At 39.0% G+C, this 1153433-nt stretch overlaps 17 protein-coding genes and 1 long non-coding RNA gene across 54 annotated transcripts in view; 8 read left to right on the top strand and 10 right to left on the bottom strand.

Annotated features, from left to right (window-relative positions):
* Positions 1-2868: 2868 nt before the first annotated feature.
* Positions 2869-229884, top strand: LOC106090060 (GTP-binding protein Di-Ras2). The gene is made up of 6 exons (XM_059368615.1): positions 2869-3229; positions 53905-54072; positions 67577-67686; positions 149701-149864; positions 228763-228871; positions 229079-229884. The coding sequence occupies exons 1-6, from the start codon at positions 3065-3067 to the stop codon at positions 229152-229154; spliced, it is 792 nt and encodes a 263-aa protein (XP_059224598.1). The 5' UTR covers positions 2869-3064; the 3' UTR covers positions 229155-229884.
* LOC106090059 (uncharacterized) lies at positions 12564-30366 on the bottom strand. The gene is made up of 3 exons (XM_059368840.1): positions 30331-30366; positions 13141-13370; positions 12564-12993 (listed from the first exon to the last, which is right to left on the bottom strand). The coding sequence occupies exons 1-3, from the start codon at positions 30364-30366 to the stop codon at positions 12564-12566; spliced, it is 696 nt and encodes a 231-aa protein (XP_059224823.1).
* Positions 229885-290292: 60408 nt separating the features above from the next.
* On the bottom strand, positions 290293-291178 carry LOC106080783 (protein SGT1 homolog). The gene has a single exon (XM_013242318.2). The coding sequence runs from the start codon at positions 291020-291022 to the stop codon at positions 290468-290470; it is 555 nt and encodes a 184-aa protein (XP_013097772.2). The 5' UTR covers positions 291023-291178; the 3' UTR covers positions 290293-290467.
* A 1296-nt stretch (positions 291179-292474) lies between these two features.
* On the top strand, positions 292475-296268 carry LOC106080779 (deoxyribonuclease TATDN1). Its single transcript, XM_013242312.2, has 4 exons — positions 292475-292563; positions 292617-292796; positions 295433-296042; positions 296100-296268. The coding sequence occupies exons 1-4, from the start codon at positions 292518-292520 to the stop codon at positions 296203-296205; spliced, it is 942 nt and encodes a 313-aa protein (XP_013097766.2). The 5' UTR covers positions 292475-292517; the 3' UTR covers positions 296206-296268.
* A 53563-nt stretch (positions 296269-349831) lies between these two features.
* LOC106080800 (U3 small nucleolar RNA-associated protein 25 homolog) lies at positions 349832-356809 on the bottom strand. Its single transcript, XM_013242363.2, has 3 exons — positions 356490-356809; positions 355720-356427; positions 349832-351368 (listed from the first exon to the last, which is right to left on the bottom strand). Exons 1-3 carry the CDS (start codon positions 356743-356745, stop codon positions 350230-350232), a joined length of 2103 nt encoding a protein of 700 aa, XP_013097817.2. The 5' UTR covers positions 356746-356809; the 3' UTR covers positions 349832-350229.
* A 5404-nt stretch (positions 356810-362213) lies between these two features.
* LOC106080785 (mucin-2) lies at positions 362214-760477 on the bottom strand. 23 transcript variants are annotated; one of them, XM_059370009.1, is made up of 24 exons: positions 759142-760477; positions 723208-723243; positions 707759-707808; positions 653855-654514; positions 427535-427596; positions 419614-419687; positions 408237-408355; positions 407820-408155; positions 407478-407747; positions 400821-400901; positions 400374-400667; positions 400196-400210; positions 395987-396095; positions 394126-395379; positions 383354-384850; positions 382739-382996; positions 379324-379427; positions 378701-379030; positions 377732-378055; positions 375860-376211; positions 374288-375241; positions 371077-371225; positions 370633-370765; positions 363727-363814 (listed from the first exon to the last, which is right to left on the bottom strand). In XM_059370009.1, exons 4-23 carry the CDS (start codon positions 653924-653926, stop codon positions 370658-370660), a joined length of 6762 nt encoding a protein of 2253 aa, XP_059225992.1. In that variant the 5' UTR covers positions 653927-654514; positions 707759-707808; positions 723208-723243; positions 759142-760477; the 3' UTR covers positions 363727-363814; positions 370633-370657. The 23 variants fall into 23 exon arrangements, 22 of the variants coding, with proteins under 22 accessions (XP_059225996.1, XP_059225999.1, XP_059225995.1 ...); XM_059370013.1 differs by lacking the exon at positions 370633-370765 and having other exon boundaries at positions 362214-363814; positions 383354-384796; XM_059370016.1 differs by lacking the exon at positions 370633-370765 and having other exon boundaries at positions 362214-363814; positions 383873-384850.
* On the top strand, positions 491466-491910 carry LOC131998036 (uncharacterized). Its single transcript, XR_009398498.1, has 2 exons — positions 491466-491682; positions 491775-491910. It is a non-coding gene; the product is annotated as an uncharacterized LOC131998036 (long non-coding RNA).
* Positions 509730-510566, top strand: LOC106080788 (uncharacterized). Its single transcript, XM_013242346.2, has 3 exons — positions 509730-510034; positions 510104-510271; positions 510340-510566. Exons 1-3 carry the CDS (start codon positions 509786-509788, stop codon positions 510508-510510), a joined length of 588 nt encoding a protein of 195 aa, XP_013097800.2. The 5' UTR covers positions 509730-509785; the 3' UTR covers positions 510511-510566.
* A 1729-nt stretch (positions 760478-762206) lies between the features above and the next one.
* Positions 762207-762907, top strand: LOC106080784 (probable protein BRICK1-B). The gene has a single exon (XM_013242320.2). It carries the CDS (start codon positions 762322-762324, stop codon positions 762550-762552), a length of 231 nt encoding a protein of 76 aa, XP_013097774.1. The 5' UTR covers positions 762207-762321; the 3' UTR covers positions 762553-762907.
* Positions 762908-765868: 2961 nt separating this feature from the next.
* On the bottom strand, positions 765869-768482 carry LOC131998170 (uncharacterized). Its single transcript, XM_059370522.1, has 2 exons — positions 766164-768482; positions 765869-766078 (listed from the first exon to the last, which is right to left on the bottom strand). Exon 1 carries the CDS (start codon positions 767350-767352, stop codon positions 766363-766365), a length of 990 nt encoding a protein of 329 aa, XP_059226505.1. The 5' UTR covers positions 767353-768482; the 3' UTR covers positions 765869-766078; positions 766164-766362.
* Positions 768483-772520: 4038 nt separating this feature from the next.
* LOC106080793 (probable cytochrome P450 6u1) lies at positions 772521-798305 on the bottom strand. The gene is made up of 3 exons (XM_013242355.2): positions 798109-798305; positions 776507-778165; positions 772521-773595 (listed from the first exon to the last, which is right to left on the bottom strand). Exons 2-3 carry the CDS (start codon positions 777597-777599, stop codon positions 773180-773182), a joined length of 1509 nt encoding a protein of 502 aa, XP_013097809.2. The 5' UTR covers positions 777600-778165; positions 798109-798305; the 3' UTR covers positions 772521-773179.
* LOC106080794 (probable Ufm1-specific protease 1) lies at positions 778172-798102 on the bottom strand. Its single transcript, XM_013242356.2, has 2 exons — positions 797356-798102; positions 778172-778471 (listed from the first exon to the last, which is right to left on the bottom strand). Exons 1-2 carry the CDS (start codon positions 797950-797952, stop codon positions 778343-778345), a joined length of 726 nt encoding a protein of 241 aa, XP_013097810.2. The 5' UTR covers positions 797953-798102; the 3' UTR covers positions 778172-778342.
* Positions 798306-801226: 2921 nt separating the features above from the next.
* LOC106080790 (oxysterol-binding protein-related protein 9) lies at positions 801227-916671 on the bottom strand. The gene is made up of 15 exons (XM_013242352.2): positions 915356-916671; positions 888162-888290; positions 882649-882867; positions 882502-882579; positions 869926-870139; positions 857156-857282; positions 828460-828993; positions 828212-828363; positions 819112-819213; positions 818859-819033; positions 818668-818803; positions 818511-818597; positions 806423-806544; positions 802206-802311; positions 801227-802127 (listed from the first exon to the last, which is right to left on the bottom strand). Exons 1-15 carry the CDS (start codon positions 915509-915511, stop codon positions 802041-802043), a joined length of 2424 nt encoding a protein of 807 aa, XP_013097806.2. The 5' UTR covers positions 915512-916671; the 3' UTR covers positions 801227-802040.
* LOC106080791 (elongation of very long chain fatty acids protein F) lies at positions 888626-907712 on the top strand. Its single transcript, XM_013242353.2, has 5 exons — positions 888626-888792; positions 888852-888945; positions 897592-897685; positions 907048-907291; positions 907370-907712. The coding sequence occupies exons 1-5, from the start codon at positions 888765-888767 to the stop codon at positions 907669-907671; spliced, it is 762 nt and encodes a 253-aa protein (XP_013097807.2). The 5' UTR covers positions 888626-888764; the 3' UTR covers positions 907672-907712.
* Positions 916672-923908: 7237 nt separating the features above from the next.
* Positions 923909-968742, bottom strand: LOC106080792 (putative fatty acyl-CoA reductase CG5065). 2 transcript variants are annotated; one of them, XM_059370564.1, is made up of 7 exons: positions 968719-968742; positions 937326-937533; positions 937160-937253; positions 934111-934274; positions 933247-934035; positions 928201-928458; positions 923909-924234 (listed from the first exon to the last, which is right to left on the bottom strand). In XM_059370564.1, exons 2-7 carry the CDS (start codon positions 937493-937495, stop codon positions 924132-924134), a joined length of 1578 nt encoding a protein of 525 aa, XP_059226547.1. In that variant the 5' UTR covers positions 937496-937533; positions 968719-968742; the 3' UTR covers positions 923909-924131. The 2 variants fall into 2 exon arrangements, with proteins under 2 accessions (XP_059226547.1, XP_013097808.1); XM_013242354.2 differs by lacking the exon at positions 968719-968742 and adding an exon at positions 965167-965349.
* A 28283-nt stretch (positions 968743-997025) lies between these two features.
* On the top strand, positions 997026-1035736 carry LOC106080782 (FMRFamide neuropeptides). Its single transcript, XM_013242317.2, has 2 exons — positions 997026-997289; positions 1033844-1035736. The coding sequence occupies exon 2, from the start codon at positions 1033855-1033857 to the stop codon at positions 1035310-1035312; it is 1458 nt and encodes a 485-aa protein (XP_013097771.2). The 5' UTR covers positions 997026-997289; positions 1033844-1033854; the 3' UTR covers positions 1035313-1035736.
* A 2872-nt stretch (positions 1035737-1038608) lies between these two features.
* On the top strand, positions 1038609-1046348 carry LOC106080798 (electron transfer flavoprotein-ubiquinone oxidoreductase, mitochondrial). Its single transcript, XM_059369648.1, has 6 exons — positions 1038609-1038695; positions 1044015-1044128; positions 1044194-1044878; positions 1044946-1045307; positions 1045378-1045465; positions 1045526-1046348. The coding sequence occupies exons 1-6, from the start codon at positions 1038659-1038661 to the stop codon at positions 1046061-1046063; spliced, it is 1824 nt and encodes a 607-aa protein (XP_059225631.1). The 5' UTR covers positions 1038609-1038658; the 3' UTR covers positions 1046064-1046348.
* A 52621-nt stretch (positions 1046349-1098969) lies between these two features.
* Positions 1098970-1153433, bottom strand: part of LOC106080789 (myocyte-specific enhancer factor 2) — a 400014-nt gene continuing 345550 nt past the window's right edge. For 3 of the 14 annotated variants that reach the window (XM_059368465.1, XM_059368466.1, XM_059368467.1), the window contains 9 exons: positions 1126788-1127287; positions 1126185-1126388; positions 1118838-1119174; positions 1114129-1114227; positions 1106282-1106412; positions 1105999-1106162; positions 1105444-1105925; positions 1103115-1103183; positions 1098970-1099520 (listed from right to left, as the gene is read on the bottom strand). In XM_059368465.1, the coding sequence (XP_059224448.1) occupies positions 1099309-1099520; positions 1103115-1103183; positions 1105444-1105925; positions 1105999-1106162; positions 1106282-1106412; positions 1114129-1114227; positions 1118838-1119174; positions 1126185-1126388; positions 1126788-1126841 (1752 nt within the window). In that variant the 5' untranslated portion in view covers positions 1126842-1127287 and the 3' untranslated portion in view covers positions 1098970-1099308. Of the gene's footprint in view, positions 1099542-1103114; positions 1103184-1105443; positions 1105926-1105998; positions 1106163-1106281; positions 1106413-1114128; positions 1114228-1118837; positions 1119175-1126184; positions 1126389-1126787; positions 1127288-1153433 lie in introns of all 14 variants that reach the window. The other 11 variants (XM_059368468.1, XM_059368469.1, XM_059368470.1 and 8 more) reach the window with 11 other exon arrangements.

A 1153433-nucleotide genomic window follows, 5' to 3' on the forward strand; every position in this document is an offset into this window, starting at 1 on the left:
TCATGATTAGACCAATACTTACTTACGCCTCAGTAGTTTGGTGGACTGCTATGGAGAAAAATTGCAACATAGGCACCATACAAAAAGTTCAGAGAACATGTTGTCTTGGCATAGGCGGAGTGATAAGGACCTTGCCCACTAGGGCACTGGAGACTAGTCTAGATATCCGACCCATTGACATACAGATTAAGTGTGAAGCAGCCACTGCGGCTATGAAACTTAAGGCGATGGGAGAATGGATTGAGGATGGGAGCAACTCATACCATCGAGGCGACGATAGGAAACCAGGAAAGGAGGGAAGAGGTTTCCGATCGGATACCTTAGACGACACTTGAGGTCGAGTGCGAGGTACTGCTGCCGGCGGCACAGACTTGAACTGACGGAACCCTAATATTGGCGTCTGAAAGATCATGAATGAGTGGACCTGGATGTCTGCATTGCGATCCCAGGGGCTGAGATCTGTTTTAGACAACCTGACCATATTACGGTCCTGCAGGCAGAGATCCGGTACTAACAGTAAAATTACCATAAGGGCAATGACAACCAGGATGGTAAAGTCACGAACAATCTTGGAGTGTTCGAAGGAGATTAACGCCTTATCTGAGAATGACACAATCAGCATCGTTTGGTTGCCGGGCCATAACGGAGTAGGGGCGAATGAAAGAGCAGATGATTTGGTGGTGAAGGGCAGAGAACTGCCGTTAATTATTTAACTTGGTTACCCGGCGTAGGACACGAACGCCCATTTAACACTGTGGAGCAGCGAAACAGTCGGTAGGACGGCGAAAATCCTATGGGGAGATTCAGATCGTGAGAGGACGAGGCTATTACTGAAAGGAAGTAAGAAGGAGGTCTGTATAGCTTTTGGTATCATAACGGGATACATAGAGCTTCGAGCTCACTGTATAGCATGTGGGGAAGATGATGAGACGTTCGGGCATATCCTATGTCATTGCCCGACCATCGCACGTGGCTGGGGACACAATACCAGGCATGAACCAACTTAGGGGCGTGGCATGGAAAACAATTAGGGATTTTGTAAATACAATAGCACCGAATTCGTAACTAAGATTTTCTCTTTCGAGGTTACTTTTTTATACCCTCCACCATAGGATGGGGGTATACTAATTTCGTCATACTATTTGTAACTCCTCGAAATATTCGTCTAAGACCCAATAAAGTATATATATTCCTGAACGTCATATCATTTTAAGTCGATCTACCCATGACCGTCCGTCTATCTGTCGAAAGCACGCCAACTTTCGAAGGAATATAGCCAGCCGCTTGAAATTTTGCACAAATACTTCGCATTAGTGTAGATTTCCTTATAGCTGCCATATAACCGATCTTGGATCTTGATTCTTGAGCCACAAGAGGGCGCAATTCTTATCCGATTTGACTGAAATTAGGCAATAGGTCAAATTTTGCACAAATATTTCGCATTAGTGTAGGTCGGTTGGAATTGTAAATAGGCCATATCGCTTCATGTTTTGTTGTAGCTGCCATATAAACCGATCTTGGATCTTGACTTCTTGAGTCACAAGAGGGCGCAATTCTTATCCGATGTGACTGGAATTCGGCATGAGGTGTTTCATTATGAGTTCCAACCACTGTGCCAAGTACGGTTGAAATCGGTCCATAACCTGATATAGCTGTCATATAAACCGATCTGGGGTCTTGACTTCCGGAGCCTTTATAGGGCGCAATTATTATCCGATTTGACTGAAATTTTGTTAAGACTTCCAACATCTGTGCCAAATATGGTTCAAATCGGTCCATAACCTGATATAGCTATCATATAAACTGATCTGGGTTCTTGACTTCTTGAGCCACTAGAGGGCGCAATTCTTATCCGATTTGGCTGAAATTTTGCATGAGGTGTTTTGTTATGATATCCAACAACTGTGCCAAGTATGGTTTAAATCGGTCCATAACCTGATATAGCTGTCATATAAACCGATCTTGGGTCTTGACTTCTTGAGCCTCTAGAGGGCGCAATTCTTATCCGATTTGGCTGAAATTTTGCATGAGGTGTTTTGTTATGATATCCAACAACTGTGCCAAATATGGTTCAAATCGGTCCATAACCTGATATAGCTATCATATAAACTGATCTGGGTTCTTGACTTCTTGAGCCACTAGAGGGCGCAATTCTAATCCGATTTGGCTGAAATTTTGCATGAGGTGTTTTGTTATGACTTCCAACAACTGTGCCAAATATGGTTCAAATCGGTCCATAACCTGATATATTTAGCTGTCATATAAACCGATCTGCGATCTTGAGACACTAGAGGGCGCAATTCTTATCCTATTAGGCTGAAATTTGGCACAAGGTATTTTGTTATAACTTCCAACAACTGTGCCAAATATGGGTTTATCATATGTTTGCGTTAAAAGAGATATCGGGAAAAGAAATCGACAAATTCGATCCATGGTGGAGGGTATATAAGATTCGGCCCGGCCGAACTTAGCAGGCTTTTATTTGTTTGAACTTTGCTTCAACTTAGAAGGGGGCCCTCTGGGCTGGAATATGACATATTTGGCTTAGAACTAACTAAAACAACAAGATCTCTATGATACGAGAGATTTATGGTGATCAGGGGAGGAGCTTCAACAGCTTTATTATAATGCTAATATCTATAAAAAACTTTGTTTCTCAATTTTTATAACAAAATCTTTGATTTTCATGTATTTAATTTCTTTTTCAGAACTCTGCCATACATCTCCAACAAAAGGGCGAACAAAAAACCAAAGCTCCCAAAAAAAAACCATACAGTTTTAAAGAACAAACATTCAAAAAGTCGTTTGTGGATTGAAAGTTGCAACGTAGCAGAATTCTTGCCCCAATTTTCGGGTGTACATAAACGAGACTAGCTTTCCTCTTTCTATTTCTGAAAAAAATCCCATCGGCAATTTTGGCCATTGGAGCAGCACCAACAACATTCTCACTCTGCAACAGTAGCAAAAAAACGTTGATTTATGGATTGATTGCCTGGTATCCAGGTTCACTTAGAGCTTCACTAACAGCCACAGAGCAAACAAAAAACAAACAAAACAACAGACAATGTCCGACCTGGAACGTATAAGACTGGTAATATTGGGTGGTGCCGGTGTGGGCAAAAGCTCCATAGTGAAACGATTCCTGTTCAAAACGTACACCGACAAATATCGTGCCACCGTTGAGGATTTGTACAATCGAGAATATGAATTGGGTGGTGCAACACTAAAGGTAAGTCTCAACTTCCATTAATGGTATATAGTGAAAAGGGAAAGAGAGAGGGGGAGTTTGTGGCATTGTAGCTTTACTTTCAAAAAAAGATGTGTGCATTTTTGTATGTGGCCATATTGGGGCACTTCAAATGGCTTAAAGATTCACATAGCACCATGTAATCGGTCAAGGTTAGTCTAACCATTATGCGAATGTAATTCCAATTTTTTTCGTAATTAAGGCAATAATTGAAGTCAATAGCCAGGCAATAAATTGTCTAAAACTGTTTTAATTGTAATTCTATGGTGATGAAATGAAAGAGGACAATTTCAATGATGCATGAAAATGAAACGATTAAAATAAGGTTTTGTTTATCTAAAAGATAAACTTTTATGACATTTTTTGAGACAAAATTTTAATAAAATTATCTCGAAAGGCATAATTTCAATGAAATTTTCTGCAAAAGCGAAATGTCAATGAAATTTTCTTCAAAGGAAATGATTTTTGTACTCTACACTACAATTGTGGTACAGAGTATTGTAAATTTGTGAGTTTAAAGTTTCAGCGAAATCGGGTAATAAATAAAGCTTTAATGGGCTTTAGACCCCTTATCGGCAGATCGGTCTATATGGCGGCTATATCTAAATATAGTCCGATCTGAAACATATTAAGGTCGGATATTGGGAGGCTCACAACAACTCACCGTTTCAAATTTCAGCGAAATCGGTTAAAAAATAAAGCTTTTATGGGCTTTAGACCCCTTATCGGCAGATCGGTCTATATGGCAGCTATATCTAAATATAGTCCGATCTGAACCATATTAAGGTCGGATATTGGAAGTCTCATAACAACTCACCGTTTCAAATTTCAGCGAAATCGGGGAATAAATAAAGCTTTTATGGGCTACAGACCCCTTATCGGCTGATCGGTCTATATGACAGCTTTATCTAAATAAAGTCCGATCTGAACCATATTAAAGTCGGATATTGGGAGGCTCACAACAACTCACCGTTTCAAATTTCAGCGAAATCGGTTAAAAAATAAAGCTTTTATGGGCTTTAGACCCCTTATCGGCAGATCGGTCTATATGGCAGCTATATCTAAATATAGTCCGATCTGAAACATATTGATGTCGGATATTGGGAGGCTCAGAACAACTCATCGTTTCAAATTTCAGCGAAATCGGGATATAAATAAAGCTTTTATGGGCTACAGACCCCTTATCGGCTGATCGGTCTATATGGCAGCTATATCTAAATATAGTTCGATCTGAACCATACTTAGGTCAGATATAAGGAGGCTTAAAATAACTCACTGTTTCAAATTTCAGCGAAATCGGTTAAAAAATAAAGCTTTTATGGGCTTCAGACCCTTAATCGGGAAATCGGTCTATATGGCAGCTATATCATTAGACCCTTTATCGGAAAATCAGTCTATATAGCAGCTTTATCCACATATGGTCCGATTTTGCCCGTTCAAGAACTAAACCAGCGTGCATCAAAAAGACGTATCTGTGCCAAATTTCAGCTCAATATCTCAATTTTTTGAAGCTATAGAGTGATTAAAACAGACGGACGGACAGACACACGGACATCGTTAAATAGTCTTCGAATTTTACCAGGATCCGAAATATATAAACTTTGTAAGGTCGGAAATTAATATTTCGATGTAATGAAAACGGAGTGACTAAATGAATATACTCCCTATCCCACGGTGGTGGGTATAACAACGAATAGAAACGGATCACAAACGAAGATTTGTCAGCCCCAACAAATTTCCGAAATATCGAGGTGATCAATTTTAGGGGCCTGCCAAAAGACGCCCGTTCAACAAAGGGCCATAAAATTTTGCACTCGAGCTCGCTAACAACATTCCAAATTTCTAGGACATATCTTCACCCGTTCTCATACAGCACATTTTTTTACTTTTTTTTTTTTTGTTCCTATACCACTGTGCCGCTAGACGGAACTCTTGTAGTACCATCTGTAACATCATGCTCCATGGATGGATCAAAGCTAGAGGACAGATTGGGCCTGATGCACTTCATTGAGAACCCAGGGACTTAGTTTCCAAATGCGTAGTCATAATACGGTCCAGCATGGACTGCTTGAGTTGTAATGGTATTAACGAGAGGACTTCGGGTGTAAATATCTTTACAGACAGTAGACTGGCCATCAGGGCAATTGCAACCAGGAAGGTAAGGTCAAGAGCAGTCTTGGTGTGTAAGAAGTAGATTAAAGCCCTTCTGAGGATGGCTGGATGTCTGAGGATGGCTGGATGGATATGGGCCATATCAGAGTAAGGGCCAATGAAAGAGCAGGCGACTTGGCAGTGAAGACCGGACGACTACTGTCACAAAACTTGGTTCATCCGAAGCCTTCTGAGGCGACGCACTGTGGAACAGCGAACTGTTGGTAGAAGAGGATGAAAGTCCTATAGGGAGATCGGAATCGTGAAAAGACGAGACTATTGCTGAAAGGATGTAAAAAGAGGTCAGTATAGTGTTCAGTATCATAACAGGACACATAGGATTAAGAGCTCACTTATGTCAAATAAGTGCGACATGTGATAGCATCTGTAGGGCATGTCGGGAAGATGATGAGAAATTGGAGAATTTCCTCTGTCATTGTCCGGCTTTCGCGGCTAACAGACACCGGTACCAATGTGGGGACACAATACCAGACATGAATCGACTCAAGTGCGTGGTATGGTAAACAATTAGGAATTTTATTAGCAGCACCGAATTCCTGACTAAAATTCGGATTTTTCTTTTTATACCCTCCACCATAGGATGGGGGTATACTAATTTTGTCATTCTGTTTGCAACTCCTCCAAATATGCGTCTAAGACCCCATAAAGTATATATATTCTTGATCGTCATGATATTTTAAGTCGATCTAGCCATGTCCGTCCGTCTGTCTGTCTGTCCGTCCATCCGTCCGTCCGTCTGTCTGTCGAAAGCACGCAAACTTTCGAAGGAGTAAAGCTATCCGCTTCAAATTTTGCACAAATTCTTCCCATAAGTGTAGGTCGGTTGGGATTGTAAACGGGCCATATCGGTCCATGTTTTGATATAGCTGCCATATAAATCGATCTGGGGTCTTGACTTCTTGAGCCACTAGAGGGCGCAATTCATATCCGATTTGGTTGAAATTTTGCATGAGATGTTCTTTTATAGTTTCTAACAACTGTGCCAATTATGGTTCAAATCGGTCCATAACCTGACATAGCTGTCATATGAACCGATCTGGGGTCTTGACTTCTTGAGCCTCTAGAAGGCGCAATTCCTATCCGAATTGGCTGAAATTTTGCATGATGTGTTTTGTTATGACTTCCAACAACTCTGCCAATTATGGTTGAAATCGGTCCATAACCTGATATAGCTGTCATATAAACCGATCATGGATCTTGACTTCTTGAACCACTAGAGGGCGCAATTCCAATCCGATTTGGCTGAAATTTTGCACAATGTGTTTTCTTATGACTTCCATCAACTGTGCCATTTATGGTTCAAATCGGTCCATAACCTGACATAGCTGTCATATGAACCGATCTGGGGTCTTGACTTCTTGAGCCTCTATAGGGCGCAATTCCTATCCGATTTTGCTGAAATTTCGCACGTGGTGTTTCATTATGACGTCCAACAACTGTGCCAAGTACGGTGTAAATCGGTCCATAACCTGACATAGCTGTTATATGAACCGATCATGGATCTTGACTTCTTGACCCATTAGAGGGCGCAATTCCTATCGGATTTGGCTGAAATTTCGCATGCGGTGTTTCGTTATGACGTCCAACAACTGTGCTAAGTAAGGTGTGAATCGGTTCATAACCTGATATAGCTGCCATATAAACCGATATGGGATCTTGACTTCTTGAGCCTCAAGAAGGCGTAATTATTATCCGATTAGGCTGAAATTTTGTACAACGGCTTCTCTCACAACCTTGAACATACGTGTCAAATATGGTGTGAATCTGTCTTCAGCCCGATCTCCCTATTTTACTCTTTGAGCCCCTAAAAGGCCCAATTCTTATTCGATTTCGCTAAAATTTTACACATAGACTTCTACTATGGTCTCCAACACTCAATTCAATTAGCATAGCAATTCTTTTCTTTTATCCTTTGTTTGTCTAAAAAGATATATATATAATGCGATCAATGGTGTAGGGTATATAAGATTCGGCCCGGCCGAACTTAGCACGCTTTTACTTGTTAGTATTTGGAGCGTTCAACAAGCCGGTTACTGGCGTAGGTGTATGTCTATAGTGACATGCAAATTGCAAATTTTGCCCTTGATCAATCCACTAAGGAACAGGGGCAAACTTCTCACATATCAATGAGTGCTGTCCGATTCAAGTTTAAGCTCAATGATAAGGGGTCTCCTTTTTATATCCGAGTCCGAACAGAGTGCCGCAGAACGACACCTCTTTGGAGAGTAGTTTTACATGGCATAGTACCTCACAAATGTTGCCAGCATTAGGAGGGGAAAACCACCGCTGAAAATTTTCTCTGATGGTCTCGCCAGGATTCGAACCCGTGCGTTCAGCGTCATAGGCGGACTTGCTAACCTCTGCGCGTACGGTGGCCTCCTCTATAGTGACATGACATGAGGCGGATTAATACTCGTATTTTTAACATCACCTTACCTACTCCCTCCTACTCAATAACCCTTTAAAGCAGTGTTGGGCACATTAACACAGGAGCACACTAATTGCAAGCCCATGAATTTATGTTTTTGTGCACATACACCATAATGTGCAATGGTATGTGTGTATTTGCCCACCACTGCTTTAAAGCTACACTAGCTCTGTTCAACAGCCTACAATGCCATTATTTTTTATCGAAGCCATTTATCCTAAAACTGACGTAAATTGCATCGTTTGGCCTGTGCTGCCAATATGACCTTCTGCATGGAAAACAAATCCCTTGGAGAGCATAATTTACAAATTTAATACCATCAAAGGATAATAACACTACGACTTGTGTCCTCTGGCATTTTCACATATCAAGCATATAAATTAAATTTGTTGCAAGAACCAGAGTATGGGCCGTATTGTGTTATCAGATTTGCAAATTTTCGTGTCGTTGTTCGTTGATAATGCACTAAATTCTCGTTTTACAAAGTTGCAAAAATTCCACAACAGCCAAACTGCCACACATTCGTGCATCTATCTAAAGGCAATATTTCCTATCAACCACAAAATTTCATTTGAACCAGATAACGTGCGATGATGATGATGATGATGATGACGTTATTGGCATCTGCATTTTAGAGCAGATGGCAAATAGTTTATGTCAATGATGATGTTGGTCCTTGGATAAGCAATGGAAAAGTGTTCGCCAGTCCGGTATATCACTTTTAGTAGGAATCTTAGAATGTTAAGGCAGAATATTTAATTTTTTCTAATCGAGTTGTAGGCTAATATGTGTTCTAAGTGAAATGATGTTGGTAAAGGACAAACTTAAAAGGAATTATAGAGGAAAAGAAGTAAATATGTTTGGCCGGGGCGAATCTTATATACGCTCCACCATGTATCGCATTTGTCAAGATCTTTGCACGGTATCTCTCTCTCTGGACAAACAAAGGATAATGGAGAAAAATTGCTTTGCTACTGCAGCTGTATTAGGTTAAGCATCGATTCGATCCATACTTGGTTTGGATGTTGGAGGCATTGTGCAAAATTTCAATTAAATCGGATAAGAACTGCGACCCATAGGGACTCAAGAAATAAAATCAAGAGATTGGTCGATACGGGAGCTAAATCAGGCTTTGAACTGATTCGGCCCATACTTGGCGCATCAGTTGAATGGCATAGAAAAAAAAGACTCAGTACAAAATTTCAGCCAATTCTGATAAGAATTGCTCTCTCTTGAGGCTCAAGATGTCCATGTCCGAGATGCGTGTATATGGGAGCTATATCAAAACATAAACCGATATGGCCAATTTTCAATCCCAACCGACCTACACATATAGCCAGTACTAGCTGGACCGGGCCCTCTCCTCTGAGCCTTCTTTTACTTTATATGGAACAAAAATTTCCTTGGAATATTTATTTTCGACAATTAAAGAGCTTTTAATGAAATACCATGCTACGAATCGCTTGACAAATAGTTTAACAATGCAAATGCCTTTATCTGAATCCCATCTTTATTGATCTACGAATTTTAGTTTGAACGTAAGGTGTACTACATTCTTAAAATACTTTATTTCAGCCCGATGTTCTCATGATGTCTTATTTAGGGGTGTTTTCGGGGGTAAGGTGGTCCCCCAGACACTTGGCTCTGAAAAAATATCAGCATCGAGCTCTTCTCTCACATACCATTTATTTAAACTCCATATTGCCATTGGTTTTGAGGGGAGTTAACAGGATGAGGCGTCCCCCAAACACATGGCCCCAAAATAGGTTATCAAATTCGTTTTCTAATCTCAAATATCTTTCATTTGAGCCACATATTGGCATGGTCGAAAAATGTTTACCCTTTGGGAGATGTTTTGGGGAAGGGGTCATGCCTTAAATACATGGTCCCACATTTGGATATCAAATTCCTATTCTTCTCCCAAATACCTTTATTTGAGCCACATATTGCGATGGTCAGTAAAAAAATTGCTGTTTGTGGGGTATTTTGGAAAAGGGGTAGACCCCCAGAAAATTGGTCTCGAAAGTGGCTACCCTATTCTTGCTCAACCCCCCAATTCCTTTCATTTAAGCCCCACATTGACATTGTCTGTAAATATGCCCGATTTAGAGGTGTTTTGGGGAGAGGGATGATCCCCCAAGCACTAAGCCCTGAAAATATATCAGCATCGTGCTCTATTCTCATGTATCTGTATATCATTTATTTAAATCCTCCATTTGCATTGGCCTCGAAATTAGATATCAAATTCGTTTTCTTATCTCAAATACCTGTCATTTAAACCCCTTATTACAAAAGTCAGCAAATATGTCCGGTTTGAGGTATGGGTCCCAAAAACTATCAATAGCGAGCTCCACTGCCTTGAAGAGCCAAATTTTCTTGGTAAGCAAATACGTCCTAGACAGTTGGTCTCGAATGTTGAGGTCAGATTCATGGTCTACTCCCAAATACCCTTCATTTGAGCTCCATTTTTATATAGTCGACAAACATTACGGGCTTGGGGGGTGTTTTAGGGGATGGGGTGGCCACTCAGTGACTTGGCCTTGAAAATATATATCTGATTGGGGTTCTACTCTTAAATACCTCTTAGTTGAGCCTCATATTGCAATGGTCGGGAAATACTTCGTATTTTGGTTGGTGTTATGGGTCTAGAGTGGCCCCATAGACACTTTTCCCAAACATTGATATCAGATTCGTGCTTTACTTCCAAAGACCTTTCATTTGAGTCCCATATTGCTGTGGTCGTAAATTTGTCTTCTTTGGGGTATATTTTCGGGCGGCCCCCCAAACACTTGGTCCCACATCTTGGTATCAGATTCGTATTCTACACTCAAATACCTTTTTTTGTACCCTCCACCATAAGATGGGGGTATACTAATTTCGTCATTCTGTTTGTAACTCCTCGAAATATTCGTCCAAGACCCCATAAAGTATATATATTCTTGATCGTCATGACAATTTACGTCGAACTGGCCATTTCCGTTCGTCTGTCCGTCCGTCCGTCTGTCCGTCCGTCCGTCCGTTTGTCCGTCCGTCCGTCTGTCCGTCCTTCCGACTGTCTGTCGAAAGCACGCTAACTTTCGAAGGAGTAAAGCTAGCCGCTTAAAATTTTGCACGAATACTTCTTATTAGTGTAGGTCGGTTGGGATTGTAATTTCGCAATATCGGTCCACGTTTTGATATAGCTGCCATATAAACCGATTTGGGATCTTCACTTCTTGAGCCGCTAGAGGGCACAATTCTTATTCGATTGGGCTGAAATTTTGCATGAGGTGTTTTGTTATGACTTTCAACAATTGTGCTAAGAATGGTTCAAATCGGTCCATAACCTGATATAGCTGCCATATAAAGCGATCTGGGGTCTTGACTTCTTGAGCCGCTAGAGTGCGCAATTCCTATCCGATTTGGCTGAAATTTTGCACGACATGTTTTGTTATGACTTCCAACAACTGAGTATGATTGAAATCGGTTCATGTTTGGATATAGCTGCCATATAAACCGATCTGGGGTCTTGTCTTCTTGAGCCACTAGAGGACGCAATTATTATCCGATTTGGCTGCAATTTTGCATGAGGTGTTTTGTTATGACTTTCAACACTTGTGCTAAGAATGGTTCAAATCGGTCAATAACCTGATATAGCTGCCATATAAACCGATCTGGGGTCTGGACTTCTTGAGCCTCTAAAGGGCGCAAGTATTACAAGATATGGCTGAAATTTTGTACAACGGCTTCTCTCATGACCTTTAACATACGTTTTGAATATGGCATGAATCGGTTTAAAGCCTAATACAGCTCCCCTATAACCCGATCTCCCTATTTTAGTTCTTCAGCCCCTAAAGTGCCCAATTCTTATTATATTGCGTTGCCCAAAAAGTAATTGCGGATTTTTTAAAAGAAAGTAAATGCAATTTTTATAAAACTTAGAATGAACTTTAATCAAATATACTTTTTTTACACTTTTTTTCTAAAGCAAGCTAAATGTCGCAGCTGATAACTGACAGAAGAAAGAATGCAATTACAGAGTCACAAGCTGTCAAAAAATTTGTCAACGCCCACTATATGAAAAATCCGCAATTACTTTTTGGGCAACCCAATATTTGGTTGAAATTTTACACAATGACTTCTACTATGGTCTCCGATATTCAGTACAATTATGGTGCGAAATGAACCATAACTTGTTTTTTTTTATCCTTTCTTTGCCTAAAAAGAGATACCGTGGCAAGAGCTCGACAAATGCGATCCATGGTGGAGGGTATATAAGATTCGGCCCGACCGAACTTAGCACGCCTTAACTGGTTTAAGTCCTATATTGCCATGGTCAATAAATAAATCCTGTTTGGGGGGTGTTTTGGGTAAGGGGGGACCCCAGAAACTTTTTCCCCATTTTTTCCCCTTTGTATCGGATTCATATTTGACTCGCAATTCATCGGAAGGAGAGGGAAGGGAAGATGAGGAATCACAATGGGCCTTAATCGGAGCAACGTTGATATCTAAACGACTAAGACCTTGGCATAATCCACCGCTAGAGTTAGAGGCATACCCTCAGATTATAGTTTCTCGGGAATGTGGTTTCACTATCCTAAGGAAAAAGTTCACAAAGTTTTGTTTTCGAATATTTTTTCTATTCCTTGCTTTTATATTTCCTTTAAATTTTCTACCTTATATGATCACAACATTTTCAAGAATCATTTTTTCATATTTCCTTTTGGTATATACCTCCTATTGACGATAACGATATCTGATGCGACGCACAGTCTTATAACGATAACCATCCTGGGCCAATTCAGCACTCTTGGCCTCAGGCATATCAGCATTGGCTTCATCGGCAGGCATCTCTTCGGCCGGAGGCAAGTAGGCGGCAGCGGCGTCTTTATCGGCAGCAGCAGCCATATCAGCTTCACGTCTATGACGACGGAATTTCAAACGACGCACAGTTTTATAACGGTAGCCATCATCACCCAAAACAGTTTTTAGATCAGGGGCCAATTCCACATCGACTGGGGGCAAGTAGTCCTTGGAAGGTTGTTCAATTTCCGAAACATCACGTCTGTGGCGGGAACGGAATTTCAAGGTGCGCACAGTCTTGTAGCGATAACCATCTTCGGCCTTCTCCTCGCCAGGGGGTAGATACTCTTGAGTGGGTTCATTGACGGGAGCCAAGTACTCCTCAGAGACATCACGACGATGACGGGAGCGTAATTTCAGTTTATGAACGGTTCTATAGCGGTAGCCATTATCGTTCAACTTGGTTTCGGCTTGTTCCTCTGAGGGAGCCAAATATTCCTTAGAGGGTTCATTGACTGGAGGCAAATACTCTTGGTTGACCTCACGACGATGGCGGGCACGATATTTCAATTTTCTGATAGTCTTATAGCGATAACCGTCATCAGCCAATTTGGCAGCATTTGCCTCCTCGGTGGGGGGTAAATATTCCTGAGAGGGTTCGTCTCCGGCTGCATCAATACCATTTGATTGGGCGAAGACCACAGCGCCTAGGCTCAAGGCCAATAGGGTTACGAAAAGTTTCTGCCAAGGGAATTTGAATATTTTTTTTTTATTTAATAATCCTTTTAGGGACTTTATTAAAGTTTTGAGAACACTTACCATTTTTATTTTATTTATTTGTTTAGAAAAAATTTGAAACAAAATCAAATTGTAGCAATTTCTATTTTGTTTACTCTTGATCTTGGGTTGGCTGCTGTGCCAATGATGATTTAGTTGAACTGCCTCAAAGTATTTATAAGCCAAATCTTCTAAACAATCAATGGTTAAGTGGTCTAATGTCAGATCAAAGATGGGTAAACGCACAATCACACACACACACACACACACAAAAGAATCTATGTGGTTATCACTGATCTAGACTATCCATCAACGGTGCGGCTAGCCATATGTCTTAGAGGGTCATAAGTAAGTGTGTGTGTGTGTGTACTTTTGTCTCTACAAGTTTTTTTTTTTGAATCTCACTTCGGTACTTGGCTTTTAGTCTTGAAAAAAATTATACAAATTATGCCATAAGTGGCCAACCAAGCACTTAAAATGATATCTGAAGTACTTTAATGTCCAACAACTGCTCGATATTGCTTTCATCCATCAATTATGGTGTACAACAGTTTTAGTTCATTACGTTTGTGATATGCTTATGTCCGGATTCTCCATAGATAAGGTGAAGCTTATGCACGTCATACAGGAAAAGCTATGGAGGCAAAAAACGCTATAATATAGCTGTCATGAAACAAGAAATGAGATTTATTGTAGACTAGCTGGACCGGAGTGGTTCCCTACACCCTAGAAATGCTTTTTATACCCTCCACCATAGGATGGGGGTATACTAATTTCGTCATTCTGTTTGTAACTCCTCGAAAAATTCGCCTAAGAACCCATAAAGTACATATATTCATGATCGTCAAGACATTTGAAGTTGATCTAGCCATGTCCGTCCGTCCGTTTGTCTGTCGAAAGCACGCTGACTTTAGAAAGACTAAAGCTAAGCGCTTGAAATTTTGGATAAATACTTCTTATTAGTGTAGATCGGTTGGGATTGTAAATGGGCCATATCGGTCCATGTTTTGATATAGCTGCCATATAAACCCATCTTGGATCTTGACTTCTTGAGCCACTAGAGGGCGCAATTTTCATCCGATTTGGCTGAATTTTCAAATGAGGTGTTTTGTTGTGATTTCAATTCCAACTGAGCTAAGTATGATTGAAATCGGTCTATAACCTGATATACCTGTCATATAAACCGATCTGGGGTCTTGACTTTCCTTCCTATCCGATTAGACTACCTGGACCGTTGCGCTTCTCTGCACCCCAAAATTGTTATTTATACCCTCCACCATAGGATAGGGGTATACAAATTTCGTCATTCTGTTTGTAACTCCTCGAAAAAATCGCCTAAGACCCCATAAAGTATATATATTCGTCATCGTCATGACATGTTAAGTCGATCTAGCCATGTCCGTCCGTCTGTTTGTCAAAAGCACGCTGACTTTCGAAGGACTAAAGCTAAAGCTAAATTTTGGATTTCAAGCACTGGATTGTTAGTGTAGGTCGGTTGGGATTGTAAATGGGCCATATCGGTCCATGTTTTGATATAGCTGCCATATAAACTCATCTTTAATCTTGACTTCTTGAGCCACTAGAGGGCGGTATTTTCATCCGATTCGGCTCAAATTTTGAATGAGGTGTTATGATGTGATTTCCAACAACTGTGCTAAGCATGGTTGAAATCGGTTCATAACCTGGTATAGCTGTCATATAAACCGATTTGGGGTCTTGAATTCTTGAGCCTCTAGAGGGCGCAATGCCTATTCGATTTGGCTATAATTTTGCACAAGGTGTTTTGGTATCACTTCCAACAACTGTACAAAGTATGACTCCAATCGTTTAATAACCTGGTATAGCTGCCATATAAACCGATCTTGGATCTTGACTTCTTGAGCCGCCAGAGTCCGCAATGCTCGGCTGATTTGGCTAAAATTTGCCATTAGGTGTTTTGGTATTACTTTCAACGACTGTGCTAAGTATGGCGCAAATCGGTAAATAACCTGATATAGCTGCCATATAAACCGATCTGGGATCTTTAATTCTTGAGCCTCTAGAGGGCGCAATTCTCATCCGATTTGGCAGAAATTTTGTACAACGTCTTCTCCCATCACCTTCAACATGCGTGCCCAATATGGTCTGAATCAATCTACAGCTTGATGCAGCTCTTGATTATGCTTCTTGAGCCCCTACAAGGCGCAATTCTTATCCGAATGGACTGAAATATTACACAATGACTTCTACAATGTTCAGCATTCAATTCATTTATGATCCGAATCGGACTATAACTTGATACAGCTCCAATAGCATAACAGTTCTTTTTCATTGTTCTTTGTTTGCCTAAAAAGAAATACCACGCAAAGAACTCGACAAATGCGATCCATGGTGGAGGGTATATAATATTCGGCCCGACCAAACTTAGCACGGTCTTACTTGTTTAAAATAGGTTGTTGTTTAAAATGATCATGTGATTTAGGGCTATAGGTTTAATTCAGATCTATACTAATAGATTTGTTAACTCTATTTGTTTTATACTTTCAAAATGATATCTTAAAGCTTAAACATGGGATACAACACTTCAACCTAAGCATCTATAGGTGAATCGACCAAAAGGTCTACAAGTTTTTCCCATATCAACCAAAGACCTTTTTCTGCAGCCCTACTTTGTCAAGAACGGCACATATGTTCGGTAGATGTTTTTATACCCACCACCATAGGATGGGGGGTTTGTAACACCTCGAAATAATGATGTGAGACCCCATAAAGTATATATATTCTGGATCATCTCGGCATTCTGATTCGATCTCGAAACCACGATAACTGTAAAACGCGTAAAGCTAACTACAATAAAATGGTCTTAATGTTTACTAAGAGAAGACTGAAATCTGCCAGTAGACGATTTCGATATTTGAGAAGATCAAATACTAAGGAGTGATGTTGGACGGCAAACTGAAATGGATATTTCACATTTGACAGCGTAGCGAGAAGGCTAACAGATGTTGGGTAAATACGTAGAAATGGGGCCTGAATCCGAGGATAGTTCATTGGATCTACAAGAGCGTAATTAGATCAGTATTTACTTACACTTCAGTAGTTTGATGGACTGCGATGAAGGAAGAGTGGAACATAAGAATAGTACATCAGGTTCAGAGAATGTTTTATTTTTTTTTGGCATACGGGGCCATAACACCATGCCCACTAAAGCACTAAATATCCGACTCATAGACAAACAAATTTAGTGTGCGGAGCAACAGAGGCTATGAAATTAAGGCGATAGGAGAGTGGATAGAGGATAGAAGCAGCTAACACCATTGCGGTGTAGGAAAGCTGAATAGAATGAAGGAGAATTCGATCGGATACTTGAGGTCAAGTGCGAAGCACTGCTGCCAGCGTCACAGTTTTGGATTGACGAAACTCTGGTATTGCCATCTGGAAGTTCATGTAACACGAATGGATCAAAGCTAGAGGACAGGGTGGGCCTGGGGATCTACATTGAAAACAGAGGAACGGATATTTTTTCCGACAGTTTGACCATAAAACGATGCAGCAAGCGCCGATACGGGCGGAGTGGAGTGGATGAGGAGTGGATGAAGAGTGGATGAGGAGTGAATGAAGAGTGGATGAGGAGTGGATGACGAGTGGATGAGGAGTGGATGAGGAGTGGAGTGGATGAGGTGTGGATGAGGAGTGGATGAGGAGTGGATGAGGTGTGGATGAGGAGTGGATGAGGAGTGGATGAGCAGTGGATGAGGAGTGGATGGGGAGTGGGTGAGGAGTGGATGAGCAGTGGATGACAATTGGATGAGGAGTGGATGGGGAGTGGGTGAGGAGTGGATGAGTAGTGGATGAGGAGTGGATGAGGAGTGGATAAGAAGTGGATGAGGAGTGGATGAGGAGTGGATGCGGAGTGGATGAGGAGTGGATGAGGAGTGGATGAGGAGTGGATGAGGAGTGGATAAGAAGTGGATAAGGAGTGGATGAGGAGTGGAAGAGGAGTGGGTAAGGAGTGGATGAGGAGTGGATCAGAAGTGGATGAGGAGTCGATGAGGAGTCGATGAGGAGTCGATGAGGAGTGGATGAGGAGTGGATGAGGAGTGGATGAGGAGTGGATGAGGAGTGGATGAGGAGTGGATGAGGAGTGGATGAGGAGTGGATGAGGAGTGGATGAGGAGTGGATGAGGAGTGGATGTGGAGTGGATGTGGAGTGGATGAGGAGTGGATGAGGAGTGGATGAGGAGTGGATGAGTAGTGGATGAGGAGTGGATGAGGAGTGGATAAGGAGTGGATGAGGAGTGGATCAGAAGTGGATGAGGAGTCGATGAAGAGTCGATGAGGAGTCGATAAGGAGTGGATGAGGAGTGGGTGAGGAGTGGATGAGGAGTGGATGGAGAGTAGATGAGGAGTGGATGAGGAGTGGATGAGGAGTGGATGAGGAGTGGATGAGGAGTGGATGAGGAGTGGATGAGGAGTGGATGAGGAGTGGATAAGGAGTGGATGAGGAGTGGATAAGGAGTGGATGAGGATGAGGATGAGGAGTGGAAGAGGATGAGGATGAGGAGTGGATAAGGAGTGGGTGAGGAGTGGATGAGGAGTGGATGAGGAGTGAATAAAGAGTGGATGAGGAGTGGATGAAGAGTGGATGAGGAGTGGATGAGGAGTGGAGTGGATGAGGTGTGGATGAGGAGTGGGTGAGGAGTGGATTAGGAGTGGATGAGGGTGGACAAGAAGTGGATAAGGAGTAGATGAGGAGTGAATGAGGAGTGGATGAGGAGTGGGTAAGGAGTGGATGAGGAGTGGATCAGAAGTGGATGAGGAGTCGATGAGGAGTCGATAAGGAGTGGATGAGGAGTGGGTGAGGAGTGGATGAGGAGTCGATGAGGAGTCGATAAGGAGTGGATGAGGAGTGGATGAGGAGTGGATAAGGAGTGGATGAGAATGAGGAGTGGATAAGGAGTGGAAGAGGATGAGGAGTGGAAGAGGATGAGGAGTGTATGACGAGTGGATGAGGAGTGGATGAGGAGTGGATGAGGAGTGAATGAAGAGTGGATGAGGAGTGGATGAAGAGTAGATGAGGAGTGGATGAGGAGTGGATGAGGAGTGGATGAGGAGTGGATGAGGAGTGGATGACGAGTGGATGAGGAGTGGATGAGGAGTGGATGAGGAGTGGATGAGGAGTGGATGAGGAGTGGATAAGGAGTGGATGAGGAGTGGATGAGGAGTGGATGAGGAGTGGATGAGGAGTGGATGAGAAGTGGATGAGGAGTAGATGAGGAGTAGATGAGGAGTGGATGAGGAGTGTACTGTTGACTTCACCGGTGAGCGTGGGTCGCGAATGACTGCTATACTATTGTTGAAGTCTTGTGGCGAAGAAGATATGCTTAGATAAGGGATGCTCTGTTAACTATACAGGTGAAGGTGGGTCACTGATGACTGCTGTGCCATGGAGTCTTTGGATATGGTGGGAAGTTTACTCTTTGTATAAGCTTCTGTGGAGTTTTTCTCTTGAATGTTTATACGTTTGCTTATGAAGATTTCACACGACATTGTTCCGATATTCCTTGCAAATAATGGAACGTATGTCGTGTTTCCTAATGTTCGGTTGAACTCCTAATTATTCGAGTTGCACTGAGTTTTTGGGTTGTACTACCTTTTTTGCTGTATTTGGGTAGAAATGAGATGACGCTTACAACGTCATCCCATGGGCGATCAGTTCGGAGCTGTTTGAAGTTCAACTGGAAGCAGAGAAGGAAAGCTACGTGGTCTTTCCAGAGTCAGGACCCCCTGGAACTTCGTTTCCAGCCTGACTTATGGTGAGGCCCCAGTTGGGAGCCTCGGGATGGCAGTGGTTTATCACCTAAAAACGCAGAGAGAGCGTTTCGATGCTCGGTGTGTGGTTGCATGTACTCAACCGGGAGCTGTGGCTCATTAAAAGGTGAGAGTTTGGATAGTGCTCTGCTCCTAACCAAGGGGGAGGACACTTCTAAACAACGTGAACTCAAATTGGTACTCATGCTAGCTTCGGCTATGTATGGGGGCGTTGGTCGACACATCGAATTCACCCGGTATTAAGAGACTTGCAGGGTTAAGCCAACATGGCAGGTGCCTGCATAAAACACCATAAGGACTTGTTTTTCCTTATTTATAAGAGTATCAGGTTTCATCGCACCAAGCCTTCCCTTAACTTAAAAACAAATCGCTTATTGGTTTGATAGAGAAGGGCGATTGGGAAATGGCATGGGAAGGCTATATAGGCCCAATCTTCTCCTTTAGCAATTGGGAGCCACATGTTGGCAGTGGTTTATCACCTTAAAAAGAAGGAAGGGCGTTTCGATGCTCGGTGTGGAGTTGCATGCACTCAACCGGGTGCCTTGACTTATAAAACGGTGAGAGTGTTCTCCCAAGGGGGAGGACACGTCTAAACAACGTGATCTCAAATTGATACTCATGGTAGCTTCGGTTATGTATGGGAGCGTTGGTCGACACTTCGTATTCATGCGGGGTTAAGAAACTTGCAGGATTAAGCTAACATGGTAGGTACCTGCATAAACACACACATAAGGACTTGTCTCTCCTTATTGGTGAGAGTCTCAGGTTCCATCGCACCAAGCCTTCCCTTAATTTAAAAACAAATCGCTTATTGGTTTGATAGAGAAGGGCGATTGCTCAGACAAATGGCATGGGAATTCCATATAGGCCCAATCTTCTCCTTTAGCATTGAACCGGATGTCTTCCATCAGAAGCCTCCGCAGACTAGTCGCCTGTCGACTAGTGAAACCCGCTGCAGTCACTCCACTAGTCGAAGCTTTAGTAGCAAACAAAAGTGTATGGCATGTTGCCATCACTGCAGCTGTAGAGTCAATGGTAAGCCTATTCCGGCTCCACTAGAAAAAGACGCTAACAACAAACGCCTAGAAGAAACTACCACTGTAGCTATCGTCAATGGCTATAAAAAAAGACAAACACCTATTAGGAGATGGCATAGCCAAAAACGGGTTTCGAAGTTACAAAATTATTTCCTTGATTTTTTTGCTCTGTAACCACTGTTCATTGCAGCTTTTTATGCACTCGGTACACATATTGCTAAGTAAATAAATCACTCCAGAGTGTTAATATTGTCCTTGATAAATTTTCATGCAATTTTTATTGTCAATGTTGTCAACTAAGTGAACGATATATTTTCAAGGTTTCAGTGTGCCTTTAAGTGATTTACATGTCTTGTATTTTTTTTTTTCATTTTCCATGTAACACCTATTGGACACACACACACACACACACATTTTAGTGATTCATTTACAGGACTTTCTTTATACTTGCTCCATGTTTTATTAGACCTTCGTGGCAACTGTCACTACAACTATTAAACTTCGAGCTTTGATAAATGGATAAGATGTCCTACTCGCATGGGCCCATAACACCTCAAGCATTCGCATGGGCTCAATATTCACATTGTCGGTAGGATTTACACTAAATATAGAACTGAAGTAAGAAGGTTTGTTATATTTGTATATGTCCAAAATGTGTGCCTATACGGGCATCTCAACGCTGTCATAGTTGACGTAAGCAACTATGAAGCTACCACCATTGTTATCTTTGAAATCTCATACGCCCGCTGTACGCATTATGACATTAAGAAAATCCTAGACGAAATAAATTCGAAACAAGTAAGAAGGCGTTAAGTTCGGCCGGGCCGAACTTTGTATACCCACCACCTCGGGTATATATGTGAACCACATTTCGTCAAAATCCAGTGAAAAATGCATACCTTATGCCCCATAGCAGCTTTATAGATATCATCCGATTTAGACCAAATGCTTATAAGTACAAGTCATTGTTCAACCGAGAGATCGGTCTATATGGCAGCTATATCCAAATCTGAACCGATCTGAACCAAATTGAAGACAAATATCGAAGGGCCCAACACAAGTCATTGTCCCAAATTTCGGCGACATCGGACAATAAATGCGCTTTTTAATGGCCCAAAACCTTAAATCGAGAGATCGGTCTATATGGCAGCTATATGCAAATCTGAACCGATCAGGGCCAAATAGAAGAAAGATGTCGAAGGGCCTAAGGCAAATCACTGTCCCAAATTTCAGCAAAATCGGATAATAAATGTGGCTTTTATGGGCCTAAGACCATAAATCGGAGGATCGGTCTGTATGGCAGCTATATCCAAATTTGAACCGATCTAAGCCAAATTGACGAAGAATGTCGAAGGGCTCAACGTAACTCACTGTCCTAAACTTCAGCAAAATCGGATAATAAATGTAGTTGTTATGGGCCTAAGACCATAAATCGGAGGATCGGTCTATATGGCAGCTATATCCAAATCTGGATCGATCTGGGCCAAATTGACGAAGAATGTTGAAGGGCCTAACACAACTCACTGTGCCAAATTTCATCCAAATCGGATAATAAATGTGGCTTTTATGGGCCTAAGACCATAAATCAGAGGATCGGTCTATATGGCAGCTATATCCAAATTTGAACCGATCTAGGCCAAATTGACGAAGAATGTCGAAGGGCTCAACGCAACTCACTGTCCTAAATTTCAGCAAAATTGGATAATAAATGTAGCTTTTATGGGCCTAAGACCATAAATCGGAGGATCGGTCTATATGGCAGCTATATCCAAATCTGGATCGTTCTGGGCCAAATTGACGAAGAATGTTGAAGGGCCCAACGCAACTCACTGTCACAAATTTCAGCAAAATCGGATATAAAATGTGGCTTTTATGGGCCTAAGACCCTAAATCTGATGATCGGTCTATATGGCAGCTATATCCAAATTTGGACCGATCTGAGCCAAATTAACGAAGGATGTCGAAGGGCCCAACGCAACTCACTGTCACAAATTTCAGCAAAATCGGATAATAAATGTGGCTTTTATTCGCCTGAGACCCTAAATCGGCTGATCGGTCTATATGGGGGCTATATCAAGATATAGGCCAATATAGCCCATCTTCGAAATTAACCTGCTTATGGACGAAAAAAAGAATCTGTGCAAAATTTCAGCTCAATATCTCAATTTTTAAAGACTGTAGCGTGATTTCAACAGACAGACGGACAGACGGGCGGACATGTCTACGTCGTCTTAGATTTTTACGCTGATCAAGAATATATATACTTTATAGGGTCGGAAATGGATATTTCGATGTGTTGCAAACGGAATGACAAAATGAATATACCCCCATCCTTCGGTGGTGGGTATAAAAAAGCGAAAGATATAACTGATTTGGTTCAAAGGTCGAATGATTTGAGTTTGAAGACGAAAAATCACATTGAGTCTAACAGACTTCATTTTGAAGACCCTAAAAAGAGTTATTGACACTTATATGAGGGCCCATCTCTACCCTTTAATGGTGTGCAGCCATTAGAATGCTTACAATAAGGGTCGATTTGTTGACATTGCCTATCATGGTGTGGTTGGCTACATCGAAGCGAATTCGGGTGTGAGCATCTTCACTAAGGTGGCCGTCTTAGACATAGAAGTGGTAATAACGTGTAGTTGGAGTCCATACATGGTGTTCTTGTGATATGAATTGGGTTGATTAGATGCAAAAGGGCCGGATCATGCAAATAGGGATTTTATTCCTTCTTTTGTGGCTTCTGGTTATCAATAGCCCCTGTTGCTTTATGAAACGTTTATGGCTAAATTTTAATTTAGCTATCAATCGGATTCTAAAGTCTTTCGAGAAAAGAGGCTAAAGGTTGTTGCTAGAGCTGATAACGTCGCACAGTAGGCCAAAGGGGGAAAAATTGGAAATAAGTCCACATGTTTTTATACGTTGAGCTTATTGGTAAAAACTGTTGTGGACATTTGTAAAGTAGGACATGGACTTTCAGGAAAACATCATCGTTAGTCTATATCTTTAACGGCAAATCGAGAAGGTAACGCAATCCCGTTAGTGTGTAACAAGCTCAGATTTATGCCGTTCTCAGAGTTAATGTCGGAAGGTATTTCTGAATTCAAAAACCATTCTTGAATCATAGTTTGAAACTAACGATTTTTGCAGAATTTGTGAGGGCGGCAGTTGTTCAAGAGCTACAAACCTTAAATAATAACACACTTATAAAGCGCTTTCAGGGTACGCAAAAAAGGTTTTATTATTGTTGTTTGAATATCCACGTTGCCATTAATCCTTGCTTGTAGGAGTTGTGGAGGCTGCATCTGCCAGATAACTGAACTGAACTACTCGGGTTTGCCGTGGGAGGTCAATTTCTTCAGGTGCGATGGGTGGCGGTCGTTCTCGTTTTATTAATAAAGGGTGATTTTTTTGAGGTTAGGATTTTCATGCATTAGTATTTGACAGATCACGTGGGATTTCAGACATGGTGTCAAAGAGAAAGATGCTCAGTATGCTTTGACATTTCATCATGAATAGACTTACTAACGAGCAACGCTTGCAAATCATTGAATTTTATTACCAAAATCAGTGTTCGGTTCGAAATGTGTTCAAATTTTGACAAATTTTGTTCAGCGATGAGGCTCATTTCTGGTTGAATGGCTACGTAAATAAGCAAAATTGCCGCATTTGGAGTGAAGAGCAACCAGAAGCCGTTCAAGAACTGCCCATGCATCCCGAAAAATGCACTGTTTGGTGTGGTTTGTACGCTGGTGGAATCATTGGACCGTATTTTTTCAAAGATGCTGTTGGACGCAACGTTACGGTGAATGAACACATTTCGAACCGAACACTGATTTTGGTAATAAAATTCAATGATTTGCAAGCGTTGCTCGTTAGTAAGTCTATTCATGATGATATGTCAAAGCATACTGAGCATCTTTTAAGAGAGTTCATCACGCGCTTCTTCCATTTTAAAACGAAGCTCATTTTTGGCTCAATAGGTACCCAAATAAGAAGAATTGTCGATTTTGAAGTGAAGATCAGCCAGAAGCATTGCAAGAGCTGCCTATACATCCAGAGAAAGTCACAGTTTGGTGCGGTTTATGGGCTGGAGGCATCATTGGACCGTACTTCTTCAAAGACGATGCGAATCGTAATGTAACTGTGAATGTTGCGCGCTGTCCTAAGATGATATCCCACTTTTTTGTGCCCAAAATGCAAGAGCTTGACTTACATGACATGTGGTTTCAACAGGACGGTGCCACATGCAACACAGGACGCGTAACAATGGACTTATTGAGAGGCGAGTTCGGTTAACTTTTTATTTCACGTTCGGGACCGGTCAATTAGCCGCCTAGATCGTGCGACTTAACGCCTTTAGACTATATTTTGTGGAGCTATGTTAAAGCTCATGGCTAAACAGACAAGCCCGCCTCAATTGACGCATTGGAAGACAACATTGAAGCATTTATTCGTGAGATACTGGCCAAGATGTTGGAATGTGTTGAGGCGCAATCACGGTCAACCTTTGCATGAAATAATCTTGAAACATTAAATTAAATGCACCGCACCATGGATTCAAATAAAGATGTCATACATTTTTCTGAATTTTATGTTTTTATACCCTGCACCATAGGATGGGGGTATACTATTTCCTAATTCTGTTTGTAACTACTCAAAATATTCGTCTGAGACCGTATAAAGTATATATATTCTTGATCGAGCTAGCCATGTCCGTCCGTCTATCCGTCCGTCCGTCTGTCTGTCGAAAGCACGCTAACTTCCGAAGGAGTAAAGCTAGCCGCTTGAAATTTTTCACAAATACTTCTTATTAGTGTAGGTCGGTTGGTATTGTAAATGGGCCATTTCGGTCCATGTTTTGATATAGCTGCCATATAAACCGATCTTGGCTCTCGACTTCTTGAGCCTCTAGAGTTCGCAATTCTTATCCAATTGGAATGAAATTTTGCACGACGTGTTTTGTTACCATATCCAAAAACTGTGCCAAGTATGGTTTAAATCGGTCCATAACCTGATATAGCTGCCATATAAACCGATCTTGGGTCTCGACTTCTTGAGCCTCTAGAGTTCGCAATTCTTATCCAATTGGAATGAAATTTTGCACGACGTGTTCTGTTATGATATTCACCAACTGTGCCAAGTATGGTTCAAATCGGTCCATAACCTGATATAGCTGTCATATAAACCGATCTTGATACTTGACTTCTTGAGCCTCTAGAGGGCGCACGTCTTATCAGATTAGAATGAAATTTTGGACGAGGTGTTTTGTTATGATATTCAACAACTGTGCCAAGTATGGTTCAAATCGGTTTATAACCTGATATAGCAATGATATAAACAGATCTGGGGACTTGACTTCTTGAGCTTCTAGAGAGCGCAATTCCTATCCGATTTGGCTGAAATTTTGCATGACGTATTTTATTCTTACTTTCAACAACTGTGTCAAATAAGGTTCAAATCGGTTCATAACCTGATATAGCTGCCATATAAACCGATCTTGGGTCTTGACTTCTTGAGCCTCTAGAGGTCGCAATTATTATCCGATTTGCCTGAAATTTTGTACGACGGATCCTCTCATGACAACAACATGCGTGTTTATTATGGTCTGAATGTGGTCTACAGCCCGATACAGCTCCCATATAAATCGATCTCTCTATTTTACTTCTTGTTTTTTTTTTTAACTTTCCTGTAGCTCATAAAAAATCTCCCTTTACTTACAATTCAAGATGGAGTTCTTCGGTGCAGGGTGTTGCTTGGTGTCAGTCAGTGAAATGCTTTTAGCCGGTATGTACCTGTTCTGTGGAATTGAGCCACTCGGTTGGATAAACTCGGTATATGTCTTCTGTATTCGGACGGGCCGGGATTGTTAAGCTTTCTATTGGTTAAAGATTCGGCTAGTATTCGGATTGTTTGGCATTCGGCTGTCTTCTCGCAGCGGGTTTATTCAGAGTCTTGGATTTAGTTTATGCGCGCACCTTTGGTCTCACCGTTGCTTTTGGCTGGGGTCTGGATAAATAGGAGCTGAATTAAGGGAGAGGGGTGTGTATTGTAGTATGGATGCGGACTAGTCGCGTTGCGATGCGAACGAGTCGGGTTAAGATGCAAACTAGTCAGCGTTAGGATGCAGACGAGTCGCGTTAGGATGCGAGCAAGTCAGCGTTAGGATGCGAGTACGCTGATGAGGATGTGTCCCGTTAGATTGCAAACAAATCAGTGTTAAGATGCACACGAGTCGGATTAGGATGCGAACAAGTCGCGTTAGGATGCGAACGGATCGCGTTAATTGGTGACGAAACCCTTAGGACTTCGAATATTTCGGAATGTGGACTATGCCACAAGTATTACTATGCTGTCTGCTTAATGACTCATGACCAGAATTAGAAAGATGTGATATTAAGTAGCAATTGCTGCATCAACCAAGCGAGAACTATATTCCACTTGTCCTAATCCTAAATCTATCTTAGCGTGTCGGCTCGGTGTAACTTGGGCTAATTCCCAAAGGCCAAACAAATTACAACAAACCTGATTGTTGGAGTACAATTAGGGATGCGGAGTTGCGTTAGGATGCGAACATGTCCCCTGATGAAGATGTGTTAGATGCTATAGATTGCGAAGAAGTCAGTTTGAAGATGCACACGAATCGGATTAGGATGCGAACGAGTCACATTAGGATGCGAGCTAGTGTGCGTTAGGATGCGAACGAAACGTGTTAGTTGTTGACGAAAACCTTGGGTCTTCGAATATTTCTGACTGCGGACTATGCCACAAGTATTACTATGCTGTCTGCCTAACGACTCATGACCAGAAGCAGAATGATGTGATATTAAATAGCAATTGCTACATCTACCAAGTGAAAACTTTATTCCCCTTGTCTTGTTAGTATAGACGTCGAATAACGATATTCAGTGCGAGCACCTGTGCGGCAGGAGCTAAAAGGCATCTCCATTCCTGTATATACCATAAAAGTGAGTCTGATTTGAAGACGTCAAAAATGCAAATTTGCCCATTAACATTCTGCTAAGGAAAAGGAGCAAACTACTCACACATCAAAGAGTGCTGTCCTCAATGATAAGAGACCTCCTTTTTAAAGCCAACTCCGAACCGCGTTCCGTACTGCAACCTCTATGGGGAGACAGTTTTGGGGTCTCTTTTTTATAGCCAAGTCCGAACCTCGTTCCATACTGCGACCTCTTTGGGGAGAAATTTTGGCATGGCATAGCACCTCACAAATATCGCCTGCATTAGGAGGGGATAACCACCGCTGAAAAAAATGTTTTTGCTGATGTTCTCGCTAGGATTCGAACCCAGGCGTTCAGCGTCATAGGTGGACATACTAACCTCTGCGTTACTGTAGTTTCACCAAAGTTAAATCTGCCTTAACCTAGCGGCTCGGTTTTAACTTGGGCAAATTCCCAAAGGACAAACAAATTTCAAAAACCCCCACTGTTAGGTTAGGTTAGGCTCAAGTGGCAGTCTGTCATCAGACTCACTTAGATGTTTTCGTCCATTGTGATACCACAGGAACAGAAGAAGGAAGATATCTTCTAGTTCCTACCGTTGAATCATCCAGATCGCTTTAAAAAGCCCAATAACTTGCGAATGTTCACATCCGCTAAATCAGGCAGGTTCTCCAAGAAATGAGAACCTAAAATGGAGCCCATTCTAACTGCTTGTGCGGGACACATACATAGAAGTTGTTCTATAGTCTCTTCTTCTTAGATGTCCTTACAGCTTCTGCAAAATTCGTTACCTTCAGTCTGTCAGCCTGTTTTCCGATTAGACAGTAACCTGTCATGACGGACACAATGACTCAAACGTCTGTTCTAGCTAATGACAGCAAAGCAGTAGACCTCTTCAAGTCTCGACCAGACCACATAGTTTTCGAATGCTAACAGCCCCCTCTTTGTGACCATCTATCATTCGTTGTCCTTCGGTCCTGGTCCTGAAAACTTGGCTTACATGTCGCTAAAGGCATAACCACATATTCCAGTGTCCCTGGAATGTGTAGGGTAGGTCCTACTCTCGCAAGCTCGTGCGCTTTACAATTCTCTGGGATATCTCTGTGGCCCGGCACCCAGAACAGGTGAATTTTGAACTGTTCAGCCATCTTGTTGAGAGATCTGCGACAGTCGAGGGCGGTTTTTGTGTTCAGAAATATGTTCTCCAGGGATTTAATGGCTGTCTGAGAAGATATTTATGCCAATCGTCGTAATGGCATTATAACTTAGCCATACCACCACTTCCTTAATTGCAAGGATCTCCGCTTGATTCACACTGCAGTGGTTGGGTAACCTTTTTGATATGACCAGTTCTACATCTTTAGAGTACACCCCAAAGCCCACCTGGTCGTTTAATTTGGAACCATCCGTATAGAAGTCTATATAACATCTGTTACCTGCGTTATCGTAGTTCCAATCGGTTTTATCAGGAATAGTGGTACAGTAATTTTTATCAAAAAGTGGATAAGGTAGGTTGGAATCCACACTGCCTGGAACATTGGATATTGTATCAAGCATAACACAGTGTCCGTAACCGCCACATGACCAATGAGAAAGCTCCCTTAACCTTATGGCAGTTGTCGCTGCAATTTGGGTAGCCCCAATGTCCAGATGGTGTCGTCCTCAGTGCAGCTGTGATGCACAAACAAGCCATTCTTTGGATCTGGATAAATATTGAGCAGTAGGTGGACTTTTGAAGCGCCGTCCACCACACCACAACACCATATAGCATAATAGGTCTGACAACTGCAGTATATACCCAACGCATGACACGCGGTCTAAATCCCCAACTTTTGCCAATGGCTGGCTCTCTTGCAGGTGTATAGGGCAAGAGTGGCCTTTCATGCCCTCTCCAAAATGTTGGATTTTAAGTCCATTTTCTGTCCAGAAAAACACAAACATGAGCAATGAGAAAGCTTCCTTAACCTTATGGCAGTTGTCGCTGCAATTTGGGTAGTCCCAATGTCCAGAGGCATAAGATGAAGCATTAAATTCAGTGCATCAGATGGTGCCGTCCTCAGTGCAGCTGTGATGCACAAACAAGCCATCCCTTGGATCCGGTTTAGTATTGAGCAGTAGGTGTACTTTTGAATCGCTGTCCACCTGACCACAACACCATATAGCATAATAGGTCTGACAACTGCAGTATATACCCAATGCATGACACGCGGTCTAAATCCCCAACTTTTGCCAATAGCTGGCTCTCTTGCAGGTGTATAGGGCAAGAGTGGCCTTTCATGCCCTTTCCAAAATGTTGAATTTGAAGTTAAATTTTCTGTCCAGCAAAACACAAACATGAGCAATGAGAAAGCTTCCTTAACCTCATGACAGTGGTCGCTGCAATTTGTCTAGCCACAATGTCCAGAGACATAAGGTGTACCATTAAATTCAGTGCATCAGATGGTGCCGTCCTCAGTGCGGCTGTGATGAACAAACAAGCCATCCTTTGGATCCGATTAAATATTGAGCAGTAGGTGGACTTTTGAAGCTCCGTCCACCACATCACAACACCATATAGCATTATAGGTCTGACAACTGCTGTGTATACCCAAAGCATGACACGCTGTGTATACCCAAAGCATGGCTGACTCTCTTGCAGTTGTATAGGGCAAGAGTGGCCTTTTTTGCCTTATCCAAAATGTTGGATTTGAAGTTCAATTTCCTCTTCAGCAAAATACCAAGTTATTTTGCGCTTTCTGTAAATGGATCATACTCTTCACCTAAGGAGTCAGAGACTCGTATCTCCTGCTGAACAGAATTACTTCTGTCTTGCACGGATATATACCCAGACCACTTTTGGAAGCCCACTTCGCTGTTGCACATAGAGCTTCCTGAAGTATATCTCTTAGAGTGCTGGGAATCTTTCCCCTAACCGCAATTGGCACGTCCTCAGCATACGCGACCCCTTTTACGCCTTTTTCTTCCAGAGACAATAATATATGGTTAATGGCCATATTCCAAAGTAGAGGAGACAGTAAACCTTCTTGAGGTGTTCCTCTGCTGTCCCATCATTCTAGATCCAAAGATCCCAAGCCTGCTTTTAGTGAGTAAATTATTAATAAACTTTTTTACGGTAGAGTTGATGCCTGGAAACTCCAATTCCTCCATGATTGACGTCGGTTTAACATTATTGAAAGCACCTCCAATGTCAAGAGATGCCCTACTTGTTAGCGAAAGTACCCTATATGTAGCCGACTAGGTTGTGAAGGGCTGCTTCAGTGGATCTGCCTTTACTATATGCATTCTACTGCTGCTACAGGCGATCTCCAGGGATCTATGCCCTAAGATATGTTTCTATCAACCTCTCAAGAGTCTTCAGCATAAAGGATGACAAACTAATAGGACGAAAATCATGACATTTTGATACAAGCAGAGTATATCTCCCTAAGCCAGGGAACCAGTCTATCAGACACAGCTGGTAGTTCAACCGGTGATATATCATCAGGGCCTGGCGACTTAAAGGATTCGAAACATCTTATCGCCCGGAGGATTTTCAGTTCAGACACAATTTCCCTAATGGCCTCCGACGAATGGATATCATTCATGACATTCTGAAACAAGCAGAGTATATCTCCCTAAGCCAGGGAACCAGTCTATCAGACACAGCTGCTAGTTCTGGTGATATATCATCAGGGCCTGGCGACTTAAAGGAGTCGAAACTTCTTATCGCCCAAAAGGATTTTCGCCTCAGACACAATTTCCGTAAAGGCCTCCGACGAATGGATATCATTCATGACATTCTAATACAAGCAGAGAATATCTCCCTAAGCCAGGGAACCAGTCTATCAGACACAGCTTGTAGTTCAACCGGTGATATATCATCAGGGCCTGGCGACTTAAAAGAGTCGAAACATCTTATCGGCCAAAAGGATTTTTGGCTCAGAGACAATTTCCCTAAAGGCCTCCGACGAATGGATATCATTCATGACATTCTAATACAAGCAGAGAATATCTCCCTAAGCCTATCAGACACAGCTGGTAGTTCAACCGGTGATATATCATCAGGGCCTGGCGACTTAAAGGAGTCAAAACTTCTTATCGCCCAGAGGATTTTCGGCTCAGACACAATTTCCCTTAAGGCCTCCGACGAATGGATATCATTCATGACATTCTGATACAAGCAGCGTATATCTCCCTTAGCCAGGGAACCAGTCTATCAGACACAGCTGGAAGTTCAACCGGTGATGTATCATCAGGGCCTGGCTACTAAAAGGAGTCGAAACATCTTATCGCCCAAAAGATTTTCGGCTCAGACACAATTTCCCTAAAGGCCTCCGATGAATGGATATCATTCATGGTATTCTGATACAAGCAGCGTATATCTCCCTAAGCCTATCAGACACAGCTTGTAGTTCAACCGGTGATATATCATCAGGGCCTGGCGACTTAAAGGAGTCGAAACTTCTTATCGCCCAGAGGATTTTCGGCTCAGACACAATTTCCTTAATGGCCTTCGACGAATGGATATCGGTGAAAACTGATGATAAAAGTTCAGATTGCCCATGGCAGACGAATCATGCCCAAGTTTACTCAATATCTAATCGTCTTTTAAGCCATAGCTGTAATACCATTTTTCTACTCTATGTAGATTAACAAACTTGAAGCCATAAAGTATTTATGTGTAACTGAGTTTTATAATCTGTCCGAAAAATATACTCTGCGTCCTCATGTGGAAGAAATTTGAGGCAACCCAAATGGAAAGAATGTAACAACAACTTAAATTCAATCATTCAAATGAAAGGCTTGCATATGCAAACCGATACCAAGTTCTGTAGCAGATAGAAGCCAATTTGTTCTACTTCAACAGTTAAATCAGAATGAGATTGCTTTCAAACACAAGGATACATGCCGAAATGATTAGTTGTACAAAAATTCTTGCAAAGGAATCTATCTTTGGTAGTATTCGTCAAGAGTTCTACGAAATAAAAAAAAGGGATAACCATTTATTTTTGTAATTTTGCAATAAAAAAAAAATATTTCTAACATCTCTTTTGAAAAAGTTTAGAAAAAACTTATGAAGCATGCAAATTTTGAATTTTTATACCCTTTGCCAAAGGTCAGGGGTAAACTAATTTCGTTATTCCCCTATAAAAGCTCCCCAAATTGGTTTATTGAATTTAAATAGCCTTTAGCTCCCATCAGTGTTTCATGTCATCGATTGTTTTAGTAATTTCTATTGCATTTAATTTTTAACCAATACAAAAACACACAAAAACATTCCATGAAATCCCTGACAAAATCATACCACGCCACACCACTAAACATGTGATAGCAGTCACAGTGAATAAAGGATTGCAAATATCACCACTGTTTGGATAATTCCATTTGAATTAGCTTTGATGCCACTACAGATGCCACATCGATAGCGATTGTTGCATTGGAAATTAAAACTCATTTCATGTGTAAAATATTGCATTTGCCTTGAAATGCATTAGAATGCGCATAATCGCATTTGCAATGGGGGAAAAGCCCAAGCAAATAACGAAGTAGCAAATAATGTATCGGAAACCATAGTGCATAGATTTTAAATCGAATATTCAAACAAAATAGAATTCATTTTGGCTCGGCCATATTTTAACGCAAGACCAGTAAGGAAGGGCAAAAGTCGGGCGGTGCCGACTGTATAATGCCCTACACCTACCCTATAAGTACAATGTGGAACCTATATCCAATTCTGAACCAATTTTGATGGACCTCGGCGAGCAAATATGTTCAAACTGCAAGAATTACGGTAGACAAATGACAACTTTATGGAAAATTACCCAAAATCTAACGAACTTATATATGGAAGCTATATCTAATTCTGAACCGATTCCGAGCAAAATTCTTAGATATTGTCGAAGTCGTCGAGGAAAGCGTTGTGCAAAATTTTGGCAAGATTGGTCAAACAATGCGCTTGCAGTGGCTCCTAAAGTGAAAATCGGGTGATATTCATATATGACAGCTATATCTAAATCTGAGCCGATTTCTACGAAATTCACCAGTAATATTGAGAATCATAAGAAAATCCTTTCTGCAAAATTTCGACAGAACTAGATAACAAATGATCACTTTTTTGCAATATTTTTTAAAATCATACGAGCATATATATATGAGAGTTATATCTAAATCTGAACCGATTTCGAGCAAACTCCTCAGATACTGTGGCAGTCGTCGAGGAAAGAGTTTTGCAAAATTTTGGCAAGATGGATCAATAAATGCACTTGCTGTGACTCTAGAAGTGAAAATCGGGCGATATACATATATGACAGCTATATCTAAATCTGAACCGATTTCCACAAAACTCATCAGTAATATTGAGAGTCAAGAGAAACTCCCTCCTGCCGAATTTCGAGAAAATCGGTTAATAAAAGATCATTTAATTGCAATATTACTGCAAATCGGACGAACATATATATGGGAGCTATATCTTAATCTGAACCGATTTCGAACCAACTTCTCAAATATTGTCGAAGTCGTCGAGGAAAGCGTTGTGCAAAATTTTGGCAAGATTGGTCAATAAATGTGCTTGCAGTAGCTCTAGGAGTGAAAATCGGACTATATATACATATGAGACATATATCTAAATCTGAACCGATTTCCATGAAATTTACCAGTAATGTGGATAGTCCCAAAAAAATCTCTGCTGCCAAATTTCGAGAAAAACGGTTAATACAAGACCATTTTATTGCGATATTACTGGAAATCGGACGAACATTTATATGGGAGCTATATCTAAATCTGAACCGATTTTGACCAAACTCTATATGTATAGTGGTAGTCATCGAGCAAAGCGTTGTGCAATATTTTGGCACGACTGGTCAATAAATGTGCTTGCAGTGGCTCTAGGAGTGAAAATCGGACTATATATACATATGAGTGCTATATCTAGATCTGAACCGATTTCCATGAAATTTGCCAGTAATCTCCTTCCTTTCACATTTCGGGAAAATCGGTTAAGAAATTACCATTTTATTGCATTATTACTGAAAATCGGACGAACTTATTGGTTGCCCAAAAAGTAATTGCGGATTTTTTTAAAGAAAGTAAATGCATTTTTAATAAAACTTAGAATGAACTTTAATCAAATATATAATTGCCATTTTGTTCGATAACCTTTTGCCATGTTCGTGGCAAATTTAGTATTCCACGCTCATAGAACTTCTGGCCTTTATCTGCAAAAAACTGAACCAAGTGCGATTTTATAGCCTCATCATTGCCGAAAGTTTTACCATTTAAGGAGTTCTGCAAAGATCGAAATAAATGGTAGTCTGATGGTGCAATGTCAGGGCTATATGGTGGATGCATCAAAAGTTCCCAGCCAAGCTCACTCAGTTTTTGGCGAGTGACCAAAGATGTGTGCGGTCTAGGGTTGTCCTGGTGGAATATGACACCTTTACGATTGACCAATTCTGGTCGCTTCTCCTTGATGGCTGTATTCAATTTGTCCAATTGTTGACAGTAAACATCCGAATTAATCGTTTGGTTCCTTGGAAGCAGCTCAAAATATACCACACCATTCCAATCCCATCAAACAGACAGCATAACCTTCTTTTGGTGGATATCAGCTTTTGAAGTGGTTTGAGCTGGGTCACCATGCTTGGACCATGATCGTTTTAGACTAACGTTGTTGTAAATAATCCATTTTTCATCTCCAGTTATGATTCATTTTAAAAACGGGTCGAATTCATTGCGTTTAAGGTGCATATCACAAGCGTTGATTCGGTTTGTTAAATGAATTTCTTTCAATACATGTGGTACCCAAATATCAAGCTTTTTCACCAGTCCAAGACTTTTTATGTGATAATGAACGGTTGATTTTGGTATATTTAACTTCTCTCCTATCTCACGCTCAGTTACATGACGATCCAATTCGATTAATGCTTTGATTTGGTCATCATCAACTCCATTTGGCCGACCTGAACGTGGCTTATCTTTAAGTGAAAAATCTCCAGAATGGAATTTGCGAAACCAATTTTGACCTGTACTTTGTGCACAAATTAACATGGACAGACGGACGGACGGACAGACAGACGGACATAGCTAAATCGAATCTGAAAGTGATTCTGAGTCGATCCGTATGGTTATCAATGGGTCTATCTCTCTTCCTTTTGGGTGTTAAAAACTAATTCACTAAGTTATAATACCCTGTACCACAATAGTGGTGTAGGGTATAAACAGACGGTTGGTTTCTCTGAAGGTTATAACTGAAGATAGATCTGTAAGAACTGCATTCAATATGGAACTCGGAATTTCATGAAAGGAGGATGGATAGTATGCCTTCTGAACCCTTTGGATGGACAATTTTGTGATCGACCTTTTTTAAGCTTTCTCACTTAGGTTGGGTCAGTTTGGAAAAAAAGGGTGCCGAATGTGTCTATGAGCATTAGGGTGATGACTTTTTGACTTTTTTTCTTAAAAGTTATTTCCTGTTGCACGAACGAATGAACTTTTGCCTATTAATGACTAAAATAACGTATGTTCCATTTTAATATTAAACAAGTAAAAGCGTGCTTAGTTCGGCCGGGCCGAATCTTATATACCCTCCACCATGAATAGCATTTGTCGAGTTCTTTTCCCGGCATCTCTTCTTAGGCAAACAAAGGATAAAAGAAAAGATTTGCTCTGCAATAAGAGCGATATCAAGGTATGGTCCGGTTCGGACCACAATAAAATTATATGTTGGAGACCTGTATAAAATGTCAGCCAATTCAAATAACAATTGCGCCCTTTGGGGGGCTCAAAAAGTAAAATAGAGAAATCGATTTATATGGGAGCTGTATCAGGCTATAGACCGATTCAGACCATAATGAACACGTTTGTTGATGGTCATGAGAGGATCCGTCTATTAAGGAACAGGGGTAAACTTCCCACATATCAATAAGTGCAGTCCGATTAAAGTTTAAGCTCAATGTTAAGGGGCCTCCTTTTTTATGACTAGTCCGAACGGCGTGCCGCATAGCTATAACACTTGGTAGAGAAGTTTTAACAAGACAGGAAAACTTACAAATGTAGCCAGCATAAGTAAGGGGAAAACCACCGATGAAAATTTTGTTGATGTTCACTCCGGGATTTGAACCAAGGCGTTCGGCATCATAGGCGGACATGTTAATATCTGCGCCATGGTGGCCTCCATATGAGGGCTTTAAACAGATATAACCCCCATATAAACCGATCTCCAGTTTTGACTTCTTGAGCTCCTAGAAGCCTAAATTTTCATCTGATTTGGTTGAAATTTGATCCATCTTATGACTGGTACATGACAACATGTTATGGTAACCCAAAATGACTTTTTGAGACCATTGAAACCTCAACCGTTGTCTGGCGTTCGAGGTCATTAATACAACATCCAACAGATGCACAAAATCATGTGTAGTACGGAAGAAGTGTAATTTGCCACAGAAAGAAAGACTGTCATTACACAAAAATACATGCATTGGGAAAAGTACAGCTAATAGACAGAGTAGTCGAGCGTGGTTAATGTGGCAATTGTATCATAGATGCGTTTTCGCTATTAATACGATTCAAATACAACATACCAACGCACGTCCCTTGAAGCCATCACACCTAAAATGGTTGAAAAGTCTGCTAACCAAAGACGAAACGCGTCCCATAGTGATTGGTGTGTGTTGCTATCTTTGGCTTTCCTTTCCCATTTGCATCTCCGATCATTGAGTTCGTCTCAAAAGAGAAACAACCAAAAAAATATTTATAAAACTTTCTGATAAGAACAAAATATGAGATATTGATCGTAAAAATCGGTACCTCATCGTGAAAGTACCTCATGTGGAATAGTCATTAGAAAATCCTTTGACGACTTTTTTTATGATTCTCAGATTTAAAGAAAATTTGTGAGAACCAAATGGTTATGTAATGTTTACAATTGTGGTAGGAAACTTATAAACACCCATTCATTTATGCTAAACTGCCCTTTGGAGGTTTTAGATATAGCCACTCCGTTGATGTTTTAGTGATGTGTGTTTTTCCGTTGGCTATCTGTAAGGAAGGATTTTGTTACAGAAACTGCATTTATGAGGGGTCATTTATTTGGAAGTATGAAACAATTTGCAATGTACACGTGCAAGCACAGGTATATAACTAAACTACAATAAGATGTGACCATTCATAAATACCTATCAATAAAATATTGAAAAATACTTAGGTTGGGTTAGGTTGAAAAGAGGGTGCAGATATTAATCCGACCCATGCCACTATGGACATACACCTAAGCCAGTAATCATCTTGTCGTGCGCTCTAAAAGCTATAAAGTAACCTCTGAAAAGAAAATTTTAAGTTGGGAATTCCGTGCTACTTACAAAATCCTTAATTGTATTCAATACCACTCCCCTAAGTTGGTTCATATCTGATATTGTGTCTCCACCTAAGTGCCGGTATCTGTTACACGCCAAAGGAAATGCTCCAACGTCTCATCATCTACCCCACATGCCATCACTTGCCGCACCGATTTTACATAAGTGAGCTCGTAGTCCTATGTGTTCCGTTATGATTCCATAGCTATACTGACTTCCTTCTTGCTTTCTCTCAGTAATAGCCTCGTCTTTTCACGATCTGGATCCCCCCATAGGATTTTCGCCTTTGGATGCGCAATCGTCACTCCCTTAACTCGGACTGCGTCGACCCGAAAGGGTTCGGGTTAATCAAGATTATTGACGGCAGTCCTCTGGCCTTTACCGCCAAATCGTCTGCCCTTTCATTTCTCCTTACTCCGTTATGGCCCGCCACCCAAACGATGCGTACTTTCCAATATTCAGAGAAGGCGTTAATCTCCTTCTTACACTGCTAGACCGTTCGTGACACTACCGTCCTGTTTGTTATCGCCCTTATGTCAATTTTACTGTCGGAAAAGATGTTCACAATCGACGTCCTCGCGTTAGCACCACACCACTTCACGCATTCCGTGATCACCCGGATCTCAACCTGCAGGACCGTATTATGGTCAGGCAGTCTAAGACAAATCTCAGTCCCTGGGTACTCAATGTAACCCCCAGGCCCACTCTGTCCTCTAGCTTTGATCCGTCCGTGTAACATGATCTTCCAGATGGCAATACTAGGGTTCCGTCAAGCAAAGACTGTGCCGTTGGCGGCGGTCCCTCGCACTCGACCTATTTCGAGCGTCCCGGCCGTCTACATAGTGGCCAACATCTGTGAGCCTTCTCTTCTGCGACCCCATAATGAATATATATTCTGGATCGTCTAGACATTATGATTCGATCAAGCCATTCCATCTGTCGAAATCACGATAGCGGTCGAACGCATAAAGCTAGCTGCTTAAAATTGTGCACAGATACTTTATATTGATGTAGGTCGCAAATGGGCCATAACGGTTAAGATTTGGATATAGCCCCCAGATAAACCGATCTCCCGATTTGACTTCTTAAGCCCCCAAAAGCCACAATTTTTGCTTGATTTGCTTAAAATTTTGCACATAGTGTTCTGTTATGACTTCCAACAACTGTGCCAAGTAAGGTCTAAATTGGCCTATAACCTGATATAGCTCCCATATGAACCGATCTCTCGATTTGACTTATTGAGCTCTTACAAGACACAATTCTTGTCCGATATGGCTGAATTTTTGCATGTCGCGTTCCGTTATGATTTCCAACAACTGTACCAAGTACGGTCCGAATCGGTCTTTAACCAGATATAGTGCCCATAAAAGCCGATCACCCTATTTGACTTCTTGAGTCCTTACAAGCCGCAATATTTATCCGATTTGACCGAAAATTTGGATGCGGCGTTCTGTTACGACTTTCAGCAACTGTACCAAGTATGGTTCGAATTAGTCTGTAACCTGATAGAGCTCCCATGTAAACCGGGCTCTCGATCAACCTTGTTCGCTTCCTAGAAGCTTTAATTTTTGCTGATTTGACAGAAGTTTGGTATGTAGAACAAAATTATGCCCGTCAATGAAATTTGTTTCGTATAAATTTTTAGCAGAATCCATGTGGGTATGTTTCCAAGATTCAGCCCGACCGATAGATAGTCTAATTTCAACACATTTCAAACAACAAGCAAAACGGCGGATCTTGATTTAACCGAAACGGTGTTTTTTAGTATTTGAAATATTCAAACAAGGTGAAATTAAAGATAAAATAAAATATTAATATGTATGTATATAGCATTGGGCCAAATCCTCGTTTTTGCAGGCCTATAAACATTTCTTTTTCAAACCTTTCTTGTCTATCCGATTTTGTTTATTACCCCATTTTCTCAGTTAACAATAAATAATCTCCTTTGCTTTTGTTAAAATCCTTTGCCTGTATTTTATGTTTCAACATAATTATCTGGCAACCCCGATCATATGTGTTTTGCTCTCTTTATAGAATTTGTTGTTATTGTTTTTTGCGTGCAAAACAATGCTTTGGGCAACATCATTTAGTTCTTCTTAAGTGATCGGTGCGTAAACAACTTCTTAAAAAGTTGCGGGTGTGAATAAATAACGCGAAATCGTGGCAAGTGGCAAAAGAACTAATAGAACAATGCAATTAATAAATAAACTTTTTAACATTGCAAATCACAACAAACCATTCACTCCTGTTTTATATGAAAGCAACAAAATAGTGGCATACTCATTTTTGTTTATCGAAACCCAACAACAAAAGGCAATTGAAAAAGTGTGTGTACCTATTTTAAGCGACAGTAATGTGAAGAGTGAATTCTTATATTACAATATGTATTAATCTCAACAAGTGGGCCATAGCCTTTGCCAGAAAAATTAATGTTCTAATTTTTTTCTTATGATGGTTCTGCCGGCAGAACTTCGCGTAGTGTTTGAACGTTGCCGTTGTCGGGTTGTGTATGTGTGTATACCTTCAAACAATCACAAGCTATGATGCAAGCAGCAAAGCAAGAAAAAACAATGCAAAACACCGTTGTCAGATTTAAGTCTGAGACTTACAAACACAATTCCCCCACCCACTTTGTTTGAGTGCCTTGCAGTGAGTAAATAAGAGAGTTGATGTTGTTGTTATAGTTGCAATGAATTAATAGAGAGTCTTTAACTCAGAAAAAAATACACCGTTGGATTACCTGACTCCCCTTACCCCCTTAAAGAAAGTAATACAAATAAAAAAAGAACTAGGAGTAGTTCAAAATATTTATGTTTCAAGAGGTCTTTTAATTCAAAGTGAAATAAAAAGTTGCCAAAATTACAGCTTTCAGTATAATCATGAGTCTCAAAAGGGGAAATTATTTAAGAACTGTGAAGAAATTAGCCAATCAAAACAAAACAAAGAATAGTTCGCAAACGTAAAAGTGTTTTCGCTTACTTTGTTTGCTGTGCCGGCAGAGCTTTACGCGTCGTGTTTGACTTCAACGTTTTTGTATTACTCGCCTGTGTAATTTGGCTTTGGCCATTTGGCTTACCTGACTCCCCTTTCATAACTAAAACTAGTGATACAAATATAATTTGCCACTATTAAGTGCTTTGCTTTACGTCGAAGAACTAAAGGTTTAGAATGTTTATGTTTTAAGAGGTCTTGTAATTGAAAGTGAAATAAAAATTTGCCAAAATTATAGCTTTGAGTATAATCATGAGTCTCAAAAGGGGAAATTATTTAAGAACTGTGAAGAAATTAGCCTATCAAAACACAACAAAGTGTAGTTCGCAAACGTAAAAGTGTTCTCGCTTACTTTAATCGCTCTGCCGGCAGAGCTTTACGCGTCGTGTTTGACTTCAACCGTTTTTGTATAACTCGCCTGTGTGTTATCCAAACAAAATATGTGCATTGAAAGTGTTTTATGAAAATACAAGAATGTTAACACATGCATTGCTCGTAATAAAGGGATGTAGTGCGCTGCCGGAATATACTTGAGAATCTTGACCAAACATGCGACCGAAAACAAACTGTGAACTCATGTAACATTGATTATTGGGTGGATTGTGCATCCAAAATGCTGGAAGCAATCTGTGTGTAAAGGTGAGTTTTTCTTTCTTATTTAGTAGGATGGGGGTATACTAAAGTAGTCATTTCGTTTGTAACACTTCGATATATTGATCTAGGACCCCATAAACTATATATATATTCTTGATCGTCTCGAAATTCTGATTCGAACTAGCCATGACCGTCTGGCCCCTTGAACTTTTGCTCAGATACTTTATATTGATGTAGGTCGTTGGGGATTGCAAATAGGCCATATGGTTTCAGATTTAGATATAGCTCCCATATGAACCGATCTCCCGATTTGACATCTTGACAGACAATTTTTGTTCGATTTGGCTGAAATTTTGCAAATAGTATTCTGTTATGACTTGCAACAACTGTGCCAAGTGCGATCCAAATCGGGCAATAAACTCATATAGCTCCCATATAAACCGATCTCCCGATTTGACATCTTGAGCCCTTACAAGCCGTCCGATTTACCTGAAATTTTTCATGTGTTGTTCCGTCATGACTTCCAACAACTTTGCTAAGGACGGTCCGAATCGGTTTATAACCTGATATAGCTCCCAAAAAAACCGGTCTCTTGATCATTCCTGTTTGGTTTCTAGAAGCTTTAATTTTTCTGGTTTGACAGAAGTTTGATTAAAATTATGCCCTTCAACTTAATTTTTTTTTTTGTATAAATTTTTAACAGAATCAATGTTGGTGGCTTCCCAAGATTCATCTCGAACAAACTAATAGTTAGATAGTCTAATATTATCACATTTAAACCACCAGCAAAGCGGCGGATCTTGTTAAAGATAGAATAAAATAGGTATATGTATGCATATAGCATTGGGCCAAATCCTCGTTTTTGGAAACCCATAAACATGTATTTTTCAAACCTTTCTTGTCTATCCGATTTCGTTTATTACCCCCTTTTCTCAGTTAATAATAAATACATAAACTCTTTGCTTTTGTTAAAATCGTTTACCCTGTTACGTTTCAAAATAATTATCTGGCAACCCCGATCATATGTATTTTGCTCTCTTTATTGAATTTGTTGTTATTGTTTTTTGCGTGCAAAACAATGCTTTGGGCAACATCATTTAGTTCTTCTTAAGTGATCGGTGCGTAAACAATTTCTTAAAATGTTGCGGGTGTTAATAAATAACGCGAAATCGTGGCAATAGAACAATGCAATCAATAAATTAACATTGCAAATCCAATAACGAACCGTTCACTCTTGTTTTATTTTAAAGCAACAAAATAGTGGCATGCTCATCTTTGTTAAGTGGTGTTTATCTACTGCCCTTTATCGAAACCTAACAACAAAAGGTAATTGAAAAAGTGTGTGTACCTATGAATGAATTCTTAAATTGCAATAAAACCTATTTTATGCGACAGTTATATGAAGAGTGAATTCTTAAATTACAATATATTGTATATTAATCTCAATGGCCCATTTCATAGCCTTTGCCAGACAAATTAATGTTCTTATTTTTTTCTTATGATGGTTCTGCCGGCAGAACTTCGCGTAGTGTTTGAACGTTGCCGTTGTCGGGTTGTGTATGTGTGTATACCTTCAAACAATCACAAGCTATGATGCAAGCAGCAAAGCAAGAAAAAACAATGCAAAACACCGTTGTCAGATTTAAGTCTGAGACTTACAAACACAATTCCCCCACCCACTTTGTTTGAGTGCCTTGCAGTGAGTAAATAAGAGAGTTGATGTTGTTGTTATAGTTGCAATGAATTAATAGAGAGTCTTTAACTATGAAAAAATTACACCATTGGCTTACCTGACTCCCCTTACCCCCCTAAAGAAAGTAATACAAATAAAAAACGAACTGGGAGTAGTCCAAAATATTTATGTTACAAGAGGTCTTTTAATTCAAAGTGAAATAAAAAGTTGCCAAAATTACAGCTTTCAGTATAATCATGAGTCTCAAAAGGGGAAATTATTTAAGAACTGTGGAGAAATTAGCCAATCAAAACAAAACAAAGAATAGTTCGTAAACGTAAAAGTGTTTTCGCTTACTTTGTTCGCTCTGCCGGCAGAGCTCTACGCGTCGTGTTTGACTTCAAACGTTTTTGTATTACTCGCCTGTGTAATTTGACTTTGGCCATTTGGCTAACCTGACTCCCCTTTCATAACTAAAACAAGTGATACAAATATAATTTGCTACTATTAAGTGCTCTGCTTTACGTCGAAGAACTAAAAGTTTAGAATGTTTATGTTTTAAGAGGTCTTGTAATTGAAAGTGAAATAAAAATTTGCCAAAATTATAGCTTTGAGTATAATCATGAGTCTCAAAAGGGGGAATTATTTAAGAACTGTGAAGAAATTAGCCTATCAAAACACAACAAAGAGTAGTTCGCAAACGTAAAAGTGTTCTCGCTTACTTTAATCGCTCTGCCGGCAGAGCTTTACGCGTCGTGTTTGACTTCAACCGTTTTTGTATAACTCGCCTGTGTGTTATCCAAACAAAATACGTGCATTGAAAGTGTTTTATGAAAATACAAGAATGTTAACACATGAATTGCTCGTAATAAAGGGATGTAGTGCGCTGCCGGAATGTACTTAAGAATTTCTAATTATGTATGGGTGACCAAACATGCAACCGAAAAAAAACTGTGAACTCATGTAACATTGATAATTGGGTTTATTGTGCATCCAAAATGCTGCAAGCTAATCTGTGTGTAAGGGTGAGTTTTTTCTTTCTTATTATACCCGCCACCTTCGGATGGGGGTATACTAATCTAGTCATTTCGTTTGTAACACTTCGAAATATTGATCTAGTATCCCATAAAGTATATATATATTCTTGATCGTCTCGAAATTCTGATTCGAACTAGCCATGTCCGTCTGTCGAAATCACGTTAGCTGTTGAACGCGTAGAGCTAGCCGGTTGAACTTTTGCACAGATACTTTATATTAATGTAGGTCGTTGGGGATTGCAAATAGGCCATATGGTTTTAGATTTGGATATAGCTCCCATATGACCCGATCTCCCGATTTGACGTCTTGACGGAAAATGTTTGTCCGATTTGACTGAAATTTTGCAAATAGTGTTCTGTTATGACTTCCAACAACTGTGCCAAGTACGGTCCAAATCGGGCTATAACCTGATATAGCTCCCATATAAACCGATGTCCCGATTTGACATCTTCAGTTCTTACAAGCCGCAATTTTTGTCCGATTAAGCTGAAATTTTGCATGTGTTGTTCCGTTATGACTTCCAACAACTGGGCTAAGGACGGTCCGAATCGGTCTATAACCTGATATAGCTCCCAAATAAACTGGCCTCTTGATCACTCCTGTTAGGTTTCTAGAAGCTTTAATTTTTCTGGTTTGACAGAAGTTTGAATATAATTATGCCCTTCAACTTAATTTATTTTGTATACATTATTAACAGAATCAATTTTGGTGGCTTCCCAAGATTCAGCCCGGCCGAACTTAGCACGCTTGTTTTTTTATTAGGTAGATAGTCTAATATCAACATATTTCAAACAACCAGCAAAACGGCAGATCTTGTTTTAACCGAAAGGGTGTGTTTTAGTATTTGAAATAAACAAACAAGATGAAATTAACTATAGAATAAAATATTAATATGTATGATCATTTCGCAAAATCCTCGTTCTTGCAGACCCATAAACATTTCTTTTTTAAATCTTTCTTGTCTATCCGATTTCGTTTATTACCCCCTTTTCTCAGTTAACAACACATAATCTCTTTTGCTTTTGTTAAAATCTTTTACCCTGTTACGTTTCAAAATAATTATCTGGCAACCCCGATCATATATGTTTTGCTCTCATTACTGAATTTGTTGTTATTGTTTTTTGCATACAAAACATTGCTTTGACCAACATCATTTAGTTCTTAAGTGATCGGTGCGTTAACGACTTCTTAAGACGGTGCGGGTATTAATAAAAAACACGAGATCGTGGCAGGTGGCAATGGAATAATGCAATCAAAATTCATAATCTTTTTAACATTGCAAATCATATAACGAACCTTTCTCACCTGTTTTATATTAAAGCAACAAAAACAAAATAGTGGCTTACTCATCTTTGTTTAGTGGCCTTTATTTATTGCCCTTTATCGAAACCCAACAACAAAAGGCAATTGAAAAGTGTGTGTACCCATTTTAAGCAACAGTTATTTGAAGAGTAATTTCTTAAATTGTAATAAAACCTATTTTAAGCGACAGTTATGTGAAGAGTGAATTCTTATATCACAATATATAAAGGGTGATTTTTTTGAGGTTAGGATTTTCATGCATTAGTATTTGACAGATCACGTGGGATTTCAGACATGGTGTCAAAGAGAAAGATGCTCAGTATGCTTTGACATTTCATCATGAATAGACTTACTAACGAGCAACGCTTGCAAATCATTGAATTTTATTACCAAAATCAGTGTTCGGTTCGAAATGTGTTCATTCACCGTTCAGCGATGAGGCTCATTTCTGGTTGAATGGCTACGTAAATAAGCAAAATTGCCGCATTTGGAGTGAAGAGCAACCAGAAGCCGTTCAAGAACTGCCCATGCATCCCGAAAAATGCACTGTTTGGTGTGGTTTGTACGCTGGTGGAATCATTGGACCGTATTTTTTCAAAGATGCTGTTGGACGCAACGTTACGGTGAATGAACACATTTCGAACCGAACACTGATTTTGGTAATAAAATTCAATGATTTGCAAGCGTTGCTCGTTAGTAAGTCTATTCATGATGAAATGTCAAAGCATACTGAGCATCTTTCTCTTTGACACCATGTCTGAAATCCCACGTGATCTGTCAAATACTAATGCATGAAAATCCTAACCTCAAAAAAATCACCCTATATTAATCACAACAAGTGGGTCATAGCTTTTGCCAGAAAAATGAATGTTCTTATATTTTCTTATGATGGTTCTGACGGCAGAACTTCGCGTAGTGTTTGAACGTTGCCGTTGTCGGGTTGTGTGTGTGTATACCTTCAAAAAATCACAAACTATGATGCAAGCAGCAACGCAAGAAAAAACAATGCAAAACAACGTCGGCAGATTTAAGTCTGAGATTTACAAACATAATTCCCCCACCCCCATTGTTTGAGTGCCTTGCAGTGAGTAAATAAGAGAGTTGATGTTGTTGTTATAGTTGAAATGAATTAATAGAGAGTCTTTAACTCAGAAAAAATTAGACCATTTGGCTTAGCTGACTCCCTTTACCCACCTAAAGCAAGTGATACAAATAAAAAAAGAACTAGGAGTAGTTCAAAATATTTATGTTTCAAGTGGTCTTTTAATTCAAAGTGAAATAAAAAGTTGTCAAAATTACTGCTATGAGTATAATCATGAGTCTCAAAAGGGGAAATTATTTAAGAACTGTGAAGAAATTAGCCAATCAAAACACAACAAAGAATAGTTCGCAAACGTGAAAGTGTTTTCGCTTACTTTGTTCGCTCTGCCGGCAGAGCTTTACGCGTCGTGTTTGACTTCAAACGTTTTTGTATTACTCGCCTGTGTAATTTGACTTTGGCCTTTTGGCTTACCTGACTCCCCTTTCATAACTAAAACAAGTGATACAAATATAATTTGCTACTATAAAGTGCTCTGCTTTACGTCGAAGAACTAGAAGTTTAGAATTTTGATGTTTTAAGAGGTCTTGTAATTGAAAGTGAAATAAAAAGTTGCCAAAATTACAGCTTTGAGTATAATCATGAGTCTCAAAAGGGGAAATTATTTAAGAACTGTGAAGAAATTAGCCTAGCAAAACACAACAAAGAATAGTTCGCAAACGTAAAAGTGTTCTTGCTTACTTTGTTCGCTCTGCTGGCAGAGCTTTACGCGTCGTGTTTGACATCAACCGTTTTTTGTATTTCTCGCATGCGTGTTATCCAAACAAAATCTGTACATTGAAGAGTGTGTTATGGAAATACAAGAATGTTAACACATGCATTGCTCGTAATAATGGGATGTAGTGTGGTGCCGCAATACACTTAAGAATCTTTAATTATGTATGGGTGGCCAAACATGCAACCAAAAACAAACTGTGAACTCATTTAACATTAATAATTGGGTGGATTGTGCATCCAATATGCTGCAAGCTAATCTTTGTTTGAAGGTGAGTTTTTTTACAGTTATTCATAAACTCTTCTACAATAGTTTACTTCTCTTCCGAAATAAGAAAAAGTATTTTGTACACACCATCGCTCAGTGCTTTTGAAATCCTGAAATTGGAAAAATTGTCGAGTAAACTTTTTTTTTACCCACCACCGTAGAATAGGGGGCATATTCATTTAGTCATTCCGTTTGCAACACATCGAAATATCAATTTCCGACCCTTCAAAGTATATATATTTCGGATCGTCGTGAAATTCTAAGACGATTTAACGATGTCCGTGTGCCTGTCCGTCTATCCGTCTGTTGTAATCACTCTAGAGCCTTCAAAAATTGAGATATTGAGTTGAAATTTGGCACCGATACGTCTTTTTGATGCACGCTGGTTAAGCTCTTGAACGGGACAAATCGGTCCATATTTGGATATAGCTGCTATACAGACCGATTTTCGGATAAAGGGTCTAATGCCCATAAATGCTTTATTTTTCATCCGATTTCGGATGAAATTTGAAACAGTGAGTAGTTTTAGGCCTCCCGACATCTGAACCATATCAGACTATATTTATGTATAGCTGCCGTACATACCAATCTGCCGATAAAGGGTCTGAAGCCCATAAAAGCTTTATATATTACCTGATTGCGCTGAAATTTGAAACAGAGGTTTATCTTAAGCCTCCTGATATCGGACCAAAGTATGGATCAAGTCGGACTATATTTAGGTATAGCTGTCGTATAGATCGATCTCCAGATAAAGGGTCTGAAGCCCATAAAAGCTTTATTTTTTAACTAATTTCGCTGAAATTTTAAACAGTGGGTTTAGTTAAGCCTCCCGACATCTGACCCAAATATGGTTCAGATCGCCATATAGACCTACCTCCCGATTAAGGGTCTAAAGCCCATAAAAGAATTATTTTTTAATCGATTTCGCTGAAATTTGAAACCGTAAGTAGTTTTACGCCTCCTAACATATGACCCAAATATGCTTCAGATCGGACTATATTTAGATATAGCTGTCATATAGACCGATCTGCCGATAAAGGGTTTGAAGCCCATAAAAGCTTTTATTTATTACCCGATTTCGCTGATATTTGAAACAGAGGGCTATCTTAAGTCTCCTGAAATCTGACTCAAATATGTATCACATCGGACTATATTAAGGTATAGCTGCCATATAGACCGATCTCCCGATTAAGGGTCTGAAGCCCATAAAAGCTTTGTTTTTTAACCGATTTCGCTGAAATTTGAAATCGGCGTTAAAATTTGGCGTTAAACTACTGCCTCCCAAAAAAGGGGTCCTAATGTGGTTCAGATCGGACTATAATTACATATAGCTGCCATATAGACCGATCCAATTTTCACCGGATTGTGACGAAAGGGTGTTTTCATATATACTCGAGGTGGTGGGTATGCAAAGTTCGGCCAGGCCGAACTTAATGCATTTTAACTTGTTTTCTTTTGCGTATGAGTATTTTTTTTTTTTCATCATGTAAACTAACGAGAGAATATTACTTAGCTCCCACTGGGAGCTAACAAAGTCGGAGCCTCCCACAGAAGAGGGCCACCTACTTTCCAGATGACACCTACTTTCCTGTTGTTTTTTTACACTACGACTTTTGGTTGTAAACCTGACCTGTTTTGTGTGAAGGTGGCAGTTTTGCCATTTATTTGATTTGTTTGTTAATTTGTCAATCCGTACAGACTCAAAAGTGGCTAAAACGATTGTGCTGAAATTTTCAAAAAACTATCTACAGATGCATATCCAATCCAAGTATATTTTCAAATCTGAACCGATTTTGATGAAATTTGGCAGAGGCTTCCACATGAGTTATAAAAAAATTTTTAAGTGAAAAATTTTACGATCATTGGAGGTATGCATTTACATCGAGGGGGCTTTTAATAATGCTCGGACCGACATACTGATGCAATCTTAGGGCCAGTACCGGGTGGACCGGGTCCTTAGAGACTGGATAAACCATGTGCTTAGGAACAGTTGGATAGATTGTGGGTACCATGACATAAAGATCAGGAAGAAAGTGCCACACAGCGCGCCACAAGGGCATTTACCGCCGTTTCCTCTATAGAACGATTTCGATAGCTGACAATGTCAAATACTTAGAAGTGATCTTGGACAGAAATCTGAATCGGTAGTGTCGCATTCAGGTGCATGCCGAGAATGCTCTCATATGCTGGACTATGCAAAATCGATGCGGCAAGTGATAGCATGTGTAGGGCATGTGGGGAAGATGATGAGACATTGGAGCATTTCCTATGTTATTGCCCGGCTTTCGCAGCTAAAAGACACTGGCAATTAGGTATGGAAAACAATTAGGGATTTTGTAAGTAGCATGGAATTTCTGATTAAGATTTTCTTTTTCGAAGTTACTATTTAGTAACATGCACACAACAAGTCGATTACTGGCTTGCGTGTATGTCCAAAGTGAATTAATATCTGCACCCTCTTTTAAACCTAAACTAACCTAACCAGCAACAGCAAGAATACACTAAAACGGCCTTCAGAAAGCGTTCTCCCAAGAATTTTGAAAGAATTTCTTGTTTAAATTTAATAAATTAGAATTAACAGAATGACCCACTGTACAAAAACTATGAGGGATGCGGAGTACCTACTTATAGTGAAGGAAGCTCTTGATGCCTAGGATCTAAACCAAAAGCAGCATTAGCATAGCTCTGTAAGCTCGTAACAGAGTGCTGCTAATTGAATGGGTTTGTGTCTCTGCTAGTCATAACCTACACCACCACAGTGGTACAGGGTATTATGTAGGTAGGTGCAGGGTATTATATAGTCGGCTCCGGCCTACTTTTGCTCTTCCTTACTGGTTAAAATTAACTTCATCTTCACGGATATTAGATCAATTTGTCAATTAAAGGTCCAAGGCTTACTAAAGCAACATATAATGCCCGACTTCCTTGACATCTGTAACACTTTAATAGGTGTGGCTCGTTACGGTTCAGATCTTTCTATCTGACTTCTTGAGCATCTATAAAGCGCAGCACCCTGCTAGATTTGACTGTTGCTTTATATGTGGGGTTCTGCTGTAACTTGCCCTGAGATAGCCTCAATATAAAACGGTATTGCGATTGGAACACCTAAGGCCACAACTCTTATCCAATTTGATTGACATTTTATACAGCAAAATTGCCGTTTTACCGGTTATAAGATACTCGGTTAAACTTAAAGCCTAGAACCGGTTTTACATATAAACTTTTTACCACACACATTTGTTTACATGCGAGAGCATTTCCTATTTGTTTCCCATATTTCAATAGCAGGTAAAAGTTTATTTTGTTTCGATGCCAATATCAGGTTGCCTCTTATTGTACCATTTTCATAATTAATTTTGTGGTCTAAACAGACTTTTGTTGCTACGCTTTTAAATGCTTGCACCAGAAAGCAGATTAAAATTTTAATGAATTTGTGGTTAAAAATCCTGCCATTCCCCAGAGATTCTGTTTAGTGTGTAAGCAAATTAAAAAGTTTTAAAAGTGCCCACAAGTTTGTGAAAAAAAAACTTTGAAACAATAAATTTGGTATAACAAGTTATTTTTCAGCAATTGATGTCAGATATGTGAGTGAGAGAATTTTTGAAGTGATTTTTGCTTTAACATCTAAAGTTACATTTAACGAGAAGTACTTTTCAATTGATTGCCCATGACAGTAATTGAAACATATTATCCTGTTTATTAAGTTATTGAAACTCATACAATCAAAGGAACGAAGGAGGGAAGCCTTGTATCAAAGGACATAAGTGAGATGTCCTTACAAGTGTGTGTGCGGGCAATATTTATTAATGAATTTATAATTGTGATTGCACATTTTATTATTTTTGTATTGTTTCCTGCGGCGTTTCATATGTTGTCAGCTTTCAATAGATTTAACTAAAATCATAATTATCATAACAATACCTAAAATTAATAAAAACACGGATACACTTAAAGACTAAACGAATATTAAAACAAGTAAAAGCATGCTAAGTTCGGCCGGGCCGAATCGTATATGCCCTCCACAATGGATCGCATTTGTCGAGTTCTATGTGCAGTATCTCTTTTTAGGCAAACAAAGGATAAATGAAAAGAATTGATTTATTGGGTTGCCCAAAAAGTAATTGCGGATTTTTTAAAAGAAAGTAAATGCATTTTTAATAAAACTTAGAATGAACTTTAATCAAATATAATTTTTTTAAACTTTTTTTCTAAAGCAAGCTAAAAATAACAGTTGATAACTGACAGAAGAAAGAGTGCAATTACAGAGTCACAACATGTGAAAAAAATTTGTCATCGCCGACTATATGAAAAATCCGCAATTACTTTTTGGGCAACCCAATAATATTGGAGTTATATCCGATTTGGACCATAAAAGAATGCTGAACATTGTAGAAGTCATAGTGTAATATTTCAGTTCATTCGGATAAGAATTGCGCCTTGTAGTGGCTGCTCAAGAAGCAAAATCGGTATATCGGTTTATATGGGAGCTGTATCAAGCTATTAATCGATTCAGACCATATTAGACACGTTTGTTAAAGGTCACGAGAGAAGCCGTTGTGCAAAATTTCAGCCAAATCGGATAATGATTACGCCCTCTGGAGGCTCAAGAAGTCAAAATCCCAGATCGGTTTATATGGCAGGAAAATAAGGTTATAGATCGACTTGAACCATATTTGACACAGTTGTTAAAGTCATAACAAAACCCCTCATGAAAAATTTCAGCCAAATCGAATAAGAATTGCGCCCTCTAGAGTTTCAAGAAGTCAAGATTCAAGATCGGTTTATATGGTAGCTATATTAGGTTGTGAACCGATTTAAAACATACTTAGCACAGTTGTTGGAAGTCATATCGAAACACGTTGTGCAAAATTTCAGCCAAATCGGATAGGAATTGCGCCCTCTAGAGGCTCAAGGAGTCAAGACTCCAGATAGGTTTTTATGGCAGCTATATATGGTTATGGACCGATTTGAATTATATTTGACACAGTTGTTAAAAGTCATAACCAAACCCCTCATGCAAAATTTCAGCCAAATCCAATAAGAATTGCGCCCTCTAGTGTCTCAAGAAGTCAAGATTCAAGATCGGTTTATATGGTAGCTATATCAGGTTATGAACCGATTTTCAACATACTTAGCACAGTTGTTGGAAGTCATATCAAAACACGTCGTGCAAAATTTCACCCAAATCGGATAGGAATTGCGCCCTCTAGAGGCTCAAGAAGTCAAGACCCCAGATCGGTTTATATGGCAGCTATATCGAAGCATAAGCCGATTTGTTGGCGATCGAAGCATAAGCCAGTTGTTGGAAGTGGTAACAAACTACCACGTGCAAAATTTCAGTCAAATCGGACGAGAATTGTGCCTTCTAGAAATTCAATAAATCAAGACCCAAGATATGGAACGATTTGAACCATACTTGGCACATCAGCTGAAAATCATAACAAAACACCTCATGCAAGATTTAAGAAAAATCTGATAATAATTGTGCCCTCTAGTGGCTCAAGAAGTCAAGACCCCGGATCGGTTTATATGGCAGCTATATCAGATTATGGACCGATGTCAACTATTCTTAGTACAATTGTCATAACAAAACACCTCGTGCAAGCTTTCAGCCAAATCGAATAATAATTGCGCTCTCTAGTGGCTCAAGAAGTCAAGATCCCAGATCGGTTTATATGGCAGCTATATCAGGTTATAAACCGATTTGAACTATTCTTAACACAGTTGTTGAAAGTCATAACAAAACACCACGTTCAAAATTTCAGCCAAAGCGGATAGGAATTGCGCCCTCTTGCGGTTCAAGAAGTTAAGATCCAAGATCGGTTTATAGGACAGCTGTATCAAAACATGGACCGTTATAGCCTATTTACAATCCCAACCTACCTACACTAATTAGATGTATTTATGAAAACTTTCAAGCGGCTAGCTTTACTCCTTTGAAAATTAGCGTTTTTTCGACAGACGGACGGACGGACAGACGGATGGATATTTCAACCAAATCGGATAAGAATTCTGCCCTCTAGCGGCTCAAAAAGTCAAGATCCCAGATCGGTTTGTATGGTAGCTATATCAAATCGTGGACCGATATAGCCCTTTTACGATCCCAACCGACCTACACTAATAAGTATTTGCCCAAAATTTCAAGCTGCTAGCTTTACTCCTTCGAAAATTAGCGTGCTTTCGACAGACAAACGGACGGATGGACATGGCTAGATCGACTTAAATTGTCATAACATTCAAGAACATATACACTTTATGGGATCTTAGACGAATATTTCGAGGTGTTACAAACAGAATGACGAAATTAGTATACCACCATCCTATGGTGGAGGGTATAACAATTGAAATGTAGAATAAACGAATGTTTATGAAATTTTTGGGGATTTTTTATACTCAGCGTAAGCTAATAACGGCAAGCTTCTCACATATCATTGAGTGCTGTCCGATTAAAGTTTAATCTCACTGATAAGGGACCTCCTTTTTATAGCCGAGCTCGAACGGCATTCCGCATTGTTACTCGCGTATGATGACTTGTAATAAACCGTCAAATATTCGTATCTAGAGTTCCTGGTTTTACGATTTTATTTGGATTTCACGAAAATCAAAAAATTTCCCCTTGAACACTCCCTACACTGTTTCATTTGTTTTATCATCCCCTTTTTTTCCATTTCTTTTGCAGGTTGATATTTTGGATACTTCCGGTGATATGCAATTTCCTGCCATGCGACGTTTATCCATAGCCACAGCACATGCATTTATGCTTGTCTATGCCTCAACATCTGGACCAAGTTTTCAATGTGTAAAACAGTGTTTCGAAGAAATTCGAGAACAAAGAGCCGATTTTCAAGTAAGTTAATGAAACCACGTTTAGAAATGCAAAATTAAGGAACAGGAGCAAACTTCTCATATATCAACGAGTGCTGTCCCATTCACTTTTAGTTTCAAAGACTGTAGTGTGTTTTGAACATACGGACGGATATGGCGAGATCGTTTTGGATTTTTACGAAAACCTATCTAAGATATGTTCGAGCCAGAAGGTAGTCATTATAGACAGTGCTGATGTCAATTATAAGATCAGCCCATTCCACTGGAGACTACACAAAACAAAATATCAGCAATATTTTTTCAATTAAAAATTTGATTACAAATAAGAATGTTTTCAATTGAAAAATTAATTGAATCAATCATTTTTAAATTGATTGAGATTTAGGCAATTTTCAATTAAAAAATTAATTGATTCAATAATTTTTTTTAATTGAATATCATTTTTATTTCAATAACGTTGATGATTGAAATTATTGTCGGACAACCTAAGTCTTTAAAATTTGGCACAGGACCTTGCTAACATCTCAGATCTAACCATTCCAAAGAGATATCTCTTCCCCGTTCTTACACGGCATATTTTTTACTATCTTTTCGATTTTCTTCCACTGTGCGTCGCCGGCCTTAGGCCCCAACTCCTTTCTATCGATTTGCGAAAGGAGTAGAGCTCATTCAATACCCTTTTGACCTTTCCTATGACGTTTCTTCTCCAACTGCTCCAGAATCACATCCAAGTACTTATCCTCCGAAGAGAGCGGTAGCTCCAAGCCATCCCGGACAGTATGCTTGAAAACACCCAGCTTCTTCGTCCTGGTGAAAAGAACCAATCTGTCATCTATGGCAAGCCCTCGCCCATCCGGATAGCTTCCTCAAAGCTCGCTGAACGAGGTCAGTAATAGTAGAGAGGAAACGGCCATATACCAAGATGATGATATCGTCCTTCTCCCTCTCGAAAGATTTCAGAATCCCATTGATTACCCTAAGCCACAAAAGAGAAGATACGTCTCGTCCTTGCGGAGTTCCTCTGGTCACAATCTTCCTTGTCGAGCCCCCTGCCAGTGTTAAGTTAATAATCCGACCTTTCAACATCGTTTCAACCCAATTTAACAAAAGGGGGGCAACTTCATGTCCATCAGGGCGCCATGTATGGACTCCAACTTCATGTTATTAAAAGCCCCTTCTATGTCCAAGAAGGTTTCCAAAGTGAAGTAGCCCACAACCAAATTTATAAACCGACCGACCCCTAGTATAAGCATGCTGGAGGCCGCATACCAGTCGACAAGGGTCGAGACGGTCTCTAGTACACATGTCAATTAGTCTTTCCAAAGCCTTCAACATGAAGGATGAGAGACCTATTTTCCAGCTTTCGAGATAACAGCTACCCTAAAGTCCCGCTACCTAGATGGTACATAGCCCAGAAAAACGTAGCTCCTAAAATCATCTCAAAGATTTGTATGACAATCGGTTCGGCCCTTTGCAGGCAGTACGCCATATCTTGACTTGTAGGGTTCAATCCAATACACCGCCCAGATCATCTTCCCCTCCGTTATCATGTCCTCAAACACGGACAGTGACTCGGCACTATGTTGTGTCAGAGGGACATCGATATCATCCGGGTTAAATGACCCATTGGCGAAGCCCAAGCACCCTGGGAAGTGCGTAGCAGCCAGTAGCTCAAGCGTCTCAGAGCTAGATTCCGTCCAGGTCTTAGAATGCTTCCAAGAGTTTTCGGACTCTTGGGGAGCATTCCGCGGAATCAGGAGGGCTCATTCACTCCCTCTATCGACTCGCAAAACAGACCCATGAAGCCCGCTTGGACGATTTGATCTCGCTCGTGTCTCTCTGTACAGATCCCAATCCGCACGCAGCTTGGTTTTGTTTGTTTTATTATACAGGTGGAACGGGGACTTAGTTCCACCAAACTGGTTGTGATCTCGTATCCGAGAACGTCAGAGGGCAGTTTTCCTTATAACTACTCAACATGGTTTCCATGGTTTCAGTAGATTCGATGTCAATTTAGGTTCCTTTTTATCAGTAAGCGAGTGCTTATGGCCCATAGCTTAGTTTCAACGCTTTTCGCATAGCGGTTCCACTTGATTTTTGTGAGGTTCCGTTATGCTGGCACGTTGCCCGGAGACAACATCAGATCGTAGAAGATATATCTATGGTCCTCGGACACTCTCCAATCCCTTAAAATAGTGTCCTCGAGATTCTTCAAAGTTATGTCTATCACCTCTGACCTAATACGTATCTAGAAAGTCGAACATTACCAATATTACAAACACACAGGTCGGAATTTAGAATAAACTTATAAATCGACCCACTGGTGATGTCCGTACATCCCCATTGTGAGTGGTTCGCTTTGGCATAGCAACCCAAGAGCAGCCGCATCTTCCGTTTGTACTCGCATACTAGTCTTCGAACTGCCTCGTTAGCTGGTGTTTACGTCTCCTTGTAGAGCAGGTAAATCGATGTGATCAGTAAGGGACCAGACTTTTTGATCTCCAACCTCTCAGTCGTCCATGCCGCCGCTCTCTGCGCCAATATTCTGCTTCGCCAGCACCCTCATCAGACTCGACTCGATTCTTTCAGTCGGGATCCACGACTTTGCCACTTTACGAACTTGCGTTTCATTCAGCAACAAAACCCTGGGTTTCTAATTCGGACAAGGGGACTCAACGTTATCGATTGCCCAACATAAAAATTCCATAGACTTCTCGTTCGCACAATCGATTACGCAAGAGTCCTGACTGGTCATTGCAACGTCAGGTATCTGACTTCGCGCCGTATACAAGGAGAGACAGACTTCTCCAGGATGTGTGATGACGAGGGGGGCTTGGAGACGGTCGACCATCCGTTGTGTCTGAGTTCTTTAGAACCCGGAATTGGTTGACTGGACAGTGAGTTTTTATACCCTCCACTATAGGATGGGGGTATATTGATTTCGTCATTCCATTCGTAACTCCTTGAAATATTCTTCTAAGACCCCATAAAGTATATATATTTTTGAACGTCGTGACATTTTAAGTCGATCTAGCCATGTCCGTCCGTCCGTTCTTTGTCTGTCGAAAGCACGCTAACGCAAATACTTCTGATTGGTGTATGTCGGTTGGAATTGCAACTGGGTGAAATCGGTCTATATTTTGGCTTAGCTGCAATAAAAACCGATCTTCCTATTTTATTTCTTGAGCTTCCAAGCAGTACTTATGTTGAATTTCTAGCGCCTAGCTTTACTCCTTTGAAGGTTAGGTTAGGTAAGCTTTAAGTGGCAGTCTGCCATCAAACTCACTTAGACCTTTTCGTCCATTGTGATACCACAGGAACAGAGGAAGGAATGTGCCTTCTAGTTCCTACCACTGAACCATCCAGATCCCTTCAAAAAGCCCCGCTGAATCAGACAGGTTCTCAAAGAAATGAGAACCTAAAGTGGAACTCCTTCTGACTGAAAGTACGGGACATACCCACAGAAGGTGTTCTATAGTCTGTTCTTCTTCGATGTTCTCACAGCTTCTGCAAAAGTCGTTGCTGGCAGCCTTCATTCTGTCAGCATGTTTTCCGATTAGACAGTGACCTGTCATGACGGACACAATGACTGAGACGTCTGTTCTTGCCAATGACAGCAAAGCAGTAGACCTTTTCTAGTCATGATTAGCCAACATAGTTTTGGAGTGCTTTCAGCCCCCTCTTTGTGCCCATCTTTCATTCGTTGTCCTCCAAGCCTGATCCTGAAAACTTTGCTTACATGTCGCTAGAGGCATATCCAGTATCCCTTCAATTTGTAGGGTAGTTCCTAGTCTCGCAAGCTCGTCCACGTTACAATTCCCTGGGATATCTCTATGGCCCGGCACCCAGAACAGATAAATTTTGAACTGTTCAGCCATCTCTTTGAGAGATCTGCGACAGTCAAGGGCGGTTTTTGGTTTTCTCCAGGGATTTAAGGATTTAAGCCAGGCAGCCAGGCTGTCTGAGAAGATATTTATACCAATCGACGTTATGACATTCTATCTTAACCATTCCACCACTTCCCTATTGCAAGGATCTTCGCCTGATACACACTGCAGTGGTCGGGTAACCTCTTCGATATGACCAGCTCTAGATCTTTCAAGTACACCCCTAAGCCCACCTGGTCGTTTAGTTTGGAACCTTCCGTATAGATGTCTATGTAACTTCTATTACCAGGAATAACGTAGTTCCAATCGGTTCTATCAGGAATAGTGGTACAGTACTTTTTATCAAAAATAAGCTAAGGTAGGTTGTAATCCACACTGCCTGGAACATCGGACATTGTATGAAGAATAACACAGTGACCGTAGCTGCCACATGACTAAAGAGAAAGCTCCCTTAACCTCACGGCAGTAGTCGCAGCAATTTGTCTAGCCACAATGTCTAGAGGCTTTAGATGTTGCATTAAATTTAGTGCATCAAATGGTGTCCTGAGTGCGGCGGTGTTGCACAAGCCATCCTTTGGATCCGGTTGAGTATTGAGCAATAGGTGGACTTTTGAAGCGCCGTCCACCAGACCACAACACCATATTACATTATAGTTCCGACAACTGCAGTATGTACCCAATGCATGATACACGGTCTAAACCCCCCAACTTTTTCCAATGGCCCTCCTTTGAAAGTTAGCGGGCTTCCCACAGACAGTCAGACCGACGGGCGGACAGACATGTCCATTGGGTTGCCCAAAAAGTAATTGCGGATTTTTCATATAGTCGGCGTTGAAAAATTTTTTCACATCTTGTGACTCTGTAATTGCATTCTTTCTTCTGTCAGTTATCAGATGTTACTTTTAGCTTGCTTTAGAAAAAAAGTTTAAAAAAAGTATAGTTGATTAAAGTTCATTCTAAGTTTTATTAAAAATGCATTTACTTTCTTTTAAAAAATCCGCAATTACTTTTTGGGCAACCCATAAATCGACTTAAACTGTCATGGCGATCAAGAATACAAATACTTTATAGGATCTTAGTTCTTTGGGAATGACAAGCTAAGTGTACCCTCATCCTATGGTGACATTTTGGGGTCAAAATGCTAATCTGTAGAAAGGAAATTTAACTTAAGATCTTCAATATGACTTGTTGTATTGTAAAGAGTTTTTAAAACCCCTTCGAGATCTCTCATTTTTTGTGCCATCAACGGATTGATGTCTTTGCAGTTAGTTTCTTAAAAAATAATGCTGACTTTGCAAACATCTTTGCCCAGTACAGGGATTTTGGGTATTTTTGCTAAAAATTGTTGACAAAACTATTTTTTAATGCTATCTTCATTTAAAAAGTGATGTAAAAACTATAACAATATCCTTATTGGTATTCGTTGTATCATAATCTCAATTTGAATTTCTGTACAGATTTTAAATTTGTCCAAATAATCCGGCTAAAATTTAATATTTTTATTTTTATTTGTGCTGCGAAAGGTTTATTTGTGGTTCGATTTCATTAATTGGCTCTGTTTCTGTGAAATTATATTTCGTTCAATCAAAGTGAAAAATTGTGCTTTTCCGTTATCAATACTTCAAAGGTCTAAAAAAACCCAATTTTCCCGGTATTTCAATTTCAATTGAAACTAAAAATTTCCCAAAAAATTTCTATTAAAAAAAAAAATTAAGCACAATTTTATATTTCCCCATGTTGTCATCATTCATTTGAAGATTTCATCTACAGCGCCATGCTTATCACTTTGTAAATTTTATATATTTGCATATACCCTGCACATCACCTACAACATACAAAGACTTTTTGTATGGTTCTACCAAAGGATCAAATGTTGCAAATTGGCATATGTTTTCCCTGGCACTGCAACAAGACCACAAAACTTAGCGTCCTCTCTCCCCCCTCCATGGCCATTCATAAAATTTTTATCAGTTATCGAATAAAGCATTTGCCATGACAGGTGGGCCATGTTTCAGGTGTCAAATGACATCAATACATAACAATTTTGTGGTTGTGCTACCAATTTCCATGTCCATGAAATGGGTTACTTGCTTGTTGGTATGCACGGACATTTTCGAAAACAAGAACCAAAAAAAAATCCCAGCGAGAGACGTGTATCAAATAATTGCACACATGTTAAATCCCAGAATGGTTATTGGTCAGACATCAACATCACATTTACACCTTGTTTTCAAAAAAAAAAAAAAAAAAAACTTACCAACCATACGAACGGTCTCTGTAAGCGAAGAGTAGCCAATATTGCCGTATATTAGTGATTTTTAAAGCTTTTGGTACAGTGGTTATTGAGTAGAGCGGGCCGGGCTTTAGATCACCTAAGACCCAACTGTTGCGGTGGTGAAATGAGGCCGATCCTAAATCAGACCCTGACATGTCATGACGGACACGATGATTGAGACTTGTTCTCTAGCCTACGACAGCAAAACGTAAGATCTCTTCAAGATTAGATTATGCCATATAATCTTGGAACATTTCCAGGTCCCAATTTGATGCCATATATTATCCGTTGCCCTTTGGGCCATGTCATGAAGAATTCACTTTCATGGGTTAGAGCCATATGCATATTCCAGTTTCCCTGGAATTATTGTAGTAAGGTAACTCCTACTCTTGTAAACTCGTCTGCGTTGCAATTCCCCGGCACGTATTTTGATTGCAGACTTCTTCTAAAACTTTACCTTACCTAGTTGTTATACCCACCAACGAAGGACGGCGGTATACTCATTTTGCCATTCTGTTTACAACACATCGTAATATTCATTTTAAGTGCATCTAGCTATGTCTGCCCGTCGGTCTCGATAGAGTGTGAGTGAAAGTGAGATAAGTGATTTTGGAGTGATTATTTTTGGGAGCGATTGCTTTGACCAATTTGAGACATCTTAGACGGAGGAGTTGTTTGAGTTGAAGGGGAAGAAGGGGGTGTAGGAGGTGGGGGGACGTCAGATGGTGGCATTAGTACCGATTCGTCGGTGGCCCGTGCTGGACGGGATGGAATGATGAGGAAGGAGTCGGTGGATTTTTTGTTCAGTGGGAGGGGTGGTGAAGATGGGAAGCGCCTTAAACTAGGTTCGCCTGGTGTGGCGGTTGGCAAGGGGGGAAGGTGGTGAATTATCATCTGGCAGTCGGAAGACAGCTGAAGTGAAGTCAGCTGGTGGTAGTGCCAGTGCAGCGGTTATTGGCGGTGCTGGTGTTGGTGGTGTTGTCAGTGAAGGTCGGGGGGTCATCGGCTGCGAGGAAGGCAGAGCAGCCGAAAAGTAGGGCCCGTAGGCGGGTGTTTGCACCGTTGGGGAGGCAGGGGGTCACGGCAGGCGAGATGAAGGAGCTGACTGATGCCTTGGTGGGTACGGTGTATGAGGCTGGGGTGAGTGGGAGTATGGCGAAGAGGGTGATCCAGTACGCTGGGCAGTATGAGGAGCTCCTTATGCGGCTGATGCTGGAGAATGAGGCGATTAAGGGGAGGTTGTCGGCGTACGAGGCGATGGCTGGTCGCGGCGCGTTGGTGGATGTAGATGGCGTGGGTGGGCGTCCGGCGGTTTCACAGTCGGTGCCTGTTGCCCCCGCTGTCAACGCACGCACTGACACGTTTGTTGCCTCCGCTGCCCCCGTCGCTGTCACTGCCGTCCCGTCTGTGAATGAGGAGCTCCTAATGCGGCTGATGCTGGAGAATGAGGCGATTAAGGGGAGGTTGTCGGCGTACGAGGCGATGGCTGCTAGCGGCGCGTTGGTGGATGTAGGTAGCGTGGGTGGGCGTCCGTCTGTTTCACAGTCGGTGCCTGTTGCCCCCGCTGTCAACGCACGCACTGGCACGTTTTTTGCCCCCGTCGCTGTCACTGCCGTCCCGTCTGTGCCGGTAACGAAGCCGGTGGAGACGTGGTCAGTGGTGGTGAAGGGCAAGGGGATGGCGGTGACAACTTTCGCGGAGGTTGTTAAGAGGGTGGTAGAGGAGGTGGGCCCCATATTTGGTGTGAGGGTTCACGGGGTCCGACCGATTCGGGATGGCGGGGCCGTTATCCGCACTCAGTCGGTGGCTGAGAGGGACCGGATTATGGCGAACAGCAAGTTCGCGAAGGTGGGGTTAGAGGTGCAGGTCCGCGAGAAGCTGGGCCTGAAGTTGGTTGTAAGGGCGATGCATGCTGCCATAACTCCTAATGAGTTCATGGCAGAGTTGTACTCCCTCAACTTGAAGGAGACGATAAGTGACAAGGTTTATCGTCGGTTGGTGCGTCTGGCTTTCGCGCTTTGGAAGCCGGAGGGTGGCGCTGCCAATTTCACCCTGGAGTGCACTCGGGATGGTGGGGCGGTTATCCGCACCCCGTCGGGGGCTGAGAGGGACCGGATTAGGGTGAACGGCAAGTTCGCGGAGATGGAGGCCCGCTAGAAGCTGGGCCCGAAGGTGATTGTGAGGGGGGTGCATGCTGCCATAACTCCTGGTGAGTTCATGGCAGAGTTGTACTCCCTCAACATGGAGGAGACGATGAGTGAGGAGGTTTATCGTCGGTCGGTGCGTCTGGCTTGGCGTGGCGCTGCCAATGTCACCCTAAAGTGCATTCCGAGGGTGGCAGATAAGTTGTGCGAGGATGGGGTGTATGTGAAGTGGTTCCGCTTAATCGCCCGGATGCCGGATGCAGGATGCGGTCTTCGCATGCCATCGGTGCATGGGTTTCGACCACAGAGTGAGGAATTGCCGCGTGCAGGGTAGTGTTTGTCGCCGTTGTGGACTGGGCGGACATGTGACTTCGGCCTGTCCGAAACCCGTGCATTGTCGGAATTGTGCATTTAAGGGGTTGCCGGCGGATCACATGATGATCTGCGCGGCCTGTCCGATTTAAGCTGGTTTGACGGCTAGGGCGAACGCTAGGCATTTAAGATCATTATGGGGATTAAGTTTTTTCAATTTAATTGCCAGCGGTCTAGAGCGGTGACGCAGGAGTTGGGTCATGTCAACCGCAGCACTGGTTGCTCGGTCGCGCTGCTACAGGAACAGTATGTAGTGGATGGTAGTGTTGTAGGATTGCCGGGGGGGATGCAAATCTTTACTGACAGCGGGGGTGACTCAGATATAATTGTAGATGACAGCGACTGTACTTTGGTTACCTATAGCCAATGGAGAGTCTGCATTTGTGCAGAAGGGCGGTGAGGTAAGATGTTCTTGGCTAGCATCTATTGTAGGTTTAGCGCCGACTTGGAGCCCTATTTGGATATACGGATACAGTGCTACTACTCGCGAGTAGCAATTCGCTCATCCTAAGTTTAGACGCCAACGCAACCTCCTCGATATGGTTCTCGAAAATGACCCAGTATTCGCTTGGTCATGAGAATCGCCATCGTGGGCAGTTGCTCAGCGAATGGTTGACTTTGAATGACGTCGGTGTGTTAAACTTATCGAGCGAGAAGTATACCTTTGACGGGTCCTCAGGCGTTAGAGACATTGATGTTACGGCTGCAAATGGTACGGCATTTACTGCTTACCAGTTGAGGTGGAGGGTTTGTGACAAATGGGGCTCAAGTGACCATAATCCGATTGAGATTATGGTTACTTCCAGGGATCGACGGACTCGGGTTACCACTGAACGATCCAGGTGCTGGAAAGATCGAGACGTGAACTGGGACTTGTATGTGGAAAGTTTTAGGGAACCTGCATCAGCATTGTCTTTAGATGACTTTGTGGCACTGACCGTAGATGACCAAATTGCTAAGGTAGACGAGTGGATGAGCGCGATGAATGATGCGCCCCTTGGCAGACATCGAAAGGCGAAACCAAGTAAGGTCAAGTGGTGGACCCGTGAGCTGGAAACAATGCGTCGAAACGTCAGGCGTCTGAGGAAACGATTCTAAAGAGCCAGAAGTTCCAATGCTGAGGGTCTTGTCTCACGCCGAAATGACTACCTTAGCAATTTGAGGTCGTTGATTAGGAGCAAGGAAGATCACTTAAGGAGATTTGTACAGGACAACAGAGATGATCCATGGGGCAATGTATACCGCGTGTGCCGGCGCGGTGGGCAACTGGGTTTTAGTCAGGGTGACCTGGGCGGTTTTAGAGTGGGGGACAATGTACTTCTTGGAACGAGTGTGGTAGGGTGTTAATGGAAACGTTCTTTCCCGATGCGGATGAGCACGAACTGGCTCCCAGTGTGGAGATGATCGTGCCTCCTCCAAGTCTGGAAAGGGTCGAGATAGTGGACAGTGTTTGCCGGCTTAGAGGCGGGAGGTCACCTGACGGTATGACTGGACAGATGTGTAAAAGCATCTGGAAGGCTATACCTGACCATATCGATTTGATCCTCACACGATGTGTTGAAGTAGATTATTTCCCCCGTGCGTGGAAATGTGCCCGAGTCGTAGTCCTTCTGAAATCGCCCCATCGATTGAGGAGCAATCCAAGATCGTATCGGGGCATCAGTCTCCTCGCGCTTGCAAAAGTATTGGAGAGGATGGATAATGGTGACAAGATTTAGGGAGGGCTACGAGGAGGGTTCTTCTCCGTATCAGTTCGGCTTTCAGGAGGAAAGAGTACTGTGGATGCCTGGATCCAAGTGCAGAACAGTGTGAGATAATCAAGCGCCAAATATGTCCTTGGCATATATGTCGATTTCAAATGCGCATTTGATTACCTTTCATGGCGTAGTGTATTCACGAGGTTAGGCGAAATAGGTTGTCAGGAACTTTCTCTCTGGCGTAGTTACTTCTGAGATAGAAGAGCTTGCGTGGTCGGTGCTAGCGATGCGGTGTGGAAGGATATTCAGCGTGGCTGCCCTCAGGGGTCCATTTGTGCTCCATATATATGGAACCTCATGATGGATCCCCTGCTGGGACGTCTCGCTGAGTCCTTCAAGATCAGTGCATATGCGGATGACCTGCTCATCCTGGTTGAAGGAGATTCCAGACTTGCTCTGGAAACTCGCGGTGAGTCTATTTGTTGCTTGCGCAACTTATGGAGTGCCTGTATTGCACGGAATTGCTGCGACAATCTTAGGACGAAAGAAGATCCTCTCTTGTCGGAGGGTGGCAATGCTGGTTTGCTTGCCTTGGTATAGGACAGTTTCGACAGATTCACTACAGGTATTGCTGACGCGCCCCCGCTTGATTTACTCCTGAGTTACATGGCTGTTCTGTTTAGTGTGAAAAAGGGAATTTCATTAGTGCGTGAGGATTAGCTTTCTGCTTCTGAGCTGGCAGATGGGTATGTTAGGCGGATCAAGGCACTCCTTTTGGAGCGTTTTGATGCTAGGTGGAGAACTACATTGACGAACAGTGTCAATGGTCGGGTGACCATTAACTCGAATCTATTCGTTACGCGACCTTCGTACTAGACCACCCGGATCTCGCGATGGGGATTAACGAAGGAGTGTGTGATTTCATAGGGTCCTTGAAGGCGAGACGACTGCTGAATGGCTGGTCACCTTTTCCCGGGAAGTATTTATTAGGAGGGAATCAAGGTACGAATACACGCTAGTTATCCATAACGAGGTGTTGCTGTACTGGCGCGACTGAGTGATTTGGTGTTGCGTGTGACACGTTCTGGCAACTGCCTTGCCATGTTGATGCTGCGGTGTTTGCCCATCGTTGTTTCCCGTTGCTTTTGTGGTTGTGATCGGTCACCCTTGAGAGTGGCCTAGTAGATTGTTGAGTCCCATGTTGGAGCTGATATGGGTGGCGTAGCCCCTGTTATAGCGATTCCTTTTCCTAGATGACCAGTCCGAAACTGTTTTGGGTTCAACTGGTAATAGTCCCTTATGGCTTTAATCCGGTACCATGGGATTCAAGAGCCCCTGGAACTTCTGTTCCAGTCTGACAATGGTGAGACCCCAGTGGGGTGTAACGTCAAGGTATGAATACACGCTAGTTATCCATAACGAGGTGTTGCTGTACTGGCGCGACTGAGTGATTTGGTGTTGCGTGTGACAGGTTCTGGCAACTGCCTTGCCATGTTGATGCTGCGGTGTTTGCCCATCGTTGTTTCCCGTTGCTTTTGTGGTTGTGATCGGTCACCCTTGAGAGTGGCCTAGTTGATTGTTGAGTCCCATGTTGGAGCTGATATGGGTGGCGTAGCCCCTGTTATAGCGATTCCTTTTCCTAGGTGACCAGTCCGAAACTGTTTTGGGTTCAACTGGTAATAGTCCCTTATGGCTTTAATCCGGTACCATGAGATTCAAGAGCCCCTGGAACTTCTGTTCCAGTCTGACAATGGTGAGACCCCAGTGGGGTGTAACGTGTTGGCTGTGGTTTGGCCCCAAATCGTGGGTAGAGCATAAGCTCGGCATGGAGGTGCGATTTCAACCGGGTGCCGTCAACAATTGATCGGAAGGAGTTTTAAAAAGTCCTTCGTTCCTAACCAGGTAGATGAACACTTCCAAATACGTGTGATCAAATTGGTACTGACGCCCCCTTTGGGGGAGTTGGTAGAAACATTGTATTCACCCTTGGGCCTTGGAACTCGAAGGTTTGTGCCATGATGGAAGGCATCTGCGTAGAAAACGACATTCGTGTCCTTCCATCTGTTTGTCGAAAGCAAGCTTACTTTCGCAGGACCAAAGCTAGGCGCTTGAAACTTTGCACATATACTTCCTATTAATGTAAATCGGTTGGGATTGTAATGGGCCATATCGGTCCATGTTTTGATTTAGCTCCCACATAAACCTATCTCCCGATTATAATTATTGGGCCTCTAGAGGGCGCTATTTTTATCTGACTCGGCTAAAACTTCATTATATGACGTTTTCTTTGATGGTGAACAGATGTGCTAATCTTGGCTTGACTCGGTTTAAAACCTGATATGGCTTCCATATGAACCGATCTCTCGATTATACTTCTTGGGCCTCTTGAGGGCGCATTTCTTACCCGATTTGTCTGAAATTTTCCAAAATGACTTCTGGTATGATCTCCAACATGCGTGTCAAGTATGGCCTGAATCGGTCTAAAACGTGATCTGGCTTCCATTTCAACCGATCTCTCGATTATACTTCTTAAGCCTCTAGAGGGCGCAAGTCTAATCTGGTTTGGCTGAATTTTTGGACAATGGCGTTCTATCAAAAGCGAAATTGCAGCAGTATCGGCTGATTTGTGTTTGAAAACCGTCGAAAATTAGATTCAACGCCTGGGGTTCTGCAAGCGTTCCCGTGGAAAAGAAATCCCAAGCAAACAGAAATCGAGTTCCACACATAATGGCATTGAACGTACTTTCGCAGAAAAAAAAGAATTTCATTGACATCCATAACCGTTTTTGTTTAATTTAAAAAACTTTTTGGAGCGCTCTTATTGAAACCCCTAATACTTCACTTTATTGTCCGCGCCTATGTTGGTCCAAAATATATCTGCTAAGGATTCATAAATGGAGGTGGTGGGTATGCAAAGTTCGGCCCGACCAAACTTAAACTTGTTTTGCTTTCTCTTAAATTATCATCTAAAAAGGGCACAGCAACATGGCAACTCTTGCCACTTGTTACATGCCCCAAAACTAGCCACCCAACCGTTCCCGCAACACTTTATTTAAATGCTGCCAATAAAGTTCCCCATACTTTGTATGCTGATGTGTTTGTGTTGATGATGTTCTCTCTCTCACCCTCTCTCTTTCCTATATCCTTACAGGACATACCCATAGTAATCGCTGGCAATAAATCTGATTTGGCTAAAACACACCGAGAGGTCAAACTGGAGGAGGTAACAGACTGGGTCTATTGCGAATTGCCACGTTTAAGGTAAGTGATTGAGCCAAGTTTACTTCTACTATTACTACCGTTTGTTATATTCTTCTTCTGGTTGTTGTTGTTGGTCTTGTAACAAATTGTGTTTATTGCTGCGGTTGAATGTTGCGGCAGAGAATATTCCACACCAGACAGGTAGATACATAGGTAGGTGTCCCTCTGTGTAACACTCAATCGACAATAGTCATCTGGTCTTAGCATGAAGGGTAATAAATTTAAATTTATTGCAATTTCCACAAAGAAAGAGGAGGCCTCTTTGGTGGGTGTGACATGATATTGGATTTTTCTAAATTGTTGCATTGCCGTTGGATTTTGTGTGACATAAAGACATGCAATGAGGCTAAAAGTGATATAAATTTGCATAACCTTAGATTTTCCACAATGTTAATGTAACGGCGCAAGAGAAAGATTCATCGGGGGCTGAAGATAAACGCAAAATTCGAAGCGTATTTGCATAACAGGGAAATTTTCAACTTGGTTTAGGGGGAATTTTCATCGTTATGCCCCTGTTCCACAATTGAATGTTCATGGGAAAACTTGCATTTGCATTCTTGGTGCTATTTACATTCTTAGACAATCTGAAGATGTCCTTCCATCCGTGTATTGAAATCAAGGCTGGGGTCGAGCTAAGGCAGATATTTGTCTAAATCAATACGTTTGCAACATGCTTGGAAGATCTGAAAATGTATTGAGTTGCCCAAAAAGTAATTGCGGATTTTTTAATAGAAAGTAAATGCATTTTTAATAAAACTTAGAATGAACTTTAATCAAATATACTTTTTTTACACTTTTTTTCTAAAGCAAGCTAAAAGTAGCAGCTGATAACTGACAGAAGAAAGAATGCAATTACAGAGTCACAAGCTGTGAAAAATTAGTCACCGCCGACTATATGAAAAATCCGCAATTACTTTTTGGGCAACCCATTACATTCTGCCGTGCATGGAAATCACGATTGCGGTCCAGCGTAGTAAGTGTGTGATAGAATCGGAAAAATCACTTACATATCTACCATTTGAAAACGGATAAAAATAACTCAGCTAGGTTACAGCTGAGGTGTTATCGAGATCTTATACGTCCACCGCAAAAACCACACCCAAACTGACATGTAGATCGATCAGGACAATATTGAAAAATTTGGCTCAATTCCTGGGGGATCCCTCCAACCCAAAACTATGCCCCATGGAGACATGTATACCAAACGGGTTGAGTGCGATTTGGACTAAGTCAAAAGGGGGCCGCAATCACTTAAGGGTACTGCGCAGCACACCGGCCCAGCTAGTCTCACCACTTCGCGTATATATGAAATCCACCTTTCGACATAATCCGGTGAAAAATGCAAAATGTATACCCCCATAGCAGCTATATCAAAATATAGTCCGATTTGGACCAAATTCGGCACGGACATTGAGTGATCAAATAAGAACAAGTCATTGTTCAATTTTGCGGAACAAAAAATTGGCCTTTTTGGTAGGCATATCCAAATATAGACCGATCTGAACCATATACGACACGAATGTTGAAAAGCCTAACATAAGTCACTGTGTTGAATTTCAACGAAATCAGATTATAAATGCGCCTTTTATGGGGCCTTAACTGTAAATCGAGTGATCGGTCTATATGGCATCTATATCCAAATCTAGACCGATCTAAGCCAAATTGCAGAAAGATGTCGAAGAACCTAACACATCTCACAGTCCCAAATTTCGGCAAAATCGGAATATAAATGCGCGTTTTATGGGCTGAAAACCTTAAATCGGGAGATGGGTTAGTATGCCAGCTACATCCAAATCTGGGCTGATCTGGGTAGAATCATTCAGTCATGTTTTTGCGTTGGCTAAGTCATGTTGTCAGAATGAATACAGAAGCTCTAGTCTTTTGAAGACAAGAATAGTATTGGGTTGCCCAAAAAGTAATTGCGGATTTTTTAAAAGAAAGTAAATGCATTTTTAATAAAGCTTAGAATGAACTTTAATCAAATATACTTTTTTACACTTTTTTTCAAAAGCAAGCTAAAAGTAACAGCTGATAACTGACAGAAGAAAGAATGCAATTACAGAGTCAGAAGCTGTGAAAAAATTTGTCAACGCCGACTATATGAAACATCCGCAATTACGTTTTGGGCAACCCAATTGTATACACAAACCGGGACGACCAACACTCCAATGGAATGATCTTACTTTTTTTTACTTTAATTGACTATGACAGAATATTTGTTCCACTAGCCGAACGTAGAATAGCGTCCCAAGCGTCTCGATCTTCTGCGCTCATTCTAAAATCTCTGACACCATGTTTCGAGGTGTCTCACATAACTTGATCTTTCCATCGGGCTTTTGGTCTTCTTGGTTTGCGTGTACCACCGTGTTTGCCTTCAAATGACTTCTTTGCTGGAGCTTCTTCATCCATTCTGACAACATGACCTAGCAGCCGATGTATTTTTATGCGGCTATGCTATCGTCGTCATGCATCTAGCGGTTCATACATCGCCTGTATCCTCCATTAACGCAAACTAGTCCATATATTTTACGAAGAATCTTTCTCTCAAATACTCCAAGCACTGCCGCATCTGCATTCACAAGTACCCATGCTTCAGAACCATATAACGGCACGGGTAGTATCAGTGTCTTGTATAGTGTAACCTTCGTCTGTCGAGAGGTGGCCTTGTTTCTAAACTGCTTACTTAGTCCAAAGCAGCATCTGTTTGCCAGTATTTTTCTTCGCTTAATCTCAAAACAGGTGCCATTCGTTTCGGTGCCGAGGTACATAAAGTTACTGACTGTCTCAAAGTTGTGGTTCCCAACTTTCTCCATTTTCTTTATCTGCTCGGTTGTGCAATGCTGTTTGGGAGTTGAAACCATCCACATCGTCCTATTTCCATTTACTGCCAGACCCATTTTCACTGACTCCCTTTCGATGCTTTCAAAGGCTGCAGTTACTACCTCCGGTGACCGAACTATGATGTCGATGTCGTCGGCTTAGGCGAGTAGCATGTGTGCTCTTGTGATTAGTGTGCCATATCTATTCACATCTGCATCTCGTATAATCTTCTCCAGCAGGATATTAAAGAGATCACACGATAGGCTGTCTCCTTGTCTGAAACCTCGTTTGGTATTAAATGGTTCGGAGAGATTCTTTCTTAATCTTACTGAGGAACGTGTATCAGCAAGAGTCATCCTGCAGAGTCTTATCAATTTTGCAGGGATACCAAACTCAGACATGGCTTGAAATACCTTTGAACGTAAAGGAGTATCGAAGGCGGCTTTGTAGTCAACAAAGAGATGGTAGGTCTTGGCGCAGTGTGAATATCCGGTCCAGGGTGTATTTACCATGTCTAAAGCCGCATAAATAGGGCCCAATTATCTCATTGACTTTAGGATTTAATCCTTTACACAGTACGCTCGAGAGTATCTTGTATGCGATGGGGAGGAGACTTATTCCTCTGTAGTTGCCACATTCCGTCTTGTCTCCTTTCTTGTGTACGGGACATAGTATGCTGGGGTTCCAATCATCGGGTATGCGTTCTTCTAGCCAGATTGCGCAGATAAGCTGATACATACGCCTTATCAGCGTGTCGCCTCCGGTCTTAAATAGTTTAGCGGGTAACCCGCCGGCTCCTGCTGCCTTGTTGCTCTCTAGTCGGGTCACTGCTACTTGGACCTCATTCTGACGAGGAGGTAAACATTCTATACCATCATCAGGGATTGGTTCTGCGGTATCCTCTTCGCCGCCAACGTCGTACACTAGCAGTTGGGTAAAATGTTCTCAGCATGTTATCTGTGTCTGTTACCATATTTCCTTCTTTGTCTCTGCAGGAGGATGTGCCTGCACCAAAGCCATCGGTTTGATGTTTAATTCTTTGGTAGAATTTCCTGACTTCATTCTGACTCCTGTACATCTCAATGGGCTCACACTCACGTCTTTCCAGTTCCTTTTTCTTTCTGCGGAATAGACGTTTCTCCTCTCTCCTTTTCTCCCAATACTTCTCCTTCATCTGCCGCATTCTTGGCTTCTGTAGCATCTCGACACACTTGGTCGTACCATGGGTTTCTTGGAGGAGGCTTCCGGTAGTCAAGTACAGATTTCGCGGCATTTTCCATGGAGTGGGCTATGGATTGTCACTGTGTCATTTTATCATCGAAGCAAGGAGTGCTTTCATCAAGCAGTTGGGTCAGTCGAGTGGAGTATGCCGCTGCCATTTGTTGTGTTTGCAGCTTTTCAATTTTCAACTTCCGTGCAGTGTCAGATCGTCTTGGAGGAGGCTTCCGGTACCCAATTCGCGGATTTCGCGGCATTTTCCATATAGTGGGCAATAGTTTGCCACTGCGCCATTATATCATCGGAGCAAGGAGTGCTTTCATCAAGCAGTTGGGTCAGTCGAGTGGAGTATGCCGCTGCCATTTGTTGTGTTTGCAGCTTTTCAATGCCCAGCTTCCGTGCAGTGTCAGATCGTACTTTCCTCGCCATGGTCAAACGGATGCGAACCTTTGCTGCAACAAGGTAATAATCCGAATCTATATTCGCTCCATGGATCGATCGTACATCTAATACGCTGGATGAATGCCTTCCATCTATCACAACGTGATCAATTTGGTTCCTCGTGTTTTGATCGGGTGACAGCCATGCGGCTTTGTGAATATTTTTATGTTGAAATCTGATGGAATGGAATGATCAAGTGTTTAAAAACTTCTCGAAACTGGGTGTCAGAGATTGGAGACGCAGCGGAGAAAATCTAGGAGTTGGGAAATCTATTCTAAGTTCGGCTTATGGGACACATTTTCTCTCATAGCCGATTATAGTAAAGTAATTTCTTGTGTGGCAGATATGCCAGTGTGAATTTGGTTACACTTCGTGTCTGCTAGCCTGTGTACAACATTTTCCAAATCAAGTTTTCTTTGCAATTAGATTTGTTAATTTTTCTCTCCCATTCCTTAATGCCTATGTTTATGAGAAATATGAATGTTACTCTCTACATTTCTCACCTCTGCGTATGCCATGTTATGACCTCGTTAGTCCTTTACAAAATTCTGCTGGCCTTATGTGTTTATAATTGCGAAAGTTCTTTTTTACGAGTTTAAGTCCATGCTTGGTTTTTATTGTCTAATTGCAGCTGCAAAAAACAGCGAAATATTAACGCTTTTTCACATGGCATTGTGGTTTGTGCAACAGAAACTTTTCACAGTACAGAGGGGAGAAAAGGCCGCTTCTCAGAGACTAAAATGTCGCATTTATTGCATGCCGTCACGGCAATTATACTGCATTTTATGGCATGGCATTTCAAAAGTAAATTAAGGGATTTACAAAATTCTCTTTTATTTTGCACTCTTGGTTGCGTTTTGCGGTTTTGTTTTGAGCCTGGCAATGTGAAAGTAGCCATTCAGGGCAAGTGAAATGAAATGTTCAAATTTAAATTTCGGTATAGAGGCTTTTGCAAGCATACCAATTAAGCATTGCAATTAAATAGTTTTGTATTTTAAATTTCTTTATATTCTCTCAACGACTATAGGATGTAGGATATACCAACTTTGTCATTCTGTTTGTAACATTTCGAAATTACAATGCAATGCAATGCAAATTTGTCCATGAATTTTCCACTATGGAACAGGGGCAAACTTCTTGCATATGAATGAGTGCTGTCCGATTCAAGTTTAAACTCAATGACAAGGGCCACCTTTTCATAGTCGAACGGCTTGCCGCAGAGCTTCACCTCTTAGTGAGAAATTTTTACATGGCATGGGACCTCACAAAAGTTACCAGCATTTCGCCGCTGAAATTTTTCTTTTTCTGTTGTTCTTACCAGGATACGAACCCAGGCGTTGAACGTCATAGGCCGACCTGCTTATCTCGTCGCTGTGGAGGCCTCCAACATTTCGAAATTATAAAGGGTGATTGTTTAAGGGCTATAGGAAATTTTTTTTAAAAAAATAAAAATCAGAAAAATGCATCATATATTTATTTGAACCGATAATACGGACCGTACAAATTAATGTTTGAAGATTATTTCATGCAAAAGTTGACCGTGCCTCAAATGGTCCTTCCGCTTAGTCCAATTTTGGCATATCCTTTTCAACATTTCGAACGTTGTCTTTGAATGCGTTAATTGAAGCGGGCTTGTCTGTGTAGACATGAGCTTTAACATAGCCCCACAAAAAATAGTCTAAATCACACAATCTAGGCGGTCAATTGACCGATCCCGAACGTGAAATAAAATGTTCACCGAACTCGTCTCTCAGTGTGTCCATTGTTAAGCGTGCTGTGCGGCATGTGGTACCGTCTTGTTGAAACCAAATGTCACACAAGTCAATCTCTTGTATTTTGGGCAAAAAAAGTGGGATATCATCTCACGGCAGAACTCACCTTTCACAGTTACGTTACGATTCACATCATCTTTGAAGAAGTACGGTCCAATGATGCCACCAGCCCATAAACCGCACCAAACTGTAAGTTTTGCTGGATGCATTGGTAGCTCTCACAATGCTTCTGGCTGATCTTCACTCCAAAATCGAAAAATTTGCTAATTTACGTGCCCATTGAGTCGAAAATGAGCTTCGCCGTTCAATGGAAAAAGCGCGGTGAAGTTTCTTAACAGAACACGCATTTTGAAAATAAAATTCAATAATTTGCAAGCGTTGTTCGTTTATAAGACGATTCGTGGTTAAATTATGGACAAAACTGAAAATGCGTGACAGTGAAACAAAACACAAAACGTGTGTGAGCAGTTTAAACCAGTGTTGCCAAAAAAGTAACAGCTAAAAATCACCCTTTATATCAGCCGATTGACCGATTTGGATGATACTAAGCATATTTGTTGGATGGAACAGATAAAACAAGTTTGGAAAATTTTTAGCAAAATCGGATAATAATTGCGCCGTTAAAGGCTCAATAAGTCACATCAGGCACATCGGTTAATATGGCAGCTATATCAGGTTATGTACCTATCGGGACCCTACTTGACCCGATTCTCGGATGTTTAAGCAGATTTAAATCCGCCCCGTGCCGCTATGGACATACACCTTAGCTAGTAATCGGCTAGTTGTGCGCTCTAAATACTAAAGGAATTCGGTGCCACTTAGAAAAACCTTAACTCTTCTCCATGCCACACCCCTAAGTTGGTTTTTATCTGGCATTGTGTCCTCTCCTAAGTACCGTTGCCTGTTGGCACTGACATAGGAAATGCTACAACGTCTCGCCATCTTCCCCACATGCCCTACACATGCTATCACTTGCCTTATCGATTTTGCATAAATGAGCTAGCAGCCCTGTGTCCTGTTGTGATACCGAAAGCTATACTGATCTCCTTCTTACTCCATTCAGCAATAGCCTTGTCTTTTCTCGATCCGAATCACTCCATAAAATTTTTGCCGTCCTACCGGCTGTTTCGTATTCCTACCGACTGTTTCGCGTTCGTAGCCCACGCCCCTAAGTCGGACTGCGTAGACACGAATGGCTTCGCTTTAACCAATTTTAATGACGGCTGTCCTCTGGCCTTTATTTCCAAATCGTCTGTACTTTCATTCCCTCTTACTCCGCTATATCCCGGCACCCAAACAAAGCGAATCGTGGCATCCTCAGAGAATGCGTTTCTCTCCTTCTTACACTCCAAGACTGTAACCTTTTGCCCCTGGTTTTTATTGCCTTGATGCGCAGTTTACTGTTCGTAAAGATGTTCACACTCGACGTCCTCGAGTTAACACCAAACCACCTCATGCATTCCGTAACAGCCCCGATCTCTGGCTGCAGGATGGTACACACCTTGTTCTCTAGCTTTGATCCATTGGTGTAACATGATCTTCCATGATGATCATGATTGGTGTAACATGATCTTCCATGATCTTCTTCTAACATGGTTCCGTCAATCCACGACTGTGCCTTTTTCATCAGTGCCTCGCACTCGACCTCAAGTGTCCTCTCAGGTATCTGATCAGAGACCTCTTCCATTCCTTCCAGGTTTCCTATTGTCGTCTCGATTATACCGCGATGGTATGGCCTGCACCTATCTTCTCTCCATTCTCCCGTCGCCTTAAGTCTCATAGCCGCAATGGCTGGCGCACACATAATCTGTATGCCTATGGCTCGGATATTTCGAATAGTCTCCAGTGCTCTAGCGGGTGTGGTCCTCATCGATCCACCTATGCTAAGACAACATTTTCTCTGCACATGTATTACCCTAACGTTGCACTTTTCCACTATCGCAGTGCACCACACGACTGAGGCTTATGTAAGTATTGGTCTTATCATATATATATATATATATATATATATATATATATATATATATATATATATATATTTATATATATAACTAATTGGGATATAATTTTGTTATATATATATATATATATATATATTTATATATATATATATATATATATATATTTATATATATATATATATATATATATATATATATATATATATATATATATATTTATATTTATATATATATATCTATATATATATATATATATATATATGTCTCCGCCCGTCCGTCTGTCAAAATCACGATTGATAGATACTGCATAGATACTTCTTATCGATATGAGTCGTTAGAGATTTCAAATTCATATACTTCATACTTAATATTTATGTCTTACTTACTTACTTAAGTTGGCTGTGATAGAACATATGTCCTATAAGCCGAACATAAAAAAACGATCCGAGCGAATCGATCTTCTGCGTTGCTTCTAAAATCTCTGACACCAAATTTCGAGGTGTCTCCCGCCACTTTTTCTTTCCATCGATCGCCTTTAAAGGACTTCTTTCATTTTGCTTCTTCATCCGTTGAATTTTGATGCGTTTAACTCTGCTATCGTCGTTTTACAGTTCGTGCTGTGGAGCTATACAACAGCACGGGTAGTATCAGTTTATTTTTTAATGTAATTTTCGTCTTTCAAGGGGTAGCTTTGCTTCTCAACTGCTTACTTAATCCAAAATATCATCTGTTAGCCAATACTATCCTTCCTATATTTCAAAAATGGTGTCATTTTTTCGGTTAAGGCGGTGCCGAGGTAGATAAAGTTGCTGACTATGTCAAAGTTGTAGTTCCCAAAATTCTTCATTTTCTTTATCTGATCTTTTGTACAAGGCGTTTTAATAGTTGATACCATCCATTTCGTCTTTTCTCCATTTACTGCCAAACCCATTTGACTGACTTTATTTCGATTCTTTCAAAGGCTGCAGCTACTGCTTGCGGTGACCGATCTATGATATGGATGTCGTCGGCACAAGCGAGTAGCATGTGTTCTCTTGTGAGAGTATGCCGTACCTGTTCACATCTTCATCTCGTATAGTCTTCTCCAGCACGATATTAAAGAGTTCATACGATTGGTTGTCTCTCTGTCTGAAACCTTTGAAACCTGAAATTGAACGGTTCGTAGAGATTCTTTCCTATTTTAACTGAGAAGCGTCTATCTGAAAGCGTCATCCTGCAAAGACGTAACAGTTTTGCATGGATAGCAAGCTCAGACATGGTCTGAAATATCCCAAAAAGTAATTGCATGGTGGCTTTGTAGTCAACGAAAAGATGGTAGGTATTGATTTGTCCTTCTCGAGTCTTTTCCATGATTTTGCGCAGTGCCAATATCTGATCTATGATGGATTTACCAGGTCTTAAGCCACACTGATAAGGCCCAATTATTTCGTTGACTTTAAACTTTAATCTCTTACAAAGTATGCTCAATAGAATCTTGTATGCGATGGGGAGGAGATTTATTCCTTTGTAGTTGGCAAATACCATCTTGTCCCCTTTCTTGTGTACGGGACATAGTAAGCTGAGGTTCCAATAATCGGGTATGTGTTCTAGCCAAATTGCGCAGACGTGCTGATATATATGCCTTATCAGCGTGTCGCCTCCGGTCTTAAATAGTTCAGCGGGTAACCTGTCGGCTCCTGCTGCCTTGTTGTTCACCATTCGGGTTACTGCTACTTCCTCATTCTTGCTAGGAGGTAAACATTCTATACCATCATCAGGGATTAGTTCTGCGAAATCCTCTTCGTCACCATCGTCGGACACTAGCAGTTGGGTAAAATGTTCTTTTCATATCTTTTGCACACTATCTGTAGAAGTTATCAGATTGCCTCCTTTTTCACTGCTTGAGGATGTGCCTGTACCAAAGCCATTGGTTCGATGTTACGTTATTTATTTGGTAGATTTTTCTGACTTCATTCTGGCTCCTGAACATCTCGATTCGCTCACACTCACGTCTTTCCATTTCCTCCTTCTTTTTGCGTAAGAGACGTTCTCCTCTCTACTTTTCTCCCGATACCTCTTCTTAATCTGGTCCGTTGCCAATGACTTTAACTGACTTTGATTATATGCCGCATTCTTGGCTACAGTAATTTTTTGACACTCCTGCGCGTACCATAGGTTTCTTGGGAAAGGATTTTGGCACCCAAGTACGGATTTGGCGGCTCTTTCCATAGTTTGGGCAATGGTTTTCCATTGCGCTGCTTATACTTTCGGGAGAGGGAGTGCTTTCATCAAGCATTTGGCTCAGCCGAGTGCAGTACGCCGTTACTACCTGATGTGTTTGCAGCTTTCCGATGATTAGCTTCCGTACGTTTCTGGCCACACTAAGATGTGTGCGAACCTTTGCTGCAACAAGGTAATGTTTCGAATCGATGTTCGCCCCTCTGATCGATCGTACATCTAACATATTGATTGAATATCTTACATCTATCACAACAAGATCTTTTTGGTTTCTCGTGTTTTGATCAGGTGATAGCCATGTGGCTGTGTGAATCCTTCGATGTTGGAATCTAGTGCTGCTAACTCCCACGTTCCTTGCCGCGTCGAAGTCTATTAGCCCTAATCCATTATCGGAAGTTTCTTTATGTAGGCTAAATTTTCCGACTTTTGGGCCAAAAATATTTTTCTTTCCTATTTTCGCATTACAATCTCCCAAAACGATTTTAATGTAATGGGCGGGTCAGCGGTCATAGGCCCTTGTGGAAAAATACCCTTGATCTATGCGTCCTTGTCTTCCGTCATGACATGGGCCCAAATAAGGCTGACGTTGAAGAATTTCGCCGTTATGGGGATTGTAGGTAGCCTCTCATCCACCGAAATACAGTTGGAAACAAGGTGTTTCAGTCTTCCGCTAACCAAATTTATGCTTCGTTTCATAGCAGCTAAAATATAGAACGTCACCTCACAGTGTTGTTCTGAAGCCCTTCCCGAACCATAGCACTTCCTGTATGGCGGTAATATCTGCCCTGTATTTCTCCAAACCGCCAGTGCGTTTACTTCACCCACTCTATAAAGAGTGCGGAAAATCAAGGTGCAGATAACCAAATCAAAGTCCTTAAAACGTTTGCGGGAGTGGTCAACATAGGGGGGGATCCATTTTTATTCTTCTTCCTTGTTTCAATGTTATTTTTTTAATTTTTCCGGGTTATCCGACAACCTATCTTTTTTCCGTTCCACAGGTGAACTCGTGGCACATTTTAGCTCACTACCTTTAACCAAAAGGCTGAATTTTGCCAAGTCTAAACCAATCAGATCTGTGGCTTTCCTACATCCCCTATATTCGGCTTTAAAGTCCTGAAGAATGTATTTTTGACTTCAAAGACCACCCTCGACTGTCTCAGATCTCTCAACGAGATGGTTGAACAGTTCAAAATTCACCTGTTCTCGGTGCAGGGCCACATATATATCCCAGGGAATTGTGGAGCGAACGAGCATTGCGAGACTTGGAACTACCTCACACATTCCAGGGGTAGAAGAATCTGTGGGTATACCTCTAACGACATGTAAGCTAAGTCACCAGGATCAGGCCCGATGGGCAACGAATAATAGATGGCCACAAAGGCGGAGTGTGAGAATTCCAAAAATAATGTGACACCTTATCTAGTCTTGAAGAGGTCTACCGCTTTATTGTCGCTGGCTGCAGCGGATATCTCAGTCATTGTATTCGCCATGACAGGTCACTGTTTGATCAGAAAACATGCTAACGGGCTAAAGGTCGCCATTAACGACTTTTGCGGAAGCTGTGAGGACGCCAAGGAAAAAGAGACTAGAACATCTGCTATGTGTGTTGCGCACTGGCAGTCATAGGAAGTTCCACTTTAGTTTCTCGTTTCATTGAGAACTTGTCAGATTGAGCGGATGTTAACATTCGCAGGTGTTTGTGCTTTTTAAAGCAATCTGGATTGATCAAGAGTAGGAACTAGAAGGTATCTTCCTTCTTCTGTTTCTGTGGTATCACAATGGACGAAAACGTCAAACTGAGTTTGATGGCAAACTGCCACAAAAAAACTATCCCAACCATCGTTAGCATCACTGGCAGAAGCAAATCAAATAAAACATAATTTGAACTACAGCAAACCATATGCATACATACGCATATATGCTAAAAGAAGCTTATTGATAGCTTATTCGAAGAAAATTGCGTAGGGGAAAAAATTGGTTCATGTGTGAATATTTGAACAAAATCATTGTACGCTTATTTTCGATACACTATTTGCTGTTGCGTTATTTGCTTTTTTCCTCTACTCCAAATGCGATTATGTGCATTCTAATGCATATTAGGGTAAATAAGATACTCATGCATGCAATCAATTTTAATTTTCAATGCAACAATCCCCATATGAGAAGGTATGGCGTCTGTAATCACAACAAAGTTAATTCAAATGGCATTATGCACACATTGGTGCAATTTGAAATACTATCTTTTTTGAGAGGGGCGAAACGTAAAATGATTTTTGGGGGAATTTAAAGGATTTTTATACCCACCACCGAAGGACGGGATTATACTCGTATTCAGTTTGTCATTCTGTTTCAACACATCGAAATATCCAATTCGGACCTTATAACGTAGAGATTTTGATTGTGCTAAAAATCAGAACCAATTCCTGATGATGGTATAGAATGTTTATCTCCTAGTCAGAATGAGGTCCAAGTAGCAGTGACCCGACTAAAGAACAACAAGGCATCAGGAGCCGACGGGTTACCCGCTGAACTATTTAAGACCGGAGGCGACATGCTGATAAGGCGTATGCATTAGCTTATCTGGCTAGAAGAACGCATACCTGATGATTGGAACCCCAGCATATTATGTCCCGTACACAAGAAAGGAGACAAGACGGAATGTGCCAACTACAGAGGAATCAGTCTCCTCCCCATCGCATACAAGATACTCTCGAGCGCACTGTGTGAAAGATTAAAACCTAAAGTCAATGAGATAATTGGGCCCTGCGGCTTTAGACCTGGTGAATCCACCCTAGACCAGATATTCACACTGCGCCAAATCCTGGAAAAGGCCCGAGAAGGACAAATCTACACCTATCATCTCTTTGTTGACTACAAAGCCGCCTTAGATACTCCTTTACGTTCAAAGGTATTTCAAGCCATGTCTGAGTTTGGTATCCCTGCAAAATTGATAAGACTCTGCAGGATGACACTTGCAGATACACGTTCCTCAGTAAGAATAGGATAGAATTTCTCCGAACCATTTAATACCAGACGGGGTTTCAGACAAGGAGACAGCCTATCGTGTGATCTATTTAATATTCTGCTGGAGAAGATTTTACGAGATGCAGTTGTGAATAGATATGGCACACTAATCACAAGAGAACACATGCTACTCGCCGATACCGACGATATCGATATTATAGGGCGGTCACCGGAAGTATTTAGTAACTGCAGCCATTGAACGAATCGAAAGAGGGTCAGTGAAAATGGGTCTGGCAGTAAATGGAGATAAGACGAAATGGATGGTTTCAACTCCCAAAAAGCCTTGCACAACCGACCAGATAAAGAAAATGGAGAATGTTGGGAACCACAACTTTGAGACAGTCATTAACTTTATCTACCTTGGCACCGCCGTAACCGAAACGAATGACACCAGTTTTGAGATAAAGCGAAGAATAATACTGGCAAGCAGATGCTACTTTGGACTAAGTAAGCAATTTAGAAACAAGGCCACCTCTCGGCAGACTAAGATTACACTATACAAGACACTGATACTACGTATGCTGTTATATGGTTCTGAAACATGGGTACTTGTGAAAGCAGATGAGGCAGTGCTTGGAGTATTTGCGAGAAAGATTCTTCGTAAAACATATGGACCAGTTTGCGTTAACGGAGAATATAGACGACGTATGAACCATGAGCTGTATAGTTACACGCATCACGATAGCATAGTTACACGCATCAAAATACAACGGCTGCGTTGGCCAGGTCATGTTGTCAGAATGGATGAAGAAGCTCCAGCAAAGATGTCTTTTGAAGGCAAACTCTGTGGTACACGCAAACCGGGAAGACCAAAAGCCCAATGGAAATATGAAGTTGTAGGAGACACCTCGAAACTTTGGTGTGAGACATTTTAAAATGAGCGCAGAAGATCAAGGCGCTTGGAACGCTATTCTACGTTCGGCTAGTGGAAGAAATATACTGTCATAGCCAACTAAAGTAAGTAAGAAAGTAAAAATCCGTCCGTCCGTCTGTCTGTTGAAACCAAACTACATTCTTGAAAAATAAAGATGTTGTGCTCAAATTCTGTACTTACCATTTTTTTACACGCAAAAATTAATTCATTAGCCATTAACGAACTTACTTTTCCACAAGTAAATTCGATTTATGGAAAGCATTGGGATTTTGTTTACGACGATTGGCATAAATACCTTCTCAGATAGCCAGGCAGCCTTTAAATCCCTGGGAAACGCATTTCTTAACACAAAAGCCGCCCTCGACTGTTACAGATCTCTCAACGAGATGGCTGAACAGTTCAAAATTCACCTGTTCTGGGTGCTGGACCACAGAGATATCCCAGAGAATTGTTAGGCTGACGATCTTGCGAGACTAGGAACTACCCTACACATTCCAAGGATACAGGAATCTGTGGCATACTCTAGCGACATGTAAGCTAAGTTTTCAGGATCAGGCCCGAAATACAACGAATCATCAAAGAGGGGGCTGTAAGCATTCCATACCTATGTGGCCTTATCTAGACTTGAAGAGGTCTACCGCTTTGCTGTCACTGGCTAGAACGGACATTCAGTCATTGTGTTCGTCGTGACAGGTCATTATCTAATCTGAAAACATGCTGAAAGACTGGAGGTTACCAGTAACAACTTTTGCAGAATCTGTGCGGACATCGAGGAAGAAAAGACTATAGAGCGCCTTGTGTGTGTATCCCGCTCTGGCTGTCAGAAGGAGTTCCACTTTAGATTCTCATTTCTTCGAGAGCCTGTCTGATTTAGCTGATCTGAACATTCTAAAGTTTTTGGGCTGTTTTAAGTGATCTGGTTGGTTCAATGGTAGGAACTAGAAGGCATATTCAGTTCCTGTGGTATCACAATGCACGAACACGTCTAAACGTGACAGACTGTCACTTAAACCTAACCTAACTTAACCTTGTTTACGATAAAATTTTTATACCCACCACCGATGGATTGGGGTATATTAATTTTGTAATTCCGTTTGCAACACATCGAAATATCCATTTCCGACCGTATAAAGTATATATATTCTTGATCAGCGTAAAAATCTAAGACGATCTAGACATGTCCGTCCGTCTGTCCGTCTATCTGTTGAAATCATGCTACAGCCTTTAAAAATAGAAATATTGAGGTGAAACTTTGTACAGATTCCTTTTTTGGTTAAGCTCAAAGAGGGGATATATCGGACTATATCTTGATACAGCCCCCATATAGACCGATCCTCCGATTTGGGTCTTAGGCCCATAAAAGCCACATTTATTATCCGATTTAGCTGAAATTTGGGACAGTGAGTTGTGTTAGGCCCTTCGACGTCCTTCGTTAATTTGGCCCAGATCGGTTCAGATTTGGATATAGCTGCCATATAGAGCGATCCTCCGATTTTGGGTCTTGGGCCCATAAAAGCCACATTTATTATCCGATTTTGCTGAAATTTGGGGGAGTGAGTTGTATTAGGCCCTTCGACATCCTTCGTTAATTTTGCTTAGATCGGACCAGATTTGGATGTAGCTGCCATATAGACCGATCTCTCGGTTTTAGGTTTTGTGGCCATAAAAGGCGCATTTATTGTCCGATTTTGCCGAAATTTGAGGCAGTGAGCTGTGTTGGGCTCTTCAATCTAAGACGATCTAGACATTTCCGTCCGTCTGTCCGTCTATCTGTTGAAATCACGCTACAGTCTTTAAAAATAGAGATATTGAGGTATTCTTTTTTTGTCCATAAGCAGGTTAAGTTCGAAAATGGGATATATTGGACAAATCTTGATTTAGCCCCCACATAGACCGATCGGCCGATTTAGGGTCTTAGGCCCATAGAAGCCACATTTATTATCCGATTTTGCTGAAATTTGGGACAGTGAATTGTGTTAGGCCCTTCGACGTCTTTCGTTAATTTGGCCCAGATCGGTTCAGATTTGGATATAGCTGCCATATAGAGCGATCCTCCGATTTTGGGTCTTGGGCCCATAAAAGCCACATTTATTATCCGATTTTGCTGAAATTTGGGGAGTGAGTTGTATTAGGCCCTTCGACATCCTTCGTTAATTTTGCTTAGATCGGACCAGATTTGGATGTAGCTGCCATATAGACCGATCTCTCGGTTTTAGGTTTTGTGGCCATAAAAGGCGCATTTATTGTCCGATTTTGCCGAAATTTGAGGCAGTGAGCTGTGTTGGGCTCTTCAATCTAAGACGATCTAGACATTTCCGTCCGTATGTCCGTCTATCTGTTGAAATCACGCTACAGTCTTTAAAAATAGAGATATTGAGGTATTCTTTTTTTGTCCATAAGCAGGTTAAGTTCGAAAATGGGATATATTGGACAAATCTTGATTTAGCCCCCACATAGACCGATCGGCCGATTTAGGGTCTTAGGCCCATAAAAGCCACATTTATTATCCGATTTTGCTGAAATTTGGGACAGTGAATTGTGTTAGGCCCTTCGACATCATTCGTCAATTTGGCTCAGATCGGTTCAGATTTGGATACAGGTGCCATATAGACCGATCCTCCGATTTTGGGTCTTTGGCCCATAAAATCCACATTTATTATCCGATTTTGCTGAAATTTGGGACAGTGAATTGTCTTAGGCCCTTCGACGTCTTTCGTTAATTTGGCCCAGATCGGTTCAGATTTGGATATAGCTGCCATATAGAGCGATCCTCCGATTTTGGGTCTTGGGCCCATAAAAGCCACATTTATTATCCGATTTTGCTGAAATTTGGGGGAGTGAGTTGTGTTAGGCCCTTCGACATCCTTCGTTAATTTTGCTTAGATCGGACCAGATTGGATGTAGCTGCCATATAGACCGATCTCTCGGTTTTAGGTTTTGTGGCCATAAAAAACGCATTTATTGTCCAATTTTGCCGAAATTTGGGACAGTGAGTTGTGTTAGGCTCTTCAACATCCGAAGTTGTTATACCCACCAGCATAGGATAGAGAGTATATTCAATTAGTCATTCCGTTTGCAACATATGGAAATATCCATTTTCGACCCTAAAAAGTTGATATATTTCGATCCGTCAAAAAAAAGGCGATTTAACGATGTTCGTGTGTCTGTCCGTCTGTCTGCTGTAATCTCTCTACAGTTTTCAAAAATTTAAATATTTGGCTGAAATTTGGCCCAGATACGTCTTTTTTCTGCATGCAGGTTAAGTTATTGAACGGGCCAAGCAGGACTATATTTGGATATAGCTGTCATATTGATCGATCTGCCGATTAAGAGTCTGAAACCCATAAAATCTGCATATATTAACCGATTTCGCTGAAATTTTTATTATCGAGTTGTTTCAAGCCTCCCGACATCCGAACCAAATACGGTAGCGGACGATATTTAGACATAGCTGCAGTAAAGACCAATCTTTATTACTCGATTTCGCTGAAAATTTAAACATTGAGTTGTTTTAAGTCTCCCGACATCCGACTCAAATATGGTTCAGATCGGACTATATTCAGATATAGCTCTCATATATACCGATTTAGTGTCTGAAACCCATTAAAGCTTTATTTATTGCCCGATTTCGTTAAAATTTCACAACATTGAGTTGTTCTAAACCTCCCAACATTCGAAACTCTAAACAGTGAGTTGTTTTGAGCGTCCCGACAGCAGATCTGAATATGGTTGAGATCGGACTATACTTAGATATAGCTCCCATATAGACCGATCTCTCGATTTAGGGTCTTAAGCCAATAAAAGCCGCAATTATTATCCCATTTCGCAGAAATTTGGGACTGTGAGTTACGTTACACCCCTCGACATTCATGTTTAATTTGTCTCAGATCGGTTCAGATTTGGATATAGCTGCCATATAGACCGACCTCTCGATTTAAGATTTTAGGCCAATAAAAGGGACATTTATTGTCCGATTTCTTTGAATTTTGGGTCAGTGAATTGTGTCAGGGCCCTCGAAATCCTTGTTTTATTTGGCTCAGATCGGGTCAGATTTGGCTATAGTGGCAATGTAAACCAATCTCTTGATTTAATGTCTTGTTCCCATAAAACTCGCATTATTGTCTGATTTCGCTAAAATTTTGTGCATAAAGTTGTGTTAGGCTCCTCGAAATCCCTGTTCACTGCCATTTTGACCGACCCAAGACCTTAAATTTAAGGTCTTGGGCCAATAACAGGCGTATTTATTGTCCCATTTCCCTGAAATTTGGTATAGCGAGTTGTGTTATGCTTCTCTATATCCCTGTTCATTACGGCCAGATCAGTCCAGATTTAGATATGCCTGACCACCTCCATATCGGCATATACGTAGGGGTACTGGGGGGTGGGCAGCCCCCAGAAAATGTAAGACCCACCCCAGAATTTTAAAAATTTCATTGTTTTCGACAAGATTTTATATTTTTTTTTGCTATTCAAAGGGTCCTTCAAAAGATCCTTTGAACATCTTAGAATTTTACAACAATCAAAACTATTTATTTCGATTTTAAAGTATTCAAACAGAATGATGAAATAATATACCTTCTATCCAATGGTGGTGGGTATAATAAATGGATTCCTACCTTTTTTTAACTTCTTCAATTGTTTTTTCCCGAAACTAGTATATACGAGTATAGTATATAATTGGCTTTTTGCCACAAAGTTTCTCAGTTTGTTTACTATTCGCATTAAATGTTAACCATGAACCTCCTTTTGGCCTCTTGCTCCTGCTTCTTGCGAAATGACTAAACGACATGATATACTCGCTGCCATGCCTCGGTTGAAATCTGTCCATTAACCATTGTTATAAGTGAACTATTATCAACAATCTGGCACAGAATTACAGCCAACACATTCGTTTTTTTTGCAATAAAGTTCTAACTACTTTCGTAATAAATCAAAACAAAAGTTTTTTATGTGCACTTTCGTAAGTGTTTGCACCTAATGTTGAGATAGCAAAAAAAAAAAACAACTACTGCAAATGAAAGCCTACCCCATTGCCCTACTTAAAATTAAACGTAATTTCAGCAGTAAATTTGTGCAAAAATACTTTCACCTAAATGCTGGCTTTAACTTTTTTTCGCAGAGGTTGCATGAGTGTTACAAATGACCTTTGCTTAAATTTTACGTAATTTGTGTTTTTCACCATAAAATTGAGGTATACTAACTTCGTCACTTCGTTTGAAAGTCTTCGAAATATGGCTGATTCAAACGATCTGCCGCATTCACCTGTGTGTCGCACACTCTCTTAAATGTTTAAACTGGCAATCCTTCGGCTCCTGCTGTCTTGTTGTTACTTAGGCGATTTACTGCTAAGTAGACCTTATACTGACAAGAGAAAACTCATTCTATCCTCCTTGCCACAACTATCGGTTAACAGAAGCTTAAAACTATTTTCTTTCCACAGGTAAAGTAAGGTTTAGTGCCAGTCTGCCATCAGACTCACTTAAAAGTTTTCGTCCATTGTGATACCACAGGAACAGGAGAAGGATGATGCCTTTAAACCATCCAGATCTCTTTAAGAAGCCCAACTATTTGCGAATGTTCACATCAGCCGAATTTTGGCAAGTTCCCAAATAAATGCGAATCTAAAGTGGAACTCCTCCTGACTGCCAGTGCGGGATACACACACAGCAGATGTTTTATAGTCTCTTCTTCCTCGACATCCTCACAACTTCTGCAAAAGTCGTTGCTGGCAACTTCAATCTGTCAGCATATTTTCCAATTTAACAGTGACCTGTCATGACGGACACAATGACTGAGATGTCTGTTCTACCAAGTGACAGCAAAGCGGTATACCTCTTTAAATCTAGAATGCTGACAGCCCCCTCTTTGATGATTCGTTGCCCTTCGGGCCTGATCCTGAAAACTTAGTGCTATGCCACAGATTCCTGTATCCTTGGAATGTGTAGAGTAGTTCCTAGTCTCGCAAGATCGTCTGCCTTACAATTCTCTGGGATATCTCTGCGGCCTGACACCCAGTACAGGTGAATTTTAAACAGTTCAGCCATCTTGTTTTGCAATCTTCAGTCTGTCAGGATGTTTTGTGATCAGACAGAAATTTGCCTCGTATCATTAGCACGACTCTGCCCAAATCTGCGATTACTATCACTCCATCCCTATTGCGATCTTACAGGATTTCGTTAATTATTAGGTTTAAGAAATTTGCCAGAAACCCCCTCGCTACATGCCTTCTCACCAGGCTATCTCCAAAGTCCGTTTGGATAATCCTGTTGCGTAGCATAACAATCGCCCAGGTATGGAGGTATTCGGGTGAGCCCTGTGCGGTACAGGGCTGCGACTATGAAAATTATCTCCACGTTGTTAAATGCCCCCTCAATATAAAAGAAGACCTCCATTGCGTTATCCTTTGGTTGACAGACCAATGGATCTATAATCCTTCGTCGTGCTGTGGGGATGGAGACCACTCTTAACTCTCCTCTGCCTCACCTCTCAAAGGCGGAATCTAAGAACCGGTATCTTTTATCTCCGAGTGTGGGGGACCTGCTCCGTTTTCTCGGGGTTCAACTCATTTCTCGCATCCCATCTCGCCAGTCTCCCCAGCGAACTTCCCATGATTTAGCTAATCGTCAACAGAAGGATCCTCATATCAGAAGCACGACTCCGCCCGTATATGATATCATTTTCATGCCATCGGTTTTGAAAACCAACAGGAATTCGTTAATTATTAGGTTCAAGAAACTCGGCGAGAAACCTCCTCCTTTGCCACATGCCTTCCGACCGGACTATCTTCAAAGTCGGTGTGGATAATCCTGCCACGTAGCATAAAATTCTCCCAGGTAGGGAAGTATTCGGGTGAGCCTTAGTGTGGTCCGGGACGGCGACAATCGAAATTACCTCCTGGTTGTTAAATGATCCCTCAATATACAGAAAGAACGCCATGGCGTATTCCTTTAGTTAACAGAATAATGGACCCATAATCCTTCGTTGATCTGTGGGGATAAATACCATCCTTACTGCTCCGTATTCCCCCGGTTTGTGGGACTATGCAAGGCTCACCCTAAAAAATCGCTCCTGCCATGGCAGCGTATCACCGATAGGCTTATGAAGCATTGCGATTCCGTCCGTTCCGGCCAATTAAAATGACTGAGACGTGGAAATAGCCCATACTTTGTCCTCCTTATCAAAAATGTCACCGATAGGGTCTTTCGTAAAAGCAACTCCTATTGGCATTGCGATATTTTGGGAATCAAGATTGCACTGAACATCTGCATGCCATCGGTATGTGGGACAATATAAGCACGCCCTGAAAATCCGTTTCAACAATGGTAGAGTAACTCCAAGACACTCCTGCAGCATTATCAGGATGATTCAGTCCGATTCAGTCGACAAAAATGGCTGGAATGAACGAATTGCCCATACTAACTGCCTTCGCACAGTGGGCCATATGACAAAAAATGGAAATAAGTCTACAACTTTTTATCTGCTGGTCTTAGCTATACAACAAATTTCAAACATTTGTGGAGGAGGGCATAGGGTTTCAGGCAAATGATGGTGTAAGTCCATATCTTAAATACAGGGTGTAAAAATTGACCACTTTAGAATTCACGAACCTTCTGGGGGCCATAACTTTTGATCTACTGAACAAAAGTTGACGAAGTTGTTAAAAAACCAAGTCAAAATTTTGATATTTTAAAATTAAACATTTCATACCTCGTCAACGATACACGATGGCATGATACATTGGGCATATTTCGTCAAACTTTCTCTAGAGTCCTAAGTCATGCAAATCGGTTCAGTATATCAAAAGTATGGTCCCAGAAGGTTGGACATTTCAAAAGTGGTCAACTTCGACACCCTGTATTGAAGGCTTAGACTTACAGCAGCATTTTCCTGAAAGGCTATACCCTCCTCTATAAATGTCTAGAATATTTCGTACCGCTAAGATCAACAAATAAAAAGTGGTAGACATATTTCCATTTTTTGCCGTTATGCCCACTGTGCATCGGTATATAGAACAATGGGCGGCATGCCCTGAAAATCCATTCCAGAAATGGCGGAGCAGCTCCATTACCCCGGCACGGAATAGCTTTGAGCACCACACAGGCTGGAACATTAAGGTACGATCTGTTTGCTGTTCATTGCTGTCACGAGAAGCTTAGCCGCGAGCTACCGGGCGAGTCCACAGGTTGCGGATAGTGGAATGCTGCATTTGGAGTGGCTGCAACTGCAGTCGCGGACAATCAGCGGTATCGAGTGGAGAGTCGAAGTGAGAGGTCGGGCGGCACTGGCTCTTGCCTAAATACTTAGTGCCTATGACTGGTTAATGGCGCCTTCAACTAAACAATGGCCACCTTGTTCCCGCAGCCATCGGTCCTGTGGAACGGAACGAGCTTACTCATCTACAGGTGCTTAACAAGGATCGTCACCTCCACATGGAAATGTGGCTACAACGACAACAACAGCCCTTTGACACTACTGCAGCATTGTCAGGACGATTCCGCTCAGTTCTTTAAAACTGGCTGGAATGCGCGCATTGCCCACACTATCTTGTCGACAATGTCACCGATAGAGTATTCGATAGATGTAGTTTCTGTGGGTATTGCAATATTTTGATCGCTTGACTCCTTCTGGTTATCTGGAAAGTGCATCTCCGTCTATAGTTCCACGGTCTCCTGGTTGCTCTCAATATAAGTTTCGTCATCACTTCTCAGAGAGCTTGGCTTGCTAAGATCATTCGGGATCCACCAAAAGTTCCTCTTCGCTTTCCTTGTCACCTTATTGAACCTTCCCTTACGGATTTTCGTCATTCCACCTGCTGTGGTCTTGCTTTTTCCTTATTTAGAGGCCTCCTTCCTTCTTTCCTAAGTACAGAGTTATAGGTTCTTAGGAAAGAAGTCATGCGGCGTCCATCAAGATTGTTTTGTCCTGTGCTGGTATATGTTCTGTACAAGCCTTTCGAAAGGCCTCGTCCAGGTACTCCGTACTAGGACCCACTGCGGAATACAGTTCCCTTGCGTCTGATTTAGGTCCCTCAGGGAACCCAATTGTCTGCATATATACCCTGAACGTATCCGAGTTAATCTTTCTCAGATTTCTGTACGGCCTTTTATTTCCTGTCTAGAGTCCAACCTGAAAAACTAACATGTAATGAAAATTTACCCATGAAAATTTAATAAGGAACAGGAGCGAACTTCTCACATTTAACAAGTGCTGTCCGATGCTAATTTAAGCTGTATGATATGGGGCCTTCTTTTTGTAGCCCAGTCCTAATGGCGTGCCGCAGAGCGACACTTCTCTGGGGAGAAGTTTTTACATAGCAAAGTACCTCACAAATGTCGCCAGCATTAGGGGGGGATAATCACCGCTGAAAATTTGTATACCCTTCATCATAGCATGATTTCGTCATTCTGTTTGTAACTAATCGATATATTCGTCTGAGACCCCCCAAAGTATACATATTCTTGATCGTCGCGACATTTTATGTCGATCTAGCCATGTCCGTCCGTCCGTCCGTCTGTCTGTCGAAAGCACGCTAACTTCCGAAGGAGTAAAGCTAGCCACTTGAAATTTTGCACTAATACTTCTTATTAGTGTAGGTCGGTTGGTATTGTAAATGGGCCATTTCGGTCCATGTTTTGATATAGCTGCCATATAAACCGATCTCGGGTCTTGACTTCTTGAGCCTCTAGAGTGCGCAATTCTTATCCGATTGAAATGAAATTTTGCACGACGTGTTTTGTTATGATATTCAACAACTGTGCCAAGTATGGTTCAAATCGGTCAATAACCCGATATAGATGTCATATAAACCGATCTTGGGTCTTGACTTCTAGTGTCTCTAGAGGTCGCAATTCTTATCCGATTGGAATGAAATTTTGCACGACGTGTTTCGCTATGACTTCCAACAACTGTGCCAAGTATTGTTCAAATCGGTCCATAACCCGATATAGCTGTCACATAAACCGATCTTGAGTATTGACTTCTTGAGCCTCTAGAGTGCGCAATTCTTATCCGATTGGAATGAAACTTTGCACGACGTGTTTTGTTATGATATTCAACAACTGTGCCAAGTATGGTTCAAATCGGTCAATAACCCGATATAGATGTCATATAAACCGATCTTGGGTCTTGACTTCTAGTGTCTCTAGAGGTCGCAATTCTTATCCGATTGGAATGAAATTTTGACCGACGTGTTTCGCTATGACTTCCAACAACTGTGCCAAGTATTGTTCAAATCGGTCCATAACCCGATATAGCTGTCACATAAACCGATCTTGAGTATTGACTTCTTGAGCCTCTAGAGTGCGCAATTCTTATCCGATTGGAATGAAACTTTGCACGACGTGTTTCGCTATGACTTCCAACAGCTGTGCCAAGTATTGTTCAAATCGGTCCATAACCCGATATAGATGCCATGTAAACCGATCTTGGGTCTTGACTTTTGAGCCTCTAGAGGTCCCAATTATTATCCGATTTGCCTGAAATTTTGCACGACGTGGTTTGCTATGACTTCCAAAAATTGTGCTAAATTAGGCTCAAATCGGCCAATAAACTAATATAGCTGCCATATAAACCGATCTTGGGTCTTTACTTCTTGAGCCTCTAGAGTGCGCAATTCTTTCCGATTGGAATGGAATTTTGCACGACGTGTTTTGTTATGATATCCAACAACTGTGCCAAGTATTGTTCAAATCGGTTCATAACCTGATATAGCTGTCATATAAACCGATCTGGGATCTTGACTTCTTGAGCCTCTAGAGGGCGCAATTCTTATCCGATTTGACTGAAATTTTGTACGACGGATCCTCTGATGACCATTAACATACGTGTTTATTATGGTCTGAATCGGTCTACAGCCCGATACAGCTCCCACATAAATCGATCTCTCTATTTTAGTTTTTGAGCACTCAAAAAGTGCAATTCTTATTCGAATTGGCTGACATTTTACACAAGTCTCCAACATATAATTTAATTGTGGTCCAAACCGGAGCATATCTTGATATCGCTCTAATAGCAGAGCAAATCTTTTCTTATATCCTTTTTTGCCTAAGAAGAGATGCCGGGAAAAGAACTTGACAAATGCGATCCATGGTGGAGGGTATATAAGATTCGGCCCGGCCGAACTTGGCATGCTTTTACTTGTTTTTTGATGCGCTCGTCAGGACTCGAACCCAGGCGTTCGGCGTCTAACCTCTGCACTACGGTGGCCTTTAAACATAACCTGTAGTGGTGCGAAAAGGAACACTGACATTGGGACCTTCCAAATTAAGACTTTGACCGAGTCCTTGCTCATTCATCTATTGGTAATTGCGGATTTTTCATATAGTCGGCGTTGACAAATTTTTTCACAGCTTGTGACTCTGTAATTGCATTCTTTCTTCTGTCAGTTATCAGCTGTTACTTTTAGCTTGCTTTAGAAAAAAAGTGTAATAAAAGTAAATTTCATTAAAGTTCATTCTAAGTTTTATTAAAAATGCATTTACTTTCTTTTAAAAAATCCGCAATTACTTTTTGGGCAACCCAATATAACCTGTTCCCTAATCCAGTGGTAGAACATTGGAACATTGCCCCTATTGTTTGTACCCGTGCTGCCCCAAAGACCATGTTGAACATTGGGCTCGTCTCCAAGTATACGGTCATGTTCCTTGGTCTACATAGTGTTCTTGGTTGAGGATTTTTATACCTAAATACGATTTTACGGCATAGGGTCCGAAAAATTTTGATTCCGAGTCCATGCTCATTAATCTATAACTTGTTCTCTAATCCGGTGGTAGAACATTGGAGCATTGCCCCTATTGTTTGTACCCGTGCTACCCCAAAGACCATGTTGAACATTGGGCTCGTCTCCATGTCCCTTGGCCTACATAGTTTTCTTGGTTGAGGCTTTTTATACCCAAATTCGGATTTCACGGTATAGGGTCCGGAAAATTTTGACTTCGCCAGCATATAGTGAGTGGGTGGGATGGCAAACCCTGAAACATGTTCACGATGATATTCGTCCCAGGAGTTATACTCAAATATTCAACCTTAAAAAGCGGACATGTTAACTTATGGATCAAGATGGCCCCCTAACGTGAATATATCCTGCTATGGCCCTAATTGGACTTTTGTAGGACCTTTGCTTTAAATTAATTTTAGCCATACATGCAAACAGTTTCCACCCATTTAGTCGTTTTTTGCGTTCATTCGCATTGCAATTTGCAGTCAACGAAACTTTAGTTTTTTACGGCTCACTTCATTTTTGGCATGCCATGCCACAAACATTTTTTTTTAAACGCATAGCCTTACCGCTGTAATGTACGCTGATGTCCTAAATTGTCCTATAAATAGAGCAGAGCTCACAAACTCAATCTACCAAGTATTTATAGCACAAGCAGTCAAGTGGAGAAAAATGTTGTAGGGAAATTTATTATGTACAAATATAAACTTGTTTAATGGATAATAAACGATCATGGCGCGTTTGTGTGTATTACAGTGTGTGTGTGTGTGTGTATATGTGTGCAGGAGTGCGTTTGTGTGGAGCCTTTTACATACCCTAGCATATTGGCAAAGGTCCTTTGTTAGTCAAGTACGTTCAATGCCCCACAACAGAATGGCGTCGACAATATGCAGCGGAAGTACTCGACCGTATGCAGTTGTATTCGTATTGTAATGTCTGCGCATATCCACATATGTAAGCCATTTGAAAATTTCAAATATGACCATGCCATGGGTCATAAAAGTTCGAATGGGTAAGGCTCACAACTGCATTTGTGCGATATACATTTATTGTTATTTGAGCAGGATTATGGCACAATCAGCAATGAAATGGTTAGTTACAAATTTGGTTTTAAAACAAAGAAAAATTACTTGAATTTAAAAGTTTGGTACAAAGTTTTGCCAAAATGTTGTGGCAATTAAAGACGGCATTTGAATTTTAATAAAATATGTGATGCAAAATATTTTCCCTTTCCTGGCATTCGTTTAATGAAATAGTTCCTATAGTTCTACCATTATTCCAGATATGCCATAATATTGGGTTGCCCAAAAAGTAATTGCGGATTTTTCATATAGTCGGCGTTGACAAATTTTTTCACAGCTTGTGACTCTGTAATTGCATTCTTTCTTCTGTCAGTTATCAGATGTTACTTTTAGCTTGCTTTAGAAAAAAAGTGTAAAAAAAGTATATTTGATTAAAGTTCATTCTAAGTTTTATTAAAAATGCATTTACTTTCTTTTAAAAAATCCGCAATTACTTTTTGGGCAACCCAATAAAAAGCAGGCAAATTATAGATATTGCATTTGCAATGCAAATTGTTCACATTGTAGTGATTGAAACGTATATTTTATGACAATCAGTTGATGATATGTGTCACTTTTCGCTTTTTTTTGCCATATTTGCATGTTGGATATATTTCAAGTAAGTCCAGTTTATTATTCAATTACATTCATTTGATATGCATGCAAAAGCTGTGAAAAACTGATAATTGGTTTATTGTTCATTGTGACAAAAATTGTGAAAATTTTTCCTATCGCCAAACAGCATTATGTTTTTTATCATTTGATGTGATGAATAATTAAAATCCAACATTGCGGAAAGATGATACATGGAATTGTGGTCCTCGGCTTTTCCACAAATATTGGGGCTTTAAATTGGGTCTCATATTTTGGCTGCATACTGCAGTAGTCAGAGTTTTTCTGATGTATGGTGTGATGGTTTGATGGACGAATCTTCAAAAATCCACTTACTGCTCAATGCACAGTAGGATCCCAAGGATATCTGGCCTAGATGCATCAAAGCCTTGCTGAGGACTATGACGTTAGATTTCAACTTGCACTGGAGTAAACTTGTCGGCGGGGTCCAAGGGCTCTTTGTAGAATTTTTTTATTATGAGACATAAAGGGAACGACTAGTACATTTTGGTATTGTGTATGGTTTACTGATATATCGTATGGAACCTGGAAAAGCTAAATTTGTCCATGAACATTCCAATAAGGAACAGGGAGCAAACTTCTTTTCTTGCTCTTTCAAGAGCGCAATTCGATTCAAGTTTAATAACAGATTCAATGATATGGAATCTCCGTTTTATTTCCAATTCCGAGGGGGTGTGCCTCTGGGCGACACCACATAGTAGGGAAGTTTTGCATGGCTGAAGAACTCACAAATGTCGTCGGCATTAGTTGGGGGATAGTTTAGGTTAGAGTGGTAGTCAATTTTCAAAATAGACCCACTTAAAAAATTTTAGAACATTATGACACCACTGTAGTGACAAACAGTGCGACCGGACCGAGCTTTGGATACCCATCACCTCGAGTATATATGTTAATCATTTATCAACCAATTGCAGCTATATTTAAATATGGTCCGATTTGGACCAAACTCGGCACGGACGTCGAGAAGTCTAAGAAATACAGTTCAAGTTGTTAAAACAGAATATTGGTCAATGTGGCAGCTATATGAACATATGGACCAATCTGAACCCTATAGGACATGTATTTCGAAAAGCCTTACATAGGTCACTATTCCAAATTTCAGTAAAATCGAATGATAAATGCGCCTTTTATGGGACCAATACCTTCAAAATGGAGATCGCTCTATATGGCAGCTATATCCAAATATATCATTTGCTTGTAGCGAAAACAGTAACGATCCGATTATCGAACCTAGTGGAACTCCTTTAGGTACAAGCAAGGGCATATATCTCGTGTTGCCTACGCTTGACTTGGCACATTCTATCATTTAAGACCAAATAATCCAAATTTCTATAATCACAATAGAGAAAGTCTCTATATGTTCATGTACGATGAAATCATAAGCAATGAAAATGAGGTCGTGTTTTGAAGAACATGGTGCCGAAATTTGATCATAAAGTAAGATATTCGAGGTTTAGTAATGATAAACGCTGCTTTTATAGGTCAAAGGACTGAAAACGGGAGATCGGTATATACGGCAGATATATCCAAATAAAGACCAATCTGAACCATAAAGGGAACAGATATCAGCAAGCCTAACATAATTTCTTGTGCCAAATTTCAGCTAAACTGGGTAATAAATGCGGCTTTTATGGGCCAAAGGCCCTAAATCGGGAGATCAGTCTATATGACAGCTATTTCAAAATATAGCCCGATCTTTACCTCATTCAGTATGAATGTCGAGGAGCCTAACGCAAAACTTTGTTTTTCTTGTTGTAGCCACATTGTAATGTCCAGGTGGCGATCCTCGTCAAGCTCCTGTAGGTGAGCAAGCTCGTTCCGGTCCAAAGGACCGATCGCCGCGGGAACAGCGTGGCCATTGGTTATTTTAAGGCACCAATAACTCGACTTGTCATATCGGGCATCATAGACACTTAGTATTTGTGCAAGAGCCGATGGCGCTCGGCCTCTCACAAAGACTCTTCGCTCGATACCGCTGATTGTCAGCGACTGACGTTGCAGCTATTCCGTATGAAGCATTTCACTATCACCAACCTGTGGACGGGCTCGGTAGCTCGCATCTGAGCTTCTCGTATCAGCAATGAACACCACACAAATCGGACCTAAATGTTCCAGCCTGTGTGGTGATCACAGCTATCCCGTGCCGGGGCACCAAAACATTGTGCCAAATTTCAGCGATATCTCATACAAGATCCGGCTTTAATGGGACTAAAACCTTATATTGGAAGATCAGTAGATCTATATCAGGGCTATATCAAGATATAGTGCGATATGACCCATCTGCGAACTTAACCTTCCTTTGGACAAAAAAATAATCGGTGCAAAGTTTCAGCTAATTATCTTCATTTTTAAAGCCTGTAGCGTGATTTCAACAGATTGCCAGACGAACAGACCGACGGACAGATATGGCTAGATCATCTAAGTTTTTTACGATTTTTCTGCAAACAGGTCGATAGCGTTAATGACGCCGCCAAGATGAAAAAGTTTCTCACAAAAAACCATGTCCAAACTGAAACTTTAGTAGACGACAAGGGAGTGAGAGCAGAGACAACGGAGGACATGTTGAGGCTTTCGATGCAAACACATTTTCCACAGAATACGATGGGACTCACGGAGACATCGGAATCTTGGAAAAGTCACCCGGACCTGATGGTATATTTCCAGCGTTACTACAGAAGCAGGCGAACTATCTGGCGCCCCACCTGGCCAATATTTTCACAGCATGCCTGGGACTTGCATATTCTCCGAAAGTCTAGCAGGAAGCAAGGGTGGTATTTATACCCAAGATCGGCAAGGCAAGTTATGCGACACCAAAGGCCTACAGGCCTTTAGGCCTCAAGTCCTTTCTACTCAAAACCATGGAACGTATTGTGGACACCATGACAAAAAGTAGGTAGAGGGTGCATTTATTATTCCGCCACATGCCACTATGTACATACACCGAAGCCAGTAATCGGCTTGTTGTGCGCTCTAAAAACTATAATGTAACCTCTAAAAAGAAAATTTTAAGTTAGGAATTCCGTGCTACTTACAAAATCCTTAATTGTTTTCAACACCATTCCCCTAAGTTGGTTCATGTCTGGTATTATGTCCCCACCTTAGTTTGGGTATGTGTTAGACGTGAAAGCCGGGCAATGACTTAGGAAATGCTCCAACGTCTCATCATCTTCCCTGCATGCACTACACATACTATCACTTGCCGCATCGATTTTACATAAGTGAGCTCGTAGTCCTATGTGTCCCATTATGATACCAGTAGCTAAACTGACCTACTTCTTACTTCCATTCAGCCATAGCCTCTTCTCTCACCATCTGGATCACCCCATAAGATTTTCGCCAACCTGCCGACCGTTTCGCTGTTCCATTGGGTTGCATGCGCATTCGTCGCCCATGCCTTTAACTCGAACTGCGTCGACCCGAAAGGCTTTGGGGTAACCAAGTTTGTTGACGGCAGTCCTCCGGTCGTCACCGCCAAATGGTCTGCCCTTTCATTCCCCCTTATTCCGTTATGATCGACACCCAAGCGATGTGGATTGACCCATCCTCAGAGAAGGCGCTAATCACTTTCTTACACTGCAAGACTGTTCGTGACCTTACCGTCCTGGTTGTTATTGCCCTTATGGCTATTTTACTGTCTGTAAAGATGTTCAAACTCGACTCGTTCACACTAGCACCCCCCCGCCTGCAGGACGGTATTATGGTGAGACAGTCTAAAACAGATCTTAGTCCCTGGGTTCTCAATGTAGACCCCCAGGCGCACTCTGTCCTAAGTATTTGACCTTGTTAGATATCGAAATGGTCTTATTGAGAAAACGTGGTGCGTTAAATTCGCCCACCTTCGTCTTCCTCGTGAACAGGCATATTTCAGTCTTCTCTGGGTTAACTTTGTGAACTCTGGGTCTAGCCCAGAAGGGCCCTTTCGGCCCTTCTGCATACCTCGTTCGGATCCTTACATCTTAGAAGTATTATAACATCGTCTGCGTAGCAGACGGGTTCAATTCCCTCCTCAGTCCGCATCCGTAATAGGTCACTCATAGGATTGGCGATAAAATGCCCCGGTGCCCTGTGCCACTTTCTCCCTTATATATTTATATCATGGGATCCACAATTTATCCACCTGTTTCTTCTCTAAGGACCGGGTTCACCCAGTACTGGTCTTAGGATTGGATCAGTGTATCGGTCCGCACATTGTAAAAGCCCCCTCAATGTCAATGCATACCACCGCCTATGTGTACATCTTGGCATCGAAGGATTCTTCTATTTTATGCACAACCTAGTATAGGGCAGTCTCCAGAGACCTTCCTTGACAAAGGCATGTTGTTTGTATTTAAGCAGTTCGCTGGATGCCCTACTCTTTACCATCATATCCACAATGCGTTCCATGGTTTTGAGTAGAAAGGACGTAAGGCTTATAGGCCTGTAGGCCATTAGTGTGGCATAATTTGACTTGCCGACCTTGGGTATAAACACCACCCGTGCCTCCTGCCAGGCTTCCGAATTATATGCAAGTCGTAGACACGCTGTAAAGTCGGCCTCCTTTTGTAATAACGCCGGAAATATTCCATCAGATCCGGATAACTTAAATGCTTTGACGCTTTTCAAGGCTTCCTTTACCATAAATTCTATAATGAAAAGACTTCAATCAATCTCATTATTCCAAGATTTCGATGTGACCGCGAATCCCGTCTTATTATATTGAAAATGCGTTTTTATCTCATCTTGTCCGCTGTTGTATCTGCTCACACTCCCATGTCATCTACAAATGTTTCAGTTTGGACATGGGTTTTTGAGAGAAAATTTTTCATCTTGGTGGAGTCATTAACGCTGTCAACCTGTTCGCAGAAAAATTTCAAGGAGTCACGCTCTGATAGGCTTATTGTATTCCTCGAACCGCGTGTAATACACCTCCCAGTAAACTTCCGTTTTTTTACGTCATACTCTGTAATAACGTCTGCGGACCTTTTTTCCAAAATATTGCGAATCTCCCCGGTCATCTAGGAGGGCAACTATCTTCGAAAGACTCCACTATCGCAGTTGTAATCCTATTGACATTGTCGTCAATGTTTTCTATGCTTGGACATTCTAAATTACCTTCATCAGGTTTTCTGATGAGTAGTCTTCCGAATTTTGGCCAGTTGGTTTTCATCTTATCAGATTCGGTGCTGGCCGTGCTATTCTAAACCTAATGTAGCGGTTTTCGGTTTTAGGTCTAACGTCCTCCTTCCACCATGTTAATATCGCCCCCACAAAAACCAATCCCCTCATTTTACTTTTTGAGACACAAAAAGTGTCGCCTCAATATGTTGGTGGACTTCTGTGGAGAAAAAGTGCAACATAACGACCATCTAGCAGGTTCAGAGAACATGTTGCCTTTGATAGGCGGAGCTATGAGGACCACGCCCACTAGGGCACTAGAGACTATTCTAGATATACGACCAATTGACATGCAGATTAAGTGTGAGGCAGCCACTGCGGCTATGAGACTTAAGGCGATGGGAGAATGGATAGAGGATGGGAGCAGCTCATACCATCGCGGTATAATCGAGGCGACGATAGGTAAACTGGAAGGTAGAGAAGAAGTTTTCGATCGCATACCTTAGATAAACTTTGAGGTCAAGTGCGAGGCACTGTTGCCAGCGGCACGCTCTTGGTTTGACCGAAAACTATTAGTGCCATCTGGAAGATCATGTTACACGGATGGATCATAGCTAGAGCACAGAGTGGCCTTGGGGTCTATATTGAAAACTCAGGGACTGAGATCTGTTTTAGACTGCCTGACCATAATACAGTCCTACAGGCGGAGATCCTGGCGATCACGGAATGCTTAAGGTGCTGTGGTGTTAACGCGAGGTCGTCGAGTGTGAACTTCTTTGCGGACAGTAAAATTGCCATAAGGGTAATAACAAGCAGGACGGTCAGGTCACGAACAGTCTTGCAGTGTAAGAAGGAGATTAGGGTGCCGGGCCATAACGGAATAAGGGGGAATGAGAGGGCAGACGATTTGGCGGTGAAGGCCAGAGGACTGCCGTCATTTAATTTAGTTAACCCGAATCCTTTCGGGTCGACGCGGTCCGAGTTAAGGGCGTGGGCGATGAATGCGCATGTAAACCTCTGGAACAGCGAAACGGTTGGTAGGACGGCGAAAATCCTATGGGGGGATCCAGATCGTGAGAAGGCGAGGCTATTACTGAATGGAAGTAAGAAACAGGTCAGTACAGCTATTGGGACACATAGAACTACGAGCTCACTTATATAAAATCGGTGCGGCAAGTGATAGCATGTGTATGGCATGCAGGGAAGATGATGAGACGTTGGAGCATTTCCTTTGTCATTGCCCGGCTTTCGCGTACAACAGATACCGGTACTAAGGTGGAGACACAATATCAGACATGAACCAACTCAGGGGAGTGGTAGTGAAAACAATTAAGGATTTTGTAGGAAGCACAGAATTTCTAACTTAACATTTTCTTTTTAGAGGTTACTTTTTAGTTTTTAGAGCGCACAGCAAGCCGATTACTGGCTTAGGTGTATGCCCATAGTGGCATGGGGCGGATTTTCAACCTAACCTAACTCGAAGCCTTACGGGTCGACGCAGTCCGAGTTTTGGGCGTGGGCGATGAATGCACAATTAACCCTCTGGAACAGCGAAACGGTCGGTAGGATGGCGAAAATCCTATGGGGAAGTCCGGATCATGAGAAGACGAGGCTATTACTGAAAGGAAGTAAGAAGGAGGTCAGTATAGCTATTGGTATCAAAACGAGCTCACTTATGTAAAATCAGTGCGGCAAGTAATTGCATATATAGGGCCTGAGACGTTGGACTATTTCCGGCTTTCGGCTTGTCATTGTCCGGCTTTCGCGTCCAACAGATACCAGCACTTAGGTGAGGACACAATACCAGACATGAACCAACTTAGGGGCGTGGCATGGAAAATATTTAAGGATTTTGTAAGTAGCACGAAATTCCTAACTTAAGATTTTTTTATCGAGGTTACTGTTTAGTTTTTAGAGCGCCCAACAAGCCGATTACTGGCTTAGTTGTATGTCCTTAGTGACATAGGGCAGATCTGCACCCTCTTTTCAACCTAACCTAACCTTACCTAAACTTGTCCAAATACGATCTAAGTAAAGTTGTGTCATTTGCATTGCAGACCCCATGGTTTTGGGTACCAAAGCTTAGGCCCAGCCGAACTTTGCACGTTTTTTCTTATTTAAATAAAACTTTATATGCCTCAATACCTGAGTTTTTTTAAATATTGGGTTGCCCAAAAAGTAATTGCGGATACTTTTTTTACATTTTTTTTCTAAAGCAAGCTAAAAGTAACAACTGATAACTGACAGAAGAAAGAATGCAATTACAGAGTCACAAGCTGTGAACAAATTTGTCAACGCCGTCTATATGAAAAATCCGCAATTGCTTTTTGGGCAACCCAATATTTCCTCTACAAGTGATGACAGGATTTAATTTATGTTAAAAATTTCTCTTCGACACATTGACTTGCAGAGAAATTTTTATAAAATTCTTTTTGAAATTTTTTCTCCCATTTATTTTGCATGTCAATTCATTTACAAATATGAAATAATGTGTCAATTTATTTTAAAGCAATGTAATTTGTTCGCAATACATTTTATTTAAGTTTTCTGTCAATTGCAGCAACATATGAATTTCATAAAGGAATTCATTTGCTCATTCATTTGCTGTTGATGTGTTGTGCAGTCGTTCGTGCAATGGAATTGAGCAAATAGTAAAAATGAATTGAATGGCAAAAATCCGAGAATTGCCAAAGTTCAACATGCGAAACATGTAAAGTTCCCTTTCAACTATTTTTTCGATAGTTTTTATTCCCACCATCGAACGATGGGAGTATGTTCATTTTGTCATTTCGTTTGCAACACATCGAAATATGCATTTATGACTCAGAAGGAGTACCACTTTAGGTTATCATTTCTTTGAGAACATGTCTGATTTAGCGGATGTGAACATTCGCAAGTTGTTGGGCTTTTTAAAGCGATCTGGATGGTTCAACGGTGGGAACTAGAAGGCATCTTCCTTCTTCTGTTCCTGTGGTATCACAATCGACGAAAACGTCTAACTAAGTCTGTTGGTAGACTGCCACTTAAACCTAACCTAACCTATATTCTGGATCGTCGTAGAAATCCAAGACGATTTAGCCATGTTCGTCTGTCCGTCCGTCCGTCTGTCTATTGAAATCGTCCTACAGTCTTTAAAAATACAGATTTTGAGCTGAAATACAGATCTTTTTTTTTTTGGTCGATAGGCAGGTTCAGCACGATTTGGGCTATATTGGACTATATCTTAATATAGGCCCTAGTGGCGAAGTGAGCTGTATTGGGCTATTCCATATCCCCGTTCAATATGTCCTATATCGATCCATATTGCATATAGCTGCCATATATACCTATCTCCTGATTTTCGTTTTTGGCCCCATAAAAAGGGGCATTTATTAACCGATTTCCCTGAAACTTGGCACCGTGAGCTGTTTAAGGTTCCTCGCATAAGTGCCCTTTATGGGCCAGATCAAAATCCATCTGGATATAACTGCCACATATACCCATCTCCCGATTAAAGGTCTAGGGGCCATAGCAAGCGCCTCTATTAACCGATTTCACTGAATTTTCGTCCTATGAGTTGTGTAAGACCCCGACACATCCTGAATAAGGTGTAGATCGGACAATGTTTGGATTAGCTACCATATAGACCAATATCCCCTTTGGCATATGGTCTAGGACAGTGAACTGTATGAGACCCTTCGTCGGCCCTGCGAGTTTGATCCAGATCGGACCATTTACTACGGTTTCATAAATGGTGTACTTTGCTTCGGACTTGACTGAATCAGGTTAATATGTATATGCAAGGTAGTGGGTATCCAAAGTTCGGCCCGGCCGAACTTAATGCGTTTTACTTGCTTTTTGTTTCATTGCAATTCATGTCTTTTTGTTCTTGTTGTTCCTATTATAGTTTCTGCCAATGTTGCCAATGATAAAAAAAAATTAGAAAAACTTTAAAATGAAAAAATTTTACAGAGCCCGGCCGAGACTCGAACCTGGGCACACGCAGCAACAGCGAGAGCCGTTGCCGTTGTCTATCGTTCGAAGCCATCAATACAACTTCCAACAGATGTACAGAATCATGTGCATACCAAGGAAGTGGTGTAATCGTTGCAGACAAAAAAACTGTCATTACACGAAAACAGTTCCTAATATTGAAACATTAGGCAGCGCAGCGACAGCGGTCTCAATGCAACCCAACGAACAGGGAGCCGATGATGGTACCATCACCAACTCCCAAAAAGCCCATTTACTTAAGATTTGGAAGGCTAAGAGAGGCAAATATCCTAGTATTGAAACATCTTGCAGTACAGGGAATAGAAACCCAATACAGCTTAACGAACAGGGACCCGACGATGGAACCATTATCGACTTTAAAAAAAGCCGGAAGACTAGACTAGGCAAAGAACCTAAAACGATGACATCAGGCAGTGCAGTGACATGAAAGTCAATGCAGCCTGAAGAACAGGGAGCAGACGATGAGATCAGCACCCACTCCCGAGATGTCCATTTACTGGTGGACCAATGATTGAGGTAATCCAGATAAACCTCCACAGGAGCGAGACTGCTACACACGCTCTGATGGAGAAAATCAGCAAGGGCAAAATTCATAATGCCTTAATTCAGGAGTCATGGACGACCCGGAACAAAGTTTTTGGACTGAACCATATTAACTGCCAATTATTGTATGCTAACACTGGTACTCGGCCGAGGACCTATGTAATTTGTCACAAATATTTGAATTATATATTTTCCCCAGAGTTGCCAACGTCGGATGCAACAGTGGTGAGACAGGGAGACGGTGGACCATACCTCTCATGACTTTATCTGCCTTTCGACTATCCGACACCTCCACCCACGTCGGAGCTGCAACGGCTGGTGAGGAAAACAAAACAGACAGGAAGCGAGGTACTTATAGGGTGCGATGCGAACTCTTACCACATTTCGTGGGGTAGCACAAACACTAATTAGCGGTGCCAAGCCCTGACAGAGTTCTTGAATACTAACGACCTAATAACACTTAATATTGGTAACACCGCTACCTTTGTTAATAGGATTAGGGAGGAGGTATTACATGTGACAATATGTTCCGAAAATCTTATCGATAAGGTTCAGGATTGGAGGGTCTGCATGGAACACTCTTCCTCTGACCATCGCTACATTAGTTTTAGAATAGCAAGGCCATCGCCGAATCCGATAAGCTATCGGAATAAGTTGAAAACCAACTGAACAAAATTCGGAATGCTACTCAGAAGAAGACTTGGGCAAGATAATTTAGATTGTCCAAGCATAGAAGACATTGACGACAATGTCAACAGGATTACGACTGCACTGGTGGGGTCCTTCGAAGATAGTTGTTCTCTATTTGGGAAAGGAAATCAGCCCAAAGAAAACCCTGGATGGCCGGGGAGATACGCAATATTGGGAAAGAGGTCCGCAGACTTTTTAGTAGAGCACGTCGTAAAAAAGCGGAAGATTCTTGGGATGTGTAGTACATACGGCTCAAGGAATACAATAAGATACCAGAGCGGCAAAACGTGGCTCCTGGAAGCTATTCTGCGAACAGGGCGATAGCGTTAATGACGCCGCCAAGATAAAAAAGTTTCTCTCAAAAACCCACATCCAAACTGAAACGTTGGTAGACGACATGGGAGTGAGAGCAGAGACAATATGTTGAGGCTTTTGATGACAACCCATTTTCCACAGGACACGAAGGGACTCACGGAGTCGCCGGAATATTGGAATAATAAGGTTCATCGAAGGTTTATCTTAACAGATTTTATGGTGAAGGAAGCCTTGAGGAGCTTCAAACCATTTAAGTCACCCGGATCTGATGGAATATTTCCGGCGTTATTACAAAAGGAGGCCGACTTTACAGCGTGTCTACGACTTGCATATAATTCGGAAGCCTAGCTGGAGGCAAGGGTGGTGTTTATACCCCAGCTCGGCAAGGCAAGTTATGCGACACCAAAGGCTTACAAGCCTTTAAGCCTCACGTCCTTTCTACTCAAAACCACGGAACGCATTGTGGATACCATGATAAAAAGTAGGACTTCCAGCGAACTACTTGGATACAAACAGCATGCCTATGTCAAGGAAAGGTCGGTGGAGACTACCCTGCGCTAAGTTGTGCATAGAATGGAAGAATACCTCGATGACAAGACGTACACACTGGCGGTTTCCATTGACATCGGGGGGCGTTTAATAGTGTGCGGACCGACACATTCACCCAATCTTTAGACCACTACCGGGTGGACCGGGTCCTTAGAGACTGGATAAACCATATGTTAAGGAAGAGGTATATAAATTGCAAGACAAAAATTCGAGGGAGAAAGTGACAGGGGGTCATTTGATGGCCACTCTTTTGAGTGACCACTCTTTGAGTGACTGACCTATTACGGATGCTGACTAAGGAGGGATTTGAACCCGTCTCCTACGTAGACGATGTTATAATACTTCTAAGGGGTAAGGATCCGAACCAACTATGCAGAAGGGCCGAAAGGGTCTTCCATTTGGCATATGACTGGGCCAGACCCAGAGGTCTCAATGTTAACCCAAAAAAGACTGAAATATGCCTTTTCACGAGGAAGACGTAGGGGGGCCAATTTGACTCACCACGTTTCCCCAACAAAGCGATTTCGATATCTGACAAGGTCAAATACTGAGGAATGATCTTGGGTAAAAACTTAATTGGAAGTGTCACATCCAGATGCAAACTAAGAAGGCTCACAGATGTTTTGCACAATGTATACGGGCCGTAGGCTCGAAATGGGGCCTGAATCCGGGGATAGTCCACAGACTACAGGAGCGTGATTAGTTCCATGCTTACCAAAGCCTCAGTTGTTTGGAGGACTGCGATGGAGAAAAAGTGCAACATAAGGACCATTCAATAGGTTCAGAGAACATGTTGTCTTGGCATAGGCGGAGCGATGACAAGACAATTGGGCACTGGAGACTATTCTAGATATCCGACCTATAGACATACATTTAAAGTGTGAGGCAGTTACTGCTGCTACGAGACTTAAAGCGTTGGGAGAATGGATTGAGGATGGAAGCAGCTCATACCATCGCGGTATAATCGAGGCGACGATAGGAAACCAGGAAGGAAGGGAAGAGGTTTTCAATCGTATACCTGAGACGAAACTTGAGGTCGATTGCGAGGCACAGCTGCCAGCGGCACAGTTTTAGACTAACGGAATCCTAGCATTGCCGTCTGAAAGATCATGTTATGCGGATGAATCAAAGCTAGGGGACAGAGTGGACCTGGGGGTCTACATTAAGAACCCTTCAATGAGATGAGCTAAAATTCGCATAGATCCGTATTTTGTTAATACGCAAATTAAGTTCTTGAATGTGACAAATCGGATCAAATTTGGTCCCATAAACTGAGCATGTATTATCCGATTTTGCTTAAATTAGGAACAGTGAGCTTGGGTCCACCTTGATCCGACAATAATATAGTCAAGATCAGACCATATTTCGATGCAGCTAGTATATAGACTGATCTTCTGATTTAGGGTTGTAAGGCCATACAACCCGCACTTATTGCCTGATTTCGCTGATATTTGAAACAGTGAGTTGTTTTAAACCTCTCGTTATCTAGGAATATGGTCCAGATCAGTGCAGTCCGATTCAAGTTTTAATCTCAATGATAAGGGGCCTGCTTTTTATAGCCGAGTCCGTGCCGCAGTGCGACACCTTTTTTGAGAGAAGTTTTACAAGGCATAGTACCTCACAAATGTTGCCAGCATTAGGAGTGCAAAACCTCCGCTGAAAATTTTTTCTAATGGTCCCGCCAGGATTCGAACACATTCGGTCAACGTCATATGCGGACATGCTAACCTCTAAGCTACGGTGGCCTCCGAGTGGAGTGAAAGAAGATTACGGCTTCTTTGAGAATGGCTTTGGGTGCTGTTCCATAACGGAGTAAGAGGGAGAGAAAATACAGACGAATTGGCAGTGAAAGCCAGAGAACTGCCGTCGATAAACTTGGTGAACCCGATAAACTTGGATAATTTGGTGAAGCCGGGTCGACGCAGTCCGATTTAAGAGCGTTGGCGACAAAAGCGAATGTAACACTGTGGAGATGCGAAAAGTCGGTAGGACGGCGAAAATCCTATGGCATGATCAAGATCGGGAAAGGATGAGGCTATTACTGAAAGGAAGTAAGAAGGAGGTCAGTATAGCTTCCGGTATCATAACGGGATACATCGGACTACGAGCTCACTTATATAAAATCGGTGCGGCTAATGATAGCATGTGTATGGCATGCGGGGAAGATGATGAGACTTGGGAGCATTTCCCATGTCATTGCCCGGCTTTTACGTCCAACAGATACCAGCCAACTTAGGGGAGTGGCATGAAAAACAATTAAGGTGTTTGTAAGTAGCACGGATTTCTTAACTTAGATTTTCTTTTCGAGGTTACTTTTTAGTTTTTAGAGCGCACAAGAAGCCGATTACTGGCTTAGGTGTATGTCCTCAGTGGCATTGAGCAGATTAATAAATGCACCCCCTTTTCTACCTAACCTAACGTAACCTAACATAGCAATCCATCACTACTAACATGGTTGAAAAATCTTCTCACCAAAGAGGAAACGCTTTCCATAGTGGTTGGTATGTGTTGCGATCTCTGGCTTTCCTTTTCCATTTCCCAAGAAAAATTTCCGATCATCCAGCTCGTCTCGAAAGAGAAACAAACAAATAAAAAACAAGTAAGAGCGTGCTAAGTTCGGCCGGGCCGAATCTTATATACCCTCCACCATGGTCGCATCTGTCGAGTTCTTTGCGCAGTGTCTGTTTTTAGGCAAACAAAGAATAATGAATTAACACCGAGGAGAAGCTATATCAAGTTATAGTCCGATTCGGGGCTCAAGAAGCAAAATCGGGATATCGGTTTATATGGGAGCTGTATCAAGCTATAGATCGATTCTGACCATATTGCACACGTATGTTGAAGGCCATGGGAGGAGCCGTTGTACAAAATTTGTGCCAAATCGGATGAGAATTGCGCTCTCTAGAGGCTCAAGAACTCAAGATCCCATATCGGTTTATATGACAGCTATATCAGGTTATTGATCGATTTGGACCATACTTCGCACAGTTGTTGGAAGTGATATCAAAACACTATGTGCAAAATTTCCTCTCGCCCTCTGGAGGCTCAAGAAGTCAGGACCCAAGATCGGTTTATATGGCAGCTATATCAAAACATGGACCGATTTGGCCCATTTCCAATCCCAACTGACCTGCACTAATAAGAAGTATTTGTGCAAAATTTCAAGCGGCTAGCTGTACTCCTTCGTAAGTTAGCGTGCTTTCGACAGACAGACAGACGGATGGACGGACGGACGGACATGGCTAGTTCGACTTAAAATGTCACGACGATCAAGAATATATATACTTTATGGGTCTTAGACGAATATTTCGAGGAGTTACAAACAGAATGACGAAATTAGTATACCCCCATCCTATGGTGTAGGGTATAATTAACTTTGAACAGATTTTAGAGAGGCCCTTCAACTTGTTAACGCTTGAATTCCGATTCCCTGATCGGAATTTTATAAATACCACAATCCCATTTGAAAGGTATTATTAAACCCTTTTGAAGATGAGACCAAAAGGGTTCTTCAATGAGTCGCTTAAAGGTTAAGAGGTTCCCAACAAATAGCTGTTTTCATATGGCAGTACTATAGCCAGAAACACTACGTATCTTAAATTATTAAGGAACCAAAAAATTAGAAAGTTGAACTTTTTTAGGTTACTTCGCGGCGTACACCAAACTTTTACTTTTTTTAGGTTACTTCGCGGCATACACCAAATAGTCATTACTAAGTTTTTCTCTTCTTTCCAAATACCTACAGTTTTTACTGTGTCTTTTTATGCTCTACTTTAAAAATTTGCAGTTGGCAACCCAAAGACTTTCTTTTACTACACATTTCGACCCGAATATGCTGCCTGGCCCACACAGCAGCGGATGCGAATGAAACATAAACTGAAAATTCCTAGCATGACTACGCTTGTAAATAGTATCGAAATTATTTGGTTTTTCATTTTTAGATGCCAATACGCGATATGCTGCCATGGATGGGCTTGTGGCAAAGTTAGATTTTTATTTTTTGTTCTAAAATTTAATAACCCAAACAAAACGATTCGAGCAAACTAAAATATCACAAAGGATATTTGTTTTTTCATTTTTGTTTTTTTTTTTTGTTTTTTGAACTACATCAGAGTTCTTGCTAATTTTATATCCGGACAAAAGATATGAATTTTATTACTTAATTGGATGACAGTATTTGAGTTAAATCTCAACTAAAACGCACAAATTGTGCAATAGAAATCACATAAACAGAATATTTCACGAAAATTTGAAGTCAGTCGAATTAATTTCACTAACATTTTGTAAATAAAGAAAAATTCTTTTAAATAACACCGAAAAAGTTTGGGAAAATTTTACCGAAATTTGGTCATTTCATTGAAATTGTGCCTCTATGGATTATTTCGCTAAAAATGTGTCTTTAAAAAAATATTTCTCTCAACTTTAGTCTTAAGAAAAATTTCGCTAAAAATTTGTCTTTAGAAAAAGTGCCATTGGAATTTTGTCTTTGCGAAAAATGTCACTAGAATTTTGTCTTTAGAGAAAATTTCATTGACATATTGTCTTTTCAAAACATTTGCACTGTGTATGTACTACCGTTGTCAGACCTATAATGTATATGGTGTTGTGGTCTGGTGGACGGCGCTTCAAAAGTCCACCAACTGCTCAATACTTAACCGGATCCAAAGTTTTGCTTGTACGGACACTGTGTTATCCTTTATAAAATATCCCATGTTTCAGGCAGTGTGGATTACACCCTACCTGAGCCGCTTTTTGATAAAAGTACTGTACCACTATTCCTGATAGAACCGTTTGGAACTGCGATATCCCTGGTAACAGAAGTTACTTAGACTTCTATACGGATAATTCCAAACTAGACAATCAGGTAGGCTTTGCGGTGTACTCTAAAGATCTAGAAGTGGTCATATGGAAAGGTTATCCGACCACTGGAGTGTGTATCAAGCGGAATATCTTTACGGATAGTAACATGGCCAAAAGGGCAATAACAACCTGGACGGTAAGGTCACGAACAGTCTTGGAGTGTACAAAATACAAATTTTGGCCATGATCATTCCACTAAGCAACAGGAGCAAACTTCTCACATATCAATGAGTGCAGTCCGATTCAAGTTTAAGCTCAATGATAAAGGGCCTCCTTTTTATAGTCGAGTCCGTACGGCGTGCCCCAGTGCGACACAGTTTTCCAGGGCATAGTGTCTTACAAATGTTGCCAGCATTAGAAGGGGAAAACCACAGCTAAAATTTTTTTCTGCGTCATAGGCGGACATGCTAATCTTTGAGCTACGGTGGCCTCCGAGTGGAGTGTAGGAAGGAGATTACGGTATCTCTGAGGATGGCACAATCTTCATTGTTTGGGTGCCGGTCCATAACGGAGTAAGAGGAAGTGAAAAGGCAGACGAATTGGGAATTGGGGAAAATCACCGCTGAAAATTTTTTTCTGATGGTCCCGCCAGGGTTCGAGCCCAGACGTTCAGCTTCATAGGCGGACATGCTAACCTCTGAGCTACGGTGGCCTCCGAGTGGAGTGTAGGAAGGAGATTACGGCATCTCTGAGGATGGCATAATCTACATTGTTTGGGTGCCGGTCTATAACGGAGTAAGAGAAAGTGAAAAGGCAGACGAATTGGCTGTGAAGGCCAGAGAACTGTCGTCGATAAACTTGGTGAACCGGAAGCCTTTCGGGTCGACACAGTCCGATTTAAGGACGTTGGCGATAAACGCGCATTAAACACTGTAGACCAGCGAAACAGTCGGTAGGACAGTAGTGTGTATCAAGCGGATATCCTTGCAATCAGGGAAATGGTGGAATGGCAAAGATGTCAATGTCAGTAACGACGATTGACATAAATATCTTCGCAGACAGCCAGGCAGCCATTAAATACCTGGAGAAAGTATTTCTGAACACAAAAACCTCCCTCGACTGTCGCAGATCTCTCAGCGAGATGGCTGAACAGTTCAAAATTCACCTGTTCTGGGTGCCGGGCCACGGAGATATCCCAGGGAATTGTAAAGCGGATGAGCGAGATTATGAACTACCCTACACATTCGAGTGCTACTTGAATCCGTGGGTATGCCTCTGGCGGCATCTAAGCTAAGTTTTCAGGACCAGGCCCGAAGGACAACGAATGATCGACAGTCACAAAGAGAGGGCTGTGAGCATTCCAAATCTATGTGACCTAATCTAGACTTTAAGAGGTCTACCGCTTTGCTGTCACAGACGTCTCAGTCATTGTGTCCGTCATGACAGGTCACTGTCTAATCGGAAAACATGCTGACAGACTGCAGGTTGCCAGCAACGAATTTTGCAGAAGCTGTGGAACATCGAAGAAGAAGAGACTATAGAACAACTTCTATGGGTGTGTCCCGCACTAGCAGTCAGAAGAAGTTCCACTTTAGGTTCTCATTTCTTTGAGAACCTGTCTGATTTAGCGAATGTGAACCTTCACAGTTGTTGGGTTTTTTAAAGCGATCTGGATGGTTCAATAACTGGTAGGCATTTTCCTTCTCCGGTTCCTGTGGTATCGCAATGGACGAAAACATCTAAGTAAGTCTCTAAAATCGGTTTGCATGGCAGCTTTATCAAAACATGGACCGATTTGGCCCATTTACAATCCCTACCGACCTACACCAATAAGAAGTATTTGAAGCGGCTAGCTTTACTCCTTCAAAAGTTAGCGTGCTTTCGATAGACAGACGGACGGACGGACATGGCTAGTTCGACTTAAAATGTCACGACGATCAAGAATATATGTACTTTATGGGGTCTTAGACGCATTTTTCGGGGTGTTACGAACAGAATGATGAAATTAGTATACCCCCATCCATTAGTGCAGCATTCAATTGTATGTCTGTATCTACAAACAATTGCATGCATTTTTATTCAGTGCTAATAATGGCAGAAACCTCAAAAACATTTTTTTTTTGTTTTCTTTTTTGGGGTTTGCGGTGCAGAAAAGCCACCAGAATAAATGAGTTCAAAGAGGAAGGCGACTTTTTGGCTCTAAACAAAAAAGTGAAATATGGAATGGCTCAACTTTAATGTAGGCACAGTGGGGTATTTATTTTCAGATTGCCAGATCGCTGATTCTGGGGTTAGTGGGGTCCGTGCATCAAGCTCCTCTGTGACTACTACTGCCTGCGCCTGGAAATTGGGAGGCACTTGGGGTATTCGAACAGCTGATATAAGGCGAGCGGCTGCTGTGTTAATGATGTCGCGGAATTTCCGCGACAACCAGCACACATGAGGGGGGCGTCAGCACACAGATGCGGCGACTGATGTACTCTTTGAAGTTGACCCAATCGGCCTTTTTTTGATTGATTAACCTCCGGCGCTCAGAGTTTATGAAGTCGGTGGTCGATCGTATTATGGGAAGATGGTCTGATCCCAAGAAAATGACCACTTGCCAGGATACGTCACTCAGGAGATCCTGGGATGGAATGATGTCTGGCGAGCTTCTGCACTTCCTCGTAATCATAGTGAGGGTTTCCACATGCACAGTGCAAAACGTGGAGCCCTCAATCTATTCTACCTTAAAATCGGTCCAAAATTGTGGTTGCTAAGGCAATTAAATTCCATATCGGAAAAAGTTATATATGGGAGCTTTATCTTAATTTGGAACTATTTTGACGAAATTTGCCAAATTTTGTTAAACCACATTTCATACAAGTCAAGCTCTTGCTTTTTGGACAAAAAAGTTGGATATCATCTCACTATAGCGCTCACCATTCACAGTTACATTACGATTTGCATCATCTTTGAAGAAGGACGTTCCAATGATGCCACCAGCCCATAAACCGCACCAAACCGTGACTTTTTTTGGGATGCATTGGTAGCTCTTGCAATGCTTCTGGCTGATCTTTACTCCAAAATCGACAATTCTGCTTATTTACGTGCCCATTGATACAGAAATGAGCTTCGTCATAAAAATGGAAGAAGCGCGCGATGAACTTTCTTAACAGATCACGCATTTTGATAATTAAATTCAATAATTTGCAAGCGTAGTTCGTTTTTAAGACGAAGATGTTTGACGGTGAAACAAAAAACGAAATGTGCGTGAGCTCTTTAAACGAGTGTTGCCAAAAAGATAATATTTAGATATAGCCCCCATATTTGGGTTCCTCAGATTTTGGGTAATTTGCAATAATGTTGTCGTTTGTCAACCGTAGATAGTACAGTTTGAACATATTTGCTCGAAATTTGATACGGATTGTATAATAACCCGCCGAGGTCCATTAAAATTGTTTCAGAATTAGATATAGCTTCCACTTTGTACTTCTAGGGAAGGTGTAGGGTATGTTACAGTCGACACCGCCAGAATTTTGCCTTTTCTTACTGGTTGGCTTGGAGGCCACCGTAGCGCAGAGGTTAGCATGTCCGCCTATGACGCTGAACGCCTGGGTTCGAATCCTGGCGAGACCATCAGAAAAAAAATTACAGCGGTGGTTTTCCCCTCCTAGTGCTGGCAACATTTGTGAGGAACTATGCCATGTAAAACATCTGTCCACAAAGATGTCGCACTGCGGCACGCCGTTCGGACTCGGATATAAAAGGGAGGCCACTTATCATTGAGCTTAAACTTGAATCGGACTGCACTCATTGATATGTGAGAAGTTCGCCCCTGTTCCTTAATAGAATGTTCATGGGCAAAATTTGCAATTTTTACTGGTTGGTTTGGAACTACATTAGGCGTTCATTTCCATGTTTTTGCCTGTTAGGGCGAACATCATTTAGATTTTAAAAATGTTTGTTTCCCTTTCCATATCTCTTTCGATGCGAGATCAATGATCTGAGATTTTCTTTGCAAATGAAAAAGGAAAGCCAGAGATCGCAACACACACCAACCACTATGGGACGCGTTACGTAATTTGTTTAGAACCACTCATCGGTCACATTAGTTGTGAAGGATTCAAGGGCCGTACGTTATTATGTTGTACTTATACCGAATTTAAAGCGTAAGCGGCTCTATGATATAAATACCACATTAACCACGCCCGACAAGCCTGTCTGTTAGCTGTACTTTTCCTAATGCATGTGTTTTTGTGTAATGACAGATTTTTCGGCTACACAATTACACAACTCCCAAGGTATACACATGACTGCATATCCAGTATCGCCTCCAGGCCTGCCTGCGTGGCGGATCTCAGTGCCCCTGTGACCCCGACGCAGGACAGTCTCTGGACCTTCTCGAAATCCCTCGCATGCACATTTTTCTCTACGGCATTCCACTATACCAGTTCTCCATAGGTCAATACTGGTTTCACGATGGCCTTATACATCCTATAAATCATCTTAGGAGTTACCCCCCTCTTCCTACCGAACATCCTCCTGCAGGAGTAAAATGCGCACAGTGCCCTACGGCTTCTTTCCTCGGTGTTCCTCTTCCAGAACAGTTTCGAATCGAGGACTATGCCAAGGTACTTCGCCCAAGGACAAGGAGTCTGAACTACAGTATCTTATATCCACGAGTGAAGAGGACCAGCTCCATCTTCCCTGGGTAGGTTCTCAAACTATTTATAACGACAACATTCTCCGAGACCCTTCCATGATATCGTTGATCGTCGACAGAAACCTGCCTGGGACCAGCAGCACGACGTTGTCCGCATAAGCGATGATCCTCGCGCCGTCCCCACCGTAATCCATCAGGATTTCATTAATCCCGAGGTTCCATAGAATCGGCGAGGACACCCCTCCCGGGGGCGTTCCTCTGGTCACGCGCCTTCTGAACACACTATCACCCAGGTTGGCATTAATAATCCTGTCATAAAGCACACTAGGAGTTGGTCCACACTAGGAGTTTAGGGGGTGAATCCCCGTGCGGTCCAGTTCGGCGACTATCTATCCTATCTCCACATTAATGAAGGCCCCTCATTCCAGGCTCGCTCGGAAGATCCGCTCAAGCCAGGGCAGGGTGGCTCCAAGAGACTCCTACTGCAGTGCCTGGATAATAACCGTCAGGTTCGGCAGACTTAAATGACCAGAAAGTGTGGACCACTCATGCATTAATACAAAGAAGAGGCGTGTCGAACTCGATCGAAAGACTACATAGATGCTCTTTGTCATAGGGATCCTGAATATACATATATACTATACAAGATCTTTGTCCTTTAAAATATGTGTCCTATATTCCAAAGCTAAAATATAAAGCTTTTTGTGCAAAAATTTTTGCCTTTGAAATCGCTATGCTCTTAAGAAAGTACACAGTAAGGCAAAGTGCACATAACGAGGCATAATTAATGTCACACACATACACACATCATGTGCGGTTTTAACAAAAGTGAACACCACAATGTATGCAAGGCTTACAGTTACTTACCACAAACGAAAATGAGAAGAAAAAGAAAAAAAAGTATACAGAACAGAAACAAGAACTGACAAAAGTTTATGGGGTCATGGCTGCACGCGTTAAATTGCATGAATATACCAATGATGGGTACGAATGAAATTTTGCATTCTCAAATCAGGTTTTTACTCGACTTCCAAACTAACTACTTCCTTTCATTTAAATTTCATATTGTACCGATCGGTTTTGCTCATTTCGGAGGTTTTGGAGTGGATCCTTGACACTTGGCCCCTAATTAATCAATCAGATTAATACTCTACACCTGAGTGTCTGGCATATCTGCACCCACTTTTCAACCCAACCTAACCTAACGAACGGCAAAGAAAGGATACGCGTATAGACGGGCATGGCTAAACCGAATCAGTAGAGCTTTTGAGCGTGGAGTTTTGACACTTGGCCCTTATTATTATATCAGAAAAAAACTCTACATCCAAGTTCCCGACATTCAAGCATGACGTTGACAAAGCAACCACATCTTATATATAAAAATCAATTTGTGTTTGTTTGTTTGTGTGTGCCTTATAGACTCAGAAACGGCTGAACCGATTTTCTTGACATTTTCACAGATGGTGCATAATGATCCCGTGGTGAAAATAGGGTACTAAATTTTTTGATATGCGAAGGGGGGCGGACCCTCCCCCTTACCCTAATTTTCATAAACGCCAAATCTCGGAAATGGGTTGTGCGATTTAAGCGAAATTTTGTGTGCTCTCATATAGTACCCTAAAAATAAAAATTTGGTATCCAAATTTCGGATGGGGTACCCAAGGGGGCCGCCCCACCCTAAAACCCATCAAACATTTATTTAGATCAATCACGTCAATATGGGACTCAAATGAAAGGTATTTAGGATAAGAAAACGTATCTGATATCCAATTGTCGGACTTAGCGCTTGGGGGACCACTCCAACCCCCAAAACACCCCTAAATCGGACATATTTACCGACCATGGCAATATGGGACTCAAATAAAAGGTATTTGCGAGTAAAATACGAATCTGATATCAAAATGTGGGACCACGTTTCTGGTGGTCCACCCCTTCCCCAAAACACCCCCCAAACAGGACCTTTTTTACTTGCAATGGAAATACGGGGCTTAAATAAAAGGTATTTAACTATAGAATTCGAATCTGATATCCAAATATGGGACCAAGTGTTTGGGGGGCTGCCTCTCCCCAAAAACTTCCCTCAAAGGGGACAAATTTACGACCATAGCAATATGCGGCTCAAATGAAAGGTCTTTGGGAGTAAAGCACGAATTTGATATCAATGTTCGGGGAAAGTGTCTATGGGTCCACCCCACCCAAATAGGAAGTTTTTGCTGACTTTTGCAATATGAGGCTCAAATAAGAGGGTTTTTTAGAGTAGAACACGAATCTGATATATATTTTCAAAGCCAAGTCATTGAGTGGCCGCCCCATCCCCCAAAACACCCCTCAAACCGGTCATGTTTGCCGACAAAGGAAAAATGGAGCTCAAATGAAGGGTATTTGGGAGTAGACCATGAATCTGACATCAACATTCGGGACCAACTGTCTAGGGGACCCACCACCACCATAACAACCCTCAAATAGGACTTATTTGCTCACCAAGACAATTCGGGTCTTAAAGAGAGTGGAACTCGATATTCATAGTTTTTAGGGCTCATACCCCAAACCGGACATAATTAGGGATTTAAATGAATGGAATTTGAGAATAGAAAGCGAGTTTGATATCCAATTTTGAGGCCTATGGCAATATGGGTTTCAAATTTATTAGAATAGCGCATATTGCTGATATATTTTCAGGGCTTAGTGTTTGGGGGACCACGTCATTCCCCAAAACAACCCTAAATCGGGCATATTTATTGACCATGTCCATGTGGGGCTTAAATGAAAGGAATTCGGGGGTAGAGCAAGAATTGATAACCATTTTCGGGACCAATTTTCTGGGGGTCTACCCCTTTTCCAAAATACCCCACAAACCACAATTTTTTACTGACCATCGCAATATGAGCTTCAAATAAAGGTATTTGGGAGTAGACTAGGAATTTGATATCCAAATGTAGGTTCATGTATTTAGGGCATCTCCCCTTCCCCAAAGTGTAAACATTTTTCGACCTTGCCAATATGTAGCTCAAATGAGATGTATAAGTACACCGATCGACTCAGAATCGCTTTCTGATTCGATTTAGCTATGCCCGTCTGTCTGTCTGCCCGTCTGTCTGTATGTCGACATTACTGGTGAATTTCATGGAAATCGGTTTAGATTTGGATATAGCTCTCATATGTATATATCGCCCGATTTGCACTCCTAGAGCCACTGCAAGCACAATTATTGACCAATCTTGCAAAAGTATTGCAAAACGCTTTCCTCGATGACTATCACAATATACATAGAGTTTGGTCAACATCGGTTCAGATTTAGATATATATATTGCCCGATTTTAACTTCTAGAGTCACAGCAAGCGCATTTATTGACCCATCTTGTCAAAATTTTGCAAAACGCTTTCCTCGACGACTGCCCAAGTATCTGAGAAGTTTGCTCGAAATCGGTTCAGATTTATTGGGTTGCCCAATAAGTAATTGCGGATTTTTTAAAAGAAAGTAAATACATTTTTAATAAAACTTAGAATGAACTTTAATCAAATATACTTTTTTTACACTTTTTTTCTAAAGCAAGCTAAATGTAACAGCTGATAACTGACAGAAGAAAGAATGCAATTACAGAGTCACAAGCTGTGAAAAAATTTGTCAACGCCGACTATATAAAAAATCCGCAATTACTTTTTGGGCAACCCAATAGATATGGCTCTCATATGTATATGTTCGTCTGATTTTAAGAAAGTGAAGTGAAAAAGTGATCATTTGTTATCCGATTCTGTCGAAATTTTGCAGAAAAGATGTTGTTATGACTCTCAATATAACTGGTGAATTCCATAGAAATCGGCCCAGATTTAGATATAGCTGCCATATATGCATATCGCCCGATTTTCACTTTAAGAGCCACTGCAAGCGCATTTATAGACCAATATTGCAAAAGTATTGCAAAACGCTTTCCTCGATGACTATCACAATATACATAGAGTTTGATCAAAATCGGTTCAGATTTAGATATAGCTACCATATATATGTTCGTCCGATTTCCAGTAATATCGCAATAAAATGGTCTTTTATTAACCGATTTTCTCGAAATTTGGCATCAGGGATTTTTTTACGACTGCCCACATTACTGGTGAATTTCATGGAAATCGGTTCAGATTTATATATATCTCTCATATGTATATATCGCCCGATTTTCACTTTAAGAGCCACTGCAAGCGCATTTATTGACCAATCTTGCCAACATTTTGCAGAACGCTTTCCTCCACAATATCTGAGAAGTTGGCTCGGAATCGGTTCAGAATTAGATCTAGCTCCTGTATATACGTTCGTCAGATTTAGGGTAATTTGCCATAATGTTGTCATTTGTCAACCGTAGTTTTTAAAGTTTAAACATATTTGCTGGCCGAGGTCCATCAAAATTGGTTCAGAATTGGATATAGGTCCCACATTGTACTTATAGGGTAGGTGTAGGGTATTATACAGTCGGCACCGCCCGACTTTTGCCCTTCCTTACTGGTTTTACTATAAAAAGTAATTCCACAATTTACTACAAAACACTTGCCACTTCTATTTAGCGGTTTTATTTCTTTAAAATAATCCCCCATATGAGCTAGTTTGACCAAATTCGTTGGTTTTTGTTTATGTTTCACTTAATTTTCATTACATTACAAATGTAGCTGCCCCGGCGACTTCCCTTCACTGCTGGCAGGGACTTAAATAGCACATGTTTTAATTAACACTTCACATAAGTTATGGACAATTTCCAAGAATCGCTCATAACAAAATTAAAATGTTTGCCCTGAAAACTTTTGCAACATGCCCCTGGAAATGATGCCCACTGAGACTTAAAGTCATGTGTCTGAGGCAGACCATAAACCACACTGAATATAAAAGCGTCACTCCATGTTTACATTGAAATGAAATGCAATTTGCTATTCATTAAAAAAAAAAGCAAAGCAAAACAAAAACCATAGAAAGGGAAACCCTTGCTACATGTTCACAAAAAAAAAAAAAACCAAAAAACCGAGTTTTTATACAAATTAATAGGGACTTCAATGCTGTTGCCTAGGGCAACAGTAGACAACTATCTACATATAGTGCAGTGTGAGTAGTATGCGCCTCACACAAAGGACTCACAAAAGCTGGTTGCACATTTTAAAATGTCAATCTGAGGTTGAAGAGTGGTTGGTTTGTAGCAACAAACCAAAAAGTTTGTGGTCGGAAGAGGGGAAACAATATATGTTTCCCCACAATTACAGTTTAGAGAGTTCATAATTAAACAAAGGAAACCTGAAACCTCAATAGATTACCTTAGAAACTAGTTAAAGTGTCGTTAGTATGGCCAAGGTAAATCTTGCCTAACCATCACTTTTGTTTAAAAAGAAGTTGAAGATTACTTTAACAGTGTTTCGCAAAGCTGGACCATCTAGCGGTTTATAGGGAAACGCTTAGTATTAGTGATACATCAACCCTAGACGATTCTTGACTGTGAACAGTTGGCTACAGAGCCCTTTGAGTATTATATGCAATCTGTCGATTTGTAGTAAAGGGGATAAACCGACCTTTATTACCAGGAACAGGCAGGAGGTACCAGATATTACCTTTGAATCGGAAGATATATGTGGAAGAATATGCCACTGGGAAGTGCTGGATGACCACAGCCTCTCTGCTCATCGTTATATTAGGTTCAGCCTTGGACAAAAGACTGCAGAAGTGGTCCCTCGGCTAAACAGAAGAAATTCGGATTGGGATAAATTTCGGCACAAATTCTGCACATCTATCCCTTCTTGACCAGAGAAGGAAGTGGACAATGCGGAGGATATAGACCTAATGGTCAAGCGGGTCACGAAGACCCTGATTGTCCTAGTGCTAAGCCAAGGGGCAAAAAGCGACCGCCATGGTGGACGCCAGAGCTGGTTGGTCTAAGGAAGGACTGCAGAAAAGTCTTCAACAGTCCAAAAGCCACAAAAGCACCACACGATTGGGACATTTATAAGTCAGAGGTAAGAAAATATAAGGGCGAGCTAAGAAAGGCTCAGAAAAAATCCTAGGTAGGCTTCGGATATATCCGTAGAGGATATATCTGAGGCCTCTACGCAAAGGAAGATTCTGTCCCCGAGACCTACTACGGTGGGGTATATTCAGAAGTCAGAGAAAGTATGGACAATGTCTAATAAAGAAACACTAAAAAAACTCGTTGATATACATTTCCTGGGAAATTCTCCATCAGACAACGTGGCGCCAGAAGAGATTGTCACTGGTATGAATTCGTCGTAGGTTATTGTGTCTGAGCCGAAAATCCTTTGGGTGATAAGAAATTTCGACTCCTTTAAGTCGCCAGGCCCTGATAATGTATCACCGGTTGAATTACAAGCTGTGTCTGATAGACTGGTTCCCTGGCTTAGGGAGATATGCTCTGCTTGTATCAGAATGTCATAACTTTGGGATGGAGGGACACGAAGGTCATTTTCATTCCGAAAGCAGGAAAATCCTTACCTCGAAGGCAAACTATTTTTGTCCTATTAGTCTGTCATACTTTATGCTGAAGACTCATGCGAGGTTGATAGAAACATATCTTAGGGCAAAGATCCCTGGGGATCACATTTCGCGGTAACAGCATTCATATGGTAAAGGCAACTCCACTGAAACAGGCCTTCACGACCTAGTCGGCTACATAGAGGGTTCTCTCGGTGTCAAAAGAATACACAAAAGCTGGTTATTTATAATTTTGCAGATATCTTGGGTATAAAAACATTTTCCAAACAATGTTTGATGATTTCTTATTTTTTATACCCTCCACCATAAGATGGGGGGTATACTAATTTCGTCATTCTGTTTGTAACTACTCGAAATATTCGACTGAGACCCCATAAAGTATATATATTCTTGATCGTCATGAAATTTTATGTCGATCTAGCCATGTCCGTCCGTCTGTCCGTCCGTCCGTCCGTCCGTCCGTCCGTCCGTCCGTCTGTCTGTCGAAAGCACGCTAACTTCCGAAGGAGTAAAGCTAGCCGCTTGAAATTTTGCACAAATACTTCTTATCAGTGTAGGTCGGTTGGTATTGTAAATGGGCCATATCGGTCCATGTTTTGATATAGCTGCCATATAAACCGATCTTGGGTCTTGACTTCTTGAGCCTCTAGAGTGCGCAATTCTTATCCGATTGGGATGAAATTTTGCACGACGTGTTTTGTTATGACATCCAACAACTGTGATAAGTATGGTTCAAATCGGTCCATAACCTGATATAGCTGCCATATAAACCGATCTTGGGTCTTGACTTCTTGAGCCTCTAGAGTGCGCAAGAAATCGCATTCTTATCCGATTAAAATGAAATTTTGCACGACGTGTTTTGTTATGACATCCAACAACTGTGCCAAGTATGGTTCAAATCGGTTCATAACCTGATAGAGCTGCCATATAAACCGATCTTGGGTCTTGACTTCTTGAGCCTCTAGAGTGCGCAATTCTTATCCGATTGGAATGAAATTTTGCACGACGTGTTTTGTTACGATATCCAACAACTGTGCCAAGTATGGTTCAAATCGGTCCATAACCTGATATAGCTGCCATATAAACCGATCTTGGGTCTTGACTTCTTGAGCCTCTAGAGGGCGCAATTCTTATCCAATTTGAATGAATTTTGGCACGTAGTATTTTGTTATGATATCCAACAACTGTGCTAAATATGGTTCAAATCGGTTCATAACCTTATATAGCTGCCATATAAACCGATCAGGGATCTTGACTTCTTGAGCCTCTAGAGGTCGCAATTATTATCCGATTTTCCTGAAATTTTGTACGACGGATTCTCTCATGACCATTAACATACGTGTTTATCGGTTTGAATCGGTTTATAGCCTGATATAGCTCCCATATAAATCGATCTCTCTATTTAAATTCTTGAGCCCACAAAGGGCGCAATTCTTATTCGAATTGGCTGACATTTTACACAGGTCTCCAACATATAATTTAATTGTGGTCCAAACCGGACCATATCTTGATATCGCTCTAATAGCAGAGCAAATCTTTTCTTATATCCTTTTTTTGCCTAAGAAGAGATGCCGGGAAAAGAACTCGACATATGCGATCCATGGTGGAGGGTATATAAGATTCGGCCCGGCCGAACTTAGCACGCTTTTACTTGTTTGTATATAAATTTGATCTTTCGATCTCATAAAATCGGATAGCCGATAAATAAACCGATCTGCCGACTTTAAGTCTTGTGGCAATAAATTGGTAATTTTTTCACCCGATTTCGATGAAATTTGGCACAGTGAGTTCTGGTAGACCTCTACCCATTGCTGCGAAGTATGTTTCAGATCGGACAATATTTGGATATAGCTGCCTTTAGACCGACCGCCCGATCTTCCGATATAGGTTATTGAGAATATAAAAATTTCTATCATTCGATGAAATGTGGCATAGTGTGTTGTTGTAGACCCATTCCTATTCCTGTCAAATGTGGTCCAGATCGGACCATATTTGGATATCGCTGCCATATAGACCGATCTTCCGGTATAGTGTAATGAGCCTATAAAAGGAGAATTTTCCGTCCGTTTTTGATGAAATTTGGCACAGCAAGTTCTGGTATGTCGAAAGCTCTTGAGAGGTCGCTAGAAACAAATCATAGGGCAAAGATCCCTGAAGATCACATGTCGCGGTAACAGCATGCATATATTGGGTTGCCCAAAAAGTAATTGCGGATTTTTCATATAGTCGACGTTGACAAATTTTTTCACAGCTTGTGACTCTGTAATTGCATTCTTTCTTCTGTCAGTTATCAGCTGTTACTTTTAGCTTGCTTTCGAAAAAAAGTGTAAAAAAAGTTTATTTGATTAAAGTTCATTCTAAGTATTATTAAAAATGCATTTACTTTTTTTTAAAAAATCCGCAATTACTTTTTGGGCAACCCATAGATTCTACCGTTGAACCATCCAGATCGCTTTAACAAGACCAATAACTTGCGAATGTTCACATCCGCTAAATCAGACAGGCTCTCAAAGAAATGAGAACCTAATGTGGAACTCCTTCTGACTATTGGTGCGGAACACACACACACAGAAGGTCTTCTATAGTCTTCTAGGCTTCTGCGAAAGTCGTTGCTGGCAACTTTCACTCTGTCTGCATGTTTCCGATTAGACAGTGACCTGTTATAGCAGACACAATGACTTAGATGTCTGTTCTAGCCAATGGCAGCAAAGCGATAGACCTCTTCGAATCTAGATTAGGCTACATAGTCTTGAAATGCTCACAGCCCCCTCTTAGTGACCATCTGTCATTCGTTGACCTTCGGGATTGGTCCTGAATACTTAGCTTACATGCCGCTAGAGGCATACCCACAAATTCCAGTATCCCTGGGAGGGTAGTTCCTAGTCTCGCAAGCTCATCCGCTTTACAATTCCCTGGGATATCTCTGTAGCCCAGCACCTAGCACAGGTGAATTTTGAACTGTTCAGCCATCTCGTTGAGAGACCTGCGACAGTCGAGGGCGGTTTTTATCTTCAGAAATACGTTCTCCAGGGATGTAATGGCTGCCTGACTGCCTGAGAAGATATTTATACCAATCGTCGTTATGACATTATATCTTAGCCATTCTACCACTTCCTTAATTGCAAGGATCTTCGCTTGATACACACTGCAGTAGTCGGGTAACCTTTTCCATATGAGCAATTCTAGATCTTTAGAGCACACCCCAAAGCCTATCTAGTCGTTTAGTTTGAAACCATCCTTAAAGAAGTCTATGTAACTTCTGTTACCAGGGATATCGTAGTTGCAATCGGTTCTATCAGGAATAGTGGTACCTTACCTTTTATCAAAAGTTCTTGAGTTGTTACAAGCCTTAATTTTTGCCCGATTTGGCTGAAAATTTGCATGCGATGTTCTGTTACGACTTCTTCTAATATAACTCCCTTCTTGTAATACAACTCCCATATAAACCGGTCTCTCGATCATCCTTTTTCGGTTCCTAGAAGCTTTAATTGATTTGCTAATTTGACAGAAGTTTGGTAGGTAAAATAGAATTATCAACAAAATTTTTTGCGGTATAAATTTTTAGCAGAATCCAAGGCGGTGGGTTCCCAAGATTCGGCCCTGCCGAACTTGGCATGCCTTTACTTGTTCTTTTTTACTTCATTGTCATCATTTTGAAATCTGCCCTCATTTTTGGCTCTCCATTAAAATTCAACGCAGCATTTAAAGGATATTTCCACATGGTCAAGCACATTCATTGGGTAAACTTAATTGATTTATTTTAATATGCATGCATTACATTTTCAGAGAATATTTATTAATGCTATTACTGACGGATGGGTATTAAACTGGAATAAATCTCCTTAGTTATGGCGTTATGTAATTTACATTCATATACATGCAAAAAAAAACTGCACTGAACATACAATGAAGAAGAGCGTTTGTATGCTGTTTCGTATGCAAATGTTGTGATTCACAATTGCAAATGCTCTTTTGTTGGTGGTCAAAAACAATAGTAGGTTAAGTGCATTTGAAAAGGATCATGGGGACCATTGATTTTAAAACCAAATGGCATGGCGCTGAGAGGCGAATCTTTATAGAGAAGTTTTATACAACTGGCGCCATCTATAGGGAAGTTCCATTAGGTGATAGTGGCAGTCTGTTATAGACTGACTTGCTGACTGACTTAATTAGCCCCAATATCTACAGACCAAAGCCTCTGGTCGGAGTGGAATCCTCTATACCCTCTTGAGAAAGCTTTCAACTAGTATTCGAATTAAGGCGCTCCGCATCAACTTCGACATGTAAACCTTAATATTAGGTGGTCGCTGAGAAAATAGATCAAGTAATTTGGATCTGTAATTTAGATCAAGTAATTTGTATGTAAAACAAGTAAAAAGGCGTTAAGTTCGGCCGGGCCGAACATTGGATATCCACCACCTCGGGTATATATGTAAACCACCTTTCGTCATAATTCGGTGAAAAATTCATAATTTACGTCCCCATAGCAGCTTTATCGAGACATGGTCCGGATTGCACCAAATTCGACACGGATATTGAGATGTCTAATACATACCAGTCATTGTTCACTTTTGTAGAACAAAATATTGGTCTTTTTGGAAACCATATCCATATATAAATCAATCTGAACCATATAAGAAACGGATGTCGAAAAGCCTAACATAAGTCACTGTGTCAAATTTTAGCGAAATCAGATAGTAAACGTGCTTTTTATGGGGCTAAGACTTAAAATCGAGAGATCGGTCTATATGGCAGTTTTATACAAATCTGAACCGATTTGGGCCAAATCGAAGAGGGCTGTCCCAAATTTCGGCGAAATTTCGGCGTTTTATGGGTCCAAAATCAGAAATCAAGAGATCGGTTTATATAGCAGCTATATCCAAATCTAGACCGATCTGGGCCAAATTGCAGAATGTTGTTGAGGAGCCTAATGAAAATCACTGTCCCAAATTTCGGCGACATCGGACAATAAATACGCCTTTTATGGGCCCTAAATATTTTATAGAGAGATCGGTCTATATGGCAGCTATATCCAAATCTGGACCGATCTGAGCCAAATTGAAGAGGGATGTCGAAGGTCCTAACACAACTCACTGTCCCAAATTTTGGCAAAATCGGACAATAAATACGCCTTTTATGGGCCCAAGACCTTAAATCATGAGATCGGTCTATATGGCAGCTATATCCAAATCTTGACCGATCTGGAAGTAGGATGTCGACTGGCCTAACACAACTCACTGTCCGAAATTTCAGCAAAATCGAATAATAAATGTGACTTTTATGGGCCTAAGACCCTAAATCGGCGGATCGGTCTATATGGGGGCTATATCAAGATATAGTCCGATTTAGCCCACCTTCAATCTTAACCTGCTTATGGACAAAAAAAGAATCTGTGCAAAGTTTCAGCTGAATATCTCTATTTTTAAAGACTGTAGCGTGATTTCAAGAGACAGCCGGACGGACATGGCTAGATCGTCTTAGATTTTTAGGCTGGTCAAGTATATATTTACTTAATAGGGTCGGAAATTGATATTTCGATGTGTTGCAAACGGAATGACAAAATGAATATACCCCCATCCTTCGGTGGTGGGTATAAAAAAGTCGCATTACAAAACATTCAAAGCAATGAAAATTGATTCCATAAATATGAATTTCAGCAGAGGTTGTCCCCTCACCAATGCCAACGACTGTCATTCAGACAACAGTAACCCGTTTGTCGATATCGAAAAATAGACTCAGGCGAACGAAAGTCAATCTTGTTGATCTATATTCCTCCATATAGACATACTAGCTGACCCGGGCCCGCTCCGCTGCGCCTTCTTTTACTTTATATGGAATAAAAGTTTTCCTTGGAATATTTATTTTCGACAATTTAATGAAATACCAAGCTTACTTGACTAACAGTTTAACAATATAAGTGCCTTTGTCTGAATCCCATATGATCTCCATTCTCCATTCTTAAAATACTTCATTTCAGCCCGATATTCTCATGATGTCTGATTTAGTGGAGAGCTGGTCCCCCAGATACTTGGCGCTGAAAAAATATCAGCATCGTGCTTTTCTCTAAAATACTATTTATTTAAACACCATATTGCCATTGGCTTAAAAGGAGTTTACAGGATGAGGTGGCCCCCAAACACATGGCCTCAAAATATGGCCATGTGTGACACATATTGGCATGGTCGAAAAATTTTTACCCTTTGGGGGTGTTTTGGGGATGAGGTGATGCCTTAAATACACGGTCCTACATTTGGATATCAAATTCCTATTCTACTCCCAAATACCCTTATTTGAGCCCCATATTGCGATGGTCAGTACAGAATTGCTATTTGTGGGATATTTTGGGAAAAGGGTAGACCCCCAGAAAATTGGCCCCGAAAATGGGTATCGATTCTTGCTCTACCCCCCAATAAGCTCCATATTAACATGGTCGGTAAATATGCCAAATTTAGGGGTGTTTTGGGGATTGAGGTGATCCTCCAAACACTAAGCCCGGATAATATATCAGCAACGTGCTCTACTCTCATATCTATATATCATTTATTTGGACCTTATATTGCCATTGGCCTCAAAGTTGGATATCAAATTCGTTTTCTAATCTCAAATACCATTCACTTAAACCCCTTATAGAAAAAGCCAGCAAATATGTCCGGTTTGGGGTATGGGCCCTAAAAACTATGAATATCGAGCTCCACAGTCTTGAAGACCCAAATTGTCTTGGTGAGCAAATACGTCCTAATTGGGGGTTGTTATGGTGGTGGGTCGTCCCTTAGACATTGGTCCCAAATGTTGATGTCAGATTCATGGTCTACTGCCAAATACCCTTAATTTGAGCCCTATTTTTCCATAGTAGGCAAACATAACCGGTTTGAGGGATGGGCGGCCACTGAGTGACTTGGCTTTGTAAATATATATCAGATTCGTGTTATACTCTAAAATACCTCTTATTTGAGCCTCATATTGCATTGGCCAGCAAATACTTCCTATTTGGGAGGTGTTATGGATGTGGGTTGGTCCATAGATACTTTTACCGAATATTGATATCAGATACGTGCTTTACTCCCAAAGACCTTTCATTTGAGCTCCATATTGCTATGGTCGTAAATTTGTCCCCTTTGTGGGATGTTTTTAGTGAGACGCGGCCCCCCAAACACTTGGTCCCATATTTGGATATCAGATTCGTATTCTACATTCAAATACCTTTTATTTAAGCCCCATATTCCCATGGTCAGTAAATAAGTCCTGTTTGGGTGTGTTTTGGGGTAGGGGTGGACCCCTAGAAACGTGGTCCCACATTTGGTTATCAGATTCGTATTCTACTCGCAAATACCTTTCATTTGAGTCCCATATTGCCATGGTCGGTAAATATGACCAATTTAGGGGTGTTTTGGGGCTTGGGGTGGTTGGTCCGACAATTGGATATCAGATACGTTTTCTTATCCTAAATACCTTTCATTTGAGTCCCATATTGTCGTGGTTGGTCTACATATATGTTTGGTAGGTTTTAGGGTGGGGCAGCCCCCCTAGTTACCCCATCCGAAATTTGGATACCAAATTTTTATTTTTAGGGTACTATATGAGAGCACACAAAATTTCGCTTAAATCGCACTACCCATCTCCGAGATCTGGCGTTTCTGAAAATTAGGGTAAGGGGGAGGGTCCGCCCCCCCTTCAGATATCAAAAAATTTAGTACCCTATTTTCACCACGGGGACATTATGCACCATCTGTGAAAATTTCAAGAAAATCGGTTCAGCTGTTTCTGAGTCTATAAGGAAAACACAAACATACAAACAAATAAACACAAATTGATTTTATACCCTCCACCATAGGATGGGGGGTAAATGGGCCATATCGGTCCATGTTTTGATACAGCTGTCATATAAACCGATCTTGGGTCTTGACTTCTTGAGCCTCTAGAGTGTGCAATTCTTATCCGATTAGAATGAAATTTCACACGACGTGTTTTGTTATGATATCCAACAACTGTGCCACGTATGGTTGAAATCGGTTCATAACCTGATATAGCTGCCATATAAACCGATCTTGGGTCTTGACTTCTTGAGCCTCTAGAGTGCGCAATTCTTATCCGATTGGAATGAAATTTTGCACGACGTGTTTTGTTATGATATCCAACAACTGTGCCAAGTATGGTTGAAATCGGTTCATAACCTGATATAGCTGTCCTATAAACCGATCTTGGGTCTAAATTTCTTGAACCTCTAGAGGGCACAATTCTTATCCGATTGGAATGAATTTTGGCACGACGTGTTTTGTTATAATATCCAAAAACTGTGCCAAGTATGGTTCAAATCGGTTCATAACTTGATATAGCTGTCATATAAACAGATCTGAGATCTTGACTTTTTGAGCCTGTAGAGGTCGCAATTATTATCCGATTTGCCTGACATTTTGTACGACGGATTCTCTCATGACCATCAACATACGTGTTTATTATGGTCTGAATCGGTCTATAGCCCGATACAGCTCCCATATAAATCGATCTCTCTATTTTACTTCATTATACACAGGTCTCCCACATGTAATTTAATTGTGGTCCAAACCGGACCATATCTTGATATCGCTCGAATAGCAGAGCAAATCTTTTCTTATATCCTTTTTTGCCTAAGAAGAGATGCCGGGAAAAGAACTCGACAAATGCGATCCATGGTGGAGGGTATATAAGATTCGGCCCGGCCTAACTTAGCACGCTTTTACTTGTTATATATAAGATTTCGGTATTTACTTCCAATTTGTTTTTAGCCCTTTTTGACACTGACGAATCTATCTACACAACAAAATACTTCCTTTTTTGCTTGAATTGTAGTTTAGACAAACTCTTGAATTACTCGAAAAATTCGTTTCGATATAGAGAAACAGGCTATAAGTTATCACTCAACGGCACGCCACTCAGACTCGCCTGTAAAATCTAGTCATGCCCTTTATCATTAAGCTAAAACTTGACATACAGACCACTTTTAGATAAAAGTCTCCCCGCTGTTCCATTATACAGTTAACCATAACCTCTAATAACCGCCCCATCAATTGTCCACACTGTAAATCAATGCAGCATCATCTGTTTCCATGTGTTAATGTGACACAATTAGGGAATTTTCGAAAAGTTTTCTCTTTCCTCTTAAATTTTTCTTCTTGGTAAGGCATTCATTATTACGAAGTGATTTCAGGATAAACAAAGTTTACCAATAAATTAACTCTAATACACTCTCATTAGCTCTCATTTAGTGATTATGTTGTTAAATTATTATTTCACACCTCTGAATCGTGTAAATGTGGTTTGGTTGCTATAGTGTTTTCCTTGTTGATATGGGTGTTGTCGTTAATTACCACAGTAAACAAACAGCCAACACCAACCAAGCACATTTGCCATCATAAGTTTTTGAAAAGTTTATGGCTCATATACATGCACACACACCGACACTTATAGCCAATCAAGTGTTACAAAAGTTGTGACCTACTCAGACGAGGGCGCACTCAAACCTTGTAGTTCAACATTATCCCTTGTAAGCATTGTTGCCATAAGCAAAAGTTTTCTCAATGCAAGTCGGAAAATTTGATCGAAAACGCCATGGTGGTCATTGAATCAAGCCTCAATGTTTAAGTAAAGGTGAAGGTTGATTCGCCTGCCTGCAGAAAACAGAGTCAGCTCATTTTTGTTTAGACCTAGGGGGTCCCATATTGTCATTATTACTTTACCCAAAAAAAAAGTAAAAAGAAACTAAGTTCGTCCGGGCCGAACTTTCGATACCTACTACCTTAAGCACTTTTCGGCTAAATATGGTAACCAAATTTCTCTTCCTTGAGTTATGTTCTGGGGATACTAGGGCCCTGTTTGGAGTAGTTAATTTACCTTCAGTTGCAGCACTTGCATCTTTTGAGGAACTGAACCACCATTTGCTTTTGAATTATTTCAAAGTTATTGTTGTTGACAATTTTTATTGTGATTTGTCCAATGTATCAAGATCTACCTTGGTGCGATCTTTGTGTACTAGACTTGATTTGTCTATTGTGCACAATTTCAGGCCAACTCACACTACAGTGTTGCTCATGGGACGACATCTCTGATCGAGTTTATGCTCGATGGTGATAGCTTAGTGACTTCCCGTCCTAACCAGGTACACTGTCCATCAATTTCTCACCATGCACTGATTCTTTGTTCGTTTGTTTTTGATCTTACTTCATGTGAGGATTTAATAGAGTTTCGTTGCTGGAGCGGTTTATTAAAATGCTTGTCTACCTTCGATAGTTCTTCCTTCTTCTGTAGGTCTGACACCAACGACTTTGATACTCTATTCTCGTTTGTGCCTGTTGTTAGGCTAAGGTTTTGTAGCTTTGGTGACAATGCAGGAAGATTGTAGATGCTCAATCCCTCAGAAACTTATCATTTACGGCTTTCCATCAGGACAATACTCCAGAGAATTGGAGAATATTTTGTAAATACAGAAATAAGGCTATACCCGGTATACGTAAGGAAAGGTGTAAGCATTATTCCAAACGTTTTGGCAATTTGAATTCTAAGGGGATTTGGCTCGCTTTCAGAGGTTCGGATTGCTTTAGTGATAACATACTGGATTATGATGGTGATGGTAACCCAATTAATAATTTTTTTCCTGCGAGTGTTCAATCTAACGGACACTCAGGTGCTGACAATCATTTATTCCTTGACTTAAAAAAAGCATTTTCTTTTAGCTGTATTAATGTTAACCAAGTTGCGATGGCTATGGGGAAAATTAAGGCTAAGTCGGTTGGTGTTGATGGTATCCCTATCCAATTTTTAAATCTATTGTTTCCACATACTTATGTTTTAATTCTCCATTTATTTAATTCGATTTTTATGACTTCAAAGATTGCTTCCACTAGGAAAACTGCGCGTGTGGTACCAATACCTAAATCTACTGTTTTTCAACTGTTTCGCAGTCCGGAGGACTTAAAGCCGATCTCAATTCTACCAGTTCTTTCTAAGGTTTTTGAAAACATTCTTAAGGAGCAGATAAGATCTTAGATTCCCAATATGCCTTTTGCTCAGGTCACAGTATTACTTCTATATTGCTACGTCTTACTGAATCCATTACTTGACGTAAGCTTTTAACTCCATTTACTTCAGGACTATGATTGAGAAGCTTAGAAACAACTTTGGTTTTTACAGATCTGCCTGGAAATTTGTAATGTCATACAAGAGGGTAGGACTCAATTTGTTGAGTTAAATGGAATAAAATCTGGAATAATTGTCTTATTTTCTGGTGTGCCACAGGGTTCAGTTTTAGGGCCCCTACTTTTTATACCCACCACCGTAGGATATGGGATATATTCATTTAGTCATTTCGTTTGCAACATATCAAAATATCAATTTCCGACCCTACAAAGTATATATATTTTGGATCGTCGTAAAATTCTAAGACGATTTAACGATGTCCATGTGTCTGTCCGTCCGTCTGTTGCATTCTCTCTAGAGCCTTCAAAAATTGGGATATTGATTTGAAATTTGGCACAGATATGTCTTTTTGATGCACGCTGGTTTTGTTCTTAAATGGGCCAAGTCGGACCATATTTGGATATAGCTGCTATATAGACCGATCTCCCGATAAAGGTTCTGAAGCCAATAAAAGCTCTATTTATTACCCGATTTCGTTGAAATTTGAAACAGTGAGTAGTTTTAGGTCTCCCGACGTCTGTTCCAAATATGGTTCGTATCGGACAATATTTAGATATACAATAGCTTCCATACAGAGCCATCTGCCGATAAAGGGTCTAAAGCCCATAAAAGCTTTATTTGTTATCCGATTTCGCTGAAATTTGAAATAGAAAATTCAACAGTTACTTATAAAGGGTGATTTTTTTGAGGTTAGGATTTTCATGCATTAGTATTTGACAGATCACGTGGGATTTCAGACATGGTGTCAAAGAGAAAGATGCTCAGTATGCTTTGACATTTCATCATGAATAGACTTACTAACGAGCAACGCTTGCAAATCATTGAATTTTATTACCAAAATCAGTGTTCGGTTCGAAATGTGTTCAAATTTTGACAAATTTTGTTCAGCGATGAGGCTCATTTCTGGTTGAATGGCTACGTAAATAAGCAAAATTGCCGCATTTGGAGTGAAGAGCAACCAGAAGCCGTTCAAGAACTGCCCATGCATCCCGAAAAATGCACTGTTTGGTGTGGTTTGTACGCTGGTGGAATCATTGGACCGTATTTTTTCAAAGATGCTGTTGGACGCAACGTTACGGTGAATGAACACATTTCGAACCGAACACTGATTTTGGTAATAAAATTCAATGATTTGCAAGCGTTGCTCGTTAGTAAGTCTATTCATGATGAAATGTCAAAGCATACTGAGCATCTTTCTCTTTGACACCATGTCTGAAATCCCACGTGATCTGTCAAATACTAATGCATGAAAATCCTAACCTCAAAAAAATCTCCCTTTATTTATTAGACCACTCAATGTCCGTGCCGAATTTGGGTGCATATGTTATCAAATTTTCACCAGATTTTGGCGAAAGGGGGTTTACATATACACCCGCGGTGGTGTGAATCCAAAGTTCGACCCTTTTTACTTTTTTTACTTTCATTATTTATTTTTCAGAATTCCTAGGACTAAGCCAGTGCACCTTTTTTTGCCAGTGATATATTTCTGCTTTTTAGTGCTGATCGTGGTAGACCGATCGTGGTGGACCGAGGTAAACACTGGTCTTAGCAGGGTCTTATTCTGGTCTAGACTTAACTCCCTTTCTATAAATACCTTAAAGACTGATTTGACATATTGGTACACAACTCGCCCGTTAAGTTTGTAGAAAAGCTTAAATGCTTAGGAGTCACTATTGACTAGATTTTGAATTTTGGTAGCCATATTGACATTGTTCATTCTCAGGTTTATGGTATTCTGCGAAGATTGTTTTCTGCTGGCATTCACCTACCATTATGGGTATAAAAGGGACTTGCTCACGCTTTTGTAATGCTCCAGATTCTGTAAGGATTGGAAGTAGTTCAGGAACTTTTGACTACAATATTCAGAAATTGAAGCGAATTATGTTAATGGTGGTTGTAATTTGTATAATGTTCGTGTTCGCGATCATATTTCGAGGTTCGCAAAAGACTTTCTGGTCACTTCCTTTTACCGTTATATTGATCTACTCAATACTACATTTTTCTACATGGTCGTTAAAAGTGGAGTGCCAGTGCCATTATGTAGATATTTCAAGTTTTCTCGCTCAAGTAGAAGTACCTATATCTTGTTATCCAATATATGCAGGTCTACATTTGAGAGATCTTTTGCAATTCGTGTGGTGAGATGTTGGAATTTATTGACAACTGAGCTGCGAATCTTTTCACATGCTAATAATGTTTTTCGCCTAAACTTCTATACGTATTTTTTTTTGATTCCACTTAATTGTCTTTTTGGATCTCTTTTTTTTTGCAATACTAACCGGTAAATGACTTTTTTCATTTGTAATTGAGTATATAGTTGAGGCTGCAGATCCAATTGAATTTTCGTATATGAATTTGATTATGTATAAAATTTGTATATAAAGGGTGATTTTTTTGAGGTTAGGATTTTCATGCATTAGTATTTGACAGATCACGTGGGATTTCAGACATGGTGTCAAAGAGAAAGATGCTCAGTATGCTTTGACATTTCATCATGAATAGACTTACTAACGAGCAACGCTTGCAAATCATTGAATTTTATTACCAAAATCAGTGTTCGGTTCGAAATGTGTTCAAATTTTGACAAATTTTGTTCAGCGATGAGGCTCATTTCTAATTGAATGGCTACGTAAATAAGCAAAATTGCCGCATTTGGAGTGAAGAGCAACCAGAAGCCGTTCAAGAACTGCCCATGCATCCCGAAAAATGCACTGTTTGGTTTGTACGCTGGTGGAATCATTGGACCGTATTTTTTCAAAGATGCTGTTGGACGCAACGTTACGGTGAATGAACACATTTCGAACCGAACACTGATTTTGGTAATAAAATTCAATGATTTGCAAGCTTTGCTCGTTAGTAAGTCTATTCATGATGAAATGTCAAAGCATACTGAGCATCTTTCTCTTTGACACCATGTCTGAAATCCCACGTAATCTGTCAAATACTAATGCATGAAAATCCTAACCTCAAAAAAATCACCCTTTACATGTAGGTATAGGTTTTTCCAAATGGGAATGTATTCTTAATAATGCATTTTTGACAACGAAGGCTTTTGTATTACTATCACAAGTAAATAAATAAAGACGTGCTAAGTTCGGCGGTGAAGAACTTTGGATACCCACCAGACAACTGCATAAGACCCAATATGAACACTTATGAAAAACCCTCAAACACGGGGCTTATAAATCCCACTGTTCTAAGTTTCAGCGAAATCGGACCTAAACGACATTAAGACCCTTAATCGGCAGATTGGTCTATATGACAGCTATATCTATATCTAAATCCATATTGATGATCCGCTAGGATTAGTGAGGACCTCAAGCGAGGTAGGAGTAGCGCCTCAAGTGAGTTTGTGACCCTACACTATAGATAGATTTGCCAATATGACCCTCCTTGATCAGCAGGTTTACCCGGCTTTAGAATAGGAACCACTCTACCTACCTTCCATATGTCTGCAATCACCAGGATTGAGATGTACATATTTAGGACATGCTTCAGGTATTTCATTCCCACTTCACCCAATTGCTTGAGCATCAGCATCGATATATCTTGGTTGGGTGCTCAATAAATTGTTGTTGTTATTTGAATGGTGTGACCGCCAGTGCAAATGCTTTTGACAAGTCGAGATTCACGAAGACATAACATTCGTGAGGCCGTCAGGCTGCTGATATATGGGGTGATGGATGTGACTTTCGTTGTAGTGCTGTGCATTTTGTGCAATCCATGTTGGTAATCCGCTGGGATAAGAGACGAGCTCAGGCCAGAAAGGAACAGCACCTCAAATGTCTTTGCGAAATGGTTCAAGAGAGAGATTGGCCTGTATGACCCCCCTTGGTCTGCAGGTTTTCTAGGCTTTAGAATAGAGACCACTCGATGTACCTTTCATATGTCTGGAACCACCAGGGTGGAGATAGACAGATTTAGGAAATGTGCCAGCTATTTCATTCCCACTTCACACAATTGCTTGAGCATCAGCATCAATATTCAATCGGGGCCCATAGTTTTCTATGGCTTAGAACTTGTTATGACCTCTGCAAGGTCTTCTATATTGAATAGTTGTACTTCAGTTCTGAACGCAGTTTCCTTCTCGCCTTGTCTATTGTTTGGTGCTCGGTAAATTCTTGTTGTTGTTTGTTGTTATAACCACAGCTGAGCTTCTCGTAATGACGATGAACACGAAAAAAAAAACGGAACTGAGAGTTCCAGCCTGTGTGTGCGGGGCTCGGTAAATTATTTACCAAAATGGTTTGCTCATAGTTTTGGGTCTGCTATCTGTTGTCCATTAAAGGCAATTGCGACTTAGCATATGCTCCCTGATGGGTTGTTGAGTGATCTCACTTTTGATCACAATCTTTTGTTACAAATTATATAGCCCATGTTTGCTTCCAAACAAACCTTCACAATCAGTGAAAATTTCAAGGTAATCGGTTCAGCCATTTTTGAGTCTATACGGAACAAACAAACACAGATTGATTTTTATAACCACCACCATAGAATATTAACTAACCTAGAGATTCCGTTTGTAACACCTCGAAATGATAATCTACGACCCCATAAAGTATATATATTGTGGATTGTCTCTACATTCTGATTCGATCATGCCATAACGGTCGAACGCGTAAAGCCAGCGGCTTGAAATTTTGCACAGATATTTAATATTGATGTAGGTCGTTGGGGATTGCAAATGGGCCATATCGGTTCAGATTTGGGTATAGCTCCCATATAAGCCGATCTCCCTAATAGACTTCTTGAGCCCCTGGAAGCCGCATTGTGTGTCCGATTTGGCTGAAATTTTGCACATTGTGCTCCGTTATGACTTCCAACAACTGTGCCAAGTACGGGCCAAATCGTTCTTTAACTGATAAAGCTCCCATATAAACCGATCACCCGATTTGACTTCTTTAGCCCTTACAATTTGTAAACCCATCACCTTGGTGCGTATAAAAACATTTTTTACCAAAATCACTGAAGGTTAGGTATGGTTAGATGGAAGAAGAAGGTTAGAAATATTAACCATCCCACGCCCTAGCTGTCATACAGTACAACTAAGCCAGTAATCTGCTTGTTATGCATTCTAACTGTCTATTCGATATGTTTTTGTATTAACATTGGTTTGCTCCCACATTCCTCCTTTCATTCAATACGGCAACACTGTCTCCATGTTCACTGTACTACCCCGAAACCCGAGTAGAAATTGTTCTATGGAAAGCGTTAAAGTGATTCACTTTAACATTATTTACCTTATTGTTTTACGTGACCTACAACACTACGGAAGAATTGAAACTGAGCTGAAGTGTGTGCTGCTTCCCAACACATACACACACTCAAAACAAACAATCACTCACACACCAAAACACATTCTCAAACATACAACGACACCATGCCTAATGCAGTTAGTGTTACAAAACTTAGTTATAATTTCCTTCCTTCCGTTGCCGCATTGAGGGAAATTTTGATTCCCGTTATGAGAAGAGTACGTACTCTTGGAAAACTTTTTCAAGGCAGGAATGTGAACATAAGAGGCAGTGCTTGCGCCCTCTTTATATCAGATTTTTCTCCAACAGGCAAGTTGTTGAAATAAGGCAAAGTTTACTTGGAAATTCTCAAAAAGGAATTTTTTTAAACTGTAGATACTTTCTTGCATTTCTTTCTTTTTGGTATAAGCGAATGTTGCTTTCTAAACTTTAGATAACATACACACCCATGCACAATAACAAATATGTTGGCCACACATCGAATCTTTTGGGAACGCTTATAATGAAAATGAATCTTAAGCAATAATAGCTAACAACAAATAGCTACGAATTTGTTTTTGATCGTTTAGACATGTTGTGCAGAACTTAAAGCAAGTAAAGTGAGGGCAAAAGTCGCGACTACTCAATGTACTTATAAAGCACTTAAAATGTGATTTTCGTGGAAATATTGGCTTTATAGATATGTTTTCTATAGCTTTCCGTAGACATTAAAGTTTGAAATCAAGTGATCGCGTGTTAGGATCGACTGGACCATACCTAATGTACCCACCAGCATTGATCGCATTTGTCAAGTTCTTCAATCGGGTTGTCAGCATAGACAGAAGCTAAATAGAGCACTAGGTGCAAAATTTCAGTCAGATTAGAAAACAATTGCGGTTGGCGGGGGAGTTGGGTCTCTCGATTTAACATCTTAAGTCACTAGACGCACAGAGGTTCAGTATCATTTTTTCCTGGCCAAATATCTGTAATTATACCCACCACCATAGAATGGGGGTACACTAATCTAGTCCTTCCGTTTGTAACACCTAGAAATATTGATCTAGGACCCCATAAAGTATTGGGTTGCCGAAAAAGTAATTGCGGGTTTTTTAAAAGAAAGTAAATGCATTTTAATAAAACTTAGAATGAACTTTAATCAAATATACTTTTTTACACTTTTTTTCTAAAGCAAGCTGACAGAAGAAAGAATGCAATTACGGAGTCACAAGCTGTGAAAAAATTTGTCAACGCCGACTATATGAAAAATCCGCAATTACTTTTTGGGCAACCCAATATATATATATATATATATATATATATTCTTGATCGTCTCGACATTCTGAGTTGAACTAACCATGCCCATCCGTCCGTCCCTCTGTCGAAATTTTGCAGAGATACTTAATAATGATGTAGGTCGTTGGGGATTGCAAATGGTCCATATCACCTCAGATTTGGATATAGCTTCCATATAAACCGATCTCCCAATTTGAATTCTTGAGCACCTAGAAGCCTCAATGTTTGTCCGATTTGGCTGAAATTTTGCATGTAATTTCTGTTGTGACTTCCAACAAGTGTGCCAAGTCCAGTCCAAATCGCTCTATATAGCTCCCATATAAACCGATCTCCCGATTTGTCTTCTAAGCCTCAATTTTTGTCCAATTTGTCTATAAACCGATCTCCCGATTTGAATTCTTGAGTACCTGGAAGCCGCTATTTGGCTGAAACTTTTCATATAGTGTTCTATTATGACTCCCAACAACTGTTGTGACTTCCAACAAGTGCGCCAAGTACAGTCCAAATCGGTCTATACAGCTCCCATATAAGCCAATCTCCCAATTTGTCTTCTTAAGCCACTGGAAGGCTCAATTTTTGTCCGATTTGTCTATAAACCGATCGCCCGATTTGACTTTTTGAGCCCTTACAAGCAGCGATTTTTATCCGATTTGGCTGAATTTTATGTGGTGTGGTGGGTTCCATCGATTCGGCCCGACCGAACTTAGCACGTTTTTACTTGTTTTTAAACTGAAATGGGTTGAGGCTAATAGATTTCGCCGCGGAAAAACCATGGTAGTTACCTGCACCACATTTCAACGTAAAAAATTCAGAAAGACACATGGCTGCCACCCGATCAAAACACGACAAACAAATTGTTCACATTGTGGTAGATGGAAGACACTCATCCAGCGTGTTAGATGTACGATAGATCCGTTGAGCAAATATAGATTCGCACCCGTTTGAGTATGGCGAGAAAAGTACGATCTGACACTGCACGGAAGCTGGACATTGAAAAGCTGCAAACACAACAGATAGCAACCGCATACACCTTGTCCCGATGATATAACGGTGCAGTGGCAAACCATTGCCCATTCCATGGAAAATACCGCTATATCCTCACTTGGGTAGGTTTCCTCCCCCAAGAAACCCGCGGTACGACCAAGAGTGTCGAGATGCTACTGAACCCAAAAATGCGGCATACAAAACAGCCCTGCAATCAATAGCAACGCACCAGATGAAGGAGAGGTATCGGTAGATAAGGAGAGAGGAGAAACGCCTATTCCGCAGAAAGAAGAAGGAAATGGAAAGACGTAAGTGTGAGCGATTTGAAATGTACAGGAGACAGAATGAAGTCCGGAAATTCTACCAAAGAATCAAACATCGAACCGATGGCTTTGGTACAGGCACATCCTCCTGCAGAGACAAAGAAGGTAATCTGGTTACTGATATAGATAGTGTGCTAAGGATATGGAAAAACACTTTACGCAGGTGCAAGTGTCCGACGATGGCGGCGAAGAGAATACCGCAGAACCAATCCCTGATGATGGTATAGAATGTTTACCTCCAAGTAGCTGTGTCCCGACTAAAGCACAACATGGCAGCAGTAGCCGACGGGTTCCCGCTGAACTATTTAAGACCAGAAACGACAAGCTGATAAGTCGTATGCATCAGCTTATCTGTGCAATCTGGCTAGAAGAACGCATACCCGATGATTGGAACCCCACCATACAATATCCCTTACACAAGAAAGGAGACAAGACGGAATGTGCCAACTACAGAGGAAAAAGTCTCCACCCCATTGCATTAAAGTTACTCTGGAGCATACTGTGTGAAAGATTAAAACCTAGAGTCAATGAGATAATTGGGCCCTATCAATGAGGTTTTAGACCTGGTAAATCCACCATAGATCAGATATTTACACTGCGCCAAATCCTGGAAAAGACCCGAGAAGGACAAATCAACACCTGTCATTTCTTTATTGACTACAGAGCCGCTTTCTTCAGCTCTATACGTTCAAAGGTTTTTCAAGCCATGTCTGAATTTGGTATCCCCTCAAAATTAATAAGACTGCAGTATATCACTTGCTGATACACGTTCCTCTGTAAGAATAGGAAAGGATCTCTCCGAACCATTCAACACCAAACGAGGTTTCAGACAAGTAGACAGCTTATGGTGTGATCTCTTCAATATCCTGCTGAAGAAGATTTTACAAAATACTGATGTGAATAGTTTTACTGAAATGGAGAAAGTTGGGAACCACAACTTTGAAATAGTCGGTAACTTTATCTACCTCTTCACCGCCGTAACCGAAACGAACAACTCCAGTTTTGCAATAAAGCGAAGACTAATACTGTCAACATATGCTACTTTGGATTAAGTAGGAGTTTAAAAACAAGGCCAACTCTCGACAAATGAAGATTACACTATACAAGACACTGATACTACCCGTTTTAGTGATACTACCGTACTAGTGAAAGCAGACGAGGCAGTGCTTGGAGTGTTTGAGAGAAGGATCTGCGAGAAAATTTGCGTTAATTGAGAATATAGACGTCGTATGAATCTCGAGCTGTATGACGACGATAGCATTGTTACACGTATCAAAAAACAACGGTTGTTGTTGAATGAGAAGCTCCACCAAAGAAATCTTTTGAAGGCACGGTGGGAAGACCAAAAGCCCTATGGAAAGACCTTTGCAGCAACAAGTTAATGATCCGAATCCATATTCGCTCCACGGATCAATCTAGATGTACATTCCACGGATCGATCGAGATGTACACGCTGGATGAATGCCTTCCATCTATAACAACGTGATAAATTTGGTTCGTCATGTTTTGATCGGGTGACAGCCATGTGGCTTTATGAATATTTTTATGTTGAAATCTGGTGCTACTAACTACCACGTTTTCTGCCGCGGCGAAATCTATCAACCTCAACCCATTACCGGACGTTATCTCGTGGAGGCTAAACTTTCCGAGTGTTGTACCAAAGGTGTCTTCCTTCCCTATTTCCGCATTAAAATCTCCCTGAACGATTTTAATATCGTGGGCGGGGCAGCGGTCATATTCTCTCTCTAGGCGCTCGTAGAAATTATCCTTGGTCTGCTCGTCCTTGTTTTCCGTTGGGGCATGGACATAAATAAGGCTGATGTTGGAGAATTTGGCTTTTATGCGGATTGCGGCTAGCCTCTAATCCACCGGAGTAAAGCTGGAGACAAGGTGTTTCAGTCTCCGACTAACCACAAATCCACAGCCAAATTCATGCCTAGTGTTATGGCAGCTTTAGTATAGTTCGTTACCGTGTGGTGTTGTAGTGACGCCCTTCCCAGTCCATCGCACTTCCTGCAAGGCGGTTATATCTGCCTTGTACTTCTCTAATACATCCGGCAGCGCTTATACTGCACTTTCTCTATAGAGAGTGCGGACATTCCAGGTGCAGATCCGCAAATCATGGTCCTTTTTTCATTTGCGTGGGTCGTCAACGTTGGGGGGGGGGGGGCTCGTTTTTACTATACATTTGTTTCTCTTAGTGATTCTCATGGTTTTTCGGGTGCGGGTTTCTGGCCCAGCGCCTCAACCGCATGGGTTTTGTGGGCTTGCACATGTATCCCACGTTGTGGCGAGCCGCTTGCTCCAAGATCTGACGCTAGCCTTTAGCCGCCCCTAACCTGGGAGCAGACGCTGATGTTGGCCATTGTTTATTGGAAGGCATCAAAAACTCGCCTTATCATCTCGAGTATCATTGACACTCAGTATTTAATTAAGAGCCAGTGCCACCTGACGCCTCACTGAGACTCTCCTCTCGAAAATCGCTGACTACCCGGGGCCGCATTTGCAGCTACTCCGCATAAAAACAGAGCTTTACACCATCCGCAACTTTTGGACGCACCCGGTAGCTTTCAGCTAAGCTTCCCATGGTAACGATGGACATCACACAAGTAGGAGCTCAAAGCTCCAACCTGTGTGGTGCTCATAGTTATCCCGTGTCGGCCGGGCTAAACCTACCTAATGGACATTTGCCCATGAACATTCCATTAGGGGATACTTCTCTCGTATCATACACTCATTGATACGAGAGAAGTATCCTTTAAAGGTATGTTCATGGGCAAATTATTAAAGCTTATTAAAGCTTAACCTAAGATAAGGGACTTCCTTTTTACAGCCGAGTCCGAACGGCGTGCCACAGTTGACACCTCTTTGGAAAAAAATACCTCACAAATCTCGCCAGCCTTTGGAGGGGATAACCACAGCTGAAAAATTTCTGCTATTCTCGCCAGCATTCGAACCCAGGCTTTTAGTGTCATAGGTTGAAATGCTTACCTCTGCGATACGGTTTGGTTGTACTATTCCATACCTTATATAAATCCTCCAATCATGAAACTCATCGATCCGATTTTCCAAGCCTATTATTTTATCTATTACTGCCTCCCAAATTCTATTAACAAAGACAGCGATATTACTTAATGGAAGACTCTTTAGGTTGTTAGTATTCAAGAAATTTACCAAGGATTGGCCCCGCATAATTCTCTTCAATCCTTGCAGCTCACACGTGGTTGGTTGTGTCGGAGAGTAGAAAGGCGGATAAAGTGATGTCAGGTAAGCTGTATTGTTTCCCTGTTTCATCACTGTGGCATCCGACATTGACCACAATAAATGGTAGTTGACTTGGTTTAGTCCACTAAGTTTGTTTATGGTTGTCCTTGGTTGTTACTTTTGCTGATTATATACATCAAAGCTTGCGTCATGGTCTCGCCCCGCTGGAAGTTTATGGGGACCTTCATTATTGGTACTTCAGTAAACGAGTTTCTTGAGAGCCGATAATGGTCTTGTCTTAGGGACCCTGTACCCCATTTTCAGTAATAAATTTCGCAAAGAAATTTTAAACGATTTTTCCTGAAAATCTATGTTAATTATCTTTTAAAGCCCAACTGTATCACCTACAAAAATTTCTTTCATAATGCAGCCTTCTCTTTGTTTTGCATTTGTGGTCTTAATTAAGGCTTCGACAAGGAGTGTAATGAATATCAAGGATAATAGCCTAGACTTAGCAGACAACCTGCATTGCCTGTGCTTTGATGCCCTGCATTGACATTTTACAAGATTGTTCTGAGCCTCCTGTTTCTGAGAAAAAAATGTCATTTTCAACCGACAAAAAAAATTTAATTAGGAAATGATAAGGCGATGTTTAAGTCAAATTGAAGCTATTAATTAAAGAAAGTTAAAGAGACAGAAAGTTAGAAAGACAAATTCTACGAAATATGAAGGGGAATATTCGTTCTTATTAACAGTAAACAAATTGCCATCAAAATCATTAGTGACGCCAGGCTAAAAATCAAAACTTAATTCAAGGCAAATATAAAATGCAAATTTGCTCATGAACGTTCCTAAGGAACTGGGGCAAATTTCTCAAATATCATTGATTCAAGTTTAAATGCAGTGATAATGGGCCTCCTTTTTATAGCCGAGTCCTAACGTCGTGCCGCAGTGCGACACCTCTATGTGGAGAAGTTTTTACTTGGCTGCCATACCAAATGCAAAAGTACCCCACAAATGTCGCCTATATAAGGAGGGGATAACCCCCGCTGAATAATTTTCCTAATGTTCTTACCAGGATTTCGAACCCAGCCTTTCAGCGTCATAGACCGACATGCTAATCTAAGAATGTAGTGCTTACGACATTTGTCTTAAATCTTTGGATGTCAAAGTAGGTGGGAAAAACATTAGCCGCAAGTCGATTCCAAATACGAACGGTTCGGGCGAAATAAGAATTCTCTCTATAATGCATTGTGCAATCCGCTGGCCAATCAATTACAAACGGGTGTGAGTTCCTGGAATGTCTAGTATCCCTGACATACATCGTTACATCAGGAATAAGAAGACAAATATCAGACGAACACACACCATGAAAGTACCGATAGAACGGCGCCAAACAACCCACATTGCGACGATGATGAAGGCAGGCAATAGAGTTGGATACCCCACTGTCCCCAATCAACGCCATCGCTCTCCTCTGTACACATTCCAGTATCTCCAGGGATAATTTTGAAGCTTCAGCCCATACATGTGAGTTGTACTACATTTTCGGCCTTATGCAAATGGTGAAGATGTTAAGGAGATCAGACGGAGGGAAGTAATTACACTGTTTAAGGAAGCCTAAACACTTGAATGCTTCCTTCCACACATGTTTAGCCGAACGGTGATGTCCGTTTGTATTTTCATGCCCAGAACATCAAGAACTTCTGATTGCTCAACATCTACACCGTTGATAGACAAAGATGATCCTAATGGGTCAGCGAATCGTTTGTGTGACAACAAGCAGCACTGAGTCTTCCGTGCATTAAAATCTACTCGATTCATTGGAACCCACTCAGAAATGGCCAGCAAATCCTGGCAGAGTGTATCGTCCATAACCCGCCTCTTGGCCTCAATCTCTCGAAGACTTGGTCGATTGAGTACGAATGACAGAGATTACTGTCATCCTCAAATGAGTAGATCGGATTCGATGTCTGACCCAACAGATTGTTGATGAAAATTAGAAAAAGAGAAGGAGAAAGAACAGAACCCTGGGGTACACCTGCGTTCAATTTGTGCTCACTGGATGAGAACCCATCTGTAACGACTCAAATAGTGCGATCTCTGAGAAAGCTCGAATTTAATCGAACGAAGCCATTACCGAGTATGTCCCTCTGAAGACTCGAGAGAGGTTGATAGAAATGTATCTTAGGGCAAAAATACCTGGATATCGCCTATATCGGCAACAGCGTGCATATATTAAGATCCCTTATCCCCAAGGCGAAGGTCGCAGCAATTTGTCTAGCCACAATGTCCGGAGCCATTAGATGTAGCATTAAATTTAGTGCATCAGATGGTGTCGTCCTCAGTACGGCTGTGATGCACAAACAATGCATCCTTTGGATCCGATTAAGTATTGAGCAATAGGTGGACTTTTGAAGCGCCGTCCACCATACCACAACACCATATAGGTCCGACAACAGCAGTATATACCCAATATATGAGACGCGGTCTAAACTCCCAACTTTTTCAAATGACTCTCTTGCAGGTAATATATAGGGCAAGAGTTGCATTTCCTGCCCTTTCCAAAATGTTGGATTTGAAGTTAAATTTTCTATCCAGCAAAACACCCGGGTATTTTGCGCTTTCTGTAAATGAAATATTCTTTCCTCCCTGAAAAGAACTACTTCTGTCTTGCACGGATTTACGTCTAGACCACTTTCGGTAGCCCATTCGCTGTTGCACGTAGAGCTTTATATATATCTATTAGAGTGCTGGGAATCTTTCTCCTGACCTCTTTAGCCACGTCACCAGCATACGCGACCACTTTTACACCTAAAGTAGAAGAGACAGTACACCTCCTTGAGGAGTTGCTCCACTGACCCATCTTTTTTGATCTAGAGGTCCCGAGCCTGCCGTAATGCAGCTTTCAGTAAGTAAGTTATTAATACACTTTCTTACGGTAGAGTTGATGCTTAGAAACTCCAACTTGACGTCATTCTTACATAATTGAAAGAACTTTCAATGTCAAGAAATACTACCATTGTATATTCCTTAACAGCGAGAGAATCCTCTATTTGGCCGACAAGTTCGTGAAGGGCTGTTTCAGTGGACTTGCTCATACTATTGGGTTGCCTAAAAAATAATTGCGGATTTTTTAAAAGAAAGTAAATGCATTTTTAATAAAACTCAGAATTAACTTTAATCAAATATATAATTGCCATTTTGTTCGATAACTTTTGCCATCTTCCAGGCAAATTTAGTATTCCACGCTCATAGAACTTCTGGCCTTTATCTGCAAAAAACTGAACCAAGTGCGATTTTATATCCTCATCATTGCCGAAAGTTTTACCATTTAAGGAGTTCTGCAAAGATCGAAATAAATGGTAGTCTGCACCATCAGACAGGTCAGGGCTATATGGTGGATGCATCAAAAGTTCCCAGCCAAGCTCACTCAGTTTTTGGCGAGTGACCAAAGATGTGTGCGGTCTAGCGTTGTCCTGGTGGAATATGACACCTTTACGATTGACCAATTCTGGTCGCTTCTCCTTGATGGCTGTATTCAATTTGTCCAATTGTTGACAGTAAACATCCGAATTAATCGTTTGGTTCCTTGGAAGCAGCTCAAAATATACCACACTCTTCCAATCCCACCAAACAGACAGCATAACCTTCTTTTGATGGATATCAGCCTTTGAAGTGGTTTGAGCTGGTTCACCATGCTTGGACCATGATAGTTTTCGACTAACGTTGTTGTAAACAATACATTTTTCATCTCCAGTTATGATTCGTTTTAAAAACGGATCGAATTCATTGCGTTTTAGGTGCATATCACAAGCGTTGATTCGGTTTGTTAAATGAATTTCTTTCAATACATGTGGTACCCATATTAAAATTGACGCCAAACAAACAAATGTAAACAAAATTTCGAGCACTTTTTTTCTAAAGCAAGCTAAAAGTAACAGCTGATAACTGACAGAAGAAAGAATGCAATTACAGAGTCACAAGCCGTTGAAAAAATTTGTCAACGCCGACTATATTACTTCTATATTACCGACAATTACTTTTTGGGCAACCCAATATATTCATGCTGTTTCCGAGACAGGCGATCTTCAGGGATCTTTGCGCTAAGATATGTATCTATCAACCTCTCAAGAGTCTTCAGCATAAAGGATGACAGACTAATAGGACGAAAACCTGGCGCCACGTTGTACATTGGAGAATTTCCCCCGAAATATGTATCAACGAGTAGTTCTAGTGTTTCCTCACTAGACATTGTCCATACATTCTCTGACTTGTAAATATATCCCACCGTAATAGGTTTCGAGGTCGGAATCTTTAGAACTCCATCCAGGATTTGTTCTGAGTCTTTCTCAGCTCGCCCTTATATATTCTTACTCTTGTGACTTTCGCCCTGTTGAAGAGTTTTCTTCAATCCTTCCTTAGACCAACCATCGGCCACCATAGCGGTCTCTGATCGCCACTTGGCTTGGCACTAGGACATGCTGACACAAGCAAGTCATTCAGGGTCTTCGTGATCCGCTTGGATTCTGCTAAAAATTGACCCTCATGTATTTTATTTATTTTGATTGAGGCTTCTATTGTCTCAAGAAGTCATATCGCGGTATCATTTTTGCATTGGCCTGTTTCTATTTATGATTCGTTGAGAGTATTGGAGGACACAAATGTGGTTCACGTACCAAATTTCAACCAAATCGAACATGAAGTAAAGTTTCTAGGAGCTCAAGAAGTCAAATCCGGGAATCGGTTTATATAGGTCTATAAATATTTAGGAACCTATATGAGTGGGACTTACGGTGAGTATTGGAGTGGTTAAGTGTACTCCACGTATCAAATTTCGGTCAAATCGGAATATTCCATCGGTGGTATTCCTACGTACTTGACATACAATTTTACTCCCAAATTTATTTTAATTTTCTACATGAGTACATTTTTAATTTTTCCTTTCTCTTTTTGTTTCTTATTATAGAGCCAAAGTTTTAGAATGCTCTGCCAAAGAGGACAACAATGTAACGGAACTTTTCAAGACAATGCTATCCTTGTCGCGTTTTCTGCCCGTGGGAAGCAGTAATGAAGGTACCAGTGGTCTCAAAAGGCGTTCATCCGCCTACGTTAGTGCATCATCGAGTCGAAGTAAGTACAACTACTTAAGTTTATCACTCACTCTTTCTTTTGCCATTTCGTTACCTGCCATTTCTTTCAACAAAGTGTTGGGTGACAAGGCAAATGTTATGATTGGAAAGAGGAAAAACATATTTGTTGTTGCAACAAAGTTGCTGGTGCGGGCGAAGGTTATATGTATCTAGGAACACGCAAAGATTGCAATTATTTTTAATGCACTTTCTTTTGTTCTCGTTCTCCTGGCAACCACCTCATGTACTTTGCTTTGACAACATAAAAGCAGAAATCTAGACTACTGTAACTTTTGTTTAAATCATAACATTTCCATTTTTCAAACAAGTCACGCATTATTAAAGTTTAAAGCTGATATGCAGGCGTAGAGGAAAAATTAATTTAATAAAGGGCCCACTCTCTAAAGACAAAGTGCATTAGAAAATGTTTAATATTAATTTTGTGAAATGTAATTAGAGCAATCTAAACATAAATGGTTGTTGAAATGAAAATATTTTTTTAAGGAACACAAAAATGTCAAACATTCTTCTAGACATGCTTTGCCAAATGGTGCATACGAGGGTTGCCTTTTATATTTCGGGATTAGAGAAAACAAAAACAAATATTAATCATTGAAAATCGCTTTATTGTTTTTCAAAATATACCCCATTTAGATCTATTCACTTTTGCACGCGTTTGAACCAATTGTCGAAGCACTTTTGCCACTCTGATTGAGTTAACTCCAAAACATACATCAACCACTTCTTCAGGTGTCGAAAAACGTTGACCTCTCTTTTTTTTACGTACGGGAAAAGAAAAGAAGTCGTGTCTAGAGGTTCCTTCTTTTATGGTTGTAGTTGTTGTTGTAGTCTCTCTTCCATGTGCCGGTAGCTATCCTGGTCAAACTCTGATAGGTGAGCAAGCTCGTTCCGGTCCACAGGACCGATCGGCGCAGAAACATTATGGACATTGGTTATTTAAAGACTCTAATTCTCGCCTTGTTATAGCGAGCATCGTAGGCACTCAGTATTCATGCAAACGCCGGTACTGCTCGGCCTCTCACTGAGGCTCTACATTCTATACCGCTGAATGTCCGAGACTCAGTTGCTTTTACTCCGTACAACCTGTGGACGCGCCCGGTAGCTCTCAGTTGAGTTTCTCGTGATGACGATGAACGGATCGGAGCTCAAAGTTCCAGACTATGCGTTGCTCATAGTCAACCAGTGCCGGGATCACGCATAGTCAGTTGCCGTAAAATCCGCCTTGTGGCATGCTCTGTACCACTTTATACCTTATCTCTACGTCATGGGATCCACAGTTTAATCCATCTGTTGCTTATCATATGGTTTATCCAGTCTCTAAGGACACCGTTTATCCGGTACTGGTCTAAGCATTGGATCAGTGTGTCTCTCCTCACATTGTTAAAAGCCACTTCGATGTCAATCCTTAACAACAACGTTCACAACTTGAGATCAACAAATTATTCTTTGTGTGCACCACCTCATGTATATCGGTCTCCATCGACCTCCGCTTCACATAGACTTGCTGCTTGTATCTAAACAATTCCCTGGGTGTCCTACTCTTTATAATGGTGTGAACTAGATGTCCCATGGTTTTGAGTAGAAAGAACGTAAGGCTTATAGTCATGCTGCACCAAATACCTGTAGATGTCTACAGGTATTTGGTGCCGCATGACTTTCTTTGCCAGACTTGGATATAAGCACCAGGCGATTGAGGTATAGGCAAGTTCATGGCACTCTGTAAATATAAAAGCCAGATGGGGCGCCATGAAGTCTGCTTCTCTCTGCAGTAACGCCGGAAATACTCCCTCAGGTCCTGATGAAAGGCTTCGACCAATCTCATTGGTTTCGTAAACAAGTGTCCCTGTGTGTCCCGTCGCACAGTGGGATAGAATCGAAAAAAAAGAACTTGATAAAAAATATGCCATTTGAAGGCGCGGCCAAGGTGGCCCGGCGCCTCTTGGCAGGGTTCTAAAGTTGGTCACCTCAGCATTTCGAAAACTTGTTCAGGCTGCCAAATCTTGTTTTGTGGTTCGATTTCCAAAATTCTTTTTTTGCTGGATACTCAATATCACCACAATACAATATCTCCACTGTTTTCGGAGATATTCCATATATAATTTTTCATTTTTCAATTTTTTTTGCCTGTTAGGGCGAAGATTATTAAATTTTACAATTTTTGTTTGTTTCTCTTTCGAGACGAGCTCAATGATCGGAGATGCAAATGGAAAAGGAAAGCCAAAGATAGCAACACACACCAACCACTATGGGACGTTTCGTCTTTGTTTAGAAGACTTTTCAACCATATTGGGTGTGATGGGCTTCAAGGGCCTTGCGTTGGTATATTGTATTTGAATCGTATTAAAATCGAAAACGCATCTATGATACAATTACCACATTAACCACGCTCGGCAACCCTATCTATTAGCTGTACTTTTCTCAATGCATGTATTTTTGTGTAATGACAGAGATTCTTTCTGTGACAAATTACACATCTTCCGCACTACACATGATTTTGTGCATCTGTTGGCAGTTGTATTGATGGCTTCGAACGCTAAGCCAACGGCAGTTGCTTTCGATGTTGCTCCTTGTGTCCAGGTTCGAATCCTAGCCGGGCTCTGCATAATTTTTCATTTTCAAGTGTTTTGCCTGGAAATGGAAAAAGAAAAGGAAAGCCAAAGATGGATTTTTATTTTTGGAAACCTTGGCCGAGATTGGCTTCGTATTTTGCGATTTACAAAAGCGTGCTGAGTTCGGCCGGGCTGAATGTTGGGAACCCACCACCATGGATTCTACTAAGAATGTATGCAAAATAAATTTAGCTGAAGGGTATAATTTTATTCTACATACCAAACTTCTGTCAAACCATCAAAAATTAAAGCTTGTAGTAGCCGAACAAGGATGATCGTCAGACCGACATCGGAGCTATATCAGGTTATTGATCGATTTGGACCGTATTTGGCACAGTTGTTGGAAGTCGTAACAGAACACCGAATGCAAATTTCAGCCAAGGACTCAAGATGTCAAATCGGGATATTGGTTTATATGGGAGCTATATCAGTATATAGACCGATTCGGACCGTACTTGGTTGGTTGTTGGAAATCATAAAAGAACACCACGCCACATCAGACAAAAATTGGGCTTCCAGGGACTCCAGTCAAAGCGGGAGATTGGTTTATATGGGAGCTATATCTAAATCTGAACCGTTATGGCCCATTTGCAATCCCCAACGACCTACACCAGGATTAAATATCTGCCCAAAATTTCAAGCGGCTAGCTTACGCGCTCGATCGCTATTGTGATTTCGACAGACGAACGGACATGGCTAGATCGACTCAGAACGCCGAGACGATCAAGAATATATATTCTTTAGGGGGTCCTAGACGAATATTTTGAGGTGTTACAAACGGAATGACTAGATTAGTATACCCCCATAGTGGTGGGTATAAAAATGTGACAAAGTTAATTTTTTGCATTTTTTGTTCAAAGAAAGTAGCTTCATTGATTAGTCTTTATTGAAAAAAGCTGCTTAAATACTTTAACCTTTTATACCCACCACTATAGGGTATATTCATTTAGTCAATCCGTTTACAACACATCGAAATATTCAATTTCCGATTTAACCATATCCGTTTGTCTGTCCATCCGTGTGTCCATCAGTTGTAATCACGCTACAGTCTTTTAAAAATGAGATATTGAGCTGAAATTTTGTACAGACTCGTATTTCTTATATATCTATAGGTTAAGTTCTTGAATGGGCCAAATCAGACTATATTTGGATAAAGCTGCCATACATACCGATCTGGCGTTTTTGGGGTCTTGAGCCCGTAAAATCCTTATTTTCTTCCGATTTCGCTGAAATTTGAAATAGGAAGTTGTACTAGGGACCGAATATGGCCCATATCGGACCATATATAGATATAGCTGCCATATAGACCGATCTGCCGATTAAGGGTCCGAAGCCCATATAAGCCTTATTTATTGTCTGATTTCCCTGAAATTTGAAACATTGAGTTTTCAAAGCCTCATGACATCCAACTCAAATATGGATCTTAAGCCCATAAAAGCCGCAATTTTTATCCGATTGCGCTGAAAGTTGAAATAATGAGTTGATTAAAGCCTCCTAATAAGCAACTCAAATATGGTTCAGATCGGTCTATATTCAGATATAGCTGTCATATAGACCGATCTGCCTATTTGGGGTATTAAGCCCCTAAAAGTAGAGGTTAGACTAAAGCCTCCTGATACCGGACTCAAATATGGTTCAGATCGATCTTTATTCAGATATAGCTGACATATCTGCCCCTTAAGGGCCTTAAGCCCATAAAATCCGCATTTATTATCCTATTTCGCTGGAATTTGACACAGTGTCTTGCATTAAGCCTCCCGACCATCCTATGGTCAAGATCAGACCATATTTAGATATAGCTGCGATATAGATCTTCCAATTTTGAGTCTTAATCCCGTAAAAAGCGGATTTGTTTCCCGATTTACCTGAAACTGTGATATGTATAAGAGTTTCCGGGCCCGAATCAAATATGATCCAGACCAGCTCCCATTTGTATTTTACTATGGATGTGGTAGTGGAGTTGTTATAAAAGAGGATGGTTTATTTATCCATGGTGGTGGGTATCCACCCTGCAAAGAGGCGTCCGTACCGTACCTAGGGCCTTAAAATTTTTTTGATCTCGATAACACCTCAGTTGAAATTTCAAAAAGTTATCTCTTTGTTCTTATATTGCATTTTCTTTACTAGCTTTTTTGCGATTCTATCCCACTGTGTGTCGTTAGCATTATTAATGGGATAACTACCACTGAAATATTTTCCAAAGTTCTCGCTATGATTAGAACCCAGACGGTCAACGTCATAGGCGTAAACTCTAAGTTATGCACCATGGTAACCTCCATCAATAAGAAGACCTGCACAAAATTTCGAGCGGCTTGCTTTACTTGTAAGAATATCATTTTCTTCCTCCCTCTTCAAATTCAGCTTCTTGTTTGACCCTCGTGTTACATTTTCTTTCTTGTGAACTTTTTCTTCTTTTTTAATTATTTAATTTAAATATTCGCTGTTTAATTTTCTTATTTTATTGAAAAGCATTGCATGGTTGACGAAATTGGAAAGAGTTGAGTGTGCAGTGTCTTTTGTTGCATCTGAAATGGGGGGAAAAATTAATGACATTAGAAATGAGGTTTCATACACTTTTATAAAAAGCTTTGACAAACATTTTTAATTAAAATTCAATGAAAGTCCAAAGCACATGCTTACAAGGAATTTTTCAATTACGCAGAGCTAATAAAAATGAACATAGTTTGCAGCCAAAATTTAAAGAATACATAAAGCATGGGAGATTTTTGTTTTTTGACTGCGGTCATTCGGAAACTAAACATTAGGAATAATTTGTAGTTTAATATTTATACTAACTGTTCGGATGCACTTCGCTACAACCTAAAATGGCTTTTTTGAAAATGGATTCTTCTTGTGTCCGGATGATCGGAACTCTTTTAATTGAGTTATTAAGTCTATTTGTTATGTACTTTCAAAAAAAAAAATGTTCCAGAACTTGGTATAAAACGTTTTAAAGATCCACAGGTCGTTCCAATGTCATCCCAAATTTGAGGGCGAACATTTCACTCTTCTATCAAAGACCGTCCATTGAAGACTTATTTTGTCCAGAACGGTTTGAAGGTTTGGGATTTCCTTTTTAGTTGGGTGGCCTCATGTCCGTTTGGGTGTTTTATTGGGATGGATGGCAACGGATTTATAATATACTCCGATAGACCATTCACAGTATCTCATAGTCCCGATCGGTTTAAATGTACATCTTGAAAGGGGTCATTTGTGGGGTCCCTTACAACAATATTATTAAATAATATTAAATTTGTACTATCAAAGACCTTTTTTGGTACCCTACAGCACTACTGTGGTGCAGGGTATTACAACTAAGGGCATTTGTTTGTAACACCCAGAAGGTGTGTTACAAGCAAATAGCCATCGACTCAGAATCATTTTCTGATTCGATATAGTTATGCCCGTCTGTCCATGTTAATTTGTTTACATAGTGAGTAAAATTTTGCCCATTAATATTCCATTAAGAAACAGGAAAAAATTCTTACATATTACATGTGCAGTTTGACTCAAGTTTATGCTCAATGATAAGGTGCCTCCGTTTTGTATAGCCAAGTCTGAACGGCATTAGGAGGGGATAACCATCGCTGAAAATTTTTTCTGATGTTCATGCCAGGACTCGAACCCAGGCGTTCAGCGTCATGGGTGGACATGCTAACCTTTGCGCTACGGTGGGCTGCAAAACAAGTAAAGGTCGCGATTTTCATTAGATCTTCTTTCAATTTGGCAAAGACATCTTTTTTAGAATCGAAGCCTATTGAAATTTAAAACATGTAAAAGCGTGCTAAGCTTCAATTTGGCAAAGACATCTTTTTTAGAATCGAAGCCAATTGAAATTTAAAACATATAAAAGCGTGCTAAGTTCAGCTGGGCCGAATCTTATATACCCTCCACCATGGACAGCATTTGTCAAGTTCTTTGAATGTCTTTTTCAAAAATGAGCTATATCAAGCTATTGACCGATATGGACCGTACTTGTCATGGCTGTTAGAAGTCATAGGAAAAAACACCAACTCCAAAATTTCAGGCAAATCGAGTAATAATTGCGCCCTGCAGATGCTCAGAAAGTCAAATTGGGAGATCGATTTATATGGCAGCGTACACTGCCCTCAAAGAGCTTTCGTTTAAGTGTTTATCGCTCTCGTTGATCTACATGCCGGTTTTGCAGGCTTTTTCTGAGTCGGACATCTCCCCAGATATTTGATGTATAAAATTAATATCCGATTTGTACTCTACTTCCAATGAACTTTTATTTGAACCCCATATTGTCTCGATCGGCCCGCCTTTTCTTTTGGGATTTATTTGACGGCCTGCATCGTTTGCTCCCGAAATTCCATGCTTGCTGGAAATTCACAACCATCTATTTTTGCCGAACTCAAACACATCAAATTAAACAATTAAACCATATATCCACCACAATAGGATGGGGGTATACTAATCTAGTCATTCCGTATGTAACACCTCAAAAAATTGATCTAGGACCCCATAAAGTATATATATTCTTGATCGTTTCGACATTCTGAGTCGAAATATCCATGTCCGTCCGTCCGTCTGTCGAAATCACGATAGGGGTCGAACGCGTAGAGCTTGCTGCTTGAAATTTTGCACTGATACTTTATATTGATGTAGGTCGATGGGGATTGCAAATGGGCCATATCGGTTCAGATTTGGATATATCTCCCATATAAACCGATCTCCTGATTTGACCTTTTGAGCCCCCCTGGAAGCCGCAATTTTAGTTCGATTTGGCTGAAATTTTGCACATCGTATTCCGTTATGACTCCCAAAAACTGCGCAAAGTACGGGTAAATTCGGTTTTTAACCAGATATAGCTCCCATATTTTAGCAGAATTCATGGTGGTGGGTTCCCAAGATTCGGCCCGGCCGAACTTATTATGTTTTTACTTAAGACCATATAGGATACGTATGTTGAAGGTCATGGGAGAAGCCGTTGTACAAAAATCGAATAAGAATTGCGCCTTCTAGAGACTTAAAAAGTTAAGATCCCAGATCGGTTTAAACGGCACCTATATCAGATTGTGTACTGATTTGAATCATACTTGGAGCAGTTGTTGGAAGCAATACCAAAACACCTCGTGCAAAATTTTAGCCAAATCGGATGGTAATTGCGCCATCTAGTGTGTCAAGAAGTCAAGATCCATGATCAGTTTATATGGCAACTACATCAGGTTATGAACTGATTTGAACCATACTAAGCACAATTATTAGAAGTCATAACAATACACTTCATGCAAAAATTTCAGCCAAATTGGGTGAGAATTGCGCCCTCTGGAGGCTTAAGAAGTCAAGATCCCAGATCGGTTTGTATAGCAGCTATATCAAGCAGCTATATCTATGTACTGATTTGATTCATACTTAGCGCAGATATTGGAAGTGATACCAAAACACCACGTGCAAAATTTCAACCAAATCGCATAAGAATTGCGCCTTCTAGATACTCAAAAAGTCAAGACCCAAGACCGGTTTATATGGCAGCTATATCAAAACATGGACCGAAATGGTCCATTTATAATCCCAACTGACCTACACTAATAGATATGCAAATACAAATTTTGTCCATGCACATTCCACTGAAGAACTCGTGCAAACTTCTTACATATCAATGAGTGCAGTCCGATTCAAGTTTAAGCTCAATGATAAGGGGCCACCTTTTTAAAGCCGAGTCCGAACGGCGTGCCGCAGTGCCACACCTTTTTGGAGAGAAAATTTACATAGCATAGTACCTCACAAATGTTGCCAGTATTAGGAGGGGAAAACCACCGCTGAAAATTTTTTCTAATGGTCTCGCCAGGATTCGAACCCAGGCGTTCATCGTCATAGGCGGACATGCTAACCTCTGTTCCAAGGTGGCCTCCACTAATAAGATAAATTTGTGTTAAATTGCTAGCATCTTGCTTTATTCCTTCGAAAGTTAGCGTGTTGGGCGAGTGTACAGCCTTTCAGGCAGAGGAGAGAGACAAGAGAAATTCTGGCAAGGGGCCTACCGCCCTCGAAACTCAGAATTTATGTGGACAGTATGGCGGCGCTCAAGGCCTTGGGGTCGACGATGGTGAGGTCGCGATGCGTGGCGGACTGTTTGGAATCCCTAGATAGGCTCCGGGCCCACGATGTGACGATGACATGCGTTCCTGGGCATGAGGGGATTCCAGGCAATGAGAGGACGGGCGAGTGCGCCAGGAGGGGTTCGTCTGCGCCGGGCGGACCAGTCATCGGTCTTGCCTACGTGCCATTTGTCGAGCTACTGAACACAGCAGAGGGGATGGCCAGGGCGGCGTCGGTGGCGAAGTGGGACACGGCCGATCATCGACCGGAGTAGGACGATTGAATTGCTGGCGTTCGATAAGAGGTCGATGAGTGCTTTGACAGGGGTCATAACCGGACACCGTGCCATACGGCGCATGGCGGCGCGCATGGGTATACCGCACAATGACTTCTCTAGGACTTGCCCCGACGAGGATGAGGAGGAGACTATTGAGCACTTGCTTTGTTCCTGTGCGGGTCTGCAGAGACGTAGGCTTTCCTTTCTGGGGAGCCATTCTGGGTGAAATTGCGAACGTACCTCTGGTATCTCTCCAGAGATTTGTTGAGGGAACAGGATGGTTCCGAAGGGGGATGACACAGGCTCCTGTCCTGTCTTTTTATACCCACCACCGAAGGATGGGGGTATACTCATTTTGTCATTCCGTTTGCAACACATCGAAATATCCATTTCCGACCCTATATAGTATATATATTCTTGATCAGCGTAAAAATCTACGACGATCTAGACATGTCCGTCCGTCTGTCTGTTGAAATCACGCTACAGACTCTAAAAATGGAGATATTGAGCTGAAACTTTGCACAGATTCTTTTTTTTGTCCATAAGCAGGTTAAGTACGAGGATGGGCTATATCGGACTATATCATGATATAGCCCCCATATGGACCGATCCGCCGATTTAGGGTCTTAGGCCAATAAAAGCCACATTTGCTATCCGATTTTGCTGAAATTTGGGACAGTAAGTTGTGTTAGGCCCTCCGACATCCTTCGTCAATTTGGCTCAGATCGGATCAGATTTGGATATAACTGCCATATAGACCGATCTTTCGATTTAGGGTATTAGGCCCATAAAGGCCACATTTATTATCCGGTTTTGCTGAAATTAGGAACTGTGAGTTATGTTAGGCCCTCCGATATCCTTCGTCGATTGGCCCAGATCGGTCCAGATTTGGATATAACTGACATATCGACCAATCCTCCGATTTAGGGTCTTAGGCCTATAAAAGCCACATTTATTATCCGATTTTGAAATTTGGGACAATTATTTGTGTTAGGCCCTTCAAAATCTTTCTTTAATTTGGCACAGATCGGATCAGATTTGGATGCAGCTGCCATATAAACCGATCCTTCGATTTAGCGTCTTAGGCCCATTAAGGCCACATTTAATATCTGATTTTGCCGAAATTTGGGACAATTAGTTGTGTTAACCCCTTCAAATTCTTTCTTTATTTTGGCACAGATCGGATCAGATTAAGATATAGCTGCCATATAGACCGATCCTCCGATTTAGGGTCTTAGGCCCTTAAAAGCCACATTTATTATCCTATTTTGCCAAAATTTGGGACAGTGAGTTGTATTAGGCCCTTCGACATCTTTCGTCAATTTGGCCCAGATCGGTCCACATTTGGATATAGCTGCCATATAGACCGATCCCTCGATTTAACATTTTGGGGCCATAAAAGGCGCATTTATTGTCCGATGTCGCCGAAATTTGGGACAGTGAGTTAAGTTGAGCCCCTTGACTTACTTCTGCAATATGGCACAGATCGGTTCAGACTTGGATATAGCTGCTATATAGACCGATCCCTCGATTGAAGGTTTTGGGCTCATAAAAGGCGCATTTATTGTCCGATGTCTCCGAAATTTGGGACAGTGATATACTTCAGTAATATGGCTCAGATCGGTCCAGATTTGGATATAGCTGCCATATAGACCGATATCTTGGTTTAAGGTTTTGGGGCCATAAAGGGCGTATTTATTGTCCGATTTCGATGAAATTTGGGACAATTTAGTCTAGATTTATAATCCGATTTAACGGAAATTTGACACAGTGCCTTGCGTTAGGCTTTTCGACATCCATGTTTTACTTGAGTCAGATCGGTTTATTTTTAGATACAGCTATTGAACAATGACTTGTACTTATTAGTATTTGGTCCAAATCGGAACATATTTCGATATACTGCTATGGGACATAAGGTATGCAATTTTCACCGGATTTTGATGAAAGGTGGTTTATATATATACCCGAGGTGGTGGGTATCCAAAGTTCGGCCCGACCGAACTTAACGCCTTTTAACTTTTTTTTTTTTTTTTTTTTTTTTTTTTTGTATAACCTCCAGTACGAGTTCTCACATTTTCCTTTTTCTTCCCTTTCTCTCTCAAGGGTACCACAATGGGCCAAACTGGCCTCCGAGTGAACTCACCTTTGGTGGGCGAGCCATTCAACCTAACCTAACCTAGCGTGCTTTTGACAAACAGACAGACGAGCGGATGGACAGACGGACGGACAAGGCTGGATCGACTTAAAATGTCATGACCATCAAGAATTTATATACTTTATGGGGTCTTAGACCCATATTTCGAGGAGTTACAAACGGTCTGCGGAAACTAGTATACCCCCATCCTATAGTGGAAGGTAATAATAATTGTACATGAGAAATTATGACAATATTGAAAACAAAATAGTTGCCTTCTCACTACTACAAATAGTAATTAGTAAATAATCCCTACAGCCCACTTCTTAATATGATTTACTTTCCCATTTTCATTATCATAGTTTTTGTTAGATAACGTTACCCTTGTCATGTTTGCCTTGACACGTTTAATCCCATAACACGGATCAATGGAATTATGTCATTAAATATTTCCTATGCATTAAGTTACATAATTATGTATTTAATTAAAATACCCTTGGCCTTGTGTTTTGTTTGCCTTCCTTTCCTTGTCTTGCTTTCTATTCTAATTTCGTATTGTGTTTCCTTTAAAAGGTAGTGAGAATTATTCTCTAAACGCGTTGAAGCAACAGTAACAAATCAAGCGACACAAAAGGTCGACTTTTTTTAGTAATTAAATGAAAATTAAATCACAGCTTGTAATTATCTGCTGCTCTATGCAATGCACAGTGGGGCAATATTGGGTGAAACACGATACAAAAATCTTTTAAATTTATTTTTTGGAAGAACATGTCAATTAAAGGACACGACAAAAGAAGACAAAATTTCTATTAAAGACAATATTGCTAGGAATTTTCTCCGAATTTCTATGAAAGTTTTTCTTCAAGTTGAAACTCGAAGACAAAACAAAAATTCCATGAAATATTCTTCAAAATTTAAATAACTTGGGATATACCAGATTTTTTCCATCCTTAAAAGAGCATCTTAAAGAATTTATTACAAAGCCGATAATAACCATGGTAATCGCAAGTGACGGCAGCAACAGGAAAGTAGCCGATTTTCTCCCCTTTTTCCACTCCAATGAATAGCCAATGTATGGCTTGGATAGTAAAGTCTATCAATCCTTTGGCAGGCAAACTTTGGCTTCCCTTGGTATCATTTCCCTTCTTCTGTTTTCCTAGTCATCACCTTCTTCCGACCCAGCTTATCTTTGCGATTGTACAGCCATATTGTGCGTAGTGCGTAGTGCGAAGTGCTTATTGCGAAACGCGATGAGTAGAGTAAGCCAGGAAAAAGCACCATCGCATGTTGCACCATTTAAAAATCACTCAATTAAGGCAACATCATGACCAAACTTCAGAAGGATTTTCACCAAGAATCAACGAAGCATGAAATTAACGATGCCTTATGAAATGCCCGAAACAGAAATGGCAAAGAACAAAAGGTAACAGCATTAATACAACAACGAAAACCTCCCCATCAGTTTCGCCCATTTCCACGTCCATTTCCATTCAGCCAAAAATTTGATATTATTGTTTGCAGCCTTAGCTTTTTCCGTTCGCTTCAATGGTTTCACATCATATTTGAACTTTCAATTTGGCAATGTCACCATTGGCAACCCCTGAATGTGGCGACATTGGTCATGTTTTCTGTCTGTCTGACTGTTGGAAGCAGACTAACGGTTAACTACCGAACGAATACAACTTTTCACTTAAAGATTTGTCACAAACATTTTTTTATTGGCTTGAATCGAGGGGCTGGTGTGGTGCCATTGGTAAGCATGTGCGCTTGTCAATGACGGTGGAATTGATAAAACTTTTTGTTTAACTGATCTGTGTACTGTTTTGATTTTCATCGAAGGAGCTTTTAACCATATGAGGACTGACACATACAGTCGTCATATTGTAAGACCAGTACCTGGATCTGGGTCTTATGGGCTGCATAAACCATATACCAAAAACAGATGGCTAAATTCTGGATACCATGTTGAAGCCACTCCATAAATATCCTGCTAAGAATCCTAAGCGAGGGGAGCTTTCAACCTGTCTCCTATGGAGGCGATTTGATACTAACTGCGACCCCAAAGGCCTTCAGACCTTTAAGCCTTACGTCCTTTCTAATCAAAAGCATGGAACGTATTGTGGACACCATGATAAAGAGTAGGACATACAGCGAACAGCATGCCTATGTCAAGGGAAGGTCGGTGGAGGCTGCCCTGCACGAAGTTGTGCATAAAATAGAAGAATCCTTTGATGCCAAAACAGGTGGACCCGGTCCTGGATAAAACCATATGCTAAGGACTGGATAAACCATATGCTAAGGAACAGGTGGATAAATTGTGGGTCCCATGACATAAATATTGGGTTGCCCAAAAAGTAATTGCGGATTTTTCATATAGTCGGTGTTGACAAATTTTTTCACAGCTTGTGACTCTGTAATTGCGAGGAAGACGAAGGTGGGCCAATTTGACGCACCACGTTTTCTCAATAGAACGATGTCGATATCTGACTCTCCTCATCTTCCCCGCATGCCCTACACATATTATCACTTGCCGCGCCGATTTTATATAAGTGAGCTCGTAGTCCTATTGGTCCCGTCATGAAACCAATAGCTATACTGACCTCCTTCTTAGTTTCTTCCAGTAATAGCCTCGTCTTCTAACGATCTGGATCCCCCCATAGGACTTTCGCCGTCCTACCGACCGTTTCGCTGTTCCACAATGTTGCATGCGCAATCGTCGCCCACTCCCTTAACTCGGTCTGCGTCGACCCGAAAGGCTTCGGGTTAACCAAGTTTATTGATGGCAGTCCTCTGGCCTTCACCCTTACTCCGTTATGGCCCGGCACCTAAACGATGCGGATTTTGCCATCCTCAAAGAAAGCTTTAATCTAATTCTTACACGGCAAGTTTGTTCGTGACCTGGTTGTTATTGCCCTTATGGCAATTTTACTGTCGGTAAAGATGTTCAGACCCGACGTCCTCGAGTCAGCACTACACCACTTGAAGCATTGCGTGATCGCCCGGATCTCCGTCTGCAGGACCGTATTATGATCAGGCAGTCTAAAACAGATCTCAGTCCCTGGGTTCTCAATGTAGACCCCACTCTGTCCTCTAGCTTTGATCCATCCGCGTAACATGTTCCAAATGGCTATATTAGGGTTCCGTCAATCCAAGACTGTGCTAATGGCAGCAGTGCCTCGCACTCGACTTCAATGTTCATCTCAGGTATCCGATTGGAAACCTCTTCCCTTCCTTCCTGGTTTCCTATCGTCGCCTCGATTCTACTGCTATGGTATGAGCTGCTCCCATTCTCAATCCATTCTCCCATCGCCTTAAGTCTCATAGCCGCAGTATTTTAATGGTCTGCGATGGGAAAATTGTGATACGTAAGTATAATACACGGGTTCGGAGAACATGTTGTCTTGGCATAGGCGGAGCGGTGATGACCACACTCACTAGGGCACTGGAGACTAATCTAGATATCCGACCCATAGACATACAGACTAAGTACGAGGTAGCCACTGTGGAATGGATTGAGTATAAGATCACTTCATACCACCGCGGTATAATCGAGGCGACGTTGGGAAACCTGGAAGGAATGAAAAAGGTTTCCGATGGAATACCTGCTCGGGTGTACAAAACGTTATGTGGGTTGATTTTGTCTCATATCCTTTTACTGTCAGACCCACATTTACTGATTCTCTTGCGGTTCCTTTGATTCTTTCAAAGGTCGCATTTACTACTTCCGATGACCGACCCATGATATCGATGTCGTCGTCATAGGCGAGGAGCATGAGTTCTCTTGTGAGTAGTGTACCACAACTATTCACATCTTCATCTCGTATACTCTTCTCCAGCAGTATATTAAAGAGAACATTCCACGATAAGCTGTCTCCTTGCCTGAAACTTCGTTTGGTATCGAATGGACAGACTCTTGTATCAGCAAGAGTCACCCTGCGGAATCTTTTTAATTTTACATGGATACCAAACACAGACATAACATTCCACAAAGGAATGGGATACTTCTCTCATATCATTGAGTGCTGTCCGAATAATGTTTAAGCTCAACGATAAGGGGCCTCCTTTTTTTATGCCGAATCCGAAAGGCGTGCCGCATAGCGACACAACTTGTTAACAATTTTTTACTTGGCATGATAGCACACACTGAAAATTTTTATAATGTAACGCCGAAGTTTAAACCCAGGCGTTTGGCTTTATAGGCGGACGTGCTAACCTCCGCGCCACGGTGACCTTCAATACCTTTAAACTTATATGGCTGTCGAAAACGGATTTGTAGTCAACCAAGAGATGGTAAGAATTGACCTGGCCTTCTCGGGATTTTTCCAAGATTTGGCACGGTGTGAATATCTGGTCTATGTTTGAATAACATGGACTAAAGACGCATTGATAGGGTCCCAATTTTTAATCTTGCACACAGTTCATTCGGGAATATCTTGTATGCGATGCGGAGGAGGCTTTTTCCTCTGAAGTTAGCACATTCTGCTTTGTTTCCTTTCTTGTGTACAGGACGTAGTATACTGAGGCTGCTCGTCTTCTAGCCAGATGGCGAAGACGAGCTGATGTATGCGCCTTATTAGCGTATCGGCTCCGGTCTTAAGTGAGTTTAGCTGACAACCCATCGGGTTCTGCTGCCTTGTTGTTCTTCAGTCAGATCACTTCTACTTGGACCTAATTGTTGCAAGGAAGTTAGGTTAAGTTAGATCGGAAAAGGATGACGCCAAAATTTTTGTTTTAGCATCCGCATAGGCCATCATGTGCACCATTGTGATTTCTCATGAACTATTCCTCTTCTTTCAACAGCAAGACCTGCCTGGAAGACAGTTTTCAATGTACTTTCTCGTACCACTTTGCCACTTCGTATTTGATTGGGTTAACGCCTCAGAGTTCATCTAGTGCCTGAAAGAAAAAAGAACCAAGTATCCTATTTCTACTTTGGGATTGTGCAGGCCATTGTCATAGGAAATAAATCTGTCCTCTGTGGCTTCTATTGGCTTGCCCAAAAAGTAATTGCGGATTTAAAAAAAAAAAAAAATTAAACGCATTTTTAATAAAACTTAGAATGAACTTTAATCAAATATATAATTGCCATTTTGTTCGATAACCTTTTGCCACCTTCCTGGCAAATTTAGTATTCCACGCTCATAGAACTTCTGGCCTTTATCTGCAAAAAACTGAACCAAGTACGATTTTATAGCCTCATCATTGCCGAAAGTTTTACCATTTAAGGAGTTCTGCAAAGATCGAAATAAATGGTAGTCTGATGGTGCAAGGTCAGGGCTATATGGTGGATGCATCAAAAGTTCCCAGCCAAGCTCACTCAGTTTTTGGCGAGTGACCAAAGATGTGTGCGGTCTAGCGTTGTCCTGGTGGAATATGACACCTTTACGATTGACCAATTCTGGTCGCTTCTCCATGATGGCTGTATTCAATTTGTCCAATTGTTGACAGTAAATATCCGAATTAATCGTTTGGTTCCTTGGAAGCAGTTCAAAATATACCACACCCTTCCAATCCCACCAAACAGACAGCATAACCTTCTTTTGGTGGATATCAGTCTTTGAAGTGGTTTGAGCTGGTTCACCATGCTTGGACCATGATCGTTTTCGACTAACGTTGTTGTAAACAATCCATTTTTTATCTCCAGTTATGATTCGTTTTAAAAACGGATCGAATTCATTGCGTTTAAGGTGCATATCACAAGCGTTGATTCGGTTTGTTAAATGAATTTCTTTCAATACACGTGGTATCCATACTAAAATTGACGCCAAACAAAAGCAAGCTAAAAATAACAGCTGATAACTGACAGAAGAAAGAATGCAATTACAGAGTCACAAGCCGTTGAAAAAATTTGTCAACGCCGACTATATTACTACTATATTACCGACAATTACTTTTTGGGCAACCCAATATTTCGTAACTCCAGTTAAAGTTATCATCATTTCTAATGCGTTTACTTAGCTTATTGTGTTATGATCCCAATGACCGCACTTAAATGCATCATCTCCATTGACAATAGAGCATTTATGTTCTTCCTCGAATATTCGTCCCACATCTGCTTTGTATGCTCACAGCCTTCGCTTGCATTCCAGCGACTTAACCAGGATTCTTTGTAACGCTCTTTGGGACCACAACAAATTTACGAGAGGGGAGGACAAAATAGGAATTTCCGATCGGCTGATATCCATAGACAATACAAGCTTCGCTGCTACAGCCATCGCATACACCTGTGCTTGAAATATACTCCAATCATCCCTCATCCATAAGGAGACATTGACATCGAGTTCGCTGCAATAGCAGCGAGCACACCCTGTTTCATTCTCCATCTTCAATCCATCTGCAAAAACGTTAATGCCTGAAAATCTAACCCGACCTTTCTGCCACTCTGCCAGAGTAGATAACTTTATCCGCAGTCCTCTATCCACCACGTCCATCTGAGCGACCGCCAAGGTACTATCCAATATACGTATATGTCTCCCAAGTGACCCACGAATCAACTCAAACTGCGGCAATTTAAGAAGAATCCTGTCCGCTCTTTCCCTTATAAAAAAGCCCATAGGCTAAATTCCCAACAAAACCTCTAATGACTCAGTCGCAGTGGTTCCCATAGCCCCAGACACAAATCTTTGATCGACCCTTTTCACCCTGTTAGGGTTACGAGCATGTGACATAAAATTCATCACTGGCCACCAGACGTGACAGCCATGTGCCAGGACTGGCCTCACCACCGCCGATAATAACCAGTGTATAAGCCTGGGACTCAAATCCCACTTGCTCCCAACTAGCTTCTGACACAAATAAAATGCCGCAAAGGTCTTTCTAAACCTTGACCCCATGTTCAGTCTCCAATTCAATTTGCTGTCTAGAATCACCCCCAAAAATTGTGCCGACTGCGATAACTTTAAAGTCACCCCCTGCATAGTGGGTAGCCTAAAGACTGGTATCTTCCGCCTACTCGTAAACAAGACCAATTCCGTCTTCCCCGCATTTACACACAGACCACAACCCGTTGCTCAGGTTGCAGTGCAGATAAGCGCACCATTCCAAACCTTCGAAATCGTGTCCAAAAACTTCCCTGTGGCCAGAAGAACTGCTGGATCTTCCGCGTACGCACATACTCTTCTCTCCGGTCACTGCTACTTGGACCTCATTCTGAATAGGCGATAAACATTCTACACCATAATCTGGGATTGGTTCTGCGGTATCATCTTCGTCACCATTGTTGGACACTAGCAGCTGGAAAAAATTTTCTTTCCGCATACCAAGCACACTATCTGTGTGTCACTATCACTTACCAGATTTCCCATTTTTGCTCTGCAGGAGGATATGGCGCATCGCTACTGGCTTCAGTAGCATTTCGACACTCTAGGATGTACAAAGTGTTTCTTGAGGGAGGCTTCTAGAACAGATGGAAAAAAATTTCTTTCCGTATTCCAAGCACACTTTCTGCATTACTTACCATATTTCCTTCCTTGGTTCTGCAGGAGGATATGCCTGCAACCCATCGGTTTGATGTTTGATTTTTTGGTAAAATTTCTGGACTTCATTCTGACTTTTGTACACCTTAACTCGCTCACTCATGTCTTTCTATTTACTTTTTCTTTCTGCGGAATAGACGTTTCTCCTGTCTTCTTTTCTTCCGTTTCCACTGCTTAATCTGGCGCATTGCTACTGATCGCATGGTTGCTCTGTATGCCGCATTCTTGGCTTCAGTAGCATTTCGACACTCTAGATCATTGTTGTTGTAGCAGTGTATTGTATACTGAGGCGGAAGCCCTTGCCAATGGAGAACTCCATCGGGTCAATCCGGTACGTACAACCGGCTGCCATGGGATTGACTCTAGATCGTACCATGGGTTTCTTGAGAAAGGCTTCTAGTACCCAAGTACAGTTTTCGCGGCATTTTCAATGGAGTTGGCCAATGGTTTGGCACTGCGTTATATCATAGGGACAAGGAGTGCTTTTCACTGCTTCATTTGGCGCATTGCCACTGATTGCATGGTTGCCCTGTATGCCGCATTCTTGGCTTCGACACTCTAGGTCGTACAATGGGTTTCTTGAGAGAGGCTTCTAGTAACCAAGTACGATTTTCGCGGATTATCTAGGGAGTGGCCAATGGTTTGCCACTGCGCTATATCATAGGGACAGGGAGTTCTTTCATCCAGCAGTTGGGCCAGTCGAGTGGAATATGCCATTGCCAACTGTTGTGTTTGCTGCTTTTCAATGTCCAGCTTCCGTGCAATGTCAGATTGTATATTTCTCGACACGCTTAAACGGTTGCGATTTGTTGCACAAGGTAATGATCCGAATCTATGTTCGCTGCTTGGAACGATGGTACATCTTACACGCTGGATGAATGCCTTCCATCCATTACAACGTAATCAATTTGGTACCTTACTTCTTGATCTGACTTTCTATTTGACTTTCTCATTATTTCATGTAGAAATCTGGTGCTGCTAACTACCAGGTTTTTTTTTCGCGGCGAAGTCCATTAGCCGCATATAAGTCCGATGTTGAAGAATTTCTCCTTTATGCGAATTGTGGCTCGCCTCTCGTCCACCAGTGTAAAGCTGAAGCGAAAGTATTTCAGTCTCCAACTAACCACAGCCAAATTCGTGCCTCGTGTCATGGCATCTTTAGTACAGTACGTCATTCTTTGGTGTTGTCGTGACACCTTTCCCACTCCAACGCACTTCCCGTAAGGCAGTTATATACGCCTTGTACTTTTCCAATTCATCTATCAGTGAGTATACAGCACCTTCTCTATAAAGAATCCGGACATTCGAAGGGCAGATCCGCAGACTGTTTTTTTATTCATTTGCGTGACTCGTCAAAGTTATGGGAGTTCGTTTTTATACCCTCCACCATAGGATGGGGGTAAACTAATTTCGTCATTCTGTTTATAACTCCTCGAAATATTCGTCTAAGACCCCATAAAATGCATATATTCTTGATCGTCATGACATTTTAAGTCGAACTAGCCATGTCCGTCCGTCTGTCCTTCCGTCCGTCCGTCTGTCTGTCGAAAGCAGTCTAACTTTCGAAGGAGTAAAGCTAGCCGCTTGAAATTTTGTACGAATACTTGTTATTAGTGTAGGTCGGTTGGGATTGTAAATGGGCTATATCGGTCCATGGTTTGATATAGCTGCCATATAAACCGATGTGGGATCTTGACACCTTGAGCCGCTAGAGGGCACAATTCCTATCCGATTTGGCTGAAATTTTGCATAAGGTGTTTTATTATGATTTCCAACAACTGTGCTGAGTATGGTTGAAATCGGTCCATAACCTGATATAGCTGTCATATAAACCTATCTGGGGTCTTGACTTCTTGAGCCACTAGAGGACGCAATTATTATCCGATTTAGCTGAAATTTTGGATAAGGTGTTTCGTTATGGCATTCAACAACTGTGCTGAGTGTGGTTTAAATCGGTCCATAATCTGATATAGTTGTCATATAAACTTATCTGGGGTCTTGACTTCTTGAGCCACAAGAGGGCACAATTATTATCTGATTTGGCTGAAATTTTGCATGAGGTGTTTTGTTATGACATTCAGCAACTGTGCTATGAAATTTTCAAATCGGTTCATAACCTTATATAGCTGCCATATAAACCAATCTGGGGTCTTGACTTCTTGAGCCTCTACAGGGAGCAATTATTATCCGATTTAGCTGAAATTTTGGATGAGGTGTTTCGTTATGACATTCAACAACTGTGCTAAGAATAGTTCAAATCGGCCCATAACCTGATATAGCTGCCATATAAACCGATATGGGATCTTGACTTCTTGAGCCTCTAAAAAGCGGAAGAATTATGCGATTTGGCTGAAATTTTATACAACGGCATCTCCCATGACCTTTAACATACGTGTCGAATATGGTATGAATCGGTTTATAGCCTAATACAGCTCCTCTAAAAACCAATCTCCCCTTTTTACTTCTTCAGCCCCTTTGGCTGATGACTTCTACTGTGGTCTCCTATATTCAATATTCTTTTATCCTTTGTTTGCCTAAAAAGAGATACCGTGGAGCTCGAAAAATGCGATCCATGGTGGAGAGTATATAAAATTCGGCCCGGCCGAACTTAGCACGCTTTTACTTGTTTACTATTCCATTGGTTTTCGGAGTATATTTTTTATTTTTGGTTGCGGTTTACTGTCCCAGAGCTCCAACCGCATGGGTTATGTAGGATCGCACATGTATCACTAGATGTCCCGAGCTGATTTCCTTAAGATCCAATACCTAACATGGGAACATACGTTGATGTTGACCATTGTTTATTTAAAGGCACCAATAACTCGCCTTATGGCCCTAGGCCATAAATCGTGAGATCCCTCTGTAAAGCACCAGTATACATATATAGGCCGATCTTAACCATATTAAATACGGATATCAAGGGGTCTAACACAACTCACTATTCCAATTTTCCATGAAATAGAATAAAAGATTCAGCTTTCATGGACTAAAGTCACCTAAAGTCTTAAAGTCACTTAAAGACTTAAATTCGCTTAGCCAAATATGGTCAAATCTGCACTTTATTGGCACGGATGTTGAGGGGTGCCTCATAACCCACTGTTCCAAGTTAAAGCAATATCAGGTAATAATGGATCCTTGTATGAGCTACTAAATACCAAATTTCCCATGAACATTCCATTAAGGAACAGGGGGTACTTCTCGCATATCAATGAGTGCAGTCTGATTAAAGTTTAATGCCAAGTCCGAACGGCGTGCCGCATAGGGGAGTTTTAGGAACTGGTGTGGTCCTCCAAACACTTAGACCTGAAAAAATATTAGCATCGTGTTCTATTCTCAAATATGATTTGTTTGAACACCATATTGTCATTGGTTTAAGGGGTGTATGTGGAATGAGGCGTCCCCCAAACACTTGACCCCAAAATTTTATATCAAATTCGGTTTCTAATCTCAAATACCTTTTCATTTGAGCCCCTTATTGCCAAAGTCTGCAAATATGTCCGATTTAGGGTGGACCCTAAAAACTATTAACATCGAACCACACTTTCTTTGAGCTCTAAATTGCCATGGTGAGCAAATACGTCCTATTTGAGGATTGTTATGGGGGTGTGACGTCCCGTAGACAGTTAGTACCCAATGGTGATATCGGATTCTTACTCTAATCCAAAATGCCTTTTAGCCCCATGTTTCCTTAATCGGCAAAAATGTCCGGTTTGGGGGTTGGGGAGGCTACTTGGTGACTTGGCCCTGATAATATATGTCAGATTCGTATTCTACTCTAAAATACTTTTATTGGCGTGCCACATAGCGACACCACAAAGCAGAAAAGTTTTAATATGACAGGATAGCCAGCAATAGTAAGAGGATAATCACCACTGAAAATTTTGTTGTTGTTCACGCCGAGATTTGAACCCAGGCGTTTGATGTCATAGGCGGGGTTCAAATCCCGCTAACCTCATGCTCACTGTGGCCTTGTATGAGCCCAAGACCTTAAAGCGCAAGATCGGTCTGTATGACAGCTTTATCCAAAAATATTCCGACATGGGTCATACTCGGCATCGTTATCCAAGAATCATGATCCCTAGACCTTAAACCGGAAAATCGGTGTATTTGGGGGCTATATCAGATTATACACCGATTTGGGTCATGTTAACCCCAAAATGGAAGTCACAACAAAACACTCCATGCAAAATTTTTGGCGAAATTGCATAGCATTTACGTCACCTAAGGACTCAAGAAGTCCAATCAATAGACCATTTCCTTGGGAGGTGATTCTTGTTTGCCTAGTAAAACATGACTATTATAAAAAAATGTTTTGTTTCCACTTCTGTTATTATGACCTCCGGGTAATGCTTTTGTAAAGTTTCGTGTACACAATTTTTTTTTTATATTTTTTCTGTTAGTAAATATTTACCAATTACTGTTCAATTTGTAGCGCATCAAAGATTGTTTTTATGTAAACAGATTTTAACACTCTCTCTCTGCTAGGAAAATTAACAAATTGAATAACATTTGAAATTTACCAACAACAGAGAACAGAAATGGAAACAATACAGGACAGGTGGGAGGTTTTGTTTACCTTGTTGAGTACTTTATTGGCCAAATTTGTAAGGACTCTTAATCGAAGAATATTATAACAGTTTAGGTAAACAAGATAGAACGGTTCAAGATGCCATTGAGGCATCCAAGGACTTTGGAGGACAAAAGGGGGACATGGGGCATAGGGGTACTTTACATAATGAATATCAAGTTAAAGGCTCAAGAAGTTAAATGACGCTCCTTGAAAGTCATTACAAACGCTCCGTTAGAAATTTTAGATACATTGGATAACTATTGCGGCTTCTAGGGGCCGGCCCAAGAAGTCAAATGTGGAGTTATATGGGAACTATATCAGGCTATGCCTCAATTTGAACTGTACTCGGTACGATTGTAAATCAAAGCAAAACACTCTATGCAAAATTTCAGCCATATTGGAAAATAATTGCGGTGGAGCTCAAGAAGTAAATCGGGGACTATTTTATATAGGTGCTTTGACAAAATCTGAAGCGATATATCCCAAGCCCTGTGTGGGTGGGTCATCCGGTTGGACTGGGCTCAAGTTGTGCTCCAGCGGCGAAAGACGGAACTCATAAAGTACTTCGACAGCAGCAGCTAGTGAAGCAACTAAGGAGAAATCGTCCACACTGCAAGTATCCAAAGTCCCGAGGAAGAGTGGTTTCACAGCCCCTTCCCACCTGGCTCTGAATATGTACGGAAGCTCATCATACGAATCTTGTGAGAATGAACTCCTGGTAAAATCAGAAGACGGGGGTGACACAACAGTGGTGAATGTTCTGAATCCTAACTATAGTCCGGTTTCTGCAGATAAATCTCCACCATTGTAAAGCTACTTCGGCGACATTAGAGGTCCTCCTGATGGCAGGGGGATTTGACATGGTTCTTATCCAGGAACCATGGGTGTGTGGAGGAATTGTTTGTGGACTAAGAATTCCGGGATTTAAACTACTCAAGGGTACGGGGAATGGGAGACACAGAGCCTGTATTCTTGCAAAAAGTAGCATAAATGTTTTTTTTTTTCTTCCGTCGCTAAGCACTGAAGATTCAGTAGTAGCCAGCCTTGAAGTAAATAAGTCTCAATACTGGCTGGCTTCCCTATATATGGCACACGATCCAGAGATGCCGCCTTCAAACCTTAAGTTGCTGGTTGAAGCCGCTTCTACAGGGAAGAAGAGCCTCATTGTAGGAAGTGATGCTGAGCTACATAATCAGATATCGGTAAATTCGTATATTAAAGAAATGGGTGAGCTACTTATCGTATATATTATAAGCTTCAATCTGGCGATTTGTAATAAAGGTAATAAACCAACCGCTATTACCAGGAACAGGCAGAAGGTCTTACATATTACCTTTGTATCGAAAGATCTAAGCGCAAGAATATGCTACTGGGAAGTGTTGGATGACCACAGCTTCTCTGATCATCGTTATATTAGGTTCAGCTTAGGAGAAAATACTGCAGAAGTGGTCCCTCGGCTAAACAGAAAGACGGTGGATTGGAATACATTTCGACACAAATTCTGCACATCAATCCTTTTAGACCAGAAATGACAGAGGAAAATGAGGAGGATATGGACATAATGACCAACCAGATCACGAAGGCCCTGAATGGCTCGCTTGTGTCAGTATGTCCTCGTGCTAAGCCAAGGGGCAAACAGCGACCGCCATGGTGGACCCCAGAGCTGGTTGGCCTGCAGAAAACTCTTCAACAGGGCTAAAGCCAAAAGAGCAACACACAATTGGGACATCTATATGGCTGAGCTAAGAAAATACAAGGGCGAGCTGAGAATGGCTTAGAACAAATCCTGGGTGGAATTCTGCAGCTCCGTGGAGGATACATCTGTGGTCTCTGAGCTAAGGAAGATTCTGTCCTCTAGACCTACTACGGTGAGGTATATTCAGAAGTCAGAAAAAGTATGGGCAATGTCTAGTGAGGAAACACTAGAAAAACTCGTTGATACACATTTACCGGGAAATTCTCCAACGGACAACTTGGCGCCAGAACTGGTTGTCACTGGTATGAATTCGTCGGAGACGAATTGTATCTGTGCCGAAAATCCTTTCTACGATAAGAAGTTTCGACTGCTTTAAGTCGCCAGCCCCTCGTGATGTATTACCGCTTGAATTATAAGCTGTGTCTGATAGATTGGTTCCTTCGCTTTGACGAAGGATACTGGAAGTGGTTTAGGCGTAAATCCGTGACAGAAGTAGTTCTTTTTAGCTGGAGATACGAGTTGCCTACAGTGGAACCTGTCTCCTTGGAAGGAGAGAATGTTCCATTTACAGAAATTACAAAATACCTGGGTGTTTTGCTGGACAAGAAATTGAACTTCAAATCCAACATTTTGGAAAGATGTATCTTATACACCTGCAAGAGAGCCACTGGCAAAAGTTGAGAGTTTAGACAGCTTGTCATGCATTGAGTATATACTGCAGTTGCCAGACCTACCATGCTATATGGTGTGGTGGTCTGGTGGACGGCGCTTCAAAAATCAACCTACTGGTCAGTACTTAACCGGATCCAAAGGATGGCTTGTGCATCACAGCCGCACTGAGTACGACACCATTTGATGCACTGATGCATTGTGGCTAGACAAATTGCAGCGACCACTGCATAGCTTTCTCATTGGTCATGCGGCGGCTACGGACACTGTATTATCCTTGATATCATATGCGATGCTCCGATGTTTCAGTGTGGATTACACCCTACCTGAGCCGCTTTTTGATAAAACGTACTATACCACTATTCCTGATAGAACCGATTGGAATTACGATATCCCTAGTAACAGAAATTACACATCCTCTAATCGGATAGTTCCACACTAAACGACCAGATGGGCTTTGGGGTGTACTTTAAAGATCTAGAACTGGTCGTATCGAAAATGTTACCCGACCACTGCAGTGTGTATCAAGCGGAGATCTTTGCAATTAAGAAAGTGGTGGAATGGCTAAGATATAAAGTCATTACGACCATTGCCATAAATATCTTCTCAGACAGCCAGGCAGCCATTAAATCCATGGAGAACGTATTTTTGAACACAAAAACCGCCCTCGACTGTCGTAGATCTCTCAACGAGATGGTTGAACAGTTCAAAATTCACATGTTCTTGGTGCCGGGCCACAGAGATATCCCAGGGAATTGTAAAGCGGACGAGCTTGTGAGACTAGGAACTACCCTACACATTTCAGGGATACTGGAAACTGTGGGTATGCCTCAGGGCCAGTCCCGAAGGACAACGAATGATAGATGTACACAAAGAGAGGGCTGTGAGCATTGCAAAACTATGTGGCATAATCTAGACTTGAAGAGGTCTACTGTTATGCTGTCATTGGCTAGAACGGACGTCTCAGTCATCGTGTCCGTCATGACAGGTCACTGTCTAATCGGAAAAAAATGCTGACTGAAGGTTGCCAGCAACGACTTTTGCAGAAGCTGTGAGAACATCGAACAAGAAGAGACCATAGAACACCTTCTGTGTGTGGGTGTCCCGCACTGGCAGTCAGAATTAGTTCCACTTTAGGTTATCATTTCTTTGAGAACCTGTCTGATTTAGCGGATGTAAACATTCGCAAGTTATTGGAATTTTTAAAGCGATCTGGATAGTTCAACCGTAGGAACTAGAAGGCATTTTCCTTCTTCTGTTGCTGTGGTGTCACAATGGACGAAAACATCTAAGTGAGTTTGATGGCAGACTGCCACTTTAGCACATCAAAATGGTTCGCGTAATTCACACAACTAAAGACAAATAAGTGATTAAAAAAAATTAAAAAAAAAAAAAAACCATAAAAAAACCAGAGGTTTTCAATAAGGTTCATGACCCATGATTGCGATAGGCCTTCCAAACTCGGCACAGAAAACTCTTCGAACTTGATTTTCGTAAGTACGAACGAGTGCTTTGAGTCGATAACTTACATAAACTTTAACTTAAGTAGCATTTTTTCCTCGGAAAATAGGACCATGTTATTCCCTTAGATATCCACAACACACATTTTGTCCTTAATCAAGAAAATGGGATGCGGACACGTTACAGAAAAACTCCCTCCAATCGTCCATGAGACGCCATCATGTTGCACGGCCTTTTACGGGTGTTTAGGTTTATATTCCTCGCACAACGACTTCTAGTAAAACCTTTAACATACGTGTTAAATATGGCTTGATTCGGTCCATATCCTGATATAGCTCCCATATATACAGATTTCCCAATTTTATTTCTTTAGCCACTATAGGGCGCAATTCTTATCAGATGTGGCTGAAATTATGCACAATAAATTCCACTTTGGTCTCCAAGAGCCGAGCCAAGTTTGGCCCCGATCGCTTCATACCTTGGTATAGATAAAATAGCATAGCAATTCTTATCCATTATTCTTCTATTACGAGATTTCGGTCAAAGAACTTGACCAATGCGATCCATGGTGGAGGGTATATTCGGCCCGCCCGACTTAGGACGTTTGTACTTGTTTAGTGTTCAAAAATCCCTACAAAAGAGGACCCTTTAGTGCTATTTTGTATATAAACAGTGACCTACACCACATGCGACGTGCCTTTCGTTTGGTTTGTCTGTTTGCGCTTTCTTTTTTCGGTCTTAAAATCTGCTTGAGATTCCATTGCAGGATATTGTCCGGCTTTAGACCATTGTTGAATGCTTTCTATTGTTTCTTCTTCTTGTATAGAGAAGACATACGCGAAATTTTTCGAAATGCCAAAAACACCAACTTTAGGAGCTTGCCAAAGGGCGCCCGGACCACATAGGCCCTTTAAATCTCGATAACACTTCACTAATTATTTCAAATTTAAAAGAGTTATCTCTATCCCTTCTCCAATGGCATTAATTTTTTCTAGTTTTTTTTTTTCGATTCAATCCAAAAAAGCATTTCGATAAACGTGTTGGAAGACCCATAATTCCATGCCTTCCTCAGAATTCGTTCAAAATACCTAACAAGGCACATTTCTGCCTTTCAACTCATTGCATTTATGTCCCGTTGGTCTTTTGTATTTATATTTTCATTCGGAAAATCTCTTTAGCTGATAAAAAATTAAATGTTCAATATTTTCTTTTTTCTCATCTACTCATTCATTCATTTCGCCTTTTAACCAAAAAAATTCTTTGAAACTCATGTCACGCCGATTTTATTTACATTGCTTTTGCTTACGTTCAATGTTTTTTTTGGGGTAAAATTAAAAGTCAACTGAAATCACGTTCAACGTGGCCATAAACGAATCGAACAATAATAAGAAAATGTATTTCTTGATTGTATGTCACATTTAACACTCTCCATTGTATTGAAGTTTAATTTTTTTCTTAATTACGCCTCTGATGAATAAAGAAAATCAATGCAGGCAGCCGACTCACGAAACATTAACATGTTGAAGTTGTCTCAAAGAAAAATATTAAATAAAATGTTCTCTCAAATGTGGGCACAAAACTCCACGCGGTGTCACCTGGAAAAAGGTATTGAGCTAAAATGTGTCTCGAGTTCACCCGTAGAACGATGAAAAGATGAGTTGGGGCGTCAGGTTAAAAGCCCATCACCCGGAGAACTAAAAAAATTATTAGAAAAATGTGTTGCCGACCCGCGCAAAAGTCTTAAGGACCATAACTTGCGTATCTGCACCCGGAATTTTGTACGCTTTATAAGGAACTATCATTTTGAGCTTTAGCTCATTTCGTAAATAAAGTACCATTTTTAAGTTTTAGTACCAAAATTTACGATTTTGAAAGAAATATATTCTGGTCGCCCAACATGTGTAGCCAAGGTGTAGCTGTATCTCATTTTGAGCGCTTTAGCCCAATACGTACAGAATGTTCCATTTTGTACGTTTTAGTACCTATATGTACGATTTTGAATAATCTTCTGGTCACCCAAAATGTATAGTCCAGGGGCACTTGTATCCCAATTTTAAGAACTAAAGCTCATTCCGTTAAAAAAGTACCATTTTTACGTTTGAATTCCTAAACATAGGATTACAAAATATCTTCTAGTTGCCCAATATATTCTTTCAAGGTACCAAATACACTATAATTAGTACGTTTTCTTCCACATGTCGCATTTTTGTCAAGACTACGAAAATGTTTGTCAAATTGCTTTATTTTATCAGCCATCTTTCGCTGTAGGCGAAGATAAGTTAATTTTTATTATTTTGCACTTTATGGTACCAAAATGGTACAAATTTTGTATGGATCATTCAGTCACCCATCATAATTTTCCTAGTTGTACGTGTATGCCGAATTTCAGACCTCTAGGACCATCTGTAAAGAAAGTACCAAGTGGTACCAAAAAGTACGGGTTGTGAATAGATTATTTAGTCACCCATCATATTTTTCGTAGTTGTTCCTGCATGTCAAATTTCAGACCTCTAGCTCTATCTGTAAAGAAAGTACCAAATAGTACCAATTTTGGTACCAAAATGTATAAATTTTCAACAGATCATTTTGTCACCAATCATAAATTTCTTAGTTGTACCGGCATGCCAAATTTCAGACCCCTAGCTCCAACTATGAAGAAAGTACCAAATGGTACCAATTTTGATACCAAAATGTGGGAATGGTGAATAGATCATTTAGTCACCAAATGGTACCAAAGTTTGCGATTTTTTAATGGAAAATTTAGTTACCCATCATATATCTCTAAGCTGTACCTGCATACCAAATGTCAGACCTCAAACTCCATCTGAACAGAAATTACAAAATGGTACCAGTTTTGGTACCATGATGTACGAATTTTTAATAGATCATTTAATCATCATTTATTTTTTAGTTGTATCTAAATGCCAAATTTCGGATCTCTGGCTCCATCTACAAAGAAAGTACCTTAGAGTAAAAATTTTGGTACCAATATGTTCGAATTGTGAAAAAATCATTTAGTTGCCATATATTTCTAAGTTTTACCTACATGCCAAATTTCGGACCTCTAGCTTCATCTGCACAGAAAGTACCAAATGGTACCATTATGTACGAATTGTAAAAATGCCATAATCACCCATCCCATTTTTCCTAGTTGTACCTACATGCCAAATTTCAGACCTCTAGCTCCATCTGTGAAGAAAGTACTAAATGGTACTAATTGCGGTACTAAACTTACGTTATCTCCGTTACCAGTACTATTTTTCCACTTATTCTTTTCACCCTCATCTTTTTGCACCACATGTCTTGTAAGTCAAATTTCAAAATTCTACTTATATCCATACGCCCTGTACAATGTTCACCCATTTCGTACCTTTTTGGTACTATTTTTTAGTGCCTCAATGTACAAATTTTCCAAAAACTCTTATAGTAATCCAATTAAGGTTGCTATAGTGTGCCTAAGTTCCAAAATTCGGAGTTCACTTTACAAAGAAAGTACCAAATAGTACCGATTGCGATACTAAACGTACTATTTCTCAGACTTCCGGTACGATTTTCCAAAATTTTTTCACCAAACCTTTTTTTTCGAAATTCTTTTCAACTTAAACCCTAGAACATAATAATTCTAGTCATTTCCGTTCGTCCTGGGCAAATAATTACCATTTTGTACTTTTTAGTACATAAAGGTACGATTTTCACCAAATCAAAGACGAACATTCGTGCAAAATTTTATGATTCTAGCTTTAGCCGTTTGGGCTGGGCGATGATCTGTCAGTCTGCAATCAATCAGTCAATCAACTCTATATACAGCATACACCTTGATGGATGTATTGGAGAAGTAGAGGGCAGACAAAACCACCATACAGGAAGTGTGGTGGATCAGGAGAGGCGTCACAACAACAACGAGAGGTGACGCCTTATATTATAGCTACCGTGAAATGAGGCATGAATTTGGTTTGGATTTGTGGTTAGTCGGAGACTGAAACACCTTGTCTCCAGGTTTACTCCGGTGGATGAGAAGCTAGCTATAGCAAGAAAATATGACCATTGGTCCCGCACATGATATTAAAATCGTTTTGGGAGCCTTCAATGCGATAATGGGGAAGGAAAATATATTTGGCCAAAACAGTCAATAATGGCTAATAGACATCGCCGCGGCGAAGTACATGGTTGTTAGCATCGAAGGTTTCACACGACCACAAGGCCGTCATCCGACCAAAACACGAGAAAACAAATTGCTCATGTTGTGATATATGGAAGACATCCAAGCAGCGTATTAGAATTAAATACAATAGATCGGAGTGGCGAACATCGATTCGAACTTTTACCTCGTTGCAGCAAAGGCTCGCACCAGTCTTAAACTGGCGAGAAATGTACGATCAGACATTGTGTGGAAGCTGCACATCGAAAAACTGCAAAAGCAACAGGTGGCAATGGCACACTCCACCCGACTAACCCTGACCCGATAAATAAAAAAGCTACTTACGCCAGGAATGCGGTGTACAGGGCAACTTTACAGCCAGAAGCCAAGCAAAGCGGAAGTGTCTGGAGAAAGGAGAGAGGATATACGTCTGTTCCCCAAAAAGTAGATGATGCGAGTAGGAGTGAATGGAACATCTCGAAAGCTAGAATGAAGTCCAAAAATTCTACCGAAACATTAATGATGGCTTTGGTAAAGGCACATCCTCCTGGAGAAACAAAGAAGGAAAACTGGCATAAAATAGAGATAGTGTGCTGAGAATATGGAAATAACACTTCCCGACAAGTTCCCCCTCGTGTACTGGTGTAAGGTCGCGGGGCAGAATCCGTCACAGAAATGTTTATTTGCGTGACCGGAGTAGAGAAAGACACCGTCCTAATATGTGCACGACCCTTATTACCCATATTATTAATCCCAATCTTATGGACTAGTGGCTAAATTACGGTTGCCTACGGGTTGTGCCCACAAGTGGCAAAGGGGACGTGGGTACTCCGCTACGTCTTAGTGTTCTCAGGACGTCAGGAGACAGGGGAGGACGAGACCTGATACGACACTGCGCTGTCAGCCCCTGCGGGTGGGAATTTAAGAAGACGAGACTTTGTACGGCCCAGCGTTCCAGGGTACTGGGGTTCACGCGTCGGACGAGACCGGTTGCGATGCTGCGACAGGTTCTCCGGGATTTCGGACGAGTTCCGCTGCCATGGTCGAGCAATGTCGAACCTAGACTGAGCGTTTTCATCCGTCACACGAAGAGTCGGCGGTCCTCAAAGTAGAGTGGTATAAGAAAGGAATGAAAGATACTTGCACTACCGAAGCGGCTATCGAGTTCGGTATCACGGCTGATTGATGAAAATGCGCAGGACTGGGAATGTCACCACGTTGGGTCGCAGACATAGCTTAGGGCGCGGCTACCAGGATGGACACCACTACTACTATTCACCGGAGATGGTGGCAAGCGGGATTCGTCTCCACACCCTTATCGAAGACACGGCTTAGGGCGCGGTTATTGTGATGTATGCTGTGGGTTAGACATGTCTCCAGCTAATTGTCCAGCTACTCGGATGGTACTAAGTTCCGTTGGTCTCGCCGTTGTTCTATTCACAGTTCCTGCTCGGGCGCCACTGTAACGTTACTATGTAATTGCTGACTGTGGTATTTTTTGGGCTTAGTAACGGCAACTTATTTGAACAAATCAAAGGAATTCAAGGTTGTAACAAGATAAAAAAAAACAAGTAAGAGCCTGCTAAGTTTGGCCGGGCCGAATCTTACATACTCTCCACCTTGGATCACATTTGTCGAGTTCTATTTTTCAGCAAACAAAGAATAATGGATATGAATTGCTATTAGAGCTATATCAAGTTATAGTCCGAATCGGATCATAAATGAATTGAATGTTGGAGACCATAGTAGAAGTCATTGGTAATATTTCAGTCAATCCGGATAAGAATTGAGCCTTGTAGGGGCTGAAGAAGCATATCGGTAGATAGGAGAAAAGGAGTTTATATGGGAGCTATTTCAGGCTATAGATCGATTCAGATCATATTAGACACGTTCGTTGAGAAGCCTTGGGAGAAGCCGTTGTACAAAATTTCAGCCTAATCGGATAAGAATTGCGCACTCTAGAGGCTTAAGAAGTAAAGACCAAAGTTTGGTTTATAAAGGGTGATTTTTTTGAGGTTAGGATTTTCATGCATTAGTATTTGACAGATCACGTGGGATTTCAGACATGGTGTCAAAGAGAAAGATGCTCAGTATGCTTTGACATTTCATCATGAATAGACTTACTAACGAGCAACGCTTGCAAATCATTGAATTTTATTACCAAAATCAGTGTTCGGTTCGAAATGTGTTCATTCACCGTAACGTTGCGTCCAACAGCATCTTTGAAAAAATACGGTCCAATAATTCCACCAGCGTACAAACCACAAACAGTGCATTTTTCGGGATGCATGGGCAGTTCTTCAACGGCTTCTGGTTGCTCTTCACTCCAAATGCGGCAATTTTGCTTATTTACGTAGCCATTCAACCAGAAATGAGCCTCATCGCTGAACAAAATTTGTCAAAATTTGAACACATTTCGAACCGAACACTGATTTTGGTAATAAAATTCAATGATTTGCAAGCGTTGCTCGTTAGTAAGTCTATTCATGATGAAATGTCAAAGCATACTGAGCATCTTTCTCTTTGACACCATGTCTGAAATCCCACGTGATCTGTCAAATACTAATGCATGAAAATCCTAACCTCAAAAAAATCACCCTTTATAACAGCTATATCAGATTATGTACCAATTTGAACTATACTTAGCACAGTTTTAGGAAGTCTTGACAAAACACTTCATGCAAAATTTCAGACAAATCCGATAAGAATTGCGCCCTCTTGTGGCTCAAGAAGTCAATATCCAGGATCGGTAAATATATCAGGTTATTGACCGATTTGAACCACACCTAGCACAGTTCTTCAAAGTCGTAACAAAAGACTTTATACAAAGTTTCAGACAAATCGGATGAAAATTGCGCCCTCTAGTGGCTGAATAATTCAATATCCATGATCGGTTTATATGGCAGCTGCATCAGGTTATGGGTCGATTTAAACAATTCTTAACACAGTTGCTGATGGTCAAACCAAAACACTTTATGCGAAATTTCAGCCAAATTGGATGAGAATTGCGCTCTTTAGTGGCTGAAAAAGTAAAGATCAATGATCGGTTTATATGGCAGCTACATCAGGTTATGGACCGATTTGAACCATATTTGGCACAGTTTTTAGAAGTCATAACAAAACGCGTTACGCAAAAGGTCAGCCAACTCGGCTGTTAGCGTGCTTTCGACAGGCGGAAGGGCATGGCGAGATCGACTGTATACATTATGGGGTCTTAGACGAATATTTCGAGCGGAAAGACGAAATTAGTATACCCCCATCCTATGGTGGAGCGAAAGCGGAGTGGAACAAAATAAAGTAGATAAGGTAGTAACGAAGTAAACCAGGGACGCTCAGCATCACTAGGAAGCGGGTGAAAACGAGACCCTAACAAGCTGCTAATATCGTATGATGGTGGCGATGAGTATACCACAGTACCAATCCGGGAGGATGGTATAGAATGTTCTATTGGGTTGCCCAAAAAGTAATTGCGGATTTTTCATATAGTCGGCGTTAACAAATTTTTTCACAGCTTGTGACTCTGTAATTGCATTCCTTCTTCTGTCAGTTATCAGCTGTTACTTTTAGCTTGCTTTAGAAAAAAAGCGTAAAAAAAGTATATTTGATTAAAGTTCATTCTAAGTTTTATTAAAAATGCATTTACTTTCTTTTAAACAATCCGCAATTACTTTTTGGGCAACACAATAGGTGGTTCTAGTCTGAACGAGATCCTCTTAGCAGTAACCCGGCTGAGAATCATAAGGCAGCAGGAGTCGATGGTTTGCCCACTAAAGTGTTTAAGACCGGATTCGACATGTTGAAAGGGCATATGCATCATCTTAGCTGTGCGATATGGCTGGAAGAACGCATGTCCGATTATTGATACCTCAGCATACTATGTCCCGTACATACGAAAGAGAACAGTTTGGTGCGGTTTATGGGCTGGTGGCATCATTGGACCGTACTTCTTCATAGATGTTGCGAATCGTAACATAACTGTGAATGGTGAACGCTACCGTATGATGATATCCAACCTGTTTTTGTCCAAAATGCAAGAGCTTGGCTTGCATGACATGTGGTTTCAACAAGACGGTGCCACATGCCACACAGCACGCTTATATAAGAAATATATAAGAATTTATAGGAACTTATTTTTAAAAATTTTTAATTTAAATTTTCTTAATAGTTAAAATTTCGATGAGCAGTTTAATTTTGAGCTTCTCCGGTAACCTACTAGCCATATCAGGTCCTAGTTCCTTTGATTTCATTTCGAAATCCATATATTCATCTAGTATTGAACCTTCAAAAGCGCTGCTTAAATTGAATAAATTCCCCATTTCTGATTAAAGGTATTAACACGTCAACAATGACCATATTCCAGATGTACGAGTGTGACGTGAAAACCATGCACTGGACTCACTTACAAGTTTAACCATGGTTACGCTGCTGACCAAACATTTGTAAATATGTCCTCGATAATGTGCACATGTCATGCGGATGCTTTTGTTTCATCCAAAACCTGGTCATGGGCATGGTACCACTGCAAATGACAAAACGACAAATGCAGGATGCATGTAAGTTAAATCCACCGAAACACACATTACAAGGTTTCCAAGTCATTGCCAGTGGCAAGGCACACAATATTTATTAACATATTTGGCCTGAGTCTATGACGATAAGCCCTTAGGGAAATGAATGTTGAAAAAATTTTTTAACAACCCATTACAATGGAGAAAACTAAATGGAGCCAAATGCTTTCTTTTTTATTTTACCCGAAGATCATTTGCCTGAAATGTGATTTCAGAATGTTTTTTTTCCCCTTGGGCTGAGGAACTACACACAAAGCATAGATGTCCATTTAAAGTCATAGTGGTCTCCGGCATCATAGCAGCCACTCGACATTTTATGCACGTCAACCCACTTGGGATATTCAATGAACTGTTTTGTGGATATGTGAGAATGAAAACAAATAAAAATAAACAAGGTTCGGTCGATCCGAATCTCGGGGCCCACCACCATGGATTCTGAAAAAAAAAAATCCACAAACGAACTCAGTTGAAGACAAATGTGTATTTTATGTAGCAAATTTCTGAAAATAAGGCACAAATCGGGAGATCAGTTTATGTAAGGCTATATCAGATTATAAACAGGTTTGGAACGTACTTGACACAGTTGTTGGAAGTCATAACAAAACTCCGTGCAAAATTTGCGGCTTCCAATAGCTGAAGAAGTCAGGAGATTGCTTTATATGAGAGCTTAAACAAATTTTAAGCGGATATCTTTTTATGACCTCCACCATAGGATGGGGGTATACTAATTTCGTCATTCTGTTTGTAACTACTCGAAATATTCGTCTGAGACCCCATAAAGTATAAATATTCTTGATCGTCGTGACATTTTATGTCGATCTAGCCATGTCCGTCCTCCAAATTTTGCATTTTGCAGCCATGTCCGTCTGTCGAAAGCTCGCTAACTTTCGAAGGAGTAAAGCTAGCCGATAGAAATTTTGCACAAATACTTCTTATTAGTGTAGGTCCGTTGGCATTGTAAATGGACCATATCGGTCCATGTTTGGATATAGCTGCCATTTAAACCGATCTTGGGTCTTGACTTCTTGAGCCTTTAGAGTGCGCAATTCTTATCCGATTCGAATGAAATTTTTGCACGACGTTTTTTGTTATGATATCCAACAACTGTGCCAAATATGATTCAAATCGGTTCATAACCTGATATAGCTGTCATATAAACCGATCTTGGGTCTTGACTTCTTGAGCCTCTAGAGGGCGCCATTTTTATCCGATTTGAATGAAATTTTGCACGACGTGTTTTGTTATGATATCCAACAACTGTGCCCAGTATGGCAAATCGGTCCCATTGGGATTGTAAATGGGCCATATCGGTTCATGTTTTGATATAGCTGCTATATAAACCGATCTTGGATCTAGGCTTCTTGAGCCACTAGAGGGCGCAATTCTTATCCGATTGGTATGAAATTTTGCACGACGTGTTTTGTTACGGTATCCAATAACTGTGCCAAGTATGGTTTAAATCGGTTCATAACCTGATATAGCTGTCTTATAAACCAATCTGAGGACTTGACTTCTTGAGCTTCTAGAGGGCGCATTTCCTGAACGATTTGGCTGAAATTTTGCATGACGTATTTAATTCTTACTTTCAACAACTATGTTAAATAAGGTTCAAATCGGTTCATAACCTGATATAGCTGTCATATAAACCGATCTGGGATCTTGACTTCTTGAGCCTCTAGAGGTCACAATTATTATCCGATTTGCCTGAAATTTTATACGACGGATCCTCTTATGACCATCAACATACGTATTTATTATGGTCTGAATCGGTCTATAGCCTGATACAGCTCCCACATAAATCGATCTCTCTATTTTGCTACTTGAACCCCCAAAGGGCGCAATTCTTATTCGAATTGGCTGACATTTTACACACGTCTACAACATATAATTTAATTGTGGTCCAAACTGGACCATATCTTGAAATCGCTCTAATAGCAGAGCAAATCTTTCCTTGTATCCTGTTTTGCCTAAGAAGGCATGCCGGGAAAAGAACTCGACAAATGCGATCCATGGTGAAGGGTATATAAGGTTCGGCCCGGCCGATCGCTTTTACTTGTTTATTCCTTCGATAGCTATCGTAACTTCGACAGACGGAGGGAGAGACGGACAGACATGTCTAGTTCAACTTAAGATGTCAAGACTATCCCGAATATATATACTTTATGGGATCGCAGATATTCCGAAGGGTAACAAACGACTGCCCTACCCCGCTAATATCCCAAATAAGGTGTATTTACGAATATGGCAATATGGGGCTCAAATAAAAAAATTTTTAAAGCAGAGCACGAATCTGGGTCAATTATATGAGTGGCCGCCCTACCCACTAAATATCTCCCCCAATCGGACATATTTGCCAAATATTCCAATATTATGGAACAAAAAGTTAAATATCCCCGAAACCAGTGGAGATATTACATACCTCAAGTGGACTTTTTTTGTAGGGATTTTTAAGAACTTTGAAAATCGGACCACAAATGAAGATTTGGCAGCTCGAAAATTTTTTCGAAATGTCACCTAGGGCCTTGAAATTTTGCTCCTGATCCCGATAATATCTCAACTCCAACCAAATTTCAAAGAGTTTTCTCCATCCTTTCTCAAATGGCATAGTTTTTAATAGTGTCTTTCGATTCTATCCCACTGTGAGACGGAGGATTTGATGGATAGACGGATAGAATATCCATACCATCAAGAATTTCCATATTTACTTTTTGTGATCGCATATCAATATTTCGAGGTGTTGCAAACGGAATGACTAGATTAGTATACCCCCATCCTATAGTGGTAGGTGTAATAGCAAAATGCATTTCCTGTAAAAGAAAGGAGAATAATCGTAATGTTAATATAAACTGCCATGGTATTTGTGATACTTAAGTTTAATGAATGCAACTTACAATTGAACCATCACTATGAAATAAAAATGGAAGCTGCTCATCTCATATTATGCCTGCAGGATAGACATTTAAATACAATGCACCAGGGGCAAGGCTTCAGGCACTCTCACAATTGCATGCAGGCGGATAATTCATGTTCATGAAAAGGCAAAATGTCCTCGGCTGAATAACTTGATATGCATATGAGTGTGTTTGTATGTGGAGGCAGAACATGTACAAGATATTTATATAAATTGCTGCTTAAACAGCATAATTTGCTACCTTGTTGAAAATGTTAAATTTTCATTGAACATTAGGGTGGATCGAGAGAAGAAAGTAAATTTTGATACACATTGGGACTAATTGTTATTAACTGGCTTTTTGTTGTGGTAGACTTGGATGTACATTTTGATACCCTACACCACTACTGTGGTACAGTGAATTTGTTTGTAACATCCAGAACGAAGAGAGATAAACTCATTGATATGTATGCCGATCGACTCAGAATCACTTTCTGATTCGATTTAGCTATGTCCGTCTCTCTGTCTGTCCATGCCATGATCGTCTTTAAATTTTGCACAATTATTTTCTTGGAGCTAGAGGCAGAGCCTACTAAAATTGAAAAAAATCGGTTCTGATTTGGATATAGCTCCCATATATACATATGTTTGTTCGATTTGAACTAAAATTTGCAATTATATCGTCATTTGATCGACATTATTGACGAATTTCATAGAAATCGTTTCAGATTTAGATATAGCTCTCATGTATATATATTTCGCCCGATTTTAACTGATTTAGAGCCACTTCAAGCGTATTTATTGACCATTCTTCTTTTGTACAACGCTTTCCACGACGACTATCACAATATCTAAAATGTTTGATTGAAATCAGTTCAGATTTATATTTAAGCTCCCATATTCGACTGATTTTGAGAAATATTGCAACAAGGTGCTGATTTGTTAACCGATTTTCTGGAAATTTGGGAGGAAGAATTTTCTTATGACTCTCAACTTGTGAATTTCATAGAAATCGGTTCAGGTTGAAATTCTACACTTAAATTGTATGTAAATTTTAGTTGCGGGGATTTAGCCTACATACCCAATGTGGTGTAGGGTATCAAAAAGTCGGCTTCGTCCGACTTTAGCCCGTCCTTAATTCTTATAAGTTAGTTTAACAATCGAAGGCAGTGTTAGTATAGGGTTATACTCTTAAGAACTAGAAGTGGGCACATCGAAAAATATACCTAATCACTGTAGTATGTATGAATGCAAAATTCTGTTTAGAAAACGTAAAAGTTAGGTTAGGTTAGTATGAAAAGAGGGTACGGATATTAATCCGCCCATGCCACTATGGACATACACCTAACCTAGTAATCGGCTCGTTGTGCGCTCTTATATAAAAAAAGTAACCTCGAATAAGAAAATCTAAGTTAGGAATTCCGTGCTACTTACAAAATCCCCGCTATAGCCGGGCTATGACATAGGAAATGCTTCACCGATTTTGCATAAGCTTGTAGTCCTATGTGTGCCGTTATGATACCAAAAGCTATATTCACCTTCTTTTTCCTTCTGTTCAGTAAAAGCCTCGTTCTCCCACGATCCATATCACCCCATAGGATTTTCGCCCTCCTACGATTGTTTCGCTGTTCCACAGCGTTTGTCGCCCACGCCCTCAACTCGGACTGCGACAACCGGAAACGTTTCGGATTAACCAAATTTACTGACGGCAGTCTTCTGGCCTCACCACCTCACGCATTCTGTGATTGTCCGGATCTCCGCCTGCGAAACTGTATTATGATGAAGCAGTCTAAAACAGATCTCAGTCCTTGGGTTCTCAATGTAAACCCCCAGGCCCACTCTGTCCTCTAGCTTTGATCCATTCGTGTAACATGATCTTCAAGATGACAATACTAGGATTCCGTCAGTCCATGACTGTGCCGCTAGCAGCAGCGCGTCGCACCCGACCTTAAGTTCCTCGAACTCCACTAAGTTGGTTAATTTCTGGTATTGTGTCCCCAACTAAGTACCGCAGTCTAAAACAGATCTCAGTCCCTGGGTTCTAAATGTAGACCCCCAGGTCCACTCTGTTCTCTAGCTTTGATCCATTGGTGTCCTATGTGTCCCATTAAGATACCAAAAGCTATACTGACCTCCTTCTTTCTTCCTTCCAGTAATAGCCTTGTCCTCTCACGATCTGGATCACCCCATAGGATTTTCCGAACAGTCGGCAGGACGGCGGGTTAGACTTCGTCGACCCGAAAGGCTTCAGCTTAACCAAGTTTATTGACGGCAGTTCTGTGGCCATCACCACCAACTTGTCTGCCTTTTCACTCCCCCTTACTCCGTCGTGTCCCGGCACCCAAACGATGCCGATTGTGGCACTCTCAGGGAAGAGTGTTGTTCCTGATCTTACCGTCCTGGTTCTTGATCTTACCGTCCTGGTTGTTATTGCCCTTTTTGCCATTTTACTGACTGTTATAATGTTCACACTCAACGTCCTCGCGTTAGCACCTCCTCATGCATTCCGTAATCGCCCGGATCTCTGCCTGCAGGCCCATATTATGGTCAGGCAGTATAAAACAGATCTCAGTCTCTGGGTGAAGACCCCAGGCCTGCTCTGTCCTCTAGCTTAGATCCATCCGTATAACATGATCTTCTAGATGGCAACACTAGGGTTCCGTCAGTCCAAGATTGTGACGATGGTAACAGTGCCTTGCACTCGACCTCAAGAGCCGTCTCAGGTAAACGATCGGAAACCTCTTCCATTTCTTCCAGGTTTCCTATCGTAGCCTCGATTTTACGGCGATGGTATAAGCTGCTCCCATCCTCAATCCATTCTCCCATCGCCTTAAGTATCATAGCCGCAGAGGCTGCCTCACACTTATTCTGTATGTCAATGGGTCGAATAGTCTTCAGTACCCAAGTGGGCCTGGTCCTCATCGCTCTGCCTATGCCAAGACAACATGTTCTCTAAACCCGTTGTATGGTCCTAACGTTGCACTATAGCAGTCCACCAAACTACTGAGGCCTAAGTAAGTAGTATCACGCTCCTGTAGAGCCAGTGGACTATCTTCGGATTCAGGCCCCATTTCGATCGTACGACCCATCTACATAATGCCTAACATCTGTAAGCCTTCTCAATACTCTCCTGAATGCGACACTTCCAATTAAGTTTCCTATTCAAGATCACTCTTATATATTTGAGCTTGTCAGATATAGAAATCCTTTTGTTAAGGAAACGTGGTGCACGTGGATAACACCTCAGCTATAACCATGCAAAATTTCATAACGATGTCTCTATCCGTTCCAAAATGGCAGACTTATTTCCACTTATTTTTTCCTATCCCAATGTGCGACCCTGCATAGCCTGATGTTCCTGATGTTCCGTCTGCTCCCTGTTCTTTAGGCTGCATTGAGTTTCCCGTCGCTGCACTGTCTGATGTTTTAATATTAGGATCTTTGCCTATCCTAGTCTTCCGAATCTCGAGAATGTCGGTAACGATTCCATCATCGGGTCCCTGTTCGTTAGGATGTATTGAGTCTACTGTCCCTGCATTGCCTGATGTTTCAATATAAATATCATTGGGAGTAGGTAATGGTCTCATCGTCTGCTCCCTGTGACTTAGTCGGCATAGAGTTGTCTGTCACTGCACTGCTTGATGTTTCAGCATTAGCATCTTTTTCCATCCTAGTCTTCCTAATCTCGAGACAGTCGTTGATGGTTCCATCGTCGGGTCCCTGTTCGTTAGGCTATGTTAGGTCTCTCGCCCCTGCACTGCCTGTTGATTTAGTATTAGGATCTTTGCCTATCCTAGTCTTTCCAATATTGAGAGAGTCGGTGATTGTCTCATCGTCGGCCCCCCGTCCGTTAGGCGTTATCAAGTATCAAGCCACTGCACCGGCTGATGGCTCAATATGAGGATATTTGCCTATCATTATCTTCCCAATCTTGAAAAAGACAGCCATTGCCCCGTGGTACGCCATGCCTTTAGTCTTAGCGAAACTTGTCACGAAGGAGAGTTCATTACTCCTTCTCCTCCTTGTGGAAAACCTGCCATTTCTCCACTGCCAACTCTTGTTTTGCTTGTTTAAGACTTCTACATGCGTTCCGTCGCGTTTTCGTCGTCCACATCCTTGATGAAGACCGTCGCTTTTGTGAGCTGTGGGATGTCCATCTTTCGAGTTTTGCTCCCCAGGAAGTGTAGATACTTCCAACGAGCTGATTGACGGTATCAATACATTCCGCTGACGCAAAGCGCAGCGTTAAGATATTCCCTCTATACTCGTATGGGTGGACCCCCTTCAGATTTCAATACATGTTCGATAATCCGATCGTTTACCAAATGCCTCACCTGGGACCGACGATCTGGTGGAATCCTACCGGATGTACAACCGATATCGATGACTGCAGTCATCTCATTTCTGTTGTGCTTCCTTGCCACCCCGGTGTAAATGGGCGGCTCCTTAGCTTTCTCACCGACTTTCTTCCCCTTCCATGATGGCTGTGGCATCCTTGTAGAAGTCACAGTCCTCCATGAAGACTGGAGCCGTGCGCGCTTCCTTCAATTGCTGTTCCGACTTTGTGTCACTCCACAGGACACTGTCTGGTGTCTCCTTTGGTGGGGGGCTAGCTTGGTCTTCCCAGAGTACTTGATGAAGACTGTCGCCTTTGTGTGTTGTGTGGACTTTCCCACAAGGTCGTGCTTTGCGCCCCAGGGAGAGTGGATGCTTCCAACAAGGTTTTTGACGGTATCAATACATTCAGCTGACGCAAAGTGCAGCGTTAAGATGTCCCCTTTATACTCACAGCTCATAATTCGTATGGGTGGACCCACTTCAGAGTTCAATACATGTTCGATAACCCGATCGTATACCAAATGACTCACCTGGGCCGACGATCTGGTGGAATCCTACCGGATACACAGCCGATATCGATGACTGCGGTCATTTCATTTCTGTTGTGATTCCTTGCCACTCCGGCGTAAAAGGGCAGCTCCTTAGCTTTCTCACCGACTTTCTTCCCCTTCCGTGATGGCTGTGGCATCCTTGTAGAAGTCACAGTCCTCCATGAAGACTCTGGGGCCGTGCGCGCTTCCTTCATTTGCTGTTCCGACTTTGTCTACCTGCAGAGGTAGAGTACTTGAAAACGGGGAGCCCTTTTTCTTCTTTAGCATCATAACAGTGTTATGCTCTTCGGGAAGTCTGATTCTCTTTCCAGGTTCCGTAGCCGTGCTTGGAATGTCAGTTCTACCTCTGCAGGTAGACAAAGTACTTGAAAGCGGGGAGCTCTTTTTCTTCTTCAGCATCTTAGCAGTGCATGCTCTTCGGGAGATCTGATTCTTTTTCCACCTTCCGAAGAAGTGCTTGAAATGTCAGTTCCACTCCTTCCAGCATCCTACACTTTTGCCCGTTTGCGCTGCCGGTACAAACTCCTCTGTCTCCTTCGTCGTGCCCCGGATCGCTTTCTCGGTCTGCTTGTGAGCTTAGCAAAGCCATCGCTCACCTCTGCCGTCATCCCGCTGACCGCCTCTCTCGATTCGATTTCGATGACTGTTTCATTGACACTCGCTATCTGAATCCGAGTCGGAAACACCACCTCTACTTATAGCCTGGGGAGGAACTGTGCATCCCTATGGTTTATTCGTCTCTTCTTCATTTATCGGGCTGACGACTTGTCGGGTGCTTGAAGCATTACTCTCGACTAGAGGTGCCAAGGCTCCTACACCTATAGGAGAGTCTTTGAAGTCCATTTTGAGACTACTCCAAAAGGGCGTTAATATTTTACATAATAGGTAGTAACTATTCCGAGATACGGATATTTTTCTTTGAGGAGCGAAATGAAAACACGTCGGCTCCACTCAATGGCAAATACAAAATTTGCCCATGAACATTACACTAAGGAACAGGAGCAAACTTCTCACATGTCAAAGAGTGCAGTCCAATTCAAGTTTAAGCTCAATGACGGCGTGCCCCAGTGCGACACCTCTTTGGAGAGAAGTTTTACATGGCATAGTACCTCACAAATGTTGCCAGCATTAGGAGGGGAAAACCACCACTGAAAATTTTTTCTGTTGGTCTCGCCAGGATTCGAATCCAGGTGTTCAGCGTCATAGGCGGACATGTTAACCTCTGCGCTACGGGGGCCTTCCCACTCAATGGCGACTTTATGAAAAACGCCTTACTGAAATCAAATCGAAATTAGCAGTGTGTTGAACACTGAGGCGGCAGCCCTTGCTGATGAAGGGCCCTATCGGATAAATCCGTTACTTACAACTAACTGGCTGCCATCTGATTGCAGATCTTTCATTGAAATGTCTGATCTATTTAAAGTTCAACTTTTTTGTGTGCTTTAGATATATCCTAAGAAATTTAAGAGCTTATGAGTCTAGGTAATGTATCCATTGATCCGTTTTGAATCATTAAAAAACTAAACCGGCTTGTGAAATGAGCAGCTTCCATAAGGATAGAGAAGTATGTTAAATTGCAATTCTGTATAGCTTAAGCATGATAATTTGTAGGCCTTAAAATGTATATTTCAAAATATTACAAACTGAATGACAAAATTAAATTGCTTGCCTTCCTGAAGAGTTTGGAATAGAAACAGATATCCAACACATTACTATTCATTCGTTATAGGATCTTGGCAAATCAATATTTCCTTACATAAGCAATGAAAGAAAAAAAATATTTCTTCCCCATTCCACTAGAGAACCGAAATCACCTGCACCCACCACAACCAATGAAAATAAATCCATCAACCCCTTTCTATGCTGAGCTGACACGCGTCACTTCAATTTTATACCTCTCCTTCTGGTGCCTCTGGAAAATTCGAGGAAATTTAATTGAAACCAACATTCGTGTCCTACATTTTTAGCAGAAATGTTGCAAATCCTTTTACCCCCATTCGAACACTTTAAAATCACCCCAAGCCAATCGTGCAATGTTGTACATTGTAAACAAAAGTCTCCCCACCCTAGCTCACCCCCACGAAACAAGAACAGAGGAAAAAAGGCAGCAACATCAAGAGCAATAACCACGGGATACAATTTAAATATCCCTTTTAAATATCGTTGACTTGACTTCTAGCGAATGAATTCTTTAGTATTCGTTTGCTTTCGAGTTTCTTTTTTTTTTGCTATTTGGTGCAACCTTCCAGGGAATATTTGAAATTCCTAGTCCTTTTTGTTTTTGATACCCCATGAACAAATTAAAAGCCCACTTAAAGAGCGATGAGTTGTTTTTTGTTCTTCTTCAAGTGACAAGAACTGTGAACATTAGCCCAAGGATATGTTCGTACAAGGGCAAAGTCTCAAAAAAAGAAAGGAGAATTTGAGATTTTCCAAAGAAATAACTTGGTTTGTTATTGTTTATTAGGATGGGTTGAAGAATATTTTTAAGTGTCCTAAAAGGCAAATGATAGCTTAAGAAATGTTTTTGTGTTGCCATTTTTAATAGGCAACAGAGCTATCGAGAAGGTATGAAATGGTGTGTATGACAAGGATTTTTTCTTTTGGAGAGTAAAATGACTCTTTTTTATGAAAATGAGAATTATCAAAAAAACCTTTATGACTTCAATGGCCAAAGTTCCCTGAAGTTGAAGGAATTTTCATTGCTTCTTGGTATTTTAATTTCAAATGAGACAATTCTGCGAGGAGAGTCTTAGTGAGGGATCAGTTAACACTGAATCCCACTTAAATACTGAGTGCCAATGATACTCGAAATGACAAAGCGAGTTATTGGTGCCAACATCAGCGTCTGTTACCTGGAGTTGAGTATCTTACTACTGTCCTCAACCTGTCTTTGAACACTCCCATGTCCAGAAAATGGGCAGAGTGTTCCCGCTACTGTAGTCTGTAAAGGACCCTAGTTTGGGGGAGTTGTACAAACCGATCTCCCTGCTCTCACCAGTAGCAAAGACGCTTGAGACATTACTCCTCCCTAGCCTCGTAGGAGAATTTCCATTCGTCGAGCATCAACATGGATTCCGAAGACTGCATAGCACAACAACTGCTTTGCTTGCCATCACCCTACACATTTACCATTCGATCACCCCAAGCCATGTGATAGGCTAGTGCCTCGTGGCACTAGACTTTTCAAAGGCCTTCCAAACTCTTTGAGGACATCGTCAACAGGTCCCTCCAGCCAGGTCTTAAATGCTGGGTAGCGAATTATCTGTGTGGTCGCCAGTCATTTGTGGAATTTAGGGATAAGAAGTCGAAGCACCGTAGAATAAAACAGGGAGTTCTCCGAGGCGGGGTGATAACTCCGCCACTGTTTAACCTCTACCTATACTCTGGAGGAGGGGAGGCCACCGTAGCGCAGAGGTTAGCATGTCCGCCTATGACGCTGAACGCCTGGGTACGAATTCTGGTGAGACCAATAGAAAAAATTTTCAGCGGTGGTTTTCCCCTCCTAATGCTGGCAACATATATGAGGTACTATGCCATGTAAAACTTCTCTCCAAAGAGGTGTCGCACTGCGGTACGACGTTCGGACTCGGCTATAAAAATTAGGCCCCTTATCATTGAGCTGAATCGGTCAGCACTCATTGATATGTGAGATGTATGCCCCTGTTCCTTAGTGAAATGTTCATGGGCAAAATTTGCATGATCCATTGGAGGGGGTGGAACCTTCAGACGGCATAGACATCGTATCATATGCGGACGGTTGTACGATCATGCCAACAGGCCCCCCCCCCCACCCATTGTTAACATCTGCGATAGGTTGAACGTCTACCTCAAGGACATGACTTATATACCGCTGCAGGAAATCTGCCATCAAATCTTCAGTCACATTGTTCACTACAAATACTCGTGAGGTGAGTACCGAGCTGACTGTGATGGTCGCTGGAGAAATGATTCCGACCATCAAGTGTCCCAAAATACTTGGCATCACGATTGAAAATACCATGAAAAATACCTGGGTCTTTTGCTGGATGAGAAATTGAACTTCAAATCCAACATTTTGGAAAGGCAAGAAAGCCAACTCTGCCCTATACACCTGCAAGAGAGTCATTGGCAAAAGTTGGGGGTTTAAAAGGCGCCTCATGCACTGGGTGTATACTGCTGTTGTCAGACCTATAATGCTATAAGGTGTTGTGATCTGATGGACGGCGCTTCAAAAGTTCACCTACTGTTCAAAAGTCAAACGGATCCAAAGGATGGCTTGTTGAGACCAAATGTTGCACTGCATCTAATGCTACACCTAATACCTCTTTGCAGTATGGCTGGACAAATTGCTCCTATATGGATGGATCCAAACTTGACGACCAGGAAGGCCTTGGGGTGTACTCTGAAGAACTAGGAATGGTTATATCGAGAATATTACCCGACCACTGTAGTAGACCTTTGGAATGGCTAAAATTTAATGTCATAATGACCCTTGGCATAAATATCTTCTACGACAGCCAGGTTGCCATTAAATCTCTGGAACGGTTTTTTACTCAAATATCCCTCTTGAATGCCGCAGAACTCTCAACAAGATGACTGAACAGTCGAAAATTCATCTATTCTGGGTGCGGGGCCACAGAGATATTCCAAGGAATTCTATAACAGACGAGCATGTGACTTTCATGCCCGGATTTTGGTTTTCATTTTCACTTCGAGAGCCTTCTTATTACCCATCCTCATGAAATTTAGCACATATCGTTCTTCCAAGGCTGTTGTAATTTATCGTGAATTCTATCAAGGGACTACCTTTACATTCCAGGAAAACTGGAATCTGTGGGTATAGGTATCGACATGTAAACAAAGTCTTCCGGATCACACCCGAAGGGCAACAAATGGCAGATGGTAACAAACACTCCAAAATTATGTGGCCCAATCTAAGCATGAAGAGGTCAACCTCTTTGCTGTCACTTGTTAGAACAGCCTTCTCAGTCATTGTGTCCGTCCAGGCAGGTCACTGTCTGATTGTAAAACATGCTGACAGTCTGATGGTTGCAAGTAACGACTTCTGCAGAAGCTGTGACGACATAGATGAAGAAAAGACAATAGAAGATGTGCTCTGTGTGTGTATTCCGCACTGGCAAAGCGATGGAGTTCAACTTTAGGGAACTTCTTTTGGGAACTTGTCTCATTTGTTTGGGAACTTGTCTTAATCAGCGAATGTAAACATTTTGGGCTTTTTAAAGTGATCTGGATTGTTCAACGGTAGATATCTTCCTCCTTCTGTTCCTGTGGTATCATATTGCAGACTGCCCGTTCAACCTAACCACGGACTGCGCTGCTACCCAACCCAACTCTACTTTCTTTGTAGATTTTCTTAAAAACGTTGTTCAACTTTTTGTGTTCTTTGACTTTTCTTTTGTGTTGATTTCTGTAAAAAAAATCATAGAATTTCAATTTTCTTATACTTGTTCGCCCAAATTTGAACTACATGGAAGAAATTTTATCATAACAGAAAATTTCGTGGTTAGAATTTTTCTCACAAAAAATGATTCGCCTTTGTGCATGTTGGGGCCACACTCTTAAAATTCTTAATCATTGTTTTATTAAAACGTTATTGCAGCACTTTTGACCTAAACTCAGCAAATAAAACTTTTTAACTACACAAAAGCCACTTTTCGAAGAGAATGAATGGTAGAACGACAATCCCTGAAGGTGAAAAAGACCAATGCACAAATAGTTGCTCTCTAGCTTGTTAGCAAAAGAAATTTCTACTTACACCGCAACTTGTGGATGTGCAATTCCAGTTAAAGTTTTGGCCAAAGATGAAACTACGATTGAATTGAAGATGAGACAATCGCCACCAAGTAATGCTGATGCTGATGAACGAGGATGATAACAATGAAAACTTTGAGTTTCTTTAAGGCAATTTTCCTGCGAATGGTTAAAGAAAGTTAGTCAGTCACAAGCGCAAAGGAAACTTCCTGTTTCTGAGAAAGACATCTTTTTTTTTCAAAAAGCAAACTGTACTTTTGCATACTCTCCTAGAACATCTTGGATACTGCAAAAACGAGTTTGTCTTAACAACAGAAAATCTACTGAAAGAGAAAAGATTGTTATTTAGTTTTCGTTAAATATGATAACACACCAAGGTAAATAATTCAAATAGTTTGGACTAGAAGAGTAAGAAAGATTCATTAAACATGAGTTTAAGGAAAGTTTTCTGTTGCAATACTTTTAAGCAAGATAACTCGTCATTCCTATAGGCGTACTGCAGCAAGTCATAGGACCATTTGTTGCATAGCTTGCATGGATGTTAGAAGTCATGGTAGAGTCCGTTTATAAGGCATATCATTCATTGTATCCATGTAACTTTTCTTGTGTATGTCTTATGTGAACAAATCTCGCCTTAACCAAGATTCATTTGTCATATGTATTGTACTTCTACTCCATCCGCATGTGTCTAAATTCCGAAGCCATCAATACAATAATCATAATCATCAATAATCAATAATCAATACAACTTCCAACAGATGCACAGAATTGTGTGCACCACGGAAGTAGTGTAATTGTCACAGAAAAGAAGTCTGTCATTACAAAAAACCACATGCATTGGGAAAACGTACAGCTACTGGACAGGGTTGTCGAGCGTGGTTAATGTGGTAATTGTAAAGGGTGATTTTTTTGAGGTTAGGATTTTCATGCATTAGTATTTGACAGATCACGTGGGATTTCAGACATGGTGTCAAAGAGAAAGATGCTCAGTATGCTTTGACATTTCATCATGAATAGACTTACTAACGAGCAACGCTTGCAAATCATTGAATTTTATTACCAAAATCAGTGTTCGGTTCGAAATGTGTTCATTCACCGTAACGTTGCATCCAACAGCATCTTTGAAAAAATACGGTCCAATGATTCCACCAGCGTACAAACCACACCAAACAGTGCATTTTTCGGGATGCATGGGCAGTTCTTGAACGGCTTCTGGTTGCTCTTCACTCCAAATGCGGCAATTTTGCTTATTTACGTAGCCATTCAACCAGAAATGAGCCTCATCGCTGAACAAAATTTGTCAAAATTTGAACACATTTCGAACCGAACACTGATTTTGGTAATAAAATTCAATGATTTGCAAGCGTTGCTCGTTAGTAAGTCTATTCATGATGAAATGTCAAAGCATACTGAGCATCTTTCTCTTTGACACCATGTCTGAAATCCCACGTGATCTGTCAAATACTAATGCATGAAAATCCTAACCTCAAAAAAATCACCCTTTATTATAGAGGCGTTTTCGCAATTAATACGATTCAAATACAACATACCAACGCACGGCCCTTGAAGCCTAATATGGTTGAAAAGTCTTCTAACTAAAGACGAAACTCGTCCCATAGTGGTTGGTATGTGTTGCAATCTCTGGCTTTCCTTTTCCATTTGCAAAGAAAATTTTCGAGCTCATCTCGAAAGAGAAATAAACAAAAAATTGTTAAAAAATTACATATCTATTCCAAGATCCGTTTTTCCCATACGTGAAAAATCAAATGATGTGCATAACCATTAGTGTTGCTAAATTGCAAAAATTCATGTCGTCTGATATCACCTTTAGCAAAAGTTTTACTAAATCGTATAAGATTTGCATCTTCTTGGGCATATAAGCGTGTGTAGGGCATATAAGAAAGATGATGAAACATTGAAAAATGTCCTATCAGTGCCCGGCCTTCGCATCTCACAGACTACGGCGATTAGGTGTGGATACGATACCCAGACTTAAACCAGTATTGGGGCATAAAATTTAAAAAATTAAAAAAAAAAACAAGTAAAAGCGTGCTAAGTTCGGCCGGGACGAATCTTATATACCCTCCACCATGGATCGCTTTTGTCGAGTTCTTTTCCCGGCATCTCTTGTTAGATAAAAAAAAGGATAACAGGAATGATTTACTCTGCTATTAGAGCGATATTACGATATGGTCGGACCACAATTAAATTATATGTTGGAGACCCGTGTAAAATATCAGCCAATTCCAATAAGAATTTGGGGGCCCAAGAAGTAAAATAAAGAGATCAATTTATATGGGAGCTGTATCAGGCTATAGACCGATTCAGACCATAATCAACACGTATGTTGATGGTCATGAGAGGATCCGTCGTAGAAAATTTCAGGCAAATCGGATAATAATTGCGACCTTTAGAGGTTCAAGAAGTCAAGATCCCAGATAGGTTTATATGGCAGCTAGATCCCAGAGCGGTTTATTTTGGCAGCTATAGCAGGTTATGAACCAATTTAAACCTTGTTTGGCACAGTTGTTAAAAGTCATGCAAAATTTCAGCCAAATCGAATAAGAATTGCGCCCTCTAGAGGCTCAAGAAGTCAAGACCCAAGATTGGTTTATATGGCAGCTATATCAGGTTATAAACCGATTGGAACCATACTTGGCACAGTTTTGGAAGTCATAGCGAAACACGTCGTGCAAAATTTCATTCCAATCGGATAAGAATTCGAGCACTCTAGAGGCTCAAGAAGTCAAGACCCAAGATCGATTTATATGGCAGCTAGATCCCAGATCGGTTTATTTTGGCAGCTATAGCAGGTTATGAACCAATTTAAACCGTATTTGGCACAGTTGTTGAAAGTCATGCAAAATTTCATTCCAATCGGATAAGAATTGCGCCCTCTAGAGGCTCAAGAAGTCAAGACCCAACATCGGTTTATATGGCAACTATATCAGGTTACGGACCGATTTTAACCATACTTGGCACAGATGTTGGAAGTCATAGCGAAATACGTCGTGCAAAATTTCTTTCCAATCGGATAAGAATTGCGCCCTCTAGAGGCTTAAGAAGTCAAGACCCAAGATCGGTTTATATGGCAGTTATATCAGGTTATAGACTGATTTAAACCATACTTGGCACAGTTGTTGAAAGTCATAGCAAAACACGTCGTGCTAAATTTCATTCCAATCGGATAAGAATTGCGCCCTCTAGAGGCTTAAGAAGTCAAGACCCGAGATCGGTTTATATGGCAGCTATATATAAATATAGTCTGATCTGAACCATTTTTTTTTGGCGGATGTCGGGAGGCTTAAACAAACTCACTGTTTCAAATTTCAGCGAAATCGGATAAAAAAATAAAGCTTTTATGGTCTTCAGACCTTTTATCGGGAGATCGGTTCATATGGCAGCTATATCTAAATATATACCGATCCAATCCATATTTGGGTCAGATGTCGGGAGGCTTAAAATAACCCACTGTTTGACATTTCAGCGGAATCGGGTAATAAATAAAGCTTTTATGGGCTTCAGATCCTTTATCGGGAGATCGGTCTATATGGCAGCTATATCGAAATATAGTCCGATCTGAACCATAATTGGGGCAGTTATCGGGAGGCTTAAACTAACCCACTGTTTGATATTTCAGCGAAATTGGGTAATAAATAAAGCATTTAAGGGCATTAGACCCTTTTTCGGCAGTTCGGTCTATATAGCAGCTATATCCAAATATAGGCCGATTTGATCCGTTCAAGAACTTAACCAGCATGCATCAATAAGACGTATCTGTGCCAAATTTCAGCTCAATATTTTAATTTTTGAAGGCTGTAGAGTGATTACAGCAGACGGACGGGCAGAAGGGCAGACGCACGGACATCGTTAAAACGTCTAAGAATTTTACGACGATCCGAAATACATATGCTTTGTTGGGTCGGAAATCGATATTTCGATGTGTTGCTGACGGAATGACTAAATGAATAGGGGGTATATTCCTACGATGGTGGGTATAAAAATAGTCAATTTAAAAGTTAAGGAGTGGAAGCGGAGCGAAAAACAATTGCCGGAGCGGAGAGGGAAAAAGGGACAAGCTCCAGATCCCTGGTAATAATCAAATTTTGAAAATTATTTATTGCTTAGCGAATAAGAAGATAAATATTTATACGGCTTTTTGTATGAATATATTGGGTTGCCCAAAAAGTAATTGCGGATTTTTCATATAGTCGGCGTTGACAATTTTTTTCACAGCTTGTGACTCTGTAATTGCATTCTTTCTTCTGTCAGTTATCAGCTGTTACTTTTAGCTTGCTTTAGAAAAAAGTGTAAAAAAAGTATATTTGATTAAAGTTCATTCTAAGTTTTATTAAAAATGCATTTACTTTCTTTTAAAAAATCCGCAATTACTTTTTGGGCAACCAATAGGAATTATTATTCCACGAAGCACACCACTTTTCAACTATGGTTCCTGCATAAAAACAACATCTAATCCTCCTGCCACCAGAAAGGCATTTAGAGTCCGCGAAGTGGCTTTACTGAAACAGATGTTTATCGGAAGAAATCAGATCATGGTCAGTGTTCAGGCTTTCCACCACAGTTGCGTTAACCCCATCGTCTGCTTCAGTCAGGAGTTCATACTCACAAGACTCGTTTGATTTTGTCATAATGAGATTCCTTACGCATCCAGGCCGGTTTTGTAATGGCGCCAACTTTCCTAAGCACGCTGGACACTTGTGGTGCAGAGAATTGTTCCTCAGATACGTCCACGGCTGCTGCTGTCGAAGTATTGGGTTGCCCAAAAAGTAATTGCGAATTTTTCATATAGTCGGCGTTGACAAATTTTTGCACAGCTTGTGACTCTGTAATTGCATTCTTTCTTCTGTCAGTTATCAGCTGTTACTTTTAGCTTGCTTTAGAAAAAAAGTGTATTTGATTAAAGTTCATTCTAAGTTTTATTAAAAATGCATTTACTTTCTTTCAAAAAAATCCGCAATTACTTTTTGGGCAACCCAATATCTTCTACTTTCCTGCGACCATTCCAAATTTTATTAAGAAACACTAAGCTGTCAAAGTTTTTAATGAAAACTAAAATTTGGATGAATTATATTCGATTAGGCTGTAGTATATATTTGTCCTTGTAGGCTAGCAATATGAAAATGAAATTGTGCTGCACTATAAGCCTAATTTTTTGATCTTAGAAAGATTTCCTTATGCATTAAAATTCACCACGCTTTTGGTATCGTCAACATTTTCACTTAAAATGCCCCCAAAAGAAACCAACACAACACAACCCAACCCTTTCCGAGACACTGCGTTGAGTTGTTGACATTTCAATGCCTTTACGATTTGGTTTTTTACTCTTTTGAAATATTTCCGCCATCATAATTTGCAAGATTTAAAAAGAGTTGGTTGGCAATAATAATTTGCTTTGTTTTTGATTTCTTGCTTAGCATTTTCATTTGTAAATCGTCGCTTTTTTCTATCCACAAGCAATGGATTGCAATTTACTGGAGCATGAAAATATTTATTGTGATGAATTTGAATAAAAAAAATGAACGAAAGGAAAACCTCAGAGAATGATTCGCTTCGGTTTCCCTCAGGGGCAAATTATTTAAGCCGCAACTATTTATTGTTAACATGGAACGTAGGCAGGAAATCATGGTTCGTTTGGACTTTTGCAAAGTACGCAAATTCATTGCTTGAATGGAAGGAGAAACATAAGTCCTAGGTTTCTCTAAGGCATTTGGATGGCTTTAGAAAAACGTTCTGTTCATGCACAGTGGGTTGAGTTTGAAAAAATTTAAATACATGGAAAAAATACGAGGAAAAAAATGTTGGATTGTAAATATTTGCTCCCTTTCCAAAGAAGTTAAACCGAAAGATAGATTTTTTGTGTAAGCTATATCTAATTAGCATCCGATTTAGAATATATGCAATCTCAGAGAAGGCCACCGTGGCGCAGATGTTAGCATGTCCAACTATGACATCAAACGCCTGAGTTCGAATACTAGCGAGACTATCAGAAACATTTTTCAGCGGCTGTTATCCCCTTACTAATGCTGATTATATTTGTGAGGTATCTTGCGCATTAAAACTTCTCTATCAAGTGGTGCCGCTATGCGGCACGACTCAGCATATAAGAGGAGCAAGGATGAGCAAGCGGCTCGCCACCACAAGGAGAGGAGGGAGATCGGTCTATATGGCAGCAATATCTAAATAAAGTCCGATCCAAACCATATTTGGGGCGGATGTCGGGAGACCTAGAACTACCCACTGTATAAAATTTCAGCGAAATCGGATAATAAATAGGGCTTTTATGGGCTTCAGACCCTTTATCGGCAGATCGGTCTATATGTCAGCTATACCCACATATAGTCCGATATGAACCATATTTGGGTCCAATGTTAGAGGCCTAAAACTATTCTTTGCTTAAAATTTCAGTGAAATCGGTAAAAAAAATAAAGCTTTTATGAGCTCAGACCCTTTATCGGGAGATCGGTCTATAGGGCAGCTATATCTAAATATAGTCCGATCTGAACTATACTTAGGTCAGATGTCGGCAGGTTTAAAATAAGCCACTGTTTCAAATCTCAGAGAAATTGGGCAATAATTAAAGATTTTATAGGCTTCAGACCCTTTATTGGGAGATCGGTCTATATAGCAGCTATATCTAAATATAGTCCGATCTGAACCATATTTGAGTCAGATGTTGGTAGGCCTAAATCTACTCTCTGTTTCAAATTTTAGCGAAATCGGATAAAAAATAAAGCTTTTATGGGCTTCGGACCCTTTATCGGGAGATCGGTCTATATGGCAGATATATCTAAATATAGTCCGATCTGACCTATACTAAGGTCAGATGTCGGGAGGTTTAAAATAACCCACTGTTTAAAATTTCAGCGAAATTGGGCTATAAAAAAAGCTTTTATGGGCTTCAGGCCCTTTATCGGCAGATCGGTCTATATAGCAGCTATATCTAAATGAAGTGCGATCTGAACCATATTTGGGTCAGATGTCGTGAGGCCTGAAACTACTCACTGTTTCAAATTTCAAATCGGATGAAAAATGAAGGAGAAATGAAGTGAAGCATTAGACCCTTTATCGAAAAATCGGTCTATATAGCAGCTATATCCAAATATAGTCCGATTTGGTCCGTTCAAGAACTTCACCAGCGTGCACCAAAAAGTCGTATCTGTGCCAAATTTCAGCTCAATATCTCAATTTTTGAAGCCTGTAGAGTGATTTTAACAGACGGACGGACAGACGAATAGACGGACAGACACACGGACATCGTTAAATCATCTTAGAATTTTAGGACGATCCAAATATATATACTTTGTAGGGTCGGAAATTGATATTTCGATATGTTGCAAACGGAATGACTAAATGAATGTACCCCCTATCCTATAGTGGTGTGTATAAAAAGGACCTTGATTTGGGGATCTGCACCTGGAATGTCCGCACTCTCTATAGAAAAGGTGCAGTATACGCGCTGGCGGATGTATTAGAGAAGTACAAGACAGATATTACCGCCTTACAGGGAGTACGATGGACTGGGAATCGCGTAACTACAACGCCAAACGGTGACGATCTATACTATAGATGCCATAACACGAGGCATGAATTTGGTTGTGGATTTGTGCTTAGTCGGAGACTGAAACGCTTTGTCTCCAGCTTTACTCCGGTGGATGAGAGGCTAGCCAAAATCCGCATAAAAACCAAATTCTTCAACATCAGCCTTATTTGTGCCATGCCGCAACGGCAGACAAAGACGAGCAGACCAAGGATATTTTCTACGAGCGCTCTTGGAGAGAGAATATGACCGCTGCCCATGATATTAAAATCGTTCTGGAAAATTTTAATGCGAAGATAGGGAAGGAAGACATCTTTGCTCCAATAGTCGGAAAGTTTAGCCTCCACGAGATAACGTCCAGTAATGCATTGAGGCTGATAGATTTAGACGCGGAAAAAAACATGGTAGTTAGTGGCACCAGACTTCAACATAAAAATATTCACATATCCACATGGCTGTCACCCGATCAAAACCCGAGGAACCAAATTGATCACGTTGTGATAAATGGAAGGCATTCATCCAGCGTAGATGTACAATCGATCCGTGGAGCGAATATAGATTCGGATCATTACCTTGTTGCAGCAAAAGGTTTGTACCTGTGGAAATTACGATCTGACACTGCACGGAAGCTAGATATTGAAAAACTGCAAGCACAACAGATGGCAGCGGCATACTCCAGTCGACTGACCCAACTGCTTGATGAAAGCACTCCTTGTTCCGATGATATAATGGCGCTGTGGCATACCATTGCCCACCCCTATGGAAAATGGCGTGAAGTCCGTAGTTGGGTATCGGAGACCTCCTTCGAGAAACCCATGGTACGACTAAGAGTGTCGAGATGCTGCTGAAGCCAAGAATACGGCATAAAGAGTAACACAGCAATCAGTAGCAACACGTCAGATGAAGGAGAGTTATGGGGAGAAAAGGAGAGAGGAGAAGCGTCTATTCCGCAGAAAGAAAAAGGAAATGGAAAGACGTGAGTGTAAGCCAATTGAGATGTACAGGAGTCAGAATAAAATCCGTAAATTTTACCAAAGAATTAAACATCAACCCGATGGCTTTGGTGCAGGCACATCCTCCTGCAGAGACAATGAAGGAAATCTGGTAACTGACACAGATAACATGCTGAGGATATGGAAAGAACATTTTACCCAACAGATAGTATCCAAGGTTGGCGGCGAAGAGGATACCGCAGAACCAATCCCTGATGATGGTATAGAATATTTACTTCCTAGTCAGAATGAGGGTCAAGTAGCAGTGACCCCACTGAAAAACAACCAAGCCGCAGAAGCCGACGGGTTACCCGCTGAACTATTTATGACCGGAGGCGACACGTTGGTAAGTCATATGCATCAGCTTATCGGCGCAGTCTGGGTAGAAGAACGCATACCCGATGGTTGGAACCTCAGCATACTATGTCCCGTACACAAGAAAGAAGACAAGAAAGAATTTGCCAGCTGCAGAGGAATAAGTCTCCTTCCCATCGCATAGAACATACTTTAGAGCGTATTGTGTGAGAGATTAAAACCAAAAGATAATGAGATAATTGGGCCCTAGCAATGCGGCTTTAGACCTGGTAAATCTACCCAAGACCAGAAATTCACACTGCGCCATATCCTAAAAAAGACCCGAGAAGGACAAATCAACACTTACCATCTCTTTGTTGACTACAAAGCCGCATTCGATACTCCTTTACGTTCAAAGGTATTTTAAGCCATCTCTGAGTTTGATATTCCTACAAAATTAATAAGACTGCAGGACTTTTGCTGATACGGGTTCCTCAGTAGGAATAGGAAAGAATCTCTTGAGGTTCCAATCATCGGGTATGCGTTCTTCTAGCCAGATTGCGAAGATAAGCTGATGCATACTCTTTACCAGCGTGTCGTCTTAAATAGTTTAGCGGATAACCCAAACGAGGTTTCAGACAAGGAGACAGCCTATCGTGTGATCTCTTTAATATACTGCTGAAGAAGATTATACGAGATGCAGATGTGAATAGATATGACACACTAATCACAAGAGAACACATTATTCTTGCCTATGCCGACGCCATCAACGTCATAGTTCGGTCACCGGAGGTAGTAACTGCAGCCTTTGAAAGAATCAAAAGAGAATCAGTGAAAATAGATCTGGCAGTAAATGGGATATGACGAAATGGATGGTTTCAACTCCCAAAACGCCGTGTACAACCGAACAGATAAAGAAAATGGAGAAAGTTGGAAGCCCCATTTTTGAGATAGTCAGTAACTATATCTACGTCGGCACCGCCGTAACGAAAACGAATGACACCAGTTTTGAGAAAAAGGGAAGAATAACACTGGCAAACACATCTTACTTTGGACTAAGTAAGCTGTTCAGAAACAAGGAAACCTCTCTGCAGACGAAGATTACACTTTACAAGACACTGATACTACCTGTGTTGTTATACGGTTCTGAGGCATGGGTACTTGTAAAGGCAGACGAGGCAGTACTTGGAGTATTTGAGAGAAAGATTCTTTGTAAAATATATGGACCAGTTTGCTCTAATGGAGAATATAGGCGTCGTATGAACCACGAGCTGTATGAGTTGTATGACGACGATAGCATAGTTACACGCATCAAAGTACAACGGCTGCGTTGGCTAGGTCATGTTATCACAATGGATGAAGAAGCTCCAGAAAAGATGTCTTTTGAAGACAAACACGGTGGTACACGCGAACCGGGAAGACCAAAAGCCAGATGGAGAGATAAAGTGGTGGGTGGCACCTCGGAAACTTGGTTCAGAGATTTTAGAATGAGCGCAGAAGATCGAGGCGCTTGGAACGGTATTCTACTTTCGGCTATTGGAAAAAATGTTCTGTCATAGAACAAAAGGGGGGTTCTTTGTCATTGAGCTTGAACTTTAATCGGACTGCACTCATTGATATGAGCGAAGTATCCCCTGGAATGTTCATGGAAAATTCAGTATTTTAGCAATCTCAACGGATTTACGTTATAGAGACAGATCCATGTAGACTGTCAGGGCATTCAAGTATATATATATATATACTTAATAGGATATTAGATTAATAATTCCATATTTTACAAATGGAATAAATAATTTAGTATACCACCCATCGTATGGTGGAGGAGTATGCCAAAGTTCACCTAGTTCTCTTTAAAATACCACTGTCTTTTGAGTTTTCTATTGCCGTATGCCATACAATTCCTAACATTCTGCCCTTCATCACTGAGGTATTGGAATTGTTGTAAAAGTAATATATATTTCCCTTCTTTTCCACTACCCACTTCAATGGGAAAGTGACCATTTAAGATTTGAGCAGTAAAATGAAAACAAAAGACTAAAGTAAAGCAAAAGGTTATGAATCGTTATGAGTTTCCAGGAACTGCTAGTTTTCAGGCAAATGTCAAACGTTTCAAATAGCACAGTTATTTCTTCAAAGCCCTTCATGGATAACAAAAAGTTGATAAATATGAAATTTTTGAAAAAAAACTTTCTTGTTTCTCATGGAAATTAATTGCAGCTCTCAAAGGAGCCAAAGGTCTCACTATAAATTTCAAATATTCTATGATTTATACTAAATATCACAGATGTCTGTATTTTACCTGGCACAGTAAAACAAAAACATATGACCCTCCGTTGCCACATTTTTGGTCGATTTATATCAGACCTGCGGAGTCAGAGTCGAAAAAATTACCTCCCCAAAAAAGCCCCAAGAGAAAACTTTCACCGCTTTGGGCAATATGGGTTTCAAAGGAAAGGTATTTAAAAGTAGAATACAAATCTGAAACAAAAATTTTATTTTTTGGTGTCTGAGGGCCCTCCCCAGGACAGGACAGGACTGGACATATTTACCGATTGGGACAATATGGGTATCACACGAAATATATTTGGAAGCTGAGTACACATCTGTTATAAGAATTTGGTCTAAGTTGTCTACGGGGCCTCCCCAACCCTAAAAGCCCCCGAAACGGGTATAAATGTGCAATGTCACCAAATGGGTGTCGATTGAAAGGTCTTCGGGAGTTGATTACGAATCTGGAATACACATTTAGGCCAGAGTCTGGGACCGGCCCACCCACTAAATACCCTTCAATAGGACGTATAGTTCGATCGGGATAATATGTCAATTGAAGGAAATGTCTATGACAGTATATTTGGAATCTAATGTTGGCCACAGTAGCGCAGAGGTTAGCATGTCCGCGGTGGTTATCCCCTCCTAATGCTGGCGACATTTGTGAGGTACTTTGCCATGTAAAAACTTGAACCCCAATTGACTTAGGTTTAGGGGGAGTTTATGAGGTAACACGACCCCAAACATTTGGCCTCAAAATTGGATATCAAATTCGTTTTCTACTACCTATCATTTATCGCCATAGTAGACAATCATGACCGGTTTGAAGGAAGTTTAGAGGCGGACCCTGGAGTTATATCAGCATCGTGCTAGAGCACGATTTTGTTTGAGCCCCATAATGTCAAGTATTTTGAAGGTGCCACCGTAGCGCAGAGGTTAGCATGTCCGCCTATGACGCTGAACGCCTGGGTTCGAATCCTGGCGAGAACATCAAAAAAATTTTTCAGAGGTGGTTTTCCCCTCCTAATGCTGGCGACATTTGTGAGGTACTTTGCCATGTAAAAACTTCTCCCCAAAGAGGTACCGCGCCGTTCGGACTCGGCTATAAAAAGAAGGTCCCTTATCATTGAGCTTAAAATTGAATCGGACAGCACTCATTGATTTGTGAGAAGTTTGCCCCAGTTCCTTAATGAAATGTTCATGAGCAAATTTGCATTTGCATTTTGCAATGTTGGTATAAGGATTCAAAAATCAGGGTCACGTCCTATCGTTCCGCAGGACAAATAGATCGCGACAATAATAGACACAAATAAATTGTCATTAGGTTCTTAGCGTCGGGGGGACCGGCCCTCTCCTCCCAATATATACAACGCTAAACTGTCATGTAGGATGACCGAGAATATATTGTACTCAAATGAAAGGACATGTCAGAGGGCAATCCCCCTCCCCGGATCCTACCCAAAAAAAGGAATTAAAAATTGGCCAAATGTTTGGAGGTCGTGTCACCTCATAAACTCCCCCTATACCTATGTCAATTGGGGTTCAAATGAAAGGAAATTGGAAATTAGACCACGATACTGATATTTTTTGAGGGCTAAGTACGTGGGTAGTCGCCCCACCTGCATACCCTTCAAACTGGCCATATTTGTGGAATTTGGCAAAAAGCGGCTCAAATCTTTATCTGTTTCATGGTTTCTGGGATGCCGCACCTCATAAACTCCCCCTAAACTACACATATATACCGACAATAGCAATATGTAGCTCCAATGTGGTTTTTGGGAGTGGAGTATGAATCTGATATCCACTTTCGGGGCAAAGAGTTTGGCTACTCCAATCCACCATCAAATGCAAGAGATTGAAGAAGATCTAACATTCAAACTTTAATGGGTGGACCCTCCCCTTAATCTATTTTCAAAAAGGCCTGATCTCGGAGATGGGTGGGGCGTTTTAAGCGAAATTTTGTTTCTTTATAATAACTAAAAAACAGAAATTTGTATCCTTACTTAGGATGGGTTATCGAGGGGGCCGCCTCACCTCCAAAGCCAGCCAAATGGTATATAAACCAATAATGACAATATGGCACTCAAATGAAAGGTTTTTGGGATCAGAGCACGAATTTGATATATGGGGATCTGCCTCACCCCTATTTGGGAGAAAATGGTATTAAACATTGGGTCCAAGTACCTTGGAAGCTGCCCAGGCCTAAAACAACCCAAAAGTAGTGTCCAAAATCAAAAGTGGACCGATCGGGACAATATGGGACTCAAATGAAAGGTACTTGAGAGTACAGTATGAATATGATATTTAAAATTTGGTCTAAGTACCTAGCCCAAAACCGCTACAAAAGTACTTCAAAAATCAAAGTGGACCGATCGGGACAATATGGGACTCAAATGAAAGATATTCGGGAGTATAATACGAATATAAAGTCAAAAGTTTAATTCAAGTAACTAGGGCGACGCCTCAAGCCCAAAGCCGAACCAAAAGAACCGCCACAAAATCAAAAGTGGACCGATCCGGACAATATGGGACTCCAATGAAAGGTATTTGAGAGTAGAGTACGAGTATTATTGCAAATTGCAAATTTTGCCCAAGAACATTCCACTAAGGAACAGGGGCAAACTTCTCACATATCAATGAGTGCAGTCCGATTCAAGTTTAAACTAAATGATAAGGGTCCTCCTTTTTATAGCCGAGTCCCAACGGCGTGCCGCAGTGCGACACCTCTTTGGAGTGAAGTTTTACATGGCATAGTACCTCACAAATGTTGCCAGCTTTAGGAGGGGAAAACCACCGCTGAAAATTTTTTCTGATGGTCTCGCCAGGATTCAAACGTCATAGGCAGACATGCTAACCTCTGAGCTACGGTGGCCTCCGAGTATTATTATCGAATATTAAATTTTGGGTGTAATTACCATGGATGCCGCCCCAAAAAAAGGTATTCGGGAGTAGAAGTCGACTATGTTATTAAGAATCAGGTTCAAGTGATAGGAGGTTGCCTACCCCTCAAAACACATTCCAAAATGTGAATATTTGTCAATCATAGATATATGAGCTTCAATAAAAGGTATTTGGTAGTAGATAAACAAATTGTACTGTGGTAGTGAGAAAGAAACTTATTTTTCGCGTGGTGCTTATAAAGGCGCAGCAGAACGGGCCGGTCACAGCTAGTAGCTTCCATATAAAATGATCTCACGATTCTACTTCTTGAGGTTAAAGAGGGCTAAATTCTTACCCGATTTGGCTAAAATTTTGTTTAACAACTTCTACCATATCCATCAGCATGTATGCCGAATATGGTCGGAATCGGCCTATAATCTAATATATTGGGTTGCCCAAAAAGTAATTGCGGATTTTTTAAAAGAAAGTAAATGCATTTTTAATAAAACTTAGAATGAACTTTAATCAAATATACTGTTTTTACACTTTTTTTCTATAGCAAGCTAAGAGTAACAGCTGATAACTGACAGAAGAAAGAAAGCAATTACAGAGTCACAAGCTGTGAAAAAATTTGTCAACGCCGACTATATGAAAAATCCGCAATTACTTTTTGGGCAACCCAATAGCTGTCATATAAATCGATCTTCCGATATTAATTCTTGAACTTCTTATCCGATTTGTCTGAAATTTTACACAATAACTTCTACTTTGGTCTCCAATATCCAAACCACGTATAGTTTAAATCGGTTCATAACCTGATATGGCTTCATTGGCACGGGAATTTTTATCCATTGTCCTTTGCTTGCCTAAAAAAGAGATACTGGACAAAGAACCTGACAAATGCAATCCATGGTAGAGGGTATATAAGATTCGGCCCGGCCGAATTTTCTCCAACATCCAAACCAAGTTTGGTTCAAATCGGTTCATTACCTGATATGGCTCATTTACCATTGAAATTTTTCACCATTATCCTTTGTTTGCCTATAAAGAGTTACTGGGGCAAGAATCTAACAAATGCGATCCATGGTAGAGGGTATATAAGATACGGCCCGACCAAACTTTGCACGCTTTTACTTGTTACCTTTTCTTTAACAACATTCATATGCTACAAAAAATATTGGGTTGCCCAAAAAGTAATTGCGGATTTTTCATATAGTCGGCGTTGACAAATTTTTTCACAGCTTGTAACTCTTCTTTCTTCAATCAGTTATCAGCTGTTACGTTTAGCTTTCTTTAGAAAAAAGTGTAAAAAAGTATATTTGATTAAAGTTCATTCTAAGTTTTATTAAAAATGCATTTACTTTCTTTTAAAAAATCCGCAATTACTTTTTGGGCAACCCAATATTTCTTAGCACTACACCTGTGAATATGACCAAAAAAGGCTGCAGCTTTTCTTGGTATTCATTTCGCTCTTTTTGTACATCTTTTTCATTGACCACATCATCGGATGCTGACATAATTTTAAAGCCCACAACGTACATATAATTATCAGCACTCGACAAAATTAAAGAAACATAAGGAAACTCGCATACATATTCTTGTACAAACATACGCATGAAATGAAAATCTCCCCCAGAATAAATATTATGAATATATTTATGCAAACCTGTGTAAAGGGAGAATTCATGCCATAAACATTAGGGTGGGTCAGTTTTTAAATTGAAAAAGCGGTTATTAAAATCGTAATCTGTGACAAAATTTACGAAAATTTGCTCAATCAAATCAAAATCTAGCCTCCAGTTTCTAACGACAAAGTCCGTCCGTTGGGTACTATCTTCATATGGAAGCTATATTCAAATCTGAACCGATTTTGAGGAAATTTATCAGAGGCTTTCAGATAGGTATATTGGCAACCATATCGCAAACCAAATCGGTTGAAAATTATACTCATTACCGTAAGAAAGTTTACTTACAACTTACTTACTAAAAGATGCATTAAGGCAGGCTTGGGATTTGTGGATCTAAAAAGATGGGTCAGCAGAGGAGCACCTCAAGGAGGTGTACTGTCTCCTCTACTTTGGAATATAGCCATTAACAATATATTATTGTCTCTGGAAGTAAAAGTTCTAAAAGTGGTCGCTTATGCTGATGAAGTGGCAATTGCGGGAAAGTTTGCCAGCATTCTAAGAGATATACTTCAGGAAGCTCTATGTGCAACAGCAAAGTGGGCTACCGAAAATGGTTTTGGTATAAATCCGTGCAAGACAGAAATAGTTCTTTTCAGCAAGAGATACAAGTTGCCTACAGTGGAACCTGCCTCTTTGGGAGGAGTGAATGTTCCGTTTACTGAAAGCGCAAAATACCTGTGTATTTGGCTAGACAGGAAATTGAACTTTAAATCCAACATTTTAGAAAGGGAAGGAAGGCCACTCTTGCCCTATACACCTGCAACAGAGCCATTGGCAAAAGTTGGGAGTTTAGACCGCGTGTCATGCATTGGGTATATACTGCAGTTGTCAGACCTATAATGCTATATGGTGTTGTGGTCTGTTGGACGGCGCTTCAAAAATCCACCTACTGCTCAATACTTAACCGGATCCAAAGGATGGCTTGTTTGTGCATCACAGCCGCATTGAGGAGGACACCATCTGATCCACTGAATTTAATGCTACATCTTATGCCTCTAGACATTGTGGCTAGACAAATTGCAGCGATCACTGCCGTGAGGTTAAGGGAGCTTTCTCATTGGTCATATGGCGGCTACGAACACTGTGTTATTCTTGATACGATATACGATGTTGCAGGCAGTGCGGAGTACACCCTACCTGAGACGCTTTTTGATAAAAAGTACTGTACCACAACTCCTGATAGAACCTATTGGAACCACGATATCCCTGGTAACAGAAGTTACATTGACTTTTATACGGATGGTTCCAAACTAGACGACCAGATGGGCTTTGGGGTGTACTCTAAAGATCTAGAACTGGTCATATCGAAAAGGTTACCCGACCACTGTAGTGTGTATCAAGCAGAGATCCTTGCAATTATGGAAGTGATGGAATGTCATTACGACGATTGGCATAAATATCTTTTCAGACAGCCAGGCAGCCATTAAATCCCTGAACACAAAAACCGCCCTCGACTGTCGCAGATCTCTCAACGAGATGGCTGAATAGTTCAAAATTCACCTATTCTGGGTGCCGGGCCACAGAGATATCCCAGGGAATTGTAAAGCAGACGAGCTTGCAAGTCTAAGAACACTACCCTACACTATCCAGGGATACTGGAATCTGTGGGTATGCCTCTAGCGACATGTTAGCTAATGTTTCAAGACCAGGCACGAAAGACAACGAATTATAGATGGTCACAAAGAGGGGGCTGTGTGCATGCCAAAACTATGTGGCCTTATCTAGACTTGAAAAGGTCTACCGCTTTGCTATCATGGGCTAGAATAGACTGTGTAATCAGAAAACATACTGACAGACTGAAGGTTACCAGCAACGACTTTTGCAGAAGCTGTGAGGACATCGAAGAAGATGAGACTATAGAACACCTTCTGTGTGTGTGTCCCACACTAGCAGTCAGAAGGAGTTCCACTTTAGGTGGTCATTTCTTTGAGAACCGGTCTGATTTAGCGGGTGTGAACATTTGCAAGTTATTGGGCTTTTTAAAGCGATCCAGATCGCTTTAAACGTAGGGACTAGAAGGCATTTTCCTTCTTCTGTTCCTATGGTGTCACAATGGACGAAAACGTTAAAGTGAGTCTGATGGGATACTGCCACTTAAACCTAACCTAACCTATGCTAACTACGTTCTTACATTTATGCATCGTGTGATATGTACATATGGGAGGATATGTGATGTGTGATTGACTTGATTACAAAAAAGACAAATGGACAAACGATATGAATAATACAGACTGACGTGCATAGCCAAGAATCCTTCAGCTGTTTCGCCAGGCCGAAAAGGATAACTTAGTTATGGAGGGATTTTGTCTTAAAAGCCGGAAGCTTGATTATGTTTTTAGACAGATGGTTTTTTTAACAAATTTTCTTAAAATTCGTTGAAGATTTCAATTTTTTGCTACACACAAATTGGCCCACCCTAATGTACATACATGTATACATTATTGCGGATATATACATGTTGTTAATATTTTGTATAAATCTTTATAACCATGGTGATAGGGTTACCTTTTATGGGACTTTTTTTTACAAAATTTTGCAAATATTTTTAAATGTAAAAATTTTATCAGAAAGTAGGATCTTCATAGCAATCACTAAAATGTCTATGAAAGTTAAATTTTCTACAGTTATAGATAGGATATTAGTAATAAAATTTTTTACAATCGAAAGGAATGGTACATCAAAGAAAATTTTTATGGGCAGGCAGGGAAGATGGTGAGACGTTGGAGCATTTCCTATGTCATTGCCCGGCTTTCGCGTATAACAGACACCGTCACTTAGGTGGGGACACAATACCAGACATGAACCAACTTAGGGACGTAAATTATTTTTATATCCACCACCATAGGATGGGGGTATACTAATCTAGTCATTCCATTTGTAACACCTCGAAATATTGATCTAAGACCCCATAAAAAATATATTCTCGATCGTCTCTAAGTTCTGAGTCGATTTAGCCATGTCCGTCCGTCTGTCGAAAACACGATAGCGGTCGAACGAGTAAAGCTAGCCGGTTGGAATTTTGCACAGATACTTAGTTGTAATGTGGGTCGTTGGAGGTTGCAAATGGGTCATATTGGTTAAAATTTGGATGCAGCTCCCATATAAACTGATCTCCCGATTTGACTTCCTGAGCCCCTCGAAGCCGCAATTCTGGTCCGATTTGAGTAAAAATTTGCACATGGTGTTCTGTTATGACTTTAAACAACTGTGCCAGGTACGGTCCAAATCGGTCTATAGCCTGATATAGCTCCCATATAAACGATTTCCCGATTTGACTTCTTGAGCCCTAACAAACCGCAATTTTACCGGTTAGGCTAAAATTTTGCACATAGTGTTCTGTTATGACTTCCACCAACTGTCTAAAGTGTCCTATTTGAGTAAAAATTGCACATGGTGTTCTGTTATGACTTCAAACAACTGTGCCAGGTACGGTCCAAATCGGTCTATAATCTGATGTAGCTCCCATATAAACCGACCTCCCGATTTGAGTTCTTGAGCCCCTGGTAGCCGCAATTTTTGTCCGATTTGACAAAAAATTTGCACAAAGTGTTCTTTTATGAGGTACTGCCCAAATAGGCCCATAACCTGATATAGCTCCCAAATAAACCGATCTCCCGATTTGACTCCTTGAGCCCTTACAAGTCGCAATTTTTGTCCGATTTGGGTAAATTTTTGCACATAGTGTTCTGTTATGACTTCCAACAATTGCGTCAAGTGCGGTCTAAATCGGTCCATAACCTGATGCAGCTCGCATATAAACCCATCTCCCGATTTGACTTCTTGAGCCCTTACAAGCCACATTTTCTGTTCGATTTGGCTAAAATTTTGCACATAAAGTTTGGTTATGACTTCCAACAACTGTGCCAAGTGCAGTTCAAATCGGTCTATAACCTGATATAGCTCCCATATAAACCGATCTTCCGATTTGACTTCTTGAGCCCTAACAAGCCTTAATTTTTGCCGATTAATTAATTTTTGCCGAAATTTTGCATGCGATGTTTTGTTACGACTTCCAACAACTGTGCCCAGTACGGTCCCAATCGGTCTATAACCTGATATAGCTCCCATATAAACCGCTCTCTCGATTATCCCTGTTCGGTTCCTAGAAGCTTTATTTTTGCTGGCTATACAGAAATTAGGTATGTGAAATAAAATTATGCCCTTCAACTAAATTTATTATTTGGACAGCGACGGCGTCAACGAAATAGTCATCGCTGCCCAATCGAGAGATGAGGGCAGCGGGATGACGGCAGAAGTGAGCGATAGCTTTGCTAAGCTCACAAGCAGACCAAGAAAGCGATCCGGGGCAAGACGAGGGAGACAGAGGAATATGTATCGGAAGCGCAAGCGGGCGAAAGTTCAGGATACTAGTAGATCCCTACTAGAATCCTGCACTTTCCAAGCACTTCTACGGAAGATGGAAAGATAATCCGATCTCCCGAAGGGCATAATACTGTTAAAATACTAAAGAAGAGAAAGAGATCCCCGCTTTCAAGAAATCTGGGAAAACCAAGCCGCCAGCAATGGAGACTCCAGACAGTGTCCTGCAGAGGTGGACAAAGTTGGAACAGGAACTTAGAAAGCGCGCACGGCCCCTGAGACTTCATGGAAGACTGTGACTTCCAAAAGGAGGCCACAATCATCACGGAAAGGGAAGATGGTCGTTGTGAAAGGTAAGGAACCGCCCTCTTACTCCAGAGTGGCAAGGAAGAACTTGTCTTGCTATGGCATATGACAAGGCTAGACCCAGAGGTCTCAATGTTCAACCAGAGAGGACCGAAATATGCCTATTCACGACGAAGGCCAAGCTGGGCCAATTTGACACAACGTTTCCTCAAAGAAACGATTTCGATATCTGGCAAGGTCAAATACTTAGGTGTGATCCTGGACAGGAAACTGAATTGAAAGTGTCACATTCAGGAGCATACTAAGAGGGCAAACAGATGTTGGGCACTATGAGACGGGCCGTAGGCTCGAAATGGGGCCTGAATCCGAGAAAAGTCCACTGGCGCTACAGGAGCGTGATTAGACCAATACTTACTTACGCTCAGTAGTTTGGTGGACTGCTATGGAGAAAAAGTGCAACATAAGGACCATACAACAGGTTCAGTGAACATACAAGTTGTCTTGGCATAGGCGGAGCGATGAGGACCACGCCCACTAGGGCACTGAGGTCGAGTGCGAGTGCGAGGCACTGTTGCCAGCGTCATACTCTTGTATTTACGGAACCCTAGTATTGCCATCTGGAAAATAATGTTACACGGATGGATCAAAGCTAGAGGACAGAGTCGGCCTGGGGGTTTACATTAAGAACCCAGGGACTGAGATCTGTTTTAGACTGCCGGACCATAATACGGTCCTAAAGGCGGAGACCCGGGCGACCACGGAATGCGTGCGGTGGTGTGGTGCTAACGCAAAGACGTCGAGTGTGAACATCTTTACGGACAGTAAAATTGCCATTACGGCAATAACAACCAGGACGGTAAGGTCACCAACAGTCTTGCAGTGTAAGAAGGAGATTAACGCCTTCTCTGAGGATGACAAAATCTGCATTGTTTGAGTGCCGGGCCATAATGGAGTAAAGAGGAATGAAAGAGAAGACAATTTGGCGGTGAAGGCCAGAGAACTGCTGTCAATACACTTGGTTTAGCCGAAGCCTTTCGGGTCGGCGCAGTCCGAGTTAAGAGCGTGGGCGATGAAGGCGCATGCAACCCTGTGGAACAGCGAAACGGTCGGTAGGACGGCGAAAATCCTGATCCCAGATCGTAAGAAGACGAAGCTATAACTGATAGAAAGTTAGATGGACGTTTGCATAGCTATTGGAGTAATAACGGGAAACACAGGACTACGAGCACACTTATGAGATGATGAGATGTTGGAGCATTTCTTTGTCATTGTCCGGCTTTCGCGTCTAACAGAACCAACATAGGGGAGTGGCAAGGAAAATAATTAAGGATTTTATAAGTAGCACGGAATTCCTAATATAGATTTTCTTTTTCTAGGTTATATCGTAGGTTTTAGAGCGCACAACAAGCCGATTACTGGCTTAGGTGTATGTATATAGTGGCATGGGGTGGATTAATATCTGCATCCTCTTTTCAACATAATCTAACCTAAATTTATTTTTAACTAGCTGACCCGGGCTCGTTCCGCTGCGTCTTCTTTTACTTTATATGGAACAAAAGTTTCCTTGGAATATTTATTTTCGACAATTAAAGAGCTTTAAGTGAAATACCATTCTACGAAAATAGTATATCGCTTGACTGAGAATTTAACAATATAATTGCCTTTATCTGAATCCCATATGATGTTTATTGGTCTACGAATTTAAGTTTGGATGTAAGGTGTACTCTATTCTTAAAATACTTTATTTCGGCCCGATGTTCTCATGATATCTGATTTTCGGGTGTTTTCGAGGGTGAGGTGGTCCCCAGACACTTGGCCTTGAAAAAATATCAGCATCGTGCTCTTCTTTCATACACCATTTACTTAAACCCCATATTGCCATTGGTTTAGGGAAGTTTACACGATGAGGCATCCCCCAAACACATGGCCCCAAAATAGGTTATCATTTACGTTTTCTAATCTCAAATACCTTTCATTTGAGCCACATATTGACATGGTCGAAAAATGTTTACCCTTTGGGGTGTGTTTTGGGGAAGGGGTGATGCCCTATATACATGGTCCTACATTTGGATATCAAAATCGTATTCTACTCCCAAATACTTTTATTGAGCAACATATTGCGATGGTCAGTAAAAAATTGCCGTTTATGGAGTATTTTGGGAAAGGGGTAGACCCCTAGAAAATTGGTCCCGAAAGTGGGTATCAATTCTTGCTTTACCGCTCAATACCTTTCATTTAAGCTCCACATTGACATGATCGGTAAAAATGCCCATATTTCCATAGTCGGCAAACATGACCGGCTTGGAGGGTGTTTTGGGGGATGGGCGGCCATTCAGTGAGTTTGCCTTGAAAATATATATCGGATTCGTGTTCTACTCTCAACACACTCATATTTGAGCCTCATATTGCAATAGTCAGCAAATACTTCCTAGTTGGGCGTTGTTGTGGAGGTGGGGTGGCCCCATAGACACTTTTCCCGAATATTGATATCAGATTCTTGCTTTACTCCCAAAGACCTTTCATTTGAGCCCCATATTGCTATAGTAGTAAATTTGTCCTCTTTGGGGGTTGTTTTTGAAAAGGGCACTTGGTCCCATAATTGGATATCAGATTCGTATTCTACACTTAAATACCTTTCATTTGAGTCCCATATTGCCATGGGCTGTAAATATGTCCGATTTAGGGGTTTTTTTGGGTTGGGGTGGTCCCCCTAATACTTGGTCCGACAATTGGATATGAGATACGTTTTCTTATCCTAAATACCTTTCATTTGAGTCTCATATTGTAGTGATTGGTCTAAATATATGTTTGGTAGGTTTTAGGGTGGGGCGGCCCCCTTGGGTATTCCATCCGAAATTTAGATACCAAATTTTAATTTTTAGGATACTATATGAGAGCACACAAAATTTCGCTTAAATCGCACCTCCCATCTCTGAGATCTGGCGTTTCTGAAAATAAGGGTAAGGGGGAGGGTCCGCCGCCCCTTCAGATGTCAAAAAATTTAGTACCCTGTTTTCACCACGGGATCATAAGTACCTTTCATTTGTGTCCCATATTCTCGTAATTGGTTTAAATATATGTTTGGTAGGTTTTAGCGAGGGGCGGCCCCCCAAGGTCCCCCATCCGAAATTTGGATACCAAACTTTTATTTTTAGGGTACTATATGAGAGCGTTTCTGAAAATAAGGGTAAGGGGGAGGGTCCGCCGCCCCATCAGATATCAAAAAATGTTGTACCCTATTTTCACCACGGAATCATTATGCACCATCTGTGAAAGTTTCAAGAAAATCGATTTAGCCGTTTCTGAGTCTATAAGGGACACAAACAAATAAACCTACAAACAAACACAAATTGATTTTTATATATAAGAAGATAAATTTTTAGCAGAATCCATGGTGGTGGGTTCTCACCCACCCTCTTTTTAAACTAACCTATAGTAATCGTTTCTCAGAAAAGACTTCTAAACCAAACACTCCAATTTGGTCTGCGGTTTTTCGAAATTAATAAAATTTTCATAAAAATAAATAAAATTCACATTCCTGAAAACGCTCTGCCTTTCAAAGATTTAATCACTTTTAAGTTAATTTTTCTTACGGCAACACTTTTGCTGTAATGTGCGCACTCCAAAAAGAAAATCATCAGCACTAGCTGAAGTGTTAGTGTAATGGGGCACCATACAGTAAAACAACATGAGCACTTATCGGCAGCACTTTTTCCGTTTCCCCTTATGTTTGCAAATGAAAATTTTGCTCAACAACTTATGCAAGAAATCGAAATTTAAATTTCCTTACCAAATTATAGTACATAACGATACGAGTGTGCACACAGACAACTATGCAAACGACCATGTGTTTTACTTTACTTAATGAAAGTAATGAAATTGCAAAAATTACAACCATCCATGGTATAATTTTGTGGTTGTATGCTCTGCCTGTGTTGGCATAGATTCTTATCTATATGTGGAAAATTCATTTCCAGCATACTTTAGCATGAAGTGCATCAAATGCCTTATGAAGTATAGATTTTAATTTAATTTCTTGCATGTTTGGCATCATTACAGCCAACTGGTATACTTTAAGTAAAATAAATACAATAACATAAATGTAAAGGGTGATTTTTTTGAGGTTAGGATTTTCATGCATTAGTATTTGACAGATCACTTGGGATTTCAGACATGGTGTCAAAGAGAAAGATGCTCAGTATGCTTTGACATTTCATCATGAATAGACTTACTAACGAGCAACGCTTGCAAATCATTGAATTTTATTACCAAAATCAGTGTTCGGTTCGAAATGTGTTCATTCACTGTAACGTTGCGTCCAACAGCATCTTTGAAAAAATACGGTCCAATGATTCCACCAGCGTACAAACCACACCAAACAGTGCATTTTTCGGGATGCATGGGCAGTTCTTGAACGGCTTCTGGTTGCTCTTCACTCCAAATGCGGCAATTTTGCTTATTTACGTAGCCATTCAACCAGAAATGAGAAAATTCAATGATTTGCAAGCGTTGCTCGTTAGTAAGTCTATTCATGATGAAATGTCAAAGCATACTGAGCATCTTTCTCTTTGACACCATGTCTAAAATCCCACGTGATCTGTCAAATACTAATGCATGAAAATCCTAACCTCAAAAAAATCACCCTTTATATAAATCCTTTATTAAGAGAACAAATAATTGGCAATTTTGATATTTATTGGTTAACTGCATTAAGTGGTTCCACTCAATCTAACCTCAAAGCTAAAAATGTTGTAATAGTCTTGATTGATTGAAAGATTTCCAATTAGGACATACAAGTTAATGACAACAATGTCAGGTGATGCAAATTGCAAAGATGCCCATGAAGATTCAACAGGGGAAATCTTTTCACATATCAATGAATGCTGTCCGATTCAAGTTTGTGGTTATCGAATAACAATTGCGCCCTCTAGAAGCCCAAATCGAATGTTCATAAAAAAAAAAATACGTTATCAAGCAAAACGTAAGTAATTGCGCCTTCTAAAGACTCAGGAAGTCAAATCTGGAGATCGGTTTATAAGATAGCGTTATTCTAATAAAGGATAGAAGCAGGTCACACAATTGTGGTATAGTCAATGCGACGATAGGACACCTGGAACAAATGGAAGAGGTTTCCGATCGTATACCTCATGCGAGTGAGGTCAAGTGCGAGGCTGAGGTCATGTGCGGCGCGCAACTACCAACGGCACAGTCTTGGATTGACGATATTCTGATATTACCATCTGGAAGTTCATCTCATATGGATGGATCAAAGCTAGAGGACAGAGTGGGCCGGAGGTTCTACACTGAGAACCCAGGTACTGAGATCAGTTTCGGACTGCTAGACCATAATACGGTCCTGCAGGCAGAGATCCGGCCGATCACGGAATGCGCGAGGTGATTTATTGTTAACGCGAGATGCTCTCTAGGAAAAACTAAAACGAATAGAGATATCTTAATTTTACTTTTCGGATTTTGGAAATTTTGGAAAAGTAAAATTAAGATATCTCTATTCGTATCTTAATTTTACTTCTCGGATTTTGGAGACAAAAGTGTTCTTAAAAATTAAAAAACAAATTCTACCCGAATTTTTTTACAAAAAACCCCAAAATACCGATTTCGGGCAAAGATGATCCCAAACTGGGAAATTTTTTAATAGATTTGCTGTGGAAGCTACAAATATGCTTTAGTGCAAAAGAGTTTTTGCATGTGTTGCATGGAACATTGAAGTAAAACAAGATATGGTCCGGCTCATACCACAATTAAATTATGTTTTGGAGACCTATGTAACATATCAGCCAATTCGAATAAAAATTGCGCCCTTTGTAGGCTCAAAAAGTAAATAGCGAGATAGATTTATATGGGAGCTGTATCAGGCTATAGACCGATTCAGACTATAATAAACACATATGTTTATGGTCATGAGAGGATCCTTCGTACAAAAATTCAGGCAAATCGCATAATAATTGCGACCTTTAGAGGCTCAAGCAGCCAAGATCCCAAATCGGTTTATATGGCAGCTATATCAGGTTATTGACCGATTTGAACCTAATTTGACACAGTTGTTGGAAGTCATAGCAAAACACGTCGTGCTAAATTTCATTTCAATAGGATAAAAATTGCGCCCTCTAGAGGCTCAAGAAGTCAAAACCCAAGATCGGTTTATATGGCAGCTATTTCAGGATATACGAATATACGAATATGGTCAGGAAGAAGAAATATGCTTTATAATTTCTTGATATCGGAAGGGGGAAGACCCTCCCCGTTACCCCAAATATACCACCCAAAATCACAAGTGGACCGATAAAGGCGATATGGATATCAAATGAAAGAGTAGATGTAGTTGAAGAGTAGAATACGAATAAGGTATTAAAAATTGGGTCCACGTACCCAGGAAGTCGCCCTAACCCCAAAAACAGGCAAATTGGTCGTCCATATCAATATGGGGCTTAAATGAAAGGGAGTAGATTACGAATCTGGCAAACAAAATCAGATCGAAGTGTAGGGGGTCACCCCACCCCCCCAAAAGCTCCCCAAATGGGCATATGACCCATCATGACTATATGGGACTCGGTTTGTTTGTTTGTTCCGTAGAATCAAAAAAAGGAAACATGGGCTATATAATTTTTAGATATCGGATGATGGCTGACCTTCCCCCTTACTCCAAAAACGCCACCCAAAACCAAAAGAGGACTTATGGGCACAATATGGGTATCAAATGAAAGGTATTCGAGACTAGAAAGTGAAAATCATATAAAATTTTGGGTCCAAATACCCCGCGGAGCCGATGTTCCTATCAATATGGGACTCAAATAAAAAGTATCCGGCAGTATATTACAAATATGTCATAAAAAATTAGGTCCAAGTAAGGGGAGGTCGCCTCACCCCCATATCAACCGACCATGGCTAGATTAAAAATATGACATTAAAATTTGTGTTCAAGTCAAGGTGGCTCTTTTCCTCCTAAAAATACATCGAATAGATTAATTGACCCATTATGGCAATATGGGACTCAAATGAAAGGTATTTAAGAGTAGAAAATGAATTTGATATCCAATTTTGGTGGTACGCCCTAAATCACCCTTAAACTGAATTTTATTTCCAACTATAGCAATAGGGAGCTCAAATCAACGGTATTTGGGAGTGAAGATCGAATTTGATATCTATTTTCAGGGCAAAGTGCCGGTAGCCTCCCCAGCCCAAAAAAACATGGTTTCAATTGTTTGGGACGGTGCCGCGGGGACAGCCCAAAACCTTCCAAATGGATATATGGACCAATCACAACAATATAGAGCCATGTGTTTGGGAGCCGCCCCACCCCAAAATACCTCCGTATTATATAAAAGCTATATGGACCCAGGGGTCCACCCCACCTTCAAACACAACTTATTTATCGATCATGACATTATGGGACTCATATGAAATGTTTTTGAAAGTAGAGCACGAATCTTATATTTACTTTGATTGCCAAGTGACCACCCCCGAAATACCCCCTAAGCCCGAAATATTTACCAATACAGTAACATGGGGCCCAAAAGAACGACATTTGGGAGTAGAGTAAAAATTTGCCCAGGAACCGAGCGGGGGCAAAATTTTCATACATCAATGAGTGCTTTCCGATTCAAGTTGAGTTTATCTACGATAAGGGACATTTTTTATAGCCAAGTCCGTACGATGTGCCGCTGTGCGACATCTCTTTGGGGAGAATTTTTCACATGAATTGGTACTGTACCTCGCAAATGTCGCCAGAATTAGGAGGGGATAACCACCGCTTTAAATTTTGTCCGCCAGGATTCGAACGCAGGCGTTCAGCGTCATATGTGGCCATAGGCTACAGTAGCACGATATCCACATTCAGGGCGAAGTGTCACCACCCTAAATAGATATTGAAGAATGTACTTAATATTGATGTAGGTCATTGGGGATTGCAAATGGGCCATATCGGTTAAGATTTCCCATATAAACCAATCACCCGATTTGACTTCTTGAGCCCTTGAAAGACGCAATTTTTGTCGGATTTGGCTGGCATACGGTGTTCTGTTTTTTTTAACTTTCAACAACTGTGCCGAGTACGGCACGGAAAATTGTGGCTTCTTGAGCCCCTGGAAGCCACAATTTTCATCCGATTTGGTTTAAATTTTGCACATAGCGTTCTATTGTGCCTTACAATAACTGTGTACGGTTCAAATCGGTCCATAACCTGATATAGCTCCCACATAAACCGATATAAACCATATAAACCTTGGAAGCCGCAATTTTCCTTCGATTTGGCTGCAATTTTGCACATAGCATTTTGCTATGGCCTCCAACAAAAGTCAAGTACGGTTTAAATCGGTCTATAACCTGATATAGCTCCCTGGAAGCCTCAATTTTCATCCGATTTGGATTAGATTTTGCACATAGTGTTCCGTTACGACTTTCAACAACAATGCCAAGTACGGTCCAAATCGGTCTATAACTTGATATAGCTCCCATATAAACCGATCTCCCGATTTGACCTTTTGAGCCCTTACACTTTACCTTGGGGAAGCAGAAACATTGGAACATTTCATGGGATCTTTATTTCGTATATCCGACCATCAGCTGAGAGTTATTTCAAAATCCCTGCACATATATTTGGTATCGTTAGGTACTATGGGACGTATGTATAATTCATGATGATTACAATACTCATACGCATGGGGGTATAGCCATTTGTACGCATTATTAATACATTTAAATATCTTTACCGAAATAGGTAATTGTGTTATAAAATTCGGGCAGTATTTATTTTTGTTTGTCAAACTCAAGAAAGAACAGTGCGTTATGTTAGACCCCTCGATATCCTCCTTGAAGATGGCTCAGATCGGTCCAGATTTGGGTTTAGCTGCCATATAGACCGATCTTGATTTAAGGTCTTGGCCCTATAAAAGGCGCATTTACTATCTGATTTGGCTGATATTTAGCACAGTGACTTATGTCCGGCTTTTCGACATCCGTGTCCTATATGGTTCAGTTCGGTCTATATTTGGATATAGCTGCCAAAAAGACCAAGTGACTTGTATTTATTAGACCACTCAATACTCGTGCCGAATTTAGTCCAAATCGAACCATATTTGGATACAGCTGAAATGGGTACATAAATAATGCATTTTTCACCGGATTATGATGAAAGGTGGCTTACATATATACACGAGGTGGTGGGTATCCAAAGTTCCGCCCGGCCGAAATTAATGTTTCAAAATGAGTTTTCTTTATTCACTGACGCGTGGCACAGGGATCAGATGGTGCACGATATGATATAATCAGATCCTCTCAATTTCTGCCTTTCTTTGCAAGCTGTTAATTTGTTTTAAGCATATTGGACTAATTTGTATGTTTCTTTTTTGTTTTTTTTTTTTAGATAAAAATCGCAATGCTAGTCCATCCATTTCCAATGATAAGAAATCCAGCCTTGTAGATGCCGTAGATCCGGCTACCAGCAGTGATGCCAAATTGAAGCCCAGATCAAGGTAAGCCAAAATTACGATTATAAAATGTTAATTGTATGCATGAAAGCTTCAGTTACCTGGCCAACTTAATACAAATTAATTTTGCATGAGTATGCGAGTTAGGACGTGTGTATGTGTTTGTGTGTGCATATATGCGCTCGTGTATATGTGTAAAGGAAAACAATAAAAAATTCTAATTTATTTCTATTGTTTTCAAACGTTGCGTAGGTCTCTGATAAGGCGGGCATCACGTAAAACAAAACAACAAATTAACAATGCTTCCGAGGATTGTAATTTACAGTAGACGCAGATGGCCGTAATAAAAATGTGTGGCCGTCCGCCAATGGCGCTACTACGGCAATAATGATGAATATGCTGGAACGAAAATCGAATAGGAATGAGCATACAAATCATAGAGTGTCGACAATACGATGGTGATTATAGACTGTAGGTGTGTTACTGTGGCCCATGATGATGGTAAGTCAACGTGGTGATGAAGGTAAGTCTGCTGTGTAATTAAACAACAATAATTGCTAAGACTTCCACATCATCATGTTCGTCGCCATCATCATCATCATCATGGTCGTCATGGGGGCCTAAATCAGTACCAGGCCAGAATATGCCAATTGGGCTTTGTATTTGTATTCTTTCGCCTATTTACATCAAATTAACACGGCTAAACAGCAGCAACAACCACTACAACCAAAGTCATTGGCTTGCAAAGCAACAGCAACAACAAGAACAACCAAAAATAGGAACGTTTACATTTTACATTTATATTTACATTTGCTCGTACATAATAATAATAATAATAAAAATTTAATTGTATTTGTTGAAAATGTGCGTAAAATCAAACAAAACCCAATAAGTAAAAAAGAAAATAACAACAAGAACAAAAAACATCAAAACTCAAAAAGAGAGAAAAAAAGAAACAACAAAAATAAAAGAAACTCAATATGATATTTACGATTACAACAATTTAATGAATAGCAGCAACAAAGCAAACAACTACAACAACAACAAAAAACCAAAAAGAAACCAACTTTTTTTAATTACATACCCTAGGTAGTAAATAAAACAAAAAAAAAAAGAAACGAAACCGGCAAACAGCATGGCCAAGGGAAAATTATTTAACTACCCCTTCCCCCTCTGGAACCAATCACAGTGGGATGATGACTCCTAGCAAAGTATTGAAAATTAAAATGGCAAAATGCTACAAACAACAATAATATAGCCCATATACGGAAAATGGGTGAATAGAGGTCCAAAATATTTTGTATGGAAAATTTTTGAAAAATGTAAAAATGACTACGGGCACTAGGATTACTAGCAAGACATTTGATTTGTATCAAACAAATAAATATTAAAAATTTTATTTTAGTTGTACAAACCTCCAATGACTGTTTCGTTTGTAGCAACTTGAGAAGTAGCAGCTGCTAATGTGAAACCCTTATAAAGCTTGATTGTTTTGGCATTCCAAATAATAAGAATTTCTCTCCAAGTGAACAGATCGGTTTTGGAAAACTGTTAGTTTTTAGTAATAGGTGTTCTTAAAACAATATTTTTTCAAACTATTAGATGATATGATAGATGATGATAGATGATTAATTTTGCATACCTATTGAAATATCGAATAGAACCTTATACGATTTTCTTACGATGGTACGAAAATTGTGGCTTCTACAGCCTCAAAAATCGAAACGCTTAAAAGATATATATGGGAGTTTTATCTAAATCGATTTGGATGAAATTTTGCACACGTTTTGGGATGTCAATTAAACCATCTCATGAAAAATTTTGTAGAGATTGGACCAAAATTGTGGCTTCTACAGCCTTAAAAGGCCATATCGGATGAGAAATACATATGGGAGCTATATCTAAAACTGGACCGATTTTTATGGAACTTTGCAAACATATGAGGACGTTGAATAACACGCTCCATGCTAAATTTTGTAAGGATGGGACCAGAATTGTGGCTACTACAGCCTTAAAAGGCCATATCGGATGAAAAATATATATGGGAGCTATATCTAAATCTGGACCGATGTTTATGAAACTTTGCACACACATGAGGACGTTGAATAAAACGGTCCATGCCAAATTTTGTAAAGGTCCGACCAAAATTGTGTCTTCTACAGCCTTAAAAGGTCATATCGGATGAAAAATATATATGGGAGCTATAGCTAAATCTGGACAGATTTTTATGAAACTTTGTACAAATATGAGGACGTTGAATTTTGTAAAGATCCGACCAAAACTGTGGCTTCTACAGCCTTAAAAGACCATATCGGATGAAAAATATATATGGGAGCTATATCTAAATCTGGACCGATTTTTATGAAACTTTGCACACATATGAGGACGTTGAATAAAACGACCCATGCCAAATTTTGTAAAGATCCAACCAAAGTTGTGGCTTCTACAGCCTTAAAAGGCCATATCGGATGAAAAATATATATGGGAGCTATATATAAATCTGGACCGATTTTTATGGAACTTTGCACACATATGAGGACGTTGAATAAAACGGCCCATGCCAAATTTTGTTAAGATCCAACCAAAATTGTGGCTTCTACAGCCATATCGGATAAAAATTAAAATGGGAGCTATATCTAAAACTGGACCGATTTTTATGAAACTTTACACACATATGAGGACGTTGAATAAAACGGCTCATGCCAAATTTTGTTAAGATCCGACCAAAATTGTGGCTTCTACAGCCTTAAAAGGCCATATCGGATGCAAAATATATATGGAAGCTATATCTAAATCTGTACCGATTTTTATGGAACTTTGCACACATATGAGAACGTTGAATAAAACACTCCATGCCAAATTTTGTAAGGTTGGGACCAGAATTGTGGCTTCTACAGCCTTAAAAGCCATATCGGATGAAAGTTATATATGGGAGCTATATCTAAATCTGAACCGATTTAGATGAAATTTTGCACACACATTGGGATGTCACAAAAAAGATTTCATGCCAAATTTGGTAGAGATCGCATCAAAATTGCGGCTCCTACAGCTTTAAAAGGGCATATCGGATGAAAGATATATATGGGAGCTATATCTAAAGCTGAACCGATTTTAATAAAATTTTGCAGACATTTTGGGTCGTTAAAAAAACACTCGTGCCAAATTTTGTAAGGATCGGACTAAAATTGTGGCTTCTACAGCTTTAAAAGGGCACATCGGATGAATAATATATATGGAAGCTATATCTAAATCTGGACCGATTTTTTTCAAATTCAATACCTTGGTCCTTGGACCAAAAAAGACACTTATGCAAAATTTAGCGAAAATCGGACAACAAATGCGATCTGTACCTTGATTACAAGAATACATGGACAGACAGACAAACGGAGATAGCTAAATCGAATCAGGAAGTGATTCTAAGCCGATCCGTATACTTATCGATGGGTCTAGCTCATCTCCTTCTTAGCGTTGCAAACAAATGCACAAATCTAGAATACCCTGTACCATAGTGGTGGTGCAGGGTATAAAAATGAATTTGTGTTTGTTTGTTTGTTTGTGGGTTTGTGTGCTTGTTTGTTTGTGGGTATAGGCTTTATAATTTGTTGATATCGAAAGGGGGCGGACCCTCCCCCTTACCCCAAAAATAAAAGAAAAACCAATCGGGACAATATGGGACTCAAATGAAAGGTATTAGGGAATAATATACATATATGATATCCAATTTTGAATTCAAGTAACGGGGGCCGCCCCGACCCCAAAATAGGTTTATTGGACAATAATGACAATATGGGACTCAAATGAAAAGTATTCGGGATTATATTACGAATATGGTCAGGAAAGAGGTATAGGCTTTATAATTTGTTGATATCGAAAGGGGGGCGGACCCTCCCCCTCACCCAAAAAGTGCGACCTAAAAATAAAATGGACCGATCGTTACTATATGGCACTCAAATGAAAGGTATTCGGGAGTAGAATACAAATATGATATCAAATGTTGGATCCAAACAACGGGGTGCCGCCCCGACCCCAAAAATCCACAAAAATGGGTTTATTGGACAATAATGACAACATGGGACTCGAATGAAAAGTATTCGGGATTATATTACGAATATGATCAGGAAAGGGGTATAGGCTTTATAATTTGTTGATATCGAAATGGGGGCGGATTCTCCCCCTTACCCCAAAAGTGCGAACCAAAAATAAAAATGGACCGATCGTTACAATATGGGACTCAAATGAAAAGTATTCAGAAGTAGAATACGAATTTTATACCAAACAATGGGTCCAAGTAACTGGGGGTCCGCCCCGACCCCAAGACATCCTAAAATAGATTTATTGGACGATAATTACAATATGGGACTCGAACGAAAAGTATTCGGGAGTTAATTACAAATATGTTCAGGAAGGAGGTATAAGCTTTATAATATGTTGATATTGAAAGGGAGCGGAACCTCCACCGTTACCCCAAAAACACCACCCAAAATCAAAAGTGGACCAATAGGGCCAATATGGCTATCAAATGAATGCTTTTGGAGAGTAGGATATGAATATGATATTCAAAATTGGGTTCAAGTATCTAAGGGTCGCCTAACTCCAAAAACTGCCCCAAACAGACATATTGGACGTACATATCAATATAGAACTTAAATTAAAGGTATTCGGGAGTAGACTACGAATATGATATAAAAAATGAAGTCCATGCAATTGATGGTCGCCCCACCGATAGGCCCTCCAAATGGGAATATTAGTCGATCACAGCTTGATGAAACTCAAGTAAAAGACATGTGGGAGCAGATTACGAATATGACATTAAACTTTGTGTCAAAGAATCTAGATAACGCTTTACCTCAAAAAATCGACTCCAATAGATTGTTTGACCAATTAAAACAATGGGGGATCAAATTCAAATATGTACTCAAGTGACAGATGGAGTGTGACGCACAACCCTCATGTAGACACCCTGCACCAAACGGCTGTATACACCAATCATGACAATATGGGGTTAAATTAAAGGTATGAGGTTGTGGACTGCAATTCTACAATTCTTATTCTGCTTATATATCTAGAGGACCACCTCACCCCAAAACAGTCGTTCAATCATAATGGCCTAACAGGACACTGTGTGATTTAATTAATGTGTGGGGACACAATAAATATAGGCCGCCAAAGCCCAAAGATTATGACGTTCCGCATGATAGGAGGAGTGCAAACCTGAACGTTAAGATTGCACCAATTTTTAGTTCATCGATAGACAAGACCAAACGACGTGCTGCTGAGCAACACTTTTTTGTTCAAAAGTTGTACATGGTTTAATAGTAAGAACTATCGCCACCACACCAAATATATAGACTGGTAAATTAGTTCTTTACCACAGAAAATCATTTAATATGGCAATTTTATTTGATTTAAACAAAAGACTAAATGATGACTATTTAATAGGTAGTCATGTAGTCATTTATAGGCAGCTACCACATGATGATCAATGTTATAGGCGTTAAGCCATTCCAAGCGAGTAGTAGCACTCACATTTAAGTTAGCGCCATCTACTGGTTGTTTCCAAAGGATTTAGTTGATCCAATTGAAAACAGCCAGTAAATGGTGTTAATTTTGAGAAGCCAACATGGACAGAAAGTTGACACTCTTACATTAACCTAAAATCAACAATTTGGCGGGCCTCCTGGTGTCTAGGAGGGCCGCCCACCCCCAAGGCCCGCTAAGGGATTTTTAAACCAATCACTACAATATGGGTATCAAATTAAAGGTATTTGAGTTTAAAAAGCGAATCTGATATCCAATTGTGGGACAAAGTGTTTTGTGGGTCACCCCACAAACGTGGGAGTAGAGCACGAAACTGACTTTCACTTTTGAGACCAAGTCACTGGGGATCCACCACATCCTTAAACAGAACTTTTACTTATTATGGTTTACATAAGAAGTATTTGCGAGTAGAAAAATCCACAGGAAAATTGGATAAATTTTCAACTGAAATAAGGCAGGAATTTCCAAATTAAGAGTACTTTTCTCCTACATAGCATTATCGGGCACAGCAGAGCGGGCCGGGCTTAGCTAGTCTATTATATAAAATTTAAATTTTGCGCTTTATTTGTTTGTCTGTTCCATTAAGACTCAAAAACGGCTGCTGTGCGTAAAATCAAACAAAACCCAATAAGTAAAAAAGAAAATAACAACAAGAACAAAAAACATCAAAACTCAAAAAGAGAGAAAAAAAGAAACAACAAAAATAAAAGAAACTCAATATGATATTTACGATTACAACAATTTAATGAATAGCAGCAACAAAGCAAACAACTACAACAACAACAAAAAACCAAAAAGAAACCAACTTTTTTTAATTACATACCCTAGGTAGTAAATAAAACAAAAAAAAAAAGAAACGAAACCGGCAAACAGCATGGCCAAGGGAAAATTATTTAACTACCCCTTCCCCCTCTGGAACCAATCACAGTGGGATGATGACTCCTAGCAAAGTATTGAAAATTAAAATGGCAAAATGCTACAAACAACAATAATATAGCCCATATACGGAAAATGGGTGAATAGAGGTCCAAAATATTTTGTATGGAAAATTTTTGAAAAATGTAAAAATGACTACGGGCACTAGGATTACTAGCAAGACATTTGATTTGTATCAAACAAATAAATATTAAAAATTTTATTTTAGTTGTACAAACCTCCAATGACTGTTTCGTTTGTAGCAACTTGAGAAGTAGCAGCTGCTAATGTGAAACCCTTATAAAGCTTGATTGTTTTGGCATTCCAAATAATAAGAATTTCTCTCCAAGTGAACAGATCGGTTTTGGAAAACTGTTAGTTTTTAGTAATAGGTGTTCTTAAAACAATATTTTTTCAAACTATTAGATGATATGATAGATGATGATAGATGATTAATTTTGCATACCTATTGAAATATCGAATAGAACCTTATACGATTTTCTTACGATGGTACGAAAATTGTGGCTTCTACAGCCTCAAAAATCGAAACGCTTAAAAGATATATATGGGAGTTTTATCTAAATCGATTTGGATGAAATTTTGCACACGTTTTGGGATGTCAATTAAACCATCTCATGAAAAATTTTGTAGAGATTGGACCAAAATTGTGGCTTCTACAGCCTTAAAAGGCCATATCGGATGAGAAATACATATGGGAGCTATATCTAAAACTGGACCGATTTTTATGGAACTTTGCAAACATATGAGGACGTTGAATAACACGCTCCATGCTAAATTTTGTAAGGATGGGACCAGAATTGTGGCTACTACAGCCTTAAAAGGCCATATCGGATGAAAAATATATATGGGAGCTATATCTAAATCTGGACCGATGTTTATGAAACTTTGCACACACATGAGGACGTTGAATAAAACGGTCCATGCCAAATTTTGTAAAGGTCCGACCAAAATTGTGTCTTCTACAGCCTTAAAAGGTCATATCGGATGAAAAATATATATGGGAGCTATAGCTAAATCTGGACAGATTTTTATGAAACTTTGTACAAATATGAGGACGTTGAATTTTGTAAAGATCCGACCAAAACTGTGGCTTCTACAGCCTTAAAAGACCATATCGGATGAAAAATATATATGGGAGCTATATCTAAATCTGGACCGATTTTTATGAAACTTTGCACACATATGAGGACGTTGAATAAAACGACCCATGCCAAATTTTGTAAAGATCCAACCAAAGTTGTGGCTTCTACAGCCTTAAAAGGCCATATCGGATGAAAAATATATATGGGAGCTATATATAAATCTGGACCGATTTTTATGGAACTTTGCACACATATGAGGACGTTGAATAAAACGGCCCATGCCAAATTTTGTTAAGATCCAACCAAAATTGTGGCTTCTACAGCCATATCGGATAAAAATTAAAATGGGAGCTATATCTAAAACTGGACCGATTTTTATGAAACTTTACACACATATGAGGACGTTGAATAAAACGGCTCATGCCAAATTTTGTTAAGATCCGACCAAAATTGTGGCTTCTACAGCCTTAAAAGGCCATATCGGATGCAAAATATATATGGAAGCTATATCTAAATCTGTACCGATTTTTATGGAACTTTGCACACATATGAGAACGTTGAATAAAACACTCCATGCCAAATTTTGTAAGGTTGGGACCAGAATTGTGGCTTCTACAGCCTTAAAAGCCATATCGGATGAAAGTTATATATGGGAGCTATATCTAAATCTGAACCGATTTAGATGAAATTTTGCACACACATTGGGATGTCACAAAAAAGATTTCATGCCAAATTTGGTAGAGATCGCATCAAAATTGCGGCTCCTACAGCTTTAAAAGGGCATATCGGATGAAAGATATATATGGGAGCTATATCTAAAGCTGAACCGATTTTAATAAAATTTTGCAGACATTTTGGGTCGTTAAAAAAACACTCGTGCCAAATTTTGTAAGGATCGGACTAAAATTGTGGCTTCTACAGCTTTAAAAGGGCACATCGGATGAATAATATATATGGAAGCTATATCTAAATCTGGACCGATTTTTTTCAAATTCAATACCTTGGTCCTTGGACCAAAAAAGACACTTATGCAAAATTTAGCGAAAATCGGACAACAAATGCGATCTGTACCTTGATTACAAGAATACATGGACAGACAGACAAACGGAGATAGCTAAATCGAATCAGGAAGTGATTCTAAGCCGATCCGTATACTTATCGATGGGTCTAGCTCATCTCCTTCTTAGCGTTGCAAACAAATGCACAAATCTAGAATACCCTGTACCATAGTGGTGGTGCAGGGTATAAAAATGAATTTGTGTTTGTTTGTTTGTTTGTGGGTTTGTGTGCTTGTTTGTTTGTGGGTATAGGCTTTATAATTTGTTGATATCGAAAGGGGGCGGACCCTCCCCCTTACCCCAAAAATAAAAGAAAAACCAATCGGGACAATATGGGACTCAAATGAAAGGTATTAGGGAATAATATACATATATGATATCCAATTTTGAATTCAAGTAACGGGGGCCGCCCCGACCCCAAAATAGGTTTATTGGACAATAATGACAATATGGGACTCAAATGAAAAGTATTCGGGATTATATTACGAATATGGTCAGGAAAGAGGTATAGGCTTTATAATTTGTTGATATCGAAAGGGGGGCGGACCCTCCCCCTCACCCAAAAAGTGCGACCTAAAAATAAAATGGACCGATCGTTACTATATGGCACTCAAATGAAAGGTATTCGGGAGTAGAATACAAATATGATATCAAATGTTGGATCCAAACAACGGGGTGCCGCCCCGACCCCAAAAATCCACAAAAATGGGTTTATTGGACAATAATGACAACATGGGACTCGAATGAAAAGTATTCGGGATTATATTACGAATATGATCAGGAAAGGGGTATAGGCTTTATAATTTGTTGATATCGAAATGGGGGCGGATTCTCCCCCTTACCCCAAAAGTGCGAACCAAAAATAAAAATGGACCGATCGTTACAATATGGGACTCAAATGAAAAGTATTCAGAAGTAGAATACGAATTTTATACCAAACAATGGGTCCAAGTAACTGGGGGTCCGCCCCGACCCCAAGACATCCTAAAATAGATTTATTGGACGATAATTACAATATGGGACTCGAACGAAAAGTATTCGGGAGTTAATTACAAATATGTTCAGGAAGGAGGTATAAGCTTTATAATATGTTGATATTGAAAGGGAGCGGAACCTCCACCGTTACCCCAAAAACACCACCCAAAATCAAAAGTGGACCAATAGGGCCAATATGGCTATCAAATGAATGCTTTTGGAGAGTAGGATATGAATATGATATTCAAAATTGGGTTCAAGTATCTAAGGGTCGCCTAACTCCAAAAACTGCCCCAAACAGACATATTGGACGTACATATCAATATAGAACTTAAATTAAAGGTATTCGGGAGTAGACTACGAATATGATATAAAAAATGAAGTCCATGCAATTGATGGTCGCCCCACCGATAGGCCCTCCAAATGGGAATATTAGTCGATCACAGCTTGATGAAACTCAAGTAAAAGACATGTGGGAGCAGATTACGAATATGACATTAAACTTTGTGTCAAAGAATCTAGATAACGCTTTACCTCTAAAAATCGACTCCAATAGATTGTTTGACCAATTAAAACAATGGGGGATCAAATTCAAATATGTACTCAAGTGACAGATGGAGTGTGACGCACAACCCTCATGTAGACACCCTGCACCAAACGGCTGTATACACCAATCATGACAATATGGGGTTAAATTAAAGGTATGAGGTTGTGGACTGCAATTCTACAATTCTTATTCTGCTTATATATCTAGAGGACCACCTCACCCCAAAACAGTCGTTCAATCATAATGGCCTAACAGGACACTGTGTGATTTAATTAATGTGTGGGGACACAATAAATATAGGCCGCCAAAGCCCAAAGATTATGACGTTCCGCATGATAGGAGGAGTGCAAACCTGAACGTTAAGATTGCACCAATTTTTAGTTCATCGATAGACAAGACCAAACGACGTGCTGCTGAGCAACACTTTTTTGTTCAAAAGTTGTACATGGTTTAATAGTAAGAACTATCGCCACCACACCAAATATATAGACTGGTAAATTAGTTCTTTACCACAGAAAATCATTTAATATGGCAATTTTATTTGATTTAAACAAAAGACTAAATGATGACTATTTAATAGGTAGTCATGTAGTCATTTATAGGCAGCTACCACATGATGATCAATGTTATAGGCGTTAAGCCATTCCAAGCGAGTAGTAGCACTCACATTTAAGTTAGCGCCATCTACTGGTTGTTTCCAAAGGATTTAGTTGATCCAATTGAAAACAGCCAGTAAATGGTGTTAATTTTGAGAAGCCAACATGGACAGAAAGTTGACACTCTTACATTAACCTAAAATCAACAATTTGGCGGGCCTCCTGGTGTCTAGGAGGGCCGCCCACCCCCAAGGCCCGCTAAGGGATTTTTAAACCAATCACTACAATATGGGTATCAAATTAAAGGTATTTGAGTTTAAAAAGCGAATCTGATATCCAATTGTGGGACAAAGTGTTTTGTGGGTCACCCCACAAACGTGGGAGTAGAGCACGAAACTGACTTTCACTTTTGAGACCAAGACACTGGGGATCCACCACATCCTTAAACAGAACTTTTACTTATTATGGTTTACATAAGAAGTATTTGCGAGTAGAAAAATCCACAGGAAAATTGGATAAATTTTCAACTGAAATAAGGCAGGAATTTCCAAATTAAGAGTACTTTTCTCCTACATAGCATTATCGGGCACAGCAGAGCGGGCCGGGCTTAGCTAGTCTATTATATAAAATTTAAATTTTGCGCTTTATTTGTTTGTCTGTTCCATTAAGACTCAAAAACGGCTGCACCGATTTTCATGAATGGTAGAGCTTGACCCCCCGGTGAAAATAGAGTACTTAATTTTTTGACATCCGAAGGGGGGACGGACCCTCCCCCTTACTCCATTTTTCAAAAACGCCAGATCTGGGAGATGGGTGCACCGATTTAATGCCACCCCAAAAACACGAACTTGGTAAACAATTTTGGAGTCAACTAACCTGGGGTGCCGCCCCATCTTAAAACCCACCCGAACGGACATGTTTACCGACTGGGACAATATGGGTATCAAATGAAAAGTATTTAAGAGTAGAGTACGAACTTGGCATACAATTGTCACACTTAGTTGCGGAGGGTCTCCAATCCCCAAAAATACCACCCAACAAGAGACTGTTACCCCTTTGGGCAATATGAGTATCAAAAGAAAGGTATTCTAAAAGGATAATACAAATCTGGCATAAAAATTTATTCTTTGGTGTCTGAGGTGCCTCCCCACACCCCAAAACCCCCCATCAGCACATATTTACCGATAGGGACAATATGAATATCAAATGATGGTATTTAAAAGTAGAGTAGAAAGCTGATAAAAAAATGTATTCCTTGGTGTCTGATAAATGCGTTTGCAGTGGCCCTAGAAGTGAAAATCGGTATACATGTATGGCAGCTATATCTAAATCAGGACTGATTTCTTTGAAATTCAACAGCAATATTAAGATTCATAAGAAAATCGTTCCTGCTAAATTTCGAGAAAATCGGGTAACAAATGTGAGCACCTTATTTCTCAAAATCGGATGAACATATATATGGGAGCTATATCTAAATCTGAACATATTTCGAGCAAAGCGTTGTACGAAATTTTGAGAAGATTTGTCAATAAATTCGCTTGCAGTGGCTTTTGGAGTGAAGATCGGGCGATATACATATATGACAGCTATATCTGAATCTGAACCGATTTCTATGAAATTCGCCAATAACGTCGATGATCAATAGAAAATGCCTTCTACCAAATTTCGCCAGAATAGGTGAACCAATGGCCACATAATTGTCATATTTGTAGAAATCGAAGGAATACATATATGGGAGCTATATCGAAATCCGAACCGATTTTCAATTTCATTTCAATAGGCTTCCTCTCTTTGCCAAAATTTCAATAGGCTTCCTTTCTTTGCCAAAAGGGATGTCAGTACCAATTTTGAAGACGATCGGATGAAACTGGCAACCTGTTGTTTGTACACAAATTAACATGGGCAGACGGACAGACGGACATAGCTAACTTGAATCAAAAACTGATTCTGAGTCGATCGATATACCTATCAATGGGTCTATCTCTCTTCCTTCTGGGTGTTAGAAACAAATGCACTAAGCTATAATACCCTGCACCACAGTGGTGGTGTAGGGAGCAGAAAATATACCTAGAAAAGAGGAGAAAATACTTACCCCGGCCAAAGGCCGCTAAATTTCCTCTTCTTTAGAATGCGCATAATATTTTTATTTAGAAAAACTTGGACTTTATTTTACTGTTGGGCCTATGAGGAAGGAGACAAATTTAAGCCCGGCCGAAGGCATGGTTTAAAATTTTTTCTAAATAAAAATCACCTTTGCATTCCATGGAGGGGAAATTAAACGCCCTTCGGCCGAGCTTAATTTTTTCTCCTCTCTCATAGGTCCAACAGTAAAACAAGGTAAATTTTTTTTACTATTTTTTATTATTTTTTTTGTAATATTTTTTTTTACTAATTTTCTTATAAACTTTGTAATTTTTGCTACACAACTGAAAAAAAGTTATATAAAAAAAATGTCCACGTTTAATGTCATCCCACTGTGAAATGCATCTGTGCCCCAACCCTGTTATATAAGGTCTAGCCACAGTCTGAGATCAAAAGAAAAGACAATTTATATAAAAAACAATATAAAAAAAGAAAAATTTTTAAACACACAATCTTCAAACTTAATTGCAACAAACACAAGTTTATTGAAATTTATAAAATAAAAACAAAATGAAAAAAATCTCTTAAAAATGAAACACTAAAACACACACTCACACAACACCAATATAAGTAAAAGAAAACCAAAAAAATAATTTTGTTGCCTAGCGTAAATGACTGAAGTTTTTAAACGGTCAAAGTAATTCGTACTTCTTTAGAAATTCAACAATAATTAATAGTAATAAAAAAAAAATCGATTTGTTAATTTAATTTTTTGTAAGATTTGAAAAAGGATTAGTCATACATAGTACATACATATATATACCCAAAAAACCAGTTACAGGATCATTTCATGTGAATAATGTGATTTTTTTGTTATATGCATTACAAATAAAACAAATATATATACATAAATATATAGTGTTATATTATAAATAAAATTAACAAAATTCAAAAAAAAGTTATTTTATTATTAACATTTTTTTGCAAAACAATAATTTTTTTTTTAATTTTTCCACATAGTATATTGGCCAGGCCATATTTCGATTTTAAATTCCCGCTTATGCATAAAAACACATCATTAAAGCGTATTAAAAATGGATCTTATAGTACGTTTACATTGGCCACTAAATCCGGATTAATGCCTTTTCGAGATTTAAGAGCTAAATCCTGTGCATTTTTGCAGGTTTTACCATTCAAATATAAATCCCATTTTTGCAGGATTTATTTTTAAATCCCAAATAAACCTGATTTTCTGGCTGAATAATCGATAAAAGTACTTAATTATGCAACTCTTTTCAAGAATTGTGTATGGCTGCGTGTGATATGCACATTCGCAAATACGCTTGTGTATGTCACTTAAATTCGCAAAAACGCAGTGTATACGGGCAAGATTTGTTTTTGGATTAAGTTAGGTCCAAGTCATAAAATTTTCAATTTAAGCGTATATCGACTTCTATTCGTTCTAGAAGCTTATAGGTGGTGCCAGAATTATGCTCATCCTTCTTAATGTCAATATTTCGTGACCTGAAATAGATAACTTTTGATTAATAAAATATGCTCAGCAACGCACTGTTGTGAATTATGTGCATGTTTCTTAATACAGAATCAGATTGTAAATTGCAGATTTGGAAAATTTTAGTTTTGGTACCCTTTCCTTAAGGAAACGGTAGTTTAGGTACCCTTTCTTTTGGGAAAGGGTAGTTTTGGTACCCCTTCCTTTGGGAAAGTGTTGTTTTGGTACCTTTTCCTTTCGGAAAGTGTATTTTTAGTAACCTGTTCGTTAAGAAAGGGAAGTTTTTACTACCATTTACTTTGAAAAAGGTTAGTTTTTGTACCCTTTCTTTTGAAAAAATGTGGTTTTAATACCTTTTAGTACCCCTTCCTTTGGAGAATTGTGGTTTAAGCTTCCTTTCCTTTGAAAAAGGTTGGTTTAGTAGGCTGTACACTTTTAGCACACTTTGGAGAAGGAAAGTTCTAGCACCCTTTCCCTTAGAAACGGAAAAATTTAGTACCCTTTCCTTTGTAAATGGTTGGTTTTAGTACCATTTCCTTTGGAAATGGATATTTTTGGTACCCTTTCCTTTGAAAACATCTAATTTTCGTACCCTTTCCTTTGGAAATGGGTAGTTTTGTTCCCGTTTCTTTTGAATGTAGGTATTTTTAGTACGCTTTCCTTGTCCATTACTTGTTGTCATCTGGCTTTTCTAAGAAGTTTAGTTTTTGTACCCCTTCCTTTGGGAAAGTGTTGTTTTGGTACCTTTTCCTTTCGGAAAGTGTATTTTTAGTAACCTGTTCGTTAAGAAAGGGAAGTTTTTACTACCATTTACTTTGAAAAAGGTTAGTTTTTGTACCCTTTCTTTTGAAAAAATGTGGTTTTAATACCTTTTAGTACCCCTTCCTTTGGAGAATTGTGGTTTAAGCTTCCTTTCCTTTGAAAAAGGTTGGTTTAGTAGGCTGTACACTTTTAGCACACTTTGGAGAAGGAAAGTTCTAGCACCCTTTCCCTTAGAAACGGAAAAATTTAGTACCCTTTCCTTTGTAAATGGTTGGTTTTAGTACCATTTCCTTTGGAAATGGATATTTTTGGTACCCTTTCCTTTGAAAACATCTAATTTTCGTACCCTTTCCTTTGGAAATGGGTAGTTTTGTTCCCGTTTCTTTTGAATGTAGGTATTTTTAGTACGCTTTCCTTGTCCATTACTTGTTGTCATCTGGCTTTTCTAAGAAGAATATTACGAATTGAATAACATTCAGGTCGACCCATTGGTTTATAATCTGATGAAGGCTAGGTTAGGTTAAAGTGGCAGTCTGTAATCAGACTCAGATAAGTTCTCAAAGAAATTATTGGGTTGCCCAAAAAGTAATTGCGGATTTTTTATATAGTCGGCGTTGACAAATTTTTTCACAGCTTGTGACTCTGTAATTGCATTCTTTCTTCTGTCAGTTATCAGCTGTTACTTTTAGCTTGCTTTAGAAAAAAAGTGTAAAAAAAGTATATTTGATTAAAGTTCATTCTAAGTTTTATTAAAAATTCATTTACTTTCTTTTAAAAAATCGTTACTGACAACCTTCAGTCTGTCAGCATGTTTTCCGATCAGACAGTGAACTGTCATGACGGACACAATGACTGAGACGTCTGTTCTAGCCAGTTACAGCAAAGCGGTTGACCTCTTCAAGTCTAGATAAGGCCACCTGATCGTCTAAGTTGGAACCATTCGTGCAGAAGTCTATGTTGTATTATTAGGGATATCGAAGTCCCAATTGGCTCTATCAGGAATAGTGGTACAGTATTTTTTTTCAAAAAGCGGCTCAGGCAGGCTGTAATCCACTTATTACTTACTTTAATTGGCTATGACAGAGCATTTGTTCCACTAGCCGAACGTAGAATAGCGTTCCAAGCGCCTCGATCTTCTGTGCTCATTCTAAAATCTCTGACACCAATTTTCGAGGCGTCTCCCACCACTTAATCTTTCCATCGGGCTTATGGTCTTCCCGGTTTGTGTGTACCACAGTGTTTGTCTACAAAAGACACATTCTGACAACATGACCTAGCCAAGGCAGCCATTGTATTTTGATACGTGTAACTATGCCATCGTCGTCATCCAGCTCATACAGCTCGTGGTTCATATGTCGCCGATATTCTCCATTAACGCAAACTGGTCCATATATTTAACGAAGAATCTTTCTCTCAAATACTCCAAAACATTGCCTCGTCTGCCTTTACAAGTACCCATATAACAACTCAGGTAGTATCAGTGTCTTGTAAAGTGTAATCTTTGTCTGTCGAGTGGTGGCCTTGTTTCTGAACAGCTTATTTAGTCCAAAGTAGGATGTGTTTGCCAGTGTTATTCTTCTCTTTATCTCAAAACTGGTGTCATTCGTTTCCGTTACGGCGATGCCGAGGTATATAAAGTTACTGACTATCTCAAAGTTGTGGCTCCCAACTTTCTCTATTTCCTTTATCTGTTCGGTTGTACACGGCTTTTTGAGAGTTGAAACCATCCATTTCGTCATATCTCCATTTACTGCCAGACCTATTTGCACTGACTCTCTTTCGATTCTTTCAAAAGGCTGCAGTTACTACTTCCGGTGACCGACCTATGAAGTCGATGTCGTCGGCATAGACGAGTAGGATGTGCTCTCTTGTGAGAAGTGTGCTATATCTATTCACATCTGCATCTCGTATAATCTTACCCAGCATGATATTAAAGAGATCACACGATAGGCTGTCTCCTTGTCTGAAACCTCGTTTGGTATTAAATGGTTCGGAGAGATTATTTCCTATTCTTACTGGGGAACGCGTATCAGCAAGTGTCATCCTGCAGAGTCTTATTAATTTTGCAGGGAAACCAAACTCAGGTGTAATTCATATTGTATTAAGGATAACACAGTCTCCGTTGCCATCACATGGCCAAAGAGAAAGCTCCCTTAGCTTCACAGCAGTGGTCGCAGCAATTTGTCTAGCCACCATGTTCGGAGGCATTAGGTTTAGCATTAAATTCAGTTCATCAGACGGTGTCATACTCAGTGAGGATGTAATGCACAAACAAGCCATCGTTTAGATCCGGTTGAGTATTGAAAGGTGGACTTTTGAAACGCCTTCCATCAGACCACAACACCATATAGCATTAATGGTCTAACAACTGTAGTATACACCCAGTGCATGACACGTGGTTTAAACACCCAACTTTTGCCAATGGCTTTCCAAAAGTTTGGATTTCAAGTTCAATGTCCAGTGAAACACCCAGATATTTTGCGCATTCAGTAAGTAGGCAACTTGTATCTCCTGCTTAAAAGATATACTTCTGTCTTGCACGTATTTACGCCTAGACCACTTTGCTGTGGCACGTGGAGCTTCCTGAAGTATATGTCTACGAGTGCTGGGAAACTTTCTCCTAACCGCAATAGCCACGTCATTAGTATGTGCAACCACTTTTACACCTTTCTCTTTCAGAGACAGTTCCTAAGTAGAGGAGACAGTACACCTTCTTGAGGTTTTCCTCCGCTGACCCATTTCTTTAGATCCAAATATCCCAATCCTATCTTTATGCATCTTTTGGTAAGAATTTTCTTACTGTAGTGTTGATGCCTAGAAACTTCCACCCCTTCATGATTGACGTCGGTTTTACATTATTGAAAGCACCTTCAATGCCAAGAAATGCTACCATTCTATGTTCCTTGACGGCGAGAGAACCCTCAATGTACCCGACTAGGTCGTGAAGGGCTGTTTCAGTGGACTTGCTCTTACTATATGCATGCTGTTGCCAAGACAGGCGATCTCCAGGGATCTTTCCCCTAAGATATGTGTCTATCAACCTCTCAAGAGTCTTCTACATGAAGGATGACAGACTAATAAGACGAAAATCTGGAAAGAGTAGTTTTTGTACCCTTTTTTAGAATGTGTAGTTTTAATAAAAATAAAATTAATATGCCCCCATGCTAGAGTGTATTCATCTTAGAGATTGAGGTTTTTGCTATTTGTTCTCAAAAGTAAAGTTAAAGTCTGCGATGGTGTTTTTTTAACATTCAAGGCAATCAAAGTTTTGGCCAATTGCAGACATGCCATTTTTAAATACAAACCCATAGTAAATAATTAGTTGCAGTTACTAAATATGAATGACAATAGTCATCGTCTTCGTCTCTGACTCTTTTTGATAAATTTTTGTTTTGCTTTGCTTTTTCACATAAAAAGGTTATTAGAAAACTTTTCCAAAAAGTTGATAGCAACCTTTCAAAAGGAAAGACGTAGTAACAGTAGCCTTTGCCAATGTAAGAGTAGTATTAGTACCCTTTTCCAGTTTAAGGGGTAGTATTATCATACTGGTGGTATGCAAATTGCAAATTTTGCCCATGAACATTCCACTAGGGAACAGGGGCAAACTTCTCACATATCTATGAGTGTAGTCCTCCTTTTCATAGCCAAGTCCGAACGGCGTGCCGCAGCGCTACACCTCTTTGGAGAGACGCTTTTACATGTCATAGTACCTCACAAATGTTGCTAGCATTGGGAGATGAAAACCACCGCTGAAAATTTTTCTGATGGTCTCGCCAGAATTCGAACCCAGGCGTTCAGTGTCATAGGCGGACATGCTAACCTCTGCGCTACGGTGGCCTCCAATGCTGGTGGTATAAGTACCCTTTTTCAAGGAGATGGATAATTCCAGTTGTGTTTGTAACCTTTTCCTTGGGAAAGAATAGTCTTAGTAACCTTTTCCCTGGGAAAGGGTGAGTGTAGTACCCTCTTTCATGGTAAGTGTAGTTTTAGTACCCTTTTTCTTCGAAAAGTTTTGTTTTAGTACCCTTTTACATGGGAAAGGTTAGTTTTAGTACCCTTTTCCTTGACAAAGGACAGTTTGAGTACTCTTTTCCTTGGCAACGGGTAGTTATAGCACCCTTTTCCTTGGAAAAAGATACGTTTAGTAATCTTTTCCTTGGGAAAGGGTAGTTTTAGTAATCTTTTCCTTGTGAAAGGGTAGTTTTAGCCACCTTTTCTTAGAAAAAAAGTATTTGTAGTACCCTTTCCTGTAAACCGGGAATATTTAGTACACTTTCTATTGGAAAGGGATAGTTTTTATACCCTTTCTTTTGGAAAAGGTGATTTTAGTACCTTTTCCTGTGGTAAGAGGTGGTTTTAGTACCTTTTCCTGTGGTAAGGGGTAGTTTTAATACCCATTCCCTTGGAAAACCGTAATTTTAATACCCTATGTCTTGGAGAGGGTAGTTTAAGTACACTTTCCATTAGAAATTGAAAATTTTAGTACCCTTTCCTTTTTATATGGAGAGTTTTAACGCCCTTTTCTTTGGAAAAGCTTAGTTTTACTACCCTTTTCTTTGGAAAAGCGTAATTTTAGTACCCTTTTCTTCGGAATAGCGTAGTTTTGGTACCCGTTTCTTTGCAAAAGCGTAATTTTAGTACCCTTTTCTTTAGAAAAGCATAGTTTTAGTATCCCATTTCTTTGGAAAATTGTGGTCTAGGATTTCTTTCTTTTGAAAAAGTTTAGTTTTAGTGGCCTGTGTTGTTTTAGCACCCTTTGCCATGGAAACGGTTAATTTCAGTACCATTTCTTTCAACATTCAGGGCGATCCATTGGTTTATAATCTGATGAAGCTCTCAAATAAAATGTGCATTTTGCCTAATCTTGGCATCATAGAAATTATAAAACTTCATGTGGTAAGTATTGTTAAAAAAAAACTTGCAAAGTATGAAAGAAATTTTAAAAGAAAGCAATAATTGACACAGGTTCACATGATGCCTACGTATCCTGGTGAAAACATTAGATATGTTTCAGCGGTAATTATCATCGCACTAATGTTGGCATGTGGAGGCCACCATAGGGCAGAGGTTAGCATGTCCGCCTATGACGCTGAACGCCTGGGCTCGAATTCGGCGAGACCATCAGAAAAAATTTTCAGCAGTGGTTTTCCCCTCCTAATGCTGGCAACATTTGTGAGGTACTATGCCATGTAAAACTTCTCTCCAAAGAGGTGTCGCACTGCGGCACGCCGTTCGGACTCGGCTAGAAAAACGAGGCCCCTTATCATTGAGCTTAAAACTTGAATCGGAAGTTTTCTCCTGTTCCTTAGTGGAATGTTCATGGGCAAAATTTGCTATGTTGGCACGTGATATTGGGGAACAATTGGCATTATGTCGCAAACACTGATTTAAATTTATCAGGGATGCCTAACTGCGTATTGGCGAATCTTTGATTCCTTGGCCGAGATCTAAGAATTTTCATGACAGCTTGAATCTGGAGCTCTTCTTCTTCAATCTTTTATATCAATTTACGAGAAGATATTCTTCCTTTACTTGATTTTTCCATTGAAGTGGCGAAACCTGTTATTGCTTATTGCCACATGCTTACCATTGCGATGTCTATTGGTCTCATTCCGTTTTTCCAGCTTTTCGCTTACTATTATCAACTACTAACATAAAAGCCATTGGAAAGCTAATGTTATAAACCATCACACAAAACCCCATTCATCGATGTTTTAGCAGTTATATTTAAATCGAGATTTTACTTCAATGATTTCTAATATTCAATAGAATAGATTTCCATTTTTTTTTTTTTTGAAGAAGTGAAAATAATAAACAAATTTCCTCAACAAAAATTCTATTTAATTTCAATACATGCATTACCATATATGGCAACATACATTCCATACATATTTATATATTATTATTGTATACATCCTTCGTGTTTTCTTTCTTTGCAATAGATAAAAAATATACAAGAATACAAAATAACATCACATACGAGGGTAGTCCCAAAACAGTGAACTTGGTACATAATAAAACCAGTAGGGAAGGGCAAAAGTCGGGCGGTGCCGACTGTATAATACCCTACACCTACCCTATAAGTACAATGTGGAACATATATCCAATTCTGAACAAATGTTGATGGATCTCGGCGAGCAAATATGTTCAAACTGTTAAAACTTCGGTTGACAAATGACAACATTATGGCAAATTACCCAAAATCTGAGGAACGCATATATGGGAGCTATATCTTATTCTGAACCGATTCCGAGCAAACTTCTCAGTTTCCTCGGTGGTCGTCGAGGAAAGCGTTGTGCAAAATTTTGGCAAGATTGGTCAATAAACGCGCTTGCAGTGGCTCTTAAAGTGAAAATCGGGCGATATACATATATGACAGCTATATCTAAATCTGGGCCGATTTCTATGAAATTCACCAGTAAAATTGAGAGTCAAGGAAAAATCCCTCCTGCCGAATTTCGAGAGAATCGGTTAACAAATGATCATTTTATTGCATTATTACTGAAAATCGGACGGACATATATATGGGAGCTATATCTACATCTGAACCGATATTGACCAAACTCTATGTATATTGTGGTAGTCATCGAAGAAGAAAGCGTTGTGCAATGTTTTGGCAAGATTGGTCAATAAATGTGCTTGCAGTGGCTCTAGGAGTGAAAATCGGGCGATATATACATATGAGAGCTATATCTAAATCTGAACCGATTTCCATGAAATTCACCAGGAATGTCGACAGTCGTAAAAAAATCCTTCCTGCCAAATTTCGAGAGAATCGGTTAATAAAAGATAATTGTATTGCAATATTACTGGAAATCGGACGAACATATATATGGGAGCTATATCTAAATCTAAACCGATTTTGACCAAACTCTATGTATATTGTGGTAGTCATCGTTGTGCAATATTTTGGCAAGATTGGTCAATAAATGTGCTTGCAGTGGCTCTAGGAGTGAAAATCGGGCGATATATACATATGAGAGCTATATCTAAATCTGAACCGATTTCCATGAAATTCATCAGTAATGTCGACAGTCGTAAAAAAATCCTTCCTGCCAAATTTCGAGAGAATCGATTAACAAATGATCATTTTATTGCATTATTACTGGAATTCGGACGAACATATATATGGGAGCTATATCTAAATCTGAACCAATTTTGACCAAACTCTATGTATATTGTGGTAGTCATTGAGGAAACCGTTGTGCAATGTTTTGGCAAGATTGGTCAATAAATGTGCTTGCAGTGGCTCTAGGAGTGAAAGTCGGGCAATATATACATATGAGAGCTATATCTAAATCTAAACCGATTTCTATAAAATTCACCAGTAATATCGACAATCGTAAAAAAATCCTTCCTGCCAAATTTCGAGAGAATCGGTTAACAAATGACCATTTTACTGCATTATTACTGAAAATCGGACGAACAAATATATGGGAGCTATATCCAGATCTGAACCGATTTTTTTCAATTTCAATAGGCTTCGTCTCTAGGCCGAAAAACTTGCCTGTACCAAATTTGAAGACGATCGCATGAAAACTGCGACCTGTACTTTGTACACAAATTAACATGGACAGACAGACGGACGGACAGACGGACATAGCTAAATCGAATCAGAAAATGATTCTGAGTCGATCGGTATACTTATCAATTGGTCTATCTCTCTTCCTTTTGGGTGTTACAAACTAATTCTCTAAGTTTTAATACCCTGTACCACAGTGGTGGTGTAGGGTATAAATAGGTAGCTAAAAACGCGTTAAATTAGTCAGGCCGGGAACATGTTTACACTCCAACATATATTACGTTCGAAAACTTATCTGAATAATTTTATTTATGATGAACTCATTGATAGCACACTTGATATGGATGTGGGAAGTGCATGTGAAAAGTTCACCAAATTCATCCAAAAGAACTCTGCTCTATAGGTGTTCTATAACCATGCATTCCTTGAATCTCTTTCTTCTTTATTCGTCACAATTGATTCTCCTCTCCTTGTGTCTTTGGATATTCCATAAGGCTGCATTTCTAGCACTACAACACTCCTGATTGAAAACAGGAACCTTAGACAACATATCGATGCCATACTTCCGTGTCAGTTTTTTTTCTGGATTAGATCATTTTTTCTTTGTAATTGCCCATTTTCTCATGTGCATTCCATTAAGAAACAGCGGGGATATATCTCTCATATAAGTAAGTGGTCCCATTTCAAGTTTAACCTCACTGATAAGACCTTTATTTTTATTGCCGAGTCCAAAACGCATGGTTCGACAACGCAACGTAGAGGAGTTTTACACTGCTGAATACTTCTCCTATTACTGAGAGGACAATCACCGTTAAATATTTTTCCGATGTTCTCCCAATGATTCCAACTCTGTTGAACAACATCATAGACGGACATGCAAACCTCTGCATCACGATGACCCTTTTGTAAGTCGTTTAATTTTGAAAACCCCCCTCGTACATAATAAAATAAGCAAAATATATACAGGACTACTCATCACTTAGCTCGTCTATTTTGAAGTCCTTTGGGCCATATCTTTGCCTTCCCTTGTATTTGGTGTTTATGATGAACAGCAGCAGCAGCGACAACAACAACAGCATAACCTTTATATCAACCAAACAACCAAAAGCTGAAAACAAAGCTTCAACAACAAAAGCGAACGAAATGAATTAATTTATCATTATGGCAGTATCACAATGGCAGGTAGGGAGAGGGATGAATCTTTATTTTCTATTTCAATGGTTTTTGAATGTGATAAACAAGAGATTTTTGTTTAGGTGTATCAAGACAGTGTGGTGAACAACAGGGTGGATTCTAGGAACCATATAAAGTAACGGAAGAGGCTAGGAGGACTGGACTGGTGACCTACTCTGACGCACTCTGCGCCAAGTGGACTAGTCACCGGCCTTGCCTAAGTGTCATTTTTCGAGCTACTGAACACAGTGGAGGGGATGGCCAGGGCGGCGTCGATGGCGAGACGGGACTCGGTGGATGGTTACCGAACTGCAAAGGCGCTCTGGCCTGTCATCGACCGGAGGAGGACGAAGGAGTTGCTGGCGTGCGATAAGAGGTCGATGAGTTCATTACCAGGGGTCATAACCGGGGACTGTGCCATAGGCCGCATGGCGACGCGTGTGGGAATACCGCACAATGACTATTGTGGGAGTGGCCTCGATGAGGATGAAGAGGAGACCATTGAAAACTTGCTGTGTTCATGTCCAGGTCTGCAAGGACGTTGGCTCTCTTTTCTGGGGAGCCGTTTCTTCTGTGATCTGGCCGAACTTGCGAACGTACCTCTGGTAGGTCCCCTGAGATTTGTTGAAGGAACACGATGGTTCCGACAGGGCATGCCATAAGCTCCGCCGTAGGTACATCCGTGTTTGTGTGGGGATGGGCATTTCTTCACCCCTCGCTCGGGTTCTTCATTCCTCCTGTTTTTTTTTTTTTCATTCGGAAAAATATGCGCCCTCTAGGGCATCAAAAAGGCAAATCAGGAGTATGGGAACTATATCTAAACATGCATCGATTTGGTCAATTCACAAACCCCCACCATTTAGAAATCTAATCGAGAGATCCGTTGATAGACCTTACTTGACATGGTTGTTTTTCAGATACCCTATTCCGTTAGGTTAGGTTGAATGGGTTGTCCACCAAAGTTGAGTACACTCGGAAGCCAGTCTGGCCTATTGTGGTACTCTACAAAGAAAGGGAAGAGAAAGAATATGTGAGACCTCGTACTAACCTCTAGTGTGAGACCTCGTACTAGAGGTTAGTACGAGGTCTCACATATTCTTTCTCTTCCCTTTCTTTGTAGAGTACCACAATAGGCCAGACTGGCTTCCGAGTGTACTCAAGTTTGGTGGACAACCCACTCAACCTAACCTAACCTAACCTAACGGAATAGGCTATCTGAAAAACAACCATGTCAAGTAAGGTCTATCAACGGATCTCTCGATTAGATTTCTAAATCGTGAGGGATTGTGAATTGACCAAATCGATGCATGTTTAGATATAGTTCCCATACTCCTGATTTGACTTTTTGATGCCCCAAAAGGGGGCATATTTTTCCGATTTGGCTGCAAGTTTGCCTGATGAATTCTATAATTACTTTTTGGTCTTATTACGCATCTCTGGAGTTGGTGGACCTTTTTCGAGTTCAGGCTCCCTATGAGGCTCGTCAGTAAGCTCCTGTATATTCCACCTCTACTTCACTTTCCTATCCAAAATCGAGGCGAGTATTCGAGACGCTAGCTCTTAGTGGTCTAGTAACCTTTCTTTAGATCCAGATGAATCTTTTTCAAACTAAGCACCCATTTCAAGCCCAAAGCTCTTCAGTAATCCTTTTATTAACACTCTTGATGTACCAATGAGAACAATCTAATGACAGCCGGTTGTATGTACGGAATTGACCCGATGGAGTTTTTCATCGGCAAGGGCTGCCGCCTCAGTGTATAACACACTGCTACAACAACAACAACCAATGTGCACAGCACTTAACTTCTAGCCACGATCCCATCATGTTAAGTCTCATAGGTGCAGTGGCTGTCTCATTATGAACCAGTTGTTTATCACTCCGACATTTGGAATTGTCTCAAATGCACAAGTAGCCGGAGTGTCAAGACAACCCATTTGTTGATCCTGTTGTGATGTTCCCATAGTCACCCACTATAATATCGTGGCGTAAGTTTGTATTGGTTTAATTACGCTCCCCTGGAGCTAATGGAGCTTTTTCGAATTCAGGCCCCCTATGAGCCTCGTCAGTAAGTTCCTGAATATTGCACCTCTACTTCACTTTCCTATCCAAAATCGAGGACAGTATTCGAGACGCAAGCTCTTAGTGGTCTAGTAACCTTCCTTTAGATCCAGATGAATCTTTTTCAAATGAGAATGAGAACAATCTAATGACAGCCGGTTGTACGTACGGAATTGGATAATATATTATACCACTATAATATCGTGGCGTAAGTTTGTATTGGTTTAATTACGCTCCCCTGGAGCTAGTGGAACCTTTTAAAATTCAGGCCCCCTATGAGGCTCGTCAATAACCTCCTTTATATATTGGGTTGCCCAAAAAGTAATTGCGGATTTTTTAAAGTAAATGCATTTTTAATAAATCTTAGAATGAACTTTAATCAAATATACTTTTTTTCTAAAGCAAGCTAAAAGTAACAGCTGATAACTGACAGAAGAAAGAATGCAATTACAGAGTCACAAGCTGTAAAAAAATTTTTCAACGCCGACTATATGAAAAATCCGCAATTACTTTTTGGGCAACCCAATATTTCATTTCTACTTCAGTTTCCTATCCAAGATCGAGCCTCGTCAGTAAGCTCCTGAATATTGCAAATCTACTTCAATTTCCTATCGAAGATCGAAGAGAGTATCAGAAGCGTAGACTATTAGTGTTCCTGTAAAGTCAGAAGAATCTTTTTCGAACCAAGCACTCATTTCGAGCCCAAGGCTCTCCTGTAACCCTCATGGGAACTCTTATGATGTACGAATTAAAATCATAACCTTGTAGCAGCAAATGTTCGCATCTGTCAGTTTCTGCGTAGCGAGAAATGTGTGATCGATAAAATCCTTCATCTTCCTCTTTTAGGATCAGAACACTTTAGGAGCATTCTAGGAGATAATGCAGCATGAACGGAGTCTGGCTCTTAGACGCTTTTTCGAATGGCCTCTACGCAATTCCCTGGATACCCGAACCTAGCCAGAATGTCGATATACCCAGTTAGTATCGATATACCCTCTGATACAATACAGTGCTGAATCACTATCCGTGGTTGAGAACATGGGGAAGATAGTCTGGGCGGTGAATACGTTTGCACCCTACAAGTCAAGGGGACTAGATGACGTTCTGCCTGCAATATTGCAAAAGGGAAGTCCGTATACCACTGCTTGAGATAATATTTAGGCGCTGGTCTACACGTCGACAAGCGGGAGGTGAATACAGTTTTCATCCTAAAGGTGGCGATTCTAAGCCACTCTCTGTCCAAGGACTAGGGACTTATCAGTCCACTATCGTTCATTTTGAATACACTTGAGAGACCAATTGACACATGTTTTAAGGGCCGTCTCGAGCCTACATTGGTATACGGCATGTCTTTACTAAATGCTGGTCGGAAGGTGAACGGATCCATTCATCATGTGTTTGACTACATCGAAGGGTATTTGGGGGTGGGCAACTTCACTTTAGCGGCCTACTTGGACATAAAAGAAGAAGATTAATAGATTGAAGATAAATTCCATACATGGCGCTTTGGTCGATATAAGGGACTCCTCTTTTTTTGGTGAATTGGTTTGGTACGATGCTGAAAGGACGAATTTTTAGGCATTACAAGCGGAAGGGCCGGTTTGTAAGATTGCGACAGTAAGAACTCCGCAAGTAGGGGTTTATCCCCTCTTTTGTGGCTTCTGAGTATCAAAGGGACTCTGAGGTCTATCGTGGCATGGTGGTCATGATAGGTGGCTGTTTCCCCTTCACTATTGCGTATCTCGCTCAGTGGGCAATGAGGAGGCTATCTAGATGGCCGAAGGCCTACGGGCTTGGTATTAACCCCAGAAAGAGTGAGCTGCTACCTTTCACCAAGAGGAGAAAGTTGGGTGTTTTCAGACGAACTATCCTGGATGGGCCAGAGCTTCCGCTTTCTCCGGAGGCCAACTAAATGGGCGTGCTTCTTAACCAAAAACTATGCAGGAAAAGGAACGTCGAGGATAAAGGATAAAAAGATGGGGCCTTAGGCCGTTGGTGGTACACTGGAGCTTTACGGCAGTTGTTCGGTCCATTTCCACCTATGGATGTCTGTTGTGACATAGGGCTTTTGGCAAAAGTGTTCTCCGCAGGATGGTCGAGAAGGTACAGCGTACCGGGGCGGTGCTGATCTCTGAAGCATGGAGGAGTACCCCGAGAATGGCGCTTGACATCATACTAGATCTTACGGTTTTGCACCTGAGTGTTGGGTGCGTGGCAAAAGATCGCCCTAACACTGAGGGAGTCAGATAACTATCGCTCCTCAAACTTTTGTCATTCTTCTGTTTTGCTAGGGGATAGAGATTTGGGGTGACGGCATGCTATATGATACAGTGGAGTACTACGTTGTTGACGCGGTGAACGCCGTTTTCTCAAAAAGAGTTCTGTGGTAGTCAGATAACTAGCTCTCCTCAAACTTTTGGCATTCTTCTGTTCTGCTAGGGAATAGAGATTTGGGGTGACTGCATGCTATACGATCTAGTGGAGTACTACGTTGTTGACGCGGTGAACGTTGTTTTCTCGAAAAGAGTTCTCTGGGCTGGGAGTACCCCGCCCTTCCCGAGACCTTCTTCTTTACATGAATGGGTCTAAATTGGATGGGGGCACCGGGGCAGGAGTCTTCATTGAATTCCTTGTAATTTGTGAATCCCATACGTTTTTGGAAGGATAAAACGTCTTTCAGATGGATTTTTTCGCGGTCCTCAAGACACTAGAAATGATGTCGATGACGCATCGGCGGCCCGATAAGTCTCACTATGTGCGAGGACAGACAGTCGGCGCGGAAGACTCTTTGTGTCGGGCCATTTGGGGTCGAAACTGGTTAGACAAAAGAGCTTCTTCGAATCATGGGAAAGGCTAAGAGCATCTGCTGGTTGCCGGGCAATCAAGCGGTGACGGGGAACGAGGCTTATACATTTTTTTTTAATCAACCAACTCGCAGGGGATGTCCCCTATATATGCAGTGCGTTGCATTGAAAATAGGAGGGGGAAAGAGGGAGTCATGTTTATTGACATTTGCTTTGAATTTCTGGATGTTGTAAGTACCGGGAAACCCACCCGCCAGAAGTCAATTCCACACACGAACCATCCTTGCGAAAAAAAGAATTCTCTCGGTAGTGCATGGTCCAATTAGCTGACCAATCGAATACAATTTCTAGAAAATCTTGTATTTCTGACAAACAACCTCAAGGCAGGAATCAGAAGACTGATTTCCGAAACATACACACCGTGGAGAATCGATAGAACAGAGCCACACAACCCACATTATCACCTCCAATCAGCACCTATGCCCGCCTCTGAACAAGTAGCTCCAAGGATGATTTTGGTGCTCCGGCCCATATATGCGAGTTATATTCCTTCCTCGGCCAGATGTACGTAGTGTAGATATTAAAAAGATCGGCGGGAGTGAAATATTTCTTACACCGCTTAAGAAAGTCCAAGTACTTGAATGCTTTTTTCGACACTTCCGATACATGTTTTGGCCATCGGACGTCACATTGAATCTTCATGGCCAGTACATCAAGAGCCTCTGACTGCTTGATATCTTAACCATCGATAGAAATTGGGGACAACAAACAGCACTGCGTTTTGCGTGCATTAATATCTACTCTGTTCATTTGACCCCACTCAGAAATGGCCAGCACATCCAGGCAGAGCGTTACGTCCACAATCCGTCTCCTGTCTTCAACCTTTTGAAGACTCTGCCTATGATCGAATAAAAATGAATGACAGAGGTTGCTGTCATCCGGGAACGAGTAGATAGGATTCGAAGTCAGACCCAATAGATCGTCAATGAAGATAAGAAATAGAGAGGGAGAAAGGACAGAGCCTTGTGTTACTCCTGCGGTCAATTTACATTGCTGATTGTCGCAGATCCTGGTGGGGAATCAATAAGCGCTACCTTGTGGGAGTTTCATGGCAGCGTGGACGCCTTCTACGATAACAGCGCGAAAGATATCGCAGAATAGGACGTCCCTCATCGTGGGAATGAAGAAGCATGAATTTGGTCTCCTGATAGAAGTCCTGACTGTCCACTCCATCCTCAGTTATTTAAAGTCGCACTGAACTCAGAGAGATTCTTCACAGTGTGCGATGACGAGAAACAGTGCAGACGGTGTAACACCTTTTGTGTGTTACTGCTCCGCAATGGCGTGGAGAAAACAGGATAATGAATGAACACCTCTTTCCGTTTTCGGATTTCCTCCAGGCACTTAGTCTTCTTATCATTCTGGTGTTCGTTACAGGCCTGAATTGACTGTCTTGACCATACTCTCACCGGGAGAATTTTGATTTTTTTCATCTTTTTTGTTAAAGGTTGGCATGGCACTTACGACATTTGTAAAGTACTATGCAATTGAAAGAAATAAATGCGTGCTAAGTTCGGACGGGCCGAATCTTGTGTACCCACCACCATGGCTTCCGCTAAAAATTTACCCTTATTAACTGATTTTGTATTCGAATTATTTTGATCTCAAGAAGTCATATCGGGTTATCGGTATTTAGGGGACCTATATCACCATATTAACTGATTCGAAAAAAAACTTGGCACTGATGTTGTAAGTCATAAAATAGGGGTTTGGGCCAAATTTCAGCAAAATCAGGTAGAAATGTAGACTTCTAAGGGCTGAAGAAATCAAATCCGGATATCGGTTTATATAGGAGCTATATCTGTTAATATACCGATTCGGATCAAACTTGCCATGGATGTTGAAAGACATAACTGAAGTCTATGTTTCAAATTTCAGCCAAATCTGATGAAAATTGAGGCTTCAAAGTGCTCAAGAAGTCAAATCCTGGGATCTGTTTTTATGGGGGCTATACCTGTTTGCAGACCGATTCGGATCATACTTGGCATGGTTGTTGTAAGTCATAATTCAAGTCTATCTCCAAGTTTCAGCGAAATCGTATGAAAATTGAGGCTTCTAGGAGCTCTAGAAGTCAAATCGAGGGTTCGGTTTATATGGGGGCTATCCCTGTTTATAGACCGATTCGGATCATACTTGGGATGGATGTTGTAAATCATAAGATAGGGGTTTGGGTCAAATTTCAGCCAAAACAGGGGAAAATTTGGACTTGGTTTATATGGGAGCTGTATCTGTTTATAGAGCGATTCGCATCAATCTTGCCATGGATGTTGAAAGACATAACTCAAGTCTATGTTCCAAGTTTCATCGAAATCGGATGAAAATTTAGGCTTCAAGGGCCTCAAGAAGTCAAATCGGTTCGGTTTATATGGGAACTATATCTAAATCTGAACCGATATGGTCCATTTGCAAACCCCAACGACCTACATCAATGACAAATATCTGTGCAAAATTTCAAGCTGTTAACTTTACGCGTTGGACCGCTAAAGTGATGTCGACAGACGGACGGTTCATGGCTAGTTAGACTCAGAAAGTAGAGACGATCCAGAATATATATACTTTATAGGGTCGCAGATTAATACTTCGAGGTGGTGCAAACGGAATGATTAGATTAGTATACCCCCATTATACGGTAGTGGGTATAAAAATGGAGTAAAAAGAAGTGTCACCCTGCGGACTTGGCCACATTCTTTAGGTTCCTTATTATTGAATTTAAATTTGTATCGGACAATACTCATTTATTTGTCAGAAGTTTTCCCCCTGCTCCTTAATGGAATGTCCGTAGGCATATTTGCATTTGCAATTGATTTGGATAATGATGTTAGTAGGTAAGATTAGTGGCTGCCCATTGCTGGCAGACTATTTGCAACCTTCTGGTAAGAATTTTATCCCACGAGATTAGTGGCTGCCCATTGCTGACAGACTATTTGCAATCTTCTGGTGGGAATTTGAACCCACAATCCTCGTTTTGGTAAGCTCCCAACTTTGAGAACCACCCTAATGTTTCGATACACCATACCATTGTCGTCATACAAAATAAAATGCCTTACCCGGTAAAGGTATTGTCACGCTCCACATATCCTGTGGTTGTTATGCTCCAAAACCGCCACCAGCAAACCAATGGTCCTACCTTACTACCTCTCTTCCAGCTCATCACAAGGTGACACTCCCACTCATGACGACACACATGACTGATTTCCTTACAATGATTTTAACGGAAATTTAAAATGTTAACATCAGCTGCAGCATGGCGGATAATTTATTTACGCTCCCCGCCATCAAAGCGTCCCATGTTGATTTTCCACAAGAAAAGATGCTTGGGCCCAACAATAAAAACAAAGCAAGAATATAAATCTCTCAAAGCATAGCACACAACAGCCTTGGGGATTGAAAGGAAGCAGCGAGAGCAAAAAAAAAAAGAAAAATCACCACATCTAAAAAAAAAATCCAAAAAAATGTATGGCTTTTTTAATGAAACAATCATCACCACTCAGCAAAGAAGAGGACTCACTTTAATCATTGAGTTTCTAAATTTAATGTGGTCGAATAGAAATTTTAGAAAGTTTATGGTTTTGCAGCCATATTCATTCGTTCTGACAAGGATAACCAACAAATAGAGAAGAACACGTGCAAAGCACTTTTAGTTGCAGTCGAGTGGCTTTTTTGTGCGCCAACGTCACACATTAATTCCACATAATTGACTTTATTGGTGTTTTTGAGAGAAGACAAAAATAATGACGTCACTAAAGAAAAATCTAAACGTTAGACAATTCAATTAGGCTCTTTACAAAAAGCGGGTAGCAAATCATTTCCTGGTATTGGCTATATTCGTTATAAAGTTTTGGTTGGAAGAAGAGAAAAGAAGGAAGTCCCTTAAAAATTTAAAAATATTTTTCTTCCCTCCAACATAGGATAAGGGTATACTAACTTTCCCTTTGTAACACCCAACAAACTGATCCCATAAAGTATTGGGTTGCCCAAAAAGTAATTGCGGATTTTTTAAAAGAAAGTAAATGCAATTTTAATAAAACTTAGAATGAACTTTAATCAAATATACTTTTATACACTTTTTTCTAAAGCAAGCTAATAGTAACAGCTGATAACTGACAGAAGAAAGAATGCAATTACAGAGTCACAAGCTGTGAAAAAATTTGTCAACGCCGACTATATGAAAAATCAATTAATATATGAAAACGCAATTACTTTTTGGGCAACCCAATATATGCATTTTTGACCGCCATGGCATGGTGACTAACATAAATAACCTATTACGGATGCTGACTGAGGAGGTATTTGAACCCTTTTCCTATGCAGACGATGGTATAATCCTTCTAAGGGACAAGGATACGAGTCAAATTTGCCGAAAGGATATTTTAAATGGGTCTCCATGTAGATTGAAATCTGCATGTTCACGAGGAACACGAAGATGGGTCAAAAGGACGCAGCACGTTTCCTGCACAGAACGTTTTCGATATTTGACAAGGTTAAATACTTAGGAGTGACCTTGGACAGGAAACTGAATTGGAAGTGTTAGGAGCGTACCAAGAAGGCTCGCAGATGCTGGGCACTTTGTAGACGGACCATGATTAGACCAATACTTACATACGCCTCAGTAGTACGAGGGAGAAAACTGCAACGAAAGCATAATGAAACCGGTTCAGACGACTTGTTGTCTTGGCATAGGCGGGGCGATGTGGAGCACACCCACCAAGATACTGAAGAAAATTTTAGATATCCGACCCATAGACATGCAAATTAATTGTAAGGCAGCCACTGCGGCTATGAGACTAAGGGTGATAGGAGAATGGATTGAGGATAAGAGCAGGTCACACCATCGCTGTATATTCGCCGACGACTGTAGGAAGCCTGGAAGTATGAAGAGGTTTCCAATCGGATGCCTGGGACGGCACTTGAGTTCGAGTGCAAGGCACTACTGGCAGCGGCACAGTCTTAGATTAGCGAAACTCTGGTATTTTCATCTGGAAGATCATGCTACACAGATACATCAAAGCTAGAGGTCAGAGTGGGCCTGGGGGTCTACATTGAGAACCCAGGGACTAAGATCTGTTTCCGACTGCTCCATCATAATACGGTCCCGCTGGCGGAAATCCCGGTGATCATGGAATGCGTGAAGTTGTGTGATGCTAACGCGAGGACGTGTGAACATCTTTACAGACAGTAAAATTGCCAAAGGTTAGGTTAGGTTTAAGTGGCAGTCTGCCATCAGACTCACTTAGACGTTTTCGTACATTGTGATATGACAGGAACAGAATAAGGAAGATGCCTTCTAGTTCCTACCGTTGAAACATCCAGATCGCTTTAAAAGCCAAATAACTTGCGAATGTTCACATCCGCTAAATTAGACAGGTTCTCAAAGAAATGAAAACCTAAAGTGAAACTTCTTCTGACTGCTAGTACGAGGCAGACACACAGAATCCGAAAATATGCTGACAGACTTAAGGTTGCCAGCAACGACTTTTGCAGAAGTTGTGAGGACATCGAAGAAGTGGAGACTATAGAACTATAGTCTCTACTTCCAAAACTATGTGGCCTAATCTAGACTTAAAGAGGTCTACCGATTTGCTGTCTTAGGATGGAACAAACGTTCGGTCATTGTGTCCGTCATGACAGGTCACTATCTAATCCGAAAACATGAAGTAGAGACTATAGAACTATAGTCTCTTCTTCTTCGATGTCCTCACAACTTCTGCCAAAGTCTTTGCTGACAACCTTAAGTCTGTCAGCATGTTTTCGGATTAGACTATAGAACTATAGTTTCTTCTTCTTCGATGTACTCACAACGTCTGCAAAAGTCGTTGCTGACAACCTTAAGTCTGTCAGCATGTTTTCGGATTAGACTATAGAACTATAGTCTCTTGTTCTTCGATGTCCTCACAACTTCTGCAAAAGTCGATGCTGGCAACCTTAAGTCTGTCAGCATGTTTTCGGATTAGACAGTGACATGTCATGACGGACACAATGACTGAACGTCTGTTCCATCCTAAGACAGCAAAACAGTAGACCTCTTCAAGTCTAGATTAGGCCACATAGTTTTGGAATGCTCACAGCCCCCTCTTTGTGAGAATCTATCATTCGTTGCCATTCGAGCCTGGTCCTGAAAACTTAGCTTACATGTTGCTGGAGGCATACCCACAGATTCCAGTATCCCTGCAATGTGTGAGGTAGTTCCTAGTCTTGCAAGCTCGTCTGCTTAAGAATTCCCTGGGATATCTCTTTGAACTGTTCAGCCATCTCGTTGAGAGATCTGCGACAGTCGAGGGCGGTTTTTGTGTTCAGAAATACGTCATCCAGGGATTTAATTACTGCCTGGCTGCCTGAGAAGATATTGGGTTGCCCAAAAAGTAATTGCGGATTTTTCATATAGTCGGCGTTGACAAATTTTTTCACAGCTTGTGACTCTGTAATTGCATTCTTTCTTCTGTCAGTTATCAGCTGTTACTTTTAGCTTGCTTTAGAAAAGAGTGTAAAAAAGTATATTTGATTAAAGTTCATTCTAAGTTTTATTAAAAATGCATTTACTTTCTTTTAAAATATCCGCAATTACTTTTTGGGCAACCCAATATTTATATCAATCATCATAATGACATTATATCTTAGCCATTCCACTACTTCCTTAATTGCAAGGATCTCCGCTTGGTAACCACTAGAGTGGTCAGGTAACCTTTTCGATATGACCGGTTCTAGATATTTAGAGTACACCAAAAGCATACCTAGTCGTTTAGTTTGGAACCATCCGTATAGATGTCTATGTAACTTTTGTTACCAGGGATATCGTAGTTCCAATCGGTTCCATAAGGAATAATGGTACAGTACTTTTTATCAAAAAACGGCTTAGGTAGGGTGTAATTCACACTGCCTGGAACATCGGATATTGTATCAAGTATAACACAGTGTCCGTAGCCGCCACATGATCACTGAGAAGCTCCCTCAACCTCAGTGGTCGCTGCAATTTGGGTAGCCCCAATGTCCAGAGGCATAAGATGTAGCATTAAATTCAGTTCATTAGATGGTGTCGTCCTCAGTGCGGCTGTGACGCACAAACAAGCCATCCTTTGGATCCGGTTAAGTACTGAGCAGTAGGTGGATTTTTGAAGCGCGGTCCATCAGACAACAACACCATATAGCATTATAGGTCTAATAACTACAGTATATACCCAATGCATGACATGCGGTCTAAATCCCCAATTTTTGCCAATGGCTCTCTTGCAGGTGTATAGGGCAAGAGTTGCCTTTCATGCCCTTTCCAAAATGTTAGATTTAAAGTTCAATTTCCTGTCCAGCAAAACACCCAGGTATTTTTCGCTTAAGTAAATGTAACATTCTCTCTACCTAAGGAGATAGGTTCCACCGAAGGCATATTGTGTCTCCTGCTGAAAAGAACTACTTCTGCCTTGCACGGATTTATACTTAGACCACTTTCGGTAGCCCACTTTGCTGTTGCACTTAGAGCTTCCTCAAGTATATCTCTTAGAGTGCTGGGAATCATTCCCCTAATCCCAATTGCCACTTCATCAGCATACGCGACCACTTTTACGCCTTTTTCTTCTAGAGAGAATTATATATTGTTAATGGCTATATTCCAAAGTAGAAGAAACAGTACACCTCCTCGAGGAGTTCCTTTGCCGACCTATCTTTTTAGATGCACAGATCCCAAGACTGCCCTCATACATCTTTTATTGGGTTGCTCAAAAAGTAATTGTCGGTAATATAGTAGTAATATAGTCGGCGTTGACAATTTTTTTCAACGGCTTGTGACTCTGTAATTGCATTCTTTCTTCTGTCAGTTATCAGCTGTTACTTTTAGCCTGCTTTAGAAAAAAAGTGCGTGAAATTTTGTTTACATTTGTTTGTTTGGCGTCCATTGTAATATGGGTACCACATGTATTGAAAGAAATTAATTTAACAAACCGAATCAACGCTTGTGATATGCACCTTAAACGCAATGAATTCGATCCGTTTTTAAAACGAATCATAACTGGAGATGAAAAATGGATTGTTTACAACAACGTTAGTCGAAAACGATCATGGTCCAAGCATGGTGAACCAGCTCAAACCACTTCAAAGATTGATATCCACCAAAAGAAGGTTATGCTGTCTGTTTGGTGGGATTGGAAGGGTGTGGTATATTTTGAGCTGCTTCCAAGGAACCAAACGATTAATTCGGATGTTTACTGTCAACAATTGGACAAATTGAATACAGCCATCAAGGAGAAGCGACCAGAATTGGCCAATCGTAAAGTTGTCATATTCCACCAGGACAACGCTAGACCGCACACATTTTTGGTCACTCGCCAAAAACTGAGTGAGCTTGGCTGGGAACTTTTGACGCATCCACCATATAGCCCTGACCTTGCACCATCAGACTACCATTTATTTCGATCTTTGCAGAACTCCTTAAATGGTAAAACTTTCGGCAATGATGAGGCTATAAAATCGCACTTGGTTCAGTTTTTTGTAGATAAAGGCCAGAAGTTCTATGAGCGTGGAATACTAAATTTGCCTGGAAGATGGCAAAAGGTTATCGAACAAAATGGCAATTATATATTTGATTAAAGTTCATTCTAAGTTTTATTAAAAATGCATTTACTTTCTTTTAAAAAATCCGCAATTACTTTTAAGGCAACCCAATAGTATGTAGGTTGTTAATAAACTTTCTTACGGTAGAGTTGATGCCTAGAAACTCCAATTCCTTCATAATCGATGTCGGTTTTACATTATTGAAAGCACCTTCAATGTCAAGATTTGCTATCACTGTATATATTTCTTGACAGCGAGAGAACCCCCTATGCACCCGACTAGGTGGTGAAGGGCTGTTTCAGTGGATTTGCCTTTACTATATGCATGCTGCTGCCGCTACAGGCGATCTCCAGGGATCTTTGCCCTAAGATATGTTTCTATCAACCTCTCAAGAGTCTTCAGCATAAAGGATGACAGACTAATAGGACGAAAATCTTTCGCCTTCGTGTGGTAGGGTTTTCCTGCTTTCGGAATCAAAATGACCTTCGTGTCCCTCCATCCCACAGGTATATATGACATTCTGATACAAGCAGAGTATATCTCCCTAAGCCAGGGAACCAGTCTATCATACACAGCTTGTAATTCAACCTAACCTTACCTAGTCTGCATAGATTGAAGATGTGTGTTCATTGTATAGTCCGATATGTTTATAATCTGAAGTATTACCACCCAGTCTCTTCATATAGTTTTCAGTTTCAAGGAATAAGATTCTACCGGGTCAGGTCACAGTAAATACATGTTGTACAAGTATTGGAGCTACCACTAAGACCTCTGGTTAGGATAGGATAGTTTATTGCTAAAGTTCAGATCTTATAGAAATATCGAAGTTTTTCTATCTAGTATTTGGCAAATGCGTTATATGGGAGGCCACCGTAGCGCAGAGGTTAGCATGTCCGCCTATGACGCTAAACACCTGGGTTCGAATCCTGGTGTGACCATCAGAAAATATTCTCGTCGGGGGTTTCCCCTCCTAATGCTGGCAGCATTTGTGAGGTACTATGCCATGTAAAACTTCTCTCCAAAGAGGTTTCACACTGCGGCATTAAGTTACAATTCAATTATTAAAGTTACAATTCAATCAAAATTACCATCCATTATTGTTAGGAATTTTTAGCTCTTATTTATTTTCTACATCTATTACAACAACGTTTTAGTTCTTATTTTCTTCATTTTCCTCTTTCATACTTCAAGTCCTACTTCAGCCAATTACTTATTATATTAAAATTAAGTTGAAAATCACAAAACCTTTATTAAGAGATTAAAATTAAAAGTGAATTTGAGTTTTACCACAAAATTAAAAAAACAGAAACAATATGCTGTGCACAACACTTGTTATCCTTTACAACTTGTAGCATTTCAAGAAAAAGAAAAAAAAAAATAATAAAAAAGGAATCCAAATACAACTTTCCTTGCACCAATTTGTTATTTTTCTGAACTGTAATCTGTATTCTCTTACTTAGTAGATAACAATAAATGTACATATAACGAGAACACTAACACACGGTTCGTTTATAAATTGTAAGGCATGCAAGAAGGGAAGCAGTATCTATGCGGCCATATGTTCATGGAAAACCCACTCTGAATGATGAACTTCAGTTGAATCAACTTTCAAGTTGTGCATCTGAATCTTTTATGGAAGCATAGCGTGTTCTGTTGTTTTTAATATCATGGACGTGTGAGAACTTTTTTCGACTTGTGTTTTAATTTAAACAAAAATTTAAATTAAATAAATATTTAATTAATGAAACCTCAACCTTTTCTATTATTATTAGTTTTATTTGGTTTATATGGTTTCTGCCAGAGTAAAAAAGTTTTCCTTATGTTGGCTAGATAATTATCAAATTTGTTTTTATGCCCACAGGTAGGTAACATACATCAGCGGCGAAGATATGCAACCAAAAAAATATGATTATATTCTAGATTTTGAGTGGTGACTTAGGGGGACTTAGGGGAAAGTGAAGAATGAAGCAAAAATATCAAAAAAGTTTTCCTTGGTTTGGTTGGATAGTGATCGACGGCGAAGATATGCAACCGGAATTATAATTAAATTCAAAATTTTGTGGTTTAGTGGGACCAATGGGAAATTAAAGTAAAAATATCAGCCATACACAAAAAAAGAATCGGTTTTAATCACGAAATTGATTAAACCAATTAATTTTTTAATTGAAACGGCTACAATCAAGAAAATGATAATATCAATCACCATTTTTCGAAAAGTATTAACCAAATATTTAATTAACACCAGTAAGAAAATGCAAAAGTCGGGCGTTGCCGACTTTATAATACCCTACACCTACACTATAGGTACAAAGTGGGAGCTGTATCTAATTCTGAACCAATTTTAATGGACCTATGCGGATGTCATCAGATGGGTTATTAAACATATTCAAACAAATATGTTCAAACTGTAATAACTACGGTGGACAAATGACAACATTAGTGCAGATTATCCAAAACCTGACGAACATATATATGGGAGCTACATCTAAATCTGAAACGATTTTGACCAATATTCTTCAATATTGTGGTAGGCATCGAGGAAAGAGTTGTGCAAAATTTTGGCAATATTGGCCAATCATGCAGTGGCCCTAGAAGTGAAAATATGGCGGAATATATTGGGTTGTCCAAAAAGTAATTGTCGGTAATATAGTAGTAATATAGTCGGCGTTGACAAATTTTTTCAACGGCTTGTGACTCTGCAAATGCATTCTTTCTTCTGTCAGTTATCAGCTGTTACTTTTAGCTTGCTTTAGAAAAAAAGTGCGCAAAATTTTGTTTACATTTGTTTGTTTCGCGTCAATTTTAATATGGGTACCACATGTATTGAAAGAAATTCATTTAACAAACCGAATCAACGCTTGTGATATGCACCTTAAACGCAATGAATTCGATCCGTTTTTAAAACGAATCATAACTGGAGATGAAAAATGGATTGTTTACAACAACGTTAGTCGAAAACGATCATGGTCCAAGCATGGTGAACCAGCTCAAACCACTTCAAAGGCTGATATCCACCAAAAGAAGGTTATGCTGTCTGTTTGGTGGGATTGGAAGGGTGTGGTATATTTTGAGCTGCTTCGAAGGAACCAAACGATTAATTCGGATGTTTACTGTCAACAATTGGACAAATTGAATACAGCCATCAAGGAGAAGCGACCAGAATTGGTCAATCGTAAAGTTGTCATATTCCACCAGGACAATGCTAGACATTTTTGGTCACTTGCCAAAAACTGAGTGAGCTTGGCTGGGAACTTTTGATGCATCCACCATATAGCCCTTACCTTGCACCATCAGACTACCGTTTATTTCGATCTTTGCAGAACTCCTTAAATGGTAAAACTTTCGGCAATGATGAGGCTATAAAATCGCACTTGGTTCAGTTTTTTGCAGATAAAGGCCAGAAGTTCTATGAGCGTGGAATACTAAATTTGCCAGGAAGATGGCAAAAGGTTATCGAACAAAATGGCAATTATATATTTGATTAAAGTTCATTCTAAGTTTTATTAAAAATGCATTAACTTTCTTTTAAAAAATCCGCAAATACTTTTTAGGCAACCCTATATATGGCAGCTGTACATAAACCTGAGCCGATTTCGACCAAATTTTTTAGAAATTGTGGAAGTCGTCGAGGAAAACGTTGAACAAAATTTTGGGAAGATTGGCCAAAAAATGACCAAATGAAAATCGGTCGATATATATATATATATATGAGAACTATTGTGGAAAAGAAACCCAGATATTTGTTTGAGAGATTGAGATTTGCCCAATCTGATAGAGGAAGAAAGTTAATACCTTTTAGAAGACAGAGTCTTATGTTTGAACGACAATTTTATATTAGCAACATACGTCTTTGGAATAATCTACCACACGATATTCAATGCATCAGCAACATGATTACATTTAAAAAACGGCTTGTTCAATTTTTCTCAAAGTTAACTAATATTTCATTTCTTTAAATGAAACTTTTTTCTAAAAATAAAACTTTTTATTACATTTATGAAACATGTTTCATTAATCTCAAATCGATGAACATGTCATAACATTTATGAAAATCAAGCATATAGTTTATGAAAAGTTTTCATAACATTTATGAAAAACTTGGGTGTAGCTGCCATATAGACCGATCTCACGGTTTCAGATCTTGGGCCCATCAAAGGTGCATTTATTGTCCGATTTCGCCGAAATTTCGGACAGAGAGTTGCATTAGACTCTTCGAAAACTTTCTGCAATTTGGTCCAGTTCGGTCCAGATTTGGATATAGCTGTCATATAGACCGATCTCTCGATTTAAGGTTTTGGGCCGATAAAAGGCCTCTTCAATTTGGCCCAAATCGGTTCAGATTTGGATATAGCTGCTATATAAACCGATCTCTCGATTTCAAGTCTTGGCCCCATAAAAGGCACATTTATAATCCGATTTTGCTGAAATTTGGCACAGTGACTTATGTTAGGCTTTTCGACATCCGTGTCGTATATGGTCCAGATCAGTCTATATTTGGATATGGTTACCAAAAAGACCCATATTTTGTGCTACAAAATTGAACAATGGCTTGTACTTATTAGACCACTTAATGTCCGTGTCGAATTTGGTCAAAATCGGACCAAATTACGATATAGCTGCTATGGCGGCATAGATTATGTATTTTTCACCGGATTATGACGAAAGGTGGTTTACATATATACCCGAGGTGGTGGGTATCCAAAGTTCGACCCGGCCAAACTTAACGACTTTTTACTTGTTTATTATTAATTTTAAGTGCTTGATTCTTTGAACCATGCAAAACTAATATGGTATTAAGTGCGTAAGTACGTATGAAATATTACCTCAATAATTGTGTACAATTTTTCAGATGAACTATGAACAGCCCTCTTTGTTCGCTGTTCAATTATGTTAACCTTTTTATTTAATTAGTTAGGCGAAACCAATAAAATAAAATATTCAATGATAAATATTGGCGCAAAACCACAGAGTAATGAAAGTATTAAATCAATATTAGATCATGATGCAGTTGACCATTTTTCCACAACTTTTTTTTTATATTATCTGAAGCGTTTAATAAAATAGCAATTAAAACTCAATATCAAATAACAACTATATAATGCATTGGAAACCAACATATGTATAGAATAGTTTTTTAATTTATAATTAAGATGAATGTGCAAATAAATTTACCGCAATATTTCGCAACAGCAACCATAATATGTTGAGCAGTTTTGATGGAAATTAATTATTTCAATGGGATTACAAGAGCATCAATTGCAATTGTTCAGTTTCAAAACAAAACAAATATTTAAATCATAAGTTTTTAAATCAGAGCACTGATGATGAAACATCAGTGTTGCATATTTTATTCCTAGTTTTCCAGTTTTCATAAATAGTTTAGACAGAGCATATCAATGGCATGGACAATCAAGTAGGGGATTATAAAAAGTTGAAAAAAATGCGCAAAATTCAACCTGGCTGAACTTTGGCTACCCAACACAATGGACTCTTAACATTTTCAGTTTTTGTGTGGGGATTAATTTGAATAGGCAACATATTGCCATTGGTTTTGAGGGGAGTTTACAGGATAAGGCGTCCCCCAAACACATGGTCCCAAAATTGGTTATCAAATTCGTTTTCTAATCTCAAATACCTTTCATTTGAGCCACATATTGGCATGGTCGAAAAATTTTCACCGTTTGGGGGGTGTTTTGGAGAAGGAGTGAAGTCTTAAAAACGTGGTCCTACATTTGGATATCAAATTCGTATTCTACTCCCAAATACCTTTATTTGAGCCCCATATTGCGATGGTCAGCAAAAAATTTCTGTTTGGGGGGTATTTTGGGAAAGGGGTAGACCCCCAGAAAATTGGTCCCGAAAGCGGGTATCAATTCTTGCTCTACCCCCCAATTCCTTTCATTTTAGCCCTACATTGACTTGGTCGGTAAATAAGCCCGATTTAGGAGTGTTTTGGGGAGTGGGGTGGTCCCCCAAACAATAAGCCCTGAAAATATATCAGCAACTTGCTCTCTTCTCATATATTTGAACCCCATATTGCCATTGGCATCAAAATTGGATATCAAATTCGTTTTCTTATCTCAAATACCATTCACTTAAACCCCTTTATTGAAAATATGTCCGGTTTGGAGTATGGGCCCTAAAAACTATGAATATTGAGCTCCACTGTCTTGAAAACCCAAATTGTCTTCGTGAGCAAATACCTCCTACTTGGGGTAGTTATGGTGATGGGACGTCTCCTAGACAGTTGGTCCCGAATGTTGATGTCAAATTCATGGTCCACTCCCAAATACCCTTCATTTGAGCCCCATTTTTCCATAGTCGGCAAACATGACCGGTTTGGGGGGTGTTTTGGAGGATGAGGCGACCACTCAGTGACTTGGGTTTGAAAATATATATCAGATTCGTGTTCTACTCTCAAATACCTCTTATTTGAGCCTCATATTGCAAAGGTCAGCAAATACTTCCTATTTGGGTGATGTTATGGGGGTGGGGTGGCACCATAGACCTTTTTCCCGAACATTGATATCAGATTCGAGCTTTACTTCCAAAGACCTTTCATTTGAGTTGCATATTGCCATGGACTGTAAATATGTCCGATTTAGGGGTGTTTTGGGGTGGTCCACAAACACTTGGTCCGACAATTGAATATCAAATACGTTTTCTAATCTTAAATACCTTTCATTTGAGTCCCATATTGTCGTGATTGGTGTATATATATATTTGGTAGGTTTTGGGGTGGGGCGCCCCCGCCTGGGTACCCCATCCGGAATTGGAATACCAAATTTTTGTTTGTAGGTTCCTATAAGAGAGCACACAAAATTTCGCTTTAATCGCACGACCCATCTCCGAGATCTGAAAGGGAGCGTCCGCTCCCCCTTCAGATATCAAAAAATGTAGTACTCTATTTTCACCACGGGATCATAATGCAACATCAGTGAAAATTTCAAGAAAATAGGTACAGCCGTTTCCGAGTCTATAAGGAACACACAAACAAAAAATTCCAACAGTCATAATAGAATTATATGTGCCAATTTTCGTGCCAATCGGTTAACAAATGGTCATATTATTGCAGAGTATCAGTTTATCCTTGCGGTTGACATTCGCTATCACTCGGTTTAGCTCAACGTAATATTGGGTTGCCCAAAAAGTAATTGTCGGTAATATAGTAGTTATATAGTCGGCGTTGACAAATTTTTTCAACGGCTTGTGACTCTGTAATTGCATTCTTTCTTCTGTCAGTTATCAGCTGTTACTTTTAGCTTGCTTTAGAAAAAAAGTGCGCGAAATTTTGTTTACATTTGTTTGTTTGGCGTCAATTTTAATATGGGTACTACATGTATTGAAAGAAATTCATTTAACAAACCGAATCAACGCTTGTGATATGCACCTTAAACGCAATGAATTCGATCCGTTTTTAAAACGAATCATAACTGGAGATGAAAAATGGATTGTTTACAACAACGTTAGTCAAAAACGATCATGGTCCAAGCATGGTGAACCAGCTCAAACCACTTCAAAGGCTGATATCCACCAAAAGAAGGTTATGCTGTCTGTTTGGTGGGATTGAAAGGGTGTGGTATATTTTGAGCTGCTTCCAAGGAACCAAACGATTAATTCGGATGTTTACTGTCAACAATTGGACAAATTGAATACTGCCATCAAGGAGAAGCGACCAGAATTGGTCAATCGTAAAGGTGTCATTTTCCACCAGGACAACGCTAGACCGCACACATCTTTGGTCACTCGCCAAAAACTGAGTGAGCTTGGCTGGGAACTTTTGATGCATCCACCATATAGCCCTGACCTTGCACCATCAGACTACCATTTATTTCGATCTTTGCAGAACTCCTTAAATGGTAAAACTTTCGGCAATGATGAGGATATAAAATTTTTTGCAGAAAAAGGCCAGAAGTTCTATGAGCGTGGAATACTAAATTTGCCAGGAAGAAGGCAAAAGGTTATCGAACAAAATGGCAATTATATATTTCATTAAAGTTCATTCTAAGTTTTATTAAAAATGCATTTACTTTCTTTTAAAAAATCCGCAATTTCTTATTGAGCAACCCAATAGTTTGCTTTGCAGTATAATCAGACACCTTTGTAGGAGCATAGCATTGTACAGTAGTTTTTACTTGCCTGCCACAACAAGTTTTGCACTCATTTTGTGACATCAAAGCGATTTTCGCACTTTTCTTCCAAAACGTAGCAGTTAACCGATTCGACTACATTCCATAGAATTGGTTTATTATTGAAATTTGTGTTTAGTCGAGCAGTGAGGATGCGTTCAGAAATACCAGACCAGTTAACTAAAATGTTTCTGATTTTTCAAAGTATGAAAATACCTTGACCATACATGTGGCGTCAACAGTCTTTTTTTTTGTAAATTCCCCGATGCCGTTCCAGCTCATATCACCAATGCCGACAATATATATAAAGGGTGATTTTTTTGAGGTTAGGATTTTCATGCATTAGTATTTGACAGATCACGTGGGATTTCAGACATGGTGTCAAAGAGAAAGATGCTCAGTATGCTTTGACATTTCATCATGAATAGACTTACTAACGAGCAACGCTTGCAAATCATTGAATTTTATTACCAAAATCAGTGTTCGGTTCGAAATGTGTTCAAATTTTGACAAATTTTGTTCAGCGATGAGGCTCATTTCTGGTTGAATGGCTACGTAAATAAGCAAAATTGCCGCATTTGGAGTGAAGAGCAACCAGAAGCCGTTCAAGAACTGCCCATGCATCCCGAAAAATGCACTGTTTGGTGTGGTTTGTACGCTGGTGGAATCATTGGACCGTATTTTTTCAAAGATGCTGTTGGACGCAACGTTACGGTGAATGAACACATTTCGAACCGAACACTGATTTTGGTAATAAAATTCAATGATTTGCAAGCGTTGCTCGTTAGTAAGTCTATTCATGATGAAATGTCAAAGCATACTGAGGATCTTTCTCTTTGACACCATGTCTGAAATCCCACGTGATCTGTCAAATACTAATGCATGAAAATCCTAACCTCAAAAAAATCACCCTTTACTAAGTCGGTTGCATTGTGCGGACAATTGTGCCAGTTTTCCGATTTGGAAAAGTTTATTGACATTCCATATTACTATTTTTATTCGGGGGCAGGCGAAGTTCGTTGTGATCTTCTTGTGGTTCTTATTGTTTTAATCGTTCTAATTTCGGCTTCATCAGATGATTGGTTAGTGTTGCCTAGTTTGGGGAAAGAGCTGCTGTCTTTCGCGGTGGTGTGACTTGGTAGCCTCCGAACATACCTTCTAGCTGCGCTTGTGCTGGCCATTTATTCCGCCTACTAAAGTGGTAGAGGGAATTATAACTTAGGGCATTTGTATGTAAGACCCAAAACGAAGAGTGATACAGCCATTGATAGAATCACTCGTTGTAGAATCAATTTCGGATTCGACTTAGCTATGTCCGTCCATCCATCTTTCAGTCTGTCTATCTCTCTGTCTATGCCACTTTGTATACAACGTACAAATCGTAATTTTTATCCAAATATCTTCAAATTTGTCACAAAAATTTCCCCTCTAGTATCGAAGCCTATTCAGATTGGAAGAAATCGGTTTAGATTTGGATATAACTCCCAAACATTTGTATGTATTTTCGCCCGATTTGGACTAATATTGCAATTATATGATCATTTGATAATCGATCTTCTTCAAACTTGGCACCCAGGATTCTCTTGTGACTCTAGACAATTTCATCAAAATCAGTTCAGATTTAGATATAGCTGCCATATACATGTAACATCCAAATTTCAAGTTCAGAGCCTTTGTGAACGTATTTTTTTAACAGATTTTGTTTAAATTTTGCACAATGTCCCTTTTACGACTTTTACCAAGTGTATCGGTTTTAGATATTTCTTCCATTTATACTTATTTTTAACCCGATTTCACTTTTAGGGTCCTTGCAAGTGGATTTAACAACCGATCTTTTCAGCGACTCCCTGTATGACTCCCACAATTTGTACGGATTTTGGCCGAAATTCTTCGTTTCAAATTTAAGCCAATCTTAATTACGACAATTTAGCCTGCATACCCAATGTCATGTAGGGTAGCAAAAGGTCAGCTTTGCCCGCTTTCATTTGTTTTCATATAAAACTATTAATTAAATTTATTTTAAACTTAATTTTGCTTTTTTCCATCCTAATCCGCTTAAATCTGCTTTTTGTTTCATTCTATTGTGGTATTAATAAACAAAAAATTAACATATTTTCCTATCATAATGAAACACAAACCAACACATACAAATATATACACAGATGCGTTTAATAGAGCAGCTATAGATAGTAGATTTTAGATTTCATTGGTCCAAACTCCATATGGATTTATGTATGGTGCTAGGACTCCCAAAACAGAAAGAAAATCTCTGTAAACCACCTAATGAATAATAAGGCTGCAGAACCCGATGGGTTGCCAGTTAAGGCTACTCGCAGTTAAACTTCGCAGTTCCAAAGATATTTATGTTGTACTCCAAAGACTACGTTGTAGTCAAGACTAAGGAAACCGTCATTTACCTATACCCCAAAATTCCAAACATTTGTAAACAAAAATTAAAGTAGACGGGCAAAATACAACATCCCCTCCAACTATTTCCTCCCCCATACCCTAATTTTCAGAAATGCCAGATCTCGGAGAGGGGTGGTGCGATTAAAGCGAAATTTGTTATGCTCTCTTATAGTAACCTAAAAACAAAAATTCGGTATAAAAATTTTGAATGGGATATCTTGGATGGCATATCAATCGCAGCAATATGGGACTCAAAGGAAAGGCATTTAAGATTAGAAAACTTATCTTACATCCAAATGTCGGACCAAGTGTTTGGGGGACCACCCCAACCCACCAAAACACACCTAAATCAGACATATTTACCGACCATGGCAATATGGAACTCAAATGAATGGTATTTGCATTTAGAATACGAATCTGATATCCAAATGGGGACCAAGTCTCTGAGGGTCCACTCCTTCCCCAAAACACACCACATACAGGTCTTATTTGCTGACCATGGCAATACGGGGCTTAAATAAAAGGTATTTAAGTTTAGAATACGAATCCGCCTCTCCCCACAAACATCCCCAAAGAGTACACATTTACTACCATAGCAGTATGAGCCTCAAATGAAAGTTATTTGAGATTAGAAAACGAATTTTATAACCAAATTCGGCGCCAAGTGTTTTGGGAACGCCTCATCCCGTAAACTCCCCTTAAACTTATGGCAATATCGGTTGAAATAAATGAAATAAAATAAAGTGTCTGGGGGACCAACTTACCCCCGGAAACACCCCTATATCGGACATAAATATATACCGATCATGGCAATATGAGGCTCAAAAGAAAGGTATGTAGGAGTAGAGCACGAAATTCATATCCACTTTCGGCACCACGTTTCTGGGTTTTCACACCACCCCCTAAACCCACCAATCACCAGACTGGGGGCCTTCCCACTCCCAAAACCCCATGAGAAAATCTGTCTCAAATACAGTCTTTTAAGAATGGTGTACATCTAACATCCAAACTTAAATGACCATAAACTCTCCTTGCAATAACAGTCGTGATTGAAATTTCAGTCATTTAAAAAATTAATTGATTTAATTAACTATAGATAGACCCATAAGTATACCGATCGACTCATTATCTCTTTCAGATTCGATTAAGCTATGTCCAAATTTGCAAATTTTGCCCATGAACATTCCACTAAGGAACAGGGGCAAACTTCTCACATATCAATGAGTGTAGTCCGAGTCAAGTTTAAGATCAATGATAAGGGGCCTCCCTTTTATAGCCGAGTCCGAACGGCGTGCAGCAGTGTGACACCTCTTTGGAGAGAAGTTTTACATGACATAGTACCTCACAAATGTTGCCAGCATTAGGAGGGGAAAACCACCGCTGAGTTTTTTTTCTGATTCGAACCCAGGCGTTCAGCATCATAGGCGGACATGCTAACCTTTGTGCTACGGTGGCCTTAAGCTATGTCCCTCTGTCGGATAAGAATCGCGCCCTATAGTGGCTCAAGAAATAATTATGGGAGAACTGTTTATACGGAAGCTATATCAGTTTATTCACCGATTCGGGCCATATTTAACACATTTGTTAAAGGTCATACAAGAAGTCGTTGTGCAAACTTTCAGCCAATCGGATAAGAATTGCTCCTTCTAGAGGGTTAAGAAGTATAATCGGGAGATCGGTTTATATTGGAGCTATATTAGGTTGTGAACCGATTTGGTCCATACTTGGCGCAGTTACTGATGGTCAAACCAAAAAAATGCATCCAGAATTTCAGCCAAATCGGATGATAATGGCGCCCACTAGCGGCTCACGAAGTCAAGATTCGAGATCGGATTATATGGGAGCTATATCAGGTTATGAACCGATTTGAACCATAATTGGCGCAGTTGTTAGAAGCTATAACAAAACACTTCATACAAAATTTCAGCCAAATCGGATACTAAAAATTGTGCCCTCTTGCGGCTCAATAAATCAACATACGAAATCGGTTTATATGGGAGCTATTTTAGGTTATGAACCGATTTGGACCATAATTGACACAGTTGTTGATCAAACCAAAACACTTCATGCTAAATTTCAGCAAACCCGAATGATAATTGCGACCTCTAGCGGTCCGAGATGGGTTAATATGGGCGCTATATCAAATTATGAACCGATTTGGACTATACTTGGCAGAGTTGTTGGATGTCAAAATAGAACACGTGGTGCAAAATTTCAGCAAAATCGGATGAAAAATGTGCCCTCTAAAGGCTCAAGAAATCAAGATCCGATTTCGTTTACATGGCAGCTACACCAAAACATGGAGCGATTTGGTCCATTTACAATCCCAACCGACCTGCACTAATTAGAAGTTTTTATGCAAAATTTCTAGCTTAGCTTCACCTAGCTTTACTCCTTCCAAAGTTAACGGGTTAACGACAGACGGATGGACATGGCTAAATCGACTAAGAATGTCAGACGATCAAATACTTACACTTTATTATACCCACCACCATAGGATGGGGCTTTACTAATCTATTCATTCCGTTTGTAACACCTCGAAATATTGATCTAGGACCCCATAAAATATATATATTCTTGATTGTCTCGACATTCTGAATCGAACTAGCCATGTCCGTCCGTCCGTCCTTCCAACTTCCAATAATTGTGCCAAGTACGGTGTACATCGGTCTATAACATAATAGAAGATGCAATTTTTTCCGATTTGGCCGATTTTTCCCGATTTGACTTCCTGAGTCCCAGGAAGCTGTGATTTTTATCCGATTTCCAACTCCCAACATCTCCGACTCCCAACAACTGTGCCAAGTACGGTCCATGTCGGTCTATAACCAGATAAGGCTCCCATATTTTAGCAGAATCCATGGTGGTGGGTTCCCAAGATTCGGCCCGGCCGAACATAGCATGCTTTTACTTGTTGGGTCTTAGATCATTATTTCGATGCGTTACGAACGAAATGACGAAATTAGTATACCCCCATCCTATGGTGGAGGGTATGAAAAGCATATGAATTAAAAGCCGATGTTAAGGGTTATTGATTGGTTAATATTTTCCCGAAAAGAAAATAAATTTTACCTATGCGATTTTAAATTTGAAAAAAAATTTAAAACTCCTATTTCCAAACGCTGTGTTATCAGATCTTAACCAGGTGGGTCTAGGGCATCCGAAGATCGCAGAGTATACATCAGCTTGCTTGTGCAATCTGGTAGAAGAACCTAGCCACAAGAAGGAAGTTAATAATGCTGTTGAACTACAGAAGAATGTATTAAGTGAGAAACCGACATCTTGAGTCAATCAGATAGTTAATCCCTATCAGTGTGGCTTTAGACATAGCAAATTCACCATTGACCAGATATTCACCCTAAAAAGGTCCCAAGAGAAACATATCGACATCTATCCATTTATTGTACCCACCACCGAAGGATGAGGGTATATTCATTTTGTCATTCCGTTTGCAACACATCGAAATATTCATTTCCGACCCTATAAAGTATATATATTCTTGATCACCGTAAACATATAGGACGATCTAGCCATATCCGTAGGTCTGTCCGTCTGTCTGTTGAAATCTCTTTAAAAATAGAGATATTGAGCTGAAACTTTGCACAGATTCCTTTTTTTGTATAAATGCAGGTTAGGTTCGAAGATGGGCTATATCGGACTATATCTTGATATAGTCCCCATATAGACCAATACGCCGATTTTGGGTCTTAGGCCCATAAAAGCCACATTTATTATATTGCTGATATTTGAAAAAGTGAGTTGTGTTAGGCCACTCGATATCCTACTTCAATATGGCCCAGATCGGTCCAGATCTGGATATAGCTGCAGTATAGACGATCTCTCAATGTAAGGTCTTGGGCCTATGAAAGGGGCAATTATTATCCGATTTTGCTGAAATTTAGAACAGTGAGTTGTGTTAAGCCCTTCGACATCTTTCCAGATCGGTCCAGATTTGGATATAGCTGTCATATAGACCGATCTCTCGATTTAAGGTCTTGGGCCCATCAAAGGCGCATTTATTACCCGATTTTGCTGAAAGTTAGGACAGTTAGTGGAGTTAGAGCCTTCGACATCCTCCTTTAATGTGGTCCAGATCGGTCCACATTTAGATGTATCTGCCATATAGACCGATCTCTCAAATTAAGGTCTTGGGCCCATAAAAGTGGCATTTAATATACGATTTTGCTGAAATTTAGAACAGTGGCCCAGATCGGTTCAGATTTGGATATAGCTGCCATATATACCGATCTCTCGATTAAAGGTCTTGGGCCCATAAAAGTCGCATTTATTATCCGATTTTGCTCAAATTTAGGACAGTTAGTTGAGTAAGAGCCTTCGGCATCCTCCTTCAATTTGGCCCAGATCGGTTCAGATTTGGATATAGCTGCCATATAGACCGATCTCTCGATTTAAGGTCTTGGGCCCATAAAAGGCGCATTTGTTATCCGATTTTGCAAAAATTTTGTTAGAGACTTCGACATCCTCCTTCAATTTGGCTCAGATCGGTTCAGATTTGGATATAGCTGCCATATAGACCGATCTCTCGATTTAAGGTCTTGGGCCCATAAAAGGCGCATTTATTATCCGATTTTGTTGAAATTTAGGACAGTTAGTTGAGTTAGAGCCTTCGACATCCTCCTTCAATTTGGTCCAAATTTGGATATAGACCGATCTCCCTGTATAACGTTGTCCGATTTGGCCGAAATTTGGGACAGTAAGTTGCGTTAGACCCCTCGACATCTTTTCGCAATTTGGCTCAGATCTGTCCAGATTTGGATACAGCTGCCATATAGACCGTTCTCACGATTTCAGGTCTTGGGCCCATAATTCGGTTTCGCCGAAATTTGGGACAGTGATATACTCCACTCGGCTGACCCAACTGCTTGATGAAAGCACTCCTTGTTCCGATGATATAATGGCGCAGTGGCAAACTATTGCCCACTCCATGGAAAATGCCGCGAAATCCGTACTTGGGAACCGAAAGTCTCCTCCAAAAAGCCCATGGTACGACCAAGAGTGTCGAGATGCTACTGAAGCCAAGAATGCGACATATAGAGCAACCCTGCTATCAGTAGCAACGCACCAGATGAAAAGGAGAGAGGAGAAACGTATATTCCGCAGAAAGAAAAAGGAAATGGAAAGACGTAAGTGCGAGCGAATTGAGATGTACAGGAGTCAGAATGAAGTCCGGAAATTCTACCAAAGAATTAAACACCAAACCGATGGCTTTGGTGCAGGCACATTCTCCTGCAGAGACAAAGAAGAAATCTGGTAACTGACACAGACAACATGCTGAGGATATGGAAAGAACATTTTACCCAACTGCTAGTGTCCGATGTTGGCGGCGAAGAGGATACCGCAGAACCAATCCCTGATGATTGTGTAGAATGTTTGCCTCCTAGTCAGAATGAGGTCCAAGTAGCAGTAACCCGACTAAAGAACAACAAGGCAGCAGGAGCCGACGGGATACCCGCTGAACTATTTAAGACCGGAGGCGACACGCTGATAAGGCGTATGCATCAGCTTATCTGCGCAATCTGGCTAGAAGAACGCATACCCGATGATTGGAACCTCAGTATACTATGTCCCGTACACAAGAAAGGAGACAAGACGAAATGTGCTAACTACAGAGGAATAAGTCTCCTTCCCATTGCACTCAAGATACTCTCGAGCGTACTTTGTGAAAGATTAAAACCTAAAGTTAAGGAGATAATTGGGCCCTATTAATGCGGTTTAAGAACTGGTAAACCCACCCTAGACCAGATATTCACACTGCTCCAAACCCTGGAAAAGACCCGAGAAGGACAAATCAACACCTACCACCTCTTTGTTGACTACAAAGCCGCCATCGATACTCCATTACGTTCAAAGGTATTTTAAGCCATGTCTGAGTTTGGTATCCCTGCAAAGTTAATAAGACTCTGCAGGATGAGACTTGCTGATACGCGTTCCTCAGTAAAAATAGGAAAGAATTTCCCCGAACCATTTAATACAAGACGAGGTTTCAGACAAGGAGACAGCCTCTCATGTGATCTCTTTAATATCCTGCTGGAGAAGATTATACGAGATGCAAAAGTGAATAGATATGGCACACTAATCACAAGAGAGCACATGTTACTTGCCTATGCCGACGATATCGATATCATAGGTCGGTCACCGGAGGTAGTAACTGCAGTCTTTGAAAGAATCGAAAGAGAGTCAGTGAAAATGGGTCTGGCAGTAAGTGGAGATAAGACGAAATGGATGGTCTCCACTCCCAAAAAGCCTTGTACAACCGAGCAGATAAGGAACATGGAGAAAGTTGGAAACCACAACTTTGAGATAGTCAGTAACTTTATCTACCTCGGCACCGCCGTAACCGAAACGAATGACACCAGTTTTGAGATAAAGCGAATACTGGCAAACAGATGCTACTTTGGACAAAGTAAGCAGTTTAGAAACAAGGCCACCACTCGACAGACGAAGACTACACTTTACAAGACACTGTTATATGGTTCTGAAGCATGGGTACTTGTGAAAGCAGATGAGGCAGTATTTGAGAGAAAGATTCTTCGTAAAATATATGGACCAGTTTGCGTTAACGGAGAATATAGGCGACGTATGAACCACGAGCTGTATGACGACGATAGCATAGTTACACGCATCAAAATACAACTGCTGCGTTGGCTAGGTCATGTTGTCAGAATGGATGAAGAAGCTCCAGCAAAGAAGTCTTTTGAAGGCAAACACGGTGGAACACGCAAACCGGGAAGACCAAAAGCCCGATGGAAAGATCAAGTTGTGGGAGACACCTCGAAACTTGGTGTCAGAGATTTTAGAATGAGCGCAGAAGATCGAGGCGCTTGGAACACTATTCTACGTTCGGCTAGTGGAAGAAATATTCTGTCATAGCCAATTAAAGTAAAGTAAAGTAAAGTAAAAAGACCAATATTTTGCGTTACAAAATTGAACAATGAGACTAGTACTTATTAGACCTGTCAATATGCGTGTCGAATTTGGCCCAAATCGGACCACATTTCCATATGTGGGCATAAATTAAGCATTTTTCACGGGATTATGACGAAAGGTGGTTTACATATATACCCGAATTTAACGCCTTCTTACTTTTTTTTCTACTAGAAGGCATCTTTTTATAGCCCAAAAGGTTAAAATGTACATATGTCATGTGTCATGTCTGAATTTGTTATCACTGACTTCAACTGACACTCCGTCACCTGTTAAAATAGGATAGAATTTTTCTGAGCTATTAAGTAAAAAAGGAGGTTTCAGACAAAAAGACAGCCAATCGTGCAACCTTTTTTTATACCACTAAACAAGGATACACAAACCACAGTTAAGTTAATCGACAACATAGGCCGATTATAGTGAACAACAGTGCCGCCTTTAAATAAAACTTTGAACTGATTTTACTTTTCTATATAAGACTATTCTTGTTATCCTTAAGTTATACTAATAATTAAAGATAAAGCCAGTTTTACTTATGACCTTTCCTGCCCTTGGGACCTACTTTAATGTACGAAAGTTTAAAAGTGGCATTAAAATTCAGTCTTTAACACCTGTTATACTCGTATGTTTTGTGCGTGTGGTCATGCTGTGTTCCAGTAGTTCAGTAGCTGTTATGTGTTTGGATTTAAAGTGCATTAAATATGGAATTTAAACTCTCATAAATTGCACCATTTAACATAATCAGCATAAATCAATGTTTTTGTGTCGTTTGACCATCGAAAAACGATAAAATAATTAATAATTATAAAGCAATTGTTATCAAAATTAAATTTGTAAAAAGCCCACCAGCATTGGCTACTGCAAGCTATTCACTAAAGTTTACACTGAAATGGGGAAATTAAAATAAATTTAAACTTAGGTATATGTTAATCAAAATCTATGCAATGAAAAATTTTAAATTGACATTTATTTGAATTAAAAAAAAAAAAAACAAATAAAAATGTGTTAAGTTCGGCCGGGCCGAACTTTGGTACGCACCACCTCGGCGGATATATGTGTAAACCACCTTTCGTCAAAATCCAGTGAAAAATGCATACCTTACGCCCCATAGCAGTTATATCGAATTATCCTCGGATTTGGACGAAATACTAATAAGTACAAGTAATTTTTCAATCGTGTATAACAAAATATTGGTCCTTTATGCAGTTATATCTAAAAATATACCGATCTGAACCATATACAACACAGAAGCCTAACACAAGTCACTGTGTCAAATTTCAGTGAAATCGGATTATAAATGCGTCTTTTATGGGGCCAAGACTTTAAATATTGATATCGGTCTAAATGGCAGCTATATCCTAATCTGGACTGATTTGGGCCAAGTTTCAGAAAAATTTCGAAGAGCCTAATACAACTCACAGTCCAGCGAAATCGGACAATAAATGCGCCTTTTATGGCCCCAAACCTTAAATCGAGAGATCGGTCTCTATGGCAGCTATATCCAAATCTGGACCGATCTGAACCAAATTAAAGAAGATTGTCGAGGGGCTTTACTTAACTCACTGTACAAAATTTCGGCGACATCTGACAATAAATGCGCTTTTTATGGCCCCGAAACCTAAAACAGAGAGATCGGTCTATATGGCAGCTGTATCCAAATCTGGACCGATCTGTCCAATAATGCAGAAGTATGTGAAGGGGCTTAACCTAACTCACTGTCCCAAATTTCAGCAAAATCGGATAATAAATGTGACTTTTATGGGCCTATGACCCTAAATCGGAAGATCGGCCTATATGGCAGCTATATCCAATTCTGGACCGATCTGAGCCAAATTAAAGAAGGTTATCGAAGGGCTTAACACAACACAAATCGGACAATAAATGAGCTTTTTATGGCCCCAAAACCTAAAACTGATAGGTCGGTCTATATGGCAGCTATATCCAAATCTGGACCGAACTGTCCAATAATGCAGAAGTATGTGAAGAAGCTTAACTTAACTCACTGTCCTAAATTTCGGTGACATCGGACAATAAATTTTCCTTGTATGGGGCCAAAACCTTAAATCGAGAGATCGGTCTGTATGGCAACTATATTCAAATCTGGACCGATCTGAGCCAAATTGACGAAGGATGACGAAGGGCCTAACACAACTCACTGTCCCGAATTTCAGGAAAATTGGGTAGTAAATGTGGCTTTTATTGGCCTAAGACCCTAAATCGGAGGATCGGTCTATATGGCAACTATATGAAAATATGGACCGATCTGGGCCAAATTGACGAAGGGCGTAACGCAACGCACTGTCCCAAATTTCTGCAAAATCGGATAATAAATGTGGATTTAATGGGCCTAAGACCCTTAATCGGAGGATCGGTGTATATGGCAGCTATATCCAAATCTGCACCGATCTGAGCCAAATTGACGAAGAATGTCGAAGGGCCTAACTCAAGTCACTGTCCCAAATTTCAGCAAAATCGGATAATAAATGTGGCTTTTATAGGCCTAAGACCCTAAATCGGAGGATCGGTCTATGTGGCAGCTATATGCAAATATGGACCGATCTGAGCCAAATTGACGAAGGATGTCGAAGGGCCTAACACAACTCACTGTCCCAAGTTTCAGCAAAATCGAATAATAAATGTGGCTTTTATTGGCCTTAGACCCTAAATCAGGATATATCAAGATATAGTCCGATATAGCCCAGCTTCGAACTTAACCTGCTTATGGACAAAACAAGAATCTGTGCAATGTTTCAGCTCAATATCTCCATTTTTAAAGACTGTAGCGTGATTTCAGCAGACAGACGGACATGGCTAGATCGACTTAGATTTTTGCACTGATCAAGAATATATACTATATAGGGTCAGATATGGATATTTCGATGTGTTGCAAACGGAATGACAAAATGAATAAACCCCAATCCTTCGGTGGTAGGTATAAAAAACAAGTGAGGTATAACCGTTGCATGGAGTGGGTACATTTCCGATCTTGCTCTGGCCTCAAGTCACTACGTGAGTATAGTCATACTGGATATGTTACACGGTGCTGTGCGAACATAGCCAGCAGTGGGTCACAAGCGTCGTCGTCGGACTATGTGACCCTCCCGACCTCTCCCGTGCGCCAATATACGCAACAGTAGCATCCCAGCCAAAATATTGCCAGGGAAGTGTATCATTTTTGCAACTGCAACGGTCTCCGTGACAAAATCGATGAGGTTGTGGATTTTATGAGTCGGAAGAACATATTGGTCGCAGCGATCCAGGAGACAAAGCTGACCTATACCTGCAGCTTGCACAGTTGTGCTACGTAAGGATCGCTTAAGGAATGGAGGTGGGAGATTGGCCTTCGTGATACACCATTTCGTGCAATATAGACCCATCTCGCCTGCGCCTGGCGCTAGTGACCCCTACATGGAGTGCATAGGGATAGCAGTCAGGTCCGGTAATGCCGAGATAGAGCTATGCAACGTGTATATACCGCCGGTTGGTAGCTGTGTGCCAGTTAATGGCTTACAAGCCCGACATAAGTGGCCTACTATCTGGCCATAATCGTATGGTTCTAGGGGACTTTAATGGTCATCACATTTCATGGCATTCTTCCCTAGGTAACGGCCAGCGTGACATGGCTTTGGCAATGCAGATGGAAGGCTTCACGTTATGCACGGTGAATGAGGATGCCCCCACTAGGATGAGGAGGAGGTGCAGCAGCTCGCCAGACATTTCCATTGCATCCCCTGATCTCAGTCACGTATCCTGGCAAGATAACGGCTTGCTTTGGGGTCAGACCACCTCCCCATAATTCTCACCATCGCCCGACCACCCGACGTTATAACCTCTGAGCGCCGGACGTTTATCAATCAAAAGAAGGCCGATTGGGCTGGCTTCAAAGAGTTTACCAATCGCAGCTTCAGTGAACTGCCACCCCCATTGGATGTGCTAGTTGCCGAGAGGAAATTCTGAGACATCATCAACGTAGCAGCCGCTAGTTTTATACCAGCCGGTCGAATACCTCAAGTGGCTCTGGCGCAGGCAGGAAATTGGGCTCGCAAACGATCGTAATGGGATTCGTTGTATGGACCCCACTAACCCCAGAATCAGCGAGCTTAATCTGGAAATATACAGGGTAGTCAACGAACATAGGCGGAATTTGTGCCTGGAACACTTGGAGCAATGATTTAGGCAAGGCACCGGTTTAGGCAAGCTGTGGTCTACTGTTAAGTCACTCTCGAACCCCGATAGACGGGATGGAAGGACCTCAGTCACATTTTGCGAAGTAACCGTGACATATCCGTCTTTCAGGGCCCGATGCCAAACCAGATATCCATAGGTGAGAATCAGACGAACAAGTACCGTATATATGCAGTGTACCGTCCCTGAACTAAAACTCGAACTTCTTTCTATCGAGTTGCAACAGGAATATAGCGGCATTTAGTCCCTCTCTGACTATTTCCTCGCCTTTCTTCTACAGTTCAATTTCTGGTCAATAATCACGCCCAGCTACTGGGGTTCCAGAGATAGCTGCAGCTCCACCCCATCCAAAACAGTTCCCCTGAAAACACCCAGCGTCTTATACCAAGTCCGTTGGTTTTCGCCCATCCAGACAGCTACCTCAACAATCCCTGTACGAGGACGTAATGGTGGAGATCCTCGTTATCAACGACCTTCACCCTCTACCTTTCGAAAGACTTTAGAATCCTTTTGATAACGAGCGGCCTCAAAACAGGGAATAAACTTAACTTGTGTTCGATATTGCCAACATGACGAAAAAATGCAGGCCTGTTGATAGCGGCACGCCATCCTATAGTCCTTGGACGCAGCAAAAACCACTTTTATCTCCCGCCACTTAGTCCGTACATAGTTCAGCAAAAAGCAGCGCTAGAGACCATTTCAAGTTTGTATTGTTGTAGCCACTTTTGCATGTGGAGGTGGGGAACCTCGTCAAGCCGCGGGAACAGGGCGGCCATTGGTTATTTAAAGACACCATTAACTCGCCTTGTCATATCGAATATCATAGGCACTCCGTATTAGTCCAAATGCCGGGCCGCCCGACCTCTCACTGAGACTATCCGCTCGATACCGCTGATTGTCCTCGACAGCCCTTGCAGCTACTCCGTATGGAGCATTCTACTATCCGCAACCTGTGGACGCGCCCAGTAGCTCGCAGCTAAGTTTCTCGTGACAGCAGTGAAAACCACACAGATCGGACCTCAATGTTCCTGCCTGTACGGTGCTCACAGCTATCCCGTGCCGGGATCACGGAGAGTGATTCGGCACTGTGTTGTATCGGATGAACATCGATACCATCCGGGTACACCGACTTTCCGGTCACGTCTGAACATCCATGGATGTACGTCGCATTCAGTACCTTAAGCGTTTGTTCAAAGTGCAGGATCCGTCCTCTCCAAGATTGCTCTCAAGTTTTTTCGGGTCCTTAGAGAAGGCCTTGCATATCCTGGAGGACTCATTCACTTTCTCTATCGACTCTGAAAAACAGACCCGGGTACACTGACTTTCCGGTCACGTCTGAACATCCATGGATGAACTCGCATTCGGTACCTTAAGCGTCTGCCCAAAGTGCAGGATCCGTTGTCTCCCAGAATGCTCCAAGTATTTTCGGGTCCTTAGAGAAGGCCCTGCGTATCCCGGAGGACTCATTCACTTCCTCTATCGAATCTGAAAAACAGACCCTTGAGGCGCTCTTGGATGATTTTACGTTGCTCTTGTATTTGGGTTTGGTTGAAAAGAGGGTGAGGATTCATTCCGCACCATGCCACAATGGACATATACCTAAGCCAGCAATCGGCTTTTTATGCGCTCAAAATCCGAAAAAATTAACCCGAAGCATCAGGAATTCTTTAATCGTTCTCCATTCTATGCCCCTAAGGTAGTTTAAGTCTGGTATCATATCCCTACCGGAGTGTGGCACTTGGTCGCGGAGCCGGGCATTGTCTTAGGAAACATTCCAATGTCTTATCATCTTCCTCACATGATCTAAACACGGTGGTATTTTTCACACCTATTCTGCATTAATGCGTCCCCTGTCCTATGTGTCCCGTAATGTTACCGAAAGCCATACTAATCTCATTCCTGTTTTCTTTCAGTAATACCCCCGATTTCTCACAATCCGAAACCCCTATCCAATATCGCAGCGCCTTAAGTCTCATAGCTGCAGTGAATGTCTTATACCTAATAATTATAACTAAAAGCCGGATATCTAGAATAGACAGCAGTGCCTAAGTAGACGTGGTACTCATCGCCGCGCCTAGCCAAGACAATATATTCTCTGAACATGTCTAATGTCCGTATGTTGCCCTTTTTTATAGCCCCGTTCACCAAGCTATTGGAGTCTAAGTTAGTTATCTTATTACGCTCCTGTAGAGCCCGTGGACTTTCTTCAGATTCAGGCCCCATTTCGGACCTTCTGCCCTTCCAAACAGCGCCCAAGATCTGTGAGCCCCAGTACGCCCCTGGATGTGGCACTTCCAGTTCAATTTCCTATCCAAGATCATTCCCAAATATGTGATCTTGTTGGGTATCGAAACCACCCCGTTCAGAAAACGTAGCGCTTCAAATTGGCATACCTTCCTCGTAAACAAGCAGATCTTAGAGTTTTTCTATTTTATAAACAACCTCGTACAAGAACACGAGGGTTTGCCAGGGACTTACTTCGTGCATTCATTATGGAATTCATTAATTTCTAATTTTGCTCACTGTTAAGCATGTGATAATAAAAACAACAATACATAGATATTCAATACAATCTTAAAGGCTGTTTTATTTAAAAAAAAATACATATATATATATGTATGTCTCAAAAAAGGTAATAATAATCAAACTCAATAATGAAGCTACAACTTTGATAGCAAAACTAATTTCCGACGTCCAACTACGTGCATGTGTATGTGTCACCTCCCATGGTTTATTCCCATTTACGAAATTCGCAACCTTCGGGAGGTTTCACATCCACCGTTTCTTTACCCACTTCATTCCAATTTGTGCTCAGGACAGTACCACCAGATTCGGAGAAAGATTTGTTCATGGCTTTTTGCACTTCAGGTGAGGACGAACTGTAGATTTTCTTAAACAAACGCTGTAAGGCCTCTTCACTCTGAGCTTCTGCCTCCTCGGACTTTTCCACTTCTTTTGCTAAGCTATCCCAGTTCTTTTTGTGTATTGGAGGTGGAGCGCTAACAGCTGGTTTGTGTTTTACCGTTTCCTCCAATCCATCCCAACGTATGCCGGTTTCTTTGGCCAATGTAATTTCCACTTTGGAGGGGAAGTCTTTGTAGGAACTGCGTTCGACATTTATGGGTGCGAAAAGTTTCAGATCCAGCTCATAACCATCAGCTGTCATATGGATCCTTTGTTGCTCAATCTCTACATGGTAGTTTTTATCTTTGGCGTTCTTTAATAAAACTGTGATGACCACTTTTGCATCAGATTGGTACCAGTCATGGCGTACGCTCGTCGACATTTTATTTGTATTATATGAGGTCTGTGATTAATACTTCCTGGAATACTTATCAATGTTCAGCAAACGTTTTAATGGTGTACGTATTTTCGTCCAATGACCAATCCGGAATTTGGTTTCTTTGTGGTTTGTTTGGATAATTTCTAGAATAATAGATGTATTGACAATGTGGTAACACTAATGTGTCAAATTTGTCATTGAAGACAGGGTCGGCATAGCAGCATAGAAGGTTTGTTCCAGTATTGCGACACCTGATAACACAGGGTTGGCAATCGCATGCAAGTGATTTGATCTCATGACACAAGAATTTATAAGGTTTTTGCCCAACAACAACATTTTTCTGTGCATCCCTGATAGATTGTTTACAACTCGTTATGTCAAATGCCGGCTGGGCAGCAGTATGTCTGCCGAGGTTAGAGAAAGAAAAAAGTTTAATCATTTTTCTGGCCCAGAGAAATTCATAAGTTATTGTTTTGTTCACCCACCGATGAGAGCCAAATTCAATGTTGAGTGAAAAACGTGTACCAGCACTTCCTTTCATACACGAGACACCACATTAAGAAATAGAAGCTGAATCAATTATGGAAACAAAAAAATACGCATGTGAAAATTGTGATGGTGAATATATCAAATCTTCCAAGCAGATGAAATAATTCAGCCATAATGTGGGAAAAACAAAACATGCTTGTTTTACAAGGCGGATTTAAAAAGGTGATCTCTAGCGAACAGCCGTTGACAGCTGGCCAGGTTAGATGGTATTAAGATGACAGATTTTTGTTTGCATTCTCTTTGTTATCTTCTTTCTCGCATATTCTCTGCTCATGTACGCACGTTTATCTAAGCTGCTGATCTTAAAACCAGTTTACAATGCTCATTTAATCGGGATTGAAGGTTCTCGCCCGTTGATTTTATAAAGGGAAAAACAGATGATCGAGCTATTAAAACCGGATTTATAGAGCAGTATAAACGGGGTTTTATAGCTTACTATCGCCGTTTATTAAGAAATCGGTCAATTTCAATGACAAAACTAAAAGAGGAAAAACGCAACATAATTATTCACTGATTAAACGTTCTGAAGTGCCAAAGTTGCTTAGGATTTTAATAAAATCCCATTAATGAACTCCGAGAAACATTTATTTAAGTTTAAAATGTTTTTTTTTTTATTTGGGAAAATCGTTTTATATACCCCTAAGCACTAGTTGTTATTTTCTTTCTCGCATGTTTAGGTACGCACACATACAGGCACGAGTATTTCTTCGTTTTTGTGTAAGAAAAAACGTCTACAGCTTGATGACAAGATGGCGATGAGACAAATGAGGCAATTTAGCCATGTTTCAACATTTGTTGATTATAACAATACTGTACTCAACGTACCTTATTTTCTATACCACGCCTGTCAGTCTTCCAAATAAAGGCCAGGGTTGTTATATCACAGCACAGCTGATTACAATAACACCGGTGTTTTATTTTAACATATTAAGTTTTTGTAAACAATTTTATGAAAAACGTGGTAAAGTGTTTGAAAATGTCTTTAAAATACATTGGTAAGTTTACTGTTCAATACCATTTTTTGCTTATGGCATTGAATTTGTTGTAGATATTGGTGCTAATCTAACAGATCCCATGTTTCGTGGCCTATATGGGGGCTCACAGAAACACCAGGATGACCTGGAACTAGTTTTAAAGCGCTCATGGACGCAAGGATTACAAAAAATGATTATCACGGTGGGCACTTTAAATGAAGCGGACGAAGCATTGTCCTTGGCACAAAAAGATGGTAAGTTGCCTCTGAGGGCAAATGCAATAAGGCATGTGATTAGATTTCAACATGATACTCTATAATACTCATAAACATATAGCCAATATTCCCTTCCTCACAACAAGACAATTTATAATAACTATCGCGTTTATCCCAAGCTGAGTATGTACTAATTTCCCACTGTATGAGTATGTACTAATTTCCGCACTGGCATTGATACTTCACAAGTGTTATGGAATTACATGAGTCAATGCTAAAAAAAAAACTAGAATTACAGTATAATTGCTTTAAGAAATTACTTATAACAACAGCTTTTAAACATTTAAGTAGTAAAAGTTATAAATGATGACGAGACTATTACTGAAAGGAATTAGTTTTTGGTGTCATAACGGGACAATAGGACTTCGAGCTCACTTATGCAAAATCGGTGCGACAAGTGGTAGCATGTGGGGAAGATGATGAGACGTTGGAGCATTTCATATGTCATTGCCCGGCTTTCGCGGCTAACAGACACCGGTACTACGTTGGGGACGCGATATCAGACATGAACCAACTCTGGGGAGTGGTATGGAAAACAATTAGGGATTTTGTAAGTAGCGCGGAATTCCTTACTTAAAATTTTCTTCTTCGAGCTTACTTTTTTTTTTTAGAGCGAAAAACAAGCCGATTACTGGCTTAGATGTATGTCCATAGTGGCATGGGTCGGTTTTATATCTACTCCCAATTTTCAACCTAACCTAACCCAATCTAAAAGTTATGAAAGCAATCCAATGGCAATCATCATCCGATGCAATCTCAAGTTATAAGCCTAACATCAGTTGACTCGCCTCGAAACATATAGTAGCACAGAGTTCCAATCCGTGTTGTGGGCATAGTCATCTCGTGTAGACCAATGAGCTGGGCATCGGGAGGTCGAGTACTTGTCTGAGCGCTCAAATTGTCGCTTCCCATAAAGAATCGAAGAGCAGAAAAAGTCATGCAGTCTCTTTTATCGCCAGTAGCTAAATCGCTTGAAATACTACTCCTTCGTAGCCTTGCTGGAGAATCTTGAGGTGAATTACGTAAATTCCATATAAGCCAAGGTCTAAACAATGGTCATGCTGTGCCAATAAACGAAAAGAGGTTTTAACGGAGCTTCAAGTCATAGTCGATGGGGAAAGAATTCCGACAGTATATTTATCTAGGATCGATCCTAGGGGTGACCCTCGACAGCCTCTTCTAGTTGTAGTTTTGGCAGTGTGTTGTTGTTGTTGTAGCAGTGTGTTGTACACTGAGGCGGCAGCCCTTGCCGATGAAGGACTCCATCGGGTCAATCCGGTACGTACAACCGGCTACCATGGGATTGGTTGTTGTTGTGTTGTACACCTAGGCGGCAACCCTTGCCGATGAAGGACTACATCGGGTCAATCTAGTTCGTAAAACCGGCAGCCATGGGATTGAGTCTCTTCTCTTTGTCAGCCCATGCCACTGCAGTTTGCGAAAAGGCAAGCAACAGAAACAGAATCCTCAAATCTTTGGCAAGCCGCAATTGGGGTATGGACATTGCAGCCGTTTGTACGAACCGATGGAGTCCTTTATCGGCAAGGGCTGCTACATTAGTGTACAACACACTGAGGCAACAACAACAACGAGACATTAACCACATTAACGCAATTGGCCGACAAATAGTTAATTGTTAATGTAGCGTTAACGGATTGAGCAATATGCCCAAGGTAAACCTCCATACCTGTCAAAACGCACATTACCGATCCACTAAAAATCTTCTCATACAAAACGGTACTACAGAATATTCACCAGGATACTGTGGCCAATACGAGCCGCATATAGTCCTTGGTGAACTCTTTCCGTCAAATGCAAAACCAGAGCTACTCTGGCACAATTATTATCCGTATGAGATATCGACATCTCTCATATCGCTCGAAGTTAGACGATACCATTCCTGATATCTGCCATGCATGCAATATCAGGAATACCGGAACACATAACACTAATATTCTATTTTCATGCACGGAGAAATCAACTAATCTAACAACGGACGGGTCCAATTGAAGCGGCCGGATTCCTGGAACTAAATCTAGAGACTATAGACGGATCAGAATAATCTCAGAATGAATGAATTTGTATATTTATTGCTAACTTGGCTTCAACAACAACGTTCCTCCAGACAGGCCTTAAGCGTTACGTCGTGAATTATATGTGTCCGCCAGAGAGAAACAGCAAAATTCGCAAGGTGGCAGGATGTCTCCGGCAATGTTTAACCTCCATCATACCTCTACTCCATCCCTCCAAACGGCATCAAAATCGTATCATACGCGGACAATTTCAAGATAATGGCTTCGGGCCCCCCCTTGAAGACTTGTTAGTGAGTAGGCCACCACCCCCTGGAGGGGACTGCTTGGAAATTCATGGTCTGAACTAAGAGGATCAGCAATACTAAAACAGGCCTCTAGACCTGGAAGTGTATTGGGCTGCATTGCATAAAAGTTAAGGTGTACAGGATCAACAGAAATGGTAAAAAAGCTACCGAGTGAATGCCTTTCTCAAGAGAGATCAACCGTTTCCCACAGAATAAATGAAATTGAATTATACAAAGAGTAATCTAACCAAAAGTATTTTTATTTAATTTTTTTCTTTCTTATTTGTTTTCCTTAAAGATCGACTTTATATCACCATGGGATGTCATCCAACTCGCTGTGGCGAATTTCTGCCTAATCCGGAACAATATTACGAAGGACTGAAGGCAAAAATTAACCAAAATTCCTCAAAAATAATTGCAATTGGTGAATGTGGCTTGGATTATGATCGTTTGCATTTTTGTGAAAAGGAAACACAAAAAACCTATTTCGAAAAACAATTGTCCTTAGCTGAGGAATTTAGGTTACCTCTCTTTCTTCACTGTCGTAATTCCCATGACGATTTTATAGAAATATTGAGAAGAAACAAATCCAAACTGGATTCCTGTGGCGGTGGCGTAGTGCATAGTTTTACCGGCACTTTAGAAGAAGCTCAAGATGTGATTGATTTCCATCCAAACTTGTATATTGGACTAAACGGCTGTTCACTAAAGACTGAAGAAAACCTCAATGTGGTACGTCAACTGCCTAATGATCGAATATTGCTGGAAACTGATTGTCCTTGGTGTGGCATAAGGCCTTCGCATGCTGGCCAAAAGTTTGTGCAAACTAAATTTCCCACCGTCAAGAAGAAGGAAAAATGGACTGCGGAATCGTTAATTGATGGTCGTTGCGAACCCTGCCAAATAAGGTGAGAAAATCGGTGTGAATAATTGGTTCTACTTAAAGTTTTTGGTTTTCTTTTCAGCCAAGTACTCGAAGTTATAGCTGGTGTTAAGCAGGAAAATGTTGAAAGTTTGGCAGATGTTTTCTATAAAAATACAATTAAAATTTTCTTTTCAAAAGAAAAGTAAAGAACTTGACCGTTATAGTAAAAATCTATGATAACCCCAAGGTTGTCTTTTGTTAAATTGAAATACTTTGAACTATTGGGTTGCCCAAAAAGTAATTGCGGATTTTTCATATAGTCGGCGTTGACAAATTTTTTCACAGCTTTTGACTCTGTAATTGCATTCTTTCTTCTGTCAGTTATCAGCTGTTACTTTTAGCTTGCTTTAGAAAAAAAGTGTAAAAAAAGTATATTTGATTAAAGTTCATTCTAAGTTTTATTGAAAATGCATTTACTTTCTTTTAAAAAATCCGCAATTATTTAACAAAATCCCAATATTTAACTATGGGCCACATAAGAACTTCACTTCAAAAGGTATATCATAACATAAAAAAATGTGTCGCCAGTTAGCACCAATATGGATAGAGCTTAATTTCCAATTTAACAGTATATTAAAAATTTTTTATCGAATATTACAGAAAGTTACAGCAATTTCACTCGTTTCTTCGAGAAAAAGATCAAGGAATCTTTTAAATTGTATTTTTTTTTGTCATAAATTTCACTGCTGTATACTCAGCTCAAAAATTTTTGGGTCATCAAGAATTGAAAATGTTCATTAGGCCCCTTTACTAAAAAAAATGGTATAAGAATAAAAGTGAAAATTTTAAGAAAAGCTATTTATTTTACGATTCCTCTTCAAAATTTCGAGTCGCGGAATGTTTTTGGATTTTCGAAATTTAAAGAAATGGAGAAGTTACATCGTTTTCGACCTTGGAAATTACCTAAAATATTTACTCCCAAAAAAAAAATCGATCATTGCGAATGTTTTCATAGAAAATAATGAGGTATTACTTCATAGCTTCATGCTAATTTTAAGATTCCTATTCGAATTTCGAACCGCGAACTGGTTTTGGATTTTCGAAATCCGAAAAATTAAGGATTAGCATCATTGATGCTTATTTAAATTTTGAATCGCGAAATGCTTTTGAATTTTCGAAATTTGGAAAAATGAAGGAGTTTCAGCGTTTTCGACCTTTTGAATTACCTTAAATATTTACTCCCAAAAACAATCGATTTTTGCGCGTTTTTTTTTTTCGTAGAAAATAATGAGATATCGCTTCATTGATGCTAATTTTATGATTCCTATTCGAATTTCAAGCCGCGAACTGGTTTTGAATTTTCGAAATCCGAAAAATTAAGAAGTTACGTCGTTTTCGACCTTGTAAACTACCTTAGATATTTACTCCCAAAATAATAATCGATTTTTGCAAGTTTTTCAAATAAATCCATGACGAAATGCTTCAATCAGCATCATTGCGGAAAGAATATTTGCTTCGTAAACTGGGAATGACTTCGATTTTTTAGAATTTCTAAAATAGGAAGGAGTTACATACAATATCATCAAAAAAATTTATTTTGCCTGTTTTTAGAAATTCCAAAAAAAAATTGTGATGCCAGTTAGCACCAATATGGAAAGAGCTTTATCTAATTCAACAGAGTATTGAAAATTTTGAAGTTCGAAAATCACAGAAAGTTATAGCAATTTCAGATTCACATATTTTTTCGTTTTTCGGATATTCATAATGCGATTTTGAGCTCGTTTTTTTCAAGAAAAAACTCAAGGAATCTTTTAAAATGTATTTTTTCGTCATAAGCTTCACTGCTGTATACTCAGCTCAAAAATTTTTGGGGCATCAAAAACTGAAAATTTTACTAAAAAATGCGAAAAAAATAAAAGTGGAAATTTGAAGAAATGGTTTTTATTTTACGATTCCTCTTCGAATTTGGGATCGCAAAATGCTTTTGAATTTTCGAAATTCGAAAAAATGAAGGAGTTACTGCGTTTTCGACCTTGTAAATTACCTTAGATATTTTCGGATATCAATTATGCGATTTTGAGCTCGTTTTTTCAAGAAAAAGCTCAAGGAATCTTTTAAAATGTATTTTTTCGCCATAAACTTCACTGCTGTATACTCACCTCAAAAATTTTTGGGGCATCAAAAATTGAAAATTTTCATAAGGCTAACCCCTTTACTAAAAAATGCGAAAAAAAAATTAAAGTGCAAATTCGAAGAAATGCTTTTTATTTTACGATTCCTCTTCGAATTTCGAATCGCAAAACGCTTTTGGATTTTCGAAATTCGAAAAAATGAAGGAGTTACAGCGTTTTCGACCTTGTAAATTACCTAAAATATTTACTTCCAAAAATAATCGATTTTTGCGAATTTTTTCAAATAAATCAATGAAGTATTGCTGCAGTTGGCGCTATTACTGTTAATTTTGTGATTCCTTTTCGAATTTCGAATCACGAAATGCTTTTGGATTTTCGAAATTGGAAAAAAAGAAAAAGTCACGTCGTTTTCGAAATTGTAAACTACCTTAGATATTTACTCCCAGAAATACTCGATTTTTGCGAGTTCTTTTTATAAAAAGTAATGAGATATTGGTTCAATTAGCACCTTTTTATTTATGCCTTGAATAGGACCATTGGTGTTTTTTATGATTACTCTTCGAATCGCGAAATGCTTTTGGATTTTCGAACTTCGAAAAAAAGAGGATTTACAGCGTTTTCGACCTTGTAAATTACCTAAAATATTTACTCCCAAAAATGATTTTGGCGAGTTTTTATTCTTCAAATAAATCAATTTATGATTCCCCTTAAATAAATAAAGTTACACATATTTTATTTTTGTATTAAAAAGTGAATTTTATTTACGTTTTTTACTTTTATAAACCATAAAAAATAATAGAAAATAAATATATTGATTTAAAGTATTTTTATTATAAACTAAGTTGACAACAAATTCCTGCTGATTATGGTTCGCTATCATTTCCTAACTGCCATTCATCATTATTATTGTTATCGTCACTGATAAGGACGATATGGACGATTACGCAAAATGAAACAACTGGCTATTACGTGGGGTGCTAGCTCTGTCGGAAATCTTTGCTTCAATTGCCCAAAACACCGTTCTATAATGACACGTTTCCTTGTAAACACATTGTCGAAGGTTTTTTCTATATCAGTTGTTGGGTTGCGGAATGGTGTCATTAGCCATGGGCATATTCCATAACCCTTATCTGCCAGAAGTAATGCATCGTTCGTTGAATTTGCATTATTCTGCATACCTCGCTATTTCGTAAGATGCTTGAGCCATATACTGAACCAGACCATGATATGTCGACGCTTGTAAACAGTTCATTTCCATCACAAGTTGCCTGCACATTTATAGAGTGAAAGCCTTTTCTGCAAATGTACCCCTCGAACAATTGGGTCTTTCTTCTGACTTTTGTAACCCCTTTACTAAAAAATGCGAAAAAAAATAAAAGTGAAAATTTGAAGAAATGCTTTTTAGTTTACGATTCCTCTTCGAATTTAGGATCGTGAAATGCTTTTGGATTTTCGAAATTCGAAAAAATGAAGGAGTTACAGCGTTTTCGACCTTGTAAATTACCTTAGATATTTTCGGATATCAATTATGCGATTTTGAGCTCGTTTTTTTCAAGAAAAAGCTCAAGGAATCTTTTAAAATGTATTTTTTCGCCATAAACTTCACTGCTGTATGCTCAGCTCAAAAATTTTTGGGGCATCAAAAATTGAAAATTTTCATAAGGCTAACCCCTTTACTAAAAAAATGCGAAAAAAATAAAAGTGAAAATTTGAAGAAATGCTTTTTAGTTTACGATTCCTCTTCGAATTTGGGATCGTGAAATGCTTTTGGATTTTCGAAATTCGAAAAAATGAAGGAGTTACAGCGTTTTCGACCTTGTAAATTACGTTAGATATTTTCGGATATCAATTATGCGATTTTGAGCTCGTTTTTTCAAGAAAAAGCTCAAGGAATCTTTTAAAATGTATTTTTTCGCCATAAACTTCACTGCTGTATGCTCAGCTCAAAAATTTTTGGGGCATCAAAAATTGAAAATTTTCATAAGGCTAACCCCTTTACTAAAAAAATGGCAAAAAAAAAAATTGAAAATTTGAAGAAATGCTTTTTATTTTACGATTCCTCTTCGAATTTCGAATCGCAAAATGCTTTTGGATTTTCGAAATTCGAAAAAATGAAGGAGTTACAGCGTTTTCGACCTTGTAAATTACCTTAGATATTTTCGGATATCAATTATGCGATTTTGAGCTCGTTTTTTCAAGAAAAAGCTCAAGGAATCTTTTAAAATGTATTTTTTCGCCATAAACTTCACTGCTGTATACTCAGCTCAAAAATTGAAAATTTTCATAAGGCTAACCCCTTTACTAAAAAAATGCGAAAAAAATAAAAGTGAAAATTTGAAGAAATGCTTTTTATTTTACGATTCCTCTTCGAATTTCGAATCGCAAAATGCTTTTGGATTTTCGAAATTCGAAAAAATGAAGGAGTTACAGCGTTTTCGACCTTGTAAATTACCTTAGATATTTTCGGATATCAATTATGCGATTTTGAGCTCGTTTTTTCAAGAAAAAGCTCAAGGAATCTTTTAAAATGTATTTTTTCGCCATAAACTTCACTGCTGTATACTCAGCTCAAAAATTTTTGGGGCATCAAAAATTGAAAATTTTCATAAGGCTAACCCCTTTACTAAAAAAATGCGAAAAAAATAAAAGTGAAAATTTGAAGAAATGCTTTTTAGTTTACGATTCCTCTTCGAATTTCGAATCGCAAAATGCTTTTGGATTTTCGAAATTCGAAAAAATGAAGGAGTTACAGCGTTTTCGACCTTGTAAATTACCTTAGATATTTTCGGATATCAATTATGCGATTTTGAGCTCGTTTTTTCAAGAAAAAGCTCAAGGAATCTTTTAAAATGTATTTTTTCGCCATAAACTTCACTGCTGTATACTCAGCTCAAAAATTTTTGGGGCATCAAAAATTGAAAATTTTCATAAGGCTAACCCCTTTACTAAAAAAATGCGAAAAAAATAAAAGTGAAAATTTGAAGAAATGCTTTTTATTTTACGATTCCTCTTCGAATTTCGAATCGCAAAATGCTTTTGGATTTTCGAAATTCGAAAAAATGAAGGAGTTACAGCGTTTTCGACCTTGTAAATTACCTTAGATATTTTCGGATATCAATTATGCGATTTTGAGCTCGTTTTTTCAAGAAAAAGCTCAAGGAATCTTTTAAAATGTATTTTTTCGCCATAAACTTCACTGCTGTATACTCAGCTCAAAAATTTTTGGGGCATCAAAAATTGAAAATTTTCATAAGGCTAACCCCTTTACTAAAAAAATGCGAAAAAAATAAAAGTGAAAATTTGACGAAATGCTTTTTATTTTACGATTCCTCTTCGAATTTCGAATCGCAAAATGCTTTTGGATTTTCGAAATTCGAAAAAATGAAGGAGTTACAGCGTTTTCGACCTTGTAAATTACCTTAGATATTTTCGGATATCAATTATGCGATTTTGAGCTCGTTTTTTCAAGAAAAAGCTCAAGGAATCTTTTAAAATGTATTTTTTCGCCATAAACTTCACTGCTGTATACTCAGCTCAAAAATTTTTGGGGCATCAAAAATTGAAAATTTTCATAAGGCTGACCCCTTTACTAAAAAAATGCGAAAAAAATAAAAGTGAAAATTTGAAGAAATGCTTTTTATTTTACGATTCCTCTTCGAATTTCGAATCGCAAAATGCTTTTGGATTTTCGAAATTCGAAAAAATGAAGGAGTTACAGCGTTTTCGACCTTGTAAATTACCTTAGATATTTTCGGATATCAATTATGCGATTTTGAGCTCGTTTTTTCAAGAAAAAGCTCAAGGAATCTTTTAAAATGTATTTTTTCGCCATAAACTTCACTGCTGTATACTCAGCTCAAAAATTTTTGGGGCATCAAAAATTGAAAATTTTCATAAGGCTACCCCCTTTACTAAAAAAATGCCAAAAAAATAAAAGTGAAAATTTGAAGAAACTCTTTTTAGTTTACGATTCCTCTTCGAATTTTGGATCGTGAAATGCTTTTGGATTTTCGAAATTCGCCAAAAAGAAGGAGTTACAGCGTTTTCGACCTTGTAAATTACGGAGTTACAGCGTTTTCGACCTTGTAAATTACCTTAGATATTTTCGGATATCAATTATGCGATTTTGAGCTCGTTTTTTCAAGAAAAAGCTCAAGGAATCTTTTAAAATGTATTTTTTCGCCATAAACTTCACTGCTGTATACTCAGCTCAAAAATTTTTAAGGCATCAAAAATTGAACATTTTCATAAGGCTAACCCCTTTACTAAAAAAATGCGAAAAAAATAAAAGTGAAAATTTGAAGAAATTCTTTTTAGTTTACGATTCCTCTTCGAATTTTGGATCGTGAAATGCTTTTGGATTTTCGAAATTCGCAAAAATGAAGGAGTTACAGCGTTTTCGACCTTGTAAATTACCTTAGATATTTTCGGATATCAATTATGCGATATTGAGCTCGTTTTTTCAAGAAAAAGCTCAAGGAATCTTTTAAAATGTATTTTTTCGCCATAAATTTCACTGCTGTATACTCAGCTCAAAAATTTTTGGGGCATCAAAAATTGAAAATTTTCATAAGGCTAACCGCTTTACTAAAAAAATGCGAAAAAAATAAAAGTGAAAATTTGAAGAAATGCTTTTTATTTTACGATTCCTCTTCGAATTTCGAATCGCAAAATGCTTTTGGATTTTCGAAATTCGAAAAAATAAAGGAGTTACAGCGTTTTCGACCTTGTAAATTACCTTAGATATTTTCGGATATCAATTATGCGATTTTGAGCTCGTTTTTTCAAGAAAAAGCTCAAGGAATCTTTTAAAATGTATTTTTCGCCATAAACTTCACTGCTGTATACTCAGCTAAAAAATTTTTGGGGCAACAAAAATTGAAAATTTTCATAAAGCTAACCGCTTTACTAAAAAAATGCGAAAAAAATAAAAGTGAAAATTTGAAGAAATTCTTTTTAGTTTACGATTCCTCTTCGAATTTTGGATCGTGAAATGCTTTTGGATTTTCGAAATTCGAAAAAATGAAGGAGTTACAGCGTTTTCGACCTTGTAAATTACCTTAGATATTTTCGGATATCAATTATGCGATTTTGAGCTCGTTTTTTCAAGAAAAAGCTCAAGGAATCTTTTAAAATGTATTTTTTCGCCATAAACTTCACTGCTGTATACTCAGCTCAAAAATTTTTGGGGCATCAAAAATTGAAAATTTTCATAAGGCTAACCCCTTTACTAAAAAAATGCGAAAAAAATAAAAGTGAAAATTTGAAGAAATGCTTTTTAGTTTACGATTCCTCTTCGGATTTCGAATCGCAAAATGCTTTTGGATTTTCGAATTTCGAAAAAATGAAGGAGGTACAGCGTTTTCGACCTTGTAAATTACCTTAGATATTTTCGGATATCAATTATGCGATTTTGAGCTCGTTTTTTCAAGAAAAAGCTCAAGGAATCTTTTAAAATGTATTTTTTCGCCATAAACTTCACTGCTGTATACTCAGCTCAAAAATTTTTGGGGCATCAAAAATTGAAAATTTTTATAAGGCTAACTAACCCCTTTACTAAAAAAATGCCAAAAAAATAAAAGTGAAAATTTGAAAAAATGCTTTTTATTTTACGATTCCTCTTCGAATTTCGAATCGCAAAATGCCTTTGGATTTTCGAAATTCGAAAAAATGAAGGAGTTACAGTTACTTTACTAAAAAAATGCGAAAAAAATAAAAGTGAAAATTTGAAGAAATGCTTTTTATTTTACGATTCCTCTTCGAATTTCGAATCGCAAAATGCTTTTGGATTAACCCCTTTACTAAAAAAATGCGAAAAAAATAAAAGTGAAAATTTGAAGAAATGCTTTTTATTTTACGATTCCTCTTCGAATTTCGAATCGCAAAATGCTTTTGGATTTTCGAAATTCGAAAAAATGAAGGAGTTACAGCGTTTTCGACCTTGTAAATTACCTTAGATATTTTCGGATATCAATTATGCGATTTTGAGCTCGTTTTTTCAAGAAAAAGCTCAAGGAATCTTTTAAAATGTATTTTTTCGCCATAAACTTCACTGCTGTATACTCAGCTCAAAAATTTTTGGGGCATCAAAAATTGAAAATTTTTATAAGGCTAACTAACCCCTTTACTAAAAAAATGCCAAAAAAATAAAAGTGAAAACTTGAAAAAATGCTTTTTATTTTACGATTCCTCTTCGAATTTCGAATCGCAAAATGCCTTTAGATTTTCGAAATTCGAAAAAATGAAGGAGTTACAGTTACTTTACTAAAAAAATGCGAAAAAAATAAAAGTGAAAATTTGAAGAAATGCTTTTTATTTTACGATTCCTCTTCGAATTTCGAATCGCAAAATGCTTTTGGATTTTCGAAATTCGAAAAAATGAAGGAGTTACAGCGTTTTCGACCTTGTAAATTACCTTAGATATTTTCGGATATCAATTATGCGATTTTGAGCTCGTTTTTTCAAGAAAAAGCTCAAGGAATCTTTTAAAATGTATTTTTTCGCCATAAACTTCACTGCTGTATACTCAGCTCAAAAATTTTTGGGGCATCAAAAATTGAAAATTTTCATAAGGCTGACCCCTTTACTAAAAAAATGCGAAAAAAATAAAAGTGAAAATTTGAAGAAATTCTTTTTAGTTTACGATTCCTCTTCGAATTTTGGATCGTGAAATGCTTTTGGATTTTCGAAATTCGAAAAAATGAAGGAGTTACAGCGTTTTCGACCTTGTAAATTACCTTAGATATTTTCGGATATCAATTATGCGATTTTGAGCTCGTTTTTTCAAGAAAAAGCTCAAGGAATCTTTTAAAATGTATTTTTTCGCCATAAACTTCACTGCTGTATACTCAGCTCAAAAATTTTTGGGGCATCAAAAATTGAAAATTTTCATGAGGCTAACCCCTTTACTAAAAAAATGCGAAAAAAATAAAAGTGAAAATTTGAAGAAATGCTTTTTATTTTACGATTCCTCTTCGAATTTCGAATCGCAAAATGCTTTTGGATTTTCGAAATTCGAAAAAATGAAGGAGTTACAGCGTTTTCGACCTTGTAAATTACCTTAGATATTTTCGGATATCAATTATGCGATTTTGAGCTCGTTTTTTCAAGAAAAAGCTCAAGGAATCTTTTAAAATGTATTTTTTCGCCATAAACTTCACTGCTGTATACTCAGCTCAAAAATTGAAAATTTTCATAAGGCTAACCCCTTTACTAAAAAAATGCGAAAAAAATAAAAGTGAAAATTTGAAGAAATGCTTTTTATTTTACGATTCCTCTTCGAATTTCGAATCGCAAAATGCTTTTGGATTTTCGAAATTCGAAAAAATGAAGGAGTTACAGCGTTTTCGACCTTGTAAATTACCTTAGATATTTTCGGATATCAATTATGCGATTTTGAGCTCGTTTTTTCAAGAAAAAGCTCAAGGAATCTTTTAAAATGTATTTTTTCGCCATAAACTTCACTGCTGTATACTCAGCTCAAAAATTTTTGGGGCATCAAAAATTGAAAATTTTCATAAGGCTAACCCCTTTACTAAAAAAATGCGAAAAAAATAAAAGTGAAAATTTGAAGAAATGCTTTTTAGTTTACGATTCCTCTTCGGATTTCGAATCGCAAAATGCTTTTGGATTTTCGAATTTCGAAAAAATGAAGGAGGTACAGCGTTTTCGACCTTGTAAATTACCTTAGATATTTTCGGATATCAATTATGCGATTTTGAGCTCGTTTTTTCAAGAAAAAGCTCAAGGAATCTTTTAAAATGTATTTTTTCGCCATAAACTTCACTGCTGTATACTCAGCTCAAAAATTGAAAATTTTCATAAGGCTAACCCCTTTACTAAAAAAATGCGAAAAAAATAAAAGTGAAAATTTGAAGAAATGCTTTTTATTTTACGATTCCTCTTCGAATTTCGAATCGCAAAATGCTTTTGGATTTTCGAAATTCGAAAAAATGAAGGAGTTACAGCGTTTTCGACCTTGTAAATTACCTTAGATATTTTCGGATATCAATTATGCGATTTTGAGCTCGTTTTTTCAAGAAAAAGCTCAAGGAATCTTTTAAAATGTATTTTTTCGCCATAAACTTCACTGCTGTATACTCAGCTCAAAAATTTTTGGGGCATCAAAAATTGAAAATTTTCATAAGGCTAACCCCTTTACTAAAAAAATGCGAAAAAAATAAAAGTGAAAATTTGAAGAAATGCTTTTTAGTTTACGATTCCTCTTCGGATTTCGAATCGCAAAATGCTTTTGGATTTTCGAATTTCGAAAAAATGAAGGAGGTACAGCGTTTTCGACCTTGTAAATTACCTTAGATATTTTCGGATATCAATTATGCGATTTTGAGCTCGTTTTTTCAAGAAAAAGCTCAAGGAATCTTTTAAAATGTATTTTTTCGCCATAAACTTCACTGCTGTATACTCAGCTCAAAAATTTTTGGGGCATCAAAAATTGAAAATTTTTATAAGGCTAACTAACCCCTTTACTAAAAAAATGCCAAAAAAATAAAAGTGAAAATTTGAAAAAATGCTTTTTATTTTACGATTCCTCTTCGAATTTCGAATCGCAAAATGCCTTTGGATTTTCGAAATTCGAAAAAATGAAGGAGTTACAGTTACTTTACTAAAAAAATGCGAAAAAAATAAAAGTGAAAATTTGAAGAAATGCTTTTTATTTTACGATTCCTCTTCGAATTTCGAATCGCAAAATGCTTTTGGATTAACCCCTTTACTAAAAAAATGCGAAAAAAATAAAAGTGAAAATTTGAAGAAATGCTTTTTATTTTACGATTCCTCTTCGAATTTCGAATCGCAAAATGCTTTTGGATTTTCGAAATTCGAAAAAATGAAGGAGTTACAGCGTTTTCGACCTTGTAAATTACCTTAGATATTTTCGGATATCAATTATGCGATTTTGAGCTCGTTTTTTCAAGAAAAAGCTCAAGGAATCTTTTAAAATGTATTTTTTCGCCATAAACTTCACTGCTGTATACTCAGCTCAAAAATTTTTGGGGCATCAAAAATTGAAAATTTTTATAAGGCTAACTAACCCCTTTACTAAAAAAATGCCAAAAAAATAAAAGTGAAAACTTGAAAAAATGCTTTTTATTTTACGATTCCTCTTCGAATTTCGAATCGCAAAATGCCTTTAGATTTTCGAAATTCGAAAAAATGAAGGAGTTACAGTTACTTTACTAAAAAAATGCGAAAAAAATAAAAGTGAAAATTTGAAGAAATGCTTTTTATTTTACGATTCCTCTTCGAATTTCGAATCGCAAAATGCTTTTGGATTTTCGAAATTCGAAAAAATGAAGGAGTTACAGCGTTTTCGACCTTGTAAATTACCTTAGATATTTTCGGATATCAATTATGCGATTTTGAGCTCGTTTTTTCAAGAAAAAGCTCAAGGAATCTTTTAAAATGTATTTTTTCGCCATAAACTTCACTGCTGTATACTCAGCTCAAAAATTTTTGGGGCATCAAAAATTGAAAATTTTCATAAGGCTGACCCCTTTACTAAAAAAATGCGAAAAAAATAAAAGTGAAAATTTGAAGAAATTCTTTTTAGTTTACGATTCCTCTTCGAATTTTGGATCGTGAAATGCTTTTGGATTTTCGAAATTCGAAAAAATGAAGGAGTTACAGCGTTTTCGACCTTGTAAATTACCTTAGATATTTTCGGATATCAATTATGCGATTTTGAGCTCGTTTTTTCAAGAAAAAGCTCAAGGAATCTTTTAAAATGTATTTTTTCGCCATAAACTTCACTGCTGTATACTCAGCTCAAAAATTTTTGGGGCATCAAAAATTGAAAATTTTCATAAGGCTGACCCCTTTACTAAAAAAATGCGAAAAAAAATAAAAGTGAAAATTTGAAGAAATTCTTTTTAGTTTACGATTCCTCTTCGAATTTTGGATCGTGAAATGCTTTTGGATTTTCGAAATTCGAAAAAATGAAGGAGTTACAGCGTTTTCGACCTTGTAAATTACCTTAGATATTTTCGGATATCAATTATGCGATTTTGAGCTCGTTTTTTCAAGAAAAAGCTCAAGGAATCTTTTAAAATGTATTTTTTCGCCATAAACTTCACTGCTGTATACTCAGCTCAAAAATTTTTGGGGCATCAAAAATTGAAAATTTTCATGAGGCTAACCCCTTTACTAAAAAAATGCGAAAAAAATAAAAGTGAAAATTTGAAGAAATGCTTTTTATTTTACGATTCCTCTTCGAATTTCGAATCGCAAAATGCTTTTGGATTTTCGAAATTCGAAAAAATGAAGGAGTTACAGCGTTTTCGACCTTGTAAATTACCTTAGATATTTTCGGATATCAATTATGCGATTTTGAGCTCGTTTTTTCAAGAAAAAGCTCAAGGAATCTTTTAAAATGTATTTTTTCGCCATAAACTTCACTGCTGTATACTCAGCTCAAAAATTTTTGGGGCATCAAAAATTGAAAATTTTCATAAGGCTAACCCCTTTACTAAAAAAATGCGAAAAAAATAAAAGTGAAAATTTGAAGAAATGCTTTTTATTTTACGATTCCTCTTCGAATTTCGAATCGCAAAATGCTTTTGGATTTTCGAAATTCGAAAAAATGAAGGAGTTACAGCGTTTTCGACCTTGTAAATTACCTTAGATATTTTCGGATATCAATTATGCGATTTTGAGCTCGTTTTTTCAAGAAAAAGCTCAAGGAATCTTTTAAAATGTATTTTTTCGCCATAAACTTCACTGCTGTATACTCAGCTCAAAAATTTTTGGGGCATCAAAAATTGAAAATTTTCATGAGGCTAACCCCTTTACTAAAAAAATGCGAAAAAAATAAAAGTGAAAATTTGAAGAAATGCTTTTTATTTTACGATTCCTCTTCGAATTTCGAATCGCAAAATGCTTTTGGATTTTCGAAATTCGAAAAAATGAAGGAGTTACAGCGTTTTCGACCTTGTAAATTACCTTAGATATTTTCGGATATCAATTATGCGATTTTGAGCTCGTTTTTTCAAGAAAAAGCTCAAGGAATCTTTTAAAATGTATTTTTTCGCCATAAACTTCACTGCTGTATACTCAGCTCAAAAATTTTTGGGGCATCAAAAATTGAAAATTTTCATAAGGCTGACCCCTTTACTAAAAAAATGCGAAAAAAATAAAAGTGAAAATTTGAAGAAATTCTTTTTAGTTTACGATTCCTCTTCGAATTTTGGATCGTGAAATGCTTTTGGATTTTCGAAATTCGAAAAAATGAAGGAGTTACAGCGTTTTCGACCTTGTAAATTACCTTAGATATTTTCGGATATCAATTATGCGATTTTGAGCTCGTTTTTTCAAGAAAAAGCTCAAGGAATCTTTTAAAATGTATTTTTTCGCCATAAACTTCACTGCTGTATACTCAGCTCAAAAATTTTTGGGGCATCAAAAATTGAAAATTTTCATAAGGCTGACCCCTTTACTAAAAAAATGCGAAAAAAATAAAAGTGAAAATTTGAAGAAATTCTTTTTAGTTTACGATTCCTCTTCGAATTTTGGATCGTGAAATGCTTTTGGATTTTCGAAATTCGAAAAAATGAAGGAGTTACAGCGTTTTCGACCTTGTAAATTACCTTAGATATTTTCGGATATCAATTATGCGATTTTGAGCTCGTTTTTTCAAGAAAAAGCTCAAGGAATCTTTTAAAATGTATTTTTTCGCCATAAACTTCACTGCTGTATACTCAGCTCAAAAATTTTTGGGGCATCAAAAATTGAAAATTTTCATGAGGCTAACCCCTTTACTAAAAAAATGCGAAAAAAATAAAAGTGAAAATTTGAAGAAATGCTTTTTATTTTACGATTCCTCTTCGAATTTCGAATCGCAAAATGCTTTTGGATTTTCGAAATTCGAAAAAATGAAGGAGTTACAGCGTTTTCGACCTTGTAAATTACCTTAGATATTTTCGGATATCAATTATGCGATTTTGAGCTCGTTTTTTTCAAGAAAAAGCTCAAGGAATCTTTTAAAATGTATTTTTTCGCCATAAACTTCACTGCTGTATACTCAGCTCAAAAATTTTTGGGGCATCAAAAATTGAAAATTTTCATAAGGCTGACCCCTTTACTAAAAAAATGCGAAAAAAATAAAAGTGAAAATTTGAAGAAATTCTTTTTAGTTTACGATTCCTCTTCGAATTTTGGATCGTGAAATGCTTTTGGATTTTCGAAATTCGAAAAAATGAAGGAGTTACAGCGTTTTCGACCTTGTAAATTACCTTAGATATTTTCGGATATCAATTATGCGATTTTGAGCTCGTTTTTTCAAGAAAAAGCTCAAGGAATCTTTTAAAATGTATTTTTTCGCCATAAACTTCACTGCTGTATACTCAGCTCAAAAATTTTTGGGGCATCAAAAATTGAAAATTTTCATGAGGCTAACCCCTTTACTAAAAAAATGCGAAAAAAATAAAAGTGAAAATTTGAAGAAATGCTTTTTATTTTACGATTCCTCTTCGAATTTCGAATCGCAAAATGCTTTTGGATTTTCGAAATTCGAAAAAATGAAGGAGTTACAGCGTTTTCGACCTTGTAAATTACCTTAGATATTTTCGGATATCAATTATGCGATTTTGAGCTCGTTTTTTCAAGAAAAAGCTCAAGGAATCTTTTAAAATGTATTTTTTCGCCATAAACTTCACTGCTGTATACTCAGCTCAAAAATTGAAAATTTTCATAAGGCTAACCCCTTTACTAAAAAAATGCGAAAAAAATAAAAGTGAAAATTTGAAGAAATGCTTTTTATTTTACGATTCCTCTTCGAATTTCGAATCGCAAAATGCTTTTGGATTTTCGAAATTCGAAAAAATGAAGGAGTTACAGCGTTTTCGACCTTGTAAATTACCTTAGATATTTTCGGATATCAATTATGCGATTTTGAGCTCGTTTTTTCAAGAAAAAGCTCAAGGAATCTTTTAAAATGTATTTTTTCGCCATAAACTTCACTGCTGTATACTCAGCTCAAAAATTTTTGGGGCATCAAAAATTGAAAATTTTCATAAGGCTAACCCCTTTACTAAAAAAATGCGAAAAAAATAAAAGTGAAAATTTGAAGAAATGCTTTTTAGTTTACGATTCCTCTTCGGATTTCGAATCGCAAAATGCTTTTGGATTTTCGAATTTCGAAAAAATGAAGGAGGTACAGCGTTTTCGACCTTGTAAATTACCTTAGATATTTTCGGATATCAATTATGCGATTTTGAGCTCGTTTTTTCAAGAAAAAGCTCAAGGAATCTTTTAAAATGTATTTTTTCGCCATAAACTTCACTGCTGTATACTCAGCTCAAAAATTTTTGGGGCATCAAAAATTGAAAATTTTTATAAGGCTAACTAACCCCTTTACTAAAAAAATGCCAAAAAAATAAAAGTGAAAATTTGAAAAAATGCTTTTTATTTTACGATTCCTCTTCGAATTTCGAATCGCAAAATGCCTTTGGATTTTCGAAATTCGAAAAAATGAAGGAGTTACAGTTACTTTACTAAAAAATGCGAAAAAAATAAAAGTGAAAATTTGAAGAAATGCTTTTTATTTTACGATTCCTCTTCGAATTTCGAATCGCAAAATGCTTTTGGATTAACCCCTTTACTAAAAAAATGCGAAAAAAATAAAAGTGAAAATTTGAAGAAATGCTTTTTATTTTACGATTCCTCTTCGAATTTCGAATCGCAAAATGCTTTTGGATTTTCGAAATTCGAAAAAATGAAGGAGTTACAGCGTTTTCGACCTTGTAAATTACCTTAGATATTTTCGGATATCAATTATGCGATTTTGAGCTCGTTTTTTCAAGAAAAAGCTCAAGGAATCTTTTAAAATGTATTTTTTCGCCATAAACTTCACTGCTGTATACTCAGCTCAAAAATTTTTGGGGCATCAAAAATTGAAAATTTTTATAAGGCTAACTAACCCCTTTACTAAAAAAATGCCAAAAAAATAAAAGTGAAAACTTGAAAAAATGCTTTTTATTTTACGATTCCTCTTCGAATTTCGAATCGCAAAATGCCTTTAGATTTTCGAAATTCGAAAAAATGAAGGAGTTACAGTTACTTTACTAAAAAAATGCGAAAAAAATAAAAGTGAAAATTTGAAGAAATGCTTTTTATTTTACGATTCCTCTTCGAATTTCGAATCGCAAAATGCTTTTGGATTTTCGAAATTCGAAAAAATGAAGGAGTTACAGCGTTTTCGACCTTGTAAATTACCTTAGATATTTTCGGATATCAATTATGCGATTTTGAGCTCGTTTTTTCAAGAAAAAGCTCAAGGAATCTTTTAAAATGTATTTTTTCGCCATAAACTTCACTGCTGTATACTCAGCTCAAAAATTTTTGGGGCATCAAAAATTGAAAATTTTCATAAGGCTGACCCCTTTACTAAAAAAATGCGAAAAAAATAAAAGTGAAAATTTGAAGAAATTCTTTTTAGTTTACGATTCCTCTTCGAATTTTGGATCGTGAAATGCTTTTGGATTTTCGAAATTCGAAAAAATGAAGGAGTTACAGCGTTTTCGACCTTGTAAATTACCTTAGATATTTTCGGATATCAATTATGCGATTTTGAGCTCGTTTTTTCAAGAAAAAGCTCAAGGAATCTTTTAAAATGTATTTTTTCGCCATAAACTTCACTGCTGTATACTCAGCTCAAAAATTTTTGGGGCATCAAAAATTGAAAATTTTCATAAGGCTGACCCCTTTACTAAAAAAATGCGAAAAAAATAAAAGTGAAAATTTGAAGAAATTCTTTTTAGTTTACGATTCCTCTTCGAATTTTGGATCGTGAAATGCTTTTGGATTTTCGAAATTCGAAAAAATGAAGGAGTTACAGCGTTTTCGACCTTGTAAATTACCTTAGATATTTTCGGATATCAATTATGCGATTTTGAGCTCGTTTTTTCAAGAAAAAGCTCAAGGAATCTTTTAAAATGTATTTTTTCGCCATAAACTTCACTGCTGTATACTCAGCTCAAAAATTTTTGGGGCATCAAAAATTGAAAATTTTCATGAGGCTAACCCCTTTACTAAAAAAATGCGAAAAAAATAAAAGTGAAAATTTGAAGAAATGCTTTTTATTTTACGATTCCTCTTCGAATTTCGAATCGCAAAATGCTTTTGGATTTTCGAAATTCGAAAAAATGAAGGAGTTACAGCGTTTTCGACCTTGTAAATTACCTTAGATATTTTCGGATATCAATTATGCGATTTTGAGCTCGTTTTTTCAAGAAAAAGCTCAAGGAATCTTTTAAAATGTATTTTTTCGCCATAAACTTCACTGCTGTATACTCAGCTCAAAAATTTTTGGGGCATCAAAAATTGAAAATTTTCATAAGGCTAACCCCTTTACTAAAAAAATGCGAAAAAAATAAAAGTGAAAATTTGAAGAAATGCTTTTTATTTTACGATTCCTCTTCGAATTTCGAATCGCAAAATGCTTTTGGATTTTCGAAATTCGAAAAAATGAAGGAGTTACAGCGTTTTCGACCTTGTAAATTACCTTAGATATTTTCGGATATCAATTATGCGATTTTGAGCTCGTTTTTTCAAGAAAAAGCTCAAGGAATCTTTTAAAATGTATTTTTTCGCCATAAACTTCACTGCTGTATACTCAGCTCAAAAATTTTTGGGGCATCAAAAATTGAAAATTTTCATAAGGCTAACCCCTTTACTAAAAAAATGCGAAAAAAATAAAAGTGAAAATTTGAAGAAATGCTTTTTATTTTACGATTCCTCTTCGAATTTCGAATCGCAAAATGCTTTTGGATTTTCGAAATTCGAAAAAATGAAGGAGTTACAGCGTTTTCGACCTTGTAAATTACCTTAGATATTTTCGGATATCAATTATGCGATTTTGAGCTCGTTTTTTCAAGAAAAAGCTCAAGGAATCTTTTAAAATGTATTTTTTCGCCATAAACTTCACTGCTGTATACTCAGCTCAAAAATTTTTGGGGCATCAAAAATTGAAAATTTTCATAAAGCTAACCGCTTTACTAAAAAAATGCGAAAAAAATAAAAGTGAAAATTTGAAGAAATTCTTTTTAGTTTACGATTCCTCTTCGAATTTTGGATCGTGAAATGCTTTTGGATTTTCGAAATTCGAAAAAATGAAGGAGTTACAGCGTTTTCGACCTTGTAAATTACCTTAGATATTTTCGGATATCAATTATGCGATTTTGAGCTCGTTTTTTCAAGAAAAAGCTCAAGGAATCTTTTAAAATGTATTTTTTCGCCATAAACTTCACTGCTGTATACTCAGCTCAAAAATTTTTGGGGCATCAAAAATTGAAAATTTTTATAAGGCTAACTAACCCCTTTACTAAAAAAATGCCAAAAAAATAAAAGTGAAAATTTGAAAAAATGCTTTTTATTTTACGATTCCTCTTCGAATTTCGAATCGCAAAATGCCTTTGGATTTTCGAAATTCGAAAAAATGAAGGAGTTACAGTTACTTTACTAAAAAAATGCGAAAAAAATAAAAGTGAAAATTTGAAGAAATGCTTTTTATTTTACGATTCCTCTTCGAATTTCGAATCGCAAAATGCTTTTGGATTAACCCCTTTACTAAAAAAATGCGAAAAAAATAAAAGTGAAAATTTGAAGAAATGCTTTTTATTTTACGATTCCTCTTCGAATTTCGAATCGCAAAATGCTTTTGGATTTTCGAAATTCGAAAAAATGAAGGAGTTACAGCGTTTTCGACCTTGTAAATTACCTTAGATATTTTCGGATATCAATTATGCGATTTTGAGCTCGTTTTTTCAAGAAAAAGCTCAAGGAATCTTTTAAAATGTATTTTTTCGCCATAAACTTCACTGCTGTATACTCAGCTCAAAAATTTTTGGGGCATCAAAAATTGAAAATTTTTATAAGGCTAACTAACCCCTTTACTAAAAAAATGCCAAAAAAATAAAAGTGAAAACTTGAAAAAATGCTTTTTATTTTACGATTCCTCTTCGAATTTCGAATCGCAAAATGCCTTTAGATTTTCGAAATTCGAAAAAATGAAGGAGTTACAGTTACTTTACTAAAAAAATGCGAAAAAAATAAAAGTGAAAATTTGAAGAAATGCTTTTTATTTTACGATTCCTCTTCGAATTTCGAATCGCAAAATGCTTTTGGATTTTCGAAATTCGAAAAAATGAAGGAGTTACAGCGTTTTCGACCTTGTAAATTACCTTAGATATTTTCGGATATCAATTATGCGATTTTGAGCTCGTTTTTTCAAGAAAAAGCTCAAGGAATCTTTTAAAATGTATTTTTTCGCCATAAACTTCACTGCTGTATACTCAGCTCAAAAATTTTTGGGGCATCAAAAATTGAAAATTTTCATAAGGCTAACCCCTTTACTAAAAAAATGCGAAAAAAATAAAAGTGAAAATTTGAAGAAATGCTTTTTATTTTACGATTCCTCTTCGAATTTCGAATCGCAAAATGCTTTTGGATTTTCGAAATTCGAAAAAATGAAGGAGTTACAGCGTTTTCGACCTTGTAAATTACCTTAGATATTTTCGGATATCAATTATGCGATTTTGAGCTCGTTTTTTCAAGAAAAAGCTCAAGGAATCTTTTAAAATGTATTTTTTCGCCATAAACTTCACTGCTGTATACTCAGCTCAAAAATTTTTGGGGCATCAAAAATTGAAAATTTTCATAAGGCTAACCCCTTTACTAAAAAAATGCGAAAAAAATAAAAGTGAAAATTTGACGAAATGCTTTTTATTTTACGATTCCTCTTCGAATTTCGAATCGCAAAATGCTTTTGGATTTTCGAAATTCGAAAAAATGAAGGAGTTACAGCGTTTTCGACCTTGTAAATTACCTTAGATATTTTCGGATATCAATTATGCGATTTTGAGCTCGTTTTTTCAAGAAAAAGCTCAAGGAATCTTTTAAAATGTATTTTTTCGCCATAAACTTCACTGCTGTATACTCAGCTCAAAAATTTTTGGGGCATCAAAAATTGAAAATTTTCATAAAGCTAACCGCTTTACTAAAAAAATGCGAAAAAAATAAAAGTGAAAATTTGAAGAAATTCTTTTTAGTTTACGATTCCTCTTCGAATTTTGGATCGTGAAATGCTTTTGGATTTTCGAAATTCGAAAAAATGAAGGAGTTACAGCGTTTTCGACCTTGTAAATTACCTTAGATATTTTCGGATATCAATTATGCGATTTTGAGCTCGTTTTTTCAAGAAAAAGCTCAAGGAATCTTTTAAAATGTATTTTTTCGCCATAAACTTCACTGCTGTATACTCAGCTCAAAAATTTTTGGGGCATCAAAAATTGAAAATTTTTATAAGGCTAACTAACCCCTTTACTAAAAAAATGCCAAAAAAATAAAAGTGAAAATTTGAAAAAATGCTTTTTATTTTACGATTCCTCTTCGAATTTCGAATCGCAAAATGCCTTTGGATTTTCGAAATTCGAAAAAATGAAGGAGTTACAGTTACTTTACTAAAAAAATGCGAAAAAAATAAAAGTGAAAATTTGAAGAAATGCTTTTTATTTTACGATTCCTCTTCGAATTTCGAATCGCAAAATGCTTTTGGATTAACCCCTTTACTAAAAAAATGCGAAAAAAATAAAAGTGAAAATTTGAAGAAATGCTTTTTATTTTACGATTCCTCTTCGAATTTCGAATCGCAAAATGCTTTTGGATTTTCGAAATTCGAAAAAATGAAGGAGTTACAGCGTTTTCGACCTTGTAAATTACCTTAGATATTTTCGGATATCAATTATGCGATTTTGAGCTCGTTTTTTCAAGAAAAAGCTCAAGGAATCTTTTAAAATGTATTTTTTCGCCATAAACTTCACTGCTGTATACTCAGCTCAAAAATTTTTGGGGCATCAAAAATTGAAAATTTTTATAAGGCTAACTAACCCCTTTACTAAAAAAATGCCAAAAAAATAAAAGTGAAAACTTGAAAAAATGCTTTTTATTTTACGATTCCTCTTCGAATTTCGAATCGCAAAATGCCTTTAGATTTTCGAAATTCGAAAAAATGAAGGAGTTACAGTTACTTTACTAAAAAAATGCGAAAAAAATAAAAGTGAAAATTTGAAGAAATGCTTTTTATTTTACGATTCCTCTTCGAATTTCGAATCGCAAAATGCTTTTGGATTTTCGAAATTCGAAAAAATGAAGGAGTTACAGCGTTTTCGACCTTGTAAATTACCTTAGATATTTTCGGATATCAATTATGCGATTTTGAGCTCGTTTTTTCAAGAAAAAGCTCAAGGAATCTTTTAAAATGTATTTTTTCGCCATAAACTTCACTGCTGTATACTCAGCTCAAAAATTTTTGGGGCATCAAAAATTGAAAATTTTCATAAGGCTGACCCCTTTACTAAAAAAATGCGAAAAAAATAAAAGTGAAAATTTGAAGAAATTCTTTTTAGTTTACGATTCCTCTTCGAATTTTGGATCGTGAAATGCTTTTGGATTTTCGAAATTCGAAAAAATGAAGGAGTTACAGCGTTTACGACCTTGTAAATTACCTTAGATATTTTCGGATATCAATTATGCGATTTTGAGCTCGTTTTTTCAAGAAAAAGCTCAAGGAATCTTTTAAAATGTATTTTTTCGCCATAAACTTCACTGCTGTATACTCAGCTCAAAAATTTTTGGGGCATCAAAAATTGAAAATTTTCATAAGGCTGACCCCTTTACTAAAAAAATGCGAAAAAAATAAAAGTGAAAATTTGAAGAAATTCTTTTTAGTTTACGATTCCTCTTCGAATTTTGGATCGTGAAATGCTTTTGGATTTTCGAAATTCGAAAAAATGAAGGAGTTACAGCGTTTTCGACCTTGTAAATTACCTTAGATATTTTCGGATATCAATTATGCGATTTTGAGCTCGTTTTTTCAAGAAAAAGCTCAAGGAATCTTTTAAAATGTATTTTTTCGCCATAAACTTCACTGCTGTATACTCAGCTCAAAAATTTTTGGGGCATCAAAAATTGAAAATTTTCATGAGGCTAACCCCTTTACTAAAAAAATGCGAAAAAAATAAAAGTGAAAATTTGAAGAAATGCTTTTTATTTTACGATTCCTCTTCGAATTTCGAATCGCAAAATGCTTTTGGATTTTCGAAATTCGAAAAAATGAAGGAGTTACAGCGTTTTCGACCTTGTAAATTACCTTAGATATTTTCGGATATCAATTATGCGATTTTGAGCTCGTTTTTTCAAGAAAAAGCTCAAGGAATCTTTTAAAATGTATTTTTTCGCCATAAACTTCACTGCTGTATACTCAGCTCAAAAATTTTTGGGGCATCAAAAATTGAAAATTTTCATAAGGCTAACCCCTTTACTAAAAAAATGCGAAAAAAATAAAAGTGAAAATTTGAAGAAATGCTTTTTATTTTACGATTCCTCTTCGAATTTCGAATCGCAAAATGCTTTTGGATTTTCGAAATTCGAAAAAATGAAGGAGTTACAGCGTTTTCGACCTTGTAAATTACCTTAGATATTTTCGGATATCAATTATGCGATTTTGAGCTCGTTTTTTCAAGAAAAAGCTCAAGGAATCTTTTAAAATGTATTTTTTCGCCATAAACTTCACTGCTGTATACTCAGCTCAAAAATTTTTGGGGCATCAAAAATTGAAAATTTTCATAAGGCTAACCCCTTTACTAAAAAAATGCGAAAAAAATAAAAGTGAAAATTTGACGAAATGCTTTTTATTTTACGATTCCTCTTCGAATTTCGAATCGCAAAATGCTTTTGGATTTTCGAAATTCGAAAAAATGAAGGAGTTACAGCGTTTTCGACCTTGTAAATTACCTTAGATATTTTCGGATATCAATTATGCGATTTTGAGCTCGTTTTTTCAAGAAAAAGCTCAAGGAATCTTTTAAAATGTATTTTTTCGCCATAAACTTCACTGCTGTATACTCAGCTCAAAAATTTTTGGGGCATCAAAAATTGAAAATTTTCATAAGGCTAACCCCTTTACTAAAAAAATGCGAAAAAAATAAAAGTGAAAATTTGAAGAAATGCTTTTTATTTTACGATTCCTCTTCGAATTTCGAATCGCAAAATGCTTTTGGATTTTCGAAATTCGAAAAAATGAAGGAGTTACAGCGTTTTCGACCTTGTAAATTACCTTAGATATTTTCGGATATCAATTATGCGATTTTGAGCTCGTTTTTTCAAGAAAAAGCTCAAGGAATCTTTTAAAATGTATTTTTTCGCCATAAACTTCACTGCTGTATACTCAGCTCAAAAATTTTTGGGGCATCAAAAATTGAAAATTTTCATAAGGCTAACCCCTTTACTAAAAAAATGCGAAAAAAATAAAAGTGAAAATTTGAAGAAATGCTTTTTATTTTACGATTCCTCTTCGAATTTCGAATCGCAAAATGCTTTTGGATTTTCGAAATTCGAAAAAATGAAGGAGTTACAGCGTTTTCGACCTTGTAAATTACCTTAGATATTTTCGGATATCAATTATGCGATTTTGAGCTCGTTTTTTCAAGAAAAAGCTCAAGGAATCTTTTAAAATGTATTTTTTCGCCATAAACTTCACTGCTGTATACTCAGCTCAAAAATTTTTGGGGCATCAAAAATTGAAAATTTTCATAAGGCTAACCCCTTTACTAAAAAAATGCGAAAAAAATAAAAGTGAAAATTTGACGAAATGCTTTTTATTTTACGATTCCTCTTCGAATTTCGAATCGCAAAATGCTTTTGGATTTTCGAAATTCGAAAAAATGAAGGAGTTACAGCGTTTTCGACCTTGTAAATTACCTTAGATATTTTCGGATATCAATTATGCGATTTTGAGCTCGTTTTTTCAAGAAAAAGCTCAAGGAATCTTTTAAAATGTATTTTTTCGCCATAAACTTCACTGCTGTATACTCAGCTCAAAAATTTTTGGGGCATCAAAAATTGAAAATTTTCATAAGGCTAACCCCTTTACTAAAAAAATGCGAAAAAAATAAAAGTGAAAATTTGAAGAAATGCTTTTTATTTTACGATTCCTCTTCGAATTTCGAATCGCAAAATGCTTTTGGATTTTCGAAATTCGAAAAAATGAAGGAGTTACAGCGTTTTCGACCTTGTAAATTACCTTAGATATTTTCGGATATCAATTATGCGATTTTGAGCTCGTTTTTTCAAGAAAAAGCTCAAGGAATCTTTTAAAATGTATTTTTTCGCCATAAACTTCACTGCTGTATACTCAGCTCAAAAATTTTTGGGGCATCAAAAATTGAAAATTTTCATAAGGCTAACCCCTTTACTAAAAAAATGCGAAAAAAATAAAAGTGAAAATTTGAAGAAATGCTTTTTAGTTTACGATTCCTCTTCGAATTTGGGATCGTGAAATGCTTTTGGATTTTCGAAATTCGCAAAAATGAAGGAGTTACAGCGTTTTCGACCTTGTAAATTACGGAGTTACAGCGTTTTCGACCTTGTAATTTACCTTAGATATTTTCGGATATCAATTATGCGATTTTGAGCTCGTTTTTTCAAGAAAAAGCTCAAGGAATCTTTTAAAATGTATTTTTTCGCCATAAACTTCACTGCTGTATACTCAGCTCAAAAATTTTTGGGGCATCAAAAATTGAAAATTTTCATAAGGCTAACCCCTTTACTAAAAAAATGCGAAAAAAAATAAAAGTGAAAATTTGACGAAATGCTTTTTATTTTACGATTCCTCTTCGAATTTCGAATCGCAAAATGCTTTTGGATTTTCGAAATTCGAAAAAATGAAGGAGTTACAGCGTTTTCGACCTTGTAAATTACCTTAGATATTTTCGGATATCAATTATGCGATTTTGAGCTCGTTTTTTCAAGAAAAAGCTCAAGGAATCTTTTAAAATGTATTTTTTCGCCATAAACTTCACTGCTGTATACTCAGCTCAAAAATTTTTGGGGCATCAAAAATTGAAAATTTTCATAAGGCTGACCCCTTTACTAAAAAAATGCGAAAAAAATAAAAGTGAAAATTTGAAGAAATTCTTTTTAGTTTACGATTCCTCTTCGAATTTTGGATCGTGAAATGCTTTTGGATTTTCGAAATTCGAAAAAATGAAGGAGTTACAGCGTTTTCGACCTTGTAAATTACCTTAGATATTTTCGGATATCAATTATGCGATTTTGAGCTCGTTTTTTCAAGAAAAAGCTCAAGGAATCTTTTAAAATGTATTTTTTCGCCATAAACTTCACTGCTGTATACTCAGCTCAAAAATTTTTGGGGCATCAAAAATTGAAAATTTTCATAAGGCTGACCCCTTTACTAAAAAAATGCGAAAAAAATAAAAGTGAAAATTTGAAGAAATTCTTTTTAGTTTACGATTCCTCTTCGAATTTTGGATCGTGAAATGCTTTTGGATTTTCGAAATTCGAAAAAATGAAGGAGTTACAGCGTTTTCGACCTTGTAAATTACCTTAGATATTTTCGGATATCAATTATGCGATTTTGAGCTCGTTTTTTCAAGAAAAAGCTCAAGGAATCTTTTAAAATGTATTTTTTCGCCATAAACTTCACTGCTGTATACTCAGCTCAAAAATTTTTGGGGCATCAAAAATTGAAAATTTTCATGAGGCTAACCCCTTTACTAAAAAAATGCGAAAAAAATAAAAGTGAAAATTTGAAGAAATGCTTTTTATTTTACGATTCCTCTTCGAATTTCGAATCGCAAAATGCTTTTGGATTTTCGAAATTCGAAAAAATGAAGGAGTTACAGCGTTTTCGACCTTGTAAATTACCTTAGATATTTTCGGATATCAATTATGCGATTTTGAGCTCGTTTTTTCAAGAAAAAGCTCAAGGAATCTTTTAAAATGTATTTTTTCGCCATAAACTTCACTGCTGTATACTCAGCTCAAAAATTTTTGGGGCATCAAAAATTGAAAATTTTCATAAGGCTAACCCCTTTACTAAAAAAATGCGAAAAAAATAAAAGTGAAAATTTGAAGAAATGCTTTTTATTTTACGATTCCTCTTCGAATTTCGAATCGCAAAATGCTTTTGGATTTTCGAAATTCGAAAAAATGAAGGAGTTACAGCGTTTTCGACCTTGTAAATTACCTTAGATATTTTCGGATATCAATTATGCGATTTTGAGCTCGTTTTTTCAAGAAAAAGCTCAAGGAATCTTTTAAAATGTATTTTTTCGCCATAAACTTCACTGCTGTATACTCAGCTCAAAAATTTTTGGGGCATCAAAAATTGAAAATTTTCATAAGGCTAACCCCTTTACTAAAAAAATGCGAAAAAAATAAAAGTGAAAATTTGACGAAATGCTTTTTATTTTACGATTCCTCTTCGAATTTCGAATCGCAAAATGCTTTTGGATTTTCGAAATTCGAAAAAATGAAGGAGTTACAGCGTTTTCGACCTTGTAAATTACCTTAGATATTTTCGGATATCAATTATGCGATTTTGAGCTCGTTTTTTCAAGAAAAAGCTCAAGGAATCTTTTAAAATGTATTTTTTCGCCATAAACTTCACTGCTGTATACTCAGCTCAAAAATTGAAAATTTTCATAAGGCTAACCCCTTTACTAAAAAAATGCGAAAAAAATAAAAGTGAAAATTTGAAGAAATGCTTTTTATTTCACGATTCCTCTTCGAATTTCGAATCGCAAAATGCTTTTGGATTTTCGAAATTCGAAAAAATGAAGGAGTTACAGCGTTTTCGACCTTGTAAATTACCTTAGATATTTTCGGATATCAATTATGCGATTTTGAGCTCGTTTTTTCAAGAAAAAGCTCAAGGAATCTTTTAAAATGTATTTTTTCGCCATAAACTTCACTGCTGTATACTCAGCTCAAAAATTTTTGGGGCATCAAAAATTGAAAATTTTCATAAGGCTAACCCCTTTACTAAAAAAATGCGAAAAAAAATAAAAGTGAAAATTTGACGAAATGCTTTTTATTTTACGATTCCTCTTCGAATTTCGAATCGCAAAATGCTTTTGGATTTTCGAAATTCGAAAAAATTAAGGAGTTACAGCGTTTTCGACCTTGTAAATTACCTTAGATATTTTCGGATATCAATTATGCGATTTTGAGCTCGTTTTTTCAAGAAAAAGCTCAAGGAATCTTTTAAAATGTATTTTTTCGCCATAAACTTCACTGCTGTATACTCAGCTCAAAAATTTTTGGGGCATCAAAAATTGAAAATTTTCATAAGGCTGACCCCTTTACTAAAAAAATGCGAAAAAAATAAAAGTGAAAATTTGAAGAAATTCTTTTTAGTTTACGATTCCTCTTCGAATTTTGGATCGTGAAATGCTTTTGGATTTTCGAAATTCGAAAAAATGAAGGAGTTACAGCGTTTTCGACCTTGTAAATTACCTTAGATATTTTCGGATATCAATTATGCGATTTTGAGCTCGTTTTTTCAAGAAAAAGCTCAAGGAATCTTTTAAAATGTATTTTTTCGCCATAAACTTCACTGCTGTATACTCAGCTCAAAAATTTTTGGGGCATCAAAAATTGAAAATTTTCATAAGGCTAACCCCTTTACTAAAAAAATGCGAAAAAAATAAAAGTGAAAATTTGAAGAAATGCTTTTTATTTTACGATTCCTCTTCGAATTTCGAATCGCAAAATGCTTTTGGATTTTCGAAATTCGAAAAAATGAAGGAGTTACAGCGTTTTCGACCTTGTAAATTACCTTAGATATTTTCGGATATCAATTATGCGATTTTGAGCTCGTTTTTTCAAGAAAAAGCTCAAGGAATCTTTTAAAATGTATTTTTTCGCCATAAACTTCACTGCTGTATACTCAGCTCAAAAATTTTTGGGGCATCAAAAATTGAAAATTTTCATAAGGCTAACCCCTTTACTAAAAAAATGCGAAAAAAATAAAAGTGAAAATTTGAAGAAATGCTTTTTATTTTACGATTCCTCTTCGAATTTCGAATCGCAAAATGCTTTTGGATTTTCGAAATTCGAAAAAATGAAGGAGTTACAGCGTTTTCGACCTTGTAAATTACCTTAGATATTTTCGGATATCAATTATGCGATTTTGAGCTCGTTTTTTCAAGAAAAAGCTCAAGGAATCTTTTAAAATGTATTTTTTCGCCATAAACTTCACTGCTGTATACTCAGCTCAAAAATTTTTGGGGCATCAAAAATTGAAAATTTTCATAAGGCTAACCCCTTTACTAAAAAAATGCGAAAAAAATAAAAGTGAAAATTTGACGAAATGCTTTTTATTTTACGATTCCTCTTCGAATTTCGAATCGCAAAATGCTTTTGGATTTTCGAAATTCGAAAAAATGAAGGAGTTACAGCGTTTTCGACCTTGTAAATTACCTTAGATATTTTCGGATATCAATTATGCGATTTTGAGCTCGTTTTTTCAAGAAAAAGCTCAAGGAATCTTTTAAAATGTATTTTTTCGCCATAAACTTCACTGCTGTATACTCAGCTCAAAAATTTTTGGGGCATCAAAAATTGAAAATTTTCATAAGGCTAACCCCTTTACTAAAAAAATGCGAAAAAAATAAAAGTGAAAATTTGAAGAAGTGCTTTTTATTTTACGATTCCTCTTCGAATTTCGAATCGCAAAATGCTTTTGGATTTTCGAAATTCGAAAAAATGAAGGAGTTACAGCGTTTTCGACCTTGTAAATTACCTTAGATATTTTCGGATATCAATTATGCGATTTTGAGCTCGTTTTTTCAAGAAAAAGCTCAAGGAATCTTTTAAAATGTATTTTTTCGCCATAAACTTCACTGCTGTATACTCAGCTCAAAAATTTTTGGGGCATCAAAAATTGAAAATTTTCATAAGGCTAACCCCTTTACTAAAAAAATGCGAAAAAAATAAAAGTGAAAATTTGACGAAATGCTTTTTATTTTACGATTCCTCTTCGAATTTCGAATCGCAAAATGCTTTTGGATTTTCGAAATTCGAAAAAATGAAGGAGTTACAGCGTTTTCGACCTTGTAAATTACCTTAGATATTTTCGGATATCAATTATGCGATTTTGAGCTCGTTTTTTCAAGAAAAAGCTCAAGGAATCTTTTAAAATGTATTTTTTCGCCATAAACTTCACTGCTGTATACTCAGCTCAAAAATTTTTGGGGCATCAAAAATTGAAAATTTTCATAAGGCTAACCCCTTTACTAAAAAAATGCGAAAAAAATAAAAGTGAAAATTTGAAGAAATGCTTTTTATTTTACGATTCCTCTTCGAATTTCGAATCGCAAAATGCTTTTGGATTTTCGAAATTCGAAAAAATGAAGGAGTTACAGCGTTTTCGACCTTGTAAATTACCTTAGATATTTTCGGATATCAATTATGCGATTTTGAGCTCGTTTTTTCAAGAAAAAGCTCAAGGAATCTTTTAAAATGTATTTTTTCGCCATAAACTTCACTGCTGTATACTCAGCTCAAAAATTTTTGGGGCATCAAAAATTGAAAATTTTCATAAGGCTAACCCCTTTACTAAAAAAATGCGAAAAAAATAAAAGTGAAAATTTGAAGAAATGCTTTTTATTTTACGATTCCTCTTCGAATTTCGAATCGCAAAATGCTTTTGGATTTTCGAAATTCGAAAAAATGAAGGAGTTACAGCGTTTTCGACCTTGTAAATTACCTTAGATATTTTCGGATATCAATTATGCGATTTTGAGCTCGTTTTTTCAAGAAAAAGCTCAAGGAATCTTTTAAAATGTATTTTTTCGCCATAAACTTCACTGCTGTATACTCAGCTCAAAAATTTTTGGGGCATCAAAAATTGAAAATTTTCATAAGGCTAACCCCTTTACTAAAAAAATGCGAAAAAAATAAAAGTGAAAATTTGAAGAAATACTTTTTATTTTACGATTCCTCTTCGAATTTCGAATCGCAAAATGCTTTTGGATTTTCGAAATTCGAAAAAATGAAGGAGTTACAGCGTTTTCGACCTTGTAAATTACCTTAGATATTTTCGGATATCAATTATGCGATTTTGAGCTCGTTTTTTCAAGAAAAAGCTCAAGGAATCTTTTAAAATGTATTTTTTCGCCATAAACTTCACTGCTGTATACTCAGCTCAAAAATTTTTGGGGCATCAAAAATTGAAAATTTTCATAAGGCTAACCCCTTTACTAAAAAAATGCGAAAAAAATAAAAGTGAAAATTTGAAGAAATGCTTTTTATTTTACGATTCCTCTTCGAATTTCGAATCGCAAAATGCTTTTGGATTTTCGAAATTCGAAAAAATGAAGGAGTTACAGCGTTTTCGACCTTGTAAATTACCTTAGATATTTTCGGATATCAATTATGCGATTTTGAGCTCGTTTTTTCAAGAAAAAGCTCAAGGAATCTTTTAAAATGTATTTTTTCGCCATAAACTTCACTGCTGTATACTCAGCTCAAAAATTTTTGGGGCATCAAAAATTGAAAATTTTCATAAGGCTAACCCCTTTACTAAAAAAATGCGAAAAAAATAAAAGTGAAAATTTGACGAAATGCTTTTTATTTTACGATTCCTCTTCGAATTTCGAATCGCAAAATGCTTTTGGATTTTCGAAATTCGAAAAAATGAAGGAGTTACAGCGTTTTCGACCTTGTAAATTACCTTAGATATTTTCGGATATCAATTATGCGATTTTGAGCTCGTTTTTTCAAGAAAAAGCTCAAGGAATCTTTTAAAATGTATTTTTTCGCCATAAACTTCACTGCTGTATACTCAGCTCAAAAATTTTTGGGGCATCAAAAATTGAAAATTTTCATAAGGCTAACCCCTTTACTAAAAAAATGCGAAAAAAATAAAAGTGAAAATTTGAAGAAATGCTTTTTATTTTACGATTCCTCTTCGAATTTCGAATCGCAAAATGCTTTTGGATTTTCGAAATTCGAAAAAATGAAGGAGTTACAGCGTTTTCGACCTTGTAAATTACCTTAGATATTTTCGGATATCAATTATGCGATTTTGAGCTCGTTTTTTCAAGAAAAAGCTCAAGGAATCTTTTAAAATGTATTTTTTCGCCATAAACTTCACTGCTGTATACTCAGCTCAAAAATTTTTGGGGCATCAAAAATTGAAAATTTTCATAAGGCTAACCCCTTTACTAAAAAAATGCGAAAAAAATAAAAGTGAAAATTTGAAGAAATTCTTTTTAGTTTACGATTCCTCTTCGAATTTTGGATCGTGAAATGCTTTTGGATTTTCGAAATTCGAAAAAATGAAGGAGTTACAGCGTTTTCGACCTTGTAAATTACCTTAGATATTTTCGGATATCAATTATGCGATTTTGAGCTCGTTTTTTCAAGAAAAAGCTCAAGGAATCTTTTAAAATGTATTTTTTCGCCATAAACTTCACTGCTGTATACTCAGCTCAAAAATTTTTGGGGCATCAAAAATTGAAAATTTTCATGAGGCTAACCCCTTTACTAAAAAAATGCGAAAAAAATAAAAGTGAAAATTTGAAGAAATGCTTTTTATTTTACGATTCCTCTTCGAATTTCGAATCGCAAAATGCTTTTGGATTTTCGAAATTCGAAAAAATGAAGGAGTTACAGCGTTTTCGACCTTGTAAATTACCTTAGATATTTTCGGATATCAATTATGCGATTTTGAGCTCGTTTTTTCAAGAAAAAGCTCAAGGAATCTTTTAAAATGTATTTTTTCGCCATAAACTTCACTGCTGTATACTCAGCTCAAAAATTTTTGGGGCATCAAAAATTGAAAATTTTCATAAGGCTAACCCCTTTACTAAAAAAATGCGAAAAAAATAAAAGTGAAAATTTGAAGAAATGCTTTTTATTTTACGATTCCTCTTCGAATTTCGAATCGCAAAATGCTTTTGGATTTTCGAAATTCGAAAAAATGAAGGAGTTACAGCGTTTTCGACCTTGTAAATTACCTTAGATATTTTCGGATATCAATTATGCGATTTTGAGCTCGTTTTTTCAAGAAAAAGCTCAAGGAATCTTTTAAAATGTATTTTTTCGCCATAAACTTCACTGCTGTATACTCAGCTCAAAAATTTTTGGGGCATCAAAAATTGAAAATTTTCATAAGGCTAACCCCTTTACTAAAAAAATGCGAAAAAAATAAAAGTGAAAATTTGAAGAAATGCTTTTTATTTTACGATTCCTCTTCGAATTTCGAATCGCAAAATGCTTTTGGATTTTCGAAATTCGAAAAAATGAAGGAGTTACAGCGTTTTCGACCTTGTAAATTACCTTAGATATTTTCGGATATCAATTATGCGATTTTGAGCTCGTTTTTTCAAGAAAAAGCTCAAGGAATCTTTTAAAATGTATTTTTTCGCCATAAACTTCACTGCTGTATACTCAGCTCAAAAATTTTTGGGGCATCAAAAATTGAAAATTTTCATAAGGCTAACCCCTTTACTAAAAAAATGCGAAAAAAATAAAAGTGAAAATTTGACGAAATGCTTTTTATTTTACGATTCCTCTTCGAATTTCGAATCGCAAAATGCTTTTGGATTTTCGAAATTCGAAAAAATGAAGGAGTTACAGCGTTTTCGACCTTGTAAATTACCTTAGATATTTTCGGATATCAATTATGCGATTTTGAGCTCGTTTTTTCAAGAAAAAGCTCAAGGAATCTTTTAAAATGTATTTTTTCGCCATAAACTTCACTGCTGTATACTCAGCTCAAAAATTTTTGGGGCATCAAAAATTGAAAATTTTCATAAGGCTAACCCCTTTACTAAAAAAATGCGAAAAAAATAAAAGTGAAAATTTGAAGAAATGCTTTTTATTTTACGATTCCTCTTCGAATTTCGAATCGCAAAATGCTTTTGGATTTTCGAAATTCGAAAAAATGAAGGAGTTACAGCGTTTTCGACCTTGTAAATTACCTTAGATATTTTCGGATATCAATTATGCGATTTTGAGCTCGTTTTTTCAAGAAAAAGCTCAAGGAATCTTTTAAAATGTATTTTTTCGCCATAAACTTCACTGCTGTATACTCAGCTCAAAAATTTTTGGGGCATCAAAAATTGAAAATTTTCATAAGGCTAACCCCTTTACTAAAAAAATGCGAAAAAAATAAAAGTGAAAATTTGAAGAAATGCTTTTTATTTTACGATTCCTCTTCGAATTTCGAATCGCAAAATGCTTTTGGATTTTCGAAATTCGAAAAAATGAAGGAGTTACAGCGTTTTCGACCTTGTAAATTACCTTAGATATTTTCGGATATCAATTATGCGATTTTGAGCTCGTTTTTTCAAGAAAAAGCTCAAGGAATCTTTTAAAATGTATTTTTTCGCCATAAACTTCACTGCTGTATACTCAGCTCAAAAATTTTTGGGGCATCAAAAATTGAAAATTTTCATAAGGCTAACCCCTTTACTAAAAAAATGCGAAAAAAATAAAAGTGAAAATTTGAAGAAATGCTTTTTAGTTTACGATTCCTCTTCGAATTTCGAATCGCAAAATGCTTTTGGATTTTCGAAATTCGAAAAAATGAAGGAGTTACAGCGTTTTCGACCTTGTAAATTACCTTAGATATTTTCGGATATCAATTATGCGATTTTGAGCTCGTTTTTTCAAGAAAAAGCTCAAGGAATCTTTTAAAATGTATTTTTTCGCCATAAACTTCACTGCTGTATACTCAGCTCAAAAATTTTTGGGGCATCAAAAATTGAAAATTTTCATAAGGCTAACCCCTTTACTAAAAAAATGCGAAAAAAAATAAAAGTGAAAATTTGACGAAATGCTTTTTATTTTACGATTCCTCTTCGAATTTCGAATCGCAAAATGCTTTTGGATTTTCGAAATTCGAAAAAATGAAGGAGTTACAGCGTTTTCGACCTTGTAAATTACCTTAGATATTTTCGGATATCAATTATGCGATTTTGAGCTCGTTTTTTCAAGAAAAAGCTCAAGGAATCTTTTAAAATGTATTTTTTCGCCATAAACTTCACTGCTGTATACTCAGCTCAAAAATTTTTGGGGCATCAAAAATTGAAAATTTTCATGAGGCTAACCCCTTTACTAAAAAAATGCGAAAAAAATAAAAGTGAAAATTTGAAGAAATGCTTTTTATTTTACGATTCCTCTTCGAATTTCGAATCGCAAAATGCTTTTGGATTTTCGAAATTCGAAAAAATGAAGGAGTTACAGCGTTTTCGACCTTGTAAATTACCTTAGATATTTTCGGATATCAATTATGCGATTTTGAGCTCGTTTTTTCAAGAAAAAGCTCAAGGAATCTTTTAAAATGTATTTTTTCGCCATAAACTTCACTGCTGTATACTCAGCTCAAAAATTTTTGGGGCATCAAAAATTGAAAATTTTCATAAGGCTAACCCCTTTACTAAAAAAATGCGAAAAAAATAAAAGTGAAAATTTGACGAAATGCTTTTTATTTTACGATTCCTCTTCGAATTTCGAATCGCAAAATGCTTTTGGATTTTCGAAATTCGAAAAAATGAAGGAGTTACAGCGTTTTCGACCTTGTAAATTACCTTAGATATTTTCGGATATCAATTATGCGATTTTGAGCTCGTTTTTTCAAGAAAAAGCTCAAGGAATCTTTTAAAATGTATTTTTTCGCCATAAACTTCACTGCTGTATACTCAGCTCAAAAATTTTTGGGGCATCAAAAATTGAAAATTTTCATAAGGCTAACCCCTTTACTAAAAAAATGCGAAAAAAATAAAAGTGAAAATTTGAAGAAATGCTTTTTATTTTACGATTCCTCTTCGAATTTCGAATCGCAAAATGCTTTTGGATTTTCGAAATTCGAAAAAATGAAGGAGTTACAGCGTTTTCGACCTTGTAAATTACCTTAGATATTTTCGGATATCAATTATGCGATTTTGAGCTCGTTTTTTCAAGAAAAAGCTCAAGGAATCTTTTAAAATGTATTTTTTCGCCATAAACTTCACTGCTGTATACTCAGCTCAAAAATTTTTGGGGCATCAAAAATTGAAAATTTTCATAAGGCTAACCCCTTTACTAAAAAAATGCGAAAAAAATAAAAGTGAAAATTTGAAGAAATGCTTTTTATTTTACGATTCCTCTTCGAATTTCGAATCGCAAAATGCTTTTGGATTTTCGAAATTCGAAAAAATGAAGGAGTTACAGCGTTTTCGACCTTGTAAATTACCTTAGATATTTTCGGATATCAATTATGCGATTTTGAGCTCGTTTTTTCAAGAAAAAGCTCAAGGAATCTTTTAAAATGTATTTTTTCGCCATAAACTTCACTGCTGTATACTCAGCTCAAAAATTTTTGGGGCATCAAAAATTGAAAATTTTCATAAGGCTAACCCCTTTACTAAAAAAATGCGAAAAAAATAAAAGTGAAAATTTGACGAAATGCTTTTTATTTTACGATTCCTCTTCGAATTTCGAATCGCAAAATGCTTTTGGATTTTCGAAATTCGAAAAAATGAAGGAGTTACAGCGTTTTCGACCTTGTAAATTTCCTTAGATATTTTCGGATATCAATTATGCGATTTTGAGCTCGTTTTTTCAAGAAAAAGCTCAAGGAATCTTTTAAAATGTATTTTTTCGACATAAACTTCACTGCTGTATACTCAGCTCAAAAATTTTTGGGGCATCAAAAATTGAAAATTTTCATAAGGCTAACCCCTTTACTAAAAAAATGCGAAAAAAATAAAAGTGAAAATTTGAAGAAATACTTTTTATTTTACGATTCCTCTTCGAATTTCGAATCGCAAAATGCTTTTGGATTTTCGAAATTCGAAAAAATGAAGGAGTTACAGCGTTTTCGACCTTGTAAATTACCTTAGATATTTTCGGATATCAATTATGCGATTTTGAGCTCGTTTTTTCAAGAAAAGGCTCAAGGAATCTTTTAAAATGTATTTTTTCGCCATAAACTTCACTGCTGTATACTCAGCTCAAAAATTTTTGGGGCATCAAAAATTGAAAATTTTCATAAGGCTAACCCCTTTACTAAAAAAATGCGAAAAAAATAAAAGTGAAAATTTGAAGAAATGCTTTTTAGTTTACGATTCCTCTTCGAATTTCGAATCGCAAAATGCTTTTGGATTTTCGAAATTCGCAAAAATGAAGGAGTTACAGCGTTTTCGACCTTGTAAATTACGGAGTTACAGCGTTTTCGACCTTGTAATTTACCTTAGATATTTTCGGATATCAATTATGCGATTTTGAGCTCGTTTTTTCAAGAAAAAGCTCAAGGAATCTTTTAAAATGTATTTTTTCGCCATAAACTTCACTGCTGTATACTCAGCTCAAAAATTTTTGGGGCATCAAAAATTGAAAATTTTCATAAGGCTGACCCCTTTACTAAAAAAATGCGAAAAAAATAAAAGTGAAAATTTGAAGAAATTCTTTTTAGTTTACGATTCCTCTTCGAATTTTGGATCGTGAAATGCTTTTGGATTTTCGAAATTCGAAAAAATGAAGGAGTTACAGCGTTTTCGACCTTGTAAATTACCTTAGATATTTTCGGATATCAATTATGCGATTTTGAGCTCGTTTTTTCAAGAAAAAGCTCAAGGAATCTTTTAAAATGTATTTTTTCGCCATAAACTTCACTGCTGTATACTCAGCTCAAAAATTTTTGGGGCATCAAAAATTGAAAATTTTCATAAGGCTGACCCCTTTACTAAAAAAATGCGAAAAAAATAAAAGTGAAAATTTGAAGAAATTCTTTTTAGTTTACGATTCCTCTTCGAATTTTGGATCGTGAAATGCTTTTGGATTTTCGAAATTCGAAAAAATGAAGGAGTTACAGCGTTTTCGACCTTGTAAATTACCTTAGATATTTTCGGATATCAATTATGCGATTTTGAGCTCGTTTTTTCAAGAAAAAGCTCAAGGAATCTTTTAAAATGTATTTTTTCGCCATAAACTTCACTGCTGTATACTCAGCTCAAAAATTTTTGGGGCATCAAAAATTGAAAATTTTCATAAGGCTACCCCCTTTACTAAAAAAATGCCAAAAAAATAAAAGTGAAAATTTGAAGAAATTCTTTTTAGTTTACGATTCCTCTTCGAATTTTGGATCGTGAAATGCTTTTGGATTTTCGAAATTCGCCAAAAAGAAGGAGTTACAGCGTTTTCGACCTTGTAAATTACGGAGTTACAGCGTTTTCGACCTTGTAAATTACCTTAGATATTTTCGGATATCAATTATGCGATTTTGAGCTCGTTTTTTCAAGAAAAAGCTCAAGGAATCTTTTAAAATGTATTTTTTCGCCATAAATTTCACTGCTGTATACTCAGCTCAAAAATTTTTGGGGCATCAAAAATTGAAAATTTTCATAAGGCTAACCGCTTTACTAAAAAAATGCGAAAAAAATAAAAGTGAAAATTTGAAGAAATGCTTTTTATTTTACGATTCCTCTTCGAATTTCGAATCGCAAAATGCTTTTGGATTTTCGAAATTCGAAAAAATAAAGGAGTTACAGCGTTTTCGACCTTGTAAATTACCTTAGATATTTTCGGATATCAATTATGCGATTTTGAGCTCGTTTTTTCAAGAAAAAGCTCAAGGAATCTTTTAAAATGTATTTTTCGCCATAAACTTCACTGCTGTATACTCAGCTAAAAAATTTTTGGGGCAACAAAAATTGAAAATTTTCATAAAGCTAACCGCTTTACTAAAAAAATGCGAAAAAAATAAAAGTGAAAATTTGAAGAAATTCTTTTTAGTTTACGATTCCTCTTCGAATTTTGGATCGTGAAATGCTTTTGGATTTTCGAAATTCGAAAAAATGAAGGAGTTACAGCGTTTTCGACCTTGTAAATTACCTTAGATATTTTCGGATATCAATTATGCGATTTTGAGCTCGTTTTTTCAAGAAAAAGCTCAAGGAATCTTTTAAAATGTATTTTTTCGCCATAAACTTCACTGCTGTATACTCAGCTCAAAAATTTTTGGGGCATCAAAAATTGAAAATTTTCATAAGGCTAACCCCTTTACTAAAAAAATGCGAAAAAAATAAAAGTGAAAATTTGAAGAAATGCTTTTTAGTTTACGATTCCTCTTCGGATTTCGAATCGCAAAATGCTTTTGGATTTTCGAATTTCGAAAAAATGAAGGAGGTACAGCGTTTTCGACCTTGTAAATTACCTTAGATATTTTCGGATATCAATTATGCGATTTTGAGCTCGTTTTTTCAAGAAAAAGCTCAAGGAATCTTTTAAAATGTATTTTTTCGCCATAAACTTCACTGCTGTATACTCAGCTCAAAAATTTTTGGGGCATCAAAAATTGAAAATTTTTATAAGGCTAACTAACCCCTTTACTAAAAAAATGCCAAAAAAATAAAAGTGAAAATTTGAAAAAATGCTTTTTATTTTACGATTCCTCTTCGAATTTCGAATCGCAAAATGCCTTTGGATTTTCGAAATTCGAAAAAATGAAGGAGTTACAGTTACTTTACTAAAAAAATGCGAAAAAAATAAAAGTGAAAATTTGAAGAAATGCTTTTTATTTTACGATTCCTCTTCGAATTTCGAATCGCAAAATGCTTTTGGATTAACCCCTTTACTAAAAAAATGCGAAAAAAATAAAAGTGAAAATTTGAAGAAATGCTTTTTATTTTACGATTCCTCTTCGAATTTCGAATCGCAAAATGCTTTTGGATTTTCGAAATTCGAAAAAATGAAGGAGTTACAGCGTTTTCGACCTTGTAAATTACCTTAGATATTTTCGGATATCAATTATGCGATTTTGAGCTCGTTTTTTCAAGAAAAAGCTCAAGGAATCTTTTAAAATGTATTTTTTCGCCATAAACTTCACTGCTGTATACTCAGCTCAAAAATTTTTGGGGCATCAAAAATTGAAAATTTTCATAAGGCTGACCCCTTTACTAAAAAAATGCGAAAAAAATAAAAGTGAAAATTTGAAGAAATTCTTTTTAGTTTACGATTCCTCTTCGAATTTTGGATCGTGAAATGCTTTTGGATTTTCGAAATTCGAAAAAATGAAGGAGTTACAGCGTTTTCGACCTTGTAAATTACCTTAGATATTTTCGGATATCAATTATGCGATTTTGAGCTCGTTTTTTCAAGAAAAAGCTCAAGGAATCTTTTAAAATGTATTTTTTCGCCATAAACTTCACTGCTGTATACTCAGCTCAAAAATTTTTGGGGCATCAAAAATTGAAAATTTTCATAAGGCTGACCCCTTTACTAAAAAAATGCGAAAAAAATAAAAGTGAAAATTTGAAGAAATTCTTTTTAGTTTACGATTCCTCTTCGAATTTTGGATCGTGAAATGCTTTTGGATTTTCGAAATTCGAAAAAATGAAGGAGTTACAGCGTTTTCGACCTTGTAAATTACCTTAGATATTTTCGGATATCAATTATGCGATTTTGAGCTCGTTTTTTCAAGAAAAAGCTCAAGGAATCTTTTAAAATGTATTTTTTCGCCATAAACTTCACTGCTGTATACTCAGCTCAAAAATTTTTGGGGCATCAAAAATTGAAAATTTTCATGAGGCTAACCCCTTTACTAAAAAAATGCAAAAAAAATAAAAGTGAAAATTTGAAGAAATGCTTTTTATTTTACGATTCCTCTTCGAATTTCGAATCGCAAAATGCTTTTGGATTTTCGAAATTCGAAAAAATGAAGGAGTTACAGCGTTTTCGACCTTGTAAATTACCTTAGATATTTTCGGATATCAATTATGCGATTTTGAGCTCGTTTTTTCAAGAAAAAGCTCAAGGAATCTTTTAAAATGTATTTTTTCGCCATAAACTTCACTGCTGTATACTCAGCTCAAAAATTTTTGGGGCATCAAAAATTGAAAATTTTCATAAGGCTAACCCCTTTACTAAAAAAATGCGAAAAAAATAAAAGTGAAAATTTGACGAAATGCTTTTTATTTTACGATTCCTCTTCGAATTTCGAATCGCAAAATGCTTTTGGATTTTCGAAATTCGAAAAAATGAAGGAGTTACAGCGTTTTCGACCTTGTAAATTACCTTAGATATTTTCGGATATCAATTATGCGATTTTGAGCTCGTTTTTTCAAGAAAAAGCTCAAGGAATCTTTTAAAATGTATTTTTTCGCCATAAACTTCACTGCTGTATACTCAGCTCAAAAATTTTTGGGGCATCAAAAATTGAAAATTTTCATGAGGCTAACCCCTTTACTAAAAAAATGCGAAAAAAATAAAAGTGAAAATTTGAAGAAATGCTTTTTATTTTACGATTCCTCTTCGAATTTCGAATCGCAAAATGCTTTTGGATTTTCGAAATTCGAAAAAATGAAGGAGTTACAGCGTTTTCGACCTTGTAAATTACCTTAGATATTTTCGGATATCAATTATGCGATTTTGAGCTCGTTTTTTCAAGAAAAAGCTCAAGGAATCTTTTAAAATGTATTTTTTCGCCATAAACTTCACTGCTGTATACTCAGCTCAAAAATTTTTGGGGCATCAAAAATTGAAAATTTTCATAAGGCTAACCCCTTTACTAAAAAAATGCGAAAAAAATAAAAGTGAAAATTTGACGAAATGCTTTTTATTTTACGATTCCTCTTCGAATTTCGAATCGCAAAATGCTTTTGGATTTTCGAAATTCGAAAAAATGAAGGAGTTACAGCGTTTTCGACCTTGTAAATTACCTTAGATATTTTCGGATATCAATTATGCGATTTTGAGCTCGTTTTTTCAAGAAAAAGCTCAAGGAATCTTTTAAAATGTATTTTTTCGCCATAAACTTCACTGCTGTATACTCAGCTCAAAAATTTTTGGGGCATCAAAAATTGAAAAAATGCGAAAAAAATAAAAGTGAAAATTTGAAGAAATGCTTTTTATTTTACGATTCCTCTTCGAATTTCGAATCGCAAAATGCTTTTGGATTTTCGAAATTCGAAAAAATGAAGGAGTTACAGCGTTTTCGACCTTGTAAATTACCTTAGATATTTTCGGATATCAATTATGCGATTTTGAGCTCGTTTTTTCAAGAAAAAGCTCAAGGAATCTTTTAAAATGTATTTTTTCGCCATAAACTTCACTGCTGTATACTCAGCTCAAAAATTTTTGGGGCATCAAAAATTGAAAATTTTCATAAGGCTAACCCCTTTACTAAAAAAATGCGAAAAAAATAAAAGTGAAAATTTGACGAAATGCTTTTTATTTTACGATTCCTCTTCGAATTTCGAATCGCAAAATGCTTTTGGATTTTCGAAATTCGAAAAAATGAAGGAGTTACAGCGTTTTCGACCTTGTAAATTTCCTTAGATATTTTCGGATATCAATTATGCGATTTTGAGCTCGTTTTTTCAAGAAAAAGCTCAAGGAATCTTTTAAAATGTATTTTTTCGACATAAACTTCACTGCTGTATACTCAGCTCAAAAATTTTTGGGGCATCAAAAATTGAAAATTTTCATAAGGCTAACCCCTTTACTAAAAAAATGCGAAAAAAATAAAAGTGAAAATTTGAAGAAATACTTTTTATTTTACGATTCCTCTTCGAATTTCGAATCGCAAAATGCTTTTGGATTTTCGAAATTCGAAAAAATGAAGGAGTTACAGCGTTTTCGACCTTGTAAATTACCTTAGATATTTTCGGATATCAATTATGCGATTTTGAGCTCGTTTTTTCAAGAAAAGGCTCAAGGAATCTTTTAAAATGTATTTTTTCGCCATAAACTTCACTGCTGTATACTCAGCTCAAAAATTTTTGGGGCATCAAAAATTGAAAATTTTCATAAGGCTAACCCCTTTACTAAAAAAATGCGAAAAAAATAAAAGTGAAAATTTGAAGAAATGCTTTTTAGTTTACGATTCCTCTTCGAATTTGGGATCGTGAAATGCTTTTGGATTTTCGAAATTCGCAAAAATGAAGGAGTTACAGCGTTTTCGACCTTGTAAATTACGGAGTTACAGCGTTTTCGACCTTGTAATTTACCTTAGATATTTTCGGATATCAATTATGCGATTTTGAGCTCGTTTTTTCAAGAAAAAGCTCAAGGAATCTTTTAAAATGTATTTTTTCGCCATAAACTTCACTGCTGTATACTCAGCTCAAAAATTTTTGGGGCATCAAAAATTGAAAATTTTCATAAGGCTGACCCCTTTACTAAAAAAATGCGAAAAAAATAAAAGTGAAAATTTGAAGAAATTCTTTTTAGTTTACGATTCCTCTTCGAATTTTGGATCGTGAAATGCTTTTGGATTTTCGAAATTCGAAAAAATGAAGGAGTTACAGCGTTTTCGACCTTGTAAATTACCTTAGATATTTTCGGATATCAATTATGCGATTTTGAGCTCGTTTTTTCAAGAAAAAGCTCAAGGAATCTTTTAAAATGTATTTTTTCGCCATAAACTTCACTGCTGTATACTCAGCTCAAAAATTTTTGGGGCATCAAAAATTGAAAATTTTCATAAGGCTGACCCCTTTACTAAAAAAATGCGAAAAAAATAAAAGTGAAAATTTGAAGAAATTCTTTTTAGTTTACGATTCCTCTTCGAATTTTGGATCGTGAAATGCTTTTGGATTTTCGAAATTCGAAAAAATGAAGGAGTTACAGCGTTTTCGACCTTGTAAATTACCTTAGATATTTTCGGATATCAATTATGCGATTTTGAGCTCGTTTTTTCAAGAAAAAGCTCAAGGAATCTTTTAAAATGTATTTTTTCGCCATAAACTTCACTGCTGTATACTCAGCTCAAAAATTTTTGGGGCATCAAAAATTGAAAATTTTCATAAGGCTACCCCCTTTACTAAAAAAATGCCAAAAAAATAAAAGTGAAAATTTGAAGAAATTCTTTTTAGTTTACGATTCCTCTTCGAATTTTGGATCGTGAAATGCTTTTGGATTTTCGAAATTCGCCAAAAAGAAGGAGTTACAGCGTTTTCGACCTTGTAAATTACGGAGTTACAGCGTTTTCGACCTTGTAAATTACCTTAGATATTTTCGGATACCAATTATGCGATTTTGAGCTCGTTTTTTCAAGAAAAAGCTCAAGGAATCTTTTAAAATGTATTTTTTCGCCATAAACTTCACTGCTGTATACTCAGCTCAAAAATTTTTGGGGCATCAAAAATTGAACATTTTCATAAGGCTAACCCCTTTACTAAAAAAATGCGAAAAAAATAAAAGTGAAAATTTGAAGAAATTCTTTTTAGTTTACGATTCCTCTTCGAATTTTGGATCGTGAAATGCTTTTGGATTTTCGAAATTCGCAAAAATGAAGGAGTTACAGCGTTTTCGACCTTGTAAATTACCTTAGATATTTTCGGATATCAATTATGCGATATTGAGCTCGTTTTTTCAAGAAAAAGCTCAAGGAATCTTTTAAAATGTATTTTTTCGCCATAAATTTCACTGCTGTATACTCAGCTCAAAAATTTTTGGGGCATCAAAAATTGAAAATTTTCATAAGGCTAACCGCTTTACTAAAAAAATGCGAAAAAAATAAAAGTGAAAATTTGAAGAAATGCTTTTTATTTTACGATTCCTCTTCGAATTTCGAATCGCAAAATGCTTTTGGATTTTCGAAATTCGAAAAAATGAAGGAGTTACAGCGTTTTCGACCTTGTAAATTACCTTAGATATTTTCGGATATCAATTATGCGATTTTGAGCTCGTTTTTTCAAGAAAAAGCTCAAGGAATCTTTTAAAATGTATTTTTCGCCATAAACTTCACTGCTGTATACTCAGCTAAAAAATTTTTGGGGCAACAAAAATTGAAAATTTTCATAAAGCTAACCGCTTTACTAAAAAAATGCGAAAAAAATAAAAGTGAAAATTTGAAGAAATTCTTTTTAGTTTACGATTCCTCTTCGAATTTTGGATCGTGAAATGCTTTTGGATTTTCGAAATTCGAAAAAATGAAGGAGTTACAGCGTTTTCGACCTTGTAAATTACCTTAGATATTTTCGGATATCAATTATGCGATTTTGAGCTCGTTTTTTCAAGAAAAAGCTCAAGGAATCTTTTAAAATGTATTTTTTCGCCATAAACTTCACTGCTGTATACTCAGCTCAAAAATTTTTGGGGCATCAAAAATTGAAAATTTTCATAAGGCTAACCCCTTTACTAAAAAAATGCGAAAAAAATAAAAGTGAAAATTTGAAGAAATGCTTTTTAGTTTACGATTCCTCTTCGGATTTCGAATCGCAAAATGCTTTTGGATTTTCGAATTTCGAAAAAATGAAGGAGGTACAGCGTTTTCGACCTTGTAAATTACCTTAGATATTTTCGGATATCAATTATGCGATTTTGAGCTCGTTTTTTCAAGAAAAAGCTCAAGGAATCTTTTAAAATGTATTTTTTCGCCATAAACTTCACTGCTGTATACTCAGCTCAAAAATTTTTGGGGCATCAAAAATTGAAAATTTTTATAAGGCTAACTAACCCCTTTACTAAAAAAATGCCAAAAAAATAAAAGTGAAAATTTGAAAAAATGCTTTTTATTTTACGATTCCTCTTCGAATTTCGAATCGCAAAATGCCTTTGGATTTTCGAAATTCGAAAAAATGAAGGAGTTACAGTTACTTTACTAAAAAAATGCGAAAAAAATAAAAGTGAAAATTTGAAGAAATGCTTTTTATTTTACGATTCCTCTTCGAATTTCGAATCGCAAAATGCTTTTGGATTAACCCCTTTACTAAAAAAATGCGAAAAAAATAAAAGTGAAAATTTGAAGAAATGCTTTTTATTTTACGATTCCTCTTCGAATTTCGAATCGCAAAATGCTTTTGGATTTTCGAAATTCGAAAAAATGAAGGAGTTACAGCGTTTTCGACCTTGTAAATTACCTTAGATATTTTCGGATATCAATTATGCGATTTTGAGCTCGTTTTTTCAAGAAAAAGCTCAAGGAATCTTTTAAAATGTATTTTTTCGCCATAAACTTCACTGCTGTATACTCAGCTCAAAAATTTTTGGGGCATCAAAAATTGAAAATTTTTATAAGGCTAACTAACCCCTTTACTAAAAAAATGCCAAAAAAATAAAAGTGAAAACTTGAAAAAATGCTTTTTATTTTACGATTCCTCTTCGAATTTCGAATCGCAAAATGCCTTTAGATTTTCGAAATTCGAAAAAATGAAGGAGTTACAGTTACTTTACTAAAAAAATGCGAAAAAAATAAAAGTGAAAATTTGAAGAAATGCTTTTTAGTTTACGATTCCTCTTCGAATTTCGAATCGCAAAATGCTTTTGGATTTTCGAAATTCGAAAAAATGAAGGAGTTACAGCGTTTTCGACCTTGTAAATTACCTTAGAAATTTTCGGATATCAATTATGCGATTTTGAGCTCGTTTTTTCAAGAAAAAGCTCAAGGAATCTTTTAAAATGTATTTTTTCGCCATAAACTTCACTGCTGTATACTCAGCTCAAAAATTTTTGGGGCATCAAAAATTGAAAATTTTCATAAGGCTAACCCCTTTACTAAAAAAATGCGAAAAAAATAAAAGTGAAAATTTGAAGAAATGCTTTTTAGTTTACGATTCCTCTTCGGATTTCGAATCGCAAAATGCTTTTGGATTTTCGAATTTCGAAAAAATGAAGGAGGTACAGCGTTTTCGACCTTGTAAATTACCTTAGATATTTTCGGATATCAATTATGCGATTTTGAGCTCGTTTTTTCAAGAAAAAGCTCAAGGAATCTTTTAAAATGTATTTTTTCGCCATAAACTTCACTGCTGTATACTCAGCTCAAAAATTTTTGGGGCATCAAAAATTGAAAATTTTCATAAGGCTGACCCCTTTACTAAAAAAATGCGAAAAAAATAAAAGTGAAAATTTGAAGAAATTCTTTTTAGTTTACGATTCCTCTTCGAATTTTGGATCGTGAAATGCTTTTGGATTTTCGAAATTCGAAAAAATGAAGGAGTTACAGCGTTTTCGACCTTGTAAATTACCTTAGATATTTTCGGATATCAATTATGCGATTTTGAGCTCGTTTTTTCAAGAAAAAGCTCAAGGAATCTTTTAAAATGTATTTTTTCGCCATAAACTTCACTGCTGTATACTCAGCTCAAAAATTTTTGGGGCATCAAAAATTGAAAATTTTCATAAGGCTGACCCCTTTACTAAAAAAATGCGAAAAAAATAAAAGTGAAAATTTGAAGAAATTCTTTTTAGTTTACGATTCCTCTTCGAATTTTGGATCGTGAAATGCTTTTGGATTTTCGAAATTCGAAAAAATGAAGGAGTTACAGCGTTTTCGACCTTGTAAATTACCTTAGATATTTTCGGATATCAATTATGCGATTTTGAGCTCGTTTTTTCAAGAAAAAGCTCAAGGAATCTTTTAAAATGTATTTTTTCGCCATAAACTTCACTGCTGTATACTCAGCTCAAAAATTTTTGGGGCATCAAAAATTGAAAATTTTCATGAGGCTAACCCCTTTACTAAAAAAATGCGAAAAAAATAAAAGTGAAAATTTGAAGAAATGCTTTTTATTTTACGATTCCTCTTCGAATTTCGAATCGCAAAATGCTTTTGGATTTTCGAAATTCGAAAAAATGAAGGAGTTACAGCGTTTTCGACCTTGTAAATTACCTTAGATATTTTCGGATATCAATTATGCGATTTTGAGCTCGTTTTTTCAAGAAAAAGCTCAAGGAATCTTTTAAAATGTATTTTTTCGCCATAAACTTCACTGCTGTATACTCAGCTCAAAAATTTTTGGGGCATCAAAAATTGAAAAAATGCGAAAAAAATAAAAGTGAAAATTTGAAGAAATGCTTTTTATTTTACGATTCCTCTTCGAATTTCGAATCGCAAAATGCTTTTGGATTTTCGAAATTCGAAAAAATGAAGGAGTTACAGCGTTTTCGACCTTGTAAATTACCTTAGATATTTTCGGATATCAATTATGCGATTTTGAGCTCGTTTTTTCAAGAAAAAGCTCAAGGAATCTTTTAAAATGTATTTTTTCGCCATAAACTTCACTGCTGTATACTCAGCTCAAAAATTTTTGGGGCATCAAAAATTGAAAAAATGCGAAAAAAATAAAAGTGAAAATTTGAAGAAATGCTTTTTATTTTACGATTCCTCTTCGAATTTCGAATCGCAAAATGCTTTTGGATTTTCGAAATTCGAAAAAATGAAGGAGTTACAGCGTTTTCGACCTTGTAAATTACCTTAGATATTTTCGGATATCAATTATGCGATTTTGAGCTCGTTTTTTCAAGAAAAAGCTCAAGGAATCTTTTAAAATGTATTTTTTCGCCATAAACTTCACTGCTGTATACTCAGCTCAAAAATTTTTGGGGCATCAAAAATTGAAAATTTTCATAAGGCTAACCCCTTTACTAAAAAAATGCGAAAAAAATAAAAGTGAAAATTTGACGAAATGCTTTTTATTTTACGATTCCTCTTCGAATTTCGAATCGCAAAATGCTTTTGGATTTTCGAAATTCGAAAAAATGAAGGAGTTACAGCGTTTTCGACCTTGTAAATTTCCTTAGATATTTTCGGATATCAATTATGCGATTTTGAGCTCGTTTTTTCAAGAAAAAGCTCAAGGAATCTTTTAAAATGTATTTTTTCGACATAAACTTCACTGCTGTATACTCAGCTCAAAAATTTTTGGGGCATCAAAAATTGAAAATTTTCATAAGGCTAACCCCTTTACTAAAAAAATGCGAAAAAAATAAAAGTGAAAATTTGAAGAAATACTTTTTATTTTACGATTCCTCTTCGAATTTCGAATCGCAAAATGCTTTTGGATTTTCGAAATTCGAAAAAATGAAGGAGTTACAGCGTTTTCGACCTTGTAAATTACCTTAGATATTTTCGGATATCAATTATGCGATTTTGAGCTCGTTTTTTCAAGAAAAGGCTCAAGGAATCTTTTAAAATGTATTTTTTCGCCATAAACTTCACTGCTGTATACTCAGCTCAAAAATTTTTGGGGCATCAAAAATTGAAAATTTTCATAAGGCTAACCCCTTTACTAAAAAAATGCGAAAAAAATAAAAGTGAAAATTTGAAGAAATGCTTTTTAGTTTACGATTCCTCTTCGAATTTGGGATCGTGAAATGCTTTTGGATTTTCGAAATTCGCAAAAATGAAGGAGTTACAGCGTTTTCGACCTTGTAAATTACGGAGTTACAGCGTTTTCGACCTTGTAATTTACCTTAGATATTTTCGGATATCAATTATGCGATTTTGAGCTCGTTTTTTCAAGAAAAAGCTCAAGGAATCTTTTAAAATGTATTTTTTCGCCATAAACTTCACTGCTGTATACTCAGCTCAAAAATTTTTGGGGCATCAAAAATTGAAAATTTTCATAAGGCTGACCCCTTTACTAAAAAAATGCGAAAAAAATAAAAGTGAAAATTTGAAGAAATTCTTTTTAGTTTACGATTCCTCTTCGAATTTTGGATCGTGAAATGCTTTTGGATTTTCGAAATTCGAAAAAATGAAGGAGTTACAGCGTTTTCGACCTTGTAAATTACCTTAGATATTTTCGGATATCAATTATGCGATTTTGAGCTCGTTTTTTCAAGAAAAAGCTCAAGGAATCTTTGAAAATGTATTTTTTCGCCATAAACTTCACTGCTGTATACTCAGCTCAAAAATTTTTGGGGCATCAAAAATTGAAAATTTTCATAAGGCTACCCCCTTTACTAAAAAAATGCCAAAAAAATAAAAGTGAAAATTTGAAGAAATTCTTTTTAGTTTACGATTCCTCTTCGAATTTTGGATCGTGAAATGCTTTTGGATTTTCGAAATTCGCCAAAAAGAAGGAGTTACAGCGTTTTCGACCTTGTAAATTACGGAGTTACAGCGTTTTCGACCTTGTAAATTACCTTAGATATTTTCGGATATCAATTATGCGATTTTGAGCTCGTTTTTTCAAGAAAAAGCTCAAGGAATCTTTTAAAATGTATTTTTTCGCCATAAACTTCACTGCTGTATACTCAGCTCAAAAATTTTTGGGGCATCAAAAATTGAACATTTTCATAAGGCTAACCCCTTTACTAAAAAAATGCGAAAAAAATAAAAGTGAAAATTTGAAGAAATTCTTTTTAGTTTACGATTCCTCTTCGAATTTTGGATCGTGAAATGCTTTTGGATTTTCGAAATTCGCAAAAATGAAGGAGTTACAGCGTTTTCGACCTTGTAAATTACCTTAGATATTTTCGGATATCAATTATGCGATATTGAGCTCGTTTTTTCAAGAAAAAGCTCAAGGAATCTTTTAAAATGTATTTTTTCGCCATAAATTTCACTGCTGTATACTCAGCTCAAAAATTTTTGGGGCATCAAAAATTGAAAATTTTCATAAGGCTAACCGCTTTACTAAAAAAATGCGAAAAAAATAAAAGTGAAAATTTGAAGAAATGCTTTTTATTTTACGATTCCTCTTCGAATTTCGAATCGCAAAATGCTTTTGGATTTTCGAAATTCGAAAAAATGAAGGAGTTACAGCGTTTTCGACCTTGTAAATTACCTTAGATATTTTCGGATATCAATTATGCGATTTTGAGCTCGTTTTTTCAAGAAAAGGCTCAAGGAATCTTTTAAAATGTATTTTTTCGCCATAAACTTCACTGCTGTATACTCAGCTCAAAAATTTTTGGGGCATCAAAAATTGAAAATTTTCATAAGGCTAACCCCTTTACTAAAAAAATGCGAAAAAAATAAAAGTGAAAATTTGAAGAAATGCTTTTTAGTTTACGATTCCTCTTCGAATTTGGGATCGTGAAATGCTTTTGGATTTTCGAAATTCGCAAAAATGAAGGAGTTACAGCGTTTTCGACCTTGTAAATTACGGAGTTACAGCGTTTTCGACCTTGTAATTTACCTTAGATATTTTCGGATATCAATTATGCGATTTTGAGCTCGTTTTTTCAAGAAAAAGCTCAAGGAATCTTTTAAAATGTATTTTTTCGCCATAAACTTCACTGCTGTATACTCAGCTCAAAAATTTTTGGGGCATCAAAAATTGAAAATTTTCATAAGGCTGACCCCTTTACTAAAAAAATGCGAAAAAAATAAAAGTGAAAATTTGAAGAAATTCTTTTTAGTTTACGATTCCTCTTCGAATTTTGGATCGTGAAATGCTTTTGGATTTTCGAAATTCGAAAAAATGAAGGAGTTACAGCGTTTTCGACCTTGTAAATTACCTTAGATATTTTCGGATATCAATTATGCGATTTTGAGCTCGTTTTTTCAAGAAAAAGCTCAAGGAATCTTTTAAAATGTATTTTTTCGCCATAAACTTCACTGCTGTATACTCAGCTCAAAAATTTTTGGGGCATCAAAAATTGAAAATTTTCATAAGGCTGACCCCTTTACTAAAAAAATGCGAAAAAAATAAAAGTGAAAATTTGAAGAAATTCTTTTTAGTTTACGATTCCTCTTCGAATTTTGGATCGTGAAATGCTTTTGGATTTTCGAAATTCGAAAAAATGAAGGAGTTACAGCGTTTTCGACCTTGTAAATTACCTTAGATATTTTCGGATATCAATTATGCGATTTTGAGCTCGTTTTTTCAAGAAAAAGCTCAAGGAATCTTTTAAAATGTATTTTTTCGCCATAAACTTCACTGCTGTATACTCAGCTCAAAAATTTTTGGGGCATCAAAAATTGAAAATTTTCATAAGGCTGACCCCTTTACTAAAAAAATGCGAAAAAAATAAAAGTGAAAATTTGAAGAAATTCTTTTTAGTTTACGATTCCTCTTCGAATTTTGGATCGTGAAATGCTTTTGGATTTTCGAAATTCGAAAAAATGAAGGAGTTACAGCGTTTTCGACCTTGTAAATTACCTTAGATATTTTCGGATATCAATTATGCGATTTTGAGCTCGTTTTTTCAAGAAAAAGCTCAAGGAATCTTTTAAAATGTATTTTTTCGCCATAAACTTCACTGCTGTATACTCAGCTCAAAAATTTTTGGGGCATCAAAAATTGAAAATTTTCATAAGGCTACCTCCTTTACTAAAAAAATGCCAAAAAAATAAAAGTGAAAATTTGAAGAAATTCTTTTTAGTTTACGATTCCTCTTCGAATTTTGGATCGTGAAATGCTTTTGGATTTTCGAAATTCGCCAAAAAGAAGGAGTTACAGCGTTTTCGACCTTGTAAATTACGGAGTTACAGCGTTTTCGACCTTGTAAATTACCTTAGATATTTTCGGATATCAATTATGCGATTTTGAGCTCGTTTTTTCAAGAAAAAGCTCAAGGAATCTTTTAAAATGTATTTTTTCGCCATAAACTTCACTGCTGTATACTCAGCTCAAAAATTTTTGGGGCATCAAAAATTGAACATTTTCATAAGGCTAACCCCTTTACTAAAAAAATGCGAAAAAAATAAAAGTGAAAATTTGAAGAAATTCTTTTTAGTTTACGATTCCTCTTCGAATTTTGGATCGTGAAATGCTTTTGGATTTTCGAAATTCGCAAAAATGAAGGAGTTACAGCGTTTTCGACCTTGTAAATTACCTTAGATATTTTCGGATATCAATTATGCGATATTGAGCTCGTTTTTTCAAGAAAAAGCTCAAGGAATCTTTTAAAATGTATTTTTTCGCCATAAATTTCACTGCTGTATACTCAGCTCAAAAATTTTTGGGGCATCAAAAATTGAAAATTTTCATAAGGCTAACCGCTTTACTAAAAAAATGCGAAAAAAATAAAAGTGAAAATTTGAAGAAATGCTTTTTATTTTACGATTCCTCTTCGAATTTCGAATCGCAAAATGCTTTTGGATTTTCGAAATTCGAAAAAATGAAGGAGTTACAGCGTTTTCGACCTTGTAAATTACCTTAGATATTTTCGGATATCAATTATGCGATTTTGAGCTCGTTTTTTCAAGAAAAAGCTCAAGGAATCTTTTAAAATGTATTTTTCGCCATAAACTTCACTGCTGTATACTCAGCTAAAAAATTTTTGGGGCAACAAAAATTGAAAATTTTCATAAAGCTAACCGCTTTACTAAAAAAATGCGAAAAAAATAAAAGTGAAAATTTGAAGAAATTCTTTTTAGTTTACGATTCCTCTTCGAATTTTGGATCGTGAAATGCTTTTGGATTTTCGAAATTCGAAAAAATGAAGGAGTTACAGCGTTTTCGACCTTGTAAATTACCTTAGATATTTTCGGATATCAATTATGCGATTTTGAGCTCGTTTTTTCAAGAAAAAGCTCAAGGAATCTTTTAAAATGTATTTTTTCGCCATAAACTTCACTGCTGTATACTCAGCTCAAAAATTTTTGGGGCATCAAAAATTGAAAATTTTCATAAGGCTAACCCCTTTACTAAAAAAATGCGAAAAAAATAAAAGTGAAAATTTGAAGAAATGCTTTTTAGTTTACGATTCCTCTTCGGATTTCGAATCGCAAAATGCTTTTGGATTTTCGAATTTCGAAAAAATGAAGGAGGTACAGCGTTTTCGACCTTGTAAATTACCTTAGATATTTTCGGATATCAATTATGCGATTTTGAGCTCGTTTTTTCAAGAAAAAGCTCAAGGAATCTTTTAAAATGTATTTTTTCGACATAAACTTCACTGCTGTATACTCAGCTCAAAAATTTTTGGGGCATCAAAAATTGAAAATTTTTATAAGGCTAACTAACCCCTTTACTAAAAAAATGCCAAAAAAAATAAAAGTGAAAATTTGAAAAAATGCTTTTTATTTTACGATTCCTCTTCGAATTTCGAATCGCAAAATGCCTTTGGATTTTCGAAATTCGAAAAAATGAAGGAGTTACAGTTACTTTACTAAAAAAATGCGAAAAAAATAAAAGTGAAAATTTGAAGAAATGCTTTTTATTTTACGATTCCTCTTCGAATTTCGAATCGCAAAATGCTTTTGGATTAACCCCTTTACTAAAAAAATGCGAAAAAAATAAAAGTGAAAATTTGAAGAAATGCTTTTTATTTTACGATTCCTCTTCGAATTTCGAATCGCAAAATGCTTTTGGATTTTCGAAATTCGAAAAAATGAAGGAGTTACAGCGTTTTCGACCTTGTAAATTACCTTAGATATTTTCGGATATCAATTATGCGATTTTGAGCTCGTTTTTTCAAGAAAAAGCTCAAGGAATCTTTTAAAATGTATTTTTTCGCCATAAACTTCACTGCTGTATACTCAGCTCAAAAATTTTTGGGGCATCAAAAATTGAAAATTTTTATAAGGCTAACTAACCCCTTTACTAAAAAAATGCCAAAAAAATAAAAGTGAAAACTTGAAAAAATGCTTTTTATTTTACGATTCCTCTTCGAATTTCGAATCGCAAAATGCCTTTAGATTTTCGAAATTCGAAAAAATGAAGGAGTTACAGTTACTTTACTAAAAAAATGCGAAAAAAATAAAAGTGAAAATTTGAAGAAATGCTTTTTAGTTTACGATTCCTCTTCGAATTTCGAATCGCAAAATGCTTTTGGATTTTCGAAATTCGAAAAAATGAAGGAGTTACAGCGTTTTCGACCTTGTAAATTACCTTAGAAATTTTCGGATATCAATTATGCGATTTTGAGCTCGTTTTTTCAAGAAAAAGCTCAAGGAATCTTTTAAAATGTATTTTTTCGCCATAAACTTCACTGCTGTATACTCAGCTCAAAAATTTTTGGGGCATCAAAAATTGAAAATTTTCATAAGGCTAACCCCTTTACTAAAAAAATGCGAAAAAAATAAAAGTGAAAATTTGAAGAAATGCTTTTTATTTTACGATTCCTCTTCGAATTTCGAATCGCAAAATGCTTTTGGATTTTCGAAATTCGAAAAAATGAAGGAGTTACAGCGTTTTCGACCTTGTAAATTACCTTAAATATTTACTGCCAAAAATAGTCGATTTTTGCGGGTTTTTTCATTGAAAATAATGAGGTATTGCTTCATTTAGCACCATTGCTGTTTATTTTATGATTCCTCTTCGAATTTCGAATCGCGAAATGGTTTTGGATTTTCGAATTTCGAAAAAATTAAAGAGGTTCTGCGTTTTCGACTTTGAAAATAACCTTAAATATTTAACCAAAAAAATTGATTTTTGTCGGGTTTCCAATGATGGTTCAATCAGCACCAATATATCATATAAATTTGGTTTTTGGTACAAACCAGATTCCTAGATTATATTTTAATTTACTTAAAACTATGTTGAAATAAATTTTTAAAATTTTTTTTTAGTTCGAAATCATCGAATATCTAATCTCCGACTTCATTGCTGGATATGACGGGAAATCAGAATTTTATTTTTCCTAACTGAAATAATAAATTTACTCATATCAACATCATTGGGCTGCATACACATGTATCGTTTTTTCCGACTCCAAGAGATTTGTAGCATTCTCACTTCCCAATATGCCATTCAACTGTAAGCAATCGTATTTTGTATATAAAACAGTTATGCTCATGGAACTCTCCAAACCATCCCGACTATTCTGATTGGATGTGTGCATTAGATTTATCATTTCCGAATAAAAATTGGGCCATTGTGGTGGTTGATACATTATGATGTGGCGTATTCCCTTGATGCGAGTGCGCTTAAAGAAATGCGATCTCTCCGAGTATAGCAGAAAGTGGGCTCCACTGTGGAAGAACATATCACGAGCCCTAGCCACTTTCTCCTTCTTGGTGTATTCACAGATTTGTACAAAATTAACACTTTCCGCTTTAAAGTAGTTACGCAGCTGTATGAAATCGAAATAGTTGGGCACATAAATCATGCAATGAGCAAATATGGTGCTTCTAAATTGTGGTAAAATTTTCTCCACAAAATATTTGAAACGAATATCAAAGACTTGTTCAATATCCGAACATTCAATGCGATGGAAGACCTGCGATAGAGGCACAATAACATTTCGTATATCTCCGCTTACAATGGGATTGGAGAAACGCACACTGCCCTCATAGTTGAAACATTTGTTATTGAATACTCCTCGAAATTCGGGCAGCTCATGACTGGTAAATAGCAAAGTTTGCCTATAGAATTTGGAGAAACCATTTAGACACCATGAACGTACACGATTGATATCGGTGGCCCTCATCGTCTTGGGTTGTAAATGCATATGGTCTATAACATGAAGCAAATTCTCCCAGTTTTGAGCCAAAAACAATTCGGCTTGATCCAATATCAGTACTTCAATCGATGAAAGAAAATCAGCTTCCACATCATGGTCACTGGTGCCACCCATTGAAAGGCGTAAACCCAAAGGTGAACCAATTAGAATGTCCGATGCATAGAAATCTGTATAGAGTTTAAGAGTTTTCTTTGTAAGCGAAATGCCAATACGGAAATTATCATCTGTATTGCCACTGAAGGTTTTCTCATAGTCATCCGGCTTTGGATTGGTTTTTGGAAAATAGATGGTGTTGCCCGTAAATTCATTTATGAATCTTTCCATGTTCATTATAGATTTTTGATCATTATCTGAAAATAAAGGAAAATAGTAAACAATATAATTATTGGTGTTTTAAAGCGACAGGAAATTATATAAAAACAGGTAAGAGAAGGCTAATGCTCAGTGAAACCGGTAAAAATTGTCCTACACTTCTACAAAAGAGATGGACATAGAAAACGTTTATCACTTTCGTACACTCCAAGACTGCTTGTGACCTTGCCGTCCAGGTCGTTGTTCGCGTTAGCACCAACTCACACATTCCACGATTTCCCGGATCTCCGCATGCAGGACCTTATTATGTTAAGGCAGTCGGACAAATATAGGGCGTCTACTACTGTAGACGTCCAGTAGTATCCCAAAGTTCCTTGGTCGAGACGTCGTCTCGATTATACCGCGATGGTATGGCCTGCAAATAGCCTCTAACTATTTCCTATGAGGGTCATAACCAGTCACAGTAGATGCCTTATACTAATGTTCTCTGACAACTACCATTCCCATGGCAGCCGGTTGTACGTACCGGATTGACCCGATGGATTCCTTCATGGGCAAAGTTTTGAAACTTAAGTAAGTGTTGGTCTAATCTAGCTTCTGTAGATCTATTCAGACCGCATGTCTAGCCTACGTCCCATCTACAAAGTGCCGAATGATAGAGAGCAGTAATTTCCACTTTGGCAGCAGATTCTTCGTAGCATTTATGGACCAATCTACTATGATGGGAAATATCGGCGTTGTATAAGTAACCAGCTGTTAAACGATGTTGGCAAATCTGATGGTTAAACCAGAAGTGGAACACTAAAACTCCGGTATCCAGTAGCTTTGGTATCGAGCGAAGAGTCTTAGTGTGAGGCCGGGCGGCACCGGCTTTTGCATAAATACTGAGTGCCTATGATGCTCGCTATTGGCGCCTATTAATAACCAATGGTCATCCTGTTCCCACGGCAATCGATCCTTTGGAATGAAACGAGCTTGCTCACCTACAGGTGCTTGACGAAAATCGCCGCCTCCACATGAAACTGTGGTTACAACTAAAACTCCGAAGGAAAGGCGAAGACGAGAAAGACATCTAAAAACTAGGTCTCATAAATTGGCGCAGGCACGGCATAACTGTGAGCACCACTCGGATTGGGCTCCAAATTTGTATGGTTTTCAACGTCATCACGAGAAGCTTAACTGGTAGCTACTGGGCAAGTGCACATGTTGCGGATAGTGAGACTCCGGACAATAAGCGGTATCGAGTGGAGAGTCTCAATGGGAGGCCAGCAGGCACCGGCGTTTGCTTAACTACTGAGTGACTATGATACTTGATATGACAAGGGGATAACGTTCACGTGGTGATCGAATGAGCTATCCCACTTATGAAGCTTGACGAAGATCGCTACTTCCATACACAAATGTGGCTACAACAATAACAACAGAAACAAAAGAGAGTTCGGCTGCTGGAACGTTCTGTGATAGAGAACGAAGTAAGTAAGTATGGATGAAGACACAAAACGCTGTCATAATCAAGCCAGGGGATGTATGTTCCGATTGTAACCAGGGACCGCCCGATGCACGTCCCTGTTTAACTGCCCAGCCAGACCCACTCGACTCGAGATCCCTGTCGACGCACCCCATCTTAGTCGCAGAGTTCCTGGTTCTTGACACTCAACAGAATCAAGCAGACGAAAGATAGAACACAACAAACTGCTACAACAACAACAACATCAAGCCACATTAGTGACCTACTACAATATTTCGCCACAGTCGCCTGGTTCTGCAAATGAAAATTTGCCCATGAACATTCCACTAAGGACTTTCCACAACCTTCTCACGTATCATTAAACGCTGTCCGATTCAATTTTAAGCTCAATGACAAGGGGCCTCCTTTTTATGACCGAGTTCGAACGGCGTGCCGCAGTGCGACACCTCTTTACATGGCAAAGTACCTCACAAATGTCACCAGGATCAGGAGAAGATAATAACCGCTGAAAATTGTTTTTGATGTTCTCGTCTGAATTCGAACCCATGCGTTCAGCGCCATAGGCGGACATGCCAACCTCTGGGCTACGGCGGCTTCCGCCTGGTTTTAAGCGACTTTAATGCGCATCACCCTTTCTCCCCTAGGTTATAACCAGCGGGGCATGGCTTTGGCAGAGCTGATTGAAGGCTCCACGTTTCGCAAGGTGAATGAGGATGCCCCCACTAGGATTGCGAGGAAGTGCAGCAGCTCACCAGACATTTCCTAGGCATCCCCTGATCTCCTGAGTGACGTTTCCTGGCAAGCCGTAGTGTTTTTGGGATCATTACTCACCGCCCCATATTACTCACCATCGACCCATCACCCTACTTTAGAACCTCTGAGCGAAGGATATTTATAAATCAGAAGAAGGCTGTTTGTGTCGGCTACAGAAAGTACACCAATCGTCGCTTCAGTGAGTTGACAACCCCCTCAAATATGCTAGTTGCGAGGAGGAAATTCCGAAACATCACTAATACAGCAGCCGCTCGCTTTAAACCAAGTGCGGCACAATTTCCCGGCGCAAGCAGCGGAACTCGCAGATGAGTGTGGGGGATTCGTTGCACGGACCCCACTTACCCAAAATCAGCAAGCTGAATCTGGAAATTAAAATGGGTAATCAACGAGCATAAGCGGAATTTGTGGCTGGAACACCTGGAGCAATGCAACTTAGGTATCGGTTTAGACAAGCTGTAGTTTTCTTTTATGTCACTTTTGGCGACGTAACTGTGACCGACCCGAAGAGATGCGGCTGGTGGTTCAGCTGTCAATTTATTGAGCATACCGAGAGCGACAAGGCTAAGAGAGCTATTTGTCATGTCCCTGGTCTCCTAGCCTATTGACTGCCATCATAATTTACCGTGGACGAAGTTATAAATGCCGTCCGAGAAGCCAAGTCATCCAAAGCGTTGATTCCCGACGGAATCTCAACACAGATGCTGAGAATCTGAATTTACCTAGAGTCGAGAACAATACAACTGTCCTCAACCTGTCCTTGAACACTCTTCCGATGTCTGGAAGTTGCGCAGAGTGATCCCGCTACTGAAGTCTGGAAAGGACCCGAGTAAGGGGGAGTCGTATAGACCCTACTCTCACCAGTAGCTAAGACGCTTGAGGGACTACTACTCCTGAGCCTTGTTGGAGAATTTTCATTTGCCGAGCATCAGCATGGATTACGAAGACTGCATACCATCACTGCACTCATTTGCCGTGTCTTAATCAGCCCAAGCCATGTGATAGGACGGACCTCGTGGCACTGGACCTGTCAAAGACATTCGATACGATCAGCCATGCCAAACTCTTTGAGGACATCGCCAACACGTCACTCCAGCCAGGCCTGAAACGCTGGGTGGCGAATTAACTGTGTGGTGGTCAGTCATATGTGGAATATAGGGTTAAGAAGTCAAAACAAAGTAGAGTGAAGCAGGGAGTTTCTCAAGGTGGTGTGATATCTTCGTATCCCTAATTCTCTACGTATCCCCAATTCCACCCCAACAGACGGCATAGAGATCGTATCATATGCGGATGATTGTACAATAATGGCATTAGTCCCATTGCTGACATCTGTATATTAAACGTTTAGCTCAACGAACTTGCTGCTTGTTTCGCTGCAAGAGGTTTGAAGATTACTGCCACCAAATCTTTAGCCACATTGTTCACTGCAAATACGCTGAATGTGATAGTCGATGGAGAAACGATTCCGACGTCAAGTGTCCCAAAATACTTGGTTACACATTCTCCTTACATGCCACAGCAATTTGCGTTTAGGTCAAAAGTAGAAAAAAGGTTTTCAAGTCACTTGCCGGCAGGAATTGGGGTGCTGACAATGAAACCTCGTGACCACGTACAAAGCAATTGGCCATTCTGTGGTAAGTTATGCAGCGCCAGTGTGGTCCCGTCAGCTTTGTGACAAGCAGTGGCATAATATTCAGATCTGTTAGAATACCCCCTTTAAACTGCGACGGGATGTCTCATCAGTTCTCATGAGAAGACAAAGATCCTACCCTGGTAGATGAGTGTGTGGTCCAACGCTACAAAGAGAATCCCTAAATCAAGCGGAATGTCAAGCGGGTCTAGACAACATTCATGCAGACACGGTGCGGTGAATAGCTACCGGGCGAATGTAGTCCTTGGAGAACGAGCGCCTCCCATTGCACCTGGAGGAATTGACCTGCCCTGACAAACCAGAGTAGTTCTGGTTCAATTGTGAAACGGCAAATGCGACCGCCTCAACGCCCACAGGGCAATGATAGACGCCGACGTGCAAGATTCCTCTAGTCGATCCACACCATGCGAAGCCCGAAGCATTAAATCTTCTTAAATGTTAAACTGAAAACATTTTTTAATGTTCAAAAATTGATAACTTACATCTACTAACAACTCACCCTTTTCCTTCTTCTTTATAATTTCCGCCATAATGTTAACAATGCGATATGCCGAATCACGAAAAGGTGTAACTATTAAAACCTTGGGCCTTGCCAATCCTTGATCCCGATACATATCATCAATAACCAGGCCTTTGTTTTTTACCTCCTCCTCTTCGATTTTCTTACTATTCAGCATAACACAGGCTCGTGTCTTGAATATATGATTCAGTGCGTGTATGGTATAGACCTGGCGAATTTGCTCAGCATTATCGAAGTTTCGATAGGGATAATAGACATCTTTATATGTACTAATCAATGTCAGTAGTTCACTTTGCAAGTGATTTAAAGGCAATGGTATACGATTAGCCAAGAAAGGTTGCAAACCTACAGACTCCAAATCTGAGGACGATTCGAATGAAGGCGGAGGCTGTTCATTTATAAGCGATTTGTCCGTATTTGCAGTAATTTCGGGTGTGGTAATGAAACCTTGGCCCATCTCTGGCCATTCTATAGAAGATTTTTGCTTTTCTGTAGTACCATTGATAAGTAGCTCCACATCCTCGGAGGATAGTTCAGTATTAAGATGGCTCTTGAATTGTTGTATTTTAGGTTGAACGTAATATATTTTAAGCTTCTTAGCTTTTCCCTCGACTTTATGTGTCTCCGATTTCTTTTTAGCTCCCAAAAGTTGCAAAGGTTTCTCTTTGAAAGCTGGCTTCTTTTTAACTGTAATGATGAGGAAATGGCCCGCTTAATTATTTTTAGTTTTTGGTATTTTTTCCACTTACCACTTGCACTCAAATTCTGCACTAAATCATTAAAGTGATTAACTTCTTCCTCCTCTTCGGAGGAGGACACAGCTCCCAACATTTCATTTTCATATTCCTGTTTGGATTGCAAATGGGCCTTGTCCAATTCAATCTGTTTTTTTAACTGCTCAACCGTAGTGCTACCTCGATGTTTAAATTTGCTATTTGTATGAGTTTTCTTTTGTATGGGCTTTGATTTTTTATATTGCTTTTTATGTCGTTTTATTTGTCCCATATTTTTTTATTGTTTCTTTTTTATAAAAACTCATCAATCAGGAAATTATTTTGTAAACAAAACAAAAAACGTGCAACTAAGACAGGGCCGTCATTTAATCAGCTGTTTAGCTCTTCCACAAATGTAGCGAGAATTACTGACCGTAATAACGTACTGCCGTAACGTGACGTCAAATTGTTTGAGAACTAAAACAGGGTGATACATAGCAATTAGAAACAATAAAACAATCCCATGGCAGCAGGTTGGTTGTACGATGGAGTCATTCATCGGCAAGGGCAGCCGCCTCAGTGTACAACACACTGCTACAACAACAAAAAAAAAAAAAACAATAAACTAAATAACCTATTCCGGATGCTGACTGAGGAGGGATTTCAACCCGTCTGCTATGCAAACGATTTTATAATACTTTTTAGGGTTAAGGATTAGAACCAGCTATGCAGAAGGGCCGAAAGGGTTTTGCATATGGTATATGACTGGGCTAGACCCAGGGGTCTCAAAGTTAACCCAGAGAAGACTGATTTATGTCTATATACGAAAAAGACAACCGTGGGTCAATTTGATGCACCACGTTTCCTCAACAAAACGATTTCGATATATGACAAGGTCAAATACTTGTGAACTAGGATAGGAAACTAAATTGGAAGTGTCACATTCGGGGACGTACTGAGAAGATGTTGGCTACTATGCAGACGGGCCGCAGGCTCGAAATGGGGCCTGAATCCGAGGATAGTCCACTACATTAGCGTGATTAGACCAATACCTACTTACGCCTCAGTAGTTTGATGGACTGCTATGGAGAAAAAATACCATACAACAGATTCAGAGAACATGTTGTCTTGGCATGCGCGGAGCAATGAGGACCACGCTCACTAGTGTACTGGAGACTATTCTAGATATCCTACCAACAACATACAAATTAAGTTTGAGACATCCACTGCGGTTATGAGACTTAAGGTGATGGTAGAATGGATCGAGGACAGGATCAGCTCATACAATCGCGGTATAATTGAGGCGACGATAGAAAACCTGGAAGGAATGGAAGAGATTTCCCATCGGATACCTGAGATGAACCTTGAGGTCGAGTGCGAGGCTCTGCTGCCAGCGGCACAGTCTACCTTAGGAAGATGTGACACATGAGCAGACTGGATTTGAAGTCTGACCCAATAGATCGTCAATGAAATAAGAAAAAGGGAAGGGGAATGTATACTTATCTGTTGAGAACCCATCTACAACTCGTATAGTGCGATCTCTGAGAAAGCTCGATATAAATCGAACGAAATTATTACCGAGTCCAAAAGCGACAAGCTTTGATAAAAGTGCACCGTGCCAGACCCTATCAAATGCCTTGGATATATCCACGACCTTACTTTCACCAAACTGGTGGATAGAGCGACTCCATCGTTCCGACAAAAATGCCATTACGTCTTCCGCATAGCGATTTCTACGGAACCCATACTGTCTGTCGCTAAGAAGGCCGTTGGACTCTGATAAGATGATGGTTAAATATACTCCCCATAACCATGGAGAGCGCGGAGCATATCGCAATTGGTCGGTTATTCGCCCCACCATTTTTGTGGATGGGCTGAACGTTCACAACTTTCCAACTCGCCGGGAAAACTCCTGCACGGTAAGCAGGTTGAAAAGATTGCGTAGTGGAAGAGCAAACATCGAAGAACACTAACAAAGGACATGCAATCCCATGAATTCACACACACTGCTACTACAACAAAGGGCAAGTGTTGATATAACGTCCGGGCCCGGAGATTTATAAATGTCAAGATCTGCAAGGACCCTTTTAATTCCACGTGTTCGAAACAATATCTGAGACATCGAGCTAGGTACACTATCAATCACGGGGAGTGGTTGATTGCTAAACGGCAAGGAAGAATTTCCTGCAAACATTTCAGCCAGTATCAACCGGGTCAGTGAATACCTGGTCATCCTTAACCAGAGGGATTGCCGATGGGTTGCCCTTTACTCTTTTTACGAATGACCCAAAGCTCTTGCTTCTCCTCGGAGAAGCAACAAAGGGAAGAGGCGGCGAGAAGAGCAGAATACGAAAAGGACGCTGAAATGGTGCAGTGATCGGAATTACCAAGAGGTGCAATGACATTAACTTCATACTTCTCAGGGTGCGAAGTTAAGAATATGTCAAGAGTGTTATGTTGGTGCGCTTCGACACATGAAATGTGTGTCGTTTCATTCACTAGTTGCATCCGAAGTCGTATGTCCCGAATGGGAAAGCCAAGAGGAGTTATGCACATTGAAATCGCCAGCAACAACGATTTCACTGTCCGGAAAATACTCTAAGATTGTAGTAATTGAGTCAGAAAGGGAGTCAAAGCCTCTTAAGGAAACCTCCTTTTCCAAGTTTGGACTTCTATATATAAACCCGAAGTAAAGTACGTGTGTTCCAATCCTAAATTTAACCCAAATAGAATTAAATTCCGGATCTTGTGAGTCCAGGTGTTGCTGCCTATGGAACACTATACCATAACATACATATAGCACAACCCCTCAATGGGGGATAAAAAGAGATAGAGTGTGATAGCCTGGAATGTGAAAATCCTGTGGATCAGAATCCTCACCCACCTGGTTGCTGCCTATGGAACACTATACCATTACATACATATAGCACAACCCCTCAGTGGGGAATAAAAAGAGATAGAGTGTGATAGCCTGGAATGTGAAAATCCTGTGGATCAGAATCCTCACCCACCTGGGTTTCACATTAAGCGAGGACATCAGATCGATGAGAATGAACATGGGAATGTACTGCCAACAATTTCGAACGTAAGCCTCGTATGTTGGCAAAATGTTCTCTAAACTCACCAAACATTGTGCCAATCAGAAATATTAAACTTTATCAGTGTGTACAGTGTACAGTTCAAACCTGCTCTCTTACTGCCGTGAATACCCCTACTGTTTAGTGTTATGCCTTAAACAGCGGGATGGCAGCGACAAGAGCGTCAACCACAGCACACGAAGCGGGAAAGGAAAGGGGCGACGAATACACCACAAGCAGAAAGACATAAAAACATTAGTGTGGTGGAAACAAAAAACAAACGATTCGCGAGTGCTGCCGCTCTGTCCCGGCGCAGGTAGCCATGGATGGTTTAGTGTTGTTAATGACATACACCATAATGCACCACCACTGTGGTACAGGGTATTATAGATTTGTGCATTTGTTTGCAACGCTAAGAAAGTGAAGAGCTAGACCCATTGATAAGTATACCGATCGACTCAGAATCACTTTCTGATTCGATTTAGCCATGTCCGTCTGTCCGTCCGTCCGTCTGTGAGTCCATGTATTCTTGTAATCCAAGTGGAGGTCGTATTTGTTGGCCGATTGTCACGAAATTTTGCACATGTCACTTTTTTGGCCCAAGGACAAACGCTATTGATCCTCACCCACCTGGGTTTCACATTAAGCGAGGACATCAGGTCGATGAGAATGAACATGGGAATGTACTGCCAACAATTTCGAACGTAAGCCTCGTATGTTGGCAAAATGTTCTCTAAACTCACCAAACATTGTGCCAATCAGAAATATTAAACTTTATCAGTGTGTACAGTGTATTCAAACCTGCTCTCTTACTGCCGTGAATACCCCTACTGTTTAGTGTTATGCCTTAAACAGTGGGATGGCAGCGACAAGAGCGTCAACCACAGCACACGAAGCGGGAAAGGAAAGGGGCGACGAATACACCACAAGCAGAAAGACATAAAAACATTAGTGTGGTGGAAACAAAAAACAAACGATTCGCGAGTGCTGCCGCTCTGTCCCGGCGCAGGTAGCCATGGATGGTTTAGTGTTGTTAATGACATACACCATAATGCACCACCACTGTGGTACAGGGTATTATAGATTTGTGCATTTGTTTGCAACGCTAAGAAAGTGAAGAGCTAGACCCATTGATAAGTATACCGATCGACTCAGAATCACTTTCTGATTCGATTTAGCCATGTCCGTCTGTCCGTCCGTCCGTCTGTGAGTCCATGTATTCTTGTAATCCAAGTGGAGGTCGTATTTGTTGGCCGATTGTCACGAAATTTTGCACATGTCACTTTTTTGGCCCAAGGACAAACGCTATTGATTTTGAAAAAAATCGATTTAGATATAACTTCCATATATATCTTTCATCCGATATGGCTTTTTAAGGCTGTAGAAGTCACAATTTTCGTCCGATCTTCACAAAATTTGGCATTGGGTATTTTATTTAAGGTCTACATATGTTTGCAAAATTTCATAAAAATCGCTCCAGATTTAGATATAGCTCCCATATATATGTATCGCCCGATTTGCACTTAAATGGCCGTAGTAGCTACAATTTTCAAACGATCTTCATAAAATTTGGCATCGGGTATTTTATTTAAGGTCTACATATGTTTGGAAAATTGCATAAAAATTGGTTCAGATTTAGATATAGCTCCCATATATATCTTTCATCCGATATGGCTTTTTAAGGCTGTAGAAGCCACAATTTTCGTCCGATCTTGACAAAATTTTACATGAGGTGCTTTATTTGACGTCTTCATATGTGTGCAAAATTTCATAACCATCGGGTTAGATTTAGATATAGCTACCATATATATCGTTCATCCGATATGGCCTTTTAAGGCTGTAGAATCCACAATTTTCGCCCGATTTTATATGAGACGTTTAAATTAACGTTCCAATACGCGCGCAAAATTTAATTAAAATCAGCCCTAATTTAGATATAGCTCCAATGTGTATATTTCATCCGATATGGACATTTATGGCAGTAAAAACCACAATTTTGGTCACATCTTAACGACACATACTGGGACGTCAATCTCTAGTTGACGCCCCAGTATGTGTCATTAAAATTGGCACAGGTTTCGATATAACTCCCATATAATCTTTTATCCGATATGGCCTTTTAAAGATGTGGAAATGCAAATCTTTTGTCCCATGGTAGGAAAATCTTACAAGGTTCTAAATTGCTATTTCAATTTGTATCCAAATTGAAGTCTGACTTGATTTCGAGATGAATTCTACATATGAAAAGTACTACACTAGGTGGTGTAGGGTACTTACTGGTTTTATTAGCACTTTGAAGGGTCGCATTGTTGAAGTTATGATTTTTTTTCACAAATTCACGAAAAAACCTAATGGAATAATACGCAAACGCGGACCACAGACAAACAAACACGTATGGATCGGACGACGGACAAACTACTACTCCTGCCAGGCTTACGGAGTATATGCAAGTCCTAGGCACGCTGTGAAAATTTTGGCCAGACGAGGCGCCACATAGTCTGCCTCTTTCTGTAGTAATGCCGGAAATATTCAATGCAATGACTTCATGATCCTTGTCCCAATGGGCTCTTAAAATAGTATCGAAGTTTTTTGTATACAAACCAGCAAATTAAAGCAGTCCTAGCTTGATGGTCTTGAACGTTTAACATTTCCTAATTCATATTTAATTATCCTTTATTTTTATTGATTAATTCATTCAAGCATATATTGTTTCATATGATATATGTATGTATGATTATATATAGATAAATGGTATTTAGCTTAAGGGGGACTTGGTTATAAAGAAAACAAACAAATGAAGAAAAAAAAAACGATAAAATTATTTTAAATTCAATAAATTATTAAATTTATATACAATGGAGTTTATAAAGTTTTACTACATGAAAAAAAAAAATAATAACAAAACAAAAAAAAATTATAAAAAAAAACAAAATTCGTATAGAAATAAAGTGTTGTGTGGTACTAAGTTAACAAGAAAAAGAAAAAAGTTCTAAATTCGAGAGAATAATAGCATAAAGAAAACTTAAAGTTATTAGTATATTTGGGATTAATGGTAGTTGTAATAGCTTTTTTTTCAAAAGAAATTAACAAAACATTTTCTTAATTGCTACAAAAAAAAAAAACATTTTGGTAATTATAAAGATAAGCCGTTTTGCAAAGTAGGCTAAGTTAGAAAAAAGGAAAAAATTCTCAATAAATTACAAAAAAAAAAATTTTTGAACTTAAAATTATTCCATTCCTTATAGTTTTTTGTTTGAAGTTTTCCATTTTCGCCATTTTCTGGGGCTTTTTAGTATTGTAATGAATTATTAGCAATTCTATAAGTTTTTAAATTTTCATTATTTTTAAACTTACTTGTATTTTTTTTTAATTTCGTTTGCCTTTGCTTAGTATTGGGTTGTTTTTTTTCTTTTTCGAGTAATGGTGTATATGTAGACAAATAAAATATATGTATGTAAGATGCTCAATTGCTTGAAGTTGTTGTTTTGTAAAGATTATAAATTAATACAAGGTATTCATATGATGTTGATGTTTTCAAATTTTGTTTTGTTTTCGTTTTAATTTTTTGTTCATAAATATAATATATGTATATATAGTATAGTAGCATTAATATTAATTAAATTATTTAAAAAAAAATGTTATGTTTTTTTCATATCCGGTTGTTGTGAGTTCAATTGTAAAATAGTTTCAAACTTTTATTTAAACTCCGTTTTTTTCAAAATTTAATTTATTTCATATGTTTAGGGGGGGGATATTTTCTTTTTTTAGTTTAAATTATTATTGTTATTGTTTTTTGTTGCGGCGTTTTTCTTTTTTTGTTTTATGTAAAATTTTGTTAATAATTCTAGAGCTCTTAATATAATAATATGTAAAAGTATGTATATATATAAAAAAAAAAATTTGAACCGCATGGCGGTATATTGTTTTTTTAGAATTAGAGGAGACTGTTGACTTCCTTTACAGCAACACATACACACATAAATATAGTATATTTATAAATATATATATGTAATCATTATTATAATAATAATAGTTATATAAACTTTAGATATGGATACGATTGTTTACTTCCAAACAGATCGGCAGCTGGATACTTGTATGTATATAAAGATTATTAAGAGAGAGCGAGAGCTGGCCACAGACAGACCATTGGTTTTGTTGAACAAGTTTTTCTTTTTAATAGATTTTCGGAGCACTGCGATCATTTATTTTTTGGTTGCGTTTCAATGTTGCCCCACGTTTGATTTGATCCATCAAGGACTCATGACAGATACGAGGATCCGGCTGTAATTTAGAAGAAGAAAATGGAAACTCTTTCGATTATGATTCGAATCTTCAACTTGCAAAGAACTCAAGGCAGCACAACTGTACATTTAAACGATCAATATACAATGAGGGGTATAATATTATTATGATCTACTACATACAAGTTATTGTTGATGATGAAAAACAAAAGCTGTAAAATGAGAGATGAGAAAACAAGTAAAAAGGCGTTAAGTTTGGCCGGGCCAAACTTTGTGTACCCACCACCTCTGGGTATATGTGTAAACCATGTTTCGTCAAAATCCGATGAAAAATGCATACCTTAAGCCCCATAAGAGCGATATTGAAACATGTCCAAATACTGGACCAAATACTCATAATTACAATTGTGTATAACATAATATTGGTCTTTTAAGTAGCTATATCTAAAAATAAACCGATCTGAACCATATACGATACGGATGTCGAAAAACCTAACATAAGTCACTGTGTCAAATTTCAGTGAAATCGGATTATAAATGCGCCTTTTATGGGCGCAAGACCTTAAATCGAGAGATCGGTCTATATGGCAGCTATATCCAAATCTGGACCGATTTGGGCGAAATTGAAGAAGGATGTCGAGGGGCTTTACTTAACTCACTGTCCCAAATTTCGGCGAAATCGGACAATAAATGCGCCTTTTATGGGCCCAAAACCTTAAATCGAGTGATCGGTCTATATCGCAGCTATATTCAATTCTGGACCGATCTGAGCCAAATTGAAGAAGGATGTCGAGGCGCTTTACTTAACTCACTGTCCCAAATTTTGGATAAATCGGACAATAAATGCGCCTTTTATGGCCGCAAAACCTTAAATCGAGAGATCGGTCTATATGGCAGCTATATTAAAATCTGGACCGATCTGTGGTACATTGCAGAAGCATGTTGAGAGGCTTAACCCAACTCACTGTCCCAAAATTCGGCGACATCGGGCAATATATGCTCCTTTTTTGGGCCTAAGACCTTAAATCGAGAGATCGGTCTATATGGCAGCTATATCAAAATCTGGACCGATCTGGGCCAAATTGAAGAAGGATAGCGAAGGGCCTAACACAACTCACTGTCCCAAATTTCGGCGACATCGGACAATAAATGCGCGTTTTATGGGCGCAAGACCTCTTATTGAGAGATCGGTCTATGTGGCAGCTATATCCAAATCTGGACCGATATGGACCAAATTGAAGAAGGATGTCAAAGGGCTTAACATAACTCACTGTCCCAAATTTTGGATAAATCAGACAATAAATGCGCCTTTTATGGGCGCAAGACCTTAAATAGAGAGATCGGTCAATATGGCAGCTATATTCAAATCTGGACCGATCTGGGCCAAATTGAAGAAGGATGTCGAAAGGCCTAACACAACCCACTGTTTAAAATTTCGGCGACATCGGGTAATAAATGCGCCTTTTATGGGCCCAAAACCTTAAATCGAGAGATCGGTCTATATGGCAGCTATATTCAAATCTAGACCGATCTGGGCCGAATTGAAGAAGGAAGTCGAGGGGCTTAACCTAACTCACTGTCCCAAATTTCAGCAAAATCGGATAATAAATATGACTTTTATGGGCCCAAAACCTTAAATAGAGAAATCGGTCTATATGGCAGCTATATTCAAATTTGGACCGACCTGGGCCAAATTGAAGAAGGATGTCGATGGGTCTAACACAACTCATTGTTCCTAATGTCAGCGAAATCGGATAATAAATATGGCTTTTATGAGCCTAAGACCGGTCTATATGGGGGCCGATAAAGCCCATTTTCGAACTTAACCTGCTTATGGAGAAAAAAAAGAATCTGTGCAAAATTTCAGCTCAATATCTCTATTTTTAAAGACTGTAGCGTGATTTCAACAGACAGACGGACGGACATGGCTAGATCGTCTTAGATTTTTACGCTGATCAAGAATATATAGACCATATAAATGGGCGGTAATGGATATTTCGATGTGTTGCAAACGGAATGACAAAATGAATATACCTCCATCCTTCGGTGGTGGGTATAATTATAACAATAAATAGTTACATGTGTTGGTTTAAATTAAATTGAGTAATTTATAGTCTCAGTTCATTGGCATTCCGGGAAATTATAATTAAAGCATTATTTAGAGTTTCTTAATATTATATAATGTTTATAGTGTTAAGATGAAGATGTTGATGATGTACATGATTGGGTATAAAAATAAGTAAAAATGCGACAACTTGTAAAGGCTATGTGATACGAACTGTTACGAAGTTCACACTGGAATATCTTTCAAACCAGAAATGACAGCCCCAAGGCGTATTGAGTATGATGGCCGCATCAGCATAGCTGATGGAATTTGATATGTCAATTCAGTTTTTAATTCGCCTTATTAATATATAAAATTCAAAATAAAAAGAGAAAAAAAATTGTAAAATTTAATGATCTTCGCCCTAACAGGCAAAAAAAAAACTTGAAAAATTAATAATTCGGCAGAGCCCGGCCAGGATTCGAACCTGGTCACACGGAACAACAGCGAGAGCCATTGCCATTGTCTTAGCGTTCGAAGCCATCAATACAACTTCCAACAGAGGTACAAAATCATGTGTAGTACGGATGAAGTGTAATTTGTCACAGAAAGAATGTCTGTCATTACACAAAAATACATGCATTTGGGAAAAGTACAGCTAATAGATAGGGTTGCCGAGCGTGGTTAATGTGGTAATTGTATCATAGATGCGTTTTCGCTATTAATACGATTCAAATACAACATACCAACGCACGGCCCTTGAAGCCCATCACACCTTAAATGGTTGAAAAGTCTTCTAACCAAAGACGAAACGCGTACCATAGTGGTTGGTGTGTGTTGCTTTCTTTGGCTTTGCTTTTCCATTTTGAATCTCCGATCATTGAGCTCGTCTCCAAAGAGAAACAAACAAAAATTCTCTAAATTGATTTTTGTGTTTGCTGCTGTTATGGTTCTTAAATTTAGGTTGTATAATGGTACGCGTCTAACAACCTTAATCGCTATCAGCTTCACTCAGGGAATTAGGTTTATGGTGTCGCCCCCGAAAAAGAACCAAAAAGCGCTGACGAACATAGACAAAGTTTACGGCAGTACAATGCGAGACATTAGAATGAAGAAGATAAGGAGCCAACACACATGACAATAATGGAAGCCAGGCGGGCGGGAGAAGTTCCCTCCTTTCTGTCATTTCAAGCCCCTATTGTAGTCAAGCGTGGCGAAATATTTAATAATTTAGACAAGGGAAGAGGGTGTTAGTCATAGTTCTGCACCGACCCCCGCAATTTCAGGCCAATGCCACAATAGATGCTCCACCGTCTATAACTCCTTCTCATTTCCACAAATCATGCGTAAGTTCATCATGTGTCCAGCGCGACGTCAAAGTCCTGACATTGCAATGGCTTGTAAGGATCCCTATCAGTAGTGAGCGGCAGCTCTGCGAGTAGGAATGGTTCCCTGTACATGCCAAGTTACCTCATATTGGTGAATAGCACCAAGTTTATCTTTCGGTTTTTAACATAAAATCCATTGGCCAATCTTGGCAACATACTATATGCACTCTGAACGGCCACATACCAAGATTAAATCATTCTCGTAGCCAACAATCGGAAATCCCTCAACAATTATACAAGAGCCTCAAAAAGGGTACAAAATCCATCCTTGTGGTGACTGAGCTCTCATCACAATATTTCCATTTGAGCCTTTTGCTAGTGGTACGCCAAAAATCCTGCCCATCCAAATAGTATGAGCTCAATTCAGGAGGAATCTTCATGTGCACTACCATGCATTTGACATTTGTGATGTGTGGTCCCACGCCTATGAAGAATTTTTTCGCTACAATAACCTAATGAAAACTATTTAAACCTGCAATCTTGGTGGTTTTGTGGCAAAGCCTCTGGAGCTAATGGGATTTTTTAACATTTTGTAATTTGTTTTTTCTAGCTTGACACTCAAATAGTAATAAACTCCTTTCTTCTTGCTCTGATTGGTTGAAGCAAAGTTGCCGTAAGGTTAAACCTATCAATTCGCCGATACGGCCACCTTATAAATACGCCTTGGACAGCTCATTATATTTTTACAAACCACCAAAAGCATTTGCTTTTGAGTTTATACAAAAGAATAGAGTTCAAGCGTAATAATGATAGTAATTGCATTATATTTGGCTGGAAAATCGCAAACGGCTATTGTTTGTGAACTCAAACACCTCAAAGTGAACAAAAAGTTTGTATATCGCATCATAAATCCTTGTTATGGTACTGTTAGCGTTGCCAAACGCCATAATGGTGGTGAAAAACTGCAAAAACACCCGAAATAGTTCGGTGGATGAAAGCTAAAATTGGACGATATATGAAAATATCCTGTGAAAATATGTAATATATGGTATTGAAAATCGAGCTCAAGGTCAAACCTTTCAATTTCCAAAAGGCACACAATCATATACCAAAGCAAGAAAAAAGTTAGACTCTGTACACTGATAGAAAATTGACGGTACTTTGCCAATACCGCTTGGTTTTATTTTGTTCGCATCACAGAGAAAAATTTTTAATACCATTTGGTATCAATTCAATACCAGACCAAGGAGGCTATAAAGAATTGACGGGGTCACATTTGTATTCTTGTCATCGCGCCAGAAGTGTTGTTGAGCTTTGTACTTAAAATATTGACGCCATTATAAAACATTTGTTAAACAAATAAATAAAATGTTTTAATACAATTAAAGTCGTAAAAACCTGCTTAAATACTCGAAAGCAGTGAAAATGGAAATAGTACAAATGCTAAAGACATTCTACATGAAAAACATGATAGTCTCTTGTGTGGAAAACGATGCTGTGCTAGTGTATTCATATGAAAACCATTTCTGGGAATATGGGATATGTAATCAATTGCTGAATACAAAGAATTGAGGTTGGTCACGGTGTAACATTACTTTTTGTAATTATTAAAATAAATAATCAAAATAAAATTAGTTTAAAATTATTTTCAATTTTTTTTTTGGTGCATTGGGGGGTGGAATAATCAATAATGGTCTGGTGCTAAAACCAATAACAGATTGGTATTAAAACCAATACCAGTTCGGTAACAAGGCTAGTACCAAACTGTACTAATGATTTTGTTTCATCCATACCATCCGGTATTATTTTTGTACCATACGGTGTTGCTTTACTATCAATACGTCAAGGTACTGAAATGAGCACGTTTGGTGTCAACTTTTCTCTGGGTGTACCTTTATACAGGGTTTTCCTATGAGAGGCGCTATTTTGAAACATTTTTGGGCCGACGTGAAGTACCTTGACGGACCACAATACAACAAAATTGTTGCAGCTGGGGCTCGAAAAACCCAAGAGTTATGGTTGAGAAGCTGCTTCCCATTAAATACCCTGAATGCAGCACTGAACCCATGACACCAATCATCTATTAAGATGCCCGGTGAAACTATCGAATCTGACTGCTGAGGTACTATGTGGACCGCTCCAATTGAAGCGGCCAAGTTTTTAGAGGTGGACCACTGCCGGGTCAGAATGGTCTCCGAAAGAGAGAGGAAAAGTCTAAGAACACAGAGGTAAAAAAGATACTTGGTTGCAACAACAACATGGCTGATCTCCAATCCTGTTCATCAAGCTAAATGTAACTTATTATCGGGTTAACATTTTTGGAACTGAGGACGAGCAAACATTTCGGCCGTAGAACATGTACATACCAACAAAACTCAGTACCGTCAGTTAGAGAGTTATTTAAAATCTATTACATGGTATCTACTTGGAAATCGCCCTGTAATCCCGGGTAATAGAGAAAGACAACTATTACGACACCCGTTATAAAATAAAACGAAGAATTTCATTGGCACCTTCGAAAGCAAACGAGGCAGTATTTGGCGGATTATGAGATTTTCCGTCCGAGTGGTTAGATTGAATAAAGACGTTTCATCTAAAAAGTCATTTCAATAAAAACACGAGGATTTACGCAAAAGGGGTATCCCAAAATTCCGTTGGAAGGACCAAGTGAAGAAAGATAGTTTCGAGATATCAAATCGTGTCAAATCGGGAAAGAAGAACAGGATGTCGAGGCGGTTTGAAATATTTTGTAAGTTTGGGTTGGCATCAAGCACACTGTAACAGCCAAATAAGTAAGTCATTTTTTCTTTTTTTGACAGAAAACGTTTTAAATTTTTTGAACCGCAGAATTGATTATACATATCATAAAACTACTACAGTTTTATAAAACAAATTGTACATCCAATAATTATTGTATAAATCAAGTTTTAATAATAAAGGAAATTTGTTGATAGCACAAAAACTAATGATAGCATATTTACTTATGCTTTTTTTGACAAGAAAATATTAATCTTTAATGTATGGAACAACATGAAACATAGTCTAGTCTGTTGTAATTTGATTTACAGCTCACTTTAGGTATATATGGTATTTGAAAGTGTTAAGGTTTGTACTATTAACCCAATATAATTATTTCCATAATATATGATCTTTCTTTCCCATTAAAATGAGTAAATTAATATGAGTATGATGCAAAATCAATTAAAATTTGACTTAGTTTACATTATTTTAATGAAATCTGCAAATATTAGGGTGTGGTGAATTTCTTGAAAAACTCACAACACCTTGCAAAATATTGCAAAATACACATAATGAAAGGATAAAACAAAAAATGTGTTTTATGTGATGGTGTTGACATTAAGTGATGGAAAAATTAATTAACGTTAGCTAAAAGTCCAGTAAACGCGCTTTTTGGTTTTATAAAACTGAAACAAGCATATTGATTTGCATATTTAAACAATGCATTACAAACTAACAAAGCAATACCTTTATTTAGGAGAATTTCAGAATTCTATAATGCTTCGTCGGAGATAGTGGCCGAAGTAAAATTGGTGTCGAATAAAGGAAGATTACGATATTGTGCACTAGGACGTTTTAGAGTTTGGGTGTTTTGATACATCTACAGTCAAAACGTAATATAGAGATGTATGTACGTAAATCGCAACAATATTACAAACACAAAACATTTCAAATATGTATGTAATATATAAATACATATTGTTGGGAATTATATTACCAAAAAATAAAAAGAAAGAAAAAACAAATAGTTAAAAAAAAGAATATTAAAACAAGAGGAGATAAAAATCTTGGCTATAAAACATATGCGTGCTTTTCTACGAAGAAACAAAAGATCTTAAAAGTTTTTCAATAATTTATTTTTGTTTAATTCTTCCAATACTCGGGGAATATGTGGTCACATCAATTACTTACCAAAGCTTTGCTATTAATTAAATTACGTACAGCAAAGGCTCGACCCGATAGACTTTGTTTTGCCAATTTTTGATTGAGATTTTCTAAGAATTCAGCTTTAGCTTTCGCTCGTGTGATACCAGATTTATCGACATTTGTGCTGGTATAATCTAAAATATTATTGTTGTTTTTGATTCGAAAAAGGTGAAGAAAAAAACATAGAAAAATTTGTTCAGTTTTGTATGTAGTATGAAAGAAAGCAAGCGTGTTATAAAAAAGGCATATGCAAACGAATCAAATTAACGAAAAACCCAAAATTGTATGTGCTATTGTACAAAAATTAAATAGATTTGTTAAGAAGAATATGTTAACATATTATGCATAAGAAAAAAGATAAAAAGGTATGTACAATCTTTAAAAAAATATGAGAGTAGCATAAAAATCAATATCTTTACAACTTCTCCTAATCATACATTTTAATGAAGTTCCTATTTCAATTCACATTTCACCGTCAAATTGAATTAATAACTAGTTGGCATTGCCCATTGAACGAAGTTTATGATTCTACAAAAAGACTTAAGGAATTGGAATTCGGCAGGACTATTTTTGATTTATAGCAGTGAGAAATTGTAAAGGTACTGCATAAATGATTTTATGCATTGACCGCCTTGCAAAATTGCGTGTTTCCAGGCCCTTTTCTAGGTGTGGTGAGTTTGAGAGGAAATTCACCACACCTGAAACTACATGATAGGGACATAATAAAATTACTTAAAACGTGAATTGAATGGAACAAACTATTTTTTTTCGGTCAGGAACTATCTAGTTGAAATTTTAATTTTAATAAGAGTCAGAACATAGTGTGCGCTAATACCGGCCAATCTTATTGACGCTTATTTTCATATTTTATATAACACAGTAAATGCGGAAAAGATCAAGCTAAGTTTTAGGATGATCAGAATGAATCAGGATGATCAGAATGAAATTTAAACTTTTGATTACTTTCTGGACACGATAGATGTGAAACTAAACAAAAACTGGACAAATAACTGAGGAATAACAATTCATTAATACTTTGTTTGATCGATATTAATTTTTTATACCCACCACCGAAGGGGTATAAAAAAACGGAATGAAATGTCATTCCGTTAGCAACACAACGAAATATCCATTTCCGACCCTATAAAGTATATACATTCTTGATTGTCGACTTAATGTCTTTTTACTTGTCTTTTTTTTTAACCACTAAAATACACGACGAAGGCCACCGCTGAACCCCTGGGCTCAAATTTTGGCGAGGCTATCAGAAAAAATTTTCAGCAGTGGTTTTCCCCTTCTAATGCTAACATTTGTGAGGTATTATGCCATGTAAAACTTATCCCCAAAGAGGTGTCGCCCTCAGGCACGCCGTTCGGAGTTGGCTATAAAAAGGAGGTCCCTTATCATTGAGGTCCCTTATCATTCCCCTGTTCCATGGTGGAATGTTCATGGGCAAAATTTGCAATTTGCAAAATACATGACTGCTTGCTAAAAAGTAAAAATCAACAATGCAAAAAAGCACGCCAAACTGTCTGAAATTGTTTTCCCGCATTTCATTGGCTTTGGCCTGTGCTCTTGTTGCCGTTCACGATGTTACACACAAGCTTATTTGTATTGATTTGTATGTAAAGAGTTTTATCACACGACAATCTTGGCTCGGCTAACAGCGCGCACTCTGTTCGCACCCTAAGATTGTGCAAATACTGCCTAAATCTTTTTTTATTGTTCGCCTAATAAAATATTGTTATTTAAGATACTTTTCGGGGAGTGGTGAGTTTTCAAAGAAATTCACCACACCTCAAAAAACACGAAGTGAACACAATTAAACTGTGCATAATTTGATATCATTAAAACAAATTATTTTTTGGGACAGAAACGGTCTTTACTTTAACAACATTGCTTTAATACCATTCCTGTTACCGAAGTACCTGAAAACTTGTGTAGACATTTCACTCACAGTCGTTTTTTTTATTTCTTGTCACTTAACGAAGTATATTATATCAGAACATTTGCGATGTGTAGTTAATTTTTAAGAATTTCCTCATACGATCGAAATAAATTTAAGTTTCTCGTTATATGCATATGTAACCGTGGCTTCGATTTTCTCTTAAGTCTTTGATCTGTCGCTGCTGTGGTATCGTGGGCCTGACTTCAAGCTGCATATGTAACCATGGTTTCGATTATCTACAAAGTCTTTGGTCTATCGCTGCTTTGGTATAAAAAAATCGCGAGCCTGACTTCAGGCTGTAACTATAGCCTAACCTATATGTTACCGTTATTCTAATTCAAACTGATAATTTGTGTTACTTTTAGTGGAGATATTGTAAAGGCTTTTTATGCTAAATATTATTTTGTTCATGAGCTTGCAAATATTGGTGCTTTGAAATACTTTTAATGGTGTGGTGAATTTCAAAAAATTTCACCACACCCTAAAATTTATTCAGGAATAATTAATAATTCCTGATTTCTGGAAACCATTTTGGCCAAATTCCTAAATGGCATAATTCCCATGAAATAATTGATTATTTTGTGACAGTTGTAGATCTATAAAAACTGCCTTCCAGCAGTCGCTTTTTCTATAATTGGATGGTTTATAAATCAAAATCTTTAAAGCAATAAGAACTTCTATTACAGAAAGAAAAAAAAGCCAATATAGAAAAGCATTTTGAGAATAAATCTTTTCAATAAAAATGTTTAAGAAGTAAGTGCAAAATGTTTTCTTTTAAATGTTGAGTAGTCTTATGAAGAAAGCTTAATAAGTGAAGACATGAAGGAAAGCAAGGAAATGTGGTTGTTTTCTCTACTTAGAGAATAAAAAAACAGCAATTCTCAGGTGATATCCAAAATTTTGTAGAATACACAATAAAATGCAGCGGCAATTTGAATTTTGTCCTGGTTTCAATGCGTCGTTGACACGCTAACAGCGGCTTTAACTTCGAATCTTATATGGAACCAAAAAAAAAACAAGAGCAAAACAAAAGCAGCATGCAAACAAATTTAAGGCCAAAACAATTTTGTGAAAGGTGACTCCTTATTTGCTCTACGAGCACACAACATCATTGGAAAGAACAATCACCATTAACAAGCGAAATAATCATTTCCAAAAATTGTCCAAAATTCAAAAGAAAAGAAAAGTAACGAAACGCAAATTCAAAAACGAAACGAAATTAAACGAGGGTAAAACGCGATTTCTCACTTGTATTGTTGGACGTAGAGGAGGACGAATGTTGGTGGTGATGATTGTTGTAATACATGGAACCACCATCGTAGTGCGAGCCACCGCTTATGCCACCTCCAGAAGTGCCACTGCTTCGGCGACTGCTCGTTCCATATATACTGGCCACGGACGAGGGTGTGGGCGAGTTACATATTGGCGAGGCCGGTTGTGAATGGACGGATGATGTAGCACCCGGAGATTGGCAGTGTATCGTAGTGGTCTGTATGAACGGATTGGTGGCCACAAATATTTTCTGTTGCACACTGGAATGGCGAGAGGGTATTGGCGGTTGTTGTGGCTGTTGCTGTTGTTTGGTGGAAGCCATTGATGATGATGAAGAAGTCCTCTGCCTATTGCCAGCCGTTGGGGCTGCTGGTGCCGTTTGGGGAGGGTGATGTGGTAAGGGCATTGGTGGTCTCTGGCTAATGCTCTGTGGCGATTGATATTGTTGTTGAGTCTGTGGATGGCCGCCTGAAATGGCGCCCGGAGCGTGATATTGTTGCTGTTGGACTGCCTGAGTAGTGCCATAATGTCCTTGTTGTTGTTGTTGTTGCTGCTGCTGCTGCAACTGTAAACGTTGTTGCTGTTGCATCATATTTCTAGGCAAGGTGGAGGCCGAGGAGGCCGCCGCATATGAAGCCAAATGGGATGGTGGTGTATGCTGTGGCTGATTGTGATGATTATTGCTGCCATTACGCTTGGGCATAGTGGCCGAATTATTGTTACTATGGATGGGTGGCGGAGGAGGATCTTCAAGCGGCGGAGGGCAAGTGTAATGTTGCTGTTGATGGTGATGGCCACCACCAACACCACCACTCTGATAAAGTGATGCAGCAGTTTGCTGTTGACCTGGCGTTAGTTGGTTGGACTGAGACAAGGGCTGTCGCTGTTGCGTCGGTTGTTGCGTTTGATGATGCTGATGATGGGTAGCAGCTGTTATGTGTTTAGGCGCATAATATTGAGAAGAATTATACTGATTTTGATTCGTATTGAATGTGGCATTGGTATTGGCATTGGCATTTGTTTCAGCAGCTGCATTTTGTTGCGAATTATTGGTAGAAGGATGATAGTTAGAAGTTGAAGTGGGAGTAGAAGTAGTATTGATAGCATTTACAGAAGAAGACGAATTAGAAATGTGGGAATTGTTATGATGTTTGTTGACCTTGACTGAGACCCCCGCAGATATGTGGGTCACATTCGTTGAGGTGGTAGAGGAGGAGGGGGAGGACGTGTCCTTTGAAAATGAAGTAACTTTGGAAAGTAACGACGATGTTGATGAAGAGAGTGGAAAGTGTGGAGATGCATTGAAACTAGCCGAAGCTGTAAGCTGTGTGGTATTGGTAACATTGATATGAGAAGAGACTACACCCGATGAGGAGGACGATGATAAAGATGATGTTGGTGTTTGTTGATTTTGTTGTATTTGGTGTAGTGTTGGTTTTGATGATGATAATGATGATGGATTTTGGGATTGCATATGCAATTGTGATGATGATGATGAAGTGCTAAAACTACCGTACAATTTAGATTTACAATTTTCAAAAAATTTACCGTCGTAGGTTTGCTGCTGCGGCTGCTGTGAAACGTGTGGCGACATTTGATGATGTTGTTGTGTTGCTTGTTGTCCATAATTGCGCATGTAGATATCTTCATTGCGATCCCTGCTTTGAGGCTGTGAGACCCCATAGATTGCTTCATTGGCTGAGGTGGTCTGTTGTTTACTGTTTAAGCGTGCATTTAGTTGAGCTATAAGATTTGGATTAGTTTTTGGCTGAGCTGGCACATGTGACTGTGTTGGTGTTTGATGACCATTCGGTCCAGGACTGGTGGTACGAAAACTAGACATATTATTTAGAATTTTCGGTTGTGCATATATACCACCGGGCGATGAAGTGCGAAATGACTGTAAATGAGAAAATATCAGATGATTTAAATGTGATCTCCAAAATTAAATTGAATAATTTCGAATTTAAAAATAATATTACGAGTGATTTACGGGCAAAACAGCAAACATATAAGGAGTGGTGAATACAACTTCAAACTCACCACACCTTGAAATCATTGAAATTAGCAAAATCAACATATATCTAGCTTTTGTAAGATAAAATTAAGCATGATTGATTATTTATTTGTTATTAGTTTACAACATGAAACTTTTTAAGTTGATGGAATTTCTCAATTTGTTGAGGGGTGTCAACTTTTGTTGATTAAAAATGTTCATATTTTTAGTTATAAACCTGTTATATATTATATACGCATCTAATATTGTTTATAGCTTTCAAATATGTAAAAGCTTTTTGGTCAAACTAAAAACTAGAGATAGTGGTGAATATAACTTCAAATTCACCACACCTTTGAATTTAGCAAATTTAGCAAAACTATCACATATTAATCTTTTATTTGCCACATTTAAGGATAAATGAACAGTTCTTGGCTAGCTTAAGTGTGATTGATCTGTTCTTAGTTAATTTACATTATGAAACTTTTAAAGCTAAAGCCATTGCTGACTTTGTTGGAACTGGAATTTTTTCGGCGTGAAACTAAAGATTTTCCCCACAGTTGTCTTCTTGTTAGTCAATTTTCCAAAAAATATGCTTTTGTTATAGCCACAAAATATTTGGTAGGTTAATAGGTAGGTTTTTTTAGGTATACAAAGTTTTTCATGTAAAAAAAAATGCATTGAAATCGAACGAACTTTAAATGCCCACCAATGGATAAATTTGTGTACTGGATAAAAAATATACCTTTTATGAGCTCAAAAAGTTTGATTGACAGATCGACGTAAATGTCACCTTATATGTCGCCAATATCCATTGTATAATTGATTTGGACTATTGTATATTGATATATTGGTTGTATAGTTCAATATGATCCAATGAGAATCATACTTGGCCCGAATATTGGGAGATCTAATGTAATAGATTCAATCGAAGTTGAGTAAAAAGTATGCTTTCAAGAGCTCTAGACGGTGAAGCGGAAGATCGTTCTATATGGGAGCTAATATTAATAATGTCTCAAAAGACAGACAGACAGACAGACAGACATAAACGGATATGGCAAGACTTTATAAGAATTGTCACAAAGAAGAAGAATTTCATAAAGTGGGGGCAGAATATTTCAGTGCTTAATAAAGATGGACATAATAAGCGTGTTCCCATTTAATGGTGAACTTATTCCGAAATAGAAATATTTTTTTTTCATTCGTTTGTTTCGTTTTTGTTTTTTGACAGGCAACAAAAATTAGAGTGTGGTGAATACAACTTAAAACTCACCACACATTGAATTCTTCATAGGCAATAACATCAAGCCGATTTTAACGTTTATTAGGTATACTTAAGCATTTTTGATTAGTTCTTGGTTAGTTATTGACACAAGCTATTTTGTACTAACAACAAAAACATTTGTCATTTGGTCTAAACTTACTGTTGGTGAATTTGTACCATAAATGGTTTCACCATTGTTGTAATAATCTTGTTGCTGCTGCTGTTGCATATGATGTTGATTATTGCGCAACTGTTGTTGCTGTTGATAGCTTAACTGCTGTTGGTTGTGGTTGTAGTGTTGGTTTGTGGAGTATTGGTGATGGGGATTGGGTGGAGGCAAAGGTGGTGGGGTCTCATCCAAATCAGTTATTAAATTGGACTGGGTTAAGGGTGGTGTTGGAGGGGTGGGCGTTCTTGACTTTTTGGTTGGTGACAGTAGCACCGGAGAAGATTTGGTGTATTGGTGATGGTATTGTTTTGGTGGCTGTTGATAAAGTGGTGAAATCATTGTATTGGTATTATTAGGCAATAGAGTAGAGGCAACATTTGGATTTGTGGCATTAGTTTTCATAGAGGGTAAAGTATTTCGAGCAGTATGAGGTGGTACTTCAACATAAGTGTGATAATAAGCATCGTATTCGGGTTCATCATGCATTGGTAGTATGAGTGGTGAGGAAGGAGTTGTTAGATTTGGAGAATAGAGATCATGGTGATAGTGGTTCATAGGACTCTGTGTGTTTTACAGAAGTGATGTAGACGTTTTGGTATGTGGTGAATAGTGATGGAGATGATGTAGATAAGTGAAATTATACCAATAAAAGAAAGAAAAATTAATTTAAGATTTAAAAGTAATAAACAAAAAATAAATAATAAAAATTTAAATTGCAAATTTGATACTAAGCAGTTTTTGTAATATAAAAATTAACAAGAAAGCTATAATAAAATAAAAATATTTTTAATGCTCACAACACCTCCCAAATTCCTAGTTTAACCCCAAAATATTACAAAATGCATACTAAACAATCCCTTAAATGAATTTTATGCAACATATTGCCAGATTATCTAAAAAGCAATTTTCTTATCCATGATGGTGATGATGAGGGAATTCATAGGTAATCTGCCACCTCACCTGTAACATGGATTGGTTTTGGTTTGGTAAACCTGGAGGTGGCGATGTAGCCATTTGTTGTAACTGTATCTGTTGTTGTTGTTGTTGCTGTTGCAAACGCCTAAGGGTCTGAGGTGAAGCTGGTTGATGCCTTAGGCCAGCTGCTAAAGCTTTTACCGTATCCGAAACTTTTAACGAAGAGTTAGGTATACCAGCTGGGGGTATAGTTGGTGGTATTGGTATTGCACGTCCATCTAAAAGATATGCTGGCGGTGGTGGTAGATTTTCCGTGGACGTATTTAACGAATGCGTTTGTTGATGCAATAAATTTGTTGCACTTGAATTGGTTGGCTAAATTCAAACGACGCGAAAGTTGAATACATTTTTTTTAAAGAAAAAATTAATAATATAAAGAAAAACTTGAAAAACTAAATCAAGAAACTTAACAAAAAGAAAAAAAAGTATAGTGTACAGCAATCATAGTGTCTTGTGTGTAAGTTTAGAAAATGTTGAAACTGGAATTCAATACCATACACCAATTGGGGGTCGAGGACTAACGAAGACACATTTTTGATTTTAATTTTAAAAAATAATTTCTAATACAACACTAGTGATCATGTACTAGTTCTTTTTAGCCAACTTACCGTTGTGGGTGTATTTGGACTAGGTGTTACCGATGAACTTCGTCTTACAGGTGGTGGTGGTTTGGCAGTATTTACCGAAGATCTTCTGGCTATACGTGTAGATCCTAGGGGAATATAAAATCATAATTACTATGTGTTTTTGGACAAAATCTAAAAGGTTTAAGTTAAGAAGTATTAGCCGGTTGCATTTATTACTGAATATGAATAAAACCGTAGTGACTGTTAAGTAGGGGGAAAATGCACAAGATACACAAGACACCATAATACATCATTCACAAATGTACATTTGCAGCATTTTTAGTTAATTTCTGGAGTTTATTTTATTGTTGACAAGAAAACAATTAAAAGACCGAAAAAGTAAGACACTGACAGTATTTGCCTGTTGACCATAATATTATAAAGAAAAGATGCAGGATTCTAACTAAATTAGCTTTTTAGAAGTTTGGTGAGTTTTTTAAGAAACTCACCAGACCTTAAAATACAGTATAAATAAGGTAGAGTACATTAAAAAAAATTTAGTGGTGTGGTGTTTTTTCTTAGAAACTAACAACATCTTAAAATACAATATTAATAAGGTAGAGTAAATTTTTAATATATTTAAAAGGCAAATATTGTAATGTATTTACATAAATATAGTCAAAATGAAAAGGCATTTGCTTTGACAGATTTTGCGAACAAGTTTAGCAATTTTCATAGCAAATTCTAAAAAATTTACTATATATATTTTATTTTAAACTGTAATTTTAAGAAAAAAAAATTAGGTATGCTTGATGGCCACAGTAGCCAAGCTATTTTTTTGCAAAAATGTATTGATCTTGTATTTACTATTAGAGCAATAGTAAAATGAAGTTAAATAACCAAATAAGTAATGTTAACAAAATTGATAAAAACAATTTTAAAGTCCTATATACATTAAAATTTTAAAATTCTTCAGTTTACTTCTATATCTTAATTGAATGTTGTTGTGTTCTAATGCTGGGACTGTTTGTATAGGACAAAAAAACACCCACATTTCGTTTTTTAAATTTGTTATCTGAATAAAAAAAATGTTTAACGAAACCATGGCTCAAAAGTCAAAATCGATCTTCCGGTTTTTAACCGAATACTTTTGTTTTTGATTCTATATTATTCCAACTTCCTATTTTTTCTTTTGATCCGTGAGCTCTTGAACAATAATTCTTAGAATTTGGCATAAGTTATGATATTGACAACCGCCAAAAGTCAAAAATTAACCCTTCCAAACATTCTATGATTGGGTTAGAAATTACTGTAAAATTCTTTTATTTTATACAACTAGAAAATGTCATAAGGGATAAACATCGCGAAGGTAAATTTCCGTGTAAGTGATCTTCTGTTAATTTCAAATTCGGTTTGAAGTACATATTGCCATATTATATACTATCCCATCGGAATGCCTCAGAAGTATGTATTTCATTCATAGGAACGGAATCCCATATTTACCCCAAGTTTAAAATATACTTCAATCGAATTCGAAATTAACAGAATACCTCTTATACGAAAATTAACTCCTTAACATTTTGAAGTTTTCTACAATAAAAGAAGACTGCAGTAATTTCTAACCCAATCAATGAATGTTGGGAACGGTCAATTTTTGTCGGTAGTCAATATCATAATTTATTGAATTACTTTATCTCCTGGCAATGGGAGCATATTATTAGTAGAAAACATGGTGTGATAAGTAAATTTTTAAATTCACCTCCTTAAAAATATTTCAACTGTTTCGAAAATTGGAATTTTTATGATAGATTCCCAAATGAAATAAGTACTTCTCGGATATAAAAGCAAAATTCTATCAAATAAACAATTTTATTATAAAGAAATTTTACAAGATCGTGGCTAGCAGCAAGCCATCTGCGCTTCTTTGTGAAATTCAACCCATAACAAAAACTTTTTAATAGAAAAAGTTAATAAAAAATTTATAACGTAATTACATTTCCTTTATATATCCTTTTCTGCACTTTTTTTTAACATTAAAAGGTGTTTTTGGTCAAGAAGTGTCATTGGAAATTGCTTATTTGTCTACAAATTGTGTTTTTATACGGTTTTCAGCTAATTTTGAGGTGTGGTGAGTTTCAAAAGAAATTCACACCTCAAAAACTTTATATATTAAAAGCTGAGGTTACAAGCAACATGATACAAACGATTTCGTATTCAAATACTGTCAATAATTTAAGCTTTCGCGGCCTTTTAATGTTTTATCAATACTTTTTCGATTAGAAAACGTAATATTTTGCTTTTATCATCTACATGAAGGGTTGGTTATTATACAATTATTTAATATGCATCAGCTGTACTTGCAGTTTTATATTTATATATACTATACAATGCTTTACGTGTTGTAAATAAGAGGTAATCGCTGCTCATATACAACACTTACAAGAAGACAACACACATTTACACGTTTTGTTGACTTTTGTTATTATTTGGTATATATTATATACATAGAAACGTGTGATGTGTGTAGATTAATTGTATTGTTTGTTAGATATTCATCGATATATGTTTTTCTCGATTTATTTCTGTTGGTAGTGGCAATTAATTATATTAATTACAGACTGTTGGTTTCAGTTTCATAGTGGTATGTATGTGTTTATAGTTTGTCAATCAGTAGAGTGGTGTAAATGATGAGTAAAATTAGCATGTTTATTTTTTTTTTTTTGTAACATTCCTTTAAAGCATGATGGAATGATGTGATATAATGACAACTTCCAAAGGATGAGGTATAAAGGAGCAATTTTGATGAATGTACAACACAGAAGTAGGGGGAAAAGGGTTGGTACAACATACACTTCACACAAGGTTAGGATTAAACGAAAAGCATATTAGATAGAACGAGCACAAGCACCTTTGTTTTAGTAGTGCAGGGATTTTCAAAATGGGAGCCAAACACCAAGGTAGTAGTCAGACCAATTATAGTTGACAAAACCCTTTGCCTATTGGATACAGCAACAAAAGAATAATAAAAATAATTCAAGATACACCAAACAATTCTATAACCAAATGAAAGTATTTCATATAATGTAAGCGACAGCAGAGACATGGAAGATCAAGATATAGTAAACATTTCTGAATCCAAAAAAAAAATCTTTAAATAAATTCGAAATAAAAGAATGCGGTTTTCACAATAAGGCCAAAAGGACATTCAACTTGAGATTAGGCTTGAATTCCATTTGTATTTATACGACATTACATTGTTATTTTCGATGCATTTTAAAGATCTTCCTTGTCTCCTTGCCTTCTCTTTTGTCATTATAAAAAATCGTATAAAAGAATTCTAACAACCAAAAACCAAGACACAAAACCAAAAACCCCTTTTTGGAAAAAAATAAATCAAAAGAAAACATACAAAAAGAATAGAACGCAAGAAACATAAAAATAAATGATTAACACAAACCCGACGATAATGAAGCTGGTCTGGGCGTAATGTTCGGCTTGGCGATAGTTGCTAACATGGAAGGAGCGAGGGATGTGGTGGTGGTGGTAGTGGTGGTATTACACAACATAGAAGATGATTGCCCACCATTGTAGTGGTGATGTTGGGAAGGCGGTAAAGGAGGTGGTAGAGGTGGCGTAACAACATTTAATGACGATGGCTTAAAACATGACGATGATGAGGGAGATGGTGGCACAGACGAGGCTTTCGACGTCATAGCTGTTAAGGGCGATTTGGAAGAAATGTGCTTGGATGTATTTGAGGTATTTATATTATGGTTCAATTGCTGATGATGATGATGATTATGATGGGGGTGATGATGATGACTATGAGTAGAATGATTGGAAGATGTAGATGGCATTGTAGGAGATATAGGCTCCTTTCCATGGCTACTACTGGCATATACTGTAGAGCTCTTCGTTGATAATGTGGCAGATGAAGATGACATAGATAATGAGGATGATGTTGTTGCTGATGCTGATGGTGGTGGAGGTGGAGGTGCCGTTGTTGGCGAGCATGACTCCTTGGATGATTTTAAACTACTTTTCATAGATGTGGGGGAAGAAGAAGAATTACAATTAATACTGTGATGTTGTTTGCTGTGGCCCGTGTGTTGGTGATTGTTGCTAACATTGTTGGGGCCACTTATTTGTTGGGGTGTTGTTGTTGCTATTGGATTTTGTAATGTTGTTGTGGTTGACTGTTGTTGTTGTTGTTGCTTCTTTAATTTCTCTTTTTGTTTTAAAATCTTAGCCTCTAAATCACTTTTGAAATCTAATTTCACCCCACCGGGTGGTGGGATCAGCTTCAAACTGCGACGATTGCCGTTAACATTGCTGGCGCCTGTGTCAATGCCATTCGCCTGGGAACTGACATTGGCCTGGAACACTGACAGACTTGGAGGTTTTGGTGGTAATTTCTTACGCATAAGACAATCACCCCCGCCACTAGGAGGAGGTGGTGCTGGGGCTAGCACAGTTGCTGGTGCAGTTGTTGTTGCTGCAGTCACAGCTGCAGCATTATCATGGCCATGGCCCAAAGTTTTGGTATTGCCACAACTATTACGATTACTACTAACATGATTTGAATGCATACCTTTAGGGTTTGTCGCCGAGGTAGTGTTTGAGGTCAGCAGCTGTAATTGTTCACTCGAAGCCCGAAAGGAGGAGAGGCGCTGCTTAGCCGGCTGCACTGTAGCCACATGCACCATATTCGTTGTGTGTTCGGGCGACTCATTGGGAGAAGTTGGCAGTTCGGTCAGATTAGTGGGTAATTGTTGTAATTCCCTCATCTCCAGCTGATCATAGTGACCCATGGGATATTGCTGGGGTTTCGTTCGCAGCATAACAATTTCTGAATTCTGTTTGGCATAGTCTATGTCCGGCGTCATGGGTGGTTGATGGTCATAGATGACCACCACATTACTGCCACTATCACTCAGATTGTCCGAATAGCCACCATGACGTTGCAGGGACAAAGTATCGGAGCGATTATCATCGTAGCACTGGGATCCCGAAGTGGAGGAGACTGCGAAATGGGCAAAGGTGGGATTTTCATAGCCATCCCCGGCTCCACCCATTATTGAGCTGGTCTCACTCACATAACAACGACTCAATTCGGAATCACTGTTATAGGCTCCGCCCGACAGGGTCTTCAGGTTATTCTTCATCACCGCCACACCTGTCTGGCTGGTGAGGGAACGTGAATCGGCATTACAGTCCTCAGAGGTGGTATCGGATATGTCAGTGCCGCAGCCACTGCTGTTGGTCTGATTGCTGGCCGTACAGAAATCTTTGTCGCCTGCATGTTGTTGCAGCTGGGGATGTTGCTGCCTCTCTTGTTGCGACTCACATATGATGGTGGTGCTGTTATCATCGGTGATTATTGTCATGGTCTCGTTGCAATTGTAGGAATCTAAACCATCGTAGAAATTTTTTACATTTTTCGTATGGTGCTGAGCTTGGTGATGGTGCTGTTGCTGTTGCTCCTTGCCGGCATCTATTTCACGTTGGAAAGAATCTAATTCGCCAATTAAATTATTTAACTCTTGTAAGGAATCTTCGAAACATTTGTCTAAGGTGGTTGGGTTGGTTGGTTGTTGGGTTGTTGGGTGGTGGTCGTGGTGTATTTTCAAAGGTTGATATAATTGAAAATTGGAATTATTTCATTGTATGGAATCGAAAGGGATAGGTGTTTGTTTATAGAGGAATGTAGGGCGGAAAGAGTTGTGCATTGTTGTAATTATAGTTGTTGAAATTTTCATGGTGTTGTTGTTGGTGCCATATATATACACAAGGTGGTGAATTGTGTGTTTTTATAGGAGTTTTCCATTATTTTATAGTTGGTGGTTTTATGAGGTACAATTTATATCAGACATTTTTATATATATTTTTGTTGTTATTATTATGTTTTATTGGGAAATTGTGGTGGTGATTTTTTTGTTTATATTGTTTATTGTATCATTTTATAGAGTAGTTGATTTGGTTTTTTGATAATTTTATTGTTGTTGTAGTTGTTGAAAACGAAAACATAACATAGGTGGGACGGACGGACGGGCAGGCGGGGGGAAAGAAAGAACAAAAGAAAAACAAAACAATTTCCTTTAGTCAAACAACATAAGAAAAACAAAACATAAAGGTTTTATGGCGTATAGGGAAAATGGTGGATTGGGTTGATGGATGTTGGCTGTGTTGGTGGTGTTTTGCTGGGTGTTGTGGTATTTAAGGGTTCAAAAGAAAATCTTAAAAAAAAAGTGTGGAGAATTTTTGGAAAAATACAATAGTCGACAATGTTTAAATAATGCGAGGGCTGCTATGTAAGTTTCTGGCCTAGGCAACACCAAGTGTTGCCAGTTGCAAACTGAAAGTTCCATTGGAAATTTTGAAATTTTTCTAGCATAATCGTACTCCGAACGTTTTGTCGTATGACCATCATTTGTGTTGTTTACAGTCATTTGACAAAAATGTAACTAACTCGTGAATATTTTTGATTATCACGACAAGAGTGCATTGATGAACTCTAATCTTTGTATGGCCATGAAGCATCATTCTATAGCCCTGTGAAAAACTGGTTCTTGAAGGTCGTCCAAAAACGGCCGTTGTATCAGACAACATTGATACCGTGCATGATCTTATAAAGCAATATCATCCTCGACATACCGTGAGATAGAGCCATCCTAGGGCATTTCTTCTACCAGCAAACATTTGATACTGCATAAACACCTTGCCGTAAAAAGGTTTATTCTCGTTGTATTCCGCACAATTTGAAAATCGCTCATAGAAGGATCGTGTCGATTAGTGCGAAGAAATGTTGAAAAAAACGATCGCGGTGCTTCAAAATACGTTTATAAGATTGTCACAGATGGCGAATCGTGGATCTTGGGTCTTCGTAGGAGAGCCAAATCCAAAGAAAGTTGTTCGTGGAAAACTTGTCATGAGGCGTCTGCTCGCAATATGATTGCCTGAAGACTTGAGAGAAATTCTTAAAACGAACAAGGAAAGACGAATCATTGTTAACCATGAAAATGCGACCTCTTACACATTGGCTCAAAGCAGCGCCTTTTTTACCGTTCAAAACGTCAAATTGATCGGTCATTCGCGGTACAGCCCTGACTTTATTTCCGCACATTAAGGTAAAAATGCGTGGTCAATGATTTGCTCGCCACAAGATGCTGTTGAATCGTTCAATAACCATGTTTTGGAGGTGTCACAATTGCAGTAGAAAAAGTGCAAATTGCAAATATTTCCCATGAACATTCCGCTTAGGAACCGGAGCAAACTTCTCACATATCAATGAGTGCAGTCCTCCTTTTTATAGCCGAGTCCGAACGGCGGACCGCAGTGCGACTCCTCTTTTTAGAAAGAAGTTTTTACATGGCACAGTACTTCATAAATGTTTCCAGCGTTAGGAGGGGAAAACCACCGCTGAAAATTTTATCTGATGGTCTCGCCAGGATTCAAACCCTGGCGGTCAGCGTCATAGGCGGATATGCTAACCTCTGCGCTACACAGTGGCAATGTGGAAGATGTATTTAGGAGAATTAGCTTGGACACATGCAAAAGTGTATAAATCTTGTTGGAGGATACTTTGAAAAATATTTAACCTCTTTTCGAGGATAAACATTTGAATTTTCATTATTTTCCCAGAAACTTATATAGCAGCCCTCGAACAAAATTTTAGTTTGGACACATGCAAAAGTGTATAAATCTTGTTGGAGGATACTTTGCAAAATATTTAACCTCTTTTCGAGGATAAACATTTGAATTTTCATTATTAGGCCAGAAACTTATATAGCAGCCCTCGAACAAAATTTTATTTTTTTTTTCATATACTTGGTGATCATTAGGAACACTAAATGTGAAGTTCGATGTGAACGCTCAAATTCACAGACTGTTAACAATTGTAGATTATGAAACGATTAGGTAAACAACTGATTCTTAAGGCTTAAACAGAATAAGCGTATTGAGAAGCGTCGTGTTGAAAAATGCAACTCTTCAAACAAATGTTAAAAAAGAAACTTGCAACAGATTTTTATCTTTGACGGCCAAAAACACATAATGAGCCTCTCTTTCAAGAGGCAAAGTTAAAACTTTTTTAACTTTTCCGCGTTGCTTTTGTGGAATTTGTGTACAGAGTTACTTTTTTGCAACGCGATGCTCAAAAACATAGCTCAACGCGCTCATTCTGCTTTGGCCTTTATGGTGAAGAAGAGCTTCATGTTTCACATCCCAATTTGTTAAGTACTCTGCCTAATATATTCAAATAGTGATATTCTAAAGAGTTTGCCACGCAAACTTCGACCTCTCTTTGTCTTCGAACGGAAGCCCAATTTCTCGTAGTTTTCCTAGTAAAATTTCCACATGATTTATTGACAGCTCATTATATTGTTTACTAGCTACCAAAAACATTTGCTTCTGAGTTTATTTAAAAACAAGTGCGTGCTAAGTTCGGCCGGGCCGAATCTTTTATACCCCCCACTATGGATGGCATTTGTCGAGTTCTTTGCGCTGTATCTCTTTTAAGGTAAACAAAGAATAATGAATAAGAACTGCTATGCTATTGGAGTTATATCAAGTTGTAGTCCGATTCGGACCATGCATGAATTGAATGCTAAACATTGTTGAAGACATTGTGTAATATATCTGTCCATTCGGATAAAAATTGCACCTTGTGGGGGCTCAAGAAGCAAAATCGGAAGATCGGTTTATATGGGTGCTGTATCAAGTTAAAGATCGATTCAGACCATATTTCACATGTATGTTGAAGGACGTGGGAGAAGCCGGTGTACAAAATTTCAGTCAAATTGGATAATAACTGCGCCCTTCAGAGTCTCAAGAAGTCAAGATCCCAGATCGGTTTATATGGCAGCTATATCAGATTATGTACCGTACTAAGCACAAATGTTGAAAGTCATAACAAAACATTTCATTCAAAATTTCAGCCAAATCGGATGAGAATTGCGCCCTCTAGCGGCTCAAGATGATCCAAGATCGATTTATATGGCAGCTATACCAGGTTATTAACCGATTTAAACCGTACTTAGCGCAGTGGTTGAAAGTGACACCAAAACACCACGTGCAAAATTACAGCCAAATCGGATAATAATTGCGCTCTCTAAAAGCTGAAGAAGTCAAGACCCTAGATCGGTTTATATGGCAGCTATATAAGGTTATATCCCCATTATATGGGAATGGGCTAAAATACCGGCAGATTACATTCGTGTAGCTTGCAATTCGTTTTTTGACAGACTCAGTGCAATAGTCAAGGCAAAAGATGGACATATCGAGGAAAAGTATATGGATTCTGAAATTTCGATTTCTCCTTAAAATATTTTCACACAAAAATATATGGTCCTTTATATGTGCGACACTTCGTTTCGGCTAGCCTGTATGGTTTGCGTTGTTTAGGGGTAGTTATTTCGTGTCTCGAAAGATCCTCAGAACCGTCAATGGGATGAAATGTAGGCGAGCAGAAACATGAAATGTGAGTGCCTGCTCATGTTTTACCGTAGGAGTGCTACACTTACATTCTTTCCCTACTCCAACTAAAGTACTAACCTTGTGTTCCACTACCCATTTAACCTAATGTAAATAAATTTCTACTAAGCCATTCTAAAAACATGTGCCATTTAATGTTATATTAGTGAAGGGCTCATAAATATTCAGTCGCTATAGATGGCGATACTTGGTAAGCTCCTGTGAGGAGCAAGGTCGGAACATGGACCCGCTCGCTGATGTTTGGTCGCAAATTCCGTTGTCTATAGGCAGAATTTGAAGAATAACCTGTTCTTTTAATATAAGATAAATAATCAGCTGTATTTTACAGAAGACTATGTTTGTAATGAAATGAAATGAAATTGCATCTTCTTCTAATTATGGAAGACTTTTGTGTTGTGTTTTTTTTTGTAGACATTGTCGACTAATGAAAGAATTATACAACATAAATTATATAAAAAAATAAGAAATTCCTTAAGAGTATGGGTAATTTGAAATGCATAATGGGATGTTTTTGTTTTTTTTTTTTATTTTTATAAAATATCATGACTGGCAATTTTTGTAAAACAAATCTTTTTGCATAATAAGAAATTGTTGTAAAAAGTGGGCTAAACGTTAAGTCTTTACAGTATGGTTGAATTAATAAAAAAAAAAAACAAAAAATATTTAAACGAAAAACAAAATTATTATTATATCATAAAGACATTGCCGCATCAATATGATTTTATTAAAAGTTCTACTTTTCTAAAGTTTAGTTATCTGCAAAATGATTCGTATTACAAAAATAGACCTCTATAAGAAACCAGTAATATCATTCAAAGAATCCATGTCATTAAAGTAGAATAAAAGTGAAAAAGGATACCATAAAGGATAAGGATGACCCTTAAATAAACTCGATACAGAAAATATGATGCTGACGCATTACAGCTTTTATGCAACAAGAAGTGAACAATTTGAGTGGGTAACCGTAGTCAGCCGAGACTTGAACAAATTGTCTATACTATTTCTTTGTTTAACCCATGCTTCAAGCGAGTTAGATAGGCCATATGACCGCCTCGACGTCCGCTGGTGCTTTTTACTATTCTACCTCAATCCCATGGCAGCCGGTTGTACGTAGCGGATCGACCTGATGGAGTCAACAAGGCAGTACTTGGGGTGTTTGAGAGAAAGGTTCTTCGAAAAATGAATGGACAAATCTGCGTTGATGTAGAATATCAGCTTTGTATGAACCATGAGCTGTAAATGGCAAACTGTTAACAGAGGCAGAGATTGTATAAAGCATACAGAGTGAATAATTTTTCAAATTGTTGGTATCTGGTAGCAGCGTTACAAAATATCTTTAAATCAATACAAGAGTAAGGTTAAAGTAAAAGCAAACAGGTTAGAAAGTACTGACATAGTAGGAACCGAAGGGTTGCGAGCAGCACTATTTAAGAACGATACAAGAGCGCATGCTTGATAAATGAAACATTAGCTTTTCCTTCTTCAACTCCGGGATTGTTCTTCTCTTCGGCTCTGAAGTGGGCTCCGGATAATTAAAAATACGTTGTGTTTATACCATCCACCGTACGAGTACATAACCAACTTGTTTATTCCGTTTGTTATATCTCGGGCAAAGCATGGAAAAAACATGTCTCGGCAACATTTCCTGACATTGAAGATGCTTTCAATAATGAAAACCCAATTTCAGTCATAAACGAGGTAGAGTTTCTAGGCATCCACACCAATGTAAGAAAGTTTATTAACAATTTACATAATAAAAATGCATTACGGCAGGATTGGCATCTGTAGATCTTTGAAGATGGGTCAGCAGAGGAACACATCGAGTAGGTGTACTGTCTCCTCTACTTAGCCATTAATAATAAATTATTGTCTCTGTAAGAAAAAGGCGTAAAAGTGATCGCGTATGCTCATGACGTGGCAATTGCTGTTGGGGGAAAGTTTCCCAGCACTCTAAGAGATATACTTCAGGAAGTTCTACGCGCAACAGCAAAGTGGGCTACCGAAAGTGGTCTGAGTATAAATCCGTACAAGACAGAAGTAGATACAAGTTGCCTACAGTGGCACCTGTCTCCTTGAGTGAGGAGAATGCTCCATGTACAGAAAGCGCAAAATACCTGGGTGTTTTGCTGGACGAAGGGCCACTCTTGCCCTATACACCTGCAAGAGAGCCATTGGCAAAAGTTGGAGATTTAGACCGCGTGGCATGCATTTGGTATATATTGCAGTTGTCAGACCTATTATGCTGTATGGTGTTGTGGTCTGGTGGACGGCGCTTCAAAAATTCACCTACTGCTAAATACTTAACCGGATCCAATAAATGGCTTGTTTGTGCATCACAGCCGCACTGAGGACGACACCATTTGATGCACTGAATTGAATGCTACCTTATCTTATGCCTCTGGTGGCTACTCAAATTGCAGCGACCACTGCCGTGAGGCTAAGGGAGCTTTCTCATTGATCATGTGGCGGCTACGGACACTGGGTTATCCTTGATACAATATCCGATGTTCCAGGCAGTGTGGATTACACCCTACCTGGGCCGCTTTTTGATCAAAAGTACTGTACCACTATTCCTGAAAGAACAGATTGGAACTACGATATCCCTGATAACAGAAGTTACATACACTTCTATTCATTACGACGATTGGCATAAATATCTTCCCAAGTGCCTTGTTTCTACTTTTGACGTTCACCTTCAGCTAATTATTAGCCCCATGTGTGTTTGTAGTGAATAATGTGGCTAAGGGTTTGGTGGCAGATAACTTCAAATCTCTTATAGCGAAAGATCGTTGAGATAGACGTTTAACCTATCACAGATGCTAAGAATGAGCATATGATACGATCTCTAAGCTGTCTGGAGGGGTTGAAATGGAGGACGGGAACTCCCTGTTTCACTCTATGGGGTTTTAACTTCTTATCCCTAATTTTCACAAACGACTGGTGACCACACATATAGTTAGTGAGCCAGCGTTTTAGACATGGCTGGAGCGGCATGTTGGCGATGTTCTCAAATAGTTTGGTATGGTGTGGAATGTTTTCGATAGGTTCAGTGCCACGACGACTGTCCTATAACATGGCCTGGGTTGCTTCAAGCCACGGCAAATGTGTGCGGTGATGGCATGCAAAGCAGTGGATGTGCTATACAGTTTTCGAAATACATTCTAATGCTCTACTAAATTTCCCATGAATATGCCATTAAGGAACGGGGTATACTTCTTCAATGATAAGGGGCCTCCTTTTTATACCGAGTGCAAAGGGGAGAGAAGTTTTAACATGGCAGTATAACTCACAAATTTAGCCAACATTAGTAATGGGGAACCACCGCTGACAATTTGTTTTCTAATGCTCACGCCGGGACCCCAGCCGTTCGGCGTCATAAGCGGATATGCTCTCCTCTGCGCCACGGTGGCCTCGGCGAATAGAATTGCTGGTGCTCGGCGAATGGAAATTCTCCAATGAGTCACGGGGGAGTAGTCTTCGCTACTGGTGAGAGAAGGTAGATCGGTCTGTACGACACCCTTTAGCTCGGGTCTTTTCCAGGCTTCACTAAGGGGATCATTCTGCCGATCTTTCAGACATCGGGTACAATAAGCGTGCTTAAAGACAGGTGGATGAGTTGTAATATACTCGACTACAGGTTCATCCATATTCTTCAGCATCAGGGTAGAGATTCCATTGGGGCATGTATATTGCAATTGTCATACATATTCTTTTATATGGTGCTGTGGTTTAGTGGACGGATCTTTAAAAATCCACCTACTGTTCAATACTCAATACGTTGCCATCTAATGCTCCTGCACTTTAATGTTACACTTAATGTCTCTACCTATTACAGCGTGCCGCATGGTGATACCTCTCTGAGGAGAAGTTTTTATATGGCTGAATTCCTCACAAATGTCGTCAGCATTAGGAGGGGAAAACCATCGCTGAAAATTTCTTCGGATGATTTCGCCTGGATTCGAACCCAAGCCTTAAGCGTCATAGGCAGACATGCTACGAGGACCTCCTACACCACAGTCGCCTCCAGAATCGGACAGCACAGCAAATGTGACTTCTGTTCCTTAGAGGAATATTCGTGGACAACTTTTTTTATTTTTATAGAAGGTACAAGGTACAGGGCTGCGGAGTCGAGTTTTTGAGGCCGGAGTAGGGCTATTGAGCCAGAGTCGGAGTTCGGTTCGGAGTTGAGCACGTTAACCCCGACTCCGAACCGCTCTCTGATTTCGGCTTAATACTCCCACTCCGACTTAGATTCCGACCCGGGATCGGAGTCGAGGGCTAGACTACGCAGTCCTGGTAAGTAGACCTTCAAACGGATTATTATAGACTATTTGACCAAGTGGTCTTGGGGTTGTAGTCTAAAGAACTACGATTGGGCATATTGATTAGGCTGTCCGATTATTGTAGGCAGGCAGCAATTTAATCTCTGGGGAACGTATTTTAGAATTCTAGACCCAAACTCGAGTGTCTCAACGTGATGGCTGGGTGCCAGGCCATAAAGATATACTAGGAACTACCGAACTATTTCTAGGGGAACTGGAAACTATGGGTATGTCTCGGGCGACATGTAAGCTATTTGAGATAAAGCCAAAAGGGTGCGGAGAGTCACGTATTAGGATTGTGAACGCTAAAAGATTATGTGGTCCAATCTAGGTATGATGAAGACCGCTTTGCTGTCGTTGGCTAGAAAAGAAGTTTTACTTAACGTGTCCATCCTGACAGATCATAGTTTGACTGGAAAACATGCTGATGTCTTTCAAGGTTTCAAGTATAGATTTCTGCAGAACTAACTCCCGAAATCGGGAATAGTGGGTGTAGCAATTAATGAGAAAAAATCAAGGCAAGACCAGTCCAAGGAAACATAAAATTTTGGTAACTAAAACTATGGAGCACTCACATTTTTGCCTAGAAACCATCAAGCAAAAGATACTCCGGCCCCAAAATCACCTGATAGATTTTACAAAGGAGAATGCCGAAACATTGATAAAATAGAGTGACCTATCTACGTTTTTTAGAACATAGAAGGTAGGCATTGTTAAATTGATCGAAAATTTTTTCTTAAACTTGGATCCTTTGAATGATATTACATGTTTCAAAAGTGGTCACGATTTTATTTTTTTGTAAAAATTTGAAATGAGGTGTTTAGAGATATTGCTAAGATAAGGACTAACTTGTATCCCCACTTTCTTTTTTTGGGAGAAATTTATATTTTTTTTCTAAATCTAAATAGGCATGACTGTTGGTAGATAGTGTGTAAGACAGTTATAGAGTAAGGCATGAATGTGGGATGCCATAGATGGTGATTGGGGGAACGAACACAAAAGTTCATAGGTTTAGTCTAAGTATACTTACCCACATCCTGAGGATCAATAGGAGTCTGTGATTGTTGTTGTGCATGGTGATGATTGTTTGTGTTGCTGGTGCGTGTACCATAAATTCCGCTCTCTGCCACAACTGGTGAGTGACGAGCCCCCCCAAAAGCCGCACCAGCCGATGAGGAGGAAGCACCCACCCCCCCAGACGAGGTAGTGGGCGTGGGTGTACTCTTAACGGCTGCAGCCGCTTGTTTCTCAAACATGGAAGCTTTTTGCAAAACCGATGCACGTGAACGTTCATCATTCTCCACCACAATACCCGAAGAAGTGTCCGGGTCCGCTGAATGGGGAGTAGAAATTTCTTGAGTATTACCACAGGAAGAGTTTGATGAACTACAAGTGTTAGCATTGGCCAATGGCTGTGACTGTGCTGTGTTGGTGGACTCACTAACGCTACTATTGCTATGATTATTAGTAGAAGTTGTTGGTGGTGGGGATTGGTGATGGTGTTGGTGGGTACCATCGTTTTCGGTGATTTTCAAGACATCACTGGACTGCGAGGAATTTGCACTAAGCGGAGGTGTGGGCGAACAAACATTATAGACGAAACTATTGTTGCCCGAACCGCTGCCAAGGCCTCCGCCTCCCACAACACCAGCAGCACCCCCACTCATGGACATGCCGCCACTGGCAATGCTCGATCCACTTGGTGTGCCAGCGGCCGTCGACGATAGCGAGTTGTTCAACAGCGGTGAGTAGTGATTTTGGGGTGTCGAACTGCCGCTCGAATGGGTGGGCGTTTGACCTATGGGGGGTGTGGCCACCGTCGAATCAATGGAGGGATGTGAATACAACGATGGTGTCATCGAGCCCGAGGAATGTGAGCGTTGTGTTGTTGTGGGATGATGATGATGCTGTTGATGTAAAGGTGTTTGATTGTTGTTGTGCTGTTGTTGTTGTTGCTGAAGGTGTTGGTGTTGTAGGGGTGATTGATTAGAGTCATTGGAGTGTATGGATGATATGGAATCTATGGAGTGTTGCTGTTGCAACATGCATTGTTGCTGGGATGCCGATGATGATGATGGTGGAGATGATAGTTGTTGCTGTTGCTGCTGTTGTTGTTGTTGTTGTTGTAGATTGTTTATTTTCATGGCGGCCATATTGGCCAACTCGGACATATTAACATAAGTGGGCGGGGAGCTTTGCTGTTGTTGCTGCTGTGGCATTGGGGTCTGCTGCTGATGCTGTGATTGCTGTTGCAAATGCTGCTGAGCAAGATGGGCTGATAGCTCTACTTGTGACCATTATATAATAATTTTTTTCAAAAATTGTTTTTTTTTTGTTTTATATAAAAAAAGTTTCAGTGGTAAAAACAAAAACAAAACAGAAACATGCAAAGAATTTGATTTTGTTGCAAATTCATTAACAGAAAACAATATAAACAAATACATATTACACATCGAATTGTTGTTGTTTTTGTAGACGATATATTTTGTTTTTGTTGGCATTGGGTTAATTAAACAATTAAATCAGCAGCAGCAGTAGGGGGTGATTGGTTGGTTGGTTGGTGGTGGTGGTGGTGGTGGTGGCGGTTTTGTTGTTTTGCAGGGATAGAAAATAGAAAAGCATATAAAAAATTCGCACAATTAGTTCAATGTTGATTGGGGGCTTAATTAAAATTAAAAAAAAAAAACAACACAAAAATTAATGGACTTTGTTAGGAAATTCTCAGCTTGTAATTAACACAAAAAAAAACTGAAAAAGGCAGACTACATAATCATTGAGGGGTGAGGTGCTAGGATGGGAGCAAATAAGGATATTGGTGGTCAAGGATGGTAGGGTGTTTTCTTTTACGTTATGTTAGTTGTGTCTCCACACACCGTTTTAAGCCAACATACCTTTTGTTACATGAGCCGGTATTGGGGATGGACACTGGCGTTGCATTAAATTTGGACCATTGCCACGATTATTGTTGGCAACCAAAGGACGCTCCAGAGATGAACAGCGCTGTAAGTGTAAAATATACGTGATAGCATTATCAATGTAAATTCAAATGAATTATGTTGTCAAAAACAAAACAAAATTTTTGTTCATAGGGAAAACATGAATGGAATAAGTTTGTGAGCGAAATGAAATTGAAAGCTTTGAAACATGAAAAATGGTTTTAAAATTTTTTAATTTATATCTACTTTTTTAATTTACTATTTACTACTTCATTAACTTTTCTGATTGCAATATGGTCACCATGGAATTTTAAATTTTTTTTATCAATTTTTTATTATTATTTATTTATTATTATCGCTATGAAATTATACTTGTTTTAAGTTCCAAGTTCGGTCGGGCCAAATCTTATATACCCTGCACCATGGATCGCATTTGTCGAGTTTTTTCCCGGTATCTCTTTTTAGGCCAACAAAGGTTAAAACAAGTAAAAGCGTGCTAAGTTCGGCCGGGCCGAATCTTGGGAACCCACCACCATGGATTCTGCTAAAAGTTTATTTGGCATACCAAACTTCTGTCAAACCAGCAAAAATTAAAGTTCTAGGAACCGAACAAGGATAATCGAGAGACCGGTTTACATGGAAGCTATATCAGGTTCTTGACCGATTTGAACCGTACTTTGTGCAGATGTTGGAAGTCATAATAGAACACCATGTGCAAAATTTCAGCAAAATCGGAAGAAAATTGCGACTTCTAGGGGCTCAAGAATTCAAATCGAGAGATCGGTTTATATGGGAGCTATATCAGGTTCTTCACCGATTCGAATCATACTTGGCACAGTTGCTTGAAGTCATAACAGAACACTATGTTCAAAATTTCAGCAAAATCGGATGAAAATTGCGGCTCCCAGGGGCTCAAGAATTCAAATCGGGAGATCGGTGTATATGGGTGCTATATCAGGTTCTTGACCGATTCGAATCATACTTGGCACAGTTGCTTGAAGTCATAAAAGAACACCATGCGCAAAATCGGACAAAAATAGCGGCTTCCAGCGGCTTAAGAAATTATATAGGGAGATCGGTCTATATGGGAGCTATATCGGGTTATAGACCGATTTGTACCGTACTTAAAATAATTGTTGGAAGTCATAAAAGAACACCATGTGCAAAATTTGATGCAAATCGGATGAAAATTGAGGCTTCCAGGGGCTCAAGAATTCAAATCGGGAGATCGATTTATATGGGGGCTATATCAGGTTATAGACCGATTTGGAACGTACTTGACATAGTTTTTTGAAGTTATAACAAAACACCATGGGCAAAATTCGAACAAAAATTGCGGCTTCCAGCGGCTTAAGAAGTCATCGGTCGGGAGATCTGTTTATATAGGAGCTACATCGAAATCTGGACCGATATGGCCCATTTGCAATCCCCAACGACCTACATCCATTGTACGATCATGGCATTAGGCCCCCCACCCATTGATGACATCTGCGATAGGTTGAACGTCTACCTCAACGAGCTTGCCTCATATTTCGCAGCAAGAAATCTGAAGATATCCGCCACCAAATCTTCCGCCTCATTGTTCACTACAAATACGCGTGAGGTGAATACTGAGCTGACGGTTATGGTCGATGGAGAAATGATTCCGACCATCAAGTGTCCCAAAATACTTGGCTTCACATTTGACATCTCTTACACATTCTCCTCACATGTCACAGCAATCTGCAATAAAGTCAAAAGTAGAAACAAGGTCCTCAAGTCACTTGCTGGCAGCACTTGGGGTGCAGACAAAGAAACCTACCTTGTTGACCACGTACAAAGCAATTGGCCGGTCTGTGGTAAGCTATGCAGCGCCAGTGTGGCCTCGTCAACTTTATGACACGCAGAGAAATAATATTCAGATCTGTCAGAATGCCGCCCTGCGACTTGCGACGGGCTGTCTCCTCAGTTCTCATGTGGACCACCTCCATCAGGAGACAAAGATCCTACCAGTGCGAAGACATAACTACATGCTTTCTAAGCAATACCTTTTGGGCTGTTATCGCAGAAACCATCCAAATTATCATCTTGTGGATAGATACCCACCGCCCAGAAGCCTTAAGGTAGATCTACACGATCTAGAGCGTGAGGTTCAGCGCTACAAGAGAGAACCTCTAGATCAAGTGGCATATCAAGCGGGTCTAAGCAACATTCATGCAGACACGGTAGCAGATGCGATAATTGGCTATCGGGTGAATGTAGTCCTTAAAGAACGACCTCCTCCCAATTACGTTCCGGCAGATGCAGCCGCCTCAATTCCCACAAAGCTAGGATTGTTGCCGACGTGCAAGATGTATGTCCCGATTGTAACCAGGGACCGCACGATACACGTCACCTGTTTAACTGCCAGACCCACTCGACTCAGACCCAGATCCCTGTGGACGCATCCCATCTTAGTCGCTGAGTTGCTGGGTCTTGACACTCAACAGAATCAAGCAGACGAAAGATAGAACACAATAAACTGCTACAACAACAACAACCTACATCCCTGTTAGGTATCTGTGCAAAATATTAAGCGGCTAGCTCTACGCGTTCGACCGCTGTCGTGATTTCGACAAACGGCCGAATGAGCATGGCTAGATCGATTCAGAGTAACGAGATGATCAAGAACATATATACTTTATGGGGGCCTAGATCAATATTTCGAGGGCCTACATCAATATCAACGAAATGACTAGGTTAGTATACCTCCATCCTATGGCGGTGGGTATAAAAAAAAAGAATTATATCAAGTTATGGTCCAATTCGGACCATTACTGAACTGAATGTTGGAAACCACAGTGGAAGTCATTGTGTAAAATTTCAGCCAATTCGAATAAGAATTGCGGCCTTTAGGAGCTCAAGAAGTAAAATAGGGAGATCGGTTTATATGTTAGCTGTATCAGGCTAAATACCGATTCAGACTATATTTAACACGTATGTTAAAGGTCATGGGAGAAGTCGATGTACAAAATTTCAGCCAAATCGCATAATAATTACGCCCTATGGAGGCTCAAGAAGTCAAGATCCCAGATCGGTTTATATAGCAGCTATGTCTGGTTATGGACTGATTTGAACCATATATGGCACAGTTGGTGGAAGTCATAACAAAACACCTCATGCAAAATTTCAGTTAAATCGGATGGGAATTGCGACCTCTAGTGGGTCAAGATTCAAGATCGGTTAAGTGGCAGCTATATCAGGTTATGGACTGATTTAAACCATATTTGGCACAATCGTTGAAGTCACAACGAAATACGTCATGCGAAATTTCAGCCAAATCGGATAGAAATTGCGTCCCCTAGTGGCACAAGAAGTCAAGATCCCAGATCGGTTTATATGGCAGTTATATCATAACATGGACCGATATGGCCAATTTACAGTTCCAACCGACCTACACTAATAAGAAGTATTTTTGCAAAATTTCAAGCGGATAGCTTTACTCTTTCGAAAGTTATCGTGCTTTCGTCAGACTGACGGACGGACGGACAAGCGGACTATAGCCACGTCCGTCGAATTAAAATGTCATGACAATCAAGAATATATATACATTATGGGGCCTTAGACGAATATTTCGAGGAGTTACAAACACAATGACGAAATTAGTATACCCCCCTCGTATGGTGGAGGGTGTAATAAAACATAGATGAATTATATGGATTCTTGGACTCCATAGGGCTAGAATTTGAATTTATTTTTGATTCATGAAAGATTTTTGTGCTTATAATAATGTTTTGATGCACCGATACGAACGAAAAACTTTACACCTCACAATATGGCAACGAAATACTTGGCTTGGTTGTGTGTATAAAAATATCAGTCCAGCCAAAACTACAGCAACAAACATTATTTCAACTATTAATGAGTTTTCACTGCATATTCTTATTTAATTACAACCATACCATACATTGCCAAAATCTAAAAACTTAATTTTTTTACACAAATAACACGAAAGCAAAACTTAATTTTTTTTATGCTTATAAAAAGTTGATGTATAATCAGATGAGAAGAGAGGATTTTGGCGATATAATGAAATGCGATAGATATATGAGTTAATGGAATGTTTTGCATTTAGGAAGGACTAGAAATATGTTGCTGGAGAAACCATGGGGTAAATTTTCGTTTTTTTCTTTAATTAACACTTACCACATGAGCTGGTTTCTTCAAATATGAACAATTTACAAAAAACACATCAAAAAAGCCAAAAGTAGTAACAGGCAACAGTAACAAAGCACATTTACAAGAAAAATCAGTTTTGTGTGTTTAGAAAGAAAGAACCTTAATCGCAAATATGTACAACGAAGCGCTGAAGAGCAAAACTTACCACTGGTAGTGGGGGGCGATTTAAAGCACTGCCCGGCGATTTTTGAGTTGAAGGAGTATTTTGTCCTGAAGAACTGCCACCATTGCTGCTGGCATTTGCTACGCCACCACCTTCGTGTATAGTTTCGGGATTTTGGAAAGTGTAAACAGTCAAGGGAGGCCTTTGATGGCCCTTCTCATAGGCCGAAGATATGGTGTGAGGACGATCTGTGGCATTGGGTGTTAGGTCAACAGCATCCTGTGAGTGTGTGGGCCAAGTGGTGACAGCGTGCGAAGGATTTGCCAAAGAAGAGGCCTAGAAGAAACAAAGGCAAATGGGGTTTGTTTTCTTTTTTAAGTGAGATCTATAAGGGGTTTGCAAAGAAATTGTGAGGAAATGAGTATGATTTGAGAGCCATGTGATAGAAAAGAAAAAAAAAAAAAATAACAAACAAAAATAAATGTAAACCTGTGTTGTTAAAGCTGGCGATGAGCAAAAGCCACTATCACTGGATTCACCAGGTTTTAGGCGTATAGAAGGCGAAATTAACTAAAATAAAATAAAAACACAAAATTACATGTAAGCAATAACCATATACTTGGGGAAAATGAATCTAATCTAAAAAAAAAAGAAACGATGACATGAATGGTATGAAATTATATAATAAACCATATACATAAATAACCTAATAAATTAGTATATACATAAAAATAAATGGCCAAAGAAAAGAGACTACAAAATCTGTTGATATAAGTTAACAGTTACTACATTTCTGTTTTTATTAATTTGAGTGCTTTTACAGAACTAAATCAAAAATCTTAAACTTAGGTTGAAGTTGGTTGGTGCTGCTGTTGGCGCTGCTGCTGTTGGTTGGTGCTGTTGCTGGTGCTGCTATTGGTTTCTTGCTGATTGACGATTTTGTTATTGTTGTCGTCATGAGGTGTCAGGTTACCCGCTTTGCTGTGTTTGCTGTTGACCTGCGGTACTGGTGGATACGGATTGTTGACTCTTGCGTTAGCTGTAGAAATGCTTACATTTCATTACCATTACCATTTCATATTGTTGCTTACAAATCATGATGGTTCACTGTTTGTTGTTGCAGGCGGACAATGTTGACTGACAGCGGTCAATGAATTAATCAATAGAATCAGCAATTTTTTGGTATCGAAATCCAATATAAAGAATTTTTTGTTTGGCTGACATCCCAGCAAACATCTTTGATGTTAACACCTCCCCTCTTAGTTACGAGCGTCCTCGATCGTAATACCGTTAGAAGTAAGGTATCTGAGATAATCTTGGTACGTCTCTTGGAAAGTTTGTTGAATTCGATGTCGGAACTGATAGTTGATTGGGAGGTGCTAGATTAACGGTTTCAATCAATGGGCGCTGCTTTCTTCTTATCAAGAACAATACCAGAATGAGAGCTGCAGCTATTGTGAGTAAATGCACGGCCGCACTCCATTTGTTTTTAATGTTCAACAGTTCTATCGCTTTTGTATTGTTTAGATGGATCCTTTTTACAAATTCCAAAGTGGTTACTTCTTCTATTTTTGATCCAGGAGATCTAGGTTGTAGGATTGCAGGTAATGGTTCGGCATACGTTGTTTGGAAATAGTTGTATGTCTCGTTGTCAATTGTTATGGAAGCGTTTTGAAACTTGATTATGAAGGTTCCCGTAAGATTGTACTGCTCGTCGTTGATGAGAATGGTACCATCGAATTGATTTAGTAGAATCATCCCAGGCAAGACTTCCTCTACTGTAGGGGTGGTGCTATGTCTCAATAAAGTACAGTTTGCTTCTACGCTTTTTTAAAAGATTTAACAAACAATTTTCTTTTTCTATTCTTTTGACATTATTTAAATTACAAACAGTCAGATTATTGAAAGATTTACATGGTTTAAGGATCCCATAGGATTCATTTTTACAAACTAGTATTTCATTATAATCAATTTTATTAGTAAGATCCCCACTCTTAGTGGGTTTAATCAAGAGTTTACTGCAGGAATCTAAATTCGTAGTCGGTACATTGACAATATAAATAAGTGATTTTTCATTTGATGCAATTTTTACTTCAGAGAATTCGAATATTTCTTCTATGTTTACAAAGGGAATTGAATCTTTCTCGAAAAGCTCTTTTGCAATATTCACTTCAGTGTTCGACAATACAAATGAATTTATTATGCCGGACTTTGCCCAGTGAATGGCATAATTTACATTAACAATTTCTTCCTTTAAAAGGTCAATTTTCATTTTGAGCATGGTTATAAAATTTTCATTGGTTTTTACAATTTTTATAATTTTGTTGGTATTTTCTGTGAGTTCATCTATTTTTTTTAGAGACAGATTATTTATTACAACCTGCCTATTATTGCTTGACAAAACATTGTTAATTTTTTGCTCTATTATCTCGAAATCGTCGTGATCTGGATTTCCGGCGATCCATTTCCAACTTTTCTTAATTCTATTGATTTTTCTATTTCCTGAAGTTACAATTTTTAAATTCTTTAATTATTCACCAAAATTTTTTTCTCTACCAGAGTTTTCACATTTTTTTCACTTTCGTACTTAAATTCTTCTTAATTATTAAATCTAACTTTTTCCAACTTTTCTTAATTCTATTGATTTTTCTATTTCCTGAAGTTACAATTTTTAAATTCTTTAATTATTCACCAAAATTTTTTTCTCTACCAGAGTTTTCACATTTTTTTCACTTTTGTACTTAAATTCTTCTTAATTATTAAATCTAACTTTTTCCAACTTTTCTTAATTCTATTGATTTTTCTATTTCCTGAAGTTACAATTTTTAAATTCTTTAATTATTCACCAAAATTTTTTTCTCTACCAGAGTTTTCACATTTTTTTCACTTTCGTACTTAAATTCTTCTTAATTATTAAATCTAACTTTTTCCAACTTTTCTTAATTCTATTGATTTTTCTATTTCCTGAAGTTACAATTTTTAAATTCTTTAATTATTCACCAAAATTTTTTTCTCTACCAGAGTTTTCACATTTTTTTCACTTTCGTACTTAAATTCTTCTTAACTATTAAATCTACGATTCACAAATTTTTTTTGTGTTCACTGCCTACTTACAAATGTATCCCTATAAAGATTTTCCATACGTCCATGGAGGCGATTTCGTTGTCCTTTCGTTAAATCTACTTGGAGAATCGTCCGCTTACTTGTTGACGTGTGTTGAGCCGGTAGTTGTAGCTACAGCCTCTGTGGTCTTCTAGGGTGTTTTTTTGGTCCTTGGTCACAGCCTCCGGGTGCGTTGATGGATTGTTGGGCGCCAGTTAACAGTTACTACATTTCTGTTTTTATTAATTTGAGTGCTTTTACAGAACTAAATCAAAAATCTTAAACTTAGGTTGAAGTTGGTTGGTGCTGCTGTTGGCGCTGCTGCTGTTGGTTGGTGCTGTTGCTGGTGCTGCTATTGGTTTCTTGCTGATTGACGATTTTGTTATTGTTGTCGTCATGAGGTGTCAGGTTACCCGCTTTGCTGTGTTTGCTGTTGACCTGCGGTACTGGTGGATACGGATTGTTGACTCTTGCGTTAGCTGTAGAAATGCTTACATTTCATTACCATTACCATTTCATATTGTTGCTTACAAATCATGATGGTTCACTGTTTGTTGTTGCAGGCGGACAATGTTGACTGACAGCGGTCAATGAATTAATCAATAGAATCAGCAATTTTTTGGTATCGAAATCCAATATAAAGAATTTTTTGTTTGGCTGACATCCCAGCAAACATCTTTGATGTTAACATATATACTCCAATTACAAGTTTCAAGATTAACGGCCTTAACATAGGTTTCTTTGGAGGGTTATTTTTAAAGTTGGGTCGATACGGTATCGATGTGCGGTCGAAATGGCAGCATTCGCAATGGAGGCTTTCATTTTTATTATGGATTTATGACTATCTCTGATGTACGAGTAACAAGCGGAGATCCTTGCTATCAAGGAAGTGGTGGAATGGCTAAGCTATAATGTCGTAACGAATATTGACATAAATATCTCCTCAGACAGCAAGGCAGCCAGTCAGCCATTAAATTCCTGGAGAACGTATTTTCGAATACAAAACCGCCCTCAACTATCGCATATCTCTCAGCGAACAGTTTAAAATTCATCTGTTCTGGGTGCCAGGCCACAGAGATATCCCAGGGAATTGTAAAGCGAAAGAGCTTGCGTGACTAGGAACTGCCTTACACATTCCAGGGAAACTGGAATCAGGTCCGAAGGACAACGAATGATAGATGGTCACAAAGGGAGGACTGTGAGCATTCCAACACTATGTGACCTTATCTAGACTTGAAGAGGTCTAACGCTTTGCTGTCACTGGCTAGAACAGACGTCTCAGTCATTGTGTCCGTCACGACAGGTCACTGTCTAATCGGAAAATATGCTGGTCTGAATGGTTTAACGGTAGAAACTGGAAGGCATCTTCCTTCTTCTGTTCTTGTGGTATCACAATGGCCGAAAACGTCTATGTTAGTCTGATGACATACTGCCACTTAAACCTAACCTAACCTATGGCTATCCCTCCTAGGTAATAGGAGTATAGCTACGGCAGAACAGTGGTGGGTGTGGAATGGAGGACAGGTAGATATTAAACAGTGTCGGAGACATCACTCCGCCTTGGGGAACTTCCTGGTTCACTCTACGGTGCTTCGAGTTCTTATCCCTAAACTCCACAAATGACTGGCGACTTCAGCATCAGTATAGAGATTTCGTTGGGGCCCAACGCCTTGGATGATTTGGCGCCATGGATGAGATACGTAACTTCGCCCACGGTATATTGTGATGGCTGTTCATCGGCTCGGAGACCACGGATACGATGAATGGCTCTCCTACATTCCCTGTCACTCTCAGGATGCACAATAAATTGACGGTTGAACAACCTGGCTCATCTATTTGGATCAGTTACGGTTACATAGCCAAAAGTGAGTGAGGTCCTGTCATCCCATCTATCGGGGTTCAAAAGTGACTTAACAGTAGATCACAGCTTGCCTAAATTGGTGCCTAACTTACAATGCTCCAAGTGTTCCAGCCACAAATTCCGCTGTTTATTTCCAGATTCAGCTCGATGATTCTGGGGTTAGTGGGGTCCGTACAACGAATCACATCACGTTCGTCTGCGAATACCACTGAATGCGTCTGGAAATTGGGCCGCAATTGGGGTATTCGATCGGCTGGTATAAAGCGAGCGGCTGCTGCGTTAGGTTAGGGTTAGGTTAGGTTGAAAAGAGGGTGCAGATATTAATCCGCCCACTATGGACATACACCTAAGCCAGTAATTGGCTTGTTGTGCGTTTCAAAAACTAAAAAGTAACCTCGAAAAACACAATTTTAAATTAGGTATTCCGTGCTACTTACAAAATCCTTAATTGTTTTCCATACCACTCCCCTAAGTTAGTCCATGTCTGATATCGTGTTCCCACCTAAGCACCGGCGTCTGTTAGCCGCGAAAGCCGGGCAATGACATAGGAAATGCTCTAACGTCTCATCATCTTGCCCACATGCCCTACACATGCTATCACTTGCCGCACCGATTTTGCATAAGTGAGCTCGTAGTCCTATGTGTCCCGTTATGACACCAAAAGCTATACGGACCGCCTTCTTACTTCTTTTCAGTAAAAGCATCGTCCTCTCACTATCCGGATTTCCCCATAGGATTTTTGCCGTCCTACAGACCGTTTCGCTGTTCCACAGTGTTACATGGCGTTTGTCGCCCACGCCCTTAACTCAGACTGCGACGACCCGAAAGGCTCGGGTTAACCAAGTTTATCGACGGCAGTTCTCTGGCCTTCACTGCTAAATTGTCTACCATTTCATTCCCCCTTACTCCGTTATGGCTCGGCACCAAAACGATGCGGATTGTGCCATCCTCAGAGAAGGCGTTAATCTTCTTCTTACACTGTATGAATGTTCGTGACTGTCCGTAAAGATGTTCGACGTCCTCGCATTAGTACCACACCACCTCACGCATTCCATGATCGCCTGGATCTCCGCCTGGATCTCCGCCTGCAAAACCGCCAGTCTAAAACCGAGCTCAGTCTCTGGGTTCTCAATGTAGACCTCCAGGCCCACTCTATCCCTTAGCTTTGATCCATCCGCGTAACATGATCTTAGAGACGGCAATACTAGGGTTCCGTCAGTCCAAGTCTGTGCCGATGCCAGCAGTGCCTCGCACTCGACCTCAAGTGTCGTCTTAGGTATCCGATTGAAAACTTCTTCCCGTCATTCCGGGTTTCCTATCGTCTCGATTATATCGCGATGGTAAGAGCTGCTTCTATCCGCAATCCATTCTCCCATCGCCTTGAGTCTCATAGCCATAATAGCTGCCTCACGCTTAATCTGCTGCGTAGCACATCCGAGAAGGGTGTCAGTTCACTGAAGCGGCGATTGGTGTACTCTCTGAAGCCAGCTCAATCGGCCTTCTTCTGATTGATAAACGTCAGGCGCTCAGAGGTTATGAAGTTTGGTGGTCGGTCGATGATGAGAATTATGGGGAGGTTGTCTGACCCCAAAGAAATGACGGCTTGCCAGTATACGTCACTCAGGGGATGTAATGGAAATGTCTGGCGAGTTGATACACCTCCTCATAATCCAAGTGGGACCATCCTCATTCACCGTGCAAAACGTGGAGCCTCCAATCTCCAGACGATTACGGCCAAAAAGTAGGCCACGTATGTCGGGGTTGTAAGCCTGGCCATTAATTGGGACACAGCTACCAACCGGCGGTATGTACACGTTGTATAGCTCGGCAGTACTGGACCTGACTGCTGCCCCCATGCAGTCCATGTAGGAGTCACCAGCGCAGGCGAGATGAGTCTATACTGCACGGAATGGTATATCACGAAGGCCAATCCCCCACCTCCATTACTTGAGCGATTCTTACGTAGCACATTGTATTCGTGACAACTGAGCAAGCTGCAGGTGTTGGTCAGCTTTGTCTCCTGGATCGCTGCAACCAATATGTAGCTGATTGTGATAGTCGTTGCCTAATGATTCCGATCACCCAAAATATGATCTGAATCTTTTTAATTTCGAAAACTGTATATTTGTTGTACTTATAAAATATTGTTTTTTTTTTCTTAATACAAAACCCCTCACACTTACCTGTGACAATGATCGTGGATAGTGAGGATGACCGGGTGAATTGCTGGAACCACTGCTATTCATGGAACTTATAGAACACACTGATGATTTGCGTGAACCCAATGAGTTTGAACAACCACCTTGGGATAGAGAACCGCCACCTCCTCCACTAGTACTTGGTGATTCAGGATATAGAATTATAGATGCTTTGGCATCATGTATTAATTCCTCACTGGCAGCTGGTAAAATATGGGGTTCTTTGGTAACCAAAGCAATGGATTGCATGGCTTCCTGGAATTTGGAAAAAAGTAAAATATTATAGGCCTTGTTAGTTAAATTGTACTCTGCTGCCCGTTTACCCACCTGTAAATGACCCAATTCGGACATCACTTCGCATTCTTCCTTTACCACTGGTTGCAGCAAGTGCACAAAATTACAATAGCGCATGCGCTCCTCAATCATGGCAGATCGGAGTGATTTTTTTTCCACCTCTTCCAATTCTGCTCGCCTCAAGGTGACATCCTGCATATGGGAGTCCATTAACGATTGCAAGGTATCCGATTGTCCCTTGCGAGCCTTCTTTTGAAGGCGTAATGTGTCTGTGGAACGTTTTTTCAGTTCGGTGCGACAGCGTTTGTATTCTTTGGCATGTTCCTTATCTATGGTCGCTACCGAACGTTTCCAGTCTTCTAATTTTTCCTGCAAGGCAATAAAAATCCATACATTACACATGTCCAATCATACAAAGAAAAAGAGATGATGCGAGAGTTTACAACTTACTTGTAATGGTTGTACCAGACAGTCCATAATTGCGGCTGTAAATGTTTTGAGGCGTGTCTCTACCGCCTTATGTCTTAGGCAAACTCTGGTCAGAGCTGTGCCAATTTCCTTTGAAGCACCTATTGTTGTAATTGTAATGGCAGAACGAAAGGAAGGAAGGAAGAAAGAGAAAAAATAGATACTTATTATACCAGAATACACAAAACGAAAAACAAACTAGAAATCTATTTTTTATAATTTTGCTTTTGCTCTGTTAACTTTTGTAGGTAATATGTAACCAAGCATCCATCCGGCGAAAGTATGTTTGTGTTATGTTTTCAAATTTCTTAGTTAAAATACAAAATAGCTTAAATTAAACTAGGTTTCATATTTCACTAACGTCTTAGTCAGATATAAATTTCCATGTACATTTCTGACAGATTAAGGTTTTCCTTTAGGAAAATAAGGTTTCCCTTTGGGAAAACTTTAATTCAGCCTGGCTGAATAAGGTTTCCCTTTGGGAAAACTTTAATTCAGCCTGGCTGAATAAGGTTTCCCTTTGGGAAAACTTTAATTCAGCCTGGCTGAATAAGGTTTCCCTTTGGGAAAACTTTAATTCAGCCTGGCTGAATAAGGTTTCCCTTTGAGAAACCTTTAATTCAGCCAGGCTGAATAAGGTTTCCCTTTGGGTAAACTTTAATTCAGCCTGGCTGAATAAGGTTTCCCTTTGGGAAAACTTTAATTCAGCCTGGCTAAATAAGGTTTCCCTTTGGGAAAACTTTAGTTCAGCCTGGCTGAATAAGGTTTCCCTTTGGGAAAACTTTAGTTCAGCCTGGCTGAATAAGGTTTCCCTTTGGGAAAACTTTAGTTCAGCCTGGCTGAATAAGGTTTCCCTTTGGGAAAACTTTAGTTCAGCCTGGCTGAATAAGGTTTCCTTTCGGGAAAACTTTAGTTCAGCCTGGCTGAATAAGGTTTCCCTTTGGGAAAACTTTAGTTCAGCTTGGTTGAATAAGGTTTCCCTTTAGGAAAACTTTAGTTAAGCCTGGCTGAAAAAGGTTTCCATTTGGGAAAACTTTAGTTCAGCCTGGCTGAATAAGGTTTCTCTTTGGGAAAACTTTAGTTCAGCCTGGCTGAATAAGGTTTCCCGTCGGGAAAACTTTAGTTCAGCCTGGCTGAATAAGGTTTCCCTTTGTAGTTCACCCTGGCTGAGTAAGGTTTTCCTTTGTTAAAGTTTAATTCAACCTGGCTGAATAAGGTTTTCCCATAGGAAAACATTAATTTAGCCAGGATGTATAGGTTAGGTTAGGTTGAAAAGCGGGAGCAGATATTAATCTGCCCCATACCACTATAGACATATACCTAAGTCAGTAACCGGCTTGTTGTGCGCTCCAAAAAACTAAAAAGTGACCTCGTGATACTTACAAAATCCTTAATTGTTTTCCATACGACTACCCTATGTTGGTTTATTTCTGGTATCGGTATTTGTTAGCCACGAAAGCCGGACAATAACATAGGAAATGCTCCAACGTCTCATCATCTTCCCCACATGCCCTATATATGCCATCACCTGGCGCACCGATTTTGCATAAGTGAGCTCGTCATCCTATGTATCCCGTTATGACACCAAAAGCTATACTGACCTCCTTCTTACTTCCTTTCAGTAATAGCCTCGTCCTCTCACGATCCGGATCACCCCATAGGATTTTCGCCGTCCTACCGACTGTTTCGCTGTTACACAGTGTTACATTGTCGCCCACGCCCTTAAATCGGACTGCGTCGACGCGAAAGGCTTCGGGTTAACCAAGTTTATCGACGGCAGTTCTCTGGCCTTCACTGCCATATCGTTTGCCCTTTTATTTCCCCTTACTCTGGATGCGGATTGTGCCATCCTCAGAGAAGGTGTTAATCTCCTTCTTACACTGCAAAACAGTTTGTGGCCTTGTTGTGGTTGTTATTACCTTACGATCATTTTACTGTCCCTAAAGATGTTTAAACTCGACGTCCTCGCGTTAGTACCGCACCACTTCACGCATTCCGTGATCGCCCGGATCTCTGCCTGCAGGACCGCATTATGGTCAGGCAGTCTAAAACATATCTCAGTCCCTGGGTTCTCAATGTAAACTCCCAGGCCCATTCTTTCCCCTAGCTTTGATCCATCCGCGTAACATGATCTTCCAGATGGCAATGCAAGGGGTTCCGTCAGTCCACGATTGTGCCGCTGGCGGCAGTACCTCGCTTTCGACCTCAAGTGTCGTCTCAGGTATCCGATCGGAAACCTCAACCCTTCCTTCAAGATTTCCTATAGTCGCCTCGATTATACCGCGATGGTATGAGCTGCTCCCATCCATCGCAGCGGCTGCCTCACATTTAATCTGTATGGCAATGGGTCGGGTATCTAGAATAGTCTCCAGTGCCCTAGTGGGCATACGGACCTCATCGCTCCGCCTTTGCATAGGCAAAATGTTCTCTGAACTTGTTGTATGGTCCTAACGTGGGACTTGTTCTCCATGACAGTGCATCAAACTACCGAGGCGTAAGTGAGTATTGGTCTAATCACGCTTCTGTACAGCCCGTGGACTATTTTCGGATTCAGGCCCCATTTCGAGCCTACGGCCCGTCTACATAGCGCCCCACATCTGTGAGCCTTTTTAGTACGCTCCTGATTGTGACACAATTAAGTTTCCTATCCAAGATCACTCCTAAGTATTTGATCTTGTAAGATATCGAAATCGGTTTATTGAGGAAACGTGGCGCGTCAAATCGGCCCACCGTAGTCTTCCTCGTGAACAGTGAGACTCCTGGGTCTAGCCCGGTCATATGTCATATGCAAGACCCTTTCGGCCCTTCTGCATAGTTGGTTGAATTACTTACGCCTAAGAAGTATTATAACATCGTCTGCATAACAGGCGGGTTCAAATCCCTCCTTAGTCAGCTTCCGCAATAGGTTATTTATGATGGTCAACCAAAGGAGTGCGATAAAATGCCATGGCCGTCCGTCCGTCTGTCTGTCGAAAGCACGCTAACTTTCGAAGGAGTAAAGCTAGCCTCTTGAAATTTTGCAGAAATACTTTTTTTTAGTGTAGGTCGGTTGGGATTGTAAATGGGCCAAATCGGTCCATGTTTTGATATAGCTGACATATAAACCGATCTTGGATCTTGACTTCTTGAGCCTCTAGAAGGAGCAATTCTCGCCCGATTTGGCCGAAATTTTGCATGAGGTGTTTTGTTATGACTTCCAATAACTGTGCTAAGTATGGCGCAAAATGGTACATAACCTAATATAGCTGCCATATAAACCTATCTTGGGTCTCGACTTCTTGAGCCTCTAGAGGGCGCACTTGTCATCCAATTTGGCAGAAATTTTGTACAGCGGCTTCTCTCATGACCTTCAACATACGTGTCTAATATGGTCTGAATCGATGAATAGCTTAATACAGCTCCCATATAAACCGATCACTCGATTTTGCTGCTTGAGCCCCTACAAGGGGCAATTCTTATCCGAATGAACTGAAATATTACACACTGACTTTTACAATGTTCAGCATTCATTTATGGTCTGAATCGGACTATAATTTGATGTCGCTCCAATAGCAGTTCTTATTCAATATTCTTTGTTTGCCTAAAAAGAGATACCACGCATAGAACTCGACAAATGCGATCCATGGTGTAGGGTATATAAGATTCGGCCCGGCCGAACTTAGCACGCTCTTACTTGTTACTTCTTTTAAATTTAGTTTGCTTTGGCTTTCATCTAAGTCTGTCTACTGGCTATTATTGTCTCTCTGCTTGTTTTGCACGAAGAGTCTGGGTCAAGAACCAGTCTCCTTTTTGTGATGAGGACTATGACGATGCAATCATTGTCTCTGTTACATATACAGGCACATTATCCAAAGGAATGAATGCCTTGGCTGGAGGCAGGCATATTAGCCAGTGTTGGGCATGGAACTAGAACAAATAATTTTTCATAGATTTTCTTTGGAAACAAGTTTGGTTTTCTTAATTTTGTTTCGAGTTTTGAAGTACAACTAAGTCAGGCAAGTGGCTTTGTTGCTTTCTTAGTTGAGGCACAAAAAAAAAAATGGCCAATTAGCATAAACTGGGAAGAGACAACAGCGACATGGCTAACTAGCATGTCTTTTAAAACAACATATGTGCTATGGGTATGGAAATCATTGCTAATATTGGAGAAAAAATTCAAGTGCCTAGTGCACTATGAGATGAGAGTGATTATAAATTTATGGATCCATCCATTAGTGGCCAAAGACCAATTTAGCTTTTTGGGTCACGAATTGTGTCCTAGTTTTTAAACCATTTTTTTAAATGCAGCAGGTTTTGTTAAAAACACGTTCATTATACCAACTAATCCTTTGATGCGGTTTCGTGCTGCTCGTTCCACATTTGAACAAACTGGTAGCGTGGGAACATTGATGTATGTTTGTGGAAACCAAATGTGGAGATTTCATTGCAGCATTTTATGTCAGTTGATGTTTTTAATGCACTCGCCCTTCAAAGCGGCTAATATTTAGGGGCATTCCACAAAATTATTTTGGAAAAAAATTATTTCATTACAAAAGTCTAACAACTCTTAGCCTACAGCAACCGCCCAAATGTATTGCTTTCAAAAATATTGGTTTCCAAATGAATAGGAGGAGAATTGTCTGAAGCAACAAGAATAAGAAAATAAACAAAAAATCGAAAATTAAACAAAAATTTAAACTTTTTACTATAAGGTAGGGGCCAAAGTTTCCTACATTTGTTTACAGAAATTTTCGTCAAAATCAATAAGGAAACACTATAAAGATGAATATTGGACATGGCAAAGCCTATGCAAAGAATGATACCGATAATGACGACAGGTTGGTTTTGCAACAACATGTTGCACCTTCACTCAAAATACTAAAAATGCTATAAAATCAGCAAGCTAGGAAATTCGTTTTAAATGTTACAATTTGAAGAAAAAATACTCCTAAATATAATCGACAAAAATCATAGGTTTCCATGACAAAATAAAAAAGAGAGAAAAGCTAGCAAGAAACTATGCGGAATGTATGCATGAAACGAACCAAAAAAAAAATAAACATTGCATAATTTTCTATTCAACAACAATGGCCAATGCTTACATACAACTCGTCATTCCAACTGGCTCCCCACCAACAATGCTCTCATTTATATCTCCCTGCGTCCCACATGAACTGCAACAATGGGCTAATAAAAATAATGAAAAACAAAAAGAAAACTCACAAAACATAAAAATAAATAAACCAAATATACGAAATGCCGCTAAAATGAAAAGCCACAACATGGTTGTTGGATGGTTGGCATAGTTATCATTACAGTCTGCGCAAACATTGAATGGGCCCATGTTTTGGTCAGACGGAATTTGTTCCACCCTTGTATACCCTTCCTCATAGGCGTAAAGCCGGCGAATTATATATATGGGAGCTATAGTTAATTCTGAACCGATTTTTACCAAAACTCACAGAGTTTGTCTTTGGTTTAAGAAAATTCAAGCAAAAAAAAAAAAAAATTAAAAAAATTAAAAAAATAATTTTTGTATGTAGAATTTAGTTATAAAAAATAAAAACAAAACAAAAATTCAAAAAAAAAAAAAAAATTTTTATATGAAAAAAAAATGATTTACAAAAAAGGTCCGTAGGGACCTTTTCACACGGCCGTGAAGTTCATAACTGTCACTCATCGGAGGGTTAAACAAAAATACGTTCTTCATATTGATTACGAAACCAATAAGAGCATGTTAAGTTCGGCTGGGCCGAATCTTATATACCCTCCACCATGGATTGCATTTGTCGAGTTCTTTGCGCCGTATCTTTCTTTAGGCAAACAAAGAATAGTGGAACAGATTTGTGAAACTATAGGAGCTATTTCAAGTTATAGTCCGATTCGGATCATAAATGCAATGAATATTGAAGACCATAGTCAAAGTTATTGTGTAATATTTCAGTTCATTCGGATAAGAATTGTGACTTGTAGATGCTTAAGAAGCTTAAATCGGGAGATCGGTTCATATGGGAGCTGTATCAGGCTATAGATCGATTCAGACCATATTGGACACGCATGTTGAAGGTCATAGGAGAAGCCGTTCAACTAAATTGAATGAGAATTGCGCCCTCTAGTGGCTCAAAAAGTCAAGATCCCAGATCGGCTTATATGGCAGCCATATCAGGTTATGCACCGATTTGAACCATACTTAGGACAATTATTGAAAGTAACAACAAAACACTTCATACAAAATTTCAGCCAAATCGGATGAGAATTGCGACGCCTTATAATCTTACGTTGACGACCATAATAGAAGTAATTGTGTAATAATTTAGTCCATTCGGATAAGAATTGCGCCTTTTACGGGCTCAAGAAGCAGAGTCGTATCAGGCTATAGATCGATTCAGACCATATTGGACACGTATGTTGAAGGTCATGGGAGAAACCGTTCAGCTAAATCGAATGAGAATTGCGCCCTCTAGAGTCAAGATCCCAGATCGGTTTACATGGCAGCTATATCAGGTTATAGACCTATTTAAACCATACTTAGCACAGTTGTTGGAAATAATAACAAAACACTTCATGCAAAATTTCAGCCAAATCGGATGAGAATTGCTCCCTCTAGTGGATCAAGAAGTAAAGATCTAAGATCGGTTTACATGGAGGCTATATCAGGTTATGGACGGATACTTAGACCATACTTAGCACAGTTGTTGGAAGTCATAACAGAGCACTTCATGCAAAATTTCAGCCAAATCGAATGAAACTTGCGGCCTCTAGTGGCTAAAAAAGTCAAGATCCCAGATCGGTCTATGTGGCAGCTATATCAGGTAATGTACCGATTTGAACCATACTTAGCACAGTTATTGAAAGTAATAACAAAAAACTTCATGCAAAATTTCAGCCAAATCGAATAAGAATTGCGTGCTCCAGAGGCTTAAGAAGTCAAGATCCCAGATCGGTTTATATGGCAGCTATATCAGGTTATGGGTCGATTTAAACCATAGGATAGGTTAGGTTAGGTTTAAGTGGCAGTTTCGGCCATTGTGTGTGTGTTTTCTTCCACCACAGCAACAGAAGTTGTTCTATAGTCTCTGCTTCATCTTCGATGTCCTCACAGCTTCTGCAAAAGTCGTTGCTGGCAACCTTCAGTCTGTCAGCATGTTTTCGGATTAGACCTGTCATGACGGACACAATGACTGAGACGTCTGTTCTAGCCAATGACAAAAAACCAGTAGACCTCTTCAAGTCTAGATTAGGCCACACAGTTTTGGAATGCTCACAACCCCCTCCTTGTGATCATCTGTCATTCGTTGTCTTTCGGGCCTGGTCCTGAAAACAAAGCTTACATGTCGCTAGAGGCTTACCCATAGATTCCAGTATCCATGGAATGTGTAGGGTAGTTCATAGTCTCGCAAGCTCATCCGCTTCACATTTCCCTGGGTTATCTCTGTGGCCCGGCACCCAGAACAGGTGAATTTTGAACTGTTCAGCCATCTCGTTGAGAGATCTGCGACAGTCGAGGGCGGTTTTAGTGTTCAGAAATACCTTCTCCAGGGCTGCCTAGCTGTCTGAGAAGATATTTATGCCAATCGTCGTAATAACATTATATTTTTACCATTCCACCACTTTCTTAATTGCAAGGATCTCTGCTTGATACACACTGCAGTGGTTGGGTAACCTTTTCGTTATGACCAGTTCTGGACCTTAAGTGTACATCCCAAAGCCAACATGGTCGTTTAGTTTGGCACCGTCCGTATAAAAGTCTATGTAACTTCTGTTACCAGGGACATCGTAGTTGCAATCGGTTCTATCATGAATAGTGGTATAGTATTTTTTATCAAAAAGCGGCTCAGGTAGGGTGTAATCCACACTGCCTGGAACATCGGATATTGTATCAAAGATAACCCAGTGTCCGTAGCCGCCACATGACCAATGAGAAAGCTCCCTTAACCTCACGGCAGTGGTCGCTGCAATTTGGCCAGCCACAATGTCCAGAGGCATAGGATGTAGCATTAAATTTAGTGCATAAGATGGTGTCATCCTCAGTGCGGCTGTGACGCACAAACAAGCCATCCTTTGGAAACGGTTAAGTATTGGGCAGTAGGTAGGTTTTTTAAGTACCGTCCACCAGACCACAACACCATATAGCATTTTAAGACTGACAACTGCAGTATATACCCAATGCATGACACGCGGTCCAAACCCTAAACTCCCAAGCCTGCCGTAATGTATCTTTTAGTAAGTTATTAATAAACTTTCTTACGGTAGAGTTGATGCCTAGAAACTCCAACTCCTTTATGATTGACGTCGGTTTTAAATTATTGAAAGCACCTTCAATGTCAAGAAATGCTACCATTGTATATTCCTTGACAGCGAGAGAACCCTCTATGTTGCCGACTAGGTCGTGAAGGGTTGTTTCAGAGGATTTGCCCTTACTATATACATGCTGTTGCTGCGACAGGCGATCTCCATTTACAATCCCAGTTTTCGCCAGACAGACGGATGCACGGACAGACGGACGGATATGGCTTGATTGACTTAAAATGTCATAACGATGAAGAATATATATACTTAGACCTTGACGAATATTTCGAGGTGTTACAAACGGAATGACGAAATAAGTATACCCCCACCCTATGGTGAAGTATATAAAAACTAACAAGTAAAAGCGTGCTAAGTTCGGCTGGGCCGAATCTTGGAAACCCACCACCATGGATTTTGCTAAAATATGAGAGCTATATCTTGTTATAGACCGATTTGGACCGTACTTGGAAACGGAAAACTATATGCAAACGGAAAACTATATGTAAAATTTCAGCCAAATCGGATAAAAATCGCGGCTTCTAGGGAATCAAGAAGTCAAATCGGGAGATCGGTTTATATGGGAGATTTTTCAGGTTCTTGCCCGATAGGGACCGTACCTGGCACAGTTGTTGGAAGTCATAACGGAACACTATGTGCTAAATTTCAGCCAAACGGGATGAAAATTTTGGCTTTCAGGGGCTCAAGAAGTCAAATCGGGAGATCGGTTTGGTTGGGAGCTATATCAGGTTGGGAGCTATATCAGGTTCTTGACCGATTTGAACCGTACTAAAAACATTTGTTGGAAATCATAATAGAACACTATATGCAAAATTTCGACCAAATGTGATGAAAATTGAGGCTTCCAGGGGCTCAAGAAGTCAAATCGGGAGATCGGTTTATATGGGAGCTATATCAGGTTCTTGACCGTACTTGGCACAGTTGTTGGAAGTCATAACAGAACATTATGTGCAAAATTTCAGCCAAATCGGACAAAAATTGCGGTTTCCAGTATATGGGAGCTATATCCAAATCTGAACCGATATGGCACATATTCAAGCGGCTAGCTTTACCCGTTCGACCGCTATCGTGATTTTGAAGGACGGACACGGCTAGATCGACTCAGGATTTCGAGGCCATCAAGAATATATATACTTTACGGGATCTTAGACGAATATTTCGACGTGTTACAAACGAAATGAGGAAATTAGTATACCCCAATCCTATGGTGAAGGGTATAAAAACTAAAAACGGAGCAATGGCAATGGACATGAGGACAGACAGACCAGACTGAGCCAAATGAGGAGGGACTTCTAAGTCAAGCTATACATTTTTCACAGCCATAGTGTTGACATAGAGTACAGTTAATGTCTCTAAAATACAGTAATACTTCGATCTACGTCGTTTCGATTAATGTCGCACAGTGGGATAGTATCGAACAAAAAAATAATAAAAAAATATGCCATTTGAGAACGGATAGAGATAACTCTTTTAAATTTGAAATGGTTAGAGCTGAGGTCATGTGTAAATATTCAATGCCCTAGGTGGTGGGGGCGCCTCTTGGCACGTCCCTAAAGTTGGTCGGGATGTCAAATTTTCATTTGTGTTTCGTTTCCCAACATTTTTTTTTGCTGGATAGTGCTCAAAAACTTCGACATAAAAGTATTTCTCACCTGGTTTAACTTTTATTTTTTGAAAATTTGGACGAAATTGGCTTCGTATTTTGCGATTTGCGAAAGCATTAATGGTTCCCTTTTCATTTTGATGCATGATTTGGATTAGTGATTATAATTTTGTATCACTTTGCTGCTGGCCGTCATGTCTGAACCGTTGAGTGGAACCGATGTTTTGTTTTTTAGCTCCACATGAATATTCCGTAACTCATTTCTCGGAAAAAATGTGAAGTAACTCAAGGATAGCTACGATAGTGTTATCCATTTGGCGGTTTATGATCTGTGTCTGATTCGATTGGAACGGAAGATTTAGAGCCTGGTATTAGGCTTAGAATGGAATCCAAAGATCCAAAAGCAGCGGTGTTGGTATTAGCGGCTGCGCCAGGCTTTACTAGCTGACAGATGACTGGTCCGCAGGGGCTTTTGACAAAGACACTCAGTTCGAGTCTTAAGGACAAGGCCGAAATTATTTTATTTTCGCATGCCTATTAATTACCTAGACCATAGGCTTTCTCCGGCAAACCAATACGCTCTTTTAGAGGTTGGCGACTCACTGTCAAGTTTATTGAGAAGCTTGGTGGAATGGCGAATGATCCTAACGGAGTGCCGCAGTGCGACACCTCTTTGGAGAGAAGTTTTACATGGCATAGTACCTCACAAATGTTGCCAGCATTAGGAGGGGAAAACCAGCGCCGACAATTTTTTTTTGTGATAGTTTCGCCAGGATTCGAAACCAGGCGTTCAGCGTCATAGGCGGACATGCTAACCTCTGCGCTACGGTGCACCTAAATGGTATAGGTGGGTTCATTCATTTCTTGTGATATTCATTCTCATGGTCAACAGCCCGTATCCCCACCCTTTTTGGGAGATTAATGAAGGAAATATGTGAAATCAATGACCAAGGCATACTAGGCAACCATAACAAATAAAACGTTTTTAATTCCCCGAAAATTTGTTTAACTATCACTAGGACTATAAAAAATTGTGAGCGTTTCTTCTAGCATCAAATAATATTTAAATTGAATTGTTGAAATTGTTACGAAATAATGAAAAAAAAACTTTGCCCAGATGCTAATTAAAATTTCCAACATCAGGTAGGTCGTTGTTTGAACCGCAATTGATGATGGAGATGGATGCGAGTATGGTAACCCCAAAGACCCCACATCTATGCTCACATTGCATGAAGGGATCTTCAATGAACGACCCAACGACCATATTAGCTATGCTGGGCAACATATCTTAGGAAGCATGTGTGGCAAGCAAACACATCGCATGAACATCGTAAGTATGGAGAGACGTTTTTTTTTTTATTATTTTACCCAAAAAACTATTTCAATTATTTTTAGTTACCCAGTTTTGGATGGCTTGCATTGCATTTTATGATGCCATGCCAGCCAGCAAGCAAAGGCATTTGAACTTACCTCTTGAATTTGTTGCTGCGTCTGCGATTTTTTGGAAGGCGTCCAAATATGATGCTATGGCTTGTATGGCCGCTCTGTAAAAGAACCAAAAAAACAAGAAGACGTTAAGAAAAAAGCCATACCATGAGAAACCAACCAAATAAACAATAACATTCGTAGGAAAATAAAACTTACAACTATAACAAAAAAAAAATATGCTAAACTTAAAGAAATAAACAAAAACAAGAGTCCAAACATGAGGGACGACATGAACATGAAAATCAAGGAAATAATTTTTAAAATTCATGTGGCTTTGTGGCAGACTGACTCCAAAGCATATTTGAACTTCGTGAAATATTTTTGGACCAACATTTTTTTTTTATGGGGGGAAAATGTTTGGCTTTTGTTTTTATACCCTACACCATAGGATGGGGGTATACTAATTTGGTCATTGTGTTTGTAACACCTCGAAATATGCTAAAAATATATACTTGATCGTCATGTCATTTTAAGTCGATATAGCCATGTCCTTCCGTCTGTCCGTCCGTCCGTCCGTCTGTCTGTCCGTCCGTCTGTCTGTCGAAAGCACGCTAACTTTCGAAGGAGTTACAATCCCAACCGAACTACACCTTTTATTCGTGTAGGTCGGTTAGCCATGTCCGTCCGTCTGTTGAAAGCACGCTAACTATCGAAGGAGTTACAATCCCAACCGACCGACACTTTTTATTAGTGTAGGTTGGTTAGGATTTTAAATGGGCCAAATGGGTTCATGTTTTGATATATAGCCATATAAACCGATCTTGGGTCTTGACTTTTTGAGCCTCTAGAGAGCGCAATTCTTGTCCGATTTGACTGCAATTGTGCACATAGTGTTTTGGTATCTTTTCCGATAATCGTATTAATTATGATCCAAATCGTTTCATAATCTGATATAGATGTCATATACACCGATCTTGGATCTTGACTTCTTGAGCCTCTAGAGGGCGCAATTTTTGTCCGATTTGACTGAAATTTTGCACGTAGTGTTTTGATATCTTTTCCGCTAATTATATGAAGTATGATTCAAATCGGTTCATAATCTGGTATAGCTGTCATATAAACCGATCTTGGATATTGAATCCTTGTGCCTCTAGAGGGCGCAATTTTTGTGCGATTTGACTGAAATTTTGCACGTAGTGTTTTGGCATCTTTTCCGATAATCGTATTAAGTATGTTCCAAATCGGTTCATAATCTGATACAGCTGCCATATACACCGATCTTGGACCTTGACTTTTTGAGCCTCTAGAGGGCGCAATTCTTGTCCGATTTGACTGAAATTTTGCACGTAGTGTTTTGGTGTCTTTTCAAACAACTGTGTTAAGTATGACTCACATCGGTTCATAATCTGGTATAGCTGTCATATAAACCGATCTTGTATCTTGACTTTTTGAGCCTCTAGAGGGCGCAATTTTCATCCGATTTGGCTAAAATTTTGCATGAGGTGTTTTGTTATGATTTCCAATAAATGTGGCGCAAATCGGTACATAACCTGTTATAGCTGCCATATAAACCGATCTGTGATCTTGACTTTTTGAGCCGCTAGAGGGCGCAATTCTCATACGATTTGAAAGAAATTTTGTGCAACGGCTTCTCTCATGACCTTCAACAGCCGTGTCTAATATGGTCTGAATAGATCAATAGCTTGATACAGCTCCCATATAAACCGATCTCCCGATTTAAGCTTCTTGAGCCCCTACAAGGTGCAAGTCTTATCCGAATGAATTGAAATATTACACAATAGCATATTCTTATTCAATATTCTTTGTTGGCCTAAAAAGAGATGCTGTGCAAAGAACTCGACAAATGCGATCCATGGTGGAGGGTATATAAGATTCGGTCCGGCCGAACTTAGCACGCTCTTACTTGTTCCTTATTTTTTTTATTATTCTAAGAGGCTACTGAATCTCACAACGAATGGCCAAAGTAATTTCATGTTTTCTTTGGTTTGGCAGAGCCAGTCATTTCGTAGCACTTTTATGTGGTCATTTCGAAAAACATTTTATTTTATTATGTTATTTGCTTGTTGGACATCTATTTTTTGTTATAACGTGTGCCGCAGGTTTTGTTGTCATAAAAAATGTAATATTTGCTTTAATAGAGACAAGTAACATATAAAAGTGTTTTGTGTTAGGCAAGGCTGAGCTTGTAGATATCCACTAATTTGTAGATATATCTTATCCCTCTACCGTAGGTTAGGTTAGGTTTAAGTGGCAGTCTGTCATCAGACTCACTTAGACGTTTTCGTCCATTGTGATACTACAGGAACAAAAGAAGGAAGATGCCTTTTAGATTCTACCATCCAGTTAGCTTTAAAACGCCCAAAAACTTGCGAATATTCACATCCGCTACATCAGGCAGGTTCTCAATGAAATGAGAACCTAAAGTGGAAACAAATACAAACAGCATGCCTCTGTCAAGAGAAAGTCGGTGGAGATTGCCCTGCACGAAGTTGTGCATAAAATAGAAGAATCATTTGATGCCAAAACCTACACACTGGCGGTATGCATTGACATCGAGGCGGCTTTTAACAATGTGCGGACTGATCCAATCCTTAGACCAGTACAGGGTGGACCCGGTCCTTTGAGACTGGATAAACCATATGCTAAGGAACAGGTGGATAAATTGTGTGTCTCATGGCATAACAATTAAGGAGAAAGTGGCACAGGACACGCCACAGTGGGGCATTTTATCGCCACTTCTATGGTTGACCACCATAAATGACCTATTACGGATGCTGACTGAGGAGGGAATTGAACTCGTCTGCTACGCAGACGATGGCATAAATATAAGGGAGAAAGTGGCAAAGGGCACGCCACAGGGGGAATTTTATCGCCACAGGGGGAATTTTATCGCCACTCCTATGGGTGACCACCATAAATGACCTATTACGAATGCTGATTGAGGAGGGATTTGAACCCGTCTGCTACGCAGACAATGTTATAATACTTCTAAGGGGTATGAAAGGGTCTTGCATGTGGCATATGACTGGGCTAAACCCAGAAGTCTCAATGTTAACCCAGAGAAGACTGAAATATGCCTGCTCACGAGGAAGACGAAGGTTGGCTAATTTAACACACCACGTTTCCTAAATAAGACGATTGCGATATCTCACAAGGCCAAATACTTAGGTGTGATCTTGGACAGGAAACTGAATTGGAAGTGTCACATTCAGGAGCGTACTGAGAAGGCTCACAGATGTTGGGCACTATGTAGACGGGTCGTACGCTTGAAATAGGGCCTGAATCCGAGGATAGTCCACTGGCTCTACAGGAGCGTGATTAGACCAATACTTACTTACGCCTCAGTAGTTTGGTGGACTGCTATGGAGAAAAAGTGCAACATAAGGACCATACAACAGGTTCAGAGAACATGTTGTCTTGGCGTAGGCGGAGCGATGAGGACCACGCCCACTAGGGCACTGGAGACTATTCTATCTATTCTATCATATCCGACCCATTGACATACAGATTAAGTGTGAGGCAGCCACTGCGGCTATGAGACTTAAGGCAATGGAGCAATGGATTGAGGATGGGAGCAGCTCATACCATCACGGTATAATCGAGGCGACGATAGGAACCCTGGAAGGAATGGAAGAGGTTTCCGATCGGATACCTGAGATGAACCTTGAAGTCGAGTGCGAGGCCCTGCTGCCATCGGCACAGTCTTAGATTGACGGAACCCTAGTATTGCCATCTGAAAGATCATGTTACACGGATGGATCAAAGCTAGAAGACAGAGTCGGCCTGGGGGCTTCCATTTAGAACCCAGAGACTAAGATCTGTTTTAAACTGCCTGACCATAATACGGCCCTGCAGGCGGGGATCCGGGCGATCACGGAATGCATGAAGTGGTGTGGTGGTAACGCGAGGTCGTCCAGTGTGAAAATTTTTTCCGACAGTAAAATTACCATAAGGGCAATAACAACAACGAAGGTAAGGTCACGAACAGTCTTGCGGTGTAAGAAGAAGATTAACGCCTTCACTGAGGATGGCAAAATCCGCATCGTTTGGGTGCCGGGCCATAATGGAGTAAGGGGAAATGAAAGGGCAAAAGATTTGGCGGTGAAGGCCAGAGGACTGACGTCAATAAACTTGGTTAACCCGAAACCTTTCGGGTCGACGCAGTCTGAGTTAAGAGATTTGGCGACGAATGCGCATGCAACATTGTGGAACAGCTAAACGGTCGGTAGGACGGCGAAAATCCTATGGGTCGATCCAGATCATGAGAAGACGGGGCTTTTACTGAAAGGAAGCAAGAAAGAGGTCAGTATAGCTAATGGGGACATATAGGACTACGAGCTCACTAAGATAAAATCGGTGCGGCAAGTGATAGCATGTGTAGGGCATGCGGGGAAGATGATGAGACGTGAAATTCACCAGTAATGTCGAGAGTTAAGACAAAATCCCTTCCATAGTTTCGAGAGGATCGGTTAGCAAATGAGCACTTTATTGCAAATGTCTCAAAATCGAACGAACATATATTTTAGAGCAATATCTATATCTGAACCGATTTTGACCAAACTTTATGGATATTGTGGAAGTCGTCGAAAAAAGCGTTGTACAAAAATTTGGGAAGATTGGTGAATAAATGCGCTTGCAGAGGCTCTAGGAGTAAAAATCGGGTTATATATATATGAGAGCTATATCTAAATCTGTCTGTCTGTCTGTTTGTGAAGACAGCGCTAACTTTCGAAGGAGTTAAGCTAGGCGCTTGAAATTTTGCACAAATACTTCCTATTAGTATGGGTCGGTTGCGATTGTAAATGGGCTAAATCGGTCCGTGTGTCGATATACCCGCCATGTAAACCGGTATTGCATCTTCACTTCTTGAGCATCTAAATGGCGCATTTCTTATCCGATTTTGCTGAAATTTGTTGTGATTTCCAACCTGATATAGCTCCCATATAAACCGGTCGCCTGATATTCCTTCTTGAACCATATTTCGCACGAACGTTGAAGGTTAAAAGAGAAGTTTTTGTACAAAATTTCAGCCAAATCGGCTCAAGAAGCAAAATCGGGAGATCGGTTTATATGGGAGATGTATCAAGCTATTGATCTATTCAGACCATATTAGACACGTATGTTGAAGACTGAAATTGTTGTACAAAATTTCAGGCAAATCGGATTAGAATTGCTCCCTCTAGAGGCTCAAGAAATATAATCGGGAGTTTGGTTTATATGAGAGTAATATCAGGTTATTAGACCATACTTGGTACAGTTGTAGGAAATCATAACAAATCATCTCATTTAAAATTTCAGCCAAATGGGATAATAACTGCGCTCTCTAGAGACTGAGGAAGTCAAGATCCCTTATATGGCAGCTATACCACTCTGTGAACCGATTTAAATCATACTTAGCATATAAGGCGGCCGGTCATGACGGAATTAACCCGGAACTGCTGCAGGAGTCTCCTGCCATGACTTGAACAGGAGACTCCTGCAGCAGTCTCGGTCACCCTGCCATGACTTGAGTAGATTTTTAGGGGGAACATGGCATGGTCCTACATACCGAGGGTATGGAGGGAAGTCAAGGTGGTCTTTATCCCCAAGGCGGAAAGAATAAACCACAGTACGACAAAGGATTATAGGTCTATTAGTCTGTCATCGTTTTTGCTGAAAACACTGGAAAAACTGATTGACCTGAAGATGAGAGGGGGACTGAAGCCATAGAACTTAAGTGGGGCACAACATGTATACCTCAAAGGTAGGTCGGTGGAGACTGCCCTGCACCAGGTGGTACAGGAGGTTGAAACGTCTCTTCGACGGAAGGATTACACTTTGGCGGCCTTCTTAGATATTGAGGGGGCTTTCAATAATGTGGAGATTGGAGCGATAGTCGCCACGCTGGACCGCACGGGGATTCACCCCTTAATCTCCCAATGGACAAACAATATGCTTTCTGGCAGGATTATTAATGCCAACCTGGGAGATTGTGTGGTCATAAGGCGGGTGGGCAGAGGAACGCCTTAATGTGGGGTATTCTCACCGATAATATGGAACCTCGTGATTAATGAAATCCTAATGGATCTCGGTGGGGACGGCACGAGAATTATCGCTTATGCGGATGACGTCGTGCTGCTGTTCCGAGAGGCAAGTTTCTGTCAACGATCAGCGAGATCATGGAGGGGTCAGTGAGGAGGTTGTCGCGATGGGCTACCAGAAATGGGTTGAGGACCAACCCAGATATAAGATACCGGATTCCAGACTCCCGTCCTTGGAGGGGGTCACGCTGCGACTGTCGACGGAGGTATAATCCTCGATTCGAAACTGTCCTCGAAGAAGTACTTCGAGGAAAGAAGCCGTAAGGCACTGTGTGCTTTTTACTCCTGCAGGAGGATGTTCGGTAGAAAGTGGGGGTAACTCCCAATATGATTTATTGGATGTATTCGGCCATCGTGAGATTTGTACTGGCCTATGGAGCACTGGTATGGTGGGACGCCGTAGGGAAGAAGACGCGTGCGAAGGATTTCGAGAAGGTCCAGAGACTTGCTTGCGTCTGGATCAAAGGGGCGCTGAGATCCGCACCGCAGGCAGGCCTGTAGGCGATGCTGGATATGCAATCGATTGAGGCCTATATTTGGAACTGCGCCGTCAGGGTCGCGCTTAGGCTGAGAGAGCTCGGCATGCTGAAGTAGGATAGTTGCGGCCACAGTTCGATTCTGGGTGTTATGGATACGGAGGGTTGTCTGAGGAGGATCCCTGACTACCTGGCACCAGTGCCGACTGAAGTGAGGGCATTCGCGATTCGTTTACCTGAGAGGGACGAATTGAGGAGGATGAGACTAGAAGGGGTTCGTCTGCGCCTGACGGACCATTCATCTGTCTTGCCTTCGTGCCATTTGTAGAGCTACTGCACAGTAGAGGGGATGGCCAGGGCGGCGTCGGTGGTGAGGTGGGACACGGTAGATGGTTGCCGGACTGCGAAGGCGCTATGGCCGGTCATCGACCAGAGGAGGATAAGGGAATTGCTGGCGTTCGATAAGAGGTCGATGAGTACTTTGACAGGGGTCATAACCGGACACTGTGCCATAGGACGCATGGCGGCATGAGAAATACCGCCCAATGACTTCTGTAGGAGTTGCCTCGATGAGGATGAAGAGGAGACTATTGAGCATTTGCTTTTTTCCTGTCCGAGTCTGCAGAGATGTAGGATTTCCTTTCTGGGGAACCGTTTCTTCTGTGATTTGGGTGAACTTGTGAACCTCTAGTACGAGGTCTCACATTTACCTTTTTCTTCCCTTTCCCTCTCTAGGGTACCACAATGGGCCAAACTGTCCTCCGAGTGAACTCACCTTTGGTGGGCTACCCATTCACCCTAACCTAAACTAGCATATTTGTTGAAAGCTGTACCCAAAACACTTTATGCCAAATCGGATAAAAATTGCGCACTATAGAGGCTCAAGAAGTCAAAATCCGACATCGCTTTACGAATATATGATGTCGGATTTGAATTAGGATACGAATTGCGCTGTCTAGAGGCTCAAGAAGTCAAGATCCAAGATCGGTTTATATGGCAGCTTTATCAAAATATGGACCGATATGGTCCAAGCGCCTAGCTTTATTCCTTCGAAAATTAGCGTGCTTTTGGCAGACCGACGGATAGACGGACGGACACGGCTAAATCGATTAAGAACGTCAAGACGATCAAGAATATGAATACATTGTTGGGTCTCAGTCAATATTTCGATTTAATTTCAAGCGTCTAGCTTAACTCCTTCGAAAGGTAATATGCCTTCGCAGACGGACAGAGCTAGATCGTATGACGAAGTAGTGTAGTATACATCCATCGTTTAGTGGAGGGTATAAACGCCAAACCAAAACGAAATGAACTTTCAATTTACGAATAATATTTTAAATTTTTAATTTAAATTACCTAAAATATTTAAATGTCAAAAAAACTTACCTTAAACAAGCATGTAATTTACTGGCCTTGGCAACAAAATCCTCCCACAGAGGTGAGGTATTCTGGAAAGAGAACAAACAAAACAAAAATTAATTAACAATCTCCAAAGAATTCAAAGAGACAGAGGCAAGATAAAATACAACAAACAAAGAAAAAAAAATCCTTACTAATTAAAGAAAATTATTCTTAAAAGGAGAACAGAAAAAAATAAGGATATACCAATTATGATGTAATATCCTGATAAACGAAACAGTTCAAATAAAATGATACGAAATGCTTATGCACCATGGCGATGACAGTATTTGCCACCCCAGGGTATTAAAGACAGTCAGTCGATGAACTTAAGTATCCAATATCTTGTCACACATCATTGTCATAAAGTGGCTTAATGATGCTGGTTGTATGGCTGGTTGCCTGACTGTTTGATTGGTTATTACAACCAAGCTGAGGTGGAGAGCATGACAACGAGCATAATGTCATTGATGATATTTATGAAGGAGAGCAAGCCTGATGCTGTGATGATGATTTTGATGATGTGGCTGATGACGTTGTCACATTCTATATTTAAATGAAAGAGAAAATCTTTACATTCCGTTGCAAAGAAGTGTCATCCATTCATCGTTTGGTGTAATAAGTAGCACATGAGTTGCATGAGTCGAGCTGCCAACACCAACATCATAAACCACCATTGTGCAATGAATCACGATTGGTTTGACACCGATTTCATGCAAAACACATACTACAGATTATTGAACAATGTTGCATGGCCATCATTGCTGTAAAATATCATGACTTTGGTGTTTTGCTTTAGATTGGATTTTTTCTTTTTACATCGCCAAACACATTAAGTAGATTAAGTTTGAACAAATATAATTTTTAGCAAGTGAACGCGTGCCAAGTTCGGCCGGGCCGAATCTTATATACCCTCCACCATGGATCGCATTTGTCAAGTTCTTTGAATGACTTTTCAAATCGAAAAATACCAGTCATAGAAAAATACTACCTCCAAAATTTCAGGCAAATCGAGTAATAGTTGCGCCCTCTAGAGGCTGAGAAAGTCAAACTGGGAGATCGGTTTATATGGCAGCTTTATAAGGTTATATACCGATTTAGACCATACTTGGAACATTGGTTGGTATGACTTCCAATTTTCCAATATTGGATAAGAATTGCGCCCTCTAGAATCCCAAGAAGTCTAATCGGGAAATCGGTTTATATGGCGGCTATATCAGCGTATGGACTGATTTAGACCATACTTGACACAGTTGCTGGAAGTCAAAATAAAACACTTCTTGCTAAATTTCAGGCAAATCGAGTAATAGTTGCGCCCTCTCGAGGCTGAGAAAGTCAAACTGGGAGATCGGTTTATATGGCAGCTATATAAGGTTATATACCGATTTAGACCATACTTGGAACATTGGTTGGTATGACTTCCAATTTTCCAATATTGAATAAGAATTGCGCCCTCTAGAAGCCAAAGAAGTCTAATCGGGAGATCGGTTTATATGGCGGCTATATCAGGGTATGGACTGATTTAGACCATACTTGACACAGTTGTTAGAAGTCAAAATATAGCACCTCTTGCGAATTTCGGCCAAATAGGATAAGAAGTGCGCCCTCTAGAGGCTCAAGAAGTCAAGACCCAAGATTGGTTTATATGGCAGCTATATCTGGTTATATACTGATTTGAACCATAATTAGCACAGTTGTTGGAAGTCATAACGAAACACGTCATGCTAAATTTCAGCCAAATTGGATAGGAATTGCGCCCTCTAGAGGCTCAAGAAGTCTAGTCGGAAGATCGGTTTATATGGCGGCTTTATCAGGTTATAGACTGATTGAGACTGTACTTAGCAAAGTTGTTGGGAGTCATACCAGAACATTTCAAGCAAAATTGCAGCACCATCGGAGAAGAATTGCGCCCTCTAGAAGCTCTAGAAATCAAGACCCAAGGTGGGTTTATATGGCAGCTATATCAGGTTATAAACCGATTTAGACCATACTTGGCACTATTGTTGGAAGTGATACCAAAACACCAAATTTCAGCCAAATCGGATAAGTATTGCGCCCTCTAGAAGCTCAAGAAGTCAAGACGCAGCTATATCAAAACATGGACCGATTTGGCCCATTTACAACGCCAATCGACCTACACTAATAAGAAGTATTTGTGCAAAATTTCAAGCGCCTAGCTTGACTCCATCGAAAGTTAGCGTGCTTTCGACAGACGGACGGACAGACGGACGTACATGGCTAGATCGGCATAAAATGTCATGACAGTCAGGAATATATATACCCTATGGGGTTTTAGACGCATATTATGCCACCGTAGCGCAGAGGTTAGCATGTTTGCCTACGACGCTGAACGCCTGGGTTCGAATCCTAGCGAGACCATCAGAAAAAATTTTCAACGGTGGTTTTCCCCTCCTAATGCTGGCAATATTTGTGAGGTACTATGCCATGTAAAACTACTCTTCAAAGAGGTGTCGCACTGCGGCACGCCATTCGGACTCGGCTATAAAAAAAGAGGCCCCTATCATTGAGTTTAAACTAGAATCGGACTGCACTCATTGATATGTGAGAAGTTTGCCCCTGTTCCTTAGTGAAAAGTTCATGGGCAAAATTTGCATTTGCAGATGCATATTATGAGGTGTTACAAACGGAATGACGAAATTAGTATACCCCTCATCCTATGTTTGAGGGTATAAAAAAAAATATGCACCAGTTAAAGTATAAGTAGTGGAAACCAAGAATTATACCCCATTAAAGCACTTGGTAGACATGTGTTGTATATAACACACTACCAAAGACAATGGAAGGGGATACTTTCATCAAATTTTCAAGTGTATTCGATACACCATTAAAGTAAAGTACCGGAATTGCCAACATGGCATAACAATCATGCGATTTGATATTAAAAGGATACATGAAATATCTCCTAAATTTGAACAAGCTACCCTAATCTTTAATTCAGTTGGCTGGCTGGAATGATGAAAATTCCTCATCCGTTACATTTTTGCCATTTTTTATTTTTTTTTGGGTTTGTCGACTGCATACTTATTGATTATACTTATACCGTCTGCCTTTATTTTGATATATTGCCAGCAAAGTAATCCACACAACCATGTATCAGTTATCATTACATATAACCTTGGGATATTCTCAATAATCTCAGCTATGGCATATTTACCAACAAAAATTTTCAGATTTTATAACCCCTAAGCTTTTAATGCCATGGAGCTCAAAACAACCAACCAAAACATGAAAACCCCAAGGATAAAAGCCTCGAAGTATTACACTCTCACTCTTTCACTTGACGTCTGGAAGACTTTTTATATCAACAACAACATCAAACTATAGGCCAAGAAATTGGGTGGAAAAGAAAATGAAAACGTTGAGGGAAAAAAAACAAACAAAATTAAATCAATTTATCAGAAATGAAAAAAAACCCAAAAAGGCACCCTATAGCTAAAGGCAAGTATAAAATAATCATAGCATGATTTTAGGGGAGTGGGAGGTAGCAGATATTATTGCATACTTTGAGGGGTCTTCAAGTATGATTTTCAGTGATTTATAAATTCATGCCGGAAAATAATTTCATGCAATATTTTATCCTCCTTATCATTATTATGGCAAATATTAAGTATGGATTATCTTAATAATATGGTCAAAATTGATATCAGCAATCATTGAGTTTATATATTAAAATACATGTCTGTTTGCCAAGAAAAGCAACAATAAAATGATTAACTTACAAAATGAATATTGTTTTGCCTAAGATTATACTCTTATTGAAAATAATGTTTATGATTATGGTATTTATTTTCAATGTTGGCTAAGCGGATTTACGCATAATTCATTTTAAACTTTTGCCGTTATACCCTCCATTATAGGATGGGGTTTTAAGAACTTCTTCATTTACTTTGTAATTCATCGAAATATTGATTTTAGATTTTTCAAAGCATGATCGTGTTGACGATTTGAGTCGATTTAGTCATGTCCCTTCGTCTGTCTGTCTGGCGAAAAAATAAAGCTAGGCATTTAAAATTTTGACAAATAATTCTTATTCGCGTAGATCGGTTCGAATTGTAAATGGCCCAAATTGGCCTATGTGCCAATATAGCTCCCATGTAAACCGATCTCCCGATTTGACTTCTTGAGGCTCTAGGGGAAGCAATTAATATCCGATTTTACTGAAAAATTTGGACGTGTTGTTTTGTTAAAAAATCTAAAACCATTGTTAGTATGACCCAAATCGGGCCATACTCTGTTCTTATATGAATTGCTCTGTTCTTTCGTTCGTTTCCACGCTACTGCCCACGCCCCTCCAACCTAGGGACTCGAAATTTTGCACACGATCTCGCTAGCACCTCAGATCTAACCATTCCAAATTTCAAAGAGACATCTCTACCCGTTCTCACACTGCATATGTTTTACCAGTTTTTCTTTTTTAGATTTTCTGCCACTGTGCTTCTCATCATCTTCCAATGAGTTCCTTTAGTCAGAATGAGGTCCAAGTAGCAGTGACCCAACTAAAGAACAACAAGGCAGCAGAAGCCGACGGGTTACCAGCTGAACTATTAAAGACCGGAGGCGACACGCTGATAAGGCTTATGCATCAGCTTAGCTGCGCAATCTGGCTAGAAGAACGCATACCCAATGATTGGAACCTCAGCATACTATGATCCGTTCACAAAAAGGGAGACAAGACGGAATGTTCCTCCCATCGCATACAAGATACTCTCGACCATACAGTGTGAAAGATTAAAACCTAAAGCCAATGAGGTAATTGGGCCTTATCAATGCGGCTTTGGGCCTGGTAAATCCTGGACCTGATATTCACACTGCGCCAAATCCTGGAAAAGACCCGAGAAGGACAAATCAACGCCTACCATCTCTTTGTTGACTACAAAGCCGCCTTCGATACCCCTTTACGTTCAAAGGTATTTCAAGTCATGTCTGAGATTGGTATCCCTGCAAAATTAATAAGACTCTGCAGGATGACACTTGCTGATACGCGTTCCTCAGTAAGTATCGCAAAGAATCTCTCCGAACCATTTAATACCAAATGAGGTTTCAGACAACGAGACAGCCTATCGTGTGATCTCTTTAATATCCTGTTGGAGAAGATGATAAGAGATGCAGATGTAATTAGATATGGCGAACCAATCACAAGAGAACACATGCTACTCGACTATGCCGACGATATCGACATCATAGGTCAGTCACCGGAAGTAGTAACTGCTGCCTTTTAAAGAATCGAAAGAGAGTCAGTAAAAACGGGTCTGACAGTTAATGGAGATAGGACGAAATGGATGATTTCAAGTCCCAAAACGCCTTGTACAACCGAGTACATAAAGAAAATGGAGAAAGCTGGGAACCACAACTTTCAGACAGGCAGTCTAACACAGATCTCGGTACCTATAGATCCTCAATTTAGACTCCGAGACCCACTCTGTTGTTGTTGTTGTAGCAGTGTGTTGTATATTGAGGCGGCAGCCATTGCCATTGAAGGATCTCAATGGGCCAATCCGCTTCGTACAATCGGCAGCCATGGGATTGCCCACTCTGTGTTATAGCTTTGGTCCATCCTTGTAGCATGAACTTCTAGATGACAATATCAGAGTTCCTTCCATTCAAGACTGTGCCGCTGGCACCAGTGCCTGGCAATCGACCTCAAAAGTTGTTGTCGTAGCCACATTTATATGTGGAGGTAACGATCCACCAAACGACTGGGTTTGAGCTTAAACTTTAATGGGACTGCACTCATTGATATGAGAAAAGAATCCCCTACTCCTTAATGGAATTTTTTCGGCGTTAATTCAGATAAAGCCAGACTGTCGGGCGCCTTATCTGGCCAAAAATTTCACAGCGTGCCTAGGACTTGCATATACTCCGAAAGCCTGGCAGGAGGCAATGGTGGTGTTTATACCCAAGCCCGGCAAGACAAGTTATGCAACACCAAAGGCCTACAGACTCATAAGCCTTATGTCCTTTCTACTCAAAACCATGAAACGTATTGTGGACACCATGATAAAGAGTAGGACATCCAGTGAACTGCTCAAATAGAAACGGCATGCATAAGTCAAGGGAAGGTCGGTGGAGACTGACCTGGGAAATTTAGTAGTAAAGCGTGATTTTTTAGCTATTATCTTTTAGGCAACGCTGGTTCAAACAGCTCACTCACGTTTTGTTTCACAGCCAAACATGTTAAGTTTGATTTATAATTTAACCATGAATCGTCCTACAAACGAACAACGCTTGCTAGTTATTAAATTTTATTATCAAAATGCGAGCTCTGTTAAGAAAGTTCATTGCGCGCTTCTACCAATCAGCGACGAAACTCATTTTTGGCTCAATAGGTACGTAAATAAGGAGAATTGTGGATTTTGGATTGAAGACATGCATGCATCTAGAAAAAGTCACAGTTAGGTGTGGTTTATGGGCTGGTGGCATCATTGGACCGTACTTCTTCAAAGATGAGGCGAATCGTAACGTAACTGTGAATGGTCAGTGCTATCGTGAGACGATATCCAATTTTTTTTTTTGTCCAAAATTCAAGAGCTTGACTTGCATGACATTTGGTTTCAACAAGACAGTGCCACATGCCACACAGCACGTGTAACAATGGACTTATTGAGAGGCGAGTTCGGTGAACACTTTATTTCACGTTCGGGACCGGTCAATCGACCGGCTAGATCGTCCTATTTAAAGCTTTTAGACTATTTTTTGTGGGGTTATGTTAAAGGAAGCCACCGTAGCGCAGAGATTAGCATGTTTGCCTATGACGCTGAACGCATGGGTTCGAGTCCTGGCAAGACCATAAGAAAAATGTTCAGCGATGGTTTTCCCCTCCTAATGCTGGCAACATTTGTGAGGTACTATGCCATGTAAAACTTCTCTGCAAAGAGGTGGCGCACTGCGGCACGCCGTTCGGACTTGGCTATAAAACGGGGGTCCCTTATCATTGAGTTTAAAAACTTAAATCGGACTGCACTCATTGATATGTGAGAAGTTTGCCCCTGTTCCTTAGTGGAATGTTCATGGGCAAACTTGCATTTGCAATCTTCAAATGACACCAGTTTTGAGATTAAGCAAAGAATAATACTGGCAAACAGATGCTACTTTGGACTAAGTAAGCAGTTAAGAAACAAGGCCACCTTTTGACAGACGAAGATAACACTTTACAAGGCACGGGTACTTGTGAAAGCAGACGAAGCAGTGTTTGGAGTATTTGAGAGAAAGATTCTTTGTAAAATATATGGACCAGTTTGCGCTAATGGAGAATATGGGCGTCGTATGAACCTCGAGCTGTATGAGCAGTATAACGACGAAAGCATAGTTACACGTTTCTAAATACAACGGCTGCGTTGGCTAGGTCATGTTGTCAGAATGGATGAAGAAGCTCCAGCAAAGAAGTCTTTTGAAGGCAAACACACAAGGTGGTACACGCAAACCGGGAAGATCAAAAGCCCGAGGGAAAGATCAATTGGTGGGAGACACCTCAAACTTGGTGTCAGAGATTTTAGAATGAGCGCATAAGATCAGGACGCTTGGAACGGTATTTTACGTTCGGTTAGTTGAACAAATATTCTGTCATAGCCAATTAAAGTAAGGTATGTAAACTTCAAACATTAAATTATTGGGTTGCCCAAAGAGTAATTGCGGATTTTTCATATAGTCGGCGTTGACAAATTTTTTCACAGCTTGTGACTCTGTAATTGCATTCTTTTTTCTGTCAGTTATCAGCTGTAACTTTTAGCTTGCTTTAGAAAACAAGATTTTTTTTAAAATGCATTTACTTTCTTTTAAAAAATCCGCAATTACTTTTTGGGCAACCCAATATATGGATCGTACTATCGATTCGAATAAAGATTTCATGCATTTTTCTGAACTTTGTGTTTTTTTTGAAAACTTTCCTATAGCTCTTTAAAAATCATATTTTAAAAGTGGTAGCTATCCTTGTCAAGCTCCATAGGTGAGCAAGTTCGTTCCGGTACATAGGACCGATTGCCGCAGGAACATTAGGGCCATTGGTTATTTAAAGGCGACAATAACTCTCTTTGTGTCATCACAGGCATTCAGTTTTTAAGCAAGAGCCGGTGCCGGCTGACCTCTCACTAAGACTAGCCAGTGAAGAGTCACCACTCGATATATGAAGCATTCCACTATCTGCAACCTATAGACGCGACCGTTAGCTTCCAGCTAAACTTAACGTGATAACAATGAACACCACATAGTTTGTAGTTCAAAGTTTCAGCCAGTGTGGTGCTCATAGCCGGGAGAGGTCCTTCCGTTCTTGTGCTAGAACAGAAGTCTCACTCATTCTGTTCTTTATGATAGATTAACTGTTTGATGGAAAACAAGCTGATAGTCTGAATGGTTGCATTTATGGATTTATTTCTTTAGAAGCTGTAGCGACGTCGAGGAAGAGGAAACTGTAGAACATATGCTGTGTTTAGAAAAAAATTAATGACTTTTACATATCATACATTTCCTTCCTAATAGAATTCATAAAATGTTTCAAAGAATTTCCTGCACAAATTCAGTTTTTCTACCTCCATTCATTTCCTACCTTTGCCCATAGCCTTACATATAGCACTCTAAGTATGAACATTGAACTGTATGGCAATTTTTTTTAGAGATGCTATAAAAAAAACTTAAATAAATAAAGTGCTAAGCAATAACATAGGCAGCTTGTCTCGGTTGCTAATAATTAATATGAAATCATACGCTGTAGTTGGCACTTAATTACCCTTTGAATGTTTTAAAATAGAGGAAAAACAACCTTAGCTTTATATTTGCATTTAAACATTGACCGAGTCATAGAAAAACACAACGATTATATATGGCAAAAAAAAAAAACTACTGACGTGAAAAACGTTAACAGCTGTGATGTGGAAATTATTTAAAAACGTACTTTTTATTAGTTCAAAACATAAAACAAACAGAAAAAGAACCGCATAGCATGAATATAATGAAATGGCTGGTGTTTATTTTTTAAATGGTTGTTATACCCATACTTTTGTGGGTCTTTGCTAGAACGCATACATTTCAATTAAAAAAAATTAACCTTGACAACATATATGAAAACAAAATCTTTCAAGTGATAGTCTTGTGAATGAACTAACAAAAGAGAACAGACGGAAGGAGGAGGACCACAAGACAAGATATACATACACTTGAAAGTGTATCTTCGATAACTGGCAATTAAGAATTTGGCTGATGTTTGGGCACCGTATTTGGATAAAAACGAAAAAACCAGAAAATAAAATATTTTTTAATAATTTCATAGAAATTTTAGTCCATGGTGATAACACAGCAACAAAAGAACGAATATTTCTTCTACTTCCTACCGATGATCTAACAGCCACATTAGGTTAGGATAAAAAGAGTTTGTGGATATTAATCCGCCTCATGCCACTTTGGACATACACCTAAGCCAGTAATCGGCTTGTTGTGCGCTCTACAAACTAAAAAGTAACCTCGAAAAAGAAAATCCAAGTTAGGAATTCTGTGCTACTTACAAAATCCTTAACTGTTTTCCATACCACGACTCTAAGTTGGTTCATGTCTGGTATTGTCTCCCCACCTAACCGTGAAAGCCGGGCAATGACATAGGAAATGTCCCAACGTTTCATCATCTTTTCCACATGCTACCACTTCACGCAACTATTCTGCATAAGTGATATTGAAAGCTATACTGATCTTCTTCTTCGTCCTTTTAGTAATAGCGATATAGGATTTTCGTTATCCTGCCTGATCTTTATATACTGACACGCTTCGTCATCTCACGATTCGAGTCCTATCGACCGTTTCACTGTTTTACAGTGCATCATGCATGTTTGTCGCCCATACTCTTAACTCGGACTGCGTCGACCAGAAAGGCTCCAGGTTAACTAAGTTTAAGACCAATTCGTCTGCTATTTCATTCTCTCTTCTTCTAATACAGTGACCGTTTCACTGTATTACAGTGCATCATGCATGTTTGTCGCCCATGCCCTTAACTCGGACTGCGTCGATCAGAAATGCTCCAGGTTAACTAAGTTTAAGACCAATTCGTCTGCTATTTCATTCTCCCTTCTCTCGCTATAACCCGGCACCGTAGCGATGCGCATAGTGTCATCTTCGGAGAAGGCGCTTATCTCCTTACCCTCCAAGACAGTTCATGCCTTTAGCATCCTTGTTCTAACAGCTAAGATGTCCAGTTTAGTGTTCGCTAAGATCTTCACAGTTGATGTTCTCCTGTTAACACCATACCCTCTCACACATTCCGCGTTTGCCCAAATTTCCACCTGCAGGACCGTATTACAGGTAGTCGAAAACAAACCTCAATCCCAGGGTCCACAATGTAGACTTCTAGGCCCTATCTGTTCTCTAGTATTGATCCATCCGTGCATGCTACGCTTCTAGAGGGAAATACTAGAGTGCCATCAATCCAATACTGTGCCACTGGCAGCAGTGTCTTGCACTCGACCTCAAGTGTCGGCTTAGGTATCGGAACGGAAATTTCTTCCTTTGCTTTAAAGTTTTCCTATTTTCGCCTTGATTATACCTCGATGGTATGACCAGCTGCTATTCTCTATCTATTCTTCCATCGGCTTAAGTCCCACAGCCGCAGTGGCTGCCTCACACTTAATTTGTATATCTACGGTTGGGATATCTAGAATAGTCGAATGAGTCAGATATCTAGGGTATGTAGTGACCTAGTGGGCGTGGCCCTCATCAAGACAACATGTTCTCTGGACTTGTTGTATTTTACACTTTTTCAACATCGCAGTTCACCAAACTACTGAGGCGTATGTATTGTAGGAAAAGAAAGGTTAAATCTAATCCTCCAATCTAATTACAGCAATGGAGATCTGACGATGGTGAGATTGCAGAGGAGAAACTGCATCCCCGCATCTTCATAACTGCCATATGGGGACACAGAGCCGCCGAATGGGGTGGTGTGGAGGCTTGTGCGCGAGAACTTCCGAAGGACTTGGCTGATCGTGGTTTGTAATGCGAACAAACACCACTCACAATGGGGAAGTTCGAATATCAATAGAAGAGGTGAGCCGATATATGATTTTAGATTATATCCTAGATTCTGGCCTAAGAATGTACAAGTTTGTGATATGCCTACTTTTCAAATTAGGAATAGGTTAGAGGTGATAGACATAACTTTGACGAGTCCCGATGATACTGTTTTGACGCAGGAAGCCTCCTTCTCGGATCATAGATATATCAACTTTAATATGTCTCTGTCCACGAACAAAGATCTATCATACAGGAATTCTAGAAGAACTGACTGGGACTGCTATGCCAAGCGCCTCGATGTTAAGCTTCGAACCATTAGCACTGTGTTTGATTGTACAAGGAAAGTTAAATTGGCGGGGAACGCGTTGGCAGGGGCCATGGTGGGCAGGTAGAACTGCCCTGTCATTAACTCAGGTTGCAGCCTGTTTGATGGAATAGGGAGCTGAGAAAACTGAGGCTGACTTCAAGGAGATTGTACAACACGCCGTCCATGAAGCTGTACAATGGCGAGGTGAGATCGTTTAAGAGGGCCCTCCCTCGTGGGAGGGGGTAAGAGACCTCTTGGTTGCGGAGAGGGTTATCTAAGGAACAGATCGTCTTCGGAAGTGTCCTGAGAGGTGACGGAGTCTAGTTCCGAAGCTCTCGAACTCCTGGCTATAACGCACTTTCCGGGTTGCTCGGTTTTGGCCAGTGGAACAGTGACTTCTGAAGTTATAGATGTTTTTACAGATACAAAGCAGTGTTGAGGCGCTGTCGGGGATAATAACGGAGGGGAGTATTATAATCCGGGCAATTTATTTGTATATCGCCTGCCATTCTGCATAAAGCAGAAACGTATACCATGGTGTTTCTGGAAATGATATTTAGGGCTTGTGTTTTCTTGGCTTTGTGCCGACTGCGTTGCGGAAGGTTAGGGCCGTTTTCATTCCCGTACATCTGTTGGTCGCGTACATCAGAAATCTTCTTGACCCATCGTTGGTAAGCGGCACCCAGCATGCCTACACCCAGGGTAGGTCAGTTGATAGCACCCTCCACGATGTGGTGGGTTACAAAGAGGGGAACATGGACACATGCGACTTCACTTTGCCGGCCTTCTTGGATACAGAAGGGGCTTTTAATAACGTGAAGTTGGGAATCATTCATTGTTCTCTGGTTGATATGAGAGTCCCCCTCTTCCGGTGAAATGGATTGATGTTATACACAAAGGCATAATTATCAACGCATCACTGGCTGAGGACTCTGTTAGGAAGTTTGTGACAAGGGGGATGCTCCACGAGTGGCGAGGGGTTATCCCCATTCTTGTGGCTTTTGGTTATCAATGAGATACGCAGGTCCTTCGATGGGAAAATAATAGTGAAAGAAGCTGTCTATGCTGATTAGGTCGGCATTTTGATTGGCGGTCGCTTTCTCTCTTCTTTCACGGATATCCTTCTAGGGGCGCTAAGGATGCTGTCGAGATAGGCGATATCGAATGGGCTTGGCATTAACCCCAGAAACACAGAGTTAGTGTTGTCTACAATAAAAATGGGTCGTCTATGACGCTGAACGCCTGTTCAAATCCTGGCGAGAAAATCAGAAACAAAATTTCAGCGGTGGTTATCCCTAATGCTGGCGGCATTTGTGAGGTACTATGGCATGTAAAAACTTCTCCCCTAAATGATGTCGCACTGCTGCGCGCCATTCCGACTCGGCTCATTCCGTCGTAAATCGATGGATAGGATTTGGGCAGTTAGGCCAAGTACGGTCCACTTGAAGTACACTGCTGTGGTTCGACCGGGCTTTCGAGATAGTGGGTCTACGCGGTGTGATGTAGAAGGTATGGGATATTGCGACGGTGCTGATATAGGCGACGAGGAGGAATGCAGCAGCGTTAAACGAGATACTTGATTTGAGACCTTTTTACTTGTACGTGGTTTCTGCCTATGCTGATGACGTCGTCATTGTGTCTCTTTCTCTCTACTCATACGGATATTTTTCAGGGGACCGGTCCTTGATGGAGTGGAGCTGCCACGCTCTCGGGAAGCAATGTTCTTACCTTGTTGTGTAGGTGTTCATTAAATAAATAAATAAATAAGTAAATAAACGTTGAGGAGAGAGTCAAAGGGGGGCTAATTGAGATCTACTTATGTCGAAACTCGATAGGTAGTTGTTGGGGACATAAGCCAAGTACGGTCCAGTGGATGTTCACTGATCCGGCTGATCCGCTCATGGCAACACGACGGACTATGAGCCGGACAGATCTTTCTTCTATGGCGACCTGGAGGTTGTGTTCCCAGGGAGGGAGATTTCGGCTAGGGGCGTTTCGCCTTTCTTAGGTCCCTCTGCTTACATTGAAGGAAGCATCGGGGCAGGCGTTTCTGTTGAATTCCTAGGAATTATGGAGTCTCATAGACTTCTGGAAGAAAGCAGTGTTGTTCAGGCGGAGGTTTTTACGGTTTTAAGGTCCTTTGATGTGGTGGCTCTCTCAGACTGTTGACCTGAAGACGAGGTTGCCGGGAGATACAAGGAAAGTCTCAGTCGTTTCAGGGCTGCTGCCAGTTTTTCTGTGTTCCAGGTACTCAAGTGGACTTGATGTGAACGGTTGACGAGAGGATCAGGTTTGGGTCGAGAATGGGCTCTGGGAGGGCGACCCCGATGGTAAACCCCCTGAGGTTGGCTATTTGGGATGGTCGATTCCGACCAAGGGGGGTTTCGTAGACTCGGCGTCGGCTGGCTTTGTGGGTTGCCATGGTCCTGTGACATAGGTTCTCCGGAACGAGCACGTCGATTGTTCTCGAGAATTAGGGTTACATAGACTTCTGGACGGGTGCATTCCGGCCGAGGTTTTTGCGGTCCTTTGGGCCATGTGATTCTCAGTCAGCAGCGATGGCCCTCTCAGACTGTCACTGTTTATGTGGACAAGGCTCTGGTTGTAGCTCACGTGAAGTCGAGGCTTGTCGGGAGATACAAGGAGCATCTCAATCGTTTGGAAGCTGCTGTCAGATTGTGCTGGATTCCAGGTCATCAAGGGGGTGGCGGGTTGATATGAAGTGACTGACGAGCTGGCCAGGTTTGGATGGCGGATGGGCTCTGGGAGTGCCACGCCGATGGTAAACCCCCTCAGTGTTGGGATAATCGATTCCTACCAAGGGAGATTTTGCAGACTCGGCGTCGGCTGAAGCTGCAGGTTTGCCATGGTCCTGCGGGCAATGTTTGCCCGAACGAGCACGTCGATTGTTCTCGAGCTAGGGAAGTGTGACCTTAGTTTATTGGTGGGATTCCTGACCGTCCACTGCAAAGTCAGGTCGCTGACACACGGTGGGATAGAACCAAAAACAACTATTAATGCCATTTGAGAGCGGCTAGAGATAACTCTTTGAAATTTGAAATAGTTAGAGATGAGGCGCCATCAACATTTGAGCTCTATCCAGCAAAAAGAGTTTTGAAAATCGGATTTGGTTTTATTCGGTCTGTCGATCTCTTGATCTTTACTTCGAATTTTTGTATGAAATATAGGTGATGGGAAATTAACGATATTTATTATTAAAAATATCGAAAATATCGAATGTTGCCAATATCGATAGTTTGCCAGCTCTATCAAGAGGCGCTCGTACCACCTCATCTCAAACCATTTCAAATTTCAAACAATTATCTCTATCCGTTCTCAAGTGGAATATTTTTTTCTAGTTTTATTTTTTTAATTTTTTCCCACTGTGTGACATGGCGATGGGCCTGGGATGATGAGGATTTTTGCAGGGACTGTGGGGATTAAGAGGAATTGAAGCGAGTCGAGCATCTGTTGTGCTTATGCCCCGCGATGACGGGGAGAAGGCATAGGTTTATGGATAAACACCTCTTCTCTTCGCTGAGCTCTCTACAGTCTTTCGAGCCCCGAGTCATTCCGAACTTCTGTAAGGGGGCCGGGAATGGTTGATGGGGTGAAACTTTTGGCTTATCCTTACCTTTTTCCAAAGTTATTCGTCTCTCTAATTTCATCTCGTACTCTTTAGGACGAACACAATGAAAGCGGTTCGCAAAGGCGCGTGTCCCTAAACCTAACCTAAGTATTGGTCTAATCATGCTCCTGTAGAGCCAGAGGTCTATAAAAACAAAGTTTTTTGTGTACCACCTCATCTCAAACCATTTCAAATTTCAAACAATTATCTCTATCCGTTCTCAAGTGGAATATTTTTTTCTAGTTTTATTTTTTTAATTTTTTCCCACTGTGTGACATGGCGATGGGCCTGGGATGATGAGGATTTTTGCAGGGACTGTGGGGATTAAGAGGAATTGAAGCGAGTCGAGCATCTGTTGTGCTTATGCCCCGCGATGACGGGGAGAAGGCATAGGTTTATGGATAAACACCTCTTCTCTTCGCTGAGCTCTCTACAGTCTTTCGAGCCCCGAGTCATTCCGAACTTCTGTAAGGGGGCCGGGAATGGTTGATGGGGTGAAACTTTTGGCTTATCCTTACCTTTTTCCAAAGTTATTCGTCTCTCTAATTTCATCTCGTACTCTTTAGGACGAACACAATGAAAGCGGTTCGCAAAGGCGCGTGTCCCTAAACCTAACCTAAGTATTGGTCTAATCATGCTCCTGTAGAGCCAGAGGTCTATACACGGATTCAACCTTTATTTCTCACAAATTTTCTCTATAAAAACTAAGTTTTTTATGTATTTTCTCAAAGACAATGGAAGTCGGAAACGACTATCTATAGGGTCCTGGTCATGTAGTTTTCTTTTTATCGCTTGTTAATAACGCCAAGCTGCCTTCAGGGACTTTAGCAAGGATTATGGAATGGTTGCTGTGGGTAAATGACACACCATAACTCATTTCACAAATCTCTTGATGAAGACCTAGGAATGAGGCATTGAACTTAATAGTCTATAGTCTGATGAATATCCTGCTTGGAATTCCAGAAAGTATTTTTTGAACTCTTAGCTACTTTTTTAAGAATTTCACCCCAAAATTCTTTACCCCAACCACTGTTCTTGTTACATTATTGGCATTTCTATTGGTGGCCACCACCACCACCGTCACCAATTAAAGCGAAAATATATCATACAAACTAAAATGAAACTAATTCATCAGCGTCATGAAAAAGGCTCATAAAAGCATCATCAAATGACGCCACCAATAATAATTTCTTTTAATAGCCTCGCATTTGATGTTGTGCTGAATTTATGATTTGCTCTGTTTTGTTTTAATTTTCTCATATTCTTTGGTGATTTATATGAAAAGTGCATACAAGAATATTTTCTATGTTTATTATGTGGAAGAAGAGACAGACTTTGTTTCTTTTCTCCCCTCTCTGTGGCATAGTGTAAGTGACCCAAGCTATCAAGATGAATTGATGAAATAAATTCAATTTTGATTGATTGAAATGGCAAAGCATTAATTGACACTTTTGATTGTTTTTAATAGAATCTAAGGAATGCGGATGATGATCTCTTCGCAATGTATAATTCCATGTCACAATAGGGTGGTGGCAGTAAAGCAAATTGATATGATACTTGATGGCATTGAAAATTGGCAAATGTGACAGTGATAATGGACTTTTACCTTATATTGGGAAAAAAATCGTCGATCTTTAAACTCGTCTCGAAAGAGAAAATAAACAAATCATGAAAATTATAAAATACTAAAAAAAGTAATTAATTACAGTAGAACCCGCATAAGTGACACACAAAATAATTTTCTACAATATTTTATTTTAAAAAAACCATTGGAAGATGAATAGTTGATCATTAAGCTCACCTCGATAGAGAAAATAAAGAAATCATGAAAATTACAAAATATTAAAAAGAAACCGCATAAGTGACACGTTAAAAAAATCGTCTGTTATGTTTCACTTATCCGTAATTTTCTGATAAGAGTAGTTCGGAGGCCACAGTGGCGCAGAGGTGAGCATGCCTGACTATGACGCCGAACGCCTGAGTCAAATCCCCGCGTGAACTTCAGAAAATATTTCAGCGGTGGTTATCCCCCTGGTAATGCTGGCTACATTTGTAAGGTATCCTGCCATGTTAAAACTTCTCTACCAAGTGGTGTCGCTAAAAAAGAAAGCCCCTAAACATTGTGATTAAACTTTATTCGGACGGTACTCATCGATATGAGAGAAGTATCCCCTATTCCTTAGAGGATAGTTTGTGGGAAAGTTCGGATATGTGAAATTAATTTGCAGTTAAGCGATAAGGCATAAGCAAAAGCGATTTTTTGAGGTCACCACACCAATTTTTCTATGAAATAACTTGAGTAAAGAAAAACCAATGCTTAGTAGGACTCGCAAACAGTCCAATACAAAATAATCATCTTTTTTTTGGCAAAATTTATTGATGACGAGAATTTTTTTAATTTCCGACAGTTTCGTATAAAATTTACTTTTCACTTTTCCATCTTTCGAATCATTTAAAAATAAAACTTGGGATGTTAAAACTTTTTCCGATGAGCGGTATTTTCATTTAAGCGATATTTCACTTAAACGAATTCAATTACGTTTACTAACACCAAAACTTATAGGTTCTTGCCACCGAGTTTCACTTAAGTGGATTTTGTCACTACGTCAGTGTAAGCGAATTGAGATGTACAGGAGTCAGAATGAAATTCGACCAAAGAATTAAACACCAAACCGATGGCTATGGTGCAGGCACATCCTCCTGCAGAGACAAAGAAGGAAAGCTGATAACTGACACAGATAGCATGCTGAAGATATGGAAAGGATATTTTACCCAACTTCTAGTGTCCGACATGGGCAGCGAAGAAGATACCGCAGAACCAATCAATGATTATTGTATAGAATGTTTACCTCCTAGTCAGAATGAGGTCCAAGTAGCATTGACCCGACTAAAGAACAACAAGGCAGCAGGAGCCGACGGGTTACCCGTTGAACTATTTAAATCCGAAGGCGGCGCGCTGATAAGGCGTGTGCATTAGCGTATCTGCGCAATCTGACTAGAAGAACGCATACCAAATGATTGGAACCTCAGCATACTATGTGCCGTACACAAGAAAGGAGAAAAGACGGAAAGTGCCAACTACAGAGGAATACGTCTACTTCCCATCGCATTCAAGATACTCTCCATCCCGTCTCAGACAAGATACCCGATGATTGGAACCTCAGCATACTATGTCCCGTACACAAGAAAGAAGACAAGACGGAATGTGCCAACTGCAGAGGAATAGGTCTCCTTCCCATCGTATACAAGGTACTTTCGAGCGTACTGTGTGACAGATTAAAACCTAAAGTCAATTATATAATTAAGGTTATGTTAGATTTAAGTGGAAGTCTGCTATCAGACTCACATTGACGTTTTCGTCCATTGTGATACCACAGGAACAGAAGAAGGAAAAAACATCTTCCTTCGTCTGTTCTAGTTCCTATCGTTGAGCCATCCAGATCGCTTTAAAAAGCCCAACAACTTGCGAATGTTCACATCCGCTAAACCAGACAGGTTCTCAAAGAAATGAGAACCTAAAGTGGAACTCCTTCTGACTGCTAGTGCGGGCCAAACACACAGAAGACGTTCGTCGTCAAACACGTTGCTGCCAACCTTCAGTCTGTCAGCATGTTTTCCGATTAGACTGTGACCTGTCATGACGGACACAATGATTGAGACGTCTGTTCTTGCCAGTGACAGCATAGCTGTAGACCTCATCAAGTCTAGATTAGGCCACATAGTTTTGGAATGCTAATCCCCCTCCTTGTGACCATCTATCATTCGTTGTCCTTCGAGCCTGATCCTGAAAACTTAGCTTACATGTCGCTAGAGGCATACCCACAGATTCCAGTAGCCCTGGAAAGTGTAAGGTAGTTCCTAGTCTTGCAAGCTCGTCCGCTTTACTATTGCCTTGGGATATCTCTGCGGCCCGGCAACCAGCACAGGTGAATTTATCTTAGCCATTCGTACGTTTTGGTACTAAAAGTACCAAAAGCTACATATTTGCCCAGCGCGAACGGAGAGGGCTAGAATTATGTTATTGAGCTCAAATTAAGAAGCGTCTCGAAAAAATAAAGTTTGGTAAAAATTTTGGAAAATCGTACCGGAAGTGGTAGAAACAGTACGTTTAGTACCGTAATTGGTACTATTTGGTACTTTCATTGTAAATTGAACTAGAGCTCCGAGTTTTGGAACTTAGGTATACAATGACAACTTTAATTGGGTGATTATATGAGTTTTTGGGAAAATTTACATAAAGGTACTAAAAAAAGTACAAAAAAGTTACGAAATGGGTGAACTTTTTTCAGGGCGGATGGATAGAGGTAGAATTTTGAAATTTGACTTATGAGACAACTGGTGCAAAAGGATGAGGGAGAAAGAGAAAAATGGCAAAATAGTACTGGTAACGGGAGAAAACATACGTTTAGTACCGCAATTGGTACCATTTGGAAATTTCTTTACAGATACAGCTAAAGGTCTGTCATTTGGCATGTAGGTAGAACTAGGAAGTAAATGATAGGTGATTCAATAATCTATTAGAAATTACGACATTTTGGTACCAAAATTAGTACCATTTGGTACGTTGCAGATGGAGCTGGAGGTTCGAAATTTGGCATGCGGGTACAACTAGGAATAATATGATGGGTCACAATGATATTTTACAATTCGTACAATTTGAGACCAATATTGGTACCAATTGTTACTAATATTGGCACCATTTGGTACTTTCTGAGCAGATGGAGCTAGAGGTCTGAAAGTTGGCATGTAGGTACAACTAAGAAATATATGATGGGCAACTAAATGAGTTTTTCACAATTCGATCTTTTTGGTACCCAAATTGGTACTTTCTTCATAGATGGATCTAGAAGTCCGAAATTTGACATATAAGTGCAACTAAGATATAATTGATACATGACTAAATAATCTATTCAAAATTCGTACATTCTGGTACCAAAATTGGTTCCAGAATGTACTTTCTCTTCAGAGTGAGCTTGAGGTCTGACAATTGATATGTGGGTACAACAAACCTCAAATTTACAAAAAGCAAAAAATGCAAAAAGCGTTCATTTAGTGTCTTTTTTGGATTGGCACTAGGGGTACCTTTTTGGGTTTTGGTGACCTAAAAGCACTAAATCTAAAGTTGGCATCCCTGGTTATGCGGTTTCAACTGTATTTTGTTGAAATATTTATTATTTCATATTTCATATAATTAATGAGTTAATTGGCTAAAACATTAATGTTCGCCATTTAAAATTTTAAACACTAATTAGATGATATTTTCTCCTCCACATATAATTTAAAACTGCTTCACAATACAGGGCAATTATCTCTAATCCTCATTTCCTATGTTTCCCCCAGCTATTATGCATTATTAACAATTTTACAGAAAATTACCCTATCAATAATCCTCCAATCGTGGGATTATGTGCTATTATGTAAGTTCATTATCCCTTCATAGCATACTTTTGAGCATTGAACAAAGTTTTCAAATTTAATCAAAGTCTAAGCAAATTAAGCAGCCAACTTAATTTGCAACCATTTTTGGCCTTAATTTAAAATGAATGCAAATTCTGAACGAACTTTTCCAAAAGTTGTAAACGGTACACAAAAAAATCCTTGGAAAGGCATTTGGCGTGGACTAAAGTTAATTTTATTTAAGTCATGACCATTAAAGCCATTTAGGATTATAAAATATCTAGAATGTTTTCTTTCTTTTACTTAGAAACCGCAAGAAGCAGATTAATGCATGCCAAATTTCAATCTATTCAAGCCACCTCCCTAAGAACAATTCAATTTAAATATAATGCAAATAAAAGGATGAAAAAGTAAATCTATGGAGAACATTTTATTAAGAATTTAAACTGAGAATAAGATTTGATCCCCTATGCCAATAAGACTAGGAAGAATAGGTTAGGTTGAAAAGAGGGTGCAGATATCAATCCGCCCCATGCCACTATGGACATACACCTAAGGCAGTAATCGGCTTTTTGTGCACTCTAAACAACTAGAAAGTAACCTCTAAAAAGAAAATTTTAAGTTATGAATTCCGGGCTACTTACAAAATCCTTAATAGTTTTCAATACCACTTCCCTAAGTTGGTTCATGTCTGATATTGTGTCTTCACCTATGTACCGGTATCTGTTGGACGCGAAAGCCGGGCAATGACAAAGGAAATGCTCCAACGTTTCATCATCTTCCCTGTATGCCCTACACATGCTATCACCTACCTCACATACCTCAGTTATGATACCGAATAGCTATTCGGACCTCCTTCTTGCTTCCTTTCAGTAAAAGCCACGTCTTCTCAGGATCTGGATCCCCCCATAGGATTTTCGCCGTCCTACCGACCGTTTCGCTGTTCCACAATGTTGCATGCGCATTCGTCGCCCACTCCCTTAACTCGGACTGTGTCGACCCGAAAGGCTTCGGGTTAACCAAGTTTATTGACGGCAGTCCTTTGGCCTTCACCGCCAAATCGTCTGCCCTTTCATTTCCCCTTACTCCGTTATTTAGACCGAAGGTCCTGGAGATGACTTACGATTGGGCTAGACTTAGGGATTTTAACTTTTACTCGAAGAAAAATGAGATGTTTCAGTTGGAATGTAAGACACATTACCCTGCCATAGCGACTTTCACTTCGGTTTGACAAGGTGAAGTACTCGGGAATGAACTGAAACTAAAACTGATCCATTGTCAACAAAATCGATGGAGGAGAAAGTGCAACATTGACACATTTTTGAATTGACCGAGCCCCAACACAAGGTTGCGGGGTTGCTTTCCCGGATGTTACCTTTGTCTTAGAGGCTATATTATCCAAGAGATGAGAGAATGGAAGATTTTGGAGACAAATACGGGAAACGAACTTCAAAATATCTCGTTCTGTTTCAGAACCGATGAGACCTCACACCCAAGAAATATTTGCGAGTTTACCAGAAGATGGAACTTGACACAACATTACTTTAAAAGCTTGACACAACTTTACTTCAAGACGAGATTGAGTCCTGGGAGAAGAGAAAGCCCATAGAGATACCGAACTTATTGTTGAAAACACTATGGCGCAAATCACAAGCTCGTGTAACAGAGCAATGTCCATGACAAAAACAGAATCAAACCGCAAGGCTGTTAATAGTGGAATGCTTCGATGGACGAATGCAGGCGAAATTGTAAGAAAACTGTAGAAAATACAAAAGAGCCCTTCGAAGAGGCGCCGCTGAGACGGAGCACGAAGCGATAGATAAATGGGAAGAGACCAGACTCGATATAAATAAAAATCCCTGAGGACTTGGGTATAAAATCGGCATGCAAAATCTCGAAATGAAAAGCTCAATAGAAAAGATGGATGCGGATTCCATGTGCATACCCCTCTGAAACTGTAGACTGCACCGCCAAGGGCCTCAAGAATAAGAAGGTACCTGGCCCTGATGGCATAGCCGCAGAGGAAATTAAAGTGATAGCAGCCGACCGTCTAAAACTAACTGCTCGCAATCCACAACAGCTGCTTGCGAGATGGCATATTTTCTGACGCTTGGAAGGAGCAAAAGCTGGTTTTGATTTTGAAAATTAAGGAACATTGGCGAACTTCTCACATATCAATGGGTGCTGTTCGATTCAAGTTTAAGCTCAATGATAAGGGGCCACCTTTTTATAGCCGAGTCCTAACGACGTGGCGCCGTGCGACACCTTTCTGGAAAGAAGTTTTTACATGATAAAGTACCTCATGGGTACTTGCGAAAGCAAATGAAGTGGTACTTGGAGTGTTTGAGAGAAAAATCATTCGTATAATGTATGGAACAGCATGCGTTAATGGATAATATAGGCGTCGTATGAACCACGAGCTGTATGAGCCATATGGCGACGATAGCCTTGTAAACGGCTAGGTCATGTCAGATGGATGAATAAGCTCCAGCAGATAAGCAAAACATCTCGAATCTCGGAATCAGAGATTGGAGAAGAAGCTTTCGGCTAGAGAAAATAAATTGTCTGTAATGACCAAATAAAGTAAAAAAGTAAAGTAAGTTTCTTACAAACGTCGCTAGCATCAGGAGCGGATAATAAACGCTGAAAATTTTTTCTGCTGTCCTCGACTGGATTCGAACCATGAGTTTCAGTGTCATAAGCCGACATGCTAGGGTTGTTGCAATCGACTTGCCTTTACTAAATGGATGCTGTTGGGAATGCAACCTCTAGGAATCTTCGCTTTGAGATATGAATACGACAACTTTTCTAGTGTCTTTAGCAATAAGGATAACAGACTTATAGGATGATGTTTGTAACTCCTCGAAATATTCGTCTAAGATCTCATAAGGTATATATATTCTTAATCGTCATGTCATTTTAAGTCGAACTAGCCATGTCCGTCCGTCCGTCTGTCTGTCGAAAGCACGCTAACTTTCGAAGGAGTAAAGCTAGCCGCTTGAAATTATGCACGAATACTTCTTATTAGTGTAGGTCGGTTGGTATTGTAAATGGGCTATATCGGTCCACGTTTTGATATAGCTGCCATATAAACCGATCTGAGATCTTGACTTCTTGAGCCGCTAGAGGGCACAATTCTTATCCGATTTAGCTGAAATTTTGCATGAAGTGTTTTAAATATGACATTCAACAACTGTGCTAAGAAAAGTTCCAATCGGTTTATAATCTGATATAGCTGCCATATAAACCGATCTGGGGTCTTGACTTCTTGAGCCACTAGAGGGCGCAATTATTATCCGAATTAGCTGAAATTTTGCATGAGATGTTTCGTTATGAAATTCAACAACTGTGCTAAGAATTGTTCGAATTGGACCATAACCTGATATAGCTGCCATATAAACCGATCTGGGGTCTTGACTTCTTGAGCCACTAGAGGGCGCAATTATTATCTGATTTAGCTGAAATTTTGCATGAGGTGTTTCGTTGTGACATTCAACAACTGTGTTAAGAATAATTCAAATCGGTCCATAACCTGATATAGCTGCCATATAAACCGATGTGGGATCTTGACATCTTAAATAATCCGATTTGGATGAAATTTTGTATAACGGCTTCTCCCATGACCTTTAACATACGTGTCGAATATGGCATGAATCGGTTTATAGCCTAATACAGCTCCCCTATAAACCGAGATCCCTACTTTACTTCTTCAGCCCCTTAAGTGCGCAATTCTTACTAGATTTGGCTGAAATTTTACACAATGACTTCTACTATGGTCTCCAATATTCAATATTCTTTTATCCTTTGTTTGCCTAAAAAGAGATACTGTGGAACGAGCTTGACAAATGCGATCCATGGTGGATGGTATATAAGATTCGACCCGGTCAAACTTAGCACGCTTTTACTTGTTTTGGAATAAAAACGGCCTATGTGTCACTCCATCTCACAGGTATATATACAACATGTCAAAAAAAGCAGAGTATATTTGCCTAAGCCAGGGAGCTAATCTATCGTGTTTAGCTTGTAATTGAACTGCTAATACAATAAAAGGGCCTGGAAATTTAAGGATATAAAAACTTTTAATCGCTATAAACTCTTAACTCAGACACAAATTCCTCAATAACCCCGACGAATAGATATCAGTGACAACTCCTTTTGGTATCACGTTGTTTGCAGGGAAATTTTTAGACTGATTTACCGTACTGTAGGTGTGGCAAAGCTGGCAAAATATTGATGGCTATATTATATATGATGACTATAGATATTTAATTTTTTGACTGAATATCGATAGATATTTTTGCGATGGATACTATCGCAAAAGTAAATTTTTTTGCAAAACTGAACAAAAATAAGCAATCCGAAACTAAATGTATACTTTAAGATACATTACGCCTATAGAGGGCGCAATTTTCATCCGATTAGACTAACATTTTGTGCAATGATTTCTCTCATGACTTCCAACTAACTTCATTAACCGTGGTTTTATTTGGTCTGTGCATTGATATTGCTTCTATGTGTATCGATCTTCTGATTTTTACTTCTCATTTTCGTTTGAAATACAAGTGATAGGAAATTAACGATAAATATCAATAGCAACGAATATTTGTTATTAAAACTATCGCAAATATCGAATGTTGCGATTATCGATAGTTTGCCAGCTCTATGGTGTGGGTCTATGGTCTTCCGTTGTATAGAGGTCTTGGATATATCTTCCACAGAGCTCCAGAATTCAATATAGAATTTGCCTTGAGCCTTTTTCAGGTTCCCTTTTAATGCCTTAGCTCAATCTGATAGATGTCACAGTTCTGAGAAACAGTTGTGTCTCTCGCCTTATAGAAGATTCTTCTCCAAAACTGCCGGCCGCTTTTTGACGCTTGATTTGCTTTTTAGAGAATATTTCATGGAAATGTTGCGTTTAGAGACATTGACATTTTATCTTCAGATATTAATTGATTAAAATTTGGCATTTGAAAGTTTTATTGAAATGTTGTCTTTGGAGAAAATTTTCTAGAAATTTTGCCTATAGACAAAAATTCATGAAAATTTCTTGTCTCCATAAAATTGTATCTAAATTTCCAAGATTTTTTGAAAAAAACTAATACTGCCTGCTGCTACCTGATGCCGCTTTCAATATGTTTTATGAACTTACACAACCTAAGCAACTTGTTTTACAACATTTACATAAGTCAACATGTGCTTAACATTTATAAGCAAATTATCAAGATGATCCCATCTTAAAAATATTTGCGACCACAATTTCACAAAACTACTTCAAAGGGCCTAATGCTATTTTCAATGGCATTGTTGTGATTGGTATTGCAAGCCACCTTTGTCAGGACCTAAACAAACACTTTGTCCTTCATTGTATGTTTATAGGGATACAAGAGCCCATATTTTTGTTATGTATGTTATGGCATATTATCTTCTAAAAACAAAATAAAAAAAAAATAATTTTTATACACTCTTCATATTGTAGAAATTTCCCCAACAGACATTTGGTAACAACAAAAATAGAGATAACAACAAAGTCTAATTCTAATGTCTATCTTAAGACGTTGGAAAAAAAAATAAAAGTCAAGGGTTACAAAACTAAAAAAATGCAAACCTAAATCTTTGTTTGATTGTAGTTATTTCTGTTCTATTGCTATAAAATTTGCCAACAAATTGTTTTGTTTGTTCAACAGTAAAAGCTAAAAATGTAGTCATCTATTAAGAGCATCTCTTATGAGCATCACTGATAATGTTTTAAAAACTGATAAGAGTAGGTATGCAGATAAGAAAATAGTTTTATATTTTTCGTAGTCAAATAAGAAAATGGTCAATAGCACTATGCAACAGAATTCCATGACATTTTCTCTAAAGACAAAATTTCCTCTAAAGACAACATTTCCATGAAATTTTCTCTAAAGACAACATTTCCAGGAAATTTTTTCTAAAGACATTTCCAGGAAATTTTCTCTTAAGACAAAATTTCCATGAAATTTTCTTTAAAGACAAAATGTCCATGAAATTTTCTCTAAAGACGAAATTTCCATGAAATTTTCTCTAAAGACAAAATTTCCATGAAATTTTCTCTAAAGACAAAATTTCCATGAAATATTCTCTAAAGACAAAATTTCCATGAAATTTTCTCTAAAGACAAAATTTCCATGAAATTTTCTCTAAAGACAAAATTTCCATGAAATTTTCTCTAAAGACAAAATTTCTATGAAATTTTCTCTAAAGACAAAATTTTCATGGAATTTTCTCTCAAGACAAAATTTCCATGAAATTTTCTCTAAAGACAGGCAAATCTGGCTGCCCCGGGTACGAAGTAGTTTTATTGAATCAGTATTTTTCACAACCACTAGTCTAACTGCTCAAAATCTAACCCTTTCTCTCTTGTAGAAGAGACGCAAGAGAATAACTATTGGTCGGGTACACGAATAATCGTATGGGGCTATCGAAGTACTTTTGCAATTAAAGAGCTTTTGGATTTACAACAAAAGGAAGGTCCGTTTACAGTACACGAAGCTGCTAAAGGGTTTTCAATAACCAAAGTTAGTTACGTTCAATAATAATACGTTTATTACTAACGTTTGATATGTTGAAGCGAAACGTTACGTTTACAATAACTTCGGCATAAAAGTATTTTGTTTGTCGTAAATATTTCCCAAATGTTTTATTTTTTTGCGTATACCTAATGCCAACCAGTTCTGTGGACCACCTTGGTTCTAGAACATACAGATTTAGGCGAATCTTTCAGGACGTTCGTGACCCGCTTTATATAATATAAATGTTCTCCAGTTTTGTTCGCCTTGAAATAGATCGTAGTCAAAATGAAGAAGGATGACGTTGGTGTGCAAAAAAAGGATGTCTTTCCAGGGTTATGTCTGATGTCAGACAAATCTGAAGAAATTCTGAAGTCTTCCGAAAAGATCTTAACGAATTTGTTCCAAATTCTGTTCAACATTCTGAGGGAATTTTTGTTCCGACAGTTCTGAAAAAAATCTGAACGATTTCTCGGGGTCTTTTCGTATGGGGTTTTTTAAATTTTATTGCCGACAGTTCGGATTGGATTCTGTACGATTTCTGCATTCTTTGTCTAAAGGAATTTTTGTTCCGAGAATTCTGAAAGAATTCCAAACGATTTCTGGCCGCCTTTTCTTATGGGTTTTTTTTTTAATTTTTCTTCCCACAGTTCGGAAGGAATTCTGAACGATTTCTGCACTGTTTGTCTGAAGGAATTTTTGTTCCGACAGTTCTGAAAGAATTCTGAATGATTTCTGGCCGTCTTTTCATAAGGTTTTTTTTAATTTTTCTTCCGACAGTTCGGAAGGAATTCTGAACGATTTCTACACTGTTCGTCTAAAGAAATTTTTGTTTCGACAGTTCTAAAAGAATTCTGAACAATTTCTGACCGTATTTTTGTATGGTTTTTGTTTTAATTTTTCTTCCGACAGTTCGGAAGGATTTCTGGACAGTTTGTCTGAATGAATTTTTGTTCACACAGTTCTGAAAGAATTCTAAACGATGTCTGAACGTCTTGTCGAATGTTCTGAAAGAATTCTGAACGTCTTGTAGAATGTTTTTTTTTTTAATTTTTCTTCCGACAGTTCGGAATGAAGTCTTTGGTGTTGTTGATTTTGTTCTTGTATAGTTTTGAGAAGGGAGGGCAAAGAAGAAAAGACAGATTTTGTTGTTGTGTCTTCATTAGGATAGGTTGAAAAAACGTGAGAATATTAATCCGCCGCATGCCGCTATGGAGCCGCACACATTTTCCACATTTTCATGTGGAGATGGCGATCTTCGGTCAAGTGAGCAAGCTCGTTCCGGTCCAAATGATCGATCGCCGCAGAAACAGGATGGCCATTGTTAATTTAAAGGCGCCTTGTCATATCGAGCATCATAGGTACTCAGTATTTGTGCAAGAGACGGTGACGCCTGGCTTCTCACTGGGACTCTCCGCTCTATACTGATTGTCCGCAACTGCTGTTGTAGCTACTCCGTATGGAGCATTCCACTATCTGCAACCTGTGGACGCGACCGGTAGCTCGCAGCTAAGCTTCTTATGACAGCAATGAACATCACAAAAATTGGAGCTGAATGTTCCAATATGTGTGGTGCTCACAGCTATCCCATGCCGGGCTGTGAAAGTAGTGACCAGACGGGGTGCCAGATAGTCGACCTTCTTTCATAGTAACGCCGGAGCTTGAAGCATTACTCTCGACTACCTATAGGAAGTGCGCACAACATGCTATGGTCCGATACCATCACCGCAGCTGTTGGATCTTTGGAGTCCATTTTGAGCCTATTCCTGAAAGACTTGAACATTTTTACGCAATAGGTAGTACCTATGCCAAGACACGGATATTTTTCTCTGCTCAACGGTTACATATCTTTATTTGTTCACTATTATGTGTGTCAATGAAAAAAAAAAAAAAACAAATCAGTTTGTTGATGTATCTCTGTACGAAGTTTCGGAAGGTACAACAGATTTCAATACGAAATTACTTCAGAAATTTTTTCGAAGTTTCGGAAGAAAAATCAGTTTTCATTACGAAATTACTTCCTAAATCGTTCAGAATTCTTTACGAACTTTCGGAAGATACGTCCGATTTCAATACGAAATTACTTCAGAAATTGTTTAGAATTCTTTACGAACTTTCGGAAGATACGTCCGATTTCAATACGAGATTACTTCCGAAATCGTTCAGAATTCTTTGCGAAATTGTATATTTTTGAGAAAATTAGGGTTTACTTTAGTGCTCAAACAAATGCAGTTTTAGAGAGGGGAAAGAAGAAAAGACAGATTTTGTTGTTGTGTCTTCATTAGGTTAGGTTGAAAAAGGGTGTGGGTATTTTTCTCTGCTCAACGGTTACACATCTTTATTTGTTTACCATTATGTGTGTCAATGAAAAAATCAATTCAGTTTGTTGATTGATCTCTTTGTACGAAGTTTCGGAAGGTACATCCGATTTCAATAACAAATTACTTCAGGAATCTTTACGACGTTTCGGAAGGTAAGTCCGATTTTAATACGAAATTACTTCCGAAATCGTTCAGAATTCTTTACGAAGTTTCCGAATGAACTTCCGATTTCTATACTTTCGAAATCGTTCAGAATTCTTTACGAAGTTTTGGAAGGAACATCCGATTTCATTACGAAATTACTTCCGAAATTTCTTCATTACGAAATTCGTTCAGAATTCTTTACGAACTTCAGGAAGGTACATTTCCCCGATTTCAATACGAAATTACTTCAGAAAACGTTTAGAATTCTTTACGAAGTTTCGGGAAGAATTTTCTCTTTCCGAATTTCTCATCGTTTTTTTTAGATTTCGTTCCGAAACTTCGACGTTTCGTTCCGAAATCACCTCAACCACTCCATATAACTTTCGTAACGATTTCGGATCCGAAGTACGAACAATGTTCGTAGTAAAGATTTCGTTATGATTTTGTAACGATTGGTTTGCTGAGTATATACATCTGTGTAAAAGTGGAGTGCTTGTATAATGCAAATCAAAAGTTTCAATTATTGTGGCAAATAAAAAGAGCTTTACCAAGCGTAAGATGGAATGGAAGTTCTTTTCAGCGGGTAGAGATGAAAAGCCATAGGCAAGACGAAGCAGGTCAGTTTACATTTGGTGGATTATAAATGGCGCTCTAATTTTGAGTGTTGGTATATACTAGCTATCAATAAAACCAAATAACAAATCCTCAAAAATGTAAGGAATATCAATAACCTCCTCAGAGGAAACAAATAAACATATTTGTCAAATCTAAGTACTTTTCTAAATTATTAATTCCAATCTCATCATAATCGTTAAGAGAAACCCATAATTTAGCTTCTTAACAACTGTTGGCCAACGAAGCCAAGAAATTATTTGACAGCAACAAAGTGTTGGCCATAAGCATTCATTTCGTTCCCAGTTCCATTTTCAGATTGGTGAGATATTTATTGCGTTAGGTCAGGAATAATGGGGCACGTGACAGAAATGTACATTCTGTGTTTTTTTATTCCAATTTCGTTGGGACTCCGAAGTTGTTGATGACAATGGCGCAAGGCTATCATAACTCAAATGACGGAAGGTCTGGTCTGTCTCTTTGGTTGGCAGGTTGGACATTGCTTGGCAGAGTTTTGTGCCAGTCAAAAGCGAGAACATTAGTCAAGAACACAGGTAAAGAGTGGGCAACAACGAATAGTTCTTTATCTTGTCTTTCTCCCCCTACATGACCACCATGACCATAAAAATAATCATTCATAACACGATAGTTGTCATTGTAGTGCCATAGTATTTAACTCTTTTTGTTTTTAGTTTACCCATTTTCTAGTTTTTTTCTTTCTTACTTGGGAGCCCTAATGACTGATGTTGTTTAAAAACCGACGATTATGTATTCCGTAAATGTAATCGTCTAAAACACATTAAAACCAAAATAAAACCGTAATAATGGATGGAGTTATTGATGGCTAGAAGGAGGGTGGAGGTGATGAGTTATTATCATCATGATCTTAGCGGCATGGCATAAAAAACGGTCATTTTGTGTGGCGGTTGTCATCGTTATGAAAATGGCCCAAACTCACAGAAAAAACGGTTAAAGGTACAATTGACAACCATAAAAGGCGGCAATTTTACGGCTATGACTGATGTTGTTTGTTTGTTTATTGTAATTGTTGTTGTTTTATGTTTCTCATTTTTGTAATGGGAAGGGTAGACATTGTTGGATGTATGTTACACCATGCAGCAAACAATTTTGTAATATAAACAAAAAGGAAAAGCTTCATGCGAGTTAAGGTATCTAATTCGGGATATCGGATCTTAAGTACAAACTTGAACGAGAGTAATAATGACGCCCAAATCTGTTGTGAATTGCCACAACTCAGCAAAAAATTTCCTAAATTTTCAGCAACATAGTAAGGGAAGTTGCAGCCCCTAAGCACTTGATCGTGTGCAAAATCCGCTCCAAGCCGCTATGGACATACACCCAGCTAGATCGGATTCTAACCCCTTAAAAGTATTACAACATTGTCTTCGTAGTAGACAGGACAAATCCCTCCCCAGTTTACATCCGTAATAGGTCATTTACGGTGGTCATCCATAGGAGTGGCGATAAAATGCCCCCTATGGCGTGCCTCCAACCAGACTTTTGGAGTATATGGAAGTCCTTGGCACGCTGTGAAAATAGTTGTTGTTGTAGCCACATTTTCATGTGGAGGTGGTGATCCTCGTCAAGCTCCTGTAAGGGAGCAAGCTCGTTCCGGTCCAAATGACCGATCGCCGCAGAAATGGGGTGGCCATTGCTTATTTAAAGACGCCAATAACTCGCCTTGTCATATCGAGCACCATAGGCACTCAATATGTGTGCAAGAGCCGGTGCCGCTCGGCCTCTCACTGAGACTCTCTGCTTGATACCGCTGATTATCTGCGACTGCAGTTGCACCTACTCAGTACGGAGCATTCCACTATCCGCAACCTGTGGACGCGCCCGGTAGCTCGCAGCTAAACTTTTTATGACTGCAATGAACACCACGCAAATTGGTGCTCAATGTTTCAGCCTGTGTGGTGCTCACCGGGTTTATGAAAATAGTGGCCAGATGGGGCGCTAGATAGTCGACCTTCTTCTATAGTAACGCCAAAGTTTGAAGCATTACTCTCGACTACAAGTGCCAAGGCAACGAGACCTTGGAAGGGCGGCCAACATGCTACGGTCCGATATAGTAACGCCGAAGTTTGAAGCATTACTCTCGACTACAAGTGCCAAAGCACCCAGACCTTTAGAAAGGGCGGCTAACATACGGTCTGATATCTTCACCGTATCTGTTGGATCTTTGGAGTTCATTTTGAGCCTATTCCTGAAAGACTTGAAAATGTTTACCTAATAGGTAGTACCTATTCCGAGCTACGGATATTTTTCTCTACTCAACGGTTATACATCTTTATTTGTTTACCATTATGTGTGTCAATGAAAAAAATCAATTCAGTTTGCTGATTGATCTCTGTACGAAGTTTCGGAAGGAACATCAGATTTCAATATGAAATTACTTCAGAAATCTTTACGAAGTTTCGGAAGGTATGTCCGATTTCAATTCGAAAATACTTCCGAAATTATTCAGAATTCTTTACGAAGTTTCGGAAGGAACATACGATTTCAATACGAAATAACTTCCAAATTTTTCCGAATTCTTTACGAAGTTTCGGAATGAAAATCCGATTTCTACACGGAATTACTTTCTTTAATAAGTTTCGGAATAAACATCCGATTTCTACACGAAATGACTTTTGACACGAAATTACTTTCGAAATCGTTCAGAATTTTTTAACGAAGATTCGGAAGATACCGCCGATTTATATACAAAATTACTTCAGAAATCGTTCAGAATTCTTTGCGAAGTTTCAGAAGGAACATTCGACTTCTATGCGAAATTACATCAGAAATCGTTCAGAATTCTTTGCGAAGTTTCGGAAGGAACATTTGATTTCATTACGAAATTATTCAGAATTCTTTAAGAAGTTTGGAAGGAACATCAAATTTCTAAACGAAATTACTTCCGAAATCGTTGAGAATTCTTTTATGAAGCTTCAGATGGAAAAATATTTTAACGAATTTTCGAAAGATACGTCTGATTTATATACAAAATTACTTCAGAAATCGTTAAGAATTCTTTGCGAAGTTTCAGAAGGAAGATCCGATTTCTATACGAAATTACTTCAAAAATCGTTCAGAATTCTTTACGAACTTTCGGAAGGTACGTCCAATTTCAATACCGAGATCGTTCAGAATTCTTTACGAAGTTTCGGAAGGAACATCCGATTTCTATAGGAAATTACTTCAGAAATCGTTTAGAATTCTTTGCGAAGTTTCGGATGGAACATCTGTTTCTTCTATTAGTCTGTCATCCTTTATGCTGAAGACTCTTGAGAGGTTGTTAGAAACATATCTTAGGGCAAAGATCCCTGGAGATTGCCTGTTGCGGCAGCATCATGCATAAAGTAATGATGCTGCCGGAAATCACCATCGCGATTCGCTATATCTATATAACTTATCATTTCAAAATCAGTCCCTAAAACACAACAAATGGGAAGCCAGTTTACTGAACCTTCTGTTGCCTTGTGTTAAAGGGTTAACTTAATGGCATCATTATTTGCTTGATGTTGCTGAAAAATTGCATGTGGTTGATTGTTTTGTTTGCTATACTTTTTTGCTGCTTTTATTTATTGTTTTTTTTTGTTCTGATTTCAGTTGTGTCGTTGTTTGATAACAATTAACAAGAGTCGTGGACAACAATCGAAAAAAAAACTGTAATTGTCGTCAGTTTTTTTTGTGCAGAATTGTGGGTTTTGTTTTGGTAATTTTTTTATATTTATTTAGACTTTAGCATATAACCTTATTTTTGGTCGGTCACTGTATGTAGTCGTTGTGCATGATTAAAAAAACACAAAAAAATATAAATTATTTAAATATCCGTTCTTCTTTTTTTTTGCCATGCGCAAAATTTAAATAACCATTTAAGCATGCATTGTATGGATTTTAATGTTGGGGAACATGTATATAATTTGTTGTTGTAAAATATGAATGTAAGGAAATGAGGAAGGCAAATACAATTATTTTGTGAAACTAAATTTATGAATAAATAAAATAATAAAAAATTCGATGAATTATTATTATAAATATTTATTATGTATGTATGTATATTCATATAATCCCAGCAAACCAAATGTCTGATGTCAGACAAATTTGAACAAATTTTAAAGTCTTCCAACAAGATCTTAACGAATTAATTCCGAATTCTGTTCGACATTCTGAGAGAATTTTTGTTCCGACAGTTCTAAAAGAATTCTTAACTATTTCTCATGTTTTTTTTTTTTGTAATTTTTCTTCCGACAGCTCGGAAGGAATTCTTTACGATTTCTGGACTGTTTGTCTAAAGGAATTTTTGTTCCGAAAGTTCTGAAAGAATTCTGAACGATTTTTGGCCGTGTTTTAGTATGGGGTTTTCTTGAATTTATCTTCCGACTGTTGGGAAGGAATTATGTACGATTTCGGCACTGTTTGTCTGAAGAAAATTTTGTTCCGACAGTTCTAAAAGAATTCTAAACCATGGGTTTTTTTTAATTTTTCTTCCGACAATTCGGAATGAATTTTGAACTAAATCTTTGATGTTGTTGATTTTTGTTGTTGTATATTTTTAAGAAAATAAAAGTTGAATTTAATGCTCAAACAAATGCAGTTTTAGAGAGGGGAAAGTAGAATAGACAGATTTTGTTGTTGTGTCTTCAAGGTTGTGGACGAAGTTTCGGAAGGTACATCAGATTTCAATACGAAATTATTTCAGAAATCTTTATGAAGTTTCGGAAGGTACGTCCGTTTTCAATACAAAAACACTTCCGAAATTGTTCAGAATTCTTTACGAAGTTTCGGAATGAACATCCGATTTCTAGAAGAAACTACTTCCGAAATCGTTTCGAATTCTTCACGAAGTTTCCGATAGAAATTTCCCCTCCTAATTCTGGCAACATTTGTAAGGTACTATGCCATGTAAAACTTATCTCCAAAGAGCTGTCGCACTGCGGCACGCCGTTCGGACTCGGCTATAAAAAGGAGGCCCCTTATCATTGAGCTTAAAACTTGAATCGGACTGCATTCCTTGATATGTGAGAAGTTTGTCCCTATTCCTCAGTGGAATGTTCATGGGCAAAATTAGTTTTGTTTCCGCAATTTCCAAGGTTTTTTTCAGATTTCGTTCCGTTCTGAAACGAATTCGTTCTACGAATCTTCGAAGTTTCGTTCCGAAATCATGTCAACCATTCAACATAACTTTCACAAAGATTTCGTTACGATTTCGGATCCGAAGTCGGAAGAATCATCCGAGGTTCGTACAGATTTCGTTAAGAATTAAAAATATCATATATAGATTACACATATAAAAAATGTTATCGTGCGAGTTATTTAAATTTATAACTCGCACCCCAAAATACCCCAAAAAGTATTTGGATTAACCAAGTTTAATGGCAGCAGTCCTGTGGCCTTCAGTGCTAAATCATCTGCTCTTTCATTCTCCCTTACTCCGCTATTGCACGGCATCCATATAATGCGTGCCACTGCAAAACCCTTCATTACCTTACCGTACTGGTTGTTATGGCCTTGATGGCCAATTTACTGTTTGTAAAGGTGTTCACACTTGACGTCCTCCCGTTAACACCACACCATCTCATGTAATACATGGCCGCCCGGATCTTCGTCAGATGTCAGTGCCTGGGTTGTCAATGTAGACTCCCAGGTCCACCCTATTCTCCAGATTTGATCCATCTGTGTAGCATTAACTTCCAGATGACAATACTAGGGTTTCATCAATCTAAGACTGTGCCACTGGCAGCAGTGCCTCCCACTCGACCTCTAGTGTTGTCTCAGGTATCCGATCGGAAACCTTCCCCATTCCTTCCTGGTTTCCTATCGTCGCCTTGATTATCCCGCGACTGTATGACCTGCTTCTATCTATTCTTCCCATATCTCGTCAGCCGCAATGGCTATCAAACATTTAATCTGTATGTCTATGCGTCGGACATCTAGAACTGTCTCCAGTGCCCTAATGGGCGTGGTCCGCATTGCCCCATCTATACCAAGGCAACATGCTCTCTGAACCTGTTGTATTATCCTTACGTTGTACTTTTCTCCATCTGAGTTCACCAAACCACTGAGGCGTAAGTAAGTATTGGTCTAATCAAGTTCCTGTAGTGCCACTTCCCTTTAGAGCCTACGGCCCGTTTATGGACTTCTCAGTACGCTCCTGCATGTGATACTTCCAATTAAGTTTCCTGTCCAAAATCGCTCCCAAGTATTTGACCTTGCCGGATATCGAAATCGTTCTATTTTGGAAACGTGGTGCGTCAAATTGGCCCACCTTCGGCATATTTCAGTCTTCTCTGAGTTAACATTGGGACCGCTAGGAAACATGGAAAGAATGGAAGAGGTTTCAGATCGGATACCTGAGACGACACTTGAGGTCGAGTGCGAGGCACTGCTGCCAGCGGCACAGTCTTGGATTGTTACATGGGTAACCCTAAGCCGAAGGGTCGACACAGTCCGAGATAAGGGAACGAATGCGCATTTCATTCTGTGGAACAGCAAAACGATCGGTAGGACAATTTTATGGGGTGATCCGGATCGTGAGAGGATGAAGCTATTACTGAAAGAAAGTAAGAAGGAGGTCAGTATAGCTCTAGGTATCATAACAGGACACATAGGACTACGAGCTCACTTATGTAAAATCGGTGCGGCAAGTGAAAGCATGTGTAGGGCATGCGGGGAAGATGATGAGCTGTTGGAGCATTTCCTTTGTCATTGCCCGGCTTTCGCGTCTAACAGAAACCGGCACTTAGGTGGGGACACAATATCAGACATGAACATACTGAGAAGCGTGGCATGGAAAACAATTAAGGATTTTGTAAGTAACGCGGAATTCCTTACTTGGATCTTCTTTTCCTACGTTACTTTTTTAGTATTCAGAGCGCACAATAAGCCGATTACTGGCTTAGGTGCATTTCCATAGTGCGGATTAATATCCGCACCCTTCTTTCAACCTTACCACCGTGCTAAGTCTATGGTGGAGCATGTCGCACCAAAAATCAGCGACTATCATTCAAGCAAATTTTGTTGGAACAGAAGATGAAGAACACAAAATTTGTTGAATGTTTGGAAAAAAGCTGCCAAATATTAAAAATAGAAAAAGTGATCGCGTTTTCTTAAGCTAACGGCATGCATTGCTAGAAAATTCTTCTCCACTTTAGATTCTCATTTCTTTAAGAACCTGTCTGATTTAGCGGATGTGAACATTTGCAAGTTATTGGGCTTTTTAAAGTGATCTGGATGGTTCAACGGTAGGAACCAGAAGGTATCTTCCTTCTTCTGTTCCTGTGGTATCACAATGGATGAAAACGTCTAAGTGAGTATGATGGCAGACTGCCGCTTAAACCTAACCTAACACTACGAGAGAGATTGGGCGACATTTGCAAAATGTTGACCTGTATTGGTGCAACTTTAGTGTAACATTTTTTTTTCAGAATCGAAATCACCATTAGACTGAAGGACTAGGCCTAGACATTAAGAGTATCCAAAAAAAACTGAATTCTAAAGCTTTTGTTTAAACAATACATTTTTTTAAACATTAAAAATATTCTTGTAAAAAATCAAAAATAGATTACACATGAAAAAAAGTTGTCGTGCAAGTTATTTAAACCATATTTCTGAGACAATTGTTTAAATTTGATGAGTACATGTCTTGTTATCTAATCTTGGTCGCAAAACCACTGATGATACAGAAGACACAGTATACCCAAATAGGTTGGAAGGTTATGTCATGCAAAAACAAAGGTGCGGATATTATTCCGTCCCATGCCACTATGGGCATACACAAAAGTAAAAAGGGCATACACAAAGGAAAAAAGTAACCTCGAGAAACAATTTTGCTTCTAGCAAAATCCCTAATTGTTTTCCTAAGTCAGTTCATGTCCGGTAATGTGTCCTCACCTAATTACCGGTGTCTGTTAGCCGCGGAAGCCGTGTAATGGCATAGGAAATGCTCCAACGTCTCATCATCTTCCTCACCTGCCCTACATCTGCCGCGCCGCCTTTGCATGAGAAAGCTCGTACTCCTATGTGCCCCTTATGATATCGAAATTTATACTGGCCTCCTTTTTATTTCCTTACAGTGACAGCCTGGTCTTCTCACGAACTAGATTTTTCCATAGGGTTAACGTCCTCCTACCGACCGTTTCGCTGTTTCACAGTGTTACATGCGCATTCGTTGCCTACACCCTTAGCTCGGACTGGGTCCCCCAAAAAGTCTTCGGATTAACCAAGTTCATTGACGGCAGTCATTTGGCCTTCACTGCCAAATTGTCTGCTCTTTTGATCTCCTTTACTCCGCCATAACCCGGCACCCATATAAATGTCCAAGACTGTGCCGCTGGCAGTAGTGCCTCAAACTCGACCTCAAGTGTTGTCTTTGGTATTCGATCAGGATATCTGAGACGACTAGGCCTAGACATTTAGAGTACCCAAAAAGACTGAATTCTAAAGCTTTTGTTTAAACAATAAATTTTTTGTAAACAATAAAAAAATGCTTGTAGGGGTTCAAATAAACTTCTTTGGGCTATGTTTCTATTCTCAAAAGTCCTTCCTCCCATAGTGCATTGCACAGATTATACGTATTTGGTCAAGCAACTCAAGACAGCCAAACAACCATGATACGCTGCAATATTTTATAGTCTTCATCTCTGTTTCTTCTAGTTAAAATGGTTTCGCAAATGCATTTTAAATGCAACAAAATAAAAAACAAAAATATTCTAAAAAAAACAAAAACTAGTTTTCACTTTTATTGTCCATATTTGAAAGACTTGACAAAAAAATCAATAGATATTTGTAAGTAATTCTTTAGTCGATATTTTACGTTCACGTCATTGTTCACATGTCCGTTGGCTCATTGTTGACGTCAAAGCGTCTCCCCGTCTAGCTGCCTTTGGTCTACCTCCATTGCCGCCGTACAAATGGCTGGTGTGTGAAGAAGTGTGGTGGCCATCATCATCATCATACATTTTTAACCATTGTCGTTTTGTCATTGCATCTTGTGTAAGGCCTTCCCTCTGGCTGGACAATTTTCCAGTCATTTACCCAGGCATTTGTCATATACATCATGGCTGATGGACGGCCACATGCTCACCGTGGAACATATTCATAAAACAAGGGAAAGCTTTCGTTTCGTTCATACATACGTATGTTGAGATAGCGTCATTTATCATTTTTATTGGTATTGTGAAATATATACATTCTCATCGCAACCGCCTTTGTATTTAAAAGTGGGAAAAGTCAAGTTTCCAGATTTCTTCCTCCGGCCAAGACGAGTTCTTTGTGGGCACTCACTGCACCTACCTACAATTGTGTGTGTGTGTGTGTGTGTAGATTGAGATAGATGATGTCTTTATTTGGTAAAAGCCAGTTTTCTGGAATATCTTAAAAAGCAAAGACGACAGATGTCTTGCATGAAGCTGAGGTAGTATCGCCTAAACTCGCCTAAAGAGTTGAGAACATAGGAAATTATGCAATGGGAACAGAGAGGTAAAACAATGGCAATGACATTTGCCAAATTACATGGAAAAAGATTTACATGGTAGTTTAGAAGTTGCAGATTGTCTGTGAATAATACTCGTGACAGATTATTCAAGGTATACTTGTCAACTCAAAAATAAAGAGAAATATTGGCACTCAACGCGTTGACATATTTCTTAATATACACTACACCAAGCAGAAGACTTATGAAAAACGCCAGCAGATTTTTTTTTAAAGATAGATCAACTAAAAAGCAAAAATTGGCGCCCAACGCGGAGAGACTATATTAAAAAATAAATCGAAAAATCTGAATATAATTAAAATGTCAGTAGATAAATCGGACAAAAGTAAATGCGGTAGTTCGATTTGATTTTTATGAACAGCACTAGATCTACTTTAAGTAATATGGCGATTAAGTGATCTTATAACAATATCTTGCGTGTTGGTATAAAAAGTGGAACCCAATTCAAAATGGTAATTTGAACACAAAGAAATACCTTTAAAGCGACTTGTTTTCCTTCTATTATTTGTATTATTCTATTATTTATACCCTCCACCATAGGATGGGGATATACAAATTTCGTCATTCTGTTTGTAACTCCTCGAAGTATTCGTCTAAGACCCAATAAAGTATATATATATTCCTGATCGTCATGGCATTTTAAGTCGATCTAGCCATGTCCGTCCGTCTGTCGAAAGCACGCTTGACGTATTTTATTATGACTTCCAACGACTGTGCTGAGTATGGTTGAAATCGGTCCATAACCTGATGTAGCTGTCATATAAACCTATCTGGGGTCTTGACTTCTTGAGCGTCTAGAGGCGCAATTCCTATCCGATTTGGCTAAAATTTTGCACAACGTGTTTCGATATGATTTTCAACAACTGTGCTAAGAATGTTTAAAATCGGTCCATAACCTGATATAGCTGCCATATAAACCGATCTTGAATCTTGACTTCTTGAGCCACTAAAGGGCGAAATTTTTATCCGATTTGGCTAAATTTTGCATGAGGTGTTTTGTTATGACTTTTAACAACTGTGTCAAATATGGTTCAAATCGATCCATAACCTAACATAGCTGCCATATAAACCGATCTTGAGTCTGTAGAGCTTGAGCATTCATAGGACGTAATTATTATGCGATTTGGCTGAAATTTTGTACAACGCCTTCTCCTATGACCCATGATCATAAAAAAAATGGTTATCCCCTCTTAACGCTGGCGACATTTATGAGGTACTATGCCATGTAAAAACTTCTTCCCAAAGAGGTGTCACACTGCTGCACGCCGTTCGTACTCGGCTAAAAAAACAGGTCCTTTATGATTGAGCTTAAACTTGGATCGAACAGCACTCATTGATATATGAGAAGTTTGCCTCTGTTCCTTAATAGAATATTCATGGGCAAATTTTCAATTTTTTTTATTATGTCTCAGTTTGGCGCCCAACGTGAGAGTGCTATTGGTTAAGTGTTCCGAAGAGAAAGCGAGCGGCAGTGGAACTTTTGATGGAAACGCTTTACATAACATTAGTTGTCAAACGTTATTACCATTATATCAATCCCAATGACAGCCGGTTGTATGTACCGAATTGACCCGATGGAGTTCTTTATAGGCAAATGTTACCGCCTCAATGTACAACACACTGCTACAACAACAACAACAAAATGCAAGTTTTGCTCATGAACATTCCACTAAGGAACAGGGGCAAACTTCGCAAATATCAATGAGTGCAGATCAATTCAAGTTTAAGCTCAATGATAAGGGGCCTCCTTTTTATAGCAGAGTCCGAACGGCGTTCCGCAGTGAGACATCTCTTTGGAGAGAAGTTTTACATGGCATAATACCTCAAAAATGTTGCCAGCATTAGGAGGGGAAAACCACCGCTGAAAATTTTTTCTGATGGTTTCGACAGGAGTCGAAACCAGGCGTTCAGCGCCATAGGCGGACATGCTAACCTCTGCGGTAAGAAAGGGCATAGCACCGAATAACTTGAGTGGGGCCCAAAACCTATACCACAATGGCAGGTCGGTGAAGAAGACCCATCACAAAGTGCGAGATACTAGGCGTCTCTCTGACACGGAGTGATCAACGTTGAGATAAAATTTAAATATCTCCTAATGTGATGTGCGATAGAATTATCAATACAGATAAGGTACAGTCAGAAGTGGGTTGACAAGGGTAGTGCCGATTCTCTGGAAACTCGTGATAATCAAAATCCTATTGGATCGCAATAATGATGGCACGAAATTAACCGCATACATAGACTATTTCGTTCTGCTGGGTTGAGACAAATTCCTGTCCACTTTCAGTTAGATCAAAGAAATTTCGCAGAATAGGCTCTCGAGATAGGTTTGCGAGAAATAGGCTAAGCACAAACCTGAGAACGACGGAGCTGGTTCTTTTTATTAAAGGATATGATATTAAATACCGGAATTTAGATATCCGCCTCTGGACGGAATCCATCTGCAGTTGTTGCAGAAGGTAAAATATCTAGACCTAGTTCTCAGTTCGAAAAAACAATACAGCAATACGGAGGAAAGGAGCCGTGAAGTCACTGTACGGCTTCTAGTTCTACAAGAAAAAAGGATTATTCGTAAGAACTTTGAGATGGTCCAGGACATTGAGCTTGAACTACGTGGCATATGGAGTCCCCGAAAAGTCTCCAAATTGGTGTAACAGCGCTGATTTGGGTTCTCGGACATAGTTATATTCCGGATAACGAGAAGGCGGACAATTTAATATATCAAGAAGATCTTGTTCACCGGGAAATAGAGAATTAAATCATAGTCGATAGACTGTTTGTATACAGCCATTGTTAGACCAGCTAAGAATAATACTGGCAATCAGATGCTACTTTGGATTAAGTAAGCAATTTAAAAAACAAAACCACCTCTCGACAGACGTAGATTACATTGCACAATACACTGATACTACCCATGTTGTTATAAGGCTCTAAAGCATGGGTACTTGTTAAAGCAGACGAGGCAGTGCTTGGAGTGTTTGAGAGAAAGATTATTCGTAAAACGCGCTGTATTAGCTGTATGACGACGCTAGCATAGTTACACGTATCAAAATACAATGGCTGTATTGGCTAGGTCATGTTGTCAGAATGGATGAAGAAGCTCCAGCAAAGAAGTATTGTGGGGGCAAAGCGGGACCACCAAAAGCCCGATGGAAAGATCAAGTGGTGGGAGTCACATCGAAACTTGGTGTCAGAGATTATAAAATGAGCGCAGAAGATCAAGGCGCTTGGAACGCTATTCAGCGTTCGGCTAGTGGAACGAATGTTCTGTCATAGCCAATTAAAGTAAAGTACCTATACCCGTTCCCAAACGGCAGATCTTTTTTTTCGATTCAATCCCACAGTGCAACGTGTGAAATATTTCTATTTCGTAAAATGAGTATTTAAGATGACCCTCCAAGTTACTGTTTAGCTTTCATTGTATGAATTGTAATTCCCTTTAGCTCTCTTCGGAAAGTCACACGCAATTGTATCATTAAGACAATGAACAGCCATTATGAAATATAGTCATTAAAATGTAAAAACATTTGCTACACAAATCCATGGTGTATTACTTCGCTAACGACTAATTTTGGCCAAAAAAATAAAACATGATACTTCCCTTTACACTTATTTAAAGTAACTTAGCCAACATGACTATGTTGGCTGACAAGTCAATGCTTTAAAATCAGATCTTATATGCTTTTATACTCGCCTCATTTGACCAATTCATAAATTTGACAAATGTATTGATATATATCAACAGCTATATAGATAAACCTATCTATTGGGCTGTTTCTGTGTCTGCTGTACAGATTTGGCTTATAAAAATGATTAAAAGGGCTAACACCAAACGAATGAACAAACGAACGGAATAAGTAATGGATACCTCAGTGGCGTTTGGCCTTTTGTGTATGGCATCAACCCAACAATGGGATCAAAGAAATGACGCCATTATGCGAGAGGTAGACAAACTTCATAAATATATATATGTATATTCTAATTTGTTTGGTGAATCTGTAGCAGTTTCAAATCATAGGCATTGGCGGGGGTAAAAAATTTGGTTTGGGGGTAGTAATGATAAAAAAAAAAAATCAAAAATCTCATGAAATATATAAAAAATGTAGAATTTGATTCTTATAAACATTTTTTTATTGAATTAGATTTTAGATTGAAGGGAGGTTCTTTTATGAGGTCTCTTTGTTATTTTAACAAGAAATTGTCGAGTTTTAGATCACAGTTTCTATTCACCAATAAGAAAATCATCATTCGATAGGAAAGTCATTAGTCGACTTCTCCATATGGTTGATAAAATATATCTACACTCAATGATACACGCAAAAAATAAAACGTTTGTGATTTTTTACTACAAACAAACTACTTTTGTCACCAAGTTTTTCTTTTATTGGAACCGAGTAACGTTTCGCTTCAACATATCAAACGTGATCATTAATGAACGTAACTAACTTCGTTTATTGTAAACCCTTTAGCAACTTCGCTTACGGTAAACGAACTTTACTTTTGTTGTAAAACCAAAACCTTTTTAATTGCAAAAGTGCTTTGATGCGCGCAAAAGATTATTCGTGTACCGGACCAATAATTATCCAAGCAGGCCCATGGGCTTGCAAATAGTTGCAATTGTGTGCCCGTCAATTGTATAGACACATTCATACACGATATTTTTCTTTTTTGTTTTCACTGAGCAAAGAGCAGTCATTATATTGAGCAGCTCCGTAGAGCGCGGGTTCAAAACTAGGAAAGTTAAAATTTTTAAAATTTCCCCTTAAGTCCAACAATTTTGGTACGTCCAATGACAAAAATCATTAGAGCAACACACAAATGACTGTCAGGTACAAAAATACACAACAAGCATCTCTAAGGTACATTCGTTGTTTAGTAACATTTTCGCGATAAAGAAACATCCATCCGAAAATAGGTATTTAAGTGTGCGAAAACAACAACTGCCATAAGTAATTTTTTGTTTAATTTATAGCATAACGAATACAACAGATCATAATGCAAAAACGGAAAGCTTTTAAATCCTACCAAATCCGACCAAAACCTACCAAATGTTCTGCAGGTCAAAAATGCGATATATGTTTCTCCGTCCACCACCAAAGAGTTGGCCATTTTGCCATTCCATTTGCAACACATCAAATTATACATTTTCAAACCTACAAAGTATACATGGCAGAGGCCGTTGTATTCAAAGACGATGAAGAAATATCCGTCCGTCTGTTTTTGAAATCACTCTACAGCCTAAAGTTCAAAGATGACCTATATCTTGATATAGTTCCCTTTATACCGATCTCCCGATAAGAAATCTTGAGTTCATTAAATTCGTATTTATACCCCGATTTCAATAACCAACCGTGACGAGTTTGGATAAAGCCATCTCCCGATTTAAGGGTTTGAGCACAGAAATGCCCTCTTGATACGCATTTTCACCGTTTTACTGCAGCTGTGATATAGCCCTGTTTTTCGATCGAATGCATTGAACCCACAAAAGAGTCACCCGTTATAACAGTATTTGATTAGCATTGTCCTCCTATGACGCTGAACGCCTGGGTTCGAATCCTGGCGGGAACATCATAACAATTTTCAGAGGTGGTTATCCTTTGCCCTTCGCCATTCTGTTGGTAACACCTCGAAATATGAGTCTAAGACCCCATAAAGACTATACATTCTTGATCTGCATGACATTTTAAGTCGATCTAGTCATGTTCGTCCGTCTGTCTGTCGAAAGCACGATAACTTTCGAAGGAGTAAGGCTAGGTGCTTGAAATTTTGCACAAATACTTTTTATTAGGATTGAAAATGGGTTAAAGCGGTCCATGTTTTGATATAGCTGCCATATAAACCGATCTTGGGTCTTGACTTCTTGAGCCACTAGAGGGCTCAATTTTCATCTAATTTGGATGAAATTTTGCATGAGATGTTTTGCTATGACTTCCAACAACTGTGCTAAGTATGGTTCAAGTTGGTTCATAATTTGGTATAGCTGCCATATAAACCGATCTTGGATCTTGACTTCTTGAGCCGCTAGATGGCGCAAGTCTCATCCAATGTGTCTGAAATTTTGATTGAGGTGTTTTGTTATGACTTCCAACAACTGTGCTATGTATGGAGCAAATCGTTGCATAACCTGATATACATAGCTGTCATATAAACCGATCTTGACTTCTTAAGCCGCTAGATGGCTCAAATCTCATCCAATTTGGCTGAAATTTTGACTGAGGTGTTTTGTTATGACTTCCAACAACTGTGCTAAGTATGGCGCAAATCGTTGCATAACCTGATATAGCTGCCATATAAACCTATCTCCCGATTTTGCTTCTTGAAGTTCTACAAGGTTCTTATCCGAATGGACTGAAATATTATACAATGACTTCCAATACCATAACAGTTCTTATTCATTATTCTTTGTTTGCCTAAAAAGAGATACCGCGCAAAGAAGTCGACAAATGCGATCCATGGTGGAGGGTATATAAAATTCGGCCCGGCCGAACTTAGCAGGCTCTTTCTTGTTAATTCTCAGACATTTCAAGGTGCACCCAACGTGTGAAGTGTTTCTTTTTAGTAAAATCTGTATTTACTTAATATTTCTTTTTAGTAAAATCAGTATTTCTTTTTAGTAAAATATTTCTTTTTTGTAAAATCAGTATTAAAGATGACTATTCGATATCGTGATTGCAGTGAAGCTACATCCCATTTCATCTGTCCACTACGTTGTTCGAATTGGCATACTCTGGCCGATATCGTGATTTCAGTGGAGCTATCAAGACATCATCAGTCAACCTTGCCAAATGGAAAAGAATACTCCATTAATACCCAAGTAGTAAAAGGGTAGAATATGAGTTCGTTATGAACTATGAAAGGAAGCGCTCCTTACCATAGCAAATAGACCGGTCGATATCGTGATTACGGCGGAGCTACCCACATCATCAGTCGGCTTTGCGATACAGATATCGTGATTTCGATGCAGCTGCCCCAGTAATCAATCGACTTCGTAAAATGTATAAGCATAGCCCATTGACACCTAAATACTCAAATGGAGGAATATGATTTCGGATATGATATATGAAAGCTATCTCCAAACCAAAACAAGTAGACGGGTGGATACCGTGATTTCAGTGCAGCTACGGAAGTCATCAGTGGACTTTGCCAAATTCAGTGCAACTACGCAAGTCATCAGTGGACTTCGCCAAATCAGTAGGCTTCGCCAAATAGATCACTATGATGAGCATTTACACATAAATAGCGAAATGGCGATATATAATTTCGGATATGAAAAAGCGCTCCAAAAAAAGAGAAAATTAAGCAAGGTTTCAATGCAAAATTCATTTTCTAATATTTTATTTTTTCAAACTATAGAAGTATTGGGTTGCCCAAAAAGTAATTGCGGATTTTTAAAAGAAAATAAATGCATTTTTAATAAGACTTAGAATGAACTTTAATCAAATATACTTTTTTTACACTTTTTTTCTAAAGCAAGCTAAAAGTAACAGCTGATAACTGACAGAAGAAAGAATGCAATTACAGAGTCACAAGCTGTGAAAAAATTTGTCAATGCCGACTATATGAAAAATCCGCAATTAATTTTTGGGCAACCCAATACTTAACTTTTTCGCCGCCACTGCTTCAACATGCCTATGATGACCATTGGTAATGCATGTTTGTTATACTTAAATCTGTAGGATTAACATACAAAACTTATGTATATGTATGCCACAAGTGTTTTATTTGTTAAAATATTGTTTTTGGGCAAACTTATAAATTTAGTGGCCATGATTTCATTGCTCGCTGTCATCTGCTTATGGCGTATTATTATTAGCCTTTTTGGAAGAGACCGACCATTAGCATCAATAGAAAAAAGACTACATGTTTGAAAAATATCCGATTTGGTGTTTCGTTGTATTTTTTGCGTTGTTGCGTAGATTTTAGCATTTTTCATTTAACATCTGTCAACTGGTTCGGAACATTTTAATGCTCTGAATCATTTATTTAGTTGGTCAAGTGTAGGTAGCCAATCCCAAATGTTTTATACGAATGGCAAAAGAAAGCCGCTTTCGAATTTCGTGAATGATTCAAAGAAATTCACATAATTTAAATAGAAATACAAAATATACAACTTTTAAATTAGAATTTATGGGAAGAAAAAACTTAATTAAAGAGATGAGAGTAGATGTAAAAGTTAGTTGGAGCTTCCATATTTGTTTTGTTACAGAAAAGAATGCCAAATGGGCTACTGATTAAATAGGAGACACGACTTGTTGGTGAATTTATAGAGGAGCAGGTGACATGGTATACAATTTTTTACTTAAAAATAGTAAAAAAAAATTTGTTCAAAGAAAAATGTACTATTTTTTAGTAGGAATTGAAGTAGTTGCAGGCGCTTGGTTATTTACCCAGTAGTCTGAACGTCTATCATGACAATGTCTTCAAAGACTTATTTAAGAAAATTTAATCTTTGTCACCGATATGGCATATTTGCTGACGTGTCATACAGATTGTCTTTTATAAAATTTGATTGTCGACGAATTCACTTACAGTGTCCACGAACAAGTCAGCGTTATTTGTTTTATTGAGAAATTTTAAATTTTATTTATTTTTTTCTTCAAAAAACGGGATGCACTCAAAAGGACATCGTAGCAGAACTGTCACTTGAATTGTCATAAGCCATGATGACATGTTTGTTTACAATATCGCTTAAAATGTCATGCATGATTTTTGCGACAACTATATGAAAGTGTCATTAACAATTTGTATGAGCTGTCGACTATATGTCTTCAATGGTTTTACATGGTAATACATTCTTCTTTAAAGTCGTCTTGTGAAGCGGCCTGCTGAGGATCTATATAGTCATTTCAAGCATATGCTATACTATTTGGTCTTTTATGGAGACATTTGCACTCTACTCGTACAGTCCTTTTATTTGAGAACCAGATTGCCAATAATGGAGGGGGATTGGCGGAACTCAAATTCAAATACCTTGAAATTAAGTCCCATATTGCCATAATTAAGCAATATGTCCGTTGGAACTTTTTTTGGAGTGGCCCTCTGAATGCTTATTTTAAAGTATGGTACTTAAACTTGGTGAGATGGAGATAACCCCTAGGCACGTGTAGCCATATTTTATTGTCTGATTCGTTCTACCTTCCAATTATGACCCCATATTGCTACAATTCCACTTTCGGTTTAAATCTGCCCCTTGAGGTTTGACACATTGTCTGATTCGTTCTACCTTTCATTTTTGACCCCATATTGCTACAATTCCGCTTTCGGTTTAAATCCGCCTGCTATAGGTTTGAGTGCCTTGTCACTTGTAGTGGAGTGTAATGCTTCAAGCTCACAGCCTGTCGTCAGAGTAACGAATAAGGAAGTGACGGATAAACCAAAGGGAAGGAAAGTTCGACCTCAGCCATTAAGTAAAGGTGGTGTTTCCGATTCAGATTTAGACCGTGACAGTGTCAATGAAACATTCAACTCAGCCGAATCGAGAGATGAGATAAGCGAGATGACGGCAGTAGTGAATGACGGCTTTATCAAGTTCATAAGAGGACCGAGAAAACAATCCGGGGCACGACGAAGGAGATTGATAAGGATGCACCGGCAGCGCAAACGAAAGTGCAGAATTGGTGGTAGGAAGAAAAAGTAACCTCGCAAAAGAAAACCTAAGTAAGGAATTCCATGCTACGTACAAATTCTTTATTTGTTTTCCATACCACTCCCCTAAGTTGGTTCATGTCTGGTATTGTGTCCCCACCAGAGTACCGGTGCCTTTTAGCCGCGAAAGCCGGACAATGATATAAGAAATGCTCCAACGTCTCATCATCTTCCCCAAATGCCCCACACATTCTATCACTTGCAGCACCGATTTTGCATAAGTGAGATCGTATTCCTATGTGTCCCGTTATGATACCAATAGCTATACTAACCTCATTCTTACTTCCTCTCAGTAATAGCCTCGTCATCTCACAACCCAGGTCACCCCATAGGATTTTCGCCGTCCTTCGGATTGGCTTGCTGTTCCAGAGTGTTATATGCTTTCGTTGCCCAGCTCTTAAATCGGACTGCGTCGACCCGAAGGGCTTTGGGGTAATCAAGATTATTGACGGCAGTTCTCTGGCCTTCACCACCAAAGCGTCTGCCCTTTCATTCCCCCTTACTCTGTTATGGCCCGGCACTCAAACGATGCGGATTTTGCCATCCTCATAAGCGGGGTTAATCCTCTTCTTACACTCCAAGGCTGTTCGTGACCTTACCTTCCTGTTTTTTATTGCACTTATGGCCATTTTACTTTCCGTAAAGATGTTCACACTTGACGTCCTCGCGTTAGCACCACACCACCTCACGCATTCCATGATCGCCCGTATCTCCGCCTGCAGAGCCGTATTATGGTCAGGCAGTCTAAAACAGATGTAAGACCCTGGGTTCTTAATATAGACCTCCAGGCCCACTCTGTCCTCTAGCTTTGATCCATCCATGTAGCATGATCTTCCAGATGACAATACTAGAGTTCCGTCAATCCAAGACTGTGCCGCCGGCAGCAGTGACTCGCACTCGACCTCGAGTTTCGTCTCAGGTATCCGATCGGAAACCTTTTCCCTTCCTTCCAGGTTTCCTATCGTCGCCTGGATTATACAGCGATGGTATGAGGTGCTCCTGTCCTCAATCCATTCTCCCATCGCCTTAAGTCTCATAGCCGCAGTAGAAGTCTCGCATTTAATCTCTATGTCTATGGGACGAATATCTAGAATAGTTTCCAGTGCCCTAGTGGGCGTGGTCCTCATCGTTGCGCCTATGTCAAGACAACATGTTCTCTGAACCCGTTGTATGATCCTTATGTTGTACTTTTTCTCCATAGCAGTCCACCAAACTACTGAAGCGTAAATAAGTATAGGTCTAATCACGCTCCTGTAGAGCAAGTATACTAATGTCGGATTCAGACCCTATTTCGAGTCTACGGCCCGTCTACATAGTAGCTAACATCTATGAGCTTTCTCAGTACGCTCCTGAATGTGACACTTCCAATTCAGTTTCTTGTCCAAGATCACACCTAAGTACTTGGCCATGTCAGATATTGAAATCGTTTTATTGAGGAAACCCGGTGCGTCAAATAAGCACACCTTCGTCTTCCTCGTGAATAGGCATATTTCAGTCTTCTCTGGGTGTAGCCCAGTCATATGCCATATGCAAGACCCTTTCGGCCTTTCTGCATAGCTGGTTCGGATCCTTACCCCTAAGAACTATTAAAACATCGTCTGCACAGCAGACGGGTTAAAGTCCCTCCTTAGTCAGCATCCGTAATTTATGGTCATTGGTGATCACCCAAAGGAGTGGCGATACAATGCCCCCCTGAGGCGTCCCTTTCTCCCGAAGAGCATAACACTGCTAAAACATTGGAAAAGAAAAAGAGCTCCCCGCTTCAAGTACTCTGGGAAGACCAAGCCAAGCTGACGTATGCAGTCATCGATATTAGCAGTGCAACCGATAGGATTCCACCAGATCATCAGTACCAAGTGGAGGATCTGGTTATCTAGTGGGTTTTCAAACATGTGAGGAACTCTGAAGAGGTTTCACCTAGGCAAATTATGATCTGCGATTATAGACGGGACAGCTTAACGCTGCACATTGCGTCAGCGGAATGTATTGAAGTATCAACATTCCCTGGGAGGGCGCAAAGCTGACCTGGTAAGAAAGATTGATATCCCCTAACTCACAAAGGCGACAGTCTTCGTCAAGGATTTGGGCAGCAACGGACGGAAAATATGGTGAAAGTCTTAATCAAACAAAACCGAGGTTTGGTCACGGAGAAATGGCCGGAAGGCAAAGAGAGGAGAAGCAGGAAGGAACTCTCCTTGATCAAGGTTATGTGAGTTTGGTTTGGTTAAGATTAAGGGCATGGCGTTCTACGGTCCCAAAGCTGTCTTTTTTAAGATTGGGAAGACCATAATAGGCATAGACATAGACATATACTGAGACATAAGACAGCGCAATGATAGAAGAGGAGACTCAGTACTGGCACACAACGAGACCATCACCGACTATCTTAATATTGGGAGGATAAGGATAAGCAAAAATCCTTATATTAAAACATCAGGCAGTTCAGAGACAGAAGACTCCGAAGCCTAACGAACAGAGAGCCAACTAAGGAACCATTTTGTCACATTGGACATACCATAATTTTTTTAGCTAAGGCAAAACTTTTCATGTTTACTATCCGCACTTGACCGAGCCGATCGATATACTGACTTCTTTTTGTTCAAACCAAGGAAAAAACGTTGTGTGAGAGAATGTATCTATACCAGTGACGATCACACAATTGCAATTATGCGCAAGCCTATGGGCTTGCTTGCGGTTATTTTCTTGTGTACGTACACAATTATCTGCAATAGTGTTGGTATTTTTGCCCACCACTGGTCTATACGCTCAAGTACTTTACCTTTCTCTCTATTAGAAAAGACAAAATTGAATAATTATTGGGTCGGGAAACGAATATTTCTTTGCGGCTATCGAAACACTTTTGCCATTAAAGAGTTTTTGGTTTATAGTGAAACGAAACCATATATAGTTACAATAAAAGAAAAACTTTGTATTAAAAGTATTTTGTTTGCCGTAAAAATGTTTCATTGCGTGTAGAAATCTCAATGTTAAACAAGAGAAGACTGAAATCTGCCTGTTCACGAGGAAGACGAAGGTGTGCCAATTTGACGCACCACGTTGCCTCAAGAGAACAATCTCGATATCTGACAAGTTAAAATACTTAGGAGTGATCTTGGACAGGAAACTGAATTGGAAGTCCCTCATTAAGGGGCGTACCGAAAAGTCTCACAGATATTGGACACTATGTAGGCTATATAGAAAAAGTCCACAGGCTTTACAGGAGAGTGATTAGACCAATGCGAGGAGAACTGCTGCTAGCGGCACAATATTGGTTTGGCATTGCATCTAGAAATTCATCAAGCTATTGGGTTGCCCAAATCCGCAATTAGATTTTTCATATAGTCGGCGTTGACAATTTTTTTCACAGCTTGTGACTCTGTAATTGCATTCTTTCTTCTGTCAGATATCAGCTGTTACTTTTAGCTTGCTTTAGAAAAAAAGTGTAAAAAAAGTATATTTGATTAAAGTTAATTCTAAGTTTTATTAAAAATGCATTTACTTTCCTTTAAAAAATCCGCAATTACTTTTTGAGCAACCCAATATATGGATGGAACAAAGCTAGAGGACAGAGTGGGCCTGGGGTAGAGCTGGCAAAATTTAGATAGCATTATCGATATTTGGAGACCACCGTAGCGTAGAGGTTGGCATGACGCTGAACGCCTGGATTCGAATCCTGGCGAAAACATCAGAAACGTTTTTCAGCGGTGGTTTTCCCCTCCTAATGCTGGCGACATTTGTGAGGTACTATGCCATGCAAAAAAGCCTAGTAAAAACTATTTCCTAAATAGATGTCGCCTGCGGCAAGCTGTTCGGATTCAGCTATAAAAAAGAAGTCCCTTACCATTGAGCTTAAGATTAAATCATACAGCACTCATTGATATACGAGAAGTTTGCCCTTGTTCCTTAATTTTAATGTCCATGGGCAAAGTTTGCATCTAATAATCGATATATCGATAACTTATTTTTTGTCTGAATTGATATTTTTACGGTAATATCGATAAAGTTAAATTGTTTACGAAATTGTTTACAATTTTCAACCAATTGTGCTTTAAATAAGTATAATGGCTTCTCTCAAGACTTTTAACTGACTTTATATATTTATTCGGTCTGTGCATTGAAATTGCTTCTATATAACTTCTCGCTTTCATTAAAAATATAGGTGATGGTAAAAAACGATAGTATTGTTACAATCGATATTTATTATTAAAAATATCGATTGTTCCGATTATCGATAGTTTGCCAGCTCTACTAGTCGGCTCCCTGCTAGTTGGACTGTATTGGGAGAGTCTCCTGTCGCTGCACTATCTGATGTCTTAGTAATATAAGATCTTTGCCTATCCTAGTCTTCCCAATCATGAAAAGGACAGCATTACCAAGGCACCTCCACCTATAGAAGCAATGAACAAATGCTATGGTCTGATGCCACCACCATAGCTGTTGGATCTTTGGTGTCTATTCTGAGCATACACAGATAAAAGGAATTTTGAAAAACCACAACATTGGTCGAAAAAACAACTACGAAATTTGTTAATTTTCTTGCAACATTTTCATTTGAATCTCAACGACCCAAAGTACAAATTTGTTGTTGAAACGCACTCTTTGCAAGACAACATATAATAACAATATATCCTTAAGCAAGACAAACAACTATTTAACCAGCCACCACATGTGCTTTGCTTCACGTGGTGGTGTTTTTATTTTCTTTGTTTGGCTCGCGCTGCTTTGTGTCGTTCATTTTACTGCTTCTCTCGATGTTGTCTCTGTCACTATCTCTACTATTACCATTATAAACAAATTTCAATAATTTTGGTGCCGCAGAGGATTGAACTAAAAATCTCATGTTTGGTAGTCTTGCATGCATCCAGGAGCCTACCGACATCATCTTCTTTGTGATGAAATAACTCAATAAGTACTGCTGCACAGTAATATTTTTGGATAGTCCAATCGTGGCTATCCTTGAAAGGACTTAAACATTTGTGGAGTGAAATGGAAACGTGTCCTCTCCACTCAATGGTGAATTTATTATAACTTACTAGAGATTTATGAATTTTGGTGTATAATGCAGGATATATTAATTACCTAAAAAGAGAAAGAAAAAAAAAATACATGCAATTAGTTTTCAGTTAGATACGTTTATATCAGTGTGAATGAAATTGATGCTATTGAAAAGTAGACCAAAGTTTCATATATTTCATACTCATAATGGAAAAACTAGAACTTTCCTTTTGCAATTTTAAAATTTTTTCTATAATCTTTCAGTTAATGGCCATTTTTAGATTTGTTGGTACACTTCATTATTTAAAAAGTCTGTAGCCTTTTCCTGCCGTACCACATTAAATTAAATTTCATACTACTACAACCCAATTTTACGTTACCCCTTACATGTTTTAAAAAGTACTTTACCATAAATTCCTTAAATCCCATTTTCCAATTTTTTCCTAGAACACAACTACATAGGCCATAACAATGTTCCAAAGTCCACAATAACAGAAGAAGTACAACCAGCCGTACAGACAAACAGCGAACCTTTAAAAACAGATCTATTTTAAATGAAATGCGTGGCCACTGTTTCTAGTTTGCAACTATTCTAGCAAGTTTCAAAAGAAACAAAAAGAAAAATAAATCCACAAAAATTGTTTTCCTATTTCGGCCAGTATTGATAGAAAAACCTACGCAAATTTATCACTGCCTGTTTTCGCCGCTTGTGCTTGTTTTGTGTCCAAACTATTTGAAAACTACACCCAATGCCACTACAAAATTGCTTACGACAAACAGATAGGAGGATAGTCGCCTAGGATTAGGTGGGTAACATTGCTAATGTACTAACAAGTTAAAATGCCCGTCCCCTGCTAACACCATCCCTTCCTTCCCTTTCCGTAGTCAAAAGTTTTGTGGTGAGATTTTGTCAACAGCCAAGTTTTTTCGGGTCTTTAGTTTTTAGGCAATTTCAATGAACATTTGACTAAAAAAATATATCTCTACAAACCATAATCGACAGCCTTATTCCCTGACGACGTTCAGTATATCGAACCCAGGACATGTTGAGTGTGAGTGAAAATTTTAGGTGGGTTTTATGTGGTAGCTTATGTCACATTTAAACTTCGATTACCCGCACATAACATGGGCTGTATAAAACACTCGTACTTCATAATGAGTATGTGTCAAGAGTTCTTTTTTTTGTGGGAGGGAGGGGAGGAGAGAGAGGGCTAGAGGTTTGTTGTTTACAACACATAGCCTTTGTTATGCCTTCATATGGTGGGGCATAATGTAGGATGGGAGGCTATGTTCACAGTTTGCATGTTACATTTCACTTTGTTGTAAACTATCAGTGGCCATTGGAAAGGTGGATATCCTTAGATGCCATGATAAATAAATGGGGGCAGAATGATTTAGTGCAAAAACTTTGAGAATAGTTCAATGAATGTGGAATGCTATACATGTTGGGCGCCAAAAAAGCACAGGGGTATTATTTCAAAACGAATTGAGAGTAGTAAACATTTTTATGAACTCAAGAAATTTTCTTTTATTATATATGATGAGTCTACAGCCACACGTTGGGCGCCAATAATTTTTGAAAATCATGTTTGGTATTCGATAGGATATGGTAAAATAGATAAATAGAAAAAAAATAGTTCAATGATAATGTAAACTTTTTGGGCGCCAAAAAAGGACTGATTAGTTATTTCAAAAAGAATTGTGAAATCATGAAATTGTCTATCATAATATATGATGAGTTTACATTTGGCAACACGTTGGGTGCCAAAAATTATGGAAAATCATAGATAAATAGAAAAAAGTTCAATTTGTCACGTTGGGCACCAGAAAAAGGACAGAATTTGTAAACATTTGTATGAACTCAGGAAATTGTCTTTCATTATATATGAAGAGTTAACAATTGGTCACACGTTGGGCGCCAATAACTTTTGAAAATCAGGCATGACATTCGATTTTAAAAGAATATGATAAAAAAGATGTATAGAATGTAGCTCAATGAAATTGTTCCCCACCCCAAAACCTACCAAATATATATATTTATACCAATCACGACAAAATGGACTCAAATGAAAGGTATTTAAGATTAGAGAACGTATCTGATATTTAATTGTGGGACCAAGTGTTTGGGGGACCACCCCAACCTCCAAAACACCCCTAAATCGGACATTTTTAACGACCATGGCAATATGGGACTCAAATTAAAGGTGTTTGCGAGTAAAATACGAATCTGATATCCAAATTTGGGACAAAGTTTCTGGGGGTCCATTTCTTCCCCAAACAGGACTTATTTACTGACCATGGCAATATGGGGCTTAAATAAAAGGTATTTGAGTGTAGAATACGAATCTGATATCCAGATTTGGGACAGAGTGTTTGGGGGCCGCCCATCCCCGAGAACTTACCCCAAAGAAGACCAATTTACGACCATAGCAATATGGGACTCAAATGAAAGGTCTTTGAAAGTAAAGCACGAATCTGATATCATTGTTCGCGAAATGTGTCTATGGGGCCACCCACCCCCAAAACACCACCCAAATAGGACGTATTTGCTGACCATTGAAATATGAGGCTCAAATAAGAGATATTTTAGAGTAGAACACAAATCTGATATATATTTTCAAACCCAAGTCAAGGAGTGGCCGCCCCATATCCCAAAACCCTCCCCAAACCGGTCATGTTTGCCGACTATGGAAAAATTAAGCTCAAATGAAGGGTATTTGGGAGTAGACCATGAATCTGACATCAACATTCGGGACCAACTGTCTAGGGGACGTCCCACCACCATAACAACCCCCAAGTAGGACGTATTTGCTCACCAAGACAATGTGGGTCTTCAAGACAGTGGAGCTCGATATTCATAGTTTTTAGGACCCATACCCCAAACCGGACATTTTGCTGGCTTTTTCAATAAGGAGTTCAAGTGAATGGTATTTGAGATTAGAAAACGAATTTGATATCCAATTTTGAGACCAATGGCTATGTGGGGTTCAAATATATGAGAATATAGCACGTTGCTGATATATTTTCGGGGCTAAGTGTTTGGGGGACCATCCCACTCCCTAAAACATCCCTAAATCGGGTATATTTACCGACCATGTTAATGTGAGGCTTAAATGAAAAGTATTGGGGGGTAGAGCAAAATTGAAACCCACTTTCGGGATCAATTTTCTGGGGGTCTACCCCTTTCCCAAAATATCCCATAAACAGCCATTTTTTTATTGACCATCGCAATATTGGGCTCAAATAAAGGTATTTGGGAGTAGAATACGAATTTGATATCCAAATGTAGGACCATGTATTTTAGGCATTACCCCTTCCCCAAAACACCCCCCAAAGTGTAAAAATTTTTCGACCATGCCAATATGTGCCTCAAATGAAAGGTATTTGAGATTAGAAAACGAATTTGATAACCAATTTTGGGGCCATGTACTTGGGGGACGCCTCATCCTGTAAACTCCCCTCAAAGCCAATGGAGTTTAATAAATGGTATTTGAGATAAGACCACGATGGTGATTTTTTCAGGGCCAAGTGTCTGTGGGACATAATGAGAATATCGGGCTGAAATAAAGTAATTAGAGAATGGAGTACACCTTGCATTCAAACTTAAATTCGTAGACCAATAAAGATCATATGGAAGTTAGATAAAGGCACTTATATTGTTAAACTGTTTGTCAAGCAATATTATTTTCGAAAATTTTGTTCCATATAAAGTAAAAGAAGGCGCAGCGGAGCAGGCCCTGTCCAGCAAGTCTCCCATATAAACCGATTCCCGAATTGACTTCTTGAGCCCCTGGCAGCCGCAATTTGTGTTCGATTTGGCTGAAATTTTGCACGTAGTGTTCTGTTATAACATTCAACAACTGTGCTAAGTACGGTCCAAATCGGTCTATAACCCGATATAGCTCCCTTATAAACCTATCTCCCGATTTGACTTCTTGAGCACTTACAAGCCGCAATTTTTGTCCGATTGGGCTGAAATTTTGCATGTAGTGTTCTGTTATAACTCTTAACAACTGTGCCAAATATGGTCCGGGTTGATCTATAACCTGATATAGCTGCCATAAAAACCGATCTCTCGATTTGACTTCTTGAGCGCCTATAAACCGCAATTTGTGTCCGATTGGGTTGAAATTTTGCATGTGGTGTTATGTTATGACTTCCAATAAATGTTCCAAATACGGTCTTAATCGGTCCATAACCACATATAGCATCCATGTAAACCGGTCTCTCGATCATCCTTGTTCGGTTCCTAGAAGTATGTGGAATATAATAAAATTATGCCCTTCAACTAAATGTATGTTGTATAAATTTATAGCAGAATCCATGGTGGTGGGTTCCCAAGATTCGGCCCAGCCGAATTTAGCACACTTTTACTTATTATATATAAGAAGATGATAAAATTGATAATTAGAACGTTGGGCACCCAAAACAGGACAGAGGTATTATTTCAAAACGAATTGAGTGCAATAAGCATTTCTATGAACTCATGAAAATATGATGAGATAACAAGTAGCCACACGTTGGGCGCCAATAATTTTTGATTTTCTTTCAGAATATGATATAATAGATAAATTCCTTCCCTTGACTTTATGTCTTCTATTTACTGACCTCAAAATCTCTCCTCGTATCCTAATTTCAAAAAACATATTTTAATGTTAACTTAACTGCTTTTTCACATGTACCCCATACTAGGACAAAGAAAAAATCCAAAGAGAGCAATACCACCTATTTCATATTATGAATACAAACTCCCACCCAAATGGCAAACCCTCAACAACCAAAATATGTTAATTTTTTGCTCAACTCTCATAGCTTTTGGGAAAAAGTAGCCAAACCAAAATTATCATTTTTGGTTCATGTTTTGTACTTTAATATACATGATAATTTGACGCCTTAAAACAAAACAAAAAGTGTGTATCATTACTTCAACATTTGTTGTATAATATTCGTATCTCTTTTGTTTTTTATTTTTGGGATGTGCCAGGTAGAAGACATAAAAATAAAATTTAATGATTATGCTCTTGAATAGCAAAATGTGAACTGTGGTTATCTATTTGGGTGGAAAGTTGTAAAACAGAACTTGCGGAAGGCATCCATTTCTTATTTGGGGATTACATGATAATTGTTATGATATCATGATAAAAGGCAACATGGTATACAAATTTCTGTAGTTTTGTTTTCAATTCTGAATGATACTTTTTTTTATAAAAAAGGGTTTTATCATGGACACAAAACAATTTTAAATAATTTCCATAAAACAAAGCCTTGTAACTTATGAAACTATATCATGTAAAAATATGCAAAGTTTCGATGGATTGAATCTTATATACCCTCCACCATGGATCGCATTTTTAAGTTCTTTGCGTGGATTCTCTTTATAGACAGAAACTGAACAAGAATTATGGAAGGTCAATCGAAAATAGATAAGAATGTAGCCGTCGAGTAGAGAGTACGTGATTTTATTTCGCTCCTCAAAGAAAAATGATCAGTATCTCGGAATAGGTACCACCTATTACGAAAAATTTTTAAAGCCTTTTTGAAGAAGGCTAGAAATTAACTCCAAAGGCCCAACAGCTGCGGTGGTGACGTCAGACCGTAGAGGGTTCTTCTCCTCTCCTAAAGGTGTGGGTGCCTTGGCACCTATAGTCGAGAGTAATGCTTCAAGCGCACAACTAGTCGTCAGACTAATTAATGAGGAAGAGAACGATAAACCCAGCCTTTAAGTAAAGGTGAAGTTTCCGACTCGGAATCAGACAGCGATGGTGTCAATGAAACAGTCATTGCAGAGATGAGGGCAGCGGGATGACGGTAGAAATGAGCGATGGTTTTGCCATGCTCTCAAGCAGATCGAGTAAGCGATCCGGGGCACGACGAAGGAGAGAGAGAGGAGTATATATCGGCAGCGCAATCAGGCGAAAGTGCAGGATGCTGGAAGGGATAGAACTGACATTCCAAGCATTTCTACGGAAGCTAGAAAAAGAATCGCCCGGCCGATACGGGATGACTTTGAGCACCACACAGGCTGGAACTTTGAGCTCCGACTTGTGTGGTGCCCATCGTTATCTCGGGAAGCTTAGCTGAAAGCTACCAGGCGCGTCTACAGGTTGCGGATGGTGGAAAGCTCCGTTTTTATGCGGAGTAGCTGCAAATGCGGCCGCGGGCAGTCAGTTCGAGAGGAGAGTCTCAGTGAGGAGTCAGGTGGCACTGGCTCTTTACTAAATACTGAGTGCCAATGATACTCGAGATGACAAGGCAAGTTATTGGCGCCTTCAAATAACCAATGGCCAACATCAGCGTCTGTTCCCAGGTTAGGGGCGGCTGGCGGCGAGCGTCGGATCTTGGAGCAAGCGGCTCGCTACAACGAGGAATACATGCAATCCCACAAACCCATGCGGTTGGGGCGCTGGCCCAGTAACCCGCCCCCGGAAAACATAGAACTACTATGAAAAACAAAGGAATAGTAAAAACGGACCCCCCAACGTTGACGACCCACGCAAACGAAAAAAGGACCATGATTTGCGGATCTGCACCTGAAATGTCCGCACTCTTTATAGAGAAGGTGCAGTATACGCGCTGGCGGATGTATTAGAGAAGTACAAGGCAGATATAACCGCCTTACAGGAAGTGCGATGGACTGGGAATAGCGTCACTACAACACCAAACGGTGACGAACTATACTATAGCTGCCATAACACGAGGCATGAATTTAGCTGCGGATTTGTGGTTAGTCGAAGACTGAAACACCTAGTCTCCAGCTTTACTCCGGTGGATGAGAGGCTAGCCACAATCCGCATTAAAGCCAAATTCTTCAACATCAGTCTTATTTGTGCCCATGCCCCGACGGAAGACAAAGACGAGCAGATCAAGGATATTTTCTACGAGCACCTAGAGAGAGAATATGACCGCTGCCCCGCCCATGATATTAAAATCGTTCTGGGAGATTTTAATGCGAAGATAGGGAAGGAAGACATTTTTGGTCCAACAGTCGGAAAGTTTAGCCTCCACGAGATAACGTCCAGTAATAGATTGAGGCTGATAGATTTCGCCGTGGCAAAAAACATGGTAGTTAGTAGCACCGATCAAAACACGAGAAACCAAATTGATCTCCTTGTGATAGATGGGAGGCATTCTTCCAGCGAGTTAGATGTACGATCGATCCGTTGTGCGAATACAGATTCGGATCATTACCTTGTTGCAGCAAAGGTTCGCAGCCGTTTGAACATGACGAGGAAAGTACGATCTGACACTGCACAGAAGCTGTACAGTGATAAGCTGCCAACACAACAGATGACAACGGCATACACCACTCAATTGACCCAATTTCTTGATGGAAGCGCTCCTTGTTCCGATGATATAATGGCGCAGAGGCAAGCCATTACCCACGCAATGGAAAATGCCGTGAAAATCGTACTTGGGTAACGGAAGCGTCTCCCAAGAAACTCATGGTACGACCAAGAGTGTCCAGATGGTAGCGAAGCCAAGAATGCGGCATATAGAGCAACCCTGAAATCAGTAGCAGCGCGCTAGATGAAGTAGAGCTATCGGGAGGAAAGGAAAGAGGAGAAACATCTATTTCACACAAGAATAAAAAATAAATGGAAAGACGTGAGTGTGAGCGTATTGAGATGTACAGGAGTCAGAATGAAGTCCGGAAATTCTACCAAAGAATCAAACATCAAACCGATGGCTTTGGTGTAGGCACATCCTTCTGCAGAGACATAGAAGGAAATGTTGTAACTCATACAGATAGTGCTCTTAGGATATGGAAAGAACATCTTTCCCAGCTGCAAGTGTCCGACGATGGCGGCAAAGAGGATACCGCAGAACTAATCCCTGATATGGTATACAATGTTTATCTCCCAGTCAGAATCAGGTCCAATTAGCTGTGAGCCGACTGAGGAACAACAAGGCAACAGGAGCCGACGGGTTACCCGCTGAACTATTTAAGATCGAAGGCGATACGCTAATAAGGCGTATGCATCAGCTTATCTGCTCAATCTGACTAGAAAAACGCTTACCCCATGATTGGAGCCTTAGCATATTATATCCCGTACACAAGAAAGGAGTCAAGACGGAATGTGTCAACTACAGGGGGATAAGTCTCCTTCCCATCGCATACATAATGCTCACGAGTGTATTGTGTGAAACATTAAAACCTAAAGTCAATTAGATAATTAGGCAATACCAATGCGATTTTAATCCTGGTGAATGCACCATAGACAAAATATTCCCACTGCGTGAAATACGGGAAAAGACCGGAGAAGGACAAATCAACACCTACCATATCTTTGCTGATTGCCATCTCTTTGTGGATTACATGGCATAGTACCTCACAAATTTTGCCAGCAATAGGAGGGGAACACATCGAAATATCCATTTCCGATCTATAATTCTATATATATTCTTGATCTGCGTAAAAATCTAAGACGATCTAGCCATGTCCGTCCGTCTGTCCGCCTGTCTGTTGAAATCACGCTACAGTCTTTAAAAATAGGGATATTGAGCTGAAACTTTGCACACATTCTTAATCGAAGGTTAAAATCGAAGATGGGCTATATCGGACTATATCTTGATATAGCCCCCATATAGACCGATCCGCCGATTTAGGGTCTTAGGCCATAAAAGCTACATTTATTACCCAATTTTTCTGTAATTTGGGACAGTGAGTTGTGTTAGGCCCTTCGACATCTTTCTTCAATTTGGCCCAGATCGGTTCAGATTTGGATATAGCTGTCATATAGACCGATCCGCCGATTAAGGGTCTTAGACCCATAAGAGCCACATTTATTATCCGATTTTGCTGAAATTTAGGACAGTGAGTTGTGTTAGGCCACTCGACATCTTTCTTCAATTTGGCCTTGATCAGTCCAGATTTCGGTATAGCTGCCATATAGACCGATCTCTCGACTAAAGGTCTTGGGCCCATAAAAGGCGCATTTATTGTCCGATTTCGCCAAAATTTGGGGCAATGAGTTGTGCTAGGACCTTCGACACCCTTCTTCAATTTGCCCCAGATCGGTCCAGATTTGAATATAGCTGCCATATAGACCGATCTCTCGATTTAAGGTCTTGTGCCCATAAAAGGCGTATTTATTGTCCGATTTCGCCAAAATTTAGGACAGTGAGTTGTGTTAGGACCTTCGGCACTCTTCTTCAATTTGCCCCAGATCGGTCCAGATTTGAATATATCTGCCATATAGACCGATCTCTCGATTTAAGGTTTTGAGCCCATAAAAGGCGCATTAAGTGTCCGATGTCGCCGAAATTTGTGGCAGTGCGTTGTGTTAGGACCTTCGACATCCTTCTTACATTTGCCCCAGATCGGTCCAGATTTGAATATAGCTGCCATATAGACCGATCTCTCGATTTAAGGTTTTGGGGCCATAAAAGGCGCATTAAGTGTCCGATGTCGCCGAAATTTGTGGTAGTGAGTTGTGTTAGGACCTTCGACACCCTTTTTCCATTTGCCCCAGATCGGTCCAGATTGGAATATAGCTGCCATATAGACAAATATCTCGATTTAAATTCTTGGCCCCATAAAAGGCGCATTTATAATACGATTTCGCTGAAATTTTACACAGTGACTTATGTTAGGCTTTTTGACATCCGCCTAACTATCGTCCGGATTTTGACGAAAGTTGGTTTACGTATATACCCGAAGTGATGGGTATCTACGCGTTTTTACTTGTTTTTATATCGTGTCTTATATTAAAAACTAGTTTTTCGATTGACCTCGTCAAACCATTATCAGGTATTTTATTCGAAGCTCTTTGATTAATTGTCGCCTGTCAACTATTTATCATATCTTTCTATGCACACAGTCAATAAGCATAGAAGAAAAATATCAATAGTTGACAGCCGACAATAAAGCTAGCAATATAGAAAAAAATCCTTGATAATGGCTTTGCAAAGACAATCGAAATATCGGAACAAAACTATTTATATTGTAACTAAGGGCTTTTGGTTCAATTGGCCTACAGCTGGAGCAATAAAAAAAATAAAAAAAAATCGATTTCTACAACATTTTGTTCAAATTTTGCACATATCTTTGGTAAATAACCAACTTTCTATAAAAAAAATATTCTCTGTAATTTTCAATGAATATGAAATTTCGATAACATTTTCTCTGAACATCAAATCTAGATGAACTTGTGGCATGAGGACAGACCGCTATATGGATTGTTAATCTTATATAGTATCTTATAATGAAACAAATTTTATAAAACGTTTTGTTTTTCAAAATGTCATTTATAACAAATAAACATGTTATATAGATGTATTATTACAGCTTAATTGGTCATTATCGCAGGGAGTTTCACAAACAAGTTCTAACTACAAAGTAGCAGAGAAAAATGTCTGATAATCTTGACATGCAAATGAAATACAACATTTGCAAACATTAATTAAATCCGGAAAAATAACATAATCCAATATTGTGGATTTGGGTGCGTACCTAATAAATAGAACGTTAGCATGTATTCGAAAAGTAGTCGTCATCAGCCATACATTGTAACAATTTGAACTAATTTTCTTTTTTTTCGGTTATGGCTCTTATGCAGCTAAGAACATTCGGAGGTTTTATTTTGTGGATTTGGATATGGAGTTTCCATTCAACACAAGCAACTATACACCTATTTCTACCCGAAGATCCTGATCTATTCTCCAGCTGTGCTGACAAATCTGATGCCTTGGGTATCGAAGATTTTTCCGATTTATCCAATCTAAATGTGGAAATTAGAGAAGACAGTGCTGGTCTGGAGGGCTATGTGACCATTATCTGGGATGTAGAGCCTACAGATAGAATCGATTTTCGAGCTGATCTCTTAAAATCGGCAGCAGGTGGTTGGCAACCAACCATCTTTTCAATGATACAAAAGGACTTTTGTGCCACATTATTCGATGAGAATGGATTTTGGTTTAATTCATGGGGTCAATTTGTGGCAGAGGAGGATCGTAAATGTATTAATCACAAAGGGGTAAGAGTGAATGTCCGCCTTGCATGGCATTGCTCAATGAATGTATGCTAGTAACATGTGTTTGATTTCTAATGTAGATTGTCTACCATCATGTGCCCTTTAATGTGGAAATGGCTGTGGATATTGAAGGCGAACGCATGTCCGGCCTCCATAAGGCTGTCTTTGAATTTGAGGCCTACGATGATAAGGACAACTTGAAAAGTAATGTATGTTTCGAAATGCTTATGGATATTATAACGAAATGATTTTTGAAATTAAGTGGCATTAAATGAAAAATTTGTTATTTTGTTCCTTTGGAAAGTAAGGCTTAATTTTTTTTAAGGCTTATAAAATAAATATTAAGGTTTACTTTTGGAAGATACAGAATTTTTTGTTTCAAAATTTAAATGTTGCCATATTGACTTGAATAGGATATTGACCAACTTGAAAAATGACAACGACAATGCAATAAAATTCTATTTATTTCAGTATAATACATGGGCTGAAGAGTCCCAAACCTAGTTTTCTAATTGCTGGAACGAAAGAATAGAAAATCGGATTTCACTAATGGGGGTCATAAACAAACGAATGGAATGTCCTAGTAGAATGTCCTAGATGACAGTCTGTCTTTAGACCATCTCAGACGCTGTCGTCCATAGTGATACCACATGAACAGGAGAAGCAAGAATGTAATGTGGTTTTGTCGAAGGCTGATTTAAGTTCAGTCGTTTCTAGGGTCAACTTAAGGACTCACAAACCTTAAGTGATAACACAAGTGAATTAGAATCTAAGGGTGAGAATAAGGTGACTTTACTGGATTAATTCTATGTTACAATCTACATGTGTTAGGAATGCCTATGACAATGTGACGAGGGGTGAGTAGATTACCGGCTCTTGCGTTCGGTTGCAGAAACGCCTCTTGGAGGATGGGTGCGTTTATGGGTGTTAATACGGTCTCGGCTGGTGTAGTCTCGATGGTGAGGTAGGTCATCGCAAGTTCAAGGCCCCTTATTGATGCTTTTGGTCGGTTAGGTTACCGACGGAAGTCGATTTATAGTTGATCGAGAACGAGACGATCAATAAAAAGCCAAACAACGTACGAATGTTCACATCCACTTTATCAGACAAGTTATCAAAGAAATGAAAACCGCTACGGTGGCTTCCTAAGTGTACATACCAATTTCGGCCTAATCAAAATTTAGGCTTATATGTGGATCAAATTTGGCACAAATGTTGGAAGTCAGAACAAAAGTTGTTGTGCCAAATTACAACCTAATCAGGTAAAAATTGAGATCAAGAAGTCCATTCTGGGGATTGATTTATTTAGGGGCTACATCAGTTTATAAAACGATTTAGCTCACTCTTGGTCCACATGTTAGAAGTTATAACACGGAGGAAAATAGGCGTCTAGGGGCTCAAGAAGTCAAATTTTAGTCAAATTTAGTGCATTTTTCGGGATGCATGGGCAGTTCTTGAACGGCTTCTGGTTGCTCTTCACTCCAAATGCGGCAATTTTGCTTATTTACGTAGTCATTCAACCAGATATGAGCCTCATCGCTGAACAAAATTTGTCAAAATTTGAACAAATTTCGAACCGAAAACTGATTTTGGTAATAAAATTCAATGATTTGCAAGCGTTGCTCGTTAGTAAGTCTATTCATGATGAAATGTCAAAGCATACTGAGCATCTTTCTCTTTGACACCATGTCTGAAATCCCACGTGATCTGTCAAATACTAATGCATGAAAATCCTAACCTCAAAAAAATCACCCTTTATCAGTTTCTAAACCGATTTGGTTTATACGTGGCATTGGAAGTCACAACACAAGTTTATTTTACGGAATTTTGACTAAATTGGATGAAAATTGAGACTTCTAGGCGCTCAAGAAGCCAAACTGGAAATCGGTTTGTATGAGAGCTATATCAGTTTATATACCGATTCCGATCATACACGGCATAAATGAATGGATCATATCCAGAACAGAAGTCCTAGGACTTCCTAGGACAAATTGAGGCCTTCAGGGTCTCAAGAAGTCAAATCCGGGAATCGATTTATATGGGGGCTGTATCAGTTTATACACCGATCGAATCATACAAATTGAGGTTTCTACGGGCTCAGGAAGTCAAAGTCGGAAATCGGTTTATATGGGGGCCATATCGAAATCTGAACCGAAATGGCCCATTTGCAATCCCCAAGGACTTACATCAAAAATAAGTATCGGTGCAAATTTTTAAGCGAATATCTTCGTCTATTCGAATAGTATGGTAATTTCGACAGGAGGACACAGTAGTGTTGCAGGGTACAAATTTGTGTTTTAATGGTAAATTTCATATAAATGTATATTTGGAACCTAAAATACTAAACTGGATTCCTTAGAAAGCACTACACCCAATTTGGATGTCATTTCGGTATGGGTTATCGTTAAACGATCGCAATAATATTTCCGATTTTGTATATGGGATCAGAAGAAAAAAAAAATGAAGGAATGCACATATACCACCAAGTCAGAATGAGGTCAGAGTAGCGATAGTCCGTCTAAAGAACTACAGGCAGCAGGAGCCGATGGGTGTCCGTTGAACTAGGCAACGTGACAAGATGATGAGGCCATACGCTCGTATGTCCAATCTGGCTAGATGAATACTCGATGCTTGAAACTTCAGCATACTATCTCCCGTGCCAGATAAAGAAGACCAGACTGCAAGTGCCAACTACAGAGCGTTAAGTATTTTTCCATCCCATACAAAATATTTTCTAACATACTGTGTGTGAATCTTCTATTATTAAAAAAAAAATTAAAGTGTTGCGCTTTGTTTGTTCGAATAGACTCAAAAATGGAAGAACTGATTTTCACAGATGGTAGAGTTTAGCCCCCCGGTGACATCAGCTAGGGGGCGGGAGGGTCCGCTAACCACAATTGTCAAAACGTCAGATCTCGGAGGTGGGTGCATCGATTTAAGCGAAATTTTGTATGCCACCTTATGTTAACCCAAATACACAAAATTTGTACAAAATTTTGGGGCCAAATAACCGAGGGGAACGCCCCACCCCAAAAAGCACCCAAGCGGAAGTGTTAACCGATTGGGGCAATATGGGTATCAAATGAAAGGTATTTAGGAGTAGAGGACGAACTTGATATAACAATTCGACCTCACGAGACAATCTTACCGATTGGGGCAATATGGGTATCAAATGAAAGGTAATTGAAAGTAAAATACAAAACTAATATATAAATTTGGGTTGAAGTCCAAGGTGGGTACCTAAGCCCAAAATTTTGCACCAAATGTATACCGAAGGGGAAAAGATGGAACTCAAACGAAAGTTATTTGAGAGTAGAATATGAAAATTGCAAAAAAATTTAAGTCAATTCTCGGGGAGTAGCCCTACCCTAAAATTATGCCACAAGTGGACATGTATACCAAAGGGAACAATATGGGATTCTAATGTAAGTTATTTGAGAGTTAAATGCGAAAATAAAAAATGTTCACAGTTGTTGGAAGTAATAACAGAACAATTTTTGCAAAAGTTCAGCCAATTCAGACAAAAATCGCGGCTTGTAAGGGTTCAAGAAGTTAAAACGGGAGATTGGTGTATATGGGAGCTACATCCAAATCTGAACCGACCCATTTTCAATACCCAACGACTTACATCATCATTTGTGCAAAAGCGGCTAGCTTTACGCGTTCGACCGCTATCGAGTTTTCGACAGACGGACGGACGGACATTGCTAGATCGACTTAGAATGTCGAGACGATCAAAAATATATATACTTTATGGGGTTCTAGATCAATATTTCGAGGTGTTACAAACGGAATGACTAGATTCGCATGCCCCACCTTATGGTGGTGGGTATAAAAACTAGAAAAAGATGCCATTTGAAATGGTTAGAGCTGAGGTGTTACCGAGAACATGTACAAAATTGTAAGGCCATAGGTGGTCTGGGCGCCAGGGCCCTAAATTTGATCACCTCGGCATTTCGAAAATTGTTTGGGCTGCCAAATCTTAAATTTTGGTCTGATTATTGGGCATTGTATAAAGGATAACCGCCGCATGACCAAGGGCAAAGCTCACTTAGCATCACTACAGTGGTCCTAGCAATGTGTCTAGCCACGATGTCCAGAGGCAGTTCATCAGATGGTGTCGTCCTTAGTGCGGCTGTGATGTACAAACAAGCCATCCTTTGGATCCGGATGGCTTGTATTGAGCAGTAGGTGGACTCTTGTATCAACGTCCACCAGACTAAAACACCATATTGGATCATAGGTCTGATAACTATAGTGTATACCCAGTGCATTATACGCGTTTTAAAGCTCCATTTTTTGCCAATAGCTCTCTTGCAGGTGTATAGGGCAAGAGTTGCCTTGCTTGACCTTTACAAATTGTTGGATTTGAAGTTCAATTTCCTGTCCAGCAAAACACTCAGGTATTTTGCTTTTTCTGTAAATGGAACATTGTCTCCTCCCAACGAGACAGGTGCCACGAATGTAGTGTTTAACGCAGATGCCTGCCTTCACCGCCCAAACCTGCGAGGGCCAAGTGTGAATACAATGCGTCTACCAACGCCCCCACATGTGATAATCCACACATGAGTACGCATTTTAAAGCCACAATTTTTGCCTAAGGCTCTCTTGCAGGTGTATAGGGCAAGAGTTGCATTTCTTGACCTTTACAAAATGTTGGATTTGAAGTTCGATTTCCTGTCCAGCAAAACACTCAGATATTTAGCCTTTTCTGTAAATGGAACATTTTCTCCTCCCAAGGAGACAGGTACCACGAATGTCGCGTTTAACGCAGATGCATGCCTTCACCTCCCAAACCTGCGAGGCCCAAGGCCCAAAGGTGAATACAATGCGTCTACCAATGCCCCCACATGTGGTAATCCACACATGAGTACGTATTTGGACGTATTCACCTCCTTGGTTCGGAGCGGGTGCCGTGACCCTTTCGATCTATGGGTCACGGCACCCGGTTAAAAACCCAACTCCACGCCGAGCTTATGCTCTATCCGCGATTTGGGTACAAACCACAGCCACAACATTGCTCCCCACTGGGGTGAGGCCCCAGGCCAGGCTGGAACCGAGGTTTCAGGTGCTCCTGACACCCGTAGTACCAGATTAAAGTCTCCCGTCAGACTTCGTAACCTAAAAGGACTACTACCAGTTGAATTCCAAACAGTTCCGGACTGGTCACCTGGAAGAAAGGAATCGCTCTAAGCCGACCTTAAGGCAGCATACGAAAGTATGCACCAAAACAACATACATCAGGAAGATATACACAAACACAAACAGGACTCGGCAGTCCTCACGGTCTACGCCACACACATCCGCTTCAACATGGGACTCACAATCAACGATGACTGAACACAACCACAAAAGCTATGGGAAACAACAATGGGCAAACGCCGCAGCATCAACATGGGCAAGCACCAAATCACTCGGTCGCCCCAGTACAACAACATCTCGTTATGAATAACTAGTTTTCATTCATGCCTCCACTAAATCTTGTCCGTCTCCTAAGAAATACTTCCCGGGAAAAGGTGGCCAGCCTTACAAGAGTCGTCTCGTCTTCAAGGGCCCTACTGAAATCCCACACAGCCTTGCTAATCCCCATCGCGCCTTAATCTCTGATGTCTGCATAGTACGGGCATTCCGTCAGTACATGCCTCAGTATCTCCTGCTGAAAATAAATACTTCTGTCTCGCACGGATTTACGCCTAGATCACTTTTGGTTGTCCACTTCGCTGTAGCACCTAGAGCTTCCTGAGGTATATTTCTACCGACATTAATAATATGGGTGAAAATAACCAAGTAAAACCTCCATGCCTTGATGAAGGGTATCAAAATTCAATCACAATGAATTCTAAGTTGCATACGCTGTTATCGCTGTCTATTAAATCTAAAACTTCGATTAAATTAACTTTCAAAAATTAATTCCACAAATTAATTTCAAACTGCTGTGGTGCACACAATATCCTGATGCTAGAGAACAATAAACGAAAATTTTGGTTAGGCAAACTAAAACTGATTCAAAATGACTTTTTGCTCTTTTTCGTTTAGATGGTGGTTGATGACATAGATAGTTATGGGTGCCAAAGCATGGGTTCTGTAAATGTTTAACCTCACTGTCTGTTATTGGCAGTTAGTGATGGGGAGTACAGCAAGTCAGTTGGCCCACAAACTAAACGCAACCATTTAACAACCAATGGAGGGTAAGCCGGTCAATGGTTTTCTTATGTAAAACAGGTGAACGAGTCATATGTGGCAGTAGGTATGGTATGGCTCCCTCAACAATTTGGTCATATCGTAATGCCATATCAAATATAAACTGCCATTTGAGAGCTTCAATATTACCAGGCATAACACGTTTGGGTCTTTTAGCCACTATACACTTTTTCATTTTTCTTTAAATGACGTTTCTCGCTCAAAGTGTGCTGCAATGTTTTTGTTTTTGGTTCCTCAATTCTTGTGGTGATTCTTCTACTTCTTCGATGGGTGCCCGTTTTTATGACATTTAAATTGGTATAAAAACCAAAATGTGTTTGGAAATCTAAGACTGAACTATGTACAAAAACCCCAACAGTCAACGTAGAAATTGTCAACGTTGCGGTTGGTCTTCTTAGTTGGTTGTGCTGCTAGTGCGGGTATGTTAAAAAAGTTTAACTACGAAACATATGAAGTTGATTGTGGAGCGAGGAGCAAAAAGACAAAAACAAAAAAAACTTAAAACAATTTAAACTTTAGACTTTTTGTGGTCTCAGCACGCGTCAAAGGTAAAATAAGCTGCTGCTGCTGCAGCCTTTGGTGGGTTTCAGTGCCTCATTGTTTTTTGCATTTGCAACGCCATTAGCAAAACCAAACCAAGGTATCATTGTTACCAACACCAAACGGCACGGCACCCCTCCCAGTGTATTTCATGATATTCAAAACACATCGTACATCTATAAAAGCAAAAACCCTATACAAAAAACTGGATACGCAAAAATGTATTTCAAATAAAAACACACAACCAATTTTTATTTTTATTGTTTCTATTATTTGTTTTTGTGAAAAGTGAGCTTTTTGAAGCCTTGCATTGTCCAAAGACCTTTCGCAATTTAACGACTCGAACGAAAAATATTTGATTGCAGAAAAAGCCACATGGTCTTTACTTCCTCTGGTAGTAGCAGAGTCGTTACAAGTTTCCAAAATATATTCGATTTGTAGATCAAAAATGTACACAAAATTGGGAGCAGCCGAATCATCTGTAACTTCCTTTATGGATTTTCTTACGTGTACGAAGCCTAGCCACCGACAACCGTTGCTGCCGATTTTATCGACTCCTGAATTCTAAACTGAGCCACCGAGCTTTAAACTATGCATTTATTTTTGACTAGCATTCTGTTTTTTGCTGAATGAAAAAAATCGTAGAAAATCTGAAGTTATGGGCTTTCGGTCGATGGACAAGTTTGAACGATAAATTCTGTACGACAAATTAACGAAAACGTTGAACGATAAATCTGCGACAAACAAATTTTATAAAATCGCCATATGGAATTGTTTATTAGACCGACCAGGCCCCACCTCAAAAATGGGCGGTGCAAACTTTATAATAACCTACACCTACTCTATAGGTCAAAGTGGGAGCTATATCTAATTCCGAACCAATTTTGATGGACCTCGGCGGATGTTTTCAGATGAGTTATTAAACAATCCGATCCGAAAATTCGAGCAAATATGTTCAAACGGTTATAAATCGGAAGACAAATGACAACATTATCGCAAATTACCCAAAATCTGAAGAACATATATATGGGAGCTACATCAAAATCTGAACCAATTTTGACCAAACTTCTTAGATATTGTAGTTGTGGTGTACATGTTTTACTTTGATATTTCCAGCTTATTAGTGAACTCTTTATTATTGTTTGCTGGGACAGAACTGTTCCCAGTTTGTTTTGCCTATGGTTGCCATTCTCATTGGAGATGTTGATTATCATTGATCTGCTGTTACAGTGTAACAACCAGCAGATCAATGATAATCAACATCTCCAATGAGAATGGCAACCATAGGCAAAACAAACTGGGAACAGTTCTGTCCTAGCAAACAATAAACGTAAAGTTCGGAATCTAGGTATATGAGAGTTCACTAATACGCTGGAAATATTAAAGTAAAACATGTACACCACATGGTAGGCATCAAGAAAACAAATACGCTTTCAATGGCTCTAAGAGTGAAAATCGAGCCATATATATATATATGAGAGCTATATCTTAATCTGAACCGATTTTTATGATATTAACCAGTAAGAGAGTCAAGACAAAATTCTTTCTGCGAAATTTCGAGCGAATCGGTTCTCGATCCTGAGGCGATAAGTAAAATAAGCAATGGGTATATCTCTCTCCCTTCTGGGTGTTACAAACAAATATAATATCCACAGTAGTGGTGTAGGGTATACAAATTGGTAGAAAAACAAGAGTAAATTTATCTTTTTTATTCGACAATTCTTTTAGAATTTTGCAGATGAAAGTGTCTCTAAAAACTAAAAATAATTGCTGTCCGAAATTTTTCAGAGAAATATCCAAAGTATCCATTTGGGCAAGGATAGTTTCCACATCGGCATTTTGGTAAATTTACTGTAGAGGCTACAAACCGTGTGGCCGTTTCTGGTGGGTTCCTACCAAATTGGTAGGTTTTTATTCTCTTGGTAGGTGCGTAGGCTGGCCTCAATCTTTTGGTAGGTTTTTCCAACATATAAATACCAAGCTAATTACTGAAAAAATTGCCTCGCATAACTCAAAATTATTTTACTTCTTGTCGATTCTGCACATAAAAAAATGACTCTAGGAAAAAAACCAACCAATCGAAATTTGTATGGGAAACTTTAAATTCTCTCAAAGCAATTAACGAACAAGACAAGCAGCACGATTCGAACCAGGCAAATAAAAACACCATCACACCGAAGCTGTGCAGCAAAGCACATGTGGTTTTTTTCTTGCTTATATACATATTGTTGTCATATGTTGGCTTGCAAAGAGCGCCTTTCAACAACAAATTTGTACTTTGGGTCGTTGAAATTCAAAAAAAATTGTTGCAGGAAAATTAGCAAATTTCGTCGTCGTCTTTTCGACAAAAGTTGTTGTTTGTCAAAATCATTTTAAATCTGCGTGTATTCGTATTCGTTAAGAGTGCAGAATAAAACCATTGATTTTGAGGGGCTAAATACTGATACGCTGCTTTAATTTTTGGAAAAAATGGCGTAAGTTCTGAAGTTTCGTAAATTTTGGGTAAAGAATGCGGCTTTTGTGGTTAACAAATTCGCCTGTTTAAAGCCATTGAAAAATAGAGCCATATGGCCTCTGCATACAAATATGCTCAGATGTGGTGCGTACTTAGATATTGAGGGGTGTATGCAACTTACGGCAACGGCGAAAATGGGTAATAAAAGCTTATTTCTGGGAACAAACCCTTAAATAGTGAGATCGGTTTATCCAAAATCAGCACAATTGTTCATTGAAATCGGGACAAAAGTATATACGACTCTTATTATATCAAGCAATAGGCCATCTTTGAGCTATAGGCAATAGAGTGATTTCATCAAACGACGATCTAGTATATATACTTTGCATGTTTAAAAATGTATAATTTGATGTGTTGCAAAGGGAATAGAAAAATAGCCAACTCTTCGATGGTGTGTATAGAAACATATACCGTATTTTTGGCTTATAGAACATTTGATAGGTATTGGTAGGGTTTGGTAGGATGTTTCTTAAATTTTGGTAGGAAATAATTTTCTTGAGTGGCAACACTGGCTACAAATATTGTTTGAATGTGCTTAGGGGACATATGGGGAAATAAAAACATGTGTCCAAATGAGGGTTTTCCCATTTCTAATAAAAATTGCCTAATTTGAATTACATATAGCATCCGTTTAATTTGATATATCTTCTTCAAATTTCATTCCAGCAAAAAATCGGACCACAAATGAAGATTTGACAGCCCGAACAATTTTTCGAAATGCCGAGTTGACCAACTTTAGGGCCTTGCCACGAGGCGCCCGGAATAACTAGTCCATTGTAATTTTGCACACTATCTCGTTAAGAACTCAGCTCTAATCCTTCCAAAGAGATATCTCTACCAGTTCTCACTCGGCATATTTTTTACTAGTTTTTTTCGTTTTTATCCCACTGTGCGTCGGCTGCGCATTCTTCTACCCAGATTGCACATATGAGCATGTTGCATACGCCTCATCCTCTTATCGTCTCGACTAGTTCAGAGGGTAGCCATCTGCTCCTACTGCCTTGTTGTTCTTTAGTTACCGCTAATCTTACCTCATTTTGACTAGGCCTCGGCTAGTTCGGCTAACAACTCATCGATTCTTGCTAACTTGTTCTTTGGCCGGGCAACCGCTACTCTGACAAAGTAGTATACATTCGAAACCGCCATCAGGGATAGTAGTCACTACTATCACTGGGAACAAGTTCCATTTACATCCCAATTGCACTATATGGTGGAAGTTTTCGTTATTTGGCGGCAACACGTGCCTATACCGAAGCTGTAGTTTTGAAGTTTAGCTTGTTGGCAGAAAATTTTCGAGCTCCTCCGAGCTCATTTCGATTTGTTCACACTTTCGCTTATGCCTTTTTCCTAAGGAAAAGACCTTCTCCTCTCTGCTTTTATGCCGATATCTCTCCTATGCCGAGACCTCTACTATGAAGCGTTTCCACATTCCTGGTTGTACTTTAGATTTCTTGCGGAGGTTGACCTCATTTTGTGGCGTTTTTCATTGGGACAAGGAGGCCGTTTCTCAATCAATTGGATCAGACAAGCAGTCATCATCATGTCGCTTCCAGCCTTTAAGAAGTTTTTTCGATTTCCTTAGTAAACTTTATGTTAGCAGATTGTCTTTTTTTGCACTTTCTTTATGGCGGCAGGAATTCCTTTTGGAAAAATTTGTTGGTAAAATTGGCACATTTTTGGCTAGACGGTATAAATTTCGACACTCCTGGTCGTGCCATGCGTTCCTTGGGGGAGGCTTTCGATATCCAAGTACGGACTAGGAAGTACACAATCTATACCTTCATCAGAGTTTGGTGTTTGGGGTATCCTTGTTGATACCCCACTATTAGATGCCAGCAGCTGGGGAAAATGTTTTTTCCATATTCTGGGCTTACTACCTGTATATGTTTAGATTTTCGTTTTCAATTCTGCAACATAATATGCCAGAACCAAAACCATCGGTGTGATGTTTAATTTTAGGAAAAAAATTTCGGGCTTTATTCTGACTACTGAACATCTCGATTCGCTACAACAAAGTGTTCGTGTATAGGATCCAAAGTACGTCTTACACGCTGCCTCCCATGAACATGAACAGGAACTGGGGCAAACTTCTCTCATATCAATGAGTGCAGTCCGATTCAAGTTTAAGTTCAATGAAAAGGGACTTAGTTTTTATTGCCGAGTGCGAATGGAACCTAGGCCGAATCTAGCCGTTTAGCGTCACAGGTGGACATGCTAACGCTGGCCTCCTAGCCTTTCGACCAGCGTAGTTAACATGGAGACCAGGCCGTTTTAGTTGTCGACTAGCCACAATCAAGCTCGTGTCGGCAGCTACAATACAATGCATCACTCTTGGGTTTTGTTCTGATGCTTCTTCCAAACCATTGAACATCCTGTAAGACGGTAATGACAAGCTCAACGTCATTTTCAAATTCTTATATCCGTATGCCCATGAACACTCCACTAAGGAACAGGGGCTAACTTCTCACATCTCAATGAGAGCTGTTCGATTCAAGTTTAAGGTCAATGATAAGGGACCTCCTTTTTATAGCCGAGTGCGAACGGCGTGCCGCAGTGTGAGAGCGATTTGGGAAGAAATTTCTACATGGTTGTCATACCAATACATGGTCCTTAAATCATTTTCAAGTGTCTTTAATATTAGGGGGATACATTTTTGTCTTTTCGTATCTTTTGTGAGTATTTCGTTCTTTTCTTGCTGCTCTTGTGATCTAAATGGCAATTTCAGGAAATATCAATCCCCACATCAAAAAATGCAAAAAATCATGATGCACGAGAAACATTTAACCTTGATCTATATTGTAGACCAACTAAATTTATTCAAAAGGAACGGCAACAGAAACGTTTCTATCTAATCAACCATCCAATGGACATGCAATGCAACGTAACACAAAGCGTTGAGATAGGCTTATATGCAAATTTTATATACGAAATACACAGTAAACACCTTAATTTGATGCCATAAATCATTCGATTTAAAACAAGCCAAAGTCGACGACGACGACGACGACACGAGCTTTAAAGCAACACTCCTTTATATTTTAATTGTCATTTTTGCCTAAATTTCCTCCTTCTCCCTCCCCTAGGTCTCCACTGTAGGCTACTGCTCTTTGTTGAATTCTTGAATGCCAGTGTAAATGCGTAAAAATCTCACTAGAGCAATACATTATTAAAATTCTCATCAGGGATAGTTGTCAAGCCGAAGGCAGTCGGCAATAACAGCAATTGTTTCAATTACATTTGAAAAGACAAATAGACAGGCAGATGGACAGACTAGCAAACAGATGATTGGCTTGCTGCTAAGACTGGAAGCGAGGGATATAAGGGGGGGAGTGGGGGATGATGGGGAGCATAATAAAATTTCTTGAAAATACCCACTATGTAATAAACCTACAAGACGACAAAATGTTGGAGACCAGACATACATTGAGACGGACAGACAGACAGATAGACAACTTTAAAGTTGTCTTACTCAAAAGTCACAACAGCTAGTGGCACTTTGATTTAGACTATAATACAAAGCAATTAAATGCAATCAAAGAACAAAGACTATAAAATTAAAAGCGTAAAGGAAAGACATAAAATCACACTTAATGTAGATATAGCCAGTTGTGATAGGTACGTGTAGACATGTTCAATGGATGATGTATTTAAAGAAATTATTTATTTAAGAAAATGTCATTTAATTTGGGGAGAGACATTTAATTTAGCAATAAAAAATTCAATTTTAAAATGGATATTTAAGATTTGAAATTTTTAAAGCTAAGAACTACAATGTGATGGCGAACAAGGCATGAAAACTGGGCCCTTACTTATTGGGTCATAATTGGTAAAGATATTTAAGGTGGATAAGAATTGAGCCCTCTAGAAGCTCAAAAAGTCGATTCAGGAGATCGGTATGTTATGGTGATATAACGAAACTAATCCCTGATGACGGTATAGAATGTTTACCCCTTAGTCAGAATGAGGTCCAAGTCGCAGTGACCCAACTGAAGAACAACAAGGCAGCAGGTGCTGACGGGTTACATGCTGAATTATTTAAAACCGGAGGCGTCACACTGATAAGGCGCATGCATCAACTTGTCTGCGCAATCTGGTTAGAAGAACGCATAACCGATGATCGGAACCTCCGTATACTAGGTCCCGTAAACAAGAAAGGAGACAAGACGGAAAGTGCCAACTACAGAGGAATAAGTCTCCTCCCCATCACATGCAAGTTACTCTCGAGCGTACTGTGTGAAAGATTACAACCAAAAGTCAATGAGTCAATGGGCCCTATAAATGCGGATTTAGACCTGGTAAATGCATCCTACACCAGATATTCACACTGGAAAACTTCTTCTGGAAAAGACCAACTTCTGGAAAAGACCCAAGAAGGACAAATCGACAACTACCATTTCTTTGTTAACTACAAAGCTGCTTTCTATACCCCTATACGTTCAAAGGCTTAAAAAGCCATGTCTGAGTTTGGTATCCCTGCAAAACTAATAAGACTCTGCAGGATGACACTTGCTGATGCAAGTTCCTCAGCAAGAATAGGAAAGAATCTCTCGGAACCATTTAATACCAAACGAGGCTTGAGACAAGGAGACAGTCTATCGTGTGATCTCTTTAAAATCCTGCTGGAGATGATTATGCGAGATGCAGATTTGAATAAATATTGCACACTACTCACAAGACAAGAAATGTTACTCAACTAACTAACTTTATTCGAATGTATGTGCGATTAGTTCATTTAAGCGAATAATTTTCTAAAGCAATTCTTTCGCTTAAGCGAACATTTGATATTTTATACGATAAGCGAACATTTGATATTTAATACCATAATTTCGCCTATGCGATTTGTTCAGTTAGTTAAGTCGATTCGTTTTCTTACAACATTCTGTCGCTAAGGTGCTTAATTCGCCTACACGCTTAGTTCACTTACGCGTTTATTATGCATGCACGATTTTTTAGCTGTTGCGATTTGTTTACTTTAATAATTCGATCGCTTACGCGATTTGAACTTTTACGCGGTTTATCCGCTTGCGTGAAAAATTTTCTTGCGCTATTGGTTCGCTTATGCGATTTGTTGTGGACATTCGTATGCTTACGGAAATCGATCACTTATGCGATTTGTTGTTGACATTCGTATGCTTACGGAAATCGTTCACTTATGCGATTTGTTCGGTTACGCGGTTACGAAATTCGTTAGCTTATGCGATAAGTTCGATTACGTTTCGTTGGCTTAAGCAATTCGCTTGCACTATTTGTTCGCTGACACATTGGCAATTCGTTCACTTATCCGAAGCGTTCGATTACAGCATTTATTAGCTTCGCAATTATATTGCTTACCCAATTTGTTTGCTTAGCGTATTCGCTAGCTTGCACAATTAGTTCGGCAACTTTATTCGGATGCATACGCGAGTTCATTTAAGCGATTCATTTGCTTATGCAATTTTTTCGCCTAAACGAACTTCAAGCTTAGACGGTTAGGTTGCTTACGTGATTTGTTAGTAAATTCGCTTAAGAGATTTGTTTTTTTACGACATTCAGTCGTTAAGCCGCATAGTGGCTGACGCGTTTATTATGCATGCACCATTTTGTTAGCTTTCGCGATTTGTTAACTTAAATAATAATTCCATCGCTTACAAGATTTGTCCTTTTACGCGATTTATCCGCTTGCGTGCCAAGTTTTCTTGACATTCGTACGCTTAAGAAAATCGTTCACTTATAAGATACATTCGCTTACGCGGTTAGTTTTCTTAGGCAATTCGTACGTTTACCAAATTCGTTAGCTTAAGCGATTAGTTCGGTTACAATTCGTTTGCTGACGCAATTCTTTCGTTTAAACGATTTTGTCGCTGACGCTTAGGTCGTCAACGACATTAGTTCGCTCACGCAATTCGTTCGCTTTCGGCATTTATTCGCCGCGCAATCAGTTTGCTCACACAATTCATTCACTTACCTTATTCGTTAGCTTACACGATTAGATTCGTAAATTTATTCGGTGGCTTAGTTTGCTTACGCGATCTGTCCGTTTATACGATAACTTCGCTGACGCGATTAGGTTAGTTAAGTCGCTTAAGCGATATGTTTTTTACGACATTCTGTCGCTAAAGTGCTTAGTTCGCTAACACGTTTATTATGCATGCACGATTTGTTGACTATCGCGATTAGTTCAATTAATAAATCAAACGCTTACGCGATTCGACCGCTTACGTGACAAGTCCGATTACACTATTCGTTCGCTTATGTGTATGTGGAATCGGCTTCCGGCAAAAGTTTTTCCCACCAACATTGACGTTCAGAAATTTAAAAGGAATATCAATATTGGAGGCCACCGTAGCGCAGAGGTTAGCATGTCCGCCTATGACAAATGTCGCCTGCATTAGGAGGGGATAATCACCGCTAAAAATTTTTTCGAACCTGAACGACTGGGTTCGAATCCTGGCGAGAACATCAGAACAAATTTTCAGCGGTGGTTATCCCCTCCTAATGCGGGCGACATTTGTGAGGTACTTTGCCAATGAAAAACTTCTCCCCAAAGAGGTGTCGCTCTTCGGAACGCCGTTCGAATCTTGAGAAAATAGGTAATGGTTCTATCATCGGGTCTCTATTCGTAAGGCTGTATTGAGTCTACCCAACTCAATACAGCCTTTAGACTAAGTAAGCAGTTTAGAAACAAGGCCACCTCTCGACAGACGAAGATTACACTATATAAGACACTGATACCAACCGTGGTTCTGAAGCATGGGTACATGTGAAAGCAGATGAGCCAGTGCTTGGAGTATTTGAGAGAAAGGTTCTTCGTAAAATATATGGACCAGTTTGCGTTAATGTAGAATACAGGCGACGTTTGAACCTCTGGCTGTATGACGACGATAACATAGTTACACGCATCAAAATACAACGGCTGCGTTGGCTAGGTCATGTTGTCAGAATGGATGAAGAAGCTCCAGCAAAGAAGTCTTTTGAAGGCAAACACGGTGGTACACCGGGAAGACCAAAAGACCGATGGAAAGATCAAGTTGTGGGAGACACCTCGAAACTTGGTGTCAGAAATTTTCGAATGAGCGCTGAAGATCGAGGCGCTTGGAACGCTATTCTACCTTCGGCTAGTGGAACAAATATTCTGTCATAGCCAATTAAAGTAAGTAAAGTAAGTATTGAGTCTACCGTCCCTGCACTGCCTGATGTTCCAATATTAGGATCTTTGCCTACACAAGTCTTCCAAATCTGGAATAAATTGGTTTCTTGGGAGTAGGTCTTGGTCTCATCGTCTGCTCCCTGTGCGGTAGGTGGCATTGAGTTCTCTGTCACTTCACTGCCTGATGTTTCAGCATTAGGATCTTATATCCATCCATACTAGTCTTCCTAAACTCGAGATAGTCGTTAATGGTTCCGTCGTCGGGTCCTTGTTCGTTAGGCTGTGTTGGATCTCTCGCCCTAGCCGAGTCTTCCCTATATTGAGAGAGTCGGTGATTGTCTCGTAGTCGGCCGCCTGTCAGTTAGGCGTTATCGAGTGTCCCACTACTGCACCGCCTCCATCATGCATTACTACAAATACAGTCGGTCATCTAATGAAGAACTTGATGAATGTAAACGGGATGGGAAAATTTCAGAATTATTGAAATTTCGAATTTTAAAAACAAATGTAAGTAAAAAACCAAAAACTATTTACATATGCCTAGTTGTAGAAAGGTAGTAAAAAGTTACACAACACATGCACATGGTTAATTGGAAACATTTACATGCCTAACAAAATCAGATTAAAATTGTCCCTTGTTAACATTGATTTAATTACTGCTCAAATTGATAAGACATATCGCAAAATAATGTGGAAATCGTATAAAATTAAAGGGCTTGTAATCGAAAGAATTTAGTTATAAACGAAAATATCTACATCATATTAGAGAGCATTTTAGTCTGGAAGGTTTTCAAAAAACATGCATAGCTCCCATATCATATTAGGAGGGCTACTTTTGGTCACCTTATTAGGCAGACTAGATGCAGGCGAATATGGATTCTATTTAGACGACGAGGAAATCTTCAGCAAATGCCATGGGACTGCGGCGAATGATATACACAGCTTTTTAGATATGTCCAATGTAGAAATTGACATTGATGGGGCCAGTATGAATGTGTCAGGATATGTAACTATAATATGGGATGTGGAGCCAACTGATCGTATAGCGGTTTGTTAAATTTTTTTTACATTTATTACATTCGATTATTTATCATTTATTGTCTTTATCTAAATTCAGTTTCGTTTTGAACTCATGCGATTTAAACGAGGAGCCTGGCAGCCAACTATTTTCAATTCACTCGGAGAAGATTTCTGCACGGTCATGTATTTGGAGACGGAATTTTGGTATAGGCCACTGACAAGTAAAATCAGGCAAGACGAACGCCAGTGCGTCAATGTCAAAGGGGTAAGTAGTAGAAGCATAAATCGCCACATGTTCTTCTTATTCATATTCTTATTCATATCCCCCCCTAGACGGTGATTCATCTGGAAATGATGGACATATTCTTTAAACTCACTACAGAAGGTAATGATGTGGAGGGACGCCATAAAACGGTTCTCCAATTCGAAGCTATTGACCAAAATGGCGTTAAGCGGCCAAATCGAATTTGTGCCGAAATTGTAGGTGAATTAATAAGGATGTAGATTAACATGTTGAGCTATTCAACCTTCAAATAATAAATAAAAGAGGGTACTTCAAACTGCAAAAACTTTGAAATGAAGAACATAAAATAGTGAATGTCAGCAGTTTAGTTGAACCATAAATTGTTGTTAAATAAAGGGTTTTCGAAAAAGGAATTGAATTGGGTGGAATTGAATTTGTGAAGTAAACTCTTACATTAATCATTTAAACTGTCACTGTTAATTTATTTAGTAAACTAACAATTTTCATTATGATAAATTACACGAACGAACAATGTCTGCAAAACTTGAAAATTTACTATCGAAATTCGGAGTCGCTGAATGTAGCGTTAAGAGCGTCATTTTATTTTTGGCGTAATAGGTTCGTCAGTAAGCAAAATATGTGTTATTGGTCAGGTCAGGTGAAAATCCACATTTCATCCACAAAAAATAGCTATTTGGTGTGGTTTGCATACCGGCGGCATCATTGGGCCATTCTTCTTCGTCGATGATGACAACGCTAACGCACCATCTATCACTGATTAGTTTTGGCCTGAGACATAGACCTGGACGACATTGAAGAGTAATCTTCTTGAAACTCAAGAAATGACTCAGTCGATTGGCCGCTTCGTTCATGCAAGGCTTATTTTCTTTGTACAATAGCTATGCCAAGTCATTGGTTTTAAGGCAGAGCCAACGATGAAGTCGAAATAGAGACCATTTCGTCAGAAATGTGTGGCCGAATCATAGAATATTGAGGTCTAAAGTATTGACAAATACAAATATACCCCCGGTGGTCATATGAACGAAGTCGAGTTCCAATCATAAATGTTTTGATTGTTCTTCAAGACGATAGTAGGTTATGTTTAAATGATCAGATTCACTTAGGCGTTTTAATCCATTATGATATCACAGGAACAGAAGAAGCAAGAAGCCTTCTAGTTCCTACCGATGAACCATCCAGATCGCTTTAAAAAGCCCAATAACTTGCGAATGTTCAGATCCGCTAAATCAGACAGGTTCTCAAGAAATGAGAACCTAATGTGGAACTCCTTGTAACTGCTAGTGCGGGACAAACACACAGAAGGAGTTCTATAGTCTCTTCTCCTTCGATGTTCTCACAGCTCGGAAAACATGCCGACAACCTTCAGTCTGTCGGCATGTTTTCCGATTAGACAGTGATCTGTCATGACGGACACAATGACTAAGACGTCTGTTCTATACAATGATAGCAAAGCGGTAGACCTCTTCAAATCTAGATTAGGCCACATAGTTTTTGAATGCTCACCACACCTACCTCACCACCCCTCCCTCACCACCCCTCCCTTACCAACCATCCCTCACCACCCCTCCCTCACCATCCATCCCTTCACGAACTAGTCCTCTATATAGTGGACTAGTTCGTGAAGGGCTGTTTCAGTGGATTTGCCTTTACTATATGCATGATGATGGCTCGATAGGCGATCTCCAGGGATCTTTGTCCTAAGATATATTTCTATCAACCTCTCAAGGGTCTTCAGCATAAAGGATGACAGACTAATAGGACGAAAATCTTTCGCTTTCGTCTGGTAGGGTTTTCCTGCTTTCGGAATGAAAATGTTCCTCCATCCCACAGGTTTATATGACATTTTGATACAAACAGAATATATCTCCCTAAGCCGGGGAACCAGTCCATCAGACACAGCTTGTAATTCAACCGGTCATACATCATCAGGGCCAGGCGACTTAAAGGAGTCGAAACTTCTTATCATCCCTAATAGCCTTTGACAAATGCATACCAGTGATAACCTCTTCTGGCGCCACGTTGTCCGTTGGAGAATTTCCCGAGAAATGTGTATTAACGAGTTGTTCTAGTGTTTCCTCACTAGAGATTGTCCATACATTCTCCGACTTTTGAATATACCCCACCGTAATAAGTCTCGAGGACAGAATCTGAACTTCCGTACGCATCCAGGGGCAGGTGAGAAAGCTGTGGAACCACTCTTCCTTAGGACACTGGACACTTGCCGATAGTAAAGTTTTTGAAAAAAAACTTGTCTAAGGACTTGAAAAACCCGAAATTTTCTTAACTGTGCCTTACAGTCCTATGGTGCCTTTGTGGTTTTCGCCTGATTGAATAGTTCCTAAGAACTCAACTAGTTCTGTGTTCCATCATCGCTATTAGCCCTTGGTTTGTTTCTAGGATGTGAATACCTAGGCGATTCATACAAAACGCATGTGATTCTGACCATCACCTCAATGCCCACTACAGTCGACATATCCTTTTCAGGTCTACAAGGGATAGGATAATTAATTTAAAGATGCCCAATATTTCATCAAGGAAACACTTCCTTTGGTGGAACATTTTGTTACTTGATATTAAAAAATTGTACTTCATATTAAAAAATATTTTAATGTTGGGGATTGCAAATGGGCCATATCGGTTCAGCTTTGGATATAGCTCCCATATAAACCGATCTCCCGATTTGACTTCTTGAGCTCCTGGAAGCCGCCATTTTTATCCGATTTGGGTGAAATTTTGCATACAGTGTTCCGTTCAAATCGATCAAGAAGCTGATATAGCTCCCATATAAACCGATCTCCAGATTTGACTCCCTGAGCACCCATAAGAACAGAAGAAGAAGAACATAGTGCTATGTCATGATTTCCAACAACTGTTCTAAGGACGGTTCAAATCGGTCTATAACCAGCTGTAGCTCCCATATTTTAGCAGAATCCATGGTGGTGGGTTTCCAAGATTCGACCCGGCCACGCTTTTACTTGTTAAAGACAAAAATCTTTAAATTAAGTTCAAAATATCACTGAATGTTATGAAATTGACTTTGGGACAAAGAGAACGTTGTCCCATAGATCAAATTAAGATTTTCAAAAACCATGACGTCATGATCCATAATCTCATGACATTATGACATCTGTTTTTATACCATGTTCCTCATTGTTGCTTAATACCACAAACATTGTATTATGCTAATGAGGTGCATAGTAGATCACATCACTCCAAAAAAAGTTTAGCAGGCAATACCACACCACACTTAGACACCTTTGCCAACAATAGAAGCAAAAACACTAATCAAAAACACAATTTCGGTTTAGTTACGGTCTTACTCATATGATCTCATGTTGAAGCTTAGATGACGTTGACGCTCGATAGATGGAGACAAATCATTTCGAAAAAATTTACTCATATAGCCTTGTATAGGTTGATGTATTGTCATGCGCGCATGGCGTAATTGCTTACCTGTAAAGAGAAACAAATGAAAAAAAAAATGACTATTAATTAGTAATTCAATTAATCAATAAAAAGGAATTTTTTTAATAACCTCATATAGGAAATAACAATGAAATGTAAGGGGCTTGAGAAGTTTTAGCAATTTGAAGCATTTCAAATGATATTTGAATTACTCAGCTTTAAATACATAGGAAGGAGGAAAAATTCTTAAGTACAGTCGAAACCGCATAACTGTAACAGAATTTATTGAAAAATTGCGCTTAAATGAAACTTAATGAAAAGAACGAATCGTTTTTTGGCATTATTGAATTAATTTTAATGAAGAATCGCTTGACTGAAAATACTGCACAACTGAAAAGGTTAAACACCAAAACGACTCTTTACTAAAGGTACTTAAACTACCATCTCCCTAAGGAAAGAATATTAAAACTACCCTTTTTTTTAAGAAAACGGTACTAAAACGACAATTTTCTTGAGGAAAGGGTACTACAATTTTCTTAAGAAAACTAGCCTACAACTAGCCTAAAGGGTACTAAACTTCCATTTCCTTAAGGGAAGGGTAATAAAAGTTCCCTATTCTTAAAAAAGTGCTCATTTCAGTATCATAAGGTATTAATAGTAAAGCTACACCATATGGTACAAAAATAATACCGGATGGTATGGATGAAACATAAAATGATTAGTGCCGTTTGGTACTAGCCTTATTACCGAACTGGTATAAGTTTTAATTCCAATCTGTTATTGGTTTTAGCACCAGACCGTTATTGGATTTTGTACCAAACCGTTGAGTATTTTGACAGGTTTTTAGGCACACAAATTGTATTAACTAAAACTACCATTTTCTCCAGGAAAGGGTACTAAAACTACCCTTTCTTAAAAGAAGGAAAGGGTAGGATTAGCGATGACGTTTTAGATGTGACAATATGTTTGGAAAATGTAATCGATGAGGTTCAGGATTGGAGGGTCTTCATGGAGCACTCCTCCTCTGACCATCGCTACATTAGGTTTAGAATGGCACGGCCAGCGCCGAATTCGATAAACTTCCGTAATACGTTAAAAACCAAATTCGGAAGACTACTCAGAAGACGACTTGGGCAAGATAATTGAGATTGTCTAAGCATAGAAGACATTGACGACAATGTCAACAGGATTACGACTGCACTCGTGGAGACTTTCGCAGATAGTTGTCCTCTACGAGAAAGGAAATCAGCCCAAGAAAAACCCTGGATAACCGGGGAGATTCGCAATGTTGGCAAAGAGGTCGGCAGACTATGCATATTTCCGGCGTTATTACAGAAGGAGGCCGATTATCTGGTGCCCCATTTGGACTGGTTTTGCACAGCGTGCCTAGGACTTGCATATACTCCGATAGCCTGGCAGGAGGCAAGGCTGATATTTACACCCAAGACTGGCAAGGCAAGTTATACGGAACCAAAGGCCTATACGCCTTACATTCTTTCTACTCAAAATCATGGAACGCATTGTGGATACCATGATAAAGAGTAGGATATTAAGCGAACTGCTTAAACACAAACAGCATGCCTAAGTAATGAGAAGGTCGGTAGGAACTGCCCTGCACAAGGTTGTGCATAAAATAGAAGAATTCTTCGATGACAAGACGTACTCATTGGAGGTATGTATTGACATCAAGGGAAGATTTTAACAATGTGAGGACCGACACACTGATCCAATCCTTAGACCAGTACCGGGTGGACCAGGACCTTGGAGACTGGATAAGGAACAGGTGGATAAATTGTGGATCCTATGACACAAATATTGGGTTGCCCAAAAAGTAATTGCGGATTTTTTAAAAGAAAGTAAATGCATTTTTAATAAAACGGAATGAACTTTAATCAAATACACTTTTTTTCTAAAGCAAGCTAAAAGTAACAGCTGATAACTGACGGAAGAAAGAATGCAATTACAGAGTCACAAGCTGTGAAGAAATTTGTCAACGCCGCCTATATGAAAAATCCGCAATTACTTTTTGGGCAACCCAATATAAGGGAGAAAGTGGCACAGGGAACCCCACAAGAGGGTATTTTATCGCCACTATTTTGGGTGACCACCATAAATGGTGACCTATTATGGAGGCCGACTGAGGAGGGATTTGAACCCTTCTGCTATGCCAACGATGTTATTATACTTCTAAGAGGTAAAGATCCGAAGCAGCTATCCAAAATGGTCGATAGGGTCTTGCAGATGGCATACGACTGGGCTAGACCAAGGGGTCTCCATGTTTACCCAGAAAAGACCGCAATCTGCCTGGTCACGAGGAAGGCGAGGGTGGTCCAATTTAAAGCACCACGTTTCTTCAATAGAACGATTTCGATATCTGATAAGGTCAGAGTCAGTGTTCTCAACGTTAAGAGTGCTACAACCAAGGCTCATTTCTAGCGGAATATCTTCGTCAATAAGCAAAATATGCGTTATTGGTCAGACAGCAATCCGTACGTACCCCATGAGTCATCATAGCATCCCAAAAATATTACGGTTTGGTGCGGTTTATAGGTCTGCGGCGTCATTGGACCGTACTTCTTCCGTGATGATCAATACCGGCCACGTTACTGTGAATGGGAATCGCCAAGGAAAGTAACTAAAACTACGTTTTTTTTTTAAGAAACTACCCTCTTCTAAATTTAAGAGTACTTAAACTACCCTTTTCTAAAGGAGAGGGCACTAAAACTACCCTTTTCCTATGATAACAGAATATTTTTGACCCCAATTGGATGACATGGACTTGGAGGACATGTGGTTCCAACAGGACGGCGCCACAAGCCACACAGCGAATGTCACAATCAATTTATTGGAAACCAAGTTTGGAGAACGTGTTATCTCACGAAATGGTCAAATCGATTGGCCGCCAAGTTCGTGTGATTTGACGCCGTTAGACTATTTCCTGTGGCGCTATGCCAACAAGCCAACGACGCACAGTGGGCCAAATGGCAAAAAAATTGGAAATAAGTCTACAACTTTTTATCTGTTGATTTTAGCCATACAAAATGTTCTAGACATTTGTAGAGGAGGACATAGGCTTTCAGAAAAGTGCTGTTGTTGGTCCATATCTTTAATACAGGGTGAGCTACAGGGTGTCAAAGTTGACCACTTTTGACTTCTCCAAGCTTCTGGGGGCCATAACTTTTGATCTACTCAACCGATTTACATGATTTAGGACTCTAGAGAAAGAGCTTGACAAGATCTAAAAAACTTATGCATAAAGTACCATGCCATCGTGTACTGTTAAGGAGTTATGAATTGTTTAATTTTAAAATATGAAAATTTGGCCTTGGTTTTTTTCAGTGTTTTTTAAATAACTCCGTCAATTTTAAAGCTATAAACTTCATACTTCACACAAATTATGCCAGCATATGTGTGCATAAAATCACGTGAATATCTTTGGCGGTTTAAAAATGGCATCGTTTTCAATATGAAAAATATTTTTTTTGTCAAAAAATTGCAAAATTTTTCAAAAAAGATACTCCCATTTCCTTTAAGTTTTCGCAAACTTTGGCCGTCAAAGCATTATCATTTCTTTCCATTTTCACAAAGTCGAGGTATTAAGAAAAGTTTTAAGTGCTAATTTGGCTAATTTCGATATCAAACAACACCGTTATCTTAAGACCAAAATGGCCAATTTTTTTACTAAACTTCAAAAGTTTCTCACTGGAAAAAAAGTTCCACGGGGATTTTTTCGCTTTTTTTGAACTTAAATGAAAGCTTAAAATGTTCCCAACATTTTAAGGTATGTCTCGCCATATCCTAGCCATAAATGAGATCGTAGCGATCAAAATACTGAAAAAAGTCAATTTTCAAGTAGTGCTATATTCATTGCTAAAAAACAAGTATTACGTCACATTTTATTGCAAAGATGTTAAATAAACTTTTATTTGGTAACACTTCTTCTACAAAACACAAAAAGAATCATGGAAATATCTCTATTCTATTCCATTTTATGGAACCGGCAATAAAAAAGTCAATTTTTCAAAAAAGTCGAATTTCCCAAATTTTGTTTTTGTTGTCCTAATTGCACATGACACACTATAGCCATATTTACGCAACATACCTTATCGTAAAGGAAATTTTCATACCTTTCCAACAATGTATAAAACATTTCTCAACTCGGATTCTATCTACTCTAAAATTCATTTACACTTCATTAAACTCTATATAAAAATGTCTATTTGTGAAATGGAACCTTATATGGGGCCTACACTAAAACATTGATAGATTTGCCCAGGGTTTACAATACAAATGTGTTAGAATAAAAAAAGGTCTCCTGCCAAAGTTAAAAAAAATTGGAATAAAAATATGTGTTTTAGAGCGAAAACACTTCGCATCGGCGTGCGTTTGTATAGTACCTACATCTATTTTTAATGTAAGCTGATGATTTTTGAATAAAAAGTAACCTAGAAATATACCTGCATATATATATATATTTGTGTTAAGATTTGATGCAGACAAATGTTACCTGTTTCGCTATGTCGAATTCCCAGGAAATCCACCGTATCAATGAATGTGAAAAAACCTACCCATAAAAAATTCATTGTCATTTTTTTTAACCAAATTCGAGTCCAGGTAAATAATTATAGAAGAGTAAGTAAAAAGAGGCACTTTGGACCCCTTTTTACGATTGCGTCTGATACCTGAAATGGGTCATTAATTGTGAATATATTGCATAAATATTTGAACAAAATCCAAATTTTCTTCATTATATTTTGTAGAGGCGTAAAGGACATTTATAAGTTATGGAAGTCATACTGAAGTATTCCACTCTTTCGAAAATTGTATGGGACATCAAAAATGATTCCAAATCATACACGGAGTCATTTAAGGAACTTGTTTACACTTTGGACCACATATATGGAATAAGGCTAAATAAAGACGCTTTAGACAAACTTGAAAAATTCTACAAATCATTTGAGAGAAGGTTGCCAGAATGTTCATTCGCAAAAATCAAGTTTTTCAAAATGTATGAGAAGTGGCTGAAATCGGATCTACTTATTGAAATTAAACCGCTGATTCCCGGCCGGCCTAGCAAAGCATACGACGAAGTTACGGAGAAAACCAAAAAGAAAAAACAAGAGGAACTATTGGCGGCACATCCGCCAAATTTAATAAAAGATACGTTCAAAACAGCATTGTTAAAAACACAACCAAAAAATGTTGGACGAATTGTCGATGTTTTACCATTAGCATCTCCGAAAAGGGTAAAGAGAATGGTAGAAAGTATTCCAACTCCAAAATCGACTACAGAATTCACGGAGGAAGATGCACTGGCCCTGATTTTGAACCTAGGCCTCTCAAGAAACAAATACTCAACAATGAGGAAGGCTCTTCGTGAAAAAGGATGGGGTTGTTTACCCTCAAAACATAAATTGTACAACACCAGGACGAAAATGGTGCCATCAAATATATACGTGGACGAATTAAAAGCAAGAGTGAAACTTGCTGATCTTGTTGAAAATACAGCTGTTAGAATTATTTCTAATTTTACTGAAGAACAGTTGAACACATGTAATAATTCCGAAGTGGTTTTGATCAGCAAATGGGGTTGTGATGGATCATCTGGATTTTCCGAATATAAGCAACAAACAGAAATAGATACCAACTTCGCATCAATTTTCATGGCATCATTAGTACCATTGAGAATGAGATTGTACAAGGACCAATCTTCATCATCGAAAGAAAATGCATTTCAAGATATATGGATAAATAGAACACCTGGGTCAAAATATTTATGTCGCCCAATTCGGTTTGAGTATACAAAGGAAGACCGGAACACAACACGATCTTTGGTGAACGAAATAAAGGAAGAAATTGCTGCATTACCCATGATTGTTATAAACCAATTGGGAAGAAATATAAAAGTTTCGTTTCAACTACAACTCACTATGATCGATGGAAAGGTGGCAAACGCATTAACTGGCGTTATGTCCAATTGGAGATGCAATATTTGTGGCAAGAAGAATGGGCAATTCGAGGACAAGTCTGATGAAAATTTAGTAAACGAAAATGCGCTCAATTTCGGTATTTCGCCCCTGCACTGTAGAATTCGATTCATGGAGTATTGTTTGCATTTATCGTATGACCTTAAATATCGGACTAGCCCTGGAAACCGCGATGTCTCTGCTAGAAACAACCAAGATCTTCACAAAATGAGGCAGGAAGAGAAGAATCGAATCCAGTTGGAGTTTAAACAAAAGGGACTTATAATAGATAAACCTCTTTACGGATACGGAAGCACAAATGATGGCAACTCGGCAAGGCGGTTTTTTGAGGACCCCGTATCGACATCTAAAATAACCGGTCTTGATGAACACTTGCTAAGACGATTCAAAGTGATTTTGGCTGTAATCAATAGCAAAAAGATGATAAATTCAACCAAATTTGAAGCTTATAGTAATGACACAAAAAACATTTTATCTGATTTATATTCGTGGAAAGCTTTAACACCGACAGTACATAAAGTCTTACATCATGGCAAGGAAATTGTGGAATACAACATACTTCCGTTAGGAGAACTTACAGAAGAAGCTCAGGAATCCCGTAATAGAGATGTTAAACAGTTCCGGCTTTTCAATACCCGAAAGAGCACCAAATTTAACCAAAATTATGATTTACTTCAATATTTATTGTTATCGTCTGATCCGGTACTATACAGCATCAGAACTAAATGGCTACCAAAAATATGTGACGATATAGATAAGGACGATCCCGATGCCATTCAAATTAAAGAGCTTTTAAATTTTGATACCTTAGATTATTTGGTAGAGAATAAAATCAAATAATACAAAACTAAAATGCTTTTTTATTTTGGGAGTAGCTAATATACATATAAACGCACGCCGATGCGAAGTGTTTTCGCTCTAAAACACATATTTTTATTCCAATTTTTTTAAACTTTGGCAGGAGACCTTTTTTTATTCTAACACATTTGTATTGTAAACCCTGGGCAAATCTATCAATGTTTTAGTGTAGGCCCCATATAAGGTTCCATTTCACAAATAGACATTTTTATATAGAGTTTAATGAAGTGTAAATGAATTTTAGAGTAGATAGAATCCGAGTTGAGAAATGTTTTATACATTGTTGGAAAGGTATGAAAATTTCCTTTACGATAAGGTATGTTGCGTAAATATGGCTATAGTGTGTCATGTGCAATTAGGACAACAAAAACAAAATTTGGGAAATTCGACTTTTTTGAAAAATTGACTTTTTTATTGCCGGTTCCATAAAATGGAATAGAATAGAGATATTTCCATGATTCTTTTTGTGTTTTGTAGAAGAAGTGTTACCAAATAAAAGTTTATTTAACATCTTTGCAATAAAATGTGACGTAATACTTGTTTTTTAGCAATGAATATAGCACTACTTGAAAATTGACTTTTTCAGTATTTTGATCGCTACGATCTCATTTATGGCTAGGATATGGCGAGACATACCTTAAAATGTTGGGAACATTTTAAGCTTTCATTTAAGTTCAAAAAAAGCGAAAAAATCCCCGTGGAACTTTTTTTCCAGTGAGAAACTTTTGAAGTTTAGTAAAAAAATTGGCCATTTTGGTCTTAAGATAACGGTGTTGTTTGATATCGAAATTAGCCAAATTAGCACTTAAAACTTTTCTTAATACCTCGACTTTGTGAAAATGGAAAGAAATGATAATGCTTTGACGGCCAAAGTTTGCGAAAACTTAAAGGAAATGGGAGTATCTTTTTTGAAAAATTTTGCAATTTTTTGACAAAAAAAATATTTTTCATATTGAAAACGATGCCATTTTTAAACCGCCAAAGATATTCACGTGATTCCTTTTGTATTTTATGCACACATATGCTGGCATAATTTGTGTGAAGTATGAAGTTTATAGCTTTAAAATTGACGGAGTTATTTAAAAAACACTGAAAAAAACCAAGGCCAAATTTTCATATTTTAAAATTAAACAATTCATAACTCCTTAACAGTACACGATGGCATGGTACTTTATGCATAAGTTTTTTAGATCTTGTCAAGCTCTTTCTCTAGAGTCCTAAATCATGTAAATCGGTTGAGTAGATCAAAAGTTATGGCCCCCAGAAGCTTGGAGAAGTCAAAAGTGGTCAACTTTGACACCCTGTAGCTCACCCTGTATTAAAGATATGGACCAACAACAGCACTTTTCTGAAAGCCTATGTCCTCCTCTACAAATGTCTAGAACATTTTGTATGGCTAAAATCAACAGATAAAAAGTTGTAGACTTATTTCCAATTTTTTTGCCATTTGGCCCACTGTGCGACGATTAATGAACTTCGTACGAATATCGAAAGAGAAATTGCAGCAGTATCGGTCGTTTTATGCCTGAAAACAGTCGAAAATTGGCTTTAGTGTGTGGACTTCTGCAAAAGAAATCGAGTTCCATACATAATGGCATCGAATGTATTTTAACAGGAATAAAAAATTTTATTGATATCCAAAACCGTTGTTGTTCTATTTAAAAAAAAAATCTTTTATAGCGCTCATATTGAAAACCCTGTACTGTGCTGGGTCTCAGATCATTATTCCGATGACTGACAAACGGAATGACGATGTTAGTATGCCCCCATACTATGGTGGAGGGTTTAAAAACATGTAAGAACCAATCACTGAATACACCTTCGTTAAATGTCTTCATAGATTTCTCCATTGTCATTTGTTAAAACAAAATCCCTTAAATTTTAAATGCATTTTTCAATTTGATTGTTTTTCATAAATGTGCCATTCTATAATTGATTTCATATTAAAATTCCTCCAACCCATTCAGCTGGTAATTAACTTCAATTTGTTTGTTGTTGTTTATTGGATAATTTCCCCCCAAATGCACCATACTTCCGTCGGAAATTGCCAAGTACATGCTGCACTTCCGACATTCTAAATATGCCAATAGCTCCTAATTGGTATTGTCGTACATTTCAATTTAATTAAATGCATAATTAAACTTTTCACTCTTCCCCTCCCCCCCATACACAGTCAGTCAAAAGAAATGAATGTCATGTTGCAACATAAACTTCCATGTATGTATGCATGTATGTATGTTAGTCATATGCACCATGTGGCAATGCAACCATTCTTGTGCGATTCCATAACCATGCATCCTTTGAAGTGAGTGCTCTTATCCTTCCTTCTTTTCCCTTCGCTTTGTCATTGAGAGATGAATGGCCTCAAAAACGATGCCATTAGCATTTCGTTTGGCTTTCATCTTCTCCCCAACCGCGTCCGCCATTGCATTCTCCTCATTTGGCCTTCTTTGTTGGTTAGTAAATCGTGGGAGCGGATGGAGAATGAGAGAGAAAAAATGGGACCATGCGAGTGAGTCGAAATAAATTGTTGGTTTTCTTTTGGTTGCCATAATTTAACTGTCATTATGGAGAGTAGTTCATTTATCCAGGCTACATATTATGCTTCGACGCCTTGTGGGAGGGCTTAAGGACGAAACAGAAAGTGGAACAGTTCATTTGGCACAAGGTTGGCTGCTGGAATCAAGATCTCATAATGAGAGCATATAAATATTGAAAAAAGGTTCAATTGGCCTTAGATGTGGTGCAAAAGCGTAAAAGCTTAGAATTCAACAATGCTTAACAATAACAGATTCACAGTATTGCAATGTTCTTGAATGAAGAATGAGGCTATCAGATAAATAATGTGACGAGACGGTTGAATTCGAAACCCAATGGTTTCAATTATAGTACCAATATGCAATCAGACTTATTTAGGCAACTTGGTACAATGATAAGGAAGCTTTCTTCTAGTTTTACATTTTCATCTAGCAGATCGTTTTAAAAAGCCTAAAATCCAGCGATTGTTCATATCGGTTAATTTTGACAAAGCTTCAAAGTAACGAGTGCGTAAAAGGATGTAGTGCTTATTGACATTTGTCTTAAATCTCTGGATGTCAAATTTAGTGGGAAAACCTTTAGCCGGAAGCCGATTCCACATACGAACGGTTCGGGCGAAATAAGAATTCTCTCTATAATGCATTGTACGGCCCGCTGGCCAATCAATTACAAACGGGTGCGAGTTCCTGGAATGTCTATTATCCCTGACATACATCCTCACATCAGGAATAAGAAGACGAATATCAGACGAACACACACCATGCAAGTACCGATAGAACAGCGTCAAACAACCCACATTGCGACGATGATGAAGGGAGGCAACAAAATTGTATACCCCACTGTCCCCAATGAATGCCATCGCTCTCCTCTGTACACGGTCCAGTAGCTCCTCCAGGGATGATTTTGAAGCTCCAGCCCATACATGTGAGTTGTACTCCATTTTCGGTCTTATGAAAGTGGTGTAGATGTTAAGAAGATCAGACGGAGTGAAGTAATTCTAACACCGTTTAAGGAAGTCTAAACACTTGAATGCTTCTTTCGACACTTCGAATACATGTTTAGCCCAACGGACATCACTTTGTATTTTCATGCCCAGAACATCAAGAACTTCTGATTGCTCAACATCAACACCGTTGATAGACAAAGATGATCGTAATGGGTCAGCGAATCGTTTGTGTGACAACAAGCAGCACTGAGTCTTCCGTGCATTAAAATCTACTCGATTTATTCGACCCCACTCAGAAATGGCCAGCATATCCTGGCAGAGTGTATCGTCCATAATCAGCCTCTTGTCCTTAATCTCTCGAAGACTTGGCCTACGGTCGAATGAGTACGAATGACTGAGATTATCGCCTACCGTGCGAAAGTCTTCCCGGCGCGTTGGAAGGTTGCGAACGTTCAGCCAATACCCAAAAAAAGGTGAGACAAAAACCCTGTGAATTATCGGCCAATTGCGATATGCTCCTCTCTCTCCAAGATTATGGAGAACATGGTTCATCACTATCTTGTGAGGTTTTTAGAGTCGAATGGCCTTCTTAGCGATCAACAGTGTGGGTTTTGCAGAAATCGCTCAACGAACGACCTCATGGCACTTCTGTCGAGACGTTGGAGTCGCTCAATCCATCAGTTTGGTGAGAGTAAGGTTGTGGCTCCGGATATCTCCAAGGTATTTGATAGGGTCTGGCACTGTGCACTACTATCAAAGCTTGTCGCATTTGGTGTCGGTAATGGCCTCATTCGATTTATTTTGAGCTTTCTCAGAGATCTCACTATTCAAGTCGTTATAGGTGGGTTCTCATCCAAGGAGCACAAATTGACCGCAGGTGTACCCCAGGGCTCTGTTATTTCTCCTTCTCTTTTTCTTTTTTCTTTAACGATCTGTTGAGTCAGACATCAAATCCGATCTACTCATTTGCGGATGACAGTAATCTCCGTCATTCGTACTCATTGGACTATAGGCCGAGTCTTCGAGAGATTGTGGACAAGAGGCGGGTTATAGACGATACACTCTGCCAGGATTTGCTGGCCATTTTTTAATGGGGGTCGAATGAATCGAATAGATTTTAAAGCATGGAGGACTCATTACGATTTCTAACCCACTAACCCATTACGATTTTTTTTGTCTATTAACGGAATAGATGTTGAGCAATTGATGTTGTGGGCATGAAAATACAAAGTGATGTCCGTTGGGCTAAACATGCATATGAAGTGTCGAAGGTTAGGTTAGGTAAGAGTGGCAGTCCTTTACCGACTCACTTAGACATTGTGATACCACAGTAGCGACAGACCAAGGCTTCTGGCGGGACTCGAACCCATGACCCCTGCACTGGTAATCCAAGCATGTTACCAACTCAGCTACCGGGGCGCCCCTGCCGAAAAAAGCATTCAAATGTTTAGGCTTCCTTAAACGGTATAAGAATTTCTTCACTCCGCCTGATCTCCTTAACATCTACACCACTTTCATAGGGCCGAAAATGGAGTACAACTCACATGTATGGGCTGGAGCTTCGGAATCATCCCTGGAGCTACTGGACCGTGTAAAGAGGACAGCGATGGCGTTGATTGGGGTCAGTAGGGTATCCAACTCTATTGCCCCCATTGAACTTTATCGCAATGTGGGTTCTTGGGCGCTGTTCTATCGGTACTTTCATGGAGTGTGTTAGTCTGATATTCGTCGACTTATTCCTGATGTAAGGATGTTTGTCTGGGATACTAGATATTCCAGGAACTCACACCCGTTTGTAATTGATTGGCCAGTGGACCGCACAATGCATTATAGAGAGAATTCTTATTTCACCGTTCGTATGTGGAATCGACTCTTTAAGGACATCGCAAACAAGTCCCTCCTGCCAGGCCTGAAACGCTGGGTCGCGAATTATCCGTGTGGTTTGTTGAACTTAGGGATAAGAAGTCAAAGCACCGCACCATATGCGGACGATTGTACTATCATGGCAAAAGGATCCCCCATCCATTGTTGATATCTGCGATAGGTTGAACTTCTACCTCAACGAACTTATCTCATATTGCGTTGCAAGAAATCTCAAGATATCTGCCACCACATCTTCAGCCTCATTTTTCACTACAAATACGCGTGAGGTGAATATCGGGCTGACTGTGATAGTCGATGGAGAAATGATTCCGACCATCAAGTTTCAGCCCCAGCTCTTACACATTCTCCCCACATGCCACAGCAATTTGCGACAAAGTCAAAAGTAGAAACAAGGTCCTCAAGTCACTTGCCGGCAGCACTTGAGGCCCAGACAAAGAAACCTTGTTGACCAAGTACAAAGCAATTGGCCGGTCTGTGGTAAATTATGTAGCGTCAGTGTGGTCTCGTCAGCTTTGTGACACGCAGTGGAATACTATACAGATCTGTCAGAATGCCTATCTTCGAACTGCGACGGGCTGTCTCCTCAATTCTCATGTGGACCACCTCAGGAGACATGCTGTCTAAGCAATACCTTTTGGGCTGCTATCGCAGAGACCGTCCAAATCATCATCTTGTGGATAAGTATCCACATGATCTAGAGAGTGAGGTTCAGCGCTACAAGAGAGAATCTCTAAATCAAGCGGCATACCAGACACGGTAGCAGATGCGGTAAATAGCTACCGGATGAATGTGGTCCTGGGAGAACGAACGCCTTCAATTGCACTTAAAGAAATTGACTTCCCCCGGCAAACCAAAGTAGTTCTGGCTTAATTACGTTCCTGCAGATGCAGCCGCCTCAATTCCTACAGAGCAAGGATTGATGCAGACGAGCAAGATGTATGTCCCGAAAATGACCAGGAACCACACCACACATGTCACCTGTTTAACTGCCAACCCATACCCACTCGACTCAGACCCAGTTCCCTCTGGACGCATCCCATCTTAGTCACAGAGTTCCTGGATCTGCACACTTAACAGAATCAAGCAGACGAAAGATAGAACACAACAAACTGCTACAACAACAATTTTCGTTTGTTTCTCTTTGGAGACGAACTTAATGATCGGAGATGTTCTTTGCAAATGGAAAAGGAAAGCCAGAGATCGCAACATATTCCCCATATTCCGTCAATCGCATTGCAGCAAAACGTCGTAGCAAAACCGCCGGTGAAATTATAAATGAGTTGTCCAACAGAATATCAGGCTCTATTAAAGCTACAAAGCTTAATATTCTGTAAATGTAGCTACTGCACTATACAGTGCGCTGCATGACTTGCCTTCTAAACACCTTAATATTTGTCAATCGCGTTTTTGTTGAGCACAGTTTCTATTTTCACCTTTTCCAGCGTGCTAGAATTAACAATTTTGTTTTCGATTTTGCAAAACTCGCTGGTAATCTTATGCGATACTCTACACGTTTTGAGTTACAAATTATAAATGCGTACACGGACTCGTAGTTAATAGAGGAATAAATATCTTAAATGCAGATTTGTACAGATTCCATCAAATAGATAAACTGGTTATCACAATCAGCATCTGATTAAAACATGCAAAAATTACCATAGATGGTTATACATGGATAAACTGTGGGTCTCATTGTCAAAAGGGAGAAAAAAATTTTGAAATGTGAGAAGTTTAAAAAGATTTTCAAAATGCATGTGTGTCTCTTTCTTTGGATTGCCCAAAAAGTAATTGCGGATTTTTCATATAGTAGGCGTTGACAAATTTATCAACGGCTTGTGACTCTGTAAATGCATTCTTTCTTCTGTCAGTTATCAGTTGTTACTTTTAGCTTGCTTTAGGAAAAAAGTGTAAAAAAAGTATATTTGATTAAAGTACATTCTAAGTTTTATTAAAAATGCATTTACTTTCTTTTAAAAAATCCGCAATTACTTTTTGGGCAACCCTATATATGTCTGTCTGTCTTTCTATCTGTCTATCTTTCTTTCTATCGTACACGCATAAAAAAAAAAAACAAGTAAAAAGGCGTTATGTCCGGCGGGGACGAACGTTATATATGTAAATCACCTTTCGTCAAAATCAGGTGAAAAATGCATATCTTATGTCCCATAGTAGCTATATCGAAATATGTTCCGATTTGGACCAAATACTAATAAGTACAAGTCATTGTTCAATTGTCTATAACAAAATATTGGTCTTTATAGTAGCTTATCTAAAAATAAACCGATCTGAACCATATACGACGCAGATGTCGAAAAGCCTAACATAAGTCACTGTGTCAAATTTTAGTGAAATCGGATTATAAATGCGCCTTTTATGGGGCCAAAACTTTAAATCGAGATTTCGGTATATATGGCAGCTATATCCAAATCTGGACCGATTTGGGCCAAGTTGCAGAATAATGTCGCAGAGCCTAACACAACTCACTGTCCCAAATTTCGGCGAAATCGGACAATAAATGCGCCTTTTATAGCCCCAAAACCTTAAATCGAGAGATCGGCAGCTATATTCAAATCTGGACCGATCTGGGCCAAATTAAATATGGCTGTCGAAGGGCCTAACACAACTCACTGTCCCAAATTTTGGCGACATAGGACAATAAATGCACCTTTTATGGGGCCAAGACTTTAAATCGAGAGGTAGGTCTATATGGCAGCTATATCCAAATCTGAGATTATTTGGGCCAAGTTGCAGAATAATGTCGAAGAGCCTAACACAACTCACTGTTCCCAATTTCGGCAAAATTGGACAATAAATGCTCCTTTTATGGTCCCAAAACCTTAAATCGAGAAATCGGTCTATATGGCAGCTATATCTAAATCTGAACCGATCTGAGCCAAATTGAAGAAGAATGCCGAAGGGCCTAACACAACTCACTGTCCCAAATTTTAGCAAAATCGGATAACAAATGTGGCTTTTATGGGCCTAAGATCCTAAATCGGCGGATCGGTCTATATGACAGCTATATCCAAATCTGAACCGATCTGAGCTAAATTGAAGAATAATGTCAAAGGACCTAACATAACTCACTGTCCTAAATTTCATCAAAATCGGATAACAAATGTGGTTTTTATGGGCCTAAGACCCTAATCGGCGGATCGGTTTATATGGGGGCTATATCAAATTATAGTCCGATATAGCCCATCTTCGAACTTAACCTGCTTATGGACAAGAAAAGAATATGTGCAAAGTTTCAGCTCAATATCTCTATTTTTAAAGACTGTAGTGTGATTTCAACAGACAGACGAACGGATATGGTTAGATCGTCTTAGATTTGACGCTGATCAAGAATATAGGGCCGGAAATGGATGTTTCGATATGTTCCAAACGGAATGATAAAATGAATATACCCCCATCCTCGGTGGTGGGTATAAAAATCATTAGCTACAAACGAATTTTTCGACAAGTAAACTTTTTATGAAAAATGTTGGAACATTATTTACCATAAAATTGCAAAAATTTGCAACGAATACAGAGGATGGATATATCTTAATGGTCCAAAATATTGAAGAAATTCTTGTTGCCTCTAGTCTGGCTCCGTTTGATCCGATGGGATTATTAATGTGCAATACTGATCCATGTTTTGATATATCTGCCATATAAACCGATCTTGAATCTTGACTTCTTGAGCCACTTAAAGCAGCCATTCTTATCCGATTTGGCTGAGATTTTGCATGACGTGTTCATTCGGTCCATAACCTTACCTAGCTGCCATATAAACCGATCTGGGGTCTTGACATCTTGAGGTTCTAGAGGGCGCAATTCTTACCCGATTTGGCTGAAATTTTGCATGACGTGTTTCGTTATGACTTCCAACAACTCAGCTAAGTATGGTTTTAATCGGCCCATAACCTGATATAGCTGCCATATAAGCCGATCTGAGATCTTGACTTCTTGAGCCACTAGAAGGCGCAATTCTTATCCGATTTTGTTGAAACTTTGCACGAGGAGTTTTGTTATGATTTTAAACAAATGTGCTCATGACGGTTGAAATCGGTCCATATCCTGATATATTGTAGCTGCCATATAAACCGATCTGGATCTTGACTTTTTGAGCCACTGGAGGGCACAATTCTCATCCGATTTGGCTAAAATTTTGCACGAGGTGTCCGGTTATGATTTCCAACAAATGTTTTCAGTATGGTCTAAATCGGCCAATAACCTGATGTAGCTGCCTTATAAACCGATCCGGGATATTGACTTCTTAAGCCTCTAGAGGGCGTATCTTACCCGAAATTTTTGTACAACGGCTTCATCCACACGTGTCAAATATTATCCGAATCGACTTGTAGCCTGATACAGCTCTCATATAAACCGATCTCCCTATTACCTTTCATTTCCCCTTACTCCGGTGCCGGGCCATAACGGAGTAAGTGGAAATGAAAGGGGAGACGATTTGGCGGTGAAGGCCAGAGGACTGCCGTCAATAAACTTGGTTAACCCGAAGCGTTTCGGGTCGACGCAGTCCGAGTTAAGGGAGTGGGCGACGAATGCGCATGCAACATTGTGGAAGAGCGAAACGGTCGGTAAGACGGCGAAAATCCTATGGGGGGATTCAGATCGTGAGAAGACGAGGCTATTACAGAAAGGAAGCAAGAAGAAGGTCAGTATTACTATTGGCATCATAACGGGACACATGGGACTACGAGCTCACGGCAAGTGAAAGCATGTGTAGGGCTTGCGGGGAAGATGATGAGACGTTGGAGCATTTCCTTTGTCATTGCCCGGCAATCGCGTCTAACAGATACTGGCACTTAGGTGGAGACATAATATCAGACATGAACCAACTTGAAAACAAGGATTTTGTAAGCATCACAGAATTCCTAACTTAAAATTTTCTTTTTAGAGGTTATTTTAAAGTTTTTAGAGCGCTCAACAAGCCGATTGCTCGCTTAGGTGTATGTCTATAGTGGCATGTGGCAGATTAATATCTGCACCCTCTTTTCAACCTAGCCTAACCTAACCTATTACACTTCTTAAGCCCTTAAAGCGCGCAACTCTTATTCGAATTGCATGAAATTTTACACAATGTTGTCTACTATGGACTTTGTCCTCCCCCATACCCAAATTTTCAAAAACGCCAGATCTCCGAGATGGGTGCATCAAGTAAGTTTCCGAAGCGAAAATTTTGCAAGCCACCTTATGGTACCCCAAAAACACGAAATTGGTATAAAATTTTGGGGTCAAATAACCTGGGGGGACGCCCCATCCCAAAACCCACCCAAACGGACATGTTTACCGATGGGGACAATATGGGTATCAAATGAAAGCTTTTTAAGAATAGAGCACGAACTTGGTGTCAGGGGGTCCCTCTTGGGTGGTATTTTTAGGGGTGTCTAAGGGGCCTCCCCACCCCCCATCCCCGAACATATTTACCGACCATAGCAATATAAGGCTCAAATGAAAGGTATTTGGGACTAGAGCACTAATATGATATTCACATTAAGGCGAAATATCTGAAAGGCAGTACCAGGGCCCCAAACAGGATTTATATCCGGACCGTGCCAGTTTAAGGCTCAGATAAAAAAAGAAAATACGAGTGAAAGAAGGCGCAGCGGACCCTGTTCAGCCAAATTTCCTTATCGTTAACCAATCAACCAAATTTCCTTATCGCAAATCTAACTCGAGCTCAAATTTTCCTAATACATCTCTATGTTTGGGTATTTTTCGACTCTTAAAGGGTTAAGGAGTTCCAATTCAAAGTCAATTTATTTCCTTAACATTCCCCTTAACAATCTTATACTGTTTTCCTACTGTCTCCATCACATTTCTATTATTTGACCACTGTTTCACGAACCTTGATCCCAGTTTCTGTTTGATTTAGACTAATTAATAAATATATGAACTGAACGATAAGGTGGTAACCTAAAATCTTGTTTGGCTACTGGTTAACGCTTCTTTCTTTCAATTTTTTTTCATGCTGCAGGTTCCATACAACTACGGCATTTCAGTTTGATGTGTGACAAAAGAAAAAAAAATTAATATAATAATAATAAGGTGGTTTTGTGATTAAAATGTTAATTGGTTGCTGGCGAAATAAAGCTGTGGCAATCTTTGAACAACTTCACGTCAATAAAATAAATTGGAATTTTGTCAAATTTTCACAGACAAAACGGGGTCTTATGGCACAAAGCTAGTAAACAAATACGAACGATTTGAATGCACAATTCGAATTTAAAGCTATTTTTAAAACAAGATTGCGAACAGATCAATTCTAACAAACACTTTATCGAGGAATAATCTGCAATAAAGAAATCATAATACACGTATCTATAACCCGGCCTATAAATGAAGTGTTTCGAGACTGGTTTTGCGTTGGCAAAAAATCGGAACCCATAAAAATTATACAAAATAGTTTAAATTGATTACTGGTGCAAATATTGAAGATTATTTACGCATAAGCGATAACAAAGTAGACCAACTATTTAAATACGTTAATTTTGTTTTTAAATACCAAAAAAGTTTAGGAAGTAAAACATCCAAACTTGGCCAAGACTATCAGGGATTGAAAAATGTTGTATCAGTTAGATTAGGTTAGGTTAGGTTGAAAAGAAAGTGCAAATATTAATCCGCCCCATGCCACTATGGCCATACACCTAAGCCAGAAATCGGCTTGTTGTGCGCTCTAAAAAAACTATAAGTAACCTCTAAACAGAAACATTTAAGTTAGGAATTCCGTGCTACTTACAAAATCCCTAATTGTTTTTAATGCCACTCCCCTTAGTTGGTTCATGTCTGATATTGTGTCTCCACCTAAGTACCGGTAGCTGTTGGACTCGAAAGCCGGGCAATGACAAAGGAAATGCTCCAACGTCGCATCATCTTCCCCGCATGCCCTACACATGCTATCACTTGCCGCACCGATTTTACATAAGTGAGCTCGTAGTCCTATGTGTCCCGTTATGATACCAATAGCTATACTGACTTCCTTCGTGCTTCCTTACAGTAATAGCCTCGTCTTCGATCACGATCTGGATCCCCCATAGGATTTTCGCCGTCCTACCGACCGTTTCGCTGTTCCAGAATGTTGCATGCGCATTCGTCGCTCACTCCCTTAACTCGGACTGCGTCGACCCGAAAGACTTCGGGTTAACCAAGTTTATTGACGGCAGTCCTCTGGCCTTCACCGCCAAATCGTCTGCCCTTTCATTTCCCCGTTACTCCGTTATGGCCCGGCACCCCGACGATGCGGATTTTGCCATCCTCAGAGAAGGCGTTAATCTCCTTCTTACACTGCAAGACTGTTTGTGACCTTACCGTCCTGGTTGTTGTTGCTCTTATGGCAATTTTACTGTCGGTAAAAATGTTCACACTAGACTTCCTCGCCTGCAAGACCGTATTACGATCAGGCAGTTTAAAACAGATGTCAGTCCCTGGGTTTTCAATGTAAATCCCCAGGCCCACTCTGTCCTCTTACTTTGATCCATCCGTGTTGTATCAGTAGTATCCTCTTAAGCTCCTTTTACACAATCAGACACGTCATATGAGCTTTCACTTTCTGTATTCATAAGACTTGCCTAATGTACATCATATACGAGTAGAGCGCGCCCTAATCTGCATGTATTCTCATTTGTATTGTACTTTTTAATAGACACGTGTCTACAGTTATATTCGATGAAATAAAGGCTCGATTTGATGGGAAAAGTTGCGTATTAAGTTCAATATCCATTTGTCACATTAAATTTTTACTAAAACTATCCTTAAGGGTACTGAAAGTACCTCTTAGGGTACTGAAAGTACCTCTTAGGGTACTGAAAGTACCCCTTAGGGTACTGAAAGTACCCTAACGTGGAATAAAACTACCCTTTAGGGTACTGAAAATACACTATGGGATACTAAAACTACCCTTTAGGATACTACAACTGTTTTGGGTGTGGGTGGCCACCCCACACCTAAAACACCCCTCAAACCGATCATGGCGATATGGGGATAAAAAAAGAGGTATTTCAAAGAAGAGTACGAATCTGAAATTTACTTTCACGGCCAAGTGTCATACTTAAAACACCCAACCATGGGATTATAGGGCCTAAATTAAAGGTATTTAAGAGAAAAATATGAATTCGGTATCCACATTCGAGGTAAAATATGTGAGAGCCATGCCAATATAGGGCTCCAATTAAAGGTGTTAGAGTGAAAGAAGGCTTAGTGGGGCGGGGTTCGGTTCGTCCTATATACCGGTCTGGTCTATAAAAATTAAATTTTTACGAAAAATTCTTTGAAAATCACATGTCGACGAAATCTTGCCCAAAAAGTAATTGCGGATTTTTTAAAAGAAAGTAAATGCATTTTTAATAAAACTTAGAATGAACTTTAATCAAATATACTTTTTTACACTTTTTTTCTAAAGCAAGCTAAAAGAACAGCTGATAACTGACAGAAGAAAGAATGCAATTACAGAGTCACAAGCTGTGAAAAAATTTATCAGCGCCGACTATATGAAAAATCCGCAATTACTTTTTGGGCAACCCAATATAAAAATCAATTGGTGTTTGGTTGTAGATTTGTTTGTTTGTATGCTTGTGTGTTCCTTATAGACTCAGAAACGGCTGAACCGATTTTCTTGAAATTTTCACAGATGGTGCATAATGACACCGTGGTAAAAAAAGGGTACTACATTTTTTGATATCTGAAGGGGGGGACGGACCCTCCCCCTTACCCTCATTTTCAGAAACGCCAGATCTCGGAGATGGGTGATGCGATTTAGGCGAAATTTCATGTGCTTTTATATAGAGTCCCTAAAAATAAAAATTTGGTATCCAAATTTCGGATGGGGTACCTAGGGGGGCTGTGGGACCAAGTGTTTGGGGGATCACCTCAACCCTCAAAACACCCCTAAATCGGACATATTTACCGACCATGGCAATATGGGACTCAAATGAGAAGTATTTGTGAGTAGAATACGAATCTAATATCCAAATGTGGTACCACGTTTCTGGGGGTCCACCTCTTTTCCCAAAACACCCCCTAAACAGGACTTTTTTACTGACCATGGGAATATGGGGCTTAAATAAAATAGAATGTAGAATACGAATCTAATATCCAAATATAGGATCAAGTGTTTGGGGGGACGCCTCTCACAAAAAACATCCCCCAAAGTAAATGCATTTTTAATAACACTTAGAATAAACTTTAATCAAATATACTTTTTTACACTTCTTTTCTAAAGGAAGCTGATAACTGACAGAAGAAAGAATGCAATTACAGAGTCACAAGCTGTGAACAAATTTGTCAACGCCGACTATATGAAAAAATCCGCAATTACTTTTTGGGCAACCCAATATTTTCAAGCCAAATCACTGAGTGGCCGTCCACCTTCCAAAACACCCCCCAAGCCGGTCATGTTTGCCGACTATGGAGATATTGGGCTCCAATTAAAGGTATTTGGGAGTAGACCGTGTATCTGATATCAACATTAGGAGCCAACTGTCTAGGGGACGTCCCACCATCATAACAACTCCCAAATGGAACGTATTTGCTCACCAAGACAATTTGGATCTTAAAGAGAGTGGAACTAAATATTTATAGCTTTAAGGGCCAATACCCCAAACCGGACATATTTGCAGACTTTTGCAATAAGGAGTTTAAATGAGATTAGAAAACGAATTTGATATCCAATTTTGAGGCCAAGGGCAATATGGGGTTCAAATATATGAGAATAGAGCACGTGATGATATATTTTTCGGACTTAGTGTTTGGGGGACCACCCCAATCCCCTAAACACCGCTAAATCGGGCATATATACCGACCATGTCAATGTGGAATTTAAATGAAAGGTATTGGGGGGTAGAACAAGAATTGATACCCACTTTCGGGACCAATTTTCTGGGGTCTACCCCTTTCCCAAAATACCCCACAAACATCTATTTTTTACTGACCATCGCAACATGGGGCTCAAATAAAGGTATTTAGGAGTAGAATACGAATTTGATATCCAAATGTAAGATCATTTAAGGCACCCCTCCCCAAAACACCCCCCAAAGTGTAAAAATTTTTCGACCATGTTAATATGTACCTCAAATGAAAGGTATTTGAGATTACAAAACGAATTTGATAAACAATTTTGGGGCAACGAGTTTGTGGGACGCCTCATGCTGTAAACTCCCCTCAAAACCAATGGCAATATGGGGTTTAAATAAATGGTATTTGAAAGAAGACTACGATGCTGATATTTTTTCAGCACCAAGTATCTTGGGGACCACCTCACCCCCGAAAACACCCCTAAATCAGACAACTTGAGAATATCGGGCTTAAATATGGTATTTTAAGAATGGAGTACATCTTACATCCAAACTTAAATTCGTAGACCAATAAGGATCATATCAAATGTTTTTCAAGCGATATACTATTTTCGTAGCATGGTATTTCACTAAAAATTTTGTTCCATATAAAGTAAAAGAAGGGCCAGCAAAGCGGGCCCAAGTCAGCTAGTTTTCTATGAAAATTAAAATCCAATTTTCTACGAAAATTCAGTTTTTTTTATTAAAATTCAATTTCCTTATTGAGATTCCATTGCAGGATATTGTCCGGCTTTAGACCATTGCTTTCTATTCGAAGAAAAGTATAGCAAAAAACATTTAAAAAGTCAGCATAAAGTGTGCCGCATTCAGTTTTCTATGAAAATCCAATTTTCTTTGAAAATCAAATTTGTATAAAATTCTCATTGAAAATTTAAAACTCGACGACTAGAAACTAAATTTACATGAAAACTTCTTTGTATTTCCAAAACTGTTAAAATGATTGGCAAATGATTTCATTTACCCAAACCATTTTTTTTTATTAAGAAATTTTTCGTTAATCTCTGAATTTAAGTTTCACGAACTCAAAATAGTGTTGAAGCAAACAAAGCAACATCAACCCACATAGGCAGACTAAAAAAAAAAATAAATAAATGCCAAAAAAGCTTTTATAACAAACAAAAAAAAAAAGTAAAAAAAAACTCCAGTCATATTTTGGCCCGCAGCTGTTTTATTTCTACTCTGCCCTCTTTGACTGTACTCCCTCCAGTCATTCATCAATGTTTTAGGCAAGGCAGTCTACGTCAAAGATCATGACGATCTACAAAAAAAAACCGAACAACGTAGTTCATATTCTATTCCCACAAAATAAGACTCAACTTAGGTGAGAAAAAAATTAGCGAAAAAAATGGTAAAAAATAGAACATCAGCAACCAAGATCACTAAACACCCTGGGATTTAGAATTGGTTTAGCAGCAAATATGATGAAGATGAGAACATTACAATTTAGGGCAAATGCCAAGACTAAGAGACAATACTTTAGTGCCAAAAGAAATTTTAAGGCAATAAAATTAGTAGTTCAAGTTTCTTAACTATCCACTTGCTCGAAAGTCTAGTCTGTTCAGACGTATTCGTACACTGTACTTACTTTACTTTAATTGGCTATAACAGAATATTTGTTCCACTAACCGAACGTAGAATAGCGTTCCAAGCGCTTCGATCTTCTGCGCTCATTCAAAAATCTCTGACACCAAGTTTCGAGGTGTCTCTCACCACTTGATCTTTCCATCGGGCTTTTGGTCTTCCCGGTTTGCATGTACCACTGTATTTGCCTTCAAAAAAACTTCTTTGCTAGAGCTTCTTCATCCATTCTGACAACATGACCTAGACAACGCAGCCGTTGTATTTTGTGAGGACGAACTTCAATGCTATCTACGTTATACAGCTCGTCGTCTATATTCTCCATATATTTTACGAAGAATCTTTCTCTCAAATACTCCAAGAAATGCCTCATCTGCTTTCACAAGTACCCATGCTTAAGAACCATAGAACAGCACGGGCAGTATCAGTGTCTTTTATAGTTTGATCTTCGTCTGTCGAGAGGTAGCCTTGTTTCTAGACTGCTTACTTAGTCCAAAATAGCATCTGTTTGCCAGTATTATTCTTCGCTTAATCTCAAAACTGGTGTCAACCGTTTCGGTTACGGCAGTGTCGAGGTAGATTAGGTTACTGACTGTCTCAAAGTTGTGGTTCCCAAATTTCTCCATTTTCTTTATCTGCTCGGTTGCGCAAGGCTTTTTGGGAGTTGAAACCATCCATTTCATCTTATCTCCATTTACTGCCAGACCCATTTTCACTGACTCTCTTTCGATTCTTTCAAAGGCTGCAGTTACTACTTCCGGTGACCGACCTATGATATCGATGTCGTCGGCATAGGCAAGTAGCATGTGTTCTTTTGTGATTAGTGTGCCATATCTATTCACATCTGCATCTCGTATAATCTTCTCCAACATGATATTAAAGAGATCACACGATAGGCGGTCTTCTTGTCTGAAACCTCGTTTGGTATTAAATGGTTCGGAGAGATTCTTCCCTATTCTTACTGAGTCATCATTCTTACAAAGTCATCCTGCAGAGTCTTATTAATTATGCAGGGATACCAAAGTCAGACATGGCTTGAAATACCTTTGAACGTAAAGGAGAATCGAAAGCGGCTTTGTAGTCAGCAAAGAGATGGTAGGTGTTGATTTGTCCTTCTGGGGCCTTTTCCAGGATTTGGCGCAGTGTGAATATCTGGTCCAGGATGCATTTACCAGGTCTAAATCCGCATTGATAGGGCCCAATTATCTCATTGACTTTAGGTTTTAATCTTTTACACAGTACGCTCGAAAATATCTTGTATGCCATGGGGAGGAGACTTATTCCTCTGTAGTTGGCACATTTCGTCTTTTTTCCTTTCTTGTTTACGTTATTCTAGCCAGATTGCGCAGATAAACTGATACATACTCCTTATCAGCGTGTCGCCTCCGGTCTTAAATAGTTCAGCGGGTAACCCGTCGGCTCCTGCTGCCTTGTTGTCGGGTCACTGTTACTTGGACCCTAATTCTGACTAGGAGGTAAACATTCTATACCATCATCAGGAATTGGTTCTGCGGTATCCTCTTCGCCAACGTCGGACACTTTCTTACCCGTTCTTAACTCCCTACAACTTCTACCTCCCTTTTAAGTATGGACTTGTCTGTGATATTCTACCTAAATATATTCTACCTTCAAAGTTCCATTTCTATCTCACGCCCCATTTCTATAGTCCACTTAATATTTCCTCCACTCATTTCTCTTTAGCCTCAATTAATCTACTTTTCACCACTGTGTCTTCTTGGGGTGCCGGATGGTGGTTATGGTTTATGTGCGTTTTTTCTGATGTTAATGTTTGCTGTGAGCGAAATATTATTTTTGCTTTTACTATGACCTACAAAGAGGTCATCGTAGTAGTATTTAGCACAAAAAAAAGCAAAAAAAAACAACAACACAAGCTGAAAAACCCAAACATACACCAAAGAATCAAGCACACATGGGCCAAAATATTATTTTTTTTTCTTAATTTTCTTCTTACTTGCGCTTTGCCACAGTAGTAGAGGTAGATCATCAACACGAATCGAGGAAATCCAAATCACTCACACCGCCCCCTTTCTTGTCTTGCATCGTGGACGAAAAAACCGCGGCAGCACGTGAAATTTAGACATTTTTCAAACCTAGCTAGCACAGCAAAATAATGTCGAAGTGAGCGGCGTACTTGAAGCGATACGTTGCGATGATGAGGCATATAACAGAAGCGTGAGCTATTTTTTGTCTTTCCATGGAGACCCAAGTAGAGTCCATTAAACTTAAATATTTCACGCAATTTAATTTATGATTAGCAATGAGCGTGTTTGCCACTATGGCGGTTTTCTTTTGTTTATTTTCCCATTTCTTGATGAGCTACTGATTAAAGTCGTTAATAATGGAAGAGTAATGATATGTGGAGTGAAAAGGAATACAACAAAAACTATCTCATTAGAAACTATAAATTTCTAAATCATCTCTGGGTGGTTTAACACAAAATTTTTTTCTAAAAAAAAAGAAATTAAAAAAATATGGTATTGAAAAATCTAAGAAAACTTAAATAAAATTAAAATAAAAACAAGTAAAATCGGGCAAAGTTCGGCCGGGCCGAATCTTATATACCCTCAACCATGGATCGCATTTGTCAAATTCAAAGGATAACGGACGAAAATTGCTATGCTATTTCAGCTACACCAAGATATGAACCAATTGAGGCCATACTAGGTTTGGTTGTTGGAGACCAAAGTGGAATTCATTGTGGAAAATTTAAGCCAAATCGGATAAGAATTGCGACCCATAGTAGTTCAAGATATAAAATTGATAGATCTGTTTATATGGAAGCTGTATCAGATGATGGACCGATTATTTAACACCTATGTTAAAGGTCATACAAGAAGTCGTATAAAATTTCACCTTTATCGGATAAAAATTGCTCCCTCTAAAGGCTCAAGAAATATAATCAGGAGATCGGTTTATATGGAAGCTATATCAAGTTATGAATCGTTTTAGACCATACTTGGCAAAATAAAGCACGTGGTGCAAAATTTCAGCCAAATCGGATATGAATTGCGTCCTCTAGAGCCTCTTATCCTCGGGCTGAAAATGTATGATCTTGAACTGATGATAGGTGTCCTAACTGTCAACTGTAGCGTCATGTATTTGCGTGCCGACGGACATGAGGTGGCGATCTTCTGCAGAAGTGTGGTGCAATTGGAGAAGGTCGAACACCTTTTGTATCACTGCCCCCCACTCCTCGACTCTCCACTCCTCGAATCTCCACTCCTCGACTCTCCTCTCTCCTCTCTCCTCGACTCTCCACTCCTCGACTCTCCACACCTCGACTCTCCACTCCTCGACTCTCCACACCTCGACTCTCCACACCTCGACTCTCCTCTCTTCTTGACTCTCCTCGACTCTCTCTCCTCGACTCTCCACTCCTCGACTCACCACCTCTCTCCATTCGTTCTTTCCCGTCTTCTCCCCTCTTTTCTTTACTTCTCCTACTTCTCTCCTCCCCTCAACCTCCTCGTCCCTCTTCTCTTCACCTCTTCTCTCTCCTCTTCTCCTACCCTTTCCACTCTCTCCTCTTCTCTCTTTCCACCCCTCAACATTTGTCCCCTCCCATCTCCGCCCCTCAAATTAGCAAATTTTGCCCATGAACTTTCCACTAAGGAACAGGAGCAAACTTCTCTTATATCAATGAGTGCAGTCCGATTCAAGTTTAAGCTCAATGATAAGGGGCCTCCTTTCTGTAGCCGAGTCCGAACGGCGTGCCGCAGTGCGACACCTCTTTGGAGAGAAGTTGTACATGGCAAAGTACCTCACAAATGTTGCCAGCATTAGGCGGGGAAACCCACCGCTGAAAATTTTTTCTGATGGTCTCGCCAGGATTCGAACCCAGGCGTTAAGCGTCATAGGCGGACATGCTAACCTCTGCGCATCTCCTTACCTCTACTCCCATCTCCACTACTCCCAACTTCTCTCCACACCATTCTTCTCACCTCTCCTTCTCCTTGTCTCTCTTCTTTTCACTCTCTCTCCTACTCTCATCTGCTCTTCTTTCCATCTTTAGCCACTCGTCCATTCACATCTCCTCCTCTCATTTCGTCTCTTCTGCCACTCCTCTCTATCCCTTCCTTCTCTCCTCTCTCTCCACTCCTCTCCTTTCCTTTCCTTTCCTTTCCTTTCCTTTCCTTTCCTTTCCTTTCCTTTCCTTTCTTCCTTTCCTTTCCTTTCCTTTCCTTTCCTTTCCTTTCCTTTCCTTTCCTTTGCTTTTCTTTCCTTTCCTTTCCTTTCCTTTCCTTTCCTTTCCTTTCCTTTCCTTTCCTTTCCTTTCCTTTCCTTTCCTTTCCTTTCCTTTCCTTTCCTTTCCTTTCCTTTCCTTTCCTTTCCTTTCCTTTCCTTTCCTTTCCTTTCCTTTCCTTTCCTTTCCTTTCCTTTCCTTTCCTTTCCTTTCCTTTCCTTTCCTTTCCTTTCCTTTCCTTTCCTTTCCTTTCCTTTGCTTTCCTTTTCTTTGCTTTCCTTTCCTTTTCTTTCCTTTTTTCTCCTCACCTTGCCTTTCTCCTCCTCACCTTGCCTTTCTCCTCCTCACCTCTCCTCATCTTTTATCACCACTCTTTTCCTTACTTCTCCTCACCTTTCATCACCCCTCCTTTCCTTTCTTCTCTTCACCTCTCATCACCATCCCTTTCCTTTCTTCTCCTCACCTCTCATCACCACTTCTTTCCTTTCGTCTCCTCACTCTTCATCACCACTCCTTTCCTCTCCTCTCATTTCCTTCCTCTTCTCTGCTTTGCTCTCCTCTCCTTTCATCTCCTCTCATTTCCCCCTCCTCACCTAATTTTTGCAGATTGAAGAGAGTAACCGACTCGACTCTAGGTAGATCCAGACTCTTCAACATCAGTTCAGAGACTCCGTCGTCTCTAAACTGAATAGTTCAGAGACTATTCGTTGATTACTTTGTTTATCTTCAGACTCAGCCTTGTTACTCGTATGCGAGTACCGCTGATATCTTGCATATCACTGAAGTGACGGTTGGTGTACTCTCTAATCCACCCATGGCACTATGGACATACACCTAAGCCGCGAAAGCCGGTGCTCCAACGTCTCATCATCTTCTCCACATGCCCTACACATGTTTTCATTTGCTTTGCATAAGTGATCTCGTGTCCTGTTGTAATACCGAAAGCTTTAATGATCTCCTGCTTGCTTCCTTTCAGTAATAGCCTCGTCTTCTCCCAATCCGGATCACCCCATAGGTTTTTCACCGTCCTATCGACCGTTTCGTTGTTCCTCGTTCGTAGACCACGCTTTAACTCGGACTGCGTCGGGTTGACCAAGTTTGTTAACGGCAGTCTTCTGGCCTTCACTGTCAAATGGTCTGCTTTTTCATTTCCCCGGCACACAAACGATGCGGATTGTGCTATCCTCAGAGAACCCGGTCCTTAGAAACTGCATAAACCATATGCTAAGGAACAGGTGGATAAATTGTGTGTCCCATGGCATAAATATAAGGGAGAAAGTGGCACAGCACACGCCACGGGGGAGCATTTTATCACCACTCCAAGGGGTGACCACCATAAATGAACTATTACGGATGCTGACAGAGGAGGAATTTGAACCCGTCTGCTACGCATACGATGTTATAATACTTCTAAGGGGTAAATATCCGAACGAGCTATGCAGAAGGGCCGAAAGGGTCTTGCATATAGCATATGACTGGGCTAGGCGGAGCGATGAGGACCACGCCCACTAGGGCACTGGAGACTATTCTAGATATCTGAACCATTGTTTTACAGATTAAGTGTGAGACAGCCACTGCGGCTATGAGACTTAAGGCGATTGGGAAGAGGTTTCCGATCGTATACCTGAGATGAACTTTGAAGACGAGTGCGGCACAGTCTTGGATTGACGGAACCCTAGTATTGCCATCTTAAAGATCATGTTACACGGATGGATCAAAGCTAGGCCTGGGGGTTTACATTGAGAAACCAGGCACTGAGATCTGTTTTAGACTGCCTGGCCATAACACGGTCCTGCAGGCGGAGATCCGGGCGATCACGGAATGCGTGAACTGGTGTGGTGCTAACGCGAGGACGTCGACTGTGAACATCTTTACCGACAGTAAAATTGCTATAAGCGCAATAACAACCAGGACGGTAAGGTCACGAACAGTCTTGCAGTGTGAGAAGGAGATTAACGCCTTCTCTGAGGATGGGAAAATCCGCATCGTTTGGGTGCCGGGCCATAACGGAGTAAGGAGAAATAACGATTTGGCGGTGAAGGCCAGAGGACTGCCGTCAATAAACATGGTTAACTCGAAGCCTTTCGGGTCGACGCAGTCCGACATTGTGGAACAGCGAAACGGTCGGTAGGACGGCGAAAATCCTATGGTGGGATCCAAATCGTGAGAAAGGAAGCAAGAAGGAGGTCAGTATAGCTAATGGTATCATTACCGGACACATAGGACTACGAGCTCACTTATGTAAAATCGGTGCGGCAAGTGAACATGCTATCACTTGGGGAAGGGCATGCGGGGAAGATGATGCGATGTTGGAGCATTTCCTTTATTATTGCTCGGCTTTCGCGTACAACAGATACCGGTACTTTGGTGCAGACACAATATCAGACATGAACCAACTTAGGGGAGTGGTATTGAAAACAATTAAGGATTTTGTAAGTAGCAGTGAATTCCTATTTAAAAATTTTCTTTTAGAGGTTACTTTATAGTTTTTAGAGCGCACAACAAGCCGATTACTGGCTTAGGTGTATGTCCATAGTGGCATGGGGCGGATTAATATCTGCACCCTCTTTTCAACCTAACCTAACCTAACCTAGTACTAAAATTTTGGTTTTTTTTTTTCAAGTGTCCTGTTACACCCGGTTCAATGATGATGTATAGAAAAACACAAATGAATCAAAAATGTATCTTTGAAATGTTTACCATATTATCTCTATGTGATACTACGCAATATGCAAATATTTGGACTTTGGCGCCACATTTTAAAAACCAATATAAAAAATGGGACCCCCTACCATCTGCCGGAAGATGAAAATTAACATAAATATTTGATAAACTTTGATTTGTGGATGTATAGCTAATACAATGCTTTTGTTCAAGGGGCTTTGGCATGCAAATATTCGCTTTGTGTACCATTGAATTATTTGCCATAATAAGTTGACGGTTGTTGTCTTCTTTTTTTTTTCTTTGTATAAACCACTTAGCATAAGTATTTGTTGAGATTGTTTATATTTTAACCCTAAAACAAAAGAGATGAATTAATTCCAACTATCAATTGTTTATTATCGATTGTATGCAAACAAAGAGGTGTGAAATATAAGTTGTTTATAATTTTTAAGAAAAACCGCACACAAAATTTGCATTGATTTATAATAGGCTTTGAGGAAAATAACATATTCTGCATTCCAAAAATAAACAAATTTGTATAATTTAAATCGAAATATTAAGTGGCAAATAAAGACAAAACTGTGTATCAGGACAGTATCATATAGACATCTAGTTGGCCCATTATGCTTCGTTACACCTTAGTGTTTGTGGCCCCCTTTTAATGTGGTCCAAATTTGAAAATTATTTATATTCGTATTTTACTCTCAAATACTTTTCTTAGAAACCTATATTGTCCCGTTCGGTGTAAATGTCCATTTGTGCCAAAAGTTTGGGGTGGGGCGACCCACTTGGTAATAGACCCCATATTTTTATATAAATTTCGCATTCTACTTTCCATTACCTTTCGTTTGAATCCCATATTGTCCCGTTCATTGTACATACATGTCCATTTGTGCCAAAAGTTTGGGGTGGGGCGACACACCTGAGAATAGACTAGAGCTGGCAAAATATCGATAGTACTATCGATATATAATTTTTCGACTGAATATCGATTGATATTTTTCCGTTTGATACTATCGCAAAAGTTAAATTTTTTGCAAAACTTAACAAAAATAAGCAATCTGAATGTCGCAATTTTCATCCTATTACACTAACATTTTGTACAAAGATTTCTGTCATGACTTCCAACCGACTTTATTAGCCTTGGTTCTATTTGGTCTGTGCATTGATATTGCTTCTATATATCGATCTCCTGATTTCTACTTCTCAATTTCGTTTGAAATACAGGTGATGGGAAATTACCAATAGTATCGATACTATCGATATTTATTATTAAAACTATCGAAAATATCGAAATTTCCGATAATCGATAGTTTGCCAGCTCTAGAATAGACCCCAAGTCTCGTATTCCAATCTCAAGTACCTTTCACTCGAATGCCATACTGAGGCGATCGGTCTACACTCCCATTTGAGCCTGGGGCGGCTCCCCTGGGACTTAATTTCAAATGTTTATATCAGTTTCGTATTCTATTTCCATTTACCTTTCATTTGATACCCATATTGCCCCAATCGGTTAACATGTCATAATATGCCGATTTTTGAGGGTGGGGCGGGCCCCCAGACACTTGGAGTCAAATTGTTACATCAAATTCGTACTCTACCCTTAAATACTTTCCATTTTATACCCATATTGTCCCAATCGGTAAACATGTCCGATTTGGTGGATTTTGGGTTAAGGGGTAAGGTCCGCCCCCCTCGCGGTTATCACAAAATGAAGTATCCTATCTTCACCGGCGGCCAAACTTTGCAATGGGTTCAGCCGTTCGTACTCTACCCTTAATACCTTTCATTTGGTAGCCATATGCATGCATATGGCTAACAAATAGGTAAAAAGTCGCGGTTATCACAAAATGAAGTATCCTATCTTCACCGGCTGCCAAACTTTGCAATGGGTTCAGCCGTTCGTACTCTACCCTTAAATACCTTTTATTTGATACCCATATTGTCCCAATCGGTATACATGTCCGATTCGGTGGGTTTTGTGATTAGGGGTAGGGTCCGCCCCCCCTCACGGATATCACAAAATGAAGTATCCTATCTTCACCGGAAGCCAAACTTTGCCATCGGTTCAGCCGTTTGTTAGCCTACACGGAACAAACAAAGCGCAACACTTTCATTTTTATATAATGGGTAGATGCAAAACTCAAGGATTTTCTAGGATTTATACGAAATTTATACGAAATTTATACGGGTATTTTTATACGGATATTTTTAAGAAAACTTCCTTCACTCTCTAATACCTTTTATTTGAGCCCTATATTGCAATGGTCGGTAAATAAGTTCTGTTTTGGGGGCCGGATGACCCGAGAGTAGATATCAAATTCTTATTCCCAAATACCTTTATTTTGAGCATTATATTGCCATTGTCTGTGAATATGTTCAGGTTCGTTGTGTTTTGGTAGTGGTGCGGACCCCCAGGTACTAAGTCCCAAAAGTGGAACCCTACTCCCAAATATCTTTCATTTGAGCGCAATATTACCGTGGTCAGTAAATATACATATGTATATGTATGTCCCGTTTGAGGAGGGGCGGCACCCAAAATACTGGGCCCCAAAAGTGAATGTCAGATTTGTTTTCTAGTGCCAAAAACCATTTATTTGGACCCATATTGTATGTGATGCCACCGTAGCCCAGAGGTTAGCATGTGCGCCCATGATGATAAACGCCTAGATTCGAATCCTGGCAGAAAAATCAGAAAATTTTTCAGCGGTGGTAATCCCCTCCTAATGCTGGCAACATTTGTGAGGTACTTTGCCATGTAAAAACTTCTCTCCAAAAGGGTGTCGCTCTGCGGCACGCCGTTCAGACAGGGCTATAAAAAGGAGGTCCTTTATCATTGATCTTAAAATTGAATCGGACAGCACTCATTGATTTGTGAGAAGTTTGCCCCAGTTTTTCAATGGAATATTCATGGGTAAGGTTTCATTACTTTGTATGTGAGTGGTCTATATATCCATTTGGTGGATTTGATGGAGGGGCGCCCCCATAGGTACCCCACCACGAATTTGTTTGGCAATATTTTTTTTAGTTATAAGAGTTCTAACAAAATTTTCCTTAAATCGTCCGAACCATCTTCGCGATCGGTCGTTTTTGAAAAGTAGGGTAAGGTGAAGGGTCTGTTCCCATACCTTTCAAAAGCGGGTTTTAATAAGAGATTTTTAAGAAAGTTGATACAAAACTTTACACATATTTATGCCCGCCACCATAGAATGAGGCGAATACTAATCAAGTCATTAAGTATGTAACACATCAATATATGGATCTGCGAATCCATTCTTGACCGTCTTAACATTCTAAATCGATCTAACCATGTCTGTCCGACTATCCGTCCGTAACGAGTAAAGCTAGCCGCAAGAAATTTTGCACAGATCTTCCCTATCGGAACTGGTCGCGCTTAGACTGAGGGCGCTCGGCATGCTGAAGGAGGATGGTTGCGGCCACAGTTCGATACTGGGTGTCATTGATTCGCAGGGTAGACTGAGGAGGATCTCCGACTACCTGGCACCAGTGCCGACTGGGGTGAGAACATTCGCGATTCGTTTTCCTGGGAGAGATGAAAGGATAGCGATATCAGTATGTCTCTGAGAACGCCGGACGAGTGTACGGTCTTTAAGACAGAGGTCTGAACCACTACAGTGGCCGCAAGGAAAATTCTGGTAAGGAATTTACCGCCCTCGAAACTCAGGATTTATGTGGACAGTATGGCGGCACTCAAGCCCTTCGGGTCGAGGATGGTGAGGTCGAGATGCGTGGTGAATTGTTTAGAGACCCTGGATAGGCTCCTGTTCCACGATGTAACGCTGACACGGGTTCCTGGGCATTAAAGGATCCGAGGAAATGATTGATGCCTATATTCGGAACTTCGTCCCCAAGGTCGCGCTTAGGCTGAGGAAGCTCGGCATGCTGAAGGAAGATGGTTGGTGGCAAGATGGGACTCGGTGGATGGTTGCCGGACTGCAAAGGCGCTCTGGCCTGTCATCGACCGGAGGAGGACTAGGGAGTTGCTGGGGCTCGATAAGAGGTCAATGAGTACTTTAATAGGGGTCATAACGGGCCAATGTGCCATAGACTACATGGCGGCGAGCATGGGAATTCCGCACAATGACTTCTGTAGGAGTTGCCTCGATGAGGATGAAGAAAAGACTATTAAGCAATTGCTGTGTTCATGTCCGGGTCTGCAGGGACGTAGGCTTTCCTTTCTGGGGAGCCGTTTTTTCTGCGATTTGGGTGAACTTGCGAATGTACGTCTGATAGGTCTACTGAGATTTGTTGAAGAAAAAGAATAAGTCCGAAGGGGGATGCCATAAGCTCCGACGTAGGTACATCCTTGCTTGCGTGGGGAAGGCCGTTTCTTCACCCCCGGCTGGGGTTTTTCATTCCTCCTGTTTTTCTTTTATTCGTGTATAACTTCTGGATATGGTCCGAGAACTCACATCATCCTTCTCTTCCCTTTCTTTATAGCGTACCACAATGGGCCAAACTGACCTCCGAGTGAACTCACCTTTGGCGGGCAACCCATTCAACCTAAACTAACCTTCCCCATTGATGTAGGTCGTTGGGGATTGCAAATGGGCCTTATTGGTTCTGATTTAGATATAGCTCCCATATTAAATGGTCCTTCGTCTTGACCTCTAGAGTCCCTAAAAGACCCAATCGCCCCAAGTCTAGCCTAAATCTGGCCATAACTTGATATTGCTCTCATATAAACCGATCTCCCGATTTAATAACTGGAGTCTCTGGAAGCCGCAATTATAATGCGATTAAACTGAAATTTTGCATGTAGTGTTTCGTCACGACTTCCAACAATCGTGCCAAGTATGGTCCAAATTGGTTTGTACCCTGATATAGCTCCCATATAAACCTCTTTCCCGATTTGAGATCATGAGTCCCTAGAAGCCGCAATTGTTAACCGATTTGGCTAAAATTTTGCACATAGCGTTGTGTTATAATTTCCATCCTCCATGGTTAGTATTGCCCAAATCGATCTTCAACCTTTTAAAGCGTGAAGTTTAAGAAATCGGTTGAGATTTAGATAAAGCTCCCATACATATTTAACTCCCGCTTTTAATTTGTAGGGTCTCTGCTAACGGACTTATCAACTGATCTTCTCAAAATTTCGCACAGCCTGTATACTCAATGTGGTGTAGGGTATCAAGAGATCGGCTTTAACCCGTCCTTACTTGTATTAACAGCCAATATTTGAAGAATAAATCATATTTTAATAGCCAATATTTTGCATAATTTATCGATTTGAATTCTAACGATATATACAACAATTTATTTTTTAGGTGTCACCAAATATTATTTGTTGTAGAATAAAAAAATTGGCACATAGTGATCATGCTCATGTGATCCAATCAAAAATTGGAAACACTGAAATTTTGGGGGATTTGTGGCGCCAAAAGCCAAGAAATTTGAATAAATTTTCAATTATGATAGCCATTGATATGAATGAATGATGTGTGTGTAGGCCATCATTTTGAAATGTATTCTACTTGGTCATTATGAATGTCAATCTTATTCTTGTCTGGATTAGTTTTTGGTGATATTCGTTTCAGAATGGTTGAGAGGTATTTCTGACATTAACCCGAATCACCCAGGTGTTGCCATATGTCAATACAAAAATTTTGATAAGTTTTTCCAGTTTTTTAATTATAAAATTTCAACGGTTTGACATTAGGAATTAAGCTGCATGTTTTTAACAAGTGAGAGAGAATCATAAATCTCCGAAATATAAAGCATGAAAACCATTAAAATAAAAAGTTACCAAAAAGTTTCAGGGTGATTCGAGTTAAGAAATAACGTCACTAAATAATTACAAGCGATTATATGAATGAATGGATAGAGGCATCGAAAAAGCAAATTTGAAAAAAAAAAAAAATTGTCAAATAGGGTGATGCGACAGGGGAGTGATTATAAAGAAGTCCATAACTGATAAAGGATAAGAGTTCTTTGTAAGGACCCAAATCGATATTTTAAATCATCGAAATGGCCAAATAATTATACCACTCTCATCCTACAGTGAAGTAAGTTATATTCCTTATTCTTTACGATATTCCATTTTATTATTTTCGACCATTGAATTACTAAGAACGGGTACAAATAATAACTTACATAAATATTTGATCGAATTGAATTTTTTACCTGAAAGAAAAAGAAAAAAGTAATTAAATAAAGCATTACTAGTTAAGAAATTGATTTAGTAGTATACAAAACATTATATATAATTCAGGCTTTCATCTTATTTAAATACCTTCATCTTCTTCAGAGATCCCAAATTTGTTTCCTTTGAGCTATTATTCCAATGTGAAAATAAACATTAAACCTAGGACGTTAAAACAAGCGTAAAGTTGCCTGCGGAAGCAGAGCAAACTCTATTTTTTATTTTGGTCATTGCGAAAATGTATGCACTAGACCATTGCATTGATTGAGGTAAGTGTAGCTTAAAAGCCCGAAACCACACTGGTCTAAATTCAAACTTCATGAATCATTGCAAAGGTAATAAAAGGGATTTTGTAATATATCGAATGCAGTAAAGGAAGACATGGCGAATGTGTCTCTGGAAGGTAGCCCGGTAATCGTTCGATATTTGGGCTATAAATAGTAATAGTAACTTTTTCTAGAGTATAAAGCAAAACGACTCAAAAGAATGTCACGTTTATGAAAATACTTCAATAATATAAAAAAAAGTAAAATAAGAGATTGACCAGTAAATTTAATAAAGTCCATGTAGCTAATGAACGAACTAAACTAATGCACTAACTGAACTAGTGATCGAACGATTATGAACGTACTGAATATGTAAAAGAACTAAACAAGTGCAGAAACGGAAATAATGAATGAACTGAACTATTGAACGAAGTGAATGAACTAGTTCGGTGTGCTAAAGCGACCGGTCACTTAAATGTTCAACTCTAAACATAACAATACAAAAAAAGAGATAGTCCGGTCAACGTAAATGACTCACCTAACTATTGAAGGACTTGAACTAGTAAAAGAACTGAACTAATGAAAGAACATAACTAGTGAGAGAAATGAACTATTGAAGGAATTGAACTAGTGAAGGAACTGAAGAGATGAAGGAACTGAACTATGAAGGAACGGAACTAATAAAGGAACTGAACTAGTGAAAAAACTGAAAAAGTAAAATAACTGAACTATGGAAGAAACTGGACTACTGAAGGAACTGAATTAGTGAAAAAACTGAATTATTGAAGGAATTTAAATAATAATGGAACTAAATAAGTGAAGGAACTGAATAAATGAAGGAACTGAATTATTGAAGGAACTGAATTAGTTAAGGAACTGAATTAGTGAAGGAACTGAATTAATGCAGGAACTGAATTAGTGAAGGAACTGAATTAGTACAGGAACTGAATTAGTGAAGGAACTGAATTAGTGAAGAAACTTAACTAGTGAGGACATTGAACTAGTGAACGAATAGAACTAGTGAAGGAACTTATCTAGTGAAGGAACTGAATTAGTGAAGGAACTGAATTAGTGAAGGAACAGAATTAGTGAAGGAACTGAACTAGTGAAGGAACTGAAATAGTGAGGACACTGAATTAGTGAAGGAACTGAATTAGTGAAGGAACTGAAATAGTGAGGACACTGAACTAGTGAAGGAATAGAACTAGTGAAGGAACTTATCTAGTGAAGGAACTGAATTAATGAAGGAACTGAATTAGTGAAGGAACAGAATTAGTGAAGGAACTAAACTAGTGAAGGAACTGAATTAGTGAAGGAACTGAACTAGTGAAGGAACTGAACTAGTGAAGGAACTGAACTAGTGAAGGAACTGAACTAGTGAAGGAACTGAACTAGTGAAGGAACTGAACTAGTGAAGGAACTGAACTAGTGAAGGAACTGAACTAGTGAAGGAATAGAACTAGTGAAGGAACTCAACTAGTGAATGAACTGATCTAGTGAAGGAACTGAACTAGTTAAGGAACTGAACTAGTGAAAGAATTGAATAAGTGAAGAAACTTAACTAGTGAAGGAACTGAACTAGTGAAGAAACTGAACATGTAAAATAAATGAACATGTGAAATAACTAAACTATTGAAGGAACTGAAATAGTGAAGGAACTGAAATAATGAAGGAACTGAATTATTGAAATATAAATATTGAACGAACTGAAGTTGAGTTAGTGAAGGAAATGAACTAGAGAAAGAAGTGAATTTATGAAGGAACTGAAGAAACTGAAATAATGAAGGAACTGAATTAGTGAAGGAACTGAATTAATGAAGGAACTTCATTAGTGAAGGAACTGAATAAGTGAAGGAATTGAATTAGTGAAGGAACTGAATAAGTGAAGGAAATGAATTAGTGAAGGAACTGAATTAGTGAAGGAACTGAATTAGTGAAGGAACTGAATTAGTGAAGGAACTGAAATAGTGAGGACACTGAACTAGTGAAGGAATAGGAGTAGTGAAGGAACTGAACTAGTGAAGGAACTGATCTAGTGAAGGAACTGAACTAGTAAAGGAACTGATCTAGTGAAGGAACTGAACTAGTGAAGGAACTGAACTAGTGAAGGAACTGAACTTTTGAAATAACTGAACTAGTGAAAGAACTGAATTAGTGAAGAAACTTAACTAGTGAAGGAACTGAATTAGTGAAGGAACTGAATTAATGAAGGAACTGCATTAGTGAAGGAACTGAATAAGTGAAGGAATTGAATTAGTGAAGGAACTGAATAAGTGAAGGAACTGAATTAGTGAAGGAACTGAATTTGTGTAGTGAAGGAACTGAAAAATGAAAATTTGAAAATTTTTTAAAATTTTTTGAAATACCAATTAATTTCTATATATGACATGAACTTGATGTGCGTTGTTTGGATAGTGGTCCGCGGGCACCCGTATAAAAGAAAAAATCCTCCGCGGGGGTTCTCCAAAAAATTTCGAGTGTCGCGTAGGGGTGCCCTACAGATTTGTTGTTTTCATAGCAGCGTGTTGTGTACTGAGGTGGAAGCTTTAGGCCAATGAAGGATTATATCGGGTTAATCCGGCTCGTACAACCGGCTGCCATGGAATTGCTATAGATTTGTCGAAATGTGAGACATATGGGTCTTTGAAATCTACTTCCCTTTATATTGTTGAGGACAATGTAGCCTTTAATACACTTTTTAAGATTCGATTAAACAAATAATTGTATCAATTAATTGTTTAATTGAAAATTACAAAATTTTCAATTACGATTGTGAGTTTTTAGATTCAATTAAAAAACTAACTGAATCAATTAATTTCTTAATTGAAAATGGCAAAAATTTCAATCGTGACTATAATTAAACAAAAAAAAATTATATTCGATTAAAAGATAATTAAATCTATTAATTACTTAATTGAAAATTATGCTGTTTTCTATTAAATTTTTAATATTCAGAGTAGCTGACACTAGGTGTTATCAACTCCTAAGGCAAAATTTTTTTCTCAAAATATTCTTCATTGCTTTAAATGACAAAAATGTGTGGAATTAATCGGTGGAAAACAGATTAATTCCATTTTTTCTTAATATGACCATATTTTGCTTAAACTATTGGGTTGCCCAAAAAGTAATCGCGGATTTTTCATATAGTCGGCGTTGACAAATTTTTTCACAGCTTGTGACTCTGTAATTGCATTCTTTCTTCTGTCAGTTATTAGCTGTTACTTTTAGCTTGCTTTAGAAAAATAGTGTAAAAAAAGTATATGTGAATAAAGTTCATTCTAAGTTTTATTAAAAATGCATTTACTTTCTTTTAAAAAATCCGCAATTACTTTTTGGGCAACCCAATATTTCCCTAAATCGGTCAAAAACGAGTTGCAAGTTGCACGAATGTTATCTGCCGCTATTTTCGCCCATTCCCGTACAATAGATAAAAATGTAGCCTATCATATTAAGTAAATTGTTCATTGCAGCTACAATATAATTGACATTTCGTGCTAATAAGCCATTCATATTAGATATTCATGCTCAAGTATATGGGATGAGTAAAACATCATGTCATGTGGCTAGCAAAATTTCATAATTGGAATCAAAAATACAAACAATGATACTAAAAACAAGCAAATAAGGATACTTAAAACAAAAGCAAAGTTTAGCAGTCTTACATTAGCATGATATTGAAACAGTTCGCCTACAAACTAGCAGAAGAGTCTAGTATTCATGGCTTACCCTATTTGCTTAAACGCAACATCCATTGGACCGAGAAAGTTTTCTGGGGATTGGTAGTAAGTTTTGCTGCCTATAGCTCGATAAGTATATGCCTGAATCAATGGGAACGTTTTCGCGAACGTCCCACTGTCTTTGCATTGGAATTGTTATGGGATAAAAAGGATTTTCCCATTGCCGGAGTTACTCAGTGTTCCAACTATTTTGATACTGCGACAGTGAGAGAGCTCATTGATCAGATGTGGCAAGTGAGAGAGGAAACAAATCCAATGGCTTTTGAACACTATATGGAATTTTTAAAAGTTCTAAATGTTCTAAACATTAACAATTTAAAAACGTTGCAGCCTTTTGAGAACGATGAGCAGTTGACCAATTTAAACTTCATACAAATCTTATTGAAGGTAAGTGCGAATAGTACGAATAGGAGATTAACATTCTGAATGAAAGAAAACTTGTTCCTTATCAACGAAATTTAGATGCGGCAAAAAATTCTTCCTGATGGTTATTTGGAAACTAACTGTAGTAAGGATGACAAAGACATTTATACCGTCATGCCTAGGGAGTTTGGTGCTGCAATAACTGAATTTGGTTTGTGTGAGACTACATCAGAATTAATGAAGTACACTAATCCCTATGAAAATAGGTGAGTACACACGTGTGAATGGTGCATGAGTAATATCATTCAAAATCAGAGATACAAAATGATAAAGAAAAGTACAAAACATTTGTATGGCACATGAGTAATATCATTTACAATCAGAGATATAAAATGATAATGAAAAATGAATAAAAACGCATAAAGTTCGATTGGAGCAAAATTATATATTTAGTATATAGATGAGTTAAAAAATGCCCCCATGGTTATTGATTTGATTTCGTTGATTATATTTTGACAACCGCTGAAAATTGGCCTACCCTAATAAACAGGGTTCTTCGTGAAAAAGGTTCAGGTTGTTTACCCTCCAAACATAAAATGTACCACACTAGGACAAAAATGGTGCCATCCAATATACTATATGTGGACGAATTTAAAGAAAGAGTGAATACAAGAATAACATCTAATGTCACTGAAGAACAGTTAAACGAAAGTGACTATTCCGAAGCCGTGTTGATTAGGAAATTGTGCAGATATTAATCCGCCCCATGCCACTATGGACATACAACTAAGCTAGTAATCGGCTTGTTGTGCGCTTTAAATACTAAAAAAGTAACCTAGAAAAAGAAAATCTAAGTCAAAAATGCCGTACTACCTACAAAATCCTTAATTGTTTTCCATACCACAGCCCTAAGTAGGTTCATGTCCCCGCCTAAGTTCCGGTGTCTGTTAGCCGCGAATGCCGGGCAAAGACAGGAAATGTGCCAACGTCTCATCATCTTCCCTACATGCACATCCATGGACTCCACTGCCAAATCGTCTGCCATTTCATTCCCCCTTACTCCGTTATGGGCCGGCACCCAAACGATGCGAATTGTGTCATCCTTAGAGAAGGCGTTAATGTCCTTCTTACACTGCAAGACTGTTCGTGACCATACCGTCCTGGATGTTATTGCCCTTATGGCAATTTTACTGTCCGTAAAGATGTTCACACTCGACGTCCTCGCGTTAGCACCACGCCGCCTCACACATCCCGTGATCGATCTGATCTCCTTGCAGGACCCTATTATGACCAGGCAGTCTAAAACAGATCTCAGTCCCTGGGTTCTCAATGTAAACCCACAGGCCAACTTTGTCCTCTAGCTTTGAACCATCCGTGTAACATCATCTTCCAGATAGGAATACCCAGGTTTCGTCAGTCCAAGACTGTGTCACTGGCAGCAGTCCCTCGCACTCGACCTCAAGTGTCGTCTCAGATACCCGATCGAAAACCTTTTCCCTTCCTTCCAGGTTTTCTATCGTCGCTTCGATTATACCGCGATGGTATGAGCTGCTCCCCTCCTCAATCCATTCTCCCATAGCCTTAAGTCTCATATGACATATGCCGTATGTCAATGGGATGAATATCTAGTTTCCACTAAATTTTATTTTCTCCTTCCATAAATTACAGCAATATCTGAAAATTCCTTCAACAAAAAACCTATACTCTAACAATTCTGGTATTGTCATATGGCAACAGCATATTTCTCGCTTCAAAGGGTACCTAGGGATTATTGCTCAATATTTTTAGAATCCTAACCGTTCAAATAAAAAATAAAGAAGAAATCGTAGAAAAAAATATGCAGCATAAAACTTTAGGTTGATTCGGGTTAAATTGGCACATATGGCAGCTATATCCAATTATAGTCCGATTTTTACCATACTCGGCACGGATGTCAAGAGTCTTAACTAAACTCGCTGTGTCAAATTTCAACGCAATCGGGTGATTAATGAGACTTTTATGTCCCCAAGAACTTAAATCGGCAGATTAGTGTATATGGCTGCTATATTCAAATATAGGCCGGTACTGACTAAGCTCAGTACGAATTTCGAGGGGCTTCAAACAACCCGCTATGTCAAAATTTTGCGAAATAGGGTATTTATGGGACCAAGACCTCAAACCGGCAAACAGTCTTCACAGCTTCCGTCAGCATGATTACTGCCAGTGCGGGACACACATACAACATATGTTCTATAGTCTCCTCGTCCTCCACGTTCTGACAGCTTCTTCGTTACTGGCAACCTTCAGTTTTTTTTGCTTCGCCGGAGGAATAAAATCTACGCGCTGAACACATCTTTCGAAGATTCCACACCTCTAGAGATACATAAAAAAAAAACAAAAAAAAAAAAACAAGACAACCTGCAACCTTCGGTCAGTCAGCATGTTTTGCGATGAGACAGCGATCTGCCATGACGGATACAATAAGACTAAGACGTCTGTTCTAGCCAGTGATACCAAAGCGGTAGACCTCATCAAGCCTAGATTAGGTCACATAATTTTAGAGTATTTCCAACCCCTTCATAATTACAATCTTTCATCCGTTACCTTTCCGGTTTAATCATGAGGACATAGCTTACATGTCGCAGATTCATAACCACTGATTCCAGTTCCCCTAAAATGTGTAGGATAGTTCCTAGTCTTGCAAGCTCTTCCGCTTTACAATTGCATGGCATATCTCTGGGGTCTGGCAACACACCACAGTGGTGGGGTAGGCTTCTTCATATGACCCTTATTAGTTCTTCGGAATACCCCCCAAAGGCCACCTGAAAGTCTACTTTGGAACAATCCGTAAGTCTATGTAACTCCTTTTCCCAGTAATATTGAGTTCCAATCTGTTCTATGAGGAAATTTATAGCGATAAGCCAACTTCTTTTGATAGTAGGTGCGATTTTATGTATTGTTCTTCAATATAAAGAACATGATTGTTTTTTTTGTAAAAAAAATAGTGGCTTGGGAAAAAAGAAGATTTTTTTGAAAACCTCTTTTGGCGCCATCTAATCCGTTGACGATTATAAGGGGAAATGTGTAGTAGTTCTAGTGTTTCCTCTACTAGACTTTGTTCATGCATAGAGATGAAGATGAGGAATTCCATCCGAAATTTGTTCTGACCCTTTTTCATTGAAAATGCCCACCAAAGAATTGGTGAAATATTGAATTTGAATATAATCTTCTAATTTATTAAATACTGTTTTTCTACTTTTCTAGAACGAAGTTGCCATCTTGCAGATTTGGTGCATATTGTGATAGAAGCTTTACTTGCAATATTAAATTAATGAATCAATTGGACAGAAACACAATACTGTATTTGGTAAGTACACATGTACATCGATTAAAACTTAAACAACCAAATAATCATAAAAAAAGCTAAAACTATCCAAAAATTTTTAAAAAAAGTAAAAGTGCGATAAGTTCGGCAGGGCCGAATCTTATACACCCTCCACTCTGGATAGCATTTGTCAATTTTTTGCCCTATACGCCTTTATAGGCAAACAAAGGATAATGGAGAAAAATTGCCATGGATTGCCATATTGGAGCTATATGAGATATGGCTCGATTTGGACCACACTTGGTTTGAATGTTGGAGACCCTAGTAGAAGTCATCGTGCACAAATTCAATCAAATTGTATCAAATTACGCTCTCTAGAGGATCAAGAAGTAAAATCGGAAGGTTGGTTTATATGGGAACTATATAAGGTTATGAACCGATTTAGATCATATTTAGCGCGTATGTAAGAGGTCATATATACAATAACTGACAGACAGAAAAATAGGATAAGAATTACGCCCTCCAAAGACTCAAGAAGTACAATAGAATCTGGAGATCGGTTTATATGGTAGCTGTGTCAAGTTATGGACCGATTCAGACCATATTTGGCACGTATGTAAGAGGTTATAGGTATAGTGACTGTACAAAATTTCAGCCAAATCGGATAAGAATTACACCCTCTAGAGGCTCAAAAAGTAAATTCAGGAGATCGGTTTATATGGGAGCTATACAACGGTCATAGATACAATGGCTGTGTAAAATTTTGGCCACATCGGATAAGAATTACAGCCTCTAGAGGCTCAAGAAGTAAAATCGGGAGACCGGTTTATATGGGAGCTACATCAGGTAATGGAGGGAATCGGACTATATTTGGCGCGTATGTTAGAGGTTTAGATACAGTGACTGTGCAAAATTTCAGCTAAATCGGATAAGAATAACACCCTTTGGAGGCTCAAGAAGTGAATTCAGGAGATCAATTTATATGGGAGCTTTATCAGGTTATGGACCGATCCGAAACATATTTGGCACGTATGTTAGATGTCATAGATACAGTGATTGTGAAAAATATCAGCAATATCGGAAAAGAATTACGCCCTATAGGGACTCAAGAAGTAAAATCGGGAGATCGGTTTATATGGGATCTATATCAGGTTATGGACCGAATCAGACTATATTTGGCGCGTATATAAGAGGTTATAGGTATAGTGACTGTACAAAATTTCAGCCAAATCGGATAAGAATTACACCCTCTAGAGGCTCAAAAAGTAAATTCAGGAGATCGGTTTATATGGGAGCTATATCTGGTTTTGGACCGATTCAGACCAAACGTATATTAGATGTCATAGATACAGTCATTGCGCAAATGTTTGCCAAATGGGAAAAGAATTTCGCCGTCTAGTGGCTCAAGGAATAAAATCGGGAAATCGATTTATATTGGACCTATATCAGGTTTTGGACCTATTCAGACCATATTTGGCACGTATGTTAGATGTCATAGACACAGAGACTGTGCAGAATTTCAACAAAATCGGATAAGAAGTACGCCCTCTAGAGGCTAAAGAATTAAAATCGGGAGATCGATTCCGACCATACTTTGTGCATCTGTTAAATGTCATAGAACATGTTACAATACAAAATTTCAGCCAAATCGGCTTAAAATTTAGCCCTCTAGAGACTCAAGAAGTCAAATCGGGATATTGGTTTATATGGCCCAACCGACCAACACTTATAGGAAGTAATTGTGCAAAATTTCAAATAAGTTAGCGTTCTTTCCACAAACAAACAGACAGAGGGCGAGATCGACTTAAGATGTCATGACAATCAAGAATATATAACTTTATGGGGTCTAAGACATATATTTTGAGAAGTTCCAAAGGAATGACGAAATTAGTATACCCCTATCATATGTTGGAGGGTGTAACGAGTAAAAGCGTGATAAGTTCGCCCGGGCCCAACCTTATATACCCTCCATCATGGATTGCATTTGTCAAGTTCTTTCAGGCAACTCGGATAAGAATTGCGTCCTATAAGGGTTCAAGAAGTAAATAAATCGGGAGATCGAGATTTATATGGAAGATATGTCAGGTTATGGACCGATTGTTGTTGCAAGTCGAAAGGAAACACTTCATGCAAAATTGCAAACAAAACCGATGATTATTACGTACTCCAGAGGCTCGAGAAATCAAGATCCGTAAGAAGTGAATTTATTATCGGTTTGCGCTGAAATGTTGCATAGAGATTTGGATCGGACCCCTGGATGTCCGTACTGAGTACGTTCAAGATCGGACTATATTAGGATATAGCTGTCATATAAACCGATCTCCCGATTTAAGGTCTTGGGCATATCAAAGGCGCAATTATTATCTAATGTCGCTGAAATTTGATACAGGCAGTTAAGTATAGACCCTCGACATCCGTATTGAGAATGATCAATATCGGACTATATTTGGATATAGATGTATAGATGTCATAGATACAGTGATTGTGAAAAATATCAGCAATATCGGAAAAGAATTACGCCCTATAGGGACTCAAGAAGTAAAATCGGGAGATCGGTTTATATGGGATCTATATCAGGTTATGGACCGAATCAGACTATATTTGGCGCGTATATAAGAGGTTATAGGTATAGTGACTGTACAAAATTTCAGCCAAATCGGATAAGAATTACACCCTCTAGAGGCTCAAAAAGTAAATTCAGGAGATCGGTTTATATGGGAGCTATATCTGGTTTTGGACCGATTCAGACCAAACGTATATTAGATGTCATAGATACAGTCATTGCGCAAATGTTTGCCAAATGGGAAAAGAATTTCGCCGTCTAGTGGCTCAAGGAATAAAATCGGGAAATCGATTTATATTGGACCTATATCAGGTTTTGGACCTATTCAGACCATATTTGGCACGTATGTTAGATGTCATAGACACAGAGACTGTGCAGAATTTCAACAAAATCGGATAAGAAGTACGCCCTCTAGAGGCTAAAGAATTAAAATCGGGAGATCGATTCCGACCATACTTTGTGCATCTGTTAAATGTCATAGAACATGTTACAATACAAAATTTCAGCCAAATCGGCTTAAAATTTAGCCCTCTAGAGACTCAAGAAGTCAAATCGGGATATTGGTTTATATGGCCCAACCGACCAACACTTATAGGAAGTAATTGTGCAAAATTTCAAATAAGTTAGCGTTCTTTCCACAAACAAACAGACAGAGGGCGAGATCGACTTAAGATGTCATGACAATCAAGAATATATAACTTTATGGGGTCTAAGACATATATTTTGAGAAGTTCCAAAGGAATGACGAAATTAGTATACCCCTATCATATGTTGGAGGGTGTAACGAGTAAAAGCGTGATAAGTTCGCCCGGGCCCAACCTTATATACCCTCCATCATGGATTGCATTTGTCAAGTTCTTTCAGGCAACTCGGATAAGAATTGCGTCCTATAAGGGTTCAAGAAGTAAATAAATCGGGAGATCGAGATTTATATGGAAGATATGTCAGGTTATGGACCGATTGTTGTTGCAAGTCGAAAGGAAACACTTCATGCAAAATTGCAAACAAAACCGATGATTATTACGTACTCCAGAGGCTCGAGAAATCAAGATCCGTAAGAAGTGAATTTATTATCGGTTTGCGCTGAAATGTTGCATAGAGATTTGGATCGGACCCCTGGATGTCCGTACTGAGTACGTTCAAGATCGGACTATATTAGAATATAGCTGTCATATAAACCGATCTCCCGATTTAAGGTCTTGGGCATATCAAAGGCGCAATTATTATCTGATGTCGCTGAAATTTGATACAGGCAGTTAAGTATAGACCCTCGACATCCGTATTGAGAATGATCAATATCGGACTATATTTGGATATAGCTGTCATATACACCGATCTCCCGATTTAAGGCCTTGGGCACATAAAAGGCACTATTATTAACCGATTTCACTGAAATTCGAAACATCGAGTTGCATTCAATCCCCAAGAACGGACTATATATGGATATAGCAGCCATATGTCAAGATCGGACTACATTTGGATATAGTTGTCATAGAAACCGATCTCCTGATATAAAGTCTTGGGCACATAAAAGGCGCTATTAATATCCAATTTCACTGAAATCGGGCACATTGAGCTGTATTCGATGTGTCCCGACATCCATACTGAGTTTAGCTTGGATAAGACTTTACTTAGTTACAGCTACCATATATACCTATCTCTCGAATCAAGGTCTTGAAGCCATAAAAGGCGCATTTATTGTCTGCTTTCGTTGAATTTTGGCACAGTTATTTGTGTTAGACTCCTTGACGTCCGTACTGGGTATGGCCAAGATCTGACTATAGTTCGATATAAAGCTGTTACATATATCGATCTGACGATTTAAGGTCTGACGCCCATTGACGACTTTATTTGGATACAGCTACCATTTTTATCAATCTCCCGAATCAAGGTCTTGGGCCCATAAAAGGCGAATTTGTTGTCCGCTTCCGCTGAATTTTGGCACAGTTATATGTGTTAGACTCCTCGGCGTCCGGAGTATGGTCAAGATCGATCTATATTAAGTTATAGCTGTCATATGTATCGATCTGACTATTTGAGGACTGGCTCCCATTAAGGTCCTTTTTTATTGCCTGATATAACTGAAAATCGACATAGTGATTTGTGTTTGACCCCTTGACGCCCGTACTCAGTATGGTCCAGATCGAAGAATGTTTCTTATGTAGCTGCTATGAGAGTGGTGGTGAATTTCTCATCGAAATTTTATACCCTACACCACTACTGTGGTATAGGGTATTATAACTCAGTGCATTCGTTCGTAAGAGAGCTAGACCCATTGATAAGAATATCGATCGATTCAGAATCACTTTCTAATTCGATTTAGCTATGTCCCTCTGTCTGTCCATGTTAATTTTTAAACAAAGTACAAGTCGCAATTTTCATCCAATCATTTTCAAATTTGGCACCGGCATTTTTCATAGCCAAGAGACAAAGCCTATTGAAATTGGAAAAAGCTTGGTTCAGATTTTCATATAGCTCCCATATATACATTGGAAGAGATAAGTCCTTATATCATGTTTGAAAATGGGATTTTCGTAAACTGACAGTCACGCAATGAGGATATGACATATTCCAATAAATTTTTGTCTAATTTTAACAATGGTGAGCATGGAGAACAATTGTACCACTATTCAATATTTGCCACAAAAACTTTTTCGTATAAAATTTTCATTTTATATAAACCATTTTTTGAGTGGGGTATGAAGACTTTTCTGTGCCACTGTATGTTCGTCCGATTTGGACTAATATTGCAATAGTTTGGCCAATTGTTAATTGATTGTCTTGAAATTTGGCAGGAAGGATTTTCTTATGACTCTCGACATTACCGGTGAATTTCAAAGAAATCGGTTCAGATATGGATATAGCTCCCATATGTATATATCGCCCGATGTTCACTTCCCGAGACACTGCAAGCGCACTTATTTACCAATCTTCCCAAAATTTTGCACAACGCTTTCCTCGACTACTAGCCAAAATCGGTTCAGATTTCGATATAGTTGGTCTTATATGTTGGTCTGATTTTGAGTAATATTGCATTAATGGGGTCTTTTGTTAACCGATTCTTTTGAAATTTCGCATGACTAATGAATTTCATATAAATCGGTTCAGATTTAGATATATCTCACATATATATATTTCACCCGATTTTCCCTTCTAGAGCCACTGTAAGCACATTTACTCACCAATCTTCTCAAAAAATTTGGGCAATGCTTTTATCGATGACTACCACAATACCTAGAGAGTTAATGGGGTAGTTTGTCAACCGATAGTCACAAAAATTGGCATACGATACATAAATCCCTTATGACAATACACATTTTTGTTAAATTTTATCAAGCTCGGTTCAAATTTCTATTTAGCTTCCATATAGACCGCCCTATTTGCATACATAGAGCCGTAGTTATTAAAATTTGAAAGCATTTGCTCCAAATTTGATACGGATTGTTGTATAACCCTTCTAAAAATCTCCACCGAAGTCCACTAAATTCGATTCAAAATATGATATAGGTCCCAATTTCCACTTATAGGGCAGATGTAGGATATTATATAGTCGGCTCCGTCCGACTTTTGCCTATCCTTACTTGTTTCGAAATGTGGTAGGTATCCAAAGTCCTTGTTATGGCCTCCTATTATCATTTATGAGTTTCTGCCTATATAGAGAATCCATGCAAAGGACTTGACAAATACGATCCATTATGTAGGGTATTATAAGATTCGGCCCAGCCTAACTTAGTGCCCTTTTACCTTGCTTTATAAATATGTTACTCTGCATAAAAGACTTGTCTTCTTCAACGAATTTATAGTTCTTACACAATGCAAACGATATTTTGGCTCCTTTTGATAAAGGAGCAGATCTAAATCCATCACCTGGGGGAGGTTCTTTGAATTTAGATGTATACCTATCACTAAACACAGCGGAAACGGAAGTTCATAATATACCAATAGATTATCGCAAGTGTCGCTATAACAATGAGAACAACCTTAAATATTACGAGGTAAGCACTTTGATGTTACCACCACTGTATCATTACGCAATGTGCCCGCTACAGGAATATCGTCCTAGTCTTTGTCGCATTGAGTGTCGCATCAATACAGCCGTACAGAAATGTGGTTGTAAGCCGTTTTTCTATGTGGTCGCTCCTCATCTACCCATATGTGACATTAAGGGTATGCTGTGCCTGGACAAGGCCAATTGGCCCAATGTGACCCAATGTAATTGTTATAATATGTGTGAAGATGTTCAATACACTACAAATCAAAAGAATAATGCCAAAAATGTAATTATAAAATTTTTAAATTTCAAAAAAAATTACACCACAGTTATAACACTCGCTTTCTTCTCTTCTGCCATCTTAGGCACAATCCTTTTCACAATCAATAATTCTGACCCATGAATTGCCTGACACGGCAATGAAACGGCGCGTAATCTTTAGCATGGATCAATTGATTATGTCATTTGGTGGAGCTATCGGACTTTTTCTGGGCGCCAGCTTTATCAGCATATATAGTTTGATATATACAACAAGTGAATTTATGATGTCCAATGTGTGGTCATGGTTAAAACCCAAGCAATGCAAGCAGCAAAACAAGTACAAAAAGAGCAAACGTCCAGCTGAGGCGGTGCCAATGGCATACATATCATAAATCTTACATTGAATGCTGATATGTTAGGGGGGATGGAGAAAAGAAATATAGTGAGGTAGTGAATACAACAGAAAAGAGGTAGTAATTGCAATAGGAGAAGCCTACTTTTAGACGACCCTCAGCTAAAGGATTTCAGAGTTAATAAAAATTTAACATTTTATGAGATTATATGCACAATAACTTACAGCTTAACCGTTCCAACAACTCCTGAAACACCATTTAAACTTTATATATCAAATACTTAGTACGAAAAACTAATAACGCATATATCGCACTTTAAGCTTATATCCATAAAAGCTAGAAAACAAGTAAAATTGTGTTTAGTTCAGCAGAATCTTATCTTATCTTGGTGTTTTGGTATCCTTTCCAACATTTGTGCGAAGTATGGTCCAAATCTTTCCATAACCCGATATAGCTGCCATATAAACCGATCTGAGATCTTGACTTCTTGAGTCTCTGTTGACCGCAATTCTTATCCGATTTGGCACAAATTCTGTACAACGGTTGCTCCCATGGCCTTCAACATACGGATGGTCAGAATCGATCTATAACTTAATACAGCTCCCATAAAAACCGATGTCCCGATTTTGCTTCTTGAGCCCCGAATCGGACTATAATTTTTTTTTTTTATATTTTTCTTTAAGAATTCCTTACAAATCGAGATATTGGTTTATGTTGGATACAATCAGCTTTCGGGCCGATATATTACATACTTGGTATAGGTGTTGGAGGTCAGAAGGCTCAGAATAAGGGACATATATCAGTTTATCAACCGATTCAAGTAATATTTGGAGTGGATGAATGAATGTAATATAGACCGATTTGCCATTTTTACAATCCCAACCAACATATATCAATAGTTTTACTCCTTCATGATTTCGATAGATGGAAGGAAAGATTAACTCGGCTAGATCGACTAAAAACTTCATGAAAATGAATAATATGGATATACTCTACGGGGTCTTATTTCGAAGTGTTACGGTATCACGATATAAGTATACGTCTTTTATTCGAGGGTATATCAAACACAAAAACTAAAAACCAAAGACCATTAGGAGGGGGTAACCACAGCTATAAAATTTATTTTCTGATGTTGTCGTCAGTTTACGAACCCAGGCGTTCAGCGTTATAGGGGGTCATGCTAATGGTAAAACCAGAAATTTGTAAGGGAGACAAAACCCTAACTTATTTTGTTCCCCCACATTTAAATACCTTTCAAACAACATTTTTGCTTTAGAAATTCTTGTTGTGTGTACGCGTGTCTGGCGCCATTTGTCTGTTGGTGTATTTTTTTTATACCCACCACCACAAAATAGTGGGTATATTCGTATAGTCATTCCGTTTGTAACACATCGAAATATCCATTTCCGACCCCACATAGTATATATATTTTGAATCATTGTAAAATTTTAACCATGTCCGTGTATGAGCTGTATCAAGATTCCCAACATATGTCCCGAATATGGTTCAGATCGTGCCATAGAGATCGATCTTCAGTTTTAGGGTCTAAAGACCATAATAGGAGCATTTATTTTCGAATTTTGTTACAATTTGAAACTGGGGGCCTCGAAATTCGACCCGAATATGGTACATATCGGACCATATTTATATATAGCTGACATCGACCGATATGCCGATTAAGGGTCTAAAACCTATAACAGGCGCATTTATTACCCGATTTTGCTGAAACTCAGAACAGTGAGTTTTTGTAGGCCCATAGATATCCGAACCAAAAATGGTCCAGATCGGAACATGTTTGGATATAGCTGTTCTAAAGACCGATCTGCCGATTTTGGATCTTACGCTTATAACATGCGCATTTATTACCCGACTTCGCTGAAATTTGGAACAGTGAGTTGTACTAAGATTCGCAACATCCACTCCAGATCGAACAATATTTAGATATAGCTGTCATATAGATCGATCGCGCGAATTAAGGCTTAATCACATGAACGGCGCACTCATTACCCGATTTCACTGAAATTTCTAGCAGCTACCTGTATAAGGCACCTGAACCAAATATGATTAAGATCGAACTATAACTGGATATTAACATGTTATAATAAATATATCCGTGGTGGTGGGTACCCAAAGTTCGACACGGACGAACTTAGTGCGTTTTTACTTGTTGTTTTTGTGTTTTTATCTCAACCAACACGCAGGGGATGCCCTCTAGATATGCACTTCATTGCATTGTGGATTGAAAAGTCAGGAGTCAGGAGTCGGAGAGGGGAAAGTGGGGGTAATGTTAATTCACTTTTGTCTTAAACTTTTGAAGGTCGTCGGTAGCACAATAGACATTTGACGGAAGTCGATTCCACATTCGTACTGTTGAACAATTGGTCAATCGATCATAAATTGGTGTTCGTTCCTAGATGATTTTATGTCCTAGGCGAATATTCTTAACTCATGGCTAAGAAGACGTATCTCTGCGTAACATACACCATGAAAGTATCGATAAAACAGCACCACGCTGCCAAAATTGTAACGGTGCTCAAGGGAAACAATAGAATTGAATACCCTACCATTGTTGATTCACACCATCGCTCTCCTCAGAACCCGGCCAAGTAGTTCCAAGCAGGACTTTGGAGCCCCCGACCATAAATGCGAGTTATATTCCTTCTCAAGCCTGATGTATGTTGTATGGATATTGAGATGATCAGAGGAGGTGAAGTATTTATAGCACCGCTTAAGAACATCCAAGCACGTGAATGCTTCTTTCGAAACTTCGAATACATGTTTTGAACAACGGACATCCCATTGCATCCTCATTTCTTAAACATCAAGAGCATCTGATTGCTCAACACCATAACGCCGACAGATAATAACGATCGTAAAGGGTCAGTGAATCGTTTATGGGACAACAAACAGCACTGGATCTTACGTGCATTAAAATCTACTCTGTTCAATCGACTCCACTCTGAAATGGCCAGCAAGTCCAGGTAGAGTATATCATTCATAATCTGCCTCTTGTCCAGAATTTCTTTAAAAGACGAACTATGGTCGAAAGCAAATGAATGACACAGGTTAATTTCATCTGCAAATGAGTAGATCGGGTTCGAAGTTTGACTCAAAAGACCGTCAATGAAAATAAGAAAAAAGGGAGGGAGAAAGGCTAGAGCATTGTGGTACACGCGTGGTCAATATAAATTCAATGGACGAGAACCCATCTACAACGTGTGATCACGAGAAAGCTCGATATGAATCGAACGAAATCATTACCCGAATCATAAGCGACTAGCTTTGATAAGAGTGCACCGTGCCAAACCTTATCAAATCCCTTGGACATTTCTAGAGCTACGATCTTATTCTCATGGATTCTGGTGGATGGAGCGATCCCTTGGAGATTTCTAGAGCTACGATCTTACTCTCATGGATTACTGGTGGATGGAGCGACCCCCACCCACGTTTCGACAGAAATGAGATCTGGTCTGCGGATCTGCGGAACCCATACTGCCGGTCGCTAAGAATATATTTAGCCTCCCAGTATCTCATAAGATGGATTTATCATGATCTCCATAACCTTGGAAAGCGCGGAGCATAACGCAATTGGGCGTTAATTCGCAGATTTGGTTGCCTCACCCTTCTTGGGGATCGGCAGAACGTTGGCAACTTTCCAATACACTGGGAAAACCCCGCACGGAAAATAAGGTCGAAAAGGTTGCGTAATGAACAAGCTTCGAAGCACAATTAGACAGGACAAGTGCTAATATACCATCCGCGTCCGGAATTTATTTACGTCGAGATTAGCAAGAACCTTTTTAAACCCCTCGTGTTCTAGAGAATATCTGGGCATCAAACAAGATACGCTTTTGAACACAGGAGTTGGTTGATTGGTTTCAGACAAGAAAGCATTCCCTTCAAACATTTCAGCCAGTAGATTAGCCTCATTGCTGGGTCAGTGAATACCTGGCCATCTTCAACTAGAGTCAGGATATTCGACGAGTTACCATTTACTCTTACAAATGAAAGCTCTTACTTATCCTTATAGAAGCAATAACTTTGGCACGTAGAATATGTTGGTAAAGAAACTTTTCGCTTCTAAGTAGCAGTTCAGTACTGGCGTTTTTGTTCCTGAATGTCTCCTTTTTCGATCTGACAACATTCCTGCATGTCTGGTTAAACCAAATCTTATCATTTGATTTAGCCGATAAAGTCCTAATGGGAATAAATGACTTCATTCCAATTAGAATTACGCTTTCAATCATTTTAGTAACAGAATTTATGTCGTCGTCCAAGATATAGTTTCCAGTTGAAATGCCCGGAAAACCATTGAGCTTGGCCCAATTTGCCAAAAAAAAATATTTTAATTAAAGAGATTTTTTTTTAGATTTTTCCTTCTCTTTAAAGTAAAAGCCAAAAAGCTTAGTATTTAACAACATATTGCAACATTTCCAAGAAAATTGCAGTAACCAAGCGCCACATTAAATATGCATGCTAAATCAAAAGATGGGGCGGTACAAAATCATGTCATCGAGCTGCATGTAACTTCAGTGCAGGTTGATAAACATCAAAACATTAAAAGTGAATTATTGAAACAAAACTAGAACAGAAATGCGTAAATTTCGGCCAGAACGAATTTTGTATACCCAACACCAAATAGAATGCTTAAAGGTTATAAGAGAGGTAATCTGAATATTGATGGGTCAAACTTCTGGTAGGGATCGAACCTAGCATTTCTATACTGATTTCTAACTTTTACATGGGGATCCTTATGCTTATACACAAAATTTCTTTATGTTGTTGCATGGAAATCTAAAATCCGATTGGTCGACTGAATGTCGAAAACTATCAGATTTTTCTTATTTGAAGGAGTGTTTACAGCTCCCCATAATTTGAGTTCTTCGTCGGGCGCCAGTTCAATTTTATTTAGTTTAAACCTCCAAACCGGCAATAGCACATATAAAAACCCAAATTACCCCTCGCTTGCGTCCAGACAGTTTCAAAAATATACTGAACCACATAATCATGACAACTATTAACAACCCACAAACAATGCCCGCCGTTGGGCGCCAATTTAATACAAGAGATATTTTAATGAAAGCACCAAAAATCGTTTTCAGTGTTCGAACTGGTAGGATCTTTGGTCTCCTGATGGAGGTGGTCCACATGAGAACTGAGGAGACAGCCCGTCGCAGTTCGAAGGGCGGTATTTTGACTGATCTGAATATTATTCCACTGTGTGTCTCAAAGCTTACGAGACTACTCGACACATACGGGCCAATTGCTTTTTACGTGGTCAACAAGGTTTCTTTGTCTGCACCCCAAGTGCTGCCAGCAAGTGACTTGAGGACCTTGTTTCTACTTTTGAATCTATCGCAAATTGCTGTGACATGTCGGGAGAATGTGTAAGAGCTGTCAAATGTAATGCCAAGTATTTTGGGACACTTGATGGTCGGAATCATTTCTCCAGCGAACTTCACAGCCAGCTGAGTATTCACCTCACGCGTATTTGTAGCTAAAGGTTTGCTGGCAGATATCTTCAGATTTCTTGCAGCAAAATATGAGGCAAGTTCATTGAGATAGACATTGAACCTATAGCAGATGTCAACAATGGGTAGAGGGGGCACATGATCGTACAATCGTCCGCTTATGATGCGATCTCTATGCCGTCTGGAGAGCGTGGAATGGAGGATAGGTAGAAGTTATGCAGTGCCGGATATATCACCCCGCCTAGGGGGACTCACTGTTTCACTCTGCGGTGCTTCGACTTCTTATCCCTAAATCCCTCAAATGACTGGCGACCTCACAGATAATTCGCGATCAAGCGTTTCAGGCCTGACTGGAGGGACGTGTTGGCGATGTCCTCAAATTAGTTTGGCATGGCTGACCGTGTCGAATGCCTTCGATTGGTCCAGTGTTACGAGGACCGTCCTATCACATGGCCTGGGCTGATTGAAGCCACGCAAATGTATGCGGTGATAGCATGCAAAGCAGTTGTTGTGCAATGCAGTCTTCGGAATTCATGTTTATGCTCGTCGAATGGAACTCTCCTACGAGGCTCGGGAGGAGTTATGCCTGAAGAGTCCTTGCTACTGGTGAGAGAAGGGAGATCGGTCTGTATGACTCTCCCAAACTCATTTTCCAGACATCGGAAACAGATCTCGAGACAGTGTAAGTGTTCAAAGGCAGGTTGAGGACAGTAGTAAGGTACTCTACTCCAGGTAAATCCATATTCTTTAGGACCAGTGCAGATTCCATCGGGGCCCAACGCCTTGGATGATTGGATGACATTCGTAACTTCGCCCACGGTAAATTGTGATGGCTGTTCATCAAATGGCTCTCCTCTTTACCCTGTCACTCTCGGGATGCACAATAAATTGACAGTTGAACAACCTGGCGCATCTCTTCGGATCAGTCAAGGTTACGTCGCCAAAAGTGACTGAGGTCCTGTCTACCGGGGTTCGAGAGTGACTTAACAGTAGACCACAGTTTGCCTAAACCGGTGCCAAAGTTACATTGATCCAAGTGTTTCAGCCACAGAATCGGCCTATGACTACCTTACTTATTTCCAGATTCAGCTCGCTGATTCTGGGTTTGGTGGGGTCCGTGCAACGAATCCCATCACGCTCGCCTGCGAGTACCACTGCCTGCGCCGGGAAATTGGGCCCGGTGAATTTTCATAGTGGAATGGGGCGGATTAATATCTGCAACTTCTTTCTCCATTAAAGCAGATACAAAATACAAATTTTGCCTATGAACATTCCACTAAGGAACGGGGGCAAACTTCTCACATATCAATGAGTGCAGCCCGATTCAAGCTTTAAACTCAATGATAAGGGGCCTCCTTTTTATAGCCGAGTCCGAACGGCGTGCCGCAGTGCGACACCTCTTTGGAGAGAAGTTCGGTCATAAAATAGATGGCCTTCATTTTTGGAATAAAAAAACCCTTTGGTTTAAAAAAGTTTGTCCTTGCTAGGGTCGGCTAGAAAAAAAATTGCCGGAAAGACAATTTATGTGGCTTTTCCAGCTCGGGATTTGTCTACATATTGGACCTGGTGGTTATGAGACATAATTAAACCCAGCAACATCAAAGAAATTTAGCCTCATAAGCTAAAAACAGTTTAAACTTCGAAAGCCACTCTAAAAATACTTCGTCTTTGGTTTTAAAACGAAGAATCGTGGGAAAATTGTATATGTGTGGGGACTGTATAAAGGTCGAAACTCCTAGAATGTAAACAGTTGAGAGATAAGAGCTCATCCATCTACTTTCCTTCCCATTGAACAAGAATACGAGTACAAGAAAGCTAAAATTAGTACGCTTCGAGTTCGAATTGATTCGCTAAGCAACCTTTGCGTCTGCTTTTGTAACCTAGGGCCCGAATGAAAGGATTTTACCCACAATAACAGAGGTAGGGAGGTCGAGAGTTAATGGATACATTCGGGAGCTTTGCAGTTCTTATAGTGTGAACTGAGTATAGCTGCAAACGAAAAATCGCTGGAAATTTTCAACGGCTAAAAGGGCATAATTTTGTGTTGTCTTAGCTAATTAGGCTAGTTTTGAAATCCCTCCACCATATGTTACAAACGCCATGGCCAATTTATTATGCGCTTTTCATTCTAAGGTGTTGTCTATAATAAAAGTCAATTGCACTAAATATGCATATACATCTGATACCCGATAGCCTATACCTGCAGTCTCAGTTCAGCCATGCATTTCAAAGAGTTCGCCAATAAAGCATTTGGAAATTCCAGTATTCATGGATTCCCCTATCTGGTTAAACGCAATCTACATTGGACCGAGAAACTTTTTTGGTCTTTGGTTATAATTTTAGCCAGTGTCAGTTCCATTCTAATTTGCTGGAATCAATGGAAACGTTTTCGCGATAACCCAACCGTCTATAGTGTGGAACTTCTTAGCAAGTCTACCGACTTCCCCATTGTAGGCATGACTCTATGTTCGGATTTTAGAGATTCCGAGGTATTCGCCGAAATAATTGCAGAAAACTGGAAAGTCAACGAGGAGCAAAATAAGACGGCATTCCTTTACTATTCGACATTTTTGGATGTTTTAAATGTCTTGCGTATCACCAGTTTATCAAATTTAAGGCCATACGAGAATGATACGAAATTGAATAGTTTAAATTTTTTAGAAATGTTGCGAAATGTAAGTTTCAACAAATTAAACAATAATGTATGGAAGGGAAAACAATTAATTGGAATTAAATCAATTAGATGCGTCAAAAAGTCATATATGCCAAAGAATCTAAATCGATACACAAAAGGGAAGCAGTGCAAAACGACAAAGCATTTGTTGCAGATCCGAAGCAACCAACGGGCGGCGATAAGGTAGTGGTACAGGAACATTTAGCTGTTGCCATAACGGAATTTGGCTTGTGTCGCACCACATCGCAATTAAGCAAATACACAAATCCCTTCGGTGAATTGTAAGTACAAAGTATCGAAATTAAAAAAAAAACTTTTGGAAAAATTATATTTTTATAGAAAATTAGGTTAAAATTTTGATTTTAAGAGAGAATTTTATTAAAATTTGAATTTTTGAGAAAAAATTTTATAAAAATGTTTTTTTAAGAGAAATTTTTATGAAAAATTTAATTTAGGATAAAAAAAAATTTCTTTTTAAAAAAATATTCTCAATTTTTTTCTAAGATTTATTTTTTTTTAAATTTCATAAAAAACTTAAATTATTTTTATAAAAAATTTTGTAAAATATGTCTTTTCATAGAAAATTATGTTAAAATTCTATTTTAAGAGAGAATGTTGTTAAAATTTGAATTTTTAAGGAACAGGTGGATAAATTGTGTATCCCATGCCATAAATATTAGGGAGAAAGTGGCACAAGGCCACCATAAATTACCTATTACGGATGCTGACTGAGGAGGAATTTGAACCCGTCTGCTACGCATACGATGTTATAATACTTCTTAGGGGTAAGAATCCGAACCAGCTATGCAGAAGGGCCGAAAGTGTCTTGCATATGGCATATGACTGGGCTAAACCCAGAGGTCTCAATGTTAACCCAGAGAAGACCGAAATATGCCTTATCACCAGGAAGACAAAGGTGGGCCAATTTGACGCACCACGTTTCCTTAACGAAACGATTTCAATATCTGACAATGCCAAATACTTAGCTGTGATCTTGGACAGGAAATTGAATTGGAAGTGTCACATTCAGGACCGTACTGAGAAGGCTCAAAAATGTTGGGCACTTTGTAGATGGGTCGTAGGCTCGAAATGGGGCCTGAATCCGGGGATAATCCTACAGGAGTGTGATTAGAACAATATCTACTTACGCCTCAGTAGTTTGGTGGACTGGTATGAAGAAAAAGTGCAACATAGGTACCATACAACAGGTTCAGAGGAAATGTTGTCTTGGCATAGGCGCAGCAATGAGGACCACACCCACTAGGGCACTAGAGACTATTCTAGATATCCGACCCATCGACATACTGATTAAGTGTGAGGCAGCCACTACAGCTATGAGACTTAAGGCGATGGGAGAATAGATTGAGGATGGGAGCAGCTCATACCATCGCATTATAATCGAGGCGACGATAAGAAACCTGGAAGACATGGAAGAGATTTCCGATCAGATACCTGAGATGAACCTTGAGGTCGAGTGCGAGGCACTGCTGTCAACGGCACAGTCTTAGATTGACGGAATCCTAGTATTACTATCTGGAAGATAATGTTACACGGATGGATCAAAGCTAGAGGACAGAGTGGACCTGGAGGTATACATTGAGAATACAGGGACTGAGATCTGTTTTAGACTGCCTGACCATAATACGGTCTTGCAGGCGGAGATCTGAGCGATCACGGAATGCATGAAGTAGTGCGGTGCTAACGCGAGGACGTCGAGTCTGAACATCTTTACCGACAGTTAAATTGCCATAAGGGCGATAACAACCAGGACGGTAAGGTTACGAACAGTCTTGCAGTGGAAGAAGGAGATTAACGCAAAATTAGAATCGTTTGGGTGCCGAGCCATAATGGAGTAAGAAGGAATGAAAAGGCAGACGATTTGGCGGTGAAGGCCAGAGGATTGCCATCAATAAACTTGGTTAACCCGAAGCCTTTCGGGTCAATGCAGTCCATGTTAAGAACGTGGGCGATGAATGCGCATGTAATCCTGTGGAAGAGCGAAATGGCCGGTAGGACTGCGAAAATCCTATGTGGGGATCCAGATCGTGAGAGGACAAGGCTATTACTGAAAGGAAGTAAGAAGAAGGTCAACATAGCTATTGGAATCATAACTGGACAAGACTACGACCTCACTTATGTAAAATGGGTGCAGCAAGCGATAGCATGTGTAGGGCATGCGGAGAAGATGGTGAGACGTTGGAGCATTTCCTTTGTCATTGCCCGGCTTTCGCGTCTAACAGATACCGGTCAATCCCCTAAGTTGGTTCATGTGTGGTATTGTGTCCCCACCTAAGTACCGGTATCTGTTAGACGCGAAAGCCGGGCAATGACAAAGGCAATCTTCCCCTCCAACGTCTCATCATCTTCACCCCCTTCCGAAATCAACAAATTATAAAGCCTTTTTCTGCTTCATGACCATATTCGTAATCTACTCCCGAATACCTTTCATTTGAGTCCCATATTGTCATGATCGTCCAGAAAACCAATTTTAAGGGGTTTGGGGTTAGGGCGGCCCCCTAGTCACTTACAACCAATTTTTAATATTAAATTCGTACTCTACTCTTGAATACCTTTCATTTGAGTCCCATATTACACCGATCGGTCCATTTTTATTTTTGGGTAGTACTTTTGGGGTAAGGGGGAGATTCCGCCACCCTTTCGATATCAAAAAATTATATAGCCTATGTTTCCTTCCAGACCAACCTACATAATCTGTGAAAATTTCAAGGTAATCGGTTCAGCCGGTTTTGAGTCTATACGGAATAAGCAAACACAACTTCAATTTTATATATAAGAAGATTTTGTTAAAAATTTGTTTTTATAAAAATTTTTAATAAAATTTTATTTAAAGAAAATTTTATGTAAAGAAAACTAAATTAGAATTTTATTTAAAGAAAATTTTGTTAAAATTTTATTTGTTTTTTGATAAACATTTAGTAGAAAGTTTTTTTTTTTTTTAATTTTATAGACATTTTTGTTTAAAAATTTAGTTATATAAAAAATATTTTATTTCTAAAAATACATTTTTTTAAGTTTTTTCATTATATTTTATTATACAAATATTAAAACTATTTTTTTTCAGAGAACATTTGGATGTTGACCCACGCAATTATTGCGGCGGAACATTTAATTGCAAACTTAAAGTTTTTCCAAACGAAGGCAATACCTCTACAATATATATTGTAAGTACTTTCTATGACCTATACGCTGGCCCTAAGCACTTCTCTACACCCTTAACTGTTTTTTTGAATGAAATTATTTCTTAAATATTTTGAAGCTTGCGACCAGATAATCAAGATTTTCTCAAAGATCCACAGATCCTTCCTGTGGAAAACCCAAACGCTTTTCTACCACCAAAGACATTTATAGTCTTATCTTGTTTTGAGCATTTGGGGTATGCCCATTTGGTTTGGGCGTCCCCCGAAATTTGTCCTTAATTCGAATATCAAATTCGCACTCTTCTTCGATAGACCTTTCATATGAGCAGGTCCCTCCCTATAAAAATACTCTTTATTTTTATAGATGTGAGGGGTCGGTCCCCTGGACACTTGGACCCAAGTAATAATATAATCGAAATTGTACTCTACTGTCAATTGAAATATTGTGGCGGCCTGTCAACCTGATCGCTATATATGATTTATGAACATTTGTGGTTCATCTGAAAACATCTATGTGTTGACTCACTTTTATGAACCAATGGGGTCAATTTTACAACGACATAGCTGATTTTTTTGTGCGCTCTGAAAACCAAAGAGTTACCATGGAGGTCATCATGGCTCAGAGTTTGGCATTTCCGCCTATAACGTCGAATACCTTGGTTCAAATTCCGACGTGAACATCAGAAAAAACTTTAGCAGTGGTCATCCCCTCCTAATGCTGGCGACATTTTTGAGTTACTACGGCATGTAAAAACTTCTCCCCAAAAGCATAACCACCGCTAAAAATTTTTTTGATCTTCTGGCCAGGACTTGAATCCAGGCGTTCAGTGTCATAGGCGGGCATACTAACCTCTGAACTACGGTGGCGTATATTGCAAGCTATACTCAACTCCATCCCACTTCCGCTCCGTAAAAGCCTACTCTCTTAAGATCCAAATGCCCCAATATATTGTAATTTACTTAAATTCTTCCGAAGGTTTCAGTGTTCCACAGAGATTGCATTCGCGCTCGTCGCCCGCGTCCCTAGCTCGAACTAAGTCGACCCGAAAGACTTCACATTCTTCGAGTTTATTGATAGCAGTCCTCTGGCCCCTTTTAGCCTAGTCGTCAGCTCTTTAATTCTGCCTGCATAACTCCTTATGGCCGGGCGTCAAACCATGCAGATCGTGCCATCCTCAGGTATATCGTTCTCCTTCTTCATTTCAAAACCGTCCTTGACTTTACTGTCCTGGTTGTCATAGCTCCAAGGACCGAATTACTATACGTATTTATACTCAAACTCTACGTCCTCCTGTTAACGCCGTACCACCGTTCTGTAATTGCCCACATTTCCGCCTGTAGAACTGTGTTCTGCTAAAGCTGGCGGAAGCAGAACTCAGTCTTTGGGACTTCAATGAAGTTACTCAGGCCCACTTTGTCCTGTAGCTTTGATCCATTCGTGAAGCATGAACAACCAGATGGCAATAACAGAGTTTCGTCAATCCCAGACTGTGGTGCTGGCAATAATGTCTCCCACTCGACCTTAAGTGTCGACTGAGGTATCCGATACCTCTTCGGCATGGATTGAAAGAGGTCTACTATCTACTCGCTTATCTTGTATACACTCACCCATGGCTTTAAATCTCATAGTGACTGCTTCATACCCAAACGTATGTCTATGGGTAGGACATCTAAATCTGCATCCCATTTCCAGATGGCAATAACAGAGTTCCGTCAATCCCAGACTGTGCTGCTGGCAATAATGTCCTCCACTCGACCTCAAGTGTCAACTCAGGTATTCGATAACTCTTCCGCATGGATTAAGAGAGGTATACTATCTACTCATATCATCAATTAACTCTCCCATGGTCATGTCTATGGGTCGGACATCTTAATCTGTCTCCCATTTCCTAGTAAAAGTAGTTTTCATAACCCCACCTGCGTTCTCTTAACCTAATGCAATGACCTCACGACTTACTAGCGAGTGCAACAAATATCTCTAGCCCATGCGAAGATCCATCAAGATGTGCTGGGTCTCAGACCTTAGAAATGTGATGCGAACTGAGTTTGCCTATCAGCTTCGCAGGAATGGAACTTTGGTGGGCCAAAATTTCCAGGGAAATTTTGTCTTTGAAAAAAAAAAATCATGGAAATTTTCTCTTCAGAGAAAATTTGGAAAAAATTTTTTTCTGTAGAGAAAATTTCATAGAAATTTTGGGTTTAGAAGCTTTTTTAAAAATTTTGTCTTTAGAGAAATTTTTTTAGAAATTTTATCCTTAGAGAAAATTTTTTAGAAATTTTGTCTTTAGAGAAAATTATTTAGAAATTTGGTCTTTAAAGAAAATTATTTAAAATTTCATCTTTTGAAAAAATTTCTTAGTTTAGAGAAAAATTTAAAAAAAAAAATTTCTTAGAATTTTTGCCTTATTTTGCCTAGGCCAGAAATTAGCATGCACAGACAGAATAAAACCAAATTTAATAAAGCGACTTGGAAGTCATGAGAGAAATCATTGTTTAAAATTTAAGCCCAATCGGAAAATAGCGCCCTCTATAGGCGTAACATTCAGTTATGCGATACATTCAGTGTTTGATCGCTTATTTTTGTTAAATTTTGCGAAAAATTGTACTTTGCCGATAGTATCGATAGGAAAATATCAATCGATATTCAGAATATCGATATTGCCATCCATATTTTTCCCAGGCACTATACCATGTAAAAATTTCTCCCCTTAACAAGTGTCGCACTGCGGCTTGCCGTTCGGACTCCGCAACAAAAAGGAGGACCCTTATCACTAGAGCTGGCAAAATATCGATGACACTATCGATATTTAATTTTTTGACTGAATATCGATTGATATTTTTCCGATGGATACTATCGCAAAAGTTAAATTTTTGCAATACTAAACAAAAATAAGCAATCCGCCCATAAACCGCAACGAACTGTGACTCTGAACAAAAATTGGGGTTGCTCTTGGCTCAAGAAGTTAAGACGTGAGATCAATTTATGTGGGTTTTACAACTTACTCTAGTTGGAATGGTTGTAAAGCATCATGATCCATTTGACATCTCCTGCTGATGATTTTTCTTGGACGAAAATGAAATCGCGATACATGAACCCAGTCAATTTTAAGACCAAATGGAGAAAGAGCAAACAGACATTTAAAAAAATGTACAGAACATTTTGTTAAACAAAATTATTTTAAAGAAAATTTTGAAAATTATTTCTATAAAAATCGCTGCCTACATTGTACAAAATTTTGTAAAAATTTTCGTTTTAACAAAAATTTTCCAAAATTTTAGTTTTAACGAAATTTTTCCAAAGTTTTTAACCAAATTTTTAAATTTTGGAAAAAATTACTTAAAAATTAATTTTTGACAAAATTTCCTTGAAAATAAAATTTGGATAAAATTTTCTAAAAAAAAAGATTTAACACTTTAGAAATAATTTTATCGTTTTGGAGGCCACCGTGGATCAGAGGTTAGGTGTCCGCCTATGACACCAAACTCCTGGGTTCAACCCGGAGTGAACATGAAAAAAAAATTGTTTTCCATGTCATATTTAAACTTCTCTACCAAGTGATGTCGATAAGCGGCACGCCGTTCGGACTCAGCATAAAAAGGGAGGCCCCTTATCATAAACCTTTAACACTAACTTATTTTGCCTAGGCCAGAAATTAGCATGCACAGACAGAATAAAACCAAATTTAATAAAGCGACTTGGAAGTCATGAGAGAAATCATTGTTTAAAATTTAAGCCCAATCGGAAAATAGCGCCCTCTATAGGCGTAACATTCAGTTATGCGATACATTCAGTGTTTTATCGCTTATTTTTGTTAAATTTTGCGAAAAATTGTACTTTGCCGATAGTATCGATAGGAAAATATCAATCGATATTCAGAATATCGATATTGCCATCCATATTTTTCCCAGGCACTATACCATGTAAAAATTTCTCCCCTTAACAAGTGTCGCACTGCGGCTTGCCGTTCGGACTCCGCAACAAAAAGGAGGACCCTTATCACTAGAGCTGGCAAAATATCGATGACACTATCGATATTTAATTTTTTGACTGAATATCGATTGATATTTTTCCGATGGATACTATCGCAAAAGTTAAATTTTTGCAATACTAAACAAAAATAAGCAATCCGACACTGAATTAAGATATTAATTAGGCTAAAATTTTGTACAATGATTTTTCTCATGACTTCCAACTACCTTAGAAACCTTCGTTTTATTTGGTCAATGCATTAATATTGCTTCTATATAAATCGATTTACCGATTTTTATTTCTCATCTTCGTTTGAAATATTGGTGATGGACAATTAACGATAGTATCGATACTATCTATATTTATTATTACAACTATCGAAGATATCGAATGTTGCGATAATCGATAGTTTGTCCGCTCTACTTATCATTGGGCTTACACTTGAATCAGAAAGCACTCATTGATATGTGAGAAGTTTGCCCCTGTTCCTGTTTCATGGAATTTTGTGTACCCTTTTTCTTAAAGAAAATATCGATAATCGCAACATTTGATATTTTCGATATTTCTAATAATAAATATCGAAAGTATCGATACTATCGTTAATTTCCCAGCATCTATATTTCAAGCGAAAATAAAAAGTGAAAATCAGGAGATTGATTTATATAGAAGCAAATTTAAGCCCAATCGGATGAAAATTGCGCCCTCTATAGGCGTATCTTATGGGATACATCCAGTGTTTGATAGCTTATTTTTGTTAAAGTTTTCAAAAAATTTAACTTTGCCGGTAGTATCGATAGGATATCAATATTTTTCCATCTCTACTCCTAATGCTGGCGACATTTGTGAGGCACTATACCATGTAAAAATTTCTCCCCTTAGCAAGTGTCGCACTGCGGCTTGCCGTTCGGACTCCGCAACAAAAAGGAGGACCCTTATCACTAGAGCTGGCAAAATATCGATGACACTATCGATACTATCGATATTTAATTTTTTGACTGAATATCGATTGATATTTTTCCGATGGATACTATCGCAAAAGTTAAATTTTTGCACCCATAAACAAAAATAAACAATCCAACCCTGAATTAAGATACATTGCGCCTATAGAGGGCGCAATTTTCATCCGATTACTACTACATTTTCCTTAAATTGATTTTTTATGCAGCACATAAATATTTTTTTCCCATTTTTTTACCCCTAATTTATTTCTAGCACCTGCACAATGTGGAAGACGTAGTAACCCCCTTCGATAAAGATTCCATTTTTCAGACTTCCCCCCAATATAAACTGTTCACCATAGATCTGTTGCTTACTTTGATCGTTTCGGAAAAAGAAGTTCGTAATTTACCAATAGCCTATCGTAAGTGTCGCTATGAGAATGAAAATAATCTAAAATATGTTGAGGTGAGTTTAAAGACAAGGAAAAGTTCAACATCTTCAGAAGATATGAAATAACTTTTTTTTTTTTGTATAAGATGTATCGTCCATCACTTTGCCGCATTGAATGTCGCATCAATGTGGCCTTTCAAAAATGTGGTTGTAAGCCTTTCTTCTATGCAATGGCTCCCCATATGAGGATCTGCGACATAAGGGGTATGCTGTGTCTTAGCAAGGCTAACTGGCCAGAAGTGGCAAAGTGTAATTGCCCCAAACTATGCGAAGATGTGACTTTTAACCTCTTGAAAAGAGAATTGCAATCAAATGTAAGTTACAAGAAAAATATTTAGCCTTTGAATATATCCTCTTTCATCTCTTTTTGCTCTTCACAGGATTTTGTACAATTTCAATCAACTATAAATATTGACATTGTTACTCCACACTTAGCCATGAAACGTCGAGTGGTTTTTAGCAGCGATCAACTGATTATGTCCTTTGGTGGTGCTATTGGATTATTTCTAGGAGCCAGTTTTATCAGTTTGTATGGTATGGTATTTGACTTGAGCGAATACATATTCTCTAATTGCTGGTCATGGTTGAGGAGAAAGCGTGCTGCACAAAATAACAAGAGGAGACAACGACGGCCATATGGCAGAGTAATTATGAACTTAAATCGTAACTAAATTACAGTGAGACAACAGTGGGAGCAGATTTTCGGAAGTATAATAAAGATTGTACTTAACGAATTAGGACAATGTAATAAGGAACAAAAAAAGCTATAAAGCAGCATGCTTTTATGCTGCAAAACAAAGAGAACGAGTCACCAGAATTAAAGCATACTTTTGGGCATTAAAAGCAAAATGGTTCAGTAACAGAATATATGAATATTATAGCATAATTTTGGGTAACGACAAATGCTAAAGCATACTTTTAGGCATTAAATGCACAATTTAATATATCCGCTTATATTTTAAATATAGGAATACACTGATTTAAAGGAAATTGGAATTTTCGGTATATTAACTAAATTAAAATACATTCTTGGAACTTAAAATTTATTAAATTTATTAAAAAAAAATAATATACAACTTTAGTGTTTTAAAAGCAAAACAGTAGAATAACAGACAATGATTAAGCATAGTGGAACTGTAGTTTTTAACTATTTTACAAAATACAAGAATATAGACCATATTTTTCAATTGTAATAAGAGCTTATAACAAAACTTATGTATACTTTTAGGTATTAAATCTATTATTCACAGTATCCATTAGTTGTTTAAACGTCAACAGATTTGAAGAAAATCCACATAGAAATAATCAAAATGAGAATAGCTAATGAACGTGGAAACATGGTATTTGACTGTGGGAGAGATTTACATAAAAGGGTCTTATAGTGCATCACATTAGCTTTTCATTATTTTTCTATAAAATTTATTTATAAACTTTACATAAATATCTCTTAAATTATTTTAAAATTTATTAATAAATGCTTGAAATGTTTTTTTTTGTGTCTAAAACCTTTAATTGTACTGAAATTTTCACAATCCGCAAGAATTGTCTTTCTATAAACTTTCTTTGGCTAAAAAAAAACAGTTTTGAAGTTCCCATAAAACTTCCTAAAATATACAAACAAAAATACAAGCCATGCTATAATAAATGGCAATACTCATTATGACCACAAAATTTAAATGTGCCCATGAACATTCCATTAAGGAGCAGGGGCATACTTCTCACATCTCAATGAGTACTGTCGGATTTATGTTTTAAGCTCAATTATAAGGGACTTTCATTTTATAGCTGAGTCCGTACGACATACATAGTGCGCAGTGCGACACATTTTGTGGGAAAAGTATTTACATGGCATAGCACCTCACCATTTAGCTATGCATTAGGACGAGATAATTATCGCTGAAAATTTTGTTCTGTTCTCAAGGCGAAAAATCTGCAGACCAAGTAGCGTCTTTTAGGCTCATATCTCTCTTCTGGATGTGGACATTTCACAATATCGATTAGAGCTGACAAACTATCGATAATCGCCACATTCCATATTTTCGATAGTTTTCATTATAAATATCGATAGTATCGATACTATCGTTGATTTCCCATCACCTATATTTCAAACGAACATAAAAAGTCAAAGTTAGGAGATCGATTTATATAGATGCAATATCAATGCATTGACCAAATAAAACCAAGTTTAATAAATAAGTCAGTTGGAAGTTATGAGAAAAATTATTGTACAAAATGTTAGCCTGATCGGATGAAAATTGCGCCCTCTATAGAAGCAATATATCTTTATTCAATGTCGATTTGCTTATTTTTGTTTAGATTTGCAAAAAAAAAAAAAACTTTTGCGATAGTATCTATCGGAAAAATATCAATCGATATTCAGTCAACAAATTAAATATCGATAGTGCCATCGATATTTTGCTAGCTCTACTATCGATGCTATTGCTAACTACCGATACTATCGCAAACTACCGATAATAACGCTAACTATCGATACTATCGTTAACTTTCGATACGATCGCTTACTTTCAACACTTCCGTTACTATCGATACTATGGTCACTTTCAGTCCTATAGTTACTATTGTAAGCATCGATACTATATTTTGCATCGATACTATCGTTATTATCGAAAGTTTTAAAATGATCAATAGTGTCGAAAGTATCAATAACTATTGAAAGTATCACTAACTACCTATACTATTGAATGTATCTAAAGCTATCGATATCAATATTTATCGATAAGTACTGAATTGATATTTTTCCTATATAAAACGATCACCTAACTTTTAATTCTCATTTTCGTTCCAAATATAGGTGATGGGAAATTAACACTAGTATCGATATTTATTATTAGAAATATCGAATGTTGCGTATACCGATAGTTTGCCAGCTCTAGTAAGTCTATCATAACACATAAGTGACGACTTATGTGCATGCAGCAAAGAATTTTTCCATTTTAACAAAAAAAATCTCAATACTATCAATAACAATCGATAACAAGCAAAAATATAGACAATAATCAATACTATCGATAACTATATATAACTATCGATACTATTGATAACTATCGATATCATTGATAACTATCGATACCATTGATAACTATTGATGCTATCAATACTATCGAAAGTATCAATAACTATCGATACTTTCGACAGTATTAATAACTATCGATGCTATCAAGAGTATCAATGAAATTTTGTACAATAATTTCTTTTATGTCTTTAGAATTACTTTATTACAATTGTTCTTATACGGTCCGTACATTTTTCCAATGGAATTAAGAATTATATCCTGATTTTAGTGTGAGTCAGTGTTTGAATATGATACCCATTGTTTTTTATCCCATCGCATGGACCGCGAGGCCATTTCTCCCCAAAATTGAGTGCAGATCCATACACATACGCTCTACATTAAAAAGGTGAAAATGTTTTTTCAAGTTTTACAATTATTTCGAGAAAGTTTAAATTCACTATAGCAACTTAGAGCAATTTTCTCTCAAAAAAAAAAATCCTCCCTTAACCAATTTGGCTGAATAGCAACGAAATTGTAATCACTTAGCATTATGCAAGACCTACGCTAGGAAAAATAACTTTACAAAATCCAGACGTATGTTCATTAATTATTCAATTCACTTTAAATAGAGGAATTCTACACAATTCTCCAAGAAAGTCGTTGCGTCCATTCTTTGGGAGCTGAGGCAGAGAGCAAAACAATGTCTAAACTTCCTGCTGCCTTGCATTGCAGGAAGTTTTCGCCCTTAAATAAAGCAAAATAAAATTAAAAGTGCTAAGCGACAGAGGCACATAAGGGGTTGCAAAAGAGTGTGAGTAGAGGCAAAATATTGATTTTAAGCACTTAACCCAAACTAAGTATAGTAGTGTACTAGTAGACTAGCAGGGATGACCGTGTGGAAAATAGGGGAAAAATTAAAAAAAATAACGCAATTAAAAAAAAAAAACAAAATTAAAGAAATATAAAAAAACAAATTAAAAAAAAAAAAAATTAAAAAAATTAAAAAAATAATAAAAAAAATATGGAAATTTAAAAGGAAAAAAAAATTAAAAAAGTAAATAAAAAAATATGGATATTTAAAAGAAAAAACAATAAAAAAAAAACAAAATCAAAAAAAAAACCAACTTAATGTTAAAAAGAAAAACCAAAATCAAAGAAAAAAAACAAGAATAATAAGAAAATTTCATTTCAAAATGTATGGATTAAGACATTCTTTTCAGATCGAAGGACCAAAAACCATAAACTAAATGAAGTTTTTAGCATATTTTTAGGCGCTGTAATTTTACAATCATAGAACAAAGTTGTCACAATCTTCTCTAACAATATTTTTATATTAATTTCGTCAATCCGTTTGTAACACCTCGAAATATGCATCTAAGAACCCATAAAGTATATATATTCTTAATCGTCATGACATTTTAAGTCGATCTAGCCTCATCTGTCCTTCCATCCGTCTTTCGAAAGCACGCTAAGTTTTGGAAGAGTAAAGCTAGTCGCTTGAATTTTTGCACAAATACTTCTTATTAGTGTAGGTCGTTTGGGATTGCAAATGAGCCAAATCGGTCCATGGTTTGAAATAGCTGCTATATAAACCGATTTCGGGTCTTGACTTCTTGAGCTTCTAGAGAACGCAATTTTTATCCGATTTGGCTGTCCTTTTGCACGTGGTATTTTGGTATCATTTCCGAAACTGTGCCAGGTATGGTCTAAATCGGTTGATAATCTGAAATAGCTGCCATATAATCGGACCTTGGGTCTTGACTTCTTGAGCTTCTAGAGGGCGCAATTCTTATCCGATTTGGTTGAAATTTTGCATGAAGTGTTCTGGTATGACTTCCAATAACTCTACTAAGTATAGTCTAAATTAATCCGTAACCTGATATAGCCGCCATATAAACCGATCTCTTGATTAGACTTCATGAGCCTCTCGAGGGCTATTTGCTGAAATTTTGGAGGTGGTGTTTGTCTATTTGAAAATGTCATTCAATGAACTTGACAAATGCGATCCATGGTGGATTGTATATAAGATTCGGCCCGGCCGAAACAAAACAGAATTTCTAAGAAACTTCCTTTAAAGACAAATTTTCGAAGCAATATTACTCTTAAGTCAACATTGCTCAAAAAAGTCATCTTAAGACAGAATTTCAAAAAAATAAATTCATAAATAATTACGAAAAAAACAATTTTTAAAGAATTTTGACCTGCAATACCTAGAAAAGAATGCCATTAAATGTAATGAAATGTAAAACGTCAACAAACGAAGGAAAAAAGATGGTAACAACAACAAAAGCTTAATTAGATTTTTCTTGTGTGCTTTCTTTTACGAACTTTTTTACCCTGCCCCCTTTTAAGAAAAATGTATTAGAGTACAAAGAGGAGGGAAAATAGAAAAAACGAACAAAAAAAGTCGCAAATATTTTCTTGTTACATAGAAGCACGTAACCCCGTTGCCGTTTTTATTTTGAGATGCATTTCAATAGAAGTAGGGAATATTGAAGTGGCTGGCTCTCCCTCCCAAGCATGCAACTTGATAGTCGACAGACCTAAATTGCTAAATATCAGAGAAATTCTATAACTACATAGCACAGAAAGTTATGCTCAAGTGATTGGAGGGAGACACGAGACACCAGTTAAATGACACACATGCTCTAGTGGTTGTCTAAACATCGACATATTTGTCATGCTTTTAATGATGCATTTTACTTTTTCTCCATTAAGAAGAAAGTTTTTTTTTAAGTTTATTGTATCTTAAGTAAAAAATGAGAGTTAATAACGAAAAAAGACATGTAGTCGAAAGATGTTAGCAGAGTGAACAATTTTATTAAATTAATATTTCTATAGAAAATTTTGTCAAAAATTTATTTCTATAGAAAATTTTGTCAAAATTTAATTTTTATAGAAAATTTTGTAAAAATTTCATTTCTTTTGAACACCAATTGAACTAAGTGTATGAACTAACTGTACTAACTAGTGAACAATATGACCTAGTGAACTATACGATTTAGTTAATTAACAAAACGAGCAAGTGAACTAATTATACGAACTAGTGAACTAAGTGAGCAATCTACGAACCTCAGGGTCATCCCATTAACACTGGCTGTAAAGATCTTGCACGAGGTTTCATACATGATTTCTTATTTCCTCAGAACACCAATTGAACTATCTGTATTGACTAGAGAACTACACTAATAAGTTAGCTAACAAAACGAACAAGTGAACTTACTATACGAACTAGTGAACTAACTAAGTGAGCAATCCATAAACCTCAGGGCCATCCTATTAACATTGGCTGTAAAGATCTTGCACATCACTGTCTTTACAATCGCGGAGCACAACGAACGCGTCATTCTAGGTTTTATTGCCTATCTCTTAAACACGAGTTTTTGGCACAAGTAAAGAGCCGCAAACAAATTCTTAGTCTTAGATAAGCCTACTTTAATTCCAGTGAAACAGAGTTGAAGCACAGAGCAGAGAAGATGTTAGCTTTTACTCGCTTAGATGTCCTAGGCCATGCTTTCTCAGAACCAGGATAAGTGAGGTTCTGTTTTGTAAAAAAAAAAAAATCGGTAACAAGGCCTTGGTCATCTTACAAGCTACGATACTAGTCCATTCCTCATTTTGCAGTTATGGAAAAAGGCGTCCACACAACAAAGAAACTCACACCGGTTAAGGATCACTGAATCAGTAGCAAAATCGACAATTATCAGCGATCCACTCCCGGCTAACATATCGGCTATTCCGGTTTCGCCACACCTTCATGTCACAAGGCCCAGCAGAGCCTTGTGGCCTTCCCCATGTTTCGAAGAAACACTTTGCGACCTTTAACTTTACATAATTTGTGAAAGTCAGATCGGGATGAGGCTCCTGAGTTGAAATCGTCTCCAGTGATGTCCGAATGGCAAAGATCTACACCTAAAATACCCTAAAATTTAACCTTAATATACCTAACTCTTAAGAATTTATTAAAGCCGTCGATCCCAGTACCCTCAGCTCTCTCCTTACCTATCCCCAGACGGATTCTACACATTCCCAGACGCATCTTTCCTGTCCACTTTTTGATCAATAAATACGCTTAGATACTTAGGATCCGAGAAAGCCTATGTCATTCCAAAAGTCTATATCTAAACCCTAAATGACTCTCTAATTGCAAGGAACTCATGGAAGAGAAGGGCCCTGTTGACCCAAATCTAATTAAGAACCGCCCGTGTTAAATAAGGCTGGATTCCCCAATACAGAAATCGTTTTCCGGAAAAACAAAATCGTTATTGTCCATAAGGAAGAACTCCCCCGGTATATAATCCGTTGCGACGCATTAAGGCTGACGACAAGCCGCATAGTCAGCGTCCATCGGAATAAAATAATGGCCAAAGTTTGAGGAACGTCAGCTCCTCGACAACCTTAAGGGCGACCTACGTTGCCCTATACCCAACATACAGCTGTAGAGCCATAAGATTGAGAATGATCGTCTCATCGTCTCTCTTAAGATTAACGCGACAGACAAGCATTTGTGTGGTGACCTGCGCCTTCACGATCATCCTATGGATGGCATAGCTTCCCTGAGCCAGATGCAACACCATACATCCATAGATGAGAATCGTCCGAACCACCGCCTTAAACATCCTGTGTACTATCCTCAGCCTTACCCCCAACTCCTTTCTAGCAGAACGAATTCAGTCCCCTTTTGATCCTCAGAGCCTTATGCCACACCATACATCCATAGGTGAGAATCATCCGAAAGCCCGCCTTAAACATCCAGGGCACAGTCCTCGGCCTAAACACCCCAACTCTTTCCACGCGTGTTGCGACAAGAGCAGAGCGCATTAAGTCCTCTTTTGACCTTTTGCTCGATCTTTTTCATAGAGAACAGATCCTTTGAGCCTTATGCCGCAAAAGACATTCATAAGTGAGTGCACTATCCTCGGTCTAAAGCCCCCAACTCCTTTCCAAAGAAATGCGATAGGAGCAAAGCGCATTAAGTCCCCTTTTGACCCTTTGCTCGATCAACCTGCGGATGGCACAAATTCTCAGAGCCTTATGCCACACCAGACATTCATAGATGAGAAACCGCCAAAACAACTTTAATATCTAGTGAATTGTCCTCGGCCTAAAGAATTTTTCCTTTTTTAGCGAATTCCGACAGGAACAGAGCGCATTAAGTCCCCTTTTGGCCTTTTGTTCGACCTTTCTGCGGAGGGCACAGATCCTCAGAGCCTTATGCCACAATAGACATTCATAGGTGAGAATCATCTGAACCAACGTGCTGTGCTCGGACTAAACCCCACAACACCTTTCTAACGAGTTTCCACAGGGGCATAGCGCATTCTGTCTCCTTTGCTCGACCTTCCTTCTCCTCTGGACCTCCGCTAAAATTGGCAATTCTATCCCATTTGGATGGGTTCACAACAAAACACCCAGCTATTGTCTCCTAGTGAAAAATACATTCCATATAGAGGTCACTAGAGCCAGGCGATGGCGAGATTGCTCTATACTACACGGAATAGTGTATCACGAAGGCCAATCCCCCATCTCCACTCTTTGTCCGATCCTTTCGTAGAACATTGTATTCGTGACAAGTGTGGTTAGACCTCACCGACGCCGACCGATTATGCACGAGTTTGTGGAAAATCGAACAGAAACAGGATCCGAGGTTCTTCTCAGTCCCGACATGGACCAGAAGCGTGAGAAGTTGACACTATGGGATACGCCTCTCCCATGACGAAAAAAAACAAAGTTGTAGGCAGCCCTTGCTGATGAAGGACTCCATCGGTTCTATCTGGTACGTACAACCGGTTGTCATGGTAGTTAATGTCCTGATGGCGCCCGTATTTCCACCTCCAGGACCGTATTATGGTCAGGCAGTCGGAAACAGATATATATCCCTAGGTTCTCAATGTACACCTACAGGCTCACTCTGTCCTCTAGCTTTGATCCATCAGTGTAGCATTAATCTTCACCTCAACTGTAGTCTCAGGTATCCCATCCGACACCTTTTCCATTCTTTCCATGTTTCCCATAGTCTCGTCTCGTTTATACCGATGGCATGATCTGCTTCCATCTTTTAAGCATTCCTCCATCGCCTAAAGCCAAGAGTTTTAGAATCAGAAATCCCCATATTCAAATTGTATTTCAGATCGGAGAAATTGCGCTCCAAAAGTTATACTTGAATTTAACATAATGGTCCACTGTGCTGGACTGGTCATAGATAGGTGATGCAAACTAATACCAGAATTAGCCCCTACCAAGAGCTATTAGAAGTCCCCATATTCAAATTGTATTTCAGATCGGAGAAATTTCACCCCTGTTACTGCTCTGTTAATCACTTAACATAGCTCTGTTAAAATGTCTGGTTTGTGTCTTGGCTAAGTTATATTCAAATTTATCTTCGAGGACATCGCATTCCACCCAACTACTGAGGCGTATGTAAGTATTGGTCTAATCACTCTTCTTTGGATTCAGTCCCCAATTCGAGCTTACGACCCGTCTACATAATGTCCAACATCTGTGAGCCTTCTCATTATGATCCTGGAGGCCTTGGGACACAAAGTACTATTGGGTTGCCCAAAAAGTAATTGCGGATTTTTTAAAAGAAAGTAAATGCATTTTTAATAAAACTTAGAATGAACTTTAATCAAATATACTTTTTTTACACTTTTTTCTAAAGCATGCTAAAAGTAACAGCTGATAACTGACAGAAGAAAGAATGCAATTACAGAGTCATAAGCTGGGAAAAAAATTGTCAACGCCGACTATATGAAAAATCCGCAATTTGGGCAACCAATAAATTGTGTGAGTTGATCATCTTCATAATCTAACCTGAGGAAAGATTTAATTTTGAAGCCCTCGTTATATCTTTTCCCAGTTCATCGAACTTAAATTGCCCCGCCCCTCTACTTCCTTCCCTACTTCCTTCAAGCTAACAGGGCAAATATTAAAATTGCCTAAGGTAAACCAAAAATTCCACTTTCGAGGTTTTGCTGTTTAAAGAAAATTAGCCAACAAACTTTACAAATAAAGCAAATTGTTAGTTCACAGCCATCAAAAGACAACTTCATCCTCTGCGGATTGGCTTTACTGCAGTGAAGTTTATGCCTACTTTGTATGATAGCTCGGTCAACAATTTATTAAGAAAAGTGATAAATTTCGGTTGGTTGAATAGTTGGCATTAAGCTCACACATCCCTCATAAAACTTGGAAGTTTTTCTTTCGTAGTTTTGCCATCTCTTTTTGGGGTTTAAATTTGGCTTAAAGAGTAATGTGATTAATTATGTATGACGTACATACGTACAAACATCTACATTTGCTGGTTGTTTTATTTTTCTAACTCTTCAAAAACATTGCAGTTGTTGGACCCATCCATGTATTTGTCAAGGGGAAAATAGCATAGTTTTCCAAAAGTTTTATAGCAGTGTGTTTCGCTGGTGTAGTGTTTGATGTGTCTTTGGGGAAAAAAGTGAAAATTTTATGTGTGTACTAACTTGGGGCAATGGTATGATCCACCAACAACAAATACAAATGGAAACTGTCGTTAAAACAGAGTCATTTACTTTTACGAAATAAAAAACAAAAAACGTAGTAATCCATTATTTTGTGACAAGATAAAGGTGTTAGCCAAAGTATTAAGAACCACACCGAATACTTGCGATTCGGTTGGCCAACAATATTAGGCTTTTAAAAATACAACACTGAGGAATAAACTTCAATTTCTTCTCGGAATTTTACAAGAGAAACCGGCATTTACTGGCGTTATTAAAGTTTATTTTGGGAGCAATCTCAAAAGATAAGACTGTTTTTACTAAGGCTTACGCAACTAGGGGGAACGCCCCACCCCGAAAATACCCCCAAACGGGCATGCAGCTCGATCGGAACAATATAGGGCTCAAATGAAAGGTATTTGAGAGCAGAGTACGAATCGGATATAAAAATTTAGGTTTCAGGTAGGCTCACCGATGTTCGAAACTTAGTAGATGAGCTGTAGGCTCGAAATGGGGCCTGAGTCCGTGGATATTCCACGGACTCGTGATTAGACAAAAACAAAGATACGGCTCAGTAGTTTGGTGGGTGGCATATGAATACATGGACATTACAGCAGGTTCAGAGAACATGTTGTCTTGACATAGGAGGGGTGAGAGAATAAGAATAACTCCTACTTTGGCACTAGAAACAGTTCTAGATGTGTAGTGGCAACCACTGAGGGCATGAGACCCAAATCGATGGGAGAATGAATGAAGGATGGTAGCAGGCTATACCATCACCGTATAATCGAGGCGACGGTAGGAAGCCTGGTTGAAATCGAAAGAAAAGAGGTTTCGGTACGAATATGTAAAACAAAACTTGAACGTATTTTTGAACACAAAAACCGCTCTCGACTGTCGCAGATCTCTCAACGAGATGACGGAACAGTTCAAAATTCCGGTGCCGGGCCACAGAGATATCCCAGGGAATTCTAAAGCAGGCGAGCTTGTGAGACTAGAAACTACCTTACACACTCCAGGGACACTGGAGTGTGTAAGGTAGTTTCTCCAGCGACCGAAGGGCAACGAATAATAGATGGTCACAAAGAGGGGACTGTGAGCATTCCAAAACTATGTGGCCTCATCTGGACTTGAAGAGGTCTACTGCTTTGCTGTCATTGGCTAGAACTGACGTCTTAGTCATTGTGTCCGTCATGACAGGTCACTGTCTAATCGGAAAACATGCTGATAGACTGAAAGTTGCCAGCAACGACTTTTGCAGAAGCTGTGAGGACATCGAGGAAGAAGAGACTATAGAACACCTTCTGTGTGTGTGTCCCGGACTAGCTGTTAGAAGGGGTACCACATTAGGTTCTCACTTCTTTGAGAACTTGTCTGATTTACTTTTTAAAGCGATCTGGATAGTTCAACGGTAGGAACTAGAAGGAATCTTCCTTCTTCCGTGTTCCTGTGGTATTACAATGGACGAAAACGTCTAAGTGAGTCTGATGGCAGACAGCCACTTAAACCTAACAAAACATGAGGTTGAGTGCGAGGCACTGCTGCCGGTGGCACGGAAAATCTTTTTGGGCCACCAAACTATGGCTCAGTAGCAAGCCTGGTTGAAATGGAAGGAGTTTCGGTTCGGATATGTGAGACGAAACATGAGGTTAAGTGCGAGGCACTGCTGCCGGCGGCAAGGAAAATCTTTCTGGGTCGTGATAAGGGGAGGTTTTTACTGAAAGAAAGAAAGTGAAACAGTGGGTAAGACGACAAAAATCCTATAGGGTCATCTGGGTCTTGAGAAGACTAGGCTATAACTGAGAGGAAGTAGGAAGGATGTCAATATGGCTTTCGGTATCATTACGGGACACATAGGACTACGGGTGCAGTTGTTCAGAATAGGTGCTGCAATTGACAACAGTTGGGGGGATGGTAGAGCCCAGCTTTCGTGGCTAACACATTCCTGTACTTAGGTTAGATATGGTAGAAAGGAGATCAGTTTCACTCTAAGTATCTTTCTGGGGCACAGAGGACTACAGCCGCTCTTATGCGTGAGAGGACGAGGATTTTACTGAGAGATTGAAGGTAGTTTGAGCGTGCATATAGCACAGTCTAAAAGTGAAACGGTGGGATAGGCAACAAAAATCCTATAAGGGTATCTGGATCTTGAGAAGACTATACTATAACTCAGAGGAAGTAGGAAGGATGTCAATATGGTATCATTACGGGACACATAGGACTACGGGTGCAGTTATTCAGAATAGGTATTGCAATTGACAACAGTTGGGGGGATGGTAGAGCACAGCTTTCGTGGCTAACAGATTCCTGTACTTAGGTGTGGATATGGAAGAAAGGAGGTCAGTATGACTTTCAGTAACATTATGAGACACACGAGCACTACAGCCACATTTATGCGTAAGAAGACGAGGATATAGCACTGTCTAAAAGTGAAACGGTGAGAAGGACGAGAAGACTAGGCTATAGCTGAGAGGAAGTAGGAAGGGTCATTACAGGACACATAGGACTACGGATGCAGTGATTCAGAATAGGTATTGCAATTGACAACAGGTGGGGGGACGGTAAAGCCTAACTTTCGTGGTTAACATATTCCTGTACTTAGGTGTGGATAAGGTACCAGCAATGAACCAACCTAGGGGCATAAAATGGAGAACGATTGAAGATATGTGGTCAGCTCAAAATTCCTGATACGATTGTCGACTTATATTTAAAGGGTGATTTTATAAGAGCTATAGAAAAGTTTTTCAAAAAACACATAAAATTTAGAAAAATTTATGAAGTCATTATTCGAATCAATAGTACGGTCCATATAATTTAATGTTTGAAGATTATTTCATGCAAATGTTGACCGTGGCTGCACCTCAAATGGTCCATCCGCTTAGTCCAATTAGGTATACCCTTTCCAACATTTCGGCCGGTATCTCACGAATAAATGTTTCAATGTTGTCTTCGAATACGTCAATTGAAGCGGCCTTGTCTGTACAGGCATGGGCTTAAACATAGCCCCACAAAAAATAGTCTAAAGGCATTAAATCGTACGATCTAGGCGGCCAATTGTACGGTCCCGAATGTGACATAAAATGTTTATCGAACTCGCCTCTCAATAAGTCCGTTGTTACGCGTAGTATGTTGCATGTGGCAACATCTTATCACACAAGTCAAGCTCTTGCTTTTTAGGTTAAAAAAAGTTGGATATCATCTCACGGTAGCACTCACCATTCACAGTTACGTTACGATTTGCATCGTCTGTGAAGAAGTACAGTCCAATGATGCCACCAGCCCTTAAACCGCACCAAGCTGCGACTTTTTCGGGATGCATTGGTAGATTTTGCAATGGTTTTGGCTGATCTTCACTTCAAAATCGACAATTCTGCTTATTTACGTACCCATTGAGCCAAAAATGAGTTTCGTTGCTGAACACAGAAGCGCGCAATGAACTTTCTTAACAGAGCACGCATTTTGATAATAAAATTCAATAATTTGCAAGCGTTGTTCGTTTGTAAGACGATTCATGGTTAAAATACAGACTAAACTAAAGATGTTTGACCGTGAAAAAAAAAACACGAAACGTGCGTGAGCTGTTTACACCAGTGTCGCCAAAAAGATAATAGCTAAAATAATCACCCTTTATTTCCATCGCGTCATGTGGCGCATTCCACACCAATTTCTTCTACTAAACCTAGCCTGTGATCTAACCAACTTTTAATCACCCAATCAGCTGTTTTCTAGTAAGCCCCACTGCTTATCAAATGCAGGAAAATAGTATCCACTCTTTCAATTGGGTCTTTTTTTGCCAATTTAAGCAAAATTCCTATTTTATTGCCCACAAAGTATGACAAAAGAAAAAAGGCAAAAATGTACCTTAAAACGAAATATCCAAGATTTATTGCACATAAAATAAGCCAAAAAATGTTTACAAAAAATCATAGAAATTGAAGCGTTTGTTTTCAAATTAATTTCGAAAAGAACCGTTGAAAAAAAAGAACACCGCAATGAGATGAAGTCAAGCGCACAAAGTGAAACGACCGAAACCTAGCAAACAAAAGCGCATAACATTGGGAAACCAAATCTAGTAATTTTCTATTCCAATGCAGATGGACTACACATGAAGTAGTAGCAGTCGAAAGAATCATTAATGCTAGAATTAAGAGAGCAAAAAAACTTCCTGGGAACGAAGCAACACATTAGCAGGGCAAATTAAAACACTCCAATTAGAACAAACCGAATAATAGAAAGCAAAACAAAAACAAATCTCTGTTTTACGGTCTGATAGCTACAGAAAACAGAAACCCTTAATATGAACAGAAAACAACCAAATTGTAGCCGAAAGTGTTGGTCTTTAAGAGGAAAATAGTCTTTCAAAACTTTTTGATAATGCCAATATGCAAATTGAAAATTTTTTCTTAAAACTACATAAAAAATTAAACTAAAAACGAATTAGAATACATTCATAAACAAAGAATCGAACAAACAAATTTTTACGAAATTTTTATGAAAAATTTTTATAAAACTCGCCAAGTTCGGCTAGGCGGAATCTTGGATATCCACAACACCATGCATTTTGCAAAAAAATTTACACAAGTTAACTCCGTTTAATAGAGAGTTGTTTTGGAATACTCAAACTGTTGAATGAATGCGGATTATAGGAACTCAAGAAGTCCATTCAAAGGATAGGTTTATATGCACTGAAAAAATCTTTTTCCTAACTTTTCATGTCCAACTAAATTAATGATGAGCCGATAAATGCTACGAACCCATGTTGAACCTCACAATCAAAACAGAAAAGGCTACTGTAGTGCCAGCCACAATAGCTTGTGAGCTAAGGGTGTTCCATCATTAACCGGAATGCTGAGGCATTTATGTATGTTAACAATATGAATGTGATATCCAGACTTTGGAGCTTAATTATCAAGGGGAACGCCCCTTCCAAAACCCCCAGGCGGGCACGAAGACTCATTAAGGCAATATGAGACTCAAATAAAAGGCATTTGAGAATAAGGCACAACAAGGGTATCAAAATTTAAGTTCGAATACCTGGAAGCAACCGTCATCCCGAATAATCAAAGCGAACGCCCCATTTCAAAACCCCCGGGCGGGCACGAAGATTCATTAAGACATTGTGAGACTCAAATGAAAGGTATTTGAGAATAAGGCACAACAAGGCCATCAAATTTTAAGTTCGAATACCTCGAAGGAACCGCCATCCCAAATACCTGCAAGATGGTAATACAAATGGGATCAAGTAACTGGGAGGAACGCCCCATCCCAAAACCCCTGTAGCGGGCATAAAGACCCATTTAGACAATATGAGACTTAAATGAAACGTTTTCGAGAATAGAGCACCACAAAACTGCAATCCCATACCCGGAAATTCAAATTACTGGGAGGAGCGTCCCATCTTAAAGCCGGTACCGAGCGGGTCAGTAAAACCGTGGAGGCAATAAAAGACTCACATGAAGGTTATTTGGCATTAAAGCATAAAACTACATCCAACTTTGAGTTCGATTAACTGGAAGAAACGCCCCATCTAGAAGCTTCACCGAGCGGGTCTGTAAACCCATTCAGGTAATATGACAAAATGAAAATTTTTAGGAATAAAGCAGGAATCTAATTTCAAAATTTTTATGAAAATCAAATCTTTACAAAATCTCTTATATAGAAATGAAAGAGTTGCGCTTTGTTTGTTTGCTTCAAGTAGACTCATAAAATTTTCATAGATTGTTGGGTTTAGCCCCCGATGAGAATATGACACTTCATTTTGTGATATTCGCGAGGGGGACGGACCCTCCCCCTAATCCCAATTTTGAAAACCGCCAGATCTTGGAGATGGGAGCATTCATTTAAGCGAAATTTTGTATGTCCCCTTATGGTAACCCAAAAACACAACATTTGTATAAAACTTTGGGGTCGAATAACAGTGGGGGACTTCATACCTAAAAAACCCACCCAAATGAATATGTTCACCGATTGGTACAATATAGCTATTAAATGAAAGATATTTCAGAGTAGAGAACGAATTTGATATACAGCGGTCAAAAAAAGTATTCATCATTAGCAAAATTGATAATAAATTCACTTATTTTGGGTAATTGAAGAAAATTTAAAGTAAACAAATAATGCAGTTTTATGCAATAGTTTATTTTTCGTAATATGTTTTAAAATAAATTCAAAAAATAAATTTAATTAGCGCAAAAAATCCAATTTTATATAATAACACCAAAAACAGAACAAAAAAAGTATTCATCATTGATGTGCTATCATCAAAGTCAAATTCAAATATTATTTGGGAATCCCCCTTTTCTGTTTTATTTAGTAAAGGAGGCTTTGCCCTTGACAGCAAATATTTAATTTCATTGAAAATATAGTTTTTGTCAAAATGGGTCGTAAGCAAAACGAGGTTTCTGATGAGGTAAAAGTTTTGATAATAAAACACCACAGGAATGGTTTAACTCAAAAAACTATCAGTGAAATATTAAATAGACCACGATCTACTATACAATCCATCATCAGAAAGTGGACAGAAACGAAAACTGTTGACAATAAACCAAGATCTGGTCGACCAAAAGCACTTTCAGTTGGAGATGTGCGTTGGCTAGTGCGGCAAGTTCAGAAAACTCCGAAGACAAATGCGACCATTCTTCGTAAAAACACTATGGAATATTTAGGGAAGGAAGTTACTACACAAACAATTCGAAATACACTCAAAAGGCATAGTTACAGAGGAAGAACTGCACGTAAGAAGCCCTTTATAAATAAAATAAACCGAGTGAAAAGGCTAAACTTCGCAAAAATGTATGTAAAACAGCCCGAATCATTTTGGAAAACAGTCATTTTTGCAGACGAGAGCAAGTTTAATCTTTTTGGGTGCGATGGAAAGGTCATAGTGTACAGAAAACCAAATACAGAGCTTGAAGAACGAAACACAGTTGCTACTGTAAAACATGGTGGAGGTGGTTTAATGGTTTGGGGGTGTATGGCGGCTTCAGGAGCGGGAAATCTTGAAATTATTAATGGAGTAATGGATCATAAGTATTACATTGACATTTTAAAGAGGAATTTAAAAGATAGTGCTGTAAAACTTGGGCTTGGTAATAACTTTCAATATTATCAAGATAATGACCCCAAACATTCTGCTTTAAATACCAAGATGTGGATGCTGTATAACTGCCCCAAAGTCATTAAAACTCCTCCTCAAAGTCCCGACTTGAACCCAATTGAACATCTTTGGGAACATCTCGAACGCAAATTGAGAACGCGCAATTTTTCGAGCAAGAGTCAAATGCAACAGGTGATAATGGAGGAATGGACTAATATAGACCAAAATATAACCGCTAAATTAGTCCAATCGATGTCAAACCGTTTAAAAGAAGTTATAAGACGCGGTGGTCGAATAACAAAGTATTAATTTTTTTAAATTATGTTATTTATTTTTTTGTTTTTTTGCAATGATGAATACTTTTTTTGTTTAATTTTTTGTGTTCAGCTGTAAAATGACCCTTTTTGTTCCAATAAATACTATTTTTTTCTTTAAAAACAATGAAATTGTGTACATATATATCACACAAGCACTACTGCATCATTAGTTTAATATGTTTTTATTCCAATTGTCTTTTGTAGACTTATTAAAAAAAAACATTGAATGATGAATACTTTTTTTGACCGCTGTATAGCAATTTGACATAGGGTCGCCCCAACTTAAATCCAATAACCGGAAATTCCAATAACTGGGAGGAGCGTCCCATCTAAATTATGAACCCAGGCGGGCCTGTAAATCCGTGAAGGCAATATAAGACTCATATGAATATTATTTGACTATAAAGCACAAAATTACATCTAAATTTGAGTTCGATTAAGTGAGAGAAACGCCCCATCTAAAAGCTTCATCGAGCGGGCCTTTAAACCCATTCAGTTAATATGACATTACATTTTTTTTTAAAGAAAAATTAAGGTATATATTTTTTAAAAATTTTTATAAAAGTCAAATCTTTGCAAAATCTATTATATAAAAAAATTAAAGTGTTACGCTTTGTTTGGGCGCCCCCTGTAGCCGAGTTGATAGTGTGCTTGGATTACCAGTGCAGGGGTCGTGGGTTCGATTCCCGCCAGAAACCTTGGTCTGTCGCTACTGTGGTATCACAATGGACTTTAAAAATTGTCTGAGTGAGTCTGTAAAGGACTGCCACTTTTACCTAACCTAACCTACGCTTTGTTTATTTGTTCCGAGTAGACTCATGAAATTTTCATAGATGGTTGAGTTTGGCCCTCCGATGAGAATAGGGCACTTCATTTTGTGATATTCGCGAGGGGGACGGAACCTTCCCCCAAACCCCAATTTTGAAAAACGCCAGATCTTGTAGACGGGAGCTTTAATTTAAGCGAAATTTTGTATGTCCCCTTATGGTAACCTAAAAACACAAAATTTGTTATACAACTTTGGGGACAAATAACCGAGGGGGACGCCCTACCCCAAAACCCACCCAAACAAACATGTTCACCGAATGGTACAATATGGGTATCAAATGAAAGGTACTGTAGAGTAGAATACGAACTTGATATAACAATTTGAACTGGCCGCTCAAAAATCACATGTTTACCATTTGATGCAATATGGTTATCAAGTGAAAGGTAATTGGAAGTAGAATAAGAAACTTACAAAACAAGCGGCCGGGCCGAATCTTATATACCCTCCACCATGGATCGCATCTGTCGAGTTCTTTGCGCAGTATCTCATTTTAGGCAAACAAAAAATAATAAATATGGACGGCGGAGGAGGAGGTGGAGCTATATCAAGTTATAGTCCGATTCGGGGCTCAAGAAGCAAAATCGGGAGATCGGTTTATATGGAAGCTGTGTCAAGCTATAGGTCGATTCAGACCATATTGCACACGTATGTTGAAGGCCATGGGAGAAGCCGTTGTACAATATTTGTGCCAAATCGGATGAGAATTGCGCTCTCTAGAGGCTCAAGAACTCAAGATCCCAGATTGGTTTATATGGCAGCTATATCAGGGTATGGACCAATTTGGATCATACTTCGCATAAATGTTGGAAGTGATACCAAAACATCACGGGCAACATTACAACCAAATCGAATAGGAATTGCGCCTTCTAAAAGTTCAAGAAGTCAAGAACCAAGATTGCTTTATATAGCAGCTATATCAGGTTATTAACCGATTTGAACCATCCTTCGGACGAGAATTGCGCTTTCTAGAGGCTCAAGAAGTCAAGACCCAAGATCGGTTTATATGGCAGCTATATCAAAACAAAATTTCAAGCGCCTAGCTTTACTCCTTCAAAAGTTAGCGTGCTTTCGACAGACAGGTAGACGGACGGAAATGGCTAGTTCGACTTTAAATGTCACGGCGATTTCTGGGGTCTTAGACGCATATTTCGAGGTGTTACAAAACATACATTTGGGTTTACATATACTAAACGAGATTTTAATGACAGTTATTTGACAGTTATGTAAAGATTGCAAATTTTGTCCCTTAGCATTCCATTAAGGAACAGGGCCAAACTTCAGTTAAGTACGAACATAAATTATTTTAACATTTTGACCATGTTAAAAGGGGCCACACTAGACCCCTTGAAAGTGTAACGAAGAACACCGAAGAAAACATCAAGAGTTCCATAAAATTCAGATTCGGTTACAGTTTTCTATGAAAATCTTATTTCAACATTATTGTTTTGAGAGTAAAGACTAAAAGAAAAAAACTGCAGTTCCTGCCCTGACGGCTGCAAATTAAAATTGAATTAAAGTTAAGCTTTAAGCCATTATTTCATAATTTTGCCATGATTTTCTTTTGTTTGTTAACCGACATAGAGGTTGGTTGATTCTTGAAAACGTGATTAGTTCTGTGAACATCGTAATTATTAGCACGATGGGCCAAATATGGCATGATTGCCATAAGAATAGACGAATAATGTGGAGTTTTTGAAATTATTGTCGGTTACGGCTTGAAGCTCAATTGTAAGAACAGGAGAATAAAAAAGTCAAACTTTAAAGAACTCAAACAAAACATTGAAGCTAACAAAAAAAAAAAAAAAAAAATAAAACAGAAAAATATATAATATAATATAAAAATAAAAAAAAAAAATAAAATAATAAATAAATTCGATAAAAATAAAATACAAATTTAAAAGAAGGAAAACATAAAAGTAAAACTAAAATAAAATTAAAAAAACTAAAAAAAATAATAAAAAAAAAAACTATACAAAAAAAATATACCATACAAAATTAAAAAAAAAAATTTAAATAACAATAAAATCAAACAAAACAACTAAAAGCGTGCTAAGTTCGGCCGGGCCGAATCTTATATACCCTCCACCATGAATCGCTTTTGTGGAGTTCTTTTCCCGACATCTCTTCTTAGGCAAAAAAGGATCTAAGAAGAGATTTAATCTGCTATTAGAGCGATATCAAGATATGGTCCGGTTTGGACCACAGTTCAATAATATGTTGGAGACCTGTGTAAAATGTCAGCCAATTCGAATAAGAATTGCGCCCTTTGGGGGCTCAAGAAGTAAAATAGAGAGATGGATTTATATGGGAGCTGTATCGGGCAATATACCGATTCAGACCATAATAAACATGTATGTTGATGGTAATGAGAGGATACGTCATACAAAATTTCATTCCAATCGGATAAGAATTGCGCACTCTACAGGCTCAAGAAGTCAAGACCCAAGATCGGTTTATATGGCAGCTATATCAGGTTTTGGACCGATTTGAACCATACTTTGCACGGTTGTTGAATATCATAACAAAACACGTTGTGCAAAATTTCATTCCAATCGGATAAGAATTGCGCACTCTAGAGGCTCAAGAAGTCAAGACCCAAGATCGGTTTAAATAGCAGCTATATCAAGTTATGGACCGATTTGAACGATACTTGGATATTATAACAAAAAACGTCGTGCAAAATTTCATTCCAATCGGATAAGAATTGCGCCCTCTAGTGGCTCAAGAAGTCAAGATCCAAGATCGGATTATATGGCATCTACATCAAAACATGGACCGATATGGCCCATTTACAATACCAACCGACCTACACTAATAAGAAGTATTTGCGCAAAAATTTCAAGCGGCTAGCTTTACTCCTTCGGAAGTTAGCGTGCTTTCGACAGACAGACGGACGGACATGGCTAGATCGACATAAAATGTCGCGATATATATACTTTATGGGGTCTCAGACGAATATTTCGAGTAGTTACAAACAGAATGACGAAATTAGTATACCCCCCATCCTATGGTGGAGGGTACAAAAATAGTTTATTGACGGCAGTCCTCTGGCCTACAACGCCAAATCGTCTCATTTCCCCTCACTCCTTTATTGCCCGGCATCCAAATGGTGCGGATTTTGCCATCCTCAGAAAAGGCTTTAAACTCCTTCTTACACTGCAAGAGTGTTCGTGACCATACCTTCCTGGTTGTTATAGTCCTTATGGCAATTTTACTGTCGGTAAAAATGTTCACACTCGACGTCCTCGCGTTAGCACCACACCACTTTACGCATTCCGTGATCACCCGGATCTCCGCCTGCAGGACCGTATTATGGTCAGGAAGTCTAAAACAGATCTCAGACCCCGGGTTCTCAATGTAAACCCCCAGACCCACTCTGTCCTCTAGCTATGATCCATCCGTGTGACATGATCTTCCAGATAGCAATACTAGGGTTCCGTCAATCCAAGACTGTGCCGATGGCAGCAGTGCGTCGCACTCGACTTCAAGGTTCATCTTAGGTATCCGATCGGAAACCACTTCCCTTCCTTCCAGGTTTCCTATCGTCGCCTCGATTATACCGCGATCCATTCTTCCATCGCCTTTAGTCTCATAGCCGCAGTGGCTGCCTCACACTTAATATGTATGTCATTGGGTCGAATATCTAGAATAGTCTCCAGTGACCTAGTGGGTGTGGTCCTCATTGCTCCGCCTATGCCAATACATGTTCTCTGAACCTGTTGTATGGTCTTTATTTTGCACTTTTTCTCCATAACAGTAAATTTCTGAGGCGTATGTAAGTTTTGGTCTAATCACGCTCCGGTAGAGCCAGTGGACTATCCTAGGATTCAGGCCCCATTTCGAGCCTACGGCCCGTCTACATAGTGCCCAACATCTGTTTACTGTCCAAAATCACACCAAGTATTTGACCTTGTCAGATATCGAAATCGTCTTATTGAGGAAACGTGGTGCGTTAAATTGGCCCACCTTAGTCTTCCTCGTGAACAGACATATTTCAGTCTTCTCTGGGTTAACATTGAGACCTCAGGGTCTAGCCCAGTCATATGCCATATGCAAGACCCTTTCGGCCCTTCTGCATAGCTCGTTCGGATCCTTACCCCTTAGGAGTATTATAACATCGTAGCAGCGTAACAGACGGGTTCAAATCCCTCCTCAGTCAGCATCCGTACTAGGTCATTTATGGTGGTCACCCTGTGGCGTGCCCTGTGTCACTTTCTCCCTTATATTTATGTCATGGGACATACAATTTATCCACCTATACTTTAGCATATGGTTTGTCCAGTCGCTAAGGAGCGAGTCCACCCGATACTGGTCTAAGGATTGGATCAGTGTGTCGCTCCGCACATTGTTAAAAGCCCCCTTGATGTCAATGCATACCGCCAGGGTGTACGTTTTGGCATCGAAGGATTCTTCGATTTTATTGGCAACCTCGTGCAGGGCAGTCTCCAACAATCGTCCCTTGACATAGGCATGCTGTTTGTATTTGAGCAGTTCACTGGGTGTCATACTCTTTATCATGGTGTCTACAATACGTTCCATAGTTTTGAGTAGAAAGGACGTAAGGCTTATGGGTCTGTAGGCCTTTTGGTGTCGCATAACTTGCCTTGTCGGGCTTGGGTATAAATTTTGCTTAGAGAAATTTCTTAGAATTTTTTTTTTTTTGGGAGGAAATTTCTTAAAAAGTTTTTTCTGTACTGAAAATTTCTTGAAAGAAAATGCCTTACTAGTGGTGTCTTTTCGAGTTAAACTTTTTTACAACTCTAGTTGTCTCCCATGATTTCACAAATATGCAATGTTCTGTTTTTGTTTCTATTCTCTCTCTCTCTCTCTCTCTCTCTCTCTGATATAAGAAAATAGTTTTTTAAGTTATTATTGATGATGTTATCATTTGAGATAAAATTTTGTGGCTTGATATAAATGTTTCTTTAAAATTTTTGTCGCTTGCTATATTTTGTCTCATGAGAGAAAATTTTGTCTTTGAGAAAATTTTAAGAAACTTGGCTTTAGAGAAAGTTTGGGAAATTTTGTCTTTTGTTAAAAATTTTTGAAATTTTGTCTCGGAGTAAATGTTATTTAAAATTTTTATGTTTGAGAGAAAATGTTTCAAAAATTTTATCTCCTGAGAGAAAATGTTTCAAAAATTTTATCCCCTGAGAGAAAATTTTTGTACAATTTTGCCTTTAAAGAATATTTCTAGAAATTTTGCTTTAGAGAATTTTCTTAGAATTTTATCTTGAGAGGATATTGTATGCGGATATTCTTTTCGAGTTAGCCTTTAGCACAACTTTAGTTCTCTCCCATAATTTACCTAACATGCAATGTTCTGCTATTGTTTCTATTCTAGCTCTGATATAAGAAAATAAGTTTTTTCAGTTATTATTGATGGATGGTGTTGGTGATGATGGTGCCGCCACCGCCACCATCATAGAAACTTTGGCTGGCGTTTCTCGCTTTGCTCTGATTCGCAACACTGGGGCCAGGCCGAAATAGTCTCCCCTTCATCTCCATACTGCCAACTTCAATGAACTTACTTTGGCAATTCTGAGATTGGCCTCCCCCCCACCTCTCATCCCCCACAAAAATAATTTCATTGTGATATATGGCTGACTGAATATTGTTTCTACGTCGTTGCGGTCTGGCTTGCAACAATAGAACGATGAAGCATCGTTCCATAGTTTTCCTCCGCATACATATTTTTTTTCAAATTCGTGCCTTTAGCTAATATTCAGACATCAAGAAATCAAGCAACAATTATTGCTTGAATGCGCTTTTGTTGAAGCATTAACAACAAGAAGCCTATTCTTTATGGCAGCAAAAAGCTTGAGTTTTCATTGAATCTTGCTTCGTTTTTCTTTCTTTGCATAATTTTATTATTTTCCATGGGCATGGGGAGGGGGCAGCAGCAGCAACAACCGGCAGACGCTTGAAACACATCAATGAAGTTGAATGCATATCATCCTCAGCGTTAGCGTCAAGCGTCATCACAGCAGTAGCGCAAAAAGTCTAGTCTTTGGTTTAATAAAGATTTATGATTTTTTAAATCTAAAAATACAAAAGAGAAAAATGGCACTCCAACACTTGAAGATAAAAACTTCGATAGTCAAATGTCAGTGAATAGGCCATCTTTTCACTCTTCCTCTCAAGCTGGCAATGATTTATGATTGTTACATGAGCTTAAGAGTGGCAGCAGAAGGGAATCCTATGGAGACAGAAATGTGGTTGCTGTAAGTGAGAGTGTGACATTCGAAAGCAAAAATGCCTCTTTGACGGTATTTTCAAGGAAAGACAATTGACAAAATGCATACGAAAACAATTTGCTAATCAAACTTTGAAGTTAATAGTGAGAATTCAATTGAGTATTGAAAAAAATATTTATTTAAAGGGAAGAAAAAGGAAAGCGAGGAGAAAAAAGAATCAGTTTATAATAATAATTTTCACTTTTGAATTATAAAGCAAATTTTCCTCGTTGTCCACGTATTGGAGGCCATCGTAGCGCAGAGGTTAGCATGGCCGCCTATGACGCAGAACGCCTCGGTTCGAATCTTGGCGATACCATCAGAACAAATTGTCAGCAGTGGCTTTCCCCTCCTGATGCTGGCAACATTTGTGAGGTACTATGCCGTGTAAAACTTCTCTCCAAAGAGGTGTCGCACTGCGGCACGCCGTTCGGACTCGGCTATAAAAAAGGAGGCCCCTTATCATTGAGCTTAAACTTGAATCGGAGTGCACTCATTGATATGTGAGAAGAATTATAAAGCAAATTTTCCTCGTTGTCCACGTATTGGAGGCCACCGTAGCGCAGAGGTTAGCACGTCCGCCTATGACGTTGAACGCCTAGGTTCGAATCCTGGCGAGACCATCAGAAAAAATTTTCAGCAGTGGCTTTCCCCTCCTAATGCTGGCAACATTTGTGAGGTACTATGCCATGTAAAACTTCTCTCCAAAGAGGTGTCGCACTGCGGCGCGCCGTTCGGACTCGGCTATGAGAAAGGAGGCCCCTAATCATTGAGCTTAAACTTGAACTGCACTCATTGATATGTGAAAAGTTGGCCCCTGTTCCTTAGTGGAATGTTCATGGACAAAATTTGCAATTTTTGTCCACGTATTAGGTAAATGCTTCTCCATTTGTCAATCTTTGTATTAAAATCAATGAGTATCCTTGCCGCCCTAGTATATTATTTCTTTTCTAAGGGAACTTTCGCCCCATGAGTGTGAGCTAACCGCTACGCTATTCCCTATAGACGATAAAAAATTTTTGTAGGTTTTATTTGATATTTATTGATTAAGTCAAGGCATGAAGGCTTATGATTAAATTTTGTTTCTAGCTTTGCTTCTTTTCTCGTAACTATGAATTTTGGCTGCAATTTTAAACTTGTCTTAATTTAGTAACAATAAAATTTTACTCACTCATTGTAACCAAGAAAAATTTTATAAAATTAGTCGGGCCATTTACCTGAAATAAGAAAAAAAAAACATTAGGTTAGGTTAGGTTGAAAAGAGGGTGCAGAGATTTAAATCCGCCCCATGCCACTATGGACATACACCTAAGCCAGTAATCGGCTAGTTGTGCGCTCTAATAATTATAAAGTAAGCTCTAAAAAGAAAATCTAAGTTAGGAATTCCGTGCTACTTACAAAATCCTTAACTGTTTTCCATGCCACTCCCCTAAGTTGGTTTATGTCTGGTATAGTGTCCTCACCTAAGTGCCGGTATCTGTTGGACGCGAAAGCCGGGCAATGACAAAGGAAATGCTCCAACGTCTCATCATCTTCCCCACATGCCCTACACATGCTACAACATTACTTGCCGCACCGATTTTACATAAGTGAGCTCCTAGGCCTATGTGTCCCGTTATGATACCAATAGCTATACTGTCCTCCTTCTTGCTTCCTTTCAGTAATAGCTTCGTCTTCTCACGATTTTCGCCGTCCTACCGACCGTTTCGCTGTTCCACAATGTTGCATGCGCATTCGTCGCTCACTCCCTTAACTCGGACTGCGTGGACCAAAAAGGCTTCGGGTTAACCAAATTTATTGACGGCAGTCCTCTGACCTTCACCGCCAAATCGTCTGCCCTTTCATTTCCCCTGACTCCGTTATGGCCCGGCACCCAAACGATGCGGATTTTCCCATCCTCAGAGAAGGCGTTAATCTCCCTCTTACACTGCAAGACTGTTCGTGACCTTACCGTCCTGGTTATTATTGCCCTTATGGCAATTTTACTGTTGGTAAAGATGTTCAGACTCAACGTCCTCGCGTTAGCACCACACCACTTCACGCATTCCGTGATCGCCTGGATCTCCGCCTGCAGGACCGTATTATGGTCAGGCAGTCTAAAACAGATGTCAGTCCCTGGGTTCTCAATGTAAACCCCCAGGCCCACTCTGTCCTCTAGCTTTGATCTATCCGTGTAACATAATCTTTCAGATGGCAATACTAGGGTTCCGTCAATCCAAGACTGACCTTCAATATACCTCTTACAAGAACGTAGCGTTTGTTGGTTGCTCCAGTGTTTTGGTGATTTTTTCGTGGTTTCTGAGACGTATTCCTTGGGCCTTTTTGAATCATTCTGTTGTTCGTCGGAAGTGGGATAGTGGACGTTGTGGAGAGGGCTGATTTTTGTGTGCAACAGGCGAATTTACGGATTTAAAAATTGTAAGTTTCACAAAGAAAAACTGGTCGAAATTACAAAATATAATAATATTTGGCACGGAGAGAATTCAGCAGACTGTAAACAAATATATCAGCTGTTCGAATTGACAAATATATAAAGTTGCCACTTAGTTGGACTAATCATAAGCTCAGTTAAGAAGGGCTGCATTTCTTAATTTGGTTTGTGTCCCAACTATAAGAAATCCGTTAAACTAATACTAACTTACTATGCAACGAACACCGTGTAAAGAAAACATCTCCCAGCAAACAAAAAGAAGGCTGAATGAGACTTCGCCGGAGGACAGGAACATGTCTAAAAAACCAGTTGGAAATATGGAAGTTGGTAAATTAATGGAAATGATGAAGCTTACCATGAACTCCTTGTTGGAGGAAAAGCTTGAAAATCTTCCAACTAAGAAGGATTTGGAATCCATCAAATCAGACATAAATAATGTATGCGAGGAAATCGGGACACTAAAATCCGAAAACATAAAATTAAAAGAGGAAATAGGATGTTTAAAACACAAAATAGAGGAAGATGAAAACAATATACGATGGCTAGAGCATCAGATTAAAAATACGAAATTGGTATTTAAAGGCCTGGTTTTTGAGAAGACACCAGTGGACTCTGTTTTGAAAGTGTGTGAAGAAAACCTTAATATAAAAGCTAAAATATCTTCAGCACAGATTGTTGCGGTTAGAAATAACACGTACACAATTATAGCGGAATTTGAAAATGAAACGGTCGTAAACCAAGTATTACATACTACAAAAAACTTAGCCGGAACATCTATATCTATAGACAGAGATTTAAATCCCAGAAGACAAAAAAATAAGAAAGCCATGCTAGCTTTAAGAAGACTAATATTGGCAGACAGTAATAAGCACAAAATCACTGTTCGGGACGACAAAATGCTTATATCCAACAAAAGATTCCAATGGAATAGTAAGAACGAGTTGATGTGTGGAAACCAGCCTGCGGAGGAAATATTTAAAATGCTATACGGCCCAGACTTGAAGAAGGCTAGTTTTAACGATATGTATGAAATATTAACTACTAATTCAAAAAACTAATAAAACCCCTTTCTGCTGCAAACAAACATGAAGTCGGTGCTAGATTGGAAAAACAGAAACTACTAATAGCAGCTTACAACATCAACGGATTGCAGAATAAATTATTATTTCCAACATTTTTCGAATATCTAAAAATTTTTGATATATTCTTTTTAATTGAAACTCATATCACGCAAAATAAAACTAAGCAGGCTGAAAAGTATTTTCCTGGTTTCACAATTTATTGGGATTATGCTGAAAGGGACAGCAATTACGGTAGAGCAAAAGGTGGAATAATGCTTGCTGTAAATTCAAAAGTGCATGAAAAAGGACTTAAGTATGAATTCGTATCCGGCGGTTCTATCAAAATTTTAAAGATATTAATGCAAAATTTGATGTTCAATATTATCCCGGTATACATAAGAGGGGCAGATTGGGATTCTGAGTTCCGACGGTTGAAATCGTTTGTAGCTGATAATGAAATAAATAACCCTGTGTTTATCGGGGACATGAATGTAAGAATCGGAGAAAATCAGCAAGATATTACGGCAATAAACAGATCCAATTTTATATCAGGCTTAATTAGGCGTAAGTCGCGGGATAAAGAAGTTAAGTCGAAAGGGCGTAAATTGTTAGAATTTTGCGATGACTACAATTTGATTTTACTTAATGGTCAAACTCTCGGCGATGAAGAAGGCGAATTTACCTATATCAGCAATCTTGGGCAATCGGTTAACGATATATGTGCAGTATCCGCAAACTTGTTGTGGTATGTAAATAAATTCTCTAGAAGAAAAAATATGGTCGGATCATCTCCCTATTGTACTTGAAATGGGTTTCAACACCGAAGCAATGTCTACTAAAAAACTAGCTTTACTGCCGAAGTCAAAAGCAAATTCTGAAAATGTCCCAAATATTACTGAATTAACGAAGATAATTGAACGGTCAGCACCTTCGTCTGTCTCTACTCGTGCCTTTCTCCAAAAAAATAAGTGGTACAATGAACGATGCCATTGGGCTAGGAAAAAGGCTTTTGATCTTCTAAATAACTTTCGGAAATCACAATTACATTCCGATAAGTCCAAATATTTAAAAGCCCAAGCAAAATATAAAGAAGTATGTCAAATTTGCAAAACCAACTATAATAACGATTCACTCTTTAAAATAAACACCATTAATAACGGCAAGGAATGGTGGAGCTTAGTGAAGGAAATAAGGGGCGAAGATCTTCGTATAGGTGCAAATATCTCGGCAAACATATTTAAAGATTATTTTATATCATTACTTAATCCGGCTCAAACATGTTCAGAAATATTATACGCACCTTTTTTGACTCAAGATCAGTTTCTGGACGCAGATATAACTGTGGAAGAAATCAAAAAAGTACTTCGAGCAGTCAAACCGAATAAAGCACCAGGAGAAGACAGAATATCGTATGAATTCTTCATAAATGGCACAGAGGAACTTTTTATAACGCTAGCAAGTTTATACAATAAGATGTTTTCTGAAGCTAAGGTGGAAGAGTTTCTGGAAAAAACTATAATTTTTCCTATTTACAAAAAGGGGCCAGTAAATGAAGTGAACAACTACCGTGGAATATCATTTATGAACTCATCGGCTAAGATTTTTATGGGAGTCCTGAATGATAGGTTACAGGCGTGGGTTGAAGCTAAGGAAATAATTGTCGAGTATCAGGCTGGATTCAGAAGGAGGTACTCCACTGCAGACAACATTTATAATTTGTCAGCCATAGTCAACATTAAATTAGCTGAGCGAAGAAAAGTGTACGCTTTCTTCGTTGACTTTAAAGAAATAATGAAGCAAAATGCGCCATAAATATGACATGGCAAAATTTTCTTAGCTCAAAAAATGTGACTCTGAAAAGCAAATGGAAGCTGTTTTTGGCGGTCTGCAGATCAATACAAGCATATGCATCTCAAATCTGGGGTTACACATATTTTGATCAAGTAGATATGCTTCAGCGACATTTCCTTAAGAAAATAATGAATCTGCCGGATTCAACACCAAACTATGCCTTAGAAATTGAATTTGGAATTAAAAATGGCCACCTATACACGCTTGAAATGCATTTAAATTATGTAACGAAAACCTTGTTTAAATATGGAACAAACCGCTTACCGCACGTTTTGTCAAAAATTATTTTATCTAGAAATATATTCTGGGCCAAAGGTTTAAAAGATTTGGCAGATAGTCTAAGCATAGTAACACATAATCCTGATGCAAGAGAACATGAATAGATAGAGTATAACGAGATATTTCGAAAAGCGCTGGAGAGTCAATCGCGAATATACAGATTCCTAGACCATACTAGAGGGCAACTCTATGTGAAGGATGCATATACTCAAAACGAGATAACATGGATTTTTAAAGCTCGTTCTGATTTAATAGTGCTAAATGGCAACAGTTTTGATCGTTCAAGAGGGGAAACTTGTACGTTATGTAATTTACAAGATAAAGAAACACTACAACATTTCCTAGGCAAATGCCCAATTCTCAGAGCATACAGGGTATGTTTCTTCAATAAACCATTGCTAGCTGACAACAAAGTTATCAACATCTTGGATGGAAGACAGGAAACAGATTGGAAGAACTTGGCACGCTTCTTGATCTCAGCACTAAACTATAGAAAATTGATATTATCTGAATTTGCTTAAGTAAAATTATTATAATAATAATAATAATTAACTTATTAATTTTGAACTCCCGACTGACGACATTTTGTCATAGTCGTAAAATCTTTGATTGTTTTTTTTTTCGAGAATTTAATAACCCGAATAATGTAATATGTAAATTGAAAACGAAAGAAATTAACAATAAAGATTACACTACTACTACTACTACTACTACCAAGACTGTGCCGATGGCAGCAGTGCGTCGCACTCGACTCCAAGGTTCATCTCAGGTATCCGATCGGAAATCTCTCCACTTCCTTCCAGCTTTCCTATCGTCGCCTCGATTATACCGGGATGGTATGAGCTGCTCCCATCCTCAATCTATTCTCCCATCGCCTTAAGCCGCAGTGGCTGCCTTACAATCAATCTGTATGTCAATGGGTCGGATATCTAGAATAGTCTTCAGTGCCCTAAGGGGTGTGGTCCTTATGTTGCGCCTTTTCTCCATAGCAGTCCACCAAACTACTGAGGCGTAAGCAAGTATTGGTCTAATCACGCTTCTGTAGAGCCCGTGGACTATCCGAAAGGGTTTTGCATATGGCATATGACTGGGCTGGACCCAGAGGTCTCAATGTTAACCCAGAGAAGACTGAAATATGCCTGTTCAAGAGGTAGACGAAGGTGGGCCAATTTAACGCACCACGTTTTCTCAATAAGACTATTGGTCTAATTACGCTCCTTTAGAGCCCGTGGACTATCCTCGGATTCAGGCCCCATTTCGAGCATACGGCCCGTCTACTTAGTGCCCAAAATCTGTAAGCCTTCTCAGTACCCTTCTGAATGTCACATTTCCAATTCAGTTTCCTGTCCAAGATCACACCTAAGTATTTGACCTTGTCATGACAAAAACTGAAACCGAATCGGATGTGTGATATTCAGGAGCATACTGAGAACGCTCACAGATGTTGGGCACTATGTAGACGGACCGTATGCTCGAAATGGGGCCTGAATCCCAGGATAGTTCATTGGCTCTCCAGGAGCATGATTAGACCAATAGTCTTATTGAGAAAACGTGGTGCGTTAAATTGGCCCACCTTCGTCTACCTCGTGAACAGGCATATTTCAGTCTTCTCTGGGTTAACATTGAGACCTCAGGGTCTAGCCCAGTCATACGCCCTATACAAGACCTTTTCGGCCCTTCTACATAGCTGGTTCGGATCCTTACCCCTTAGAAGTATTATAACATCGACTACGTAGCAGACGAGTTCAAATCCATCCTCAGTCAGCATCCGTAATAGGTCATATATGGTGGTCACCCATAGGAGTGGCGATAAAATGGCAAACACGGTGGTACACGATGTGTGACATTCAGGAGCATACTGAGAAGGCTCACCGATGCTGGGCACTATGTAGACGGACCGTAGGCTCCAAATGGGGCCTCAACCCGAGGATAGTTCACTGGAACGTGATTAGATCAATAGTCTTATTGAGAAAACGTGGTGCGTTAAATTGGTCCACTTTCGTCTACCTCGTGAACAGGCATATTTCAGTCTTCTCTGGGTTAACATTGAGACCTCTGGGTCTAGCCCAGTCATATGCCATATGCGAGACCCTTTGGGCCCTTCTGCATAGCTCGTTCGGATCCTTACCCCTTAGAAGTATTATAACATCGTCTTATATGGCATATGGTTTATCCAGTCTCTAAAGGCCGGGCCCACCCCGTACTGGTCTAAGGATTGGATCAGTGTGTCGGTCCGCACATTGTTAAAAGCCCCCTCGATGTCAATACATATCGCTGGTGTGTACGTTTTGGCATCGAAAGATTCCTTTAAACAGATGCTACTTTGGACTAAGTAAGCAGTTAGAAACAAGGCCACCTCTCGACAGACAAGACACTGATACTACCCGTGCTGTTATATGGTTCTGAAGCATGAGTACTTGTGAAAGCAGATGCGGCAGTGCTTGGAGTATTTGAGAGAAAGATTCTTTGTTAAATATATGTACCAGTTTGCGTTAATGGAGAATATAGGCGATGTATGAACCACGAGCTGTATAAGCTTTATGACGACGATAGCATAGGAGTTCATCCTCACAAAATACAACTGCTCCGTTGGCTAGTTCATGTTGTCAGAATGGATGAAGAAGCTCCAGCAAAGAAGTCTTTTGAAGGCAAACACGCAAACCGGGAAGACCAAAAGCTCGATGAAAAGATCAAGTGGTGGGAGACACCTCGAAACATGGTGTCAGAGATTTTAGAATGAGGGCAGAAGATCGAGGCGCTTGGAACGCTATTCTACCTTCGGCTAATGGAACAAATATTCTGTCACAGCCAATTAAAGTAAGTAAAGAAATATCCAAATTTGAGCAGACTTCTTTCAATTTTAATAGGCTTCGTCTCTAGGTCGAAAAATATGCCTGTACCAAATTTGAAGACGATCGTTCGTAAATTATAGCCCGTACTTTGCACACAAAAACACATGGACAGACAGACGGACATAGCTAAATCGAATCAGAAAGTGTTTTTGAGTCGATTGGTATACTTATTACTGGGTTTATCTCTCTTCCATCTGGGTGTTACAAACAAATGCCCTAAGTTATAATACCCTGTACCACAATAGTGGTGTAGGGTATGCAAATCATCTTTTCGTGTAACAACTCGTCTTTTGCTGTAAACAAGGCATTTTTAGATTAAAAGAAGTTTTGAATTTTTGCTTAAAAATGGCGAAGTTCACAAAGGCGAAGTTTATAAAGGTTTTATCATAACCAAAGTGACTTTAACATCAAAATGTGGCAAATTCACGACTAACGTTTAACGGTTGCACAGTTACTATAAAAATAGCACTTCCTCAACAAAACAGATTTGTTAGACGCAAACACAAACAAAAGGGAACGATTTTCCTTAATGGAGTGTTCAAATTTGAACACTGTGACTATAGGGACTAGATGGCGAGCCTTATATTTGGCCTTCTTCTGTAGTAATGAAAGAAATTTTCCATTAGGCCCTGGTGACTTGAAGGGTTGGGAGCTATTCGTAATAATAAGTACTCTATAAACCTCATTGTTCCTAGATTTCGGTGTCACCGTACGTGTCGTCATATCCTTTAAAAAAGGATATGTTTTCATCGAAATTCTCAACAATTCTACCATTGTCTCTGTTTTTACTCCCATAACATTTCAGATGATTGTTGAGGAATCTATTGGGTTGCCCAAAAAGTAATTGCGGATTTTTTAAAAGAAAGTAAATGAATTTTTAATAAAACTTAGAATCAACTTTAATCAAATATATAATTGCCATTTTGTTCGATAACCTTTTGCCATCTTCCTGGCAAATTTAGTATTCCACGCTCATACAACTTCTGGCTTTTATCTGCAAAAAACTGAATCAAGTGCGATTTTATAGCCTCATCATTGCCGAAAGTTTTACCATTTAAGGAGTTCTGCAAAGATCGAAATAAATGGTAGTCTGATGGTGCAAGGTCAGGGCTATATGGTGGATGCATCAAAAGTTCCCAGCCAAGCTCACTCAGTTTTTGGCGAGTGACCAAAGATGTGTGCGGTCTAGCGTTGTCCTGGTGGAATATGACACCTTTACGATTGACCAATTCTGGTCGCTTCTCCATGATGGCTGTATTCAATTTGTCCAATTGTTGACAGTAAACATCCGAATTAATCGTTTGGTTCCTTGGAAGCAGCTCAAAATATACCACACCCTTCCAATCCCACCAAACAGAGAGCATAACCTTCTTTTGGTGGATATCAGCCTTTGAAGTGGTTTGAGCTGGTTCACCATGCTTGGACCATGATCGTTTTCGACTAACGTTGTTGTAAACAATCCATTTTCATCTCCAGTTATGATTCGTTTTAAAAATGGGTAGAATTCATTGCGTTTAAGGTGCATATCACAAGCGTTGATTCGGCTTGTTAAATGGATTTTCTTTCAATACATGTGGTACCCAAATATCAAGCTTTTTCACCAGTCCAAGACTTTTTATGTGATAATGAACGGTTGATTTTGGTATATTTAACTTCTCTCCTATCTCACGCTCTGTTACATGACGATCCAATTCGATTAATGCTTAAAATTTGTCAACGCCGACTATATGAAAAATCAGCAATTACTTTTTGGGCAACCCAATATATATGAATCTATAATAGCCTATTGTGAAAAAATTTGGTGGTGTACTTCATGTACATCCATAATCCTCAGCATCAACGATATAGTCCCCATATGAAATTATACTCCGATTTAACTTCTTGCTCGTCTATACTCGCACTGCATAATATCTAGATAGATAAATACATGAACCCCCATAAGAAAATCCCGATACTCCCGCATAACTTCTTGCTCGTCTTCCATTTAAGTTCTTGCTCGTCAATACTCGCACTATATACTACCTATGTAGATAGATAAATACTTGAATCCCCATATGAAAACACCCGATACTTCCTGCTCCTCAATACTCGCACTACATACTATCTGGAAAGGTCTTTGAACAATTGAATCCACATATCATATCCTCGATTTGATATTTTCCCAAATACGATATATCCTGAAATGGTTAATGGTTTTCCCACAAAAATATGCGAACACTTGAAGCAATCGTGATATACTTGTACTTGTTATACCAGTTATTAAAATTTCCCTACATTATTAAAAAATTAATTCATACAAAAAAAAAATCAATGAATTGCATGCATATAGTTTGCAAATATCATTTTGATTGTCATATGTAAGCCAATGAGTAAATGTGTCATGAACGCGTTACTTCTTTTACAACTTTATTGGAATATCCATTGAAATTTAAGCAACCCCAACGGAAGACTTTTAAAAACTGATGCATTTCTCAATTGAACCCAAATCAGAAGCCCAACGTATGTATCGAGTGTCCATCATACAATTGCCATGGCAACTATTCAATTACAATTGCAAATAATTGAAACCAAATGAATGAACAAATGTAGCAACAATGCCCATTCACTCACTCTACGGTTGTTATGGTTTAATTTGCCAACAATCCACTAACCAGTCTACACCATCCGTCTGTCCCTCCGTCCGTTCGCCCATCATTCGCAATGGAGTGCATCTAAATGTTAATGGAGGTGGTGTTACAATTTAAATATTAGTTTTCAACAATTTGACACAAGTGACAGAATACGGCAGAGAGAAAAAGAAAAAATTACAACAACAACCAAAATCTCAATATGTAAGCTTTAAATATTATCATTAACTTGATCTAACTGCAAAACCTCAATTGCCATCAAGCCAAAATGTAATTTAGCTGATTTATGTCAAACAATGCCAGCAGCAAGTCATCAAATGTGTGAGCTACTGATTTTAGTCAGTAGGCTCTTAAGTGATTGCAGTAGCACAGCTGAAGGGTAAACTTAGCTTTGCTGTAAAAGTTACTTTTCAATATTACCTCTCATTTTTGATCTGCTAAAATGTCAAACTTGTGTCGTGTCATGTTGACATATTGCTTGGTAGTATTATAGGAGCTAATTTAGGCAAAAGATGACTCCATTGATTTCATATGTCAACCACCGCTAACACAAAGAACAACTCGAAACTACAATTCATTCAAATGTCTGCGAACAACAATGAAAAGTAAATAGGTTGACATTAAGCCATCAACAGGTATGGTAAATAAAATAGTCACAAGTAATAGCCACTAAATGTTAAACAAGCAAAAACAAGCTAACATCACAGAACCCAAATCGTAGGCAACCATCATCAAAGATTATCGCAAGACTGTACACATATGTTAAGGTTAGGTTAGGCTAGTGACAGTCTGCCATCAGACTCACTTAGACGATTTTGTCCATTGTGATACCACAGGAACAGAAGAAGGAAGATGCCTTCTAGTTCCTGCCGTTGAACAGTTGTGAATGTTCACATCCGCCAAATCAGACAGGTTCTCAAAGAAATGAGAACCTAAAGTGAAACTCCTTCTAACTGCTACTGGGGGATACACACACAGAAACCTTGTTGACCACGTGCAAAGCACTTGGCCGGTCTGTGGTAAGTTATGCAGCGCCAGTGTGCTCTCGTCAATTTGTGACGCGCAGTGCAATAAAATTCAGATATATCAGAATGCCGCCCTCCGAACTGCGATGGGCTGTCTTCTCAGTTCTTATGTGGACAACCTTCATCAGGAGACAAAGATTCTACCTGGTTTGGTTCTATCAGAATGCCGCCCTCCGAACTGCGATGGGCTGTCTTCTCAGTTCTTATGTGGACAACCTTCATCAGGAGACAAAGATTCTACCTGTGCGAAAACATAACTACATGCTGTCTGAGCAATACCTTTTGGCTGTTATAGCAGAGAGTATCAAAATCATCATCTGAGGATAGATCTCCATAGCCCAGAAGCCTGAAGGTAGATCTACATGATCTAGATCATGGGGTTCAGCGCTACAAGAGAGAACCTCTAGATCAAGCGGCATATCAAGCAGGTCTAGAGAACATTCATGCAGACACGATGGCAGATGCGGTAAATGGCTACCGGGTGAATGTCGTCCGTGGAGAACGACCGCCTCCCATTGCACCTGAAGAAATTGAGCTCCCCCGGCAAACCAGAGTAGTTCTGGCTCAATTACGTTCCGGCAGATGCAGCCGCCTCAACTCCTACAGAGCAAGGATTGATGCCGACGTGCACGAGGTATGTTCCGATTGTAACCAGGGACCGCACCATACACGTCACCAGTTTAACTGACCAGCCAGACCCAATCGACTCAGACCCAGATCCCTGTGGACGCACCCCATCTTAGTCGCAGAGTTCCTAGGCCTTGACACTCAACAGAATCAAGCAGACGAAAGATAGAACACAATTAACTGCTACAACAACTACAACACAAACAGAAGGTGTGCTATAGTTCCTTCTTCCTCGATGTATGTCCCTACAGCTTCTGCAAAAGTCGTTGCTGGCAACCTTCAGTCTGTCAGCATGTTTTCCGATAAGACAGTGACCTGTCATGACGGACACAATGACTGAGACGTCTGTTCTAGCCAATGACAGCAAAGCAGTAGACCTCTTCAAGTCTAGATGAGGACACATAGTTTTGGAATGCTCACAGCCCACTCTTTGTGACCATCTATTATTCGTTGCCCTTCGGTCCTGGTCCTGAAAACTTAGCTAACATGTCGCTAGAGGCATACCCACAGATTCCAGTGTCCCGGGAGTGTGTAAGGTAGTTCCTAGTCTGGCAAGCTCGTCTGCTTAGAATTCCCTGGGGCATCTCTGTGGCCCGGCACCCTCTCTCGTTGAGAGAGCTGCGACAGTCGAGTGGGATTTTTGTGTTCAGAAATACGTTCTCAAGGGATTTAATGGCTGCCTGAGAAGATATTTATGCCAATCTTCGTTATGACATTATATCGTAGCCATTCCACCACTTCCTTAATTGCAAGATCTCTGCTTGATATACACTGCAGTGGTTGGGTAACCTTTTCGATTTGACCCGTTCTATATCTTTACAGTACACCCTAAAGCCCACCTGGTCGTTTCGACACATATTAAATCTGATTTTATCTGGAAAGTTTTGAGGGTGGCACGGACACTTAGCCATCATTTGTGTCAGATTCATGCTCTACTCCCCATACCTTTCATTTAAGTCTCATATTATACCGTTTAGCCTGTATGACATCTTCAGGGGGTGTTTTGAGGGTGGGGAGGTCCCCCTAAAACTTGTCTTGGAATTTGTTTATCTATTTCGTAATCTACTCTTCAAAACCTTTCATTTAAGCCCCATATGATACCGGTCGGTCTATATGCCCGTTTTGGGGGGTTTCAGGGTGGGGCGTCCCCCTTTGTACTTGACCCCAAATTTGAATATATGAATTGTGTTTTTGGGTCACTTTTCAGGTATAAACAAAAACTAACACAAGTTTCTAATGTCAGAACAAGAAGTTCAAGCTTAAAAGTCATTTAAATATGGACCTGAAGGTTTACGCAGAAGAATGATAAGACCAAAACTCCAATGGAAAGAGATATCGCTACTAGGACTCAGAAATTGAAGACGAAGCTCAGAAAATTTAAACGCTTGAAAATCTATTAAATTCGTCTAAAGGATAAATCGATCTTTAATTGAGTTCAAATTTTTCCCCATTATGTGCATACAAATTTGACCGGCACGGGATAACTATGAACGCCACACAGACTTGAACTTTGAGCTCCGATCTGTGTGGTGGTCATATGTAGTTATCACGAGAAGATCAGCTGAGAGTTAACGTCAACACGTTACTGATAGTAGGATGCTTCATATACAGAGTAGCTCCAACTGCAGTCGAGGACAATCGGCGGTAGCGAGTCGAGAGTCTCAGTGAGAAGCCGGGCGGCACCGGCTCTCCTTGAATACTGAGTACCTTTAATGCTCGATATGACAAGGCTAGTTTTTTTTAGCGCCTTTAAATAACCAATGACCATCACATTCTCGCAGCGATCGGTCCTATGGACCAGAACGAGCTTACTCATCTTTAGGAGTTTGACGAGGATCGCTACCCCCACATGCAATGTGGCTACAACAACAACAACTACCAAAATGTTTCATAATCATGCTATTCGCTTCATCTTGACTGTGTCAGTCCCCCTTAGCCGACAATCCATTCTAAGGTTGTGACAATCACTGACGTTTTTTCGGTTTCATATCGGCCACATTCGGTGTTTGTTTCGCTGCTGTTTGCTGCAGGCTGTTGTTGACATTTCCACAGTAGATACTACATTCAAAATAAGTTTGTTAATGGCATCAACGACAAAGCGTTCGTTGGTTTGAAGTTTGTTGGCATGGTAAGAAAAGTAAGAGACTCCCCACTCAGAGTTGCCAAAGGAGGCAGAGATAGCGAGAGACACGAGTCAAATATAAACACAGGGCAAATATCATCCCACAGAGATACCAACCCAACAATCGCTAACGATGCCGTTGTCATCAAATATCGGCAAAAGTGATGTTTGCGCCAGTGTTGTTTTGATATTTTAGACAAATTTATTCGCCTTTTTAATCTTTAAGATACACAGAAAAAAAAAATACGAAAAGACAACACAAACATCTCTCACCAGGTGAATTAGAAACAAAAGTATATAGAAGGAATCAAGGCACAACGCCAACAACAACAACAAAAAGCAACAGCAAAACACAATGAAATTTATGTGAGCTTTTTTTAGTTGGCGGCTGTCGATAATTTATGTTGAAAAATTGTATTGCGATAGATATCATTTTCATTTTGGCTTCAAAGTAGCACAAATGCACACCTCAACGCATTCACTCATTGGCTGTGAGAGACACACACACACACAAACGCACACAAACCAAAACATTCGCGCTGGCTCTTGTGCCACTTAACTTGCACCCATATAGATTATAAGGGGTTTATATTGACTGACAGAGTTGCCAATCTGGCGAATAATGTGAAATGCTAGAAATAGGACTTTGGGCTATTTAGTCTTTTAACATGAGGGCAATCAGAACATCCAAACAAAGGCATCTTAAGCTTTTCGGAAGAGAAAGTCGAAATAAAGTGCAAACAGCCGTATACCGCTGCATAAATAATTGGGCATCAACAGCTGATGGGTTGCCGGAGGAAATTTTTAAGTACAAAGGGAAAACGCTGATCAGCTTAATGGCTTTTAAATAACACAAAGCTTACCAGATTTCGTTATAATCAAAAGACTATAGTCATTGAACACTTCATCGACCAACGATTCAAACTTCTGGATAGGACACAAACCATGGGTCCAACAATGCACGCTCTAACATTGACTTAACATATCAAAATGGATCTTTATAGCTCACGTTAATCATTATGCTTAGGAAAAGATAGATATACTTCTGGGCGCCATTGAATAAAAACAAGTAAAAGCTTGCTAGGTTTGGCCGGAACGAATCTTAGGAACCCACCACCATGGATTCTGCTAAAAATTTATACAAAATAAATTTAGTTGAAGGCCATTTCTTTATATGCCAGATAAAGGAATGCCCTTCAGCCAGCAAAAATTAAAACTTTTACGAACCGAACAAAGATGATTGAGAGACCGTTTAACATGGAAGCTATTTCGGGTTATAGACCGATTCGGACCGTACTTGGCATATGGGAGCCATATCAGATTCTTAACTGATTTAGATGGAACTTGGCACAGTTGTTGGAAATCATAACAGAACACTATGTGCAAATTTTCAGCCAAATCGGAAGAAAATTGTGACTTCCAGGGGCTCGGTTTGTATGGGAGCTACATCAGATTCTTGATTGATTTAGGCGGTACTTGGCACAGTTGATGGACGTCTTAAGAGAACACTATGTACAACATTTCAGCCAAATCGCATGAAAATTGACTCTTGCAGGGGCTTAAGAAGTCAAATCGGGAGATCGGTTTATATGGGAACTACATCAGGTTATAGACCGGTTTGGACCGTATTTGGCACAGTTGTTGGAAGTCATAATGGAACATCACATGAAAATTTTCTGCCAAATCGGACAAAAATTGCGGCTTCCAGGGGCTCAAGAAATCAAATCGGGAGATCGGTTTGTATGGGAGCTATATCAGGTTATAGAACGATTCGAACCTTACTTTGCACAATTGTTGGAAGTCATAAAAAAATACTATGTGCGAAATTTCAGTCAAATCGGATGAAAATTGTGGCTTCCATGGACTCAAGGAGTCAAATCGGGAGATCGGTTTATATGGGAGCTATATCAGGTTATAGACCTATTCGGACCGCACTAAGCACAATTGTGAAAAGTCATAACATAACACTATCTGCAAAATTTCAGCCAAATCGGATGAAAATTATGGCTTCCAGGGGCTCAAGAAGTCAAATCGGGAGATCGGCTTATATGGGAGCTATATCAGGTTATAGACCGATTCGGACCGTACTTAACACAATTGTTGGAAGTCAAAACGTAATACTATGTGTAAAATTTCAGCCAAATCAGATAAAAATTGTGGCTTCTAGGGGCTCAAGAAGTCAAATCGGGAAATCGGTTTATATGGGAGCTATATAAGGCCATAGACCAATGTGATCCGCACTTGGCACAGTTGTTGGAAGTCATAACATAACACTATCTGCAAAATTTCAGTCAAATCAGATGAAAATTGTGGCTTCCAGGGGCTCAAGAAGTCAAATCGGGAAATCGGTTTATATGGAAACTATATCAGGTCATATACCAATTTGGACCGCACTTGGCACAGTTGTTGGAAGTCAGAACATAACACTATCTACAAAATTTCAGCCAAATCGGATGAAAATTATGGCTTCCAGGGGCTCAAGAAGTCAAATCGGGAGATCGGCTTATATCGGAGTTATATCAGGTTATAGACCGATTCGGACCGTACTTAACACAACTGTTGGAAAACAAAACATAACACTATGTGTAACATTTCATCCAAATCGGATGAAAATTAAGGCTTCCAGAGGCTCAATAAGTCAAATCGGGAGATCGGTTTTTATGGGAGCTATATCAGGTTATAGACCGATTCGGACCGTACTTGGCACAATTGTGTGAAGTCATAAAAAAATACTATGTGCGAAATTTGAGCCAAATCGGATGAAAATTACGGCTTTCAGTGGCTCAAGTAATAAAATCGGGAGATCGGTGTATATAGGAACTATATCCAAATCTGAACCGATATAGCCCATTTGCAATACCCAACGACCTACATCATTATTAAGTATCTATGCAAAATTTCAAGCGGCTAGCTTTACGCGTTCGACCGCTATCGTGATTTCGACGAATGGACATGGCTAGATCGACTCAGAACTTCGAGACGATCAAGAATATATAAACCTCATGGGGTTCTAGATCAATATTTAGAGGTTATACAAACGGAATGACTAGATGCTTATGCCCCCATCCTATGGTGGTGGGTATAAATATGGGGTGAGTAACTCACACCACCAGATTTTTGTTTGGTGACTACCCTAAATAGCCTATTTAATATTTAAACTGAGGATTTGAGGAGAATATGTCTGTCTGTATAATACTTTAAAGAGAAAGGAACGCAGATTTTGCTCTACAGAAAGTCCAAGAATATCTTGAAGGTGAGATACGACTGCACTAAACCGAGGGTTCTGACCATTTGCCCAGAGGAAATTGGAATGCTCCGGTTTACGAGGAAAACATAGTTTAGCCAATTCAATGCATCGCTTTTTCTAACAGAACGATCGTGATATCCGTAAATTCCAAGTGCTTAAGAATGAGAGAAAACTGAAATGGGAGAGGCAAATGCAAATTTGCAAATTTTGCCCATGAACGTTCCACTAAGGAACAGGGGCAAACTTCTCACATATCAATGAGTGCAGCCCGATTCAATTTTAAGCTCAATGATTAGGGGCCTCCTTTTTATAGCCGAGTCCGAACGGCGTGCTGCAGTGCGACACCTCTTTAGAGAGAAGTTTTACATGGCATAATACCTCACAAATGTTGCCAGCATTAGGAGGGGAAAACCACCGCTGAAAATTTTTTTGTTGATGATCTCGCCAGGATTCGAACCCAGGCGTTCAGCGTCATAGGCGGCCATGCTAACTTCTGCGCTACGGTGGCCTCCTATGGGAGGGGCATATTCCTTTAAAGTAGGTCACCTCAGTTTTTTTAAAATTTGTTCGAGTTGCCAACTCCCAATTGCTTAAAAATCCAATAAAAAAATACGCAATATCTCTTAAGGCTTTGGAGATAATGGACCTTTAAGTTTTTTCTAGGGCCTTAAAATGTTGCGTATCATCTCGCTAACAAAATACAAATGCAAATTTGCCCAACAACATTCCATTAAGAAACAGGGGCAAACTTCTCACATATCAGTGAATGCTGTCCAATTCAAGTTTAAGCTCATTGGTTAGGGGCCTACTTTTTATAGCCGACTTCGAACGGCGTGCCGCAATGCGACACTTCTTTGGGGGGAAGTTTTCAGTTGGCTTCTAATCATAGTACCTCACAAATATCGCCAGCATTGGGATGGTATAACCACCGTTGAAAAAAATGAGATTTTCTTGCCAGGATTCTACTCCAAGCAAGCAGCGGACATGCTAACCTCTACGCTACGTTGGCCTTGCTAAAACCACGGCTAAGTTTCGAAGAGTTATCCCTACCTGTTTTTAAACTGGTTTTACTAATATTGAAAAAAAAAAATGGAAGTATTGGGTTGCCCAAAAAGTAATTGCGGATTTTTTAAAAGAAAGTAAATGCATTTTTAATAAAACTTAGAATGAACTTTAATCAAATATACTTTTTTACACTTTTTTCTAAAGCAAGCTAAAAGTAACAGCTGATAACTGACAGAAGAAAGAATGCAATTACAGAGTCGCAATTACTTTTTGGGCAACCCAATAGTTCCCAGAAACGCGGAATAACCGCGGAATGAAAAGCAAACCCGACTGACTTGGCAGAAATGTTTGATCGAATACCTGAGACGACCTTTACAGCACAGGAGCAGTTCTGAAAAGCGTCTTGCTACCTGTCTAGGATTGACGATATTACCAAAGAACACGTCCTACTCGAGGTTCACAGAGGTCGTGGTTGCGACTTTGACGGAAGCCTCATATTTCACTTGACTGCATTTGGCTAGGATGAACGCGTCTTTCTCGAGCGTCTAGAGGGCTACGACATCTTCAACGCCACATCTCTTAGTCTGCTAAGCTTTGAGTAGTGAGGCATAATTCTCTATACTAAGAACGGAGGGTTGATGGCAGCTCCAGCGGCTGTTTCTCAAATAGAAGACGAATATTCACCTGAATGAAGTTTGAAATTAGCTAACAGAAAAATAATATTTAGGTTAGGTTATGTTGAAAAGTGGGTGCGGATATTAATCCGCCACTATGGACATACACCTAATCCAGTTATCGGCTTGTTGTACGCTCTATATATTAAAAAGTAACTTCGCAAAAGAAAATTAAAGTTAGGAATTTTGTGCTAATTACAATATCTCTAACGGTTTTCCATAAGTTCATATCTAGTATTGTGTCCCCACCTAAGTGACGGTGACTGTTAGCCCCAAAAGCCATGCAATGACATAGGAAACGCTCAAAGGTCTTGTCATTTTCCCCACATGACCAACACATACTATCACTTGCCGCACCTATTTTGCATGAGTGAGCTCGTAGTCCTATGTCTCTCGAAAGCCATACTAACCTCCTTCTTATTTCCTTTTATTAATAGCCTCATCTTTTCACAATCCGGATCCTCACATTGGATTTTCGTCGTCCCACCCACCGTTTTGCTGTTCCATAGTGTTGCTTTCGTCGCCCGCGCCCTTAACTAGGACTGCGTCGACCCGAGAGGCTTCGTATTAACAAAGTTTTTTGATGGAAGTCCTCTGGCCTACCAAATCATCGGCTCTTTCATTCCCCCTTACACAGCCATACTAACCGCCTTCTTATCTCCTTTTATTAATAGCCTCATCTTCTCACAATCCGGATCTCCCCACAGGATTTTTGTCGTCCTACCCACCGTTTTGCTGTTCCATAGTGGTGCTTTCGTCGCCCGCGCCCTTAACTCGGACTGCGTCGACCCGAGTGGCTTCGAGTTAACCAAGTCTTTAGACGGCAGTCCTCTGGCCTTCACAACCAAATCATCGGCTCTTTTATTCCCCCTTACACAGCTATGGCCCGGCACCCAAACAATTCGGATAGTGCAAAACTGTTGGTGGCCATACCGTTTTGCTTGTTATTGCCAGACTACTGTCCGTACACTCGACGTCCTCGCGTTAACACCACACCAACTCAAGCATTTCGTGATTACCCGGACCTCCGACTGCAGGATCATATTATGGCCAGGCAGTCGAAAACAGGCCTCAGTTCTCAATGTTAACCCCAACGCGCACTCTGTCCTCTAGATTTGATGCATCCGTGTAATATAAACTTCCATATCGTATTACTAGAGCCCCATCAATCCAATACTGTGCCGCTGGCAACATGTCTTCGCACTCGATATCAAGAGTCGTCTCAGGTTCGGCATGGGATAGCTGTGAGCACCGTACAGACTGGAAATTGAGATCCAATCTGTGTGGTGTTCATCGCTGTCACGAAAAGCTTAGTTGTCAGCTACCGAGTGTCCTCTCGACAGACAAGGACTACACTTTACAAGACACTGATACTACCCGTGCTGTTATATGGTTCTGAAGCATGGGTACTTGTGAAAGCAGATGAGGCAGTGTTTGGAGTATTTGAGAGAAAAATTCTTCGTAAAATATATGGACCAGTTTGCGTTAACGGAGAATATAGGCGACGTATGAACCACGAGCTGTATGATACGCATCAAAATACAACGGCTGCGTTGGCTAGGTCATGTTGTCAGAATGGATGAAGAAGCTCCAGCAAAGAAGTCTTTTGTAGGCAAACACGGTGGTACACACAAACCGGAAAGACCAAAAGCCCGATGGAAAGATCAAGTTGTGGGAGACACCTCGGAACTTGGTGTCAGAGATTTTAGAATGAGCGCAGAAGATCGAGGCGCTTGGAACGCTATTCTGCGTTCGGCTAGTGGAACAAATATTCTGTCATAGCCATTAAAAGAAGAAGAAGAAAGAAGAAGGAATGTCCACAGGTTGCGGATAGTGGAATGCTCCAGACGGAGTAGCTGCAACGGCAATCAGAGGTAGCGAGTGGAGTTTCTGTGAGAGGCCGTGCGCCACTGGCTCTTGCATAAGTACTGAGTGCCTATGATGCTCGATATGACAAGGCGAGTTAATGGCGCCTTTAAATAACCAATGGCCACCCTGTTCCCTCGGCAATCTGTCCTTTGGACCGGAACGAGCTTGACGAAGATGGCCACCTCTGCATGCAAATGTGTCTACAACGACAATAACAACAGTCGTTTCATTTATCCGATTTGAAGCATATTCCCTTCCATCCAGGTTTCCTATCGTCGACCGCGATGGTGTGATCTGCTCCTATCCTCCCATCCCCATAAGTCTCATAGCCGCAGTGGCTGCCTCACACTTAATATGTATGTCTATGGGTTGAGTATCTAGAAGTCTAAAGTTCCCTAGTAGCCGTGGCTCCCAACGCACAGCCTATGCCAAAACAAGATGTTTTTTAAGCCTGTTGTAATATCCTTATGTTGCACCATTGCAGTCCACCAAAGCCAAACTTGTCATGAAGACTTGGTCAAGGCCCACCGCCAGGAGAGTGCCTTCCTCCCTCTCCTCCCTGTGGAAGATTTTCCATTTCTCAGCGACCAAGCCTTGGATTTGCTAGCTTAAGACTTTCATCATGCTTTCCGTCGGGAATTTGCTGTCCCATCTTTTGATGGAGCCTTTGTTGCCTTTGTGAGCTGGTGTATGTCCATCTTTCTGTCCAATAAGTTTATTGACGGTATCAATACATTATGCTGACGCATAGCACAGCATGAAGATGTCCTCTCTATACTCGCAGCTCATAATTTGTATGGGTGGACCCCCTTTAGAGTTCAACACATGCTCCATAATCTGCTCGTTAACGAGAGCCTCTACTTGGGACCGATGATCTGGTGGAATCTCAACGGATGCACTGCCGATATCGATGACTGCATAAGTCAGCTAATCTCTGTTGTGGTTCCTTGCCTCTCTGGCGTAATAGGGCGGCTCTTTACCTTTTCCAGCGACCATCCCATTTTGTGATGACTGTGGCGTCATTTTGGAAGTCATGGAAACTCAGGGGCTGTGTGCGTTTTCTTGCGATCCTGTTCCGATTTTATCCCGGCTGTCTCTATTGCGGGACAGCTGGCTTGGTTTTCCCACAGTCCTTGAAAGCGGGAAGCTCTTTTTCTTCTTCAGATTTCTTAGAGGTGTTACACTCTTCGGGAGATCCGATTCTCTTTCCAGCTTTCCTACAAGTGCTTGGAATGTCTGCTCTAACCCTTCCAGCATCCTACACTTTCGTCCGATAGCGCTGTCGTATCTCTTTCTCTGTCTTCTTGTGCACTTAGCAAAGACCTCGCTCACTTCAGCTGTCCTTATCCCTAGATACGGTTGCGATCACAGTTTCATTGACAGCGTCAATATCTGAATCGGAAACAACGCCTTTACTTAAAGGCTGGGAACAAACTGAACATATCTCTGGTCTATCTGTCTCTTCGTCATTTGTTAGTCTGAAGACTGGTTCTGCCCTTGAAGTATTACTCTCGACTACCGATGGCAAGGCACCTATTGTGAAAGTTTTTGGCAAAATCCATGGTGATGGTTTCTCAAGATTTGCCCCTGTCAAACTTATCACGTTTTTACTCGTTTTTGGTACAAAGAGAAAAAAATTGGAAAAAATTGGATATGTCAACAAAATATTGGGCTGAAGACACATACAACTCCTAACATCAATTTTATATCTACCATAGTGACGCAATAATCTCATTCCACATTTTCGCTATATAACGAGAAAACAAAGAGAACTAAAACACTTTGACAACCCTTGCCTTTACGAGTATAATGAAAAGCGGAAAACGTTATGGTTTCACAGAATTGGGATATCAGGAAAATGTTAGACTTGCTGATACCGTATCAGTAGGGAGACCTATCGTCAAGTATGTATAAGTGTTGGTTTGCTTTTTATTATTTATTTTTATCGCTAATGATAGCATTAGCATTTACTTTGTTGCACTTTTCATTTTGGCTGCCATTCTCTTTTTTTTTTAATCGAACTTAATGCAGAAAATGGGTCAACAATAATAAATAGAATGCAGGTGTATGGAATGACATTTAGAGCTTATGGGAAAATGGATCGAATTTGAATTAAATTTTATTGTAATAAAGAAATGGTAGCAATTTCAATACTGGCACCGACAGGCAGAGCCAAATTTAGAGCAATTTTATAATCCTTCTGAAATGTCGTCCAAAACTATGCAAACCTTTTCCCATTGTGGAAAAGCGGAGAAAATTTGCTCATAGCAGTGAATTCTGATCAATCTCTATTGACAGGTAGCGAAAAGCATGCAGCTTACAAGTTTGAAATGTTTAGAGATCATCGAGGTCATGAGCAAAATTTCAAGGCCTTAGGTTGTCCGCCGGCCTCTTGCCAGGGCCCTAAAGTTGGTCACATCGGCATTTAGAAAAATTATTAGGGCTGCCAAATTTTCATATGTGATCTGATTTCCAAAATTCCTTTTTTGCTGAATAGTGCTCAGAAAGTCCGCTTGAGTTATACAACATCTCCACTGATTTCGGGGATATTCGACTTTTAATTATAGCCTACACCACCACTGTAATATAGATTATTATAACTTTATGCATTTGTTTGCAACGCTGAGAAGGAGAAGAGCTAGACCCATTGATAGGAATACCGATCGACTTCGAATCACTTCCTGATTCGATTTAGCGATGTCCGTCTGTCTGTCCATTTATTCTTGTGATCAAAGTACAAGTCGCATTTGTTGTCCGATTTTGCACAAGTCAATTTGTTGGTCAAAGGATGAACGCTATTGAACAAAATCGGCTCAGATATAAAGGGTGATTTTTTAGCTATTATCTTTTTGGCAACACTGGTTTAAACTGCTCACGCTCGTTTCGTGTTTTGTTTCACTGTCAAACATCTTCAATCTTACAAACGAACAACTCTTGCAAATTATTGAATTGTATTATCAAAATGTTTGCTCTGTTAAGAAAATTCATCGCGCGCTTCTTCCATTTTACGACGAAGCTCATTTTTGGCTCAATGGGTACGTAAATAAGCAGAATTATCGATTTTGGAGTGAATCTCAGCCAGAAGCATTGCAGGAACTACCAATGCATCCAGGAAAAGTCACAGTTGGGTGGGGTTTATGGGCTGGTGCCATCATTGGACCGTACTTCTTCAAAGATGATGCGAATCGTAACGTAACTGTGAATGCTGAGCGCAACCGTGAGATGATATCCAACTTTTTTTGCCCAAAATGCATGAGCTAGACTTGCATGACATGTGGTTTCAACAAGACAATGCCACGTGCCATACAGCAAGCGTAACAATGAACTAATTGAGAGGCGTGTTCGGTGAACATTTGATGAATCGTCTTACAAACGAACAACGCTTGCAAATTATTGAATTGTATTATCAAAATGTTTGCTCTGTTAAGAAAGTTCATCGCGCGCTCCTTCCAATTTACGACGAAGCTCATTTTTGGCTCAATGCAGAATAAATAAGCAGAATTTTCGATGTTGGAGTGAATATCAGCCTGAAGCATTGCAGGAACTACCAATGCATCCAGGAAAAGTCACAGTTGGGTGCAGTTTATGGGCTGGTGCCATCATTGGACCGTACTTCTTCAAAGATGATGCGAATCGTAACGTAATTGTGAATGGTGAGCACTACCGTGCGATGATGTCTAACTTTTTTTGCCCAAAATACAAGAGCTTGACTTGCATGACATGTGGTCTCAACAAGACAGTGCCACATGCCGCACAGCAAGCGTAACAATGGACTTATTGAGAGGCAAGTTCGGTGAACATTTTATTTCACGTTCGGTACCGGACAATTGTTCGTCTAGATCGTACGATTTAACGCCTTTAGACTATTTGAGCTAAGTTAAAGCTCATGTCTATACAGACAAGCCCGCTTCAAATGACGCATTGGAAGAAAACATTAAAGCATTTATTCGTAAGATACCGGCTTGACATTTTAAGTCAATCTAGCCATGTCCATCCGTCTGTCTGTCTATGGAAAGCACGATAACTTTCAAAGGAGTAAAGCTAGGCGCTTGAAATTTTGCACAAATACTTCCTATTAGTGTAGGTCGGTTGGGTGTGTAAATGGGTCATATCGGCCCATATTTATATATAGCTCCCATATAAGCCGACTCCCCAATTTTATAAGCCGACTCCCCAATTTACGGCCTCCTTTTTATAGTCGAGACCGAACGGCGTGTCGCAGTGCGACACCTCTTTGTAGAGAAGATTTTACATGGCTGCCATACCAAATGGTACAATACCTCCCAAATGGTAAAGTACCTCCCAAATGTCGCCAGCATTAGAAGGGGTTAACCAATGCTGACAATTTTCTTGATGTTCTCGCCAGTATTCGAACACAGGCGTTCAGCGTCATAGGCGGACATGCTAACCTCTGCGCTACTGTGGCCTCCGGACTGGTCGTAGATAGGTGCTACAAACCAGCTAATCCTGGCATGAGTTCATATCACCTATCTACGACCAATCCAGCACAGTGATAGGAGATAATCTACAAATCAAGCGGATTTTTGAGAACTTCCAGAAAAAACAAGAATTTTGAAAATCGGTCCAAAAATTAAGATTTGGCAGCCCGAAAAATTTTTCGAAATTCCGAGGAGACCAACTGTAGGGACCTGCTAAGAGGCGCCCGAACCACCTTGGACCTTAAAATTTTGCACATGCTCTCGATAATATTTCAAATATCAAAGAGTTAATTCTATCCATTCTCATATAGAAAATTTTTATTATTTTTTTTTTAATTCTTTCCCACTGTATGACACCTCTTAACTGATACAGAATAACAGGCTGGAACTTTGATATCCGATCTGTGTAGAGTTAATAGTTACCACCAGAATCTTAGCTGGAAGTAACTGGGCGCGTTCACAGGTTGCGTATAGTAGAATGCTCAATACGGAGTAGCTGCAACTGCAGTCGCGGACAAACAGCGGTATTGAAATTTGGAACAGTGAGTTGCGATAGGGCCATCGACATCCTTCTTTAATTTGGCCCAGTTCGGTCCAGACCCGAGTATAGCCGCCATATAGACCGATCTCTCGATTTAAGGTCTTTGGCCCATAAAAGACGCATTAATTGTTCGATTTCGTCGAAATTTGGAACAGTGAGTTGTGATAGAGCCTTCGACATCCCTCATTAATTTGGCCCAGATCGGTCCAAATTTGAATATAGCTTCCATATAGACCGATCTCTCGATTTAAAGTCTTTGGCCCATAAAAGACGCATTTATTGTCCGATTTCGCCGTAATTTGGGACAGAGAGTTGTGTTGGGCACTTAGAAATCCTTTTTGAATTTAGTTGAGATCGGTTCAGATTTGGATATATACCATATATACATATATACCCAAAATGGTGGGTATCCAAAGTTCGGCCAGGCCGAACTTAGCTACTTTTTATACCCTCCACCATAGGATGGGGGGTATACTAAGTTCGTCATTCTGTTCGTAACTACTCGAAATATTCGTTTGAGATCCCATAAAGTATATATATACTTGATCGTCGTGACATTTTATGTCGATCTAGCCATGTCCGTCCGTCCGTCTGTCTGTCGAAAGCACGCTAACTTCCGAAGCAGTAAAGCTAGCCGCTTGAAATTTTGCACAAATACTTCTTATTAGTGTAGGTCGGTTGGTATTGTAAATGGGCCATATCGGTCCATGTCTTGATATAGCTGCCATATAAACCGATTTTGGGTCTTGACTTCTTGAGCCTCTAGAGTGCGCAATTCTTATCCGATTGGAATGAAATTTTGCACGACGTGTTTCGTTATTATATACAACAACTGTGCCAAGTATGGTTCAAATCGGTCCATAACCTGATATAGCTGTCATATAAACCGCTCTTGGGTCTTGACTTCTCGAGTCTCTAGAGGGCGCAATTCTTATCCGATTGGAATGAAATTTTGCACGACGTGTTTTGTTATTATATCCAACAACTGTGCCAAGTATGGTCCAAATCGGTCCATAACCTGATATAGCTGCCATATAAACCGATCTTGGGTCTTGACTTCTAGAGCCTCTAGATTGCGCAATTCTTATCCGATTGCAATGAAATTTTGAACGACGTGTTTTGTTATGATATAAAACAACTGTCCCAAGTATGGTCCAAATCTGTCCATAACCTGATATAGCTGCCATATAGGCCGATTTTGGGTCTTGACTTCTTGAGCCTCTAGAGGTCGCAATTATTATCCGATGTGCCTGAAATTTTGTACGACGGATCCTCTCATGACCATCAACATACGGGTTTATTATGGTCTGAATCGGTATATAGCCCGATACAGCTCCTATATAAATCGATCTCTCTATTTTACTTCTTGAACCCCCAAATCTTATTCGAATTGGCTGGCATTTTACACAGATCTCCAACATATAATTTAATTGTGGTCCAAACCGGACCCTATCATGATATCGCTCTAATAGCAGAGCAAATCTTTTCTTATACCCTTTTTTGCCTAAGAAGAGTTGCCGGGAAAGAACTCGACAAATGCGATCCATGGTGGAGGGTATATAAGATTCGGCCTGGCCGAACTTAGCACGCTTTTACGTATTATTTGTTATAATTCCATACTCGCTAAAAACTTTCATTTATTTTAATAACTTTATCAACAAAACAAATCTAAGTTCGAATACAAACAATCCTCCTCAAACCAAACATTCCCACAATAATTTGCCACCTCCTACATGGGAATTAATACAAACTATCACATAATGCCTTATCTTAACAATCACCCCACGACAATTATAATTATTAATTATGTACCATATAACCACAACAACTAATGAATATGTTTAATAACAAAATAATTTATATACTTGTAGAGACAGAGAAGCATGAAAAAAAAACTCAAAAAAGAAGAAATTCTGGACTTTTAGCGAAACAAAATTAATGATATACCCCAAAGCAAAATTGCTCCTCCCAAAATTCAAGAGATACTGGGAGCGATACTAAAAAAACCAAACAGAAAAGGCAAATGCAGATGTGAACGTTCATACAAAACAATCTGAGGAAACACACTCGCCACTCGAGTCGTAAATGTCAGAGTGAACAATTAATTAGATCAAAAGATATGCCAGATACTGGCGAATACAGGCGATACAGCATCCGTACAACCATACAAAATCTTGTGGCAAACGCATCTAAAGTAGCCTGAGATTGTGGTCAACCCGCACTGCCATCAACATGACCGGCCACTAAGCACATTATCATCGTCATGGCTAAAGAAAGCAAACGCAAACAGCAAGCTTCCATCTCTACTCCTCCGCCGTGTGTGTGTGTGCAACGAGGCCAGCGCCAAAAGCAGCGAATGCCCCGGGATGTAGAGGATGAATGAAAAACAAGATGCGTAACTAATGGCAGCAAAAATGCTTTTTTTCTGGTTTACTTATAGCCCCTATTGGGGATTGGAATTTGTTTTGGGCATCGACAAGAGAATCTACAGCCACAAGAAAATTATATAATTTAGATACTGTTACAAAACATTTTCCATGTCAGCATGTAAGAATGTAAGGTTTGCGGATTAGTAATTCACCAAAAAAAATATCACTTGGCGTTTTTAGGAATGCAAATCTGCTTTGAAGAGAGCATGTTTTTTTAAGAAATTTACAACTTTGGGATATATGGAAGCGACAGGAAGAGATATACAACATATGTTGCTCTAGCTCAACCAATCCTCTTGTAAACGCCCAATAAATTCCAAATATTCACAGCCATCAATGTAAAAAATTTAAGATATAGGTCACATAGCATTGCATAGATTGGCATGTGGAGAAAGTCCGGGCTAGAACCTTCAAAATGTTTGTTGTATTGGAATTGGCCATAAAAAGACCATCGTTATTAAAAGCTAAGTTTTAAACAAAAGCCACAACTTGATAACATAAACATGAACAGAAAAGTCTATGGCGCAAGAAGAAGTAAAAGAGGGCTATGTTCGGCCGGGCCGAATCTTATATACCCTTCACCATTGATCGCATTTGCCAAGTTCGTTGCCCGGTATCTCTTTATAAGCAAGAACAGGATAATGAATTAGAATTGCTATGCTACTGTTACGATTCGGGGCATACTTGGTTTGGATGTTGGAGACCACAGCAGAAGTCATTGTGCAAAATTTCAGATAAAAATTGCGCCTAGAGGCTCAAAATAAAATCGGGAGATCGGTTTATATGGGAGCTATATCAGGTTTTAGACCGATTCAGCCCATAGGTGGCAAGTATGTTGGAGGTCATGGAAGAAGTCGCACAAATCGGATAAGAACTGCTCTCTATAGATTATCAAGAAGTAAAATTGGAAGATCGGTGTATATGGGAGCTACATCAGGTTTTTGACCGATTTAGACATTATCTGGCACGTATGTTGGAGGTCATAGGAGAAGTCACTGTGCAAAATTTCAGCCAAATCGGATAAGAATTGCGCACTATAGATCAGGTTATGGACCGATTTATATCAGGTTATGGACCTATTTAGTCAAACGTCAAAGTACAAAGTTTCAACCAAATCGAATAAAAATTGCGCCCTCTAGAGGCTCAATAAAGTCAAGATTTGAGATCGGTTTATATGAGAGCTATATTAATCCATGGACCGTTATGCCCATGAACAATGCCAAACGACCTACTCTGATAGGAAGTCTTTATGCAAAATTTCAAGCACCTAGCTTCACTCCATTGAAAGTTAGCGTGCTGTCAACTGACAGACAGACGGAGAGATAGACGAACGGGCATGGCTAAAACGACTTAAAATGTCATGACGCATACCGCCATTTTGTGGTGGAGAGTATAAAAACGAAAGTGGTAGCGAATGGAGATGTTCAGCAGTCAGAATGAAGTCCAAACAAGTAAAGGCGAGCTAAGTTCAGCCGGGTCAAATCTTGGGAACCCACCATTATGGATTCTGCTAAAAATTTATATAAAACTTAATTTTGTTGAAGGGCATAATTTTATTCTACATACCAAACCAACAAAAATTAAATAGGAACCGAACAAGGATGATCGAGATCTATCAGGTTATAGGCTGATTTTGACCATGACGTCATAACGGAGCCCTACCAGCACAATTTCAGCCGAATCGGACAAATATTGCGACTTGTAAGGACTTAAGAAGTCAAATCGGGAGATCGGTTTATTTGGTAGCTATATCAGGTTATAAACCGATTCGAACCGTACATGGCACAATTGTTGGCAGTCATAACGGAACACCACATGCAAAATTTCAGTCAAATTGGACAAAAATTGCGGCTTGTAAGGGCTCAAGAAGTCAAATCGGGAGATCGGTTTATATGTGAGCTATATCCAGTTATAGACCTATTTCGACCGTACTAGGCAAAGGTGTTGCAAGTCATAACAGAGCATCACATGAAAAATTTCTGCCAAATCTGACAAAAAATTGAGGCTTCCAGGGGCTCAAGAAGTCAAATCGGGTAATCGGCTTATGTGGCAGCTATATCAGGTTATAGGCCGATTTGGACTGTACTTGGCACAGTTTGGAAGTCTTAACAGAACACTACATGCAATGTTGGAAGTCATAATAGAACACTACATGCAAAATTTCATCCAAATTGGACAAAAACTGCAACTTTCATTGGCTCAAGGAGTCAAATCGGGAAATCGGTTTATATGGGAGCTATATCAGGTTATAGGCCGATTCGGACCGAACTAAGCATAGTTATTGGAAGTCTTAACAGAACACTGCATACAAAATTTCAGCCAAATCGGACAACAATTGCGGCTTGTAAGGGCTCAAGAAGCCAAGTCGGGAGATCGGTTTACAGAGGAACTATATCAGGTTATAGACCGGTTTGGACCGTACTAGGGCAAGTTTTTGAAAGTCATAACAGAACACTACATCTAAAATTTAAGCCAAATCTGACAAAAATTGCAGGGGCTCAAGAAGTCAAATCGGAAGAAGTGAAGCCAATTCGAGAGATCGGTTTATATGGGAGCTATATCAGGTTACAGAGCGACTCGAACCGCATTTAGTATAGTTATTGAAATGCGGTTCGAGTCGCAAAATTTCAGCCAAATCGGACAACAATCGCGGCATGTAAGAACTCCAGAAGTGAAATCGGGAGATCAGTTTATATGGGAGCTATATCAGGTTATAGACCGATTTGAACCGCAGAACACTACATGCAAAATTTCAGCAGTCAAATCGGCAGATCGGTTTATATGCTACATCAGGATATAGACCGATTCGGACAAAACTTAGCATAGAGATTGAAAGTAATAACAGAACACTACGTGCAAAATTTCAGCCAAGTCGGGCAGAAATTGCGGCGTACGGAGATTAAGAATTCAAAACGGTAGATCGGTTATATGGGAGCAGTATCTAAATTTGAACCGATATGGCCCATTTGCAATCCCCAACGACCTACATCAATAATAAGTATCTGTACAAAATTTCAAGCGGGTAGCTTTACGTGCATGGTTAGATCGAACATGGCTAGATCGATTCAGAACGTTGAGACGATCAAGAATACCGCTGAACCGATTCCTGATGAATTGCAAATTTTGCCCATGAACATTCCACTAAAGAACAGGGGCAAACTTCTCACATATCAATGAGTGCAGTTCGATTCAAATATAAGGGGACTCCCATTTTTAGCCGATTCTGAACGGCATGCCGCAGTGCGACAGCTCTTTGGAGAGAAATTTTACATGGCATAGTACCTTACAAATGTTGCCAGCATTAGGAGCTGAAAATTTTTTCTGATGGTTTCGCCAGGATTCGAACCCTGGCGTTCAGCGTCATAGGTGGATATGCTATCCTCTGCGCTATGGTGGCCTCCTGATGTCGGTACTGACCGTATACCGCCTAGTTAGAAACAGGTCAGCGTAGCAGTAATGATGATTAACATGGCAGCAGGAGTCGATGGGTTGCCAGCTGATATATTTAAGACCCGTGGCCATATACTGATGAGGCGATTATTGGAACATCAGCTAAAAATCGATTTTCATTAAAAAAATTTCAGTTAAAAATTGATTGAAAATTTTGAAATTTTCAATTAATTTTTTAATTATTACAATTAAAAAAACGTTTGCAATTTTTTGAAACTTATTTTTGAAATACCGTTGGTGAAATCGGCTGCCATGGGATTGCTATAAATTTACCGAAATGTGGGACGCATCGACCCTTGAAATATCCTTCCAAGGTATTGGGTTGCCCAAAAAGTAATTGCGGATTTTTTAAAAGAAAGTAAATGCATTTTTAATAAAACTTAGAATGAACTTTAATCAAATATACTTTTTTTACACTTTTTTTCTAAAGCAAGCTAAAAGTAACAGCTGATAACTGACAGAAGAAAGAATGCAATTACAGAGTCACAAGCTGTGAAAAAATTTGTCAACGCCGACTATATGAAAAATCCGCAATTACTTTTTGGGCAACCCAATATTTAACTTCAAATAAAGCATTTTGGAAAGGGTATGAAAAGCAACTCTTGTCCTATACATCTGCAACGGAACCATTGGCAAATTGAGGTTTTGAACCGCGTGTTGTCGGACCAATAATGCAATATGGTGTTGTGGTCTGGTGGATAGCGCTTCAAAAGTCCACCTACTGTTCAATCCTCAGCTAGATTCCAAGGATGGTGTGTTTGTACATTGCAGCAGCACTGAGGATGACACCAACTAATGCGTTGAATTTAACGCTACATCTAATGCCTCTGGACATTGTGGCTAGACAAATTTCAGCGACCACTGCTGTGAGGCTAAGGGAACTTCCCCTTTGGTCATGTGGCTGCTACGTGTTATTCTTGATACAGTGTCCAATGTTCCAGGCAACTTGGATTACACATTGCCTGACCCGCTTTTTGATAAAAAAAAATACTGTATACTGTATTCCTGATAAAGCCAATTGAGACTATATTATCCCTGATAATAAATGTCACAAAGGCATCTACAGCGGTCAAAAAAAGTATTCATCATTCAATGTTTTTTTTTTAATAAGTCTACAAAAGACAATTGGAATAAAAACATATTAAACTAATGATGCAGTAGTGCTTGTGTGATATATATGTACACAATTTCATTGTTTTTAAAGAAAAAAATAGTATTTATTGGAACAAAAAGGGCCATTTTACAGCTGAACACAAAAAATTAAACAAAAAAAGTATTCATCATTGCAAAAAAACAAAAAAATAAATAACATAATTTAAAAAAATTAATACTTTGTTATTCGACCACCGCGTCTTATAACTTCTTTTAAACGGTTTGACATCGATTGGACTAATTTAGCGGTTATATTTTGGTCTATATTAGTCCATTCCTCCATTATCACCTGTTGCATTTGACTCTTGCTCGAAAAATTGCGCGTTCTCAATTTGCGTTCGAGATGTTCCCAAAGATGTTCAATTGGGTTCAAGTCGGGACTTTGAGGAGGAGTTTTAATGACTTTGGGGCAGTTATACAGCATCCACATCTTGGTATTTAAAGCAGAATGTTTGGGGTCATTATCTTGATAATATTGAAAGTTATTACCAAGCCCAAGTTTTACAGCACTATCTTTTAAATTCCTCTTTAAAATGTCAATGTAATATATATGATCCATTACTCCATTAATAATTTCAAGATTTCCCGCTCCTGAAGCCGCCATACACCCCCAAACCATTAAACCACCTCCACCATGTTTTACAGTAGCAACTGTGTTTCGTTCTTCAAGCTCTGTATTTGGTTTTCTGTACACTATGACCTTTCCATCGCACCCAAAAAGATTAAAATTGCTCTCGTCTGCAAAAATGACTGTTTTCCAAAATGATTCGGGCTGTTTTACATACATTTTTGCGAAGTTTAGCCTTTTCACTCGGTTTATTTTATTTATAAAGGGCTTCTTACGTGCAGTTCTTCCTCTGTAACTATGCCTTTTGAGTGTATTTCGAATTGTTTGTGTAGTAACTTCCTTCCCTAAATATTCCATAGTGTTTTTACGAAGAATGGTCGCATTTGTCTTCGGAGTTTTCTGAACTTGCCGCACTAGCCAACGCACATCTCCAACTGAAAGTGCTTTTGGTCGACCAGATCTTGGTTTATTGTCAACAGTTTTCGTTTCTGTCCACTTTCTGATGATGGATTGTATAGTAGATCGTGGTCTATTTAATATTTCACTGATAGTTTTTTGAGTTAAACCATTCCTGTGGTGTTTTATTATCAAAACTTTTACCTCATCAGAAACCTCGTTTTGCTTACGACCCATTTTGACAAAAACTATATTTTCAATGAAATTAAATATTTGCTGTCAAGGGCAAAGCCTCCTTTACTAAATAAAACAGAAAAGGGGGATTCCCAAATAATATTTGAATTTGACTTTGATGATAGCACATCAATGATGAATACTTTTTTTGTTCTGTTTTTGGTGTTTTTATATAAAATTGCATTTTTTGCGCTAATTAAATTTATTTTTTGAATTTATTTTAAAACATATTACGAAAAATAAACTATTGCATAAAATTGCATTATTTGTTTACTTTAAATTTTCTTCAATTACCCAAAATAAGTGAATTTATTATAAATTTTGCTAATGATGAATACTTTTTTTGACCGCTGTATAATAGAAACTACGAGACCCTTTCAAAGTGTGTTTAATAGCCCACATGTGTCTATAAATATCGGGTGAAATCTTTAGCATGGTACAAAATGAAGATGTTACTGAAAACTAATTAAGAACTCTCTCTTGTTTAATAACAAGCCAACTGTGAGCAGGCAGGACTTTTTGAAAATCTATATTAACTATTCTGTAGAGCCTCGAATTTATACAATTTGTATTCTAATATAACGAAAATCATAGGAAATAGGACAAAATTCAATAATGTTTTACTTTAACCTATTGGAGATTCTCCAAAACTTCGAAAACATTCCTCATATATGTTAACATTCTACAAAAAGAAGAAATTTCAAAGGATTTCACCTCGACTCTCGTATTCTTTAGTCACTGCAGCGACAGCGAACAACGACTACTTTAAACCGAGACTTTTGATGAAATTAATGAATTGGTTTTACTGTCATGTTCACACCAAAGACTGTAACAAGCACAAATACCAGCATTGCCAACTGAAGACCATCTTAATCAAGTAAATTGCATAAAAAAGATTTGTTTTCAACTTCATGGGTCACATGGATCACTTGAGTATTGCGTGGCATCATTGCCTAGCACACACAACCAAGTGAGACTTTAACAACGGATGTTTGTCACTTAGAACTGGATTTACTTTAGAAAATCCAAGCAACATTGAATGGTGTGTGAACAGCAATAAATTCATGGCTATTTTGGGAGAATTAACAACCGAACGAGCATCATTTTGAACACTTATGCTGGTTGCCACTTTGGATTATGTGCGTCCATATGACACTAGAAAAACGTGAGCGTATCACACTGACCTTGGCCAGTTTCTCAATCTTAAAATGGCTAAATATGGTGCGAGGGCTTATGAGAATGGTCATTATTGGGTCAATGGCAAATTGACACTTGTAACAAATACGATATGAATACATTTCAATGGAATGAATATGGTGCCAGGTAAAATGATTTCACCATAAGGTCTACAAAGATTTAAAATACATATTCAATTATTTTTTATGTAACTAAACCTACAATGCAAGGGCCTAATAGCCCACCTACTGATTGATATTTAGAGAATGCGAGCAGTTTACGAAAATAATAAAAATTATTTTGGCCACAGAAGTATTTCCAAGAGTTACTAACGGAATGACGAAATTAATATACCCCCATCCTATGGTAGCGGATATAAAAGAAAAGAACTCTGAGAACAGATAAATATCTACCACAGAACGGTACATAGACAGCAAAAGGACAAAAAAAGCAACCAGCTCACAAAATAAGAAGAAGAATCTCTTACCGGTGAGAGTATGCTAATTCATGCTTCTACAGAACTTCGGATGGGAATCCAGGCAAGGAAAGAGATGTTCACCCATTATCCTGTGCTTTCTGCTCGCAATTGCGAGAAAATGACATAAAATGGGCTCGACCGTCTCCAAATCCTCTTGATGACCGCACGTGCTGCAGAAGTCTGCCTTCCTCTGTGGCCAGCGCTATGTCAAATATCTGAAGTTGCAGTCAAGACACTTATAAGCAATCCGATGTCATGCTTCATTAGTCCCAGGGTAAGCGCCATCCTATTTCCCGAAATTCTCTGCCACAGGGCCTTTGCCACCCCACAACCTATAGCACCAGCCCATGCTTCATTTGCACGGTCATCGGCTCTATGATATCGTAGCCAAATCTGCGATCCATTCCTGTCCAGCTCGTAGGCCGCTTCGTTTCCCGCCACAGCAGAGGCTGACATCCTTTCCCATGGTTCAAAGAAGTTCTTTGCATCTTCTAACCAGGTTCAACCACACATGGACCGACGTCATACCCGTGACATCGCGACAGTCTGATCGGGCCTCCGATCCCGCATTGACGTCGACTCCAGTGCTTTCAGATATCCCACTGAAAAATACAGCCCCGTCCGGCTATAAGATCTCCTGGTTGCAGGGAATTCAATTAGAAACAGTGCTCTGGTGCCCTCATTCCATTTAGATCCATTCTGTGAGCGGGGTGGCCGCAGCCCGTAGATCACTTCTTGGAGATAACGGCGTCCAAGCCGTTCACAAGAAAAGACTCCATTGGTATGTAATCAGTGGAGTCCAATATAGCATGCATAAATGCCGCATCTCCATCCCTAAGCAGAACAGAAGAATGTCCAAAGTTGAAGAAGCGCCATGACTTCATCAATCTTATGACTTCGCTTTGTTATAGCCCAAGGCCACTCTGTCCTCTAGCTTTGATCCATTAGTGAAACATGACCTTCAGAGGGCAATTCCGGGGTTCCGTCAATCAAAGACTGAGCCGCTGGTAGCAGTGCCTCGCACTTGCCCCCGAGTGTCGTCTCAGGTATCCGATCGGAAACTTCTTCCATTCCCTGCAGATTTTCTATCGTCGCCTCGATTATACTGCGATGGTATGAGCTGCTCTTGTCCTCAATCCATTCTTCCATCGCCTTAAGTCTCATAGTTGCAGTGGTTTCTCCTACTTAATCTCTATGTCTATGGGTCGAATATACAGAATAGTCTCCAGTGTCCTAGTGGGCGTGGTCCTCATTGCTCCGCCTATGCCAAGACAATATGGTATCTGAACCTGTAGTAATATCCTTACAATACACTTTTTCTCCATCGCAGTCCACCAAACTACTGAGGCGTAAGTAAGTATTGGTCTAATCACACTTCTGTAGAGCCAGTAGACTATCCTAAGATTTAGGTCCCATTGCGAGCCTACATCCCGTCTACGTAGTACCAAACATCTATGATCCTTCTCAGTACGCTCCTGAATGTGACACTTCCAATTCAGTTTCCTGTCCAAGATCACTCCCATGTATTTGACCTTGTCAGATATCAAAATCATTTTGTTGAGGAAATGTGGTGCATCAAACTGGCCAACCTTCGTCTTCCTTCCTAAACATGCATATATCAGTCTTCTCTGGGTTAACATTGAGTCCCCTGAGTCTAGTCCAGTCATATGCCATCTGCAAGACCTTTCGGAACTTCAATCAATGAAATCACCTTACAGCCTAAAGTTCAAAGATGGCCCACATCTTAAGGTAGCATCCTTTATACCGATTTCCCATAAGAAATCTTGAGTTCATAAAGTCGTATTGTTGCCCCGATTTCAATGAAAACTTTGTCGAGTTTGAATAAAGCGATCTCCCGATTTAAGTGTTTGAGCCGGGAAATGTGGTTTGCTATCCATTTTCGCCCTTACCGTGAGTTGCATGGACCTCTCATCATCTGAGTATGGGCCAGATCTGACAATATTTGTATGCATCTGCCGCATTGCCCTGTTTTCCGATTGAATGCATTTAATGCACACAAATCCTATTGCTTAACCAGAATTTGCGAAATTTGGAATAAATCTCATAACACTCGTACAGTTACAGTCAATATCAAAATTTACGACCTTTTTTAAACAGTGAGTCCTCTTGTAATAGAATTTGGTCTATCGAAATTTATAGTTTTATTCTGGACTCCAAACGTATGCACAGAAACGACAAGAATCAATTTTGTGTTATCCCCATTGATTTTTTCAGTAATTAACCTATAAAAGCTTTATTTATCACCCGATTTCGCTGAAATTTGAAACAGTGAATTTTTAAGCCTTAGGGGCGCCATATATAGAAAGAACTCTCGATTTAAAGTCTTGGCCCTATAAAAAGCGCATTTATAATCCGATTTCGTTGAAATTTGACGCAGGACTATTGTTAGGCTTTATGGTTCAGATCGGTTTATATTTGTATACAGATCAATATTTTGTTCTACAAAATTGAACAGTGACTTTTTATTAGGCCACTCAATGTCCGTGCCGAATTTCGGTGCAAAAGTTATCCAATATTCACCTGATTGTGACGAAAGTGGAGTTTATATATAAACCCGAGGTGGTGGGTATCCAAAGTTCGGCCCGGCCGAACTTAATGCCTTTTTACTTGTTTCTAAATGGAAAGGCAAAAGCAGAGGGATAAATAGCCTCCTAAAACCTTATGGTATTGACTCTGGATGCAACAAATCATGGTATTGATATAAAGAAAACACTTTATTCAGCATATTTGTTATTGCGCAGTTGTAGGAAACTTGAATTACTTATTAAAAGCACACAACGAAATACCTGACAAAAATGTTCTCTAAGCGAAATTCTTAAGCTTTTGTTACCCAGAGTAGAAGAATGTCAAGATTTAAGATCTCAAAAACAAGTCTTAGATATGTTCTGCTGTAAGTACCGGGGCCATGATAATTCCGCTACCGCAACTCACAAATGTTGCTCATATTACATTGTTCTTGACATACTCGGACCACAGAAATGATGTTATGAATATCAAATTGGGGTTCTTTTTTTGTGAACAAAGTGGAACATATTGTTGTCACATCAGATCATATTGCCCACACTCACCGCACTGGTATTTCTACGAATGTTGGTTGTTATGTATGTTGAGATACTACAAAAGATTCTGAATATGCAATGACATATGATACTTTCGCCATTCAGAGATGAGAGGAAAGAGGAATTCAGATATGGATAAATAGAAGAGGAAGGAAAAAATCAGTATGCGCATGCTTAAAACTTTTTTCCGTAACCAAGCCAGGTATTGTACTTAATCTCAAATATAATTGATTTTTTTCACCGTTCGCTTGAACAGGTGTTGCATTCTTTTTTTTTCAGTGAAAACTTTTTGTAATACAAGTCAAGTATAAAATAGCTGTTGTTGTATTTTTAAAATTTTTTGTATTTCTTTGCGATTTTGTTTTTTGAATGGAAGTTGTGGGACCTTTGCTTGGTTTTCTGAAATTCAGTCACGGCTCTTATACCATTTGATATCTCTTCTGCGTTTATTGTTAAGCGTTTCAATATCACTGCGTCAGATTTGTTTTGTTTTCTTTAAAACAAAATCTTTTTGTTTTTTGTGGGCTCTTCTATAGCTCTGTTTTGTTTTGGATTTCTGCGATTTAAGCTCAGCTCAGTTCAGTTTTTGTTTGGTTTCGTACTTCACTTACATTAAAGTGAGGGTGGCGGCGGTTTGTGGCTTTGAAAAGGCAAGAAAGTGTTTCGGTTCGCTGGCGGTGGCGATTGGCGGCGTTGGCGACCGTATCGCAGATAAATGTCAATGACTCTTTTTCTATTTGGAATTGTAATTGAATGGTGTGACTGGCAGACAATGTACAAATGAGTGTGGGTTTATTTTATTATATCTCTATTTGCCTTGGGGGGCAATTAAAAAACAATAAAAAATTATGTTGAAATACAACAAGCAGATTAATTGAAGTTTTCGGTGTTTGGGGGAAATGGTCTATGAGAAAATTCGATTAAAAAAATTGAAAAAATTAATTAATAACATTTTCTAAAGCTTGGCTTGTAGACTTAAGCTTCCAAACTTGGGTTTTAAATTTTCAAGAGGTAAACTGTAGGATTATGGAACGCGGTAATGTCGTACTCTAAGTGACGCCAAGGCAAAGATATGAATCTTGTTGACATATGTATGTATTTCAGAGGCTGATAATAATGTCTTTAAGGGCTTTACGAATATTTAATATCTACGCCTTAATAAGTAAAGAGTTGATTTCTGAAACCAGCAAATGCTTCCCAAGTGGTATGAGGAGGTGTAATTTTATTTCTGGTTTATTCAAAGTAATGCTAACCAAGTCTTCCTTATAGTATCGAACAAGTAGTGAAACAAGGTGTCATGATATCACATGTTTTTTCAATAAACCTCTAGAGAAAGTATAGGAGAACAAATGTTACTCGATATGACAATTAGATATAGAATGGATATAGAATTGCGATCAGTGAATCTCACTTATATACAAGTAAAAGCGGGCTATGTTCGGCCGGGCCGAATCTTAGGTACCCACCACCATGGATTCCGATAAAAATGTACCCTGATTACTAAGTTTGTATATGAATTATTTTGGTCTCAAAAAGTCATATGAGGATATCGGTATTTAGGGGAGCCTATATCGCCATACTGTACGATTCGGACAAAACTTGGCACTGTTAGGGTTTGGGCGAAATTTCAGCCAAATCAAGTGAAAATTTAAGCTTCTAAGGGCTGAAGAAGACGGTGAATATGGTGATATAGGCCCCCCTTAGTACCGATATCCCCATATGACTTTTCGAGACCAAAATAATTCAAATACAAACTCAGTTAATAATGGTAAATTTTTATCGGAATCCATAGTGGTGGGTACCTAAGATTCAGCCCAACCGAATTTAGGCCGCTTTTACTTGTATATAAGTGGGATTTACTGATTGCAATTCGGCGATCGGTTTATATTTGGACTTTATCTGTTTATAGACCGATTCGGATCATACTTGGCATGAATGTTGGAAGTCATAACTCAAGTGTTTTTTTTCAAATTTCAGGCAAATTGGATGAAAATTGAGGCTTCTAAGCGCTCAAGAAGTCAAATCCGGGGATCGGTTTATATTTGGACTTTATCTTATATAGACCGATTCGGATCATACTTGCCATGCATGTTGGAAGTCATAACTCAAGTGTTTTTTTCCAAATTTCAGCCAAATCGGATGAAAATTAAGGCTTCTAAGAGCTCAAGAAGTCAAATCCGGGGATCGGTTTGCATGATTGCTACATCTGTTTATGGACCTATTTGGATCATACTTCGCACGAATGTTAGAAGTCATAACTGAATTGTTTTTTCCAAATTTCAGCCATATTGGATGAAAATTGAGGTTTCCAAGGGCTCAAGAATTCAAATCCGGGGATCGGTTATATGGGAATTATATCTGTTCATAGACCGATTTGGATCATACTTGGTATGGATGTTGGAAGTTTTAACTCACGTCTTTGTTACAAATTTAAACCAAATAGTATGAAAATTGAGTCTTCTAAAGTCTCGAGAAGTCAAATCCGGTTATATGGGAACTATATCTGTTTATGGACCGATTTGGATCATACTTGGTATGGATGTTGGAAGTTTTAACTCAAGTCTTTGTTACAAATTTGGAAGTCAAGTCTTAGTTGAATGTTAGAAGTCATAACTGAAGTGTTTTTTCTAAATTTCAGCCATATTGGATGAAAATTGAGGTTTCTAAGGGCTCAAGAATTCAAATCCGGGGATCGGTTTATATGGGGACTATATCTGTTTATAGACCGATTTGGATCATACTTGGTATGGATGTTGGAAGTTTTAACTCAAGTCTTTGTTACAAATTTAAACCAAATCGTATGAAAATTGAGGCTTCTAAAGTCTCGAGAAGTCAAATCCAGGGATCGGTTTATGTGGGTGCTATATCTTTTTATAGACCGATTTGGATCATACTTGGTATGAATGTTGGAAATCATAACTGAAGTGTTTTTTCCAAATTTCAGCCATATCGGTTGAAAATTGAGGCTTCTAAGGGCTCAAGAAGTCAAATCCCGGGATCGGTTTATATTTGGGATTATATATGTTTACAGACCGATTTGGATTATACTTAGTATGGATGTTGGAAGTTATAACTATAGTTTTTGTTCCAAATTTGACCCAAATCGTATGAAAATTGAAGCTTCCAGAGGCTTAAGAGGTACTATGCTGTGTAAACTTCTCTCCAAAGAGGTGTCGCATTGCGGCACGCCGTTCGGACTTGCCAATAAATAGGAGGCCCCTTATCATTGAGCTTAAAACTTGAATCGGACTGCACTCATTGATATGTGAAAAGTTTGTCCCTGTTCCTTAGTGGGCAATATTTGCATATCTGCATTTTGTAGTAGGCATTTCATAGTTCATGCCTTTAAAGTCAATATCAATATATCGGTTGATATAAGATGAAGAAAATCCTTGATAGTATAGTGGTTAGTACCCTTTAATAGTTGATGAATGTGTAAATGTCATAGTTGTTTCTTAGCTTTACAGATATAAAGTCCAGATTTTTACGATGACGGGGATCGTCACCTCCACACGCAACAACAGATTTGCCGATTTTTATGGTGTAATAAATTTTAAAAGATCCTCGATAGCATAGTGGTTAGTAGACATTTCATATTTGGTACACTATAGTCAATAACATAATTAAAGAAATGCACTGCAAAATATCCTCGATAGTATAGTGGATAGTATCTTGCCTTTTCAAAGTTTTACCTCAACTTTGCTATATATATGTTAACATCAAAGATGTTTGCTGGGATGTCAGCCAAACAAAAAATTCTTTATATTGGATTTCGATACCAAAAAATTGCTGATTCTATTGATTAATTCATTGACCGCTGTCAGTCAACATTGTCCGCCTGCAACAACAAACAGTGAACCATCATGATTTGTAAGCAACAATATGAAATGGTAATGGTAATGAAATGTAAGCATTTCTACAGCTAACGCAAGGGTCAACAATCCGTATCCACCAGTACCGCAGATCAACAGCAAACACAGCAAAGCGGGTAACCTGACACCTCATGACGACAACAATAACAAAATCGTCAATCAGCAAGAAACCAATAGCAGCACCAGCAACAGCACCAACCAACAGCAGCAGCGCCAACAGCAGCACCAACCAACTTCAACCTAAGTTTAAGATTTTTGATTCAGTTCTGTAAAAGCACTCAAATTAATAAAAACAGAAATGTAGTAACTGTTAACTGGCGCCCAACAATCCATCAACGCACCCGGAGGCTGTGACCAAGGACCAAAAAAACACCCTAGAAGACCACAGAGGCTGTAGCTACAACTACCGGCTCAACACACGTCAACAAGTAAGCGGACGATTCTCCAAGTAGATTTAACGAAAGGACAACGAAATCGCCTCCATGGACGTATGGAAAATCTTTATAGGGATACATTTGTAAGTAGGCAGTGAACACAAAAAAAAATTTGTGAATCGTAGATTTAATAATTAAGAAGAATTTAAGTACAAAAGTGAAAAAAATGTGAAAACTCTGGTAGAGAAAAAAATTTTGGTGAATAATTAAAGAATTTAAAAATTGTAACTTCAGGAAATAGAAAAATCAATAGAATTAAGAAAAGTTGGAAAAAGTTAGATTTAATAATTAAGAAGAATTTAAGTACGAAAGTGAAAAAAATGTGAAAACTCTGGTAGAGAAAAAAATTTTGGTGAATAATTAAAGAATTTAAAAATTGTAACTTCAGGAAATAGAAAAATCAATAGAATTAAGAAAACTTGGAAATGGATCGCCGGAAATCCAGATCACGACGATTTCGAGATAATAGAGCAAAAAATTAACAATGTTTTGTCAAGCAATAATAGGCAGGTTGTAATAAATAATCTGTCTCTAAAAAAAATAGATGAACTCACAGAAAATACCAACAAAATTATAAAAATTGTAAAAACCAATGAAAATTTTATAACCATGCTCAAAATGAAAATTGACCTTTTAAAGGAAGAAATTGTTAATGTAAATTATGCCATTCACTGGGCAAAGTCCGGCATAATAAATTCATTTGTATTGTCGAACACTGAAGTGAATATTGCAAAAGAGCTTTTCGAGAAAGATTCAATTCCCTTTGTAAACATAGAAGAAATATTCGAATTCTCTGAAGTAAAAATTGCATCAAATGAAAAATCACTTATTTATATCGTCAATGTACCGACTACGAATTTAGATTCCTGCAGTAAACTCTTGATTAAACCCACTAAGAGTGGGGATCTTATTAATAAAATTGATTATAATGAAATACTAGTTTGTAAAAATGAATCCTATGGGATCCTTAAACCATGTAAATCTTTCAATAATCTGACTGTTTGTAATTTAAATAATGTCAAAAGAATAGAAAAAGAAAATTGTTTGTTAAATCTTTTAAAAAGCGTAGAAGCAAACTGTACTTTATTGAGACATAGCACCACCCCTACAGTAGAGGAAGTCTTGCCTGGGATGATTCTACTAAATCAATTCGATGGTACCATTCTCATCAACGACGAGCAGTACAATCTTACGGGAACCTTCATAATCAAGTTTCAAAACGCTTCCATAACAATTGACAACGAGACATACAACTATTTCCAAACAACGTATGCCGAACCATTACCTGCAATCCTACAACCTAGATCTCCTGGATCAAAAATAGAAGAAGTAACCACTTTGGAATTTGTAAAAAGGATCCATCTAAACAATACAAAAGCGATAGAACTGTTGAACATTAAAAACAAATGGAGTGCGGCCGTGCATTTACTCACAATAGCTGCAGCTCTCATTCTGGTATTGTTCTTGATAAGAAGAAAGCAGCGCCCATTGATTGAAACCGTTAATCTAGCACCTTCCAATCAACTATCAGTTCCGACATCGAATTCAACAAACTTTCCAAGAGACGTACCAAGATTATCTCAGATACCTTACTTCTAACGGTATTACGATCGAGGACGCTCGTAACTAAGAGGGGAGGTGTTAACATCAAAGATGTTTGCTGGGATGTCAGCCAAACAAAAAATTCTTTATATTGGATTTCGATACCAAAAAATTGCTGATTCTATTGATTAATTCATTGACCGCTGTCAGTCAACATTGTCCGCCTGCAACAACAAACAGTGAACCATCATGATTTGTAAGCAACAATATGAAATGGTAATGGTAATGAAATGTAAGCATTTCTACAGCTAACGCAAGGGTCAACAATCCGTATCCACCAGTACCGCAGATCAACAGCAAACACAGCAAAGCGGGTAACCTGACACCTCATGACGACAACAATAACAAAATCGTCAATCAGCAAGAAACCAATAGCAGCACCAGCAACAGCACCAACCAACAGCAGCAGCGCCAACAGCAGCACCAACCAACTTCAACCTAAGTTTAAGATTTTTGATTCAGTTCTGTAAAAGCACTCAAATTAATAAAAACAGAAATGTAGTAACTGTTAACTTATATATATATATATATATATAAAACCCAGATTTAAGAATTTTAAGGTTGTTATTAAATTTTAAAGATCCTCGATAGCATAGTGGTTAACATATATTCATAATTGTTGTCTGTATAGTCAATATAATCGAATATCGGTTGATATAAGATGAAGAAAATCCTCGATAGTATAGTGGTTAGTATTCTGCCACAGTTATTGAAGAAAATAAATATAATGGTTATATCTGAACTTTGAAGATGTAAAGCCCAGATATGCGGATTTTTATGCTGATGATCGTCTATAGTATAGCAATAAGAATACATTGGATAGTTGAAGACTATACAAATATCAATGTATACAAATAGCAGATTTTTCCTTGAACATTACATTGAGGAACTGCAGGAATGCATGTCTCATATCAATGAATGCTGTCCGATACATGTTTAAGCTCAATGATCAATATCAATGTATACAAGTTAATATGAATTGAAAAATATCCTCAATAGTATAGTGATTAGTATCCAGCATAGTTAATGAATATACAACATTCATGGTTGTTTTTGAACTTTGCAGGTATATAACCTGGACTTGCAGATTGGTATGAAAGTGTTAAGTTTAGATCTCCGAAGACGAGAGGAAGTGGGAGGCGGTAATGAAATACGCCGAACAAGTGCTGCGCAGGAAGAAGTTGGACCTGGATGCAGCGGCGTAGAGTATGAATGCGGAGGTCTGGACGCAAACACAATGACGAGAATATGGATAATAACCAGATATGGGGTCCAGCTCGCAGTAATGCGAAAGCGACTTCGATGTGTAATAAATCTCCAGCGGTGAGTTTTTAGACGTACTCGTCACAAGCGTAAAGGATTTTCCCGTCCCGACGCGCGAAAAAATAGTTATACATTTAATATTCCTTTTTTCTCTATAGTTCAGTGGTCGATATGAGAAACTCAATACATTTAAGCTTTCCACACTTCTCTCCTGCATTTATAGTTCATAATTTTTTTTTTTTTTTTTAATCTTACCTTCATATCATTGATGATCTGTTGGAATAGACTCCCCAAAGCGGAGCTATCACGTTCCATGCTCATATCCATTGTGATGCTGTTACTGCTGCTGTTGCTGCTGATGTGTATTGCTTGCTCAAATGTTGAATAATTGGCGCTTCCTGTATTTGAAATTTTGCCTTTTCTAGCTAATTGACATTTAATACAGACTTTTGTTGGTTAACGAAATTGCGTTTTCTTTATATTGACAATTCCAACGATTCCTTGGGCGAAGGCAATCATGGATTTAAAAGGCCAAAACGAATTGCAAAACACTCGCGTTTTTGTTTGCTCTCTTTTTTCATATATCGAATTGCAAATGCTTTTTTCCTCAATTTTCTTTTGAAGAAGTTGACAAATTGTAACTTCTTAAGTCGTTTGAATATTGCAAAATGTTAATAATAACAATTGACGAGACATTTTAATTGATTAATTGATATTCACACAGTCTATTCGAAGGAATGGTAATAAATTTCTACTCGTTTGTCGTATCGAAATTGGATGTTGTTTTTTTTTTTCGATTTTTGTTTGTTTGCTTTTTTCCTTGAGCTGCTGCAGTTTCAAGTGAATGTTAAGTTGAATGAATTTCGTTTATGTCGTTTGGCTTTTCACTTCTATTGGCGCTGGTTGTTTGTAAATCTGCAAAGAGAAAGGAAGATATGACAATGATTAATAAATAATATTTTGTTAAACGGGGAGCCATATAAATTGCCATAAATTATTGTCACAGTAAGTCTGGGAGTCGGGGACAACAACAGAAAAAAAATGTTATTAACAAACCTAAATGGTCTTCAAATGAAATTGAATATTGAAAAGGAGCTCTTTTTTGTTGTAACTCAAAAATTGGGAAAGTCAGAATGATTTGGTAGAGGGAATATATTTTTCTTCTACAACTCAAAATATGGATCCATCACCTATAAACCAACGCCCCCACATGTGGTAATCCACACATGAGTACCAATTTGATCCCACGTGTTCACCTCCTTGGTTAGGAGCGGAGCACTAACTAAAACTCCTTCCGATCCATGGGTCATGGCACCCGTTTGAAAACGCAACTCCACACTGAGCTTATGCTCTACACGCGATTTGGGGACAAACCATAGCCACCATGTTGCCCTCCGCTGGGGCCTCACCATTGCCAGGCTGAAACAGCCGCAGCACCAACATGGGCAAGGCAGGTGCCAGGCAGGCCAGTACAGCAACACCTCGCTATGGATAACTAGTGTGTATTCATGCCTCCACTAAGTCTTGTGCGTCTCCTAAGAAATAGTTCCTTCAATTTGCTCTCGCAAATTGAGGGCTCCACGTTTTGCATGGGGAATGAAGGGCCCCCCACTAGGATTGCAATGAGGTGTAGCAGCTCGCCAAACATTTCCATTGGATCTCCTAATCTCTTAAGTAAGGTAACCAGGCAGGCCGTCATTTATTTGGTATCAGACCACCTCCCCATAATTCTCACAATCGACCGACCACACTACTTCATAACCTCTGAGCACCGAACGTTTATTAATCAAAAGAAGGCAGACTGGGTCGTCTTCAGAGATTGCACCAATCGCCTCTTCAGTGAACTGACACCCCCTCAAATGCGCTATTTGCCGAGAGGAAATATCGAGATTTCATTAACGCAGCAGCCGCTCGCTTTATACCAGCTGGTAGAAAACCCCAAGTGCGGCCCAATTTCCCGGCGCAGGGAGTGGTATTGGCAGACAAGCGTAATGGGATTTTTGCACGGACCTCACTAACCCAGAATCAGCGAGTTGAATCTGTAAATTAGCAGGGTAGTCGACGAACGTAAGAAGAATTTGTGGCTGAACAACCATGGAGCCATGTAACCTAGGTAACGGTTTAGGCTAGCTCTAGTCTACTGTTAAGTCACTCTTGAACTCCGGTAGACTGGATGACAGGATCTCAGTCACTCTTGGCGACGTAACCGTGAAGGCCCAAACAGAATGGGCGCGTTGAGCTTTGCCTTTTTCCTTTGCCTTTGTCGCGTTTCAAAAATGAAACTCTGCACACAAATTCCACCAAAGCAACGAGGAAAAGTTAAAAAAATTTCAACATTGATGCTTGAAACCGAGCGTCATTCGGTGTTGACACACTTGCACCAGTGTTTTTGGTCCACAAAGTTAAAAGTTGTATAATTTTTGCGAGATGCCATTTAAAAACTTGTTTGCAGAGTTGCATTTTTCAACGCGACGCTTCTCAACGCGCTCATTCTGTTTAGGCCTTGACTGATGCGAAAAGATGCCTCCGGTTGTTCAAGAGTCAATTTATTATGCATCCCGAGTGGCAGGGTAAGGAGGAGAGCCATTCGTCGTATCCGTGGCCTGCAAGCCGAAGAACAGCCATCACAATTTAACGTGGATAAAGTTAGTTAAGTCATCCAAGGCGTTGAGCCCCAACGGAATCTCTACACTGATGCTGAACGATCTCGATTAACCTGGAATCGAGTACCTTACGACTGTTCTCAAACTGTCTTTGAACACTCTTACAGTACCCGATGTCTAGAAAATGGGCAGAGTGATCCCGCTACTGAAGCCTGGAAAGGATCCGAGTATGGGGGAGTCGTACACACCAATCTCCCTTCTCTCACCAGTAGCCAAGACGCTTGAGGGACTACTCCTCCCGAGTCTCGTTGGAGAATTTCCTTTCGCCGAGCAAGTCACCCGGATCAATATGGATTTCGAAGACAGCATAGCAAAACAACTGCTCTGCATGCCATACCCGCACACATTTGCCGTGGCTTCAATCAGTCCAGGCCAAGTGACAGGACGGTCCTCGTGGCACTGGACCTATCTGAAACGCTGGGTCGCGAATTATCTGTGAGGTCGCCAGTCATTTGTAGGGTTTGGGATACGGAATCGAAACACCGTAGTCAACCATGCCAAACTATTTGAGGACATCGCCAATACATCCCTTCAGCCAGGTCTGAAACGCTGGGTCGCGAATTATCTGTGAGGTCGCCAGTCATTTGCAGGGTTTAGGGATACGGAATCGAAACACCGTAGATTGAAACGGGGAGTTCCCCAAGGCGGGGTGATATCTCCGGCATTGTTTAACTCTACCTATCCTCCATTCCACCACCTGTAGACGGTATAGAGAATGTAAACCCTGTCGACGACGGACAAAGCAATTGGCAGGTCTGTGGTAAGTTATGAAGCGCCAGTGTGGTCTCTTCAGCTCTGTAACACACAGGGGAGTAATATTCAGATGGTATATCCATAACACACAGAGGAGTAATATTCAGATCGTAAATCCGTGCAAGACAGAAGTAGTTCTTTTCAGCAAGAGATACAAGTTGCCTACAGTGGCCCCTGTTGCCTTGGAAGGAGAGAATATTCCATTTACAGAAAGCGCAAAATATCTGGGTGTTTTGCTGGACAGGAAATTGAACTTCAAATCCAACATTGTGGAAAGGGCAAGTAAGGCAAATCTTTCCCTATATACCTGCAAGAGAGTCATTGGCAAATTTGGGGATTTAGACCGAGCGTCATGCATTGGGTATATACTGCAGTTGTCAGACCTATAATGCTATATGGTATTGTGGTCTGGTGGATGGCACTTCAAAAGCCCACCTTCTGTGCCATAATCAACCGGATCCAAAGGATGGCTTGTTTTTGCATCACAGCCGCACTGACGACGACCCCCTATTGATGCACAGAAATAAATGGTACACCTAATGCCTCCGGACATTGTGGTAGACAGATTGCTGCGACTGCCGTGAGGCTTAGGGAGCTTTATCTATATGAAGTCAAGTTATGAACTAAGAACCATTCAAATTGAACAAGGAATTCTTTCGTCTGTTGCATCATCAGTGTCTCTACGACCACATTTGAAGTCACCTTAACAAATCGAACAGATTTCAGTCACATACAAGAAATTTCAGACTTTTCAAGCTTAGGGATTCAATTTAAAAGATCGGCAAAGAGCCAAAGTTCAATTTTGGCTATCCACCTTCACATTTCTCCACTTTTCACCCTCCAAATGCTGAACAAATTTGTGAGGTACCGAACCTTTCAAAAAAAAAATGGTGTGGCTGTCTTATAAAAACTTCTCCCCAAAGAGGTCTCGCACTGCGGAACACCTTGGGACTTGGCTATAAAAAGGTCTCTTATCATTGAGCTTAAAATTTGACAGCACTCATTGATATATGAGAGAAGTATTCCCCCTGTTCCTAAGTGAAATACTTGTGGGATAATTTTCCAATTCTTTCTTTACGTTTCTCACACAAACATGCTGAAAATTCTTCCATAATAATGGTTGCTGCCAAACTTCGTTTGACCTCTTCTTTTAACCCATTAAGAAACACAAACTAAATTTTATCTCATCCTTCTCTTGCTATAAATAGTCAAAAATTAAAAATTTCTGTGATAACATTGAGAAAAACAAAAATAAAATATTTCCAAACCATCGCGAGGAGAAATTGCTAAATGTATCTTGAAGTTATGAATTTCAATAATAAAATGTTATAGAAAAAAAAAAAAAAAAAAAAAAAAAAAAAAAAAAAAAAATTGGAAACGCAATAAAAATGTTATCCATAAAAAAAATATAAAAAACAAAATATTGAAGTCAACAAGTGGTAGACATCATTATGTGCCACACCAACCAATCTCAACATGGGGTGAATGGGGGTGGCGAAACAGTCTCAGCTATGTGTGGCAAAACAAAGATAAGTGCACTCACTCGGCGGCGCGCACTCATTCAACATTCATATCAATTTTAGGTCATGAAACTGCAGTGAACTGCACTGATTCAGGGCGTGTGTGTTGCAGCAAGAGCGGAAAACGACAAAACAACGTTGCACTCAAATTCGAAACAAAAACAAAAAACTCTTGTTATAATTTTGAACTGAATATTATGCGTGACTAAGTCATGAATAATAAATACAAGAAACATTGATGCCGCACCGTCACAAGAGCTAATTGTTGAATGCAACCATTGTCTTTGCCTTTGAAAAAAATGCCACAAAACAGAAGAACACTTCATAGGAGTTCTCTCAAGACAATGTTGCCATAAAAGAAATTTTAGAAAAAATATTTCTTCAAAATTTGTGTTTTTGTTTCCTCAAAAATTCCATCGAATTTCAGCCTTAATTATTGACAAATTTGAGCGAAATTAGTATCTCGTGCATTGCGAGTCGTGCGTGAGGTAAATTTTCGTCTCGTAAGGGTGAAAACTCATGCGTGAATAACATATTTTTCTAGTAACCGTAGGTATAAAATCACTCACGCGCACATCTCTACCAAGAATAAGAAAAAAATTCCCTCAAATAATCAAGATAGTCCTTAGAATGGCAGTCATGGTCCTTTGAAGAACAAAATAGTCTATTCTTCAAATTTCGTTGAACTTTGTCATTTAGCCTTTTTTGTGGACAGTTATCCAAAAATTCCAATACAGAGGATCCAGCTTCATTATGAAAACATTATCTTGCCAATCTGCACACGTACAAGTGGGTCTTAATTAGGAATAAGGAAAAACTCTCCTGATACAAGTTACCCACAGTGGTACCTGACTCCTTGGACGGAGAGAATGTTCCATTTGCTATAACCACAAGATACCTGGGTGTTTGGCTGGTCCGAAAATTGCACCACAAATCCAACACTTTGGAAAGGGCAAAAAAGTCAACTCTTGCCCTACACACCTGAAAGAGAGCCATTGGCAAAAGTTGGGGCATTGAATCACGTGTCATGCATTGGGTATATACTGAAGTTGTCAGACCTATAATGCTGTATGGTGTTGTGGTTTCGTGGACGGCACTTCAAAGGTCCATCTACTGTTTGATACTCAGCTGGATTCAAAGAATGCTTGTGCATCAGAGCCGCACTGAGGACCTAATGCCCTTGGACAGACAAATTGCAGGGACAACCGCTGTGAGGGTAAGGGAACTTTTTCTTTAGTCATGTGGCTGCCACGGACTCTCTGTTAACCTTGATGCAATGGCCGATATTCCAGGCAGTGTGGATTACACATTGCCTGAGCGGCTTTTGGATAAAAAATAACTGTGGTACTATTCCTGATATTCTTCGATATCACCAGGGATATCGAAGATATCGAAAATAACCGCTGAATATTTGTTTTGATATTCTCGCCAGAAATCAAACTTAGGCGCTCAACATCTTAGGCGGGCATGCTAACCTTAGCGCTACGTTACCTATCTCCACAAAGATATCCCTAGTTCCTAGTCTCGCAATTGTGCACCTTTCTTGGAAACTGGAATCTGTGGGTATTCCTCAATCGATATGTAAGCTAGGTCTTCGAGATAGGGCCCGAAGGCCAACGAATGATGGATGGCCACAGAGTAGAGGTTATGAACACTTCAAAATTATGTGGCCCAATCTAGACTTGAAGAGGTCTACCGCTTTGCTGTCGCTGTCTAGAGGAGACGGCTCAGTCATTGTGTTCGTCATCATGACAGGTCACTGTCTGATCGAAACAATGCTGACAGACTGAAGGTAGCAAGTAACGACTTTTGCAGTTGCTGTGAAGACGTCGAGGAGGAAGCGACTGTGGAACATTTACTGTGTATGTATCCCACACTCGTAGTTAGAAGGAGTTCCACTTTAGGTTCTCATTTCTTTGAGAAGTTGTCGGATTTAGCGGATGTGAACTTTCGCAAGTTATTGGGCTTTTTAAAGCGATCTGGATGGTTCAACGGCAGGAAGAAAAAGGCATCATTCTTCCTTCTACTGTTCTCGTGGCATCATAATTGACGAAAACGTCTAAGTGAGTCTGATCGCAGATTGCCATTTAATCCCAAACTATAGCGAGAATGCCTTTTTTAGAAGCTTGTTCGCCGAGTTCCGATGTACAGAAAGACTTACAATATGAAAACGACACCTCGCAGCAAATTCAGTTCGGTTTCTCAGTCTCGCAACTCAGACATCGCGCACCTCTTACCCTCTGTCTTTAAGGTAATTATCGGATTTGTGTTGTAAAATCACACACCGATAATAGGAAAAACCTAATCACTCGTTTTTATTTATTTTGCATCTATTTACACACAGCACCCTCACAACACGACACGTTCTCACCCGCACCCAAGCAAGACCGCCGGCGAGAACATCAAAATAAATTTTCAGCTTTTGTTATTCCCTCCTAATGCAGGCGAGGTACTGTACCATTTGGTATGGCAGCCAAGTATAAACTTCTCCTCGAATAGCACTGCGGCACGCCTTTCGGACTCGGCTATAAAAAAGAGATCCCTTATCATTGAGCTTAAACTAGAATTGGACAGCACTCACTGATATGCGAGAAGATTGCCCCTATTCCTTAATGCAATATTCATGGGCACAGGATCGAAAGGTGGCCTGGGTGGATGGTATAACCTGAAATATGGAGATAGTGAAAGTGGCTGCCTACTCAGGAGCGGAAGTTAGCCTAGCATGGATGGTATAACTGGACAAATGTGTTAATTTCGAAGGACACAACGAATCATATAGATTCGCTTATCAGACGGAGAGTCGAAGAAGGTTATTTTCCTCTTATGCGGTAACTTGCTCGAGTCATAGTTGTTCTGAAATCGACTGATAGATTGAGGAGCAGTTTAAGGTCGTACAGGGCTGCGAAGTCCACTGAAGTCCAGATTTTCAAACCGGAGTCGACTGGTATCCAGGTTTTGAAACCGTATTCGAATGCAGAGTATTTAGTCTTAGTTCGTTTCGGAGCCGGAGCAAGTCAACTCAACTTCTGATCAGGGCATCAGCTTTCTCCCAGAACAATAGTTTTGGTGAGGATAACTGATCTTGGTAGGGCTACAAGGACGGTACGGATTTCAAAGTCAAGGTAACAATTGAGCTGATCCTTAGGAAAAGCTGTGCCGCTTATACCGGCGGTATACCTTATACAAGTTTGGAAATAGTGAAGGTGACCGCTGGCGAGAACATCAAAATAAATTTTCAGCTGTGGTTATTCCCTCCTAATGCAGGCGACATTTGTGAGGTACTGTATCATTTGGTATGGCAGCCAAGTAAAAACTTTTCCCCGAATAGCACTGCGGCACGCCGTTCGGACTCGACTATAAAAAAAGAGACCCCTTATCATTGAGCTTAAACTAGAATCGGACAGCATTCATTGAAATGCGAATGTTCATGGGCAATTTGCATTTGAAGGAATGTTCATGGGCAATTTGCATTTGAAGGTGACCGCCGGCACAGGAGCGAAAGGTGGCCTGGCATGGATAGTATAAGTGGACATATGGAAGTGGCTGCCTACTCAGGAGCGGATGGTGACCTGGCATGGATGGTATAACTTGACTGATGTGTTTACTTCCAAGGACACAACGGATTATGTCGATTCGCTTATCAGCCAGTGAGGGGAAGAAGGTTGTTTTCCTCATATGCGGCTTAGAAATAAAGGAGCAATTTAAGTTCGTGCAGGCAACAGGGCTGCGGAGTCGATTAGAGATCTGGTTTTGAAACCAGAGTTGACTGGAATCCAGGTTTTGAAACCGTATTCGAAGGCAGAGTATTTAGTCTTAGTTCTTTTCGGAGCCGGAGCAAGTCAACTCAACTCCTGATCAGGGCATCAGCTTTCTCCCCGTACTTGCGATGCAAATGGTGAAGATAACTGAGACACAATCTTAGTAGGGCTACAAGGACGGTGCATCCCCACACAGGTCGTCTTCTGGGAGGAAAGGAGATCTACGGATGCCTGGAACCAGGTGGTTCTGCAAAAGTCGTTGCTGGCAGCCTTCAGTCTGTCGGCATGTTTTCCGATAAGACAGTGACCTGTCATGACGGACATAATGACTGAGACGTCTGTCCAGACTATGACAGCAAAGCGGTAGACTTCTTCAAGTCTAGATTAGGGCTACAAGGACGGTACATCCCCACACAGGTCGTCTTCTGGGAGGGAAGGAGATCTACGGATGCCTGGAACCAGCTGCTTCTGCAAAAGTCGTTGCTGGCAACCTTCAGTCTGTCGGCATGTTTTCCGATAAGACAGTGACCTGTCATGACGGACATAATGACTGAGACGTCTGACAGCAAAGCGGTAGACTTCTTCAAGTCTAGATTAGGCCACATAGATTTGGAATGCTCACAGTCCCCTCTTTGTGACCATCTATCATTTGTTGTCCTTCGTTGAAAACTTAGCTTCCATATCGCTAGAGGCATACCCACTGATTTCAGTATCCCTGGAACGTGTAGGGTAGTTCCTAGTCTCCCAAGCTTGTCCGCTTTACAATTCCCTGGGATACCTCTGTGGCCCGGCACCCAGAACAGGTGAATTTTGAACTGTTCAGCCATCTCGTTGAGAGATCTGCGACAGTCGAGGGCGTTTTTTGTGTTCAAAAATACGTTCTCCAGGGCTTTAACGGCTGCCTGGCTGTCTGAGAAAACATTTATGACAATCGTCGTAATGACATTATATCTAAGCCATTCCACCACTTCCTTAATTGCAAGGATCTACGCTTGATACACACTGCAGTGGTCGGGTAACCTTTTCGATATGACCAGTTCTAGATCTTTAGAGTACACCCCAAAGCCCACCTGGTCGTTAAGTTTGGAGCCATCCATATAGAAGTCTATGTAACTTCTGTTACCAGGGATATCGGTTCTATCAGGAATAGTGGTACAATACTTTTTATCAAAGAGTGGCTCAGGTAGGGTGTAATCCACACTGCCTGGAACTTCGCATATTGTATCAACGATAACACAGTGTCCCAAGCCGCCACATGATCAATGAGAAAGCTCCCTTAGCCTCACGGCAGTGGTCGCTGCAATTTGAGTAGCCATCAAAACCGTAAGATGTAGCATTAAGTTCAGTGCATCAGATGGTGTCGTCCTCAATGCGACTTTGATGCACAAACAAGCCATCCTTTGAATCCGGTTAAGTATTGAGCAGTAGGTGGATTTTTGAAACGCAGTCCACCAGACCACAACACCATGTAGCATTATAGGTCTGACAACAGCATGTACCCAATACCCAATGCGGTCTTAACCCCCAACTTTTGCCAATGGATCTCTTGCAGATGTATAGGGCAAGAGTTGCCTTTCTTGGCCGTTCCAAAATGTTGGATTTGAAGTTCAATTTCTTGTCCAGCAAAACATCCAAGTATTTTGCGCTTTCTGTAAATGAAACATTCTCTCCTCCCAAGGGGAGTAGTTCCCCTGTTGGCAACTTGTAAAAATCTGACATTAACTATAAATTGATTTTTAAGGAAACTTTTATGAACATTTAACTACAATAGAAAGTTTTACCGTTTTTTTTGCTAAAAAACAAAACCCTGAAACGCGGCAACTCTGATCACAACTATAAACTAGAGCTTGTGACACATAAAACATTCAAGTTTGAGCCTCTTTAAAATATCAAATTTTTATGAAAATCTGTTACACTGAAATCAACCCATGTTTCCAACCAATGAACAAATGAGAGCTTAACGCCCACGACTCCAACATGCCAGACTCCATGGGAGATGTAGGAACACAAAAATTAACCATGTTGAAAATAAATGATATATTCAATTAAGGTATTAACTGCGCATAATTAGAAGAAAATCAAAATCTTAACACCACAACCACCAATAAGACTTGATTTTTTTTTATGTCAAACAAAACGTTCATTCATTTCGTATGGAAATCGTATGCCTCAGCGCCAACACCAAACGAAAATAGTTTCCAAATCCAAAATGGTTTGTAACAAAACATAAATTTGTTGACATAATTAGCCAGACGGATAGACAGACAAGCGACAAATCGAACTGTAAGACAAACAATGGTCTTCCTCTCAGCCATTTGCATGTGGTGCGGCGGACAAGGAAATTGTTGGCTGGGGCCTCTTCATTGTGGGTCATTATTACCATACCATAAAAAGGGGAAATCGAAAGTGTTTTTTCGGAACATATGTAAATTTTCAAAAAAAAAAAAAAGTAAATAAAACGAAAAACTGTTTTTGGAGAAAAACAAAACTACACACGCTTAATAACAATAATTATACATATTTATTGGCTATCGAACAACAAGTCACTTAAAGGGCCATAATTTATGACCAAAAACAGAAAAACAGACAATTCAATTTAAATTAAATTGGATATGGAACATCATTAGTATTCCAAGGGAGTTTTCCAGACGAGACATGGTGTTTTCAGTAATTAAGATTCTTTGAATAGCCTTTTAAATACTACCTCTATTATTAAATGTATTGTTAAACAACTAGGGCACACATTTAAAGATTCTGTTGTTAAAAATTAAAACTGGGGACAAAGAATGTTTGTTTAAAACAAAACAAAAAAGTAAAAACGTGTTAAGTTTGGCCGAGGTGAACTTTGGATACCCACCACCATGGATAAATTAACCATTCTCTTTTATAACAACTCCACTACCGTATCCATTATGGGCTTAGGACCCTTAATCGGCAGATCGGTCTATATGGCAGCTATATCTAAATATAATCCGATCTGAACCATATTCGAATCGGATGTCGGGAGGCTTTAATCAACTCACCGTTTCAAATTTCAGAGAAATCGAGTAATAATTGAGGCTTTTATGGGCTTAATACCCTTAATCGGCAGATCGGTCAATATGGCAGCTATATGTAAATATAATCCAATCTGAACCATATATGGGTCGGATGTCGGGACGCTTAAAACAAGTCACCTTTTCAAAATTCAGCGAAATCGGATAATAATTGCAGCTTTTATGGGCTTAAGACCCAAAATTGGCAGATCGGTCTATATACCAGTTATATCTAAATATAGTCCAATCGGAACCATATTTGGGTCTGATGTCGGGAGGCTTAAAACAATTCACCGTTTCAAATTTCAGAGAAATCGAGTAATAATTGAGGCTTTTATGGGCTTAATACCCTTAATCGGCAGATCGGTCAATATGGCAGCTATATGTAAATATAATCCAATCTGAACCATATATGGGTCGGATGTCGGGAGGCTTACAACTACTCACTGTTTCAAATTTCAGCGAAATTGGGTAATAATTGCGGCTTTTATGGGATTAAGACCCTTAATCGGCAGATCGGTCTATATGGCAGCTACATCCAAATATAGTCCGATCTAAACCATATTTGGGTCAGATGTCGGGAGTCTTAGAACAACACACCATTTAAAATTCCAGCCAAATCGGGTAATAAATGCGGCTTTTATGGGCTTAAGACCCCAAATCGGCAGATCGGTCTATATGGCAGCTTTATCTAAATATAGTCCGATCTGCACCATATTTGGGTCGGATGTCGGGAGGATTTAACCAACTCACCGTTTAAAATTTCAGAGAAATCGGTTAATAATTGAGGCTTTTATGGGCTTAATACCCTTAATCGGCAGATCGGTCTATATGGCAGCTATATGTAAATATAATCCAATCTGAACCATATTTGGGTCTGATGTCGGGAGGCTTAAAACAATTTACCTTTTCAAAATTCAGCGAAATCGGATAATAATTGCGGCTTTTAAGGGCTTAAGACCCCAAATCGGCAGATCGGTCTATATGGCAGCTATATCCAAAAATAGTCCGATTCGACCCATTCAAGAACTTATCCTGCGCATGGAAGAAATACGAGCCTGTGCAAAATTTCAGTTCAAGATCTTATTTTTTAAAGACTGTAGCGTGATTACAACTGACGGACACGCGGTCAGACACATACACTGACATCGTTAAATCGTCTTAGAATTTTAAGATGATCAGGAATATATATACTTTGCAGGGTCGGAAATGAATATTTCGATGTGTTGCAAACGGAATGACTAAATGATTGTACCCCATCCTATCCTATGGTGGTGAGTATAAAAACGTGCTAAGTTCGACCGAGCCGAATCATGGGTATCATGGATTCAGTAAAAATGTACCCGAGAATTGTTTGCGGCTTCTATGGTCTTGCAAAGTTATATCGGGTGGGGGGATGGGGGGTATCGGTACGGAGCGCTATATCAGTATATGATCCAACTCGGATCATACTTGGTGGGGATTCTCATAACAGAAGTCTTTGTCCCAAATTTCAGCCAAATCAAGTAAAAATTGAGGTTTATTGGAACTCAAGAAGTCAAATCTGGCAATCTGTACCAGGGGGCTGTATTAGTATATAAACCGATTCGGAACATACTTGGCAAGGATGTTTAAAGTCGGAACAGATGTTTTTGTGCCAAATTACATTCAGTTCAGGTCAAAATTGAGACTTCTCGGGTCTCAATAAGTCAATTCCGTGGATCGGTTTATATGGGGGCTATATCAGCATATAGACCGATACCGATCATACTTGGCGCGGATGCTGAAAGTCATAACAGAAGTCTTTGTGTCATATTTCTGCCAAATCAGTTAAAAATTTAAGCTTCTAGGAGTTCAAGAAGTAAAATCCGGGGATCGGTTTCTATGGGGGCTATATCAGTATATAGACCGATTCTGATCATATTTGGCATGGATGCTGGAAGTCATAACAAAAGCCTTTCTGTCAAATTTTAGCCAAATCATGTAAAAATTAAGGCTTCTAGGAGCTCAAGAAGTCAAATCCGGGGATCGGTTTATATGGGGGCTATATCAGTATGTAGACCGATTTAGATCATACTTGAAACGGCTGCTGGTCAGTCATAACAAAAATCTTTGTGCCAAATATCAGCCATAACAGGTAAAATATTCAGCTTCTAAGAGCTCAAGCAGTAAAATCCAGGGATCTGTTTATATGGGGGCTTTGTTAATATATAGACCCCAATTTGGATCATACTTGGCGGGGATTCTGGAAGTCATAACAGAAGTCTGTGCCAAATTTGTGCCCAATCAAGTAAAAACTGAAGATTATTGGAACTCAAGAAGTCAAATCTGTTGATCGGTTTATAAGGGCCTGTGTCAGTATATAGACCGACTCGGAACATACTTGGCAAGGATGTTTAAAGTCGGAACAGATGTTTTTGTACCAAATTACATTCAGTTCAGTTCGTATTTGAGGCTTTTAGGGTTTCAAGAAGTCATTTTCTGGGATCGGTTTATATGGGGGCTATATCAGTATATAAACCGATTCCGATCACACTTGGGACGGATGCTGAAAGTCATAAAAGAAGTTTTTGTACCAAATTTCAGCTAAATCAGGTGAAAAGTGGGCCTTCTAGAAGCTCAAGTAATCAAATCCGAGGATCGGTTTATAAGGGGGCTATATCAGTCAGTAAGACTGATTCGGATCAAACTTGGCACCGATGATGCAAGTCATAACAGAAGTCTTTGTATCAAATTTCAGCTAAATCAGGTGAAAAACGAGCCTACTAGGAACTCAATGTATCAAGTCGTGGAAAAATTTTAACTTCTAAGAGCTTAAGAAGTCAATCCGGAAATCGGTTTATATGGGGGCTATATCAGCATATAGGCCGATGCGGTTCATGCTTGGCACGTACTCTGGAAGTCATAACAGAAGTCCTTGCGCCAAATTTCAGCCAAATCAAATGAAAATTGGTGCTTCTAGGAGCTCAAGAAGTAAAATAAGGGGATCGGTTTCTATGGGGGCTATATCAGTATATAGACCGATTCGGATCATACTTGGCACGGATGCTGGAAGTCATAACAAACGTCTTTCTGTCAAATTTTAGCCAAATCATGTAAAAATTAAGGCTTCTAGGAGCTCAAGAAGTCAAATCCAAGGATCGGTTTATAAGGGGGCTATATCAGTCAGTAAGACTGATTCGGATCAAACTTGGCACCGATGATGTAAGTCATAACAGAAGTCTTTGTATCAAATTTCAGCTAAATCAGGTGAAAATCGAGCCTAATAGGAACTCAATGTGTCAAGTCGTGGAAAAATTTTAATTTCTAAGAGCTTAAGAAGTCAATCCGAAAATCGGTTTATATGGGGGCTATATCAGTATATAGAACGATGCGGTTCATGCCTGGCACGTATGTTGGAAGTCGAAGCAGAAGTCGTTGAGCCAAATTGCATTCACTTTAAGTGAAAATAGAGACTTCTCCTTCTTACACTTCTCTTGCAGTGTAAGAAGGAGATTAACGCCTCTCTGAGGATGGCAAAATCCGCATCGTTTGGGTGCCGGGCCAAGACGGAGTAAGGGGAAATGAAAGGGCCGACGATTTGGCGATGAAGGCTAGAGGACTGCCGTCAATAAACTTGGTTAATCGGAAGCCTTTCGGGTCGACGCAGTCCGAGTTAAGGGAGTGGCCGACGAATGCGTATGCAACATTGTGGAACAGCGAAACGGTCGGTAGGACGGCGAAAATCCTATTGGGGGGATCCAAATCGTGAGAAGACGAGGCTATTAGTGAAAGGAAGCAAGAAGGAGGTCAGTATAGCTATTGGTATCATAAAGGCACACATGGGACAGCGAGCTCACTTATGTAAAATCGGTGCGGCAAGTGATAGCATGTGTAGGGCATGCGGGGAAGATGATGAAACGTTGGAGCATTTCCTTTGTTATTGCCCGGTTTTCGCGTCCAACAGATACCGATACTCAGGTGAAGACGCAATATCAGACATGAACCAACTTAGGGGAGTGGTATTGAAAACAATTAAGGATTTTGTGAGTAGCACTGAATTCCTAACTTAAAATTTTCTTTTTAGAGGTTACTTTGTAGTTTTTAAAGCGCACAACAAGCCGATTGCTGACCTAGGTGTATGTCCATAGTGGCATGGGGCGGATTAATATCTGCACCCTCGTTTTAACTTAACCTAACATAATTATCCCACATCCTGCGCTGGTGGGTCGTTAACTGCACACTTTTACCAACTCGTTTTTCATTGGACCTAGTAGATAATGTGTACCAAGAAAAGTATGGGATTTATAAACCTCAGACCTCAGCTTTCCCTTGATGATAACTTAGCTAAGGATTATCCATTTAAAATGTGATAAAAAAAAGTTTTCGAAACTACCACATCTTTAGTTTCCAATCATAATTAGCTTACATAAAATATAGCCCCGGGGATTCAAAATACCATTGCTCGCAGCAATGTGAAAGTAGCAAGGTGACAAAAGGAATGTAGGACACTTAAAGAGGCATCTCTACAAAAGTACTATAGGTAATTATTCTTGAATTGTCGCAGTGGCTACAAGTACAATTAACATTAGCACAGCGTGATTTGGTGTTAAACATGTGCTTTTCCCCTTCTTCTCTTGCCCTCCAGCCAATGCTCTACATTCAATGTCATTTGAAAATAACTTTACTTCAAACACATCGGCATAATTAACCTGCTGAAATCTGTTTTTTGCTGAGCTCAGCTTAACATTTTTGGTCTCTGTATCAGCTATTCCATCCGGCAGCAGTGGCGGCAGCACCGCGTTGGCTGCTAATGGTTATTTAAACACCGTCCTATTGTCTGAGTATATGCCAAGCCAAAGTGTAAACATTAAAAGCGTCATGAATCGGCATTTGTACTTGAGTAAAACCAGAGCAACACAACCATTCAGGCGTTAGCATTAACCAGATTTAACAGCATGCCATCAGACACGAGACTTTCAGCGTCAACTTCTAGTGCCACAAAAGAAAACAAAATTCCAACGTGGCTGTCGCGGAGTCGCGTTGTCGCTAATGTGTAATCACACACAAGACATTACATTAAAAAGCAATTTTTCAATTAGTAATGCACATTTGTTTGTGACTTCTACTACCTTCCGAACATTTGGACAATTACATGAGAGGTACAGCAAAATTGACCTTGTCGAAAAAGTGCGATGTGATATGACGTCAAGGTGCTGTTTGTGATCTTAGCTTACAGATGTATAACACTTGCTTACATTTACTACACAGTATGAAAAACGAAGTGTCAACAGTGTAATCTACATCAAATTTTGAAAGAAAAACCAGAAGGAAGGGCAAAAGCCGGGCGGTGCCGACCCAACACCTACCCTATAAGTACAATGTGAAACTTATATCCAATTCTGAACTAATTTTGATGGACCTCGGCGAGCAAATATGTTCAAACTGTAAGAACTACGGTTGACAAATGACAACATTATGGCAAATTACCCAAAATCTGACGAACGTATATATGAGAGCTATATCTAAATCTGAACCGATTTCGAGCAAACTCCTCAGTTACTGTGGCAACCGTCGAGGAAAGCGTTGTGCAACATTTTGGCAAGATTGGTCAAACAATGCGCTTGCAGTGGCTCTTAAAGTGGAAATCGGGCGATATACATATATGACAGCTATATCTAAATCTGGGCCGATTTCTATGAAATTCACCAGTAATATTGAGAGTCATAAGAAAATCCTTCCTGCAAAATTTCGACACAATCGGATAACAAATGATCACTTTTTTGCAATATTTCTCAAAATCGGACGAACATATATATGGGAGCTATATCTAATTCTGAACCGATTCCGAGCAAACTCCTCAGATACTGTGGCAACCGTCGAGGAAAGCGTTGTGCAACATTTTGGCAAGATAGGTCAAACAATGCGCTTGCAGTGGCTCTTAAAGTGGAAATCGGGCGATATACATATATGACAGCTATATCTAAATCTGGGCCGATTTCTATGAAATTCACCAGTAATATTGAGAGTCATAAGCAAATCCTTTCTGCAAAATTTCGCCAGAATCGGATACCAAATGATCACTTTTTTGCAATATTTCTCAAAATCGGACGAACATATATATGAGAACTATATCTAAATCTGAACCGATTTCGAGCAAACTCCTCAGATACTGTGGCAGTCGTCGAGGAAAGGGTTTTGCAAAATTTTGGCAAGATCGATCAATAAATGCGCTTGCTGTGACTCTAGAAGTTAAAATCGGGCGATGTATATATATGACAGCCATATCTAAATCTGAACCGATTTCCATGAAATTCACCAGTAATATTGAGAGTCAAGAGAAAATCCCTCCTGTCGAATTTCAAGAAAATCGGTTAACAAAAGACCATTTTATTGCAATATTACTGCAAATAGGACCAACATATATATGAGAGCTATATCTAAATCTGAACCGATTTTGACCAAACCCTATGTATATTGTGGTAGTCGTCGAGGAAGGGTTTTGCAAAATTTTGGCAAGATCGATCAATAAATGCGCTTGCTGTGACTCTAGATGTTAAAATCGGGCGATATATATATATATATATGAGAGCTATATCTAAATCTGAACCGATTTTGATGAAATTCACCAGTAATATTGAGAGTCAAGAGAAAATTCCTCCTGCCGGATTTCGAGAAAATCGGTTAACAAAAGACCATTTTATTGCAATATTACTGCAAATCGGACCAACATATATATGAGAGCTATATCTAAATCTGAACCGATTTCGAGCAAACTTCTCAGATAATGTGGTAGTCGTCGAGGAAAGCGTTGTGAAAAATTTTGGCAAGATTGGTCAATAAATGCGCTTGCAGTGGCTCTTAAAGTGGAAATCGGGCGATATACATATATGACAGCTATATCTAAATCTTGGCCGATTTCTATGAAATTCACCAGTAATATTGAGAGTCATAAGAAAATCCTTCCTGCAAAATTTCGACACAATCGGATAACAAATGATCAATTTTTTGCAATATTTCTCAAAATCGGATGAACATATATATGAGAGCTATATCTAAATCTGAACCGATTCCGAGCAAACTTCTCAGATAATGTGGTAGTCGTCGAGGAAAGCGTTGTGCAAAATTTTGGCAAGATTGGTCAATAAATGCGCTTGCAATGGCTCTTAAAGTGAAAATCGGGCGATATACATATATGACAGCCATATCTAAATCTGAACCGATTTCCATGAAATTCACCAGTAATATTGAGAGTCAAGAGAAAATCCCTCCTGTCGAATTTTAAGAAAATCGGTTAACAAAAGACCATTTTATTGCAATATTACTGCAAATCGGACCAACATATATATGGGAGCTATATCTAAATCTGAACCGATTTTGACAAAAATCTATATTTATTGTGGTAGTCGTCGAGGAAAGCGTTGTGCAAAATTTTGGCAAGATTGGTCAATAAATGCGCTCGCAATGGCTCTTAAAGTGAAAATCGGGCGATATACATATATGACAGCCATATCTAAATCTGAACCGATTTCCATGAAATTCACCAGTAATATTGAGAGTCAAGAGAAAATCCCTCCTGTCGAATTTCAAGAAAATCGGTTAACAAAAGACCATTTTATTGCAATATTACTGCAAATCGGACCAACATATATATGGGAGCTATATCGAAATCTGAACCGATTTTGACCAAAATCTATATTTATTGTGGTAGTCGTGGAGGAAAGGGTTTTGCAAAATGTTGGCAAGATCGATCAATAAATGCGCTTGCTGTGACTCTAAAAGCTAAAATCGGGCGATATATCTCTATATGAGAGCTATATCTAAATATGAACCGATTTCCATGAAATTCACCAGTAATATCGACAGTCGTAAAATAATCCCTCCTGCCAAATTTCGAGAGAATCGGTTAACAAATCACCATTTTATTGCATTATTACTGAAAATCGGACGAACATATATATGGGAGCTATATCCAGATCTGAACCGATTTTTTCCAATTTTAATAGGCTTCGTCTCCAGGCCGAAAAACATGCGTGTACCAAATTTGAAGACGATCGGATGAAAACCGCGACCTGTACTTTGTACACAAATTAACATGGACAGACGGACGGACAAACGGGCATAGCTAAATCGAATCAGAAAATGATTCTGAGTCGATCGGTATACTTAGCAATGGCTCTATCTCTCTTCCTTTTGGGTGTTACAAACAAATTCACTAAGTTATAATACGCTGTACTTTCTAAACTGCGGAACAATTTTGAGAAAATGGTTTGGCCGTTTTTTTGTGACAGTAGAGCCAAACCTCAAAAGGGTTGACTTACCAGGCCAAACTTTTTAAGGCCCCTTTATTTATGTATAACCTTAACCGAAAGCCCATGTTTTGCGATATATTCCAGATACCTCAGAGTTAGGTGGACCAATTTATGCATATTTTTAATTGTACCTTAATAGTTACCCAAAAAAGTATATCAGATATTTAAATTTGAAAACAAATACCTAGGGGGAACGCCCCACCCTAAAAACCCTTCACACAGGCACATATACCCATCGGTGCAATACGAAGATAGGGAAGAGTACCAATCTGAAGTGTATATGTGTACCTGCATGGCACCCAAAAGAACGCTTGAAACCTTTCATTTTGGTCTTATATAGCACCCATTTGTTTATATACCCGTTTCTCTTGTTTTGAGAGAAATGCCCCACCCTAAACCCCTAAAAGGGTACGTAGACCACACCGTACAGTGTAAAAGTAGAGTAGATTACCAATCTGATATGTGTAAATAGACCTGCACCACACCCAAAAAATACCGAGCTGACTGTGATGGTCCATGGAGAAATGATTCCGGCCATCAAGTGTCCCAAAAGACTTGGCTTCACATTTGACAACTCTTACATATTCTCGGCGCATGCCACAACAATTTGCGATAAAGTCGTTTTCCAGAAATTCTATGACGGCCAAGATGTACGAAAAGACTCTTCCAAGTCTCTTAACCACTCTATAATTGCAAAGATCTTCACTTGAAACACACTTCAGTGATCAGGTAACGTTCTTGACCAACCCAAGATTTTCGTTTGGAACAATCCATAGCGAAGAGTTCGCGCCTACATTACTTGAGGATGGTGTAGTATTAGCCCTCAGGTTAGAGAGTATTACCATTAAGGGTCAGTTTGAAATAGGAATAAATTACACAATTTTATTCCAAAGGTTCTGGTGTGAATTGAGCCTTTGTCCCTACACTGGTTATTCATGCTCGAGAACATTTTAGCTACCGGGGCGCTCCGACTAGCGTCTTAGACAATGTGTAATACTGACTGTCTAGGATATTATGCATTGTATCGGAGGCCACCGTGGCGCAGAGGGTCGCATGTCCGCCTATGACGCCGAACGCCTGGGTTCAAATCCCGTCATGAGCATCAGGAAAACATTCTCAGCGGTGGTTATCTCCTCTTTGTAAGGTATCCCGCTATGTTAAACTTTTCTAACAAAAGATGTCGCCAAGGGGCACGCAGTTCGGATTCGACATAAAAAAGGAGGTGCCATATCATTGAGCTAAAACTTGAATAGGACTGCACTCATAGATATGTGAAAAGTTCGCCCTTATCCCATAATGGAATGTTCATGGGCAAATTTGTATTTGCATCACAGCGTCCGCTTCTGCTGACTAACCGCAGAGAAAGAACTCTTAACCTCACGGCAGTGATCATCCTTGATTTTTAGAAGTCACAATTGCGTTCTTTTTTCACATTGTTCATAATTTTTTTTAGTTTCTAGGTAATAGCTCAATAAACCTTTTTGCCTACATCGTAGGACCATGCTGCCTATTTTCTACAGACAATGGCATGTAACATAGCCAAAGTTCTTGTTAAATTGATACCATAAAGACACTTTCCTTTCCTTTGCGTTGATTGAGATAATCATGCGGTTTTCTTATCCCCCACATTTAAATGGGATAATAAAGAAATTTTCTTAACCATGCTAATAGCGTTGATCATCATGTGGTTTGCCTCACCAGGCAATCTGAACAAACAAAAGCCATTTAATAAGACCAAAACCAAGAATGGAAGAATACGAGGTATACTCTACCACCAAACTTGTTAATTGCATTTTCCGTTCATGCCAAGCATGGCAAAGAGTTAATCGAGTAGAGAGAGAAGACAAAATACCAAGCAAAGAAAGCTCGCAACAGTGAAGAAGCGCTATCCCAAAGAGACCCTTTAAATGGGTCATCACGTTTTGTATTTCAATGTTTGTCGAGTTGTCGTTGTCGTCATCGTCGTCATGCAAAGTCACAGTGGTTGCCATTTGGCTGTCATGTCACATTTGCCCCATAATGACAAATACGTTTTGGCAGTACAATCACCGGTCTGGAGTATGGTGTGAAGTTGGCTTTTCTGGCCTCCTTGTCTTTCTGGCTTTTCATTCATTTTTGTACATGCTAATAATTATTTAAAATGTATTCCAAATGCATGGCATGAACTTCCGAGAGAGCCTCTGTGCACTGTCGACTTCACAAAGCTGATAGCTGAAGAGAAGTTTTATTCGTCTTCAACTTCACTTTAATTTAAAGCAACATTTTCAATTTATTTTTAGTTATAGGAGTACGAAGGTACTCCTTCTTTGGCCAGGGTTTCTTTATGTTTTTTTGCCTTGTCATTAATTTCTTGCATGTTGGCTTATTTGGCTTAGTTTTTATATGGCGCTTGTTGGCCAAATATGCAAGGCAGACAACTTCCTCCATGGTTGAGTTCTAACCAAATTAAGGCAAGCGGATGAATTAGAAATAATTGTTTGCTTGGTCTATCAATAATAGATATGGAATGGAGAATGTTTGCATCATTAAGCAAAATTTAGTTAATTTGGCTAAAAAAGGAAATTTAATGTGAAATAATGGATTTTGGATTTTTTAAAGATTTTCTATGCCATAGAAAAATCGATGTTTGAGCAATCGAAATAATACTTCGAGTATTTGAGAGAGAGAGAAAGAGTTTCTTCGCAACTGACGTATTCGCATAGATCAACAGGTGCCCTTAAATCAATTTCTAATATGTAAGGAATTTCTATGCTACAGATGCATGGTTTTTGAGAGTTTTTCCTATATGATGCACTATGTGTTACACTGCATTATTTAACAGAAGATCAATATTATTTTGGTCCTTGTTTTAAAGGAATTTTTGAGCTAACGAAATAATACTTCGAGTGTTTGAGAGAGAGAGTGCGTAAGAAAGAGAGAGAGGGTGAGAGAGTGTGTGAGAGAGAGAGTATGAGAGAGATTTTCTTGGCCTATGATGTCTTCGCGTATTCAACAGGCGCCCTCTAATCAATACGCAAACACCTAGGCGTAAACCAAATAATACTTCGAGTTTTTGAGAAAATTATCTTCGTCTATGACACAATCTTATACTTACTTATACCAAAGAGACCCAAAAATCATTTCCATTCTTTTTGATTCTTGAGAACAAACGATATAATACTTCGAGTGTTTGATATCTCTCATATAAAGCATTCCGCGTTACAAAACAATTACCCTAAAATAGTTGCAATATTCTACTATATCCGATTTTCCCACAAAAAGCAATATTAGCAGCATTTGTCATTCTTTTACTCACCACTGATTTTATCCATCTCTATTCACCGCCTATCTACGTAAATTTAATTAGAATTTCGATAACAAAACAAACTGTTGTTCGGGGGTTTTTTTTATTTTCCTTGTTCAAATTGCCATAAACACACCCGCGAGGAAGCAAATCCCCCGTTGGCTTAATATCAATTTGTATGACAAACTACCTCTTATCACTGTCATCAAAAATCCGCTGGTAAACGGTCACGTATGCAACGACACAATTTCAATATTAGCATCGTCACCGACTGACAGTCTGAGATGACGAGGGAATAAAAGCACAAATAAATAAGGAAAACATATGCCAAGGACTTATTGATGAAGGAAAACAGATGCCAAGGATTTATCGTGGAAAAGAACGAAGACGAACGAAGGAATCCAAAGTGCAAACATGTGAAGAAGACTACCTTACGGGAATTAAAGCTTAAATATTCAAAATATGTCCAATGATGGTTGTTAAATTGCCAGGTCGCTATACAATCATAATTTGTTAGACAATATTTATACAAATTATTTTAAATTGAAATAGAACATTTTTTCTTATATCCTTGCAAATTACTTATCATATGTGGTGACTGAATCTAATTATTGATTTAAAGTATAAAGTTAAAAATAACGACTAAAGACTTTGTATAACCAATGTCATATATAACCAATGCCATATCTTTAAGTAATTTCAAGGAGTCGTGGTTAATATTTATGTAACCATAAACACTTGGTCAAAACAAACGATAATCTACAATCAGACCGTCAAAGAAATCAAAGCGATAATAATTTTAAAAATAAGATTACGGGCTTTTTTAAAAATGTGCGGTCATCTGTCATCCGTTCATCTGGAGAAGTTAGAAATATATCCAAAGATTGCAGTTTCCAATGTACATAAGAGGTGGTTATTAGTATCAAGCAACGCTCACATTGATTTAATCATAAAACAGGCCTGACGTTTCTAACTCCGCCAAATGGTAAAAGTTGTACCTTACGACGCTTAATCGCTCTTAGGTTAGGTTAGTTTGAAAAGAGGATTCGGATATTATTCCGCTTCATGCCACTAAGCCAGTAATCGGCTTGTTGTGCGCTCTAAATAATAAAAAAGCAACCTCGAAAAAGAAAATCTATAACCATAAGCTTTATCAAAAGACAAATAACCATCGAAATCTTAAATGCCAGACCACGGTCATTTAATGTCATATGCTGTGACCCGGGAGTCCCAGTCTGAATACAGACGCCCAACTGATATAGTCACTCAACCGTTATACGGCTGGGGCCAACACCACCAGACGATCATCTACTTGACGTTCAACCCTTAGTCGCTCATGCTAAGGACGACTAACTGCAGTAACACCAATAACCGGTGAACGCTTAACCACCATAAGTTTTTCCAGAGGCCTATTCTGACTACAGATACTATTTGACAGAATGTAAGCCGTTTTGACTCTTCATCAAAAGAAAAGACCCATAACCGTTTAAAGGCCAAAACAAAATGAACGCGTTAAGGAGCATCGTGTTGAAAAATGCAACTCCGCAAGCAAATGCCAAAAAATCAACACGCAAAAGTTAAAGAATTTTTAACTTTGACGGCTAAAAGCACCATCCATCACCAAGCGTCAAAGCTGAATTTTTTTTAACTTTACCGCGTTGCTTTCATTGGATTTGTATGCAGTGTTGCATTGTTGCAACGCCACACTTAAATACAAAGTTTAACGCGCTCATTCTGTTTTGGCCTTAACGCTTTCCAGCCCGACTATAGACGCTAAACCGACATAAGCTTATGCAAGAGCCCTAGTCTGCTCATAGATACTTAACAAAAATAGTCCCTCAGTAGTCAGACGGTTGGAGTTTAAAGTTTAAAACTCCACCAGATAATCAATTTATTGACGCTTACCTCTCGGGCGGTTAGCCTACAGACGCTTAACTGCAATGCGCATTACTACTATACGTTAAACCGATAGATGATTGATTATAGGGCTCAAGTCCCTTATACGCTTAAAGGCCACACGCTAAGCCCTGGTCTGCCATAACTTTATGCGCCAAAGTTCTATCCCAGGCGTAGGATCATAAGAAGTTCAAACGACAAACGTATAACCGACTGACGCATAAGCGCCAGACGCATAAACGCCAGACGCATAACCGCCAGACGCGCAACTGCCAGACGTTTTACGGCCAGACGTAAAAACAACAGACGCATAAACGCCAGACGCACAACCGCCAGACATATCAACACCAGACGCTTAATATTGAAAACCTCATATACTTAATCTCTGACTCACAGATTTCCTCTCAGATGATTAATAGCTAAACATTTTAGCTCCAGAAGCTTAACCTCAGGACCATTTATTATGGATGCAAGGAAAATATTTGCCTCCAAGCTTCTTAACCCCTTCCCCAGAGCCCCGAGCGCCTTAAGGCAGTTAAAGGTCAAGCCTGACGCAAGCTTAACTGATAGACGCTTGATTATTAATCGCCTAACAGCCAATCGCTTAACCTCTCAACACACGTACGCTTAACATCTTGCCCAACGATATCTGACTAACCGGCATACGCCAAACCTTCACACCAAATCCAGAGCTCCGGTTTCCCCTTGGACGCCTTAATGCTATACGCTTCTACACCAGCCGCAAAGATGCCCGACATCGGACGGTTAAGCAGCATACACCTATACTACTTTACTTTAATTGGCTATGACAGAATATTTTTTCCACTAGCCGAAAGTAGAATAGCGTTCCAAGCGCCTCGATCTTCTGCGCTCATTCTAAAATCTCTGACACCATTTTCAAGGTGTCTCCCACAACTTGATCTTTTCATCGGGCTTTTGGTCTTCCATGTTTGCGTGTACCACCGTGTTTGTCTTCAAAAGACTTCTTTGCTGGAGCTTCTTCAGCTTCTTCTTTGACACCATGGCCTAGTCAACGCAGCCGTTGTATTTTGATCCGTGTAACTATGCTATCGTCGTCATATAGCTGGTGGTTCATACGTCGCCTATATTCTCCGTTAACGCAAACTGGTCCATATATTTTACGAAGAATCTTTCTCTCAAATACTCCAGACACTGCCTCATCTGCTTTCACAAGTACCCATGCTTCAGAACCATATAACAGCACGGGTAGTATTAGTGTCTTGCCAGACCCTTCTTCATGACATTGTTCACAACGATTGACCTAAGACCAAACTCGTGCATGTTGGACGTCAAATGGTCCTGTACTCACCACCTACAGAGCAAAGTCGACCAACTTCAAACGCTAATACCTTTGTATCAGAAGAAAGTACTGTGATGGACAAAACTTAACTAGTTAGGAGTAAAACACTTATGTGTTCGTGGATCCCATGATATGATTGACTATTTAGCAGTAGGTGGTTTTATAAAATTCCGTCCACCAAATCACAATACCATAACTCAGGCAAAACATGTCTCTCGTTAGGCAATGTCAATGATTAAAGTCACAGCTCCCTTTAGCGAACTTTAGATCAATTGTACGTTCAGTTAGTTCACTAGCTCAATTTGTTCAGTGGACCTTTTTTACCACCCTTTCTTCACCGTCGGTCAATCTTACATTCCAGTTAAGTTGTTTCTTTGTAAAGCATATCGAATATTGTCACCGCAAAAGAAAACATCGATGGCGAAAAATATTATTTGCAAATCGTAGGAGTGGCAACAGAGCCACACCTGTTTTCTTGTCAACTTGTTTATGTGTCAACCAAGCACAAAACTGTTTAAAATAGGGGAGTAAGAATGAACGAAATGATTAATGAGTTGTTACGTAATTACTGACTTGATAAACGAATAGAATCTACTGATGCGAACTAGTTCGTTAGTTTTATCGACCCTTTCAATTGAACAAGTTCGTTTAAGAACTACACAACTCAACTTCAAGAGTGCCTTAACATGAGCTGATATGTACTTACTGACCTAGTGAACGAAAAGAACCTACTGATGAGAGCTTGTTCGTTAATTTTTAACTGTCGTTCAAATTGAACTAGTTCGTTCACGAACTACAAAACTAAACTTAAAGAGTGTTATTGTTTCGTTGTTGCAATAACAACCAGGACGGTAAGGTCACGAAATCTTGTAAGAAGATTAAGGCCTTCTCTGAGGATGGCAAAATCCGCATCGTTTGGTTGCCGGGCCATAACCGAATAAGGGGGAGTGAGAAAGAAGACGATTTGGCGGTGAAGGCCAGAGGACTGCCGTCAATAAACTTGTTTAACCTGAAACCTTTCCGGTCGACGCAGTCCAAGATGAGGGCGTGGGAGACGAATGCGCATGCAACCCTGTGAAACAGCGAAATGGTCCGTAGGACGGCGAAAATCCTATGGGGGGATCCAGATCGTGAGAAGACGCGGCTATTACTGAAAGGAAGTAAGAAGGAGGTCAGTATAACTATTGGTATCATAACGGAACACACAGGACTACGAGCTCACTTATATAAAATCGGTGCGTCAAGTGATAGCATGTGTAGGGCATGCGGGGAAGATGATGAGACGTTGGAGCATTTTCTTTGTTATTGTCCGGCTTTCGCGTCTAACAGATACCGGCACTTAGGTGGGGAAACAATACCAGACATGAAACAACTTAGGGGCGTGACATGGAAACAATTAAGGATTTTCTAAGTATAGCACAGAATTTCTAACCTATATATTTTCTTTTTCGAGGTTACTTTGTATACCCACCACCATAGAATGGGACTATACTAATCTAGTCATTCCATTTGTAACACCTCGAAATATTACCCTATAAAGTATATATATTCTTGATCGTCTCGACGCTCTGAGTTGATCTAGCCATGTCTGTCCGTCCGTCTATCGAAATCACGGTAGCGGTCGAACGCGTAAAGCTAGCCGCTTGAAAATTGGCACAGATACCTAATTTTGATGTAGGTCGTTGGGGATTGCAAATGGGCCATATCGGTTCAGATTTAGATAGAGCACCCATATAAACCGATTTACGGATTTGACTTCATGAGCCCCTGGAAGCCGCATTTTTTGTTCGATTTGGCTGGAATTTTCCATGTAATGTTCTGTTATCACTTCCAACAACTGTGCCAAGTACGGTCGAATCGGTCTATAACCTAATGTAGCTCCCATATAACCGTTCCCCGATTTGACTTCTTGAGCCTCAGGAAGCAGCAATTTTTGTCCGATTTGGCTGAAATTTTCCATGCGGAATTCTGTTATAACTTCCAACAACTGTGATAAGTACGATTCAAATCTGTCAAGATCTTGATATAGCTCCCATATTAACCGATCTCCCGATTTGAATTCTTGCGCTTCTGGAAGCCGCATTTTTTGTCCCATTTGGCTGAAATTTTGCATGGAGGGCTCCGTTGTTACTATCAACAACTGTGCCAAGTAAGGTCCAAATAGGTCTATAACCTGATATAGCTCCCATATAAACTGATCTCCCCGATTTGACTTCTTAAGCCTCTGGGAGCCGCATTTTTTGCCCGATTTGGCTAAAATTTTGCATGTAGTTCTGTTATGATTTCCAACAGTCATAACGTGATATAGCTCCCATATAAACTGATCTCCCCGATTTGACTTCTTGAGCCTCTGGGAGCCGCATTTATTGTCCGCTTTTGCTGAAATTTTGCATGTAGTGTTCTCTTATGACTTCTAACAATTGTGATAAATACGGCCCGAATCGGTCTATAACCTGACAAAGCACCCATATAAACCGATCTACCGATTTGACTTCTTGAGCCCTTACAAGCCACAATTTTTGCCCGATTTGGATTTGGTGGTGGGTTTTCAAATACGTCCCGGCCGAACTTAGCACATTTTTACTTGATTTACTATTTAGAGCGCACAACAAGCCGATTACTGGATTAGGTGTATGTCCATAGTGGCAAAGGGCGAATTAACATGCGCAGGCTCTTTTCAACCTAACCTAACATAAAGTGTGTCATAATTTTTGTTCTTGAGGAAAAGGTTTCCGAATAATTTTCATAGTAATAAAACAACTACTCTCCTTTCCATTTAGTCCCCATAGATCGTAGATAACAAATCATTACAAATCGGTCGATAAATAGCAGTTGGTAAGATTCGAGTTCTTTTTTTTTTTGGAACCAAATAAACTTTTTTTCTTAGTTCACTGAGGATAATACATGTACACTTCTTCTGTCCTTAGTAGGAAGACAATCATGCAGGTTAATCCGAAACAACCTAACCAAATTAAAATTTTAAAACTCTTTCATAAGCCATCTTTCTCAAGGACAGTTTAAGAATACGTTTTAATCTGAAGAAGAACCCTGAAAAAGGTTAGGGTTTACATTTTTCAATACCATTGCATACGACTTTTTCAGTAGCTCAGTTCTTATGTAGAGACATTCCTTTAAATGATTTTCAGTAGGATATTTAATACAAAATTTATCGACCAAAACCTGACCAAGGTTAGAGTTTAGGTTCTTCAACTCCATCACATCTTTCTCTAGATTAGGTATTTTGTACAGATCTTATAGAGAGTTTCAATGCTTGTAGACACAACTGAGGAAGAAGGGTCTTTTCTTTTCCTCAGAGTTATCAATGATGAGAATACCGCAGAACCAATCTCTGATGATGGTATAGAATGTTTACCTCCTAGTCAGAATGAGGTCCAAGTAGAAGTCACCCGACTGAAGAATAACAAGGCAGCAGGAACCGATGGGTTACCCGCTGAACTATTTAAGACCGGAGGCGACACGCGTATGCATCAGATTATCTCCGCAATCTGGCTAGAAAAATGCATACTCTATGATTGGAACCTCAGCATACTATGTCCCGTACACAAGAAAGGAAACAAGACGCAATATGCCAACTACAGAGGAATAAGTCTCCTCCCCATCGCATACAAGATACTCTCGAGCGTACTGTGTGAAAGATTAAAACCTTAAGTCAATGAGATAATTGAGCCCTTTAATGCGGCTTTAGACCTGGTTTATCAAATTAATATGCGTTGCAGAATAAAATTTTTAATTGACACTTAACGTTAACCATTGTTCCAATGACGGTCTTTACAATATGGTCAGAGTACTTTCAAAACAAAAAACTGGATTGTCGATAGTTCATATTAACGCCCAGAGTTTAAACAACAAAATGGACGAATTCAGGCAGACGTTCATCTCATCAAATATCGATATTATATGTGTATCCGAGACATGGTTCCACTCAGACATTGCAGACTCCATCTATGAGCTACAAGGCTACAAACTTTTTCGATCCGACAGAGTAACCAATGCCGGTGGTGTGTGCATGTATCTTCGAAATGAACTTAAATGTAATTTAAAACTTAAATCTAATAATGATAATCCAATGGAATATTTATTCCTGGAGTTGTTTTGTGCTGATAATAAAAAAATTCTTGTTGGAACAGTATACAGACCAAATCGCAACGTTCCATTTGGCTATTTTACCGATGCAATTGAAGAACTCACAGTATTCTATAGTGATGTAATTATTTCTGGAGATTATAATAGCAATCTACTTTCTGAAAGTAAATTTGCTGATGCCATGAATACTTTTGGACTATATTCCGTAAATACCACAATTCCTACACACTACTCTCACACTGGAAATACTCTGATTGATGCCATTTTCGTTAATTGTCGGGAAAAAATTCTTCTGTATGATCAACTTTCTGCACCCTCATTTTCCAAACACGACTTATTATTTATAAAGTACGATGTAAATCTAAAGAAAAATCAAACAGAATACCAGATTCGCGATTTTCGAAAACTTAACTACAACTTGTTGAACGATTTATCTAACAATATTGCATGGGATGCAATATATGGTTATGAATCTGTTGAGGACCAAGTTAGTTTTATGCAACATCACATTTCTTTGCTATATGACTATTGTGTACCCCTGCGAATAATAAAAGGTATACATAAACAACAGCCTTGGTTTACCCCCGAAGTCAAAAATTTGATTCAAAGAAGAGATACCCTATATAAACGTTGGAAATATTATAAAACCACAATTCTATATAACAATTTCAAAGAAGCAAGACGCCAGGTCAATGAGAAAATCAAAGTATTGAAAACGGAATACTATCGTCAGAAATTTACCACGGCAGTAGATAGTGGATCAAAATGGAAGGTTATTCGTAGTATTGGCATCGGAAAGAAAAATATTTCCACTCCGGACATGAATGTTGAGGATTTAAATCAAATGTTTGCTAACCACCAAAATCTGACACCAAACTCTTCAATCAATAATTTCGTAAATATATCACCATCTTCGGTCAATAACCTTTCAGACTCTACCTTCTGCTTTCAATGTGTTAATCAAAGTGAAGTCTTGGAATGTTTTCTCTCAATAAGTTCCAACGCTGAAGGAATGGACGAGCTATCTCCTAAATTTTTGAAAATTTTGCTTCCTAAATGTCTCCCTTATTTCACATATTTATTCAATACAATCCTAACTAAGTCTGTCTTTCCTAATTCATGGAAATACACGAAAATTATTCCTGTTCCAAAGTCCAACAATGACTTTCGACCAATTGCAATTTTACCGTATTTATCTAAAGTTTTGGAACGCGTAATGCATAAGCAGATTAATAATTACATATGCACAAATAAATTACTAACGGAGCGACAGTCTGGTTTTAGATCCCAAAGGAGTTGCATAACTGCACTTACCGATGTTATTGAGAATCTGAGATTGAATATGGACAACAACATGTTATCAATTCTGGTACTGCTTGACCACAGCAAAGCTTTTGATACAGTCAACCACTCAATCCTTATTTGGAAACTAGAGAAACTGTTTTACTTTTCTAAACCAGCATGCCGGCTTATTTCATCATATCTAAACAACAGATCGCAATCTGTCTGTCATAACAGAATGGTATCAAATATCCTTAATACAAAAAGTGGTGTCCCACAAGGCTCTATACTTGGCCCCTTGTTATTTTGCATATATGTAAATGATTTGCCTAGTGTTTTGCGAAACACTAACATTCATCTTTATGCAGATGATGTTCAACTTTATACAAGTACACATCTAACAAAATTAACTGAATGCGTCGACAGACTAAACCAGGACTTAGAACGTGTAAACGACTGGGCTACTAAAAATGAGTTAAAAATTAATCCAGCAAAGTCAAAGTGTGTGGTAATCTCGAAAAATGGATCGGATTTGCTTGCACAATACCCATTAACAATTAATTATACTCCAATAAGAATTGTTTCAACATCTTCTAACCTTGGTGTAACTTTCAACGAAAGGCTAACGTGGACAAACCACATTCAAAGTAATATCGTCAAGACATATGGGATGCTTCGCAACTTATGGGCAGTTCAAAGCACAACTCCGCTACATATTCGAATGACATTAGCGAAATCGTACTTGGTTCCAGTACTACTTTACGGAGTTGAAATATTTGCAAACTGCAATTACAACGACAAACAAAGGCTACATATAGCGTATAACAGTATTGCAAGATATGTATTTAAAAAGAGACGCCACGAAAGAATATCATCCTACTCATATCAAATATTCAACATGAGCTTTGACAACCTCCTTAAATTTAAATGTCTACTTTTTCTTCATAAAATCATATATACAAGGGAACCCAACTATCTATTTGAAATTCTTCAATTTGCGAGATCAACCCGGCGAAAAAATATTATTCCGATACGCCATAAATATTCTAGATCAGAACAACAATTTTTTATATACTCCATCCGTCTTTGGAACAATATACCTACCAGCATACAGCTAATAAGCAACGCATTTCTGTTCAAAAAGGAGCTGATGTTATTTTTTAAATGATCATATATTTAAAAACAACTGATTTTAAATAAGTAATTTATCTCAATGTAAAAATATTTTAATTTATATTGTTATATTGTCATATTGTAGCATATAAAATTTTTTTAATAATCTTCTCTCAAACCTCTGTACTGTATTATCTCCTGAAGCTACCTAGTACTGTAACTTATAAGATTTCATATCTTGTTGTGCTAGGTCTCCGTAATTAAATAAATAATAATAATAATAATAATAATCCACACTGGACCAGATATTCAACCTACCATCTCTTTGTTGACTACACAGCCGCCTTCGATACTCCTTTACGTTCAAAGGTATTTCAGGCCATGTCTGAGTTTGGTATTCCTGCAAAATTAATAAGACTCTGCAGGATGACACTTGCTGATACGCGTTCCTCAGTAAGAAGAGGAAAGAATCTCTGGTAACCACTTAACACCAAACAAGGTTTCAGGCAAGGAGACAGCCTTTCGTGTGATCTCTTTAATATCCTGTTGGAGAAGGTTATACGAGATGCTGATGTGAATAGATATGGCACACTAATCACAAGAGGTGAGGCCAACGTAGCGCAGAGGTTAGCATGAAAGCCTATGACGCTGAACGCCTGGATTCGAATCCTGGCGAGACCATCAGAAAACATTTTCAGCGGTGGCTTCCCCTCCTAATGCTGGCAACATTTGTGAGGTAATATGCCATGTAAAACTTCTCTAAGAAGAGGTGTCGCACTGTGGCACGACGTTCGGACTCGGCTATAAAAAGAGCTTAAACTTGAGCTTAAACTTGAATCGGACTGCACTCATTGATAGGTGGGAAGTTTGCCCCCGTTCCTTAGTGGAATGTTCATGGGCAAAATTTGCAATTTGCAATCACACGAGAACACATGCTACTCGCCTATGCCGACGACATCGATATCATAGGTCGGTCACCGGAAGTAGTAACTGCAGCCTTTGAAAGAATCGAAAAAGAGTCAGTGAAAATGGGTCTGGCAGTAAATGGAGATAAGACGAAATAGATGGTTTCAACTCCCAAAAAGCCTTTCACAACCGAGCAGATAAAGAATATGGAGAAAATTGGGAACTACAACTTTGGGGCACCGCCGTAACCGAAACGAATGACACCAGTTTTGAGATTAAGCGAAGAATAATACTGGCAGATGCAGATGCTACTTTGGACTTAGTAAGCAGTTTAGAAACAAGGCCATCTCTCGGCAGACGAAGATCAAACTATACAAGACACTGATACTGCCCGTGCTGTTCCATGGTTCTGAAGCATGGGTACTTGTGAAAGCAGATGAGGCAGTGCTTGGAGTATTTGGGAGAAAGATTCTTCGTAAAATATATGGACCAGTTTGCGTTAATGGAGAATATAGGCGACGTATGAACCACGAGCTGTATGAGCTGTATGACGACGATAGCGTAGTTACACGCATCAAAATACAACGACTGCGTTGGCTAGGTCATGTTGCCAGAATGGATGAAGAAGCCCCTGCAAAGAAGTCCTTTGAGGGCAAACACGGTGGTACATGCAAACCGGGAAGACCTAAAGCCCGATGGAAAGATCAAGTGGTGGAAGACACCTCGAAACTTGGTGTCAGAGATTTTAGAATGAGCGCAGAAAATCGAGGCGTTTTCTACGAAGATGCCTTCCAAATGCGGCTGTTATACAGCCCCATCACTTCTCACCTTTGCCGCGGTTTTAAAGCTTAAACTTTAAAACACACTAAACGACTTATTCTCTAATAGTTCTTTTTAACCCACTGTAAACCACCCATGGCTTGGGTACCATTAATCTAATAACCAAAAGTGGTTAAGCAGCATAGAACATAAACATTTTAGTAATAAGATAATAAATAAACAACAACAATATAAGAATAGCAAAAAGGGGAACTGATGAATTACCGGTAGACATTATTCATAAGCATACAACATCTAATAGGTATATAATACAGTATAAACCACAACTTTCAAGTACCAAGTAATTCCTAAGACCACTATAATTTTCTCCTTTCTCCAATAACATGCGAGTAGCCAGCCTAGCAATTGCCAAAGAGTTAAGGAACAAAAACTAATTATCAATATGGGTGCTATATAACCAGCATAGGTGGAAGCTTGAAGGAGATTACACTTCACAAAGCACACCATAGACCAAAACAATAGTTTTGCTACACAACGTTATAAATTCATTCTTTGTACCATAGGCAGCACTAATACAATAAAGTTTGTTGAACTTTCCATTGTTTCATTCTTCACTCACTACTGATAACTTGGAAACTTTACTGCCCAGTGTGGGAGCCGCAATAGGAATAGGGTAGAGCTTGGGAAAAGAACACACAAAATGAATGCTAGAGTAGAACCATACTTCTTAGATAATTGTTAAATAAGAACTAGAAAAGTTTTTTTGCCATATTGAAATGGGAATAGAATAAAACAAAAAACAAAATACATCCAAGATCCGTTTTAACAACTATTTGAAAAGAAACTTTTACTACTTAAAGCTAGACCCTCGTGGATTAGCTAGGAAGCAAACAATGCAGAACATATGGCATTTTCAAGGAAATAGAAAAGAAATACAAAAATGAGAAAAAAAAAACAAGAAAAACCAAATGGCAGAAAACGATATCAGGTAGCAGTGGGGAAAAACTTGCCATAAAAGTCAACAAAGTTACACAGAAAACTATTTACAACTATTTGTATTTGTTGGGATCTGAAAATGCAAGACAAGTAACTAACAAGAGGGCCAGTTTGAGGCACTTAACCTTTTTGTCACATTATTCAATAATATTTTGATAACTCCCATTAAGATGTTTTCATAAAGGTCAATATGATCTTAAGATTGGAACAAGTGGCAATGGAATTACCCAAAATACAAACTATTCAGATTTAAGACAACTACCGTTTGGATCATTTTTACGACAAACAAAATCCGATCACAAAGTTTTTCTTTATTTTAATTGTGAAATCTTTCGCTTCAACATATCAAACTTTGACCATAAACGTAGCATTATTGAACGTAACTAAAGTTATGCTCTCGTAAACATACCGTAAATGTAGGAAAACGTGTCAGATTTTTTTGTTTTGTTTGAATATACATACAAATGATTACTGGACGTCTGGCGACCGTAACCGGAAAGTAGAATTCAGTAAAAGCAAAATTTTTCGTTCCGTTTTCAAATTTCAAAACCAAAAATTTACATTTAGAAAACACAATTTTCAGTGAAATTGGATAAAAAATAATGCTTTTATGGGCTTCAGACCCTTTATCCGGAGATCGGTCTATATGGCAGCTATATCTAAATATACTTCGATCCAAACCATATTTGGGGTGGGTGTCTACTCACAGTTTCAAATTTCGGGTAACATATAGGGCTTTTATGGGCTTCAGACCCTTTATCGGAGATCGGTCTATATGGCAGGTATCTATAAATATAGTCCGATCCAAATCATATTTGGGGTAGATGTCGGGAGACCTAAATCTACTCACTGTTTTAAATTTCAGCGAAATCGGATAAAAAAATAAAGCCTTTATGAGCTTCAGACCCTTTATCGGCAGATCGGTCTATATGGCAGCTATATCTAAATATAGTCCAATCTGAAACTTATTTGGGTCCTATGTTACGAGGCCTAAGAATACTCACTGTTTCAAATTTCAGCGTAATCGGATAAAAAATAAAGCTTTTATGGGCTTCAGACACTTTATCGGCAGATCGGTCAATATGGCAGCTATATCTAAATATAGTCCGATCTGAATCATATTAGGGTCAGATATTGGTAGGCCTAAAACTACTCACTGTTTTAAATTTCAGCGAAATCGGATAAAAGAATAAAGCTTTTATTGGCTTCAGACCCTTTATAGGCAGATCGGTCTATATGGCAGCTATATCTAAATATAGTCCAATCTGAACCGTATTTGGGTCAAATGTCGGGAGGCCTAAAACTACTCACTGTTTTAAATTTCAGCGAAATCGGATAAAAAAATAAAGCTTTTATGGGCTTCAGACACTTCATCGGCAGATAAAGGGTCATCATTTCTATATGGCTGCTATATCTAAATATAGTACAATCTGAACCATATTTGGGTCCTATGTTAGGAGGCTTAAAAATACTCACTGTTTCAAATTTCAGCGTAATCGGATAAAAAAATAAAGCTTTTGTGGGCTTCGGACCCTTTATCGGCAGATCGGCGAAATTGGGCAATAAAAAAAGCTTTTATGGGCTTCAGACCCCTCACCGACAGATCGGTCTAAGGGTTATGGGCTTCAGACCATTTATCGGCAGATCGGTCTATATGGCAGCTATATATTAACATACTCCGATATGCACCATATTTGGGTCCGAAGTTGAGAGGCCTGAAACTACTCACTGTTTCAAATTTCAGCGAAATCGGATAAAAAAATAAAGCCTTTATGAGCTTCAGACCCTTTATCGGCAGATCGGTCTATATGGCAGCTGTATCTAAATATAGTCCGATCTGCACCATATTTGGGTCAGATGTCGGGAGGCCTACAACTACTCACTGTTCAAAATTTCAGCAAAATCGGATGAAAAATTATGTGTTTGTGGGTATTAGACCCTTTATCGGAAAATCGGTCTATATAGCAGCTATATACAAATATGCTCCGATTTGGCCCGTTCAAGCATTTAACCAGCGTGCATCAAAAATACGTATCTGTGCCAAATTTCAAGTCCATGGCCTTGCACATAATCGCAATTGTGTGCTCGTCACTGGTAAAGACACATTCTCACACTCAATATTTTTTTCCTTTATTTTGACTAAGCAAAGAGCAGTCAGTTTGTTGAACAGCTCGGTAGACGGCGGATGGCAAACTAGTAAAATGACAATTTTGAAGTTTCACCTTAGATACAAAAATGCTGGTATGTCCAATGACAAAAATCATTAGAGCAACAGACAAATGGCTGCCAGGTACAAGAAGCACAACAAGAATTTCTAAGGCACACAAATTGTTTGGTAATCTTTATGCGATAAAGTAATATCCATCCCAACGTAGCTATTTGAATGTGCGAAAACAACAACTCCCATAGGTATCTTTTTTGTTTTACTTATAGCATAACGAATGCAGCAGATCAAAATACAAAGCCATAATGGAGTTGGGAGGATATTTAATATAATTCTGTATCATATTATAGAAATATAACCAACTAAACTCTGAAAGAGTTGATAACCAAATAGAAGAATCCTTCGACGTTAAGATGTACACTTTGGCGGAAGGCATTGACAACGAAGGGGCTTTTAATAATGTGAGGACCGACACACTGATCCGATCCTTAAACCAGACCGGGGTCGATGGAGAGTGAATAAACCATATGCAAAGGGAGAGGTAGATAAATTGTGGGTCCCATAACATAAGGCCATTATATTGCCACTCCTTTGGGCGACCATCGTGAATAACTTATTACGGATTCGGACCGATGACAAATTTGAATCCTAATGTTACGTTAACGATGTTACAATACTTCTCAAGGGCAGGGATCCGAATGGGTTATGCAGAAATGCTGAAGGGGTCTTAGAGATGGTATACGACTGGACAAAACCTAGAGCTGAATGTTTACCCAGATAAGACTTAAATCAGACTGTTCACGAGAAAAACGTAGATGGGCCAATCTGACGCGTTACGTTTCTTCAGAAAAAACTTATTAACCAACCCTGTTTATAAGCTGTACTTTTGTTATGACCGACTTTTTTCTGCGACAATTACACTACTTCCATGGTACACATTATTCTGTTGGAAGTTGTATTGATGGCTTCAAACGCTAGACAACGGCTTTAGCTTATAATTTCTGAACCCACTCTTACACTTATAATCGAACTGTCACTGTCATATTTTTCAGTAAACTCAACCTTTTCAACATGGTAAAGTATAATTACGAACAAAGTCTGCAAATCATAAACATTTACTACCGAAATTTGGAGTCGGTGATAGCTGCTTTAGGTATGTTAATCATCTTCAGTGACGAATCTTATTTTTGGCTTAATGGGTTACTCAATAATAAAATATGCGTTGGTCAGATGAAAATCTACATGCGGCTCACGAATAAACACTTCATTCACTAAATATACCTATTCGATGGGGTTTGCATGTCGGCGGCATCATTGGGTCATACTTCTTCGTCGATGCTGTCTATAGTCACGTTGTCGTTAATGGACAACGCCACCGCACCATGCTTACTGGATATTTTGCGGCCTGAATTGGAAGATATGGACCTGGATGACATGTGGTTTCAACAGGACGATGCCACAAGAAACATTTTCTCAAGAAAAGGCCCAGTCAATTGGCCACGATTGCTAACAAGCCGACGCTGTTGGAAGAGTTGAAAGCCAAGATTGAACGGAAAATAGCAACCATTTCGGCTGAAATGTGTAGCTGAGTCATCAAAAACTGGGTCCAACATATTGACAGAGGCAAACGTGTCCGCGGTGGCCACATTAAAGAACTCGAGTTCCATTCATAAATGTTTTGATTATATTGGGTTGTCCAAAAAGTAATTGCGGATTTTTTAAAAGAAAGTAAATGCATTTTTAATAAGACTTAGAATGAACTTTAATCAAATATACTTTTTTTACACTTTTTTTCTAAAGCAAGCTAAAAGTAACAGCTGATAACTGACAGAAGAAAGAATGCAATTGCAGAGACAGAGTCACAAGCTGTGAAAAAATTTGTCAACGCCGACTATATGAAAAATCCGCAATTACTTTTTGGGCAACCCAATACTTTAAGCCGATGAAAGAGTTTTTGAAATATCTCAAATGGTTTGCGGTTTATTTTATCCGGGCGATCTAACCCGGATGTCGGGATGTGATAGCCCGACATCCGTACAAAGTGGGATCGAATTGGTATTCACGTTAGCTTCGTATTATGTATGGGAGTGTTGGTGGACGCATTGTATTCACTCGGGGTTAAGAGCACTGTAGGATTGAGACAACGCAGCAGGTGCCTGCATTAAACAACATTAGGGCTGTAACAATTAGGACGGTAAGGTCACGAACTGTCTTGGAGTTTAAGTAGGAGATTAACGCCTCTTACGATGGCACTATCCGAATTATTTGGGTGTTGGGTCATAGCGGAGTTAAAGGGGAATGAAAGAGCAGACGATTTGGCTGTGAAGGCCGAGAACTGCCGTCAATAAATTTGGTTACTGTTATTTTCTTTTCTTTTTTTGCTTTCGGAGCGACGCAGTCCGTGTTAAAGAGCGACGTTAAGTGGGCGCCGGACGCGTCTGTGGAATAGAGAAACAGTCGGTAAAACGACGAATATACTATGGGGAGTTCTGTATTGTGAGATGACAGGCCATTACTAAAAGGAAGTAAGAAGTAGATCAGTATAGCTGTCGGTATCATAACATAACGGTACATATGATCTCTTTAACGTCCCAAATCCAGTAATTTAATATTTTAAAGAAATACTTTTACTAGTTTTTTCTATCTCATCCCACTATGCGCTGGAGCATTTCCTATGACTTTGCTCGATTTTCGCGGCTAACTGACATCGGAACTTAGGTGGGGGCTTAATATCAGACTTGAACCATCTTAGAGGTGTATGAGTGCAAAACAATTATGGATTTTGTTAGTAGCACAAAATTCCTAACATCGATTTTCTGGAGGCCAATATTTTTAGTATTTAAATTGCACAACAAGTTGTTACTTACCTAGGGTGTATGTCCGTAGTGCCATGGGGCGGGGTTTAATATCCGCAGCCTCTTTTCAACCTCTCCCAAAATACATTGGCATGATTTCAATGGTTCTTTGCCTTGATCCAAATGGTTCTTCGACTAAATTCAAATGATTCTGCGAGACCCAAAGAGCCTTTTAAAATAAACCAAATGGGGGAGTTGGTGTGGAGACCCCGATGCAAAGGCTTAAAAATTCTTCAATATTTGTAAGGAAATAACTCCAAGTATTCTCCATATTCCATTCTTAAAGGCTACTTTTTGTTTCTTAAGTTTCCAACTGTCATTTCCAATAATTCCCCTCCTAGAGCGTGCCAAGGATAGGCCTTACCTTAAGGCAGTCAAAAGTCATCTAACCATCAGTCTGTGTTCACCACGAAACAAAGAATGAACATGCAAGAAAGCTATTTTTTAAAAGCAGTGACTACAAAGCGAGAAAAAACAACTATTTTCCTTGTGGAATTTTTTGTGCACCTATTTTTTCCTTTTCCCCCGACACCGTAGAGAAAAAAAAACGAATGGGCAAGTTAGAAACGTTTGAAGGAAGGAAAAGGCCCATGGTTGCAAACAAGTTCCTTGAAAAACTTAAACACCATGTGAAGAGGGAAAAGGAAAATCTAGAAAAAAGCATGAATGTATATGATGCGTTAGCACATGAATGAAAATCGTGTTGAGTTTTTAGAGAAAAACAACTCTAGGTGGTAGGCAGTCTGGCTAGATGACTGGATGACTGGATGACTGGATGACTGGATGACTGTGAGCTGGCAGGCACAGTATCTTGAAGTAGGCTTCTTATCCATTGAAATGTCTGCCTGTCTATCTGGTGGCTGCCACCAAACACAAACACACACTCGCACAACAGGGAATAGCGAATTTGATGTTGTTTATGCGACAACCAAAGACGTTGTCATCGTCATCGTCATCATCATCATCCGCCGTATCTGTGTAGTGTGTATATGGATAGCAAAGACAACATGACTTGACTGACTGACTGACTATTACCCGTTGTGGGTTTATCTGCTCAGGAAACAAACTACGAGTTCATCGCCAACTGTGGCAAGGCATCTAGCAGCAACATTACTAGAAACATCATATGTGAGTGTGTGTGTTTGTGAGTGTGTGAGTAGTCTCATAATACTTATTTTTATATCTGACTTTGCTTAGGCAAAAATAACAGAAATGACTCTGGTAAATAATAACAACATGGGACTTAGAGGCCTTTTCGCATCAAGTCTCAAAAGAAATGTTACGATAGGTTCCCTCCAAAAACGAGGTAATCAAGCAACAATAGCTAAATACCAAATTATCTTTGTGGTTGCAAATATTCACCACCAGCACCAACACCAAGCCTAAACACCGGGGAGAACAAACAAAAACGTTCAAAGGAAAGTTGAAAGAGAGAAATAGGTCAAATAGTTATATTTGGTGCAATTTTAGAATTAAGAATGAGAAATGGCCAAATTAGACAATTTGAAGAATACTAAAAAATGTGATACCACCAGTATTGAAAAATTTGGAATAAATAACGCTAGAATGTTTAAAAAGTATTTTTTTACCTTAACCTTAGTAAAAATGAAATAAATTTGGAGAAATGTTAAAAATATTTGCTCATTCTGGGTTTGTAATGAAATTGTAAAAGTTAAATTTGAACTTAAGATAGTGATATGTCAAATTATTAAAAAAAAAGAATGTGTTATGTAAAGTCAACTTATTCCAGAGTAATTTTTTTTTTGTCCCATCGAGCTTTAACTATTTAATCACAAATCGTGATAAGTAAATTTTATTTAATCAAAGTTAATTTTACTTACTCAAAGTAAATTTTTCCTAAATTTTAAGAAATTATTTTACTAAGTCGGAGTTTCCTAACAAGAATGATATTGTTTTTGCTTTTAAATATTTTGAGTTAGTTAGGCTTGAAGTAATTTGGAGGAAAAAAACAGATGCTTTATCTTTCCAAAAGCAAAAAGGAAATAAATAAAACTTAAGAAAAATAAACTAAGGAAAATAAAATGACAAATTACTAAAAAGTATATGTTATGTAAAATCAGCTTATTTTAGAGAAATTGTTTACTTTCATCGAACTTTATCCATTTAATCACTATTCGTGATACGATAACTTAATCAAAGTTAATTTTACTTGCTTAAAGTAATTTTTCCTAACTTTATAGAAAATATTTACTAAACCTATGTTAAAATCCTGAAATCTTGATTCAAATATAACTTTCTAATGAATATGATGTTATTATAGCTTATAAGCACTTCAAGTTAGTTGGACATGATGTTGTTTGAAGGAAATATCGGATGTTTTTATTTATTGAAATAATTTGTATGCCCTCCACCAAAGGATGGGTGGTGGAGATGTAGATGTAACTCCTCGAAATATTTGTCTCAGACCCCATAAAGTGTATATATTCTTGATCGTCATGACATTTTAAGTCGATCTAGCCATGTCCGTCCATCCGTCCGTATGTCTGTCGAAAGCACGCTAACTTTCGAAGGAGTAAAGCTAGGCGCTTGAAATTTTGCACAAATACTTCTTATTAGCGTAGGTCGATTGGGATTGTAAATGGGCCATATCAGTCAATGTTTGGATATAGCTGCCATATAAACCGATCTTGGGTCTTGACTTCTTGAGCTTCTAGAGGGCGCAATTTTTGTCAGATTAAGCTGAAATTTTGCACATTTCGCTTTAGTATGACATCCAACAACTGTGCTAATTTTGGTCCATGAAATAGGTCCATAACCTAATATAGCTCTTATATAAACCGATCTGGGATCTTGACTTCTTCAGCCTCTAGAGGGCACAATTCCCATCCGATTTAACTGAAATTTTGCGTGACGTGTTTCGTTACGATTTCCAACAATTGTACTAAGTGTTGTTCAAATCGGTCCATAACCCGATATAGCTGCCATATAAACCGATCTTGAATCTAGACTTCTTGAGCCACTAGAGGGCGCAATTCTTATCCGATTTGGCTGAAATTTTGAACGACGTGTTTTTTTACGACTTCCAACAACTGTGCTAAGTATGGTTGAAATCGGTCTATAATCTGATAGAGCTGCCCTAAATTTTTGAGCCAATAGAGGGCGCAATTCTTATCAGATTTGGTTGAAAATTTGCATGACATGTTTCGTTATGACTTTCAAAAACTGTGGAAAATATGGTTTAAATCGGATTATAACCTGATATAGCTGCTATATAAACCGATCTGGGATTAGCCTCAAGAGGGCGTAATTATTTTTCGATTTCGCTGAAATTTGGTACAACGGCTTCTCCCATGACCTTCATCAAACGGGTCAAATATGGTCTGATTCGGTTATAACCTGATACACCTCCCCTATAAACCAATCTCCCTATTTTACTTCTTGAGCCCCCAAATCCTATTAGATTTGGCTGAAATTTTACACAATGACTTCTTCTATGTTTTCTGACATTCAATTAAATTATGCTCCGAATCGATTTTTTTTTAATTTGATTTTTATTGAAAATTTTGTCGAATTTATATGTTTATAGAAAATATAGTTGAAATTTGATTTTTATAGAAAATTTCGCTGAAATTTTATTTTTATAGAAAATTTCGTTAATTTTTTTTTAAATATTTAAAAATTTGGTTTTTATATATATTTTTTTTTAATAACATTTTTATCGAAAATTTAGTTTAAATTTTATTTTTATAGAAAAATTCGTTGAAATTAGATTTTTATAGAAAATTTCGCCGATTTCTTTTTTAAACTTGTAAAAATTTGCTTTTAATAAAAAATTTAGTAATTACATTTTTATAAAAAATTTGATTGACATTTGATTTTTATAGAAAATTTCGCAGATTTTCTTTTTTTAAATTTTGTTAAAATTTGGTTTTATAACAAATTTTGTCAAAATTACATTTTGTAGAAAATTTCGTTGACGTTTAATTTTATTAAAAAATTTCGTCGAAATTCCATTTTTATAGAAAATTTTGTCTATATTCCATGTTTCTAGAAAAATTTCGTCTATATTCCATGTTTCTAGAAAATTTCATCGAAATTCCAATTTTATAGAAATTTTCGTCGATTTTGCATTTTCCAAAGGAAATTTGTTTAAAATTTGAATTTTATACAAAATTTTTTCAAAATTTTATTTTCGTGAACAAATTTTGTCAAAATTGAATTTCATAGAAAATTTTGTCAAAATTAGATTTTTATAGAAAAATTCGTCAATATTTGATTTTTATGAAAAAGGTTGGACTCCAAGTCATTTAATTTTCTTATAAAAATTCAAAGCCCAGCAACATACAGCCAACATGTGAATAAAAAGCAAGACGAGTTACTTGCGGAAAACCAACATCAATGTAGAGGAAACTTTTTTTTTTCGTCGTTCGCTTCGTTACTGCTTTTCCACCAACAGTAAAAGTAGGTTATATTTAGATGATGCAGTTAGCACAATGTAAGCCAAACAGAAAATCATAGAGGCAGACATAAGGCAAGGAAATGCCGAAAACCAAATGAGAATAGAGGAATTACATGGTTAGCAGACCAACGAAAAAAAATGGAAAAAAACGAAGAAGAAAAAAAAAAACACTAAACTAAAAACCTAATAATTTAAACTTTCAAAAAGAAAACATAAGACACGAAAAGACTAGTTGGTGAATACCAGGGAATTAAACTTCTTAGAGCATTAAAACGATGGCCTTTCCAAACAGTGCTGCCAAAAAAAATATGCTTGGCCAGTTGCAAATGGTGGCGGAGGTCATAAAACATAAATCGGACTTTGCCTAGAAAGGAACGAAAGTCAAGAGCACCAAGCCAAGATCAACAAAGCCTTGAGCAGAAAAGCCTCTATGCTAATTTTTTTCACACAAAAAAAAACAGAAACCAAGACAATTTAATGGCCAGCCGCCTTCAAATGAAATGCAAATAAAATAAAAATGCAAATGGAAGCGGCATGTCATTCCAAGAGCAATCTGCTCCAATAATAATCACCAACATCCGGAGTTTTAGAAGACAAATGAATGAAAAAAGAAAAGAGAGAGAAACTCTCAAGTAGAACTACAAATCACAAAATAGAAAGAAAATCATGTTCAGCAAATGGTATAGGCAAGCTGGCGACCAGCCATCGGAGACAAACAACAACCCCAATAAAATTGGCTTGGCAAACTTTTGCCCACTTCCACCGCAGTAAATGGCCATAATAAGCATAAGGAGTGGTTGGCTATAACAATAAATGGATTTCTCATAATAAATAAAAATAATAAAATAAAATTATAGCAAAGCATGTCTACTCCTCCCCCCCGTCTCTCCATCCGTTTCCCTTTTCACTATGTTTCACCTTTTTCCTGTTGGCTGTTGTTCTTCTCTGTCGCTTAGATAAATGCTTCATTATTGTGATTTTATCTTTGCATTTCCACCGGATATTCTTCTCAGCAGCAGCAGCAGCAGTCGACGAGCAGCCTTCTTTCCATTCATCAGTTGGCTTTCATAGTAGGCAGTTCTTAAGTGGCCATGAATTGAGTCAAGGAAATTCAATTCAATGCAAAGCGAATGAGATGCGAATTGTATCAATTCAATAGAAATCATCCGTGTTGTACATATCGATGAATACTGATGACTGCTGCTGCTGACCTTAGGCATATTAAGGTTACATGGGGAGCATAGGGCCTCCAAGACATATGCATATGGCAATGGCAATGGCGATGACATGTAAACACAAGAGACATAAGGAGAACAAGTATCCAGTCGTTATACATAGAGAGTGTAAGAAGAAGGACAATGGTATTTTGTTGTTCCAATGACAATGAAATTAGAGATTTTAATTTTCGAAAATTATGAAAATCCAATTTTGGCGATTTTTCCAAATTAAACGAGGAAGACGAAGGTGGGCCAATTTAACGCACCATGTTTCCTCAGTAAGACGATTTCGATATCTGACAAGGTCAAATACTTAGTTGTGATCTTGGACAGGAAACTGAATTGGAAGTGTCACATTCAGGAGCGTACTGAGAAGGCTCACAGATGTTGGGCACTATGTAGACGGGCCGTAGGCTCGAAATGGGGCCTGACTCCGAGGATAGCCCACTAGCTCTATAGGAGCGTGATTAGACCAATACTTACTTACGCCTCAGTAGTTTGGTGTACTGCTATGGTGAAAAAGTGCAACATAAGGACCATACAACAGGTTCAGATAACATGTTGTCTTGGCATAGGCGGAGCGATGAGGACCACGCCCAATAGGGCACTGAAGACTATTTCTGGTATCCCACCCATTGACATATAGATTAAGTGTGAGGCAGCCACTGCGGCTATGAGACTTAAGGCGATAGGAGAATGGATTGAGGAAGGGAGCAGCTCATACCATCACGGTATAATCGAGGCTACGATAGGAAACCTGGTAGGAAGGGAAGAGGTTTCCGATCGGATATCTGAGATGAACCTTGAGGTCGACTAAGAGGAACTAATGCCAGCGCACAGTCTTGGATTGACGGAACCCTAGTATTGCCATCTGGAAGATCATGTTCACAGCTAGAGAACAGAGTGGGCCTGGGGTCTACATTGAGAACCCAGGGACTGAGATCTGTTTTAGACTGCCTGACCATAACACGGCCCTGCAGGCGAAGATCTGGGCAATTACGGAATGCGTGAGGTGGTGTGGTGCTAACGCGAGGACATCGAGTGTGAAAATCTTTGCAAATTTGCAAATTTTGCCCAAGAACATTCCACTAAGGAACAGGGGCAAACTTCTCACATATCAATGAGTGCAGTCCGATTTAAGTTTAAGCTCAATGATAAGGGACCTCCTTTTTATAGCCGAGTCCAAACGGCGTGCCGCAGTGCGACACCTCTTTGGAGAAGTTTTACATGGCATATTACCTCATAAATGTTGCCAGCATTAGGAGGGAAAGGCCAACGCTGAAAATTTTTTCTGATGGTCTCACCAGGATTCGAACCCAGGCGTTTAGCGTCATAGGCGGACATGTTGACCTCTGGGCTACGGTGGTGTGAACATCTTTACCGGCAGTAAAATTGCCATAAGGGCAATAACAACCAGGACGGTAAGGTCACAAACAGTCATGCAGTGTAAGAAGGAGATTAAAGCCTTCTCTGAGGATGGCAAAACCTGCATCGTTTGGGTGCCGCGCCATAACGGAGTAAGGGGAAATGAAAGGGCAGACGATCGTGAGGTGAAGGCCAGAGGACTGCCCTCAATAAACATGGTTAACCCGAACCATTTCGGGTCGACGCAGTCCGAGTTAAGGGAGTAGGCGACGAATGCGCATGCAACCCTGTGGAACAGCGAAACGGTCGGTAGGACGGCGAAAATCCTATGGGGGGATCCAGATCGTGAGAAGACGAGGCTATTACTGAAAGGAAGCAAGAAGGAGGTCAGTTTAGATATTGGTATCATAATGGGACAAAAAGAAGTTCGAGATCACTTATGTAAAATCAGTGCGGCAAGTGATAGCATGCGGGGAAGATGATGAGACGTTGGAGTATTTCCTTTGTCATTGCCCGGCTTTCGCGTCCAACAGATACCGCTACTTTGGTGGAGACACAATATCAGACATGAACCAACTTAGGGGAGTAGTATTGATAAGAATAAAGGATTTTGTAAGTAGCACGGGATTCCTTATTTTAAATTTCGATTTTAGGGTAACTTTACAGTTTTTAAAGCGCACAACAAGCCGATTACTGGCTTAGGTGTATGTCCATAGTGGCATGTGGTGGTTTAATATCTGCACCCTCTTTTCAACCTAACCTAGCCTAACGTAGACAAAAATTTTCAACAAGGTTTTCTACGAAAATTGATATTTAGATTAATTTGTCGTTGAAAAAAATCAAGACGCAATTTTATATGAAAATCACGTTTCGACGAGATTTTCCATAATGTCATATTCCGACAAAATTTTCTAAAAAGCCAAAGTTTGTTGAAATTTCTCATAAAAATCCCATTTCGACTACATTTTCCAAGAAAACGAAATTCGAGGATGTTTCTTGATTTGTCGAAATCAAATTTCGACAAATCAAGAAATCCCTATACCGGGATTTCTTAGGTAGGTCTCCAACCAAGTTTCAGGCTCGAGACCACTAAGCCCTATCTCCGGAGTACTTAGGTAAGTCTGTACACGCACCTTTTTCCTAAGGACCGCCAGATTCGTTGCAGGAGTACTTAGCCAGGTCTCGGCGTGACATAGCTACCTGGAACTGTGGCCAGGAATTCTTCCGCATCTTTTGTCCCAGAAAATTATAAGACTGATAAAGGAGTACTTACCCAGGTCTCCTACGCGCCTGACACCCGGAATAGCGCCCCGATCCACTATCGGAGTACTTGCCCAGGTCTCGCTCGGATGAACATTTCAAAATTCACCTGTTCTGGGTGCCGGATCACAGAGATATCCCAGGGAATTTTAAAGCGGACGAGCTTGTGAGACTAGGAACTACCCGTGACATTCCAGGGAAACTGGAATCTATGGGATCAGGTCCGAAGGGCAACAAATGATAGATGGTCACAAAGAGGGGCCTGTAAGCATTCCAAAACTATGTGGCCTAATTTAGACTTGAAGAGGTCTACCGTTTTGCTGTCATTGGTTAGAACAGACGTCTCAGTCATTGTGTCCGTAGGACAGGTCACTGCCCAATCAGAAAATATGTTGACAGACTGAAGATTGCCATCAACGACTTTTGCAGAAGCTGTGAGGACAACGAAGAAGAAGAGATCATAGAACACCTGTCCCGCACTGGCAGTCAGAAGGAGTTCCACTTTAGGTTCTCATTTCTTTGAGAACCTGTCTGATTTAACGGATGTGAACATTCGCAAGATGTTGGGCTTTTTAAAGCGATCTGAATGGTTCAACGGTTCAACTTCTGTTCCTGTGGTATCACAATGGACGAAAACGTCTAAGTGAGTCTGATGGCAGACTGCCACTCAAAACTAACCTAACCTAAGGAAGGGTTGCAGAAAACTCTTCAACTGGGCGAGAACCACAAGGGCACACCACGATTGGGAAAACTGAGCTAAGAAAATACAACGGCTAGCTGAGAAAGGCTCAGCAAAAATTCTGCTACTTCAACCTAACCTAACCTAGCGAGAAATTCCCAGTGCACGCGGAAGTGAGTACCTAGGGTAAACCACTGGGAAGCCCATTCTTCTATATAAACTGAAGATCTTTGATTAAAGCGTTAAACCTCGAAACCATTCATACTGTATTTATCTTCCACTGTCTCTGAAAATTTAAATTTCTATGATGAATCCTTCCCCCGCTAGGCCTTACCACAGCTAATGAAGGAAAGTCGTCGTTACACAGGCGCCCGAGCAGGGCGACACTAAGTGTTGTCAGGTGCAATCTGACATTTTCATTAGAAAGTTTGACATTTTCTGACATTATCGTAAGGGTTTTCGTAGCCGAACAAGATCGAATAAAAGTTGTTCGGGGAAGAAACACTTCAAAGCAAGTGGTCGCCTGTTTCTTTGGCAAAACTGATATCATGTGGCGACTACTTCGCTTGATCAATGTAGGACGGTCAAAATTGAGTGAAGAATCAGTGTTCACCAGGGTAGAACCCTGGGAAGCCCATTCTTCTATATGAACTGACGATCTTTGATTAAAGCGTTAAACCTCGAAACCATTCATACTGTATTTCTCTTCCACTGTCTCTGAAATTATAAAATTATGATGGATCAATCAATCTGATATTTCCATAAGAAAGTTTGACATTTTCTAGCATAATCGTACGGGTTTTCGTAACCGAACAAGATCCAATGAAAGTTGTTCGGGAAAGAAGTCCTTCGAAGCAAATGGTCGCCTGTTTCTATGGCAAAACTGATGTCATGTGGCCACTATTTCGCTTGATCAATGTAGGAGGTCAAAATTGAGTGACCAATCATTGATCGTCCATGACAATGCGAGCTCTCTCACATCGGCTCAAATCAGAACCTTTTGTGACGGGCTAAAACGTAGACTTGGCTCCCTTTTTGACATCCTTTTTATTAACGCACAATAAGAAAAAAATGCGTGGTCAACGATTTTCGTAGCCAGAATATGCTGTTGAAGGGTCTCAATCGGGGTGGAAAATTGATTGGACAATTGGTTTTAGCGTAGCCAAAAGGAGAATACTTTGAAAAGCAAAAACAAACATTGTTGATGAAAAATATTTGCATTTTCATTATTAGACCACAAATATGTAAAGCAGCCCTCGTATAATACTTCTACAATTGGTATTTCAGCCTAAAGCCTACGCTTCATGGGTGCTTTCAACATAATGCCAGGGGGTCATATCCGGTGTATACGGAGACTGAAGCATGATTTCTACATTCTTTTTACTTCTTCCAAGACGAAATCAGAATACCCCTCTATGATGATGAGTGTAATATGCGTCTTCTTTGACTTCCATTATACAATTGGCCTACTTTATTGCCAAATTTAAATTGTATTTGTCAACAGAATAAATAAACTAGAACAAATTTTTCAATTTAGACCACAAATTAATAAACACCATCTATGACCTTAGACACTTCCCCTCCGGGTTGAGTGGAAAATGTAACTGGGTCAAAGAGACAGCAGCTGAATTTCTTTGAGTGTCAAATTGCTCAGCTTTATAGTTTATCCAGCTGGATATCTGTGTGTGGATTTGTTTCTATATTTATGTCTAGATTCAATTTACAAACCGATTTGATGATTTTGCCCTCAAACAACATCACGTCTTTACATATTTTTGTCGTTCTGTTTTTCTCTATTTTCATTTGTTTGTTGTTTTCCATGGCATTATGCTCAAAATACTGACACACACACTCATGCAGTTAAAGAACTGCCCTAAATGCAAAAAGGCCTTAAAAGTCATTCTAGCCATGATTTCCAACATCCAACAACCGTCGGAAAGTATTGCAAAGAAAACAAACGAATAATTGAAACAGCAAGAAAAAAACAAAACAAAAAGATGACCAAAATATGGTAACACGATTTTCGAATGGCTGCAAAATTTGGTCGATTGTTTTTGGAGATTTTCGGTTATTGAAGCACGTAACTGCTTGGATTGCCCCCAACATCATGAATTTGAGGTCATCCCTAAAACGAGAAAATTATTAGGGTGGAAGGATATTAACTTAAAGTGGGATCGTTTTTTTTAGGTCAGTACACAAAATTTGTAGCAGCAATAATACTGTGCAGAATAGGGTGGCCCACCTATCTAACAGTGGCTAGGCTGACCCTTTGCCTTATTACAATTATCCAAAATCGACAGATATCGAAGATGGATTCACCAATTCAAGCTAAATTTTGTTTGCACCTTTAAGGTAACCCAAAAACACAAAACTGGTGCAAAATTGGGGTAGAGTAACCAAGGGGGACGCCCCACCCAAAACCCCCCAAATTGACATGTGACACGATTGGGACAATATGCGGGTCAAAAGAAAGGTTTTTGAGAGTAAACTATTAATCTGTTATCTCAATTTGGGATTAAGCAATAAGGTGACCGTCCCAAAAAAATCCTCAAAACGAACGTAAAAGCCAATCGGGACAACATGGGACTCAAATGAAATGTGTTTTAAGGTAGATTACGAATAACAAACAAGCGAAAGGAATGAACATTTGAAGTTAGAGGACTTTAAATATAATGCCGACAAAGAATTTAATATTTTATAAGATTTAGGAACAAAATTTGGAAAAGCTATAACGAAATGGGCATATTCCCCATTCTATGTTAGAATATACAAAAAACATGTAAAAGCGTATCACTCTTTATAGCCAAACAAAGGATAATGGATAAGAATTGCTATGCTATTTTAGCTAAACCAAGTTATGAGCCGATTTGGGCCATACTTGGCTGTTGGAGTCCAAAGTGTAATTGATTTTGCAAAATTTCAGCCAAATCGGATAAGAATTGGACCTATAGTGGCTCAAGAAATAAAATTGGAAAATCTGTTTGCATGGGAGTTATATCTGGTTATCGGTCCATAACCAGATATAGCTCCCATGCAAACAGGCCATATTAAATACGTATGTTAAAGATCATAGAAGAAGATTATAAAAGTGTCCAAATCGAATAAGAATTGTTCCCTCTAGAAACACAAGAAGTATAATCGGGCCATATTTGGTGCAGTTGCTGATGGTCAAACCAAAACACTTCAGCCAAATTTGATAATAATTGCGCCCTCTAGAGGCTCACGAAGTCAATATCCGAGATCGGATTATATAGGGGGCTATATCAGGTTATAAACCGATTTGGGCCGTACTTGGCACAGATGTTGATGGTCAAATTAGAACACTTCATGCAAAATTTCAAATCGGTCTATATTGGACCTATATCAGGTTATGAACCGATTTGAACCATACATGGCACATTTGATGATGATTAAACCAAAACACTTAATGCGAAATTTCGGCCAAATCGGATAATAATTGCGCCCTCTATCGGCTCAAGAAGTCAAAATCCGAAATCGGTTTATATGGATGCTATATCAGGTTATGGACCGATTTGGACCATACTTGGCAGAGTTCAGCCTTCACTTCAGCCAAATCTGAAAATAATTGCGCCCTCTAAAGGCTCACGAAGTAAATATCCGAGATCGGATTATATAGGGGCTATATCAGGTTATAAACCGATTTGGGCCGTACTTGGCACAGATGTTGATGGTCAAATTAGAACACTTCATGCAAAATTTCAGCCAAATCGGATAATAATTGTGCCCTCTGGCGGCTCAAGAAGTCAAGATCCAAGATCGGTTTATATGGGAGCTATACCTAGGTTATGAACCGAATTGGACCATACTTGGCAGAGTTGTTGGAAGTAAAAATTAAACACATCGGATAAAAATTGCGCCCTCTAGAGGTTCACAAATACCCGAATCAGATTATATATGGAAACTATAACAGGTTATAAACCGATTTGAACAATACTTGGTGCAGTTCGTTAGAAGTTCAGCCAAATCCGATAATAATTGCGGTCTCTAGTGGCTCAAGAAGTCAAGAATCGAAATCGGTCTATATTGGACCTATATCAGGTTATGAACCGATTTGAACCATACATGGCACATTTGATGATAATCAAACCAAAACATATACCAAACCAAAACATAGACCGATTTGGCCCATCTACAATCCCAAACGAACTGCATTAATAAGAAGTATTTATGCAAACTTTCAAGCACCTATCTTTGCTGCTTGGAAAGAAAGCGTGCTTTCAACAGGCAGACAACTAGACGGAAGGACGGACGAAAATGGCTAAATCGACTTGGAAAGTCAAGACGATCAAGTATATATATACTCTGTTGGGTCTCAGATCAGATTTATATTTCAATGTGTTACAAACGGAATGACCAAATTAGCATACCCCGATTGTATGGTGCCTCCACCACATTTCCAAAAATTCTCATTTGCCGTTTCACAAAAGACGATTTGTTAATTTTAACAAAATTTCAACACTTTTAAAACACTTAAAATTGAAAATTTTTTTTCTACTCACCCTAATGTGCGTATCTTTTATTTCATTCGATTCCTTTAGCTTTGCAGATTCTGTAATAATTGAAGAAGAAGAAGAAGAAAAATAAATATCAAATCGTGATTTATGTAATTGTTTGAAAATGTGTATGTAAATGTTTGTTTGTTTGTCTGTGTGTGTAATTCTTGTAATGGCATGGAATTGATTTTAATGACATTCATGATTTGAAGCGTGTTTTTCTTTGTTTTCTTTTTTCATTGAATTCGAGCGCAAATTTCAATTTTCCATAGAATTGGATAAGTTTATGGAGGGTTTTAAAATGGTCGAATGGTTGTTAAGAATCGAAATTATTTCAAATTGTGCCACACTCAATTAAATGGGGATTATACAGAATAATAGAAAAATGCAGGATAGAAGGAGAAAATGTATTAATATACTGGGGTGGTAGATGGTACAAAAACATTTGATAAATTCCTAACACTGAGGGCAGGCGGGTAGCAACATGGTGATATCCAGCATGGCTCCCTCCCCCATACCCCAATTTTCAAAAACGCCAGATCTCGGAGATACGTGCACCGATTTAAACGATATTTTGTATGCCATCTTATGGTACCCTAAAATCACGGTAAACAATTTTGGGGTCAAATAATCGGGGGGGACGCCCCATCCCAAAACCCACCCGAACGGACATGTGCACTGATTGGGACAATATGGGTATCAAATAAAAGGTATTTAAGAGTAGAGTACGAATTTGGCATACAAATTACACCCATAAGTTTCGGGGGGTCCCCCACCCACTAAAAAGCCTCAAGAAGACATTTTCACCGTTTTGGGCAATATGGGTATCAATTGAAAGGTATTTAAGAGTAGAATACGAACTTCGCATTAAAATGCTACCCTTAGTGTCGAGGGCCCCCACCCCCAAGAACACCACCCAACAGGACACTTTAACCGTTTTGAGTAATATGGGCATCAAATAAAAGGTATTTTAAAGTAGAATACAAATATGATACAAAAAATAATTTTTTGGTGTCTGAGGGCCCTTTCCACCACCTAAAACCCCATAGCAGTACAAATTTATCGATTGGGAAAATATGGATATCAAACGAAAGCTATTTAAAGGCAGAGTCCAATGCTGATATAAAAATTTATTCCTTGGGATCTGAGGCGCCTCCACACCCCCTAAAACCCGTTACCAGAACTTGTTTACCGATTGGGACAATATGGGTAGCAAACGGGTCAAAGTGTTCCCATCCTAAAAAGATATTTTGCAAAGTGCAAATTTTGCCGTTGATCATTCCACTAAGGAACAGGGACAAACTTCTCCCATATCAATAAGTGCAGTCCGATTCAAGTTTTAAGCTCAATGATAAGGGGCCTCCTTTATATAGCCGAGTCCGAACGGCGTGCCGCAATGCGACACCTCTTTGGAGGAATGTTTTACATGGTATAATACCTCACAAATGTTGCCAGCTTTATTAGAGAGTTAAACAAGAAAGAGCTTGTTAAGTTCGGCCGGGCCGAATCTTATATACCCTCCACCATTGATCGCATTTGTCGAGTTCTCTCTTTTTAGACAAACATAGAATATTGCATAAGAACTGTTATGCTATTGGAGCTATATCAAGAAGCAAAATCGGGATATAGGTTTATATGGGAGCTGTATCAAGCTATTGATCGATTCAGACTATATTAGACACGCATATTAAAATTCATGAGAGAAGCTGTTGTACAAAATTTCAGTCCAATCGGATGAGAATTGCGCCCTCTAGAGGTTCAAAAAGTCAAGATCCCAGATCAGTTAATATGGTAGCTATATCAGGTTCTATACCGATTTGCGCCACACTTAGCACAGTTATTGGAAGTCATAACAAAACACCTCATGCAAAATTTCAGCCAAATCGGATGAGAATTGCGCGTTCTATTGGCTCAAGAAGTCAAGATCCAAGATCGGTTATATGGCAGCTATATCAAAACATGGACCGATTAAAACCACACTTAACGTAGTTGTTGAGAGTGATTCCAAAACACGGCGTACAAAATTTCACTTAAATCGGATAAGAATTGCGCCCTCTAGAGGCTTAAAAAGTCAAGACCCTAAATCCAGACCCAGATATATCAAAACATGAACCGATGTAAACCATACTTAGCGTAGTTGTTGGAAGTGATACCAAAACACTACGTGCAAAATATCAAAAAAATCGGATAAGAGTTGCGCCTTCTAGAGGCTCAAGAAGTCAAGACCCAAAATCGGTTTATATGGCAGCTATATCAAAACATGGACCGATTTGGCTCATTTACAATACCAACCGACCTACACTAATAAAACGTATTTGTGTAAAATTTCAAGCGGCTAGCTTTACTCCTTCGAAAGTTTGCGTGCTTTCGACGCACAGACGGACGGACGGACATGGCTATATCGACTTAAAATGACATGACGATCAAGAATATATTTATATACTTTATGGGGTCTTAGACGCATATTTCGAGGTGTTACAAACAGAATAACGAAATTAGTATACCCCCATCCTATGGTGGAGGGTATAAAAAGGCACAGCGCACCGGGCCTGCTTCGGCGGCTAGTATACCATAAATAGTGATGGCAAATAATTTTTATACCCACCACCGAAGGATGGGGGTATATTCATTTGGCATATTCCGTTGGCAACACATCGAAATATCCAATTCCGACCCTATAAAGTATATATATTCTTGATCAGCATAAAAATCGAAGACGATCTAGACATGTCCGTCCGTCTGTCCGCCTGTCTGTTGAAATCAAGCTACAGTCTTAAAAAATAGAGATATTGAGCTGAAACTTTTCACAGTTTCTTTTTTTGCGCAAAAGCAGGTTAAGTTCGAAGATGGGCTTTAACGGACTTTATCTTGATATAGCCCCCATATAGACCGATCCGCCGATTTAGGGTCTTAAGCCCATAAAAGTCACATTTATTATCCGATTTTGCTGAAATTTGGGATAGTGAGTTGCATTAGGCCCTTCGACATCCTTCTTCAATTTGGCCCAGATCAGTTCAGATTTGGATATAGCTGCCATATAGACCTATCCTCCGATTTAGGGTCTAAGGCCCATAAAAGCCACATTTATTATCCGATTTTGCTGAAATTTGGGACAGTGAGTTTTTTTAGCCCCTTCGAAATCCTTCGTTAATTTGGCTGAGATCGGTCCAGATTTGGTTATAGCTGTCATATAGACCGATCCTCCGATTTAGGGTCTTAGGCCCATAAAAGCCACATTTATTGTCCAATGTCGCCGAAATTTGGGACAGTGAGTTGTGTTAAGCCTTTCGATAACCTTCCTGAATTTGGCCCAATCCTGTCCAGATTAGTATATAGCTGCCATATAGACCGATCCTCCGATTTAAGGTCTTAGGCCCATAAAAGCCACATTTATTATTCGATTTTGCTGAAATTTGGGACAGTGAGTTATTTTAGTCCCTTCGACATCCTTCGTTAATTTGGCTCAGATCGGTCCAGATTTGCTATTAGCTGCCATATAGACCGATCCTCCGATTTAGGCTCTTGGGCCCATAAAAGCCACATTTATTGTCCGATGTCGCCGAAATTTGGGACAGTGAATTGCGTTAGGCCCTTCGACATCCTTCTTCAATTTGGCCCAGATTGGTCCAGAATTGGTTTTAGCTGCCATATAGACCGATCCTCCGATTTAGGGTCTTAGGCCCATAAAAGCTTCATTTATTATCCGATATCGCTGAAATTTGGAACAGTGAGTTGCGTTAGGCCCTTCGATATCTTTCCTCAATTTGGCCCTGATCGGTTCAGATTTGGATATAGCTGCCATATAGACCGATCCTCCGATTTAGTGTCTTAGGCCAATAAAAGCCACATATATTTTTTGATTTTGCTGAAATTTGGGACAGTGAGTTGTCATCTTTCCTCAATTTGGCCCTGATCGGTTCAGATTTGGATATAGCTGCCTTACAGACCGATATCTCGATTTATGGTTTTGGGCCCATAAGTGGCCGAAATTTGGTACAGTGCGTTATGTTAAGCCCCTTGACATACTTCTGCAATATGGAACAGATCGGTCTAGATTTGGATATAGCTGCCATATAGATCGATCTCTCGGTTTTAGCTTTTGGCCCCATAAAAGGCGCATTTATTATCCGATTTCACTGAAATTGGACACAGTGACTTATGTTAGACTTTTCGATATCCGTGTCGTATATGGTACAGATTAATTTATTTTTAGATATAGCTACTGTACCTATTAGTATTTGGTCTAAATTGGAACATATTTCGATATAACTGCTATGGGACATAAGGTATCCAATTTTCATCGGATTGCGACGAAAGGGGGTTTACATATACCCAAGGTGGTGGATATCCAAAGTTCGGCCCGGCCGGCTTGTTTTATTTTCAAAGAATTACAGGTTTCAAAATATTGTATCTCATATGAAATTCCTTAGCTACCTTATTACCCAATTATTAATACCCCTCAATACAAAAAAAACGCTTTATAATTGTGTATGGTCATTAAACTTTATAACTTGCCATTTCAAATACACAAGAAACGCCAATCTATACCATTAAGGCTCCCTAAAGGATTATAGATATTCCAATACAAAACATTTAATAGGCTTATATGACAATTCCTCTTCCATTATTTCTTTCCCCTCCCTCTGGTGCGGCAATGTATGACAATTTATTTGCTGACAGGTAAGCGGAATTTATTGAACATTTAATGTAATTCGTTTTCGTATCACAAATCAATTCAATTCGCATTGAAATAACAATAAATTTGGCCTGCCAACAGGTGTGAAAACCAAATTAAACGTATCGAACGACAAAAAAAATGAACAAAAATACATGGAAAGAAAAAACAAACACAAATCACAAGTTTCGGGAGATACTTAAAAAACGAGAGACGAAGAGGGAGTGACATACTCAAAGACTACCCAAGATGTGGTGGTGGTGGTGTTGATACTGGTACTAGTGGCACAAATGGTCTTTAAGAAACCAAAAAGCAAATATTATGAATTGACATACTTTACTTAAGGTTTACATGCCACAGGCCGGGCCATGGCACTACCATAATGTTGCTACGCTTGTGTGGCCCAGGTTGTGTTGTGAGTACAGTGGTTGCAGGGGCAGTGAAATGAGAAAGAGAAAAAAATACATAAAAAAAATACGAAAGAACAATTCTTCACAACATTTTTGGGATAAACTGTCCGCCTATCCTGAAGACCTGACTTTGAAACCTGGCTAGCTTTTCTCCAAAAAAGTGCCTAATACCCTACCTTTTTTAGAAGTTATAAAAACTCTTTCACCAACTGAGCGGTTTTAACGATTCGGCACAGCACTATAATGTTGCTACCACTATAATTGCTCCTACTACTAAACTTTTGAACTTTCTGAAAAGTGGTTCCAGGGGTGATGTTCACTTTCCTAGTGAAAAAGTTATTTGACAAAAAGACATTTCCGCCATTTAACATTTTCTAGAACACTGTGCATGTCGGCGATTCTTCACCTTCCATAAAAAAGGCCTTTTTCCACACAAAACAAATATTTATTTTGCACTCACTGAATTTGTGTAAATTTTTCACTTTTTTCCAACTTTTAAAGAAATTGACACACACACGCAGCAATACCAAATCAATTCCCACACTCGGGTCTATAGTTTCCCACTTCCCGATATCACATGGTTTACATGGCACTGTACAGCATTTCAGTTTAATGGGTGTTGTGTCGTTTTTTTTTTGTTTTTATCGAAAAAAGCTATGTGCCTCTGCCATTGACACTTCAAGTGGCAGCAGTGATGGCTATGGAGATTGGTGATGATGGTGGCCCATGCTGGCTGCTGCATTTTCGAGTCGAGTGGTGTAGATAGCATTCAAGGCATGTTGCTATTGCAGCCTTGAATGAGTGGTTCCTGCCATGAAGTGACTTATTATTGTCTGCAAAACCCCATTCTCCCTTCCTTCCCTCAACAAATTGAACATTTCTTTGTAGGAATACTTTCTTTTCCCCTAATTGTCACTCAAATAAAGATAAAAACCTACTTCCGAGAGTTTCCCATTTCTTTTCTTTATGGTTTACAGTCAACAACCCAACAATGTTTGATTGTGACAACAGTTTTTATTACACGTCTGTCATGGACATAATTCTGTAAAACAAAACACAAAATTTTTTCTACCATTTGTTTAAAATGAAATTGAAAACACTTCTGGAGTACGATAATAATTATGGGAAATTTCGAGACGATTGTCAAATCAAATGAAACTATTGTATTTATGTTTAAAAATAAATGAAAATATATAATAAAAACTATAAAAAAATAAAAAATCATCAAAAATTCAAAAAAAACTAAAAAGGCATTAAAAATATAAAACAAAATAAAAAAAAATAAAAAACTACAAAAAAAAAAATTAAAAGAAAAAATTAGCAAATAATAAAATTTAAAAACAAAAAAAGGAATTCAAAAAATATTTGACTGTGACAATGAAATTGAAAACACTTCTAGAGTAAGATAATTATGGCAAATTTCGAGACGAATATCAAAACGCAATTGATATTGGAAAATAAATAATAAAAAATAGAAGATATAAATAAAAAAATAATAATAAAAATAATTCGTTTTAAATAAAAAATAATAAAAAGAAATGGGAATAAATAGAATAAAAAAAAAATAAAACATTAATTCAACAAATCTAAAATAACAAATGTAAAATAAAATACAAAAATATAAATAATAAAAAATAGAAGATATAAATAAAAAACAATAAAAAAATAAAATAAATAAATAAAAAATAATAAAAAAAATGGGAAAATATAAAAATGAAAATTAAAAAAAAAAAACAAAAAAAAATTTAAAATTAAAACAAAAAAAAAAACATAAATTCAACAAATCTAAAAATCAAATCTATGTTTTCGGGAATGGGTGGCCACCCAAACACTTGGCCCCACATCTGGATATCAGATTCGTATTCTACACTCAAATACCTTTTATTTAAGCCCCATATTACCATGGCCAGTAAATAAGTCCTGTTTGGGGGTGTTTTGGGGAAAGGGGTTGACCCTCCAGAAACTTTGTCCCCGAAAATACCTTTCATTTGAGTCCCCCCGTATTGCCATGGTCGGTAAATATATCTGATTTAGGGGTGTTTTGGGGGTTGGGTGGTCCTCCAAACACTTGATCCGACAATCTTTAATACCTTTCATTTGGTGGGTTTTGGGGTGGGGCGCTCCCCCTAGGTACCCCATCCAAAATTTGAGTACCAAATTTTTGTTTGTAGGTTAAAGGATCGCTTAAATCGCATCATCCATCTCCGAGATCTGGCGTTTCTGAAAATTAGGGTAAGGGGGAGGGTCCGCTCCCCTTCAGATATAAAAAAATTTAGTACCCTATTGTCGCCACGGGGTCATGATGAAATTTTTACTGATGACATTTTTTAAAGCGAAAATGTCTCTAAAGGTTAATATTGAAAAAAGAAATCAATAAATATTTCTATTAGCTCAAAATTTAGATAAAAACGATTTTCCAAACAAAAATTTTATGAAAAAATTTAATCAAAATTTTTCTTGGAAAATATTTTCTTTAAGTACCGAATTATAGACAAGTTATATTTTCTAATGCCAAGTTGTGCCATTATAAAGCGATTAATTTCTGTTTTCTTTATTTCTAGACGCTCTATTTCACTGTAGGCTGTAACCTACAAGACCACATGAGGTCAAAAAACAACAACATTTAAATTTCAACAAAAGTTACCGCTATTAATGTCATTTAACCTTTGCGTGCTTAATATTTTCAAAAGATTAAAAGACAGTTGCAATTAAAAGGTCAGCATCATGTTTTTCATTTGCTCAATTTTAATATTCTTCTCTTTTCCAATTACTCCAACACACTTTTTATGCCTTAATTTGAGATAAAAATAACAACAGACACATACACCGACAGACCTTTTTAATGAATTTCTTCTTCTAGAGGCTAGAGAAACAAGACAAGGAGGTGACAGAACCCCATTTTAAATGTCAACAAACTTTTTACCTTCCTGTTTGTTTTTTAATTAGATAGCGACATCGTTGATGGTGGTGGTGGTGGTGGCGGCATAGAAAAAGTTCAGTAGACTCAAAGCATATCAGCAGAGGAGAGCATAAAAACAAACTAATTGGGGGGCGCGTAGCAGGGCAGGTTAGTCCGAATTAATGCCTAGGTTAGAGGTGCATTGAGTGTAACGTGCAAAGTACACAGATTTTAATGCCTTTGAAAACTTTGTTAACCAAAGTTGAATTCCACAATGGTAGAGGAAATGTTTTCGGGGTCATAGCAAAAGTGATTCTGAATAAAAAAAACCGCTGAAATTCTTTGGTATGTTTGTATAGAGTATGATGATGAGTTAAGAACAAATTATCCCCAATGAATGTGAGAAATGGGTTTTTAATTATATGTTTGTAAGGACCCATCTAAACACGATTTGAAGTTTAATTGAACTGAACAACTAGTCATCCTTTTTCTATCTTTAATCTTTTTCTCCTTTAGTATATCTATGGCCATAATACTTCCTGTAATTTTAAACGAACCCAGATTGCATCACATCGATTGGAGTATGCAAAAAAAGCGGTTGCTTCACCAAGCGAATGAATGAACTGCCATGCCAGGGAAAGATGATGAAGATATTCTGCCCTTTTTACAAAATGCAAATGCATAGGGGAAATTTCACGAAAAAAATCAAGTGCTTTCAAACATAATTGCATTAACTTTTTGATGAGACTTTTCCTACATAATGTAAATGCAAATTTTGCCCACGAACATTCCACTAAGGAACAGGGACGAACTTCTCACATATCAATGAGTGCAGTCCGATTCAAGTTTAAGCTCAATGATAAGGGGCCTCCTTTTTATAGCCGAGTCTGAACGACGTGCCGCAGTGCGACACCTCTTTGGAGAGAAGTTTTACATGGCATATTACCTCACAAATGTTACCAGCATTAGGAGGGGAAAACCACCGCTGCAAATTTCTTCTGATGGTTTCGCCAGGATTCCAACTCAGGCGTTCAGCGTCATAGGCGGACATGCTAACCTCTGTGCTACGGTGGCCTCCTGCTACATAATGTGGCTTCCATTAAAATACGATATTCTGGAGATGTGATAAGACATTAGGTGCCTCCGGACTAAATAGCTTAAGACCAGAGGCGACACTTTTATAAAAAAAAACTGCCTTTACATTTTTACTAGAAGACCGCGTTTAAGGTCCCAACTTAACCCAAACTTTTTTCGGATAAGCCGCAGTAAACGTTTAAATACAAAAAAAAAAACAAGCAAACAATGAATGTTGGTAACTATAACAGTAAGCAACAATGACCTCGTTACTTAGGTCACGTTAGAAAAATAATTAAAAATGTCCAGCTAGAAAGAATTTTGATTCGGGTTTGAACTATGATTTTTTGTTAACAAGAAAGACCGAAACGCTGATGAGAAGATCAATTGCAGAAAGAAATCTCTAAGCTCTCTTATTATTTCTATTGGCCACCTAAGTACTGTATAAGGCTTTACTTCTGCCAGTGTTTCATAAAAAATAAAGAAAATTAAAAAAGATAAATAAATTAAAAAACAATTAATATTAAAAAAATAATTTAAAACATAATATATAAAAAAACTAACATAAATTAAAAAAATATAAAAATAAAAAAAAAATATTAAAATAAAAAAAAATAAAATAAAAAAAAATAAAAATAAAAAAAAAATATAAGCTTAAAACAAAAATATAAAAATAAAACAAAAATATAAAAATAAAACAAAAATATAAAAATAAAAAAAATTTAAAAAATTTAAAATAAATTACATATGTATAAAAATTAAAATAAATTACATATGTATAAAAATTAAAAAAAAATATATATATATATATATATAAAAATGTAAATAAATATTATACAAAATAAACATTGTACCAAATTTAAAAAAATAAATAAAAAAAGAGAAATGAAAATATGTAAAAATAAACAAAAAAGATCAAATAAAAATATTAAAAAGATAAATAAATATTAAAAAATAAATAAATAAAAATAATAACAAAAACAAACAAAAAAATAAAAAAAAAATTAAATAACAAATAAAATTGCAAAAAATAATAGAAAAATTAAAAATTAAATAAAAAAAGTAAATAAAAAAAATAAGAAAAAAAGAATAAATAAAATAAAAAATTAATAAAATACCTAACCAAAAAAAAAAATACAATAGAATAAATATAATTAAAAAAAAAACTGTTTAAAATAAAATAACAGATTTAAATAATAAAAAAAACTAAAAAATTGGGAAAAAATAAAAAACAAGTAAAAAAAATATATAAAAATAAAAAAAAGTACAAAAATTAAAAAAAATATACATTTAAAAATTAAAAATATATATAAAAAATTAAAATAAATAAAAAAAATAAAAAGAAAATCAATAAAGTTAAAAAAATTTTAATAGTAAACATTAGTATAATTAAAAGAAATTAAAAAATAAAAACAAACAATAACAAAAACAAAAAAATAAATAAAAATAAAAAAAATAAAAACAAATAAAAATAAATAATAATAAATAAAAATAATAATAAATAAAAATAAATAAAATAAAAATAAATAAAAACAAATAAAAAATATAAAAACCAAAAAAAAATTAATACAAATAAAAATAAAAATAAAAAAATAAATAACAAATAAATAGTAAAAAACTAATAGAAAAATTAAAAATCAAATAAAAAAATTAAATAAAAAAATAAGAAATTAAAAAAAGGATTAATAAAATAAAAAATTAAAAAAAAATTATAATACCTAAATAAAAAAAAATTAAAACAAATTAACAAAAAACTTAAAAAAATAGAAATACGTAAATAAAAAAATATAAAAAAATAAAAAAAATATAAAAAAATAAAAATTATACAAAAAAAAAAATAAAATTATATAAAAATAAAATAAATCATCAAAATCATATTCATATATGAAAAACTAAAATCTTATATATAAAAATCAATTTGTGTCTGTCTGTTTGTTCCGTATAGACTCAAAAACGGCTGAACCAATTTTCTTGAAATTTTCAAATGGTGCATAATGATCCCGTGGTGAAAATAGAGTACTACATTTTTTGATATCTGAGGGGGGCACGGACCCTTCCCCTTACACTAATTTTCAGAACCCCCAGATCTCGGAGATGGATCGTGCGATTTATGCGAAATTTTGTGTGCTTTCTTTTAGTAAGCTTAAATCAAAAAATTGGTATTCAAATTTTGGATGGGATACTTAGGAGGGCCGCCCTACCCCCAAAACCCACCATATATATTTTCAGACCAATCACAACAATATGGGTCTCAAATGAAAGGTATTTGAGAGTAGAAAACGAATCTGATATTCAAATATGGAGTCAAGTGTTTTGGGGACCGCCACACCCCAAAAACATCCCTAAATCGGACATAAATCCCGACCATGGCAATATAGAGCGGTATTTGAGAGTAGAGCCCGAAATTGGTATCCACTTCCAGGACAAAGTTTCTGGGGGTCCTTCCCTTTCCCAAAACACCCTCAAATATGTGGCTCAAATGAACGTTATTTGAGAGAAGAATATAAATCAGATATCAAAATGTGGAACCAAGTGTTTTGGGGGGCGCCCCTGTCCAAAAACAAACCCTAGAGAGGAAAACTTTGCCGTTATTAGCAATATGTGGCTGAAATGAAGAGTCTTTGGGAGAGAGTACGAATCTGATATCAAGATTCGGTAAAAAGTATCTATAGTTCGGAAGTTCGTTAATATGGCGATCAAAGGTATTTGGGAATAGAGTCGAAATTTGATATCAGCATTCGAGACGTACTGTCTAGAGGACGTTCCACCCCCATAACAACCTACAAATAGTACGTATTTGCTCACCATGACAATTTTTTTCTAGGGCCCAGGGAACAATAAAGACAATAAAAAAGTTAAAAAAAGTAAAAATAAAACAATAGTAAAATTAAATAAATAAAAAAAGTTAAAAAATAAAAAAATAAAACAAATCTAATTATAAAATTCAAGTTGTGTTTGTTTGTCGGTTTGTACCGTATAGACTCAAAAACCGCTGAACCGGTTACCTTGAAATTTTTACAGATTGTGTAGGTTGGTCTGAAAGGAAACATAGGCTATATAATATTTTGATATCCGGAGGGGGGCGGACCCTCCCCCTTACCCCAAAAGTACTAGGCAAAAATAAAAGTGGACCGATCGGGACAATATGAGATTCAAATGAAAGGTATTCAAGAGTAGATTACGTATTCCGTAATAAAATTTGGGTCCAAATCCCTGGGCGGCCGCCCCAGCCCCAAAACCCCTTAATAAACCTATTTGGACGATCATGACAATATGGGACTCAAATGAAAGGTATTCGGGAGTAGATTACGAATATGGTTAGAATGTAGGAATAGGCTTAATAATTTACTGATAATGAAAGGGTGCGGACCCTCCACCGTTACCCCAAAAACACCATCCAAAATGAAAGGTGGACCGATAAGGACAATGTGGGTAACAAATGAAAAGTATGCGGGAGTAGATAACGAATCTGGCATACAAATTAATGTCGAAGTATAGGTGGTCACCCCACAAAAACGCCCAAAATGGGCACATTAGCCAATCACGGATATATGGGACTCGGTTTGTTTGTTCCGTATAGACTGAAAAACGGCAGAACCGATTTTCTCGAAATTTTCGCACATTATGAAGGTTGGTCTGGTAGGAACCATAGTCTATATAACTTTTCGGTGTCGGAAGGGGGACGGACCCTCCCCCTTATGACAAAAACACAACCCAAAATCAAAAGTGGACCGATCGGGACCATAGAGGTATCAAAGGAAAGGTATTGGAGAGTAGAATACGAATATGGTACTAAAATTTGAGTCTAAGTACCAAAACTCCCCCAAAGAGACATATTGGACGTTCATTTGATTGTGGGGCTCAAATGAAGGGTACGGGAGTAAATTTCAAATCTGGCATACAAAATCAGATCCAAATCACGCCACTACTCAAAAGCGCCATTAGACCCATTATGACTATATGATACTTGGCTGAACCGATTTTCTTAAAATTTTCATAGATTGTGTACGTTTGTCTGGAAGGAAACATAGGCTATATAATTTTTAGATATCGGGTGGAGGTGGACCCTCCCCTTTACCCCAAAAAGCCACCCATATCCGAAAGTGGTTCGATGGGCACAATAAGGGTATCAAATGAAAGGTATTAAAGAGAACAGAAAACGAATAGGGTATTAAAATTTGGGTCCAAGTACCCAGCAGGTCCCGCCAGCCCCAAAACTCCTCTAAACAGATATATTCGAAGTTCATGTCAATATGGGACTCAAATGAAAAGTATTGGGCAGTAGATTACAAATATGGCATAAAACATTAGGTCCAAGGCCCACCCCCAAATACCCCCAAATGGGCACATTAGCCGACCATGGCTATATGGAACTCAAATTAAAGGTAGATTACGAATATGACATTAAAATTTGCGTTCAAGTCTAGGTGGGTTATTTGACCCATTATGACGACATGGGACTCAAATGACGATATGGGACCATGGATTGCATTTGTCGAGTTCCTTGTGAGGTATCTCTTTTAGGTAAACAAAGAAAAATGAATATGAATTGTTTGGAGCTATATCAAGTCCGATTCTATAAGAAATGCACTTTATAGTTGCTCAGGAAGCATAATCGGAAGATCGGTTTATATGGGAGCTGTATCAGGCTATAGATCGCCTTAAAGCATATTGGACATGTATGTTGAAGGTCATGGAAGAAACCGTTTTACAAAATTTCAGCCAAATCGCATAAAAATTGCGCCCTCTAGTGGCTCAAAAAGTCAAAATCCAAGATCGGTTTATATCACAGCTTTATCAGGTTACGAACCGATTTCAACCATACTTGCAAATGTGTTGAAAGTTGTAACAAAACACCTTGTGTAAAATTTCGGATAAGAATTGCGACCTCTAGAGGTTCAAGAAGTGAAGATCTAAGGTCGGTTTCTGCGGCAGCTATATCAAGTTATAGACCGATTTGAACCATACAGTTGTTGGAAGTCAAAACAAAAAGCTTCATGCTAAATTTCAGCCAAAGCGGATGATAATTGCGCCCTCTAGTGTCTCAAGAAGTCAAGATCCAAGATCGATTTACAATTACAATCCCTACCGACCTACACTGATAGGAAGTATTTGTGAATAATTTCAAGCGCCTAGCTTTACACCTTCGAGAGTTGGCGTGCTTTCGGCAGACGGATGGACGGACGGACTTAAAATGTCATGACGATCAAGAATATATTGGGTTGCCCAAAAAGTAATTGCGGATTTTTCATATAGTCGGATTTTTTCACAGCTTGTGACTCTGTAATTGTTTTCTTTCTTCTGTCAGTTATCAGCTGTTACTTTTAGCTTGCTTTAGAAAAAAAGTGTAAAAAAGTATATTTGATTAAAGTTCATTCCAAGTTTTATTAAAAATGCATTTACTTTCTTTTAAAAAATCCGCAATTACTTTTTGGGCAACCCAATATATACTTAATGGGGTCTGAGACCTTCCTATGCTGGAGGGTATAATAAATCATATAAAATATTTTGAAATAAGAGCAGACATGACAACCCCCAACACATTACAATTTAAAATTTTATTTTTGTCTGATTTTTTATGGAATTTCCCATACATTGCAGCACTTATATAACACCAGATATCATCCATTAAAGCAACGCACAAATTGAAGAAGACATAGAAGAGAAATTAATAACAAAAACAACTACCCAACTAGGTAGTGAAAGATGGATACATGCAAAGTTGTTTATATTAAATTTTAATAGCGTAAAAACAACAAACTTAGAAAAAAAAAGTATAAATAAAATGAAAAATTAACCGCAAAACGTATCATATGAATCTCTGCTAACTAGAGTGTAAAGTTGTGATGAAGACACTGAACCATACCGCCTCACAACACTTTTTCTTGTGCAATGGAAAAAGAAATGCCCTGCGGAATAGACAAAAGAAATTTTAAAAGTTTTGTTTTTCTTTTATCTTGCCTAGGCAAGAAGTTGAGTTGCGGCTGCAATCTATTAAATTTCCATGGAATTATCGCCAGCCTTCAGAAAAGTTCAGCGAAAGGAAAGGCAGGGGCAAACAAATAATGTGAAATAAAATGTCCACAAATATTTCCAAGAAGTTGATATTGAATTCCCAATAAGAAAAATTTAACTAACGGTTTGTTTGAATTGCAGATCCGCTTAAGCATGGTGCTGGTTTATCAGCCACTTCCCCAATGCCCGATTTAACAAGAACTCTTTTATTTTTATTTTAAATGTCATTATTAAATGTTCTTGAAAAAGATATTAAGATAATATTTGGTATTATTAATAATAAAGTTCGAGTTTAGTTAGTGAAATCCAATTTTGACAAAATTTATTAGGTAAAGGTATGCGTAATGGTTCAAATTTTTATAAATCCAAAAAAAAAACTTACGTTTTCCATATGCTTCTATTATGAATTCCTTATTACCTGCAAAAAAGAACAGAAATTAAAAATTTAATCAAAGCAACATCAAAATTTCGCTAAAGTTTCTGAAAAATTTTTCGAAAAAGTTAAAATTTCTAGCGAAATTAAATTTCTGAAAATGTTAAGAAATGATATTTAAACTAATTTTAATTAAAAAAGAAAAAAACTAACGATAACGATTCAGCCGGTTCGAACCCTATGCACCCTCCACCATGGATAACATTTATCAAGTTCTTTGCAGGTATCTTTTTATAGGCAAACAAAGGATAGTGAATAACAATTGCTATACTATTGGAGCTATATCAGGTTATGATTCGGGTCATACTTGGCTTGGGGAGATCCAGTTTTTAAGGCAACTATATCAGGTTATGGACCGATTCAGACCATATTTGACACGTATGTTAGAGGCCATAGAAAAGGTCACTGTGCAAAATTTCAGCTAAATCGGAGAAGAATTACGCCCTCTACAGATTAAAAAAGTTTAATTAGAGGATTGGTTTACATGGGATCAGATTTGGCACGTATGTTAGAGGTAAAAGAAAAATCAGTATGCAAAATTTCAGCCAAATCGGCCGAATGTCGAAAACCCTTACATAAATCACTGATCTGGGCCGAATTGAAAATGGATGTCGAAGGTCGTAACACAACTCTCTGTCTCAAATTTCAGTGAAATCGGATAATAAATGCGCCTTTTATGGACTCAAAACCTTAAATCGAGAGATCGATCTATATGGCAGCTATATCCAAATCTGGACCGATCTGAGTAAAATTGAAGAAGAATGTCGAAGGGTCGAACACAACTCACTGTCCCAAATTTCAGCCACATCGGACAATAAATACGCCTTTTATAGCCTCAAAACCTTAAATCGAGAGATCGGTCTATATGGCAGCTATATCCAAATCTTGATCGATCTAGGCCAAATTGAAGAAATATGTCGAGGGGCTTAACTTAACTCACTGTCCCAAATTTCGACGACATTGGACCATAAATTCACTACTTATGGCCAAAAAACCTTAAATCGAAAGATCGGTCTATATGGCAGCTATATTCAAATCTGAAGTGATCTGGGCAAAAATGAAAACGGATGTCGAAAGTCCTAACACAACTCACTGTCCCAAATATCGGCGACTTCGAACTGTAAATGGGCCTTTTATGGGCTCAAAATCTTAAATCGAGAAATCGATCTATATGACAGCTATATCCAAATCTGGACCGATCTGTGCCATATTGCAGAAGTATGTCAAGGGGCTTAACTTAACTCACTGTCCCAAATTTCGGCGACAGTGGACAAAAATGCGCTTTTATAGGCCCAAAGCCTTAAATCGAGAGATGGCAGCTATTTATATCCAACTCCAAAAACCACCTGCCGCCAATATCTCCACTCAACGAGAACATCTAGCACACATCAAAACCAACATATTGGAAAGCGCAAGAAAGGCAACTCTTGCCCTATACACATGCAAGAGAGCCACTGGCAAAAGTTGGGGATTTAGACCGCGTGTCAGACCTACAATGTTATATGGTGTTGTGGTCTGGTGAACGGCGCCTCAAAAGTTCACCTACTGCTCAATACTTAACCGGATCCAAAGGATGGCTTGTTTGTGCATCACAGCAGCACTTAGGACGACACCATCTGAGGGCAAGAAAGGAACCTCTTGCCCTATATACCTGCAAGACAGCCATTGGCAAAAGTTGGGGTTTAGACCGCGTGTCATGCATTGGGTATATACTGCAGTTGTCAGACCTATAATGCTATATGGTGTTGTGGTCTGGTGGACGGCGCTGCAAAAGACCTCCTTCTGCTTAATACTTAACCTGATCCAAAGCATGGTTTGCTGGTGCATCACAGCCGCACTGAGGACGACACCATCTGAGGGCAAGAAAGGAACCTCTTGCCCTATATACCTGCAAGAGAGCCATTGGCAAAAGTTGGGGTTTAGACCGCGTGTCATGCATTGGGTATATACTGCAGTTGTCAGACCTATAATGCTATATGGTGTTGTGGTCTGGTGGACGGCGCTTCAAAAGACCAACTACTGCTTAATACTGATCCAAAGGATGGCTTCTTTGTGCATCACAGCCGCACTCAGGACGATACCATTTGATACACTGTTCTTAAGCAACATTTTATGCCTCTGAACATTGCGGCTAGACAAATTGCTGCAACCATTGCCGTGAGGTTAAGGGGGCTTTCTCTTTGGTCATGTGGCGGCTACAGACTCTGTGTTATCCTCTTTTTGATAAAAAGTACTGTACCACTATTCCTGATAGAATCGATTGGAACTGCGATATGCCTGGTAACAGAAGTTACATAGACTTCCATACGGATGGTTCCAAACTAAAAGACTAGCTGGGTTTGGGGTGTACTCTAAAGATATAGAACTGGTCATATAGAAAAGGTTACCTGACCACTGCAGCGTGTATCAAGCGGAGTTCCTTCCAAAGGAAGTTGTGGAATGGCTAAGATATAATGTCATAACTACGATTGGCAGAAATATCATCCCAGACAGCCAGGTAGCCTCCCTGGAACACAAAAACGCCCTCGACTGTCGCAGATCTCTCAACGAGTTGGCTGAACTAGGAACTGCCCTACACATTCCAGGCATACTGGAATCTGTGGGTATGCCTCTAGCGACATGTAAGCAAAGTTTTCAGGGCCAGGACAACAAATGATAGATGGTCACAAAGAGGGGGCTGTTTGGCCTAATCTAGACTTGAAGAGGTCTACTTCTTTGCTGACAGTCATTGTGTCTGTCTCAGTCATTGTGTCCGTCATGACAAGTCACTGTCTAATCGGAAAACATGCTGCCAGACTGAAGGTTGCCAGCAACGACTTTTGCAGAAGCTGTGAGGACATCGAAGAAGAAGAGACTATAGAACACCTTCTGTGTATGTGTCCCGCACGGGCAGTCAGAAGGAGTTCCACTTTAGGTTCTCATTTCTTTGAGAACCTGTCTGATTTAGCGAATTTGATCATTCGCAAGTAGTTGGGCTTTTTAAAGCAATCTGGATGGTTGAACGGTAGGAACTAGAAGGCATCATCCTTCTTCTGTTGCTGTGGCATCACAATGGACGAAAACGTCTAAGTGGCTCTGATGGCAGTCTGCCACTTAAACCTAGCCTACCTTTGGTATGAATATTACTTTGTGAGCTTATTAAAGGCGCTCTTTTTAATCAACCACCATTTAATACCAAACGAGGTTTAAGAAAAGGACACAGCCTATCGTTTGATCTCTTTAATATCCTGTTGGAGAAGATTATACGAGATGCAGATGTGAATAGATATGGCACAATAATCACAAGAGAACGCATGCTACTTAACTATGCCGACGACATTAATATCATAGGTCAGTCACCGGAAGTAGTAATTGCAGCCTTTGAAAGAACCGAAAGTGAGTCAGTGAAAATGGGTCTGGCAGTATATGGAGATAAGACGAAATGGATGGTTTTAACTCCCAAAAAGCCTTGCACAACCGAGCAGATAAAGAAAATTGAGAAAGTCCGCACACAACTTTGAGGCAGTCGGTAACTTTATCTATTGGGTTGCCCAAAAAGTAATTGCGGATTTTTTAAAAGAAAGTAAATACATTTTTAATAAAACTTAAAATGAACTTTAATCAAATATACTTTTTTTACACTTTTTTTCTAAAGCAAGCTAAAAGTAACAGCTGATAACTGACAGAAGAAAGAATGCAATTACAGAGTCACAAGCTGTGAAAAAATTTGTCAACGCCGACTATATGAAAAATTCGCAATTACTTTTTGGGCAACCCAATACCTCGGCACCGCCGTAACCGAAACGAATGACACCAGTTTTGAGATTAAGCGAAGAATAATACTGGCAAACAGATGCTACTTTGGACTTAGTAAGCAGTTTAGAAACAAGGCCACCTCTCGACAAAGATTACACTATTCAAGACACTGATACTACCCGTGTTGATAAATGGTTATGAAGCATGGGTACTTGTGAAAGCAGATGAGGCAGTACTTGGAGTATTTGGGAGAAAGATTCTTCGTAAAATATATGGACCAGTTTGCGTTAATGGAGAATATAGGCGACGTATGAACCACGAGCTGTATAACGACGATAGCATAGTTACACACATCAAAATACGGCTGCATTGGCTACGTCATGTTGTCAGAATGGATGAAGAAGCTCCAGCAATGAAGTCTTTTGAAGGCAAACACGGTGGTACACGAAAACTGGGAAGACCAAAGGCCCGATGGAAATATTTAGTGATGGGAGACATCTTGGTGTCAGAGATTTTAGAATGAACGCAGAAGATCGAGGCGCTTGGAACGCTATTCTACGTTCGGCTAGTGGAACAAATATTCTGTCATAGCCAATTAAAGTAAGTATTTTTTATCAACTTGGCTGAAAATTTGCACGATGAGTTCTCCTATGAGTTCCAACAACTGTGCGGAGTTTGGTCTGCCCGTATCAGTCCATAAAATCTCCCCATTTTAATTCTCCAGTAACTTTAGGGCGCTATTTGATCCGAATTTAAAAAAGTGCATTCTTTTAGACCTGCCAACTATACTCGTCTCTTAATTGCTGCCTATAAAAATAATCCAAAAAAAAAAACATAAATGGCCATGTTGGTAGGTATAAAAGATACCACCCGGCCGAACTTTTAGCGTTTCTACTGTTCTCGTTTACTTTCAATTAGAAAGAGGATACAAAATTAATGGCGTCATTAAAATTGTTTGCCCCATATGGGGTGTACGATACACAAATGGAAATATCATTACATAAAAAATCTTCCATTTTATCTTATCGCCAAAATCACAATCAAGTAGAGGCCAATTCCCAGCCAGTGTGTTGCAATTTAAGTTGTATATCAGCAGTCGCTTATTTTGGGAAGGGGTATTTAGGTGAAATATTTGTGGTCTCCCAAACAAAGGCCTAATTTCTCTGGCAACCTAAATAAGTGAAATTGATAAATGAGTACTTTTTTCCCGATTACTGCCTAATCTCCAATGATAACAATTAATAATGACAATAAATATTTTGAAAATATTTTTTCCAAGCGAACTAGTTTTCCGAATGGTTTACATTTTTTTTTTAAATTAATCATTGGCATCGTCATGTGTCAAAATATTGATAGCACATGTTTAATTGGTATATTTTTGGTTCCGTCTTAACTGTGCGTCTGTCCGTCCCATCGATTGTAGGTGTATGAAGAAATTAAGTTGTTTTATTTTTGTAATTCAAAATCAGACAAGTATGAAACAAACGAAATGGGAGCACAGAACTCTTACCTACCAATACAAAAAAATTTTAGTTAAGTAATTTTTGTTTTTTTTTTTCATTTTTTGCTGATTAAATTACAATTGTGTGGTCGATAATCGATGTAGCCGCCACGTTTTTCATTTGCCTTTTGTATACGTAAAGTTTTTGTATTTATCTTATCGCTGAATTGTCTGTCTTTATGGGTGGTAAAGTACTTCCCCCCATAGCTTTTCTTGGCTTTCTTCTTTTTTTTTGATTTTCCCATAAACACGGCTAATTGTTGTAAACAAATTTAGAATAACCCAGCAGTAGCAGCAACTGATATGAGGAAGGCAAAGATTTCGCAATTGTTTTGGTATGAAACTATTTCGAAAAAGAAATCGAATTTCAGCGCCATAGAAGAAAAAAAAAGAAAACACTTGCATAATGGCTGCGATATGTTTTCAACGCCCCCTTTTTTGGTTGAAAAAATAAAAGAACAAATAGCACCATTGTAATTTATTAAAAGAAATTGAGATAACAAAACAATTGTTAAATGGTATGGAAATGTGCGATTGAGAGAGCTGTTTGTGTTCAAACTAGCAATTTTTTTTTAATTTATATTAAATGACTACTTTCTTTTTTCAGTGTATCTAGGAATTTACCATAATAATAGGCGCCCAATCTGGAATTTTTTAAGTATTACTTACACAAGAACAGAATAATGCCCGAAAATAATGAGGTAGTTTAACATTTTAGTTCATGGGCGCCCGATCAAGTTTGTTCTATAATTAGTCAATAGGAATTTACTAAAATAGGCGCCCGTTCAGGAGATCTTTTAAGAGTGATAACTTTGTAATTTTTTGGTTTTATTTACACAGGAACAGAATAATGTCTGAAAATTGTGAGATATTTTAAAATTTTAGTTCATTGGCGCCCGATCAATTTTTTTCTACAATCAGTCAATTTAAGTGGTAGTCTGCCATCAAACTCAATTAGACGTTTTCGTCTATTGTGGTAGTACATGGATAGGAGAAAGAAGATTAAAAAATAATTGTTAAATTGTACGGAAATGTGAATTTAGAGAGCTGTTTGTGTTCAAATAGGCAAAAAGAAAATTTTTCTTTGGTTATATCAAATAAGTAAAGTGTAATTAGGAATTTACTAAAAAAGGCGCCCGTTCAGGAATTTTTTTAAGGGTGATAACTTTAAGAACTATGGATTTTGTTGGTACTATTTACACAGGAACAGAATAATGCCTGAAAATAGTGAGGTAGTTTAAAATTTTAGTTCATGGGCGCCCGATCAAGTTTGTTCTACAATAAGTCAATAGGAATTTTCTAAAATAGGCGCCCGTTCGGGAGATCTTTTAAGAGTGATAAATTCGTATTTTTTTGGTTTTATTTACACAGGAACAGAATAATGCCTGAAAATAGTAAGGTAGTTAAAAAATTTGAGTTCATGGGCGCCGGATCAAGCTTGTTCTACAATCAGTCAATTTAAGTGGTAGTCTGTCATCAGACTCAATTAGACGTTTTCGTCTATTGTGGTACCACAGGGGTAGGAGAAAGAAGATAAACAAAGTAATTGTTAAATAGTATGGAAAAGTAGCTTTAGAGAGCTGTTTGTGTTCAATTTGGCAAAAACAAAACTTTTCTTTGGTTATATCAAAAAAGTAATGTTTTTTTTGAGTGTATTTAGGAATTTACTAAAAAAGGCGCCCGTTCAGGAGATCTTTTAAGAGTGATAACTCTAAGAACTATGGATTTTGTGGGTATTATTTATGCAGAACAGAATAATGTTTGAAAATAGTGAGGTAGTTAAAATTTGAGTTAATGGGCGCCCGATCAAGTTTGTTCTACAATCAGTCAATTTAAGTAGTAGTCTGCCATCAGATTCAATTTGACGTTTTCGTCTATTGTGGTACCAGAGGGATAGGAGAAAGAAGATTAACAAAGTAATTGTTAAATAGTATGGAAAAGTAGCTTTAGAGAGCTGTTTGTGTTCAAATTGGGAAAAACAAGATTTTTTTGTTTATATCAAATAAGTAAAGTTTTTTTTGAGTAAATTTAGGAATTTTGTGGGTATTATTTACACAGGAACAGAATAACGTCTAAAAATAGCGAGATAGTGTACAATTTGAGTGCATGGGCGCCCGATCAAGTTTGTTCTACAATCAGTCAATTTAAGAGGTAGTCTGCCATCAGACTCAATTAGACGTGTTCGTCTATTGCGGTACCACAGGGATAGGAGAAAGAAGATTAACAAAATAATTGCAAAATACAATGGAAATGTGGCTTTAGGGAGCTGTTTGTGTTAAAACTGGCAAAAACAAGAGTTTTTTTTTGGTTCATATCAAATGAGTTAAGTTTGTTTTTTAGTGTATTTAGGAATTTACTACAATAGGCGCCTGTTCGGGAATTTTCAAGATTGTGTTAAAACTGGCAAAAACTAGAGTTTTTGCTTTATACCAATGAGAAAGTTTTTTTTAGTTCACTACAATAGGCGCCCGTTCAGCATCTTTTTAAGAGTGATAACTATGGATTTTGTGGGTACTATTTACACAGGAACTGAATAGTGTTTGAAAATAGTGAGGTAGTTTAGAATTTTAGTTCATGGGCGCCCGATCAAGTTTGTTACCCAAATTTGCCCATGAACATTACATTAAGGAACAGAGGCAAACTTCTTAAATATCAATGAGTGCTGTCCGATTCAAGTTAAAGCTCATTGATAAGGGGCCTCCTTTTTGTAACCAAGTCGGTGGTTATCCCTCCAATAATGCTGGCGACGTTTGTAAGGTATTCAGCCCTATTAGACTTTCTTACTAAGTGTTTTCGCTCTGCGACACGACATGCGGACTTAAAAATAATTCATTGAACTTAAATTTGAATTCCAGGAAAAATCTGCAACGAAAAACGTGGCATTGGGTGCGATTGTTGATAAAACTATGTCCGATCGTTCTTGGCCTGTAGCCCTCTAGGTAAGGGAGCTAGGAAAGGGATCTGACCTATAGGTGAGAGAGCTATACTCCTATATTTCTGTGTAATGGAGGTAAACAAAAGTCATTTTCAGTTCACCAGCAGGAAAACTGTACCACAAGAAAGCAAAAGATTTTCCTTCTATTAATCTGCCATCACTTATGATTAATACACTAGAGATCGTCTGTAGTCGGCCACTCTCTATCTACCTCGCTTCTTCGCTATCAAGGAATATAGAATGACAGCATTTCTTGACCTCCAATGGTCCCGCATCATTTGATAGTGTTCTATCTTATAAAAAAAGAATCAAGCCGACCGACCTATAAATGAGTGTTTAGCAAAAATGCAAACATTCCACTAAGGAACAGGGGCAAACTGCCCTGAGCAAGCAATTCAAAATTTTACCTGCTCGAGGTGACCAACTTTCAAGCCCCATGAATCAGTCTCTGCACCCACTAGGATCCCCAAATGATCCATTAAGGAACAGGGGATACTTCTCTCATATCAATGAGTGCAGTCCGATTAAAGTTTAAGCCCATTGATAAGGGGCCTCCTTAGTCCCAACGGCGTGCCGTATGGCGATATCACTTGATAGAGAATTTTTAGCTTACAAATGTAGCCAGCATTAGTAAAGGGGATAACCGCCGCTGAAAATTTTGTTAATGTTCACGCTTGGATTTGAACCCAGGCGTTTGTCGTAGGCGGACATGCTAACTTCTATGTTACGATGAGCCTCCAAATTTTACATACTTATAGGAAAACATCTCAACATTGAGTATGTAAAGTTTCGTGCACATATCTCTATCCGTTCAAAAGTTCCAGAACTATATCCAAGATTTTTCGAATTGGCAACACTGTGTGATCTTTATGTGTCCGTTTGTCCGTCCAACTGCCGGTCTGTTGTAATCACGCTATAGCCTCCAAAATTGAGATATTGAGCTGCAATTTGGCACAGATCCGTATTTTTCCATACGCTGGGTCTTGAACGGACCATATTTAGATAAAGCTGCCAAAGATACCGATATCCAGGTACACGGTCTTAAGCTCATAACATCCGCATTAACAGACCGATTTTGCTGAAATTTAGAACTATGAGTAGGGCCAAATTCCCGTTGTCCGCACTGACTGGGGTCCAGATCGGACCTTATTTCGATATAAATGCCATATAGACCGATTTAGGGTCTTTACACCATAAAAGCTGAATTTATTACCAAATCGGACCATATTTAAATATTGCAGCCAAATACACCAATTTCCAAGTACAGGGCCTTAAACCCATAACAGCTGCATTTACCGGCCGGCCTATTTTCTTGAAATTCAGAACACCGAATTGAACAATCCCACCAATGCCCGAACAAAATATGGACCATATCGGACCATATTTAGATATAGCTATCATATAGACTGATCTGCCAATTTAGGTTGGGAAAACCATAAAAACCTCATTTATTGCCCGATTTCTCTGAAATTTGGAACAATGAGTTGCACCAGCCCTTTCGATATCTGAACCGATTATGATCCACATACGATCATATTCAGATATAGCTGCCATATTGCCCGGTTTCTCTGAAATTTGGATCAATGAGTTGCACCAGGTCTCTCGATATCCGAACCGATTATGATTCGCATACGACCATATTCAGATATAGCTGCCATATCCGATTTAAGGTCGGAAACCCATAAAAACTTTATGTATTACCCGATTTCGCTGAAATTTCGAACAATGAGTTGCACCAGGACTCTTGATATGCGAACCGAGTATGATCTACATACGATCATGTTCCGATATAGGGAAGTCGGTGTTCCACCAGATCACCTCCCACCAAATGCATTTCTCTAGGGTCTCAGGAAGTCAATCGGAGCTCGATTTATATGGAAGCTATAAACAAACAAGAACCGAATTAACCTTTCTCAAATTTTTAATCAAACCGAATAAAAGATGGGGCATCTAGGGGTTCAAAAAGCCAAATGGCAATATTGTCTATATTTTTGAAGAACGAAGTGCGGAGCAAAGTGTATTCTCTTGTAGCATGTGAGAAGGGAGAAGTTAATCAACATTGAAACATTTCATTTTTTATGTTTTCGCTGGCACATGCAATATCTCCAAAATGAAAATTAAATATGCAGCAAAACCAAATTGAGAAATCGAAAGTGTTAGCTTGTAAAGCACAGATTGCAGATTTAGAAACCCCTTTATTATGGTGATAATAAAAGGCAATCAAAAATTTATATTTCCATTTCAAGAAAACAACTTATGAGAAAGGGGGGAATGAAATCCCAAGAAATAAGTTCTCCCCAATACAAAATGTGTTCTTTGCTTTTTTTTATGAAATCTCATAAAAAAAATCCACAATTACATCGATAAAAACAAAAATACGCCCAGGCAAAAAGTCAGGCAGGCGGGCGTTCACACACATACTTTCAAGATATGAAATGAAATGGAAATTAAGATCACATTGTGCCGGCGCGCACATTTGCCAAGGCACTGAGTTAGTTGCCCCGCTATCGATGCCTTTGCCGCCTGCGTTTTCGTTGTAAACGATTTCATTCATAATTTCAACAAAATAACCTCTCTGGTGGCGTTTTTTAAGTGGGTGCTAAGCTGCAAAGCATAAGAAAACTACAGTCTATAAACGTATAATTAGTACAACAGACAGACGGACGGACAGATGGATAGACGGTGACAAGACAACCAAATGCAGTCAACCCATTTGTCAGACCTGCAAAATGACGTTGCAATAGAACCGGTGAACGCAGCGGATATGCGAGCATAAATAATAAATAAAAGAAAAATATATATGCAGAAGGGTATTCTCATGTGCTTTAATAAGATTAACGCAAAGTGATTTCATGCTTAAATTTGTAATGATTTCAAAAACAATGTCGCTTTTATAAGGAAAGTGAAAGAAAAACTTCTAAAAAACGACAGATTGTGTAGTTCTTTCATTATCTCCTCTACATAATGGAAATTTGTCTGCGAAGAGTTTTAACATTGAAAAGAGGCCTGGTTTTTATAGTTGAGCCCGATCGGCGTACCGCTGAGCGACACCTCTTGACACCTCACCCATATAAATTTAAATATAACTTAGCCAAGACACAAACCTGATATTTTAACAGAGCTATGTTAAGTGATTAACAGAACACTGTTAACTAATTTTCTTTTATATTTTAAATAAAAAAAATCATTTTTAGCATTTTCTCACCAAATATTTTCTAAAATCACTTGCTAAATAATTTATCTACAACTATAAAATGCTTAATAATAACTAAACCCTCAAACCCCTATGCCAAAAATATTTTTGAAGACCTATATGACCCATTTTTACAGATAGATAGACAGATAGGTGATACAAACTAATACCAGAAGTAGCCCCTTCCAAGAGCTATTAGAATCAGAAGTTCCCATATTCAAATTGTATTTCAGATCGGAGAAATTTCGCCCCAAAAGTTATATTTGAATTTAACATAATGGCCCACTGTGCTGGACTGGTCATAGATAGGTGACACAAACTAATACCAGAATTAGACCTTACCAAGAGCTATTAGGATCAGAAGTCCCTATATACAAATTGTATTTCAGATCGGAGAAATTTCGCCCCAAAAGTTATATTTGAAGTTATCATAATGGCCCACTGTGCTGGACTGGTCATAGATAGGTGATACAAAAATTCTGGTATTAGTTTGAATACATATATTATATACAAAAGAAAATTATTTAACAGTGCTCTGTTAATCACTTAACATAGCTCTGTTAAAATGTCAGGTGTGTGTCTTGGCTAAGTTATATTCAAATTTATCTTCACGGACATGCGACTAAGAGAAGGTGGTTTCAGCGGTGGTTATCCCCAAAGGCATAGTAAAAACGGAACCCCCTAACGTTGACAACCCATGCAAACGAAACAAGGACCATGATTTGCGGATCTGCACCTGGAATGTCCGCACTCTTTATTTAGAAGAAGCAGTAGACGCGCTGCCGGATGTATTAGAGAAGTACAAGGCAGATATTACCGCCTTACAGGAAGTGCGATGAACTGGGAATGGTGTCACTATAACACCAAACGGTGATGAACTGTACTATAGCTGCCATAACACTAGGCATGAATTTGGCTGTGGATTTGTGGCCAGTCGGAGACTGAAACACCTTGTCTCCAGCTTTACTCCGGTGGATGAGAGGCTAGCCACAATCCGCATAAAATCCCAATTCTTCAACATCAGCCTTATTTGTGCCCATGCCCCGACGGAAGACAAGGACGAGCAGACCAAGGATATTATATCTACGAGCGCCTAGAGAGGGAATACGACCACTGCCCCGCCCATGGTATTAAAATCGTTCTGGGAGATTGTAATACGAAGATAGGGAAGGAAGACATCTTTGGTCCAACAGTCGGAAAATTTTTCTTCCACAAGATGCAAATGCAAATTTTGTCCATGAACATTCCATTAAGGAACAAGGGCAAACTTCTCACATATTAATGAGTGCAATTCGATTCAATTTTAAGCTCAATAATAAGGGGCTTCCTTTTTATAGCCGAGTCCGAACGGCGTGCCGTAGTGCGACACCTCTTTGGAGAGAAGTTTTACATGGCATAGCACCTCACAAATGTTGCCTGCATTAGGAGGGGAAAACCAGCGTTGAAAATTTTTTCCCATGGTCTCGCCAGGATTCGAACCCAGGCGTTCAGTGTCATAGGCCGACATGACAACCTCTGGGCTACGGTGGTAACGTCCGAAAATGATCAAAACACGAGAAACCAAATTGATCACGTTGTTATAGATGTAAGGCATTAATCCAGCGTGTTAGATGTACAATCGATCCGTGTGGCAAATATAGATTCGGATCATTACTTTGATGCAGCAAGGTTCGCACACGTTTGAACATGGCGAGGAAAGTACGTTTGACACTGCGCGGAAGCAGGACATTGGAAAGCTGCAAACACAACAGATGGCAGCGGCATAGTCCATTCGACTGACACAACTGCTTGATGAAAGCTCTCCTTGTTCCGATGATACAATGACGCAGTGGCAAACTGTTGGCCACTCCATGGAAAAAGCCGCGAAATCCGTATTTGAGTATCGGAAGCCACCTCCAAGAAACCGATGGGACGACTAAGAGAGTCGAGAAGCTACTGAAGCCAAGAATGCGGCTTATAGAGCAACCTTGCATTAGCAACGCGCCAGATGAAGGAGAGGTATCGGTAGAAAAGGAGAGAGGAGAAACGTCTATGCCGCAGAAAGAAAAAGAAAAAGGAAAGACGTGAGTATGAGCGAATTGAGATGTACAGGAGTCAGAATGAAATTCTACCAAAGAATTAATCATCAAACCGATGGCTTTGGTGCAGGCACATCCGACGTTGGCGGCGAAGAGAATACCGGAGAACCAATGAATGCTGATGGTATAGAATGTTTACCTCGTAGACAGATTGAGGTGCAAGTAGCAATGCACCAACTGAAGATCAACAAGGCAGCAGAAGTCGACGGGTTGCCAGCTGAAGTATTTAAAACCAGAGGCGACACGCTGATAAGGGTAGTGTCCGAGGATGGTGGCGAAGAGGAAACCGCAGAACCCTGACGACGGTATAGAATGTTTACCCCCTAGTCAGAATGAGGTCCAATTAGCAGTGACCCGACTGAAGAACTACAAGGCAGCAGGAGCCTGACGATATATAGAGTTTTTACCTCCTAGTCAGAATGAGGTCCAAGTAGCAGTGACCCGACTAAAGAAAAACAAGGCAGCAGGAGCCGACGAGTTACCCGCTGAACTATCTAAGACCGGAGGCGACACGCTGATAAGGCGAATGCATCAGATTATCTACGCAATCTAGCTAGAAGAACGCATACCCGATGATTGGAACCTCAGCATACTATGTCCCGTCCACAAGAAGGAATGTGCCAACTACAGAGGAATAAGTCTCCTCCCCATCGCATACAAGATACTCTCGAGCGTACTGTGTGAAAGATTACAACCTAAAGTCAATGAGATAATTGGGCCCTATCAATGCGGTTTTAGATCTGGAAATTCCACCCTAGACCAGATATTCACACTGCGCCAACTTCTGGAAAGACTCAAGAAGGACAAATCGACACCTACCAAATCTTTGTTAACTACAAATTCGCTTTCTATACCCTTATAAGTTTAAAGGTATTTCAAGCCATGTCTGAGTTTGGTATCCCTGCAAAATTAATCAGACTCTGCTGGATGACACTTGCTGATACGCGTTCCTCAGTAAGAATAGGAAAGAATCTCTCCGAACCATTTAATACCAAACGAGGTTTCAGACAAGGAGACAGCCTATCGTGTGATCTCTTTAATATCCAACTGGAGAAGATTATGCGAGATGCAGATGTGAATAGATATGACACACTAATCACAAGAGAACTCATGATACTTGCCTATGCCGACGACATCGACATCATAGGTCCGTCACCGGAAGTGGTAACTGCAGCCTTTGAAAGAATCGAAAGAAAGTTAGTGAAAATGGGTTCGGCAGTAAATGGAGATAAGACGAAGTGGATGATTTCAACTCCCAAAAAGCCTTGAACAACTGAGCAGATAAAGAAAATTGGGAACCACAACTTTGAGACAGTCAGTAACTTTATCTACCTCGGCACTGCCGTAAGCGAAACGAATGACACCAGTTTTGAGATTAAGCGAAGAGTAATACTGGCAAACAGATGCTACTTTGGACTAAGTAAGCAGTTTAGAAGCAAGGCCACCTCTCGACAGACAAAGATTACATTATACTAGACACTGATACTACCCGTGCTGTTATGGGATTCTGAAGCATGGGTACCTGTGAAAGCAGACGAGGCAGTGCTTGGAGTATTTGAGAGAAAGATACTTCAAAAAGCCTTGAACAACTGAGCAGATAAAGAAAATTGGGAACCACAACTTTGAGACAGTCAGTAACTTTATCTACCTCGGCACTGCCGTAAGCGAAACGAATGACACCAGTTTTGAGATTAAGCGAAGAGTAATACTGGCAAACAGATGCTACTTTGGACTAAGTAAGCAGTTTAGAAGCAAGGCCACCTCTCGACAGACAAAGATTACATTATACTAGACACTGATACTACCCGTGCTGTTATGGGATTCTGAAGCATGGGTACCTGTGAAAGCAGACGAGGCAGTGCTTGGAGTATTTGAGAGAAAGATACTTCGTAAAGTAATGGACCAGTTTGCGTTAATGGAGAATATAGGTGACGTATTAACCACGAGCAGTATGAGCTATATGACGACGATAGCATAGTTACACGTATCAAAATACAACGGCTGCGTTGGCTAGGTCATGTTGTCAGAATGGATGAAGAAGCTTCAACAAAGAAGTCTTTTGAAGGTAAACACGGTGATACAAGCAAACCGGGAAGACCAAAAGCCCGGTGGAAAGATTAAGTGGTGGGAAACAAAGCTCGAAACTTGGTGTCAGAGATTTTAGAATGAGCGCAAAAGATCGAGCCGCTTGGAACGCTATTCTACGTTCGGCTAGTGGAACAAATGTTCTGTTATAGCCAATTAAAGTAAGTAAAGGTGGTTATCCGCTTACTTATGATGGCTAAATTAATGAGGTATCCTGCCATGTTAAAACTTTTCTACAAGGGGTGTCACTATGCGACACGCTGTTCGAATTCGCCACAAAAATGAGTTCCTTTTCATTGAGCGTTAAACTTTAATTGGACTGCACTCGTTTATATGAGAGAAGTTTTCCCTGTTCCTAAATGAAATGTTCAAGGAAAATTTTGTAATTTAGTAGTATAGGAATAACCACTGCTGAACATTTTTCTAATAATTTGCCGCATGATTTGAGTCCGGCTTTCGGGGTAAACTATGCACCACAGCGGTCCTCGTTTAATTTTGGATTTTTTCAAACTTCGTTGGCCATAATTGTTTTGTCTTCCGCTAAAAAAATCCCTGCTTAAAATAATGTTTGTGCTTTTTATGTGAATTTTGTATTGTTTTTTTCCAAAACACTGTGCGCAGAGCAGAGCCTGAAAATCAACACAGTATGTCTGGCGGCCTCACCGACGACCCGTTTCTCTAGATTTTTGATGCTGAAAAAATGGAACAAGATTCAAAGACGAAACGAGCGCACAGCGTCGACGGCGGCGACGACGTAGAAATCAAATTATTATTGCAAGTAATGAAAAAATTATGCAAAGAAAGAAGAAAAAACCAACTCAGCATGCATGTGGACCGCAACAGATAGGAGTACACCTCACGCTTGTCAGTCTATTAAATCAACACACAGCCAGCCATAGTCTTTGAAATGGCAACGGAGTTTGTAAGCGTCTGAGTATCTATCTACCTTCAAGTCTATCAAATCGACCCCACTGACACTCATTTGGTCCGTCCACCACCTAACAACTAAGTGTTACAAACAAAATGCAATACAGCTGTGTGTTTAGTTCAACTCGCTCACCGGCATGCGTGGGTGAGAATGCGAGAGTTGATTGCTGGTTACACTCTGAATAAACTTGCCCAAGGCACTCTGAAAGAAGCTAGTTTTTTTGGGGTTATACACCAGCAAAGAAAATTAAAGAGCAGAAAAATCTGTATTCAAATTTAAATTTTTAGAGATTTTAGCTTTTATAAGAAAATTGGAAAAAAAAGTATTGTGCGAGGGTAGTCCAGCAACATTTGGGATTTAAAGGGCTACACAAGCCAAATTAATTGAAGAGTGTTTTGCACGTCACCAAGCCAATGTCATTGCTGTTGTTGTACGATGAAGAACTCCATCGGGTCAATCCGGCCCGTACAACCGGCTGCCAATGTCATGTTACGCTACAGTATTTGCAAGACAGAAACTGAGTATGAGCAACTGTATATGATGCCCAAAAATACATTAAGTGCCATTCAATCTTCGTATGTCGTGAATGAACATAGACATATTTTTAACGTCCACGGCAGGTAGAACCGTTATATCTTGAGCGTTCATGGTGCCTTGGACAATTTTAACATGCGTGTAAGCTCTGTAAATAACGGTAGCATGAAATTGAAAAATGTGAACATTTTAAAAATGTAATTATCGCACATCGTAAATGAACATAGACATACTAGTAGCGTAACAGCTGGTAGAAGAGTATTAAGAGAGGTTGTCCTGTATATTGATTTAGCGAGTTTCATATGCGATTAAATCTCTTAACAACAAGAAGGTGATAAATTTGTACATTTTCGAAACATTATCATAGCGTGTTGTGAATGAGCATAGTCATATTAGTAACGTCCACAGCAGGAAGTACAGTATGAGGACAATATGTCTTGTGCATCGATTTGATGTCTTGGACGAATTTGATGTGCGAGTTAGTAAGATGGGCATTTCCTCAGATCCTGAATCCATATTTGAAAGACTAAGGGAATGTAATCCCAAGCTTTCAACCACCGACTAGAAGAATGGTAGATTGGATTAGGCTGATGGTGACGGGAGACATACTAAACTCCAAGTCTGAAGGAGTTGTATCTTACGAATTTTACAATTTGAAACTTCTATAGAAGCGGTGGGTTTGGGGAAACAGGTGACGACTCAGCAGTTGTTGCTGAACATTTGCCTGAGGAAGTATCGACCACATCGTAGACTGAAAATCCCCCTGCCACAATCGAGACAGGAGGGGAGGGCATCGAAACGGGACCCGACAAGCCCTGTGTAGGTGGGTCATACGGTTGGACTGGACTCAAGGTGTGCTCCAGTGTAGAAGGAGGGAACCCAAAAGGTATTTCAACAGAACCAGCATGAACATTCCATTAGGGAACAGGGTAAACTTCAAACATATTAATAAGTGCTGTCCGATTTACGTTTAAGCTTTATAATAAGTCGTGTAAGCATTTATAGTAGACCCCGCAGTGTGACAACTTTTTGAGGAGAAGTTTATAACTGGCATAGTACCTCTCAAATGTCGCCAGCATTAGGAGGGTATAACCACCGCTTTTTTTTATGTTCTTGCCAGGATTCCAGGTGCCAGGTGTTCAGAGTCATTGGCGGACATTCTAACCTCTGCGTGAAGTATCTAACAGAAGCTGCTGGTAAAGCATCTAAGGAGGAATCGTCCACACTGTAAGTGCCCAGTGTCCTGAGGAAGATTGGTTCCACTAATTACCTGCCCCCGGATGCGTACGGAAGCTCATCATGGCAAGATCTAACGATCTTGTGAGGATGAACTCCTGGTGGAACCAGTAAACGAGGCTAACACAACAGTGGTGGAAGTTCTGAATCATGGCTATGGTTCGGTTACTGCAGACAAATCCCATTGTAAGGACGCTTCGGCGGCACTAGAGGTCCTCGTGACGTGTTTCTTATCCAGGAATATTGGGTGTGTGGAGGAATGGTTCGTGGACTAAGAATTCCGGGATTTAAACTACATAAGGGTACGGGGAATTGGAGACACAGAGTCTGTATTCTTGCAAAGAGAAGTCTCAATGTTTTTCTTCTTCCGTCGCTAAGCAATGAAGATTTACTGGTAGCCAGCCTTGAATAAGTATCATTTCTGACTGGCTTCCCTATATTTGGCACACGATTGGGAGAAGCCGCCTTCATACTTTAAGTCGCTGGTTTAAGCCGCTTCTTTAGGGAAGAAGAGCCTCATTGTAGGAAGTGATGCTAATGCACATCACCAGATATGGGAAAGATCGGAAGTCAACGAAAGGGGTGAGCTGCTTATATCGAATATATTATAAGTTGCAATATGACGATTTGTAATAAATGCGATAAGCCGACCTTTGTTAACAGGAATACTCGACTTCAAGGTTCATCTCAGTTATCCGAGATGATATCTCTTCCCTTCCTTCCAGGTTTCCTATCGTCGGTTGTACCGCGATGGTATGAGGATGGATTGAGGATGGGACCAGCTCATACCATCGCGGTATAATCGAGGCGACGATAGGAAACCTGGAAGGAATGAAAGAGGTTTCCGATCGGACACCTGATATGAACCTTAAAGTCGAGTGCGAGGCACTGCTGCCATCGGCACAGTCTTGGATTGACGGAACCCTAGTATTGCCATCTGGAAGATCATGTCACACGGATGGATCAAAGCTAGAGGACAGAGTGGGCCTGGGGGTTTACATTGAGAATACAGGAACTGAGATCTGTTTTAGACTGCCTGACCATAATACGGTCTTGCAGGCGGAGATCCGAGCGATCACGGAATGCATGAAGTGGTGTGGTGCTAACGCGAGGACGTCTAGTGTGAACATTTTTACCGACAGTAAAATTGCCATAAGAGCAATAACAACCAGGACGGTAAGGTCACGAACAATCTTGCAGTGTAAGAAGGAGATTAACGCCTTCTCTGAGGATGGGAAAATCCGCATCGTTTGAGAGCCGGGCCATAACGAAGTAAGTGGAAATGAAAGGGCAGACGATTTTGCGGTGAAGCCGAGATGACTGCCGTCAATAAACTTGGTTAACCCTTTTGGGTCGACGCAGTCCGAGTTAAGGGCGTGGACGACGAATGCGCATGCAACATTGTAGAACAGCGAAACGGTCGGTAGGACGACGAAAATCCTATGGGGGGATCCAGATCGTGAGAAGACGAGGCTATTACTGAAAGGAAGCATAAAGGAGGACAGTATAGCTATTGGTATCATAACGAGACACATTGGACTACGAGCTCACTTATGCAAAATCGACATGAACCAACATAGGGGAGTGGTATTGGAAACAATTAAGGATTTTGTAAGTAGCACGGAATTCCTAACTTAAAATTTTCTTTTCAGAGTTTAGTTTTTAGAGCGCACAACAAGCCGATTACTGGCTTAGGTGTATATCCATAGTGGCATGTGTCGGTATAATAATTTTCTTAGAAATTTCGTCTTGAGAGAACATTTCATAGAAATGTTGCCCAATTTCACCGAAAATGTTATTATTTTTATTTCCAAGAAAACTTTGTCTAATGTTTTTCCTCGAGTGTAGTACTATTGCAAATCCCAATCAAATGAAATTGTGCAACACCACAACAACCACCACCATCATGTCAATTCTTTATTGTAAAATCATTTCATTCATACATTTTCTTTGGTTTGCAAGCGTAAAAAAGCGCAAACATTTTCAACAAATCTGTCAAAACTTTCAATTTAAACACCCAATGCTTTGGAACAAACTCAAAATAAAAGAAACCGACTAAACCGAAAAAACCCCGTGCTAGGGAAGGAAGTATTCAAATTTGTATTTCAGTTACCTGTTGTAAAATGCAAGTGTGGCCAAAAGGCAAATAACTACACAACAAGAATTTCCAAGTACTTACAGGAGACGAAGGTGACGATGATGGAAGTTCTGAAATTATTCCTCTTCTGGTTTTTTGAAATACTTGTGTCTGTTTTATTTCTTCTGATAATAACCGCAGCAGATGTAGTAGCAACAAAAGGCATTACAATGCCTTGATAAATTGCAAAAGAAAATTTTGTATGGCAAAAGGGATTGCCGGTGTGGCGGCAGCAGGTGTTAGACAAGTGTTTTGTTGTTTGTTTAGATGTTGGGACTCCATCTCTCCTTTGTTTAGAGGTGTTGTGATGTTGGCGAGGAACATCTTCAAAGGGAATTACAAAACCTACGTTCTGTTATATGTATGTCTCAAATGTTTGAATGAAGGAATTAGCCAAGAATTTACATGAATTCTTCATTGTGAGAAATGATTAAGGGGCCACTTTATCATTCTTAACATTCAAGAGTAAATAAAAATGGCTTAGACATTTTGTTTAAAAATCAGATACCATTAAGAGTTCTTAAGTAAAAATAACAACGAATGAAGTAATGTTACAATTAAAAAGTTCAATCCGATTCATTTATACTTCTGCTAAGTACCCATGTAAGAAAATCTGAAGATTGGTTATATTTAGAATGGAAAAGCAGATCAATCGCGCCTTTAAGTCGACTGCTAGTTCGCATCTGAAAGACAATGGTTTCAGAAAAGGAGAGCTGTTTAACACCAAAAACTCAGTTAAGCAGAATCAAATTAAAATTAAATCGCTAAGCGTAAGGAATGTAACCCTCTGAGGTAACTGCCGAAAGACAACGCTTTCAAAAAAGGAGAGCTGTTTAACACCAAAAACTCAGTTAAGCAGAATAGTATTAAAAGGTAAGGTAAATAAGGTAACTGCCAACGCTATCCAACTCCACTTTATTTTGTAATGGATAATTTGGATATAAAAGAGGATTTTAAAAATTTGAGGGTAAATTCCATATATGACGATCTAGTGAACATGAGAGTCCTTAGCTTTCTAATGATTTGGGTTGGTTCGATGCTATATGGTATTGAGTTGCCCAAAAAGTAATTGCGGATTTTTCATATAGCGTTGACAAATTTTTTTACAGCTTGTGTCTCTGTAATTGCATTCTTTCTTCTGTCTGTTATTAGCTGTTACTTTTAGCTTGCTTTAGAAAAAAAGTGTAAAAAAAGTATATTTGATTAAAGTTCATTCTAAGTTTTATTAAAAATGCATTTACTTTCTTTAAAAAAATCCGCAATTGCTTTTTGGGCAACCCAATAGAATAATTGTCAAAGGCCTTGTGACTACAGGAACAACACAAGCAGCGGGTTTATGCTCAATTTTATGGCTCTTGGTTATCAATGGGATTTTTAGGGCCTTAAGGGGAAATGGAAAAAGACCCTTTACACATTCGTTGGGTGTTTAGATCGCGTGTCATGCATTGGGTATATACTGCAGTTGTCAGACCTATAATGCTATATGGTGTTGTGGTCTGGTGGACTGCGCTTCAAAAGTCCACCTACTGCTCAAAACTCAACCGGATCCAAAGGATGGCTTGTTTGTGCATCGAGGACGACACCATCTGATGCACTGAATTTAATGGTACATCTTTAACATTGTGGCGTGAAAAATGAGGTTAGTGGTCGCTGCAGTTTTTGAGTTTGAGCAGTAGGTGAACTTTTGAAGCGCCGTCCATCAGATCAGAACACCATATAGCATTCTCATGGGTCATGTGGCGGCTACGGACACTGTGTTATCCTTGATACAATATCCGATGTTCCAGGCAGTGTGGATTACACCTTACCTGAACCGCTCTTTGAAAAAAGTACTGTACCACTGTTCATGATAGAACCGATTGGAACTACGATATCCCTGGTAACAGAAGTTACATAGACTTCTATACGGATGGTTCCAAACTAAACGACCAGGTGGGCTTTGGAGTGTACTCTAAAGATCTAGAACTGGTCATTTCGAAAAGGTTACCCGAGCAATTAAGGAAGTACGGCTATGAGACTTTAGGCGATGGGAGAATGGATTAAGGATGGTAGCAGCCATGGGAGCAGCTCATACCACGATAGGAAACCTGGAAGGAAGTGGAGAGGTTTCCGATCGGATACCTGAGATGAACCTTGAAGTCGAGTGCGACGCACTATTGCCATCGGCACAGTCTTGGACTGATGGAACTAGTCTAGAGTCTTGACATCTGGAAGATCATATTACACGAATAGATCAAAGCTAGAGGACAGAGTGGGCCTGGGGATCTACATTGAGAAACCAGGGACTGAGATCTGTTTTAGAATGGCTGACCATAATACGGTCCTACAGGCGGAGATCCGGGCGATCACGGAATGCGTGAAGTGGCGTGGTGCTAATGCGAGGACCTCGGGTGTGAACCTCTTTATGGACAGTAAACTAGCCATGAGGGCAATAACAACCAGGACTGTAAGGTCACGAACAGTATTGCAGTGTAAGAAGGAGATTAACAGACTTGCAGTGTAAGGAGGAGACTGCCTGATCATAGAACGGTCCTACAGGCAGAGATCCGGGCGATCACGGAATGCGTGAGGTGGTGTGGTGCTAACGCCAGGACGTTGAGTGTGAAAACCTTTACGGACAGTAAAATGACCACAAGGGCAATAACAACCAGGACGGTAAGGTCACGAACAGTTTTGCAGTATAAGAAGGAGATTAACGCTTTCTCTGAGAATGGCAAAATTCGCATCGTTTGGGTGCCGGGCCATAACGGATTAACGTGGATATGAAAGGCCAGACGATTTGGCGGTGAAGGTCAGAGGACTGCCGTCAATAAACTTGATTAACCCGAAGCCTTTCGGGTCAACGCAGTCCGAGTTAAGGGAGTGGGCAATGAATGAGCATGCAACACTGTGTAACAGCAAAACGGTCGGTAGGAAGGCGAAAATCCTATGGGGGGATCCAGATCGTGAAAAGGTGAAGCTATTACTGAAAGGTAGCACGAAGGAAGTCAGTATAGCTATTGGTACCATAACGGGACACATGGGACTACAAGCTCATTTATGTAAAATCGGTGCGGCAAGTGATAGCATGTGTAGGGCATGCGGGGAAGATGATGAGACGTTGGAGCATTTCCTTTGTCATTGCCCGGCTTTCGCGTCTAACAGATACCGGCACTTAGGTGAGGACACTATACCAGACATAAAACGTCTATTCCACAGAAAGAAAAAGGAAATTGAAAGACGAGAGTGTGAGTGCAGGCACATCCTCCTGCAGAGATAAAGAAGTAAATCTGGTAATTGACACAGATAGCATGCTGAGGATATGGAGAGAACATTTTACCCAACTGCTAGTGTCCGACGTTGGCGGCGAAGAGGATACCGCAGAACCAATCCCTGATGATAGAATGTTTACCTCCTATTCAGAATGAGGTCAAAGTGTCGCCTCCGGTCTTAAATAGTTCAGCGGGTAACCCGTCGGCTCCTGCTGCCATGTTGTTCTTCACAGTAACCCGACGATGAAGAACAACATGGCAGCAGGAGCCGACGGGTTACCCGCTGAACTAATTATTATTATGAAAACTTTATGTAAGAATGAAATAGCCAGATTGCGCAGATAAGCTGATGCATATGCCTTATCAGCGTGTCGCCTCCGGTCTTAAATGTTTACCTACTAGTCAGAATGAGGTTTATGTGTCGCCTCCGGTCTTAAATAGTTCAGCGGGTAACCCGTCGGCTCCTCCTGCCATGTTATTCTTCAAAGTAACCCGACGATGAAAAACAACATGGCAGCAGGAGTCGACGGGTTACCCGCTAAACTATTTAAGAACGGAGGCGACACGCTGATAAGGCGCATGCATCAGCTTATCTGGGCAATCTGGCTATTTCATTCTTACATAAAGTTTTCATAATAATGTTCTTATTTAATGAAATACATATTTTAATGCCTTTATTAGAGCATACTTACACACACCCCCATATGGATTGCCACAAATGTAATTTGAAGATGGCTTGGAAGGTAGTTACCGCTCCCCTGCAAAAAAAGTTAACACACAAATGTGGCTTTTATTGCCAAAACATGACGGCGTTTGCCTTTTGCTAAACACCAACGTGGCCAAGGAAAAAAATTAGGCCACAGCCAAAGGAGTATAGGAGCCATGAAAATGGTGCCACATGGTTTTTTTTTTTTGAGATCTTTTCAAGGAAGAAGCCCATCATCAGGTAAAATGCTTTTGGGAAGGACGGACAACCATTGGGTTCAAGCAATTGGATTAAGGCACTATGAGGGAGTTCCCTCTATGGGTTTTATTATAGGCAATGCTTACACAAATGATTGGAACTCTTTGTATATGGTGTTCAAGCGTAGCTGTCGCTGTTGTCGCTGTCATCGTCGCAGTCGAGGCCATGTCTAATAAACATAATTTATTCCACCGTTTTTCTTTTGAATGGCCTGGCCATCAGCAGCAAAATGGAAACTATTTCTTCTCCTGTCATTCCCCATTGTTTTCCGAATTCCTATTTCTATGCTAGCCTTAGCTTTTCTCAAAACACCCATACATCGATAAATGGATTTCCATTTTATTTTTAGCTTCCTACCAAAATGCTATAAATGTTTCGCTGGAAATTAATGTTAGGCTTTAGTTCCCTGTCAGAAGGTGTTTCGAATATTTTTTTTTTTTTTTGAGAACACATGTTCGATTGTTCCATGTTCTTGTTGTTTCTGGTTGTTGTTTTTTTTTTTGTTCTTTTGGTATTGTTTTTGTTTCGTTTTGTTAGTGTTTTGTGTTGTTTAACACCTAAAATTATCTCACATTTCGTGTGCTTTGAATTCCCATTTGCATTCTGGTCCCCATTTGGATTTTTTGGAATTATTATGTGGCTGGAGCTTTTTTGTTTCTTCTTCCGCCCTATTTGAGTTGCATGATTTTGGTTTTTATAAACTTAATCTTATCGTTTTGTGTTTTCTCCAGTGTAAATATTGCTGCCAAATATTTACTTTTGGTGATATTCAAACCATCCCCCACTGCAGACCTTGTTATGGTCATCCGTTGGGACCGGACGATGTTATCTCTAAACGCAATTCTGTTTCTTTCAAGTATAGGAAGTCAATTTATGCAATGTTGCGAAATAAACCAATTTTTGAATTTTGTTTTAGAGTGTCTGTTTGTCTATTTTTTTTTTTCAATTTCAGCTAGGTTTATCGGCACGTAGGTTATTTCGCCCAATTTCCTTGCATGCATCACCTGAGCCATCCATGGGTCGAAAAACCTACCTTTCTACCTGAAGTTTGATCTTAAAACAAGACATAATATGTTTTACTATGTCTCTGTCAGTCTATGGGCCATAAAGATCGTGGTTGTTGTTGTAGAGTTTGTTGTGTTCTACCAATCGTCTGCTTGGTTCTGTTGAGTGTCAAGACCCAGGACCCAACGTAATTGAGCCAAAACCACTCTAATTTGCCGGGGGAGGTCAATTTCTTCAGATGCAATGGAAGGCGGTCGTTCATCAAGGACTACACGAATGTCGTTGTTTAACGCAAATGTCTGCCATCAAGGGCCAAACCTGCGAGGCCCAAGGGTGAATACAATGCGTCTACCAACGCCCCAACATGTGGTAACCCACACATGAGTACCAATTTCATCCCACGTATGTGGATGTGTTCACCTCCTTGGTTAGGAGCGGAGCACTATCTAAAACTCCTTCCGATCTATGGGTCACGGCACCCGGTTGAAAACGCAACTCCACGCCGAGCTTATGCTCTACCCGCGATTTGGGTACAAATCACAGTCACCACGTTGCTCCCCACTGGGGCCTCACCATTGTCACGCTGGAACCGAAGTTCCAGGGGCTCCTGACACCCGTGGTACCAGATTAAAGTCTCCGGTCAGACTTCGTAGCCTTAAAAGACTACTACCAGCTGAACCCCAAACAGTTCCGGAATGGTTACCTGGATGAGAAGAATCGCCCTAAGCCGACCTCAAGCCAGCATACAAAAGTATGCATCAAACATACAACACGACGATATACACAAACAGGACACGGCAGACCTCACGGGCTACGTGTTCATCTCTTTGGTTTGGACGTGTTCACCTCCTTGGTTAGGAGCGGAGCACTACCTAAAACTCCTTCCGATCTATGGGTCACGGAACCCGGTGGAAAAAGCAACTTCACGTCGAGCTTATGCGATTTGGGTACAAACCACAGTCACCACGTTGCTCCCCACTGGGGCCTCACCATTGTCAGGCTGGAACCGAAGTTCCAGGGGCTCCTGACACCCGTGGTACCAGATTAAAGTCTCGGGTCAGACTTCGTAGCCTTAAAAGACTACTACCAGCTGAACCCCAAACAGTTCCGGACTGGTTACCTGGATGAGAAGAATCGCCCAAAGCCGACCTCAAGCCAGCATACAAAAGTATGCATCAAACATACAACACGACGATATACACAAACAGGACACGGCAGACCTCACGGGCTACGTGTTCACCTCCTTGGTTTGGACGTGTTCACCTCCTTGGTTTGGACGTGTTCACCTCCTTGGTTTGGACGTGTTCACCTCCTTGGTTAGGAGCGGAGCACTACCTAAAACTCCAACCGATCTATGGGTCACGGCACCCGGTTGAAAACGCAACTCCACGCCGAGCTTATGCTCAACCCGCGATTTGGGTACGTTTGTACACAAACACAAACGGGAGGGCTGCCCTCACGGGCTACGCCATACATATCTGCATCAACATGGGACATTACAATCAACGCGGCCACCCTCACGGGTGACCGAATACAACCACAACAGCTACGGGAACCAACAATGGGCAAACGCCGCTGCATCAACATGGGCAAGGCAGGTGCCAGGCCATGTCATGCGCAGCACCAAATCACTCGGTCGCGCCAGTTCAGCAACACCCCGTTATGGATTACTACCGTGTATTCATCCCTCCACTAAGTCTTGTCCGCCTCCTAAGAAATGCTTCCCGGGAAAAGGTGGCCAGCCTTGGGCGGCATTCTGACAGATCTGAATATTATTCCACTGCGTGTCACAAAGCTGACGAGACCACACTGGCAATATCGCCGAAATTTTATTTTTATAGAAAATTTCGTCGAAATTTTATTTAAATTTTCGTCGACATTTTCTTTTTATAGAAAATTTTCTCAAAATTTTATTTTTATAGAAAATTACGTCGAGATTTTGTTTTTATAAAAAATTTCATAGAAAATTTTGTCAAAATTTTATTTTTATAGAAAATTTCGTCGAAATTTTATTTTTATAGTTAATTTTGTCGAATTTTTAATTTTTTTGGAAAATTTCGTCGAAATTTTATTTTATAGAAAATTTTGTCAAAATTTTATTTTTATAGAAATTTTTGTCAAAATTTTATTTTTATAGAAAATTTTGTCAAAATTTTATATTTATAGAAAATTTTGTCAAAATTTTATATTTATAGAAAATTTCGTCAAAATTTTATATTTATAGAAAATTTCGTCAAAATTTTATATTTATAGAAAATTTCGTCGAAATTTATTTTTATAGAAAATTTCTTCGAAATTTATTTTTATAGAAAATTTCGTCGAAATTTTATTTTTATAGAAAATTTTGTCAAAATTATATTTATTTATAGAAAATTTTGTCGAAATTTTATTTTTATAGAAAATTTCGTCAAAATTTAATTTTTATAGAAAATTTCGTCGAAATTTTATTTTTATAGAAAATTTCGTCGAAATTTAATTTTTATAGAAAATTTTCTTTGAAAATTTATTTTTATAGAAAATTTCGTCAAAATTTTATTTTTATAGAAAATTTCGTCGAAATTTTATTTTTATAGAAAATTTCGTCCAAATTTTATTTTTATAGAAAATTTTGTCGAAATTTTATTTTTATAGAAAATTTCGTCCAAATTTTATTTTTATAGAAAATTTTGTCGAAATTTTATTTTTATAGAAAATATCGTCGAAATTTTATTTTTATAGAAAATTTCGTCCAAATTTTATTTTTATAGAAAATTTCGTCAAAATTGTATTTTTAAAGAAAATTTCGTCTAAATTTTATTTTTATAGAAAATTTCGTCTAAATTTTATTTTTGTAGAAAATTTCGTCGAAATTCTATTTTTATAGAAAATTTCGTCGAAATTTTATTTTTGTAGAAAATTTCGTCTGAATTTCATTTGTTAGAAAATTTCGTTAAAATTTTATTTTTTTATAAAAAATTTCGTTAAAATTTTATTTTTGTAGAAAATTTCGTCGGAATTTTATTTTTATAGAAAATTTCGTTGAAATTTTATTTCTATAGAAAATTTCGTCAAAATTTTATTTTTATAGAAAATTTCGTCGAAATTTTATTTTTATAGATAATTCGTCGAAATTTTATTTTTATAGAAAATTTCGTCGAAATTTTATTTATATAGAAAATTTCGTCGAAAATTTGTTTTTATAGAAAATTTCGTCGAAAATTTGTTTTTATAGAAAATGTCGCCGAAAATTTGTTTTCGTAGATTTTTTTTAAATTTTATTTTTACAGAAAATTTTTTGAAATTAATTTTTTTTTATTTCGTTGAAATTTTAATTTTGTTGCAAATTGTTTCAAAATTTATTTTTAAAGAGTTTTTCGTCAAAAATTTTATTTTTATAGAAAATTTTGTCGAATTTAATTTTTGTTTTTAAATTCTATTGAAATTTTAATTTTATAGCAAATTTCTTCAAAATTTTATTTTTATAGAAAATTTCGTCGAAATTATATTTTTATAGGAAATTTCGTCAAAATTTAATTTTTATAGGAAATTTCTTCAAAATTTAATTTTTAAAGAAAATTTTTTCGAAATTTCATTTTTATAGAAAATTTTGTCAAAATTTAATTTTTATAGAAAATTTCGTTAAAATTTGATTTTTGTAAAAAATTTTGGCAAAATGTGATTTCCATTAAAAAGAACCCATAAATTTCAATGAAGAAGAAGAAAAAAATCAATTTAATAATGGCATATGTAATTTTTTCTCAGAATATCGCCTGTTTAGTTAGAAATCACTTTACTTCCAAATGGTAATATCCACTTAGCTTGTATTATGTCATACCTTTGCTTTGTTTATCCCATAGGAGCAGCAACAAAATTGCAGTCTTGACTAGGAGTAGGAAAATGCAAGATTATGAAAACAAAATCCCAAACATAAAGAAGGGTATGACAGCAGAAAAACACACACACACACACGCCGCTATCATCAAGTAGCTTACTGAGATTTTCTTAAGCCCAACAATTCTATACAATTCAGTAGGCTTTCGGGCTAGTGCGATTTATTCACTCCCTGCCTGCCTGACTGCATGGTTGCCTGGCTGGTGCCAACCAAGCCAATGTGATTTAGCATGACGTCCAAGGAGTTCAAATCAAATAAAACAGGAGCCTAGGGTTAAAAATTACTTTTGAGTCAGCAGCAGCAGTGGCATGAGTAGGAGGGAAAATAGCTCTCATATATCCTTTTTTTTTTGGTGAAATGAATGGTGTTTTCCTTAGATACTATAGACAGCAAAGTAAGGACGAAATAAAGGACTTGAACCAAAAAAAACAACGACAATAAAAACAAATGTACTCTCTACCAAGGGCGTTGGGAGACACTACAAAATGATTATGGATATAATAAAGAAAAAAATCTTATGTACCATACTCGTTGTGCAGCATTCATTCAAGCATCAGCAACAACATTTTATCATTCCCATGTCTGTCATTCTGTTTCTGGCTTCCCCTTGGGTTGGTGGTGTTTAGCATTTCCCCCCACCCGAAATGCGTTACATACGAATTTTTTCTATGCCATAAAACATTTAAGGAATTTTATGTCCATTTAAATACTCCACTGTCAAGGCCTATTACTCCCTTATTTAAAACCTGTTCCTCCATAGAGAAAAAAAAAGGATATACATTTGGCCTTCTGTCTGTAGCAGACGGAAGGAAAACAAAACAAAAGCATGAAGCATCTGTAGAAACAAAAACATTGAAGTATCAACAAAAAAAAATCTTTTAACCAGCTCTGCGCAAGTACAAAACTCCCAAAACGTAAAGTTTGGAGTTTTAGAGTTTTGCCCTTTATCTCGCCCGCCATTGAGAGAGAAGTTGCTCGAAGTTGCATTTTACGAGTATGAATTTCTTTCTTAATGCTGTTGGCCTTGCCTTGGCATTTTGAAATGAAGGCATAGTTGTCTTTTTGTGCAACACTTTATATCACACAAAATGAGTAGGATTTTTGCCAAAGGGTCATTTGAGATAGTGGAAGGAGGAGTCACTTCTATTCGGATATATGAGAAACATGACCATAATTAATATGTATTCAGCAACTCAAACTCTTTTTTTAAACTTCAATCAACACGAAGGGGATAACTCCTATGTATGCAATGCATTGCGTTGGCTCATTTAAAGTTAGTAGTCCGAGAAGTGTATAACAGATATGTACCCTCGTAAATAGTAGGGTACCGATAATGGATATAATAACGACGCTCGCCAAATAGGGGCTTGAACCAGTATGTAATGCAAAAAATGTTAAAATACTATCTTAGGGGGGTCGAGAGGGTCTTGGGAATGGCATAAGACTGAGCCAAACAAAGGGGTCTCAACGTTCGCCCTAAGAAGACGGAGTTCTGTCCGTTCACCTAAAAGATAAATTTAGATATAACGACCTCAATATCGATTTGAAATAAATACCCCAGAATTCAAAAGCGTATTGCAGAGGTTTAGAGTGGTCATGGGTTATTTAAAAGCGCTAATAACTCGCCTAGTCATATCGAGCATCATAGACAATCAGTATTTGTGCAAGAACTGGTGCCGTCCGACCTCTCACTGAGACTCTTCGATCGATATCGCTGATTGTATGCGACTGCCTCCATACGGAGTAGCTGCAACGCAACCTGTGGACGCGCCCGGTAGCTCACAACTAAGCTTCTCGCAATGAATGACAGCAATGAACACCACACAGATTGAAGCTCAATACACCAGCCTGTGTGGTGCTCACAGCTATCCCGTGCCGGGATTTCTATTATAGGGTAGAAATGGTGACTGAATGCCAAGATGACCCAGTGGCTCGACTAGGGTGTGCTCAAGTCGATTTGGATATACCCATCGATGGTGCGGTGAATCGCAATGGAGAGGAATGCCGCACATTAGAATAAAACAACTGGTCCCACCGACTTGGCACAAGGGAGACGATAAAAGAAAACAAAACGACAAGGGCGCTAGATACGATTTTGGACTACAGGTTTGTGGGCAGTAGTATTAGGATAATGGGAGATTGAATTAAAAGTAAGAGTCGTTTTCACCATCGCAAAGTGGAATGAGATCGGAAAATCTAGTCTTTTAAGAACGGGAAGAGATAAACCTTTGAAATTCTTTTATATGGATTTTTGAGCACTATCCAACAACAAAAAATGGAAATCAGACCACAAATGAACTCTGAGTTTCGGTTTGTGTGGTGTTCAACGTCATGAAATGCTCACTTGGCCCATTTGGTGTGCTCAAGCCATTTTGTGGACATACCCATCGATAGTATGGTGAATTGCAATGGAGGAATGCCATACATTAGAATAAAACAACTGGTCCAACCCACTTGGCACAAGGTGTAGGATGAAAAAAAAACAAAACTACAAGGGCACATTCCAACAAAAACAAAAATGGGAAATCGGGCAACAAATGAACATTTAATCAGTAGACAAAGATCCTATCCTATCGAAGACATAACTACATGCTGTCTAAGCAATACCTTCTGAGATGTTATCGCAGAAATTATCCAAATCATCATATTGTGGACAGACATCCACCGACCAGAAACGTATAGGTGGATCTTCATGATCTAGAGCGAGAGGTTCATTGCTACAACTGAGAACATCTGGATCAAGCGGGTCTGGGTAATATTCAAGCAAACAAAGTAGCAGATGCGGTGAAAAGGTAAGGTAAGAGTGGCAGTCCCTTCAGACTCACTTAGAGCCCTGCATTGGCAATCCGAGCATGCTACAAACTCGGCTACCGGGGCGCCTGTTCGGTGAATACCTACCCCATGAATGTTGTCCTTGGAAAACGACTCCCAAACCACAATATTTCTGGCTAAATTACGATCTGACAGATGAAGCCGCCTCTACTCCTACAGAGCAAGGCAATTGATGCAAAAGTGCCGATGACATATATGTCCCGACTGTGCCCTGGGACTACACTGCATTCGTCACCTGTTTAACTTCCCAGCCTGACCCACTCATCCCAGACCCAGATCCCGGACGAGGCCACTGTAGCGCAGAGATTAGTATGTCGGGCTATGACGCTGAACGCCTGGGTTCGAATCCTGGTGAGAACATCAGAAAATTTGTCTTAATGCTGGCGACATGAGGTATGAGGTACTATGCAATGCATAGAAGCCATGTAAAAACTTTCCCCAATAGAGGTGTCGCACTGCGGTGCGTCGTTCGGACCCTTCTATAAAAAGGAGTTGCATTTTCACTGAGCTTAAACTTGAATCGGACTGCACTCATTGATATGTGAAAAGCTTGCCCTGTTCTTTAGTGGAATGTTCATGGGCAAAACTTGCATTTGCAGATTTAGTCGCCTTCAACTCCTACAGAGGAAGGATTGATGATTTATGTGAGAAAGTAGAAAACTATTAGACCACAAAAAAGACCCGGAGTAGGTAGCGAACACCTATCTGTCACGTCCAAATGTACACAAGTGCACCCACCGGAAGAGCAGCGGTCCACGCCCTCTTAAGTGTTAACTCAGTGCTTGCGTAGTACTTCACGCTCAGACGCACATAACCGCGTGCAGGATATTATCATTCTCCCTATTGGAGCTATCTCCTAGAGGTACGTTTGTTAGATCAAACGCCTAGCTCTTCTATTTCCTACCTAACCATAACACAATCCTGCACTATCCCATGCGACACGCCGTTCGGACTCGGCTATAAAAAGGTGGCCCCTTATCCTTGAGCTTAAACTTGAATCGGACTGCACTCATTGATATGTGAGAAGTTTGTCCCTGTTCCTTAGTGGAATATTCATGGACAAAATTTGCATTTTTGAGTAGGAGAAGAATATCGAATTTCTAACATAGGCTTTCGAGGTAGGAATATTTTAAAAATAATAAGGCCGCACAAAGAGACGAGCGGTGTGGCTTGAGATGCAGCGTAAAGCAGTATAACAGGCGTACCATAAATCGCGACTTAGTGATCTTGTAGACCATTATTCGTCGTAGTTGTTGTAACTACATTTTCATGTGGAGGTGGCGATCCTCGTCAAGCTCCTGTAGATGAGCGAGCTCGTTTCGGTCCAAAGGACCCATCGCCGCGGGAACAGGATGGCCATTGGTTATTTGAAGGCGCCAAAAACTCGCCCTGTCATATCGACTGAGACTCTCCACTCGATACCGCTGATTGTCCGCGACTGCAGTTACAGCTATTCCCTATGGAGCATTCCACTATCCGCAACCTGTGGACGCGCCCGGTAGATCGCAGCTATGCTTTTGTGACAGTAATGAACAGCACACCGATCGGAATTCAATGTTCCAGCTTGTGTGGTGCTCACAGCGATCCCGGCACGGGATATATAGCACTTAAGGAAATTATCCTCCCTCGGCAATCCACAGTAGTTCTGGCTCAACTACGCTCTGGCAGGGCAGCTGGCTAAAAGCCTTTTGTGTTAAAAATGTTTCGAACGCGGTAAATGTGTTACGCTTGCAAACAGCAACCACATGACACACGACATATCTCACCTATTCGTCGGTATAGCCAATTTTATTGGAATTACTACCAGATTACTCTGGACGCAGGCCATCCGCATACACCTATGCGTTTTTATATATTGGGTTGCCCAAAAAGTAATTGTGGATTTTTCATATAGTCGGCGTTGACAAATTTTTTCACAGCTTGTGACTCTGTAATTGCATTCTTTCTTCTGTAAGTTATCAGCTGTTACTTTTAGCTTGCTTTTTTAATATTTAAAAGAAACTTGAAATTTAATAATGGGAGCATTTTGAAACAAACTTTGCATTAATGATGGCCAACATTTCCAATTTTTTGGCTGAGTCAACCGGAACAAGCAATTCGGCATATTGCCTGTTAAAAATGGCTATAGACCTTCCAAATTTTATTAAGGTAATGCTATGCGTTCAAAAATGACAGAAATATTTTCACTATTTTTCAGCCTCTTCCCACTGTGCACATTTGTGGTAATAACATTTGACGGGTCATTTAACAGTTCCAGCATACGTGACTTTCGCTGAATATACAGCTCGCGTACCATAAAATGTACTTCTGCTGCCCCTAATATCGATGACGAAATTAAGGAGACCTTTAGAAATGTAAAAATACTCTACGAAGAGGTCCGTCTCTGCCACACACCGTACAGACTACAAAAGGGAGGGTCACTTATCATTGGGCTATAAATCCGACAGCACTGATTAAATAATTGCTGTGTTTTAATTGTGTGTACTAAAACTTTAAACACACGATATGCATTGGCTTATATACGTATTTTAAAAGATAGAAACTCTAAAAGTTCTACACATCGTGTGCTACGTACGAAAAATTTTACACGAAAAATGGATTTTGGAATATATATGCAATTCTTTCGATTAAAGCGAGCTCATATTTTATCGACGACGAATTTAAGCACATGCCGATTAGAGCGAGCTCTATCCGTATTTGTCGTACATAAGTAATGTCTTCTGGATACAGAAGATGGCAGCACATATGTAACGCACATATCGTGTGTTAGCGAAAAACAGTAAAATAAATGCTTTATTGAGTCTTCTTTTACACTACTGTTTATGCTTATAGCAACTAAGGTATAATGCAAATCAAATAAATGCTTTATTGAGTCTTCTTTTACACTACTGTTTATGCTTATAGCAACTAAGGTATAATGCAAATCACCATTAATCGATTCGTTTTATATGCAATCACATGATATCGATAACTTACAAGTACCACTTTGCACTGATATTCTAACCAGAACATCTGATTTGCACTAGATAGGACTAGCATAAAACATGGTAATTAATGTGATTGCACTGCACTTGCCGAAGTACAACAATAAAATGTAGGTAAATTACATTTTCTTAAGTCTTTTCGTATACAAAATTTATAAGAATGAAGCTAATTAAATATATCATAAAAAAAAACATTTTGCTTGAGGACAAAAAGCTATTTTTCTCAAAAAAAAAAAAACACAAACCGAGAGACACTTAAAAGTATGTGTTGCATTAAAATTGCATTCATTGATGAAAGAAGGCAATGGTTGGTTGTACAACTCTTCTCTTCCCAAATCATTGCATGTGTGAATGCATTATAATTAGCTCACTTTGCAGAAATGCAGACGTACAATACAAAAACAATAAACGGCGACAACCCTTCTTTTTGATCCTTTTAATAAGCATATTTGCATAATTGAAAAGGAGTACATCTCCAAAGCGGCATAAAAAGATGATGAAGATTGAAGCAAAATACAATGATGGTCTAAATAAAGGCTGGGAGTTGTTTTTTTTTTTATGTTGTATTTGATTTTCCACTTTTTGCTTTGCAATTTTCAAGTGGTGGTACTTACATGCACTTTTTGACAGTAGCTGTCAAATACTTCAAAAGATATTTTGCAGTGTTGTTGCTGTGGCAGCGCGGTTGCTGCTGACGGTGGTGCTGCAGAGGGGAGTTTGTTTAATCCATACCGCCGTGTGGCTTGCATACAGCATGGTACAAGAAGAGATGCTAACGAGACTATTATTTGTTATGATGAAGCTGATGCCGTAAAATCGACAGGGGCGTAATTAAGCGTTTCCTCCCCTATTCCTGCTCATGTCGCAGTTTTATACAGCACAGAATTTACGCGTTTTTATATTCACTGTGAAGAAACGAAACACACAAGCAAGCAAAACTCCGTGTTCTGACGATCACATAAAAGAAGCCTTTTTCTGGTTCAAGTGAGTTCGTGTGTGAACGAACTAACGCACAAATATTATAACCAATACTTATAAAAGGGGGTGGCAGGCAGAGAGTTTGTATATGAACTAAATATCGCGCGCGTATTGTTCAAAATACTGAATTTCAAAGCATTTATTTTGTCTCTCTCTCCTTCACTGGCTGTGTTTTTGTTTTGGTTAGCAAATGTTGTTGCTGCTGCTGCTGCTATTGAAAAATTGAAGAATTGCCGAACAACAATGGCGTTGATTATGCTCTAATGTTGCTGAACTTATTGTTTTTGTTTTTCTTCCTCCCAACGTTATCTTACTGTGTTTCGCGACATACAACAAAAACAACCCCGTGAGTTTATTTCTGTTAAAAAAAAGCAAGAGAGCGGGAGAGCGTACGGTTAAAGTCAATGGGCAAGCAAGAAAACTACTTTAGTTGTTGTTTTTATTGTCACAAAACGCACATTTCCTTTAGAACTTTAGAAATAACAACAAAAACGACTATGTCCACACACACAAAAGGACAACATATTTGCCAAAGAACCCCAAAACGACACAAACGCCAGGATAAAGAATGGGAGTTATATATGCTGCTACACTTCGTTATTTGTTATTGTTGTATACACACTGAAAATTTTGTTTGGATTCTACACTCACTAGCAGGACTGACTGGCTGCTGCCACTGCTGCACTTAGTTTACTTATAGGATGAAAGGAATACAAACATAGACTTTTCTGTATGATTTATTGTTGTGTTTGTAGTTGTCGTTGTTGTTGCTGGTTTGCTTTTATTATTGTTGTACACAAAAACAGGATTTCAATGTCTGGCTCCACTCCACAAAACAATCACTAGACACTTTACCATTTCAATGCAACATTATTTTCTTGCTTACAACCAAAACTTTGCAATTTTACAACTTTGTTTTTAAATTTTATTTCTTATCTGATAAGAATTATATTTTGTTTTCAGATTTGATTTGATTTGATTTTCCATAATTTCCTTTTTCAAGCACTTCTATTCGCAAAGCTCTGTTATACTATTGGCAATCTTATTTAAATTTACAGTTATTCTCAACACATTTCAAAGTAACATAAAACTGTATTTTGCACAATTATTGATATGCAGAAAACACCATTAGCGCAACTTAATTCACATTTTCGTTATAATTCTAATTCATTTATTCTTTTAGATAATTCATTCACAGATTTTAATTTATTAACCGCAACCAAACAAAAATAAATTACTTATTTACTTTGTTGTGTTTTTGTTGTTGTTGTTCGTCGTCGAAATTCTCCGTTATTTGACCGTCTTGGCGGTTTCAATTCGCGTTAATGACACCTTGTGTTGTATGTACCCCGAGATCGAAATTGTCATTCGCGATGACATTTGGCGGTGTTCATTAAGCGAATACAAAAAAGTTATCGTTGGACGCCGGTTATTGAAACTTTCGATAAATAGAGACTGGATGCTGGCACATTTATGGGGAGTTTACATGGCACATCAAGGGCTTATTCATCGCGTAGCAATGTCGCGTTGAGTAATGCAACTTTGCAAACAAATGTCAAAAAAGTATAGCTCAAAATTAAAAAAAAAACGTTTACGACTGAAACCGAGTGCCATAATGTGTTGCCATAAGTAAAGTAGTGTTTTTTAGGCTTCAAAGTTAAAAATTGGCCTTGTGCACATGTGCCGGATACATTATTATGTTCACTAATACATGCTGTGTTTTTAGTTCTATCCACTGCAAGTCAGACGTTCTGGAAAGAATATCGGTGCAAAGGGTTACTGGTCGGTTATCGATATCATGCGATAACAGATGATAAAAAACGACAATTGATATTTTGTGATTGTTATACAAATCAGAACACCTTTAATTGTTTCGCCATGACAATGCACAAGCATAATAACGTGCCATGTAAACTCCCTATTAAGAAAAAAAAAACAAATTATGAAATCTGTAAATCAGAATTTAGCACTTAAATCCGGAAAAGACCATAAACCCGGATTAAATGAGCAATTTAAACGTACTTTAACCATCAGTTATGGCTGAAAAATCAAAAACATTTGATTTTAGCGATGAATGGCGTCTATCGATTACTGTTTACACAGAAATGTGCAATCATTACTTGATAGATATTGAAAAACATACTCTTTCCAAAATAAAGTTATAGAAAGAAAGAGTGGAAAATTAAATAAATTAAAAAAAAAATGGATGTACTGTTTTTGGCAAAAGCCCTAGTCGACAAGTACACACGATAAGTACGATCATGATGTGCCGTATAAACTGTCTATAAAATACAACAGCAGACTATCCAATACAACTTTGCACTGAAAATCTATTCAATACTTCTGGCCTGCACTAAATAGAATGAAAAAAACACCTCCATACTGAATCAGTTTTAATAAAATAATCTTTTTTTACTAAAGTAATCTATTTGATTTATTTCAATTTAGAACTATGTTATACAAATCAACTAATATAGGCTGTTATCGCATAATAATTCGCATTGTTTAAAATTCCTGAACACATTTGTACTGTATACAAATTTGATCAATATCAGATATCGGTAGTACCAAAATTAGGTATTGAGAAAATTTATTTGTTAGAAGGTCCCATTAGTTAAAAACATCAATCTGACCGTATTGTATTGACCGGCTATGTAATTTGGCTGTCAGAACATATGACAATTATAATCGATAAACAAATAAATTATCGACCCAAGTCGATTACACAATTACTAATAAGCAAACTTGGAGTAGTTTATAAAATAGCGTAATTTTTTATAAATAAAAGGAAATCTTGAAATCTTTGGATATTCACTATGAGCGGGGCACATCGTGAAGCTGTACAAAAACAAATACATCAAGATTGGGCCAACAGGGAATATATTGAAGTTATTACGGCCAGTATAAAGCGTATCACAGACTTTCTAAACTCTTTCGATATGTCATGTCGTTCACGCCTAGCTGTTCTAAATGAAAAGCTGACTACATTGGAGAGGCGAATAGATTATTTGGAAGCTTGTGTGGCAACAGGAGAAACATTGACATAAGGAGGCCTTCCTAGAAAAGATATAACAATAATTGTGACAAAAAAAATACAATGGAGTATTCAGCAAAGAATTGGATGGTATAGTTTGTTAGTATATAATAATGATGGAGCCTATGTCGGTCAACAACTTTGTATTGGAGTTTGCGGCATGCAATCGTCATTTGTGTCTTCACAATAGTTACAACTCTTCTTTATCGTCTTTATATATAATTACAAAAATAAATATAAATTTTAAGTTTATTATATGCTTTACACAAAAAAAACACACACAGAGGCATAAAATGTGAAAATATGATTCCCTAGTAATGCATTTTTTCTACAATAAGTTTACAATAATAAAAAAATTAAGATACAAATTACAGATAAACATTTCTGCTTTAACACTGGTATATCCCTCATGAGGGTAAGTAACTCAAATTAAGGCCCTAAATCGTACTAAAGGAATACGGATTTATAACTATGATTAAAAACATTAAGTCACCAAAAGAAAGGGTCTGGCAATTGTATCCCTTTCGACTTTTTTAAGCAAAAGTATTTTTTTGTCGGAAAACCAAATTAGAAGACATGTTATGGCACAATAGAATGTGGGAAACAGAAACTCCGCACCATGTTCCCGCAGCGATCGGTCGTATAGACCGGAACGAGCTTGCTCACCTACAGGAGTTTGACAAGGATCGCCACCTCCGCTTGAAAATGTGGCTACAACAACAATAACAGAAACTCCACATGAATTTGTTGTTGTTGTAGCAGTGTGTTGTGTTCTATCTCTCGTCTGCTTGATTCTGTTAAATGTGCGGATCCAGGAATTCTGCGACTAATATGGGATGCGTCCAGAGCGATCTGGGTTTGAGACGAGTGGGTCTGGCTGGGCAGTAAAACAGATGACGTGTCATCCCTGGTCACAATCGGGACAACACATCCTGTACGTTGGCATCAATCCTTGCTCTGTAGGAATTGAGGCGGCTGCATTTGGCGGATCGTAATTGAGCCAGAACTGCTCTGGTTTGCCGGGGGAGGTCAATTTCTTCATATGCAGTGGGAGGCGGTCGTTCTCCAAGGACTACATTCATCCGGTAGCCATTTACCGCATCTGCGGCCGTGTCAGCATGAATGTTGTCTAGACCTGCTTGATCTAGAGGTTCTCTTTTGTAGCGCTGAACCTAACGCTCTAGATCATGTAGATCTACCTTCAGGCTTTTGGGCGGTGAATATCTATCCTCAAGATGATGATTTAGATGCTCTCTGCTATAACAGCCAAAAGGTACTGTTTAGCCAGCAAGTCTTATGTCTTAGCACTGGTAGGATCTTTGTCTACTAACGTAGGTGGTCCACATGAGAACTGAGGAGACAGAGGGCGGCGTTCTGACAGATCTGAATATTATTCCACGGCGTGTCACAAAGTTGATGAGACCACTCTGGCGCTGCATAACTTACCATAGACCGGCCAATTGCTTTGTACGTGGTCAACAAGGTTTCTTTGTCTGCACCCCAAGTGCTAACAGCAATTGACTTGAGGACCTTGTTTCTACTTTTGACTTTATCGCAAATTGCTGTCACAGTCAGCTCAGAATTCACCTCACGCGTATTTGTAGTGAACCATTTGGCTGAACGGGATGCTGCCGTTGCGTATAATGCCGTACGGGAGAAGTCGGTGGGGTCACACAGTCCGTCGACGAGGACGCAGAAGGCGGCGACGACGACGCTTGTGACCCACTGCTGGCTATGTTCGCACAGCACCTTGCGACATACCCAGTATGACTATACTCCCATAGTGAAGTGAGGCCAGAGCAAGATCGGAAATGTACCAACTCCATGCACTGGTTACATCTCACCGACACCGACCGATAATGGAGGCGGTTCTGGCAAACCGAACAGAACCAGGATTCTTTTCAATCCCGGCACGAACCAAAAGCTTGCGGAGAAGACATTCCGGGATGTGCCTCTCCCATGACGAAAGAAAAGACGAATACGTACACTGAGTTGGCAGCCCTTGACGATGAGGGCTCCATCGGGTAAATCCGGTGAGTACAACCGGCTGCCATGGGACTGTTGAGTTGTTGTTGTAGTCACATATGTGGTGGTGACGATCCTCATCTAGCTCCTATAGGTGAGCAAGCTAGTTCCGGTCCAAATGACCGATCGCCACGAGAACATCATGGCCATTGGTTATTTAAAGGACTTAACAACTCGCCTTGTCATATCGAGCATCATAGGCACTCAGTATTTATGCAAGAGCCGGCGCCACCCGGCCTCTCACTGAGACTCTCCGCTCCATACCGCTGATTGCCCGCGACTGCAATTGCAGCTATTCCGTATGGAGCATTCCACTATCCGCAACCTGTGGACGCGCCCGAAAGCTCGCAGCTAAGATTCTTGTGATAAAAATGAACACCACACAGATCGGGGCTCAAATTTCCGGCCTGTGTGGTACTCATAGCTGTGCCGTGCCGGGCCCTTTTTGAATATTCGCTGAACGTTGGCAACCTTCCAAGGCGCCGGCAAGACTCCCGCACGGTAGGCAAGGATAAATAGGTTGCGTAATGAGCAAGCGTGGAAGAACACTTGCGCAAGACAAGTGTTGATATGCCATCCGGGCCCGGGGATTTATTAACGTCTAGATTCTCAAGAACCCTTTTTAACTCCACGAGTTCGACAAAATATCTGGGGTATGACGCCAGATACATTTTCAATTAAGGGGAGTGGTTGATTGCTATCTGGTAGGGAAGATTTCCCTGCATATACATCAGACAATAGGTTAGCCTTATCAACCGGGTCAGTTTACGTTTGATCATCCTTAACAAAAGTTGGGATAGATGAAGAACTACCCTTTTCACGAACGACCAAAAACTCTAACTAGAAGCAAGAACGTTGGTACGTAGGCGCTGTTCCTAAAGAAATTTTTCGGGCCTAAGCACTTTGGCACACGAAGATTGCATTGCAGTAGAAGTTATCAAATGTAGTGTAGTTTTCAAATGTGTGGTTAATCGGTTCCACATAGTCGCTAACCTTTTTATACCCTACACCACAACTGTGGTACAGCATTTGTTTGCAACACCCAGAAGGAAGAGAAATTGACCCATTGATAAGTATACCGATCGACTCAGAATCACTTTCTGATTCGATTTAGTTGCGTCCGCCTGTCTGTCTGCCCATGTTAATTTGTGTACAAAGTACAGGTCGCAGTTTTCATTCGATTGTCTTAAAATTTGGTACAAGCATGTTTTTCGGCGTAGAGACGAAGCCAATTGAAATTGGAAAAAATCGGTTAAGATTTGGATATAGCTCCCATATATAAGTTAACAGTTACTAAATTTCTGTTTTTATTAATTTGAGTGCTTTTACAGAACTGAATCAAAAATCTTAAACTTAGGTTGAAGTTGGTTGGTGCTGCTGTTGGCGCTGCTGCTGTTGGTTGGTGCTGTTGCTGGTGCTGCTATTGGTTTCTTGCTGATTGACGATTTTGTTATTGTTGTCGTCATGAGGTGTCAGGTTACCCGCTTTGCTGTGTTTGCTGTTGACCTGCGGTACTGGTGGATACGGATTGTTGACTCTTGCGTTAGCTGTAGAAATGCTTACATTTCATTACCATTACCATTTCATATTGTTGCTTACAAATCATGATGGTTCACTGTTTGTTGTTGCAGGCGGACAATGTTGACTGACAGCGGTCAATGAATTAATCAATAGAATCAGCAATTTTTTGGTATCGAAATCCAATATAAAGAATTTTTTGTTTGGCTGACATCCCAGCAAACATCTTTGATGTTAACACCTCCCCTCTTAGTTACGAGCGTCCTCGATCGTAATACCGTTAGAAGTAAGGTATCTGAGATAATCTTGGTACGTCTCTTGGAAAGTTTGTTGAATTCGATGTCGGAACTGATAGTTGATTGGGAGGTGCTAGATTAACGGTTTCAATCAATGGGCGCTGCTTTCTTCTTATCAAGAACAATACCAGAATGAGAGCTGCAGCTATTGTGAGTAAATGCACGGCCGCACTCCATTTGTTTTTAATGTTCAACAGTTCTATCGCTTTTGTATTGTTTAGATGGATCCTTTTTACAAATTCCAAAGTGGTTACTTCTTCTATTTTTGATCCAGGAGATCTAGGTTGTAGGATTGCAGGTAATGGTTCGGCATACGTTGTTTGGAAATAGTTGTATGTCTCGTTGTCAATTGTTATGGAAGCGTTTTGAAACTTGATTATGAAGGTTCCCGTAAGATTGTACTGCTCGTCGTTGATGAGAATGGTACCATCGAATTGATTTAGTAGAATCATCCCAGGCAAGACTTCCTCTACTGTAGGGGTGGTGCTATGTCTCAATAAAGTACAGTTTGCTTCTACGCTTTTTAAAAGATTTAACAAACAATTTTCTTTTTCTATTCTTTTGACATTATTTAAATTACAAACAGTCAGATTATTGAAAGATTTACATGGTTTAAGGATCCCATAGGATTCATTTTTACAAACTAGTATTTCATTATAATCAATTTTATTAATAAGATCCCCACTCTTAGTGGGTTTAATCAAGAGTTTACTGCAGGAATCTAAATTCGTAGTCGGTACATTGACAATATAAATAAGTGATTTTTCATTTGATGCAATTTTTACTTCAGAGAATTCGAATATTTCTTCTATGTTTACAAAGGGAATTGAATCTTTCTCGAAAAGCTCTTTTGCAATATTCACTTCAGTGTTCGACAATACAAATGAATTTATTATGCCGGACTTTGCCCAGTGAATGGCATAATTTACATTAACAATTTCTTCCTTTAAAAGGTCAATTTTCATTTTGAGCATGGTTATAAAATTTTCATTGGTTTTTACAATTTTTATAATTTTGTTGGTATTTTCTGTGAGTTCATCTATTTTTTTTAGAGACAGATTATTTATTACAACCTGCCTATTATTGCTTGACAAAACATTGTTAATTTTTTGCTCTATTATCTCGAAATCGTCGTGATCTGGATTTCCGGCGATCCATTTCCAACTTTTCTTAATTCTATTGATTTTTCTATTTCCTGAAGTTACAATTTTTAAATTCTTTAATTATTCACCAAAATTTTTTTCTCTACCAGAGTTTTCACATTTTTTTCACTTTCGTACTTAAATTCTTCTTAATTATTAAATCTAACTTTTTCCAACTTTTCTTAATTCTATTGATTTTTCTATTTCCTGAAGTTACAATTTTTAAATTCTTTAATTATTCACCAAAATTTTTTTCTCTACCAGAGTTTTCACATTTTTTTCACTTTTGTACTTAAATTCTTCTTAATTATTAAATCTAACTTTTTCCAACTTTTCTTAATTCTATTGATTTTTCTATTTCCTGAAGTTACAATTTTTAAATTCTTTAATTATTCACCAAAATTTTTTTCTCTACCAGAGTTTTCACATTTTTTTCACTTTTGTATTTAAATTCTTCTTAATTATTAAATCTACGATTCACAACTTTTTTTTTTTTTTTTTTTTTTTTTTTGTTCACTGCCTACTTACAAATGTATCCCTATAAAGATTTTCCATACGTCCATGGAGGCGATTTCGTTGTCCTTTCGTTAAATCTACTTGGAGAATCGTCCGCTTACTTGTTGACGTGTGTTGAGCCGGTAGTTGTAGCTACAGCCTCTGTGGTCTTCTAGGGTGTTTTTTTGGTCCTTGGTCACAGCCTCCGGGTGCGTTGATGGATTGTTGGGCGCCAGTTAACAGTTACTAAATTTCTGTTTTTATTAATTTGAGTGCTTTTACAGAACTGAATCAAAAATCTTAAACTTAGGTTGAAGTTGGTTGGTGCTGCTGTTGACGCTGCTGCTGTTGGTTGGTGCTGTTGCTGGTGCTGCTATTGGTTTCTTGCTGATTGACGATTTTGTTATTGTTGTCGTCATGAGGTGTCAGGTTACCCGCTTTGCTGTGTTTGCTGTTGACCTGCGGTACTGGTGGATACGGATTGTTGACTCTTGCGTTAGCTGTAGAAATGCTTACATTTCATTACCATTACCATTTCATATTGTTGCTTACAAATCATGATGGTTCACTGTTTGTTGTTGCAGGCGGACAATGTTGACTGACAGCGGTCAATGAATTAATCAATAGAATCAGCAATTTTTTGGTATCGAAATCCAATATAAAGAATTTTTTGTTTGGCTGACATCCCAGCAAACATCTTTGATGTTAACATATATGTTCGTCTGATTTGCAGTAATAATGCAATAAAATGGTCATTTGTTAACCGATTCTCTCGAAATTTCGCAGGAAGTATTTTCTTATGACTCTTGACATTACTGATGAATTTCATGGCAATCGGTTCAGATTTAGATATAGCTATCATACATATATCGCCCGATTTTTACTCTTAGAGCCAATGTGTGCGCATTTATTGACCAATCTTCCTAAAACTTCCTACAACGCCTTCCTCGACGACTGTCACAGTATCTGAGAAGTTTGCTCGAAATCGGTTCAGATTTAGATATAGCTCCCATATATATGTTCGACCGATTTGCAGTAATATTGCAATAAAATGGTCATTTGTTAACCGATTGTATCGAAATTTCGCAGGAAGTTTTTTCTTATTACTGTTGACATTACTGTTGAGTTTCATTGAAATCGGTTCAGATTTAGATATAGCTATCATACATATATCGCCCGATTTTCACTCTTAGAGCTAATGCGTGCGCATTTATTGACCAATCTTCTCAAAACTTCCTACAAAGCCTTCCTCGACGACTGTTATGGTATCTGAGAAGTTGATCGAAATCGGTTTAGATTTAGATATAGGTCCCATATATATGTTCGTCCGATTTGCAGTAATATTGCAATAAAATGGTTTTTTGTTAACCAATTCTCTCTTAATTTGGCTGGAGGGATTTTCTCTTGACTCTCGACAGTTTCATAGAAATCGGTTTAGACTTAGATATAGCTCTCATATATATATATATTGCCCGATTTGAACTTCTATAGTCATAGCAAGCGCATTTATTGACTAATCTTGCCAAAATTTTGCACAACGCCTTTTACAACGACTACCACAATATCTGAGAAGTTTTTTCGAAATCGGTTCAGATATAGATATAGCTCCCATATATATGTTCGTCCGATTTAGAGGAATATTGCAATAAAATGGTAATTTCCAAAATGATTCTCTCAAAATTTGGCAGGAAGGATTTTTTTATGACTCTCGACATTACTGCTGAATTTAATGGAAATCGGTTCAGATTTAGATATAGCCCCCATATATATATCGCCCGATTTTCACTCATCTCAAATACCTTTTTTTTAGCCACTTTTCCCGAATATTGATATCAGATTCGTGTTTTACTCCCAAAGACCTTTCATTTGAGCCCCGTATTGCTATGGTCATAAATTTGTCCCCTTTGGGGGATCTTTTGGTGAGAGGCGGCACCCCAAACACTTAGTCCCTTTTATTTAAGCCCCATATTCCCATGGTCAGTATAGATTCGTATTCTACTCGCAAATACCTTTCATTTGAGTCCCATATTGCCATGGTCGGTAAATATTGTTTGTCCGATTTAGGGGTGTTTTGGGGCTTGGGGTGGTCCCCCTAGCACTTGGTCCGACAATTGGATATCAGATTCGTTTTTTTATCCTAAATACCTTTCATTTGAATCCCATATTGTCGTGATTGGTCTAAATATATGTTTGGTAGGTTTTAGGGTGGGGCAGCCCCCCTAGGTACCCTATCCGAAATTTGGATACCAAATTTTTATTTTTAGGGTACTATATGAGAGCACACAAAATATCGCTTAAATCGCACCACCCATCTCCGAGATCTGGCGTTTCTGAAAATTAAGGTAAGGGGGAGGGTTCCCCCCCTTTATTTATTGACCAATCTTGCCAAAATTTTGCACAACGCCTTTCTCAATGACTGTCACAATATATGAGAAATTTGCACATCGAAATGGGTATAGCTCCCATATATATGTTCGTCCGATTTGGAGAAATATTGCAATAAATTGCTAATTTGTTAACCGATTCTCTCGTAATTTGGCAGGAGGGATTTTCTTATGACTCTCGACATTACTGGTGAATTTTATAGAAATCGGCCCAGATTTAGATATAGTAGCTCTGATATATGTATCGGGTTGCCCAAAAAGTAATTGCGGATTTTTTAAAAAAAAGTAAATGCATTTTTAATAAAACTAAGAATGAACTTTAGTCAAATATACTTTTTTTTACACTTTTTTTCTAAAGCAAGCTAAAAGTAACAGCTGATAACTGACAGAAGAAAGAATGCAATTACAGAGTCACAAGCTGTGAAAAATTTTTTCAACGCCGACTATATGAAAAATCAGAAATTACTTTTTGGGCAACCCAATATATGCACGTCTGATTTGAAGTAATATTGCAATAAAATGGTCTTTTGTTAACCGATTCTCTCGTAATTTGGCAGGAGGGATATTCTTATGACTCTCGACATTTTTTATGAATTTCATAGAAATCGGTTCATATTTAGATATAGCTGACATATGTGTATATCGTCCGATTTTCACTCCTAGAGCCAATGCAAGCGCATTTATTGACCAATCTTTCCAATATTTCCTACAATGCTTTCCTCGGCGACTGTCACAGTATCTGAGAAGTTTTCTCGACATCGGTTCAGATTTAGATATAGCTCCCATATATATGTTCGTCCGATTTGCAGTAGTAATGAAATAAAATGGTCATTTGTTAACCGATTCTCTCGAAATTCGGCAGGAAGGATTTTCTCTTGATTCTCGACAGTCTCATAGAAATCGGTTTATATTTAGGTATAGCACTCATATATATATATATCGTCCGATTTTCACTTTTTGACCCACTGCAAACGAATTTATTGACCAATCTTGCCAAAACTTTGTATAACGCCTTTCTCAATGACTATCACAATATATGAGAAATTTGCCCATCGAAATGGGTTAAAATTTATATATAGCTTTATAGAAATCGGCCCAGATTTACAATAGATATAGTACTGGGTTGCCCAAAAAGTAATTGCGGATTTTTCATATAGTCGGCGTTGACAAATTTTTCACAGCTTGTGACTCTGTAATTGCATTCTTTCTTCTGTCAGTTATCAGCTGTTACTTTTAGGTTGCTTTAGAAAAAAGTGTAAAAAAGTATATTTGATTAAAGTTCATTCTAAGTTTTATTAAAAATGCATTTACTTTCTTTTAAAAAATCCGCAATTACTTTTTGGGCAACCCAATAGCTCTGATATATGTATATCGCCCGATTTTCACTTTAAGAGCCATTACAAGCGCATTTATTAACCAATCTTGCCAAAATTTTGCGCAACGCTTTCCTCGGTGACACCACAATATCTGGAAAGTGTGTTCGAAATCGATTCGGATTTAGAAATAGCTCCCTTATATAAGTTCGTCAGTTTTTGGGTAATTTGCAATAATGTTGGAATTTGTTAACCATAGTTCTTACAGTTTGAACATATTTGCTCGAAATTTGATAGGGTAAAAGATAACCCATCTGAAAACATGCACCGAGGACCATGAAATTGGTTCGGAATCGGATATATTGGGTTGGGTAACAGCTGATAACTGACAGAAGAAAGAATGCAATTACAGAGTCACAAGCTGTGAAAAAATTTGTCAACGCCGACTATATGAAAAATCCGCAATTACTTTTTGGGCAACCCAATAACTCCCACATTGTACTTATGGGGTAGGTGTAGGTTGTTATACAGTTGGCACCGTCCGACTTTTGCCCTTCCTTACTGGTTGTATTTAGAGAAAATTTCTCAGAAATTTTGTCTTTAGAAAATTGTGATAATTTTTGTATAAATGGAAATTTTACTAACAATATAAGAAATCCAAATTATCTTTCTTTAAATACACGTATATTTATTGATCTACGGTTTTTTTTAATTATTTTTATATACAAAAATTTAAAACCATTTCATTGGAATATATATCGTATATGCATGAAGGAGGGTACAACGTACCATCTCAAAAAAAAAAAAAATAAAATAAAAATAATAAAAATAATCCAAACAATTTTTATGATTTTTTTTCCTCAGTGCTAAAAATAATAAACAATAATTAATACAACAAATTATCACAAGTTACAAAAAGCAAAATACGCAACAAAAACCTCAACCAAAACGTTAACAGCGTCGGCGTTTAATTAACTGAAACTCGTTTCGACTCTTCCTCTCTATTGAAGATTAAACAAAGAAATTCCGAAGAAAAACTTAAAATTAAATCATAGTCCACATACGTGCCGACAGCGAATGCAGCAGGTATGAGGCGAATACAGGCAGGCTGGCAGACAATAGAAAGGCTTAAAGCATTTAGCAACAAAATAGACCACATATAACTAGCTTACATGACTACTACTAGGCAAAATGTACAAACAGATGCACATATGTACATACATACATATGCTACTCATAGAAATAAAAACTTAAAGTTGTCCACAGCACAAATGCTGCTGATTTTCTTTTGCACAACAATGAACATCATCACCGCGTTGTATTGTGGTGTGGTGTAATGAACTAAAAACAAAGCAATAAAATAATAAAACAACTGGCATATCCAATTCTTACAAATCTACACATGTCCCTCATATAAATATGTATGCATTGTATTTACATAGATCACACTTATGGTCTATGGCCTATTTAAGTCTTTTGCATTGACAGCCAAATGTCTTTTTTGGGTTTCCTCAACACTTTCGAGTTGTCATAGGTCAAAGGTATTATAGTTTCGGCACATGGTGTAAAACTGTAGCATTGCAGCAACGTAACCAGACACACCAACATTTGTTGCTGCACATAATGCTGGGCCATACATGCTCTTGGTCCCATTCCATAGGGCAGGAATGCACATGGCGGCCGTTGTTGCACATTTTTGGAATGAAAATGCTCTGGATCGAACTTATCGGGTCGGGCATAGAAAGCAGCATCATGATGTATGGCCGAAGTGGGTATAATCAAGTGATTACCCTCCTGTAGCATAAATATCGAATTGGGTAATTCGTATTCTTTGGTAGTGAGACGCAATAGGAATGGATAAGGGGAGTGTTTGCGTAGAGTTTCTGAAAGTCATAGAAAGTCACAAAAAAAAGAGATGGATTAATAAATGGAATTAATGGTTTTTTTTATCATCGTTAATGATATGGTTGCGTAACAATAAAACCTTAATAAAAAAAGTTGAAAATTCGGGACAAATTAAACTTTGGTCCAGTTATATCTAATGGAAGATATGGTTGAATCTGACCATATATTTTTTTTTTGCTCGTGATTGTAAAAATAAATAAAAAGAGATCTGTCTTAGAAAAAATCTATGAGTCATAAAAATTTTACAATAGGTAGAGGTTAAACAGTGCCGGAGGTATCATCCCGGGAACAACAGGGAACTCCCTGTTTCACTTGACGGTGCTTCGACTTCTTATCCCTAAATTCCACAAATGACTGTCGATCACACAGATAATTCGCCACCCAGCGTTTCAGGCCTGGATGGAGGGAGGTGTTGGCAATGTCCTCAAATAGTTTGGCATGGCTGACCAAACCCAGCGTTTCAGGCCTAGATGGAAGAGGTGTTGGCGATGTCCTCAAATATTGGGTTGCCCAAAAAGTAATTGCGGATTTTTCATATAGTCGGCGTTGACAAATTTTTTCACAGCTTGTGACTCTGTAATTGCATTCTTTCTTCTGTCAGCTATCAGCTGTTACTTTTAGCTTGCTTTAGAAAAAAGTGTAAAAAAGTATATTTGATTAAAGTTCATTCTAAGTTTTATTAAAAATGCATTTACTTTCTTTTAAAAAATCCGCAATTACTTTTTGGGCAACCCAATAGTTTGGCATGGCTGGCATGGTGTTGAATGCCTTCGTTAGGTCCAATACCACGAGGACCGTCCTATCACATGGCCGTGGCTGATTGAAGCCAGGAAAATGTGTGCGAAATCCATGCTGATGCTCGGCGAATGGAAATTATCAAACGAGGCTCGGAAGGAGTAATGCCTCAAGCGAGGCTATTACTGAAAGGAAGTAAAAAGGAGGTCAGTAAAGCTATTGGTATCACAACGGGATACATAGGACTACGAGCTCACTGATATAAAATCGGCGCGACAAATGATAGCAAGTGTAGAGCATGCGGGGAAGATGATGCGACGTTGGAGCATTTCCTTTGTCATTGCCCGGCTTTTGAGTCTAACAGATACCGGCACTTAGGTGGGGACACAATAGCAGACATGATTCAACTAAGGGGCGTGATATGGAAAACAATTAAGGATTTTGTAAATAGCATGGAGGTTACTTTTTAGTTTTTAGAGCTCACAACAAACCGACTACTGGCTTAGGTGTATGTCTATAGTGGCATGGGGCAGATTAATATCTGCACCCTATTTTCAACCTAACCTAACCTAATGCCTCAAACGTCTTGGCTATTGGTGAGAGAAGGGAGATCGGTCTATACGAGTCCCCCAAACTCGGGTCCTTTCCGGGTTTCAGTAGCGGGATCACTCTGCCCATTTTCCAGACATTGGGAATTATAAGAGTGTTTAAAGACAGGTTGAGGACAGTGGTAAGGTACTCAACTCCAGGTAGATCCCGATTCTTCAGCATCAGAGTACATATTCTGCCAGCGCCCAACGCCTGTGGTGATTTGGCGCCACGGATGACATTCGTAACTTCGCCCACAGTAAATTGTGATGGCTGTCCATCGACCTGGAGACCACGCATACGTCGAATGGCTCTCCTGCTTGTCCTGTTATTCTCGGGATGCACAATAAATTGAGGGTTGTTGTTGTAGCTCCTGAAGTTGAACAAGCTCGTTCCGATCAAAAGGACTGATCGCCGCAGGAACAGGTTGGCCATTGGTTATTTAAATACGCCAATTACTTGCCTTGTCATATCGAACATCATAGGCACTCAGTATTTGTGCAGGAGCCGGTGCCGCTCGGCCTCTCACTGAGACTCTCCGCTAGATACCGCTGATTGTCCGCGACTGCCATTGCAGCTACTCCGTATGGAGCATTCCATTATCCTCAACCTTAACACCACACGGATCGGACTCAAAGTTCCAGCCTGTGTGATGCTCACAGCTATCCCATGACGGGTTGTTGTTGTTGCAGTGTGTTATACACTGAGGCGGCAGCCCTTGCCGATGAAAAACTTCATCGGGTCAATTCGGTTCATACAAGCGGCTGCCATGGGGTTGAGGTGGTTGTTGTCATAATGATATGTAACAGAGAACTCTATAAAAAGACGAAAGCCACAACGTCAACACAGAATTGGGATGTATACAGGGCTAAATTTAGAAAGCACAAATAACTGAAAACAGACTCAGAACAAATTCTGTGGAAGGACACCTCTGGGCAGCGAAAAATGCCAGCCTCATCACTTGGTATGGTATGATACACTTTGAAGGCGAAAAATGTATCGAAGATGATTCCTGGAAGCCGAAGGGAAAAGAAAACCAAGAACAGGCCTTATAATCATTCTTAATTGTCTAGTAAATGCCACCGTAGCGGCTGGGTTCGAACACTGGCGAGACCATAGAAAAAAAATTTTCAGCGGTGGTTTTCCTTTCCTAATGCTGGCAAGATATGTGAGGTACTATGCCATGTAAAACTTCTCTCCAAAAGAGGTGTCGCGCTGCGTCACGCCGTTCGGACTCGGCTATAAAAAATGAAGCCCCTTATCATTGAGCTTTAACTTGAATCGGACTGCAGTCATTGATATGTGAGAACTTTGCCCCTGTTCCTTAATGGAATGTTCATGGGCAAAATTTGCAAATGCCATTAGAATTTCTATTGTTCTGATTGGTCGACATGTCTGAACGGGTGGTTTTGGGTCGAGCTGAAACTCGTGGCCCTAAATTTGAACAGCTAATTCTTACTCTACTCTATCTTTCAGTTGAAACCCATATTGTTCCTATCTATCCACATGACTTCTAGGGTGTATAGCGGTAAGACCTTTTTGTATTGTTTAAAATTGTCAACTCACCATTTAATATCTGCTTCAGGTACACCAATTCATTAAGGGCATCTTCAGTTAATTTGCTTTGATGTTTTGCCAAAACAGCACGAATTTCTGAGCGTGCCATATGCTGTATGTCTGGCTGCAGAGCTAGTTCATAAAGGCAACATGATAGTGTCGTAGTCGTTGACTCCAAACCAGCCAAGATGAAACTAAAGGCTTGACCAACAATTTCCTGATTTTCCAATTTCTTATACATTTGATTGCGTTGACTTATTTTGCGAGAATCACACCAAAGCTGTAGAAAATCAAAGTGACTGGATTGGGTGCGCTGATATTCACGTTCCGTCAGTTTTTCCGCTATGAGTTTCTGGAAATATTGTGTGGCCATGGGCGAGTACACGTGATACTGGAAGAGGCGGGCCAAGGATGGAAACCAAAAAGCCAAATAGGCCTTGTAAATATTAAAATTGGATTTGGTATATGATTTGCACATATGATGGAATTGGGTGTTGCGATAGCGCAAGGAATCGCCCTCCAGGCCAAATGCCAGCGATGAAATGCAATCAATGTTAAAACCCTCCACCAATTCGGTTACATTTTGGGCCGCTACAGTCTTAGGGATTTTATCCTTGAGCGAGTTTTCAAAAGTCTGCTGTACTTTTAGCAAAGCCGGTAATAGGTTTTGCAATTTTTCTTGCCATTGCAATGATTTCAGCTTAAGATGCATATGCTGCCATTCGATGCCATCCATTTGCAATTGATTTTGGGAAAGCACATCATCTTGGATGTTGTAATACAAACCACGATCCATAAAATATTTAGCGTCTTTGAGCAATATGTAGTTAATAGAGTCGAGATCTAATATGAGCAACATGGGTTTCAGCAGGGCAAAGAAGCCAATAAATGGCGCTTGACCTTTGTACTTGTCATAGAGGGTCTGCAGCACCTCAGCTACATGGCGCTTACGACCGACACCCTTTAGATGGCCCCAGGGTTTTTTGGGCTTCTCATGCAAAATGCCGCGGCGTTTCCAATGGCCCAGGGCAACTTTTATCACAAAGTAACACACAGAAGCAGCACCCACCAGGGTGAAAAGAACGCGTTGGAGAAGCTCCATTTGTTGTAGAGGTTTTTGTTTTTTTTTTTTTTTGTTATAGATAAGTTAGAGTAGATAATACAAGGTTTACCGTTTAGATTATTGCACTGTTGGTTATATATTCAGGTATATGATCGATTTCAAGCCATGTCCAAAAGGACAAGCCATTCGTTTCGTTTTAGGTCTGGCACTGAGAGTGAAAGCGAAGTAATGCTATTGGAATTGTCGATGGTTTCAGCCGTTCATTATGCTTCTTTTTTCCCTGTATTTGAATGTAAAATTTTCACTCAAAACTTTCGTGCGCTTATCGAATTTCTATTTATTATTTTATAACGCTGAGTGTTCAGCATGCTTTCCAAGTTAACGTATGCCAGCCGCTTTCATAGTTCTGTTGTTGGCCAAGAACAGAACTTCTATAAACGTTTATCAGTTGCTGTTTTGTGCTTTTGTGCTGCTGATGATTGCGGTATTATTTGCTGCTTATTCTAGTAGTTGGGAGGGGGATTTATATCGTTTGTTTGCCCTTTAACGTCTACCCTTGAAGTGTATAAACATTTGGGTTAAACAATTGGTTGGTAGTTGTGAATCTAGAAAGAATAGCATACAAATTTACTAGTGCGTGGTCTATAGTACAAATGTTTCAAATATGAGCAGAGTTCTTACAGACCCCTACTAAGGTGAATTTGAGTTAACAGTCACCCCCTTTTAAGAAAATGTGTGTGTGTGTAGGTGAGTGTGGTTGTCAGTTCAAATGTTTATCGATTTTATTTTAGATATGGTAGACACAAATTATAAAAGGAACTATCGACAAATTCTTTAGTATTTTGCCACCGTATATAGCCTTTGCTAATGAGATCTTCAATGGATACCGGCCCTCCAGAATAATGGGGATCCTGTAAAGAAAAAAAAAGTAGAGGCTTCAGTAAAGATTTTATATTGAACAAATATTCGTAAATATTTCGATATATTGGCATTGTTTTGTAAATAAAGTACCTTAGCAATCTATTTTTGTTTTTTTTTTTCACGAACCTCCCATTTTTTATACAGATTATCATTGTTTATATGTTAAGCTTTGTACTTGAGGTGTGCACGTGAGTTGTCGTGTTACGCATGAGTCACCTGATTCGTATGTGATATCCAAATTCAATCACGTGATCGTGCCTGACCGTTATTAAATAAAAATTTTTCGTGCGTAAGTGTCAGTGAGTGAAATCATGCTCACGACCAGTGTTGCCACTCAAGAAAATTATTTTCTACCAAAATTTAAGAAAAATCCTTTTTTTCTTTTTCTAAAACTCTTTAACAATTTCATTTTGTCACATACCTCTTGTAGATTTCTTATGTCATTTTTGTCAAATCGCTCGCAGTATGTAGTCTGCCATGATCGTGTTTCTAATGTTAATTCTATTTCTACTGGTGTACCCCAAAGTTCTGTCTTGGAACCTGTTTCGTTGTTCAAAACAATGTTGTCACCAGCTCAAACCACTTCAATGGCTGATATCCACCAAAAGAAGGTTATGCTGTCTGTTTGGTGGGATTGGAAGGGTGTGGTATACTTTGAGTTGCTTCCAAGGAACCAATCGATTAATTCGGATGTTTACTGTCAACAATTGGACAAATTGAATACAGCCATCAAGGAGAAGCGACCAGAATTGGTCAATCGTAAAGGTGTCATATTCCACCAGGACAACGCTAGACCGCACACATCTTTGGTCACTCATCAAAAACTGAGTGAGCTTGGCTGGGAACTTTTGATGCATCCACCATATAGCCCTGACCTTGCACCATCAGACTACCATTTATTTCGATCTTTGCAGAACTCCTTAAATGGTAAAACTTTCGGCAATGATGAGGCTATAAAATCGCACTTGGTTCAGTTTTTTGCAGATAAAGGCCAGAAGTTCCATGAGCGTGGAATGCTAAATTCGCCAGGAAGATGGCAAAAGGTTATCGAACAAAATGGCAATTATATATTTGATTAAAGTTCATTCTAAGTTTTATTAAAAATGCATTTACTTTCTTTTAAAAAATCCGCAATTACTTTTTGGGCAACCCAATACAATATATACCGATAATTTTCAGTTGTTATGTACAACTGGTACGTTAGAAAGTTGCATCTCGAACCTTGATGAGTTTGTCAATGGGCTCGGTCAAATAACTTAACAATTAACATTGATAAAACAAAATGCGTGGTATTCAATCAATACTCTCCTCAAAATATTATTGTTCAAAACAATGTTGTCACATCGACTGATACTATGACCTCATTGGGCTTTGGGTAATTGATTTCGATATTGTATTTTCCTTGCACATTGCACATATCTGCTCCAAACTAAACTTTATACTTAAAAAGCTCTACAATTTGAATGTTATTTTACCCGCACAAATAAAATATATGCTGGCTCATTCGTTGCTGATGTCTCATATATTGTATGGTGCTGACGTATATTCCGGATCCAATAGGACTAATCTGCTTAGGCTTCAAAAGTGTTTCCATAGCATACTACGGTTTGTTTACGGTCTTCGTTGTAGACGAGACTACCAATACTTTGCGAAACAAATACTTGGATGTTCTTTTAAGCACTTTCTCCATATTATATACCTCTGCTTTTTCTTCAATAACATTAAGTACCGTGAACCTAGTTACCTTCTTCCTTAATCTCAATTCTTGCATTTAACCCGGAATTCTCAAATTCGTATTGAAAGTTTCAATCATGTTGTATTTTTAAAGATCATTTGTAATACGCTTGTCTAGGCTATGGAATACTCCTCTTTTTTACAAAAAGAGTGATAAGGTTTTTATTGTTTGAAAGACAATTTCCAACTCCTCATATTTACAAATTTTCGTTTGTCATCCAGAACAAGAAATTTCAAGGCTACCTTGTTCAAAATAAGAAAAGTGACAAAATCAAGGCTGACTTGTTAAAAAGAATGAAAATTACAAAATCAAAGTAAAAAATGAAAAACAAATAAAAACAAAGCTAAGTTGTTAAAATAATTAAAAACATTTTAAATTTCAAAGTAAATTATTTCCAGCCGCCACAAGTCTAAGCTAATCCAATATTTCTTATAGGCAACTCAATTGAATTCGTTGTCATCACTGATGATATCTCGAATTTGTTGCTTTTTCTTGGTGTTTGAACGGATAATTGTGCGTTAGGCTATGTTACTAATTTTTATAAAAAAACATTTTTTTAGTTATTTATTTTAGTGATAGTAATATATTAGATTTTAATATTGATTTTTGTATTATGAAAACTTGAAAATTTTCCAATCTATCAATGCTAAGCCCAGGTGGACGATTTTTTGTTAATAAAAATGAATGAATGAATCCTATTAAATCCGACCAACACCTACCAAATGTTCTACAAGCCAAGAATGGGGTATATGTTTTTATACCCGCCACCGAAAAGTTACCCATTTTGCGATTCTATTTGTAACAAATCAATAAATGTGCAACCCTACAATGTATATAAACTAGATCGTCGTTATATTCATAGACGATCACATATCAGTCCATCTGTTTGTTGAAATCACTATACAGCTTAAAGTTCAAAGATGCTCTATATCTTGATATAGCACTCTTTGCCGGTGAATAACTTGAGTTTTTAAAAGTCGTGGTTTTGTCAACTGTGCCGAGCTTGGAATAAGCGATCTCCCAGTTTAAGGGCTTGAGCTCAGAAATACGCTTTTACTACCCAGTTACAGTGTGTTGCATGGACCCCTCAACGTCTAAGTATGGACCAGGTTTGACCATATCCCTGTTTTCCGATTGAAGGTATTGAACACTCAAAAGCCCCATTTTACGAAAGCCAGAATTTACGAAATTTGGAAGAAATCAACACTATTTTCTACCAAAATTCCATTCAAAATCGTATTGAAAAAAATGGACCTAAGCAAAATCTTAACTCGATATCTCGATTTTTGGAGCATGTAAAATGGTTACAACAAACGGACAGATATATCGACGGAAGTACAGATATTAGATTGAGATAAGTTTTGGCACACATTGTGCACGGCTGTCCCTTGTAGATCTGTGACCGAAATTGATATGATGGCCAAGCGGATCACAAATGCCCTGCCCCAGTCCATGCCACCACCGCGAAGACATATTTTAACCATATTTCGTCAATGCTTCATTTATGAACCCATAGCAGCTATATCTAAATATAGTCCCATCTCCACCATATTCAGTAAGTCTATATTAGGGTCTAACACAACACTTTGAATACGAATATGGTAATAAAATTTGAGTCTAAGTATCCATCGGGCGGCCCCAACACCATCAACACTCCTACAATCAATATCAGAATATTCACTCTTTTTCCTGAAAATTGTTGCAGTGGGACCCCTAGTAACAGTATTTGGCACTTCGACATTCATGGTTTTATTCTGCACTCAAAGCGAATACACAGAAACGACAAGAAGTGAAATAACTTTAAGTCATCCCCGACGATTTATTCAGTAATTTAATTGGTATTTATATATTTGAAAAACCTACCAAAAATTGAGGTCAGCCTAACAACCTACCAAGAGAATAAAAACCTACCAACTTTGGTAGAAACGTACCAAAAACGGCAACACTGCTCACGAGTCATGAAAAAAATCACAACTCAAGAGACCCGGAAAGGGATAGCTGTGAGGACCACACAAGCGGGAACATTAGGGTCTGACCTGTGTGGTGTCAATTGCTGTCACGAGAAGCTTAGTTCCGAGCTACCCGTGAGAGGTCGGGCGGCTCCGGCTCTTACACAAATACTGAGTGCCTATGATTCTCTATATGACAAGGCGAGTTATTGGCGCCTTAAAATAGCGAATGGCCACCATGTTTCCGCGGCGATCGGTCCTTTAGACCGTGACGAGCTTGCTCATCTACAAGAGTTTGACGAGGATCGCCACCTCCATATAAAAATGTGGCTATAACAACAACAACTCAAGAGAAAATCACGACTCACGAGACACCCACGACTTACAAGACACCCACGACTCACGAGATACTCATGTCTCACGGGAAAATAACGACTAACGGTAAAAAAAACGAAAATGTTTTGAAAAACGAAATAAATTAACTAATAAGCTGTTATGCAGTGATGGTCGATTTTTAAACCCTCCACCATAGGATAAGGATATACTAATTTCGTCATTCCGTTTGTAACACTTCGAAATATACGTCCAAGACCCCATAAAGTATGTATATTCTGGATCGTCATGAAATCTGAAGTCGATCTAGCCATGTCCGTCCGCTAGCACGCTAACTTTCGAAGGAGTAAAGCTAGGCGCTTGGCATTTTGCACAAATACTTCTTATTAGTATAAGTCGATTGGTATTGTCAATGGGCCAGTCGGCCCATGTTTTGATATAGCTGCCATATAAACCGACCTTGGGTCTCGACTTCTTGAGCTTCTTCTTATCCGATTTGACAGTAATTTTGCATAAAGTGGTTTTTTAAAACTTCCAACAAATGTGCCAAGTATGGACTTCATCAGTCTATAACCTTATAAAGCTACCATATAAACCGACCTTGGGTCTCGACTTCTTGAGCTTCTAGAGTACGCAATTCTTATCCGATTTGGCTGTAATTTTGCATAAAGTGTTTTGTTATGACTTCCAAAAAATGTGCCAAATACGGTCTACATCAATCTATAACATGATATAGCTGCCATATAAACCAATATTGGGTCTCGACTTCTTGAGCTTCTAGAGGGCGTAATTCTTATCCGATTTGGCTGAAATTTTACACATATCGTTTTGATATGACTTCCAACAACTGTGCTAAGTATGGTGTAAATTAGTCCATAACATGATATAGCTGCCATATAAACCCATTTCCCTTTTAGAGGGCCCAGTTCTTATCCGATTTGACTAAAATGTTGCATGAAGTGTTTTGTTATGACTTATGACGATCACCCAATTTGACTTTTTAAGCATCTCAAGGGCCCAATTATTATTCAACTTGTTTGAAATTTTCGAGGCAATATTTTTTTATGACTATATCGGCATGACAAGTACGGTCCATATCGGTCAATAATTTCATATAGCTCATATACGAGGGTTGCCTTTTATATTTCGAGATTAGAGACAAAAAAAAAACAAATATAAATCATCGAAAATCGTTTGGTAGTTTTTCAAAATATTCCCCATTAAGATCAATTCACTTTTGCATGGGTTTGAACCAATTGTCGAAGCACTTTTGCCATTCTGATTGAGGTATCTCCTAAACATGCATTCTGAACGCATTAACCGCTTCTTCAGGTGTCGAACAACGTGGACCTCTCAATATGTTTTTTACGTACGGGAATAAAAAAAGTAATTCGCTGCCTTGTCAGGCCGGGTGACGCATCAAATCGATGTTTTGAGTGCTCAAAAATGCAGTTGTATGAGCCGTTGTGTGAGAGCTCGCATTATCGTGGTGAAGAGTGATCCGTCTTCGGCTGTTGGTTTTCCTGATTTCTTGGAAGACAACTGGCAAACAAATGGTTGTGTACCACTCAGAATAGACTGTTCTGCGTTGTTCTAGTGGTACGATTGCGACATGTCCAGATTTTCCGACAAACGGGCTATCATTTAATTGGAAGTGCTTCGTTTGCTAGCAACTTTTGTTGGATTTGGCTCATCTTGAACTGCTGTTTACTTTCGAGCTCATGCGCGTAAATCCACGATTCATCAGCTGTTACGATGTCTTTGACGTGTTTCGAAGCACCGCGATCGTAACCTTAAACCATTTTTTTCAACCAATGGACACTAACATTTTTTGCGCGATTAACAAATTATCTGAGATCCAACGCGAACAAATTTTTTGATTGTCAAATGTTCATGCAATATTGAATATGTGCTAGTCCCACTAATGTCTGCGGTTGTCTCTATGTCACGATAGGTCATATGACGATCTTGCAATATCAGTTGGCGCACAGAATCAATGGTTTTTGGAACAACAACTGATTTTGGACGAACTTCACGAAATTGGTCTTGGAGTGAACTACGACCTCGTTTGAATTCACCATACCATCGATAAACACTGGTCCTTGATGGAGCTTCATCGCCAAAAATTGATCGACATGAGTTAATCCATGTCAAAATTTGTATAAAATAAACGCACGAAAATGTTCACAATTTAATTCCATTTTTTTGGGCGAGATGAATCTTTTAAGTTACTGTAAAGAACGCAAATAGCGCTCGTATGTTAAAACTTTCTGAGTAAGTATAACCTCAAAAATGTCAAGCCTTACGATAGAGCTGTCGCTGTCAGTTGGCAGATTGCAAAGCAAGGGTTGTCCAATCCCGAAATATAAAAGGCACTTCTCGTATATTTGAAAAAGTAATTCGAAGAACTTGACAAATGCGATCCATGGTGAGGGTATATAAGATTCGGCCCGGCCGAACTTAGCACGCTTTTACTTGTAAACATTTAAATTCGTGCGTTAAAGTAACGTATGATTTGAGGCGCATGGAAAAAATTATTGTTCACTTCATGGAAAAATATTTTTTCAACCGCGAGTCGTGAGTGTCTCGTGAAACGTGAACATCTCGTGAGTTTATCGTTAGTCGTTCTTTAGTAAAATTTTTGTCTCATGGGAGTGTGTGAGTCAACATAAAAATGTTGCGCGTGAGTGAATACAATCTTTTTCTCATGAGCGTCCGTAAGCGTGAGTGAAAAATCAATCACGCGCCCATCTCTACTTTGTACACAGCCTTGTCGAACATTGCACCCATGCGAAATGATCTTATACAAAATAATCATTTAAAAACAATTCAATGGCATCATTCTGTATGTATTGTATGTACATTAGAGTGTCCCAAAAAATAAAGAGTATGTTTTTGAAACGCATACCATCCATTTGATCCCAATAAGCCAAATACGAAGTATTATGGCGATCGGTTAACGATTACTCGTACCGCCACGACGCACAGTGGGGAATTTGACTTCAAAACTGTCGTTTAACATTCATAGAAAATTATTATTAGTAAAAACAGCAAAAACGTTTGTTATAACTGCAGAACGTTGGCCGAAAATGGTACAGCAGTAATTTGTTGCTAAAACAGCAAACATTTTTTGCTGTTTTTAAATTTTAAAAAGAAAAAAACTGCTCAAAAATGTCGTAAATATTTTTGTATTCCTTCTTATCTATCAATTTAACAAGCATTTAATGAAAAATTATTCCAATTTTTTTACAATTTGCTAATTTTTGATTGAATTTAAATAACAGCAGACAAACCAACTATTGGGTTGCCCAAAAAGTAATTGCGGATTTTTAAAAAGAAAGTAAATGCATTTTTAATAATACTTAGAATGAACTTTAATCAAATATACTTTTTTACACTTTTTCCTAAAGCAAGCTAAAAGTAACAGCTGATAACTGACAGAAGAAAGAATGCAATTACAGAGTCACAAGCTGTGAAAAAATTTTTCAACGCCGACTATATGAAAAATCCGCAATTACTTTTTGGGCAACCAATACTTCAGTAGCAGAAAAAAGTTTGCTGAAAATACCAAACACTGTCTGTTGAATATTAGTAGTTAATTTTGCTGCTACTTTAGCAGTTATTCTGCTATTACAATAAAATTCCACAAATTAAAATCATTGGATAACAAATGCGATTTCCACCTTAGTTACAAAAGAGAGACAGACGGTCTATCCGCAAAGCAATGATATGCAGACAGACGGACATGGTTAAGCCAAATCCGCAGAAATTTCTGAATCAAACTACACATTTTATCATAGCCACAGTAGTGATGCAGTGTACAGTTTGTGGTTTTGTAATAAATTCCACATAAATGTATACTTAGTTTACCATTTTCATGCTGGGACCTAAAATACTCAACTAGATGGCTTAGAAAGCACTACATCCAACTTTGGACGCAGTGGCGGCACGAGTTATCATTAACCGATCGCCATAATATTTCATATTTTGATTATTGGGATCAAAAGGAATTTATCTATTGGGTTGCCCAAAAAGTAATTACGGATTTTTCATATAGTCGGCGTTGACAAATTTTTTCAACGGCTTGTGACTCTGTAATTGCATTCTTTCTTCTGTCAGTTATCAGCTGTTATTTTTAGCTTGCTTTAGAAAAAAATTGTAAAAAAGTATATTTGATTAAAGTTCATTTTGTTTTATTAAAAATGCATTTACTTTCTTTTAAAAAATCCGCAATTACTTTTTGGGCAACCCAATATTTGTAAAAAAAAATCTCCTTTATAGCATGGGACGGTCTAATGTACGTACATATGTGCATACATATGAAGTTACTCAGGTTATTGGAAAGATAAATCTGATGTATAAATGAATTTTCAATGAAAACATTGCACCCATCACAGAGTGTAATTAAGTTTCGTTAAGATCAAGGAACGTCAACGGGTATGGCGACTTTGGAAAAAGTACATAAAAGCATTCTGATAGTCATAAACTTGGGAAGATTGTGAAGGTCCAGGAGCAATTTATTTGTGAAAAATTTCAAGCAACTCACTATTATCGGTCTTATAACAAGTATAAAGCTAAACGCAGGGGTTCGAATCCTGGCGAGAACATCAAAAAAAAAATTTCTTAATGCTAGCGACATTTGTAAGGTTCTGTGTCATGTTAAAGCTTCTCCCCAAAGAAGTGCCACAAGTCGAGAGGATCGGTTCTGGGTGCCTATGATACCCGACTTGACAAGGCGAGTTATTGGCGCCTTTAAATAGCCAATGGTCATAATGTTTCCGCGGTGATCGGTCCTATGGACCGGTACGAGCTTGCTCACAATTGGATAGCTACTTCTACATATAGATGTGACCATAACAACAACTCATAAAAGTTGGGTACATTTGGGAGATATTCAGTCATCTATATTCGATACGAAGAGGCTTAGTTAAGCGCCAAGCTGAATCCAATCTTGTACGCAGAAAGTCCAAGGAGCACGGATGCCTCAAGCTTAAAGTTCCCCCTTTGGTAAAACGATTTCCAAGTCGTCAATAGCAAGCAAGGAACCCCAACCACAACAAAATAAAGAGTGATCCAAATTCGAGCAACGCCAGGTTTTTAACATCCGCAGTCTAAGGGTGATCTTCGTTGCCACAAAAAAATTATATCGAGTAGAGCAGTCAGCGTCTCCCTTGAGATGCTCCATATTGCTTCTGAGATGTTATTTTTATTGTGTTCATATTTATATGTGGACACAAACGAACAACGCTTGAATTTTATTATCAAAATGGGAGTTCTGTTAAAAATTTTTCAAATTCAAAATTGTGTTCAGCGACGAAGTTAAGTCAATGGGTACGTAAATCAGCCGAATTGTCGATTTTGGAGTGAAGAGCAGCTAGAAGCATTGCAAGAGCTGCCAATGCATCCAGAAAAGAGCTACCAATGCATATACAGTTTGTTGCGGTTTATGGGCTGGTGGCGGCATTGGACCGTACTTCTTAAAAGATTATGCGAATCGTAACGTAACTGTGAATGGTGAGCGCTATCGTGAGATGATATACAACTTTGTTTTACCCAAAATGCAAGAGCTTGACTTGCATGGCATGTGGTTTCAACAAGACGGTGCCACATGCCACACAGCACGTGTAAACATTGGACTTAGTGAGAGGCGAGTTCGGTGAAAAATTTTTTTTTCACGTTCGGGACCGCTCAATTGGCCGCCAAGATCGATTAAACACATTTAGGCTATTTTTTGTGGGGCTATGTTGAAGCTCAAGTCTATATAGGCAAGCCCGCTTCAATTGACGCATCGGAAGACAACATGATAGCATTCATTCGTGAGATATAAATGCATGAAATAATCTTCAAACATTAAATTATATGGACCGTACTATTGATTCAAATAAAGAATTCATGAATTTGTCTGAATTTTATGTTTTTTTGAAACGTTCCTATAGCTCTTAAAAATCACCCTTTAGTTACTACGTATCTTGTTTGCACCGTTGAGTGGAGCTGACGAATTTTCCTGTAACTCGTGAAAGGCCATTATTTTTTAAAGAAAAATGTAAGTCACTCAAGGATAGCTGTGATAGAGGTATCCATTAGGCGGTTGATGATCTGTGTCTGTTTCCAGTGGAGCGGCAGATCTAGAGCCCAACAGCTGTGAATGGTGAGCGCTACCAGCTGGCGTGGTAGTATCAAGCCGTTGCATGTCCGCTACTGAAACCTCGACTGGTGGAGCGGCTGCTCCAGGCTCCAATAGACGACAAACGACTGGTCAGCTGGGGCTTTTGACGAAGACACCTGTTTTGAGTCTTAAGGACAAGGCCGAACCTATTCTTTCTTTTGTATGCCTATAATTTGCCTAGGCCATTGGCCTTCCCCGGCAAACCACCACGTTCTTTAAGAGGTTGGAATAAAAGAAGACGCATCGCTCTCAAGTTAATTGAGAGGCTCCCTAAACTGGGCTCGGGAATTCGCTGCACAGGCTACCCCAAAGACAACACGTCTAGATTGGGAAAATGCACCGCAGTCAGCCAAAAGGCTGCGTTCACCAGGAGGGCATCCCATGCCTAAAAGAACTAGGGCGAATAATAGTAAGATGGGTCCAAAAACCTATGCTAATCTCCCTAGGGACAGTTTGGTGATAGCAGTTGTCGACAAGGCAGAAGAACAGAGCTGCATGCCTAGGAATAATTGGAGTGGTATAGTCAATGGACTGCCATCAGTATACTCCGATGTCCTTGCGGAATTTCCCGGGTTTCCTTCAGTTTGTGACGATGCAGGCCGATATCAGCCTGGCCGATACAGACTAATTGCTTTCGGGGATCAACGCCAAATTGAAATGTATCGTTGTGCGCTAAAGACTGGTGCGATTTGGCCCGGTGCAGCACTAGATTTAGTCAAGAAGGAAGATATTACTTCTCGACCAATGGCACATGCTTGGATACCAAGGATTCCCCCAGATTCTGAATCGATACTTGGAAGTCTAAGTGAATGTAATCCCAATCTTGCAACCATCGACTGGAAGATTGGTAGATTGGATGACGCTGATGGTGACCGGAGACATGCAGTATTCGTACTAAACTCGCAGACCTCCCCAAGTCTGAAGGGGTTGTATGCTACGGATTCAACAAGTTGAAACTGAAGGTCTAAAGAAGCGGTGGGGTTGGGGAATCAGGAGACGACTCAGCAGTTGTTACTGAACACAAGCCTGAGGAACTATCGACCACATTGCTAAAGTCTGGCAGCAGCAACTAGTGAAGCATGTAAGGAAGAATCGTCGACACCGCAAGAGTCCAGTGTCCTGAGCAAGAGTGGTTCCACAGCTTTCTCACCTTGCCCCTGGATGCGTACGGAGCTCATCATTACAAGATCTAACGAATCTTGTAAGGATAAACTCCTGGTGGAATCAGAAGACGAGGCTAACACAACAGTGGTGGAAGTTTTGAATCCTGACTATGGTCCGGTTTCTACAGATAAAACATGGTAAGGCCACTTCGGCGCCACTAAAGCTCCTCCTGATGACAGGGGGAGTTTGCGTGGTTCTTATCTAGGAACCATGGGAGTGTGGAGGAATAGTTCGTGGACTATGAATTCCGGGATTTAAACTACTCAAGGGTATGGGGAATGGGAGACACAGAGCCTGTATTCTTGCAAAGAGCAGTCTAAATGTTTTTCCTCTTCCGTCGCTAAGCATTGAAGATTTTGTAGCGGCCTGCCTTGAAATGAACAAGTCTCAGACCTGAATGACTCGCTTGTGTTTTAGCATGTCCTAGTGTCAAGCCAAGGGGCAAACAGCGACCGCCATGTTGGACCCCAGAGCTGGTTGGCCCAAGGAAGTACTGCAGAAAACTCTTCAACAGAGCATCCCTTGCCGATGAAGAACTCCATCGGGTCAATCCATAAGCACAACCGGCGGCTATGGGATTGACCCCCGCACTGGTTATCCGAGGACGCTACCAACTCGGCTACCGGGGCGCCTACTACTACTCAGACTGATAGCTTCAGTAAATTTTTTGTAAAGAAAAAATTCTAAAAGTTTTTTTTCATATTTGTATTTTAGGAAGGATAAAAATCGATTTTTGGGCATGTTAACTCGTAAACTGCTGAGACCTTCATATCCAAAGCAGCTTAACCAATAAATTACTTTCCTCATTGATGGCTAATCTCATTCTAGACAAGCTATTTATGTTTTTTTAACTTAATGATACTTAATGTTCTAGGAAGGGGTTTCAAACCAAGGGGGTTCAAATTCTTCTTGCTACATATATACAAATTAGTTCATTGACTATCCCCCCAAAATATTCCTAATATTTGTCAACAACAAACACAAAACTTTTAACAAAGTAACGAGTACAAGATTTGTTTGAGAATCTGTTTTCGTATAACAAATACTCGTCTCTACATACTTAAATATGCACAATAACGTTTAATGTTAATTTTTAAAATCAGGTTCTATGCATAGCAGCTTTCCACAAAAACCTATGCAAAGACATTGAACAAGTTTTGATTATTATACGAAACGTCATCTGTTTAGGTAAAAAATAAAGGCAACGTTTTCAAACAAAGTTGGCAAAATTCGAATCTAAATAAAATGCTTGAAAAGACGCCCTCAACTGTCGCAAATCTTTCATCGAGTTAGCTAAACAGATCACAATTTACTTATTCTATTTGCTGGACCTCATTTATATCCCAAGGAATAGTAGACTAAACGGGCTTGCAAGACTAGCAACCACGTAATAATTCCCTGGAGAACTGGGTATGTCTCTAGCGAGATATGCCCAATCTTTGAAAAAAGCCCAAAGGGCTACTAATGCCAGGTGGTCACAATTTGCCTTATACCAAGAATCTGACCTCGAGAAAAAATTTTACACTTATGCTTACGAAATTGGATAACCGATAGTCGAGTACCTGGCCAAATAAATCAACCTGTCTCTCGAAACTCTTGTTGTTATCGATGTCTAGAAAATGGGTAAGGAAGAATCTTGCAGATTCTCTTCTAACGCTAGTGGTGAAAATACTTGATACACTACTCTTTTTGAGCTGTGTTAGAGAATATATCAAAGAGTTGAGCCTCGGCATGGACTTCGCAAATTTCACAGTACGATGACTGTTTTGCATGCCATATGTACGTGATCTCAAAAAGGTCGAGCTGAGATTGAAACGTTGAATCGCGATTTTTTTGTGTGTCCGTCGGTCGTATGTGGAACTCAAAAACAAAAAATGAGCGAAACAGGGAGTTCCCAAGTTGAGGTGATATCTCCTCTTCTCCTACTCAAAGTTTGGGCGAAATCTCCTCTATCAATGGAAATTTGCGCATGAACATTCCATTAAGGAACAGGGGCAAACTTCTCACATATCAATGAGTGCTGTCTTATTCATGTTTAAGCTCAATGATAAGGGACCTGCTTTTTATAGGCGAGTCCGCACAGCGTGCCGCAATGCGACACCTCTTTGGGAGGAGGTTTTTACATGACTGGCATAACATTTTTTCAAATGGCATAGTTCCTCACAAATTTCGCGAGCATTAGGAAGGAATAAATACCGCAGAAATTTTTTTCTCAGGTTCTCGCAAGGATTCGAACCCATGCGTTCAGCGTCATAGGCGGTCATGTTGACCTCTGCTCTATGGTGGCCTCTTACTTCTCTATTAAACCTCTAATTATTCGAATAGAAGGAATCATATGCGGAAGTTGTACTATTATGGCTTCAGGCCACCACGTTAATAAAATAGGCGTTAGACTAAACGTCTGTCTTATAAGTCACGCTGAATATTTTGCTACAAAAATTTGAAGATATCCGTCAGCATAACTTCTGTTACTGTGGAAGTTAGATGACAGTTGAATGTGAGAGTTGATTACTTAACGATTCAGACTACTCCAAAATACTTTTTGTCGTATTTGACAGTCCGGAATAAAAGAAATCACCAGTGCTTCAACTCGACCACTTTATAGGGCGCACCTACCAATTCGCCGAAATTTGGTATGTTGATGAGGTTTGTCTCCAGAAACACGAATATGGATCCCGTTTCAGGGATCTAATCGCACCTGTATCCACTAAGGGGACTTGAATCAGCCACAGAGGAATCCCCTCCAACCTAAGCATTATTGGTATCAAAGATATTAACGTGTAGATTTCGAATATGAATGTCGACTGCAACGCAGATACCTGCCATCATGGCTCAAACCCTATGTACAGTAAACTGCATTTGATCTTAAGTATTTGGGCGTGTTCACCTCCTTGGTTAGAAACAGCTCACTACTTGAAAATGTAACTCCGTGACAACTAAAACACAAGGCAATGGAAAACAACGCGCAGAAGTTTCAATATGCAATGGAAAACAACGCGCTGAAGTTTCAATATGGGTAACATGCAACATGCAACAGCAAAGTGGGCTACCGAAAGTGGCCTACCGAAAGTTCACCTCCTTGGTTAGAAGCAGCTCACTACTTGAAAATGTAACTCCGTGACAACTAAAACACAAGGCAATGGAAAACAACGCGATGAAGTTTCAATATGGGTAAGGAAGCTCTATGTGCAACAGCAAAGTGGGCTACCGAACGTGGCCTAGATATAAATCCGTGCAGGACAGACATAGTTATTTTCAGCAGGAGATACAAGTTGATACAGTGGAACCTGTCTCCTTGGATGGAGAGAATGTTCCATTTTCAGAAAGTGCAAAATGCCTGGGTGTTTTGGTGGACAGGAAATAGAACTATAAATCCAACATTTTAGAAAGGACAAGAAAGGCCACACTTGCCCTATATACCTGCAAGAGAGCCATTGGCAAAAGTTTGGGGTTTAGACCGCGTGTCATGCATTGGGTATATATTGCAGTTGTCAAACCTATATTGCTATATGGTGTTGTGGTCTGGTGGACGGTGCTTCAAAAGTCCACCTACTGCTCAATACTTAACCAGATCCAAAGGATGGCTTGTTTGTGCATCACAGCCGCACTGAGGACGACACCATGCATTGAATTTAATGCTACATCTTATGTCTCTGGACATTGTGGCTAACTAAATTACAGCGACCACTGCCGTGAGGCTAAGGGAGTTTTCTCTCTGGTCATGTGGCGGCTACGGGCACTGTGTTATCCTTAATACAATATCCGATGTTCCAGGCAGTGTGGATTACACCCTACCTGAGCCGCTTTTTAAAAAAAAAATAAATGTACCACTATTTCAGATAGAACCAATTGGAACTACGATGCCCCTGGTAACAGAAGTTACATAGACTTCTATACGGAAGGTTCCAAACTAAACGACCAGGTGGTCTTTGGGGTGTACTCTAAAGATCCAGAACTGGTCACATCAAATAGGTTACCCGACCACTGCAGTGTGTATCAAGCAGAGATCCTTGCATTTAAGGAAGTGGTGGAATGGCTGAGACATAATATCATTACGACGATTGAAATAAATATTCTCACACAGCCAAGCAACCATTAAATCCCTGGAGAACGTATTTCTGAACACAAAAACCGCCCTCGACTCTTCCAGATCTTTCAAAGAGATGGCTGAACAGTTCAAAAATCACCTCTTCTGGGTGCCGGGCCACAGAGATATCCCAGGGAATTGTAAAGCGGATGAGCTTGCGAGACTAGGAACTACCCTACACATTCCAGGGAAACTGGAATCTGTGGGTATGCCTCCAGCGACATGTAAACTAAGTTTTCAGGACCAGGCCCGAAGGACAACCAATGATAGATGGTCACAAAGAGGGGGCTGTGAGCATTCTAAAACTATGTAGCCTAAACTAGACTTGAAGAGTTCTACTGCTTTGTTGTCATTGGCTGGAACAAACGTCCTAGTCACTGTGTGACAGGTCACTGTCTAATCGGAAAACTTGCCGACAGACTGAAGGTTCCCAGCAACGACTTTTGCAGAAGCTGTGAAGATATCGAAGAAAAAGAGACTATAGAACACCTTCTGCGTGTGTGTCGCCCACCAGCAGTTAGAAGGAGTTCCACTTTAGGTTCTCATTTCTTTGAGAACCTGTCTGATTTAGCGGATGTGAACAATTGCAAGTTTTTGGGCTTTTTAAAGCGAACTGGACAGTTCAACGATAGGAATTAGAAGGCATCTTCCTTCTTCCGTTCCTGCGGTATTACAATGGACGAAAACACCTAAACACCTAGTCTGATGGCAGGCTGCCTTTTAAACCTAACCTAACCATAATTCGATCAATTAAAAAATTAATTGAAATTGTCAAAATTTGAAATAATTTTTCTTAATTGAAAGAGGATTTTTTTAATTGAATTTTTTTCAAATATTGTGTGCAAGCGCAGCTAAAACTCACTCGGTCACGCCAGCACCGCAACACCTGGTCATTGATGACAAGCGTGTTTTCAAGACTCCACTCCACTCCAGTCCCATCCTTGTTCTATTAAATACTTTTCTTCAAAATATGGCCAACCTTGCAACAGACATATCCTCTTCAGGGACCATACTTTAATCTCACAAAGCTTCGTTAGTCCCTTAGATCTCTAATGTCATCAAATTACTGGAATTCTGTCTGTACAATGTGCATGTACAGTGTACTTGTTCCAGTCCTCAGTAAAGGCCTCCTCCCAAAGTCGTACAAATCAGTCGCAGACAAGTTATTCTGATGAAGAAAAGAATGCGCTTGAGTGAGCTTTTGTAGGGCTTTAAAATTGCAAAATTCGGAAAATAAAATAAAAGAGCTATGTCCCGTCACTATAAAACCCAGACATAAGCAAAAGTCTGGAAGTCTCGGATGCACGTCACATCAAGAATAAATTTGTAAGTCACCCGACCATTGTCGCTATTCGTCCATACAGTTTTCCACTTAGTCGTACAAATCAGTCGCAGACAAGTTATTCTGATGAAGAAAAGAATGCGCTTGAGTGAGCTTTTGTAGGGCTTTAAAATTGCAAAATTCGGAAAATAAAATAAAACAGCTATGTCCCGTCACTATAAAACCTAGACATAAGCAAAAGTCTGGAAGTCTCGGATGCACGTCACATCAAGAATAAATTTGTAAGTCACCCGACCATTGTCGCTATTCGTCCATACAGTTTTCCACTTAGCGTCAATGGGCTCCAGAAGAAGCGCCTTGAGTCGCCTAATATTCGCTTCTACAAGCTTAGAAGCAGTGAGATAATCCTCGCGCAGTAATGGAATACCCTTTCTCACTCTGTAAAGAACAGCCACCCTCATGCCACAGCAATTTGCGATAAGGTAAAAAGTCACTTGCCAGCAGCACTTGGGTTGCTTTGTCAGCCTTGTTGACCACATACAAAGCAACATAACTACATGCTGTCCAAGCAATACCTTAAGGGCTGCTATCGCAGAGACAATCCAAATTATCATCTTGTGGATAGGTATCTACCGCCCAGAAGCCATAAGGGGCTAGACAACATTCATGCAGACACGGTAGCACCTGCAGTGAATAGCTACTGGGTGAATGTACTGCTTGGAGAATGACCACCTATCATTACACCAAAAGAAATTTACCTCCCCCGGCAAACCAGAGCAGTTCTGGCTCAATTACGCTACGGCAGATGCAACCGATTCAAATCCTATAGAGCAAGAATTGATGCCAACGTGCGGAATGTGAGTCCCGATTGTTACCGGGTAACACATGACAGCCGTCATTTGTTAACTCCTTCGGCAGACCCACTCGTCTCAGACCCAGATCCCTCTAGACGCAACCCACCTTAGTCGCAGAGTTCCTTGATCTGGATATTCAACAGAAACAAGCAGACACACTGATACAACAACAAGCCAGGAAACCTATTCTCTCCGAAACAGTCACTTCAACATATTTAATAATCGGTACGTTTTTGAAGGTAGCTCGAATCGTGGGTGGATGACTCCGTGAAAATATGCTCTTCAGCATCATTTTCTCGGTTTGACCTACACGACGTCATCACCAGCACGAAAGCTCCATTCGCGCACCCCGAGTTTCCAATGCAAATTTGGAACTTTCTTCACTAGGATAAGTTGCTCATCCGCATTTCCAGTGATCTTAAAGCATTCAGCCGAAAGTCTCAACATTTGGCGTTCAGTAGAAAACCTGTTTAGACTCAGCACTAGAGCGACGCACAGAGGAGAAATAACCAGAACTGTCATTATGCTGTTCTACGAACTGCAACAGCAAGCAAGTGAATGTTACGGAAGCGGTAAACAGCTGTGGAATGAATGCTACTTCGAAGATGATACGTCGGCTATAGTATCTAATACAGTTAAAATACCACAACAGACCAAAGTGATTGCCACGAGATAGATGTGAGCACTACACGGGCTGGAACTTTGTCTGATCTGTGTGGTGTCATGAGAAGCTTAGCTAAGAGCTTCTGGATGTGTCCACAGGCTGCAGATAGTGGAATGATTCATAGGGAGTAGCTGCAACGACAGTTGCGGAGAATCAGGGGTTTCGAACGGAGAGTCTCAGCCAGAGACCGGGCGGCATCGGCACTTGCACAAGTGCTAAGTGCCTATGATTGGCGACTTTAAATAACCAATGACCACTTTATTCTCGCGGCGATCGGTCCTTTGGACCAGAACGAGCTTGCTCACCTACAGGAGCTCGACGAGGATCTCCACCTCCACATGAAAATGTGGCTACAACAACAACCAAAGAGTTGGCCCCTTAACTAATTTTTAAAAGATGCAGCCACCAAAATTTTTAATATGGAATTGGTTCAAAATGCTATTTATGTGTCCCGTTTGTAACTAGGTCAAAACGATGTATGCCCACTGTTTATCTTTCCAGCTTATCCTACTCAACGTATAACCAGTTCACTCCGAACACACCCAAGTTGTAGATTTCCTTAATGTGAATATTTTAGAGAAACAAACCAACTAATAATGGATAGAGACACCATATATACAATAAATACATTCCAACTTACCACAACCAATAGATATGAGTCCTTGCCATTGCTGTGAATACCCGCTATTCCTTTTGATGCCGCATCCATATCGCCTCCCATCATAACAAAACCTCCATAATCACGAAAATATTTCAACAATTCCGCTACATGTTTGCTCAAATCATCATTCTTTGTGACATGTACAATTTTACAAGGCACATCGTAGAGTGTGTCTACCGTATAGAAGACCTCTAAAGCTCCAATCCAATCGCGAGAGCCCACAAAACGTGGTGACTTATCCTCAATACGAACTAAAGTCTGTTGAATTTCCAGCAATGAGGGTATGTTAAGCTGAGAATGCCACTGACGCTTATGCAAAATCCATGATGCCATTGACTGCAATGTTCGATAGGCACATCCCCAGCCATTGTCGTGAACGCCATCGCACCCATAATGATAATAAGTAAAGTCACCACGTGTTAACTGTGTTTCGTAGGATGCATTCGAATCCGCATCAGAAGTTAAAGATATCTCAGGCAACGCAATGGATTCAACAATGCCATGTCGAAGCAAGTCATAGGCATACGTTTTGAGGGTTATTGCCTTGGCCTCGTCCTTGACGTCACACTGCGCCATTTCAAGGTTGTTTACTTTTTTAACGCCTTTTGTTTATAACACAATGTTTAATGTTTTTGCTCTTCGATCTTTAATGTGTAATTTACTCCACACTCCACTTGACACACTCTTTGCACTTTAAACCTTACTAACGAGTTTTTTTATTCTTTTAATCACCTCTTAAGCTTCACGATTCATTTCAATCGCAGTTATTTCTCACATTTGCTTGAAACTATTACGAAATTGTCCATTAATTCACACAGCGAATAGTAAATACTTTGTTTAATATTGCGACGGACTTTAAACGCGTCTGTCCAATAAAATAGAATCATAACAAATACACTAAACAAGTCAAGCTGTCAATTGGAAATAAAAAACAACAAATTAAAACAACAAATGAGAGCAACAACAACGTTGTATTTCAATTAAAAGTTGACACTAAAGCTCGCCATTTGAAGTTTTGCAGCTGTTTTGGCGATATTCATTATGACATGGGCGTAACCCACAAAATGCCGCACAACAGACACAGTGTCATTCAAATGTAACGATTTGTTGTTCAATTTCAGGTTATGATGCAGGGCACGGGTCTAACAAACTCGGTGGCTAGCCGTTCACTTGAAGGCTTTAGTTGAATTGTATATGCCCTCGAAGATAAAAAGAAGACGAAAGGACGAAAGAGAATAAGTTGAGGCATTGAGGAGCGATGCGTTGAAAAATGCAACTCTGCAGACAGAAGTCAAAAATCGACGCTCAGAAGTTAAATAATTTTTAACTTTGACTAGAAAAACACGTGTGGCAGCACGAATGACCTTCGCTTTCAAGCGTCAATGTTCAAATTTTTCTAATTTTTCCTCGTCGCTTTTGTGGGATTTATGTGCAGAGATTCATTTTCGCAACTCGACGCTCAAAAACAATGCTCATCGCCCTCGCTGAAGGGCTACTACAGCAACAATAAAAGAAAGAGAACCAGGCGGGCCAGAGAGTAGCTCCCATCAATGAGAGTCGCATCTAGTCTGGCACTTCAGGCTTCTAAAGTAATTCGAATGACGAGTGAGCTAAGTAACTCGCGGGAATCTAGGTGCTCGACTCCTTTTCGTTTCCGCAAAACCTGTAAAAGCCCGTCTGCAACAGAGTCTAGCGCAACGTCAAAGAACATGATGTGGAAACGACCAGTCGACAGTCCGAGGTCTTGCCCAAGATAAGTACCGTAAGGTTCCGTGCAATGCTTGGTTACAGGACCTTGGCACGGGATAGCTGTGAGCACCACACAGGCTGGAACATTGAGGTGCGATTTGTGTGGTGTTCATTGCTGTTACGAGAAGCTTAGCTGCGAGCTACCGGCGCGTCCACGGGTTGCGGATAGTCGCGGACAATCCGCGGTATCGAGCGGAGAATGTCAGTGAGAGGTCGGGCGGCACCGGCTCTTGCACAAATACTAAGTGCCTATGATGCTTAATATGAACAGGTGAGTTAATGGAGCCTTTAAATAATCAATAGCCACACTGTTCCCGCGGCGATCGGTTCTTTGAACCGGAACGACCTTGCCCACCTACAGGAGCTTGTCGAGGATCGCCACCTCCACATGAATTTTAAAGGTTGTCTCATTTGTACAACAACATAAAAACCATAAAAACAACAAAAAAACCAATCGCCATGTTGCCATCAAGCTGACATTTTGCCAACAAACAAAGAAATGCGTGTGTGTGCGTGTACGTGTGCAGAAAGTGTGCGTACGTTAGCAGAGAATATGAGAGAAAGAAGATAACAACAAAGGGCAAACAATGCAAACAAAATTCTGTCATCTTAATGCTGTCAAATCTGGCAGGCTTTTAACAGCTGTTTGCGTGAGACCACCTTTTTAAATCCGCCTTGCTGCGTATCGTACGCTTCTCATTTCAGTTTAAATACTTGGCAGTTGGCATTGAACGCATTGCGTGATGAATGACTGTAGTTCAACTAGCGTTGCCACTACAGAAAAAAAAAAATGTTCCGACCAAAATTTTCAAAAACCTACCAAATTTCTTCTCATTCGACCAAAATTGTAAACTTAATCCAAATACACGCAAAATTCTTGTAACAGTTATTATTAATTTAACAATATACGGTTATATAACCGGCCGCCCCGAACTTTACTTTAGGATTAGGATTGTTCTTGGAATAAGTAAAAAACCAAAAAATCACGACAAGTGAACAAATTGACAAAAAATAATTCGGCGTCGCCATCGAATGTTTTTATTTCATCGTCTATCTGTTGATTTGGTTGACCCATCAGAACACCGAGGTTCAATCACGGTTGGATTGCCAGAAAAAATGTCACTGGAAAATTTCCCCTTATTAATGCTGGCGACATTTGTAATGTATAAAACCATATGAGACTTTTCTTTGAAGAGGTGTCTTTAAGCAGCGCTTCGTTCAGATTCGGCAAAAATTGGTTGTTGTTGATTAGGCTTAAACTTAATCGGACTCCACTCATTGATTTTGAGAGAAGTACATATCCCCTATTCCTGAATGGAATGTTTGTGGGAAAATGCATGTTAAATGGAATAGACTAGTAAATGCTCACCGTGACAAAAGGGACAGCAAAAAAACTCAAACTTACAAAAAAGGGTAATAAGCATTAACTATGAAGCTAGGCACTAGATGGTAACTTTTCGGGTTTTTAAAGATTTAAAAAGCAGCAAATCTAGTGCGAAAAGCACTAAGTTGGCATCCCTGTTTCCATATGTTGCAAGCAAAACCAACCATCCGTCCAAACCCTTATTATTGAAAGTAAATCCTACCAAATTTGGTAAAAAAAAGCCCAAAACGGCAACGCTAAGTCCAACACAATACAATCCAATGAGAATTGAACTTGCTCTAGCAATCTCTATTATCGATGAGGATAAAAAAGGACTTTCTCTCTTCGGCATATTTTTTAAAGTAATTTTCTTTATTTTGTTTTTGTTTAAATTTTAATAGGAGGTCTATACTAACATTTATTTAAATTTATTTATGCATTCTTATTAGTTTGTATTTTTTAATATTTCTATGAAAAAATAGCTTTTTATTTGTGATTTTTTTTCTATTTGTTTGCCGTTTATATATTTTTTTGAGTTTTTTTTTGTTTTACTTTTCGAATAATTCTTTCGTTTGTTAGTTAGACTTAATATTGTTTGTTTATTATTGTAGTTGTTATTGTATAGACTTACTTAGAGTGGGTGTGAAAAGGAATGTGTGGGAATTTGTGTGTGTGTGTTGGGGCGTGTGGTTCGTTGAAAAAAAGAGGGGGAAATAGTAAATACAAACAGTGGTGTGTAAGTGTGTTGAAAAGTGTTCTTAGCATACAAAAAAAGCTTTATTGGTTTTCTTTCTAAATCAGTTTCAGTTTTGTTAGTATAGGCGGTGTCTGGGGTGTTGTAGGTATTAATATTTGTTTTTTTTTCATATAAAGTAAACCGTTTGCTTGTGTGTGGGTGGTGTTGGTGTGATTGTGTAAACATTTTACAGATTTGTGTTTAATTTGTTGCTTCGTTTTCATTTCAGTTATTTATAGTTTAAATATTTATTTATAATTCTTGTTGTAGTTTACATTAATACTAATATTGTTGTTGTTGTTTTTTGTTGTTGTGTTAACAATAACTTTCGATAATATGTTTGGCCTTGGTCCTTCATAAAAATCAAAGGAGCCTAGCCTTGCTGTTGTTCTCAAAAGATTTTCTTTTGTTGTTTACTGTGAATTTGTTTTAGTATTTTTTTAACAATAATAATTTAAATGATCGTGTTTAGCAATGATGATAATGTCTTTTGTGTTCCTTGCATCTTTAATGCAATAATATTTTTGTAACTTTTATCTTCTTAAACAAAATTGCCTTCATGTTGCATTGTTTTTGTTTTTGTTTTCTTTTCATATTTATCTTTTAGTTGTTGTTTTTGGTTTGGCGGCATTCGTACAAAGAGTGATATGAGAACGGGAGAAAGAGCGGCGGTGTTGTTCAAGTTGCTTGAACGAGTTTTAGATTCTGAGAGTTGTGGGCGATGTACTTATGTATGTATGTGTTGTTGGTGTGTTTGTTTGTTTACAACATTTAGCATTCCTCTATAAACAGCGCTTAGTTCTGAGACTCGCTTTATTATCTCTGGCCTTCTTTTTCCTGCAGATACAGACGTTGACTGAGCGGTTTCGTATATATCCAATTTTCACCAACAGCTGTGAAATACTGTAAAAACAAAACAAAAGGGATTTTTAGTTGTTTTTATTCATTTTGTGTTAAATGCAACATTTTGAGTTAACGCACCTTATGATCCCATGAAATCTCAGTTTCCTTACGGGCCTTGGCTTCATCTCGTTGTATTTGTTCAACTTTACATTTGGCATTGGTTGCCTTTTCAATGTCATTGAATCTTGGCGTAGATAAAAATTAATAAAATTAGAATTAGTACAGAGTGGAATTATGGGTTTTTTACAGTTTTCCACCATATGAAGTTATTTATAAGACTGAATATAAAAAAATCTCCATACTAGTAATGTAATGTTTTTGTTGTAGCCACTTTTATATGTGGAGGTAGCGATCCGATCCTAGCCAAGCACCATAGGTGAGCAAGCTCGTTCCGATCAATAGGACCGATTGCCGCCGGAACGTTATGGTTATTAGTTATTTAAAGTTTAATTTATTACAAGTTACCTACGGTGGGACCTGTCTCCTTGAGAGGAGAGAATGTTCCATTTACAGAAAGCCCAAATTACCTGGGTATTTTGTTGCAAGAGAGCCATTGTCAAAAGTTGAGGGGTTTGAACAGCGCGCCTTGCACTGGGCATATACTGCAGTTGTCAGACCTAAAATGGTATATGGTTGTTGTTGTAACAACATTTTCATGTGAAGGTGACGATCCTCGTCAAGCTCCTGTAGGTGAGCAAGTTTGTTCCGGTCCAAAGGAACGACCGGCACGGGAACAGGGTGGCCATTGGCTTTTTAAAGGCGCCAATAACTCGCCTTGTTGTATAGAGCATCATAGGCATTCAGCATTTGTGTAAGACCCAATGTCTCCCGGCCTATCACTCCGCTGATTGTCCGCGACTGCCATTGTAGCTTCTCCATATGGAGCATTTCACTATTCGCAACCTGTGGACGCGCCCAGTAGCAGCTAAGCTTCTCGTGACACCAATAAAAATCACACAGATCGGACCTTAATGTTCCAGCCTGCTTGGTGCTCACAGCTATTCCATGACATGCTATATGGTATTGTGGTCTGGTGGACGGCGCTTCAAAATTCCAACCAGTGTTTAATACTCAGATGAATCTAAAAGATGGCTTGTTTGTGCGCTTCAGCCGCACTCAGAACGACATCTTCTGATGCACTGCTCGTTCCGGTCCAAAGGAACGATCACCGCGGGAACAGGGTGGCCATTGGTTTTTTAAAGGCGCCAATAACTCGCCTTGTCATATCGAGCATCGTAGGCACTCAGTATGGGCGCAAGAGCCGGTGCCACTCGAACTCTCATGGAGAAACTCCGCTCGATACTGCTGATTGTTCGCGACTGCAATTACTGCTACTCCGGATGGAGCATTGCACTTCCCGCTACCTGTGGACGCGACCGGTAGCTCGCAGCTAAGCTCCTCGTGTCAGCAATGAACACCACACAGATCGGACCTCAATGTTCCAGCTTGTGTGGTGCTCACAGCTATCCCGTGCCGGGTGTGATATATGGTTGTTGTTGTTGATGTAGCCACATTTTCATGTGGAGGTAGAGATCCTCGTCAGGCTACTAAAGGTGAGCAAGCTCGTTCCGGTCCAAAGGACCGATCGCCGTGGGAACACGGTGGACATTGGATATTTAAAGGCGCCATTAACTCACCTTGTCATGTCGATCACCATTGGCACTCAGTATTTGTGCAAGAGCCGGTGCCGCCCGGGCTGTCACTGAGACTCTCCGCTCGTAACCGCTGATTATCCGCGACTGCCGTTGCAGCTACTTCGTATGGAGCATTCCACTATCCGCAAGCTGTGGACAATGCTTTCCCGTGAAAGCATTGAACACCACACAGATCGGACCTCAAAGTCCCAGCCTGTGTGGTGCTCACAGTTATACCGTGCTGTATGGTGTTGTGGTCTGGTGGACGGCACTTCAAAAGTCCACTTACTGTTCAATAGTCAACCGGATTCAAAGGGTGGCTTGTTTGTGCATCACAGCCGTACTGAGGATGAAACCATCTAATGCACTGAATTTAATGCTACGACTTATATCTCTGGGCATTGTGGCTTGACAAGTTGCAGCGACCACTGTCGAGAAGCTAAAGGATACGATATCCCTGGTAATAGTAATAGATGATGGTGAAATTACTAAGATATAATGCCATAACGAGATTAGCAAAAATATCTTCTCAGACAGCCAGGCAGCCATGAAAACCCTGGAGAACGTATTTCTGAACACAAAACCGCCCTCGACTGTCGCAGACCTCTCAACCATCTGAACAGTTCAAAATTCACCTGTTCTGGGTCCCGGGCCACAGAGATATCCCAGGGAATTGTAAAGCGGACGAGCTTACGAGACTTGGAGCTACCCTACATATTCAAGCGCCATGTAAGCTAAGCTTTCAGGATCAGGTCCGAAGGTCAACAAATGAAAACTATGTGGCCTAATTTAGACTTGAAGAGGTCTACCGATTTGCTGTCACTGGCAAGAACAGACGTCTCAGCCATTGTGTCCGTCATGACAGGTCACAGTCTAATCAGAAAACATGCTGACAGGCTGAAGATTGCCAGTAACGACTTTTGCAGAAGCCGTGAGCACATCGAAGAAGAGACTATAAAACACCTTCTGTGAGTGTGTCCTGCACTGGCAGTCAGAAGGAGTTTCACTTTAGGTTCTCATTTCTTTGATTTAGCGGATGTGAACATTCGCAAGTTATTGGGCTTTTTACAGCGATCAGGATGGTTTTACGGTAGAAGGCATCTTCCTTCTTCTATTCCTGTGATATCACAATGGACGAAAACGTCTAAGTGAGCCTGATGGCAGTCTGCCACTTAAACCTAATCTAACCTAACCTACTGAAAGAGGACAAAATTACGTGTGGCTTACGTCTCCTCTATTATAGCTAACAATGCTTCTGCAATGTTGGCTTTTTTCGGGCAAGCGCAAAGAGACAATTGAATAAAGTTAGAAACCTTTCCTTGAAAAAATATCGTGTCATATTCAATTTAAGGGATAAATTATACAATTTCCATTTGCAAAGAGAATCTCCGATCATTGAGCTCGTCTCGAAAGAGAAACAAACAAAAATTGTGAAATTTAATTTGTTTATGGGTACCAGAAATCGCTGTGCCAAATTTCATCAAAATCGGATGAAAAATGCTCCTTTATGGGCTCAATACTCTATATCGGGAGATCGGTCTATATGGCAGCTATATCCAAATATGGTCTGATCTGGACGATATTCTACAAAAAAGGTTTAAAGCATTACCAGAACTCGCTGTCATTGAATTGAATTTGGGTAATAAATGGATGGTAGTCGGATGAAAAATTATCAATTTATTGCCTCAAGGCTTTAGGTCTGGAGATAGGTCTATATAGCGGCTATATATAACTAAAATCCGATTTTATGAGATCAAAAGGTCAGGTTTATATACAAAGAATACGAAATCATCAAACAATTTTTGGTAAATTTTGATATCTGCAAAATTATAAATACCCAGCTTTTGGGAATAAATGGGTAAATACACGGGTATTTACCCAATTTACCGGGTAAATACTTTTTGGGTATTTACCCATGACCCATCTCTACAAATGCTCATATAGCTCTCATATAAATTCTTTTTTGATTTAGCTGAAATTTTGCGCAATGACCTCTCCTATAGCCTCCAATATACGTGTGAAGTATGTTCTAAATCCTGATATATCTCTCGCATAAACCGATCTCCCAATTGCACTCCTTGAGCCCCTAGAGGTCGCAGTTCTTATCTGATTGGGATGAAATTTTGCACATCGACTTCTCCTATTAGACCTTCCGTATACGTGCCAGATATGATCTCATTAGTTCCATAAGCTGATATAGCTCCCATATCTCCCGATTTTACTTTTTGAGGACCTCTGGGGCGCAATTCTTATCCGACTCAACTGAAATTTTGCACAATGACTTCTACTAGGGTCTCCAATATAAAAACCATAACCTGATATAGCATAGCAATAATTATCCATTATCCTTTGTTTGCTTATACAGAGATACCGGGCAAAGAACTTGACGAATGACATCCATGGAGGAGGGCATATAAGATTCGACACGGCCGAACTTTTTTTTTTAATATATTCATTTAAAATTCACAAATAACTTCATATGTATGTGGTAAATACTGATGAAATGAGACAGATGATTTGCTTGCAATCGAAAATGATTTAAGGCTTTTTTTTGCAAAAAAAAGATTTTACTACTAATTCACATTCGATTGCATCAAATATCATAGAAAATGATTCAATTATCTACAAATAAATATATAAGTGAAATAAAATGAGTATTACTTGAGTCCAGCGGTTACTTCCTTCCACACGCGTCGTGATTCATATTCTTCTTGTTCAACGATTGGCCGAACTTGTTTCTTAAATATTGGTATACGATTTACATCAACAAACACTTCAGTTTTCTAGAAAATTAAAAATTTTCACATGAAAATTAAAAACCAAATTCAAGAACATGGCCACAGTCATTATTACACCATACACAGATACAAAAAAATACTCTAAATTTTACAAATGCAAATAGTTACGAATATGACCAATAAACCAAAGAAGAAATAATAAATAGTAAGAAAACTCCGTGGTGAACGGACAACGGTATATAGCAAAGGAGCTCCAAAGGCTTTAAAAGATTTAATTTTCTAGATAAACACAGAGATTTGACCAGAATATTTAAGAGAGAAGTACAAGTAATCGACAGTTACAGGATGCTGATGATAATGATAGTTGGTGGAGACAGTGATAGAGATTGATAGCAAGAGAGAGATAGAGAGAGAGAGAGTAGGGATTTTTGCTTTTCTTTGTAAATGGAACGGTAAGCCTTCTTAGTAATTGGGATTTAGGAAATACAATGGGAAAGTTACATATTAACAAAAAGAAAGTTCATCAAACAAACAAGAACATAGAAATGGGTTAGTAAGACAATAACAATATATAAAAGCAACTTACAAATAGACACAATCATACAATTAACACCATTAGCATAAACAACATTAAAATCTAGGACAGTCACAAACTCAATTATCAGTACTTTTTCTTTAGCTACTTTCAAAACCGATAACATGGTGGAATATAAATCAAGATCAGATATTAGGTTTGCAGTGTTACATCACCAATATCGACAACCTCAAAATCCCAGTATGTTAAGGTTGTCGATATTGGCAAGATCTTCGTGTGCCAATGTGCTTAGGCGCGAGAAATTTCTTTACGAACAGCGTTTGCGTACACGCACCAGGAAGTAAAAACGTCTACACGAGGAAGTAAGAGCTTTTGGTCGTTCGTGAAAAGAGTAAAGGGTAGTTCTTCATCTATTCCAACTCTTGTTAAGGATGATCAAACGTTCACTGAACCGGTTGATAAGGCTAACCTGTTGGATAAAAATGCCAATACTGAACTGCTGCGCAAGCAGGCAAGATCTTCTTCGTGTGCCAATGTGCTTAGGCGCGAGAAATTTCTTTACGAACAGCGTCTGCCTACTAAGGTTCTTGCTTTTACACGAGCAAGTAAGAGCTTTTGGACGTTCTTGAAAAGAGTAAAGGGTAGTTCTTCATCTATTCCAACTCTTGTTAAAGATGATCAAACGTTCACTGACCCGGTTGATAAGGCTAACCTGTTGGATAAAAATGCTAATACTGAACTGCTGCGCAAGCAGGCAAGATCTTCGTGTGCCAATGTGCTTAGGCGAGAGAAATTTCTTTACGAACAGCGTCAGCGTACTAAGGTTCTTGCTTTTACACGAGCAAGTAAGAGCTTTTGATCGTTCGTGAAAAGAGTAAAGGGTAGTTCTTCATCTATTCCAACTCTTGTTAAGGATGACCAAACGTTCACTGACCCGGTAAGACTAACCTGTTGGCTGATATATTTGCGGAGAACTCTTCCCTGCCGGATAGCAATCAACCACTCACCTCTACAGCCAATACCCAAAAAGGGTGAGGCAAACAACCCTGCGAATTATCGGCCAATTGCGATATGCACCGCTCTCTCCAAGGTCATGGAGAGCATGGTTAATCATCATCTTGTGAGGTATTTAGATATCGCAGAAATTGATAAGGCTTACCTGTTGGCTGATATATTTGCAGGGAACTCCTCCCTGCCGGATAGCAATCAACCACTCCCCTCAATCGAAAATGTATCTGGCGTCATGCCCCAAGTATTTTTTCGAACTCGTGGAGTTAAAAGGGTTCTTCTCGAGAATCTAGGCGTAAATAAATCCCCGGGCCCGGATGACATATCAACACTTGTCTTACGCAAGTGTTCTTCGACGCTCGCTCGTCCATTACGCAACCTTTTCAACCTTGCCTACCGTGCGGGAGTATTCCCGGCGCGTCGGAAGGTTGCGAACGTTCAGCCAATACCCAAGAAGAGTGAGGCAAACAACCCTGAGAATTATCAGCTAATTGCGATATGCTCCGCTCTTTCCAAGGTCATGGAGAGCATGGTTAATCAACATCTTGTGAGGTATTTAGAAATCGCAGAAACTGATAAGGCTAACCTGTTGGCAGATATATTTGCAGGGATCTCTTCCCTGCCGGATAGCAATCAACCACTCGCCTTAATCGAAAATGTATCTGGTGTCATATCCCAAATATTTTTTTGAACGCGTGGAGTTAAAAGGGTTCTCGAGAATCTAGATGTAAATAAATCCCCGGGCCCGGATGACATATTAACACTTGTCTTACGCGAGTGTTCTTCGATGCTCGCTCGTCCATTACGCAACCTTTTCAACCTTGCCTACCGTGCGGGAGTCTTCCCGGAGCGTTGGAAGGTTGCGATCGTTCAGCCAATACCCAAGAAGGGTGAGGCAAACAACCCTGCGAATTATCGGCCAATTGCGATATACTCCGCTCTCCCCAAGGTCATGGAGAGCATGGTAAATCACCATCTTGTGAGGTATTTAGAGTCTAATAGCCTTCTTAGCGGTTGATAAGGCTAACCTGTTGGCTGATATATTTGGAGGAAACTCTTCGCTGCCGGGTAGCAATCAACCACTCCCCTCAATCAAAAATGTATCTGATGTCATGCCCCAAATATTTTTTCGAACTCGTGGAGTTAAAAGGGTTCTTCTCGAGGATCTAGATGTAAATAAATGCCCGGGCCCGGATGGCATATCAACACTTGTCTTACGCATGTGTTCTTCGACGTTCGCTCGTCCATTACGCAACCTTTTCAATCTTGTCTACCGTGCGGAAGTCTTCCCGGCGCGTTGGAAGCTTGCGAACGTTCAGCCAATACCCAAGAAGGGTGAGGCAAACAACCCTGCGAATTATCGGCCAATTGCGATATGCTCCGCTCTCTCCAAAGTCATGGAGAGCATGGTTAATCACCATCTTGTGAGGTATTTAGAGTCTAATGGCCTTCTTAACTACCAACAGTATAGGTTCCGCAGAAATCGCTCTACGGGCGACCTTATGGCACATCTGTCGGAACGTTAAGGATCGCTCAACCCATTAGTTTGGTGAGAGTAAGGTTGTGGCTCTGGATATCTCCAAGGCATTTGATAGGGTTTGGCACAGTGCACTACTATCAAAGCTTGTCGCATTTGGTGTCAGTAATGGCTTCGTTCGATTTATTTCGAGCTGTCTCAGAGATCGCGCTATTCGAGTCGTTATAGATGGGTTCTCATCCAATGAGCATAAATTGACCGCAGGTATACCCCAGGGCTCTGTTTTTTCTCCTTCAAAAAATGCTAATTTTGCCCATGAACATTCCACTAAGAAACAGGGGCAAACTTTCTTTCCCCTTCTCTTTTTCTTATTTTCATCAACTATCTATTGGGTCAGACATCGAATCCGATCTACTCATTTGCGGATGACAGTTATCTCTGCCATTCGTACTCATTCGATCATAGGCCGAGTCTTCGAGAGATTGAGGACAAGAGGCGGGTTATGGACGATACACTCTGCCAGGATTTGCTGGCCATTTCTGAGTGGGGTCGAACGAATCGAGTAGAGTTTAATGCACGGAAAACTCAGTGCTGCTTGTTGTCACACAAACGATTCGCTGACCCATTACGATCATCTTTGTCTATCAAAGGTGTAGATGTTGAGCAATCAGAAGCTCTTGATGTTCTGTGCATGAAAATATAAAGTGATGTCCGTTCGGCTAGGCATGTATTTGAAGTGTCGAAAGAAGCATTCAAGTGTTTAGGGTTCCTTAAACGGTGTAAGAATTATTTCACTCCGTTCGATCTACTTAACATCTACATCACTTTCATAAGGCCGAAAATGGAGTACAACTTACATGTATAGGATGGAGTTTCAAAATCATCCCTGGAGCTACTAGACCGATGGCGTTGATTGGGGACAAACAGAAGCTCTTGATGTTCTGGGCATGAAAATACAAAGTGATGTCCGTTGGACATGTATTTGAAGTGTCGAAAGAAGCATTCAAGTGTTTAGGCTTCCTTAAACGGTGTAAGAATTACTTCACTCTGTCTGATCTTCTCAATAGCCACACCACTTTCCTAAGGCCGAAAATGGAGTACAACTCACATGTATGGGCTGGTGCTTCAGAATCATCCCTGGAGCTACTAGACCGTCTACAGAGGAGAGCGATGGCATTGATTGGGGACAGTGGGGTATCCAACTCTATTGCCTCTCTTCAGCATCGTCGCAATGTGGGTTGTTTAGCGCTGCTCTATCGGTACTTTCATGGGGTGTGCTCGTCTGATATTCATATTCTTATTCCTGATGTAAGGATGTTTGTCAGGGATACTAGACATTCCAGGAACTCACACCCGTTTGTAATTGATTGCGCAGCGGATCGCACAATGCATTATAGAGGGAATTCTTTTTTCGCCCGAACCGTTCGTATGTGGAATCGACTTCCGGCTAATATTTTTCCCTCCCCCTTTGACATCCTAAGATTCAAGACAAATGTCAATAAGCACTACATCCTTTTCTCCCCTCCAATTCCTAATTTCCTCTCGTCAACGCAATGCACTGCATTCATAGGAGACATCCCCTGCGTGTTGGCTGACAGAAGAAAAAATCTCTGCTGGTTAGATTATTTTCAATTTGAATGACCTAGTTCGTCTTAAATGACCTGCGTTGTTCCATAAAACCTGAATATATTTAGCTTTCTTAAGGTATGGACAAATGTATACCTTACTTACTTGAACATTGGAATCGGTTTTGAAAGTAGTTGAACAATTATACAAGCATCAACTCATACATATATAAAATTAAATCTATTTTTAGCGAATCATTTATCAAGAATGTTATCATTGCATTGTACCAAATCGCAACAAATATTTACTTAGTGGGGATATTAACATATTTTTGGATTTTAGCATAAATAAAACAAGATTTAGACATTTTTGTTTTAATGACTTTGTCGAAACAGTGATGTCAGTAGATCCTTCCGAGATTATTTTAAAAACTAACGATATGATTTAGACCCAATAAACATAAATCGTATAGTATCCATTGATGATGGTTTAGTCCGCCTGTTATGCATTGGGTATATACTACAGTTTTCAGACTTATAATGCTATATGGTGTTGTGGTCTGGTGGACGGCGCTTCAAAAGTCCACCTACTGCTCAATACTTAACCGGATACAAAGGATGGCTTGTTTGTGATCACTGCCGCACTGAGGACGACACCATCTGATGCACTGAATTTAATGCTACATCTTATGACTCTGGATATTACGGCTACCCAAAATGTCGCGACCACTGCCATGAGGTTAAGAGAGCTTTCTCATTTATCATGTCGCGGCTACGGGCACTGTGTTATCCTTCATACAATATTCGATGTTCCAGGCAGTGTGGATTAGACCTTACCTGATGATTCCCTAGGGATAATTCCAAACTAAACGACCAAGTGGGCTTTGTGGTGTACTCTAAAGATCTAGAAGTGGTCACATCGAAAAGGTTACCCGACCACTGCAGTGTGTATCAAGCAGAGATCCTTGCAATTAGGGAAGTGGTGGAATGGCTAAGATATAATGTCATTACGACGATTGGCATAAATATATTCTCAGACAACTAGGCAGCCATTAAATCCCTGGACAACGTATTTCTGAACACAAAAAACGCCCTCGACTGTCGCAGATCTCTCAACGAGATGGCTGAACAGTTCAAAATTCGCCTGTTCTGGGTGCCGGGTCACAGAGATATCCCAGGGAATTGTAAAGTGGATGAGCTTGCGAGACTAGGAACTACCCTACACATTCCAGGTATACTGGAATATGTGGCTATGCCTCTAGCGACATGTAAGCTAAGTTTTCAGGACCAGGCCCGAAGGACAACGAATGATAGATGGTCACAAAGAGGGGGCTGTGAGCGTTCCAAAACTATGTGGCCTAATCTAGACTTGAAGAGGTCTACTGCTTTGCTGTCATGGGCTAGAACAGAGGTCTCAGTCATTGTGTCCGTCATGACAGGTCACTGTCTAATCGGGAAACATGCTGACAGACTGAAGGTTGCCAGCAACGACTTTTGCAGAAGTTGTAGGGACATTGAGCGGATGAGCTTGCGAGACTAGAAACTACCCTACACATTCCAGGGATACTGAAATCTGTGGGTATGCCTCTAGCGACATGTAAGCTAAGTTTTCAGGACCAGGCCCGAAGGACAACGAATGGCAAATGGTCACAAAGAGGGGGATGTGAGCATTTCAAAGCTCTGTGGCCTAATCTAGACTTGAAGAGGTCTACCGCTTTGCTGTCATTGGCTAGAACAGACGTCTCAGTCATAGTGTCCGTCATGACAGGTCACTGTGTAATCGGGAATCATGCTGACAGACTGAAGATTGCCGGCAACGATTTTTTCAGAAGTTGTAGGGACATCGAGGAAGAAGAGACTATAGAACACCTTCTGTGTGTTTGTCCCGCCCTAGCAGTTAGAAGGAGTTCCACTTTAGGTTCTCATTTCTTTGAGAACCTGTCTGATTAGCGAATGTGAACATTGGGCTTTTTAAAGCGATGGTTCAGCGGTAGAAACTAGAAGGCATCTTGCTTCTTCTACTCTTGTGGTATCATAATGGACGAAAATGTCTAAGTGAGTCTGATGGCAGACTGCCACTTAAACCTAACCTAACCTAATGGCATTCCATAGTTTACCACAGACCGATCAATTGTCTTATAAGTAGTTAACAAGCTGTCTTCGCTTGCTCCCCAAATGCTGGCAACAAGCAAATTTCAATAGCATCTGCTAATAACTTGTAAAGGCTGCCAAATGTGATATCAGGTATTTTTGGAATAGTTGGTAGACAGAATCCATACTCACATTCAACTGTAGGCTTACTTCTGCTGCCAATGTGGCCAAAGATTTAGTGGCGATTATCTTAAAGTTTCTTGCAGCGAAATTAGCCGGAAGATCTGTAAGATAGACGTTTAATCTAAAGCATATGCCTTTAAAAATGGGCATCAGAAGTCATTATCGTTCAATTGTCTGCCTATGATATGATCTCTATGCTAATAGGAGGTTTATGAGTGCTAAACTTACTGCCCACCTTGGGGGGCAGTAACACCTAGTTCCACTCTAGGGTTGGCGAACGCACAATGTCTTTAGATAGGCATTTCCGGCACGGGATAGCTGTGAGCAGATGTGTGGTGTTCATTGCTGTCACGAGAAGCTTAGATGCGAGCTACCAGGCGCATCCATAGGTTGCGGATAGTGCAATACTTCATAGGGAGTAGCTGCAACGATAGTCGCGTACATTCAGCGGTATCGAGCGGAGAGTCTCAGTAAGAGGTCGGGCGGCACCGGCACAGGAGCTTGACGATTATCGCCACCTCCACATGAAAATGCGGCTACAACAACAACAACAACAACAGAGTTATAAGTCTCCTTCCCATCGCATACAAGATACTATCGAGCGCACTGTGTGCAAGATTAAAGTATAAACTCAACGAAATAATTGGGCCCTATCACTGTGGGTTTAGACCTGGTAAATCCACAATCGATTACACTTGTTGTTGTTTACACTGCGCCTGGAAAAGACACGAGAAGGACAGATCAACACCAAAAATCTTTTCGTTGACCACAAAACCGCCTTCGATCGCCCTATACGTTCAAAGGTATTTCAAGCCATGTCTGAGTTTGTTATTCCCGCAAAACTGATGTAGGATGACGCTTGCTCAGTTAAAATAGGGAAGAACCTCTCCGAACCGTGCAATACCAAACGAGAATGCAGACAGCGAGATAACCTATCCTGCTGGAGAAGATTATACGAGAAGCCGGTATGAATATGCATGGCACACTACTTACAAGGAAACATATGCTACTCACCCATGCCCACGACATCGATATTATGGGTCGGTCACCGGAAGAAGCAATAGCAACCTTTGAAAATATGGAAAGAGAATCAACGAAAATGGGTTTGGCAGTAAATGGAGGTAAGCCAAAGTGGATTATATCAATTATATTATGAGATATATTATTATGAGATAGTCAGCAACTTCATCTACCTCGACACCGCCATAACCGAAAGAAATGACACCAGTTTTGAAATAAAACGAAGCATAATATTGGTGAACAGATGCTACTTTGGATTAAACAAGCAGCTGCGGAGCAGACGAAAATTACACTATACAAGACACTGATAATATTTGGCAGCAAAATCCTTCGTAAAATATATGAACCAGTCGGCGTTAATGGAGAATATAGGAGCCGTATGAACCACGAGCTGTATGACGACGAATGCATAGATAAACACCTCAAAATACTACGGTTGCGTTGGCTAGGACATGATGTCAGAATAGATGAAGAAGCTCCAGCAAAGAAGTCTTTTCGAAGGCAAAAGGGGAAGACCAAAACTCCGATGGAGTGATCAAGTGGAGCGAGACATCTTGGATCTGGGTATCAGAGATTGGAGAAGAAACGCAAAGGATCGAGGCGCTTGAAAGTCTATTCTACATTCGGCTAGAGGAACACATTTTCTGTCAAGCCTAATGAATGTAAGTAAAGTAAGCTCTAGATCAACAGTTCCAATATAGACCCCTTTCAAGTATGAGCCGCTAGGATCAAGAGCGGGTATGATAGTGGAGTGCTTCGTATAAGGAATAGCTACAATTGCAGTCGTCGACAATAGGAATACATTTCTGTCAAGCCTAATTAATGTAAGTAAAGTAAGCTCTAGATCAACAGTTCCACTATAGACCCCTTTCAAGTATGAGCCGCTAGGATCAAGAGCGGGTATGATAGTGGAGTGCTTCGTATAAGGAATAGCTACAATTGCAGTCGTCGATAATCAGCGATATGGAGTGGAGTCTCAGTGAGAGGCCGGGAGGCACTGGGCTTGCTTAAATATTGAGTGCCTGTGTCCTATGGTGGTCCTATGGACCGAAGCGAGCTTGTTCACCTATGGAGTTTGACAAGGATCGCTGCTTTCACATACCAATGTGGCTACAACAACAACGATCCGTTTGTCCCTTGGTTGGTATCTTCATGTGTAGCTAGCTCCAAATCAAATTGGAGCGTAATATCCAAATCCTGCAATAGTTTTTCTCCAAAAACACGTTTTTAATACCCACAACCGAATGAAAACCATCCTACACAATTTGTGAATATTTTAAGAAAATCGGTTTGGTTGTTTTCGAGTCTCTAAGGAACGAACAAACAAAAACACTTAATCTTTTATATAATAAAATACGTGAGGACATGGCATGGGTTCATCATATTATATTATTATTAGCCAGTGGGAGAAGAGATGTCTTCAAGTTCGTAATTCCCAGGATATGGCAAGAACCTCTAACTCAGCACCAACAATTTATTGGACTTGGGTGCGTATGTTTACTTTTCGATAATTATGCCTCCTTGCCTTACGTCATACGCCACGTTGTACACTAATTTTCCACATAAAAAATTTAAAAAAAAAATTATTTCAAATCAAATCGATAAATCATGGGTAGAAATGGGTGATGGATATTTATCCATCCGATTTCGATAAAATTTGGCACAGTGATATACCCGATCTCCCGATATAGGGTATTGAGGCTATAAAATATAAATTTTTTACCCGAATTCGATGAAATTTGGCACAGGGTTTTCTGGTAGACCCCTACCCGATCTACCCGGGGGGTCGGTCCATAGGGCCGACCTATATCCAAATATAGTCCGATCTGAACCGCAATTCACAGAAATGAATAGGGGTCTACTAGAACTCACTGTGCCAAATTTCATCGAAATCGGTTGAAAAATTACCAATTTATTGCCTCAAGACTTTAAGTCTGGAGATCGGTCTGTATAGCAGCTATATATAGCTAAAATCTAATTTTATGAGATCAGAAGGTCAGGTTTATATACAAAGAATACGAAATTATCAAAAATTGGAAATTGGAAAATTTGGAATTTTTTTTTAATACCCAAGATATCTGCAAAATTATAAATACCCAGCTTTTGGGTAAAAATGGGTAAATACCCGGGTGTGTATCTAAGGTGTATCTAAAAAATGGAAGCTGTTTGGAAAACTGATGCCAGATTGGAAAATAACGCTCCAATTTGTGATACATTTTGTTGATCAGTGTAATAGATGTCATACTGACAAACCCAACTGAACCAGGGTACTAGTTTCCCTTTAGTATTGGCACCGGCAAAAAGTATACGTTGCAGGCACTTCAGTGTGTGTCTTCCTCAAGACAAGCCAAGACGTGTTGACATTCTCTCTCCAAACTATACCTTGGTTTACCTCACCGAAACCTAAAAATGATTGATATTATTCTGGCAAACCTAACAGAACCAGAATACGGAGTTCTCTCCAATTCGGACCAAAATCATACGTCGCAGGCACAAACAGATGTGGATCTTCCAAGACAAAACCAACCCACCAAACTGGATGATTAAGCGTATCGTCAAATCGTTCCTACCCCTGAAATTGCAAAGACAGCCAAGAATATAGAGGCCCTTTCGCTCAATCAAATGTTGCTATGTTACTTAATGAAAAATCCCATTTCTTGCTGTTAAAAAAAAAATCTTTTTCAATCTAATGACAGCATATCAGCGTTTAAGCTCTCCATATTTTCTTCACTTTTCGGTGTTTTGACTATCATCTGGCAACGCTGCATCGACAAAGCAATTCTTGGGTAAACATTGGTTACCTTTTTCAGTATGTACACCAACATTTTTGAAACATCCCAAGTTTTTTTATACCCTCCACCATAGGATTGGGGTATACTAATTTCGTCATTCTGTTTGTAACACCTCGAAATATGCGTCTAAGGCCCCATAAAGTATATATATTCTTGATCGTCGTGACAATTTTAAGTCGAACTAGCCATGTCCGTCCGTCTGTCCGGCCGTCCGTCCGTCTGTCGAAAGCACGCTAACTTTTGAAGGAGTAAAGCTAGCCGTTTGAAATTTTGCACAAATACTTCTTATTAGCGTAAGTCGGTTGGGATTGTAAATGGGCCAAATCGGTCCATGTTTTGATATAGTTGCCATACAATCCGATCATGGGTCTTGACTCCTTCAGCCTCTAGAGGCGCAATTCTCGTCCGATTTGACTAAAATTTCGCACATAGTGTTTTGATATCACTTCCAACAACTATGCGAAGTATGGTCCTAATCGGTCCATAACCTGATATAGCTGTCATACAATGTAGTCTTGGGTCTTGACTTCTTGAGCCTCTAGAGGGCGCAATTCTCGTCCGATTTGACTGAAATTTCGCACATAGTGTTTTGATATCACTTCCAACAACTGTGCTAAGTATGGTTCAAATCGGTCTATAACCTGATATAGCTGCCATATAAACCGATCTTGGGTCTTGACTTCGTGAGCCTCTAGAGGGCGCAATTCTCGCCCGATTTGACTGAAATTTCGTACATAGTGTTTTGATATCACTTCCAACAACTGTGTGAAGTATGGTCCTAATCGGTCCATAACCTGATATAGCTGACATACAAACCGATCTTGGGTCTTGACTTCTTGAGCCTCTAGAGGGCACAATTCTCGTCCGATTTGACTGAAATTTCGCATATATAGCTGCCATATAAACCGATCTTGAGTCTTGACTTCGTAAGCCTCTAGAGAGCGCAATTCTCATCCGACTTGGCACAAATTTTGTACAACGGCTCCTCTTATGGCCATCAACATACGTGTGCAATATGGTCAGAATCGATCTATAGCTTGATACAGCTCCCATATAAACCGGTCTCCCGATTTCGCTTCTTGAGCCCCGAATCGGACTATAACTTGATAAAGCTGCTCCTCCGTCCTTATGCATTATACTTTATTTGCCTAAAAACAGATACTGCGCAAAGAACTCGACAGATGCGACCATGGTGGAGGGTATATAAGATTCGGCCCGGCCGAACTTAGCACGCTCTTACTTGTTTAACATTTTTTTTAAATATGCTAAAATTCTATGCATATCCACAGCAATACAATGAACAACATTCACATATGCAAATAAATTGTTGTATACATTACATTTGTATCGTGCCATTTGGCTTCCATTAGACCACTCCATTCACCAGCTATTGAGACAAATGGTTTCTTTTCATTTGGAGAGTAAATCTGAAAAAAATGAACAGATATCTTTAGTACGAAAAATAAAATTCGATTAATTTCTGCATAAAAATTTTACCTCAGCAGTGACTTTGTTACGTTTACCACCATAAAATGGTTTGGTTAAGAACTCCACATTAGCATAATAACCGGTTTGGGGGCATTTTATTTCCACTGAACCGCCCAACTCTATCCAGGGCACTGTAAGTATGGATCTAAGAAAAACTTCAAATTGATCACTGTCTCGCGTTGCTATCGCTAATCTCTAACCTGCCATAACCATTGGGAAAAGTCACAATGTATTCCTCACCATAATCGACTAGAGTAACTACACCTTCGCCGATATTGTGTACCCCAACGGATAGTCCAAGAAATTTCGATTTCGTCCAAACATGGGCAGAGAATGTGATTTTCTTATTGTAATGTTCGGCATAAAATGCAGATACTTAAAGAAGGAAGAGAGGAGAGGGGGAAATTATTAGAGAAATTTTCCTTTGCAAAGGAGATCATAGTGTTTACATACTTGGCGGATGATGTGAAACTTGTTCGGCTAGAAATGTAAGTTGATTTCTTCGGCACCAGGGTACAGGTCCATCGGTGACTTTTTCTTCTTCGGATGATTCTCCTAAAAAAAGTAGGGTGAATGTTGAGAAAATTTTAGATAGATAAATATAAAAAAATTAAAACAAGTAAAAAGGGGTTAAATTCGGCCGGGCTGAACTTTGGATACCCACCACCCCGGGTATATATGTAAACCACCTTTCGTTAAAACCCGGTGAAAAATGCATACCTTATGCCCCATAGCAGCTATATTGAAATATGTTCCGATTTGGACCAAATACTAATAAGTATAAGTCATTGTTCAATTGCGTATAACAAAATATTGGGATTTTTTGAACTATAAACGACACGGATGTCGAAAAGCCTAACATGAGTCACTGTGTCAAATTTTAGTGAAATCGGATTATAAATGCGCCTTTTATGCGGCCAAGACTTTAAATCGAGAGATCGGTCTATATGGCAGCTATATTTAAATCTAAACCGATCTGGGCCAAATTGAAGAAGAATGTCAAAGGGCCTTACACAACTCACTGTCCCAAATTTCGGCGACATCGGACAATAAAATGGGCGCAAAACCTTAAATCGAGAGATCGGTCTATATGGCAGCTATATCCAAATCTTGTTCGATCTAGTCCACATTGCAAAAATATGTCGAGGGGTTTAACTTAACTCACTGTCCCAAATTTGGCGACATCGGATAATAAATGCTGCTTTTATGGGCCCAAAACCTTAAATCGAGAGATCGGTCTATATGACAGCTATATCCAAATCTGGACCGATCTGTGCCATATTGCAGATATATGTGGAGGGGCTTAACTTAACTCATTGTCCCGAATTTCGGATACATCGGACAATAAATACGCCTTTTATAGGCGTAAAACTTTAAATCGAGAGATCGGTCTATATGGCCACTATATCCAAATCTGGACCGATCTGAGCCATATTGCAGAAGTATTTCGAATGGCCTAACGCAATTCACTGTCCCGAATTTCGGCGACATCGGACAATAAGTGCGCGTTTAATGGGCCCAAAACCTTAAATCAAGAGATCGGTCTATATGGCAGCAATATCCAAATCTGGACCGATCTGAGCCAAATTGAAGAAGGATGTCGAAGGGCCTAACACAACTCACTGTCCCAAATTTTGGCAAAATCGGACAATAAATGCGCCTTTTATGGGCGTAAGACCTTAAATCAAGAGATCGGTCAATATGGCAGCTATATCCAAATCTGGACCATTCTGGGCCAAATTAAAGAAAGATGTCGAAGGGCCTAACACAACTCACTGTTCCAAATTTCAGCAAAATCGGATAATAAATGTGGCTTTTATGAGCCTAAGATCCTTAATCGATGGATCGGTCTATAAGATGCGCCTTTCATGGGCGTAAGACCTTAAATCAAGAGATCGGTCAATATGGCAGCTATATCCAAATCTGGACCATTCTGGGCCAAATTAAAGAAAGATGTCGAAGGGCCTAACACAACTCACTGTTCCAAATTTCAGCAAAATCGGATAATAAATGTAGCTTTTATGAGCCTAAGATCCTTAATCGATGGATCGGTCTATAAGATGCGCCTTTTATGGGCGTAAGACCTTAAATCAAGAGATCGGTCAATATGGCAGCTATATCCAAATCTGGACCATTCTGGGCCAAATTAAAGAAAGATGTCGAAGGGCCTAACACAACTCACTGTTCCAAATTTCAGCAAAATCGGATAATAAATGTGGCTTTTATGAGCCTAAGATCCGTAATCGGTGGATCGGTCTATAAGGCAGCTATATCCAAATCTGGATCAATCTGGGCCAAATTGAAGAAGGATGTTTAAGGATCTAACACAACTCACTTTCCCAAATTTCAGCAAAATCGGATTATAAATGTGGCTTTTATGGTCCTAAGACCCTAACTCGGCGGATCGGTCTATATGGGGGCTATATCAAGATATAGTCCGATATAGCCCATCTTCGAACTTAACTTGCTTATGGACAAAAAAAGAATCTGTGCAATGTTTCAGCTCAATATCTCTATTTTTAAGGACTGTAGCGTGATTTCAAAAGAAAGGCGGACAAAAGAACGGACATGGCTAGACCGTCTAGAGGTCTAGCCATGTCTCCCGACTAGAGGGAGACATTAGAATACCATAAAAACAAATCAAATAAAAATTCGGCAAAACCTTGCCAGAATTTGAACCTGGACGTTCTAAGCAAAAGCCATTATCGTTGTAATAGCGTTCGACGCCATTGGCACAACTTCAAAAACATGCACGGAGACCACGTCTATTAGAATTTTTAGCGATTGCTAAAATCAAAATCTATCACAAATTCTGAAAAGTTTCGCCCAAGAAACCATGGGTCTAAAACTAAAATTGAGTACAGCACGTGATAGCTCCTCTAAAATAGTACCATTTCTTTAATAAATTTTTTGGACTTGGGTGCGTATGTTTACTTTTCGATAATTATGCCTCCTATACCATAGATCATACGCCACATTGTACCCTCATTGACCCAATAGAATCAATCCTTTTCGGACGGGGATTGCCGGTAAAACACACCCCAGAGTGACTGATCCTTCTGCTTCTGGTCCGCGCTGGGATTAAAAAGAACCCCGTACCATAGTTCTGTAATGTTTGACGACCATTATAGGTCGGTATAATAGATGTGAAACATTGTTGGGCTTTTAAATTAGGATAAATACATTGAGTCTACCAATTCCCCCGCTTAACAGCCTTGAGGACGTGTTTGGATGTGTTTACGCTCTTGGTTAGGAGCTGAGCACAACATAATACTCCTCCCGATATATAACCCATTTTTAAATGCAACACCACTTCGAGCTTTTAGATTCAAACCATAGCCACTAGTTGCTCCCAACTGAGGCCTCGCCATAGGCAGGCTGGAGGATCCCAACTTCATATAAGAAACTCTGGCCCGGTCTCCTGGTAAAAGCTACTATCAATTGAATCCCAAACAGTTTCGAATCAGTGACCTTCCAAAATGTCAATGTTAAGGAACTTAAAGTTATTGCAAAATATACACAAATATACAAGCAGACAAATTTTCCACCCCATACTAGATTTCTCAATGAACCATATCATGACGTATATGTATACCTATCACGTCTGTTCTTGAAGTAAGTAACCCATACCTTGAATGTAGGGAGGGTAAATCGAGGAATCTTGTAAATAACACCGGATGGCAGGTTATAACCAAAGACGGTCTATATGTCGGTTAAGATTTTCACCAATGTCGCCAGTATTTAATAGTGAGGGAGAATAACAGTAAAAAAATGTTTTTAATGTTCTCGCCAGGGTTGAAACTCGGTTGTTTTATGTTACAGTATCACGTTTTAACCTATGAGCCAGTGTTGCCATATTCTTAAATTCATGATTTCATATGTATTATACATCAAAAATGTATGACATATATGTCGGGGTTCCCGACAGACCATCTCTGGTAATAACCTGACATAAATCGTCTGCTGTCTCGCTATATTTTCTTGGGTTTAAGAGACTTTAATGCCCATTATGAGACATGGCATTCTTTCTGGGTAACGACCAGAGGGTTTGGCAGAGCAGATTGATGGATCCCATTTTGCATATTGAATGAGGATACCTCCATTGGAATTGAGGATGACTGCAGCAGTTCACCAAACTTATCAATTGCGTTACTAGGTCTGTTTTAAATGACGTATTCCGTCAACCCGTCATTTGGGAACAGACCCATGCGCAGTTCTCTCCATTCACCCAACAGCAGGCGCCTGAACTGCTACAGAGCAAGGATTGATGCCAACGTGCATCTTGTGATGTGTATTCCGATTGTGACCTGGGACCACACACGTCACCTGATTAGCTGCCTAGCCAGATTCACTCGACTCAGACCCATATCCCTCTGGACGCACCCCATCTTAGTTTCAGAGTTCCTGGATTCGGATATTCAACAGAACCAACAACCAACAGAAAAAAGATAGCACATTGCTACAATACCAACAAGCAGCCTACTTCACAATCTCTGGACACCGGATATGCAACAATCAGAAGAACCCCGATTGGGTTGCCTTAAGAGAATTTTCCGTTTGCGTTTTCAGACGTTTTCACATGACGTTTTCTTTTAAATGTCATGTTGTTGCGAAGAAATTCGAAGGTCATGCAGTTGCCATAGGGCGGTCCTCGTACATCTTTGTTTATGGAAGATTTCGATGCGTTCACACCTTTTGAGAATATCGCCAACACTCCAGCTAGGCCTGAAATGTTGGATAGCGAATTATATGTATGGTCGCCAATCGTATGAGGAATTTAGAGATAAGAAGTTGAAGCTGAGCGAGAGAAACAGGTAGTTCCCCACGGTGAGTGCCGAGTCCGAACGGCAAGCCACAAGGCGACATCACTCAGTAGAGAACACGGGTGAAATCTTTACATATGTCGTCAGTCCAGTGAGGAGATAAATTTTACATGTTTGCACCAGGATTCGAACACGGGCATCCAGCGTCATAGGCGACCAAGATAATATCTGCGCCACGGTGGCATTACACTAGTGAAAGAAGCCGATGCTTTTCATCGGCAGCTGAGCCGATTGAAAAATTTTTTTTGATGATTTATCGTTCTATTTTGTTGATCGACAAATGTTCAAAGAAAAAAGAAGAGGCAAGTGCCTCACACACTATTACACATTTGGATTGTTTTAGAACGCACAGTTAGTGTGTTGAATCCCTAAGAATTAGGGAGTCACATAGACACCTGGATGGGTGCGGTGTATTTCAGGCTGAGGGTTTTGCGATCCTCTTGAGTCAAGAGCCGCCGCAGCCCACTCAGACTGTCGCGATTCAAGTGAAGTCGAAGGTTGTCGGAAGACGCACGGAGCATCAAGTACTTTCGGGGGCTGTTGTCACATTGTACTGTGTTCCGGGCCAGCAAGGGGTGGCGGGAAACGAAGCGGGTGCCGGGCTGACCAGGTATGGATCGCAGATGGACTCTGAGAGTGCGACGTCGATGGTGAACCCCACAAACTTGGCTATTTGGGATGGAGGATGTTTACTACGGTGAATGGTACGGTGGTAAGGTTATCCCGAGCGAGGACGTTGATTCTGCTTGAGCTGGGGAGGCGTTACTTTGAATTCTTCGTGGTAGTCCTGACCGGCCACTGCGATGTCAGGTCGCTGACGTGGCGATGGACTCGGGGCGAGAGGATGAAGAGCAGCTGGAGACGGTTGTGCTCTAGAGTCCTTAGAGACCTTAATTTTCACATTAATTGGCTGAAATTTGAAACAAAGACTTCTGTTATCCCTTCCAGCGTCCGAGCCAAAAATGATCCGAACGGTCTATATACTGATACAGCCCCCATACAAAACGAGCCCCGGATTCGATTTGTGAAGCCTCTAGAGATCTCAATTTTCATTTGATTATATACCATGACTTCTGTTATGCCTTCCAGCGTCCGGGCCAAATGTGATCCGAATTAATCTATATACTGATATAGCATCCATATAAATCGATCCCAGGATTTGACTCCTTGGGCCCCTAAAAGCCTCAGTTTTCATCCGTTTTGGCTGAAGCTTAGCAGAAGAACTTCTAATCTGACTTCCAACATAACTATCGAATATAATCCGAATCGACCAATAAACCGGTATACGCCCTTACAAATCGATTCCCGAATTTGATTTCTCGAGCTCCTAGAAGTCTCATTTTTCATCCAATTTGGCTAAAATTTGACACAAAGACTTCCAATACCCATGCCAAGAATGACGTGAATCGGTCTATATACTGATATAGCCCCCATGTAAACCGCTTTCCGGATTTGACTTCTGGAACCCCTAGCGACATCGATTTTCACATGATTTGGCTGAAATTTGACACAAAGACTTCTGCTATGACTTTCGGCATCCGGGCCAAATATGATATGATAAATACAGATTCGCCGATATGAAAACCTCAGACCATAGCAAACAAATTCCGATTTGATTGTTGTAAAATAATTCAAATACGAACTGAGTTAATAGGGGCAAAATTTTTGTGAAATCCAAGATTGGATTCGGCCGAACTTATTACGTTTTTGTACCCACCAGCGAAGGATGGGAGTATATTCATTTTGTCGTTCCGTTTTTAACACATCGCAATAACCATTTCCAACCTTATAAAGTATGTATGTTCTTGATCGTCGTAAAAATCCCAGACGATGTCCGTGGCTAAAATCACGACACTGGCATTAAAAATTAAGATAATTAGCTCAGTTGGCACAGTGTTTTGTGTAGGCTCATCGACATTCGTACTGAGTATGGTCAAGACCGGGATATTTGAATATATATGCTGCAATATAGACTGATCTCCCGATTTGGAGTCTTGGGGCAATAAAAGGAACAAATCTTCTCCCATTTCGCTGAATTTTTAAACACGGATCTATGTTGCGCTTTCCAGCATTCCTACACTACATGGTTCAGATCGGTCTATATTTGGATATAGCTGCCAAATAAACTGGTCTCCCGATTTAAGGTCTTGGGCCCGTTAAAGGAGCGTTTATTACCCGATTTGGCTGAAATTTTGCACAGTAGGCTGCGTTAGTCCCTTCAACATCCGTTTTCAATATGGCCTCCATTGGCCTATATTTTGAAAAAGCTGCCATTTAGACCGATCTTCCGATCTATAGTCCATAAAAGAAGAATTTATTATCCGATTTCACTGGAGAGAAGGCGTAGGATTATGGGTTAACACCACTACATTCTTTCACCCCCGAATAATTCTGGACTTCTTCTTCTGCAAGGGCTTTGGATGGCTGACGGGACGGCCCTCTAGTCAGTGAGACTTCTGTCGGTCCTATGCTGGCTTTTTGTTTATCTTTGTTTTTTTCTACCAGCTTTAGCATTTCTCTTCCTCTCTCTTAATTTATCTCTTTCTAGGAGGACCACAATGGACCAGAGGTCTTCGAGTGAAGCGATTGGCAACTGCGGTTCCCAGGCGCGTTGTTTCCAGTTTAGAAACAAGGCCATCTATCGACAGACGAAGATTACAGAAGATGATCTCGACAGAAGAAGGTTCTGAAGCATGGGTACTTGTGAAAGCAAATCAGGCAGTGCTTGGAGTATTTGAGAGAAAGATTCTTCGCAAAATATATGGACCAGTTTGCGTTAATGGAGAATATAGGCGACATATGAACCACGAGCTGTATGACGGCGATAGCATAGTTACACGCATCAAAATAAAACGGCGGCGTTGGCTAGGTCATGTTGTCAGAATGGATGAAGAAGCTCCAGCAAAAAAATCTTTTGAAGGCAAACACGGTGGTACACGCAATCCGGGAAGACCAAAAGCCCGATGGAAAGATCAAGTGGTGGGAGACACCTCGAAACTTGGTGTCGGAGATTTTAGAATCAGCGCAGTAGATCGAGGCGCTTGAAACTCTATTCTACGTTCGGCTAGTAAAACAAATGTTCTGTCATAGTCAATTAAAGTAAGTAAGTAAAGTAAGTTTCCAGGCGCGTTAAGAAAAGGGAGCTTCTAGACATATTAAGAATGAAAACTCAACATCCTGTTCAAGGTTATCACCCACATATTTCCGATCTGCTTGAATGTGTAAGGCAGTTCATAGGCTTGAAAGCTCGGCTATTATAGTTATTTATTCATGCTTGGAATGGTCTGAGTGGGTATCTTGCTGTCTGAGAAGATAACTTTGTTAGCCGTGGGTAAAACTTTGTCACTGCCACGTTTGTTGTTATTATATGTAAATAGAATATGCCCATTCTGAGCAAGATTCCTTTTGTAGTTGTTGTAGCAGTGTGTTGCAAGATGCCTGGCCCTTAAGTTGTAAAGAGCTTATATTACAGCCCACTATTTCTCAGATGGCTACAGTGAGCCATTTACTCTGAAAAAGGAAGAATCATAAGGAAAATGAAAAAATTTTGCCAATATCTTGGTTTTTCCAAATCTTAGGGCTCCAAATTGAATAGATTCGGTAAGAGCGTAGTCCTATTATGTTCCCTGTAAACAGTTTTATCCCACTATTTCCCAGTTCGACACAGTGGGCCATTTACTCTGAAAAATGAAGCATTATATGAAAAACTGACCAAATTTTGCCAAAAATGACAAATATCTTGATTTCTTTAATACTTAGAGCTCCGAATTTAATAGATTCGGAAAGAGCGTAGTCCCTTTTATATATCCTGTGAACGGTTTTAGCCCACTATTTCCCTGTTGGTCACAGTGGGCCATTTACGCTGAAAAATTAAGCATTATATGAAAACTGACCAAATTTAGCCAAAAATGGCTAATATCTTGTTTCTTTTTTTTAATACTAAGGGCTCTTATTTCCCTGTTGGTCACAGTGCGTCATTTACTCTGAAAAATGAAGAATTATACGAAAAACTAACAAAATTTTGCCAAAAATTACCAATATCTTTAATACTTAGAAATCTAAATTGAATAGATTCGGAAAGATCATAGTCCATATTATATTTCCTGTAAACGGTTTCAGCCCACTATTTCCAAGTTGGCCACTGTGGGCCATTTACTCTAAAAAATGGGGCATCGTTTGGAAAAAATGACCAAATTTTGCCAAAATGGCCAATATCTTGGTTTCTTTATACTTAGGGCTCCAAATTGAACACTATCTTTGCAGATAGTGTTCTGTTAGGACATGCGACAACCGTGCTTAGTACGATCGAAATCGGTCTATAAACTGATATAGCTCCCATATAAACCGATCTCCCGATTTGACTTCTTGAGCCCTTGAGTTCTGTTACGACTTTCAACAACTGTGCCAAATACGGTCCAAATCGGTATATAACCTGATATGGCTCCCATGTAAACCCGTCTTTCGATCATCCTTGTTCGGTTCCCAGAAGCTTTATTTTTTGCAGGTTTGACAGAAGTTCGGTATGTAGAATAAAATTATGTCCTTCCACTAAACTTATTTTCTATAAATTTTTAGCAGAATCCATGGTGGTGGGTTCCCAAGATTCGGCCCGGCCGAAATTAGCACCCTTTAACTTGTTTTTGTTAAATGTCATGTTGCTTTCTTAGTTAATTTTAAACAAAGTGTTTGCCCTCTTCCATTTTTCATTTCTCCCTACAAAGTTCACTCACCAGGAAAATCCCAATAACATTGAAAAATTTCACCCAATATGGGATTGTATGGTTTCTTAGCCACAGCACTTTTACGTCCAGCATGATAAGCGCTTAAATACCAACGGCAGACCTGTACAATGCGATCCTTTGGATTATCTAAATCGGCAATTCTGCAATAAATATGAGAAGAGGGGGAAAAGCAAGCAGTCATTTCATGTAATGTTGTCTACATATTTGATGGCTTGAGTTGGTGGCGGCTTACTCACTTAAGAAATAAATCCGGATGGGCAAAATAGTCGGCATACATTTCGAGAAGGGATCTTCTTTCCAATATGAATGTTGGCAGCACCACCTTTGTTAAATCCATACCTATTTTAACTTGTGATAGCAAATGTGAAATCATTGAACCATGCGCCTCCATGCTAATACTTGAGTCCTCTTCCTCCTCGTACAGGGCATCATAGTCTATTGAATCACGAAGTGATGAATTTTTGCTACCCATAACTACACTACCATCACCGCTATAGCTCCCTCGACTGCCAGTGCCAGCATTGGCTGCAGCGTTAGTAATGCCACTTCCACCACCACCAACTCCTCCTCCTCCGCTACCAGCACCAACGCCACTGCCAAAATCACTAAACGTACTGGATGCTGTTTGATATTCATCTTGTTCAGGCACTGAAGGTGATGATGATGTTGGAACATTGGCTGTTGATGCGGCTGTTGTCGTCGAGAAATTTATTTCCGGCGGTTTTTCTTCAACCGGTGGTGATGTATCCACCGAAAATCCCCGGGTTGCACTGAAATAAAAAAAAAATAAAAGCAGACATGTGCCATTAGTAGATAGGAAAAATGCCAGAAAATTAAGATCTTTTATTTGTATGTCAAAGAGTGTGGGAAACGTGTCAAATAACACAAATATCTCGTAGACAATAACTTAGGAAAAGAGTTATCAAAAGCCTAAGTAATAAAGAAGCATATTGCAAACAAGGCTGGGTTTACATTGCACCCTTAATCACAAGGGGGAAGCCTTGTCAACAAAAAATTCAAATTTCAGAGGGTCAAGTTATGGGAAAAACTCCTGACCTCTAAAAAAACTCCTGACCTCTATCTGAAGCGATAAAGATAATATGGATGTCGAATGTGTAGGGATGGGTGTATACCCAAGGTTTTTACCCGGTAAATTGGGCAAATACCCAGGTATTTTACCAATATATATCCAAATGCCGGGTATTTTTATTTTGCAGATATCTTGGGAATAAAAACATTTCCAAACAAATTTTGATGATTTCGTATTCTTTGTATATAAACCTGACCTTCGGATCCCAAAAAATCGGAATTTTGTTATATATATGCGCTATATAGACAGATCCCCAGACTTGAGGCAATAAATTGATAATTTATCATCCGATTTCGATGAAATTTGTCACAGTGAGTTCTGGTAGACCCCTACCTAAATATTTCCAAGAAGTGTGGTCCAGATCGGCCCATATTTGGATATAGCTGTCATATAGACCGATCTCCCCATATAATATATTGAGCTTTTAAAAATGGGCGTTTTTCATCTGATTTCGATGAAATTTGGCACATTGAGTTCTGGGAGACTTCTACCCATTCCTGTTAAATGAGGTTCAGATCGGACCATACTAGAATATAGCTGCCATATGGACCGATCTTCCGATTTTTCACCCGATTTCAATGAAATTTGTCACAGTGAGTTTTGGTAGACCCCTTCCCATTCTTCTTAAATATTGTCCAGATCGGATCATATTTGGATATAGCTGTCATATATACCGTTCTCCCGATATAGGGTATTGAATCTCTAAAAGGAGCATTTTTCATCCGATTTCGATGAAATTTGAAACAGTGAGCTTTGGCATATTTGGCATATTTGGCATATTTGGATATAGCTGCCATATAGACCGATTTCCCGATATAGGGTATTGAGCCTATAAAAGAAGCATTTTTCATCCGAATTTGATGAAATTTGAAACAGTGAGTTTTGATAGAGCTCTATCCCTTTCTGTTGGATATGGTCCAGATCGTAGCATATTTGGATATCTGCCATACAGACCGATCTCCCGATATTTTTAATTTTTCATCCGATTTTGATGAAATTTGAAACAGTGAGTTAGCCTCTCTAGTCCTTTCCAAACAGCAAAACACCCAAGCATTTTGCGCTTTCAATAACTGGAACATTCTCTCCTCCCAAGGAGACAGGTTGCACTTTAGGTATCTTGTATCTCCTGCTGAAAGGAACAACTCCCGCCTTACACGGATTTACGTCTAGACAACTTTCCTGAAATATATCTCTAAGAGTGCTGGGAAACTTTCTCCTAACCGCAATAGCCAAGGCATCAGCATACGCGACCACTTTTACTCCTTTATCTTCCAGAGACAATAATATATTATTAATGGCTATATTCCAAAGCAGAGGAGACAGTACACCTCCATGAGGTGTTCCTCCTTCAGTAATGCTACCATTTTGTATTTCTTAACAGCGAGAGAACATTTTATGTAGCCGACTAGGTCGTGAAAGGCTGTTTCAGAGGACTTGGCCTTATTATATGCATGCTGTTGTCGAGATAGGCGATCTCCAGGGATCTTTGCCCAAAGATATGTTTCTATAAACCTATCTAATCTTCAGCAGACCAATAAGACGAAAACTATCGCATTCGCGTGGTAAGGTTTTCCTGCTTTTGGAATTAAATTTACCTTTGTGTCCCTGCATCCTATAGGTATATACATGCTGATAAAATCATAGTATATCTCCCTAAGCCTGTAACTTAACCGGTGACACATTATCTTTAAGGACTCGAAACTTTTTATCGCCCAAAGGATTTTCGACTAAGACACAATTTCCCTTACAACCTCCGACGAATGCATATCAGTGACAACCTTTTCAGGCTCCACGTTGGATAGTTTCTCGAAAAATGTGTGTCAATGATTAGTTCAGGTGTTTCCTAACTATACATTGTCTATACATTTTCTGAATATATCCCACCGTGATAGGTTTAAAGACCACCGTAGAGCAGAGTTTGGCATGTCCGTCTTTGACGCTGAACGCTGGGTTCGAATCCTGGCGATAAATCAGAAAAAAACAGTTTTCAGCGGTGGTTATACACTACTTACACTGAAAGGAAAATGTTTCGTCGCATCAATGAACGCGTTTCATTAGTGTGTTTTCATTAATCAATGAAAATTTTCATAAATATAAAGAACTTTTTCGTTAATGTAATGAAAAGTTTCATTACCGTAAATTTTGTCATTTCATGATTTCATTAAATGAATGAAAATACTATGTATTTTAAAGCAGAATAAAATAAATAAAAAAATTGTTGAAAAACGTTAAAACAAATTATAAGAAGAAAGAAAATAAATTATTTTTTATTGATTGAATGAAACTTGTTTCCTTAATGCAATAAAGCTCTACGTTGGTTTCAAAACAATGACAAATTTCATTGCATTAATGAAAGATTTCATTCCGGTGACGAAGGATTTCCTTTCAGTGTATGCTGGCGATATTTCTGAGGTACTATGCCATGTTAAAACTTCTCCCCAAAGAGGTGTCGCAATGCGGCTCGCCGTTCGGGCTCGGCTATAAAAAGGAGGCCCCTTATCATTAAGCTTAAATAGGACAGCACTCATTGATATGTGAGAAGTTTGCCCCTGTTCCTTAATGTAGTGCTCATGGACAAATTTGCATTTGTAATAGGTTTCGAGTAAAGAATCTTTCTTAGACTAGAGGCCTCAGATGTATTCTCTACGGAACTGCAGAGTTCCACTCAGGATTTGTCCTAAACCTTTTTAAGCTCACCCTTATATTTACTTGGCTCAGCCTTATAGACGTCCCAATCGTGTAGTGCCTTTGTGGCTTTCGCCCTGTTGAGGAGTTTTCTTAAGCCAACCAGTTCGGGAACCACCATGGCGGTAGCTGTTTGCCCCTTTGTTGGCAGAGCCATCGTGATCCGCTTGACCATTATGTCTATGTCTTTCCGCAGTTTTCACTTCCTTTTCTGATCTAGAAGGGGTAGTCGTACAGAATGGGCCGAAATTTCTGCCAATCCGCCTTCCTCTGCATAGTCGAGGAACCACTTTTGCGGTATTTTCTCGAAAGCTAAAACTATATATAATGCTTATCAGAAAAGCTGTGGCCATCACGCACATTCCACTCACATATCCTTCCGCTTATATCCTCCGATACAAAGGTAACATCTAGTACCTCGTCAGATTGTAACTTCTAATATATTCAATAAGCATTTCATATCCGAACTTCCCCATATCTGGTGATGTGGATTAGCACCACTTCCTATAATGAGGCTCTTTTTCCCAGCAGAAGCGGCTTCAGCCAGCAACTTCAGGATAAAGGCGGCATCTCTTAATCGTGTGCCATACCAGAATTTTCGCCACTGTTGCGTTAGCCTCGTTTTCTGAGTTTGCCAGGAGTTCATCCCCACATGATTCGTTCGATCTTGTTATGATGAGAAAACAGTGGAACCACTCTTCCTCAGGACACTGGACACTTACGGTGTGGACGATTCCTCCTTAGATGCTCCACTAGCTGTTTCTGGACGCCATCGTGGCGCTGAGGTTAAAACGTCGGCCTATGACGCTCAATCGCATCCTGGCGAGAATATCAGAAAATATCGGTGGCATTTAAAAACTTCTTCTCGAAAAGGTGTCGTACTGCGGCACGCCGTTCGGACTCGACTATAAAGAGGAGGTCCCTTATCATTGAGTTTAAACTTGAATAGGACAGCACTTATTGATATGTGAGAAGGTTGTCCCTGTTCCTTAACGGAATGTTCATGGGCAAATTTGCAATTTAGCTGTTTCTATTGAACTATCTTTATAGATCCGTCTTTTCTCGCTGGCGCACACCATGAGCCCAATCGAATCGGAAGACCCACACACACAGGGTTTGTCGGGTCCCATTTCGACGCCTTCCCCTCCTGTTTTGATCGTGGCAGTGAAATTTTCAGTCCCTGTAATCCACCAGAATGTGATCGATAGTTCCTTAGATAAGTGTTCAGCACTTATCTGATTTCCCAACTCCACCGTTTCAACTTGTTGAATCCGTCGGATACAACTCCTTGAGACTTTTTGAGGTCTGCGAGACAGCCATAGATGACTGTGAATACTTCATGTCTCTGGTCGCCATTAGTCTCATCCAATCTATTAATCTTTCAATCGGTGGTTGAAACATTGGGATTACAGCCCCTTAGTCTCCCAAGTATGGATTTAGGATCTGAAAGAATCCATTATTGTTATATGTATTTGGTAAAGATGGAGACCACCGTAGCGCAGAGGTTAGCATGCCCGCATACTAAGCTAAACGCCCGTGTTCGAATTCTGGCAGATACATCAGAAAAATTTTCAGCGGTGGTTATCCCCTCGTAATGCTAGCGACCTTTGTGAGATACTTTGCCAATGAAAAACTTCTCCCCAAAGAGGTGTCGCTCTGCAGCACCTCGTTCAGACTCGGCTATAAAAAGGAGGTCCGTTATCATTGAGCTTAAAAGTGAATCGGACAGCACTCATTGATTTGTGAGAAGTTTGCCCCAGTTCCTTAATGGAATGTTCATGGGCAAATTTGTCTTGTATTTGGTAAAGATATCACTGTCAGTTCGAAAATTACAGATGTATTCCCACCAATTATATTTCTTGCCGAACCAAAGCGGCAAAGACCAGGTTATTACTGAGAGAAAGAAGGAAGGAAGTCAGTATGACTTCGGTATAATTTTGTGCCAAATTAGACCTAGGGCGCACCCATGCAGAATTGGTCAGGCAAGAGACAGTGTGTGCAGGGCATGTGGGAAAATTAAAGAGACGTTGGAACATTTCCTATGTCAGCGACTTACAGCATTTAGCATTTAGGGGTATAGAATGAAGGCAATTGAATCCATAGCCGAATACACTACCAACTCGGTAACTAGGGAGGGGTTTATGTTTAAAGAAAATTTTGTCCAAATTTTATTTCAAGTCTGGCTGATGATGTGTGTTTCAGAGAAATCAAAATATCGGTAGCACAACTAATTCTAGAAGCAACAGCAAATATTGGATTGCCCAAAAAGTAATTGCGGATTTTGCATATAGTCGGCGTTGACAAATTTTTTCACAGCTTGTGACTCTGTAATTGCATTCTTTCTTCTGTCAGTTATCAGCTGTTACTTTTAGCTTGCTTTAGAAAAAAAGTGTAAAAAAAAGTATATTTGATTAAAGTTCATTCTAAGTTTTATTAAAAATGCATTTACTTTCTTTTAAAAAATCCGCAATTACTTTTTGGGCAACCCAATATTTCCTCATCTTTTTGCTTTGTGTTTGGAGTATGACAACAGTTTTCTTTTTGGAAAATCATGGAATGATAACTTGCCAGTTTCTTGTATGAGTCTTTGTGGAAGATAATATTTTTAAAGCTACTCTCATTCACAATGACATCTTTCGACGGCGTCAAAAATGTATTATTAATTCCTTATGACCTTAATATTATGGCTCCACATTGTCTATCTTGTGCGCTACTCATATCCATTGTTTTAAAATATGGCTTCTTTAATATGTGTTACATATATATATATGTACCAGAGTTACATATACATAAGTCGACATGTACTACGGGTATGTACGTATGTTTATGCCCTGAACTATTTTATTTCCTGTTTCTTGTTTATTCAAAAAAAAAAAAAAAATGAAGCTCTGCTCTGTACTTAACACACATTCATTTATTTATTCCTTGCAAACAGCAAACAACAATCAAAAAACGGACGTAAGAGGGCGGTTGATATGTTGCTGTTGTTGGCTTCCCATTTCGCATTTATTATTGAAGGCACGCATCATCATAGCAGCGATAAGCAGCAAGCGTAATGTTGCGTAGTGGGTGTCGCCCGCCACCAAAGCCAACACAGAATGAATGCGTATGAACAACGAAACGAAAGGACAACAATTAAGAATTCTGATAATAGTGTGTAGTACTCCTCGTATGTAGCTCGTTTAGAAGTCATGCAAATTGTTGTCGCTAAAATATTCTAAGCACGTTGAAAATTGTGAAATATATATGAAGGCAGTGCAATTAAATTTGTCGTCTTACATATGTCGTGTAATTTGTTAGCCATCGTTTATGATTGCAGTTAAACTTTGAAGACAACGTTACTTGTAATGTGTAGAACCAACATTGAATAAGAAAATTTCATAATTTTTTAAACTCGATTTAGAGTTAGGAAAGCTGAGTTATTGGGTTGCCTAAAAAGTAATTGCGGATTTTTTAAAGAAAGTAAATACATTTTTAATAAAACTTAGAATAAACTTTAATCAAATATATAATTGCCTATTTGTTCGATAACCTTTTGCCATCTTCCTGGCAAATTTAGTATTCCACGCTCATAGAACTTCTGGCCTTTATCTGCAAAAAACTGAACACAGTGCGATTTTATAGCCTCATCATTGCCGAAAGTTTTACCATTTAAGGAGTTCTGCAAAGATCGAAATAAATGGTCGTCTGATGGTGCAAGGTCAGGGCTATATGGTGGATGCATCAAAAGTTCCCAGCCAAGCTCACTCAGTTTTTGGCGAGTGACCAAAGATGTGTACGGTCTAGCGTTGTCCTGGTGGAATATGACCCCTTTACGATTGAACAATTCTGGTTGCTTCTCCTTGATGGCTGTATTCAATTTGTCCAATTGTTGACAGTAAACATCCGAATTAATCGTTTGGTTCCTTGGAAGCAGCTCAAAATACACCACACCCTTCCAATCTCATCAAACAGACAGCATAACCTTCTTTTGGTGGATATCAGCCTTTGAAGTGGTTTGAGCTGGTTCACCATGCTTGGACCATGATCGTTTTCGACTAACGTTGTTGTAAACAATCCATTTTTCATCTCCAGTTATGATTCGTTTTAAAAACGGATCGAATTCATTGCGTTTAAGGTGCATATCACAAGCGTTGATTCGGTTTGTTAAATGAATTTCTTTCAATACATGTGGTTCCCATATTAAAATTGACGCCAAACAAACAAATGTAAACAAAATTTCGCGCACTTTTTTTCTAAAGCAAGCTAAAAGTAACAGCTGATAACTGACAGAAGAAAGAATGCAATTACAGAGTCACAAGCCGTTGTGACTGAATATTACTACTATATTACCGACAATTACTTTTTGGGCAACCCAATAGTAAATATATAGGATTAACATTGCAGAAATTGCAATGTCGATTTCCACTAGAGGTTCTGGTTTGTCGCTACTGATAAGTGAGTGAGTCTGAACTGATAAGTGAGTCTGCTTTCAGACTGCAAATATATTCAAATCCAAAAAACATGGGACCATCATAACTCATAGGTTAGCATGTCCCCTTCTGGGTTCAAATTCCGACTAGAACAGCAGAAAAAATGTTCGGCGGTAGTTTCCCCTACTAGTGCTTACGACACTTGTGAGACAATTACCCTAGGTAATGATTTTCGTTTGTACCGTTGAGTGGAGTGGACAGTTTCTTAATTTGCTCCGCAAGAATATTCTGTAACTCGTAATAGGTAGTTATTTTCGGGAAAAGTTTTAAGTCACTCTAGTATCTCCTGCAGAAACTAGTTCTTTTCAGCAGGCGATTCAAGTGACCTACCGTGGAACCTGCCTCCTTGGGATGAGAGAATGCTCCATTTACAGAAAGCGCAGAATATCTGTGTGTTTTGCTGGACAGAAAACTGAACTCCAAAATCAACATTTTGGATAGGGCAAGAAAGGCAACTCTTGCCCTATACACCTGCAAGAGCCATTGGCAAAAGTTGGGGTTTTAGATTGCGCGTCATGCATCAGGTATATACAGCAGTTGTCGGACCCATAATGTTATATAGTGTTGTGGTCTGGTGGACGGCGCTTCAAAAGTCCACCTACTGCTCAATACTTAACCGTACCCAAAGGATGGCTTGTTTGTGCATTACAGTCTCACTGAGGACGACACCATCTGATGCACTGAATTCAATGCCACATCGTATGCCTCTTGACATTGTGACTAGACAAATTGCAGCGACCACTGCCGTGAGGCTAAGGGTGTTTTCTCATTGGTCATGTGGCGGCTACGGACACTGTGTTATCCTTGGTACAATATCCGATGTTCCAGACAATGTGGATTACACCCTACCTGATCCGCTTTTTGATAAAATTTACTGTACCACTATTTCTGAGAGAAACGATTGGAACTACGATATCTCTGGTAACAGAAGTAACATAGACTTCTATATGGATGGTTCCAAACTAAACGACCAGGTGGGCTTTGGGATGTACTCTTAATATCTAGAACTGGTCATATCAAAAAGATTAGCCAACCTCTGCAGTGTGTATCAAACGGAGATCCTTGCAATTAAGGAAGTAGTGGAATGGTTAAGATATTATGTCACTATTATCATAAATATCTTCTCAGACATGCAGACAGTCATTAAATCCCTGAAGAACGTATTTCTGAACACAAAAACCGACCTCGACTGTCGCAAATCTCTCAACGAGATGGCTGAACAGTTAAAAATTCACTTGTTCTGGGTGCGAGCCACAGAGATATCCCAGGAAATTCTAAAGCGGACGAGCTTGTAGACTAGGAACTACCCTACACATTCCAGGGATACTGGAATCTGTGGGTATGCCTCTAGCGACATGTTAGCTAAGTTTTCAGGACCAGGCCCGAAGTACAACGAATGATAAATGGTCACAAAGAGGTGGCTGTGAGCATTCCAAAACTATGTGGCCTCATCTAGACTTGAGGAGGTCTTCTTCGTTGCTATCATTGGTTAGAACAGACGTCTCAGTCATTGTGTCCGTCATGAAAGGTCACGGTCCAGTCGGAGAACATGGTGACAGACTGAAGGTTGCCAGCAACGACTTTTGCAGAAGTTGTGAGGACATCGAAGAAGAAGAGACTATAGAACACCTTCTGTGTGTGTGTGTGTCTCGCGCTGGCAGTCAGAAGGAGTTCCACTTGAGGTTCTCATTTCTTGGAGAACTTGTCTGATTTAGCGGATGTGAACATTCGCAAGTTGTCGGGCTTTTTAAAGCGATCTGGATGGTTCAACGTTAGGAACTAGAAAGCATCTTCCTTCTTTTGTTCTTCTGGTATGACTATGGACGAAAACGTCTAAGTGAGTCTGATGGCAGACTGCCACTTAAAACGAACCTAACCTTAGGAAGGGTTGCAGAAAACTCTTCAACAGGGTGAGATCCACAATGGCACCACACGATTTGTACGTGTTAAGTATGGTTCAAATTGGTTCATAAGCTGATATAGCTGCCATGTAATCCGTTCTTGAGATTTGACTTCTTGAGCCTCTAGAGGGCGCAATTCTTATCCGATTTGGCTGTAATCCGAACTTAGCACGCTCTTACTTGTTGTTATTCAGAGAAATCCTTATAGTTTTCCGAGTTACTGGCCTATCGCCCACAAACGCATTGGTTATGTAGAATCGTGCATGTATGCATCCCTCGATGTTGCGAGCCGCTTACTCCGAGATCCGACTCTCGTCTCCAGCCGCCCTTATCCTGGGAACAGACGCTGATTTTGGCCATTGGTTATTTTAAGGCGCCAATAACTCGGCGCCTTGTCATTTCGAGTATCATTGGCACTTAATATTAAAGTAAGAGTCAGTGGCAGTTGAACTCTCACTGAGACTCTCCTGGCAATAGCTGACGGCCCGAGACCACATTTGCAGGTACTCCTCATTAATACCACAGCCTAAACTGATAAAATTGCAAATGCAAATTTGCCCATGAACATTCCATTAAGGAACTGGGGCGAACTGCTCACATATCAATAAGTGCACTGCGATTTAAGTTTTTAAGCTCAATGACAAGAAACCTCCCCCGGCCGACACGTAATAATTATGAGGACCACATAGGCTGGAACTTTGAGCTCCGACATGTGTGGTGTCCATCGTTACCACGGGAAGCTTAGCAGAACGCTACCGGGCGAGTCAACAGGTTGCGGATGGTGGAAAGCTCTGTTTTTATGTGGAGTAGCTGCAAATACGGCCGCGGGCAGTCAGGAATTTTCGAGAAGAGAGTCTTAGTGAGGAGTCAGGTGGCACAGGCTCTTATTTAAATACTAAGTGCCAATGATTCTCGAGATGACAAGGCGAGTTATTGGCGCCTTCAAATAACCAATGGCCAACCTCAGCGCCTGTTCCCAGTTTAAGGGCGGATGAAGGCGAGCGTCGGATCTTGGAGCAAGCGGCTCACCACAACGAGGGATACCTGTGCAATCCCACAAAACCCATGCGGTTGGGGCGCTGGGCTAGTAACCCGCCCCGGAAAACTATGAGAACTACTATGAGAAACAAAGGAATAGTAAAAACGGACCCCCCAACGTTGACGACCCATGCAAACGAAGAAAGGACCATGAATTGCAAGGCAGATATTACCGCCTTACAGGAAGTGCGATGGACTGGGAATGGCGTCACTACAACACTAAACGGTGACGAACTATACTATAGCTGCCATAACACGAGGCATGAATTTGGCTAGCCACAAGCCGCATAAAATCCACATTCTTCAACATCAGCCTTATTTGTGCCCATGCCCCGACGGAAGACAAGGACGAGCAGACCAAGGATATTTTCTACGAGCGCCTAAAGAGAGAATATGACCGCTACCCCGCCCATAATATTGGGTTGCCCAAAAAGTAATTGCGGTTTTTTCATATAGTCGGCGTTGACAAATTTTTTCACAGCTTGTGACTCTGTAATTGCATTCTTTCTTCTGTCAGTTATCAGCTGTTACTTTTAGCTTGCTTTAGAAAAAAGTGTAAAAAAAGTATATTTGATTGAAGGAAGACATTTTTGGTCCAAGTTTCCAAGTCGGAAAGTTTAGCCTCCACGAGATAACGTCCAGTAATGGGTTGAGGCTGATAAATTTCACCGCGGCAAAAAAACTAGGTAACTAGTAGCACTAGATTTCAACATAAAAATATTCACAAAGCCACATGGCGGTCACCCGATCAAAACACGAGGAACCAAATTGATCACGTTGTGATAGATGGAAGGCATCCATCCAGCGTGTTAGATGTACGATCGATTCGTGGAGCGAATATAGATTCGGATCATCACCTTGTTGCAGCAAAGGTTCGCACCCGTTTGAACATGGCGAGGAAAGTACGATCTGACACTGCATGGTAGCTCGACATTGAAAAGCTGCAAACACAACAGATGGCAGCGGCATACTCCACTCGACTGACCCAACTGCTTGATGAAAGCACTCTTTGTTCCAATGATATAATGGCGCAGTGGGAAACAATTGCCCACTCCATTGAATATGCCGCGAAATCCGAACTTGGATACCGGAAGGTTCTCCCAAGAGTGTTGAGATGCTACTGAAGCCAAAAATGCGGCATATAGAGCAACCCTGCAATCAGTAGCAGCGTGCCAGATGAAGGAGAGGTATCTGGAGAAAAGGAGAGAGGAGAAACGTCTATTCCGCAGAAAGAAAAAGGAAATGGAAAGACGTGAGTGTGAGCGAATTAAGATGTACAGGATTCAGAATGAAGTCCAGAAATTCTACCAAAGAATTGAACATCAAACCGATGGCACATGCTCCTCCAGAGACAAAGAAGGAAAACTGGAAACTGACACAGATAGCATGCTAAGGACATGGAAAGAACATATTACCCAACTGCTAGTGTCCGACGTTGGCGGCGAAGATGATATCGCAGAACCAATCCCTGATGATGGTATAGAATGTATACCTCCTAGTCAGAATGAGGTCCAAGTAGCAGTGACCCGACTAAAGAACAACAAGGCAGCAGGAGCCGACGGGTTACCCGCTGAACTATTTAAGACCGAAGGAGACACGCTGATAAGGCGTATGCTTCAGCTTATCGGCGCAATTTGGCTAGAAGAACGCATACCCGGTGATTGGAACCTCAGCATACTATGTCCCGTACACAAGAAAGGGGACAAGACGGAATGTGCCAACTACAGAGAAATAAGTCTTCTCCCCATCGCATACAAGATACTATCGAGCATTCTATGTGAAAGATTGAAACCAAAAGTCAATGAGATAATTGGGCCCAATCAATGCGGCTTTAGACCTGGTAAATCCACCCTAGACTAGATATTCACACTGCGCCAAACCCTGGAAAAGACCCGAGAAGGACAAATCAATACCTACCATGTCTTTGTCGACACCGCCGTGATAGATAAAGAAACATGGCCACCTCTCGACAGACGAAGATTACACTATACAAGACACTGATACTACCCGAGTTGTTATATGGTTCTGAGGCATGGGTACTTGTGAAAGCATATGAGGCAGTACTTGGAGTATTTGAGAGAAAGATTCTTCGTAAAATGGACCAGTTTGCGATAATGGAGAATATAGGCGACGTATGAACAACGAGCTGTATGACGTCGATAGCATAGGTACACGTATCAAAATACAACGGCTACGTTGGCTAGGTCATGTTGTCAGAATGGATGAAGAAGCTCCAGCAAATAAGTCTTTTGAGGGCAAACACGGTTGTATACGTAAACCGGGAAGACTAAAAGCCCTTTGGAAAGATCAAGTGAGACACCTCGATATTTGGTGTCAGAGATTTTAGAATAAGCGCAGAAGATCGAGGCGCTGGGAACGCTATTCCACGTTCGGCTAGTGGAACAAATGTTCTGTCATAGATTATTAAAGTAAGTAAGTAAGATAAGGGACCTTATTTTTATATAGAGTCCGAACGGCGTGGCCGCAGCTCTTTAGGGAGAAGTTTTTACATGACTTATATGCATGACATAGTACCTCACAAATATCGCCAGCCATTAGGAGGGGAAAACCACCTCTGAAAATTTTTTTTCTGATAGTTTCACCCGGATTCGAATCCAGGCGTTCACTGTCATAGACGGACATGCTAACATCTGCGCTACGGTGGCCTCCCGCAAACCGGGAAGACTAAAAGCCCTTTGGAAAGATCAAGTGATGGGAGACACCTCGATACTTGGTGTCAGAGATTTTAGAATAAGCGCAGAAGATCGAGGCGCTGGGAACGCTATTCCACGTTCGGCTACGGGAACAAATGTTCTGTCATAGTCAATTAAAGTAAGTCAGTAAGATAAGGGACCTCCTTTTTATATAGAGTCCGAACGGCGTGGCCGCAGTGCCGCAGCTCTTTAGGGAGAAGTTTTTACATGACTTCTATGCATGGCATAGTACCTCACAAAAATCGCCAGCATTAGGAGGGAATAAACACCGCTAAACATTTTTCTGATGTTCTCGCCAGAATTCGAATCCAGGCGTTCAGCGTCGTAGGAGGACATGCTAACCTCTGCGCTACGGTGGCTTGATTTATTTAGTGTACATTTTTTCGTTGGAAGTTTGCCCCTGTTCCTTAAAGGAATGTTCATTGAAATTTGAATTTTCTGAATTTATACTCGGAGGAGCTTGAAGCTGGGTTCTCAAAATTCGACCCAACCGAATTAAGCGAGTTTTTATTTGTTGTTGTAGCTATTAACTTAATTAATATTCTCAATTAAGCTTTCATAACATTTTTATGTTATAACAGAAATCCTCCTCCGGTTGTTGACATACTTGCTGAAGTTCATAAACGAAACGACACTAACCAAATATCAATCTGAATCTCTGTTGGAAATCTTGGGGAAGCAACCCCCACTGTGTTTAGCATTCAATCTCAATGAGAGTGTATGAATGGCAAATGAGGGGGAAAGCAGTCACAGTAAAAATTTAATAGCTCAGCTCAGTGACCATTTATGCGAATGCATTCGAGAGGGAGCAATTATACATGACACAAATGTCATGGATATTGTGACATGAAAGGAAGACGAACATATCCCCACCATCGCTTTTTCGCCTCAACAAAGATTCCAAATACACTTGACATTAAATGTAAGCATGTACGAGGAGCATGTACATGTGTACTTGATATTTATTTTAGTAAATATTTCACTTCTAAATAGGAATGTGACAATTCTATTAACTTTTGCTTTATGTGGGAGAGTCATGAGGGAGTCTAAACAGAATATAAATCACTTTCAAATATGGTGACGAGAATTTCCATCAAATGGATGGGGGATGTTGGCGTGTTTAGTTGGTTGCTTGGGTGGATGGATGGGTGACTTACGTTATGCTGACTCGTTTAACCCACTTTCGGAACATGGTTCCCCACTTTGTTACTGCTGCTGGTGTATTGGTGTTGGTTTAGAAAGAAATCCAATGTTTATTTTGTAAAAAAAAACCGTTGTATAGTTCTAGCGATATTTTTTTGTATTTTCTTGGGGTTTTTGATTTGATAATAAATCACTAAAATTGGACGGGTAGATTCATTTCATTTCCTTTTGGTTTTTCTTCTTTTTTGGAAACCGAGATTATACTTTGGAAAAAATAGCAATAGCAACGCTTTGGATTATAGAATATAAACTATGACGTTGTTGTTGATGATGTTGAACAGCTCTAGGTTTGAGATCTTTTGATGCGTCATAAACTTGGTTTTGCTTTCAACTAAAAATTGCCTCCTTTTTTTTTTTGGTTGATTTCAACTTCCCACTTTTGGCATCACTTTTGGGCTGCTAATGGCAAATGGTTATAAAATCCAAGTGCTTTCAGGCAATTTCACATAATTTCGCTTTGATTTGCTTTGCTTTGCTCATTCACTCATATCTAGTATAGCTGATGGATGGATAGCAGCACCTCATCCATGCCAGCCATTGCTTTGCAATTTCAGACGATATCTTTGCAATTTCCACCTTCCACTTTTCACATTTTGATTAATTATAGATGAGACTGCTTGTTGGCTAAGTCTCAAAGGATTCAACTTTTAATTACTGTGTGAATTTTAAATTGGTATTCTTGCAAAAATTCTTTTTTTTTCTATTCCTTGTTTTTTTTTTTTTTTTTTTGATATTATGACCTAAACCAACCACACAGCCACACAGTGCCCCAGTCTTAGACGAGCACGTCCAATTACATAGAATGTGTAGTGTAATACTAAAACTCGTGTGATTCGGCTGTGTTTTTCATAGTTTTTGGTACTCAAATTATATGAATTTCTTCTTCTTCCTGTTCAGCTTCTTGTTCTCTGTTTGGTTAGTTTAATGCATCCTTTTGTTTTGCTTAAGAGTGTAAGAGAGAGATGGAGAGAGAGAGAGAGAGCGAAAGTAAAGCGTGTTTATTTAAGAGCATTTGCCTTTAAGGCTTTTAAGCAAAAAGAAGAGGGGGAGAGAAAGTCCTTTTCAACTAAATGTGTTGTGGCATACAGTATTGTGAATAATCGGATAATGTCTAAGTTGCAAAAATTCAGCATTTTTATACCCTCCACCATAGGATGGTGGAGATACAGTATTGTCAATAACCGGTTAATGGCTAAGTTGCAAAAATTCAGCATTTTTATACCCTCCACCATAGGATGGTGGAGATATAGTCAATAACCGGTTAATGGCTAAGTTGCAAATATTCAGCATTTTTTTACCCTCCACCATAGGATGGGGGTATACTAATTTCTTCATTCTGTTTGTAACTACTCGAAATATTCGTCTGAGACCCCATAAGGTATATATATTTTTGATCGTCGTGACATTTTATGTCGATCTAGCCATGTCCGTCCGTCTGTCTGTCGAAGCGCGCAAACTTTCGAAGGAGTAAAGCTAGCCGCATGAAATTTTGCACAAATACTTCTTATTAGTGTCGGTCGGTTGGGATTGTAAATGGTTCAAATCGGTACATAACCTGATATAGCTGCCATATCAACCGATCTTGAGTCTTGACTTCTTGAGCCTCTAGAGGGCGCAATTTTGATTTGTTTATTTTGTTATGATATCCAATAACTGTGCCAAGTATGGTTCAAATCGGATGATTACCTGATATAGCTGCCATATAAAACGATCTGGGGTCTTGACTTCTTGAGCCTCTAGAGGGCGCAATTCTTATACGATTGGAATGAAATTTTGCACGCAGTTTTTCGCGATGTCTTCCAACAACTGTGCTAAGTTTGGTTCAAATCGGATGATAACCTGATATAGCTGCCATATAAAACGATCTTGGGTCTTAACTTCTTGAGCCTCTAGAGGGCGCAATTCTTATCCGATTGGAATGAAATTTTGCACGACGTGTTTTGTTATGATATCCAATAACTGTGCCAAGTATGGTTCAAATCGTTACATAACCTGATATAGCTGCCATATATACCCATTTTGGGTCTTGACTTCTTGAGCCTCTAGAGGGCGCAATTCTTTCCGATTGGAATGAAATTTTGCACGCAGTTTTTCGCGATGTCTTCCAACAATTGTGCAAAGTTAGGTTCAAATCGGTAAATAACCTGATATAGCTACCATATAAACCGATCTTGAATCTTGACTTCTTGAGCCACTAGAGGGCGCAATTCTTATCCGATTGGAATGAAATTTTGCACGACGTGTTTTGTTATGATATCCAATAACTGTGCCAAGTATGGTTCAAATCGGTCCATTACCTGATATAGCTGTCATATCAACCGACCTGGGGACTTGACTTCTTGAGCTTCTAGAGGACGCGATTCCTATCCGATTTGGCTGAAATTTAGCATGAAGTATTTTATTATGACTTTCAACAACTGTGCCATATAGGGTTCAAATCGGTTCATAACCTGATGTAGCTACCATATAAACCGATATGGGATCTTGACTTCTTGAGCCTCTAGAGGTCTCAATTATTATCCGATTTGCCTGAAATTTTGTACGACGGATCTTCTCATGACCATCAACATATGTGTTTATTATGATCTGAATCGGTCTATAGCCTGATACAGCTCCCATATAAATCGATCTCTCTATTTTACTTCTTGAGCCCCCAAAGGGCGCAATTCTTATTCGAGTTGGCTGACATTTTGCACAGGTCTCCAACATATTTTTTTTCACAGCTTGTGACTCTGTAATTGCATTCTTTCTTCTGTCAGTTATCAGCTGTTACTTTTAGCCAGCTTTATAAAAAATGTGTAAAAAAAGTTTATTTGATTAAAGTTCATTCTAAGTTTTATTAAAAATGCATTTACTTTCTTTTAAAAAAATCCGCAATTACTTTTTGGGCAACCCAATATAATTAAAATGTGGTCCGAACCGGACCATATCTTGATATCGCTCTAATAGCAGAGCAAATCTTTTCTTTTATCTTTTTTTTGCCTAAGAAGAGATGCCGGGAAAAGAACTCGACAAATACGATCCATGGTGGAGGGTATATAACATTCAGCCCGGCCGAACTTAGCGCGATTTTTATTGTTAGCTTTAAAGAGGTTGATAGAAACATATCTTAGGGCAAAGATCCTTTAAGATCGCCTGTCGCGGCAGCAGCATGCATATAGTAAAGGCAAATCCACTGAAACAGCCCTTCACGACCTAGTCAGCTACATAGAGGGTTATCTCGTTGTCAAGGAATATGCAATGGTAGCATTTTGTACACGAAGGCTCTGAATGACTCGGTTGTGACAGATCCGAGAAAACCCCTCTATGCATGCCCTAGTGCCTTGACTTGGCACTAGGGCATGCATAGAGGGGTTTTCTCGGCTACATAGAGGGTTCTCTCGGCTACATAGTGGGTTCTCTCAAGGAATATGCAATGGTAGCATTTCTTGACATTTAAGGTGCTTTCAATAATGTAAAACCGACGTCAATCATGAAGGAGTTGGAGTTTCCAGGCATCAACTCTACCGTAAGAAAGTTTATTATTAATTTACTTACTGAAATATACATTACGGCAGGCTTGGGATCTGTGGATCTAAAAGGATGGGTCAGCAGAGAAACACCTCAAGGAGGTGTACTGTCTCCTCTACTTTGGAATATAGCCATAAAAAATATATTATTGTCTCTGGAAGAAAAAGGAGTAAAAGTGGTCGTTGATGATGACATGGCAATTGCGATTAGGGGAAAGTTTCCCAGCACTCTAAGAGATATACTTCAAAATGGGCTACCGAAAGTGGTCTGGGTATAAATCCGTACAAGAAAGAAGTAGTTCTTTTCAGCAGGAGATACAAGTTGCCTACAGTGGAACCTCTCTCCTTGGAAACAGAGAATGTTCCATTTACAGAAAGCGCAAAATATCTGGGTATTTTGCTGGACAGAAAATTGAACTTCAAATCCAACATTTTGGAAAGGGCAAGAAAGGACACTCTTGCCCTATAAACCTGCAAGAGAGACAAAGGTTGAAGATTAAGACCGCGTGTCATGCATTGGGTATATACTGCAGTGGTTAGACCTATTATGCTATATAGAGTTGTGGTCTGGTGGACGGCGCTTTAAAAATCCACCTACTGCTCAATACTTAACCGGATCCAAAGGATGGCTTGTTTGTGCAGCACAGCCGCACTGAGGATGACACCATCTGATGCACTGAATTTAATGCAACATCTTATGCCTCTGGACCTTGTGGCTACCCAAATTGCAGCGACCACTGGCGTAAGGTTAAGGGAGCTTTCTCATTGTTCATGTGGCGGCCACGGACACTGTGTTATACTCGATACAATATCCGATGTTCCAGGCAGTGTAGATTACACCCTAACTGAACCGCTTTTTGATAAAAATTACTGTACCACTATTCCTGATAGAACCGATTGGAACTACGATATCCCTGGTAACAGAAGTTACATAGAGTTCTATACGGTTGGTTCCAAACTAAACGACCAGGTGGGCTTGGGGTGTACTCAAAAGATCTAGTACTGGTCATATCGAAAAGGTTACCCGACCACTGCAGTGTGTATCAAGCGGAGATCCTTGCAATTAAGGAAATGGTGGAATGGCTAAGATATAATGTCATTACGACGATTGTCTTCTCAGACAGCCAGGCAGCCATTAAATCGTTGGAGAACGTATTTCTGAACACAAAGACCGGCCTCGACTGTTGCAGATCTCTCAACGAGATGGCTGAACAGTTCAAAATTCACCTGTTCTGGGTGCCGGGCCACAGAGATATCCCAGGGAATTCTGAAGCAGACGAGCTTGCGAAACTGGGAACTATCTTACACACTCCAGGAACACTGGAATCTGTGAGTATACCTCTTGCTACATGTAAGCTAAGTTTTCAGGACCAGGCCCGAAGGATAACGAATGATAGATGGTCACAAAAAGGGGAGCATGGTCATGACAGGTTACTGTCCAATCGGAAAACATGCCGACAGACTGAAGGTTGCCAGCAACGACACGGCAGAAGCCGTGAGGACATCGAGGAAGAAGAGACTATAGTACACCTTCTGTGTGTGTGTGTGTCCCACTAGCAGTTAGAAGGAGTTCCACTTTAGATTCTCATTTCTTTGAGAACTTGTCTGATTCAGCGGATGTTAACATTCGCAAGTTACAGGGTTTTTTAATGCCCATTCCTCTGAGTTGGTTTATGTCTAGTATTGTGTCCCCACCTAAGTACCGATGTCTGTTAACCGCAAAAGCCGGGCAATGACATAGGAAATGCTCCAACGTCTCATCATCTCCCCACATGCTATCACTTGTCGCACCTATACTGCATAAGTGAGCTCGTAGTCCCGTTATGATACCGAAAGCTATACTGACCTTTTTCTTACTTCCTTTCAGTAATAGCATCGTCTTCTCACTATTCGGATCTCTCCATTGGATTTTCGTTGTTCTATCGACCGATTCGCTGTTCCACAGTGTTCGTCGCCCACGCTCTTAACTAGGAATGCGTAGATCCGAAAAGTTTCGGTTAACCAAGTTTATTGACCGCAGTCCTCTGGCCGTCACTGCCAAATTGTGTGCTCCTGCAGGACCGTATTATGGTCAGGCCCAGTGTATCCCCTAGCTTTGATCTATCTGTGTAGCATGATCTTCCAGATGGCAATGCAGCAGTGCCTTGCACTCGAACACAAGTGTCGTCAAAGGCATCCAATCGAAAACCTCTTCTATTCCTTCCAGGCCTCCCAACGTCGTCTCGATTATACCGCGATGGTATGACCTGCTCCTATTCTCTATCCATTTTCCCATCGCCTTAAGTCTTATAGCCGCAGTGACTGCCTCGCTCTTAATCTGTATTTCCATGAGTCGGATATATAGAATAGTAGTGCCCTAGTGGGCGTGGTCCTCATCGCTCCGCCTATGCCAAGACAACATGTTCTCTGAACCCGCTGTATTATACATACGTTCCACTTTCTCTCCATCGCAGTTTACCAAACTATTGAGGCGTAAATAAGTATTGGTCTAATCACGCTCCTGTAGAGCCAGTGAACTCGGATTCAGGCCCCATTTCAAACCTACAGCCCCTCTACATAATGCTCAACATTCTCGGTAGGCTCCTAAATGTGACACATCCAATTCATTGTCCTGTCCAAGATCACTCCTAAGTATTTGAGCTTGTCAGATATCGAAATCGTTCTATTGAGGAAAAGTGGTGCGTTAAATTGGCCTACCTTTGTCTTCCTCGAGAATAGGCATATTTCAGTCTTCTCTGGGTTAACATTGAGACCTGTGGGTCTAGCCCAGTCATATGCCATATGCAAGACCCTTTCGGCTCTTCTGCATAGCTCGTTCGGATCCTTACCTCTTAGAAGTATTATAACATCGTCTGCGTAGCAGAGGGCTTCAAATCCCTCCTCAGTCAGCATGCGTAATAGGTTATTTATGGTGGTCACCCAGAGGAGTGGCGATAAAATTCTCCCCTGTGGCGTGTCCTATGCCACTTTCTCCCTTATATTTATGTCATGGAACACACAATTTATCCACCTGTCCGTTAGCATATGGTTTATCCAGTCTCTAAGGACCGGGTCTACCCGGTATTGGTTTAAGGATTGGATCAGTGTGTCGGTCCGCACATTGTTAAAAGCCCCCTCGATGTCAATGCTTACCGCCAGTGTGTACGTTTTGGCATCGAAGGAGGCTGATTTCGTTTTTAGAAGAGGACAACTGTCTTTGAAAGACCCCACTTCTGCAGTCGCAATCCTGTTAACATTGTCGTCAATGTTTTCAATGCTTGGACAATCTAAATACTCTTGCCCAAGCCTTCTTCTGAGTAGTCTTCCCAATTTTGTCCAGTTGGTTTTCAACTAATTACGGGTTTCATTAGATGTAGTATACAAACAAGCCGTCCTTTTGATCCGGTTGATTATTGAACGGTAGATGGAAGCGCCGTCCACCAGACCACAACACCATATAGCATAATAGGTCTGATAACCACAGTTTATACCCAGTGTCTGACACGCGGTTTAAGCCCCAAACTTTTTACCATTGCATGGGGTAAGAGTTGCTTTTCTTGCCCTTTCCAAAACTTGTGATTTGAAGTTTAATTTCCTGTCCAGCAAAACACCCAGGTATTTTGGGCTTTCAGTAAATGGAACATAGTGCCCTCCCATGGAGACAGGTGTCACAGTGGGTAGCTTCTATCTCCTGCTGAAAAGATCGACCTATTTGTTAGACGGATTTACGCCTACACTACTTTCGGCAGCCCACTTCGCTCTTGAACGTAGAATCTCGCTAAGAGTGCCGGCAAATTTTCCCGACCCTTGCGGTGTAAACGATTCATCCTTAGCTGCTGCTGTCGGCGTACCTTTAGGTTCTCTCTTTTCTCGGGGGAATACACCTTGATTCTAATCTAACTGAATGACCCACTCACACAGTGTTTGTCGGGACTCGTCTCCTAAAATAAATTTAGGAGTAAAAATATAATAGTTATATCTAAAAAACCCAGTGAGAGTCCTTTAAAATTTCTTTTATGTAAAACGGTACTTTAGTGAAAGCTCTTGAAGGGTAGAATTAAACAAATAAAAAAATTTTAATAATGAAGTTTGTTTTTGAAAATCAAAAAATTTTATATAAAACCAAAATTTTGGGAAACTTTAAAAAAAATCTAATTTCAACAAAATGTGATATTTTTTATAGACTATTATCTCGCATTCATAACCGTATGTGTAAAAACCCGGCTAATATCCTCCATCAGCATTGTTAACTATGATTTCTTATCCTGCGGCAGTGAAAGAGAACAGAGACACAGCGTGAGAGATTTTTATGTTGTAACTTGCAAAGAACGCATGTCCGTTGGGAGGAAGAGTGCTATCGAGAAGAAATAGTCTCCCCATGTGACAAATAAAAAAAAGACCGCGTTGTTGTTTTCTAATTTTTGCTTGTTTGTGCACCCATCCATCCAACCACTCAAAACCCCAAAAAGTAAAACCAAAAGAAACCATAAATTATTTATGTCCTAATGTCGTTATAACGCTCGTAAACATATCTCCATGTGATATTTTTGGATAAAAGGTGAGTGGATGGTTGGCGCAAAAGTCAGGCCGAAAGGATCTACCGGTAAACAACACAAATTTATGTTAAGGTAGTCCGTCTATCCTCAAAAGCCCACCACCATCCACGGGCACCACCAATTCAGTTGTGCGAAACAGTCGCATTTTTTTTTGTTTATTTACCTTTAATGCGATTACAATTGGGGTGACGTTGCAATTCGTTTGGGTCCTTGGCTCAGGGTTTCTTTAATTGACGCTATTAAAAAAGTTTTGTGTATTTTTTTCGGTAACAACGATATTTTTATTTTAAAAGAGCTTGCTGTGTAACGCATGTATTTTTGTATTTTTGGCCACCTTAGTGTTGTAACATTTTCCACGTCAACGTAACTTAGAAAATAAAATTTAAAAATTAATGACTTTATACGCATAATACTTTGCTGTTGTTACAAGTACAGAAAGTCATTATGCCAAAGATTGAAGCAAGTGGCACATAAACGTCAATGTTTGAAAAGAGGGAGGGAAAGAAGGCTACAATCAATTGGATGGAGAAATTAGTTTGAAAAGTTTAGTTTCTTTAAGCTGAGGAAAACTTAAAACCTTACGAAAGTCGAAGAAATTTGATATACAGAAAATATTATTCCATAGGATATGTTTTATATGAAATAATGAAATTGTTATACACTTTCAATGTTTGACGGGAAAAACTTGTAATTTTTTTACTATAGGCTTATTTAATCACTTTTCGATCAATACGAATTGAAACAATGAAACTGTGAACTTTACATGAAACAATGAAACTGTTATACTTTCTTAATTAAATAATTGTGAGGGGAAACTTGCAATATACATCGGATGTTATACCACGGACGCAATTAAATAACTCTCAAATTGATAAAATGGATTTGTCCAATTTAAAACCTTTGCAGCATTAAACTAATTTAACTGTTATACCCTTGCAATTATAACAAGGAATACAATTTGGCAACTCAGATACAAAAACCTGTAATAATTTATGAAAATTTTTTTATTCTCTACTATACTTGTGGTATATTAGCTCTTCCAATGGAAACCTTTGGCTACTATTTTAACTGTTATACTCACAAATTGTGTTATAATATACAATTGTGTTGTATGCATACTATTGTGTTACACTTATACAAACACTTGATATTAAATACCAACTAAATTAGAGAAATTTGTATATCTTAGACATTGGTTATGTTTTTTATGAAGTAATGAAACTGTTATACACTTCCTTTGAACGCGATTATCGAGAAAAAAATGATCGTATTGCTTGGCATGTTATATCACGTGCATACTAAATACGATTTAATGAACATTTAGTTAAACTGAGCCTTATACGAAACAAGGAAACTGTTATACAATTTAAAATAAATAAATTTAATGAAAAAGCAACATGTAAAATGGCAAGTTAAATCACGCACGCAATTAAATACCTATCAAATTGAAAAAAAAGGGTTTGTCCAATGTAACAAATATTGTAGCATTAGCATAATTTAACTGTTATACTCTTGCAATTATAACATTTGACAACTTCGATACAAAACACAAGGAACAATTTATGTAGATATTTTAGTCGTTACTACACTTGTAGTATATTAGCTCTTCCAGTGGAAGCCATAAGCTAATATTTTAACTGTTATACTCACCAACTGTGCTATAATAAACTATTGTGTTATATGCATACAATTGTGTTGCACTCATACCAACACTTGCTAATATTAAATACAAGAAATTTATATATATTAGACATTGGTTATGTCTTTTATGAAGCAATGAAACTGTTATAGACATTCCTTGAATGCGATTATCGAGAAAAAATTGATAGTAGTTTGGCAATTTAAATCACGTGCATATTAAATACAATTTACACTAAAGAATATATATTTAAACTGAGCCTTATACGAAGCAAGGAAACTGTTATACAATTTAATTAACAAATTAAATAAATTTAAGGAAAAAGCAACGTGTTAAATGGGACATTATACCAATCATGTATTCAAAAACATACCGATTTAAAGAAATTTTTATGTATAATTTGAAATATTAATTTAATCGTTTTAACCTTATTGTTATAAATTTTAGAAAACTGTTATACACTATCTATAAAATTTTTATTAAGAAAATGTCGTGCGTAACATATTATATCGCGTACTAATAGAAACGAAATGAATCGAATAACGACAGAAAAGCGTGTTCCATTAAATATGCTTTATATAAAACAATATGAAACTGTTATACAATTTTAATTTAATAATTGTAGGGAAAATATTACAAGTTACATGGCACATTACATAACGTACAGAATAAATACCAAGGGAATTTAAGTAATGAATATAGGTTAGGTTAGGTTAAATAGAGGGTGCAGAAATTAATCCCATGCCACTATGAACATACACCAAAGTCAGTAATCGGCTTGTTATGCGCTCCTAATAATTAAAAAAGTAACCACGAAAAAGCAAATCTATGTTTGGAATTCTCTGCTACTTACAAACAAAGGAAATGCTTCAACGTCTCACCATCTTCCCCACATGCTATCACTTGCCGCACTGATTTTGCATAAGTGAGCTCGTAGTCCTATGTGTCCCGTCATCATACCAATAGCTATACTGACCTTCTTTTTACTTCCTTTCAGTAATAGCCTAGTCTTCTCACGATCTGGATCCCCCCATAGGATTTTCACCGTCCTACCGACCGTTTAGCTGTACCACAATGTTGCATGTGCATTCGTCGCCCACTCCCTTAACTCGGACTGCTTCGACCCGAAAGGCATGAATATAGATTTTAAAATATTTGCAACATTTGAAACCATTTAACTGTTATACTCTTGCAAGCATACAATGAAAACAAAAATGGGGTAATATCTTTACAAAAAATTCAAGAAAAAATTTTAATGCTATTCTATTCCTGTGATATTTAGCTTTTTTGTGATTTTCCTGATCGAAAAATATAACTGTTATACTCATGCATATTGTTATACAAGTGCTAACATTAATTACAAACCAAATGAAGTTATTCGTATATTTGCCATTCTTTTTATAAAACAATGAAACTGTTACACACTTTCCTTAATATGAAAAAAAGTTGGGCTTAACATGACATTATCTGAGGAACCAACTCTGATATTCCTGTAGGATATAAGCTTTTCTAGTGAATTTCCTCATCAAACAATATAACCGTTATACTCATGCATACTGTTGCACACGTTATAAACCATATCGAAGAAATTCGTATATTAGCCATTGTTTTTTACAACGATAATAGGGAAAAAGTTGGGCTTAACATGGCACTGCCAGGGAAAAATTACAAGTTTCATGGCCCGTTACATAACGTGCATTTGTATTATAGTTGCCAGAATATAAGACAGGACTTAGGATGTGGATTTGTGACAATATGATTGTCCCCTAATCAAATTGATGATATTATGATATATGGAAGGCATTCTTCCGAGGAATAAACATCGATTCCGCCTATGAAGCTGAACGCCTGAGTTCGAATCCTGGCGAGAACATTATAAAAAAATGTCAACGGTAGTTCTTCCACTCTTAGTGCTGGCGATATTTGTGAGATTCTATGCCATGCATTGAAGCCATGTTTAAACTTCTCCCCAAAGAGGTGTTGCACTGGCGCACGACGTTAAGATTCGGCTATAAAATGGAGGTAACTTCTCAGTGAACTAAATTACGAATGTCAGATATTTTTGCACAAATTCTGAACTCTTCCGACAAGATCTTACAGAAATTGCATCGAACTTTGTTTGGTTTTTTGAGGGATTTTCTGACAGTTCTGAACGATTTCTGACGTCTTGCCGTAGGAATTTTTTTGAATTTTTCGTCGACAGTTCAAAGGAATTCTGAACGATTTCTAGAGAGTTTGTAGGATTTTTTTCCGATAGTTCTAAAATAATTCTGAACGATATCAGATCGTCTTGTCGTATGTTTTCTTTTTTTATTTTTTCTTCTGACGATTCGGTAGGAATTCTGAACGATGTCTGAACTCTGTGTCGGTTTATTTGTCTTTTTGTGCTTGCTTTTTCACATATTTATTTGTTTGAACCGTTAGGAATTTTTGTTTCAGATAGAATTCGAAACGATTTCTGGACTGATTGTCTGTAGGAATTTTTGTTCCGACAGTTTTGAAAGAATTCTGAAAGATGTCTGAAAGTCCTAACGTATGTTTTTTTTTTAATTGTTCTTCCGACAGTTCAGTAGGAATTTTGAACGATTTCAGAACTCGTTGTCGAGTGTTTTTGTCTTTTTTGTACTCGCTTGTTTGCATCAGAAAAAAATTTCAGTCGTGGTTATTCCATGCTGGTGACATTTTGTGAGGTACTATGCCACGTAAAAACTTCTCCCGTTCAGAATCGGCTGTAAAAATCGGCTGTTCCGACAGTTTTGAAAGAATTCTGAAAGATGTCTGAAAGTCCTAACGTATGTTTTTTTTTTTAATTGTTCTTCCGACAGTTCAGTAGGAATTTTGAACGATGTTAGAACTCGTTGTCGAGTGTTTTTGTCTTTTTTGTACTCGCTTGTTTGCATCAGAAAAAAATTTCAGTCGTGGTTATTCCATGCTGGTGACATTTTGTGAGGTACTATGCCACGTAAAAACTTCTCCCGTTCAGAATCGGCTGTAAAAAGGAAATTCTTAAGAGAATGTTCAAGAGCAAATTAGGAATTTGAACCGTCGGAAAACTCATTCGAATACTTTAAGAATTCAGAATTCGGTTAGAATTATATAAGACAAGTCGGAAAGTACAATACACAATACTACACATTTTTATTCCAGAATTCGTTCAGAAATCGACATGACGATCGGTAAAAACATTCGAATTCCTTAAGACTGTACTTTCGGTCGGAAATTGATAAAATAAGTCGGAAAACACATCCGTATTGATTAAGACTTAACATCATAATTCGGTCAGAAGTCTTAACGACGACTATAAATTTCCCTCCGAATTCCCCATAGTTTTGGGTCAAAATTCAGGACGAAGTGTTGCCAAAAACATCACATTTCCTTCCGACATTTTCGTTGCGAAGTCGTGTCAACCACTCCATATATTTTTGTTAAGAATTCGGGCAGACTTCGGATGAATTTGCTGAATTTCCATCGAATTCTGAACGTTTTTGATCGAATTCTGAACGTTTGTTTCACTGGGTTGTCATTGAGCTAAAACTGGTATCGGACAACACTCATTGATATGTGAGAAGCTTGCCCATTTTCCTTAATTGAAACGGACAAAGTTGTAATAGAAACTCGCAGTCCTGTTTTTCTCCCAGTTTCGATCCATATGTATTACATGACCTATCAGATGGCAATACCTGAGTTCCATCAACCCGAGACTACGTTGCTCGCAACGCTGACTCGTACTTGAGTTCAAGTATTGTCTTAGGTATCAGATATGGAACCTCTTCCAATGCAGACAGAATTCCTCGATTATCCTGCGATTGTATGATCAACTCCTATCTTCTATCCCAGTTTTCGGCCCATATCGATAGTTCAAAACTACTACTACTAACTAAATTTCCCATGAACATTCCATTGAGGGACAGGGGATATTTCTCTCATATCAATGAGTGAAGTTCGATTAAAGTTTAAGTTTGGGATAATAAATGATACTTTTGCGCCAAATATACGATTTTCCTCATCATTTCCCTTCCCATTATCATTCCAAAATTCCTCTCCATACTTTTACACAATATTGCTTCCTTTTTGAAAATATGAATTTGCATATCCCGCCCATAAAGTATTAACACTCAACGTGGTCAATAAAACAAAATAACTCACCATCCAACCGGCGAACTGGCAATGCTGGTAAATGGATCATCGTTGGCATCATAAAAATCTTCTTCACCTTCACTACTTGAATACGATGTTTCCGGCACAACAACCATGGCTAGTGGAGCTGTTGTCACTGCAAAGAGTAAGAAAAAGAGGAGAGAAAAAACAAAAGTGGTCATAAAAATGAGAGAAACAAAAGAAATAAAATAAAAGAAACGCCAAGGAATATGTGTCAATGATGTCGTCGTTCAAGTCGACATTTAACTCTGGTTGTTGGTAATAAAGAAAACCAAAACAAATGAACAAAAGACGACTTCTATTTGATCAAAAGGAGCTATACGTGATGGCATATAAAATCTTTGTCAATTGCCAGTGTAAATTATGGCCAACAGTCCACAATGTATATCAAAGTCATGCAGTAGATGTAGACGTTTCATCAAAAAGGATGTTCATAAAATTAAGGCAATTACTGTCAATGTCATATTGGCGAAGAAAGTTCGTTAACTTTTTCTGATTATTTGTATTGATATAAGTCATATATTGTTAATTGAAGGAACTGAAGGATTTGACGTTGTTCTTATCCAAGAACCATGGGTTAATGGAGGCGTACATAATGGTACGAGGAATGGGAGACATAAAGCCTATATTCTTTCAAGGAGAAGACTATATACATATCTTCTTAAGTCCTTAGCACTGAATATGTAGTAGTAGCCAGTTTTAAGATTAGTTGTTATTGTTGTAGCCACGCGTTATGCGTGTAGAAGGGAGGATGTAATGAGTAACTAGCCTTTAGGAATGCTAAATAGTTTCGGTACATAAAACCGATCGCCGTAGAAACTCCTTGAGATTAGTAAATCAATCTACCGGTTGGCTTTCCTCTATACGCCCTCGAACCTAAAGTGTCTGGTGGGCGTATCCGGAAGAATAACTTATTTGTGGGTAGTTGATCTAATGGAAATTTCCAGATATAGGGAAGTTCAGATATTAAAGAACGGAGTAAATAACTTATCGAATAAACTATAAATAGCAACATCAACAAGTGGTACTGATGTTCGTTTAAGATGTTCACACTCGATGTCCTTGCGTTAGCACCACACTACTTCACGCATTCCGTGATCGCCCGGATCTCCGCATGCAGGACCGTATTATGGTCAGGCAGTCTAAAACAGATCTCAGTCCCTGGGTTCTCAATGTAATCCCTTAGGCCCACTCTGTCTTCTAGCTTTGTTCCATCCGTGTAACATGATCTTCTAGATGGTTCCTTCACTCTAAGACTGTGCCGATGGCAGCAGTGCCTCGCACTCGACTTCAAGGTTCATCTCAGGTATCCGATCGGAAACCTTTTCCCCTCCTTCCAGGTTTCCTATCGTCACCTCGATTATACCGCGAAGGTATGCTCCCATCCTCAATCCATTCTCCCATCGTCTTAAGTCTAATAGCCGCAGTGGCTGCCTCACACTTAATCTGTATGTCAATGGGTCGGATATCTAGAATAGTCTCCAGTTCCCTAGTGGGCGTGGTCCTCGTAGTCCTATGTGTCCCGTCATGATACCAATAGCTATACTGGCCTCCTTCATACTTCCTTTCAGTAATATCCTCGTCTTCCCACGATCTGAATCCCCCATAGGATTTTCACCGTCCTACCGACCGTTTCGCTGTTCCACAGTGTTGCATGCGCATTCGTCGCCCATGCGCTTAACTCGGACTACGTCGACCCGAAAGGCTTCGGGTTAACCAAGTTTATTGACGGCAGTCCTCTGGCCTTCACCGCCAAATCGTCTGCCTTTTCATTCCCCCTTACTCCGTTATGGTCCGGCACCCAAACGATGCGAATTTTGCCGTCATCAGAGAAGGCGTAAATCTCCTTTTACACTGAAAGACTGTACGAGACTTTACCGTCACGGTTGTTATTGCCCTGATGGCTAGTTTACTGCCCATAAAGAGGTTCACACTCGACGTCCACGCGTTAGCACCATACAACTTCACGCATTCCGTGATCGCACGGATCTCCGTTTGCAGGATGGTATTATGGTCAGACAGTCTAAAACAGATCTCAATCTCTGGGTTCTCAATGTAGACCCCCAGACTCACTCTGTCCTCTAGCTTTGATCCATCCGTGTAACATGATCTTTCAGATGGCAGTACTAGGGTTCCGTCAATCCAAGACTGAGCCCCAGGCAGCAGTGTCTCCCTCTCGATCTCAAGGTTCATCTCAAGTAACCGATCGTGGTCCTAATCGTTCCGCTTATGCCAAGACAGCATGTTCTCTGAACCTGTTGTATGGTCCTTATATTACACTTCTTCTCCATAGCAGTCCACCAAACTACTGAGACGTAAGTAAGTATTGGTCTAATCACGCTCCTGTAGAGCTAGTAGACTGTACTTGGATTCAGGCCCCATTTCGAACCTACATTTTGAGGCTCACAGATGTTGCGCACTATATAGACGGGCCACATAGTGTCCAACATCTGTGAGCCTTCTCCGAACGCTTCTGAATGTGACACTTCCAATACGGTTTCCTATCCTATATTAATGGTGGTCATTCATAGGAGTGGCGATAAAATGCCCCGCTGTGGCATGCCTTATACCACTTTCTCTCTCTTTATGGTCAAGTGGACAACAAGTGACATGCAATTTTTGCTTAAGTCTGCATGTTCTAGACCAAACCTAGGGAAAAAAAATCGAACGCCATGGTGGTTGCGGAAGAATCTTCAATAAGGCGAAGGCCTTAAGGGCATCACAGAACTGGGACATATATAGGTATGTTCTAAGAAAACGCAATGGCGAGCTGAATGAGCCTCAGGACATATTCTGCATGGAGTTCTTTAGCTGAATACACATCGTTCACACCTATTATGGTAGGGTACGCATACAGAAGTCAGATAACGTATGGGCAATGTCTAATGAGGCAATACTTGAACTACTCGTGGATATAAATTTCCTAGGAAACTCTCCAGCGTAAGAGGCTCCGGAAGAGGTTGTTGTTGTTGTAGCCACATTTGCATTTGGAGGTGGCGATCCTCGTCGAGATCTTGTAGACGAGCAAGCTCGTTCCGGTCTATACGAGCGATCGCCGCCGGAACATGACGATCGCCGCCGGAACTCCTTGTCATATCGAGCATCATAGGCACTCAGTATTTACACAAGAGCCGTTGCCATCCGGCCTCTCACTTAGGCTCTCCGCTCGAGTCCGCGACTGCTGTTACAGCTACTCCGGATTGAGCATTCCACTATCCGCAACCTGTGGACGCGCCCGGTAGCTCACAGCTAAGCTTCTCGTGATAGCGATGAACACCACACAGACCCAACCTGTGTCGTGCACAGCTATCCCTTGCCAGGCTAAGTGTTGTTAAAGTGCTATGCATTTTACGCAGTCCGTGTTGATTATCCAGTGGAATCAGAGACGAGCTCAGGCTAGGTAGGAGCAGCGCCTCCAGTGTCTTTGCGACCGGGGACAAGAGAGAGAGGGAGATTGGCCTGTATGAGTTTCCCTGGTACGCAGGTTTAACCGGCTTTAGAAAACGGACCACTTGACCTACCCTCCATAAGTCTGCAATCATAAGGGTGGAGATGGACAGATTTAGGGCATCCGTCATGTATTTCATTCCTACTTTACCCAATTGCTTCAGCATCATCATCGATATTTTATCAGGGCTCATAGACTTTGGTGGCTTAGCTGATCTAAAGACCTGAGCAACAACCTGCGTTAAGTGTTGTTAAAGTGCTATGGATTTTACGCAATCCGTGTTGATGATCCACTGAAATCAGAGACGAGCTCAGGCTAGATAGTAGCAGCGCCTCCAGTGTCTTTGCGACCGGAGACAAGAGAGAGGGATTGGTCTGTATGACTTGCCGTAGTAAGCAGGTTTAACCGGTTTTAGAAAACGGAACACTTGACCTACCTTCTATATGTCTGCAATCACAAGGGTATAGATGGACAGATTTATGGTATCCGTCATGTATTTCATTCCCACTTCACCCACCTGATTGAGCATCAAAATTGATATTCTATCGGGGCTCATAGCCTTTGGTGGCTTGGCTGTTCTAACGACCTGGGCAACAACCTGCGGTAAGCGTTGTTATAGTGCTATGCATTTTACGCAATTGATGGTCCGCTTGAATCAGAGACGAGCTCAGATTAGATAGGAGCAGCGCCTCCAGTGTCTTTGCGACCGGAGATAATAGAGAGAGAGAGAGATTGGCCTGTATGACTTTCCTTGGTACGCAGGTTTAACGGACTTAAAAAAACGGACCACTTGGTTTACCTTCCTTAAGTCTACAATCACAAGGGTGGAGATAGACAGATTTAGGCTATCTGTCATGTATTTCATTCCCACTTTACCCAATTGATGATCCGCTGTAATCAGAGACGGGCGCAGGCTATGTAGGAGCAGCGCGTATGACTCTCCTTGGCACGCAGGTTTAACCGATTTTTGAAAATGGACCACTTGATCTACCTTCCATATGTCTGGAATCACAAGGATAGAGATTGACAGATTTAGAATATCTGTCATGTATTTCATTCTCACTTTACCCAATTGTTTGCGCATCATAGCCTTTGTTGGCTTAGCTCTTCTTACGACCTGGGCAACGTCTACTGACCTGAATAGTAGTGGTTCAGTACCGTGGTTCAGTACCGTGGTTCAGGAACGTTATTTTCCGTGTCTTCCTGAGGATGTTCCTTCGCGCCTTGTCCTTAGTTGGGTGCTCGATATATTGTCGGAGGCCACCGTGACGCAGAGGTTAGCATGTCCGCCTATGACGCTGAACGCCTGGAACATCAGAAAATATTTTCAGTGGTGGGTATCCCCTCCTAATACTGGCGACATTTGTGAGGTACTGTACCATTTGGTATGACAGCCATGTTAGAACTTCTCGCACTGCGGCACGCGGTTCGGACTCGGCTATAAAAAGGAGGCACCATATCTTTAAGCTTAAACTTGAATCGGACAGCACTCATTGATATTTGAGAAGTTTGCCCTTGTTCCTTAATGTACTGTTCATTGGCAGATTTGCATTGCTTTGTATATTGTCTACCAAAATGTTTTGCATAGCTTTTTGAATCTCGTATCTGTTGTCCATTTAAGGCAATTGCGATATTACATGTGCTCCTTGATGGGTTGTTGAGTAATCTCACTGTCGACTACAATCTATTGGCACCAGAGCCTGAAATTTGGGAAATTTGAACTGATCGATCGGTATTCGACCTGATTTTCTGATGTTGTGATAGTTGTTTAGTTTTCTTGAAACAATTAAACTTTCTAAATTTTTAGGTAGATCCTTTAATGCGTAATGGGCCATAATTTTCCTTTAATGCTTCTAATACGGAAATCTCAATTTCCCAAAGTGTAGGCATACTTAAAAATAGAATACTCGACTTAAAGTCTTCATTAATCACACCTGTCCATGGCGATGTCTGCAATTGCTATAATAAGCTCTGATTTTTTGCCTTTCCGTAAACTTTGCACAAGGCAATGTGAGCTTAAGCTCAATTTACAACTATTGACCATTAATCATCTGAGGATAAACTTCCTACTGAGTTCTCTCAAGTACGTATGATAACTGACAACACAACGTGACACCAACACGAACACGAACACGCACACAAATGCAAACACACTTACAATGACTTGCGGATAATTTGAAAGAGATTTGATTTGAGTAATATGGAGAAATTTTTATGTAATGAAATCTCATCAGTGCCACAGAGCTATCCATCAACGAAATCACCTCTACAGCCACCACCCTTTAGTGCTCCCAACTACTTACTGACAATTGATGGACACGTATACGTATCTGTCCACTACAGATGTTTTTGAAGGGTTTTGTCTTTCACCTCACATCCAGTAAAATTTACACATGGCTACAATGAAATGTCTCCAGTTTCTTTCGGACAAATGATGGGAAAACAAGTAAATATGAGACGACAGCCGGCAAACACACTTCACAATGTCACCAACTTGACAAAACTAAACAGTGGGCAAGTCTTTGGCAAAGTTCGATTTCATGTGTTTACTGAAAGGGGGAGAATAAAACAAAACAAAAAAATCCATATTGGCCAAAGTCAAAACCATGGAGAATTTTTGCTCAAAATTGGTGGCAAAATTTCCAGCTAAGACTGGTGGTAGTAGTCTGTGGTGGTGGTGGTGGTGCAAGCAAAGTAAGTATCGAAGGAATAGTGTGGTCAAGCGCATGTTTTCTCCTAGCAAAGGAGTGCATATACTAGGGAAGGAGGGAGGGAGTGGGCGTTATACTCGACATATGCAATGCAAGCAATGATTTGCCCACCACTGCTCTCCCCGCTCATAGGCAGAGAGAGAGAACATTTTTAATGTAAATATTTGGGCCACCGACACCAAATAAGTTCAATTGTAAAACCGGAAACGGAAACAAAAACAAATTGATATACGATGACGGGCCATATGCATATCTATGCCGTCTGCCTAGGAAGGCAATTCTAGGACATTCCACTTTCTCCTCCATTATCAACAAGAGAAGTGCCAAACTATTGTATTCTACCGGTAAATTTGCTGGTAAATTGTGTTTCTATTTTTGGGTGGAGGTTTCAAAGGCGGTAATAGTAGAGAAAGAGAGTACTTTAAGAAGAGAGAGAGTGAGAGAATGCATTTACTCTAAATTCTATACTTATTATACATTATTATTGTTATTCCTCACTTGCAAAGATTACAAAGCCACGTGAACTTTTGCAAAACCAGCCATGTGCACAATTTTCGAAGCATTCAATGTATTGTCCGCACAATCGTTTACACTGGGAAATTTTTCATTGCAACTCTTTTATAAATCAAAAGGGGAAAAGACCATTGAAATTTAAATCTTAGGCATGTGTATGACATGAGAATAATTGAGTGTGGTTTCAAGCATTCCGTTTTACAAAATGGTAGAAGGCCATGGCTAGAAAGACCCGAACTACAAAGTTTAAAAAGCTACAAGACTGGCCTGTCCACAGGCGAGCTTCGAAGTGATGCTGAATTAGGGATGGGAAACTATCGATACATCTAATAATAAATATCGATGATATCGGTATTATCGTTTTTTTCCCATCGCCTATATTTCAAACGAAAATGAGAAGGAAAAATCATGAGAGAAATAATTGTAAAAAATCTTCGTATAACCGGGTTAAAATTGCGCCCTCTATAGGCGCTATGTATCTTAAAGGATACTTCAGTGTCGGATCGCCTATTTTTGTTAAATTTTGCAAAAAATTCAACTTTGCCCTTAATATCGATAGGAAAAATATCAATCGATATTCAGACAAAAAATAAAATATAAATAGTTTCGATATTTTCCTAGCTCTATGCAGAATAGGCAACTTATTGAGGCCGATATTTCAAACTGTGGCGCCCAAGTTGCGCAAAGGCTGAGAGAACTCGGCATGTTGAAGGAGGACGGTTATGACCAGTATTATATTCTGAGTATTATGGATGCGAATGTTAGACTGTGGAAGTTCTTAGAATTTGATTTCCCGTAAGGGAGGGAGAGGAGACGGATGCCGTTTTTGAGAAGAATGAGACCTCTGTCATTACAGATGGCTCCAAATTGGAGTAAGGGAGCTGTCGGTGTCGGTTTCTTAGAACTGCAAGCGGTGGTATTTTTCTGATTTGCCGTATACTCATAAAAATGCGGTGTTAGTACGTATCTCAGCACACTGATATGAGTGGCGATCATTTGAACACTCGTACATTCATACTTCGTGTACTACCGCTTTTAACAACGTCTTTGTCAATGGCGGTGTTATGGGTGAAAGTAAAACGAGAAAGGAAGCAACTCAACACAGCATCAACACAACACTTCTCCCCTCCATTCTCCGCTTCTCGCCTATCTACTTTTCACCTCTACTCACCCCTTCTCTGATCCCGAAAAATTTCACAGATGCTGGGCACTATTTAGGTGTGCTGTAATCTCGAAATATGACGTGGATTCAAAGATTCTCGAATGGTCCTACAGGAGCGTCGTTAGACCAAAACTAACCTATGCGTCGATAGAAGGCGATGGAGAAAAAGTTTTGCAATGGATATTGCAACAGGGGAGCTCAGAGAACTTATTGTCTTTGCATAGGTGGGACGATTAGGACCACAGAGTCGATTACACCATTGCGGAAAATCAAGGCGATAATAGCAAACCTGGCCGGATTGAAAGAGATTTTAGATTGAGAGGGAAAGGAGACGGATGCTGTGTTGGAGAAGAATGAGACCTCTGTCATTATTGATGGCTTCAAGTTGGAGTAAGGGAGTTGTTGGGGAATCTACTTCAAGACACTCTATATCGGCTTCAGAGAACTGCTAGCGGTGATATTTTTCTAATTTGCGGCATAAAATGCGGTGTTAGTACGTATCTCCACGCAATTGATGCGTTGTTATGCTCAGCACACAGATATGAGTGGCAATCATTTGTATACTCGTACATTCATTACCATTCGTGTACCACCGCTTTTAATATCGTCTTCGTCAATGGCAGTGTTATGAGTGAAAGTAAAACGAGAATGGAAGCACCGCAACATCGCCGATCTCGCATATATGCCAGTGCAGAGAAGGTGGCGAGCAGGAAAGTGTACATGGATTCCGGACTGCAGGGACACTCAGGCCTAACGTCGAACGAAGGAGGACGTCAGAATTGCAGGCTTTTGTAAAGAGTTCAACGAGCGCTATTAAAGAGGCTATAACCGGGCACTGTGCGATAGGCCACGTGATGTTAAAAACCTGTATAATGAATAGTGCGGAAGCTGTCTTGACAATTATGAGGAGGAAACTATTGCAATTGCTTGCTTTGTTCATGTTCGGGTATACAAGGGCACACCCTTATTATCTTGGGGAAGAGGTTCTTCTCCAATCTGGGTGAACTTGCAAACGTATATTTATGAGGTCTCTCAGATACGTGAACAAGACGGAATGGTGTACCAAGAGGGAAGGCGAATAAATCCAGCACGGGAAGGATTTGCACGATGTTATTACAATACTAATTTGCAGGAATTCCAATCATATCTACAAAAAAGTCCCGAAAATACTTCGATGCAGAATACGACTGAAATTTACATGCTTTTAGGTAAAATAAATGTTGGTCAATTCGAGGGGCCACAATTCCTCAAAAGGAATGACAATGCTTTACATTGCTGGCTTTGGTATTTACCAAAGCCTTTTGATCGAGAATTTTACGCAGAACGACGCCTCTTATTCTGGGTCTGAAGAAGCATGATCTTGGACTGCTGCTATGGCCACTGTATGGTCATGTCTTTGAAGTGCCGTTAGACAGGAGACGGACTTCTAGAGAGGTGTTGTGCAGTTGGAGACGATCGAACACCTTTTGTGTCACTGATCCGAACTGTGTCTCGGTTTCCCTTTCCCTTCTCTTTTCGTTCTACTGTCTATCACCGTACTATGGTGGAACTCCGTGTTCTTCATCTTCTCCTTTTTATACCCTCCACCATAAGATGGAGGGTATACTAATTTCGTTGTTCTGTTTGTAACTACTCGAAATATTCGTCTGAGACCCCATAAAGTATATATATTCTTGATCGTCGTGAAATTTTATGTCGATCTAGCCATGTCCGTCCGTCCGTCCGTCTGTCTGTCGAAAGCACGCTAACTTCCGAAGGAGTAAAGCTAGCCGCTTGAAATTTTGCACAAATACTTCTTATTAGTGTAGGTCGGTTGGTATTGTAAATGGGCCATATCGGTCCATGTTTTGATATAGCTGCCATATAAACCGATCTTGGGTCTTGACTTCTTGAGCCTCTAGAGTGCGAAATTCTTATCCGATTGGGATGAAATTTTGCACGATGTGTTTTGTTGCGATATCCAACAACTGTGCCATGTATGGTTCAAATCGGTCTATAACCTTATATAGCTGTCATATAAACCGATCTTGGGTCTTGACTTCTTGAGCCTCTAGAGGGCGCAATTCTTATCCAATTTGAATGAATTTTGGCACGTAGTATTTTGTTGATATCGAACAACTGTGCCAAATATGGTTCAAATGGGTTCATAACCTGATATAGCTGTCATATAAACAGATCTGGGGACTTGACTTCTTGAGCTTCTAGAGGGCTCAATTTCTATCCGATTTGGCTGAAATTTCGCAAGACGTTTTTTTTTGTTACTTTCAACAACTAACATACGTGTTTTTTATGGTCTGAATCGGTCTATAGCCCGATACAGCTCCCATATAAATCGATCTCTCTATTTTACTTCTTGAGCCCACAAAGGCGGCAATTCTTATTCGAATTGGCTGACATTTTACACAGGTCTCCAACATATAATTTAATTGTGGTCCAAACCGGACTTTATCTTGATATCGCTCTAATAGCAGAGCAAATCTTTTTTTATATTCTTTTTTTTGCCTAAGAAGAGATGCCGGGAAAAGAACTCGACAAATGCGATCCATGGTGGAGGGTATATAAGATTCGGCCCGGCCGAACTTAGCACGCTTTTACTTGTTTCATCTCTTATCTTGTCTCGTCTCTTTTACTCTCCCCTCCTGCCACTCCTGCCCTTTCTATTCCTCTCAATCCATTACCCCACCTCTCCTCTCTTCGCCTCTTCACTCTCTCCTCTACTCTCCTTTCACTCGTTCCTTCCTCTCTCCTTCCCTATTCTCTCCGCTCTGATCCTCCCCTCCACTCTCCGCTCCTCCTCTCTCTTTTCTTCACCTCTTCGGACCACAAATGAAGAATTGGGAGCTTCAACAAACACCAAGGTGACCAACTTTAGGGGCCTTCCAAAATGCGCCAGGACAAAGAAGATGGAATTTTGCACATGATCTCGCTATCCCGTCAGCTCTTACCATTCAAAATTTCAAAGAGTTATCTCTACTCTCTCTCACATGCGGCATATTTTTTACCCTTATCCCTGAGCTGAAAAAGCTTGTTCTTGGACTGCTGATAGGTGTCCTAAGTGACTACTACAGCGTCATGTCTTTGAAGTGCCGGTGTGGAAACAAGGAGACGAACTTCTGCAGAGGTGTGGTACAGTTCGAGAAGGTCAAACCCCTTTTGTGTCACTGCCCCGAACTGTCTATTACAGTACTACTGTGGATCTTTACTGTGTTCTTCATCTTCCTCTTTCCTCGCTTCTCTTATCTCGCCCCTCTCTTCACCCGTCCTATCTACCCCTCCACTTTTATCGTCTCTTTACTCTCTCCTTGACTCACCTTTTCACCTCACTCCCCTCGTCCTTTCTCCTCCCCTCCCCAATCCTCGTCTCTCTTCTCTTCACCTCTTTTCTGTCCTCCCCTTTTCATTCCCTCCTCTGCTCTCCTTTCCACACGTCTCCACTCGTCCCTTCCCATCACCTCCCCTCCTATCGTCTCTTCTGCTACTGCTCTCCTCACCATCCCTCCACCTTTCCTTTCCTCTCTTCTCTTAACTTCTGCTCCTACTTTTCTTCTCTTCTCTTCTCCCATCCCAACTCCTCGTCCCACTTTTCTCCACTCCTCACATCCCCTCCTCACATCCACTCCTCACATCCCCACATAACTCTTCACTCCTCTTAACGTCTCGTCTCTTCTCTCTCTCCTCTACTCACCACTCCTACATTCCCCTCTTTTTTCTCATTCTTTTTTCTATTATTTTCTTCTCTTGTCTCCTCTCTTCTCCTCAACCCTCAACTCTCCACTTCTCACATCCCCTCTCCACACCCCTTAACGTCTCGTCCCTTCTCTTTCTCCTCTACTCCCCACTCCTCCCTTCACCTCTCCTCTCCTCTTCCCTTCTCTTCTCTATTGTTTTATTCCCTATTATTTTCCTGTAGTCTTTATAAGCAAACAAAGGATTGCTATGCTATTGGAGCTATATAAGGTTATGGACAGTTTCGGCCCATACTTCGCTTAGTTGTTGTTGGAGACCATAGTAGCAGTAGTGTTCTAGCCATATCGTGCAAAATTCCAGCCATATACCCTTATAGAGGCTCAAGAAGTAAATAGGGATATGGATTCAATAGGGATATGGATTCATATGAGGGCTATATCAGGTTATGAATCGATTTGGCATCTATGTTGAAGGTCACAGAAGAAGTAGTTTTGCAAAATGTCAGCGAAATTAGTCAAGAATTGCCCTCTTTAGGGGCTCAAGAAGTGCAATCAGGAGATCGGTTTATATGAGAGCTATCAGGTTTTAGACCGACCATACTTGGCACGTATGTTGGAAGGTCGTAGGGGAAGTGATAGTGCAAAATGTCAGCCAAATCGGACGGGAACTTCACCATATAAGAGCTCAAGAAGTCAAATCGGGAAGGTCATAGGTCAAATCGGGAAATCGGTTTGTATGGAAAGTATATCAGGTTATGGACTGACTCAGAACACATATTTTGAAGGTCATAGGAAAAGTCAAATCGGATAAGTATTGCGCTCTCTAGAGGTTTAAGAAGAATAATCATGAGAATGGCCTATATGGGAGCTATATTAAAACATGGACTCATATGTCCCATCAACAATCTCAACCAACCTTCACTAATATGAAGTATTTGTGCAAAATTTCAAGCCTCTAGCCTTAACCCTTCGAAAGTTAACATGATTTCGACAGACAGACGACCGACGACGGACATGGCTAGTTAGTTTGGCAGTTAATTTTCATCGATTTCGACCAATTTTATTGAATATTGTTGTGGTCACAGAAAAAATTTTAAGAATATCTGTTGGTAATTGGTTTTTTAGAAACAATTTTAATAAAACAGGACAGTTTTTGAGTAATCGGCATCCCATTCAAGATTGTTGGTACTGCCACATTTTTTTGAAAAATTAACGAATGAAAATATCTTAGCACTTACAATTATCAGTTACGGAATCATCTTCGTCTTCACCTAGTCCAGATTTAAGAATATTCAAACTTGCTAACGATGTGGGTGTGGCGGTGACCGAAGTTTCGAGGTTGTTCTTTGTCGACACATTTGTGGGTCCATTATAAATGCCATTAATAGGATGTGCCATGTTCTTGGCAATTTGTAGGCTGACAATCGAGTGTTTTATGTGGTCCAGCATAGCCTGTAGAGAGAAGAAAAAAAAAACATTTGGGCAATTAGAAACAGTACGTAGCAATTGTACTATACTACTACGTATATTCGGTATATATTCCAGTGTATATACATAAACAAAAGTAATAGCGTTACATTCTATAAGACAAAGCCCCATGTGTATGAGGCCTCATTAATTCACATGACCCTTGGCAAGGCCATTCGTAACCAAAGTAGAATTGTGACTGGCTGTTTACTTTAAGTTTGGTTTTTTTTTCTGTCCTTTGAATTCCTTCCTTCCCCACCCATCATTATCACCACCACATTGGTGGCCCTTGTTTACTTGTGCGTCCTTTATTTCCGCTATTCAACATCATCATGTCTATGCGGTCGGACATGAGAATGGAGAGAAGGCTCAAATGAATGTTGTGTCATAATCCCCCATACCTTGAACACCAAGCTCTTCGGCGAGCTGCCACACACAATGTGGGCCAATTAACAGGTGTCAGCTATGTGTGGGTGGGAGGGATTAATGCTGCCATATCCCATATTCATGGCCAAAGGCAAGATACTACTGATTGGCTGAAAAAAAATCTGATAAAAACGAAATAGCGTTCAGCACTAAATTACGATATCAGGCTACACAAATGGCCAAAACCACAAATTGACGCGGATAATGTGAAAACGAAAGAATCCTTATGAGGTATCACAAAGTCACTTGGGAAATTGAGCGAAGCACATAATAATGGTAGAGGAGGACTCTATATTAGGTAAATGGAATTACACAGTGAACAAAAGTGGGTACAAAAATAGAAAACAGCAAAATAATGGGAGGTAATTATTTAAAATACACTGGCCAAGAGAAAAAGACAAACTGGCAGTTGAATAGAATCTACCACGGTAAAGGTTAGGAGAGCAGGGTAGGCACCTTATTTTTTGCGCACAAGCTTTTTTAGGAAGATTGTGGTTAAAGGAACACCACAACGGAGGGATTTTATGCCCTTTTTTGTGGCTTTGGTTATCAATGGGATTCTCTTGCACTCAGGGTGGTGTCCGAGAACACAATAAACATACATGTTGTGATTTGTTGTTCTAGACCAGACCCAGCAATACCGACTCCAACAGAGTTAAGAACAGAACTGAAGAGTGGTCGGAGACGGAGAATATAACCGGAGTCGGTGTTGACTAAGTTTGAGTCGATTCTTCTGCACCCACGGTGGAGCCCGAGAACTCAGTCCCAGTAATAGCGACACAAACCGAGGTAATAGCGGGACTAAGGACTCGGAGGCCAGCGTAGCGCAGTGTTAAGCATGCCCGCCCATGACGCTGAACGCCTGGGTTCGAATCCCCTCCTAATGCTGGCAACATTTGTGAGGTACTATGCCATGTAAAACTTTTCTCCAAAGAGGTGTCATACTGCGGCACGCCCGGTCTCGGCTATAAAAAGGAGGCCCCTTATCATTGAGCTTAAATTTGAATCGGACCGCACTCACTGATATGTTAGAAGTTTGCCTTTGTTTCTTAGTGGAAAGTTCATGGGCAAAATTTGTATTTGCAAGGACTCGCCGAATTTACCCGAAGACGGTGTTAAGACAGTTTGCATCGACTTTGAAGAGAACTTCGAACTGGACTCCGGATAAATGCTCTGACTTTGGTGTCGTGGTAGACGTCAGACTTCGCACCCTTTGGCAAGAAAAATAAAATCTTTCACGGTGAAGCTAAAGTAGCCTCTTTATCTCGCCATCAAATTTCTCGATTAACAACAATGTGAATAAAGGAAAACCACAAGAAGGGGTTTTAGCCCTCTTTTGTGACTCTTGGTTATAAATGGGATTCTTCTGAGCCCAGGATAGTGTTCGAGAACACAACAATGGTACATGTTGTGACCAGTTGTTTTGGGACAAGGCCCAGTTATAACGACATTAACTGCAGTCAAGGCAGGGCTAAGAAGTCGACCCGAGTTTAGGTTTTAAAGCCGGATTTTAAGAAATTACCAAGATTTTGACCTGTCATGACGGACACAATGGCAATGACAGCAAAGCGGTAGAACTCTTCAAGTCTAGATTAGGCCACATAGTTTCGGAATGCTTACAGCCCCCACTTTGTGACAATCTATCATTCGTTGTCCTTCGGACCTGGTTCTGAAAACCTAGCTTACATGACGTTAGAGGTATACTCACAGATTCCAGTATCCCTGGAATGTGTAGGGTTGTTCCTAGTCTCGCAAATTCGTCCCCTTTAAAATTCCCTGGGATATCTTTGTGGCCCGACATTCAGAACAAGTGAATTTTGAACTGTTCAGTCATCTCCTTAAGGGATCTGCAACAATCGAGGGCGGTTTTTGTGTTCCGAAATACGTTCTCCAGGGATTTAATGGCTGCCTGGTTGTCTGAGAAGATATTAATACCAATCGTCGTAGTGACATTATATCTTAGCTATTCCACCACTTCCTTGATTGCAAGAATCTCCGCTTGATATACACTGCAGTGGTCGGGTAACCTTTTCGATTAGACCAGTTCTAGATCTTTAGAGTACACCCCAAAGCCTACATGGTCGTTTATTTTGGAGCCATCCGTATAGAAGTCTATGTAACTTCTGTTTCCAGTGATATCGTAGTTCCAATCGGTTCTATCAGGAATAGTGGTTCAGTACTTTTAATCAAAAAGCGGCACAGGTAGGGTGTAATCCACACTGCCTGGAACATCGGATATTGTATTAAGAATAACACAGTGTCCGTAGCCGCCACATGACCAAAGAGAAAGCTCACTAAGCCTCACGGCAGTGGTCGCTGCAATTTGTCTAGCTCCAACGTTCAGAGGCATTAGATGTAGCATTAAATTCAGTGCATCAGATGGTGTCGTCCTCAGTGCGGATATGATGTACAAACAAGCCATCCTTTGGATCCGGTTAAGTATTGAGCAGTAGGTGGACTTTTGAAGCGCCGTCCATCAGACCACCACACCATATAGCATTATAGGTCTGACAACTGCAGTATAAAACCAATACATAACACGCGGTCTAAACCCTCCAGCTTTTGCCAATGGCTCTCTTGCAGATGTATAGGGCAAGAGTTGCCTTTCTAGTCCTTTCCAAAATATTGGATTTGAAGTTCAATTTCCTGTCCAGCAAAACACCCAGATATTTTGAGCTTTCTGTAAGTGGAACATTCTCTTCACCCAAGGAGACAGGTTCCACTGTAGGCAACTTGTATCTCCTGCTGAAAAGAACTACTTTTGTCTTGCACGGATTTATAAAGGGTGATTTTTTTGAGGTTAGGATTTTCATGCATTAGTATTTGACAGATCACGTGGGATTTCAGACATGGTGTCAAAGAGAAAGATGCTCAGTATGCTTTGACATTTCATCATGAATAGACTTACTAACGAGCAACGCTTGCAAATCATTGAATTTTATTACCAAAATCAGTGTTCGGTTCGAAATGTGTTCATTCACCGTAACGTTGCGTCCAACAGCATCTTTGAAAAAATACGGTCCAATGATTCCACCAGCGTACAAACCACACCAAACAGTGCATTTTTCGGGATGCATGGGCAGTTCTTGAACGGCTTCTGGTTGCTCTTCACTCCAAATGCGGCAATTTTGCTTATTTACGTAGCCATTCAACCAGAAATGAGCCTCATCGCTGAACGGTGAATGAACACATTTCGAACCGAACACTGATTTTGGTAATAAAATTCAATGATTTGCAAGCGTTGCTCGTTAGTAAGTCTATTCATGATGAAATGTCAAAGCATGCTGAGCATCTTTCTCTTTGACACCATGTCTGAAATCCCACGTGATCTGTCAAATACTAATGCATGAAAATCCTAACCTCAAAAAAATCACCCTTTACCTAGACCACTTTCGGTAGCCCATTTCGCTGTTGCACGTAGAGCTTTCTGAAGTATAACTCTTAGAGTGCTGGGAAACTTTCCCCTAACCGCAATTGCTACGTCATCAGCATGATGACGATGTTAGTATACCCTCATCCTATGGTGGAGAGTATGAAAAGGAAAATTGTTCCAGACTAGACGACCAGGGGCAAAAACAGCTTGTTATTCTGCTATTCTGCTGCTTGGGACTCCGGCTTGTTATACCCTACACCACTACTGTGGTACAGGGTATTATAACTTAGTGAATTAGTTTGTAACAACCAAAAGGAAGAGAGATAGACCCATTGATAAGTATTTCGATCGACTCAGAATCACTTTCTGATTCGATTTAGGTATGTCCGTCTGTCCATGTTAATCTGTGTACAAAGTACAGGTCGAAGTTTTCATCCGATCGTCTTCAAATTTGGTACAGTCATGTTTTTTGACCTAGAGACGAAGCCTATTGAAATTGGAAAAAATCGGTTCAGATCTGGATATAGCTCCCATATATATTGGGTTGCCCAAAAAGTAATTGCGGATTTTTTAAAAGAAAGTAAATGCATTTTTAATAAAACTTAGAATGAACTTTAATCAAATATACTTTTTTTACACTTTTTTTCTAAAGCAAGCTAAAAGTAACAGCTAATAACTGACAGAAGAAAGAATGCAATTACAGAGTCACAAGCTGTGAAAAAATTTGTCAACGCCGACTATATGAAAAAACCGCAATTACTTTTTGGGCAACCCAATATATTTGTTCGATTTTCAGTAATAATTCAATAAAATAGTCATTTGTAAACCGATTCTCTCGAAATTTGGCAGAAAGGATTTTCTTTTGAATCTCGACATTACTGGTGGATTTCATGGAAATCGGTTCAGATTTAGATATAGCTCTCATATATATATATCGCCCGATTTTAACTTCTAGAGTCGCAGCAAGCGCTTTTATTGACCCATCTTGCCAACATTTTGCAAAACGCTTTCCTCGACGACTGCCAGAGTATCTGAAAAGTTTGCTCGGTTCAGATTTAGGTATAGCTCTCATTAATATGTTCGTCCGATTTTGAGAAATATTGCAAAAAAGTGCTCATTTGATAACCGATTCTGTCGAAATTTTGCAGAAAGGATTTTCTTATGACTCTCAATATTAGTAGTGAATTTCATAGAAATCGGTCCAGATTTAGATATGGCTGTCATATATGTATATCGCCAGATTTTCACACCAAGAGCCACTGCAAGCGCATTGTTTGACCAATCTTGCCAAAATTTTGCACAACGCTTACCTCGTCGACTACCACATTATCAGAGAAGTTTGTTCGAAATCGGTTTTCTTGTTGCTCGTTTTTCTACTAAAAGAGCGTGAGGTTTGTATATTCATATATATAATTTATTTAATTTGTAATTATTTACTTAATTCTTTGAATGCAATATATTTTTTCGTTGCCGCATAAGTGATGTGATAACTACGGGATTTTTTTGCGACAACATTTGCAATTGCACAGAGTTCATAAACTTGAGCCACGAAAGAAAAGCATATTGAATTTCTTTTTTTTTTTTGTCTATAAATGAATATTCAATTTAATTTGTTTGCATAATATTGTGTGCTTGTTAAAGGGCTGCACATGCCAAATTGAATTAAGTGTGGTTATTCTGACACCAACACACTGTCACGCTACGCTTAGTTATAGTAATGGCTAGACAGAAACAGGAGACCCCATCACTGCATATAGCAGGGTACTCTGTTTTAAGTTGTGAAAAACTTACACAATATATCTTAATTTATTTAAACATATTTATGGTAAATTTTGTGAAGCAACACAAACCTGCCATCATATAACACTAGGATTAATTGTGCCTAATTGGCTTAAAACAAATAAAAGCGTGCTAAGTTCGGCCGGGCCGAATCTTGGGAACCCACCACCATGGATTCTACTAAAAATCTATAAAAACTAAATTCAGTTGAACGGCATAATTTAATACTATATACCAAAATTCTGACAAACCACCAAAAATTAAAGCTTCTAGGAACCGAACAAGGATAATCGAGAGACCGGTTTATATGGGGGCTATATCAGGTTATAAACCGATTCGGACGTAATAACAGAGCACTACATGCAAAATTTCAGCCCAATCGGATGAAAATTGCGCTTTGTAAGGGCTCAAGAAGTCAAATCGGGAGATCGGTTTATATGGGAGCTATATCAGGTTATAGACCGATTTACACCGTACTTGGCACAATTATTGAAAGTCATAACGGAACACCATATAAAAAATTTCAGCTAAATCGGATGAAAATTGAAATATGAAATGAAATAAAATCGGGAGATCGGTTTAGATGGGAGCTATATCAAGTTATTGACCGATTTGAACTGTACTTGGCACCGTTGTTGGAAGTCATAACAGAACACTATGTGCAAAAAATTTCAGCCAAATCAGATGAAAATTACGGCTTCCAGGGGCTCAAGAAGTCAAATCGGGAGATCAGTTTATATGGGAGCTATATCCAAATTTGAACCGATATGGCCCATTTGCAATCCCTAACGACCAACATCAATATAAAGTATCTGTGGCAAATTTTCAAGCGGCAAGCTTTACGGGTTCGACCACTATCGTGATTTCGACAGATGGACGGACATGGCTAGAAGGAATCAGAATGTCGAGACGATCCAGAATATATATATATATATATATATATATATATATATATATATATATATATATATATATATATATATATACTTTATGGGTTCGCAGATCAATATTTCGAGGTGTTACAAACGGAATGACATTTTAAGTCGATCTAGCCATGTCCGTCCGTCCGTCCGTGCGTCTGTCGAAAGCACGCTAACTTTCGAAGGAGTTAAGGCAGGCGTTTAAAATTTAGCACAAATATTTCCTATTAGTGTAGGTCGGTTGGGAATGCAAATGAGCCATATCCGTCCATGTTTTAATATAGCTGCCATATAAACCGATCTCCCGATTAGACTTCTTTAGCTTCTAGAGGGCGCAATTTTTATCGGATTTAGCTGAAATTTTGCACATATCATTTTAGTATAGCATCCAATAACTGTGCAAGGTATGGTGTAAATCAGTCCATAACGTGATATATTGGGTTGCCCAAAAAGTAATTGCGGATTTTTCATATTGTCGGCGTTGACAAATTTTTTCACAGCTTGTGACTCTGTAATTGCATTCTTTCTTCTGTCAGTTATAAGCTGTTACTTTTTGCTTGCTTTAGAAAAAAAGTGTAAAAAAAGTATATTTGATTAAAGTGCATTCTAAGTTTTATTAAAAATGAATTTACTTTCTTTTAAAAAATCCGCAATTACTTTTTGGGCAACCCAATATCATTAACTACTTGACACAACGGGCAATGAATTTTGAATGGTATGCTAATGCGTCCGCCAGAACTTTTGTGGTGACCGTTCATCACGCCCAAATAACTCAAAAAGTTTAACTTGATCGTCTTCGCTTTATAGTTGATGCAACATTTTCAATCAAAAGGTGGCAAACATTAAAGTGCTTAAGTTATAATAACTATGCATTAATTAAAGGGTACATAAGAGAAAATTTAGACTAGGCGTATAGAAGTAGGAAGTGCTGCAGGCAAAAATTTTCCTTTAATATTTGCATAATAATAATTAATTAATTAATTTTTTTTCATAATATTTCACCTTTTTTTTTTTAGTTTGCAATAAGGTAGTTTTTTGTAGGCTTTCACCCCTTAATAAACTTTTTCTTTATATGTAGATTTTCTAGCATATAATTGCCCCTCACTGGGAATATTCAACAATTTGCCGTTTCTGAGTCTACCAGCAAATTTAGAATTTCAAATTCCATAATCGCTTGTTCTTCGCTTCAGGTTTAACTTTGAACTGATAATAATATACCCTGCTATTAATGGGCAGGCGGAGATATCAGTTCAGACCATTCAATCAACTATGAAAACATTAAATGCGATCGCCATTACAGAATCGCTCCTCATGGAACTACTGGCAAATCTCCTGATTCAATATTTCTTGATGAGATGATGAGAGCACAGCAAGATTTCATGAATTCCAATTCAGCATGTCCGAAAAGCAATACATTAGGTTCACCCCATCATATCGTGTATTCAAGCCGATGCTGGAAGTCTACTTTCTATTCAACATCAAGAGTTTGAAAACGTGGCTTAAAGGCATTACAATAAGTCGAACGGTCGACCTGCACTTTTTACATGCAGGGAAGGAGATCAGACGTCAAGTTGACCAGATTCGCAAAATAATGCAAACGTAAGTCAATTGCCCACTGTTATTCCAGCTGAGCCAGGAAATGTTATTCGATGTTCAATATAACATCGGTCATATGCAACGCCACGTCGCACATGGCGCGGACAGAGAAAACAGGTGGCAAATACCAATATTTTCTGGTGCGCCAACGAAATTTTTAAAAAACCTATTTTATGTAAAACTTTCCAACGATTTCAAAAATGGTGCGTATAGAAATGTCAGACTTTAAATTTAGGAGATATGATCGTTCAAAGTTGATCAATTTTCGATTTTCAAAAAAACACAATTTGTAAGTATATTGGTCCGTTTGCAAGTGTAATATCTCGAACACAAGATAAGGGTTTGTCGTTTTCTTTGTAGCATATGCTTTATATATTTATAAATAAAAGAAAATAATAATGATTTCTTTGAGATTCTCGAGATACATTTTTCAACTTTGATGGAAAATAACAAAATATACTCTTTTATACCCCGCTATATTTTCAAAATAAGCTCCTTGATTGCCCCTTAACATAATTAGCAAGTACAGCTAATAAGCAGGGTTTTCGAGCTTGGTTAATGTGGTAATTGTATCATAGATGCGTTTTCGCAATTAATTCGATTTAAATACAACATACCATCGCACGGCCCTTGAAGCCATCACACCTAGTATGGTTGAAAAGTCTTCTAATCAAAGACGTATTGCGTCCCATAGTGGTTGGTGTGTGTTGCTACCTTAGGCTTTCCTTTTCCATTTGCATCTTCGATAATTCAGCTCGTCTCGAAAGAGAAACAAACAAAAATTGTAAAATTTCATAATCTCGCCCTAACAGGCAAAAAAGGTCCTGGGACTGACATGGGACGTTTATGTTGGTCACCTCGTGAATTTCAAATGTTAAAGTGCTGTCAAATAAATATTTATAGGCGTATCGTCTTTTTTTTTTTTGCAAAAGATGTGATGCTAATGCACATCACCAGTGGGGGCCGATACGGGATAACTATGAGCACCACACAGGCTGGAATTTTGAGTTCCGTTCTGTATGGTGTTCATTGTTAATACGAGAAGCTTTGCTGCGAGCAACCGTGCGCGTCCACAGGTTGCGGATAGTGGATTGCTTCATACGGAGTAGCTGCATACGCGCAGTCGCGGACAATCAGCAGTATCGAGCGGAGAGTCTCAGTGAGAGAACGGGCGGCACCGGCTCTTGCATAAATACCGAGTGCCTCTGATGCTCGATATGACAAGGCGAGTTATCAGCGCCTTTAAATAACCAATGGCCATCACGTTCTCACGGCGATCGGCCTAATGGACCGCAACGATCTTGCTCAATCACAGGAGCTTGACAACAACAACATAACAATGTGTTGCATCTTCATCCTTAATTCGTTTGCAAAGCTCTGATTGTGATTTTTTAGCTATTCACCCCTATTATGTATGTCGTAGTTATATTTTCGACTTCGACTACCTAAAATTAAAATGCATATATCATTGGTATTATATGCAAAATCGAGGTGTTTATTTTTTGAAATTGCATGATGCTTGCAAGTAGCATCTATCACCTCGATTATGTTCATAACACCGACGAAATCAAAATTGCGAATTTTTGGAAGTCGTAGTCGAATATTCAAATTCGACATACAGCGGTCAAAAAAAGTATTCATCATTAGCAAAATTGATAATAAATTCACTTATTTTGGGTAATTGAAGAAAATTTAAAGTAAAAAAATAATGCAGTTTTATGCAATAGTTTATTTTTCGTAATATGTTTTAAAATAAATTCAAAAAATAAATTTAATTAGCGCAAAAAATGCAATTTTATATAATAACACCAAAAACAGAACAAAAAAAGTATTCATCATTGATGTGCTATCATCAATGTCAAGTTCAAATATTATTTGGGAATCCCCCTTTTCTGTTTTATTTAGTAAAGGAGGCTTTGCCCTTGACAGCAAATATTTAATTTCATTGAAAATATAGTTTTTGTCAAAATGGGTCGTAAGCAAAACGAGGTTTCTGATGAGGTAAAAGTTTTGATAATAAAACACCACAGGAATGGTTTAACTCAAAAAACTATCAGTGAAATATTAATTAGACCACGATCTACTATACAATCCATCATCAGAAAGTGGACAGAAACGAAAACTGTTGACAATAAACCAAGATCTGGTCGACCAAAAGCACTTTCAGTTGGAGATGTGCGTTGGCTAGTGCGGCAAGTTCAGAAAACTCCGAAGACAAATGCGACCATTCTACGTAAAAACACTATGGAATATTTAGGGAAGGAAGTTACTACACAAACAATTCGAAATACACTCAAAAGGCATAGTTACAGAGGAAGAACTGCACGTAAGAAGCCCTTTATAAATAAAATAAACCGAGTGAAAAGGCTAAACTTCGCAAAAATGTATGTAAAACAGCCCGAATCATTTTGGAAAACAGTCATTTTTGCAGACGAGAGCAAGTTTAATCTTTTTGGGTGCGATGGAAAGGTCATAGTGTACAGAAAACCAAATACAGAGCTTGAAGAACGAAACACAGTTGCTACTGTAAAACATGGTGGAGGTGGTTTAATGGTTTGGGGGTGTATGGCGGCTTCAGGAGCGGGAAATCTTGAAATTATTAATGGAGTAATGGATCATAAGTATTACATTGACATTTTAAAGAGGAATTTAAAAGATAGTGCTGTAAAACTTGGGCTTGGTAATAACTTTCAATATTATCAAGATAATGACCCCAAACATTCTGCTTTAAATACCAAGATGTGGATGCTGTATAACTGCCCCAAAGTCATTAAAACTCCTCCTCAAAGTCCCGACTTGAACCCAATTGAACATCTTTGGGAACATCTCGAACGCAAATTGAGAACGCGCAATTTTTCGAGCAAGAGTCAAATGCAACAGGTGATAATGGAGGAATGGGCTAATATAGACCAAAATATAACCGCTAAATTAGTCCAATCGATGTCAAACCGTTTAAAAGAAGTTATAAGACGCGGTGGTCGAATAACAAAGTATTAATTTTTTTAAATTATGTTATTTATTTTTTTGTTTTTTTGCAATGATGAATACTTTTTTTGTTTAATTTTTTGTGTTCAGCTGTAAAATGGCCCTTTTTGTTCCAATAAATACTATTTTTTTCTTTAAAAACAATGAAATTGTGTACATGTATATCACACAAGCACTACTGCATCATTAGTTTAATATGTTTTTATTCCAATTGTCTTTTGTAGACTTATTAAAAAAAAAACATTGAATGATGAATACTTTTTTTGACCGCTGTACATAATAAGGGCCATTATATTTTTGGCAACACTGGTTTAAATAGCTCACACAGGTTTCGCGATTTGTTTTACTGTCAAACATCTTCAGTTTGGTCTATTATTTAACCGTAAATCGTCTAACAAACGTACAACGCTTGCAAATTATTGCATTTTATTATAAAAATGGGTGCTCTGTTAGGAAAGTTCATCGCGCGCTTCTTCCATTTTACGACGAAGCTCATTTTTGGCTCAATGGGTACGATAATAAAAAGAATAGTCGATTTTGAAGTGAAGAAGCCAGCCAGAAGCATTGCAAGAGCTACCAATGCATCCAGAAAAAGTTAAAGTGCGGTTTATGGGCTGGTGGCATCATTGGACCGTACTTCTTTAAAGATGAAGCGAATCGGAGCGTTGCTGTGAATGGTGAGCGCTACCTTGAGATGATATTCAACTTTTTTGCCCAAAATGCAAGAGCTTGACTTGCATGACATGTGGCTTCAACAACACAGCAGGCGTAACAATGGTCTTATTGAGAGGCGAGTTCGGCCAACATTTTATTTCACGTTCGGGACCGGTCAATTGGACGCCTAGATCGTGTGATTTAACGGCCTTAGATTTTTGTTAGTGGGGCTATTTTAAAGCTCATGTCTACACAGACAAGCCCGCTTCTATTGACGCATTGAAAGACAACATTGAAGCATTTATTTCCGGCCGAAATGTTGGAAAGAGTAGCCAAAATTGAACTAAGCGGATGGACTATTTGAGGCGCAGTCACGGTCAACATTTGCATGAAATAATCTTCGAACATTAAATTATATGGACCGTACTATCAAATCAAATAAATATTTAATGCATTTTTGTAAATTTTATGTGTTTTTTTGAAACTCTTAAAAAATCACCCCTTAAATACTTCATGGGGCTGAAGTTTTATTTCTGTAGACTTTCTGATACATTTTCTGAAGAAATTAAATTGCAAAAAAGTTTCACACCTATTTGTTTTCATTCTTTACTTACACTCGCATTATCCTGTAATACTTTGCATTTGGTCTTTTCATCAGGATCAGCTATATCGTTGATACGTCTTTCGATTGTCTGAAAATATATAATACAAGATCGGCAAATTAAAATTTTCATTCTAGACCGAAATACATTAACACTTACGTTTGTTTGTTCTATCATAAGTTGCAAATATGCATCCGCTTCGGATACGCGACGACCAAATATTTCCAAATAGTTTGCTCGCCTACTTGTCAAATCTTTGTTATAGCCACCGAGGTAGAAGGCGCTTTGATTTTCCCACATACGACTGCGATTCGCATGACGTTGAATGGTGTCCTCCAAACGTCGCACCCATTTTTCACGCTCCTCACTGTGTTGGGCCTGGGGTGGGGGAGAGGAATAAAAAATTAAATAAAAAGGGATCAAACAATCGATAATTAAAAAAAAAAAGTTTTAGTAGAATTTTAAAATTAGGCTGACTAGTAGCCCTTTTTATACCCACCGCCTTAGGATGGAGGTATACTAATATAGTCATTCCGTTTGTAACACCTCGAAAAAATCGTCTAAGACCCCTAAAGTATATATATTCTTGATCGCATCGACATCCTGAGTCGATCTCGCCATGTCCGTCCGTCGGACGTCTGTCGAAATCACGATAGCGGTAAAGCTAACCGCTTATAATTTTGCCCAGATTCTTAATATTGATGTATGTCATTGGGGATTGCAAATGGGCCATATCGGTTAAGATTTAGATATAGCTCCCGTATAAACCGATCGAACGCGCAAAGTTAGCCGCTTGAAATTTTCCCCAGATACTTAATATTGATGTAGGTCGTTGGGGATTGCAAATGAGCCATATCAGTTAAGATTTAGATATAGCTCCCATATAAACCGATCTCCCGATTTGACTTCTTGAACCCCTGGAAGCCGCAATTTTAGTCCAATTTGGCTGAATTTTTGCACGTATTGATCTGCTATAACTTCCAACAACTGTGCGTAGTACGGTCCAAATAGGTCTATAACCTGAAATAGCTCCCATATAAACCGATCTCCCGATATGACTTCTTGAGCCCCTGGAAGCCTCAAGTTTTCTCCGATTTGGATGACATTTTATTATGATTTCCAACAACTGTGCTTAGTACGGTCCAAGCTGGAAGCAGCAATTTTTGTCCGATTTGGCTGAAATTGTTCATGTGATATTCCGTTATGACTTCCAACAACTGTACCAAGTACGGTCCAAATCGGTCAATAACTTGATATAGCTCCCATATAAACCGATCTCCCGATTTGACTTCTTGAGCCCTTACAAGCCGAAATTTTTGTCCGAATTGGATGAAATTTTGCACATAGTATTCTGTTATGACTTCCAACAACTGTGCCAAGTACGGTCCAAAGCGGTCTATAACCTGATATAGCTCCCATATAAACCGATCTCCCAATTTGACTTCTTGAACCCGTAGAAGCCGCAATTTTTTTCCGATTAGGCTAAAATTCTGCACGTAGTGTTCTATTATGACTTCCAAAAACTGAGCTTAGTACGGTCCATATAGTTCTATAACCAGATATAGCTCCCATAAAAACCGATCTCCCGATTTGGCTTCTTGAGCCCCTGGAAGCCGCAATTTTTGTCCGAATTGGATTTTGCATTTGGTGTTCTATTATGATTTCCAACAACTGTGCTTAGTACGGTCCAAATCGGTTTATAACCAGTTATGACTTCCAACAACTGTGCCAAGTTGACTTCTTGACTAGAAGCCGCAATTTTTGTCCGATTTGGTTGAAATTTTTCATGGGATGTTCCGTTATGACTTCCAACAACTGTGCGGATTTGACTTCTTGAGCCCTTACAAGCCGCAGTTTTTGTCTGAATTGGATGGAATTTAGCATGCGGTGTTTTGTTAGAACTTCCAACAACTGTGCCAATTACGGTCCAAGTCTGTCTATAACCTAATATAGCTCCCATATAAACCGGTCTCTCGATCATCGTTGTTCTTCATTTCCTTCAATTTTTTGGGGGGATTTTCGGGAACTTTTAAGTTTGGATGGATGTAAGATGTACTGCATTCCTAAAAACTACTATTTGAGCACCATATTCCCATGGGGATCTCTTGGGAGTGACACGGCACTTTAAACAATGATTATACTCGTATCTCCAAATGTGGAGATCAAATTCGTGTTCTACTCACAAATAAATTTCATTTGAGTGCTATATTGCCATGGACGGTAACTCTATCAGGTTTGAGAGGGTATTTGGGGTCGGGCGGCATCCAAACACTTGGCCCTTTTTCTACTCTCAAATTCCTTTCTACTTTCTAATTAGTCTACATATTCCTTTGGCGGGCTTTGGAGAGAGGCAGTCCCCTTAGATACCCCACAAAAATTTGGATACAAAATTTTTGTTTTTAGGTAAATTACCGCGATAGCCACGTCGCGCAGTGGGATAAAATCGAAAAAAACTAGTAAAAAAATATGCCATTTGAGGAAGGAAATAGATAACTCTTTGAAATAGTTAGAGCTGGTGTGTTATCAAGATCATGTGCAAAATTTCAAGGCTCCAGGTGTCTAGGCGCTACTTGGCAGGGCCAAACGTTGGTCACCTCAGCACTCCGAAAAACTGTTCGGGCTGCCAAATCTTTATTTGTGGTCCGATTTTCATTTTTCTTTTATGTAAGATAGTGCTCAAAGGAAAATACAGAATAGAGATAACTTAATAATAAGGGTTTTGTATTTGATAAAAGTATCCTTGAAAAAACAAAAATAAAATCTGCACGATTTGTATTACATAAATCCCGAAAAATACCCATTTCGGGCAAATACACAGCTTGTAGTTTAAACCGTGAAACCATATCAGGTCCTGGCGATTTAAAGGATTCGTAACTTTTGATTGCCCAAAGAATTCTAGACCCAAACATAATTTTCGCCGCAATCCCTATGAAACCCCTATCAGTGACAATCTATTCCAGCCCCACATTGTGTGTTGGAAAGTTTCCCGTGAAATCTTTATCTGCGAGTAGTTCTCGTGATTCCTCCTTGTACATTGTCCATTCGTTCTTTGACTTTTGAATGTATTCTACCGTAATAGGTGTATAGGATCTTTCGTAGCCTAAGTATAGTATATTCCATGGAGTTATAGAATTCCATCCAGGTTTTTTCTGATCCACTTTCAGCTCCACTTTCAGCTCGCCTTTTTATACCCACCACCGAAGGATGGGAGTTTATTCATTTAGTCATTCCATTTGCAACACATCCAAATATCCATTTCCGACCCTATAAAGTATATATATTCTTGATCGTCGTAAAAATCTTAGACGATCTCGCCATGTCCGTCCGTCTATCTGTCTGTTGGGTCCATAAAAGTCGCATTTTTTGCCCTATTTCGTTGAAATGTGGGACAGTGAATTGTGTAGGCCCTTCGACATTTTTTTTTTTCAAATTTGGCCCAGATCGGTCCAGATTTGAATATAGCTTTTGCAAAAGCAAATTTGCCCATGAACATTCTATTAAGAAACTGGGACAAAACTCTCGCAAATCAATGAGTGCTGTCCGATTCAATTTTAAGCTCAATGATAAGGGACCTTCTTTTTATAGCCGAGTCCGAACAGCGTGCCGCAAAGCGCACCTCTTTGAGGAGAGTAATAACTTCTCCCCAAAGAGGTGCGCTCTGCAAAGTATATCACAAATGTCGCCAGCATTAGGAAGGGATAACCACCGCTGAAAAATTTTCTGATGTTCCTGGAAGGATTCGAACTCTGGCGTTCAGCGTCATTAGTGGACATGTTCGATTTCGTAGAACTTTGGTATAGCGAGTTGTGTTAGGCCCAGATCGGCCCAGATTTGGATATAACTGCCATATAGACCTCTCGATTTAAGCTTTTGGTTTTGGGACCATAAAAGGCACATTTTTTTATCCGATTTCGCTAAAATTTAGGACAATGAGTTTTGTAAGACCCTCAATATTCTTCTAGAAGATGGCTCAGATCGGTCCAGATTTGGATATTGCTGCCATATAGACCGACTCTCGTTTTATGGTCTTGACCTCACAAAAAGTGTATTTATTATCCAGTTTCGCAGAAATTTTAAAGTGACTTATGTTAGACTTTCGATCGGTCTATATTTGGATATAGCTACCAAATAGACCAATGTTGAACCAAAATTGAACAGTGACTTGTAGTTATTAGACCACTCAATGTCCGTGCCGAATTTAATTCAAATCGAACCATATTTCGATATAGCTGCTATGGGTGCAAAAATAATGCATTTTTTCACCGGAATATGACGCAAGGTGATTTACATATGTACCCGAGGTGGTGGGTGTTCAAAGTTCGGCCCGGCCGAGCTTAATACCTTTTTATTTGTTTCACTTTCCAGATTTTCACTTTTCTGTGCATGTAACGAAAGTGAAATTTTGTGTTGCATAGAAAATTTGTTTAACATTTTAAATTGTTTCTTCACTAATTACCCCTTGTTAGTCTTTAATTGTTGGTAAAACTATACCACGGTCGTGTGCCACTTAAGCTCTGATTTCCACCTTCACTACAATTAAGCATTGTAACTAAAACAGCACATCGATCAAATTAGATATTGCGGCCAACTATTAGGAATACAAGGAATTGAATTAACTGGAAAAACATATAAAAAAGCAAGTAAAGACGGACTAAAGTTGGGCGAAGCCGACCTTTTGATACCCTACACCACATTGGATATACGGGCTAAGTCGTCGATTTTAAAATTTGCTTAAATTTGATATGTAGAATTTCGATGAAAATCTGTACATAGAGTAGGAACCATAGAGTAAATCGTTGTGCAAATTTTTAATGAGATCGATTGATAAATGAGTTAGCAAAAGCCTTAAAAGCGAAATTCGGGTAATGCATTTATATGGGAGGTCGGATTATTTGGGAGCTATATCTAAATCTGAACCGATATGGCGCATATGCAATCCCCAACGACCTACATCAGTTTTAAGTATCTGTGCAAAATTTTGAGCGGCTAGCTTTACGCGTTCGACCGCTATCGTGATTTCGACAAACGGATGGAAGGTCGAACGTGGACATGGCCAGATCGATTCAGAACGTTGAGACGATCAAGAATATGTGTACTTTATGGGGTCTTAGACGAATATTTCGAGATGTTACAGACGGAATGACTAGATTAGTATACCCCACTAGAGCCCCAGTCCACTTGCTTTGAGATAATCTCCACAGCCCGTTTACACTACGATTGAAGAGATTTGCATACATCAACAAGAATGTTTTTGACAGCGTTTTAATTGTGATCTTCATTTTTATGGTGTTCAGCAGATGTTGGAAAAAAGTGCTGCCCAAAACTACCGGTAATAATCGGTATTCAATACAAACGCTGTGATGCATTTGAATTTCGAAGGAAATTTGCTGCAAATCTCATCAAAAAAGTAGATTTGCTCACACTGAAAGAGTATGGGAAATCTCGTTGCTCCAAGTGTAAACATGGTTTAAGCTTGTAATCCACAACGCACATTTCGTTCCCAATGCAGAAAATGGGATGCGGACCAGATACAGAAAAAAACCTCATCCATACATCCTCAAATCCTTCACGGCCTTCTACGAGTGCTTAGGATTATTTTGTCCACCACTGTGTATATTTTTTTGGGGTAGGTTGAAATCACTACTGATTTTAAAATTTTTTTCTTCACTTACCTGAAAATGAAAAGTCTTGTGATCTACGGTAATGGTAAATGTGTTATCCTCTTGATCGTCAATGCCAATGACGGCATCTTTCAGTCTAACACAGCCACGCCGCACGCCTTTCATCATTTTCTCCTTCGACTGCAAAGTAAATAAAAGGGAATAAAAGAACAAAAAATTAAACTTTTTTTATAATTTGCAATATGCAAATAGGGATACATTAATTAAAATCTTTTTATTATGCCTACCAATGGTGTAGGCAAAAGAAAGGGGACCCCTTTCGCTACAGTGTTACAAACAAAAATAATACAAAACTAAACGGCAACAATAAAATTCATTGGCATTACATGTAGGCAAAGTTTGTTTTTCCATAATTATTTAATTCATTAGTCTAGGGTGACCTTTTGCAATGCAACGCTGCAGCTTATTAATGTTGAAACCAGATTTTTGTTGAGTCGGTTCGTTGTATGTCTTTTTATTGGAGAACTTTAGTTGCCTTTCAACGGGTAGCCAAGTAGCACCTACCACTGTGAACTCTCTGTCGATGCGGTGTTCATTCTTTAATGAATCGTGCTTGATCCTTAAAAGTTTCCCATAAAAATCTACTAAAGAAGAATGGATCAAATGCAGGATAAATTTGACGGTTAGTGTGGTGAAATAATTCATAAAAAATCCTCCTAATTTCCTTTAATTACTTTACAGCCGATTCTGAAGACCGTTTCGGCTTGAGTTCACCAGTATTCATAATAAGCTTAATTTCGGTGTATCTGCTTTTTGTTTATAAAATTGGACCAGCGTAAGTAAAAAAAATTAGCAACATGAAGTAGTTTAACCCGAATGGGTAGAAAAATACCCAAGAAAAGAGTTGTCTAAGAAAAATTCTAGCTTGAGTTGAAAGAGGTATCCTAATGAAATTTGGATTGGTGTTAAGTGGACGAGTGAAAAAAAATACCGTCATATAAGGTTCTGTTTTAAGGAAAAATTGGCTTGTCGAAAGCCGGCAATTTTTTAAAGTTCAAAATATCAAACAAAAAATTTTCTCAAAATTCTTACGAGTGAGATTCCTGAAAACTGTTTTAGTGTCTTAATGACGGTTCCTATATTAAAAAATAATTTAAAGCGATAATCCGGGTCGTATTGAACAGGAATGTCGAGGAGCCTAACACAACTCGCTATATCAAATTTCGGCGGAATCGGACAATAAATACGACTTTTATGGGCACAAGACCTTAAATCGAGAAATTAATCTATATGGTGACTAAATGCTAATCTGGACCGATCTAGGTCAAATAAGACAATTATGTCGAGGGCTCTAACACAATTCACTGACCCAAACTTCAAGGAAATCGGGCAATCAATGCGCCTTTTTTAGGCCTAAAAATCGAGAAATCGATCTATATAACAACTATATCCAAAATCTGAACCGATCTGAGACAAATTTAATAAGAATATCGAGGGGCCCGTAAAAGACTTAATTATTATATTTTGGACAGTAAGTTACGTTAGACTTAATGTCCCAAAATATAATAATTTACGGGCTTAAGACCCCAAAACGGCTGATCGGTATATAGGACAGCTGTATCCAAATATTGTCCGATCTGTACGGTATTTGGGATAGATGGCGGGAGGCAAACAACAACTCACTATATCAAATTTCAGAGAAATCGGGTAATAATTGCGGCATTTATGGGCTTAAGACCCAAAATTGGAAGATCGGGCTATATGACAGCTATATCCAAATATAGTCCGATCTGAACCATATTTGAGTCGGATTTCGGGAGGCTTAAAATAACGCACTGTTTCAAATTTGAAATCGAATTTCAAAATTTCAGCGAAATCGGTTAAAAATTGCGGCTTTTATTTGCTTAAGACCCTAAATTGGGAGATCGGTCTATATGGCAGCTATATCTAAATATAGTCCGATCTAAACCATATTTGAGTCGGATTTCGGGAGGCTTAAAATAACTCACTGACTCAAATTTTAGCGAAATCGGGAAATAATTGCGGCTTTTATGGGCTTAAGACCTTAAATCGAAAGATCGGTCCATATGGCAGCTATATCTATATATAGTCCAATCTGTACCATATTTCAGTCGGATGTCAGAAGGCTTAACACAACTCACGGTATAAAATTTTGGCGAAATCGGGTAATAATTTCGGCTTTTATGGGCTTCAGACCCTTAATCGGCAGATCGGTCTATATAGCAGCTATATCCAAATATGGTCCGATCTGGCCCGTTCAAGAACTTAACCTGCCTGCATCAAAAAGTTGTATCTGTGTCAAATTTCAGCTCAATATCTCCATTTTTAAGACTGTAGAGTGATTACAACAGACGGACGGACAGACACACGGACATCGTTAAATCTTTAGAATTTTACAAAGATCCGAAATATATATACTTTGTAGGGTCGAAAATTGATATTTCGATGTGTTGCAAATGCAATGACTAAATGATGGTGGTATAATTGGGAGACAAAAATCTGGAGGCGCCCACCCCACCCTAGAAACAGGCATATGTTGTTGTAGCTTAATTTGCATGTGAAGGTAGTGATCCTCGCCAAGCTCGCTCGTTCCGGTTCAAAGGACCAATCGCCGCGGGAACATGATGGCCGTTGGTTATTTAAAGGCGCCTATAACTCGCCCTGTCATATCGAGCTTCATAGGCACTTGGAATTTAAGCAAGAGCCGGTGCCGGCTGGTCTATCAATGAGCCTCTCCACTCGATACCATTACAATTGATCCGAATGGAGCCCTCCGCAATCTATGGACGCGCCCAGTAGCTGCCAGCTAAGCTTCTAGAGATAACGATGAACATCACACACGCTTTATGGGTTTGTTAATTAGCAAAATATACGTTATTGGCGAAAATCCACAAGTGCTACACGAATCAGCACCTTAAAACGGCTTGGTGCGGTTTGCATGCCGACGGCGTCATTGGGCCATACTTCTTCGTTACGATGCCCATTGTCACGTAACCGTGAATGGACAACGCTGGCGCACCATGCAAATTCCATTAGGAAACTGGGGCAAACTTCCCACATATCAATGAGTGCTGTCCGATTCAAGTTTGATAAGGCGCCTTCTTTTTATAACCATTCCGAACGGCATGCCGCAGTGCGCCAACTCTTTGTTGCGAAGTTTTTACATGGCTGCCATACCAAATGGTACAGTACCTCACAAATGTCGCTAGCATTAGGAGGAGTAACATAGAATTCTAAAGAGATGGTTCCAAACTAAACGACCAGCTGGGCTTTGGAGTGTACTCTAAAGATCTAAAACTGGTCATAACGAAAATGTTACCCGATCACTGCAGTGTGTATCTAGCGGAGATCCTTGCAATAAAGGAAGTGGTGGAATGGCGAAGATATAATGTCATTACGATGATTGGGATAAATAACTTCTCAGACAGACAGACAGCCATTACATCCCCGAAGAACGTATATCTGAACACAAAAACCGTCCTCGACTGTCGCAGATCTCTCAACGAGATGGCTGAACAAAATTCACCTGTTTTGGGTGCCGGGCCACAGAGATATCCCAGGGAATTGTAAAGAGGACGAGCTTGTGAGACTAGAACTTCCCTACACATTCCAGGGATACTGGACTCTGTGGGTATGCCTCTAGCGACATGTAAGCTAAGTTTTCAGGACCAGGCTCGAAGGACAACGAATGATAGATAAATCACAAAGAGGGGGCTGTGAACATTCCAAACTATGTGGCCTAATCTAGACTTGAAGAGGTCTACTGCTTTGCTGTCATGGGCTAGAACAGACGTCATGACAGGTCACTGTCTAATCGGAAGACATGATGACAGACTGAAGGTTGCCAGCAGCGACTTTTGCAGAAGTTGTAGGAACCTTCTGTGTGTGTGTCCCGCACTAGCAGTTAGAAAGAGTTCTACTTTAGGTTCTCATTTCTTTGAGAACCTGTCAGATTTAGCGGATGTTAACATTCGCAAGTTATTGGGCTTTTTAAATCGATCCGGATGGTTCAACGGTAGGAACTAGAAGGCATCATCCCTCTTCTGTTCCTGTGGTATCACAATAGACGAAAACGTCTAAGTTGGTCTGATGGCAGACTGCTACTTAAACCTAACCTAGCCTACTTGTTAAATTTAGGCCAAGTATGTAGGGGGAATGCTCCACCCAAAAAACCCCCAAACATATATATAGATTGATCAGTACAATTTCTTTGTTTATTTGCTCCGTATAGGCTCGAAAGGGTGGTCTGGAAGGAGTGATATCTGGAGGAAGGCGGTCTCTCCCCTTACCCCAAAAACACCACCCAAAATAAAAAGTTGACCAATGAGGACAATTTAGGATTAAAATGCAAGGAGTGGAATACGAAACATGTAAAGGGTGATTTTTTTGAGGTTAGGATTTTCATGCATTAGTATTTGACAGATCACGTGGGATTTCAGACATGGTGTCAAAGAGAAAGATGCTCAGTATGCTTTGACATTTCATCATGAATAGACTTACTAACGAGCAACGCTTGCAAATCATTGAATTTTATTACCAAAATAAGTGTTCGGTTCGAAATGTGTTCATTCACCGTAACGTTGCGTCCAACAGCATCTTTGAAAAAATACGGTCCAATGATTCCACCAGCGTACAAACCACACCAAACAGTGCATTTTTCAGGATGCATGGGCAGTTCTTGAACGGCTTCTGGTTGCTCTTCACTCCAAATGCGGCAATTTTGCTTATTTACGTAGCCATTCAACCAGAAATGAGCCTCATCGCTGAACAAAATTTGTCAAAATTTGAACACATTTCGAACCGAACACTGATTTTGGTAATAAAATTCAATGATTTGCAAGCGTTGCTCGTTAGTAAGTCTATTCATGATGAAATGTCAAAGCATACTGAGCATCTTTCTCTTTGACACCATGTCTGAAATCCCACGTGATCTGTCAAATACTAATGCATGAAAATCCTAACCTCAAAAAAATCACCCTTTATAAAAAATGGGATCATATTTCAGGGGGCGTTCCGCCCCAAACGGACATATAAACCGTATTGGGGCGATATGGGACTCAAATGAAAGGTAAAAGGGAGTAGAATACGAAATTGATATTCTAATTTGCCCCCACGCCTCTCCTCATAAGCATCCCTCTAATGGCATTTGAGAATATCAAACGAATATGAAATACAAATTTGGCAATGTCGAGGGGCCACCCCTCAGCTCAAAAGCCCCCAAAAAGAAAAGAAATCCGATCGGGGTAATATGAAATGCAATTGAAAGGTTAAGAGTAAAAAAATGTACTTGCCAATTCGGGAACATGTCTGTTCGGGGTTGGCGCCTCACCGCCAAAATAACCCGCAAAGAAACATGGAGAATGATAAAGACAGTATAGGAAACAAAGAGTACAAATGATTCATCCAAATTTATAAGACATGTATTTGAACAACATAGTAACGTGGAAGGACCCATCACATCGACAAATAAATCCAATAACATAATACAAAAACTTTGTTATCGGCTTGAAGTACAAGCAAAACATTTATGAATGGAACTCGATTTTGTTCATATGACCATAGGCGGCATGTTTTTATCCGTTACGTTAGACCCAATTCTTGATATCTCAGTTATACATTTAAGCCGAAACGGTTGTTATTTCCCGTTCAATCACGGCTCTGAGCTCTTACAACGTCGACGGCTTATTGGCATAGACCATTGACTTGACGTAACCCCGAAGAAAATAGCCTAGAGACGTCAAATCGCACGAACAAGGCGGACAATTGACTGGGTCATTTCTTACTCTTCAATAAATCAGTTGTAACGTTTGCTGTGCAGCTTGTGGAATCATCCCGTTGAAACCACTTGTCTACCAGGTCTATATATTCCAATACAGGTCAAAAATAATCAGTGAAATGGTGCTGTGACGTTGTCCATTCATGGTAAAGTGATGATGGGCAGCAAAGAAATACGGCCCAATGACGCCGCCGGCATGCAAATCGCACCAAACAGCATCAAGAAGCACATGTGGATTTTCACCTGACTAATAAAGTATAGTTTGCTTATTGACGAATCCATAAAGTCAAAAATAAGCTTCATCAAAATTGGAGGTAATACTCTTAAGGTAGCGGTCACCGACTACGAATTTCGGCAGTAAATTTTTATGATCTGCGGACATTGTTCATTCGTTTACTTTACCATGATTAAAATGTTGAGTTTACAGAATAAATAGACAGTGAAAGTCCGATGATTAGTATAAGAGTGCGTTCACACTTATACTAATCAATTCAAAGTTATCAGGAAAACCCCTGTATAACATTTAGAGAAGTATTTATTTTAATAAAGCCACATCAGGGTGTAGCGAGGCTAAATTTCCCATGAACATTCCATTAAAGAGCAGGCTAGCTTATCTTATATAAAAAATCAATTTGTGTTTGTTTGTAGGTTTGTTTGTTTGTTTATATGTTTGTATGTTCCTTACAGACTCAGAAACGGCTGAACCGATTTTCTTGAAATTTTCACAGATGACCCCGTTGTGAAAATAGGGTACTAAATTTCTTGATATCTGAAGGACCCTCCCCCTTACCCTAATTTTCAGAAACGCCAGATCTCGGAGATGGGTGGTGCGATTTAGACGAAATTTTGTGTGCTCTTATATAGTACCCTAAAAATAAAAATTTGGTATCCAAATTTCGGATGGGGTACCTAGGGGGGCTGCCCCACCATAAAACCTACCAAACATATATTTAGACCAATCACGACAATATGGGACTCAAATGAAAGGTATTTAGGATAAGAAAACGATCTGATATCCAATTGTCGGACCAAGTGCTAGGGGGGCCACCCCAACCCCAAAACACCCCTCAATCGGACATATTTACCGACCATGGCAATATGGGACTCAAATGAAAGGTATTTGCGAGTAGAATAAGAATCTGGCATCCAAATGTGAGACCACGTTTCTGGGGGTTCACCCCTTTCCCAAAACACCCCCCAAACAGGACTTATTTACTGACCATGGGAATATGGGACTTAAATAAAAGGTATTTGAATATAGAATACGAATCTGATATCCAAATATGGGACCAAGTGTTTGGGGGCCGTCTCTCACCAAAAACATCCCCCAAAGGGGACAAATTTACGACCATAGCAATATGGGGCTCAAATGAAAGGTCTTTGGGAATAAAGCACGAATTTTATATCAATATTCGGGAAAAAGAGTCTATGGGGCCACCCCACCCCCACAACACCACCCAAATAGGAAGTATTTGCTGACTATTGCAATATGAGGCTCAAATAAGAGGGTTTTTTTAAAGTGGAACACGAATCCGATATATATTTTCAAGGCCAACACCAACCGATCATGTCAATGTGGAGCTTAAATGAAAGGAATTGGGGGGTAGAGCAAGAATTGCTACCCATTTTCGGGACCAATTTTCTGGGGGTCTACCCCTTTCCCAAAATACCCCACAAACAGCAATTTTTCAGTGACCATCGCAATTTGGGGCTCAAACGGTATTTGGGAGTAGAATACGAATTTGATATCCAAATGTAGGACCATGTTTTTAGGGCATCACCCCTTTCCCAAAAAACCCCCAAAGGAAAAAAATTTTCCGACCATGCCAATATGTGGCTCAAATAAAAGGTATTTGAGATTAGAAAACGAATTTGATAACCTATTTTGAAGTCATGTGTTTGGGGGACGCCTCATCCTGTAAACTCCTCTTAAGCCAATGACAATATGGGGTTTAAATAAATGGTAATTTAAAGAAGAGCACGATGCTAATATTTTTTCAGGGCCAAGTGTCTGAGGGACCATCTCACCCCCGAAAACACCCCTAAATCAGATATTATGAGAATATCGGGCTGAAATAAAGTATTTAAAGCATGGAGTACACCTTACATCCAAACTTAAATTCGTAGACCAATAAAGATCATATGAGATTCCGATAAAGACACTTATATTGTTAAACAGTTAGTCAAGCGATATACTATTTTCGTAGCATGATATTTCACTAAAAGCTCTTTAATTGTCCAAAATAAATATTCCAAGGAAACTTTTGTTGCATATAAAGTAAAAGAAGGCGCAGCGGAGTGGGCCCGGGTCAGCTAGTTTGATATAAAAACAAGTAAAAGCATGTAGAGTCCAGCTGGGCCGAATCTTATAAACCCTCCATCGCGGATCGCATTGGTCAAGTTCTTTGCTGGGTCTCTCTTTATTGGCAAACTAAAAAAGGATAATGGGAAGTCATAACAAGAAATTTCCATGCATTTTTGGTGCTATACCTAGTAAACGCAAATTTTGCGAGTTTTGTGATAGTCTCGCCAGGATTCGAATCCAGGCGTTCAGCGTCATAGGGCTAGTACATAAGAGTGTATTTGAGGTCATAGAAGTCAGAAGTCACCGTGAGAAATTTCAGCCAAATCGGTATCCAAATCGGGAAAGGATTATTTGCTCTAGAGTCTCAGGGAGGAAATCAGAAGATCGGCTTATGTGAGAGCTATACCAGTTTGTAGACAGATTCGGCCTTTAATGAAGATAACATTTGGAGATCACGTGAGATGTTATCTTGCAAAATCTCAGTCAAATCGAGAATCGGAGAATTGCATCCTCTAGAGGCTTAAGAAATTAATTCGGGAGATCGGTCTACATGGGAGCTATATCTGATTTTCAACTGATTCGAACAATACCTCTGTTGGAGGACATAGGAAAAGTCATTGTGTAAAATTTCAGCCAAATCGGATAAGAATTGCGCTCCCTAGATCCTCAAGAAGTATAATTGGAGGACCGCTTTATCTAAACATGGAACCGTTTGGTCCATTTATAAACCCAACCGACCTAAACTAGTAAGAAGTATTTATGCAAAATTTCAGGCGTCTAGCTCTACTCCTTTGAAAGTTACCGTGATTTCGGCAGGCGGATGGACATACACGGCTAGATCGACTTAAAATGACAATCAAGAATATATTTACTTGATGTGGTCTTGGACGAATATTTCATGGTGTTATAAACGGAATGACGAAATATGGTGGAGGGCATAACAAGGAGCCAAATGTCAGGGGCCTAATGGGACCTAAATGTAAGGTTTTCAGGAGTAGAGAACAAATCTGATGTTGCCAAAAACCCGCTAAACATTCTAGAGCCATATTGTACTGTATAGGTATATATGCCCGTTTTGAAGGATTCTGAAGACGTGACCCCAACTCTTAATAGTAATATTTTTTTTTTACTACTGGGATACGAACAAGATTTCGCATAAATCGGTCCACCAATCACTAATATATCGCAAAATATGGGGAACATTCGTCATCGACCATAGAATTTCAATCCCTGCTGGGGGTTTGTTTGTTGTACTGACTTTATATCATTGCCTTCACTGGGAATTTCGCACCCCATATCATCACCCTGTAATTGTTACAGCTTAATTTAGTGATTTTTCATAGCAGAATCTTTTTTGATTTTTTTTTCTTTATTTTTAGATTTATGAAAAACCGGGAACCCTATAAATTAAAAACATTTATATTGATTTATAATGCCTTGCAAGTTTTAGCCTGCGTATACATTGTGCTGAAGGTAAGTAATCTTGAAAAAATCTTAATTTTTATTAGTACTGAAATAAAAGATAGGAGTAAAAACACCGAACTTTGAATACCCACAACCATAGATATGTTTATCATTATATTTCATTATAACTCCACTACTATATCCATAGTTATATTAAAATATAGCTAATCTGCTTTATATTTGATTCAGGCACTGAGAAGCCTCATACAATTCACAGTTTCCACGAAAGTGGACAAATAATCCGTTTTCATGTGATAAAGACCCTAAATTGGAAGCCCGTATTTGGAAAATATGTTAAGGGAGCTAATATAACTCACTGCTTCAAATTTCAGCAAAATCGGGAAATAAATGTTCCTTAATCCGCAGATCGGTCTACATGGCAGGTATACCTAAATATGGCCCAATCTGGACCATATTTAAACCCGACGGCGGGGGGAACTCCCTGTTTAAAATTTCAGCAAAATCAGATAAGAAATACGCTTTTTATAGGCTTAAGGCCCTTAATCGGCAGATCGGTCTTTGTGAAAGCTATTGGGTTGCCCAAAAAGTAATTGCGGATTTTTCATATAGTCGGCGTTGACAATTTTTTTCACAGCTTGTGACTCTGTAATTGCATTCTTTCTTCTGTCAGTTAACAGCTGTTACTTTTAGCTTGCTTTAGAAAAAAATTGTAAAAAAAAGTATATTTGATTAAAGTTCATTCTAAGTTTTATTAAAAATGCATTTACTTTCTTTTAAAAAATCCGCAATTACTTTTTGGGCAACCCAATATATCTAAATGTTGTCCGATATGGACTATATTTGATTCGGATGACGAAAGGATGAAGACAACGTACCGCTTCAAATTTCAGCGAATTCAGATAATAAATGCGGCATTTATGGTCTTAAGACCCTTATTCGGCAGATCGGCTTATATGGCAGCTATATGTAAATATGGCCCGATATTAACCGTGTTCGGGTCGGTTGTCGGGAGTCTTAATACAACTCATTCTTAAAATTTTCAGCAAAATCGGATAATAAATGCTCTTTTTATGGACTTAAGAACCTTGGTTAGCAGATTGGTCTATATGACAGCTATATCTAAATGTGATCCGATCCAGACCATATTAGGTTCGGATGACGGGAGGCCTAGTCCAAATCCCTGTTCTCAGTTTCATCAAAATCAGGCAATAAATGAGAGTTCGATAAGATTCAAACCCTAAATCGAGAGATCGGTCTATATGACAGATACATAGAGATGGGTTTTTACCGGGTAAATACCCAATGCTCTTATTGGGTAAATACCCAATAAATACCTTTCCTGGGTATTTATTTGGGTATTTATAAGTTTGCAAATATCTTGGGTATAAAAACATTTTTCCAAACAATTTTTGACAATTTCGTATTCTCTGTATATAAACCTGATCTTCTGATCTTATAAAATTGGACTTTAGTTATATATAGCCGCTATATAGACCGCTCTTCAGACTTAAATTCTTGAGGCAATAAATTTGTAATTTTTCATCCGATTTCGATGAAATTTGGCACAGTGAGTTCTGGTATACCCCTATCCAATTCCGTGCAGTGTGGTTCAGGCAGCCTATATTTGGATAAAGCTGCCCTATAGACCGACCGCCCGATCTCCCGATAAAGGGTATTGAGGCCATAAAAGATCCATTTATTACTCGAATACGATGGATTTTGGCACATTGTATTCTGGTAGACCCCAACTTATTCCTCCCAAATGTGGTCCAGATCAGACAATATTTGGACATAGCCGTCATATAGACCGACCGCCCGATCCCCCGATAAAGGGTATTGGGGCCATAGCAGATCTATTTATTACCCGAGTTCGATGAAATTTGGCACAGTGGGTTCTAGTAGACCCCTACCCATTCCTGTCAAATGTGGTCCATATTTCCATTCCTATCCTATGGTGATGGGTATAAAAATTATTCTTTTTTGTAATTCATGTTGAACTGTCGACACCTTTAGACTCCATTTTTCTAGTCCCTGAACCAAAGATAATTGCGGATTTTTCATATAGTCGGCGTTGACAAATTTTTTCAATGGCTTGTGACTTTGTAATTGCATTCTTTCTTCTGTCAGTTATCAGCTGTTACTTTTAGCTTGCTTTAGAAAAAAAGTGCGCGAAATTTTGTTTACATTTGTTTGTTTGGCGTCAATTTTAATATGGAGCCCACAAAGGAGCATTTTCGTCATGTTTTACTTTATTATTTCCGTAAAGGAAAAAACGCGGAGCAGGTTGCTAAAAAGTTACGAGATGTGTATGGTGATAAAGCCTTAAAAGGAAGACAGTGTCAAAATTGGTTTCGCAAATTCCGTTCTGGAGATTTTTCACTTAAAGATGAGCCACGTTCAGGTCGGCCAAATGAAGTTGATGATGACCAAATCAAAGCATTAATCGAATTGGATCGTCATGTAACTGAGCGTGAGATAGGAGAGAAGTTAAATATACCAAAATAAACGGTTCATTATCACATACAAAGTCTTGGACTGGTGAAAAAGCTTGATATTTGGGTACCACATGTATTGAAAAAAATTCATTTAACAAACCGAATCAACGCTTGTGATATGCACCTTAAACGCAATGAATTCGATCCGTTTTTAAAACGAATCATAACTAGAGATGAAAAATGGATTGTTTACAACAACGTTAGTCGAAAACGATCATGGTCCAAGCATGGTGAACCAGCTCAAACCACTTTAAAGGCTGATATCCACCAAAAGAAGGTTATGCTGTCTGTTTGGTGGGATTGGAAGGGTGTGGTATATTTTGAGCTGCTTCCAAGGAACCAAACGATTAATTCGGATGTTTACTGTCAACAATTGGACAAATTGAATACAGCCATCAAGGAGAAGCGACCAGAATTGGTCAATCGTAAAGGTGTCATATTCCACCAGGACAACGCTAGACCGCACACATCTTTGGTCACTCGCCAAAAACTGAGAGAGCTTGGCTGGGAACTTTTGATGCATCCACCATATAGCCCTGACCTTGCACCATCAGACTACCAATTATTTCGATCTTTGCAGAACTCCTTAAATGGTAAAACTTTCAGCAATGATGAGGCTATAAAATCGCACTTGGTTCAGTTTTTTCCAGATAAAGGCCAGAAGTTCTATGAGCGTGGAATACTTAATTTGCCAGGAAGATGGCAAAAGGTTATCGAACAAAATGGCAATTATATATTTGATTAAAGTTCATTCTAAGTTTTATTAAAAATGCATTTACTTTCTTTTAAAAAATCCGCAATTACTTTTTGGGCAACCCAATATTTGCAACACATCCAACATCCAAGACATTTGTCGTGTTTGGCTCTGACAGAATCCCAACATTTTCCATCTTTGTTATCAGTCTAAGCTCTATAGAATTGACATTTTGCATTTCCAAGCGTTTCGACTTTTCGATTTCGTACCACATATGGGGATTGCGACATCTCTACAGACGGCACCCGATCTACTCGCCGGAGGGATTGTCTTGGTACCCAAATATTTTAACTTTTCCATCTTTTTAACTGGAAGATTGCCGATATCTCTAAATGTCTCTGAAGAACTAGCGATATTGCCTGACGTCGCGACTTCTTAGTCCTGGCGGCGAATTTTAGTCTTTTTAATCCCTAGGCTATTGCCGGTATCTCCAGATGCCTTGATTTCTAAGCTTAGATGTTTGCAACATATCTCTATACGGCGACTTTTCCAGTTTTCAAGCCTGAAACGTTACATAGTTCACATACACTTAGTCCTTTCTGACTTTCTGATGTGGAGGTCTGCAGATACTTTCATCTGCTGTATGTTTCCGGGCGAAGAGGATTTCTCATAGTTTATTTTCTCTTTTGAGTCGAACTAAATGATCGAAATTTTTTTTTTTGTAACGGAAAAGGAAAGCCACTCTTATCACACACCAACCAATGTATGACGTTTCGATCGTTGGCATAGATCTAATCAAATATTTTTTTAGGGCCCTCTACATATGTAAAACCTTAACCAAGAAAGAGGGTCCCCATATTTTGCTAATATAAAAAATAATTTGTGTTTTCTTGTTGGTTCGTTTGTTTTCCAAAATTTCGCTTTTTTCTCAATCAACCAACAGGGAGGGGATGTCCCCTATATATGAAGTGCATTGCTTTGAAGAGGATAGTTAAGGATCGAAGGGGAGGAAAGAGGGACGAGTGTTTATTGATATTTGTTTTGAATTTCTGGATGTCGTAAGTAGCGGAAGACATCTGCTGGAAGTCGATTCCACTTACCGTCCTTGCGAAAAAAGAATTCCATAGATAGTACATGGTCCGATGGTTTTAACCCTTATCATTGAGGTGAAACTTGAATCGGACTGCACTCATTGATATGTGAGAAGTTTTCCCCTATCCTAAATGGCATGTTTTTGGGCAAATTTACATTTTAACCACAGATCCATTTCCGCAAACCGATTTTCCTGAAATGGACCTATGGTTAAAAAAGGGGTGCATCATTTTTCGATATCTGAAGGGGATCAGCTTCCCCTTACCATGCTTTTCAAAAACTTCAGATCTAGGAGATGGGTAATGTAATTCAAGCGAAATTTTGTTTGCACTCTTATAGTAATCCAAAAACAAAAATTTCATATCCATCGTATCGTGGGGTACCTGGGAGACCGCCTCACTCCTAAAACCCGCAAACAGAATTTAAAAACCAATCATGACAATATGGAACTCAGAAAAAGAATCTGATATCCACTTTTCTGGACAAGTATTTGGTATTTGGGGAGACGCGCTTCCCGCAATACACCCCCCCGAATATGACATTTTTACCGATCATGGTAATATGTGGCTCAAACGGAAGGTATTGATATTGATAGCGGACTTGATATCCTGTTTCGGGACGAAGTATTTGGGGGCCGCTTTACCCCCAAAACAACCTCCAAACGGGATAAATTGGACAACCATGGTAATATGGAGCTCAAATGAAAGATATTTGGGAGTAGCGCGCACGAATTTAATGTCTACCTTCGGGGTGAAATGTCTTAAGGGTCATCCCACACCCAAGCACCCTCGAATAGGACCGATCATTTACAATATAGGGATCAAATAAAGAATTGAAATAAGACGCAGCGGAGCGGGCCCGGTTCTGCTAAAGGGTATACTCATTTCGTCATTCTTGCTGGAAGTAAATCCAATAAAAAAAAACAAGTAAAAGCGTGTTAAGTTCGACCGGACCAAATCTCATATACCCTCCATCATTCATGGATCACATTTGACACTTTTCTTGAATGACTTTTTCGAATATATAGGAGATACATCTACATATGCAGATGAACTGTACTTCTCTTGACTATTAGAAATCATCAATTGCGCCCCTAAAGGCTCAAGAAGTCAAATCGGGCTATCGGTTTATATGGGAGCTAGGTTAGGTTATTTGGCACTACTGGAACCCATAGCAAAACTTTACGTGCAAAATTTCAGCTAAATAGGCTGGTAATTGCGCTTTTTACAGTCTCAAGAAGTCAAATGTGAAAATCGGTTTATATGGCAGCTATATCAGGTGATGAACCATACTTGGAACAGTTGTTAGATATCAAAACAAAACAACTTATGCAAACTTTCTGCCAAATCGAATAAGAATTGCGCCCTCTAGAGGCTCAAGAGGTCAAGTTCCGAGATCGGTTTATATGGCATAAGCCATACATATCACAGTTATTGAAAGTGGTACCAAAACACCACGTAAAAATTTCAGTCAAATCGGACGAGAATTGCGCCCTCTAGAGGCTCAAGAAGTCAAGACCCAAGATCGATTTATATGGCGGCTATATCAAAACATGGACCGATTTGGCTCAGAATATATATACTTTATGGGGTATTAAAAGCATATTTCGGGGTGTTACAAACAGAATGACGAAACTAGTACACCAATCCCATAGTGGAGGGTATAACAAGTAAAAGCCGGTCCGAATCTTGTATACCCTCCCTCATTCATGGATCGCATTTGACACGTTCCTTGAATGACTTTTTCGTATATATAGGAGATACATTGACAGATAAAGATGAACCGTACCAATCCTGACTATTTGAAGTCATCAATCCCCAATTGCGTTCCCTAGGCTCAAGAAGTCAAATTGGGCTATCGGTTTATATGGGATCTATATCAGGTTGTAAACCTATTTGGACTATACTTGGCAAGGTTGCTGGAACCCATAGCAAAACGTTAGGTTCATTTCAGCTAAATCGGCTGGTAATTGCACCATCTAGAGTCTCAAGAAGTGAAATCGGAAGATTGGTTTAGATAGCAGCTATATAGGTTATGGACCGATTCTGACCATACTTGGCACAGTCGTTGGATATCAAAACATCGAATAAAAATTGTGCCCTCTAGAGTCTCAAAGAGTCAAGTTCCGAGTCAAGTCAAGTTCGGTTTGTATGGTAAATATAACTGGTTATAGACCGATTAAAAGATTTATACCATTTTTAGTACAATTATTGGAAGTCAGAATAGAACACCTTATGCGAAATTTGAGCCAAATCGGTTCAGGATTGCACCCTTTAGAGGCTCAAGAATTCAAATTCTGAGACCGGTTTATATGGCAGCTACATCAGGTTAAGAACCGATTTGGAACATTCTTAACACAGTTATTGGAAGTCAACAGAAAACCTCATATGAAATTTCAGCCTAATCGCATAAGAATTGCGACCTCTAGAGTCTCAAGAAATCAAAATCCTAGATTGGTTTATATGGCAGCTATATCAGGCTATGAACCGATTTGGACCATTCTTGGTACAGTTATTAAATGTCAAAACAAAATACCTCATATACAATTTCAGCCAAGTCGTATAAGAATTGTGCCCTTTAGAGGCTCAAGAAGTCAAGATCCGTGATCGGTTTATATGGAAGCTATGTTAGTTTATGAACCGATTTGGACTATTCTTGGCACAGTTATTGGAAGTCAGAGAAGATCACTTCATGCGAAATTTCAACCAAATCGGATAAGATTTGCTCTCTCTAGAGGCTCTAGATATCAAAATCCGAGATCGGATTATATGGCAGCTATATCAGGCTATGAACCGATTTACACCATTCTTGCCACAATTATTGGAAGTCGAAACAGAACACCTCATGCGAAATTGAGGATCAAGAAGTCAAGATCCGATAGCGGTTTATGTGGCAATTTATCAAAACATGGACCGATATGGCCCATTTAAAATCCCAACCGACCGGCCCAATAGGAAGTATTTGTGCAAAATTTCTAGCGCCTAGTTTTACTCCTTCGAAAGTTAGCGTACTTTCGACAAACAGATGGACAGGGGCTAAATCCACCTATTACGGATGCTGATTGAGGAGGGACTTGAACCCGTCTGCTACGACGATGTTATACTACTTCTAAGGGTAAGGATTCCAACCAGAAGGGTCTGCATCTGGCCTGCATATGGCATACGACTGGGCTAGACCTAGGGATCTCAATTTTAACCCAAAAAGACCGTTCACGAGAAAGACAAAGGTCAATTAAATGCACCACGTTTCGTCAATTGAACGATTTCGATATCTGACGAGGTCAAATACTTACGAGTGATCTTGGACAGAAAACTTAATTGGAGGTGTCATATTTAGAAGCGTGATTAGACAAATACTTAGTTACGTCTCAGTAGTTTGGTGGAATGCGATGGAGAAAAAGTGCAATGTTAGGATAATACAACAGGTGCAGAGAACATGTTGTTTTGGCATATACGGAGCGATGTGGACCACGCCCACTAGGGCACTGGAGACAATTCTAGATATCCGACCTATAGACAGATTAGGTGTGAGGTAGCCATTGCGGTTATAGGACTTAAGGCGATGGGACATTGGATAGAGGATAGGAGCAGGTCATACCATCGCAATATAATCGAGGCGATAGGAAACCAGGAAGGAGTGGAAGAGGTTTCCGTTCGGATACCTGAGACGATACTTGAGGTCTAGTGCAAGGAACTGCTGCCAGCGACACAGTCTTGGATTGACGGAACCCCAGTATTGCCATCTGGAAGATCATGTTGTGCCGATGGATCAAAACTAGAGAAGAGAGTGGACCTGGGGGTCTACATTGAGAACCCAGGAACTGAGATCTGTTTTAGACTGCCTGACCATAATACGGTTCTGCAGGCAGAAATCCGGGCGATCACGGAATGCGTGAAGTGGTGTGGTGCTAACGAGAGGACGTCGAGTGTGAACATCTTTACGGACAGTAAACGGGCCATAAGGGCAATAACAACCAGGACGGTAAAGTTACGAACAGTCTTCGAGTGTTCGAGTGCCCTTCTCTGAGCATGGCACGATCCGCATCGTTTGGGTGCCGGGCCATAACGGAGTAAAGGGGAATGAAAATGCAGACGATTTGGCAGTGAAGGCCATAAGGGCAATAACAACCAGGACGGTAAAGTCTTCGATTGTAACAAGAAGATTAACGCCTTCTCTGAGCATGGCACGATCCCCATTGTTTGGGTGCCGGGTCATAGCGGAGTAAAGAGGAATGAAAATGCAGACGACTTGGCAGTCAAGGCTAGAGGATTGCCGTCATCAAACATGGTTAACCCGAAGCCTTTCGGGTCGACGCATTCGAAGTTAAGAGCGCGGGCTACAAACAGGCATGTAACACTGCGGAACAGTGAAACGATCGGTAGCACAGTGAAAATTCTATGGGGAGATACGGATTGTAAGAAGACGAAGCTATTACTAAAAGGAAGCAAGCAGGAGGTCTGTAAAACTTTCGGTATCATAACAGGACACATAGGACTGCGAGCTCACTTATGGAAAATCGGTGCGGCAAGTGACAGCATGTGTAGGGCAGGCGGGAAGATTATTTTTCGAGGTTACTTTTTAACATTGGGTTGCCCAAAAAGTAATTGCGGATTTTTTAAAAGAAAGTAAATGCATTTTTAATAAAACTTAGAATGAACTTTAATCAAATATACTTTTTTTACACTTTTTTTCTGAAGCAAGCTAAAAGTAACAGCTGATAACTGACAGAAGAAAGAATGCAATTACAGAGTCACAAGCTATGAAAAAATTTGTCAACGCCGACTATATGAAAAATCCGCAATTACTTTTTGGGCAACCCAATATTTAGAGCGCATAACAAGTCGAATACTGTCTTGGGTGGTCATGGTGTCATGGGGAGGGTTAATATTCCCACCCTCTTTTCAACCGAACCTAACCTAACAATGGATTAACGAGATTAGTATATATTATTGCAAGAAATTGAAAACGGATTTTTAAGTACTTAAACGATTTAAGCAATTTCGAGCTTATGCACCAAGCGTAGATGACTTCAACCATTCTTCTTAAAATTTTAACATTACCAAATTATAAATCTTAAACAATGGTTATAACCAACTTCCATTTCTTCATTTTTGTTTTATTATTTTCAGATTTTGCAACTAACATCATGGGACATTTTCGATTTCTCGATATGCTCAGTATATGCACAGAATACACCTGAACGTATGGCATACGATAAAGTGACGTACTTTGCTTTTTGGATAAAAAATTTGGAACTGATTGATACAATATGCTTTGTACTAAGGAAAAAACAAACACAAGTAACTCCCTTACATGTTTTCCATCACTCGTCGGTCTTGACACTTGTCTACATTGTACTCAATTATCATCGAGGTAAGATCTATTGATTGACTATTACATTTGAGGCAATTCGCTTAATCACTTTATTTTTATTCAATTAACTCTTGACAGGAAATGGAGCTTTATATCCCCTGCTCTTGAACAGTGTAGTGCACATAGTTATGTATTCGTATTATTTCCTGGCAAATGTTTGCGGTCCCGTGTTTATGAGACGTCTGTTGTGGTTCAAAAAGAGCATTACCATAGTCCAGATGGTGCAGTTCATGTTTATTTTATTACAAGCCGGCATCACTTGGCGATACTGTGGCGTTCCCATGGTGCTTACGTCCTACTTTTCATTGGTTATTGCAGTAATTTTCTATGGCTTCTATGATTTCTATAAGAAAGCTTATAAGCCTAAAGTACAAAGTTAATAAAATAATTTATTAAAGGCAAGAAGTAGCCGTTGAGAGGAGCTGGCATGTTTTTTAATTTGGCTCCTCAAAGAGAAATATCCGTACCTCGGAATAGGTACTACCTATTACAAAAAAAAATTAAAGCCTTTCTAGAGTAGGCTCAAAATGACCCCAAAGATCCAACAGCTGCAGTGGTGGCGTCAGACCGCAGGCCGCATGTTGTCCTCCCCTCCTATAAGTGTGGGTGCCTTGGCACCTGTAGTCGAGAGTAATGCTTCAAGCACACAAATAGTCGTCAGACTAATAAATGAGGAAGAGACGGATAAACCAGAGGGATGTACAGTTCGTCCTCACCCTTTAAGTAGAGGTGGTGTTTCGGATTCTGACAGCGACAGTGTCAATGAAACAGTCATCGCAGTCGAATCGAGCCATGGCTTTGCAAAGCTGGGGCACGACGAAGGAGACAGAGGAGTATGTACCGACAGAGCAATCGGGGGAAAGTGCAGGATGCTGAAAGGGATAGAAGTGACATTCCAAGCATTTCTACGGAAGCGGGAAAGAGAATCAGATCTCCCGAAGAGCATAAAATGCAAATTTTGCCCATGAATATTCCACTAAGGAACAGGGGCAAACTTCTCACATATCAATGAGTGCAGTCCAATTCAAGTTTAAGCTCAATGATAGGGGGCCTCCTTTTTGTAGCAGGGTCCGAACGGCTGCGGCACCACTTTGGAGAGAAGTTGTACATGGCATAGTACCTCACAAATGTTGCCAGCATTAGGAGGGGAAAACCACCGCTGAAAATTTTTTCTGATGGTCTCGCCAAGATGCTGAAAAAGAGCTCCCCGCTTTTAAGTACACTGGGAGGGAGACAAAGTCGGAACAACAACGAAGGAAGCGCGCAAGGTCCCTGAGTCTTCATAGAGGACTGGGTTTCCGAAAGGATGCCACAGCCATCACAGAAGGGGAAGATGGTCGCTGAGAAGGGTCAGGAGCCGCCCTCTTACGCCGGAGTGGCAAGGAAGCACAACAGAGATGAGGTGAATACTTATGCAGTCATCGATATCGGCTGTGTACCCGTAGAATTCCACCAGATCATCGGTCCCAGGTGAGGTGAGGGTTATAGAACATGTGTTGAACTCCGAAGGGGTTCCACCCATACGAATTATGAACTGTGAATATAGAGGGGGCATCTCAAAGCTGCGCTTTGCGTCAGCGGAATGTATTGATACCGTCAAAACAGGCTAACGAACAGGGACCCGACGACAAAACCATCAACGACTTTCTCGAGCCTAGGAAGACTGGGATGGATAAAGATGCTGAAAAAGAGATCCCCGCTTTTAAGTACTCATGTTTATTTTATTACAAGCCGGCATCACTTGGCGATACTGTGGCGTTCCCATGGTGCTTACGTCCTACTTTTCATTGGTTATTGCAGTAATTTTCTATGGCTTCTATGATTTCTATAAGAAAGCTTATAAGCCTAAAGTACAAAGTTAATAAAATAATTTATTAAAGGCAAGAAGTAGCCGTTGAGAGGAGCTGGCATGTTTTTTAATTTGGCTCCTCAAAGAGAAATATCCGTACCTCGGAATAGGTACTACCTATTACAAAAAAAAATTAAAGCCTTTCTAGAGTAGGCTCAAAATGACCCCAAAGATCCAACAGCTGCAGTGGTGGCGTCAGACCGCAGGCCGCATGTTGTCCTCCCCTCCTATAAGTGTGGGTACCTTGGCACCTGTAGTCGAGAGTAATGCTTCAAGCACACAAATAGTCGTCATACTAATAAATGAGGAAGAGATGGATAAACCAGAGGGATGCACAGTTCGTCCTCACCCTTTGAGTAGAGGTGGTGTTTCGGATTCTGACAGCGACAGTGTCAATGAAACAGTCGTCGCAGTCGAATCGAGCCATGGTTTTGCTAAGCTGGGGCACGACGAAGGAGACAGAGGAGTATGTACCGACAGCGCAATCGGGCGAAAGTGCAGGATGTGGAAAGGGATAGAAGTGACATTCCAAGCATTTCTACGGAAGCGGGAAAGAGAATCAGATCTCCCAAAGAGCATAAAATGCAAATTTTGCCAATGAATATTCCACTAAGGAACAGGGGCAAACTTCTCACATATCAATGAGTGCAGTCCAATTCAAGTTTAAGCTCAATGATAGGGGGTCTCCTTTTTATAGCAGGGTCCGAACGGCTGCGGCACCACTTTGGAGAGAAGTTTTACATGGCATAGTACCTCACAAATGTTGCCAGCATTAGGAGGGGAAAACTACCGCTGAAATTTTTTTCTGATGGTCTCGCCAGGATGCTGAAAAAGAGCTCCCCGCTTTTAAGTACACTGGGAGGGAGACAAAGTCGGAACAACAACGAAGGAAGCGCGCAAGGTCCCTGAGTCTTCATAGAGGACTGGGTTTCCGAAAGGATGCCACAGCCATCACAGAAGGGGAAGATGGTCGCTGAGAAGGGTCAGGAGCCGCCCTCTTACGCCGGAGTGGCAAGGAAGCACAACAGAGATGAGGTGAATACTTATGCAGTCATCGATATCGGCTGTGTACCCGTAGAATTCCACCAGATCATCGGTCCCAGGTGAGGTGAGGGTTATAGAACATGTGTTGAACTCCGAAGGGGTTCCACCCATACGAATTATGAACTGTGAATATAGAGGGGGCATCTCAAAGCTGCGCTTTGCGTCAGCGGAATGTATTGATACCGTCAAAACAGGCTAACGAACAGGGACCCGACGACAAAACCATCAACGACTTTCTCGAGCCTAGGAAGACTGGGATGGATAAAGATGCTGAAAAAGAGATCCCCGCTTTTAAGTACTCTGGGAAGACCAAGCCAGCCCCCCTGTGGAGGGAGACAAAGTCGGAACAGCAACGAAGGAAGCGCGCAAGGCCCCTGAGTCTTCATGGAGGACTGGGACTTCCAAAAGGATGCCACAGCCACCATAGAAGGGGAAGATGGTCGCTGAGAAGGGTCAGGAGCCGCCCTCTTACGCCGGAGTGGCAAGGAAGCACAACAGAGATGAGGTGACTACTTATGCAGTCATCGATATCGGCTGTGCATCCGTTAGGACTCCACCAGGTCATCGGTCCCAGGTGAGGTGAGGGTTATAGAACATGTATTGAAGGGGTTCCACCCATACTAATTATGAACTGTGAATATAGAGGGGGCATCTTAAAGCTGCGCTTTGCGTCAGCGGAATGTATTGATGACGTCAAAACAGCCTAACGGACAGGGACCCGACGACGGAACCATCAACGAAACCATCAACGACTTTCTCGAGCTTAGGAAGACTAGGATGGATAAAGATGCTGGATAAACCATATGTTAAGGAACAAGGGATTAATTATGTGTCCCATGGCATGAATATATGGGAGAAAGTGGCACAGGGCACGGCATAGGGGGACATTTTATCGCCGCTCCTATGGATGACCACCATAAATAACCTATTACGGATGCTGACTGAGGAGGGGTTTGAACCCGTCTATGCTATGCAGACGATGTTATAATACTTCTTAGGGGTAAGGATCCGAAAGGGTCTTGCATATGGCATATGACTGGGCTAGACCCAGAGTTCTCAATTGGAACCCAGAGAAGACTGAAATATGCCCGTTCACGAGGAAGACGAAGGTGGGCCAATTTAACGCACCACGTTTCCTCAATAAGACGATTTCGATATCTGACAAGGTCAAATACTTAGGTGTGATCTTGAACAGGAAACTGAATTGGAAGTGTCACATTCAGGAGCGTACTGAGAAGGCTTACAGATGTTGGGCACTATGTAGGTAGGCCGTTGGCTCCAAATGGGGCCTGAATCCGAGGGGCCTATGAAGAAAAAGTGCAATATAAGGACCATATAACAGGTTCAGAGAAGATGTTGTCTTGGCATAGGCGGAGCGATGAGGACACCGCCCACTAGGGCACGGGAGACTCTTCTAGATATCCGACCCATTGACATACATATTAAGTGTGAGGCAGCCACTGCGGCTATGAGACTTAAAGCGATGGAAGAATGGATTGAGGATGAGAGCAGCTAATACCATCGCGGTATAATCGAGGCGACGATAGGAAATCTGGAAGGAAGGGAAGAGTTTCCGAACGGATACCTGATATGAATCTTGAAGTCGAGTGCGAGGCACTGCTGCCATCGGCACAGTCGTGGATGGGCGGAACCGTACTATTGGAAGATCATGTTACATGGATGGATCAAAGCTAGAGGACAGAGTGGGCCTGGGGGTATACATTGAGAACCCAGGGACTGAGATCTGATTTAGACTGCCTAACCATAATACGATTCTGCATGCGGAGATACGTGCCATCATGGAATGCGTGAAGTGGTGTGGTGCTAACGCGAGGACTTCGAGTGTGAACATCTTTACCGACAGTAAAATTGCCATAAGGGCGTTAACAACCAGGACGGTAAGGCTACAAACAGTTTAAGAAGGAAATTAACGCCTTCTCTGAGGATTGCAAAATCCGCATCGTTTGGGTGCCGGGCCATAACGGAGTAAGGGGAAATGAAAGCACAGTCGATTTGGCGATGAAGGCCAGAGGACTGGTTAACCCGAAGCCTTTCGGGTCGACGTAGCCCGAGTTAAGGGAGTGGGCGACGAATGCGCATGCACCATTGGGGAACTGCGAAACGGTCGGTAGAACGGCGAAAATCCTATGGGGGAGAAGACGAGGCTATTACTGAAAGGAAGCAAGAAGGAGGTCAGTATAGCTATTGGTATCATAACGGGACACATAGGACTACGAGCTCACTTATGTAAAATCGGTGCGGCAAGTGAAGGCATGTGTAGGGCATGCGAGGAACATGATGAGACGTTGGAGCATTTCCTTTGTCATTGCCCGGCATTCGCGTCCAACAGATACCGGCACTTAGGTGGAGACACAATATCAGACATGAACCAACTTAGGGGAGTGGTATTGAAAACAATTAAGGATTTTGTAAGTAGCATGGAATTCCTAACTTAAAATTTTCTTTTTAGAGGTTACTTTATAGTTTTTAGAGCGCACAACAACCCGATTACTGGCTTAGGTGTATGTTCACAGTGCCATGGGGCAAATTAATATCTGCACCCACTTTTTAACCTAACCTAACCTAAAGTTCAGGCAGTGCAGTGACTCAATGCAGCCTAAAGAACAGGGAACATATAATGAGACCATCACCCACTCCCAAAAAGGCCATCTAAGGGAGGACAAATGATTAAGGTTATCCAGATAAACCTTCACCGGAGCAAGGCAGGTAATCACGCATTGATGGAGAAAATCAGCAAGGGCAAGAATTATATTGCCTTAATTCAGGAGCCCTGGATAACGCGGAACAAAGTTTCTGGACTGAACCATATCAACTACAAATTATTCTAAGCTAACACCATATGAGGTGGTCTCATGTGGATCACATGACCCAAGACATAACTACATGCTGTCTAAGCAATACCTTTAGGGCTGTTATCGCATAGACCACCAAAATCATCATCTTGAGGATCCACCGCCCAAAAGCCTTAAGGTAGATCAACATGATCTAGAGCGTGAGATTCAGCGCTACAAGAAAGAACATCTAGATCAAGCGGGTCTAGACAACTTTCATGCATGCATGGTAGCAGATGCGGTAAATAACTACCGGGTAAATGTAATCCTTGGACAACGACCGCCTCCCATTGCACCTGAAGAAATTGACCTCTCCAGGCAAACCAGATTAGTTCTGGCCCAATTACGTTACGGCAGATGCAGCCGCCTCAACTCCTACCGAGCAAGAATTGATGCTGTTGTGCAAGATGTATGTCCCGATTGTGGCCAAGGACCACATGATACACGTCACCTGTTTAACTGCCCAGCCAGACCCACTCAACTCAGACCCAGGTGCCTCTGGACGCACGCCATCTTAGTCTCAGTGTTCCTGGATCTGGATACTCAACAGAATCACGCAGACGAAATGCTACATACGGATAAGCTGCAACGGCAGTCGCGGGCAATAAGCCTTATCTAGCGGATAGACTCAGTGAGAGGCCGGGCGGCACCGGCTCTTGCACAAATACAGAATGCCTATGATGTTCGATATGACAAGGCGAGTTATTGGCGATTTAAAAAAGCAATGGTCACCTTGGTCGCGAGCTCGCTCACCTTCAGGAGCTTGACAAGGATTGCCACCTCCACATGAAAATTGTTACCACAACAACAACCATTCCACTCTGATGGTAAAGCAACTAGCTTCGAGGGGTGAGTCACAGTGAAAGGCCGGGCGGCACTAGCTCTTGCTTCTCGACAAGGGATGATCATGAATCGATCGAATCATCCTCTATGCAGTTGGATCGGATATAAAACTGCAGTGAGGATCGGACATAATATCATGTCTTCTGGTGTCTGACCTAAGAATTAATGATATATTGAAGAGAAAACAAAACAACACCGAAGCCGATGGGACGCGACAGATGTCTTAATGTTCGTTTATTAAGAATCCGTGTTATACGGGGCTACGGACAAAGTTACAGACATCATCCGCATCGCCAAATCATTCAAGGTGATGGGCCTCACCAAAAATATTAAACATTTGGATGCATCACGAGTCGGGTACGTGGAAAGGGTCCTCAAACCGTCTTTGGACACTGATAGTTACCAAATAACTAAAAAATGGACAGATAGATACCGTAACCGTAGCCAGAAAAGTTTCGTACAAGCAAGAATAGTACAAACATATTTCCCTTATCACTCCGCTATATAAAGCTTAGCATCAGCATGAATTTCGTAAATTGCAGGACGAATGCTTTGCACTTCGTTACTGCACATATTAACCAGGTAAAGCTGTGCCGTGGACTTAAGGGTAAGAAGAACAGATTGACAGATATTATCTGCATTGTTTTGCTTTAATTTATCCTCTATTCCGCGTCTGAATGTAATTGGGGTCGTGGCTCCCACGTTGATGATGACGTATTAGGATTGATGCCAATGTGCCAGATGTATGAACCCCTAGTAACCAGGGTCCATGCTACCACCCGTCTAGCCCATCCTACTCTGCTTACTACCCGATCACTCTGAACAGATCTGCATATTTAAAAGAACACAGCAACCAAATTATGTATGAAAGCTCTACAAACTATTACAGCAACAACAATTAAAAGCCACAGATTGTATATCCATACCCTACAGAACATCAACAGAGTTTGACTGCTCATAGGTCTATGGTCTAAAGTAGACAATATCTAACACACATTACAAACAAGGTGCAGTCAAATGAATCACAGCTACAATATTTCAGCTATTGAATGTATTTTTATACGCAATGACTGACAAAATTTATAAATAGCACTGCCAATAAACGGATGATGACACACGTGAGGAAAGATTCTAAAGTTTACAATTTGTGCATAATAATGCATTAATTTTAGGAAAAAAGTTTCGCTACAATTCTTTTTCAGATTCCCTACTTAATCTGTCGAGATGATGAGCAACCTTGCTCGCATGGTTCATAAAACCACAAAAGAACACATAAAATAAAAAACAAAACAAAACAAAACTGCTGTTCACTGCTATCTTTACGACAGACTTTTTCTTGTTGTTGTTGTTGCTACGGACGGACAAACAAACGAATTAATTTTGTTAATAACTCACACAACAGACACATCGTTATATGTATGCGTGTATGTATATGAATTTACACAAATAAATGCATAAGCAAGCATTCATACATACCGTATAATATGATAAGAGGCCGGCATTTTCATCCAAGACGAAGAAACGATATTGCCATCCTTTCATGACATTTGTCCATTTGCTGAGAGTGCCCTCCATTGTACCACTAGCAATGTGGGTAAATGACGATGACACCGTTGCTGTTGTGTTGGCCATGGAGTTTATTGATGGGTCGATTATTAAGATCTGCTGATTGACAAAAAGGGAGAGTGAGAGAGAGTGTGTAAGTTGTCAACCCACCACCACCCTATGAGGCACACCAATCAGCTGATTTGTTAGGATGACTAGTCGGCGACACCGTTGTCGTCGTTGTTGGTATAAAAGCTAATGTAAGCTTGTCGTTAGTGAAGACACCTAATAATACCCTTTTCAAGTCACTGGCACACACACACACTAGCACTGGCACACAAATAAACCTATCAATGTTAGGCTTTGGTAGGGGATTTGAAAGAATTTTTGCCCCTAGTTGTAAGTAATGTTAGGGGCCACAGTGCCTTGCACTAGATAAGGAAACTTTGGTACTTGTTGTTGTTTTTGTTGTATTCTTGACACAAATGTTAATATGATTTTTTTTTGGTATTGCTATCTTCGTTTAATTGTTGTTGTGTTTCACATATGACAACTGCCTGTTGGAGGAGAGTTGCTGCGATCCCAAATTTAGTTTTTCTCGAAATATTCAAAGGTATTATTACAATCTACTATACAGAGTATATACAAGTATGTTTGCACATTTATTAACACATACACACACACACGAAAGATTCTCATTAGCCGCTTATTTGTTTGTTTAGATTATATAAATTAACATGCACAGCGGCGGCGGCATTGCTGCGATTTATTCATTGGTTTTTTTTGGGGTTTCCGATTTCTTTCTTGTCTTCTTATTAACTAAAGGTCAAAGAAGGCAATATACACAGAGTGGGTATTGGGTATGTTGGGTTGTTTGTATTCCTTAGTCCTATTGCAATTTCGGTGGTTCCTTTGTTATGTTCTTTCGTTCACTACACACGGACCGCGAGGAGGAGCAATAACCCACAGTAACAATTTATTTCCAGTGACTGTCTGTCCGTCCAACAGCAGCAGCAGTATGCAATGCAATTTCGCTATTTCGTTTTGTGTGTTTGCGCATATGGGATGAGCAAATTGTGCATTATTTTCACATGATTTTGTTGCTATTTCATTTGTCTTTCAAATTTTGTGGTTAACTGTACAAATCGCAGTGTACTTTATTTAAAAAATAAAACAAGGAAAATAATTTTTAACTTTTTTACAAGGAAAGGAAAAATCTGACATTGATAAACTAGGGATCTACAAATCGAATTTCGCATAATCGATTTTTCATGTCTAAAAATCGAAGTTGATTTTTTGTTCTCAGGAAAATCGAATAATCGATTTTAAAGGAAAAATAAAAATATTCGACTATTCAACAATCGAAATTCAGTTCCAATTCGAATGAAAACGCGAAATCAAGTTGGAAATTGCATACGAGTTAGAAGTGAAAATGCAGTCTTACCTTTAAGTTTGATCGCATTTTTCGTGATTGCAGAGTACAAGTGTTAGCAATTTTGTGTTTATCTGCATATACAAAGTAGGTGAGTTAGTTATTAATTTATTTATTATTCAGACTTGCAGAATCTTGAAATTTGACACGAATTTTATGGCGTTGTCGGCCCGAAATTTCGAGGGTTTTGCTAGATTTGTAATTTTAAAGGCAGATCGCTTGTGGGCCAGTTGAAGTTTTTGCTGTTGTAGCACCACATAGGCAGAAACATTGAGGTCCGATCTGTGTGGTGTTCATTGCTGTCACGAGAAGCTTAACTGCGAGCTACCGGACACGTCCAAAGGCTGCGGATAGTGGAATGCTCCACATGGAGTAGCTGTAACGACAGTCGCGGACAATCAGCAGTATTGAGGGGAGAGCGTGTGCCGCCCGGCCTCTCACCTACAGGAGCTTGATGAGGATCGCCACCTCCACATGAAATTGTGGCTACAACAACGTTGAACACCACTCAAATCCAAGCTTAGAGTTCCAACCCGTGTAGTGCTCATAGTCATCCTGCGTCGTCACCCATTATTAGATGAATATCTTCTGTTAAATATCCAAAATTAAACAATTTGAACATATAAACAGTTGGCGGATATATCACATCGTTAGATAGAAACGAAAAGTACATCTAAAACAATGGCATAATAGCCTTAAATGAATTGATGCGGCTGCATTAGTCTTAACATGTTTCCGACAGAACTACTGGGACTACTGTCGTTGGAGGTTCAGGTGATATAGACTGTTTATCTTGTTGTTGTAGCAGTGTGTTGTACACTCAATCACATACTATTGCTGTTGCAGCTACTTAGTATATCTACGGAGCATTCCACCATTCCATGGCAGCCGGTTGTACGACCCGATGGAGTCTTTCATCTGCAAGGGCTGCCGCCTCAGTGTACAACGTACTGCTACAATAACAACAACGTGGACGCGCCCGTTAGCCTTAGATGAGATTCTCATGATAACGGTGGACACCACACAGATTGGAGCGAAGTTCCAAACTGCATGGTGCTTATAACGATGAACACCACGTAGTTATCCCTACGGGTTGTCTGCGGTCATCTTTTTGAATAATTTGGTACAGCAAATGACTTCACCACAATCATCTTCAAGAAATATATGAATACCTAAGTAGAATCCTATCCATTTACAAACTTCATCAAATAAGCCACAATCCCAAATTCCAGGTTAGAGTTTATTCTACTTTTTATACTCATTTACCAAATATATTGTCCGATGCATAGTCCTAATTTTCAAGCATATTTTTATCTGGAATTTTAAACGAATTTTTTTTCTGTCTTCTTCTTCTTTGTTATTATATTCATCTCGATTTGGATGATGACATTGAGTAGTACGTATCCACAACACAGATGGCGGTGATACAAATGGCACTGCCAACATAAAAAGAAAAAGTCCGTTTAAAATTGACCATAAGTTCAAAAGTTTGTTGTTTTAATGAAAGGCTATCGATATAAGCCAATCAATAACAACCGATAATTTAGATGTTGCACTAGATTTTTAGACAATTAAAAACAAATAATATCAAGAAAAATGTATTCCAATTTGGCAATAAGTGTAAAATCGTGTTTATTTTTTATTTCTGTTCTCCATTTACAATGGTGTTACAATTTACATTGGTCTTACAAAAGTACTTAATGTTTGTGAAGATGTCTCGGACGTTCTTGTAAGGTAGGACAAGACATCATATTTCATGTAGATATGTGAAAATCAAGTGTGTCTAGTCTGACTGGACAAAAAACGGCAGGCAAGTATCGTGCGGTCTCCGGTTACAAGCGTGCTACATATCCAACACGCTGATATGAACTCCAACCCCATGGGAATTGAGACGACTACGTCTATCGAAACGTAGCTGCGCCAAAATTCTGGTCTAGATTGGATGGTTAACTTCATCAGATACAATGGACGGCGAAGAATTTCCAAGAACAGCATACAAGTTCTTGTTGTAGCAGTGTGTTGTATACTGATGCGGCAGCCATTGAGGATGAAGGACTTCATCGGGTCAATGCGGTACGTACAACCGGCTGCCATGGATTTGAGCATACAGGTGTTAAATGTTTGAAGTTATTTTTTGTAGCGCTGAAGTTCTGCCTGAGGCAGGTAAGAATCCAGCTAAATCCACTGACCAGCCAATTCTCCTATATGTAGTCAAAAAGGTTTCTTTGTAAGCACCTCAACTTCTGCAGCCAAGTGACTTGAGAATCATGTTTCTACTGCGGAATTGTTATAAATTGCAGTAGTATGTGCGAAGGACCTGTAAAGCTGTCAAAGGCGACACAAAGAGTTGTGAAATAGTTGGTGATCATTACGCCATCGACTATCAAGCTCAGCTGCCGTTATTTTTAGATTATGTTGAGAGACATAAGACTAGAAACCTTTGGTTGTTAGCCTCTTCGCTCGAACATCTTAGGTCCTTTGTGTTCGCCCTAGAAGATATGAGGAGAAAACCCTAGAAGATATGAGGAGAAAAAAATACGAAGTATGCAGACAGAGATCCACAATAGTACGTTGTCCATCAGTAGAACGAAAAATAGATTGGAAGAAGAATCAACGTACAACGTACAAATAAAAAAGTAAAAGCGTGCAAAGTTCGGCCGGGCCGAATCTTATATACCCTCCACCATGTATCGCATTTGTCGAGTTCTTTTCCCGCCATCTCTTCTTAGGCAAAAAAGGATATAAGAAAAGATTTCCTCTGCTATTAGAGCGATATCAAGATATGGTCCGGCTTGGACCACAATTAAATTATATGTTGGAGACCTGTGTAAAATGTAAGCTAATTCGAATAAGAATTGCGCCCTTTGGGGTCTCAAGAAGAAAAATAGAGAGATCGATTTATATGGGAGCTGTATCGGGTTATAGACCGATTCAGACCATAATAAGTACGTATGTTGATGGTCATGAGAGGATCCGTCACACAAAATTTCAGGCAAATCGGATAATAATTGCGACCTCTAGAGGCTGAAGAAGCTGTGTCAGGTTATGAACCGATTTGAACCTTATTTGACACAGTTGTTGAAAGAAAATTTCAGCCAAATCGGGTAGGAATTGCGCCCTCTAGAAGCTCAAGAAGTAAAGACCCCAGATTTGTTTATATGACAGCTATATCAGGTTATGAACCGATTTGAACTATACTTGGCACAGTTGTTGGATATTATAATAAAATACTTCGTGCAAAAATTCATTCAAATCGGATAAGAATCGGGCCCTCTAGAGGCTCAAGAAGTCAAGACCCAAGATCGGTTTATATGACAGCTATATCAGGTTATGGACCGATTTGAACCATACTTGGCACAGTTGTTGGATATCATAACAAAACACGTCGTTCACCATTTCAGTCCAATCAGATAAGAATTGCGCCCTCTAGAGGCTCAAGAAGTCAAGACCCAAGATCGGTTTATATGGCAGCTATATCAGGCTATGATCCAATTTGAACCATACTCGGCACAGTTGTTGAAAATCATAACAAAACACGTCGTGCAAAATTTCATTCCAATCGGATAAGAATTGCGCACTCTAGAGGCTCAAGAAGGCAAGACCCAAGATTGGTTTATATGGCAGCTATATCAGGTTATGGACCGATTTGAACCATACTCGGCACAGTTGTTGAATGTCATAACAAAACACGTCATGCAAAATTTCATTCCAATCGGATAAGAATTGCGCACTCTAGAGGCTCAAGAAGTCAAAACCCAAGATCGTTTTATATGGCAGCTATATAAAAACATGGACCGATATAGCCCATTTACAATACCAACCGACCTACACTAATAAAAAGTATTTGTGCAAAATTTCAAGCGGCTAGCTTTACTCCTTCGAAAGTTAGCGTGCTTTCGACAGACAGACGGACGGACATGGCTAGAACGACATAAAATGTCGCGACGATCAAGAATATATATACTTTATGGGGTCTCAGACGAATATTTCGAGTAGTTACAAACAGAATGACGAAATTAGTATACCCCCCATCCTATGGTGGAGGGTATAAAAACAAGCAAACCAGACGAAACAAAGATGAATTCTCATATGCGAAAGTTTTTTATGTTCAACTTCTTAAGGTTTCTACAGTAGACCAGAATGATTCATAATTATTCATAAATAGAACCCTTCGGTCGCCTTGAGTTCCATCTAATGTTTAACTGTAGGAGGAGCTCGATAAAGAGACTGCTCCTCATAGCTAACATTTTAGGCAGCCAGTTCAGCACTTCAGATTGTTACCTTAAGCAGCCTGTCACGATATGTGTGGTCAGTCAGGCGGCATTGAAGGCCACGTAAGGCTGCGTGTCTTGTGAGATTGAGGTTTGCGGGGATATGCAAGGAGCTTCTGGGACCTTTGGGGATGCTGTTTGATTGTGTTTGGTCCCGCCTCATCATATGGTGACGGGGAACGAGGCGGCTGAAGAAGTGGCCACGTTTAGATCGCTGAAGTTGTTGTTGTTGTAGCAGTGTGTTATACACTGAGGAGGCAACACTTGCCGACGAAGAACTCCATCGAGTCAATCCGATGCGAACAACCGGCTGCCATGGCATTGAAACTGAATTGTCTCACCGACTAGAGACCACCCAATCAGCCACCCCAGGCCCATAGAGAAGTCCATAATGCCTCACATGCAATCACAAGCAATTTGCGATGAAGTTAAAAGATGAAACAAGTTCCCCAAGTCACTTGCCGCCGTCAAATTGCAAAATTGCAAATTTTGCCCATGAACATTCCACTAAGGAACAGGGGGCTAACTTCTCACATATCAATGAGTGCAGTCCGATTCAAGTTTTAAGCTCAATGATAAAGGGCCTCCTTGCCGCCAGCACTTGGTTGAAACCTTGTTGACCATGTAAAAAGCAATTGCCCGGTCTGTGGTAAGTTATGCAGCTCCAGACTTTGTGACATGCAGTGGAATAATATTCAGATCTGTCAAAATGCCGCTCTCCGAACTGCGACGGGCTGTCTCCTCAGTTCTCATGTGGACCACCTCCATCAGGAGACAAAGATCCTACCAGTGCGAAGACATAACTACATGCTGTCTAAGCAATACCTTTTGGGCTGTTATCGCAGAGACTATCCAAATCATCATCTTGTGTATAGATATCCACCGTCCAGAAGCCTTAAGGTAGATCTACACGATCTAGAGCATGGGGTTCAGCGCTACAAGAGAGAACCTCTAGATCAAGCGGCATATCAAGCAGGTCTAGACAACATTTATGCAGACACGGTAGCAGATGCGGTTAATGGCTACCGGGTGAATATAGTCCTTTGAGAACGACCGCCTCCCATTGCACCTGAAGAAATTGACCTCCCCCGGCAAACCAGAGTAGTTCTGGTTTAATTACGTTCCGGCAGATGCAGCCGCCTCAACTTCTACAGAGCAAGGATTGATGCCGACGTGCAAGATGTATGTCCCGATTGTAACCAGGGACGGCACGTTCCACGTCTCCTGTTTAACTACCCAGCCAGACCCACTCGACTCAGACCCAGATCCCTATGGACACACCCCATCTTAGTCGCAGAGTTCCTGGGTCTTGACACTCAACAGAATCAAGCAGACGAGAGATAGAACACAATAAACTGCTACAACAACAACAACAAAGTTTTCTACTGTCCGCAAACTGTGGACGCAGTTTCATCAGCTAAGTTTCCCCTGATAATGATGAACGTCACACAAGTCCGAGCTTAAAGTTCCAGCCTGTGTGATGCTCACAGTTATCCTGTGTCGGCCAGGATGCTGATGCTAAGTAATTGGAAACTTAAATCAAAATCCGGAAGGAGTAGTGTTTGAAATGTCTTGCAAGACTATTGTCTGACTGGTTTCAGTAGCGTTACAAATTTTGACTATTCTCAAGGCATTAGAAACAATAAAAGTGCCCGGAGACAATTTTTGGGATCTTAGTCAGGTAATCGATTGCTACTTTATTCAAATCCCTCAGCATCAGTATGAAGATTACATCGGGACCCAGATTCTTGGACAATTTAAAGCGGCGGATGACGTTCATATCTTCGTCCACTATAAAATGTGCTGATTGTTTATATGATCGGAGATCACGAACACCACAAAGAACTCCCCTGCCCAATCAATCCTACCAATTTATCAATTTATCCTACCTACAACACGATAGTCTGCGGCTCTCACTGCCTGCTTTGGGAAATTAGACCTCAAATAAGGTATTCGGCCAGCTGATATAAAGCGAGCGACTATTGCTCCCACTGCCTGCTTTGGGAAATTAGACCTCAAATAAGGTATTCGGCTAGCTGATATAAAGCGAGCGACTATTGCTTTAATTATGCCTCGAAATTTCCCATCAGCAACATGAGGACGTGGGTAGTTCAATGAATCATCGCCAAGAGCATTATCTGAAGCCATTCCAATGGGCTTTCTAGTGAGTGATAAATGTTCGGCTGTAGAGGTTATTAAGTCGGATGATGGGTCAATGGAAAGAATAATGAGTAGATGGTCCGAAAACAATAAAATGACAGAAACCACCATTAAACGGACCAGAAAAAGTCTACCGAATTGATGTTGTTGTTGTAGCCACATGTGGACATGGCGATCCTCGTCAAGCACCTGTAGGTGATCGCCGCAGGAATAGGGTGGCCATTGGTTATTTAAAGGCGCCAATAACCCGCCTTGTCATATCGAGCATCGTAGACACTCAGTATTTGTGCAAGAGCTGGTGCCACTCGACCTCTCACTGAGACTCTCCGCTCGATACCGCTGATTGTCCGCGACTGCCGTTGCCGCTACTCCGTATGGAGCATTCTTAAACCTATCTTAAACCTGTGGTTGCGCTTGGTAGCTCGCAGCTAAGCTTTTCGCGCCAGCAATGAACACCACACACATCGGATCTCAATGTTCCAGCCTGTGTGGTGCTCACAGCTATCCTGTGCCGGGTTGCGAACTGACGTAATTATCCTCAAAGTGCTGCATGTCTGCTCATTGTGTGATGTTTCTTCCCATAGCTTAATATTAAAAAGACCAAAATTTTTTCGATTCTTGTACGAATAATTCTGCAACCTAATATATTTTTAAAAAAATCTTAATCTAAGCAGAGATTTAACAATATTAACAAAATAACAAGAAGGAAATGTATACATAACTACACTGTAGGAAATCTCAAAAGGTCTATGAACGAATACACAAAACGCATATGAATACTAAATACTAAAATTCATGATATAAGCCATCTCAGAGTAGTTTGATGTTTGACAACGTCTGCAGATTATGTAGAACTTTTAAAGAAACCAGCTAGGAAATAACGGTAGAAGGCATAGCACAAGCCAAAGAGCCATAAGCCCTTGTAGATTTTATCCACATACCACATGCTGGAAAATCAAAAAAGAAAATTAGATTCTAAAGGAAAATTTATAAGAAAGATAGAGTGGGTCCTTCAAACATAAAGCAAAATATTTTGTTTGTAAAATTTTGTAAAACAAGTAAAAAGGCATTAAGTTCGGCCGGGCCGAACTTTGGATAACCCCCACCTCGGGTATTTATGAAAACCCTCTCTTTACCATATTTGGATCGAATGGCGGGTGACCTAAAACTGCTTACTGTTTCAAATTTCAGCAAAATTGGATAAAAAATAAAGCTTTTATGGTCTTCAGACCCTTCATCGGCAGATCGGTCTGTATGACAGTTATATCTTAATATAGTCCGATCCGAACCATATTTGGGACGGATGTCGGGAGAACTAAGACTAACCACTGTTTTAAATTTCAGCGAAATCGGATAATAAATAGAGCCTTTATTGGTTTCAGACCTTTTATCAGCAGATCGGTCTATATGGCAGCTATATCTAAATATAGCCCGATCTGAACCATATTTGGGTCCTATGTGTTTCGAACCATATTTGGGACGGATGTCGGTAGAACTAAGACTACCCACGGTTTTAGATTTCAGCGAAATCGGCTAATAAAGAGAGCCTTTATGGGTTTCAGACCCTTTATCGGCAGATCGGTCTATATGGCAGCTATATCTAAATATAGCCCGATCTGAAGCATATTCGGGTCCTATGTTAGGAGGCGTAGAACTACTCAATGCTTCAAATTTCAGCGAAATCGGGTAAAAAATATAGCTTTTATGGGATTTAGAACCTTTATTTGGAGATCGGTCTATATGGCATCTATACCTAAATATAGTCCGATTTGATCGATATTTGGGTCAAATATCAATAGGCTTAAGATAGCCGTCTGTTTCAAATTTCAGGCGAAATCGGGTAAAAAATAAAGTTTTAATGGGCTTCAGACCCTTTATTGGCAGATCGGTCTATATGGCAGCTATATCTAAAAATAGTCCGATCCAAACCATATTTGGAACGGATGTCGGCAAAACTAAGACTATCCACTGTTTCAAATTTCAGCGAAGTCGGGTAATAAATAGAGCCTTTATGGGTTTTAGGCCCTTTATCGGCAGATCGGTCTATATGACAGCTATATCTAAATATAGCCGGATCTGAACCATATTTGGGTCCTATGTTAGGAGGCGTAAAACTACTCAATGTTTCACATTTCAGCGAAATCGGTTAAAAAACAAAGCTTTTATGGGCTTCAGACCCTTTATCTGGAGATCGGTCTATATGGCAGCTATATCTAAATATAGTCCGATTTGATCCATATTTAGGCCAGATATCAGAAGGTTTAAGATAACTCTCCGTTTCAAATTTTAGCGAAATCGGATAATAAATAGAGCCTTTATAGGTTTCAGACCCTTTATCGGCAGATCAGTCTATATGCTAGCTATACCTAAATATAGTCCGATTTGATCCATATTTAGGTCAGATGTTAGAAGGTTTAATATAACTCTCTGTTTTAAATTTCAGCGAAATCGGTTCAAAAATATAGCTTTTATGGTATTAAGACTCTTTATCTGGAGATAGGTCTATATGGCAGCTATACCTAAATATAGTCCGATTTGATCCATATTTAGGTCAAATATCAGAAGGCTTATGGTAGTCCTCTGTTTAAAATTTCAGCGAAATCGGATGAAAAATAAAGCTTTTATGGGATTTAGAACCTTTATCTGGAGATCGGTCTATATAGCAGCTATATCCAAATATGGTCCGATTTGGCCCGTTCAAGAACTTACCAGCGTGCATCAGAAAGACGTATCTGTGCCGAATTTCAGCTCATTATCTCAATTTTTGAAGGCTGTAGAGTGATTACAACAGACGGACGGCCAGACACACGGACATCGTTAAATCGTCTTAGAATTTCACGACGATTCGAAATTTATATCCTTTATAGGGTCGGAAATTGATATTCCGATGTGTTGCAAACGGAATGACTAAATAAATATACTCCCTATCCTACGGTGAAGGGTATAAAAATATATTGAAAATTTCTTTAATGGGGAACTACACATACCACTTTTAACAACAAAAAATTAAAAAAAAAAAACAAAAAAAACAAGTAAAAGCGTGCTAAGTTCGGCCGGGCCGAATCTTATATACCCTCCACCATGAATCGCATTTGTCGAGTTCTATGCGCGGTATCTCTTTTTAAGCAAACCGAGAATATTGAATAAGAACTGTTATGCTATTGGAGTTCTATCAAGTTAAAGCCCGATCGGACCATAAATGAATGCTGAACATTGTAGAAGTCATTGTGTAATATTTCAGTTCATTCGGATAAGAATTACGTCTTGAAGGGGCTCAAGAAGCAAAATCGGGAGATCGGTTTATATGGGAGCTGTATCAAGCTATTGATCGATTCAGACCATATTATACACGTATGTTGTAGGTCATGAAAGAAGTTGTACAAAATTTCTGCTAAAACGGATGAGAACTGCGCCCTCTAGAGGCTCAAAAAGTCAAAATCCCATATCGGTTTATATGGCAGCTATATCAGGTTATGTACCGATTTACGCCCTTACTAAGAGTAGTTATTGCAAGTCATTACAAAACACCTCATGCAAAATTTCAGTCAAAGCGGACGATAATTGCGCCCTCTAGAGGCTCAAGAAATCAAGACCCAAGATCGGTTTATATGGCGCTATATCAGGTTATGAACCGATTTGAACCATGCTAAGCACAGTTGATGAAAATGACACTAAACTACCACGTGCAAAATTTCAGTCAATTTGGACGAGAATTGCGCCCTCTAGAGGCTCAAGAAATCAAGACCCAAGATCGGTTTATATGGCGGCTATATCAGGTTATGAACCGATTTGAACCATGCTAAGCACAGTTGTTGAAAGTGATACTAAACTACCACGTGCAAAATTTCAGTCAATTTGGACGAGAATTGAGCCCTCTAGAGGCTCAATAAGTCAAGACCCCAGATGGGTTTGTATGGCGGCTATATCAGGTTATAAACCAATTTGAACCATACTAAGCACAGTTGTTGAAAGTGATACCAAAACACCACCTGCAAAATTTCAGCCAATTTGGACGAGAGTTGAGCCCTCTAGAGGCTCAAGAAGTCAAGACCCATGATCGGTTTATATGACAGCTATACCAGATTATGAACCGGTTTGAACCATACTTAACACAGTTGTTGGAAGTGATACCGAACCACCACGTCCAAAATTTCAGTCAAATCGGACGAGAATTGCGCCCTCTAGAGGCTCAAGAAGTCAAGACCCATGATCGGTTTATATGACAGCTATACCAGATTATGAACCGATTTGAACCATACTTAACACAGTTGTTGGAAGTGATACCAAACCACCACTTCCAAAACTTCAGTCAAATCGGACGAGAATTGCGCCCTCTAGAGGCTAAAGAAGTCAAGACCCATGATCGGTTTATATGACAGCTATACCAGGTTATGAACCAATTTGAACCATACTTAGCACAGTTGTTGAAAGTGATACCAAACCACCACTTGCAAAATTTCAGTCTAATCGGACGAGAATTGCGCCCTCTAAAGGCTCAAGAAGTCAAGAAGAAGTTATATGGTGGCTATATCAAAACATGGACCGATTTGGCCCATTAACAATGTCAACTGAATTACACTAATAAAAAGTATTTGTGCAAAATTTCAAGCTCCTAGCTTTACTTCTTCGAAAGTTAACGTGCTTTTGACAGACAGACGGACAGACAGAGGGACGGACGGAAATTGGTAGACATACGGAATGACATGACGATCAAGAACATATATACTTTATTGGGTCTGAGATGCATATTTTGAAGTGTTACAAAAAGAATGACGAAATTATTTAACCCCCATCATATGCTGGAGGGTATAAAAAACTTTCAGTTTGTAAAATTTTTTGAAATAAACCTTGAAAAATCTTTTAGTCTGAAAAACCCAAACTCTTTAGAGAATTGATTTAGTGAAAATACTTACATTCGCATATGTCTTCTGGCTGCCGGTATTGTATCATCAGTTTCCTTTAACAATAGACGTCGGGCACACAATATACATTCGGTGAAATAATCGATCAAATCAAATTCGATCTTCTCTATGACATACGTGAGACGTTCCTTGTTGTTCATTACTTTTCGAAATTCTATCGCTTGTTTATTATCAAAATTCCAGACATTATTTGCATAGTATTCAAATACTTCGAAGCCTTTGGTTATACGATTTTGTACCTTCATTAGCCTTTAGAAAGAAGAGAAAACATTAAATAAGTTCTTTTAAATGGCACAAAAAGGATCAAGGAACTCTTATATAAAGGAAATTGAATTTAAAATCCAACATTTTGGAAAGGGCAAGAAAGGCAACTCTTGCCTTATACACCTGCGAGAAAGCCATTGGCAAAAGTAGGGGGTATAGACCGCGTGTCATGCATTGGGTATATACTGTAGTTGTCAGATCTTTAATGCTATATGGTGTTGTGGTGTGGTGGACGGCGCTTCAAAAGTCCACCTACTGCTCAATACTTAACCGGATCCAAAGCATAGCTTGTTTGTGCATCACAGCCGCACTTAGTACGACACCATCTGATGCGCGGAATTTCATGCTACATCTTATGCCTCTGGACATTGTGGCTAGACAAATTGCAGCTACCACTGCTGTGAGGTTAAGGGAGCTTTCTCATTGGTCATGTGGCGGCTACGGACACTATAAAATGCAAATTTGTTGCAAATTTTGCTCATGAACATTCCACTAGGGAACAGGGGCAAACTTCTCACATATCAATGAGTACGGTCCGATTCAAGTTCAAGCTCAATTATAAAAGGCCTCCTTTATATAGCCGAGTCCGAACGGCGTGCCGCAGTGCGACACCCCTTTGGAGGTAAGTTTTACATGGCATAGTACCTCACAAATGTTGCTAGCATTAGGAGGGGAAAACCACCGCTGAAAGTTTGTTCTGATAGTCTCGCCAGAATTCGAAACCAGGCGTACAGCGTCATAGGCGGACATGACTATGCGCTACGGTGGCTACGGACACTGTGTTTTCTTTAATACAATATCCGATGTTCCAGGCAGTGAGGATTACACCCTACCTAGGCCGCTTTTCGATAAAAATTACTGTACCCCTATTCTTGATAGAACCGATTGGAACTACGATATTCCTGGTAACAGAAATTACATAGACTTCTATACGGATGGCTCCAAACTAAACAACCAGGTAAGCTTTGGGGTGTACCCTGAAGATCTAGAACTGGTCATATCGAAAAGGTTACCCAACCACTGCAGTGTGTATCAAGCGGAGATCCTTGCAATTAAGAAAGTGGTGGAATGGCTAAGATAATGTCATTGCGACGATTGGCAATAACATCTCCTCAGACAGCCATTAAATCCCTGGAGAACGTATTTCTGAATACAAAAACCGCCCTCGACTGTTGCAGATCTCTCAACGAGATGGCTGAACAGTTCAAAATTCACCTGTTCTAGGTGCCGGGCCACAGAGATATCCCAGGGAACTGTAAAGCGGACGAGCTTGCGAGACTAGGAACTACCCTTCCTACCATTCCAGCGATGCTGGAATCTGTAGGTATGCCTCTAGCGACATGTAAGCTAAGTTTTCAGGACCAGGTCCGCAGGACAACGAATGATAGATGGTCACAAAGAGGGGGCTGTGAGCATTCCAAAACTATGTGGCCCAAGATACAAAAGGTCCTCTCAAAAACCCATGTCCAAACTGAAACTTTAGCAGACGACATGGGAGTGAGAGCAGAGACAACGGAGGACATGTTGAGGCTTTTGATGAAACCCCATTTTCCACAGGATACGAAGGGACTCACGGAGACACCGGAATCTTGGAATAATGACGTTGATCGAAGGTTTATAATTGCGGAATTTATGGTGAAGGAATCCTTGAGGAGCTTCAAACCATTTAAGTCACCCGAACCCGATGGAATATTTCCGGCATTACCACAGAAAGAGGCAGACTATCTAGCGCCTCGTCTGGCCAAAATTTTCACAGCGTGTTAGGACTTGCATATACTCCGAAAGCCTGGCAGGAGGCAAGGTTGGTGTCTATACCCAAGACCGGCAATGCAAGTTATTGTGACACCAAAGGCCTACAGACCCATAAGCCTAACGTCCTTTCTACTCAAAACCATGGAACGTATTGTGGACATCATGATAAAGAGTAGGAAATCCAGCGAACTGCTCAAATACAAACAGCATGTCTATGTCAAGGGAAGGTCGATGGAGACTGCCCTACACGAGGTTGTGCATAGAATAGAAAAATCCTTCGATGCCAAAACGTACACACTGGCGGTAAGCATTGACATCGAGGGGGCTTTTAACAATGTGCGGACCGACACTCTAATCCAATCCTTAGACCAGTACTGGGTGGACCCGGTCCTTAGAGACTGGATAAACCATATGCTAAGGAACAGGTTGATAAATTGTGTGTCTCATGGCATAAATATAAGGGAGAAAGTGGCACAAGGCACGCCACAGGGGGACATTTTATCGCCACTGCTATGGGTGACCACCATAAATGACCTATTACGGATCCTGACTGCGGGCGGATTTGAACCCAATCCTTAGACCAGTACCGGGTGGACCCAGCCCTCAGAGACTGGATAAACCATATGCTAAGGAACAGGTGGATAAATTGTGTGTCTCATGGCATAAATATAAGGGAGAAAGTGGCACAGGGCACTCCACAGGGGGACATTTTATCGCCACTGCTATGGGTGACCACCATAAATGACCTATTACGGATCCTGACTGAGGGGGGATTTGAACCCGTCTGCTACGCAGACGATGTTATAATACTTCTAAGGAGATCTGATCCAATCCTTAGACCAGTATCGGGTGGACCCAGCCCTTAGAGACTGGATAAACCATATGCTAAGGAACAGGTGGATAAATTGTGTGTCTCATGGCATAAATATAAGGGAGAAAGTGGCACAGGGCAATTCACAGGGGGACATTTTATCGCCACTGCTATGGGTGACCACCATAAATGACCTATTACGGATGCTGACTGAGGGGGGATTTGAACCCGTCTGCTATGCAGACGATGTTATAATACTTCTAAGGGGTAAGGATCCGAACGAGCGATTTCGATATCTGACAAGGTAAAATACTTAGGTGTGATCTTGGACAGAAAACTGAATTGGAAGTGTTCGGGAGCGTACTATGAAGGCTCACAGATGTTTGGCACTATGTGGACGGGTCATAGGCTCGAAATGCTTGAATCCTAGGATAATCATCCGGCTCTACAGTTTATAGAGAAAAAGTGCAACATAATGACCATACAACAGGTTCAGAGAACATGTTGTCTTGGCATAGGGGGAGCGATGAGGACCACGCCCATTAGGGCACTGGAGTCTATTCCAGATATCCGACCCATTGGCATACAGATTAAGTGTGAGGCAGCCACTACGGCTATGAGATTTAAGGCGATGGGAGAATGGATTGAGGTTGGGAGCAGCTCATACCATCGCGGTATAATCGAGGCGACGATAGGAAATCTGGAAGGCAAGAGCTTTCCGATCGGATACCAGAGATGAACCTTGAAGTCGAGTGCGAGATACTGCTGCCATCGGCACAGTCTTGGATTGACGGAACCCTAGTATTGGCATCTGAAAGATCATGTTACACGGATGGATCATAGCTAGGGAAACGAGTGGGTCCTGGGGGTTTACATTGAGAACCCAGGGACTGAGATCTGTTTTAGACTGCCTGACCATGATACAGTCCTGCAGACGGAGATCCGAGCGATCACTGAATGCGTGAGGTGGTGTGGTGCTAACGCGAGGACGTCGAGTGTGAACATCTTTACCGACAGTAAAATTGCCATAAGGGCAATAACAGGACGGTAAGGTTACGAACAGTCTTGCAGTGTAAGAAGGAGATTAAAATCTGCATCGTCTGGGTGCCGGACTATAACGAAGTAAGGGGGAATGAAAGGGCAGACGATTTGGCGGTGAAGGCCAGAGGACTGCCGTCAATAAACTTGGTTAACCCGAAGCTTTTCGGGTCGACGCAGTCCGAGTTAAAGGAGTGGGCGACGAATGCGCATGCAACATTGTGGAACAGCGAAACGGTCGGTAGGACTGCGAAAATCCTATGGGGGAGAAGACGCGGCTATTACTGAAAGGAAGCAAGAAGAGGGTCAGTATAGCAATTGGTATCATAACGGGACACATAGGACTACGAGCTCACTTATGTAAAATCGGTGCGGCAAGTGATAGCATGTGTAGGGCATGCGGGAAAGATGATGAGATGTTGTAGCATTTCCTTTGTCATTGCCCGGCTTTCACGTCCAACAGATACTGGCACTTTGGGGGAGACACAATACCAGACATGAACCAACTTAGGGAAGTGGTATTGAAAACAATTAAGGATTTTGTAAGTAGCACGGAATTCCTAACTTAAAGATTTGTTTTTAGAGGTTACTTTATAGTTTTTAGAGCGCTCAACAATCCGATTACTGGCTTAGGTGTATGTCCATAGTGGCATGGGGCGGATTAATATATGCACCCTCTTTTTAACCTAAACTTACCTATGTGGCCTAACCGAGACTTTAAGAGGTCTACTGCTTTGCTTTCATTGGCTAGAACAGACGTTTCAGTCATTGTGTCCGTCACTGTCACTGTCTAATCGGAAAACATGCTGAAAGACTGAAGGTTGCTCCTAAATTTGGTCACATTGGCATATCTGAAATGTGTTAGGACTGCCAAATTTTCATTTTAAAGAGATGTCTCTATCCATTCTGAAATCGCCACTTTTTTCCGATTCAATCCCACTGTGCGTTGTATGCGGTATAAAATGCGTTTTCATCAAAAGCTTCAACATATCCTGCGTTGTCTCCGCTTTTATTCCCATGTCGTCCACTAACGTCTCAGTTTGGAAAGGCGTCTCGTTTTGCTTGAATTTCAAAACCTCAGTTAGGAAACGATCCTACAGCCGCCTTCACATTACTAATCAGAGTACCCTCTTACTCAGCTACTAGGACGCTTACATGGCATGCATACTTACACCGGAGGATATCCCAAAATTCTCAGCAGCAAATCCACAAACAAAGCCGGCATCCAATGAAAGAGTATCATACACATCCAGTGAACAAAATAATTTGATTTCATTGATCCGCCAGGATACCAGGCCACACCATTCAGTGGCACTCGATTCTCAATGACCCATCGTCCGATCTCGATAATTTCCGACCAGGACACTTTAATTTCATTTGAGCTGGTCATATGGGCAATGCGGCTATCCATTGGTCCCAATTCGGGTGAAAGAAAACGCCAAGTAGCCACCAACATGGCATTGACCGCTACATCGACCGGCAGAAAATCCCCGTAACCATTCTGTTGACAATACATGGTGCGAATGACACCTTTGCCGGCACCAATTAGAAGGCCAGTTGGACCATTGATATTATCTGTCCAACCTGGTACAGGTTCTCGCCAAACCGGTATGACTATCGAGGGGCGCAGGATGGCCGAAGGGATCTTATCAAATCTCTCGACTACCAAGGATTCGGCCAAAGCTTTGGTATAGGCGTAGGTGTTGGGAATTTTGCCCAATATTCTTTTTTCTATTGAGGAAATAGTTTGGTCATCCAACCATTCACAGGCACTTATCACCGCGTAAGCATCACCGGGGGGATCATAGGGTTTCTCATACAGAGTCTTCACATGCAAATGGCAATAGGCCGTGGAGACGTGACAAAATAAATCCAAATGCTTAAAAGTGGCAGCCAAATCCAACATCAGTTTTGTGCCTCTGACGTTCATGAAGACGGCGCGTCGCAAAGGTTCATCGAATCTGTCATGGGTGGGGGAAGAGGAAAAAACATGAAATTTTAAGGATGTTTAAAATAGTTGGCCTTTAACCTCTTACCTTACAGTAGCCGCACAATGCATAATCAAAGAGACCTCATTACGTAGAGTTTCTGTGTCTTCGGGGGATATGCCCAAATCGGGGAGCAGAACATCGCCGCATATTGGCACCAATTTCCCCAATATCCAATCTAGCCCATGTTGTTCTCTGACTTTTTGAAAAAGCTAAATTCAGAAAAAAGTAGAAATTTAAAATTTTGCAGGAGGCTAAAAATCCCCCTGCCACGATCGAAACAGGAGGGCAAGGCTTCCAAACAGGGCCCAAAAAGTTCTGTGTGGGTGGGTTATTCCATTGAATTGGGCTCAAGGTATGGGGAAGGACAGAACTCAAAAGGGAATTCGACAACAGAGCTAGTGAAGCAGCTAAGAAGAAATCGTCCGCAATCGAAACGCAAGTGTCCAGTGTCCTGAGGAAGAGTGATTCTTTGTTTTCTAAACTGCCCCTGGATGCGTAAGGAAACTCTTCATGACAAGATCGAACGAACCTTACCATGAACGCCTGGTGGTCTCAGAAGACAAGGCACATGCAACAGAGTTGGAAATTCTGCATCTTGGCTATGGTCCGGTTTCTGCGGATAAATTTTCACCATTGTGGCACTAAATATCCTTCAGGAAGGCAGGAGGATTCGACGTTCCTCTTATCCTAGAACCATGGGTCTGTGGATGAATGGTTAGGAGGTGAAGGACGGTAGGGAGATGATGAACGGTTGTAGCGATGAGGCGAAAGATGGATTAGGAGTTAGCAGACTGCATCGATTAGGTGGGTGAGTTTAAGGCTGCTGTACAGTGTTGAAGTTTTCGGAGCTGGTTGTGTGAGTGTAGAAGTTCTTTGTGGTATACATTTTGCTATTCCTTGTGAATAGCAGAATGTATACCGTGTTGTGTGGATATTTCGGTGGCATTCCTCTTTTGGCTCAGTCTTGTGCTGAATCATTTTGGGTTATGCCACCTGATTTTTGATGGTTCTGTATGAGGTGTTGCTATGGGATGGAGTTTGCATCATCCCACTAGATAATCCGACCGGAACTGTTTGGAGTTCAACTGGAAGTAGTTGGACTACCAGAGTCCTTAATCTCGAAAAAGAAAATCTAAGTCGAGAATTACCTGCTACTTACAAAATTCCCAATTGTTTTCCATACTAAGCCCCTAATTTGATTCATATCTGATATTGTGTCCCCACCCAGGTGCCGTTGTCTGTTAGCCGCGAAAACCGGGCAATGACATAGGAAATGCTCTATCGTCTAATCATCTTCCCCAAATAGGCTACAAATGCTATCACTTGCCGCACCTATATTGCATAAGTGAGCTCGCAGTCCTATGTGTTTTGCTATGATATCCAAAGCTATACTGATCTCCTTCTTTCTGCCTTTTAGTAATAGGATTTTCTTCGTCCTACCGACCGTTTCGCTGTTGCACAGTGTTACCTTAACTCGGACTGCGTCAAGGTTGACCCGAAAGGTTTCGGGTTAGCCAAGTTTATTGACCATTACTATAAACTCGTCCGCTCTTTGATTTATTTTACTCTGCTATAGGCGGCACCCAAATCATGCGGATCGTGTCATCCTCAGAGAAGGCGTTAGTCTCCTTCTTACACTCCAAGACGGTTACCGTCCTAGTTGTTATTGCCCTGAACTTACCACCCTGGTTGTTATTGCCCACTCGACGTCCTCACGTTACCTCACGTTACTACTTTACGCATTCTGTGATCGCCCGGATCTCCGCCTGCAGGACCGTATTAGGGTCAGGCAGTCGAAAAGAGATCTCAGTCTCTTGGTACTCAAAGTAGACCCCCAGGCCCAGTCTGTCCCCTAGCTTTGGTCCATCTGTGTTGCATGATCTTCCAGATGGCAATACCAGAGTTCCGTCAATCCTAGCGTGTGCAGCTGGTAGCAGTGTCTCGCACTCGACCTCGAGTGTCGTCTCTAGTATGCGATCGAAAACCTCTTTCATTCCTTCCAGGTTTCCTATCGTCGCCTCAATTATACCGCATTGGTATGACTTGCTCCTATGGAGGCCACCGTAGCGCACAGGTTAGTATGTCCCATCATGACCAACAGAAAAAGTTTTCAGCGGTGGTTTTCCCCTCCTAGTGCTGGTAACATTTTTGAGGTACTATGCCATATAAAACTTCTCTTCAAAGAGGTGTCGAACTGCGGCACGCCGTCCGGACTCGGCTATAAAAACGAATCGGACTGCACTCATTGATATGTGAGAAGTTTGCCCTGTTTCTTAGTAGAATGCTTATGCCTCACACTGAATTTGTATCTCTATGGGTCGGATATCTAAGATAGTCTCCAGTGCCCAAGTGGGCGTGGTCCTCATCGCTCCGCCTATGTCAAGACAAAAAGCCAGTGCCGCTGGGAATAGTGCCTCGCACTCAACTTCAAGTGTCGTCACAGGTATGCGATCGGAAACTTCTTCCATTCCTTTCATGTTTCCTATCGTTGCCATGATTATACCGCGTTGTTATGATCTGCTATCCTCTATTAATTTTTCCATTGCCTTAAGTCTCATATCTGCAGGGGCTGCCTCACATTAAATTTGTATGTCTATGGGTCGGATATCTAAAATAGTCTCCAGTGCCCTAGGGGGCTCAACAAGTCAAATCAGGAGATCGGTTTATATGGGAGCTATATCCATATCTGAACCGATATAGCCCATTTGCAATCCCCAACGACTAACATCAATATACAGTATCTGTGCAAAATTTCAAGTGGCTAGCTCTACGCGTTCGACCGCTATCGTGATTTTGACAGACGGACGGACGAACATGGCTAGTTCGAATCAGAATTTTGAGACAAGAATATTTACAATTTATGGAGTCCTAGATCAATATTTCGAGGTGTTACAAACGGAATGACTAGATTAGTATGCCCCCATCCTATGGTGGTGGGTATAAAAACAGATTTGAATGACTCGAGTCACTTCAGTGAAATAAATTTAATGGCAAGGTAAGAGAAAATTTGAGTACCATGTTGCGTATGATTGACATATAAGCATTGCCAACAATCATACGGCCTGATGTCCAGCCGTATTCAATGAATACTTACCACATTATCCAACATATCCTTGATACGTTCCACCGGTTGTTTGCCTTTCTTTGGCCTTATCAAGAGATAAATTCTTTTCACATCGCTACAGGATCTATAACAGCATATGTAAAAAATTAAAGATTTAGAAAAAATAAATTTTTGAATAATAAAAGGGAGAGCGTACCTTAACAATTTTTCTATCAAAACTTTGCCCATAAATCCTGTGCCTCCGGTTACGAAGAGCGTGCGGCCGGCAAAGCATAAGGCAATGCGATCAACTTCTGATTCATCCACATGATCGATTTTAACAAATCCTGGATCTTTTTCAAACTCCAACTTTGGTCTGGCAGTCATTTTGTTAATGGGAGTTGTGTTTATGGGATTTCTACAGCCTTATCAAGTAAAAAAAAATATAAATAAAAACAAAAATTGCTAATCGTTGTAAATATTTAAACATTGTTCAACATCATGCAAAGGTTAACCAATTTTATAATTAATTTGAAAAATAGGAATGAAGAGCTCAATAGTCCTATCAATGGGCCATTTTAAACAGTCTCTGTGATTTTTAAGCTTTCGAAAAGTTTCAAAATATTTGAAATAGTAAATGTCACTTCAAAATAAGCGCAACATAGTTTTTTACGGTTTACATTCTTCATTTTTTTGGGAAATTATGATAAATTTAAACTAAAACACTTTCCAAAATATAAGACACATATAAACAAATATGAGCCGCGTTGCCTAATCAGCTTTTTAACTGCTCAAAAATAAGTAGCTTGAACCGCAAATAAGCATTCATTGAGTCACATATGTTTGAAGGTAGTTTTGAATGGCCAAACATATTCGCACATGAAACCGAAAGTTTCCATTTAGCGTGGAAAAACGATTTGAGCTTGATCTAGGAATAGCGGTAACTGCTATTAAATTGGCCATACCACAAAATGTAAACAAGAAACAAGATGCTTGCGTATGCGCATGTGCACGAGCTTATTTCCCAAGCTAGTTAAACCAGCTGAAGAGCAAAACCGCAATCAAAGCCCAATCACATGTGTAGTTGAGAGTAGGTAGCTAATGCAGTGTTGCCATTGTTGAATGTGATGTTTTGATAGATCTACAGATTTCTAGAATATACATGGAAGTCGATTTTTTTGGTTAAGTACAAACTGTCTGCGACACTATGATCAAGCTTTCATGAAAATCGAATTTTATTTTTTTTTTATTATTTTATTTATACCCCACACCACTAATGTGGTAAAGGGTATTATAACTTAGTGAATTTGTTTATAACACCCAGAAGGAAGAGAGATAGACCAATCGGATAAGTATACCGATCGACTCAGAATCACTTTCTGATTCGATTTAGATATGTCCCTCTGTCTGTCTGTCCGTCTCTCCATGTTAATTTGTGTGCAAAATTCAGGTCGCAATTTTCATCCGATCGTCTTTAAATTTGGCCCAAGCATTTTCTTGGATCCGGAGACGAAGCCTATTGAAATTGGGAAAAATCAGTTCAGATTTGGATATAGCTCACATATATATGTTCGTCCGATTTGGACTAAAATTGCAATTATATCGTCATTTGTAAACCGATTCTCACGAAATTTTGCACGAGGGGTTCTCTTATAGGTCTCGTCATTAGTGGTGAATTTCATAGAAATCGGATCGGATTTAGATATAGCTCCCATATATATGATCGTCCGATTTGGACTAAAATTGCAATTATATCGTCATATGTAAACCGATTCTCACGGAATTTGGAAGGAGTATTTCTCTTATAAGTTTCGACATTAGCGGTGAATTTCATAGAAATCGGATCGGATTTAGATATGGCTCCCAAATATATGATCGTCCGATTTGGACTAAAATTGCAATTATATCCTCATATGTAAACCGATTCTCACGGAATTTGGAAGGAGTATTTCTCTTATAAGTCTCGAGAAGAATTTCATTGAAATCGTATCAGATTTAGATATAGCTCCCATATAAATGTTCCTCCGATATGGACTAGTATTGCAATAATTTGGCCATTTGTTAACCGATTCGCATGTAAATTAGCACCAAGGGAATCCCCGGTATTGCTATTGAATTTAATAGAAATCGGTTTAGATTTAGATATAGCTCCCATATATATGCACCTCCCGATTTTCATTTTTAAGGTCATTGCTAAACCACCCCAACCATCTCCGATATCTGGCGTTTTTGAAAATGAGGTAAGGGGAGGGTCCGCCCATTAATGTTTGGATGCTAGACCTACTTCATTCGCTTGGTTTTGGTAGTGGATTGGAGTAGGCAAACCCTTTACCCAGAAAGTGGATATGGATTTTCATTTTAAAGGCCATTGCTAACCCACCCCAACCATCTCCGATATCTGGCGTTTTTGAAAATAAGGTAAGGGGAGGGTCCGCCCATTAATGTTTGGATGCTAGGCCTACTTCATTCTCTTGGTTTTGGTGCTGGATTGGTGTAGCCAAACCCTTTACCACGAAAGTGGATGAGGGGTATTTAGCCCCGAAAAATATCAGCATCGTGCTCAACTCTCAAATTCCTTTTATTTGACCCTGAAAAATATCAGCATCGTGCTCTACTTTCAAATTCATTTTATTTGAGCCCCAATTGCCATTGGTTAAGGGGGAATTTATAGGGTGAGACGACATCCAAAGACTTGGCCATTGGTTAAGGGGGAAACCCAAGTCTTTGGGGGTCGTCTCACCCTCGTTTTCTACTATCAAATACCTATTATTTGAGCCCCTTATTGCCATAGTAGGCACACATGGCCGGTTTGAAGGGAGTTTAGGGAGCGGACCCTGAAATAATATCAGCATAGTGCTACAGCACGATTTTGTTTGACCATTTTGAATGTGGCGATCAATATATTCAGGGCTACGGGTCTTGTTCAGATCCACACTAGTTAATTTTTTGTACTGGTTATCTGCTTTAAAAAAATCATATTTTAAAGCTACCACTTGGGATGCAACATTTTTAAAGATCAGTAGGTCCTCCTTTGTCTATCCCAATTTGAGAGAAAAAGGTGTACTCTCCTACCAAAGAACTTTTATTACTGTCCTTTTCTATCCCGTTCGACCTTTAAATATTATTTGTAATTCCTTTTTGTTTTGGATAGGATGGGGGGAGGGGGATTGCCCTCTAACATGTCCTTTCATTTGAGTATAATATATTCTCGGTCGTCCTACATGACTGTTTGGTGTTGTTTTTTTTTTTTGGGTGAAGAGGGTCGGTACCCCCGACGCTAAGAGCCAAGAGGCAATTTATTTTAGTCCTTTTTTGTCGCGACCTACATGCCCTGCTTAACCGTAGGACGTGACCCAGATACTTTAATCCTTATGTCAACATTAGATTCGAACTCTACTGTTATATACCATCTTTAAATTTCCTTATTATCCCGATCGAACTACACGTCCTACTGAAGGGTATATAGTGGTTGGGTGGGCCGGTCCCAGACTCTGTCCCAAATGTGTATACCAGATTCGCAGTCATCTCCCAAGGACCTTTCATTTGATACCCATTTTGTGACGTTGAACATTCATACCCGCTTTGGGCGTTTTTGAGGGTGGGGAGGCCCGTCAGACACCAAGTAATACATTTTTATGTCAGATTTGTACTTTACTTTTAAATACCTTTCATTTGATACCCATATTGACCAAAGCGGTAAGTGTCTTTTTGGGTGGTGATTTTGGGGATGGGGACCCCCCGACACTTAGGGGGCGATTTTTATGCCAAATTCGCACTCTACTATTAAATACCTTTCATTTGATACCCATATTGTCCTAATCGGTAAACATGTCCGTTCGGGTGGGTCTTAGGATGGGGCGTCCCCCAGGGCATTTGACCCCAAAATTTTATACCAATTTCGTGTTTTTGGGTTACCATAAGGTGGCATGCCAAATTTCGCTTAAGTTGTTGCATCCATATCAGAGATCTGGCATTTTTGAAAATGAGGGTAAGGGGGAGAGCCCGTTTTTTTTTTAACTTTGTCGATATTTTTATTACACGGACTCATGTGAAAATCTTATTTCTAATGAAAAAGTAAAATTATTTTTTTACGAATTATTTTCAAAAATTTATTTCTGTAGAAAATTTTATTAAAATTTAATTTTCTTAAAACTTGTCTAAAATTTTATCAAATTTTTATTTCTATAAAAATTTTGTGAAATATACACTCATTGGCAACTCTGATTATGGCATTTGGTTTGTTTTGGTTTTTCTTTCCTATCGACTTTGTCTTGATTTTCACTCCCCTCTTCCAAATACTCCACTATAAGAAAATGAAACAAAAACATAGTGCCACAAATATGTGCGAATGTAAGCAAAGCCATGAACGTATGTGGGCCATCAAACACACATTGTTGTTGCAAAGCATAGCCACATTAGTACTTGGAGTCTTTCCACCTCAATTAAGTTACAAGCTCACTATCATGGAACTAGGTCAGATATTACGCAAAAACTTTACTCATTGCTGCTACCAGAAAAGCGGCTGACGACGCAGACGAAAATATGATAGGTTTGATTTTTATGGCACGGACCATAATTCGGCGTCTCGCCATTATTTGCGCTGCACTACTCAAGTGATGAATATAGACTTGGTCAAAATCAACAAAGAACGGCCAACAACTCTGTTAGCGGTTATGTTGCAACTTTATTCATGGTGCAGTTGCTGGTGGTTGTGGTGGTATTGATGGTGGCTATTGGCGGTATTTGCAGATTTACACAACATTTGTTTTGGTGTTTTGCGCTGCTTGCGGTTTCCAAGTACGAAGAAGGGGCATACCACAACTCTTGACGGCCACCACACACAATTTGTGTAAATAGGAGGAAATGCACAATGATCAAAAGCGACATTCAGAGTCAGTCAGTAGATCAGCCATAGCCACGTAGAGTGCTAATAAAAGTGAATGTGTTTTTAAACGGATACAAGCACTCTACCACCGAACAGTGTTGGCGATGTGAGTCTAAAGAGACTTATCAGCTGAGTCTAAATCAGCTATTGAAACTTTGTCAACAATTTATTTATTAACTTTTGTTATTTTTTTCTTTTTGAAATAAAATAATATTCGTCCTAAAAGGCAAAAAACAAAATAAAAATTCGGCAAAGCCTAGCAGGGATTCGAACCTGGACACACTGAGCAACAGCGGGAAGCCATCAATCGAACTTCCAAAAGATGCCCAAATAACATGTGTATACCATGGAGGCCATGTAGTAGTATGGAAAATAAGTTCACCACTACAAAGAAAAAACACATGCGATGGAAGAGAACAGCTAGTGTGAATGGTGTCATATTTGGTTAGTGTCGTGCTTACATCGCTGACACGTTTTCACTGTATTTTCCATAAAAGTACAACATAGCAATGTATGACCTTTGAATCATCCACACCTAAGAAGACGAAACGCGTCCCATAGTGGTTGGTGTGCTGCGATCTCTGGTTTTCCTTTTCCATTGCAAATCGATAATCATTCTCGTACTCTACCCCCAAATACCTTTCATTGGAATCCCATATTGTCCCGATCGGTCCACTTTTGATTTATGGGTGGTTATTTTGGTGCAGTTTTGGTCTTGGGGCGGTGCCCTAGGTACTTGCATTAATGTTTGTCATCGTATTCGTATTCTACTCCCGCATACCTTTCATTTGAGTCCCATATTGTCCCGATCGGTCCACTTTGATTTTGGGCGGTACTTTTGGGGCTGTTTTTGGCTTTGGACGGCTCCCTAGATACATGGATTCAATTTATAATATCATTTTCATGCTCTACTCCCGAAAACCTTTCATTGGACACCCATATTGTCCCGATCGGTCCACTTTTTATTTTGGGCGATACTCTTGTGGCGACGCCTTAGATACTTGGATCCAACTTTTGATACTATATCCGTATTCTACTACCGAAAACCTTTCATTTGAGTCCCATATTGTGCCGATCTGTCAACATTGATTTTTGACCCTTGGGGCGGCTTTGGGAATGGGACGGCTCCCTAGGTACTTACCCAATTTTAAATATCATACTTATACTCTACTCTCAAATACCTTTTATTTGAGTCCCATATTGTCCCGCTCGGTCCACTTTGATTTTGAGCACAACTTTTTCTAGGTACTTGGACCCAATGTTTAATACCATATTCGTATTTAACTCTGAAATACCTTTCATTAGAGTCCCATATTGTTCCAATCGGCAAATATGTCCTGCTGGGGGCTTTTGGGGGTCGGGAAGGCCCCTCAGACACCATGGAATATATTTTTATGTCAGATGTGTACTATACTTTTAAATACCTTTCATTTGATACCCATATTGCCCAAAGCGGTAAAAGTGTCCTGTGAATGGTGTTTTTGGGGGTGGGGACCCCCCGAGACTTAGGTCGTCATTTTTATGCCAAGTTCACACTCTACTCTTAAATACCTTCAATTTGATACCCATATTGTTCCAATCGGTAAACATGCCCGTTCGGGTGGGATATGGATGGGGCGTCCCCCCAGGGTATTTGACCCCAAAATTTTATACCAATTTCGTGTTTTTGGTAAAGGGGAGGGTCCGTCAACATTTTGATTTCTAAAGACTTTATTAGAGCCCGATATTCTCATGGAAATTTTGCCAGTGGGAGCCCCATATTGCCATGATCCGTAAATACGTTTGTCCGATTTAGGGGTGTTTTCGGGGATGAGGTGGTCCCCCAGACACTTGACCCTGAAAAAAAGTATCAGCATTGTGCTCTTCTCTCAAATACCATTAAATTCCATAACGCCATTGGTTTTAGGGGAGTTAATAGGATGAGGCGTCCACCCAACAATTGGCCCCAAAATTGATTATCAAATTCGTTTTCTAATCTCAAATACTTTTTATTTGAACCACATATTGGCATGGTCCACATTTGGATATCAGATTCGTATTCAACTCCCAAATACCTTTAAATGAAAGGTATTTAATCTTAAATACCTTTCATTTAAACCCCTTGTTGCAAAAGTCAGCAAATACGTCCGGTTTGGAGTATGGGCCCTAAAAACTATAAATATCGAGCTCCTCTCTCTTTAAGACCCAAATTGTCATGGTGAGCAAATACGTCCTATTTGGGGGTTGTTATGGTGGTGGGAAGTCCCTTAAGCAGTTTGTCCCGAATGTTGATATGAAATTCGTGGTCTTCTCTTAAATTCCTTTCATTTGAGCTCCATATTTCCATAGTCGGCAAACATGTCCGGTTTTGTGGGGTGGGGTGGCCACTAAATGACTTGGCCCTGAAAAGATATATCAGATTCGTGTTCTACTCTAAAATACCTCTTATTTGATCCCCATATTGCAATGGTCAGCAAATACGTCCTTTTTAGGTCGTGTTATGGGGGTAGGGTGGCCCCATAGACACTTTTTCCCGAACATTGATATCAGATTTGGGCTTCTCTCCTTTTTCCTTTCATTTGAAGGTAAGGTAAATTTGTCCTCTTTGGGGGTGTTTTTGAGGAGGTGCGGCACCCTAAAACTTGGTCCCACATTTGAATATCAGATTCGTTTTCTACACTAATATACCTTTTATTTGATATTATAACCATGGCCAGTAAATATGTCCTATTTGGGGGGCATTTTGGGGATGGGGTGGACCCCCAGAAACTTGGGCTGACATTTGGATGTCTGATTCGTATTCTACTTGCAAATACCTTTCATTTGAGTCCCATATTGCCATGGTTGGTAAATATGTCCGATTTAGGGGTGTTTTTGGGGTTGGGGTGTTCCCCCAAACAATTGGTTCGACAATTGGATCTGATTGGTTTTCTAATCTTAACTACCTTTCACTTTAATCCCATATTGTGATTGGTCTATATATATATATATATATATATATACATATATATATATATATATATTTGGTAGGTTTTTGGGTGGGTCAGCCCCTAAGGTACCCCATCCGAAATTTGAATGGAGAGCACACAAAATTTCGGTTGAATCTCACTACACATTTCTACTTTATTATACGCTCCCCCATAGGATGGTGGTATACTAATTTCGTCATTCTGTTTGTAACTACTGGAAAAATACGTCTGAGACCCCATAAAGTTTATATATACTTGATCGTCGTGACATTTTATGTCGATCTAGCCATGTCCGTCCGTCTGTCTGTCGAAAGCACGCTAACTTTCGAAAGAGTAAAGCTAGCCGCTTGAAATTTTGCACAAATACTTCTTATTAGTGTAGGTTGGTTGGGATTGTAAATGGGCCATATCGGTCCATGTTTTGATATAGCTGCAATATAAACCGATATTGGGTCTTGACTTCTTGAGCCTCTAGAGGCCGCAATTCTTATCCGATTGGAATGAAATTTTGCAGGACGTGTTTCGCTATGACTATCAACAACTGTACCAAGTATGGTACAAATCGGTCTATAACCTGATATAGCTGCCATATAAATCGATCTTGGGTCTTGACTTCTTGAGCCTCTAGAGGGCGCAATTCTTATCCGATTGGAATGAAATTTTGCACGTCGTGTTTTGTTATGATATCCAACAACTGTGCCAAGTATGGTTCAAATCGGTTCATAACCTGATATAGCTGCCATATAAACCGATCTTGGGTCTTGACCTCTTGAGCCTCTAGAGGGCGCAATTCTTATCCGATTCGAATGAAATTTTGCACGACTTGTTTCGCTATGACTTCCAACAATTGTGCCAAGTATGGTTCAAATCGGTCCATAACCTGATATAGCTGTCATATAAACCGATCTTGGGTCTTGACTTCTTGAGCCTCTAGAGTGCGCAATTCTTATCCGATTGGAATGAAATTTTGCACGACATGTTCCGCTATGACTTCCAACAACTTTGCTAAGTATGGTTCAAATCGGTCCATAATCTGATATAGCTGCCACATAAACCGATCTTCGGTCTTTACTTCTTGAGCCTCTAGATGGCGCAGTTCTTATTCGATTTAGCTGATATTTTGCATGAAGTATTTTATTATGACCTCCAACAACTGTGCCGAATAAGGTTCAAATCGGTACATAACCTGATATAGCTGCTATTTAAACCGATCTTGGGTCTTGACTTCTTGAGCCTCTAGAGGGCGCAATTCTTATCCGATTGGAATGAAATTTTGCACGACGTGTTTTGTTATGATATCCAACAAATGTGCCAAGTATGGTTCAAATCGGTCCATAACCTGATATAGCTGTCATATAAACCGATCTGGGGTCTTGACTTCTTGAGCCTCTAGAGGCCGCAATTCTTATCCGATTGGAATGAAATTTAGCACGACGTGTTTTTTCTATAAATTCCAACAACTGTGCCAAGTATGGTTCAAATCGGTTCATAACCTGATATAGCTGTCATATTAACCGATCTTGGGTCTTGACTTCTTGAGCCTCTAGAGGGCGCAATTCTTATCCGATTGGAATGAAATTTTGCACGACATGTTCCGCTATGACTTCCAAAAACTGTGCCAAGTATGGTTCAAATCGGTCCATTACCTGATATAGCTGCCATATAAACCGATCTTGTGTCTTGACTTCGTGAGCCTCTAGATGGCACAATTCTTATCCAATTAGAATGAAATTTTGCACGATGTGTTTCGTTATGATTTTCAACAACTGTCCTATGTACGGTTCAAATCGGTCCATAACCTGATATAGCTGTCATATAAACCGATCTGGGGTCTTGACTTCTTGAGCCTCTAGAGGGCGCAATTCTTATCCGATTGGAATGAAATTTTGCACGACGTGTTTAGCTATGACTTTCAACAACTGTGCCAAGTATGGTTCAAATCGGTCCATAACCTGTTATAGCTGCCATATAAACCGATCTTGGGTCTTGACTTCTTGAGCCTCTAGAGGGCGCAGTTCTTATTCGATTTGGCTGATACTTCGCATGAAGTATTTTATTATGACTTTCAACAACTGTGCCGAATAAGGTTCAAATCGGTACATCACCTGATATAGGTGCCATATAAACCGATCGGGGATCTTGACTTCTTGAGGCTCTAGAGGTCGCAATTATTATCCGATGTGCCTGAAATTTTGTACGACGGTCCTCTCATGACCATCAACATACATGTTTATTATGGTCTGAATCGGTCTATAGCCTGATACAGCTCCCATCTAAATCGATCTCTCTATTTTACTTCTTGAGCCCCTAAGTTCTTATTCGAATTGGCTGACATTTTACACAGGTCTCCAACATATAATTTAATTGTGGCCCGAACCGGACCATATCTTGATATCGCTCTAATAGCAAAGCAAATCTTTTCTTTTATCCTTTTTTGCCTAAGAAGAGATGCCGGGAAAAGAACTCGACAAATGCGATCCATGGTGGAGGGTATATAAGATTCGGCCCGGCCGAACTTAGCACGCTTTTACTTGTTTTTATAGTAATTTTGTTCAAGAAAAAATATTTGTTTTAGGAAATTGTGTAAAAAGATATTTTGCCCGTCTTTAGTTAACTATAGCGCACATAATGTCGCTACTAACCAGATTTGGCTGATTTTTATGGCTGAAGTGCATTGGTGCATTTATGTCAGTCACACATTTCATATACTACGAATTGTGTTTTCCACACCGTTTTTGTTTTGAGTTTAGGAATTAGAAGTGAGCAAGCCAATCACCATGGCATATAGCACTGCGGCTAACAAATTGGTAGGTTTTTCCATTGTGGTTTTCTTGGTCACTAATTAAACAAACTTGTCTAGGTTTTCTTGGATTACAGGCATGGATATGATGATGATGATGCAATTGCAGACAGGTATTGTGCAGTTATTTTAGCACCGTCTATAACTGTCGGGATATGTTGGTGGTGGCCAAGATCACCATCATCACCGTCAGTCACATTAAACTTAAGTTGATTACGATGATGATGATGATTATGATGCCAAATGGCTGGCACTAAAATATCATGGCTTTGGCATTTCATCATCAGCATTTCCATTAAACCATGAAAACGGGTTAATGTGTTAAGTGTCCATATGCACTTGTCATTAAAGAAACCTAGCCTAATGGCCTAGCCTACTGGCTCTGAGGTTAATGTTTAGTTTAGTTAAAGCTGGCAACTACATACAATAACCACATGGGTATTAAATAATTCCTGTTCGAAATACTGAGCCACTTGGGGTTACAAGTGAGAGTGAGTGTAGCCAAGTTTGTAGTACGCAAACTTGGATTTTGAAGTTAGGCGTGTTTTTTTTTTTTGTTTTACTCGTATGTTTCTCTTTTGTTTATGGCCTGCAACATTGTAGTTCGTTATAATAACCCCAATTGAATGTGAGCAAATTGTTATTGCACAATAAATGCATAAAACAATTTCAAATAATAATTACAATTATATTGGACTTTTGCTGTCGTTGTTTTGTTGACATGAACTTGAAAAAGTATCGTAACTCATAATTTTAATGCTAAGCCCAGTCTTTAAGAGGTGATCAATGACGTCGAGTAATAATCAAATAAAACACATAACGCTTAATAATTAAATAAAATAAAGCAATACAACAGAGTTAAAAATTAAAGTATTGAGTTTTCTATAAGAATTAAATTTGTATAATTTTTTTTTTATAAAAATACCATTTTTACGTAATATTTTATAGAAATAAAATTTTTTCTTAAAACACACAATTTTGACAAAATTTTCTTAAAAAAATTTTTTGTGTTTGTATGTATAGGCTATATAATTTTTTCATATCGGAAGGGGGACGGACCCTCCCCCTTACCACAAAAGAACGGCCCAAAAATAAAAGTTTGCTGATCGGGACAATATGGGACTCATACGACACGGATGTCGAAAAGCCGAACATAAGTCGCTGTGTCAAATTTCAGTGAAATCGGATTATAAATGCGCCTTTTATGGGGCCAAGACTTTAAATCGAGATATTGGTCTACATGGCACCTATATCTAAATCTGAAACGATTTGGGCCAAGTTGCATAAACATGTCGAAGAGCCTAACACAAAGCACAGTCCCAAATTTCGGCGAAATCGGACAATAACTGCCTCTTTTATGGACCCTAAACCTTAAATCGAGAGATCAGTCTATATGGCAGCTATATGCAAATCTGGACTGATCTGGGCAAAATTTAAGAAGGACGTCGAAGAGCCTAACCAAACTCACTGTGCCAAATTTCAGCGACATCGGACAATAAATGCGTCTTTTATGGCCCCAAAACCTAAAACCTAGATATCGGTCTATATGGCAGCTATATCCAAATCTGGACCGATCTGTGCGATATTGCAGAAGTATGTCAAGAGGCTTAACTTAACTCACTGTCCCAAATTTCGGCGACATCGGGCAATAAATGAGCATTTTATGGGCCCAAAACCATAAATCAAGAAATCGGTCTATATGGCAGCTATATCTAAATCTGAAGCGATCTGAACCAAATTGAAGAAATATGTCAAAGGGCCTAAGACAACTCACTGTCCCAAATTTCAGCAAAATCGGATAATGAATGTGGCTTTTATGGGCCTTACACCATAAATCGGAGGATCGATCTATATGGCAGCTATATCCAAATCTAGACCGGTCTGAGCCAAATTAACGAAGAATATCGACGGGCCTTACACAATTCACTGTCCCGAATTTCATCAAAATCGGATAATAAATGTGGCTTTTGTGGGCCTAAGACCCTTAACCGGAGGATCGGTCTATATGGCAGCTATATCCAAATCTGAACCGATCTGGGCCAATTTAACGAAGGAAGTCGAAGGGCCTAAGACAACTCACTGTCCCAAATTTCAGCGAAATCGGATAATAAATGTGGCTTTTATGGGCCTAAGACCCTAAATCGGCAGATCGGTCTATATGGGGGCTATATCAAGATATAGTCCGATATAGCCCATCTTCGAACTTAACCTGCTGTGCAAAATTTCAGCTCAATATCTCTATTTTTAAAGACTGTAGCGTGATTTCAACAGACAGACGGACGGACATGTCTAGATCGTCTTAGATTTTTACGCTGATCAAGAATATATATACTTTATAGGGTCGGAAATGGATATTTCGATGTGTTGCAAACGGAATGACAAAATGAATATACCCCAATTCTTCGGTGGTGGGTATAAAAATTTGGTCCAAGTAACTGGAAATCCCCTATAATAAACGATCATGACAATATGGGACTCAAATGAAAAGTATTCGGGAGTTGATTACGAATATGGTCAAGAAGGAGGACTAGGCTTTAAAATTTAATGATATCGGCAGGTGGCGGACCCTCCCCCGTTACCTCAAAATCACCCCCCCACATCAAAAGTGAGCCGATAAGGCCGATATGGGTATCAAATGAGAGGTATTGGAGATTAGAATACGAATATGGTATTAACATTTGAGTCTAAGTTCCCATCGGCCCGCCTTAACCCCAAAACTCCCCCAACTAGACATATTGGACATTCATGTCAATATGGGGCTCATTTGAAAGGTATTCGAGAGTAGATTAAGAATCTGACATACAAAATCCGATCGAAGTATAGGGGGTCTCCCCAACCCCAAAACCGCCCCGAATGGGCTTATGACCCATCATGAATATGTGGGATTCGTTTTGTTTGTTTGTACCGTAGAATCAAAAACTGCTGAACCGATTTTCTTAAAATGTTCACAGTTTGTTTAAGATTGTCTGGAAGGAAACATATAGTTTTAGATATCGGATGCAGGCGGATCCTCCCCCTCACCCCAAAAAGGCAACCCAAAAACCAAAAGTTGCCCGATAGGCACAATATGGGTATCACGTGAAAGGTATTGGAGACTAGAAAACGAATATCGTATTAAAGTTTGGGTCTAAGTACCCAGCGGCCGCTCCAACCCAAAAACTCCTCTTAAAAGATTTATTCAACGTTGCTTTCAATATGGGACTCAAAAAAAAATATTCGGCAGATGTTTACAAATATGGCATAAAAAAATAAAAATTAGGTCCAAGTAATCGAAGTTCGCCCCATCCCCTAATACCCCCAAATGGGCACATAAGCAGACCATGGCTATATAGGATTCATATGAAAGGTATTTGGGAGTAGATGACTAATATGACATTAAAATATGCTTTCTAGGTGGCGCTTTTCCTCCTAAAAATACGTCAGATAGTTTAATTGACCTATTGTGACAATATGGGACTCAAATGAAAGGTATTTCAGAGTAGAAAACGAATTTGATATCCAATTTTGGAGCCAAGTGTTTGGGGGCACGACCTAAAGCACCCTCTAAACTGAACTTTACTTCCTACTATGGCAATATGGAACTCAAATCAACGGTATTTGGGAGTTAAGAACGAATTTGTTATCTATTTTCAGGGCAAAGTATCGATGGCCACCCAAGCCTCTAAACACCCTCATATGAGCCTCGAATTAAAGGGATTTGGGAGTGAAGCACAAATTTAATATCGATATTTGAGTGGAAATGTCTGAGGTGCCATCCCTCCCCTAAAAAACCCTTCCCATTACCCTAATTTTCAAAAACACCAGATCTCGGAGATTTGTAATGTGATTCGTTCGTCGGTCGGGTGCCACGGGGACCACCCAAAACCCGCCTAATGGATATAAACTTAAAACTACTCACTGTTTTAAATTTCAGTGAAATCAGGTAATAAATATGGCTTTTATGGGCTTCAGACCCTTTATCGGCAGATCGGTCTAGATGACAGCTATATCTAAATATAGTCCGATCTGAACCATATTTGGGTCCTATGTTAGGAGGACTAAAGCTACTCACCGTTTCAAATTTTAGCGAAATAGGTTAAAAAATAAAGCTTTTATGGGCTTTAGACCCTTTATCGGCAGATCGGTCTATATGGCAGCTATATCTAAATATAGTCCGATATGAACCATATTTGGGTGCTATGTTGGAAGACCTAAAACTACTCACTGTGAAATTTTAGCGAAATCGGATTTCAGATAGATCAGATCGCATTAGACCCTTTATCGGAAAATCGGTTTATATAGCAGCTATATCCAAATATGGTCCGATTTGGCCCGTTCAAGAACCGATTTGGCCCGTTAACCAGCGTGCATCAAAAAGACGCATCTGTGCCAAATTTCAGCTCAATATCTCAAATTTTGAAGCCTGTAGAGTGCTTACAACAGACGGATGGACAGACGGACGGACAGACACACGGACATCGTTAAATCGTCTTGGAATTTTACGACAATCCGAAACATATATATTTACTTTATAGGGTCGGAAATTGATATTTTGATGTGTTGCAACGGAATGACTAAATGAATATACCCCCTATCCTACTGCGGTGGGTATAAAAATGTATATATTTTTATACCCACCACCGAAGGATGGGGGTATATTCATTTTGTCATTCCGTTTGCAACACATCGAAATATCCATTTCCGACCCTATAAAGTATATATATTCTTGATCAGCGTAAAAATCTAAGACGATCTAGACATGTCCGTCCGTCTGTCTGTTGAAATCACGCTACAGTCCTTAAAAATAGAGATATTGAGCTGAAATTTTGCACAGATTCTTTTTTTGTCCATAAGCAGGTTAAGTTCGATGATGGGCTATATCGGACTATATCTTGATATAGGCCCCATATAGACCGATCCGCCGATTTAGGGTCTTAGGCCCATAAAAGCCACATTTTTTATCCGATTTCGCTGAAATTTGAGACAGTAAGTTGTGTTAGGCCCTTCGATATCCTTCGTCAATTTGGCCCAGATCGGTCCAGATTTGGATATAGCTGCCATATAGACCGACCCTCCGATTTAGGGTCTAAGGCCCATAAAAGCCACATTTATTATCCGATTTTGCTGAAATTTCGGGCAGTGAGTTGTGTTAGGCCATTCGACAACTTTCTTCAATTTGGCTCAGATCGGTTCAGATTTGGATATAGCTGCTATATAGACCGATTTTTTGATTTAAGGTTTTGGGCCCATAAAATGCTCATTTTTTGTCCGATGTCGCCGAAATTTGGGATAGTGAGTTAAGTTAAGCCCCTTTACATATTTCTGCAATATCGCACAGATCGGTCCAGATTTCGATATAGCTCCCATATAGACCGATATCTAGGTTTTAGGTTTTGGGGCCATAAAAGACGCATTTATTGTCCGATGTCGCTGAAAGTTGAGACAGTGAGTTTAGTTAGGCTCTTCGACGTCCTTCTTCAATTTTGCCCAGATCGGTCCAGATGTGAATATAACTGCCATATAGACCGATCTTTCGATTTAAGGTTTTAGGCCCATAAAAGAGGCAGTTATTGTCCGATTTCGCTGAAATTTGGGACTGTGCTTTGTGTTAGGCTCTTCGACATTTTTGTGCAACTTGGCCCAAATCGGTCCAGATTTGGATATAGCTGCCATGTAGACCGACATCTCGATTTAAAGTTTTTGCCCCATAAAGAGCGCATTTATAATCCGAATTCACTGAAATTTTACACAGTAACTTATGTTAGGCTTTTCGACATCCGTGTCGTATATAGTTCAGACCGGTTTATTTTTAGATATAGCTACTATACTTATTAGTTTTTGGTCCAAATCGGAACATATTTTGATATAACTGATATGGGACATAAGGTATGAAATTTTCACCGAATTTTGATGAAATGTGGTTTACATATATACCCGAGGTGGTCCAAAGTTCGGCCCGGCCGAACTTAACGCCTTTTTACTTGTTTTATAAGGTTGTTGCGTAAAACTTTTTCTAATCTAATTGTTTTCTAGATGACAGAAGTATTCTACGACATTACTTGTTTCATGAATGAAAGCAAAAGTTTCTTGCGTGACGAATATTCGCTTCCAATTGTAGATTGTAAACCGGCTTTCATTTTTTTTGTATCAAATCTATTTTGTTTCGTAAGATGCTACTTTTCGATATTAACTTATGAAATGAAAAACAAAAAACCACAATGTTCTTATAAATTCCAAGGGGTAATAAATAATGTCTCAAATTTATGACTGATTTGTGAATGAAGATTTGAAGCTTTGTTTTTAGAGCCAGTTTCTGGTAGAAAAAAAAGTTCATGATAACTAAGCGGTATATTAATTTATAGTGGGGATAAACTCTGTGTTCACAAATTTGGGTTTCTTGTACATTTTTAAGGTAATTTAGAAGACATGCCAATGTTAGAAGATATAGCAAAAATTTGCACAAGTTTTTACTGATAGTCATTTCTTTGCCAGAGCGAAAAACATTTGGAGGGTTGTGTAACATTTTACAGCCAAATTGTTGCTGGAAAAGTACGCGAAACCGCCTAATATTACGCAGCAATCTGCAAATAAAAAACAGCTGATTGTATATTACCATCTGTTTTTATTTATCGGGTCCATAAGTCACTAAGCGGCACCCATCTGCCCTTTAAGGTTTGTCGATAGGATCAGCAATACGCATATATACAGAAAAACAAATTCCATTAACAAGAAGAATATCGATACGATAATTAACAAACGGAGAATAAGAAACCGGCTCTTAATAAATATGATTTTTAGTTTGATGTTGCTGTAGGAGTGGCTACTATAAAAATGAGCGTTGAAAGTCTTATGAATGTAGAACGTTTCATTGTCTTCACAAACTAAAATCGCTAAAGCAAAGAAGATTTTTTAGTATCTATAAAATAATCCCAATTTTTTTTTTATTTTTATACGCTTTAGCATAGGCAGTGGGGGAGGAGGGATAAACTAGTCTAGTCATTTCGGTTTTGACACCTATCAAGTAAAAGCAAATTTCGGCCGGGTTGAATCTTATATACCCTCCACCTTGGATTGCATTTGTCAAGTTCTTTGTATGACTTTTTCAAATATATATGAGCTATATCAATTTATTGATCGATATGGACCGTACTTGTCATGACTGTAAGAAGTCATAGGAAAACACCACCTCCAAAATTTCAGGCAAATCGAGTTGGAATTGCGCCATCCAGAGGGTCAGAAAGTCAAATTGGGAGATCGATTTATATGGCAGCCATATCAGGTTATCAACCGATTTAGACCATACTTGGAAAAGTTGTTGGAAGTCATACCAAAATGACATATGCAAAATTTTAACCAAATTGGATAAGAACTGCGCCCTTTAGATGCCCAAGAAGTCTAATTGGGAGATCGGTTTATATGGCCGCTATATCAGGTTATAGACGGATTTAGGCCATGGACTGACACTTAGCTCAGTGGTTGGAAGTCATACCAAAACCATATGTGCAAAATTTCAGCTAAATCGGATGAGAAATGCGCTTTCTAGAAGCTCAAGAAGTCGAATCGGGAGATCGGTTTATATGTTCATAGTTGTTTGAAGTGATAGCACAATATTACATGCGAAATTTCATCCAAATTGGACAAAAATTGCGACTTCCAGGGCCCAAGAATCAAATCGAGAAATCGGTTTATATGGGAGCTGTATCAGGTTGTATTCCGATTGGGACCGTACTTGGTACAGTTATGGGAGGCCGCAACGGAATACTGCATGCAAAATTTCATGCAAACCGGACAACAATTGCGACTTCCAGGGTCTCAAGATGAGATCGGTATATATGGGAGCTATATCAGGTAAAATTTCAGCCAAATCGGACTAAAATTGCAGCTTCCGGAGGCTCTAGAAGTCAAATCAGGAGATCGGTCTATATGGGAGGTATATCTAAATCGGAACCGAAATGGCCTATTTTCAATCCCCAACGACCTACATCAAAATTAAGTATCTGTGCAAACTTGCAAGCGGTAGCTTTACGCATTCGACCTCTGTTGTGATTTCGACAGATGGACGGACGAAGGGACGGACATGGATAGATTGATTCCGATTGCCGAGACGATATACTCGATGGGGTCTTAGACGAATATTTCGAGGTGTAACAAACGGAATGACTGGATTAGTATGGGTAGGTGGTGGGTGTTCAAAGGTGGGTATTCAAAGCATAATAAATTTATCCATGGTGATGAATGTCCAAAGTTCGTCCTAACTTAATACGTTTTTATACCCACCACCATAGGATTGGGGTATATTCATTTTGTCATTCCGTTTGCAACACATTTAAATATCCATTTCCGACCCTATAAAGTATATATTGTACATTTTTGATCGTAGGTAAAATCTATGACGAGCTAGTCATGTCCGTCCGTCTGTCCGTCCTTCTGTCTGTCTGTTGAAAACACGCTACAGTCTGTAAAAATAGAGATATTGCGCTGAAACTTTGCATAGTTTCTTTTTTTTATCCATAGTTCTGGTTAAGTTCGAAGATAGGCTATATATAGTTATGAGGCTATATATCTTGATATAGCCTCATAACTATATCTATATCTTGATATAGCCGGTTTAAGGTCTTAGGGCACTAAAAGCCACATTCATTATCCGATTTTGCTGAAATTTGAGACAGTGAGTTGTGCTAGGCCACTCGACATTGTTCTTCGGTTTAGCCCAGATCGGTCCAGATTTGGGTATAGCTAATCTCGATTTAAGGTCTGTGCCCATAAAAAAGAGAATTTATTGTTCGATTTCGCTGAAATTTGACATTTTTTTTTTTTAATTTGGCCCAGATCGGTCCAGATTTGGATATAGCTGCTATATAGTCTGATCTATCGATTTAAGGTCTTGGGCCCATGAAGGGCGCACTTATTGACCGATTTATTTTTTTATCTTTATTGCCCGACTTCGCTGAAATTTGGGACATTGAGTTGTGTTAGGTCCCTCAAAATTATTCTGCAATTTGGCCAGATCGGTACAGATTTATATATAGCTGCCATATGGACCCATCTTTCGATTTAAGGTTTTTGGGCCCATAAAAAGCGCATTTTTTGTTCGATTTCGCTGAAATTTAGGACTATCAGTTTCATTAGGTCCTTCTACATAATTTTTCAATTTGGCCCAGATCGGTCCAGATTTGGATATAGCTGCCATATAGTCTGATCTATCGATTTAAGGTCTTGGGCCCATGAAGGGCGTATTTATTGACAGATTTATATTTTTATCTTTATTACCCTACTTCGCTGAAATTTGGGACATTGAGTTGTGTTAGGTCCCTCAAAATTATTCTGCAATTTGGCCAGATCGGTTCAGATTTATATATAGCTGCCATATAGACCGATCTCTCGATTTAAGTTCTTGGGTCCATAAAAGGTGCATTTATTATCCGATTTTGCCAAAATTTGAGACAGTGAGTTGTGTTAGGTCCTTCGACATCCTTCTTCAGTTTTGCTCAGATGAGTATAGACCGATCTCTCGATTAAAGGTCTTGGACCATAAAAGGTGCATTTATTGTCCAATTTAGTTGAAATTTAGGACAGTTAGTTGTGTTAGGGCACTTGATGTCTTTCTTGAAGATGGCCCAGATCGATCCAGATTTGGATATAGCTGCCATATAGACCGATCTCTCGATTTAAGGCCTTGGGCCCAAAAAAAAAAAAACGCATTTATTATCCGATTTCGTTGAAATTTGACAAAGTGATTTATGTTAGGCTTTTAGACATCGGTATCGTATGTGATTTAGATCGGTCTATATTTGGATATAGTTGCCAAATAGGCCAATATTGAACCATAATTGAATACCACTCAATGTCCGTGCCAAATATGGTCCGATTTGGACCATATATCGATAAAGCTGCTATGGTTGTATAAATAATGCATTATTCACCTGATGATGACGAAAGGTGGCCCGGCCAAATCTAATGCCTTTTTACTTTTTTTATACCCTGGACCATAGGATGGGGGGTATACCAATTTCGTCATTCTGTTTGTAACTACTCGAAATATTCGTCGCGACATTTTATGTCGATCTAGCCATGTCCGTCCGTCCGTCCGTCTGTCTGTCGAAAGCATGCTAACTTCCGAAGGAGTAAAGCTAGCCGCTTGAAATTTTGCACAAATACTTGTTATTAGTGTAGGTCAGTTGGTATTGTAAATGGGCCATATCGGTCCATGCCTTGATATAGCTGTCATATAAACCGATCTTGGGTCTTGACTTCTTGAGTCTCTAGAGTGCGCAATTCTCATCCGATTGGAATGAAATTGTGCACGACGTGTTTTGTTATGATATCCAACAACTGTGCCAAGTATGGTTCATATCGGTCCATAACCTGATATAACTGCCATATAAACCGATTTTGGGTCTTGTATTCTTGAGCCTCTAGAGTACGCAATTCTTATCCGATTGGAATGAAATTTTGCACATAGTATTTTGTTATAATATCCAACAACTGTGCCAAGTATGGTTCAAATCGGTTCATAACCTGATATAGTTGTCATATAAACAGATCTGGGGACTTGACTTCTTGAGCTTCTAGAGGGCGCAATTCCTATCCGATTTCGCTGAAATTTTGCATGACGTATTTTATTATGACTTTCAACAACTGTGCCAAATAAGGTTAAAATCAGTTCATAACCTGATATAGCTGCCATATAAACCGAAGTGGGATCTTGACTTCTTGAGCCTCTAGAGGTCGCAATTATTTTCCGATTTGCCTGAAATTTTGTACGACGGATCCTCTCATGACCATCAACATACGTGTGTTTTATGGTACAGCCTCCCATATAAATCAATCTCTCTCTTGAGCCCCCAAAGGCCGCATTTCTTTTTAGAATTGGCTGACATTTTACACAGGTCTCCAATATATACTTTAATTGTGGTCCAAACTGGACCATATCTTGATATCGCTCTAATCGCAGAGCAAATCTTTTCTTTTATCCTTCTTTTGCCTAAGAAGAGATGCCGGGAAAAGAACTTGACAAATATGATCCATGGTAGAGGGTATATAAGATTCGGCTCGGCCGAACTTAGCACGCTTTTACTTGTTTTGTTATTATACTTATACTCGTATTGTTGCACATACATAACTCTATGATTACTTTTAATGTCTGTTTACCATTCAATATATATGTATATATATATATATATATATATATATATATGTATATATTTTTTTTTTTTTAATTTTGTTTGAGTAAAATAATAATTTTATCTGACCTATGAGATTAATCTGTCGTCATTGCTAATGCGAGATATTTTTATGATTTTAATTAGAGTCATCCGATATTATTTAAAAGGTTACTAGCTGTTAGCATTTATAGGGATTTTTATAGCATGTGAGTATGTAATTGCATTGTATTGTATTTTCCCCGTTTCACATTGGAGTTACGGAATTGAAATTTACTAGCTTATACGTCATAACATAGATTAGAAGATAATGATAATAGACTATAAGTTAATTTAGTTGGCCCTTTGTCAAGCAATTGGGGTTAGGCGTTGGATACAAAGGAAAGTTGGGGATGTGGGATATCGGGTAATGCTTCTAATTGGCTATAACTTGGCAAAGTCCAGGGCAAAATTGGTTCCTCCTTCGCTACAAATTCCGGTGAAAATGCTCCATTTTTGAAACCATAGGAGCTATAAAGTTATATGGTATTTTTAAGACCAAAATCGGCACGTACTTTGAGGAGTATAGTATGAGCCTTTGTTCCAATGGGCCTTGTATGTGTCCAAGACCGTAAATCGCGAGGAATAATTCAGTTAATAAATACGCCATTCTAGGGTAAAATACTTTCAATTGAAAGGACGGCTTATATGGGGCTATATCCAAATATGGTCTGATCTGAACACACCAACGTCGTGGGCCTAACATGGCTCACTGTACCAAATTTCATCGGAATCGGGTAATGAATGTTGTTGTAGCAATGTGTTGTGATTAACTGTTGTCTAGACTCGCTTGAAATGCCGCTTGATCTAGAGGTTCTGTCTTGTTGCGCTGAACCTCATGCTCTCGATCATGTAGATCTGCCTTAAGGCTTCTGGGCGATGAATACTTATCCTCAAGATGATGATCTGGTTGGTCTCTGCCATAATAGCCCAAAAGGTATTGCTTAGACAGCATGTAGTTATGTTTTCGGACTGGTAGGTTTTTTGTCTCCTGATAAAAGTGGTCCACGTGAGGACTAAGGAGATCGGCCGTCGCAGTTCGAAGAACTGCATTCTTACAGATCTGAATATTATTCCACCGCATGTCACCGAACTAATGGGACCACACTGGCGCTGTATAACTTACCACAGACTGGCCAATTGTTTTGAATATGGTGAACAAGGTTTATTTGTCAGCACCCTAAGTGAGGACCTTGTTTCTACTTTTGACCTTATCGCCAATTGCTGTGGCATGTGGGGAGAATGTGTAAGAGCTGTCAAATTTGACGCCAAGTATTTTGGCGCACTTGATGGCCGGAAGCCAACGTATCGTAGAGGTTAGCCTGTCCGCCTATAATGCTGAACGCCTGGGTTCCAATACTGGCAGGAACATCAGAAAATTTTCAGCATTGGTTATTACCTCCAAACGCCGGCGATATTTGTGAGGTACGTTGCCATGTAAAACCTACCATATTTTGTCGACTATCTTCAACTCGTTAATTATTTTTCGTGGCTTCAAATTAAGCTTATATTTCAACCCATTTTCCTACTGTGTATTACCACCATAATTTTTAGGCATAGTTATTTCCTCTTTCATGTTTTCAACTTCGTGATTTAGCAGTTAAATTGTGGCTCTTTTGTTGTCCTCCTTGAGAGTGGCAATCATTTAGCACTTCTCAACTTAACAATGCATTTGCAACAGTATTGTTGGATCTGCCTATAACAAGTCGTTGGTTTCCAATTAAATTTTTTTTTTCAATTTTTATGTTCCATTGTTTGTTATGCCTAACAATAACAAATTTGCACTAAAAAAGAAAACAGAAAACTAGTTATACGGCCTAGTGTTTGTTTTGATATCTCTAATTAACGATGCTGTAGACATTCTATTCTAACATATCAATTTTAGACAGATATGCTAACTATATCATTTTTATACCCACCACCATAGGATGGAGGTATACAAATCTAGTCATTCCGTTTGTAACACCTCGGAATATTGATCTGCGACTCCATTAAGAATATGTATTCTTGATCAGTCTGTGGAAATCCCGATAGCGGTTGACCAGGTGAATGTTGTTATTATTGTAGCCACATATATTCAATTCACAAATATTGTGCATATAGGGATGCCGATCCACGTCAAGCACCATAGATGAGAAATATTGTTCCGGTTCATGGGATCGATATCCGAGGAAACGTTATGGCCGTGAATTATTTAAAGACACCAATAACTCGCCTTGTCATAACGAGTATCACGAGTATCAAATTGTCCATCCGCTAAGTCCAATTTTGGAGAGTTTATCTGTATAGATATGAGCTTTAACATAGCCCCACAAAAAATAGTCTAAATTGATCAGTCCTGAACGCGATATAAAATGTTCACCGAACTAGTCTCTCAATAAGTCCATTGTTACGCGTGTTGTGTGGCATGTAGCACCGTCTTGTTGAAACCACATGTCATGCAAGTCAAGCTCTTGCATTTTGGCAAAAAAGTGGGATATCATCTCATGGTAGCACTCACCATTCACAGTTACGTTGCGATTCGCATCATCTTTGAAGAAGCACGGTCCAATGATGCCACCAGCCCATAAACCGCACCAAACTTTGACTTTTATGAATGCGTTGGTAGCTCTTGCATCATCACTTCAAAATCGACAATTCTGCTTATTTACGTACTCATTGAGCCAAAAATGAGCTTTGTCGCTGTACACAAGAAGCACGCACTGGGCTTTCTTAACAGATCACCCGTTTTGATAATAATTCAATAAACTGCAAGCGTTGTTCGTTTGTAAGACGATTCATGGTTAAATTATAGACCAAACTGAAGATGTTTGATAGTGAAACAAAACACGAAAAATGTGTGAGCTCTTTAAACCAGTGTTGCCAAAAAAATTACCCTTCTAATACTTTTTTGGACCTCAGATCAATATTTCGAAGTGTTACAAAGGATATGACGAATTTTGTGTACCCCCATCCTATTGCGGAGGGTATCAAAATAGACGCGCCCGGTAGCTCTCGGTTCTCATGATAACCGCATAACTACGAGCTCAGAGTTTCAGCTCGTGTAATGTTCTTAGTTGTCCCATGCGCGAATGGGGTGTGGCCTGGTGATGTGGGCTGCAGGTTGACAAAGTCCCTGTGGCCGAATATTTTGCGGAACAGGAAGTCGCTTATCCTGGGACTGAGGAAGAGTGACTGCTGCTAGGCATCGTGACTAGTCACTGCAACATTAGTTCTTTGATGTCGCGTTGGACGACTTCTACCGGGTGTGCGATGAAGTTAGGGTTGGAGACGCTTAAGCACCTTTCTTGTCACAGCCCCGCAGTTGCCTAAGATAGCCGCAGGATAATGGGTGAAAACCTCTTTCCGTTCCTGTATTCGCTCCAAGCACCTAGTCCTCTTATCATTCTGGAGTTCTGTATGCGCCAGAATTGGATGACTGCACCATATTCTCCCCGGTTTGCCAGGTTCCCTACCTTTTTTTTACTTGTACACTCGCATCAGTTTTCTGTCGTTCCTGCTATACGAGTACTGCATTGCGTTGAAGTGTATCTCTATTTGCGTTCCTCCACAATGGTCCTAATGTCTCCGAGAGAAGCGGCTAGTAATCAAGGTACTAGTCGCGTGCCTTTCGACCTAAGCTAACATTAAATCATAAATCAGGTAGAATGTCCAATGATCGAAAAATTTAGTCTCCACAAAAATGCCCGATAATGGATTGCGGCAACAAACTTTGCCTAGGTAGAAAACATGGAAGTTAGCAGCACCAACTTTTCTCATCGTAATATACACAAGGCTAGAGTCTACCGTGGCGCAGAGGTTTGCATGTCCGTCTATAACGCTGAAAGCCTGGTTGCGAATCCTGGCTATAACATCAGAAAATTTTTCAGCAGTGGTTATACGCTCCTAATGCTGCACAGTGTTGCCAAATCGAAACATCTTTGAAATAATTCTGGAATTTTTTAATGGATAGAGATATGTATATGATACTTTACAAAGTCAATGTTGAGGTGTTTTCCAATATGTATGCAAAATTTGGGGACCTTAGTAGGTCTAGAGGCTGATCCATAGGGCTTGAAATTCGGTGTAGCTCTGCGGCTCTCCTATAAATATGAGGACCCTTATCATTAGGCTTTAAACTTGAGTCGGGCAGCACTCTTGGATATGTGAGCAGTTTACCCCCAGTTCCTTAATGGAACTGGGCGAGCAGGTGGGCTTTGTGGTGCACTCTAAAGAACTTGGAGTGGTCATATCGAGAAGGTTACACGATCACTGCAGTTCGTATCAAAAGGAGATCTTTGCGATTAAAAAAATGGTGGAATGGCTAGGATGTACTGTCATAACGACGATTGGCTTAAATATCTTCTCAGATAGCCAGGCAGCCATTAATCCCTGGAGAATGTATTTCTGAATTCAAAAGCCGCCCTCGAGTGCCGCAGATCTCTCAAGGAGATGCCTGAGAGATCTGCCTGTGCTGGGTGCTGCTCCACAGAGATATCCCAGGGAATTGTAGAGCAAACGAGCTTGCGAACTACCTTACACATTCCAGGGGAACTTAAATTTGTGGGTATGCCTCTAGCGGCATGTAAGCCGAGTCTTCAGGATGAGGCCCGATTGGCAATGAATAACAGATTGTCAAAAAGTTAGGGTTGTGAACGCTCTTGAAGAAGTCTACCGCTTTGCTGTCGCTGCCTATAACAGACGACTCAATCATTGTGTTCGTTATAATAGGTCACTGTCGGATCGGAAAACATGCTGACAGACTGATTATTGCAAGAAACGACTTCTGCAAAAGCTTCGAAAACGTCGAGGAAAAAGAGACTATAGAACAACTGCTGTGTGTGTGTCCCGCGCTGACAGGCAGTCGTTCTTATTTTCTTGAGAACTTGTCTGAAATGGCGGATGTGAATATTCGCTAGTTGTAGGACTTTTTAAAGTTATCAGGATTAGCAAGAAGCCATTTTCCTTCTCCTGTCCCTGTATTATCACAATGGACGAAAATATCAAAGTAAGTCTGATGGCAGACTGCTCCTTAAACCTAACGAACCTAATCAATAAAAGCCTCTCCTAAAAAATCCATGGTACGACTAGTAGCGTCGAAACGCAACTGAAACCAAGAATGGGAAAATTATTTTACTCATCTGGCGATAGTGGCGTAGGTGAGGATAAAACGTTACCAATCCCTGATGATGGCATAGAATGTATAACGCTTAGTTATGAGGTCTACATAGCGGTAATCCGGCTGAAGAGCAACAAGGCGGCAGATACCGATGGATTGCCCGGCGAAACATTATTCACCACTAGATGATGAGAACCTTAGCAAACGTTATCCCGTATACAAGATAGTATACAAGACTGTTTGTGTCAACTACAAAGGAACAAATTTTCTTCCCAAGATACACCAATTAGTGAATCATGTCTTCTTCCCAAAACATTAAAATTCTAAGTCAACGAGTTAATTGCTCCTTACCATTGTTCGTAAATAATTTTTAATTGTTGTTTTCAAATTATTTGCGTTGGAGACAGCAACCCAGATATCTACATGGACCTAAGGTCTCCAAGTGAAGCGGATAGTAACCGAAATTGCTAGTCGCGTGCTCTCCAACGTAATCTAGATATCCATAACACGTCAGCTCCTTAAGTAAATCTACGTAAGATAATTGGATTCAAATTGAAGTACGCAAAATGCAAATTATTTCCAAAAACGTCCCAAATTGTCCCACATTGAGGAACAGTCATGCGAGACCTTGAACTTTACTCTCTTTTGGAATTGGTAATCATCAATTGTCATTTCACAAAAAATTTAGAAATTCAACATATGCTAAGCTTACTTATTCATGAATAAAAAAAACTTCCTCCTTGACGATATGAAATTTGGCAAAATTTCGCAAATGCAGATTACAGGTCAAGTGGTTTAATGCATTTGTTTAAAGCTCAGCTGGAATATCCCCCACAAAGCTCAAAATTCGTTGCCAATAAAAAGAAACATTGTTGCGAAAAACATTCTAGAGAAAAATGAGCAACAAATTTGTTGTTTGATGTTGTTGTTATTTTCAACCAAACCTGGCAGCTTGATTTTCCGCATTGGATTTTCCATGCCGTTATACGAACCAGTTGCCAACATGAGATCAGGTCACCAACGTGACAAAAATTTACTTAATCACCAAATTAATTTTTGTTTTCTATAAATTCTAAGATTTATGGCAGGGCTATATTTGGTAACCAAAGCACAATTGTTAATTTTTTTAAAGGATTTTTTCACATACTTTATCCTTTATTATTTTCCCAATAAGCCTTTGTAGCAATTTTTTTAAGTTTTTATTTTATTTAAGCAAGTTCCCGTTTTTGATTTTTTTCACAATTTTTTCATTAAGCGTTTGTTTTTTTTTTTTCAATTTAATTTTTTTTATTATTCTCAACCGAACTTGTAGAGTGTCTGAGACATACTGACGTGATAGAAACATTTAATTTTGGCTACATCTAACTAACAGCGCATTAAAACAGCCACCGATTGAACTCTGGCCAGCAAGACGTTTTGCGCTAGCACTTTCAGCAACAGTTGCTGCTGTTGGCTGGCGGTAGCTGCAGGTAAAATCAGCAGCAACAGCAACCTAAAACGTAAAAATCTACACCATCAAGCCGAGTTTAGCTTCGAGGCAGAGAGGAAGGAAGGAATGGATGCATGTGTTTTGTTTGTAGCAGAGACAAGTTTAGCATTTAATTCGAAGTCATGATAGTACAGTCGAGAACAATTGTGAGCAGACTTCTTATTAAAAGATAATAAATTAGTGTATGTATATCATAACTTTCTTAAAAGATAGAATTTCAGTGATATTTTCTTCACTAAATTTCAGTGAAATTTTCTTTAAAAACTAAATTTCAATGAAATTTTTCTCATAAGACCAAATTTTGAATACAAGTTTCTTTAAAGAACATTGACGAAATTAGGACGAAAAAGAAGTCAAGATCCCAGGTCGGTTCATATATTAGGTTATGAACCAATTAAAACCATATTTGGCATAGCTGTTGGAAGTCATAACAAAACACTTCTTGCAAAACTTCAGCTAAATCGAATAAGAATTAGGTTCTCTAGCGGCTTAAGAAGTCAAGACCCCAGATATGACAGCTATATCAGGTTATGGACCGATTTGAACCACACTTAACACAGTTGTTGGAAATCATAACTTAACACGCCATGCAAAATAATAATTGCGCGTAATTGCAATAGGATAGTAATTGCGCCCTCTAGACGCTCTAGACGCTCAAGCAGTCAAGATCCCAGATCGGTTTATTTGACAGCTATATCAGGTTATGGACCGATTTGAACCACACTTAACACAGTTATTGGAAATCATAAAAAAAACCTCATGCTAAATTTTAGCCAAATGGTATAATAATTGCGCGCTATTCAGGCTGAAGATGTCAAGACCCCAGATCGGTTTATATGACAGCTATATCAGGTTATGGACCGATTTGAATGTCACTTAGCACAGTTGTTGGAGATCATAACAAAAAATATCAGTCAAATCGGATAAGAATTGCGCTTTCCAGTGACTCAAGAAGTCAAGATCCAAGATCGGTTTATAAGGCAGCTTTATCAAAACATGGACCGATATGGTCCATTTACAATACCAACCGAACTATACTAAAAAGAAGTATTCTCGCAAAATTTCAAGCGGCTAGCTTTACTTCTTCGAAAGTAAGCGTGCTTTCGACAAACAGACGGACAAACCGACCGACAGACGGGCGGACATGGCTAGATCGACTTAAAATGGCATGACGATCAAGAATATTTATAGTTTATGGGGTCTTAGAGGAATATTTCGAGTAGTTACAAACAGAATGACAAAATTAGTATACCCCCGCCCTATGGTGGAGGGCATAAAAATCCCAAAAGCAAAATATCAAATAAACTTTCTATAAAGACAAATTTTCACAGCAATTTTCTCTTAAGACATTATCGCTCTCAGGTTTATTGAGAGGCTTGGTGCGAACGATCCTAAGACTCTTACTAATAGGGAGCACAGGCTACCCCAAAGACTACAATTCTAGATTAGGAAACTGCACCGTAGTCAGCCAAAAGGCTGCGGTCACCTGGAGGGCATCCCATGCCTAAAAGAACTAGGGCGAACAATATTTAGATAGATTCAAGAACCTTTGCTAATGTCGCTAGGGACAATTTGGTGATGGCAGTTGTCGACAAGGGAGAAAAACAGGGCTGCATACCTAGGAATAATTGGAGTGGGATAGTCAATGGACTGTCATCAGTATACTCCGATGTCCTCGCGGAATATCCTGGGTCTCCTCCAGTTTGTGATCGGGTATCGGGGCCGATTACCTTCGAGATCAGCGCTGAAATGAAATGTATCGTTGTGCGGTAAAAAAGATTAGTGAGATCTGGCCAGGTGCGGCACTAGATTTAGTCAAGAAGGATGATATTCCTTCTCGACCAATGGCGCATGCTTGGATACCAAGGTTTCCCTCAGATCAGGAAACGATACTTGGAAAACTAAGGGAAAGTAATCCCAATCTTTCAACCACCGACTGGAAAATTGGTATATTGGTTGAGACTGATGGTGACCGGAGACATGCAGTATTCGTCCTCAACTCCGGCTGTCTCACAGACCTCAACAAGTCTGAAGGTGTTATATCCTACGGATTCAACAAGTTGAAACTGAAGGTCTATAGAAGCGGTGGGGTTGGGAAATCAGGAGACGACTTAGCAGTTGTTGCTGAACACTTGCCTAAGGAACTATCGACCACATTGCCAATGTCTGGCGGATTGCAGGAGACTGTAAATCCCCCTGCCACACTCGAGACAGGAGGCATCAAAACGGGACCCGACAAGCCCTGTGTGGGTGAGTCATCCAATTGGACTGAGGTCGAGGTGTACGCCAGCAGGGAAGCACGGAACTAAGAATGTACTTCGACAGCAGCGGCGAGTGAAGCATCTAAGGAGGAATCTTCGACAAGAGAGCTATTGGCAAAAGTTGGGGGTTTAGACAGCCAGCGTGATGCACTGGATATATACTGCAGTTGTTAGACCTATGATGCTATATGGCGTTGTGGTGTGGTGGACGGCGCTTCAAAAGTCCACCTACTGTTCAATAGTCAACTGGATTCAAAGGATGGATCGTTTGTGCATCCGAGCCTCACCATCTAATGCACTGAATTTAAGGCTACATCTAATGCCTCTGGACATTGTGACTAGCCAAATTGCTGCGACCACTTCCGTCAAGTTAAGGGAGCTTTTTCCTTAATCTTGTGGTGGGTACGGACAATGTGTTATCCTTGATACAATGTCCGATGTTCCAGGCAGTGTGGATTACACCCTACTGTGGTATCACAATGGACGAAAACGTCAAAGTGAGTCTGATGGTAGACTGCCACGTCAGGTCTGCTTTTCAGCTTTTCAAAAACTGCGGTCTTAGCTAACTTTTTTGGCTATTTTGAATAATAAATTTCGTACCTTCATCTTTTCAGTTACAGTTAAAAAAACTGATTTGAAAGGCTCAGGTAAGCGTGTTGGTAGCTCGGTGTGGGAAGTTTGGTTCCCATCAGAGGATTTGACCCTCTTACTACTGTGGTACAACAATGGACTACAAACTTTCAAAGTGAGTCTGCAACGGATTGGTACTAGTATCCACTAAAACATTTAATTTATGTTTAATTTTACCCACCACTGTTTCGTTGGCCTGAACTTTGCAGTCATGCGCTAACTGCTTGCAAATCGTCACACACACCATACACTAGCAGTGTTAAAATACTGCTAGTGTATGACTAAAGACACACCAAAATAACAAGCCGAAAGTACTTACATATCGTTGATTTGAATTAAAAACAAATGCTGGCGTTCTGCATTTGTTGATGTGGTTTGCGGCTATGCTTTTAGGTATCTTTACATCTGGTCGCCGAAAAATTGTGAAATGATATGGCCCGAACAAACAAGAACGTCCTAACGTCATTCTTGTTTGCCAACTCTCTCTCTTTCCGGCTTGTGGGGCTTTCCTAGCGGTGACAGACTAATAGGAGCTTGGCCTGTTTGAAATTTTTGGCAATTTTGCAATTTTCAACTTCAAGCGGATGATAATTGAATGTGTGCGAGTGTGTTTGTAAATACACAGATGTAGAAAAATAATTTAGTATGTAAGTTTGTATGTTTGTAATGTGTAAACTATTTTCAATGCACGATCTCTAGACTTGATTCGATAATTTGAATAATCGAAATGGAAGATATGTCATTAGAAATGGTAATGCTGAACTGCGGGAAATTGTAATCGAGTAATTGAATAACCAGTTACTATTTTCAAACCGAACAAGTAAAAATAATCGGCCAGACTGAATATATATATACAAGATGGGCTATAGGAATATATCTAAATAGGTATGAAAATTTGCCTATAAACAGTCCACTAAGGAACTGGGGCAAACTTCTCATATATCACTGAATGCTGTCCGATTCAAGTTTTAAGCTCAATGATACGGGGCCTGCTTTTTATAGCCGAGTCTGAATGACGCAGTGCGACATCTTTGGGGTGTATCTTACAAATGTCGCCAGTATTAGAAGGGGATAGGTTAGGTTTAGGTTAGGTTTAGGCAAGGTTAAGGTTAGGTTTCGGTTAGGTTAGGTTTAGGCAAGGTTAAGGTTAGGTTTCGGTTAGGTTAGGTTGGGTTTATGTTAAGGTTATGTTTAGGTTAGGTTTGGTTTATATTAGGTTTAGGTTCGGTTTATATTAGATACGGTTTAGATTAAGGATAGGTTTAGATTAAGGTTAGGTTTAGATTAGATTAGGTTTAGGTTAGATTTAGATTTAATTAGGTTTAGGTTATGTTTAGATTAGGTTTAGGTTAATTTAAGGATGGATGTACCTACGAAGGAGCTTATGGATCCCCCCGTCGTAACCATCCTGTTCGTCGAAAAATCTACCTACAAGAGGTACGTTCGCAAATTCACCCAAATCGCAAAAGAAACGGCTCCCCAGAAAGGAGAGCCTACGTCCCTGCAGACCCGGACATGGACATAGCAAGTGCTTGACAGTCTCATCCTCATCGAGGCAACTGCTACAGAAGTCATTGTGCGGTATCCCCATGCGCGCCGCCATGCGGCCTATGGCGCAATGCCCGGTTATGACCTCTGTTAAGCTACTCATCGATCTCTTATCGAACGCCACCAACTCCCTTGTCCTCCTCCAGTCGATGACAGACCAGAGCGCCTTTGCGATCCAGCAACCATCCCCTCTACTCTGTTCAGTTGCTCGGCAAATGGCACGTAGGCAAGACCGGTGGCTGTTCCGCCCGGTGTAGACGAACCCCTCTTGGCGCATTCGTCCGCCCTTTTAGGAAGGGATAACCACCGCTGAAAAATTTTCTGATGTCTCGCCAGCATTCGAACCCAGGATACCTACAAGAGGTACGTTCGCAAGATCACCCATATCACAGAAGAAACGGCACCCCAGAAAGGAGATCCTACGTCCCTGCAGACCCGGACATGAACATAGCAAGTGCTGGATAGTCTCATCCTCATCGAGGCAACTGCTACAGAAGTCATTGTGCGGTATTCCCATGCGCGCCGCCATGCGGCCTATGGCGCAATGCCCGGTTATGACCTCTGTTGAGGTACTCATCGAACGCCAACCAACTCCCTCGTCCTCCTCCGGTCGATGACAGTCCAGAACGCCTTTGCAGTCCGCCAATCATCCACCGAGTACCATCTCGCTACCGACGCCGACCTAGCCATGCCATCTACTCTGTCCAGTAGCTCGACAAATGACACGTAGGCAAGACCGGTGGCTGGTCCGCCTGGTTCAATTTCAATAAAATTTTAAACTGATATTCGTCTATCCAAAAATTTGTTATATATGCCAATTTTAATATTGATTTCTGATAAAATTATATATTAAATCAAATTCAATTCTTCACAATATGTAGGTACATATATTAGGATGGGTCGATTTCTAACGGTTGTCAAAATTGTTATTTACGAAAAATTTTAAGAAGTTTTGTCTTATAAACCTTTAGTTTACAATCAAAATCCAGCTTAATATTTTGAACGACCATCTTGGAAAATCGGCGTTTTTGGACTTAAAAGAAAATTAGCCTTCAAAACCCAAAATCTGGTTTTTAATTTTTGACTCGCGGTCTCATAGGCCATATTACATAGAATTTGTCGTAGATTATGATTTTGACAACCACCTGGTGGTGATTTTTTGGTCCTTCCAAATTAACTCACCCTTATGGGTATATCATAAACTGGAGCACGCTCAAAACCATAAATTTCACTCAATTCCCAAATGTTCCACACACTTGACTTGGATACTTGCACATTATTACTATGTTATACATGGTTGATCATCTACTGATCATATAGCAATCATGAAATAGCCATAAAGTTTACGAAAAAAAGTTTTGCGATATGTATTCAGCAAAGCTTTATAATAACTTAATAATGTTTATGGCGCATAAGTTGTATCGTTAGCAGTGCAACAATGTTTGCAATGATTTTTTAGGGCCATAAATGGCACAAAGTGTAAACTGGTCTAATATTTGTATTACAAGTTTGTAATTTTGGCATGATGGGTTTTTAAGAGCTGATGGCCAAAGGTGAACTTCTTGTTTTTTTTTTTTTTTTGACGCAGAGTATAGAAAGCAGAGACTAACATGTTGGCGTTGTACTTGTGAAAGCGCCACGATCTTCTGAGCTTCTTCTCCAATCTCTGACACCCAATTTCGAGATGTCTTTGTCTACTTGGCCACTCCATCGGAGTATTAGTCTTTCCTTTTTCCGTGTTCGGAAAAAGGCCGCTTAAAAAGATTTTTCTTTCTTTGCTGATGCTTCTTCATTCATTGTGACAACATGACCTAGCCAACGCAACCGTTGTAGTGTTAATGCGTTCAACCATGCTATCGTATAGAATATCTATTGGGTTGCCCAAAAAGTAATTGCGGATTTTTTAAAAGAAAGTAAATGCATTTTTAATAAAACTTAGAATGAACTTTAATCAAATATACATTTTTACACTTTTTTTCTAAAGCAAGCTAAAAGTAACAGCTGATAACTGACAGAAGAAAGAATGCAATTACAGAGTCACAAGCTGAGAAAAATTTTGTCAACGCCGACTATATGAAAAAATCCGCAATTACTTTTTGGGCAACCCATAGAACATTTTGTACCGCTAAGATCAACAGATACAAAGTTGTAGACTTATTTCCTTTTTTACCGTTTGGCCCACTGTGTGACATCTATATTCTCCATTAATGCAGACTGATTGATATGTTTTACGTTGGATCTTTCTCTCAAATACTCCAAGAACTCCCTCATTTGCTTTCGCAAGTACCCATGCTTCGGAACCATACAATAGCAAGGGTAGTATAATTGTCTTGTATAGTATGATTTTCGTCTGTTCAAATGTGGTTTTGCTCCTGAACTGCTTGCTCAATCCAAAGTAACATCTGTTTGCCAATATTGTTCTTTGTTTTATTTCATGGAGGCCACCATTAGAGTCATGGAATTAAGACGCTAATTGCTCTATTTTCCCGTCTTACAAGGTCGCATAGTATAGTATCGTGCATCCTACTTAATTCTCTACCCCTAAGGTCCAAATTGATGCTAATACTTAGTTCGGCGTCTAAACCAATCCAATTTCTGGTCCAAAAAACACCTGTTCCAATAGTCTCCTCTGCAAGCACGCGAGGCAATCTGTTATTCGGTAAGGAAAGAATCCTATTAATATAGCCGACGTGCAGTCTAGGCGTATCCCAATACATACTAGGAATCCCAGTTTCAGTATGTAACATATAGTTGGGTGTATTGCTGGGTAGGTACAGTAGTTTCTTGATAAAAAAAAAAAAACCTGAAAAGCTTCTCTACCTAGTCATACCGTTCATACTCCCATACTTGAGCCCCGTAAAATAGGATTGCCTTAGCGGCTGCGTTAAATATTTTCATCTTATTACTCACTTTAATTGGCTACGATAGAATATTTGTTCCACTAGCCGAGGGTAGAATAGCGTTCCAAGCGCCTCTATCTTCTGCGCTCATTCTTAAATCTCTGACACCAAGTTTCGAGGTGTCTCCCACAATTTGATCTTTCCATTGGGCTTTTGGTCTTCCCGGTTTGCGTGTACCGTGGTTCATACGTCGCCTATATTCTCCGTTAACGCAAACTGGTCCATATATTTTACGAAGAATCTTTCTCTCAAATACTCCAAGCACTGCCTCATCTGCTTTTACAAGTACCCATGCTTCAGAACCATAAAACAGCACGGGTAGTATCAGTGTTTTATATAGTGTAATCTTCGTCTGTCGAGAGAAGACCTTGTTTCTAAACTACTTTTCATCTTATTAGAAATCTATATTCTTCCGTTGTGAATGTAGTGGAGCCACGCAGACTGTAGCTTGTCCGAGAGATGTTTCTTGAAAGACAAGTTATAAGTGAGATTCACACCCAGATATTTATAGTTATTGACAACTTCTATGGGACCAGTACCATAATACAATGCCAAACTTCCGCCAATTCTACTACCCTTTCTGAAGATGACAATTTTAGATATCGTTAAGTTTAGACTTAGGTCCCAAAGAGAGCAATATTCCCATAGCGCATCAATCATGGACTGTAATTCTACAGGGGAGTCCGATAAAAGGTCATCATCCGCATACATCAACAGCCTAATTTCAACATCCCAAATTCGAACATCCGTGGGTAAAACATGGTGTAGATCATTTAAATACATCACGAACAAAACTGGATTCAGTAAACACCCTTGTCTAACCCCCTGAGTGACCTCAAAAGCCTCAGATAATGATGAGCCGCCCCATGCCTGACTCGTAGTGTCGCTATATATAAGTCGCAATATATTTATGACCTTCGTAGAAAGTCCCATTCTGACTAGTTTATAAAACAATAAGTTTCGCGGTATCATGTCAAAAGCGGCAGAGAAGTCAACAAAGAAAGCATATGTGTTCTTTTTATTCCTCCAATTCAAACAGATAATACTTGTAAGATTGAATATGTTGTCGCTCGTCGAATAACCACTTTTGAACCCTACCTGGTATTAATTTAAAATCAGATTCTGCTTATCCACCAATTAATACGGTTCAACATTACACCAGTAAATATCTTATAAAGCGCATCCAGTAAAGAAAACCCTTTGTAATTTGCCACTTCATTAACATCACCCTTTTTGTTCAAATTAATAATAATAGATCTACGGAAGGAGGATGGAATAGTCTCGCGGAGAAAATACAGTTAGGTTATACACCTAAGCCATGGATATACAACTAAGCCAGAACTCGGCTTGTTGTGCGCTCTAAAAACTAAAAACCAACCTCGAAAAAGAAAATTTTCCGTGCTACTTACAAAATCGTTAATTGTTTTCCATACCACTCCCCTAAGTTGGTTCATGTCTGGTATTGTGTCTCCACCTAAGTACCGGTATCTGTTAGACGCGAAAGCAGGGCAATAACAAAGGAAATGCTTCAACGTGTCATCATCTTCCCCGCATGCTCCACATGCTATGACTTGCAGCGCCGATTTAACATAAGTGAGCTCGTTGTCCTATGTGTCCCGTTATGATACCAATAGCTATACTGACCTCCTTCTGACTTCCTTTCAGTAATAGCCTGGTCTTCTCACGACCTGGATCCCCCATAGGATTTTCGCCGTCCTACCGACCATAGGATTTTCGCCATCCTACCGACCGTTTTGCTGTTCCTCAGGGTTGCATGCTCATTCGTCGTCCACGCCCTTAACTCGGACTGCGTCGACCCGAAAGTCTTCAGGTCAACCAAGTTGATTGATGGCAGTCCTCTAGCCTTCACCGCCAAATCGTCTGCCCTTTCATTGCCTCTTTCTCCGTTATGGCCCGGCACCCAAACAATGCGAATTTTTCCATACTCAAAAAAGGCGTTAATCTCCTTCTTACACTGCAAGACTGTTCGTGACCTTACCGTCCTGGTTGTTATTGCCCTTATGGCAATTTTACTGTTACTGTCACACTCGACGTCCTTGCGTTAGCACCACACCACTTCACGCATTCCGTTACGCCCGGATCTCCGCCTGCAGGACCGTATTATGGTCAGGCAGTCTAAAATAGATCTCAGTCCCTGGGTTCTCAATGTAAACCCTGTCCTTTAGCTTTGATCCATCCATGTAACATGATCTTCCAGATGGCAATACTAGGGTTCCGTCAATCCAAGACTATGCCGATGGCAGCAGTGCCTCGCACTCGAATTCGAGGTTCATCTCAGATATTCGATCGGAAACCCCTTCCCTTCCTTCCGGATTATAGGGTTAAATATTAGGCAGAAGGTGGACTTTTGTAGTGCCGTCCATCAGACCACAACACCATATAGCATTATAGGGCTGAACCCCGACTTTTGCCAAAGGCTCTCTTGCAGGTGTATAGGGCAAGAGTTGCCTTACATGTCATTTCCAAAATGTTGGATTTGAAGTTCAATTTCCTGTCCAGCAATATACACAGGTATTTTTCGCTTTCTGCAAATGGAACATTCTCTCCACCCAAGGAGACAGGTTCCACTTTAGGCGACTTGTATCTCTAGCTGAAAAGAAATACTTCTGTCTTGCACAGATTTATAGCTAGACCACTTTCAGTGTTTATGAAACATTTTCATAATTTTTGCTCAAAAGTTTTTTCAAATCTAAGAAAATTTCAATGAGATGATGAACATTTTCATCAAATTTTATGAAATTCGGTTGATCAAATTTGATGAAGGATTTTTTTTCCAGCGTTTGCTCTATTCTGGCCCTCAATGCGTTTTCGCATATAAACAATCACTTGGTTGACCCTTTAGTTTTACATATTCTTGTTTCTGTTTGTTGGTCCAAGAACTACAACCACGTGTCTGGAATTTATTTTGCCAAGATAATTAGTGATGGCGAAACACCCCTTTTCAAAGGCCATAACATAAAATTCCAAGATCTAAGGATGCTGCAGCATCATCTCGTCCATGTAAAGTTTCGTTTAGTTTTACAAACTTTGCCAGGACACTCCCAGGACCCTATGTTACAATGTGGCAGACAAGCAATCGATGGTCTTAAAGCGAAGCGCAAAGATTGGACAACCATGTAATTTGCAGTTAATAAAAACAATTTAAACGGCGTCATTGTGTATCCGGTTACAGGTTTGTGTCCATAAGAGTTCATAAATGTAAATAAAGAAGAGTCCGCTATCAACGAATGCCTGGACGATGGATGGTGTTAAGCCACCAGTATTGTGTGGCTGTTGAGTGATTTAATAAGCCCACTGCTATGGGCCAAAGATATTGGCCAAGAAACTTATGCACGAACACATTTCAGAATGAAATGAGTTGTTCCCCGCCACAATAAGCATCTGTACACTGCCGACAATGTCACAGGACACGTAGACATCCGTTTTGCCACTAAGTGTCTGTGATTTTCAAGAATATTGTGGCAAATGACCCTCTAATTTGCCATAGGGTGTGACAAACAGTGTGGAAAGTTTGAAATTGCATTATTTTAATTCATTTAATGAATGTTTTTATGAAAAAGAAATTAAAAATAAAAAAACAAGTAAAAGCGTGCTAAGTTTAGCCGGGGCGAATCTTGGAAACCCACCTATACGGATTCTGCTAAAAATTTATACAAAAAAAAAAAAAATTAAGTTGTAGGGCATAGTTTTACTCTACATACCAAACATCTGTCAAAACAGCAAAATTTAAAACTTCTAGGAACCGAACAAGGATGATCAAGAGACCGGTTTACATGGAAGCTATATCAGGTTATAGACTGATTTTGGCACAGTTGTTGGAAGTTGTAACAAAACATCGCATGCAAAATATCAGCCTAATCGGACAAAAATTGAGGCTTGTAAGGACTCAAGAAGTCAAATCGGGAGATCGGTTTATATGAGAGCTATATTAGGTTATAGACCGATTTGGACCGCCAAATCGGACAAATATTGCGGCTTCCAGGGGCTCAAGAAGTCAAATCGGGAGATCGGTTTATAGGGGAGCTATATCTGGTTATAGACCGATTGGACCGTACATGGCACAGTTGTTGGAAGTTATAGCGGAACACTATGTGCAAAATTTTAACCAAATCGTTCAAAAATTGTAGCTTCCAGGAGCTTAAGAAGTCAAATCGGGAGATCGGTTTATATGGGAGCTATATCAGGTTCTTGATCGATTTAGACCGTTCTTGGCACAGTTATTGAAAACCACTGACACATCCAAAATTTCAGCTAAATCGGAAAAAATTGCGACTTCTAGGGACTCAAGAATTGAAATCGGGAGATGGGTTTATATGGGAGCTATATCTAAATCGATATTGCCCAATTGCAATCCCCAATGACCTACATCGATATTAAGTATCTGTGCAAAATTTTAAGCGGCTAGCTTTACGCGTTCGACCGCTATCGTGATTTCGACAGACGGACGGACATGGATAGATCGACTCAGAACCTCGAGATGATCTTTATGGGGTCTTAGACGAATATTTCGAGGTGTTACAAACGGAATGACTAGATGAGTATAACCCCATTCTATGGTGGTGGGTATAAAAATGTATGTGAAAATTTCAAAATTTCATGTTGCTTCAAACTTTTCTTTGTTCAGGGGCTTCAATTCTCTTACTATGGAAACACAAAATGAAAAGTTTTGTTTTCATAGCATATCTGATTCCTGTTTTGGTAAACACAAAAAAAATAACAGTTTGTCAGCATGTTTTCATATGAAAACGAAAATGAAAATATGAAGACTTATAAGGCTAATAAGGCAGTCAAATGAGTAGAAGGAATATCACATGTAAATTTGGTGTAGAGTTTTTGGGGGTTCACTAAACCCAAAAAACCCACCACTGGGGTTTAAAGGCCGATTAAAGGAATGTGAACTCAAATTCTAAATATTCGGATCTGACCCCCCAGATTTGTTGTCGAACATTTTTTGTTTTCTATAAAAACAAAATTTTGATGAAACCTTAAATGTATATTAAACAAGTAAAAGCATTTTTAGTTCGGCCGGGTCGAATCTTATATACCCTACACCATGGATCGCATTTGTCAAATTTTTTGAATAACTTCTTCGATATATATATGAGCTGCATATAGTTATTGACCAATATGGACCATATTTTTAATGGCTGTTAGAAGTCATAGAAATCGAGTAAAAATTGCGCCCTCCAGTGGCTCAGAGTGTCAAATTGGGAGATCGGTTTATATGGCAGCTATATCATGTTATCAATCGATTTAGACAATACTTGACACAGTTATTGGAGGTCATACCAAATGACAAATACAACATTTCAACCAAATTGGATAAGAATTGCGCCCTCTAGAAGCTCAAGAAGTCTAATCAGGAGATCGGTTTACATGGCGGTAATACCAGGTTATAGGTTATATATACTTAGGACAGTTATAGAAGGCATTCCTCAACGACATGTGCAAACTTTCAGCCACATCGGATAAGAATTGCATCCTCTAGAAGCTCAAGAAGTCTAATCGGGAAATCGGTTTATATTGCTGCTATATCAGGTTATGAACCGATTTGAACTATGCTTGACACAGATGTTGAAAGTTACACCAAAACATCACGTGCAAAATTTCAGTCAAATTGGATAAGAATTCCGCCCTCTAGAAGCTCAAGAAGTCTAATCGGTTTATATAGCGGCTATATCAGGTTATGGACTGATTTAGACCATACTAAGCACATCATTTCTCAACGACATGTGCAAAAGTTCAGCCAAATCGGATAAGAATTGCGCCCTCTAGAATCTCAAGAAGTCTAATCGGGAGATCGGTTTATATGGCAGGTATATCAGGTTATGAACCGATTTGAGCCATACTTTGCACAGTTGTTGGAAGTTACACCAAAACACGTCGTGCAAAATCTGCCCTCAAATGCGCCCTCAAGAAGCTCTATAAGTCTAATCGGTTTATATATCGGCTATATCAGGTTATGGACTGATTTAGACCATACTAAGCACAGTCATTCCTCAACGATATGTGCAACAATTCAGCCAAATTGGATAAGAATTGCTCCCTCAGAAGCTCAAGAAGACTAATCGGGAGATTGGTTTATATAGCGGCTGTATCAGGTTATAAAGGGTGATTTTTTTGAGGTTAGGATTTTCATGCATCAGTATTTGACAGATCACGTGGGATTTCAGACATGGTGTCAAAGAGAAAGATGCTCAGTATGCTTTGACATTTCATCATGAATAGACTTACTAACGAGCAACGCTTGCAAATCATTGAATTTTATTACCAAAATCAGTGTTCGGTTCGAAATGTGTTCATTCACCGTAACGTTGCGTCCAACAGCATCTTTGAAAAAATACGGTCCAATGATTCCACCAGCGTACAAACCACACCAAACAGTGCATTTTTCGGGATGCATGGGCAGTTCTTGAACGGCTTCTGGTTGCTCTTCACTCCAAATGCGGCAATTTTGCTTATTTACGTAGCCATTCAACCAGAAATGAGCCTCATCGCTGAACAAAATTTGTCAAAATTTGAACACATTTCGAACCGATTTGGTAATAAAATTCAATGATTTGCAAGCGTTGCTCGTTAGTAAGTCTATTCATGATGAAATGTCAAAGCATACTGAGCATCTTTCTCTTTGACACCATGTCTGAAATCCCACGTGATCTGTCAAATACTAATGCATGAAAATCCTAACCTCAAAAAAATCACCCTTTAGATTGATTTTGACCATACTAAGCACAGTTGTTGAAAGTCATTCCTCAACGATATGTGCAAAATTTCAGCCAAATCGGATAATAATTGCGACTTCTAAAGGCTGAAGAGGTCAAGATCCCAAATCGATTTATATGGCAACTATACTCAAACATGGACCGATTTGGCCCATTTACAATCCCAACCGACCTACACTAATAAGAAGTATTTGCGCACAATTTCAAGCGCCTAGCTTTAGATTAGGTAATAGTGACAGTCCTTTACAGACTCACTTAGACAATTTTAAGTCCGTTGCGATACCACAGTAGCGACAGACCAAGGCTTCAAGCGGGAATCGAACCCACGATTCCTGCACTGGTAATCCAAGCACGCTACCAACTCGGCTACCGGGGCGCACTGCGACTAGCTTTACTCCTTCGAAAGTTAGCGTGCTTTCGACAGACTTACAATGTCATACTTTATGGGATCTTAGATGCATATTCCGAGGTGCTACAAACGGAATGATGAAATATGTATACCCCCATCCTTTGGCGGAGGGTATAAAAATCTGTTTGAGTCTGTTGGTTTGTTTGTGTATGTGTGGTGATGGTGTGGAATGATCCTTTCTATGAAATTGATCTATAATGTCGAGAGTCAAGAGAAAATCCTTCCTGCCATATTTCGAAAAAATCGATTAAAAATGACAATTTGATTACAATATTACTGCAAATCGGACGAACATAAATAGCTATCATATATATGTTGTCTAAATCTGAACCGATTTTGAGCAATTTTTACAGATATTGTAAAAGTCGTCGAGGAAAGCGTTGTACAAAATTTTGGGAAGATTGGTCAATAAATGCGATTGCAGTGGCTCTAGGAGTGAAAATCAGGCGATATATATATGAGAGCTATATCCAAATCTGTACCACGCACGTGGTACAGGGTAGTCACACTCGCAGAGTTCCTGGGTCTTGAAACTCGACAGAATCAAGCAGAAGAAAGATAGAACACAATAAACTGCTACAACAACAACCCTGTACCACAGTAGTGGTGTAGGGTATAAAGAAGTACATTGCATATGAGTGACCTTAGTGTTCAGTTCTTACAAAATTGGTTTGAATTCAATAAAACCCTTTGGAAACCATTTTGCAACAAACTGCTTCTATGAACATTTTTGAAATAATTTGATTAACTATTCCGCTCATATGCTCACTTATTTTTTATATTATTTTTCAGATAAAATTCGTAGATGATATATAAGGCAAATGTTGACCTCACATTGGTAGTCCAGTTACATGATATACAATGTAGCCGGTCTGCCAATGTTAAATTAGATGGGTGCAGGTAAGTCTCTGATATTTTTATGCCCAACGATTTTAGTTCCCCGACCTCTTAAACAAACATGACAGTGTCATCTTATTTGGTTGTATATTGTTCATATTCTTAGTTGTGTGAAAATATCCTTTAAACTCATCACGTACTCTTGAAATTAGTAAACCATGAACTTAAGCTTCATATAGCAAACAGGTTTTGCACATTATAGTTGTTTAGGTATTTAGGTGTAACAATATAATTGAATTAAGGGAAAAAATTATATGTTAGCATGTTTTCGTCCTGGCACTAATATAGCACTAATCATTCTTCATTAACTCATGATACTGGGAAAATAAAATCTAGGCAATTAATCTATGAAGCGTTTTTTTTTTTGGTTTATATCATTTATTTTGCGCTTTTGTCTGTTTAAATGATATGAATAATTCAATAATAACACTATTCAGCATGTGAATAGGTACTTTACAAATAGGTTCTGTTTATGCCAAAATACCATAAACAAGTAAAAGCGTGCTAAGTTCGGCCGGGCCGAATCGGGCCGACACACTCGATCGCATGTGTCGAGTTCTTTTCCCGGCATATAAGAAAAGATTTGCTCTGCTATTAGAGCGATATCAAGATATGGTCCGTTTTGGACCACAATTAAATTATATGTGTAAAATGTCAGCCAATTCGATTAAAAATTGCGCCCTTTGGGGGCTCAAGAAGTAAAATAGAGAGATCGATTTATATGGGTGCTGTATCTGGCTATAGACCAATTCAGAGGAGAGGATCCGTTGTACAATATTTTAGGCAAATCGAATAATAATTGCGACCTCTAGAGGCTCAAGAAGTCAAGATCGCAGATCGGTTTATATGGCAGCTATATCGGGTTTTGAACCGATTTCCACCTTATTTGCCACAGTTGTTGAAAGTCATAATAAAATACGCCATGCATAATTTCAGCCAAATCAGATAGGAAATCTAAAAGCTCAAAAAGTTAAGTCCCCAGATCGATTTATATGACAGCTATATCAGGTTATGGACTGATTTAAACCATACTTGGCACAGCTGATGTCCAACATAACAAAATACTTCGTGCAAAATTTCATTCAAATCGCGTAAGAGTTGCGCCATTTAGTGGCTCAAGAAGTCAAGATTCGAAATCGGTTTATATGGCAGCTATATCAGGTTATGGACCGATTTGAACCTTATTTAGCACAGTTGTTGGATATCATAACAAAACAGGTCGTGCAAAATTTCATACCAATCGGATAAGAATTGCGCTCTCTAGAGGCTGAAGTAGTCAAGACCCAAGATCGGTTTATAGGGCAGCTATATCCAAACATGGGCCGATATGGCCCATTTACAATCCCAAACGACCTACACTATACTCTTTCGATAGTTAGCGTGCTTTCGACAGACAGACGGACGGACGGACAGACGGTCGGACGAACATACGGACGGACATGGCTAGATCGAAATAAAATGACACGACGATGAAGAATATATATACTTTATGGGGTATCAGAGGAAAATTTCGAGGAGTTACAAACAGAATGACGATATTAGTATACCCCCATCCTATGGTGGAGGGTATAACAAGCAAATAAACACAAATTGAATTTTATACATAAAAGAATTTGGCTCATCCCAAATGCGACAGTTTTGCTTGTTTACACACAATTTTTCTACAAAGTAGTTAGTTTCCATTGGGCTATTGTCAAAGAGCACGAATTTGATAATAAATTTGAACGATTTTCAGTCGTTGCTCATTTGTGAGTTTCTCCATTAACAAATGGCAGGGCATACTGCACACTTTTCACTTTCCTAGATGACGTTTGAACACAATTATCAACCAGAGCTGCCAACCCGAAAAATTGAACTCGTAAAATAATCAACCTTTCTTATCAAAACTTTCTTGGTATGAAGTTCGCTGAAGCGCAGAGTTCAACATATTTTCCAATTATGCTAAACGTCTGGATTCGAATTCCATGATTTTAGATTTTACCCTTTCCTATACTAGGTTCATTTATATTGTCGTCAGTCATGTTAAACTTCTCTACTGTGTCTGCATAATCAATCATCAACATATAATGATGTCATATTCTTTGGAAATAAAACGTAGCGTTATTTGTTTTAAATTAATTGATTAGATATATGATACAATATTGCAATTTTATCTAAACAAATGCATATTACATCGTTGTACTACATAGTGCCCTATGGGCCTTAATATTTTCGTTATTGTAAATAATAAACTAGGGGAAAATTCTACGAAATAATCACATTTTTATGACGTTAATGCAGTTGGTAATGGTGGCTATAAATCGCATTGATACCTGTTCACATTTTAATAAATATGACATTTTATTCCATTTCGTCATTGAAGCGTAGAGAAAAACTTTCCTAGCCCATTTAAATGTGTGACTCATTGTGTGAACATTGATCATATCAAATGGGGATTTTGTGCAAATAATTGATCGTTCGAAACGATTTAATTTACGAGTATATGAATCTGCAGAATTGAGCTGGTTAATTAACTATAGGGGGCAAAAGTTTAAATGCATAATTTTTTGTACGGTCAAATTTTGGTTAAGGAAATTGCCAGCCACAAATAGCGTGGGATGTCATCAATGCTGAGAAACTAGTTGATTTGCAATAAATCATGAAAAATTGAGAAAAATAAAAAAAATATTTTTAAAATATGGCCCTTATATTGGAGTAATATTTACAACACCCAAAAGGTCGCATTTGTAACAATTTCTTCAAAAATAGTAAATGCCCGTTAACATCCCTTTAAGTAACGGGGGCAAACATCTCACATACAATATTTATGAGTGTTGTTCGATTCAAGTTTAAGCTCAATGATGAGGGATAACCACCGCTGAAAAACTTTCTCATGTTCTCTCCGAGATTCGTGCCCCAGCGTTCAGCATTATAGGCGAACATGCTAACCGCTACAGTGGCCTTCATATTTCCAAAAAGTAAAAAGTAGGTCGGAGCCTGCTAAATAATTCCTTACACCTCCGTTTATACCAACTAAATCTACTACATGTCTGTGAATTACGAGTAGTTCTGACTTTGCTGGGTTTATGCAAAGTTTATTATTTTTTGCCCAGTTACAAAATTGATTCAAATCATGGTTTATATCAGATACACATTTTTGAATAACACTTATTTTTGTACCATTTGTGTTTTACAGTTAGCTAGAACATTCGAAAGGTCATTTATATAAATGGAGAATAGTAGAGGGCCAAGAATGGCGAACGCCTTTGGATAGTTCAAGAAGATTGGAGCATCGTTTTTCAGTTATCACCGCTTGTGCTCCTTGTGACATATACCACAGCATAACTTTACAGGCTGAATGAGAACAAGTAAAAGCGTGCTAAAAAGCCGGGCCGAATCTTGAGAACCCACTACCATGGATTCTGCTTAAAATGTATACAAAATAAATTTCGTTGAAGGGCATAATTTTATTCTACATAACAAAATTCTGTCAAACCACCAGAAATAAAAGCTTCTAGGAACCGAACAAGGATAATCGAGAGATCGGTTTATTTGGGAGCTATATCAGGTTATAGACTGATTTGGACCGTATTTAACACTTTTATTGGAAGTCTTAAAACACTACACACAAAATTTCAGCCAAATCGGATAAAAATTGCGGCTTCTAGGGACTCAAGAAGTCAAATCGGGAGATCGGTTTATATGGGAGCATTATCAGCTTCTTGACCGATTTGAACCGTACTTAGCACATTTATTGGAAGTCTTAACAAAACACTACATGCAGAACTTAGCCTAATCGGAATTTCGGCTTCCGGGGGCTCAAGAAATCAAATCTGAAGATCGGTTTATATGGGAGCTATATCAGGTCATACACCGATTCAGACCGTAATTTACACAGTTGTTGGAAGTCATAAAAGAACACAGCATGCAAAATTTCAGCCAAATCGGACAAAAATTGCGGCTTTCAGGGGCTCAAGAAATCAAATCTGTAGATCGGTTTATATGGGAGCTATATCCAAATCTGAACCAATATGGCCCATTTCAAATCCCCAACGACCCACATCGATATTAAGTATTTGTGCAAAATTTCATGTGGCTTGCTTTACGCGTTCGATCGCAATCATGATTTCGACAGGCGGACGGACGGACATGGCTTGATCGACTTAGAACGTCTAAACGATCAAGAACATATATACTTTATTGGGTCAAGGACGAATATTTCGAGGTGCTACAAACAGAATAACTAGATTAGTATAACCCCATCCTATGATGGTGGGTATAAAAAGGTATTCGTCGTTTTGCATGCAATACTCGAAGGGAGACGCCTTTGTTTATCTTATTTGGCAAAGAATATTTTACTCTTGACACCAAATAAGTTCGTTAGAGTTATCACTTGTATGAAAATGGTTCGCATTTATTGTCCGATGTCGCCGAAATTTGGGACAGTGAGTTAAGTTTAGCCATTCTACATCCTTCTTCAATTTGGTTCAGATTGGTCCAGATATCGATATAGCTGCCATATAGACCGATCTCTCGGTTTAAGCTTTTGGGGCCATAAAAAGCGCATTTATTGTCCGGTTTCGCCGAAATTTGAGACAGTGAGTTGTGTTAGGCTCTTCGAAATTTTTCTGAAATTTGGCCCAAATCGGTCCCGATTTGGATATAGCTGCCATATAGACCGATATCTTGGCCCCATAAAAGACGCATTTATAATCCGATTTCACTATAATTTGATACAGTGACTTATGTTAGGTTTTTCGACATCCGTGTCGTATATGGTCAGATCGGTTTATTTTTAGACATAGTTACTTAAAAGACCAATATTTTGTTATACACAATTGCACACGGACTTGTGCTTATAAGTATTTGGTCCAAATCGGAACATATTTCGATATAGCTGCTATGGGGCATAAGGTATGCATTTTTCACCGGATTTTGACGAAAGGTGGTTTACATATATACCCAAGGTGGGAGTATTCAAAGTTTGGCCCGGCCGAACTTAACGCCTTTTTACTTGTTTTAATTGGATCAATTAAAAAATTAATTGAACATATAAAAAAATCCAAAAAATTTGTTAATTGGATAAATTAAAAAATTAATTGGAAATTTAAAAAATTGTAAATCATTTTTTTAATTGAAAATGCAATTCTTTTTTATTGAAAATTCACCGTTTTCAAAAACTGTGATTGATATTATCATTTTCGTGATTAAAGCAGTTTCAATTAAAATATTAATTGGCTCAATTAATTTTGTGATTGAAACCGATTTTTATTTTTTTTTTGTGTATGTATCCCTACTTCCTTTAGTTATAGCCTTGTCTTTTCAGGATCCGCATCTCTCCATAGGATTTTCGTCATCTTACCGACCGTTTTCCTTTTCCACAGTGTTTCATAGGCCTCCGTCGCCAACGCCATTTACTTTAACTGCGTCGATCCGAAAGGAAATGAGATAGGTTCTAGGTTTAGGGTACTATTTTGCATTTCTTAGTGGTTTTGTTATAATTATGTTCTAGTGTTTAATCCCAATGTTTGATCCGCAATCACTAACAAACTAGAGAGCTCCTTTGGATAAACAAGAAATGAAGCATCTTTCAAATGAGAAGATTTAAACAACCAGCGCCACATTGTTTGATGCCGTTACAGTATATGAGGCCATCATTCAGTTCACGTTGCTCGTAAATATGATGGCACTAACTGACGAGATAGCATTTTTTGCTAAGAGCTATTTGAAATATTCGCGTATAGCCAGCTATACATATTTGCATAATAAATATCATATGTATTTGTAAAAAAATGTCATTCTAAGTGAATATGGGTTCGTCTATAAAAATGTGAACTCTCACTGCTTCACAATAGATTCGATAAATCCTTGAAATAGTGCGGTGGATTGGGTTAACCTATCATAGGTTAGGTTAGGTTGATGGTCACGCGACGAATAATCTCGGTTGCAAGAGTTCCACTATAGTACGATGCACGTAGAAACCCAAGAACCAAAAGACGGGTTCCCCTTTCCCAAAAGGGAAAGTGAAAGGGTAACCATTTCACAAGGCACATTCGACGGAAGTCACAAAGACCGGAAAAGAGCTGTCATCGGTCAGAGTTTCATCCGATCAGTCAGTTGGTGAGAGTTTCGTCCAGTGTTCGGATGTCTCCAACTCCCTCTCCCATCCAGAAACTCTGCAAAAGTTCGACCACAAAGTCTGGGTCACCCCTCAATGCATAGCATCAGCCCACACATAATTTGCGCACTTAACGTAGGAAGCATATATTCTATCAAGAAGTTCTTACGGGGAGGCTTCATTCCATTCTGGGCTGCCTCATCAGTAGCCTTATTTGTAGCCAAAAAAATTTGTTTGCATCTCCTACCAAGTCTGTATCACACATGACCTGAAGCCAGAGCATACAACGCCACCTCTTTACTTACTTTAATTAGCTGCGACAGAACATTTGTTCCACTAGCCGAACGTAGAATAGCGTTCCTCGATCTTCTGTGCTCATTTTCTAATCTCTAACATCAAGTTTCGAGGTGTCTTCCACCACTTGATCTTTCCATCGGGCTTTTGGTTTTCCCGGTTTGCGTGTACCACCGTGTTTGCCTTCAAAAGACTTCTTTGCTGGAGCTTCTTAATTCATTCTGACAACATGACCATAGCCAACGCAGCTGTTGTATTTTGATACGTGTAACTATGCTATCGCCGTGATACAGCTCGTGGTTCATACGACGGCTAAATTCTCCATTAACGCAAACTGGTCCATATAAATTACAAAGAATCTTTCTCTCAAATACTCCAAACACTGCCTCATTTGCTTTCACAAGTACCCATGTCTCTGAACTATTGGGTTGCCCAAAAAGTAATAGCGGATTTTTCATATAGTCGGCGTTGACAAATTTTTTCACAGCTTGTGACTCTGTAATTGCATTTTTTCTTCTGTCAGTTATCAGCTGTTACTTTTAGCTTGCTTTAGAAAAAAAGTGTAAAAAAAGTATATTTGACTAAAGTTCATTCTAAGTTTTATTAAAAATACATTCACTTTATTTTAAAAAATCCGCTATTACATTTTGGGCAACCCAATATATAACAACACAGGTAGTGTCAGTGTCTTGTATAGTGTAATCTTCGTCTGTCCAGAGGTGGCCTTGTTTCTAAACTGCTTACTTAATCCATAGTAGCATCTGTTTGCCAGTATTATTCTTCGCTTTATCTCAAAACGGCAATGCCGAGGTAGATGAAGTCACTGACCATCTCGAAATTTTGGTTCCCAACTTTCTCCATTTTCTTTATTTGATCAGTTGTACAAGGCGTTTTGGGAGTTGAAACCCTCCATTTCGTCTTATCTCCATTTATTGCCAGACCTTTTTTCACTGACTCTCTTTTGATTCTTTCAAAGGCTGCAGTTACTACTTCCGGTGACCGAGCTATGATGTCTATGTCGTTGGCATAGACGAGTAGCATCTGTTCTCTTGTGATTAAAGTTCCATATCTATTCACATCTGCATCTCCTATAATCTTTTCCAGCAGGATATTAAAGAGATCACACGATAGACTGTCTCCTTGTCTGAAAACTCGTTTGGTATTAAATGGTTCCGAGAGATATTTTCCTATTCTTACTGAGGAACGCGTATAAGCAAGTGTCATCCTGCAGAGTTTTAATAATTTTGCAGGGATACCATACTCTGACATGACTTAAAATTCCTTTGAGCGTATAGGAATTTATATAGACTGCCTGACCATAATACGGTCACGGAATGCGTGAAGTGGTGTGGTGCAAACGCGCGGATGTCGAGTGTGGACATCTTTACCGACAGTAAAATTGACATATCATAGCGGGACATATAGGACTACGAGCTCACTTATGTAAAATCGGTGCGGCAAGTGATAGCATGTGTAGGGCATGCGGGGAAGATGATGAGACGTTGGAGCATTTTCTGGCTTTTGCGTCTAACAGATACCGGCACATAGGTGGAGACACAATACCAGACATGAACCAACTTAGGGGAGTGGTATTGAAAACAATTAAAGATTTTGTGAGTAGCACAGAATTCCTAAATTAAAATTTTCTTTTTAGAGGTTACTTTATAGTTTTTAGAGCACACAACAAGCCGATTATTGGCTTAGGTGTATGTCCATAGTGACATGGGGTGGATTAATATCTGCACCCTCTTTTCAACCTAACCTAACCTAGTATGCTGAGGTTCCAATCAACGGGTATGCTTTTTTCTAGCCAGATTGCACAAACAAGCTAATGCATACGCCTTATCAGCGTATCGCCTCCGGTCTTATATAGTTCAGCGGGTATACCGTCGGCTCCTGCTGCCTTGTTGTTCTTCAGTCGGCCACATTCTGACTAGAAGGTAAACATTCTATACCATCATCAAGGATTTGTTCTGCGGTACCCTCTTCGCCGCCATCGACAGACACTAGCAGTTGTGTAAAATGTTCTTTCCATATCCTCAGCATGCTTGCTATCTGTATCAGTTACCAGATTTGCTTTTTTGTCTCTACAAGAGAATATGCCTGCACTAAAGCCACCGGTTTGATGTTTAATTCTTTGGTAGAATTTTCGAACTTCATTCAGACTACTGTTCATCATAATTCGTTCACACTGACGTCTTTCCATTTCCTTTTTTTCTGTGAGATAGACGTTTCTCCTTTCTCCTTTTCTCCCGATACCTCTCTTGCATCTGGCGCGTTGCTACAGATTGCAGGGTTGCTCTGTATATCGCATTCGATCTAGCCATGTCCGACCGTCCGTCTGCCGAAATCACGATAGCGGTCGAACGTGTAAAGCTAAGCGCCTGAAATTTTGCACAGTTACTTAAAATTGATGTAGGTCTTTAGGGATTGCAAATTGGCCATATCGGTTCAGATTTGGATATAGCTCCCATATAAACCGATCTCCTGATTAGACTTCTTGAGCACCTGGAAGCCTCAATTTTCATTCGATTTGGCTGAAACTTTGCTTGCGGTGTTCTGTTATGACTTCCCCATATTAACCAACAGCTCCCATATTAACCGATCTGATTTGGCTGAAATTGTGCACGTAGTGTTCTGTTATCACTTCCAATAACTGTGACTAGTACTGTCCAAATCGGTCTATAACCTGATAAAGCATCCATATAAACCGATCTCCCAATTTGACTTCTTGAGCCGCTGGAAACCTCAATTTTCATCTGATTTCGCAGAAATTTTGCTCATATTGTTCTGCTATGACTTCCAACAATGATGCCAAGTATGGTCAAAATCTATGTATAACCTGATATAGCTCCTATATAAACCGATCTCCCGATTTGACTTTTGGAGCCCCTGAAAGTTGCAATTTTTGTCCGATTTAGTTGAAATTTTGCATGTGGTGTATGACTTCCAAAAGCTGAATTGGTCTATAACCTGTTATCCATATTTTCTCCCCATATTTTAGCAGAATCCATGGTGGTGGGTTCCCAAGATTCGCCCCGGCCGAAATTAGCAAGTTTTTACTTGTTCAAGTTAACTTATATTTATATGAGTGATATCTGCAATTCATAATGTTCCAAATTTAATACACACCTGGGCGTATAATAATCGTCTTTACTTTAAGGCCAACGACAACAATGAAGAACCACAATAAGTAAAGGGTGATTTTTTTGAGGTTAGGATTTTCATGCATTAGTATTTGACAGATCACGTGGGATTTCAGACATGGTGTCAAAGAGAAAGATGCTCAGTATGCTTTGACATTTCATCATGAATAGACTTACTAACGAGCAACGCTTGCAAATCATTGAATTTTATTACCAAAATCAGTGTTCGGTTCGAAATGTGTTCAAATTTTGACAAATTTTGTTCAGCGATGAGGCTCATTTCTGGTTGAATGGCTACGTAAATAAGCAAAATTGCCGCATTTGGAGTGAAGAGCAACCAGAAGCCGTTCAAGAACTGCCCATGCATCCCGAAAAATGCACTGTTTGGTGTGGTTTGTACGCTGGTGGAATCATTGGACCGTATTTTTTCAAAGATGCTGTTGGACGCAACGTTACGGTGAATGAACACATTTCGAACCGAACACTGATTTTGGTAATAAAATTCAATGATTTGCAAGCGTTGCTCGTTAGTAAGTCTATTCATGATGAAATGTCAAAGCATACTGAGCATCTTTCTCTTTGACACCATGTCTGAAATCCCACGTGATCTGTCAAATACTAATGCATGAAAATCCTAACCTCAAAAAAATCACCCTTTATAACCAACTTCAACCTACACTTTCCAGATTCGCAAAACACACAGTAACTAACTTGGATTAATCACATTAATGCAGACATATGCGAAGTTTACATCATGTTGCAAAAAATATATGGCCAATAGAAGACATTCAACGCCTTTGCATATATCAATGCTGCTGGCAAGAACATAATTTGTTGCGATTATTTTATGTTTAAATAATGACAATGCCAGTCGGCAAATGAAAAAAAAAAAAATCGTAGTGTACTCTAAAATGTATTTTATTTGAGACCCTTATTGTCCAGATCGGTGTTCATATGTGTGGGCTGTGGAGGTTTGGGGTTGGGTCCCCAACTCTCTCCAAAATTGGACTTCAGATTTATACTCACTCTCAAATCCCTTTTATTTTAATTCCATGTTGTCCTGATTCTTTTAATAAGCTATGAGGTTTTCGGTGGTTGGCCAAAAATCTGGCTCAGTAGGGAAATATTTTACTTAAAAATTCAATTGCCGCCTCCGATTTATTTGTAAAGTAATGAGGTCCCTAAAAATCTTCTAGCTCACTTAATATAAATTTTAATTTCTCATGGAAAGACCCATAACTATTAGCCAAAATTTAAAAATCTACAAAATGAACATAGCCCACGCTCATAGTCATTCATTTTGTCATAGGACACTCTGTGTCCAAGAAGTTTATACGTGCAAAAGTTCAGTTCAACAAAAGCAGCTAATTTGGCATGTAACAAAAATGAGCTCCGTCCTTGGCCATGGCATGGGGGCGTCTTTATTGTCTATTTATATGGTCACATAAGCTTTAAAATGATCCAAGAGGCGGCGCAGCGTTTGCGTCTTTCCTTGGCTGATGCTGATTTTATTTATTAACGAGCAGCTGTTAAACTTTGCTGCCTTACTTACTTCGGGGAGTGACTGAGTAAATTGAGCCATTGGATGTGTCTAAGTAAACAGTGATTATGGTTATAATAACATACAATTTTTAAAACAATGCATGGAAAAAGGCGTTAATACTCCACTGGAGGATAGCTGTCAAGAGGAAATTGGAAGCGGTTAAAAGATTAAACAAAATGTTTAGCAACATTTTGTTGCTCTGATGTTTAACAACATTGGCATAAGCTTTCGGTATAGCAGAGCAAGGTTGCTGCTAGGTTTTGAATTATTTGTTTGAAAAAAATACAGCATATAAAATACATGGAACAGGGCAAGCACATACGCCTATTTTCATATACATGTTATAAATACTAAAAAAAAAAAGAATTCCAAGAAAAAATATCTGTTAGAACAAAATTTCGCGTAAATTTTGCCGGAAGACAAAATTTTAATGACAATTTCCATGGCGTTTTTCTGAAAGAAAATTTCACTTTAATTTTGTTTTTTTAAACTTTAAGAGAAAATTTCACTAAATTTTGTCTAAGTAAAAATGTTGCTAAAATTTTGTCATTAGAGAAATTTTTTACTGAAATTTGGATTTATGAGGAAATTTCACTTAAGTTTTGTCTTAAGAGAATATTTTACCAATATCTTGTGTTTAGAGTTTTAGTACCCCTTCCTTCGGGAAAAGGTAGTTTTAGTACCATTACCTTTGGGAAAACAGTGTTTTGGTGCCCTTTTCTTTGGGAAAGGGTAGTTTTAGTACCTTCTCCTTTGGGAATGTTTAGTTTTAGAACCCTCTTCTTTGTCAAAGGCTAATTTTAGTACCCTTTCATTTGGGAAGAGGAAGCTTTAGAACATTTCCTTTGGAAAAGAGTAATTTTAGTATCATTTCCTTTTGGAAAAGGGAAGTTTTTGTACCCTTTCCTTCAAGAAAGGGTATTTTTAGTAACCTTTCCTTTGGGAAAGGGTAGTTTTAGTACCCTTTTGTTTGGGAAAGGGTAATTTTAGTACCCTTTTGTTTGGGAAAGGATAGTTTTAGTACCCTTTTGTTTGGGAAAGGGTAGTTTTAGTACCCTTGCCTTCGGACAAGAGTAGTTTTAGTACCATTACCTTTGGGAAAGGGTAGTTTTAGTACCCTTGCCTTTGGGAAAGGTTAGTTTTAGTACCCTTTCCTTTGGGTAAGGATAGTTTTTGTACCCTTTCTTTTGGGAAAGGGTAGTTTTATTACCCTTTTCTTAAGAAATGTGTAGTTTTAGTATCCTTTTTTTGGGAAAGGGTGGTTTTAATAACCTTTCCTTTGGGATAGGGTAGTTTTAGTATCCTTGCCTTTAGGAAATGGTAGTTTTAGTAACCTTTCCTTTGGGAAAGGGTAGTTTTAGTACCCTTGTTTTTGGGAAAGGGTAGTTTTAGTACCCTTTCCTGTGGGTAGAGTAGTTTAAATACCCTTTCCTGTGGGAAAGGGAAGTTTAAATACTATTTCCTTTGGGAAGGAGTAGTTTTAATATCCTTTCCTTTGGAAAAGGGTTGTTTTAGTACAGTGAGAGTGTAGTTTTCGTCACTCCTCATTTGGGAGAGAGTAGTTGTCGTACCTTTTTCGTCCATTGTGATACCACAGGAACAGAAGAAGGAAGATGCCTTCTAGGCCCTTTTTTCCGATTACACAGTGATATGTCATGACGAACACAATGACTGAGACGTCTGTTCTAGCTAGTGACTGCAAAGCGGTAGACCTCTTCAAGTCTAGATTAGGCCACATAGTTTTAGAATGCTCACAGCATTCTTTGTTACCATCTATCATTAGTTGTCCTTCGTGGTTGATGCTGAAATTTTAGCTTACATGTCGCTAGAGGCATACCCACAGATTCCAAATTCCCTGGAATGTGTAGGGTAGTTCCTAGTCTCGCAAGCTGGTCCGTTTTACAATTCCCTGGAATATCTCTGTGGCCCGCCACCCAGAACAGGTGAATTGTGAACTGTTCAGCCATCTCGTTGAGAGATATGCGACAGTCGAGGGCGGTTTTTTGTGTTCAGAAATGCGTTCTCCAGGGATTTAATGGATGCCTGGCTGTCTGAGAAGATATTTATGTCAATCGTCGTAATGACATTATATCTCTGCCATTCCACCATTTCCTTAATTGCAAGGATCTGCGCTTGATACACACTGCTGTGGTCGGGTAACCTTTCCGATATGACCAGTTCTAGATCTTTAGAGTACAACCCAAAGCCTACCTGGCCGTTTAGTTGGGAACCATCCGTATAGAAGTCTATGTAACTTCTGTTACCTTGGGTATCGTAGTTCCAATTGGTTCTATCAGGAATAGTGGTACAGTAATTTTTATCAAAAAGAGGCTCAGGTAGGGTGTAATCCACACTGCCTGGAACATAAGCTATTGTATCAAGGATAACACTGTGTCCGTAGCCGTCACATGACCAATTTGAGTAGCCACAATGTCCAGAGACATAAGATGTAGCATTAAATTCAGTGCATCAGATGGTGTCGTCCTCATTGCGGCTGTGATGCACAAACAAGCTATCCTTTGGATCCGGTTGAGCAGTATTCGGACTTTTTAAGCGCCGTCCAATAGATCACAACACCATATAGCATTATAGGTCTGACAACTGCAGTATATACACAATGCATGACACGCCGTCTAAGCCCCCAACTTTTGTCAATGGCTCTCTTGCAGGTGTATACGCAAGATTTGCCTTTCTTGCCCTTTCCAAAATGTTGGATTTGAAGTTAAATTTTCTATCCAGCAAAACACCCAGGTATTTTGCGCTTTTAGTAAATGGAGACAAGAAGACAGGTTCCACAGTAGGCAACTTGTATCTCCATTGGAAATACCTCGGTCTTGCACGGATTTATACCCAGACCACTTTCGATAGCCCACTTTGCTGTTGCACGTAGAGTTTCCTGAAGTATATCTCTTAGAGTGCTGGGAAACTTTCCCCTGACCGAAATTGCCTCGTCATCAGCATAAGCGAAAAGTGGTCGCTTATCCTGATGACGTGGGAATTAAGCCTTTTTCTTCCAGAGACAATAATATATGGTTAATAGCTATATTCCAAAGTAGTGGAGAGAGTACACCTCCTCGAGGTGTTCCTCCCCATCTTTTTTGATCCACAGAGGCAAAGCTTGCCGTAATGCATCTTTTAGTAAGTAAGTTTTTCATAAACTTTCTTACGGTTGAGTTGATGTCTAGAAACCCCTACTTCTTCATAATTGACGTCGGTTTTACATTGTTGAAAGCACCTTCAATGTCAAGAAATGCTACCATTGTATATTCCTTGACAGCAAAAGAATTCGTGAAGGGCTGTTTCAGGGGATTTGCCTTTACTATATGCATGCTGCTGCCGCGACAGGTGATCTCCATTGGAACTTCAGCATAAAGGATGACAGACTAATAGGGCGAAAATCTTTCGCCTTCGTGTGGTATGATTTTCCTGCTTTCGGAATGAAAATGACCTTCGTGACCTCCATCCCACAGGTATATATGACATTCTGATACAAGCAGAGTACAGGGTGGCTGATGAAAGCCGCTACCAAAAAAAAATGTAATAACTTTTTTTCTATTTAATAATAATAATTTAATAATTAATTTAATTAATTAATTAATTAATTTAATTAATAATAATTTAATAATTAATTTAATAATTTAATTTAACATGAATAAAAGAAAAATGTATTCCATACACCGAAAAAAAAATGTAGCAATATTCATCATTGTAGCAATATTCATCAGCCACCCTGTATATATCCCTAAGCCAAGGAACTAGTCTATCAGACACAGCTTGTAGTTCAACCGGTGATACATCATCAGGCCCTGGCGACTTAAAGGAATCGAATCTTCTTATCGCCCAAAGGAATTTCGAATCAGACAAAATTTGTCTAATAGCCTCCGACGAATGCATACCAGTAACAACCTCTTGTGGCGCCACTTTGTCCGTTGGAGAATTTCACGGAAAAAGTGTATCAACGAGTAGTTCTGGTGTTTGCTCACTAGACATTGTCCATACATTCTCCGAATATACCCTACCATAATAGGTCTCGAGGACAGAATCTTCCTTAGCCTAGAGGCCTCAGATGTATCCTCCGGTGGTGGTCGCAGCTACTTCTCTAGCCCCAATGTCCAAAGGCATTACGTGATGCATTTAATTCGCTCATCAGATGGTATAGTTCCCAGTTCGTCTGTGATGTACAAACAAGCAATTTATTGGATTGCGCTGCGTGTCGAACAGTAGGAGGATTTTTGGAACGTCATCCACCAGATTACAATGCCATATTGCATTACAAATCAGACAACTGCAGTATACAGCAAATGCATGCCACGAGGTTTAAACCCCAAAACGCCATCGAACGTAGAGCTTCCTGAAGTTTATATCCAAGGATTAAGGGTCTCTTAAGATTTTTTTTTCTAATTTTGTTTATTGAGAATATTTTGTTGAATGTTTGTCTTAAGAGAAATTGTAATATGAAATTTTGTCTTTATAAAAATTGTGATGTTAAATTTTGTCTTCATTAAAAAATGGTATTTTTTATAAGCAAACTATTACATTTTAATTAAAATATTGGAGACCATTCAAATGTTATTTTTGTCACAATTTAAAAACTGAACTGGGTGGAATTTTTGGTGTTAAGTTTTCTCTAATTTAGCGTTAATTTTATGGTTTGTAACTAAAAAAGGTTAAATTGGACTTTGTTTTCATTTTTGATGAAATTCACTATTATTTGTGCGCGAATTTTGGTTCATTATTTCAGTTTCGTTGGTCCATTTTCAACTCCAAGGATAATATTTCCTTATACTCCTCCACACTGAAACACACACAAGCCCAAATGTGCACACACTACACACCACACACTCAACGACATCATCACCATCATTAGTGTTTGGTAGAATGTTTATGTTGTTGGTGTGTGTTATGTGTGTGGATGTATAAGTGTTGGTTGGCACTGTCACTGGCATAGTCCTAGTGGTGAGCTTGTATGGATGGATTTTGGCTGTTGGCATTGCCTTTCCATATAAAAAGACCTGTTTGTTTACACAGGATTCGCAGATGCTGCTACATTTTATCACAGTCAACAAGTGTCGGCATTTCCCGGACATTGATTTTCCGGATCTGTTTTATTTGAATTATCGCTGTAACGGATTTTCTCAATTTTCTAGTGGTTCTTTAGTTCACCAGTTTCTCTGCCTTTTTGTGGTATCCTATAAATAATTCAAGTGTGTGTGTTAAAAATATCGGGGTCGACTTGAAAAAGAGACAAAAAAACATTTTTTGTAAAATAATTTTTGAGTATTTCCATAAATACTCCTTATAACAGTAAATTAGGTAAGTTTTGGAAAAAAAATTGTTGATTTTTATAGGCATTTATTGCGTGAGTGTAGAAAAAATTAAAAAGTTAAATAAAATAAAATTCGGGCACAAAAAAATAAAAGCTTCATATGTTTTGAAAAAAAAAATTTGAAATCATGGAAATTTATAAACGTCAACAAAATATAATTTTGTTATATTTTTTTTCTTAATAAGTTCCAAAAATTCTAAAAAAGTGCAAAAAATAGGAGCCAGTTAAATTCGACCGGGTGGAATCTTATATACTCTTCACAATGGAATGTATAAGTCTAGATTTTTGAAGGATTGGTTTGCATGAAAGCAATCTTAGGTTATAGACCAATTTGGACCATACTAATCATAGATGTGTAAAGTCATAGCAAAACACTACGTGCAAAAATTCAGCTCAATTGGATAAGACTTGCCGCCTCTTCCAACTCATGAAGTATATTCGGGAGATTAGTTAATAAGGGATTTTATAACATGCTATCGAACGATTCGGACGACTGCTGCCGAAAGGTTGATAAAGCTTTCTTCTCAGTCATTCAGTGGCTACGCAAACAGTATTATCCTTGATGCCTTGATGTCTGATGTCCTAGGAAATATGAATAACACATCGTCAGAGCTGTACTTTTATAAGATGAAAAACGAAAACACAAGTGCGAGCTGAAAATGCTGAAGAAATTATGAGTGCAATTCTGCAGCCCCGTGGAGTATTCGGATGCATACTCCGCGGGGCTGCAGAATTCTTAGCAACGGAAGATCCTAGCCTCCAAACATATTAAGGTAGGGATACATTTAAAAGTCGAAGAATGCATAGACCATGCCTATTGAGGAAACACTAGAACTACTCATGGTTACACATGAGTACCAGTGCTTGGACTGCCAATGCAGGGGTCGTGGGTTCGATTCTCAGCAAAAAGACTTTGTCTGTCGCTACTGTGGTATCACAATGGACTTAAAATTGTCTAAGTGAGTCTGTAAAGGACTGCCACTCATACCTAACCTAACCTACACATTTCCTTGGAAACTCTCCAACAGATAACGTTGCATCAGATAAGATTGTCACTGATATGAATTCGTCGGGGGTTGTTGAGTAAATTGTGTCTAAGTCATATTGAACACGAACACGAACAAAATTTCAACCAAATCGGATAAAAATTGCGCCCTCTAGAGACCTAAGAAGTCAAGATCCCAGTCAAGGTTTATATGGCAGCTATATCAGGTTATGTACCGATTTGAACCATATTAAGCACAGTTATTGGAAGTCCTAATAAAACACTTTATGCAAAATTTCAGCCAAATCGCATGAGATTTGCGCCCTCAAGTGGCTCAGGAAGTCTAGATCCAAGATCGGTTTATATGGCAGCTATATCAAAACATTGACCGAATTGGTCCATTTACAATCCCAACCGACCTACATTTATTAGAAATATTTGGGCAATATTTCAAGCATCTATGTAGCTTTCGACAGATGGACGGACGGACGAACAGACGGATAGAAATGGCTAGATCGACTTAAAATGACATGACGAACAAATATATATATACATATTTATGGGGTCTTAGGCTCATATTTCGAGGTGTTACAAACGGAATGACGAAGTTAGTATACCCCCAGACCGAATAAAACCAAATTTAATAAAATCAGTAAAAAGCCACGAAAGAAATATTGCACAAAATTTTAACCCAATCGGATAAAAAGTGCACCCTCTATAGGCGCAATTTATCTTATAGGATACAGAGAAAACCCTTGCCGTATACACCTGCCAGAGGGCCATTGGCAGAAGTTGGGAATTTAAACCGCGTTTCATGCACCGGCTCTATACTGCGGTTGTCAGACCTATAATGCTATATGGAGTTGTGGTCTGGTGGATAACGCTTCAAAAGACCACCTGCTATTCAATACTCAGCCAGATCCAAAGGTTGACTTGCTGGTGCACCACAGCCGACATCAAATGGAGGAGACATCATCTGATGCACTGAAATTAATGCTACACCTAATCCCTAGGGAGATTGTGGCTTTACCGCGACCACCATTGTCAGGCTAAAGGGGCACTTTGTAATCTTGATACAATGTCTGATGTTCCAGCCTGTGTGGATTGCTTGAGCTGCTTTTGGTAAAAAGTACTGTACCACAATTCCTTATAAAACCATATCCCTGATTATAGACGTTACAGTACCCGTTACATAGACTTCTATGCGAATCGTTCCAAACAAGACGAACAGGTAGGCTCTGAATAATTAGGACTGGCCATATCGAGAAGGTTATCCGAGCTCTGTAGTGTGTATGTGCAATTAAAGAAGTGGTGAAATGGCTGAGATATAATGTCATAACGACGATTGACATAAATATCTTCTCAGACAGCCAGGCAGCCAGTAAATCCCTGGACAACGTATTTCTGAATTCAAAAACCGCCCTCGACTGTCGCAGATTTATCAACGAGATTACTGAACTGTTTAAAATTCATCTGCTCTAGAGGCCGGGCCAGTCTTGGAGGCCACCGAAGCGCAGAGGGTAGCATGTGCGCCTATGACTCTGAGCGCCTGGGTTCGAATCCTTGGGAGAACATCAAAGAAATTTTAAAGCGGTGGTTATCTCCTCGTAATGCTGGCGACATTTGTGAGGTATTATGCCTCAAAAAACTTCTCCCCAAAAAGGTGTCCCACTATGGCACGCCGTTCGGACTCGGCTATAAAATGGAGGTCCCTTGATATTGAACTTAAACTTGAATTGGACAGCACTCATTGCTATGCCAGAAGTTTGGCCCTGTTTCTTAATGGAATGTTTATGGGTAAATTTGCATTATTATTTTTTTTTTTTTTTTGGCTTGCCGGGCCACAGAGATACCCCAGGGAAATGTAGTTTGCTCTACTTTTGAGCTTTTGAGTCTAGGAACTACCTTACACATTCCTGGGGAACTGAAACCTGTGGGTATGCCTCTAGCGACATGTAATCTAAATCTTTAGGATCAGACCCAAAGGGCAACGAATGACAGATGGCCAGAAAGAGGGGTTGGGAACACTCCCAAATTATGTGGTCTAATATAGACTTGAAGATGTCTCTCCACTCTGCCTATCGCTGGCTAAAACAGTCTCAGTCATTGTGTCCGTCATGACAGCTTACTGGAAAATAAGTTGACAGACTAAAGGTTACAAGTAACAAGTTTTGCCAAAGCTGTGAGGATGTCGAGGAAGAAGAGACTATAGAACATTTGATGTGTGTGTATTCCGCACTGGTAGTCAGAAGGTATTCCACTTTAGGTTCTCATTTCTTTAAGAACTTGTCTGATTTAGCGGATGTGATCATTCGTAAATTGTTGGGCTTTTAAAGCGATCTGGATGGTTCAATGGTAGGATCTAGAAGGCATCTTCCTTCTTCTGTTCCTGGGGTATCACAATGAACGAAAACGTCTAAGTGAGTGTGATGGCAGACTGCCACTGAAAACTAACTTAACCTAACCTTGGCACCAGTTTTCTTGAAAGAAACGAATATTCCTTTTATTGAAAGCATAAATAACTGGGTGTTTTGCTGGACAAGAAATTGAATTATAAATTTAACCTTTAGGAAGAGGTGGAAAAGGCAACCCTTGCCCTATACAGCTGCTAAAGAGCCATTGGCAAAAGTTGTGGGTTTAAACCGTGTGGTATGCTAAAACAGGACACCCATTGTAGATGCGCCAACTGTAGTCGTCAGACCCACAATGTTATATGGTGTTTTGGCTAGGAGGAAAGTGCTCAAAAAATCCACCTACTATTCAATATTCAATCGGCTTCAAAGGATGGTTTTTTTGTGTATCACAGTTGCACTAATGACGACAGGTTCATATCGGACCATATTTGGATATGGCTGCCATTTAGACCGATATTCCGATTGAAGATCTTGAGCCGATAATAGGCGTATCATTCGGCCCATATTTCATGGGTTAGCTCGTGAACCCACTTGGATCCTAAAATTTTTACTATTGATTCGAATACATCTCCACATTGACTTTGTTAAGTTTCATTTATTCAACGAAATTTTTTATTTTAAATAGCAAAAATTAGTTTAATATCAGTTTTTGCCTGCTGAAAGTGGGAAAGCATACATGGCTGCTGATTTAGCAAACATATTTTGATCTGCTATTTTACAAAAGCGGACGCTCAAAAGAAAATACATTTCAACCGAACATAATGCACTTTTACTTTATCCAGCTCCAAAAAATCATAGGGGATAAAAGTATAGCAAAATGCTCTCAACCTTTGGATTAGATTAAATATTAGATGAATGAATACAATTTGGTGGAAAAAGTTTAAAAACCCATAAAATTTATGTTGAACATGCTGTCAGTGCCCACACATAATTAATTAATGCATTTTTGTCTCGTAATTTAATGCATACGCGTAGTTTACCGTCCATCCCTAGAGACTAGTCGGAGGGCGTTTTAACTCTATGGTGTTCATCTAATATTAAATTAGTAATTTGACTCCAAAAAAAATGTAGTTGTACTTACTGTAACACCTGAAGTGTGATGAGTGCATTAGGTGGAATAGAAATCTAGAGACTAATATGCTATATAAAGTTGCCAATGCAATTTGCAAACGAAATTCCAATATAGTAACATATAGGAAACAGAAGACGAGGCTAACAGAGTAGTCAAAATGTTTTTCTTCTTTCGTCTCTAAGCACTGAAGATTCAGCAGTAGCCAGCCTATATGGCTGGCTTCCCTATATACGGCACACGGTGCCGCCTTCAAATCTTAAGTTGCTGGTTGAAGCCGATTCTGTAGGGAAGAAGAGCCTCATTGTAGGAAGTGATGCTAATGCACATCACCAAATATGGAGAATAAAGGGGATAAACCTACCTTTGTATAGATATAAGTGAAAGAATATGCATTCGACTGGGAAGAGTTGGATGAGCACAGCTTCTTTGATCATAGTTATATTATTGTAGTTTCAGCCTTGGAGAAAATATTGCAGAAGAGGTTTCTCGGCTACATGGAAGAAATGTGGATTGGCATAAATTTCGACACAAATTCCGCACGTCTATCCCTTCTAGACCAGAAAAGGAAGTTGCAACTGCTCCGGATATAGACATAATGGTCAAGCGGATCATGAAGACTCGTCGAAGGTTATTAGGGAAATTATGTCTGAGCCGAAAATTCTTTGGGCGATAAGAAGTTTCAACTCCTTTAAGTCACCAGGCCCTGATGATGTATCACCGGTTGAATTACAAGCTGTGTCTGATAGACTGGTTCCCTGGCTTAGGGAGATATACTCTGTTTGTATCAGAATGTCATATATACCTGTAGGATGGAAGCACACGAAGGTCATTTTCTGTCCTAAATCAGGACCATACGAAAGCGAAAAATTTTCGACCTATTAGTCTGTCATCCTTTATGCTGAAGACTCTTGAGAGGTTGATAGAAACATATCTTATGCCAAAGATCCCTGGAGATCGCCTATCGCGGTAGCAGCATGCATATAGTAAAGGCAAATCGACTGCGCTACTGAAAGTGGTCTAGGTATAAATCCGTGCAAGACTGAAGTAGTTCTTTTCAGCAGGAGATACAAGTCGCCTACAATGGCACCTGTCTCCTTGAGAGGAGAGAATGTTCCATTTACAGAAAGCGCAAAATACCTGGATGTGTTGCTGGACAGGAAATTGAACTTTAAATTCAACATTTTGGAAAGGGCAAGAAGGGCAAATCTTACCCTATACACCTGCAAGAGAGCGATTGACAAAAGTTGTACTGCAGTTGTCAGACCTATAATGCTATATGGTGTTGTGGTCTGGTGGACGGCGCTTCAAAAGTCCATCTACTGTTTAATAGTCAACCGGATCCAAAGGATGGCTTGTGGACAAATTGCTGCGACCAGGGCCGTGAGGCTAAGGGAGCTTTCTCATTGGTCATGTGGCGGCTACGGACACTGTGTTATCCTTGATACAATATCCGATGTTCCAGGCGTTGTGGATTACACCCCGCTTTTTGGTTAAAAGCACTGTACCACTATTCCTGATAGAACCGATTAGAACTACGATATTCCTGGTAACAGAAGTTACATAAACTTCTATACGGATGGTTCCAAACTAATCAACCAGGTGGGTTTTGGGGTGTACTCTAAAGATCTAGAACTGGTCGTATCGAAAGGGTTACCAGACCACTGCGGTGTGTATCAAGCAGAGATCCTTGCAATTAAGGAATTGGTGGAATGGCGATGATATAATGTCATTACGACGATTGACATAAATATCTTCTCAGACAGCCAGCCAGCCAGCCATTAAATCCCTGGAGAACGTATTTATGAACACAAGAATCGCCCTCGACTGTCGCAGATCTCTCAACGATATGGCTGAACATTTCAAAATTTACTTGTTCTATGTGCCTCAAGCAAACTTTTTTGTGGGGATTTTCGAGCACTATCCAGTATTTTCAGACCATAAATAAAGATTTGACAGCCCGAACAATTTTTCGAAATACCGAGGTGACCAACTTTACGGGCCTGCCCAAAGGCGCACTGACAACCTAGGGCCTAAAAATTTTGCTCTTGTTAACACCTCAGCGCTTTACATTTCAAGTTTCTCACACGGCAAATTTTTTACTGGTTTTTTCGATTTTCTCCCACTGTGTGTCTGTTGTGGCCACCGTGGCCACCCCTATGACGCTGAACGCCTGGGTTCGAATCCTGGCGAGACCATCAGAAAAAAATTTCATCGGTGGTTTTCCTCTCCTAATGCTGGCAACATTCGTGAGATACTATGCAATGTAAAACTTCTCCCCAAAGACGTGAAGCACTGCGGCACGCTGTTCGGACTCGCCAATAAAAAGGAGTTCCTTTATCATTGAGCTTAAACTTGAATCGGACTGCACTCATTGATATGTGAGAAGTTTGCCCCTGTTCCTTAGTGGAATGTTCATGGGCAAAATTAGCAATTTCCAATTTTGTGCGTCTGTTGTTGTGGCCCTAGAATTAAAAATAAAAGGCGAGATTGCTGGGCCTCATTCTTTGAGCAAGAAAACATTTCTCATATTAGTGCAGGGGTGCACAAAACTAAAATTTTCTTTACGCTAGCGTTGATGCTCAATTTACATGCAGTCTCATGTTCTTGGCTTCAGAAACTGCGAGACAGCCACAAATGAACAGACGCATAAGTGGGTGTACGCATCATTTTTAAAACCAACCATCATAGGTTGGGGGGTATACTTATCTAGTCGTTCTGTTTGTAACACCTCGAAATATTGACCTTAGACCCTATAAAGTATATATATTCTTGATCGTCTTGAAATTATGAGTCGACCTAGCAATGTCCGTCCGTTCGAACGAATAAAGATATCGGCTTGAAATTTTGACAGATACTTCTTATCGTTGTAGATCGTTGGGGATTGCAAATAGGTCATACAGTTTCAGATTTGGATATAGCCGCCATATAAACCGATCCCCAGTTTTAATTTTTTGAGCTTCTAGAGGCTTTAATTTTCATCCGATTCGGTTGAAATTTGGCCCAATGACTTGGGTTCTGACTTTCAATATCAAAATAGAAGTACTTGTGCCAAGGTTCAGCCAAATCGGATGAAAAAGAAGGCTTTAAAGGGCTGAAGAAGTCAAATCCAGTGATCGGTTTATAGACTGATTCGTATCGTATTCAGCACAGATGTTGGAAATCAAAACGGAAGTATTTGTGCCTGCGATCGGTTTGCATGGGAGCTATATCAGTTTATAGACCGAACTTCGGATCTTTAGACCAAATTTTCGGATTTATAGACTATAGTGGTACATACAAACCGGGACGACCAAAAGACCGATGGAAAGATCAAGACCTCAAAACTTGGTGTCAGAGATTATATTGGAACAAATATATGTCATAGCCAATTAAAGAAGAGAAAAACTTTTCATTTGATGTAATTCGTAAAAACGAGTTGTACTAGCTCTTCGTAAGGCAATGTCAAGTATAGTACACACTTTTCCCATTTATCATTCACATAAACCGATTTCCCAATACGACTTCTGTGACTTCCTTCAAGCACAGAAGGTTCTTTCCTACAAATTTTGAAACTTTGGGTTATATTTTTTTACCCTTTTACCTTTTTACATTTGAGTTACCACAGAAAGAGGCAGACTATCTGGCGCCTCATCTGGCCAATATTTTCACAGCGTGCCTTGGTCTTACATATACTCCAAAAGCCTGGCAGAAGGCAAGGGTGGTGTTTATACCCAAGCCCGGCAAGGCAAGTTATGCGACATCAAAGGCCTACAAACCCATAAGCCTTACGTCCTTTCTACTCAAAACCATTGAAGGTATTGTGGACACGATGATAAAGAGTGGGACATCCGGCGAACTGCTGCTCAAATACAAACAGCATGTCTATGTCAGGGGAAGGTCGGTGCAGACTGCCCGCCACGAGGTTGCGCATAAAATAGAAGAATCCTTCGATACCAAAACGTACACCCTGACGCTATGCATTGACATCGAAAGGGTTTTTAACAATGTGCAGACCGACACACAGATCCAATCCTTAGACCAGTACCGGGTGGATCCTTAGATATTGGATAAACCATATGCTGAGGAACAGGTGGAAAAATGTGTCCCATGAAATAAATATAAGGGAAAAAGTGACACAAGGCACGCCACAGGCGGGCATTTTATCGCCACTCCTATGGGTGACTAACATAAATGACCTATTACAGATACTGACTGAGGAGAGATTTGAACCCGTCTGCTACGCAGACGATGTTATAATACTTCTAAGGGGTAAGGATCCGAACCAGCTATACAGAAGGGCCGAAAGTGTCTTGCATTGGGCATATGACTTTGCTAGACCCAGAGATCCCAATGTTACCCCAGAGAAGACTGAAATATGTCTGTTCACGAGGAAGACGAAGGTGGGTCAATTTAAGGCACCACGATTCCTCAGTAAGACGATTTCGATATCTGACAAGGTCAGATACTTAGGTGTGATCTTGGACAGGAAACTGAAAGTGTCACATTCAGGAGCGTATAGAGAAGACTCACAGATGTTGGGTACTATGTAGACGGGTCGTAGGCTCGAAATGGGGCCTGAATCCGAGGATAGTCCATTGGCTCTACAGGAGCGTGATTAAACCAATACTTACTTACGCCTCAGTAGTTTGGTGGACTGATATGGAGAAAAACATAAGCACCATACAACAGGTTCAGAGAACATGTTGTTTTGGCAAAGGCGGAGCAATGAGGACCACGCCCACTAGGGCACTGGAGACTTTTCTAGATATCCAACCCATTGCCATACAGATTAAGTGTGAGGCAGCCACTGCGGCTATGAGACTTAAGGCGATGGGAGAATGGATTGAGGATGGGAGCAGTTCGTACCATCGCGGTAAAATCGAGGCGTCGATAGGAAACCTGGAAGAAAGGAAAGAGGTTTCCGATAGGATACCTGAGATGAACCTTGAAGTCGAGTGCGAGACACTGCTGCCATCGGCACAATTTTGGATTGACGGAACCCTAGTATTGCCATCTGGAAGATCATGTTACACGGATGGATCAAAGCTAGAGGACAGAGTGGGCCTGGGGGTCTACATTGAAAACCCAAGGACTGAGATCTGTTTTAGACTGCTTAACCATAAAACGGCCCTGCAGGCAGAGATCCGAGCGATCACGGAATGCGTTAAGTGGTGTGGTGCTAACGCGAGGACGTCCAGTGTGAACATCTTTACCAACAGTATAATTGCCATAAGGGCAAGAACAACCAGGACGGTAAGGTCACGAACAGTCTTGTAGTATAAGAAGGAGATTAAAATTTTCATCCTTTGGGTGCCGGGCCATAACGGAGTAAGGGAATGGGCAAGCGATTTGGCGGTGAAGGCCTGAGGCAGTCCTCAGGCCAATAAACTTGGTTAACCCGAAGCCTTTCGGGTCGACGCAGTCCGAGTTAAGGGAGTGGGCGACGAATGCGTATGCAACATTGTGGAAAAGCGAAGCGGTCGGTAGGACGGCGAAAATCCCATGGGGAATCCAGATAGTGAGTAGACGAGGCTATTACTGGTTTCATAACGGGACACATGGGACTAAGAGCTCACTTATGTAAAATCGGTGGGGCAAGGGATAGCATGTGTAGGGCATGCGGGGAAGGTGATGAGACGTTGGAGCATTTTCTTTGTCAATGCCTGGCTTTGGCGTCTAACAGATACCGGCACCTAGGTGGAGACACAATGCCAGACATGAACCAACTTAGGGGAGTGGTATTGAAAACAATTAAGGATTTTGTAAGTAGCACGGAATTCCTAACTTAAAATTTTCTTTTGAGAGGTTACTTTATAGTTTTTGGAGCGCACAACGAGCAGATTACTGGCTTAGGTTTATGGGGCGGATTAATATCTGCACCCTCTTTTCAACCTAACCTAACCTACATTTGAGTATGGTTCGCACATCTCGCTTTATCCCTTATGCTTCTTCCCTATACCTCCTTATATCTCCTACTAATGTTGATGAAACTTTACCTTAGCATAATTTGCCAGCAAGAATAGTAGCTTTGCGCTAAAGAACACTGTTTAGCATTACACTTCAAACTGGGATTGCTTCCAATTTAACAAGTTTAGTCCAAGTTCATTAATGTAAATTTCTTAAGGTCCAATCTAAGTGGTAAAATTATTGATTAATAATATAAAAAAGCGAAAAAAATAATATATTAAATATATTTCTGATTTAATATTTTTAGTTTTATCATAAAAAGTTTCACTCGAACCTAGTGCTCATCACCAAATATCTTTTTAAATGCATATCATAATTAGCTTAGCGAGTCTTTTTTTGTTGAAATATTTACCCGACTTTTCAGCTAATCATTCCACGGGTCATTCTATGAAAATTAAAGTACTTCACTGTTCACAGCACAAACCATAAAAACTCATTCACAAAACTTTGTTGCACGTGGATGTAGTGTCATAGACTATGTTAAAAGCAGAAATGGGAAAGGGTTATTAAATCGGCAATTAATATATAAAATAAAAAAAAGAATTGGGGTAAATTTAAGCAATCCATCACTTGCCCATCAAAATAAATTAAAATTTTTTTAAAATATTAACATTTTATGTAAATACTTCCAAAGTGACAAAGTTTGTTCCTGACCCGATGGAATCCTTCACGGCAAGGGCTGCCGCGTCGTTGGCAACACATTGCTACAACAACAACATAAATTGGGTAGAGCTTTGAATGAATTGCATTTTTATACCCTCCACCATAGGATGGGGGGTATACTAATTTCGTCATTCTGCTTGTAACCATACGAAATATTCGTCTGAGACCCCATAAAGTATATATATTCTTGATCCTCGCTACATTTTATGTCGATCAAGCCATGTCCGTCCGTCTGTCCGTCCGTCTAACTTCCGAAAGCACGCTAACTTCCGAAGGAGTAAAGCTAGCCGCTTGAAATTTTGCACAAATACTTTTTATTAGTGTAGGTCGGTTGGTATTGCAAATGGGCCATATCGGTCCATGTTTTGATATAGCTGCCATATAAACCGATCTTGGGTCTTGACTTATTTGGTCTCTAGAGTGCGCAATTCTTATCCGATTGGGATGAAACTTTGCACAACGTTTTTTGTTATGATATCCAACAACTGCGCTAAGTATGGCTCAAATAACCATACATACATAACCTGATGTAGCTGTCATATAAACCGATCTTGGGTCTTGACTTCTAGAGCCTCTAGGGGGCGCAATTCTTATCCGATTGGAATGAAATTTTGCACGTGGTATTTTGTTATGATATCCAACAAATGTGCCAAGTATGGTTGAAATCGGTTCATAACCTGATATAGCTGTCATATAAACAGATCTGGGGACTTGACTTCTGGAGCTTCTAGAAGGCGCAATTCCTATCCGATTTGGCTGAAATTTTGCAAGACGTATTTTATTCTTATTTTCAACAACTGTGTCAAATAAGGTTCAAATCGTGTCATAACCTGATATAGCTGCCATATAAACCGATCTGGGATCTTGCCTTCTTGAGCCTCTAGAGGGCGCAATTATTATCCGATTTGCCTGAAATTTTGTACGAAGGATTTCTCATGACCATCAACATACGTGTTTATTATGGTCTGAATCGGTCTATAGCCCGATACAGCTCTCTCTATTTTACTTCTTGAGCCCCCACAGGGTGCAATTCTTATTCGAATTGGCTGACATTTTACACAGGTCTCTAACATATAATTTAATTGTGGTCCAAGCCGGACCATATCTTGATATCGCTCTAATAGCAGAGCAAATCTTCTCTTATATCCTTTTTTTTGCCTAAGAATAGATGCCGGGAAAAGAACTCGATAAATGCGGCCCATGGTGGAGGGTATATAAGATTCGGCCCGGCCGAACTTAGCACGCTTTTACTTGTTTGTAGATTCAAAGCGACATATCCGTAGTTGAGCGCTGTCTTTTCCCTGCGCCATTTTTTACCATTTAATTTAGGTGTTTTAAAAAGAATTTCCCAAAAATCTTGCAGAATTTTTGGTTGGTTTCCTCTTAAAGTTTCTATGGTAAATTTTTTCCATGGAGCGACGCCCCTCCCACAAAACCCGCCCAAAAGATATATGGACCAGTCAGGACGATAAGGGACTCAAATAAAAGGTTTTTGAGAGTAAAAAACCAAGTGTTTACGGGGATCGCCCCACCCCCCAATATACCCCCAAATCAGGGTATATTTACCGACCATGGAAATATGGGGCTCAATAGAAGGGTATTTAAGAGAGAATTATGAAATTGCTAGCCACTTTCGGGACCAATTGTCTGGTGGCCCACCCCACCCGCATAAAACCCCCACATAGTACTTCTGCTCGCTAGGTTAGTTAGAAAAGCCGTCAAATTAACAATTGAGGAAGAGACTGATAAGCCAGGGCTCTGCTAAGCTAAAAAAAATACGAGGCACGACGATGGAGGCAGAGGAGTATGCACCGACAGCGCAATCCGCTCCATTCACGGCACTTCTACGAAAGATGGGAAGATAATCAGAACTCCCGAAGATCATAACACTGCTAAAATGCTGAAAAAGAAAAGAGCTCCCCGTTTTCAAGTACTCTGGGAAGACCAAGCCAGCCCTCCCGCAATGGAGACCCCCTACAAGACAGAACAGGAACGAAGGAACCACGCACAGCTCCTGAGTCTTCATGGAGAACTGTGACTTCCAAAAGAATGCCTCAGCCATCACGGAAGGCGAATATGGTCGCTGAATGGGCGCGCTCTTACGCCGGAGTGGCAAGGAAGCACAACAGAGATGAATTATGCAGTCATCGATATCGGCATTGCATCCGGTAGGTACACGAACGGGTTTTTGGAATATGTGTTGAACTCTCAAGGGGCTCCACCTATACAAATTATGAGTATAGAGGGGACATCTTAACGCTGCGCTTTGCGTTAGCAGAATGCATTGATGCCGTCAAAAAATTCGTTTGAAGTATCCACGCAATGCTCGCCCTTGTGAGAAAGATGAACATTCCCCAGCTCACAAAGGCGACGGTCTTCAACAAGGGTGAGTGCGGTAAATTCGCAAAGGAACGCGTGATAGAAGACTTAAACCTAAGTTAGGAATTCCGTGCAACTTACAAAATGCTTTATTGTTTTCAATACCACTCCCCTAAGTTGGTTCATGTCTGGTATTGTGTCTCCACTTATGTGGTGGTATCTGTTAGACGCGAAAGCCGGGCATTGACAAAGGAAATGCTCCAACGTCTCATCATCTTCTCCGCATGCCCAAGACATGCTATCACTTGCCGCACCGATTTTACATAAGTGAGCTCGTAGTCCTATGTGTCCCGTTATTATACCGAGAGCTATACTGACCTCCTTCTTACTTCTTTTCAGTAATAGCCTCGTCTTTCCACGATCCGGATCTCTCCATTGGGGTTTGTGATCCTACCGACCGTTTCGCTATTCCACAGCGTTCTTCGCCCTCTCCCTTAACTCTGACTGCGTCGCTACAAAAGGCTTCGAGTTAACCAAGTTTATTGACGGCATTCCTCTGGCCATCACTGTCAAATCGTCTGCTCTTTCATTCCCCCTTACTCCGCTGAAGCCCAGCACCCTAAAGATGAGGATTTTACACTCCAATACTGATGGCCAGTTTACTGTCCATAAAGATGTTCACACTTGACATATTCACGTTAACACCACACCCCACATCACGCATGCAGTCTAAAATAGATTTCACTCCCAGGGGCATGATACAGTACCTCGCAATTGTTCCCAGCATTAGGAAGGGATAACCACCGTTGAACATTTTTCTAATGTTCTCACCAGGATTCGAACCCAGGTGTTCAGTGTCAAATTATTTGAACCCCATTTTTCTGATGTTCTCACCAGGATTCAAACCCAGGTGTTCAGTGTCAAATTATTTGAACCCCATATATTCATGATCGGTTAATTTTCCCATTTTGAGGAGTTTTTGGAGTGATTTGGGGGATGGGACTTCCAACAACTTCCGTCTCAGACGGATTTGCGCCTTGAGCAAGCGGTTAGCGTAGTGTATTCCATTAGCAACATCATATGTATTTCGTTTCATACCGTAAAATGTTGTGTTCTCATTTTATAATCCTTTAAGAACCCATTGACTACAAGTATCATATGCTAGTCATCAGAATGAAAACTTCACAACAATTTATTAACGATTCGCACATTTTAATGCTGCAAAGGTATGCAACCATCATTTGTTACCAAATGGCTATGGCCACTCTCTAAAGCTGATGGTTTATGCAGCTCATCTTGCTAGGAGTGTAAGGCCGATGCTGATAGCGATGATGATGATAGACTACCTAACTCCTAACATAAATCAAAGAGTTGCTGGCATTAGCCCAATGTTGATTGTAGGTGGCACGTGAATGTACTGCCCACACAGTTGATCTATGACACCTGTTTTTTTTTTTATACCCCATAAATTTTCTTTGCTATACACTTATTTTCCTGGATGCAGTGGCATTGCGAAAACATGTCACAACATTCAAATGACACATCTAAGCTGTGGTCTTTATTCATTAATCCCATATGCATTCCCAGTTCAACATTCAAAATAATTGATGATGAATTTAAATCAAGAAATGAAAAATTATGACTAATGTTAAACATGCGACAACGAATGTGAATATGAATGCTTTGCCATCATATATGATGGCATGAAATGGTTTGGTTTTTAGCTTGACCTTTAATGTTTCGCGACTACAAATTAAGAATTTGTACTGTCCATATTCAGAAAACTAAATGCAGCTTTAAAGTAGATTTTTTTGATAGTTCTATAAAAGAAATCTGCCAAATGAACCTATTTTAAAGATGCATTAAGTTTTGTGAATATGGGCATATACATTTAACAACATTATATTCTTTTAGCACAAAAATACCCAGTTGTGCAGCCAGTAACCAGTTGGCACCATCATCTAGTTCAGTAGCTAACTTTTTAAGCCAATTTAGTCTCTGATGCCCCATCTAACTCAAAATTCTATGAAATGTAGTTATTTATGCACTTGGCCCTCAAACACTATTTACCGAACTAGTAACAAGTAGTGCTAACAGGGGTCGGTTTAAAAAACGATCGTGCTTCTTGTGTACAAGAAAGAATTTGCACTTTGGTTTGTAAGGACTCAAGAAGTCGAAACGGCAGATCGGTTTATATGGGAGCTATACAAGGTTATAGACAGTTTTTGGCAGTCGTAAAAGAACACCGCATGCAAAATTTCAGCCAAATCAGGCAAAAATTGCGGCTTATAAGGGTTCAAAAAGTCAAATCGGGAATTCGGTTTATATGGCAGCTATATCTGGTTATAGATCGATTTAGACCGTACTTGGCACAGTTGTTGAAAGTCGTAACAGAACATTATTTGCAAAATTCTACCCAAACCGGATAAAAATTGCCGCTTTCAAGGACTCAAGAAATTAAATCGGTAGATCGGTTTATATGGGAGCTATATCAGGTTATTGGCCGATTTGGACCGTACTTGGCACAGTTGTTGGAAGTCATAAAAGAACACAATGTGCTACATTATAGCCACTTCGGACAAAAATTGTGGCTTCCAGTGGCTCAAGAAGTCAAATAGGGGGATCGGTTTAAATGGGAGCTATATCAGGTTATAGACCGATTTGGACCGTTCTTGGCATAGTTGTTGGAAGTCATAACGGAACACTATATGCAAAATTTTAGCTAAATCGGTCAAAATTGTGGCTTCCATGGGCTTAAGTTGTTAAATCGGGAAATCGGTTTATATGGGAGCTATATATATAAATAAACTGATTTTGCCCCTCATTGTCCGCATAACGCAAATTTGATAGTCGGACATCGACTAACTAGCGAAATTGAGAACTTCCCGTCTTTTAGGATAAAAAAAAACTCGAAAGTATCCGAATTGTTCGAAAAATTCGTAGTGCTTCAAAAGATACTAAATCGGTCGTGGGGGTACTACGATACTACACGGGTGGAAAAAATACTGAAAAAGAACTAAAGAACTGACTTTTCCATCCCTGGTATAGCGTATAATAATCATACATTAATAGTAGAAATTTTGCACATAGTGTTTTAGTATCACTTCTAACAACTGTCCTAAGTATGGTTCAAATCGGTATATAACCTGGTATAGCTGTCATATAAACCGATCTTGGGTCTTGACTTCTTGAGCCTCTAGAGTGCGCAATTCTTATCCGATTGGAATGAAATTTTGCACCACATGTTTTGTTATGATATCCAACGAATGTGCCAAGTATGGTTCAAATCGGTCAATAACCTGATATAGCTGCCATATAAACCGATATTGGGTCTTGATTTCTTGAGCTTCTAGAGAGCGCAATTCTTATCCGATTGGAATGAAATTTTGTACGACGGATCCTCTCATGACCATCAACATACGTGTTTATTATGGTCGGAATCGGTCTATAGCCCGATGCAGCTCCCATATAAATCGATCTCTCTATTTTACGTCTTGAGCCCCCAAAGGGCGCAATTTTTATTCGAATTGGCTGACATTTTACACAGGTCTCCAACATATAATTTAATTGTTGTCTAAACCGGATCATATCTCAATATCGCTCTAATAGCAGAGCAAATCTTTTCTTATATCATTTTTGCCTAAGAAGAGATGCCGGGAAAGGAACTTGACAAATGCGCTCCATGGTGGAGGGTATATAAGATTCGGCCCGGCCGAACTTAGCACGCTTTTACTTGTTTGTTATTTTTTCTTTTAACAAATTTTAGAAAGAATCTAATACTATATCATCAGGCAGCGCAGTGACAGGAAAGTCAATGTAGTCTAAAGAACAGGCAGCAGACAATGAGATCCTCACCTACCTACTGGAGGACCAATGATTGAGGTATTCCAAATAAACCTCCACCTGAGCGAGACTGCTACGCTCTGATGGAGAAAATCAACAAGGGCAAGATTCATATTCATATTGGACTAAACCATATCAACTACCAATTATTCTATGCTAACACTGGTATGCTAATGCTGGCAATATTTGTGAGGTCCTATACCATGTAAAAACTTCTCTCCAAAGAGGTGTCGCAATGCGGCACGCCGTTCGGACTCGGCTATAAAAAGGAGGCCACTTATCATTGAGCTTTAACTTGAATCAGACTGCACTCCTTCATATGTGAGAAGTTTGCCTCTGTTCCTTAGTGGGATGATCATGGGAAATATTTATACTTGTTTGCTGTAACACTGTTACTCAGCCGAGGATCTGCAGCCAGCGCCGGCCAGCGCCGAATCCGACAAGCTTACAGAATAAAGTGAAAACCAACTGGACAAAATTCGGAAGACTACTCAGAAGAAGTATTGGGCAAGTTAAGGTTCTGCATGAAATAGAAGAATCCTTCGTTGCCAAAACGTACACACTGGCGGTATGCATTGACATCAAGGGGGCTTTTAACAATGTATGGACCGACACACTTATCCAATCCTTAGATCAGTACCGGGTGAACCCGGTCTTTAGAGATTGGTTAAACCATATGCTAAGGAACAGGTGGTACAGTACTGTACCACTATTCCTGATAGAACCGATTGGAACTTCGATATCTCTGGTAACAGAAGTTACATAGACTTCTATACGGATGGTGCCAAACTAAACGACCAGGTGGGCTTTGGCGTGTACTCTAAAGATCTAAGAACTAGTCATATCGAATAGGTTACCCGACCACTGCAGTGTATATCAAGCACACTGTAATGTCGTCATGTCATTACGACGATTGACATAAATATCTTCTCAGACAGCCAGGCAGCCATTAAATCCCTGGAGAACGTGTTTCTGAATACAAAAACCGTCCTTAACTGCCGCAGATCTCTCAACGAGATAGCTGAACAGTTCAAAATTCACCTGTTCTGGGTGCCGGGCCACAGATATCTCAGGGAATTTTAAAGCAGACGAGCTTGCGACACTAGGAACTACCTTACACACTCCAGGGGCATCGGAATCTGTGGGTATGCCTCTAGCTACATGTAAGCTAAATTTTCAGGAGTAGGCCTGAAGGCCAACGAATGATAGATGGTTACAAAGAGGTGGCTGTGAGCATTTCAAAACTATGTGGCCTCATCTAGACTTGAAGAGGTCTTCTGCTTTGCTGTCATTGGCTAGAACAGACGTCTCAATCATTGTGTCCGTCATGACAGGTCACTGTCTAATCGGAAAACATGCTGACAGACTGAAGGTTACCAGCAACGACTTTTGCAGAAGCTGTAGAGAAATCGAGAAAGAAAAGACTATAGAACACCTTCTGTGAGTTCGTCCCGCACCAGCAGTTAGAAGGAATTCTACTTTAGTTTCTCATTTCTTTGAGAACATTGATTTAGCGGATGTGAACATTCGCAAGTTATTGGGCTTTTTAAAGCGATCTGGATGGTTCAACGGTAGTAACTAGAGGGCATCTTCCTTCTTCTGTTCCTGTGGTATCACAATAGAGGAAAACGTCTGAGTCTGATGGCAGACTGCCACTTAAACCTATCCTAAATCTAACCTAAGTAACAGGTGGATAAATTGTGTGTCCCATGACAATATAAGAGAGAAAGTGGCACAAGGCATGCCACAGGGGGCTTTTTTATTCTATGGGTGACCACCATAAATGACCTATTACGGATGCTGACTGAGGAGGGATTTGAACCCGTCTGCTACACGGACGATGTTATAAAACATCTAGGGGGTAAGGAACCGAACCAGCTATGCAGAAGGGTCGAAAGCGTCTTGCATATGGCACATGACTGGGCTAGACCCAGAGGTCTCAATGTTAACCCTGAGAAGACTGAAACATGTTTACGGGGAAGACGAAGGTGGATCAATTTGATGCACCATGTTTGCTCAATAAACTATTTCGATGTTGTCCAATCGAATACTTAGGTGTGATCTTGGACAGAGAACTGAATTGGAAGTGTCATATTCAGAAGCGTACCGAGAAGGCTCACAGATGTTGGGCACTATGTAGCCCACTTGCTCTACAGTAGCGTCATTAGACCAATACTTACTTACACCTCAGTAGTTTGGTGGACTGCTATGGAGAAAAAGTGCAAGGTTAGCATTATACAACAGGTTCAGAGAACGTGGACCACTCCTACTAGGGCACTGGAGACCATTCTAGATATTCGACCCATTGACATACAGATGAAGTGTGAGGTAGCCATTGCGGCTTTGAGACTTAAGGCGATGGGAGAATGAATTGAGGATGGGAGCAGCTCATACCATTGCGGTATAATCGAGGCGACTATAGGAAATCTGGATGGAAGGAAGGGAAGAGGTATCCGATCGGATACCTGAAATGAACCTTGAGGTCGAGTGCGAGGCACTGCTGCCAGCGGCACAGTCTTGGATTGAAGGAACCCTAGTATTGCCAGCTGGAAGATCATGTTACACGGATGGATCAAAGCTATATGACAGTGTAGGCCTGGGGGTCTACATTGAGAACCCAGGGACTGAGATCTGTTTTAGACTACCTGATCATAATACGATCCTACAGGCGGAGATCCGGGCGATCACGGAATGCCTCAGGTGGTGTGGTGTTAACGCGAGGACGTCGAGTATGATCATCTTTACGGACAGTAAACAGGCCATTAGGGCAATAACAACCAGGAAGGTAAGGTCACGGACAGTGTTGGAATGTAAAAAAGAGATTAACGCCTTCTCTGAGGATGACACGATCCGCATCGTTTGAGTGCCTGGCCATTGCGGAGTTACTGGGAATGAGAAAGCAGATGATTTGACAGTGGAGGCCAGAGGACTACCGTCAATAAACTTGGTTAACCTTAAGCTTTCGGGTCGACGCAGTCCGAGTTAAGGGAGTGGGCGACGAATGCGCATGCATCATTGTGGAACTGTGAAACGGTCGGTAGGACGGCGAAAATCCTATGGGGGGGATCGAGATCGTGAGAAAACGAGGCTTTTACTGAAAGGAAGTAAGAAGGAGGTCAGTATTGCTATTGGTATCATAACGGGACACATAGGACTTCGAGCTCACTTATGTAAAATCGGTGCGGTAAGTGATAGCATGTGTAGGGCATACGGGGAAGGTGATGAGGTGTTGGAGTATTTCCTTTGTCATTGCCCGGCTTTCGCGTCTAACAGATACCGGCACTTGGGTGGAGACACAATACCAGGCATGAACCAACTTAGGGGAGTGGTATTGTAAACAATTAAGGATTTTGTAAGTAGCACGGAATTCCTAACTTGAAATTTTGTTTTTAGACGTTACTTTATAGTTTTTAGAGCGCACAACAAGCCGATTATTGGCTTAGGTGTATGGCCATATTGGCATGGGGTGGATTAATATCTGCACCCTCTTTTCAACCTAACCTAGTGTGAGGCCGTACATGAATGTTTTTGGTTTATTTGTTATGTTGCTGCGTCACAATGCCATTACCATTAATCCATTTACTACAGGGATTCTTCAAGAATTCAGTTCAGCCTCTTCTAATCAAATCTTAAAAACAAAATAAAAAAAGAACACAAATGAATATATATTTATATCAAAATCACACTCAATTAAAAGCATACATAAGACCTGTAACATATACCCGCAGCAACAATCCAACACATTCACACACCTACAGATACATTCAAAGTCGATTATTTACAAAATATCATATTTCATGCAAAACATGTCAAAATGCAGAGTTATTCGTAAGAGTATTTTCGTCCTGTTAACCTTAATGATTATGATTTAAAACTCCCAAATACGATGGTAAGGTAGGTTGGTGTAGAAGTGATTTCTACATCAAAGGGCATCAGCAGCATCACTTACATTGAAAGAAACTCGCAATATATTCCTTAATATGTGTAAAGGATAACGATGTTATCGATGTTCGTTCTGCAAGCTCACATGTTTTTGTTTCATTTCAATTAACACGCGAACGGTGTCTGTCACTTCAGAGGAAGGCAATGAAATTTAACACCCCCTCTCCCTATCAGTTGAATGATTTTACGTTATATCGTAAAAATTTAAAAACTTCATCTAATTTTAAGAGTAACAAGACCAATAGAGGCATTTTACCTGGAACAATCACTCAGGCTAAGATCGAAAGATTGAATCGGAGTTTTTTTTCAGACTATAACATATGGTCTTATTAACCGGTCAATGAAATGTGGAATGTTGAGTCCGATTAGCCACCTAGTACGTCCCGTAGTTGACCCCTACATCGGAAATACTAAAGAATCTCACCAATATCGAAAAATTGAAACAGAGTTTTTTCAGACTATAACATATGGCCTTATTAACCGGTCAATGAAATTGCAGAATGTTGGGGATTTTTTTTCAAAATTTTAAGGTTTCGATGTTTGCATTTCTAAAGGAATAATGTAGGCAAAAAATCAGTCCTGAATGATACAGGGTAGCTGAAATAATTTCTTATCAATTGAAACAATCACTATTTTTTGTGTGAAAATATTATTTATTAAAATGGCAGAAATTTATGAAAGTAATCTAAATTTCGGAATCCAATAACTTTTGCTCGATATGACCTGCTTTTGGCTCGACTATTGCTCTGAGTCGATCAAAAAACGAGTTGCAAGCTGCACGAATCAGAGATAGGTTTCTACCGGGTAAATACCCAACGCTTTTTTGGGTATTTATAATCGGATGAAAATGCTACTTTTATGGGCTCAATACTCTACATCGGAAGATCGATCTATTCTTTAAAAGAAAGTAAATGCATTTTTAATAAAACTTAGAATGAACTTTAATCAAATATACTTTTTTTACACTTTTTTTTCTAAAGAAAGCTATAAGTAACAGCTGATAACTGACAGAAGAAAGAATGCAATTACAGAGTCACAAGCTGTGAAAAATTTGTTAACGCCGGCTATATGAAAAACCCGCAATTACTTTTTGGGCAACCCAATATATGGCAGCTATATCCAAATATGGTCCGATCTGGACGATGTTCGCCAAAAATGTGTAAATGTCTATCAACACGCACCGTTTCAAATTTCAAATCGGATGAAAAATGCTCCCTTTATGGACTCAACACTCTATATCGGGAGATCGTTCTATATAGCAGCTATATCCAAATATGATCAGATATGGACGGTATTAAACAAAAGTGTTAAGAGGGGTACCACAACTAGCTGTGCCAAATTTAATCGAAATAGGATAAAAAATGCTCCTTTTATTGGCTCATTACACTATATCGGGAGATCGGTCTATATGGCAGCTATATCCAAATATGGTCCGATCTAGACCAAATTTGACAGGAATGGACAAGGATCTACCAGAATACACTGTGCCAAATTTCATCGAATTCGAGTAATAAATGGATCTTTTATGGCCTCAATACCATATATCGGGAGATCGGGTGGTCGACCTATAGGGCAGCTATATCCAAATATAGTGCGATCTGAACCACACTTCACAGAAATGGATAGGAGTCTACCAGAACTCACTGTGCCCAATATCGGATTTGAAATGACCAATTTATTGCCTCAAGGCTTTAAGTCTGGAGATCAGTCTATACAGGGGCTATATAAAACTAAAATCTGATTTTATGAGATCAGAAGATCAGGTTTATATACAAAGAATACGAAATCATTAACAATTGTTTGCAAAATGTTTTTATACCCAAGATATCTGCAAAATTACAAATTCCCGGGTATTTACCCAATTTACCTGCGTAAATTCCCATCGCCCATCTCTACCCATTCTCATTGGGATGGAGGGTGTGCTAATCAGAGAACTGCAAGCGCTGGGGATTTTTTTTTGATTTGCTTTATACTCATAAAAATGCGGTGTTAGTAAGTATCGCCACCGCAATTGATGCGGTGTTATGGTCACAACTCTGATATGAGTGTGCTTCGTGTACCACCGCTCTTAACATCGTCTTTGCCTATGGCGGTGTTATGAGTGAATGTAAGACGAAAATGGGAACACCACATCAAAATAGTATACGAGTATTGACTCAAATCATAATTTCGGTATTTCTTTGACAACGATGAGAAAGCCCATTTATTTTAAAAATAATTTTTTTTATACCCACCACCTTAGAATGGTGAGGTACACTTATCTAGTCATTTCGTTTGTAACACCTCGAAAAATTGATCTAAGACCCCATATATATTCTTGGTCGTCTCGACATTCTGAGTCGATCTAGCCATGTCCCTCCGATAGCGGTCGAACGCGTAAAGCTAGCCGCTTGAAATTTTGCACATATGCTTACTTTTGATGTAGGTCGTGGGGGATTGCAAATGAGCCACATCGGTTCAGATTTGGATATAACACCCATATAAACCATTCTCTCAATTTGACTTCTTCAACCCCTGGAAGCCGCAGTTTTTGTCCGATTTGTATGAAATTTGGCGCATAGTGTTCCGTAATGGCTTCCAACGACTGTGCTAAGTACCGTCCAAATCGGTCTATAACCGGATATAGCCCCATATAAATCCATGTCCTGATTTGACTTCTTGAGACTCGGGAAACCACAATTTTTGTCGCATTTGGCTAAAATTTTGCAGATAGTGTTCTGTTATGACTTCGAACTATTGGGTTGCCCAAAAAGTAATTTCGGATTTTTCATATAGTCGGCGTTGACAAATTTTTTCACAGCTTGTGACGCTGTAATTGCATTCTTTCTTCTGTCAGTTATCAGCTGTTACTTTTAGCCTGCTTTAGAAAAAAAGTGTAAAAAAAGTATATTTGATTAAAGTTCATTCTAAGTCTTATTAAAAATGCATTTACTTTCTTTTAAAAATTCCGCAATTACTTTTTGGGCAACCAATACTTGCCTAGTTCGAAGTCATAACAGAACTGCCCATATAAACCGATCTTTCGATTTGATTTCTTAAGCCCCTGAAAGGCGCAATTTTTCTCCGATTTGGATGAAATTTTGCAGATAGTGTTCTGTTATGACTTCCAACAACTGTGCTAAGTGGTTGAAAGCTCCTCAAAGCTTCCTTTACAAAAAAGGCGGTAATGATGAGCCCTAATTGAAAGTCTTTGATTGAACATGAGCTTAATATTTAAGGACGCTCCTATTTGTATGGCTTATCTATTTCCTTAACCTGGTATGGTACAATGCTATCCTTTTCCCGAAAATCAATTTCCTTCCCTTCAACTATTTTTTTTATCTGCCGTATTTTTTTATCTGCCTCCACCATAGAATGGGGGTATATTAATTTTGTCATTCTGTTTGTAACTCCTCGAAATATTGGTCTAAAACCCCATAAAGTATACATTCTGTCCGTCGGAGTCAAGCTAGCCGCTTGAAATTTTGCAAAAGTACTTCTAATTAGTGCAAGTCGGTTGGGATTTAATGGTCCATGGTTTGATATAGATACTATATTAACCGATTTTGGATCTTGAGGCACGAGTGGGCGCAATTCTTATCCGATTTGGCTGAAATTTACCATGAGGTGTTTTGTTATGATTTCCAACAACTTTGTTAAGTATGATTTAAATCGGTCCATAACGTGATATATCTGTCATATACACCGATCTGGGATTTTGACTTCTTGAGCCTCTAGAGGGCGCAATTCACATCCGATTTGGCTGAATATTTGTACAACTGCTTCTCTCATGATATTTCGCATACGTGTCCAATATGGTCTGAATCGATCTATAGCTTCCATTCCATTCTGCTTCCATTTAAACCGGTCTCCCGATTCTGCTTCTTGAGCCCCTACAAGGAGCAATTCTGACTTCCAACAACTTTGCTAAGTATGGTTGAAATCTGTTCATAACCTGATATAGCTGTCATATAAACCGATCTGGGGCAATTCCTAACCGATTTGGCTGAAACGTATTTCGCTATGACTTCCAACAACTCTGTTAGGTATGATTGAAATCGGTCTATAACCTAATATGGCCGTCATATAAACCGATCTGGGGTCATAATGTCTTGAGCCTCTAGAGGGCGCAATTCCTACCCGATTTGACTGAAATTTTGCACAACGTGTATCGATATGACTTCCAACAACTGTGTTAGGTATGGTTCAAATCGGTCTATAGCCTAATATAGCTGTCATATAAACCGATCTGGGGTCAAAATTTCTTGAGCCTCTAGAGGGCGAAATTCCTATTCTATTTGGCTCAAATTTTGCGTGACGTGTTTCGTTATGACTTCCAACAACTGTGTTAAGTATGATTGAAATCGGTCTATATCCTGATATAGCTGTCATAAAAACCGATCTTAAATTTGGACTTCTTGAGTCTCTACAGGGCGCGATTCCTATCCAATTTGGCTGAAATTTATTTGGCTGTTTCCTTATGACTTCCAACAACCGTACTACGTATGGTTCAAATCGGCCAATGTTTTGATATTGCTGCCATATAAACCGATCTTGAATCTTGACTTCTTTAGCCTCTAGAGGGCGCAATTCTTATCCGATTTGGTTGAAATTTTGCATGAGGTGTTTTGTTATGACTTCCAATAGCAGTGCTTACCATCACGCAAATATTTACATAACCTCATATAGCTGTCATTTCGGATCTTGATTTCTTAAACCTCTAGAGGGCGGAATTCTCATCTGATTTGGCAGAAATTTTGTACAACGGCTTCTCCCGTGACCTTCAACATACGTGTCCAATATGATCTGAATCGATCTATAGCCTGATTCAGCATCCATATAAACCGGTCTCCTTATTTTGTTTCTTGAGCCCCTACAAAGGGCAATTCTTATCCGAATGGAGTGAATTATTACAAAATGGCTTCTACTATGGTCTTCAAGAATCAATTCATTTATGGTCCGAATCGGACTATAACTTGATATAGCTCCAATAGCATATCCGCGCAAAGATCTCGACAAATGCGATCCATAGTGGAGGGTATATAAGATTCGGCCCGGCCGAACTTAGCATGCTTATTATTACTCTACTTCCCATACAATCTTCTCATGCTCTTGTGGTATCACATAACTAAACTCAGAGGTATGCTTAAAAAGAACAACTCTCACTATAGCCAATTTATAGCAGTTAATTTTCGTAGACTTTTTAACAGTTTGAAAAAGTTTTCAACAGGTGCAAATGCATCGTGCTTGTTGCGTTGTAAAAGAGCGACATCATCAAATATGGCAAATTAAAATAAATCTTACAGAAATTCTCCAATTTTTTTTTCTCCAAAAAATGTTCGATTAGACGCAGCTAATTTGTTCTATTGTCCCTTTGATAATTTACATTAATTCTTTAAACCTTTGCAAGCAATGTTTTCTTAACATTGAAGAAACACTTTTGGCACAGTCTACACCTCCTTTTTAAAGAGCTTCAAGACACTCCAGCGTTATGGAATTTGTTGAATTTAACACCTAGATAAAAAAGGTGTATTCACACATACTTTCTAATCTGCTACACATGGCTACATCTTAGCGACCATATGCATCCATATTCTCGAGGCGTTGCTGTAAGCATCGTTAAATGATAATATTTGTTATAATTAATTAATATTTAGCACTTTCATAAAATCCTTCGATGCTACCGTTTGTTTTGTGCCATGGCAGGCTAAAGTGTAACTTTGCACCACAATATTATCCTTATTTCAACCGGATACGCTAGAATAGGGAAAACCCCGCGTCGTGTGTTTATGTGTCTGCTTATATGAGACTACTACTTTTCAATGGAAATATGAAATTATTATGTCGTTTATTGCATAACGCGAGTATGGAAGTATGGGCGAATGTTTGCAGTGCAAATGACTTCCGCATTGAAACTAATGGAGCCATAATACAAACCACAAATTATTTTCTATTATCCTAAGGCAAGCGGTAGCTCCTACTATCTAACTTTTCCGCTCACTCTTTAAGTTTTTTTGGCAGCCTACATGGTTTTTTTTTGGGTGTTTGGTTGTATCCTTTAATGAACACCTATTGTGGATGTGCACACATTTCGTTATTTGAGCGTCTGTGCCTCTATGTATGAAGTTGAGTGTCATTGATGGTAGAGTAGTTCAATATGATTCCTCAAGGGCACATTCAAATAAATTCGGTGCATTTTTGATTTTTATACCCTCCACCATAGCATGGAGGTATACTAATTTTGTCATTCTGTTTGTAACATCTCGAAATATGCGTCTGAGACCCCATAAAGTATATATTGGGTTGCCCAAAAAGTAATTGCGGATTTTTCATATAGTCGGCGTTGACAAATTTTTTCACAGCTTGTGACTCTGTAATTGCATTCTTTCTTCTGTCAGTTATCAGCTGTCACTTTTAGCTTGCTTTAGAAAAAAAAAGTGTAAAAAAAGTATATTTGATTAAAGTTCATTTTAAGTTTTATTAAAAATGCATTTACTTTCTTTGAAAAAACCCGCAATTACTTTTTGGGCAACCCAATATATTCTTGATCGTCATGTCATTTTAAGTCGATCTAGCCATGTCCGTCCGTTCGTCTGTCTGTCGAAAGCACGCTAACTTTCGATGGAATACAGCTAGCCGCTTGAAATTTTGCACGAATACTTTTAATTAGTTTAGGTCGGTTGGGATATGTAAATGGGCCAAATCGGTCTATGTTTTGATATAGCTGCCATATAAACCGATCTTGGGTCTTGACTTCTTGAGCCTCTAGAGGGCGCAATTCTCGTCCGATTTAACTGAAATTTTGCACGTGGTGTTTTCGTATCACTTCTAATAACTGTGTTAAGTATAATTCAAATAAGTTCATAATCTGGTATAGCTGCCATATAAACCGATCTTGGGTCTTGACTTCTTGAGTCAATAGAGTTGCAATTCTCATCTGTCCGTCCGTCCGTCTGTCTGTCGAAAGCACGCTAACTTTCGAAGGAGTAAAGCTAGCCGCTTGAAATTTTGCACAAATAATTTTTATTAGTACAGGTCGGTTGGGATTGGGTCCATGTTTTGATACAGCTGCCATATAAACCGATCATGGGTCTTGACTTCTTGAGCCAATAGAGTTGCAATTCTCATCTGTCCGTCCGTCCGTCTGTCTGTCAAAAGCACGCTAACTTTCGAAGGAGTAAAGCTAGCCGCTTGAAATTTTGCACAAATAATTTTTATTAGTATAGGTCGGTTGGGATTGGGTCCATGTTTTGATACAGCTGCCATATAAACCGATCATGGGTCTTGATTTCTTGAGCCTCTAGAGGGCGCAATTCTCGTCCGATTTGACTAAAATTTTGCACGTGGTGTTTTCACTTCCAATAACTGTGCTAAGTATAATTTAAATCGGTTCATAATCAGGTATAGCTGTCATATAACCCGATCTTGGATCTTGACTTCTTGAGCCAATAGAGCTCGCAATTCTCATCTGTCCGTCCGTCCGTCTGTCTGTCGAAAGCACGCAAACTTTCGAAGGGATAAAGCTAGCCGCTTTAAATTTTGCACAAATAGTTTTTATTAGTGAAGGTCGATTGGGATTGGGTCCATGTATTGATATAGCTGCCATATAAACCGATCTTGGGTCTTGACTTCTTGAGCCTGTAGACGGCGCAATTCTCATCCGATTGAGATGAAATTTTGCACGACGTGTTTTGTTATGATATCTAATAACTGTGCCAAGTATGGCTCAAATCGGTCCATAACCTGATATAGCTGTCATATAAACCGATCTTGGGTCTTGACTTCTTGAGCTTATAGAGGGTGCAATTCCTATCCGATTTGGCTGAATTTTTGCAAAACGTATTTTATTCTTACTTTCAACAACTGTGTCAAAAAAGGTCCAAATCGGCTGACAACCTGATATTGCTGCCATATAAACCGAAGTGGGATCTTGACTTCTTGAGTCTCTAGAGGTCGCAATTATTATCCGATTTGCCTGAAATTTTGTACGACGGATTCTCTCATGACTATCAACACATGGGTGTTATTATGGTCTGAATCTGTTTATAGCCCGATACAGCTCCCATATAAATCGATCTCTATTTTACTTCTTGAGCCCCCAAAGGGCGCTATTCTTATTCGAATTGGCTGACATTTCTTTTATTTTTTCTTAAATCCCTTTTTTGCCTAAGAAGAGATGCCGGGAAAAGATCTCGACAAATGCGATCCATGGTGAAGGGTATATAAGATTCGGCCCGGCCGAACTTAGCACGCTTTTACTTGTTGTTACTAACGTAGCCATGATTGCATTAACTCATGGCTAAATCATAACAGGCTGAAAACTATAATGGAGATGATAAGAACAAAAGAGACGGTGGTTACTCCAGAACGTCTCAAATACTGGCGAGAACATGCGACACTCTGCATAGTGAGATGGTAAACATTACAGGTAAAAGCTCGTTAAATTCGGCCAGGCCGAATCTTATAAACCTCCCACCATGTTTCATATGGTACAAGTTTTTTATACCCTCCACATTAGGATTCTAATTTCGTCATTCTGTTTCTAACCACTCTAAATATTCGTCTGAGACCCCAAAAAGTATATAAATTCTTGATCGCCATGACATTTTATGTCGATCTAGCCATGTCTGTCTGTCCGCCTGTTCGTCCGTCTGTCGAAAGCACGCTAACTTTCGGAGGAGAAAAGCTAGCCGCTTGAAATTTTACGCAAATACTTCTTTTTAGTATAGATCAGTTGGGATTGTAAATGAGCCATATCGGTCCATGTTTTGATGTAGCTGCCATATAAACCGATCTTGGATTTTGACTTCTTGAGACACTAGAGGGCGCAATTGTTATCCGAATTGGCTGAAATTTTGTACGACCTGTTTCGCTATGACTTCCAACAACTGTGCTAAGTATGGTTGAAATCGGTCCATATCCTTATATAGCTGCCATATAAACCGTCTTGAATCTGGACTTCTTGAGCCACTAGAACGCGTAATTTTTATCTGATTTGGCTGAAATTTGCCATGACGTGTTTGGTTATTATTTCCAACAACTGTTCTATGTATGGTTGAAATCAGTCCATAACCTGATATAGCTGTCATATAAACCGATCTGGGGTCTTGAATTCTTGAGCCTCTAGAGAGCGCAATTCCTATCCGATTTAGCTGAAATTTTGCATGAAGTGTTTTGTCATGACTTCCAACAACTGTGCCAAATATGGTTCAAATAAGTCTATAACCTGATATAGCTACCATATAAACCGATCTGGGATCATGACTTCTTGAGCCTCTAGAGGTTGCAATTATAATCCGATTTGTCTGAAATTTTGTACGACGGCTCCTCTAATGGCCATCAACATACGTGAATCTGCTTATAACCTGATCCTCCGACATATAATTTAATTATGGTCCGAATCGGACCATAACTTGATATCGCTCTAATATCAGAGCAAATCTTTTCTTTTATTATAGAGATGCCGGGAAAAGAACTTGACAAATGCGATCCATGGTGGATTGTATAAAAGATTCGACCCAGCCGAACTTAGCACGCTTTAACGCGTTTAATAATTCTTTATACCCACCACCGAAGAATCGAGGTATATTGATTTTGTCATTTCGTTTGCAACGCATCAAAATATCCATTTCTGTCTCTACAAAGTATTGTCGTATAAAGGCCGTCGTAAAATCTAGAACGACCTAGACATGTCCATCCGTCTGTCTATTGAAATCACGCTTTCTTCATCCATTGGCAGTTTGAGTTCGAAGATGAGCTATATTGGACTTTATTCTGATATAGCCTCCATTTAGACATATCTCCCGATTTGAGTTCTTGGGCCCATTAAAGCACCATTAACCGATTTCGGTGAAATTTGGCTCAATGAGTTGTGTTAGGCAGAGGCCACCGTGGCGCAGAAGTTAGCATGTCCGCCCAAGAAGTCGAATATCTGGTTTCCAATGAAAAATAACCGATTTCACTGAAATTTGGTTCAATGAGTTGTCTTAGGCGGAGGCCACCGTGGCGCAGAGGTTAGCATGTCCGCCCATGACGCCGAACGCTTGGTTTCAAATTCCAGCGTAAATAAGTTATTTACTGCAGTTGTCAGACTAATAATGCTATATGGTGTTGTGGTCTGGTGGACGGAGCTTCAAAAGTCCACCTACTGCTCAATACTTAACCGGATCCAAAGGATGGCTTGTTTGTGCATCACAGCCGCACTGAGGACGACACCATCTGATGCACAAAATTTAATGCTACAAATAAAAGGTGTTTGATATTAGAACACGAATTTGATATCCACACCCAGGGCTATATCGTTTCAGATTTGAATATAATTACCATATAAAGGGCTCTTTCCACTACTTAAGCCCCTAAAAACGGAAATTTTAGCTGGCATTTTACGCGTAGTGTTCTGTTATCGATATCCAACAATCATGTCAAGTGTGGTACAATTCGGGGTATAACCTGATATAGCTCTCATAAAAACCGATCTTCGAATTTGACATCTTGAGCTTCTGGAAGCCGCGATTGTTAACCGATTGGTTGAAATTTTGCACATTGCTAATTTTGCCCATGAACATTCCACTAAGGAACAGGGGCAAACTTCTCACATATCAAAGAGTGCAATCCGATTCAAATTTAAGCTCAATGATAAGGCTGATTAATAGCTGAGTCCGAACGGCGTGCCGCAGTGCGACACCTCTTTGGAGAGAAGATTTACATGTTACAAATGTTGCCAGCATTAGGAGGGGAAAACCACCGCTGAAATTTTTTTCTTATCGTCTCGCCAGGATTCGAACCCAGGCGTTCAGCGTCATAGGCGGACATGCTAACCTTTGCACATAGTGTTTTTTATGATTTTCAACATCCAAGGTAAGCATTGTCCAAATAAGTCTATAACCTGATATAGCTCCCATATACACCGATATTCCGATAAGCCTTCTAAGGCCCCTATGAACTTAAATTTTTGCCTGATATGGTAGAAACTTGTTATGTAAAGTACACATGTGCTTGAACTGAGTTCATTTGTGGCAATTTTGAGCAGAATTCATATTCGTGCGCTGCCAAGATTCGGCCCGGTCGAACTAAGCACTTTTGTACCTGTTGCAGCATAAAGCCTAGGCCATGTTAAAGTTTATAGCTGGACAAATATTAACCTTTGGATAAGTCACGACCAATTGAGATCCACTGTTGCCTGCATTTGGATACGCATTGCCAGTTGGACAGCACAGTAAATTATATTGACAAAATTATATTGGCTCAAATAAAAATATTGACAAAATGTTGAAAAAATCACTTACTTACACACATCTTAAAAAAGACAATGATGTTGGCATAAATTATGATTTTTAAATTTTTATGACATTGTACAAAACAATTGCAACTACAGCGTATAGCCAAACTACACTTAAAAAAAATATCTAAGGAGGCGGTTAGCATTTTTTGTTATGCACTTGATTGTGACACCAAACCAAAAATAGGTAGTATATGGATGGACCCAGAACCATGTTTTAAAACAATATTGCCATGTCTTTCCGTAAGTCTGTCTGTCCATATATTTAGAATAATCCTCTCCACACAGATGGGAGATCTAGGACTCTATGAATTACTCACATTCTGGATCGCCATGACATTCTTACTCCATTCAACGTTGTCTGTCCATCAATTCGTCTTTCTGTCAAATGCATTTTAACAAACAAGCTTTGACATTCCGAATCTAAACAGTCCAAAGTTCTGTATTGCTCACGTATATACCGATCATCATTTTCGGAGATCTCAATTCTCATCCAATTTCCCACAAATATTGCATTTTGGATTCTGTTATAACTTTCAACATCCAAGCGAAGTGTAAAAACTAGACATCTGCTTTTCCGCGTGTTAACCCTTTTAATGACCCATTCGACACACATGCTTTGAAACATAAAAATGCCGCAAGAAATCAAAAGTCATAAAAAACTAACATCATAAATGTTAATGAAGTGGCAGAAAATATGCTGACATTTTTGCCAATTGGAAAATTGTTTAAGACATTTAAATTTACAAAGTACCAAAGTGGAATGAATCAAAGAAGTCAAAAAAGTTTTCAAAACATCTTCAAAAAAATCTGACACAGTAGCAAATGACAATGTTTTTTTTTTCTAATTTTGTAATTTGGTTTGTATGCGTTTCTTTAATTTATTAACCAAATAAACACTACTCATGCCCCCAAAAATTTTCTTTAATCATTGTTTTTTTAATTGTTTAACAGCAAGAATTCAACTTGAATTGATTTTAACACTGTGGCCCAAAAGCAAATGGACCTAACAAAGAAAAACAAGTAAATGCGTGCAAAGTTCGGCCGGACCGAATCTTATATATGGATCGCATTTGTCAAGTTCTATGTCCGGTACCTCTTTATAAGCAAAAACAAGTAAGAACGTTTTAAGTTCGGCCGGGCCGAATCTTGGGAACCCACCATCATGGATTCTGCTAAAATATGGGTGCTATATCTGGTTATATACCGATTTAACAGAACACTATGTACAAAATTTCAGCCAAATCAGATAAAAATCTCGGCTTGTAAGGGCTCAAGAAATCAAATAGGAAGATCGGTTTATATGGCAGCTATACCAGCTTATAGACCGATTTAGACCGTACTAGGCACATTTGTTGGAAGTCATAACAGAACACTATGTGCAAAATTTCAGCCAAATCGGACAAAAATTGCTGCTTGTAAGGTCTCAAGGAGTCAAACCGGGAAATCGGTCTATAGGCAGCTTTATCCAAATCTGTTGAAAGGCCTAACACAACCCACTGTCCCAAATTTTCGGCGAAATCGAACATTAAATGCGTCTTTTAAGGGACCAAAACCTTAAAACGAGAGATCGGTCTATATGACAGCGATATCCAAATCTGGACCAATCTAGGCCAAATTGCAGAAAGATGTCGGAGAGACTAACACTGCTCACTGTCCCAAAATTTCGGCGAAATCGGACAATAAACGCACCTTTTGTGGGCTCAAGACCTTAAATCGAGAGATCGGTCTATATGGGAGCTATATCCAAATCTGGACCGATCTGGGCCAAATTGCAGAAAGGAGTCAAGAACATCTCACTGTCCCAAATGTTGGGAAAATCGGACAATAAATGCGTCTTTAATGGGACGAAAACTTAAATCGATAGATCGGTCTATATGGCAGATATATCAAGATGTGGAGTGGCCTAGCACAACTCACAGTCCCAAATTTCAGCAAAATCAGATAAAAATTGTGGCTTTTATGGGCCTAAGACCCTAAATCGGCGGATCGGTCTATATGGGGTCTATATCAAGATATAGTCCTATATAGCTTAATTTCGAACTTAACCTGCTTTTGGACAAAAAAGAAGAATCTGTGCAAAGTTTCAGCTCAATATTTCTATTTTTAAAGACTGTAGCGTGATTTCAACAGACAGATGGACAAGCCTAGAGCGTGTTAGATTTTTACGACGATCAAAAATATATATACCTTATGGGGTCTTAGACGCTTATTTCGAGGTCTTACAAACGTAATGACCCCATCCTATGGTGGAGGGTATAAAAAGAGTTGTTATGCTATTCGAGCTATATCAGATTCTAGACCGCTTCGAATCACTTGGTTCGGATGTTGGATACCATAGTAGAAGTCATTGTGCAAAATTTCCGCCAAATCGGTTAAGAATTGGCCCTATAGGGACTCAAGTTAAATCGGGAGACGGGTTTATATGAAAGCTATATCAGGTTATGGACCGATTCATACCATATTTGATAGGTATATTGAAGGCTATAGGAAGTCGTTGTACAAAATTTAGACAAATCGTATAAGAATTACGCCCTCTAGAGGCTCAAGAAGTATAATCAAAACAAATTCGGATAAGAAATTTATACTCATTTCATTGATCGAAAGAATTTGTCAATGATTGCGAGTCAAAGAAATAATGATTCATAGATGATTCTCAATGACTTCTACTATGATTTCCATCATCCAAACCAAGTATGGCCCAAATCGGTCCATAATCTGATAAAGCTCCAATAGCATAGCACTTCTTTACTAGAGATACGAACTCGACAAATGCTATCCATGGTAGAGCGTATATAAGATCCGGCCCGGCCGAATTTAGCACGCTTTTACTTTTTATTGCCACCACTATAGGATGGGGGTATACTAACCTAGTCAATCCGTTTGTAACATCTCGAAATATTGATCTAGGACCCCTTAAAGTATATATATTCTTGATCGTCTCGAAATTCTGTTTACAACTAGCCATGTCCGTCCGTTCGTCTATCGAAGTCACGATAGCGGTCGAACGCGTAGAGCAAGGCGCTTGAAATTATGCAAAGCTACTTTATATTGATGTATGTTATTAGGGATTGCATATGGGTCATATCGGTTCAGATTTGAATATAGCTCCCATATAAACCGATCTCCCGATTTGATTTCTTGAGCCCATGGAAGCTACAATTTTTCTCTCATTTGGCTGAAATTTTGCACATAGTGTTCTGTTATGACTTTCAACAATTGTACCAAGTACGGTCCAAATCGGTCAAGGACTTGATATAGCTGCCATATAAACCGATCTCCCAATTTCATTTCTTGAGCCCATGGAAACTACAATTTTTGTCCCATTTGGCTAAAATTTTGCACATAGTGTTCTGTTATGACTTTCAAAATTTGTGCCAAGTACGGTTCAAATCGGTCAAGAACAAGATATAGCTCCCATATAAATGGATCTCCCGATTGGACTTTTTTAGCCCTTACAAGCAGCAATTTTCATCCGATTTGGCTATAATTTTGCACATAGTGTTCTGTTTGAAACTTCCAACAACTGTGCTAAGTACTGTCCAAATTGGTCAAGAACCTGATATGGTTCCCATATAAACCGATCTCCCGATTTGACTTCTTGAGCCCCTGGAAGCCTCAATTTTCATCCGATTTGGCTGAAATTTTGCACATAGTGTTCTGTTTGAAACTTCCAACAACTGTGCCAAGTACAGCCCAAATCGGTCAAGGACCTGATATAGCTCCCATATAAACCAATCTCCCGATTTGTTTTATTGAGCCCTTACAAGCCGCGATTTTTATCCGATTTGGCAGAAATTTTACATATAGTGTTCTGTTATGACTCTCAACAAATGCGCCAAGTACGGTCCAATTCGGTATATAACTAGATATAGCTCCAATATTTTAGCAGAATCCATAATGGTGGGTTCCCAAGACTCGGCCCGGCCGAACTTAGCACGCTTTTACTTGTCGTTTCTTAAGTGAACCACATGTTGGATGTGGAGGTGATGTTGAATAAGCAACCTATTGTTGCATTTTCAGTTCTCCCAAAAATTTACCATGTCCCTATTCTTACAACCTTTTATCTAATCCTCTTCACATTTAATTTTTCCTTGTAGAATTCAACGCCATGACATCGATTCTCATACTTCTATTGGCTATACAATTTTGCCACATAACTACACTGGCTAATCCTGTGGAGACAATACCACCATATGACGACAATCCTTTACACACCGACTTCTCAGCAAATGCTTTCAGTGAATTTTCAAATGTAGAAGAAAACAACTCCAATGATGGAGATGACATTGCAGCCCTTATTAACGGGGCTCAAGACAATGATGACAATACACCTATGATACAGTCTACAGAGGATGAAACAGAATTGCAATTCCCTAGACCCATACAATGGGTTGGTGTGAATAATTTGCGAAATGCGGTTATTTTGAGGTTTACCAATCCCAATACCAACAAATATAACAAGCCGGATCCAGAGGAAATCAAGAGATTAAGATCGTTACAGGAGAACGCCATGCGCTGGGGCAAAAGATCGTACGAAAATTATCCTATATCCAGAAATGGTTATGGCGATAAGAATTCTTTGGCACGTATGGACTTTCATAGCCATCAAGTGGTGCGAGATTCCAGAGGTGATAATTTCATGCGTTTTGGTCGTTCGGTTGGCGGCAGCAATGGTGGTGATGATAATTTTATGCGCTTTGGTCGTTCAACTGATGGAGGAAACGGCAATGACTTTATGCGTTTCGGGCGAGCTGGACATCAGGACTTTATGCGTTTTGGACGAGGCGGGAGTCAGGATAATTTTATGCGATTTGGCCGAGCTGCACCCGGGCAAGACTTTATGCGATTTGGTAGAGCTGCAGCGGGACAAGATTTCATGAGATTTGGTAGAGCAGCAGCGGGACAAGATTTCATGAGATTCGGCCGAGCAGCACCGGGACAAGATTTCATGAGATTTGGCAGAGCAACAGCAGGACAAGATTTTATGAGGTTTGGCCGAGCCCCCTCTGCCCAGGACTTTATGCGTTTCGGTCGTTCTCCCTCACCTCAAGACTTCATGCGCTTTGGCCGAGCTTCCGCAGGTCAAGATTTTATGAGATTCGGCCGAACCCCCTCAGCCCAAGATTTTATGAGATTCGGCCGAGGTTCCTCTGCGCAGGATTTTATGCGTTTCGGTCGTAGTTCTGCGCAAGATAATCAGAAAAATAATTTTGTTCGCTACAGTAGACCCGATAACTTTATGCGCTTTGGCCGAACACCTGCCCAGCATTCTGATTTCATGCGTTTTGGTAAAAGTGGCCAGAAAACAGAAAATAAAACCTCCAGTCAGCAGATGGGTAAAAGTGAATTGAAGCAGGCGGTTAAACTGATACACGAAGCCAACAAAAATGCCGATAATGAAAATCCTGTCGATAAAGCCATCAAAGTGTTATTCGATAAACACGAACAACAGCACGATCAACATCTCGATAACGATGATGAGCCCTCGGCCGACTCTACACAACACGAGGAGCCTTCAGACGAACAAAACGCAGAGTTGGATTATTTTTTTAAAATGTCAAATTAATAGGATCTTGAAACAACGGGCTAACGTCAATGGATTTTAAATGGCAAAAAAGAAACCAGGACTAGGGAATCTATGTAAATAGTAAAGCATATTTTATATACTAATATTCATATACAACACACAATACTTAAGAGACATAAAGTAGTGAACTTCATATTAAGTTTTTAGAGCAAACTTTATACAGTATTACCGTAATGTAGATGACAAATCCCAAAATGAGTGAATTTTTTTCAACAGGGCTGGATAGAAAAATTCACTTTTATGTAACAAAAACTATTGAAAACAAAAACTAGTTTTAACAGACATGTTTAACATTGTATTCTTCATATGATTAACCAGAAAAGAAAAACCAAAGATATTTATTGAAAGTTTGAAGAAGAAGAAAAAAACGAAAATGAATAATAAAAACACAATTTAAGTTGATATTTTCAAAGGCAAACATATGTTGCATTTTCTTTTCTAACATGGATGGTTCTAAACTAGACGACCCGGTGGGCTTTGGGGTGTACTCCGAAGAACCAGGAATGGTCATATCGAGAAGGTTACCCGACCATTGTGTAGTGTGTATTAAGCGGATATGCTTGCAGAAAAACAGTGGTGGAATGGCTCATAAAGACGATTCTTAGACAGTCAGGCAGCCTTTAAATCTCGGAGAAACATACTTCTGAATTAAAAAAATGATCAGTAGGCCACCAAAGTCGGCTATCCACCGCTGGTCGTTACCTAGGGGAGAATGTCATGAAACGTGATACGCATTGAAGTCTCCTAGAGCCAGACAGTAGGCCACTAATGTCGGCCCTAAAGGCTTGACTTGAGTCCCAAAAATCAACCGGCGGTATTTATACGTTGTATAGCTCTATCTCGGCAGTATCGGACTAGGCTGCTATCCCCATACACTCCAAAGAGGAGTCACAATAGCCAGGCGCAGGTGAAATTGGTCTATACTACACGGAATGGTGTATCACGAAGCCCAATCCCCCACCTCCATCCATACGTAGCGTATTGTATCCGTGACAACTCTGTAGACTTCAGCTGTTGGTCAGCTTTGTCTCCTGTATCGCTGCAACGAAAATAACCTTCCGACTCATAAAATCTACTATCTCGTCGATCTTGCCTCGGAGACCATTGCAATACAATTGCAAGAATGATAAACTTCCCGGTAACATTGGGGCTGGGGTGCTGCTGTTGTATATATTGCCGCACGGTACAATTCGAAGGGATCACATAGAACGAAGACGCTTGTGACCTACTGATGTCTATATTCACACAGCACCTTTCAACATATACAGTGCAACTATACTTCCGTAAGGCCAGAGCAAGATCAGAAATGTACCCACTCCATGCACCGTTTTCACCTCACCGACCAATGATGGAGGCGGTTTTAACAAACCGAACAGTACCAGGGTCCGGGGCTCTTTTCAATCCCGGCACGAAACAGAATCATACGTATAAGGTAGTCCGAAATGTGCCTCTTCCGTGACAAAAAAAAAAGAAGGAACACATACACTGAGGTTGCAGCCTTTGTCGATGAAAGACTCCATCGGGTTAACCCGGTACGTACAACCGGTTGCCATGATTGTGAATCAGATGTTGTCGTCCTCAGTGGAGGAGTTTTTCAACGGTAAGGGCTGCCGTCTCAATGTATAACAAAGTGCTACAACAACAATAATAACTATAACCAGTGCATAAAACACGGTTTAAACCCTCAACTTTTGCGAATGGTTCTCTTGCAGGTGAAAAGGACAAGAATTTCCTTTCTTGCCCTTTCCAAAATGTTGTATTTTAAGTTCAATTTCTTGTCCTGCAAAACGCCCAGGTGTTTTGAGCATTCATTGGTACATTCTCATTTTCATTCATTCATTCATGGTACATTCTCTACTCACATGGAGTCAGGGATCGGTCCTTAGGGATATTTAAAGGCGCCAATAACTTGCCTTGTCATATCAAGCATAATAGGCACTCAGTATTTAGCCAAGAGACGGTGCCGTCCGGCATCTCACTAAGGCTCTCGCTAATTGTCCGCGACTGCAATAGCAGCTACTCCGTACGCAGCATTCCACTATTCACAACCTGTGGACGAGCCCGATAATTTGTAGATGAGCTTGTAGTGATGATAATGAACATCACTCAAATGGGAGCTCACAGTTCCAACCAGTGTGTTGCTCATTGTCATCTCGTGCTGGGAGAGATTTTTGTCCCGTTTGTGAACATTCATATGGCCAGTCAATCGTACTCGATTTACTAACAAATCACTCTGGCGGCATCACACCCCTGTTGCAAAGTTTCCTGATCTGAATATTTAACCTGGGTGCTAGCGTAATAAAGATAAATACACGAAATACTATTATACGACACTGCCGGTTGTACATACCGAATTGACCGGGTGGAGTCCTTTATCGGGCAGCCGCTTCAGTGTATAACTTGCTGCTACAACAACAATGCCGTAGCTGTGGAGACTTCATTTTGTATTACTAAAATCTTTAAAGATTTGTTTTTATTGTCAAATAAAGTTAATAGTTAAAGTTTAATAGCTTTTAATCAATTAACTGATTTTTAATGCAACAGCTATGAGATTTAAATGTCACAATTTGTAAGTAGCGCCCTCTAGCAGGGGCTAGTAGCAACACTGACTGAATGCAACAGTTGGTCGCTTTGTTATTTACTTTGGGGTGTAGAAACCAAAGAGGGTTAGAAGAAGAAGACAAAGAAGAAAAAGAAGACAAAGCAGAAACTCTCTCTTCTTCTTCTAACCCTCTTTGAGCACCAACAGCTGGTTTGTGTTTCCATTCTCATTTGAAAACGTGTCGGCAGAAGTTAAAAAAAAACAAAACATTTTGAGTGTAAGAGAATCAGAGAACATTATTTTGTGTAAAAGTTGCTAATTTCTTGCGATTATGTGAGCATACAAAAAACATAAAAGTGTAATATGTATAATTAACTGAATAATGTAAAAAAAACGCAATTCCTTGGCAACAAATCTGTAAGGTCTAAAGTTCAATTTGTGTTTGCTTGCTTTGTACCCCCGCACCTCCTTCTATTGTTATTGTTTAGCTTTGTTAATTTTACTTTCTATGCTGTTTGATTGTTATACGTCAGCCCATATAATGGACTAGTGTGTGTGTGTACGTGTGTATGTTGGCTACTACTGTAATTCGTATCTCTCTGAGTTTATTTTTGCTTAGTGTTTTGAGTGGTGAAGTGCGGGCAACATCTCTTTTTTACAATCATTTTATTTTGCCGAGTGTTTTTAAACAATTTGAAAATTTGCAGTTTTCCCCCGTGTGTCGTTGTGCTGTGTTGAGGAACAATAAAATTTTATTGGAGTACTTTTGTTTAGACTGCAAAGATGTCGGCTTTACTTAAATTTCGGAGACTGGCCAGAGGTAAGTCAAGTTGTCAGCTGTGTGCTTGCAATGATCGTCGATCGCCAAAAAATAATTCATTATCAGCGAAAATTTAAATTAATTTTTTCTTGCATGCCTTCTTTTGTTTTTAATTACATAATGCATAAAAAATATTGTTGAGCTCGAAGTGGAATACAGTTATAACAATAACAAAAGTTGATTCTTAGATGATAGGTGTGGGTGTCCGTCCAACAGTTGTTTGTTATAATAAAGCCATTTCTAAATTTATTGCTTTTACTTACCGGTGCATAGATGAAAAAAAAAAATTGATAAGGTGAATCTGTCCAATAAGCGATAGTGCAATAGTGCTGTCCTAAGCTAATACCTACATACACACTTCTCGCTTATCTACCCATGCAAGATAGGTGTTGTCAGGTTATCATGTAGTCAAATCTGTAAGCCCTTAGCATTCATCACCTGCAACCAGTTATTTTACAATAAAGCAAAATACGAGTACATTTTATTGCAGTGAACGAGAAATGAAAGTTTAATTATGCTTTAAATGTACGAATATTGAACAACCTAAGATCTCCCAAAAGTGTTTAACTAGAGTGTACATGGATATGCCCTTAAGAATGGTGGTATTTCAACTAAAAACCATGTTTTTAATATTTCAAGCGAAGTGGACCCCATAAATTGAGTGTCTTGTGTGTTTTTATTAAATAATCTAATGATAACTCTAGATCTTAAGACGGTCCCAACACGGCCCCTGCTTATCAATTTATGGCTGCGATCAGTGTTGCGAATTTGCAAATTTTGCTCATGAACATTCCACTAAGGAACAGGGGCAAATTTCTCACATATCAATGAGTGCAGTCCGATTTAAGTTTTAAGCTCAATGATAAGGGGCCTCCTTTTTATAGCCGTGTCCGAACAGCGTATCTCGGGAGGAGTAATGCCTCAAGCGTCTTTGCCACTGGTGAGAGAAGGGAGATCGGTCTGTACGACTCCCCCAAACTCGGGTCTTTTCCAGGCTTCAGTAGCGGGATCACTCTGCCCATTTCCATTCCAGACATTGGGAACTATAATAGTGTTCAATGACAGGTTAAGGACAGTGGTAAGGTACTCAACTCCAGGTGAATCCAGATTTTTCAGCATCAATGTAGAGATTCCGTCGGGGCCCAACGCCTTTGAAGATTTGGCGCCACGGATGACATTCGTAACTTCGCCCACGGTAAATTGTAATGGCTGTTCATCGGCTCGGAGACCACGAATACGGCGAATGGCTCTCCTCCTTGCCCTGTCTCTCTCGGGATGCACAATAAATTGACGGTAGAACAACCTGGCGCATCTCTTCGGATCAGTCAAGGTTATCTCGTCCAAAGTGGCTGAGGTCCTGTCGTCCCGTCTACCGGGCTTCGAGAGAGACTTAACAGTGGCCCACAGTTTGCCTGCACCGGTGCCTAAGTTACATTGCTCCAAGTGTTCCAGCCACAAATTCCGCTTATGTTCGTTGACTATCCTGTATATTTCCAAATTCAGCTCGGGATGCAATTGATATGTCTGGCGAGCTGCTGCACCTCCTCGTAATCCTAGTGGGGGCATCCTCATTCACCGTGCAAAACGTGGAGCTATCTCATGTGCATTAAAATCCCCCAGAACCAGGCGATTATGGCCAGATAGCAACCCACTTATGTCGGGATTGTAAACCTGGCCATTAATCGGGACACAGCTACCAACCGGCGGTATATACACGTTGTATATCTCTATCTCGGCAGTACCAGACCTGACTGCTACCCCCATACATTCCATGTATGGGTCACTTGCGTCAAGCGCAGGCGAGACAGGGCTATACTGCACGGAATGGTGTACAACGAAGGCCAATCCCCCACCTCCATTCCTTGAGCGATCCTTACGTAGCACATTGTAACCGTGACAACTGTGCAAGCTGCAGGTGTTGGTCAGCTTTGTCTCCTGGATCGCTTCGACCGATATGCTCTTCCGACTCATAAAGTCTACGATCTCATCGATCTTGCCACGCAGTCCATTGCAGTTTAACTGCATGAACGATACACTTCCCGGTACTGGTCTGGCAATAGTAGGGCTAGGGTGCTGTCGTTGCATAAATTGCCGTACGAGAGAGATTGGGGGGTCACATAGTCCGACGACGAGGACGCCGAAGGCGACGACGGCGACGCTTGTGACCCACTGCTGGCTATGTTCGCACAGCACCTTGCGACATGGCCAGAGCAACAACGAAAATGTACCCACTCCATGCACCGGTTACACCTCACCGACACCGACCGATGATGAAGGCGGTTCTGGCAAACCGAACAGAACCAGTGTCCGGGGTTCTTTTCAATACCGGCACGGACCAGAAGCGTGCGGAGAAAGCACTCCGGGATGTGCCTCTCCCATGACGAAAAAAGACGAACACGTACACTGAGGCGGCAGCCCTTGCCGATGTGGATTCCATCGGGTCAATCCGGTGCCATGGGATTGAGTATCCCAAGTGCTGCCGGCAAGTGACCTTGTTTCTATTTCTGACCTTATCGCAAATTGCAGTGGCATGTGAAAGGAATATGTAAGAGCTGTAAAATGTCACACCGAGTATTTTGGAACACTATGGTTGGAATTGTTACTCCATCCTTTATCATATTCAGCTCTTCACCGTGGGTTTATGTAGTGAACCATGTGACTGAAGAGTTGGTGGCAGATATCTTCAGATCTCTTGGAGCGAAATAAGCGGCAAGTTTGTTGAGGCAGTCGTTTAACCTATCGCAAATGTTTCTTTGTGTTGCCTGCCAAAGATTTAAGGATTTTGTTTCTTGCTAAATCGCAGATTGCAGTGGTATGGGTTGGTGCAAGAAGAGGCTGTCCGTGCTTTCGTTATCCAATGACATAAAGCGGGGGTGGATAGAGCTTAGAGAAATAGCGAATAAGGAGGAGAGAACACTCTCTTTGGAAAATCTACGTTTAACTCTACGGGGCTTAGACTACGCAATTCAAATCACAATCCACCTCTTCCTCGAGTTCGGGAGTTGGCGCAGCCTGGGAACTTCTTTGCCTTCCGCACAAATCTCCTATTCTTCATGTTTCTCTTTGGGTGTTTGACAATTGTCTACTAAAATTGGCTGCACACTTCTATGAGTCTGGTATTTTGTGCTCCTTCGTGGTTGTAGATTTAATTGTCGGCCTGTTCATTGGCAACTGAGCTTGTGTTGCAACTTCCGATATGTTTTAACATTTTTTTCGCTTGTTCTCTTCAACCAATTTTCTAATCTCCTGGCTAAGTTCATTTATCCTCGTGCTGCCAGGGTTGCTTTGGCTAAGTTCATTTTGTACATCTGCAATCCCAATGCAGTCGGTTATACGTACCGGATTAACCCAATGAAGACCTTCATCGACAATGGTTGCCGCCCAGTGCACTGCTACACCAACAACAACATCTGCTCATTTTACTGCATCGATCGGGAAAATTGGTTGCATGATAGGAATTCAAACGGCTGGGATGAAGCGGGATGCTGCTGGGATGGTTGAGCAGAGCCAACCCTTCTCTGCCCTGCGAACATAAGATGGATAGTTCTAGTTGTAGTAGCCACATATTTGCATGTGAAGTCAGTGATGCTCGTAATGCACCTACAGAATACTAAGTTCGTTCCGGTCCAAAGGATCGAGTGCTGCAGAAACATGATAGCCATTATGTAAAGTGTCAATAATTCCCTTTTTCATACCGAGTATCATAGGCACTCAGTATTTAAGCAAGAGCCGGGGAACTCGCCCTTTCTCTAAGACTTTCCACTCGATTTCGCGACGGCAGTTGCAGCTACTGCTTATGGAGCATTCTACTCTTTGCAACATGTGGACGAGTGCGGCAGTCCCAGCTGACCTTCTCGTGATAACGACGAACACCACACAGATCGAAGAAATGTTTAAACCTGTGGGGACGGGTTGCCACAGCTTTGGCGTTCAGAGATTATGATGTCATTTGGGCGAAAGAGCTCTATGGTCCTCATAATATGGTTTATGTTTCCTAATGCTGGCGACATTTGTAAGGTACTACACCATGCATAGAAGCCATTTAAAAAATTCTCTCCAAAGAGGTGTCACACTGCGTCATGCCGTTTGGACTCAGCTATAAGAAAGAGGTCCCTTATCATTGAGCTTAAACTTGAATCGGACAGCCCTCATTGATATGTAAGAAGTTTGACCCTATTCTTAAATGGAATGTTCATGGGTAAATTTGCATTTGCAATGCTCGGCCCACAGTTCCAAATATCGCTAGGAAAGGAGCCTACCTTGAATAGGGGCAGAGGACTATACCAGGCTGAGAGAGAAGTCTACATCATCGTAGCAGGGAGAGATTCAGGTATACACCCGTGATTGCTGTGGCTGGTCAAGAAACACCTGGAAGATGCTTGGTCAGGCTCAGGGAGCTGCGATTTGAAAGACCGATTTCTTCACCGCGAATGGCTGGAACTTTGAGCTCCAAGCTGTGTGGTGTTCTTCGTTATTACAGGTTGCGGATAGCGCGTCCACAGGTTGCGGATAGTGGAATGCTCCATACGGGGTAGCTTCAACTGCGGTCGCCGACAATCAGCGGTATCGAGCTGAGAGGCCGGGTGGAAACGGCTCTTGCTTAAATACTGAGTGCCTATTATGCTTGATACGAGAGTCGAGTTATTGGCCCCTTTTTATAACCAATGACCGTATAGACCGGAACAATCTTGCTCGCCCATAAGAGCTTGACGAGGAACACCAGCTCCACATGCAATTGAGGCCATAACAACAACAACAACGAATGAGTACCGACCCCTGATCGCGATTAGAGATGGAGTGGACTATAAAGTTCTGATTTCTACTCCGTTACTGTATGTCCTATCGTATCAAAAAATTGCTCTCCAGTTAAGCCGGATTGTTCTCTTCGCTCTCTATGTGAGCTGAGTCTTGCTGAACTCGATTTTTCCTTCCTCTGTGTGAAAAAGAGCCGGTGGATTGGCATCCCTCGCTTTTTTGGCCTTAGATTAGTTCTTACATCGTAGGTGACCTTTAATGGACAAACCAGAATCCACCCCATTGGCATCCACTTTGCCTTGTGAGAACCTTGGCTAAGCTATCAGGAATCTTTGCAGATGGAGATAGTTTCTCTTCGCATGAAATTTTTCAGACTTTGTGAACAGAACCATATTGGGAACCTCAGTGTAGAAGGTTTATGGTGTATGGTTTCCCTTAAAGGGGTTTTAGTAGACGTATTTTAGTTAGCCAAGTTACTTTCGAATGTTTATTCCCTCTCTCTCTCTTGTGACCTTTTATTTCACCAATTAGCTCTCAAACTAATCTTCTTTTCAAAAATTTCAGTTCAAAAACTCTTTACTCCTGCCGCCGTTCGTAGTGTTTCCGATGCTGCCAAATATCCTAAAATTACCACTCATTACACCATATGTCCCCGTGAAAAAGACGAGCGATGGAAAGGTAATGACATTGATTTTAACTTAGCTATGGCATCACTAACCATTTAATCTCCTTTACACCAACAGAGGTCGATATGGAACGTTTCGTCGATGAGGTCGATATTGTCATTGTTGGCGGTGGCCCTGGTGGCATGTCAGCTGCCATAAGAGCCAAACAATTAGCTGCCGAGCAGGGTAAAGAAATCCGCGTTTGTGTGGTGGAGAAGGCTGCTGAAGTTGGTGGCCATATTTTGTCTGGTGCTGTTGTGGATCCAGTATCGTTGAACGAACTATTTCCCGATTGGAAGGAAATGGGTGCTCCTCTAAACACCCCTGTGGCAAAAGACAAATTCTCGTTCCTAACAGAAACTGGACGTTTACCCATACCAATTTTTAAAGGCTGGCCTATGGATAATCACGGTAACTATGTGGTACGTTTGGGTCACTTGGTTAAATGGCTGGGAGAGCAAGCCGAGGCTTTAGGGGTAGAAATCTATCCAGGATGTGCTGCCTCGGAGGTTTTGTTCCATGAGGATGGAAGTGTTAAGGGTGTTGCCACCAATGATGTGGGTATTGCCAAGGATGGTTCGCCCAAGGACACTTTTGCCCGTGGCATGGAATTGCACGCCAAGACAACCATTTTCGCCGAAGGTTGTCGTGGTCACTTGAGCAAGCAAATAATGCAGCAGTTCAATCTCAACGAGGGTAGCCAGCCTCAGACTTATGGCATAGGTCTTAAGGAAATTTGGGAAATTCAACCCGAGAAACATCAGTAAGACTCGTTTAATAGCAATTTAGAAATATTTTTAACTTAAGATGTATGATTTGTCTGTTTCCAGACCCGGTTTGGTTGAACACACCATTGGCTGGCCCTTGGATAAATTCACTTATGGCGGTTCCTTCCTATACCATTTGAATGAACCCACCCCCACCGTAGCCGTTGGTTTTGTAGTCGGTCTGGATTATCAAAATCCCTGGCTGAGTCCTTTCCAGGAGTTCCAGCGTTTCAAAACTCATCCTCTAGTTAGGGGAACATTTGAAGGTGGTACTCGTATTGCCTATGGAGCTCGTGCCATTAACGAAGGAGGTCTGCAAAGTTTGCCCAGCAAATTGACTTTCCCTGGCGGCTGTTTAATTGGTTGCAGTGCTGGTTTTCTCAATGTGCCTAAAATCAAGGGATCCCATTATGCCATGAAGAGTGGTAAGTGGAGAGAGAAAGAACCTACTGTGCAAGATTGATAATATGTCTCATTTTGCGATTTACTCTTAAGGTATGCTGGCTGCTGAAAGTGTTTTGGAATCAATTATGGGCGAATCTCAGGAAACTGCCGGTTATACACCTAAATCCTATCCAGACAAGTGAGTGTGTTAATTTTTTTTTTTCATTCATTTACTTATTTTTTTCTTATTTTTCTTAAGAATTAAAAATTCCTTCATCTGGAGTGATTTGAATAAAATCAGAAATGTTCGTCCCTGCTTCCATAATCCCTTAGGCCTTTATGGAGGTCTCGTGCTCAGCGGTTTCTCCATATTCATGGGTGGTCGTGAACCATGGACTCTGAAACATGCTGGACCCGATAATGAATCCTTAAAACCAGCCAGCCAGTGCCAACAAATTGTCTATCCCAAGCCTGATAACAAGATCTCCTTTGATCTATTGTCATCGGTTGCCTTGACCGGCACTAACCACGAAGGTGACCAACCGGCTCATTTAACATTGAAAAATGATTGCATACCGGTCGATCACAACTTGGCTCTTTACGAAGGTCCCGAACAACGCTTTTGTCCTGCCGGCGTCTACGAATATGTGCCCAATGATGAGGGCGGAAACATGAAACTGCAAATTAATGCCCAAAATTGTATTCACTGCAAGACCTGTGATATTAAGGATCCTAAGCAAAACATTAACTGGGTTGTGCCCGAAGGTGGCGGCGGCCCCGCTTACAATGGCATGTAATTTTAACCAAAGTAGAATTTTGAATTTTTTGTGGATAAAAAACTTTAAGAGTTTTTGGAGTTTTTATCGAATGAAGAACCAACCAGCTGCATTTCTTTTAGTCTAAATATTATCTCCGTCTACTCATGTGAACGTAATTTTTGAGAAAAAGTTTTATTGTAAAATTAAGTAAAAAGTTTTATAGAATTTTTGTTTGGCCACAATAAGGGTTCTGTTTTTATACATCTGCAAAACTCTATGCGAGGCCAAGCAACAAATTAGATCTAATATTCGAAAACACGTTTATATGGTTTTACTCCGTCCAAAATTATATTTAAGGAGTTATCAGCGTTTTAAGTTGCAAATTTCATTCGAAATATCATTTACATCTGCGTCCAACATGGGGTAGGTTTGATTGGAAAGAGGGTGCGGATTCTAATCCAATGCCCCAGTATCTGACCTTCTTCTTGCTACCTCTCAGTAATAGCCCCGTCTTCTCACTATACGGATCGCACATGGTTTTTGTCGTCCTACCGACCGTTTCACCGTTCCAAAGTGCGTTTGTTGCCGTCGTCCTTATCTTGGACTGCATCGCTTCAAAAGCCCTTGCATTCATCAAGTTTCTGATTACAGTCCTCTGGCCAGTACGCACAATTTATCTGCCCTTTAATTCTGCCTTATTACGCTATGGCCCGGCACCCAAAAATGTGCGGATGGTGCGTTAATCTCCTTACACTCCAAGACTGTACATGAACTGACCGTTCTGCTTGTTACAGCCATGATGGTCAGTTTACTGCATGTAAAAATGTTTACACTCCACACCTTCGTGTTGACACCATTCTACCTCACTCATTCCGTGATCGCCCGGGTCTCCGCCTGCAGGACCGTATTATGGTCAGACTGTCTGTCGTAAACTGCTCTTAGTCCCTGGGTTCTCAATGTAGACTCCCAGGCTCACTCTCTCCGTAGCTTTGATCCATTTGCGTAGCATGAACTTGCAGACCGCAATAGCAGAGTTCGTTCACTCCAAGATCTTTTCGCTGGCATCAGTGCCTCGCACTTGACCTAAATTGTCTTATCAGATATCCGATCAGGAAATTTTTCCCATCCAGGTTATCTCAAGTATCGTCTCAGGTATCCGGTCCGGAACTTTTTTCCATCCAGGCTACCTCAAGTATTGTCTCAGGTATCTGATCCGAAACCTTTTCCTTCCATCCAGGTTTCCTATCGTCGCCTCGTTTATACTCCTATGGCATGGCCTGCCACCTTGTATCCATTCTGGAATCTCCTTAAGTCTCTTTGCCGCAGTGGACATACATATTTATTTGTATGTCCATAGGCAGGATATCCCGAATATTCTCCAGAGTCCTAGTAGGCGTGCTCTTCATAGCCAGGCCTATGCTAAGACATCATGGCTCGATATGGGATAGCTATAAGCACCACACAGACTGATACTTTGATCTTCGATCTGTGTGGTTTTCACCGTTATCATGAGAATCTAAGCTGGGAGCTATCGAACGAGTCCACAGGATGCGGATAGTGGAATGTTCCATACAAAGTAGTTGGCTCTTGGCTACTACAACAACAGCATGTTCTCTGGATCTGTTTTAATGTCCTTATGTTAGACTTTTTCTTCATCGCCGCAAACCAAACTACTGCAGTGTAAGTAAGTATTGGTATAATCACGATCCCATAGAGTCAGTAAAGTATCCTCGGATTCGGCTGAGCAGCTCAAAATTCACATATTCTGTGTTCCCGGCCACAGATATATCCTAGGGAATTGTAGAGCTAATGAGACTAGATACTATCTTACACATTAGAGGGCATCTAGCATCATCTAAGGGTATGCTTCTAACAACATGTAATCTACTTCAGGATCACACCCGAAGGTTCGTTGCCCTTCGAACCCCCTCCAATGTTTACGTCTTAGTATCGAAGGATTCTCTTTATTTTATGCACAACCTCGTGCAGGGCAGTCTCCACCCACCATCCCTTGACATAGAAATGCTGCTTGTATATGAGCAATTCGCTGTCGTACTCTTTGCCATGGTGTCCACTACACACTTCATGGTTTTGAGTAGATAGGACATAAGGTCTACAGGATTTTGGTATAGCGTAACTTGCCTTGCCGGACTTGGGTATAAACACCACCCTTGGCTCCTGCCAGACCCCCGATGTCTACACAAGTCCCACACACGCTGTGAATATATGGGCCAGGTAGGCCCATAGTCAGTAGTCAGCCTCTATCTGCAGTAACTCCGGAAATATTCCATCAGGTACGTTTGGCTTAAATGGTTGGATGGCCAGCTGCGACGGGACTCAGGACACTGGAAAACTGAAATTTAGGAACAATGAGGTTGATCGAAGGATTATGGATTATCCTGAGTCCCGTCACATCTGGCCATGATCTTTGCCATTACTTTCTTTTAAAAAATCCGCAATTACTTTTTAGGCAACCCAATATTTTGTTATGATATCCAACAACAGTGCCAAGTATGGTTCAAATCGGTACATAACCTAATATAGCTGTCATATAAATCGATCTGGGGACTTGACTTCTTGAGCCTCTAGAGGTCGCAATTCCTATCGGATTTGTTTGAAATTTTGCATGACATATTTTATTGTGACTCTCAACAACTGTGCCAAATAAGGTTTAAATGGGTTCATAACCCGATATAGCTGTCATATAAACCGATCGGGGATCTTGACTTCTTGAGCCTCTAGAGGTCGTAATTATTATCCGATTTGCCTGAAATTTTGTACGACGGATCCTCTCATGACCATCAACATACGTGTTGGTTATGATCTGAATCGGTCTATAGCCTGATACAGCTCCCATATAAAGCGATCCCTCTATTTTACTTCTTGAGCCCCCAAAGGGCGCAATTCTTATACGAATTGGCAGACATTTTACACAGATCTCCAACATATAATTTAATTGTGGTCCGAACCGGACCATATCTTGATATCGCTCTAATAGCAGAGCAAATCTTTTCTTTTATCTTTTTTTTTTTTTTGCCTAAGAAGAGATGCTGGGAAAAGAACTCGACAAATACGACCCATGGTGGAGGGTATATAAGATTCGGCGCCCGGCTGAACCTAGCACGCTTTTACTTGTTTTTAGCCCAAATGAAACACTTGCCCATTTTATGTTCTGGAAATTTTCAATACAATTATCCTTTTATTTTCTTCTTTGTTTGTTTGTTTCTTATTCGGAGTGAATAATTAATAGTTAAAACATAAAACTTATCCATACAATTGAATATCATTTCATTTTAAAATTCAGTGCTTTCAACAATAAAAATGGTATACTTACATAAAATCTTACAGATTAATCATAATAATAATGTCATACATAATCCTTAAGTAAATATGGGGGTTTTGTTCTATAGTATCGAAGCCCAATGCTTTGAAGCAATGAGTCGATACGGCAAAAATTATTCATATATAAATAATGAACAAATTGTGCATACTGCTGGCAGCTAGGTTTCATTTTTGTCCTAGGCCAGTTTTTAGTTGGTTTACATTTGATCATGTAGTCCTTCGGATCCCTTTTGTATGGGTAAAGGAGTATATCAACAATCATTATGGGTTTCATATGGTCTGTTGGGAACATAAAACAATTACTTCTTGGGGGAGTTTACACAAATACAATTATTTTATATATATGTTCCTTGGTTATAGCATGCGGATAGAAATTCAAATTCGTTCACATTCGTGTTTTCCAAGTGAAATTTTAGTGTTTAGGGGGGGTTTTTTTTTATAAAAGTAGAATGTTACTTAACTAACTAATAATGATACATACATACTTTGTATATGATTATAACAGCCGGTGATAAACCAAGAAATGAAGCTTACTTTGGACAGGTTGTGTTTTTTTTGTTTATACAAATAAGTCTTAATGTTTTTCTGTTTTTTTTTTAATAATTTTATTGTTTTATAATTTTATTTTTTGTTTTGGACATGTGCAAAATATATACCTATCTTTCGTATTTTCTTTTTTATTTTTATAGTTTATTTTGTATACATATATTTTTCTTGTAATATCTTATTTTTTGTGTTTGTTTTTATTTGTATATAACAATATATATTTAGGGATGTATATATTTGTTGTTGTTGTATATTTTACTATCTATATTTTACATTTAGTGTAGAATACTTAAAAATGTCTCATAAATTGTTGTGTGTGTTTTCCTTTTTTTTTTCAAAGAAATAACATTTTTGTTCTCTTTCTTATTTTATGGCTTAAAATCCTTATTTTTTTTTCATTTTTCATAAATATTTATTTATTGTTTTTTTTTGTTGTTTTTTTTCCTTTCGTGGGCTTCAATTTGTCCATATGAATTTGTTTTGTTTTATTTTGGTTGTGGTCCCTTTGACCTTAATGTGGCAAATCTTCATCTTTTTAAGATGCAAGACTTCCTTAACAATACATTTATAGTTATGGTATGTTTTAAATTAACAGGTCTTTAAAATAATTCTAGATGAGATCATTAAACAAAAAACTTGCATTAATATTAATTTTATTTTTTTTTTGCAAACAATTAACATGTATTATAGTTTTTGGTTGTACATATACTCGTATGTATATCTATTCAACATTCAACAAAATATGCTCTATAGGATGGGAAGCATATTCAATTTGTCATTGCGTTTACAACACATCTTAATTGTGGTTAAAATCCAAGATGATTTAGCACATCGTCGGTCTATCCAACTATAAGTATGTCTAACTGTCCGTCTGTTTAACTGTACGTCTGTCTAACGGTTCTTCTGTCTAACTGTCCGTCTGTTTAACTACCCTTCGGTCTAACTGTCCGTCTGTCTAACGGTCCGTCTGTTGTGCAAAAAAATAAAATTTGTCTTTTGGGGGTTTGCGTCAATTGGGTTTTTGGGCCATGGGCTATACAGCTGTGTCCTCAACTCAAAATATTTTGGGGCTTTAAAAATTGAAAATTTTCGTGGGCTAACCCCTTGCGTGAAAAATGTGCAAAAAAATAAAAGTGATAATTTGAGAAAATAGGTCAAACCTAATGATTCTTCTTCGAATTTCAAATCCAATGATGCCCCTTAACCTTCCAAATTCGAAAAATTGATGGAGTTGCAGCACTTTCGAACTAGAATTATATTTTCCAATTTAAGCGTACTAAAAATTAGTGTTTCGATTTGGAGCTCGTTTTTTGAGGAAAATACATGGGGGTTTGCGCCAATTGAGGTTTTGGGCCATGGGCTATACAGCTGTGTCCTCAACTTAAAATATTTTGGGGCTTTAAAAATTGAAAATTTTCGTGGGCTAACCCCTTGCGTGAAAAATGTGCAAAAAAATAAAAGTGATTATTTGACAAAATAGATCAAACCTAATGATTCTTCTTCGAATTTCAAATCCAATGATGCCCCTTAACCTTCCAAATTCGAAAAATTGATGGAGTTACAGCACTTTCGAACTAGAATAATATTTTCCAATTTAAGTGTACTAAAAATTAGTGTTTCGATTTTGAGCTCGTTTTTTGAGGAAAATACATGGGGGTTTGCGTCAATTGGGTTTTTGGGCCATGGGCTATACAGCTGTGTCCTCAACTCAAAATATTTTGGGGCTTTGAAAATTGCAAATTTTCGTGGGTTAACCCCTAGCGTGAAAAATGTGCAAAAAAATAAAAGTGATAATTTGAGAAAATAGGTCAAACCTAATGATTCTTCTTTGAATTTCAAATCCAATGATGCCCCTTAACCTTCCATATTCGAAAAATTTATAGAGTTACAGCACTTTCGAACTAGAATAATATTTTCCAATTTAAGTGTACTAAAAATTAGTATTTCGATTTTGAGCTCGTTTTTTGAGGAAAATACATGGGGGTTTGCGCCAATTGGGTTTTTGGGCCATGGGCTATACAGCTGTGTCCTCAACTCAAAATATTTTGGGGCTTTAAAAATTGAAAATTTTCGTGGGCTAACCCCTTGCGTGAAAAATGTGCAAAAAAATATAAGCGATTATTTAACAAAATAGACCAAACCTAATGATTCTTCTTCGAATTTCAAATCCAATGATGCCCCTTAACCTTCCAAATTCGAAAAATTGATGGAGTTACAGCACTTTCGAACTAGAATAATATTTTCCAATTTAAGTGTACTAAAAACTAGTATTTCGCTTTTGAGCTCGTTTTTTGAGGAAAATACATGGGGGTTTGAGCCAATTGGCTTTTTGGGCCATGGGCTATACAGCTGTGTCCTCAACTCAAACTATTTTGGGGCTTTAAAAATTGAAAATTTTCGTGGGCTAACCCCTTGCGTGAAAAATGTGCAAAAAATTAAAAGTGATAATTTGAGAAAATAGGTCAAACCTAATGATTCTTCTTCGAATTTCAAATCCAATGATGCCCCTTAACCTTCCAAATTCGAAAAATTGATGGAGTTACAGCACTTTCGAACTAGAATAATATTTTCCAATTTAAGTGTACTAAAAACTAGTATTTCGCTTTTGAGCTCGTTTTTTGAGGAAAATACATGGGGGTTTGCGCCAATTGGGTTTTTAGACCACGGGCTATACAGCTGTGTCCTCAACTCAAAATATTTTGGGGCTTAAAAAATTGAAAATTTTCGTGCGCTAACCCCTTGCGTGAAAAATGTGCAAAACAATAAAAGTGATCTTTTGAGAAAATAGATCAAACCTAATGATTCTCCTTCGAATTTCAAATCCAATGATGCCCCTTAACCTTCCAAATTCGAAAAATTGATGGAGTTACAGCACTTTCGAACTAGAATTACATTTTCCAATTTAAGTGTACTAAAAATTAGTATTTCACTTTTGAGCTCGTTTTTTGAGGAAAATACATGGGGGTTTGCGCCAATTGGGTTTTTGGGCCATGGGCTATACAGCTGTGTCCTCAACTCAAAATATTTTGGGGCTTTGAAAATTGCAAATTTTCGTGGGTTAACCCCTTGCGTGAAAAATGTGCAAAAAAATAAAATTTATCATTTGAGAAAATAGGTCAAACCTAGTGATTCTTCTTCGAATTTCAAATCTAATGATGCCCCTTAACCTTCCAAATTCGAAAAATTGATAGAGTTACAGCACTTTCGAACTAGAATAATATTTTCCAATTTAAGTGTACTAAAAATTAGTATTTCGAGTCGGAGCTCGTTTTTTGAGGAAAATACATGGGGGTTTGCGCCAATTGGGTTTTTGGGCCATGGGCTATACAGCTGTGTCCTCAACTCAAAATATTTTGGGGCTTTAAAAATTGAAAATTTTCGTGGGCTAACCCCTTGCGTGAAAAATGTGCAAAAAAATAAAAGTGATAATTGGAGAAAATATGTCAAACCTAATGATTCTTCTTCGAATTTCAAATGCAATGATGCCCCTTAACCTTCCAAATTCGAAAAATTTATAGAATTACAGCACTTTCGAACTAGAATAATATTTTCCAATTTAAGTGTACTAAAAATTAGTATTTCGATTTGGAGCTCGTTTTTTGAGGAAAATACATGGGGGTTTGCGTCAATTGGGTTTTTGGGCCATGGGCTATACAGCTGTGTCATCAACTCAAAATATTTTGGGGCTTTAAAAATTGAAAATTTTCGTGGGCTAACCCCTTGCGTGAAAAATGTGCAAAAAAATAAAAGTGATAATTTGAGAAAATAGGTCAAACCTAATGATTCTTCTTCGAATTTCAAATCCAATGATGCCCCTTAACCTTCCAAATTCGAAAAATTGATAGAGTTACAGCACTTTCGAACTAGAATAATATTTTCCAATTTAAGTGTACTAAAAATTAGTATTTCGATTTGGAGCTCGTTTTTTGAGGAAAATACATGGGGGTTTGCGCCAATTGGGTTTTTGGGCCATGGGCTATACAGCTGTGTCCTCAACTCAAAATATTTTGGGACTTTAAAAATTGAAAATTTTCGTGGGCTAACCCCTCGCGTGAAAATGTGCAAAAAAATAAAATTTATCATTTGAGAAAATAGGTCAAACCTAATGATTCTTCTTCGAATTTCAAATCCAATGATGCCCCTTAACCTTCCAAATTCGAAAAATTGATAGAGTTACAGCACTTTCGAACTAGAATAATATTTTCCAATTTAAGTGTACTAAAAATTAGTATTTCGATTTGGAGCTCGTTTTTTGAGAAAAATACATGGGGGTTTGCGCCAATTGGGTTTTTGGGGCATGGGCTATACAGCTGTGTCCTCAACTCAAAATATTTTGGGGCTTTGAAAATTAAAAATTTTCGTGGGTTAACCCCTTGTGTGAAAAATGTGCAAAAAAATAAAAGTGATAATTTGAGAAAATAGGTCAAACCTAATGATTCTTCTTCGAATTTCAAATCCAATGATGCCCCTTAACCTTCCAAATTCGAAAAATTGATGGAGTTACAGCACTTTCGAACTAGAATAATATTTTCTAATTTAAGTGTACTAAAAATTAGTATTTCGATTTGGAGCTCGTTTTTTGAGGAAAATACATGGGGGTTTGCGTCAATTGGGTTTTTGGGCCATGGGCTATACAGCTGTGTCCTCAACTCAAAATATTTTGGGGCTTTAAAAATTGAAAATTTTCGTGGGTTAACCCCTTGTGTGAAAAATGTGCAAAAAAATAAAAGTGATAATTTAAGAAAATAGGTCAAACCTAATGATTCTTCTTCGAATTTCAAATCCAATGATGCCCCTTAACCTTCCAAATTCGAAAAATTGATGGAGTTACAGCACTTTCGAACTAGAATTATATTTTCCAATTTAAGTGTACTAAAAATTAGTATTTCGATTTGGAGCTCGTTTTTTGAGAAAAATACATGGGGGTTTGCGCCAATTGGGTTTTTGGGCCATGGGCTATACAGCTGTGTCCTCAACTCAAAATATTTTGGGGCTTTGAAAATTAAAAATTTTCGTGGGTTAACCCCTTGTGTGAAAAATGTGCAAAAAAATAAAAGTGATAATTTGACAAAATAGGTCAAACCCAATGATTCTTCTTCGAATTTCAAATCCAATGATGCCCCTTAACCTTCCAAATTCGAAAAATTGATGGAGTTACAGCACTTTCGAACTAGAATAATATGTACTAAAAATTAGTATTTCGATATGGAGCTCGTTTTTTGAGGAAAATACATGGGGGTTTGCGCCAATTGGGTTTTTGGGCCATGGGCTATACAGCTGTGTTCTCAACTCAAAATATTTTGGGGCTTTAAAAATTTAAAATTTTCGTGGGCTAACCCCTTGCGTGAAAAAATGTGCAAAAAAATAAAAGTGATAATTTGAGAATATAGGTCAAACCTACTGATTCTTCTTCGAATTTCAAATCCAAAGATGCCCCTTAACCTTCCAAATTCGAAAAATTGATGGAGTTACAGCACTTTCGAACTAGAATAATATGTACTAAAAATTAGTGTTTCGATTTTGAGCTCGTTTTTTGAGGAAAATACATGGGGGTTTGCGCCAATTGGGTTTTTGGGCCATGGGCTATACAGCTGTGTCCTCAACTCAAAATATGTTGGGGTTTAAAAATTGAACATTTTCGTGGGCTAACCTCTTGCGTGAAAAATGTGCAAAAAAATAAAAGTGATCATTTGAGAAAATAGATCAAACCTAATGATTCTTCTTCGAATTTCAAATCCAATGATGCCCCTTAACCTTCCAAATTCGAATAATTGATGGAGTTACAGCACTTTCGAACTAGAATAATATTTTCCAATTTAAGTGTACTAAAAACTAGTATTTCGCTTTAGAGCTCGTTTTTTGAGGAAAATACATGGGGGTTTGCGCCAATTGGGTTTTTGGGCCATGGGCTATACAGCTGTGTCCTCAACTCAAAATATGTTGGGGTTTAAAAATTGAACATTTTCGTGGGCTAACCTCTTGCGTGAAAAATGTGCAAAAAAATAAAAGTGATCATTTGAGAAAATAGGTCAAACCTAATGATTCTTCTTCGAATTTCAAATCCAATGATGCCCCTTAACCTTCCAAATTCGAAAAATTGATGGAGTTACAGCACTTTCGAACTAGAATTATATTTTCCAATTTAAGCATACTAAAAATTAGTATTTTGGTTTTGAGCTCGTTTTTTTAGGAAAATACATGGGGTTTGCGTCAATTGGATTGCGTGAAAAATGTGCAAAAAAATAAAATTTATCATTTGAGAAAATAGGTCAAATCTTATGATTCTTCTTCGAATTTCAAATCCAATGATGCCCCTTAACCTTCCAAATTCAAAAAATTGATGGAGTTACAGCACTTTCGAACTAGAATAATATTTTCCAATTACAGTTACAGCACTTTCGAACTATATTTTCCAATTTAAGTGTACTAAAAATTAGTGTTTCGATTTTGAGCTCGTTTTTTGAGGAAAATACATGGGGGTTTGCGTCAATTGGGTTTTTGGGCCATGGGCTATACAGCTGTGTCCTCAACTCAAAATATTTTGGGGCTTAAAAAATTAAAAATTTTCGTGGGCTAACCCCTTGCGTGAAAAATGTGCAAAAAATTAAAAGTGATAATTTGACAAAATAGGTCGAACCTAATGATTCTTCTTCGAATTTCAAATCCAATGATGCCCCTTAACCTTTCAAATTCGAATAATTGATGGAGTTACAGCACTTTCGAACTAGAATAATATTTTCCAATTTAAGTTTACTAAAAACTAGTATTTCGCTTTAGAGCTCGTTTTTTGAGGAAAATACATGGGGGTTTGCGCCAATTGGGTTTTTGGGCCATGGGCTATACAGCTGTGTCCTCAACTCAAAATATTTTGGGGCTTAAAAAATTGAAAATTTTCGTAGGCTAACCCCTTGCGTGAAAAATGTGCAAAAAAATAAAAGTGATAATTTGAGAAAATAGGTCAAACCTAATGATTCTTCTTCGAATTTCAAATCCAATGATGCCCCTTAACCTTCCAAATTCGAAAAATTGATGGAGTTACAGCACTTTCGAACTAGAATTATATTTTCCAATTTAAGCATACTAAAAATTAGTATTTTGGTTTTGAGCTCGTTTTTTTAGGAAAATACATGGGGTTTGCGTCAATTGGATTGCGTGAAAAATGTGCAAAAAAATAAAATTTATCATTTGAGAAAATAGGTCAAATCTTATGATTCTTCTTCGAATTTCAAATCCAATGATGCCCCTTAACCTTCCAAATTCAAAAAATTGATGGAGTTACAGCACTTTCGAACTAGAATAATATTTTCCAATTACAGTTACAGCACTTTCGAACTATATTTTCCAATTTAAGTGTACTAAAAATTAGTGTTTCGATTTTGAGCTCGTTTTTTGAGGAAAATACATGGGGGTTTGCGTCAATTGGGTTTTTGGGCCATGGGCTATACAGCTGTGTCCTCAACTCAAAATATTTTGGGGCTTTGAAAATTGAAAATTTTCGTGGGCTAACCCCTTGCGTGAAAAATGTGCAAAAAATTAAAAGTGATAATTTGAGAAAATAGGTCAAATCTTATGATTCTTCTTCGAATTTCAAATCTAATGATGCCCTTTAACCTTCCAAATTCAAAAAATTGATGGAGTTACAGCACTTTCGAACTAGAATAATATTTTCCAATTACAGTTACAGCACTTTCGAACTATATTTTCCAATTTAAGTGTACTAAAAATTAGTGTTTCAATTTGGAGCTCGTTTTTTGAGGAAAATACATGGGGGTTTGCGCCAATTGGGTTTTTGGGCCATGGGCTATACAGCTGTGTCCTCAACTCAAAATATTTTGGGGCTTTAAAAATTGAAAATTTTCGTGGGCTAACCCCTTGCGTGAAAAATGTGCAAAAAATAAAAGTGATAATTTGAGAATATAGGTCAAACCTACTGATTCTTCTTCGAATTTCAAATCCAATGATGCCCCTTAACCTTCCAAATTCGAAAAATTGATGGAGTTACAGCACTTTCGAACTAGAATAATATGTACTAAAAATTAGTGTTTCGATTTTGAGCTCGTTTTTTGAGGAAAATACATGGGGGTTTGCGTCAATTGGGTTTTGGGCCATGGGCTATACAGCTGTGTCCTCAACTCAAAATATTTTGGGGCTTTAAAAATTGAAAATTTTCGTGGGCTAACCCCTTGCGTGAAAAATGTGCAAAAAATAAAAGTGATAATTTGAGAATATAGGTCAAACCTACTGATTCTTCTTCGAATTTCAAATCCAATGATGCCCCTTAACCTTCCAAATTCGAAAAATTGATAGAGTTACAGCACTTTCGAACTAGAATAATATTTTCCAATTTAAGTGTACTAAAAACTAGTATTTCGCTTTTGAGCTCGTTTTTTGAGGAAAATACATGGGGGTTTGCGCCAATTGGGTTTTTAGGCCATGGGCTATACAGCTGAGTCCTCAACTCAAAATATTTTGGGGCTTTAAATATTGAAAATTTTCGTGGGCTAACCCCTTGCGTGAAAAATGTGCAAAAAATTAAAAGTGATAATTTGACAAAATAGGTCGAACCTAATGATTCTTCTTCGAATTTCAAATCCAATGATGCCCCTTAACCTTTCAAATTCGAATAATTGATGGAGTTACAGCACTTTCGAACTAGAATAATATTTTCCAATTTAAGTTTACTAAAAACTAGTATTTCGCTTTAGAGCTCGTTTTTTGAGGAAAATACATGGGGGTTTGCGCCAATTGGGTTTTTGGGCCATGGGCTATACAGCTGAGTCCTCAACTCAAAATATTTTGGGGCTTAAAAAATTGAAAATTTTCGTGGGCTAACCCCTTGCGTGAAAAGTGTGCAAAAAAATAAAAGTGATAATTTGAGAAAATAGGTCAAACCTAACGATTCTTCTTCGAATTTCAAATCCAATGATGCCCCTTAACCTTCCAAATTCGAAAAATTGATGGAGTTACAGCACTTTTGAACTAGAATAATATTTTCCAATTTAAGTGTACTAAAAATTAGTGTTTCGATTTTGAGGTCGTTTTTTGGGGAAAATACATGGGGGTTTGCGCCAGTTGGGTTTTTAGACCATGGACTATACAGCAGCGTACTCAACTCAAAATATTTTGGGGCTTTAAAAATTGAAATGTTTCGTGGGCTAACCCCTTGCGTGAAAAATGTGCAAAAAATAAAAGTGATAATTTGAGAAAATAGGTCAAACCAAATGATTCTTCTTCGAATTTCAAATCCAATGATGCCCTTTAATCTTCCAAATTCGAATAATTGATGGAGTTACAGCACTTTCGAACTAGAATTATATTTTCCAATTTAGCGTACTAAAAATAAGTATTTCGATTTGGAGCTCGTTTTTTGAGGAAAATACATGGGGGTTTGCGCCAGTTGGGTTTTTAGACCATGGGCTATACAGCTGTGTCTTCAACTCAAAATATTTTGGGGCTTAAAAAATTAAAAATTTTCGTGGGCTAACCCCTTGCGTGAAAAATTTGCAAAAAACTAAAAGTGATAATTTGAGAAAATAGGTCAAACCTAATGATTCTTCTTCGAATTTCAAATCCAATGATGCCCCTTAACCTTCCAAATTCGAAAAATTGATAGAGTTACAGCACTTTCGAACTAGAATTATATTTTCCAATTTAGCGTACTAAAAATAAGTATTTCGATTTGGAGCTCGTTTTTTGAGGAAAATACATGGGGGTTTGCGCCAATTGGGTTTTTGGGCCATGGGCTATACAGCTGTGTCCTCGACTCAAAATATTTTGGGGCTTTGAAAATTGAAAATTTTCGTGGGTTAACCCCTTGCGTGAAAAATGTGCAAAAAAATAAAATTTATCATTTGAGAAAATAGGTCAAACCTAATGATTCTTCTTCGAATTTCAAATCCAATGATGCCCCCTAACCTTCCAAATTCGAAAAATTGATGGAGTTACAGCACTTTCAAACTAGAATTATATTTTCCAATTTAAGCGTACTAAAAATAAGTATTTCGATTTGGAGCTCGTTTTTTGAGGAAAATACATGGGGGTTTGCGCCAATTGGGTTTTTGGGCCATGGGCTATACAGCTGTGTCCTCAACTCAAAATATTTTGGGGCTTTGAAAATTGAAAATTTTCGTGGGTTAACCCCTTGCGTGAAAAATGTGCAAAAAAATAAAATTTATCATTTGAGAAAATAGGTCAAACCTAATGATTCTCCTTCGAATTTCAAATCCAATGATGCCCCTTAACTTCCAAATTCGAAAAATTGATAGAGTTACAGCACTTTCGAACTAGAATTATATTTTCCAATTTAGCGTACTAAAAATAAGTATTTCGATTTGGAGCTCGTTTTTTGAGGAAAATACATGGGGGTTTGCGCCAATTGGGTTTTTGGGCCATGGGCTATACAGCTGTGTCCTCGACTCAAAATATTTTGGGGCTTTGAAAATTGAAAATTTTCGTGGGTTAACCCCTTGCGTGAAAAATGTGCAAAAAAATAAAATTTATCATTTGAGAAAATAGGTCAAACCTAATGATTCTTCTTCGAATTTCAAATCCAATGATGCCCCCTAACCTTCCAAATTCGAAAAATTGATGGAGTTACAGCACTTTCAAACTAGAATTATATTTTCCAATTTAAGCGTACTAAAAATAAGTATTTCGATTTGGAGCTCGTTTTTTGAGGAAAATACATGGGGGTTTGCGCCAATTGGGTTTTTGGGCCATGGGCTATACAGCTGTGTCCTCAACTCAAAATATTTTGGGGCTTTGAAAATTAAAAATTTTCGTGGGTAAACCCCTTGCGTGAAAAATGTGCAAAAAAATAAAAGTGATAATTGGAGAAAATATGTCAAACCTAATGATTCTTCTTCGAATTTCAAATCCAATGATGCCCCTTAACCTTCCAAATTCGAAAAATTGATAGAGTTACAGCACTTTCGAACTAGAATAATATTTTCCAATTTAAGTGTACTAAAAATTAGTATTTCGATTTTGAGCTCGTTTTTTGAGGAAAATACATGGGGGTTTGCGTCAATTGGGTTTTTGGGCCATGGGCTATACAGCTGTGTCCTCAACTCAAAATATTTTGGGGCTTAAAAAATTGAAAATTTTCGTGGGCTAACCCCGTGCGTGAAAAATGTGCAAAAAATTAAAAGTGATAATTTGAGAAAATAGGTCAAACCTAATGATTCTTCTTCGAATTTCAAATCCAATGATGCCCCTTAACCTTCCAAATTCGAAAAATTGATGGAGTTACAGCACTTTTGAACTAGAATAATATTTTCCAATTTAAGTGTACTAAAAATTAGTGTTTCGATTTTGAGGTCGTTTTTTGGGGAAAATACATGGGGGTTTGCGCCAGTTGGGTTTTTAGACCATGGACTATACAGCAGCGTACTCAACTCAAAATATTTTGGGGCTTTAAAAATTGAAATGTTTCGTGGGCTAACAGTTACAGGGCCACCCACGCTGTCCGCAGAATTTTAATTCATTATGACTATGGATTTTTGCAGCATTAGCAAAAATCCATGATCAACGAAATTGTCGCAAATGGATTTTGTATATACAAAATCCATTTACCCCAACCAGCCACAGAGAAACAGAGATCAATGCAAATATCATTTGACCACCCATAGCGAGCCATAATGAAAACATATACTATGAAGAATTCATCAGCTAATTGTAAACATTTATTTATTAAGCTAGCGTTAAGGAAAATTTGAAATAAAGATTCAGATAGACTTGAAACTTACACAAGAGAAGTTTGTATCTAAAACTGGCGCAGTCGGTAGGATCCTACAAGGTATCCACGACTCAACACCATCCAGGAAAAGGATGAAAACATAAATCCTCGAAAAGGATTTACTTTCGGAATCCAGGAAAAGGTTTTGTCCGGGCAACAGGAAAAACCATACGACGGATAAAGGAAGAAAAAGGATGAAAACATAAATCCTCGAAAAGGATTTACTTTCGGAATCCAGGAAAAGGTTTTGTCCGGGCAGCAGGAAAAACCATACGACGGATAAAGGAAGAAAGAGGGAGAAACATACCAGCTCTAATTTATGGTAACTAATAAGAAAATAATATTGAATATTAAGAAATTGTGAAAAAAAAAAAATTGTGAAAAATTTACGCTAAAAAAAAAATTGTTTCTGATAACTCTAATTTATGGTAACTAATAAGAAAATAATAGTGAATATTAAGAAATTGTGAAAAAAAAATTGTGAAAATTTTACGCTAAAAAAAAAATTGTTTCTGATAAAAAAAAAAAAATCAGCAAAGAAAAAAGTTTTAATTTAGACAAAAAAAATTTAAATAATAGTAAAATGGCACTTAACGCAGTCACGGTTGACCCTATAAAGTATTTATCAAAATTACCGGTTTATAACGGTAGTTTTAGCGAACTCTACACCTTTATTGACTTAGTTGACAGAATTACGCAAATTTTAGAAACCTATGATGACTTGTCGAAGGGAATATTTTTAGACATAATTAAGTCAAAACTAAGTGGACCGGCTAAGGACATTTCCGAAATAAACAATCACCTTACAAGATGGACAGAGCTAAAAGAAACCCTTATTAACAACTTTGGCGATAGATTAACAGATGAACAGTTATATGATAAATTAAGATCAGTTAAATTTAAAACTAATGCAAAGAATTTTTATGACGAGATAATAACTTATCTCAGAAGACTTAACATGAAAACTCGATCATTACATCAAAACGAAGCGGGCTACAATGCTCTCATTGCAGCTAATAAAAGGGTAGCATTGGACGTATTTAAAAACAAATTAATTGAACCAATGCGTTCCATTATAATTTGTAGAAATCCAAATAATATCGAGAATGCGATGAAAATACTTTACGATACGAATTATGCTTTCTATAATCCTAATCCAATTCCAAATAAAAACGAAACAAATTCTACTCATGACAATAGAAATAAAAGCGTGAATCAAAATACGAACTTTAATAAAAATCAAAACTATAAATATCAAAATCAAAGACACAGACAAAATCAACATCAGAATCAAAATTATACCAGATATCAGGATCAATATCAAAATTATATTCCGAGACAGAATGATAGTAATAATCGAAACAACCCGTTTCAAAATAACACCGTTAGCAGTGATTCAACTAATCAGCCAATAAATGATAGTGATAGACCAACACCAATGGATATTGGAAATTTTTGTCAGACAGCTCCAATGAACTCACCTACATAGTAATTAACAAGTGCAAATTTTTGATTGATACAGGAGCCACAAACTCCTTAGTGAATCCAAATGTTTTTCATCAAAGTAAAATAGTACAATTAAAAGGACCAAAGGAAATGTTAGCTTTAAAAAATTCACATATAGTTACACATAAAGCCGTGGTGAAGGCTTTCAGGGAATTTAATTTGCCAAATCAAATGTTTGAATTTTATGTTTACAATTTTAATAATAATTTTGAAGGATTAATAGGCAACGACATTTTATTGAAAAATAAAGCGATTATAAATTACGAAGGGATGTATTTACTTCTAAATGGTTCAAAACTGCCATTACTTTCTGAGAAAATAACGACGAAAGTAAAGATAACTATTCCACCGGGAGAGCAAGATTGTAAAATATGTCTTCCTTTAGAAAATGGAGACGTATTAATTAATAATATTATGCAGGGTAATGGAATAATTCTCAATGAAGGTCTTTATAAATGTGAAAATGGAGAAGTGTGTGTAAAGATTAATAATAAATCAAATAAACCTATTGTTTTAGATACAGGAGTGATTTTGACGTATGAAGAAATTTCGGAAATTCGTAATATTAATGATATTAGTGGAAAAATCAATAGCGAAATTATAGATGTTGATTCAGTTCTAAAGAAAATTAGAACCGAACACCTTAATTCTAAGGAGAGATTAGAATTGGAGAAACTAATTAGGGATTTTAAGGTTTTACTTTCTGATAATGGAAAATTGACTTTTACCCACGAAATTAAGCATACTATAGATACCACTGATGAAATACCAATAAGAAGTAAAATTTATCGGTACCCTTATATATACAAAGATGAAATCCAAAAACAGATTTTGGAAATGTTAAGTAATGGAATTATTGCACCGAGCAGTAGTCCATACAACAGTCCTGTTTGGGTTGTACCAAAGAAATCAGATGCATCGGGCATGAAGAAATTTAGATTAGTCATTGACTATCGAAAATTAAATGATAAAACCATTGAGGATAATTATCCGATTCCAAATATAACAGATATATTAGACAAGTTAGGAAAATCGAATTATTTTTCTATTCTTGACCTCAAAAGCGGTTTTCACCAAATCGAAGTCCATGAAAAGGACAGACAAAAAACTGCATTTTCAGTAGATAACGGCCATTATGAATTTAATAGAATGCCATTCGGGTTGAAAAATGCACCGAGCACTTTTCAACGATTGGTAGATAATATTTTAAGGGAAAATGTTTCGAAAAGGGAGTGTATGGTTTATATGGATGATATTATTGTATTTTCCAATGGACTAGAAGAACATGTAAAAAATTTGAAATCAGTGCTTAACAAATTAAGAAATGCAAGGCTCAAAATTCAATTAGATAAATGTGAATTTTTCAGGAAAGAAGTCGAATTTTTGGGTCATACAGTAAATGAAGAAGGCGTGTCCCCGAACCAAGCTAAAATTGAAGTTATAAGAAAATTACAAATTCCTAGAACTGAAAAGGAAATAAAAAGATTCTTGGGAATGACGGGCTATTATAGAAGATTCATAAAAAATTATGCACACATTACTAAACCCATGACTAAATACTTGAAAAAGGACTCGATTTTAGATATAAAAGATATAAATTACATCGATGCATTTAACATTTTGAAGGAAAAGTTGGTTCATGCTCCAATATTAGTTTATCCCGACTTCAGTTTACCTTTTGAAATTACTACGGATGCGAGCAATGTTGCTATTGGAGGAGTTCTATCGCAGAACGATAAACCGATTGCATACGTATCTCGAACTTTGAATGAACACGAAATAAACTATTCCACCATTGAGAAAGAATGTCTTGGAATTGTATGGTGTTTAAAACAATTTAGGCCATATGTCTATGGCAGGAAAATTAAACTTTTTACTGACCACAAACCACTAATATGGTTAAATAACTTAAAAGAGCCAAATTCGAAATTAATGCGGTGGAGACTTCAAATAGGAGAGTATGATTATGAAATAAACTATAAAGAAGGACACCTAAATAAGGTGGCAGACTGTCTTAGTAGAATTGAAATTAATAATACCATATCATCAAATCAAAATTTTAACAATAATGAAAATCTAAATTCAATTAAGGAATTGCAAAAACCAATAAATATTTATGACAATCAAGTTATATTTCAAAAAATAATATCAGGCGCTGTATCAATTAGAAACTCAGTCATACATAACCACAAAAGAAAAGTAATAAAGGCAAAGGAATTTGACGATGATTTCCTGAAAACAATTATAGAAAATCATTTTGATCACGAAAAAACAAACGCACTATTTGTAGATGATGACATATTTAATAAATTAAAATCAATCTTATTTAAAGATTATAGTAATCTAAAAATTGTCAGATGTCTCAAGAAATTAATTGATATCCTCGACGAGGAGTATTTAGAAGAGATAATCTCTAATGAACATTTGAAAAATAACCATAGAGGATGCAATGAAAACTACAAAGAAATTAAAGATAAATATTATTACCCATATTTGTATAAGAAAGTATCGGAATTTATAAACAATTGTGAAGTTTGTATGCTGTCAAAATACGAAAGGAATCCAGATCTAGTTCCTTATAAAATATCTGAAACCCCTAGAAGACCACATGAAATTATCCATATGGATGTATTTTATTCCATAAATAAAAGTATATTTGTTACCATGATAGACAAATTTAGTAAAGTAGCACTTATAACTCGTGTTACCAATAGATCAGACCCCGAATTTAGGAAATGCATCTTAAGATATTTAAGCTCTTATGGAAATATTGAAAAAATTGTAACAGATAACGAACTCGGAATGAAATCACATGGAATGAAGGAGTTCTTAAAAGAAAAGAATATTGAAATTAACTTTACATCAAGTTTAAATCATAATAGCAATAGCGATATTGAAAGGCTACATAATACTATCAATGAACATTTAAGAATTCTCAAGCAAAGCAAAATTGACATTTCTATAGAAGAACAGATGATTCAAATAAATGGTTTCTACAACCATACTATACATAGTACAACAAATATAAAACCAATTGATTTTATTCAAGGGAAGATTAATGAATCTCAATACCCGGATATATATGATAGGATGCTAAAGAAAAAGGAACAAGTAATTAATAAACTGAATGAATCAAGGATAGGAGAAAAAATTCTAGAAGACGGCATCAATTATATCAAAGAGACTAGAGGAGGCAAAAATTATCAGAAATTCAGGAAAATAGAAGGAAGGAAAATTGACGACTCTCATTTAAAAGACCAAAATTCAAAACAAATTTATTATAAAACACATGTTAAAAAGAAAAAGAAATTCCAAAACGCACAGAACGTAAGATTCCCAGTGCAACAAACCACTAGAAGGGGTAATGCTGTTAAACGAAATAATTAGTAGCAACAATACAGGAGTATAAAATCGAATTTTAAAGATTACTGCATTAATTTTATACATATATATATATATATATATATATATATCTAAATAACAAATAATTATTATAATTGTCTAAATTGGTCTTCCTTGATCTTATATTCTATTAGATCACAATGACAACTTTGTTGGTACTAATAATTTTGATATATGGAATTCATGCGGAGAATATCGAAATAATCGATTTGGACAACAACAATGGTTATTTACCAATCAAAGTGGATGAAGTGCGGCTTATTGAGTATAATATGAAAGTATTACACATAATTAATATAACAGAACTAGAAGTTGCTAGAAACCAAATAGAAGTTAATATTAAGATGTTAAATGAAACGCTACCAAGTGACACAAAAAATGACTATATACATAGGACGTTGCTTAGGAATTTTAGGGAACTGGATACAAAACTTAAAGCTTTAACACCAAAAATAAGAAATAAAAGAGGATTAATTGACTTATTAGGGAAAACATTAAAAGTTATTGCAGGAACCATGGACAGTGAGGATGAAAAAGCAATCTATAATGCATTACATAATTTAGATACAGAAAATACCGAACTTATTAATGAAAATAACAAACAAATTAAAATAAACAAGGAATTACAGGAACAGATAGAAATTCTAAACAAAAATATTTTGAATATTGAAAGATATATTTCCAGCCAAATAAAAAGTCTTGTATTAAATACTCAGATTAGGGAACATTATTACTATTTGAAAGTATGTTTTCAAATACACAATGACATTAATTCTTTACTTCATTTTATCGACACAATAGAGGACGTTATTTTGACCAGCCGATTAGGTATCCTCACAAGAAATATTTTGACAGACCAAGAAACAAAACTGATAGAATCTGACGAAGAATTTAAAAATATTGATTTAGTGTCATTACTATATAAGCATAATATTATTATATTTACTCTATTAATTCCTAAATACGGAAAAGAAAAATATGAAAAATATCGTCTTTTTGAAATTTTGGATGATAAAAATGAAACAATTAGTTTTAAGCACAAAGAAATATTGTTAAAAGACGGTATTGTTTACGAATTTAATGAGAAATCGGAAAAAGCAAGCAACCTTGTAAAATTAAATGATGAATGTATTATCGATATTTTTACAAAATCCATAATAAAAAATTGCATTAGAATTAAGAAAAAAGCAGAAGAAACAATAAAAATTATAACGCCAGGCTCTATTGTAATACAGAAATTTCATAAAACCAAAATGAAAACTACTTGTGGTCATAATATTTTTGTAGAAGGAACAAAATGGATTAAATACAAAAATTGTACTTTATACCTTAAAAATCAATCTTTTACAAATGTCGAAAACACTATTAAACACCATTATTTAAACCCTGAGTTTATTAAAGCTATACCATTTACAAATACAACCAAAGAAGAACTTACTATGGAAATATTGGACACAAAAAATGTCCAAAATAGAAACAAAATTGAAAAACATCAAAAAGTGTCAAATTACCATTATACATGTCTGTATTTGTTAATATCAATTATAATTATACTTATTTCATATCAAAGTGTAAAAAGATTTAAGTTAAATCTATCATCGACTCCGAGGACGGAGCCCGAAACAAGCGTTGGGGGAGTTACAGGGCCACCCACGCTGTCCGCAGAATTTTAATTCATTATGACTATGGATTTTTGCAGCATTAGCAAAAATCCATGATCAACGAAATTGTCGCAAATGGATTTTGTATATACAAAATCCATTTACCCCAACCAGCCACAGAGAAACAGAGATCAATGCAAATATCATTTGACCACCCATAGCGAGCCATAATGAAAACATATACTATGAAGAATTCATCAGCTAATTGTAAACATTTATTTATTAAGCTAGCGTTAAGGAAAATTTGAAATAAAGATTCAGATAGACTTGAAACTTACACAAGAGAAGTTTGTATCTAAAACTGGCGCAGTCGGTAGGATCCTACAAGGTATCCACGACTCAACACCATCCAGGAAAAGGATGAAAACATAAATCCTCGAAAAGGATTTACTTTCGGAATCCAGGAAAAGGTTTTGTCCGGGCAACAGGAAAAACCATACGACGGATAAAGGAAGAAAAAGGATGAAAACATAAATCCTCGAAAAGGATTTACTTTCGGAATCCAGGAAAAGGTTTTGTCCGGGCAGCAGGAAAAACCATACGACGGATAAAGGAAGAAAGAGGGAGAAACATACCAGCTCTAATTTATGGTAACTAATAAGAAAATAATATTGAATATTAAGAAATTGTGAAAAAAAAAAAATTGTGAAAAATTTACGCTAAAAAAAAAATTGTTTCTGATAACTCTAATTTATGGTAACTAATAAGAAAATAATAGTGAATATTAAGAAATTGTGAAAAAAAAATTGTGAAAATTTTACGCTAAAAAAAAAATTGTTTCTGATAAAAAAAAAAAAATCAGCAAAGAAAAAAGTTTTAATTTAGACAAAAAAAATTTAAATAATAGTAAAATGGCACTTAACGCAGTCACGGTTGACCCTATAAAGTATTTATCAAAATTACCGGTTTATAACGGTAGTTTTAGCGAACTCTACACCTTTATTGACTTAGTTGACAGAATTACGCAAATTTTAGAAACCTATGATGACTTGTCGAAGGGAATATTTTTAGACATAATTAAGTCAAAACTAAGTGGACCGGCTAAGGACATTTCCGAAATAAACAATCACCTTACAAGATGGACAGAGCTAAAAGAAACCCTTATTAACAACTTTGGCGATAGATTAACAGATGAACAGTTATATGATAAATTAAGATCAGTTAAATTTAAAACTAATGCAAAGAATTTTTATGACGAGATAATAACTTATCTCAGAAGACTTAACATGAAAACTCGATCATTACATCAAAACGAAGCGGGCTACAATGCTCTCATTGCAGCTAATAAAAGGGTAGCATTGGACGTATTTAAAAACAAATTAATTGAACCAATGCGTTCCATTATAATTTGTAGAAATCCAAATAATATCGAGAATGCGATGAAAATACTTTACGATACGAATTATGCTTTCTATAATCCTAATCCAATTCCAAATAAAAACGAAACAAATTCTACTCATGACAATAGAAATAAAAGCGTGAATCAAAATACGAACTTTAATAAAAATCAAAACTATAAATATCAAAATCAAAGACACAGACAAAATCAACATCAGAATCAAAATTATACCAGATATCAGGATCAATATCAAAATTATATTCCGAGACAGAATGATAGTAATAATCGAAACAACCCGTTTCAAAATAACACCGTTAGCAGTGATTCAACTAATCAGCCAATAAATGATAGTGATAGACCAACACCAATGGATATTGGAAATTTTTGTCAGACAGCTCCAATGAACTCACCTACATAGTAATTAACAAGTGCAAATTTTTGATTGATACAGGAGCCACAAACTCCTTAGTGAATCCAAATGTTTTTCATCAAAGTAAAATAGTACAATTAAAAGGACCAAAGGAAATGTTAGCTTTAAAAAATTCACATATAGTTACACATAAAGCCGTGGTGAAGGCTTTCAGGGAATTTAATTTGCCAAATCAAATGTTTGAATTTTATGTTTACAATTTTAATAATAATTTTGAAGGATTAATAGGCAACGACATTTTATTGAAAAATAAAGCGATTATAAATTACGAAGGGATGTATTTACTTCTAAATGGTTCAAAACTGCCATTACTTTCTGAGAAAATAACGACGAAAGTAAAGATAACTATTCCACCGGGAGAGCAAGATTGTAAAATATGTCTTCCTTTAGAAAATGGAGACGTATTAATTAATAATATTATGCAGGGTAATGGAATAATTCTCAATGAAGGTCTTTATAAATGTGAAAATGGAGAAGTGTGTGTAAAGATTAATAATAAATCAAATAAACCTATTGTTTTAGATACAGGAGTGATTTTGACGTATGAAGAAATTTCGGAAATTCGTAATATTAATGATATTAGTGGAAAAATCAATAGCGAAATTATAGATGTTGATTCAGTTCTAAAGAAAATTAGAACCGAACACCTTAATTCTAAGGAGAGATTAGAATTGGAGAAACTAATTAGGGATTTTAAGGTTTTACTTTCTGATAATGGAAAATTGACTTTTACCCACGAAATTAAGCATACTATAGATACCACTGATGAAATACCAATAAGAAGTAAAATTTATCGGTACCCTTATATATACAAAGATGAAATCCAAAAACAGATTTTGGAAATGTTAAGTAATGGAATTATTGCACCGAGCAGTAGTCCATACAACAGTCCTGTTTGGGTTGTACCAAAGAAATCAGATGCATCGGGCATGAAGAAATTTAGATTAGTCATTGACTATCGAAAATTAAATGATAAAACCATTGAGGATAATTATCCGATTCCAAATATAACAGATATATTAGACAAGTTAGGAAAATCGAATTATTTTTCTATTCTTGACCTCAAAAGCGGTTTTCACCAAATCGAAGTCCATGAAAAGGACAGACAAAAAACTGCATTTTCAGTAGATAACGGCCATTATGAATTTAATAGAATGCCATTCGGGTTGAAAAATGCACCGAGCACTTTTCAACGATTGGTAGATAATATTTTAAGGGAAAATGTTTCGAAAAGGGAGTGTATGGTTTATATGGATGATATTATTGTATTTTCCAATGGACTAGAAGAACATGTAAAAAATTTGAAATCAGTGCTTAACAAATTAAGAAATGCAAGGCTCAAAATTCAATTAGATAAATGTGAATTTTTCAGGAAAGAAGTCGAATTTTTGGGTCATACAGTAAATGAAGAAGGCGTGTCCCCGAACCAAGCTAAAATTGAAGTTATAAGAAAATTACAAATTCCTAGAACTGAAAAGGAAATAAAAAGATTCTTGGGAATGACGGGCTATTATAGAAGATTCATAAAAAATTATGCACACATTACTAAACCCATGACTAAATACTTGAAAAAGGACTCGATTTTAGATATAAAAGATATAAATTACATCGATGCATTTAACATTTTGAAGGAAAAGTTGGTTCATGCTCCAATATTAGTTTATCCCGACTTCAGTTTACCTTTTGAAATTACTACGGATGCGAGCAATGTTGCTATTGGAGGAGTTCTATCGCAGAACGATAAACCGATTGCATACGTATCTCGAACTTTGAATGAACACGAAATAAACTATTCCACCATTGAGAAAGAATGTCTTGGAATTGTATGGTGTTTAAAACAATTTAGGCCATATGTCTATGGCAGGAAAATTAAACTTTTTACTGACCACAAACCACTAATATGGTTAAATAACTTAAAAGAGCCAAATTCGAAATTAATGCGGTGGAGACTTCAAATAGGAGAGTATGATTATGAAATAAACTATAAAGAAGGACACCTAAATAAGGTGGCAGACTGTCTTAGTAGAATTGAAATTAATAATACCATATCATCAAATCAAAATTTTAACAATAATGAAAATCTAAATTCAATTAAGGAATTGCAAAAACCAATAAATATTTATGACAATCAAGTTATATTTCAAAAAATAATATCAGGCGCTGTATCAATTAGAAACTCAGTCATACATAACCACAAAAGAAAAGTAATAAAGGCAAAGGAATTTGACGATGATTTCCTGAAAACAATTATAGAAAATCATTTTGATCACGAAAAAACAAACGCACTATTTGTAGATGATGACATATTTAATAAATTAAAATCAATCTTATTTAAAGATTATAGTAATCTAAAAATTGTCAGATGTCTCAAGAAATTAATTGATATCCTCGACGAGGAGTATTTAGAAGAGATAATCTCTAATGAACATTTGAAAAATAACCATAGAGGATGCAATGAAAACTACAAAGAAATTAAAGATAAATATTATTACCCATATTTGTATAAGAAAGTATCGGAATTTATAAACAATTGTGAAGTTTGTATGCTGTCAAAATACGAAAGGAATCCAGATCTAGTTCCTTATAAAATATCTGAAACCCCTAGAAGACCACATGAAATTATCCATATGGATGTATTTTATTCCATAAATAAAAGTATATTTGTTACCATGATAGACAAATTTAGTAAAGTAGCACTTATAACTCGTGTTACCAATAGATCAGACCCCGAATTTAGGAAATGCATCTTAAGATATTTAAGCTCTTATGGAAATATTGAAAAAATTGTAACAGATAACGAACTCGGAATGAAATCACATGGAATGAAGGAGTTCTTAAAAGAAAAGAATATTGAAATTAACTTTACATCAAGTTTAAATCATAATAGCAATAGCGATATTGAAAGGCTACATAATACTATCAATGAACATTTAAGAATTCTCAAGCAAAGCAAAATTGACATTTCTATAGAAGAACAGATGATTCAAATAAATGGTTTCTACAACCATACTATACATAGTACAACAAATATAAAACCAATTGATTTTATTCAAGGGAAGATTAATGAATCTCAATACCCGGATATATATGATAGGATGCTAAAGAAAAAGGAACAAGTAATTAATAAACTGAATGAATCAAGGATAGGAGAAAAAATTCTAGAAGACGGCATCAATTATATCAAAGAGACTAGAGGAGGCAAAAATTATCAGAAATTCAGGAAAATAGAAGGAAGGAAAATTGACGACTCTCATTTAAAAGACCAAAATTCAAAACAAATTTATTATAAAACACATGTTAAAAAGAAAAAGAAATTCCAAAACGCACAGAACGTAAGATTCCCAGTGCAACAAACCACTAGAAGGGGTAATGCTGTTAAACGAAATAATTAGTAGCAACAATACAGGAGTATAAAATCGAATTTTAAAGATTACTGCATTAATTTTATACATATATATATATATATATATATATATCTAAATAACAAATAATTATTATAATTGTCTAAATTGGTCTTCCTTGATCTTATATTCTATTAGATCACAATGACAACTTTGTTGGTACTAATAATTTTGATATATGGAATTCATGCGGAGAATATCGAAATAATCGATTTGGACAACAACAATGGTTATTTACCAATCAAAGTGGATGAAGTGCGGCTTATTGAGTATAATATGAAAGTATTACACATAATTAATATAACAGAACTAGAAGTTGCTAGAAACCAAATAGAAGTTAATATTAAGATGTTAAATGAAACGCTACCAAGTGACACAAAAAATGACTATATACATAGGACGTTGCTTAGGAATTTTAGGGAACTGGATACAAAACTTAAAGCTTTAACACCAAAAATAAGAAATAAAAGAGGATTAATTGACTTATTAGGGAAAACATTAAAAGTTATTGCAGGAACCATGGACAGTGAGGATGAAAAAGCAATCTATAATGCATTACATAATTTAGATACAGAAAATACCGAACTTATTAATGAAAATAACAAACAAATTAAAATAAACAAGGAATTACAGGAACAGATAGAAATTCTAAACAAAAATATTTTGAATATTGAAAGATATATTTCCAGCCAAATAAAAAGTCTTGTATTAAATACTCAGATTAGGGAACATTATTACTATTTGAAAGTATGTTTTCAAATACACAATGACATTAATTCTTTACTTCATTTTATCGACACAATAGAGGACGTTATTTTGACCAGCCGATTAGGTATCCTCACAAGAAATATTTTGACAGACCAAGAAACAAAACTGATAGAATCTGACGAAGAATTTAAAAATATTGATTTAGTGTCATTACTATATAAGCATAATATTATTATATTTACTCTATTAATTCCTAAATACGGAAAAGAAAAATATGAAAAATATCGTCTTTTTGAAATTTTGGATGATAAAAATGAAACAATTAGTTTTAAGCACAAAGAAATATTGTTAAAAGACGGTATTGTTTACGAATTTAATGAGAAATCGGAAAAAGCAAGCAACCTTGTAAAATTAAATGATGAATGTATTATCGATATTTTTACAAAATCCATAATAAAAAATTGCATTAGAATTAAGAAAAAAGCAGAAGAAACAATAAAAATTATAACGCCAGGCTCTATTGTAATACAGAAATTTCATAAAACCAAAATGAAAACTACTTGTGGTCATAATATTTTTGTAGAAGGAACAAAATGGATTAAATACAAAAATTGTACTTTATACCTTAAAAATCAATCTTTTACAAATGTCGAAAACACTATTAAACACCATTATTTAAACCCTGAGTTTATTAAAGCTATACCATTTACAAATACAACCAAAGAAGAACTTACTATGGAAATATTGGACACAAAAAATGTCCAAAATAGAAACAAAATTGAAAAACATCAAAAAGTGTCAAATTACCATTATACATGTCTGTATTTGTTAATATCAATTATAATTATACTTATTTCATATCAAAGTGTAAAAAGATTTAAGTTAAATCTATCATCGACTCCGAGGACGGAGCCCGAAACAAGCGTTGGGGGAGTTACAGGGCCACCCACGCTGTCCGCAGAATTTTAATTCATTATGACTATGGATTTTTGCAGCATTAGCAAAAATCCATGATCAACGAAATTGTCGCAAATGGATTTTGTATATACAAAATCCATTTACCCCAACCAGCCACAGAGAAACAGAGATCAATGCAAATATCATTTGACCACCCATAGCGAGCCATAATGAAAACATATACTATGAAGAATTCATCAGCTAATTGTAAACATTTATTTATTAAGCTAGCGTTAAGGAAAATTTGAAATAAAGATTCAGATAGACTTGAAACTTACACAAGAGAAGTTTGTATCTAAAACTGCTAACCCCTTGCGTGAAAAATGTGCAAAAAATAAAAGTGATAATTTGAGAAAATAGGTCAAACCAAATGATTCTTCTTCGAATTTCAAATCCAATGATGCCCTTTAATCTTCCAATTTCGAATAATTGATGGAGTTACAGCACTTTCGAACTAGAATTATATTTTCCAATTTAAGTGTACTAAAAACTAGTATTTCGCTTTTGAGCTCGTTTTTTGAGGAAAGTACATGGGGGTTTGCGCCAATTGGGTTTTTGGGCCATGGGCTATACAGCTGTGTCCTCAACTCAAAATATTTTGGGGCTTTAAAAATTGAAAATTTTCGTGGGCTAACCCCTTGCGTGAAAAATTTGCAAAAAAATAAAAGTGATAATTTGAGAAAACAATTCAAACCTAAGGATTCTTCTTCGAATTTCAAATCCAATGATGCCCTTTAATCTTCCAATTTCGAATAATTGATGGAGTTACAGCACTTTCGAACTAGAATTATATTTTCCAATTTAAGTGTACTAAAAACTAGTATTTCGCTTTTGAGGTCGTTTTTTGAGGAAAATACATGGGGGTTTGCGCCAATTGGGTTTTTGGGCCATGGGCTATACAGCTGTGTCTTCAACTCAAAATATTTTGGGGCTTAAAAAATTAAAAATTTTCGTGGGCTAACCCCTTGCGTGAAAAATTTGCAAAAAACTAAAAGTGATAATTTGAGAAAATAGGTCAAACCTAATGATTCTTCTTCGTATTTCAAATCCAATGATGCCCTTTAATCTTCCAATTTCGAATAATTGATGGAGTTACAGCACTTTCGAACTAGAATTATATTTTCCAATTTAAGTGTACTAAAAACTAGTATTTCGCTTTTGAGCTCGTTTTTTGAGGAAAGTACATGGGGGTTTGCGCCAATTGGGTTTTTGGGCCATGGGCTATACAGCTGTGTCCTCAACTCAAAATATTTTGGGGCTTAAAAAATTGAAAATTTTCGTGGGCTAACCCCTTGCGTAAAAAATGTGCAAAAAATTAAAAGTGATAATTTGAGAAAATAGGTCAAACCTAATGATTCTTCTTCGAATTTCAAATCCAATGATGCCCCTTAACCTTCCAAATTCGAAAAATTGATGGAGTTACAGCACTTTCGAACTAGAATAATATTTTCCAATTTAAGTGTACTAAAAATTAGTGTTTCGATTTTGAGGTCGTTTTTTGGGGAAAATACATGGGGGTTTGCGCCAATTGGGTTTTTAGACCATGGACTAAACAGCAGCGTACTCAACTCAAAATATTTTGGGGCTTTAAAAATTGAAATGTTTCGTGGGCTAACCCCTTGCGTGAAAAATGTGCAAAAAATAAAAGTGATAATTTGAGAAAACAATTCAAACCTAATGATTCTTCTTCGAATTTCAAATCCAATGATGCCCTTTAATCTTCCAAATTCGAATAATTGATGGAGTTACAGCACTTTCGAACTAGAATTATATTTTCCAATTTAAGTGTACTAAAAACTAGTATTTCGCTTTTGAGCTCGTTTTTTGAGGAAAATACATGGGGGTTTGCGCCAATTGGGTTTTTGGGCCATGGGCTATACAGCTGTGTCCTCAACTCAAAATATTTTGGGGCTTTAAAAAATGAAAATTTTCGTGGGCTAACCCCTTGCGTGAAAAATGTGCAAAAAATTAAAAGTGATAATTTGAGAAAATAGGTCAAGCCTAATGATTCTTCTTCGAATTTCAAATCCAATGATGCCCTTTAATCTTCTAAATTCGAAAAATTGATGGAGTTAGAGCACTTTCGAACTAGAATAATATTTTCCAATTTAAGTGTACTAAAAACTAGTATTTCGCTTTTGAGCTCGTTTTTTGAGGAAAATACATGGTGGTTTGCGCCAATTGGGTTTTTGGGCCATGGACTATACAGCTGTGTCTTCAACTCAAAATATTTTGGGGCTTAAAAAATTAAAAATTTTCGTGGGCTAACCCCTTGCGTGAAAAATTTGCAAAAAAATAAAAGTGATAATTTGAGAAAATAGATCAAACTTAATGATTATTCTTCGAATTTCAAATCCAATGATGCCCTTTAATCTTCCAAATTCGAAAAATTGATAGAGTTGCAGCACTTTCGAACTAGAATAATATTTTCCAATTTAAGTGTACTAAAAACTAGTATTTCGCTTTTGTGCTCGTTTTTTGAGGAAAATACATGGGGGTTTGCGCCAATTGGGTTTTTGGGCCATGGGCTATACAGCTGTGTCCTCAACTCAAAATATTTTAGGGCTTAAAAAATTGAAAATTTTCGTGGTGAAAAATTTGCAACAAAATAAAAGTGATAATTTGAGAAAATAGGTCAAACCTAATGAATCTTCTTCGAATTTCAAATCCAATGATGCCCTTTAATCTTCCAAATTCGAATAATTGATGGAGTTACAGCACTTTCGAACTAGAATTATATTTTCCAATTTAAGTGTACTAAAAACTAGTATTTCGCTTTTGAGCTCGTTTTTTGAGGAAAGTACATGGGGGTTTGCGCCAATTGGGTTTTTGGGCCATGGGCTATACAGCTGTGTCCTCAACTCAAAATATTTTGGGGCTTTAAAAAATGAAAATTTTCGTTGGCTAACCCCTTGCGTGAAAAATGTGCAAAAAATTAAAAGTGATAATTTGAGAAAATAGGTCAAACCTAATGATTCTTCTTCGAATTTCAAATCCAATGATGCCCCTTAACCTTCCAAATTCGAATAATTGATGGAGTTACAGCACTTTCGAACTAGAATTATATTTTCCAATTTAAGTGCACTAAAAACTAGTATTTCGCTTTTGAGCTCGTTTTTTGAGGAAAATACATGGGGGTTTGCGCCAATTGGGTTTTTGGGCCATGGGCTATACAGCTGTGTCTTCAACTCAAAATATTTTGGGGCTTAAAAAATTAAAAATTTTCGTGGGCTAACCCCTTGCGTGAAAAATTTGCAAAAAAATAAAAGTGATAATTTGAGAAAATAGATCAAACCTAATGATTATTCTTCGAATTTCAAATCCAATGATGCCCTTTAATCTTCCAAATTCGAAAAATTGATGGAGTTACAGCACTTTCGAACTAGAATTATATTTTCCAATTTAAGTGTACTAAAAACTAGTATTTCGCTTTTGAGCTCGTTTTTTGAGGAAAGTACATGGGGGTTTGCGCCAATTGGGTTTTTGGGCCATGGGCTATACAGCTGTGTCCTCAACTCAAAATATTTTGGGGCTTTAAAAATTCAAAATTTTCGTGGGCTAACCCTTTGCGTGAAAAATGTGCAAAAAAATAAAAGTGATAATTTGACAAAATAGGTCAAACCTAATGATTCTTCTTCGAATTTCAAATCCAATGATGCCCCTTAACCTTCCAAATTCGAATAATTGATTGAGTTACAGCACTTTCGAACTAGAATAATATTTTCCAATTTGAGTGTACTAGAAATTAGTATTTCGCTTTTGATCTCGTTTTTTGAGGAAAATACATGGGGTTTGCGCCAATTGGGTTTTTGGGCCGTGGGCTATACAGCTGTGTCCTCAACTCAAAATATTTTGGGGCTTTAAAAATTGAAAATTTTCGTGGGCTAACCCCTTGCGTGAAAAATGTGCAAAAAAGTAAAAGTGATCTTTTGAGAAAATAGATCAAACCTAATGATTCTTCTTCGAATTTCAAATCCAATGATGCCCCTTAACCTTCCAAATTCGAAAAATTGAGGGAGTTACAGCACTTTCGAACTAGAATAACATTTTCCAATTTAAGTGTACTAAAAACTAGTATTTCGCTTTTGAGCTCGTTTTTTGAGGAAAATACATGGGGGTTTGCGCCAATTGGGTTTTTGAGCCATGGGCTATACAGCTGTGTCCTCAACTCAAAATATTTTGGGGCTTTAAAAATTGAAAATTTTCGTGGGCTAACCCCTTGCGTGAAAAATGTGCAAAAAAATAAAAGTGATAATTGGAGAAAATATGTCAAACCTAATGATTCTTCTTCGAATTTCAAATCCAATGATGCCCCTTAACCTTCCAAATTCGAAAAATTGATGGAGTTATAGCACTTTCGAACTAGAATAATATTTTCCAATTTGAGTGTACTAGAAATTAGTATTTCGCTTTTGATCTCGTTTTTTGAGGAAAATACATGGGGTTTGCGCCAATTGGGTTTTTGGGCCGTGGGCTATACAGCTGTGTCCTCAACTCAAAATATTTTGGGGCTTTAAAAATTGAAAATTTTCGTGGGCTAACCCCTTGCGTGAAAAATGTGCAAAAAAGTAAAAGTGATCTTTTGAGAAAATAGATCAAACCTAATGATTCTTCTTCGAATTTCAAATCCAATGATGCCCCTTAACCTTCCAAATTCGAATAATTGATTGAGTTACAGCACTTTCGAACTAGAATTATATTTTCCAATTTAAGTGTACTAAAAACTAGTATTTCGCTTTTGAGCTCGTTTTTTGAGGAAAATACATGGGGGTTTGCGCCAATTGGGTTTTTGGGCCATGGGCTATACAGCTGTGTCCTCAACTCAAAATATTTTGGGGCTTTAAAAATTGAAAATTTTCGTGGGCTAACCCCTTGCGTGAAAAATGTGCAAAAAAATAAAATTTATCATTTGAGAAAATAGGTCAAACCTAATGATTCTTCTTCGAATTTCAAATCCAATGATGCCCCTTAACCTTTCAAATTCGAAAAATTGATGGAGTTACAGCACTTTAACCTTCCAAATTCGAAAAATTGATGGAGTTACAGCACTTTCGAACTAGAATAATATTTTCCAATTTAAGTGTACTAAAAATTAGTGTTTCGATTTTGAGCTCGTTTTTTGAGGAAAATACATGGGGGTTTGCGTCAATTGAGTTTTGGGGCCATGGGCTATACAGCTGTGTCCTCAACTCAAAATATTTTGTGGCTTTAAAAATTGAAAATTTTCATGTTGTCACACAAACGATTCGCTGACTCATAACAAGCATGTTTGGTGTAGATGTTGAGCAAGCAGAAGCTCCTGATGTTCTGGGCATGAAAATACAAAGTGAAGTTGGGCTAAACATGTATTTGGAGTGTCGAAAGATGCATTCAAGTTTTTAGGTTTCCTTAAACGGTATAAGAATTACTTCACCCCGTCTGATCATCTTGACCCACTTCGATTATCTCTGTCTATCAACGGTGTAGATGTTGAGCAATCAGAAGCTCTTGATGTTCTGGGCATGAAAATTCAAAGCGATGTCCGTTGGTCTAAACATGTATTTGAAGTGTCGAAAGAAGCATTCAAGTGTTTGGGCTTTCTTAAACGGTGTTTGATCTTCTTAATATCTATACCACTTTCATAAGGCAGATAATGGAGTACAACTCACATGTATGGGCTGGAGCTTCAAAATCATCCCTGGAGCTACTGGACCGTGTACAGAGTTGAGCGATGGCATTGATTGGGAACAGATGGGCGTCCACCCCTATTGCCTCCCTTCATCATCTTCGCAATGTGGGTTGTTTAGCGCTGTTCTATCGGTACTTTCATGGTGTGTGTTCGTCTGATATTCGTCTCTTTATTCCTGATGTAAGGATTTTTGTCAAGGATACTAGACATTCCAAGAATTGATTGGCCAGCGGGCCGCACAATGCATTATAGAGAGAATTCTTATTTCGCCAGAATCGTTTGTATGTGGAATCGACTTCCGGCTAATGTTTTTCCCACCCACTTTGACATCCAAAGATTTAAGAGAAATGTCAATAAGCACTACATCCTTTTCCCCCCTCCAATTCCTGATTTCCTCTCGCCAACGCAATGCACTGCATTCATAGGGGACATCCCCTGCGTGTTGGCTGACAGAAAAAAAAACGTTGTACTTGTAGGGTAGGTGTAGGGTATTATACAGTCGTCACCGCCCGACTTTTGCACTTCCTTACTGGTTTTTCCATAATATTATTTTTTTCTTGAAATTTAAATATGCTCGTATTTTTTGTTAGTTTTTTTTAATGTGAGGTTGGTTAATGATGTGTGTTTAGCATTCCCGTTATTTTTGTTTATTCTTCTTTCTAGAATATCCATATATTTTTACTTATTTACATACAGCAATTCATGCATATTTTTATTTTCATTATTTTATTCCCCAGATATATGGGTTTTATTTTTTGAATTTTGATGTATTCCTACAAAAATTTGTTTTTATAGTTTCTCAAATTAACAGCCTGTATATTTCAAAGATCAGGGTTCAGGGTCTTGAACATTCCATTAAAGGGAGATGAGACATTTATTTATTGGTGAGAGGAGAGGTGATATATGTATGTATTTATACTTTTATTGTAATTTGTTTTCATTAAATTTGTACGTTCCAATCCTTAAATTTGTTTTAGGTTTAATTTTATTCAAGTTTCACACTACAGATGTAAAATTGTTAAAGCCCTTTATTACTTTTTCCTGCTTAGTTGATTCTTTTAGCATAAATTTATCTATTTTTTCTTTTCTTGTTTTCTTATTTTTATATTTTTTTAAACCACATTTTATGCACCTGCTTTTCATGGTATCATATGAAAGATACATTTTTTCTAATGGCCTTGTTTTTTTCTTTATGATTTTAGGATGTTTTGTTGTTGTTTTTATTTATTTTTTTTTTTTTTTTGGAAAGTGTTTTTAAACATTTATATATACTTTTTGTCCTTTACATATAAAAAGAGGCACTGTCTTTAAGGCATCTACAAAGTGGAGTGTGTTGTTGTATTAAGGATTATAAAAAAGGATATTTAATGTATACAAAAAAAAAAAAAAAACAACAAAATCAAAAATTAATTTAAGACATTAAATTTGTTGAGTTCAAAAGTTTTAAATGACTTTGAATTTCAAATTTTTATTTCATTAAGAATATTGCACAGCTTGTTATCAAAAATTTAAATAATGAACTTTGAAACAAAGATGCCATAAATAAACATAAGGGAGACTTCCCTTAAATTATAGAGTGCAAGCCCGTTTCAAGTTTCAGAGGCCTCTCCTTATTTATGGACGCTTAAGATGGGGTGGTATCTAGAATGAAATCTTGCCTCACTGCTGAAAAATGATTTTAATCTTCTCCTCAGTATAAAAGGTAGGTCTTCCGTTATAACAGCTATCAAAGAGCGCTTCCTGACCTGACCTATTAGAGACCAGGGCAAGAACCCTTGCCGTAGACTAATCCGTTTGATTTTCTCACCAGTAGGGTAGGTAGGCCCAATTAGGCTATTTTGGACTGAGCGAGCAGATGAGGAGAAAAGCCATCTCTAGATAATAGAGAATATAGGCATCGTATCAACCACCCTATACAAGATACTGATACTATCCGTGCTGTTATATAGCTCTAAAGCTTGGGTACTTGCGAAAGCAGATGAGGTAATACTTGGAGTGTTTGAGAGAAAACATCCTTGGTAAAATATATGGACCCGTTTGAGTTAATGGAGAATATAGGCGTCATATGAACAACACTATGCAAGACACTGATACTACTCGTTCTGTTATAGGTCTCCGAAGCACGGGTACTTGCGAAAGCAGATGAGGCAATACTTGGAGTGTTTGAGTGAAAAATCCCTCATCATATATTAACCTGTTTGCGATAATGGAGAATATAGGCGTCGTATGAACCACACTATACAAGAAACTGATACTACCCATGCTGTTATATGGCTCCAAAGCATGGATACTTGCGAAAGCAGATCAGACAATACTTGGAGTGTTGAGTGAAAAATCCTTCGTAAAATATTTAAACCTGTTTGCATTAGTGGAGAATATAGGCGTCGTATGAACCACACTATACAAGACACTGATACTACCCGAGCTGTTATATGGCTTCAAAGCATAAGTATTCGCGAAAGCAGATGAGGCTATACTTGGAGTGTTTGAGAGAAACATCCTTCGCAAAATATATTGGCCCGTTTGCGTTAATGGAGAATATAGGCGTCATATGAACAACACTATGCAAGACACTGATACTACTCGTTCTGTTATATGTCTCCGAAGCATGAGTGCTTGCGAAAGAAGATGAGGCAATACTTGGAGTGTTTGAGTGAAAAATCCTTCGTAAAATATATGAACCCGTTTGTGTTAATGGAGAATATAGGCGTCGTATGAACCACACTATGCAAGATACTGATACTACCCGTGCTGTTATGTGGCTTCAAAGCATGGGCGAAAACAGATGAGGCAATATATGGAGTGTTTGAGAGAAAAAATTCTTCGTAAAATATTTATATGATATTTAGATCAAACAATGCTTGGAGTGTTTGAGTGAGAAATCCTTCGTAAAATATTTAAACCCGTTTGCATTAGTGGAGAATATAGGCGTCGTATGAACCACACAATACAAGACACTGATACTACCCGAGCTGTTATATGGCTTCAAAGCATGGAGTGTTTGAGTGAAAAATTCTTCGCAAAATATATGGACCCGTTTGCGTTAATGGAGAATATAGGCATCGTATCAACTACACTATACAAGACATTGATACTACCCATGCTGTTATATGGCTCATAAGCATGGATACTTGCGAAAGCAGACGAGGCAATACTTGGAGTGTTTGAGAGAAAAAATCCTTCGTAAAATATATGGACCCGTTTGCGTTAATGGAGAATATAGGCATCGTATGAACCACACTATACAAGACACTGATACTACCCATGCTGTTATTTGGCTCCGTTTGCGTTAATGGAGAATATAGGCGTCGTATGAACCACACTATGCAAGATACTAACAGCCAAGCTGTTATATAGCTCCGAAGCATGAGTACTTGCGAAAGCAGATGAGGCAATATATGGAGTGTTTGGGAGAAAAATCCTTCGTAAAATATATGGACCCGTTTGCGTCAATGGAGAATAATGGCGTCGTATGAACCACACTATATCAAGACACTGATACTACCCGTGCCGTTATATGGCTCCAAAGCATGGATACTCGCAAAAGTAGATGAGGCAATATATGGAGTGTTTGCCCTGTTTGCGTTAATAGAGAATATAGGCATCGTTTCAACAAATGTACTTTTAATTACGTCCTCTTTAAGATCTTATTCTAGTTTGCTACCCCAGGCGAAGAAAATCCATTTTGCTTGCATAACCAAAAATTTAAATTTTTGGAAAGAAATATGTACCATTCATTTGTTGAAAACCTTCATACAAAATCACCGAGTATTTGAGGGGAGCCTCAAATATAAATATTTTTTTTAATTCTTCTTATTTTAAGTGTTTCTTAAAAGATTAGTAAAAAATTTCATATTAATTTTCATTTTTGATTTTTACATTTTTGTCCACCGGGGCGACACTGTGCGCCATTCGGACTCGGCTATAATAAGGAGGCCCCTTTAGCTTTAATTTGAATCAGAAAACAATCATTGATATATGAGAAGTTTGCCCCTGTTTTTTAATGAAATTTTGAAATGGAATGAGCAAATTTGCAATTGTACAAGTTGGTCTATATGTCTCAGCACCGCAAGCTCGATGTTAATTTTTGGCCCATGGTTTCTTAAGAAACAATTTTTCGATTTTTCGATTTAAAAGCACTGTGCACTAGAGTATATTGTTATTTGCTGCAGTGATTGGTGGCACCAACTTATTTTCTTATTTTAATTTCTCAACATGATTTAATGTCTTTTGGAAAATGCCTGTTGTATATTAGGGAAAATTTTGGTGAAATATTTTGGATTTTATGCAAATTATGCAAAAATTTAAAAATTATAATTTGGGAAGAAACTCATTTGTAATAAAAAAAACCTTTTCAGGGAGAGGTATATGTGGGTAGATCTATATGTATGTGTGGGTGTATGTGATTTCTTATATCTACCATATATCATTAAGCACGTGCAGTCATATACAAGAAACCAATGTTAAGCTTTTTATATTCAAGACATTTACATACAGTTTTGAATGCAGTTTTTATATACAGATTTATTTTTTTTATATTAAACTAAAAACATGAAATTAAAAAAAAAAAATAAATTATAACAGATTTAAAATAAGATGTAATTGAGAAACGTATTGTGTCTAAAGTGAAAAGTATTCAATATACTCTGCCATTTTATCATGGAAATACTCCCAAACGAGCAATGAATGCAAGTCGTAGAAATTAATTATAACATTTCGTCATGTGTAATACCAGCTCAATGAAAATCCACTGTTTTATCCTTAAATTGTGTTCAGCGATGAGCTTAATTCCTGGCAAAATCGAAACTTAAACAAGCAAAACTATCGCACCTGGGCTGGAAAACAGCCATATGCGGTACAAGAGAGAGAAAGAGGGGGAGCCCGAAAAGACGACTAGTGGTACCATCGGTATATTTTTCTTCATGGAAAAAGCATTACCGTTAATCGCGAACATTTATTTTTCTCCAATTGGCTGAATTGGATTTGGTTGATATGTCGTTTCAACAAGACGGTGCCATATGCCACACAAATGCAAGTTGCAAATTTTGCCCATGAACATTCCACTAAGGAATAGGAGCAAACTTCTTACATATCGATGAGTGGAGTCCGATTTAAGTTTTAAGCTCAATTTTTATAGCCGAGTCCAAACGGCGTGCCGCAGTGCGACACCTCGTTGGAAAGATGTTTTTACATGGCATAGTATCTCACAAATATCGCCAGCACTAGGAGGGGAAACCACCGCTGAAAGTTGTTTCTGATGATCTCGCCAGGATATGCCCACAGGTCGTGAAACTATGGACTTATTCAAGGATGAATTTGGTGAGCAGTTTATCTTTCGAAAAGGTCCACAGATCATGTTATTTGTCGCCTCTTGAATATTTCTTGTGGAGTTAGGTGAAGTCGTTGGTCTATGTGGACAAGCCGAACACACTAATGAAACCTTATTTTATGCCGAGTCCGAACTCGTCATTGAGTTTGTAACACCTGTGCCATGTCTGCTCGTCTATCCCTCCGACTGTCGAAATCACAATAGCGGTCGAACGAATAAAGATATCCTCTTGAAATTTTGCATAAATACTTCTTTTTGATGTAGGTCGGGGATTGCAAATGGGACATATCGGTTCAGATTTGGATGTAGCCCCCATATAAACCGATCTGAGGTTTTGACTACTTAAACCACTAGAGGCCTCAATTTTCATTTGATTTGGCTGAAATTTGATTTTTAATACAGGTGTCAAATATGATGCCAATTGATCTGCAAAACTGGCATAGCCTCCATATAAACCTATTCCCAGATTTTATTTCTTGAGCCTCTAGAAGCCTTACTTTTTGTCCGATTGGCTGAAAGTTTGTACATAAAGCACGTTTATACCCTCCAATATCCACAACAAATACCCTTAGATAGATCCATTAATAGATATATGCAAATGCAAATTTTCCCAAGAACATTCCATTCAGGAACAGGGGGAAACTTCTCACAAATCAATGAATGCTGTCCGATTCAATTTTAACCTGAATGATATGGGGCCTCCTTTTTATAGCCGAGTCCGAACGGTGTGCCGCAGAGCGAAACCTCTTTGAGGAGAAGTTTTTACACGGCAAAGTACCTCACAAATGTCACCAGCATTAGGAAAGGAAAACCAGCGCTGAAATTTTTTTCTGATGGTCACGCCAGGATTCGAACCCAGGCATTCACCGTCATAGGCGGACATGCTAACCTCTGCGCTACGGTGGCCTCCACTAAATAGATATCGTCCCAATATTAACCTATCTGCGGATTTAAATTCTAGGGGAAGAATCTCCAATAGTCATCCAATTTGGCTAAAATTTTACACGATGTGTTTTGTTACAACTTCCAATAGCAGTACCAAGTACGGTCCAATGATATACAGATAAAAATAATTTTGAAAAAACAACAACTTTGGTCGAAAAAACAACTACGAAAGTTGTTAATTTTCCTGCAACAATTTATTTTGAATCTCAACGACCCAAAGTACAAATTTGTTGTTGATAGAGAGTCTTTGCAAGCCAACATATAACAACAACGATAATATATCCATAAGCGAGACACAAAAACCACCTAACCAGCCAACGCATGTGCTTTGCTTCGAGTGGTGGTGTTTTTGTTTTCTTTGTTCGGCCCGCGCTGCTTTGTCTCGTTCGTTTTACTGCTGACCTCAGGTTTTCCTCTGTCACTCTCTACTATCACCCTTAAAAACAAATTGTAATATTTTGGTGCCGCAGAGTATTGAACTCATGATCTCATATTTGATAGTCTTGCACGTATCCTCTAGCCTACCGACATTATCTTTATGATGAAATAAAATACATCGGTCGGTCGGAGACACGAACCTGGGTTTGCAAGTCATGAATGGCATGGAAGTACCTCATCTAAAGAATTTGTTGAAAGTCATTAAAATTTCAATAATTTTGTCTGTCAAGTGTCTTGTAGAGATTTACTTAAGCTCAATTCCCAATAATAACCGGTATTCAATGCAAACGCAGTGTTAAATTTGAATTTGGAAGGGGGTTTGCTGCAAATCTTCTCAAATAAATAGATTTGCTCACATTGAAAATGTGTGGGAAACCTCGTTGCAAGACACGAGATTTCCGATATCTCGTGGCAAATCTAGATTTTCTCCAAGTGGTAACATGGTATAAGCCCCTAGAAGACCCAATTTTTGTCGAATTTGCCTTAAAACCCTCCAATTTTCACAGAGAATCCCGCAGAGATGGGTCCATAAAAGAAATATCCTTCGTGTAAACCGACAGCCAGATTTTACCTCTCTGCCCCTTGAAGCCTCCCTGCCCCTTGAAGCCTCCCTGCCCCTTGAAGCCTCCCTACCCCTTGTGAGAAGTTTGCCCCTGTCCGTTAGTTGGAATGTTCATGGGCAAAATTAGCATTTTTGTAAAAATTGGCATTTTTATCCCTTTAAGCCTACATTGTCATCTAATATGGCTGAAATTTTAAACGATGTGTTTTATAACGACTTTCAATAGCAGCCCCAAACGCGGTCCAAATAGGTCTATTACCTGATATAGCTCCCATATAAACCAATCTTCCGATTGTTCTCTGAACCTGTTGCATTATCCTTACGTGGCAATGTTTCTTCGTCGCAATCCACCAAACTACAGAGACCTAAGTAAGTATTGGTCTAATCACGCTCCTGTAGAGCCAGTGTGCTATCTTAGGATTCAGACCCCATTTCGAACTTCTTCCGATTGTTCTCTCAACCTGTTGCATTATCCTTACGTGGCAATGTTTCTTCGTCGCAATCCATCAAACTACAGAGACCTAATTAAGTATTGGTCTAATCACGCTCCTGTAGAGTCAGTGTGCTATCTTAGGATTCAGTCCCCATTTCGAACTTAAATCCCGTCTATCTAGCCCAGCATCTTTAATCCTTCCCGTTACGCTTCTGAATGTGGCCAATACACTTTCCTGTCCAAGAATTCTCATAAGTACTTGACCTTGTCAGATATCGAAATTGAGAAAACGTGGTGCTCCTTCGTCTTCCTCGTATTAAGACCTAAGTATTGGTCTAATCACGCTCTTGTAGAGCCAGTGGGCTATCTTAGGATTCAGACCCCATTTCGAACCTACATACATACTACATACATAGTGCCTAGCATCTCTAACCTTTCTCGTTACGCTTCTGAATGTGGCCAATACAGTTTCCTGTCTAAGAATTCTCATAAGTATTTGCCCTTGTCAGATATCGAGATTGAGAAAACGTGGTGCTTCTTCGTCTTCCTCGTGAACAGGAACACAAAAAAATAATAAAACCTTGTCTCTTTTCGAATAAAAATTATTTATTTAAAAAAAAATTATAAATTTTCTTTTTCTAAATAAAAAAGAAACTAATAATTAAATGTACGCAGCATATTCTCTAAAGACGACATAACTTAAGGAAAAAAGAAAAGAAAAATAACAGAAAATAGCAATAATGCTTAAAAGATAAAGTAGTATTTAAAATTATAAACAAAAAAAAAAAAAAAAAAATACGGGTTTCATATTTAGATAAATTTTATAAACTTATTTTGTAATTTAGTGGTTGTTTTTATTTGACACATTCATTTTTGTTTACCCAAAAGTTCTTAATTTTTTTTTTTGAGTGTATTTGTCTGTAATTGTTTGTTTTTTTTTTGTTTAGTTCTTTGCAAATACCAACATAAGGTAATTTTAAATAATTATTTTTTTAATTAAAAGAAATTTTTAGATTTTCTCATAATTAGGTAAATTAAAAAATAAAGTCTTGAGATATTTCCATAAAATTATTTAAAAAAAAAAAATAATAAAAATTTTTATTAACTTTTATATGAGCGCAGTTTTTAAAATTATGACTTGAATAAAACATAATAATAAGGTTTTTAATATTAAAAATATCTTTTTTTTTTAATTGTAATTTACATTTAGTTTTTATATTATAATAAATATTATAATAGAAAATAAGAAAATATAGTTTGGAGGGGGGCCAAAGAACAAAAGTAAAATAGAAAAAAAGAATTAAAAAAAATTCACCAAATAATTCTTTATTTCATTATATGTAATAAAAAAAATTATAAGAAATCTTTTTATATGTATTGCCTTTATAAAAAATTGCACAAATCATTGACATTTTTCGGTTCTTGTGGTTATGAGTTCCCCTTTTTTTTTTTTTTGTTTATTAACTTAGAATTTGGGGGATTTGGGTTATATCTCTCTATGTTCTGTTGTTGGGGGATTTTGTTGTCTTGTTTTTATGTTCCTCTTCTTTTCTGTTAAACTAAATAATTTCATATTTTCTTTCATTTCATTTTTTGTCTTAACTAGTTAAGGATTTATTTTTGTATTTAAAATTATGACTATATATGTTTTTGTGTTTGTTTGCTGTTATTTAACATAAGTTACGTATCTTTAGTTGATATTTAACACCTACTTTAACTTAATACCAAGTGGATAAAAGGAGGATATTTTTTTGTGTTATTGTTACCAACGAAAAAAAATCACTATTTACAATTCTTGTTTTGCATAATTTTACAAACAAATTTAGTTTTTTTTTATTAATTTATTTATTATTTTCTTATATGATTAAAAACCTTATATATGCATGGTGAAAGAGTGTTAGAATTTGTGTTTTTGTTTTTTTTTTTGGTCTTGTAACAATTGCTAAACAAAAATTTCTTTTAAAGAAATGTTTTATTTTACTTAAATTTTGTTTTATTTTTTTGTTTTTTAATAGGATTTCTACACTCTTACATTTTGTTTGTTTACACTAACAAGGAATTAATGCCGCTTGTGTTTTATTGTAATAATATTATTGTTTGAAATTTTATTTGTTTGTTTTTTTTTTTTTTTAATTTTCCATATTTTTTTCTTTACTTCAGTTTTAAGTTTTTATGGAACTTGCAAAAGTCGGCAACTTTTGTTTTTGTTTTTCTTCTCAACTTTATCTAACTATCTGTCTACATGGGCGGGTTTAACATGTATGTTTTGTATTTCTATGTTTTTAGTTTAGTTTAATTTAATTTATTTGTATTTCTATATGTACTCTCATAAACTTAGGTAGCTAAAATTGTATGTGGCTCTTATAAAAATTGTATTTTTTTATATTTTTTATATATATTTTTTACAAATTTATAAGATTTATATATGACACAATGGTGTGAATATGATTGGCGGTTATAATGAGTTAACGATTAATGGCGTCACTTTGTATATTTAAAATTTACACTGGTCTGCATAAAAAAAAAATCCAAAAAAAAAAAATAGTAATAGAAAGATCCAACTGTTTTACAATAAAACCGCAATCAGGGATGATCATTGAATGATATTAATAAGAAACGTTTTTTTGTGATCGCTCACTTCAGCTCACTTAACTAGTTTGTGCAACTAGTTCACTAGTTCAGTTCAGTGGTAGTAATTGCAAAGTCTTTCATCGCTCACTTTAACTGCTTTCAGCGCACTGAACTAGTTCGTGCAACTAGTTCACTATTCCAGTCTAGTGGTAGCAGTTGCAAAGTCTTTCATTAAACCGATCGCTCACTTTAGCTTCTCTCAGCTCACTGAACTAGTTCGTGTAACTAGTTCAATAGTTCAGTCTAGTGGTAGTAGTTGCAAAGTCTTTTATGAAAGCGATCGCTCACTTTAGCTCCTTTCAGCTTACTGAACTAGTTCGTTCAACTAGTTCACTAGTTCAGTTCAGTGGTTGTAAAGGGTGATTTTTTTGAGGTTAGGATTTTCATGCATTAGTATTTGACAGATCACGTGGGATTTCAGACATGGTGTCAAAGAGAAAGATGCTCAGTATGCTTTGACATTTCATCATGAATAGACTTACTAACGAGCAACGCTTGCAAATCATTGAATTTTATTACCAAAATCAGTGTTCGGTTCGAAATGTGTTTCGCGCTTTACGTCCGATTTATGGTCTACATAATCGACCAAGTGAGCAAACAATTAATGCGATTGTGACCAAGTTTCGCACTCAGTTTACTTTATTGGACATTAAACCAACCACACGAATGCGTACAGTGCGTACAGAAGAGAATATTGCGTCTGTTTCTGAGAGTGTTGCTGAAGACCGTGAAATGTCGATTCGTCGCCGTTCGCAGCAATTGGGTTTGTGTTATTCGACCACATGGAAGATTTTACGCAAAGATCTTGGTGTAAAACCGTGTAAAATACAGCTCGTGCAAGAACTGAAGCCGAACGATCTGCCACAACGTCGAATTTTCAGTGAATGGGCCCTAGAAAAGTTGGCAGAAAATCCGCTTTTTTATCGACAAATTTTGTTCAGCGATGAGGCTCATTTCTGGTTGAATGGCTACGTAAATAAGCAAAGTAAATAAGCACGCTGGTGGAATCATTGGACCGTATTTTTTCAAAGATGCTGTTGGATGCAACGTTACGGTGAATGGCGATCGCTATCGTTCGATGCTAACAAACTTTTTGTTGCCAAAAATGGAAGAACTGAACTTGGTTGACATGTGGTTTCAACAAGATTCAACACAGCTCGCGATTCTATGGCCATTTTGAGGGAAAACTTCGGAGAACAATTCATCTCAAGAAATGGACCGGTAAGTTGGCCACCAAGATCATGCGATTTGACGCCTTTAGACTATTTTTTGTGGGGCTACGTCAAGTCTAAAGTCTACAGAAATAAGCCAGCAACTATTCCAGCTTTGGAAGACAACATTTCCGAAGAAATTCGGGCTATTCCGGCCGAAATGCTCGAAAAAGTTGCCCAAAATTGGACTTTCCGAATGGACCACCTAAGACGCAGCCGCGGTCAACATTTAAATGAAATTATCTTCAAAAAGTAAATGTCATGGACCAATCTAACGTTTCAAATAAAGAACCGATGAGATTTTGCAAGTTTTATGCGTTTTTTTTAAAAAAAAAAAGTTATCAAGCTCTTAACAAATCACTCTTTAGTTGCAAAGTTTTGCATTAAAGTGATTACTCACTTTAGCTGCTTTCAGTGAGCTGAAATAGTTCGTGCAACTAGTTCACTAGTTCAGTACAGTAGCAGTAGTTGCATTAAGGTGATTACTCACTTTAGCTGCTTTCAGTGAGCTGAAATAGTTCGTGCAACTAGTTCACTAGTTCAGTACAGTAGCAGTAGTTACAAAGTCTTTCGTTAGAGTGATGGAGGCCACCGTAGCGCAGAGGTTAGCATGTCTGCCTATGACGCTGAACGCATGGGTTCGAATCCTGGTGAGACCATCAGAAAAAATTTTCAGCGTTGTTTTCCCCCTCCTAATGCTGGCAACATTTGTGAGGTACTATGCCATGAAAAACTTATCTTCAAAGAGGTTTCGCACTGCGGCACGCCGTTCGGACTCGGCTATAAAAAGGAGGCTCCTTATCATTGAATTTAAACATTTGATTCGGATAGCACTCAGTGATATGTGAGAAGTTTGCCCCAGTTCCTTAGCATTTGCAATTTGCATTGTTTACTCACTTTAGCTCCTTTTATTTTCAGAACTGAATTCAGTTCAGTGGTAGTAGTTCAAAGTCGTTCATTAAAGTAATCACCCACTTTAGCTCCTTTCAGCTCACTGAAATAGTTCGTGCAACTAGTTCACTAGTTCAGTGCAGTGGTAGTAGTTGCAAAGTCATTCATTAACGTCATCACTCACTTTAACTCATTTCAGCTCACTGAACTAGTTGGTTCAATTAGTTCAGTGAACTGCTTTGGTTTTTTCAAGTATTGGGCAATGTCGTTCATTAGACTAAGTTCAGTGGTAGTAAAGAGTGATTTGTTAAGAGCTTGATAACTTTTTTTTTTTAAAAAACGCATGAAATTTGCAAAATCTCATCGGTTCTTTATTTGAAACGTTAGATTGGTCCATGACATTTACTTTTTGAAGATAATTTCATTTAAATGTTGACCGCGGCTGCGTCTTAGGTGGTCCATTCGGAAAGTCCAATTTTGGGCAACTTTTTCGAGCATTTCGGCCGGAATAGCCCGAATTTCTTCGGAAATGTTGTCTTCCAAAGCTGGAATAGTTGCTGGCTTATTTCTGTAGACTTTAGACTTGACGTAGCCCCACAAAAAATAGTCTAAAGGCGTCAAATCGCATGATCTTGGTGGCCAACTTACCGGTCCATTTCTTGAGATGAATTGTTCTCCGAAGTTTTCCCTCAAAATGGCCATAGAATCGCGAGCTGTGTGGCATGTAGCGCCATCTTGTTGAAACCACATGTCAACCAAGTTCAGTTCTTCCATTTTTGGCAACAAAAAGTTTGTTAGCATCGAACGATAGCGATTGCCATTCACCGTAACGTTGCGTCCAACAGCATCTTTGAAAAAATACGGTCCAATGATTCCACCAGCGTACAAACCACACCAAACAGTGCATTTTTCGGGATGCATGGGCAGTTCTTGAACGGCTTCTGGTTGCTCTTCACTCCAAATGCGGCAATTTTGCTTATTTACGTAGCCATTCAACCAGAAATGAGCCTCATCGCTGAACAAAATTTGCCGATAAAAAAGCGGATTTTCTGCCAACTTTTCTAGGGCCCATTCACTGAAAATTCGACGTTGTGGCAGATCGTTCGGCTTCAGTTCTTGCACGAGCTGTATTTTATACGGTTTTACACCAAGATCTTTGCGTAAAATCTTCCATGTGGTCGAATAACACAAACCCAATTGCTGCGAACGGCGACGAATCGACATTTCACGGTCTTCAGCAACACTCTCAGAAACAGACGCAATATTCTCTTCAGTACGCACTGTACGCATTCGTGTGGTTGGTTTAATGTCCAATAAAGTAAACTGAGTGCGAAACTTGGTCACAATCGCATTAATTGTTTGCTCACTTGGTCGATTATGTAGACCATAAATCGGACGTAAAGCGCGAAACACATTTCGAACCGAACACTGATTTTGGTAATAAAATTCAATGATTTGCAAGCGTTGCTCGTTAGTAAGTCTATTCATGATGAAATGTCAAAGCATACTGAGCATCTTTCTCTTTGACACCATGTCTGAAATCCCACGTGATCTGTCAAATACTAATGCATGAAAATCCTAACCTCAAAAAAATCACCCTTTAGTTGCAAAGTCTTGCATAAAAGTTATTACTCACTTTAGCTCCTTACAGCTCACTGAACTAGTTCGTTCAGTGAGCTGCTTTGGTTTTTTCAAATATTGTGCAATGTCGGTCATTAGATTAAGTTCAGTGGTGGTAGTTGCAAAGTCTTTCATTAAAGTGATCATTCATTTTAGCTCATTTCAGCTCACTGAACTAGTTCATTCAGTTAGTTCACTAGTTAAGTTGAGTTATGGTAGTTGCATGGTCGTTCATTAAAGCGATCACTCATTTCAGCTCACTGAACTTTTTTGACGTAGTATTTTTTTTTTAATTTTGAAAATTTTTTTTTGGAAAAAATTAAAAAAAAATTATTTTTAACATTTAAATATAATTTTAAACATTTAAAAAATTTTTAAATTTAAAAAATTAAAAAAAAAATTACCCTTTTCCAAAAAACCATGTTTTAACCACCAAAAAAATCCTTATTATAATATTTTATGATCGTTTAGCGAAGAAAAGTGAAGTTTTAATGACTTTGACTCTCAAATGCAACAAGACATTTAAACGGTTTGCAGAAATCTCACTCCTAAGGATTTTGAGAAAATTGTTATATTTTTTTTTTGGATATTAAAATTTTCGATTTTCGACAAGCCAATTTTTCTCCAAAACATTACCTTATATGAAAGGAACAAATTTTTTTTAACAAGTTTGATACATCTCCTTTAAGTCAATCCAAATTTCATTTTTCACTAGGATATCTCTTTCCGAGCTAGAATTTTTCTAAGACATGTCTATTCTTGGGTAATGTTCTGCCCATTCTACGTTTATGGGTTAATTTTCAATATGTCTTTGTGAATATGGCAGATTGTTTAAAGAAGTCAAAATTTGTAGGCATGGTACACATTTGAATATTTTTAAATTTTTTTGTTCACATTAAAAACTTTGGCTTCAAAATACGCAAAATGTATAATCGCTAATAGTATTTGCAAAGTTGTTCATTCAAATGATCGCTCACTTGAGCTCACTAGGCGGACATGCCAACCTATGTGCTATGGTGTTCTCAGGCTCCGCAATACCCACGCCAAAAACCGCCCACATAGACCGTAAATAGACCAGTCGCCCTATTTGCTTCCTTATGGTACGAGAGGCTATATGGGGAGGGTTTGACTATCCCTGCACGGGATAGCTGTAAGCACTGTACAGGTTGGAACATTGAGGTTAGCTGCGTTCACAGGTTATGGATAGTGGAATGTTCCATACGGAGTAGCTGCAACGGCAGTTGTGGACAATCAGTGGTATCGAGCAGAGTCTCAGTGAGAGGTCGGGCGGCACCGACTCTTGCATAAATATTGAGTACCTATGATGCTCGATATGGCAAGGCGAGTTATAGGCGCCTTATCACCATGTTGCCGCGGCGATCAGTCTGTTGGAACGGAGCTTGACAAGGATCGCTACCTCCACATGCAATGTGGCTACAACAACAACATAATCACCACACGGGTTAAAACATTAAACTCTTATTTGTGTGATTTTAATCCTCATCACGAGAAACTCAGCTGAGAGCTACCGCGCGCGTCTACAGGCTGCAGATAGGGGAATGCTCCCCGACACGGGGTGACAATGAGCACCATAGGGGTAAATTTCCAATTTGAGTGGTATCGTCATCGTCATTACGAGTAGCTCAGCTGAGAGCTTCTAGGCGCGTCCACAGTTTGCTGATAGCGGGATGCTCCATATACGGAGCTGCAACTGTAGTCTCGAACAATCAGCGGTATCGGCTGGAGAGTCTGAGTGAGAAGCCGGACGGCACCGACTATTGCTTAAATCCGATATGACAAGGCAAGTTGTTGGCGCCTTTTAATAACCAATGGCCACCCCGTTCCCGCGGCGATCGGTCCGTTGCATCGGAACGAGCTTGTTCACCTACAAGAGCTTGACGAGGATTGCTACCTCCACAACAAAAACATGATCAGCACACGTCATCACAAGAAAATCGGCAGACAGCCTGTGGACGATCCCGGCAACAGTGTGGCTAGGCTAAGGTTATGTTAGGTTAGGTAAGAGTGGCAGTTCTTTGCAGACTCACTTAGACAATTTTTTAAGTCCATTGTGATACCACAGTAGCGACAAGCCAAGGCTTCTCGCGGGAATCGAACCCACGACCCCTGCACTGGTAATCCAAGTACGTTACCAATCCGGCTAACGGGGCGCCCGACCTCTGGGCTAAACAAATCCCCGAAGGAGAGTGAAGTAAATGTGTAAACGCACCCACCCCATTACCTTAATTTAAGAAAAAATCTAAATCTAAGAAATGTGTGCGCTGATCTCAGTGAAATTGTTTGAAATGTTTTGGCAAGAAAATAAGTTGACGGTAACGAATAGCTATATCCCAATAAGGTTTAATGTGGGCCATAATCGGTGCGGACATCGGTTCACCTAGCGCTTTTTGTATGCTATGCAGATCTGTCTATATGACAGCTATATCTACATAAGTTCTGCCAGTGACTATACTCGCTTCGGACATCGGGTGGTCTAGTCTAACTCACTGTTCTAAATTTCCGCTAAATTGGATAATAAATGCGCCTTTTATGAGCTAAAGACCCCATGTTGGCAGATCGATCCATATGGCAGCTTTATCGAAATATAGTCTGATGTGGACATGCTCGTTTCGCATATCGAGTGGCCTTGTCCAGCTCACTGTTGAGAAATCGAATGATAAATACGGCTTTTATGGGCCACAAACTCCTGAATCCGCACATCGGTCTATATGGCAGCTACATATATCCAAATAAGGCCCGATCTGAACCAACTCCGTTCAAATATCGGGTGTTCTACTGCAACTCACTGTTCCAAGTTTCAGAGAAATTGGGAAATTAATGAGGCTTTTAAGGGTTTAAGACCCTGAGTCTGCAGATCGGTCTATAAGGCAGCTATTTGAAAATATGGTCCGATTCGGATATCGGGGCCCTAGTACAAGACACTTTTCCAAATTTCAGCAAAATCGGATAATAAATGCGCCATTTGTGACCTCAAGGCCCTAAATCAGAACATCGGCCTATATGGCAGCCATATCAAAATATGATCCGATTTGATTCCTTCAAGAGCTTTACCGGTGTAATAAAAAAATAGAGAGCAGTGCAAAATTTCAGCGCAATATCTGAATTTTGGAAGGCTGTGGATTGACTACAACAGACGGACACAAAGACATCCTTAAATCATCTTAGGATTTTACGACGAGGGTCGGAAATTTGTAGGGTCGGAAATTGATATATCGATATGTTGCATACGGAATGACTGCCTATACCCCTTATCTTATGGTGGTGGGTGTAAAAAAGTAACACAAAAAGCGGGCAATTAAAATTTTTTTCTTTCCAAAATGTGATTATGGTCAAGGATTTTAATCTTTACATTTTTCAAATAGCTTTAGAATATATATTTCCACTAAGCCTTTAATGAGAAGCGAAATAAAATATTTCCATAAGTAAACAACAAAGGAAAGGGCATATAGAAAATAGACTATCAAAAAATCATGCAATGTTCTTGCCTTTATTTGACCCCAACGGGTTTTGCCAAGCCCTATCTATTCCCCTCTTACTGCAATTTTGTTGTTTTTTTTTTCAATTTCTGTAGACCAGTGTAAAAATGCTTACAATTTACTCAAATGTGCGAGCACATGTGCTTGTATTTGAAGGTGAATTCTTTACAAAATTCTGACTAAACAACATTGACTTGATTTCTACAATTAAAAGCATGCAACATTTTGCATGTATTATCTTTGTGGATGGTCCAATTTATACATGTATAATGTCACATTTTAATAATATGTTTGTGTACACATTTGTTTGTTACTTTTTTATGTTACAAATATATATGTATATTTACTTACGAATTTATTGTTCTTAGAATTGTTTTAATTGTTGCTGAAACATAAACTGTATATTGTTGCTATCCATGCCCATTGATGAGTTGTGGGCGCCGCCGCCGCCATTAGCTGTTGTTGTTGCCCGCAATGGCGGTGTTGTTGACGGCGTTAATGTTATTGAGGCAGCGGCTGTGTTTAATAAATTTAAACTATTCTTATTTGAGTGTGCAGTTCGTGAGAGATGATGATGTTGTTGTAGCTGCTGCTGCTGCATCAATTGGTGGGTGGTATTATTTAAAGTATTTAGGTGGTCTTGCATTAATTGTTGTTGTTGTTGTTGCTGTTTGACATGACAGCGTGTGGCCGCTGTTTTTGTCTCATTGGAATTTTGGCAATTGTTAGATGGTGAAGACGCCGTAGCAGCGCTGCCACTCATATAGTTGTACAAATCAAGTGTTTGATGAGTTTTTTGGTTGAAAGACTGCTGTTGGTGATATTGACTAAACTGTTGTGACGTAGCATGTCGTTGGTTTGTGAGAATAATGTTCGCGGCGCTGCTGCTGCTGCTGCTACTGTTATTATTGGCATTGCCTTGAAAATGTGGCTGATGATGATTGTTATGAAGCGAATGTGGCTGATAATTGTCTACTAACGCTTTGTTGTTGTGGTTGTTGCTACTATTATTATTACTATTTTCATTTGGCTATGTTGTCCATCCTCCCGATATTCTGGGCCGCTTGTGCGCCTGATTCGGTCCACCCTCGTAATCGCTCAAATGCTGTTGTTGTTGTTGCTGCTGCTGCTGTTGGTGTTGCTGATGCTGCTGCTGTTGTTGTTGTTGCTGGTGTTGTTGCTGTTTATGCATCTCATTCATGCGCATATCGGGTGAGGGTATATTGCTCGGCGTCACTGTACCTGCATTAATAAATATAAATTCTGCATTACAGAGGAGAAGATTAATAACGAATTTCTATACATTTCATCTTTCGCTCTTTTAGTTTGTTTTTATTTCTTCCTCTTTTTTTTTTCATTGGCATGAACGAACATTTTGAACAGTTTTGTTTTTAAGTAAGGATAAAAAAAAACTATTAAAAAGGAGTAGAGAAAACAATATGGCAACCATTGTGCAGCAACACCAAGAGAGTTATTTCTTGATCTTGACTCTTATCGGTGTTGTTGCACTCATAAGTGTGTGAGTCGAATTAGAAGGATGTTTTTTTTAAATAATTTTTTTTTTTCAAAAATAGCATGCATGTTAAAGCTTTTTTCAATCAAATTATTAAAAGCGAGTAGGATGAGAAATATATAGAAAATAATATATATAGTTAAGTAAGCAAAAAAGGTGTGTGGAATCTAAAAAAAAAAGAGTTTATAATAGTGCCTAAAATTTAAGCAGTACTGCTCTAACTAATTGATCTAACGCCTTGGTGGCTTCTATAATGTGGGTTGTTCTTAAATTTAAATTTTCTAGATAATTTTCTCTCTACAAAGAGAAATAATAGTCGTGAGTCTGATCCATTGCGTGATACAACAAATTGTTGACATTGTTAAATGTACTACTGCTGTAGAGATGAAGATGCTAATCTGATATTTGAAACTGTTAGTATTCGATTCCAGTGATGACGAGGTTACCTTCGAACCAATCACTGAGGACGTTATTGAATATATACATATGCCAGTATGAGATGAGAATACCATTGGTAGACACCAAATTGGGTCATAAACTGACATAGGTTCCATACACTATCTAACAATTTGCATGTCAGGTTCGGTTATATGTTAGGTAAGGTAATAGTGACAGTCCTTTACAGACATACTTAGACAATTTTGAGTCCATTGTGATACCACAGTAGCGACAGACCAAGGCTAAGTGCAGCTGGGCCGAATCTTGGGCTCACCATGGATTCCGTTAAAAGATTACCTTTAGTAACTCAGTTGGGATTTAAATTAGTTTACAACAATCAAATTGGGAATTGGGTGCGGCTGCTGTGCTCTCGTGTAGTCATATCGGGGAATCAGTTTTTAAGAGGCCTATCTCAGTATATAGGCCGATTAGGATTATGCTTGACGCGCAGACACTGGAAGTAATAGCTGAAGTCTTTGTGTCAAGTTTCAGCCAAATTGGATTCAGATCATACTCGTCACTAATGTTGTTCTTGTGCCAAATTTCAGGCAAATCAGATGAAAAGTGAGACTTTTAGGAGCTCAAAAAGTCAAATCCGGGAAACGATTTGTATGGGGGCTATACCAGTTTATAGACCGATTCAGATCATACTCGGACGTGATGTTGGAAGTCTGAACGGAAGTTCTAGAGCCAAATTTCAGGCAAATCGCATGAAAACTGAGACTTTAAGGGGCTCAAAAAGTCAAATCCGGGGATCGGTTTGTATGGAGGTTATACCAGTTCGTAGGCCGATTGGATCATACTTGGCACTGATGTTAGAAATTAGAACACAAGTTCTTGTGCCAAGTTGCAGCCAAATCGGATGAAAACTGAGGCTTTTAGGGGCTCAAGAAGTCAAATCCGGGGATCAGTTTGTATGGGGGTTTTATCAGTTTATAGACCAATTCGGATCATGCTCGGCACTGAGATTGGAAGGCAGAACAGAAGTTCTTGTGTCAAATTTAAGCTAAATCGTATGAAACTGAAGCTTTTAGGGGCTCAAGAAGTCAAACCTGGGGATCGGTTTGTATGGGGGCGATACCAGTTTATAAACCGATTCGGATCATGCTTTTCACGGGCGCTGGAAACCCATAGCAGAAGTATTCGTGTCTTAGAACGTAAGTTCTTGTGCCAAATTTTAGCCAAATCAGGTGAAAATTAAGGCCTTTAAGAGCTCAATAAGTCAATTCCGGGGATAGGTTTATATGGGGGCTATATCAGTATATAGACCGATTCGGATGAAACTTAGCATTGGTTGGAAGCACTAGCAGAAGTTTTTGTGTCAAATTTTAGCCAAATCAGGTCGAAATTGAGGCAAGAAATTAAATTCAGGAAACGGTTTGTATGGGGCTTTACTAGTTTATAGACCGATTCGGATAATACTCGGTCAGAACGGAAGTTGTTGTGCCAAATTTCAGTCATATCGGATGAAAACTGAAGCTTTTAGGGGCTCTTATTTTATTCTTTATCCTTTGTTTGCCTATAAAGAGGTATCGGGCAAAGAACTTGACAAATGCGATCTATGGTGGAGGGCATATGAGATTCGGACCGGCCGAACATAGCTAGCATTTACTTATTGTTCTCGCTTCTATTTCAAAACAAACGAAGCAAAAACCCTTTAAAGAGTCTCGACAAATGTGATGTGCAAAAATGTTTTGGGCGGGTTACACTGATCGCGATTTCAGCCTTACTAGGGGCCTCATCAGATTGTTATGCCACTAAAAGATTATATGCTCCAACTGGAAATGTTTTCTGATATTCACGCCCATATTTTAACCTAGGTGGTCAGCGTCAAAGGCGGACATGCTAACTTCTGAGCTAGGGTGTTCCTCAGCTATCCGGTATTTGGAACAACTATTGGGTTGCCCAAAAAGTAATTGCGGATTTTTTAAAAGAAAGTAAATGCATTTTTAATAAAACTTGGAATGAACTTTAATCAAATATACTTTTTTTACATTTTTTTTCTAAAGTAAGCTAAAAGTAACAGCTGATAACTGACAGAAGAAAGAATGCAATTACAGAGTCACAAGCTGTGAAAAAATTTGTCAACGCCGACTATATGAAAAATCCGCAATTACTTTTTGGGCAACCCAATATGTTATAAAGAAACGTAGTTTTACCAAAATGGGATCAAAAAAAAGGTCGGCTTTCCACTGCAGAAATTTTTGTAATCCCAGTACGACTAGCCCGAACTAAATGCCGTATTACTTCAGTGGTTGCTTATCAAGGTACACTTCTAGAAGCCTTTACCGACATTTCCTTACAAACTAGGTCAATCTAAACTCTTGGAATCGATACAAAAATGGTTAAATGAAACCTAGAAAACAAGGTCATCATGCACTGGGTCAATTTATTCAATAAAAAATTTCCTATATTCATTTCAAAAAACATTACGTGTGCACGTACTTATGTATATACAATTTTGATTTATAGTAAAAATTTATGAGAATGAAAATGAAATGGAATTTGAATTTTGACAAACAAATCAAATTTTAACATAAAAATAGTAATAGAAACTAGAATTGAAATTTTGTTTCGTAATGGAAATTTTGGATTTTCAGTTAAACAACAATAAAAAATGAGATATGAAGTGGGGGCGGGGTAGAATAGGTGAAATTTTTGTAAAAAAACATAAATTGCCATTGTTTTGTATTTTTTTGTTTTTGTCTAAGAACGACAAATAAAACGGGTTCTTGAATTTAACAACAGATTCACAATAAATCTGTTTTATGTTCAATATACAAAAGATCAAATGTATAGAGATTTTTATATTCGTGTTTTTTGGGGAGTGTTGGGAAAAAGTTGGATTGTTTTTGTTTTTATTTATTTATGTGAAGCCAATTTACCAAAATTCCATATTCTAGAATTCGGACCCAGTTGTGACCGATAGGGATAACCTTCATATTTATCTATGCCTATAAGAAAGGAATTAATTTGTTTTTGTTGTTGTGGTTAATGTTATTTCTTTTGTTGTATGTTTTAAGGCATAGAACACACACACACACACATACATATATACAAACACTCATATGACATTTAAATAAGCATATAATTTAGAAAATTATTTTTTTTTTGTTTTAAAGAAATTTAATTTAAATATTAACAATTTATGTTAAAATTGCATTAATTGTCCATATAAACTTTTTCGATCTCAATTAAAGACTAAAAAAAAATGAGAAGAATTTAAAACACTCTTGCATGCGTTATTAGAAGCATTTATTTTTGGAGGATAATTTCGAATAAATATTTTAATTATCCGCTAATTCCCAACGCTTTTTTCGCGTTATATCTCAGACTTGTTAGAGGTTAACATTAAACAATTATCTTTATTTTAATAACTAACAAGTAAAAGCGTGCTAAGTTCGGCCAGGCCGATTCTTATAAACCCTTCACCATTGATCGCATTTGTCTTTGGCCGATATCTCTTTATTGGCAAACAAAAGATAATGGATAAGAATTGTTACGCTATTTGAGCTATACCAAGTTATGCACCGATTGGGGCAATACTTGGTTTGGCTGTTGAAACCATAGTGGAATTCATTGTGCAAAATTTCAGCCAAATCGTTTAATAATTGCGCCATCTAGCGGCTCTAGAAGTGAAAGTACGAAATCGGTTTATAAGGGAGCTATATCAGGTAACAAACCGATTTGGGCCATACTGGGCACAGTTGTTAGAAGTCAAAATAAACACATGGTGCAAATTTTCAGCCGAATCAGATAAAAATTGCGCCATCCAGCGGCTCAAGAAATCAATATCCGAGATCGGTTTATATGGAAGCTATATTAGGTAATGAACCGATTTGGGCCATACTTGGCACAGTTGTCACTAGTGAAACCAAAAAAAAAAAATAATAATTGCACCCTCTATCGGCTCAAAAATTCAAGATAGAAAATTTGTCGCTCAGACAAAGTTTCTATAGAAAATTTGTCGCTCAGACAAAGTTTCTATAGAAAATTTGTCGCTCAGACAAAGTTTCTATAGAAAATTTGTCGCTCAGACAAAGTTTCTATAGAAAATTTGTCGCTCAGACAAAGTTTCTATAGAAAATTTGTCGCTCAGACAAAGTTTCTATAGAAAATTTGTCGCTCAGACAAAGTTTCTATAGAAAATTTGTCGCTCAGACAAAGTTTCTATAGAAAATTTGTCGCTCAGACAAAGTTTCTATAGAAAATTTGTCGCTCAGACAAAGTTTCTATAGAAAATTTGTCGCTCAGACAAAGTTTCTATAGAAAATTTGTCGCTCAGACAAAGTTTCTATAGAAAATTTGTCGCTCAGACAAAGTTTCTATAGAAAATTTGTCGCTCAGACAAAGTTTCTATAGAAAATTTGTCGCTCAGACAAAGTTTCTATAGAAAATTTGTCGCTCAGAGTTCTATAAAAAATTTGTCGCTTAGACAAATTTTCTATAGAAAATTTGTCGCTCAGACAAAGTTTCTATAGAAAAAATTTCTATAGAAAATTTGTCGCTTAGACAAAGTTTCTATAGAAAATTTGTCGCTCATACAAAGTTTCTAGAGAAAATTTGTCGCTCATACAAAGTTTCTATAGAAAATTTGTCGCTCATACAAAGTTTCTATAGAAAATTTGTCGCTCATACAAAGTTTCTATAGAAAATTTGTCGCTCATACAAAGTTTCTATAGAAAATTTGTCGCAGAGACAAAGTTTCTATAGAAAATTTGTCGCAGAGACAAAGTTTCTATAGAAAATTTGTCGCAGAGACAAAGTTTCTATAGAAAATTTGTCGCAGAGACAAAGTTTCTATAGAAAATTTGTCGCAGAGACAAAGTTTCTATAGAAAATTTGTCGCAGAGACAAAGTTTCTATAGAAAATTTGTCGCAGAGACAAAGTTTCTATAGAAAATTTGTCGCTCAGACAAAGTTTCTATAGAAAATTTGTCGCAGAGACAAAGTTTCTCTTGAAAATTTGTCATTGAGACTATTTAACCTTTGTCCCCGAGACAATGTCCTTGTTGATAAGTAAACCTGACCTGACCCTGACTTTTGTGACCAAATTTTGTTATAGTATGAAAACATTTATTTGATGAAATCCTTATTCGAAATTATCCTCTGTTTTAAAAGATTTTGCTTAGTTTAGACAAAGCTTGGGTTATCATAAAATATCAAAACCGAACAAACACTTAAGGCAAATCATATCAAAATTTTTCAACTTACCCGGTGTAGGTGTTAGATGACCTGTCGAAGATGGTCTTGAACCAGCCATGACCAAATGCTGTTGACTATGATTTAACACACTTAAATTGGTCGCCTGATCATTGGCCGAGCCATTGGAGGTGGAGGAAGAATTTGAAGCACCGCCACTTAATACTCCGCCACCACCGGCGCCACCAGGACTAGAACCGGCTATGACTCCCACCGCACTACTGACACTCAAACCGCCGGCATTTAAGGACAAAGAATTATTCAAATTATTGGCATTTAAACTGGAGTGACTAGTTGAACCACCATTGCCACCACTACTGGCTCCTCCGCCGCCTCCACTGGTGCTATTTGAAGAGCCTAAATTGGAGCCATTACTATGCTGATGGCCACCGGAGAGATCACGGGGTGGAGATTGTGGCTCGGACTTTACTTTGATGCTTACTGGTGATGTGGCGGGAGGAGGTGTACTATTTGAAACACTTAAATGGGAGAGGCTAAAATGGATGAAAAAAAGAGAATTGTTAATCAAAAAAAAAGGTTAAAACTGTGACAGTTCGGCTTACTCACCCCGTTTGATGTACCAAACCCTGATGAGTACTCCATGTGGGTAAACTCATCACATCGGAGGTGCTCATGGAAAAATCTTGCGGTACAAACGGATAACCCTGTAACGCTGGTATGGGTGTCTGTAATGTCATAACGGGAGTATTTAAAGTTGTTTGATTGTGACGCTATAAAATTTTATAAATGTTCAAAAAAAAACAAAAAATTATTTCAATTCAGCGGGAAATGGTGTAAAAGCCAAAAAAGCACAGCACAGCATAGTGCTGCGCTGCTGCTATCGACTTACATCGGTGTAGGCTAATTCATCGGCGGTGGACATGTTTTGAGCAATAGTGGGTGCCGGTATGACCACCCGCAAATTGGAAGCTCGGCCATTTTGACTGCCTGGCGAATGTTGTTTATGCGATAATTGATGAGCTGCAGAGCATCCATGAAAAATTTGAGAGAAAATGTTTTTTTCAAAAATTAATGAAATTGTTTATAATTCATTTATATTGCTATAGACTAACTGTAAGTGGTTTAGTTTGGGTATGTGGGGTAGTAGGAGGAGTGGTATGAGCTTATAAATATTTCATTATTAAAGATTAAATTTGTTTTTAAATGTCATAGAGCATGCAGTTATTGTTACTTATGCAAAAGTAATAAATTACCAATAATACAATAAATAAATAAAATGTTAGTGTTGGTGATATTGAACATTATAAAATTTTTATATACTTTAGTTTAACTATTTCGTGGAGGCCAATGTATTTATCGTAGCTCATAAGCATTAGAGAATATTAAAATTCTATTCAAAATAAATCTGCAAATTTCAGTCAAATGGGACCATTGTCAGGCTTCAGCTTTTCCGCCATTATCACCGTCACCGTCTGTGTGCGACAGAAGTTTATTCTCATAAAATTCTTAAGACGTTATCATAAAGTTTCTTCACGCATTCAGGCGCAGTTGAGAAACACTGGCCATACTCTTACTCATGTTACTGAACACTTGTGGTATAGACGATTCATTCATAGATACCTCCTTTGGAGAAAAGAAACTTCGGAGTTCCCTGCTTTTGCCGCTAGCGCACAACCTAAGCCTTATTCAACCGAATGAGCCACTTATACTAGGCTTCTCCGAAGCCGTCTTCTAGTCTTCATCTTCTTTTAGTCCCTCCGAAAAAATTGCTTCAGATTAGTAATTGAGGCCTTTCATGAGTCCACACGGGCTACTTAAACGACTAAGCCAGTCGGATTGCAAATCACCACTATGACTTAAGTTAACGTACAAAGTTTCAGCTCTATAGGCGAAAGGCGATCTTTGCAACACTCACAGAAAAATGTCAGCTGATAAAAGCAAACGCTGCCTGCTGATTGTTATAGCAAAATAATTGCAATTTCAGAACATCAGTCTGACTGCTGAAAATTCTGTTGTTGTCTTCTGCTCAGTTTATGATGAGATTGCCAGGAGGCCAAGTAAAATACTACACTCACAAAAATTTTCTAATCAAATTAGTAAAAATGCTCGCTAAAACATCTGATTTGCAAATTTTGCCCATAAACATTCCACTAAGGAACATAGGCAAACTTCTCACCTATTAATGAGTGCAGTCCAATTCAAGTTTAAGCTTAATGATAAGGAGTATCCTTTTTATAGCCGAGTCCGAACGGAGTGCCGCAGTGCGACACCTCTTTGGAGAGAAGTTTTACATGGCATATTACCTCACAAATGTTGCCAGCATTAGGAGGGAAAAGCCACCGCTGAAAATTTTTCTGATGGTCTCGCCAGGATTCGAACCCAGGCGTTTAGCGTCGGCCTTTTTATAGCCGAGTCGGAACGGCGTGCCGCAGTGCGACACCTCTTTGGAGAGAACTTTTACATGGCATAGTACCTCACAAATGTTGCCAGCATTAGGAGGAAAAAGCGACCGCTCAAATTTTTTCTGATGGTCTCGCCAGGATTCGAACCCAGGCGTTTAGCGTCATGCTTACCTCTGCTCTTCGGTGGCTTCCCTTCACCTGCTTTAGTCTGTTGAAAATGGAAAAGCTAACATGACTGCTGTTTTGCCAAAAGCAGGGTTTTAAGTTTTTTGCCTGTTAGGGCGAAGATCATTACATTTGAAATTTTTTGTTTTTTTCCTTTTTGAGAAGAGCTGAATGATCAGAGATTTTTTTTTTTGGAAAAGGAAAGTCGAAAGGAAATCGCAATACACTATGGGACGGGTTTCGTAATTTGGATACATGTACTCATTAGGCATATTAGGTTTGAAGGCTTCAAGGGCCGTACGTTGGTATGTTGTACTTTTACCCAAAACGCCTTTATGATATCAATACCACACTAACCACGCTCGACACCATGTCTATTAGCTATACTTTTCCCAATGCGCGAGTTTTTGTGTAATGGCAGATTTTTTGTCTACACAATTACACTACTCCCATGGCATACACATGATTTTGTGCATCTATTGGAAGTTGTAGTGATGGCTTCAAAAGTCAGACAACGTCAACGGCTCTCGCAGCCGTTCCGCGTGACCAAGTTCGAGAGTCCACCGTCTCATCCTATCGGTTATATGTTTGCAAGATTACCTGTGAAGATTGCAGAAGAACGGGCTTCTAAGTTGTTGTTGTTATTGTAGCCAGATTTTTATGTGGAGGTGGCGATCCTTGTCAAGCTCCTGTAGGTGAGCAAGGTCGTTTCAGTCGAAAGGATCGACCGCCGCGGGAACCGGTTGGCCATTGGTTATTTAAGGGAGCTAATAGCTCGCCTTGCCATATCGAGCATCATAGGCACTCAGTATTTGGGTAAGAGCCGGCGCTGCCCAACTTCTCACTGAGACTCTCTGCCCGAAACCGCTAATTGTCCGAGACTGCCGTTGCAGCTAATGCGCATGGAGCATTTCACTATCCGCAACCTGTGGACGCTCGCAGCTTAGCTTCTCTGACAGCAATGAAAACCACACAGATCGGACCTCAATGGTTCAGCCTGTGTGGTGCTCACAGCTATCCTGGCCCGGACTCCGACTCGGACGCAAACTCAGACTCAAACTTAGCAAGCCCTCAATCGTCCCATCCCACATTGAGATATCTTCTAGAGAAATAATCATGAAGGATTCTTATGCGCGCCGCTATTAAGGTCTATCGCAGTGCCCGATTATGATGCATGTTATAGTACTCAGCGAACTCATGTGAAAAGCAAGCAGCTCATCTGTTATTTTCCAGTTAACCGTAGGCCAGAGAGCCCTGGAAATCATGACTTCCCCAATGGCCATTCCTTCATGCAGTAGCTCGAAAAATTACATGTATGGTAGTCGGGTGAACAGTTCACTCGCAGAAGAAATGCTCCCCCAAACATATAATTATCGTATTTTTGCTCCTGCAGACTCGAACACAATCTAATCAAGTCCTCAATCGTCCCATCTACATTGAAATATTTTCTAGAGTAATAATCATGAGGGATTCTTTGGTGTGCCGCTATAGAGGTCTATCGCACAGTGCCCGACTATGACAACGGTTATAGAACTCAGGGAACTCATGTGAAAAGCAAGCAGCTCTTCCGTCATTTTCCAGTCAACGGGATTCCCAGCATTCACCATGCAAATACAACCACTAGATACCTTGTTGTTGTTGTTGTAGCTGTTTGTTGTGTTCCGTCTTTCGTCTGCTTGATTCTGTTGAGTGTCCGGATCCAGGAACTCTACGACTAAGATGGGGTGCGTCAAACCCGATGTGGGTCTGAGTCGAGTGGGTTTGGCTGAGCAGTTCAACAGGTGACGTGTAATCCCTGGTTACAATCGGGACTTTCATCTTGCATTTCGGCATCAATCCTTGATGTGTAGGAGTTGAGGGGGCTGCATCTGCCGCAACGTAATTGAGCCTGAACTACTCTGGTTTGCCGGGGAAGGTCAATTTTTTTCAGGTGCAACGGGAGGCGGTCGTTCTCCAAGGACCATATACAACCTGTAGTTATTTACCGCAACTGCTATCGGTACTGCATGAATGTTGTCTAGACCCGCTCTTCTCTATTATATAGCTGAACCTCACGCTCTAGATATAGGTAGATCATGTAGGTCTACCTTCAGGCTTCTGGATGGTAGGAGCTTCCATAAGATAATGACTTGGATGGTTTTTGCGATAACAGCCCAAAACTATTGGGCTGTTTTTTGTGTTATATCATTTTCCAGGATCCACTATGCCAATACAAGCACTAGATATCTTGTTGTTGTTGTTGTAGCTGTTTGTTGTGTTCTATCTTTCGTCTGCTTGATTCTGTTGAATGTCCAGACTTTGCGACTAAGATGGGATACGTCAAGAGGAATCTGGGTCTGGCTTGGCAGTTGAACATGTGACGTGTGTCGTGTAGTCCCTGGTCACAATCGGGACATATATCTTGTACGTCGGCATCAATCATTACTCTGTAGAAGGTGAGGCGGCTGCATCTGCCGCAACGTAATTGAGCCAGAACTACTCTGGTTTGCCGGGGAAGGTCAATTTCTTCAGGAGCAACGGGAGGCGGTCGTTCTCCAAGAATCAAATTCCCCGGTAGCTATTCATCGCCTCTTGGACCGTGTCTGCATGCATGTTGTCTAGGCCCGCTTGATCTCGAGGTTCTCTCTTATAGCGGTGGACCTTATGTTCTAAATCATGTAGATCTACTTTAAGGCTTCTGGGCCGTGGATACGTATCCCCTAGATGATGATTTGGATGGTCTCTCCGATAACACCCCAGAAGGTATTGCTTGGACAGCATGTAGTTATGTCTTTGCACGGGTAGGACTCTTGTCTCGTGATGAAGGTAGTCCACGTGAGAACTGAGGGCACAGTCTGTCGCAGTTCAAAGAGTGGCATTCTGACAGATCCCAATATTGTTCCATTGCGTCTCACATAGCCGACGAGACCACACTGGCGCTGCGCAACTAACCACAGACCGGCCAATTGCTTTGTACATGGTCAACCATGTTTCTTTCTCAGCACCCCAAGTGCTGCCGGCAAGTGACCTGAGGACATTGTTTCTACTTTTGACCTTTCGCAAATTGCAGTTGCATGTGGGGAGAATGTCTAACTGCTGTCAAAAGTGACACCAAATATTTTGGGCCACTTCATGGTGGGGGAATCGTTACTCCATCGCCTATCACCTTGAGCTCCTTACCCACCTTATGCGTATGTAGTGAACAGTGTGACTGAAGATTTGGTGGCTGATGTCTTCAAATTTCTTACACCGAAATAAGCGGCAAAATCGTTGTGGTAGATGTTTAACCTATCGCAATTGTCAACAATGAGTGAGGCCCTGATGTCATGATCATATAATCCCTCCATATATGAAAAGATCTAGAGGGGGTGCAATAGAGTATAGATAGAGGTTAAACAGTGCCTGAGATATCACTTCGCGTTGGGGAATTCCGTTGTGTTAGATGTTTAACCTATCGCAGATGTCAACAATTGGTGGGGCCCTGATGTCATGATCATATAATCCGTCCTATATGAAAAGATCTAGAGGAGATGCAATAGAGTATGGGTAGAGGTTAAACAGTGCCTGAGATATCACTTCGCGTTGGGGAATTCCCTATTTTACTCTACGGGGTTTCGACTTGTTATCTCTAATTTCCACAAACGACTAGCGACCAGACCCAGACCCAGCGTTTCAAGCCTGACAGGGGGGACGTGTTGGCGATGTCCTCAAATAGTTTGTCATGATTGACCGTGTCGAATGCCTTTGATAGGTCCTGTGCCTTGAGAACCGTCCTACCACATCGCTTGGGCTGATTGCTAGCGGGAAAAAGTGGCGACTTCGAGGCCTGATATCATTCCTTGTTTTGCATCCATGTTTACATCTTTTTAAAATTGAGGGACTTTCTTAGGTTATTACTTGCCTTTCACGGTAAATAGATGGACACAATTACTGCTTAAAACATCAAAAGTCCAATGGACACTCACATATGGGGTTCATATGGGGTACTTCAGAACGCTTACAAAAAAGACAGTTTGCGTCTTTAAAAGTCTGTATGCGTCTTTAAAGTCTGTTGTCAAACGCAATGTAGTCCTGTTGGAAGCTTCATTTAGAAGATGCGATAAATTGCACTGTCAACCGGTAGCTATTTATCACATCTGCTACGGTGTCTGCATGAATGTTGCCTAGACCCGCTTGATATGCCGCTCGATCTAGAGGTTCCCTTTTGTAGTGCTGAACCTCATGGTCTAGATGTAGGTAGATTTACATGATTTGGGCTTCTGGGCGGCGGATACCCATCCACAAGATAATGATTTGGATGCTGTCTGCAATAACAGCCCAAAAGTTATTGCTTTGAGAGCATGTATTGGGTTGCCCAAAAAGTAATTGTCGGTAATAAATTAGTAATATAGTCGGCGTTAACAAATTTTTTCAACGGCTTGTGACTCTGTAATTGCATTATTTCTTCTGTCAGTTATCAGCTCTTACTATTAGCTTGCTTTAGAAAAAAAGTGCGCGAAATTTTGTTTACATTTGTTTGTTTGGGGTCAATTTTAATATGGGTACCACATGCATTGAAAGAAATTCATTTAACAAACCGAATCAACGCTTGTGATATGCACCTTAAACGCAATGAATTCGATCCGTTTTTAAAACGAATCATAACTGGAGATGAAAAATGGATTGTTTACAACAACGTTAATCGAAAACGATCATGGTCCAAGCATGGCGAACCAGCTCAAACCACTTCAAAGGCTGATATCCACCAAAAGAAGGTTATGCTGTCTGTTTGGTGGGATTGGAAGGGTGTGGTATATTTTGAGCTGCTTCCAAGGAACCAAACGATTAATTCGGATGTTTACTGTCAACAATTGGACAAATTGAATACAGCCATCAAGGAGAAGCGACCAGAATTGGTCAATCGTAAAGGTGTCATATTCCACAGGGACAACGCTAGACCGCACACATCTTTGGTCACTCGCTAAAAACTGAGTGAGCTTGGCTGGGAACTTTTGATGCATCCACCATATAGCCCTGACCTTGCACCATCAGACTACCATTTATTTCGATCTTTGCAGAACTCCTTAAATGGTAAAACTTTCGGCAATGATGAGGTTATAAAATCGCACTTGGTTCAGTTTTTTGCAGATAAAGGCCAGAAGTTCTATGAGCGTGGAATACTAAATTTGCCAGGAAGATGGCAAAAGGTTATCGAACAAAATGGCAATTATATATTTGATTAAAGTTCATTCTAAGTTTTACTAAAAAATGCATTTACTTTCTTTTAAAAAATCCGCAATTACTTTTCAGGCAACCCAATAGTTATGTCTTTGTCTCTTGATGGAGGTGGTCCACATGAGAACTGAGGGGACAGCCCGTTGCAGGGCGGCTTTCTGACTGATCGAAGGGCGGATTTCTGATTGCTCTGAATATTATTCCACTGCGCGTCACAGAGCTGATGAGACCACACTGGCGCTGCATATCTCCTTCAGCCAGGCTATCACCGCTTGTAACTTAACTGGGAATACATTATCTGGGCCTCGTGTATTAAATGGGCCGAAACTTTAAATCGCCCTAAATATACTCAGCCGCAACTTCCTTTACGTTACTCGATGAAAGAATATCATAATTAAGTCGACTTTTAAGCACGTCCTGGATGTAATTCCTATCCGAATGTAAAAAAATGGGTTGAACTCCAATAATTCCTTTTTACTGCGAATTATAGGAAAATTGTCCCGAAAACTGATCTACGAAGGACCGTGCATAAGATTTTGCTCCGCCAAACTTAAGGTTTAGTTTAAACATTCTAAAGCATGCTTTAAAGTAAATGTTTTAATAAAACTAATTTCCAATTAGAGTTAAAGTTCTAGAAAAAGTTAACTACGAACTAATGATAAACTATAACTAATATTTCAAGCGTTGAATAATTTATGGCAGCGTTTATATATATGATTATTTTTTTTGGGGAAAATGGTTGTTAGAAAAAGCTCCAAAAACGTTGGCTTAATGATTTAATATTAATCTTTTCCGATAATTGAATATTCTTAGCATTAACTATCTAAAATAGCAAAAATGTCATCCCATAATCATTCCAAAATTAATGCAAAACGTTTGTTAATGAATTCTAGTGGTAAAATAAAGAAGAGAGAGAGAGAGAGAGACGAAAAAAAAGGAAGGATGGAAAAAAAATAATAATAAATTTAACGCCCACCTATGCCAGGACTTGGCCCCGGACTGGGAGAACCAACAAGCGGCGAATGTGAATGAGGATAACCATTAGACATCTCCAACATAGAACCGGATGGATATACTATTGATGGGTAAGTAATATTGTTGTAGTTGTGGTTGTTGTTGTTTTTGTTGATGATATTTTTGTAAACAGTGGTTTATAGAAAAACATTAAGTTATTGTAAGGCCACCAGAGTAGTATGTAAGGAATACGAGGAGTAGTAGTAGTAGTAGTAGTTATTTGAAATTTTATCATTCATGGCACACATTGTAATGGTAGTTTTTTTGTTTTGTTGGTATATAGGACGACAATCATGTTGATGTGATTGATGTTGATGATCAGTTGATGGGGTTTGTTAAAAAAATGCAACAAAATAATTGTTTATTGAAAATGATTAATTGTTTAATTGTCGGAACATGATTGAGATGATTCATGTTTTTGTTGTAGTTGTTGATGATGTTGTTTTGTTGTTGTTTTGTTTTGTTGTTTTGAGAAAAAGAAACAAAAAATAGAGAAAATATTATAAAAATAAGGAAATTAAATTCGAATGTATAAAAATCAAATAATTTTAAATAATAATCAATAAAGGTATTTCTTTTTGTAATTGAAAACAAACGTGCAAACACAGAGGCGAAAACTAAAATATGAAAAAATGAGCTGCCAACGCAATGCACTGCATTCATAGGGGACATCCCCTGCGTGTTGGCTGACAGAAGAAAAAAACTAAAGAAAAAAAACTAAAATCAAAGACAAGCTGATTATGTTTCTAAGCAATTTTTTCTTTAATAAAATAAAACATAAAAAATTCCAAATTAAAAAAAAAAAAAAATAAATAAATAAAAAAAGTACCCAAGGATTTCCCTTTTTCACTTTCAGTCTCAACTCTGTGTACCTAGACAGCTATGTATAAAAGCGTTCTATTGGGTTGCCCAAAAAGTAATTGCGGATTTTTCATATAGTCGGCGTTGACAATTTTTTTCACAGCTTGTGACTCTGTAATTGCATTCTTTCTTCTGTCAGTTATCAGCTGTTACTTTTAGCTTGCTTTAGAAAAAAGTGTAAAAAAGTATATTTGATTAAAGTTCATTCTAAGCTTTATTAAAAATGCATTTACTTTCTTTTAAAAAATCCGCAATTACTTTTTGGGCAACCCATATTTTCTGCGCTCTTCTCTTTTTGAATACTTTCGATAATAACCGCGTAGCGCAGGCCACTGTAGCGCACGCAGAGGTTTGCATATTCGCATATGATGCTGAATGCCTGGGCTCGAATCCTGGCGAGAACACGAGAAAAAGTTGTCAGGTGGTTATCCCCTCCTAATGGTGGCGACATTTGCGAAGTACTTTGTCATGTAAGAACTTTTCCCCTAAGAGATGTCGCTCTGCGGCTCGCCGTTTGGACTCGGCCATAAAAAAGAGGCCCATTATCATTGAGTTTAACCCCCCGGTGGGTTAAGGGAACTTTGTTCTGTGATGTCTAAAAAAATTTAATTTTATATTCCATACATTCCGGCAACGGATGACTCAACCGTCGGAGGGTTAAAACTTGAATCGGACTGCACTCGTTGCCCCTGTTCTTTATGTTCATGGACAAATTTGCATTTGCATTTGCAGATATTAAATGCGACTAAATAGATCACAAAAAAAAACTTTTCCCCATTTAAGTCACCGGATACTGCTGCCGAAGGTGAAGATCTCTATCCATCTTTGGCGTAAATGCTTAAGATTCGCATTTACGCCAATGGCCAGACAAGAGGCAAGCGTTAGGTTAGGTAAGAGTAGCAGTCCTTAACAGACTCACTTCGATAATTTTAAGCCCATTGTGATACCGAAGTTGCGATAGACCAAGGCTTCTGGTGGGAATCGAACCTACGACCCCTGCACTGGTAATCCAAGCACTCTATCAACTCGGCTACCGGGGCACTCCCATAAAGAGGCAAGGGTAGCCAAAGACAAATTGTCATAAAATTAAAAGCACTAACACGAAGCCCAATTGTTTCTTTTTTTTTTTCTTTTCTTAAATGAAGGACAATGCGTTGGAGAGAATAGTTAAGGATAGAAGGAGGCAAAGAGGGAGTAGTGTTTATAGACATTTCTGGATGTCGTAAGTAGCGGGAAAGACATCTGCAGGAAGTCGATTCCACATATGAACCGTCCTTGCGAAAAAAGAATTCTCTCGGTAGTGCATGGTCCCATCAACTGGTCAATCGAAACCGGTGTGCGCTTCTAGAAAATCTTGAATTTCTGACAAACAACCTAAGTCAGGAATCAGAAAACTGTTTTCCGAAGAGCACACACCGTGGAAGAAAAAGGGTAGTTATTTGACCCTTTCCCTAGGGAAATGATGGTTATATTACCATTTCCCTAGGAAAAGGGTAGTTTTGTAACCCTTTCCCTAGGGCAGTCTTATTACCCTTTTCTAGGTGTGGTAGTTTAAATACTCTTTCCCTAGGGAAAGGGTGACTTTATTACTCTTTCCCCAGGGGAAGGGTGGACTAATTACCCCTTCCCTAAGGAAATGGAAATTTTATTACCCCTTCCCTAAGGAAAGGGAAGTTTCATAACCATTTACCTTGGGAAAGGGTAGTTTTATTACCCTTTCCTTAGGGGAAGGGAAGTTTTACTACCCTCTCCTTAGGGAACGGTTAGTTTTATGATCCTTTACGCTTGTCCTTGTTATTTAAAAAGTGTAGTTTTATTACTCTTTCTCTAGGGAAAGGATGGTTTTATTATCCTAACCCGAGGAAAAGGGTAGTTTTATTACCCTTTCCCTAGAGAAATGGTAGTTTTTTTACCCTTTATGGGTATAAAGTGTAGTTTTATACCCTTACAGGGTATGAAGGGTAATTTCATCATCCTTTTAGCGTCGGTTTATTGCCCTTTAAGGGTATGAAGTGTAGTTTTATTACCCTAGGGAAAGGGTAATTTTATGAGCCTTTACTTTGGAAAAGGGTATTTTGGTAACCTTTCCTTAGAGACCTTATCCCTAAAGAAAGGGTAGTTTTGTTACCCTTTCCCTAGAGAAAGGGTAGTTTTGTTACCCTTTCCCTAGAGAAAGGGTAGTTTTGTTACCCTTTCCCTAGAGAAAGGGCAATTTTATGACCCTTTACCTTGGGAAGGGTATTATTTTTATCCTTTCCCTTGAGAAAGAGTAGTTTTATTACCCTTACCCTAGGAAAAGGGTAGTTTTATTGCTTTTGAAGGGTATAAATGGTAGTTTCATTACCCTTGAAGGGTATGAATGGTAGTTTTATTACCCGTTTAGGGTACGAAGGGTAGTTTTATTGCTCTTTGAGAGTAGAAAGGGTGGTTTTGTTGCCTTTTTCCTAGCGGAAGGGAAGTTGTTTTACCATTTCTCTTTGTGGAGACTAGTTTCATTACCTTTTCTCTTGATGAAAGTGTGTTTCATAACCTTTCCCTTGATGAAGGTGTCTTGTGGAAGGGCATGTTATTACCCTTTCCATTGGGGAAGGGTTATTATGTTACCCTTTCTCTTGTGGAAGGATTAGCTTATTACCCTTTCACGTGTGGAAGCGTTATTTTATTACACTTTCGTTATGTTATTACCCTTTCCTTGGGGAAGGGAAATTTTTTTACCCTGCCCCTTGTAGAATGGGAGTTTTGTTACCCGTTCCTTTGAGAAGGGGGTACTTTATTAGCCTTTCCCTGTAGAAGGGGGTATTTTTTTTTATCTTTTTCCTTGGACAAGGGTCATTTTATTATCCTTTCCATTGTGGAAGGGTAATTTTATAACCATATCCCTTGGGGAAGGGTAGTTTTATTACTATTTTCCTTGGGGAAGGGTAGTTTTATTGCCATTTTCCTTGGAGAAGGGTGGTTTTATGACCCTTTACCTTGGGAAATGGGTGTTTTATTACTATTCCTCCTGGGGAAGGTTACTTTTATTAACCTTTCGCTCGTGAAAGGGTTCTTTTATTACCCTTCCCCATGTAGAAGGGGTTTTTTTTATTACCCTTTCCCTTACGGAAGGGGTGTTTTTTTACACCTTCCCTTTTGGAAGAGGTACTTTTTACCCTTTCTTTTGGGGAAAGGCAAAATTTTACTACTCCTTGACGATTGACGTCGAGTGTGAAATGCAAATATTAAGCATGTAGGAATGGGCTGAGGTAAGCCTAGCATAAATTACTTGGTTACTCTTGCTACAGGGATGGATCGAAACTAAGGGATAGAATGGGTATGGGTGTTAACATTGCACATACATAACCAAGCTATTCCATCGGGAGCCTGGTTATAACACGAATTTTCAGGGGGAGTTCCGAACGATCGCGAAATGCGTGAAGTGGCAAAGTACTAACACGAGACGTGTGACTGTGACCATGCCGACAGATGGTTTAATGGTTATTGAGGCGAAAACTGCCAGAGTCCTAAAGTCAAAGGCCGTTCTCGTTTGCCTTATATATAGGCTAGTTTACAGTGGCGGTTGAAAAACTTGTACATTTTTAGTTGAACTATTATTAACAGTCTACGGGAATGGCAATGGTACTTTCAGGCCTTTCGCTGTAAAATGATTTTTTTTTTGGAAAATCCCTGGTTTTGAATTTTTAAAAAAAATTTTAAAATTAAAAAAAAAAACATTCAACGCAAAATACATTATAAACAAAACAAACAACAATAACAGTAACAAAAACAAAATTAAAAAATGTGTGTGCTCGTTTTCAACACTCTACTAACTTATCAACGACATCCCACCTGAATCCGTTTCCGAACTCGATGGTCGTGGGCTTATGTTTGTGTGGGACATTTGCGGACTCGTTTGCAGCATACTATCACCATAGGCGCCCGGCACCGGCACCGATACGGGCAATGTGTAATTGGCATTGGACATATTGCGGCCCGACCCCGCACCTCCGGCCATCTGGGTGCGATGCATCAGCAGCTGAAAGTCTTCATCGATTTTATTGTATTTGGCTTCGGTGCGTGGCGTCAGGCTGTAGTCGGCTTCCTGTTCCGGTGAATCGGGAGACATGACACCGTTTTTGTTCTCCTTCTGAAATGGAGAAGAGAGAATCTATAAATTTGATATAAATGTTTTATTAGAATTTGTTTGATATTTGTTCTCAGAGAAGAAGAAGATAAACGGTAAAAAGAGGAGCCCAATTAGGGCTACTCTAAAAAAGTAAAACAAAACGTACAGAGAACAATAACACAAAGTTTTGACACAAGTGGTTAGAGTGTGAGACAGAGAGAGAGGAAGATATTAAGATTGACAAACAGGCAGGCGGATTGATACACTAGGGAGAGGAGGCTTTCACATAAATTCTAAAACAAAGCAAAGGCATCAGGTTTTCGCAAGAAGTTTATATGGCAGGCTAAGCAGAGCAAGCAGTAACAACCAAAAGGAAGGCAACACCATTGTTCGTTCAACTTGTCAAAAGTGTCAAATTCCATTAAATTGTTTGGTTTCTATACCCACAAAGGCATCATGCAAATCATACCCTATTGAGTTAAAGATAAAAAATTAACATTATTAACAATAATAACAACAAGAGAAAAGCAAAAACAACCAACAAGCAAACCACAACAAAAAGGGACACCTCACGTCTGCATGCATAGTAGTAAAGGAAACATTGTTGTCGTATCTTCGATAGTATTAACAAACACACACACACACACATACACAGCCAATCTCTTTCATAAACACGCACATCATCGATACCAACAAACACACTCACACACACACACACCTACAATGGATAATGTACAAGTTCAAGTTCTATGTCATAGAAACGACAGACTACCTAAGACAGACACATATACGAACAATGCCAAAAACAAAAACAAACTTTGAACTAGAGTATTGTCCCATCATGAGGAAAAGCTTCATGAATTATTCAAAAAGTTCAGCGGCAAAACAATGGCATGTGCAATGATGGCACAGTGGTTTTGTTTTATTTGCTTAAAAATTTCGTAAGAGTTGAAACATTTCAAGGCTAAAGTGAAATATGAAGCTGGCGAAAAACTCTTAGAAAAGGGTTGCGACCTTTCTTTTTTCGAACACGAGAGGAGTGAATCTCTTCAATCTTATGGTTAAGGCAAGCTATTATCTCAATGATACGAAGTGTACATATAGAGACTGTCAAGAAGTAGAGGAGAAGATATCATAACTGAGCATGTTAGAGAGAGAGAGAGAGAAAATTGGAAGACCACAATGAGTCCTTGGGTGATACAGCGGATATCAAGAGATTGTATTCGTGTCTTCCAACTAAAACATTTTCCAAAACGACCGTAAGCACCAGATATTTTGAGAAAGTCATACAATTTGCAGTGGGCACATAAATTTCGACAAAAATCTTCACAAAAATAAAAAAAACGACGAATTTTGTCGAGTGCGAGGCACTGCTGCCATCGGCATAGTCTTGAATTGAGGAACCATTGCCATCTGGAAGATCATGTTATACGGATAGATCAAAGCTAGGGGACAGAGTGCGCCTGGGGGTTTACACTGAGAACCCAAGGACTGAGATCTGTTTTAGACTGCCTGACCATAATACGGTTCTGCAGGCGGAGATCCGGGCGATCACGGAATGCGTGAGATGGTGTGGTGCTAACGCGGGGACGTCGATTGTGAACATCAATAACAACCAGGACGGTAAGGCCACGAACAGTCTTGCAGTTTAAGAAGGAGATTAACGGCTTCTCTGAGGATGGCAAAATCCGCATCGTTTGGGTGCCGGGCCATAACGAAGTAAGGGAATATGAAAGGGCAGACGATTTGGCGGTGAAGGCCAGAGGACTGCCGTCAATAAACTTGGTTAAACCGAAGCCTTTCGGGTCGACGCAGTCTGAGTTAAGGGAGTGGGCGACGAATGCGCATGCAACATTGTGGAACAGCGAAACGGTCGGTAGGACGGCGAAAGCCCTATGGGGGGGTCCAGATCGTTAGAAGACGAGACAATTACTGAAAGGTAGCAAGAAGGAGGTCAGTATAGCTATTGGTATCATAACGGGACACATAGGACTACGAGCTCACTTATGTAAAATCGGTGCGGCAAGTGATAGCATGTGTAGGGCATGCGGGGAAGATGATGGTTATTGTGATTAATCAGATCCAGAAACTGTGCGATTAGGTGGGCTGCGTCCTGCGGATCTTGGTCTAAGTCGAGTGGGTCTGGCTGGGCAGTTAAACAGGTGACGTGTTTCAAGTGTTCCCAGGTCACAATCGGGTCACACATCCTGCACTTTGACATCAATCCTTACTCTGTAGTTTAGGCGGCTGCATCTGGTTTGCCGTTGAAGGTGCATTACTTCAGGTGCAATGGATAGCTGAGTGTAGTGGGTTTGGCTGGGCCGTTAGACAGGTGACGTGTGTCGTGTGGTCCTTAGTCACAATCAGGACATACATCCTACACGTTGTATGGCGGCTGCATCTGCCGTTTCGTAATTGAGCCAGAACTACTCTGGTTTGCCGGGGGAGGTCAATTTCTTAAGGTGCAATGGAAGGCGGTCGTTCTTCAAGGACCACCTTCACCCGTTAGCTATTCACCGCCTCTTGGACCAAGTCTGCATGAATATTGTCTAGGCCCGCTTGATCTCGAGGTTCTCTCTTATAGCGGTGGACCTTATGCTCTAAATCATGTAGATCTACCTTAAGGCATCTGGGCCCTGGATACCTATCCCCTAGATGATGATTTGGATGGTCTCTCCGATAACAGCCCAGAAGGTATTGTTGTTGGCGATGTCCTCAAATTGTTTGTCATGGCTGACCGTTTTGAATGCCTTTGATAGGTCCTGTGCAATGAGAACCGTCCTACAACATCGCATGAGCTGATTCCTAGCGGGAAAAAGAGGCGACTTTGAGGCCTGATATCATTCCTTGTTTTGCATCAGCGAGGCCTCGTCTCCGAATTCCATGTTTACATCTTTTTAACATTGAGGGACATTCCCAGGCTAGTACTTGCCTTTCATGGTAAATAGATGGGCTTAAAATGGACACAATTACTGCTTAAAGCATCAGATGTCCAATACACACTCACATATCGTTCATATGGGGTACTTCAGAATGCATACAAAAAGACTGTAAGCGTCTTTAAAGTCTATTGTCAAACGTTTAGGAATTGCAATGTAGTCCTCTTGGAAGCTTCATTTTAGAAGATATAAGGTCCTCCTATTGGCAGGCCTTGAAGCGATGTTGCTAGCCCTGATTTTAGCAGGTCTTACTATTTTTCCCACTGGGTTGAAGCCACGACAAATATGTGTGGTGATGGCATGTAAAGCTGTTTTTCTGCCATGAAAGTCTTCGAAATCCATGCTAATACTCGACGAATAAAAATTCTCCAATGGGGTTTGCGAGAAGTTGTCCTTGAAACGTTTTGGCTGTTGGTGAGAGAAGAGAGATCGGTCTGCTCAGTTCCTTTCCAGGCTTCAGTAGCGGCATGTCTTCCACACATCGGGTAGTATAAGAGTGTTCAAAGATAGGCTGAGGACAGTTGTAAGGTCTTTGACTCCAGGTAGATCCAGATTCTACTGCATTAGTGTAGAGATAACGTTGGGGCCCAACGCATGGCCTGGGCTGATTGAAGCCAGCAAATGTGTGCGGTGGCATGCCAAGCAGATGTTGTGCTATGCAGTCTATAGAAATCCCTAAAGCGCCTTGGCTACTGGTGATAGAAAGGATATCGGTCTTTACGACTCCACCTTGCTCTGATCCTTTCCAGGCTTCAGCAGTGGGATCACTCTGCCCATATTCCAGACATCGGGTACTACAAGAGTGCTTAAAGACAGTTTGAGGACAGTTTTAAGTATTCAACTCCAGGTAGAGCCAGATTCTATAGCACAGTGTACAGATTACGTTGGGCCCAACGCATGGCTGGGCTGATTGAAGCCACGGCAAATGTGTGTAGTGATGACATGCAAAGTAGTTGTTGTGATATGTAGTCTACAAAATCCATGCCAATGCTCGAATGGAAATTCTCCAACGAGTCTCGGGAGGAGTAGGCCCTCAAGTGTATTGGCTACTAGTGAGAGAAGGGAGATCGGTCTGTATGACATCCCCTTGCTCGGGTGCTTTCGGGGGGCTTCAGTAGCGGGATCACTTTGACAATCCTTTAGACATCGGGTACCATAAAAGTGTTCAAAGACAGGCTGAGGACAGTTGTAGGGTACGCGTATCCAATTATATCCGGATTCTTCGGCATTTGTGTAGCGAGTCCGTCGGGGCCCAACGTTTTGGATTACTTGGCGTTAGGGATGACATTCGAAACTTCGCACTTGGGATATTCGACGAACTGGTATAAAAAGAGAGTGGCTGCTGTGTTGATGATGTCTCGCACTTTCCTCTCGGCTACTAGCACATTTAAGGGGGTGTCAGCACACTGAAGCGGCGCTTGAAACCCACAGAGTGTTCAAATACTGGTTGAGGAAAGTTGTAGGGTACGCGAATCCAATTATATCCGGATTCTTCAGCATTTGTGTAGCGAGTCCGTCTGCGCCCAATGTCTTGGGTTACTTGGCATTAGGGATGACATTCGAAACTTCGCACTTGGGATATTCGACCGACTGGTATAAAAAGAGAGTGTCTGCTGCGTTGATGATGTCTCGCACTATCCTCTTGGCTACTAGCACATTTAAGGGGGTGTCAGCTTACTTAAGCGGCGCTTGAAGGCCCAATCGGCCTTCTTCTGATTGATAAACGCCCGGAGCCCAGAGGTTATTAAGTCGGGTTGTCGGTCGATGGTGAGAAATATGGCGAGGTGGTCTGATACCATCTGGAGACCACTGTAACGCAGAGGTTAGCATGTCCGCCTATGACGCTGAACGCCTGGGTTCGAATACTGTCGAGAACATCGGAAAATTTTTTCAGCGGTGGTTATCCTCTCCTAATGCTGACAACATTTTGCCATTTGAAAAAATGGTATGACTGCACTGCAGTACGCGGTTCGGACTCAGTTGTAAAAAGGACGCCTTCATATAATTGAGTTTGAACTTGAATCGGACAGCACTCATTGATATGTGAGAAGTGTGCCCGTGTTCTTTAAAAGAATGGACAAATTTGCAGTCTGATCCCAAAAGAAATTACGGCTTGCTAGGACACGTCACTCAGGAGATTAGGGTATGCAATGGAAATTTCTGGCGACCTGCTGCACCTCCTCGTAATGGTAATGGGGGCATCCTCATTTACCGTGCAGAACGAGGAGCCTTCGATCTGCTCCGCCAATAGGCAATACTTGGCTGATCGTTAACTGGGGGAAATACCATTGATGCGCATTTAAGTCTCCTAGATGCAGTGGATTAGGCCACTAATGTTAGTCCTGCAAACTTGGCAATTAATTGGGACACAACAAACAACAGGCGCACAGTGGGATAGAACCGAAAAAAAAACAGTAGAATATATGCCATTTGAGAACAAATAGAGATAACTCTTTAAAATTTGGTATGGATAGAGCCAAGGTGCTAGAGATTAGTTTACCCCTGTTTCTTAATGGAATGTTCATGGGCAAATTTGCAGTGCAGAGTTCTACAAACTGAAAAGGAAACAACTTATACGAAAAGTGACTCAGTTAAAAATTCAAACTGATTCGTCTTCACATAGTGCTCCTTTTCGGATAAGTTAGCAGAAATCGGATAAGTTAGCAGAAATTGGAAAAGTTAGCAGAAATCGGAAAAGTTAGCAGAAATAGGATAAGTTTGCAGATATACTAACTGGGAGAAGTTCAGTGTCCATATGCATAAGTTTAGGCCTACTGGAGTCAATATCGAACGCAAAGCAATTGGATTCCTCAGAAAAAGTTGTTGCGGAATGTTCGAACGAAGCCTTTCTGAAGGCATGACCAGAACGGATAACGCCGCGTAGGCTACACCCGTTATGGTGGACATCGCTAAAAAGGATATTCAGGAAGGACAATCGGCAGGCTTTTATATATGGCAATGGGAGGGAGAGAGAGTGAGCGAGAGAGAAGAGACATATGCCTTGGGATATTGTCCTGAAGCCCTGGGCAGGTTCAATAAGGAAACGAGGAAAACGAAGGGTTGTTACTAAACGATATTACGTGGAGAAATATCGAACGCAAAGGAATTTGATTCCGCAGTAAATGTTGTTACGGTGTGTTCGAACGAAGCCTTTTGGAAGGAATGACCAGAACGTATATCGCCGCATAGCACTAACCCGAAATGGTGGAAACCAGAAAAGAGGATATTCAGGAGGACAATCGGCAGGCTTTTAAATATGGAAATGAGAGGGTGGTAGAGAGAGAGAGCGAGAGAGAAGAGACAGATGCCTTGGGATATTGTCGTGAAGCCCTGGGTATGTTCAATAAGGAAACGAAGAAAGCGACTGGTTTTTCCTAAACGAAATTCTGTGGAGCATTTTAAAGCTCTAGTTTGGAGACATTTAGGTTGCGCAAAGTGTTTTCAAAAAATCCCAATACGCTTTTCTCCATCTGGAGGGAGGAAGGTACTTACACCGAGAGCATTCAGGAGACGATAGACATACTGATAGAGGTAGAACTGAATGGATGATATTTTGCAACGAATTGCCCAAGAAAATCAAATTTTTTGATTTCTATGATCTTTAGAAAATTCATATACAATGAAACTCAAATTTCCATAAATTAAATGTCAACAAAATTTTTTATAAATATCTAAGGTCAACGCATTTTTTAATCCAAATTTCGACAAAATTTCTTATGAAAACTTTTTTATAAAAATATAATAATTTTTATTTTCCAATATTTTGGTCTCATATCCAGTCAGAAATTTTTGTTGTTCACTGCTCATATATTTTCTTCATTCTACACTCAATAATGCATGGAGATTATCGAAGTATGTTTTTGAAATTTTCCATTCACATTGTTTTTGCTGCCATACATAGAGAGAGAGATGTTTACATTATTTATTCTACGTATCCATAGAAGAAAATAAATATTAAAATAATTTATTATTATTATTGTTATTATTATTCTGTTGGTTAGTAACAGGTAAAGGAGCTCACTCGAACACGTGCGCTTAGCCACATAGCACAGAAAGAACAAACAGCAAAGGGGTTTTGGTTTTTGACCAAATTCTTTTTTTTATCGAACTTACCTCAATAATATTTTTATTGGTTAAAGATTCATGTGGTTCATTATATTCTGTATATTTGAGTAGGACTTTGTCCATATCTGTACTGGCATATTGATATAATTTATTGCTCGAGGAGAAGATGATCAATGCTATTTCACAATCGCATAAAACGGATAACTCGTAGGCTTTTTTCATGACACCAAATTTGCGTTTATTAAAGGTAACCTAAAGAGAGAGAGAAAAAGGGTAAGTATTAAACAAAAAAAAAAACAAATAATTGTATGGAAAAAAATATTAAAAACTATTAAAAAGATTTTAAAAATATTTTTTTTTCCAAAAATCAAAAATGTATGCTTTATAATTTTCTTTAAACACAAAGCTTGCATAAATTCAATTCAGCCAGTAATCATCATTTAAGCCTGCTGTGGGACACTAGTGCGTATAATCACTCTTTATAATAATAAACAATAATCATACGCAACCTGGAACCAGTTCAAATACAAGTCTTCATCATACAACAAAGGTGTTCAATAGGCTTCAACTACTCCTACGATTCAATTAGCATGCATTTTCTTTGGTAATATTTCTTTTTTAAGATTTTTGCTAATATTTTAGTCTTCTTACCTGCCGGTTCCGTTCATCTGTAATGCGTGATATCTGAATTTTCTTTCTACCCATGTTTACAGATGTACTGCCAAACAATCCAATGGAATTATTTTCGTTTCCTTTATGGCCTTATTACCGCACACACACACAAAATCCCAAATCTTTTGTTTTGCTTCTGATACTGCGATCTGTTGAAGTTATAGTTTCTTGTCTATACATAAAATTTATTTCAAAAATAGATTAAAGCTGATTAGTTGTTTTTATTGTATGTTCAAGTATCAATCCTTCTAGGAGTTCTTCTCTAAGCCTTGTGCAATCTCCAATCCTTTTAGGTTTGCTATGTATAAATAAACATCTCCAAGCTTAAATGTCTGTGTGTCGTATTTTATGGATTTTAAAGCTTTACAAAAACATCGAGCATTGGCTCTCTTCTGGAACTGTTTGCTTTATTTTTATGTTTTGTGGACGGTATTGATGTTAATAAGAATTGTTTCCAGTTGTTTCACAAACATAAGTTCCTGCAAGAATAGAAAAGATACAACAATTAGAAATCAATATAATAGGATTAAATTTTTCTATGAATTTAGTAATAAGTTTTCAAATAAATTAAGTTTTCCGAAAATTGTGTACCTAATAAATATTCATAGCCCATGGTTGATTTCGAAGATTATAAAATTATTCAATGTCAAATCTTCTTGTGCTCTATGCGTATAAGCCACACACACAACTACAAGCAAAATATTAAGTATTCGTTCAATGGTTTTAAATTAATATTAATTAGACGTTCAAGGTTTTCGAGAAAGTTTTGTATTCTTTTCCTGGAAAAGCCATACAAGAAGTATTAAAGGAAAAATTACAGTCATTTAAGTTGGCGGACAGTATTAAGGCATCGGAAAACGATTCAGGAAACTAAAGACTTAAAATAAAGCAAATAGGAACTGCTGTATCTACTTTATATCAAAGTATCGGACAGAAATTTGTTTGAATAATTTAGAAACTCCTATTGTCTGCGTGTCAGTTAATATAACGCTATAATCTATACAAATAAAGACACTGAGTTAAATTTTTAACATATCCGACATTTGATAACAAATTATCAAAGCAAGGGTAGTGTTAGTAACCTTTCCTTGGCGAAAGAGTAGGTTTAGTAGCCTTTCCGTTGGGAAAGGGTAGTTTTAAAACTCTTTCCTATAGCGAAAGGTAATTTTAATACCCTTTCCTATGGGGAAGGGTAGTTTCAATACCCTTTCCTTTACATCAGGGTAGTTCTAATACCCTTTTCTCTTAGAAAAGAATAGTTTTAATACCCTTTCCCTGAGGAAAGTGTGTTTTAATTACCTTTTAATTCCCTCTCCTTTAGAAATGGGTAGTTTTGGTACCCTTTCCTTTGAGAAAGGGTAGTTTTAACACCCATTCCCTAAGGAAAGGGTAGTTTTAATACCTTTTCCCTGAGAAAACTATCCTTTCCCTAAAGAAAGGGTTTTAACACCCTTTCGCTGAGGAAAGATAGTTTTAATATCCTTTCGCTAAGAAACGGGCAGTTTTAATATCCTTTTCCTTAGGAAAGGCTAGTTTTGATACCCTAAGCAAGTGGCAGTTTTAATACCCTCTCCCTAAGAAAATTGTAGTTTTAATACCCTCTCCCTAAGGAAAGGGTTATTTTAATAACCTTTCCCTAAAGTAAGGGTAGTTTTAATACCCTTTCCCTAAGGCAAGGGTAGTTTTAATACCCTTTCCCTAAGGAAAGGGTAGTTCTAATACCGTTTTCCTAAGGAAAGGGTAGCTTTAATACCCTTATTCTATGGAAAGGGTACTTTTAATACCCCTTCCCTAAGGAAAGGGTAGTTTTAATACCCTTACTCTACGGAAAGGGTACTTTTAATACCCCTTCCCTAAGAAAGGGTAGTTTTATTACCCTTACTCTACGGAAAGGGTAGTTTTAATACCCCTTCCATAAGGAAAGGGTAGTTTTAACACCCTATAATATCCTTTTCCTAAGGAAAGGATAGTTTTAGTACCCTATCTCTACGGAAAGGGTAGTTTTAAAACCCTTTTCCGTAAGGAAAGGTTAGTTTAAACACCCTTTTTCTAAGTAAAGGGTAGTTTAAATACTCTTTCCCTACGGAAAGGGTAGTTTTAGTACCCTTTGCCTAAGGAAATTGTAGTTTTAATACCCTTTCTCTACATGAAGGTTAGTTTTAATATCCTTACTCTACGGAAAGGCTAGTTTTAATACCCTTTCCTTAAAGAAAGGGTAGTTTTAGTACCCTATCTCTACGGAAAAGGTAATTTTAAAACCCTTTCTCTAAGGAAAGGTTAGTTTAAATACCCCTTTCCTAAGGAAAGAGTAGTTTTAACACCCTTTCCCTACGGAAAGGGTAGTTTTAGTACCCTTTGCCTAAGGAAATTGTAGTTTTAATACTCTTACTCTACGGAAATCGTAGTTTTAATACCCCTTCCCTTAGGAAAGGGTAGTTTTAACACCCTTTCTCTAAGGAAAGGGTAGTTTTAATACCCCTTCCCTAAGAAACGGGCAGTTCTAATATCCTTTTCCTAAGTAAAGGGTAGTTTTGATACCCTTTCCCTAAAGAAAGGGTAGTTTTAATACCCTTTCCCTAAGGAAAGGGTTATTTTAGTACCCTTTCCCTAAAGAAAGGGTAGTTTTAATATCCTTTCCCTAAGGCAAGGGTAGTTTTAATATCCTTTTCCTAAGGAAAGGGTAGTTCTAATACCGTTTTCCTAAGGAAAAAAATATCCCTTTCACCAAGGAAAGGGTAGTTATAGTGCCCATTCCCTAAGGAAAGGGTAGTTTCAGTACCCTTTCCCTAATTCCCTAATGAAAGGGTAGTTTTAATACCCTTTCTCTAAGGAAGGGGTAGTTTTAGTACCCTTTTCCTAAGGAAAGAGTAGTTTTTGTACCCTATCCCTTAGACAAGAGTAGTTCAAAATCCCTTTCCCTAAGGAAAGGGTAGTTATAGTCTCCATTACGTAGGGAAAGGGTAGCTTTATTGCCTTTCCTTAAGGAAAGGGTAGTTTTAGTACTCCTTCCCTAAGGAAAGGGTAGTTTTAGTACCCTTTCCCTAAGAAAAGGGTAGTTTTAGTACCCTCTTCCTGAGGAAAGGGTATTTTTAATAGGTTTTCGCTAAAAAAGGGTAGTTTTAATGTCCTTTCCCTAAAGAAAGGGTAGTTTTAATACCCCTTCCCTAAGTAAAGGGTAGTTTTAGTAGCCTATCCCTAAGGAAAGGGTAGTTTTAAATACCTTTCCCTAAGGAAAGGGTAGTTTTAGTACCCTATCTCTAAAAAAAGGGTAGTTTTAAAACCCTTTTCTTAAGGAAAGGTTAGTTTAAATACCCTTTTTCTAAGGAAAGGGTAGTTTAAATATCCTTTTCCTAAGGAAAGGGTAGTTTTAAGACCCTTTTCCTAAGGAAAGGGTAGTTTTAAGACCCTTTTCCTACGGAAGGGGTAGTTTTAGTACCCTTTTCCTAAGAAAAGGTAAGTTTTAGTGCCTTTTCCCTGAGGAAATGTTAGTTTAAATACCCTTTTCCTAAGGAAAGGGTAGTTTAAATACCCTTTTCTTAAGGAAAGGGTTGTTTTAGTACCCTTTTCCCCAAGGAAAAGGTAGTTTTAATACCATTTTCCTTGGGAAAGGCTAGTTTTACTACACTTTCCTAAGAGAAAGAAACCCTTTCCTAAGGAAATGCGTTCTTTTAAACCCTTTAAAGTTTAAGGAAATGGGTTCTTTTACAACCCTTGCCTAAGTGTAAGGACAGTTTTAATACCTTTTCCTTTAAGAAAGGGTAGTTTTAATACCATTTCTTTCGGAAAGCGTAGTTTTTATACCCTTTCTTTCCAAAAGGGTAGTTTTTATATCCTTTATTTCGGTAAGGGTAGTTTTAATACACTTTCTTTCGGAAAGTAATTCACTTGTTTGCGGAAAGTGTAGTATTATTACCCTTTTCCGTCGAACTGTTTTCTGTCGAAAAGGATACTTGTAATACCCTTTTCGTTCGCAAAGAGTACTTTTAATAGACTTTCCTTTTGCAAAGTTTACTGTTAATACCCTTTCTTTTTGTAAAGGGTACTTTTAATAACTTTCCCTTCGCAAAGGGTACTTTTAAAACCCTTTCCGTTAGAAAAGGGCAGAGGTAATACCCTTTCCTTTAAAAAACCTTTCCTTTACCATAAAATATCCTTTCCATTAGGAAAGGGTAATTTTAACACCCTTTCCTTAAGGAAAGGTTCATTGCAATACCCAATGACTTTCATAAATGTTAAGTATCTGTGCAAAATGTTAAAAGTATCTCTTCGATGTTACTAAGGACTTGTTAATGTAACCTCCAGCTTATGGTAGTGGGTACAGATGTGAGGAAGCTAATTGTCTTGCTTTGTTTTTAAGGATTAATTTCACAATGCGAGGCAAGTTCGTCGTCCATAGAAACGGTGAGCGCAAATTAATTAAAAAAAATAAATTATTCTTTTGATGATGGCCGTAGTGTCATTTAAAAACTCAACCAAAGCCCCCAAGAATTACTTAAGTCGTCCTTTGTTTTGCCTTCGAATGGAAAGTTTTTACTCTAGATTAAGTTTTTAAAAATCGTATAATTTTCCATAAGTTTCTTGCTCAAAGTTTCGGAGATACGACCTGGAAACCAAATGTTTTTCAAAGAATTTTTTAATGTATCTTGGGGTTTTTCGTTTAGAAGCCACCGAGGCGAAGCAACAAGAAAGTATCATTTGCTAGCAAATCCTTTTAGGGTTTCCAGAGTTTTTGGAGTCTTGCCTCCGCTACTCTTAACTATGAGCTCTAAATGTTTTTTGTTTTCGACTTAATTAATTTTTGAAACAAGTCAAAAACATGGGCCAACCAACCACTCTCTCCCCCCCTCGCTGCTCATTACTTAGGGAGGATTTACCATTAAGTTTCTCCGTTGTTTAGTCTGCAACGCTACGCTTATCAATCGAAGGATGTTTTCAAGGTTTCTGCTTGAATAAACAAGTTCAATGAACTTCATGTTATCGCTACTCCAACTCTGTTCTCATGTAGAACCATCAATAGGAGCCCCTTTGGCCATGCTTGTTTCAGTGCTAACATAACCACCCACCTACCCACGCTTACATTTACAATACCATACCCCACACAGTCCCCCTCCTCTGCCACACTATACCAAGATTACACCTTTTCGTCATGCTTTCATTGTCAATAGACAAAATCGCATTATTTATTTATACAGTTACCCGAACAAGGATACAATGGAGGGCAACGAAACGTGTAATTGACCTAAATAGGTCCTTTGTCGTGCTGTGAGATACCCACAGTGTAGACTTTGGTTTGTAGAGTGGAGTTGTTTTCACTAATATGGAACCACTTGCGCCACACAACAGTAAGAGTAAGAGTGAGAGGAGAGTGAAGAGGGAAGGCAGTTATGCTTTAACTTTGGGAATAATTTTGTGTGCTGTTTCATATCAGGAAACTCTGAAATATGTTCTGTGCACCAAGATGTTCCGTTTCCTTAAGTGGTGATAAGGCAATAAATAAATTAAAATTTAATCATATTTCAATTAAATTGCGTGGTTAACATTGAATTGAAATTTGAAATTGATTTCGAGGGGTATGAAGGGGAGGAGTTTTTACGAGAAGACAAGCATAGGTTGGTCTAAAAGAATATTTTTTTGTTAGGATAAATCTAAAATTGAAAATTATTTTCTCATGACGTATGATTAATATTTATTTTAAAATAACTTTTATATTTATTTCTTATAATGCAAAAAAGAAGTAAAAACCCCTGAGAAGTATCATTTAAAACAACGGCAATATACATTTTTGGATTCTAGGTGGGAAATATTTGTCGACATAATTTAGTGGTCATTTGCCAAAATATTCACACAATTTCGACAAAAAAAAAATCGATGCCACTCAATATTTCGGGGTATAAAATCAGGCTATATTCCCAGTTTATGCCAAAAAATAAATACAACTCTGCCACAAAAATCGATACCACCTTCAATATTTTCTGGCCTTTATTTCGAGATGGTGCCAAAAGTATCACGAAACTTTGTAGGCGAGCCAAATCTAGACAGAATCAGGATATAGCATGCATATATGGATGCAAGTAACTGAGGGGAACGCCCTACCCTAAAACCCAATCGAGCGGACATGTAAACCGATCAGGACAATAAGGGACTCAAATGAAAGGTATTTGAGAGTAGAGTTCGAATCTGGCATTAGCATTTATAAAGGAGCCCGCCTGGGATCGATTCGCATCATACTTCGCATTAGCCGATTCGGACCACACTTCGAATATATGTTCAAGGTCATAAAATAACACCCAATCAAAAATAATAAAAATTACTCTGTAACACCAGGAATAGAATAGGAATAGGAATAGAAAAACGGACCTTTTAATGCTGATGATGCCAGCAAACGAAATAAGGACCATGTTTTGTGAATCTGCCCCTAGAATATCGGAACTTTTTCCATAGGGGCTGTAGAATACTCACTATTGGATGTACAAGGCCAACAATACCGTCTTGAAAGTGTGATAAATTGGGAGAGGCGTCATAACAACACCGATAGGTTACACATTAAATTAAAGCAGCCATGATACGAGATTTGAATATGTTTGGAGGGATTTAAAGTAAGTCGGATATTAAATCTAACTAAATTTCCCATAAACATTCCCTTAAGGAATAGGGGATACTTCTCTCACATCAATGATTGCAGCCCGATTAAAGCGTTAAGCTCAATGATAAGGGACCTTCCTTTTTAAGCCGAGTCCGAACGGCGTGCCGCATAGCGTCACCACTTGGTAGAGAAAATTTAACATGGCAGGATACCTTACAAATGCAGCCTGCATTAGTAAGGGGGCTACATTTGTACACCAAAAATATCCCAGGTGCAGCCCATTCACAAACAGTAGTGATTCGTCCCTCCTATCCTACACGTCCCAGAACCAGTAAACACTCGAAAAAAATGCAAATCTCAAATTTGCCCATGAACATTCCATTAAGGAACTGGGGCAAACTTCTCTAATATATCTGAGTGCTGTTCGATTCAAGTTTAAGCTCAATGATAAAGGGCCTTCTTTTTATAGCCGAGTCCGAACGGTGTGCTGTGGAGTGACACGTCTTTGGGAAGACGTTTTTACATTGCTTCTACGTATGTCTTGGTGAGCTACCAATGTCTTCAGCATTAGGAGGGGATAACCACTACCGAAAAATTTTCCTGACGTTCTTGCCAGGATTCGAACCCAGCTTCAGTTAAGCGTCATAGGCGTCTGCCGTACTTAAATTCCGGCGTTGTTAAGCTGTGGTCTACTGTCAAATCGCTCTCGAAGACCGGCAGAAGGAATGAGGACCCACTTACTATTGGTGACTGCAAAGATGTACCAAGCTGTATAGCCGCCAATGTATTGAGCAATCCGAGAGTGGTAGCCTTAAAGTAGGCTACACTGCCTACTTTAAGGTAAGGCTGTATCGTTCAGTTAACGTGTATACTGCCTACTTTTAGGCTTAACTGCCAACTTTTAGGCAATACTCTATACTTTAAGGCAATACTGTCTACTCTTAGGCTATACTGTCTACTTTAAGGGCATGCTGTTTAATTATTTAATTTAAAGCATTTCTAGGGCGGGAAGAACAGTCATTCGTCGTATCCATGGTTTTCAAGTTGATGAAAAACCTTGCAAATACAAATTTTGCTCATGAACAGTCCACATGGGAACAAGGGCAAACTTTTCAATGACAAGGGGCATCCTTTCTATAGCCGAGTCCGAACGGCGTGCAGCAATTCGACACCGCTTTGTGGAGAAGTTTATGCATGGCTGCCTCCTTTTTATTGCCGAGCTTGAACGGTGTGCCGCAGTGTGACACTTCTTTGGAGAGAAATTTGTATATGGCACAAATGACTCACAAATGTTGCCAGCATTAGGAGGGGAAAACCACCGTTGACATTTTTTTTCTGATACCAGGGTTCGAACCAAAGCATTCAGCGTCATAGGCGGACATGCTAACCTTACAAACCTTGACAAATCAATTTGTACTAAGTTCAGAATGTTTCCCAGACAGATTCTCTGAAACTGTATACCCGGAGTTGAACCCGAACCCGATCAACTTGAGCACTCTAGCAGTTCTCGATGCCCGGAGAAAGGGTAAATACTAAAGTCTAAACTGCCATCTTTAAGGCTACACAGTCCAGTTTCAGGGGCATATTGCCTACTTTAAGGCTATACTACTAACTTTAAGGCTTTACTACCTACTCTATGACTATACTGCCTACTTTAAGGCTTTGCTGCTTAATTTAACTGTCTATTTTAAGACTGTAATGTTCAGTTTTAGGGATATAGTGCCTACTTTAAGGCTTTAACTACTTACTTTAAGGCTACACTGCCTACTTTAAGGCTACACTGCCTACTTTAAGGTTACTCTGCCTACTTTAAGGCTACACTGCTTATTCCGAGAGTAAAGTAAGTAAGTAAAGTAAGTAAGTAAACGGATTAGTCGTATCCGTGGTTTTCGAGCCGATGACAAACCTTTCGCAATTATTCGTGGACGAAGTTACAAATGGCATCCGCAGACACAAATCGTCCAAAGCGCTGGACCCAGACAGAATCTCTACACCGGTCAACTTGAACACTCTTACAGTTCTTGATGCCCAGAGAAAGGGTAAGGACTTAAGGCTAAACTGCCTACTTTAAGGCAGTACTGGCCAGTTTTAGGGGTGTATTGCCTACTTTAAGGATTTACTACCTAATTTAAAGCTATACTGCCTACTTTAAGGCTATAAAACTATATGAACACTCAAACAGTTCTCTACACGCAGAGAAAGGGAAACGACTTACGGCTAAACTAGCTTCTTTAAGGCTAAACTAGCTGCTTTAAGACTAAAATGTCCACTTTTATAGACATATTGCCTACTTAAAGGCTCTATTGCCTTCTTAAAGACTATAATGCCTTCTTTAAGGCTATACTGTCTGCTATAGGGATATACTGCCAACTTTAACGCTTTCCGAGAGTGGTAGAGCGGGGAGGAGAAGCCGCATCCATGGTCCTCAAGCTGATGAACAACAATCACATTTTACGAAGGCATTTGTGGTTTGATTTTAATTTTAATGCACGATTTGGATTGGTAACAATATTTACAAGGACCTTGCCGCTAAGAAAGTAGAAATTCGACTATCCAGTTAAAAGTTATATAGTTTGGAAGTAAAAAAAGTGTTAAAAATGGATTTTTTGCATTTTTTAGTCTGTATTGAAAAAAGTTGCTTAAATACCTTAACAATTGTTTTTTTTGGCTTTTTAAAAAGGTTGTGTTGGAGATGCGTCTTTTTTAAGTAAAATTTGAACAACGTATGTCAACTGAGATGAGTGTTATATTCACTAGAAAAATATATAAGTTTTTTAATCAAAAATTTGATAATTGTTCTCTGTTCTCAAAATGCAAAGCCCAGACCTCCTAATTGGTTTATTGGTCGCCCGAAATGGATATTTTGGGTATTTTTGTGAAAATTTCCCACAGAATTTATTTTTAATTTTTTAAGGACACCTTTATCTGCAAAATTCAAAAAGAATTTTAAAGATATCTCTGTTCCTTTTTTTTTAAACATTTTTTCAATTCGAATTTTCGTTTTCAGAATATTGCGGTTTTTCCCTTATTGTAGACCTATCCTCGTTCTCAAAAGACAGATTTTTTTTAGGGGAGGTATCCGGAGACAATATCACAGAATTGAACCTAAAACCGATGGCTATGGCAGAGGCACGTCCTCCTGCAGAGGCAAGGAAGGAAATCTGATAACATACACATATAGTGTATTTGAAAAAGAACACTTTTTCCTAGCTGCTGGGGTCCTATGGTGGCAGAGACCACAAAAGGCACCACAGAATGTTTACTGTCTAGTCAATATGAGATCTGAGATCGTAGCAGTGGCCTGTCTTAAGAACAAAAAGGCAGAAGGAGCCGATGGGTTGCCAGATAGATTATTTTAGAGTATAGGCCAAACGTTAATGAGTCATATGCATCAGTTCATCTGCGAAATCCGGTTAGAAGAACCCTAAAAACCTAAGCATACTTGCCTCGTACACAAGAAATGAAACAAGACAGTACTACAACTACAGACTGTTTACCAAAGTTAACAAAATTTGTTTGAGTGTGGTTTCATACAGGGTATAATTTATCTTGTAAATCTTCCCATTTTTTGTAATTTATGAAAGAATTGTATTTTTCCCACTGTGTCATGAAGATAATCTTGTCTTGGCTTTTATGCATTAGTATTACTGAAGTCGGAAAATAATAACCTACATGTAGTTGTGTTTATCGATGTGATTTCCGTTGCCCACATGACCTTCCTTGGAGGCAAACACAACGGAAATGAAAAAAGGAAATCTTACTTTGATTTTTACACACGAGCTCTCCTGTTGTGTACAATTTTAATTTGCTTCTTGTAAGGGAGAGTATGTGAAGTACATGTTTGTCATAGTCTGTGTAAAACACATTTCTCTCACTCTCTACCTCCCTTTAATTCCTTAAGTTTGGAACATCTTTAAATTACCGACATTCTTTTAATTTCCAAAGAATTTTTCTTTTAAGAAGGCTTTGTACTTGTTTTGAAAACTTTACAATTTCTTGTTGGTCCATAGTTTCATAAGTTATTTTTATATGACTTCCATATAAAATTGTTGTGATTTTTCTTCAACTTAACTGTAGTTTTTTTTTTTCATTCAGCATGAATTTCTTTTTTTTTTTTTGTTTTAATGGCTTTGTCAAAATACTCAAGTTCAAGTTTTTCTTTGGCTGTCGAACGTGTTGAGGGTTATGAAGTTGCGTCTCGTTTCTGTTTGTTTGCCATGGTGCCAGGAGAGCACAGGACATTTTACTTGTTTATGGAATTGCCTATCACACGGCAGCAATAACCACCAACACAACAACAGTAACACACAGTAAGAAGAAGCAAAAGAAAAGAAAAAAAAAAACATTTGAACTTTTTTGTTGTTACGACCTACGCAATCACATTTTTATTAATTTCGTTTTTTGCTACTTCAGTTTCGTTGCCAAGTAAATGTTTTTGTCATTTCGCCGGCAGTTATTTGAAACATAAGGTTACAATATAAGACGAAATGAAAAAAAAAAAAAACACACATAGAATTCGGTATAGAGAAATCAATTGGCAAATTGATTTCATGAAATATGTACTCCATTATTTTATATTCGTTATTTAAAGTCTAATAATTTTACAAATTCCTAGTGCGTATGATTAATATTTATTACAATTAAGCCATTAGAGCAATATTTCAATATTATTTTGTTATTGAATCGTTTAATAATAGTGATTGTGCTTCTTGGAGCTTCAATTTGCACTCATTGATATGTGAGAGGTTACTTTTGTCTGTTCGTAGAAAAATTTGCATGATTGGTACTTTTTTCATAAGGAGTTACGAGAGCGTATGATTAATATTAATTTAACAGTACATTGGAGCGTATATTTGTTATTATAAAAATTATATTAAAAATATCATTCATACGCCGGGGGATAAATTATTTACTGAAAAATTTATGGATTACTTAAATAATTATTTCTATCGTGCAACTTTGGGTGATTAAGGCGTATAGGAAAAACCCAAACTTCGATCGATGAAGTGGTAAAAGAGAGAGAGAGAGAAAACCGCTTAATTGATATCCAAAATATGCAAAAACTGAAAGGACTATTGGATGAAGTGGAACCCTTTTCACAATAATGCTAGTTGTGGCAATACTCCAAACTTTTCCATGAAAAAAATCGAACTCACTTAATTTTAAAACACTATTGAATGAAGTAGAACCCTTTTCAGAATAGTGCTGGTTGTGGCAATGCTCCAAAGTTTTCCATGAAAAAAATCGTCAACATCGATTTATTTTGGCGCTAAACTTTTCAAGACCGTTTTTCAAATTTGAAAACGAATTCAAATTCGAACATTGGAATCGAGGAGTAAAGCTCTTTCCACATCTGTAGCAATACTCTAAAGTTTTCATTAAAAAAAATCGTCAAAATCGATTTTTTTTGGCCCCAAACTTTTCAAAATCGTTTTTCAAATTTGAAAACGCTGCCACTTCTTCATTTTTTCGAATTTAGAACATTTGAAAGCTTTCCCCAGTTAGAAATTCGAAAATTTTTTTTTGAGTTTAGGATGCAGTATTGAAGTTGATGCCAAAAAATTGCGTTTAGCGCAATTTCGGAGTTGATTTCTCAAAAAACAAGCTCAAAATCGTATAATTGATATCCAAATTATGGTCGAAATTCCTTAGTTTTCCTTAGATTTTCGAACTCCGTAATCCTGAAAACATCATTGTTTGCGTAGTAGATTGAAAATTTTACTTTGTTTGAAAATAGAATCATGTGCTGCCTATTTGCAAGCTCTACTACCTACATTAAGGCCTTACTGTCTACTGCCTACTTTAAGGCTGTACCACTTTACCCACTTTAATGTATCCCGAGAGTTGTAGAGCAAGGAGGATGACCATTCGTGTTGTTCAACCACCAATTTGCATATATAAACAGCAGAGACAAGTCGCCCAAGTAGAGCTGGCAAAATATCGATGGTACTATCGATATTTTATTTTTTGTCTGAATATCGATTGAAATTTTTTCTATCGATACTATCGACAAGGTTACATTTTTTGCAAAATTTAACAAAAATAAGCGATTCCACACTGAATGTATCCTTTAAGATGCATTTCACCTATAGAGGGCGTAATTTTCATCCAATTTTGTACAATGATTTCTCTCATGACTTCGAACTGACTTCATTAACATTGGTTTTATTCGGTTTGTGCATTGATAGTGCTTCTATCTAAATCGATCTCTTGATTTTTACTTCTCATTTTCGTTTGATATATAGGTGGTAGGAAATTATCGGTAGTATCGATACTTTCGATATTTATTATTAGAAATATCAAAAATATCGAATGTTGCGGTAATCGATAGTTTGCTAGCTCTACGCCCAAGGGGCAGGACCCGAACACTGCATATCCGTAGTCGAGTACACAAACAACCTGAACACTCAAACACTTCTCGGTGCCTGGAAAAAGGACGAAGGCTGCACTGGCTACTTTTAGGCTATTGTTCTTATTTTAAGGCTACACTAACTACATTAAAGCTATTTTAAGGCTATACTGTTTACTTTAAGGCTATACCGCCCACTTTAAGGCTATGTTGCATACTTTAAAGCTATACCGCCAACTTTAGGGCTCAATTGCCTACTTTAAAGCCTTAAAGTATGCATCATAGCCTTAGCTACATACTTTAATGCTATTCCGCCCACTTTAAGGCTATGCTGCCTACTTTTAGACTATGTATTTTCGAAAAGCAAATTAATGGGTTTCTTCAAGTCCAGCTGATGGTTTCATTTATTTCTGCTTCCAATTTATGGTGATGGCGTGTCAATCAAAAGGTTAAAATATGAGCTTTAATGTAATAGTTTTAATATTTTTGCTGACTAATGATAAGCATTCTCAAGCGAATTAAAGTGACTAGCAGATTTTTTGGTGAACATACTTTAAGGAAACACTAGCTACTTTAAGGCTTTGTAAATGGAAATTTGCCTATGAACATTGCAATAAGGAACAGGGGCAAAAATCTGATATATCAATGAGTGATGCGACACTTCTTTGAGAAGTTTTTTCATGGTAAAGTACCTCACAAATGTTGCCAGCATTAGGAGGCGATAATCACCGTTAAATCTTTTTTTCTGATGTTTAGGCTATACTGTATAATTTGAAGCTATACTGCCTTTTTTTAAGGCTATACTGCCAACTTTAAGTCTTAACAGCATAGTTTAATGCTATACTGCCTACTTTAAGGGCGTACCGCCCACTTTGAGGCTTTACTGCCTATTTAAGGCTAAATTGGATACTTTAATGAATTCCGAGAGTGGTAGCAGGAGCATAGCTATTAGCACCGTGATCCGTGATCTACAACCACCAAATTACGAATGTCATCCGCAGAGACAAGTTGTGTAGGGCGCTGGACCCGAATCTCTACACTGTACACCCGTAGTCAGGTACCCGATCAACCGGAACACTCAAACACTTCGGAATTGCCGGAGAATGGATAAAGGCTATATTACGCATATTAAGGGTATATAGGATACTTTCAGGCTGTACTTATTACTTTAAGGCTACACTACCTATTTTAAGGTTATACTGACTATTTCAAAGCCATACCGTCTAATTTAAGGATATACTGCATACTTTAAGGCTATATTGTCTAGTTTAAGACTACGCTGCCTACTCTTTGACTATACGGCCTACTTCAAGGCTGCACTGCATTAAGGGTATATTGGGTACTTTCAGGCTATTCTTCTAACTTTAAGGATACACTGCCTATTTTAAGGTAATGCTGGCTATTTTAAAGCCATACTACCTAATATATGGCTATACTTCTTACTTACCGGCTATACTGCCTACTTTCAGGCTATACTGACTACTTTTATGCTATATTGCCTACTTTACAGCTACACTTGAACGCTAGGCTGTATACTTGAAGGCTACTTTGTCTACTTTGAGGCTATATTGCCTACTTTAAAGCTACACTGCCTACTTTGAGCCTATGCTGCCCATTTCAAGACTATGTTGCATTCTTTAAGGCTATACAATTTGGAAAACCAAATTATGGTTTCAGGCTATACTGACTACTTTTATGCTATATTGCCTACTTTACAGCTACACTTGAACGCTAGGCTGTATACTTGAAGGCTACTTTGTCTACTTTGAGGCTATATTGCCTACTTTAAAGCTACACTGCCTACTTTGAGCCTATGCTGCCCATTTCAAGACTATGTTGCATACTTTAAGGCTATACAATTTGGAAAACCAAATTATGGTTTTATCTTTTTTACAAGTTTTCTTGTTAGTTAAGAATGCTTTATTTTACTTTAGGCGATCAAAAGTTTAGTTTTAGACAACAAACACATTAAGGTCACAGACTCTCATAAAGTGTAAGAATGAGCTTGGCGCCTTCTCTAAGTTTAACACATTCCGCATCCTTTAGTTGTCGGGCCAGAGCGAAGTAGAGGGTAACGAGAGGACAGACGTCTTGGCTGTTAGGACCAAAGAACTGCTATCAATAAATTTGATGAATGCGAAGCGATGCAGTTCCGAATTACTGGCGAAAATCCTATAGGAGGGATACGGTTCATGAGAAAACTAGGCTTTTATTGAATAGGAGTAAGAAGGAGGTCAGAATGGGTTTCAGCATTATTGTAGGACACGTAGGACTAAGGCGCCCGGAGTCCTCATAATTAGGTATCATTGCAGGGCACATAGGACTCATGCGCCCGAAGTCCCCATTAGTGCCTCAAATGATAGCGTGTGATAAAATGTTATAACAATTCCCATATCAATGTACAGCTTTCATGGCTACCAGTCTCCGGTACATAGGTGCGGATAGGATAACCGACCTGAACCAACATAGCGGCATACAATGGAGAACGATTAGGGATTGGTGAGCAGCGTGGAATTGCTGGCATATATTTTTCCGGAGTGATTTAGATCCCACAACAAGTCTATTGCAGGATTAGGTATATATCCACAATGGCATGAGGAGGTTTATAATCCTCACCCTAGTCTTCAACCTAACTTAACCTAACCTTGCCCAACCAAATGATTGCATAAATTTCATTCTAAATGCCAAAGTTCTATGCAAATATACATATAGTCAAATATTTTGACATGACCTTTCATGGCATATTTTTAGGCTTTTCTTTTAAAATGTTATAGCTGATTAAATGTCATAAGTTTCGACAATACCAGCATTGTAGTATTTTTGCTATTTCTACTTGCGATTTAATATTCGCAAACCTATTTCTACAAGTTTTTCATGTAAATCACTATGACAAGTTTATCTGTTTTTTTTCCAAACACATATGAAATAATATTAAATATAAAAACGCTGTTCGGCTTACATGATTATTATGGTTGTTCCCTTGTCATGTTCCTCTAGTGCAAGAACCTCAAAATACAAATTGAGGCCTGCCTAATTGAAGGCTATGTTGCATACTTTGAGGCTAAACTAACTACTGTCGAGCTATACTGCCTACTTTAAGGCTATATTGCATTGCATACTTTGAAGCTACACTGCCTATTTCAAAGCTAAGCTGCCTACTTTAAGGCTAAGCTGCCTACTTTTAAGGCTATGCTACATGCCTTAACAACACTACCTATTTTAAAGCAATATTACATACTTTAAAGCTATACTGCCCACTATGAGGCTAAACAGCTCACTTTAAGGCTAAACAGCCTATTTTAAGGCTATATTGCCTACTTAAAAGCTATATTGCCTATTTGAAAACTATATTGCCTACTTTAAGGCTATATTGCCTACTTTAAAGCTATACTGCATACTTTAGGGATATACTGCCCCCTTTAAGACAATGCTGCATACTTTGGGGCTAAATGTATTTTCGACAAACAAATTATAGGGTTTCCTTAAGATTTGCTATTCCCAAAACCTTTTTTTTCAAGTTTATCATGTAAATCACCATGACAAGAAGAATTTCTGTTTTTTTCGCTAAAACCGTATGAAAAAAAAAACAAAAAAAAAGTTTAGCTTATTATTGTTCCCTTGTCTTATTCCTCTAGTACAAGAACCTCATAATATTTTGAGGGATACAAAACGAAAGTAAAAAATCAGAATAATTAAAAACTAATAAGAGTGAGCAAACATTAGAATTTTGTTCATGGGGAAAAAATTAGAAAAATTTCAAGAAAATTTTATTTTTTTAGAATTTCTGTTTTAGTTAACTTTCTTGGAAATTATCTTTGAAATTTTGTCTTTTGAGAAAATTTTGGGGAAATTTTGTTAGAAAAAATTTGAGGGATTTTGTCCTTAAAAAAATCCAAGGAAAATCCAAGAGTCATAAAAAAAAAATTTCAGGGAAATTTTGTCTTAAAAAAAATTATAGAAAATTTTGTCTTTAGAGAAAATTCCAGGGAAATTTTGTTTTTAGAGAAAATTTCAGGAAATTTTTGTCTTTAGAGAAAATTTCATGAAAATTTTGTCTTTAGAGAAAATTTCAAGAAAATTTTATCTTTACAGAAAATTTCAGGGAAATTTTGTCTTAAGAGAAAATTTTAGGGAAATTTTGTCTTTAGAGAAAATTTCAGAAAAATTTTGTCTTTAGAAAAAATTTCAGAAAAGTTTTGTCTTTAGAAAAAATTTTATCTTTGGAGAAAATTTCAGGGAAATTTTGTCTTTAGAGAAAATTTTGGGGAATAGAAAAAATTTCATTGAAAGTTCAAATAGAGGTTCTTTTATGAACATTTGAAATGGAGATAATTACCCACACTTTTGATTAAAAACCCCCAAAACTCCTATAAAAAACTTTTCCTAAACAAATTCAAAGAATTTCCTTTGCCAACAATCCTTTACTTTGTTATGGAAATTCTAATACCTTCCCCCTTTCCCCCCTCAACAAACTTATTGACACATGGGGAAAACCTTAGTTGAGAAAAACTAATGCCTACCTCCTACCAACTAAGAAAATATGGCTAACTTGCCGTCATTTCCTCTCTCCTCACCACAGGACTTTTACAAACGAATGAATCCTTTTACAGCTGGTTTCAATTCATAGTTTCCTGTCTTTGCCACATTGTAATTTTAGCTTTGAGGATGAGTGGAAAAAGTCAATGGTCGTGAATAAATTATAACCTTCGGAAGGTATATCGTATATGCCGCCCTGAGGTTAGAGAAACAAAAATCTACATTCTCTGCGCACATACATACATACATACACGTACATACATACATACGCATTTGCTCTTGACTTGCGGCAATAATACATTAATTTGCCTCAAGGTGAAGGTTGTAAGGTCCTTGGGCTAACAGTGGTTTTATGAATGTCGATGAGTAGTTTAGGCGAATTGTTTATGTATACTGACAAATGTGTCTATAGAAATAAAATTTTTTAAAAATTTTCTTAATATCCTAATATGAATTTTGACAAAATTTTGTAAAAAAAAACTTAAATTTAACCAACACTTTCTAACAAAAATTAAATTTTGACAAAATTTTCTAAAGAGATAAAATTTTGTATAGAAATAAAATTTTCTTGGCAAATTAGGGTTTAACAATTTTTTTTTTTAGAAATAGGCTAGTTAAAGGACACGTAATTAGTGACATTAATTGCGGGCCGCTTCACTGCGAGTTCTCCCTAGAATAGAGATAACGAAGACAAAAAATACAGATAAAGATCCATTATAGTTCCGTTTACATCAGAAGAAGGAAAAGAAAAAGGTAGGGTAAAACAACGTACAAGACAAAAACAAAAAGACAAAGTGAACATGACAGACCAGAGAGCTCAAATAGGGGAGAACTTCTCTCGTTTGCTCTTTCTGACCTCTATAGTAACCCAGAATGACGTGAGTGCTAAGTGCCTGGAGGGAATTCAGGCAGGGAAAGATGTGTTCACACATAAAGCACCCATAAAGCCTAGAACGTCATTGGGGTGCTATGACACTAACGGCGCGCGACCATCGACAACTCCTTCTCGTCTCCGCCACTCTGCAGAAGTCCGGCTTTTCCCATGTCCAACGCGACATCAGACATGGCCTTGCTATAACCAGTAGGGACTCCTAATGCAACCTGGACCCCAGTATAAGTGACTTCCTGATTCACAAAACATGGCCTTGGGCTCGTTGCAAGCCACAGCGTCTGTTCACGGCGTCTTTCGAGCGGTTATAGTAAAGAGCATCCACCCTATGAGGGCTACCGCCTCAATGTACAACACATAGCTACAACAACGAAACATGGCCTTGACCATCTTGCAAGCCACAGCGTCAGCCCACGCCGTCTTTCGGCCGGTTATAATAGAAAACGTCCATTCTACCAAGATGATTGCAGAGAGGAGAGTTCACTAAATCAGTAAACAATCGGCCCATATTAGCTTTACATTTCTGGCTAACTCATGAGTCGTGAGTATCTTGTGAGTAGTGACTTTCTCGTGAGTGTTTCATGAGTGTCTTGAGAGTCGTGAGTGTTTCATGAGTCATGAATTTCCCATGAGTGTCTCATTAGTCGTGAGTCATTGTTTGCAAGTGACTCGCGTGTGTCTTTTGAGTCGTGATTGTGTCGTGAGTGTTTCATGAGTCTTGATTGTTTAGCGAGTTTTTTGTGAGTATCTTTTGAGTCGCGAGTGTTTCATCAGTCATGAATTTCTCATGAGTGTCTCATTAGTCGTGAGTAGTCATTGTTTGCTAGTGAGTCGTGTGTGTCTTATGAGTCGTGATTATGTCGTGAGTGTTTCATGAGTCTTGATTGTTTAGCGAGTTTTTTGTGAGTGTCTTGAGAATCGTGGGTGTTTCATGAGTCATGATTTTCTCGTGAGTTTCTTGAGAGTCGTGAGTGCTTCATGGGTCCTGAATTTCTCGTGAGTGTCTCATGAGTCGTGAGTATCTTGAGAGTCGTCATTGTCTCCTGATTGTTTCATGAGTGTCTTGAGAGTCGTGTGTGTTTCATGAGTCATGATTTTCTCGTGAGTCATCATTTTCTCGTAATTGTTTCATGAGTCATTCGCGAGTTTTTCGTGAGAGTCATGAGTGTTTCATGAGTCATGAGTGTTTCATGTGTCATGATTTTTTAGTGAGTGTCTCATGAGTCGTGAGTATCTCGTGAGTCGTCATTGTTTGCTAGTGATTCGTGAGTGTCTCGCGTGTGTCTTGGGTGTCGTGATTGTTTCGTGAGTATCTTGAGAGTCGATAGTGTTTCATGAGTCCTGATTTTCTTGTGAGTCGTCATTGTCTCGTGATTGTTTCTTGAGTCATGATTATTTCGTGAGTCTCTTGAAAGTCGTAAATGTTTCATGAGTCATCATTTTCTCGTGAGTATCTCATGAGTCGTCATTGTCGCGTGATTGTTTCATGAGAAACACCAGTTTCCCGTTTGCCTTAGTTTAAGGGCGATCTTCGTTGACGCACGCCTAACATAAAGATGTAAATGAAAATTCGCCCATGAACGTTCGATTTAGGAACAGGGGCAATCTTCTCACATATCAATGAGTGCTGTCCGATTCAAGTTTTAAGCTCAATGATATGGGGCCTCCTTTTTATAGCCGAGTCCGAATGTCGTCAGTATTAAGATGTTCTCGGCAGGATTCGAACTCAGGCATTTAGCGTCATAGGCGGACATGCTCACCTCTGCATTACGATGGCCTCCAACATAAAGGAAAAGGCATAAATTCAACCGTGGCATTCAGCTTCTCCCATTTATACTCATTTATTCAGAGATCCGCTCTACCTTGATGCCACGTACCTTCTCAATTAACATGCGGAGGTCTCAGTTGGGCACTCCCTTATGCCATAGGTGAGTATTTGCTGAACCTTTGCTGTGTACTATTCCGGGCATATGCTCTGACCGCTTTCTCGAAGTTAGTCGCCCCGGTAGCTGAGTTGGGCAACCATTGCGGGGGTCGTAGGTTCGATTCCCATAAAAGGCTTGGCCTTTCGCTACTGTGGTATCACAATAGACTAAAAAAAGTCTAAGTGTGTCTGTCTAAAAACTAAACCGCCACTCTAAATTAATCAAGCGTGTTCGGGCTACCATTGCGGGGGTCGTAGGTTCCATCCCCATAAGAGGCATGGCCTTTCGCTACTATGGTATCACAAAGGACTAAAAAAAGTCTAAGTGTGTCTGTCTTAAAAATAAACCGCCACTCTAAACTAATCTAGCGTATTCGGGCTATCAGTGCGGAGTTCGTAGGTTCGATATACATAAGAGGCATGAACTGTCGCTATTGTGGTATCACAATGGACTAAAAAAAGTCTAAGTGTGTTTGTCTAAAAAATAAACCACTACTCTAAACTAATTTGACCTTTCTCGTCGTTACTTTTCCAGTTCAGTTTCTGGTTAAAATACACGCCTAGTGCTTGACCTCGTTCAGGTACAACTCTACCACTTCCAGGGCAGATCCCTTGGACTGGACTTTAGTTTTCTGGTGAAAATTACCAGCCAAGTCTTTCCGTGCTTTATGCCTATCCCTGTTACGCCGCATCTTCAGCCCCCATCAGAAAAGAAGAATGTGCATAGTTTGAGGAACCTGAGGTTCCCAATTTCCTCTGTCTAAGGGCGATCTTGGTTCTGACACATCAAACATAAAGATGCAATGGTATAAAGTAAAGCATGGATTTCTGCGCGTCTCTCGAGGGACACTTCTCTTAGCTTCAGAGATAAGCATTGCCGCTGCACCTCATAATTGGCTTTTGTTAAAAAGTTCACTGCCAATTCAAGCCCATTCTTGCTATCAAGCAAGGTCCGAAATTTCGAATTAGTTATGAAAAAAAATTTTGTCAATTTTTTATAAAAAATTTTCAAAATTTGAGAAGAAATTTATTTTTTTAAATATTCTATAAAAAAATTGTCCATTTCAACGAATGTCTATTGTTGTAAATACTGTTATATGGTCAACGTAGCGTTATCCTTTTATTTATTCTGTTTGTAAACGTTTAGGTAATAATTGTCTACATTATTCCATATTATCGTTGCAGGTGTTTCGAAAAATATATTTTTTTTCTTTGTCCAGTATGTCTGTATATGTGTCATAGTAGATTACAAATATTTGTTTTGATTAGCATATTGATTTTATTTCGTTTTTAGTGCCGCTTCATAGCAAAAACACGTTTTATTGTGTGCTTGGTAAGAGAAGGACCATCGAAATAGGATAGTAACAGTTGTAGCCCCTAAAAGTAGGCAACATTCTAGCGCTTGGGAAATTGTCACGCATAAAGTGACATGAAATGAATCAAATTCATACATAACATTGTTGTAAGTCACTAAAGAGTTTATTACGCGAAATTTCAGGAAAATCGGTAAGAAATTACGCCATGCAGGGGTATAAAACCCGAAATCTGAGCTACACCCAAACATGGCTACACTTGACTCATTAAAATACATTCCCCATTGACCTGTTTCAATAAAAAGTATGTGAAATTTCAAGCCGCTAGCTTGATTTGTTCCAAAGCTAGATTGCTTTTAGCTTGCATCACCTTTTAATGGAACAATCCGATGAACATACAGCATTCTTTAATTAATCCCTTTTGCAATTCAACCAAATAACCAAACGCCAAGTTGTTTTATGGCTTAGGGTCAAAACTTGACTTGGTTTCCTTGTGTCAGCGTAACAACTGTTGATGGCTAATAAAGCAAACACCTTACCTAACGTGCAGTGGCAAAGATATGCTCAGCGTCCAAACCCCATTGGAATTGCAGTTATTACGATAAGGGCCTATGACAACAATGCATTGTCGCCAAAGCCCTGAGCTGCTGCTTGTTAGCGAATAGTGTCTGTTGGCCACTTAAGCACATATGTTAACCACTATTGTTGTCTAACATAGTAGGAGCAGACGGACAACAGGATAGAGATAACGGAAGGAAAAGAGAAATCTGCAATGTGTCGTCATGATTCTGGGTTGGTGGTCTATTCTATGTTTTTTTTTTGTTTTCTTTCAACTTTTAGATAATCCTTCATAAGTTTGCGTATGCATTTCTAGCTTTCACAGCATTATAAAAAGGATTTACGCACACCTTCATCATATACCAAATGGTGCTTATAGAATATCATCACTCTTAAGACTAGAGAGAGAGAGAGAGAGAGAGAGAGAGAGAGAGAGGTAGTGCAGGGTAATATATAGAAAAGGATTTCTCTGCTGTTCGTCTAAAAGTGTTGGGTGTTAGTTAGTGTTAGATGTAGTGCTTGCCTATGGCTAAAGGATATGTTTTGATTGTATCCTTGTTTATTTGCAAATGAGTGTGAGCATAGAAATGTAGGTAAAGGAAGCACACGTCATTTGTTTTGTCATATTATGGCTGATATACTGTTTTCTTTTTCGTTTGTGTTATTTGTTACAAATGGTATATGGTAAGGCGTCTTATGATACTTTTGGTTTTTTCATAGCATACTTTCAGGAGCTTGTTTGTGAAAAGAAATGTAACAATGTGGCTATATTCTAAAGTGTGAATGTTGTTGGCTTTGCTTTGAAGTTATTGTTGTTGTTGGTGTTGTGGGCTTCCCAAAGCATTTTGAAACTAATTGGTCAATTGAAGTGTTTCAAAGTGGATCACGGAAATGTTAATAGGGAACTCAGTTTTTCTCTTGTAGAATAAATACTTGTAAATCAAAAGACAAAAGAGGCAAACATTGCGCAAAGGTTAGCATGTCCGCCTATGACGCCGAATGCCTGCGTTCGAATCCTGGTGAGAACAACAGAAAAACTTTTGAGCGCTAGTTATCCTCTTATTAGTGGTGGCTACATTTGTGAGGTAACCTGTCATGTTAAAACTTATCCACCAGGTGGTATCGCTATACGGCAAGCCATTTGAAATCGGCATAAAAAGAAGGCCCTTTATCATTAGGCCTAAAAACTTTAATCGGACTTCATTCATTGATATGAGCTTTACAATTCAAGCTTGTCTGCTCTATAATTCTCTGTAGCCCGGCACCAAGAACAGGTGAGTTTTGAATTGTTCAGCCATCTCATTGAAAGATCTGCGACAGTCGAGGGCGATACTTGAATTCATAAATATGTTTCCCAGAGATTAAGGCTGTCTGAGAAGATATTTATGCCAATCATCGTTATGACATTAATCTTTCTACAACTTCTCTAATTGCAAGGATCTCCACTTGATACACACTACAGTGGTCAGGTAACCTTCTCAACATAACCAGTCCTAATTCTTCAGAGTACACCACAAAGTCCAACTGTTCGTCTAGTTTGGAACCATCCATATAGAAATTTATGTAACTTCTATTACGAGAGATATCGTAGTTCTAATAGCTTCTATCAGCAATAGTGGTACAGTAATTTTATCAACAAGCGGCTCAGGGAATGTGCAATCCACACTGCCTGAAACTTCGAGCAATGTATCAAAGATATCACAGTGTCCGTAGCCGCCACATGCCCAAAGAGAAAGCACCCTTAGCAATGGGCGCAGCTATTTGTCTAGCCACAATGTCCAGAGACATTAGGTGTAGCATTAAATTCAGCGAAAATCTTTCGCTTTCGTATGGAACGGTTTCAAAATTTGTGTCTCTCCATCCCACAGGTATGTAAGTCATGCTGATACAAGCAGATTATATCTCCCTAAGCCAAGGAACCAGTTTATCAGACACAAACGGTGATACAGCATCAGGGCTTGGTGATACATCATCAGGGCAAAAGGATTTTCGGCTCAGACACAATTTCCCTAATAACCTCCGACGGATGCATCAGTGCCAACCTCCTCCGTTGCCCCGTTGGAGAATTTCCCGGGAAATGTGAATTAACGAGTAGTTCTAGTGATTCCTCACGAAAAATTCTGAACATACGCCAACATAATAGGTCTCGAGGACAGAATTCTCCTTAGCCTAGAGGCCTCAGATATATTCTCCACGGAGCTGCAACTCGCCCTTATATTTTGTAAGCTCAGCCTTATAGCCTTGTTTGTATGTTCGCAAATCCAAAAATGACTGCCCCAATTTTTCTGAAATGTTCACACAATGTAGAGTTTAGCCCCCGTTGAGAATAGGATACTTCATCTTTTGATATCCTAAAGGCATAGGGGATGGACTCTGCACTTCCCATATTCGAAAACGTCAGATCTCGGAAATAGATGCCCAGATTTTTGTTTGCAGGCTTATAGTATTCCCAAAACAGGAATTTGGTGTATAGCGACGAGGTGGAAGGCCCCACCCAAACGGGCATATTAACTGATTGTTATAATACGGGTAGCAAATGAAACTTAAGTGCATATGAAGTGCGAATCTAATATTTTTATTGGGAAAATTTTTTTGGAACAAAAATGGACCTTGGTGTCCCTGCATCCCACAGGTATATACGACATGCTGAAACAAGCAGAGTATATCTCCCCAAGACAAGGAGTCAGTTTATCGGAAACAGCTTGTAATTCAACCGGTGATACATCACCAGGACCTGGGGATTAAAAGGAGTCAAAACTTTTTATCGCCCAAAGAATTTTCGACTCAGACACAATTTCCACAATAACCTCCAGCGAATGCTGGCTCGCCCTTGTATTTCTTTAGATCAGCCTTATAGACGTGCCAATCGAATAGTGCCCTTAGGGCTTTCGCCATGTTGAAGACTTTTCCACAACACTTCCTTAGACCACCACCATGACGGTCGCTGTTTGCCCCTTGGTTTGGCTCTAGGACATGCATACATAAGCGAGTCATTAAGGGCCTTCCTGATCCACTTGACCATGATGTCTCTATCCTCCGCAGTTTCCGCTTCCTTTTCAAGTCTAGAGGGGATAGTCGTGCAGAATATGTGACGAAATAATTCGTAAATAATTGTAAACATGTATATTAATTTTGTAATCGACTGAAGAAATTTCATATTTAATGCTAAAATTTATCAACATTTTACTCCTACATGCCTAGCAGTTTTTCGCGCCTACACACAAAAACGCCTAAAAATATACCAAGCATAAAAACAATTTTGCTTTTGTAAAGAGTTCATTAATTAAAACGAAAATATTTAAAAGAAAATATTTGCTTCGCAAGTTAAGTAACTTTCAATGAAGTCTTCGCAGTGCTAAGCTTAATATCGATTACAATTTTTAGCATTAACCTATATTTATTGCCCCATTAGCTATGCTTGAGAGTAACTTTCCACTTTGTGTCATTGCAGGAATATTGTGGGGGCTAATTTAAACACATCTATTATTGAAAACCACCCATTAAATAATCTCAATTTTAATTGCTATATAAACCGCTATGAATTATTAGAATTATATTTTTTTCATTTATGGGGACAGGTACAAAAACGTAAAGTGACTATGTATCTCTATAATTATATGCCTAAAAATATGCCATAAAAGTACCAACGCATTAAACCGACTGATTTTTTTTGTGCTCTCACACTAGTGCATGAGTGGTTTCATTTATATGGCAATTAAATGGATAATCTATAATGTGTAATTGTGAGAAAATTGTAAGGATAAGTGCCTGAGTTCAAGTAATAGGAGGTTTTGGATTAAACTGGGATGGACTCAAACAATTTGAGTAGGAATTAGAATCGAAAAATTGAAATTTTGTTGAATGAAGAACAAGTCAATATGTTATTAGATTGCAGCTACAAATCAAAGCTTTTTGGGTTAAGGTAAGAGTGTTGAAAAAATTTTATCCAATTTGACTGAAATTTTTCACGGAATTTTTGGTTATGACTTCTAAAAACTGTGTTAAGTAACTGCCAAGTACGGTCCGAATCAGTCTGTAACCTGATATAGCTCCCATATAAACCGATCTCTCAATTAGTCATCTACGGCCCCTAGAAACTTTAATTTGTGATTGATTTTCAGAAACTTGGTAAGTGAAATGTCTTTTTGTCTTTAACTGAGTTCACTTGTGTACATTTTTTGCAGACTCCATGATGATGGGTTCCTAAAATACGGCCCGTGTGAACTTAGCACATTTTAATATGTTATATAGAGCGCTCAACAAGCTGATCACTGGCTTAGGACGGATTAGAATCCGCAGTCTCTTTTCAACCTTACCTTATTTCGGATGGGCCGAATTTGATATTCCCTCCACAATTGGTCTCTTTAAAGGAAGAAACTAAAAGGATTATGGGTCGTCAGTAGGCTAGGTCAATTTGTTTGGACCAAAAAACAATACCACCAAGCGGTTATCAAAATTGAAATCTATGGTGAA

The sequence above is a fragment of the Stomoxys calcitrans genome, chromosome 5, assembly GCF_963082655.1.
Source record: "Stomoxys calcitrans chromosome 5, idStoCalc2.1, whole genome shotgun sequence".
NCBI classification, from domain to species: domain Eukaryota; kingdom Metazoa; phylum Arthropoda; class Insecta; order Diptera; family Muscidae; genus Stomoxys; species Stomoxys calcitrans.

Coding starts and splice junctions, on each gene's coding strand:
- LOC106090060 (XM_059368615.1), top strand. CDS start 3,065: ATGTCCGACCTGGAACGTATAAGACTGGTAATATTGGGTGGTGCCGGT. Junction 54,073..67,576: donor AACAAAGAGCCGATTTTCAA/GTAAGTTAATGA, acceptor ATATCCTTACAG/GACATACCCATAGTAATCGC. Junction 149,865..228,762: donor TAGTGCATCATCGAGTCGAA/GTAAGTACAACT, acceptor TTTTTTTTTTAG/ATAAAAATCGCAATGCTAGT.
- LOC106090059 (XM_059368840.1), bottom strand. CDS start 30,366: ATGGAGGAATTGGAGTTTCCAGGCATCAACTCTACC. Junction 13,371..30,330: donor TTCCAGGCATCAACTCTACC/GTAAAAAAGTTT, acceptor TTCCCTTGGCAG/AAACTTTTCGTAACCCTATT. Junction 12,994..13,140: donor GAGTATTTGCCTCCAGTCAA/TGAACCCTCTAA, acceptor CTTGGCTCCCGT/CAATGAACCCACTCAAGAGT.
- LOC106080783 (XM_013242318.2), bottom strand. CDS start 291,022: ATGTCGACGAGCGTACGCCATGACTGGTACCAATCTGATGCAAAAGTG.
- LOC106080779 (XM_013242312.2), top strand. CDS start 292,518: ATGAAAAACGTGGTAAAGTGTTTGAAAATGTCTTTAAAATACATTG. Junction 292,797..295,432: donor GTCCTTGGCACAAAAAGATG/GTAAGTTGCCTC, acceptor TTTTCCTTAAAG/ATCGACTTTATATCACCATG. Junction 296,043..296,099: donor TGCGAACCCTGCCAAATAAG/GTGAGAAAATCG, acceptor TTTTCTTTTCAG/CCAAGTACTCGAAGTTATAG.
- LOC106080800 (XM_013242363.2), bottom strand. CDS start 356,745: ATGGGACAAATAAAACGACATAAAAAGCAATATAAAAAATCAAAGCCC. Junction 356,428..356,489: donor GCAGAATTTGAGTGCAAGTG/GTAAGTGGAAAA, acceptor TCATCATTACAG/TTAAAAAGAAGCCAGCTTTC. Junction 351,369..355,719: donor TATAAAGAAGAAGGAAAAGG/GTGAGTTGTTAG, acceptor CTTTATTTTCAG/ATAATGATCAAAAATCTATA.
- LOC106080788 (XM_013242346.2), top strand. CDS start 509,786: ATGCATAGCTCCCATATCATATTAGGAGGGCTACTTTTGGTCACCTTA. Junction 510,035..510,103: donor AGCCAACTGATCGTATAGCG/GTTTGTTAAATT, acceptor ATCTAAATTCAG/TTTCGTTTTGAACTCATGCG. Junction 510,272..510,339: donor AGTGCGTCAATGTCAAAGGG/GTAAGTAGTAGA, acceptor ATCCCCCCCTAG/ACGGTGATTCATCTGGAAAT.
- LOC106080785 (XM_059370010.1), bottom strand. CDS start 653,926: ATGGATATGAGCATGGAACGTGATAGCTCCGCTTTGGGGAGTCTATTC. Junction 427,597..653,854: donor AGATCATCAATGATATGAAG/GTAAGATTAAAA, acceptor TTCTCTTTCCAG/AATACCTCACCTCTGTGGGA. Junction 408,156..408,236: donor GTCTGGTACAACCATTACAA/GTAAGTTGTAAA, acceptor ATTGCCTTGCAG/GAAAAATTAGAAGACTGGAA.
- LOC106080784 (XM_013242320.2), top strand. CDS start 762,322: ATGAGCGGGGCACATCGTGAAGCTGTACAAAAACAAATACATCAAGAT.
- LOC131998170 (XM_059370522.1), bottom strand. CDS start 767,352: ATGCTCAAAATGAAAATTGACCTTTTAAAGGAAGAAATTGTTAATGTA.
- LOC106080793 (XM_013242355.2), bottom strand. CDS start 777,599: ATGGAGCTTCTCCAACGCGTTCTTTTCACCCTGGTGGGTGCTGCTTCT. Junction 773,596..776,506: donor CCTGAAGCAGATATTAAATG/GTGAGTTGACAA, acceptor TATGACTTTCAG/AAACTCTACGCAAACACTCC.
- LOC106080794 (XM_013242356.2), bottom strand. CDS start 797,952: ATGGCGCAGTGTGACGTCAAGGACGAGGCCAAGGCAATAACCCTCAAA. Junction 778,472..797,355: donor ACTCATATCTATTGGTTGTG/GTAAGTTGGAAT, acceptor TTTTCTTTACAG/GATCCCCATTATTCTGGAGG.
- LOC106080791 (XM_013242353.2), top strand. CDS start 888,765: ATGGATCAAATGCAGGATAAATTTGACG. Junction 897,686..907,047: donor GCGTATACATTGTGCTGAAG/GTAAGTAATCTT, acceptor TATTATTTTCAG/ATTTTGCAACTAACATCATG. Junction 907,292..907,369: donor TGTACTCAATTATCATCGAG/GTAAGATCTATT, acceptor AACTCTTGACAG/GAAATGGAGCTTTATATCCC.
- LOC106080790 (XM_013242352.2), bottom strand. CDS start 915,511: ATGGCCAACACAACAGCAACGGTGTCATCGTCATTTACCCACATTGCT. Junction 857,283..869,925: donor TGATTCCGTAACTGATAATT/GTAAGTGCTAAG, acceptor TACTCTTTGCAG/TGACAACAGCTCCACTAGCC. Junction 806,545..818,510: donor CCAAATGGCACGATACAAAT/GTAATGTATACA, acceptor TTAATTTTCTAG/AAAACTGAAGTGTTTGTTGA.
- LOC106080792 (XM_059370564.1), bottom strand. CDS start 937,495: ATGACTGCCAGACCAAAGTTGGAGTTTGAAAAAGATCCAGGATTTGTT. Junction 937,254..937,325: donor TTGATAGAAAAATTGTTAAG/GTACGCTCTCCC, acceptor ATGCTGTTATAG/ATCCTGTAGCGATGTGAAAA. Junction 934,036..934,110: donor CATTGTGCGGCTACTGTAAG/GTAAGAGGTTAA, acceptor CACCCATGACAG/ATTCGATGAACCTTTGCGAC.
- LOC106080782 (XM_013242317.2), top strand. CDS start 1,033,855: ATGACATCGATTCTCATACTTCTATTGGCTATACAATTTTGCCACATA.
- LOC106080798 (XM_059369648.1), top strand. CDS start 1,038,659: ATGTCGGCTTTACTTAAATTTCGGAGACTGGCCAGAG. Junction 1,038,696..1,044,014: donor ATTTCGGAGACTGGCCAGAG/GTAAGTCAAGTT, acceptor CAAAAATTTCAG/TTCAAAAACTCTTTACTCCT. Junction 1,044,129..1,044,193: donor AAAAGACGAGCGATGGAAAG/GTAATGACATTG, acceptor TTACACCAACAG/AGGTCGATATGGAACGTTTC.